Genomic DNA, 1,145,803 nt, shown 5'->3' with positions numbered 1-1,145,803 from the left:
GGATAGGATGGAAAACCCAGTGGCAGTGTATTTCAAACAGTATGTTAGGGCCATGTGTATCACAGCCTTAGGGGCATGGGGCATCAGAAGGCAATTATGACTGGATCATAAAATGGCAAACTAACTGTCATTATTGCAATTACAAGACTTTTCCCCCAAATTCTGGTTGCCATAAAATATCACCTGATAATTAAAGCTATATTTGCTAACTGGACACATACAGAGTAAAAAAAAAAAAAAAAAATTCAGAGCTCAGAAATTTACCAGAAGGAAAATAAAAATACTTTTATATCTTCATTGAAAGAAACTGTATTAAACCCATGATTTCGTACTAGGAGGAAGGGAAAAAGCTAGGGAAGGAGAAAGGGGGTCATTCAATATAAATGTACACTGTTTTCTTATGTTATTTATAATATTCCCAGACAAGACACAAACTAAACTAGATTCATTAGAAAGTATAATGCCAAGGCTGAAGTTTCCATGATCAAGATTATGTCTAGAAAATATGATTCATAGCTGTTTTCAAAAGACAAACTGCATAAAAACTATTAACTTATTTAGTCTAGACTGTAAATATGAAATAACAGCGGAAGACTGAGATGAGATCTTGCACATGATAAATACTTGCTCCAAAACTAACTGTCAGACAGGATCCAGTACTATCTAGTTTACAGAATGTATATTTCTCCATTGTTATCTCACAAAATACATAATATTGCCCCAGATGTCTATATGAAATGCAAAACAGCCTGTTTTTCCTTCATACATACAGTATGGGAATACTAGATGGTAAAAATATTTTGAAAATCCATCTTGAAAGCAATAAAAAATTGCTAGAGACAGAACTCAAACAGAACTTATAGACGTGTGTTGGGATTCGGTCCATTCAGAAGATTTAAGGGAGGCATGAGGAAGCTACTGTTGTTGTTGCTTTTTGTAGGAAAAAAATAGCAATCTAAAAACCATGGACCCAGGCAACAGCTTCCACTATGTATTACTGGGAGAAAAAACTATTAGTACAGAATCTAATAATGGAAAATCTGACGTATTCTGTGAGAATAATGTCAAGCAAATTCTCCAAAATGGACAAAAGGGGCAGTACACCTTGCAAAGGAAAGATAACACAGTGGAAAAACTGAGCTTATGGAGAAGCTTGATACAGATAGTATAATCTTGTGAAAACAAAAGAAGCAAAGAACATCCCAAGGGAAAAAATAATTGAATTGGGTAGTTCTCCTTCTCTAATCTTCTATACTACCTTCTTTCCAAATAATTTTCACCTCCTCCATACTAGCAAATATTCAACTCCACAGTAAAAGCTACTAGAAAAGGTTAAATATTCATATAACTTCAAAATAGTGGAGAGCTGTTCTTAATATGCAATAACGTATTCTTAATCATATGAAAAGTTGTCTTAATGCCTTTCATAGTAACCACAATTGAAATGGTTTTGCTGCAAAAAGCTAAAAATAAATACTTTTCTTTTTGAAAATGTTTTTTAATTTTTTTTTAACTAAAACATTCTTTTCTTGGTTTCTCTGTTTCTTTTTCCTACTCAAGCATTTTAATTTACAGGGTTCAAATAGACAGTTAATCTGCAAAGAGATGTAAAGGAAAATTAGTTTAGTAGAGCAGATAACACCCAACTTCCTTCCTTCAGCATCTTGGCTGATCAGATTACTTTAGGACTATGTTATCACATGGGTGTAACTGTTCAGACATAGTTATCAACATCCTTATTTATGCTGATGTTTGCAGGTGTAAGTTGCAGTTGTGTATGTGCACTCAAAGTAGCTAGGTACAAGTCAAGTCAGTAAACTTCTCAAGTCAGTAAATGTTCTGTAATTATTTAAGAAATGGAGATGTTAGGTGAAAACAAAAAAGCAAACGCAGCCTGGTCAGAAAACTAGACACATGTCAGCAAAAAGAGGACTCTAATTTCTGTGACTGGATTAAGAGTAGAGATGAGTTGAAGCTCTTTGTACCACATCCAGACCCTCTACCTGTGAATTTGCTTCACAAAGGCTGTAGTGGGCTGATGCTGGCTGGACGCCAGGTACTCACTACAGGCACTCTCTCACTCCCCTTTGCAACTGGACAGAGAAGAGAAAAAAAACAGTGAAGGATTCAAGAGTTGAGATAAGAGCTGGGAGAGGTCACTTACTGATCACCATCATGGGCAAACCAGACTCAGAGTGGGGATATTAATTGAATTTATTACTAACACAGTCAGAGCAAAAGAGTGAGAAGTAAAATAATCTTAAAAACACCTTCACCCCAGCCCTCCTCCCTTCCATGTTCTCCCTCTTCCCCCTCAGTGGTGCAGGGGGACGGGGAATGGGGATTACAGTCAGTTGTTGTTTCTGCTGCTGTTCAGGGAAAGGAGTCCTTTCCCTGCTCCTGTGCGGTCCCTCCCACTGGAGACTGTCCTTGATGGACCTCTCTGGTGTGAGTCCATCCCATGGGCAACAGTTCTTCCCAAACTGCTGTCCTGTGGGTCACTTTTCCATGGGGTGCAGTCCTTCACAAATGAGCTGTACCGGTGTGGGTCCCACACAGGGACCTCAAGTCCTGCCTGGAAAAAACCTGCTCCAGCATGGGCTCCTTTGTCCACAGGCTACAGGTCCCCAGCAGGACCCTGCTCCATCTTGGGCCTCCCACGGGGTCACAGCCTCCTTCATGCATCCACCTGCTCCAGCATGGGCTCCTCCATGGGCTGCAGGGGGGTCTCTGCACCCCAATGGGCTCCATGGGCTGCAGGGGCACAGCTGCCCCACCATGATCTGCACCATGGGCTGCAGGGCCTCAGCTCCGGCACCTGGAGCACCTCCTGCCCCTCCTTCTGCACTGACCTTGGTGTCTGCATCGTTGTTCACATGTTCTCACTCTGCTCTTCCCTGGCTGAAATTTTCACTATGCAATAGCTTTCTGTTCTCCAATATGTTATCACAGAGGTGTTACTATCACTCTTGATTGCCTCAGCCTTAGCCAGTGGCAGGAAGCCCAGCCTGGAGTCGACTGGCATTGTGCTCCACCAGTGAAGCTACCGGAAGCATCTAGCAGCTTCTAACAGCAGTCACCCCTGTAAACCCCCCCACTACCAAAAGCCAGCAAGAGAAACCCACTACAAAGGCATGAAGAGAAATTAAAACTAGTGAGGCCCCTCTGCTCTGGAGCTCTAGTCCTTGCAGGCTAAATGCCATGCTATTAAGATGCCTGCAAAATCTTGTCATCAGAAAAACTGCACTTGGAATAACACAATCCCACTCAGTATCATGGCCTTCCAAATATGTCCTGCTATCTAGAAATTAAGCACCAATACCAGCATTTAAATGTCTCTTTCTTCCTTCAGAAAGAAACCAAGAAGAAGAAAAGAATAGTGATACAGTGTGGGACTAGATATAAAAACATTTATCAACTTCAGACTGTTTCCAACTCTTGAAGTATTCATCCTCCTGATGAAGGAGTAGTATTAATGGTAAAATAAAAAACAAAATTAAGTTCTGTCCAATAAACAGTTCAAAATTAAATGGGAAATAGTTTGTGTTCTCTTCTCTGCAGTTTCTTTCTGTTCAGACACGGCTAAGTAACCTTGACATTAAGACTCCAAACCATATTTGTGAGATCAAGTTTCCATTCCCAGACTCTGCTGAAGAACTGCTGTATCATCTCAAGCCAGTCACTTTCCCTCTCTGTGGCCTCAATTTCCGTCGGTACCCAAAGGGTAATATGACAGTCATACCCAGCTTTGTACAATTTATTGCATTTTAAATTGTAAGGCAAGCACTGAGTCTTGCTGCTTGTTCATGTAGACACAAACACAATCCGATTTTTTTATCTTGCAGCTATTCAAAAGATTTTGTTATCTGCTGTGCCTCTGTATTTGTTCTTAGAGCCTGCAGTGCAAGTGCCAATATATTGGGATGCAAGCTAATCTCTCAGCATTGCCAGTCTGTATAGAACTAGGTGATACCTGGAAACATAGGAAAAAACTCTGCCCCTTTCACACACACGCACACTAAGCCACCATTCTGGCAATCAAAGAAAGTTCAAAAAAAGCTTTTGTGAAATTCTTCTGGTATTATCTGAATCATATCTTATGAAAGATTCATTTCAATAGTTTTGTTACAAGCACAAGGAGTTATAACTGCGAGCTGCCTGTCAAAAACAAAAAGGAATCAAAAAGATTTATTATATCACCATTCTGTAGTCGTAATACTTCCCCACCTGAGCACAGATCTGATCTACTTCAAGCAGTGAAACTCATGCTCTGGAGTCAGGGAAATTGCATGTCTCCTGTGCAAGGGAACCAAGCAAGTAGAAGGGCTGTGAAAAATTACTGCAAGCCAGCCTCTTTTCCTCATGTGTTGTATTACATGGCATAACACCATGAACTATGCTTTGAAAAACAACTCTGCCCTGCCAACTGGACTGTGCCAGCATCTTTACTGCCCAGCTCTACTATTTTAATGATCAGTGACAGAATCTAGTGTCATTATCACTCTCCCCCTATGTCATCCTCACTTCTTGGACTAAAGACCATCTATCAGTATGCTTCAAAGATGCTACCAGTAATTCTCTTCTACACATGTTCTTGATATACAGAGCTGCACCAAATTCATGAACAGCTTATAAATATCCAGAATAATCTCTAATATAATTAACTAAGCACAGATCTCCCAGCTATTTTTCAACACAGAGTTAAGAATAGAAGACATTTTCACAGGACTGCTTTGAGACAGACAATGGTTTGATAAGAGGCTGTTTATAGGACTGATATAGACCTAATAGTAAAGACAAATGGGAAAAAGTATCTTTTGTCCAATAAATAGCCAAAAATAAACCAAAAATTAGTTTATATTCTTTTTTTAACCCTGAAGTTCCTTTCTGTTCAGGAAAGGCTGAATGACCTTGACAACAAGGCTCCAGACCACACTCGTGAGCTCAGGTTTCCATTCCCAGCCTCTGCTGAAGAATTGTAGGACTTAAGAAGTCTCTGTTGTCGCACAAAGATTGAATTTCATTAACATGAAACAAACAACCCAGGGTTCAGAATGCTGCAAAAGAGATCAAAAGGTTAATTCTTCCTTTGATGGAACAAGAAAGAGCTTTTAATACTTTATCATGCCCACAATGCTGACAGTAATGCAGGATTGTGAGTTTGTCAGTCGCAGACTGAAAGGTGATAGCATTAGTCACTTAGAGGAGATCTGGGCCTGAATCCTGCCGGGTGACAAACACATGATAAAGCACTCTCACTGACAAACAGCAGAATGCATCAAACACATGAAGATCTCATTGCCAGAGAGTAATATTCTTGAACGAAAACAATAGCCCTCTGAGAGGAACTTTGTTCACAGAAAAACAGCTCCATTGGGTTTCGGTTACTACGCTGGTGCTCCATCAGTGTTTACAGGATTTCATCCCATACAGACAAATCCTGATTACAGATCTTCTTTTTCCTTTTACCTTTAACCTTTTTCTCTTTTTTTTTTTTTTTTTTTTTTTTTTTTTGGCAGAGGGGGAAGGATGGGTATGGGATTCAAAGCTGTCAGATTTTTTCTAAGATTTGCCTATTAGTTCTAGAGATTTTCCCGTAGTGCTTTTGTCCAAGTTTCAGAAACCCTTTTTGAAAGTTAAAAGACCTTTAGCTCATCTCCTACTCACTTGAACACAAGGTAACGTAACAGTCTCCTACTGGAATAAAGGCTGGACAAAGCATTCTTTTCCCTTTGGATCATTTTCTACAAATATACTGGGATTTGAGTTTTTTCCTTGGAGGACAGGGACTTTCAGAATTGTCAGACTGACAATATTTCTGCAGGTTTTTTTCCTTAAAGATGAAAATATTAAATGTTTCAGTGTTCCCAAAGTAAAATCTGAGGTTCCAATACATGAAACTGAAGTAGAGTATTTTGCTCTGTCTCAGCACAATGTCAAATCACAGCTTTCTAGACTGGCATGTGCCTCATGCCCACACTCTTCCCTGGACACAGAGCTCCCCTTCAGCTTACACCTTCTGTGAGGCACAGTGACCTCCCTTCTTGCTCTTTTCCATAGTGCAGGTACCACCAAGTTTGACACACAAATAGCTTTCCAAATTCATTCTATTTCTTGAAAAAATGTTCAGATGGAGTTTCTTTCCTCTCAGTGAAAGCTGTCTGCAAAAAGAAACTCTTAGCAACTCTGTTTGGCTGAAACCTCTTTCTCCATCAGATGTTTCCTTTAGATTTTCTATCTGAGTCCTAGATTAATTTTGTTATTTCTGGCAATATAAATTTTGTTATTTCTACCCTATTTAGATATGGGCCTTGACTGCTAAGCTGTCACATCAGCTTGGGAACAGGACAGCACAGGATAGAACAGGACAGGTTTCTTTACCAATGCATCGTGCTATTTGCACGCAGAATATTTAGATCTCACTTCCTAGTTCGGAAACCAGCTTGTAAGCTTCCATTTGAATTATGGAAAAAGTGTTTCTGTGCTTAACATTTGGCAAATGTGCCTGCTGCTCCTCTGCTATGCTATAAAGATCCTCAACTTCAACATGTATATGATATCTCATACTGGAAACTGTATTCTTTGCAAACTGTACTTCATAAACACAGTGAGTGTTGCCATCTGCTTTATTCTAATTCTTCTTTAGCCCTACTTCTTGCAAAGTAAAATATTTGTGTACATGCTGTCCACTGCTCTATAAAAAGGTAGAGAAGAGGGAAGTTCTTAGACAACAGCTTCCTACCTCATCATCTTTTCAGAGTCTCTGGATGTCTGGTACTATCATGCAAAGAGAAATGATATCTACATTTATCTTCATATACATCTGAATGATCTTCAACTATAAATCGAGACCAAGATTTCTGTGTTTGTTTAAGCTGTGAGTGAAGGCCAAAACACCTCCAGCATTTACTGTAACAAAAATCCAAACTTTTTTGCAGCTTACTGATAGCACTGTAACAGATACGCTGTTACTGAAAGTACTGTTATCTTCAGGATTGATGATTCTAGCTTGCAGAAAACATCAGCACAACATTTTGAGAATAAGTCCGATCCTTAATGAGAAAAGATTGAGTCCGTCTCATTCACCTTTACCATCAGCATTGAGGGATTTTCTGTATAACTTAGTCAGATACTTTATCTCAGCTCTCAATCCAGACCCAAAGAAAGGAAAACTACTAGGATCAACCTCGCTGTAGAAATGCTATACACCAAAGAATGCACTGGCTTCTGTTGGGGGGAAAGAGATATGAAGAAGAGGATTGTGGGTTTGTTTCAGCTATCTCCCATCAGAATAATTTTTTAAACAATCACTTCAACACATTGGGTCCTTTAACTAGGAAAATGTAATTTGGTAAATAACCCAGCCCTAGTTGATGATACATGATGATCATACATTTATAGACAAGTACAGGCAATGAGAATCTCTACCATTTTAGTCAAACTATTGACTCTGCAGGTGCCGTTCTGCACAAAATAGGACCTGGTTCTGAAGTTAAAGGCTGTGTCTGAGTGCATGAGTTTTCACTTTGGAAAGGGAATCAAAGGCAGATAATGTCCTTTGTAGCTTTTAAATCTGGAGTGAACAGGGGTCAGCTCCTGTTCAAAAGCTTCAGGGTGCTCTCTCCACAGATTCCTTTCAAACCATTCTTCTGACCTGGGACTGATGGACCGCACTGGGTCCTAGCTCCCCCCACTACTATCTTCAATATATTGCTCGAGGCAAAGGCAGCCATTAGAAGTTAAGTCTATCACGCTTATTCGAGCAATGACAGCACAGGAACCACAGCTGAGGCTGGTGTGGAGAGCATAACCATGTCACTTCTTTTGTTCAAAGGGATCTTGTTGGGAACTGAAAATCCTGCCCTTCATGTTCAAGTGTAATTCGCTTTTGAAATACAATATTTCCTAGTGGAAAGCTTTCTTACCTAGATCAATCTTCACACTGCTGGGATGAAACAAACACTGATCAGAAGAGCTTCTTACCATTAGAAGGACTTATCTCAAGCACAATATCTGATTGTGCCCCAAACTGTGTTGAGCATCTCAGAGCACTAACCCTGTGCCCCAGAGGTTTTGGCTGTACACTGCATCAGGTACAGCAAGGAGGCAGGAAGCAGTGGGGAGGAAATGAAACAGCAAACAACAAGAATACAAGAGCAGTACATCAGATGTGATGTGGGCACAGCAGGGCTTGTTGTTCCTAATGAACCGCAACAGAGCTCTGGTTGCCTCCTGGTTGTGGTAGATTCAGTTCTTGTGGAAAGATTTGGGCATGGCGAGTGACAACAGGAAGGTATTCTTGGCATACTGAGTATACAGCCATCCCACTGACTATTGTGTAGCACAGAGATACATCCAAGTTTAAAATTAGCTACACTGGGTACAGTGTGCAATATTGATCTCACAAAAGGGAAGGTCAGAATGGGAGCAAAATCCAGCTAAGGAGATGAAGAAAATGAGCTTATGCTGGGCTCTGTGCTGCATTGAACCAAAGGCAAAATGAGGCAGTCTAAATCTAGCTAGGATGCATCTCTGAACATGTCACGAATTTGAGGGCAGTGTAGACATCCTGGCTGAGGATGGACAAAGAGACTTCAACTCTTCCTCCTCTCACACACAGATGCATACGTGATTTGAGAAAGTTCCATCTTCCTTGTGCCTCCTGGGTTACTCCACACCAACTGCAGCACAGGACAGAGATCTGGTACAAGTATGACTAGAAAATTGGTTTTATCATAGGTTTGCAGAGAGGTCTCTCTGGAACTGTAGAGCCTTGTGGAGTCTTTTTAACTTAGCAGGTTTTATTAGGTGGAGCATAAACCTATACCTCTTCCAGTTCCAGGGTTATCACAGTTATGGTTATCAGCTGGGGATTTCTGCATCACAGTCTGTTGAGGGGTATGTACATACCATTAGAAGCTTTTTGAAGGGGATCTCGTACAGCACATGGAGTACCCTTATTCATGTCAGGTTTATTCATTCAGAAAGAGTCATCATCAAGAGGAGAAACCCTTAATGCCTGGAAGCTCCTAACAACCTTGAGTTGTTCAATCCAGGGTAGCAGGTTATTTCTCCAGCCCCAAAATTGTACAATGGTAAATATTCCAGTAATGTCATCATTAACCTAAGTGGACTGTGAGGAAAAAAGTTCTTGTGCCAACATCTAAGTACATAGTGTTGTTCTTTCAATCTATATAAAAGTCTCCTACATAAAAGTAGCCAGATTTCCATGTGACAGAATTCTCAGAATATGAATGTAAGTTGCTTAATGTTAGTTTCTGACTTGAAAAATATTGACCCCGGATTGAAAACTATAGAGGCAGAATCAAAACCAAGAGTGCAGTATTCATAACTTGCTGATGAAGTATTTACATCTGGACATTCCCTCCTGGCTACAGCATAAACTATTCTCTAAATCTCTCAAGCAATAGTACTACAAACCCATTAAACCTGCAAGGAGTTTGAAGGACACTGTCAAAGAACCATAAAAATTACAAACCCTATTAATTAACACCCTGCCTCTATGTCTTCCAAAGAAGGGATTATTTTCTTTGACTCATCTAGTTTTAAAATGGATGAGGAGATCCCATTTTATTGCAAAGGAGCTCTAATTATTGTTCGTTTACAGCTCTGGGGAGTTAATTCCAATGCTGAGCTGCACCTACAGCATCGAAGCCATCATCTCATAAACCAGCGAAAGACATTTGATCTCAGGAGCAGCTATGCCTCTTTCTGTGATATTCCCTTGTTTTGCTTTGTCCTTCTTTTCTGATGCTATCTATAGGAAAACAGGATTTGTTTAGCAGTTCATCTGCGCCTGCTGAATAATCCTCTGCAGCACACTGCTGGCAGTTGCAGGGATAATTATGTGACCAGGAAGGTTCTGGCAGCGGGTAGTGCCCAGTGGCAGGAATGAATGAATTTGAAAAGATTAGTTTATTTCCATGCAGAGTCCTTCGAGAAAGACAGAGGAATGCTGAGAAATCAGTGGGAAGGAATGTCTTTCCAACAAAACCACAGAATTTGCAGGCAGTATCCCAAATCTGTCTACCCAGTGCTGCCACAGCACTTTGACCAAGTCATTTACCTTTGTTGTATCTCAGGTTTCTCAGCTGCAAAGCAGGGACAAAATGCTCCTGACAAGGCTGTTCTGTTTCCATCTCAAGACAGGGCTTGCAAGTTGGGTACTGCTAAAACATTTTCAGACTCATGGAACTAGGTTTAAATATTATTAAACACAGAAGACAGTCGAATTTCCCAACAGAATGTGCTTTCAACAGGGCTCAGTGTTTTCTTAAAGGGGTTTTGTATGGTAATGTGACATTTTACAGCCTATATGCAGGCAATTATCTTTGAAAGAAAAATGACCTTTTTTTTTTTTTTTGAGAAGAGCCTTTGATTAAACTGAATTTCTGGGGGAAATGATATGCAAGGACAGAATGTGGATACAAAGCTGTATCCTGGAGCTGTTATTAAAGGTACTAGAATTAAGGAACATGAGGAGGCCTTAGTTAGGGGCATTCAGATGACATCAGACTCTGGCACCAACTGGAACCAGTGTAGTCTGTTGTATCTGTAAATTATTTTGCGGTATCTCTTAGCTCTTCCACAACTAGATTGCTGTGCTCCAACAAGATTCCAAATGAATGACAGAAAATAATAACTAAAAGTCTTGTTGTTGCTGCTTAACATATCAAAATTGTTTGGACTGCTGTGTTAACAGAATGTGCCAAATTAAACATTAATAATATCTGGTCATATTGCTTTGAGTGCAAATTTACTAAAAGTTCTTATTGTCCTTAGAAAATGTTATTGCTCCTACATCAAGGAAGTCAGTGGAGTTTTTACTACAATTATACTGGGAACAGGAACAGGTCTTAAGGTCAGAGGCTTTAAAACTGCAGTTTAAAACATGCATGTCATCTCCATTCACATAGCAGCCTTGGAGTGCTGGCAGACATTTATTTTGCTTTTGCTCACAACCAGCACCAAACCCTACACCAGCTGTCCTGCATACAGCATTTCTGCATGCTGTGTGCATGGTGTCACTGCCTGCTCAGGGTACAGGTGGTCAGTTGCATTCCCAGATCATAAGGCCCTAACTAAACAAGACTTCAGGATGCTTGGTAATCTGCAAGCCAGGGACATGCAGCCTGTATTCACAACCATTCCTTCCAAACCCGTTTGGTTTTCCACCTACATTCTTTCCTGTTATAATTTGACATTAATCTACCATTTCTACATTACACATTTACAACAACAAAAGAATAAATTTAGATCCCTTCAAACACTTCCTTAAGCCACTCCTTCCTTCCATACTCTCTCTCACACATAACAGTCATACTTTTATGAGTTTATGGTCAAGCGTGTTCGCCACAGGGATAAATAAGAAGGTAGGAAGACAGGTTGGGCAGCAAACTGAAAAAGCGAATGTAAATGTCTTCAAGATTCAACATTTCAGTTTCTGTGCTGGATGTCAGTACTTCTGAAGTGATGTTTTATCCATCTGCTTCCCTTGATGTATAGTTCAGGAGATTTGAAAAATAACAGAGACTTCATTTAACAGCACAAAAAATTACCTGTGAGTTAAGCCAGGACTACATAAACATAAATTGCAAACAGTCCTTTGTAAATTAGAGGGGACAAGGAGAAGAAAAACACCAAAATAATTTTTTAAAAGGAGTTATTTTTCATTCAGAATGAAAATACAGCCAGATTCTGGGCAGCTTCATTCGTGAACCTCCACTTGTAAGTAATAACTTGAGTCAATGACAGCAACTTATTAATTCATTCTTCTTCCACATTGCATTTCCTGGATTTTGTCTTTCTTAGGCCCGAAAGATAAAATGTGAGCCAAAGAACAACCAATACCATTCCTTCTCTGTCAAGAAAGTAAGCTACTCAGCTTTTTTATGGAATAGTTTTCTTCTTCCTGTGTATCCGAAGAGCAACAAGGTTGACAGAACAAGGACTCCAGTGGAGCAGTAGGCTGCTTACACAATTTCCTATTACCAGAGAGTCTGTCAGAGTAGTGAGGTGTTTATTCTACAGGAAAGCATACTGGGTCTGATGTTGCTTAAACCTTCCAGTTGAATCACTGCTAACATAAGAAATGTATTCCCCCAATAGCTTTGGGGGTTTGGTCTGTTTTTCAGAAGAAGCGAGTCAATATCTTCGCACTGCTAGACATCTCTTCCAAAAACCTGTTAGCCTGTTTGAACCAAATTTGTGAGAGGATATAGATTCCTCACTAATGTGAAACTAGCAGGCAGGTAGGGAAATGCAGTGATGCCTCAACTGGGGGATGTGCAGTAAGCAGCTTCTCTTCAAACATCGAAGGGTCTACAGAAGAGTCTAGCCCCAAGACAAAAACCTCTGGAAAACCAGGTTTCATTGGTTTAACTTCTGCTGAAAACATTTATTTGAGCTTTTAATGTCAAGTGAGAAAGAAAAAGGATGTTAATAATCCCTGATATTGCACGAAACATACAATACAGCCTTCTCTTAAACTGACCACAGTCCATCATAAAACCACTTGTGTTTCTTGTCCCACAATTCTATTTGAAAGGCTGTGTCAGAATGTCACTACTCTGACTGTCAGAAGTCTGAAAATTAGAAGGAAGTTCAGGATTTCTTGGCTCTGCTCTAAAGCCAACATTGCTCTTTAGCTGGAAGACCTCTTGTCTTCCATTTGCCTTCCCGAGAATCCACTGTGAATTTCCAGAACCTCTGCTTTCTTACCCTTGGCTTACCAAGGCTAAACCAGACAAATCCTGTTAATATAGGAGTAATTTGTATTACAAACTCTCCATTCCCATCATCATCTGTTCTGCTTTAGTTCTTCTTTCCTGAACATGCTTGCTCCGACATCTACAAGCCATGCCTTGTACCTTACTGTTAGTACTTTATTTCTCTCACTTGCTTGACACATGTTCTAAGATTACACTTTTTCATGGTTCTATTACACTGACAACTCACAGATATCCTGTGTCTTTCTCCCCCTTTGTCATTTACAACTCATGAACTTTGAGCATGTCCCAAAAATTCTGGTTATTTATGCTGTAATGATCTTAATATCTTGAAATATTAAAAAAGCCAACTTGTTTCTCAGACTCAGATTCTTAAGGTCATTTGGTTCTTTCTGTGCCATATCCCAGTTTGTTATCTGATGGTGTCTCCCTTCTTTGGGCAAGTCATAATTTTATCAGCATAATTTTGATTTTGTGTCAACATCATAAAAACCTATAAATTGGATTGGTCCCAGAACTGATCCTTCCAAAGCTCCACCACCAGCTTCCTCCAAGCTGGTTCTTCCATCACAATAACTTTTTCTCACAATTTTAACAGACATGCAATTCTGTTAATTAATTTCCTCATCTTGCAAATTTTTGTATATTCAAAAATTTGTGCCCTTTTCAGTCTCTCCATGTCATTCCATGACAAATTACTCCTATATATTAACACTTACAATAGTTCCAGTCTGTATCTTGTAACTACATCAGTCACACTGGCCAGTTTAACGTTAGCAGGACCCAGCACAAGCTCCTTGCCAGCCACGAGATGATAATTAATGTTTTTCACCTCCAAAGCTATTGCTTGTGCAGTACAGGCTAAGTGGACCCTAAGGCTTGCATTCAATGGGAGTGGGGAAGAACATTTATATCTGAGCACTTTTTCTCCACAGTTTCATTACTGTCTTATATAACTTCAGCCAGAGCCAGCCATCTCTTCGGGGCAAGTGAAAGCTGCGAGATCATGATATTCAATAGCCTGGAATGAGGGGTCCTCCACAGAATACTGGGACTTCAGGCTCTCAGCATCTTTCCTGATGTCTCCATGCACATAATGGTAGAGAAGCTGAGCTTTCAGACTACGTGTACAAACTGAGAGAAATTTTTTATTGGTTAAGAGGTTTAAGCTCAGAATAGTGTTGCTACTGAAGCTCTGTTCCTATGGGATCTGAGAAAGAATGGGCAAGGAATAGAATATGGGCAAAGTATCTGAATATACAAAAATGACAGGTGAAAGTGAATATATGTAAAGGACAGGGATTATATAATATTATAAACCAAATAAATAAAAGGTGTATTACTTTTAACATTCTTCAGTAGTATTCAATTTTAAGAGTCTTAGAAGATACCTACTAAGGATTGTTGATTCAACCTCCTAAATAAAACAGTAATTTTTCAGGTTATGATGCCTTCCATCCATAAGATCAGTTATCTTGTTCAAGAAGCAGATGCCTTTCTCAAAATCTCACAAGGGAAAGACAAAAGGTTGGTCAGACTTCTTTTGATAGCACTGTCTTTTAACTAAACACATGCAAGCATTCATCTCATAGCTGTTGTTCTTGGGAGTTCACACAAAAAGCAAATTCATAAAGAACAGATTTTAATAGTTTTGGAGGCTGGGATTGCAAGACACTTTTTTCCAACAGTCACTAGTCACTGGTCTCTCCAAAAATGCTCTTAGTATCCAGCCTCGATTTCAAACCACAAAAACTAACTACTATTTCTATAAAAGGAGAGTTTTACATGCATTCAAGAATTAAAGGAGGACATTCTGGTATACTACCAATTGCATAGGTTTTCAATGATCCGTTCATTTGTAATTGCAATTAAAACAGTGTTCTCTCCTAATAGGAAAACATTATAAAAGATGCTCTGCTACTCTACTGAAAATAGTTGTCTAATTAGGGGAAAGACTCTTTTAATGTATCACTGTAAGCCATTTACATTATTAATTCACCTAGTGCCTCCAAAATCACTGCCTGGAGTTTGGGACTAAGTAACAATTATCTGCGAACACTGTTGAAGACAGGATATTGATCTATATTGTCAATTGGTCTGACCAGGTATGGCTGGGTTTGAGTTCTTATATTTACATTATTAGACTGAACACTTTGCATTCGAACAAAGCAGGCTCTGTCCCAGTGGAGCAGGTATAATATTAGTGCTGGAATGCTATAATATACTATATCAGCCAAGAGCCTCTTTGAGATGAAAGACAGCTGACTTGCAAACCAGGTTTGGTCATGTTGACAGAGTTACACTGATAGAGAAGTTAACAGACTTGCAGTTTAAATAAAACCCTCCAACTTATGCTCTGTAGAAAGCCTGATTAATATTTTATGGTTTATTACCATTCTTCTGGTAAATTATTCAAAAGCATAGCTCGGCAAAGCACACGGGAAGTCCACAGTGTCAGGTCAATTAGTTCCTTAAGCATTATGTAGAATTTCAAGTATTTGTTTCCAGTTACAGAATAAAAATGTTATGATTGCAGAACAAGAGGAAGTGAGGTAGGTTAGATATATTCCTTTTATGAAAAATCCATTTAAATATTTGAGGATTAATATCCTAAGTGTTAGAGTTCTCTTTGTCACTACAGTTCTTGTAGCAATGGTAGTACTAAGGTAAAAACTTATGTTCCTGCATGCTAGCTGAGAAATATCAGACATACAGCTGAGGATTTAATTCCTGCATCCCTTTATCATGATTAAATGAACAAACCAACCAGCTACAAAAGCAACCACTCTATTAGGAATCATTTAACAATCTCTCAAAAAATTTGTGGGCAGTTTGTAATTTCAGAAAGTGAGAAAACAATCATTATCTGATGCATTCCACCTTCCTGCTACTGTGAAATTGCTCTCTATTGTACGTTTCCAATTGATCCCTGCAGGCCACTGCAGCTTTTTAAGTTCTATATACAAGGAACCATGCCTTCCTTCAAGCACTCCTTCCAACACAGTAGAGCTCATCAGGAAAGACAGCCAGCCCAAGTATTTCTTCTTAATTGAGTCTCCTGTACATCTCTCCCACTCTGGAAACAGTTCTAGTTTTTTGAGCTGTATATACGTATGATTCTGGTAGGTAAACACCCTCAATGCTCTCTTAATTACTCCATCAGGTTCACTATAGCTCTGGGTGTTCAAGTTTAGGGGCATTAAATGTTTCAGCCTTTCACGGGCAGGAAGATCTCTAATTATTCAAAGTTTTCCTTAATGGCTGTTGTGGTAGTCCCCTCATTTTTCCACTGTCCTTGATACTCCTTTGGCAATACCTGCATATCTACCCACACACCACTGAAAATTTAATAAATAATCCTGAAATAATAAAAGATAATGAGGTTAAGATCCTCAGTGTCATCCTTCAAGGATATGATGAAGCTCTAACACATTCTTCTAGGTGCTATTTAATGTTCTCCTGTGCAACAAATGCCTTTTTTCCTGAAAGGAGATAACTTTGAAGCTGGAAACCTGAAGAAGCCAGTCAATGCACATTGGATACATCAAGTTTTCCCATTTAAAAATGGCTGCTCACCCTCACACCATCACAATCATCTCAGCTGAGTCTAGACAACCTCCTTTTAGGCTTGTGTTTGCAGTTTGACAAAAGTCAGGGGGATTAAATCAATATATCTTTTCCATCGTATCCTGAAAACTCCTGGTCTTCTGGTTTTTCAAAGCAAGAACCTCTTGATTCCTGTCCCTAGTTATCACATTTCCTACAGTTTTCTGCTTTTTCTGCAGAGCTGAGAGATGGAAAAGCGTTAGCCCTGTAATGATTCTGTCTGTGATTACACAGTCACATTAATGTAAACTCAGTCCATGCCAGTAGTGAATGGAATGGTCCTGTCCACTTCCAGAAGCAGAGAATAAAGGCAGACTACCACTCTCCATGTCAAGCTAACCTGTGTTAGCACTCTCCTGTGCTAACTTGAACTGGCTGCTTAACCACAGCTCGTAAGTCACAAAAGTCTAGGCTTTTTGATCAAGTCGGTAAATCCACTACACAGAAACATCCTGACTTTCAACTGAGACACCTTTCTGGTACCTCAGGGCCAAATGGACTGACATTTCGTGTAAGAAGCAGGAATTACACTCAAAACAGTGCTGATTAGAGAAAAACATGATGAAAGAAAGGAAGGAATACAAAAAAATGAATGCTTTGAATTGCCTCAGCAAAAAGGCAAGCTGAAAATACCATTCATTGACTAATTAAATAATTTTCAGACATATTTGAGCAAGAGAAGCAGGCAGATCTCACACCATTCTTCATTTACGTTTTACAGGGGCATTCCGACCTAAACAATTCTATGACTCTATTACATCTTGCTTTCCAAATCATTAGGTATAGACCACAGCCAGGAACCAAACTGGCAGTATAATGGTGTGATAAAGTAATTCACATAAGTATTTCTAACACCTGGCCTTTTTTCACTTATTCCAAAGTTCTTCAGACAAAGAATGAATTTCGCTTCACAGCAAGATGATAAAGTATGCAAAACCCTATGGCACTGTTAGAAAACAAAGGGACAGAGCATTGCTGTCTGTAACCATACAGTAAAGTAGTTGCATCATGAGGATATCCATCTGTATAGAAATGTTAAATCTTTGCTATCAGACAGCACCAGCAGTGGTCACAGTGGCAGTCACCACCACTGACTGTTGCAGATTTTGGATGGACAGACTTCAAAACACTCTGAAATAGCTCACTCCTTCTTCCACCTCTCAGTTTAATGTTTCAAGTATTGGCAAGAAAGAATTGTCTTCCGAGGCATACAAAGTAAATTTGTGATCCAATGTTTACGTCTTCCCCAAAGGCAGGCCCTGAGGAGGTCTTTGGGTAGCTACAGAAACGTCACTGAAATGTGGGGCCTTCCAGTCAATTGCCAATTGGCCCAAGGAACAAGATAAAAAGAAAACAAATGGGCTTAGGAGAACCTGTTTATTTTTCCTTTGTTACTTTCAGAACAGTATGACATGTGTCCTTTGGCAGACTGTTTTCTGCTTTGCACCACAGTGAAGTAAGTGCATTAGTACCTGCTCCTAAGGTATCAGCTTTACAAACTTTGGAAACCTCTTGGTGAGAGTACTGAAACTCAGCTCTGCCAGACTGTTTACACCTGCCAGTTGGAGATAAATTTATACATTAAGAGGCAGTGGAAATCTCCAGGGAGAAGTCAAATTTCAATCTCTTCTGACTACCCTTGCAGAAAATGATACCCCTGATGGCTCTCATGCAGTGGGTTGTGCGTTTCCCTTTTCCCCTTGCCCGGCTCTGCAGGAAATTCAAGTCCTTTCAGGTCGTTTAATAATACTCTTTAGCACCTCAAAGGGTTATATATTCATCTTTTTGGCACATGCAAGGGAACCAACCTTCCCAATATACCAGTTTAGCAGCTTGGCTGCTGTTAGACACCTATCCTTTACATTTCCTACCTTCCTGCCCTTTGGTTCACATGACAGCTTCTTTAAGTGAAACTGTTTCTAAGCCACAGTGGAACATGAAACATCCCTCTTGAATGCAGAGGGCAGAGAACCAACTGGTACAAAACCAAGCCTTTGCCTTGCAACATAACACAGCTTCTGCAACGTGCACCTCAGTGAGTGGACTGGACCAAACTGCAGCACCTCACATCGCTACAGAAACCACCTGTGCCAGAAACGCAGCGTGCACTGCTGCATAATGTCCTCTGCAAACACTGCGGGGGATCATTTTAACTATACCAGAATTTCATCCAATTTTCCAAAAAGCAGGACACACCTTTCACGATGTACTTTCTCACATTAACATTTCCAGTTCATTCTAATGTCTCTACCCTGTACAGAAACAGATGTCATGTTTTTAGGAGACCTGTGCACACTTTTTCTTGACAGCGATTCACTGCAGTTCCACAGGGATACGCATCTTTCCTCACATAGTCAGAGCACACTGCACACATAATTTAAAAGGAAGAGATCTTGAGAGTAAATAGGGACAGTAGAAGGAGACTCGTTTCTGGGAAAATAATTTGTTGATTTGATCTTACACTTTCTAGTTCTGCTTAGATTTGCAATGTTAAAATTATTTTTCATTGAAAATTGACATTAAAACAATGATTGCATATGCACATCTCTCCTTGTGAAACTGCAGTAAAGCATGATGGCAGGGGAAAAAAATGTAAATTAAAGGGACCAAAAACAAGTTGTAATTTTAAAATAGTCTACCAAGAAATTTGAGGACACTAATGCAAAGGAACTCAGCTTCAGATTTCCACATGGTTGTCATTTCACAAAAAAAATAACACCAATTATGGTTCTGCAAAAGCCGAAACCACAATATTCTCTCTAACACAGCGCATTTAGAGTGTTTCTCAATGCCCTTAAAGGGAGACTGTCATCCTAGCCTCCAGTGAACTTCATGCTGCAAGATCAGATACATTTCAGATATTTCACTGGTTCCTCAATCTCCTTTTCTAACTTCTGGTTTTACTGTCATTTTTTCACTATCTTTAGGTAGGCTCTCACAAATGAAAAAGCAATAGTTTTTTTGAGTTATAAAGACAAATTACTGTAGATGTCAAACAGTAAAGATAATTACATTTTAAGTGTTACCAGAAGAGGAAAAGTTAGAAGAGGAAGTACTTTTTAGTAATAATCTCTCAGTCAATTTGTTCATTATTTTTAGCATCAGATGGAAGTGTTCAGGTAGAACTGTACAACCCAATGGTCTTGCAGTGGGAAACCCCAGATCACTTTGCTCCCATACAAGAGAAATAAAATAAATAAAAAAAAAAACAACCTCAGTGAGCAGTCAGCAGGTCTTTCAGTTTCATACAAGAGGTGTATGTGGGCAAATACTGTTATCATACAGATAACGTCTTGGTAGTCTCTCTACCAGTATGTCCCATTAGGATTGGCATCACCAGCATGTTACTGCCAAAGCACACCACAGATTCTTGCACTCGAGTTTCTCATCCTATAAATTCCTCCTGGAGCATTGGTCATCATGCTCTCTATATGACCAAAATGTTACATACAACTTTGAAACATCTGTCAAGGACTTTCTTTGACACGTAGCCTAAGCAGTTTGTTTTTTAGCTTCAGGCTGCTGTGTTATTATGCCTTGTCATTTACATGTCACTGTAAGCATGTGTAACAGTTTAGAAAAATTAAATGCAATCCTTTCTCCAGAGTTAAACAGCACACATGTGAAATTATCATTCAGAGATAAAGTCATACATCCCAAAGGAAGTCAAGAGAGCAGTGGAGCCTTCATCTTTAGTGAAAGATGTCAATTTTAAGGAAGAGTTGAAAGGGAGATCACATTTTGTATATGCATATGATAATCCATAAATATATAAAATAGAATAATATGTAATATATACATGCATATTTTTCACAGATGTTGGAAGTCTGGGGGTAGAGAGGAATCCCAGCACAAAGTTCTGTGTAGGAGAGACACAAAAGGAGCAGTTGAGAGACAAGATTGGCAAAAACAGCATGTGGATTTGTGGGCAGAGAGCTGTGTGGGCAGAAAGCTGTGTGGGCAGAGCTGTTTACAGCCTTGAAAGCAAGGACAAGGAATATGAATTTAATGTGGATTTTCAGTGAAGTACATTGCGATGTTTTACAATTACTTGGTTAACATTTCTAGACTGTTCTACCCTCTCGTATCTTCTGAACTGCTTCTTCTAAGCACCTTCTGAGTCCTTTACCTTGAAAAAGTCAGGGCAAGGGACTGATACACTACTGCAAAGGGAAGACAAAATGTCTGATACATGGAAAACTCCATCAGCAGAGATTTCCCAAGAAAATGTGTCAGTCCAGGTGATACCTGATTTGTTCAATTTCTTGCACAAATGTCTGGATACTTTTTTTTTAATCATGCAACAGGCGGGTATCAGAAGGATGTATTCACCTTTAAGAAACTTATTTGATAAAATTCTGCAAATAATGATTCCATTCTTGTCAGAATGGTTAAAGGACAGGCTGCTGGCCCATGGACATGAGAAGATGTCAGGCAAAGAACAGTGATCACCCTCCTGTTGCCTTACTCACCTAATGGAAAGCAAATACTGCAAAATTACACCCTGCATCTCCAGTGCTGTAAATCCCCATGTCAGCAGGGTGCCATGGGCAATCATTTTATTTTAGGTGCCGCCTCCCTGGCTGCCAGGCACAAAGATCAGAGACCCCACGCCCCTGAGAGCACCCTGAGGGCAGGCAGGTGGGTGGCACAGCAGTGCCCAGAGGATGACACTGAACGTCATACTGCCAAGTGGGCATGATCTGGTAAATAGGTACCGATGTCTTACTTCAGCTGAGCGAGGAGCGGTGTCTTCGTACAAATTGGGCAAGCAATCCTATATGCCTGAATATACAAAAGGCAGAACAGAAATATAGATCTTTTTGAGTTAAACATTCAATCATGCTCGTGGCAGCTCTTTGAGTGTTATAAAAAAAGTCTTTGACACACGGAGTAGGATCAAAATCTCACAGATGGATTTTTGCCCTAATTGAAAACAAAGACAGAAAATTAATCCATATGTCTGAGATACCATGGTAAGTATCATGCTTCTCTCAACTTTTCTATCCTGAGACTTGGAATGGGTGGAAAGCACTAGTCTTATAGCTTTGGGGCCTTCTGACAGCTTCAAGTTCATCTTTGGTGGGACCACAGTGAGGGGTAGGAAAGGATAAAAATGTTTTCTGCATAAAAAGTCTCCACAATCAGTGTAAGCCTGGCCTGCTAAATCTTCACCAGCTCCTTTGAGCTAGGTTGGAGGAGAGAATATGGTCAAGGTGAGAGAATATAGTGTTGTAGTAATTCCCTGTTCCTACAGGCCTGCAGGAAGCTTAGTGTGGGTGACAGCAGCCCCAAAGCAGAGTTTATGGGGGAATCTACAGAGGTGTGTGGTTTAATCCCAGGCAGCAACCAAGTCCCACATACCAACCAAGTCACATACACCTGCCTCAGTGGGATGGGGGAGAGAATCAGAAGAGCAGAAGTGAGAAAACTGGGGAGTTGAGATAAAGACAGTTCAATAGGTATAGCAAGAGCTGCACACTCAAGCAACGCAAACCAAGGCATTCACTGCTTCCCGTCCACAGTCAGGCGTTCAGCCACCTCCAGCAAAGCACGGCTGCATCACACGTAACAGTCACTTGGCAAGACAACTCCAAATGCTCCTGTCTTTCTTCCTCTTCACCCAATTTTATATGCTGAGCATGTTGCCAAATAGTACGGGATATCCCTTCTGTAAGCTGGGGTCGGCTGTCCTGTCTGTGTCCCCTCTCATCTACCTTGCACACACTCAGCCTCCTCACTGGTGGGGTGGCGTGAGGAGCAGAAAGGGCCTTGACTCTGTGTGGGCACTGCTCAGCAGTAACAAAAACATCCCTGTGTTATCAACACTGTGTGCAGCACAAATCCAAACAGCCGCATACTAGCTACTGGCAAGAAAAATAACTTTATCCCAGCCTGAACCAGCACAGACAAAGGTAAAGTATTCCTGTGCCTGCTCAGAGCACCCTCATTGCCATCAACAACACAGGAATAAAATAACTGAGATTGCAGGCTTCTAGTCACAGCAGGAATCACAGAATTATAAATTTGCCCCCATCAGAGAACCTCACCTGACATTTGACATAAGTAGCTTCAGAGGCTAGAAAACAATTCACTCTCCACATTGCCTCAAAGACTTTGCATTTTTTTGAGGTAATTCTAAAAATTGGACTAAATTGTCATATGTCATGACATACCATGAATGACATGACATGAATGTTCATCAGGCTCAAATGAGATCATAATCTATTTGTTATTCTTCTTTGGAGGCACATCCTGTGCCCAAGTAATGCAATAGTTGAGATGCACTAGTTTTTACAGCCAGTAGCACAGAAGGGACCATTTTAGCCACCAGCTTGTCCAGTCACCTTTGATTTCTCCTTCTCCACAAATAACTAAATATGGGCCTGCAACTGCGCTGACAGGAGAGCTGAAAACCAAAGAAAAGGCAGACTTATACTACACATCCAGACACAAGATACCTTAACTGTATCAGGTCTTTTTGCTGAAACAGATAGTGAAGTTACTAGCCTCTACCAATGGAAATCAATATAAAGCTCCCCCACCTTTGTCTAGAAGTCAACCTTCCCATGGCATGGATGTCTCCAGCACACTGAACACTGGGGTCCAGACACACCCCATTCACGTGACAATCATTCGCATCCATGCCCTTATGTGTTTTTGCTAAGTGGGTTTTACCTCTCTATTGCATAAAAAGTGGGGCAAGGGGTCCTCAGGAAGGAAGTACTAGGGATGAGGTCGCAAGCAAAGCAAATTGTGCTGAAAGTATGGATCTGGATTATAAATCATCAGTTGCACGTTTTTCGCAAACATGGTGCAAAGCATGCTTTTGCTTCTCTGTGCCAATCAGCTGCACAAAGCTCGCAATCAAACCTTCACCTCGGTGAGGAAACCTCTTTTGCTTTGTACCATAATACTGCCACGTTTTTCTCTCTGTAGGAAAGCAGCAGAAAACAGATGACAATTACTTTTTTTTTTATAGATACTCATTTAGTAAGAAGCAGCTACCTCTCCTAATCTCATATTATTTAGAACTACTCTCTTGCTGGGCTTCATTTTATTCACAGATTTGCAACAGCCCAAGCAAATCCATTTCAAAATCTCTACCCACTCTTGGCCATTCAAAGCACTTCTTTCTTAGCACAAATTATTATAGCACATTCCAATTTTCCTCATAGCTGGGAAAATGTGCCTGCCATACCGAATTAACAGAGCTCATTTAACACTGGCCTAGGGTGCTCAGCAGCAGCCAGGAGAGGGGGACCTGTTTCAGCCAGACACCACTAACCTGCTACAAGGGCAGCAGGGGAAGGGACACTGTTTCGATCTCATTGTCCCAGGGACAACAGGGAAAAGACATGCCCTCAGAATTTGTTAAGTGTAAATCCTGGTGCCCAGAAGTAATCTGCAAGGCACTTGGAGGAAGAAGAGTATCCAGCCACATCTGTTTTCAGGCAAAGACACCTGTGCTTCAGGAACACTGCAAAGAGGGGAGGAACAGCAATGAAATTTTGAAGCTTCAGTTATGTCAGCCCCTCTCTTTCTCGGTGCTCTTTGCAAAGGCAAAGGTTTCAGATCTGCCAGAAAGGGAAGGGGTTGGGAGGCTAATTGAGGTAGAGGGGCTAGACAGGGGGTCCAGGAGGTGATTTCTCCCCTCCCACCCTCCCTACCCCCTGAGGAAAGTGTCACAGAGTGCAACACCAGCTTTGCCAGCCCTCCCCATAAACAAGACAGTTCTTTTACTATTTCCGCAGCGATCTCACCCTGCTCCAGCCCTGCTCTACCTCCCCCAAATGGCAGAGGAGCATTTCCACCCAAGTGGTGAGGGAAGGGGAGTAGAAACTGCCCTGTTGCTCAGGGGAGTGCTGTGCTCTCTCTCCTCTGGTAAGAAGAGGTTGACTCTTCTCCACCTCTCCTTGCCTCTTCGTCCTTGCCTCTTCCTTCCCTTGTACTGCCACACCACTAAGAGGGAGCATCTGTGTTCCCTTCCCTCACTCCCAGCCCAGACCTACCATGCCTGAGGGGTGTGAACTCCCACCACAGCAGTGGCAAGCAACTGGGACAGCTCACACCAGGTGCACCGTGGACATTAGGCAGACAATGGGGAGAAGAGAGGCAAAAGTATGTTTTAAGTTGGCAACACACTGTGAAAGGCTGTGCCAAGTGAGCCAAGCAAATATGGGGAGAGCACAGCATAGACTCAATGAATTTGGAGAGCTGGGAGGAACATGAAAGGTCCACTATGAGGAAGTGCCATAAAGAGATTGGCATGGCTTGGTCTTCATATGAGTACATGGCAGGGTACCCTCAACCCTCAACCCTCACCAGTGCTTTCTGGATTGTACCGTTCCAGTGAAAACATACACAATAGCAAATCTTCATCACTATTTGGATTCACTGTTGGGATTTTTTTTAAATTATGTAGGTATTTTCCATGTGTGGTGAATCCCATTTTAAATCTCTGAGTAACAAAATGGCCTCCATTTGGAAAGGAAGTCTCTCCTCCAGCCAGGCCTAGCTGTGTCATGTCACCTGGGTATCCTACACAGACTCAGGAAGCTTTTTAGATTTGTTATACAGGGTACATGGGCACCTTGCTCTAATAGCTGATATTACTGTCATTTGGGTACGAATGTTAATCTGATGGAGGACATGAAAGCTCTGCAAAGGGATCTGGACAGGCTGGATCAATGGGCTAAGGACAACTGCATGAGGTTCAACAAAGTGAAGTTGTGCACTCTGGTCACAAAACCCCATGCCATGCTATTTGCTTGGAGCAAGAGTGTCTGCAAAGCTGCATGGCAGAAAAGGATCTGGGCGTGTAAGTTGACAGCAACAGAACATGAGCTAGCAGTGTGAACAGGTGACAGAAGGCAAATGATAACCTGGCCTGTATCAGAAATAGTGTGGCCAGCAGGACTAGGGAACTGATCATCTCCCTCCCCAGTACTCAGCACTGGTATGGCCACACCTCCAATTTTGGGTCCTTCGCTTAAAGAAAAACATTGAGGTGCTTGAGCGTGTCCAGAGAAGGGCAATGAAGGTGGTGAAGGGGTTGACACCTAAGCACTATGAGGACTGGCTGAGGGAGCTGGGGTTGTTTAGTCTGGAATAAAAAAGGCTCAGAAGGATATTATTGCCCTCTACAACTACCTGAAAGGACGTTGTGGCAAGGTGGGGCTTGGCCTCCTCTCTCGGGCAGCTCTTGACAGGATAAGGGGAAACGGCCTCAAGTTGCACCAGGGGAGGTTCAGGTTGGATATCAGGAAAAATCTCTTCACTGAAGGAGTGGTTAAGTGTTGGAACAGGCTGCCCAAAGAAGTAGTGGAGTCACTGTACCTAGAAGTGTTCAAAAAATGAGTAGATGTGGCACTTCGTGATACGGTTTAATGGGCATGGTGTGTTCGGTCAAAGGTGGGACTTGATGGTCTGGGAGGTCTTTTCCAACATTATAATTCTATGATTCTATATTTGAATATCTCATGACATTTTTCTACAGATGTACCATTCTTTGTAGAAGACGGGAATGAAAAGTACCTCCACCACTCAAACTCAAGCAGTTTTCAATGCAGTTTGCATTCACTGTATGTAACAGTTCCCCATCCTGTGGTGCCTGTTTCATCTGTAAATCTCTCTGGAGATGACAGGCAATGATTTACTAACACGTGTACAATTGCAATGTCAAATTCCAGCTCTTGAAATACAAAACTTAGCTCTGTGATATATGGCAAGACATGTAAAAGTACACACACCACTTCTACAAAATCTGCCTGGGACCAGTCCTTTATGGACTCAAGTATCAGGGTCCTTCATCAATGCAAACTATTAATGGCTGAAGTTTTTAATGCAGAATTCTCTCTATTGTATAATGTTGACCAGTTGTGAACTTGTTTTATATTCACTGCTGACGCACCTGGTAAATCCTGAATCTTTTCTTTTTGGGAAATTCAGGAGTAATTGGGAGAAATTCCAGATAAAAGACTTTTTCAGTTAAAAAAAAAAAAAAAAAGAAACTGAATCAGCTGTAAAAGATTCAGAAGTACTGATCTCTGGACACCAGAATTGTAATTTATTAACATACTGTTTGACATCCTGAAAATTCATGTAAGTCATAACAGTCCTCAGTATAACTGAAAGTTAAGCAACACAAAATCTATTTATTGGAACAAATTCTTGGTCAGTCAAGCAATGTTATGAAAGGGTGATAGGATGATGCATGCATCCCACTACAAAATTCCTTAAATTTCTGTAGGAGTAACAGCCAAGGCATTAACTGATTATGTTAAACTCTTTCTTTCCTACTCTGTCTGTTCCTCCAAGCAGTAGCTGTCGGGTCTTAAGATTCATAGTCGACTTTTTTCAGTAGTGTCCTTGGAATGAAAAATTATCTTTGGCAAGAATGTCAGAAGACAAACACAAACCATTGGCATTTATTATAGCTTTTCATATAGTTATGCAGTTATATGGTAAGCATTTTCACTGCTGTTCCTACAGTCTGTTCCAAGAATCTCTGGAGTTTGAAAAACAGGCTTTTGGGTTTTTTCCTACTGGGTTTTTTCTGAGGAATCAATTCTAATTCCCTGGGAACCTAATAATCCTTGGCTTTCTCAGTTAACAACAGGAACAATAGCTGATGTTACAAGATTTATGATGATCCAAGATTTTTTTTAACTCCTTCCCTAAGCTGTTTCTTTGTCTTTTAACCCATCTCCCACCAATTATTATGTAAGTTGGGACTCAGGTTTGGTATAATCTATATTTAAAAGAATGGTGGAGGTATTAAGGGTTACCACCTCTCTTTGTGTTTTGTGCTAGGCAGGTGAAACCCAAGGGAGAGGTAGGAGGAACTGATACATTGCACATTTTCTTTGTCAGCAAATGGCTCAAAGCCAGCCAGGCTCAGGACCAGATGCAGACCTTGGGGACATCTAGGGCTATTTCTGGGAGAAGAGATAGTACTTAGGGGTACAAATATATAGATCCACGAGAAATCGCACTTACTCTATTTATTCTGTACCTCTTGGAAAACCTTTTCTAGCTCTGTTTTTCACTAAAAGGTTGATGTATCTGCTAGATGTGATTTTTGTCTCTCCTCCATTTTTATGTGCCTATCTAGCATTTGGAAAGTAAAATCTAGTACTTGCAAAGTAAAATCTTCCTTCATCATTACACAGTAGTAACTCTGAATTTTGTATTATCATGTTTAGTTTTCTTTCAGTGGCACTTCTCTCAGCTTTCTCATTATTCCTAAGATACCTCGACAAGGAAAGGCTGTGCTGGAACCAGCAAATGTTACTGCATGTCTGAAACTCTACCTGAGAGTTGGTGCTTACTCTCAGTCCTCAAAACCTTCCAGTTTTCCTGCCATGCAAACTTTGATTTTATCTCAGAAATCAGCATTCAGTACTTTTGACAGCTTCATGACTTTCGAATATAATTCAATTAACCATAGACACTTTTCTCTGTCATACTCAGAATGAACACCCCTCTCCAGATTTAGCTACGATTTCTGCAGGTATTCATTACCACAGATCAGTTGTTTGTTTATTCTCTTCAGAAGCAATTATGTGTATCATATTGAATTGCCCTGTATCTTATGTAAATGCTTCTTCCAAGTGGAACGAAATACTACTTCTCATTTGATTACATTTTTCTTTTCCTAGATGACTAGTTTACATGTCAGCAGTTACTTCTTTTCTCTGTGCTACTAGGATAATCACTCACTCTTCTATTAGTAAAATGCTCATCTTAATAAATTCTTTCCTAAAGTGCTGATATTGTACCCGTTCGTGCTCTAAATCTCCCCTTTCTTCTAACCATCCTTGCACAATTTCTGTTTGTGCTAAAAAAAAAAACTATGTAAGCCCCAGTGTGAAATTCTGTTAATTTTGAAATTATAAAAGCAGCATGCTTCACTACATAAGTTTCATACCCATCGATATCTCTTTCATGTAGTATTGATCTGTTTATCACCCTACACAAGAAATCCATATTTCCTCCCTTATTTATATTCTACAGAAAAATCGTATCCCTCTAGCTTCAGCATCAGATGTACAACTTTAGCTGATGGTAAACGGAAAAGTTTCTACAATGTGAGCAAATCTGGAAGTCTTGCAGGCTTGATAGGTACACTTAAAACAACTAAAATGGAACCTGATCTAACTAATTCCTTTTCAAAGTCAAAATATTTTCTTCCACAGCAAAAGAGATCTCAGGGAATATACAACTGATTTCTTGAGAACACTCAGATCTGTATTTCTGGAAGATGCCTTTGCTGAAAATATACCTGACTGGTGCAGACCCTTTTCATTTGCTATTTGCCAGTGTGTTAAGTAAGTCTTTCATCTGATTCTGAATAGCAACAAAACTCCTAATACAGCATGTGATGTCTCCATTCTATACAAGGATGTGAAGAATTAATTTATTAAACGTGCTTATGAACATACAGTTCTTAAGATGGATCAGGTAAGTAAGCTCACCCTTCCAGTAGACTATACGGAAGGGCAAATATTCTTAGCAGAAAAAAAAATGGGGAGGCAGGGTCGCTTAACGCTTCCAGTACTGGTTTAAATACCATGGGAGACTGTCACTAAGATAACAAAGAGCCCTGCACAGAAAAATCTGTTTCAATTTTACTTTTGTGAGGAGATTTTTATTTTCACAAGCAAAAGTTTTTGAGCACCAGGGGGTTTAGTTGCTGATAAAGTACAGAGAAGCTTTTAAAGCTGCTTTAGTTCCTTGGATTCTATGGTCAAGTGACCATCCTTGAATGAAGGTGATTCAAAACAGTTTCTGTGGTGCTGTCTTTGTGGTGGGAAACAACTTAGCTACAAAGCATCAAGGCCAGCTTCAGGACAGGCAGGGAAGCAAGGGAGAGGATGTACAAAACTAACAAATCAGAGAAAAAGATTCCTCTTACCCGTAGCGCTTTGTTATTTTTTCTTCACAGCATGCAGAGAGCATCCAGCAGACCTAAGAGAAGAGATGCTGCTCCAGGCAGTCCCCAGTGCAGTTGACTTTAGATCAGATCTATATCTGCAACACTAGTCCAAGTCCCATCTTCTTCTTAAGATCAGAAATGCATTTCAACAAAATCAAATATTCAATGAGCCGTTTGTAACTGCCCAAAGCACACAGGTGTTATTGTCCCTTGGTGTACTTGGCTGGATAAGACCCTACTACACAGCCAAGTTGCTGCCCAAGGTTTAGCATCTGCAAAACAGATTGAAAGTATAATTAATATCAACACAGATAGAGGCAGAGATTATTCTGAATAAGGTACAAACTTGTACTTACCATCTAAAGGAAGAGGAACTTCTAATATAGACGCTCAACCTCACAACTCAGACAAATTCAGGAAGTCAGAGAGAATTTTATAATACATTTCACTTTACCTTTTCTTTCCTCTGGTACAACAGAAAAAGTAGTTACAGGCAGCTGGTCACATCTTTTGGAGGGTAATTCAAATCTCAGTGTTCTGATAGAATACCAAGTCTTTGGTTCTGTAAAATCCAAAATATACAAAACGGTCTTTGGGAACTAGCTCTTCCTCTGTAATTCCATGGAGAATCTAATGTGAATATCATTTTCTGCTGTGTTTTCAGCCTATTCAAAGCGGCCTTGTTCTAATGCAAAAAAGTCTTAAGCAGAAGTGAAACTTACTGGTCTATTTTCAGCATTCATGCCCCAAGATGAGTGAAAAGCCAAACACTGCTAATGATGACAAGTAAATAATTTTCATTCTTTTAGTAGTAGCTGGTAACTTGAACATTTTATTGTGATTTTTTATAGTGATGGCATCCTCTTGAAATAAAATAATAGCTTAATTAAGAATGTAAATGCATCTATAAATATATGCATAAAAATTCAATGGCCCGATATTTCTGTCTGAGTAGGAAGTAAGGAGAAAAAAATGTACAGCAAGAGGTTAATCTGTCCTATTTTGTTAAGTTGCTTCAAGATGGAGGAAAAGGAAAGGGGATTGCAACCATCGTATAGAGCGTGCACTTGTATCAAACCCATTGGACAAAAAAATGCGTGTAAAAGAGTTTGTTGAACCAGATCCTCATAGAGCTGGAGCTTTAGTCAGCTCATTTGATGTGAGAGGAGTGGTGGATGAGGGTGGAAAGAATGAAAGGGCTTTTTGAGTAATCAGAGTTTAAGCTTACAGGAAACAAATACTGACTTGCTAGAGGTCACTTCATTTCCATATGGTAGGTGTTCCTCGTGGAGGAGTCACAGTCTAAGCTGTGGACAGTGGACAGCAAAGGAATGGAGAGTTGCTTCCAGTAACCAGAACTCCAGGGATAATCTAAGTGATGATGCAAAACTTTATATGAGCAAGCAAACACAGGTGTTTGCATCTACCTAGGTATCTGAAGGTTTTGTGAGAGATCAGTTAGAGCTTGGAATTGGAAATAAAATATAAATGTAGGTAAACCTGCACATCATTATCATAACTGAACTGGAGATGAATTCTGAAAAGGTTTTTGGACAACAGTGTGTTTGTCCTGACCTGCTGGAGAGAAAAGAGAGAGAGAGGCTTACAGGAGAAGAATTCCTGGTAAGTAAATAGATGGGGAGGTTTCAGATGTGAAGCAAAGGTAACTTGACAACACAGAGAACAAACCTCTCAAGCTCTAGTTAAGTACTCTTATGCTTAGAAAAAAACATAAATTTACTAGCAAAACATAGAGTTGAAAAACATTATGACCTCATGTACCCAAACTAGGCCACAGCTGCATCCAGAATCAGGAGTCTGTTCAAACTCAGGTCCAGAGATAATCCTTCTTATTCCTGTTCAACATGTAAAAATAATTCCAAATTATTTTTTAAAGACTCTCACATTTAGAATTAAATCAGTGCCAAAATAAGACTGCAACTAGAAAACCTTAGAGGTTTTTATTTTTCAGATATCTGCAGTATAGACACAAGGCAAGAAATGTCACAGCATGCTTCCTTGTCTCAGAGATGGGAAACTGCTCGTGAGCTATATTTAGTCTCAGCCTTGGACATATTAAGTGCACAAACACAAAAAGTCCGTTTACTGACAGAAAAGCTCTCAGATGCACTGTGGTGTTCTTCTACCCCAGTATACACATACCTCTGGTCTCTGCTGCACTTTGCTGCCTTTGTACAGCAAGTTGCAGTACCTTCCTACAAACTCTTCAGTCTGCTGCTTTCCTGTGTTTGCCCTCCACTGAAAAAGATGGAAGTGTTTCACAGCTTTGAAAATGACAGAAGAAGGAATGGCATCTCCAGGATACCTCACCAGGAAAGCTCAGGCTTTCCCTGCCACTGAAATAGAAAATAGGAATTTTGAGCTGATGCATCCCTGCCATACTTTCTTGACATAGCATGGACTTCCCATTTCTTTCAAAGGGCAGAGAAGCAACTGGGAGATTCCTGTCTCACCATGTCAAAACAGCACCTACAAATCTTGTAAGAAGTACTGAAGTCTCCTGAGTGCTCTCTGCCTCCTTAGTGTTGAGAAAGTTTCCGATGTCCTCTGAGTTCCAAGGCAAGATAATGGCATAGGGAACATTTAAGCAAATATCTCCCAGTTCACTACAATTATTCTGGCTGCTCCTGATGCTGCTCCCAAGCAAGATGGCTTGAATCTCAGATTGGTGCTTGTAGTTTTACTGAATACATCTGCCTAGCTCTTCCCCAGGGTTTTCCATTTGGCCCTCAGGATGGCAAATCCCCACATCAGCCTTATTCAGCCTTCTCACTGATCTGGACAGGTCACTGTAAGAGCATGAAGGAAGCTTATTCTCCAAGATTTGTTAAGCTTCTGGCCTCTGTCAGGGGCTAATATATGATTAATTAATACCACCTTTGATGATGGATTTCAATTTAGAATTTGGGCAGTGACTAGTCTGAGCACTGAGTTGTGAAAATTTAACAGAAATTTATCAATGCTTTCTCTCTTGCATTTGTCTGTCAATATGGCCCTTCTGGTCCACTCAGAGAAAGTGAACTGGTTTGCCATAGCCTGTAATTATTACTGGAGGAAGAGCAGACACCTCAGAAAGTTATGGTAATAATTCAGATCACCAACAGATTCAGTTACACCCTGGCATATGAAGCTGAAAACACAAAAACTTTCTGTGATGTGCAATCATTATCCTCCTCTGATGGTGGTATTGAAATTGTGCACAATGGCAAGAAAAGCAAAGAGCCCAAACCTACCGACTGCTGCGATAAGAGAGAAAATCCTGAAGTGAACAGGACTGCAGTGGGATTGTGACATTTTAATGACAGTTTAGAAATACAAAAATGTCTGAAGTGGAGATAGTGAGTCTTCTATTCATTCTCTTTCCGTGTGAATAGCAGTCACCTGTTGGAAGCATAAGGTGAAATTCATCCTCTTTGTTGAGAGAGATTTAAGAAACTATTTTAAATCAGAAATCATTTTTATCTGAAAATAATGTAGTGTGGTTTAGTTTCGCTTCTATAAAGTTCTGTCCATAATCAGTAATACAAACATTGCACATGACCCTGCTTTCTTAAGCTATTTTTTCCCTGAAGTTCACAGGATCTGAGCCATACCTAATGACTCAAACCCCCCCCCAAATAATGTCTTCCTAAATTTTTAAGATTCTCCAGTAGATCTCATGATGTAACACTAGAAATGCTGTCAATCTGACACAAAACTTTCAATACAAAATTGTAGCTATCTGACTAAATTTGTAACTATTGTTTTGCAATTGAAATTGATAGAAGTACGAAGGTAGATCAATGGAGAGAGAAAGGGAGAAAAAGAGAGAGAGTTCCTGAGTATAGCTGAGGAAGGTTTAGAATGGAGAGATCACAGCTAGACTAAGAAAGTAAGTTGTGTTAAAAATGTGATGTTTCAGTCAGTGCAGCCTCTAGGCTGCCTTCAGGACTCGTTAAAAATAGTTTTCATCACTTCCACTGGGACTTCGGGAAGCTAAGAGCTTTGAAAAATCTTTTTAAAAGTATATCTTATATTCAGGCAAAATGTAGTTTTGTGAAATTAGCAGAAGAGGAGGCTGTAGAGTAGAGGGTATTTCACAGAGTGCCAAAGGAAGGAAATTAAATATGTATGGCTGGGTTTTGAGAGGGATCTATAGCGTAAAGGCCCATATGTGGAACATTATATTTACCTCACACCAAATCATATGACAAGACTGCTTGGTTTAGTTCAGGAAACAAAAGGTTTTGTAATATGTTTGCTTGATATGCTTGAGTTGCATAAAATAATAAAACTGAGATAACAGTACCCAGTCTATAATTATTAGAAGGAATCAGACAAGTGGCACTAAATCTGCAAATAGGTAAAATCCATCAGTCAGGCCAAAATGGGCTGGTTTTCATCCTTGAGAAGTAATCCTTTGGACCACACTCATCCTGGCCCACGCTGAAGGTCCTACAAACAACTGTTATACACCAGGGGCTAGAAATCTGGACAAGATGTCCACTTCATTTCCAGCCTTCCTCATGGAATCATAGAAGGTTTGGGTTGAGAGGGACATTAAAGATCACTTAATTCAAACCCCTGTGCCATGGGCAGGGACAACTTTCACTAGAGCAGGTTGCTCAAAGTCCTATCCAACCTGGCCTTGAGCACTTTCAGGGATGGGGCATCCACAACTCTGTGGAGCAGTCCGCTCCAGTGTCTCACCACACCCTCACAGTACAGAATTTCTTCCTAATATCTAATCTAAACCTACTCTCCTTCAGCTTAATACCATTATGTCTTGTTCTATCACTAGACTCCCTGATAAGCAAACCGTCCTCATCCTTCTTGTGGGTCCACTTTAGGTACTGGAGGGCTGGTGTAAGGCTTCCCTGGAGCCTTCTCTTCTCCAGGCTGAACAACCCTAACTCTCTCAGTCTTTCTTCACCAGAGAGGTGCTCTAGCCCTCTGTTCATCTTCATGGCCCTACTCTGGACCTGCTCAAATGGGTCCATGTCCTTGTTATGTTGGGGACCCCAGAGCTGCATGCAGTACTCTAGGTGAGGTCTCACAAGACCAAAGTGGAAGGAGAGAATTCCTCAGTCTGCTGGCCACGCTTCCTTTGGTGCAGCCCAGGATGCAGCTGGTTTTCTGTGCTGTGAGCACACATTGCTGTGTCATGTTGAGCTTCTCATCAACCAATCCCCCAGTCCTTCTCCTGAGAGCTACTCTCAGTCAGTTCTCTGACCAGCCTGTATTTGCATCTGCAATTGGCCAGGTGCAGGATCTTGCACTTGGCTTTGTTGAACTTCATGAGGTTCGACAGGCCCACCTTTCAAGCCTGTCAAGTTCCCTCTGGATGGCATCCCTTTCCTACAGCACGTCAACTGCACCACACAGCTTGGTGTTGTCGGCAAACTTGCTGAGGGTACGCTCAGCCCCACTGTCCATGTCACTGACAAAGAGACTAAACAGTACCAGTCCCAATACAGACCCCTGAGGAAAGCATCAAACAGCTCTCAATCCAGGCTATCTTAATCTTGAAAAAAAAAAAGAACCGAGGCAGTGGCCCCCAAGCCAAAATGGCATCAGATTCACAGTCTGAAGTCTAATCTAACAGGTGTGATATATGCTTGAACTCCAGTTGTCAGCAGATGAACAGCCTAGTTGGAATTTTGAGACTTCATAGTGTCTCAAGTCTCACAAGTGTTCCCATCACAGTGGCCTCAACTACACGTTTCCAGTTGCAAGAGATCCTATGTGAGAAATATTGAGGTTTTGGGGAAACAGATCCCATGTTTGATCAAACTTGCTCTAAGTCTATGGATGAAATTTTAACATATTTTGACTGAATACATCCCTTAGACAAGGGATTAACTTAGATTTGGTTAAAAAGGGCTATGGTCTAGAAACAGCTACAGATGTGGTTCTCCCTGGGTTCAATATTAGACCCTTTTGAAGGCTCCATTTTGTCTCCAGGCTCCTTCAAAATCAGACCCCTATGTGCATAGGACCAAAAAGGGAGTATGTGTACATTTGCTTGATTTTGAGGGACAAGCTCTAGACTTTGAAAATATTATGGCCAGAGACCTGTACAGTTTCATCAGAACAGAGAAGCTGCAGAGATGAGATAAGTAATCTTTAATCAGTGTCTGCCTGTACAACTCAGTGTACCAAGCAGTGCCAGTAGCTTCCTGAGCTTATAAGTCATTCAAAAATTAATGGAAGTTTAATAGTACAATAAACGTGATAAACGGATTACACATTCCAGGAGAAACACCATCACTGTGTACCACAATCTTTTAAGGTCTGCCTTCCATTCTAGTCTACTGTATAATGTTGTTATCAACTCTTCCTCAGATCATTCTCTTCTCTTCCAAATAGCCTATATTCTATTGATAAAGCTAATATTGCTAATAATACATTGATGGACTAATAAATTTACCACATGGGATTTAAACAAAATTCCTCTTTACACACCCAAAAAGGTTAGAGGAAGAGTATTCATGGCTTCAAACATTCATATTTTATTCCCCTTTGCCTTGATGAAATACATTATATCTTCTTTACAGCATATGAATGAGAACAGGTACCTCCCCATGCAAGAGAGAATGTAAAGAAAATACACTTCTGCCTTCAGAAGCTGAGCATCAAAATAACCAAAACAATACTGGGATTCTGTTTGGAAAACTGCAGTCCAGAGTTTTTCAGTTTACCACAGGGATTTAGCAGACTCAGCCTAAGATGGACACCTCTAGCAGGTTCTCAAGTGTTAGTACTAATATTGGTTTGCTCTGGGGCACTGTTGAAACTATGTCAGCTACTAAATATAAGTAATTACACTTTTTGTAAGGATCTGGGATCCTATTTGCATTTCACTGGCTCACTGGAAAAGAGTCTTACTTAAGAACTGGATGCAGTGACCTGGTGTGAGGGAGCAGAAGAGAGCTGCTCTCCAAGGGAAGGTGATCTGGGAGCCGAGGGTGAGAGCAAGGCATCAAGGCAGTGCCCTCACCAAAAAGGGTGCAGTCCAATCCTACACAAGCAGGTCTGGAGACACTAAGCATGGTCAGCAGAAAATCCAGTGCTTACCAGACAAGTCTTCAGGGGTGTAACAGATCAAAGGCAACCCAGAGATTGAGATCAGAGGATCTGTCTCAGGAAAGTACATAGCCAGACTACATAACTTCAGTGTAACTCAGGCAAGGACTGAGGTAGGGCTTGAGCCTGAGTAGATGTTCTTCATAGCCCAGTGGCCCAGTCTTACAAAGCTTCTTTCAGATCAGCCTCGCCCCTGCATGAATCAGGGCTGACCATGCTCATAGGCAGTCAAAGCCCTTGAAGAGGACAAAGGCTGTCCCCCGGGATCTGACAACGAAGCCCAGGAGGGTTGATAAGAGACAGTTTGCTTATCTACAAGGGTTGCAAGTATGTTTGACAGAGATAAAAATCATTTCTTTTGAGTTCCTCATTCACCTTAAAGCAGATTTATCAGTTAAGCTTGCACTGACAAAGTTACTGTAATGGTCAATCCCCAAGTAATCCACTTTGGTAGGAACTTTTGTTTAATCACAGAAAAAAAGTGTGTAGTGGTAGCTCTTCCTTTTAGCTAGATGTTTATGAGTTATAAATATATATGGGTTATGTTATACCTGAGATAACTGATAACCCAGACAGCAATAGCTGGAAATAGTGGCATTACAGGACTTCCAGATTCAGTTAGAATAATAGTAATTTTAATACTTGCCTGGTTCCACATTTGCACAATTAACTGCCTGTTCTCTGATATCTTAAAGCAGCGCAGTTCAGTTTCACCAGCAACACAGGACAGATGGCAGCTTCACAGGCCACACAGGGGTTGCAAGTGTGGAGCCCCTCTCCTACATGAGAGGAAGCATGTCTGCACCCTGGCTTTCTTTTCCCATGGAAAATCAGTCTTAAAGCCCCTGACTTCTACAAGCACAAGCTGAGATGTTCAGCTGATTGGGCAAAGAGTACACACTATCAAACACACACTTGTCTCCTCTCAGGAAGCAGAGATGGGCTAGGTGTATTGCATGCTTCCCAGACTGCCAGCTGGACCATGCTGAATTCAAAGAAGAAATCCTCATAATGCTTGTTTATGAGTCCCTTTGGATTGCAAGATGTAGTGAGCAACTAATTCTGACAGTAGAATGTTATATTCCTCATGGCTATTGGTTAGCTCATCACTTTCTTTAAAAAAAACCTAATTAAATATTTCATAAGGAATCTTGGTTGACAGTCAGAAAGTAAGATATATTCTTTTTTATTAAATTTGGGAGTGGCAATTTACGGGGGGGGTCATCTTTTGAAACTGAATATTTGAACTTATACTTGTTTTGATCAGTTCTGGTATGGGGTTTATTTCCTTTAAGCATGTTCCTCTTATGTTGTTCATAGTATGGCTGATGGATTCAAATGCAAATATCATGGAAGTAATAATTCACTTGTCATAGAAACAGAACTTTAAGTGGAATTTAAGTTAAGAAACTTATGAAACTTGTCTAGTAAATCTCAGAGCTCATCAAAAAAATCTCAAATATCAATACGCTCTTGAAAGACTAATCTTTTAATAATAAAAGTTACATTAAAAAGAAATAAATCTTGCAACAGGAGAAATATTATGTGCATTAATAATGTCTAAAAACATAAAATAGCTTCTGTGAAATTATTTTAAATTAAACATGAGAATCTAACAAAGATAAGTCTGATCAACTTAGTTCCTTCTACGAGAATTACACTGAAAGTCTTTTATTGGCTCCTGCCATCTACTGCATGGTGTCGGAAATGCAGCAGAGAAATGCGAAAACCACACAAAGTGTATTATTTCCTGACAGTTCCACGTAACAGAAATGGTCCCTCATTTCTAACACTTTTAAATCTTAAATACCCTGCACGACATGCTTTCCTTATCTCTCCATATTCAGAAAATAGTTTTCCAGCCTATCATTCAATGGGTGCATCAGAGACACCCTGGTGCTGTGATGTGAGATGCAGCTGAGGGAAACCATGTAAAGGCTGAGGAAGGATAAGAAACTGTTTGCAGCCTTTGAGGCTGCACAAGTCCTAGGGAGAACAGCAGTCACCTCGGATTATGCTCGTGGCCCAAAGCTTTGCAGACTGACTGCATCTGATCTGCTTCCCACTGTGAATTAGTAGTGTAGTCTGGGCAAAGTTGTCCTGAAGGCAGAACAATACCTTGGTGTGGTGAGGTCGCTTACAGCCACATCTGTACTTTTTGGCACTGAAGACAGAGAGTGCAGGTGAAGGAGGAGTCTACTTCTTTTGTTCAGCAAGCTAATGAAGTTTAATTTCAGAAATATTGCTCTAAGCAAGCTCTCATGCTGCACACTATCTGTCTTAGAAATGCATCAACTACTAAGGGAAGCACCTGTAAGATCAGTTAGCATTGTTTTGTTCAGAAACAATTGCCCTAGTGAATTTTATTTTTAGTAAAGAAGGCAACATCTGTGTACTGTTTAGACTAATGCTATTAAAACAAATGGTGTTTGCCTTAGGTGTCCAGGATTCATTTTAACATTTTTTCTGTAATTTAGTTAATGGTGATCCAGCCTAAATATGCTACCCCTCAGCAGATTTTCATATTCTTGTGAGCAGCCTTTCTGTAACTGTCCTTATGTGACCCCTGCTCACCTGCAACCAAGTCAGTAGATGGTTTCCAGGGCTGGTAGGCTGATAACCACCAGACAGCTCTGCCCAGCTGGGTTGGCCCTGGTGGCCTGTTGGGCTCTTCCCCTGGGCTACCTGTGTCTTGGTATGTCATCCCTGTCTATGGGGATGTCATCCCCTGTCTGAGCAGCCCTGGCTGCCCTCTGGGCCAAGGCTGGTCTCGCTGCACTGCACAAGGTGCACGAGTCCTCTGACACCGCTGTGCCAAACCTCACTGCCCATTCTCATCACGGAATGAGGGAAATCAGCATCTCCCTTTCAAAGTTCAAAGGAGAAAAAGAGATTAAGGTCCTTTCCAACCCAAACCATTCTATGATTCATCAACTTGTAGCTTGATTTCTTCAACTCAGAGCTCAGAAAGTTCTCTCCTAACCTTTTGTTTAATTACATTACATTACATATGATGGAAACAGTCAGTGATAATATCGCTTATTGACATTAGCTGTTCTGCTGCAGGTGCCTCCTCTAAAAACTTGCTCTAAGTCTGTGGATGAAATTTTAACATATTTTGACTGATTACATCTCCTAGACAACAGACTTGGTTAAAAAGGGCTGCAATCTGGAAACAGCTACAGATGTGGTTCTCCTTGGGTCAAGATTAAGACCCTGTTGAAGGCTCCATTTTGTCCCCCGGCTCTGGAAAAATCAGACCCCTGTGTGCATATAGGACAAAAAGAAGGCTTAAGGCTCATCAGGTCTTTGATATTGCTCATGGCCTTGTCAGAAAATCCTGTTAATAAGCCACAGTTCTCTCAAGAGTAAGGAAGAGGAAAAGATTAAAATTTGTTACCTCCTGGTTCCCTCTATATTTTGAATTCTCTTTGACATGAAATGGCATCTCAGAATAAATTTTAGGTAGTTGATTAACAGCAGACTTTTCTTAGTTAAATGAATTTATAAATGAGAATCCAATACAGAATCATTTCTAACATCCAAACTTGCAAGGCCCTCCCTGAGTTAAATTTTCTTAGATGAAATTTTAGTAATTATAAAAAGGTCCCCTTTTATAAAAATTATGAAAAGGTCCCTTTTGCATACTGTTCTTAAAATGTCAGCATTTCAAGTATTTATTCAGACTATAAAACCTATAAATTCTGTAACTGTTTAAAATTAATAGCAATTCAAATAACATCATTGGAGCTTGTCTCAAGTCCTACTGACTAACTTTATATAGTTGGGAACTGGTCACTACTAGAAAATTCAATTTAAAACCCACCAGCATGATAAAAATTGTAATATAACTCAGAAGTTACATACTGCTTTGTTTCTGTGTATGAAATTCAAACAAGAACAGTGTCAAAACAGTATAGATTTGTTAGTGGTGTAATAGAATGTGTATGTCTGTGCAGATCTGCCTGCATGAAAGTAGGGCTGTCCTCTAATGATGGGAGCATTTTTAATCAGGTCAAGTCTCATATATTTGCAATCCATTTGCTCAAGGAACTGGGGGACCGAAAGGAACAAAATACAAGTTGCAATGTCAAAGATAGTTCACATTAATTGTCCTGCAGTTCAAGAGGTAGTCCGGTTGCTTTGGGATTTCTACATGGTTTTGGGTATCAATAAGGGTTATCCATTAGGCAGAGAACATGCTTTGAAATTCTACTCTCTCCCCTGCAACAAAGAACTCTAAAGTGTGAGAGAAGTGCCAAGAAAATTCCTTGGCTTGCTATCTTTTTAGCAAATTGGTTGTTTAATCAGTAGCAGAAATAATGGGGTCTAGTGACCCACAGAATTTCTCTCGATTTTCTCATTTCTTCCACTGTCTCAGTAACTCCAGATGGATTGCTCCCCCAGTTTCTCCTTGCTTGGCTGAACAAAGGGCAAGGTGGTTTGCTGGATTGCTAGTTTGCAACAACATTTGAGCCAACTCTCCGCTCAGAAGCTCTGGGCTGTCTCCCTGGCCAGCTAATACCTCTTAAATGGGTAAGGGAATGTCTCTCTCCTCATGACCACATGATCTTTGTTGCATAAGAAAACCAGATTAAAAAGCCCAGAACAGTCACTAAGTTGAAGACTTCTATTTGAATTACTCCCCCCCTGGAATTTGGCCCTATTGTGTCAAAATAAGAAACATTACTGGTTCTCTATTTCACCCCTTTCCAGAAACTTGCAAGGGAAGTCACCACACCATTTTAGATTTGGGGTGTACTGGGGAGAATTCCAAAGAAGCAAGCCCTATTTCTATCCTTCACAGCGCTCACAATGTGTGATTTGAGAAAAGTTATTACGCTGATCAGCATTTGCATAAATAGGATTTCTTCCTCAAAGTCACCACAATTCTAAAAGACAAAGGAGAAGTGTCGATCTATCAGTTCAGTAATTATCTTGGAAACCTTCCTTTTCTTTTACAATACACCATGTGGCCTCTAGCCACATAGTTTGATGGGCAATATTAATTAAAGGAGACGTTATGAAAGATGGATTGCAACAATTTTATGTGCCTGCACAGGGTAGGAAAAAGGCACAGGCTATCAAAGTGTGTGAGAATCTTGGTCTTTCACTTGTAACAGGCTTTGAAATATTAGCATCTGACATGTTTCTCCAATTTTCTTATATTTTTTGTTAAGTAAAGGTGTCTCATTTCAGATTCCTGTGTTAAGATGTTTCTTAGACTTTATTCCTAGGAGGGAGACTGTGTGCATAAGCACTGGAAAAACAAGTCACTGTATTTCAGCTGCTCAAGGATAACTGAATTTTCTTCAAGAAATTTGAGATAGATCATTCAAAACTAATTTTTATACTGTGTTTGGAGAGACATTTGTAAATATGAAAGATATGAAATATTTCTTTCCTAACCCATGAGTGACTATTAATTTAGTGATTCAGAGCTGACCTAATTGAGGCTGTACACCATACTTCTCCTTCAAAAGACCTCGTATTTGAATACGTTTCTTCCATACAACTTTCAAATATGCTTCTTGCTTAAAACTTTTGAGATCTTTCTTTTCTAAATATTTCCAGTATTTTATGAATTTTTTTAACCTGTCCCAGAGCTCCATCAGTCTCCGATCATACTCCTACTCTCCATTGTTTCGCTCAGTCTATGACTCCCTCACCAAAAGGAACACTGATAAAGATAATCTTTCAAGGGACACTATATATTTATTTTGTACAGCCGCTCTTCCTGTTTTATTTCACACTCCTTGATTCTACCAGGTCTTCCCCGATACTCATTTTTGGCACAAGTCTGGGTGTATTTTCTTCAGAAGAAAATACGTCTCCATTTTCAGAGAACTTACCAAGTTCCTCGTTACCATCCAGAAGGGGGGAGCAGCAACAAAAGGAAATTACTGACCCATTTTGTAGATGAAACACAGTAGTCTATGATTTAAGCACAGGGTTTTTTTAAAGTATGATGTAGCAGCAAGAATTAAATTTTTATTGCCCAAGATAAGTTTATGTGGATGACTAAATCATATTTTAAAAGGTTAAGAGCTTTGACTCCAAAAGCTTTTTGTACCAGAAGCATGGCTTTCAGCTTTATTTTTAATTTAGTATTCTTTTTCTCTCAAAGCAAAAGAGATTGCATTTCCCTCATGCATCCTTCTTACATTTCTGTGTTTGCTGATGGAAAGCATGAAAGTGTCTTCCTGCATCTGATGACTCATGAAGTTGTTTCTTTGAATTGTCAGCCTTTGGCTTGATATGCTCACGAATCAAGCCAAATAGGAACTTCCTGTTTACACCAGGGGTTTTTTTCCCCTTTTCTCTTATAAGCTGGTACATCAATTGTCACAAGAGTTTTCCCCTAAATAGTTTTTTTTTTCCATGTGAGCACATCATTGGTCCTTCTAGATGTTCACAATTATACTATTTTTCCTCTGAAGACAATAATGAGATGAAATCAATTTTTACATTCTAATGAGCTGTATCAGATGGCCAAAACGATCATCTGCCTACTTCCAAAATGTAAAATATGGTCTGTTCTGACCATCATGGTTTCATGACTCATTGGCCAAAGGATGGCAATTAGAGGACATCACATGCTCATGAGCCTGTACATCTGCCAGAAGGATACCATTCTTTTGGACATGTTTCCAGTTCTGGATGGAAAAGGCCAACAGCATTGCTCTGCAAACACACAGCATGTGTTTCATTCTGTGGTTCTGTGATTGTGTATTACCAAGCAGGCATGAACAGCAATGGTGAACTTAACTGACAATGTTTTCCCAATATTTTTAGTCAGTTCATCTTCTATTTTGGCACTATACATTACCTGTCCTAGTTTTCTGAATTTTTCACAAGGTAAGAGGAAAAAAGGAGACTGGTTATACATATCTGGAGGTAGAATACAAAGCACTGTTTCTCAAAGCACATAAATGCAGCTCTGCAATACCTGAGAAAGAAACTCACCAAATAAATCCATTGGTTGAGTTGCCTTTTTTATAGTTCCTACCCTTCTCTCAGGTTGAGGATTGTTATCACAGTAGGAAGCTGTCAGTTTCAGAAACAGGACAAAGAAGTAAAGTCTCTTTTCACGTTTTCCCTCTCATGACATTTTTTGCTTTCTTGCTTTATGATACACGGTGCTGCACCACTGACAAGCTGGACTTTTCTGTTAGATGGAATGAGAAAAACAAATAAAGAAAGCAGCAATAAGTAATACTTCATTTTCCAACAAAGGATTATATTTTGTTGAATTGGAAATTAAGAGTCAGAAACCAAACACATTGCACAAATCCTAGTACAAGTCCATTTACAACTTTGGCAAAAGATGCCTTTGAAGACTCTTCCCTAAAGGACTTATCTCTCACAAAAGGAAATAAAAGGGGGACATGGCAAAAGAGGAATAGAGGGAGACAATGTAAGATCTCAGAGTTACTCTTTATTAAACTTCATGTTGAAACCAAACTGAGAATTGGCGAAGCTTCCAGGAAAATTTAGCAAAGAAACAGCTTGCAGTAATCTACCAGCCAGGGTTACTATGGCAATAGCAGTACACTGTGAAATTTAGTAGATATAATTTTCCATGATTCACTGTATATTTTTAGCTATTTTTCTTTTTGTTCTCTCGGGCTAATTTCCTTTCTGAAGAAAAGGAAGGACTGAACACTAAGGTTATGTCCTCAGAAAAGAGAGAGGTGTCAGTGCTTCAGGGAAGCCCTTGTGTTTTAGCCCCAAATGATCAACTGTGCTAAGGAAATCTTGGGATCTTGATTCCTACCCCATTCATCTTATCTCCAGTCTTTAAGACCACTGTTCCCTGCTTCTTGAAATCTCTCCTTTTCTTGTTCACCTTAATTTACTTCTCTAATGATTCTTCCTGCCAGTTCACAGTCTGAACCACATGAATAACTTTTCTCCTTTCTTTCTTTTGCAGCTATTATCCAAAATGATTCTTTTTCATAACACCACCTCTTCTCTTTGTGACATGTTTTGAGCTCAGGGACTCAAAGATCTCCTCATCCACCTCCTTCCATACAGTCCTTCCTTTGGCCTCTCTGTGGTTTGCTCACAACCGGAGATGATTGAAACTCACTCTCAATCACACTGATTCAGTGAGGCTGATACACAGTCATGATTTTACACAGGCACCACGATTTTTATGTGGCTCTGACATGCAAAATGACATGCTCTGTTTACTACCATAATATCTCTAAGATGTAGCTTCCTATTCTTCAACTAAATATCAGAACTTGTCATATGAGTCTTTCTCTTTTCCACTAGAGCTATAGTTTCTGCTCCTGGGCCACAAGTGCTCACAGCTGATTATTTCATCATCTTCCCTGTTTGCTTCTTCAGCTGCTGATCTACTTTGTGCTATTCTTCCTCTATGACATCAGCTTCTACTTCTGTTCCTCAGCTTCTACAACTTACATCTATGTGTCCTTCTCTATAATGTTGCTTTTATCATATATCAGCAATGATCAACCCCTTCACTTCATCGTCTCCAGCTTTTGTTATTTTATTTCACAACTTGTACTATTGGTATCTTGGTGTTTTGTTACATTGACCTTGACACATGATAGATGGGTTATGGAAAAAGTAGAGAATATCTCCTTTAGCTCCTTTTTTGCAGCTCACCCCTGTCACCTGTCATGGTTTAATCCCAGCCAGCAACTAAGTGCCACACACCAGATCCTCGCTTCACCTCACTACACTACCCACCCTGGTGGGAAGGGAATCATAAAGAAAAAATAAACCTCTGGGGTTGAGACAAGAACAGTGTAATGATTGAAACGAAATGAAATATTATAATACTAAAAATTGTAATAATTATAATTTTAAAAGAGAGGGAGGGAAAACAGAGAAACAAGTGATGCACAATACAACTGCACATCACCTACTGACTGATGCCCAGCCCAGCCCTGAGCAGCAATCTTTAAGGGCCCCAGACAACTCATTCAGTTTATATGCTGGTCATGGCATTCCATGATATGGAATCTTCCTTAGTGCAGGTCAGCTGGCTATGTTCTGTCCCAGCCTCTTGTGCAGCTCTCACCGACAGAGCCTGGGAAATTGAAAAGTCCTTGACTTAGAGTAAGCACTACTTAGCAACAACTAAAACATCAGTGTACTATTCTCATAATAGATCCAAAACATGGCACTGCACAATCTACCAGGAAGAAAATTAAATCTACTCCGTCTGAAACAAGGACACACCTTAAATGAAACAGTAGCATCTAAGTACATTTAGGCAACTAGAAAATTTCACAGAATCACGGGCAACCACCAGAACATGCTCATGCTATTATTACTTGACCTTCCTTACACTTCACCTCTAACCAATTGTTTGTTGAGCTCCCTGCAGTATTGTCAGTCTGCATTGTCAAAAGCAGTCTGTAGAATCTCAAAAGATAAGGGGTTTGTATGTTTCAAACATTGGTAGCCTGACTTGGCTGTGGAGCCAATGAAGGATCATTGGTAATAACAGACAAGGATTGTTGGAAATAACACACCACGAGAAAGAACAAGATGTAGCTGGAGAAGGAGGGTCAGGGGGATATAGGGCAGCACTTTTCTGGGACAGGCATCCTTGTTGTAGTTCCTGGAGATAAGCACAATACAATGCAAGTGCAGGAATGAGACCAAGAAGTGGACGTGAACTGTAGGGGGTGATCAAGACCACCGAAGACTCCCAAAGCCCTCTGACCCATTTCCAGAAAGGTCTGAAATAACGGACTGTGCGTGATAAATAATTGGCATAGAAAGCAAGAAACCTCTTCAGGCCAAAGAAAACCTACCTACAAAAAGGTACCCCCACCAAGCCCAGGTGTGTGCCCCAGGATCCTGCACATCCCATCAGCCAGATCAACGCTAGAACCAGGACTGGTGATTTCTCTTTTATTTTCTTTTTTTTCCTTTTTCTTCTCTTTTTTCTTTTCTTTTCTTTTCTCTTTTTTTCTTTTTCTTTTTCATTTTCTCTTTTCCTTCCTTCCTTCCTTACTTCCTTCTTATATTATCCTTTTATCCAAAACCCACTGTGGAGTGCTTGTGTAGTAGGTCAGCGACTAGCATACCAATTTCCATGCCAAGTGTGTAATTTACTGATAAAACCTTTGAGTTTTTGCAGACCCTCTGACTTTAGTAGTTCCCTTCAACCACAAGCATCTAGGAATCTTGGGTGATCCCTTCTCCTTAGGGGTGGGACGTCACAAGTTCTAATTGTGTTAAGACTGGGACTGCCTGCCTGCTATATTGCTGTATATAAACAGCTCTGAGAAGCTTCTACGAATTTTGGAAGGAAGGTATAAATGGAAGGAGTGGAAAAAGAGCAATTCTTTAAGTCAGTCAAGGGCTGGGGCGGCTTACAAGAATCTCTGTCAAACTTAATAAGGGACCAGAATTTGGATACCCACCATTCTAAACTCCTACAGTTTACAGTTTTAGCTGTTAATAACAGCATACATAAATACAAATAAACCATAACAGATAAGAAAACATTATTAAAAATAAAAGTTAAAACCATACCAAAAAATCATTTATTACAGCATAATATATTTATATATCCAAACTTCCTGCTGCAAGATGCAGGAAAAGGCTATGCATTTGTTTATGTATATTCATGCGCATTTAAAAGGACCACAGTGCCTCATCTCGAGACACAGCTGATCAGTAGCTGGGGCTGTGGTGCAGTTTATATAATGCAAGTTTATGACTTTGTAAGATGTCATTTTTCTTTCCAATATTTATGGATTTCCTTTTTTCTGTGTTTAGAAAGTAGAGTATTTCAAAGAAACACTTCATAGGGGTTTTTACACCATGTAGGACATACTAGACATGATGCCAGTATAAAATATAGCAATACTAATTATCTTCTGTCACAGAGGATAGTAGACTACAGAGGTCCTCATCTGTTCTATGATAACAACCATGTGTTCCTGAAATTACATTTTTCTGCTGTTTGAACACTCATAAGCCATCGCAATATGGGCATAAGGAGAAGTCAAAAGAAAAGCTGCTCAGTTCTGAACGACCCTCTGTCCATGAGGAAGCAGGAAATGCCCCATCCCTCAGAATTTCCTGATTTTAGACAGATGGTTAAAGAAAAACAGTAAGAATGAGAGTTGTTCCCACAAGAATCAGCAGTACCAGGGCTCCATTGGCTCCTCAGTAATATCAGGAGGCCCTCATGTTGCAGCTGGCTCAGTTCCTGCAGGGTCTGCCGTGCTCCAGTGAGGCAGGCAGTGCTACAGGGTGGTAACTCTTGTTCAGCCCACTGCACGGCTGCCCTGCTGCACGGCACAGCACCTTCTGTGAGAACACAGCATTGCCCTAGCAAAGAAAATGTAGCCGGTAATTAAAAGAGTAACTGATCGGTGTCATTATAGCTGTTCGTGATTCTCAACATCTGTTCAGTTTCAGAGAAATTTAGAACAATCACTGTAGAGTTCTGCAGGTGTTTTTTTTTTCACAAGTCTTTTTTCCATGCATATCAGGTGCATCCCTCTTTGAATCTGCCAAATTAATGTCTGACACTCATTATAGCCAAGACATTCAAGACTTCTACTTCCCCCTGTGCTTTATGTTTTCTGACACAATCCAAATTCATTTTACCTCCATACGGTGACTTGGACTGCTGCCTTCTGACTGTAAATTATTTTTCTAGGTTTCAAAGGTTCAAATTGTTCTACAGCTAAAATAATAAAGCTCCTTTTATTAAATGTTATATTTGTAATTAAATTACATATTGCTGTTTCAGAAAGTCTCCTGTTCCTACAGTACTTTCTGTTACATGAAGCCAGAACTATTTTGGCAGAAAATCCCTATTTAAACCCCATGTTTTACCAGACAAAAAGTTCCAGAAATTAAAGAAAATGTGAAATATTCCGAAAAAGAAGGAGTCTGAACTGTTCTGCCTACTCTGGATGGCTTGCCTAATACAATAATGGTATGTATCATGCTTAGCATCGCAGTTTCCAAACTGTATTCCCTGTATTATCCAGCAGATGATGCTAATGTATTACAAACTGTTCTCTGTTCAATTTTAATTAAAGATGCCCAGCTACAAGATGTAGTTCTCTCACGTACCAGGCATTTTAAAATTTTTTCAATTGTCCTCTTTAATTCTTCTCTTTCCTAACATGTGTGATTCTCAGTGTCACAACCAGTTGTTTTTCTGAAGAAGTTTTATTACTAAAGGTTGACCCTTTCAAGTACCTACCTACCAATCTTTCATAACTGCCTGACATTCCAGTGTGTTTGATAGATGTATGACCATTTTGGCTATATTAACTATTTTTTACTCATATTTTGTAATATACAGTATTAAGTTTTCTGCTATATTGAGCATTTATTTCTGTTTTCAGTCTGCAGTAAATTATTTAAGCAAAATCTTTACCCTAAAAAGACAAAAACTGGAAGAGGAAATACACCATTCATGAATATAATGGGAAAGACAGGACTGAGTTTCCATGAACCAACCTTCCAGGATCCTCAGCTTTCTCTAGTGTAACCATACTTTGATTATAGACTATGAAAGGAAGTTTTATAATCAATTCTACTTTGCAACACATTCTGATTTTCTTACTCACTGAAACTGGCTCCTAATTTCAAAAGAGGCATTCATAGGGGCATTTGGAATTACTTTCAGAATGAAAATGTTACTAATCATACATATCAGGGTCCAAGATTTTTCAAAGAGAGTGACAGTGCCTGCATAGCATTTATAGACATTGTTTATATTTTTCTTCTGAAAGGAATGTTGGGTATAAAGAATAGGTTTTCCAAACTAGCTGCAGGAAAAAAAACCTTGAATTTTCTCTGCTTGCTTCAGCCTTGATCTCATTCTCTGAAGCAGTGGGATCATAGCCAGATGTCTCCAGAAGCTAGGTACTACTGACTAATTCTCCTGTGCTGGCAGACCACAGCATTTACGGTCCTTACAGCCACTGGATCCTGTTGCAGGTCTTACCTGCTTGCTGAATTGCTGCACTACTAGAAGGAGAAGAGCCAAGAGAACCAAATCTCAACTTCTGAGGAGAAAATAAAAAGGATGAAAGAGGAAATTGAGTTGTCTTTCTTTGTCCTTTATTTCTTTCTCTGTCTCCGTTTTTAAACTTTGCTCCTTTGGGAAAAGCATGGGCCCCTGAGGAGACAGAGAAAGAACCTTCTTGCTTCCTGCAGTGTAGGAGGCTGCTGTCTGTCCTTTCCAGACTGTGAGTCTGAGACTAATTAGACCATTTGGCTTTTCTTACATTTTTTTCCCCCCAGGAGGGCCGAGTTACATGAGACAGTTGAAGCTTCTCATGTCACTCTGCAGCAGGCTCAAGGACAGGTGAAATCCATTACTGATAATTGTATTGCAAGAGTTTGGCAGCATAGAGGAGACCATCAGCTGGGTCATTAAGTAGACAGGACATGCAAGATTCAAGGTGTAGGCCTTAGGGCTTGTGTGCCTTAGGCTAACAACTGCAGAAAAAGTTTCAAAACTTGCAAGTAAATCAGCACAAAACGCTTCAGCAGAAGCGTATTTAGTCCTGTAAATTATACAGGCATAGTTGTGTGGTTAGTTGTTGTGTAGTCATTAAAACAAAGGAAAATGTGAAATCAGCAGGCAGGCAAATTGAACAGAGAAAGCACAGGAGTCACAAGGTCTTCTTCTGTTTCCCTGGCATCAGTCACCAACAAACACACCTTGGTCACTCTGCTCAAGGAGAAGAGAAGGAAGTAAGAGAGTGATAGAGAAAGCACAGTGCTTCAGCCCACAACATCTCTTGAGGGGTAATCATTTGCCTGGCCAGAAACCTGCTTTAAATCTGGTTTTGTGACGTGAGTCCTGAACTTTATACTAAAGTGTGGCAAAGACATTACATTAATTTTAGAGGTAAATCCCTGAAGTATATGATAATTTGTATTGTAGGAGTGGTTGTGCTTCCAGAAGAATTTCTAACAGGAAAGCTAGAAACTCATTTTCGCTTAGGAAGCCTGAAATGTGCCTTCTCAAGAGGGTTAGATATTTTTTTTCCCTCTGCAGTCCAGAGAGCGTTGCAGAGAGAGCTGTGATATCTCTCTCTTTGCTATGCCGGAGAGAGATAACCCCAACAGACATGTACAGAGGCCTTAAGAAGGTGGGGGAGACACAGAGAGGATAAAAAGGCCTTGGAAAGGGCAAGGACTTGCCTTTTTTCCTCTGGGGCCCAGTGCTTAAATAGGTAAGGTAATGTCAGGTATTTCTAAGTTTCTCGTGTTCTGGCCTTCTAAATAAACTTTTGAATCCTTTCCACTGCCTTGGCATTTCTGGGGATGCCTACATATGTTACTTTACGTTATTGATAAGTGTTGAACACTTATCTATCACTAACAATCCAAGTAAGGTCCTACAACAATGTCCTGTGAGGTAGAGACCTGAAGGACTGAACAGAAGTACTTGGGTTCCTCTGCTCAGTACTTGTTTCTGTGAACCAGGAGATGGAAAAACGTTTTACAGAAATCTAAAAGAAGAGGGAATGACTGAGAAAACACAGAGGGAGGTTACCTTCAGCCATGAAACTGGAGAGAAATATTACAGAACTGAATGTGTTTTGTTTTAATTTGAATTTTGATACACCTACACCCTGGAGAGGAGGAAAGAAGCTTTTATATAACAGACAGGAATTTTAACATAGAATTACAGCTGGATGATGAGAAAGAAGCTGCTGGATGCTGTAGCTTGATAGAATTCATCAAGGATGACTTTGCTTCCTGTGATAAGTAGGCACAGGAGATTTTTGATTGCTACTGCAGGGACTGTTTTTAATTCACTGGAGACATTTGGGCTGGGAGGCTGAGCTTTATGGGCCATTGTATTTAAGTAATTTGGAGCAATAGTTTGAAGTGCTATAGGGGAAGCTAGGTTTAGAGCATGTTGACAATCAGGAAGAAGTGTTGAAGTCAGCCTATATAAAGTCTTGGTCGGAGTAATATGCATAGTTTTGCATTTGCACTTCATTGTATACGTTAAGTTGGGAATTTCTTAGTTTAGTAGAACACATTTGCCTTAAAATAATTTAGCTTTAGGGTATGCAAACATGAATTTTTGGGCTGAATGCTTGTGTCTGGAGAAATCTTTATGTATAATATAGATGCATCCAAAGAAGGTAGATAATGGGAAATTAAATTAATTTCCAAACAATTAACAGGAGAGCAGGTGTCCAAGATATGTCATCTAGATTGGACATAATGCAGAAAAAGTTTCTTTCAAGGTATCAGTCATTTTTTTAGGAGAAACTGAATTTTTACTGATAAAAAGCTTATAATAAACATCCAGTTCATCTAATATTAAGTACTTAGCATTGTGAAGGAATTCTTTGTCACTTTGTACAGCACACAGTAAACGTACATACACTATAATTTCTATTACTGCTTTGTGTGCAATCTCTGCATGTCTAAATTGCTTAGGAAATTGTATCACAATGTGAGACTGCATGATTCACATGTGAGATTTCAGGGGAATTGGAGTATACTGGGTAAGCAGTTACACATTAGAATGTGAAGGTTTGGGATCTTGAGAACTGTAAATGTTGTAAATACCTTAATGCAATGAAATAGTATTTACACAGGCAGAAACTACCAAATAGAAGTAATGTCATCAAGCTTCCTCTTACTATGGAGAAGCAGGGAGCGGGGTCAGAGTTGAAAATAAAGTAGGCCATGATGACACTTTCTATCCACCTATGTAGGGTTTTTAGATGAAAATTGAATACAGTTTTGACTTCAATATTTTTGCTTCAAGGAGTAACAAGAAAGTTACTCATAACTTATTAATAATAAATGGAATGTGTGTGTTAGCTCTGTGATTTCAGTTAGAGATCTGAATATCAGGAAAATATTTTTATTCAAATAGCAAAGCTCATTGTTTGCAGACAAAGGAGCTGGTATAGACAGAAGAACAAAAGTACTTTCTTTTGCCTTTTGAGTTAAATACATATAACCTAGCACAGATGGCAGTTGTGTAGGAAATTTTTTGAAGGAAAAATACATTTCAAGTGATAAAACTGACTTGGAGGCATCTTCCTTAGCACCTAAGTCTCAAGAACAACAGAGAAGGTGGTTTCCAAATGTAGAAGACGTCCTCAAAATATATACTGTTCACTTGTTTAACTAGTCGAGGACAGGGTTGCCCTCTGATCACCAATTCTTTTCAGAAACATACATGTAGTGAATACCTTGGACTTTGTTATGAAGATCTGGGGTTCAATCAAAGTTAGCTTTAACAGGGAATGGAAAGAGGAGGCTGCTATTTTCCAGTACTGTTTGAAATCAAAAATAGTAAAGAAATCATCACTCAAGAAATGAGACTTTATGGCTGTGTTCTGTTGAGTGGGCAGGGTAGTGTAGAGGGGTGATTTATTGCAGACACTTCTGTTTTGTCGTAGTTGACTCAAAATAATGTGATTTATCACACATGCAGACTGGTAGCTTATTTCAACAGACACAGTTAAGTGCTAAATTGAGAACCATGGAAGTTAAAAAGGCTATCTTGAAGAGCTGGGATGTTTATACATGCTGATCACTGGCCTGTGCTCAGATTTAGAGAAAGGGGGATTTTACAGCCGGGTAAGACAGTTGAAGGAGGCACAACCAGAAGGTTTATATAAGCTTTATGAAGGGACCTAACATGGTGTTCACAGCAGGTTGTGTATGTGTTCAAGGGTACCAGCTGACAAACATTTCTTCTATTGGCAGTGCTGCCTTAGGCTGTCCTTGCTCATGACCGATTTCTGACAGATGTCAGGACAATAGTTTGTGGAAATGCACAATGAGCAAGATCAGGAACCTCATGTGGGTGACAAATTGCATCCTTTTTTTTTCTTGGACTATTTTCCAGATGTATCCATTTCATAATGTGGGTCTGTGTCCTCATCCAGAAACATTTAAGAACACAAATGAGGGGCAAGAAAAAACTGCAAAAGGTTAGAGGTTACTGCTTAGACCAGCACTGCTTACATTTGTTCAGTTATATTCAGAGAGGTTCAGAATTTCCCAACTGTGTTATCAGTAAAAATCACTTGGCAGAGTGTTTGTTTCATAATTTCAAGTAATAAGGAGAGATCTTGAATCCCAAGGATGCCTAAAGGAGAGTTGATAGTAATAAAATGTGTCAATTTACAGAATTTAAAAAATGTTAAGAATCAAAACTTAAACCCACATAGAAATTAGGAATATGGTGGAATTCTCATAATATTCACATTGTCAAATTGAAATATTGAAGAACTTAGTTACTGAGAAGATTGATCAACCCTGTAAAGATTTTTCTCAGTTTCTTTGACACATGTTCTGATTAGTCTCTTGGAGGGAGGATGAAGGGTTTAATATTCAGATTTTCAGGAAAACAGCTCAGAGATGAAAAGTAATTTTAGCTGTGGGTAAATGCCCACATAACTCAGAATTTAATTCAAGGGACTTGCAGGAAAACCACAGATACATGTATATCAGTACACACTGTGGGAAGGACGATTTTAATATGGTTTTATCAGGTGCCTAAAATATAGAATTATACTATCTTCATTTGAATATAAAAGATAGTAAAAAGAAATCTATGAGTTTTAATAAGTTCAGACACATTTTATTATGATTCAAAAAAACTCTGAACTCAGCTGTCAGTGGATACCACTTCAGTTAAGATATTTATGTACCAAGGAAATAATTGCTTCTCTGTTTACATAATTACATAATTACCATTAACAAATCTGGGGGGTTTGTTTGGGCTTCTGAATGGATAAAAGTACAGTGGTATTGTTAATGTTTCCTGACTGCATATGCTAACTGATCTTCATCTTTAGAAGCTGATACTGGGAAAATATTATTGAATATAGCCATTAAAGACTCGGGTTTGCTATTCAATTGTATCCTATTCGTATGTGAAAGGAATAAATTTTCCAGAATATTTGTAAATTTTCCAGAATTATTTCCAGGAAAAAGGACAAAGACTCAAAGAGGAAGGGGAAAGCCTATACCTGTAAAGATGGTTTTCTTCTTTGGTAGTTGGATGGGAACTAGTTGTTAGGCAAACTGTTTTAAAGTGATTGTTGTTTGGGGTTTGGTTTTGTTTGCTTGTTTGTTTCTCCTAAGTGAATGAGACAGATTTGATTGTGGTGTGAGGGGATCTGATGTTGAGTATGTACAAGGCCTATATATGTTTCTATAGGTGTCCCAGTGGAATTCAGAGCTGTATCTCTCTCTGACACGTTAACTTCTTCAAATATAAGCAAAAATACTTAGTTTCCTTCAGGTGAATTTTTAACATTCTTTTCATGACAAATACTTGTCAGAACTTTAAATTTCATGCAATTATACCACACCTTCCTTCTTATACAGGTTATGTGAATTCTCAACATTCCAGTCATAAGAATCATTCTGACACTTCAGCATTGTCAGTTATATAAAAATTCTTTTTATCATCAGAAATTGCAATTTTTTAATTATTATTCTTGTTTCTCAGACCCTAGCTTTAGAAGACAAGCAAGAGAAATATTTCTTTAAATTTTTTGACACCTTATGTGTTCCATCCACTGAGTTTAAACGATATTTTTTCTACATTCTTCTTATGTTGTCACTTTTGTGTCCTCCTGGCTGCTTCTCCAATGGAAAAGAACAGCATTCATGACTACCAAGTACAGCAAAATTGTAGCATGCTGCCCTGTTATCATTGTGCTGTTGGCTTTACCTGTCTTTTTTTCATAGAGTTACCAGCAGCTATTGCTCACCTTCTTGCAAGAAGTCCCATCAGATATATCCTGAAATTTTCCATTACATTTTGCCAGACAAGTTCTTGCAAGGTGTCTTGCTGGGAGTCTAACACCTATTGGATAAGTTGAGTGTTTTCCAGATTTTTTTTTTGCCATATCTCATAAGTTGTCAGTCAGCCACAAGGGTTTCAGCTTTTTCCCTCTGATCCCTGCCAGTGATACCCAATGTAGTCATGCAAGAAACATTAATCTGCTCCCGCTGTACCCAGGATTACACTTCAATCACATGAACATAACTTACACTGCATTTCTGCTGGCATGCACCACACGCACCCAGAATCTCTTTCAGTTAGCAAAGAAGGAAAACACAGCACATCCAGCACTTATCACAGGTGTTGTTCCCTCCTCATTCATGCATGTGGCATAGAACTACTCCTCTACAGAAGTAATCATAGTTTCCCTCTGACCTACCTTTCTAGGTGGACCTGCTCCAGATTTCAGTAGACACAGAATATCTCCCCGCTTGGCTTTCTGCCATTACAGCACAGCCCAGACCTGATATGATCAATGACCCCCAAGACTCAAGCTTTGAACCCTTCTAAAAGAAACACTATGCATCTCTGTCTTAAGTAGGCTATTCAGAATCATAGAAAACCAGACCGTGAAAAGAAACAAACCAAACCAAAGCTCACCAAACGTCCCTTCATTTCCAAGAACAAGATTTGCAGGTGGGGGGTCTCATAAAGAACTCTTAGTTATTCACCCATGATAGTCACTGATGATGTTCTTTGTTGTGGGGAGATTTCATTTTAAGTCAAGTGACACTAACTTGACTTACAGTTAGTGTAAGTCAAGTTGGTGAGCGTCTGCTAACAGCTGATCATTTAATTTCCAGGTTAGTAATAAATATACAAACAGCTGTAGACTAATGTAGGATTTTTGCCACATCAAAAATGGACCACAGAGCTTTATTTCTTTTAGCCCTACACTGTCCCACTATAAGTTGTTTTACTTACTAGAGAGTATTTATGTATTTTTGAAGTATTCTTTTTAATCCTTAGGCTTGTTTGAATCACTACTTACTTTGACATTTCTCATCTTTATAGTGATACAATACAGATAAAGGATTACAAATATGGCACATATTGATCACCAAGGGTACAATCAACTGCAATAAACAGGTAATAAGGAATATGCATGCATCAAGACCAGAAGGTCTGCACTCCAATACAGCCACATCAAAGATAACAGCAGAAAGCCTGGGCTCTGATAACAGGAGAGCAAGGCTTCAATATGTCACGTGGCCCATCCCTTTTCTCTCAACAGGAAGACAGCAACAAAGATACCCAGAACGATAAAACAAAGATGATGGGCAGCCGCCTTGTTTAAGAGTTAGGGAGGATGAAATATGCAAACCTGAGGCCATAATCACACCATGATGACTGCTTGACTCCCAGGAGACAAAAATAGCTTGTCAAAATTATAGTTTGTTATGCCTGTTCAAGATAAAGCTAAGAGACATACCAAGGAGAAAGAAAAACTGGCTGGCAGAGGCAGAGCAGAGCACAGATCATCTGGACTACACAGGACAATGCCAAATATACATCTATTTTATAACACTGTAGTATCCTAGTACTCAATCACTTTGACCCCAGTAGCAACATACATATTTAGAAGGGCAATTTATCATACTGTTGATAAATTACTCATCCTTGCTATCATTCCTAGATGATTAAAAGGAATATATTTGTCTAGGCTATGTTCAAGATGAGCATTCTCATATCCTGGGAGTTTAGTGGTCCATTCGTTCCTCCAGGAGCAGGGTGTTGAGTAATCTGTGCTTTGAAATGTGTAAAGAGGCTGTTAAGAGAGCACAAAATATGTTTAGCCAGCAGTACCAGCTGGATGTGAGCCCATACAGGATATACTCTGCTCAGCTGACAGCTGTTACCAGACCCACATGAGGGTTAGTTTCTAACTCTCTCATGTCTCATTCTGCCTGTCATCAACACCTTTGTTTTGCTCTGTAGGAGGGAAGATGAAAGATATAACATAGGGACAATGGGTAGAGATTTACATAGTGGCAGGTATTTAGTGTGATTGTGCACACCACATTAGACAAGCTATTGAGTGGAGGGAAGTTCTTGTTATGCCAGAAATTGCCTCCTTACACTAAAAAGCAAATGACTTTCTGGTCATTCCATCTGTCAGTCCTCTTTCTCTCTAAGAAAGCTATTAATTTTTCTTTTTTTTTTTTTTTCCCCCCACTCTCTGTCTGTTGTAGGGATCAGCCTTGTGACTGGTACATGGGTGCACTGTGTACTCTGACACCTCATGAGGAAGGGAGGGAAGGGGGCGACGTGAAAACTGATTCCAATGTGTCTGTTACTGCAACAGGGGAAAGTACCGGTGTCTGTCACAAGAGAGTAAGTGGAGATGGAGGTTGGAAAGCAGAGCATGCTAACACAGGGCAACAAAGGCTGGACTATCCACTAGAGAAGCATTACTTGGTGCCCCATCTGTACTCTCAGTGAGTACAATGCCATCTAAATTCCCCTCATAGCAGCCGTGTGCAGGAGAGTGAAAGACCTTTCGTGTTGGAGAGCTAGAACGTTTTTTAAACATTCAGATCTTTACATCTTCTAGGAAGTCAACATTAGATTCTGTAGGGCTAACAATAAACATGCTTTACAAACCCCCAAATATGCTCTTCAACACAGAACTGGAATGTGAAAAGCCTGTTATTTCACTGTCAGCAGAAACGGTGCCAGCCTTCAAGGAACAAGTACTAGCCTTGTTGTTGTTAGGTAATGATCTAAGGCAAGCCAAGGTTTTTAGAGAGACATACAAGCTTTTTATGAACCAAATAACACAGTCTATAGACATGCTTTGGGACTCAAAAATCTCCAGAGCAGAAGGTCAGACAGGCATGAACATGCTCTTGGGTAGCCAAAACCCTGTCGTTTCCCCCAGTTATATCCTTTGATCCAGCTAAGTCTATTACCTGTCCCTCATGCACCTGACCGAGGACTGCCGGGGTGGGACCACTGTCCTGGGTCGCTTAGCCCTGGACTGGAGGGCGTTGGGCTCTTCCCTCACCACCCTCAGGGCGGTCCGGCCGGTCCCACACCACTGCCTGTGAGGAGAGCAGCGCAGGGCGCTCCCTCGCTTCCCCCTCTGTCGCCGCAGACGCCACTGTGCTGAATGAAAGGCTGGTGCATAGTCCCGCGGCGCTCGTCTCCTGCGCCCTCTCCTCCCGGGTAGGCAGCAGAGAGCCCAGCCCGGCTTTCTCACACCGCCGCATCTCTCAGTCGCCCTTTCCCGTGTGGGCGCTCACACGTCCCCCCCGGCCCGCACCTCCGCGGGCGCCACCGCCTCCCGGAGACCGACCGGACTGCGGCGGTGACAGGGACTCCGACACCCTCCGCCCCGCCGCCCCCTCCCCTTCCCCTCTCCCGCCCGCCCCCGGGCCCTCCTCCCATCCCTGATTCGGCGCCGGAGCCCCGGGTGCCCGAGCCCCCCTGCCAGTCCCGGCCCCCGCCGCCGCCGCCGCGGCTCCCGAGCTGTCAGTGCGCAGGCAGCGCCGCGGCCCCGCGTCCAGCACCGCGCCCAGCATCGCGTCCAGCACCGCGCCCAGCACCGCGCCCAGCATCGCACCCAGCACCGCGCTCGGACCCCGCCGCCGCGGAGCCGCCACCGCGGGGCGGCAGCAGGTACCGTGCCGGGGGAGCCGCTGCTGCGGGGGCCGGGCTGCACCTGCAGGGCCGGGGACTAAGATGGGATCCCCCGGTCGGACAGGGGCGATGGAACGGGACCGAGGGCCTAGGGGGAGGCCGCCGGTGAGGAGCGGTGCTCGGGCGGCGACGGAGGGGCCGTCGGTGCTCTGTCGGCGGCCGCCGCGGTCCTTGGGAAGGCGGGCGCTCGGGGCAGCTGCGGTGTCCCCAGCCCCTGGCCTCGGGGGCGGCGGGCAAGGCGCGGGCGGCCGGGCGGACTGAGCATCCTCCTTCCCACTGAGCGACTGGACAATAGGGGGAAATGCCCGAGTTACCCTCCCTCACCCATTTTATTTGCAGTATGAAACGGCTAGAGTTTATGTGGGAAAGGGTATGAAATTTTGCCCCTACTTTGCACGGAGCAGAGGCTGGAAAACCTCCCAGGGACTGGCTATGGGAAAGAGAATCCCAAAAAATTCCCCCAGAGGCAGTTTCTCAGGTGGAAAATAGCACTGATCTTGCATGGATCTCTAGTTTCCTGGGGGAACTGAGTATCAAGGGTTTTCCCAAGAGTAACATATGCAACTGATTCTGTAATGTACAATTTTCTGTTAGACAATCTAGTTTAATCCTTCTCTGTGTACTTGGCAATCCCACCGTCATGTCTTCAACCCATTCCCGAAAAGCTCCCAGGGAAGTAGGTCAGTATTTCCAGATAATGTTTCTATTAGACACTGGGTGAGTTTCTGCGATGCCGGCTGACTAGAAGGCAGCATTGTGACCCTTCAGTTTATGCACATAATGAATGAGCCGTGCTTCAATTATTCATTCTGATGCTATTGCAACCTTCTGCAGCTTCTCCAGGGACATGATGTGTAACAAGACTTTGAAACACTTTGCCAATGAGGCTGCAATCTTGTCTAGGCATATGGTAGCTGTTTACTTGTCTGGCCATTTTTAAGAGTTAATTTGTAGCAGTAAAAGGTATGTCAAGGAAGCATGAGGATTCCCAGTAGAGTAAGGTTACCCTCTACATTCCTTCTGTTTCCCTCTAAAAAGCTGTAATTCAGAGTACTGAATGGTTCATAGACTAGGCTGTGCAAATGAGTTTTGGATTTTCCATCTGGAAGAAGCAATGCCTTCAAAGTACGTTTGGTTTCTGTAATGGAGATCCTATGGCTTTGATATAGAATTGATTTAAATCTGATAATTTGTTGATGTTGTAGACATTTGCTATTTTGTAGATGAAGAAACACATGCAGAAATAAAATACATTGCAACCAAAGAGTTGATGCCAAAACTTGGAACCCTGTTTGTTGTTATTTATGTTTTACTTGTGTGATCATCTGTCCATTGTGCTGTGCTCTCCATTGATAAACTGCAAACCATTTATATTTTCCAAATACATGAGGCTGGGTGGACCCACAGTGGCAGCAGCTGTACTTATGGAAAAATAGGATAACTATGCTGTGACCTGTGGTCAAGTAGGTGTATGATAGCTTTTATACTCTCCTTTTTAATAACAGACATATTGCAGCAAGGCTGACTGTTGATCACCCATTCATGGAACACCAACTCTTGTATAAAATAGTAACCTGGATGAAAACAGGCACAGTGAGAAACACGGTATGTCAGAGGTGTAAAGAGACAAGAACCTTCTGTGCAGAGCACCCTGTAATATGAAGACCAAGGGAAATAGACCAGTGCTAGTGGAACTGGATGCTAGTGGAAAGTAGGCCTGCAGTGAGCCTCCAAGAGATCACTGTTCTTCTGCCAGAATTTCTGCATTCTTACGGTTAGTTGTATACAGAGAGCACTGAAACAAACTAATCTGATAGTGACAGTGGACTTCCAAGGTGGAGAGTACCTCTGAGAATATCATATTCTCAGCTGAGAAATGTCTCCCTCCAAGAGATGCTCATCTCTGCATTGACCCTAAGAATGAGAATAAAGAAAAAAAAATAGGGTTTAAACTTGCTAGAGTCTTACAAATGCTGATGTCTAGGACTCTGTTGTCAGCATCTGAGGTCAGATGTTAGGATTTGGTGGATTTTACTCCTGAACTCTTCTGTTCACCCCTCCCTTTAAAACACCCAAGTATAAAGTATGCATTCTACTCCACGATCCACAGTTAAGGAAAATGATGTTTCACTGCATTACAATTTACTGACTAGTCTGTAGGGGTGAGGATCTTCATACTGTCTTGGATGGCACATTAAGGCTTGGCAATTTGATAGTTCATCATAAAATATTTGAAAGACTTGACTGTGATTTTCACTTAGTAAAAATTAAAAGCTTCAACTCTTACATCTTGTTTGACACTCTGAAATTTAGTAGAGATCCCAGTGGCCAACCAATCCAAGCTGATGTTAAGTCAGGACTTCATTTTTCCTTTCAGCTTTCCTTTACCTTTTCCTTTGACTCTTTCCTTGGTCAGGAAATTTGCCTGATGTTCAAATGAGATAAGTCAGTAATATGCAATTACTATGCTACTGGCTCTCTGTAAATCTGTTGTCTACCTGAGTGCTTTCTTGTCCCTGTAAAGCTTCTCTCTAGTTGCATGCTTCCTCCAGACATGTTAGAGAACAAAGGAGGAATTCCTGCTGCATCTAAGCACAGGTCTGAGGTTTCCAGCAGAGGTAACACTGTCAGAATCAGATAATCACAGAGCAAGCAGTGAGTGTTACTCCAGGGGCTAATAATTGATTACTACGGCTCCATCAGGAAACAGTAAAAATTCATAAAATCCTATTTCTTCCTTTTCACCCTCCAGCTGATTAATTCATACCATGCATGTTTTCTGCTGTGCTGGGACCTCAGCCATGGTGCCTGGAAAACTGTCTGTATTGGGTTAAGGAAGCTGGGGAGACTGTGGTAATGATTGCTGGAATAAGAGCCAGAGCTAGATGAGAGACTGCAGCCTCTGTTGTCAGGAGGAATACCAGATCATCTTTATTCAAATGTACACAAAGGCTTACTATCTGTTATGTGCCTGCTTATGACCATCATGGCTGGCATTTAAGCTCCAAGGAAAGGATCCTGCAGTCCTTTGGTCAAAAGCAGATGCAAAGAAAATGTATAGCCCCTTGAAATCAACCAGCTGCCTTGGTGCTGCCCTTGAAGTTTATTCTTGTAACTACAGTGAGTGTAATAAATTATGTCATTTCTGATATATCCCAAAGTCATTTAAGAGAAATGGTCACATCTTTCCCATTTATATTTTCAGTATTCCAGCAAGTTTAATAGAATTAGCTTTTGTTCATTTTACATATTAAAAGATATTTGTGGCATGAGAGATTTAATTTCGGGCTGTTTTTTTTTTTTTTTTTTTTAAGTAAAAGTTGAGATTCTTGACTGTGGTTACACATTAATTAATATTTGCTTTGATGAGGCATGGGGCATAGCAGGTGAAGGAGGGTATAAACTGGGTAAACATGATTATCTGAACAGGCAGATCTTTAAATAATATCAGAAGATTCAGAACTCATAATCTGTATGCTTTTAGTCTGTGCCAGTCTTTCAGAGAGGTCACAAGCTGCTTAACACTGATAGGATAGCTGTGTTGGGGTGTCCTGGATCTGCTTTTGTTCAGTGTTTTTAGGTGACCTGAATGGTAATTTAAGGAGTGAGTAAATCACATTTTCCAGGGACATAAAACTGTGACACTTGAAATGTGCTGGAGGAAAAGATTAGAATTCAGAAATTTTCCAACAAATTAGAAGCACTGCTCGGAAAAGAGCTGGATGAAATTTAGTAGGGATAAAGTAAGGCAGAAATTATCAACCGCATAAGCACAAGACACAAGTAAATTACTAGGTTGCAACTCTGCAGAAAGGAATTTGTTTTGATAGATCACAAGCTGAACATGAGTCAATGTCATGCTGTTGCAAATGAAGGAAAACATCTTGCTAGGATATGTAAAAGACATTGGAAGCCTGGAAGACATGAAGAAATCCTCTTGGTCTGTTCAGCATTGCTAAAGCTTCAGCTTGGAGGCTGTGCAAAGCTTTGGCTATTGTACTTTGAGAGATGTGCAATTCAATCAGAGAGAGTCGAGAGAAGGGCAACAGGACTCATCACAGGTCAGAAAAACGTGACCTGCAGGATGATTTAAAATAACTCAAAATTTTTAGACCAGAAATTTGGCAGTGGAATATAATGGTCTTTAGATACAAAATAGAGGAGGGAATGATCTTTTCCTTGGGCTCATGGTAGACAGAAGAGAAAGCAAGAAATAGCAGAAAGAATGATTATGTAGACTACAAGAATAATTTTCTAGGACCTAGGAAAATAAAAATTCTTGAATATTCAATCTAGGGAAGTTGTCAAGACATTTTAAGAACAGGTTAGACAATCATCTCTGAAGAATCAAATAAGGGTAGTGATCCTATTATAGGAAAGCAGCTTGGACTATTTAATGTCGTAAGTTCTCTTCTAGACCATTCTATCATTTTATGAAGGCAACACGATCATTTTGCAGAAACAAAATAAAAGCAGTCTGCTGACCCTATTGTGATGTTTTTCTGATATCCAAGGATAGCACAGCACCAAAACCACAGACTATCTCTTTCTGAAAAGAGTCTGAAAGAAAAGTGAGAACTTCTGAAAAACCATTAGAAGAGGTCTCTCTTTTTGGAGAAAACATGGAGAATGGGACTTCCTGATTTCTCTGGACTTGACTGAATCTATGAACGCTGAAAACAATCATATGGAAAAAGAAAAATGAATGAGTGTTAGCAGTTAGTAAAATTATCTGAAGTGAAAATACAAACTCTTCTAGTATTTTACTCCTTGAATGAAAGACTGTAGTCCAAAAACACTTTTTTAGAGGTAAAATGGAATAAAATAATGAAATTTAGAATAGAAATAAAATAAAACATAGTTCTACAATTTATATTTTAGACATTTCTCTAGGGAAAGAAAATCTAGGTCTTCTGGTATTCACAGTTTAACATATATTGTTTAATATAAATGGAACAGACAGTCCCCTGTGCATGCTGAAAAATCCAGGATCTCTGTGAGGAGACAGGTAGAATGAAATAAGAGAACAATGATCAGCTCTTCTGTATGATGCAGTGGTGGGCTGCACGTAAGATCCTGAATAGAACACACTCTGAGTCCAACCAAATAATGTTTTAATCCTCTAAAGGCAGAGGGGGTTTTCTCTCTCTTCAGTCTTTACACCTTTCCACTCAGACAAAAAGAAAAGCTCTTGGGGAAGTTAAAGACATACTTGGAGGAGTTGAAGCGTTTTTATACCACACAGGCAGTAGGGAATTTTTACTATGAAAACAGGTACTCCCTGGGACTGAAAGGCTGCAAAGCAACTGCTGGAAAGGATCTGTGTTGAATGAACCAGACAGGGAGAAAAAGAAAAATTAGGCTCTGCTTTTTAGAAGGCTGTTTTCACGGAGCTGTTGTTCAGTGAACTGTAGCATATTAGCATAATAATCTGTTGTAATTTAAATACTCTGGTATTATTAAAAACTCTGTAATTTAAATACACTGGTATTATCCATAAGTTATAGAATTCCTCATATTTTGATTTCCTCTGGGACATATGAGCACAAGCTGTAACACTATATAAGATCTGATTGATCTACCCCCTGCCCCCATCTTCTATTACAGCTGGAACACCTTGGGAAAAATAATTATATGCTTAGAAAGCCAGTGACTTGATGCCCCAGATATTTCAAAGTGAATTCACATCCCTTCCACCCAAGGACTGAGCAGTGCCTCACGTTAGCTTGTGCTGCTTTGCCTGATTTTATTTCATCATTCCTTTTCTCACCCTTCCCTTTCCTTTCTTTAATTCTCCTATGACTGTATGAAACACAGTCTTTATTTGGGAGACAGAAAGGGTATCCAAAAGAAGGATTACTGTGATCTAATGATAAAGGAGGTTTGGAACAAGGTGGTTCTGGATGGAAATAAAGCAAATATAGCCAATGTAAAAGAATCCCAGGTTTATTAATAGGAGAAGGCAACAAGATGAGAGGGTTGTTCTCTAGGAAATTTGTGAGGAATTCTGAAACAGACTGTGAAGAAAAATACTGAACATGCTGGAGGGTATTTTGCAGATGGTAATCTCCTAGTGGAAGATGTTGATAATTGTCTTGAAAAGGAATAGTATTAGGCAGAAGTAGCTAGAAGGGAGGTAGGGGTCTGAAAGAATTTAAATAGAGGGAGCACTGGCTTGAAATATGAACTGTATATGAACATTTGGATTTAGGGTGCACAAGTGGAATTTCTCAGTGTGGTTGTGAGGAAATTGTGTAGGCTATTGCAAATGGCACTTCTCTCAGTTTGAGCTGCATATTTAATGCAAAATAATGATATCCAAGCCTGCTTTAAATAAAGTACCTGCATAACAGGGGTTAGAGCAGCCATATCCTTCATGTTCTTTATATTATGTCCAGCGAGGGTCTAAAAGTCAGGTAAAACCTGCCAGCGCATTGCTGCAGTTGTTATTTCAGTATTTTAGCAACATTCTTTTCCTATAAGCAAAAATCAAAGTCATCAGCTTCAAGCTGTCAAAGGCAATTCTGCCTAGGAGGAAACTGGCTGGTCACACAGATGAGCCTGGAATCTGTGAACATTTGACAGGCACTGAGAGGTTCCTAACTGTGAATGAGGAACTGATGAGTGAACAGTGGTGTCCAGTAGCACTTTTTGATGGTAATGCCAAAACCTTTTTCCAGCAGCTTCCCAGTGCAGATGGAGTTTTACAGAAATAGTCATACAAACATTTATACGGCCATTATGAGGGGACTGGCATTTTTTAAATACTGGAAACAATATAAAGCTAGAAAGCAGATATGGCAAAAACTTTGTAAAGCTTTGTGTGAATTGAGTTCAGTAAATGCTTCTCTCTGTTCCTCCAGCCAGGGCAGTAGATTCTGCATTGTAGGCAGCAGCACCTCTCTGTCAGATTGTCACAGAAAAATCCACATTCAAAAGCACACTGTGAAAATTTGACTTGTATGGAGTTTTGGGGAGGAACTTCACAGTTCCCTGTTGAAGAAGATGACAAGCTGATTAAATCCATGGACCAAAATATACTCAGAGTTAAAAAATGGAAGCAGAAACTGTGGTTTTCGTGAAAATATCATCTATCAATTCACAGTCTTGGGATGTCTCATTTTCAACAGCTATAGCATTCTGAGAAATAATTGCTAGTAAAATGGCTAAAAAATTGAAGGGACTGAGGTTACAGCTATTTATAGACATTCCTCAGAGAGGTCTTGTTGCAGGATTTGGCAGGAAAGACCACTGGAAATGGGGAACTACACATTGCTGGTTGTAAAGGGTCAGTATTAATAAGAATGACAATGACTAACTCTGCTGATTTGCTTTCCTGTTCTTAATTGTGTAAGAAGGAATACTGTTTGATCAAGAATTGGATAAACCTGATTCCTTAAAAGCAACTGATATTGAAAATCACTGCATGTATTGCAGAGTTTCATTATTCACTGACTTCTGTACCACCCAGGGGAAGTTTGTATCTCAAGACACTGTCTGGTGACAAAAATGACAGTAGTCACATGCCATGACTGTTCTTTCAATGTTTTTTTCCTGATCTGTCTACCAATTCATTGGGTACAAAAGCAACAGGATTATCATGGATATTAGGAAGAAATTCTTTACTGCGCGGGTGGTGAGGCACTGGAACAGGTTGCCCAGAGAGGTTGTGGATGCCTCACCCCTGGAAGTGCTCAAGGCCAGGTTTGATGGAGCTTGGTCTAGTGGAAGGTGTCCAGCCCATAGCAGGGGTTTGGAAAGAAATGATCTTTAAGGTCTCTTCCAACCCAAACCGTTCTATGATCCTATGATCTTGTTGGACAATTAGAGAACAGAACCAGAAGGAAGACTTATTAATGTATGTGTACTTTGACCAACACCTCCTTTTCCCCAAAAAGAGTTTTGATTCTGGAATAGCACTGACCTCTGCAGAGTGTATGATGCTTGTTCTCCAGCTCCAGATCTGTGTCCTGACTCAGCAGGAGGAGGGGCAGAAATGAAGATGCCAGAGCAGAGATGAAAGATACACAGATCTTAATGCCTTTTATCACCTTCTTCACTAAACTAGAGTTCAGTAAATTTCCAAATTGAGATGTTGCAGCATGTTGACAGTGAAGAGCAGCACTGCAGTGCAGTTCACAGTGTTCTCTGAGCTTCTCTACAGTAATGAAACAGCAGGTCATGCAAAGATATGAATGTGGGGTTTTGACTGAGTTTGATGGCAGATGTTAAAAGACAGCATGTTTTCCTGCCTTACCTGTCAAGACATGTTAAAAAACCTGCAAGGAAAGCAGCATTCCTGTAGGCAAATGCCCCAGTACAGATAGGGTTTTCAGATGAATTTGCAAAGCCTACTGTCAGAAAATACCACTCACTAGCATGTGACATTTTCTCAAAGTATATTAGAGTGAAGCTGTTGATGAAGAAAATGACCAAAGCAATCATGTTTACACTGATGAAACATAGTTTTACAATTTGATTTATCAAGCAAAAGAAGCTGAACCTTAGCCTTTCTGAAAGTTTTTGTTAACTGCAGGTAATTAAGATGGGAACCAGATTTACCCAACTTGTGAAAATTTTTGGCTGCATTGCTAAATCAGCTCTTAGCAGGCCTTTAGCTCAGGCATAATTAGAAAACAGAAATGCTTTTTGTTGTCGTTGTGTGTAACTCCAGATGGCACTCAGCTATCCATTAATTCCCTTAGGGGACAACTGCTGGACTCCACAGGTTTGATGATCAACCAACAAGTACCAGCATATTCCCTCTAGCTTTTACCCAGGTGGGTGATGTGACAGGTCTTAGAGCAATGACTGGAGGGCAGCATTCCAGTGAGTATGGAAGGGATTGAAAGCAACTTCTGCAGGCACAGAGTTCCAAAAAGAAATGATAATTATTTTCCAACCCAAGCGAGAAAGTGTGGCTATGCAGCTAGAGAAGAAAACAGAAGAGAAAAATCTAAAACTTGGGGGTTTTGTTTGATTAGAACCTTACGTAGCAGTTAAATTAAAATCATATATTGGCTGATACAAAGTGCAGCACTGACTCACAGAAAGAAAATTGAGGACATAAAACCATCACAGAGGGGACAATGAACAAACCTTGAGACGACACCACAGGTTCCGATATCTCTTGTAATATCAGCACCCTTTCAAGTACAGGGGTCTTCAGCAGGAAGGTATGACACAAAAATTACAATTCCTGCAATGTATAGGCAGTTAAAATTACTTTCCTGTTTAGTGCACCTTTGTGGGACTCAGATTCCACAGGTTCCTAGTAGTTCCTGGACAAATAAACCTACTAATAACAGTTACTTTCATTCTTAGTGAGGAGATGAGAGGAGAACGTGAAAGAATCACTGCAAGATTTTGCCCAACTGATGGTGCTGTACCATTCTGCTGGATGACTGGGAATGAAAGTGGCAGTATGGAACAGGAAGCAAAGCCAGTACACCCTGTGTTTAACTGGAATATTTACTCTCATCTTGATGACATTTACTTTAATGTCTATAAATATTTGTTACAATTAAGGATTGAATTGACAAATGCAGCATCAACTCTCAGAACAGCCTGGGAACCTCCTCTTCCAGTGAGCGTGGTCAGAGGATGAAAATATTCATTTAGTTGCACCGAAGAAAATTTGCTGCTTAGATGCATAGAGGAAAGTGTGGATCAAAAAAAAATCAACTATCTACCTATGTTGTAGGTATATTTGTCTATAGCAAATACTGTAAATACCTACCTATAGTCTCTGAACTGTTTCTAGACTTTCATTTGTTAACAGAGGGAGTGGGGATTTTCCTGAGAGCTAAACTTTCCTTCACTGGAAGTGATGTAGAAAAACTACTAGGAAGAGCCATGGTGTGTAGCAATAAAACAGAAAGAATAAAGGGCTTAGAATCTGAGTTGATTCCAGAGTACTGATTCCAGCATAATTCCGCCAGCCTAGTGTTTCCACTTTGTCACTTACAGCTCAGTTTACCCAGCTGAGTTTAATGCAGAGATTTTATTTTTTTAAATGACCCTATAGATGTGAGCTTCACCATCACTTCAGGAAAACCTGCTAATAAGCTTGTGTTCAGTGGAGCTGTCTAAACAGCTTTTTCATTCTTTATGAATGCTGTCAATTCCCCATGCTCCATTAGTTATTGGGAAAAAAACATTTATCTTTTTCCCACACAGACTCTTACTAAAAGAGAAAAATGGCAACAGTAATATGGGATTCTGAATCCATCTGCATTTTTCTTAGTTTCCCAGATTTTGTCTCCAACCCAGAAAAGTCTTCTGCAAACACTTATAAACTTTCTTTATCATTGCCTCTTAAGACGGCCTCTCAGGGTTTGTATAGCTATAACCTTCCTCTTCACATTCTCGTGCAGCACTGCTGTGGTAGTAACTGGATCTTGCTTGTTTATTTCAGTTTATTTCAGTCAGATGATGAAATAAAACCATTTTATTTCATAGAGTTATAGAATCATGAAATGATTTGGGTTGAAAGGGACCTTGAAGATGACCTGGTTTCAACACCCCTGCCATGAGCCTTCCATTAGACCAGGTTGCTCAAAGCCCCATCCAACCTGGCCTTGAATACTTCCAGGGGTGAGGCATCCACATCCAACCTGGCCTTGAATACTTCCAGGGGTGAGGCATCCACAGCCTCTCTGGGCATTGTGTTCCAGTGCTTCACCACCCTCACAGTAAAGAATTTCTTGCACATTCCTAATCTACTTTCAGTTTAAGGCCATTCCCCCCTCGTGTTGTCACTACATGCCCTTGTGATAAGTCCCTCTTCTGCTTTCTTGTAGCCCCTTTTAGGAACTGGAAGGCTGAAATAAGGTCACCCTGGAGCCCTCTCTTCTTCAGGTTGAACATATCCAATTCTATCAGCCAGTCTTCATAGAAGAGGTGCTCAAGCTCTCTGATCATCTTTGTGGCTTTCCCCTGGGCTCACTCCAACACGTCCATGTCTTTAACATCCTATCCAGGATATTAAGTTTAAATATTTTAAACCAGGTGAGAAGTTTAAAATAAAACAGGTCTGTTACTGGGACAATCTTTCTGGCAGGGTCCTTATGCTTCATATGGTTTTACTTCTACAGCCAAAGCAAAAAACAAAACAAACAAACAGGACTCCTATGAAAAAGTCTTGGTGCTACATGGCTACTAAACCAGCCACCTGGAACAACAAAATTACCTTCTACTCCATTCTCTGAGGTCTTTGTGTTTTCCTCTCTCTTTAGAGCTAGTTTTTGAACTGTGCATTCTGCCTTTGGAGGCCTCCTCTCTCACTGTCTTATCTGAGATCTTTACAGTATATGCTGCCAAAGTGTCACTTACTTTCTTTTACCTGTCAAAATACCTCCCGGTATTCCAGACCAGACTCTCTGTTAATCATTTATGCCAGTGTGATTTGCCTTCTGGTGCAGCAATACAGTTCCTACTGGAGAGATGGGATGCTCCAACCAAGCTTTGTTCCACAGGCTCAGCATCTGTTGTGGCCACCAGGAGAAAGAAATGCACACATAAACTAGGCTATAAAAGGAAATTAGGTTTTGGGGGTGAGAAAAGAGATGGTTTAACTTTGCATTACTGTAACGGGATCCATGTGAAAATTCCTACTGTTGAAATGGTCTCAGTGCTTTATGTCTAAAGGTAGCAGTGTTAAACAAACACTGCACAGCTACAGTCTTCTGGATTTCTCAAGCTGTGCTTTTCCGTCTCCTCTAGCCTCTGCTTTCACAGAAGCTGTTGGTCACTGAACTCATTCCCAGCAATGGCTAGTTTTTTCACTAGTTACTGCCCATGTAATTTCAATGATTGTTTATCAACAGTTGGTTTAACTGCATGTGCAGAACAACTTTATAGTATGCAACACATTTTATGAACTACAGTTTAAACTAACAGGTTCTAGCAGTATTTTCTGTTCTTCTGTTTCTGATCAGTGTAGAGTGTTTCTTTGCTTTACAGTTTTAGTCCTGTTTGCTTGAGCAGTGTGGGGGAGAGGTAGATTTGTGTCATGTGTTCATTTAGAAAAGGATGTAAAAAAAAATACTACTTTTAAAGCATTGGTTCATTAGAATAAATCTTTGCTCCCACCTAGGATTTATTCAGCTATCTTCTCTACTAAAACACCATTTTTTCAGTCTAAATTAAAATATTTTTAAATATACATAGTAACCAAAACAGAAGACACAGTGTGTCACTCTTGTCACTTCAAATATGTATGACAAATTTTCTTGAGTACTATTAAATAAGAAAAATCTTAATGTCATAACAATCATATTTCATTTTGGTCAGTGAATATACATAATTTTATGTAACATCATTTTAGCTTTAATAGGGTTGTTAGGGCTTTGGTTGAAACATAGCAGGTTTAATTCATATTCTGAAGTGCAGGCTAACATTAGTGGCTTATACCAAAATACAGTCTCTCCATTTCCTTTTCCTGAGTATGGCTGGGGTTGAGGCACTTCAAAATATTTTTTGTCTCTCCACAGATCTTTGAGTACACAAAGGCTAATTTATTATGTTAAAGGACTCCTTCAACTCAAGGAAACATTCAAAATTAAGTACTTTCTATATTAATGCCATGCAGTTCTGTCATTGAAAGTGTGGCTTAGAGTTTCGAAAAAGCATTCGATGTTTTACCTCTCAGGATTGTTCTGGAGTTAAAAAAACCCACATTCATCAAAAGTAGAGAAAGGCCAGTCACAAGTGAATCCCTGATTTTGTTACGCTTGTACTCATTATACAGATTTCACTTTTGAGGATGTGCTACAATTAATTTCTCCTTGATGTTGGAAGAACTGATGCATTTGCATCATTATCTGATGTTCTTAATATGTATCGGATGAGTGGAACAGACAGTATGTGGTATCTGGGGAAAAAAACCTTGCTAACTATAGTCCAAGAGAGATGTTCATTACACAGGCTTTCACTGATTCAAGTAATTGAAACATTTGCAACTGTCCTTAAATATTAGGGTGAGAGCTAGGAAGAACAGGGCTTTGCTCTTGCAGCTTACAGGACTTTAAGAGCCTTTTACTAACAGTTAATGCAACTGCATTGCTTCAATTTTGTTTCACATGTCACTCTTCAGTGATATTCTGGGCAAAATTCCCACTGAAATTAAAGGACTCTTGCGTAAGGTAGGACTGGGGAATCTAGACAATTAATATTTTGGAATAAAAACAAAACCCTTGTGAGTTTTACAAGCATGTCAGGCCTGCAAGTCTAGAAATTGGGTGACCTTTCTATTGTTGAAAGTCCTTTTATAAATCCACAGATTTAAGTAGAAGAGTAAAACTGATTGTCTTTTCACTCGTGGATTGACTCTGTTCCAGGACAGAAAAATCACCTCTAGCAAACACAAAGCTATTAAAATTTCCTGGGTCATGCAAATGGTGAATTCTGACTTTCTTTTCAAGGAACATTTGCAACTCTTGTTCTACTGTATGAGTCAGTACCATTTTAGCCCCTTCTTTTCAGGTCATTAATTTAATGTTAATGCCTTTGAGAATTGTTTAGCTCCATCATGGCTTTTGTACCTCCTATTCCAAAATTAGGTTCTTGACTACTTCTCTGAGGGCTGCTGTCCCTATTGGTAGCAAAAAGGCAGTAGCATACCTGGTTTACCCCTTGGGTCTACTTAGCTTCATTATGTACTTCTGTGGTGTTGAGACAATAAGGAATGGTAGGGTAGGGGAAAAGAGCTCTGACTGATATAGAACTGTAGTGAGAATAACACAGCTGCTATGTATGACATATGCTAAAGGCCCACTTTTCATTTCTAGTCTGGGTCTTCCACCTCATGCTATAGTTTTAAAACTTATGCCATGGCAGCAAACTTCAAGGTGATATCACAGTGTCCATGACCAGCTTCACATTACTGTTTCTTCCCTGCTGGAAGAAAATTATACCAATAAAAGACCTGGGCATCAGAAACACTTTCTAGGGGAGCAACAGAGATTTTGGAAGCTTTATCTTTCAGAAGTACTATGCCAGTGATCAAGTCCAAAAGTTGTTACGATCTGCCTCTGTTTATGGCACCCCTATAGCTAGATGAGCCTTTTTAATGATTGGGAAATCATTCTTAGACTGGTTTAGTGCCATAATTTATTACATTTTTTTTTTATATTTTCTAAGTTATTTTTAGAAGAATCTAAATCGTCCTGAAAGTCCTGAGTGGGAGCTGTCAAGGAAACAACTTGCTAATAGAAACACAGCATAATTAACTGCCTTTTTTAAATGATTTGCTGGAAGAGCTGATAAATAGGGGACAGCAGCAGCAGAGGGTCTTTGCAACTGTACCGAGTGATCCAATATTTAATAAGTGACCTTATTACAGAGAAATAAGTGACCTTATTATAGAGAAATTAGCTTTCAAACAGAAACAATGTCATCATAAGATTCACTTCATAATTTATTAAGCTTTTTGTCTGTTTGTGCTTTTTGAACAGCAGTGGTGTGCTTGCAGTATACTCCCTGACTCCTGGATATGCTCAGTGAGCTCTGGAGCACAGGCAGCATTTTAGGACCAGGCTCGTTGTTAAAAATGCGAATGCTAAATCCCCTCCCATCATTTCTTGTCTCAAGAGCATGCAACCAGGTCACAGTCATCCTGGTTCTCCATGAAGCCACACCATGGTGATCACAGGGATAACAATGGATGAGTATGAATCAGAAACGTCTAATAGCCCTTATAAGTTTGCCTTTAGGGCTCAGTTTTCTAAGCTGGAAGCTGGTATTAGCCTGCCATGCTAGATGTAGCACTCTGCACTCTGCAAAAATAATACTGCTGAATCAGAAGCTGAGCTCACATTGTGACAGTTTGGCATTCAGTTCTTGGTAGGATGCTAGGGTCTGTTAGTATTGTTTAAATGGAAGCAGTAGCCAAATGCTATACAGACACAGGAAGAGAGAGTGTCTTTGCCCTGAGGGACTCATAAACTAAGTGGCAAAGTAACGAAAAATAAAGACAGCATGGAAGCAGATGCATGACAGTTAGCTATACATTAATAGTTCCATTGAAAATGCTTTCTTAAATTAATTTGCTGGATGGAAGATAGTCTGTCTTTTAGACCTGACATCAGTTGGTTATTTCCATGTAAGTATCGTGGCTAGGGTTATCAGCAAGTGAATTTTCAACAGTGAGAAGGCAGTAGCCATGGAATTCAGTTATGAAATCAGGAATCATGACTTAGGTCCTCTCCAGTCCAAGCTCCTACTGAAAGCAGGACCAACACTGAATGCGGATCAGGTTGCTCACAACTTAATCCAGTCTGGTTTGTCAACTTCCAAGGATGGAGATTTTGCAGTCTCTCTGGGCAGACTGTTACATTCTTACTTGCCTCATGGCAAATGGCTGGATGGCATGGAATTATTTTGCTTGTATCTGGTCTGAATCTTCCTCTTTAGATTTTATAACCATTGTCTCTTATTCCTCCACCATGCTCATCAGTACCTAGCACTGTCGTCTCAGTAACCTCTAAAAGCACTGGAAGGCTGCTACTAGACCCCTCCAAAGTTTTTCTTCTCCAGGCTAAACAAGCCCAGTGCCCTCAGCCTCTCCTCATAGGGCAGGTGCTCCAGACCTCAACCTTCTTGGCTGCCCTCTTCTGGGGTCACTCAAGTGCCAAATAAAGAGGAATAATCACAGCCTGTTGATACTGGCTGCATTCTGTTGATGCATCCCAGAGTCTGTTAGCCTTCATTATCTGCAGGGCACAGCACTAACTCAGGTACAAATTGCTGTTCTCTAGGACTCCTAGATCTTCAGTAGCATTGCTCCCCAGCTAGTTCGTCACCAGCCTGTACCAATACACAGGGTTAGTCCATCTCAGGTACAGGAATTTGTATTTATCCGTACTGAATTTCTTTTCAGTCCATTCCACCAGCCTCTCCTAGGTTCCTCTGAATAGCAACTGTGCCTCCAAGTGTCTGTTTTGGTGTCAAGCACAGTCTTGATCAGTGAGTGTTCTGTGTCCCTCTCCAGAACATTGATAAATAATATGGAAGAGGACATCTGAAATTAAATATTAAGGACTCGTTCTTGAGCCTGATAACCCAGCTGGTTTTTCACCTACTTATCTAACATCACAACTTGGATAGAGGAATGCTCTCAGAGACTGTAACAAAAGCCTTGCTAAAGAATAGATGATGTCCACTGTCTCTTCCCGCTAGAAGACAATCAGTTTGATTAGACACAATCTACCCTCAGTTGAACAACATGTGCTAAATGACATGTCCTCTGACTAGACATGTGTTCCAAGAACATTCCATGGTTTTCCCAGAGACTAAAGTGAAGGGCTAACTGGTTGACCAGCCTGAAGTTTTTCACGTTGTCTCACTTATCCTTTCTGAAGACAGGTGCAACATTTGCCTTTCTCCAGTAACCAGGGACCTCCTTTGATCTCCATCACCTTTCAAAGATGATAGAGAGTGGCCTCAGTGACCTCTCTCATCACCCTTCAGTGCAGCCCATGGGGTTGAGGGGAAGCAGGCTAGGTCAGGAAACACATTCTGAATTCAGGGGCATGGAGGAAAATATGGAGGTGTTGTCATGTGCAGAGTGGGAGCTTCAGACTAAGTTTATTAGGGAAGCCTGGCCATTGAGTCACAAGGTGCAGAAATGACCCTCTTGCTTTCTAAACTGCCTCTCAGGGAGGAGCCTAAGTGTGGCTGGATCCAGTCTTAGCCCCAGACTTAGTCAATGGTTTATATTAAAGAATTATACTGCTGTAATTGTACTTTTCTGCAACTTTGCCCTGCAGAATTAAGGATGGCAACTCAAATATATTTATATATATATACAATGAATGATTTATTTAAATTTATTACAAATATCGTAATGATTAGGGGGAAAAAGCTTAATCAGAATTATTTACAACACAGTATGAATAGCTGTAACTACTAGTAAAGTGCACTGGTTTTGAAACAATATTGAAGTAATTATATTAAAGCAAGTATATTGAAGCAATTACATTAAAGCTAACAAAACAATTATTAAGTAGAGATTGATGTTACTTACCCATGCCAACAACCATGGGCAAATATCTTTGACTCAGCTTTGAGGAATAACCATCCCCACCTCAGGGAGGTATGCTAGGAGTCCTTGCTGTGCAAAAGTGGGACTGGCCTTTATAGTGTAAAGGGATTCACTGTCAGTCATATGCATTTTTAAGATTATGTGTTATCAGGCTTGCTCCACAAAAATCTGCTTTGTGCTGAAAAGGGTGTTAGCAGCCCTTTAGTTTCTTCTACTCAGCACTTTTGACTCTCACTTCCATATCAGGACCTGCACATCCTTGCTGCTCCCAGCCTCAGTCAGGGAACCTCTGTCTTGCATGTCCTCATGGTGGGTTTGATAGTTTGGTCAAGCTCTCATATTCTTCAACATTAAGAACAGCAGACCCTCCTCACTCAATCTTATCACTGATCAGCAGACCCTTCTTGCTCAGGCCATCACTGATAAACTTGTAAGACAAATTTCAAGCCGATGTATCCTTGATTAGGCAGAGAGTCCTGCTACAGGTATCTGTGAGAGAAGTAATCTAATTAGGACATGGATATATATTTATCTTTGTCTTTGCTACTGTGTCATTTTCATGTAGTTAAGTGAGAATCCAATTCATTCTTGGGTTCATATCTATTAAAGCTGCATCTAGATTTCAGTTTTATTCTCAAATGTGAAAGAGCAGGGACTGTAGATCAAGCTGAATTCCTGCTGGTGAGTGATGCTAGGTATCACATCTTGCCAAAACAGGATCCCATTGCCACCTCACAGTCTATGTGGATTCCATCTGCTTTAATTCTATTATTATGCCATCTCAGATGATTCAAGTATTTACCTCTTTGTCCTTTTAAATTTAGGATTTGTCTTCAACCCTCCCCCCAGTGAGTTGCATGTTTTGCTCCTGTTCCTCTGGTCTGTGAATTCTTTGTTTGCAGGCTGGCAAGGCACCAGTTCTGGGGTGACAGATGGAGCAGACTGCAAACCAGGCAGTTGCCTCCTAGCCTGAATGATATTTTAATAAGCACAGAGAGGTGACAGAGAGAGGCGCTTCTCACTGGAATGACTGGCAGTTTTGTTTTCAGTCTGAAAGCACTAATAGATAATTTTTGGCCTCAGTCCAAAAAAAAAAAAAACCCACAGAAATTAGAAACAGAAAATCCTATTAGCTCCTTTTTTTTTTTTTTTAGGGTCAAAGAAGTTTTTTATGTCTGGTCTATTATCCAGGTAGGGAGTTGTTTTCCCATTTTTGGTATGTTAGTTCTCTCTCAGGAACTGCATACTTTATGAGACTTTCCTTTTATTTACTATTACTATTTATTACTATTTATTTACTATTTTGTTTTCCTTCCTTTTTTATTATTTCAATAATTTTCTCCATCGTCTCCTTCCCTAAACGTTCTCTGTTCTTCATATTTCTTTACACTCTTCACAGATTCATGTTGAAGTCTGAATAATGGGTCCTAACAACTTGGCTTCTGGCTTCCACATCCTGTGAAACAGTCAGTGCAGTGCAAGGCAATGGCATCTGCATGGGAATCTCTAGAGCACGTGTCCTCTTCTCTCTGCCCTTCAGTTGTATCTCAGTCGTATAATACAGGGTTTGTGTAGGGCTTTGTTTCATCCTTACAGATAAAAACACAACAAAAGGGAGCTCTGGCAAAGCCCCAACAGGCCCTGAGATCCCTCTGCTTTGTGAGCAACGCAGTGTTCTGCAGACAAACTGTAGAATATTCAAGCTTTCAAAGGAGGAGACTCTTTTTCTTCCGATGAGTACAGATTAGAAAAGATCCAGCTCTCGCAAGGAAAATATAAGACTGGTGCTGGGATCTGAACTGAGGTATGGTCCCATACACTACTCAGAGAACACACTGGAAACATCTCAGTACTTGGACGTAGACCTTCATAGGTCTATGTAGCAAGTGTACAGGTCTGGGTTTCAGCTGGTGCATGAGCTATAAATTAGTGATATTCCTGCTAAAATATGCTTCTCTCTTCTTTCAGATCCAATGATGACACTGAACATTCAGATCTTCTTTGGCTTCCTTTGCTGCATTATTTTTGTTCCTACAAATGGCTTCCCAACAGACACCAGTACTGAATTTCGCTCTGCTTTCTCTGTGGCCAGAACCAGCAGCATGGAAGGAAGCTCCGAGATGGTTATTACCTTTGACAAAGTGTATGTGAATATTGGCAATGATTTTGATCCCAAGACTGGATTGTTCCGCTGTCGAATCCCTGGAGCCTACTACTTCTCCTTCACTGTTGGGAAATACCCAAAGAAAAACTTATCTGTCATGCTGATGAGAAACAAGAATGAGGTGCAAGTAATTGTGTATGACGAACATCACCGCAAGGAACGGAAGGTAGCCAGCCAGAGTGCCATGCTGCAGCTTGATTATGGTGACACAGTTTGGCTGCGTTTACATGGAGATCCCAAGTATGCTCTTTACAGCAACGTGGGACCCTATACAACTTTCAATGGCTACCTAATCTATCCTGACACTTCTGCCTTCTTCCAGAATGCTCTTAGCTCCCAAGAGCTGGGACCACACCCTCACAAAATTCAGCAGCTTCCCAGAGAGCAGAGTGAAGCTTCACAGCGGCACATGTTATCTGATCAACCAAACAGGGTACAAGACCCTCGTTCTGCGTTTTCTGTTGCCCGCTCACAGAGCCTCCTGGGGACAGATGAGGAGCAAACCCAGCACGAGCCAATCACGTTTGACACAGAGTTTGTGAACATTGGAAAGGATTTCAATTCTTCCACTGGTATCTTCTCGTGCCGTATACCTGGTGCATACTATTTCTCGTTCACCATTGGCAAAATGCCCTTTAAGACTATGTCAGTGAAACTTATGAAGAACCACAATGAGGTACAGGCCATGATCTATGATGACAACCACTCCAAGAGGCGAGAGATGCAGAGTCAGAGTATCATGCTGCCTCTGCAATATGGGGACACGGTTTGGCTCTACAGCCACCAGCACGATGGCTATGGTGCCTATAGCAACCATGGCAAGTACATCACCTTCACGGGCTTCCTGATCTATCCAGAGGCTCAGCCGAAGCGGCTTTCAGGTGCCAGCTCACTTCAAGGGTCAAATAATTAAATGCAGATGTGAAAGGAGCATAAGAAGAGCCAAGATGCCATGAACTTGGGTATAGCTCCTCTTTGAATATCATCCTCTACTTTGAGCATGCTATCATGTGTCCAGTGCTTTCCTTATGCTGCACGCTTTTGTGCCCTGTCTGCAGGGCCACAGCTGTGTCTGCCATTCATCTTTAGAGAGGCCTTTCAGATTGTACCTGTGTGTCCTGTGTTGGTGTTTGATTTAAGCATAAAGCATGAGGTAGTTTTGGGGCAGGGGTGGGGCAGTGTAGTGAGATGCTGAGGATCAGAAAACCACTGCATTCATGTTCCTGCAGATCCCCAGCATCCAGAGAGCAAAGGATATGGTGACTTTCCTTGTATATCTGGGGAGGGAATAAATGTAATGGAAATGAATGTAATAAAAATACAAAAAGTGTAAAATGTTCTCAGTTTGAAATTTGTTGCTACTTTGTAGCTTGTGTGCTTGTCGCTGGCTGAGGTACCAGCTCAGGTGAAAAAGCAGCATGGTGATTGTATGACCTGCATTATGTGTTACTGAGCCTATCTGTCTGTGTACACTCTTTTTTATCACGTGTGTGTGAAGGGTTGGTACTTTTTATGATTTAATTGCAAATTTCACAATATTTGGCGCTTTTCTTAGTCTGATGTAGATGAAGTCAAGAAGCTGTATTTGAGAATCTCAGCTTCCATGTCATGGAAAGAATACATTTAGAAATAAACAAAAAAATAGGCTTCTAGCCTTTGTTGTGAAAGATGAGGACTTAAATCCGGGAACAGACCATCCTCTAAAAGCTCAGAAGCAAGGTAAGTAAGAAGAATAAAAATGTAGTTTTAAATCCCTGAAGATCTGGGTCAGGAGCAGGCTCATAATGTGTAAGTGTGAGTAGTGCCATGCCATGCAGTGGCACTGCTGAGTGTAGGGGCATTACATTTCCTAGAAATGACCCCCTTGAATACAAGGGTACTGCTAACTTGCCATGTGCTGCACCGATAGCCTAGTGCAAGCATGATCAAAAGAATCATGAAGTGATGTTTTCAGCCCCTGTTTTCCAGTGTTTGCTTACACACCATGTTCTGCCAAGCTGCAGTGCGGCTGTAGAGAGGTCATTGTGGCTGTAGAGGACCCTACTGTGTTCCTGCAGTCGGGCAGACGGATGGACAAGACAGGCAGCCGGCAGGATCCACTGAGGAGGTAGGAGGAGCAGAGGAGTCTGGAGGCTTCATCGTGGCACGACTGGTGCTGTTTCAGTTGAGCTAAACTCTGGTTTGTCTCCCAAAAGCACATAAACTGCAAAAGTGCATAATTCAAGCATGCACAAAACTTTGCGACATTACTTGAGTTGAATTTATAATCTGCTCAACAGATAGCAATGCTCTTAAACTACTACTGACAAAATCCTGAGTTCAAAGCAGTGTATTTGCATCTGAGTCATAAGCCAACCCACTCAGCCTTTATCCATACATTCATATGGCTCAGACTGTATATTCTCCAGCAAGATAGTATTTTCATGCACTAGTGCCACGTTGGCTCAGCTTTTTATATTTTCTGCTCAAACTGTACTTAACTGCAGTCACTCACTGCCTCTGTCATTCCGTACATATCCTAGACATTAAAGACTGGGGGCATGTTTGGCAAAAGGATGGCAGGTAGATATTGAAGGTATGTAAAAAAACAGCATAAGAATAGTAGAATATTAGATGGGACAAGAAGTTTTACTTCAAATAAAATTCTAATCTTAATTCCTACATCTTTTGGAGTGAAAAGCAAACAAGTCCAATCCCAAAGCATAAATCAAAATTAAACAAATAAACATACAAAACAGAAAATCAGCAACAATGAGCCTGCTTTATTAACTGTGTAAATCTGTCTCCTCCTATTATAGCCCTAACCTGACCTCTAAAACCATTATCTGTGACATCTTGCTTCCAGGCTTCTTGTTCCTGCCTTACTGTTTCTCTTCTCCATCTGTTGGGTTGCAATTGCTTGGAAGAAGATTAACTAGGTCAAAAGCTAACAGTTCCCACTTTGAATGTCACACATGCCTCTTTTGTTGAGCATGGAAAAATTACAGAAAGGGAATTAGGGATTCCATCATCTAAACACATGCAATAAATGTTCAAAATTAATGTATCTCTAGTGGCAGCGGGAAACTTAGTAGAAACAACAAAAAATAAAATCAAAACCCTCCTGAGGAGATAATTACATTTATTTAATTCCAAACTGCAATGTTTAAGACAAATGTTAATTCTCTTTTTCTAAAAAATAATTATATTTCTGATTTTGAGGATAGAGATTAAATATTTATTATGTTTTGCTTGTAAAGTGCTATAGTTGTACAAAAAAAAATTTATAGAAGAGAGGCAAAATCTGCTGAAGAAATATCTAGGTCACAACCCTTCAGAATTTAAATGAGATTTCAGGAAGTATATTCCACACTGATAACTGAAACAAAGCTGTGTAGGTGTGTAAATATGACATGCAAATGCTAGAAAGCTTCATGGAATACATACATTTTCAGGTTGCTTTTTAAAGAAAAATTAATACATGAGATCGGAAATTACTATTGGCATACAAAATGTGATACCACATGAGCAGAAAAATGAAATTAAATATGTGAGCTATATCATGAAACACAGCAAAATCTGCTTAGCTGCTTACTGGAGAGGAGAAAAGATCCTGTATTTGGCTGAAACCACAGGGAGAATATAAGGAGGCTGAACTGAATGATGTGAAATGCAGTCAGCTAGGACACCAGCATAACATCCTGGAAAAATAATTCCAAGCCCTCTCCCCTGTAAGCATCAGTGATCAAGATAGATAAGACATCTAAATAGCACTGCTGCCCTCAGCACACCCCACTCGTCAAAAAATCAGGATAGGGTAAAATGCACTTTATAGTTTTGTCTTTTCTCATTTAAAAGTAAAAGGTTGCAAATAGTCTTACAGGGTTGCCAGCACAGTGCAGAAAGCAGGACAAAAAGATGTGGTATATTTGTACAAAGTCCTGCACAATGTAGAAAGCATTGAAAATAACCTAGGATGCAGCTGAAGTCAGGTGTGTCCTCTCCTATGGTAATTTCCCTCATTAAGTGTCTCTCTTGATCCTGGCCAGGTTAGAATGATAGAAGTGTTTCAGGGACGCTAAATGGGAAGGCTTCTCCTTCCAAGGCCAGGAAGCCAGGAGGAGGGTGGTATTTGCAGGGCAGAGCCCCTTGCACAGGTCACGAAAGACTTCGTCAACCAGCTGAGAGAAAAAACGAATCCAGAGATTTTTATCCAGACTCTGCGTGGAACGAACCTGATAGGCAGAGTATACACTGGTAAAAAGGAGACGGTCAAACTCTGTTAGAGGCAAGGGGGTGTCAGTCAGCGAATAATATCTCAGATGCTGCTCAATCTCTGTCGGTGTTTTGGGAACCTCATCCTCTAAAATCCGCAGGAACCGGCGTGCCGGGCGCAGGGAGGCCAGCTCTTCATCCCGCAGCCGGATCGTCCCGTTGGCCTGAATATCCAGCCTTCCCCAGAGCATCTGGAAGAGAGGAGCAGCATGCGCACGGGAAGCTCAGCACAAACCCTCCATCAGCTACAAAGGAGCTGTAAAGCCATCTGCAGAGCTGCCAAATCTCGGGCTGGTCGGGAGGCGGCCTCTCCCTGACTCGCTGCCCGCGGCCCGCCCAGTCCCACTCCCTGTGCTTCTCTGCCAGCCCCACACCCCTTTTCTGACCGGCCCCACAGGTCCCCGTGGGACATGTCCAGCTCCTGCCTCCCGCCCAGCCTCTCTCTCCCCAGGCAGTTCCGCCTGCAGCAGCTCCGCGGTGTGGCCGCCTTGGGCGCGGTGCTTGGCCCTTTGGGAGGGAGTCGCCCAACCCAGCGGGGATGGTCCCTTGTCCCACCCCGGGGGTGTGAGGTGCCACGGAGCGGGGCAGAGCCCCCTTCACCTGCACCCCACAATGGGAGGGAGCACAAACCCAAGTAGGCATCGCCAAGGCATTTTCCAGGGCCTCCTGAATTCCGTCAGGGATGAGAACAAACAAAACGGGTGAATTTTTACATGCAGATAGGTGGGAGCATGGCCACTAACAGTGCCTCGGCCCACGGGCCCCCAGTGCTCAGGAGACCTCTAGCATGATGTTGGCGTCCTCTGGGCTGCGGTGAGGTATGTTGGTGCCACTGTAAGGATGTTCATCTGGAAGACATCAGAAGAGTTTGGTAGTTTAAGACCTTCCTGTTTATGTTTTCAGTATTTCTGAGCTACCACTCATAGCTTGCCAAATATGACAGATGCTGTCCATGGGATTTTGATAAGCAAAACAAGCTTTTTAAGAGAAGCAGAAGTGGTTAAGTGAGGCAAGGGAATATTTTGGATATCATGGCCTTTAATCAAACAGGGCTAAGGCATACAGCAACAAAGGCACTTGGTTTGACAGGTAGCAAGGAAGCCTCTCACCTGAGTACAGGTGGGTTTTGAACTGATGGGTTTTGGTTGCTTGGTGGGTTTTGCTAGAGAAAGTAATGCTGCCCAGTGGAAGGGAGGAGCTGGGAGGCTCCTGAACCTGCTGATGAAAACATAACCTGATGCTTATCCTGGTTTTGTACTTCATCCCTAAACTTCTGCTGCTGGCAGGGGCAGAGTGTGAGGGTAAAAGAAACCTTGTCAGATCTATTATGGCTCATTTCATGTCCAGCTAATTACTTGCTGGGCCACATGACACCACGTCAACTGGAAAAAATGTGTATGAGGCTAGAGGAATGGTGTTTTTTGAATAAGAAAGTCACATTAACCCTAATAATTGTTTAGTTATAATCTAATAATACTTATAGTGCTTTAACTTTCTGCATTTATTTTGTCTTTATTATTCCTTTCTTTGTGAAAAAGGAGGTACAAGCAGTCTTGGTCCAGGACTATGAGAGAGAAGCTGCATCCCCGCCCTTCCCTATGTTGATCAGTTTCATCATGTAGCCAAGACCCTCTTCTGCTTCTTACAGACTCATCCTTCAGGTCAAGAAATATAGAATGAGAAAAACTTTTATAAAATAATAAGCTCTCTGACACATTCAGGTTTGGTTTTGGATTGTTTTGTTTTGTTTTTTTCATTTTTATATGGATGAAGACTTTTTTATATAAAAAGAAAAGAGTGAGAATTTATACTGAATACTCCAAAGTTAAGGTCAACAGGTGCACATAAAAAGTAGACAAATTATTCAGTATTCTTTGTGCGTGATGACTGCTACCAAACACCACTTCCAACTTCCCATTCCTAATTAAAGCTTTTCAGGGAGTTGCACGAGCTCCCTGAAGAAGTGGATTGCCACCCCACAGGCTGCAGAGGTTTGTTTCTCTGCACTGCTGAGGGCTCCATGATCCAAGCCAGCTGTGGCTTTGGAATGTGAGCAGGGACATAGCTTGTCTTTTCTACTCCTCCGTAGATGTGCCAGCAAGATTTTTAGCTAAGGTAAAAATATTATATAATCTGAAAATTTTGTTGTTGGTCTTTTCTCTACTAACTGAACCTCGAGGTTCACAGATCCCTCTACTGACTGACTGCAAAGTTAGTGCATTTGTTGAATAGGTGCCAAACTGCTGTTATTAGTAGCTGCCTCATAAATATACACAGTGGTAGATTTTTCAGTAGACAAAAATTAAAAAAAGCATAACAAATAATATATTGAAATAATAATAATCTAAATATCCTCTGGGGAATGGAAAATAGTTCCTTACTTATTTTATCACTAAGCAGGTTTGGGTTTTTTTCTCCAAAAAGCATATGGAAAATCCACAAACATAATTGCAGGAGCAGTCTTTTCTTCAGTGGAGACCCAGGAAAACCCTTCCCTTTCCAGCAAAAATATCAACAGGTCTTCAGCCTGCAAGTAGGTTACCAGTGCCTCTCCCAGCAAACCCCCCAGCTGAACTCCAGCTCTCTCCCATGCCAGTACAACTACTTGAAGTCTCTAACCATATTTGGGGAAGCAGGCAAAACACCACACAAATGGCATTGCACAGATGTTTGCCAAGCCAAGAAGCCGCGTCGCCAGCAGATGCGTTTCCTACCTGTCAGCTTCTGGGATCCAGCAAACACACACAGGACCAGCCAGGCACTGAACTGTGCCTGGGCCATAGCAGCTCTGCCCGGGAGCAGCTGCCACCCGCTCCACAGACAGTGCTGTGGGGCCAGAGAGTTTGCTGTGACGTCTTCCCTTGCTGCTCCTGGCCTCAGCAGCCTCTCTTGGAATGGATCCATCTTTCTGTGTTTCTGGTTGCAGTCCTGGGAAGAGCTTGCAGTTCAGCTTGCTGACCCCGAAGGATATTTTCCATCATATTTTGGAAACTTGGAAAACTTTGTTGTTTTTGGCAGAATTGTTTAAACTTCTTTTCCGAGAGTGACTTCCCTCTGCAATGCCTTATAGGAAGCTATTAGTTTCAAGAAATTATACTACATATGTTTGCCTCTGAAGAAGGGAAGACCTCCTAATCCCTTCCATATCTGCATAGTGCCTCTGTCACATCTGTGTCACTTCTGCTCAGCTCCTTGGCTTCATTGTCAGTTTTCCTTTTTCCCAGGTTTGAAAATCTGAAGCAATCCTGAAATCTCACAAACAAATAAGGTCATCAGACTGCAGACTCGTGGAAGGGTAGTAGCAGCCAAAATACACATGCAGGCAGTAGAAATATCACTGGTTCAGTTCTGTATCAAACCTCCTGGAGGGAAAACTCAGTAAACTGATCCAGCAAACAGGTATTGAAGTCCCTGAGGCTTTAGTATCTCATTGTCCTCTTCTGTGACTGGATTTCTGGGTTACAATGAGCACAATCTGCCTTAAATATTGTCGATTACATAGACAAAACTTCATCTGATTCCCTTTGCAGCAGATACCTCTTTTCTACACATCTTTACACTTTCATTAGTGCCCAATCCCCAGTCAATCTGTATGGCACAGTATAGGATGCCAGGGTTATACAAGTATGTAATACATGTATAAATAAGTAATAATACCATCTCCCTCAGGTTAAAGGGAGAAAGAAGTCTGCATAGAAAAGAGATGAGATAGAGCTGACATGCATCCCTTTCTCAGCAAGTTACAGAACAAGTTACAGTTTGTAGTGACTTCTGTCACCAGAGAGTTACTGAGGGTTGGGATGATGTCCCAGTTAGTAAGTTGTCAGTGTGCAAAGGACCACATCTTCTGAAGCGTTCAGGATCTGTATCTGTGCCTGGCAACATATGGGCTCACACCAGCTAAGAGAAGCAGCACATAATGGAAGTCATGCACTGGTCATGGGAGAAGTGGCCCACAATATCCAGAGCCACTCTTACCCTTAGTTTGGATTCAAAATAAAACTTGTGTTTCTGTCATAGCCTTAGCTATCTTCCAATCAGGTGGTGCTGCTTTTGTTTTTCATTATTTTCTGCTGCTTATGCTTTAGTTGCATCCTTTTTCTTCTGGGATGTGGTATCTTTTATTAAAAAGTGAATCACAAGCTCATAAGGCAGGCGCTGGTGGCCCATCTGTGCAGTGAGATTGATGTGCCTTCTGCTTTGTGCCAGAGTCCCTTACAGTCCACAGTATGCACATGACTTTGCCTAGAATTCACTGTGCAAATACCCCTGAGTCTCACAGGCCATGAAATAGCTTCCTTTAGCATGCAGCACATGACAAAAGGAGGAGCCCAGGATTTTGGCCAACATCTGCAAGGGCTGTACATGATTTTGTCAACAGGAGAATTTCCTAGGGACAGCTTGCAGCTGAAGTGCCTAGAGGAGAATATCCCTGTTGGTGGGATCGAGAAGAGAGGAGACTCAGAGTCCGTGCTCAAGGTGACTGACGCAGTGGCAGGTGAGGCATAAGCATCAGTGTGGGATTTTTGTAGAATTACCTCACTATCCCACACAGAAAGGCAAATGCAGAGTGGTAAACTGTCTGTACAACAGCAGTACTTGCAGAGAAACAAGCCTGAGCTTCTGACAGCTGCCTAGAGTCCCTGCATATATGACTGCAATGTTTGGCAGTGCACCTGCTCCTCCTGAAGGATTTTGTCCTTGCCAGATATTCACAGCTGAGTGTGCACAGCCCTGCCCCTCTGCACTCCCCTGGTCATACCGTCTGTTGCCAGAGCAGTTTCAAAACATAATAATGAGCCTGTCTTATGCGGGGCACCTTGACTGGTTTAATCTTTTTCACCACCTGAAAGCAGGAAGATGGGAAATGGGAACAAGATAAGAGAGATTAAAAACTGCAGGAGCTGGTTGGATGCTGGTTGAGGCACAGAGTGTGATTAATACAGCATCAGAAGAGCCTCTTTGGCAGGGAAGTTTCTTTGAAATGGGACTACAGGGAGATAGACAGCATATTCACAAAGAGGAAATTCTGCTTACAGAATTGGAGAAATCATTTGCTTCAATCATCCCATCAAGAACTTGGGAAGATCATAGTCGCCTGGGTCTGTCTGGCAGGTGCTCAGGGGGGAAGGATTAGGAGAAGAAGTTTGAGGAAAGAGGGGAAGGAAGAAGGACATACATGGCTCCCAGGGAAGGTGAAGTTTGAGTCACTGAAGGGGAAGAAGGAAGAAAACCTTGAGGAAATTAGGAGCGAAGTGTTGACCATAACCAGACAGGACCTCTGTTACAACAGTATTTTCCAGGTATGGTGCTGCCAGTCCTTATGCAGATGCTTTCCTTGTCTTTTTCTTTCAGTTTATGAGAGGTATCCACTGCTTGAAGAAATAATGAGCGATGTAACAGTGACAGGGAAGGCCCCATACCACTGCAGCTACTGCACCAACAGACTCCCTCAGACTTGCACGACTTGGAGAAAATGTCAGGGGATGCAGCGTAATGTGTCCTTCAGTAGTCCCATAAGCTCTGTTGAAATCTTCATCTGGATTTTGACTGGAAATCAATTATAAGGCCTATACCAACTGTGTGTGGCCCTGATGTGGGTGGACACCCTGGCACTGTCTGTACCACATCCTCAGGGAGGAGAGTCTGCTCGCCTGGTTCTAGGGAGAAATGCCAGAGTTCTGGAAAACACCAGCAAAACCTACTCAGCTGGGGAAGCTCAACATGGTGACTGTGAGTCATCACCTAAAGTCTATTTTGTCCCTCTAGTACCAGAAAATCTCTTTTCTAAATAGTGTGTCTGCAAGTCTGCTACATCTGACTTTAATCTCATCCAACATCCTCCTACACTTGAGGAATCCAACCAGGCAAACAAGCCCTCTGGAGGCTGGCAATACAGGGACAGAGGATTTGGAAGACAGGTTTGTGCTTGACCAAGATGAGAACACCTTACCCAGCATGAGGCAAATGTCCACCAGCCACAAGGAAGCCAGAGTGAGTAGACTCCATAGGCAAAAATGGCCCCTGGAGCTCAGGAATAGTGGAAAGGAGATAGAATGCCAACACTGGCAGTACTTTGTGAGGCTGTGTAACCTCTTGTGCCCTGGGATAATGTGTCTAGGTGAGTAAATTGTCATCATCATCTTCCAGGCTAAGCTAAAGAGAAGAGATTTAGCTCCATTAGCAACTATTCCACATATTAAAGACCTTCTGGAAGCAATGCCTGTGCCCACAGGGCCGGCTGCTTTCCCAGTACATACATTCTTGAGCAAAGCTTGCATGTTGTCTAACTTAACAGGGCATTGTGTCTAACACTTCTTGATGTTCCATCAATCAAATTCTCCCTCTGCACAAACATTATGTTTAAATGGCAGATTTCCTGCTACCATCAGTCTTCTGGCTTATTGTACTGGGAAATACGTATTTTTTAATAATACATAGACCACGAGTCTTGACATGGCATCTCGAGCAACTTGGGGATGAAAAAGAACCAAGGGAGGAAATGCGCTTCATAAAGAATTTTCATGGTAATAGAAGTGGTGCCAGGAACTTTTCTGTCTTATGCAATAGGCATTAGCATGCTACGAGAGCTGCTGCAACAGAAAATAGAACCAGCTGTGGAACATCTTGTAGAAAGAATTGTAAGTGCATTTCCTATTTAATCAGCTCAATTGATGGCAGACCCAAAGTGAAGAATTGTATGAAACCCCACACTTCTGCTATTTTGTGTTCCATTCCCATCTAGAGCTACAGCTTTTAAGGTGAGTGGTAAATGCTATTAATTTTAACTAGAGAACACTGTTGAGTCACATCTCAAACACTGCTGGCCACAGCAGCCTGAAATAAAATTTAAAAAAAAAGAAAAGGGAGAGTGGGGAAATAAGCAACCCATGTTTACAAGGCTGGGGTGGAAACAATTATGAAACTCAATTCCTAGCATACAGTTCAGCTCTTCACTCTTGAAAACAGATCACATTCTAGTCACAGTGAGTAGTTGGCTTTTTTCTTAATTGAATTTACTATTGTCCTATCCTTTCCTCCATTCCCATACTCTAACCTCCTTCAAACCCCTATTTTATTTAGTACTTTTACAGTTTAAAAGCTTAAGTAGTGATTCAGGGAATCTCTACAAACAGCCTGTGAATTATTTTATGAAATCTCTTATACAATAGTTTTCAGACCTTAATGAAGCCAGTCAGCTTTCTGATGCAGAACTGCATGATGCATTTTCCAGACCAAGGACAAGGGACACTCTGAATTGATGACTGTCATGTAATCCCATTCAAATAGGTGCTGGGTGGATTGGAACTACAGTGCACTTCCAGCTATTTTGGAGAAAACTGTGATTTTCCATAAGAGCAAAGAAAGTGTTAATGCTATTATATCATAAAATAATAATAATGGCCAGTCTTCGCGAGCGAAGATCCAGGGAAGGTCTTTACACCTTCCAGCCTGCGCATTGGATTTTTTAGGTGAGACACAGTGTGCGCGGAACTGAGCCCACCCTTTAATCCTAAGGTTCATCTGCCGGGGCCAAGCGAGCTTGGACGGTGGCAGCGAGGTCCTTAGGACGTAGGTGGGTTGCCTTTAAGGGCTAACGAGCTCCACCTGCCCGGGAGTGGCCCTGACCGGGAATCGAACCCGGGTCTCCGCGGTGATAGCGCGGCGCCTTTACCACTGGACCACCAGCATAAAGCTCAAAATAACTGTAATAGTGACAAAAAGACAGACTCTTGTCTACAAGAGAAGGGAGGAAGGTATTTCTGGTTGCAGAAAAAAAGCACAATCTGAAGAGGCTGGAGAAAGTAAAGACTGCTTGTGAAGAAAAAGCCACCCTGAGGGAGTGTCACATCAGAGGTTATGTGCAACTCCTGTCCAGAGAAAAGAGACTGACCTAATTTCCATGGAAACAACACAGAAATTTCCATAATTGTTTTGGTCTGGATCCAGGTGTATTTCTGTTGTCCTAATAAGAACTGTATTAGAACCATTTATAAAAGCTTTGCTTGTTTGCCGTATTATTACCATTTTCCCAACACCCATCCTGGAGAGCTAAGATACTGCTGTCCCACTGCTCAAGCTCCACAGCTGCTTCAGTACAGTTTCCTAGTGAGTGCTCAGGTTATGACTTATGCCTGCAAGGACTGCTTCCAGAAGTAGTGTATACAGAACACCTTCGCCACAAGGAATGCCTGCACTCTATTCAATTTGCAAACCAAAAAAGAAAAATTGAGTGTTTTACAACTCAAAGTACCAGATAAACATCTACTCGTTGGATTATCAGGATTGTAAGTGAGCATTCCCTTGTCTTGTGCTTTTCATGTAGCTTGAACACATTATTCATGAGATCACACCAGGCAAGTATCTCATATCAATTTTTATTATTATAAATACTATGTTAGAACAGAAAGGATGGTGCCGGGCATCCGCTCCATTCTGCTGCTATTTTGCATCTTCTTTCTTGGCTCCTGCTTCTATTTTCAGGGGTTCTGGAGCTGCACGATAAGCAGGAAATGCCTCCCACGGACTATTCAGATCAAACTTGCGAAATTCCTGAGACAGCTCCACAGGCTCTGCCACTACCCGTTTCACTTCATCATCATACCGCACCTAGAACAGTGCAAAGGACACAACCAGTCATTTTCACCCGGTCCCAACAGCATCTCTGTTATGAGCCATACACGGTCATGACCCAGACCACCCTCCAGTGCAGACAATCCTACTCCTTATGCCATGGATAGCCCACAGACCTCTGCAACAGCTTCAGTTCTCCCCATTACTAAACAAGAGCCCTCCACATGCTACCAAGATCTCCAGACTCTCCAGGAAAACACTCCTCTTTGCTGCCATGCACCTCAGGTGTCATGACTAACCACACAGAATTAGGAAGGCCCAGCCTAACAGTCCACAGAAAGTTCACATGGAATAACACAGTTTGTCATATGACAAAGGAATTTCTCCTGAGTCACTGAAATAAGGTGACTGGGCCTAGCATAGCTGTGACTACACTCATGAATCTTTATAACATGGCATTCATTTGGTTTTAGTTGTTCTAATTTTTAGCATAACACTCAGAACATAGGGAAAAGATGACAAACAGGATGAAATGCAGGTGAGTACCACACTCTTCTGACTGGCTTGTTTTATCCTCACTGTGCCAGTCCAGATTTCCAAACCCCAGCTCAGAAGATGCTGCCTGGTCCTCACTTCTGTAATTCTGTTGCTTAAAGAACCTCACTGTTTCCTCCCGAGACTCAGCTCAGTCTTAAAACTGCACAAAATATTGTCTGTTTCTGAAAGGCGATCATTTGAAACTAATAATAATAATGGCCAGTCTTCGCGAGTGACGGTCCGGGGAAGGTCTTTACACCTTCCAGCCTACGCATAGGATTTTTTAGGTGAGTCACAGTGTGCGCAGAACTGAGCCCACCCTTTAATCCTAAGGTTCATCTGCTGGGGCCAAGTGAGCTTGGACGGTGGCAGCGAGGTCCTTAGGATGTAGATGGATTGCCTTTTTTAAGGGTTAACGAGCTCCATCTGCCCGGGAGTGGCCCTGACCGGGAATCGAACCCGGGCCTCGGCAGTGACAGCGCCGCGCCCTTACCACTAGACCACCAGGGGCTCCCATTTGAAACTAGGCAGACACCAAACATTCATTTCCCCCACGGTTTGACATACAGAGGCAAATGATAATCGCAAGAGTCAGTTTAACTAGTTTTATAAGCTGGGCCTACAACAACTCAACAAAGTAAAGTTCTAAATGAATTAAGAATAATTCAGTCCTTTACCCCTCTAGAAATGTTCAGTTTTGCAGTGGAAACTTTAATCTTCTACAAAACATGCTAAACGAATTTCAGGCACTTCCTCTGCCTGTGACAAGTACCTTTGGTATATTACATGGTGCATAACATTTGCTCAATGTCTTTGGCCTTAGGCAGCCTTATTATGGATAATATTTTGTGTGATACTTCAAATTTCCATGCAGGAGATCTCTACAACTCCTCTGGAATACACACAAGCAAAACATCCTTAGTGCCTTTCAGCCAACTGACTGCAAAGCAGTCACATCTTTGTACTATAACTTGATAAGAGTAATTGAGAACTTGATAACTTTAGACATGACTGTATATCCTACCTCCACGTAACCAGAGAGTGGGAAGTCCTTCCGGAAGGGATGGCCCTCAAACCCATAGTCTGTGAGGATTCGCCTTAGATCAGGGTGGTTGGCAAAGAAAACACCATACATGTCCCAAACCTAAATGAAATGGAGCCAAGTAAATTGAATGATATTTGAAATAAAAAAAGCCAAAAAGTTGCATGTATTATGTCCATAAAATTTCAGTTATGAGCCTGGCTTTGTACAGCACCAGTGAAAGTGATGCAGGAATTAATTCAAAAGCAAATCAAATATCCTTTAATCTCCTACTCTGAAAAGGCAGCTGAGGAAACACTTCTTTCTTCCTGAGGGCCCTGGGAAATCAGTTTAATCGGGAAAATACAGCCTCTCTCCACAAAGACTCTGTTCCCAAGCACACCAGCACTCACCTCTCTCTCATACCAGTTTGCTGCCTTGTGCACAGACACTGCTGAGTCAACAGGTGTCAGCTCATCTGTGTACGTCTTTACACGGATCCGACTGTTGAACCGCAGGGACAGGAGATTGTACACAATCTGAATCAGAATAAAAAGCAGCATTGGTCTTGTACAGCATTTATGGATCTCTCTGCAGTACAGCACTGGCTAAGGAAAGCCACACAACGACTGTTTCAAATATTCTTTATGAGCAGAATCACATCCAGCACCTTAGAGCTGACCACTAAAAGACACTATAACAACTGAAGTTCCAATAGTTTATCACTTTGGTCCTTAGGAGTGTAACAAAAATGATGTGAGATTTAGAAAACATGACTGATGAAGAAGAGCTGAAGTAAAGAGGAATACTAAATCTTGAAAGAGAGAATATTGAAGGGATGGAAACACTTGATAATAGTCCGTCTCAAAGATAATGGCTATCAATTACTATTGCAATTACTATCAGTGGCAGAAGGTGAAGAAGAAATACACTGAATTTTACAGATCGAAGTGGAAGTGAAGCTGCAATAACATCTTTGCAACAATACTGTGGACAAAGCTTTCTCGTAGTAGGTGAGAAGACAATATGCTGAGTATGTTGTTTCACAAAAGCTGTATCTTCTCTTTTTCCATTTGCAGCTGAGGTTTTTCTGCAGCTGAAAAGCTATATGTTCAAAAGCATCTTTAGGAACCAAATTTCCAGTATCCACTGAAAGCCAGTGAAAGTTTAGCACCCAAAATCTTCTGAGAGCATTCTGAAAATCTGCCTCATCTCCTATTTGGCCTTAACTTTAAAGAAATGTTTTTAAAACAACTAAACAGGGTTTTCTGCTTTGTGGGTTTTTTTTCTTTTAAGAGGAAAATTGTTAAGAAGACTGATGGGATTTAAAGAAAAACATTTATGTCAACAGCAATTGATGGTCCCACAGGGAAGAAGGACGAACATCAATTCACAAATGGCCAGAAAGAAGTCTAAAGACATTTGGTAAAGCTAAAAGAAATCAAAGGAAAAAATTAAAAGAAATAAAAAGAGACTTTTAGAAGAGTAAGGAAAGGAAAGCCAGAGTAAGAACCCATGCAGTACCAGTTCTGTTACTGCTTTCATGATCAAGAGATTAAACAAAACCCAGCATTTCAGAGTGGATTTTCTTTTCATTGTCAGAAAACAAAAAAAGTGATCAGAGCTGCAAGCAGCACCCACAGCCATCAGCACTTGTGAAACCCTCTAAGTTCTGCACCTATGAGAAGTTCTTACCTCAAAGCGATACTGCCGAGATGGGACATCAACAGCAGTCAAGTCAGCCAAGGATTTGAACTGGGCATTCGTGTGATCGCGAAGGAAGGTCAGAACTGGAATGATTCCATCTGGATGGATCAAAAGTTCCAGCTCATTGAAACAGGTCACCTGACAAAAACAGAATGGTGGGTGGGAAGGGCATGAGTACAAACACTAACAGGATTGAACATTATGCTGATTCCAGCAGAACACTCAAAGTGGTATAGCAGACAAGAAATTGCATCAGAACAAGGTGTTTAATAATAGCAGTAATTTTCATGCAATTCTGACAATTTTTCTTCCCCAGAACAACTTCTGAAAACATCTAACAAGCAAGTGGTGGGTTCACTGGGTCCTGTCCCACCACAAGAACAATTTCTGAACAGCACCTACCTGTACTTGCTGGATATACTTTGGCAGAATCTCAGCCACATACTCCCCAAAAGCACATAGCTGCTTCTGTTCTACTTCATTTTTTGGTCTGACAGTAGCTAAAGAGAAAAACAAAGTCTTCAAGATTATGACAAGGAATATAGAAAGTTACAGAAAGAAGAGTAGCAACTCCCATCCCTAACTTAAAAATTCCTTTAACCAATCTAGCTGTCTGTCAGATACTGGACTATAACAATGTTGTTATAGTGTGCTACAAAGAACATGGACTATACACTTTGATAATGAAACGACATTTGTGTCAGTACTAGATAGAATTTTTTTGTGGGCTCTAAACATAGCAGGCAAGTCCAAAAAGATGACACAGAAGAAAGTAACAGGATGAAAAAGAGGAAGGTAGAAACGACAGAACAATCTGAACTTAGATACTACACATGCCATTCAATCTGGGTCTAGAAGGGATCTCCCCTACACTAAAGCGGTTCTATCGCCCAGGAACGTCCTTGGGGCAGCTCAGTGCCCTCCCGCGGAGCCGGCGGCTGGCAGGGGCACAGCCGCACGCCCCGGGCTCCCCGCCGCCCCCCGCCCGCAAACCGGCCCCGCACTCACGGCGAGTCTCCCCGGCAGAGCTCCCCGCCAGCCGGGCCCGCGCCGCCGCCGGTGCCGCGCCAGCTGCGGAGAGAAACGGACACGTCTCACCGACCGCCGCCAACTGCCCGGCCCGGCCCGGCCACCGCCCCCCGGGACAGCCCCCGAGCCCCGGGCGGCCTCACCTCGCAGCGCGGCCCGCGCCAGGCCCCTGGCCGCCGCCGCCAACATCCCGCCGGGACACGGAGCGGCAAGGGCACCGGGCGGAAGCGGAAAGCGCCGCCGCGCTGCCCCCGGGGGCGGAAGCGCACCAAGAGCTTCCCGGGGACGGCGCCGGGTCGGTGGGCGGGAGCGGCGAGTGCCCGGCAGCGCCTGGCGCAGGGTGAGGGGCGGGAGCAGCCGCTGGGGCACCCCGGGGCGGCGGCATGAAGGGAGGCGCCGCAGGTGGGTGCTGAGCCGCGGGGCCGGGGCGGGAGCAGTGCCACCGCCGGCCCGGGGACGGGGCAGCGAGCGGGGCGGGGGGCGGCGGGAGCAGCTCCCGGGGCTGAGCCAGCGCTGCGGGGCGAGGGGACGCTTTGCACGGCGACAGCACGGGCCTGAGGGGGCTCTGCGCCTCTCCGAGGATTAGCGTTTCTTCCTTCCTTCCTTCTCCCCGCCCCGCACCGTGGGATCGTTGTCAGTTGTGGTTTTGAGTTCCCCGATCCCGGGCGCTGCCACGGCATCCGTGATCCTGTCAGGAGCAAGGAAGAAAGGAAGCTAGAGCACAACTCCTGTGAGGAGCGGCTGAGGGAGCTGGGGTTGTTTATCCTGGAGATAAGGAGGCTTAGGGGTGACCTTATAAGCCTCTACAGCTACCTGAAAGGAGGCTGTAAGCCAGGTAGGAGTCGGCCTCTTCTCCTGAGTAATTAGTGACAGGTCTAGAGGACATAGGTTTCAACTGCTCCAGGGGAGGTTCAGGTTGGACATTAAGAAGAATTTCTTCACAGGGAGATTGGAAGGGACTGTCGAGGAAGCTGGTGGAGTCACCATCCCTGGAGGTGTTTAAGGAAAGACTAGACGTGGCACTTGGTGCCATGCTCTAGTTGACAGGGTGGTGTTCGGTCATACGTTTGACTTGAAGATCTCCAGCTTAGTGGATTCTGTGATTCTGTGAAGGAGGGGTGCCAGGTGTTGGCTACACCACTGTCACCAGTAGCCTGGCCCACGGAATACATGGAGTGTAAGATTTGGCTTTATGGGACACTTAACTGTCCTCCACACCTTTTTCTTTTATATCAAAGGCACCATGGATGCAAAGGGGAGCTTTGTGTTGCAGAGAAGGATGTGAGATTTGCAGCAGTCTTTAGTTGCTGTTGGCATTTCTTTTGTGACTTGGCACCAGTCCTCTGGGAATTTTGGAGGGCAGTGTGGGAAGCTGGTTCTGTTGTGTCAAGGGTAGTTCATCCCTATGTATCCTGGTACTCTTCATGATCTCTTCAGCATTCTGGACTTATCTTCTGAGCACTTTGACTGTAAGGATAAAGAGCTTTAACTGAAGTAGGAGCTAATTTGCAGGATAGGCTCATACTTGGTAAAGCTGGAAAAAATAGTACTGATGTGTACCGTGCTAATTGAAGTTCCTCAGTCTCTTACAGACTAATGTATAGATATTTTTCAGACAGACCAGAACTACTGTAAAATCGTGATAAGGGTATAATTAAGATAGGCCATCACTAGAGATGGGACAGACTTGTCCAGGCAATTAAGGATGTAGACATTTCTTTCTGTGAACTGAATTTGAGCAAAGAACTTAGGAGCCCTCCTGTATCAAACAGAGCTATTGTAAGAAAATGCGTGTTTGACAAAATAAATAATGGAAGAGTAACTATGAATCTCCTGGAGAAAAATCATATGTTTGGGAAACATTGAACTGAAAATCATGTTCAGTATTGACTGAAGAAATTTGTGGTATCAGCCACCATGGCTAATAGTTCAGTTGTAAAAATAAGTTTAAAGTGAATACAGGTAGGCAACTATTTGTTCTTAATGCTGTCAAGAGCCATGTTAAAAAAGAGCTCCTTCCTATAGCAGTCCTCATTTCCAGAACCTTTTTTGACCCACAACTACCTTGAACTCCACAAACATCTGTAGTACCTACTAAGAGGTGGTTTCTTTAAATTTTTTTCCCCTTTCTGCTTGGGAAACAGTGACTAACAACATCCAACATGTTGTTTTGCATGCTAAAGGTGCCTGGCACATTAACAAGCAGAGTATGACCATTAGTTGTCTCATTTGGTTAGCTTGAAGGACTGGTGGTTATGTCTGACAGACTTCTCACACGTCTTTTTGGTAAAAACAAACTCGCCTTACTTGATAACACTGTGCAGATTCATCATATTGGGTTTGGATGGTAATTATCCTAATGATACGAGCTGCTGTCTGTGCTCTTTGTTAGTACAATACTGTAATTCTTTTTACATCTAGTCCAGCTATGTCGTTGCCACTTTTTTTTGGCTTTACAAGTTTCCTAGGGCGGTTGCTGGACTTTCCACTTGAATAACTATCGATGCGTTTCTTTGTGTCAGTGAAATGAGTGGTGAAAAGATATGCGCATCTCCCAGCTCTGCAGGGATGTGATGCTCACTGTACTGGAAGTTTGGTATATATTATAATTTTAATTATGCCAACTTCTCATTTGTTGTTTGAGACTCTGAAGCTCAAGCAGAAGTTTCTTGGTGTGCTATTTATATTCAGTCTAAAATATGCTGGACTCTTACCAATATGTTTGATTTTTCCCTGTACCCTGAAGTACTGCATAATCTTCTTAGTGAAGAGAGAAAGCCATATAATTATTGTGATTTTACAGATTGCTGGAGGTCTGATCTGTGCAGCACCATGGACTCGTCAGAAGAGACTGGAGGCTCCTCTGCAGAAGAAAACTACTTTGTGAACTACACCTTCACTGATCGCTCCCACTCAGGCCGTGTGGCCCAGGGTATTATGAAATTGTGCTTGGAGGATGAGCTCTTTGCTGATGTTACAATATCAGTGGAAGGCAAAGAATTCCAGCTGCACCGTTTGGTCCTCTCAGCTCAGAGTTGCTTTTTCCGTTCTATGTTCACTTCCAACCTAAAGGAGGCCCACAACCGGGTGATTGAGCTGCAGGACGTTAGCGAGAGTGTCTTTCAGCTTCTTGTGGACTACATTTACCATGGAACTGTAAAGCTGAGGGCAGAGGAGTTGCAGGAAACCTATGAAGTGGCAGACATGTACCAGCTGACTGCCCTTTTTGAAGAGTGCTCCCGTTTTCTGGCCCGTACAGTGCAGGTTAGAAACTGTCTGCAGGTCATGTGGTTGGCAGACCAACACAGTGATGTGGAGCTCTACACAGCTGCAAAACACTGTGCAAAGTCACATTTGTCTCAGTTGCAAGACACAGAGGAATTCCTACACCTGCCTGTCCGCCTGCTGACAGACATCCTTACAGGTAAGGAGTTCTTGAAACTAGTCAGGATGTGGATGTAGAAAGAGACTTTCAGAGAGTCTGTCAGGGATTGAATGAAATAAATGGCAAGATCCAAGCTTTCATAATCACAGTCTACTCAGAGACTTCACTAAGCAAAGCAAAGCAAAACGTTCTGGATAACTTATTCAGAAAAGAAACAAAGCTATTGTTACTGGACATGAAACATCTAAGCTGTAGAAAAGGGTCATAGAGGATGCTGGTAGTTGCCAGCAGTTCCTGAGTCAACAGGTTAGAAGTATTACAGGTTTTTTAAACATAAATTCCAAAAATGTGTTGGGTTTTTGTTTGCATTAAAACAAAGAAGCCTTACCAAAAATAAACACCTTATGAAAGCCTTTTTTTCCATTTTAGTTCGTAATCATTTAACATAGTAATGCAATAACTCAACATTTGTAAGAAGGCTTGTGAACAACCCATATTTTTAGACTGTTGGTGTTATTTACAGTCGTATATAATTGTTAGGATTATTTAGGCTAGGCACTCAGCTGACTGAAATAGAGGCATTGTAGCATCTTAGATAATACAGTAACCACCCTTCTTGTAAAGGTAATGGAGTTCCACAGTAATGGATGCAATGACTCAATGTTATGAAGGATGTGTCCACACAAAAATAACTTACTCCGGCTTGCACCAATCATTGAAGGTCATCTGCTGCCCTAGTAGGTACAGCCAGTACTTGGTTACGCCTCCAGGATACAGTCACAACTCGATTTTTGTGCATTTATGTATCATTGCTAGAGGAAGCAGGAATGTAGAAGCAGCTCCTACATTCAAATATGCCCCTTCCTTGCTTTAATTATTCTCTGCGAATGAGTAAATAACTGTACTCTGTGCGTCACGGGTTTTACGTGTTGTTACAGCAATAAACCTACCATGACTGGTGTCTTTGGAATACTGGCAAATCTGTCCATAAGGCTTAAAATAGCCTTTGGAGTTGATGCTATGCATCTGAGAGTCTTTACAGATATTGCATTATATTATCTCTATTACATCTAAAGAAATTTTCAATAAAAAAACATTGAGTATATGTACTGATAGCTCAAAAATATGATAAAATTGGAGTAATTTTGATAACTATCTAGCTAAAATTTTTAAAGTAAGTCGGGAGTTTATTAAAAAATCCCTCTAAAATCATGAAATAAAACTCTAGAGGTCTATCACCTTTAAGTTCTTAGGGATTCCACATAGTAATCATAGTTTTAGGACTATGGACTTCAGTGTTTGTGGTCTTAAATTAAAATAATTGTTCAGTAAAATTTTTTTTCTATGCATTGTCTATTTCCATACATAGAATCACATTACTCAATATTTATACTGTAACGTAGCTCATAAAATTTGAAATATGCTCCTACTGCTGGTAGGGGAAATCCTTTGCTTTTGCATTTCCTGCATCTCTGTTTAGTTAATGAAAAATTAAATAGAGGAAGCTATTAGGAGCTTTAGTAGGATTAAAATTTATTTAATAAAGTAGTAACTTATTAAGTTTAGCTTTTGTTGCACTCTTGGACCAATTTCAATGTGATGGTTGGCTTATGGAAATCCCTTTTACAAATAAAGAGAGTTAAAATACCTGCTTTTCTGCCACGCTTTTTCTCTTCCCTTCCAATACAGAGAAAAGAGTTGGAATTTGTCTGGTGCCTCCAGCATCATTGAATTCGGGGTTTGTCATGAGAGCAAACTACAAAATCAGAGAGCCTTCATAGGGAAAACTTCTCAGTGAATACAGGCATAATTGCTGGCTTTCAAACTGGAAGGAAATACTTAAAATCTTCTGGTAATGTACTGACAATGATGATGATGCAATAGTGTGTGGCTTAACCAAAACTTCCAGTTATGTCTGGAGACAGATTGAAATCAGGTGCAGTCTGTTGAGTGTTTCCTACTGTCACATGGCTAAGAAAAGCTATAGTAGCTCAATGGGGATTTCCAAATGTTAAGAGGATAGCAGCAACACCAGATGTTCAGTCATGAAGGTCAGCTGTCTGACAGGGCTCAGACACATTCTGCAGGTGACTTTTGCTAGACAGATTTCTAGGACCATCCAGAAAGAAAGGCATGTGCTGAGATTCTGAATAAGAGAATCTTTTTGTCTAAATGATTAAATAAGAAAATACTTGTTCTCAACACACAGCATGTAAGTTCTCCTTCCTGCCCTTTTTCTCTTGGACATAGGTTACTTTGTTGAAAGTCATCCAAAGTGCGCAAGGTCTGGCAGCTCTGTCTTCTGATACTTACCCAGACTAATTTCATGTAGTTGTCTGGCTGCCAGTGCTGATCACGCCTGCCAAAACCTATAAATCTCTGTATCAATTTTTCCTCTCTAGAAAGTAGGGTTTGTGGTGGGAGTGGGGGAAGGCCGTCACAGGAAAAGGATGTTTCTGAATACACACACCTTTGTCTAGATATCATAAATGCCTTTCTATCCCCGAACTGCAGATGGCGTTCCATGTTCTCAGAATCCAACAGTTGCCATAGAAACCTGGATCAACTTCAACAAGGAGGAGCGAGCCGGCTTTTCAGAGACTCTGCGATCAAGTCTGAAGGTATGAAAAGACCTTCTGTTCTCGGGCTGGTGTAGCACTTGCTGGTTTCACACTTACCAGGGCAGGGTGTTCTGCTCACAGGTGTGTCTTTAAAGTTGCAAAACATAAATGCGTTGAAATTCATGGTGCTTGTGAGAGAATACTTTCATTGTCATAAATAGCAACCCCACTGACAGCTTTTTTTAATTTAACCTGATGCTGATATCATTGGTGATTAGAGCAATGCCACAAATACCTTCTTTCACTCGATGCTCAGTTACCAAAGAGACCATTCAGAAATCTACATTTGGCATTCCCCTTAAAATAACTGTACTCCATCAGAGATGTAACTGGCCCTTACCTAAATCATAAACACTTGGTTTCCAATGACATCTGTGGCTATTTTGCTGTCAGATATGACTGGTATCTTGAAAAGGCCTTGAGGCTCTGAGTCCTGAATGCTGTAAGGTGGCAGGACTTGGAAAGGTTTTATACCTCAGACCCACAGATGCATCCTAAGCTGAAAAATCCAGTGATGTTTGTGTAAACAGATCTAATTCTCCTTTCTCTCAGGTGATTGGAGAAAATGTTCACATCTACCTGATTGGAAAGGAGTCATCACGTACACATTCACTCGCTGTCTCTCTACACTGTGCTGACGATGACTCCATCAGTGTGAGTGGCCAGAACAGCTTGTGTCACCAGATCACCGCAGCCTGCAAGCACGGTAGTGACCTGTATGTTGTTGGTGGCTCCATTCCACGACGCATGTGGAAATGCAACAATGCGACTATAGACTGGGAATGGTGTGCCCCTCTGCCCCGTGACCGGCTCCAACACACCCTCGTCTCTGTGCCAAGCAAGGATGCAATATATTCACTGGGGGGGAAAACTCTACAAGACACTCTCTCTAATGCTGTCATATATTACAGAGTACGAGACAACGTCTGGACAGAGACCAGCCAGTTGGAAGTGGCAGTCTCTGGCGCTGCAGGTGTAAACCTTAATGGTGTCATTTACCTGCTGGGCGGGGAGGAAAATGACTTGGACTTCTTCACCAAGCCCTCTCGTCTAATTCAGTGCTACGATACCAACACAGAGAAATGCCACGTGAAGCCATACGTGCTGCCTTTTGCGGGGCGCATGCACGCTGCTGTGCACAAGGACGTGGTGTTCATTGTCGCTGAGGGGGATTCACTGCTATGCTATAATCCCCTACTGGATAGCTTCACCCGGCTATGCCTCCCAGATGCCTGGAGTTCAGTACCATCCCTTTGGAAAATTGCCAGCTGCAACGGCAGCATATATGTCTTTCGTGACCGCTATAAAAAGGGTGATGCAAATACTTTTAAACTTAACCCAGCCACCTCTGTTGTAACAGTCACGAGTGGCATCAAAGTGCTGCTCACTAACCTGCAGTTTGTCCTGGCTTAAGCAGGAAAAACAGGACTAGTGATAGAAAGGGCAGCAACAGTATCCTGCTGTGCAGCTCGGAGACACCTACCACCCTGAGCACCAGTCCCAATTACCGCAAGCTCACAACATCCAGTAAAGACCCCATTCTCTTTACCTGTGCAGAGGAAGTACAGGCTTTCTGATTGTGGGCCTATTCTTTTACATAGCACTATTGAACTTTATTGAACTCTTGTATCTTAGAATTAAGATGGACTAAATGCCATTACTTTGATTCCTTGATGATAAGCTGCTTGTGTTTGAGGCACAAACTGCAGCAAATGGCTATTTTAGCCTGGAACCAATCTACCAATAACAAATCCTGGGGCATATGGACAACATCTTCCTTGGCCCAGGCTGCTAGTGTTAACTGCCTAGGAGACCATGTGTTGATTGCCATGTCAATCACAGAGTTAGATGTGCACTGTATCCCCCAGGGATATCCCCATTTAAACATTCCTATGTCCTATTGCAGAAGGAGGGCATGGCAGACAGATTCCAGAGCTGACCCTAGGACCTTAAGTAGGTTGCATTCAGCACTTCTAGAGGAGTGGTAACTAAATGGGTACTTGCTTACTGCTCTGTCATCACCTAGCATAAAGAAGGAGATCACTTTTAGACATTGGCTTCCTTTACTGTACAGGGAATCCTCACCTGTAATTATAACATAGTGTTGGTGAAAGACAGAATTAAGACCACTTCCTCCTACCCTTCTCTGTTGGCACTGTAACCCTTTGGGTAAGAATCTGAATAAAGTCTCTGTTGAGACAAAGGTGTTTTTATTTTCCTTTGCTTCAAATACAAATATTTTTAACTTCCTGTGGGTTTGCAGTTCAGCTGAGCACTGATATCTGGAAAAGAACTATGAGGCTCCAAGAGAACTAAGATATTAGCTACAAGAAAAGAAAGCAACAGCCCAATTTCCCCTTTACTGCAGTTTATATAAAAACTTTTTTATTGTTGGTCAAGAAGAACAACACTTAAGCCTTGATTAGATCATAAAAACATTTTTTTTTAAGCAGCTGAGATGGGGATTTTTTGATAGTTCTTACTGACATTATGCAGCTGTCCCAGTGATTATGTTCCTGTGAAATTTCTCCAGGACCTGGACTTGCTTGTGTCGAATGAGGATGTGGGGACGAATCTTGGCAATGGCCTGAATTGCTTCCTGAGGGCTCCAGCGATGCAGCTGAAAAGGCAGAAACCCAGCAAGTGAAAATCCATTCCAACCCTGCACCATTTCATGGAACCTTCCCACAGGCTACAGGCAACATTAGAGGTGTTAGAAAACTCACTGCTTTGCCCCTTCTGTTTACTTCATAGTCCTCTCAGCGAAGCCTGAATGTCATGCAATCATTCATGAAATGAGTCCCTCGGTTAAAGAGGGATAGTTGCTCCCTGGGCCCTCCACTTTCTGTCTTGCTTACTCTTCCTTCATGTTGTGAACAGTTTCCTGTCCTAAGTCCCACCAGACCAGAGCAAAAGCGCAGCTTGCATTTTTAAATTTTTAAAAAACTTTACTGCTACTAATGTTGCATTTCAGCACTTAGTGAGAAAATCTTCCCTTCAGCACTAATGGGAAATTTTCCAGGGAGCACTTAATAACACCAACAGAAGAATCCACAGGTAGAATTTTGTTCTTAGGGCTGGCTTACCCAGTTGGGTCAATAGAGGAACTCAGAAAACCAAAGTCGGTTCTCTTGATCATGAATTGTATTTATTGAAAAGCATAGGAAGGCTCACCATTTCAGTGAACCAAGGAGAAAATCTGAAGAAAAATGGGTGTTTCTCTGCTCAGTGAACCTACCCTCATGAATGACTTGTTATTCCCACCTCAATCTGTTCCTCCATAGAAAGAATTAAGAGCAGCAGAATCATTCAAAACTTTCATTTCCATGCAAAACAGCAAGGTAAGTTTGAGGCCTCTCTTAAAATGGGTGTACAAACTCTGTAAAATCATGGAACATTGATGAACCTGTACATGCTCAGGTTTCTTGAGCAAGAGCAAACTATAAAGGCTGTCTGCTTTTGCCTAGGCTGTATGAAAGTAACCCCCATTTAGCATAGACTCCTTACTTGAATTAAATATGCTGCTACCATGGTGGCACTGCGGGAGCGTCCTGCCTTGCAGTGCACATAGACAGTGTTACCGCAGGCTCGGTGTTTCAGGATGAAGTCAACGCCCTTGTGGAGGTTTTCTAAGGTGGGGACTCCAGTTAGATCCACAGTGCTGAGACAGAGTTGCTCAACTCCCATTGCCTCCCATTCCTGAAATGGACATAGCAGATTTGGTCAGTTAACTTTCTATTTGGTGGGGGTTTTTTCCTGAAAGAAACCCGAAACCTGTTCAGGCAGTTGAGAAACTCAGTGGGACTATAAACAGACTGTGAATGTCAATCTTTTAAATCAGATGTATGAAAAGTTTAGTGCTGACCATCAGAAAGGAGTAGTTAAAGGAAACTAAAAAGATGTGGTTCAGGGGAGCTGGGATCTCTTCCCAAAACAAAAGGCATTCCTGTATAGTGTTGTACATGGATTCAATGCTCCCCATTCCTCCCCACCACTGCAGCTCTAACAGTTCACCGGCATCCTCACATTATACTGGTTTGTAAGTAAAGTAAGTTTTCAAGGTGCGAGAAGTCACGTCTTCGCTGTCACAGGACTTGGCGGTCGCTGCCGGCATCGCGGCAGGAGGCGGATAAAGCCTCGCTGCGCCGGGACCGACGGAGCGTCAAGAAACCTGTCCGGGGGTCATAGGCAATGCCCGGGCTCACCTGCGGGGAACAGCAGAAGAAGCGGGTCTCGTAGTTCTCGGTGAGAGTGACCACGGCGCGCACGTTCTCCTCCGCCACCATCTGCGGGCACAGCCGTGGTCAGGCACCGCCGCCCACGCGGCCCGGCCCGGCCCGGCCGCCCGCCCGCCTTACCCTGCGGCTGCGCCCCCGCAGCGGCAGCGCCCCGAGCAGCACGGCCTCGTCGATGCGGTGGAACCAGGGCCGGCGGGACCCGGGCAGCCGCGCCCGCGCCGCCGTGTACAGCAGCGAGGGGTAGAAGAGCAGCCGCGCCGCGCCGGCGCCCAGCGCCTCCGCCACCCCCATGGGCGCCGCGCCGGGCCGGGCCGGGCCGTGCCGAGGGCCGAGCGAGCGCCGCGGCCGCGCGCACCGAGCGCGCGCACAGGGGGCGCCCGCGGCGGGGCCGGGCGGGCGGGGCCCGGCGGGACCGGGCGGGGCGCGGGGGCGGTGCGGGGGGCGGGAGCGGGAGCACCGCCCAGGCCCCCACCCCGCGCTCGCCGTGGTCTCTCCCGGAAGCGCCGCCATCTTGCGGAGCCGGCCCGAGGCGGCGCAGGGAGCGGAGCGGGCGCGGGCGGATCCCGGGCAGGTGAGGGCGGCGCCGCCGGGAGGAGCTCGGGCCGGGCCGGGCACGGCGGGGCCAAGCCGAGCCGGCGGGAAGCGCGGTTCGCCTCGCGCAGGTAACGGCTCCTTTCCCCTTCGCCCCCGGTTCCCCGGGGCTCCCGCCGCGAGGCCGCTCGTGCCGGGCCGCGGCGGCCGCCCCGCTCCCCGGGAGACTGCCGCCACCGCCCTGCCTGCGCCATCCCGGGGCGGTGCCGCCCCGCCGGGACCCCCGCCGGGCCCGGGGCCAGAGGCTGCCGGGTGTGATCTGGGCGCTGACAGCGCCGCGGGCGGCGGCGGGGGCGCTGCGGGGGCGAGCGCGGCCCGCGGCGGCGGCGCCATTGGGGCCGAAGGGGGCTGCGGCGGGGCCGGGCGGACCCCGGGGCGAGGGAGCGGCTCCCCTGGCTCGGCCGCCGCCGGCCTGCGGGGCTGGGCTCTTATCGTAGGAACCGGGGCGCGGTTCCTTGCTGTCCTGGGCACGGTGGGATCTGTCCTGCGGAGCAGAGGAACGTGTGCTCGTGCACCAGGGGGTGGAGGTCAGTCTGGTGTAGGAGAAATTTGCAGGGAAATTGGAGTTCGGCACAGTGTGAGGAATTGCAGTCTCAGGCGTGAGAAGGCGTGACAGATACTGCTGGAATGAAGTAGGAAGATGAATATAAAAACAGGAGAGACGAGGCATAAAATAGGTGATGGATGAAGAAGTAATAAAGGTTGATAACGGCATGCGATTTTTATAGGACTGTTTATGAGTAGGAAGTTGAGAGGCAGCATTCTAATAAAGTGTGGAACCTTCACTCCTTTAAATTCCTGAGGAGTTGTGGCCATTTTCACCTTTAAGACGCAGGCATTCTCTTTTGCCAGAAGTTGTCGGGGAACATTTTTCGAATGTTGCAGCTTTCTTGTATATACTGCTTGAGTGTGGTCGTTGGGTGTGTTTCACTAGGAGTTCGCTTGATTTAAGAAAGTATTTGTCGGAGATTTATATCTTGAAGTATGCTTTGCTTCTCGCTCACAAGAGCTTGAAGTTTCTGAGTATCTTTAATTTCTGTTTTTATTTTTTGTGTAAGTATGTCCTACTAGTTCTACTCTTCATACCAGTGATCACAAAGAAGTTGCTAAATTATCTCCTGTTCTCTTTTGCTGTCTTCTCTGTTGTTTTTCTACAGGTTAGTTCAACAGATAGATTTTACTGCACTGACTTGGCTTTGCATAGCCATAAAAACCTGTCACATTTTCTTCTTTTTTTTCCATTCCCCTCAGCTCTGTTCTTGGGATCTCTGCATAATATATCTTCCTCGAGTTGTGTCTGGACCCAAGTATTTAAGAAGCAGCGTTGTTGGAAATACTGGTGCTGCACTAGGTGTTTAAAATTAATAAATACATCTTTAGACTGAGATAGGAAATGTTCCGATGGGTAGAGATTGCATTCCTGCCGATGAAGAGCCTCCCAGGGCAGCAGCACATTCTTATATCTGCCCAGGGACATGGATGCAGATATATACCACCAGGAAAATTCCTAAATAGGGATTTTAAAATACAGTAATGTAAAGAACTATTTTTTCTTAAGGTGCTTACTGTTCTCTTTCAGCCTGTGCTCACATTCAGAGTTATTGGTGATACTTATTCTGGGAAAGTGTTGTGCTGTTTTGTGGAGTGTGTTCACCCTTTCTGAATGATCATTCTTGGATGGCTGTGGTTTTCGTTTTCCTGTCAAAGTCTCTAATGTTACATTAGGGAATAATCAGTCCCAGGTCCTACCTGCTTAGTTACATTTGGCCTATTGTATCTACTTTTTTTTTTTTTTCTGAGTATTTGAAGCAAAATAGTTGATGCAGTCCTAGGAAGTTCTGTTTACATGCAGCAGAAAGTAGGAACACAGCATCTGTAGAAAAGTAGAGAACTGAAAAGTGATTGTTGTAAAATCATGAACATTAAAATGTGAAGATTTATGTGTTAGGTAGTTTTGTTTTGGAAGTAAATGGCTTACAATAGTGAGAGAAACTTATCCATCTTTCACAATGGAAGACAGGTAAAGAACTCCATAGTATTACTGAGTATTTAGTACTGTATTCACACTTTTGCTTGTCCTTCACAATTTGATGCACTTGTAAGGTGATCTTTACGTGGTAAGAGGAAGGTGTCTTTGACTTTTATTTCTTCTGCTATGAGTGGGGATTCTGAAAACATGCTGCCTGGCACTATTCCTCTAAATGGAAAGCAAGAAAGGTGGCACTATCATAGATATATAATAGTTGCTTTCTCATTAATATATAATAAATCCATAACTTGCAAGTAACCTTTACATCAATTGAAGAATCATTAGTTGAAACAAAGTATGGTGCTTTGTCATAAGAGAAGTATGAATATAAGAGAAATACTTGAAATATTGTGGAAATTTTCTTCTGAAATTATTACTGACAATATGCTGAATTAGTTGAATATCATAAAAGCTATACGTTTATGTGGCGCTTAAATATTTAGATTCACATGGAGTTAAGTAAAATTCTACCTGTAATCTAGAGCCTAATTGAACTTAGTAAGAAACTCTGTTATGAGCAGGTTGCTCCTTAACTATTTCTTGCTTATTTTTCTGAGATGTGGTTATGGACTACTAGTTACTGAGATGTCTACCACAAGTCTGTTCAGAGTGCCCACTCTTAATTTTTTCTTTAGTGCCTTTTTTTTTTTTAGAGTAGATGGGAAGTGATACAAATTCTCATCGTTTTTGAGATTTCCTGGTTATTAGTCTCTAACTCTGGGATCTAAGAATCCATGGGTCAGGCTGTTGAACTGGAGACTGTTGTTCAGCAATATGTCCACAAGGCAGTCCAGTTTTCCAAATCATAATGTGAGTTTGGTTACGGAAACAGCAGCAATAGTCCAACAGACTCAGATCTGTATTTCTGCACTCTTACTTTTTAGTCTTGCCATGAATATCTTAAATGTTTTGTTTCAACGTGGGCGTGTTCAGTATTGCTTCTTGTCCTTCAGGAAGCAGTTATTCGCTGCCTTGGTAACTGCCTTCTGACAAGAAAGTATCGTTTTTATCCATTGATCAGGTATTTGGCAGGAGAGAAAAACCAGTATAAATCAAAGCAGACTAAAATACTTCAGAGTTTATTAGAATGGAAGTTGTAATTTGAGGAGAGTTATCTAGGGCCTCTAATGGGTTTTTCTCGTGAAGTATCACAGCACAGAATCTTGAGTTGTGATCCTGTTACAAGACTTCTTGAGGCAAGAAAGATTATCTTGACTGAAAAAAGTAACTTCTAGTTTTATTGCCCTTCCTCCAGTCATTAGAGACACTTGTGTTATATGAAAAAAAATGCAAGATACCATTTTTCTGCTATTTTAGAAAGGTGCCAAGATGCTTTGGGACATAACAGTGAAAAGAGAGAGCTTCAGCGTTCACATTTTCAAGAGGAGATTTCCCAAACATCAACTGAACCTCATTATTTGCACCTGGTGCAAGATTCAAGCATGCAAAGCTAAAATATACATTAGGTCAAAGCAGGAAATTTAGATAGAGCAAGGGAGAAAATGTAAACTGCTGTAAAGCTGCAGTGCCAATTAGTCTGCAAATGCTTTGCTGTAGGGAGGAATAGCTCACAAGTCTGAACTACGATAGACAGAGCAGGCTTATTTGTTCGACAGCAATATAGTGCAGCAGTTGTCATCCCAGGGAAAGGAAGTCTTTTCTCTGACATCTTGAGTAGCTTAAAATTTCCAGCTATCTCAACTCTGTGCATTTTGAAAGAAAAGGCATTGTTGCTAACTGAATTCAGTATAAACAGTGAGCAACTAGATGGATGAACAGAAGTCTTCAGTAGTGTTCAAATTTTATTGAGGAATTTCAGTTGAAATGATGCACTTTGTCACAGGAAAACCTTCTGCCAGAAGTGAAATCCTTGTGCACAAGTTGTCTTGTCTGTCCCATGTATGCATATCACCCTTTCGTATTCAGTATACTTAGTATATTATGATCTGATTTTTGTTTTGATTTTAGTAAAGATATGCTGGCTGACTGGCTGCTCTGTTAGAAGGCAGAGTATGAGTGGCAAACTGATAAACTGAGTTTTGATAATGAGTCTGTACTGATGTAGAGTGAATTTATAACCGATTTAATGGTTTGGCTTGCAGTGTTAAAGTTCCAGGTAAATTTAAGGTTGTATAAACTGGGCTTAAAATTGTATCTCTCTGGAATTTTAACATTGGTTTGACTAAATTACTTGTAAATATAACTTGGAATAACTGGCCTGAGTATTGCTGAATTCCATGAAAATAAGCAGGTACTTTGAGTTCTTTGTCCTTTTTAGCGGCACACCTCAAGGAGATCTTGAATGAGCATGTGGATGAGAGGATGAGTGTTTGTTGAGTATCTAGTGTCATGCTGGTATGGTATCTGGCAGGCTTTCCTTTGCAGGCAGTTTTAATACTTTCACACTGTGTATTCTCTCCAGGCTGAATGCTCTCCCAATTCATTTAATAACTCAGGTGGATGTCTTACGTTGTTTTTACTTTAAATTAATGTGAGTTTTTCAGGACCTTAGCTTCTTTTTTTCACCACCATCAAAACTGTTCTTTCTGGTAGTTTTCACTTCTATCTGTGGGCTGTTTCATATTGCACCTTTCACAAAAATAATGCGGTTGTTATCCACTAGACCTCAGCATCTAACATGTTGAAGTGAAACTGTTGTTCTGTAAACATCTTATCATTTAGATTTCAGGCTTTGACTGAACCCATGAATATTCTATTTTTGCCTCAAACTATGCAGTTCAAAAGATATTCCAACAAATGCATGCTGTCCACAAATCTTTTAGACTGTTGGAAAGGGAATATTCATGTCTGTTTTTTTCCAAAGCAGTGGAGTTGGTTATTTATGAAGCTTGTAATTCAGATGAAGTATTTAGCAGGCAGTGTCCAAGTCTACACACAGAAATGATGGCATCTTTCTTACTACGTGTTGAGATTTGCATGATGGACACCACGCATCTTATTATCTGCAAAATCTTACAAGATAAAGCCTTGATAAATGATTCTTCAGAAGGCAATGAAATATTGGTCTTTCAGGAAGAGAGGATGTATTTTGAATGTCACATCTAGCTTTTGAATTTCATGTGGGCACAACAGAGTGTAAAAGTAATTCTTCACTTATTTATAGTTTCATATTCCTAAGCAGAGCACCATCTTAAAATCTTTTTGCCAACTTACCTATGCTTCCTTGTTATCTGCCTTGAAAAAATTCCTGTTCTCTGTTTAAACTCCTAAATTAAAAAACATACATCAGGGTGACAGGTCAATGTAGTGAAGTATTGTATGTCTTTGTTTTTTCCGTGTCTTGCCTGTCATTGTTTTATGACTGTACAATGTGTCGCGTTATTTATGAGTGAAACAGTAAAGATTCCTTGCACAGTCCTAAGTGACATTAGAAGTGATACCATTAAAAATTATCAATATGCAAAATCTTTGGGAGGAAAAAAAGGGTTGTATATATACTTCTGTAAAGCAGTTTTGACTGCTCAGAAATCCATGGTTATATGCTTTGGTGACTTAAGAAAAGTTAAGTGAGGATATTCTGATATTTATGGAATAAAGCCACCCATGTTACATTTTGAATTGTGCATTCATGACCAGAATTTGATCACTAGCAGAGAATGGCTGTAGGTGGTACTGTCTGTATTTAGCAGTGTGGAAGCTGCTTTGACACTAATTCTCTGATGTAGAAATTTGCTTTACAGTTTCTTTGGGTTTAAAAGTATTTTGTCATTTAATTCAAGGCTGAATTTAATAGGCATTTCATGGGGAGCATTTTTGTGAAGAAAATAATTTAGGCTATGCTTAGGTGTAGAGCTAATTCAGACTATTCTGGTGTCTTTCTGAATTTGCAGGGAGCCTAAACCATTATCTCAGTGATGAGAAATCTGAAAAAATAATGAGATTGTTGGTTTAAATACCAGCACTTTTATAACTACTTGCAAGTTACATTAACAAAAATGCCTGACTAGTGTACTTCTCTGAGTTCTCAATAGGCTACTACATTCCTGATATAGCTGAAAGTTGTAGCTTCCAGTTATTTATATGAGAGAACTTTTCTGGTAACTTCTGTAAGGTAGTTTTGTATGCCCACAAAAGTGTGGGATACATCAAGTAGAAGAAATAGGCAACAGCACAGGGTAATAAATCTCTCATGAAAAAGTTTAGTTTTTTATATAAATGAAACTGCTTTTGAGATTGCAGACTGTCATACTTCTATATGAAGTCATAAAAATAAAAAGTCATAGACTGTGCCACTTGTTTTATTTTTCTTTGAATTCCTACGGATTTGGGTTTTCAGTTACACTTTTTTTGCTCTTTCCATGCCAGAACATGAAAAGGGGTGGGGCAGGTGGAGAGAGTAGTGGATGCTGCATAGAAGTGTATTTTTTTTCGTTTTTAAGAAGAATACATAGAAAAAGTTTTAGTTTGTGTTTAAACACTGGCAAAAAGGACTACTGGGAAAGCAGACATGATATGGCAGGTCACCATAGTAATTAGTATCAACCAATAAGAAAGGTCATGGTTCCTGGTTTAGGACAATACTTAAGAAGGGAGAAGAGTTTAAAAAGATGGCTATAATTCAGTTTGGGCTGTGGGGGGAGAAGGTCAAACCAAGAACTTAATATGTGGATGCGTGTCCAAAAGCAACTAGGAAGACCTTGCCAGTTCAGTAGCTCTTGAAATGCTGGTGGATGTGGGCATTCCCTGGAACAGAGATTTTAGGTTTCTGAGTTGCTGCCGAGATTCTGTTGGTGAATAAAGCAAAATGTACTTGGAACTCATTTCTAAGCAGTAACTCCTTTAAGTTTGTACACTTTAATTCTTTTTCTTCTTGCACAGTGTGACAGTGAATGAGGCTGTGCGTGTGTAAAGGAACTTGTCTTAGCAATGATCTCTTTCAGAGACCATGTATGGGTAAAGCAGTTCGGCTGGTTCAGCTCCTGCTCCTCCCTCTCACAGAGCTGAGCAGAATCTCTTCTGCTGAAACGGTTGCACCACTTTCTGCTTTCTATATTTGTCCAGCAGCAGCACACTGGAAACTAGGCAGTGTGGCTGGCCTGGTGGGCATTTGCTGAGCAGAATTGAGAGCCAGGGCTTACAGTCTCTGTTACATCCGTCTGTCTGTCTGTCTGCGTCTCTGGGGAGGACTGGAGTTCCAAGTGAAAGGTGATCTGTTTGTGGATGTTGTGTTTTTTGTAAAATTCAGTTCATTCAAATTTGGGAGTCTAGGGACAGAGAGCAGAGGAGGGAAGGCAGTTGACTTGCAGGGACAGTATGTATATAGTGAGTGGCAGTGGCATCAGAAAGATACAGACAGATTTAACCTCCAAAAGAGCTGCTGTCTTCTGGGATGAGGATTTTAATCTCCCTTCCTGCTTTGGGGTGTGATTAACCAGGGCCTGTATCTTTCCATAAAAGGTCTGTTGTCATTGTCTGCCTTGAAGATTAATGAAAGCTAGATCCTGTCCTGGAAGATCTGAGTGGTGTCTTTGCTTGTTATGGGCAATGGGGATTAATGAGGAGCTAGAGCCTGACCTGCCTAGTTGGGAATCAGGAGTTGGTATTGAGGTTTGGGGTTTGTGGGAAATGCCTTGTTAGGAAGAAGTGGAAACTTGTAGCTAAGACTTACTTGACTGTGTGCTTGTGTAAACTTTGTATCGAGGCTCTGCACATATCGGGAAGGTAGCTGTTCACAGTTGCTTTTTCAAGTAGTAGATCAGGTGAACAAATAGTGCAGAAAGTCTGTTAGCTGCTGTCACTGTAGTAAACTATTGATACAATGTTCTTTGAGTAGTAGAAAGGTGTTCAAAATTGTGGCAGCATCTGGATACACCATTAACATTGGCAATAATTTTTTTGAGAGGGAGGAAGAGAGAAAGAGAGAAATAGTTTTTTGGGAATACTGTCCACTTACAGATTCTCCTGCCTTTTGAATATCTGTGCAAATGAGCATCAGGCCTTTTGGTTGTGGTATTTGAGCGAGGAAAACATTGTTTGAGTGGTGAAATAGAAGGCAGCATCTTGCTAAAATCATTCTTGAGGATCATGTTCCCTAAACTCAGTCTGAATTATTTTTCTTTCCGGCCAGTGCAATGTCTTCAGTGTATTTCCTCCTGAGAAAGCTGTGTGTCTTGAATTTGGAAGAAGCAAATTTTAGTGGAAAATTGGTGGCTCTCAGCTGCCTGGCAATATCTGAATTGCACTGATGTCTGCAGGCAGGGACCTGTGACAGAGAGTCATCTTCCTGAACTGCTTGAACTCAAGCAACTTTGTTGTGTGGCTGTTTTCTGATCATTCTTTCTTTAATGGGGACACACTGCAATAATTTTTCTATGTTCATCTGGAAAACCTATGAATATGCAGCTTCTGGGATGTTAAGCTTGTTGCCTTAAGTGTTTTGATATTTTTCCTAATTCTGGCGTCCTCTGCCAGAATTCAGCCCGCTGCCTGCTTTTCTTCCCACTTTTCCACTTCCGGACTCCTTAGTTGATGTCTTTTCATTTATATGAGTTACCAGTGAAAGGTAATTCTTGGTACTGTTTGATGCCAGTGGTTGGGGTTTTGTGATTCCTCTACTTTCAAGTGTTTTTCAAAAGCATATTTGTCTTTTTTTTTTTTTTTCTGTAGTCTTGTAGCGAGAATATGATTAGGCAGTTACAAAGGCCTCTTGGAAGTACACTATTGCATGTTTAAAAAATACTGTGTCCATTCTGTGAAAGATGTCATGATAAATGGGTAGAACACTGAATAAACATATGTACACTTAGGGCATTGAGTAGATGAAAGGCTATAGAACAGCACTGGGAATTTAAATCTTACTATTTTGTAAGAATCTTCCTAAAGGCAATATATAAGAAAGTGACATTGTTCAGAGCTAAGATAAGCTGTCAAGACATGAAATCTTATTTGCCAAATATACTTTTAGTTTAGATAATCCATTCTAGATTGGCTATGTTACCCTGTTTGCAGAAAAGATTTAATCAGGATTGGAGACGAATGAAAAGTTAACTTCTGGTGTCCTTTGAAGGTACTGAAATTCCACAAGTAGGGTAATTTTTTTATTTTCTTCTTACCCTATTTTATTTTTTACAAAAATAATTCTGTTTCTTTAATGTCATAATCATGCAGTTGAATAAGAAAGTTAGGTTAAGGTTGGAAATGTGGGAAGATTATTGGAATTTGGAATTAAGTCCAGTGTTCATTTGAAATTAATGAAGTAAACTGCTGTTAGAAAGCAATTACAGATATTAAACTCCAGGAAGAATAAATGAAAGTTAAAAATATTTACTTGTGAATTTAAAAAGCTGAATCATAATTTAATCAAGGATAGTCAGTGCCATGTCTTTAAACATCGGATGCAGTCCACTGACAAAGAATTAGGGCAGTAAAGGTGTAATAGTTAATAAAAGCAAAGGTGGATAATTTGCTAATCAAATTATATTTGTAATGTTAGTGGTTAGTTTGAATTGCAAGTATCAAGCCAAATGTTGTGTCTGTAATAGGTAATAAGGAGCAATAGGTATAATTTGCTATGAATTTGTATGTTATGTCTTGTCATTTTATAAGTGTTTGTTCTGAGCAGACTTATAGGGAAGCAGAATAGAATGAAACAGCAAAGAACCAAAGGAAAGGACTTACCCCATCTGGAAATTTCCAGATGGCAGACACTAAGGACTATGGTCTAACCAAAACATTGGTCTAACCAAAACATTGGCTGAGCTCAGGTGGCGAGATGGAGCCCGTGAAAGCAAGGACCAATATCAGGGGAGCCCGCGAAAGGAAACCCAATAAAGAAATCGAAAGAGACTTAAGGGGTGGAGATAGAGGGGGGTATAAAAAGTGGGGTGTGGGCTTGCCTTGGGGCAGACCGTTGGTGGAACAGGAGTTTCCCGGTCTCCCAGCGTGCTGTTTTGCTTATTTGCTTTTAATAAATTTCTACTCTATTTTAAAAATATATCTGGTCTTTTGACTATAACAAAGGTGATTATATGGAAGAGCATGTATGTGCTTCTTAGAAGTATAGTGGTTTTTTCACAGAAGCAGTGGAAGCCTTCTTTGTCACTTGAGGCCTTTAGAAAGAATTAATCAGTAGAGATTAATGATGTGAAATTCAGCACCTAAATCTGATTATCTAGTTCCATGAGTCATTTAAATGAGCATCTGCCAGTATTGCTCTGAAAGTCTCGTGCCATCTTTGTGTTTTTCATTTCCTTTGTGCCACCAAGAGTATCTGTGTGGTTGTGCAGTGAATTGAATCTGGGAACATACTTGGATTAAAACTATTATACTTCTGTTGTCGGTAGCCTTAATCACACCTTGCCCATTTTCTTTCTCAGGCTTGTTGTACAGAGGTGGGGATGGATAGCTGGTGAGGAAAAAGTTGTGCACTATTCTTTTGACAAGAGCATCAGCTTAAACTGCATCTACAGTCAGAGTATCTTGATCTATTTGTATTTCCTCCTCCCTTCAATAAATGTTTCTGGAGAGCTGTACCCAGTCCTCTCAGTAATATAACCCCAAAAAATTAAGTAAGAATTGTTTGCATGTGTTACCTGCTGTGGCATATGTAATTTTGTTCTCTACAGGGAAGTACTAAATGTTGTCTTAACACACTTCTTTATGAAGGCAGTATTTTATACACGCTGTGTTTGATGCTGCTGTACAGAGAAGCTTGCTGTTTGTTTGGGAAGAAATCAGTGAGCTTTTCTGATGTGAGGACACTGAGAAAATAATGTGCCACATAAACTCTCCCTGAATCAAAACCTTACATGTGACAGTCTAAGGTACCTCCAGAATCTAGGTGCAAGGTATAGAAACCATGAGAATCCAGCAAGATATGTGAGGATTTTATGTCTATCTTGACTCTTCATGCAACCAAAACTGTATTTATAGCACTTGTTTTTGCCATAAAGTTTCTGGAGTCTCCTTCTGCTAGCAGTGGAAACCAGCTGATGTTATACTGTGCCTTCCAGGAAAAGTGAATGGAAAGAATTGATGGATAAGTGTGTAAGTGAAGAACATCTGAAAATACGTGCGTAAGACTTCAAGGAAGTACTGACTCTCTGGTTCTTGGCAAAGTGCATTGACACTCTTGATCCTTCTCCCCCCAGTCTAAGATCAGGTTGCGGATCCAGCAGGGAGGATTTCTGAGGCCTTGGGAAGAGAAAGGAGCAAGTGAAGCTTTGCTGGCAGGATCAGTCACCAGAGGGAAGCAGCCTGGAGAGGGTGTTTCAGGGTCACAGAATGGGCCATGAGTAGTTCGTGGATTAAAAGGCTGCTGATACCAGTAGGAAAAACTTTCTATTAGCGGTTCATAACTAAGAATGAAAGCTTCTTCAGACAGGGAAAAGTTAACCTAAAGTGTGACATCACATTTGTGAATGGTAGTCAGACAAAAATTATGCTTCAAGGTGCTGCATGTGTTTATGCATTCATGTGTTTTCAGGAGATTGTAAATTAATGCAAATTTTTTTTCCTGTATTATGTACAGTTGTTTGTGTGCTTTAGATACTATATAAAGATATTGAAGAGGGTAGTAAATGTTGCAAAAAAAGAAATTGAATATGTACAAATGATGCTACAAATGATGACAAATTGGAAACCTTCAGAGCTGGAGTAGAAACTTAGTAAGAACTGCTTTACAGTGAATGGTTAGATTTTATTAAATTTTTGAATAAAAGTCAGGACATTCCTAAGTTGATGTTCCCACAGCAATGGCAGCATTTGCCTCTGAAGAAAAAGAAATAGCATGAAACACTTTTTAAAGCTTCAGCTCTACACACCAGTATTAAATCTCTTTAAATGCTAATGAAAATTATCTGCTGTTGAAAGTGATTTGAATCAGTATTCATTTGTTATAATAGAGCAGTGACTTCAATTCTTTGCAAATGTAAATGAGTGTAATTAGAGACTTGTATCCATTTACTTCTGCAAAGGGTTTGACCGTGTACCTGTTTCAAAATGAAGATAAAAATAATTGAGCATATTTTTACTCTTTGGTTTGCAGGCGTGGCAATGGCAGATTCTGCACGGTAGAGTTCATGGCAAGTATTTGTCTAATATAAGCCAAGCAAGACGCACATACAAGCTTAAGGTAAATCAGTCTTTCTTAGTTGTGCTTCTTTGAAATAAAATATAAATGATTATACTTAAACATTTTGGAAATACGGAATTTCAGGCCTACTCAGAAGTTTGCATCCTGATGAATTCTGATCTTTCAGAACTGGGACACCTCAAAGTTGTTTTCTTCTGAAGTTGGCAGTAGATGCTGGAAATGGCCATGAGCGCTGTGTCCTCATTTAGTATTTCAGGTGTGATAATACAGAGTAGTGATTGCATTTGAGGATCTTTTTTCTCTGCATTTGTGCAATCAGAAGAAAGGTATGTAAGTACCTTGAATTTTTAACACAGAGCTATGCGCACTGTGTCTGTCTAAACATTGCACAGGGGTGATTTTCCCATTAAAACTTTTTTGCTTTACCTTTAATGATAAATAAGTGAAAGTGTTAGTATTTGAGTCTTGTGGCTGAGATGGATGAGGTTGCTGAAGTTCAGCTCAAGTTCAGTTGCTTCTAGGAGTAGGTTTAGTGGTTAAACTGAAAATATTGTTTCTGTTCATGAAACCTCAATCTTTTACTCAAAAGAATATATAAAGCTCTGTTACATTTGATAGATCTTCCTATCAAATGTGTGATGTGTATAATATCCATAAAGCACAACATGAATGCACGTTTTCTAAATATTTTGAATCTTCATTCAAAAAGTAAATGAAATGTTGCTTTTGTTTTGTATTTGTAACTTATATTTTGAGAGTCCCTTAATGCCTTAATCTGGATGAAGATAGCAAGCTTAAATCTTCTGATGGTGAAATTCTTTGGGTTTTATTAACAAACACATTTTTGTGGACATTATTTTGCGAAGTTGTTTACTAGGTTTTCAACTGAGATGCAGCTGTAACAGCGTGATGATATTCTCTTATTCAATACATTCTGTCACTAGTTCTCAAAATACCTTTTCACAAAAAAAAAACACAACATACAAATGGAAACTCTTAGTCACCAAAAAGTGACTTGTCGAATGCTGTTTAATCCATAGTTAATAACAGAATTGATATCTTCTAAGTCCTAGTTTCATGTTTTCAACAGTAGATCATAGGATTGTTTTGCATTCTTAAAGAGTGTCTCTTGACACTTTCATTATGGGTTGTAAGGTTTAATGATTGGTCTTGGGAATGTTTGGGCTGTAATTGCTGATTGGGCATGGAACAGACATTACAAATATGGTCAACATGCCAAATCTTAAGTACTTTATAATGTCCTGGTTAGAGGAACTTGAAGCATTTTAAATGTTTTCCTGTCTTTTCTTTTTGTCTTAATCTGCAGCGGTCCCAAAATGTGCACCTCTTCTATTCTTCATTCTGTTCTTACTATACCTTAAATTTAAAAAACTTACATTGTTGTAGTGGAACACACCGTTGTGAGTAATTCAGCTGGTCTACTTGCTAACTGTACAGATTGCTTGCTAACCTGTATGCCCAGTAGTATTTGTGCTGGCAGCTCTGGGGAAAACAGTACTCAACAGCTCTGTCTGCAAAAATGAAGTGAGCAGCGCAGTTCCTGGGAGCTGTGGCCTCACAATGAGCATGTAGCTCCTGGTGCTGTGAGGTTTGGGTGGTGTAAAGATTGCAGTAAAAGGGCGTTTCTCAGATAAGAAAGTAGGACTGCTTCCATGGTGAGGTTTTTATACTGCAGGAGTTTCTCCTCACTATCTCTGTTGCCGTGCTTCCTTGTAAGTAAGGGTTACTAGAAAGTGACACACTTTCTGTGGGTTGTGGCTTAAGCTGTATAGTAATTGAAACTTAATGATTTGTATAGGCCTCTCTGTTCATACTCTGTGTGGTGCCCTTGCTCCGTCACTCTGTAATGCATTGTTATGTCCCTCCTTTACTTCCTCCAAAAAATAGTTGTTTTTATATTTTCAAATTTTTGTTATTGGTCATTTTGGTACTTAAAAATACGTAAATCTGCAGTGAGTCCAGACTGAATGCTGATTTATGTGAGACCATTGATGCCAGGATGTGTCTGAGGTTGAGCTGCATGGTCTATCTGTTAGCCTCTTTAATTGCCAATGGTAACCTCGACATCCCATAAACGTTGGTTCCTGGAAAGTGTAATGAGAAATCAGAACTAACTAGTCTAGACAAGTGGTGACTGTGACAGTAATGTCATTGATCAGAATCCATTCAATGATTTGGTATTCTCTTAGATGGTCCTGGATGCTGGTGAGACTGAAGTTTTACCATGTAGTATCAAAGCAGCATCACTAGATTTATTGGGCTCACATCCACTGTCTAGTACGTAGTGGCTAGAGCCACTTGTTTTCATTACCAACTGTAATTCTGTTTATATTATATTGCATATCAGAAGTTTCAGCTGTTCATCAGTGAGAGTATATTTTGTCACTCTTCGATCTGGTAGGGCTAAGTGTTAAATCAAAGTGTTAAACCTTTGTTTTTCTACACGGAGTTGTCAGGTGGTATTGTGGTTCCTCCCGGCCTTGTGCAGTAGTTGAAAGTGACATCTGTACTGGATGCAGCACTTCAGTCGGGGGGCAGCTTCAGGAAAAATCTTTGCAAAAGCTGTGATGTCTCAATTTACGCCTGTTAAGTGTTTTGCTGACCCCACTAAGAGCCTACGCTCATGCAACTATGAAAACAGTTGGCTGTCAGCATCTGATGCTGGGCTGGGGAGAATATAATTTGCACAAGAGCTTTCTGCCATGTCAGTTAATTACAGCAATGGCTATGCTGCACTGATTGCACACATTGTATACCTTGATCTGGCATATCCAAGTCCCAGCTTCTTCTGAGAAGAAATACAATTGTCAGATTCTTTGGCCTTTGATTCAAGTTTGTCTGATGTGTAAACTTGGATAAATGATTCAGTGTATTTATGTTCTGCGTGCAATTAAATGAACCATTATAGAACAACTTATGATTTAAGAGCATTCTCCCAGGCTTTCTGCAGGTGGTTGTCAGATTTGCTGCTTGGTTTTTGAAGTTTTTATTGCCTTGGATTTTGCCTTTGATTCAATGAGGTGTATATTTTTTCCCAAAGGTGTCCAAGAGTTATGGGTTCCTCTGGCTATGTTAGCTGCACTTCTGGTTTCTTTGAAGTTTTAAATTTATTCATTAGAGTGAATTAATGGCTACATGTGTGAAGGGAATATTTTCTTTTTAACATAAAGTTGTTTATATAGATATTCTTAAGCATTTACAAGATCAAGAAATTGTATATTTCATTTTTTCCTGAAAGCTGATTATCAAAGGAGCAAAACTTAGCATATATGACAACTTTCACAGTGTTTAAATATCTGGCAAAAATTTGGTTTAAAAGAATCAAAAGGAAAAAACTGTTTTGAAGGCAGGTCTGTTAGCGGGAATCTGAGACCATTTTTTTGACCATAAACAAATATCTTGTAATTAAACTTCAAAAAAGCAAAGGAATGTGGGTGAGGTGGAAGGAGGTGTCCTCAGGTAGCATATTTGCCTGACTCACTAGTTGGAGCTTCATAATTCAGAATGCTGTTGTGAAACACAACAAAAATAAATATATAAAGTGTTCCCTGAACAATAGTCAGTTTTCAGTAATATTCTAGAAAACATAAATTCATAATCTTGAAAATGTGCATTTCAAATAACTGAGTTTTTTTTTGTCAGGATTCGTGATTGAATTTTATTGTTCTCAACAAGTATTATAAGAAAATTAATTTCGTTCTTGTGTTTAGGATTCTTTTTTTGCTTTAGAGGCTATAGTACTTTAATAAATCAATTGAACAAATAGAAAGTAATTAGAAAAATTGAAAATTATTACTAAATTATTGAAATTACTAAAAATTTAAAATTATTACTAAATAGCAATTTAAAATTTCCATTTATGCAGTCTTACATTAGAGTTCCCATCTACAGGTTCATGATCATCTGTTAGGGCTGCAGCTGTCAAAATAATGTAATACAGGAGTTTAGGATTGTGGGTACTGCTGTTGGTAACTGCCTCAAAAAGCCAGACAGGTAGGGTAGGTCCACTGAATGTTATTAGGGAGCTTTAAGACTTCTGTTTTCAGCCATGTTGCACTGCAGTCCTTTCTTTTGCCCCCTCTAATCTACTGTGTATTTTTGAAATCTACAACTTCAGGTTTGAGTCTAATGAGGGTAGTCAACACCTCATGATGACTTCTGCTTTAAGAAATATGCTTTACTTTCATGGTCCTCAGTGCTTTATAAGATGGAGTTCATGTTGTAGTGATTGTTGAAATCTGATTTTAACTCTGGAGTTCTCAATATCTGTTTTTTCCTTATCTTTTAGACTGAAGACTGGAACGGCTAGAGGGAGGTGCATAGCTGCAGGTATGAACCAACTACTGTTTGTATCCCTCATTTGTGTATTGGATCTTCCTTTCAAAGGTTTAGAGAGAAGTTGTTTTTACATTCAGTGATGAAAGCAGTCATTTTCCACTGCAGTGAGCAGTGCTCCCTGAACCTTAAACTCTGCAGTTTCCTGCCTTTGTATTGCTAAAGGGGGTTGGGAGTGTTAACAATTTAGTACTGTTAGTACCAAGTCAATAGGCATCTTTAACTCCATCTGTAATTTAATAACTTTAGAAACATAACTGCAAAGTAGAAATGCATGTCTTCTTAGCAATTTCTTGACCAGAGCAAATCTACAGTATTCTGTAGTGCATGAAACCCTAAAGGTGAGTATTACTGTAATAACTACTCTAGGCTGAGACAAATCTGATTATGTGCAGCGGAACAGGAGCTTAGTCTAGTGTGAAAATACTTGGAGCCAAATGCAAGGACCTTCTACTGCAATTTTCTTAATGCTGGAAGTTCAGTGAGGATGTAGTTTCACATGACAGCTGAGACAATTGCCCCTTAGTTTCTTTACACAGTTTCCAGGCCTGTGTCCTTTGGTTATGCTTGGTTCTCATGGTAGTTTGCCTGGTAGACAAAGTCAGCTTGACAACCCAGTAAACAGCTCTTCTGTGATCATGTTGTTATTTCCCCGGTTTAGGAAGTTGGAATGATTTACTGTGTGGTCAGAGAAGTATCAAAAGAACAGGTCAGACTGCTTTGAACTGTGTACCTTAAGAGTTTCAGTTCACTTCTGAGGACAATTGACCTGTAACTGCTGTGTTAAGTAACATTATTATGCTCAAAGTATGGTGACTTTTGCTGTTCTGGTGAATCATCTCTGCCATGACAGAAGGATTGTGTGCTTTGGTCTGGACAACCAGGGAGAGTTGAGCTTTTATATTGTCTTGAGGAAACGGTTGTATTCTACTATGGACAGACATTTGCTACAGCTTGCATAAATACACTGGAAGGGATTTAGTTATGTCTATATCAGAAAGAAAAAAAACAAATTTGTCTTTAAAGTGCAGGATATCCTGCCTCTCCATATGTTGCTCATCAGGGTAGAAAGATCTAAAGCTGATTTAAGAAATCCAGGAACACCTTCATTTTTTAGAGAATTGGTGATTGACCTCTATGTTTGGAAGTACCAGTTTGAGAGCAGTTGTCTCCAGGCACTGTGAGTGTTGCAGAACACTCAGCTTCTTTCTTACATGACTGGTGCCTTGTACTTTGCCCTTCCTGGTCCTTTGCAGCTCCATTAGGACCATACAGAAGATTGAAAAGAGAGAATACTGGTCCTTATGTTTGTGGATTTTGTCCGAAGAGTTTACATCTTTTGAGACAGACTAATCTGATTAGGCCTAGTTTTTCAAACTCATGGGATTCTGCCAATTGCAAAACAGAAGTCCAGAATCAATAGGTTTGGATTACTTAAATAACAAAATAATCAGATTATTTAAATAGCAAAGTAATCAACGGAGTTTCTGGTTGATGAAAACAAATGACTTCTATTTGTTGCAAGATCCATGATTTCCAGCAAAAAATGTGAATGTAGAAAGGTGTCCAAGTAAAAGAGGATGGAGTCTTGAACATCTGATAATGGTATATGAATTTGTTTGTATACATTTGTTTACATTTCAAACCTGATATGAAATGCCTCTTATGATTATTAACTCTACAGAGATGTATCAGAATAAAACTGATGGCATTCTGCTCCTGGTCTGGTACAGAGAAAACAATTGAGGACGGGTCAGCTTTGCTTTGAGATAAGGAATCAATCAGCCTTTGAAATTGCACTTGATTTTGTTCCCCAGTTATCTCATAGATGCTGGGGACAGACAAGTTTTTGAACAGAGAGTTTACTCAAAGATTTGGGATTTTTTCTTGTGTTTGGACACTTACATGCCATACTTTACCAAAGCAGATTAAACAGTTATTCTGTCAAATAATATTGCCCTACAAGTGCCTTATGAGCACTGACAGTTTCAAGACTGAGGAGCTCCTACCTTTGTATTGACTCTTGTCATATCCACATTTACCATGCTGATATTCTGCTGGAGGACCAAAAATACCTTTGTACTATAAATAGAGAGCACTGTAGGGTTCGTATTATTTTACTGTCCTGCCCCTCCTTGAGGGTCATCCTGTTGTTTTCCTGAAGGTAAGCTCTAATGAAAACTCCACTGAGACACATTTGTAAACATGCTGTGTAATGAAGGATAGCAACTTAACTGTTTTAACTTGAAACATGTCTGTGTTCAAATAAAATTTCTGCTGATCTCACCTCCTTCCAAAGTGGAAGTCTTTCACATGGAGACAAAATGGGCAGTAAAAGATTGCAGATTGTGAAATGATAGTCATAGAATCTTTAAGGTTGGAAAAGACTCTTAAGATCGTAGTACAACCATTAACGTAACAGTGCTAAGTCTGCCTCTAAACTTGTCTCTAAGCATCTACACATCTTTGCTTGCATTCTCAGGGATACATATCCCATTCCCATCTCCACTCTCCATGGACAATACTGGTGCTATGCCTTTGCAGCTTCGTGCCAAGAACCATGACTGTTACTGTTCCAAGGTGGTGCTCTACATCGTAATTGCATCGTATTGCAGCAATTACTGTTCTAACTGCATAGTGTGCTCTCTTGGAGAGCCCTTGTCTGGGTTACATTTGAACTTTCTTCTGGTAACGTGCAACAAAAAGCTGTACTTTGGATAAAATGAAATGAGAGAAATAGTGACATGTTGTAGTATAATATTAACTGTATCTGGTACTATTAGTAGAAACAATTTGGGATTAAAGGACTCCTCAAAATGGCTTGTGTGGCTGTTCTAAAGGCTGTAAAGGACAATGAAACGTGTTGCTTTTAGTCCAGAAGGTCTCTTGAAACTTAACAGAAGAAGAAAAAAGACTGTATCAGAAAAAATTTTAAACAGGTCTGACTGCCATTCTAACACATTTCAGTTAGGAGAGTAATAATATGAAGTTTGTTCCTTTAAGATAACATATTACATGTCTTAAGGAAAAAAGGTAACTCTGGCCAATTCTTACTTTAAGGTTTTTACTTTACATGTGCATGAGATGTGTTGCTTGCAAAAAACTTGAAGGCATTTTTGATTCACTGAGGTTCTCCTGTAGGTTAATATAGCAATCTTTGTACATGGTGTTATCCTGGAATTGTTTAGCAGGTTCTGTAGTCTCCCTTGCGTCTGATATGCAACCACACAGCAATTCTCTGTGTAAATGTAGTTGCTTTGCCCATTGTAATGGCTTATGACATGTTTGACCTGAAGGCAAGCAGACTGTTCAGAGCTTTCCAGGACCTATTGGATTTCCAGCTCGTTACCAGAGGAATAACTTCTGTCTCTCTTTCAGTGGCAAAAAACTACTTTAAAATGCGTAGTTGAGTCCTTAAAAATCTGGTAAATATCACAGAGATGGCAAAATGTTTGTTTCCTATGCATCTTTATGACTAAGTGCAGAGCTGCAGATTCCTATAATACAAGAAAGGACAGCAAAATACAGTCTTATCTGAAACCAGATTTCTACGTCTTGTGTTTGTATTTACAAAGTAAAAAGGTTCAAAGATAATAAGTTTTCTATTCCATAGAATTGCTTGTGGGATTGTTTCTTGTACAAAAAGATAAAATAGCTAGGTAAACTTCTGGCCAGTTTTAGAAAAGGTCATTTCTGTAAGCTGAGAGGCAACATCTGGGGAGAGAAAGAGGACGAAGACACTGTAAATGGCATCTGTACCTAACCTTCAGGGCAAGATTGCTTCCAAACGATGTTCTTACTCTTTTCTACTGAAGATTTAAGCCTCGTAGTACAAGTGTGATTTGCCATTTCTATTTCTGTGTGTCTCGGAGTCTGAATTCAGGCAATCAATAGAGTGCAAGGGGAAAACTCTCAAATCTTGCTGCTGCCTTAAATGTTCCATCCTGTTGCCTTTTAGTATTTCCCTGTCCTTCCACAGGGTAGGAATGCATGTCCTCACTTCTTATACTCATTTCCTGCCTTGTCTCCTGTTCTGTGTCATACAGCTGCCTTTATTTCCTCTTACTATTGTTGTGACAAGCCACTTTTCTTACTTTCTCAAGAAGTTTTTTCTATCTACAGTGCCAAAGTGTCTACACATCTTTTAGGTCACTTAGGTACTTAAGGTATAGCTTGTCTCTTGCAAAATACAAACATTATTATGTTCTAGCACTGTGATTATAAAAACTCAGAATGCTTCTCAAACTATGTCTGGTGGAATGTTGGCATATGTTTAAAAAACCTCATAATTTTAGACTGAAATTTTCTTTGCATACCTTCCTGTAAAGCTTAAACAGTACCTGAAATTAGACGTTTCGCATCTATTCACCAAAAAAAAAAAAAAAAAAGAGGCAATCTACAACCTATAGGTAAGGAAAAAGGATTTAATTTTTTTACTTGTGTTTGTTATTGTTGTTTTTAATATACTACAATGAGGGGAAGAACCCTATACACATCTGCTTTAAAAGCAAGTGCCCTGGATACATCAATGCTTCTTCCTAATATCAATTATTAATTGTAAAATGTCTTGCAAAGAGGGCTAAACATGCAGTGTTTACTCCTTATCTGTGATTTGCCAAAATTAATTATTCTAGGGAACCTGCATTAAAGTTTGTTGTTATCTGTTCTGCTGGTAGAGATGCTCTAAGAGGTTGTCTGGCATTAATTGCTCCCAATTCAAGATTTAGTCTTTTGGCAATTTTTTTGTCTGCTTCCTTGATTCATGTCTAATAACTTTCATACAGTGTCATCTCAGTCCAACCTTTGGTGTTTTCTTTGCATCACAGTAAATCTTACTGTGTCTCTGTGTTTTCAGTTCACCTTCTCCGTTCCCTTAGTCAGAAAAAGTCAGGGAAATATGCAAGATAAAGAAACAAAATTTATCTGGGAAAACCAGAAATTTATTATAAATTTCAAATCACTGTTTTGAAGGTCATAATTAGGAACTTTAATTACAAAATCAAAGATAGCAAAAGAAAATATCATACACTGTAAGGGAAAGAAAATAACCCAGGTACCTCTTTTTATATTTCTGTGAAGATTAATGGAAGTGTGTAATGTATCATTAGGGAACAGGTATAAGAAGGAGATTACTAAACACCAAAGAGAAGATGGGACTTCTAGGAAATCATCTTAATTTGAAGATTTTTACCTATATGGGCATATTTTTTATTGAATTCACTGTTTTAATGGATTAGACTATTATCCTAGTGCTGTACAAGTACTCTCCTTGAAAGCAGGGTGTGCAGATAGTGGCTGCCTTTGGAAAAACTCCATATGTACTAACTGAAGTTGTCTTCACTCTGTAAATAGCACTATTGCAGACTGAGATACTTGAAGTTCTTTGGAAGTTCTGTCCTTGTGTAAAAAAGCCAAATTAAATAGACAACAGGTTCTTGAAATAATAGTTGTGTTACACCTCAAAATAATGCTTTGAAGGCTATCAACTTGCATATTCCTCACTGACAGTAGGGTAATGAGAAATTTTACAGTTGGAGATGGGGTGTTTTAGGTCACTGTCAGGAGGTGGTCTCATGGGCCAGTCTGTTCCATTTTTTTTCTTTTGTAGTGCCTGTGCAAGCCTTTGTAGGATCATCACTGAAGTAGCAGGCACAGCTGCAGTGGGTCAAGCGCTGGGTTAGCAACCTCATGCTGCTGTGTTAGCTGACAGCTGTGCGTTAAGAAAGTAAAACTCAGGGTAGCATCGTGCAGCTGTTCTGCCCTAGAAAAGCAGATCATTGTCTGCAGAGCTGTGGGTTGCTCACATCACAGAATTCCACTACCCATAGCCCCATCAGGATATTCACAGCACACTCCTACATCCCCTCTCAGGCAAGCAGATGAAGGGGCAATGTATCAGGAGGCGATGAGAGGAAAATTGAACAAGTTTGTAGGCCACTGCCTTAAATGTTGTAAACTTCATTCATGTACTATAAAAGGGTCTTAAGACTGATAACTCAGCTTCTTCCATGTTCTTTTTAAATGTCCTGTTGGTAGCAGTTACTGGCAGAGGACCTAGTTGTGGTTTGGGGTTTGTTGTTTCTGGGGTTTTTTTTGGCTTCTCAGATTTGAACAGATGTTGTAACCTGTTTCCTGGCAGATAAGTTCTGATATTGCAGAGCTATTGTCTGCCGTTTGGTGTAAGTTTTCCTCAGGAGTGAACCAGATGTTGAGCACATCACAGATTGAATTTGTTCCTCAGTTATGTGGTGACATACTGAAAGCAATTGCAAGGCATTTTAAAAAGGAAGTAAAGTGTATAAACTGGTTGTTATCTGTGCTGTCATGTTTCCCAAAGTCCAGAGGTATGGGGTTTTGGGTTTTGTTTGTTGTGTAGTTTGGGGAGGAGGGAGAAGGGGTGTTGGGAAGGGTTTAGTGTTACACCAGTAATAGCTGACCACTTTTAATTAGCATTTACCTAATGTGTATATTTCAGTTCTTGGGTAGCTTTAACAGGACAACTCTTCTTTTTTTTTTACATAGTGTTTTTTTATTTTGTCCCAACACAAATGCATAGGCATCCTGTTCTTCTGCATGTTCCAGACCTGTCTTCACCATTTGTAGAGGCTGACAACCTATAGTGTTTGTTTTCACCACAAAACTGACTCAGTGGTCTCTTGGCCTCTCTGGTTTTAGCTCAGGAGAACCCAGCCTATTGTGGTTTTTCTGGTGGCCTCTGATGGGTCCCTTCCAAGTACTTGTCAAATTCGTTTTTCCAGGCATGTGAGCTTATTGCATCTGCCCTATCCTGCCAGGAGTTCCGAGAATCTACTACCCTGTGTTTGAAGTACTATCTACTTTCCTCCTCAGAGGACAAGTGCTGTTGTATCAGTCACTAAGGTTTTGCTTTCTTAGATGTCATTTGAAAATTGGTTTGGAGCTACAAACTGCCAAAGAAGGTAATAGCAACATACACAGGCTTTTGCAAGGTTGTGCATTCACATGCATTCACTTTGGGACTTGTTGTTTGAAGTAAAAGCAAGAGGGACACCTACACTCTGCAGACAAAGAATAAGTATATGACAGTCAAAACAGAACTGTTTGGCATCACAGTGATACCAGTACCTCCAGTACCAGAAGGGAGCGTACAAGAAAGATGGAGAGATTATTTACAAGAGCATGTACTGACAGGACAAGGGGAAATGGCTTCAAACTGAAAGAGGCTAGGATAGATTAGGTGTTAGGAAGAAATTCTTCACTGTGAGGGTGGTGAGACACTGAAACAGGCTGCCCAGAGAAGTCATGGATGCCCCCGTCCTTGGAAGTGTTCAAGGCCAGGTTGGATGGGGTCCTGAGCAACCTGGTCTAGTGAAAGGTGTCTCTGCCCATGACAGAGGGCATTGGAACTGAATGATCTTTAAGGTCCCTTCCAACCCAAGCTGTTGTAAGATTCTATAATTCTAAGATTCCTTCTTGAAAACGCTGATTCCACTGTTGATATTCAAATAAATTTGTCAGACCAGTAAATATGTATCACTGCACTAAGTTCCTAATCATTTAACATTAAGTGAAGAGGAGGTCAAAACAGAATAGTCAACTCTTATTCTGGTCCCATTCGTGTGCCAGCAGCTCTGAACTAGTCTGGCTGTTGTCTATGGTGCACAGCTAAGCAAGGAGAAGTCACTGAAGGATCTTGAGATTTACTGGCTTTTTAGCTTCTGCTTTTGGTATGTATTGTCATACTTGTGTTAAAGGTTACCTCTCTAGTGCATGGGTTTATCCTATAGCAAACAGTGTTCTCAGTTCACTGCCTCCCAGTTTGTCTATGTGACATCTGGATATTGAGAGCTATAGGATATGCTTGGATTTTTGCATTGGGTTGCTACAGAGCTTGGAACAGACCATTCTTTTCTGCCACACCTTTCAATCCCTTGATTTTTCTCTGAAATATCATTTTCAAGCAGTCAGTCTTTCCTGACCAGCTTAATTCAGAATCCCTTCATCCAGCAGACTTATACTGCTATAGTGTTGTGGTCAACATAGTTATGACCTCAGTGGCCACAGAGAAGCAGTAACTTTTGTGTGTTTAATCCAAACAGTGTCTTGCATATCTATTTCCACATGAAGATTTTGCACTGGATGTGTTGATTTAGAAATTTAAAAAGTTGTGACTAAGGACCTTGAGAACTGCCACAGTGGACATAGTCTGATTTTTGGTTTCCTTCTGTTAGTGCCTAGTACTATGTGCATTAGGCAAATGGGTCTGAAATCTTAAAAATTATTGATTAGTCTATGTTTAAAGATGAGGTTCCTTCCTTCCTAATGTTAGCTAGAAGGTGGTGGTTCTTATATGCAGTGTTTTGAGTCTGATGGTTCATCCATTTAAAAATGCAGTTGGTATATATGTGCAGTTAATAGATGTGGAAAAATATATTCTTGCAAGCATCCAGTTGTGTTCAAACCTTGTCAAGCTTTGACAGGATTACAGAAGTCACCGCCACTTAATATTTGTCTATGAATTTAGTTAAAGGTATTCCCTCTTAAGTTTCTGTTTGCCTTTGCCAGTCTGCTTTACTCATATGAACATCAGAAACTGCAGCTGTTTTGTGAATTGTGGGTCAGTAGATTCTGTTAGAAGTGAATGTTGCATAGCAGGAAGAACAGAAGTAGAGCTTTCAAAAGAAGCATATGCACTTGAGGAAGCCCATAGACAATTCAAAAGAAAATTTGCCTGTGTGTGTTTGTTGTCTATCTTTTTATAAACTCTGCTATTTAGAATTAATTAGAATAATAAATTTGTTCACTTCAGTGCAAAGACTTTTCTCCTTTTTCTAGGAAAATAATTCTGTAATTTTACAAAATAAATTTTGTATTATTTGCTTTTGTCATTTGTCTTTACTAAAGAAAAAAAGGTACATTTAGTTGCTCTTTCATTTTCCATAAGAGTACTTGGGCAGAGAAAACATCCTGTAAACCAGAGGGATAGGCGACTTCCTGTTTGATCTGCTGGTAGAGAACTGGGAGTCCTGGGGATTCCTCAGTCAGACAGAAGTTCATAATTCATTCCTTTTGAGCTTTCACAGAATTAATTGAAGTAGAAGCACAGAACTTCATTGATGAACCAGAGAAATAGGTCAAGGATGATTTACCTCAAATTTTTCCCCAGAAATATTTTGAGGAAGGGGAGGGGAAAAAAAACTTATAGTAAAATCTATTTTTAGAATTAAATTTACTAACCTAATTGGTAAAAATTCATCTAGGTCTCAATCTCATTTATCTACTTTCAAATAAATGTGTACAAGAGAGCACTGTGAAACCATGCTATTTCCAAAATAAAGTCAATTGTCTTTCCCTCCTACCCCTTTACCTTGGAACTTCTAGAAAAGTTCATATAAATAAAAAGTTTTGCAGTTAATTGAATCTGAATTGTGGGCAGCCCAAAAAGTTCATGTATTTTGATGGTAAATTCAACATTCTGAATGTGTCAAATTTGTGTACCCACGGTGCATAATGGTCAAAGAGATTGGCAGAGGAAGAAACTGCACTTTTGGCAACTGGATAAGGGGCTTTTTTGTACCCAGTAAGGCATGGGGAGACAGTTTGGATTTCAGCACAGGCAGAAAACAGTCTGACCACATGCTTACATGATCAACAATAAAACAACAAAATATTGACAAGTACTTTAGTGCATTTTGATGCATGTAACCTAGGGGTTATCTGTTTAAAAACAAAACTGCAATTCAGCAGCACTGTAGGAATCTGGATATGCACAGATAATACAAGGGGAAGTTTATTCTAGGACCTGTCTCCTTCAGAGCTTCACAGTGTCTGATTTCCCCATAGCCTGCATCCTTTCCCATAGTTTGCTCTCACCATCCCAGTAGTCCCTCAGCTTCAGATTTGCACATGCTGTCTGAGATTCAGATTGTATAAAATAAAAGTATTATCTTCAGCTTTCAGAGTTAATTGTTCATTAGAACTAGACTTTTTTAGGAAAGAAAATATGACACAGGATTTTTGGTTTTATGGTAGATTTTTGGTTTTGTGCCCCGGGATGTAATATAATTCTGTAAACCTAAAAGCAAAACCTTTCAGCATGTGTATTTTGCAATCTCCGAGGAGCACATGAAGTGATACATTCTGCAGCATCATCTAGGGCTTTAGAAGTGTAAAAAAGTGAGATCTAATATGTAGTGTGTAGAAGTTTTTTGGTGTATGTATTATCAGATGAGCACCACATTTAAATGTGTAGCTACAGTCCATAGAGCTTGGAATTTCAGACATTGTTTCCGTTATCCTTTGAATAGAAACAGTCAAAGAATGGATCTGGAAGCCAGCAGGAATTTGACATCTGAGCAAAAAATAAGTGTGTTTAGCTCTTATTTTTCTTTCTCTGTGAGCAGTGGTTAGGGTTACTTTTGGGGTTTCCTTTAATTTTAAAGAAACGCTACATCCCCGTTTACTTCTTGTTTCTGTGTAGTAGCAAAATACCATCTTTTTCCACTCTTTTCCCAGTGAAGTTATTTTCACAGTTGAAGTCCACAATTATTTTAATTTCACTAGCTTGAAGCCTTCAGCTAAATAATGTTAAAACAAACCTGGTGGTACACTAGTGTTTCATCACTGAAGTTGCCATCGTTGCTTCAGAAGTACAGCACCCTGAGGCACTGAGTCTTGGCTAACATACCTTCAGATATTTATGCACCGTTCTAATATTGATTCTTCCTTTCCACCAAATTGTGCCTGCTGCTTTGCAGTTTTGTTTTATTGGAACAAACAGATAGAACTTTGATTTTGAGGAGCAGAGAGATGTGGGAAAGGGTTGGGCACAGGTTCAAATCATAATGATGCAGTGATTTGCTTCAGTAAACTGATCAATCTCAGTAACTTTTTTAAAACCCATTTTCTAGAGTTGCCGTCATTATCTTTCATGCAACCTACAGTGAGCATGGCTGCTGGGGCACTTTACTGGTTGCTGAAAAAAGCTAAAGATGACTGGAAGACCAGAAGGAATGAATTCTGGTCTTCATGGGCAGGGTGAGAATTTACAGTGTCAGTCTATAGATTTATGTGATCAGTGGCAAGAACCCCACCCTATCATCTGCTGTTCTAATTATATAAATATGAAGTGTTTTTCTCTACAGGCTCCTTATTTAGAGAAATGCATGAAGTGGGCTCTGGGCTCAGTATACCATTTCAGTATCATGTGTTTTATGCAACATGGCATTTTTCAAGTGGGAAGCCTGTAACATATGTCTAGAGGTAGATTGAACAGTTTAATTTACTGAAAGCTAAAAACCCTGTCCTCCCTAGTGCCTATTTGCATGCTGTTAAAAATGGTGTTTAGCATGTAGCTTTCACCCTTTTCATTAAAGAATAAGCTTTCTTGCATTTACCACATAGTAAGAGCATGTATGAAATAGTTACTGTTGAATATCTGATGTGTGAGAAATTCATATCCTTATTTTGCAGTAACAGGCATACCTCTTCATATTATAAGACCTAATGCCTTTTAGTAACCTTTTAGTTAACCTCACTGTAGGCAAAAGTTCGACAGTGTTCTTGTTTTTCTGAGGTTGGAAATGTTATTTATGAAAAAATAATTGACATACTGTAACTGTGCAAGCTTAAATAAAGCTGTATATTTTGACTGACCAGTCAAAATAACTGCAAATACATGTTGCAGTATTAACAGACAAGAAAGACATGATCACAGCTGCTCCAGCATACAGTCCTTGATGCTCTAAGGGTTTATTTTGTGATTATCGACCATATATAAGGCTTATCTGGATTCATGGTAGACTCCAATTAATCATTCTTACTGGAGTGCTCGGACACACCCAGCTGCCTCTGCAGCACTCACTGTCCACAATCAAATGTTTCTGCATCTCACAGTGCATCTCTTTTTATCCATATTATCTCCCCATTAGTTTGCCTTTTGGAGATTTAATGAGAAGTCTGTATTGTGTGTATAAATACACCTCACAGTTTCTTGATCAACATGTCATTCCTGTTTTAATAATGAAGCAGCTGAGGTGTTCTGATCAGTGTTTTCAAAGATTATAAAACAGTTTTCAATGAATCAGTGTGTTTTTTCCCTTACTTCATCATTTGTAGGCTCTGTACATCTCTGATTTTATAGATGCACGATGGACAAAGGATTTTTTCCAGAACAATGTATGTTTTACTCCTATAAAAAGAGGAGTCAGTTTTTATGTTCTGCAGTTGTTAAGAAATTTTTGAGTAATCATGTCTTATTAGCTCAGATTTTTTTTTGGCAGGTTTAGAGGAACATTTTACTTGGCATTTTTTGCCATAGAATTTAAGAGAGTATCAATAATAGAGCACAAGGTGAAGAGAATGAGATCAGCTATTGGAAATGTTTATGGTTAAGGAGCCTTTCAACTTAATAGCTTAATATTGCTAAAACGGGAAGTGTCTGTCTGAACCTCAAGGCCTTGGACCGCCATTTTGGGAGACAAGGAGTTAGTTGGGGATGGAAAGACTGGAGTTTGTATTCTTTCTGCTCTGTTAGCCATTGCTATCTTCATGGATCTGACACTCTGTTTATCTGACAGTGCACTCAGTACTGCTTCGCCAGGGAAAATTGCACAAAACAAGCCTAGTGCATCAGCATTTTCATTGTGTATTAAGCTGAGCCTCCCTTCACATGGTCACATCCCCTTTTTAATCTGGGATTCCATGTCCCTTTCCCAGTCCAGCCTGTTTCTGTGGTGTCTATTGCTGGTCTCCCTGAGCTTCTGTTTCTGTGGTTTGAGTGTTTTTTGTGTGGCTGAGTGTTAAGACCTGCAGAACTTTTGGAAGTGGCGTTGTTTGGGGGTTAGGCAATACACTGATTTAGTGTTAGTAGTTTGTCATAGACTGAGGTGATGGCTGCGTTCAAGTTGGATTTCCTCCCAGAGATGATGGTGGACCATTGCTCCTTAAATGCAAGTCCTGTGTAAGTATTTTGTCTTCATGTCCAAGTTGTAACTAAAATAATAGTTAGCGTTGCTGTCTCTAAAGCCTTTGCTGTTTGATGAACTCCCCTTGGGGCAGGGGGCCGGGAAGGAGAGGTAGGAGAGCCTGCAGTTTGTTTTCTTGAATAAATCCTAGTGGTCATTGACAACTGATGTTGGTTTACAAGGGGGAAAAATGGTCTGATAATTGTGGGGATAAGGGCTAAGGAGGAATAAAGCTGTTTGGCATTATTGTTTATAGTATCTACAAGTGCTGATACTATAAAATCAATTATTTAAATCAGTTGTTGGAGAGAACAGTTTCTGTTCTTCCCTATTAATGACACCAGACTAAACCTTTTAATTAGGAGTGAAATAATCCTTGAATACTGCTGAGGTCATATTAAGAGTTGCCCAGTTAACAGGAGCCATGCTGTGCTCTTGAAGCTACGCATGACATAGAAGGTAAGGCTGAAAATTATTTTTGGAAGAGGGTAAATTATTTACAATTTTTTCAATTGAAGTGATAAGAGGTAGCTTACATCTTTGTTAAAAGTATTGTTTTCCTTGGCGATTTGAAGAGGTGCTGACCCTTTCTGAGCGGAAAGGTGGAGAGGAGTGAAAGGATTTTTGATGATACCCTTCCCTTCTAGTAAGAAGCTTTGTTGTTTGTGAGGTCTGTTCATACAGCTATAAAATTATGAGCTTTCCCTGGCATCAGTTTTTCCTTAGGCTCTGAACAGCAGCGTATTGAGGGGAAAATTAAGTAAACATTACCTGGTTTGGATTTTTTTTAAGTTCTATTCAGAGGGAATATGGTTTCAGATGGACAGTGAGAGGAATACTGTTTACTGTCATGTACAGTATTAAGCCATTCAAATGATCTTCAAAGGAAAAAAACAGAGATGAAGTGAGCTGACTACTCTGGAAGAAGACCACCTGTATTCTTCAACAAAGAGTTTGGGGGTGGGGGGAATCATTGTATAGTTATTGTTCCACTCCCCATGTCTTTTCTAGATTATGCAGGGATTGGTCAGCAATTTTAACCTACTAATCACTGTAGCTACAATAGGGTGTCGTTACAGTCAGACTTCCACAGAGATAGGTCCTCTGGTACACCAGGCTGTGACTGCTAATAGATAACAAGACCTCATACTGCATCTAACAAATAATGAGAAGTCAATACAGAGAGCAATGTATGACTCTCAACTAACTGGGTTGAGCATAACACAAGTTTAATTAATAGAGCGTGAGCTGTTGTATGGCTACATATAATGCCTTGAAACCTATTCAAGATTTCCATATTCAAAACTTCTCTGTTGTTGTAGTCTAATAAGTGAGGGTTTTTTCTATGTTAACATCCTGCCATTACTCAGCCTGATTGATTGTGACTAACTGGATTGTCCAATCCCAATCTATTCCTGTACAATCTCAGCCTGGTTTTTTTCCAGTTATTGTTGAAAGCTCCTTAGTTTCACAGAGGTATTGCCTTGTAACCTTTAAAGAAACTTTTAATCTGATCAGTTGTATCTGTTTCTCTCTTTAAAGATGGAAACAGTTACAGTTAGTATCATATAAAAACATTTTTAAAATGTTATCCTCTCATTTTCAGTGGTTACTGATCACTTGAGTGGTTTGCGGGTAGGCTTGAGTTTAGGTTCCTTTCTCTTCTGTTTTTGGTTTTTTTTTCCAATACAATTATACATGGTTGGACTAGTGATATTTTTCAGTTATCTCAGCAGATTTATATCCTGAATCCCAGATGTTGACTACATTATAGGAACAAAGTCTTAAACAGCTATGTAGAGTGTGTTTGATTTCCAAGTAAGCAGATTGCCAATGAATGTGAATATTTTCCTGTGTGCAGTACTGGGAATGTGCAAGAGTCTCTTTTTGTGTGTAAATTTTATTCATATACATCTATATATTTGTAGAAATATTTTTTTTAATCTTACTGTAAGCATTCTTTTGTCTGTGGAAGATATAAACGAGAAATTCCTTCTTGGTTTTCATAGCTCAAAGAAAATGAATGGCACACTGGATCACCCAGACCAACCTGATCTAGATGCTATCAAGATGTTTGTGGGTCAAGTCCCAAGGAGCTGGTGTGAGAAGGATCTAAGAGAACTTTTTGAACAGTATGGTGCTGTCTATGAAATCAATGTCTTGAGGGACAGGAGCCAAAACCCTCCTCAAAGCAAAGGTGAGAACTCCTGTACTTTTCATGTGACACTTGGGCTTTCAGCCAGTTTCACATAGTTGCAGTCTTAGCTGTTTGCTTATTCAGAGATCCCTGTGTGTTGGAGCTCTGTGTGACCAGGTGTGCATGCAGGCCTGAGCTTTACAATCTTTTAAGTGTACTTGTCTAATACTTGAATTGTTATCCAATCATTAGCTGAGCTGAAGAAAATATTTTTTTTTTTTTAGAGCTCAGTAGTGATGAGGATGCTTGAGGAGTATGGATTATAATTGCAAAGCAGAACATCAAATTAATACTCTGTTGCTCCACAACATTGTGATGGAATGAATTTTGCATTGGAAGGATGGAAGTGGGATTTACAATTTCTATACAGCATGTCAAGATTTAGTGTTCTTTCCTGACTATCATTTTGCTTTAATTGCAGGGTGCTGTTTTGTTACATTTTATACCCGTAAAGCTGCACTAGAAGCACAGAATGCTCTTCACAACATGAAGATCCTCCCAGGGGTAAGAGCAGAGCCCTGCTTTCTGCATAACTCTGTCTTCTTTTTCTGAGCTCCAGGACCACTGAAGTACAAACACATGTTATTGTGCCCTCAAATAATGTTTTAAAACAACTATTCAAAAGCTCGATGTCACGAGGTTTATATGATAAGAGATCTTAAGGGAATTTTGGAGCATTTAGGAGAATAATATGGTAGTGAAGTGGGTGGGCATGGCTTTTATAATTCTCTCTGAAGAGGAATGATGGTATGTAATTAGGAAAGCCTTTCTTCTAGGAATTTATGTAATGTTACATATGCACCTCTCTAGAGGCAATTTAGGCTATAATTTCTTTCTTCCACAATTCTTATGGGATGTATTTCATATAATATGCAGTGAATGTATCTAGGATCAAATAATCTTTTTTATGTTTCAGATGCACCATCCTATCCAGATGAAACCAGCTGACAGTGAAAAGAGTAATGGTAAGCTTTACTCAAGTCTGAGTTGGGTGGTATTTGTGCTAATTGGGAAGCTTGAGGATTTCCCTTTTGTTAAACAGCTTTTGATGAAGTCTCGATTGGAGGCCTGATTTTTTAAAATTAAAAAATTAAAAGAGAAAGGTATGTTTTGCATATAGTAGGTAGTGTGAGTGATGTCTCCAAAATTCCATGACTCAGAGTATCTCCCACTGCTGCTGCTTGTGGTAGAACCATGTTGTCAGTTGGGGAAACATCCAGTGAGTTCTTCTTTGTGCTAAGGTGGTTTAAATCTTTGTTGGGGACATGGACAGTGGGATTGAGTGCACCCTCAGCAAGCTCATGGATGATGTCACTCTGAGTGCTGTAGTTGACACCCTAGAGGGGGGGGATGCCATCCAGAGGAGCCTTGACAGGCTGGAGAGGTGGGCCTGTGCAAACCTCATGAAGTTCAGAAGGCCAACTGCAAGGTCCTGCAAACATGGATACAGGCTGGGTGATGACTGGATTGAGACCAGCCCTCAGGAGAAGGACTTGGGGATATTTTTGGATGAAAAACTTAACATAAACTGGCAACATGCACTTGCAGCCCAGACAGACAACCATATTCTGGACTGCATCCAAAGAAGGACTAACAGGTCAAGGAGGGTGATTTTCCCACTCTAGTCCACTGTTATGAGACCCTACCTTTAGTACTGCATCCAGCTCTGGGAGCCCCAGCATAAGACATGGACCTGCTCAAGCATGTCCACGGGAGGGCCATCAAGGTGATCAGAGGGCTGGAGCATCTCCCCTGTGAGGATGGGCTGAGAGAGTTGGGGTTGTTCAGCCTGGAAAAGAGAAGGCTCCAGGGACACCTTCTAGCAGCCTTACAGTATCTGAAGGAGGCCTAGAAGAAGGACAGGGATGAATTGTTTATCCAGGAGTCTAGTGATGGAACAGGGGATAGCACAGTATTAAACTGAAGAAGATTTAGATTAGATACTAGGAAGAAATTATTTACTGTGAGGATGGTGAGACACTGGAACACGTTGCCCAGAGGAGCTGTGGATGCCTCATCCCTGGAAGTGTTCAAGACCTGGTTGGATGGAGCTTTGAGCTGCCTGGTCTAGTGGAAGGTGTCTCTGCCTGTGGCAGGGACTTGGAACTAGATGATCTTTAAGGTCCTTTCCAACCCAAACTATCCTATGATTCTATGCTTGTCCAGTTTGAAGCAAGGCCTCAAGGCCTTTGAAGGAAGTTTGTTGCAGCTAGGGTAGGAGTGAAAACTATTTTTTGTAGTATACAAGAAAGGTTGAGAATTAACAACAGTTCAATAGAGAAGAAAAACAGTATTTCTGCACATTTCAGGTGGATTAAGAATTTCACATCCACCATTGGGTAAATGATCATTTAGCCATGCGTTTCCATTTTGAGTATATATACATACATGCATGCATGTTCAAACATATATGTATTGATATATGCTGCTGCAACATAAACAAATAAAGTGTTTAACATCTTGTAGTTTTAGCCTTTCTAGGCTTGGCTGAATTTTATTTTCTTCATTTGCAGTAAGATTAACATTGCATCATGGAGAAGATAATCCTTGTTTCAGAAAGCTTAGGTCTTAAGATAATTGAAAACAGAAGATGGAATATATGGCATCATACAGTAGGAGTAATTCCATCTGCAGATTCCTTCATGTGTTTATAGAATAAGTTTCTGTGTAAATATATCTAGAAGGGAGTCATTCCTTTGAATTATTATTGGGAGGAGAACAGAATAGGTTCTCTAAGCTAAAATGCATCTTGCTTTACACACACACACACACACACACACACAAATATCCTGGGGAAATAATGGAAAGAAAAAAAGAGTAATGGAATTTTAGGGTGATAATTCTGAGGCTGTAGGTGAGGTTAAGAAGTATTTGAACACTAATAAAAGGGATTCTGGATCTCTTGAACTAAAATGGACTGCAAAAAGTATTGAAAAGCAGCTTTCTGCTCTAAGAACAGAAAGTGAACTAAGTACCACATTAAGATTTAATAGCCAGTTAAAGTCATGTCAGCTGGAATAGTCTGGAATTTTCCTTCCTAGCACCATAGCACACTCAGCAAATAAGTTGATTTTCCCTCACCGTGGCACTGAATGAGAGAAGACTTAATTGAAGCTTCAAATTTTGCTACAGCCTTCATCATACTGTATTTTATATTGTGATGAATGCTGTATTTCTAAACTGGTATTTGTATTTTCAAGTGTTATTCTGCATAATTTGCTTCATCCCACAAAAGAAAGTGTTTTGGAGGTGATTAACCTCCTTAAATAAGCAAATCAAGAGGTATGAAATTCTGCTCTGAATTCAAATTTACCCCACTCCCTCAAGTGACCTTTAACTGACATTAGTAACCACTAACTGAAAAGTTAAAAGAAATGTCTTTCTGAACCATATATTTTAAAATAATCTGCACACTGAAAGGTATTCTTCAACTCTAATGTATTTAGTAGCATCAGGATTCAGAGACAAGATACAGTACCACAGAGTCCATGGCTTGATTTGAGGTGTTATTTTCATGCTTCTGGTACAGATCAGTACATATCACTTTTGGTGCATATTAATAACAGAAATAAAACTGTTCAATTTTTTTGCAACTGCTGTTGCTTGCACTGTTGAGAGAGGAGCATGAAGAAGTAGACACATCTAAATTTAAGTGATTGCTATGATGAAGAGGCTAGAAAGCAGCTTTCTGCAGTTCACTTGCTTGTTTATGTACGGTTAGGTATGTTGGTAGTCTAAAGATAGAAGACGCAGAGGAAGGAGGATGAAAATAGTCCAGTAAACCACATTCAAGTATTTTTTTACCAGGAACTGAAAAGATACAGAGAAGTGCTGAATCTTAACATACTTTTTACCTTTTTTGTTTAACATTCTTGCTGCTCACAGGCTTTGCAAGGAAAAAACAGTGAATTGTGAACATAAATCATCATAGAATAGGCATCCTTCAGGTTCATTGAAGTATCTCGTATGCATCCTCCTTAATTGAAAACACAGTCCATTACTGGGAATCTGGTTGTGATAAGTCTCTACCCTAAATACAGGGTAATAGAGAAGACTTGATAAAATAAGATCTAGTAAGTGCCTATTTGCTGGTAATACTCTCTACCTTTTGATTTCTTAGCAGTAGAAGATAGGAAGTTGTTTATTGGAATGATATCCAAGAAGTGCAATGAAAATGATATCCGAGTGATGTTCTCCCCCTTTGGGCAGATTGAAGAATGCAGGATATTACGGGGCCCAGATGGCCTGAGCAGAGGTAAGCAGGAAGCTTTTTTGGCAGTTGGAGGATACTGCCTTTTGCAACTTAACATGGAATTTAAGCTTTTTCTGTGATTCCCACCTATACCCCCTCCCTGCCCAGTAGGCACTTTGATTTCTGTATTCATCCCAGTAATTGTGGATGTAGTGAAAGATTTGGTTTCTTTTTGCTTTTTCCTCAGGTTGTGCATTTGTGACTTTTACAACAAGAGCCATGGCACAAACAGCAATCAAAGCAATGCACCAAGCACAAACCATGGAGGTAAAACAAGTTAATGGGTGTCAGGAGCAGGTGTAATTTGTCAGGCAGTCACTGTGGAGTTTAAGAGAAGGATAAGTGCAGTATGTGTTTCTTCACAAATACTGCTCCTGGACCTTTGTGTTTGTTCTGCTCCTATTTTTAGAGTTCAAGATAGGAACTTCATCTGCAGAGAAAATACCAAAATACAAAATGGAATTAAAAGCAAACAAGATTTTAAACCTTTAATGAAATGTGCTATTTAAATATATATGTATATATACACATGGGGGGAGAGAGTTGCTTCCAGTGACTGGGTCTTAATGTAGTGTTTTTGTGACTGCTGGGGATAGCAGGGATAGCAGATATGTAATTGTTTGAATTGCTGTTTGCAGGGCTGTTCTTCTCCCATTGTGGTAAAATTTGCAGACACGCAGAAGGACAAAGAGCAGAAACGAATTGCTCAGCAACTCCAGCAACAAATGCAACAGATCAGTGCTGCCTCAATATGGGGAAACCTGGCTGGTCTCAACACACTTGGACCCCAGTACTTAGCAGTGAGTTTCTAATTTGGGTTCTTTCATCTCTTCAGGGATTGCAGTGTCTGACTGTCTTGCAGTGTTTATGGTATTCATTTTTAGAAGGCTTCTGATAGATAGGGGCGGGGCTCTTAATCCCCATTGTGTGGATGAGAAGGCTGAAACTGTTATGCGCTAACATCTGGTCAGGATACATTTAAGGGAGGATTTCCACCCCAGTCACAGTAGCCCTCATTACTGAAACCCTGGGTTTTTCTCCTGCATTCTGTAGAATGACTTTGTGCTTTTTCTTTATATATTACAGCCTTAAAGTTTACCCACATAAATGCCCTTTTCATGTCTCTCTGATGAAATAGTTCTTGTATTCTTTTATCATTTTTCCTTTCTCAGCTCTTTATTTCTGTCATCCTCTTCCAGTGAAACCTGAAACAGTAGTCTGCACTGTCCAAATAGAAAAGGTGATCAGATTGGAAACAGAGTAAAAAAACCCAAACAAATAAACAAAAACCCTATAGAAAATAGATAGAAACTACTCTCTTTAGCAGAAATAATGCAACAGACTGCAGGACTAGGTCTTTGTCACCAACTGCTGTTTGTCACTGACGTTAGTTGATTCTACTGGGTCCTAAGGGATGAACTTTTCATAAACTGATGTGCTTTGACTTATGTGGGTTGCCAGAGTAGTTCTGAGAACTGTATTTTTGCAATATAGGGTCTGAAGGACAGAAAAAGAAAATTTCATCTCATTCTTGATGTGCTGTGTAATTGAAATAGGGCAATTCTCTTAGTACTTCTTTAGTTTTGGTAGATTGAAATTTTTTTACCACAGCTAGTTAATGGAAAAAGGAATTGGAAATCTTTAGCTTCTGAGCTCAGTCTGAAAATCTCTTATGTGTGTGTGCATAAGGAAAGTAGAGAAAGTTCCCTCTCCTAGTGACTCTCTGTTTTTGATATGACATTGCCATTTGTCCCATGCTGGCAGTGTCAGCTGTAGTGTTGTGAGGTAGCGTATGCTTAGGGGTGGCAGTCTTGCCTTAGGTGCTTTGAGTAGGAATTCTCTCTCACACTACTGATTCTGCTGGTTTTGTCTTGGTGTATTAGCTATAATTTTCCCTCACCGTTGATAATGTTGAGTGAGGAAAGCATTGTGCTGTTGCTTTGGCTGCAATGTGATGCATGGGCTGTGAGGATTTTCACTGTGGTGGTGCTCTGGCTGTGTTGCACAAGGGGAATTCTCTTTACGCTTTGCTACAATGAGGTGCATGGGCAGCGGGAATTCATTTGTGACGGCGCTCTGGCTGTGGTGTGATGCAGTTTCTCCCAGAAGCAGAGCCAGCCCTCACTCTCACTCTTGTTTTGTTTTTTGGTGTAATGTCTAGCTTTATTTGCAGCTCCTTCAGCAGACAGCAGCTGCTTCATCTGGGAACCTGAACACATTGAGCAGCCTCCACCCAATGGGAGGTGAGTTTTTTCCACCAGAAGACAAATTAAGTGCCAAACAAAAGAGGATGAGGGTAGAGAAAGTAGCAAAAGGCTGTAGATACATTAATGTAATTTGATATAACTAGTCCTGAGTTTATCCACTGCTTCGGAATGAATGGAATCCTCTGCTGCAAGTGTGGGTGTTTCTTCTTAATCTTAGTTAACTATTGGTCTCCAAGGTAAGTGGTGGTATCTCTCCAACCTCTGGCGTTTTCAATTATCTTCCCTTGTGAATAACAGAGAGTGCTCTCTTTATTTTCATCCAAAGAGGTGCATGTGTGAAGAACTGCCTTTTGAAATAGGCACATTAATGCACATGATTCAGTGATAATGAATTCTTAGTTTTCCCATTTTCAATGTATTTAAGAACAAAGCATTTAAGTTGACAACACAGTGTTGTTAGGAATGTGAGCTAGTCCTTTATTCAGGTTTTTTCATTCATTCATTTTAATTATAATTAATTATGCCATTGCTGTTAGGGAAATACCAGCTTAATAGGTATGAGCCGAATTCTTTGCGGAGGACTGCTCGTCAGAATATTCACTAAGTATAACAGTATTGAGGCTGTAAGTTGATTGTCCCTTCTGTCTTCACAGGGTTGGGAATAATAAAATACATTAATAACTCCATTCACCACATTCTCTAAATTCTTCTGCTCAGTTTTAATACTGAGCACTTCAAGCTTTTAAAATTGCCTCCTGGAGTTTTACAGTAGTTCCCAATGTCACGTGCCCTGTCTGTGCAGATTTTGATCTATAAGTGGGTTTGTACATCTGATTTGTGTTGGTTGGTGCACCCATCAGTAGCAATTACAAGCTTTTGCAAAATGTTATGTTTTTAATTGTAAGAACTTTGATTTTATATTTAAAGTTGATTCTAATGTCAGGTTTCTATACTGACTTTTTTCACATTAGACCTCTTCAGAGCTTTTAGATCTAACATTCTTGCAAAAAATCAATGTTTTTTAAAAATCAGTTTCACTGATATCCTGTAGGGTGGTGATCTATAATGGATTTTGTTATGCACGTGATACTCCTTTTCTCCCCTCTTGTGTCTGTTTAAAAGCAAGTTTTTTTTAATAAAGGAGAAAGTACAATAAGGTCTGGGGCAGGTAGAAGGGGCTAATTAGCTGAGATATCCCCTGAAGTTTCCAGGGTAGTTTTCTTCCCTATTTAAAAAAAACAAAAACAAAAACAAAACAAACCAACCAAACAAAAAAAACCACACACACACAAAAACCACCACACTTAAAAATTGAGAAATCATAGATATGAATAGCATGTTGCAGGGTGTTATAAAAATTATTCCAAGTCTGTGGTTCTTTACAGAAAAGATTGTAGTTTCAAAGTCGTTTTAGTATCTGAACTTCTTTTTTGAAATTCATAGAAAGAGAAATTAAGTAGGTGATTAGATCCCAAAATATATCAGACTTTGTAGACAAAATTTAATCTCAACCCTGTTTGAAAGCAGATGGGAAAACAGTGTGATGACAAGAGGGCAGGTGCAGTGTACATATGACAAACTGCTTCAGTTAAGGAAGCAAACTGCTCTGTTCTTCATGAGCTCCAACACTTGCACTTTTAACCCTCTGTAGCACAGTAAAAGCAAAAAATAAAACCTTTTTTATTTTAACTTCATGTTTTTCTGTTACAATGGCACCTTGAATCTAAATAAAGGCAGAATCCCCTTGTTTTGGGAACTAAACTTGGCTAGGCAAACACACCCTGTTACAAAGAGAAAACAATTGAAAAAGAGACAAACAAACAAACTATACTAAAGGTAGTATATATGACATTGTCACTTATATTTTTGTTGTCTGCTTACATGCTTAAATTACGAAACAGAGCTTTTAGTTACTTGAGATGTGTGCTTTGCCACTAAGTTCTTACTGTGTCCAAAAGATGAGATGCCACCTCTGCCTACAATGTTTTGATGTTGTTAAATAAATGGTGATTAATTTCATTTTGGTTTTAATTATGTTGGGAAGAAATATAATGGAATATTTGGAATTGTTAAAAGAAGCAAAAGTAGAGACAAAAAATGGAAAATAAGGGAAAAGAGAAGAGAGGCAGAATTGGAAGAATGAGCTAGTCTGCCAAAGGACTGTTAAAAACAGAATTCAGAAGAGATCCATTTCAATGATAATCCCACAGCAGGAAAAGAGGGCAAAATTTGGTGCCAGTACTGACCAAATGGTTTCATTAAAAAATGATGACTCAAAATGAAGGTGACTCAAATGAGTAAATTGACTAGTAAAAGTTCATAAGCACAGAGGTATCTTCTTGCCCCTGCAGTATTCCTTGCTACCTGTCTACAATATGACGTTTCCTGGTTTCCTTGCCACTGTGTTTGACCAGCTAACTTCCTTACACAGACATAGGTTGGTCTTGTGGTCAGGAGTTGCCACTTAACAATTATCTCATGATTGACTGTTGTTTCTTGACTGCCAGGGGAAGCAAACAAAACATGCTGATGCTTAGCTGACGGTGGGTTAAAGCTGTGACTCTGTGACCACTGTGGTGTGAGGCTTGCTTGAAAGAATTTTGCAGTTACTGCTGTTCCGTTCCAAGGGAGTGGAGGGACATGAAAGTGGAGGAAGGTATTGGCCTGGTGTCTAGGCAAGTTCTCCAGCTTGCACGTGAGCTGTCAGATCCTGACTTAACTCTCATTTGAAGCTGCTGTGCTTTTGTAACCAGAGAGAACACTGCTTGAAAATTTCTGTACTCTGGAGTCTACATCTGGGGTAATGAATACGTGGCCTTTTCACATACTGAATCACATCAATCCGGGCAAAGAAAAACTTCTTTTTTAATTATAGCAAGGAATGATGATACAGTAAAGATCAGTAACTAGTATTAAGTCTCTCGCTTTTAAGCTTCTTCCTGTTACTCCCTTGTGATGTGCTGAGTTTGCTGGATCTGTTCCCCCTGGTTGGTGGTGACTGTTATAGGAGAAACTCTTCATTCTTCAATGTGTTGCAGGACTGAATGCGATGCAATTACAGAACCTGGCTGCGTTAGCAGCTGCAGCCAGTGCAGCTCAGAACACACCGAGTGGTACCGCTGCACTCACTTCCTCCAGCAGTCCCCTGAGTGTGCTCACCAGCTCAGGTAAGAGACTACCTATGCTGCAGTGTGTTAGGGCATGGGTTGCCTTAGGAGTCATTTCAAGATAGATGTCATCTCTTTTGTCTATCCTTTGTTAGTCATTTTCATGTGGATTCCTTAATACATAAAAAGTTTTACTCATAGATTCACTAGCCTTTGTTTGGGGTAGATACATTTGCTATCAGCAAAGCCATTTTTACCTGCTGTGTTCCTTCCTCCAAATGGTCAGATTAATTTTGAGTAAAAAGACTTTTTGAGGTCATAATAGAAAGGTAGGTGACCTCCTTCCAGTCATGTTATTACAATTTCATCACATACTTGGTGTATCTGTGGTTTTAGGCAGGCTGTGTGGCAGATGTGCCCTGTTCCTCTCAACATGGAAACAGAAAATGCCTTAAGCATGAGGTAATGCATTCTGTGCACTAGAACAGTACTGTTTATATTCCATAGATGAAGAAAAGGATACTTTAACTTCCTCATAGAAGTAGGAAAACAGAAACCTAGCACATGTGCTGGAAAGCAGTTGTCTAGAACACAGTATACAAGTTGCACATAAAAATCTTTCTCGTATGTGGCTTTTTTGTGTTTTGTTTGGGATTTTTAACTTTAGGCTATTTAGAGACACAGAAATGTCTAAGTAGTGTTCTTTTGCTGCCTTACTGTCAAACGTGCTCATTAAAAGCAACAAGCAAAAAATTCTATTATGCTTACAGAAGATGTGCTCAGTTTTTACCACAAATGAGGATCAGTATTCTACTCAACTATTTCTATCCTATTTTGAGTTATTACTAAATCCTGGCATGGGAGGGGAGACCCTGTATATTTACAGTGTCAGTTTTCCAGTATCTGTGGCATCCAGCCTACAGAACTGACATCCTCACCTGTGAATGTGAGAGACCCAAAGGGAGTTGGAGGCGATTTTAAATTTCCACAGGTAGCTTTTTGAATTGTGTAGAAAGATCAAGGAGCTGGACCAAGAGATTAAGAGATTACAAGGAAAAGCGGTTTTGAAAACTTTGTCATATGATTGGGGGTTAAATTATGGGCACTTTGCACAGTTTTCTACTTAAAGAAATTCCCAAGAAGGAATGTAGTTCAAAGAGTATTCTGTTGCTGGACATTTTTACATAAAAACTTTGTGGGCTGCATCCTTAAAAGATTAAAATTTTAAAATTTATCTTTACTCCCAGCTATGTATTTTATTCCATAATTGAAAACCAAACAAAAACCAAACAAAAATTCTGAGTTGAAGATACAAAAGAGCTGCATTTATAACCCAGTAATGCTCCTTCATCATTAAGGGAGCACAAAGGTGAATATATCTCATGATTTCTCCTATATTTCCTCATGCAGTAGCGGAGCTGAAATTGTCAGGTTACAATTTACTGTGAGTGGCATTTAGAACTAAGATTTCCTCATTGGCTGTCTTGTCTAATGATGACTGGAGCAAGTTTTTTCTCCGTTTTGTCAAGGTGGAGGAAGGGGCTGGCAGGTTGTGCAGTTCAAATGTCAGATGTGCTGGAAAAGATGTGGTTTTTTCAGAAGTGTGCAGTGAAAGGACAGGGGCAATGGACAAAGTTGCAACACAGAAAATTCTGACTATATAGAAAAAGAAAATTATTGGCAAGAGTGATTAAGCTCAGGAACCAGGTACCAGAGGGGCTGTGGAATCTCCGTCATTTCAGAGACTGAGAATACTTCTGGAAAGGACCATGAACAGAGTGACCAAACTCAGAGGTTAGACAAGCTCTCAACAGACCATTAGAATGGATGATCCACAGAGGTCCCTTTCAACTGAAGTTATGCTATTATTGTGTGATTCTTTGAAATTTTTTCCCCCTCTGGGAATTTTGCTGTTTCACAGAACTATGCAAATTCTTTTTCCCTTGATGAAAAACATATTTCAGGACTCTGTTCCATTTTTGATCATGCTGGTGGAGCGGCTAGGGAGTGGGGAGCAGCTCATTTTTAAGTACTTTCTGTGCTGAATCCAAATAACCTTCTGATTGCTGGTCATATCAGTAAATGATTGTGTGTCAACAATTAAGTTATCATGATGGGACATTTGAATTAATATTCAATACAGATGTATCTGTTCACTCTTCAGAGGCTTATAAGATGAAGCAGTCTTAGGTACAAAAGCAAACTTGAAATTCTCTTTTGATTAATATTTATATGCACTTTCACTCTGTATGTATTCACATGGACAACTGTAGGAATCCACACAGAAGGTATCTATCCCTCCTGAACCACACCCAGACCTTGAAAAAACCTCAGTATATAGCAGTTCAGTACTATGTAAATGCCTGCCTTGTCTGTGGGATATATGGCAACATCTGCTGTGATAACCTCAAACCTAACTGCAGATAAGATGGCTACCTCCTTGACTTCTCTCCATCTGTCATCCAAATGTTCACCTGATGCTTATTTGGACATCTCTCTTCAAATTGCATAATTGGTGGAAAAATCCAGGCAGTCCTTCTGCATAGTTACCTTTTTTGTTTTCTTTCATCTGCACTGATATCATTTGTGTCTCGGGAACTTGGAAGTCCACACCGTGCAGTCTGTGGACTATGGATAGGCTAAATGTCAGAATGGTTGAACTCAGTGGTGTTTAGTATTTTTGTTGTGCTGTCTTCCTACCCATTTCAGGCAATATTTTTAGATAGTTCCGAGCAGTATTGTGTGTTTTGACATAGACTAGGATGAAGCAAAACCTTCAACCTTGCTGAAGATAAACTGCTCTTTGGAACTGAACAATCTACTGCTGTACACACCTTTAGCTAACCAATGTTGCAGAGACCATGGCCTTATATAAACTCATTTAAACTGCTAACTTGTGAAAGGGATGTTCCAGAAAATATTATAGAAATATCTCAGGATTGCAGTGTCTTGTCTGCCATCTTTTTGACTCTGACACCGGTAAGAATTGTCTGCTCCAGAGCAAAATAGAATGGTTGCAAATGCTGAGGTATGTTTCCATTTCTCCTCCTTCTAAAGGCAACCATCAAAGATCCAGCAAAGCCTAGATGATTTTGGTGGCCTTAGTGTGTTCTCTGGCAAAATAGTTTTCAGAGAAATAAATCATAGTATTTCTGGTTTTACTAGAACTAATTCTGACAGTTCAGTCAGATTCATTGCCTGAATTTAAGTTCTCTTCAGCTCATTGCCTGGATTCAGATGACTGAATTAGGACAGCCTCCACAAGTTTTTACTTGATGTCCAAGTTTCATTATCTTTCCTAGCTGTTCTTTATTATATATTCAAATTTTTGCTTCTTTTATGCATATTCAAACCTTCTCAAATACTTTCCATCCGGTTCTCTTAGAGTTAACCTTTTTGACTAGATAGAACTCAGTAGATAGATCTAAGAAAATGTAACCTTAGTAGCAAGAAAAAAATCCCCAAACCACCCAACAAAAACTGCACAGAAACAATGTTAAGAATTGGGGATGGAGTAAAGAACAGGTATAAAGCGATATTGGTTTTCCATGCCCGTTGCTGTGTGCTGTTTTCTGATCTAAAATATAACATTTAAAAAAACCCAGAAGAACAGAAATGATGACTAGAACCGTGGAACTCCTTCCCTGTTAGGAGCAACAAGCTGAAAACTGGAAGACTGATATGGGAGAAGGATATGATTAAAGCCTACAAATATATTAATGTTATGATGGAGGTGAACAGGGAAAGAACAGTCATTAGATATTTCAATCAAGAATTGCAGGATACCAGGCCAAGTTGTCAGCTGACAGTTCAAAAATAATAAAAGATATTTCCTTGCATAGCACATGACTAAATTGCAGAAGTCATGCCTCAGTCCAACAAGTCGGTGTTCAAAATGCAGTGAAATAAATGAATGAAAATGGTGACTTTAGCACAAAGACATTGCCTTTGGCTGAAAAAATCCTAGATTCACAGATGGCTGCATTGGTCAATAGACTACATAGGAAGCATTCCTTTGTACTTGCCCTGTATTTCTGCTCTACTGTTATTTTTCTACCTTTAGTCATCATCAGAAAAGGGCTGCTGACTTAGTATAGCAATTCCTATTATATATTATTTTAAATATTATTATATTATATCTTTATTTCCTAAAATAAAGATAAAAATAAAAGTCTTGAATTTTCTTGGTATTTTCGGTACTAAAGCATTTCTTGTTTTGTCTAAAGACATTTCAGATAAAGGCATCTAAACTAAATTAACTGTGTGTCCAGCTTTTTATAGTGGTTTGACTGAATTTATTTAAAATCACTACCCTTTAAAGTAGGGAAGGTATCCATTCTTCCTTTTACTTTGCTCTCTAACTTTTTTCCTTAACTGCTACCATTTTATTGGGGATGAGTTTGGGGTTTTTTTTAAATGGTGTTCTCATCTGTCAAATGGCTTTTCCTTTTTTTTTTTTACATAAACTATACTGTGTTGCCTTCATCTGCTCTTTACTAGCCTTTAGAGCAGAAATAACAAAGAAGTTGAATTATCACGACCAAAAAATACTGCTTGAAGTTTAATTATTTTATTTTAATAGCAGGTTCCTCACCTAGCTCCAGTAGCAGCTCCTCTGTTAATCCCATGGCTTCTCTTGGAGCATTGCAGACGCTGGCAGGGGCTACCGCAGGCCTCAACGTTAGCTCTTTAGCAGGTAAGTTACGTGTTGTGGTGGGTTGGGGGAGTAGCTGATTAACATTCCTCAGCCTGTGCTAAATCTGGGGGGTTATTTTTTCTGCTCTCTGCTTTTTGTAATACTGCAGAGTATTTGAAAGGTTATCAGTCTGGCTCAGTGGAAGCACTCAGTCATCTTTTATTTCCTCTTTCTTATCCAGGAATGGCAGCCTTAAATGGAGGACTTGGCAGTGGTGGTCTTTCAAATGGGACAGGTAGCACAATGGAAGCCCTCACACAGGCTTATTCTGGAATCCAGCAATATGCTGCTGCTGCACTGCCCACACTCTATAACCAGAGTCTCTTAACACAGCAGAGTATTGGTGCAGCGGGAAGTCAAAAAGAAGGTAGGCAGACACCTGTAGAAACAACCTGAGAGGGGTTTTCAAAAGGGCAGGGTTAGCCCTTGCAGCTACGTTATCTGCAGATCTTTCATTTGGGGGCATTTTTTTAGAATCCTGGAGTTACTGAAGATAAAGAAGGAAAACCTGCACGATCTTTGTGTAAAGGGCTGCCCAAAGTAGATTTTGTACAGGAGATTTCTCACAGGATTTGTCTAGTCTTAAACACTTTGTAATCATACTCCTCCATTTCCTCAGGGGGAAGGAGGGGTATTAGTGTACAGTGTGATACATCCCACTGTCAGAGAATCAGATGTGGTTTTGTTAATGTCATTTTCTTGGTCCTTCACCTCTTCCCACAGATACTTATGCCAGTCTCTTCACTCTTCAGATTCAGGTTCAATTTAATATTTAGTGTAAAGTAATGAAGAATATAGGAGTAAGTTTACAGCAGAATATGTAGGATGTTTAGAAAAGAATCTTTCAGATTTAAAGCAGTACAGTTATTTGTATTTTGTATTGAGTTTCACTTGGTTGTTTTGGGACCACAAGCTTTGCATAGCCATTTTTGGTTTAGTCAACATCTGGGAGTCAAACTTATTATTTGGTCAAATATCTGTGTCTTGCACAATGTGTAAATTTCAAGCAAAAATGGTGAGAAAGAACTAGAATTCTTCGATCAATCCCTACAAAGAGTCATGCTAATTTATTCTGGGATCAGGTTCTCTGCAGGAGTGCGAACAACAGTTTCACTGTTTTATCCAGAAAATTTGGCTTGAGTGGCTCTTCCACCTTCTTTTGTGCAGTGGGCATATGTTATCCATGCTCTTTCTGAATTTCTATTCCTACTTGTCATTTGAAGGTCCAGAGGGAGCCAATCTGTTTATCTACCATCTTCCCCAGGAGTTTGGGGATCAGGATCTGCTGCAGATGTTCATGCCATTTGGAAATGTCGTCTCTGCCAAGGTGTTCATTGACAAGCAGACCAATCTAAGCAAGTGTTTTGGTACGTTGGATTTACAGCTTCATCACAAGGGGAAGTGGAGAGGCAGGCACTCATCTGTTCTCTCTGAGGACTCGTGACAGGACCCAAGGGAACAGCATGAAGCTGTGTTGGGGAGGTTTAGGTTGGATAGTAGGAAAAGGTTCTTCACCCAGGGGGTGGTTGAGCACTGGAACAGGCTCCCCAGGGAAGTGTCCATAGCACCAAGCCTGACAGAATTCAAGTGTTTGAACCATGCCCTGAGACATATGGTGGGATTCTTGGGGCTGTTGTGTGCAGGGACTTCAGTGATCCTTGTGGATCCTTTTCAATTCAGGATATTCTATAAATCGTTATCTGTAGAAAGGTAGCTTCTTTTTTGTAATCTCTTTTTCTGTATATTGTCTAGTCTAGCTTTAAGTCAAGTAGGGAGTCTTTCTCCATCTTCCTGAAAAAATAAGTAAACCAAACACTTCCAACAATAAACTGTGTTTTCCTGATTTGCACTGATTTCTCTTTTCCCAATTTCCTACTATCATACCTTGTTATATTCTTCTGGCCCTAGATAATTCGCCCTGAGATCAGCTCAGTGGGTTAGAGGATGGTGATGATAACATCAAGGTCATGGGTTCACACCCCATATGGGCCACTGACTTAAGAGTTGGACTCAGTGATTCTTGTGGATTCCTTCCAACTCGGAATATTCTGCGATTATGATTTGTGTTTGCAGACTGTAATCGTGGTATAGTTCCGTCTCTTCCCTCTTTCTGTCCTTTCAAAAATTGCTTGTGTTGCTGTATATACTACTTACTTAGTACATTGTAATTATGAATTATTTCTATTAATATATTTATATATAATTATTGAGGCTACCATATTGCATTCTTGTAGTGCTATAAGCTCTTGTAACTCTTCTGACAGATGGAGGTTCCTTGTGATGGAATAGAAGTGAGCCTTTCTCTATGGTTTTGATAGCTTTGTATCTACATCATACCCTGAATTTTTTTGTATTTGGGGCAAGAGGTGTGGACAAATATGATACTTTGTGAGAACACAACAATATGTTGATCATTCAACTGTAACACATGCATACTGTGGATAGGAAGCCATTAACTGGAGTGGATTATTATTCCCAGCTTATTTAAAATAGTCTCCTTCAAAACACTAGAGAAGTTTATTTTGAGGATGATCTTTTCCAGAAATGATATATAACTTGTCATCTGAGAGGAACCTAAACATAATAGTGGTACAAGTGCTACACTCCCTTGACAGCTCCTTCGCTTCAAACAAATCTGCTCCCATAATGTCACAAGGGTGACTTCAGTCTTTTATCTTTAATGAACTTTTGCATATAGATTAACATTTTCCACGTTTGGTTTTCTCCCATGTACGAGTTCTTATAAAACAAACAGCAGTACTCACTTTTGTTGATAGACTAGAAAATGTTATTTTAATTTCCTGCACTTCATGTGTCTCTTGGCCAAAGTTTCGTATGTCAGAAAGCAGTGATTTGTTTGAGCCCTTAGTAAGGAGTTATTGTGAAGAGTCTAAAACAGTTGTGAGCTTCTGAAAGTGGCATTTCATGCAGACCTCTCTGACCTTGTGAGTGCCTGCATTTCCAATTGTGAGAAGCTGTTTTGGGCAGCTTTGTCATGTTAATTATGTCTTTTCCTTTCTTCAGGTTTTGTAAGTTACGACAATCCTGTCTCTGCACAGGCTGCCATTCAGTCAATGAACGGCTTTCAGATTGGCATGAAGCGTCTGAAAGTACAGCTCAAGCGCTCTAAGAATGACAGCAAGCCATACTGAGCAGCCTCCCCTCCGGGACTGGAGTGAGAAGGATCTTCTGGTAAGTTGGAGAGGAGCGCACTTAAGTGATTCGAAGCCCTAAGGCTGTGTTTTTACAGTCCTGGAAGCTGATCCATGCCTTCTATCTGGCACATCTTCCCTTGAAGACTCTGCTGCAGCCTCTGCTGAGAATCCCGCTTCGGATGGAGGACAAGTTTGTGCTTTTGTTTCCAGTGTTTTACTTTGGAGTTTAGGTGCCATATCGCTGAGGTTTTTTTGTTTAGTTTTGGGTTTTTTTTCTCCCTTATTTGAAGTTTGCTGTGTTTGTAACCAGTGTGTGTTGAGAAGGACCAATGCCAGCTCCTTGTGGGTGGGGAGGGAAGGTTAAAGGGAGCAGCAGAAACTGACACCACACTGCCTTGGGTAGAGAGGAGAAGGGAAAGCAGAAATAACACAGAACAGCTGATGAAAACAAAGATAGGGAAGGAGAACAGTCTCGGGTGAAGAAGAACCGCCTCCACGTAGCCTTTGTCATGCCCCATCCACTCTTGGAAATCTCCTTAACTATATGCCATGGTGGGGATTTAGTAAATCATCTCTAAAGCAGAATACAGGCTAAAAGGGTAAACACATTAACAAGCCAAAGGAAAACTGCAGTGTTGTGGTTTTGTTGTTTGTTGTTTTGGGGTTTTTTTTGCTGTATATAAAGTAGTGTTTATATAGCACTGTGAATGTACACAGCACTTTATAAAATTATTAGATAATGTCTTTGCCCAGAAAATTTCACTGTCCATTTACGGTGGAATATTAATGAGATGCAGTGAATTTCTTCATATATAAGAAACCATATCCTATGTACTTCATCTAGGTTTTGTGGAAAGGTAGAGACAACTTAGTCTGGATGAATATATCTGAGGCTGGAAACAAACTTTTGGTCCCTGGTAACCTGCAGAAGTTTTTTGACAATTTTTCTTCTTAACAGTTGATCACATTCCCCGTTTCTGTGGAATAATGTCCTTTTTTGCAGAGATAGCTATAAATATCTGCTCATAAGCATAATGTAAGTGCTGATTGTTTATTGAAATGATAACTTCCTGTTTTGTTGAGGGGTTTTTTTGTTGTTTGTTGGGTTTTTTTAACAAACAAAACAATTTGTGCAGTGACATGGTCTAGTAATTAGGTGTTTCTTTATACTGCAGTTTTCCTTTAAGGTGGTGTGTACCAGTGCAGAACAGGCTAATCCAGGAGCTGTGGAACCAGAGTATTGAGCCATTCAGTCTTTTGCTGCCTTTTGGTACTAGCTGTTATCTTCTCTATTGAAGGAAAATTGAACACACCCTTAAGTGTACACACACTTATTCTGCATATTAGTGTAATTGCTAATGCCTTGCTAAGGGTTTTTTGTTATTCACTGGTTTTAGGAGGCTCAAAGGACTTTTGACACTCTGGCCTGAGCTGTTATAAGAAATCGGTGTAGAGTTCCATTTTATAACCACCAAAATCCACCTCTGTCACAAGAGGAAGTTTACAATTTCTGTATGTCTTTAATAGAGGTTCAGTTTACCTCATATTTTCTTCTTTTCCTTGTTTTCTTTGTATTCCTGGTTTGTGAGGCTGTTTCCCAAGGCACCAGCTAACACTGCAATCTGGGAGCCAGCTGCTAGATGATGAGTGCCTGGGTCAGAGATGGGGTCAGAAGTTTGTTTTCTGCTCCACCAGGAGGAGCACTAAACCCATCAAACCTGAGATCTCAGTCAGAATCCCCACTTGTGTGCAATGATCTGTTGGGAATGTCAGGCATTTCCAGGAACTGGGCCCTCTGTGCTCTCAAACCTCAGAAAACAAGGCCTGACCTGTACCATCCAAGGGGAGCCCTTTTCACTCTTAGATTGAAAATCCAACAGTTGATGTCAGTCTGTCCATATTGATGGCAGACAGATAAATCTGTCAGTATTATTCAAATCATTTTGTGGTGACAAAGTTTCAAAGGCCAGATTGCCAAATTTCCCAGTTATGCTGGCATGTGGTACCCTTCTATGTTAATTATTTGAATCTCTCTAGAAACGTAAACATACACTGAAGTGAACCATGTACACTTGAATTCTGCACCACGGGAAAGATGTGTCCTGGTTTTCTGAGAAAAGAGTGTTGGAGTGTGAAGGCCTCCAGGGTGATAATGGGATTTTTTTATATATATATAAATAATATACTTTTCAGAAAAAGAAAAAAAAAAAAACAGGAAAAAAAAACATAGTTGGGAGCAACTGCTCCAAGTGCAACCTGCTGTAACCAAGAATGTTGTTTCTATTTTTATAGAAGTTTTATACCGCTCCAGGGTGGAGAATATTTATTACCTAAATTATTTCACTGGAAAAAAAGGCCAGGGTTTTGTAGAATCCTGAATGTGATTGTTTAACACACATAATGATGTGCATGATTGAAACTACTGATTTTCAGTGGCCTGTTTGCAGCCCAACAACTGCTAAATGAGGAAGATGAATGCTGTGAAGCAGTGGAGGAGAGCACTGTGCTCTGGGGTCTCTACAGTCACTCTTACATTCTGTGCACCCTACCCCACTGTACTGTCCAAGACCTTTGTCCTGTTTTTCTTTTAACCTGATGCTCTGGCCTCTCTACTAGTCATTTCAGTTGCCCAAAATTAGATATTTTAGCTTCTTCATCCTATAGTGTGTCCTCAATACTGTAACTGATGGATCAAGCTTGGCATTGTTGCAAATAGGTGTGACTCCTATTGACTTCAGGAGATTCACCAGTTTACACTGTGGCTTAGTTTGATCAGTGACTCCTCCCAGACATAATCACCTTAAAGTCACCTAACTTGGGCTAGCTCTTGTGCCTTACTGGCATAACTATAAGTATTGCCAAAAAGAAAAGGAAAATAAATCTATGCAGGTTAAATTTTAAAAGATGTGATCCTCAGATGGTTTGAATCAATGCAGTTCAGCTCTCTTCAGTAGAGCTGCATCAGTTTTCACCAGCTGAAGATGTTGCCCTTTTTTGTGTATTTGTTTCAGATTTCCCTTTCTTGGTGTATCAATGTGTATGTTGCCAAAGTTAATAAATGTATCAAGTTTGTGACTTGGGCAGATTTTTTTTCTGTTAACAGAACTGATCAGATAAAGTCAACATTTCTGTGTCTGTTTGGTGGCTGCCGCTGATTATGGAGATTTAGGCTGCTCTTGCTTTTCAGTCTTAAGCCAGTTTTCTTCCTCACTCATTGGCAGAAAAGTCTGGGATTTGGGGTACTTGGGGCTTACATATTTTATTTTATTCTTAATTCATATCATGCTCTCATTCAAGTGCAAATCAAATCAGTGTCAAATAATTTATTTCCTGGATAGCAAGATAAAAATTGGTTGGGTTCAAATAAACTGCAGAAGGTTGCCTGAAGTAGCCACATAGACAAAGTATGCTGTATGCTTAAAACCAAAGAACCTGCATTTTCCACAACAAAAACTAGAAGGACTTCAGATGAAATACAGTTCCTTATTACACGTGCAACCAGCAAATATTGAACATATCTTAAGTTACAAGGTGTGATTATCTACTTCATAGATTTATTTTTTTCTCAGGAGATACTTGATTTTACTGCTGTAATAAGGTGAAAGTATTACGAACTTAGTCTGACACTACTTAGTGTCAGTATTATAGTAATTGAAATCGCAGGTTTTTCAGTCCCCCAGATAATCAGCAGTCCAAAATAGGATAGCTCTTTGAAATTTAATTTTTTCTTCCAGTAATGCAAAGCTTGCATTATTAAAAAATTCCTTTGATAGAAAGTAACTAAAATTTAATCCTAAACAGAATGAGGATTGGAATATTTTGGAAATATTTGATTCAAAAATGGGGAATATCTATTTATGTTTTGTTGGTAAGGTAGTTTCCTAGCTGTGGACATTGCTGTCTGGAAAACAGGCACCTCAGAAAACATTTCACTGGCAAATACATGTATCAAGAAAAAGCTTTCACCTGAATACTGCAAGTCATGTAGCATGATAATTCTATTGTGCAAGCTGAATCTAACCAAACTGTTCTTTCTTGTTAATGATTGTGAGTTAGGGAAGAACAGCCAAACAGAATGAAGGTGTTCCTGTTTCATTTGGAAATATCTAAAAACAACTTGTATAAAGCAAATTTCAAATGAAGGCTGCAACTATGAACATGTAAAATGCTTTGAAAGCCTCTTGTTGCAGGCATTTAATGTTTTATGTCCCTGAGCATACCTAGCACAAAATATGAAACACAGAAGGCAGATTTATCACTGTTGCGAAAACTAAGCAAGGACAAACTGGAATAACTTTCTCCAAGTCTTTTAAGTTCTTGTCCAGCATCTCATGGTTCTGTTCTTGTAGGCCAGTCTTTCCATAGGACTTTGATGAAACTTATTCTTTCCTCTCAACATTACTAAGTGAAATATTTGAAAAATTTCTATTAAAAAAAACTCAGACAAATCACACAGGGGATTTGGATGGTACATGCATAGACGTGACTTGATTTCATGCTCCTTATTGTTTTTCATGCCTCAGTTCATGAGAACTTGCCTTTCTAGTTTAGTAGTGAAACCTCACACTTGTCTGCAAACTATCTAGAGTATTTCTAGAAATATAGAAATAACTGCGAGAGTTGCATTGTACTGTTTGCTGGAGTTGGTTTAAACTCTATACTAAGTCCTTTCCTTTTGTGGGAAAGCATGAAGAGCAAATTAATCTCAGCAGTTCTAATAAGAGGAGTGTTGCCAGTTTAGTGGACAATGTGCTTCTTGTTTCTTTGGAACTAGAAACAACACTTGTTATTCTCAAATATGCTATAAATGCTGTAAGATAATATGCAAATCTCACCTTGTTCTAGTCTCTAACCAGCAGCTTTGACATGTGCTGAAGACTAAGGCCACAAACAGGAGGGGAATTGGAGGAGTGGGGAGGCAGGAAAAGAAAACATCACTTCCTCTCTCCTCTACCTCCCACTCTCAACCCAAAATGTTCCTTGTCACTTGCAGATCACAAACTGAGGGGAGGGAACAGAGGTATTTATATCAGTTAATGTAAAAATTACTTTTATATAAACTCTTCAAGAAAACTTCAGGAAACACATTTTTTTCTGCTCATCAAACTGGCAACAGTGACTGTAGAGCTTCTCAGAGCCCAGAATCCCCTCCTCACGAATTCAGGGAGCTGGGGGCAGTTACATAAAAAGTTGGGAACGGAAAATCCCTGTGCAGGTCTAATGGTATGAAAAGTGCGCAGCTAGGACAAGTCTTAACTTGCAGTCAAGTCTTAAAGAATTCTTCTCTGATGTGTGGGCTTTTTGTCTTGTATAATTTTTTTTTTCCCCTTTTCCAAATCACCTACCCCCAGTTTCATGGGCTCCTAGGGGATGAGAAGGGACTGTAGCTGAAGGACTTGCTGGGCTACTACTGCCTAAGAACTTCCAATGTTAGAGTGCAAGAAAAGTCTCAACCGTCAAACCACCTGTGAATCCCTTGTGTCCTCTGTCTTGTCTCTCATGGTCTCAGTCTCTGTGGCCAAATGTTAGCCCTGGAGTCATATTTTTTTGAATCGGTCTCCTGGGGAGGGAGCCTGCTCCGTTCTTCTCCTAAACAGAGGTAGTGGAGACACTGGGCACGGGGTAAGGTGATTGCATGCTAATCAATGTGTCACTAGGCTGTGGAATGCTCCACAGGCTGGGTGCTGAGAGGGAAATCCAGGCCTCTGCTTCCATTTGGTTTCTGGCAGTTTGATGTTTACTTGGTGTCCTTCATGTACTTTGACTTTTACTTGTCCATCGTTGGCATGTGCTGCCCTTCCCTGTCAACTCCCTTCCCCAGGAGATCTCATTGTACAGTGCCCATTCTTGTTCTTTCTCTCTGTGTTTGGATGTACTGCTCTGTGTAACTCAGTGGGTCTCCCTCTTTCTGGTTTGTTTTTTTTTCTAGATTCCTGCCGTTTGTTCATCGTTGTGCCTAAAGCATGTCGATGTGGCGTTCAAGTACATCGTCCAAATCCTTGTCTCTTCAGCTTCTCTGATGCTTGAACTCTCACCTTTGACCTTGTGTTGACCTTTGATGCTGATGTGTATTTTTATTACGTTTGTTTCTTTCCTTTTTTTTTTTTTGTGCTGCCAAATTGGTTTTGCTAGAAAGACTGCTGAAGGGGAATATTTAAACTTGCATTTGAATATAAAAGAATTTCTATTTTTCTAGACCTTCGTAAGATAACCACTTGATTTTGTGAATTTGATTCTTTGTAATTGTCTTCAGAGCAGCCTTGCTAGCATACCTTGTGGAGTATTTGTATTTCTGTGAACATACAGCCAATCACTTTCTAGGCTTAGTTTTTTCTGTGTGCTTAGTTTTAAAAACACAGTTCGAAGAAAAAGTCAGTTATATGGTGTGACTTAATCTTTCAGGAGACTTCTTAGTCACATTTTGCTGATTTGGTTTCTGTACTTGAGGAGACAGCATGTGTTTTTATGAGTTCAAACTTGTGACTTGAAGTGGCATCAACAGAAAACACTTGAACTACATTTTCTTCTGATTGTAGCTACATTTTTGCCCTGGCATTTACTGATTTTTTTTTTTAATTATTATTATTTTTCCCTCGCTTCCCTGTGTGATTATCAGTCTGCAGTGAAAATTTGATCAAAGTTGATGTTGTATTTTGTTAAGCTCCAGCATGCTTGGTTTCTTTGTAACTACAATCTCCTCAGCAAAATGTGATGGTTTTGTTTTAATCTTTCAAACTAAGATAGTGCCCAGAAATGTTTTGCATGTTTCCTGCTGTTTCTTCACACCCTCGTATATATCACCTTCACCTCTCTGTTTTCTATAGTTTGTGCAAAAACTGAGCAATTTAATGGGTTTCAAAGGTATCCTTTAAATTGGTGGTTTTGGTATGACAAATATCTGATCAGAAGCCACCTGAGGGCATCTACCTGTGCACTTAGACTGTCTGCCTGACAGAGCACCTGGACCTTGTTCCATATCCAGTGCTGTCAGAGGCTCTGAGGGTGCTTGGTTGCACTACTCATGTAGTGAAAGTTTTGGTGGAAGGGGATAGCTGGGAACAGGAAGGTGGGGGAACTTCACAATATTTCAGTTTCCAAAGTTATGTGAAGCCAATGCTCCTTTCAAACGCTTTACTATAAGCATTTTGTACAAGTCAGGGCACATTTCTGTGAAGTCCATCCCCAGTTTAATACCATCAGTCAGAGCTTGGTGGCAGGATTCTGGAAGAATCTAGGTTAGCTCATGAAACGAAGTGTTTAAAATATCCCAGAGAAAGCATTTGTAAACCTGATCCTATAACTGCTGGCTCTTTTCCCAAGTGACAAGCACAATTCAACAGCCTCTGAAGCTGTTACCTGAACAGGGTACCATCCCCAGCTCTCTTCTCAAGGGCCTTAGCTGGGGAATCTCTGCGGAGATTTTTTAATTTTTGTTTAGTTTTTAATTGGGTAATGAGCTGAGCAGTTTTGCTGGCTTGCAGGATGAACTAGAACAGGTTACTGCTCTCTGGGTAGCAGGCTTCCCCCTGCCCTACGTATCCGTCTGCACAGGTAGGAACTGGGAAGTAGCTTGTAGATGAAGGCACCTGAAGAGTGTGTGCTGTGATGAAGTTTCAGTCAGCAGCAGCAAGCTAGTGTAGGTATCTTAACAGTAGAAATAATGTGAAATGAAATCCCAGGAGAAGGGTTTTTGCTGAGAAAACAAATAGAGTTTGATTGGATAGAAATCATAATTTTGTCCAGTGTTCAGGATAATGCAAAGATGTAAAGATTTTTTTCTACCCTAGTCCTGAGTTGGATGAGGATACTGTATTCTTAATAGGTGTTGACCAGACTTGTGTAGACAGTCCTTAATCTGCTTATAAAACATAAAGAACATGTTTGGATATGGTACATATACCTGGGAGTGAAACGTGAGGCTGGATGAGAAAAGGGTAGAGATTTATTTATTTGGGAAGTAGGGTTGTGGGCTGGCTGCTGTTAGTCCCACAGTCTGAATGCACAGGGCTGTGTGCCGGGGGGCACTGATACCCTGCAGTGTATGGAGTAACTATCAATATGTTTCTGTACATGCGCATTTGGTTCCATAAGGAACTTTGGGGAAACCTGTGGAAAATTATCTGAAGAAAACCAAAATGCCAAATGTTGGGTGTTTCTTTCCTTTCTTCTTTCCTTTTCTTCCTTTGGTTGTTTTAATTGTTCTGTGGTGGTTTTAATGGATTTGAGACAGTGGAGCAGCAGCTGCCTTTCTGATTTTTGGCTGCTTTTTGTGAATAATTTAAAAAGAAAATTTACATTTTGGAGACAAACCTGTGGGCTTTTTTATTGGTACAAACATTGTATTTAACACTAGGGGTTTTGTACAGTTTTTTGCCTTTTCTACTAGAAAACAATGTAAAGTGATTCACAATGTGACGAGAAAACAAATTGCCACTATGACCAAATGTAGAGTCTGTTCTGCAGTAACAGGATTTAATCAACTCGAAGTCGTGGTTCAGTTGTAGAAATGCTTTTCTTTACCTTGTTTGAGCTGTTCCTTTTTTTCTTGTTTTGATTTGCAAAACAAAATGTCTTTTTGTGTGAAATTGTGTTGTACTCTGTAGAGAATTTACTTTAATGGTTTAAAAAGCAGAGGAGCGCATGTTGCTTTTCTGATCTGATCACAGAGTTTGTGTAGTGGATTTAAAAATGAAAAGATTTGTTACAAGTTTGGAACAAGCGAGTATGTGTTAAAGGAATTTTCTTCCTTTTGTGTGTGTGTGTGTTTTTTTTTTCTTTTTGTCCCAAAGGGCAACTTAAAGCTGTTTTAATTGCACAGACACACCAACAACAAGTCATTTTGTATATGCCAAGTGTGGTACCTTCCTTTGTTTATTTGCTATTAAACTGTTTGAGAAGAGTCCTTGTGTGTTGTATTTGTGTCTTAAATTTGAGGTTCTTTTGGGGTCCAAGCATGGGAAGATGAGGAGAGAGAACTATTTTCCAGTTTCTTGGCTGCGAGCCACAAAAATTTTCATGGCCCAATACCACTTGTTCTGGATGTACAGTATAGCCCTGGATTTTAACCTTCCATGTAGACAAGCTACTTTGAGTAGAAATTGAAAAGATTTTTTGGTTGATACATCTCTGCTTTGTATCATTTGAGAGCCAAGTCCCCTTTAGACATTAAATACAGAGAAACTGAGAATCTTGGATTATGTGAATACGTGTTACACTGCAGAGTGAGGTGTAGGCATATCCAGCCTCACCGAATTGGTGCCATGTGGCCACTTGCCTGTCCATGCACTGCATTTAATGGAGTTTCAAAGGCTAAATACCTTCAGCGTAACACCAGACTCCAGCAGGAACAGCACATGTGCGTGGTGGTGTGTGGGATTAGGCACCAGCTGATACTGCTCTCACAAGCCCCATACCCACCACCGCCTCCTTACCCCTTCCAGGAACATGGCCAAGCTTGCTGAATCTGTCCTGGTTCTGCAAGATGAAGGTATCTGCAGCCCCCAGTGCTCCTGGTCCTGGAAATACTGCATAGGAACTCCAAATGGATTTGGATTACTGACTAGTAATAAGCAAAAGCTGCCTGCTTTGTGGTTAGAACTAAGATACTTTACAACTCATTTCAAATTAATAAAAAATTTCTAGCATAGCCAAAACATAATTCATTGAGAAACTTGCCACAAGTTTGACATTAACAGTGCCTCTCTCAGAAGGAACGTACCACAATGGCCACGATTTTGCCACATTTCTGAAAGCTCCTAAAATTCCATGATGTTACTCCTTCCTCCTGCCGTCTTGCATCTCAGAGACTACAAGCATTTTCAGAGCAGCTATGTTTCTCCTCTGTGTCCTTTTCCTCAGTTATCTGGCATACTCTGTTTCACCCCATTACTTCCTACAGGATTGTAAATCTGAGAGCATTTTCAAGCCTCAGGGTTCAGTGCTGCATTCCTTGCCCTGCAGCGCTCCAATTGCGAAGTGAGGCGCTGAGCCACCTGTTACAGAGTGTGCTGGGATCCCTGCAGTTAATTTGCAGCTGTTGAGAAGAGAGGCTGGAGAGATTTCAGTTGAGATACGACTTGAGGTGAAGGATGGAGAGAAACAATTGAATCAGAAAAAGGGGTTTTTTTAGGCAGAATGGAAGATTCCAGCTTGTGCAAACAGTTCACTAGGCTGGCCTTGCACAGGCAAAGCTTTGTCAGTTGCATCTTACAGAACTGACACTAGGTGGTGGGAGGGGGTTGTTTGTTTGTTTTTGAAAGTTTCTTCTTTAATTTAAAAGGCTACCACAAATAAGTAGACAATTAAACTACAAATAAAAGCCAGTGTATTAATCCCTGAAAATAATAAGCATTTTCAGATGAGTTGTTACATTGGTCAACATCAGTAGGAAATACATAGAGTTGTAGGTAAAATCTTGATATTGAATGTTTTAGGAGAATTTTTTTTCCTTTCACATCCACCTCCACTTCCACTACTTGTTTGGGCTCCTGTCTCTCACCTGCCTGACTTTACCAGCCATGTTCTGCTGTCTTCATATAGCCAGGAGTCACCAGGGCCTTGTTATGAAGAGCAGTGGGGAGAAGGACAAGCAGCTTGGTGTGGTCACTCTGAAGAAGTGAATGCACGATTAGCCACACTGCATATATAGCTCTGCTGCGTGACAGGTGAGATTCCATCATTGGGTATTTCCAGGCACCATCAGGCTTATTTATTTGCACGTCTTGAGAAGCAACTGGGGATCATTTACTGTAGAAGCTGTACCTGAATCTTGTATGAACTAGAGCTGTCTTGAGCCACAGACCAATGCCATTACTTTTTTGAAGCAGTACGGGCAATCAGTGTCAATCTTTAATCCCTCCTTATTTAGGCAGGCACTATCTTCAGAGTGGGATGTTCCATTTCAGAGCATGTTCCTAGTTTTTGAAGATGACCAGATTGAACTTGATGGATCTAGCCCTTATTTTACTAGGGTAAGTTTTTATCTCAACATGTGAGTTGTGAGTTGATTTCTAAGAGACTAAGCACTATTTCATAGAAGAACTCAAAAGCAAGGAAGTCCAGTGTGATTAACAAAATTCACGACAGATCATTTCCTGTTAGGTGGGTTTTGTCAGGCTGCAGGGCATCCCGTGTTAACTTTGGCTGTGCTATGTGGGGAAGGAGCAGTGCTTTGCTGAGTGGTCCTAAAGCATCAGAATGAGTTTGAGTTACAGGCAGGTCACTTGTGGAAGGTTAATTTTGGAAAGTAGTCTGATTTAGCAAAGAATTTTTGTTTTCCCCCTTCTTGCGTCCTGGCTTGATTCTGTTACATAGCAGGCTCCAGTGTTGCTTCCCTGGCCTCTTAATTTTATGGTCTCACCATTATCAATGCTTTCCATGGGGACTGATCTTCAGGATCTTGTCTCCATCCCACCACCCACCCCCAGAGGGAAATACAAAAATTACTGCAAGGAAGAGAGACTTTTTAAAATTCTGAATTGGACTTCTATGGGAGTCTTAAAACTTATAAAGTCACTAGATAATAATTTAATGGTGCTGATGAAGTGATTTCTGCACATTAACCGCTGGTATTTTTCTTCAGCTTTTGTAGATTTTTTCCACAGTTTCTACTTCCATAGTTTGAGAGTACACATAGTCTGTGCTGAAACATCATCTAGCACATCACCTTTCTGAAAAACAATGCTAAATGAAATAACACAAATATCATAGCATATATAAGCTCCCAAAAGAGAATCAGTGTGATTGAGTAAAACTCTTCTACAATTTAATATACTTTTCTTTTGAAAATACTTTTTCTGAGGAAATTTTGCATAAAGGCACAGATGTAATCTCTTAAGATCGTAACTGCTATGATGTAAAGCCTCAGGGTAGACTATGGTTCCTTATTTTGTGTCCTGCTTTCCTTAGGGATATTTATTGCCTCAGGAAGGCACCCTTGGGTTTGTGTTGACACAGGTCAGGATGGTCCAATTGGTGGCCTGTGAGGTAATTCTGCTGGTATTTACCTGTGCTTGGGGAAGAACTGCCACCAAAGTCAGATGGAAGCAGGGAGGCAGCTGGAGACATGCCTGCTTTTACAGGTGGGTCTGTTATTAAAACTCCAAGTTGCAATTGCTTCTCTTTCCCTAGTAAAAGGATCCCAAACCAGGTCCCTGGGACTTCTGTGTTGAAAAAACATTAGATATCCCTGAGGCATTCTCCACCTGCCCTCCCACCCCCAGGTTTGGTGTATCTTCCTAGGAAGGACAGAGTCAGTCTATAGACAGCCAAGGCTGTGTCTATTAAAAATGCAGCACATCAATAAGGGTATGAAACTTTACTCCTAGAGGAACCAGTCTAACTTTTATGTTTTCAGTGGAGTGTGGGAGAGTTGAATCTTTATTCTGATTGGGCTAAGAATTCTCTCATGCAGTCAGAAAGTGCAGAAATCTGTTGCTCTGTGTCTTTATTGTCATTCATCATGAAAGATCAGCAAGTTCTGGATGCAGAGTGTCAGCAGTGCCTTTGACGACTTCTGTTAGAAACTCTTGGAGGACTGCCACAGGCATCTGATGGCAGGAAGCAACAGTCAATCAAGAATAAAGGTTTTCAGGATTGTTAGCTTCTTGTTTCTGAAATCAGGAAGTCAGTCCTTTATTTGCAGCAAATCTGTGACAGAACTGACCTGTGTCCACAGAAACAGTCCATGTTGACAGCTGAGGTCTTCACAAGGGAAGCTGAATTTTGTGCCTAGCAAAGCATCAGGCACATTGTTGCAAGTGCATTCATCTGGTCCATACCTGACTTTTTAAGGCATGTATTTTTCCTACTATTCTACCTGAGTCTGCTGCCTCCTAGGCTAGCCCACCACCAGCAGAGCATGTCAAAGAGGATGGCCAGAGAGAGAGGAAAGAGACAACTGAGGCATCCCTGTGACTGCAGCCGATTGTCTCTCCCTGGGGTATTTATAAGCTGCATACTAGTGGGCAGGGGTGGGCAGTTGGCACACTGTGACCTTGGGAGCTGAGGAGCCTGACTAACATTCCTGGGAGCCACGTGAGCCAGACTGGCAGGAGCAACTGCAGCCAATGGGGAGGAGACCAGCACTGACTGCTCAGATTGAGTTTCACTCCTGTTGCTTGAGATTTTTCTCTTTCTCTCCGTGTTGTGCTTTTCGTCTTTGTTTATGGGATTGGACAGACAAATGCACTGATGGAGCACTAGCGAGGAAGATCTTTGCCTAGTGGATTTGGAATTCTGCCTTCAGTGCTGAGCAACCACTTCTTGCCATTGCCTACCACAGCTCCAGCCCCCTGACATGGCTGGGCTTCTACAGCTCTGGGCCTTCTGAGCACACAACCTGCCCTCCTCTAGTGGGGCTTTTTACGTTGTGTTCTCTTGTAAGCACTTCCTTTTTGCTGTCCTTAGAGGTTAGTGTATGAGGCTTTTTAATGCATGGGAGATGGGTCAGGACCAGACAAAACAGCAGATAGAGAAAGGACTTCATCTTTATCAGTCTAATCAGACCGAAAAGGCCTTGCGAGTCTGGATGAGGGTTTTGGAGAAGTCTGCGGATCCTGCTGGCAGGTTTCGTGTTTTGGGTTGCCTCATCACTGCTCATGCAGAGATGGGCAGATACAAAGACATGCTGAAGGTAAGGCAAACTGGAGATGAATGCATGCCATTGTGTCTCACCCACTATGGAATGTGGCTGGAGATTAGAACCTGGAATCGGGGTGGGGGGGAGTATTTTGTATATAACAGAAAACACCAGCTATTGAGCGCATCTTGTGGGCTGCTGTAATTACCGTGCTGAGCAGTAACTCCAGCCCACAGGATATACAGAATATTTTTCACTGCGTCTGGTCCCTTGGGATTCCTGGGTTATTTAGGTTCTCCAGTTGATCATGGAGACTTTTCTTGATTTATTTCCCACATACAGGCACAACATGTTATCAGGCTTCAGGAAGAGGTATGAAAACAGGGCCTTTGTTCCACTTCAAGCTGTATTATGTATGTCAGTGTAAAAAGACATCTCCAACTGGATTCTGTAGGATAAGCATTGGTCCTATGGAAACATGTCTGTTATCTTATTCAACTTCTGTCTGATATCTAATATAGATCTGATATTGGATTTTTTTAATTACAATTAATAAAAAAAGGGGGCTGATTAAGAGGGAAAAGATGATGCTTTTTTGATGGAGCAGTTGAGACATTCCAGGAGATTTCTGACAGCTGAGGTCAGAGAGCGGCTCCTGGTTGTCAGGACAGCATAGAAGAAAGAAAGAGGGATAGGGGGCTTGGTGGAAGAGTGGTAAAAAGAAGCTGAAGTTACATTTCAAGAGCATGAAGATAAACAGTTTAAGTATAAAAGCATAAACAAAAGGATAAACAAAAAGGATAAACAAAAAGAAGCTGATATGTGGATCTGAGAAGTAACAGGATGCATACAGAGAGCAGCAGACAGCATTTGGGAGGGCGACTCAGGAAGCTGTAAGACAAGGCAAGAGAATGTTGTAATAGTCTTAAGAAACTATCCCAGCCTGAAATAGGGTCTTGCTAAAGGGCCTTGATATTCTTGTCCTGATGTTTTTGGTTGCCACTTACCAGACTGGTAATCATTCAGCATTCAGAGCAAAAGGGGAAGGGGGTGTCTACATCTCACTGAAAAGTTTTTGATAGCTCTGTTTAGAATTGGAGAGGGGGGGCACATCTTACTAGTAAACACATAAACATGTCAAAGCCCTATATTAAAACCAAATACTTAGGCTAAATAAGAGAAGAGAGGTATTAATATACTTGAAAAACATGTGAAGACAAACAATTATGTTAAGTAGTAGCAGAAACAACAGACTGATTAGGGAAGAGAGAAGCAAAAAAGGTAAGATGTAGCTACCCAAAGGAAATACTGAAGGCTTCATGGGAAAAAAAAAGCAAAGCAAAGGAGTGGGCTTAGTATACCCTGAACATCGATTTGTTACCTGAGAACACAAAAGAAAGTGGGATCAGGGTAGGTAAATTATAGTTCTTCCCAGTGTTAGGAAGGCAAAATGGCTTCAGTCAAACCAAAGATTTTATACAGCAAGTGACCAAAGATAAGGAAAGGAGAACATAAGCAATAAGTCACTAAGCAAGGAAATAACAATAGAAAAGAAGTCAGAATTAAAGGCATTAAGTAAACAGTGATTTAAGCAGGGTTGTGATGCTTAACCTGTTTTTGAGAGAAAAATTATTTCACACCAAGAAAAGAGAAGCTGTGGCAATCAGCAAATAATGAAGAACTTGTGCAAAGGTAAGGGAATAAGGGGAAGCTGAGCTAATGCACATCACTGGATCCACACAGCAGCCTTCCTAAACTAAGGAAACTGAGAAGCTACACAAACCTAAACATACTCAATTTATAGTTGGTGGGGTTTGGGGTTTTTTGTTTGTTTATGGTTTAGGTTTGTTGTTTTGGGGTTTTTTTGTGAAGAATGTAAAATGTTCTAGTAGCTTAAATTATTATGTGTTGCCACGATATAAAAAGGAAGTAATTGATTCCCTTGGGAATTGTCATCCATAAAGCTAATTGATAATCTCTAATGAAAACTGCTAAATATTTACCTTTATTACCAGTACTAATTCAAGCCTGCACTGTGCTTGGTTCATCCGAAAACACATGTCACTGCTTAGAAGAGCTTGCAGTCTGAAAAAAAAAAAAGACATGCTTTTAGAGAACAGAGAGTAATGAATTTAAGAGAACAGTATGCAATGAATCCTGAAGGTTATAGAACAAAAACTGTCAAGACTGCAATTTAGTGGGGAAAAAATTTATGATAGAAGTAGCTCACTTGCTTTCTTTTATTAATAGAGTACTTTGATAACTTAAGAATGTCAGAGAAAGGGGAATACATTAAACTGAGTGAAAGAAAACTGAGCTGCATTGTGTCAGATATTTCCTGCTTCACCTGCTTCTCTTCAGGGCCATTTAACAGCTTTTTTCCACTAACCGCCAGGCTAGTTCATCTTCCCTGTCCCAGAGACTGTGGGGAGAGAGGCAGAGGTTTCTTCAGTGTTCAAAGGCCTTTTAAACCACCAGATAACTGCTCAATGCATATGATGCTTCTCAGTCTGTGCTGATTGAGCTGCTTCTCCAGTATAAGGTGCTACTCTGTGGGTGTTTGAGCTGTATTTAAATAAACTACACATTTTTATAAACACTGTCTTCTCTACCTAAAGTTTGCAGTGGTACAGATTGACACAGCCCGGGAGCTGGAAGACCCGGATTACCTTACAGAGAGCTACCTAAACCTGGCTCGCAGCAATGAGAAACTCTGTGAATTCCAGAAAACCATCTCTTACTGTAAGACATGCCTGAACATGCAGGGTACCACTGTGAGCCAGCAGCTGAATGGTCAGGTGAGCCTCAGCATGGGCAATGCCTTCTTGGGCCTCAGCATTTTCCAGAAGGCTTTGGAGTGCTTTGAGAAAGCTTTGCGCTACGCACACAACAACGATGACAAGATGCTGGAGTGTCGAGTCTGCTGCAGCCTCGGGAACTTCTACACCCAGATAAAGGTGCAGTAACCAAAGGGACAGAAGGGTGATTGTCTCATGGATTCAGGAAAGAATTGGAAATAGTGTGAATTTCAGTTTATGTCTTTCCTATGGGAAGTGAAGTATTGAGAGAGCATTGTAAGCTAAAATCCCTTTGTAAAATCCTCAAGAGTACTCTTGGTTTGCAGTAAGGACAGGAGGATCAATGTCATGTTTATAATTCACAGCAGAAGCAGCTGTGAATATGTGTGTTGAAAAGATCAAACTCAGCTTCAAAGAAGATCACATCAGAGAAGATACTGTCTGAGCACGGGGCCAGCAGCCAGAACTCACAGATTCTGTATTTCTGCCTCGGCTGTAGGCAAATAGCTGCCAGGAAGCAGCTGTAGGTAAAACCGGGCAGGAACTGAGCATGGGCGTGATTTGCCAGTTCTAATTTCTAGTGCAAACAGCAACAAATAGGTTTTTCTCACAAAGTCTTGGGTTTTGTCACTAATGAAACACTTAACTGAATTGTGGAAAACTATAAGTAACCTTCACTCATAATACCAAAAATAAAAAGTATCCAGCACAATATTATTTTCTTTAGGTATGAAATAAGAAAGGAAAAAGGAAATTTTAAAAGTTGAGATTTCCTCTGTGCATTGTTGAGAATTAAAAAAAAAATACTGCAAAATAAGATTGATTTCTAAAATTATTCTAATTCAAAAAGATGCTTGGAAATAAAATTTATTATTACTTATTATGAATTGGGTGAGGCCATGATTCTTAATTCCTGTTTCCTGCAATGACGGATAACCAGCTTCTTGGAGATCTCGACTCACCTATGAAGAACATGAAGGCTCCATGTAGATGTTGAAAGCAAAGAAGATTTAAGAGCAGGGGAAGTTTTCAGCCTTTGGTTATAGAGGAGGGTAAGTGGTTCCTGCAGAGTAAAGCTGATGGCATACTCTGCTGGGTCATTACCCCAGTTTCCTGAACCCAGAGAATAATATGAATTCAATATATGGCAATTCCACCTATCACAGTTTAAGATCCACTGAAATACAGCCTGTGGAAGAGGAGCAGAACGAGTTTAAAGTTGTATAGAAATCTGCTAGATGCTGCATTGTTAGTAAAGTTGGGCTTTTTTCTTGTTTCCTTTTTGCTTTATTCTTGCTGTGACTTCTGTCTGTCTGCTTGTCTGCCTTACAGGACTACGAGAAAGCCTTGTTCTTCCCATGTAAAGCAGCTGAGCTGGTGAATGATTATGGAAAGGGCTGGAGCTTGAAGTACCGTGCAATGAGCCAGTATCACATGGCCGTGGCCTACCAGAAGCTGGGGCGCCTGGCCGATGCCATGGACTGCTGTGAGGTACAGGGTGCGGGCAGCCATTGAGCTCTCTTGACCCTAGATGTTCCTGCTGCCTCCCAGCCTTAGAGCTGTGGTTTCAGTAGCCCAGGGGGCTTCAGACTTTGGTTTTACGAATGGCCCTTGGTTGGGAACATGTGAAAAAGACTTTCCGTGCCTTGAAAGGTGGTGCCACTTCTTTGGAGCTGATCTTTCAGTGGCCAGAGTGCACGGTCCCAGCCCTGCTGTTTTGAACCAGGAAGAAGCTCTTCTACTGACCAAAGACAATTTCTTTCAGGAGTCCATGAAGATTGCCCTGCAGCATGGTGACCGGCCACTGCAAGCGCTGTGTCTGCTGTGCTTTGCAGATATCCATCGCAGTCGCAAAGACGTGCAGGTACAACTCTTTTCTGCCAGGAAGGATAGAGGGAGTAGCAAGAGGGTATGAAAAGCAGGCCATAGCAAAACAGATGTTTTCCTCCCTGCTTCTGCAGACAGCCTTTCCTCGGTATGATTCTTCCATGAGCATCATGACAGAGATTGGAAACCGCCTGGGCCTGGTCCAGGTGCTGCTAGGAGTGACCAAGTGCTGGATGATTCAGAAGGAGCTGGACAAGGTCAGTTACAAACTTGTTTCTACAGAAGTTTGTTAGACAAGACTAGAGCATACAGTGTGCACTTTGATGGAGGTGCAGTTCAGAAGAGGCCTGGACTCCTTAGTTCTACCAATGGGGTCTGTTGCTTGTGCAGTTACATTTCTCTGAATGGTCTCTCTCAGCCAGGAATTTGTTACTAATAGTAGGAACGTCCATTCTGAGTCAGGCTGCTAAATTACAGAATTGGCTCATAAGTCAATCATGATGACTTCAAGCGCTACACTGAGAAACCAGCACTGGGGGGAGGAAGCTTTATGCTCTGAAATAGATTCCTCTGCCTACTTTTTAGTTACATTACTAAGCTCGCTGATGTGCTAATGATGATGTTTAGACAGCTCTACAGCTCCACCATGTGCTTTGTAGGCAAAAGTGGTATCAAATTCCTGGAGAAACTTTAAACCTATAAACTTTGATGTGAAACAGAGAAATGAGAGCAGAAAGTCATTTGCAAATAGAAAACCAGTCAGTATAGAGCAAGGGGATGAAGTTATTTATTTTGAAAATGCTTAGGCCGTGTATGTGTGTTATAGTCCAGATTGCACTAGATGCAGCACATTGTACTGCAGGATCATTATTTAGCCACAGAATTAAATCCTCAAAGGTTACCCCTGAACCTAGTGCTGAACAACCTGGAATGGAGCTGCACAGTGCCACATCAAGATGCTGGTTTTGGTCTAGGTACAATGAGGATTTGGTCTTATCACTCATACTGAGACACAAGGAATTTTAGCTCAAATGAGACATCCCAGATACCAGGATGTCAAGTATATGTCAATCAGAAAAGAGAAGTTCAAGGTGCAGTCAGCATTTGAGTTGCCTACAACAGGGAATCAGTTGGGCAAGACACACCATGCAGTCTCAGTGAGTAAACACTATGTTAGCAATCAAAGAAGGAACTGTGGACTTAAAAACTTTTCTCAGTGTTAAAAAAATAGGACAGGACATAGCAGGTAGGCGTCTACAGAAGATAATATTCAGAGCATTCATCAAACTCCTACATCTGCTGATCCCATCTCTAGCCGCCGCCACTCTCTGATATCACAAGCAGCTCTCACTTGTGAGAGCGTGGTGACAGCTTTGCAGAGAACCCTAATGTCTCCAAAACCCACAGAAGAAGAGAATGGATGAATCTTATATTCTGTTACAGGCATTAGAGGGAAATCTGCCCTGGTGGGTCAGAGGCCTTAAGCCTGTTGCCCAAATGTGGCCTCCTTAAAGGTCATAGCCCTGAATACTCACCCAAACCTGTTCTTCAACTTGCCAGGCCTGGTTTACATTTTCTTATGCTTCTTATCCCAGTTACCTAATAAAGCAATTTGCTAACTTTCCACTTGCAGAGTCCCTATTCTTGTCCTAGCTTGCTCCACCTTCCTGGTCTCCTTGGCCAGTTAGTCCGATTTATTTGCATGTAGTCAACACTATCGCAGATCCTCCCAGGTTGTTCTCACAGCTTGCTTGTCCTCATTCCTCTGCAGTCTCATATTCCTGTCCAAGACAAACTGTCCCCTGGACTTGTCAAGATCTCTCCTCCCTGCCACCCCCCCATCACACCATGCTTCACTTTGATTCTTAGTCAGTCATTAATTTCAGGATTTCCTAGTAAACACTCAGTCTTCCTAGGCACAGTTCTCAGTTATGTTCTCCCTGCTAGCCTTCAATTCCTGCTTCCCTCTTCTAAAAGTTCCTTATACTAGGGTGTTGCTGCCACCACAGGTCTAATGCCATGTCCTCTGCATTCACAGTGCAGTTTTTCATCTCATCTGGTCCTCCTCTTCTAGAATAGCAGTAATGCCAAATTACAGGGTAAGAATTTTATAATGTTCCTCCTGAAAACTGCTGCATCACAAGGGAGACATCTTCTTTCCTTGGACAAATCTGAAGCAGATCTCAATAGTTCTGGAGAAGAGAGACTAATGATCAAGGAACACTGTGACAACTAGGGGAAAGTAGGGACTCACTTGGTATGACAGCTGCTATGCTAAATATTTCCTTCAGATTTAAAAAAATGGATAGCAGAACACTCCTACATCACACCATGTGTAAGTAAGGCAAAGTGGATATATGAACAGCAGGGTAAAAAATGGATGAGTGTGGTGTATTGATGCTGCTGATCCTTTTCCTCGTCTCTTGTACAAGTGAAATTGAAGTTTCCCAGCGATTAATGAGCCGGTAAGGTAGGATGGGGAAAAGGCTTGCTTTGCTTGTGCTCCATCCCAACCCCAATGAGCATGTGTCACTGAGTTTAAATACGTCTATATTGTCTCTTCTTGGAAATATCAGTCTGTGCCAATATTTGCACTCTGTGGCTGGAACATAAATGTAGCTCTTGGATTATTTGTGGTCTTTCAGAAACTAAGCTTTTCTCATGGATTAACTGTTGGGACGGGAGGGAAATCTGCCAGACACCTATCTTGCATCTCCAGAGTTGCAGTAATGCTTGTTTATCCAAGTTTTACTCTGTACCTCTTTTAATACCTCCCATAGGACATTCATACAAGTCTGGTTTTGATATATTAGACTGAGAACTGATGATGCATGCTCTCAATTCACAGGCTCTGGAAAGCATTGAAAAGGCACAGGAGCTGGCAGAGGGACTAGGGAACAAGGTAGGATCCTACAGCTTCACTTCAGCACACTCTCAGGCAACATGAGTCAAGCATTAAAGTATCCAGACTTGTTATTGCTTGTTAACACGTCTGTATTAATCAGTCAGTGCTTGGGACTTGCTTTGTTTTTTCATGGGCTGTTGCACATATAATCATCAGTGTGCAAGTCTGAAAAGTGAGCAAGGAGTCACAGTGGGATAACCAAAGGGGAATATGAAGCAAGAAGAATGAGGTATGAAACAAGCAGAATTAGGGGTCTCCTCTTGAAAAAATATTTTTGCCCTGAGCAGCAAGGGAGCTGTGTGCTGGCTGGAGGCAAAGAGAAATGAAATACACTGTGTGTTGTGAGTAGCTCAGGAAAACCATCGATGAAAGAGCTGCAGAGTGCCTCAAACCTAGTGTCACCTTTTGTGACACAAAGAAGTAAGGTTAATAGCAAGAAGTGCTGAAAGACCAAATGTCCTTATGACTGATCCTATCCCTTAGACAGCTTTCTCTGCTGACCTTTCTCCAGTTGGCTGATGGGGCTGTAGTGGTTCTTACTCCTTCTGTTTCTGGTCTGTCTTCACCTTGTTCACTTTTCTTATGTTTCTGTCCATGTGCAGCTTGGCCTGCTGAAGCTCCACTGCCTGTGTGAAAGGATCTATCGCACAAAGGAGCAGCAGCGAGAATTGCGTGACCACGTAGTGAAGTTCCATGAATGCGTGGAGGAGATGGAGCTGTACTGTGGCATGTGTGGAGAGTCCATCGGGGAGAAGAACAACCAGCTCCAGGCACTGCCTTGCTCTCACTTCTTCCACTTAAAGTAATTAGCTGGAAGATTGTTGTCATGACATTTATGCTTAGAGTAGGACAGTCCTCTGCATGTCTTTGTCTTGGTTCCTGTACCTTGCAGGATCCCATTGCAGTGCTGTGAGTCTCACGCCCTTGAAGGGTGAGATTAAGCCATAACATCCATCACACTTACACTTCTGTCCTCTAAATGATTGTTCACCAGTGTCCTCACTTTGTAGGTATTCAGCCCCGTTCAGAGATTCTTATTTGATTCCTCTTGGGGAATCAGTTCTTCTCTCCCAGGGGCAGTCTGGATTTTTCCAGAGTCCCCTCTTTCTCTCTTGGCTAGTGACACACGGAGGTGAAGTTGTTCGGCCTGTTACTGTCCTACTGCCATGACAGAAGTTAGCTGTACCATCATTTTATTTTTAGAAGAAACATGATTGTAACAAAACACTTAATTACGAAAATTAAGGATTTAAAAACAAAGCCTCACACTGACACCAAAATTAGGATCAGACTGCTGGGCAGTAAGAGATGTCCGATGAACTCCGTGGATTTGCCTCCACCAGCACAGAAACCTATTGCTGTAGAGCAACGTGCTGAAGTGCCTCTACGGAAGGGGTGGGAAAGAGATCAAATCTTTACGCGGAGCGGGAGGGAACATGGGGAAAAGCTGTGGTGTGGAATAGCCGTGGGAGCGGCGCTGGGGGAGCCTCCGGCCGCGGAGCCGCCCCGAACCGACCTCCTCCCTTTGCAGGTGCCTGCAGACCAACGGGACCCGCGGCTGCCCCAACTGCCGCCGCCTGTCGGTGAAACCCGGCTACGTGTGACCGCCCGCGGGGCTCGGCGGGCCGCGGGCACGGACGGAGCTGCTCCCGGGCCCCGCTGGGCTGTGCGAGGGCATCGGCGGCCGCGGGGGCGTCCTCGGCCTCCCCTGCGCGTGCCTCACTGAGCGTCGGCCCGACCCCGCTACCCTCCCCCTCGCTCCTCTGTACGGGCACTGACTGTAATAAAGGGTTTCTCCGGCAGAGCGCCCTGCCTCTCCGCCGGGCCCTGGGCACCGCCCCCGCCCCGCCCCGCCCGGGCTGGCGGCGGCGCCGCCATCACTCAGCACATTTGGGGAGGGCACGTGACCCACCGGCCGCTCCCCGCCCGCCCTGCCGGCAGATTCGGCACGGCCGCGCTCGGCGGGGCTCGGGGCCGCGGGGCGGGAGGCGGCAGCGCCGAGGGACAGGAGGGGCCGCGGGGCCCCCGGGCCGCCCGTCCCGCCGCCTCCCGCCGCGTCCCGCCCTGAGCGGGCGAGGGCAGTGCGGAATCTGCCGCCCCGAACCCGCCGCGCGGTGCGCGCCCGCAGCCCGGCGGAAAGATGGCGTCGGTGTGGGATGAGTCGGAGGTGAGGGACCGGAGCTGGGGCCGGGGGCGGCGGGGATGAGGCTGGGGCGAGGCCGGGCCGAGGGTGACGCTGCCGTTGTGCCCCCACAGGACGGCGTCGGCGAGGAGGTGCTGAAGATGTCCACCGAGGAGATCGTGCAGCGCACCCGCCTCCTCGACAGCGAGATCAAGGTAGCGGGCCGGGGCCGCCGCCGGGCCGGGGAGCGCGGCCGGGCCGGGCCGTCCGGCCTTGGGAGCCTGGCGCTGCTGGAGCTCGGGGAGGGCTTAGCACAGCCACGGGGCAGCGGGGAAGGCAGCGGAAAGCAAGACGCGGTTACCTAGATCGAGAACGGCAGGTTGAGGAGTGGTGGTTCTCGAGGGTGGAAACACTGGGATAGCAAGCCCGAGGAAACTGAGTGGGCGGTTGTTCTACACAGCCTTGGACCGTCGTCCCTGCCTCGTAGGCACAGGGGAGAGGGAGATCTGTTCTGTGGCCTGAGACACAGGTGGGGTCATCGGGTAGTTTAGGTTGGAAGGGACTTGGGAAGACCTCCAGGCCAAGCTCCTTCTCAAAGCGGGGTGAGCCGTAAGCCATGCTGCTCAGGGCTTTATCTCGTTGGATCCTGAAAGCTCCTGAAAACAGATATTGCACCACTTCTCTGGCTGTTCAGTACCACCACTTGACAGACCTCATGAGGATAAAGATTTGCTTAATGTAGAGGCTGAGTGTCTCTTGTTTCAGTCTTCCTTTGTTTTCTCATCCACCCGCCGTGTACTCCTGTGAAGTGTCTAGTTCAGTCTTGATACTTTCCCCAGTAGTTCTCCAGCTGAACAAGCCCACTTCCCTCAGCTACTTCTCAGAGGGGCTGTGCTCCAGCCCGCTATCCATCTTGATGGCTTTGTGCTGAACTCAGTCCAGTTTATGAATGTCTTTACTATATGGGGGGGGTCAAACTGGACCGAGTGCTCTAGATAGGATCTAACAAGTGCTGAATAAAGGGGACTGATCACTTTTCTCCATCTACTGCCTTCACTCCTGTTAGTGCAGCCTGGGATGCTGTTTGCCACCCTTGCTGTCAGAGTACATGGCTGGCTCCTTTCACTTTGCTGTCCATGGACACCCCAGGTCCATGACCTCAGAGCTGGTTTCCAGCCAGCCAGTCACCATCCTGTGTCATTGCAAGGTGCACTTCTTTCCCAGGTTCAGGCTCTGCATTTGTCCTTGAATTTTGTAAGGTTCCTGTGTGCCTATTCCTCCATTCTCTCAAGGTCCCTGTGAGTGGCAGTCCTGCCCTTGAGACTCTGCCCACCAATTTGGTGTCATCTGCAAAAATGATGAGAATACACTCCATCTTCTTGTCTTATTCATTCATTAAGATATTGATTAGATACACCTGTGTCAAGATAGACCCATTTTGCGTAAAAGAGCACTTGTAACTTTAGTATAAGTTTGTCTGCTGCCTGATGTTAGCAGTATTGAGATAAAATATTTCATAAATTCTGCAAAGCAACTTGATCCTATACTGTGTCAGGCTCCACAAGTAATTCTGACTTATTAACTTTCTTATTCTTTAAGGACAGTAAAGGTAAATGTGTGTCTTAATTTTAAATTACAGAATACAGTAAGAAGTAAAAGTACCTTTCTTCATTTTATACTAAGAGCTTCATAGTTGCAAAATGTTTATTGGTGTCCTCCCATGCAGTTTTCCTTGAATGTTTCCTAGATTCTGTTTTATTAAATCAAATTTATAAGTTTTTTGCTTTTTTTATGTAGCAGATTCTGTATTGGCTCCTGTAAAAGTTTTGTCCTGTGAATGTGTTACAGCACAGTATTATGCTTAGGCATCAAGCGTTTTAAAAAGATATTTTCTTAGAGAAGAGTGGATTTCCCTATGAAACAGAATCACACTAATTCAGGTGTGACCAGTTCTCCTGAGACCTCCTGGTGCTACAGTCACTTCAGTGGGGATCACAGACTATGTGTTTTCAAACTGTATGACAAACCAGTAAAGGGACAAAAACGTATGTGGGCATCAGCCAGACACCACTACAAAATACCTGTATTGGGTATTTTAGTCTTGGGTATAAACGTACTTACTGTTGCATGGTGAGGACAGAACTTCTTTTCTTATAGTTTTTTTCCCTTACAGTTAGTAGAATCACAGTTTGGGGTGGAAAGGACCTTTAAGGGTCATCTAGTCCAACCCTCCTGCAATGAGCAGGGACATCTACAGCTAGACCAGGTTGCTCAGAGCCCTGAATGTTTCCAGGAATGGGGCATCCACCACCTCCCTGGGCAACTTGTTACAGTGTTTTACGAACCTCATTGTAAAAAAATTCTTCCTTATATTGGTTTAAATCTGCCCTCTTTAAGTTGAAAACTACTACCCCTTGTCCTATTGCAACAGGTGTTACTAAAAAAAGTCTTCCCATCTTTCTTACAAGACCCCTTTAAATACTGAAGGGCCACCATGAGGTCTCCCTGGAAACTTCTCTTCTCCAGATTGAATCACGGAATGGTTTGGGTTGGAAGGGACCTTAAAGATCATCTAGTTCCAATCCCCTGCAAAACATAACTGTAAAATAGGTGTGTGTATATGAATGCCTGTGTGTGTGTGTATATGTAGTTACCTGGGTATCTGTATATATTAAAAAAATCACAAGTTGCCTTGTCTGGGTTATACCATGTTCTAGATCACATTGCAGCCCAGTAAGCTGATGCACTGATCAGGCTAAGGCTACCAGGTGACACTAGGAAGAAATTCCTTGGGGTTATCGATTAGTTAAGAGACCAGAATGGACTGTGTAGCCTGCATTCCTAACCAGTTTGGCTAATTTGCTGGGTTTTCTTCTTTTTATATTACATTTCCCTTTATACCCACTGTTTCCTAAAATTTTACTTTTTATAACTGTTTACTTTTTGGAATAATACATGAATTTTGTCTTGTCTTCTGCTACTATTCCTATTTCTTCCCTCTGTGTACCAATTCCAGATCATGAAGAGTGAAGTACTGAGAGTGACCCATGAGCTTCAGGCCATGAAAGACAAGATCAAAGAGAACAGTGAGAAGATCAAAGTGAACAAAACCCTGCCATACCTTGTCTCCAATGTTATTGAGGTGAGAGTGGTGGTCTCTTCTGCAGTGACATGAGACTTGTGTGCAGTATATAGTGACAGGGAGAAAGGGAGGGGAGCTCAGCAGTGATCCAGGACATGGAGTATTCTCAAACTACTGATGCTTCTGGAGCCAGGACTTTCAGGTTTTTCTGTTTGTGACCTGGAAGTGCACATCACTTGCCCACTTCTTGTCTGGGTAATTTCTTAAGCTTTGGCTACTGTTCATCTGTATGTAACAACCATCAGAGGGTGACACAGCCCTGCTAAGTGTAGACTTGGGCATGTGAAATTCTGTATGTGCTCTCTGAAACTTGTGACACGGCAAATGAAAGGCAGTGACTCTGTTACTACATCATATTCTTTTTGTAATTCAGTAATTTTGATGATAGGAAAAAAAATGCTGATAGTTTTCTATTTTTAAAAACGGGATTGGTTTGTACTACTGTTTTAAAACTTAATGAACTTAAAACTTAATGTGAGCTGCTTATGGGAGGAGGCATCACTGCCATTAGCTACCACTTTGTTCTGAGCTTTGTAGCGTCTTTCTGTGCATTGTTGTGTGCTGCTTCTTGAGGAAAGGAAGAAATTGATTTTTACAGGAAAGCTTTAATGCTTTCAGGCTTCTACTGCTGATGGATGAGGGAAAGTTTTATTTCTCCCACTCCACGTAATTTAGAAGCATTAATCCTGGGGTCATCCTGCTAGCCTGGTTACATTTTCATGAAGCCTTTCACTCTGGTTTTCAGCTCCTGGATGTTGACCCCAATGACCAGGAGGAGGATGGAGCAAACATTGACCTGGATTCCCAAAGAAAGGGCAAGTGTGCTGTGATCAAGACCTCCACACGTCAAGTAAGATCCATGTGCCCAGCCAGGTGTGAGGAGTGAAGCAAAGCACCTTCTCCTAGTACATCTGGGTTTGCTTACTTTGGTTTCTTTCCTACAGACATATTTCCTACCTGTTATTGGGTTGGTTGACGCTGAGAAGTTGAAGCCTGGAGACCTGGTGGTGAGTGATGCTGTTGTGATGGTTAGATATGATGGTGGTGAGAAAATTTTGTATGTCTTACCCTTTAGAAAGGAAACAAATCTGTCTATGTTTCCCCAAGGCCATTTCTTTACTAAAATTTTATTAGAAAGATATTAATGGGTTCAGTCATATTTGTAGCATAGAAAAGTAGTTCAGGATGTGTGTTCTTTACACATAAAATTAGTTGCTGAAAATTCAGAGATCATCTAGTAAATTTTTCTAAACCCAGTCTTTTGTATTGTAAGTAATTTTGACCACTCTTTTAAATGTGGTAGGTTAACTGTGGCATTGTCCACTGTGCCAAGCTGTGGTGATTTGTTGAGCACAAGTGTCAAAGCTGGTTATTCCTGCATCCCTGAGGTCTAGTAAATCATCTTTGATTGCATGTTTATTAATTGCTATCTGAAGGGCCTGTTAAAAGCAAAGGACTTGTGTTTACAGGGGGTGAACAAAGACTCTTACTTGATCCTGGAGACTCTGCCTACTGAATATGATTCACGGGTGAAAGCCATGGAGGTGGATGAGAGGCCCACAGAGCAGTACAGTGACATCGGGGGGCTGGATAAACAAATCCAAGAGGTGATACTTAATGTATAGTTTCTGGTGTGATGGAGGACAACAGTCTTTGAAATTCAGTTTAAAAACAGGCAGCCTGGATCTGTGGAGAAGAATGAGTTTATGTATTCATGTTTTTCTTTTGCTGTAGCTCGTGGAGGCCATTGTCTTGCCAATGAATCATAAGGAGAAATTTGAAAATTTGGGTATACAGCCACCCAAAGGAGTCCTTATGTACGGGCCTCCGGGAACAGGGAAGACACTTTTAGCTCGAGCATGTGCTGCCCAGACCAAGGTAAAAGGAACCTGTGAAAGTGCGTGCTGCTGTAGAATAGTACCTGACAAATAATATGAACACCTCCAAGGAGAGAGGGGTCTTACATATAAATGGGTGCTACAAAGGCTGAGATTTTCTTTTCTGTTTGCTTGCTTGCTTGTTTTAATTAAGGGCTTCTTATAGTATTCATAATTGACCCTACTGAAAAATGAGGCATAGGATTCTTTTTCACTTCCCAGGCTACGTTCCTGAAGCTTGCGGGTCCACAACTTGTGCAGATGTTCATTGGTGATGGAGCTAAGCTGGTACGTGATGCTTTCGCTCTCGCAAAGGAAAAAGCTCCTTCCATCATCTTTATTGATGAACTGGATGCCATTGGCACTAAAAGGTGAGGTGTAGGCCATGTTGTAAAGCAGCAGCCCCTTTCTCTGTGTATGTGAGCAGAGCCTAGCTTAAAGCACGGCCTACTCAGAAACAAAGTGTAAACACAGTTTCATAGCAGTTGCTACAATCCTTGAACTCGAGTGACATTCATGAGACTTGATATCTATCTGATAGTCTCCTGCTGTATAAAACTGTTTTGTGATCACTGCAGCAGGCATGTGGAGATGTTCACCCTCCTTTACTACTTGGGCCTGGGCAGCATGAGCCGCATTCAGCTCTAAGGACTGAATAAGACTCAGGTGCTGCTGACAGTTATTCTAGTCGCAGTCCTCATCATGGTAGGACTCCTTGTAGTTTCAAGGAGAAATTTGGAAGCCCTTGGCCAAGGAGTATGAACTGCAGTCATTCTGTCTTTTGATGTGATTGAAAACATAGGGACAGGTTGGTCAGGTTCATGCTGATAGTTTTACCCTTGTTTCCTCCTCAGGTTTGATAGTGAGAAGGCTGGTGACCGGGAGGTGCAGAGAACCATGCTGGAGCTGCTTAATCAACTTGATGGTTTCCAGCCCAACACACAAGTCAAGGTTGGGATCTGGCAGGGAGTGCTGCTGAGGTCCAGGGCACTCTAGCAGGGGATGGAAAACAGTGTCCAGGGAAGAAGCTTGGTGGATCCTTGGGGAGAAGAGGCCTGTTCTCCAAGGTGCCTCACACTGATGATCCTGCTTCTACTTAGGTGATTGCTGCAACCAACCGGGTTGATATCTTGGACCCAGCTTTGCTCCGCTCTGGACGATTAGATCGGAAGATTGAGTTTCCAATGCCTAATGAGGAGGCCAGAGCCAGAATTATGCAGATCCATTCACGCAAAATGAATGTCAGGTACGGCCTTCTGGGGCTATGTTTGTCACTCACAGTGGTACCTCAGGACTGAGAAGTGGTTGGCAGTCACTTGTTGAGAGCTCAGTGTTGGGTTAAGGAAACTCCCTGCTTTGTTTTTTTTATTTGGTACATGTTCAGACTTTTTCTTCCCCTTTTCTGCTCATATCAGCCCTGATGTGAACTATGAGGAACTGGCTCGCTGCACAGATGATTTCAATGGAGCCCAGTGCAAGGCTGTGTGTGTTGAAGCGGTAAGTATTCCTCTACAGCAGCCAGCACTGATGGGAGGGAAATGCAAAAGCTAATGTGGAGTAATTACTTGGAACTGATGTGGTGCTCACATTCCCTTTCTAAATACTGTCTCACTGCTCAGGGGATGATTGCTCTCCGTCGTGGAGCTACAGAGCTCACCCACGAGGACTACATGGAAGGAATCCTGGAGGTTCAAGCAAAGAAAAAAGCCAACCTGCAGTACTATGCCTGATCTCTGCCCAGTCAAGGTTGTGGCCTTGGCAGAGGACAGGACTAGACTGGACTGTATCACTTACTTTCTGTCTGGAAAAAATAAATCATTTTTTCCCTTTGAAAACAAATCCGTGATGTGTTGGGGCTGTCACCCTTGCTCAGTGATTCTACATTTGTATAATGGAGGTTGTAAATCTCCTGTCCACAGTACCCATTATGCTGCTTTTGGACCCTCCTGTTAGAACTGGATTAAATCCTGCTCTACTACTTCTGGATGAGGACCAGCAGGTTATACTGCAGTAAGTGTACTTTGACATTGATGAGCTACAGCTCAGACAGCATCCACGGTTTCTGCCTGTGCAGCCAGTGAACATTCTACAGCTTTGTTAGAGTCTGAATATTGTGAACTAAAACGCATTTTGCAAGGGAGAAGTGAACACAATTCACTCATGAATGATGCTTTAACTTTGTCTTTGAACTTAACTCTGGAAGCTTTAACACCATCACTGGTATGTATGTGAGCTCTCTGATGAATCAGTCTGGTGATTAGTCATAAAGAATTCAAGGTTCCATCCACTGAGCAAGTCTTTCAGTACTTTTAATGCCAGTTGAGAATTACAACTTCCATTTAAAAATTACACTTTTCATAAATACACTGACTTTAGCATTAAGTATCTTACATGCCACTGTATTGTATTTTAAATACAATGTAAACATCTCCATATGCTGGCCATCTCATCTTTACCTGTGCAGTTTTTGGACACTTGGGAGAGGGGCAGGGATGTGAGGGCAGGGGGGAAATAAATCGTTGAATGAAAGAAAAATGCACCCCGAAGTACTTTGGCTGATGTTCCTGAGTTAGCCCGAGTACTTGTGCTGGTACCAAGGTCCTTAGTGTCATTTTGGAGGGGGATCTTGTTCCAGCAGAACATGCGTGTTCTTGACACGCTGCTCAGGAGGCATTTGACATTAGAAAGGGTGAGTGGAGAAGTGAGCAGAAGCCTTGCATTCCTGAGGAAAGTACATTGCGGTTCCTTTGGACGTTAATATTAGAGGGGGCTGTACATCTGCTAGTTTAGCAGTATTGTTACTTGAGCTTGGGGAGAATTACTCATCTCCTTTCACAGAACATGAGTGCACCCACAAGATAGTTAGGGGGTGAAAGTTGATCCTGGCAGCTCAAACTATGACATATTTTGAGAAACATACCCTGGCTTCTAATGGAATAGTTAGAAGCTGCATGTTGCATACATCTCCCCATTAAAAGAGGTATGTTAGCCAAATGAGTAACCTTACCTGTTTAAGAAGCTGAGAAAAACTTTCCCCTCCTTTCCTAAAGCCAGTAAGAGTTTTCTTGGAGTCTTGCCGCTCAGTTACAGCTGGCTCCTTTTTGAAACAGCTTTAGTAGTGAGTAAATAGATGATACCACAGCAAAGAATAGCACAGGTTTCTGATTTAAATGAATTAATACTAAGAATGGGCTAATTCTTTGGCCTAAACCTCGGCTTAGATCAAGGTTCTTCTGGGAAAGGATGGCCTGAGCCAACACTAGACACGCCTGTTGCAAAAGTGTTCAAGCCAACTTCACTTAGCTCCTTGCCCTAATTTGGGTCTGAATTACACAGACCTGCAGCAATAGAGTTGGTGCGTAAACATCCCTTACAACTGGACAATAACAGGACCATGGAGGTACAGTTCAAAAAACAGCACAAAAAAAGACACAGCCTTGGACTTAATCCCTTGTAAACAAAAGAAAAACAAATTGAAAGAACTGTCCCCCTTAAACCATCAATGATCAAGTTGCCCATAATTCAAACCTGGAGTTACTTGCAATGTCTGTGTCTGCGACTGGAGGCTGTAGCAGCATCCCATGGGCTGGTGTTTCAACAGCTATGGCACTGCTCTCCACACGCTGACATGCCACCTCTTCCTGGTGTTAACCCACAGCTCTGCCCAGGCTGCGCTTTCCAGAGTCTCTCCTCACTTCCTCCAGGGTCACACGGCCCCGTTTTCTTGTCTGGGTTTTTGTACGGATGCCCGGGAAGTGTTGAGTGATGGGGCCAATGTGCAGAGGAACCCAGCCAGCAGGGTGAGGCCCAGCCCTCCCCAGGCACAGAACATGGACCAGCCATAGCCATGACTGATGTCCTCTGGCAGCCCATAGACGTAGCGAGGATAGCGAGATAACTCAAAATTGATCCCAGCTACGCATGTGCAGAGTGAGATGATACAGCATGTACCTGCAGGAGAAAAGCAAGAGGGTTCTACACTGCCTTCAGGTTAATTGCGTGATGGGTTTTTTCCCCTAGGTATTTTCAGTCATGAATTTTCAAAATCAAGAATTACACTTAGGTTTTTTTCTTCAGTCCTACCAGTCACTCTTATATTATAAGGCAGAGAAAGAAAAAAAAAAGGGAAAATATGTAGGACTGCAGGATACCTTGCTTCACAAATAACCAATATTGTCTTAGCTCCCTCTGTTGCAAATTCATCATGCTTTGATTCTCCTGAGACTATTTCCATGACTAATGTCAGGTTCCAGACAGTACTCAGGCATTTTCTCCTATGGAAGGTAAATACTGAATCCCAGGGCTGCAAGTGCAGCACTGCTTGGTTTCTATTAGGAACACCCATACTTCTGCCAGCTGTACCGTAGGCACATAGAGAGCACCCAGGATTTTGTCATCTGCTACACATTCACTAAACACCAATATAGAGGAGAAAAAAACCCTAAGAAACATAACATGAGGCACTCCAATATGTCTAATATACACTAGTACACTAGACCAGAGGTGACCATTTTATTCTCTCCAGCTGTATATTTATGTCTAAGTACTAATGACAGCTCTTACTGCTAACAGCGTGCCCATCACACTAAGTGCAAAAGCACTTGAAGGGGACCCAGTCTACCTCTTCCACTTACAATACTTCACTCGTTCCCTGTTGTGCAATAAAGAAACTAAAATGTTCCCAAAGGAAACTCCAGTTAAGCGGCACATAAGATGATCAAGGACAGCACCAGCGTAACTTCCAGCCTTTCTAGCATCACACCAGGTCAGCAGGGTGGGTTTTGTGCAGCCTTCCAAAAATGCTCCTTGAGAAGGCCTGTTTATGGCAAAGGAAGATTTCTCCACACACTCCACCCCAAAAGCAGCACCAAACCAGCATCACATCTACTTGTTCAGGTGATAGAGATGCTGTCAACCAAGAAATTTCTCACTTGCAGCCATTATAGATGCTGACACTGGGCCTCGAGGGAAACAGGTCTGGCTTTTAGGTACTTTTCGTACTTGAAATTGCATATTTACTGCTGGCACCCCGCCCTTGGAGCATCTCAGTACCTCACTCTTTTGGTACATTTGTTGTTGCTACTACATCCCTTTCAAATAAAATACTGACCATTTTTAAGCTGAACAATCAAAGTTCTGAAAAACCTCTGGCCACCCAGAAAGTCTGCTCCCAGCCAGGACAAACAGATCTAACACAACTGGTAAGCACTAAGTTAATGTCCTTATCACTGGATCAATATTCTCCCGGGCTTGGCTGGGTTTGGACTTCATCATTACACTTCATCTTGAGTATCAGAAAGGTGCTCCAAATCAAATTGTTTGTTTGTTTGTTATGATTCCCTAGGGAAAACTGAGCTGGGCTGTCTGACAGGAGCCACAGGCTGCACATTTGGAGCATGAAAGAGGACTGTGCTCATTGTGCACATGGTCCCTGGGGCTACACACCAGCTCTCTAGAGCAGAAGGCTCATACACATAGTTTGAGGTCTACTCAGAAACATGCAAATACCCATGGAACCACTCCTGGAAGTGGTAACTCTGCACTGTGCTGACAGTTTGCTGCACTAAATAATTTTGCTGCTTTGTGTGGTTGCTGTGGGCTGACTTAACTTTTACAAGCCAGCAATACTGACTGTGGTGACTTGAGGAGCAGAAGCAAAAGGCTCTCACCTCCCATTAGGAAGAGCAGCCCGGCCACGTACTGCATAAGCTCCTGCTGTTTGCAGCAGCCCAGCACACCAATGATCCACCCAAACAGGATGATGGAGACTGCCATGCCAATGAAGCCAGCTGTCATCCTCCTCAGATCTGAAGAAAGAGAAAGGAGAAAAGCAAGAAAGAAGACATGAAGATGGTGGCACCTAGACAAGACAGGCAGGGTAGAGTCCAGACAGATGCAGATTTACTCGTTCTAAAGTCTATACTTCACCCATGGATTCCTCCTCCTGTAGCTTCTTTGAGATAGTCTGCCCAATGTGGGACAGAAGGGGTGTATTATGAACTCAGCACTATGCTAATACTGCAGGGGCTTTTTTTCTTTTTTTGGTGTGGTGTCTTTCTTTGGGATAGAGTTTGTTGGAGGAGTGTCTGCTGCAAATAGAAACAAAGGAAGCGAGAGGGGACACTGAAGGGAACTAAAGTACTAGCGCATGGAAGGCAATGTGAACTGAAAAGAGGAATAGTGGGAGGACCGAAGCAGACAGCAGATCAATACAGTATTATGGGAACAACTCCAGAAAAAAGTTCTAAAAAAAAGCTTGGGTACCAGTGATATGAAGAGCACTTTGTCATCCATAGTAAAATTACTGTTCTTGTCTCCTTCTAGTTCAGTCTCTCCAGCTGAAATAAGACTTCCTTGGCACTGACTCTCACATGACAGGGGCTAGGCTGAATTATGTGAGGCAATAGAAAAAAAACCCAAAAAAAACAAAAGGAGGAGCAGAAAAAAATGATTAAATCATTCTCAGTCACAGGCTACAGGTCAGTTATCTGTGTGGAAAGGACTTAGGCATAAGGCAGCTTGTGGGCCAGGTGGTGGTAACAGGATGTTGAAAGGACAAACAGAGATGTTCCCTAAAACAGTTGGTAACCAGGGGATTGCACCAGGTCACCAAATGCACACAGAAAAATGCAACAAGGTCTATACAGTGATGCAGCACCTTTGCTGTAAGCCAGCCACGAATTCTCTGTCCCCAGATCCACCTTGCAGCACACCACACACACCTGTATTCCTGAATTCACAGCTTTAAGCCCCTCCAAACCTCATGTCCCCTTCCAATTATAATGCCGGGTGCTTGCACTTCCTCACTAATAAACGTGTATTTATGCTTACAGCCCAGTGACAGCCCAGTGACTCAGAGCCCTCACTCGGCACCGCATTAAGGCATGAAGTAATCCAAACAGTCTCGTACACTGCTTTGGGTTACTTACGGAGCGCATGCCACTCATCCTGCCGGATTGTGTTTGTGATGTTGACGGGCAAGTTGCGAGGCAGAGAGCTGGAGGTGTAGTGGTACTTCACAGCAGTGCAGCGCTGGATAACTCCTGTAAAAGAAACGTGTGTGAAACAGCATGAAAGCCCTGTGCCTTGCACTTGCTCTTGAGCTGGCTGGCCTAGCAGAACTCACGCAGGACAAACATTAGTTCAGTAACAGCAAATGTAACCAAAGAAGAGCTCTTTACTTCAAAGGCTGGGAATCAGGAGGGGAGGGAGCCTTGCTACAAAGAAACACCAGCAAAGCGGAAGCTAGGTGCTGATCTTGGCAAGCTCCAAGAAACAACAGCTAAAAGTAAACATTAAGGACAGTGACCAAAAACATCTCCAGAAGCTTCCTAGAGGAACTGCTGTGAGATGTCTCGGGACACAAGAACGTGGCCAAGTACCAAGAGGACTTGCTTTGTCTTTGTTTTTGACTTGTTTTGAATGAATGCTGGCAAGTGAACTGCATGGGAGAATCATTTGAATTCACTCCAATAGTCATTGACTCTTTGATTTATTTTCAATGAACAATAGTACCCAGGTAGGTTTGTTTCCACTATAGCTTAAAGAAAAGTGTACTCCACATGTACATGTGAACCTACAAGCATGCTCTTCTTGAAAAGGATTTTCAGTATAGAAAATGGAAGAGAATAAACATGGATGGTGGGGTAGAAGTGAACAGTTAGAAAGGTAAAAGAGCTAAAGAATACAAAAAGTTCCCCTTAAACAATGGTTACAGGGTCATTACCACTATTTGAACCTTGGGGCAGAAGAACCATTCAAAAACAATGAGTTGGCCAGTGAGCTAATTAAGCTGGTGAACAATTACTAGCAGAGAGCTACAAACTCAGTGATCAGCTTTGCAAAAGACACCAGAAAACCCAGGAGAAGCAATGGGCTTTGTGCAGCTCCCACAGCAATGAGAAACACCATTTTGTTCTCTAATGATGTTTACTGGGACTGTACTGACCTGGTTTCTGTAAGGACTTGCAAAGAGGAAACCCCTGTTTCATGACATTAGGAGTTGCATGCAAGAGGCCCAGCCAATTCCAGCCATCAGGACAGGAAGGGAAAAGTGATCTGGATTTCCCCCATTTCAAACACGCCCCCACCCTCAGATGTGCTTCCCACCACACCCTTCCCCTGCTGTGGCTCCCTGACACTTCCCCAACACCATAGAGCGCTGGCAGCGAGACACGATACACAGAGCTCTGCCCTTCATCTTCAACCATTCTCCACCACCCTGCGGAGCAGCACTCCCTCTTTGCACTTATCTCAGGACAAGTCTCTAGAGCCACCTGAGCAAATGATCAGCAAGACAACCTAGTGACAGAAGATGCCAGTTCATTTGCAAAGGCTGTAGATATTAAGTTAAGAATTTAGGCCATAAACACCACATCACAGTATCTAATTAAATTTCACCTGTAACTGCTGACTGAATTCAATTTCAATATTGACATGATTTACATGTGTTGTAGAGAAATATGTATACAGAACAAACTAATGACATCAGATTTCAGATCACAATGCACTGGACTCATTAAAATATGATCAATGCACTTACATATTCTGATTATAAAAGTAGCATACAGGAAGCAGTATTTTTTTATAAGAGCAAGGATTACTATTTTTATACCTCATTAAAGAAAAAGCAAAGACTAGATATGTACATCCCTTATGATCAAAGCTGTGGACTCCTCAGCTAGAACATCACTGAGAAAAACACTTGCTCTGTATAATTCCAATAGTTTAACATGTAAACTTTAACTAAAATCTCTTCATCTTTCTATACAAACCTGGTTATTTAGAAGTTTCTGAATATCAATTCATTCTGCCTTTGGTTTAGAAATTATACTCTTAATTCTTTCTTCCCTGTAATTCAAAATGCTAATTTTATGCAGGTAGCACATACAATTATACTAAAACAGCAAGTTTGCAAAACAAAGAGCTCAGGAGTTCACAAATTTTAGGGCTTTTGCTCAGCGCTGTCCTCTAATCCACAGGCTTGGTGATGGCCTTTGGACTACACCAGCACAAGCCATTTTTCCAACAAGATTCCAGCAAAGGTTGTATCCACTTTGGTGTGAGCCATCATGGGCAAAACAAGAGAGGCCTCTTTATGCAGGTCTGCTAGAAAAGCTGAAATAGGCAGGCAAGAGTCAGGGGATCAGGGAAGCAGTGAGGGGGATCTCTCAGCTGAATACCTACCCACTTTCTCCCAGAAAACCGTAACATGCACCCAGGCAATCTTCAACAGCCAGATTTTGCATCTGTAGTCACTAGTTCATGTTTCCCATTTTCTGAGAGAATCTCTAGGTCTCATCTGCAGAGACACCATGCACTCAGTTATGGCCAGGTACTCCACAGGGCTGTATTTAAAGTCATATAACACCTTGTTCTCTAAGTACTCAAGAAAGAAAAAAAAAAAAAAAGGTAAAAATCAAAATCAGGTCTGCATTCTCAAAATTATTGTGAAGTCGAAGGTATTTCAAAGCTACTCAAACAAGTCCTTTGACCTGACCCCTTATATACTTTAAATTGCAGTCTATAGAACAGGGACAGCATCCTGCCCTCCATTTCAGAAAACCACTAGCAAAGTTATTTCTCTATTTTTTTTTATTATACAGTCAGAAAATCATCATAAGAAACCCTGTCAAAATTAAAACCTTTGCCTTCAGGCAAGGGCTTGAACAGAACAGTCACGTGGTGAACACCAAGTAAGTAAGCATTGCATTTTTTGGCACACAAGTAAATTAAGAATACAGGACAGAAGGGGGCAGATGCTCATGTCATTAGCTTACCAAAAAGCACATGTACAAGAAAAAGATTAGACAGACTGTCTGATCCCAGCATTTCTAAGGGGCCTTAAAAGAACAGTGTGAAAATCACACAATGTGCATTTTACATGTGCAATTTTCTTGATTAAAAGATAAACATGAACTGCAATGAACTGCATCCAGCAGTGTCACACTGACACTCTAATGGCCAAACTACACGCCCGTGCCTTCTCAAAGCCAACATTGTTTCTAACACCTTGTCCTCAATGTGGTTTTTTTACACTTCAGGATTGCAAATGCAGACAGGTTCCCCTCCCACAACCCTTGGAACTCACAAAACCCAAAATAGTACATGTCAGTGTCCCTGAACGTGTCCTTTCTCCTGACTGAATACGAAGGCTGGGACATATCAGAGGATGTTGGTTAGAATAGCCAGATACCCAGGCAGACCACAGGTCCCTTGCTCCTAAACAGCCAGAAATCTGGAAACACAGACCCAGGCCTGCTGTGAGTTTGTAGTCCTGGGCTCAGCACACCCTGACTTTCTCTCAGTTTAGTTTCTGTCTTTCTCTGACTTTGAAATGTGAGTTTTCTTCTCTTTATTGCCTGTGTTCCAGTTATAAGGAGGAAATGGAAGGGTTCTCATTTTCAGTTCTGCTATGTGGCCCAGTCCTATCCTAGAGCAGTTTGACTCTCACACAGCTGGCAGAGACCCTCACCTGACCATGAGCAGCCGTGGGCAGTTAACAATTCATTACCACATGAGGTCTGGTCCTGCCCTCTCTTATGACCCAGATCAAGTGGTCACTGAAGCTCCCTGGCATATTCCTACCATTTCTGCCCAAGATTTTGAGGAGCATCACAGCTATGGGTCCACTCTGTCCACATCCTCACCCAAGGGCCACTAGATCAAATAAATCAACCTTCCTTTAAGATACCATGATAACTCTTACAGATCATGCTTCCTGACAGATCATACTTACCAAGGACCATCACCAAACAGATGGAGTTTATTAAACATGCCACTATAGTAGATCCTCTACAGACCTCACAGTCAATCCTGTAACTCTTTATCATCAGTTGGAAAGAATGGGAACAGCATAGACACCAGAACTGAGCAGTTTTCTCTCAAGGGCCTCATTACTGCCACAGACTGTTGTGTTCCTCTGTTTAAGCATCCAGTTGTTCTCCTCACTTCCTCAGCTACATAATGGTACTAAGAAATCTTTTCTGCCCAGCCTATGTGAGACGTACCAGTCCCATCCCAGAGACTTTTCAGAGCAAGCTTGAAAAGCAACAAAATACTCCATGCAGAAGGTTTTTGTTGTAGCATCAGTTATCCAGTGTGTAATCCACATAGCACAGGCTCTACAAGATGATGTATTACTCAAGTTATTGCACTCACAGAGTCCCTCCTTACACACAGAGATCCCCATAATTTCCCCACCAAGTGGTTCAGTTCTCTGACTGCTATCTCTTACTGACTGCTAATCTCCATTTCTCCCATGTAGTTTTTACTCTTTTTTTTCCTTCTTAATTGTATTTTTAAAATGAAACAAGATATTTTTCCACAGTTCCAAAATGGTGATTTTGCGTTTTAAGAAAAATCTCACACATCATTCCCGTCTTAAGTTTAAACATCTCCCACCTCTCAGTTTTGAGCTACATTTTTTGACTTCTACTTCTGCCTTTTCCTTTTAAACATATGAAGTAAATATATTTTACTTTTTTAAAATAATTATTTTAGATACATAAATGGATGTATGCATATGCATCATTAGCTACAATGCTCAAGTATGAAAGTTTCCATGGAACTGCTTTGTGTTAATAGCAGTAGATAAATACAGGACTGAAAATCCATCCAATTATCTAAATGGATAAGAGTATTTATGGACTTAGTAATTTATTCAGAATTCAAGAGAGACACAGAAAGAAATCTTATTCCAGAGAGACTAAGAAAAATGGAGAGTATAAACCCAAACCAAAATTACCACAGTAGTGTGAGAAAAAAATTTACTCCTCTGTCACTAAAAGCCTATAAAAATTTATAAATTAAGAAATACTAGGAGCATAAGAAGATATCACACATCACCAAAGAGCTAGCTGAAAACTTAATGCAAATCAAGGAGGAAGTAGGACTTTCAGAGGTGTACGATAGTGATCTTCAGCTCACACCAGAGAAAAAACACCTGTTTTTTTTCTTTTTGGAAGGCCCAGATATGGTACCATGCCAGAGAGAACAGCTCAGACGCAGCCACACCTGACCATCAGTTGGAAAAGGCTGCTTAATCACAGTTGTCAGAGAAAAAGACAGACACAGCAGGAACAAGGAAAGGCTGCTAGTAAAGGAGGTCAGGGGAAGGGATAAGAGAGTCATATCTATTTAAAGATCTGATTCTACAAAAACTATTATTAATAATTTCCTCCTATAAGATGACACATAAATCTTTATAGTAGCAACTGCAGACCTAATAGGCAAAGAGTATGAGGGAAGCAAGGCTTGTAGGGAAAGGCAAGGTCTGTTTTTAGAACAGCTGACAAAAAAAAAGAAATAAAGAAAACCTTTTAGATTTAGAGACGTTACAGTTTTACACATCAGACCCTGAGGAAGATCATTCACCACCCTGTAATGCCCTCGTGCATGTAGAAAGCAGACTCAAGCCTCTTTGTCTGACTGTTGAGGTGCTCGGAAAAACACCTGTGAAACAGAAAATACTGAGGACCAAACTAGTATTCCCCCCATTTCTTCCCCCCATTTTAGCTAATCTCAATGGGAGCTGAAAGCATTTTGCTTGATGTGAAGCAAAACAATAGATAAATATTTTACATGACAGCCATAATTAATAGGAAGAAATTAAAGAGCTGCCTTTTAGTGAAAGGAGCTTAGCATGGAAATTAAAAAATGAAAACGCATAAAAAGAAACCTAGGAGATTAAATGGAGAAAGAAGCTAAGCATACAGCACTAGACTTTCTAGAAGTAAGAGTCACTGCTGTGCATTGGAAAGAAGGGGTAAAGATGAGCTGAGATTCACAGTGCCAGTCTATCCAGCCTCTGCTGTGCAGGACTGGCGTCACAGTTGGAAGCCAAGCTGAAGAACTGCTCTTGTTTTCTTAAGATAGCATTTCCATTTTGTGCCTCAATGGAAGCACTTCTTCCAATTCCTCTTCTTCCTGTGCTAATATGCACCTGCTGGAACAGTAAATCCTGTTATCTATCTATGGTTATCTATCTATTAACCATATATAACCCACTGGCTTTCATGGCTTACCCTGCTACATTATTTGTACAATTGAATGCAGGAATTTTATTCATACTTCATGGCCTGCTTGGCTTAGCAGCATGTGCCACAATAGTAGAAGATCTAGCTTTCTCTTCTGTCACCCTGGGGACCCTGAGCGACATCCATCACCGTGAAAGCCTGGCAATCTACTGCAGCAATGAGAACTTCCCGCTGCTACAACAGAAACAACAGGTCCCTTTCACCTTGCTGTAAAAATCACAGCACTATGAACAATACTGCACATTTCTCAGCACTCCATAAGAAGAAAGTGCCAGGAGTAGGAGGCCGCCCACCGAGACCACGCTCGAGAGTCAGGCCCTGCACTGGGCCCCCGAAGGGGCTCTCCGAGGACGTGGTTCCACCCAGCACTGCAGCATTTTAAGCAGAGAGGGAGGCGCACGGAACCCCGGGATGGGGTCGGGGACACGCTCGCCGCTTCCCGCACGCCAGGGACACCCGGAGCCACGGGGCTGGTCGGGGCTCCGTCCGCCCTCTCCCACCGGCCCGACCTCGCCCCAGCAGTGGCAGCGGCAGCCGCTGCCCCGCCCGCAAACCCTGCGCCCCGGTGGGGCCGCGCCGGCACCGCGCTCAGCACCACGGACAGCGGCGGGGCCGCCACCGCCCCCCACCCACGCACCTTTCCGGATGAGCTCCTCGCTGTCCGGCTCGTAGCCCGCGCGGTGGCAGCGCCTCCAGAGCCCCGAGACGGTGGAGTTGAAGCGGCGGCCGCAGTGCGAGTCCAGCGCGGCGGAAGCGGCGGCGGCCGGGGCGGGGGCCGGGGGCCGCCCGGGCAGGAGCGCCCGCGGGGGCCGGGCGCGGAGCGGCAGGTGCGAGCTGGGCGCCGACATGGAGCCGGGCGGGTCGCTGCGCTTGTGGCCGAAGCCGCGGCAGCGCTCGCGGTGCCGCCGCGCGTCCGTCTCGTACCAGGAGTCGGTGCCGATAGCCACGGCCAGGAGGGCGAGGGCGGCGGCGGCCAGGAGCAGCCCGGTGCCGCTCAGCGCCTGAGCCGCGGCCGCCATCTTACCGCGCCGGGGGCGGCAGGGGCGGGCGCTTCCCTGCAGCCCGGCTGGGGCCTCCGCCCGCGGCACCGCCCCGGAAGGGACACCGGGCCAGCGCCCCCTGCCCCGGCACCGCGCCGACCTCCCCGCTGTACCGGCGCATCGTCCCGGGGCCCTCCGGCCCGGGCTCGAGGGAGTCCCGGCCGCCGGCCCCCACCGCAGCGCTGGGCTCCTGCTCCGCGGACCGAGACCCCCTCCCTTGGCGGAGTCCCTGTCCGGCCCCCGGCAGCTACCAGGGGATGGATGACCGGGGGAAGGGGTGAGCGGAGCCCCCGACGCTTTCCGCGGCCTCCCCTTGCCCGTCCAGCCGGCCTGCCCGGAGGGCAGAAGGGCAGAGATCAGCCCTGCCCACACCGAGGTGCTGCGGCAGCCAGCAGTTTTTCAAACGTGAACCAGAAGTGGTCACAGCACCAAGCCTGAGTTCAAGTAGTGTTTGGACAGTATGCTGAGGCACATGGTATGAATCTTGGGGATGGTCCTGTGGAGGACCAGGAGTTGGACTCGATGATCCTTGTGGGTCCCTTCCAACTCAGCATTTTCTGTGATTCTGTGTGATTCTGTGAAATACGAACACCTCCCCCCAACAGCATTTGTTGACGTTTGGTTGATGATTTCTCCTCAACCCCTCATTAGCGGTTAATGGAAAATAAGGCCTGAAAAGCTGAAAAATGTCAATCTATTTTATGCAATGAGCAGCAGGCTAAATCCACCATTAGTTAAATGCAGCATTTCCAGGGGCACAAAATCCCTTCTGATCCCGCTTGTTGTATGGGACTTATTCCTCCAGTTCCAGCATTATCACTCAGATGCCAAAGCCAGATAGGCTAAGTTGTTAGGCCATTGTCTTGTCCATTCTGGCCCCAGATAAAATGATCTACTAATATCTCTAAATTACAAATTTATTGCCCAGTTTTGAAATCCTTAGTTTTGTACTTTGTTTCCCAGGAACAACTGATCAACTGCAAGGAGATTCAGATTTCCCCCCCGCCCCGCCCTTGTCACTTCTTGGTCTCTTGTCCACACCAAGCACAGCCTAAACACCCTTCCCAGCATTTCTCCTGCAACGTCGCCCAGAACAGTGTACTGCTTATCTCCCCAGAGCACTATGCCTGGTGGAAATATGCAGCAGTCACAGCTAAAGCTTGTTTTAACCACATTTCAGCATGATCCTCTTCTGCAGTTTGCACTGGACAGATGGGATTACCATCCATGCAGCTGCACATTAGTGCCTTCAAGGCAGACAAACTGAAAGGGCTGCTGTCAAAAGAATTTTCTTACACATACCAGCTAAATTAAATCTTCCCCATGAAGAGCGAAAAATAATTTTCAAATACAATCACTGCTCTAGATAACATGAGAAAATCCTTCAATTGTAACAGCTCTTTCCTGGAAAGATCCGAATATTGACATTTCCTAAATCTGCAATCCTATTATGTCACCCCACCCTCTACATCAGCACCCGAGGCTATAGTTTCAGAAGGCAGGGGCCTCAGAAAAATCATCACCTTAGAAAGTTCCCATGTACAATACTTCCAATTGTTCTCCCTTCTGTGTTACTGCAATTAGTACCAGCACAGCCAAAGAGTGCAGTGTGGTAAATCCAGGGACAGAGATTCCAAAATGTAGATTGATGGCAAAGTCTACAGACTGTGAAATCACACCCTTGATCACCTACCTGCCTTCATCTTCTTCCAGCTCTTGGGCTGTGGTTTTCCATCTTCTTACAGAACGCTTACAGAACTGAGAGTCATGTACCATTATTGTAGGCAGAAAATCTTCCAAATGAAGAGTGAGATAAGACACGTACTGAACCCATGTTTTTGAAGGGTAGAGAAATTCCTATTAGTCCTTTCTGGGCAATTCTGACACATAACGTTTGATAAGTGCACCTTTGTTCTACACGGCAGGAAACCAGCTTAGTGTTAAATTGATACCACACAGGCCTACAGTTTTTTGATTAAAAAAATAACTGATCACAACAAAGTATAATTGCAAAACTCTCTGGACAGTCAGTTACCATGCAAGCTTTCCCCTGAAAGAGGAGAAACTTATTTGGTGATGCTTTTCAAGGAACCTAGACCAGCAGTCAAGAATTATGATTGGATCACACTGCTCCTGGATGACAGTTCCTTGGCAGCAGGAAGAAGAAACTGGATTAGAACTTTTTTTTTCAGTTGTGAAGGTCTGACAGCAAGACAGAGGCCAGACTTCTCTAGACTAACCCAGAGATATGGCTCTGTCATTCAAATGGAATCTGAATTGAATTTTTAATTCAAAGAAAAGTAGTAGTTTAAAAAAAACCCCACAAAACAAAAAAGCAAACAAACAAAAAAAACCCAACAACATAAACCAACATGAAAAATCATTTATTTCATCTCTATTGTCTCCATGAAGAGCAGACCAATACAGATGAAGTGGGAAAATGAATAAGAGCAGCTGAAAAAATAGAGCTAGAAAATACAATTCTCTCTGTATTTCCAAAAGTGACAAATGTGGTGGATTGATGCTCCATTTCCTCCCAAGGCTCTCCATCCTCAGCCCCAGGGCTGACGTAGAAAACTTTCAAGCCCCTCCCTCCCACAAGCCCCATGCTACCTCCTACCAGGGTATCTTCCCAACAACCAGGCCTATGGTAGCAGCCAAGAAAAACAGCTCTGAAATTCTTTCTTCAGTGTCATCCACTTTACATTCCTGAACGCTGAGTACAAAATCCTGACTGTGGTTTTCAGTCTTGGCAAGGCTCGGTGCTGATGCAACAACGCCAACTCATGGGCACTCACCTGGCAGTGCCTCAACTTAAATGCCAGCCTTATTTTGGGAGAGAAATCTTGAGAAACAGCAGGCACATCCTTCTGTGCAAACCTGCTTCCCCCAGAGCCCCATTACAGGGTCCACTTAGTTGCAGTCCCTGGGCAGGGGTGAACCCCCAAAGCTAGATCTAGAGGGCTAGCATACCCACCCAGTCCCTGCAGACTACTTGGATTAGTCATCCTTCCAGGAAAATGGGAAGCAGATGCTACCTTCAGACTTCATGACAATTGAACGGCAGAGTAGTTGGCATAGGAAGGCAATTTTGTAAAGAGGAATAAAACCATTGCTCTAAGCCTTCCTCATTGTTGCAGTGAAATTACTTATTGCTGTAAGTCTGGGGTAAGGAAAGCTGAAAAAATTTCAGGCAGCAGTTCCTGGGCAGATAGAACTGCAAGCATGAGCTCTTCAGCACTTGCTGAAAAGTAGGACAGGAGCTGTCATAAAAAAGAACTGTGTCAACAGTTCAGGAATCTCTTAGGGAAGTAAATGCCTCTGCTGTGGGTAGCATACCTGCCTCACTGCTCTGACCCGAATCGCCCTCTGAAGGCATGAGCCCTCTTGATAAGGACCTGTGCAGATTGGAGAGCTGTAGTGATTTACAAAAGCTGTTTAAAGACAGAGCTAAGTTGGTGCAATGGACACTGGGGCACCTGCTTTGTACCCGGTGACTCCACTAGTTCAATTAGACCTGTTTCTAAACAAATTTAAGCAAAGCAAGGATAAGCTCTGCAGAAGAGATGATCTAGTAATTGTGCACATCTCTGTGGCAATAAAATATGCCTGTGGAATTATGGCCCGGTCAGCCTTGTGAGCTGGGATGCAGGAAAGCACTAGAAATATTATATTTTTATTGGTCTCAAATTGCCAAAAATTTTATCCCAAGCATCACAAAACAGAAAACTCCTCTTAAAGCATACCTATCATCACCTTTTCATATCCCTCTCTCTCCTTACCTAGCACACAACTTGACTATAAAAATATTTTTAAAATATTTTCACCAGTAGTTTCAGCCTTCCCATTTAAGAGCTGTCAGTATTATTCCTTATCCATTCGTCCCCAACAGATGAACATCACTGTGAGGTAAGAAGCCCAGAAATAGGCTACCATCTAGGTTTTTGGTTATAGCATGCTCTTAAATGGTCTACACTGAACAGAGGAAAAGTTAACCAGGAGTTACCAGCTGCTGGCCAGGCTGTAGTGTTCAGCTACCTCTGCCATGACAGTCTAGGGATGCTATAGCATGTCAGGCAGGGCTAACATGCTACACCTCAAGAAAACTCTGAAACATGGTGTGGGGCAGATAGTGGGTGACACAGGGCTCAAGAGCAGTCTCAGAGCTGTGTTCAGCTAATGGTTATGAGGAGAGGGAGCTCAGTCACAGCAGCTATATGTCTTTCCTTCCAGATGTAGGTGAGCTGGTAGTATGGCAACAGAAGAAACATTTACTAATCATTTATCAGATAAACAGGCTGTGCTGGCTTTTGGAGTGGTTAGGGCTGAGGAAAGTAATCTCCAAGCTGAGTCATTTAATTATAGTGACCTATCCTAAAGTGCCTCAAGCTTTTGGCTCAATTTAAACATAAACAAATACAAAATAGACCAAAAAAGCTGGACTGCTGAGGCTAATACTACTCTTTAGGAACAAGCAATGTCAATAAAAAGCCGGAGACCAAGTTGGAAAGGGCCTTTTCCCCTCTATCTCATAGCACCATCAACTTCTCGTGGGTAGGGAGTTCTGGCTAAAGCTGTTAGTTTATTGTTTTTTGTAATCCCTGTTCTGCCTCCAGCCACTAGTGGTAGGAAAAGTCCTTAGTCCTCATCAGCTACAGGAATCGCCTCAGTTGTTTTCACGCAAGAGCTTGGGAAGGCGCAGTTCCATCAGAACAAACTGAATGAAATATCATTCATTCATTGTGGAGCAGTTGTTCGGTTCATTTCTGCCCAGTGTATCTTTTGCTCCATAAAACCCAACCAAACCAAAAAAATAACAGAAGCCCTGGTGTGTGGATTTTAGCAGAACAGGAATAGGAGAGCCAGGGAATCAAGTCCTGCACATCCAGGCCTCTTTCTCACCTGCTTCTCATACTAGCAGCCAGATCTGCACTCACACACGTCAGAAGTAACATTAGTGTTCCTTATTGCTTTGTAACAGCTCAGAGTCACTGCAGTGGCTCTGGGAGGCATCACGAGGTCTGCGCAGAGGTCACTCAGTTGTGAGCGCAAGTAGCACCATGACTATAATGCCTGTACACAGGAGCAGAATTTGCTGCAGGGAGTTCCTGGGAAAGAAACAGTAAAGTTAGGAGGACCCATAGACCAATCCCCACAGGTAGCAGCATAGAGGCTCTCAAATTGTTTGTTGTTTGCCCTTCGCCATTCCAAATCTACCACATGGAGAACACAACAGCTGTATGAAGTCACTAATACAGCTGAGAAGACTCTTTCCCAGCACCCTAAGCAAAGATGTTGTCTATAAACTGACATGTACTTGTTCCACTCAGCTGTAAGACCCAACTCCAGGTTTCAAAATCAACTTAAGCTGATTCAGACTTGTAGCTTCAGGAATATATTCCTGTCGTCTCACTCACAAGGGAACCAACACTTGTGCAGCACGTTCACAGACACTTTAGGGATCTCATCCAGCTAACAACCACAGTTATAAAAGGAAAAATAAAGCAGCAAGATGATGCATTTGGCCATTCTTTTAGCACTATCTCAGGTTTATGCTGGATTGAAGTGACTGCATACCTCCCACATCTGCACACTCTAGCAACAACCTTTGCTGGCACGAGAGGTTACCAATCCAAAAGCAAACTCCCAAACTAGTCATTAACATTTCTCCACCAGAAGTTCCTGCCTCCTCACATATAACTGTGGAGCTGTTTTTTTGAGGAATGTTTCAGTCAAAATTAACTAGCTGAGACAAGGCATCTTATTTAAACCACAGAAGTTGCCTGTCTCATTACAACTGAAATAGAAGGGAACATTCAGGGGCAGCTCTGCCAGCAGATCTGAGAAGGCCTTTACTGTGGTACAGCTGGATTTGGACCTGCTACAGCCTTAATTAGACTGCAAGAAACTAGAATAATACACGGGGGGAGGCCAAATATACTGGAATACATACACCAGTGCAGAAGAAAGATGACTGAGGTGGGATACAATGACAGACTATGAAATGTTGAATGATAAAGAAAACTATTATTTTCTACTGACACAGCACCATGGTGACATCTAATAAAAAAAATAAAGCAGTAAGCAGGAGTGTAAAAATCAAATAATAAGAAGTATCACTTAACACAGTGCAGTGAAGCTATGCAAACTTTCTGCCAAAGGGAGATTGCAGAAGCCTGAACTAATGGATAAGGTCAAAAAGGAATGAGAGAAGCATGGGAAGGATAGATTCACATATGGTTACAGACATACACACCTCTATGGGGCCCAGGTTCAGACAGTCCCTAAACCAGCACATGCCAGAAGCTGAAAAGACAGACAGGGCAGCAGATGTGCTAACTGGACATATTTCTGAGGAACTTGCTCTAGCTGGTCATGCTACGTACTGTGCTAGCACAGTATTTTGGGACTGACCCAGTTAAAGGTTCTTGTGTTTTAGAGGGTCTTTGTAGTCCCATAAGCGCAATAGATAGCACAGCAGTCTATTTTGATTCCAGCCTTGCCCATGGGATTTGGAAAGCCAGCATTCACATGCTTCCAGAACAGGCATAGGGGAGGGTTATATTCCTGCTCCCTGGCAGCAAGAATTGCTGCAGCAGAACAGGAGGGAGCACTTACCAAGGATTCTTTTCCTCCAGGAGATCAGGCACAACATTTACCAGGGCAATATACAGAAATCCTCCAGAAGTGAAAGGGAGGATCCAGGCTACTGTTTCACCTGCACAAATACGGAAAGCTTTTGTTATTACTGAGCAGAGCCATGGGAGACAACACTGAAGGAAAAGAAGATACGCACGTGGGGACAACAAGCACCTCCTTTCCCCATTCTAGAGGACCCAGGGAGCCTTACCTGCTCCTTTTGGTGACTGAGCACATATTGCAAAGCAGGCTCCCAGAATTCCCCCCAGAGCTGTGGAAAGCTGCATTTTGGCTGCACTCCAGCGGTCAAAGCCAGCCCGAAGTAAGATTGCAAAGTCTCCAACCTAAGAAAACCAAGAGTTGACAGTTAATAAACATGACTATTAAATTCTCAGTCACAAAGGCTGTTGCATCTGCAGCAAGACCAGTGCTTCAAGACTGTTTCTGCTTTTCCATGTTGTCAGTCTCCCAGAGGGAGCAGCTTTCAAAGGGACAAGAAAATATTAACCAGACCCAGGCCTCCCCTTAGTAAGTGAAGCACCTTGTAATTCCCCTCACAATGGCAGGATCCAAAGCCCTCTCACCTCATGTGGAATTTCGTGCAGGAGAATGGCCACTGTGGTTAGGAATCCAACCTGCAGCAGAGAGAAGGTGATTAGGAAACAATCAAGAGTATTCTTGGATGAATCCCATCAGGTCCCATACAGGGACCAGGGATCCAGCTGTAACAGCAGATCCTACACAAGTTCAGGGTTGATTAGGAGTTTATCATTCTCGCAGTCATGGTCCTCCAGCTCAGGGCACTGGAAACCCCATAGCCCATCATCAGTGTTGAAAACTGAAGTAAAAAAAGCATTAAACATCTCTTCCTTGTCTATGTCCCTGTTTCTGAGGTGACCATTCTCATCATATAAGGGGTCAATGCTATTTCTGGCCTGGCTTTTGAATAGATGAGCTAATTCTTCCCCCAGTGCCAGTCCAAATGAGTAATGTGTCCCAGTCTTGAGGAAGCTCTGTATTAGAGGATCAGGATAGAGTTGGTTTTTACTGTAGTCTGCATTTTCTCAGAAAACTCCATAAAACAAGGGCTCTCCAGTTCAGTACACAGCTGGGAACAGAAACCTTACCTTTCTGCTAACCAGGAAGCTGGCTGCTACTGCCAGGCCATGTGTGAAGTTATCAATGGTGTTGGCCAGTAAATTGAGGTATCCACTAATCTGCAAAGAAAAGGAAGAGCCCTCGATAAAGGACGAGACATCAGAAGATAAAAGAAAGCACGTGGTTTAGACACAGGTTATGCAGTCACAATCAAGTGGGAAATGTCAGGACATAGCACTTCTACTGAAGATCTTAAACTACGCCAGTGCTTGAGTACAGATTAAATGTAATTTTTGGTTTTAAAGTAAACTAAGTTAGGCAAGTATTGTCTGAGATTAGAATAATTACCTTGTGCAAATGACAAAGATCTCTAGATAGAGAAAAAGAGAAAGGAAAAAGAAGAAAGCCAAAAATGCAAGAATATATTTAATTCTAAACTGAACCAATTTTAGGTAACACTGACTACTTTACACAGGTAACTGGCTTCAAATATGGCCTGATCTTGTTTTCAAGACATGTACTTTAATATTCAACTGTTAAACATCTCCTCCTCAAAAGCTAGCTAGAACAATGCAACAGAACAAATGCTGCTGAAACTGCTTTTTGTAACGAAAAAAATCTTCAAACGTTGTCCCAAAAAAGCTTGTGCCTGTGGGTTTGCTTTCCCTTAACAAAGAATAACAAGAGTGATGACAGTCACTAAAAAGCCACCTACTAGAAGGCTGGATAGCATGTATATGTATTTGCATATAAACACATTTCTTAAAATTATAAGCACAAAGCAGCTTCCTTTCTCACAAGTCCATCTCCATGTTAGACTTCCCCATCATTCTAACTGTGGTCACCTCAGTACATATTCTAAGTATTTGATCTAAAGTGATTTATGAGGGTACCACCCCAACTCTTTAGTTCACATGTTTGTGGGTTTTTTCCATTGTATTTGACTTAAACTACTGTGTGTGCGTTCTGAGATACCACAGATCACTACATGGCACTGCAGTTTAAATTATTATCAAACCAGGTGCTAGCCAATATACCAGGCTGTCTCTGGACTGCAAGAATTCCAAATATAGGGGAGTATCCAGTGAGTAGAGAGACTGTCTAGAAACTCTTACTTCACCATAGCATCAGATGCCAAAGTTCAGCTGGAAAAGCACAACTGTGGATGAATTTAATTAGCTCTTTTTGGTCTTCTGCTCTTCCCCGTTTCTCTCAACTCTGCTTGGTGCATCTCTTCTTCCTGTCATCTATATACCACGGCTCAGGTGGGGCTTTCTGTCAAATCTCTCTCTCCAAAGCACCAGCTTTCTTCAGGGCACTTTTCCTCCACAATCTGGGCCCTTTACAGGCTCTAAATTTTTAAAAGTGCATTGATGATAAATATGACAATAAGGGATTAAGCAAAGCCTAGCTAAGCTCACTTTTAAGTAATAGTCTAAGTAGCATCTCCACAATGGATGCAAAAGAAGTCCCCATATGTTTTTGTAAGAAAGGAAACACAAATAGATGCATGAAGGCAGACCCAAGAACACAGCAATTTTACTTCTCATTCTTCATACTCTCAGTCCTAGACAGTCAAATATGACTATCTAAAATTCTCCTTTTCATGTTGCTTTTTTATGTGACTGTGTTTTCCCCACAGGATAATAATAATTATTCACAGAAGTTTTACACAAAAATGCTTTCCCATACCACCATATAGGGAAAAAATAGACTTCATGATTAAAACATTATGACTTTTTCTTGTCAGTGGCTTGGGCAAAAGCTGTCACTGAAAGAAGCAAAGCCTTGGAGTGCTCAGAAATAAATTGGGTTGATTTGACAGTTATGAGGCTCTGACATTTACATTCTGTGAATCCCTAATAGGATGTTCTCGTTGCTCATAAAGAGCATAGCCAGATGAAGTGTTTATGTTCATGCTTCAGAATTAATGTCACTGTGTAATAAAACATACTTCCTCAAATCAACAAGGACCCCATGTGCCACAGGGAAAAAGAAAGAATAAGCAAGGCAAAAGTACAGTGGTTTTACTTGTTGAGGATATAAAGGATGCAATGCAGGACAGAGCTGATCTATGTTTATGTGCAAAGGAAACCTCCCACCTGCAGTTTTCAAGCTAGGACAAATTATAGCAGCAGCTAAAAAGCAGAAGTTCTAATATAAATGTGGACAATGGTCAACTGTTTACTGCTTACTAATCCTTAAACCCTGAAGGGTGACTTTGTTTGTTTAAATAGTATCTTTCCCTTTTTATTTGCTGAAAAAATGGGGGTTTCTGAGTGAATAGTAGAACGAAAGAAGTCTGTCTTGCTACTCTTTTCTTTGCAAGCACCTACTTTGTTCACTTCCACCATTACTGTTTACCTGCACAACCCTTCCCCACCCTGCACTGCATGACAGCCACCTCCCCACCAGGTAAGGGCAGTGAGACTTACCCGGTGAGCTGCCAACCAGGTGGACCTGTCGAGCAGCACACAGCAGCTAAGTTCTGACAGTGTTTTGAATTAGGGCATTAGTTTGCGTTCCTCCTCTACTGCCATGCTGATTTTTATGGAACTTGCAGAAATTGGATCACCTTCAGGACTTCTATCCTCTCTTGAACTCAAGAAAAATTAATTATGGGTTCAAAAGTTATTGAAAATGAAGGGCAGAACAGATGGACAGACAGATGGAATGACTGCTTATGTTGTTGCCTAAGGAAACAGGCTAGCAACGCAGGAGTATCTTGGTAGTTTTGGTAATTTCCACCCTACCAGGAAGACTGTTATTCAGATTATATGCTCAGAATGTAGAAAGTAAAAACTACATGCATTAAGTCATTAGGTTCTATATCATGCATATCGACAACAGTCTGCAAGAGCAGACAGATGTGTTAGGATTTTAAAGCTACAAGGGCTCTCCATGGTTGTCTAAACCTTCTATATAACACAACTGAAAGAATCTCATCAATTTCTGCACTAAGTCCATTGTTAGTTAAGCTATAATGTACTTTGTAGAGAGCATCTTAAATCACAGCTTAAAAAGCCCACAAGTGAAAAAGAATCTGCTATCTCTAAGGTAAGTTGGTCCATTGGCAAGTTACCCTCAGTTACAGAGTTGTCTCTAACTTCTAGTCTGTTACTGTTGTGCAAATTATTGTGCAAATTTAGTCATGTCTCTTACATGGGTATCTGTACACTTTAAGTAATCCTTGATCTGTCATGATTACAGATCTAAACTAAAAAAAAAAAACCCACTTATCATGTACTGCAAACTTAAAATACTTATTTCATCTCTTTCCTGATCCCTTTACAAATTATCGGTAGCATTCTGGATATTTGGAATAACACTACTGGAAATAGTCAGATAGCTGTTTCATTACTGCTGTACAGAAAGAGGGACTCTCCTTTCTTCTCTTACATACTATTTCCAACGCACCCATCCTCCTGGTTGTAGCATCATAAGGGAAGAATGTGTTAAAAAATTTTCTACTGTAATTCTCATGTCTTTTTCCACTGCACTGACTTTCTAGAAACTATCCCTATCTTGTGTTCTTTCTCTGATCTATTCCTTAATATTTGCATGTATCAAAACCTGTTAAAAATGCAGCACTTTTGGTGAAGTTACTCAGTTTAGCTGCTATCACTGACTTCATGCAGTCACAATGTGCCATTTATGTAATATAGTAGTACCTGCAAATGTGAAGACATACTGTTTTTATAAATAATCACTTAGAAAAATCATATTCCACCACTGAACAGATTTGAGGGGGGCTGCCTTAATCCAGTCCCTATTGACAATATAACTGATTTTTAATACAACTAATATTAGCAAAGTTGATTTCATGCAGTACTAGTTTTATTAGAATGTGGGAGAAAGTTATGTTTTATATATGTTTGTCAGTACCTTTATCAGATAATTTTATCACCAAATAAAAGGCAGTAGAAAATGTCTGGTTGATAAGAATTTATCTTCCATAAGATCATACTAATTAGCATTAATTAGATTATTGGTTTTTATATTAGGCCCATGTCTTCAGCAATCTTATTCTCTGTTGGTGTTTCATTTCTACATAAAATCAGTGGTAGACTAACCACCCTCTAAATCTGTAGTTCCTTATATAAACCTCTCTAAAATAAGGGCACAATGTTTCATAACTCAGTAATATTGATTTCTTCACTACTATCACCTCTAGAAACATCAATGTGGCACCTTGCAGTTTGTGCAGTGTTCTGTAAAAATTACATGAATGTGACAGATATCAAAAAATACTCAGTGACCTCAGCATAACTTTCATGTTGTGTAGGAAGAGCTATAAAGTTACAGCAAAACAGATTTAAAATAGAAAGACTAAAGAGCCTCTGATTGACCACACATCCAGGTTTGGGCTAGTTCATGCAACCACACTTTCTTTTCATAGTTACTCTTATACAATATTCCACATTTTTATGGGCTTGCAAACTCAAATTGTAGGTCCTGCTTCACCAAAGTGGTTGTTTACTCTCTCACTTGTAATGTGCACCCAGACAAGGGTTTCCACAGTACAAAGATAGTAACATGAAACTGAAAGCAAAGCCAATGTAAAGGTTATCCACTTCCAATGGTACAGTACTCCTTTCCCTCCTCCACCTCCAATCCTATGAGCTTGCTGATCTCCCTTATCCCAGCACTGCAGGCTGCCTGTCTACATGCCAAGCTGATTCAAGAAGTTAAAACAGGAGAGAAATAGACCTGGGGGTGGGAGGTGGGTGTGTGGGTGCAGAAAAAAAGCCTGTTTAGCTCCCTGAATAGGCTCACTGTGGGGTCAGATGAGACCAGTGCAAAGGAAGTGATGGCAAATACAGTTTTGGAGACAGAAGTGGACAAGAAGTCCTTTTTGGCAGCAGATAAACTGATAATATGAGAAACTGAACTTCTAAGTTCTATAGTGGATAACTTCAACACACTTCCAAAAGGTGTCAAAACACTTCCAAAAGTTGCCTTAAAAGGAAAAGTGCAGCTTACAATTGGTACAATGCAGGCACTAGAGAACAGAGAAATCACGGCACAAAAAATTAAGCAAATAAAGATATACTGACTAAAAAATATAGAGAAACAAAATAAAGAATTCTATATTTTGGAATCAGAATTCAGCCAAAACACACATCATCAGACTTATGCCTTCATAATATTGATTTTGCCTCTTCTGCATAAGCTACAGTGCAGATTTTCTCCAAGTCTGCTGTTTCCTCCCTGCTGTGGCCAGGACAGACACTTTGATAGAGCAAAATTAGGCACAACTCAAACATTGAGTTTTCCACTCAGGTACAGTTTTTTCCAGAGACAATTCCTGACTACGATGTGAAGGTGAGCTTATGGGTCTCTTACCTTGATTCTATTGTTTCTTGTACAAGACTGGAGAGAGGAGCCATTACACTGAGCTCGTGCTTTTTGGGATTGGCCTGCCATCTTTTGCAGGGAACAGCCACTTCCATTGGAAATCTTTCCACCTGGTGCTTTGGAATCACAGTCCTAAATTAGGGGAAAAAAACTTGTCACTGACTTTATGTCAGTGATGAATGAGCATGAATCAGGATCAGAAATCCAGTCTTCACCCTTAATCCCTTTGTCCTTACAATGTAAATCAGCAGCTTTGGCACCCCAGTTTGAATAACAGCTGCCAGAAATGAGACAGATTTAGAGAGCATTATAACATCTGCACTGTAAGACAAGAAGAGCAAAGACCTCCCAGTTCTCAAGACTAGTAGAAAGAGAGAGGAATTGGAGTCACACCCCCTTGGCATGAGCCAGGTTCCAGTGGAAGGACAAGGGACTGAGCCTGCCAATCCTGCTAGCAGCTGCTGCCCACAGAAATATAACTCAGCTGGACAGGAAATGGTGGGAAAGAGTCTTGCTCTCCCCGATCCATCACAATAACTAAGTCTATACAATTATTCTACAGCTGGGAATATTATCTTCCAAACAACAAGATATTTATCTAAGACTTCATCCTCTCTCCAAATGAGAAGATGAAGTTCCTTTCAGGTTTTGAAGTCTCAATGATGAGTCGAAGTAAACACTTAATTGCTCTTATGCAGAGCCTGACCTGCAGTTTCACCTCTCAAAAGTCATGGCACAGCAAGGACTGAACAGTCTTTAGAAGCTGCAACTAGGAGTTGTCCAGATGTCTGAAGATTAGCTCCTCTTCTCCATCTTAGAATTACCTTCTGGTACCTCTATTGCCCCTTTGCAGCTGGGTGACTCCTCTGAACTTAGTACTACCTGGCCACCCATAAACCCCTTCTACCACACAAAGTTAGCCAAACATCTGGTCCAGGCCATAGCCAAGAAGAAACACCTTCAAGAAGGCTGGTCTTTGTCCTGACTGAGGACCCAGAAAGGGAATGAGTCACGATGGGGTCAGTGGAACATGCATCAGCAAGCTGTCATCCCTCAAAGGTAACTTGAGCAAAAGTATAATTTGCAGAGTGCTCCAGCTCCCAGTCCCCATAAAAGAGCAGCTCTCTTTTACACATACCACATAAAGAACAAAACCAACCCAGAAATGAGAAATCTCAGTCAAAACCACAAAAGTAAAGCCTGGAGATGAAACCTTTTAAGAGACCAGTGTCAAAGAAGTGACAAAAAGCTCCCAAAGAGCAATGACAAGATACTCACAGCTCCAGGATCATTTGCTGAGCCTGTCAGATAAGGCAGATGAAGTGTTTAGTACAGACCTTCAAATATAAGAGCATTCCCTCCCCTCAGGCTGCTAACTTACCACACCAGGGTAGTCCTTCTCTTCTTTCTCTAGGAAGATCTTCTCTAGCACCAGGAAGGTTAGGAAACCAATGATCACCCAGAGACCCAGAAGTTTCTGCTGCTGAAAGCTCTGCTCTTCTCCTGAAGGACAAGAGAGAAATCCTCAGGTCTCTGTCAAGTACAGTTTTTTCACATGTGAACCCACCACACCTCAGACAGCATAACCAGCAGTTCCAAGTCAAATGACAAGAAATGACAATGGAAAGATTCCCTCCAAGGTAAGAGGAGCAAACACATCTCAAAGCAGATTAGTTTAACTTGCTCATTCTTGATCTAACAGATAACCTCATCTCAGGTCACTCAGAGTGAGAGCTACCACCCCTTTTTCTTCAATAGCACAACCCAGAATATTTCCTGACAACACTGTAAACTTCCCTAAGGTCCAGAGGCAAGTAAAGGTTACATCAACAAAAATCCAGCAGCTATATCTACTGAGCAGCAAGCTCTGACATGAAATCTGCCATTAGTGGAGCTACAGACTCACCTTCCCCTTTCTGCCACACCCAGGTAAGTTATTAAGCCCATAGCTATAAACTTTCTTTTCAATTAGAGCCAAGCTTGTGAGATAATAATGCATTCAGTCTGGCTACAGAAATGGAGATTGCACTGCAATGGAAGAACAGAATGACTCTGTAACAAGGCTTACATAGGTCAAGGAGACCTTTATGGTTCAGGACAGTCTGAAGCAAACAAACTAGAGTAGGAAGACAGAGTAATTTGGGAACCACTGTAAAAAGGGGTAAAAAAGGACAGCTGTTTCTGCCTACAGTGCTAGAACTGTGAGAAAGAAGACAGAAGGCCCAGCAGATTTTAAATCATAGGACATAGGTGCAAGAAAGTCAGGGAAACCCAGGACATCTCCCTTCCTCTCTCATATTTTTAGCAGGGAAATGATTTCTGCAGCAACACTTGCTTTCTATGCTATCAGTTTTCTGAAGCAGAGAGACACAACCATTATAGGTTTCAACCCTGGCTATCTGAGGGATGAAGGAGTTACACTGATACCACAAATTCTATACCAACTCAGACAGTTTCATTTGCTGGCAAACACGGGTTTCTGTGATCTGTATTTCCTTTCCCTTCCCCGCCTCCCCCACCTCACCCTCCATTCTTAATTATGGCTCTATAGACCATTTTTCATGATTTCTCCTTGAACAAAGATTGCAAGGGCAACACATATGAGCTCCCATAAATCAAATACCCAACAGAGGGGCCCCAGTTAGTGCCAAGAAAAAGGCTCTAGGATTAACATTGTTATAGGGACAGATTTATAAAAAGATGCACCTGATCCCAAACTGAGGTGGTGCACAAGTTCATATACCAGACCACATACGCATTCATAACCTCTCATCAGGTTAAAGAAGCATTCCCTTTCCTTACAGAAAGGACAAAGGAAAATCAACAGAGACTTACAGGAATCCAAGGAAAGATAGGAGAATTTGATAGACAAGAAAACCATTGCAAGTTACTAAACATGAAGAAATCATGGCCAACTGAAGAAGCCTCTAATCTCAAAGTCTCTGGAGGACTGCAGAGTACAAAGACGAAGTATTACATGTGTGTTTACTGTTCTTGCATCCTTCCCTAGGCATGTGCTTTCATATATTATTTGAAAGAAAATACCAGCTTAGACCAGTTTTTGGGCTGACCCAGACTGGCTGGTCTTGTGCTTTCAGGATGGCACAGACTCAAAAAATGCAGCAGTAGGCATAGGATGGGCTGCTTCCAGGCACATAAGGCTTTCATACCTGTTGCTGCAGTGCATGTGTAGGCCCAGGCTTCAGGAAGCAGGTGCAGGAACACATTCCCCAGTAATCCACCAATTGCAAAACTCAACAACTGCTTCATACGGTGTGATCCAGCTAAAGGGAAAAAAAAAAAAAAAAGAAAAGAAAAAAACAAACAGACAAAAAACCCCCACACTAATCACAACTCATCCAGGAGCCAAAACATCTCCAGCTGAGATTTTGCACAAAGAAACATAAATTGGAAGTAGCCACAAAGCAAGCTTTCAAAGGAGAGAGCACAAAACAAACGGAGTGCAAGAAAAAGCCCTTGCACCACTTGCCTGGGATAGCAGTGTGTGGGAGGGACCTGGACCAAACAGGGTGAAAAACAATACTCTTTGTATAAAGCTCCATCCAGGGCTTACATTTGTCCAAGGACTCCCTATCAGATTCTCAGGTATGGACTAAAGCACCCAAAACAGACTTTCTATTTTAGAGAACACTATTTCTGTGACAAAGTCCTGTTCATTACTGTGCTGTTCAGTCACATCCAAGGACTTTTGGCTTCAGAAAGGCCAGGGCAGGTAGTGGGTTTACCTTCTGACTGCAGAGCAGCTCCCGTCTCAAATGGGATCACCAGCAAGGGGAAGACCCCACTCAGCCCCACCATGAATGAACCGATGAGGGAACAGATCCAAGCATCCAGCCGCTCACTGCTGAAAAGGTTTCCCCAGGACTCTGCCTCCTTCTCACACAGCGAACCAGAACTAGCAGCAACATGACTCTTGGGGAGCTGTTGAGCTCCACAGGCCGCAATCAGAAACAAGGAGAGCGTCCAATCAAGCAGAAGTTTTTGTTTTGTCATTGCTAAATGGTCTCAGCCAGGCTGGCCAATCTCTGAAAACAGAAGGGAGAGCAGTTCTGAGAGTGTGCTCATCTCTCCCTCCCATCATCCCAGAAGGCGGCCTTGGCCACACCATCCCCCCCCCTTCAGTGCCTTAGCACAGGTATGTATACCTGTATACATCTGGACATCTGAAACTCTTCCTGATTTCAACACAGCACCAAAGGACAGAGAGGTTCTTTATCACTGGTGTATGAAACTGCACATGAGACATCTTGTGAAAGCATCTGCCTTCAGTTGGGCTGGACAAGGACTCCAAGTACCCTCATCCTTGCCCTTCAGTGTCCCAAGGCTTTAGAAAAAGGTATTGACCAGAGATGCTAACCAGATAAATATTCTTTCTGCCATGCAACAGCATCCATGTAACAAATTAGGATGCAAGACAGGCAACATAACGGAAGTCTGCAAACTCATGAGTGGTGTAAAGATGGTGAAGAGGGACAGACTATTCACCATCTTGTCAGACATAAGTACTGGCAGCCACCACATGAAGTCAATGAGGGTCAACTTCACAACAAACAAATATGACCCTTCATCAGCAAATAACTTGTATGGTAGTACCTCTCCAAAAACGATGAAAAATTTTACATGGGTTCATCAAAAGACAGGGCAAATAGTAGAAAGGCAAATCTATTGATTGTTAATGGTTAAACAGCTCACATTACACTCAAGAAATTCCATATGTGAAAGGAGCTGGAGATTGGAAGGATACTTTAAAAATACCATATATGCTTGTCCTGTTTTCATCCTTTCCAAGAAGGATATTGGGTTAGATGGTCTCTTAGTCAAAATCAGCACAGCTGTTACTAAGAGCTCTGCAGTCATAAGAAAACTGGAGAGAAGAGAGCACGTTAGAAGAGGAAAATAAAGATAATTACACTCTCACTGGCAAACAGGAAGGGAAAGCAAATGATGTAAAGGCTGAAGTACAAATGTTCCTTCAGTCTTCAGAAGAAAATGTGAAATGTGACAAGCAAAATTAATTTGGAAATGGGAGAAAATAGCACGCTAGAAAAAAATAGCTTAGCAAATGCTCGCAAAACAGCCCTTGATTGAGAGGCAATAACAGCATTCACCTGAAAGCATGTAAAAAAACAGTCAAAGTAATCTCTGAAGCATTAGGACCATCTTTAAAAATTTACAGGAATATGGGAAGGCCACAAGAAGGCTGGAGAAGCATCATGCCTCACCTACCTTTTTAAAAGGAAAAAAAAAAGATGTGAGAAGACTTAAGAAGTTACAGACCAGTAACTTCAATCCCCTGAAGGATTCTTGATCAAATTAAATGATCAGTTTGTAGTTACCTATAAGATAAGAAAGTGATAAAGACACCAAAGCATTAAGTAACAGCCAGACAGAAAGGGACCTGACATTATCAAGACAAAATTCAGGGTGTTGGAGCCAATCTAAGGGCTCACTGCAGATGAAAAGGTGGTGTTGCCCCTTTTACCCACCCCTCCATGAAGCATCACCTCCCCATGCTCACACCGGACTCCGTGAGTGAGCACCATCAGAACAAACTAGCAGGGAAAACTATTTTTGTAAAGACTCGGCCCTTTGCCAATTTCATTCCCTGGATGAAAACACTAGCAGGAGGAAGGCACAGCTGCACCGGGCAATCAAAAAGAAAATTAAGGGACAGGGTCCCATTGCTCCTGGGAAGGAGAACATCAGTCTCCCAGCACAGTGACCATGGACATCAGGAGTGGGGATACAAGAAAGAATCAATGAAGACACTGTCTCGGTTTGGTGAGCTGTGCAAGAACCATCAAGACTTTCTGTGTAACCTCTTAGTTGTTTGTTTTTTGGTTGGTTTTTTAAGATATTTTTTAAAAAAAAAAAAAAAGCTCCTCAACACAGCAAGTTCAAACCAGCCCAGGTGTCTTATTGCAGTGTTTTGATCTGGCTGCTAAGGGTAGGATGGGGGCAGGCACGAGGCAGGTATGGAATCAAATAGAAGTTACAATACAGTAAGTCCAGTGTGCCACAAAGAAAAAGCATACATTGATTGAGAAATTAATTCTAAGCCAGTGGGTTTATGTTGCTACAAAGTAGGTAAATGTCATCCTGGGACAAACAGTAGTGACACTGTAGGTCTCACACAGGTGAGACATTAGCCAACAGACTGCACCCAGTCCCAGATATTCTTCTTCCTAAAATACATGCAAATATCTGAGACACTGCAGTGGAAAATAAAATTAGAGTGTAGAGAGCATGACTTGGAAAAACAACTGAAGGACCTGGGTGTGTTTAGTCATAGAAAGATAACACTGAAGGGAACAGAACAGCCTGCATACATTAAAAGTCACAAGAATGGGGGAAAGTGCTGAACTCTTCTTCCACAACAGTTCAAACAGTAAACAAGACCCAGTCTGAATATGAAAAAACAAATTTACATAGTGCCAAAGTCGTGATATACTGAAACAGGTTGTCTGTGATGCAGAATCTCTAACATTGGGTTTTTTGTTGTTGTTTTGGTTTATTTTATTTTGAGTAAAAGAAACATCTGATGCAGATGCTATTTTATTGCAAAGAAGATCCCTTCTCTGAAGTCCCTTCAGCCCTACACCTGTAATTTGATGTAAGTTGGAGAGATCCTTCTCTGCTGGCAGGGCCCTATGAAAAGGGTAAGATTTTCAGCTGTAAATCACTATTGGCACAACAACTTCAGAACAACAGGAATGGGGGGTCGGCAGCAAGAGACATTTTCATCTCTCATAGCACTCCATGCACCAACTCAATTCAGACGCTGAAGTGAATGGGAACTAAGCTGATGCTTGGAGAGCTAGTAACAACTGCAAAGACAGCCTGATGGGCCAGAGATGCTGCCCTCTGCCCAGCTCCACCACATTACACACCTGGGATGTTGCCAGGCCCTCTGGCTTGCCTCATCAGGATTCAGGCTCCCCCCCTACAGCTGTGCAAACAGACACACAAAACTGATAAAACTATACCACAGAATCCCCCAAATTTTTCCTTGAAAACAAAAAAAACCTCAAAAAGACAGAAAGTCCTTAAAATGTTTGCTGTCTCCTAACTGAACAGAGTTTCTTCTGCCCAGACAGGTTAAAGCCATCAGCCACAGAGGCATCTGTGCAGGTAGGTGATGGGACTTCAGGCAGATTCCACCAGCCACAGTCTTCTCTCTGCTTACTAGCTGCTGCATAAAAACCTGCAGTTTACAGAATTTCCTCCTTTAAAATAGACGGGCACCCCTTCCAACCTGGGAGCAGACCTGACAGACCTCTTCGTCCTTTATGACAGGATTAGACCTGGAAAATTACTGAAAACTTTGTGAGGAACACAACAAAAATAAATCAGGATTTATACATCCATACACATGCCTATGAAGAGGCAACAAATACACAAAAACCCCCGACTGCTCTCTGCAGCTTGACAATGATGGGAAGCAGCCCAAGTCTCTTCTGCAACATCGCTGTCACAGCTTTTGAGAACCAATCTCGAAAAGTAATCATTGCAGTTGATCCAACAGGTTGATTTCTTGCACTTCATCCTCCACACTTGTATGTGCCCCAGAGGACACCTGAAAGGATCTTTGACTAAGTGGTCAAAATCCTGAAGAGAGGCAGTAGCACACAGGACAAAGAGCATATCCAGGACTCTGAAAAAGGTCTGCATACTTGGCTTCATGTCCCTCTTCCTGCAGCAAAAAGGGTCAGGTTCCTCCAAAAAGGTATGGTAGTGAACAATAAATGGGTATAAAAGAGTACAAAACTGATCCACTACCTCACATTTGTGTCGGCCAACTTTCTGTGGTCCACAGATCTTTATTCTCCTGTTACTCACTGAGGGAAAACCAGCACATTTCTTTACACCTGTGCTGCCTGACCACCAATACCTCCTAACTCAAGAACAACTCCATATCTCATTCAATAAATTCCTGATGTCTATACAACATCTACAAGAAACTCCGTGTATTACCCAAGACACCCCTAAACTGATCTTTGTGCCCAGCTAATTATTTAGAGCATATTGCTTCTTCCTAACACATCATAACCACTTGTTAAAAAAAAAAAAAAAAAAAGAAAAAGGCACTTTTTATCTCTATAGCCCCTTTGCTTCTCTGTCTTATTAGTAAAGTCTATAAATTTAAACTGGTTGCTCCTAAGACAAATATTTAAGGGGATAAAGAGGCACAGTAAAGATGTAGTCCTAGGAGAAAAAATGCTCAAGAGGAGGAAAATAATACACTGCCACTACAATTGCAGAAAGTCTCTACCTACTCTTAAACAACAGCATTTGTTTCTGGAACTCAGCTAGAGAACATCTGAGAACATCTTGAGAAATTTCTAGAGAAAACACCTGCAGGTTTTCTCAGAGACATCTGTGGTCACCATAAGGCAGAGGCATAACCAGGTTCAGAGAGATATTTATCAAGAAAGGTGTATCACATATTTAAGAACATGCATAGGAGAGGTATAGGCAGCACATTGTTTATTTATCAGCTTTGACAACTGCTCCATTTGGGATCACAGCTCCCAGCCGTGCTGGATCACAACCTGGTCACCGTTACCACTGGCAGCACTCTCTGGAGCTCGTGTCTGAGCATTCAGGAGTCAGGCCTGCTCAGCTCCTTCTGAAATGGTCTCAGAACTGGAATAACCATGAGGTTTTCCAAGTTCAGGAAGAACCAACAAATGAAAATTCATCATTTACACGCTCCTGAGCAGGGGCAGAGGGAGGTTGCACACCAAGCCAGGAGACCCATGAGGCTCCCTGGGCCTACTCCACTTCACTGAGCATCTCTGTAGTTAGCAGTGACTGAGAACACACAGACAAAACTTAGAATGCCAAGGCAAAAACCTATTGGAAAAGAGAAAATAAAATACTGACATGATGACTATTCCTGCAGCAACCCATCTACTACTCTCCTAGACACTCTACTACTCTCCTAGACACTCTGCCTTCTCAGACCACACAGCTTCATCTCTGCCTCAGCGCCATTGCTCATTGCCACACATTTTAGATGTTGTTGAAGGGGAAGAAATGAGAAAGAAAAAGCTTTTTTACAAGCATTTTCTCAGGAAGCTGGTTGCCTGGCCTTACAGTTGCAACAGAGTACTGCATGGAATGGAAAAAAAAGTTCATTTTCCAGGGAGGAAGCATATTTTTCAGCCAAAAAATTCTCCATGAGCCACCTCTCTCCATCGGCCCAGTGGAGACCTTTGAATACCTCCTGGAGGCCCTTTCCTCTGCAGAGGCACAAAAGGTCTCCAGTACTCCCTGAGCACTCCTTTCTCTCTGAGTCACTGCCCATCTTTAGGGAATACACTGCTCTGGTGGACCCTTCCCCTTTGCCCCATCCCTCTCATAAAAACCTCTTTGCACAGAGACTCGCATTTCTGCAAATGACAGCATTTCGCAGCTAAATGCAGGGGATGCACAGAATTAATAGGTGTATCGCAGATGGGACCAGATTACAGACGCCGGGCAAACCTAAGAACTGGCAAGGAAGGCAGTTAAAATCGAGTGAACGCTACCGGAGTTTGGGAGGCAGCGACTCTTTCCCCATCCTTTTCATCCCCAGGATGAAAAGAGGAAAGTTTGCGGATCAGACAATGGCGTTCACGCCCCTCGGGGCTAGGTGGAAACTCTCTCCTCCCAGCCCACTCTCCGTGGCAGCCCGAGGCAGGGGCCAGGTACACCGTCCTCCTCCCGCCCCGTCACCCCGCGCCGCAGCCCTCGCCAGGGCCAGGCTCCGACACCGCTCTCGCCCGCGGGCGACTAATGCAGCGGGCCCGCTCGGGTCGTTGCCTCTCACATCACGGCGGACGGGACAGACAGCGCGGGTTTTCCATTTGAGGACGCTGAGCAATGCAAAGTGAGACATACTTGCCGCGGGGCAATTGGTAATTAACCCTGCTCACGCACCTCGCTGGAGCAGCATCTGCCGGGTCCCTGCGTCACCGTGGCCGCGCAGACCCGGCCCCCCCGCTCCGCGCGTCCCGCGGGGCACCCCCTGCCCGAGACCCTCTCCCGGCATCGTCTGCCGGAGGAGAGACTTCCAAAACTTTCTCGTCTGCCTCCAGCCACAGGCACTCCCGCAAAGGCGGGCTGGACCGTGGGGACGCCGGCTCCGGGAGCCCGTGGGCAGCTGGGGCCCTGGGGCGGGTGGCGCGCAGCCCACGGTCCCGCCGGGCCGGGACACGGCTGCCGGAACCAGCGGCCCGGCCAGGCGCTCCCCGCCACGTCTTTCCCAAACTTGCCCCGCGCTCGGCCGGGCCGGGCCCCGCCAGAACAGAGCTCGGCTCCGCTGCACACAGCGCTGTCGCCGCCGCTCACCCTACCCTACCCTACCCTACCCTGTCCTGTCCCGTCCGTCCGTCCCTTCCCGTCCCGCCGCCGGCCCCGCTCTCCCCGTCCCGCCGCAGCTGAGCCGCACTGCCGCGCCCGCCTTGCCCCCTCGTCCCACAGCAGCGGAGCGAGGGCGGCCCGGCGGCCCCCCGGCCGCGCCGCCCCGGTGCCGCCACCCGCCCTTACCGCGCACCGCCGCCGCCGTGCCCCCGGCCGCCGCTGCCATCCAGCCGCGGCTCGGCGCGGGCCTGCCCCGCCCGGCGGCCCCTCGGCTTCGGCTCCGCCTCCCCCGGCCGGCCACGTCGGTCCCGGCCTCCCCGGCACCAGCGCCGCCGCCCCGCCGGGACCCGCCGCCGCCGCGCTCCCGCTTCCGGCCGCCCCCCGGCGGGGCGGCAGGGGGATGGCGGGGGCACGGCCAGCCCGCGGAAACTGAGTCCCTGGGAACACAGCGAGGTGTCCGCGCACGTCCCCGGAGCGGGCTGCTGGGGCAGAAACGCGCCCGCTGTGCGAGACCTGCGCTTCTGGAACATGCCGGCCGAGAGATGTTCGCTTTGTTTTTTAATCTCTCTAAATGGATTATAAATTCTTTGGGCTACAGATGTGTAGAGACAAGCACAGTGGAAACCGGTTTTGGAGCGGAATTTCTGGAAGTTGTTAGAGCAGAAAAAAGAATGGCAGCCTCCTCTAGGGCTGAGCCTAGAAATGCTTTTAAAAGATACAATGACTTTTAAACATACTTGCCTCCTCCTCTCACGTTCGTTACAACCTTCGTGATGATACCTATGTAACCTCAGAGCTCCGTAAGCATTGGCGTCCTGACTGTTTAGTGGTTGAGAACACACACGGTTCTTACAGAGATTTGCAGAAACTGCTTGTGCTTAGGAAACTAGGTCGGAGGAGAATAAAGATTTACTTTTGTACAAGCCAAGCTAGTTTGGAACTATATTGTTTCCAGTATAGACACTTTCCAAAATTTACTGATGTACCTTTTAGTTCCACCTCTTACCATCTTCCCTGAGACACAGAACTTGTTCTTCACTTCAGTTTTTGGAATGAATTCCGTTCCCCAAGGAGGCAGTGCTGATGCTGACTCTTCTTTCTATGGTTTCACCCTAGTCCCATTACATCATACCGATGTCATGCCCTGGAGCAGGAGTTAGGAATTAAGTCAGCCACAGTCATCTGCAATGGCTTTCTGCATTCACGTAGTGGCAGCACAGTCCTACAGGCTACTGCACTGCAAATGCAGTTAAGTTGTATCTTTCTCATATGCAAAGAGAATGTTTATATAGGAAGCTCAATTTTGAAAGCAAACTTTTTAAAGAAACAGTATTTTGCATTTTGTTCTCAGATTGTACAATCTATGGTTCTTCTGTTCCACAGCTGCTTTCCTACTGCCTGAATAACTATCATCAGCCTTCCTGAGCCTTGCTCCAGTGACATAGTTCCCTGTGCCAATGGATCATAGCTGTGACTGTCACAGTTACAACAGGTATCTCCTCAGGTACCTACTGGTACCATGGTTTCAGAGAAATATGTGGGAGTTTGCTTTTGACTTCAGCGATGTAGGAACTCACTTCAAGACTTTCAGTTTTTATGACAACCTACCATAAGTCAGCACAGGAAGAATTCTGGCAGAAATGTTCACTCAGGAGCTCACGTCATCAGGTGTCAGCTGCTAGTGCACTGTACATCAAATAGAGCTTTTACACGGTTGGTGGCTGTGTATTGAATTTTCAGTGCTAGTCTAGAGATCAGTATGGAAAAATCAGAGTCCAGAAGTCTTGGTCCAAAATTTGGTATTTAGTCACAGCTGGAGCAGGGATCTGGAATGTTCTCCTGCCTCCCCCAAGCCACAGAACCACTTCAATATGATTTATGTGAAAATGACATTTAGGTTTCTGTATTCTTTACTGAATTGTTTCCTCAGCTGTGGGGAAAAAAACCAAAACCAGATCAATTCTAAATGTAGACTAACAAAACCAGACACTATATATTCAGTTCTCTTTGACTTATAACTGATTTTCTTGCCTCCCTAATGTCTTTACTTGGATGTTTCCAACCCTTGCTTCTTGTTTACAACCTTTGTGGTTTCTTGTGTCATTCTTGCAGGCATGGGGAAAGGCAGACAGCTTTCCAGGGAAAAAAAAAAAAAAAAAAAAAAAGAAAAAAGAAAAAAAGAAAACCATTATCGTTCACTGGCACCCATGAAGACATAGGGTACACCTCATGCATGACCCCTGAATGCTGATGCGTTATGTATCCATAAAAGCCAAGAGATATTTGCTGTGGAGCATGGCAAATCTTTTTGTCAATTAATTTGGTTACTGAAAATTGTCACTCAAAAGTATTAGTCAAATAATGACAAATGTTATGTACAGATTGATTTTATTGTTATCATTGTCTTTTAAAGTCCTACTTCGATCGATAAAGGAGTATACTATTGTCTGGGTCACCCATCTAGAGTATTCCGGTTGAAAAAAGTCGTCTAGAGTATTCCGGCTGAAAAAAAAAGAATAAATATAAAAGGAAACCCGGAAAATCAGTTATTCTCACTCTGCCGATTGGTTCCTGAGACGACTGGAGCGGTAGCTCACAGGCTCGGGATCACCCACCCTGCTGCCGCCGGAGCTGCAGTTGTGCGGAGGCACCGCGGGGCGGCGCTGCCCGCCCGCCCAACGGCGCCGCCGGGACCCGCGGGGATCGCACCGAGCGTCTTCCAGCGGGGAAGCCGGGAATTCCACAGGCGTCGGGGCAGGAAAGTTATGCACCTGCTAGGGTAGATACGATCTTTCGCACAGCGACTGGACACAAGCAACTAAATCCAAGCGTGGCACTACGTGAGTGGCCTTGGTAAGGCACCTGAACGCCGCGGGCAGTTAGTGGCACCTGGCAGCGACAGCCGGGCAATGGCTTGTTCTGCCATCCTTGTTCCTGTCCCTGGTGTGCCCAGTCGGGTTTGGGGAAGGAGGCTGGTGCTGCTGTACCGCTGATGGTCTCTCCCCATGAGGACGAGGTGTTGTGCTGGCAACACACAAACAGGACACAAACAAGCGGAGACTCGGGATAGTGCTAAATCTTCCCCGAGTCACTCCAGTGCTATGAGAAGCTTTCCTTTAGCCAGGCACAGCCTCAGTGGGATTTAGACCTCGAGTGTCTCAGAAAGCTTGGTGATCATCTACTCTGGTTGAAGGAGGGGGGCCCTGCGGAGGAGCCTGGCTCTCTTGCCACCGCGGGGAGGTGGTCTTCCCTAGGAAAACATTTTAGTATCTGAATTTCCACCACAAAACTTGCTAATAAAGGAGTCAGAGTGGCTTAGTAAATTCATGCTTCCTCACACCTAATAGTGCTCTCTGTACTCTGTCCCCAGGATCATCTTAAGCATATTCTTTCTTGTTTTGTAGTCAGAAGCTTGCTTTTGAAAGAGGGTGGGACATGAATGGTGTCCTGAAAGCATGCTAACTGCAAAGAGAAGGTACCAGAGCCTCAGCAAAATCTCTAGAGAGGTCTCATCAAAATGTTTCTGGAGGGCTGAGTGTAAGACTAGATGTTAAGCACTAACAGATAGGGCACAGGCAAGCAGAGAAACAGGGGCAGACCATGAATGTGGACAGGGCAGAAAGATCTTTAAAAGTTCTTCCCGGTTAAGTTGGTTAGGCACTGAAAGAGATGTCCAAGGTTTCTGTGGTATCTCTTGGAGATTTTTAGCAGTTCAGCTGGCCTTGATCTTGAGCTTTCCAACCTAATGTTTTCTATGATCCCCTGGTTGAGAATCAAAAAACAGTATCAAGGGGTAAAAAGTAAATTGGAGAGAGAACTCTCTAAGTGTGTGAAAGGAGCTGTGAGGCCACAGCAGTAGGCACTTTTGCCCATTGTTTGGTGGGCGCCAAAGGCAGTAACACTCTTGCCTGGAAGTCCTGCTCTGACTCATCCCAGGAGACATTTCTGCAAGGCACAGCAGAAAAGGAGAAGTGACTGCTGAGCCCTGAAGCAGGGGGGAGGAGGGGAGCCGGCCCCATGGAAGCTCAGAACAGGGAATTTTAGTCTTACTCATCATATTATTTTTATATTTGGGTTTTCAGATGTAAACCTCAGTATTTCTGTCAGCATATTAACTCTGTGTGCACCTCAAGTTTGTCCACTAGCTGCAGGGACTCCTGTCTGCCTTACTCCATGCAGACACACAACTTCCAGCTGGGAGCTCAGTCTGACTAGCAGTTTACTAGTGTTTGTAAGGAATAAATGAACTGCCTGGTCAGTGATGTTAAATCTGGGCAGAATTCAGTGTCATGCTGGAGAAAGAAGAAAAAAGACAGGCTTGGTCTGAGAAAGATATAGCCAGAGAGCAGGTTAGGGCAGATGAGTCAAATGTGGCAGATGAGCCTAGAGGATTTGCAGAAGTTGGAATTGAGATTTGTGCTGAAAAGGTGATCTACCTAGTCTTAACAAATGTAAGCAAGAAATGGAAGGGAAACCTATATGATCACAAAAAACAAATAGTGCTGGAAGGGCTAGCTGAATCTAAACCTCTAGCAAAAGACAAGCATGAATTCTTTACTGAGGTTTCAAGCTTAAATAGTGAGGCCACAACAGTACCCTGCCAAGCTAGGTATCAGTATGTGTTACGTGTGTGATACACGATGGTCTTTATCTTATATCTAAAATGTAGTTAGTTCTGGGTTTTGACCATGAAAGAGGGGTTTCTTATGTTTTTCAGAACTTGATAATGAAACCTCTGATTTCTGTAACATGTCTCCAGGGTACAGACCCAGCTATGGTTCCTTCACTTTTGTTGACAGAGTACAGGCTGCAGTTCTGTATGGATGTTTCAATATTAGTGTTGCAGGCATACAAATACTTTATAATCAACATTCACACTTTCATTCTCTGCACATCCCTCCTTAGTGAGGGCCATATTCTGAACCCTGGTGCCGAGATTCAAACTCCCAGTAACTGCAAGTAGTGAGACCTGTGCTGTCACTCACCTTGAGAACTGTAGGCTTCAGGCTGTACAGAGCTACATAACCTGTAAGTGGATCAGCCATCACTTGGCAGAGTTGTAAGTGCAGTAGTTATAAGGCATGGTATGCATAGAAGACTTAAATATCAGGTCCCTGAAATGTAGGTGTTAATGGAGTGCAAAAGGATCTCCAAAGCAGTACTACTGTGGTTCAGAACAATGCTTACCTCAAGCCAGCAGAGAAAAATTAAATTCTCCAAGTTATTAAATTCAGGAGGATCCATTATTAGCATTGGCCACTCAAATTCTAAGTGCAGTGATTGCAGCCTAGTCCAATTTTCTTCTAATGAGGAGGTCACAACAGTGTAGAGATCAGTGGTTTAGAGTCTCCTTCCAGACTCTTGATTAATCTGTGCAGTCTCCATTTGGGTAAAACACAAAACTGCTCAGTAGATTGGTACAAATAGTTCTGTAAAAAGACCAAGGGGAACATCTCCTGCTATATTTCAATCTGACATGCTGCATTATGAAATAAATTCTCAGAGACGGAAGAAAACTATGAGATCAGGGTTTTTCCATTTCTGTTTGTCTAAGGTGACAGAAGTTGTATAAAGCCGGCACTAAAAAAAGCACAATTGATAGCATAGTTCATCTGAGGTGCTCAAAGTAGGTGGGGTAAACCCTTTTTTTTTTTTTTTCTTTTCTAGATGACAAAGAAGCCCAGGACTGGAGCAATAGTGGGAGTGTCACAGTCAACACTGAAACTTAGTAGAGGATTCAGAAAACAAATAGCAAAGAGAATTGTCACTGAATTGCAACTGACATTCACTGACATGTTACCAGTAATCTGAGAATAATCTGTTACCAGTAATCTGAGAAACTTGACTTTTTGGTTAAACAGAACAATTCATATGCAACGTCCAAGATGAGTAGTCCACTACACAGCAATGCTTTTCTAGTGCTATGATCAAGAGAAATATGCAAGCAGAAGTAAATTTACCAGGGACATCGAGAGGATTAGTATAAGAAGGAAACAAGCAGCCTGGGGCAAGAAAAACTGTGTAGATACCAACTCAAAGTAAGTCTTAGGAGGAGAAAATTGGGATGCAGACATAGCACCTCAAAGATGAGCTCTATAAAACTATACCTATAGTTGGAGATGGATGGTGTCAGATACAGTAGTGATAGAGAAAAGATAGCTGAGAAAATGTTTTAACCAGCCATATGTTTTTATATTTATTCTCAGGCATTTACTTAAACTGTGCAAATGCCTCTGCTGGTTGGCAGAGCCAGTGGTCTCCTAAAGATCACAGATCCTGAGTTTGAAAGCTTATCTACCGTCCTCTTTTCTCCCTATTACCACAGACCTCTTCTCAGCAGGCTGGGGCTTTGCTCCCTGAATGCTGGGCTTGTGCTACACAGGTGCCCACCCCTGATAACACAGCTGAGGAGCCCAGAGGAAGTTATACAAGATGCTTTTGTCAACACTCCTTCCCACATAGACCATCTCCAGTCTCCTTTGTTACTGTAAATTGACATCAGAGCTGCTGAATCATGATACAGTAGTCAGAAAAATGTTATTTATGTTGTAGAAACAAGGCCCCCTCCCTCTCATTGTTTCCTGCCTGTGTCAAAATGGAGTCACTGATTTTTGTCCTAGCTCCTCCTGCCCTGGCACTTTAGGTGAAGTTGTCTGAGTTCTCCTGCTTCAGGCTAAGATAAAACACATATACAGATACAACCAAGATTTGATTCTGACGTGCTAAAAGACTGTCTCGCTGAGCAGACGCTTTCTGGACAGTTCACCATGAAAAGTCATTTGGAACCAGTTTCTGAGAGATCTGCCTACAAGGTCAGAGCCCCAAGGGAATTTTTCAGACCATACGCTGTACACTTGAAAAGCTGACCTCCCACAGAGAGGACTTTTTTGCACTACAAAAGATTTTGTTGGGGTTAGTTACAGCAGGCTTTATTCCTAAGCCTGTGGATGGAAGTGAACTGTGTTTTGACTTTTCAGCACTGTAACTAAATTCCTAACAAACCAGGATGCTGAGGAAAGAAAACAGTGTCGTATTCAGAAAGAGATGTGTGGAATAGAAGGACTTGCAAAGCATGAGACAACATAGAAAGACACAAGAAGGACATACAAAAGACAAGAAAGAGACAGGAGGTGACATGGTTATGGTCAGGGAGACACTAATGACCAGAGACAAGAAATTACCAAAATACTTAAAACATACAAGGAGAAAGACTGAGCTGTGTCAAAGAGAAAATGTGAGAGGCCTGGCAAAACACAAGAAAAGCCAGAGATCATTGTCAAGCCATCAAAAAACTTAATGATGATCAAAATTTTCTATGTATAAATTCTAAGCATTTAAAAGTTTTATGTGCAGATAAATACTTTTCAAAGCCCAGTGAGATTTAACTTTCTTACTTTAAACTAATACCTAGACTCCATATAGATTTGCTAAAGTGTTCAGGAGAAATGTCCAGACTTTGACTGCATAAACAAATTTATCAGGAAAAAATACCTATAGATCTCATGCAGAAATGCAATTTGAAAGTATGACATCAGTTATAAAAATCTAGAAAAATTCACAAATGACCTAATTTAATTCACCCATGACAAGAGAGTTCTAATTTCTTTCACCAGAATCCTGTTCATTTTCTGTTCTCTTCCATATTTTTATTTTACAACTAGCTAACAAACAAACAAAGTTATACTCTAAAAGAAACTATGGAAAAGCAATAAAAATTTCAGTTCTTCATTTACTGAGTCTTCCCCATGAATTATGACTCATCCTAAGATTATCAAAATGCATAATGAATTCAAAACACCAGGTTACTCTGGAATTATGACATAATTTAGACAACACAAATCGTTGATTTTCAATGCATTACAAAATTGTTATTGTGGCTATTTTAGCAGTAGGTGAGAACATTTGGCTAAATTACACATGGGCAATAAAAAATCTTGTAACCTAGCTTGAGCGACAGAACCTGTAGAAGAAATTACTGGAGAGAAAAGAAGATAAATTAAAAAAATATGCTACCGACTTATATTAACTGTGTGACTTAAGTCATGTGAAAAATTTGGTTTTTAACAACAAATGAAATCATCCTCCTTTCTCAATTCAACTATCATTGTTTGTCTTGTGGCACACCAAAACACAGGACAAAATTTAAAATACTTGCATAGTCATTACTGAGTGGCTAGCTAAAAACAGATCATAAAACTCTGCATAAACTTCCTTATCATGTGCTTTATGTATCTCATAGTTTCAAACATACCCATCCCGATTCTATTAAGAAAACATCCTTTTGTACCACTGATATATAGATGTCTGTAAAACTGGTGGAATATCATTGCCTGTTGCACTATCATCCCTTTGAAACAGTGAGCCTATGCTAAGTAAAGTTGGCACCATTTTTGCCACTGTATTTCCATTAAATGTAGGGCATTTAACTGATAAAGGGTGAATGACAGTAGTGACAGTGGGAGCAAATCCTTGCCTCTATTTTTTTCCAGACTTGCACGGATTTTAAGATTTGTAGCAGAGTTTCAGCTGATTTTTCTTTGTGATAATAGCATTTAGTGCTGATACTGGCTGCCTTTTTCTTAAAAATTAACAGATCTCAAAAATTTTACTCTTCTTTAGATACAGTACTTTACTTCAAACAAGTCACTAAACATATACCTCCCATGACCAACAGGGAAAATAAAGGCATACAGAGTGCAAGTGGCCAGCTAGTGAGTCAAGGAACCAGAAAATTAACCCAATGTCCTAGATTACAAGCCAGACCCTAAGCAGTGGATCATGCTCTCCTAAGTCAGAATTTGCTATTCCATTTTCTTTTATAAAATCTACCTTTCAACAAATGTAATTCAGAGGTTACAGATAGCTAAAGTGATATTTTTGCAAGTGTTTGAAGACTGAAAGAGAACACCAAAGGTAGTAGGACAAAATCTTGAGAAAGATGTAATCAGGAAAAGAGCACAGCAATGTGGCTTTAATACAAAGGTAAAAACATAGGAAAATTTTAGGGGTCTGGAGGGTGATATTATTGGAAGCAGTAGTTTAGTCACCTTTCATGTTGGGGAGGAGTTATTTATAGCTCTTTGTTTTCCACGTGGTTTGCTGTGGGACTTTAACAGAAAACACATGGTTTTCTATGTCTGGCAAGATAAAGCAGATGACAGACTGGACTTAAGAGCCAAATGAGACTTCAGAGCTCTGATTTTGCCAGTGCAATAAGTAGTTTTCCAGCTGTGGCTCTTCAAAAAACTTCCATTCTGTATCTTTAGTAGTTTATAATATGGTAAAATAAAAGGTTTTAAGTTTGGATTGAATATTCTTGCACACTGAATGTCCATGAAATTTATCCATTTACACATGGAACATTTATTTTTGATTTTTTCCTCAGAACTGATTAGAAATTGGTCAGATTATGAGCAGAAAATCAGGATGACCCAAGTACAGACTTGTCACAGGTCTCTAAAGTTTAAGCTTGTGTTTACCAACCGTTTAATACTCTCCATTCCTAAGGGACTAAGAGGATAAGCAGATGGTCTGCAAAGCAAAACTGTAGTATTTGAGGCTTGAAGGGAGGGAGACATGTAGGGCTTGCGTTCTATTTAATTTCTCTAATGATTAAGGCACGCATACATCACTCAACAAATTGGCTGCAAAATAGTTGTTCCTAGTCATCATATGCCTGCCCTAGGATGGGTTTTGTCATGCAGCTGATGGTCATTTTTTGGATAACAGAGAGCAAAATGGTAGCTTGACAGGTCCTTCAAATGCAGAGGATAGATCTGCTTCTGTTGCGGGATAGATGCAAGTTCAAATTAAAAAAGGTGAGGCAGAGATTGATATCTGAAAATGTGGGTTTTTTTCCTGAGAGACTATTTAAGAAGCACAAAATCTTGAAGTCAACCACATCTGTCATAAAGGAGCTGCTTTTGCAGTCTGCTAAAAGGGGGCTGGCCCTGCTAACAGACGAGGAGATGGTCTCAATGCACTAATGGTTCTTTCCATCCAAATTTCCTGTATGTGTCACAGCTGCAAGTCTGTGCAGCTGTCTCTGGTGGGTTTTTTTTGCCTACCCCATCTCGTGTTTATAGATGGTTTATCATTTTATGTTGCATATCAAGGAGATGAAGAGTAAGAAATAGTATTCTGATTTCTGCAACACATTGATCACGGAACCCTCAACAGCCACATATCTGTCCTGTTTGTTAGTGATTAAATAGCACATGCCAACACAATCTTAGTCAGACAAACTTCTGCCTATGGGCTTTAGATTTCCCTTTGTTTTCTTTTGTTCTCCAGGCACATATGGTCAGGGATTTAGCCCCTGCCAAAGGCTTTAGAAGACCCCACTCCCTGAGAACTCCAGTAAGAAACCACTCTTTCCCCTGTAGAGACAAGTTACAGAGAATGCATAAAAGAGGACCATCAGTTTCCCTGCTTATTCATGGGGTTCAACAAATTTCAAATCATATGTAGGGTGATGTGACCATGTAGTAATGGAACTTTTTGGGAGCTGCCGTCAGCCTTCAGGTACAATGCATATATCCCCTTGGGGCACGGGGGAACACTGGTTTTAGTCACAGGTGCCTTCCGGCAGACTGGAGCAGGTGCTGTCGCCCTCTGATTCCTCCAGCTTTCTCTCATTTCATTCAGCAGCTGTTAAACAAATTCAGTTCTCATCACCTAGGGATGAAGATTAGAGCTTGGGGCAAAAAGAAATGACTGAGGAAAAGCCCATTCTTGATCACTCTGAAGCTCACACTGTGGCAGATAATAGACTGGTGGTAGTTTTTGTAAGAGTTTCGTTCCATAATTGTTAGTTCTTGTGCTGTCCACCCCTCTTGTGTTCGTGTCACCCTCATTTTGCTTTTCCATTCTTTGGGCAGATAGACCTCAGCTGCTGAGTGTTGCTTCAGTGTAAAATAACACGTGGTGCTTGTGGTGTGGGAAGGAAGCTGGCTGTGAGAGATAAAGGTTTGAGGTTAAGAGCAGACCGACTGTTATGCTGCTGGGGCTTTGCTGCTCTTTGTATAACCTTGGTGTGGCTGAGTGATACAAATCAGCACTACCTTTTCTGATAAAATCCATCTACCAGAGGCAAGCAGCAGCCATACCTCCACATCTTTTTGTAGTTTATTACAGCCCTGGTGTTCCAAAGGATGGGTCAAAGGTTAATTTTCCATTATATTGCTGCAAGAGAGTAACCAAGTTTGGCTAAGGCTTGGAGACTTAGGAAATAAACTGAAGAAAAAAACCATATCAGAGGACTTGCAAGAACCAAAAGCCTTCAGGGAAATTCCAAGATTGCCAAAGAAAAGAATAATTGCTGAGAATGTTTGTGCAAAACCACCATCTTCTTCCTTCCCACAAGGATTAGTACAACTCACTTTGAAAGAGAAAGAAACAGTCAAGAGAGCAAGAAACATTTCACCCAGCTGCCCCGCTCTGCAAAACCCCATTGCTTTACTTCACCCAAAGCAGCAGGCAGAAATGCAAAATCATGCCATTTGTGACTTACAGAAACAAAGCTCAGTGTTTGCATGGGTGGGGGAGAGAGACAGTCAAGCTTATCACCAACTGGAAAAAATGCAGAATAGAAATGCCCTGGTTGCCTTTTTTTTTTTTTTTTAAATTATATCTATTTTTAATTATTTTTTTCCTTCATACAAGCGATGCTTATTTTTCCTCACAGGAAATACAAATCCTAAATGAAGCCAAGCTTCATGGAACATAACAATAGAGATCAAATGTAGTTTTGAAGGCTAGAGACTGAAACTAATGGTTCTGGAAGGTGTTGCACCAAAATCAATCTTTAACTCTTCAGTGGAAAACAATAAATAAAATTAAGTCAGGAAGCATTGAAAAAAAGAGGAGATCTAAGCTGATCTCTTCAAAGTGCTTTTTAGCCCTTAAAAAAAAAGATCTTCTACCTGATTTTATGAAGTTTTATATAGTAAAGGAAGTTTTTCTATTCCCGAGAGCAATAGAATAAGCAAGTGTGGTTTATCAGGCAGGTCTATGGCAGCTGCAGTGTCTTGCTTTGCAATGTCCAGAGCAGAACAGACATTGTCCTGAGACAACCTTGTTCAACCATTCTGCCATCTGATTCATATTCAAGCTGTCTGCTCAAAGGGAAAAGTACTGTGGGCATCTGCATAATTGAAACCTGAGGCAAGCAGAATGTTAAATAAGGCTAAAATTGCTAAAAATTTTCACAAAGAATGGGGAAAAAATCTGCTCTTTCTCTGAGGTCAGCTCTGTCCTGAATATCACTCTAGTTCTGTCACGTAATCCTGATATAAGAAAGTTATTCCCTCTAAGAAAATTTGGTGGAATCAAGATGGAATTGGCATGTAAAAAACCTGAAATTCAAAACATGCAGTTTACATATTTCAGATACTGGTTTTATTAAAGTTTATAAAGTATTACTGATTCTATAAAATACTTTATAGATCATATTCACCTCAATCAGATTATTTATTGGTAAAATATCTATTAGTCTAGATGTTCCAACAACGGCAGTTAAAATCAAGAGAGCTCAGCACCTATGAAAATCAAGTCTGGAGTGTGTAAGAGAAGAACAAACTGTTTCCCTTTCACACTGTAGAAACTGTAAACAATGAAATTAAACAACATTATGCATCAACTAATGTAATAAAAATATGATTTGAACTAAGGTTGAATTGAGAAATTGATAGACTAAAATACATGTTATTCTGAAAGTGACGAAACTCTGTTTTGTGCTTTCAGCCTTCCTTTAGTTTTCCTTTTTCTGCATTGTTCAGTTCTTTTTTGGTCTTTCAGTTTTGTCAATGAACACAAACAATCAAACAACAGAATAACCAAATAAATCTGAACCATATTTCACAGAAGAATTTCTAAAGAGTCCTAGTTTAGCTAAATTAGGTCATGAGGGGTTAAAAGAAGCTGCTGACTGCTGAAAATACAGTAAAAATACCAAACAACCAGAATGATAACCTTGCTGGTGAGTTTAAGAGAACAAACGAAGGGACAGAATGAAGTGTGCAGAATAATCTTCAAATAAAAACCCAGGTGGGTTTGAAGTAAGAAATGTGTATTATAGAACAGCTACTGGAGAAGTGGTGCTTCCTCTTGCTCTCAGTGAAGGTCTATAGATCACTGCATCAGGGCTTTACCTGAGGCCTTCTATATTCTTGGTAACAACAGCTGAAAATAAAACTAGAGGAGCCAGTTCAGAGTCTGCCCAGGCAGAGCCCTACACAGGAGGGATTCCAGCAGCTTACAACTTTGAAAAAATTTCTTACTGAAAACAGTAAGAAATAATTGATTGAAATCCAATCAAATGTAACTAATGTTGCCTCCTGTAGGACAAGTTTTGTTCTTCAAAACACTGATCATGTCCATATTTTAAAGACTGCTTTTCATTTTCCAATCTGCACCCACATGATACAGTTTCACACAAGTTATATCTTTGTTCACAGAGGGTGTTTTTCTTCTAGCTTTAAGGGCAATTTTGTACCTACTTGACTTGGAAAGGGCTATGCCAAATCCAGTCAATCTATGCTTTCTCCAATGAGAGACACAGAAAAAGTTTTGCTACAGGAATCTCTCAGTTTCCTAAGCACTTAAAAGTCACTAGTCCTGAACACTTCGGGGTTTATTTGCATAATGAACCCCTTTCCTTCTATTTCTTGCCTCACACAGTAGATTATTTTCATACTGCATATTAGACCACTAATAAGGTACAAATTTCAGAGCACATGATCTAGTCTAATAAACACACAAAGTTTAAGAGGACTGAAAACCCCAGGTTTCCCAGATCGTCTTCACTGGCTCTGTGTTTCAGTGCAATGAAAATTAAGGATAATGTGTGATTTTCCCACTCAGATTTGAATTTTTATCTGCAGGTGTTAATAACACTCAGTTTGGGCACATCGTAAGTGAAAAAATCAATCTCAATTAGTGCTAAGCATGAAACAGGTTTAGATGAATCATCAGAACTCTGGAAAAAAAGTGGAAAACCAATTGTGAGTTGTAGTGAAAGTTGAATTAAATAATGAGGAACAACTGGTGGAAGAGTTTTGCATGATGAGGATGTCCTCCTTGCTCAGGATAGGCTAATTTTCACATTGACATGGCTAGGAGTTCCGAAAGTCCCATCTCAAAAACATGCACTATACTCCCAAGGGAACAGAATTAAATGTTGACCTCAAATTCAATGGAGCTAGTGATACACATTTATATATATATATGTTTTTATTATTATTAATTTTTAATTTTTATTTTGAGTGTGGATGCACACTGGTAAGACATATCTTGGAGTTTAAGTATATGCTGATTTGTCCCCCCACCAAAAAAAAGTACTAAGCTTTCCATACAAAATCTGTAACAAGTGTGTGAACCAGGACATTTTACTAGAAACAAACAGGATCAACCTTATGTTTTGCCTAGTCTGCCACCAAGTGAAAATGGTAACTATCATAGTTTTCAGGAGAAAAGGCATAAACAGCACAGTAGTATTCTATCCAGTAAACTTCAAGATTTTATGATATTTTTAGAACTTTGAAAATAACCAAGACACAAAATAGCCAGCAGGAAGAGAGAGATGTTAGATCAAACTTAGGAGAATATGGATGTGTTAGTTTTTGAAGTAGTCATGTTGCTAATCTCTGAGCACATTTGAAATGAAAATTTACTTCGTGGCAGGAAAAAAACCACATTTGTGGGAAAAATTCCAAAGTGTGAGCTGTTAAGAGTTAATGCAATGAGGGGAGTTACAAGACAAATTGAAGTCACCTGCTGAATGACTGAGCAAAACAAAAGCAATCTGTATAGAACGAGTTACTTCAGAAGAAAGTATAATGAAGTTTTCAAAATTTTCAAAAGCAACCTGTGCTGGAAGTGTTATAAACTCAATTCCAAAGCAAATTGGAGAACAAAAGTCTTGGTAGAAGTCTCTCCATGGTAAAGCAGCAGGTAAAATATTCAATTTAATTTTGGTAGAGCTGCATTCCATTTGCCCCAGATTAAGTCCAATTGAACTGTGATAAAGTGATTTAGGAGGCAGTGCAGAGAGACAAAGAGATAAAGCATGTATCCACTCTGCTGAATAAGATATTTTTCTGAAATCCACATCCAGGTAAGATTGCTTGAAGATTCCACATATAACTTTACTGCTTTAATAAAACTAAACCAACTTCCTAAGGATATTTCTCTAATGTTCTGATGACATTTTCTTCAAATCTGCATTTAGTCTCTGTGTAGGACTTCCAGCACTCTTGCAATATAGCTCTTAATATTCTTTAAATTCCAGCAATGTTGAAGACTGGATTTCAGGAATCTGACTGCTTTTCTCAGTTTGGCTGAAAATAAGGGAATAATCGCCTTTTACTGGCTAAATAAAAAAAGAAATTTAAAAAAAAAAAAAAAAAAAAAGGAGGGAGAAAGGGAAGCTGTGTAATTCATCTCCACTCTAAATATTGACAAAAAATTTCAGAGAATTTAACAGGAATCTAGAAATTGTTTGATTTCCAGGACCAGATTCTCAAATCTGCATTTATTAGACAAATGAAATATCTAACAGAAAAATAACTTCTAGATCCAGTCTCAATAGCTAACATCATCTTCCATTCCCTTCTTTTGAAGCATCTTCTCTAACTCACAAATCCTGCTTTCTTAATGTGAAATCCTCTTCTAAAATTTTACTCGCCTGTCATCCAGCAGATAAATTTTCATTTTGCCCCTTTGATTTTTCAGAATAAATTTTCAAGATGATTTTAGTACTCAAACATATCAAAAAAACCTTTTCACGTTTAAAATATTTTTATATGTTGTATCTCTCTTTTTTTTTGTTGTGTTGTTCTTCTCTTTCAGCCATTCCTAGTTCTATTCCATGCCCCACAGGACCCCTAATGAATGGTGTCTTCTTCTTGAGAGCAGTCCATCATGCACCTCTTTTATAGGCAGAAGGCATCTTTATTCTCTGAAATCTTATGGTACAGTCCTTTCTCTGTATGTGAGAGTGAGGCAGTGAAAAGTATTTTTTTCTTTTTAAATATGAAAAACATCCAAATCACAAGATATACATATAAATCTCCACTCTAAAACCACCCATTTCTTCCATGTTGCCAAGGAAATGAGTACATAGTTAATCATGGTGATGAAAACACAGTGCTCTCCACCTTCTCTATTTCTTTCTTTCAGTCTGTCAGCCCTCCAGACAAGAAGCTGCTTACTGCATTCCCATACAAATTTTGGAGATGAAACAAAATAATTAAGAAAAATTTGTCATATTCTGAGTAAGAACATCCTAATACAGGGGATTTGAGCTGAAATGACTGAGAAATAGCACACATTGGTGATTGAGTTAGGCTGTAGGCCTGAGAAACTGAAGCCAGGAATTGCACATGCCCCCAAAGGTCAGCAGATTTCTCGACTCTTTCACTGTCTTCTCTGCAGTGTTCTGTTAACATTTTGCAATAGATTCAGCAGCTAAGTTTTTGGGGTGGGTGTAAGAGCGCACCGCTTCCTGTGTGGCCGTTCTGCTTCCTGTTTTCTCAAGGCTGATGGAGACGAGCTGGCGGGGCTGCTGATTTTGAAACAGGGGCAGCTGCATGATTGTCTTGTGAGAGCACGGAATGAATCACCATCCCATTCTTATAGAAAATCCCAAATATTTCCAGAGTTGGAACTCTAACTCTGTGGCTTTGGGTTACCTGCTCTTTCATTGAGGAGAGGCTGGGGAATGCCCAGAGGACCAAATAGTCAAAAATCAAGAGCCAGACTACAACAGATTATGAGACTACTTCAAAATTCATATAACTTTTGGAAGATTTTCTTCTGTTCACTTAAAGAATTTCCATTCTTTAAGCTACATCCTATTCTCTGCAATAAGAGCAAGAAATATTTTCTTTTTAATATGAAAAACACAAAGTATCGTAAGACTTTTAATAAAACCACAGGTCAGTAACAATAAATGGATAGGAAGGTCACTGAAACACAGAACTACTTTTACACAGATTTTGATAAACATTCAAACAAAACAAATATTCAAATCATTGGAGGGTTCAGTGGTACACAAAATTCAGTTTGTTGGCAAAAGAAGAGAGGTAAAAGACAGGAAAGGAAGGGAAAATAAATTGGTAAAGAAAAATCCTCTGCTGTAAGAAAAAGGACACAGAATAAATCTATCCTATTGTAAGCTGTATCTGGTTATTATGATGAAAACTTTAGTATCAATATGACAGATTCCCCACAACTGTTTAAAAACAACTACAATATAACCTGGATTACAGAATATGCTTCCATGAGTAGGATACTCTCAAAACCAAAAGGAATATTTGAAGAACCTGCTTGTAAGTGCAAACACTCTCCACCCACCCCAGCCCACCTCCCTTCACTCCCCACAAACGGCAGTTAAATCAATATTCTTCTTTAAGCTTCACACTCTTATCAGCTCCTAGATTGCCTAGAAATCTGGGGCTAACACCTGTTAGCTAACATGTGCTGATAAATATGCTTGAGAAATATTGTATGGACAAGGCAGTGTGCATTTTACTGTACATTAAGCTCACTTAATTAAATATTAGGCTTTCTTCTATGTTTTAAGTTATCCATCACAGCACTAGGTGTTTTTGGCAAACTAACATGACTTTTTTAACCTGCTTCAGTTCAGATCCAAGCTCCTCAGACTGCTCCAGACTGTTTCATGATTAAAGTTTTAATTCATTGTTGTTATCAATTCCATGCCCAAAAGCAGTACAGGTCTACATTTTGGAAACAAGACCTATGCAAAATGGAAAGGAGACAGTGAGAAAAAAGAAAAAAAATCCTAGAAAATCTCTCCTAAGGCTGAAGGCAGCAGTGGTAGAAGGAAGAACAGGGGGGACCCTCATCTGGGGAGATCTGTGTGGTCACTCCTAACATTTGGAGCCAGCCCAGAAAGGAACAGACTACTATTTAAAGCACATAGCTCTGTTACTCCTTGATCTCACCGTAAGCCTCGTGCCTCAAAGTGATTGTGTGTTCAACCCAACTGGCTGCCCAATGTTTACTTTGGGCTGGATGTGTTAACACACATACTCAAGCATACTTTTATATTCCATTACCTGTATGCTAACACCTCTGCTTCTGAGCATCTATTTTAACCTCATACTACATTATCTAAGTTCTTGAAAATTCTTGTACATCATCTTCCTCTTCCTGGACCCTTATACCCTTCTAGTCTTGCCTGGTCCCCCATAATCTTAGACTGTGTTTTACATAAATATTCCATGTGGGTGAATGTCCCTTTGCTTTCTGAATTCTTGGGCCTGCCCTGAGTTTTCACAGAGAAGTGAATATGAAAGAACTCGAGTTCCTCTCCCCGTCCTGCATTTGTTTCACTTTCTCCTGTTTTCACTCACTGATTTAATCTGAACCTCTCTGAGCTCAAATGTAGGGTTTGTGAGTTCCCAGTTCTTAGGATGAAGACATTGGCACTGCTGGAGTATGCAAGCAATGAAGACACCCTGTTAGATATCTTCCTGATCTGTGTCAGTGGCTCTACCTTGAAACATTAATTCCTTTAAGTCACATTTTTTTCTGAAAATCTTATCAAGCCTGCTTAGCAGTATCTACACATTGTTTTGCATATAGAACACTGGAATAGGAAAGGACACATCCCACTTTCACTACCATACCACTAAGCAAAACATATCTGAGAATCTGTCTATGGTGCATTATAAGATAACTTACTTATTTTTCTTCCCTGGTTTTAAAAGCAGAATTACTTCAGTTCTCAATCACACACAGTTTTGACTGTCTGGCACATAGCTCAGTCTGCAGCAATACGGAGCTAGTATGGTTATTGTGGGGCAATTACTTATAACCCCAACTGGGAGGTTCATAAATTAGAAAAGCAGTGCAGAGAGGTGCAAACAGGTCTTGAAACTTAAGAGGAAATGCAATGCTAAAAGATATGGAGGGTGGTAAAACAAATGTGGATGATGGTAAAAAAAAGAGAAAAATCCAGGAATATGTCCTCTATGGGTTTATCAGTGTCCATGACTTTGGATGATAGCATCATGTGATGAATGATACTAATTTTCCAGAAACGTCCAACTGTGTTTTCTGGACCTGAACACAGCAGATCAAATCACATAATTTTGTGATTACTGATGTACAACAGTAGTTCCAAAACTTCTGCATGAGGAAGCAGGCCTTTACAGACCTATGTGTTAAACCTGCCCAGCCCTTTGAAACCACACACTATGAGTGACAGAGCCCATGCTGACCAGAAAGCCAGACTGCTATCTGGAAATTAGCTACCCAAGGCTGCTACAATTCCGTGGCTTAACCATCAAGTCAACTGTCAGGCTGCTGGGTGGGGGTGGGGACATTGCAGCGTTATTATGAAAGTTGTTTATCCACTGATTATCAGCAGTGAGAATATACATGAAATACCAGCAGGCTTTTATAGAAAGAGCCTCTGAATTGCACTGTGGTTAACAGACAGTGCACTGTGTCCATGGTTTGTGCTCCAGCAGAAACCTGAGAATAAGTTAACTAAAACCAGTCCTACTAATCCTCTCTTTTTTCGAGGCTGGATAAACACAGATTGATCAACACCAATGTGGACAGCACTAGTGAAGTGTGGAACATGGGAGTTCTAGGGAAATAATGCATATACAGTGTTGGACAATCTGGAACCTTATTCTTTCCCCTTGAGGTAATAAGGAGCAGAGTCCACATAAGGCACTGCTAGTCTGCAGTCCTGTCCTTTCACATAAATTGATGTTTTCATTTCAGGTGGTCAGGTGGCATGAGCATGAATACAAGCTTGAACTATCAGTTAGATAAGTTTTAAGTCTATTAAAGAAGAAAAAGTCATGGTGGCAGAATTTCCCAGAAATAAAAAAATTCATGTCACTGCATAAAAGAACATATCTGGGAAAATTGCCCATGTGGGCTGAATGATAATTCAAAAAGGAGTAGTTAGGAATTCAGGGCCCAATTCTCATTTTCTAAGTAACCTCTTTTCTCAGCTCAGGACCAAGACCATGCGTGTATATCAAACCTACAGGTTTTTTAATTTGGATAAAATGGTATGGAATATGGAACAATGAAAGCTTCTGTTCTCATGTAAGGGGCCCATAAAAAGATACCAGTACTTTCAAAAAGAAAAGTTCTTTTCTTTGTCTTGTTTTCACTCTTGCTCTTCAAGTTGCTTTCCTTATCAAACTGGGAAAACAAGTAATATTCTTTCAACACTGTAATAAGAAACTAGTAAAAAAAGTAACCTTCCTGATCTTGGTGAAACTTCTTTGACTCCCTTCTTTATGTGAACCTAAGCAAATGCTGGAGACAGATACAACCAGAGCCACTTCAAAATATGAACCGAGTATTAAAGCTTAGCTACAACATGTTTTCTGATTGCTTATGAATGGCTGTTTATGTAATTTAAAGAAACTAGGCCTATGGTAAAATTGATAAATAAATATTTTGCAGAAATTCCTCGCTTTTCCAGTCCAGCCAAGTAAAATATACATGGTCCCCTGAAATATATACACAAAATACAGAGATAATTAATCTATTGATTTATCCCTATCCAGAGAAGGAGAAGCTCTGTTGTAAAAAAGAATATTCCTCACCTGTGTGAAGCTGGTGAGTGTCCATTATATTTGTGGTTAACTTGCATGTGTGAAAGGCAATTTTTTTGTCCAATAATTGATATTGAACAAGAGGTGTGCCCTTTATCCTTATAAAGCTGGACGAAAAATAAGGAAAACTTGTACCCTGTCTTTATAGCCTTGTGTTCCACAACAAATCTAACATCTCATTGGTAAAAGGCACTTAACAAATGTGAAGGAAGAAAGAGGCTTAGGGATCCAGGCACACAGAACCAGAAGAACCAGAAACTGCAGAAGTACCTAATCACTTTCAAACAATTTCAGATGTTTTGTTCATATTGTTAACAAGTGGATTCCCTAATGACAAATTAGCAATTTCTGACTGCTAGGATGATAACCACCAGAGTCCCCACTACAGATTCTAGTAGAGGTCTCCTGCAAATCTGGCATTTCATCTGTCAGTCAGCAGACCTCAAAGTAATGTAATGTAAATGCAATATATGTAAGACAGGTTGAGAAAACAGTTTTAGCCTCAGTGGAGCGTGCTAAAATAAGAGGAAGGTCCTACTGGCTGACAGGATTTGTGAGAAAACGTCCTAGGATTCAGACAAATTCTCTAGGGGTGTTTTCTTTCTTGGTGTGCTTCAGTCAAAAAGCATGTCTATACTGAACACATAGGGATTAAGTTCAAGGAAAAATCCCTGAGAAACTGTAAACTCCCTGATATTTAAATGAGCAGCTATTTTAGTTTCTCTTGTATGACGCTTTATTGTCACAAGATGACTCTATAAGGAGGATGTGCCAAGAGAGATTATGTTTGGACAACTTTTCTCTTCTGGATTGACAGCAACAATAAATAATTTTTGATGAAAAAGCAGTAAATAAACAGGCTATCACAGATTTGCGTTTCCAAATTGAAGGTGGTTCTCTATAAAAAAATAAACATGAATCAGAGTTAGGAAGCATGTAATACCTTTTAAACTTAGAGGGACTACAGGGTAACATATCTAGTTTCTAAAGTTATGCCATGATTATTTAAAGAATGTAAAGAATAAAGATTTTGAAATTTAATGTGGGATGGATTAAGACATTATTTGAAAAAAAAACCACTGAAAAATGGTTTACGTTTAATTTTCTTGAAACAGTAAGGTATTGACTTCCTGATTTGGATTATTTTTCACATTTCATTCAAGCACCTTCCATCACTGATGTTCCCAACACCAAGTCCGATATAGATTCTTTGTGGTCAAGGTGAAAAATTTGTCCTTATTTCTTTGAAAGCATATCTAGTCCATTGATGATGATGGACCTTGAAGCTGTTCTCTATTCTTGTCTCAGGAATCAGGGTTTTGTGAGTAAGTACAATAACTGCATTCAGTTTTGATCTTTCTAAGAACCAATTGGGTCAGGAGAATAAACAGAAAAATATTTAAGACGTTTTCTTTCCATGATAGCAGAAAGGCAGCCGGAGCCTGTGTGCACTGTAAAAGGACTAACTGCATTTGTTGTATGGAAAGGGAGCTACACAGTGTCTCTCCCCAAGCCTACACATACTGGCCATAACAAAAATCTTTTCTTTTCTGACCTCGTGCAATATGGGAATGGAAAAGAAAGGGAAACATATTCTGTAGGAGATTCTGAGAATGAGAATCATATTTATTAGGCCATCCTTACGTCATTAAGACGAAGCTTGTGAAAAGAAGTAATTTTAGTCTTTCCTCTCTTGCAGATTTGATCTTAATACTTCTGCAAGAAAAAAAAAAAGAATAAATAAATGGAGCACTGCAGATCCCAGTGCCAACTCATAGCTGCTTGTTATTTCAGCTCTGACACCAGAGCTGAAAAAACCTTGGTCTATACTGATATCTCAGGTACTACAAGCAAATGTGCTCATATATTTGGTGCCTAAGAAATCACTGATAAAGGGAAAGAAATAATTACTATAAAGTTTGTGTGCTTAAACAACCCTTTGCAACTATGCTCAGCATTTTAGCTGCTTAGCAGTCATGGGAGTCACATGTTCTGTTGGTGCCTTTTACCTCCCACTTAAAAGAGTTGTCTAGTGTTGTGACCCATACTGACAAGTTGATTGCAGATTGACTCTTTCCTCTGTTCATCCTCAAGGATCATGCTCAATTCTTCTAGGGCATGCCAGAGGCAGCCCTTTCCCTAGGGCTAGCACAGCTACTGAAATGGATTATGACATCTTTGTATGGCTTTCATTTTGATTCTTTGTGTTCAGATTCAGAGCAGTGAACATGCAGAGAGACTCTGCCAGGTCCTTCTTTCGAGACCTAACTATACAGTGTAACACAAAATGCAGTTCACCTGCAGAGTCCCTAAGGCCTCTGCAATGTTTTCTTCTTCCTGAAGTCTTTTGATTAGCTCTACAAAAAGTCAATCCCATCTCCACTAAAGTACACTGAATCAAAGATGTGATCCCAAAATGACACAAAATAAAGGAGTCTCTAATGCCACTAATTTTAATCATCGGCCTTTCTCACATTATTCCTCAGCTTTCTGAGTTTACCTTTTACACTCCCACTTTGATGCAGCACATCTACCATCACTTAGCTTAGCACTTCTAATTAGATCCAAGGTATAACCTCACTGGAGGTTTGCCTTCTGGCTAGAGAACCTCTGATGAGCTAGACTTCCCTCCCAAAGTGAAAGTAGTCAGTCTGTGCCCCACTCCCCAACTGAGCTCTTCAAGACCCTTTTCCCATAGTCTTAGCACCCAGTACAAGACAATGCAGTCAATAGTGTCTTAAATGATTTTCTGATACTGGTGGTTTGAGGATGAGAAATAATTTTTCTCTTTTCATAGGATGAGAAGAATAATTAAGTTAAATCTACAGCTTGAAGTGGATGGAAATATCAGGAAACAATCTCAGAACAGTTCAGCATATCGTGCAAAGGGGGACTAAAATGGCAAAAGCTGTTCTAGTAAACTTCTATTTACTGGCACACTATTGAGCAATAGTTTCAATGACATGGTGTATATTCATACTTACACACATTCAAAAATTCTCACACATATGCACAAAACCATAGAGAAGTCCCCTAGAATTTGGATGTGATTTGCAGGTGTTATTCAGAAACAGATGAAGATTGTGGGGATCAGTTTGTAAGATTATTGCTATTCTTCACAGCACCCTCAGCAGCAAATTAGAGCCAAATCTATTTAAAAACAGTAAAGGCAGAGAAGTGAAGTTGCCTTTGGTTGTGCTGTTTTTCTCTTTCCCGTTGTAGCTTCCTCTTTCTCTTCACCAGCTCAGCACTGCTGGCAGCTTTTTATAAACCACGATTCCTACTGCTGTCAGCTTGTTTGGAAACTACATGGTGAGCTCAGTCCAGCAGCTACTGCTGAGGGTTTATGTTTAATTGCTGGCGTGATCTGCTTTAAATTCTGTACCCACCACCATAATTTTAATTCCAAAACACTCAAAGAGCTCTGTATATTCAAAAATTTTCAGTTCAAAGCAGAATTTTCCATTAAATGTGTGCAGTTATGTAGCATAAACTAAAAGTAGAAATGTAATCCCCTAAACAAGCAGTAAAGAACTTCTGCATGATGCATATGGGAGTGATGCCTCTGGAAGGTTACACTGTGGCAGGGTGGTCAGTAGTCCTGGGTCATCCTAGGTTGACAGTAACCTGCACTGAGCATGCAAAGTGATGTCATGGCCAGAACAATACCTGTGAAACAAAAAGCAATACTGAGATCTTCATATGTAGAGGAATGTTCTACAATTCCTCAGAACCAGAGTGCTGCTCAAAAAGGTTATGATTACATGAATGATTCGGAATTAAACAGTGAAAAACCTTCATTTAGACGCAGCACCAAGGAGTCATTACTAGGAAAGCAGGCAGAAGCAACCATGGGGAGGAGCAGGGGAAGGAGCAGGACTGAGGAAACACTGCTGGGGTAGTGAGATAAACAGCACCAGCACTCCTGAAATCTTTGTACTCTGCCTGCTCCTCCAAAGGCAAACTTGGCCACGGATTTAGTGAAGAAGCTAGCTTGGGACAGACACATTATGTTTTTTCTAACCACAGCAGAAATCTTACAGCCTGCCAGGGACTGAGGGACTGGGGGATGATGGCAAGATCTTGGATGGCAACAAACTGTTCTCAGAAGAAAAGGTATAGAAAGAAGATAAAATCAAAGGGTTCCTCTATGTCACAGAGCTAAAAAATATTTTTAATCACAGATCTCCAAAATTCTTCTTTGGAGGTGCAAACATGCATGTATTTTACGTGGTGAGTTTAAGCCTCTGATAAGAGGGTTACTTTTTTGTTATTTTTCTCAGATACCTCAGAAATGCTTCATGGACTTGCAGAGGCCTACAGACCATGAGTTGAAAAGTCACAAAATCCTGACTGGAAAATATAGGTCTAAACTCAATACTTTCATTGGTTAAACTGAATTTAAATTCTATATTACCAAATTAAATGAAAACTATAACATCAGTAACAGCATGCTGCAACTGTAAACTATGTTAAATATAGTCACTGTTTAAAATACACAATACCAGCACCTTAAATTTCAAGGGATTTGTATATAAGTGAGGTCTGTGACTGAAGAGACAAAAAACCTGAGTAAGCCCAGGGGCATGGGAGTGGAAATAAGGTGACTGCAGAAGAGTTGAAGCTCTGTTTATCAGTAGAGCACATTTTATTAGCACCTTTACCTGTATTTGTTCATGCTGTACATGGACTGCATGTAGTATTCCTAGTATATCTGTAAGTATCTCAGTCCCTTGTGTTATCAGTCACAGAGGGTCAAAGTGGTTACTAACAAGACTCCCCACAACAGAAAAAGCCTTCGGGAAAGTCTGTCCCCTTCTCAGCTGGCAGGAATCCTGCAATCTGGGGACAGTCAGCTGAGTTATAAATACTCAGCCATGGCTATGTTTTGATGTCTACTCCTCTGTCTCCTACCATCTCCTACTCAGAAAAGAACCATTTCCCTTTTCTTAATGACCACTGAAATCATTTAGGGAATTTCCAGCACATGGTGTACAGATTCTGATTCACTTTAAACCCAGAAAATGTTTAACTCCTTCTGGTAATTATTGTGAATTGATCCAGTCCTACAAACGAAGGTGTCCCAAGTTCCTCTTTCCCTTTTTCCCTTTCAGCCCTATACAAGCACCTGGCCTTCAAATCATTCTGCTCCTCTGCACCCCACTGTCACTGCAGTGAAATCTTAGTCATGAGACCTTAGCTTTCCACATATTTAATTTGTTCAGATTTATGATTCTCTTTTCCTAAAACAAGAAGATAATTTCATTTTTCTTATATTCTGAGATACATATATACCTCTTAGCTTATTCTTCTGTGACATTCTTTAAAATGCTACCACTAATACAATATGGTCAAAACTAAACCTCTGTTTTCTTTCCCTTGTACCTCCTTCTTTTAGCAAAGTTATTCTTCTTGTTCTCGCTGTCACTTGGGTGTTGTCTCTGACACTATGCCAGTCTACTTAAGCAGGATTTATCAAGGATGTGCAGCTTCCTCTTGCAGGACACCTGTAAGAATAAAATTTTTCACCTTCCCTTCATTGCTTAAACCCTTGCCCACCAATGACCTGAACAATGACAGTCTCCTTGTCCCTGGTGTTCCTGGCTTCAAACTCTCTTTTCTCATTCTCTCCTTTCTTCACTGTGAGTGGGATCAGATTACTGTTCAAATGCCCTCTTTTGTATTTCTCCACTATATCCTCTCAATTATCACATCAAACCCAATTTTTGAGATCCTTTTAAATCCCTTCACACAACTGTTCCTCACTAGTCTTTGTTTCTTTCAGGTCTGATATAATGTTGTAATGTAATTGTTTAATGTTTGATGTAATACTTCTGCCACAACAACAACAACCAGTTAAATAGAGTTCAGTACAATACCTACTGAACTGTAGGTACAGAAAATTGCTTGCACTAGAAAAAAAAGATTGCAAAATTAGAAGACCAGTTGCCACAGTCAGGAGAACAACAGGAGGGAGGAAACAAAATATCAGCCCATTGGTTGTTAGCAGAATAACTTTTTGCAAAAAACACAATACCAAAAATATGGAGAAAAACAACTGCAATCAAACACCTTCGATGGGCTTGGAGCCTTTACCTGACTGATGTGGTGTTTGTCAAAGCAGTAAGCAAACTTTGCTTCTAAAGAAGGGTATAGCTTAAGGCCAAGCTAGTTACCTCTAGACTGTTAATTTTTGCTCTCACAAAGTTAATGAAAGATTGTAGATTTTTACCAAACCCTGCAGATTTCAAGGCACCTGAAAAAAACCACAGACAAGAAAGCAAAAACAAAAACTGAATAATCTAACTGCATGTGATTGTGTGAAAATGGTCTGTTACAAAAGGCTGAAATGTAATTAATTCAAACACAATTTTTCTAATTAGTTCTGTAAGAAAAAGTTTCTATAAATAATATACTACTGAGTGTGTCATACACACCTGTCCTAGCTGTAGACAAAAAGCTGTGACCTAAGGCTTGCATAGGTGCTTCACCTCTTGTGCAGCCAAATGTCTATGTGAGGATGTACAAAGAGCTCTGGCTTCTAGTACTTTAGTTACTTTGTCTATGCATTCCACTCCAGGAGCAAAGCCCTTGTGAAAGTCGTGTCAGAGAGCAAGAAGCACAGTTTATGTAGCCCACTGGCTACCTAAACACATGTTTATCTGTGATTAGTGTTTTTCTGTTTAGAATTCTGAGAGATTACTAAGAGAAATAATCCTAATAAGATGCAGGTCTGGAAAGTATTATTTACATTAGGAGAACAAGACTCCTTCCTAGATACAGCTGAACTCCCAAGAAAGATCTCCAAACGCCATATGGCAAAGATGTTTCTGACACAGGTTGACAAAGGTCACTGCAGGCTCAGGAAAAGAATCCTCTCTAATGGTGGATGTACAACAGCAATTTAGTTCAGATCACAAGACCACTTCTAAAATTGATCTCCTGATCCTCTTCACTTACTACATTTTACATCACACAACTGTATTAGAACGCCCAAACTAGATTGTTTTCAGATGAAACTGAAGATATGGCTCAGGTCTGCAGCTGCAAATGGGAAGTCAGTCCATGGCATCAGACTAGGATCAGTCTGAAGTGATACCCTGTCAGAGTAAATACAGGGTGTATTTCCTCCATCAGTAACAAGTATTTTTCTCTACAAATATGCTCTTATTGATCCATATCACAGATGCATCTTAACCTTATGGCTTAATTTTTACTATTAAAATATATTGCGGGGGCGGAGGAAGGGAGAGAGAACCTCTGTGGGACTGTAGGTTCTCTTTGAAGGGATTTTAGACAATAATGCCTCCATCTCACTGGTGCTACTGACTGTAGGTAGTATGTACACTAGACATAGACTTCAAGAGTAGAATGGTATTAAAGCACTCTCCCATGTTAATTGCTTGAAATATTACAGAGGTTTTGTTTTGAGAGATTGGATGACAATAAAAGAGCAGCAATATGCATATTGAAAATCCTATTGCCTGCAGAATGCAGAAGATCATAAAAAACTGACATAACATCTTCCAGTTATTTGAAAATGCCTTAAAACCCAAACAAGTTTTCCCAAATACAGTGAACAACAAAATGCAGCTGAGATGGAAACAGATCTTGAAGCTGCATAAATTGCCAAAGGGAGATTTTCTTTGCTGAATTCTGTTTTATGGAGATTTTAAAAGTCACTAATCAAATGGAAGAATAAATGCTTTTAAGTTCTGTAAGTGATTGCATATCATAATCATTCTTAGAATATCCATGAAGCTTTCTGCATTAATACTGATTCAAACTACTTCTCTTTCTCCCAGTGAAAATCCTTATCTTCATTCTGATATGGATTTAGACTAGTCTATGCTTGAAAACCTTTGTTGATATAGAGAAGTTAGTTAAGACTGATATTTTAATGACATTTTATGACGTTTCCCACCAACAAAAGCCCTTGTACAGATGCTGTTACATAAAACTCAGAAACTCATGAAAGCTGAAGCGTCAAAAGCACTTTTTTGCAAGTAGGAATTGCATCAGCTCTGGGAAGGGATATCCACATAGTGAGGAAAAGTCTTTGTTCAAATACAGCCACGGTAATAAACCTGCTGGTATCACAAGGGAACATCAGTGAGTGATAATCTAACACAGTGCAAATGGGAGCATATATTTAAGTGGAGTCTATATTCAGACTGTTAAGGATGCTGAGGTGCAGGTCCCCATGAGAAAAAGTGGTAACAAATTCTTTTCAGACAGTAATTTGCAGCAGCCATTTTCTGGCTCCTGCTCTCTCATTATCGATATATGCAACAAAGATATTTCAACTCACATTTTCAACACAGTAGCAGTATATGTAACGAACAGTTATATACAGAGGGCTGTCCTCTAGAACTCCAGACCCTAGAGGTTGCATGAGATCCATGAGACATCCATGTCATCTGAATGGATATTCAGCGTTAAAGGATGATATACAAGACCCACTAGCCATATCATGTCCAGATAAAAACAAGTCTGATGGAAAACATAGCTCTGAAAAGAATGTGGAACATACAAGGGAATCCCTTGCTTAGAGGTCTTGTCTTACTATTACAAGAAGACTTAGTAGTAGAATCTGTGTAAACACCTGTTTCTGATTAAAAGACTTCAGAATGAGTGACATCTGTGGTTTTAGTAGGGAGAAAAATTACCTTCTAAGCACCAAACAAGGTTTGAGGTAACGGGACCTCTCTGTGATGTGGCTGCTAGTTGAAACCCTTTTACTTTGGTAGTTTGTGGTTAGAAATAGTGCGAAGAATAAATGGCTAGAGGTAGGGGAAGAGATGGTGCAAAAAGCTGCACACAGGGAGGTGATGTTTAGAGGGAAAATATTAATGTTAAATGTTTCCAGAAACAATCTTTCAGAAACCTAATCTTTCAACTCAGCAGGCTTTTCTTTAGTTCTCCAATTTTCTATCATGGAGAAGGATCCCTACCTTACTTCAAAAGCTTTTTTGAACATCAGAATACATTCTGTGAGTAGCAGTTCACATCATATACCTCTGGAAATCAGTTATCTACTACACAACTTTTTTGTGACTTCACTTGTTTTCTGCATGTAAGTCATCTAATAATGTAACTGCAAGGATCTGGGGCAAAGGTGTTGTCTCTAGTAGGCCTTGTTCTGGGAGTGAGAAGATTCTGTGATTACAAACAAGAATAAGACACCAGTTATATGCAATAGTGAGAAACTCATCTATGTTGAATTTTAGCAAGATTGTTTTTAGTGATATTCCTATACAAATATGATAGATTAAACAAGCATTTTATTTCACTTTTAGCGTTTCCATTTATGGAGATACTCTCCTTCCTAAGAAGCATATTCAACTGCTAGACTTTCTGCTGGTCCTGAAACTTTATGGCATATTATTTAGTTCTAATTCATCATACAGAGAATCAATTTCATTATTTATATTGATAACCTTGCTATGGTTATAATTACTGTATGTTTAAACCTGGTTGATAATGTTACAAACTAGCATTCCCCGAGTGCAGTAAGGCTAGTGCAAAATATATATCCTTATTAGGTAATTTCCTGTGCTAAGAGACAGTGCAGAAATATCCTCCAGCCTACGAAATATAGTTGCATTCCACTTTAATCGAAGCCTCTCTGTGTAAAACATTAAGTTTTTAAACCTTTCAGAAGCTGCTTAAGCTATCTTTCAGAACGCCATGAATCAGATAGCATATCTTCTTTGTTCTGAATAGCCTTTTTAATAGACACACAATTTCCACAGTTGCTTTTATCACCTATTATTCAATTACTCACTGTAAGATTTGTGTGTGCTATTGTTCACTCCTGTCTCCCCTGTTTGCACTGAGTTTTATCATCCGAGCTATACTTTACTTCTCTCCCTTCCCCCCAGATGGTTTGCTCACTTCCAGGCTGGTATCCAGGGGGAGACTTGAGAATCATCTCAGAGACAGAACTGGACTGTTAAATAGCTTGCTTATTCCTAGGTTATAATTAAGAATTCATGACAAGAATAAAATAAGAATGAAATGCTTATGTATCACCTCATGCTGATGAAATTCAGTTTGGGGCTTAAAGAGTTAATCTCCTATCATGTTCTTGATGTTATCCCATTGCTAATATGGTTTGCTTGTTGAGTTCCTGAGGCTGGGGAATGAGAGGAACTTGTGAGCGGTCTCTGGTTTTACCAGTGTACAGGGGAGGAAGTCTGTAGTAGCTGAAATTCCCCCTCACCCATAGACCCAGGTGAGTGGTGAGCAGGCTGCTTTCAAGAGCAGAACCTGTGGCAGATGGGCATAGATGGAAGGGGAACAACCCAGACAACGAAACTTCACTTTTCCAAGACATTAGTGACTAACTGCAAAGCAAGAAGGCGTACTGCAGAATGAGAGCGTTCTCTCCTTGTAGCCAAGACCCATTCCCTACACCCTGCCCCCTGGCCCACTCACCCTTGCCACTGCCAGCACCTCTGTACGAAGGGCATTTGTTCACTGCTGCCAAATGGAAGTAGAACAGTGGGGTGAAGAGAGGGGAGAACAATATGTGAGAAGAGCTAACACAAAATCTCTACTAGAAATTTCTGTACCTGACCTTTTAGACAGAAGTCTATAAATTTTGCTCTCTACTTGCTGTTGAAGGCATTCAGGACCTAAGAGAAGTCGAGTTATTTCATGGGACATGTAATACTTTCTCCTTTTCCCTACTCACTTTCTCCTTGCAGGAGTTACAAAAGAAAAGATCCACAAGAAACAAATAAGAAGAAGTGTCTTTCACTGAAACAATTACTCTCTTGCAAAGTTTATGACAAAAGTCTCATGCTTTTACGACAAAAGCATCACTTCAGTGTTTTGTATAAACCTAAGACTGTATATTTGAAACTGCATACTCTTTTTTTCCTACCTGCTAAGTGTTGCCACGTAATTTGAACACTGGACTATTATTAAAGCAAGTCTGTGCCACTGCACTGGCCTCACAGAAGCTGTCAGGACTGTGTCTTTACGATATATCATTAAACCAGAGAACAGCACCATTGTTATGGTTCATCTACAGTTGGAAGCACGTAGTCTTCCACAGAGTGCTGCACCCATATGCTTGTTTATTGGTAGCAGGCCCAGGCTCTGGGTCTCTGATTATACAGTAGCACCTGCCCATGGCAGATCTGGCCGAGCACAGACTTCCTGCTGCAGCGCCACAGCTCCATAAATGAGAGAGATTTATGCAAACTGGCTAAAGTGTGATGTCACAGCGCTCTGATAGACCCAGGGGCTATCTTCCTTCTACAGACATTTGATAAAATCAGGAACTTCACATACCACTTGGGAAGAAGTTCACCTCAGAACCTATTAGGGCAAACTATGAAAACTTGTTAGGGTCCTTCTCCTATCCTGAGATCCATCACTGCAAAGGGACTTTACAGAGTCCGAGGATCTCAGCGGATCTCACTTTTTTCTTTTTTTCTTTTTTCTTTCTTTTTTTTTTTTTTTTTTAATGTGATTTTTTTTTCAAGTCAGTTATGCTGGATGTTTGAAAATTGAATTAAGAAAAATTCACTCAGAAGTTGGCTGAATGTTGCAAGCTTGCAAAATGGAAGGATTTCCCCTTATTCCCCCTGTGAGTATATTGGGTTTTTTCCTAATATGGGTCATTGGGCTTAGTAGAAAAAGGTAAAGTAAAACAGATTTTATTATTTGAGAATATCTCTGTTTTGGTCTGTATCTGTAATGCCAGGAAGTTTGGCTTAGGTCAGTCTATAAAACTAGTGACAACATGGCAATGAAAGGGAAATTAACATTTCCTCCCCAAACTTGTATCTGATTTTGATCTCCATTTGTTTTCACAGATTAAATGTATGGTACAAATATAGTAAGTCAGTAATCTCTTTCCTTCAGTATTGCCTATGTGATATAAAGCCAAGTCCTTCTTCAGATTGTAATTATTAATTATCTGGAGTCTCTGACATAGTTTATGTATTTAACTGTTTATCAATCTGTGAGAGACGAGTTGTTGAATGCTTATTTTGCGTATTGCGGATTTTAGAACTCTGTGCTCTTTGAAATGATGGCATTTTAGTTTCTAACTTCATCTTATCTTGAACTGAATTCTTTTGAATTCACTTATAATGAAAAAGTAATTTGTGAATGAGGGAAAAAACCCACACAGCCCTTATTTGGGAATTTCAATGTCTAAGGTGTAAGTTTTTCTGTGTGCTTATGAGGCTGTTTTATCCTTTTCTTAACTCTGAAGCATTGTTGCACTGCTCTAATTTATCTTATGGTGAGTTCAAAAATTATTATTTATGAAGAACATAATGTCACTAACCTGTTGTTCAGAAACAAACCTTAATGGGAAATCTCTGAGTAGAATGGATAAAAGAGGTCCTAACTAGATTTTATTAGATTTGTAGCAGCTGAGGAGGTGCCAGATCAGGTGGTTTACTTGGCTTTTTATGTGGTAGATGACTTAGAGTAATTGCTATACATGTGTCAGAGAAAGAGAAAGAGACAATGCAGATCCAAGAGGCTTTTTAACAAAAACTTGTATCAAGTTTTCTGTTTGTCTTGTCCCATTTAATGAAGACTAAAGTCATGTTTCCTTATCTTCCGTCCAAAAGAATGGCCCTTTGAATTCCTGTCGTATTCCATATTTATGCTGACCAAAACTATTTGTCTTCTTTTTGGGGGAGACACTTTGTTCTCTCAGTTTACCATCAATGTCCCTCATATTCTCTCAATTTATCATCGGTGTCCCTGAAATCCCCTATCTACCCAAAGGGCAAGGAGACCCTAAAAATAATTTCTCTTAAATACATGGAGTTGACCAATTGGACCCACTCTAAGTGCGTCAGATTAAAAATCTGAAAAGAAACAGAAAATGAAAAAGTGCACAGAGATTTCTCAATGTGTTACTTGTTGGGCTTAAAAAAAAAAAAAGAAAAAGAAAAAAGAAAAAAAGGCAACATAAGTCTTGTCCTCAACCACCCCAGAAACAAGCATCTCCGTTAGAAAAAAAAAAAAAAAAGTTAATTTTCTGTCCACTCATTCACTCACTCATAGACAATTTTTCTGGACTCTTTTTTTTTCAGTATTTAGTTCCAGGGCATATATTAAATAAATTGACTGAAAATATAACACAGTTTGGCCCATATTCTGATCTGTGTTGCAGTTAATATTCTGTCTGAACTGCTTTCAGATGAAAAATACAACAGGTAATGAAAATGCGATTACATCTTACAGAAGCACTTGACAAGGCAATTTGAGTTTTAGTTTTGTGATTAAAACATCAAAAATATAATAATTTTGTGGTTTGTATTTTCAGTGTCTGTATCTCCTGGGGCTTTTTCCAAGGGGAGACATAAGCCTGTTTCTAGGCAAGGGTTTCTGCTGCAATATTTCCCTCCCGCACCCCTCCCCGTTCAGTTGAGGGTGGGTCAGTAACTGCCTTCCTCTTGACTATGCCGGGAAACTCTTACCCTTCACTTGGAAAACGCTTGTTTAAATGGTTTAGAAGTATTCCATCTTCCTCTGAAAATTAGGAATTTTGTGTGGGGAAAGTTCTGCAAACTTTCCATGTCTTCCAATGCACGATAGAATTCAGTTGTGCTATGCGTGAAAAAATAATTAAGTCAAGCACCTTGACTTAAAGAAGGTCTCGGTTATATATGAATTTTTAAGTAGCCACCTGTAGAAATCACAGCTTTGAATGAAGTATTTTTGCATGAGAGCAAAAATGCCCCACAGAACTACTCTGTTCCACATAACTGCCTTGCCAAAATGGTCCAGTGAGGCTGGCCCAATGAGTAATCATGCTAATATTTTTACTCATCTTCTCTAAAATAGTTATACTGTAATTTGTTTCCAGGGAAATACAGTTAATCTTGGCCTTAAAACTTGTCTCAGCAGCACATCACTGGAAATTATGTGAAGTATTTCTGAATCACATGCCAGTGAAGAGTTATATCAAGGTAACAAAAAAAAAGATCAGCATTTAGTGACTTTACAATTGCCTGGAATCATCTGTCAAAGTCTTGGTGAATAACAAGAATTTTCAGACTGCTATTCAGTTAAATTCTCTCTTAGTCAATGCCAACCAAGCTTTCTCTGAGTATTTTTGTGGCTTTTCCTTAGAGTTTGAGGCAAGGATGGAAGATGAAGGCCACTCTTCTTTTATCAAAGTCTGTAACAGAGAAAGTATTCTTTGTTGACCTCTTAATTGAGGGTGGAATACGGTTTTAGAGAGCATACTGCACCTCATGGCATGTGTGAAAGGAGATACCAACTTAAGACCACAACTATGAGTTCCTAACAAAGCTTTCTATCACTCTTTTACATGAAAACAACTGGTAGATTGTCATCAGTTAAATTGTAACATAAGCCATTCTTTGCTTTTTGTCATGGGAAACATAACAGTTCAGTGTCATGGAAGTGCTATCAGTAAGATGATGAAATGAGTGTGTGGGTGGGGACTTCCAGAGAAAGATGGGGCAATGGGTAAAGATTGGTACAAGAGGCAACAGTGAAGCCTCTTCTCTCTAACTAGAGAAAGAGTTTTTAATGAAACTTAAAAAAACCAACCAACCAAACAAACAAAAAACACCTCCTAACAAATCAGAAACAATTAAAAACAGGTTATTGGAAATAGCTTCTCTAATGAGTAGGAGAAAAAAAAATCCCACCTTCCCATAGGATAATCAGAGAGAATACATGCTATACTATCTCCTTTTACCACTATCTGATGAAGTTTGAGATAAATAAAATTTTAAATATTTAATATACCTCTTCCCATGGTAGTCACTGTACCTTTGAAGATCAGGCACAAGATGGAAAATGGTGCCATTACAAGTTATTTGTGAGGACGGGTTGGTCCAAGTTGCATGAGTCAACAAGGATATACACATACATAGTTTATCAAATGGATCACTGCACAGGAAACTAATTTAGGGACAAAACTTCCAAGAATCCATATTAAAGACATTTTAAGCCCCAGACTTTCAAAACAGAGCTGATAGTACCCCCATGCCCTATATAAAAGCAGACTGTTTCTTAGATATTGAGTATCTGCAACTCACTCTGCAGTCAGCTGGATCTGTAAATATTAAGTGAATCACTGTTTTAAGAGTCTATTTAGCACACCTTCCTTTAACTATAATCACTGAATACACAACTGAACTTGTAAAAGTAGCTTTTGAACGGTAAAATACTTCATTGTCAGCTCAGATTGTAAGACACTATTGCCTGTTAATGTATATTGGTCTGAAATGGGGGAGTTGGAAAATCTTTGGGAGAGACGACAAAGGAAAAATACAATTTGGAGAAATCAAATGTTTTTTCCTGTGTCTCAAATGTGTATTTGTTATCTAATGTTGGACTAATGCTTGGCCTTCCCACAAAGCTGTACTTGTGTAAAGATATGAGTGATAGATGCTTTGTTGTAGCTGTGGAAATTTAAACAAATTAAGCCTAGATTGACAGGACACTGATCCCTTAGGAAATTTGTTTACTTTGGCTAAAAAATTATCAGAGTTACAAACTTGGATGTATTTAGGTATGATTTTTTTAAAAATATATAATTTCTGTCAGTTTCTAGTATTTTAGTTGGAAAAAACCCAAAGATTTTTCTTGCAAACTATATACATTTATATGACTTTTTAAACCCCCATTTTTCCCAACTAATATAATGTGCATTTTCCATTTGGAGGTCTCCCCTTTCACACAATATGAATGCTTTCCTTTGAGTTACAACAAATTTACAGTTCTGAATATGAAGGCACAAGTTTATATGTTTTTCAGGTTGGTGTTACTTAACAGGAAGCATATATTTATAGAAAGGAAATAGGGGAGTGGGTGAACTAATTTGTAAAGATAATGAAAAGTAGAAATTCCATTCAGAACTTTATCCTGAAGAAAATAAACTACAGTCTCATTACTTTTTCTTGTCAGAGATCAGAGTACACCAAGGGTTGAAGGAATGGAGATGAGTAAATACATATAACTATAGAGAGAACACCAAGAAAATACACAGAGAAAAGCCAGAGGCATCAGAGAGAATGCACCCTGCACTGGCTTCTTTGACTACCCCTCTGAAATCTGGAAAATAGCTTATACTTTACATTAAATCTCTGTGTAGATGAAGGGCAATTCTATTGGAATCACATAAATTTGGAAATGGAGACTGCATCTACGTCCTGTGGAGACTAGAGATGAGAAGAGTCTCTTCACTGGTATTCCTGCTGGGGATGCAATTAAATGACAGTTTGCCCCTTTTCCTTAGTCTTTCCCTTAGATTGTCTTTATTGTGGGTTTTCATCTTCTCAAGATTCCCCAAAGCAATTATGCACCACCGCTGATTATATTTGGAGCTGACAGCTAATCAATGGATTTTCTCCTGAGTCTTTGAATATTTCATGGAACTGATTCCTAGTTAGTGTGTAATTTCTGGAAGCCATGAACTTTTAGACAATCTTACTCATGCCTTTTAATTATACACTAATACAGAACATGGATGCTACTGAGGATTTATCAAGGCTCAAAGTAATTTCTGAAAGCTTTTTGGTGGTGGTTTTAAATTTTTTTAGGGAGTTTTGTCTGGTTTTGTTTGGGGGTTTTTGTTTGTTTGTTGTTTTGTTTTTGTTTTGGGTTTGGGGGGGGCGTTGTTGGTTTGTTTGTGGTTTTGTTTTGGGCTTGGGGGGTTTTTTGTATGTGTTTTAATATCTTAATTCTCAGAAAAGGACAATCTTTAAATTCCCGAATTCAAGCAGAAAGCATTAGAAGAGTTAACCAGAAGAATTAAAAAAAAAAAAAAAAAAACCACAGAAAAAATCTTTTCCTTTTGCTGGCAGCTTATCTACTACCTCCATCTGGATTTTAATGGCAGCTACTACCTTAGGTTTTGTGTTCTCAAGTAGTCTAGAGAAGGAAGAAAAAGAGAAGCTTGCCTGCATTTCTGTCATGCTGTCACCATAGCATAAGCTTACAAAATGCAGATGTTCCAAAAATGAGACAGATTCATGGAGGGAGATAAAGATTAAAGATTTGAGACATACAGATACGCATATGAACATATAAACATATGAGCACAAAAAATATGTCCAATCATGTAAGTTATCATGTTGTTTTAAATATTTGTCCTTTAAAGTTAGTTATGCTGAAGTCATTAATGGAATTAAAATGTTTCTATTAATACCAACTAGAAATAATTTCCTTTCAAAAGAAAAAGCAAGAAGGTGTTTGAGTCCTCCTTTGCTCTTGACACCACAAGAATTTGTTCAGACTGGAAGAAAATATTGTAACAAACTTAACTGGACTAAAGTTTAACAAAACCCCATGAAGTACGTTGTCCTTCTCTAACTCTTCACTCTGGAAAAAAAAAAAAAAACCAAACAAGAAGGAACATTAAGTGAAGAAATGGAACTTTGTACAACTAATAATAAACAGATGACCTGTTTGCAACATAAGATCCTAATCAGTATTCAAACTGGAATACTAGGCCTGGGAAGGAAGAGAAGTGGGAAAGTAACCTTATATCACCTGTTCTAAGAAGATAGAGAGAACTTTGAATCTACAGCTAAACATCCAATAGGTCATAACTCAGTATTTGCCCCACATTTGGAGTTTTTAAGCCTTCTCTGCACATATCTAAGAGCCCTGTCTAGTTGGTTGGAACCAGCAAACATTTAGAGTTCATTTTGGACAAAAATGAGAAAAAAATTGGTTTTATGCCCTCTGTCAATGTCATTACCTGCATACAAACTGCCACCGTTTCATCAGACCTCCCAGAAACAATCAGAATAATATGTTTAGGCAAGTTTCTATGTTCTCTTTTGTGTGCAGTAATGATAATAACAATGACAATTATAATAATAATAACAATAGCAATAATAATATAGTGTCTGCTACTACCAAAGAAAATATTTCCCCTCTGTGCTGGTGTGATGGTATCTTTACTCGTGCCTGAGGTCCACAAGAGCTCTAAGCAGTATCCTCAGAAGGCTGGAGTGTGGGATACAAAGGACTTGTGTATTACCACAGGACAAGTTCTGCTACACAAACTGGGTGTCTTTTCTACTGGGATTAGTCTTTTTCCTCTTTTTTTTTTTTTTTTTTTGAAACCAGTGGTGTCATGCATTTTATTCCTGCTGAATCAAAAATAACTTGAAGTCTCCCCTTTCTTTCCCTAGGAAATATAAAATGTTTTGGCATCACCCTTTCACTAACCATATGAATAATTTGGAAGGGATTTGTGTAAACTTACAATTCTAAAAATTCCTCTTCTTTTTACAGCCCTCTGAAGATATGGTACCCTATGAGTCAGACCTCTACCGACAGCCCCATGACTATTACCAGTATCTCAACAGTGACGGAGAGAGCCATGGTGGTAAGTCAAAAAATATCTCCTTGGAGCATAAAGTCTCATGGAAAACAGATTTAGTACATACACAGAAAGAACAAGTTTGTTGCTGTGATCTATAATGTATAGACACATATTTTCAAATCAGAAACCAACATTATTTTATTCTGCTTAATGGCACTGTTCCAACCCAGCAACTGCAACATGGTTTCTCTGAAAGAGAATTTTAGAAAGCACTGTAAAGAAAGCTTCCAGGAAGGTAGGATCTCATGATCTCTATCCTTCCTTATCTTTACTGTATTTTTACTTTCCTCTGCAGATCAAAAGCACTCATCTTATTTCACAACTCTTTGAGGATATGGATTTGCAATACCGTATTTCTCTTCTTGTGTTCCCATGTTCAACTCCTATTTGACTTAGGTCCTACATAATCTATTTGTGCCTTTATTTTAGATTTAGATTATTACTTAGATTTCGTTGGTATTTGGCCTTTGTTAACTCCATATATTTCTTTCTTTCTTTCTATGTCTTTTGCATGCTGCCACACCTAGCTTTAACTTTCACTCTTCCTCCAGTACACCCAAGTACTTCCTCTCTCCAAATCTATGTAAAACTTCCTTGTAGCTGCTTGTATGTAAACACAGCTCAGTATAAAAATGCTTAATGATTATTTATTACTTCAATTTGTGTATGTGATTTCAAAGCCTTGGTGTCTATATTTTGATGTTTTCTGGGCACTGCACTGTACTCTAAATCAATGCAGAGGTGAAGTCTTGCTTTGTGAATTTTGTCTCCTGTGAAATACAATGGTCCAGCAACACCACCCTGGAAATACCTGAGTCAATATTGACTCAGGAAGGAAAAGCACCGTTCTACTGTATTACTGGTGGCAGTCCCTGCAAATCCTGGAGTTTCCCTGAAAGACTCCCACTGATAGAGCAACAAGACCCATTTCTGTTTAATTTAACACGTTAACTACTCACAGCACAGCACTGTTTTTAACGTGGCAGCAGAAGCTATTTTAAGGAACAACAAGTTACAGAATAGGACTGTTCTGAGCATTTAGCTGAAAAAGATGCCTAACTAAATTTGCTCTCTACATTGCATTCAAGGAACACCTATGATATTCTTAAAACGTAGAGATAAAGAATTAATTCAGTTTTTATAAGTTATCTCATGGCATCTGTTAGTCACACTAATCAAACTCAGCAAATTCCGCATGGAAATTCAGGGTTTTTACATTATACCCTGTAGCTGTTTACACACTCATAAAATGAGGATAACATTGATTATCTCAAAAGGCAATTGTGACAATTAAACAATAAATATAAAAGATGCCTTGTAGGAAAAAGCACTGGGAAATAACTTTTCTGTCATTACATCTAGGCTACCTCAAGCAAAAACATCCCTTTATCTTTCATAATTTTATCATCCCATCTGGTTTATTGCCCATTTTTCTGTTGGAAGGCTGTTCCTAAGCTCCATTTATCAGATCATTAACATATTTTTACTCATCCTAATGAACACGACAAAAACTGAGTAGTCACCTATATGAGTTATAGTCTAAGCAGTACCTAAATTCCCACTTTGAACAGAAATTTTCTGTTCCTAAAGTTGTGCTGCATTTGTCCAAAGACCCAAAAACCCCTGTTTAATGTTTTAAACTCCTACAGTAAGCAGTTATGGAAGAGGCAACTTAAACCCAGCCTGAACATTTCAATCAAATTTTTATTTATGAAAGCAACCATCGTTGTAGTTGGTTGTGTCTAAATATCCAATGTGCCCTATGCTGTCCTGCATTTCTCACAGTCCAAAAGAGCAATGAACAACGAAAGAATTACAGATGGAGACTGAAAACCACAAATTAACGTATTTTGCTTCTTTCTTACAAACACTGAAAAACTGAACTTTGGCTTTCATTTTGTTTACATGACAGAAGTTGTGGGTCTTGAGAAGAGCCTTGCAGAAGAACAGGAAAGAGACGCCACGAAATACTTTTAGAAATATGTACTAAGCATTCAGAGCAATGAGGATGAAAGCACAGTGATTGAAAAATGGAGGTGAAAGGGAATAAATAAAGGGCTGCAGTAACAGCAGTGAAAGAGATAGAACCTGATTAGATAGGTGGCGGGAAAGCAGAAATAAGAACAGAATTGTGAGAGAGGAGTTCAACTTGGGGTACAGTGAGATCACTGGCAATACATAGAAAATAATTTTGCAGGTCACTCTGCAGTAGCACTATGGACCTCAATGTAAAACTACCAGTTAATATAAATAGATGATACTAGACAGAATAATACTTCTGATTATGCTGACAAGGGACTGCTAAAAAATAGAAAGTTTTCCTCAAGTGTCAGACTACCTCTCTCTCACTGCTAGCAAATTAATTTTGTGAAAGGGAGATGGCAACGTATTAATCTGTAGATCTGTGCTACTTGCATTACTGTCACTTTTCTCAAACATAATGCTGAAGGTAACCTTTACTCCGTATTTACATAAACAGGCATAAAAAGTACACAAAACAGTGTGCCACTAATATAACATGTAGGAAATCTTTGCCAGTAAGTGAAAAGTAAATTGACAAATGCACCATAATATGTTCGTCATCTCATGCATTGTGTGCAATTATTTTGTATACTGCAGTTTAGCTATTTTTTAAATACTGGAATAAACATAGAGACACAGTCATGCAGGACAGAAGCTTCTTCAAGTGATCATGTATTAGTCCATCACCCAAGCCTGAGCTTGTACGTCTGGCATATTTTGTAACATTAATGCAATCTTAGTAATTACAAAATTCCCCTGCAGCTTTGTCTCTAAGTTTTTACTAAACATTATTGGTTTAGTAAAAATCACTTTTTGTATGAAGCTGAATGCTGGCTCTTGTTCACTTTGTTGCTAGTCTCATGGAACTTATCAGATTCCATGATCTGGGGTTTTATTTTTGTCCCACCTCCTGGAGTAATATTAAGAATCTCAGCTTTCATTTTGTTAGGATCCTAGCTCACACAGAAGTGGAGGAAAGTCCAAACATGTGAACCTTAGTCTTAAATGCCATATTAAAAAGAGTAAGAATTCCAAACTTCATTAAAAAATCCCCTTCCCTCAAAGCCATTTTCATGATTTGTTGGGGTCTGACTCATAGGTATCTGAACATTTGAAATTATTAAAATAATAAAGTTTGTAAAGTGAGAGCTAATGAGATCCTAATGTTATAGATAAGACTGATGCCCTGCCTAGAAGCATAGCATTTCTCTCAAAAATGATTCTGTTCAAGACATTAATCAAGACATTAATTTTCCACTGTCCTTCAATATTTTTCTCATTTCCTCCATGGGGTTTTTCCTTGACTTGTTTTTTCAGACGTCGGAACAAGTAAGCTATGCAATATGGCACTGTGTAAGAAACCCTCTCCTAGTTCATCATGTGTTGGAAAATCTGTACCACCCGGAGCAGAACCACCCAGAAACAATAGCCCAGCCCTCACAAGTACAGCCATGCCAGCAGTCATCTCCTCAGACAGGGCAGAGTGCTGTGCTGACAGAGCTGTTACATTTCCGGTTCAATAGCTGGCTCATGAATTTCTGCATGATTTTGCACTGCGTAGTGCAAATTTAGCCTGTTACTCCACTTTCATTATAAATACCTTCCTTAAGCTTATTTCAAATTCTAACTGCTGACTCTAACATTGTTAATCTATTACAACAAGAGCAAAGCAATTTGCAGTGATCAGAAGATAACGGAGAAGGTTCAATTATGTTTTCTCACTCATGAAGTGAGACTCTACCTTCATAGTGAATATTAACCCAATGCCTTTAGGTCCACTAATGCTTCCCAACAGGATAACATCCTCTCTGTCATGGGAGGGAGCTCAGAATTCGTGACTGTCCTTCCTCTAACCTTTCACTACATACAAGACCAAAACAAACATGATCTCCATGTCTCTACAAAAGAGAATTTTTTTCACATCCTCTTTCACTTCACATGAAATGTCTCATAATGACTCCATTGTGTAGCTATAGCTCAGCTTTTAATGACATTTTCCTTTACCCAAAGAATAGACACTTTCCATTTCTATATTTTTTCTCTCCTGTCTTTTTTCTTCCTTCCAGCTTCATGTTTTAGAGAAAATAACAGAATTGATTCGTTACTGACATGATGCTAACAAAGGACATAGAAGTAAATAGTTGCTGATAATTGTAATATCAGCAAACACAGATATTTAGATTTTTTTAAATTTTATTTTCATGTGCAATAACTTCACCACAAAGGGGCTTGTGGAGACAGATCCAGAATTTCTCTTTTTAAGTTACTAAACCAATATTATTTTTCCTAAGCATCACTGGAAAATTATAAATAATTTAGAAAGAAGTAAGGACCTTTTCTCCTGTCACAACTTGAATATTTGGACATAAGTTTGTGTTGAATTAATTTCTGACAGGTTTATTTTGTAATGTCATATTATTATGTGATCACTTTAAGTCCTAAATGCTGTGTTAATAGTACTGTTCTATTACTGTATTTTTACAGCAGCACCTAAATCCATCAGAAAGGGATTTAGTAATGAATAGGCTAAATAGTAAATAGTAATTAATCTTAGTATGCATAAACAGTGTTCCACAGGTTAATTTATTCGCCAAGGGAAAAGTTTTAAACTTCTGGAGCAGCAGTAACCTTGTCACAGGCTTCAAAAAACTAAGAGGTATCTTAAAGTATAGAAACATGACTGCCAATAAAAGAATATTTTAGAAGAATAAAAAGTAGACCACTTGGACCATGCGCAAATACTCATGGCTATGCATGCTGGAAATGCTCTGTGTTCTCTCTTGACCACTGTAGTTGCTGCTAGTGAGAAATTCCACAGCTGAAGACCTACCATTGACAGCCTCAGAGACCTTTCCCTGAGCTTTGCATTGATCTCATTTTCTGTTATAGATTATCAGTGACAAGGGGTCTTTGGGAATACACATTGCCATCTGACAGAGCACTTTCCTCACAGTGAGAAGAGCCAGATCATCTTAAGGAAGAAGAGTTTAGATCACTCCTGCAGTGTATTCTCAACAATTTGGTGTGCCGGGCTGCCCATGGTATATGGGGCCTCAATGATTGGCTCTATGTAGAGAAATCTGCAGTAATTTAACAGAGAAAAAACATGAGATAGTGTGGCTCAATCTTCCAACTAAACTAAAATTTCACAATGAAAGTGCACAAAGCTTCCTACCAAGACACAGCCTTAGACTGTCTATGGATTCAAACTCACAAACAGATGTTTCCTGAGTTGGTGCAGATGTTGATGTAAAAATACCTGGGTAATTTGCACTCATACAACCCAATTTTCTACCAGAGAAACCAACATTTTTCTCTCGTATCACAACATGAAGAAGTGCTACCATGTGTTGTAATTACCTTATGGCTAAAAAATCCATACACGGCCCACAGAAAGCACCATACAAAACCCCAAAGGAATTACAAAGTAATTCAGCAGCTCCTTGAATGTTTTTATAAGCACCCCTTTCTCATGCAGTGAGGTGGTTTATCCATGAATCAGAAAAGCAAGAAGGAAAAAAATAAGTGCTGGTGTCACAAATCGTCTGATAGAGCCTTCGAGTAAATTTCTACTGGTCTGAGCATAAAGGCAGCTAAAAGAGGGTGAAACTTTTTAGGTACAACTATTTTTGATATAAGCATATCACTGAGTTCCCTCTAAAGGAAGGCACATTCTAGTTACTCTCCTGCATTTCAGATCCTCAAGGAGATTAGACTTAACTGTTTGAAACATAAGTGGGGAAGGATGAGGAGATAGAAGCTGAGAGAAAATATGAAACTGGTATTTCAGAAAAAATATTCATAGCACATTAGTGTCCAGATAATGTCATACACAGTAACATCGTATTGCAGAATGAGACAATTGTTCCTCTATAAATTCAGTACAACAATCATCAGAGCAACATGTTCAGTTCTGTCCATCGTGTTATCAGAAGGACGTCAACAGTTGGGAGGGAGCTTGAAGAAGTGCACAAGTAAGATCAGAGTGGTGAATATACTGATTTATATTGAAAGACTGAGACCTAAATACATGCAACTGGGTTAAGTGATAATTAGAAGGAGATTGTAAGGGTACATGATAGTAACCTGAAAACATGATAGCAACCTGTGAAGGGTAGGACAGAAATTATTTAATTATATTTAATTATTATTATAATAATACCAGGGAAGAAAACTTGGAATAGAAAGGAATAAATTAGGACTGCTACACTGCCTATAATGAAGACATTTCAGCCAGGCATAAATGATGCAAGGAAAGTTAAACTATGGAAGATTAGTTTCTAGCTCAGTCAGAGCAGAGGACATGATGCTGACATTGATTTTTAAAAACAAGGGGCACATAAATATGTGCTTAATTAAGTATGCAGCTACTGTCTGTAAGAGAGAAATAGAATTTACAATGCTTCACATTTCTTCTAGAAGATTTTAGATTTTGAGCAGCAAATCTGAAATTCTAGAAAATTTGAAGGCTTATGTTGAAGTAAAAATACCCCAGAATTTAAAACTGAAAATTATATGGAACTTAGTTTCAGATGGTAAATGAATCAGGAAACAGGATTAGTGGTTAAGTACTTCTTTATGGTTTTGAAAAAAAATCCAAATTTTCACAGGAATTTCAAACATACTGAAGAGATAAAAATGATCGAGAAAAAGTCTGCAGCTGCAGAATTTAGCCACACTGTAAACAACTTACACCAGACAGCCACAACAGTTTATCCTTTTATTTTCTAGTATGGCTACTTAAAAATGTGTGATATAACAACATGTGATAAAAGAAAATATCTAAAAAAGTGCCTTTTCTGCAGCATTCCCAAAATTTTTCTAGCAGAGTGAAATAAAGACTGAAGATAACTGCAGAACAATCTTTAAATTTTCTCCACCTCCTTGTTTCCATGCCATGAGGAAGAGTGTAATAAGAATATGACAGTGTGTAAATCAATAGAATTTGTTGCCTCTAGAATGAAAATGTCTTGAAACTTGTTATGGTCTTTTCTTGAAAAATGTGCCAACACTAATGTCTTTTGCATCTCGTGCTAAATTATCGTTGAAATCCATCTCACATCTAAGAGCATTGTCCTAATTAAAGTGGCCTAAGTATTACTTTCCAGCCACAGGAATTGATGAGACTAGGAAAAGAAACTTTACAGGGATCTGTACAGATTGTCGCCAAAGACAGGTCGACGGGGATAGTGTGGAGAGACCAGAAAGGACAGCAACAGGAGAAAGAATTGATGGAATCCAGGTAAATGCCACATTTCTTAAATCTTGTAATGACAGACAATCTATTTTCACTTTCTTTAGATCATTACTGGGAATACCATCCACACCACATGCACAGTGAGTTTGAGACCTTTGGAGACAACCACTTCACAGAACTGCAGAGCGTGCAGCCTCCCCAGCTGCAGCAGCTCTACAGGCACATGGAGATTGAACAAATGCATGTCTTGGATTCTGCAATCCCAACCACACACATCGGGCTCAACCATCAGGTATGGTTACCAACACTTACTCAGAATTTTGGATGATAGTTAATGTTAAGGAAAATAATGCATTAGGGGATGCACGTTCTTATGCAAAAGAGATTGCTGACATTAATTACACAAATTCTTCCTGCACGTGATGTAAGACTCTTCATTCTTGGGACAAATGTGATTTAAGCATTCTTTTTACCTAGATAATGAGAAGTCATGCTCCTCAAACTGTCTAAAAAGATAACTGCATTTTGTGGAGGTGTTTGGAATTTCAAATTTTGGTTTAATTTGGAATGAAAATCAACCAGTTTGTGATTCTGCAGATGAGCTGGACCTGAGAAGTTTTGCATCATCATAGCAAGGGTACCTACAGCTTCTGAGAAGTATTGTAAGCCTTGAAGCAGTAGAAAAGTTTTAAATATTTCCAAACAATCCTGACAGTTTTACATTACTTGTATAAGAAATGTTAACAAAGACAAATCACTAGTAATTTTACCACAGGCTCAGAAGAACCTACTGGTACTTCTACATGGGAGTAAATAAGTCACAAGCCAAAACACACTGTCCTGTCGTTGCTCAGATTTTACTTGAAGTCAGTCATTTCCCTGTAAAAAAAAGATACGTCATTATGCAGTAAAGAGTCACCAAAGCACTACTGAATTCCCACTGATGCTGAAATTATAAGGGATTCCATCCTACTGCAAAGATACTAAGCACAGTGGGTGTTGAGATCACGTTTAACTCTTGATCCTACAAGAATGTACCCAAAGTCATTTCTGGGAGCTGTAGAAAGCTGAGTGACCTTGTGCTAAGGAGTTTCCCAAGGCTGGCAAGGTACATACAGTGCCCTAAATACAAGACAGAGTAGAACTGCAGTCAGAGAAAAAAGCATTTGCTGATTACAGTGCTGCATATAAGAGTACCATTGCTGAAACTTCATGAGAGAAACCATGCATGCACAGAGTTGTCATTTGGGGTTTCTTTGTTCAAAGCAAACTGAAATTGTATATAAATATTGTATTAATCAGAAAGAAGAGAAAGATAGAGTAAGTTAACACTGTCAACAGGAAACTGATTGCAAGCCTTGAAAAAATCAGGAATAGAATATAAGATGTAGATCAAACAAAGAATTAGGAACAGAAAGTTACAAATATAAAAAATGCTTCATGGAACAGCAGTCTGTGGGAAGCTTGAAGTTGTTTCAGTTGCTCACTGCAACTGCTAATACTTAATGACCAACTATTATCTCTGGCCCAAGGGCAAAGGATGAAAATGAGCTCCTTTATGAATGTCTTTGGAAGCACAACAGAAAAAAAAGAGGGGGTGCTTCTGTTTATCCCACTTCATTCTACTCAGCTATCATCTTTCATTTCAGGATGAAAGGCAGGGAACTAATTTTGTTACAACTTATGATAAAGAGCAGTGTGTTCTCTCTCTGCCACACCCACACAAAGCTGCAGATGTTAGTAGGTAGAATTCGCCACTACCCTCCTTTTCCTTACCAGCTGGGGGCCTTTGGCGTTTTACTTTACTTTACTTTTTTTCCTACAGTAGCTCATGCAAATGGTACTCGGCATGCTCTGAGTTTCACCCTCCCATGTGTCTCAGTCACAGTCCCAGGCAAAGAAACAGAAGCAGGAAGCAAGTTTTAATCCTCCACTGAATTTGTCAGTTATTAACTACACCCAAGCTTGCCAACGCAATATCAGAGTTTGCAAATAAAGGAAGAACATTCAAAGATATGTCTTCAATTTTCTGTTGATATCACATTGTTTTGTGAAATCAAATTTGAGGCTTAACCTGCTCTTGAACGAGATTTCTTTTAAAAGTTTTGTTAGCCTGACAACAGGGGTGTTACAGATAGTAGTATGAGAAAAGAATATTAATTCTGGAGGGAGAATGAAAGAAAAGGTTGAAAACATTTGAGAAGAACTTTAGAAAAACAAAAACCTCACATGGGTGCCACAGACTGAGACACCAGAATATGGCAAGTAGCTAGTAGTTTCTTAAGTTTTCTCTCTCCAGAACTGTATTAGTAACCTGGCTCTTTCTAACAAACTGGCATGTCCTTTGTGACTGTGTGTAACATAACTGTGTAGTACTGTATTGGCCTATGCTGAGTTTCAGGTGAAAAGTAAGTGTAAGCAAAAATACAACAGTTGAGAAAAGTGGGGGCAGCACGGGAAAAGCTTGCTTAACTCCCCAGGCAGGCCTCAGCAACTATCTTTGCCAACACTACTGTGCCCCTCCCTCCACCACTCTGCACCTGCACTCTTCCACTGTCCAACTCCATTGCCAGAAGGGCAGTTTCCTTACTCCCACACCACCTCCCAAAGCACTCCAGGTTTCCACAACCTTTTTATCCTCAGGGGTACCACTGCCTGTTCCCCTCCCCTGTAAGACCCTGTCCCACCTTCTCATTCCCCTTCCCCTATAGCACTCTCTCCCTTCCTTCCTACCCCTGAAGCTGCAGCTTTTTTAACTGTAAAAAGTTAAAGGTGACTCTGTGGTGAGGGCTGAAGTTTTGCTCTTGGGGATCTGGCAGGAAGCTTACACACACTCTTGCCCAATCCTCCTCTTCCTGCCCGATCCACTCCAGCCAATCTGCCAACTCATTAACCGCCAGCTGCTGCACCCCAAAACCAGCCCCTTGCACACGCCTTATTGGGACATTTTAAGCTGGTGCAAAACTCATTTGAAAAGCACCACTCAGCAAACTCCAACATGGGGTGGGTGGTGTGACTCATGAACACCCACTCCCCACTTTAGTGCCTAAAGTCCCAGGGGGAGGGCGTCAGGTTCAAGACATCCTTTCTTGGTGAGGGAAAAGGAAAGCAGTTCAAAAGACTTCAAGGACTATTATCTGTACCATATCATGAAAACTACATTCTATATGCTGTTGGGTTTGAGGGATGTTGGTTGTTTTTTTTGTAAAATGAGGGAATTGGGTTCTTACACTCCGACCCTGAGACTGATCTGTTTCTCATTATTAAATAAGAAGCTGCCTCAATTCGTGACAACTGGTTGTGATCCCTGGCAAACCAGACCACAACCGAGAATTTACAGAGCTGAGGTATATTCCACACTGCTCCTAACAACATCCCTATATATGGGCAAGAGAATTTGACACAAAAAAATTGGCTTGCTAGCTTTGCAGATGAGAAATCCCCATTAATGGGGAATTTTCAGATAGCCACTCAGGAAAACAGAATGTGAGCCAAAATGATGTATCCTTTATCTTAGTGTTAAGGCTATTCCCCTCCTCACGGGGGAAATTCAAGACAGAAAGCTGACAGACCTGTGTAACCCCATCTCCAGATTTGGATGCAGTCCTGTAGGGATTCAGTTCTGTCAGAAGGTGCTATGCCTGAGAAATGAAGAGGATGACAGAGCCAAAGCAGTCATACTAAGGCAGAACTGTTCAGCTCTTTCGAATTTAAAAGAATAGCTCCAGAAGGTCTGTGTTAGAAAAAAATTGTTCTCAAAAGCAGTTTTACTCTGAAAATAAGCAACAGGGATCAGAAAGGCATTGGGAAGAATGCAAGCTGTGGGGAGGTATAGGGGAAGAGGAGCAATATTATTTGCATAAGATATAAGATATGGGAAAGTTCTGACTTTAATAACCTCTTTCCTCCTTCCCTCTTTTAAAGGTGCTTCATTTTATGTGTATAAGTGTTGACTGTTATCTGAAAGTGTTTCTTAATTGGATGGTATTTAATACAAATGTCAACAACTAAGTCACTCATTATTACACTAAACACTCTCACATACCTCTTACTTTCTCCCCCCTTTTCTCCATAATTCTCTTCATTACATTTAATTCTGATGCTCAACTCTCTATCACTGCCTCCTCCCTCTACTACTCTCTTCTCCAAAAGATGTCCTATTTGCCCCGGATGTGCCTACAGTACTCCTCTCCACCTCAGCCCAGTTCTGATGAGGAGGACATGGAGAGGCAGAGCCCCCCATTGGAGGTGTCAGATGGGGAGAATGATGGTGTGGACCCTGGGCCTGGAATTATGCATGGAGAAACAGGTCAGTGAAAACAGAGGGACTTTGTCAAGCCATGTGCTAAGCAGCTGTTATATTACAATGATGATAATTAATAAAACTGTAGAACTGCTGTGCTGGTGTTTTATCCCACTGCCATCGGTTTCATTTCCCTTAGTCCTTGCACCCTTCTGTCTTCCTAATCTTTTACAGCCATAATTGTGTTTATACCTCATTTCTTCATGTACTCCCACTCCCTCCTTCTGCTTTGCTTATTCAGGCTTCCTGAATTGAAATGGCTTTTGCCATTTCTACTCCAAATTCCATTAAGAGATGGAAAAAACAAGACAAGAAGGTCAAGCAAGAATTGATTTAAAAAAATGTTTAGCTCTCCTTGCTCAGTACCTGAGAGTTACATTTTGTGTAACCTATCAAAAATAGGTTTAGATTAGTGTCAAAATAGCGGTGTTTTTCAATTAGCTTCTAATTAGAAAATTAATTTCAGAACAAGGTTTTGGCCTTTGGAATTACTTATTCTTGCTTTTTCTTCTTGATACATCAATCCACATTATGTCCTCACAGTGCTACACTGTCTATTGTTATAAATGCTGCAAACTGAAGAAGTTACAAGCTGGCTGAAACAGTTATATACGTTCTGCTGTTCCACCAGGAACTACACACAAATAATAATGCTCCACTTGGTTTCTTCTCTGAATCTCACACAGGCAGCAAGAAAAAGATACGTCTGTATCAGTTCCTTCTGGACCTTCTTCGCAGTGGGGACATGAAGGACAGCATCTGGTGGGTGGACAAGGAAAAAGGTACTTTCCAGTTCTCCTCCAAACACAAAGAAGCATTGGCACATCGCTGGGGCATCCAGAAAGGCAACCGCAAGAAAATGACCTACCAGAAGATGGCACGGGCTTTGAGAAACTATGGCAAGACGGGGGAGGTCAAGAAAGTTAAGAAGAAGTTGACCTACCAGTTTAGTGGAGAGGTGATGGGAAGGGGGGTCACTGATAGGAAGCATTATCCTCACTGAGGCCATGGGACCCTAAGCAGGAAAAATGTTAAGACCTCCTGGCTGGATACCAGCAGAGGAGACGGACGCATCTTTCTCTTTGCTTCCTGTGCCCCCTTCTCTGCCTTTAAACAGCCTTTACCGTCAGATGTTTCTGGTACGAATTCCCTTCTTCAGCATCTGAGAATCCTAACCATGACAGAATTCTTTGCTTCCATCCTCCAAGTTGGACAGAGTTGGGAAATTTAAACAATGTACAAATATATTATTGTCAGGAAAGATTTTTTTTTTTTTTCTGATTGTATTGTAACTAAAGAATACAGCCGATGAAGTTTTGCCTCCAAAGGTGGTGCTGTGTCACCCACAGTGACACTGCGATAGCTTTCAGCTTTCAAACTAGCATTAATACAGGCTCTGCCGCAGCTCTCAAGGCTAGAGAGAAGTTTGCAGATCTTGGAATGATACTCGTTCTTTTAATAGTAATAACATGTACATATTTAATAAAATCAGATATGATGAAGTTCTGGTATTTGCATAATAAATGATTACTTCACAAACAAATCTTGCTCATGTTTATGCAGGTGTAGGTCCTCTGTGATGTCTGAACAGAAGGCATGCAGGGTTATAGGGCCTTTTCCATCTGTTGCTACTTTTTAATTTACCTAGAAACACCATCAGTGCTGTCAAACTCAGTAAAAAATGTAATAGGTGAGATACATTACCGTGAAAGAGACTACAGTACTAAAGTAAATTTAAATATACATATATATATATTTGTCACTATTTTTTTCTGTGCAAACAAAACCCTACCAGTTGAATAATTTCTATTCATGTACACCAAGAATGGCATTTATAGCTCTGTCTGGTCTAAAACACAACAATTAGCCATATTATCCTGTGGTTTCAGTTATTTTTCTGCTCCTGTTGCTTCTTCTGGCTTTCCTCCACAGTGGTATCTCGATTCTAGCTTATGAAACTTCCTTGGAATTAAGTTGCATTTAATTATGTCTTTGCAGAATTTTAGTACAAAAGGGTTTCAAGATTTTAACTGTGGATTTTAGTCACTGCTGTAAAACAACTAACAGTAATTAATAACAAATTCATTGTATAGATTACACTCAAAATGCAAAATAAAAGATAACTCAATACATGAGATACCATGGTAAATTTACCCAGTACATCTAAACACAGAAATTAAATCCAAAGTCAACCACAACTAAGAAAATTAACATTTTAAATTTTAGCATTATTTAACACATCTCAACTGTTTTCAAGCACCCAGAAATCGGGAAAACATCATGACTCTTCCAAAATATATGAGGTGAAATGAGGCAGATCTAGAATGAAGAGAAGGGTTTTATTTAACAATATTGAAAGGCAGTACATCATGCCAAAAAAGGACAATTTGGAAGTCATAACTAAGTAACCTAACTAATTAACTTGAAATTTTTCAGAGCTTGCTTCTCACTGAAACCCAAAATAGTTGGAAGTGATGAGCTTTTCACAGATCTGAGTTCTCAAAACTATATCTAAACATAGTCAGTGTCATCTACACTAACAATCTCACTGTGGAAGTGAAAAGTATGGTGACATCATTGGGCTACAGTGTCTCCTTGGAGCCAAACAGGAAGAAGTTCCTGCTTAAAAAACATCACAATGTGCTACTTCCCAGTTCATGAACACGATAAATATGTCAGTCAACACCAAAAATTAACAGAGAGTTAAAAGTAATGGCTTTAGAACTTTCTCTCTCCAAGACAAGAATAATAAATACAAATTACCTTTCATACTTATAAAAAATCTTGCAGTCCAATTTTTAATTACTGGAGGATCATGTATATTCTCCTAGTCAAATATTTTTCATTCACTTCAGGTTAAGTCAAATCTGTGAAACAAATTTAGAAGATATTTCGTTTCTAAAATTCCACTGGAAAAATTTACCTCCTAGAAACTTCATCTGCATGCATGCAGTTTTAGGATGGAAGCTGAAGACACTGAAGGCAGCTCTCAGGAGATTAGAACAACACTCAGCACTGAAATAATAAGGGTTTCTTCAACGCTGAACTAGAAACTCAGGACTCTTCTGCTTGGTATTGATGATGACTCTCCACCACTGACTTGGAATTAGAAAGAGATAAAAGACATTTACACTCATCAGACTTGCAGACTTGATATTTCAGAAAACTAGAGTAATAATTCCTCTCTTCATAAAAATATCTTTATCACGAATGCAGAGTGAAAAGCAGAACTGATCCTTCTCTGATGCTATAATTTGGAGGAGAAGGATCATTTCCTCTTGCAGGAAAACTATGATAACTGGAAAGTGCCAAATAGTGAGTTAATTGTGGAGATGCTTAGGATATCACAAAAGCAATTTCAAGCTTATCAGAAGCTTTCTAAGATCTATGAGAACTACTTTTCCATTTTCCTAGTAAGTCTTGCATAAAAACCAATAAGGTGCTGGATAAATAATACAAAATTAAAATAAGTATTCAGACAGAAACAACAAGAACCTTTAAATGAGCTATTTCAGCACTGTGTATTAATATAAAATGTTAATTTAGAGCATCTACCTGTACTTGAATTAAAGAATTTGCATTTCACACTGCTTTTGACCACAACTAATGTGTAAATGAAAGAATCTGAGAAAAATATTTCGGGGGCAGTATTATTTACAATTAAAACATTTTGAATATATTGAACATACTTCAGCAAGCAGGTTTAAAATTTTCATTATTTCCAAAGTTGGAAACTTTTTCTCTTCCTCTTGTTAATGCTTTGAAATACTGCTTCTAAAAATATTCACACCCCATCTGTTTCTGGTTAGGTTTTTCATCTGTGGCATACAGAGTGAATAATCATGTGTTGCAGCTGTGAAGGAGAGCAAATCATGATGCTTTTCTGCCAAAGTACTGTTTGTATCCCATACAATCCAACCATTCCGGATAGTAGGCTGTCTAATCACGCTGAACGATTGCCATCCAGTTGCACAAGCAAGCAGAAGCTCTTTGGCTGCTTTAGACAAAAATACTGTAATTAATGTGACAAAATCACAGGTTCTGCAGAATTACAGAGGAGGAAGCATTCCATTTTCTCTGAAGGTGGTGCCCTGCCAGACTGGCACACATGCTGGAAAAAGGTCAGTCAGGTTATCTGGAGAGATCAGCCATGATTAATGTAAGTTCATTGGAACATTTTGCAGCCCACTGCTGTTAGAGACCCTGAATCCTGTTTCAAAGAAAGTATTCATACTACAGCTGGATATTCAACTTATATATGACCTTTGCAGCCTGCTTTAAAAACACCTTTATTAGCTGCTGAGTGGTTCCTAATCAATTTTTGTGGAAAGATTAGTAAGAAAACTATTGCTGACCTAAATCCAAAATGCTGATTGTAAAATATTTTAGACTCCTTCTAGCCATACATCAGAAGTGTAGATGGTAGAAAAATTGCACTGACTATACTGAGGGATAATCTGCTTGTAATAATTTACAGGGATAGCATGTATTTTTTAATCCTACTCAGTCAAAGAGGGTTTTAGACATTTCTAGATCTGAGCTACTACACACCTGCATCAGAGAGAACTGCAGTGAAAGGTGTTATTTGCTTTTGTCTGACAGCCCACATTTATCAAATCCTCCAAACTTCCTGAAAAATACATATACACATCCCTAATATATCTACTGGGGTTTTTTGTCTCCTGCTACATGAAACTGTATCTCTATACCCTCATTTCAAAATTCATACACTGACTGTATTTTGCAGGTTTCTTTTCCTCAGTAAACCTGCCTCAGTAATTTTTTTCTGTTCGTATCACTTCATCGCTACATCTTCCATTTTTTTTTTTTTTCTCCCTCATTGGAATCTATGTACAAAAATATTCACTTCATAATCATTGAGCTTAATTCCAGCTATAGTGCCAACTTCATAAGTAGTACATGTATCACATGACAGTTAAATTCAGTCTGTTCATACCATTTCCCTAAATTTTGCTTGTACTCTAACTGCACATTGTAAATTCATAACAGAGAATTTCTTACTGGTGACAATAAAATAAACATTTTTTCTCTGAGAATGTCCAGAACAATATGTTCTCAGTGGAAATCCCACTCTTAGGTATTTAAAATTTATGGATTGCTGATAGAAAAGACTGATGGCAAAGACTGTGAATACCAATTCCAAAATTTGCACCTATTTCTAATTTTTTTTGTGTGTAACTTGCTATCTCACCGCATTTCCTTGTTCTAAGCAATACTCAAATCAGATTTACATAATTTTGCATACCCACATACCTAAAATACTGAAAATGTATGCTTGTCATAAAAAAGCTACTGTAATGAACCTACTGAATATACTACAGTCAAGTAGACAAAAATCTTTAAAGCAACTGTAACAATAACTAAAACTTCATCAAGCTTCACCTTTCCTCTTTAACAAATTTGCACGTTGCAATTCAATTGGCTTAGATGAGCCTGTGGTACTAAGGAGGTCTGCATATAACCCAAATGATCAGAGTCCTGTTCAAGAGCTGGGGAATGTGAATTTCTTCCAAAGAACATGAAAACATCACTAGGCTGCAGATATTATTTCTTATTTTCTCACTCATAACTCATCCGTGCCTGCCTTAGCCCAACGCCTCGCATCAGACACAGAATCACAGAGCAACCTAGGTTGGAAGGAACCTTTGGACGTCACGTCATCCAACCCCCTACCCAAAGCAGGCCAATTAGATCGGGTTTCTCAGGGCAACTTTGTCTGCATTCTGTGTTTCTTTCCATTCTCTCCACTCCTACAGCCACATCCTCCTTCTTCATGCCTTTAGTTCCCCACGGTGTTACTTTTTGCTGTTGGGAAGCCAAAGCAGTACGTGAGAATGAGCAGAGCAGTCTATGGACAGGAGGAGAATGAGGATGTGGTAGAGCAGATAAGGTTTAGCAGGAGGTGGTGGAGGAGAAAGAAGGGTGGGAGGAGGTGTTGGGGAGACCAAGGTTATGCAAAGGATTGGGGAAGCGGCTTTGTGGTAGGAAGGAATGCAGTTTCTGTGCTTTAAGGGCTCCCTCTGAGGTTCTGTTTTAACTCCCCAGCAGTAAGCAGCAGTGCTCTTTGTATGAGGAGCCCTTTGGCGACTGGTACCTTTGTGCAGAATGCTTAAATTCCTCTGCCTATGTAAAGCGAAGAATGTTTGGATGCTTAGCTTGGCATTTGTATACAAATCAGTTGGGGGTTTTTTAGATTTAACTAACTAATTTTCTGAGTTTTGAGTGTCTGCTTTCAGAAACGTAATTCTAGATGTCTTCTTTAGACATTCTCTCTTCCACTTTTTTCCGAATCACCAATACTGTGCTTTTCTTCATCAGCCAGTCCAAGCTATCCATTCTGAGCTCTTTGTTCAGCTTTCCTCTATATCTACACTCAGCCACCAGATACCTCCAAATTTAGTAGATCCCAGACCCTTTATCCTCAATGTCCATTTTCAACTTTTGCCCAAGCTAGTCTTATTTCTTCCTGTCAGGCCAACTTTTCTTACTTGTGTCTCCAGTCACCTTCTCTTTATGCAAATGGTTCTCAGTTCCAATGCATTTGTTCAGCCATTTATAGTTTTCCCACCTCACATCCTCTTACAGTTTCAGACTTATCACCTACTGAGTCCTAATTCTCTTCCCTCCCCTGTTTCTATCCCAGCTCCCCATGTAATATTCCTGTCCTTTGAGGATCTACTTCAAACCCTTACACAAATAATGCGTAGTCTCAGTTTTCTCCTGCCCATCCATGCCCTTCAATCACATATTTTCATTTCCTTGTCCCACTCAACTTGCTGTGATCCCTTCTCTCTCTGAAGGTGCAATTATTTGCCCCCCACAAGCTGTCCCTTCCATTTTGATGTGCCTGAGGGAGATGTTGTTTGGAGCACAGGGCATATATGTTGTTTGCTCTTAGTTCAAGTGTGTGGATTCAGTCCAAGTCCCACAGTAGCCCAGAGATAAAGGCATAGAAAACTGCTGCACTGGACCTGATGGACACAATCAAAACTTCTTCAGAGGATAAAATCCAGAAAGTTCTCCCTGAGTATATGCAGACTGCAGGTTTTTTCTATACTCCTAGAATATGGAGCAACTAAGGTTGGTTATCGTGAAGCCAGTTAAAAGCGCATCCCTGAAATGAAAGAAAGTTGCTGTCAAATGTCCAGAAAGAACTCAAATATGGAATGCAAAGGGTAGGGATACAAAATGGTTGTGCAGAGGAAAGTTCATATAAGCAGGACCAGCATTCAAATCTCATAAGTCCTTGTAAACTCAAGTTATGTCACTAAGGCCAAGTGCCTTTGCACTGTACACACCGGAGTTCTGTGATTCAAAAGCTCAAAGGTAACAGTCTTAAGTGAGGTTTAGGTTGGATATCAGGAACACTTTCTTCACCCAGAGGTTGGTTGGTCACTGGAACAGGCTTCCCAGGGAAGTGGTCACAGCACTAAGCCTGCCAGAGTTCAAGAAGGGTTTGAACAATGTTCTTAGGCACATGGTGTGACTCTTGGGGCTGTCCTGTGCAGGGCCAGGAACTGAACTCAGTGATCCCTGTGGATCCCTTCCAACTCAGGATATTCTATTATTTTATGATTCTATGAGCAGTTGAGTGAATGAGTCCTGCTGGGCCTGTGCTCTGCACTGAGCTACCTCAGCCCTCCCACCATAAACTCCAGTAAATCTGCACCTGCTAGAACTGAGAGTTAATTATGCTGCCTTGTCCTCAGAAACTGTTGAGTCATGGAGAAGATGGTATTTTCACAAAACAAAACCAAACAAAGAGGCAGAAGGACAAATAAACAGAGATAGAAACACAAAACTAAATGGCATGACAGAAACTACCAGCCCAAAGTAGAAAAGTAATATATAGATTTTCTTCCTGGATAGCTACATTTGAACAAAGTTGCAATGACCTAAATACATATCATTTTAATAGGAATTAGGATAGTCTTATTAGAAGGAGATGCTGTTAACTCTGGTTATAAATAATCCTTGGGTTTCTTTGCATAAGCCATGCTGCAACTATCCAAAGTCACTGCAGGCCACCTATTACTGTAATTTTTTAACTTGACTTTGAATTACGTGATGAAAGCCACTGTCTGAAGCACAGAAGAATAATGTCAGACTTGTAAATAATTTTTCTAATAAGTAAGGATATCCTTTTCCCTCTCACTCATTTTTTTAGCGCAGCCCCAGAGACATTTATTACATGTTGCTTCACTGTTCATGGACATGAGTTTCATTTGAATAGAGGATGGAACTTAACATGCTTTCTAAAAAACTATCTTGTGTTGCAGTACATTAGTGAGTAGCTATCACGATCTACTACACATCTATTTTGGGACAGTGTAGCCATTGCAATTATGTATTTCATTTGCATTGCAGTTTTGTTATTAAAAGTTGTGACATACATAAACAACCAACCAACCAAATAAATAACTAATAAATAAAATCTAGAAAATGCCAGAAAAAGTTTACTATTGCAACAATGCTGCCACCTGGTAACCTGAAGTGTAATAGCAGAGAAAACATTCATTTTGCCCTACCTTGAACATGGAGATTTATTTAAAATGTTACTTTAAATAACATTCAAAATCACAAAAGCTGCAAATAGGATCATTTCCCTGCATCAGAGTAAATCATTCTCGTGGCTCTGTTTCATTATGGGGAAGAAGTAATTCATACCTTCCCCAGATTAAACTTAATTCTGAATCTTGGAAGGTATCTATGGAGAATAACCAGCTAAGGGACTGACTCACCACAGTGCTTGAATTAAATAAGACTGATTTTGAGCATGCAAGTAGTCAGAATTAAGCACATATTTAAAGTTATTCAACTACCCCAGTAGCTCAGTAAATGAAAACTATACCACTACATATTTACAGAAAGAATCAAATCTACAGTGAGAAAGATATGGCTAGATAAAATGAAATTCTGAGAAAAGAGACACAAAGAAAATAAGATGTCAGGTGTTGTCATAGGTGAAAAATCCATTAATTAAAAGAAGAATGCTGCAATCACATTAAATAAAGAATATTTATTTAAACAGAATAAAAACACATATAAAGTTTGAGAAACATTAAATGCACTGAGAAAAAGTTCCCAAGCACATATGAGAGTCCATAATTTTTAAAGTCTAAAATAGTTTCTAAGTATCTGTGATAAATAAGCAACAGAGAGTGCAAAACAGAATAAATTTGTTTACAGGATCCCAGCAAGCATCAATGGAATGAACTCGTGCCCGGTGCACTCCTTATGCTAATAAAGAAATACAGAGTGTATTGTTGAGTTTTACTTTTTAATACACAATGCAAATGCTTTGTCATCTTATTATATATATTTAGGCCAGCATATTAGATTTTTTTATTAGCATAAACTTCTTTCAAATTACCCAGGAAATAAAGGCTCATAGATAGTTCCTGGGATACCACCCTTAAACAACACATCCTTAAAATACAATCTAATGACTGACTGTATCTCCTTTGAATAACAGCACAATATAGATTATGACACAGATTTCCAGAGAAGTATAAGAACACAATTATTCTGCAAGCCATGTGATGGCAGGATGAACTCCCTATTTGCCCTGTAGGAAGCAAGACCCTTCCATCACCAGCATAGTGATGGTAGTGACCTCTTGCAGACATGCCATTGTCAGACATATGCCTGGTAAATTTAGAGACAAAACCCTGTAAATTAGAAAGCAGAAAATGAAGGAAAATGCTTCTGTGTGTAACGTCATATTTAAAAGTGTTTTAATGTACAACCGTAGAATACATCACTTTATTTTTTGTCCAAAAAATTGCAGGAACTGTGACAAGAGTGTAGAAAACCCCAACATTCAGACACTGATTGGCAGATTCTCTTCTCTGTTTTGCCAGGAGACAAGGTTCAGCACAAGGAACACAGGCACCAACTTTAAAGAATAAACATATGAATTTACTATAGTGCAAAACAGACTGTCTATAGTGAATAAGAAAGATACATCAACAGTTACCTCTTTAATGCATTACCATGATCATCATCATCTGGCCCCACACGTCAGGAGTCCCTGATTACAGCCAAGGATCTGAGAACCACTCCCTGTAACTGGGAAATCCTACACAGATGAGGCTTCCATCTTCACTGCGACAGGGGCCCAGCTTTTTTACTGGTAAACAAATAAGCTTACATCACTATTTAGGGGGAAACGTCTCATTCTCTTCTCTCCTTGGGTTTCACCCAGAGCCTGGCCAGTGCTCAGAGAAAAATCAAGGGAGTCAGTTTGGACTATCCACTATTAAACAAGGCCAATCATCTACTTCCATGGCCTTGACCACTCTCTAAATACAGAAAGATAGACACATTCATATTTCATTAATGAACAGGTACAAATCTTCATTAATAATCGAATAGCCATATATTTTACTAACAAGAATACATGTTCGGACAGGTGTAGTCTTACATGTTTTACTAACGATTATACAGAATTTTGGTTAATAAGCAGATACACAGCTAAATATAACATTAGGTTTGAAGGGTCATCTAGAGGTTCAGGCCTCAGCATTTCTTTCAGAACAAGAGGATATTAAAATTAGAAGATGAAAAATTCAGAATCAACAATAGAATTCCTATTTTTAATATGTGCATTTCAACAGTGGAATCACCACTTTTGGAATTACACAATTGATTCCAAGGAGTTAATGTCATTAAAGAGACAAATTAGTATTTAGGTAAATCAATAACATTGAGCATTCCAAGAAATTTGAAGAAGTATTTAAGATGTACTTAAGCCAATATCTACTGGTATTCAGAAGGAGTTCTCAGTTAGATATGCATTACCTCATATTTAATTATTCTGAGGTTCCCAGTTTGTGCTTTGAAGCACCTCCTGCTGGACACTCGCAGAGAACAAATACAGGCTTGGCATGTATGATAAATACTAGAAGTCTGCATTTTAAAGAGTTTGTATATAAATATATATTTAAATCCATAAAAATGACTTTATTTCCACTTACACCATTTTAGTTAAGGGTAATAAAGGCCTATGGTGCTAACCATGAAAAAACTTCAGAACTGAACATTGTTTTGAATCCAAATCTCACATAACTTGTTGGCATACTGTGTACTTTATCAAATCAAGAACCTCAGAAAGTACCATATAAGCTTTCAGTAAAAATAATTATTTGCTAATAGGGGAGAGGAAAAAGGTTGAAGTAGTTCAACTAAATTCTGAAGGCAAAATGTTTCCTGAGGAAAGTTACTGATGGCAATTACAAGAGGCTCATGTTTTAAATGCTGCACAAGTGACTTCTAGTCACTAATTTTCTTTTTAAACATTATTTCTTTGTAAACATTTTTGTTTTGTAAACACTATGTCAAGGACAACTAAGCTGAGAAAAAAGTGTGGTTCTGATCTTTCTCTGTGATAGCTCTGTCTCCCTTGGCCTCTATTTTCTAAGGTTGCATGCACAGAACTTTCTTCTCAGAAGAGATCTGTGTGCAGTTCCAGCACAGTGGTGTGTTGGGAATCAAGTCTGAAGAGAAGAGGGAGTTAATGGCACATCTATAATGGAGAGAAGCATTTAAGAAAGGAATAGTGATCTTCACTAGTCAGGTGACAGATTTTTTCATACTGTGAGACCCAAGCTCTTTGAAAGCCTTCAAGTCAAAAAAAATAGCTGAGATTTTCTGACTCCCAGTAAAATGCCTCAGGCACAGTATGGTCAAAAATGTAACACGGTCACTTGTGCTCCGCTAGAAACAGAGGCAATGGAAAATACGTGTAGGTGACATCCTGCCCAGCTTCCTCACTCATCCATAAAAAATTCCTCTAAGGGAAGGGGAGGAAGCATTTGGCCCAGAATCAGGAGAGGTATCAGCAGTCATTCTTGCATGTTCCCATTTGTCCTATCAGCCTACCCAGAGAGTCAGACGTGAATGACAGACACAAAGCACGGTGACTGATGAGCTGCACGCACACTGGTCCATTCTGAGCTCCCTGCCAAAAGAAGAAATCTTTTAGATTGAGGTTTTTATAGGTCAGTAAAACTGGGAAAAAAAATGAATACCACAATATTTTTAGAAATTATTTTTTTCAATACTTGTACTGGCTAAAATGTGGTAAATATTTGGCCTACAGAGTTTCTCCGATAAAGCTTAAAACTCAGAATAGATATAACATCACCTCAATAAAAGAATGATTGTCCACAGTTACTATTTTGACATATGCAAAATTTATCAATAAATAAAAAGCAATGACTGGAGCATGAAATGGACATACTAGAATAATTTTCTAGTGAGGTTTTCCCCCATATCTTTTCTACATAATTAAGCAAAAATTAAAACTTCTAGAGGTGTGAAAGAGAACCCTGGAACTATTTTTAAAATGATACTTAAAAGAAGAAATAAAAAACTTGCTAGTTATCAAGAAATGTATGCTGTGGATCTAGTGGGTGGATGGGGAGGGAGGACTGAAACTATTTAAGTAGTGTCATGCTTTCTACTTGTGACTGCAAATGTCAGTAATGCATAAGTGTCTCTGCAAAAGAAAATTCTTTCCTGGAGGTTCACATTTAGTTCTACAAATATGGTCTTTGGTGGGAGAGGAGAAAAAGAAACAAGAAAAACCCTCTCTGAGGGACTGTTCAGTTCTGACACAATTATAACAATAACAAAGACTCAAATAGGTGGTAAGAATGCAAGAAGATACACACTTAAAGTAAGAACTAGCAAACAGAAGATTTAATTATCACATCTAGTTTGCTGAATGTGATATAAACACAGTAGTGTAGGAATTCTTAATGCAATATACGCCTGAAGCTAGAAAGTGTACTGTACACGTGTGACATCATATTGTGCTCTGGTTTACACCAACAGATCAGTGGTAGCCAGTCTTGGGCGGCTTGAGCTCTCTGGCTCCTGGAACTTGACTATATTTATCCCAGCTGATGTAGCCTGTCAAGTGTGTTCTGCTGTTGATAAGGTGCTGTAGTTGACAACAGTGAGGGATCAAGGGGGAGGAGCAGGATGGGGGCTTCCATCAAGTGTTTCTTTAGGGAGTTTCAAAAGCCCTGCAGTCACATTCCTGTTTAACTCAGACCCTGATTTCTAGATACAGCTGGGAGCTTCATCAGAAACAAAGTGAAGATGCCAGAGCCTGTAAAGAAAACAGGTAAGGATCATAACTGACATACAAAACCTAAGAACAGCTTGACAGAAAAAGTGTGAGTAGATTATGAATTCTAGAGAAATGAGATGCCACAGTGGAAAAAAAAATAGAGAGTAAAAAGAAACTGTATTTTTTTAAATTATAAATATGAGAGATATTGAGTGATCTTGCAGAGAAATCAGTGACTGGTTTGTCAACCCTCAGCCACAAAATTTTCTCAAGAAACTTTGGATGAGGAAAAATTTGAGATGAAATGTGTTTAATTCTCAGATTCTTTTAATTTCTCATTTCCTTTCCTAGTCACCTTTAGGACTTTGGGAAAAAAAAAGCTTGTAGTCTCTCTCTTGGACAGTTAAACAGTATAAGACTCCTCTGCTTTTATTTTGGGTTTGTTTTTCCCCCCCTGATACTTTGCAGAAGTGTTATCAAAAAAATTGGTGTTATTTATTGTTAGTGAAATCTCTGTGAAAATTAAAGCAAGCACTACCTGGTTCAGAGCTTATTCTTTCTAGTTCTTCCAGCCAATGACAATAGAGCTCTAGGAAAAAAGACAATATTTTGCTGTGAAGAATATATGCAATTTCTTTTCCCTCACCCTGCTCCATCCTTTCCCCTTGAGCCAGAAGATAACTAGCCCTTTTCAGAAAGCCAAGGTCACAGAGCCACAGAGAAAAATATATTTCAGATTTATGAATGTTCTAATTTAAAATCTACAAATAAGGAATCACTCAGATACTGCCCACATAGGGGAAGCCTAAGATAGGGTGCAAGGTGCAATGAATCTGGTTTTTTTGAAAAGAACAAGGAGAGCAAAGGTAGGAGATTTTAGCTTCAGGACACCTGCAGAGGAAGATGCCTCAGGAACACTTTGTGTCCACAAATAAGTTTTGGGAAAAAAGTTGTCGAAAACTGAAATTATGATTGTAAAGTGTGCACATGTTCAACGCACAGGGCTGGAGAAAATTGTACAAATCTGGGATTCTTCACTTTAGAGCTCTCACTTCACTGATGCTAGTACATACCTAGAATCACCACTACTTGAATGCACAGTACAAGGTGCAAGTATTTTTAGTAATATGCAGTTTCCAGCGTTAGCCAATATCAGCTGTAGAGAGTTACTAATAAAGGCCTTTGTGCTTTGCAAAGGCCTGAGCAGGCATCAGTCTCCTCTTAGGCTCCTCAGTGAGAAAATCTGTGGTCACCACAACAAAAGAACTTGTTAAGAAGAACCTTCATTTGACTTACAAACAAGTGTTTGTAATTAGCCACTGCTAGAGATAGCCCATCTCTGCCATTACAGACTACAAAGCACTAAAGCATGATTTACTTCAGCAACATTCTCTATCTTCCCTCTATATGATAACCCTAAAGCAACAGTGGTGTCACCAATTTCATTACAACTATAACATCATATCATATTCATAAGGTTGTAATTTCTGAAATCAGATGGAAGTAGATTTGTATATAAAAAAACCCAGAAGTATATACTAGATCTTGAAACTTTAGACAACACCTTGAAAATATAAGCTGTGAAGGTTCAGTAATTACCCCAAAAATAAGACATTCATGTCATATTCTGGTTTGAAAGCCACATGATTTTAAAGATTTATTGAAATGAGTTTAATGATTATGAATGCAGGAAAAAAGCAATACAGCAGAGTAGGCACTGTGACTTCTGATTTCTAATTGTTTAACTGCTTTTAAATGAACATTTTCATTCTCAGTGGATGAGAGGCAATGTCTCTGTTGTGAGGATGCCCACCTTTGCTGGCTAATGGTGAAGAGAAATTCTATTCCAACTTATTTCTCCATAGAAATCTAACAGGTGTCTAACATCACCAGTCCTACACAGTTTTTATGAACAAACCAGACCAAACACTGGGATTATCACAGCAGGGGGAGGAAAAGCTCCTGTTACACACTCTGACCGAGACAGAGCCAGTCACATGCCCTGTAACTTCTAGAGAGGATCTTCTCAGTCTCCCAGGAGACACTAATCCCTTTGGTTTTCTATTTCATGTTGTTTATACAGTTCAAGCCATTTCAAGATGGGATAATGTTGAGCACTGTCTCAGGAGGGCCGAACAACCATTGGGCATTTCATACTTTGATAAATCATGATTCTTGCCTTTCACAAACCATGTGGTTAGAACACTGAAGAGCCTGAAGAAGTCCTTAGTCTGTATTACTGAAATTTGGGCATCTTGGGCAAAGGAAAATTCTGCATGTCAGAGAATGATCAGAGATATTCTGCCTATATCTGTTGTTTTGGCAGACCTTTTAACGTTAAAAATAAACAAAACCCAAAACAATTAATAAATCATTAAACTTAAAATGGTGGAATAGATTTTCCAGCAGGCATTCTTTCACTTTAAACTGTCCAAATAAAATACTTCAGGATGAGGCACTGCCCTATTTATTTACAGAATGCCAAAAGAACTGTCCTAACATTCCCGAAAATCTATACAATCCTCAAGAGAGACAGGATTTAGAAGATCTGTAACAGTTTAGTGTCAGACCAAACAATCAAACTATAAAAAAGTTTCACTTTTTGCAAGATTCAGTTGCTGAAGCTTTATGTTCGTCTCCTTTGATTTAAAGATTTCATTGTTAATTTTTGTTCAAGGCCTCATTTTCTGGAAAATTTTGATCTTTTATTTTTTTGGTAGTGAAAATTCAGAAAGGTTAAAAAAAGCCCCAACCATTTCCCTAACAATAATTTATGACATTAAGAGGAAACAGCTGACTTTTTAAGTACCAAATTTAGTAGATAAATAGGACTTAATGGGAAATGTGTGTGTTACTATATCTGGAAAAGGAGAAGTCTGTATTACTCACCTTCTTTGAAAATCAGTCAACTTTTATTCACACATATTATAGGCTGAGGAGTCTAGATTTTGCAGTTCAGATTAGGAAATTTCATCAAGTATTTATAAATACCCTGGCTTGTAAGTACAGAGGCTTTCATAATAATCAGTGTTGTGTAATGAAGAGCAAACTGTAGAAATTTAGTTTGAATACAAGATCATTCTTTTACATTTGCAAGCACCTAGCACAGCAAAGTACTGCTCCATTATAATGAACTGCTATGCACCACAGGAATGCAGAAAAAACCTAAATTCATATAGACCTATTTTCCTCTTTTGTAAGTTAAGATTCAAACCAAGCTGAACATTATTATCCCCATTTTACAGAAAGTATGATGGAAGCATAGAGAGAGAGGTGAGAGGTGACTGATTAATGAAACTATTCCTCGCCTGTTGCTCATGTTGCAGGAATTTGCAATCTCAGCTGTTGAAGTAGGCAAGGAATGATAAGATTGAGTCGTTCAATAGCTTTTGGATCACAGAATGGTTAAGCTTGTAATTGTAAGAAGCCACTTAGGTTCTGAGTGAGGAATGAGCAGCATCTTTATATAGTTCCTCAGAAAGGAATTTACAAGCTCCATTACTGAAGTCTGCTTATGCTCAGTTTGGCTCTTAACTCAATGGAAGAGCAAATGATATAGCAGGAAAGCTAGATGTCAAGTGTAAGCTAAGATCAATTTTCAACATGAAGCCTTAACAAATTAAAGAATTCCAAAAACTAATACTACTTAATGCTAATTAAATACATTAGCCAATACCTATTTTAACACCAAATACAGAAAAAGTGCAGTAAGATAACTCAGCTCTTGGGAGAAACCTGTGATTATTTTGTCTAATTTCACTCATCACAAATTTCTGCTGGAGTTTGTAGCATGTGCATTCAACCAGATACATTATATTCTCCTCAAGCATTTATACCTTCAACAGTTTTTATTTCAGAAAGGCAGAAATATAATTTGAAAATCTTATCTAACACACATTCTACAGAAGTTCTTATTTCCTTCTTCTCCATGTAAGTATCACAAATAATAATTGATGAAGAACTGAAGTCAGAGCCACCATTCTGAAAATGAGGATGAAATAAAAAAATAAACGAAATTAAAAACTACAACAACAAAAGCCATAAGAGAATGACTGTCCTCTATCACTCTATCTAGTTAAAAAGACTTTTGTGGAATCCAGACTTCTTCCTCCCTTTCATTTCACATACTTTACACATACTTTGAAATTCCATTATTTTAGGCATACATTTTCAGCTAATGCTTGTGATTCTCAGCAAGCCAAATTATTTAGATGATGTGGCTAGGAAATTAAATTATTCCAGTTATTTAAGCATTATTTTAATATACGCCTTATCTCCACTTTTTCTGACAATAATGAAATAAGAATTGTTCTTCTAGCTTCTAAAACTAATTAGAGATAAAACAGTACTTAGTAGCTACTTACTAGTGATTTGATGCAATACAAAGACAACAGAAAACAGTTTCTGCCTCAAAACACTTGCAAAATAAAAACCCAGTAAATAGATAGTTCAACAAGAAATTAAAGGAAATAATCATTAGTACAATAGACAGCAACTCGGGTAGTAGCTTAGCCATTTCTAGGTTTTTGCATAGGAGAGTATGAAAACGATTTGAAGAAGAATAGAAAGCTAGTTTGAGGGTGGATGTTAGAGGGAGATTGCTTCAAAGCTGGTCAAAAAGTAAGGGAGAAAGCATGAAAGCATTACTATGAAGATTTAATAAATGGCAGCAGCACGAAGGCAGAATACTAGTTTTATTATTTCATTTAGGTGTAAATTAAAGAAAATTAGTTTTGGAACTTAAATTATTTCTAGTTTAATTTGGCCAAAAGCAAATGTATTTTACATTTTTTCATCCTCCTGATCGAAAGACCTATTCATAGAATTTGAAAATGTAATCTGCTCATGAACATTCAAATGGAGCTTTTTATTACTATCCTGTGAAACTGTAACTCACATAACATACATAGTTGTATGGCTGATGTGTATGTTTTCAGGTGTTACAAGACTTTTGAGAGGATGCAAGTTCTGGTAGATGCAGCATTAGCCCTTGAAAAGTTTTGACAAGATAACTGCAGACCACATGCAATCTGCTTCCTCTTCTGCCTGGAGCTAAAAATTTGCTGGTTTACATTACTCAGAAGTTATGTGAGGGTGTTTGCATTATGGAAGCTAGAAGTTATTAGGAAGGCCTGAGATGTAAGTGAAGTTTTGAAAAATAGGTTAGAACAAAGTGGCCCTAACCTCATTTTCTTTTATTAGCTTCATGTTCCTCTTCTCTCCCTGCATTAACTCCATACGGTAATCCCAATTCTATCCCCACAAAACTCACACACAGAGAATATCTATCACTCTCCCTCCCTTCAATAATTCCTGTCTTCAGCAGTACTGTTAACTCATATGCATCTCTGCTCTCTCTCTAGAATTGCTGTAGTATGTTAGTACTAGCATCACTTCTCTCTCCTTTTGCAGGCTGGGTTAGTCTAAATCAGGAACCAGAGAGGTAACAAAATGGGCAGCACAGGACACAGGCTACTTGGTCATCAGGTGTCCCAGCCCTATGACTCCTAAGTGCATGTTCAACTGGAGTCTGGATAAACATGTCACAGTGCCTGAGATCTGTCAGTGCCTGACAGGCACAAGAGCTGCAAGACATTCCACATCACACAAGAGGTGTCACAGTCATTGGGTTTTTCACAGCCTGATGGTGGTGGTCATATTGAAGAGTGTTTAGAGGATGGGATGGATATATGGAACTCAGAGGCATAAATCTAGTCTGGGTAGAAGCCAAACGTTGAAGTGAGAGAGAGAGTGCCAGATGGGCAATGTGTTTCTGATAAAAGGAGGCAGAAGTGCAGTTCTCAGGACAAAACAGAAGTTTTGAATAGTGGTGTTTAGGAACATTCCTAATGAGGAAATAGCAGAATTAGATTGGTATAACTGCATAAAGAAAAGAAAACTTCTGATGAACTTGTATTTGCTTAGTTGAAGTGTCAGCCCCAGTGAAGGTGTGGGAGTAACTGGTCTCTTTATTTTATTCAGCAGCCCATTTTTTCCCCCAGAAGGAAAAATTATGGTATTCTCTTCACATACTTATTCAGCAATCTCTCTTCTGCAACAAAGTATTTTCTGTCACCGTTATGTCGTGACGGTCAATAAAAACACACAAGATGGCTGATTCAGGGCAACATAATAAAGGTTTCGGCTTTATTATTCCCAGCTCCTTTTTATATCATTTTCTAAAAGCAACAAGCGAGTAGCAAGCAAGCAACAACATCCTAATTGGCCACTCATCATTACTGTTACACTTGGCAGCAATAGTGAGACACCTGGAGATGCCCAAGGCCACTGCTGTGGTTCTCACACACCAAATCTACGGACTCACAGTCTGTCCCCGCTCCCCAATTAACCTGGGTGTAAAACTTCCTTATCTTCAAGGCCACACTCGAAAGTTTGCCCAAGTCAATCTCCTCTTCCAGGGAGCTAACAGACCCACTGCTAACCCTGACATTTTCCTGTAAAATCTCCAGCCCTACATCCCCAGTTTTCCTTTGCAAATATGAACAGTGGAAGATGAAAGAGAATACAGCTAGAAACAGAGACGCTTCTTTGGACACTGCACCCCAAAGACTCTGAATCTTGAGTGCAGGAAAAAGACTCAATGAAAAACTGAGTCTTCTTTACCTGTGAAAAAGTGGGTACACGACTGTTCTTGCAGGCCTTTGTTCTCATGTGAGGTTTTGGTTTTTTCCAATTTGAAGCTTTATTGGAAATATTCACAATCATTTCACGTTGGAACTGAAATTAGTCTTTTGGTAAGAAAGGTGGGGGCAGAAGGCAAGGAGACTTACTGGTAAATTTCTACATATGTGCTGAAATTTCCCAAAAGTCAGAAATGTTATGTAGAGATGGAGATTTTTCACTGTGTTCTGGCCAACAATTTTGGTTTTGTTGAGTCATCTACAGCAAATGTAAGAAACTTAATCACTTTGCAGGGAGATCAGAGAGTTACTTTCAAGTATGCATGTCCTGAAACCCTGCCATTGTAGGCTGGATCCTATACAGACCACATTGCTGTTTAGTAATTAACATATTTACAGGTTCTTTTGTGCTTAAATAGAAGAGTGATGATAACAGCACTCAGAGACAAAAACCATGTCTCTTTGCTACTTTGTCTGTAGAATCATAGGGAAGGGAGCCAGATAGTCAGTATTTCAGGGGGGGTTCCAGAACTGATCTGTCTCTCCACTGTGCATCAACCTGGCCACCTTTATATATGTCTCTTGAATTCTGTATGTTAAACCTGCTGTCTGCAGTAACTCTCCTGCAATTATTCACTATACACTGCATCATTGCATACCCTGCTGTGTTATTTACTGAAATGCAATACTGTATCAAAAGGTGTGAAACTGATAACAGGCAGGATACTATAGTACACTTTAGCTTGTAGTCCTATACTCTACAAAGTACTATTTTGTTTAAGAACTATTGCACAGGTTAGGAAAAAACTCATATATAAGAATATAGGAACATAACATTCCACTCCCAGAGGAAATTTCTCACACTTATAACTTACATGCAGAAGGATACAAAGGGAGCTCAGTCAAGGTTTTTACAGGCTCAGTGCAAACTGACTTTTTTTATCAAATATATAAAATGGGGGGGCGGGGGGAGGAAAAAAGAAATAGAAAAAATGATATTTAGGGTTTTTATATAGCAAAGAAAAATTAAAACTTAAAATGTACTACTTTATAAAAGTATTTGTAATTTATGCTTTAACTGATGTTTAAGTAGCTTTGAATCCTTTGCAAAACACTGCAAGAAACATGAACGGTATTATGACTAAAGACCAAAAGACATCAGATGAAAACTCTGCAGATGTAACTCCACTAAGATGAACTAATTTACACAGTCTGAGGACATGCTAGAGGAACAGAGATTTCGTGCAATGAACAGATGGTATTATTAGTGATATATCATTTTATGAACTAAAGCACCTGTTTGAATGTGAATATAAACTTTTTCATTTAAAATATTTTTATGCCATGTTCCTTATGCCATTTTTATAAAGCCGAATCAAAAGCCCAAAACTAACTATAACCATTGTTGCAGCCTCTGGAAGGGTTCTTGTTACAGATAAAATTATATGTGATTAAATTATTAATATTTTTATAAAAGCTCTGCTATATAGGGGTGAGTCAATAAAAAGATTACATCAAGATGCACAAAAGATATGCAGTGTATGAATCAGAATGATTAATTACTAGTATTTCTTATGCATGAACATAGCTCATGGCAAGGAGCAAAAAGATAACTTATTTCATTAAGACATGAGCACAAAATGAAAAATTTGATTCAAAATAAAGATTAAGAATTATAAATCAACAACTAAATAAATCAGGGTAAAGAAATTACTAAAATAAGTTACCTTACTAAAATCTAATCTTGAGAAAGATTAACATAGTCATGGATCAAAATCATGATGCATTGGTTGCTTTACAATTTCCTATCTGCTGTGCTACTTTGATTATATCCAAAGTAGAATGTCATTTGGTTTATGCTTGTTCACCCCATATATAAATAATTTCATTAATTCTCATTATAAACTTCATATTTCTTGACACATCAAGGAACTATTTTAATCCACCTTGTAAATAGTTAGAAAACTAGTTATTGTAGAGTGCCATGTAGGCAAGTATTTCAACTTTTAATGTTGAAGTGAACTTTTGAATGCTAACAACAATTGATATTATTTTATCTGGGATTAAATTACAGGGGTCATCATAGGAATGTGCATCCCTTTCTACTAAAGTCAAAACAGAAGGACTAAAGATGAACCATTAATTTGTTGTGGTATATTAGGACACAGGTTAGTGCAAAAAGTACAGTTTTGTTGAGGAACAGATCTTGATCCTCTTTAACAACTGCATTCAGCATGTGCTAGGACAAAATTAATATTTCTAAACAAAACTGCATGGCAAATTTATGTAGAGAGCTTGATATGTAAGACTACACACCATGCCCTCTTGTCACAGATCAAAACACTCACTTATGAAAAATCAGAGCTCATTATGCAGGGAAAGAAAGACAAAGAGAGACAATGAGGTGAGTTTGCTATCCATTGCCACTTTATTTCATGACAATATGGAGAAGATATGGCATCTCAGGCAGACACCCAACTCGGTAAACTCAAAGACAATTCCCCAACTTCTCTGTGGAAAGTGTTGTAATTTATATCTTGCATGGGCAGATGGAAGAGAAAGGAGACAGCTGCTGCAGCCACAACAGCTGACTACACCAGATATGCCACAATTGCAAAACAGATTTTAGTGAGCCATCTCTCTTTTTTTAGTTTCTGCATTTACCAAGAAGCCAAAGACAACAGAGGTGACAGCCGGAAGCACAGCTGTGTTTGAAGCAGAGACAGAAAAATCTGGCATCAAGGTGAAATGGCAGCGAGCTGGCACAGAAATTACCGAGAGTGAGAAATATGTCATCAAGACAGAAGGAAACAAGCATTCACTGACAATCAATAATGTAGGAAAAGAAGATGATGTGACATATGCTGTAATAGCTGGAAGTTCCAAGGTCAAATTTGAACTCAAGGTCAAGGAACCAGGTACTGCATTTCCTAAGCAATTCTGATTTCAGTATTTCCAGTCCCACCTACAACCTTCATGAATGAGGTCCATTGAAATTAGCCTATCTTAACAGTGTAAGATTTATCTACCAGCAGTATGCCCAATTATTTGAAGCTATTAATTCATATTAAACTGAGGAATACATTTGCTGTGGCTAAGACACCCATTTCCAGATGTCAGAAGTCCACACGGTGGAAATCACAAAAGTAAATCTCAACGTTTGTCTTTAGAATTCTCTGTCAAGCTTTTACACCTAACTATTGGGAAAAAAAGCAAAGCTAATCTAACCTAACACGACCTAAACTAAGATGCCTCCATCTTATACCTAGTATTTTCTTTTAATTATTCAATTTAAATATGAAATTGTAACAATTGATAGAAGATTCATAAGTTATGCTCTAATGTTTCTAGGAGCTCATACATTCCCCAAATGTATGTCTCAAAATCACCTGCTAACAAAAATACGTATTTCAAGGCAGACTTAAATATGAAGAATAACCTTTATATTATTTGTATATCACCTATCTTTACTACCTCTCTATGCATTAAAGAACCAGTTAGAGGGGAAATTGAAAGAACTTCCCCAGGCTTTTCCTGGGGAAAAAATATAGAGAGATGAATTCCCTGGAATTTTCTTACGAAAAATACTTGAAGATGCTTAGAATAGATGAAATCACTTGTTTGTTGAAATATTTTTACCTTCCTGTTCCTTTTTTCCCCTCCAAAATGGTCCTCATTTATCACTTCTGTTATTTTAATTTTTGCTTTTTATTTTGGTAAAAAGCCTTAAACTTAGGTTGTTTATATCACCTCCTCTCCTTTGCTATCACTGTTTAGTCTAGCAATGTGAGGACACCTTGTGAGATCTTCTGGTGAGCTGAAAAGACACTGGTGAATGTTTAACAGGATTTAAGACATCCTGTTTCAGACTAAAAGACAGTGTAAGACAGGTTATGAATAAGGGGAAAGCCTAATATGGATTAGGACAATTTGCCAGCTGTCAGAGCATATAGAAGTATAATCCTACTGACTATCTCATCCTGAAAGCAAACAGGTTCATATTATACTAGTTATATCTTCATCATTGTCTTTCAGGTTAGTTCCAGGTGGAGCCCGCTGTGAGCAGATAACCTGCAAATAATGGAGTTACTGAATTTGGGAGTGCAATCGTTACCTAAAAGCAGTACACCTCTGACAAGCACCCACTGGTGATGGAGATATCAGGAGGCTAAATAAGAGATAATCTTCCTGTGTACATTATATATTAATGTCTCCAAATAAGCCTTTTTAAAATACCTACACTATTTACACTGTGCTAGATGCTCCAATTTCTGAGAAGATCTACACTACAATGGTTAGAATAACGTTTAATTCTTTCCAGTAAAAATTTAGTTAAAATTTATTTGGACAAGGTCTAAAGGAATATCTTCTAACAATAAAAGTCTTGGTATTTGATACTTAACTATTAAAGCAATACAAATTAATATCACACTGTTTTCTTTCAAGACACAAATAAAGATAGTTTAGAGTAAGAGGCATACATTTTCTGAGAGCAGAGTTGACTCACATTGATACGTTCACAGGTACTGTCTTGTTTTTCAGATCTTACTAGGATGACATTGTTATAGAGTAACTGGATTACCCATCATTATTTGGAAAAGGCTCCACTACCTAGGGGAAAAAATATCTTGCTGCAACTGATCTGTTTAAAGAAATTCTACCTCCCGCCATCTGTTCCAGCTGCTCACTCCTACTCCATTTTCATACAGTTCTGTCTTCTCCTTTGTGCAAAATTCATTTGTCTGAATTTTGCTGTGAGGTCATGGTTTAATTGTCAGGACACAAACTTCCTTAAGCCAGAAGAAATGACAGGTGGATTTTTAAAATACTTTATCCATAACTGACTACTAGCAGTGTCTGCAGCTTTTGCCAAGCAGCACACAGCAATAGCATTTGTAACATTGTATTCCAATAGTGTTGTAAACAAAATCTCACAAATAAACAAACTAGTTACAGAAATAATAATTACATTATTTTGTATTACCTTTTCTGTTTAGACCATTAATGTTAGTATCAAATAATAGCATTATTCATCAGCTGTCAAGTTTCTACACATTAAGACTATGGAATTTAAAAATCCAGGCATCAGTGTTTTCCAAGCTCAGCAAAAGAAAGAGCCTCATCATACAGCTTCAGTAGGCCTCTTCTGCTTCCAGCACATGCTCTAAGTTCTAGGAAACCACTCCTAACTCCTCTGCATTTTCTAACATCAATCAAAAGTTGTTCTTTTGCAAATTTTTTTTCAGAAAGGAAGTAGAAACATGACTTTCACTAATCTTGGTTGACATTTATTTCCAGAAAAGAGTGAGACAGTCCCTCCTGCTGAAAAGGCACCAGCCCCAGCTGCCTCAGAGTCACCTGCTCCACCAGTAGAGAGCAGCCAAAACACAGAAGGTAACAGAGAACTAATGCTGTCATCAAGTCTAGGTTGTTAGCAGAAGGAAAGAACATACAGAGGGAGTCAGTTGAGACAGTAGATGAAGGCAGACCATAAAGAATAAGGAATCTCAGAGACAGAAGAAATCTCTTGAGATATTTTAAAATTAATTAACTAATTCACTATATAGGCTGATGCAAAAAGTTCTAACTGGTAATTATGATGCTTATTTCAGTTTCATCTGCTGAGACTCAAGCAGAAGAACCTCTAGACCCCATTGGGCTCTTTGTGACACGACCACAGGATGCAGAAGTTACTGTTGGTAAGTACAAAATGTCATTCAAGTGATATTTGTAAACTGCACCTGTTGCTTGACTATTTAGCTCTCCATGTACAGGGTGACAGCAGAGATATAACAGATAAATTAAACACTATTCATAATCTTATTTTAACCTACTTCCCTTACGAGGTGGAAATGTCACATTCACTGCCAAAGTAGCAGGTGAGAGCCTGCTGAAGAAGCCATCAGTGAAATGGTTCAAAGGAAAGTGGATGGACCTGGGAAGCAAAGTGGGGAAACATCTCCAGCTACATGACAATTATGATCGAAATACCAAGGTACAACTGGCAGAATAGGGTTCTCAGTCTTCTGGGTGATAACCTTTAATGTGGTGAAAATAGAAGTTAATAAAGCAATGTTTTGATATTAAGGTGTCTAAAGTGACACACAATGTTATACTAACACACAGAAGTAAGTCTATGTTTTGACTACACAGACAAGAGACAAGCTCTACATACAGACTCTTGTATACTTTTATTTATGGTGAAATGAGAAAATCTCTGGAGGACTGGGAAAACAGTTTTGCACTATCTACCACAGGAATCCCTCCATTTTCCTCTCAAGTTACAGATATCTGGTGTTTTTAAGAGAAAACAATAAATCAGACATATTTAAGTATGGTCTGTCTTGATCTTACTAGATCAAGCATTCCATCATTAGTGTTGGAATTCATTTTACTCTTGTATTGTCTAAACTATTTTAAATAGCTGAGTAAGATCCATTTTTACTACAAATGTGCTCAAAGATACACAAACAAGAATACAAGAGTCTGTAGCTTGACTTCTCATCCTGTGTAGTACATGAAACACTACTACCCTCTCCTGGATGGAATTAAACAGCCTTGCTCACATTAGCCACTCCTTTTGCTGAATTTTGGCATGTACTGTATACATTCTGGGTAGAAGCTATAGCTGCTTAATGAAAACTTTACTCCTGTTTGTAGTATACATGCAATCAGTGTATGTGGTCACTGCACACACCAGTACACCAGCACACCAGCACAGTTTGCTACTATAACACTGGATCCTCAGGGATACCTGTACTGACAGTGCTCTTTAGCTGATCCTGGATTGGGAGCTATAGGTAATTTTTTATTACAGTAATGAGTTGGACACTCAGGACATTCTTAATTTTAAAAGGACACAAAGGCATAGTTCATCCCTTGTCTATTTCCCTCCATGTATTCCCTTTCCCTCTGTTTCACTATTTCATTTTCTACTTTATGAATTCTATCATTGGTGTCTGTTCTAGGTGTACACCTTTGAACTGGAAATCATAGAAGCAAACATGACTTTTGCAGGAGGGTACAGATGTGAAGTGTCTACTAAGGACAAGTTTGATAGCTCTAATTTCAACCTGATAGTCCATGGTAAGGTGAACTCCTGCCACCTATTTTTTTTCTTCCTGCCCCCTATTTTGTTTTTCTTCCTGCCCACCAACAATTCTTTCTGGTAGACAGTGGCTGCTAGACAAGCACAGATCTGAAGTATAGACCTGAAGAGCTAAAGGTACACCTAGAGAGGCCCACAAATGAGGATTGGATGGGTTGGCAGAGATACAGATATATAGAAATACCACTAAGTTGCCACTCAAGTCAGAACTGTGATGCTCTTAAAGAAGGCACACAGAACTGGTCCACCTTTTCTCTGGCTTTATTCTGATTTCACATCCATTCTTCCATTATATTTAATTTGACTAGAATAGAAGACATGGTAATTCTTACTTTGGCAAAAGTTCAGTACTGAAAATGGATACTTTAAAAAAAAAAAAAGGGAGGAGTGGGAGAAAAAAAGATTTAGACATGACAGTATTGTCAGTTCCTTTTTCTTCTCCTCCTGATAAATCCAATTCATGCAGAAGCACCTTGTGAGATAAAATTGCTTTAAGATTGGATGACTCATTTTGCATAATACGTGGTGCCACCCTCACAACTGGTATACTAAAAAGCTTTTAAAAATTGAAAAGGAAGTACATATTAACATCAGTTTGCCCTTAGTAGGGAAGAATTTAGGTAAAACAGGATAAGCAAGTACGGCCTGAAAGAGCTGAGTGTTTGGACCACTTCCTGTTTCAGGGATTCTATTGAAGGGACTGCAACATTAACTTGTGTCCAGTTACCAGTGAACCTACTGCAAAGACAAAAGTTTATTGAAGTTACTCATTCAGCAATGTTAATTTTTGACGTTTCACTAGCTGGCTGTCAGACTCATAAGACTTAGCAGCAGCAACTGAGAACAGTTCTTCTCCCAGTAGTAGTAGTACACTAATTCATATCAATCAAGTAATAAAGTTCTGTCTATGCAGCATCTTCAGTGAAGTTTCTGTACAACTCTATGTATCCCCAAGAATTTACCTTTCTTTCAGAGGATAGGTTATAATTTATTATTAATAACAGTACTTAGGTGATACCCAGTTGTATTCTCATTAGGACTTAAATACCCTGTGAAGAGGCTATTGAAACTAAAATTTAGCAGCATGAGAATTGGCAAACAAGAGATAAGACAGTTCATCAAGGTCCAGATTATGATGCAACATGAAACAGAAATAAGTTATACACAAAGCACTGGATGTTGAAAGCTGGTTAGTGAAGGCTACGTGTTAAAAGATGATGCTTCAAGCTTTCAATATGCAATGAATCACACTCTACAATATAAGAATTTAGAAAAAGGATTTCTGCAGGTGAAACACTGTAGAAATAGCACTGTATTTTTGCATTATTTTGACTTGCTCTCCCACTCCTCTTCATCACTTTTTGTCACATCAGAAGCACCTGTAACTGCAGACTTGGATATTCGAGCTGCCTTCCGACGCACGTGAGTATGCACAGTAGAAGCCTGTGTAGATCAGATCATACATCTATGCAGAATTCATTACTTTCCTGGATAAAGCTAACTAAAGGCAAAGATGCTGTACAAACAAGTACAAAGATATGAATGTCTACTAAGAAACATTTCTCCTATTAAAATACTATAGAAATCCTAGAAATCACCTAAGAGAGGTGCACTAGCATAATAATCATGCTTGTCTTCAATTAGGCAATTGATAATGTGTATAATTCTAACATGAACTTCAGCACTTTTTTCCAGACCTGTAAAGTGCACTTCAGACATAGACCAATAGATGGAAAAGATTGTCTGTGCTCTCTAGACTTGATTTGGTCTAGCATGTACCTTAGTACAAACATTTGCTAAACAAGGAAGTGGAGTTTGAAGTGAGCTTTATGGACAGATCTCTGATAATATTCATGTAAGCATTCTAACTGTGTTTGTTTTCTTGTGAAAACTCAGATATATGTAGTATTAGATTTTAAAGCTTGGTGTTGAAAAGGACATTCTTCCCCCATCTTTAATACCCTCTAAATTGATGTATGGCTTAGTGGAATAATGTTCGCTCCTATTAGTAAGATTCACAAAATTGGTTAGGTATTTCTATTTTGATTGATATTAACATGATTTTTCACTGTTGTGAATTTCTTCTCCCTTCGTGCAATTCAGTTTCTGTTTTAGTTTTTATATATTTTTGCAAAATTACTAGACCAAGAATTTTCCTCCAGACATCTATTTCTCCATTATAGGGCACAAATCATCTGTGGCTATGCTCTGAGTATTTCTCTCTTGGTGCTATTTTTATATAATATTATATATTTTTTTAACATTTATCCCAAAGAACTAAAAAAGTCTTGCATAATTCATCTCCAGATGTCCATCTATAGGTAGCTGACCAGCCTTGCTGTGACAGCTGTTAAATTGAGGATGCTCAGTGCATAACTGCATTGTGTTATTTCACTGCAGTAAAAGCAGGCTTGTACAATTAAAATAATTTAGAATAAGTTCAAAGTGAGTGTAGTGTGAGCAGCTTCAGGTTGTTCAGATTGGCAGTTTCCTCTTTAAGAATGGAGCCAAATTTTTAACTGAACTGTTTAAATCTGAAGCTTTGTCTTTGATACCCTCACTCAGGAGCCTAGCAGGAGGGGGGAGACGGATGACTTCAGCCTTTCTCAGGTAGTCACTGTCTGTGTCAGCTGAAAAATTTAAGTCTTTCAATGAACTGTCTCTCTCTGCTTAGGAAAAGAAAAAGAAAATCCACAAAACTGCAGCTTGAATTCCAAATAAACCATTGTTTATAATATGTAGTATTTGTATGAAATTAATACATATGAATAAGTAGTAACATACGATAAATAAAGATAAATAAAAAGATAAAAGATAAAAATATAAAAATATTAAACCATAAAAAGATAGATAAAAACAGATAAAAGAAAGAGTAGTTTGATAGTTCAGTGAGAGGCAGATTCATCTACAGAAAACGCATGCGTTTGGCAAGTGGCATCTCCTCACCACTGTTAGAAGAAAAAAAGTAACTTCAAATTATATGCATGTCTGCCCCCTCTGTTGTAAATGTTCTCCTCTCTACTGAGCACATTCTGACTAAAATTGCCATTGCTCACAGAAATGTAGCAGCACACATGTATTTGAAAATCTTTTGTTTCCTGGCACACTCCTTATCATATAGTATCATTAAAATTTACACTCTGTGCCTTTTGGTCTTAATGTCTTCTACTGTAGTAAAAATAGGAAATCTGGGATTAAATTTAACTCTATGCATGTTAAAGCAATTATTAAGGTCTTATTCTTCAGAAAAACTAAATCTTGATTGCTGATCCTTCCTGAAAATTTGATTTAATTACCACTTGTGAACAATAACATGATTAGTTATTCTCTCAACTATAGATTTTGATTTTCTGAGTAGTTGATCACAGGAAATCCTTTTCAAATTTGGATTATACTAGTGATTTTTATATACATTTTATATTCATTTTGCCTGGAAACATGGATAATCTTCTGAAAGTAGGGAACAAAGTGGCCAAAAATACACTTTTCCCTTTGAGCCTTATACCCAGGAAGTTACCTTTTCCGGTGGTATACTATCCTGCAAGTAATCACAGAAGTAAAAACGATACTTTCTTAATGAAAAGATACATATTTACATATTACATTATTATACATTATACAACATATTTAAATTTATGTGTATTCAAAATTATACATATTTAAAATTACATTCTCAAGCAGCACAGGAAGTTCGGCATTTGTTTCTGTTTTATTTTTTTAACAGTACTGTTAAAATGCCCATCATTTATCTGTTGAGACTGATTTGTTACTTTTATTTGTTCCTGCAATATTGCTTTTTCCTGACATCCTGATTTATATATACTTCTACAGACAGACTGATTTTTATTGAAGCATCTAGTACTGTGTATCAATAAGGGCAGCATTATGAGTTACAATTTTCACCAGCACAACCGAAAAGGAAAAAATCTGCTTATGACACAGTAATTAGATATAAAGTGTTGCTGCTGGAAGAATAGATATGACTGCTGTGAGATAGCATCACCAGATTCTTGGACTCAAGAAAACAGAGATATTAAGAGGCAGATGAACGTTAATGATTGAGATGAATAAAATATATTTTGACTTTCTAAAACCTGTCTGAATGCAGGAAAAAAAAAAAAAAAAGCAAAAAAACCTTTTTTTTTTTTTTGCTAAGTGGAATAATCAGTAGTCACAGAATCCACTATAACTCCCAATACTTTTTATATCAAATCCCTGAAATGATATTTTAGGAATTGAATCCAAAGAAGTGACTGTAGTGACGTTATGCTAAGATTTCAGAGTAGACTGGTACTTGAAATGTTCAGAAGCACAGCTAAAACACCTTGGATTCAGAACACCAAAATAACATTGTGCATTCCATCCCAGTTCATCATATGTGACTGGCAGAACTACACATCAAAAAACTTTTGCTTGGTGCTTCTTGTTCTCACAAGTCAATTCATCACAACACTGCTTGTCATGATGCTTGCTGAACAGCAGCATATTGATCTCAGGATCACAGAGCTCCTCCTCCAACTCTCCCAAGCACCAGTGATGTGACACTTTTTTCAGTGTAATGAATTCTGGAATCACAAAGGGCCTTAACAAACAGTTACAGCTGGGATAATACTGGGGGGGGAAAGTGATTGTAGACTGCAAGAAGTTCCACAAAAAGCTTGATTAATGCTGCCATACACTGTAAAAAAAAAAAAAAAAATCTACGCTCCTGGAAACTAGAGAAAAGAGGAAAGCTTTTGCAATACCTTTATGATAACAAATACATTTCAGATTAATTTGATTATCAGATTAATACCCTGTACAACTTTATGCGCAATCAGTGCAGAAAAAATACAAGTTCATTACATATATTTCTTATACCTATATGAAGATGAGTATGGACATAGAGCCTGATTAAGCCACCTTCCATGTCAAGGCACATTCTAAGTCATGTTAGCACGTCTACTACCCACCTGTAAAAATAAGTTATCTACATAATGTTATAGTCTCATAAGCTATTCCCATCTCCTTCTGAAACTATTTATGGTTTTCTATTACTATACAGTGCTGATGGACATGATGAAGGGGCGGAGTTTGATTTTAGTTCCCTACTGAAGAAAAGGTGAGTAAAAATCCACAGAGTAACCCATATCCATAAAGTAAGCAGGTTCTGTTGAACAACTCTGAAAACAATAAGACTGGAATAAGTCAAAGTTTCATAAATTCAGAATCCCTGTAATTTTCCTAAAGCAGTGCTAAATGGAAAAAGGATGACAGGTAATTATGACAACTTCCTGAAATACACAACATTTGACGCATTTTGGCTAGGTTTATACTGGAGGGGAAAAAAAAAAAAAGAGAAAAAAATTGTCTTTCCCAAGACAGAAAAGGCCTGGATTCAGGTATTTATGTTTCCAGCAGGCCTTTCATTAAAAACAAAATAAAACAAAGTACAAAAATTTACAATACCTATCTATAATGCTGCCTTTTAAAGAATCTTCTGTCCTGCCTTTTCACAATTCTTTGCATCAGAGAGTGGGAGGACAAGCCTTTTTATTAGATATCCTAATGTTACTATTCCACTGTACAACTATATATTATATATTACATAGCTGTTTATTGTATACATAAAATATATTCTATGTTGCATAAATACTATATAAATATTTTTTACTCTTCCAATTGTAATTCTTTTTTCTTGCTTTTACTTTTTTTTTTGGTGGAATTTTCTCTCCAATTCTCATCCTTCCTTGGCATATCTGTTTTCATAACCTGTCTACTTATGTTTTTCTCTTTTTACCAAACTCTTAATCTGGGTGTTTTGGATTCCACTGTTGTCAACAGAGAGTAAGATTTCTATTTCATTTTATTATAAATGCATGGGGCAGACTGATAATAAGAACCATTTAGTTTGAAATAATGCATGCATCTTTGTCTTCTTTACATACAAAGCATGACAAAAATTGCATAGTATGAAAAAAATTATCAACTGCTAATTTCTGAGACAGGAATGTTTTTAAACAATGTCCTTTGGTTTTCACCATCACTTTTTTTATAAGCGGTGTTAAATTTTCTTTGACTTTCTAGATTTTCTCAATAACCTGCTGCTTTGAATTCCTCTTGTCCTAGTAATTAGAATCAGAAAAATCATTTCCATAATATTGTTGCTGGTGCCTGTCAAATAGGTGATGAAGTTTTGTTTACTTCTTTCTATTCACTGACCCTGGCCATTCACTCTATCTTTTCAGCACCTGAAGTGACTACAAACACTTGTTACTAGACTCATGTTTTGCAAATCTCAGTTTAAGTTTTCACAATCAGCTACTTGGGTGAATGTTGTTGTGAATCTGTGTTCAGTTTCTGCTCAGGTATTGGTATCACTACTTTAAAAAAGTATTTTATCCTCACAAGCAGTACAGGATCTTATAGAAATATGAAGGAGCTTGGTTACAGAGGCAATAAATACACAATAGTCTCGTGTTTCACTCAGGTTAACTCACTCACATTTCGGTGGGACAAACAAGGTCACAGAGGCATTCAAAGCCCTCTGTTATGCAATATGCAATGCACCCAACTACAGGTGAATTCTGGCTTTGCAGTAACACCAAAACCAGAATGCTTGAGGAAGCCAGATAAACGAGACAGGAAGGACACTTATCAAACTTTCTATAGCTGACATTGATATCAAAGTTCCTTGCTTCAACATGACCCAAATTGTTGTACACACACTCTAATTTCTGTAGGTAATGTAAACCAAAAAGGAATTGCTTATCTTAAAAAAAAAAAAAAAAAACAACATGAAAATGTTTGCATAATTTCATACAGAGTCTCCATGTGAAATGAGGTGCTGAGTACTATGAGTCCCTCTCCTAGCACCTTTCCCTTTTACTCTCATAATTGGTTTTGAGCAGTGATCAAACTCTAAAAGGAGTAAAAATCTCTAGTACTTACAGAAATATTCAAATTGTGGATTTAAGTATTCATTATTTGTTAGACCAGAAATACAATTAATTAAAAGAAGCTCATCAATTTCACTGCATTTTATAGGTCATTTTGACATTTCTTGACTTACAAATCTTTGCTTAGTGAATTTAAGCATATGAATTCACTGTTTCTAGTTGTTTTTCACACCACTTCAGAAGTAATTTGTGGATCCTTCAGGCTTTGCACACCTCAGGTTGAAAACCACTCTTATATTAATGACAATAGATAGGTATAAAATCTCATCATGGAATGAAATAATTTTTCATTAAAAGAGAATGGGAAAAGGGACCTCATGCTGAGGAACTCTCAACAGTTATGTAGATTCAAATTGAATGAGGATTATTCATTTACCGCTTCTGCTTTGCCACACCTAATTTGCAAGTGTCCCTCAATCTAGAGGTAATGATCATTCCCACTACAATAAAGAGCTTCATTTAATACTGTATCTCCTATCACTGTAATTTAATTAACTGGTGTTGACATACAGATGTCATGGGCCAAGGAGAGGTCATTGGGAAGAAGAAGGGAACAGCTGTCACAGAGCTGTTAAATGGGATAGTGAGCAGAGACCTTGAAGGAGGTGACAGCTGACAGGGTCCAATCAGTTGACAGTAACAGGATAGGAAGGAACCATTTCTGGGATGTACAAAACTATTTTTAGCCCCTCCACATATGTTTTAAACATATCAGCTGCATATTCCATTTACAGCAGGTTCATTAAGCTGCATCTTAATGCCCCCAAGTCCATAGTTAACCTATGAGGTGAACACTCTGAATAAGGATCACCAACATTAGGGAGAGTAACATAAGTGTGGGAGAAACTTCAGGAGTCCAAGAGCTCTATTACTTTCTGTACACTGCTTAGTTCCTGTTGTTAGTGGAAGAGTACAGTCTCCTTGTGCAAACTGTGTCTTTATGGGATCAAAGAGAATGCAAAATACTGCAAAAGAGTACTGAGATGGGGAAGACTTTGCTCAAAGACATTTTTTTCTTTTCTTTTTCAGAACTCAATTAACACTATAGAAATTACAACCTGTAGCTCTTAGTACCATTTTACATGCAACTCACAAGCCTTTTCCTGAAACCAGAAAATACTAGTATTTCCAAGGAAGAGACTATATTCTTTCTTATGTTCAAATTTCTTGTACTGTATACACCCAAACATTATTGCCAGATAAAACAATGGCACGCAAAAGCTAAAGTTAAGCAAGTCTTCTCAATATTGAGAAATATTAGACTGTGGAATTTCTTCCAAACTGGAATATTTTTCTCACTATGTACTTGAAAATAACTCACACAAAATATTTTGTGAAAACTCCATGAATACTTCTACCTGTAAATTTTCAGATAAATGGGGGATATGTACAGACAAGCCTACAGTAGGCAGATAGACAGAGAGACCACCAATATTTGTATAATATCTTAGGGAAGATAATAACATTTGAATCTGTTAAGTCTTTATTATTTCCTATGATTTTGTATTTCAAGACACAGTTTCACAGAATTTAAATTGTACTAGTACAAATAATTAAACACATATTTGAAATATTATATGCCCTTAGTTTTATGTACTTATATATCTGTTTTAACTTACATGTATTTAGAAATATTTTAAAGTTGCTCATTGATATGACCAGGGCAATTAGCCCAAAAATGCCTATATTAAAAAAAAAAATCTCGGTCTATGTGGCAAATCAGTTCAATTTTCCTACCTTCTACTGGGCAAAACTACAAATCATTTGTAGGTGCCTCAGACTGAAAGATAAGTATACGGAGAAAAGGAATCCAGATTAAATTTCTGCGTGATGTTGATGCACTATTCTGGCAAAGCAAATACCCTGCACCCTTATCATAAGCACTCCAAACTTCAGCTACTCCTATCAATTCAATGAGAGATAGAGAGGATTTAATGTGTAGTGAGTGCTAAACCACTTCAAAGATGTAAGATATTGCATACCATATTTCAGCTCAAACTCGCTGAGCTGAAATCCACTTCTTTTGCTTCCTTTCTGTTCAAGAGCAACAAGGGTGCTGGAAATCCCTAGCCTGGACTGCAGTACTTCAATAAACATAGCGCTCTGGTTACAAACCAATCTTTTTCAGGCAATAAAGGGAGTACCAAAAATGTTTGGTTTTACCTGCTGTCTGGACTCACCATAGTAGTACTATTAAGAAGTAATATTTCTCACAGACTACTTGGAATGTTCTTTTGCTGTAAAAAATGGAAATATACCCAATAACATTCCAATTTTGTCTGCATTACCTGTTGCCTAATTTGTCTCCTTGGTGAAGTTTACCACTGAACACGGCTTCATTATAAGGCTGTGTTCTGCTGGACTGGAATCTGTTTGATCCTGGTTATATCAGAAACAACAGCCACAGGAAGTTACTTTTCCTTAAGAATTTTTTAACAAACTGTTATTTCTTCCATCATTTCTCTATTTACCAAAAAGCAAACTATGACAGGCAAAAACTCTATGATGACAGGATTTGTTTCCCTGGAAGGCAATCAGTCATAATTAGGAATAAACAGAAGTGCCTACTGCACTTAGAACATAGATATTACAGTGGAACTATACTACAGTACAAAGTGTGGCAGTGAGTTTGGTTTCAATATGGATCAGCATTTCCTTAGGCCTATTTCAGAGCATTTGCATGAACTCCTTCATCTCCCTGCTACTGAAGCACAGGCATGTTCTACTTAGAGTGAAGATGACATTCATGGCTCTTTTATCTTAACACATGATGTCCTCTTTCTTGCCCATGGGGATGCTACATGTTTTTCCAAACGGTTCTCTGCATCATTCTGGAGTACAGCAGCTTCTTGCGCTCCGTAAATAGGTAAGGTTACATCAATTTCTTATTCTATTTACAATCTTTCAAATAAAAAATACAATGGCAGAAAAAGAATGCCTTTCCCAAAGAGAGATAACCAAATCTTTCCTTGGTTTTACTAAACCAAACTTTAGTTCTCCCAGAATCACTAGTTCTTTGGTTAACTATAAAATAAATAGCCCATTGTAAATACTGTTGCCGCTACTTACCAGTCTTTTTATGGTTTATAGATTACTACACCCAACAACTGTGTTTGCAACAAGTGATAAATGTTTTAATAATCTGTGATTCTTTCTGGTGAAGATAAAAAATGTCCTGAGTAGAAAAGGATATAATTAAATAAATTTCTTATTTACATAAACCAACTGTATTGTTTTTAAGGCATTCCCACCAAAGCAGTTCAGTACCTTACTTTGCCACGTGCTTTATGCATGACCATGACAGGAAAATAATTCTCCTTTTGTTTCCATTACCCATCATTAAACAGATGTTAAAATTTATTAGTTTTATTATTATTATTATTATTATTAGAAATAAACCCTTCAGGACAGAAATTGAATTTTAATCAGTGTATATATAAGCATAAGTAGAACTAGTCACTAATTTTATTTCATTATTTTAGGTAATAATATAGTAAAAAGTTAGATTGTTGATTTTTTTTTTTTTTTTTTGAGAAGAAGAAGAAGAAATGGCTTCATCAAGCCAATATGTAGCTGCCAAGCCTACAGCTGTTTTTAAATACTCTTAATAGTGGCACTCAGAGATGCTAATCCTTTTCTGCAGAGGTGAAGCAAAATCTGAATCACAGTCTGACGTTGATGTCTGGGACATCCTGAGGAAAGCTCCTCCTACTGAATATGAGAAAATTGCTTTTCAGTATGGTATCACAGATTTGCGTGGGATGCTGAAGCGCCTCAAACGAATAAAGAAGGAAGAGAAAAAAAGCACAGGTTGGTGAGATGTATTTATTCTAAATATAGAGTTCATGTCTTCCTTTTTGGGAGTTTTCCAAATGTTAAGACCAGCTGGACAGCAGCCAGATACAAGAGCATGAGAAATAGGAGTTTCCTGTTCCAATTGTTACAGAGTCTTTATATGAAATGCTGATTACCAAAGATTGAAGCTAAGCCCAGAGTTCTGAGATACCTTGCTCTGAAACTCTGGATATACTGAATGGGATCATTACACCAGTTTCTTCAGCTTGGCCCCTTATATTTCCCTGAACATAAAACAACAACATCAACTATTTGCCTCCACTCCCCAAAACTGGTCAGTATGTCAGGTATCAGTAACAAATACAAATAATTTAATTTCCGTTGGTATGATACATCCAGAATTCTTGATCCTTTTCTAGTCCTGTGAAATATTAATTGGCTTTTTGTAATTAATTAGTTTTAAAAGTCTGAAACAGAGAAGGTGAACTGCCATTCATCAGTACTGAGATCAAGTATCATTTTCCTACACAGGCAGACGTTGCAACTCTATTTAGGATGTGTCGAAGTACATATCCACATCTCATTTAGAATATTCTACTTTGCTTGTTTTAGTTTATAACACATGCTCTTCATCCTGTGTTAAGGAAAAAAACCAGAAAACAGTACAGGATGATTAATAGACAGAAATGGTAAAAATTCAAACACTGATGCAGAAAGTGGGGAAGGTTTAAGATGATGGTAAACAACAGGAGAAGGAATAAAGTTTTATTTTGTGACACAGGATGGGAAAAAATTAAGTATAAAAATTATTAAGATACTTTTTTTAATCATTCTTCATCATAGCATTCCTCAAGAAACTGGATCCAGCTTACCAAGTAGACAAAGGGCAAAAGATTAAATTAATGGTGGAAGTTGCCAATCCAGATGCTGATGTGAAATGGCTGAAGAATGGACAGGAAATCCAAGTGAGCGGCAGGTAAATTTGAAATGTGAGAAATCCAAAAAGGAATGAGCTACAATTTGGACAAAGTGGAAAAACTAGTTTTTCTTAGAAAGAAAGGAATAAAATAGGGAGAAATAGGAGCTGAGAAAGAATATACATAGTGCTATGGCTCAGGGTCAGTTTGCTGTTCTCATGATTTTTTCTTTTTCTTCCCTCTGCTCTGTTTTTCTGCACATGGAACTGGATGCTTGCATCTACATACTTAGCAAGTAAGTACTGGGATTATATTCTAATTTTCCATGTATATCCAGGGTTCAAAAGTACTTTCACGTGATATGGGATATACTTCAGTGTAACTTGTTTGTAAAACCAAATTCCAATTATTTTTGCTGAAGCTATTCTTAATGGCAGTCAGGCTAGGTCTCAGGAGACCATTCAGCACCTTTCAAAGGACTTTGTATCTCTCACACTTGTATTCCCACGATTTCCTGTGCTAGTTTTTCAAACACTGCTGTCCACTGCACCAGAACAGGGATATAAGGGCTCAAGTCCTAATGCACCTCGCCACTGATGTCAGAAAAAGAGTAGGAAATCTTTTTCTTTGCCAGGAAGGACAAGACATTGACTGAGTCCAAGAGGGTTTTTTTCTGATAATTACATTTATATTCTCTTTCAGATATATTTTTGAGGCTGTTGGGAATAAGAGAATACTGACCATTAACCATTGCTCTCTGGCTGATGATGCAGCATATGAATGTGTGGTAGGGGATGAGAAGAGTTTCACAGAACTATTTGTGAAAGGTGAGCAATGGAAGCAAAAGGAAAGAGATCTCCCCTAACATTTAGCATTGAATTACTGTCACCTTCTCTACTCTCAGATTAATCTTGTAGGAAAGGAAATTCTCAAACATTAAAACAAAATAAATTCTGAGAGCTATTGAAGTAGATTTTTTCTCACAGTTAAATGAAGGAAAATTTTCCCGGTAACAGCACAGTGACAATTACCACTAATTCTCATTTGGAAAGTGATTTACATCTTCTTAACAAATAGTGCTAGAAACTTACTTCAAAAATCTGATTCTGCTCAAGATACGCATGCACCTCATGTTCTACAAGGAGATCAAATAGTACAGAAAACTAATACCTCCAGTTTATCATTTCAGAATATATACAAAAACTGATTAATCCTATGTTTTTATTCTGTCTCACGAAGCAGAAACCAGAAGGTCATTTGAAAATTCTGATAATGTGATCTGGCATAGTAAATTTTTAAGTTCCAACACAGAGAGCACCACCATGTATTTGGCCAGGGGCTCTTCCTGTGGAGTTCAGAGTGATGAAATCTACCTCTGGTCTCCAGCCCTTCAGAACACTGTTTTAATGAAATTGTCTTTATTTCCAGAACCTCCGATCTTGATCACTCACCCACTGGAGGACCAGATGGTGATGGTTGGAGAGAGAGTGGAGTTTGAGTGTGAGGTGTCTGAGGAAGGAGCTACTGTGAAATGGTAAGAGAGTAGAAGAAACGAAAAACCAAAACAACATGAAACCATATCCCTCCATGGGACATTCCAAGATCAGTGTTTGTGGACAAGAGCTGTGGAATAAAAAGGGAGAAGGCATCCTACATAATTATTTTAAGGAAAAGAGGACAAGATTGGTCCTCCTCTTATATGTGAAACATTGAGAAGGAACTGAGAGGTAAAAATATGACATAAAAAACCAAATAAGTATAGATATTTTATAGTGTCTCTATGATTTGCTGTTCAGTTTTTACACTTCAATAATGTCTAACTATTGCCCAGACTAGGCAGATCTGTGTTGTGATGAGTTTGCTGTACTTTATGGAATCTTCTGGTCTTCTCCACTGCAGTGAGATGTTTGGGTTTTCTAAGTATTTTTTCTTAGGTAAAAAGTAAGCGTCTCTTGAGACAGAGAGGGAACATATCTGTTGTGGCAATCCTGCAAAGCCAGTCATTAAGCATATGCAGCGAAACGGATTAAGATGACAAGCATTTAGACCACGGAGTGCATTTTCTTGGGCATTCCAACTGAGCAGAAGCTGGACGATTCATGCTGCTTGGGCAGGCATGGCAAGCAGTGCTCACATGCCATGTCTTACACACACTGTTCTCACTTCATTTCTCTACCAGATGAAATTCTCTTGTGCTTGTTAACAGCTTCAGGCACACGGTTATCAAGCGTTCCCACAATGCCCATTACATTCCTGGAAAGTGCCAACTAGTGATCTGCTCTCCAAAAGGAAGGAACTGAGAATTTAAATAGATCCCAAGAGCTAGTATAGCGTATGCATTACACTGTTAAAGCCTCACGCACAGGCACCCACATGCTATTGTTCAGGAACTGCTTGCAGATGCCTGGTCACAAGAGATGGGGACAGCCAGATCGGTTCTTCTCGGAGCACAGTGCAGCTGCCACACTTTGATCCTGTGCCTTTGAACAACTCCCATACATCTTGCAGAGCTGGTATCTGTGGGATAGGCATTTGGTGTGACATGGGCAAAACAGCAGCTGTCTCAGCCTGAAATACAGCAAGTGGTCAGAAAAACTCATCAAATCATAGCAACGGAAAGCTGAGAAGTTAGATATTTACACTGTATTTTACTGGTTTTGTTATGTGAGACTCAGTCAATGCTTTTTGGCAACAAAAGGGAGTATCTTATACAGTGGAGAAAAGCACCCAGGGAAAACGAGATACACAGTGTGGAGATAAGAGTTCCAGTTTTATGGCTCCTTACGGAAACGCTCAACAGCTTAAGCCAAGTAACAGGCACTAACTCAGAGCACCTGTTAGAGCTCTTGCACCCTTTAAACCTGGAATATGAAATCACAAGCACATGAACAAAGGCAATTATGTGACTGGCACAAGACAGAAATAAGGGGTAGGCATGGCCATCAGACTAGGGCTTGGAGAATTCCTTATGTGAATCTCTTCATAGTAATCAGGAAAGAATGCTCTCTTGATCACCCAGAAAGGTTTGACATTATTACATCTTTTAAGGGGTACTATGGAACAGTTTTTTCTAAACTTCAGATGGTCTTGGAAATTATGTAATATTTGAAGAAAAAGATGTCATAAAATAGATAGTTTTGACCTAATTTTTCTATCTCTGAATGCTGGATATATATCATCGTATCATCTTCTCAGCTACAAACCTTAGTGTATATTTGTAACAGTAAATCTATGTGTCCCAATTATCACATAGTGCTTACATCAGTGATACCTCAGAAGACATTAACCAATTAATCCTTAGAATCCAAAGAGGAAATAGGAAAGCATTTCCAGACAAAGAGGCATTGAGTTAAAAGTTGAGAACAGATATCTGATCTTGCAGATATTTAGGACTTGGATAGATTAAACCATGCCTGATCTACATATTATTGCACTCATTCTGCTTCAAATGTGAGGCTGGACCAGATGGCCTATGGTGATCTTTAAACCAGCACTTCTATGATGCTTCGATGCTCCAGTTGCCAAAGGAAGGCCTGTAATATTGCCTTAAAGAGATTTTCCACTTTTTACTGCAGCAGTGTATTTATTTTAAACCAAGTGATATCTGGGAGTTCTTTTCTGAGATTTTACAGTTTTATCACTCCTCTATTGGCCAGTACACCCCTCTGCAAACACTCCACTCATATACAGCATCAGCAGTGTCCTGGTCATCAGTAAAACAAACAGAACGTAAATACACTACTCCCTTCCCAGGGACTGAAGACACTAATCATTACAAATAGTCTATTTTCATTATTTAAAGAAGATTTCAATAGAATTCTTTCTTACTAAACGCTGAATAGAATGTTCAGATGTCTTTCATGAGCCACATATCAAAATAGACCACCAAAACATAAATTTAAAAGTTCAGCTCTGGAACACTAGCCACAGTGCATGTGCCTGGTTTTGCCACGGCAGCATGTTGAATTTTGAGATCACAATCCATTCTCAGCAGTTCAGCAAAGGTTTATACATCGCATTGTGGCACTTGTTCCAGAAGTATTCTGCATGAATTACAATATGAGCCTTAGGAGAGCGTGTCAAATGTGGCCTCAGACTCTTCTCTGAAGAGGAATAAAGATGATCCTGCATTTCAGGTGGTTGTTTCCTCCCTCACTAGTGCTGTTCTGCGACCTTGAAGGGAGACCAATCTTTTACTAAAGCAACTATAAGTTCCAATAAGCTGTTTATAATGAACAGTTAGGAGGGAGTAACCTGCAGGTATTTTGAAATGCAGTTGCAGCGGGTACATCTAAGTCACAAGTTGTAGAATTCTTGTGCCTCCTTAAAGTTTCGATCATGTGATTTAATTTAGTAGACTAACAAATGTAGAAGGTTTTCTTGCATACATCTACCTAGAAATTAGAGCTATAGTACTTTGATAAGTGCCTAAGTAGCATTTCAATTTCCTCTACTGTAAGCTCATTTTTTGGCTGAATAGTCACTGGTAAAAAATAAGGGAAATGACACAAGATAGAAGGAACATTCTTACTTTATTAAAAGCACATATCTTTTCTAGTTATTTTTGCATGTGACTAACTATTGAAGAGAAAACCTTTTTCATTTACAAACTGCAGCAATATTCAAGCAACATCATAGAAATATATTCAGATAATAATGAAAAATATAAAATTCTATGAAATGAGTAAGCTGAAGAAACTACAACTTATTTTCTTGTAGCCTGTTTATGTTATCTAGCATTAGGAACAGGAAATCCTTAAAACACCTTATGTATTTTTGTATGACCTTGACTAAACAGCATGAATACTCACTGTGCATTTCCCTTCATGACGATTGGAAATTACAATAATTAAATTTCCTCCTGGGCTGGATGTTGAAGCTTAATATAGTAAAGTCTTAAATATACCGTGGTATCTTTGAATGGAAAGAACAACAAAATTCAAAATACACATTCATTTAAATCCATCTTAAAATTTTCTACTTTTACTGATGCCCACAAACCATGAATTTATAAAAATTAAAATTCACATCAAGAAAATTAAGCCTTTCAGATCATTTCCCCATCAAGTCCCATTTACCTTATGGCAAATTTTAAGATAGTAAATTCCCTGCTGGTGAAATGTGTCTTCATCCCTGTATCTTCTAAAGCATTTACCATACTTTTATGTTTATATATAGGATATAAATAGTAACAATCAAATAATACCTTATGGTGAACTCTCTTGAACCAGAAGTCAAATACCTAGTGAAAACTTATGGTCAAGCTAGAGTCATTCTGGTTCCACTAACATTTGTGCAATATACTCTTTTATTACCAACTTGAAATGCTACAATGATTGGTTTTACCTTGTGTCTTCCAGCCTCTAGTAACATTGAGCTGACTCTTATTCTCCTCTTTAAATCATAGAAAAAATGACTCTGCACTATTTGGCATTGCAGGGAAAAAGATGGAATTGAACTGACACGCGAAGAAACATTCAAATACCGATTCAAGAAAGATGGGAAAAAACAGTATCTAATTATAAATGAGTCAACCAAGGAGGATAGTGGACACTACACTGTGAAGACCAATGGTGGGGTATCAGTCGCTGAACTAATTGTGCAAGGTAGGCACAGGGAATATCACAGAACCAGAGAAGCTGAAAATCTAAAATGGGCAAAAGGTAACCTTCTCCAGGACAGTGCATAGAGACAGCATAATCCTCCTGCCAGGGAAAAAGAAGATGTAATAAGGGCACAGGGTTTGATGATAAAGGCCTCAAGGAAAACTCAGACCTGCGTGCCGGATGTAACAGATACTCTGATAATACCAGGTGCTAAGCTATCTGTCCTGTTAAAGCCTTGCATGCTGTGTATTTCCCTTCATATTTCCCCCTTCCACAAACAGCTTGCACAGCCCTTGCCTTTTCTTCTTAGTAAATCCACACTATCTACTTACAGAGCTATTCTGATTTTTGATGTGTGTATCGATCCTTCTCACAATATCAGAGAAAAAGCTGGAAGTTTATCAGAGCATTGCGGACCTGACAGTGAAGGCACGTGACCAGGCAGTCTTCAAGTGTGAAGTTTCTGATGAAAACGTGAAAGGAATCTGGTTGAAAAATGGAAAGGAGGTGGTCCCAGATGAAAGGATAAAGATCTCCCATATTGGCAGGTTAGTCTCATTTCGGAAATGAGGTACAGGCTTAGCTATTGCACTGCAATCCAGAGGAGCTATTATCTCAGGGGATAGGAATATAAAATGAGACTTTATCCTGGCTCCAGCTAAAAGGAAAAAAGTTTCATGTGCAACCAACATTTACTGACAGACTTGCTTTGGCATGTGTGCTGTAGCCTTTCTGAGTTGGTGTGTTTTACATGTATGGCATCAGTGGCAGAAGTAAATCTTAATTTGCATTAGGTTTTCATGTTTTTTGGTATTCAAAAATCTAGAAAACACATTGTTATTAATTTTAAAACTAGTAGTAGTGTTTAGTAGGCAGATTAAGATAGTGCATGTGTGTAAGACCTACAGAAAAACTAGTGTTGTTATTAGCATATACAGTTGTGGAATTCTGTGCTCAAGTTTCCTACCAGTTTAACTACTACTGGAAATGGAGACCAAGAAGATTCAGAAGATACACAAGCATTAAATGCTAGGTGAAATCTTCCTTGGTACTCTTTTCTGTATTCTATTTTGAAGTTAAAATAATATAGGGATGGAGCATCACTTTTTAGTTTGTTTATTCAGAGTTTATTGTTGTCATGATCTGATCAAATGAAACCAGTCAGCAGTGCGACCACTGCCCTTGTAAGAGTAAAGGACTGGACTAAAGCAGGGAAACTGCTTCCTTTCGTCAGACTCATCTATGCATCTACCTTGGAAAGAAAAATCCATTAATATAGAACATGCTGATACGGATTTACTTTAATACTGAAAGCAGAGCAGTCTACAACCCTAGTGGTTGTCAACTTGATGTCAGGGCAAGGGAAGAAGAAAGAATAATGTCTGTGAAAAACCTTGTCTCTTGACATAGCCCTGTTTCTCCTGGAGAGGTAAGGTAAGGGAGTGGAATACATTTGTTCATGTTTCAGAATCCATAAACTAACTATTGAGGACGTGACACCGGAGGACGAAGCTGATTATTCCTTTATTCCTCAAGGATTTGCTTACAATCTTTCTGCCAAGCTTCAGTTTTTGGGTAAGTTATCTTACAATATGTAATGGGAATTCTGGAGGCATAAAATGAGGACAATAATTATTATTATACCAGGAAAGAGTACACAAGTCTCTTTCCTGATACCTCAATATAGGCACATAGCTTTTCCTTGTTATTTAGTGTTATCATTATCACATTGTTTTACAGGGCCTGTTTTCCAGTTTATTGCACAAATCTGCTGATGAATATGCCTTATGAGGTTTTAATCGGTTTTAAAATTACTTTCTGGGTGCAGATGCTATGTAAATTCTGTTTTCTGATCTATTTCTTCTCCCCTCTTTTTCTTTCCCCCAGAGGTCAAGATAGATTTTGTACCAAGAGAAGGTAAGAACAGCAGTCATTATTTATATGCAAGTAAGAATATTTTCAGTAACAAAATAAGCAGTATTTTGTATTATTATTTTAATATATTAATATTCTGGGCTTTAATATTTCATACAGAATACTCAAACTATATTTAAAACTTATTTTCTCTGCCTTTGCCATAGAACCCCCCAAAATCCACCTTGACTGTCTGGGCCAATCCCCTGACACTATTGTTGTAGTGGCTGGGAACAAACTGAGACTGGATGTTCCCGTATCAGGAGATCCAACACCCACTGTCATCTGGCAGAAAGTAAACAAGGTAATGTGTAACCTGACACAATGTCTGAGGCAAAGAAATCACAACAGGAAATTTATTTTTCTTTCTAAAATCTTACTGTGATTTACAAATCTTATTTACAAGTATTTTCCTCTTCCTTCTAATTTTATGGTTTTTAAACCTCAAAAAAAAAATTTAAATATCTGCACTGCAGCTTTTTGAGATTTAGCTGGTTTTGTGATTCATCCTGAACTGTTCTTTTTCTGAACTGTTCCTTTTTTTTTAGTCCAAAAGAAGGGGCTGATTATATATGACTAGACATATGTACCATGCAGACAGTAGGATACCATATACATTTATTCTCTTCTTACCTCAGGGAAAAGTAAATAAATGATGAGTCACTCCCATCACCTTCACCTGATGGAATAGCTATGTTCTGGAGATGGCAGCTTCTTTTTTTAATCTTTCTCAAGAATCCTACAGTCTGTGAAGAGAATGTCATCTTAGCAGACTACTGGCATAAAACTGATTTTGGTATAATGAAAAGAGAGGACACTTGTTATTTATCTTATCAAAGCAGCTACAAAACATCAGAGAAAGAATTTAGAAGCTAGACTCAAAATGTTAACTGAGCTTCCTTTCTGTCTATCTCAGAATATCCCTGCTCCTCACCATCTGTGGGCTCTTGAGCTATAACAAGCACAAACCAGAAATACTTTATATAATATACTATAGCATCATTATGCTTCCATAGGCATACATACAGAAATAATATTGACAATTATGTTAATTTTCCCAATCTTGTTTCTTTGTGATTGTTCTACGTTTTTTGTTCAGGTTAGCATATTTAATAACATTTAGGACTTTTTTTCTGCAATGCAGAATTGGTATGGAAACAAACAAAAAAAGACAGGGAACTGACTCTTCTATACAGAAGTTTCTCTGATGAAATGATGATTGGGTATCAGACAACCCCTATTGAGTGTAATTTCTAAGGTGTGAGGTCTCAATACAGGAGTAAAAGCAGCCACTCTTGATTGAAGGCTGTGTAGCAAAAACTTACTAATGAAATTCTAAACAGACAGTAGCACAGTTTCAGAAGATGTTCTTTGATGTGTGTTACAGACCTGACTGTATTTCTGATTGTTAAAACATTTACATCAATTTACTATCCCAATTTTACAGAGAGGAGCAATCCTTATTTTTGTAGTTACCCAAGATGAATAACTAGTACCAGAGGACACAGACAGATTCACAACCATTTACAACTCTGCTGCAGGAGTGTCTTGCATCTTTCTTTGTGAAGCTGTAAATTTGGGTTTGCTGACTTATACTTTCCTGGATTCACTGCCTTCTGATACAACTTTCTCCATTTCTGCTTTTTACTTTTGTATTGGTAGATTTCCTTCCCAGGTCTGCTTGCTGCTTCCCTTTTCTCTTCGCTTTTCTCACACCTCCAGATTCAACCCCTCTAACAAACCTATGGACTCTTCTCTGTCTGCAGAAACAGCTTTACCACTCTGCTCAGACTTAGCTGACTTTCTGTGGTTTCTTTGCTTATCTAGAAAAGTGACCTAGTTCGAATCAATGATGATTCCGTGACTCCCTCAGAAAATGGCAGTGATTTAAATACTGATAATAAGGTAAGTTCCTTATTATTTATGCAGATGCACTAATGTGTTTAGTTTTCCAGATAAAAGGTCATATTCAAAGGCAAATAAAATTAAGGTCAGTAGATATTAAAACTGGTGAATCAAAGAGCATATCAGGCCAAACATCCTGCCTTACAATGGTAACTATTAAACACTTGACTGGACACATGAGATTTGGTGAGAAATTTTAGAGTAAGATGCTGATTAAGGAAATCTTTCTAGTCATCATCACATGATGGCTGGGTTACAAGGAATCAAAGCAGTTATTTAAAAACTCTTTTAAATATATTTGTGAGGTTTTATCTTTTTTTCTCCCCACTAACCTGTAAGCTTCAATAATAGCTAGAGGAAAAATAACTAGGACGAAAGCTTACAGGACACGTGGAAAGATGACAGTGTCAAGAGAGTGGACGACAATGCAGTGATAGAGGACTCACTTTCCATCAACTTTCATTTTTGTCCTAAATAACGTCTCTTTTGATAGAGTCAAAAATATTTTACATTTATTGTACAGCAATAAACCATTCTCAGGATTAGGATTCTGCTGTACTAGTCATTTTTTGGACACATATTCTTTCTAATGTTTCCTGTTCTAAGACTAAAAATACACGGGTACATAAAGAAGAAAGGAGCGTGTTACATATGTACAACAAAGTTGTGATCATTATGTTTAGACTTCAGCATGGAGAAAAAAGTTTCCCCATGTGCAATTATTGAGGGGCAGAAATCACACTGACACCATTAACAGTTACAAGAATCATGATAATTTTTTTAGAGAGAAATTGTTCAAACCCATGTTATCTGGTGCCAAATGTAGACACTGTTGATCAGGAATGTTTACTCAACCATTTGAATTTTTATTTGAAAACTTTCTTTAATTTACGCAGTACACAATTGTTATCCATGAAACTCTTTACAGTGATGCTAGCAACTATCCCAAGTAGGAATGTGTGGAAGTACTTAATAACCTCTTTGAAATGTAACTGGGTTTGTGTGAATCTTAAAAACCTGTAGACTTTCAGAAACAATTTTACCAAATGTTATTTATGGGAGCCAAGCAGTCTATATTTTCTCTCCTCTGCATGCAAATAGAACTTAAAAAATATTATAGATTGTCAATAATTATTATAATATTCAATAATTTGTAGATTTTCACCAGCTTACATACAGAGTCATCAGGCTCTCCCAGGAACTATTTAAAATTATTTTATCTGTTGCTTTCACTGCCCACAGCTTCTGTTTGAATCTGAAGGCAGAGTTCGAGTGGAGCTACATGAAGACCATTGTGTCTTCATCATTGAAGGAGCAGAAAAGGAGGATGAGGGAGTATACAGAGTTATACTTAAGAATCCAGTGGGAGAAGATAAGGCTGATATCACAGTCAAAGTTATTGGTAAGTGAAGGAAAGAAGCAATCAGAGCATGAAAGCATCTTGAGTTCACTGAAACTCATCCTTCTCTAAAACTGAGCTAAGTTCTGACCTTAGGTTTAGCAAACCTGCACAGGATCATAAAGAGAGGAACACTATCAATCATAAATTTGACAGAAATATTTTTTCAGAGCTATTTGCCTTCTGTGTGAAAAGTTAAGAGAGCAACTCCCAGTAGTAATCCATGTATTTCCTGTTTCAGGTGATCCTATCATTTTATGGATGACATTCTGTTCTGAAGTACATGCTTCATGCTTGTCTGAGATAAGAAAAACTTCCAGCCATTTTCTTGTGATTTATGTTTTTAAGCAAAGATTACTTCATTCTATAAGCAGTAAATGGTTAATGGAATAAGGAAACATTATGTATCTGACAGAAGATAAACCGATTGACAGACTCTTCAATGAGTCACAGAAGAGCTGGGAGGAATATGATTTTGAGTCAGTAATTTCTAAAAATTGTTCATAATATTTAATTTGCTGATACCCTGGCGCACATAACAAAAGGCTGGGTTATAAGCAAATTAGAAATGACAAAATTACTTGCACCTACAGTATTAAAATTTAGAATTGCTTGGTGAATGCTGTCTCCTTCCTTATTATATTAATACTAAGTCAGTATATTTACTATGAATATCTCCAAAGTGACAAAATATATGAGACATGCAGGCATTGTATTGTATAACATTTATTCTAGAGAAAATAAGAAACCCTGGAGCAAGCCTCATCTTACAGAGCAGAATTACCTCATTGCCTTATATTTTTGCAAAAAGTTTATTATATCTGGGAAGAAAAAGAGAGCTGGATAATCAATGGTATTTAAAGGAAACCAGCCTAACACAGAAGCACCAAAGAGCAGGATTCGCTTTAGACTAAGTTGATACATTCTCAGTTGTACCTACTGTTGCTATCTGACACTGCTGAAACTCAGAATCACAGAATCAGTTAGACTGGAAAAGACCTCGAGTCCAACCTACAATCATCAAGTCCAATCTATGACCCAACACCACCTTGTCAACTAGACCATGGCACTAAGTGCCATGTCCATTCTTTCCTTAAACACCTCCAGGGAGGGTAACTACACCACCTCCCTGGGCAGCCCACTCCAAAATCTAATCACCCTTTCTGTGAAGAATTTCTTCTGAATGTCCAACCTAAACCTCCCTTGGAGCAGCCTATGTCCTCTTGTCCTGTCGCTAGTTGCCTGGGAGAAGAGGCCGACCCCCACCTGGCTGCAGCCTCCTTTGAGGTAGTTGTAGAGAGTGATGAGGTCTCCCCTGAGCCTCCTTTTCTCCAGGCTGAACACCCGCAGTTCCCTCAGCTGCTCCTCACAGGACCTGGGCTCCAGATCCTTCACCAGCTTCATTGCCTTTCTCTGAACCCACTCCAGCACCTCAATATCCTTCCTGAGTTGAGGGGCCCAGAAGTGGACACAGGATTCAAGATGCAGCCTCACCAGTGCCGAGTACAGGGGAAGAATCACTTCCCTGGTCCTGTTGGCCACACTACTCCTGATACAAGCCAGGATGCCATTGGCCTTCTTGGCCACCTGGTCACACTGCTGGCTCATGTTCAGCTGCTGTCAATCAGCATCTACAGGTTCTTTTCCACTTGTCCACTTCCAACCACTCTTCCCCTAAGCCTATAATGTCATATGGGGTTCTGGTGGCCAAAGTGTAGGAGCCAGCTCTTGGTCTTAATGAACCTCATACTGCTGTCAGTCTCAGCCCACAAATCCAGCCTGTCCTGGTCTCTCTGCAGGGCCTTCCTACCCTCCAGCAGATCAACACCCCTCCTAACTTGGTGCTGTCTGTGAATTTGCTAATGATAGATTCAATCCCCTCATTCAGATCATCAATAAAGATATTAAACAGGACTGGGCCCAACTCTGACTCCTGGAAGAAACCACTAGTGACTGGATCAATGCCATACAGGAAAAAATAAGTGTTAAAGAAAAATATTTAATTTAACTTTTATAAAGAAATTGAAAAAATAACAACTCTCATTCATTCTCATACTTCCTTCAGATGTTCCTGACCCTCCAGAAGCTCCCACAATCAGCAACATTGGAGAAGATTACTGTACTGTGCAGTGGCAACCCCCTAAATATGATGGTGGGCAACCAGTACTTGGTAAGAAGTCCTAAAATATAAAGTCCCCTGCAGCTTTGCCTATAATTTTTTTGCTGCTCCTTTAAAGTGGCACAGAAAGATTCTCTATGTTTACTCACTCTAGGAAGGCTGATCCTCAGATACTAACTACTCTGATATGTCAAACCTTCAAAGCAGTCTGGGTTCTGGCTCTTCAATTTTGAGGAGACAGTGCCCCCTACCAGCGCTGTTTGAATCAGAGAAGTATTTCAGCGAATAAGTTACCACAGCACAAGAAGGTGATATTAAAAATAGTTAAAGCTAAACATTCTCATTCAAGACTGAAATTTTAGGTCAGTATGCAGGCCTTTGTACTTACCTATCAAATATCAAACAGATCTCTGTCCGCCTCGGTCATCAACTCCAGACATCTGCAATCTCAACTCACGCAATACATGCTTTTTAGTGGAAAACTACTTCAAAATTCTATTTCATACAAGACAATGGGTCATTAAACACTTTTCAGTCATTTTAAGGACTTTAAAATCTGTACTAAAACTAGATTGCAAAGTTATCATGTGATGCACGAAATGAGCAGGCACAGTCAAGAATATCACTGACACTATTTAAGTTCTGCTCAGAGCATGGTGGGTTTCAGATAACACTCTGTGATTTTCAGAAGAAAAATAAATAATGCAGGGTCTTGAAAAATTTTAGAGGAAAAAATTCCTCTGCAGTCCATATCTAGGAATTTGTTTAATAAAGATGTCTTAGTTTCTTAAAAAAAAATACACTGAAAGCTATATGAACTTCCATGGAGATGTCAGGTCTAGAAATGCTCTAAAATTCTTTTAATCCCTTGCATATTATCTGGAAGAGAGGAGTTTGCATTTGCTTTTGGACATTTGTACTTCATTAATTTCCACAAGATCAGTCTAATTTAATTCAACAGAATTTATCTGTGCAGGAATAAACAAGGTACTGCTGGGCCACTCCAATCCTTTGTGGTTGCATCTGTTCTGGCCAGAAGCAAGCAAGAAGTTAGCAATGTAAACTATTATGTGCAAAGACACATGCCAACAGCTGTCCCGTTACAGCAGCCAACCCCCACCTCACTGACTCTGCAAAGTCCATAATTTTGTTTTGTAGAGTTTTCAGAGCAGTATTTTACAAAGTCCTTCGTTTTGTTTCCACTGTCAAATGAATTATTTTGTTAATGTTCCACTAATGACCCTTTGCACTATCTGAGGGGTTTTCTTCAGTCAGTACAGGACTCCACTACTAATAGAGCTACAATAAAACTCCTGCAGCAGCGTTGGGGCCAGGGCAGTGGGTGGAGAGGAAAAGCCAATATGCAGCACTATCCATTCAAACATAGCTTTGAAAGCACTTTAAAAAGGCAGGGGGAGAAAAAGGCCTATGCATTCTTATCTGTCTTCATATTGATACAGATGGCATTGTAGGCAGAACAGATATAAAAAAGAAATTCATACCCTATCTTCACCTTTCATGGGGTTTTGTGTGATTTTCATATTACTAAAACAGTATCTTTATCTCTCACACATTCTGTGCATTTGGGGAAATAATCTGTGTTACCAAATGTCACCAATACTACCAGTATTGTCATTTTTCCTCCTTTTTGCCTTTTTTTTTTTAAGTGCAGCTCTGGTATGCCACAGTGAAGAAATGTCTCCATTCTGACAGGAAACTGCTTACCTAAAATGGTAGAAAAACAGAGACTAAGTTTATGAAACTTCTCTCAGTCTCACAGACCCTGGTGAAGAGAGAAAAAACCAGGAACATATCAAAGGAATCATAAGCTCTTTGCTTACAACTTTTAACTCTGTTTAAAAGCTACTGAAAACAAGCATGCCAAGAGTAACTTTATGCATTAGAAGTGATAATAAAACCTGTCAGCTTAAAGGTACTTCCACCACTCATTTCCCAAAACATTATGTAGGCTCCCTTGCTCTTCTTGCACTTCAACATAGACAGGAAAGGCCGCTGATGAACGGTGTCTGTGTGTACAGCATTGTCAGCAAATGTGCCAGCTCCCTTTAGACACCCTAAGTGTGAATCATACTTCCCAGGTATACCAAAGGGACTTTTGTAAGGTTGACAGCCGTGACCTTGGTGAGCAGCAGGGATTGAATCACTCCCCTACACAGCTCAATTCGTAAGTCCTTGCTTTAGACTTATACTGTAGTAGCTGACTGCAGTTACAGACATCTCTATAGATCTCTGCAGCCTAGGGGTAGAAACAGACATATACAATATATGGAAATACATGGCACGTGTAAATGACTATTCAGAGTGTGCCCTAATTACTCATTCTGTCATTAAAAGATGAAGAGCTTTCAAGGCAAAGTTTGTTTAAAAGAAACCTACATGGGTCACATCCAGTCACACTATCTGCAACAGAGAGAAGCAGCAGAAATTTAATACAGTTGGATGGAAAGAAACAGTTGATCAGTCCTTTGTAGCAGGTCAACTGGAAAATATCTTATATGCATGTTTCCAATGTGATATACAACCATCCTCCATATTAAGCATCAGGAATCACAGATTCCATTGTCAGCTTTGGGAAATGAGAAGTTTATCTTTTAAACTCATAATCCAGCTTTAGTCATTCTGAAAAACAGCATGGTAGTGTGGGAAAGGCTGTGGATGTCGAGTGTGTGAGGGAGATGTACTAAGAGTAAGAAAAATGGTGAGAGGCCATGTCTTACTCCACTGTAGGGCTGAAGCAAGCTGGGACCTGCACAGTCTGGGAAGCACTCTACAGTCTGCCATTCCACCATCTAGCAATGAACACGAAGATCTAGCATTAGTTGTTGGATAAAACATTAAAAGAAAACAAAAGGAATTGTCAAACTGTTTTTCTAATTTTAGGGATTCGTGCTGTTAGTCAAGATCAGTGAATTGCAGCAGAAGACAAGAAAAAAATTCATTTTTTAACTCTATGCTTCATCTTATAATTTTCCAGGCAATTTCCCATTCACTTAAAAGGATTTTCTTTTTTCCTGCATGTGAGATAATAATTTGCAGTTCTTTTACATCATAACAGCTATCTTTTCCAGGCTATATTTTAGAAAGAAAGAAGAAGAAGAGCTATCGATGGATGAGACTGAACTTTGACCTTTTAAAAGAGCTAACCTATGAAGCCAAGCGAATGATTGAAGGAGTAGTTTATGAGATGCGGATTTATGCTGTGAATTCTATTGGCATGTCCCGGCCCAGCCCTGCCTCAAAACCCTTCATGCCAATTGGTGAGTTTTGCAACTCCAGGTTATTTCTAGGACAAAACCAAGATAGGATAATTTTCACCTCTTTCTTCTCTTCAACTGCTCTTGTAGTTAAAAAGAATGTGTTAGGAAAGAGGCTATCAACCACCTCTATGTTCTATATTTAATCAACCTTTTCCTTTGTAATCTTCCTCTTCTCTATCTCTCATTCCTCTTCCTGAAGAGCACAGAGGTTCCAGTTTCATGAAATTGCTGATGAATTTTTAGTTGTTATAATTAGAAGTGTGACAGTCAAGCTGGATCTGGAAAGGAGGAGAACTAATTGACAGAAATTTCCCTGTCCCTCTCAGCTTCTCTCGTTCCCTTATGGATGCAAATATCACAGTATCCCACCCAGTACTCCCTTAATCCCAGCCCTCTCCACAGCTAAAAGGATAGCTGATTAAGAAAATATTTGAGGAATGATTTTCTATAAATAATTCTTCCCAACGCAGCAGTGCGGTGTCTCCTGCAGTCCCTGAGCAAGGAGCAAACTAAAGGAGTCCTCAGGAAGCCTGCCTGCTAAGACCTTTAGGGAGAAGACCCACAAAAATACAAATAGCGGGAGATTAAAATGACTAGAGTTGCTAAATCTACCAATATCAGTGAAGGGGGACAGCCTGCTGAAGGAGATAATGTAAAAGCAGATGATGCAGTGAAGGAGTCAGAAGGAAAGGCTGAACTGCAAGAAGGGTCTCGTAATTCTGGATTTCAGACACACAACAGCTGGTCTGCAACAAAAGAGGTCAAACAAGAACCATCAAGTGGAGCTACTGAAAAAAAAGGTCCAAAGTTTTCATGGGATAGGCAGAGTTTTACTTGATTAAGGATAAAGTTCACACTTACTGCTTCAGAGAAGAGGTTTGGGGTTTCGATCGTGTACTGTGTGGTTGTGTATGCTCCCAACTGCATTTGCCTCCTGTGTGCTGTCCTTGCTACCATGTGAATATGAGAATTTTTGACACAGTTACAGAAATGAAACTGGGTATTTTTAGTTTTTGGTGTTGGTTTGGTTGGATTGGTTTCTTGGTGTTGGTTTGTTTCTTTTTTTTTTTTTTTTTTTACAATAACTTTGGGAACTAAGATCAATTTCAATCAGTTTCAAAATTTATAAACCTGTATATAACTTACTTTGTAAAACCTATTATGCATATTCAGAAGATGTTTAGTTTATGCCAAATATACCTTTCTTTAACACAATTGCTCTTATGCCATGTATACTAAGTTTCATGGTCCTGAAATCTAAATGTTATTTTGAAAAAATTATCCTTCTGTTTGCTTTTTGGAATCATTTATTTCACAGTAGCACTACTTTGAATTTTCAAGTTAGGGCTTTTCTTGATTGTTTTTTCAATTAGTAGACAATAGTCATGCTGAAGATGACTGAATTTAGCTAGTGTTTTTTCTGAGCTATGGGTTTATAAACAGCCACAATACACCCATTCTGAAGACATATGAAAAAGCTGTATCTAAATCAAATTAAAATTCTTCAAAATATTTTCCTCAAGTATGTATCTGTTGCAAATGCATAAATCAGAACTAGTGTTTCTGTAAACATGTAATTGTAACTTTTGGTAATTTTCTCCACTGTTAAGGAAAACAAGTAAAGTCAAATTTAGCCAGTGATGAATTTGGTCCTCTGACTGTGTGAATTTTGTCCAATTACAGTCCGGGTGTAAGTACAGAATACAAATTGTATGTATTTTTATTTCTAAACTTTTCTGCAGGCTTCTGATGACAATTTAACTCCCTTCTGCAAGTCTTTTTTCTGTGGTTTTTCTCATAAGGGAGCACCTGTTAATAGGAACTACTATCTTAACCTCTTTTCCCCTTGCTATTATAGGAATCCTATGCTGTGCTTCTATTAAATGAAATATTAGGAATTACAGTTTACAACTGAGCTTCAGCTAGGTTTATTTCATTAAAACAGACAGTGGTAAATAAATCAGCTGTTAATCACTCCTTGTATAGCCTTGGTATTCTCATAGTTATATTGTTATTTCTTAGAATCTACTTCTATATATTTCCTTACAGCTCCTCCAAGCGAACCAACCCACTTTACAGTGGAAGATGTTTCTGACAGCACTGTTTCCTTGAAGTGGAGGCCTCCTGAGCGGATTGGAGCCGGAGGATTAGATGGTTATATTGTGGAATACTGCAAAGATGGATGTAAGTAAGATGGGTATTAGGCAGTAGCAACTGAATGTTTTAAAAGTACTGCAATCACAATAAATTTCACTGCAATATACCAGTAACCTAACCATGTCCAGTATTATTAAGTTTGAGCTCAAATCTGTCTAATATCCTTGCCAGCCATCACCATAGTTACTACAATGTGACTGTAAGATCAGGAAAGTCACATCAACCATAATGTCATCTTCACAATCATCATAAACTTTAATAGAGATAAGTAATACAAAAATATCTTGTTATTCTATAGTCACTACTACACTTTTGTATCATTCATGAATTGCATATTCCTTAAAACCAATATAATAACAACGGTTATAACATCAGTCAAACTTTAGAGTAACTGTTACCTTACCTCATTTAATACTTGTGCTGATAATAAAGAGTGTAACAGCATCATTTCTACAACACTCTATGTACTGTGATGCTACAACACAACATTTATGTCATAAAAGTCAAACAACAAATTTATAGTCACTTTAAAAATGAAAATTTCCCTGACACTAGGTTTGATTGCCAAATTATCTAAACTAGGGGGTTTACAGGGTATAGTTTATCCAGAAATAATTTATAGTCTTTAATGAAACATCATTATGGAATTACCAGAATCTCTATGTCATTGTCATAGAAGAACGATTTTTCAGTCACATTTCTGTGCATTAGATCAACTAAGGAAGCGCTAAGAATTGTGTTCAATGGTGACAATTGAGACTAAATAATAAATTCTAACAGCTATGTACTCTAGTATTGTTTACAGTATATGTGGCTCTTATTAATCTGTTTGGACAACCACAGGAAATACATTTATTTCAAGAAAAAAATTAATTTAATGCTTCACTTTCTTGCTAAAACTACTTCCAAAATTCTCCCTCCTCCTTTGTAATGAAAATAAATGCCAAGAAGTGACACAGCTCTATGCTCTATAAAACACAATGCCAAAGGAACTACAGAAAGATGATTCCCTTAGCCATTTTGAATAACAAAGTGTAGAAATTCCTTAACTCCCTGTGTAAACCCATCTATTCAATCCAGAGTTCTTTTTCCAACTTATTTCATTCTCTTTGAAGCGTGGTGTTGCAATTTAAACTCATTTTACCCTAACACAAATTTACTTTCAATTGCAAACAAGGCATCAGTTTGGAAAAATAATGTATTATTACAATATGCAAATACTGTACTTGCAGCTACAGAATGGATTCCTGCACTTTCTGGCCTAACTGAGCGCACATCTGCACTGATTAAAGACCTGGTCACAGGGGACAAACTTTATTTCCGTATAAAGGCCGTAAACTTGGCTGGTGAGAGTGGAGCAGCAATAATAAAAGAGCCCGTTACTGTTCAAGAGATCCTGCGTGAGTACCTATACTGAATAAATCTTATTCATTTATTTCCTCTGGTCAAAATTCTGCCTTCATCTAAGAATAACATGCAAACAGTTCTTTCACTTTGATGAGGTGCCCAATATCTTCTGACTCTGAGAACATCACTATAATGCATGGGTCTTATTTTTCTAAAGCATAGCTTTTAAAATAAAATCCTTCTTCTTACTTTCAAAATACGCACATTTCACCTCTTGCAGTGGCACCGTCAGCATTTAAGAAACATATTTTTTAATATTTAGCTCTCTGCTCGAAAAGCTGTTATATTACTGCAAAATTACTTGCAAAATGCAAGAGATCTATTTACTTCATTGTCCTAGATTATTAATTAACACCCTGTGTATCACCCAACAGCAGTAGATTATAATTCATTTGACTGGAGTCCAAAAGACATCAAGAGCTGCTAATAGTGGATTCCTCAAGCTTGGCTTGCACAAAGTGTCTGCCAGAGTCTCACTAACAGTAAAATGAGCCAGTGTAAATGAAACGAAGTTGTAATGCATCTCAATACCAAATGGTCATGACAACAGACACTCCAACTGTATCTTAAGAAACTCTTCCTGTAAATGACAGGGAAAAGAATAAGTATCACATGGAGAACGTAGAAAGCTTTCCAATGAGGTAGAGGAAAGCAGAGGCTAGATGAAAAAACATGCAGTAAGGTACTTCTTTTCTTAGTGAAAAAAGTAAGCTACAATAAGACTCCACTATAATTAAGAAAGAACTGTAACTGAGTGACTGTAGGAAGATAAGGGAAATCAATCAGTTGCTCTGCTTTACATATCTCCAAAAGGCAATTTACAAGGAGCTGCAGTATCAATATAGCAATAGATAAATCATAACTTATAATCACTCTTTTACTCCAATATATCTTTTGTCCCATCCTTTCTACTGAACTGAAAAAGTTCTCGAGAGAAACAAAGTCCCCATAGAAGGTTCACATCCAATAGGAGTCACCTAAATTTGGCATTTCGGATGTGATGCAGTTTCACAAATCCAGCTGTCACTGAAACATGCTCAATTGTAGATATACAACTGAGACTTGATACTAAATTTTTACCCAGACAAATACAGTTGAAACTACTTAGAGAAGGAGCTACTGGCTAAAAGTATAAACAGTGTTTCCCCAATTTTCTTATGCATACAGTTATCCAAGTCTCTTCAGCGTTTTGCCTAATTTGTGCTATAAGTAATGTTTGGAAATTATAAAAAGCTTTGTATTTAATATATTAATGCTTAACTGCAGAACGTCCCAAATTCTGGCTGCCACGTCATCTCAGACAGACTCTGGTGAAGAAAGTGGGTGAGACAATCAACATTGTGATCCCTTTTCAGGTATGTATCAGTTTCTATTTTGTCATAGTTATTTATCATTACTTAGCTAAAGTAGTTTCCCTTATGCAAGTTCCCATTGCTTCATTGCTTAAGCAGTATTACATCAGTACAGCTGATGATTCAGGAAACCCTCTCAAACATTTGGGGAAGGAGAGGGAATCACTCTTTTTTCAGTCATAATTTTTTTACAGTCAGAGTTTCTTCCTTAATCCCTCCTTTTGGGGAAGAAGAAAAAGTAAATAGTGTAAGTAAGTGCAAGCCTATTCTTGCTTATTGAGCACAGGATGCATCTTAGAGAGAAGTAGCCAAAAAGGTATGAATTCAACTAACTGCTCTTCTGGGACCAAGGTACATGTAGCTACTAGGCAGCTTCTTTGCCAAAAGTGTGTATGTTAATTTCTGAAAGGCTGACTACAAAAATTAGAGTTTGCACATAAACAGAAGATCACAGTTGGCCCTAAGCAGTCTGTGTGTGTGTATACAAAAAACAGTTTGGACATTACTTTACATCAGCTGAAGGTGTAAAAAATACAGCATGATGAGGATTATTAAGGATGCATGTATGTAACTACACGTCACTGTGGCATGCACAAAATTGCTAAAATGTACACAGAGACTGACCTAACCAATTTACCCTGTCTTGGCAACTATCTGACTATTCAAAAAGCATCACAAGCATTTTTTCAAATGTAAGATTCTAATAATCAATACAGTGGAAGAATTGGTGTGTGTGAAGAAAAGGTTTTCTAAGTGAAACATAGCAAAAGAAATTGTGTGTTACAGATTCTGGCTCTGACAGAGATATCCTCGATAATATATCATTTAATCAAGTCCTCATTTAAAATTTCAAGACACTAAAATTTCTCTACTGTCCAGGGCTGACATTTATGAAAATATAATAGTTTAGTTGAAGAGCTTTGAAATTCTCATATAAAAGACACTGGAGATACACAAAAGGTTTTTTCAGCGAGGGAGGCATATATGCACACATCACCTATATTCTTTTGTTTGAGCAGTACCAACATGAAAAAAAAAAAATCTATCAGAATAAAATGTATGTAAACTTAAATGTAAATGTCTTTTTGCCCTGTGGTTACTGGGTTACATGAAAAGTTGCTTTTTCACAAAGATTTATCTAATCAGTACACAATTGCAAATCCATACATGGAGTAACTGTCTTGAATTACATACTTGCGTTATTTGAGTGTAATCACAAGCTTTTTTTTTTCACGATTATCTCAAAAATTGCTAAAATGGCCCTCTTATTGGGGTCTAGCCAAATGCAAAATTCAATATTTGTACATCTGCTGCTTCTGAGTAATATAATTCTTAAGAAATCCCTAAATTAAATAAACAGATGTTTTCACTGCTTTGATGTCCAACTTAAAGAAAAAATGCATAAATTTGTCAAGCTCTACCATAAGCAGAGGAACTGATAAAGTTCAGCGTTTGAGAGATTTGTGTTTTATGGTCTCTTTGTGCTAGTTTTGGCCCAGGTAGAGTTAATTTTCTTCATAGTAGCTAGTATGGGGCTGTGTTTTGAACTTGTGCTGGAAACAGCGTTGATAATTTAGGGGTGTTTTAGTTATTGCTGAGAACAGTGCATACACGGAGTCAAGGCCTTATCTGCTTCCCACAAGACTCTGTCAGCAAATGGGATGCTTAGTTGCTGTCTGGAGCTAAAAAACTACACCCCATATCACCACCTTCCCAGCACATTAAGCCACCTCCTCTGCTTAGAGCAGCCTCAGTGTAATATTCCCAGAGATTTGCCAGTTCTTTGCCCTGCTTCCCTAGGTAGTCCTAACTGATATGTCCTCAGCTCCCTGACCAGAGAAAGTACATTTAGCAACTAATCCAGAGGTTCATCAGTCCTGTCTGATCATTCAGCTGTTGCCAAACAAAATGGATAAAGACCACACCTTCCCTGAATTTTCCTCCGTGGGGACACTAACTGGTGTTTTGCTATTTCACCCTGGCAGTTTTTCACAGAACTGTGCTAAGCTAAGAGATTTCTAGTGCTCTGCCAAATTTGGCCAAATTGAACCAAACTGATTCAAAAGATGTTTGACTGACAAATCATGTGCTGGTATAAACTCTAGTCCTCTAAAAGATAAGGATAACAAAAAATGTCAAGATCTATCCATCCACACCAGATTTTACTCTGAAAATAAAAAAGCTAGAGGACTTCAATTCAAGAGGTATTTTTTGAGAGTTTTCAATTTGTCATAGTGTTGAACTGCAGCTTTCACAGTACTAAGAATTGTGGCTATGGCTATTTAGAACACGTAAAACTGATGATCTTTCCCCTCCCCCAAAAAAAAATAAAAAGAACCCTTTACATTTTTAAAAAAATTAAGTCACTGGCCATTTCTATTTCAGAAAAAGACTTCAAGTAGATACAATTATCTATTATCTAACAAAATTCGAAGTCAGTGTCTTCTACCATTTGCAGTTTCTGTGCAATCTTACCAGTGACCTCTGTGGTCACTACTGTGAAATTCTGTGTCAAGGTATCCTGGGTTTAATGCTACTTGCAAATCTATTCAAATCTTTAGATCAAAACATACAGAAAAGAGAGGACAACATTGTTACTAAGCCTTTTTCTGTTGACTTCATTAAGCAGGTGGGACATTCTGCTGAAAGGAAGGGAATCAACACACTCGTCTTTCAAAATTAGTTACATGAGCCCATGATTGAAGGGATATGTGCTACTAGAGGATAAAATTCACAGTATTACTGAGCAGCATTCTTACCCATCATATATGTGTGAATAAACATCTAAGTGCATTTAAATTCATTCTTCCCTGGCTGTGAACTCCCTGAAGTTCCCCTGGTGTGCTATTTAGCCACTCTGTCACTCACTGTTCTCTCTCAGATTACCTATTACACATTGCAGAAATCCAATCCTCTGACATATGTATTAGGAACATGCTTTCTATCTGTTTGTGCTTTTCACAGTCTATAAATATAAGAGTATATGAAAACCAACACTTCGAACACTTGCAATCTTTCACTGGCACTCATAGCACATCAAAATAGGAGGTTTTGTGACAGAATATATCTGATCAACCACACTAGAACACCAACAGTAACAATCTTGTAACCAGCTTGAAAACCTGCCAAGTATTTGTCTTGACAAACTAGAAATTTAAATAAAATGCCTGTATAAATACCCATTTTAAGCAGACTATTTTTATTTTGAAAGTATTTCCCTAGCCAAATTTTTCAAACAGAATCCTCATATAATTTTAAAATATACACATATAGAGACAATTCTTGTCAAGTTCACTGATAACAAGATATGGATATGGAAAATAAAACACAGAACAACCCAAACCCTTTTACTTGTTCAAGAACTTCCAGCCAGAACAAGCCACATCACCTGTTGGCTTCATTGATGCCTGGGAAAGAGTACTAGATTAGCACAAGTACATTGTTCCTGAATTTATTCTCAATATAATTTCAGCCTCTAACTAAGTGGTATCCTCAGAGCATGGTGCCACTAAACCACAGAGATGGGAGCAAATATTCATCTGCAAGGAAACAGGAATTGTAAAGTATTTAGAGAGCTTACTGTCTCAACTCTGCATATTACATTAGGCTTTCTAGATTTATAGATCACTAACAGAAAAAAAAGTAAATCTATTACAGCATCCTCCTCCCCTCAAAAAAACCAAACTTTTTTTCTCTTCAGGGTAAACCAAGGCCCAAAATCACTTGGCTGAAAGATGGTCAAACTCTGGACTCCAAAGATGTGGGAATTCGGAACAGCAACACGGACACAATCCTCTTCATCAGAAAGGCAGAGCTTCATCACTCAGGAGCATATGAAGTCACTCTTCAGATAGAAAACATGACTGATAAAGTCGCAATAACAATACAAATCATAGGTAAGAACCTGACAACAACAAAACCAAGCAGATCGTTCAAAACAAAATGGTGGCCAGACCGAGGCAAGCCAAGGATCCAATTACCAAAGAATCGCTTTTCTGTCAATGGTTGATTGCAGATGACTAGGACAAAGTTCAGAGCAGGGCTAGCACGTCACTTTATTTTTCTATAATATTTTCCCGGCTTGAAATTATCTGTGTCCTAGAGACTTTCAGAGGTGGAGGGATTTTCTGTGTGTTCCATAGCTCTTCAGGTATTTCTTTTTTTGCATGATTTTATCCAGTCTGTTTTAATCCAGGTCTAGTTTGAGAATCCAAATATCCTTTTGTAAGGAATTTCAGCTTAAGTGCATGTATCTATTTGTTTTGATGTCGATACAGTTTTGTATCAGAAAAAACCATGAATAATCATTCACCTTTTCCATTTGTAGCCTTCAGTCACGCACTCCTCAGTTAACTTCCTCAAGTTTTAGACTCTTCATTTGATTATTTTCAAACAAACATCTTTTCATATCTTTTATCATCCTTATCAATCTTCTTTCTACCATGTTGAGAGGGATAGAAAGAATTTGAGATTTCTAGTGTTCTTAGGAATATCATATTGTCCTTAAGGAAGGAAATACAAATCTTGGAATGGATGTACTCTTATTTGGTTTTTTTTTTTCATTAGACAGGACAGTGAAGATAAAATCATTGCAATAATATACCTCTACTGTTCCAAAAATTAGAAATTACAAGGCACAGTCCTGTGAATTTAGAAAATTCGCATTTAATGCCTTACTCTATTAAAAGTGTCTAGTTAGCCTGAGGCTCATTCTCTATTATACAATTTCCAGTCTCTTTTCTTGTGCCATTTTAAAGGAATGCATTGTCAAAGTTTCCATACCTTCCCTTGGGACTTTGTGAGATGTGTTCTGAGATCTCGCCTACTCGGATTTCACTGATGTTCAGCCAGAGTTGTTCTATTCCTCCTCATTACCACTCCATATAACATTCTTCATAACTGCTTTTATTTCTCTTTCCCCACACTTTCACACTGTCATCACAAATTTCCTCCGATGTATCAATACATTTTTAGAATGTGCATTTTAGCACAAAAAGAGTATTTAAACATAACTCTTCATATTTTGGAATTAAAGATGCTGACTACGCTCTACTTACAGTTTTATAAATTAATTTTGGCAGAACGGGTATGCAAGGGTGCCAACAGCAAACAAGAAAGGCATTAACAAATTGGAGCAAATATGTCTTAATACCAGCAGATGCTTCTGCTCAAGAGGATGGCTGCAGTTTGGCAGGAGCAAAATAAGTAAATGGCAGCTAAAACAAAATAATCCCAAGGTTGCCCAGAGAAGCTGTGGATTTGTCCCATCCATGTCCCATCCATGGAAGAGTTCAAGGCCAGGCTGGATGGAGCTCTGAGCAACATGGTCTACTGGAATGTGCCCCTACCCATGAAAGGGGGCTTGGAACTAGATGATCTTTAAGGTCCCTTCCAACTCAAATCATTCTGTGACTCAGCTAAAGGGGAGTAGTGCACTATATACACCTAAATACCTTTCTGAAATGAGTTAGTGATTCTTGATTCTAGCCACTGCTCTTAGAGCATGGTATCAAGTATCTTGCACCCATTGTTTGATACTGTAGAGAGTCACAAAAACACATCCATGTACCATTGTGAAAGTTATTTCAAATAGAAAATGAACGGCTGAAAAAAAGCAACTAATTTTATCACACAGGTTAATACCTGCCAGAGTTGGAGAACAGGCATGAAACTTTTTAATTCTTGAACAGCTTACTCAGCTGAAAGGGATTAAGTGCATTTCATGTAATTCATGACGAAGAAGAGAAAGGGCTTGTAACATTTGCAGGTACTTTTACAATCAAGGCATCTACTCTGATTTTGTCATTCTGTCATCAGAACTACCTCTTTTCAATTCTGTCAACTGCAGTGTTTGCTCTCCAGATTTTATATTCTTTTGGTAGGACAGAAATATGGGTGATTCAGGCACTCTTTCTGTACTACAAGGAATGCTTTAGGTACTGTAGAATGGCACGCTGAAAAGCCAACCCAGCTTTCAGAGATCAGTCAGTGATCTTTTGAGATGTCTTTTCATCAGCTAACTTCCCTCAGCAAATGTCTACTTGATGAAGAAGTAATGTTTGTGGCTTCAGCCCCTATCTTTTTTTGGAATAAGGCAAGCAGCTCTGCTGCTATGATGAGTCACATGTCAGTTCCAAAGAAGAGGAAACACTTCTGTTACTGTTGTCACCTTTCCCTGTCGCCAAAACAGTTGCTGCCATTTACTCTAGAGACTTACAAAATATACACTTTTACTATGAGAATACAGTATATTTTAAATAATTTTAGAAAGTTCTTAAATAATGAAAGTATCTCCAATCTCTGGAGAATATGGTTCCCTCAATATTTTTTCCCTTTCTACATGAATCTATAAATTTTGTTTTCCATTATGCCTTCTATCGACTAAGGCAAACTTCAGTGCAATTTTTTTTTTAACTAGAATTAATAGTTTTTTTCATTATATATTATTTGGAAATATAAATAATAATTTATTTTGAAAGATAATTCACATTTTATGTCTTCTTCCCATTCTATAAACTTCATTAGTTTGCAAAACTCCTCAGTTGAGCTTGTGCCAAGGGTAACACAGAATACTTCCTCAGAATACAAATCCCCACTCTAACACACCACCCTACAGAGGAAAATAATTTGGTACAGAAGCATCACTAGATTAACTTTTCCCATCCTCTGTTCACAAGCTAGAGATGAACTGTTCAGTACTGAGAAAGGAATATTCTATAAAGGAATTCTGAATAGATATTCTTGCAGATTTCATTATTCCATCAAACCACAAAGATCAAGAATATAAAAATCCTTTTAGCAAATTTATCTCTCCACTTTTTTTAAGATTATCCTTCATAAATATGCACACAGGTATGTAGTATTAAAAATTCTCTCCAAATCAGAATAGATTGATTTCTGTGTAATGAAGATACACATCTAGAAACATAACTAGATTTTTTTCTCTTCAGTTGTGATTCAAGGTAACAACATTTCCACATCTCCACAAGCAATGTTCATTTGTCAACACATTGCAATTCCCCACTTCAGAAACAGGGAAGAAAATGAAAGAAGGCTTTACCTGTTTGGTAGCTGTTGAGACACAGAAGATGGCAGGTTTTTCTCTGAAATGTTAGTATCAAATGGGAAGAAAGAGGATGATAAATGGAATGGGAGTGATGCATTCCATATTCCTTATCACACTTCATGCAGTGATCTAGCTGGTGCCACTTTGAAGGAGGACAGAAGGGGCCAAACCTAATTATAAAGCAGTCTTCAATTCCAAAGTATGCCAGTGAAAAGAGAAGTAACACATTATGCTTTGATATAGAAAGTCACAGTTCCCCTAATAACAAAGGCTGATTTATTACTGGTTTGCATATCCTTCTTTAAGGAATTAAATTAGGAGCAATCTATAATTACATTCCTTTGTGCTTTGCTCATCTCAAACCTACATCCATCAAATTCTTACATTTCCCTAATTTTTCCAGCTTAGCTACAGAAAGGGGAGACAGTTTCCATTCAGCTAATGTAGAATTATCTTGAACTATTTTTCACTCAATCACAAGATCAACTACCCAGTCCTCCCCAACAGGCCCTGTAACTGTGTACAACAATCTAACATATAAAAAAGGTGAATGAGTGTCTTTGAATTAAAGCAGACAGGAATACTATTTAATAAATCAAATTTAAATGTTACAACATTAGACTAAACAACATTGGTATAAATATGAATGATCATTAAAAAGGAGAAAGGAAAATAATTACAATTTCATACTATATGTTTTTCTATATATTTCAAGGTATATCAAAATGGATACAGAGGTCTGTATCTCTTTGAGAATTTTTTTTTTCTAGTTAGTACAAAGAAATGTGCCTTAGTGGGCAAGCTAACAAACACTGACCCAACAGGAAAAAGTAAGGTATATCCCCAAACAGGAAATGTTCCCAAAACCTCAGCTGGAAGGCATTTGTACTCCACTGCCATGGTTATATCAATGTAGCTAAATGGCTGAGAAATTGCATTGAGGTAACAAAGTAAGTAATAAAACTCTAGTTTAAAGAGTTAATCACATCCATCCATCAACACAAACTTCTTATTCCATTTCAAAGAAGAGTTTGCCTGGTTCCTATGTTACTAATTCTAATATGTTGTCTATTTCTCAGTAGCTTTCAGGCCTCTCAGAAGACCATTAAGAGGCTATTTGAAAATTTCCCAACTTTCCTGTTTACAGTTGTGTTGCTATGGAATGTTATAGATTGCTATCCAGTTCTGCTTTTTTCCCTGCATGGGAGGAAATGACAAAGGTCTTTTTTTGGATTCTGAACTAAAAGCTTTTGGATTCTGAACTAAAAGTTAGGGTTTCTTCCATGTCTCCTCTGTAGACAAACCTGGTCCTCCTCAGAATGTAAAGCTTGTAGATGTTTGGGGATTTAATGCAGCCCTGGAGTGGACACCTCCCCAGGATGATGGCAATGCACAGATCTTGGGCTACACGGTCCAGAAAGCTGACAAAAAGACAATGGTAAGAACTTGCACTCAGCCTATGACTTTGTATGGAGTTTAAACTACTGCCTGCTCTGGAAACATAGAGCCTTGAGGGAAATTACTGAATTCATGACTCTCACTTGTGTGTCCAGGGTGTCCTATGGCACACCAGAGGCAGTTAAACATTGAAAAATAGAATTAAAAACTCCCAAAGGTGAAGTGCAGAACTGCATAAAATGCTCCAGTAGAAAATGTAAGAGAGACCAAGGGTGTGCTGTCTGTCATCATGACTGCACAGATATCTCTGCTTGGAAGATGAAATTACATTCTATATTGGGAATTACATTTTTCATAAATACAAGAAAAAACTGAAGTGGGGGGAGGAAGAGTTAGACTTGAACTCAGATGCTGGGCATAGTAGGTATCTACTGGCAGAGGTATGTATGCCAGTCAGACTGGAAAACATCTTTCCCACAGAAGTCCTCATCAAGTAACCACATTCTGAGTACACATCTTGTACCAGAATCCCCAGATATGAGTAAGGCTAAAATGTAGAGAGTTGTGGGATTTTTGTCTCAAAATGCAAGTATTCATACATCTATCATGTAAGGATACATAATATTCATTTCACAGGTTAGTGTTAATTATCTGTCTACCTGTATTTTTGTTGTTGCAAAAAGAATCTCTCAATACTAAAACTAGCACCATGTCTGACCTCTCAAAACATCTTTCTAAACAGTATAGTCTTGTTACAGGAATGGTATACTGTTTTTGATCACTATCGCCGCACAAACTGTATAGTGTCAGACCTGATTATGGGAAATGAGTATTTTTTTCGAATCTTCAGTGAAAATTTGTGTGGATTGAGTGAAACTGCTGCAACTACCAAAAATCCTGCCCACATCCAAAAAACAGGTAACATATTCTTCAAAACCAAGATCACAAAAGCCACTAAGTACCAGAAATAATACACTGGCAAATGAAAAATACCGTCTTGCTAAATGCACCACTAAAGATATTTTCATTATTTAGTAACTAGCACTTCTAAAGAATTTTAGCATCAAGAACCCTTATCTAGGCAGACCTCCTGTACTAATACAAATATCTGTTAAAAATATTTAATCACAGAGTCTTCCTAAACTATATAATTTTAAGAAAATAATACAACTGGGGGATTATATTTACACTCTGGGGTTAAAAGTTTAATGTATCTTTCCCTGCTATTGTATTTTTAACAGAATAAGAAAACCCACAATTGCCAAGACCTTTTACCTGAACTAACATGTGAAACATGAGATATGTTTTAGAGTTAAGCGTATTTAAATATTTGTTATAACACAAATGCCAAAAACTTTGAAGCTTCTCTAAATCATACAGGCAAAATAAGTGACAGATTGACTGTACACAAGTTCAGCAGAATTGAAAACATGGTTCCTACTATTTTGTTTCTTTGTATTGCAGGCACCACTTATAAGCCACCTAGTTACAAAGAACATGACTTCTCCGAACCTCCCAAATTCACTCACCCTTTAGTAAACCGTTCTGTGATTGCGGGATACAACACCACACTCAGCTGTGCCGTGAGAGGAATCCCCAAGGTACAGATCACAACTGTCACTGACATTGTTGCATCAACCCAAGATGCTGCCTTAGAATCCACATCAGCTCCATGTGGCTGGAATGTAACATGGGTTTATTAAGAAAAAATAGAATCACCCAGCCATCTCCCACCTCGGTGATAGCTGATGCTTAGGCAGAGTGCAAGGTGCGAGGGTTTGGGTGGTTGTGCCCCCAGTGGGGCAATACAGTAAAGGAGACAGAGGGAAGAACAGTCACTGCTTGTGGTAACACCACACCATTGAAAATGTACCATGTGTGCATCAAACCTACTCACTGAAGAAGGTAAAGAACAATAAAATGTATCTTCCCACAATCTACCCTTTATTCTCTTCAGACTTTCAAGAAAACAGCAGCTAATGTACTATACTGCTCCATTACCCCAAATGATGTATAGGAACAGCAGTTTTTCTGTTATGTCGATATATCTGTACAAGTTTTAGAGAATCTGAGTTGTTTTGCAAAGTTAATTAGAATAAGTTTTTTTGAAGGGTTTTGTTGGTTTGTTTTTCTTAAACTCACAGGAATATAAGTCCCTTCAAAGAGTACAAAAAGACGTACTATTTCGTTAGTCAGGAACAAGCTGCAAAAACTGTATCAGCCAAGATCTAAATTTAGGTTTCTCAAAAAGGGAAATAGGCTTCTTTGTCTGCAGGGAAGGAATTTACCATATTATGACATAATCTTGTCAGAAATTTAAATTAGTACAATCACAAAAAATGCAAAACTCTTCTCCCGTCATCTTCTGGCTGCTTAATCCCAGCTCCTTTCAATTCTTCAAGGATTGCAAGGATCTGATTGCTATACAGCAAAACATGTACCACGATTGCTCAGAGTCCAAATTTACTCAAAAAAAAAAAGTCTTTACGCAATTATCTTCTGCAGTTCTTTTGATGAAGAAGGAGCTCCAGACAAAACTGAAATACAGAAAGAAAGCATATCCACGTAAACAGCTGCAAAAGAACACAAACATTATAGAAGAAACACCAGCAACTGCAGGCAAAATCCATCCTCCAGTAACTGCCTCAGCTTAGAAATGACAGTGTTAGTGATGATATTCCCACTTGGTTAACTGACGTTTTTGTGCATCTCCATCTACTTCATTCAGCTTCCGTGGTTTTAAGAAGATTCTTTAAAAACCTCCCTAATTTTACAGCAGAATGCAAGCATGCTAGTTCATCCTTACACATTAGCTCGAAGGATCCAAATAGTCCTCAACCTTCAGCACACCTAATAGTCTTAGAGCAGCTTTTCCAGATATATTTCTGTACTTGCATAGCCCAAATTAACCTCAACAAAATGTTTCTCCACCTACTACAATACTCTGAAAAAGGTCTTTTTCACAGAGATTAGCTTATGTTGATGGAGCTTTCCAATTCTGAATAACTATAGATCCTCAAGCACACCTCAGGTATGATCTGTAGGGCGTGCAAAAGTTACCACTTCAAGCAGAGACAATACTCATGCCCTGCTAGGAGAGAAGTACAATAAAATACATATATCCAGAAAGATAAAGAGGCTATAGGAAAAAAAAGGAAAAAATGTTAAGGCAGGAAAAATTCCAGCTGATATCTTTCAAGAAAAGTAAGTACAGCAACCAGGATGCACTGGGTTGATATGCCACAGGTCAAAGACAAAAGTGATTCAGTAGATTTGAAGGCACTCTATAAAACAGAGCAGTAGTTTTGGCTTTTATGGATGAAGAAACAGAAGATGTTAATCCTGAAAGAAAAATGGATAAATACAAAGCCTGGTTTTCTACTCTTCAAAGACTATTTCTTCACTATACATATTGATGAGCCTGAAATAAACAAAAGCAATTTGTTTTCTATCAGACTTTCATTTTCAAAATTTCATTGATAAAAATTAAAGGCACATTTTCAAGTTCTGGAAACAAAACATAAAGACCTGAACTGGTACAGAACTAACTACTTTATTCCTCAGCTGAAGCCAACAGGAACTTTATTTTTAAATTCCTGAATTTTCTAAAGATACACTAAAGACTTTGGAAAATCCTTTTCCAGCCCAAACCTTGGCATTCCAATTTGGCCACTTAACGTATGTGGAACTTTGTGACACTTCTGTAACATACTTGTAGCAGTCAAATATATTTTAACAAGCACAATTAAATAACTCCTGAATGAATGAATGAATTTGTAGCCAGTTTGTAAGGTTGGGGTTTTATTAAATTGCAATAAAATAGGATACAGACCTACATTTTCTACATGTTATTTGACAGTTAAAAGAAGTACTGAACTTCAGAATTATTGGTTTCACAAGTTTGTACTGAATGAGTTATTCCTTGAAAAATTATTAAGACTGTTAATAGCCCTCATAATGCTATTTAGCCTTTGATGGCTAAGATAAAACTGCAAGATCAGGTGTAAATATTCCATTTTCTACCTTCTATTTTAAAATTCTTCTTCTGTGTTCTTCAGCCAAAGATATCCTGGTACAAAAACAAAATGGATCTCTCTGGGGATGCCAAATACCGCATGTTCAGTAAGCAGGGTGTGTTGACCCTGGAGATCCGGAAACCCACTCCATTTGACGGTGGCATTTACACCTGTAAAGCTGTTAATGAGTGTGGTGAAGCTGAAATAGAGTGCAGACTGGATGTCAGAGGTAATCAGATGAATCTTATGGATAACATTAATACTGTAATTATGATAGAGTAATGGGTAGCTGAAAGAAAATAAAATCCTAGTTCTTCTTTATCTAACCCTGACTTCTTGGGTGGTATATAAAAAAGTTTGTTAATTGCTTGCACCAGCAAGACTGTTTTTTTTCATTCTAAAGTGTTCTGATAGAATTAATTGCTTGATAGGTAATACAAGTCTGAGGATGGACAATTATTACACTTCTGACAATAATTCTAGAGAAGATACTTAGCACTGCAATCAAGGTCTATCTACAAACTATCATTGAGGATAGTTTTATTATCCTTTGTGCCTACTCTATAAATGAAAGTTTTAAATTAAGGCATTAGCTATTAAACTTACGTAAAAGGTAGTGCATGTTACATCACAAACATTTTTTAAACATTTATTTTGTTCATCAAAAGAATCAGGAACAAAATTCACATGTTTATAACACAGTAATAAATACTGACTTAATATTTTTGGTAAGCCTACCAGTAATGTATCCACTTGTCAATACAAATGCACATAGCACCAGTTTAAATGCTCAGTGCCAGCAAAATCTCTGGAAGTGACCCACACAGCAGTAATTGATGGGAATCCATCGTCAGCACAGCAAGGCTGAAGGTGTTTCTACACAGCACAGAGCTGAATATTTGACTCAATGCTAAGTCTGCAATGTGTATACAGTTCACCTTGCAGTGCTGGGAGCCAAAATCCTCGAGTACTTCTGAACAGTACTAAAATGTACAGTGTAGACATGGCTCAAAGCTTAATATTATCATCATCTGAAGCTTGATTTAGGAACATTAAATCTTCTTAGAATTATCAGATAAAAGCAATTACTATAAAGATTCCATATTTCAGCACCAAGTCTCAATTTAAAATTAGCATCCTTTAATGTCTGATAGCATCTTAATTTTTTTCCATTCTCCAGCACCTCAGTAAAACTCTGAATTGCAATTCATCTGCAAGACAAGGTAAGAATCAAAACAATTCAGCTGGACAAAGAAGGAATGGCTGTTTGGTTAGATATATGATTAAACAGTTGTTAGATATTCATGGTAGATATTTTATAGCATATTTATAATGTTGGTGGGGGGATATGTGCTTGTTTCGATTTCTATTTGTTTTTTCGATAATCATACTAAGATCACACTCCTGCAAGGTAATTTATTTAATTTATTTTAAAGTCAGTATTTCATGGGTCTCCACCTTTAATATGCTGTGCCAGTGTAGAAATATGTAAGAATAACAGAATACTTCGTTGTCATTTTTTCTTAACTGACTCCAAGCACTTCCTCTAAGAGACTGTTATTTATTAAAATAAGGTTAACTAATATCAATAATCTAAACAAAAAAAGCATAGTTAAAATACATCTAGAACTGTAATGTACACTTGAGACTTTAAAAACATGAAATAGCTATAATAGCATTCATGTAATGTATTTGTCAATAAATCTTTCTCCCCATTCTCTGTCTCAGCATTTGAATGGAACTCGAGAAGAAGAAAACTGAAGAAATTAATGAAGGATAATTTCAGTTCACTTAGGAGTCCTGTTCATCTTAAAAGTAATTTAATATATGCGAACTAGGAGGCAGCAGTGTCTTGTAATATTTTGCTTATTCAGCATATTTTCAGACCCTATTTCCTTTTTTCATACATTTGTTTTATTTACATTACCACTGTCTCCACATGAAGTAATTGAGAGAAATAAAGGTAAAACTTTCCCCCCTTACATAGGTAGGACACGTACAAAAAAGCCTCCTATATTACAATTATGTAAAAATAAAAAACCCTCCATCCTTTCGTAATGTCTGAAACAAATGTGAATTACCCAATTCTACAGTTCACTCCATTTTCTCTTTGAAGAACTCTGATATTCTTCATAAAAAGCAAGTAGCTCAGAATAATGAAACAGTAAGAAATTAATTGTAATATTTAATCACCTTTCATCACACTCATGTCTGTACAATAGATTCATTCCTGCTGCTTTTACTGTCCATGAGTGCTTGAAAAATCCACTGCTGTGCTCTCAAGCAGATCTTTGCAGAACTGTGTCCAAAACACACCATTTGGGAACCTCTGGCAATAGTTATTTTTCTGCTTTATATATAAAATAATTTCTTTGATAATTAGTCACTACTTGTTTTCTAGCTTTTAAAAAAGACACTAGCATAGAATTCCAGTTATTAGATGTTTTTGCAACCATCACAGACATCACACTTATCTACAGAGATAATTTTGCACATCAGATGAAACAGTGAAAGATCTAGTGAAAAAGATTATCTGCACACAAAGAAAAAATTTTAAAGCAAAATCTTGTGATGAAAGCAATAAACTTACTGTCATCAAATCTTACTGAAGGTTTTTGAAAGTCTATGAGTGGTATGTGTGCATTTTTGCAGATAATTCTGTCTAAACAAATGACACAACAGCATTTCTAGCTTCTCACCTACCAATCTGAATAGCATTTGGGGCAGGGTTTTTTTCAGACCTGTGGTAGTTGATAGTTTCTGGTTGGAGAGTACTTTTTAATGATGACAGTACAAGGAACTGTGGGAAGATGATATTAATCAAAGAAGCACTGCCTTTTGAAAGAATCAACACAAAAGGAACTGAAGTAATACTACTTCCCTGCCAACATGCCACTTGGGATGGGAAAGCATGTCTGACACAGCGTGTTAGTTGTATTAAACAAGCAAATATGTCTTCATAATAAAAGCATGGGATGTGTATTTTGATTATTTCATTATGACATCAGAACAAAAAAGGATACCCTCTGAAACCGACATCAGCTTATTCCAGATCAACACTTGCCTGTTGCACATTGTTCTTATTAAACAGTTAAATAAAATTAAAAAGGAAAAATATGCAACCAGGTTTACATTGTTTTGTACTTTCATTTTCTGAGGAACACTATTATTTAAAAGTAGGGTACATGCCACACATAAAAGACAGAGATGATAATCCATATTCCACAGGATCTACGACCAGAGTGCAGTGGACCAAGAGGATCATCGCAGCATCTGTGGGACAATGCGTATTGCAAAGCAGAGACTGAATGCAAGAGTTAGAACCTAATTCCATAGGGCTTTCTGAGATAATGCTTCTACACGGAAAATACAAATTAGTTTTTACTTCCAAAACTTTCAATGACAATGAACCGAATGCAAATCCGAGGAGTTACAAAAAAAGAAGTGAGCTCCAGTTAGGTTACTAAAAGATCTTCTTGAAAATATGAATTCTAAATTCAAAAAGCCATCCACTCCTCACACACTGAAAAGAGGAAAAGGGGAAAAGGATACCTGCAAGGTCTGACCTTCTTGTAATTAGTTCTAGAAAGGTCTTCAGAAAATGGTAGGTGTTTATTGATGTTTGGCAATCATATCATATTGTCTTTTACCTGCTACATTTCTGATATGGATCCTGAAAGTATAGTCACTAATTGTCCATTAATTCCATGTTGGCAATACATAAATAATTAAATAAATATTTTTCCTCCCAAACTGATTAAAACCACATAAACTGACCAGCTTCTCCCAAACCTAGATGCCTAAGAACAACAAAGTATCTCACAATTTTCCTTCCATCACACCCGAAAGACTACTTGATGAGAGGTGGTTTTCACGGTCTTTTCCTGTGTGAAATCTCCTGTGATGCAAAAATCAGATGACCTTATCTCTAACCTTGTAAACTACTGTTAGAAATGTGCAAGGTTAAGATCAACAGCAAAAGAAAAAAATAACATAGGCCATAAAGTTAAAAAATTCATATCTACCAGCATTCTCTTTCAATGTATTAAGTGCTTTTCCCAGCTGACAGCAACTACTTTCAAAAACAACGATCCTACTGAAAGTCTTTTCAGTAGTTTTCCCCAAGACAAAAAATCTTGTTGCTCAAGTAAAAGATCCTTACATGTGAAAACTATATGTTACTTAGATCAACATAACCTCTCCAGGCTGGTTATTTCTGTCTAGTTGGATGTGAAATCGACTTTAATTCTTGATGCTACCACAATTTCCATTTAAATCCTACCAATTCAGGCTGCTGGCTGCGTGCTCAGTGTACATGCCTCTCCTTCAAACTAGTAACGAACTAGTAACCGGGAATGGAGATTCTTAAATGCTTTGAATTAACATACCTAAGACCTACCTGAAGCACGAGGTGTTGCAGAGCACTGAAGACACACTATCATGCAGCATAGAAATAGTCAAGCTAGCCCAGTGCTTCACTTGAGCTAAGATACCACTTCCAAGAAACATCAACCAGCTCAGAAATATTAAGACAACAAATAACACTTCCAGTACTTCTACTAGTTCAGTTCTCTCAGGGTGGTGTTGCCTGCCAAATAAACCCCCAGTTGACACTTTAGCTAGGACAGCACACATTTCACACCACAGCATCAATTCTTTTGTGTTTCATTCTGTTTTTCAGCACTGTTGTGTAAATACTATAAGTAAAAAATATGTACTTGCCCCTGGCAACGGGAAGCTTCACATAATACTTTTTATAGAAGCCATCAGGTGGAATTAAACTGTCAAATGCAAGCAAAGCTTACCTGAACACTTTATTTTATTTACCTGAGATTGCCTTAGTGCTCAAATCCTGACCATTATTCTCTGAGCAAATAACAACGGCAAAATGAGTTAATGGTTGACCACTACTTCTTACAATAACAAAGAAAAGGGCCAAAGAGCCGTGTTGTGCTGCAGCGTCAGCTCACCTCTTCAGTGCCAGAAACTCTCCCACCCACTCATCAGCTCTCGGTCTGAGAGATTATTGCTCAGGGCTGTAAAGCCTGAAGAAAATCTCTTCAAATTGTGGTGTGAGTAAAACAGATTAAGGTAAAGCTGCTGGGTTTCATCCTTTTCCTCTTTCAGATTTAATTCAGTGGGCTTGTACAGAAGCTGTCAAAGCCTGTGTGAGAGTTAACAAATGCTCCCCCCCGAAAATAATTTTATCTATTCACAGATGAAAAGTGAATCAGTTGAAGCTAAAGAACTAAATAACAATAATGTCCATTCTGAAGTCATGACAGTGACTCTGTTTGGCATAGCTTCTCAGGTTGCAGCCTAGTTTGTATTCTGCTATCATAAATATGTGAGTACTACCTTAAAACCTAGCAGGCATATCTGTGGTAACAGCTGCAGAATAAACATACTTGTTGTTTCCCTCCTGAGCATTAGTTTTATGACTGGTTAATAAAAATGCAAGGAGTATTTAATTTCCAAGTCACTGTAAATACAGGTGCTATCCTCTAGCACTAAAGCTGTTCTTGCAGAAAGGGTGCCAACTACTACATACATTTTTGTAATATCCATAAGGCAGGTTCATATGTGTGTGACCAAGGAGGGGAACATGTGTAATAAGAAGTTATGTTTCCATTAATGTATGTTGTTGTCAATTAGGTACTGATGTATTTTATTTAACTGTTCAAGACATGGTTAACTACTCCAATCAAGACTTGTAACTGAGGGCACAGTAGCACAGTTATGCAGATAGAAATATTGTAAAATGGAAAAGTCCTAAATTTTCACACATTCACATAGTTGCTAATAAACCATTGCTTGGAAGATCATTCTAATGTTAGGCAGAAATCAGAGAAAACTACTTGCATTCAGTATCACGTTTAGAAAATCTTCGCTTTTCTTTGTAGTTGCAAACTCCAAACCTTGTCTTTGCTGGATTGTTTCAATTTATATGATCACTTCAATTAATGCATGACCTAATTTTAGCACAAGCTGATTATATAGATGATGACCTAGATGATCTAGATGACCTTAAAAGGTCCCTTCCAATCCAGACTGTTCTATGATTCTATGATCTATCACCCTGCCTTGCTCTTAAGTTAAAATACTTATGTATTATACTGGTGTGAAGCACAAATTAAACTGATGGAGTTCAAATTTTCCCAACAGAATGTTTATGAAAAGTGCCTCACCTGTCATGAGTTTATCTTCCTCTTCCCCTCTGTAACAGAGAACAATTATCATCACCAACTTTTTCAGATTATTCTATCAAATCATATATGTGTTACTTGTTGAAAATTACAGTGAGAGGTCAAGAGGTTCCTACATATTATTTAACAATTTTTTCAACAAATGGCATCACAGATATTTAACCTAAGTACTCCTCACCTGCAGGTTTCATTTCTTATGAGAGAGGAATATTGTTCTAGCTGTTTCAAGGGAGGTCTACAATTGAGTAGAATGAATGAGAACACAAGAAAATATGAGTTGGTAGAAACTTTTCCTTAATTTAATCATACAATGACCATTAAAATAAGAGTAGCATGAGAAAATACTTTTCTGGAAATCAGAAAAATCATTTATGTTGCTTTATCACAGAATTTCTTTGAAATAAAATCCCTGTATGTATTTAGAAGAAAGGTTTGTCACTGACATATCATCTTGGATATGTAGGTTTAGAACTACAAGCCATTCCTGCCTCCTTACAAATGAATTTTATAAGAACAGTCTGCTGAGATTAAAAATAGCCCCACTGATACCTTTCAAGTGCTTCCCAACCGCAGAACTCTATTTTAGGGAAACAAAAGCTGTCATTGAGATATCCTTTACTTGTCTTTGGGCAGGGTCCCCACAGCACTCTGCATAAGCAACACATCTTAGACAGCTTGAACTGGTGAAAGTTTAAAAGAAACAGATAAGAACAGCTTCATGTATTAGGTCCAGATATGGAAAAAAACAGTCAGGCATCTGCTGTCTGTGCCAGACAGAAATGTTGACAATAAGCAGTCCTAAACCCACAGATAACTATCATAGCTATGAACACATTTCATATCTATTGTGTATTAGGATAGCTTCACCAGACAAATAATCAAAAAAACCGGACTAATATAGTATATATAAAATATCAGTGGATATGAAAATATCAAATAAAAATAAGTGGTAAGTATGTCCCCTTTTTCTTCTTCACTGTGGATAATTGTCTGAACATGATTTTGTATTCCTTAGAGCTTATTTAGCAAACATGAAGAGTATCATACACAGTTTTGCTTTGTTTGAAAGTATAAATCATGGAACCCAAATATATGAACCCAGATTGCGCATAAATGCAGTCTGACCTTCAGTAAGGTTGAATTTGCTTGCTGTCATAATGCTAATAATCGCCCCAGGAATCCAGATCTATTCCAGGAAATTATGATCACAAAAAGACTACCTACTAATATAACTCTCAAACACATTTGCTTACTGATGGTTTTCATACACCAAACTGAGAAAAAATGGCCAAAAAATCCAAGCATTTCTTCTGCTTTATAGGCTAGTTCATTGCATATGTTGACTTAAAAAAAAATCCAAGTATAGCACATTTTGATCATAGCAAAATCCTCAAAAATTTCTACCTGAAAACTGGAACTGTTCTTGTTCATTGGTATAAGAGGGGTAACAGTACTGTTTATTTACAAAGCATGATTTCCTTTCATGATTTTTTTTGTTTCCTACAGTACTGGAAAACTTTAACAATTTATAAAATTTGTTAGGTTACAAGTGTGTTTTAGACAAATTTATTTCTTTTTAATATCGGGTTAAATGGTTGAGCCCTTTCTAACAAGGAATGTTGGGAAGAGCTGCTTCTGGGAGCTATCAGAGTAGCAGAAATAAGACTGGAAATCTTTTCCCTCTATAGCAGTCTTCAGCACTCCACCAAAAATAACTTTATTTAAATGCAAAAGCAACAACAGTGGAATCAGGCTGAGAATGAAAGAAGATGACAGAGTGTTTGATAAGAACAGGAGAGAGGAATAAGAGACTGTGACTGGAAGCTGGAAAGGGGCAGATATCGGTTGAGCAGGAGACTGGGAAGAGTGTAAGTCTGAACTGCTTAGGGAAGGAGGCTGGGAGATGATGATGGTCACAGAGGAGAGAAGAACTTATGACCAAAAAAGCACAGGTGGAAACAGATAGAGATGATCTGATGGGAAATTGAGGTATAGAGCTGAGCCTGACTGGTTGAAGAGAGTGTAGGCCAAGGAAATGTGAGGAAACAGTGAGGAATCCAAGCAGGAAGATGTGTAAAAAGAGAAAAAGGAGAGTGTCTCGATACCCAGCGCACTGTGGATGGACTGGTACTCACTGGAGTTAGTACGAGAAACTGAAAAGGCAAAAAAGAGTGGAAGGAATTGCAATACAGAACTAAAGTTTTCGTATAATTCAAGGAAGCAATTGTTTAGAGTTCTACTGGTATTTTTCCTGCCACCATTTGTTCCTTTTTATGTAGAGCTATTTTGGGAGATGGGGATTTCTATTTCTAAGTAGGTTCCTAAACCACGTTTATCACTATAGTAACTGTTGCAAATAGAGGCAGGACTGTTTGCCCTTGGCTGACATATATATATATTTATTTCTGACACCCTAAAACAAAATTAACTAATGCCAAAACTACTGTGCCACAGAAGTTTTGAAACATTGTACACCTGTAAACGGAAAGTTAACTTATGCTTTTACTAACCTTGGTATAAGCATTGAGCTCATTTTTATCTGAGCGCAGAATCTGCCTGAAAGAGGTCCACTCTAAGCATGGCATGTACTCAACCACACTCAAACCTCACTTGACACCAACATCAAGCTTTTAAACCTTCAGATACAGTGCTGGAAAGAGAGGTCACATACACACTATTATTTAAAGCATTATCACATTTCTACTATTTTAGTCAAATGGCCAAATTGGGAATGGCTGCAGAATCTCAAAGCTGTCGCTCACACTGAACATCTTACGAGAGCATTACAGGGTAGGGCTGTATCAGAAGCAAAGTCATCAGAAGCTGTCTGGAAACGTCTTGCCCTTGTGAAAAGCAGATGCATCAGACTGAGTTGTGACTTCTGTAAGAGCAAGAATCTCCTTGGCATTGTGTGGCAAGGTCCTTTGCACAAAGCTTCTGCTTCTTCCTCTTAAATCTCACTTCTTCTGGAGCTAGAGGATGTTTTATTTCACCGACACCTGGCTTGTCTAAGAGCAGTAATTTGGAGTTCCTAAATACCTAAATTCCTAATTACATAATACAGAGTCAGAGTTAAGCAGGAGCCATTGTTCTCCCAGAAGGAAGATCTTGCCTCAGAGGTAACATCACTTGACTTTCAACTATTTGGCAATCGAGGGGAACTGGGATGTAAATATTGCTCTTTGTGAGAAGCTTAGCTTCTATTTTCTGCCTTGTTCTGAATTCAGTGATAACAGGAGCCTATGCCCATTTGTTCCCATTGTAGGCAACTGCTTCCTTACTAGAAACACACTCAGTGGGAAACAAAAGCCCTTCTTTGGCATAAGTAGCAAGACTCTAGAAATATCTTCAACATTTTTGCAACATAAAGCTTCCAAGGAAGGCTTAGCATCACAGCCATCTTCCCATCCACTTTGATTACTAAGAGAGAATTTACTTGGAATCAAAATTCTTAATGACTTATGCTTACAAGCAATTTAAATTTAAATACACAGAAGAACATTTTATCTTACTCTGCTATCCTGAATTGTCAAAAGAGGAGGATACAGATTATCTGAAGTTAGGAATCAGGGTGTAGGAAATTTTTACAATGGTTTTCTTAAAGTAGTGAATTCTTTCCTTCAACAGACATCTTCAGTAAGTTTTTTCCAGTTATATCCTTAATAAATATCCCTTCAGTGTTGTGACACTCACTGATGTTTAAACCTTTAACCTTTAAAATGTGGACCCACTCATATTAGGAGTGGACACTGCATTCATAAATACAACAAGAGCTTTTTTTTTTTTTTTTTTGAACATCACGATGAATATCCACGAACCAGGAGACAAATTAGTAACCTTGGTTCCACTTTGAAAACCCCTGTGTTTGCAGAGAACACTTAATGGTCATTTTCAAAACCAACTTCCACAAACAAGAAATTGTAAGAGAAAAAGAAACCTCTTCAGCACAAGGAAGTTTTAAGGCAAGTTTATGACTCTCTCTGACATTTGTCTAAGTGCCTCAGAAATAGCACAAGTGTTAAAATAAAAAGGTTGCAATTCTGAAAGTCTTAAAAACTAAGACACAGGCTCCTCCTAGTGGTAAAAACACAGGAATTATTCGTTTTGTGCTAAGAAATTTCTAGAGCTATTTATTATTACCAATTACTCTCAGCCTTCAAGTTGGTTCTGGAAGGTTTAGAAACCCCTAACTTCTTTACTGCTGCTAAGGAATTCTTAACTAAATATTAAAATGAGTGGGACATGACTAAAACCACACGCCAACAACTGGAATTATTTTTTTCCTCCAAAATAAAGTTTATGGACCTCTTAGCGCTTAGGAGTGATGAAGGGAAAGAGGAAAGGATAGAAGACTGAATTCCGAAAATCTTATGCTTTTTGTACCACTTTTAAATCTGACCTGCATTTGGTATCCAGAGAGCAGCACTGTGCATTTAGCAGTGGGAACACTGCACAGAATGCCTTTGGCTCAGATAAACACGCTCCATGCCTGCAGTTCTCAGAACACCTGCTAAATCCTAATCATCAAATCCAAGAAAGATTTTATATATTTCAAAAATCACTTCCATTTGGAAGCCAAGACAGTTGCTCTCACCTAAAGAGCAGATGCACAGTGTCAGCCCACTTGCTGAGGTTGGTCCTGATTCATCCCTGCCACAGAACAGCAAACAGTATATTTAGCCACACCTGTTCTTTAAGAAAATTCTGTCAAAAGGGAGAGAGGGCCATTTTTATTAAAGGTCCTTTAAAAGTGTTATTCCACACTGAAGTTTTTCAGCAGTCTAGAGCATACAGCAGTTTATGTAATTTATGATAAAGTCACAGAAAAATACATTAGCAAAAATATAGCTTCTACAAGGGAAAAAAAGCTGTATACAGTAAGTGATGCTATGCATTTAATAACCGTGCCCTTATAATTTTAAGTTAATGGTTTGATTATGTTAATAGGTTAGTAACATAATTACAATTTAAAAATTTAAATTGACTACCCGAGTGGGACCCACTATTGCAGTAAATGGAACACCTACTGTAGACCAAAGTGCTTTCAGTCTTAACTGTACTTTTAGTAGTATCAGGACCATTACAATCGCTAAAAATTCAAATACTGCTAAAAGAAAATTTACAGTCTCAAGAGGACAAAAGAAAGAAAATAATTTCTAAACAGGCTAATTTCATGATTTACCAATTTCAGTTTTGCCTTCAAGCTAGGAAAGGATGAAAAATCCTTTACACATCATTTCTATTTGCAAGCATGCAATAAAAATTTCCGTACTTCAGATGTGACTGTTTTCCCTATTCATGTTTTTCAGACACTTTTTTTTTTTAAGACAAATTACACAGATGTTGTGACAGAAGAAAAAAAAAATTACTTTTAACCTCTTATGTGGAAAGACATTTAGACTGCCCATTTATAGTCTTCTGTTTTTCATTATTTTATATATGTGTATGGTATATTTTGTTTATAATTAAATTCATTTCAGAATAAGTTACACTGATTGAAAAGCACACAAGATGAAAACTAGTTGCTGGTTGAATGACATTTTATTTTCACATTCAGAGAGCTGTACAGTTTCTATAAATAGATGTGATACTATAATATTTACATCATTTCCTCACCCATATTGGTATATGCCATTTAAAATGGTAGATACCCTGACCAAGCCAAAACAGGGTTATTTCTGGGTGCATTTAGTCAGAATTCTATGTCAAAACATACAATACATCAGTTTGCATCAGAGCAATTTTTCCTGGTATTTTACATGTAACATTATTTTCTCTAGGCAGTCTCATCTTCCAGCATCCTAAGAGCTTTCCAGGCAAGTGCAGTACAGTTCAAGAACAAAAACAGGATGCAAAAAAACATTCATATTTGGCCTATTTAAAATAAGGAATGTGATGGATAGTTTTAACTATGTGAATTTCATTATACACAAATACAGTATTTTCAAGATCCCTTGAAACACAGGTATAGATTGAAAAAAAACCCAAAACAACAACCAACCAATAGTTTAAAAAAATTGAAGACAGCATAATCCCCTGGGCTTCTGAACACGTTCTGCAGATTTCTATAATGTACTTCTGCAAATAATGTTTCCAAGTTTTCTCACTCCCTTATTCATTTTCTAATCCCTGTGATTAACTGCTGTAGGCAGTGCTTTTATGCATCTGTTAAGTCTACTGCTGGGATAACTACAACTGTTACCTAAATTGCCATTTGAAAATCCACACAATCCATGAAGTGTCAAGATTTTTCACAATATACTACCTTCAGAGTTTCTCTCTCCACTTCTTTTCCTACTTGAGAAGTAGTCATCTCCACAGATGGACCAATTTAATAGCCAAACTTCAATTGTCACGTGGTATTTTAAGACTATGACAGCTAAATTGTTCACCTCTACCAAAGGTATCTGAAGAACTATGTGACAAGAACTCTGTGTCAGTAGTTAAAAATGAACAACACAGAAGGAAAACAATAAAAACACAACATTTAAACAACATACAGGACCAGACTGCTTCCACTGTGCACATACCAGAGAATCGGAAAGCAGAAACCTGCAGTTGTAAAGTGATTAAATTTTAACAAGTACCACTAGAACAAAAGAAAATGAACTCAAGCTGTTAGTCATCTTAAGAAAAAAGGAATTCCAAAGGAATGTCCAGAGTAAGTAACTCACAGCTGGATGCAGGTGCTCAAAACTGTCTGATTAAAAGCTCGTTTAAAAACTCCATTACGGACGAATTCAGAAGGAGACTGAACAGTGAAGTCTCAGGTTTTTCTATGGGGAGAGACTTGCAGGGTCATACATAAATAATCACGTTCTCATAAAAGACAGAAAGTGAGCTCCAGTAACTGCAGCAGAACTGGGAGTACTGCATATCAGTGTGCCAAAGGGTAGGTATTTCTAAATATCATGATCAACTGGAAACTGGTCGAGGTGGTTTGCTTTTATTTTCTGCCTCTTTCCCACGAATTGCAGCCACATAAGAGAAGAGACACAGCACGGAGTAGCAGATCTCATGAGCCTACAAGAATTCAGAAAAAGAGACAATGAAATTAAGATTATTAGGTGTTTCCCAAAATCCATTGCACATTTTGTATTTTGCTATATGTCTTTCTTTATGAGGCAACTACTCTGGCTAGAGACAAAAATCAGGAAAATGTGTCCCATACCTTCTAACTGAGATGAATAGAGAAGAAAATATATATAACAAACTAAAAACCTCCTTTAGGATAAAAACATTAGTTGCTTAATAGCATGATTTAATAATCTTTAAAAACAGTGTGCCAAGCTGGAAAGTTGGACAGCCGGCTTTAGAAAAAACATTCTACATAATTACTTTTGGTCTGTTGTATGAAGTTACAAGACATTTTCTGGGAGGGTTGAAAGAGCTAACTAAAAAAACCTAAACATCCAATACTGAACCTCGACTAACAAGATGGTGGGATTCTTCCTTATTCACAACTACCTTGTTATGCTAGGACTGGTAATCCTCCTAATTTTTAATCAAACACTAGTAAATAATATGAGCTTTGGGTTTCACCTTTTTTTTTTTTAATTAAAAAACCTCTACAACCTAATATTGCATGTTTCCTATGAAGAACACCAGGTAATTTTGTCACTATCTTAAAGGAGAGGGTTTCACATAGCATTACCAAGTTTTACAATTATTACTTTTCACTCATTGTGTGCTATTATTTAACTGAAAATCCTCTTTTAACGTGTGACTGGGAGCACAATTCAGTGAAAGTAAGACTTAGACTTAATTTATATCCTAGTTCTAATACTGGCTATTCTGGTGATGTTAAAAACTCTTATCCTGTAAACTGACATTTAAAATCTTTGTAAATCTAATAATCATACAACATTTTGTTGTATTATAGTACAAACTAAAACACTTATGTCAAATACAATTTTTTTTCATTGAACTGGCTTTTCTTATTAACAGATAGAGCTACCTGCTTCTTAAACTACATATATTGTAAGCATTTTGTTCTACACATTTCTAGTTCCTTCAGTTAATTTTTCTCTCTCTCCCTTGAAGGACTGAGTTTCCATGAAATCAACAAATGTTCACACTGCACTTCTGACACAAAATAACTGAAGAAATTCCAGTTCTGATGATAATCATTGTCTTCTATTTCTTCCTTATAAGTGCATATAAGCCTGATCACGTGTAAAAGTACTAAATATCATTATGAACTGCTGGTGTTCCCAAAATGTTATAAAAACTGAACACTAAATCATAGCAGTAATTCATCTATACAGCAGTGTATAGATGTCTATACTTGTAATGTTCTCTTGCATCTCCCTGCTCACTTTCATGAGGAAATGGGAATTTTTCATAAACTGTTAAAAATCACTTTATGCCTAGGGACTAGTCTCCCTTTACATTGTTTCCATGGATTAAGGATTGTGTTCTGCACTGTCTTAAAATTAACAGTTCCACTAGTTCTTATTGTGCTACACCGGTTACCTTGCATCTTCATCTACCTTTAAAAAGAGACAGTGTTTTCTGTACTACCTGTTGATTTCCTCTAATTTCATAGGTACAACAATCACCAAGTTTTGTTGTCTTCCCCTGAGGAAAACTAGCATAAGAAGCAGCACTGCAAAATCCTACAATCCCAATGTAATTCTTTTTGCTACATGAAAATGTAAAGATAGATCCTCTAGGGAACTCCCAGAAGGCATCACAGGTGACTCACCATTGGCGTCTTGTACTTGTGGCTCACCACTTCTTTAGTTTCAGGAACTAAAACCGGACGGGCAAGAGACAAAACAAAAAGTTCAAAAAACGAGAGGCAAATGGGAAAGAAATAGCACAACGTTCCCATAGGAAAGGGAAGGGATGCAGACAGACAGCAGGTGCAGATACAAGCCACCTCACTATCCTTCACTTCTAGATACTTTTCCTTCTTTTCATTTACATTATATATGTCCTTGGAAGATACTGATAATGATAATACATTACTCAGGTTGACAAAAATTTTCACTGCCTCTGTTTGGCACATTAGATATTTGATGGTTCTTACGAGACTGGCTTTTCTCATATCACTTATTCTTGCTAGACAGCAAAAATAGTGAAAAAATAAGGCTAATAACCAAATATGCCTTATGTCTACAACAATAAAACATGAACCAACAATTCCATGGGGATTTATCAATATGTGATTCCCACAGATTTTGCCACTAAGATGTTTGTATCCTTCTCTGCTGAATAATAGATCTCAAAAAACCTGTTTGAGACTATACAGTAAGTCAGTGAAATCCAGAAAAAAAAAAATAAAAGAAGTTGAGGGAGAAAATTTTCTAAACTGGAAGACTGTTTCCCAGCTTAATTTTAAGTTTCTCAAGATATTCTTTCTCCTGTATAGGACGTGTGTGATTGTATTTACTTGACATACTGACTGAAAATGTTCATAGTTTTTGAACAAGTTGTCTCAAATAAAATACTGAGTTCAGTGACACGTATTCTTAAAATACCAAGCTTTTTGGCTTATAGAAGTCTATATGAAAGAGGATTAAGGCACTGATGAAAAAAATCCATTATCCAGAAAATTTCATCTTGCTCCCTTGCACTGCCTCAAACTGACAGAAAGGAAACAGGCATAATATAGCTTAAGAAAATTTGTCTTTTGTTTTCATTGTGGAACGCCTTAGAAAAGCATGCTGTAACCATCCCATTTCACTGCATCTGAACTGTGCCTTTGATCCACACTTGGTCTGCAAATGTTGTGAACAGATACCATGGGAAATCACCAGGAGAGAACAAAGACCACACTAACATACAACTGGCAAATTTAAAATGTTAAGATCAGTGGAATAGTGGAATACCAAGACCAACTCTGAGTACTTCCCTTCCAGAACAGCTGAAATTTGCCATGGAATTTCTGTGTCACAACAAAAGAATTTCGAAGCAGTACAGAAATTATCCAAAACCAAACCATACCAGGTTCATAGAGGAAGGATAAATGTTTTATTACACACAGTACTAGTGACAAAAAAAGAAACAGAGGCAGATGAGTTCAGTATGAAGAACTAGGAAAAGTCCACAACAAAACCTTTCCATGCAGATGTCATCTTTTCAACTATGATGTGACACAGCTGAACGCTGGAGAGGGAGACGAATCACACTCTAAAGGGCCAAAAGTAGGCAGTGCAGACTGGGTTTGAGAAAGTTCTCTAAATATAAATCAGTGCCTACTAATTCTCATATGCCACGGTATTGTCATTCTTGAAAAAAATCTAATGAAAAGTACAGAATATGATGGTAAAGAGTAATGGGTTTGTTTTATTTTTCAACTCTCACTTTTCTTGAAGTTAGCAGTACATTATGGACTCAGAAACAAGGGAAGTGCACACCCAGGCTGCACTGCCCCAGCAATACCAGAGACTAGAGTTGGGGAGATAAGGAGGTGCACATCCAAGCTACCTTACCCGTTGGCACCAGATGTTCCAAATTAACTCCATGTCACCAGGGGATAAAGGTGGGAGTGAGGCTGGTGCACAGCCAAATAGGATAGGACTTTTACAGCTGTGTAAGTCTCACTGCCCACTGGATAACATACAACTGTTCATAAACTCTTCAAAAAGCAGGAAGGGAAAGCTGTAAGGACCTTGTGCCACAAGGGAAGGAGAGAAGGGAAGCTGTAAAGTCCTGTATCATAACTGAGAATAGGAAGAGAGGGAACAGGAGAGCACCTAGGCAAGGTACTGTCTCCCCACTTCACAGTCAGTAAAAACTGCCTTGTCTTTAAGTAAAGTACTCCTTCACTGTCCTTGCAATGCAGGAAATTCTTCTGAGATGACTGAGTTATGAAGAGTAAAAAGAGTGGGTTTGCATTTACACTCAGAGAAGTCAAAGCACTACTGCTGCAGAATACAAAGAAAAAATAAGAAAGGAAAAAAGAAAAAACAAACAAAACCCAAACTCCCAACAAACAAAACCCCAAACAAACAAAAAAGAAAATACCCAAGCCTCCTAAGACTCAAGCCTCAAATTGAGAGATGAGCAGAAGCACTTTTCTTTTAACATAAAAGTTATTCCTGATGATGTTGAACTGAGTGGATTAAGGGAGTAAATTATTAAGCACCATCTTGCAGCCTTTGGTCCTGTGAATTAAACTACGGTGCTACCACAAAATGGGTTTAAGGGGACATCACTTTACCTGCTGGAGAATGAAGGTTTTCATAGCAGCAACGGTGAAGGGGCCACAAGAAAGTAAAGCACAAGTACACAGCAGTAACTCAAATTTCAGAGGGAAAAGCCTCACACTTCCTCACTTAAATTTCCACTTCCATTTGTGGGGCACAATTCCTGAACATCTGCTTGCATCCTGGTCTGAAACTACAAGTCCAACTTTCACGCTGCCTCTAAGCCCAGCATTAACACAAACAAACCTTTAATTTCCTGATAGAATATCACTACTTTGGAGCACTCACACTTCGTAAAATCAAATAAATCTTGCATTGAACTATTTCCCATCAGACTAGAGTATGCAGGCTTACCAGTCTCTATCTTTCTAAAAGGATCTACTACTTCAGTATACTCCTACTATAATGAATCTCATGGCAAGGTTCATCATGTTTAACATAGCTAAATAACTTCATTCTTAAGAAGTCCAAGCAAGTTTTTGCTGAATGCTGTTAGTCTACTATTAATAAACACTTTAATTTATCTTGAACTGGAGAGACTGGCATATCTTCTCACCTTTACAACAATTTTAAAAGCAGATCTGAGGTAGTTTCTCATCTCTGCACAAAAAGAAAGGTTAACTCCCCTTCAACATCTTTTTTTCTTCTTTCTCTTTATTAGCTGGATTGGCAAATTGTAAATCTCATTTGGTACATTTAAATTGGTTCTTGTATGTGAATCTATTTTGGGAGGAGGATATTTTGAATTTAAAATGTTTAATTTCTCAATTTGTGCTTGTAGAATCCAACTCCCAGTTTATTTTTAATTACCTCTGAAAATTACCCTTTTATAAGTTCCATATCACAATTCTAGCTTTTGTAATAGGCCCTTGATTATAAAAAGAAGTACTTTTTCTTGTATTTATTACATACATTATTTAGGTGCTAACTGCTGTGTTACAGAGTCATCAATATAAGTTGACTTGAAATAACCAAGTCAAACACTGTCTTTTCTTCTTGTGCAATATAAACAATTATAAGAAATATTGTGCATTAAAACCTCTCAAAAGTGGTCCAAAATTCATTTCTGTTTCAAGTAATTTCTTTTAAGTTAAAGATTTCAGAAGCTGAAGCCATTCTTTAAGCTAATTTTATGACTTCTGAATTCTCATCTTTGTAAAACTTAATAATCTTTTACTGATTTGAATACTTTCTATTACTAAAATGATTCATGCCCATCATGGTGAAAACCTGATATCAAAGGAAGATACAACCATAAATTGAGGACACATTCTGAACATATAAAATATTGGAATTTTTTTGTGCTTTAAGTATTCTGATCTGATCATCTGAACCATGAACAACATTTTTTTTAAAATGGGACAAAACTGTTCATGAATTCAAAGCCAAACTTCTTGGAGATTTATAGTAAATAGAAAGCAAACTGCAACAGTCAGAAGGGTTTTATCATTTGGATACCTTAGAACTTTGTATCACCAAAAGGAGACAACACATTATTATGGAAAAGGACATTTATTTCAGAAATCTTGTATTAATCTAAGGGAGAATCCCTCAGCCATAACATTCTACACACATTACCAAAGAACAAGAAGAGTCTTGGTAATGGGAGCTGCTAATTTAGATTTTGATTAATGGCCAAAGTATGGGTGCTGATCTACTATGGAAAGAAAGCCACAAAATTTAGCTTCTTTTTAAATGTTTCATGAATACTCCTAAGACCTGGACAAATGCCTCACAGATGGGTGGAAGAATAAACCAATACAGATTTGGGAACTTATTTCAAGAGAAGTATGTGGATCACTCTTCCAGAGAGCAGCATCTGAAGTCACTCATTTTTTTCAGACCGTAGTTAAGTATAGCGTGTCTGGCACTAACACTGAAGAGTAACTTGGAATTTTCCCCAAGCTACAGTGCTAGGCAGATTATATGCAATAGCAATAACTGACCAAAAGAGTACAAATTCCCTGTTCTCCTTAACCTTTACTTTTCCACCCTTTACCAGTCAGGCTCCAAAACAAAGATCACGGGATAAATTAAGTGCAACCTGACAAAACATCTTCTGCTCCCTACAACAAAAATTAATTCCATGTAGAGCAAAAATGAAACTTTGCGATTAACTGCAGTTCTTTGTAATGAAAGCATAGTGTGTTGAGAAAGATCAGCCTTAAATCCTGCTTAAAAAGTGTGCTTTCTCAGATGAAAAAGAAACATACCAAAGGAAATTCCTACACACATCCAAGCCTAACTGTTCTTTTGTTTGCTTCAGAAGACTCAGGACATTTTCTCTGTCTAATAATAAGAAAAAGCACCTAGGTCACAAATCTTAATAGGATGAAAATTAATGTGTAAATTTTTATGTTAAGTCACCTATCTCTCAGGCAACTTCTCATGTGCAATCTACATTCTCTCCTGTCTTTGAAATTGCAGTGCAACTCTGAATCTGAAAACTGGAAATTTGAGTTACTGCCATGTGAGTACAGACCTAATATCAAAATAATGTAATTACCAAATTCCTCCAGGACAAAGACTCCTCGCACAGTATTGCACTTTTTAATGTGATTCAGCTCTATGAAAACCTACAAAAACAGGAGGAAAGTAACATAAAATTAGTTTGGTTTGGTTTTGCGTATTCAACTAAACCCCAAAATTAAACAAAAACATCATCACAACAGACACAACCTGAAGTTTTATAGCATACACTACCAGTTCAATTACAGTTTAATATATAAATAAAGGGTGAAATAAATATTCAGAAGACAAACTTGCCACAATGCTAGAAATCAACAAAAAACTTAAAAGTGCTAAGAAGCGAAGACAGCAGAAGATGAAGTACCTTCCGCTCCTTGCAGGAGGAGAAAGCATGGAAGAGAAACGAAGGAGTTAGTAACTCTGACATATCCAACATTGCTACCCCTTCAGGCACTCAAATGAGTTATTGCAAAAAGAATACCAACACACCTGAAATACAGCAAAGAGGGGGACGAGAAAAAAGCTGACTCCCAAATTTGGCGCTATTTGTAGCCTCTTATCCATCCCAGTTGGTTTCTGCCCCTCCATGCATCCTCCTCCAGCACAGAGGGCAGGTAAAGGGCACTACACTTCCCACCATGACACTGATCCTCCTAACCTATCCAGTAGTTGAATTGAATCCAATGAGGAACCACTAATCTTTCCTCTCCCTGACAGTTCTGTCCTTTAAGATTTTACTAAAGTTTATGATATATAATCTTCATAATTACTCTTGGAACCTCCTCCTTTAACAGTCAGTACTAGCTTTCTGCTTTAAGCAGGATGGGAGAGTTTGGATTCTTCTCTATGGTTTGCTCACTTCACATATGGCTTTTGCCAGCTGATTAATCACTTGAACCCCAAAAGACAAAAACAGTTGAACTACATGACTAGGTTTTTCAGTCCAGAACCTAGATGCCAAGACTGCATGAATAAACAAGTTCTCTTTGCATAATGAGTTTGTTCAATATCCAGTCTATGTCAAGATACAAAATAATCCCTTCTTACATGCACATCTCCAAAAGGGTCAAAGTCAGTACACAGACATAAAAAGCTGTAGCAAGTCCTATAAGGAATCAAATCCATACTCCAGTTCCTAGTAGGTTTGCTTTTCAAGGCAGGAGAAACACTAAGAGTAACATCACCCTAACACTCAGAGTGTCTATGTCAAACACCTTAGAGAGATCCTTGCAAAACTGTATTACAGAAGTCTGGTTTGATACTTTCAGTGCTTATACACTTATGATACCATGATCTTGGGAGCTTTTTTTAAAAATGGTACTGGAGAAACTTCATTGTCTTGGAAAGAAGGGAAAGGAAAACTTTGCAACCATCTTGAATCCTGTATTAGCAACAACGATGTAATCATACACGATATGCTACCCAAGAAAGGCAGTCAAGACTAGAAATTGTTGTGGGCTTTTTTTTTAAGAAACAAAGTTACATGTATCAAGAGAGATCAGTAAATGCACCATATATCTGAGAGAAGACAGGCTGATTTTCAAGTCAAAGTGATTTTATTGTTATTTTTATTGGCAGAGAACTAACCAACAGACCCGGGATATTTTTTGTGCAATATAAAACCCCCAAAACTTCCACTTACTTAATCAAAAGTCTGAAGCTTGCCTTCTGCTTACATTCAAGCACTCAAGGGAAAAGGATACTTAATTCTATCTTTTTTTGTTTTCCTGTTTTCATCCATGTTCTGTATCAGTTTAGTTGGTCAAAAACATTTTATTTATTCAAATATACTTCCAAAATTAACAAGTCAATAACAGAACACTTTCTTTATTGCACTTAGTTCCTTCTTCTGTAATCTCTTCTGTGAAAGGTTTTTGCTAGTAGTCTAAAGTTCAAAAATTCAGAAACTCAATAGAAAGACTCAGGCGAAACACTGCTTGTTTTATTTGGTAACAGTAAAACTGCCTGAAAGACTTGACTGCCCCAGGTGGTCATGATCTGGGTTAACGTGCTGCATTAATGAGTGCTGCATTCCACAAGAGTTATGAGCAAGATGAGAATTAATCAAGTTTGTCACAATTACAATCCATTTTCAGAAGATATAAGTTGATGGGCAATTTCTTGCTATATCTTTTAAGGCACAGAGATGCTCTCCTCTCACTCAATCAGAAAACACACATAATGGAAATAACAGTTACTTACCCTAGGGACAGAGCATTCGGTGTGGATCCTACTATAGATGGGCATGTGCCTGATGCATCTTATTAAGCTTCCATCTATTTTTGACACAGGTGAATTGATAACAGGGACAGGGTACTGAGTCTCAATATTACAATTTGCAGATGTAAATTCAGAATAACCTGCCAATGCCACAGGTACACTTGATACCTCCTTATTCTAAAGAAATTCCTCTGACCTGCTAGGTATAAATAGACTTGAACATTTTTTCTTCTTAAACTTACATGTGCTGCAGCATAGCAACGCAATTTGTGAACACTGGAGACAGGTATCCTGTGTCAGTAACAGCCTGCCCCCCCTGCATCTAAGACATTTCCTAAGGAATTCACAAGATGGTAAGAAAATATACACACTGCAAATCAAGAGCCTTCAAAACCAGCTTCATAACAGCAAGCTCCATTCTGGCACTGAAGCAGTATGTTCAGTCTTCTCAGGTAGACTCCATTTATACTTTTTTTCCAAAGTGGAAACCCCTCTTCCTCTGTTCTAAATGAATTATTTCTATGCTGTCCAATCAGGCAGAGCAATAGAAATCCCTTATTTTAGTAAGCTACAATACTGAAAAGAACACTTGGAAAGACAGCCAAGAACAGAACCTGTATATGGAGTAAGGAGAGGAAGATGAAGAGAAAGCTGTGCCTGAGGAGGTCCTGTAGGCTTTTGTCGGTCAGTATCTCCATACAAACCCGACAGAAATGGAAAAAACCATTTTCAACACAGAGAAATAGTTGAAGGATCCAGGTCTTAATGATGCTTATATGCATATTCTGAAATCAACTGGCTAAGGGAGCAAAACTGGAAAGAACAATTCGTCTGGAATAGCAGACCTTTTATTAAGAAAGCAGACTGGTTGATGAGTGTCAGAACAAGAATACCAACATCCTTTTGCTCTGCAGGTTGTGAAACAGGAGGGGATTTTTTTTTTGCATAGTGCAACGAGTAGAGTCCCTTACGTAACTGCTACAGTTATCCATTCTATAGAAACCCTTAAATGAGAGACTTTTGATATCTGTCTAGATACTTTGTTTTGGCAACGAAAACAAAGACATACATTAGGTCCACTAAATGGAACCGAATGCCGCAGTCAGTTGGCAATGTAATCTAACAAGCTAAGAATTAAACATATTGAGTAAAAGCAGTGTATTTTCCAAAACTGTACTTGTTTCAATATCCATTAAAAGTAATGGTAACTCATCTGGCTACAGCCTCATTGGAAAGGTCATGAAGAGAAGGAATAATCCTTCAGGTGAAGCAGAAAGCTGGCATACTTCCTGGGTCTGACCTACACAGACTGTCTTCCAGAAAAGAGGTAGGAATTTTCATCACAGACAGTAAATTAGAGCACCATTCTCTCTAAGGAAGGATATGATAAAGCTGGTATTCTAGGAGTGCTGGTACCAGTAGCACAGGTCTCAGTATCTGTTGTACAAAATTCAAGTGGTAATGCTCCTGACAGTCACATAATAACAATCAGCACTAGGTTTCCCTAAGGTTTCTTTCAGAAGGTCTCTCCAGTCTTTCGGGAAAAAAAAAAAAAAAGGCTTTGAATTTAAGGACAAGGCAATGTTCCAGGATTTGAAGTTTTTGTTTTGGACAGATACATTTGTGCTCACTATGCCCTTAACACTGAGTGTCTCTGTCTTGGGAAGACGCCTGCTACACTTAAGAAGCCATGCTGACGATGATATGGCTATCTTCTTATGTATCTTTTCTCACTGCAACCATATATGTGCCTGGTTTTTCAATTCTGAAATAGAATCATTTCCATTAACTGTTTAAGTAAGTACTGCTTACTTCCATGAGCAGTTTGAGCTCAACAACTTTTTTGACTTCTGGTAGAAGCAGAAAAAGGAGAGGCAAATAAAACATTCCTATGGTGTGTCCTTACCTTAGGACAAAGTAATTTCTATTATGCCCATCTATAAGGGTATCAAACTGTTGCTTTGAGACCAGGGTTTAATTTTCAAAGGCTTTAGATCTGCCATTTCCAATAACTATGCAAATTCATTCTGTACTACTGATGACTTCCTCTTGCAGTTCTTCATATTTCAGTATATCCAAAGAAAAGTTAAAATCTTTAATTTAGTAAGGCAGACTGTTCCATCACAGAGTAGGTTTGAAGTACTACAGCAGGGCAGGCACAGTCTAGGTTCTACCCTGGTAAGAGACAACAAGAAAACTGAGGGAGGTTCACAACTTTCCACTCCTTATACTGGCACATACAAACTCCAAGAGGCATATGGTGCTGCTGTGACCTTGGGAGAAGTTTTTAAATTCTGAGCATGTGTGTTCGAGATGCATGTGCACTTCCAGTGGGATCTACACTGATGTATCCTCAAAGAAGAACAAAGCTTGTGTGGGGAGAAAAGTCTAGTCAGAAGGAAAGGAAAAAACACTCCACAGAGAACTGACAGAAGCTTTTCTTTTTCTCTTTCTCTCTCTCTCATGCACACACACAGTCTCTCCCCTAAAAATTGATTCTACTGTCTAGCGTAGCATGCATTTAATATCATAAGCAAAACAAAAAAAACATAAAGCAAAATAAAAAACAAGGATCAAAGGAAGCAACAGAAACAACATCCAGAGAAAGGAAGAAATGACAACTCTAGTTGTGTTTCCTCTATGCCCACAATATCTGCTATTTGGAAGGAAAAAGGAATCATATTTTTTTCTTATTTTGTGAATTACATCAAGAATCGGTTTCCCATTTTATTTTCATACTAAATTCGATAGATTATTCCTAAAATTTTAAAATATAATAGATTACATATGATTCAGAAAGTTACCCTTTGTACCACTAATATTCAAACACTGTATCTTTAAGGTTGACTGCTTATGCAATCAGGATACGTTCACACTGTGATGCATTACAACAGTTTAGATTACTATTGATCACTTTTTCTATCCCTTAACATAGGCTAATATTTGCTTTGTGCTTAGATAATTCAGATCACCAGAAAGAAGCAGCTAAAAGATGTAGCAACATCTTTCTTTAACTGATTATAGTTTTCCTGAGGATATCGAATTTCAGTGGTTTTTTACATATATATATTTATATCCTTGTGTGTTTGAGCGTAAATATATATGTGCTTTTTTATCCCCATCAAGCTATCCCTTGTCCTTGTTGATACTCTGGGAAAAGGAAACACCTATACAGGCAAGCAGCAAAAAGCTTCATGCTCAGTTTTCTCACAGATTTCCCTCATACCTGACTGTGCATAAATTTCAGGTTAATTCCTTCCAATGTGACCTGAAGAAGACCTCCTTCACCAGTTTTCATATCCTGCACAGGGAACTCACCACCCAACTCAGGGCCTGTGATGTTAATTGAAAAAAAAAACCAAAAACAACCAAAACAAAAAAACCCACAACAACAAAAATCCAGAAAGAGAAAGAGAAAGTGGAGAAAGCAGTCAGCCAAGTCATGATGGGAAACATAAAATAGTAAAACCATAATTTCTATTGATGTCCATAGCAAAAGGACACTACCAAGGACAGCGGGGAGCATTTCAGTGATTCTACCCACTAATGACATTTTTCTGAGAACCACTAGACTTTTAAGTATTGTAATAAATTTCATTCTGGTTATATGAAGGGACATCAATGTCATCTCAGTCTGTGTTTATTGTAGTTCATACTGGGGTTTTGTTTGTTTGCGTTAAATGCCCTATTTCATTTCTGCATGGTAAGACACAGCAATCACATAACACCACAGACAGCACAGTCTTAAGTACAGACACGTAAGCAAGCACAAGTTCATTTGTGAGCTGCATTATATGGTGTTGTTTTAAGTTTCTGGCAATTAAAAAGTCAACATGATTAAAACAATAACAATTTAACAGAATATATTAATAGGTGACAATCCAGGCATTTTCATGTAGTTTCTTCTTCATTATTCAGTTCAGCTAAAAAATGCTTCCTTGAAATTATTTTTGAAAAATTACTGTTTCTGCAGAACCACTGAACTCTGAGGAATGACTTTCAACACATTTCAAGCACTTTTCAAACACATTTTTAATACTATATTATTGCCCAATTCTTAAAATAGCTTTCAAAGACACTTTTTCATTCTTTACCCTCAGTGAAAGTTCAGTCCTTCTTCCCCATCCTCAAATTAAACTGGACTAAACTGATAGAAAGGATTAAACTGGTAGGAGAAATAAAATGGTAGCTCTTCCAAGCTCCAACAGCTAGTCAAGCGTTGAACAGTTAGGATGCGAGATAAAAACACAAGTCATTTTCTCAGTCATGCTAATGTCAGTTATGTGTATAAAATGTAGATCTCTTAGGCACAGCATTAAGACACACCCAAAATAGGCTTGTGCCTCAAAGCATGGCTCTCAGAGTCCTAACATCCACTTGAAAAAAAAAAAAAGAAATAGTTGCAACAAAAATCAAATTTGAAAACACAAAACCACAGTGTGTATGAACAGACTCCAGCAGAGGAGAAACAACCATTTTATGAAGGTATAAAATAAGCCACCTTCATGTTTGTTACTCAGGTGCATACAGCACCTGCTCCTCTGAGAACCAAAAAAAAAAAAAAATGGAAAATTGCCTTCCCAAGAACTTAGTCTTCCAAAATTGTAAATCCACTTTCTTATAGTTTTTGGACTCAACAGGAAAAGGGGTGTTTACAAAAATATAAAGATTTACTAGTATAAGATTGAGTAACACAAACAAGCATATTTATTAGCCTCCATTCTTAACACAAAGTGGACAACGTAATTCTATGTCTCAATCAGGAATATAAGCAATAGTTAGCCAATCATGGAGAGAAACTGAAGTTGGTGCTGCATAGTCTTTTCTAGTATTTTACTGGCATCTAGTCCTCCTTACATGTAACTCTGCTTTACAGGGGTGTTTTGGTTGTGTCTGTATTGAGAGTGAGGTAAAGAGGGCAAGCTAGTGATAGCACTCTGTTATGCACACATGGATGTACAAAGTCACCCTAAGATTTCCAAGTAAAATGAGATTATGTTCAAAGAAGTTACTAATAAAAAAATTTTTTTTGATTGCAGATTAAACAACAAATGCTCCCAACAAGCAAATCTCGTACCTGGTTTAATGCTTTGCTGTCTTGCTGCTGCTCGCTCCATACTGTCTTTTACACAGTAGTATAGTTCCCGACACTGACAGGTATAACAAGAGTAATACAATGTTATTTCTCCAAATCACTAAGAGAGAGAAAATACCAGCAAGATTATAAGATTCTACAACAATAACAATCCCTATGCACTGCATAATGACAAAAAGGCTATAAAAGTCCAAGCACACCCAATCACCAGTTGGCTTTTCTATTTATTTTTCATGTTTATAGAGAAACTATTTAATAGCATTTAATTTCACAAGCTAGAAAAGAGTTCATGGCTGGGCACATTCTAGCCAAGTTTATACAGTTTCCTACTGTAGATAGGTCAACAAGTTGTAGGGAAGGGATGTCATTGAGATTGACCTTGACAAGCTGCAGAGGTGGGCCTGTGTGAACCTCATTTAGTTCAACAAGGCCAAGTGCAAGGCACTGCACTTGGGGCAGGGCAATCCAATCCAAGCCATTCTATGATTCTATGATCAAAAATTACAAAATTAGCTCAACTCCTAAGACATAGTTTTATTTAGGTTTTCCCCCATGAATCTATCATAATATTTTCACTATCTTCACAAGCCTGCAAGCTCACACAAAATTTAGTAACACTGATGTTTTCCTTCTTCTAACAAAAAAAAAAAAAAATAAAAACTACTTTCTGGTATACTATTGTCTTCAGGTAAATGATAAGGCATAATGCCAGCTTCAGACGTCAGTGCTACTAAGCAGCCCTTGCAGTTCAGTAACCTGTGCTGGAAGGAGAGTGCTGTTTTTTGGTTAAACATGAAATATGACACACAAAGGATTTGTTCTTTCTGTGCAACTATCCCTGCAGTATTGTGTGTTTTAAACAAAATGCACACCTTCTTTGTGTAGAACTTGTTCAGTTGCGTCTCCTGACCATTCCTGCGCCAGAGGCAGAGCACTTTTGTTTTGGGACAGTAAGTCATGTTGATGAGTTTCTCATACCACCAACGTTCATATACAGTTCCAATGTTGCTTCTCAGCACAATGCAATCATCACATACCTGGGAGCACAAAATATTATGTAAGATTTCTAATGTTATTTCTCTTACTTTGTCTGCTACTAGTTGCATTCATTTTACTCTTGTCTCTACCTCCATGAAAAATATGTCTCCTGTTGTGTCTGTCCCAGCATGTACTACAAAAGTCTGCTTCTTGATATGGCGGCTGCCACTGGGTCTCACAGGGAGTTCCCGTCCATTCTAGAAAAAAGCCCACATCCAATCATTAATGAACTTTGAAATCAATTTCTCCTTATATATTGAAAAAAAAAAATTCCATTAGGTGACACTAGAAGCATTCTCAACAAATAAAAGAAAAAGGTATTTTTAGCACAGCTGATTGGAGGTAATTTTGGGCAAAGCCTTAAGCAAGTCACTCTAGTAAGTTTAGTTTCAACAGGTGTGACTATGACAGTTATCAGAGCATACAAGTCATTCACACCGATACCATACTCAGTATGGGATAGTGAGGTGTCTCAGTTCCAGTAACATTGGAGTAAACTGGTCTCATTTTTCCAAATTAGTTGTTTATTCTGCATGACAGCTGATAGTGGAAATAGTTTAGTATAGAAACTGATCACTACAAGTCTTATAATGACCTGGAAACTGACAGAAAACTAAACACTTCTTACAGTCATTGTAATAATAAAGGTTTGCATGCCTACGAAAGTGATATTAAGAAAATGTTAGGGTTGCATAGAACAGTGGTACATCAGTGTAATATTTATACATATCTGTATGGTAGCTCTAATTGATAACTGCATAACATTATAACACTATAAACAGGGTCATACAGTATTGTATGCATGTGAAAGCAGTATTTAATAATTCAATTTAATTATTTTTAATATTTTTAAATTAGTGTTGCAGAGAATATACAGAAGAATTTTCAGGCAATTTATTTTCTGCACTTTAGATCCCAAAGACACATCATCACTGTTTTACTTACCAGATTGGCAAGTTTGTCTAGAATATCGTTTATTTGCTGGCTGTGCACCAATCCAATATGTGATTTCCCCATTAGACGCCGCACCTTTTTCCTAATATCATTCTTGTTCACCTAGAAAGCAGACATAAAGGCAGTCAAATACTCTTGTCTATTCACAGAAGGCAACTCCTATCTTGTCCCAAATATGCCTTTGTTTCAATTGCTAAGACAGTAAAACAACTGATCTCCAGGTCAGTCATGCTAGGGCCTCTTTAGCCCAGTAGTACACGGAAAAGGTGCATATACACCACTTTTTTTAGCTACTGGGCAAATGATACTATGCACAACAGATTTCCTGCCTATCTGTGCACACAAGCAGCAATTCCACTACCTGCCACTTCCAACTACTGACATCAAAAGCCTCAGTTCTCCATGTTGCCACTTATGTGATGAGCCTCACTGGTCAGGCTAGCTTCTCCACCTCTTCCTCTGCAAAGATTTCATTTCATCAGCTGTGGAGCCCTTCACACAAAATGGTATCTTTTAGAATTCTCGTTCTTCCACCGCCTGTTTCCTGGTCACTAGGCTGGGGCTCTAACAAACATTTTTAGATAATAGTCTTGAAACAGCAGAAGGTTCCTCCTGAAGATGAGCTGCAGAAAAGCTCAGAAGCAAAATATTTCTGCCTTGGGTGTCATTTCAAAAGGTTATTGTGAATGTCAGCCACTGATAATAAAGCTTCAAGACAGTACACTCGTGCTTGAGTGCTGACTTCAAGCTGGATCAGACATTCTCTTTTAACATTTTGGCGTTATGACCTTGACGCTATGGAGCATACAAAACGAACTCAATCTGCTTCCTTCCTTTGACACGAATTCTTTGCACTTGAAAGAAAGCATTGTGTTTTTCAAGATTTTTTGAAAGTAAAGCCTACTAGGCTCTGCTAACCAAAACAAGAAAATAAATTCAAATATCAAGGATTATGCTTCCCTTGATAGTTCAGAAGAATTCATCTCTCCAGTAACAGAAAGCCTTCCAACTTCACAGTTTCTCCTATAAGCTGCCCTAAGAGGACATAACTTGGTACAGTCTTAAGGCCTTCATTCTGCCTGTTTGAAAGAAGTCCTATATACAAATAAAACATACCAAATTCTAGATCCACCACCTTTTATCCCAAGACTTATAATCATGGGAAAAATTGCAACCACAACAATAACAAAAAAACCTCCAACCAAACAGACAACACCTCACAATCCTTTTTTTGCCCAATTCTTCATCCTAACCTCATTTCTGAGCATCTCTGAAGATGCACTGAAAGGAACTGTATTTTTATCACAACTCTCTGATCCCCTGTACTACTTTTTTTCATCTATAACTGATAGATAGGCCCAGAGAGACATCATTTTCAAAGGCAGAAAATCCTGCTTGCCTCTTTATCCCTTTCTGCCAGGAAACTGTTTTCTTGGGGATCTGATTATTTTCACCACACCAAAAGACATCCTCCCACTGTGAGACTAACTCTACCAACATGTCTCATGAGAGCCTTTTGAAACCAAATTATTAGCTCTCCTCTTTTACACCTTCAATGAAAGTAGCTGCACTACTAGAATTATTAATTCTACCTCAAGTATTAGAGTAATGCAAGTCCTAATGGCCAAATCCTACAGTCTTCGTCTGAAATAAACTCATTCCAAATATACTCAAATCCCATCTTAAAAAACTTACCTTCACATTCCATTTGTGTCAGGAAAAATCAATACTTTCTTCCTCTCTCCCCACTCCTCCTTCCAACCTGTCACTCTGCACCGCATCTCCCTCTCTCCCAAAAAATTATGTAATTTTTTCCACTAGTTGTGTATCACACATTTTTCATCTGTGGTAGATGTCTCACCTTATCATTTAAAAAGCCAAAGTTATCAAACTATCACCTCTGTAGAACTATCCTTACTGTCAAGCTGTTGCACTGGACAGCACAGTGCATCTAATCTCTGACAGGTAAAACCACGCACTTAAGCTGGTTCTAAACAAGATAAAAAATTTAAAAGACTGATTTTCCAGGGACTCTGATTTGGTCTATCTAAGAAATTATTCAGAATAAAAGAAAGATATTTCTAGTAGACACCTATGCCTTTAAGGTGTATATGGACAGATCATTGACTGAGAAAGAAAAAGGTTGTTTACTTGAAATGGTAAATTTCTTGTTAACTTATTGAAACACATGTTCACAATCTGCCCACATTTGGAATGTGAAGCTGTGAGGAAATACGATTAGAAGATACTCTCTACTTAAATTTTAACCTCTACTCTTAAAAATAAAAATATTATCAAAAGTTACTAGCAGAAATAGTAAAATTCTACTTTCAATGTCAATGTATACGCATATCCATGGCACAGAACTGCATAAACTCAAGATAACATTTCTTCATTAAGATTAGATGTTTTACAATATTCTTTTATATTCCATTGTTCTGAGTTCTGTGAACAGAGATGTATGGTTTCAAGAGGACATCAACAAAATATATTGCCCAAATCTGAGAGGCAATCTATTAAAAAGAAAAAGAAATCACCTTTATCATCAGCATATAGGCAATCATATTATGCAGCAGTGTAGCCAACAAGCGGTCCTCATCATCCTCCAAACGCTTTCGATCGTGTTCTCCCAGGGAAAGATACCTGCAAGAACAGCTAGATCTGAAGCAGATTCACAGGAATTCTTCCTCCTCTTCCTTCGCTACAGCACTAGTAGTACAGCTACTACACTGGCAGGAGATAGAGCACTATTTGTAAAGAGTATGGTAAATAAAATCTCTAAAAACATGGGCATTTTCCAGTAAAACACCATGATCACTACTTAAACATTTCCCTTCATTATTAACTAGTTGAAGCAAATAACAACTGGTCAGTAGGAAAGTTGTTACTGGTCCGCTGGGCTTATCCATTTCCCCTTTTCTGCAGTCACAGTTCCATGACAATTACAACTGTCAGAGGAGGAACATACAACTCAGTAATATGACAAGAGCTATCTGTCTTTAGAGCTTAAAAAAACCTGCAAGGCAGCAAAAAACTCATAAAGGAAGTGCACAAGTACTCTCTTTTTCCAGCAAGGTAGGCAGTTTGTGGAAAAACAGTTTTCCAACTAGCACTCCATAAAGTAGTTATCATTATCATCGTAACATGTTACATGATAGCGTGGGTGTAGGCACTACAGCTACAGACGGTAGACAGAGCAGAGAATGATCAGATATTAACAGAGCTGTGGAGTGGGGAGAAGAGGAAAGTAGGTAGTAAAGATTGACATCTCAGAAGTAGTCTAGCCTTAAGCAACCACGCAGCTATTTTTAGAGAGGGGTTCCCTCTCTCATGGGGTTTTGTTCACTTTAACTACAAACTGTAAAAACATCTATAAGTTACTTCGCATTTTGAGAAGGCTCAAAATTCCATTTCTGAAAATGTTTAATTCTTTGACTTTATGTCAACACACTGATATCTTCCTTTATTCCAGACTATAGTCAGTGGGCCACAGAAATCTCTTGCTTTACTATTTATCTAGTCTATTCCATCTATTCATACTGCGATTATGCTTACATTATCCATTTCTCTGGAAACATTATGTCTCCACAAGAGTTAAAAAAACCCGATAAACATTTCAGTATCAAGAGATACTGCTCAGTAGAAAGATAAAAGACTCACTTTGGAACAGTCAGGTATAGTAACAAGGTTTATGAAGTGACAATAGCATGTTAACCAGAATTAAAATAATTTAAATTTTTTTACTATTTTAGCCCCTGGTGAAACAATGAGGAGGAAAAAGGTCTACTAAAGAACTTACCTGTCAATCATCTCCTGAGGTCCCTGGTCCATCCCCATTCCTTCTCTCTCTAACATTACAGCATCCAAAAAAGCATCTTCCCAGAACTGCATCTGGTCCCATAAAGTTGAACGCTCTTTGCCTATGCAATGTATACAGAAATTGAGCATTTATTCCATTTACTCAAGTCAAATACTTTACCATTAATTCCTGCTCATTCCCACTCCTTGAAAATACCATAAGGCAACACACAATGAAAATAAAAGAGAGGTTACTTATAAACCACAAGCAATAACACAGCTGAAGAAAAATGTAAAAAAAAAATACAACATATATCCCTCATTCTCATTAATGGCATAGTATTTTTAAACCCTTACACAAAAATACCTCTCATTTCTAGCCTTTAAGGAGTATATCTTCTTCCATAAACTGTTAACACTGCCCGAAAGAAACAGAAATATCTCATACAAACACAGATCACAGCAAACACACAGAGAAGTGGAAAGGTAAGATTATTACTCATAGAGAAGGTTTCCATTGCAGCATCCTCCAACTGGTCCCAGACAGATCCTTTATCCCTACCTGCACCATTCCAAGCAGGTAGGAACAATAAATGGAAAGGACAAAAAACACAGGAAGAGAGAGAGCTCTTGATTAACAGCAAGTCCAGACGAAATACATTCCAAAAAAGCCACTATACTTCTAACTCAAGGATACACTTGAAGGCCATTAATATTCTGAATTTAGTAACCTTCTGTTCAATGACTTAAGCTGAACTATATTTTTTCAAGATCAGTGATATATTTTAGCCTTCCATGCATAGCTAAGTTCCTTCTCCCCTTCTTCACGTTTTACAGAATTCATACTCAAGAACAGTAAGAGACTTGGACAAACTACATTTTATGCAAACTACACCACTCACACCCATCTCCTCTTACTCAACTTCCCCAGCAAATCTCTGGCTTTACTCTGAATGACCTGATGCACCCAGCATGGACAACAGTAATAAGTTAAAAACACTGTCAGACTGTCAGGGAGTGTAAAAATTCCAGTCTGTCCCAGACATAACTTCATCTGAACTTCAGGCTAAAAGATTCCCTCCCCACCAAAAAAGTAGCTTACCTAAAAGTCCTTCATATAGATAGACACGTTGGTTCCCATCCTCTGGACCTCTCCCTGGAGTACTGCCTTTGCCATCCTTCACACTCTGCTTCAGGTTGTGAGACTTTGCCTGAAATAATACAAGAGGTGTCAGACAATTTAACTGTGTACTCTGCAGGGCTCCTTCTTGCAGTCCACTTCAGCTGCTCCTAAGAAACAGGAAATTTTCCTCTTAAGTAAGGATGAACAAAGCCTCTCAACAGTGTATTGCCTCTGAAGGGCAATTAAATGTCCACTTAGTTGAGAGAAATACTGAATGATGGGGAATTAAATATTGCTTGAAACTGTAAGGTGGTGCAAGATGTGAAACTATTACTTTCAAAGAACCGTTCATTACACAGGAAACGAAGATTGATATGTGGATCCACACAAAAATACATCTTTGACATGTTAATATTTGAAGTCATTGCTGATTAACCCTTAGAACAGAACCAGAGATCCTCTTCCATACAGGCACACATATTGAAATTATTATTGTGCAAGATTTATTAAAAAAAAAAAAAAAGAAAGGAAGTTTGCAATGGCCTTACAAAGATAGAGCTAGTAGCAGAATTTGTCTCAATTTCACTGTCTGACACAGTGCCTCTGGATCCTGCCAGATTGCCACCATTTTCCACACTCGGGCCATCACCAGCATTGCTACTCAAGTCACTGTCTGCTCCTAATGTCTCTCCAGAACTGTTACTAACCTGTGGAGAAAAATAAAGCAATTAGCTTCAATAGACAAAGACACTGTGGATAGAAAAGTTGTAAAACATTTCTTCTTAATGCACAAAAGAAGCAGTACAACTGAGGGCTACATTTGCCTTTTCTTCTTCAGTAACATTATCTTTCCATCAAATATTACTTAGCAGGAAGAGATTAAGAGAGACTCAAAAAGCCCTTCACAAAAATCACAGAACTGTTTAGGTTGGAATGGATCTGTTAAGATCATCTATGCATGAGTCCCCCTATCAAGTAGGGTCAGCTAGAGTATGTTGCTGAGAACCATGTCCAGTTAGGGTTTTCTAATCTCCACAAATGGAAAACCCATAACCTCTCTGGGCAAACTGCTCCAGTGTCTGACCACCCTCATTATAAAAAAGTGTTTTCTTGTATTCAGATGGAATTTACTGTGCTTTAATTTTTGTGTTGATTGCCTCTCATCCTGCCCTCAGTGAGTGTCATTGAGAAGAGTCTAGATCCCTTGCCTCTGTTCGCTCCCATCAGATATTTACACCCATTGATTACATTCCCTTTGACTCTTCTCTTCTCCAGACTGGAGTCACAGCTCTCTCAGCCTCTCCTCTTATGACAGATGCTCCAATCCCTTAATCGTCTTTGTATCCCTGAGCTGGACTCACTCCAGTAAGTCCTTATCCTTCTTGGACTGGGAGGTCCAGAACTGGACACATGCAGCCTCACTAGTGCTGAGTAAAGTGGAGGGATCACCTCCCTCAGCCTGCAGACACCCTACTCTTCCTAATACAGCCCAGAACACCGTCGGCCTTTTCTGCCATGAGGGTGCATTACTGGCACAGTCAGTTTGTTGTCTATCAGGATTCCGAGATCCAAAGTTGCTTTCCAGCTGAGTGGCCTCCAGTGTGTACTGGTGCCTGGGTTATTCCTCTCCACATGTAGGACTTGGTATTTTCCCCCTGTTGAACCACACAGATTCCTCTCTGTCCAGTTCTCCAGCCTGTTGAGGCCCTCTGGATAGCGGCACAACCATCTGGTGTGTCAGTCGTTCCTCCTAGTTTTATATCATCTGCAAACTTGCTCTGTACTGTCATCCAGGTCATCAGTGAAGATGTTGAACAGTGTTGACCCCAATACTGACCCCAGAGGTACACCACTAGAGACTTGTCTCCAGATGGACTTTGTGCTACTTATTACAACCTTCTGGCCCTGTCGCTGAGCCAGTTCACCTCACAATCTACTTACCCAACCCATATTTCATCAGTTTGTCTATGTTACAGGGGACAGTGTCAAAAGCTTTACTGAAGTTGAGGTAAATCTTTCTCATTACACTCTTCCTCTGGTTTCCAAGGCCTGGGATTGCTGAGGGCCAGTTTTACTGGTAAAAACCTGAGGCACAGAATGCCCCAAAATGCCTCAGTCTTTTCCACCTGTCACCAGATTCAGCAGCTGGCCTACATTTTCCCTAGTCCTTTCTCTTGTTGCTTATGTACTTGTTTCTGTTTCCATTCACATTCTTTGCCAGATTCAACTCCAGGTCCATACTGGCTTCCCTAACCCTATCCCTGCAAGGTGAGACAGAAAATGCATACTCCTCCTGTGTCACCTGCCCCTACTTCAACCTCTTTTATACCTCCTTTTTTATGTATGAATTCAGTAGGAGTTCTTTGTTCATCCATGCAGGCCTCTTGCTGCCTTTGTTTGGTTTCCTACTTGTTGGGATGGACTTTTCTTGAGCTTGAAGGAGGACATACTTGAATATCAACCAGCTCTTCTAAACCCCTTTTCTATCTGGGGCAGTATAGGAGAGAATACAATTTTTTTGTCCATTTGAGAAAAACAATCAGAGTATTATTCTTGTTACAGGCTGAGAAAGGATCATGGAAAGCCAGATATTCACAGGTATTTAGCAGAACAGAGAGAAAAACAAACAACAGCAACAACAAAAAAAGAAAATTCCTTAGGTTTTTATCCCTGGAATATGCAATATCATATAATCTGATAGGGAGAAGGTTCATTCTTTTTTTTACTAAATGCGTTCCTGCTACCTTTCCCTCTGGCCTTACAGTTGATTGGAAAGTAAACAGATATATTTTGATGTAATTCAAGAGCTTTCAGACAATGTATGAGAAAATTTGTTCTCATTTTTAATGCACCAAACTATCTGCCTTTTCTGCTCTCAGGTTATCTTTTCAAACATCTATTTTTTATAGATGGTTTATACAAAACTAAGACGTATTTATAGAATTGTTGTAATCCATCAATTCCATAAATACACCAATAGGCAGGAATATGTCAGAGCAATAAGCACCACATATGAAGGATGCAATCTGCTAATAAAGACAGCACTATGTATGTTGTCAGACACACATGCTTGCCACCCACTCAGAGGCTCTGGAGAGAGAACTCACAGACATACATCATGCATGTGTGACAGAATGCTACCAATACCACACAAAATGTAGGCACGAAATGCCCTTCACCATGTTAACAAGCAGTCAATCACACCAAGATTTCACTTCGGGCATATCCTACCACAGTGCTGACTTCAGAATCCTGGCTTGTACTTCGGACCATAACTGTTGGTCCTCCACTGGGAATAGAGTCAAAATCACTCTTCTGCAACCAAAACATATAAAGGACAAGAAGAAGAGTCACATTAGTCTTTACCATAATGAGAGAACATCACCTTCCACTCCTCTGGGGTCTAGAATCACATGCCTTATGCTTTCTTAATTTATTTAGCCAACCAAGTAGAAACTGCTGTCTGCATGTCAAAAAGATCACACTGTCCTGTAATTGAGTTCAAAAGATCCCCTACAGAAAGAGGGGAAGAAATTTTACCAAATGTGCCTCTCGAGAATTTTCAAACCCTGTAAGTCTTCCTATAATGAAGTAATGAATAGAAGAATCCTCTCTCTTGCCATATAAATAAAGTAAGCATAGGAGTCACTGACCTGAGAACCTGAGGCCAAACTGAGGCCACTGTCTGCACTGATTTGGGATTTCTTCTCATCTGTTTCTCCCAAATCAAATTGTTTCACACCTTCTGTTCCTGAACAAAGGAAAAAGCAAATCATTACTGTACCAAGAAAAAACAGTACGGCAGAAAGCGCATGACAGACTGGAAGTAGGAATAGTACCATGAAAACAGATCTGCTTTCTCATTTCTTTGATTTTTTTTTTTATTATTATTATTCCTTGATCCTGAGAACAACAAGGCCAGCATGATACATCTGCTAGTCTTTGAACATTAGTTTGAATTTCAAATACTCCAAAGGCATAGTCCAGGGGTGACTATAACTAAACAGTATCTTTTTTAGCCATTCAAGACAGAAAAGAGAACAGACAAAGGTCAAGTAGCTTCCAGTTACAATAACACATGCAAAGGAGTTGCCATTCAACTCTAGGAAGCCACTTCCTTTATTCTTGATAATAAAAAAAGATACCTATTTATTTAAAGTCAGAATCCTTTTTTGAACAGCTAAATTGCTCAAAGGTCCGGACTGAGTGTTTTTTGGTTGCCCACTGCAACTATCTAGGCAAAAATCGGGGAACACATGTCAAGAACATGTTATCCCAGTAAGATTTTCAAGGAATAAGCTTGTTTGATGCTGTACTTCACAATATTCCCCAATTACATTAACATATGGCTCTCCAGAGTTGGCAATCACACAGGTCAGTAGTGAGAGAGGGAACCAGCAAGCTTTAAGTCATGCATTCATTAACGCGACAATCCGAAAACAAAGAAGGGAAAAAGGATAAAAAATTTTATGTTCAATTTCCCATGCACTTCTAGAATCGTATCATCTATTGTCCTCTTATGGGATGGCAGAAGGAAAAGAGAATGATGCAGAGAGATAGAGCCTGAAAAGAAATTTGGATAAGCACTGAACAAAACTAGTAACAACGCAAGAAAAAATGTGTTTTAGACTGTACACAGAATGTCAATACTCTCAGAAATGGAAAGAGACTGAACGCAACACTTCTGCCATATCCATATCTGCCAACTATTCAGTAACAGGAAGACATGATCGGCTGCTGGAATATTTGTATTATATACCCATGACCATATCCAGTATCTCTAAGCAAACAATGCCACTATCCCTATAACCACTGATCACAACAACCTGGGAATTATGAACATGTTTGTAATATATGTAACATTAGAGAGGGTAAGACAGCGAAAAGGAAAGAAAAGGGGAAGGGAGGAGAGAGAGAGAAGGATAATATACAAAGATTTGTGGGAGTGAGTTTGAAATGGTATGTAAACTCATGGATAGCCAAGCCATAAGCGGGCTGTGCAGACCATACTAGCTTACTACTCAACCACCAATTCTTCCTGTGAAGTGTTTACAGAAAGTATTCTTCATTTGTTATAGTGTTCTGCCTCTAAATCCATATGCCTTAGTTACTGTAAATCAAATCATCAAAGATTCTAGGAAAGAAAAAGCATAAACAAATTTTACAAAAATAATAACTAAAAATATATTTTCTAAGAATTTGGCATCTTTTTTCCCACTGAAATATGCATTGCTCACTTCTAGATGTCTATTTCCAGTCATTCAAGTGACCACCATTTCTAGTTCTGAATAACAATACAGCAAAAATTTTATATCTCATTACTACAGCAAGAACACTAAATTTCAGCTGTGTGTTTTAAGCAATTTAAGAGTTTCCTGTCCCAACACATACTTCAGATATATTTCTGGCAATCTGACTTTTAAAGGAATTGAAACTGACTGAAACTGAGTTTAAGGAGCACAGTAACCACAATCACATTGTTGTCATCATGAATTTAGAGGCACTTACAAACCTCCCCTTCCTTTCTTTATGGAGTTATATGTGCAATACACACAGAACACTGAAAGCTCAATTTATCCCTCCCAGTGTAGGCACCTACCTGAAAGGCTCAGTTTAGGAGAGTAGGTGTGTGCATGTGCTCTGTGTCTGTCTCACACACACTCTTACCTCAGCAGAAAGCAACTCACAACTTCAGTACAGCAAGCTGTACTGCAGAGGTGCCTCACCTGCCTCAGTGACTCTGAACTAACTCCAGATGCTAATTTGTACCACAGAAGTATTTATTAACCTAGGAGCCTACAACTAATCAAAGCAAATCCAGGCCTACTCAGAATGTCAGGAATTCTCACTCATTTATCTTATCTATCAATCCTCCCCAGACCTTCAGTCTGTAAACTGGGCATAAGCTCTGAAAAGTACAAACTGTGCTTACGGTTAGGAAACATCTACCCCAAAATGGTTGCTATAAACTAGCTATTGTCCTTATGTCATAGTCCCTATTTACAACAGTGACAACCAAAACAGCAAAACCTTGTACTACCCCTGCAGATAGTACACATTCAATAACTTATCCATTATTGTATTTCAATAGATGTTCAGATTTGTGTAGATTTAGACTATTGTTTAGACTCTGTAAACAGCCTCAAATTCTTTCACTCCTTTAACATGGGATATAAAAAAACAAAACCAGGTTGATTCCTTTTTATGAGGCTACTTTCTAGCACCCATCACTACATACAATTCTTCACATACACCTTCTCTCTCCCCCTCAGAAGTATTTCTTGTTGTAGACTGTTCATGGTTGAGTCCAGGTAACAAAATTTGCCATCCCGTGGCTTGAACACAGAATTCTTCATTCCAGTAATATTCAGTCAATCAATATATCCGTGTCAATAACTTGTTAAACAAAACTGGTCTTTAAAGTTTTAAGAAAGCAGATGAACTATCTTAAAATTCTTCCATATTTATCTGATATGGTGAGGATGCAGAATACCTGCTTCCCCATCTTTGAAGAAGGCAACATTCAGGGGAAGAAAAAAAAGAAAGGAAAAAAAAAAAAAAAGAAGAAGAGACATTTGAGAACAATTTCCCTAGGTCAAACTGTTCTGTTTGGTCTCTCTAATGCAGACTTTCTTTAGATAGACCTTTGTTCTTGTAGGTATAAAACCTGTGTGCCATAGATGCAAGTTCACCCTGCACCTGGGGAGTTGGCAGTTATGGGGAGGCTGGAGGAGTCAGTTTCTACATTTTTTTAATTTCCTTACTCGTTTTTTCCAAAGATTTTTGCTTTTTCACTTCCTGGTGCTTGTTCCACAATTCTACTCAAGATGCATTGAAAGCAGGAGAGAAAGAGAAAGAGTCAGCGGCTGGTCAGACAGGTGAAAATGGGGAAAAAATTTGAAACCAAAAACCCACCCCTTCATCTCAAAAAAAAAGAAAAAAAAGAAAAAAAAAAAGGCAGAATTTCATGAATGGTTAATAAACACCATTTTAAAAGAAATCAGTGTTAGGTATTGAGCACTGCATCACCTCTTAATAACAGCTGTGGTGCATCCCGCCCTCCCCTCCTCAGGTCACACTATGACAACAGTGAATCAACTAAGGAAAAACAGCTCTTATGAACACATATAATGCAATTAATCACCTTTCCTGAGAAAGGTATTTAAGTCTCAGATATTTACTTCTCTAAAGTGTAGGCATCACAGAACCTCTAATTAAAAGAAACATTTTAATGTCTCTAGTTTATATCATTGAAAGGAAAAGACATAAAAACAGCAGTAATTAAAAAAAAAAAACAAACCATAGGTTAACACAGCAATTAAGCAATATTATATGTTACAGATTATCACAAAGTTTACAAGTGATTTTTGACCTCACAACATTCTCAATAAATGCTTGGCTCTGCCTGTCAACCTGTCCTATATGCAAAGAGCTGAACCCCTCTGCATCCACTTGTTCCTATCAGGGTATAAAGAATGGAAAATGGAAAGGAAGAAAAATGAGCAAGATATCAGTCCATGCTTAATAACTTCCAACACTCAAATTAGGTCACAGCACTCCAATCAAGTCAAGGAATTCCCTAAGAGGATATACAATGCACAGAACAGGAAAACAGTCTGAACTCTCCTTACATTTGAAACTTAGCCATGGGACATGGGACAATAGTGATAAGGCACTTGCACTTTTCTGTCACTCACATTCCTCACATTTCTCAACTCTTTGAAATGCAGTCACCGTTTCTTCTCAGAAACATTGATCATTCCAGGCGCTGGCCTACTGGCCAAAGGAAACATTACAAGCTGATGTGCCGAACTGACTGAATGTTAGGCACTGTCCTCTCTCACTAGCATAGTGAAAGCTGGGAACACCACAGCAGAAGATCCTCTCAAAAAAGTTGCAAAGGGAAGGAAAAAGAAGTACAGTGTTCTACTGTTCTTCAAGGAGGCTTCTTGAGCAACTGAAAGGTCTCTTGAAGTGTGTCAGAAACCCACTCCACCCTGCAAATGGCAGAAATAAGGGCACAACAGGCTCCAAAAGAGTTCTATTTAGCAAAACGTCCACTGAAAAAAATTAAAACAGATAGTGTTGCAACTGTCAAGGAAGGCTCCAAAATACTATCATTAAACACATTTGGAACAAGGCAAATGCAACCAGGTGAACAAGCTAGAAAGATGGCTTCTAGCCAGCTGGTTTCTAGATCTGCTTCATGATTGATGGATGTTCCTTCACCTTTCAAAGACAGATGGATAGGATAAAATTGCTTATGGATCCAAACAGCATCCTATAGGCTTATCTAGCTGAGTACACACTGACACAGATAACAATCGCTAAGACAGACTGAATTTGTTTGTTAAAGGGTTTTGAAAACATCTGGCCTCTTAGGGGCTTAGTCTATATGGCTTTACTTTAAAAACCACCAGGCTGAAAGCTACAATACCTGCCATTAGATTACTTTTATCTGACTTGTCTGTTAATTCAGGGTATCATATATACTAGCACATTAAAAACAGACTAGATTTTATCTCAACTACTGTGTCAAAGAAGAAAAGGAAAACTCCAGGTAAATTCAAGGGATGTAAAATACTAGACCTATGACTTTGTAACATGAGCCTGAACTAAATAGGACATCAGGTCCAGAAAGGATCTGATGCAGACAAAGTAGGTAGCCCAATCTTTTCTTTTTAAAAAAACAGCCAAAATAAGTGATCTGACAGGATCAAACAATTATTTTTAAAGTAGTAATGGAAACTACAGTAAGTACTGACATTTTCATTATCAGTTACAGCAAGTATTCAGTAAACCAAACCAGCCACTAATGTAAAATGGGAAACCACTAACTACCAACTTTAAAGCCACCAGTGTCTTAACAAAAAGACCAACACTAGAGGTGATGACCATCAACCCTGGAAGACAAGAACCCCAGAAGTAAGCATTTGATGACCTTTTAGGAAACAAAGTATCAGAAGCATCATCTTCACAATGAACTTTCTAGCTAGGAATTAGGTATTAAAGCACAGCAAAGATCAAGCCTAAGCTGGTAAAAATCCATCCCACTTCACCTCAGAAATAAGAATTTTGAATACTCTGTTAAAAGAGAACATCAGAAGTACACAAAAACCCATAAACTTTCTGAAAAGTCAACAAGAAAGGAGGATCAAGGAAGAACATATCCATCCTGACCTTTGGAAAACTCTACCTCCTGGCCATTGTTCCAGTACAAAAATCCATACAGATTCAGCTACCACACCTCTAGATCTCAGAGATGTAGTTTAATCACCACACTAACATACGCTTCTCACATGGCTACTGCAAACAGTGTTGTACGTCATTTTAACTCCATCATTCTGAAGATTTCTCTTTCTAGTATTTCCTCATGTATGTATGTCAAAAGGTCAGCAGTCTAATTTGTACTTCATCTATACAATACCAACAGATCCATCAAAAGTTTTATTTACATATCTGCAACCTGAGGCTGTAAGTACTTTCCAAACTTCACAGAATCAAGTAACTGCTGAAGGTCAAAGGGTCCTTTGGAGACCATCGAGTCAAACCTCCCTGCTCAAAGTAGGGTTGACTGAAGCTGGCTGCCACAAAACCACGTCCAGTCAGGTATTAACTATCTCCACAGATGGATAACCCACAACCTTTCCAGGCAACCTATTCCAGTGTTGGAGCATCTTCACACAAAAACATTTTTTCTCATGTTTAAATTGAACTACTTACAAATACTTTGTTATTTCAGCAACATGTAAATGTTTACCAAATACTTCATCCCTAAATAAATTCACTTGAATAAGAATATCTGCATTTCACTGCAGAAGGAATTTCAGCCTAGCCATGACTAAGTCAAATCCTGTATATCCAAAGTTGTCTTACTCTGAAGCCTTCATGACAGAACAGAAAGGAAGTATAATAGCCAAGCAGCTTTAAATTATCTTCCTGCAACACTAGAGAAATTCTCTTTACTTCTAGATCACAAGAGTCAAATGAACATGGACACTACATTGCTTTTACAGCAATATCCTAAAGACTAACTTGCATACCAGTTCTGGTGAAAGACAAAAGCAGTTCGAAAAAAAGGCTTCAGAAAAAACATTAAAGTCTTTAGAACTCTGATCAGTTTTGGTAAAACCATATCCTTCTTGTAACTTAGCTCCATGGAAGACAAGTGGAAATCATCAGAGCATCAGAACCACCAATAAAAATGTACCTTTGCCTGCCCCTGAAGACTGTGAATTTTTTAAGGCTAATATTCTGGCAACAGTAGTTAACATGACATATTAAGTAGCACTTCTTTTGAAAAGAACGTCACAAACATGAACTGTCTGATCTTTATGATTTTAATTTCTATGAGGCTTTAATTTCATCTAATGGAAAGAAGCAGTCTTAGCAATCCAATCAAAAGATCTCTCTTCATTGTTTAAAAGAACACTGGCCTAGTGCCTGATTTATTCTTAGTTGTGTCAGAGGCAATTTTCCTTTTTCTCCTCTACAGAAAAGTAATGAGGTATCCAGAGCAAATCAAACAACTAACTGAAATACGGAAATCTGAATCTGAATCTCTTTCGGCTTTATGATGGATTTTCAAAGAGAGAGCAAGACTTGTTTCTGAGCAACTGGCTCCACAGATTACCTCTTTAAACAGGAAAGCAAGTCAAGGTAGGGGGATTCAGTATCAGTTCAGAAGGACTCAAAAGTATTTATCCTGCAGCTGTTATGTGGGTATGACTGAATGTTTGCATTCCTGCCACATAACTGCTCAATGAACACATTCCCTTGTCTTATACCACATACTACAGGCATAGGCCTTACAGAAGCACATTTTCAGAAGATTATTCTTTCATACAATGACTCCATTAAAATGCTATTTTAAACCAGTTGCAAGAAGCAACAGCTAAAATTTAACATATTTTGGCATTTGACAAAAAATTTCTTACATGTTGAGGATACTTTTCTCACGTTTAAAACCCACAGCATGCTGGATCAACCAAAATATTCTTTTTTCCTCCACTAAAAAAAACCTGCAAAGCCCTTTTCAGATGAAACACTTTAAAGCCTACCTTTAACTTTTTCCCAAGGCATAGAGAAAAGCTATACCAGCTAAGAAATTGAGGCAGGAAAATTTCTAGCGACCAGCCTAGCAGATGCTGTTTAGACAGACATGCATTCTATTTGCTACTGCATAGAAGGAAAATCCATCAGTCCTGCTCACTGAAACTGTTAACGCTACAACTAAACTACTTTGGGAAATTTTCTTGTTAACAATCAGCATATTCTGGGTCTCATTTCTATCAGGATGTGATCTAAATAATTCACAGGTAGCCAGCAATTATAGGAAACATTTATCACATGTTTCACTTCCACTGTTGCCCTTTCTGAAGTCCTGCTATCCCTGTTTCCCTTTTGCCAGTTCCTGTTGCTTGAAAATAGTAATCACAGAGCAAAAAATAAAGCTGTTTAAAGTGTAATGAAACTTAGAAACAATTAAGATTAGAAAGCTTCTGGGAGGAAACTGCAGTGGATAGTTTAACTCAGAGTAGAGTGAAAACACATATGATTGTTCCTTGTGATCCAAGGCGTAAATGAAGCATGTTACAGCAGCAATGTAGTGTGTTAAAATGGAGAGAATGCAAATAGAACCTAATGCCAAAATAGAATTCCCTCCTGCACTTGACATGCATCTCAATACACACCAATGGAAGCAATAAAATTTTCTTCCTTTAGACTTCTTGTGTCAAACTCCCTTGGCCCTTTGCCTGCAGGGCTTGGTGGCTTTGGCGTTATCTGAGGTACCGGCAGCTGCATCGCAGGTTTTGGCTCCACTCTTGGGGATGATCCAGGATCCTTGCCAACTGGAGTGACAGATCCATCTGTTGGACTTCGTTTTCTCTTTTCTGGTTCTTTAGTAAAAAAGAACAGTGTTGAGAGAAAATAAATAAATAAATAGATAGTTAGATAGAAAAAAACATAAGGAAAAAGGAAATGAGAGTGGGAAAAGAAAGATGAGACAGATGGTCTCACCTAAATCATTAAGCCTGGCACTGAAACAGCTCAGTGCCACATTTGTTCCCATAGGTCAACATGGTTTGCTGATAGTCTGACACACTGGGGGAAACAGTACAGGAGAAAGCCAGAATGCTGTTCTAGGGTACTCAAATATCTCATTCCTGTATATTTGAAACCTAGGAATGTTCTCTGACACATCTATCTGTACCATCTCCTCTGCCGGGTTGTGAAAAATTAAACAACTCTGCCCAAACTGCCAAGAATATCACTTACAGAATATAAGTAAGCTCCTCTCACAGTGCAAAGATGACAAATACAATCATTTTCATGGGTAACATTAAATGAAACCAGTTAAGAAAGAGACAAAAAAAACCCATCAGCCATAGCTCTTCCATCATTCTCTGAGACTTCCTATAACCCTATGTCCCAACAGGTACTTAAGATTATTTCTCAGTATCAAATCCCACAGTTTGAATTACAGCAACACCTTCAGAATAGAATAATTAAAATCAGGTTTTCCTTAAAGAGCCTCCTGCAATCCTGAACTGTTTCAATTGTTGATGAGTCTAAAAGTCAAAACTTCATACCCTAATATCTAAATCCCTCATATCACTACACCTTTTGACACCATTGTTCAGTAGATTAAAGATTCTGCCATCAGCAACACAGTATGCATCATACGCAAACCAAGCAATTTTAGGATTACTAGTTTATTACTAGACATTAAATAACTTTAAGATAAATGCTAATCTCTATAAAACATCTCCTTAAATAACTAGATCAACTAATTGAAAACAAGTAAAACACACAAACCAGCTAAAATTTGACTATAAATCTAGATGTTATGCAGTAATGAGAAAAGTCCTTCAAAGACATATCACAACTTTAAAAGTTTGCATTAATTTTTGTCTATTGTGACCTCAATTAATTTACTGGGTAAAGTCTACTTATCATCAAATTATGCTATCTGGTCTTTACTCTAAAACCATGGAGTTTTACATCAGCCATTCTAATTTTGCTTAGAATCAGCGTCAGACTAAAAGGCTTGTAAATACCAAAATCAGCCTACTCCTCACATTCAGAACTGTTCCACTAGCACAGCCTTCATTACCTTCCTCAGCATCCTAAAAATGATTGGAAATGAACACTTGTAAGCCACAGGGCATATCTAAGCCAACTCATAAAAAAAATCACTGGACACCAACTATAATAAAGGATTTAGGAGACGTTACTCCTCTGCTACAATGAAATAAATTACTTTTTATCATTTGAGATTACAATCATGTCAGATATTAAGCAGATATTAAGCAGAAAAAGATGAAAAATAAAGAGATATTTTCAGACTTTCCTCTTCAAGAGTTCTTGGTTGTATAAGAATTGTGTAAGGTGGTTGGTAAGATCTAAGTCTCATTGGGTTCCACCTTATAAATATCTCCCTCCCTATTAAGGTTGCCTGTTAACAAGTTTCCAAGACAGTGTCAGTTTTAGCTGAAGGTCCCCACTCTCAGAATTTCCACTTCACCTGTAAAAGTTCCCGGTTTTGTATTTCACTGCAGTTTCCATTTTCAATCAAGTATGGCCATTATTTTGCATCGGTCCAGTTAAATGTGTGTAAAAAAGAAGAAACAGGCTTCAAGTTTTGTAAGGCTTCAGTAACAATGGTACAGTTCTCAGCATTTTAAAAGTGTTGTAAAACCCCTGAAACATCAGAAGGCACAACAGAGCTATCTTCACAATAAGGGTCTTGTTTGGTTCATAAACACTGTATTCTCATAAACACTCTTCTTACCTTTATTATAATAGTGAGTATGTGCTATCTCTAGCAGGCCAAAAACACTGGCCATGCCTCCCAGGCCAGCATTTGCATATGAATGCTCCAAGCTTAAGACTGTGCACTTCAGCAAGTCCAGCATGCCTTTATAAACCTTGCGGCTGATCTCCTGCAAGGAAAATCCCATTAGTGTTTCTATTTCAGAAGTGAGAAAGTAATTCAATAACTTAAATTCCCAAACTGCTGTAACATCAGCTTTTAGAAGGCAATTAACAAACACTTCCTACGAATTGAGCCTCAACAGACACTGAGTGTGAGGACCCTGACTGAGTTCAGCACTGACCACATCCTGTATGACATCCTGTCGAGCATCTTCTTCTGACTGGATGGTGCGATTCAGCTTGCTTAGCACAAAGACACGGAGCTGCTCACTCTCCAGCAGACGTCGGACTCTCTTCATATTCAGCCAGCCAACACCCTGCCCATCAAGAACATTGTGTACCACCTCCTTCAGGAACTGCTGGTTCTCACTGAGAGATTTAAGAGAAAGCAAGGAAAAGTTAGCCCTCTGCTTACTTTGGCTTGCATGGGAAGAGAGGTATGGCCAGGACACACATAAAAATACCACTGAAATGGTTTATTGCTTAAACATTGTTAAAATCACGGAAAGGATTTTGGCCACTGTAGCAAACTGTGCAAAGAAACAACTGCTCACAAAAGCCTGCCCCTCCCCGAATATGCCTACTAATTTGGACTATGACAGAACTTGAGATACAATAAAAGTAGTACTATTGTCCAATTATCCCAGGAGCAGAATGTATCCAGATGTGTGAAAGACTGGGATGCTAGTGGCTCAGCAAAGGTGCAAATTGACAGTGTGTAAAGAAACCACTCCGGTTCTGAGGGCATGCACATCCACCACCTCAGACTACAAACTGGTTGTTAAACAAGATCAGGAGAGAGGCATATCTGGCTAGGTGGGGTAGTGTTTCTTTGTCCTTACACAAATGATTCAGCTGGGATAAATCCCCTCTGGGGAAGCACCAGAACAACTCACACACAGCGTGAAGATGGCAGGAACTTCACTCAACACCTGGGACTTTCCTTACTACCCTAGGTATAATCATAGAATCAGCCAGGTTGGAAAGGACCTCTGAGATGATCAAGTCCAACATCACCACAGTTACTAAACTATGGCACTCAGTGCCACATCCAGTCTCTTCTTAAATACCTCCAGGGACAGTGAATCTACCACCTCCCTGGGCAGCCCATTCCAATGCCTGATTACCCTCTCTGTAAAAAATTTCTTCCTAATATCCAACCTAAACCTCTACTGGCAGAGCTTAAGACTGTGCCCTCTTGTCTTATGGTAGCTTCCTGGGAGAAGAGACCGACACCCACCTGGCTAGAACCTCCTCTCAGGTAGTTGTAGAGAGTGATGAGGTCTCCCCTGAGCCTTCTCTTTTCCAGGCTAAACAACCCCAGCTCCCTCAGCCTCTCCTCACAGGACTTGTACTCAAGTCCCTTCACCAGCCTCGTTGTTGTTCTCTGGGCCTGCTCCAACACCTCAATGTCCTTCCTGAACTGAGGGGCCCAGAACTGGACACAATACTCAAGGTGTGGCCTCACCAGTGCTGAGTACAGGGGAAGAATCACTTCACTGCTCCTGCTGGCCACACCGTTCCTGATCCAGGCCAGGATGCCATTGGCCTTCTTGGCCACCTGGGCACACTCTGGCTCATGTTCAGCTTCCTGTCAACCCAAACTCCCAGGTCCCTTTCTGCCTGGCTGCTCTCCAACCACTCTGTGCCCAGCCTGTAGCGCTGCAGGGGTTGTTGTGGCCAAAGTGCAGGACCTGGCACTTGGCCTTGTTGAACCTCATCCTGTTGGAATCAGCCCAACTCTTCAGTCTGTCCAGGTCCCTCTGCAGAGCCCTCCTGCCTTCCAGTTGATTGATATTCCCCCCCCAGCTTGGTGTCATCTGCAAATTTACTAGTGGTGGAAATATGAACTTCCTTCACCACCACTGGCTTTTTCCCTTGCTACCCTGGCCTTTCCTCAATGGATCCAAACTGCAATCATCACTTTAACAAGGCTGGCACTCTCATCACCTCATCACCCAGAAGACCACAAGAAGAGGATCTAAGGGACTCCATCGGAATCCATGAAGTGGTGATATTTTTTTCTACTTAATCTGTCTTTTGGTCACACTCTCTTCCCCTTTGTCTCTTTTCCCTATTTCTTTCTATCTCTACCTCACATTTACTGTTGAATAAAAATCTACTGACTTTAGCATATAGTCTTGTTTGCACCTTAATTTGGGCAGAGGCCTTTCTCTAATAATTTTAAAGAACCTGATCTTAACACTTGTCTCCCAAACCCAGTAGCTCAAAGTAAATTTCACTCTACCCGTGACTGCTACATAAGAATAGCAGGAGAAAGCACAGGTCAAGTAATGTTTACTTGCACCATTCTCAGTCCCTTCCCAAGGCTGAGAAAATCATTTCACATGAATTCATAGAATCAAACCGCTTCATTTGACTCAGTTGATCCCCTAGCGGTGCATTAAAACTCTGCTGGCTAGATCACCTTGTCAAGAACACACTCAATTACAAAGAATAACTACTGAGTTAAAGTAGGAACCTAGAAAAATTTGGGTCTCAGACAGAAGGGGGATACATTTTGGAGCACAGAAAAATAAGTATGCGTCCTAGTAACAGTAAGACCATCCATTCGGAATCTTCCCAATGAAGACGTCCAGGTCTAGGGCCACAGAAAAGTACTACTTAATTTTCAACAGCTACACTTCTGAAAAAACACTGGCCAAGTATGAGGCCACTCTAACTACACTGTACACTCAAAAAGCAATATTACACTCAAACTAGCAATATTACCTGGAATTGCTAGTTCGTCCCTGAGGTGATGGAGATTCTCTCTTCACTGTTGGGCTGTGCTTTATGACTGAAGATTTCTGATCCACAAGAGCTCGTCTATTTCCTAAAGAGAAGAGGAAACAGAATGAGAGAAAGGGGTGAGAGTAAAACATTCTGATCCCAGGACAGTAACGAGCAATGCTAAAGTTGGCTAACACACCTATTTGAATCACAGATAACAGACTTCAAACAAAATGGAAACTCCAAAAAAGCAGCAGCATATATCATATTCTAGCATCACACATCGGCAGAAAACAGTAATGGGAGTAATGCAGAGAGAAAAAGAGAAGATGGTACTGGGAGCAGGAGGTGAAAGGCAGGAAAAGTTTGGCTGCTCTGCATGCAGTTCCACAACAAGAACCATCTTCAAATTAGTCACTATATGTAAAAGCATAATGCATTGAGGGTGACTAGTATAGATCATGTGGTACTGGTTACCCAGCGAGAAAGGTAGCCCAAAGTCAGGCATAGGGAATGCTGGAAACTGTTACATCATGCACAGCTCATGCTGTAGGGAACCCACCTTCATTGCTTACTGGGCCAGCTTCAGTAATAATCTCCATTATAGTTTTTACCCCAAATACTGGGACACAAAATATATAATTAGTAGTGTACTACAATATCTACACGCCCCACTGTCAGCATCAAAAGAATCCAGCTACCAGCTTCTTCCCAGCCCTCCCTCAAAACAAAACCCAGATGACACTAGAGCAGGAAGGATGCTTGAAAGCCATGACCACAAGGGCCAGAATAACTTTTCTTAAGAGATAGTGCTTGACTTGAAATTTGGCATCGTGGAACCAATGTATTGCCTCTTCAAGGACATTACTGCACATATTGTGTTTGAATGGCACTATGAAAAACATCTGCATCACCAAAGAAAAAATATTAATGGAGGGTGAAATAAAAATTAAAAAGGAGGATGGAAAGTGGTCAAACAGCAGCAATGAGATGGAGTCCCAGCATCATTTCCCATTACAGTTAGAGACACACACTTGGCAAGAACAGTGCAGCAATTTTTTATCTGTACAACAGAGACAAAAACATTTTAAAACCACTGAAGAGCCCAGTGGGAATCCCAGTGAGCCAGCATGCACATGTAAATGAACACAAACACACACGCGCACACACACACAACCTTGCACATGCATTAAAGACACTAAGCTACTCCACGGAAATCCCATCCTCATATCTGCGTAGTAACTTTAAATGCCCTACAGGATTAAAATAGTCAAGAAAAGAACACCAAAGTGCAGAAGATGAGGCACAAAGCATGAACGTGGAATGGCAAACCCCATCACTGTTTTCTTCCAATGCATGGAATCAGTTATTAAGTTTACTCAAGGAAATAACCCTGACATGAAACATGTTTCTTATCCAGCACAACTGGACATAAAAACATAACCAACTGGTAAAAGGTTGTCAAAAACAGCTGTGCAGAGTCTCTGCTAGTGTTTTCACCCTACCAGTCCTGTTACTCCTCATTTTACATATAAGAAATGATTACTTGTCTCAAAAACAAAGTCCAAAGCACAAACACAAAATCCAGCTTTTGGTCTTTGTTTCTACAAGGTCAAAGGTCAGCAAAATATCATACCAACCTTCATCCACATCCCTTCCCAATTCCAGATTAAAGTAATCTTTACCGATAAAAGTGATGAGGAGGAAAAAATAAATGAAAAAAATCAACATATTAAAACAAAAGCAGTACGTTCTAATCAGATAGAGTAACTCAAAAGGCAAAATAAAATCTCTCCCCAGTTTAGCATCTGAAAAGATCTCAGCACTAAGGCACCAGGACATGCTCAGTCACCTTGTGTTACTACAACTGGTACAAGGGTGACCAGGCTGTCTAACTCCCCATGGTAAGAGGGTCATTTCTCTAGTGCCCATTCAGACATATTAACTAGTGATACTGCAGACAAACAGGAGATGTTCTAATGAAAAGACTGTGCACATGTGCTAGGGATCAATCTTCACTCCGAGAGAGCTGAAGTATGGTTATAATTCAATTTTCTATGTAGTGATCTGAAAAGACTACAAACACTTTGGAAACTTACACAAACTGCAGTCTCCGTGGGAGGATGGCATCATCCCCACTTACAAAGGCAGCATCATTGCTCTAATAAATTACCTAAGGCTAGTCATGAAGATACTGGCAGCACAAAAGTAGGACCTACCTCTTGGTTCCCATTCTTTACACTAAGTACTTAAAAATAAAACAAAATACAAAACAAAACCAACATTCATAATGTATCTGTTAACTCAGGCTAGACCAGACACTCTCCCATCCCAACACAGCCCAGTTGTTAGGAAGAATGATTGAGAAATATCAACACAATTTACTGTCTTGATCCTTAAGACAGGTACTACCCAAACAACAAAAATGTATCACCCCCATGATTCCTGTTAGGGGAACTAAGAGACTTCCTCAGACTTCCAAGTCACAAGAACAGTAAAGGCTATAGAAGACAATGGGAAAAATGGTTACCTTTCAGGCTGGGAAAAGGAGTATTCTTGTCTCTCCCGACTTTTGTTGGTAGGGCTAAGTTGGACAGACTGAAACTTGTGCTGTGGTTTCTGTACAAGCTGCCTAAGATAGAAGAAGAAAACAATTAAATGCCTAGTGCTCACTGCACACACACAATTTTCCGTAATTCACCATCTTATTCCAGATCCTTAATGATTAAGTTTTTCTTAATTACCCAAAAGTCTCACAAGCAAAACATGATCTCATTTACATTGCAATCAAATCTGTAACCAGATTATTCTAAACTCTACAAAACCATAAGTTTTAGCTTTTATGTCACAATAATTGCTGTTGGATCTTGGAGTCTTAAATGTTACAGCAATGTCCACCTTTCCTCCTGCACTTAAACAGATAACATCACTTTAGCCATATCTTCTAGTTTGATGCTCTTTTTGGGAGCAAAGGAACGACTGGGCCATGTGAGAAAACAGGATGACAGAAGATGTCCAAACCATGTAGCTCTGAAGTGAGGACTGCGCACTGTGTCTTGTGAAACACTGTAAATCTGCCACAGAACCATGCTTTGAAATAGAATTTTTTCATTTATTGGGAAAAAATGTACATTCTACAGACAAATCTTAAGAACAAAATAATGCATCACCATCTGGTTAAGCCTCTAGACAGCCTGAAAGCATCACATCTAGATCACGGAGTTGATTAACACTTCAAGTTATTTATTTAAAATGTCAGCGCACTGTTTCAATTTGCTTTGGTTCTTTATTTTTTTCTTTTTTTGCAGCCTTATTTTAGTAACAGTCATTTTACCAGAACATCCAATATATTTTCCCCACTGCTGCAAACTTCTTTCACCGCTCCCCCTCTATAGTGCAAGACTCAACTGGCCATGTCCTCTTACTAAGAAATCCTAAATTAGTTTTACATGTCTGTGGGGTGTTTCATTAAAATATAATTAAAAGTAGATGAGCACATTCAGGAAATTGAATTTGGCACCTAAACACACAATGTGGTAGCATGGAAGGCATAACACTCTAGATTTTTGTATCAACTTCATGAAATTGCATGATGCTTTGTTTAAATGAAACTGAAAGAATTTCTCATCTGTCCCCTAAAGTGCCACAACTCAAGGGGCTAAACCACATAAACAAAGTACTTCTTACTTACTTTATGAAAAAATCATAAAGCAGTAGTTGTCAGCAGTGTAACATAAATAGGTCTGTGGTTCCCCACATGACTTCTGGAGAGTTGGTAACAATTTGACAACCAAGTCATTCTCTTGACTAGCAATCCCTCTATTCCATCTCTCTGTAAGCTCTAATATAATAAATAAAAGTAGCTTAATGAATGCACTTGTACATACTTGCAAAAGACATGATGCCCCCAAAACCTTCACTGCTGTTGTTGGAGACAGTAGAGTTTGGGGAGCTGGCCCTGGAATCTGAATCTGCATCAGAATCACTGGCTAGTTTTAAACTGTTTGGCCGGAGTAACTTCTGAGACCTTTAAAGAAATGAAGTACAACCGTTATCAGCATTTCCCTCTCCCGTCCCAAACCAACACATTGTATGACTGTGGGAGACTGATGTTGGTCTCATTCCCCATCAGTTTTCACTACACTACCTGAACCTTTTGGGAAAGAAAAGAAAAAGAAGAGAAAGAAAAAAATGGGAGAATTGAGTATCTTTGCATACAGGCTTTTATTGCCTTTTAGAGCATGCTGAAAACTTGTCTGCAAAAAGGCATTGGTGGATTTGGGGGTCGAAATGGTTCTGCTTTGAAAGTAGTAACAAGAAAGCCCATTGGCATCAATCACTATACTATCTTTCCCCCAAAAGACAAAGCTTCACCAAAAAAAATTGCTCAATAGTTTTCAGAAATCAGTGGGTGATACGCTATAATATTCTACAAAGAACTGGTAATTCTTATAGCTCCTACTGCTTACATAAAAGCAAAGAACTGAGGGAACTGAGCAAGTGCTTTTACTCAAACCAGAAGGGTTGACAGCATTTCAGTATTAGATTAGAGTGATCAACAATACACTTCAGGTGCAAAAGACATTTGAATGAATGTTAAACTACATGAAGCAGATAGAAAACCCAGAAGTGCTGTATGGAAGGTCAGAAGATAAGGAGGACTCACTTGCTTCCATTGAGATTCTGGTTAAATCTGGGGGTGTAGCTCTCTTCCTGCTCATCATCTTCATCCTCCGTAGGAAAACCATACTGTGGTTCAAAGTATGGATTGTCATACTCTCGCTTCCTCACCACCCCTTCTGAGGAGCTCATGCTGCCAGCTGCGATGTCACTCTCACGACGATCCAAGCTTATCTTGGGAAAGCTTGGTTGCAGTGACAAGGAAGGGAGGTGGTTTGAAAATCCAGCAGCCAACTTCTCTTCTATTTCTGCTGAGTCTGCTGCCTCCTGTGGACCAGTCAAATCATTGATCTGTTCGCTAATTTGCATTACATACAACTGAAGGGCAGGACAAGAACAATTATTTCAAACTGGGAAGTCTGCACAGTCCCTGATGCTTCCTACTGGGCCCCCACCCCATCCCCACTATCTGTGCCTCTAGCCTAAGACTTTATATATACTGCAGTATTTGTGCATTGTTCTAGGGACATAGTCCCCTGTAAACCAGATCTTAATAATAAGTGTTAGCTCAAGATAATGGTTTTCCACTACCATGTTTTGTGGTTATGCAAGCAATTCCCATTCTTCTCAACCAACCACAGATTCGTTAAGTTTCCCCACACCACTCTGTTCCTCTAAACACATCAGGTCTTTCCAGACTCTGTAAAAGGAATTCCTGTAGTCACAACCTGGACCACTTCTCTCTGCTAATGCTGCATTTTTCAATACATTGGAAATTTTTGTACAGGAATGGTCTATCCCAGCACAAGAGGGTACCAGCAAACTCCACCTTGCTCAGAAAGTCCAGGGAGAGCATGCAATTTAATCTGTGCATGGTTTCACAGTCCTATTAGCTTTTGCCCTTCTCAGAAAGAACCATGTGCATTCTCCCATTCTTTATCTCCTAATACGTTGATCTTGAGGCTGAACTCATCTCAGTACACACATGATTCGCTCCATGGATGACAGTGCTGGGGCTGCTACTGGCTGTAGTACTGGAACTTGAACGAGGCTGGTTGTTCTCTTGGGAGTTCTCACTGTCCATCGTCTGTTCATCCATATCCCCTGAATATTCTTGAAAATCATCAAATTCCACTTCACTAGCATCACCAAGGGCTGCATGAGTCAGGGGGTCAACATCTGCAAACACATTATTTTTCATTAAACAATACTGCCTTCCTCAGCCTTTTGCCCGACTAACTAAAGATCCCTAGCAGATGAGTACTGCTCAGCAGAATAAACTTCCACAAAAATTTAGGTTGTAAAGGGCTTTTGGAGGTAACCTATTCCAACTCTCTGCTCAAAGCAGAGGTTAACTTCAGAATTAAAGTAGGTTTCTCAGGGCTTTGTCCCACTGAGTTTTGAAAGTTTTCAAGGCTTGACATCCTACGGTGATCCTGGGAACCTGTTTAACTACAATAAGCATGAAGTTCTTTTCCTTATGTCCAAGCAGAGTTTCTTTTATTGCAGCTTATGATTATTTACCTCCTGTCCTTGAGACCTAAGAAATGTTTTGGCACTCCTAGATTTTTATTGAAGAAAGTGAGAGTTTATGGAGTTTCCAGACAAGCCACAGAGAACACATTTTTTTGCCTCCGTTAGGATAGAGTGATACATTAAAGGCAGGACTGACAACCAATATGCCAGGAAACAGCTCACACTCTGCTGCCCATATAGCACATGCATATTTACTGGAAAAAGCAGGTTGTTTCCAGATCTAGTGAGACAGCACCTCTTTCTGTTCTTCCTCCTCACTGTGTCCTTTGGTGGGCATTGTTTCTAAGCAGGAGAAATGTCCTTTTTCACCCTACCCCTAGATATTGAAGGAGTATAGCACACACTTTTACCTCAGAGCAAGACCTCAATGGAACAACACTTTGTTCTGATTCAGGGACTTAGGGGAGGCATTTTTCCCAAAGTGTAGATGAATGGTGAAAGGCAACCCATGCGGACCTCGTGAAAATAAAGCTCAAAGTTACTCACTTGGGGTATCACCATTAATGTCACATTTCATCATCTCACTGACAAAGTCACCAAGGGAGGAGTAGGAGGAACTTGAGTCGTCATAGTCGACACTGTCACTGCCACTGCCGCAAGAGGTGAGAGAGAGAGATGAGTGGCAGCATAAAAGCAACAGCAGGGCCTGACATTTTAAAGATGTGAATTGGCACTGTCTTCATGGATAAATCTCATATTATAATATCTACAAGCAAATAATATCTACAAGCAAAGGTCAGAGGATAAAGCATAACTTTCAGGTACATGAAGAGATACGGGATTTAAAGCCTCTTAGCAAAGTTAATGAGGCCACGTATAAGTGAGCAGAGAATAGTGTATTAGTTCACAAAATATGTGTGTGTTTATGTAGGCCAACTTCAAGAGAACTGGAAATCACAAGTGAAAGCATTTCCTTTTTACAGTAATGATAAAAGCCACTCTGTTAGCACCACTGGTGCTGTGTAGAATGTAAAATATGTGCAAGTCCAAGCCTGAAAGACCTCGCAGACTAGCATGGAATGAAGGATAATAAAACTAGACACGAAACTCCAGGAAATATGGTCAAAAACTACTATAACAAAAAAGTTTCCTTTAATTTTACTGAACTCACAGGGAGCTCACAGGCAGTGGGCAGTACTAACAAGCTTTGCACAACTATGGGCAGGGAATAGAGATCTGAAAGAGTGATAGGACGGGTTGGGAGTATTTGTAGTACTGCAATAGAAATAACCAGAAAAGGAACAACACGGAAGAAAAAAAATATTAGGATGTGTGGAAATGCCAAATGTCAAGTGGCATACAGGTAGCAAAAGAAAATAGGAAAATACTTATGGAGAACCACTTTATATGATGACACTAACAAAGGGTCAAGAGGTTTGTTGTAATAGCAGAGCAGTGCAAAAATTTACTTCAGTGTCAGTACTCTGCCCAGACAGAAGAAGTTAAACAGCAACCTGGCAGGCTACAGGAAAAGGCTCCAAACACAAAGTAGGAGGAGAGGTTCAGCAACCTGAAGTAACTATTGTGTGTTCTAGGACCATGTTCTCTACTAACCTGTCATCGGTGGGATCAGAATCTGTTTCTTTCTCTGCTGGGACATTCAGTGCTTCAGCCAGCTGTGAATTACTGTCATAGACTCGATAGTGGATCGGCTGCAGCTGGTGAGCATACCACTTGGGTTTGTCACCAATCAGGGCTGGGTCAAACATGTCTGCACAAAATACAAGGAGAGCATTAACTGAACTAATTTATTGGTGTCAAGGGTTTCATTCACAGTGAAACTACCCTTTACTGAACTCTTGCACAAAGAAAGGGACAGTCTCTACTCTAAGAAGCCTACAAGACTTCTCTGTAATCAAACAAGATAAAAGCTAAAATTAATTGGAGGAGTGAGTGGCAAACAGCAGAGCTAACTTGGTAGAAACATGAGTAAAAACTTGTAAAAACAGTAAAATATTCTTTGAACTGAATTTCCCTCCCCATCAGGAATAATATGGTACAAAACTAAGTCCTTCCCTAGAATCTCTTTGCTTTTTAAGTTCCTTCATTACATCGAAGTGCAGGAGAGAGGAGGCCAAAACTTACTGTTATGAATTCTTTGGAAAGCATAGTTAGTAGGGTTGAGGGACCATTCTCCAAAGTATTCTACTGCCTGTGTTCTGGAGAGCTTATCTGCAAAAGGTGTTTGCTTCGGCCTAGAGGCAAGAAAAGAATTTGCCTGGAAGGCCACCACTGGTCGTGGGAAGAGACGAAGAGTGCGAGTGTGCATTTGGAAACCTTGCAAAACATTTGGCGAGTTGAAGAATCTCACCATAGCAACTCTAAAAAGAAACAGAGAACAATATATCAGATAAAAACACAGAGCATAACAGAAAAGAAGCCTTTAAAAAGTATGCAATAGGCAATGTTTCAAACCTTTGAAGAATGGTATCCTAAGTCTTCTTAGAAAATAGTTGTTTTGAAAAAAATAAAAGCAGAAAAAAACAAACCAAGACCCAAGGAATCACTTTGTTCTAATTCACCACCTAGTTCACCAACACAAAGATCCACTCAATGAAGGATATAATTCTCATATCCACTAGCTGAGGTGACAACTAAGTATCCAGCGGATACAATATCAGACTGACAAATCTAGGTAAAGCGGATGATCTATAGGAAAATGCAAGAAACAAAACACCCCCTCAAGATACACAGTTATGTTCATGCAGTTAACAGATCTGAGATAAACACTGTAATTTCTGCTCTTTCCCCCACCATGACGTGAAGTAGAATCTGCAATAGAACCTGGAAGATGCTGTGTCACCCACAGAAGTGTCTGTGCTTTTTTATGAGGACTCAATGACACCTTGCTGTTCAGCCTCACCTGGTAGCCACATCAACAGAGTCCACATCATTTCCATAGATCAGGGGGTTGAATTCTGTGGAGGGAGTAGACTGCAAATCATTCTGTGGTCTTCCCAGCAGCAGTGGCACCTCCTGCCCCTCCTGGAACTTCTCTAGATTAAGAATGGGCTGAGTATTCAGACTCATGCTGGCCAAGGCCTAATGAAGGACATTATGCACACATTCAGCAAGAACAGTTATTCAAGGAACAAAAGAGAGATCAGAGCTACCCTGCCCTCTAGGCAATTGCAACAATTGTGCATGCTCCATTAATTTGTTTTAAACCACCTCCTAGGCTGAGTCAACAAGTATCTCCAGGCCCTCCTTTATGTTTATTGTCATAATGATCTCTTCACTGCTCAAACAGTCCCTGAGCCATTTGCTAGATCATTCATGACACGAAAACAGATAGTCCAAATCGGACCACAAGTAGTATGGCTCCGCATACAATTTATTGTAGAGTTATTTCCCTGTGCAATTTGAATACATCTTGGGACCTAAAGGCCTCGAAACTTGCCTTGCAACTTGGCCATTCAGCCAGTGAGTTTGATATACCAGGACAATGTGGAGACACCTTAACACAAACATCTTCCTATACCCCTGCAAACCTCCTCTTTCCATCTAATTGAAGTCTTCATCTCTCCATTAAGCTAACCATCCTCTTCAACCCTCATAAAGTCTTCAGGGATATGCATTGGAGCAGTGCAAGTGGTAAATCAGTTCTGGACACACAGACCTATCCTAAATCTTCCTCGTGTATCCCATTTGCCCACTGAGGCTTCATCTTTTTATTAAAAAAAAAATACATAAAACCAAACTAAACAAACAAACAAATCTCCAAAGGAAAAGTGTCAAATGGAAAATTGAGGGGAAAAGAATAAAATAAAGAACCTTGTTGTCAGGAGTGAGCAGCTGTTTCTGAGTGATTGCAGTCATGCTAACCAGACACTGGAGGCAAGATGGAAGATCATATAATAACACCACAGCAGCCCATCAGAGCCAAGACGAACACATGACCACAGAGAAACAGATGGAAGGAAAAAAAAAAATCTATTACTACCAAATATCACAAATGAGAGGAAACAAAAGGGACCACAAAATAAGCACATCTTAGGAAAGAGGTCTAACTGCCCCACCCCCAAACATTCACATCTTGCCACTTTGGAAACTGGAAAGCCTGCTGTCCTTAATGATGCAGCTAAGAACTTCCTACTACAGTTTAAAAGCAGATATCCCGAAATTCATTCATTGAATTAATGAAAATGTGGGCCACAATTTTGTCTTGTCTATACTTCATACAGCAACCAGCAGCACTCCTTCTAAGTGGTAAACTCTTAATGATAATGCCCACAGGAATACATAGGGATGTAAGCTGCATTTGGGTGAACACTGAGAATTTTAAATATGGCTTCAAAAAAACTGTAATTTGTTCTTCTAATACCCAACTTTGCCCTAGTGAGAGAGTTTTGCTAAACAGTGCCTGAAATTGCAAGGGGGTGAGGCAGCAGGTGGGGGGAAGGTTGTTCTAACAAAACTCCAGGCAACACATCACTTCCATCTGTGCTGACAGCAGGTACTGGGGTATGACAGAGGTTACACGCTTTGCTCTCATGGTCTACGAGGAAAGAGGAAGAGCAAACCTCATCACATTAGTAACACCTTTACCTTTAGATACTGCATGCAGCGTGCATAAGGAAAACAGAAATAAAGAGATAAAACCTGCTTGACACGATCAGCCAGGATGACCCAAGCTGATTAATGGCTTAGCAGGACCTGAGAGGAGAGACTGAGACCTCACACACAGATCTGTGAATGGAGGGGAAACAAAGATGATCATAGCTTGATGGATCAAGTCAGAGCTTAAAGCCCACATGGCAAATGTAAAGGAGGAATCTGGAACTTTCTGCACCAACTGGAAATAAGTTAGCCCCAAACAACAGTAAAAATCAGAAACTATCTATCGTGTACAGGGCCATTTCAGCTTTACATTTGCATTGCATTCTTATCCACTATAGCAGAAGAGCTGGGCAAGACTATATCTGCTAAGTTCTACTGAACCTGAGTCCTTTCCTCAAAGTGCATATTACCTGTTTCAGATGCTTTTTCAGCTCTGAAGCTTCTGGTTCTGGCAGTGCTGGCAAAGATTCCGCATTTGGGGGAACAATCACCTGGAATTAAGCACAGCAACAAACTAAAAATTCCTCATCTGCAGTCATTTCCAAAATAGAATCTCCTGAATCTCCACCACCCTGGAGACCAGGGAATAAAAGTCATAAAGTAAAATAATTAATAATTAAAAAAACACAATCTCACACACACAGAGCTGCATTTCACTTTGATGTTCACTTCTCTATGGTTGTTTTTGTTTACAATACCCCAAACAGTGGAGTTACTTTATCATTTACCACAGAAAAAGAGAAGTTTCAATGAATCCACACTTTCCATCAAGTAGATGATGGTTTACACATTTCCCTTCAATTAGCCTTGCCCATACCTCTGTAGAAAGTGAGATACATAGGCCCATTTGAACCATGACAACCAAGGCTGCTGGAAGGGTCTGAGCAGATTGGATTACTTAGGTAGGACTATAAGAGACAGTCTCACAATTAGTCAAGAAGAAAGCTTTATAATTTGTTTGAGGGTTTATCTTCTAATGATATAGCCAGATGGATTAACTGAAAAAGGATACCTTATGCAAAAGAAATGGGAACCTTAAGACACAGTAAGGAATAGAACCCTAAAAGTTTAACATGGGAGTGGCAAAGACAGACCGAGGGCAGGCATTATTAAATTCTCAGCAGGTACACTGATGAAAGTACACAGCTCCCTGGAAACAAAGCCACAAGTCCTGATGGGTACCACTTACCCTGTTGGTATCCAGGTCAATAAGCCAAACATCATCAGGCATTTTAAAATCCAGTTTGTAAAGAAAGAAACTTGCTGGAACACCAATGATATAAGGCGTAGGGGCTAGAAGCAACTGAGAGAAAGACAGACTTCACTAAGGACAAGATCTACATTTGATATTACCATTCTTCCCAAATATTTATTTATTGGCTACACTATGTTTATAGCAGAGTAGACAACACAAAAGGCATTGATAAATAAGTAATTAATATCATACAATAGAAGCATTACCAAAAAAAAAAAGAATTAAAGTTCCTGCTCAGAAAGCTTCAATGTTCAACTAGAAGAAAATACATTTCCACCTCCCATGTCCCCCTCCTCCCCAGGATGTAACTACATGGCTCTCCGGAAACAGCTTGCCACATCTATCATGGACCAAGAAAAAAAATGTTCAAGAGCTTAACTTGAAAAGCAGCAAGTCACAGATTAATACATCCTCAGCTCAGACTGAGTCTGTGCCGTTGTAAACAGGCACAAACTGTATGCAAGGGCATATGCTTGCAGTGCTAATTTGGTTTCCAAAAAAATAACATCTCTACAAAGTAGAAGATAAACGTATTTTTTCAAATGTATGTGGAAAACCTATGGGGAAATTCAGGAAAAAAAGCGAATCAGCAGAGGAAAAAGGTTTAAATCACTTATGCATGTAGCAGCTTGAGACCAGTGCCTTAGGAGGCTAATTTGTTCTTTAAATCTAGAACAGTTGGTCACCTCCAAGGGGTGGTACAAGCAGGATAGCACTGAAGTAATAAGATGGCCTGAATTCCACTTTTCCAAGCAAAATCATGAGCTCTGGCAAAGAGTCAGCTATTGGCAAAATCCAGATTCCCAGCTGATATTTCTGAAAAGATTAAATTGCAGACAATAGCTTCTAAACTCCGAATCAAGAGCCCTCAAACATCCTTAAATATTACTCTGGACTCTCCCCTACAAACATTAATACTCAGTAGGCGAAAGTGGGGCTGGTGAGGGGTGGTGGCAAATACTTGTCATAATATTGCGGATCTATGGCCATTCAGTCCATCGTCTGTTTACTACTGCTTTGAATCATTCTATTCTATGAGAGAGCGAAAAAGGAAAAACATGTACCTGTTCTGCAGAGGCCATGCAGGTGGGAAGCAGAGGGATCACCGGGAACATGTACTCTAATGGGTAGATCATGGCCACAAAGGCCATCACTGACATTGAAAGTGCATTATAATCTCGGGACTGCAATACAACCTGCAACCAAAGAAACTCCCATTAGCACAGGAGCAACCATCCGTTTCTAATACTTCCCTCAGGGGTATACAAGGATCAAAGCCTGCAGGCTCCAATTCAATGGCTGCAAACTGGGTAACTCTCCATTAATCTGTCTGAACACAAGCTTCATATGCTTTTTTGAGTGAGAACAGAACTTTTCAAACCAGGAACTTCAGAAGAAACTATTTCTTCCCCCCACTCCCACAGACAATTTGATTCCAGGCAGTGCAGGGAGACAGCTATTCTACACATTCAGCCTATGTTGGTTTTGAAGAGGGCAGAACTTCCTACATACTTATCTACTCTTCCCTTCTTACCTTGTGCTCCAGAAGGATGCAGGTCAGCACCTGTAGGCAGGCATCCACTCCCAGCAACTCCAAAGGTAGATGTAATGGAAAATCCACCAAGGTGAAGCGGGATGGATCAGGCAGAGCAAAGGTCAAAGCTGGCTGCAACTCATGGGGCAAGACTTCCACATCCACCCGCTTCTGACCAGCAACGGGCATTGGTGACCGGAGCAGACGGTATATCCAAGCCTCAATCTCCCGCAAGTCATGTAGCAACGCACTAGACTTTTCTTCCACCAGGAGGGAGCCTGTGAAAATCCGCCACATTGTATCCCTGTACAGGGAGAACAACAAGGTTAAGACTCCTAGAGTTTCATTTGACAGCCATTCTGCAAGGCTCTTCCAGAGAAAGGGCAGATCCACCAAGAGCTAAAAGGGGCAACTAACAAATATTTGATCACACAGAGGAATGGAAGACAGGGATACAAGCTTACTGACACAGCCACTGTGGGGAAGTATAAATCTTTCTGTGGCAGGAATCAATACAAATGCATCACTTGAGAGTTCATTCATTCATTTAAAGGATTCAGTCAGGTCCAGATCTCTGATGAAATCTCATTGCCCTCTCCTTGAAATTCAGCAGGCACATGGGATACTATCCTATCTCATACAGAATTGTGGCAGACTGACTGTAGGGCTCTGCTTCCAGCAGTTCTAGAAACCTTTGTAAGAAGGGGAATTAAACATGAGATAATAAAAATATGCCACACACAAGATCTTCCAGATCTTTAGGCATGATAAAATATTCTTCTTCATCTTATCCTAAATTGTGCTGCATCTTTCTTAAGAGCTAAATAACCCACGGCAGAAATGGATGTATTTCAGCTAAATCTCTGAAAGCTTTGCAGAAAACAATTTAGGTACCTCAGCAAAAGAGGCAGCAATTTTTCCATGCCCTAAGCTAGCAATCTGCAAACCTGTAGCTCACAGATGGCCTGGCCAAAAATCATATACAGCATTGCTCAGCACCTTCAGAGCTTCAAAACTGGAAACTAGGTCTGATGAGGGAAGCAAGGGTCTTGTTCACTTCGGCCCTTAATGCTGTAGAACAGTGAAGGCTGCAAACCTTCTGTACGCATTCTGCAAAAAACTTCAGCCTGATAAATATTTTCAGTTACTGCAACAGATCCCTTCGAAGGGTATGGGTTCAAATTAGAGGTTCTACATTCCAGTTCAGAACTTAAAAAAATAAAGAAAAAAATATTATCACACTGGTGGCTTCACGAAGGAAGAATAATTAGAGGAGTTTGGACAGGTCAAAATAAGGGCAATTTGAGATTACAATGAGTACATGATACCCTTCTCAGGAACTGTGACACTTTTCATCCTCCGCTCTTCCTTCAGCCACTTGCCATGCACAAGACACTGGATTGTTAAGAGGCACGCTCCACCTTTTGACAGTAGGAAGGATTCACTTTCACCTTTATTCTGCCACCACTTCAAAATTATTCTACTTTTCCAGGTCAACACTAGTAAGCCACATGGTAATTCAAACCTGCTGCTTTACCTTTCCCAGAGATCTATGCTCACTATGCCTTCTCTTGCCCTCCTCATTCATCACTCAATTCTCCTCTTTAAGAATTCTGTCCAATAAGAGCAAATTTTTCATATAACACATGCCACTCAAACACTGGAATACTCTACCAACCCTTTCAAAAAATCATGAGCTCACTGAGCTGAGGAAAATAATGAAATTCAGTGCAGTTTTTTGCCTCAGTAATTATCAGAGTAAATCAAGTGACAAAATAAACTTCCTTAATAGACATTTCCACAGGGGAGGGGGGAAGTTTTGTTCTAACAGAATAATTTATTCTCCATCAGTGGATTCAGGTGATAAATCTGCTAACACAGGAATCAGTCATACTAGCCCAGAATACCCTCCTAGAACTACTCCAGGGCAGTAACTAGAAAAATAGGCTACTGCTCTATGAACAGGACATATTTTATGCAAAATATAAAGAGCTTATAAAGATAAAAATTATAATCTGTCATTTTTTGCTTTTGACAAGTTTAATTTGGAGAGTACCAGGCTACTTAATTCACATTATATACTATCTCACAGTCCTGTCCCTCTTACTGCTGAGATAATCCTCTCCTTCTCCAGAGTTTCGTTTCCTTTTTTTTTTTATTCAGTTAGCATACTGGAAAGGCAAATATCATCCTGGAACATGGGTGCCAGGCACAGCAGCACACATCTACATCCTTGACTGAAATACATATAAACATTTTTCCTTCTGTACCCTACAGTGCAACAGCTTTTGTTACATAACCAACACTATAATAGAATATACGTAAGATTAATACATTACATTAAATATACACCAAGTTCCTGTTAATTTGCTGTTACCAGCAACCATTCCCATATGTTTCCTAGACAACTTCCTTGTTTTTCTACCTCTCCTCGCTCTCCCCTGCAAATATTGTACTTTGACCTATTTCAGCTGATCCTGCTTCTCTAGTCTTTTCTCTCCCACACTGAAGTTCAGATTGTTTCATAAGCTCATTAAGCACATTTTCAGCATTACCCTCTTGCCCCAAGTGGACGCTCTCTCTGTTATTTCTGGGCTGTTTCTACTTCGCCAGAGAATCAGTCTTGATGTACTCTGCCACAGAGCTTAAATGCCAAAGAAACAACAGCAGCATCAGTGCTCAGCTTCAGTTGTCAGAAGGGTAGTGCCTCCCTCAGTGTACCAAAAATGAAAATCACATCAGGTTACAGAATCAGACAGAGAAGTTTTAAAGACATCACTATAAAAATTTCCTTTTTCTACCATGAACCTGGGTTAAAACAGTGAAAAAGGCCAACCATTGGTGTTTGGCTGCTTCTGCAACCATACCTGTGGGCAAAATTTTCATGTAGGCAATTGCAGCCCTGGATACAAACAGCAGGAGGAAAAAGTTCTTTCTTCCCTCTCAACATACCTCTGCACCCCACGAGGAATGCCCAACTTCTTGCCCAACAGTCTCTCACTACAGCAGTCCACAAGTCTCTTGAGGGTGTAGAGACACTCACGAAATGTGGAAAAGAAGGGATAATGACTAAGGATGCACAGAGAAGTCAGGGTGCTGTTCCGAGAGCGATGGCTGCCTTTGGCCAGACGCTTGCTGCGCGGTGATCGATTCACATCAGGGGTAGACTCTGCACTTGGAGCCTGCAGTGAAGAACCACTCTCTGAACTCTCAGTGCCCACTTCCTCTTGGGGTGCTGATGCATCCCCAGATTTAGGGACCTTCTGTCCCTCCCGACCTCGATGTCCCCCCGTGCCTTCTCCCTTCTCCTTGGGCACTCGCTTCTGGAAGGAGCGGTAGAAGTTGACGCAGATTCCATAGCGGGTTACACCCGTATCCTTGTCTGTGAGGGTGAAGACAAAGGAGGTGTCATCACGGAAGCTCATGCGCTTTTGCCGCACACTCAGACATCCTTCGGGCTGGCAGAAGAACACAACATCAGGAGGGAGAGGAAAGTCTGCGTGGTCTTCTAGAGGGTAACGTCGCAGCAGTTCAGGAGTCTGAGCAACACTATCGCTGCTTGGGTGCCTGCAAAAGAAGCAAACAAAAAACCCATACGTAGTTGATTAATACCTATAAAAATCTTTGTGAACTTCCTACTAACACATCAGGAGCCTGTGGGCTCAGCTTCATCTTTGTTTCTTCTCTCTCCGACTATCCAGGGAAAGTGCAGCTTCTCAGTCGCTGTCCACAGTGCTCAATCACTAGCACAAGGCCGAAAGGTCAAGTAAAGAAGTCTAAGTCTACACCATCATCATCAAGGCCCAGCAAGGAGCCTGTTCAAATTTGACTGAGAAAAGGACTGAGAAAAGGAGTATGCTGTTCCCAAGAGAACTTTATATTGTCATGTTTCCCTGACTCTGACTTTCAAAATTTAGTTAGCTGCACAGGTCTCTGGGCAATATTTTGGTAGGAAATACACTGCCCCTCTCCAAATATCCAGTTAGAGGAAAAGCCCCTGGATTTCAGCCATTTATGAACAAGATGAAAAATTAAATGAGAAAATCCAGTATCACATCCTAACTGGGAAGACAAGAATTTACAAGGAAAGAACTTAGATGAATGGTAGAGTGATATGGGCCTCATCCTAAAAAATTTTCATTAAAAAGTCCTAGCAACCATAGCTATGTACTTCTAGCTTTGATTTTCAGGTTGGATTTAAGGTGTAAGTTACTATAAAAGCTGTGGGGTAACATGTGGACCTATTAACACTGTGGTTCACTAATCTTAGTACCACAAATGACCAACAGAACACAAAGACAGAAAGGCAATACTGTTGTTTCCTAAGTTTCCACTCGAAGACCAGGTTCTTTCAAAATATTAACAATTTTCCTACCACTACTTTTCCATGAAAGTTACTGAATAACTGCCAGACATATACAAGGAGATCCACATAATGAAGGAAGAAAAACTTTGGTTTAACCTCTTTGCTATAGTCTGATCTCTCATCATTTTCTAAAGTAATTAGCATTTAGTATCATGCTTACTAAATGGAAGGTAGGAGACCTGGCTCCACCATCACTCCCCTCTGGGATATGACACCAGACATTTTCTCACTTTGATACTTTAGATTTGCCTATTTCAAAATACAAATGACACTTGTTTTTCTCATATAATAGATGTGAAAAAAACCAAACAAGTAGTAATGGAATGTTCCTAATTTATAAAAGAAACTGGTGCAAATAGCTCTGCTGACTAATTCTCCCAAACTAATATTTTATTACAGAAAAAATAAAAATGCTTTCATAATGAAGCATAAATTCTAACAAGATTTATACTGCCTATATAGTTAAGTACTGAAATACCGTATGAAAAGAAAAATCAAATGCTAAAAAGTTTTTATATGCTAGCAGACACTACTAATGCATCACCTGCTGAAGAACAAATATCAAATAATGCTGGTACGGTTTAGAGAGTCTATTTCACAGTAAATGACAAAAAACGACACAAAATGACCAAAAAATGACACCAATGAAGTACCAATGAATATAGCACCACAGTAATATTAGCTACAAGGACAGAGTCTTCTCAGACATTGAGAACATTTGCATCTAATAAAGTGGAGTAGTTCCAAAAGGCATTGCTATTTGTGCACAGTGGATAAAAAGAGGTAACAGTAAAGGCCACATGGAGCTCCTGAGGACTTCGTAGTAGAATCTACTTCAGTCAGCTCCATCTCTTATCATAGGCATTTGCTGAAGTGCCTAATGAGGAAACAGACCTCTGAGCAGTAGCAGTTTAGCTGCCATGGGCTGACAAAAAGCAAGAGAACTGTAGGAGTCCAGAAGTGATACTAGCAAATTTCTAAGTGAGAACATCAGACACTATAAATGTCACTGGAGGAGGCAATTAACATTTCTTCCTCCTTTTTCTAGTTGGTGACACATATAGAAAACTTGGTTATTTTCCTGCAGACACTAAGAGGTAATTTAACTATTAAATTATTCTGTCCATAAAATGCAATAATAAAAATAACTATTTGTTAGGATTATGCCATTTCCTCCACTTACCCAATTTAAATATCGCATTCAAAGCATTCTGAAAAGAAAGTAAGAAGTAAAGCAACAGGTTGATGCACATAAACCACTGATATTTAGAAATGAAAGCAAAATAGACTTTAGGATACAACCATTAAAGACTCACAGAAAGCAGCTGCACAAGCTTTGAATAAAGAAAAATAACATTTACCAAGCAACTCCGTGTTTGACAAACAGAACACCTATCAACTCCACATTTCATACATACTTTAGGTAAATAAGCATAAAATTTTATCTATTGATAGTCAATAAGACTTTAAAAAACCAAAAGCATTCATGTCATTCCTATGAGGATTAAATAAGTATTAGAGGGAGAAAGAGCCAAGTAAGGCAAGTTCCAGATTTATTTTTTTTCAAGCTGAGGTTACAGACTACATTTCAAAAGCTAGAAAAGTGGTAGTATTTTACTACTAGCATACTACTAGAAGTAAAATTAGTAGAAAACTAGTATTTTACTTGCACTTAGCTTTCAGTGTTTTCAATTTGTGAAACCCTCTGTCCTTATGCCAGTAAAAGCAAAGAGGTTCAGAACACTGGCTACCAGAAAGTGATATATAAATTGGCTTTTCTTAGTCACCCTTCACAGATCCTGGAAAAGAAGTCTAAGGACCACAAACTGAAAACCTTTGGCTGCACTAGTATCTAGTATATGGCCCAAGTAGATGCTACCCTTAGGGTAGCATTCTGCACACATTTCAGACAGCACTTCCTCAGCACCAAGCAAGGCTTTATCAATAGATGTGAGGCTATTTATCCCCAAGCAAAAGCATTGCAGAGACCCTTTCACATTACCTGGCTCCAATGATCACAAGATAGTCCAGTAAGCGAGGGCAGATTCTCTTTTTCTGCACCATTGTCCTTGATGCCCCTCCCTATGTCATCTCAGTGAATTTCTGTTCATCGATCCAGTGGTCAGTTATCCTGTCAGCCGTGATCAACTGCCTCGGGGAACAGAATCTGCTGGAAGCTATCTGGTAAGTCCAATCTGTAATCAAGAAAAGCAAGAGTGTCAAAAGCACAATCAGGAATATCAAATACACATAAGCAACTTCATGGCCTTAATTACATTCCCAAAAAGCCTCAACGTTCTGTGCAGTCACGGCCATCCACAGAGCTTTATCTTTGTAAGTATAAAACCACAGCACATGCCCACAAAAACAGAGAGAGCTGAAAAACACACAAGAAAAGAATAAGAGGATCTCGAGAATTCCTGGTTGGAGTCTTTTCCCACCTAAATGATTCTACGGTTCTGCTCTAAAGAAAAACACAGACAAACAAAGCAGCATCACTTGCAAAGAGCCATTCATTAAGTGGCTTGTGTGCTGTTTAGGCAAATCCATGACATTCCTACAGTGCTTGGGAAAGGAGCTTCAGTTGACAACACTGTACAGTTAAACATGACTGAAGAAAAAGACACAACCTGAACTTTAGCTGTGTGATAAAGAGAAGGGGTAACAAAAATGCATCTCGCCATCCCAAACTTGCAAGTGGCCTACAGCAAGAATGATCTCCACAAGCCCCCATGACTGCGATCACTGACACTTTTTCTGTGAAGGTATAGAACTGTAGTTCTACAGAACTGCAGTTTGCAATAGTGAAAGTGCCTCTTGTAAATCAGACTGTTTCTTTCGCTTACTTTGTTCAGTTCCATTTATCTTGTGTATCTTCACCACTTACTCTTGATATCCATGTCTCCTACAGCTGATTTCTCTCCACATTTTATTACAGAAAGATCTTGGCACAACTGGTATTTTACTGCAGCATTACTACTTGTCAATAATTCTATTTAATAGACATCCAGAACTCAGTAAGCACTGTAAAATCATTCTTTCCAATCCCACAATTCATACTTCACAGAATTCATGACAAAGGGGGAAAAAAATTCTTAAAAAGTAATACAGTTCCACATTACAATGTTCCCTATCTCTGTTTGGAAGCAATTTGAAAACAGAAATTTTCTGAAACAGAAAGTTCTCAGAAACTCTAAAAATCAGAGATACTCAAAGTATACTACAAGCTTACTGAGGAACCCAATGAAAGTATTAGTAGAGTTATTTTATACTCAAAAAATTTGAACTGACTGCCTTTTGGGGCATATTCAGAGTAAGGTTTCCATTTCAGTTCATGTTTCCATCCTAAGGCTATGACAGAATTCAGAAAATTATTACTGCTGTACTAAAATACTTCAGTTCTGCAGCAAAAAGTTTCTATTTTATTTGTATAAAAGTATAACAGATTTACTAGCAACCTGTAAATCTCAGCAAAATAAGATTATTTTCTTGATGTTTCTCTCATTAATTCACAACCAAAAGTTATTTAAAAGCACTGTAACCGTCAGCATCTCAGAGTCACATTCAAAGTCTAGCAATATATTTTCTTCCCAGCCCTCCACATTCGAGGAACAGAGTTGGGGAATTTTATTCACTAGCTTCCCAAATACCAGTAAGAACGCAAACAAACACACACACAAAAAAAGCATGGATGTCACTTATAAAAAAGGAAAACTATACCAGTCAGTAAGTATTAATTAAGAAATAATAATCTGAAAGAAACTAACGCTCTCACACACACAAAACCCCACAGTTTGTAAAACTTTGCTGCACAGTTTTAGTAGATCCTCAATTACAGTCACTGTAGGCTCCTAAGTGACAGCACTATGAATTATCTTCTCTGAGCAGCAGTACTGTTATAAATTATCTTCTCTGAACAACAGACAAAATACAGACACAGGAAGCAAAGTTCCTGTTTCTTCATTTTAATGACATTATTGAAAACACTGTAGAATTTGCCCTGGCAAAGCTTTTGATCCTTGATATTCTACAAATATCTTGGTGTAGATTAACTCAAGAGGAACAAGATGAAGTTGGGATGATCAGGTGGACCTTTTTGTTTCCAGTTTGTTTTGTTTCCAAACACCTTTACCCAGAACTCTTTAAGGAATAAACTAATCAGTTACAGATATAGGAACAGGAATAAGTTACCATGATGTAACCCAGAAGTATGACTTTGAGGAAATTCTGCTACTCAGTGGTAACCAAACACATGTTCTTCCTCTATATAACAGAGACTAACCTACCCCTCAATGAAGGTGGAGGAGGTAAAGTATATTTACAGTGGAGTAAAAACATGCAGTGACTACAGAGTAACTGACAGACTACAAGACCACAGCCTTAATTTACCTTTCAGTAACAGCACTAAAGAGCACTGTATCAGTATTTGTTGGAACTCACCTTCCTAATCCTGGCTGGAATTGGACACCACAATTTATGATATGTATAGGCAACACAAACAGACATCTAAGTCCTGCCTCCTGCCCTGTATCTGCCAACAGCTTGCCTTCAGGCCAGTGTCATTCCCTTCCCTGTGCTGGTAGAAGTGTTCATGCAGCTACATGGCAACCCAGATTGTGGAATTGATATGGACTGAAACTAAAACCTTCCCTTCTTCTCCCTTGCCATTTTTTGGTTTTACTAGGTTGGGGCTCTTTTTGAGTTGGTTCACCAAGTGGCCCCACAAATGCTTGTGCGGGCACAAAAAAAAAAGTAGGAGCAAGGAGTAGGAGAATCTGGAAAAATTGGTTGAATATAATAAAATCACAGAACTACAGACAGCATCTCTACAGGCAATACAGAGGTAAAGTAGTTTCTTCCTCAGAGATTTGCTATCATCTTTCCTCTGGATTATAGAGACTAAGTACATTAGGACAGAAATAGATCGAAATACATCAAACAAACAAGAGATACTTCAATTTCTCCTCTTTCATGTTGGCATTTGGACCTGAACTGAGATAATAACTAGACTCTGAGATGGTACGAGTTTCGACATATCAATGTCAAAACCTCTTCTCTCTCTCAAGCTGCTTTAAGGTTGCTTTTTCTGAAAAGGTTTCTGCAGTGTTTCTCTTTGCAAACATATTGGAACCAGCCCTTTGAAGGCTGGATACTCAAGCAGCACTTGAGAAGAAACTTTCTATAACTTCAGCTCAAGAAAAGAAGAAAAATAAAGAAGTGAAGGCTACCACAGAAACATACTGCACAAAAAAAAACCAGATCACGTATCAGACAACACCATAATTGAAATAAGCACTTATACGGATGATGAACACGTTGGTGAGAACTAACACTACCCACCTACTGTAGCAGCTGTCAGCAATACTCACGAACCACGAAAAGTTGGCAGAGCAGCCTAGACGTAAAGACAAAAGGCCAGAGCCAGCATCAACTCACAGCCTACCAGTAACTCAGGATACAAAAGAAGTGTTCAAAACAACAAACATGTCTATTACTGGCACTACTTTGCATTTCAAAATTCCCAACAAAACACCTACGTTTTAGGTTGTAGCACAACTTCTTAGAGGACAACCTGTAAATTGTAAATCTGTAAATTCCAATTCTGGAATTTAAAGTCCTCCCAGAAATAAAAGTCTATATAAACACACAAACTCATGAAAAGCAGCACACCACAGAATAGATATGGCAGCATGAAAGAACCGCAGCAGACTTTTTATCAGTTTAGAGTCGTCTGTGTCAGACCAATACCATGCATCAGTCCCAAGAGACATGAATCATGCAGCAACTCTGTTTCATCTATCCCTTAGAGTCTTCAGCCTTTTCTAAGTGTCTTTTCATTGTAGACACAAAGCTAGAGGAACAAAGTAATTTAGTCAAAGAATAACTTGAATACAACAAACTGTTAACACAGCCTGGCTCACTGCATTTGCTCTGGCTGAGATGGAGTTCATTTTCCCTACAGCAGCTCTCTCAGAGCTGTGCTGTGTGTTGGTAGCTGGAAAGGTGTTGACACACCAGTGTCTTGGCTACCGCTGAGCAGTGCTCTCACAGCATCACGACTGTCTCTCCAACATTCCCCCTCACCAGTGGGAAGGTGACTGCCAGGACAACTAACCCAAACTTAAAGCATGTTCCATACCATATGACATCTGCTCAGCAATAACATCTAAGAGAAAGCAGGAGAATCCATTATTTACAACATTTGTCTTCCAGAGCAACCACTAAGCCTGCTGAAGCTCTGCTTCCCAGGAAATGGCCAGACATCACACGGGAAGCAGAGAACAAAAGCTTTTGGGTTTCGTTGCTTCCATGAACGTAACCTTTGCTTTATTAAACCGCCTTTATCTTGACTCACAAGGTTTTTTTCCATCTTATTTTCTCACCCCTGTCCTGCTGAGGAGGGCAGTGACAGAGTGGCTCAGTGGACAACTGGCACCCAGTCAGGGTCAACCCACCACACTCACAGTCGTTTTCGTCACACAGAAGCTTCCAGCTCTGATGGGCCTTACACTCAACTGTAGGACAGTCAGCAGGAATTCAGATCATTGCTTGCAAAAATTATATGAAGACAACAGATTAATTTCCAACGGGCAGATGTTAAGTCCTGCTTTCCTTGCAACTCTTCCATACTTTAGAATGCTACTAGAAAGGCTTCTCCTTCTGTTATCTCCTGCTTTTATCTGGTACAAGGATCATACTGCACAGTTTACCAGTGTGTGGATGCCTTTAGAATATAAATCAGCATTATACAATTCAATTTGCACACTGACTGAGTAAAGAACATACAGTAAGACATTAACTTCTAAGAGAAAAAAAGAGGAAATCATGAAGGAGACAGAACAAATTACAGGACAGAAGCCACATGAATTATGGTTCACTTTCACCTGGTGAAATACCAGATTTCCAGCCCCGCCCAAAAGGAACAAAATTTTTAGTTCTAAAATATCCTTGGAACACCTTGAATTTCTGTTTACTCTCAGCCAAGACAGTCTGTACTTAGTTCAGATCTATAGCCACTATGCCTGACCTTAGTGCATTGTCTACTGTGAACTCAAGATCCATACCGATCGGACTAAATTGAAAGCTGAAACAAACACAAATAGGGAAGTTTCAATGCCTACTTTTGGGTTGATTTACGTTTCCTTTTCTCACATCACAAACCTTTACCTACCTGCTAAGCTATGAGAAATAGTGCAAATCCCTCAGGACCACCCAACCTGCACACAGGAACTCAACTCACTATAGAAACTTGAATCAACAAAGTCTGAAGCACAATATGAACTCTTCATGGTAGCTTTGACCTGTCTTTAGACATTTAAATAAACTTTATGGAGTCCTTACCACCGAAATTTTGGTTATTTCTTCTTCCAAGTCTGTTTCAAATGATCCCAGCCATTCTCTCTAGTAAAGCACATACTATTTTTGCTTGTACTAAGCTTTTAAAGAAGCAGACAAGCAGGTCTCTTTTCACATGATCCATTTTCCATTTTCTCTGCTTAACACCTATATTAACACTAAACACTGCTAATAGTTTTATACTTAAAAATATGCAGCATTCTAGGCAGCTCATTATCCCTATTATCCAGATAACACAGTGCTTCTACCAACACAAGAAACATAGACACAAATGAGAACACCTCCCCTTCTCCAGAGCCTGACAGAACATGGAACAATTTCTAAAATCAGACCTGGATGGACTTGCTATACTGGTGCAGCTGCTTTATGTGTGTTACCATCCACCTTGGCAAGGCAGCAGTGCATGCCAACCCTGTGACTCCTAAAAAGATACTAGCACTTCGTAAGGAAAAAAAAAAAGGGAAAAAAAAAAAGAAAAAAAAAGAGACATTTTCAAAGCAATGCAAGCATGTCTAAAACAGACAACAGCATATTTATCTAGTATGGTTAGTCTGTAATATAGGTGTGGTTCTGCAAAATGCCTAGGGATAGTTCCAAGCATAAGAAATCACCCAGTAGAGAACAGCACTGCAGGCAGATTCTAAAAGCATCCTCCTTGGATCACATGCACCACTTCAATCAGTAAGAGTTCCTTATGGATAAAATGGCAGATGCATCCCAACTGTTTCTACTTTCCATCTATCCATAAAGCTTGAGGAAAAGGACAGAATTAATAAGATTAAAGAAAATTAAAGAATTAATTGTGAAAACAGTTTTTGGTAATACAAGAAGACTTTGAAGTCCTTCTGAAATAGGACTAAATAATATAATTAAATAATAATTTAAATATTTCTTCCTACTACATAATATTATCTCTTTGCCTTCTGAAAACACTACTAACACAGCCAAGCATCTTTAGCCTCCACATCAGTTTTCCAAAGCAAAATGGAGGTAGCATGGGCAGGGATGCCAACAAATAGACTGAACATGACCAGAATGGGTTCACAAACAGAAGTATCATGCCATACAGAGAGGAACCTTTTTGCAGCATCACAGAGTGAAGCTGGACTGATTCAGGTTCTCAGTTGCTATAGTGACAGATTTCCCTGTCCCTGCCATATGCTGGCCCTTCAGCGTTGCTTCCTCTCACCTCCCTGCTTCAGCCAAATGCTTGGCTAAAGCAGCCTGCTGTACATGCAAGATCACGCAGTCACCACACATGCACATGCTGTGAAAACAGACCCACAGGTAATCTGATTCAGATCAATCACCATAGCAACCCAATCTTTTAGTCCCTAGATTTTAGCCTGTCGGGTATATTTATAGAGCAGCTGCAGTGCTCCACCCCCTCTGCTCCACCACCAAAGCTCCCAGCACTGCCCACGCTACAAACAAGCTTCACCCAGGCACACGGACTGCCTGGAGTCAACACTGAAACACATCCATCGTGGCACCTGCAGGCCCCCAAGCTAGATGACAGTGTAGTATTTGCAACACACTAAATAAACGCCTCGCAGTCAGTGAGGTGTCCCATATCCATGAACACTAAAAATATCAGGAGTCGTTATTACCCATGGAAAGCTGAGAACCAACCACAGCTGACAAGATCCACTTATCCAGGTGCCCACAGGATGCTTCCACAGACATGCACTGCAGCTGCTCCTTCAGTCTTACACAAAGAAGATGTGCAAAGTGTGCTAACACACAATCCTAACAGGATTGCTTCCAGCAGCCCCTGCTCCACAGAGGCAAGGCTGTACCTACCAGTAAGTATTTGAAAAACATGCAGAAAAATCAAGACCGAGGCCTTGAATGAACAACAAGAGATAAGCATGTGAGAAAGAACAGTATGCAAATACTGTTACCCATTTTATTCTATTACACTCTTGGGAAAAAGCATGAACAATAAACTAATGTAGGAAAAGCATACACTTTTACAGTACTCCATTCCCTAATAGGAAGGAGATGACAGATTTTAGCCTCAGCCTCAGCTCATTTCACACACTTCACTTTATGTTAATGACCTCATTCTCCTCCCCTTCTTCACTGCCTGGAATATCCCTTTAGTTATCCTCCCTGTGCAGGATCATTGTACAGGGCACACAGAGCACTACTCACTACAGAATCATACAACAAATTCAACAAATTCTGGCTTAAAAACCCTCTGCCAATCTGGCTGGTTCTCCTGCTCTACACTGTTTGAATTTAAACTCTTCTTTTATTTAAAATTAATCTCCAGAGATTTGCACAGGAGAACAGTAACACAGGAGCTCTGGCTCCCTGTTCTTCACCCTTTTCAAGTCTGTCCTTTTTTGCCCCTTCTTGTGAAATGTCACAAAATACGAGAGCTTTCTCATCTATTTCTACCTCATCAGTTTTTCATTTAGTCTCAAATCTGAAGTAACAATCACTGATACACTTTGCAAGGAGTGGGGGCAAACCAAAACCTACACAGTGCCTCTAAACCAAATTAGCCTCACACCTTCTTGTAACTACAATAGCATTACCTTCTTTTCCAAACCAGAATTGGTTTTGGCTTGAGCTTTGAGTTAAGAAACTTTGTTGATGCTTCTGACTGCAGCCTAGACGCCAGTACGCACAAGATACCTCCATTCCCAGCCCTCTTCCTGGTTCCCATTTGAGAGGTAGGCCACAGTTCCCATAATCCAGGCACCAGAAGGTTTTTTCCAAAAGCCAAACAGTGCAAATGTACAGCCATAAAAAATTAACAGGAAAACAACAAAACGTGACATTTGAGAGAACTGCTGGATGGAGCTGCAACTGCTAAATTATTCAGTGCTCTCCCTTGCTACGGCGCCTCCCAAAGCCATGGTAAGCAACTCTAGGCCAGGAGACGTTACTCATGGCACTACCACTACCAAATACAGGCAGATAAAACTCTCTTTCCTGGAGATGGGTCACACGGGGACAAATGACAGGCTCATTGGGATCCCAACAGTAAATTCCAGCCATTCATAAGACATAAAAAGGGGACACTCACAAACAGTGTGGAAACACTGAAACATTGCTCGCGACAATGAGAACCAGAAAATAAAGTACTTGAAATAATCCAGCTATTTGGCTGTTGTTAGCATCATGGAAATCAGAGCCTCAAATCTGTTTTGCCGTGCATTAGAAATACTCAGGCTGTCTCCCCACATGTACCATGTGCCTTCTTATTCCTTCCTTCTACATGCCTTCTCCTTCTCTTCCTCAGCACTGTGGAAGATCAGAAATTCCTACTCTCAAACCAATCCTACTATTAGTTTTGTTGATAAATCATAGTACCAGCTGGTCAAAACTGAAAGGAAATAAAGCCCATTTTTTTAGTCTGCAAGAGCGTTGGGATGTGAGAAGCTCGTGTTTGGCAGACTCATCCACACGTAAACATTGGGGGAAGCGAGCTCAGAGGGAAGAAGGGACAGGAACCACCTCAAGCAACTGTCTGAGCCAGCAAATGACAGAACAAGGGATCCTGAGTGGACTTTCTAGACGTGGGCAGTCACCACGGCAAGGTGGAGGGGACACACAATGCCTGCTGGGTATGGCTGAAGACTAATAAGTGAAAGAAGGTAGCAACCGGGTGCCCTGGAGGACAGAAGAAGCGTGCCCAGCTCATGGCTCCAGCAGGGGCAGTTCAGCTGCCATCAGGTGGAAACAGACGTGGCAGCAGAGTGGCTCACTGTCTGCGGGTGAAGCAATTCTGGCGGGAACTGGTTTTGATTCTTAATCATCTTTACCCCAAAAAGCACTCCTCTCCTCCTGATGAGGGGCAAACAAGCAGATGCACAACTCCCCATCTCCTGCTACAAGGGCCTTTCCAGACCAGGTACCATATACCGAAACAAGCAGATCCAGGGAAGCTGGTATCAAAGCTACAGGCAAGAAGAGCATCAAATGTTTTATATTGACAGTGGGAAATTCACTTAGAATATAATGGGAAGCTGGACACAACCACAGAGCTGAACTGGCAGATGAGATAGAGAAACGCAACAGATTAAGAAAAAAAAGGCTGCTCTGCTCAAAAGATAACACAGAGTTCCTGGAGGTCATCAGATACCAAATTTGACAGTAGTGTATCTTTGCCTCTCATGTAAAAAAACAAGTGTTGATTTCCTGATTCTCACAAATACAACTGTTTAGAAATTAGTTACAAACAAAACAAAAAGTAAAGATCTGACAAACATTACTGGATAAGTCAAAAGCAGTATGATGACCAGCCCTTTCTTGAGGGTTGCTGCTGCTTTGAAATATTGAAGGCTGTGGAAGAAACAGAAACCCATGAAACTTTGTTCCTTGCTCCTATGCCAATGCATTACTTGTCACAGGGACCTAGAAACGTAACAGTCTCTCATTTAACTGCAATGTCTAGGAACACAGCATAAGAACTGCCTCAGCTCAGGTAATTTAGGCATATGCAAGTAGCCCTTCTAACTTTTCAAATTACTGTAAGGGTCCTGCTAGTAGCAGGTATCTAAAGTAAACACAACCTCTCACAGTTTAGTGGTTTCCAGGCACCAAAAGGCACAGCCTCCCCATTTGGGAGTTCTCCAGTATAAAGAGACTTCAGAGCTCCTGGCAGTACATGGGTAAGTTCTTCAGAGTTTTGCTGGCTTTGGGGTTTCAGTTGGTTATTCTAGTTCCAAGAGACAAATCATGTTTGTCAATCATCAGAAGTAATTTTCACATGGTTGTGACAGGTTTAAAGACCTCCAGTGACAGAGAATCTAACTGCACTAAAATTCTTGTCTAGTTTCAGACAACAGAGCAAAGACCAGCAGAATTATACAGGTTCAGTTACAGAAAATGAACAATAGGTCAACATCGATTTTTCATAGATCTCAAGGTGGAGAAAGAAAAGCAGCAAAACATTTTGTCTTCAAAAGAAACATCACAATTATTCTACAGATTAACAGACTATCCTGCTAAGAAACACTCCTTTCTAATTGATGCTTCAAGCTGCTCATTTTTATTTCACTTTGTGTCTTAGGTCGGCACTTAGGTCACTGACAATGCTTTTACTTCACAAAAATTTATATCTTGAGATAGATGGAGGCCATTTAAACTGGGGAAGTCATATTAATCTTACATCTCAAGGTCTTTCATTCTTTTTTCTAAATCCTTTCCTCATTGCTGCAAATCCCTAATCAGAAGCCGTATCCTGTATTTTCTAGTATTGCACTGAATAACTACGTCAAAGCCTTTCTGCTGAGGGACTGCCTGGAAATTTAATGGAGTATATCTTAAATGCAGGCCAATAGGGCCAAAGGACATTCGCAGGAATTAATCTGGGTTGTAACATATGCATTTTCTGTCTCCAATTCCTTCCTAATGGAAAGTAAGTGAAACATTCAACTCTGTACTAAGGTTTAACAAAAAAGTATCAATTACCATCTTGTGAGCATGATGGCGCTACCCACCTAGTTAAAAAACTACAGCGTGAAATGACAGGCAAGACACTACATTTTACACCATTTCTTATCCACTCACACACTAAATCTCTACCAGTATGTTTAAAAAAAAAAAAAAGTATCTGGAATGGAGTATCAGAGAAAATCTGTTTGCTTGACTGCTGTAAACCAAACACTGTGAAGAGACTTATTCTCTTAGAATTTAGCAGTACTTGTGACTTGCTAATTTAATACCAGAAATTCTCATAGATATTTGTTTTTTCAACTGGCTCATCACTGAAGATCTAAAACAGACCAGATGGAACATCTTGACAGAGGTACGCCTAGTATATTCTGTCTATACAGAACCTGAATATTCAATATGGCTTGAGGTGAGAGGGAAATATTATGAGCCTCTGTGGCCCTCACCCCAAGGCAGATAAAATCAAAGCCAACACTAATTTAGGAAGACGATATGAACAAGTGGTTTAGTAAGACCTGAGATTTTACCTCTCCAACTCCAAAATCCTTCTGAAACAGACTGAAGTTGGACTTCATTCCATACACACCCTGTCTGCTTTCAAAAGAGTTACAGAATGGCTGAAGAAGAGGTTTGCCCTCTAGTATATTACGTTTTTCCATGAAAACTAGAAGACTTTTTTTTTTCCCAGTTGCTATACAGACTTTGTTTCACCACCATTCATGGCTTTGGCACATAACACATACATCATGAAACCATGCTTCGTGCTTTGTATGGACAGCATTCTTTCAGTGAGGATATTATTTTCCTTTTTGCCTATCCATGACATTGTAATTGTTTTAAAAGTAATAACACTGTGGAAACCAATGTAGTAAGATTCTAAAGCTTACAGCTGGAAACCTGTTAATGTAGTAAGAACACAAAAGTCTAGACTCATGATAAAACTGCAGCACCACTGGACAGGCACGTACAAGATTTTTTACTGAGGACAAAGATGTATTATTTTCCAAACAAAAGCATTCTAGAGACTTGCTCATGATTTTGCATTTTATTAAATACCCAATAAAATATTTAACAAGTGTACATTTAATTCCAATGTCTATTAAATCCTGTCCAAGAGCTGTGCATTTTCTAACAATACAACAGTAAAGCAAAAGTAGTATTTTATAGCTGGAATGATCTATCAGTTCAGTGTTACATAACATGCTATGATGGGATGGCCAGATGAAATCCTGCAAAAAACTGCATTTTTACTATGTTGGATGTGAAGTGCTCTCTCTCTCTGATCTGTCAGTATTGCAGATTTTCATTAGTGCTGAAAACAGCAAGTACTCCTTGTGCTCATCCAAAACAGTTCCCTAGGTTCAAGCAGCATAAAGTCCAAAAATAGAGACTCTTCCCAAATAACCTATATTTGGATGACTTTGGTTTGATTATGTGACCCTGAGGACACCACAATACATCTTCCCTCCCCTTGCTTCTGTCTACAAGCAGCATCCTTTTTACAGATAAGGAGCAAATGATTCTCTTTTCTGCAAGGAGCACAACAAGGACACTTGTGAGCAAACCAACAGAAATGCTGACCCAGAGTTGCACTGGATGTAGAGAAAATGGCTGGCTTGTCTAGGGAGATCATCACAGTTCTAACCCATCTTCATGGGGCTACAAATTTATATTGCCTGTTATTTTGGGTATGTATGAAAAAAGCATGGTATATGGGTGAGTTCAGGGGAGAAAGGGAGAGGAGAAAGACAGGCGACAAATCGGTTTCCTCCAAGGCTTATCATTTCTCTAAGCATTTCTTAACCGTGACTCCACACAAACAGTGACACAGACCAAGCTCGCTTCCCCTCCTCCGCCTGACAATAAAAGCGAGCAACACAGCAAGGTGGTGACACCCATTTCTAAAGGGAAAGTGCTCTTGATTTATAGGTGACTTCATAAGAAATTGCCTAGCATAAAGTGGATTTCCTATTCTATTGTCTTAGGGAGTAACTGGATCTGCTGTTTACAAACCGAGGAGTAAAAGCACCTTTCCAGTCACATTACCACAGCAACCCCTGCACAAGGCTGCACACCTCACCCCTTCCACGGGGACAGTCCGCCCTGCGCCTCCCTTTCTCCCTTCCCTCACTATCCTGCCCGCTCCCTCGCGGCAGGGAGCGAGGAAAAGCCCCCGGGAGGCCCGTGCCCGAGGGCGGCGGGCCCCGCGCCCGCACCCCCGGCCCTCTCAGGGGCTGCCGCCGGAGCGCGGCCGGCCGAGCCCCGCGGCCACAGCGGGACATCGCGGCCCCGCCCGCCACCGGCGCCCGGCAGGATGGAGCAGAGCCCGCCCGGCCGCGCTCCCCGCAGCGGCGGGCCCCGATCTGTGCCCGCCGCCGGCCGTGACCTTGCGGAACGGAGGGATCGCCGCTCCCGAGCATCCCCGCCGCGCGCGGCCGGACGGCTGCGGCGGAGCAGGAGGGGATGCCCCGGCAGCTGTCCGGGTGCGGGGCACTGCAGGCAGCGCCGCCGGCTGCGCTCCCAGCCCAACCCACGCCTAGCGGCGGTGGGGCAGGCTCCGCTTCTAACATGTGCACGCACCCCGCCGCCTACGGCACCGGCACCGGCACCGGCACCGGCACTGCCCGCCCGGCCCGGCCGCCCCGCTCACCTGCCCCGGCACCGCCGCTGCCGCCGCCGCTCCGCCCGCCCCGCCAGTTCCGCATCGAGCGCCAGCAGCGGGACGCGCCACCGCCGCCCGCGGGGGGGCAGGCAGGGCGGGGCGGAGCGAACCACTCGCCCTCGTGGCGGGGGGAGCCGCCTCGCCAGCCTCCCGCAGGGAGCGCTGCGGCCGCTGAGCCGGCGGGAGGGAGGTGGGATGTGGGGTGGGAAACAGCAGCAGCCTCCGTGAGGAGAATCGGGAACGCTTCGGCCTGTACTTTCACCCTCTGTATTGAGCTACTTACTTGCTGGTTCGCTACAGGCTTCATGAGATTACAAGAGAATCTGGTTATTAAAAGCTTGAGATAGAGCTCTAATTCCTTCCAAACTCCCATAAACCACTGTGCAACCAAATCCATTTATTAACAAAACAAAAATTTCCGAAATAAACTCAAAATGCAACCACAAGTACCACAACTAACCCAACAGTTTATCTATTAAGTGTAAAATGGTGCAATAATTGATTTGATATTCACAGAATCATCAAATACTGCCTATATATCAACTCATGCATTTTCTACTTTCTACCCTTCAATTCTCTCCCAGATCCTTCTGGTGGGGGAGTAAGCGAGTCGCTGTGTGGGGCTTGGTGGCTGGCTGGGGTTCAATCATAACACAGAGCCAAGGAAAATCACTGCTTTCACCAATGCCACCCACAGCAATGTTATATAGATTGTACCTTGAAAATCCCTCAAATTTATATGCAGGTTTTCTCTTCAAATTAAGGAGATACAGCTCAAAATAAAGAAACTGAAGCTAGAAATGAAGCTGCAGCTCCATTGCCATTACCTCTTCTGACTGTTGACAGGATCATTGTTTAGCAAATCCCTCAAGCAGGGCCCAGCCACCATCTAGTTCACCCAGGGCTGACTTAAGCACTCATTACTCCTCACCTCATACCTCACAGCAGTTTCCTATAAGCCTACTCCTTCTCCCTCTGGTTTAGGGGATTCCAATTTAAATTTTAGAGTAACTCAGGGGCTTCAGCTGAATAGCCTGTAGTGTGGGGAGTTGCTGAGTTGACGGTCGCTTTCCTTTCCCATTGCGGCAGAGGATCAAGCACTTAGGAAGCAGCTAATGCTGGACAGCTCTCTGCTTCCCCATCCTACCACTGCCTTGGAGGCAATGCCTATGGACAACTATTATGGTTGATTCTCCTCTAAGTATATCAGAAATTATTAGTATATGAGGTATCAGCTAGGGTCCATCTGAAAATCCACTTGACAGCCAGGGGCAGGCTGGACCCCCATTTCAATTTTGACAAGCCACAATATGCAGAAAATGGAGTACAGCGCATGGAATAAAAGGGTTACATTCTGACCGTAGCTGTACAAATCAAAATGAAGGATGTTTGCATAATTCATGGTCTTTGTGATACGCACTTAATCCACTTCACATATTTGCCAGGTCTGGCATACAGCAAGGTGCATATCAAGCTACAAATCTCATCCTAGAGGCCAAAATAAACTGCCCGGGGTTGCACTACTATTTCTTTTTCACCACTTGTTGCTTCTCTCCAACCTTTACACTTACTTTCTTATCAGCTTTGAGCTTGTTACAGCAAGAACTTATTCCACCCTCCTCCAAGCTAATGACAGCACATCAGAGAATGTCAAAATCCTGTATTAGGCTTTATTCTTTTATATAAACATTAACATTTCTCAAACAGATTAGTTAAAAATACAGATTTAAACAAGAATTTTTGCAATTGCAATGAGTTATAAAAAACAACAGATTATTTTACAGATTGTTACAAGTGCTTTACAAAGGTGCAGAGTGAAGGCCAGTGGCAGGGGACCAACCTCAAGTGCAAAATGGACACGATACCCTCACCACGGGCATAGCGCTCAGATACACAGCCAAAAAAAAACAACAACAAACAAACCAAAAAACAGACAAACAAAAAACCCCGAGCCATGTGAACCTATGCTCTTGGGATACTCACCGGGCAAGCAAACAAAGACCCCTATGACAGAGAAGACTCATGAGACCAAGCTACCAGGATACTTAAGGTTACATCTCTGAGATCAGCTATAAGATGTTGTTTCTTGGAAAGTAAGGAACATGTTTTACAACAGTATATTTCTCTTCTGTCAGACAAAATATTGCTGTAAATTCTAGAATACTTATGAATGTGGATACTTAAAAATTTGGAGCATAAATCCGGTGTGGATCTCACAGTGCCCCAAGTGAAGAAAGGATACAAGACCAAAGTGTCCTTCTAAAGCAGTTGGCACTCCTCATACAGGAGGGACCTCCATATCCCATTATCATTCCTAAAACCTTGGAAAGACTTTGGCAAAAGGAAGACAACACAAGTGGATCTGATTACACCCAATATTCCTGCAGCCCATGATCTGAGAGTTGTGCAGCCCATAGCTTATGCAATGCCCGCATATTTCACTAAATGCAGTGTGTCCTCTCTCCTTGGCCAATACATCTTCACACCCACCTTGGAAAACATACCACATGCTTCAGATTCTTGGAAGTTTTTGAGATCCTTCCACCACACCTACCTCACCTAGGTACCAGTCCTTCCCACCTTTCTTCTATTCCACCCCTAAAGATAAAAATCTATGCCCTGATCTGTTTTGAACTAAAGTTTTCCAGCTGTTAGCAAATCAAAGGTAAATTGAACTGTCTGAGAACCATGAGATAAAACTGTGATGCATTATATTAAAAAAAAGCCTACTACTTTATGCCTGACATCTTTCTGATGTACAAATGTTCCCTACCCAGAGAATCTCCCTGTTAGACAAAGGGCACTACATATTAGAGGAATCCTTTTTCCAAAGGAGGGCCAGAATAAAGGGCAGCTCTAGAGATGAAGTCTCATAATAAAGAAATAAAAGCTACTTCTCTTGGAATCATTGTAGAGGGCAGCACATTCAAGAGATTTTATTTATAGGAAACCCAGTGAAACCCATAGAACATCCACACTGACTTCCCTGAGCTTCTCAGATCCAGGTACACTGGGGACCCTGCAGAAGCCTTTCGAGCTGGATTACTCTCAATAGAGAGCTTTTGGCAAGTTCCTGCAAATTCATTTTCATAATCAGTGAGAAGAGGATCAAAGGGCAAACCTTCAGCATATGCTTAGAGAAGAGAAAGACTCTGAAGAAAGAGGAGTTGGGGGGCAGGAGGAAGTCTTCATTTCTACCGTTTTCAAATGTTTCACGTTATTCCTTTGGGGTATGGGCTCTACATCAAAACCAACCCCTCCATCTGATCTACCCCAGCTGCCTCCTGCATAGTCTCATGACAACACTGAAACCCCGGGCTCATCACTCCCTGCATGCCTAGCCCAGGGTTCAGTGCTTTGGAGAGGGGAGGCTGGCTTCTCATTAGCAAAGGCTGGGAGATGGCATTATGTCAGCACGTCAGCATTCTGGGAGCATGCGGTCACTCATGCACATCCCAGATTTCTGAGAGCAGAGGAGGGAGTTTCTTGTCCTGCAGCCGAAGGGCAAACACCTGTTCAGAGTGGACACTGCTTAGTGTCCTAAGACTGACCAGCTTCATTAACATCCGTGGAAACATCAGGCGGTCCTGCAGAGTCAGACAAATAGACAGCTGTTAGTAAATTCACACTAAAACTTTAAAAAAGAAAAAAAAATACCACAACAGATGATGTATTGTAACTATAATCATGACTTCCTCTAAACCCAGCATTCAACAGGAGGCTTCAGTGTAGAGGAACTCAAATAGTACACCATGTCCCAAAACTCCAGACTTTCCATGCTGGCTAAACCATGGAACATGATACAGGACAGCAGGCTGTGACAGCTCACAAATCCTGCATTTCCAGCTGCTATCAAAGAGCCACAGAAGGGATGAGTATGACAGTACAGTACAGGCAGTAAGAAACCTGTTACAAACAGTACGGCAGGAACCGTATCTGCATAAACACAAAATCAGCTCTCATCATTGCTGTAGGTGTTGTGGTCAGGCACTTACATTTGGTCTGTTGATACAAATGTAAGAATGAAGGGCTTCCACATAGGTGTGCTGCAGCCTCTCCACCAAGGACTGGTCCTGCACATTCGGTCGGTCTGCCAAAAAGCAAGTTAGAATTAAGGAGATTGCCACAGGCAGTTTCAATGGACTTAACACCCCTGCCTAACTCAACTCCCTCATACAGTCTCTTCCCAAAACCTCATTAGTGTTCACCCAGCACAGCTGGGAGGTATATCCATGAATGTAGCAGATATGTCAATTGTCTGTGACTGTTCTTTCTCAGTGATGTCTACTGCACATGGGGTATCCAATCTGACTCCTGTAGAGGTGGAAGGTTAGAGACCAAACACACTTACATAGTGCTGTTTGATCTCACATTCCTGTCACAGAAGAAATGAGAAGCTGCCTATTCAAGAGTGATTGGGAAAGTCTCTGCAGCAGGTGAGCCAGTTAGAAAACAAGAACAAAGAAAAAAAGTAATTAATCGTGCAGGTCACAAGACAGAAGAATGGAAGGGGCTTCTTGGCAAAGCTCTGTCCTGGCCCAGAGCAGTATTGTCTCATGTCCACTGTATCTTCATTTGCCCACTAGATGTCACTCATGCTGTGGGACCTGCATCACACGAGAGAGGTGCCGAGGACATTAAGGGGACAATTAAATAGCGATCTCTAAACAAGGAAGATAAATACTGACCGATTTTTCTATACTTTTCCAGCAGTGGGGAATTTGCTTTCTTCTGGAAGCAGCACTATAGAATTCAGAATATAATGAATAACATGCTCCCTTTATCACTGAACTCTATATACCCTCTATTACTCCTCTTCTGCTTGTCACATTCCTTAACTCTACTTTCTTTGCCCTCTGACTCACTACTGCAGCTCCTCAGATCTCCCTGGCTTTTTACCTGCAGAGAAAATGTTGATGGCAATTAAAAGTGCATATTCAGCATCGTTAAGCTGTAGCTCATTCATTCCCTTTGAGAACTCAAAGATGGGGTTAATGAACTCAAACTGCAGACCTGAAACAAATAGAAGAGAACAAGGTGAGGCAGTAACAATTGACTCCTTTCTCTCCCTCTCCCGGAATAAGCTGCAAGAAACCCACTGCAGTACACCAGGGAGTGGGGAAGACAGGCAAGCAGGGAAAAATCCTTATGTCATGTTCCAATGAAACCTCCATTTACATCCACTACTGGTGAACACCAACAACAGTGGCTGAGGAGTGGGGTTCTACCTATAAAATGACGCTATTTCTGGGTTTTCCTAGAGCCTTAAATGCCCCATGGCACATCACTAGGCAACAGCTAAAGGAACACAACATCATTTATCAGATAAGTTCATCAGAAAGTCAGAAGGCTACAAGTACAACATCTATACTTTCAACTCTGACACCATCACCTCCTTCACATCCAGTAGCTTTCAGCAAAAGCTTCAATACCGTGATCCAGATTCATCTGAAATCTGTCTGAACTGAAAACATACAGTTTCAAGAACTCTGAACTATGCCATTTCCTTCAGCTCAAAAAGCTGGGAGAGCTGAAGCAGAGCCTGACTTAAGCTTACAATCACCTCCTTTGATAAACGCAGTCAGGCAGAAATGCACTGATATTTATTGCCATAACATATAGAGACCACTGTCAAACCAGGTCTTTTTGCGCTATGTAATCATGCTGAAAACTTCAGGCCTTTCCCCCAAGACATCATCTAAGTTTTTAATTTCCTGCAGTACAACTGCATCAGAAAAGAAGAAACAAAATGGAGGGAACCTTTCTGGCTGCCTAGTTTTTGCCTTCCTAATAACCTGAAAAAAAGGCTACTAGGAAGAGCATTGAAAAGGAAAATTGTATATAAAAAGCCATCTCAAGTATAAATGGTTAAAGAGCTACTCAAAGAATAATTAAAAAAAAAAATCACATGAATGACAGCTTAAGTCTTGCTTTTAGAAATGCTTAAGATACACTCTTTCCTGTTACTTCATCTGAAATTATAGACACTCATAGCTCCTGAAAGAACAGACTTCAGAAATCACCCACCACAAACCAACATATATTGGGATGATAAAATATCTAAAGCAATGTGTGGGGATCTTCAGTGCGCAGTATAGACCTCATATTAAGTGAAATGTAATCACATTAATGTCCTCACTCGAGGTGTGTATCCGGATTAGCAAGTGATACATACCTGCAATGGAGAAGACTGTGGTTTGAAATGCTATGATCTGATACAGCTCTCACATCACATCTCTACCAGCAAGGAAGTTCACACCAGCTGCTAGCCCTAGGTGGACATTTCCTACTACATTTTCATCCTTTTAGAGTCCAAATTTTCCCAAGCAAGTTCACATATGGAAAAAAGACATGAACTCAACTAGTATCACATATTAAAAGCAAAAAACATATGGCTTTTGGGGCTATTGGTCTGGTCCTCTTCTAAGCTTCTCATCTGACCCCACATACTATTTCTGGCAGTCCACATTAAAAAGGAAAATATGTAAGAACACGAGACACAGGGAAGGAAGAAACACCTGTCTAATGCACCACCTGCTTTGGCGAAGTCATCCCGATTATAGCTCAGGTCCTTAAGAAAGGTGATGCTCTCAATCTCTGGATTATAGCGCCGAGATGTCTCCAGCAACATCACCTGAAACCAGAAATAGATATACTTTATTTGAAAACAGGAAAGAACGTTACAACATCAATAATTCTCTAAATGTTAAGAGCATATCTGAAAAACAAAACAAAACAAAACAAAAAAACCTAAACAAAAACTATCCAGTTTCTCTCAGAGTGCTTAAAAATTCCAAGATAAACTCTGCTGCATCCTTTGTGGTGTCTGCTTCTGGGAAAGGGGAAGTTCCTGCTTACCACTACCAAGGCACTTGTCTCATTCTCCTCCATGACTCTTTGCCAGTATAACCTGGCACTGCAGTAATGGTCCCATAGCTGAGGTCCTTCAGTTCACCATCCCAAAAAAAAGGGATGGAACTAGTTCTCCATGTGGGTAGCTCTAAATTCTTTCATCTCTGCTACTGTGCATTGTGGTGGAGCCAAACTCTCACCTCTATGGTAGATGTCTTCAGTAAAGCAATCTGATCTTCCCTGGTGAGCTCCAGGAAGCCAGGTAGTTGCTTGGCAAAGTCCACGATCTCTTGCACAGAGATAATTGCAAGTTCTGTAAAGTGAGCAAAACGCTGCTGCCTCGCTTCACGGTTATTAGGGTCAGGAATCTGAGGCCATGGCTGTGGGAATGGGAAGAGACAGCATATATAAATATATATGGACATACAGAGACACAGAGAGCGAGAGAGAGGTATGTGAAAGATTAAGCCAGGACAGAAAGATGAAAAGATGAAATGAATAAGGAAAGAAAATTAAACAACATCAGAACATCATCTTTTGCTATACTTTACAGAGCTTTAGTCCACAGATGCAACGCCTGAGCTATCTCTGCTCTCCCAAATATTTCACCCAAAACCCAGCCCCCCAAACTTCAATTTTTCTTTATTTTGGTAAACTTGTAGATTTTTTTTACCGTCACTTTGAGCCTGTCTGTGAATGAGCGCTGGTTGCACTGCTGTTGAGCAGCCACAAGCTTTTTTATCATGTTCAGCTGTTCCGGCGTTAGTTTGTGGGAAGGGCTTGGCGGATTCGGAGGGTTTGGACGCACCACAACTGTCCGAGCCTGATCGTCTTCCTGCTTCTTCAGTTTCTTCAGTCGGATCTGTTCTTCAGACAGAACATCTAAAGCAGGAATAGCCTGTGATCAATCGTAGAAGCACACTGGAAACTACACTAAACACAGGGTAACGTGCTGTGGATGGAGAGGTGGAGATCACAGCTGCCTGCATCTGACATAGCAGAGCGTACACAACACAGCAGAGTGATACCGTAATCTTTTTCTCCCTCTATTCAGGCTTTAAGTTGTTCTATTACCTTTCTTCTAATCATACCATCATGCAAAGTGTTCACAAAGGGCAGAAGCTCCTTTCATGATGCCCTGCAGATCTCAGAAAAACAATAGTGACTTTCCCCACTGAGCAATTCCCTAAAACGTCATGTTATAACAGATTCCAGCAAGTGCTCCTTTCACATGCCATGGTGCGTCCACTGTATTTTATACTATCCTGCTGTTATGCCTTATTCCAGTATTGTTCATTTAACAGCTTGTGTCATTTCACCTTCCTCTTCAGATATCAGAGCCAGTCCTGAATGGAGTTTGAGAGAGAAAGGATAATTTGCTATACAGGCCATCTCCAGCAAACTGTAGAGCAGTAACATACAGCAAGATGAAGAGTGAAAGAATAACTTTCCATAAAACATACTGAGGACCAACCACGGGTCCTTCAGGAACAGAGCTAGAAGTCTTCTTCTGTCATTAAGTCAAAGGAGATGTCATTTGGATGTAAAATTGTAAGGAACTGAACAAATCAGAAACATCTGATTTATTGGGGGCTAATGGGAACCATCTGTCACAGAAGGGGAAACACATCTTCACTCATAGGCTTGCCAACCTGTGAAGAGGGATTTGCACTAAAGTTGCCCAGGGAAGTGACATTATAGAAGGGGTCTGTTACAAGGTCACCTGACCAGAAAACTGAGTGGACAGGCCCTCTATAGACAGACAGGAGTGGCCTCAAATTCGCAAGCCCTGGTCTTTTTGGGAGATTTCAACCACCCCAATATCTGTTGGAGAGACAACACAGCAGGGAATGAGCAATCCAGGAGATTCCTCCAATGTGCTGATGATAACTGCCTTCTCCAAGTGATAGAGGAGCCAATGAGCAGAGGTGCTGTGACGGACCTTGCTCTCATCAAGGAGGGCCTGCTGGAGAACGTGAAGCTCAAGGGCAGCCTGGACTGCAGGTGATCATGAAATGGTGAATTTCAAGATCCTTGGGGCAACAAGGAGGGAGCACTCACAGCAAGCTCACTGGCCTGGACTTCAGGAGAGCAGACTCTGGACTCTTCAAGGATCTGCTCAGTAAAGTACTACAGGATAAAATGCTGGAGGAAAGAGAAAGCCCAAGAAAGCTGTTTAATATTTAAGGATCACCTCCTCCAAGCTCAGGAGCAATACATCTCTAAATTGGAATGGCATGGATTTAACAGATGGATCACTTAGTGGATAAGAGATTGGCTGGAGGGTTGCATTCAAAGAGTTGTGGTCAACGGCTCAATGTCCAAGTGGAAAGCACTGACGAGTGGCATTCCTCAGGGTTGGTACTGGGAATGTCTGTGTCAGTGACACGGACAGTGGGACTGAGCACACCCTGAGCAAGTTTGCCAACACCACCAAGCTGTGTGGCTGTGCTTTACACCCTGGAAGGAAGGGATGCCATCCAGAGGGACCTTGACAAGCTTGAGAGGTGGGCCTTTCAAACCTCTCATGAAGCTGAACTCATGAGAGTTCAACAAGGACAAGTGCAAGATCCTGCACATGGGTCAGGGCAATCCCAAGCACAAATGGAGGCAGGGCAGAGACTGGACTGAAAGCAGCCCTAAGAAGAACTGAGGATGATTCTGTGAACTGAAGAATTCACTGATGTGAATGTAGAGAAGGTTTGTTGTTTCTTTAAGCCAAAGCTGCAAAAACTATCTGAAAGCTATATCCAAAAAAAAAATAAAAGGAAACTAGCAGATATATCTAGATTCAAGGGTTATTTTCCAGAAGCATCCTGAGTTAATGATGAACAACAAGAAGTAGAAAAGGGACTGATTGGAAATAAACCTCTGCATCTTCAGGAACAAAGATAAGTAAGCAAGGCTTGACTTACAAACAAGATTTTAAAGGTGCTGAAAGATTCTTTGGCCATTTTTTTATACACAGGTAACAAGGACACATAGCTCCTACACAGGAAAGCAGGGCCCAAAACTGGACAATTATATACTTGCACTTCTTAAACGAATCATGTTAAACGTGAAGACAAGAACTGGAGAATTACTGTGAGAGAGTACTCATGAATTGGAAGGACAGACAAAGAACATAACACATTCAAACTGAGAGGACCCTTTATACCCAGATTCTAACAGAGAAGATGCATGCACAGGTACATGCACACACAGAATTTACAATTCTAACAGCAAAGACATTTAATACAATAACCAAATTAAGGGGGATCTATAAGATTAGAGAATGCTACTCGCAGTGTTAGTTTAAGAAGGCAAATAGTTAATCCAAGTGATTACAGTCCCTCATCTTGCGACTCAAATGCACAAAAAGTTTATAACTGGTAACTTGTTAATAGGCTATTACTGAATCTTGAAAACTGCCTATGTGCAAGCTTCTGCACCATGATAAATTCAAAGCAATCTAACTTACTTGGTTTGCCAGGAAGGAACTATTTAACCTCATAGTTCACACTGGCTTAAGAACAATAAACTGGCCATGAATAACTTCAGTCTGGGAATTAGAAGAATGTTTCCAGCAATTACTAGAGGGAAGTTCTGGAATGACCTTCCAAGTGAAACAGCTGGAGGAAAAAGCCCTCAGTTTCTGTCAAAATTAACACGGGCAAATTTGCAGTGGGGATTACAGCATTGACAAGAATTGCCAAGCTCTTAATAATAACACTTTTGACCTAATTTTCCTGAGCTGTCTTCAACACAAGACAATGAGTAAATACAGAAACTGAGGCTCTCTCTATCTACCTGCAATAAAAGGGAAGTAAAGTGAACAGGCAGTTTTACTATATCACTTTTCAAATATATCTGTTTTGTAGCTCTCAGGAACAGGGGCAAATGAGGTAAACACAGCATATGGTATGCTGATACAAACCAGTGAGACAGATACTGATGTGCTGTGTTTCGTGCTGGAAAAACCAAACAGCACGTTTCCTTGGTGTAGCATTATTTTATAAGATGTTTCTGAAATGCCCCCTGTTCCTCACTGTTCTGGGTGCTGGATGACAGTAAAGGAGACTTCGCATGAATCAAGCATCCATTCAGTCAGTCTTGGCCACCAAAGGGATGAAACTTGGATGCCTTGGCCAAGGAGAGCTGTTCCTGACATGTGAGCAGAAACACTGGTGAATATTCAGGAACAACAGCCTTATGACTTGTGTGAGAAAAATAGCAGATTTCACTAAAGGGAGCAATGAGATCAGCTCTTGTACAAACACAGCTGCAGTACTGTGGTGCTGCCCTTGACCTCTGTCGCAAGCTCACGGTAGGAGGCAACGGAAAGTGCCTGTTGTTCAAGGAGCATGGTGACCAATCTTGCTGTCCTGATCACAGGACAGACAGAAGCCTGAGTTTACTGATACACTCGACAGCATCCTGAAGAATGTGCGAGTCCTTCCTCTGCCCACACAGTCCACAAGTTCTTACAAGGAATAAAGCAAGGCTGGGGCTCTCAGCACACCAGTGGTGTTCCACTAACAGCCTCACCTCCCCACGTGATCCCTGCTAAGCTCTCAGTGACTTCCCACACGCATTCCAACACACAGCCTGCTTGTCTTACGTGTCCCCTCCTTCCCAAGCATTCACACTGCCCCCTGCTTTACACCCACCGCCCCCCCGGCCTGCTCCCACACGCCTCCTGTCCCAACACCACCATGCCCCCATGCCCCATTTCCTGCACTCACACTGCTCCCTCATGCCCGCCTCCTGGCACTTGCGCAGCCGGCACTCCTGGCACTTGCGACGCATGTACATGTCCATCTCGCACTTGCCGCCGTTCTTGCACACGTACTGCGCTCCCTTGATGACGCTGCGGCGGAAGAAGCCCTTGCAGCCTTCACAGCTCAGCACGTTGTAGTGGAAGCCAGAGGCCTTGTCCCCACACACGCTGCACACTTCATTTCCCAGCATCTTAGGGGCTGGGCCCTTCTTCCGCTTCAAGGGGGGATTTTCTGCTGAAATGAACAGTACCCAGCGAAAAAAAAAAAAAAAAAAAAAAAACACCACACATGAAGGAAGCATGTTTGCAGCTGACTGCCACATTCCTTAAAATAGCCAATATCCTCACTCCTCCTCACTCCCACCATCTCCCAAACACATGGATGAAAAGATCAAGGCTCCTGTTTCACACACTCCCCTTCTGGACAAGCATGTCTTCTGTGACAAACGACTGACATAAGCCCCAAGGTTTCACCTCAAATATATAAACAAATATAGCTTCACACTTGTTCCTCTCCAAAACAGGATGGAAGAGCCAAAACATATTCAGGCCAGATGCTCTTCTGCACTTTCAGTTACAGTTAAGTCCCCAATGTGAGAAAGACCTACAAAAAAGTTGAGCTGAAATCCAAGATTGTGCAGAAAGCAGTTTCTTCAGAACTCACCTTCAGTTCTCCTAGTTCTATTCTCTGCCATATTCATGCACAAGAATAAGGAAAAATGGTTCATAGACCTAATTGTGACAAAAAAACATTGCTGAAACTGTGACCCTACAAAAGGCAGACTGAGCAGGCAGTCCTCGTAACTGGAACACTTGGGGAAACCGTTGAGACAAAACACAGCACCTTATGGAGTGTATACACAGGCAAGCAGCACACTGCACAGGCTCTGAGAGCCTTTGGAACCCCAAAGCCATCATTTCTTCTTCAAGAAGAGTGCTCCCCACTCCTAAAACTGAAACACTCTCATAGTCAACAGTTCATTTACTGAACCTTGTTATTCTATCTGAAACACAGGCCCTGCACTACTGCTTCACATTTCAGATGGTCTTATGCAGCAGCTCCAGCTCTTCCTACATCATTCTGACAGATCTTAATATTAGCAGCAGCTCTGCATTCTGAAAACATCTTTGGTTTTCTCCAATGCATCGTAAATCAAGCATCCCAGCCTACTAACTATCTCTCTTTTTATTCCATATAACGCTAGACAGGCCAACATCTAGCATTCTACACAGTTCACAGTGCAGGTATTTTTCTGTATGTCGGATATTATAGATTCTTCTATGGCAGCTGTTCATAAAGATAACATGCAACATGTCTTGATAAGTCTCCAGATTATGTTTAGATATGCCTGGAAAGCCTTTTACACTGGAATTAATGCATACAGATTGGTTCACAGGACAAGGCTACTGCATTTCCTGATAAGCATCAGGTTTACAATAGGATGTTTAATTTTTGTACTTACTGATCTAATACTTCTAATCCTTACTCTTGTTTACACCTACTAGTCTGCTCAAGTTCCTGAAATGGTAAACCATTTTAAGTCAGTCTCAGAAATTATTATTAGTGTTCCTCACTACATATTAGTTTTCAGTCTTAAGTGTCTTGGTGTTGATTTTCAATCCCACTGACTTTACAGAGGCCTGGAGGTCACTCATTTCAGCCTGCACTTCTCACTGCAGAGCTACAAAATGTCATCAGAAAGGTTAAATTTCTGATATTCTCCTTTCTTGTTCGACTCACCCAATATATTACCAATCATTTCTCCTCACACAATATATTAGCAAGAGGAAATTATGCAATGTCTACAATTATTTCAGATTATTTAGTATAAATAAATGCAATGGCAGACTAACTGGTAAAACAACTTTTCCAAAGCCTTAAGTGATGTTCATACGCTTCTGAGGAACAGCAGAGTAATCAAATGACTTCTACAGATGAATCTGTCCACCTTGTGGATTTCTTAGTTGCCTTTAGGACGTTACATAAACATCTTATTACCTTTTCTATGACTGGTTTATTGAGACAGGTTTATTCTTGATCTAAGCAAATTATTTTCCATCTCTGAACACTAAACATTTTAGTTATATAGCTGATTATTGTCATTTTCTGTAGTTAAAGATAATACAAAAATAGCACAAGATATATCAAGCATGAACACCATCTCTGAACCTTTAGCTCACATTAGGGTCCTCCTTTGAAGATACCCTGTTTAATAATTTTTTCCACATTTTTTAACTTTTTTCCTTGCCTTTTTGTAAGGAAACAATCTATCAGTTGCTTTCTTTTCCTGTCCTCAAATCTGGTTTAAGGACTTTTATTGGCTCATATATCACCTTTTAACTACTCCCTTTGTTTCTACTCTACTGATGAGTCCTCGTTCAATGCTCAGATTGCCTCTTTATTTTATATCAGGGATTGCTGATTGCCTCACTGTTGAGCAAATACATTTATTTGTCATATTTTCATTAAGCTGCTGACACTATGCACTTGTGCTTTCCTTTTTTTCCTGTTACTGGTCCAGAGATGCTAGACTATGTCATCTTATAGTTTGAAAGTGTAGGATTGTGGCCATGAGCAGCGATTTTAACTACAAAATCTCCATTTTATTTCCTGATGCTCTTTAACCTCAGTTAACCTAAGAAATATGTAGAAGAAACTTCTACTGTCTTCCCGTTACATGAAACTGCAAAAATCTATCATTGCTCTGCACCACCTATCCTTGTTGGATTGTCACCTGTAGTAAAACTTTACTGTTCAGCAGCTTTTGATAAGGCTAGCAAAAATAAATTCATTTTACTGCCATGAACCTAGTCTCTAAAAGGTCAAATAAGCAAAATATTTATCACTCAGATAAACCCAGTTGTCTTCAACTATCAATAACTGATTCTATTCTTAGACGTTATCTCTTAGTGCCTCAAGCACAGCAGAGCTTGTCCTAACATTTTGCCAGCTATTAATTCTGCTTGCAGCTGAAAGAAAGGATAGCCTTTAGCTTGCATGGATTTAGTAAGAATTTTTCCATACCTGCATGCTCAGGGGGGTTCTCTGAGCCAGGGAAGAGCGAAAGCCCTTCCTCCTCCATCTCAAATACACTTGCCACCCTCTTCCCATGATCCTGTGTGCTGAGTTGAGTGGGACCCATGGAGGCCACACAGGAAGGGCTCACTGTAATCTCATCGCTGCAGCATTGTTTCTGCCAAGCAAGGGGCCGTAGGCGTCTTTCTTCAAGGTCTTTAGCTTTTTCTCTGCTACTCAAAGTCAGAAAGGAAGTACCTGTGGAAAAAACAAACAGATGCAAAAGAGGCAAGAGTTCAGCTACTGAGATATTAACTTGCAAAATCTATTAAGGGCTGCACCACAAGTGAGCTTCAAGATTTCATTTCCTTAATTAGCTTTGTTTTATCAATGTTTATACTCTTGAAACACAGTATTTGTACAAACTGTGGCAAAAGGTACAAGATTAGCACATCCAGGTGCAGAATTATCCTTTTATTGCCAAAAGATTTATCAAAGCATAAAAAGTCTTCACTACTGCTAACATCACCAGGACACTTCAGCCCTGACCTCTCCAAGTGTGTAAGAGGGAAATTCCAGACTTTATAACCAGTGGTCTTTGTTAAAGCTTCTAGTAACAAACAAATAGCTCATTGCTGCCAGCTGCCCTGGATTTTGTGGCATGTATTGCAGAGCATATAGAAAACTGTACAAGATAATTTTGATATAATTATTTAGTGGAGACTACAAACAGTGAAGTTCCTTATTACTATCAACAGCGAAAGACTGTGAGAAAGATCAACGATGTATCAAAGATAAGATGACAAATACTCCCTTCACTTACAGGAAGAAATTGAAAGCCAGTATCATACCTATAGCAAATGACCATGATGCCTTCCCTCAGTAAAATTCACTGCCAACCTACTGAGGATAGCCTTTTCTGGCACTTACAAACCATATTGAAAAGCATCTTCATTATACATCCCGAACTCTACTACAGAACCTGAAACTGCAGAGCAAATCCAATCACTTCTTCCAAAAATCCCCACCTGCACAGAAGAAGGCCCTACTGGTTTAACTACACAGACTCAGTGAAACTGATGCAAACTGCTAATGTAAACATCCCTAATCTGATTGAACATGCATTTGATCAGTTGATCTTAACTCAGTGATTTACCAATGCAAGCTAAAGAGATTAACTGATTTAAAAAGCAACTACGTGAAAGGCCTGTACCAGTTTAACTTGAGTGATTGAGCTCACGACTGGAAGCCTGTCACTCTCTGAAAGACAAGAGGTGACAGAAAGCTCTGCAGCAGCTCAGACACAAAAGTATCACATGAGGCATGCCTCACACACTGCAGTGCTGACCATCAAGACGCAGAGCTTCTTCCCTCCTGGATATTTGGATCAGACCATGCAACTTTTCTTAGAATGCCAAAGACAAGGATGAAAGCAATGCTTCCACAAACCAGCCCCCTCCCAGTACTCTAAAACAGTCATTAAGTATAAAAGCAAGTCATACTGTCAAGCCTGCTGAGCTCCTGCCATCTCCTATTACACTGTGGATGCAGGTGTTAAAACCCACAGGGCACATTAATTCACGTGACCTTTGTAAATACAGCCTCAGACTGCATAAGCAATTCAGAGCTTCCTCCTCCCCTTTGGTGCACGCAGCCATTGAATTGCTGAAGAAAGAAAGAGACTATCTAGGATAAAAGTAGTGACAGCAAATATGAAACTCAAAGCCATATAAAGGAAGAAATCCTGTCGTGGGAGGCTACAAATGTGATTTGCAACCAATTCAAAGAGACTCATGGTTCTCAAAGGAACAACCAACTTTTTTTTTAAAGTCTCCCCAGAAAATCCTGCAGCAGTTGAAAATCTTGGAGAGAGGCACAGAACATCAGATGGAGACAGAAACTTCACTGAAACAGACCCAAACCCGACTCGTATTCCCAGTCCTACATAAGCTCCTCACTGATGCCAATATCAGATGTCTCTGGATATGTTTGGGCATGAAACAAGAAAGGTAAGCATACTGCCTCTCTGCATCTCCACATTCCTTTACACCATGCAACAGACTCACTCAAAGATTAATTATTGTGCAGAATGAATCACCAGTAGCAGTACCACAGCAACTTTTCAAAGGAAGAGTTTGATCTCCCAGCTGAGGAACTGAGTGACAGTGCTCAGGCCCCACCACCTTCAGTTCAGTGACCCAGTCTTACTGCATCCCAGCCACAATGGCAATGTATTGCAGAAAAAAAAGAAAAAAAAACCCAAAACAAACAGAAGGGTACAGTTTGATGGAATTTCAAAACTGTGTAAACCACACAACCCTGACTGACATTGCAAGAGTGAAACTTGCTGTCAGCGAGACATCTGGAGCCCAAAGGGGTGTGTCTAAGGGACAGCAGACATCCTGAGAAGTCTGCAGCTACCAAGAGGAAAGGGAGTATAAATCCATGTGCACATTCAGGACACAGCAAGGGGTAAGGCCTACCAGCCACTATCTTTGTTCTGTAAAACAAACCCATGTGCTCCTGCTTCATGCACCAGCCTCCAGCCTTCCCAAAACAGAATGGGCCCAATAGGAAAGGTTGCTTGTCTTCTCTGCTCCTATGACACAGGGTCTTTTGGGTTTGTAGGTGCAGTAACAGTTGCAGGATGTGCAAAACTGTTCTAACTACAAACAGCAGCCCTCTGGTGCTAGGTAAAGAAACGCAAAGTACCATTTTCCACACGTGCACACAAATGAGAGGTTGTATGACTAAACCCAGGACTTAATTTTCACAGAAATGCATGAGGATTGTTTTCAAATGATAAGAATCTTGCCAAGTTTTGTACTAAGAATCGTGTTATCAGAGATTCACACCTCCTGATCTGCAAGACCGCTTCAACTAAGAATGCAGAAAGGTGATGCAAGCCATAACTGCAAGAGGGAACACTGTCTTCTTGACATAATCTGCTGTGCTGCCTCCCACTGTCTGTCTCAACTCCTTCAGTTTTAGAACCCGGGACTGGCCAAGTGACAAGAAATGAAGCAATCACTTCTAATGCAGAGTCTTGAACAGAGGAACCTGATGACCAGACATATTCCAATGAGGAAACATATGGAGATAAAAGGGTGAGGGAAGCAATCTTCTGCCAGCCCTTGCCACCCATGTATCAAATACAACACTAAACACTTCTGAAATGTGTCGCCACCAGCCTTGCCCTACTCCATTTCTTCCTTCTTCCCTTCTTTTCTGAGACAACTGAACAACTCAGACACTGATGGTCTCAAGGTCATCACTCTTGCATCAGAAAGCACTGCTTTTTTCAGAGACTAAGGATGGCAGCCCTGGCTCTTGCACCTCATGCTAAATGCCAGAAACATTCATTATTTCCTCCAACAACAGTCTCATCCCATTCTCCCAGCTGGAGTCCTCTTCCAAGCCAGATGAAGCACTTATGCATTCTTCTGGAAGTCTTTGATTTGACCTGTCATCGACAGACACAAAGCTACAGAATATACCAAACTATTGTCCAGCATTCATTGAGGATAAGTAAAGGAGATAGCATTGACTAGCACAGCACGTGAAGAAACCAAATAAGCCAGATGTAGTTACTGTGACACTTCTGCTAAACAGTGCTGTCCTCTCCCTGGTATTCCTTCTTTGGTGCCTTCTGTGAGAAGTTTAATGATCGGGAATCAGATCAGATGCAGGCATATCTCTGAAGAAACTGTACTATGGAACACAGGAATAATCAGAGGAATAGTACAGTGAGCCCTTTACCTCCAAATACTGGATGTTCACACGAAACAATAGATTTTTAGGAAGTTTGTTCAAGTCTCTGGGATCTTTCAAAACAAGATTTACTCATCACAGTCCTGACCATATAAATTACAATATCCAATAGTGTTCTGCCAAGGGGAAAATATATGGCTATGTTTCAGCTCTGCAATGAATCACAAGCATAAAGCTTTTACTCTGCAGCACGTCAGCATTGGCAGAAGAGACCTTACCTTTGTATACATATATTAACATGACTCTGCTTGCTGTGTGTCAACAGGACTGTGCCTTTGTGTGTGGGCCTGGTAGGCTGTTGGCAAACAAATGCATCTGACAGGAAGGGCTATCTTTCAGAGGTAACCACAGCAGGGATATAATTTGGTATTTTGGATTCTAAATGTATTCTAACATGCAATAAAAGCGCCAGCCCCCAATGTGAATCAATCTCTGAATGCTGGGCTCATGGCAGTGCATAATGGTCTCCAATGACATCAACAACTTGCACAGTGATGGCACTACCTTGGGTATCAAATGCTGCCTGCAGATCTAAATGGCCAAAAAAAAAAAAAACCACCTGTTGCACTGAGATTTTACAGGACACTACAGCACCAGCACAGAACTAAGCCCCTTGGGAGACACCACTGTTCCAATCCTTTCATAGGGAGTAAACATATTTTGTGAACCAATATTCTTCCTCTACCATGTCTGGTGTAGCAGCCAGAGGATTTTTACAATCTTCCCTAGGATCTTGGTACTACCTTGTAGCTGTCTCAGAGGAATAAAGATTATTTCCAGCTCATGTTGGCTCATTCTTCTTCATTCCCTCTGCATCACACATTTCTCTAGAAATGCTGGAACAGATAGAGGGGCTGTGAGCAGGGCAAAAGTAAATATATATAACAAGTTTCAATTAGGAAAAAGTTGAAAGAGACACTTATACCTTTCAAGACAGAAAAATAATCTGTCACTGAAAATTAGGTAATATTACATGGGAAAACTGTCAAAATTTATGAGAAAAAGACAATCACCTTCAGGTTGACAATGGGAGAGACAAAACATGAAAATGCAGAGTGTGCAAAGCAGTGCAACAGGAAACCATAAAGAATGATTTTGAACAGTATGTTTACAAAGAATGGAAAAAACAGTTCTACAACTCTCGGGGAACAGACCAGCTCTGTGCCCCTGCTGTAAATCCCTCTCTACAGAGAACTGAAGGGACGCAGTTTGAAATCGCGTTATCCATTTTGATCTCTCAGAAGCACGAAGACAACCACAAACTGGAAGGAGCCTGTAAGCCACCATCAGTCCCAAGCTGATAAAGAAAAGCTTCGGCCTCCTGATTGCTTTCATTTCTTGTCCAGCTAAGCTTCAGCTGACCATGAGCAGCTGCCCAAGCTTGTAGCACTGGTCTGTGAGCCTTTGAAGTTGCTGCCGCCTCTGACAATTATGCAGAAGAGTCCTACAAGTCACTCCTGGCTGCCCAGCCTGCTTCCCAGGGATGGGCAGCTGCATTCTCATCTCTTGCCCTCACCTTAAGGGTCTTATTCCCACCTCTCCCACTCTAGCTCTGAGTTTCAGAGCCTGCCTCCCCCACCCCCACCTTACTTCGGCTTTTACTCCTGCTGCTGACCAACTCCTTTATTACCCATGACTTTGCTGACTTCTGGCACGGCCTTTGCCCATGCATTTGTCTTGTCCTTTGAACTGGGTTCTCATTGCAGCATCAAGCTCTCACTGGCTTTAGCCTGGTCTCAACACAAAGCATGCTGTCTCCTACCCAGGTCAGGTATGGAAACCATGACAGAGGTCAGAGAACAATAGCAGAAGTGACTAACAACTGAACAGATTAAAATAAATGAGTGTCAATTGGTTGGAAAGAGTACTGAGAAGAGAAGCAGAGGTGTAACAATGGTGTTAGGCTGAAAAGTATTATTCTGAAAGACGGTATGCCTAAAGGAATAGAAGAAAATGAGGAAGGGAAAGTCAGGCTATTATAGAAAAACACCCTAAAGGTGAGTCCTGGCAAACTGGAAGGAAGTCTGCATAACTTTCCTTCCAAAATTAGACCTTATATTACAACCAAAATGCAAAGAGGTCTGTGGGCATTTCTGAATCTGAACTTAATAGGACTTAGGCACTCTTCACCCACAGAATAGCTATTATAAAAAATGGCAGCAACAAAAGTTCCAAGCCAGTTCCACCCTACATCAGTCAAGAAGGAACACAGGACTGAAACAATTGAACAAACAGGTTAGCAAAGTGAATTAGGATCATAAAGCACAACTTTACTACCAAACAGAATACAGTAATTCAGGGAGAGAACAAGCCCAAAGTACTTTTGCTTTGCTCCACATAAAAAAATCAAACTCACTCCTTGTCCATGATCTGCAGAGTACAAGATTCCTTTCCCACATAGTTTGTGGATCCCCCCCATTTTGGGAATAGGGCTTCCCAAATTTTATACCAGATGATGACACAATGTGCTGACTCCACTCCCACCAGGGGACCTACAGGCTCTGCAAAGCAACTCCTCACCCCCAACAGCAACCGTTTTGCAAGTCAGCTCTCCTGTTCACATGCCTCATCCAGCAGCAGATGTCCCTCCCCTCTCACCTGCCTCTCATCACACCTTGCCTGGCAAAGGCTGAGGTTTTGAGTTTGTCCTTGCCTACCTCTCAGTTTCTGCCTGATCAAAGAGTGCCATGTCAACACACAGAGCAAGAGGAAAAAGAGAGCATATATGTGATCACTTTCAGGGTGGATAAGATCCTGAAATGGGCTGTGCCTTTATGTTTCCTCCCTCGCTCTCTCCCGACTGCCAGATGTCCTTGGTTCTGCAACTGAGAGGAGGAGAAAGGAGACAAGGTTACTGGAGTTCATTCACACTGCACACAGGGCTGCTCTCGCCTCTCTTCCTGTTTGCAAGGAAGCATTGGTCCCTCTAACAAAGGGAAGGAGAAAGAGGCAGACAAGTGGATAGAGGGAAAGGAAGAAGAAGAGAGAATGGAGGAGAGAGGGGGAGGGGAGTGGGAGGGAGGGCAGGAGGGAGGGAGATTATGGTAAAACGATAGACTTTTTCCTGGAAATGAATAACAAGTGATATCAGGAACAATGTGGCCACCTTGCTGCCATGAAATTCCTTTAAAAGGCCATTGACACAAGTTCCCTTGAACCCTGGAAAACAACATAACCCAGATCTGGGTAACAAATCTCCAACCCATTCTATCCCTTCTAGGCTTTCTACTGTCACCTCAGTTTTCAAGCTTCTGGCTAACCTAGATTATAAACACCTCAAGAATGGCAAAAACTAGGGAATGTACCAGCTTACAGCAAGGAAGATGTTACAGTAGCAGCATCCCACCATCTTCCCCTCCCCTCCAAGCCATCCTGTAAAATGACAAGCCATCCTTCCTCACTTCTGTCTGGCCAGGTGAGCTGTGAAGCCAGTGTCCCAACATGGGAAGCAGGCCGAGCACAGCCACTTTAGAGCAACACCAACTTCTGCAGCACTCATGGGATAAACATGGGCAGAACTTGCTCTTTGTAGCTGAACTGCAATAATTCCCCGTGTCTGACCGCGAATCCAGCCCATCAACAGCTCAACACCACTATCACACTGACCTTCAGATGGCAGGAAGCACAACTGAGGCTTTGATAGGAGCTTCCAACAGGAAAAATCCCATCTGTGCTACACCCAAGAGGATGCAACATACAAAGTAGAGCAGCTACCCCACTCCCCTGCAGAGAAGCAAAGGGTAGCTCTGTGCCACTCCTTGGAAAGGGGAAGGGAGGGGATCCAGCCTGGAGCCTTGTCCACAGAATATGTTTGTCAGCATCACATATAATAGCAAATTTTCCCTATGGAAACTCACTTTAAAATAGCAACAGCATTCTTTTGTCAATACCACTCAACTTCTCCAAGCAAATTTAACTATCCTAGCAGCAAGCCTTTTTTCCCCTTGCACATCTAAATGTATATAAGCAAAGGTGGTTTTGGTTTGTGTGTCTGTTTTTCTTTCTAGGGTCCCTGTATTTGGTAATGATGTCATTCTTTCACACTTCTAAACCACAGTACCAGATACACACACCAACAAACAAACCAAAAAAGAATAAAAGCAAATGTGAAGTGTTCAAGCAATGAAGAAAACTTCCTACTGTAAAACAATCTAACTAACAAAATCCCCCTTCAATCTGGAAAATTAAACTTGAGGTGTTTACAGCTGATTATTCCTGCTGCTGACCAGCTCTTACACACCCTTCATGCAATGACAGCCCACCACGTCCTCCTTGAAGGCTGAAAATGTGACCTGACCTCACCACCTTAGTTTCTTTACAAATGCCACTGCGTGGCAGCATGAAAACATGCCCACAGACTCAATTTCTTTCAGGACACCTTTTCTGTATTTACTCAGCCACCAATATCTTGTTCTAAACAACTATATACAGATTTGCAAAACATAAGCGAGGCCCAGAGTTTAAGAGCTTCCATCATCTTCCCAGAGAACAGGGTTTAAAAGAGACAGGAAATACACAATGTCATTGAGAGAGGTAACGGCAATAACCAACTAGGTCCAAAAAGTTGGTTTTTTGAAACAAGGCTTGCACAGGAGTTGGTAGAAAGGGGGGAGAGTTAGAGAAGCCTCTTCAATTATTGTAGACTTTCACCACTGCACCGCATTACAGAATAAAAACTCTACCGTGGATCCTACATACCTCCTTTATGACCCTTAATTCCACAGATGTTACAGTCCCCCTTCAGGGAACACAAATCTGACTCACAACAGATTTGAGAAACCATCCCAATGCGATTTCCAAAGTGAAGCAAGAGATCAGAACTTTAAAAAAAAGTAAGAATAAATACCCAAAACAACCTCCTGGTAGTGGAGATGCCAGGAAAGCAGCTAAACCTAGTCCATAAAGAATAAGAAAACCTACTAGGTTATGTCTAGAAAAGAGCACTTCAGGTCTTTTTTTGTATGTAAAAAATGATAAATAATCCCACAATGTATTGTTCACCTGATTGTTTCCTCAAAAAATAATTTAATCTCCACTGAACTATGCAGTAAGGAAGTAACATTTCATGACCCTTGCCTATTCTAGCCAAGCATCTTTTTCAGCTGCCATCACAAAAGGGAAATCTGCTCAGCTCCCCAGACTGTCTCATCTCATCTCTTCAACACAGGACCCCAAACTGCTGTTGACTCCTCTGAGCAGGAACATGGCACAGTCCACTCTCAGCACTGAGCTATTAAAGTAGAAAAAAAGCAAAAAAGCAGCTGCAGCATTTTACCAAGAACACAAGATGACAAAGGACACAAAGCTGTGGGATGTATCACAGCAATGCCTAAAAGAGAACTTAAAGCCCTCAATTCATAACCACCTTCTCTTTCAAACTAGTCTTCATCCTCTACCAGCTATGAAACTAGAGGACATGAAGAATAGAGGCAAAAGAGGAAAGAACAGAAGGGAGGGCTGCTTACAATGCGACTGTTTGTTCAGTTTTCTGATTTCCTCCTTTCCTCCCACCCCAAGTGTACTTCCATCAGCATGCTGCTAACTGATACAAGATTGTTTCTGGGAAACAGCCTTTTAATAATGTATCTATACAGCACTTTGTATCCAAGCACCATCCCACCTAAAACCATCAATCAAAATAAATACTACCCCTCACAGGCAAAACAGAAATACAGTACTGGATTGCAAAACAGGCAGGAAACTCATTAATATTCCCTTAAGGGCAGTAGGGGAAAGCACCAATTTCCATTCATAGAAGTATCACCCCTAGATGTAGCACAGAGGTCAGGAAGAAATTACAGTGCCACAGAAATACCCATATAAAGAACAGATCGGAGGGATACTGGAACAGAGTTTTAAATTGCTCCAGAGTAAGCCTGACTGTCAGTCTATTCCACTCAATCATTACAAGGGATGTATCTTGTCAGGTTTTGCTAATACTGCTTTTTAGAAGAACAGGGAGAGAGATGCAGGGGTTGCAGATGTATATATGCAAACCTAGACCAGCCAGAAGACTGCAGTAGAGCAGTAAAGATCAGAGCAGCTGCCAAGAAACACAGTGAAGACTGGCAGAGGAGTGCAGGTCAGAATAAAGGACTATTAAGTGCTTTGTTGCAAAGTAAACTTGCCCTGCTTTTGACTGCTATTCTGGATCCTGGCCTGTATGGGCTATTTCTGATTTTGGGGGTCATTGCAACTGAACCCTTAACAAGGGCACAGTAACAGCAGCATAATAAAGATTTTGGGGGGGGGTTTAATAAACCCACCAGGCAGAAGCTAGGAGGGAAGGGTTAAAGGTATGAAAATGAGAGAAAGAGATTCCTGTGACAGGAAGGAGCATGTGAGAGGGCGTGTGACAGGCTGTGTAGGAGAATGTGTGTGTAGATCTCATTCCCTCTGAGGCCCTTGGCCAAATGTGGAGCTGAACTTTCTGCAGACTTTGTCCTGCCAAGTCATGTTCCCTTCTCACACTGCCTGACATCACCACAAATACTCAGCTGGAAAACAGTCCAGAGCCGGACAGAGTCCACTGCTCAAACACCAGCCAGTGAAATGGCTGCACTCACGGCACACCCACCAGTGGGAAACCAGAGCCACTGGCTCTCCTCACAGGTTATCTCCAAGCACCCAGGAGGCCTCACCCTCATCCTTGCAGAAAGAGAGCCCTACCAAGGCACAAAGGCAGTGGAGGTGCAATGATTTCCTATTGCCCCAGTAACACAGCCCAGAACAAACTGAAAGTCTGCACAAAGGCTCCAACGCAAAAAAGCAAAAGCACGTAACCATCAGACCACGGGAGTCTGTCACAAGCATCATGCTGCAAGGAACCCAATCCATTCCCAACTCTGAAACATTCCCTGCCACAAGGAGAAGGAAGCCATCACACATGACCCACAGACAAACAAGAAGCCAGGGATCCTGCAAAGACTGACACTCCAGCAGGGTCTGTATGAAGCCAGCAAGCAAACAAATGCGAACCCAAGATCAGGGCTGGAAAATGCGAGCACACATACAAGTGCGCGGGAGTGGGCAATGGGGCTAAGCCAACAGGCGGCTCCATTTCTTATTTTGATCCTTGTATCAAGCGAGAAGGGTGTGGATGGCCTGCAGATTCTGGGACACTGCTAAAGGCACCACCCAGAGCAAGTATCAGGGAGTAGCAGTTGAAGATGATACTGAAACAAGGGAGGACAAAGTCTATGATCTCTTCTTATTTTTTCTTCAGCCTTCACCCCAGGCTGCTGCTTAAAAGTAGCACAACAGAAAATGCCCTCAAAGTATAGGTGATAGGGAGACAACTGATGTTCTCCTCAGACAAAGGCTTCTCCTTTCTCCACTCCTGTTTAGAAGGACAAACAGCAACTTGGGAGCTTTCTACAGTCCAAGGGAAAATTTTTCTTCAGCCCCATATAGGCCAGAAAATTACATCTCCTCTTCTCAGACACAGTCAGATAACAGAGACTACATTATATGATTTATGGTTATTTTACCTCTAATATTTTAAAACTTTATTCTACATTTTAAAACACTCCTCACAACAGGAGTTCCCTCTTCCTTTGCTAAGGGATTCTGACACCTTCCTAAAAGGGGGAACAGTGCAACCTTGCCCATCCACATGCTTTAAATCATATCCTTACCTAGGGTTTCCTGCCCAGACCTGCAGATGCCTGAGAATCTGTCCACCTCATCAGCTTTAAACACTAAAGCCCATCTTTGGAACTTCTTCCTGGCCCTTTCACGGGAAACAGAATATTATTCCTCTCCTACAGAAAATAGCCAAGGGTGGGAAGCAGACAATCAGGAGACCAGAATGACAAAGTTGGTATTTGAAGGCCACGTGAGAGCTTCTCCTTCTACTCTCAGAGCTTGCAGCTGAGTGAGCTGCTCTGCCGTGGTGGCACTTCTCATGCAAGCCAAAGCAGCCTGGTGAGGGCTGCTCACAGGACTCTGTGTGTGCACGTGTGCCTGCACGTCAAGGCATGCACCACCACAGCAGGTCTCAAAGGCCGTTCCGGTGCAAGTTGCCGTGCCCACACAAAGTTGCCTGTGAGTTTCTGACAGTATGTGCACAAAAAGCCACTAGATGTGCCTATCTAACAGCCTGACCATGGGAAGTCCTCCAGGAGAAGTCACTGGCAAGGTATGTGGAGTCCTTTGGGGGCTGGCACATTTCTGCATGTATGTCCCTGGCAACCAAGATACACTACAGAGCTTTTGTAGAAGCCTACCTCTTTGCCCTCATTTCATAGGGGCCCTAGGAGAGACTATTTAAATTCCAAATGTTTTCCTTTAAATGGATTTTACACACAGTTTTCAAGATTACACTTGTTCAGTTTATTTTCCAAATTAATGGCAATTTATGATAAAGTCTAAAACAACCATTTAAACAAACACAGGCGTCCCCTGTTCAAGCTGGATGGCTGCTGGATGTTTAAAGAGTGTAATTCCTAAACTCAAGAAAGCCACTGAGTCTGCAGAACCAGAATCCACTGAAGTACAAAAGAGATCTTTCTTTAAAAGGCAGAAACATTAGTTTCTTCAATTCACTTATAAAATTAGTTCAGTTCACTCAAACCTGGGGGAGGCAGCATGAAATGGGTGGGAGGTGTCTCTCTCTTCCAGTCTCCAAAGAAAAACAAGACAAGGGACAATGAGTTACGCTCATTGTAAGATCTGTAAGGACACAATCACCAAAACCAACCAGTTCATTTCATTCTGCTAAGTACAGATAACACTACCCTGATAGAGTAAGTCAGATTTAATAGCACACACTTCAGCAAGTATATTTCCTCTTATGTATGCAGTGCATGATTTGTGTGACTAAAGTACAATTATAAAAAAGGGGCACATTTGATTTGACCTCTTCATGCAAATGCAGTTTTGTACAAGTCACAAAGAAAGAAAATCACCTAGTAAATACAAATGACCATTTTGTAATGTAAACATTTACTGTGAAATAATACCATAAGTGGATGCACATAGACAGACTGTATTGTCCTGTTTTGCAAGAAGTATTACTAGGTGAGCCTAACCAATTAGATTAAAGCTTCCTTTTAACAAAGTATCAAATGCAAGCTTAAATGAATTATTTAAATCACTCACATTAATCATGCTTTATATCAGCAAGTGGGAAGCCTTGATTTAAACCAATCAACCTTGTTTGCCTCATAGCTGCAGCAAGACCAGCAGGCCAAAACTGCCCCGTTCCCTGGAGGAAGATGGGATACAACTCCGTGCCCTGGAGTTGGTTTCCAGAAATCTTACGAGTGTATTTGCCAATATTTTTTTAAAACCTTAAAACAAACTAGAAAGCCTTACATTCCAGGAGACACCTACTCTCTTGTCAGTCACGTGCTTCGGCAATCAGTCTGATACTCACCTAACATCTTATCTTTACATCTCGGAGAGGTTTCTATGAGCACACAATACAACCTGACTCTGCAGCATGGCTTTTAAATTGCTTCAATTCTCGCATCCCACGAGGTAGTTCTCCTACTTAATCCTAGAGACATTAGTTTTGGCCTGTTCAAAACAAGAATTAGATTTCTTATGCTCTAACGTTTTCTTTTAATTTTGTCAACAGCTTCCCACTAAAACATTTATCTGTTCCCCTTATTAAACCTACTGGGAAGGTCTGCAGTGCTCTGCTCTCCTCTATTAGCCTTTGCCCTCCCCAAATAAGATACTTAAAGGCTTGATAATGTTTACTTCAAAATTATTTATGGAATAATACTGAAATTGAGTATATCACCTTAAGGTTTTCTTTTTGACACTCAATTTTTGACACTCAAATTTTACCTTACAGGAAATAACAGTTTTGAGATCTCCAAACCTAAGGTACAAGCTGCAATAGCTCCAGGGGTGTCTCCTTTTTAGTGAGGACACATGAAAGGAATTTGTATATGATCCAAAAATGGAAAAAAGGTATTTTGTCCTGAGCAGGAAGTCACAGAACAAAAACAACACAGGAGTGCTAAAGTAAGCCATTGTACCATTTTTAATTGATAAATTTTTAAGGTCTGACTGAACATGGACAGCCTCTTTTAACAGTATTATACACATCTCTCAAACGCAAAGTAACTACAATACAGCTTCTACCTGCAGTAACCACAATGAAAACGGTAAGTCAAATGTACTTGTATATTAGCAGAAATATGATCTAATGACAAAGTTCAACCTGTTTGCAGCCTAAATGCAGACCTGTACCTGTCAGCAGGAAGCACTCCCCTAATTCCCTCCTAAGATTAAGTTCTTTTCCACTAAGACAATTTCCACAGCCAAGAGAATGCAATTCTGCCTTCCTAAATTATTAGGCTGTAAGGAAAACAAGGTAACTTACCTTACTGCAGACCAGCAGAATGTTTTCCCCCAGAGAAACAAGATATCTTTGTACAGAATCATAAAATGGTTTGGGTTGGAATGGCCTTAAAAATCATCTAGGTTCAACCCCCCTACCACAGGCAGGGACATCTATGACAGGCTTCACCTCAGTTGTGGAAGACCGATGTTTCTCCAAGACTGTCAGGTGTGTCAATCTTATTACTGGTGGGGGAGGGAAAGGAGGGAGACTGACAAACAATCTGATAAGCTTTCCTATTCAACATGCAAAGACCCACGCATCTGCAACAATGAGACTTTCACAGCAGCTGCTTCCACAGCAGAAAGCAGGATCACCCTTCAACGCATCTAAGACAAAGCACATAATATTCCATACTCTCCCTTAGGCAGATGAGCAGATGGGGTCACTTCTGAAAAACAGCAACAGTTAAAGATCTTATATTCTAAACTTAAAATTTTAAAACCTGTCAATCTTGATAGCCATACAAATCACAGACCAGATCTAATTACAAGAGATATGACTTTTGAGCTCTGAGACTGTCACCGCTCGATCAAACATTTAACAACAACAAAATATTAATCCTTCTGTTTACCACAGAACAAGCGCACGGAGTTGCGAGGACTAATCCGAGAGAAAGGAAGAGAAAGTCATAGCAATCAAATGCACTTTAACGCCCTGGAAACATGACTCTTCCTGCAGGTGTGAGACAGGGATGGAGATGGGGATAAGGCAACAAAAATGCTCTGTACTTGTAGGGCTGCACGCCTGTCCCACACACCCTCTGCCTGCCTCCCTCCTGCACAGCCAGCTGGTAAGGGAAACATGCTGACACGGCACAGGGAGCTGCAGCAGCAGTAACTGGAAACAGCCAATGACCGTAACCCAAGGCACACTGCCAGGACACACTAATTCTGCAATAAAGTTTCCTGCCTCTGTTTTTTTTAGATTAGGCAATTTATATACATATATATATATAGTCCCTGCTATGGTACTTCTCCCTGCATCCCTTCACAACACGAGTAGCTGCAAGTTTCCTCTGGCAGCTACAGAACCTCCGAGCATCTCTGCAATGACCCATGTTCTATCCTACCTGAGGCTGGTTGGGTTTATTTCCCCCATCTTTTATTTGGAGAGGTGGAAGAAGGTCGTTAAATATTTTTATCCCTGCTTTTCTCCAGCAAAAGGAGATGCACGAGCACATGCACGTATGAGAACGAGGTATTACCGCAAGTGATCTCAGAAGGGGTCACACCAGGAAGCCAGTCTGCCTTCAGAAGTCTTGAGGTAGCAGTATCTTCTGGTGAACGTGCCACAGGTGTGATAACAGAGCAGCGCAGCCAGGCCAAACTCCACCTGGTCCTGGCACGATGTGTACCACATCCGATGCCCTCTTTCCACAGCCCAAATGAAAGAAGGGTTGAGCTTAGCAACTCTTGGCTGAAGTTTTCAAATAGTTTTTGCTTTTGTAACTAAAAGGTAAGATACATTTTTCTGTTTCTATCCCAGCAAGGGGGTTATGGCTTGATTAAGACTCACATAATTAAAAAATCAAGACCACTACTCACTAGAAGAAGAAAAAACAACTTTTCCTTCTGTTTCTACTCAGGTATAGCCTTCTCTCTGACACCCAGGGAACAGCAGATACTCCACACACCTTGGAACAAGCAGCAGATCTGAGAGGACTCTTCCCTACAGACAAACATAACCTGCAGTCATAGCCAGAAACTGTCTGACACACAGTGATCCAAACGGTTAGTCAGAAACGTGACTCAGTGTCAGAGACTCCCTCAAGAAAAGCCTTGTAAAGGAAGGGCCCAGCTGTCCCTTTAGGAAAAAGAGCGGAAGAAAGTTTCAGGAGACAGAGCACTTCTCTTTGACCCATGATCCAAGGTTTACTTCCAGTCAATACCTGTCTTGACAAATCTGTGGACCTTAGCACCCTGAGCGTCAGTGAAATGGCACAATGAAGAGTAATCACCAGCGTAAGCAAGGCTACCTTTTAACAGCACTGTGCAAACTGACAGCCATCCAGACAAGTTTGTGTCCTATAAACCTCGCGATGTGGGTTGACAGGATGCAACAGGTGAACGAGACAGAGAAACGAAGTGCTGAGCGGAGGAGAGGAGAGCTAACAAGTTACCACAAAGCAAGTAAACATCTGACAGCACTTCCGGAGACAACAGACAGAAATCCGGGCTCTTCAGATGCAGGATAACAGCACGAGAAACTGACACCCCTCCCCAGACACCTCCGACCTCCTCAGCAGAGGGACCCTCTCCGACGGCGCGGCCGCGCAGCTCCCGCCAGCACAGACCGCGCACGGCGGCGGGGACAGCGCTCCGGACCCGCGCCGAGACCGACCCCTTCCCTCCCGCCCGCGGGGCTCGCTCGGGACCCGCCGCCAGCCCGGCCCGCACCCCGCCAGGCCCCGGGCGGCTCGACGGGACGGGCCGCCGCCGTCCCCCTTCCTTTCCAGCACCTTCCAGCGCCGCCCGGCCCGGGCCGGCCCGCCCGGCAGCGCGACGCGGACGGGCGGCGCTACAAGCCGGCCCCGGGTCCCGGGGAACGCTGCGGCCGCTCGGGCCGGCGCAGGCCGCGGGGCGGGACAGCGCGGCCCCGTCCCCCGCCGTGAGCCTCGGACACGCGGGGCGGCCCCGCGGGCGGCGAGGAGGCGCCGCCGCCCCCGCGACCGGAGCTGGCGCGATGAGTTACCGGCGCGGGCCGCGGCTCCCGGCGATGCGCGGCCGCCGCCGCCCCCCGTGGCGCAGGTGCCCGAGCCGCGGGCGGGAGGGGCGGCTCGGCCCGGCACTGTTCCCGGCACTGTTCCCGGCACTGTTCCCGGCGCCGCGGCGGAGCTGCCGTGATGTCACGCGGGCCTGGGTCACGTGCAGGCCCCGCTCCGCCCCGCGGGTCCGGCGGGACGCGACAGCTCCGCGTCCCCGGCGCCGTCCCAGCGCTGCCGAGTTACCGGCGCCTGGAGCCCCGTGCCCCGCGCTCACCGCCCTCGGCGCAGCCCGGAGGAGCGGAGCGAAACCACCGTGACCAGCAGCAGAACAATCCCAAAGCAGGTGCCGCAGGAACTGCGCGCACTCCGCCTCCGCGGAGAACCTTCTCTTTCCAGCACCCGCCACGAACCTCCTCTCACTGGTGCGGTATCCGCAAAAAAATACAACCACGCGGCTTCGTGCTCTCCTAGAGATACGAAATAGAACTGATTAAAATTCACCAAGCATTCGAGCATGAGCAAATTAAACACGTCTGTCCAGCTGAACTTCGTGTATTGCACCAAGCCTGCCCTGACATAACCCCTGTGCTTCATGAACGATTTGGCACTTAATAAGACCTTACGCACAACTTCTAATGCTGCAAACTACAGAAAGTTTTAAGCATATAAACACGTACAAAAGAGCTGGGTTTTGAGCCATTGGGCTTCATTGCTACAAGATTTCTTTGCAATCGCGAGAGCCATGTTTCCTTCTTTTCTTAAAAGAGAGAAAGCTAAGAACCCCACTACTAAATGGAGACGAGCACTAAATATCACTAAATTCGCTTAACTGTCTATGATTTTCCCCTCTATTTACACGACACCTACTGGATCCTCGGCCAACGATCCAGCGGACGCACACCCGGCAGCAGAAGCTGGATTTCATCTCACACTCGTCTAATTCCACCAAGCTTCGTAAGGAACTACCAAAACCGGGCAAAACACGCCAATCCTGGGCAGCCTCTTTGCCAAGAGCCAAAAGCAGCAGCAGCAGGGTTCCAGTTCCACACAGACAGGCATCCTCAGGCTGACCCGAGGGCACCTTCCCTACTCCTCCTGCCCACGAGGAGTTTACCCAGGAACGCACGGACGGTTGTCAGGACACCGTAAACCCCTTTTGTCCTAGAGCAAGGCCACGGCGAGAGAAGGAAAGCAGCGCTTTATTCGCGGAGCCGCAGCGCGGTCGACACCGCTGCACCCTCGCTCCCGACCCGCTCCTACCGAGCGCCTCCGTGGCCGCAGCCCGTGACAAAGCCGACAGCAAAGCTGGACGCCGCCACGGCGGCGGGCTCGGCGCGGCTCCCCGCGGGCCGAGCGGGGCCGTCCCGCCCCGGGATCCTCCTCCTGGGGGCGGGCGCGGCGCCGGGGCCCGCTGGGGCTGTGCGCTGGGAAACCGCGTCCGTTCGGGCCCGCGGCCCGCCGCGCTGCGTTCCGGGCGGTGCGAGCGCCATGGCGGCCGCGCGGGGCGGCGCTGTCCTGGTGCTGCTGGCGCTGTGCCTGCGGCCGCCGCCCGCCCGCGCGCGGAGCCTCCGCTTCGTCACGCTGGTGAGGGCAGCGGGGGGCGCCGGGGGGGCGGCCGGGCCGGGCCGGGCCAGGGGGGCCGGGCCGGGCCGGGGTGACGCGGTGCCGCCCGCAGGTGTACCGGCACGGAGACCGCTCGCCCATCAAGACCTTCCCGCGGGACCCGTTCCAGGAGAGCGCCTGGCCCCAGGGATTCGGGCAGCTCACGCAGGTGCGATCGGGTCGGGGCGGCGGGGCCGGGCCGGGGGCCGGGCCCGTCGGTAACGCCCGGTGCCGTTGCAGGTGGGGATGCGGCAGCAGTGGGAGCTGGGCCAGGCCCTGCGGCGGCGCTACCGCGGCTTCCTCAGCGACACGTACCGGCGGCAGGAGGTCAGTGTCGGCCCGGCGCTCGGGGCAGCGGCGCTCTTGGCCGCCCCAGGGTGCGGGTGGCTTCTTCGGGAAGGCAAACGCCGCCGCTGGGCCGCGTCTCCAAGTGTTTTCGTTCCTTAGCCCGTTCCCACCGCAGCAGGAGTAAGAAGAGGGGCCCGAGCGCAGAGTCTGTGCTGAGCCTGGCCGCGGGGCGCGGATCGGCCGTGTCTCAGCGCTGTCCTTGCTGCGGGAGCGAAGGCAAATCCGGCCAGAGCAAATCCAGCAGCTGCAGCACCGCTGAGAGACTGATAGAGCCGCCCTCTCTGAAGTCCAGGGAACAAAACAGCAGTGCTGTGTCGTAGTTGGTACTTGTTTCTCACTCGAGAGTTTGGGACTTTTTTTTTTTTTGTCACAGTAGCTCACAAGAATGCAGCCCGTGTTGGCCCTGCCCTCCCCAGTGCACTTCAGATACAACTTCACCAGTCTGTACATATAAGCAGTAGTTACTGACCAGAAATGACCCTGTCATTTGCTTCTACCTGTAAGGTATTGACAGCTTCACTCCCCTAAAGCTGTTAATTTCTTTCTCTGTCACCAAATGTTGCCACACTTTGTAATAGTTGAGAAACTGCTAGGTTTCTTTTGAAAAAAGTTACATAGCCCTTGTGGAACCATGTGCCGAGCACAGGGGAAAACGTGAAATATCAAAAAAAGTAAGGAAATAGAACCACCATCCGCAAGTACCCCTGCTGTTACTAAGAATCCCCATACAATTTTCTGTCTTTGTTTCTTCCCTATAGGTCTCCCCAGTGAGAACCCAGCTTGACATAGTTCAGATTACATCGCTTCTTTGACATTTGCTTCATCAACAAAACTTCCAGCATTGGCTACAACACAGATCCTTTAACCTTCCTTTCCAAACATACTTCACTCTTATACAGCTCTTGCGAGTTGAAACTATTTTCGTTCTCTTGCTCGAGAAGGAAAAACAAACCAAGGCATGTGCAAACAAAAGCTGTTCTGCTAACCAAGCCTGAACTCCTGCTTGAGTTGAGCAACCTCCCATGTAAGAAGTGTTGCCTCTGGGTGACACCATATGACCGTTTGTCACCTGACTCAGCGACAAGCTGGAGCCCTAGCAGAAGGTGCTGAAGAAAGCATGTACACCCACGGCTTAATTGTTTTTTTACAACACTTCAAGAATTAGATCCTTATCTTTTAAAACATTACCGTTTTATTTCTTCAGAATTTACCAAGGATGAAAGCAAACCTGTCTAATGACTGCAGGGTCGTTTTTTTCAAGCCACAGTTTAGAGGTGAAAGTGGGTAGAAATTGATGTTGGAGAAAAGACAAATTTTTTTTTTCTTATGACTATTAAGTTCTGAGATACACTTCACGTGAGAGATATTACACATATTTTTTCATGTAATTGTATATATTTTTTCTTATGTTTCTCCTAACATTTAAAAAAATCCTTATATTTACATTGTATTTCATTCTTTGGGCTTTCTATTCTTGTTTCAGATTCAACATGCTGTTTTCTAGGACATTCTTTTATGATTTCCTGTTGATCCTCTTATTTTATCACTGGTTTCTCTCCAGTCTCCCCTTAACTGTTTTCAATACACAGATACCAGAATACTAAAGTTTTGCCATTTTGACCTTCTGAACATTGCTTTATTTTTCCCATTTCTCTTTATTTCTGGCTCAGATATCTCTCATCTGAGCTCTGGAATTATAGGTCTTGGCCCATTAATCCCAAGAGACTACAATTATCAGATAAAAAACCCAGCTCTCCCTTTCTTTCTTCCTTTCCTAGTCAGATCACTCATCTTCATTTCTCAGACAGAAAAACTGAGGTTGGAGAAGCCATTTTTTTTCATGGGCACAGCTGGTCATTCCTAGAACCGAGAATTGAATGCAGGAGCTTGCCTCAGCCCTGGTCTGTAAATACAGCGCATTTCCTATCTGTGCCTATTGTTGTATGCACCTCTGTCTTGCTCTTCTCTGACTCGTCTTCTTATTCAGACTCCTCTCTATCTGTAACCTCTGCACAGCGCACCTGGCTATCCCACTGTCCAGACCAGACCACTCCAGTATTACACACCAAAGTGTCTTTGTGTCTGTCCTTACAGTTTCGTACAGGCTGACATCAGCAGACTTGGTCACTTCAACTCCTGTTATCCTGCTGTCCTTGAGCAGGTGCAGGGCACTTGGCAATGCTCCTGGCTGAGTGTATGGTCCTGTGCCCGAGCATTGCCACCACAGTAGCGTCACTAATGGTGCGTGTCCCTGTCCTGGCAGATCTTCATCCGCAGCACAGACTGTGATCGGACACTGATGAGTGCAGAAGCCAATCTGGCAGGCCTCTATCCCCCAGAGGGACAACAGATGTTCAACCCTAACATCTCCTGGCAGCCTATCCCTGTGCACACAGTGCCTGAGTCTGAGGAAAGGGTAAGTACATCTCAAAGACATGTATTGACTACTGAAGTAGTGTAGTCTCCACAAATATTTGCTACAGTCTTGATTCACATTGTCTTGAACTTCTCCTGGGACCTACCCTGCAGAGGTTTTTCTGTTCTCAGAACAAGATGAGAATTCAGGGGCTGTGTTCACTCAACATGTCCAGTGCAACACCCCAGCAGACCACACATGGTCTGGAGTGTGTCAGCAGGAAGTACTGAGGCTGTTTATAGATGCACCTGCTAGTCAGGGTTTCATTACAATGGCACATGTTGACTGCAAATTCTGTACTTCGGTGTTCTTGGTAATCTGCCTGCTCTTGTTGTCTCTGCCCAGCTACTGAAGTTCCCTTTGACCCCCTGTCCGCGATACGAACAGCTACAGACTGAAACACGGCATTCAGCAGAATACATAAATAAGACCAAAGAGAATTGGGTAAGTGATTGTTTGCATGAGATAAGGTGGTCTTAGGCTTGTAGTTAAAAGTATTATCATGTCTATATAATCTGAGCTTTGAGAAAAGGGTAGAGATACCAGTGCATGTAATACAGTATGAGATTAAAAAAATGAAGGTCTCTTTTCTCAAACCTGCAGCAATTCCTGAAGATGGTGGCAAATGAGACTGGGATCCGGGATATCTCGCTCGAGAGTATATGGAGTGTGTATGACACACTGTTCTGTGAAGTAAGTTTGGCCATCATCTTACAGCCACTGGAATTTGGTCTTTAGAATTTGCTGGATTTGGTAGACATTATTTTGCAAAATCTCATTAAACAGCTTTTCACCCTACAGTTAGAAGTAATCTTCTAATTTCAGAGTAATAACAGTTCCCACTCACTAGAGGCATGTGTTAAGAATTACCTGTTTTTGCACCCTATAACCTCCCACTCTGTAACTTAGATATGTATTGTGTCAGGAGTCAGAAAAAGTCCCACCTGCTCTTGAAAGTCATTAGAAAATGACTGCACTCTGAAATCCTTAGATCTCTCTGGACAAATCTGAGTCAACTAAGGTAGAAATGAGATCTCTGCAAACAAGAGAAGCGTTACCTTTACGATTTAAATTGGGAGCTTAAATTAGGAGTATTCCTGGTGCTACCTCTTGTCTGTCACTAAATCAATCCGTTTTCTTTATGCGCTTCTGTTAATGCCATCTCTAAAAGTAAATACTGCTCTCCTAGGTTAAGTGGGATTCACTCACATCTGTTTTTTGACCTTTAAGGTCCCTTGTCAGAGAAAGACCCCAGAGACAAATGTTACTCTTTTACTGTCTGGGGTGGTGCACCGAACTCTATATTCGCATGTATTTTTGCTGAAAGCACATCTCATGAAGGCTTAAACAAAATCAAAACTTGGGTTAGCTGTTCTGGGATATGCAAAGGTAAAGGCCCTGTATCCAGGAGACTTACAGTTGTTACACGCAACTTTGTCTATAACTGTACAGTATGATGAAGTAAATTACAGACATCTTTCACATCGAAGTAGCTAATTATGGAAGAAGCAGTAAACCCAAGCATTTTGACACTATGTTGCAATAATTCTATGGAGGTGCAAGGCTACTTCGCTTGCTGGCAGTGTTATACAGTGGTATGTACTATTTTGGGGATGTAAAAGATAAATCAGCGTGGAATTGCACTTTGGTGTGTAAAGCAGCATCTTGGGTTGCTGCAGGCTAAGAATATTTCAGTCCAGAGCTGCACTGCACTATGTGAATTTGCCCTTTGTGTCACAAACCCAGTCTCCTGTCTTGTAACAATCACAGTGAATCAACTTTTGTTGGTAATAAAAAAATCCTGTGGTCAGAGAGATCAAGAATTTAAAATCTTCCAAGAGTCACTTAATGAGCTTGCAAATGGCCTGAAAGGCCAGCTGAAAACCACTATAATCCCCAAGAACTTGGAGAATAGCTCACTGTCCCAAAACCACCAGAATGTTTTTAAGGAAGGGGAATTTCAGAACTATACCCTCAAGCTGATCGGTCTCTTCAGCTACTTTGGTTTTCATCCTTTTTTCTCAGTCATGCAAACTGTGTCCTGAAGCGAAGGATTGTTTTTCTCACCTGAGCTACTAGATTAATTCTGCTGTCTGGCTGGAGACAATAAAAAAGTCCAAGAAATTGCTGAACTTACCAGCTATTTATTCGCTTTGTAAATTAATGAAGAACTAACTAAATATCTTAATTGCTGATGGGAATTTCTCTGAACCGCTCAGACAGAATGGGCCCTTAAGGATATTCAGCCTCATCTTCTGGCAGTCTAATGGGATATGTAACAGAAAATTGTTCCAAGTAGTGCTGGGAAACCACAACTGCCTTTTTGTCTGCCATTATAACTAATCCTTTCTTGTAATGGGTTGGCTGCAAAGCAACTTCTTCTCTTGCTTCCCAGTTTTCTGGCTTCTGGGGTTTGAGTACAGGGCTTTATCAGTGGTGCATCCCATTGTTACAGCCGCAGAGCACTTCCTAACTTTCTCCAATGCCCTTCAGTGGCCCTCAGAACCTTCAAGGAAACTACTGCAGGTCCACCAGAAACTCCAAGCTTGTGTTCTCTCATCTTTTCTTTTCCTCTTTGACCGCATGCCAGCTGCAGGGCAGAATGAGCCACATGTAAAGTTAATGCCCTATGATTATTGTATCCGTGTTACAACATAACCCTGCGGCTTCTAGATTGTAAACTTTATGCTTCTCATTATTAGTTTCTGAAACAACATTAAAACCCACATATATTCTTTGTATGCAGCACAGCAGTGTGAGGTCAGAAGCATAAACAGGAAAGGGGCATATTGCATATTTAAGAGTATAGGAAATCAGTAGCTGTATGGGCAGGTGTCCAGACACCCTCCCATTCTCTGAGTAATGTGCGGTCCGTGCTACCTGCAGATGAGTATTCCTTTTCTCCTTCTAGCAAGCCCACAAAATGGATTTGCCTGTATGGGTGACACCAGATGTCATGATGCAGTTGAAGCAACTGAAAGACTTTGGTTTTGAATTTCTGTTTGGGATCCACAATCGGGTAGAAAAAGCTCGTCTGCAAGGCGGTGAGTGCACCAGGGAGGGAGCCTTGTGCTGCTCTGTCTGGTTTTTGCCTCTTACCAGCTGTTCTCTTTCCTCAGGGGTCCTGCTGGATCACATAAGGAAAAACTTAACCAAAGCAGCAAATGTTTCTGCCCATCAGAACCTGAAACTACTTGCCTTTTCAGCGGTAAGTCAGAGCTAGGGTGCTAGTTTATAGCCATCTCATCCTGCTCCACAGGGGATTGGGGCTTGGTGATAGTTTTAACCCTTTCTAGCTTCTCTACAGCTTATGCAGTGATCAGGACATGCATCTTTGCCTCTGGCTAGGTGGGAGGCGCAGTGTCTGGCATCATTCTTCTCGGGCCTCTGATGAAAACTCCCAGTGTGGTCTTTGTGCCTTTTAGCTCAGGCTCATGGATGAGACTGGCAGACTTTGGGGAACCACTGCTGTATTTACTTAGTAGATGGGTAGATGCTACTGTAGTGTGATGTTTCAGAAGCACAGATACAGTCATCTCCCCTTTCCAGCAGCCTACTGACTGGAAAGTCAAACATCTCTCCCAAACTGCTCCCTAGAAATTAATTCTAAAAAAAACAATGCAGAATATATATGGCAATGTTTCACTTCCTCCCCTTCCCCCTCTGTCACAGATCACTGTTCTGGCAGTACAGTTCCTCTCCCTTCTCTAGATGGAAGTTACAGAGATGACATCCCTTCAGCGCTGCTGTGGTCTGAGCTGCCCTGCCACATCCATAAGGGTGACTGATTTGGTTTTTTTCCCTCTTTCTCAGCATGACACCACACTTGTGGCACTGCAGATGGCTCTAGATGTCTACAACAAGATCCAAGCACCATACGCCTCATGTCATTTATTTGAACTGTACCAAGAGGATGATGGGTGAGGGCTGCAGTAAAGACGTCTGCTCTGATTTCACCTCCAGGGTTAAATACCTAGGCCAGGCTCCACCCTAGGGGCATGCAGTCTTGCTCCTAGTGGCAGACTCTCACGAGGAAAATTTATGAGAGTAAAGGAAAGGGTGTGCACACTGAGTTTTTGGGAAGGGATGACAAGCTAGAGAAAAAAAAACAGAAAAAACATCTTCCTGTGTTTTGTTTACAGTAACTTCTCCGTGGAGATGTTTTACCGGAATGAGAGTGGGAAGGAACCTTTCCCTCTGACAATCCCTGGCTGTGAGCATAAATGCCCACTGCAAAGATTCTTGCAACTCACAGATCCTATTGTTCCCCAGGACTGGGAGCAAGAATGCAAGGTAGCCAGCAGCATCCATGACACAGGTGAGCCCAGGTTGCACCAGAGTGTGGCAGAAGGGGAAAGCTTGGACAATACCATGCTGACCACTTGTTTTCTCCCTTGCAGAACTGTTTGTGGGTTTGGCTGTGTGTGGATCCATTCTCCTTCTCCTTATAATCCTCCTCTTGACTGTACTCTTTCGCATACAGTCTCAGCCCCCCGGCTACCGGCACGTTTCCAATGAGGGAGAAGAGCAGGCCTGACAGTTGCTTCAACTCCTTCCCCGGTGGTAGGGGGGAGCTGTGTTGCCCCTAAGGATGATTGGGCACCTTCACTTACTGAGCCACCTTCTATTTTGGCCTTTGCTTCCCAGAACGAAGCTGGACTTGATTTTTGGATGCTTTCTAAAGGTGACATCCCAGCGAAAAAGGACTAAGCTATTCTAGTGGAAGTAACACCTTAAGTTTTAAGCCAGTATACTGTGTGGTGCCCCTGGTCCTCATACAGCTTACCTAGTCTGGCATTCCCAACATGGCCAGTTCAAGTTTTCCTCCTTTCAGCTGATTTTAAATGTTACCACTCATCATGACTCTGGCAAAGAAGCTTGGGCCTCCAGCAGCTGCCACATCCAGTTGCATTTCTCTTCAGGGTCAACCTGTTTTGAGTGCTTTTCCCTCACACCATAGTGCTGCTGATGGTGGGAAGGCTGGGCTTGGAGCTCACCAACGATGCACCAAGGTTCATCTACTGTCCACGCAGAGGGAACTGCTGCAAATGATGGGAGACAGTGGAAGTGTTTCCTGAGGTTGCTGCCAAGTGGCTGCTGCCAAGTAGTTGCTGCTGGCAACTGGTCTTTTTTTCCCTCCTCGCCCTGTTGCTCAAGAGAGGACTGGCCAGAAATCAGGGCAAGATTGAAAACCTGGCAGTAGTTTCTAGGATTCAGCTCAGAGTAGAATCATAGAACCCAAAGCTCTAAGAGCTTCAAGAGAGAGAGCAATTCCTGCAACCATAGCAAACCCACACTCCATTTATTGAGCAGTGTTGGCTCTAGAAAGTACCCATAGATAAGAAACCCGGGTTCTGTCTAATGATCCAAAGTTTGAATTTTACTTCCCACCTCTGAACTTCAAGTACCTATGAAAGTATCCAGTACTGCAGGCAGTCCAGATTTCAGCCCAAGGAATATGCTTTATTAGCAGAATGTTTTTATGCTGCAGTTAAGAGATGTAGCAGAGCTGTTTACCTAAGACTAGATGAAATGCCAAGTTCTATAGTTTTTCTTCCTGTCTTCCCTACTGGATGGAAAAGAATCAAAAAAACCCCATTAAGGATCAGAGTTGGCAGGTGACTGGACTCCTTTATTTGCCACACTTCAGCATTTTGTCCAAAGCGTGATTCTTTCTCTCCTGGCTGGCCTTTCAGTGACTGCAGCTGCTGCAGGGACTTTCACGCCAAGTGCTCACTACCTGCCTTGTATCTTTTGGCAAAAAATGAGACTGCAGCGGGCACCAGAAGCACAGGCTCTTCACATGGTGATGCTGCACATTCACTTCCCACTTTTACTTCCCTTTCTGGTGCAGTTCCCTTCCCCTCTTGGCGGCAGAAGCCAGTCCTTAGGTTATAGACATTTCCTTTTCTTGCCCTAAGGGGTACCATGGGGACTTTTACCCACACCATAATCAGCATCTGCCACCATGGGAACTCTAAATCAGCAGAAGTAGCTTGCTGTTCTCAGCATCTTCCTCACCTTTTTGTCCGCTGAAGATATAAACTAGTTCTCCTGCACAGCAAGACAGTCGTAAAAAAAAAAAAGCTCCTGCCTGTGAGAACAGGCACAAGAAAGGGGTAATAGAAAGTGCATTTCAGAGGACCAGACCTGTTATTTTTAAAGGCTCCAAATTTTGCACACACAAAGGAAACGTTTCTATGATGATTTAGACGTTTTGACTGTGAATGACTTTCTGTAATTGTTCTGATACATTTCATTATTAAAATCAAATTCGCACTGAACTCTACTCCTCTTCTTCTCTAAGAGTTCGTGGGGCTAGCACCAGTGTGCTCAGTGTTGGAAAACAGGCGGAACTTACTGCAGCATATCCTCTCCCAGAGGAATTCCATGTTTCACAATCCCACATATAGCACAGGGAGAATCAAGATAAGCTATTTTGGACTGCAGCAACTATGCAAAGATAGAGCTGATAATGCATCCTGCCTGCCCTACTTGAAGTGGTCCATTGCAGACCCAGTACTGTGACTGGTACTTCCACCACTGTTCTAGGTCTCGCAGCCCTCTTGCAGAAAGGTCTCAAACTTCCCCCCTACAAAAGCAGTTCAGCAGAATACTCAAGGCACCCACTCTGTATCAAAGAATTTTAGTTTAGTACAAAACTTTATTAATACTGCAAAACTATAAAAGTGAACATGGAGAATCTGCGCAGGCCTGGAGCCCATCCCATCCATCAACCTCTGGGACAGCAGCAAGGCCATGGGCAGCCTTGTAAACAATTTAGAAAAAGCAAAACTTTAGACTTTAACAACAGTCTTGAGATTTGGCTCTGAGCAGGCGTGTTTGGAAGAAATTCCTCATTTCTGCTTTATAACACTTTAATCCAACATTCTGAAGCACCTGGGTGAAAAAAATTACCTAATTTGTGGCAAGAAAGAACTCTGAAAATAGAAACTACAGAATCATTAGGCCCAGCTCCATACTGCCCTTGCATCCCATGAGGCAGGTAGACACCTCTGGCATCATGATGTTTTTTGTGGTCCAGTTAAATAGCTGCAAGCAGAGAACAGGCTAAGCCTGAGGTTTTGACAAACATTTTCCGAGAAGCTTGCATGTTGAAGAGCTTGGTGTTTCCTAGGCTACCCAAGCTATCCATCACCTCAGCCTTGTAAACACTCTACCTTTCCAGGATGTTAATCCTGTTAGCAAATGGTTTCTCAACTCAGTTGGACTAGAACAGGCTGAAGACCCAACCATGAGCTGCTCTACAGCAGACTACAGGAAATGGTAACCTCTGACAAGTGATGACAAGCAGATATGGCAGATTGGAAGCAGTAACTTCAGCAGGATTTGAGAACATCTTGGAAGTTTTCTTAGTGCCTCAGAAAATAAGTGGTAACTCCATTTGCAGGAGAAACCAAGTACTGACGCAACTTTCTAGAAGGGGAAGCCAAGAGGATTAGGGAACCAAGATAAGATCCATGGAGGAGGGACAAAGTCTAATGCCCTGTACGGCTTACACTGCCCATTGGCAAGAACTGAGTTTGTACCCTGGGATTCAGAAAGGATCAAAATACTAAATCACTTCTCTAGATCCTTCCCTTTTCGCTTTCTTCCCTTGGATTTAGAATCACTGTTTTTTGTTCTCGTCTCCTCCAGCTCCCAAGACAATAACTTAGCTTTGAGTTTGCTTGTGCCAGGGTTTGCCTGCCTCTGCCCTCCACGTCTGGATGAACTCCAGCTTCCAATCCCCTGTTCTGTCATGGCTTTCAAAAGATGTTCTTGCTTCTTGGCCACCATCTCCTCCCGGCTCCAAATCAGAATATTAAAGCCTGAGAAGAAAAATTAAACACTGTATATTAGAAATTCTACATCAAACACAATACCTTAGGCTATGTCATTAAAAGTCAGAAATTCAAAGGGCTTTGTCCGTTCTAAGGTATTTCCAAGGTATAAAGGATGCAAAAATAGTTATGCCAGATACTATTTTCACATAGCCATGGAAATCTGATCTAACTAAGAAATAGAGCTAATTTCTAATCTCATCTGTCACAAGTCTAAGACCTCAATCTATAGCCAGCTACCTTAATAACATACAGCCTGCGAAAAACAGTAATCTTGGCTCTGCAGCCTAGGAAATGAGATAAATTAAATGAAGGGAAAGGGTACACCCTAGCAGAAAAAGGTTTTCCACCCTCCATTGTTTTCTTCTACTGTTTCATGGCCGGCAGGTGGCAGTGGCTCCCTGCTGCCAGGAGGTTTCCCGCTCCTCTGGACCTGATATTCTCAGGAATGTTTCACATGAGATGACCTGTTTTCCAAGTGCAAAGGTGTAAGACTGAAAAGAAAGTCTTAATCTATTTTTCAAATGTAGGAATTTATAGAGGACTACTGACAACCCCCTCTCACAACTTGCTTTAGTATACGAGTAACAAAGCAACCCTTTTCTGGGACTGGAATCCACCCATTCTTAGTACCCTGGGTTCTCTTTACTTACCCGTGCCAGAAGCCAGTGTGTCTCCCATAGGGTTAAATTTATTGAGCTGAAAATGAAAACACAATCACAGTCTGTAAGAGCATCACTGCTTATGTAACAGTCATAAGAGCACCACAGCTTATATAACAGCAACAAACCATCTGGAAAACCCAGTGTTCCCTAGGAGCATCACAAAAGCCCCCCAGATGATCATGGGCTATCCCTGCTTGAGTCAGCAGCTCTAGCTGGCAGCCGTATCGCATGACAGCATGAGTCTATCATAAGTAAAGAGGATATTGTTCTCGTCACTAACCCACATCTCTTTCCCAGAGATACAGCCATGTTCAGTACACAGCCACCCTTTTAGCTGCAGTGCTCAACTCACCGAGATGATACCACAAGCGTTTGGATCATGGAGCTGACAAACCATCTCTCCGGTGTTTCCGTCAAATACATCAACAGTTCGTAGCTCATCCATTGTGTACTCTGGGAACTTGGGGTCTGGGTAGCGACCTACGACAATGAGGTCATAGCGAGGATGCCACGTTGCCTAGTCATAGAGCAGAGTAATGGAGAGCTTAGAGAAAGGGACAGAGCTCAGCACTGACACCAGACAACTGACACTGAGCAACACTGTATAGATCCCACGCACAGCTTGAGGAACAGTGCTCCACTGGAAGTTGCAGCAGTGTAAATATCCACCCACAAATGTAGTATCTTGACCAGTAATCAGATCATTTCTGATTTACAGCTGGATGCTACTACCGAGCGTGATGCTCCTCTGAGACTTAACTCACCTTAATAGGTGTGAGGTGCTGAAAATGCCTATGTGGATGTGGAATCAGATGCTGTGGCTTGGTCCAGTCTGAAGATGAGTAAACCCTGATCTCATTGCGCTGGTCTGTGCTCAGAAGCTTTGCACCATCTGTTGGGCTGAAGTAAGCTAGGAGAGGGGGACAGTAAGGCAAATTAAAAGTCACAGTGCTGTGACTGATACCAAACAGAAAAATCACATTTCTCTGATTTAAAAATCCATTGCTATTTCTTTAATAGGGACTTGATATGTCTGTCTCTCAACAAACAAGGTTTTACCTGTCTCAAACAAACTCAAGCCTCTTACATACAGTAAGCTGAAACCTACAGTGCAGAGTTACCTAAGAATTAGTCTCCTTTCAGAATCACAGAAGGAGAAACAGCGAAGAAAGAAACATGCTCATCCAAATGAAAAGAAGTGGAATAATGAGACAATCATCTGCAGTTTGGACTTCCATGAACTGGTAAAGTTGCACTCAAGAAACAGTCTTATGCTCTGCTTTTGTCAAAGGATTGCTCCAATAAATTCAGTTTTCTAATCTCAGCCTCTGTCGATGCTTCCAAACTCACTTCTCAAGGTACAGTGCCACAGTTTGTATATAAAGGCTTAAGAACGTTCTGCAGATGCCCTGTCCACCTCCCTGCCTCTGGCCACACATTCCCAATGCCTTCCTCCCAATGCAACTTGGAATCTGAGTAAAACCTCACATTGCCACCACAATAAAAGCTGAGCTGAGTGGACTCTCTGCAGACATCCATGCAATGAAATCCTTATCTCAACTTACCTGCATTGACAGGTTTCTCATGAGGAAGCACATGAAGAAAGCTCATTTTGTTTTTGATGTTTCTGAGGTCCCAGATTTTAACTGTCTGATCCACAGATGCTGTGGCCAACAGCCACTCACATCGGGAGTTGAACTCTACATGAGTCACTTTCTTCCTGTGCAATTTCAGCTTCCAAATCTGCAGCAAACAGAAAATCATACAGAAAAAAATGACCAAGGTCTGGAGTAAAGAAATGGAATAATCTACCACTACAGGGTAAAGAGGTCTCACATTTACAGAGTAACTAAACTTCTAAAATACACCAAGAGTTTGTCCACTGGAAATAAAGAAGGAAAAGAATGACCTTGGGAAATAACTGTTTAATCCTAGGAGAACTGTGATCCACCAATTTATTACAGATGTGAGAAAGAAAGATGTAATCCCTGGTTCATGGAAGGAAGTATTAGTGCCACTGTAAAAAGCAGGATCACATCTGGAAGACTTTAGGCAGTGCCACTTGCAGTAAGATTAAAACAAAATGGAACAGGTACAGAAAACGTGCTGCCAAGATAACAAGAGGAAGCGCCTGCTCTGTGTGGAAGACCAAAGAACCTTGCTTTGTTTACCTTAGTAAACATGGTGAGAGGAGATATAATTGGCTTCTAGAAACATATCAGCAAAGAAACACGAGTGTTGGTCAAATATTTCAGCTAAAAACAACAAATAAATATAAACTGGCCATGAATAAATTTCGATGCAAAGCCAGATTATTTTTAATCAAAAGGCTGAAGCTGACCCATACTCCCTAAAATAATGGGTATCTCCCAAGTGCAAAAAAGACTGTCACATTCTTTCAGGGGAAAAAAAAAAAAAGGAAAGTAAGCAACTAACCTTGAATAAGGACAAATAATGTGGAGCACTCCTGACTCCACCCGCTAATTTACACAACTGCCTTGTGTAGTAGAGTGGCAAACTTTTACAGATGTTACCCTTACAGGCAGGAGAAATGGCAATGCCAGTCTGACAGTACAGCAGGCTCTGGAAGCAGGGTCCACTCAAACTCTTCTCTCCTGTTTCTGTACCGCTTCAGTCTGCCTCTGCCTGCCCTCTTGTGTCTAATGGCAGGAGTGCGATTTCCATCCCTACCTTCACTGCTTTAGGGCTGTGTGCCTACCCCTAGGTCATGGAAGGATGTACATCAAAGCAGTATCTCTCAAATGACTCCCATCAGTGCAATAGGTTTCTGGAAGTGTGAAAGTGCTCAGAGGCAGAGGGTGCTCATATTTTCCCATTACCCTATAATTACTCTGGCCAGTAGCAAAGATCTTAAGTAAGGGACAGGACAAGACACAGTCCCTGTTTGGGATTTATTGCCATTACACTCAACAGTGTGAAAATGTCTAATGGATGGCACAAGTGGAGGACTTCACACTACCCAGACAATAGGTGGACTCATCTCCTGAGCTGCTTGCTCCTCTTTTCGGGGTCCCTGTAGTGTAGGAAAGCACATGAAGATTCCCTTAGAGATGACGCTGCATGGATACAAACCTCTTCACCAGAAGTGCTCAGCAGGACCACGTTGCCCACATTATCACCTGTCACCAGTGCACGGCTGCTTGCAGAAACATCCACACTGCAGTACCAGCAGCTAGAGGGAAAGACACAAAATCAGTGCTCCTCCCACAGGAAAGTGAAGGCACTGGTGCTCTGGTTCACATCTCATCCCTGACAAGGGAGACTGCAACAGATTGTAACTGCAATCTCCTGCCCAATGGTGTGGGCCTGAGTATCTGTCCAGTATCCAGGAAGGACAGTTTATCAGCAATGCTTTCTGTTGGGGACCGAATCTGAAATAACTTCCTAGTCATTTTCAAAGTCCTCACTAGATGGACTGTAACATATTGGGACAGTGAAACATAATAGAGGCTGAAGAGCCACTTGGTGCCTGGATGTGAACATACCTTGGGAAAGATCAGAACACTCTTCGGACAACAACAAATGTGCAGAAACAGCTTTAAAATTACATTTTCCACAAAACACTGAAACAGTGGTAAAAACAAAAGCTTTGTACTGAAAAGCTGCACATCAAACTGTCTCAACTTCATGCTCCAGGAAACAAAACTGAATAGAAACTTATCTGATAAAGATGCAGGTCTTAATCCCAGCTCTGCTGGGAGGGGAAGGGCAGTGAGAATGAAGCTGGGATCCTTTGGGAACTTGTTGTGAAATCTTTACTTGCAAGATAAATTATTCTAAGAATTCAAGGCCATGGAAATGAACACTGTGAGCCTGAAGTCTCCAGAAGAGCCACAGGGTAAACTCAATAACCTGAAAGATGGCACAGGAATGTTTTGTGACTTTCCTATGCTACCTGAGCTCCTACAGACAAAACAGACCAGTGACAACAATGAAGAGGAGGAAGTTACCCTGCTCTTCTCACCTCACATTTTATAAAGTGAAAAGCTGTCAATATCTGCAAGATACAAGATGGCATCACCAGAAAGCAACACCAGAAGATGCAGGCAGCATGTTCAGCTACTGTATAAGTGTAAGTGCCCTGTGCTGCCTCGCCTGTCACCACCCTGCAGTGCTAGGTCAGGACCAGGACCCTGTCTCCAAGCTCCCTCACAGGACTAATTCATACCAAGTCTCCTAACACTGGCAAAGATGAAGATGTTAGAGATCTGAAGAAGCAGTGCAGCATTAACCCCAAGGAACAGAGATTCAACCCTGCAGTGCCCTCTTCTCACCAAACATTATGGTGCTCGTGGCCACAGTCCGGGGCACGAGAGATCACCTGCACCGCTCTGCTCTCAAGGTCCTGCAGACTTAGGGTGCCATCACCCGATGCCACATAAAGCTTCACTGCCTCATAAGGACTGAACTTGATGTCTCCAAGAGAATCTCCAGCCCCTTTCTGAAATACACACAAAGCCAAGAGGCATCAAGGTTAGAGTGGAAGACAAAATCCTAATACAACAGTCACCTCCTGGAACACACTGCCAGTTTCCCGAGGTACAAGCACTGCTTTCAGGCAGAGAACATACGTAAGAACTTTTTTTCTAACCTGTTTCCAATCTGTTTACGTACATTCTGAGCCTTTTAAGTTCACCCTCACCACGCTGGGCTGCAAACCTCATTAGCAACATTGCTGCTTCTGTTATGGGGATAGGACTAATCTTCAGTGAACCACCTGGCTCAAACCAGGCTTAGGAGATCACAAGCAAAACCAGCACCATCCCATGCATAAACCACAAAAAATCTCATGACAGCACAGCCCCACGCTTTTCTTAGAGAGACTTCATCACTAGTTACCTACAGGCTGTATCTGGTCTTTCTCAAGGTATCAACAGGCAGGATGAGACTGTTGCAAAGAGGAATCTTACTGCTAACCCTGTGGCACAGGAATCTTGTGTTACGTCATACTGTTATGTTGTTTTCCCCTAGCCTGTCTATTGAGGAAACTTGGAAACCCTACACAATGACAGAAAAGAAGAATACTAGCTGGGATTCCCCAAACTCTTTGATACTCAAGTACACTCCATCTGCTGCTCAAAGAACAACTACTTTAAGGTCTCACTGTAAATACTAGACTTCAAGAAGCCAATGAATATTAAAAAAAGGCCCACCCATAAAGCCTGCCTGTCCTCACAGGAGTGGAAGGAGATGGCCTGGCCTTTCAAATCCAGGCATCATTGCTGCGACAGTTATCCCACTGGGATCCTTGTGTCCCAGGACCCAGTTTATGTCTCCTTGCTCACCTGGCCAGTCCTCCCAGCACTGGGTTCACCTTCTGTGCTATTACAAGATTGCAGGAGAACAGCCAATTTGGAAAACAACCATAAAAGTTGCCACCCAGAAAGAATCACATGGGGAAAAGTAATGCAGAAGCTAACCCAAATTCTCTCACTTACCTTTAAGCACTGAATGTAACTAATGGGAGAGCTGAGACTTCCTCATGAGTCCACAAAAAAAACAACAGTCTGAGAAGGTAATTCTTAGAGCTGCCTCTAACAATTCATCTCCTCTTTTCACTCATTACTGAAGGAGCCCAGACTCTTAATTTTGGTATTTTGGGTAAGCACCAAAAGCTAGGTGGAATGAATTGGCATGATCCTTACAGCACGCACTGCTTGAAGTCAGTGGCATTACTGGAGAAGCACTGACAGAACTATGAATTGTCATGTAAAAACCATCTGACAACAAGTAGCACTGCTAGCAGGTGAAGAGGTTAGAAGATCCCTAGAGCACAAGTTTTGGCAAGTTTTAAGAACAGAGGGCTGAGGAAATCCACTGGCACCCCTACTCTCTCATGTACAACAGGATGCAGCATCAAAGAGTCCCTCCCGTTTGGTGAAGAAAAGCTCTCTCCTACCCACTACCCCATTTCAGGAAAAAATTAAAAGAATGAGCCTCCCTGAAATTCAGAGAACAGAAGACACATAAGTGGGGAAGAGGAAACCCAGCTCTCACATATTCAAGACAAACATCTCTCTCTCTCTCTCTTTCTCTCTCTCTCACTCTCTCTCTCTCTCTCTCCCTGTAGTGCTCCTGCCAGCAGGACACAGAGGCCCAAAGCATTACTGTATTCTTACTCCCAGTCCTCGGTGCTGGTGAAGACCCGGACAGTATTGCCATTAAAATCCTGCAGGGTGGTAGTGCCGGCAACTGATGAAGTGTACAGCTGACTAGGGTTAAAAGGGTTAAACTTCATTCCTGTGATGGCCCCTCCAGCTCCCATCTACAAGGAAGGGGATGAACAAAAGAAAAATCCACTGAGTGAGGGGGAAGGAGAAAAGTGTGTTCTGTAGTCTGCATTCACTGCTGTCTACAACAGCAACAGTGAAACAGACCGCAGCCCTCTAAACAGGCAAAGACAACCATGTCTCCCACATGACGGCTGTCTAGACAGCTGCCCTCCTAGAGGACAAATCTGCAACTCCTTCAGTCCCCAGGCAATGTATTCCCTTGCTGGCTTGCACTTCACTATTTACAAAAAGAGAAATACAACTCTGGAATTTCTGGAGAATGGATCTCTCAATGTATATCTATGTTAATTTAGAAAGGCAATGAAAGTTACAAAGTCTTTGAGCCCCTGTTGGAATGGAAATGGCTGAATAAAACAAGGGGGTATGCCAGCTGTATAAACCATTCATTCTACTTTAGTTTCTCCCTTTATCTAAGGGCACTTTGTCTCTCCCCACTCAAAGATGTTTCTTCATCTGACACAATACAAGGTTAGCAGAGAAAGATCGAGACCTAAGGCAGACTGACCCTCTCTGCCTAGTCGTTTCTGGCATCCCTTTAAGATAACTGTTTTGCCAGTTGCTGTATTATTTTTCCACTGAGCACACACTAAGTATTGCTTCATTATGAACTTAAATCACCACGCCTCAGTTCTCCCCAGTGCTAGAACAGTCTGGGACGTAGAAACAGACATGCTGTTGCATCTCAGTCCTGCCCCATAACCGACTACTCTGAAACCCAAGACCCTGATGTGCTTCTCACAACAGACCTCAGTTTTCATCTGCAGTACTTTGTGGTACTCTGGTTTTCCCTCCCACCCATTCCACACACACAGAGGCTTACCCCCTTTATGAAGCACGTTTTAGTGAGTACTTCATAGTCCCAAAGGATGATGTCTCCACCTTTGGAACCAACAGCTACTGTACTGGGGTGTGTTGGATGCCATTCCAAGCATGTCACTCTCCTGTCAAAAGGACTTGCTGTTCGAAAGAGGCGATATGAGGCAAGAGAACGCAGAAAAGGCAGCTGCAGACACTGTTAAAAAGGTAAAGAGAATAATGACTTTTGCAGGCATCCCTGAGATTCTCTGAATGATGAGTGCTAACAATTTCTAATTGTCATTAGTGTTAGTACATTCACACAAAATTCTAAACCTCTCTGTAAAATGAAGAGGATGTGCTGAACCCAAAGGAAACAGCCTGTGACCACATGAATCCACATCAGCCACAGCACTCAGAAAGCAACAGAAACTGAGAGGTACCATATTTTAAATGATGTACAGGGTTAAGAGATTGTGGGCTGAGCTAAAAAGGTTGAGTAATTAACAAGGGAGAAGAACATGCCTCCACACCTAGAAAAGGCTCTTATGATAGTCTACGTCTTTACTGAGCATCTCAAAATGTTACATGTCATCCAGAGATACAATATTATGCTCCTCCATCCAACTCCTCTGCTGCTCAACTACACAGCATAGGAGTGAACAGAACACTTGAAACAGGGAATGAGAAACCATGACATATCACATTGCTGTTCAGCTGAAAAATAGGTACTGCTTGGAAGAGCTTGGCAATTTATCATTTGGATACTTAAAATGCATAAATCATCAGGAAGATAAAGCTAGCCCAAGTGCTTCCCACCTACGGATGTTACAGAAAGAGTTACTTTTCAAATGAAAAGTGTATGGCTCTGGAAAACAGTAAAACATTATGGACTTGATGGGCTACATCTGTGAAGAGGTAAAAATCAACACTAAACCCAATAACACTAGCAAAGCAGAGTGGATACTAGAATAGTATGACAAAACAGTCAGAGCAGCATGCAAATGTATCACTGTGCAATTACTCAGCTGGTAGACTCAGCAAGTTTAAACATGATTCAAGGAAGCACTGAATTAACAGAGGATAAAAGGTAGATGACAGGGCTGGGTCAACCAAAAGGGAAAGCCATCTCAACTCCTGCATTTTACACAATTAAGAAATACAAGGGTGCATCAGACTTGGAGCCACAAACTGTGTAGGAGGAGAACTTTTAAGCCCCTTTAAGTTTTCCTGCTTGCGTTGAAGGTTTTTTTTATGTAGGGAGTTGAGATGTCCAAAAGGTCGTGAAGGAGACACTCCTCACCTGCCTGAGTGGTGCCCGAATGGAGCCTCCCAGCATGTTCTGATAGACATAATGAACAATGCTGCGTTGCTGCTCCAGCTGATGGGAAAGGACTCTCTTGTTTCCCACCACAGACCCACCTCCACTCCAACCTGCCAGAGAAGAACAGAGTGAAACTTACTGACAGGCAACTCATTCACTTAACAGTATAGGAAGACATCTGCATTTGTTGCTACATCCATGAAAAGCTTCAGCCACAAGAGAAAAGTCTCTAAATAATTCTTACATATCTTAATGTACAGCAGCTTCTGCAGTTATGGAGTCCAGTGGTTCACACAGACTGCCAGAGCTTTGTGTATGCTTCCTCTTGTTAAACCTTCCTTTTCTTTGCCAAAGATTTATCAAGGACAAGAGGAGAGGACTAAAACAATGGCACAGATGGGTGGTGCCATCTCTCGGACAGCGTACAATTTGAATGTTCAACCCAAAGCACAATGCTGCTATACAAAATGCCAACAACTTGTAAACATGCCATGGGAGATGGTAAGCCCCTGCATCCAGCAAAAGAAAGGTCAGACGTGTGACCAGCAGAAACACCTGAAAATTCCCCAAGCATAGCAATGTGAGTTCCCACCCAGTTCCTGAAATGCCTGCCTGTGAATCAGAATTTTCGATCTGCCTGTGCTGGAGCCTGTACAGTCTGCTCACAGCACTGCGAGTTTTGTTTTTGATAACAGACTTGCTGACGCCACATCGCTGAAAACCTTTCTGTTCAAAGTGGTTTTTGCTGAGAGTACAGCTTGTTTCTACATTTTGTTCATGTTCCAAGTTTTTATCTTCAGGGACTTTTACGTAAAAACTAGATCTGTTCAGTCCCACGTCTGTGACCTACTCATCCCCACAGCGATGGTCTGTAACACCCCAGGGGATCCAGAAGTCAAATGCATTTCTTAAGAAACGTAAATGCAATTTTCATTTAAAAAAGAACAAAAAAGAAGACTGAAAACACATGAATCATTCTATATGATCAGAACCTAAATGAAATCTTTCTTTAATGCAGCGGTGGAGCCCAGAAATGCACAGGTGTGAAACTGAACTTCTCTGTTCACATGCCAACATAGTGCCAACATTTGTCACACCTGCTGAAATAGGTATAAAAGTATTTATATTTTAATTCATGTTTTTCACTGAAGAATTAGTATCCTTCTTCAGAGGTGACAGAAATTCCAGTATTTTTTCAAAATTCCATTCTACAATGAAGGATAATTTGTTAAGAAACAAACTTCAGACCTTTTTAGAATTTGTTGGAAGAAATCCTTCAAAAAGGTTGTTCTAATTGCAAGAAACAGAAACTGTTCTATATGGCTCAGGAGAAAAAAATGTTTTTTCCAAACACATAAAAACTGGAACACAGAATTGAAAAGTTCAAATACAAAGGTCTTCATCTTTTTAAAAACAGTTAGGGGAAAAATATGATTGGCCTCATTTTTCCGAAGTACTAGCTACATCCAATTACCTCTGAATCTTACAAGAATGGCAGATGCTTACTGAATCTAAAAATCAGGCCATGAAGTTACAATAATATCATGTAGCTAAATTAACTACAGAAGATGCTTTAACCATCCACAATTACATACAGAACTCGTTTCAAAGAGTATTTTGTCTCCACTGTTCACACTGCTAACTGCTCCAAGTTTGGACCTACAGACCACACAATGGAAATGTTTAAAATCATAGAACCCCTGTATCTTTGACTGTTGAAATGCACTTCAGTATTTTCTGGTTCCTTAAAGCCAGAATTGTACAGAAAGTGTGTAGTATCTCCACACAAGGCAGTAGCCCCAGTGATCTTCTAAACCACTGATGGAATTAAAGGTTTTATCTGAGAAAAGGAGGCTGAAGGCAGACTTTTTTGCTCTCTACAACTACCTGAAAGGTGGTTGTAGCAAGGGAGTCGCTTCTCCAAAGTTAACAAGTGATAAGACAAGAGGTAAAGGTCTCTAGTTGCACTGGGGAGGTTTATATTGGACATTAGGAAAAATTTCTTCACTGAAGAGGTTGTCAAGCACTGGAAGAGGCTGCCCAGGGAAGAGGTTGAGTTACCATCCCTGGAGGTACTTAAAAGACATGTAAACATGGCACTTAATGACACAGTTTAGTGGCGGCAGTGCTGGGTTAACGGTTGGACTTGATGACTTTAAAGGTCTCTTCCAACCTAAATGTCTCTATGAAAAGTCCTTGCTGTAGGTAAAGTCTAGTCAACTTTCCTGGTAATTCAAAGCACTAAACTTTCCAGTACATTAGAAATCAATCACTTCTCCACATTACATGAAAAATCTTTAGATTTTTTTACCTAAGTTACATATTAAAGGAAAAAACTGCACACGATTTGTAGAAATTCTGTCGGTTCTAATCTAAACATAGAAGTAGAAAGTATTCTAGTTACTGTAGCAAAAGTTTAAATATGCAAAGAATCAGGAGAAAATGCCAGTTTAGACTGCATGCTATAGGATATCAACCTTATGACTACTAAACTGCATTAAGAATTGCATGAGAGAGAAACAATGTATTACCAAGACCGGTCTGTTCTACGTTAAAGCAGAGATCTGGTAATACAGGAATTCCACAAATCTTAACCACCCTAAATTTAACCACCCTCAAATGAGCTCAAGTGACAGCATCTTCACTGAGCAGGCTTTCACCAAGGGGTACAGTCTCAAAAATTAAACATGCATGCATGCACACACACTCACTATACATAAAATCAGAGGATGTACTACCCCAGTACATACCCACCTATCACTTCAATATATAACACCATCTCAAGACACTCACGTCTGAACACGTTTCTTGGCATTCTTGCTCTTTAACTAGTCAAAGCCTATCATTTGCAATAAGTCTGGTAGAGAGAAAACAGTAAGGATCTGAGGAAACGTTACCAATTTTCCCTGGGGGTTTAGATGTTTTTCTCACGAACAACCTCTTTGCTTGTGTCTCATTCCCTAGTTTCTCGTAGTCCGGTTTCCTCTTCCCAGCTGATTTTGCCTCCTCTGGCCAATGCTGGTGCACCCTCTCATACTCCTTGTCCTTTGGCTGGTTCACTGGAGCCATTCTGTCTGATCACTGAAAGCAAAGCAAGCATGGAAGGTAAGACTGCCATACACTTCCAACTAGAGGACAGAGAAGAAAGTTGTAATGATCCCAGTGGTCTGAAAGTAGTCATTATACCTGTACCCTCTTTCATCAGTATGGCATTGGCTTTTTGTTGCACTCTGCTGAAGAGGGGAAGAGGTTCAATAAACTCTTCTTTGTTTACATATGAAAACTAACATATCCTAAAGCACTAGAATATGTTTTGATAGATGTGCTTCTACCAAACTTTCAAGCCTGAAACCCATAGATCTGCATGAAATAAATCTGTGAAGCCACATAATATCCTAACTTTTTCAGTAGTAGCTTACACAGAGCTCTTTAGATTCAGCTTTTATGATGATGGCCTGGGCTGACTGATCTTCCAACAACCGTTCTCAGAAGGCAGTTCCAGTTTAGCGACCACTTTTACTCACAACCACCATCTGGTATTTGGATTGGGCTCCCGCCCTGGCTGGCAACCACACCTGGGCTGCTCCTCCGACAGCGACGGGCCGCAGCCCCTCGTGTGCCGTGCTGTGACGGCCACAACGCCACCAGGCCCCCGAGGAAAGGCGCGGGCCTCCCCCAGCCGCCCTCGCAGCCGGCGGGCGATGCGTCACACGCATCCCCCCGGCGGATCCTCCCCGAAGCACAGCCAGGGGCTGATCCCGTGCTCGCGCTGAACTTATTTAGAATTCCTGAATGGCTGCCACGGCTATATATATTTAAATATATGGCTATATATAAATATAGCTCGGAGGGCACCCCGCAGGCTTCCCCAGAATAGCGCCCGCCCGGCGGCTCCGGGCCTCGCGGGACCGCCCCACAGCCCCGGCCCGGCCCGGCCCGGCCCGGCGCCCCCGCGGCCTGGCCGAGAAAGGCCGGCCCGCTCTCACCTGCGCTCCGGCGGCCTCGGCTCCCCCGGCGCCGCCGCGGTTGGCGGGCGGCACCGGCCCCTCCCCCGCGGTTTCATAACCGGGGCGGGAACGGGGGTCAGCGGCCCCCGCCCGGCCCGGGACCAGAGCTGAGCTCGGCCACGGCGGTCCCCGCCCGGCCCTTGCCGCTGAGGGGCTCCGGCCTCGGGGGAGGCCGGAGAGGGCGCGGGGTGCCGGCCCAGCTCCTGCCCGCCTCCACCGCCCTTACCTCTGCCGGCCTCCCCGGTGATCAGCGTGGGCAGCAGCTCTGGCTCCGCTGGAGCCGGAGGGCACGGGAGGTGGCTGCGAGGTGTCCTTTGTCTGCCTGTTGTTGTTGTCTTGGTGCAGCACTCAACAATCTTACACACCTTATTGGTTTCTAAGAGCACCAAACTGGCTTATTAAAGCTGTTTGGTAAGGGCCCCAAATACAGTAACCAACAGCAACTAAAAACACGATACTATTTCAAAACACAACTTACACAAGAAAACGCACCTGGTGTCAGAACCCAACAGGAAAAAAAATGCGCTTCAAAAGCACATAAAAAAGTCATGTCAAGAGCTGCTCAGAGAGTACCAGACCTTGCATGACGAAGCTGACAAGAATGGGGAAGGAAGAGCCCTACCAACACAGCAGAAGGTACCAGCACTTCCCCTCCACCTGCAAAGGGGCCATGTTGCATGGAGAACCTTATCCCTTACCTCCGGAGCAGTAGCGTCCCATAATTCAGGCCTCCCAGTGCCTATGCTAAATCATTAAGATGCAGTCACCCAAAGCTGGCTATGAACACAGGTCCTAAAATATCTGTACATAGCCAGGCCTTGAGCTGTGGGGCACTGGGGTTTGGTTTTAAGTGTTGGTATTTTTTGTGCTATAACTATAGTAACCTATGTATTTTCTCACATATTAGGAAATGCACGGAAAAACAACAAACGCCCAGTCTCTATGCTTTTTTCCTGAACAGTAACAAAGTTGTATTAGTTGCTACAATCCTGTATTAGAATGCCATATACAAAAATGATAACCACTGACAAACACAATCTGGCTTTGAACATATACGTCAACCCAATCATCAAGTCTTAAGGTCTTACCAGGCGCTTCTCTAATACACTGCATTCTTCTTCAAATTGTATCCGTTAGCAAAATACAGCAAGAGGAATAATTGAACACAGCACTTCCCTTCTTGCTTCTGAAGCTTCAAAGGTTTGATTTCTGGGAAGAAAAACTACTATAGAAAAAAAATTCTTCATATCTTGACAGTGACCAACACTTTCTTCTATAGGTCTGTGGAAGTCTTCATCATAGGATCCCAAATAAAACTCTGATGCTGTTATCCAAGTTATCTCCAGCAAAGATGTGCATTCCCTGTCCCCACTCCATTTGTCTCCCAGCAGCATTGTCCCCATGCAGAGTACACACAGAGCAACTTACATATTTCCCTATTGGAGCTATCACAGTTAGCATTTTTCAGAAGTGGAATGGAATAGAATAGAGTAGAATAGACTTTCATATGGAAGGGACCTACAGTGAGCACCTAGTCCAACTGCCTGACCAGTTCAGGGCTGATCAAGTCAAAGCCTGGTATTAAGGGCATTGTCAAAATGCCTCTTAAACATTGTCAGACTGTGGCATCAACCGCTTCTCTAGGAAGTCTGTTCCAACGTTTGACCACTCTCTCAGTAAAGAAACGCCTCTTAGTGTCCAGTCTAAACGTGCCCTGGTGCAACTTCAAACCCTTCCTGTGCATCACTGGATACTATGGAGAAGAGATCAGCACCTCCCTCTCTACTTCCCCTCCTCAAGAAGCTGTAGGGAGCCATGAGATTACCTCTCATCCTCTTCTCCGAACTAGACAAGTCCAAACTCTGGACACATTCGAGGACTTCAACATGCTTAAAGTGTGGCCCCCAGAACTGTACACAGTACTAAAGGTGAGGCCACATAGTAAATACAGTGTTTGTATTGATGACTAACACCAAGTTTACTTTCTCTCTAGAGAATCACCAAATATTTTTGTAGTTTTTATCCACTAAGGACAAGAACAGCAGACAGTACACAATTCATCCACAGAAAAAATGCCACTGGCGTCCCACAGCTCAGTGTCCGTACGGTACTCTGAGCAAGCCAGAGAAAGACTAATTTGAGAAAATATTCTTATATGTATTTACAGTCTCACACTCTTTGAACTACAGTATGCAGCAAAGTCAGAGGAGTATAATTCTGTGTGGGCAGGATATTAGGCTTATTTTTATGATGCCTTTTGTCTGATGTACAAATATGTTGAGGCTGTGCCTCAGTTGCAGGTTGTGGTTCTCTTCCACAGAATAAAGCTATCTTGTCACCGAGTCTGGTTGTGATTAAGTTGTGATTAAGATCAACTTCATGGTATTGGTAATACCATTACGTGTCCTCCTTGTCGCCTAGATTTTTGTCCAAAGCACAAATATTTTTGGCTACTTTAGTTTGACTACTGATGTATACTATTACAGCAACTAAAGCTTGCCGTTCATGTGAAAACAAAGCCTATATTCCACTAAAAAGTAGGAAAAAATATATAATCCTAAGGAGATAAAAGAAAAAGAGTAGATATCACGCTATCTGACCTCTTATGCTATGACCATTGCTAAGCTGCACCAGGAAAATGAACAAAAATATTACAATTGTTATGACGTCATTTACCTGAGCTCCCCATCTTCCCTAAGCCACTCCAGCCTTGGAGGCAAGGCTTGCAGCAGCCATGCTATGGAGTACCCTCACCCTGCAAGCAGTATTAGCAGCACCCAGGTCCCAAATGGACGTTATCTATCTTAGATGCTCAGTTATGTGGACTATCAATATAGAAATTAGCATGAAAACATAGCAAACGCTGGATATAGAATATTAATGCACGAGGTGTTTGCCTTTTCTGTATTTTCTTAAGATACATTAATTTGATAACGGAATGAAAAACTCAGAACGTAACTGAATTAGGGAGTACCTATGACAAAGACTTGGTTTTGGTTATGTTTTAGTAAAAACAAAGTTGGTGTTTATACCTAAACTGTGATTAACTTTGAGGACAAGGTAAGCATCTTTCTTCACTTTTTGAAAGGATGCTCATGGTCACACCACAGCCAATGACCTACCATGGGTGCCCATCTTCCAGGGACCGCACACTGAGCATTTGCCTTAAAAGAATTTAAGTGGAATGGTTCCTAATGTCCACTTTCCAACACAGCATCAGTACAGTTAATTTCCAGGGTCTTATGAAACCTGGGGCAGTTGTAAAGAAAAAACATCCAAGCACTGCTCCAGAGAAGTGGAAGTACAGATTTACAGCACACTCTTTCCTCTCTTCCCCCTGCAAGGCTCTCAGTCTTTCCTTTCTCCACCAATTGAATAAACATCACTGTAAACCCACAGCTGGTGCTTGGAATTGTGTCTCAAGTCACTTGGAAGCAGTCAAGAGGAGGCAGGTCTCCCAGTGCTTCTCGTAACAGCCCTGCCCCAGTGTCATGGTGAAATCATACCTGGGGCCTGGCGCTAGAAATGGAAATGCTGGCAGGCATTTAGAAACAGCTGGTGTCATCTTAAAGGCTATTAGGGCTTAAAGACAAGGTCCAGATTATTCAGGTAAATGTTTTCAAAGGAAAGGGAGAGTGACCGAAAACAGGATCAGGCTGAAAGATGGATGCTACCTCAACCAAGGTGAAGCCAGTCTTCAAGCCCAGGAAGACTGACCCATGCTATGCTCACAAGCAAGAGCACAGCATTTCACTTGGGTAGGAGCCGGCCTTGAGTAACCTGCTTGGGCCTCCTGCTCCAGCACACCGGAGGCCAGCTGGCCTGCACAGCACATAGGAGAACTAACTTAAAACAGGCGAAAGCCCCAAAGCCATTGGGCAACACAGACAGGAGCCCAACTTTTCACGGCAGGGCCGGGCAGGCAGCTCTTCATGGGGCTGTCTCCTTCCCGCTCCCGCCGCCCACCACGACCGGGGGCCCGGCCGCTCAGACCTCAGTCGGCCCCCTCCTCACCCCGGGCCCAGGGCCGACCCCAGCCCTCCTCGTGGCGGGGAACGGCGACGGGAGCCGGCGCTGCCCTCCCAGCAGCCTGCCCCAGCCCCACCTGCCTGGACAGAGCCCGCTCCCGTTAATTGGATCAAGGGCCCGGCGGAGGGGGCGGGGAGGCGGGAGCTGTGTCGAAGCTGCTCCGCCACTGCCGCCGCCACCGGAGCGCCCCGAGAGCAGGGGCCGGGCCCGCCCCTCGAGAGCTGCTGGAGGCGGGGCGGAAGCCCCCGTGTTCCGCGGCTGAAATAGGGGGAGGGCTCAGCCTGCGCCCAGCCCAGGTGGCCGCTGCCCGCCGAGCGTCCCGCCAAGTAGCGCTGCCTGCGAGGTAAGCGGCGGGGTGACCTCTGCTGGGGCTGCGGGCTCGGCTCCTCCGGGCCGGGCGGCTTTCGGACCTGTGCCCCGTGGGGTGCCGGGGGTCCTGGCGGCACAGCCCATCCCGGTCCCGCCGCCGCCTTGCCGCGGCGGGCAGCGCGGCGCGGGAGGGGCTGGCAGCTGCGAGGGAAAAGTTTCCTCATGGAAAGGGGGCGGGTGGGGGAGGCGGTGCCCGGCTGGGCGCTGCCTGTGGGCAGAAGGGGATCGGGAGGCGGCTCGACTGGAGGCGCAGCGGAGACCCCCGGTAGGTACGGGAGGAGCGGTGCGGCCGGGAAGGGCGGCGGGGCTATGGTCCCCGGTAGGTTGTTAGCGGGGAGCTGGGGAACCTCCCGGGAAGAGCTCCGGTCTCCCCGCGTCCCTCGCAGCCCGGCCGCCAGCCCAACCCCCGGCGGGTGCCCCGCCACCGGCCTCCGGGGGCCGGCCCGCCGCCCCGTCGCTGGGGGCTGCCGAGGCTCCCCCTCCCTCCTTCCCTCCGGAGCCCGCGCCTCCGCTCCGCCGTGGGGACAGGGGCCCCTTTGTGCCGGATCCGCGCTGAGCTGCTTCCCACTCTGAAACAGGAGCCGCGGGCGCTGGCAGCGCTGTGGAGAGCGGGGATAAAGAAGCTTCCCAGGACCCCCTGGGGGAAGGGGCCGCGCCGGGGCCCGGGTTCGGGGGGGCTGGCACTCCCTTGTCTCAGGGGATCCGTGTTGCCAGTCTGTGAGCCGGACTCCTGACAGCCGGATTGAGTGGTTCGCCAGGCGGGACAGTCTTGCCCTTTCTCATTCTCTTCGTCCCTTCTGGCTGCCGACAGCAGGGAGGGCAGAGGAGGGCGGGGGGCAGGCACAGCGGTGCTGCCCGCGGCTGTGTCACTGGGCCCTGGCAGGCTCCTGGGGTTACCGTGTCCTCTCCAGCCCAGGGCAGGAAAAAGCTGATAAACATGGAGGGTGTTAGTGGGCCTGAACATCCAGTGCTTGAGAAGACAGTCTCATTTGTCACTGCGCACGGGAGGAGGGTTCCATGATCTCTGCAAAGCTATTGATAAGTGAAGCTAGCATGGCCCGAACGCGTTAACCTGTTTCACCACTTTCTGTGCCAACTATGTGTTCTTCGCTTGCTTCAGTTCTTCAGGCATGCAGAAGGCTCAGAGCTTGGTGGTGAGGGCGAGGTTAGCTGACCACCTTTGGATACTTGTTCCTGGCCCTAGGAAGTAGTCTGGCCTTTTCGTTCACTCTTTAACCCTGGAAACACATGCTCCCTACCTCCTGAAACTGGAGATGAGCCTCTCTCCCCTTCAAATCAACTGCCGGTCCAATTTGCACAGAGGAATTTTTGATATGATGGTAATTGATTGCCGTGCAGAACCAAAGCAGATCCTCCCACTCCACCCTGGAGTTGAAATGTCACTGAGAAGTCACTAAGCCTTACAGTGGGTGACTCAAGTCATTCTGGGGGTGGTGTGGGAGCAGAATGCACAACTGCAGCATGTGGGCTAAAATGACAGGGTCCAGGTACTCCTTGCTCCAGGTGTGAGCTGGTCTCTGGGTGGAGTCAAAGTGGAGCTTCTCCCCATGCATTGCATAACTGGACGCATTCTTTCAGGCAAGGATTCACCTTTCTCTGAAGTAAACAATGTGCTTTGTGTGAGATGGAGTCAGTTCTGCTTTGCCTGTGTTTTGTGTAATTAATGGCATTTCACTAGAAGTTCCCTAAAATATTTGCTAGATTGTCGTTTGAGTTGCAGCTTGGAACAGAATGAATGTGTGAGCTGGATCAGCTGCCTGCTGCCTTCCCTATTCTGTGCCTGCTCTATTGTATTGCTTTATTGGCTTTTTTATTTTTTTTCTTCTGACCTATGAGTTTGAGCTTCTCTGGTTTGTCTGCACTTGTTCAAGTGAAGACTGTCATCTTCTCAGGCTGTAAAAAGCAGTAACTTCAGTGTGTCAGCAATGTGTAGGGCTGAGAACAACTGCCCACCTGTAAGTCCATTATCAAAGGTCAGCAAGTGAAGAGGACTGTGTGTGACTAGACTACACCAAAATGCTGCAGGTCATTGGCAGACTGTTTGTAACAAGTCATAAAAGCTTCGAAGTCTTGTGGACCCAAATTATTTTCTTCACAGGACAATGACTGGTGGTTTTAGTCATTTTAGAGTTTTGTGGCTTATACAAGACCTAGCCTGAATCTTCTGGGCTTTCCCTGGACAATTATGAATTTCCAACAAAAAAAAAAATCTATACACATACATATATATATTAGTTCAATAATATAGTCAGGTATATTTGTAATGTGACTTCTCAGGAGATGCAAAGCTGTGAGAACACATCAGCCACTGCAGCAGGGGTGATGTGAGCTTCTGTCAAGATCTCGTGATATCACCAAGCCTGGTGAATACTGTATATTCTTTATTCTGGCCATCTTGAGGGCTGGAGATTATTCAGTTGTTGTTTGATCTGTTTGGTCTGTGTCATGGCTGACATCCAGGGATTGAACTGGGGACCTCAAAAGCTAAAAGTATCTGCTTGTAGCCTGAGTGGAAAAAGCTATGCTCTTGATCAGCAAGCATTAATAAACTGCCTCTATTTTTGCCATCAGCCGATCAGTGATGTGTGAATTTGGGCTGCTCTTGAGAGTTCATGGGGAAATGCCTAAACAATAGGAGAGCTGTTTAAGCCCTTTAAGGAGCTCTTATCTTTTTAAAACAGACTTTGTGATCAGGCAAGCTATTTTATCACTAGTCAGTCAGTGTGATGGGTGTAGAGAGTACTCTGTGACAGGCAACTGTGTCAGATAGATTAAAAAAAAAAGCCTTAATATTTTAGTTTGAGGCCATAGTGGATGGGTCAGAAAACAGTGACTATTGTATCTGGAAGTTTTCATTAAGAATTTGGCATTTTGCTCTTTGAACAATTACAAAAGAACTTTGCATCCGCGGAGCAGTTAAGAAGCTGTTCAAGCAGTAGCTTTTTGCTACTCCTTGCAGCACGGTGACCACTGTAATTTAACATCCAAATGCACTCTGACTGTTAGGGCACAAGTTTTTCCAGCATAACAAAGTGTAATGTCAGTGCAAATAGCCTGGTGCATCCTCTGCTGTAATCATCCAGCTCTGTTTCAGTGACTGCTGAGTTAGTTTCAAGTTCCTTCAAGCTGAAGTGCGGGCTGAAGCTGGGCACTGCTGTAAGGCAGTAAGTGTGACTGGCATTCTAATCATATTTGAGCCTTCAGTGGTTTCTTCTTGCTGTGAATGGCATGATGGGAAAGAGCCTTTCAGACTTCTGATAATCGGAATTTGTGTGTTAAATCTAGTGATTGTCACTGGGCACCGTAGTTTGTTGAAGAGGCATGTGAGATCTCCATGGTACCAGGGGCTTGGATCCAGAGGCATTAGGCTTGTGTGGGATTTTATATTCTCTTAGAAGGTGATTGTGGTAGGACTGCTTATTGCGATGTGTCAGTAAGCTCTTCCAGACCAGAGGAGTTAAAATTGCTGTAGGCAACCCATAACTAACAGTGTTAGCAAGTCTTCAGCCTCCGTGAGCTTGTCTAACCCGCATCTCTTCTGTCTGTAGGAAGATATGGTCCTCGCCTCCTGAGCTCTTGGGGACATAGTCTTTTCAGTTGCCTGCAGGTGATTTTTCTGCTGGCCGTAGCTTCCTCCTGTTCCTTAGTACCGCTGCTGCCAAGCCAAAACTGTCCTGCTCCTGAGAGTGCTGGGCTACATCAGCTGCAGTACTGCTGTGCAGAGCTCTGAAGTAGCCTTGCTGCCTTCTCAGACAAGGGCAAGAAGCTTTCATGAAGGATTGGAAGAAGATGCAGCATATTTCACTTCTTGAATGATTCTGGATATTTACTTTTTCTTCTTGGTGTTTCCACTGAACCGTATCTTGTGCTAGGCCTGCTGATATGTGGAAACCTGTGTGAAAGCCTGCTCTTGGCTCCAGCAGGCTTGTACCCCAATGCAAGCAAAAAATCAGGGTTTGATCAGCTTCAGAAAGCATGGGTGGGGGGAGATAAAGCCCACTTGATTGCTCTGTTGTGCTTGCAGTTTTTTAAAAAGCCTTCCAGTGTTCTTTCCTTTCGTGTCAGGTTGAGTCCTGAGGACCAGAAACTGAGATCATTCCTTTGGGCAGTAGACTGAGAAAGCAGATGACATTCCAGTGATGCTGAACAGTTAAAATCTATCCTGTCACATGTGCCCTTTGGGCTGACTGTCCCATTTGCCTGTGTTCTCCTGGAGTCTTTTGGATAACATCTGGGAATGAAGTAATTTATATTAATAGTCCTGTTCTTCAAATAGATTTTTGGATCTCAAGCTGAAGAGGCACCACTGATACCAAAGAGCAGATTCTGTGTAGATACTGTGAAAGCAGATAAAAGTTGCTCCATGACATATAGGACAATGAACTTCAAGAAGAATGTGTGAAGTATTTGTGGCCTTTCAGTAGAAGAATTTCAGCCTTTCAATATTTAAAGGGAGCTTATAAAAGACTGTGAGTTTTTATATGGACAGATGGAGATAGACAAGGGGGAATGGTTTTAAACTAGAGAGATTTAGATTAGATGCTATGAAGAAATTCTTTACTTAGAGGGTGGTGAGGCACTGGAATAGGTTGCCCAGAGAATCTGTAGATGCCTCATCCCTGGAAGGCCAGGCTGGATGGGGCTTTGAGTAACCTGGTCTAGTGGGTTGCGTCCCTGCCCATGGAGGTGGGCTTGGAACTACATGGTCTTTGAGGTTCCTTCCAACCCAAGACTTTCTATGACTTTATGAAGTATGAATCTCCACAGTGCAGGCCAGCTCCTAATGGCTTTCCTACTTCAACTTTATTGTCTGTGTGAATCTCCAGCAAATCTGTCAGAAAGGTATGAGAGTGTCTTTAGGACTGAAATACCTACAAAGTAAATGATCTGCCAAACTCTTCTTGAACAAGGAGATGCTACAAAGAGAATCTAAATTACCGAATGTTCTCTTCAGTCCACAGAGCACACAATGCTTTCTTTCACATGTCTGGACCCATAAAAGACTATGTGACATGACTTGGTGTAAAAGCTGGTCTACAGTCCTTCTAGTTCCTATGGTATTGAAGTCTGCCTTACAGTTGCAGTTGTTTCTTACGCTGTTTCAATTTTCCTGCAAGGAAGCAATTGAGTAAACCTGGTGAAAAAAGGTGAACCAAGAGCCTTGCCATCAAAGTGGAGGAACTGATCATGCATGGAACAGAAGTAATGAGTAATAGGTGCTGTGCATTACCTCATTCTTCTTTTTTACCATAAGAGATGTCCTAGCACTCAGTCTTACCATATTCAGTTCTCAGTTCAACAAGTTGGGTTTTACTCCCTTCTACAGCCTGTTTGGGACTTGAAGGCCTGCAGGGAACTGGATGAACTTCAGAAATGCCTTGATGATGATCTTTCATGGTTTTGTGTATGTTATATGAACATTTGGCAGGAAAGTATTCACATAATAAGCAGTTTTAGTAAATCAGCTTTTACCAAGTAAAAACAGAAATGTTTGATGCAATCATAGATAAAGAAATACAGTACTTTGAATTAATTGGCCCTGAAGGACAAATTTCTTGCCAGCTCTTTATCTTCCATTTCCCCCTTCCTCAAAAGGCAGCCAATGGAAAAGAGGACTGTTGGTAAAGCCAGAAGTCGCAGAACTGCAGATGGCTTAAAAAACCACTGTGACTTCCAAATGGAAGGAAGGGGCAGAGAGGGCTGGAGGTATCTGACTGCTGTGCAGTCTAATGAAGTAAGAAACCACCAGAAGCTCGGTGTTGGAATTGAGCTAACTAGCTTGTAGCTTCTCTAAAGGTTGCTTGATTGCATTGATTGTAGTCTGCTTCCTTAAGACTTCTTAATGCATTCAAGTAAACTTGATCCTTGCTCTGGGGGTTGAAAGGTGATTAAATCACAGAAGGAGAATATTACATTGACAGGGACTTACTGGAGTTTGCTTCCTCACTCCCTCTCACTTCCCCCTCCCCCACCTCTGCTGCTCCCAACTGCAGGAAACACCCCTGATCACCATTTCCCATTATTTCTGCCTTCTTTACTCAGGGTTGGATGAGTCTGGGGCATTTTGTTCTGTTTTGATCAATCACATAAAGATTCAAACAAACCAAACTTCTTCCTTCAAGCTTAGTTGGAGTGGGTGGAGTAGCTCAGCCTGCTGTTACAATGAGTTACTTTTACTAAGTTACAGGCAACTGGATTATAGTATGGACTACTGATCTTGTTTTAGCAGTCACTGAGTGCAGAAAAAAAAATTATCAGGTAAAATGTAGATTAAATCCTGGAAATTTGCATTCAGTGCGGAATGAGACTGCTGAGGAGGGATATAATAGCTTTGATTGGAGCTTAAACACCTGTTTATCAGTGATTTAGGAAGAAAGAGCTTCCAGTTGTGGGATCCCTTCTATTAAAAGGGAAATGCTGACTTCATGTATTTGCTGGCAAGCTTGGTGTTTGCTTGCAGAGGTGGATGCAGCAGGTTGGCAAGTACCTTGGGAAATATCCAGCATAGAAACAAACAAGTGAAGAGGCGCAGGGAGTGGGGCAGCAGAGATTGCAGGTTCTCAACATCTGCCTGGGTTAAAACCTTGCCCTGAGAGAGTGGTAAGACAGGGAGTGAGAGCTGGGAAGTGGGCATGCTGACTAATGTGTGGAACAGGAGCAATGCTATCCACGGGGCTAAGAAAGCAGGCTACTGTAGTGCTGTTCCTGGTAGCTTGCATGTGTGTGTTCTTACTGAACTGTCAGCTGCTTCAGCTTGTAACTGTTAAATACATAGACACAGCGTACATGTTTAGATTATTCCAGCAACCATTTCAAATAAAAATGAACACAGCCTGTTGCCCCATTGGAGTGTGGTACCCAGTAGTCCAACACTGATTTCCTCCCTCCTTTAACTCTGTATTTGAGATTATAATAAAATTTTTTAATAGAAAGAACAATTGTGGGAAAACTTAAAACATACCTTGATAGCCCAATATATTCTTTCATTAATATTGTTTCATATTGTTGTGTTAAACAGGATAGATCTGTGTTGCTGTAATACTAAACATCTCCTACATCATATTGGAAAAGAAAGCAGATTTTTTTCCTTTTCTTGGTAAAACAATTTCTATCTGGTATAACTATGTCAGCCAGGAATCTTAACCCTTAGATCAGCAGCAATGTATTAGTAGAAGCCTGTCCTGTAACCTTGGCCTCTGACAGGGAATAGCTAATAAATGTGGAAAGCATTGAATTCTGCATGACCATTTTGAAGATAACTTGGGAGATGCACGGGGCATGTCTGTCATCAGTACGCTAGCTTGGTCTGAATGTGAAGGAGACCAGTACAAAGAAGCTGTGGGCTGAAATAAGAGAGTATAATGAAGCAGCACGTAGAGTCAGTAGGTCAGTCCTTCAAGTGGAACAGGATCTTCTCTGTATTTTAGTACTTTGGTATAATACTGTAAGACTCTTTCTAGTGGACAGCCTCATGATTTCTAGAGAATCATTGTCTGGGAGACAGGCTTCTGTTACAGGCTTGCACACAGCTGAAGTGACCTCTGTGTGTAGTTGCTGTTCCGCCTGATGTTTCTCTGACCTTTCCCTGGCTGGAGAGATGAGCTGAAATCTTGCTTGAAACTGTATTAGGCAGCCCTGGCAGGCTTCAGTCCTTAGGGAGTGGCTGGGAAACACTGGCTTAGTCCTTTTCCCAGTCAGGTGACTATTGAGGGCGTGACCACTGCACTAAGATAGATACCTATAAGGGAAGTTTTGGAGGATGTTTGTTACTTGGCATCCTCTCTAGCGGTAGAGAAGAACTGACCCCTCTGGAGAAAGGTGAGTACACCTGTAAATATCAGTCCTCCTATATAATGGCAGTGGAGAGCACATTACTGGGCATCATCCCAGTTACTGGTTCAGAGCTACTGGATGTGCAACCTCCAGAGATGGTGAGCCTGGAAAGCACACCCTGCCCTATGCCCCATTTCATTTTCTCCATCGGGGACCTTCCTAACTCTGCTGTATCAGCAGCGATCCAGTTTGTTGCACTGCTGGAGTCATGTGGAACCTCCTGGCTCCAGCTCCATTCTGACAAGTTAACAGGAAGGGAAAAAAAAGGGTTTCTTGCCCATCATTCTGTAAGGGGAGCCAGGCTGCCGTCCTTCAGTGTATTTGAATTGTTCAGATTGAAACTTCAGATTCACCCTACACCAGCGTGCCCTGGAGTGAAAACAATACCTTCACCGCTGTCTGCTACACAGAACAGTAACTCTGGGAATCAAAGAAATTGCCTGCAGAAAGTATCACATTGCTGCCTTGTGGTGTTAGTTGTTGTCTTAAGGTGGATATTAGTAGCAGCCTGTTTCCTATTAAATCTCTGGCTTAGCTTGGCTTTAACACCTATATAGAAATTGGTCCATAATAAAAATGTGTCTCCACCAAAGCCTCAATTACTAGATAAATATAACTCACCTACATGTGTCTGCATCCAGCATTTGCTGTTGCAGTTAGGAAAGGGAAGAGGAACTGGGCAGAAGGCCTTGTCTGGTACAGTGTACAAGCTCTGTTTGGGTGGATGAATTCCTGCAGGGCTGCATGCACCAGCCTTTTGAGCATTTTTAGAGTTCAGAGGCAAACTTAGGAAAACAATTGCTTACAAGCATTCTCAGGAGGCAGTCAAACAATGCACAGAAGTGATGCCTTGAGCATTTGGAGGCTGGAAGTATTGGAATGTGATGTAGGTGGAAGAGGTTTTCTGTGGTTTACCTGCCTTAGGGAAAGCTTTCAGGGGAGAAGAGCTGTTATTTCTATTGGGTCTAGAAGTTTTCTTTGCGGATCAGGATACTGCTGCACAGATGTTGTGAAAACATGAAACAAAAAGGCACACCTTGCAGTGCTTAATTGGATTCACACATGTTTTTGGAAAGGAAGGTTTTTAGTCTGACACCTTGGTCTGAGATGCGTCCCTGACTGGATCAGGGGTGAGACTAACAGCATGGTTTAAAGGTAGAAACAGCTCTGTTATGCCAAGCCCTCTGGCATTTTCCTGAGTGGAGCTCAAAACCAGTGAGGCAGTCACGAGCCATTCCACCTCTTTGCAGCTAAAGAACAAGAGCCATTTTTTGATAACTTAATAAGGAGTTGATAGAAGGTGTGGCCTAATAATTATGTTGGTCTCTAAGAGAGAGCAGGTATTTGGGGGAAGGAGGGAAGTACCTTTTCTAACACTACTAGCAGAAATGGTTGTAGCTCTGCAGAAACCTCATTTGCATGTTTAAGTTTGCCTATTGTTGTTGGTTGTAGTGGTGTCTGTGATGTCCTCATCCATAAACCTGTGGAGGTGTGAAATGAATAGCGATGTAGTCACTCTTTCCCTCTTTCTTCAGAGAGCTTGTCTTGCAGGAGCTGCAGTGAGGTCTTAAGTAGCTCTTAACTGTGAGAGCTGATAGAGGAAGGTAGGGATAAACACTCCTTTGCTCTGCAAATATGATTTTGCTAAATAGCTTCCTCTTAGCAGAGGTGGCAGTGGCATCAGCAGGAGTCCTGTATGTGGCACTGACTCACATAAAACTCTAGTTGACCCAGTATAACTCCAGCTACATTGCTCATACTGTAGAGGCTCTGCCAGCTCTCCTGAATCATTTGGTGGCTCTTGTTATATCAGGCTGTCCACAAGGTATTCTTGTCATCTCTGATGTAAACCAGCCTCCAAGATTTGGCATGTAGGACACATATACTTGCTTTTTCTGTCAAACTCTGGTTTTCCCTGGTCTTAAGCTCTTGGTGGCTCACAACACATGGTGTTTCAGGAATAGCTAGGCATGAAGGGATGGACTGCCAATCTACTCGCTCTTCTAGGGCTCAGGGTGACAGCAGCAGCTGTTCTTCAGCCTCTCTGACCAGTACTAAGTACCTTCCCTATGTCTGCATTCAGATCCAATTTGATCTGACTGACATGGGCTCACGGAGTATGCAAACTCCAGAAAAACCCTGGCAGAAAAGGGTCGTCCTTGTTCTTTGACTTTTGCTTCTGACAAGCTACATTTTTCTGGACTTCTGTAAAGTCTGTACAACTGCTATGGATGCTGAAAACTTGTGAGAGTTCAGAAGCTGATTGAAGAAATGAATGGAAGAGAGATCTGTTGAGTGCTCACTCATAGGTGCCAGGTCCAGCTCAGGAAGATCCTGTCAGCAAATGGTTAGAGGCTTGGAGAGTATGCAAGGAGGCGTCATGCATGCTTGCTCTGCTCTCAAAGCGAGGGAAGGTATCTGCTTTTGACTGCTGTCTACAGAGGCCATGCAGCCATGATAAACCTTAGTCTGATCCAGCAGAGCTACTATTATATTTCAGAGCCTGTTGGTCTTAGTGATAGTAAAACTGGTTATTTGGGTTTGTAACTTTTGAGAAAGTAAGCAGGTATGGCTCAAATTTTAACATGGAAACTGGCAGAAAGAATGGATTCAGGTTTCAGAATGGTTTGGGGTTTTTTTTTCAGGTTTTTTTTGCCTGACTGTCCCTCAAATGAACAAGCACATAGTGCTGCACAACAGCTTTCCACATTTACCCCCCCAAATTCTAGCACTGTGTAGTCAGCCTGAATTGGAAACCAGAGATGGAAGGCATGTTTGTGATTCATTGCTTCCTGATAAACTGGGGATGGGGGTGTGGTGTGGAAAAAGTGATACAGCCTTCATGTGTCATGTATAATTGATCTGTGTCTTCATCAGGAGAAAGAAGGAAAGAAAGGGTCTGGGACAGTTCTAAATATCCTTTTACATAGCAATTTCAGGAATGTGCAGTCTGGTTTTATTGGGGACTACTGGGAAGCCTTAGAAGGTTTATGATGAGCTTTAGCCTTTTATCCAGTGACCTGGACCATGCAAAAGGGTCACAACTCTTCTCTCTCAGCCTCCCCCCCACTCTTCTTCACCAAAGGTCATTAGTCTGTTTGCAATAACCCATCTGCTTTTCTTTCCTTCCTTCTCTTTTCTACCTTCTTTCATTTCTTCTCAAAAATGGTCTTACTTTCTGACTAAAAATCCCACTTCCAGGTTTTGCAGTTTCTGCTCTGTTTCCTACCCTTCCAGCCTCAGCTGAGTGGATATTGGTGACTGAGAAGGGATTTTTTTGCTTGTCTGTTGTTGAGGTGGTTGGTTTTTTTTTAAATAAATAAATTTTTACATTGAAGTAAATTACCCAGGGATGTAAATGGGAGATAAACAAAAATGCCTCATCCAGCCTTTCTTTCCCTAGCCTCTGCTTCTCTTTACTCTATGGAAAGTTGATGACAGTTACCTGTACCATAATGGCAAAATAAAGTGATGGGAACAGCTTACAGAACCAAGGGATAAAAAAGCTCTCCTGATAGAGAGCCACATACTACCAGGGCAGTGCTAGGTGCTCTGCTACTAAAGGGACTCTAGACCAGAATATGCATTCTGGTGAGTTTTGGTTTTATTTTTTGAATGTAGAACTATCAGGTCCTTTGACTTGCGTATAAATCCTCTTCATCTTTATTTAAAAGGGACTGGGAAAAGTATATATGTGTGTGTCCTCCTCTTTTTCTCCCAAAGCCAGCTATTTGTAAAAGTGTGTGCAGCACTGCATGAAGGCGGTGGGGTTTGCTGTACTGGACACTGTCCAGTGAGGGGGGACCAGGCCCCACATGGGGTGCCTGGTGCATGTGCTTATTTTAGGCCTTTCTGGCCCAAGCTGTTCCCCATGCTCAGCTGTTGTGATGCTACCTTTCTCGCACAGTGCTGTCATGCTGCCCCAGTGTTTCTATTTTAACTCTCTCCGGGGCTAGATCTTGTGACACAAGGATTTGGCATCTCTGCTACGTGCTGGAACATGGCATCTCGGGAGGCACGCTGGCTGCAGTTGCTATATCAGAGGGTGCCCCTCCTAAGTAACTGGTAGAAGGGGGACATCCCTAGGATTGCAGCACATCAGAACAGGCATCATCCCTATAAAGTGTCTGACTGTGCCCACCTCTGTCTCTTTCAGTCATTTTTCACAGAGTTTGAAGAGCTTGAGACATACTTGCCAGCTTCTCACTGCTCCCCTGCAGCATCTCGCTTTCAGCTTTCAGGTATGTAGTTACTGGGACAGCAGTAGAGTTGCATGCCCCAGAGCCATGTAAGGTGGCTTTGGGGCCAGCTGGCCAACGGTGGGGAGGGAGGACAGGAACGACTGGTGGTATGGTAGAGGTATTCATCATTTTTCAAGGTTTGCCCAACTGAATGTCACATCTCATTTAACAACTTGCTTCAGTGACTGGAATTCAGCACTTCCAGCCTTCTGAAGAATGCTGGAGGAACAGCATTAATATACTTCTGACACACTCCATGGGATGACACTGGGCAAACAGAGCCAAATGTCGGAAATTCTTGCAGTCTGTGTTGGGGCGCTTCACTGTGCGGCTCATGACACTGAGAAGGATTTGCTGGAGGTGGGAGATGTGGACTCTTGACCTGATCTTCATCTGTGGGCTCTGTAGGCTGGCAGAATGAGCAGATACCTCTCTGGGGTGTGAGGGAAGCTTTTTATAAATAGGAATGTGCAAGAGGAGAAGGGGCAGCAAAGGCCACGTATACTGCAGTAAGCTAGGCTTGCCTGGAAAGGGCTGGGTTTGTCAGCAAGTGACTGGTCTTGGGCCTTTTCCTGTTACTCCTGCTCTCATTCCTGCTCAAGAACAACCCCGAACCTCTCCCTAAGGAATTCATAGCATTGCACCATGTCAGGAACAAACTGGCAGTGCAGGCTAGCACAGGGAAATGGCCAAAAGTTCTAAGACAGCAGAGAATGAGATAAAGCTTTTATGTTCCAACCTAGATTTTGAGCCTAATGCAGTAAGACTTGAGGGTAGTGAAAATGCCAGCTGTGCAGGGCTGTTTCTAGGGAAGCAGTGCTGGGTAACGGGCACGTGTGCTGTTTGGCTGGGTATGCCCTAGCATGTTTTTGTAGTTCTGCTCTAGCCCAGCTCAGCTGGTGGGCAGCTTATAGGGCTCCTCCCCATTCAAGGCATGCCTGCCTGCTGACTGCTCAACCTTGTTTTCTCCACTCAGTTGTTGTAATCCCGTAATCCTGAGTCATACTGGGAAGCTGGAGTCATCTCCATTGACAAAAGACTTACTAAAATCTTTCAAGGCAGATTTCAAATAGCTTTAGCTACCTCCGTTTCTGCTACCCTCTTGAGGGCCTTGTATAAGAAAGGAATCTCTGCAAAGGTGTCTGGTGCTGCTGGAGAATGTCGGATTCATGAGCATCTCCAATATCTGTACAGCCAAGGTTTAGCAAGATTGTCTTCTACAAAGTCCTTTCCTAATGTGTTACAGGCCTGCCAAGGTGGCCTCCTGTCTGCAGGGAGGGAGGAGGCTGGTTCAGTCCTGGGCATCTGCTGACCCGGCCATCTGCAGCTAAAGAGGCAGTGATGCCAGTACTTGACTGCAGGGTAGCAAGTTGAGCCCCTCCAGCTCCCAGAGTCATGGAGAACTGTGCTGTCTTCAAAGGCTCAGCCAATGCTGTGTTGGAAATCACTTTTCTCTCTTCTCAGGTTAACTGAAATCTGCAAAAATTCTCTGCTGCAAGAAAAAAGGGTGATGTCATCAGAAGATGATGCTGGCGGGGAGGCTCCTGGGGGCAGTTTCTGGGAGGTAAGGAAGGATAATTGGAGTGTGAGGGAAGTAGGAATGTTGTCTTACCACCCATTGCCTATCAGTGGAATTAGGGGTTGGGTTCCAGGTTTGTGGGTGACGTTGCCCTTGGGAAGGGAAGGAAGGAACTGGGAGGTTAAGCACCATGCTGTGTGTTACTGCAAGGAGGAGGTGACCCTTTCTTCCACAGATGATGTGGATTGAGAGTTCCTTGTTCAGCTGACACTGATCTGAGCTGTGAGAGAAGCAAGCAGAGCATCTCAGCTTCTTCCCTCCAGTGCTGTGTCTGCCTGAGGGAGTGTCAGAGGAGGGTCTGAATCCAGAGGCTGGCTTCAGAAGGGCCTGTGCTCCCTCCTCATGCAGTGACTGATCTGCTGCTGTCTGTTCTGAAGGAACATGGAAGTCAGTACGGCATAAACAATAATGCTGTGTGAAATTTCAGGCTGGAAACTACAAGCGAACAGTGAAGCGTGTGGATGACGGGTACCGGCTCTGCAATGACTTAATCTCCTGCTTCCAGGAGCGAGCCAAGATAGAGAAGAACTATGCCCAGCAGCTAACAGAGTGGTCCCGTAAGTGGAGGACCAATGTGGAGAGAGGTAAAGTTGGCAGATTGGACTGGGAGCAGGAAGCAATTATGCACTCTCTTCCTGGAGTGCTATCTCTTACTGAGGTGACACTGTTTCTGTGGGGGACAATGTTCCCTTCCCCAGGAAGGGGGTGGCTTTCTTGGGTGTCTTTTTTGTAGGTGCCTGATTTTGTAGTCAGTCCTCTGATTTACTTGGAGAGTTGTTCACTGCATTGTCATGTGTTTGGTTACAAATGAAAAAAAATCCTTTTGCTTAGTTTGGCAAGTCCTTGGGCAGTTCAAGCCTTAAATGAGGTTGCACATATCCCCTTTTGAGGTTGGCTTGGCTGTGTCTCCTTCTCCAGTCAGAGAATAACTCCTAATGCTGTGACTTAGTGGCAGTGTGCTCAAACTGATAGCATCTCACAAAGTAACAGGAAACAGCAGGACAGATGTCCCAAAGGACATACTGGTCTGTGGAGCAGAAGCTTAGCCTCAGTCATGAACTAATGTTGCTATCTGTCAAGCTCAGGCAAGATCTGTGAAGATAATTTTGTACAGAAACCTTCTAACAGGGATCATCTGGGACAGCTGAGGCTGCCTGAAAGAAATGCTCATCTGTAACAGCCAGTCCAGATGCTGCCTGGTGGGTCTGTGGAGAATAGTCAATGCTGAATTGTGTGATGGGGCACAGTTAAGGAAGTGACTCTACTGGTAGATATATGTAGGAGGGGAAAAAATGCGCATTCCTTTCTGTGGGCAGGAGGTATAAGAGCCCCTCTGGTGCTTGTTCCTGCAGGTCCGCAGTATGGTACTCTGGAAAAGGCCTGGCATGCCTTCCTGACAGCTGCAGACAAACTGAGTGAAATTCACTTAGCTGTCCGGAACCACCTGGCTGGTGAAGACTCAGATAAGATCAAGGCCTGGCAGAAGGAGGCCTACCACAAGCAGATGATTGGAGGCTTCAAGGAAACAAAGGATGCAGAGGATGGATTCCGCAAAGCCCAGAAACCCTGGGTGAAGAAGATGAAAGACGTGAGCCAAGTGTGAATGGGAAAGGAGAGATTAGGGCAGGCTGCCTGATTGCAGAGCCAGTGGGCAAACAAACTGGGCTTAGCCAGAGTAGCAGAGAAGTCCAGAGAGGGAGGCTCTTGTTCTTGTGGTTTTATAACTTTCCTCGCAAGTGGGAAGACTTTGGTAACAGGTTCTGTATTCCTGCATAGCAGGTGAGCACTGAAAAAGAAATCATTTGAAGGTAACTCTTCCCATTGGAACATTGTTTACTAAATGCCAAATTGGCATTCCTAATAGGTTGCTGCACGCTGTAATAAATGTTAACATGCCTTCTCTGCGTATTGGAGGATCAGTGTGGGCTGGATCATCACTTTCTCTGCATCCCTCCTCCTACAGGTGGAGACTTCTAAGAAAAACTATCATGCAGCCCGGAAAGAGGAGAAAACAGCCCATACAAGAGAGAACCATGCCAAGGCAGACTCAACTGTCTCACAGGAACAGCTGCGCAAGTTGCAGGAGCGTGTGGAGAAGTGCACTCAGGAGGCTGAGAAGGTGAGAGTGTGTATGGATGTGGGTCACAAGGATACTTCTTTCAAGGAAAAAAGCAGTGGTGGTAATGTCACTCAGTGAAATGACTCCTGCCGAAGGAGGTGTGAGATTTCGTTGTCTGAAGTTTTAGTGAGCTAGACTGAGATTTCAGTAACTAAGGTCTCTGGAGTTGGGTAAGATCTAATTTGTAAGTGAATTTAAAATAAAAAAAGAAAAAAGCGTAGGGGATTTGATGCAGGGGGTGGAACCTGTAGAGCTGAAGACTTTGCTGCCAAAAGTAGCTGATTTGCCTGTCCACACAAGTGAATGTGTGGAAGGTCCTCTATGGAAGAGAGCAGCAAGGAAGGACAGGGAACTTGCAAGAATATTAGGAGAGCAGTGGACTGGGATACCAGCTGTGGGACTACTTCTTCTTTCTTTGGTGTGTTTGTTCAACAGTGCAGGGGGGAAAAAACTTGTCAGTCCCAAGCCAGAGTATGGGGAGCATTGCTGGTTTGCAGTCAGGGCAACACATCTCACCACTGCTGTCCTCCTGTGTTGATACAGTGCAAGGATCAGTACGAGAAGATGCTGGAGGAGTTGAACCGCTACAATCCCCGCTACATGGAGGACATGGAGCAAGTGTTTGAGGGCTGTCAGGAGGCAGAGCGCAAGCGACTGTCCTTCTTTAAGGAAATGCTCCTGAATCTTCACCAGCATCTCAATCTCTCCACCAGTGAAAGGTACCAGCCCTGGTACAGGAGGGAATTCTGCCAGCTTAGAGTGCCCTAGGCTCTGGTGAGGGGTGCCAATTCTGGTGTCAGTGAAAGGGAGCTGGCTGCTTGCATCTGCCAGGTTTTGTTCCTTCCCCTTTAAAGGGTATCTTAGAACTGGTGTTTGGTCCCTTTAGACTGACCAAATACCTCAGAGTGCTGGTATCTCTGAGGGCAATGCCAGGCTTCCCTGGGAGGATTTTCTGCCTTTGAACACCTCCTCTTTCACTACTGTCCAGTACTATCCTGTGGGTACTCTGGAATGCAGCTCTGTTGCCTTCTGGTATCTATAGTTATTCCACCCATTTTGTCCTGAGTAGAGACCTTTTGTGAAATAATAACTGTAAAGCCCACAAGTTGCCCCTAAGCTGGGGTTACACAGGGAAAATAGTTGCAGTCAAAAAATCTTCTGTGCCCCTATACTTTTAAGGTAGAGGCAACAAATCTGAGCCACCTCCTGTCTATGTGCAAGAATGTGCCAGGTTCTTTCAGTGCACACTTAATGAGCTGTGCTGAGAGCTGGCACTTGTTAGCCAGTGCCACACCAAACAAGCCTGTCCTGTTTGCCAGGCTGACTCTTCTGTAAGAGTGGCTGTAAGGGTGGCTGTGTTTTCCAAGGGCTGAACAGGTGCTGCTCTAGGATCCTTAATCCTGTGGGATTTGGGATGCTATGTAACTCTTCCTTCCAACTTGGCTTTTGGGAAACTGCCGACAGACTTGGTTACTGGTGGTTCTGTCTGTTCCTGGTCGTAGCTTTCATGCATTGTATCGAGATCTCCACCAAGTCATCATGGCTGCAGACAACCAGGAGGACCTGAAGTGGTGGCGCAACACTCATGGGCCAGGCATGGCGATGAATTGGCCTCAGTTTGAGGTGATGTAGCATTCTAGAGTGTACTGTTTCCAAATAATTAGCTGCTTTACTGAAATTGGGGGATTTATTAGTCTTGTGTTGAAAAGACCATGTCTTTGCTCAGCAGGCTCAGGATGTTGAGCTCTTCTAAAATTGCTGTTTGGTGCCCAAAGGGACATATGCAACCCTGCCAAACTGCAAATACTCCAGCCATCCAGCTGCAAGGTTGAAAAACAGAAGGTGGTGCTCAGGGCCTTCTGACAAGTTCCTGTGATAATTTCCTCACAGCCTCTTGTTGCACCTTGGGATTCAACAGAAGTGAGCCTGCTTTGCCAGCAAGGCCATAGGGCTGACCAGCTCAGCTGCTACTGAAGTATGACCTGGTCTTCTGTCCTATATTGGGCCGAAAAGATGCACAAAACTTTTCTATATGAGTGGCTTGATAGTGTTATTGGTTTTCCTTGGACAGGAATGGTCCCTTGAAACACAGCGGCAAATCACCAAGAAGGAGAAGAGTGGCAAGATGGCTGATGATGTCACACTGACCAGCATTATGCCTGCACGAGATGGTGTTGTCTCACAGACCCCTCTGCAGACGAGGCAGAGGTAAGGGCCCAAGTCTGGGATGCATCAGTTAGTCCTGCCTAGGGTCATGAATGAGTTGGATTGAGAGGAGTGATCTCTTCCTTAACGTCCTGTCTCTTGCCCATGGCCTTGCCTGTGTCACTCTGGAAAAGACCAGGTAGAAAAGGCGGTTTAGGGTAGTTGTTTGGGTTTGGTTTGGTTTGTTTTTCCAGTACATACTGCCTCACAATATGCATTCCTTGTAAAGATCCTTCTAGTGACAAGACTTAGCCCAATCAGGCTAATGTGTGATTCTGGCATGCATTTCTCTGATTCTTCTTCCTCCTTCCAGACGGGGTAAGAAGAGTTGGGAACTGGAAGCTTTGCCAGTTGGCTGTGGGTTTCAGATTTTGCAGGCATCAGATTTTTATTGTTTTTCCCTGGCATGGTGCTGAGTATTACCTGACAAGTCTGGGTATAGCTGCTTCCCTTGCCAGGAAGCAAGCTGGAGAATAGAGAGAGGCTGAACAGACTCATCCTACTCTTGTAGTAGCTGTCCTGCTTTAAAACGTGAACCCTCGCCTTAAGTGAACTGAGCAGAGAAGAATGGGGATGTCAAGATTTCTCAAGGCCACTACTGTATTTCACAGTCTGTTGGATTCAGGGGTGCTATTTGTCAATCTACAGGTTTTCCTATCAAGAGGAGCAGAACAGCCTCTTCTATGACACCCTGAAGGCACCCACCCATGTGAAGTTAGTATGGAACACAGCCTCTTCAGGGCTTTTGGGTTCCAGGTGTCTGTCCTCTGCTGCTCTTCACTTCTGCTCTTGTCCCTGACCTGGAAAACATAATTCCAGACATCTCTTCAGAATGGGAAATATGGCTCTTTCTCTCTGTCTTATTCTTGGCTGGAATAACTCTGAACATAGATGGGCTCTCCAGTTAGGATTGGCCTTCTTTGTATGAGAGGGTCTGCTAGAGTAGGATTGGATCATGAAGGGCGTGCACGTGTGAAAATACTTTGAGTGAGTTACCCTACTTGCCCTCAGGGTTCTAATGCTAGGATGCTTTCAACAAAGTCTGGTATCTCCTGGGATCTGTTCACCCTCACTTGGCTGCTGGGCCTCTTGCACCCGGTTCTATAGCAGAGCAGTCTTGGGGCGAATCAGGGTGGTGCATGATTCAGGAGGAGGTGGGTGAGAGATGAATTTACTAACAGCCATATTGTCCCTTCTTGCCTTCCACATGCAAAGCGGAGGGAAGGAAGACATTTCAGAGTGGTCAGATGGAGACACTCCCAAGAAGTGCCTGGAGGCCAATGGGCACGAGGAGGACATAAAGGTACCAGGTGTACGGGTACGAGCGCTGTACGATTACACAGGACAGGAGGCTGATGAGCTGAGCTTTAAAGCAGGTACAGAAGCACTAATCTCTTACTAACCTTTTGCTGTCCTCACTTGGGCTGACTGACTGAAATACTGTAAGAACTGGATATCCCCTTGAAAGCTGATTCTTCTTCCCTTGGTCTGATGCATTGCCAGCTCCTGGGAGGTGGATGGTACAGTGGGAAGTCCAGCTTGTTCTAGACTAAAAGACAGTGAGGCCACATGGAAAGAGGCTGTCTAGGCCTTGGACACAGTGGAGGGAGAGCAGACCCCAAGTGATAAAACAGATCCTTCTTCCCCAAAGGCATTTATTCTGCATTGTATCTTGAGACTCGATGAAATGCTTCTCCCTTGTACCATTGATATAAAAATTTCATAGATGGTCTGGAGGGTCCTTTGAAGTAACTTGAACATAGGTATTTTGGAAGAAAGCTCAGCCAGCTGACATGCACTACTGAAGGCAGAGTTCAACTGGCAAAAAAACAGCTGTTGCTCAAAATGGGTATCTTGAGAATGGAGATCCTTGCTTGCAGCAGAGGATTGAGTGCTGAAGCAAACAGACCCTTCCCCTTTCCTTCTTGCACATAAATTATTTTGCATGTACCTTCTTCTCAACTTCAAGAGGACATCTGGGTCTTGGGAGTGTCTCTCATCTCACTTGTTCTGAGTTTTACATGGTATCTCTGTGCTATAGTGCTCCAAAATACACCTCTTTTAAAAAGGCATAGAAGTCCTTCAGTAGCAGGGCTTGTGCCCAAGACCAATATCTGTGCTGCAGCGTTACCATACTAGTAAACTTCCTAATACTAACTTCTGGCTTTTAAAATATTTCGTGGTATGGGTGCTCTAGAACTTGACTCTGCTCTCTTTTCCCACCCGGCAGATGCTGTGGGGTATGACTTCTTAGGTTTAGTCATCTCCTTTCCAAATCTGCTCTGAGCAACGTGCACCAGTAAGGCTTCAGCTTAACAGCCATGACTTTCTGGGACTCTGCTAGTGTGGGATGTGCCTACTGATGCAGTCAGACATCCCTTTCTGGCAGAAATATGACCTACTGGTGGAGAAGGGGACCTCTCTGCCCCTCCCAAAGTAGATGAGGGATGGTTAAAAGCCTTTTCTGGTCAGAATCTGTGAAATTAGTTGATTGCATGCCTTGCTGGCTAAAACAGACACTCCATCATGGAACAGGCATGGAACAGAGCTTAGCAGTTTCTTATGTTTCCTTCCCACTTGCCCACCAGAGGAGCCACTAAGAACAAAATCTGAGATCCTTCTGATTGCTCTGACTTGTAAGCATGTTCTGCGGGGCAGGAAAGCAGAACTATAGGGCACAAAAGTATTTCTGATGTTGAATAGCAGAAGTGAAGGCCTGGTTTAATTCCTTGGCCTAGGGAATGGTATTGATCACAGATACTGAAGAGGTTAGTAACTCTGGCTTTGGTTAAACTGTGTAGTACCATACAGAGTGTTAAGGGGAGAAAAGTGTGGTGATTCAGACCAATAGATCTTGCTTTTTATCAGGTCTTCTGAGGTGGGTAAAAATGCCATGCTGCCTTTCTCAAGGCTGCTTCCTAATGCCTGTTTTTACTTTTAGGTGAAGAACTAATGAAGATCAGTGAAGAAGATGAGCAGGGCTGGTGCAAGGGCCAACTTCTCACTGGCCAAGTTGGACTCTATCCTGCTAATTATGTTGAGAAGGTTGGATCATGATTGCTGCTGCCCTGCCAGTGCCTCACAGCCATACCAGCATCTCCTGCAGAGGTCACTGGGTGACTCTTGGCCCCAGTACACCTTTGCAGTATATCCAGCAATGTCTGAACTTTGAGGGCACATATTCCATGTAACTAATGCTTCATTTTAAGCACATAGACATGTAGGGATTTTCTAAAAAATAAACAAGGATGAATTAAGACTTCTCTGACTGAGCACTATAGTAGCTTAGGAGTGCAGAAAGAAACAGATCCTTTTGACTTGCACTGAGTGCAAGGAGATGACTGTTTTCGTGTGACTATAAAACAGAAATCACATTTCCTTGGCTTCAGTGCACATACATCTATAGGGTGTTGAGGTCTGCCCTGCCCCCAGGCTTCCTGTTCAAGGTATTTTGGATATGCAGGGTAATAGGGAACTTCTAGTATTTCCCATTTTTTGGTCAGTCAGGCTGACTGGCAGAAATTATTTATTCTCTCCCATCTTTCATAAGTCTTCAGTATCCCCAACCTGTAAGCCTGTTGGCTTCTTTGGTAAGGCAGCTGGTATAAGTGATAACAGCTTCAACAACCTGGATATCCCCTTCCACTGCCCTCATATTTATTGGGATAACCCCAAGAATGGATGATAGTATAGCTGGGGGACAGGAGAAAGAAGCTTCTATCTTGCATGATGTGGCTGTTCAGACTAACAAGTTGTTAACATGGCTGGCTCCCTGAGCTAAAGTGGGCCTTGACATGTGCTGAAGGCTGGTTCTAACAAAAGGACAGCCACATTGCAGTGCTGTTCTGCTTAGGACCCTACATCCACTAGTATGTGTTGGGAGTTCTAGTGCAGCTAGATAATTTTGGCTACACCTCTTCTTATGAACACTCTGCATTGCAGAGCCCCTCTTTTCTTCTACATTTTCTTGACTTATACAGGGCTAGAAGTGCACTCCCTGTTTTGCCAAAGATACCCTACACTGTGATGAGGGGCTACACCGTGTGGAAGCTGCCTGCTGCCTGGGACAGCATTAGCTACAGACGGGTAACTCCCCTCCTAGTCCTGAATTGCTGCAGTCGTTAAGTGCCATTCAGCAGGGAAGATGTATCAAACATCTTTATCTCACCTGTCTTTCTGCTTTTGAAAGCCCCTGAGGCTGCTGAGACAAAGTGGGATCCCGATCCTAGTGCTCTGCATATTCAAACATAAGGACTGCTAAGCCCTGGAGTTTGAGAGGAAAAAAAAAAAAAAAAAAAAGGAAAAGCTCCCATTGTTGGAGAAACAAAGAAAAACAAGCAAAATGGCTTACTTAGTACCTCTGCTTGAAACTGCTGTTGAAACACATTGTGAGTTTGTAGTAGCCTTCTGTAGTTGAATTCTTAGTCTGACTTAGCCTGAATGAGTAACCTGGTTAAGTCAGGCTCACAGAACTCCGTTGAGCCTCCACCAACCACACATGGTGAACTCCTTCAGAGCTGTTTGGAAAATGGGTGATACACATAAGAAAGTCTGAAGTCAGAGGTGAGCACTGGGATTAAAGATCAATAGAATGTTAACAGCAGCTAGTAAACCAAAATGGACAAATTCAAACACTGTTAGTTCATAAGAGATTAAAGTATCACAAACATCTCCTTGCCTGCCTGATAGAGCAGAAATTAAACCTTTTACAGCACACAGGATGCCTTGAAATGTAGTTTGCTGTGGGCAAAGAGATGAGAGACTAATGCTATTTAGTGTTCTCATGAGACCGCAGAAACACATCAGTTGAAAGGTTTTGAAAGTGTCCCTAGCACTGTACTTCATGAGTGGGGGAGAGGGGCACAAACCATAAGAACAAGGCTAAAGCACTTTGTTCTGAATCTGTTACATCATTTCTTAAGAAAAAATATTTCCAAAAGGCAAGTAAAGATCTAAGCAACAGACATTAAAAAATGCCTGGATTGAGCTATGAATTTACCTATTATTCTACATTCAATATCTGAAGAAACCTCTAAGATTATGCCAGGTAAGAGGTGGTAGTGTGTAAGCACTTGGATTTATTTAAAGATTTTGTCTCTTCTTTCAGTTCTGTGTCCCAGGTAAAGTGTCATTAGTGTCGTACAGTAATTGCAAGTGTGCCACTTGCAGATCCACAACAGAATGATTTGTTGCTCCTTTGTCCTAGCACACGTGACTATGAAGACACTTTGCCTGCCAGGCTTGTGAGATGACTGAGACAAAGTCAAATATAAAATGACCTGAGATGTTCTGTAGTCAATACTGACACTTAGCTGCTTAGACAGGATATTTTCAAACACTAATGCTTGACTTTCATGTAAGGTCAAAAAATTGTAGCAGTTACAAAGGATAACATGAAAACTTAAGACTCCTCTTCGGAGTTCCAGTCAGGCTGTAATTTGGGATGGAGTTAGGTGTGGCCAGAGTATGCGCTAGAGGACAGAAATGTCCAGCAGACAGAACCTCTGATTACAGTACAAACACCCTGAAATTCCACAGGACAAAGTCTGAACAGACTTGTTTGTCCTAGGAAAACATGACCACCTGATTATAATGGGCTGCTTGAAAGTTTCCAGAAATAGTGACATACTGCAGCTTATGTGAACAAGTCCCCCAAGGAATGTTTGCACATCATAAAGTCCTGCCAAGAGCTGAAGTAATGGACAGCAGACAACACATCGAGAATGAAGAATTGCTTGGCTGGACTCTACCTCATAAACTGGCATGGCACTTAGCCCTGGCTACCCAAAACCATCTGGATTAGTAAAAGAGAGTCTGTGTAGTAAAGAACCAGCTGGAGGGAAGTTAAAAAAAAAACAACAACAAAACAACCCACATCTAATGATCTTATTTTAAACTAATAACTCTGCCTGGAGACTTGGTTTTCCAAAGAAGTAAATGAGGTTTGGTTAACCACAAAGGCTCAAGTTGAAACTTGCCATCCATACCCTGCCAAAAGTTTTGTGTGCAAACAGGGACATGTACATATGAACTAATTGCTGTGCCTGAATTCCAGAAGGCCAGTGAAGTCTGTTCTTCCCCTGTGGTTTCTGTAAAAACATACAGATGTATCTCTGTGCCTGATGGGAAACACACTGAAAAAGTATCATATTTTATTTTTTAATAAAGACACTCCTTGTGGAAAGCTCACACATCTATGGTTAGCAGATAATTACTTTGGTTCTGGCATCTTCCAGGGAAAGAATTTTGGAAGGATCATGTAAAACTTGGATTTCCCGCTGATGATGAATTTTCTAGGAAGAGGAAGTTAAAGATTCTCTATGATGGATCACACCCATTTCCCCAAAGCAGCAGCTGAGCTTGCTCAACCCAGTAATGTTTCTGCCCTGTAGGCAAAATCTGGATGGCAGAGCCCCCAGGACAGCTGTGTTCTGTGATAGCAGCTGAGAGTTGTGGTCAGCGACCAACTCTGGGTGACACTCCCACAGCCCTGTGTGGAGCTTGGGGCTATGGCTGCTTCAGTTTACTTTCCATCCCACTTCCCCATCCCCTGTGTCCTTGTGGCTGTTTTGCTTGGCAGTGAACACTGAGGCAGGTGCAAGTATGTGGCAATCCCGCACAGAGACCCGTCAGCACTGTTACAAACTGTCCTGCACTCCCTCTGCTCCTGCCCTGTTGGCAGACCCAGCCCAAGGCTGCAGCCCTGGCGAGCTCAGCTCTGCTATCAGGCAGGTTCCCCCTGCCTGCTGTGCAGGCTGTGTGTGAACTGGAGCTGCCTCAGCTGCGTTGCTAGAGCTGCTGGCATTATGCTTATGGTCAGCAGGCTGCAAAAATCTTCTGCCTGTGAAGAAAGCTGGTGCTGGAGTCAATATGGGCTTGAACACTCCACTCACACCAGTAGGTGATCATTTCTAGGGTAACTGCACTGAGACAGCTACTGACAGGTGACAGGGCTGAACATAAGACACAGCCAGTGCCACAAATTCCATCTTGACCCGTGGAAATTTGGAAAATACTCACTGCAAGCTGGTGGGAAAGACTGTGCAAAACAAGCAAGAATAATAAGGCTGCATGATACAAAGTATCTTCAGAGGGACCTTGCCCAAAAAATAACCCAAACCCAAAAAAGTAGAAAAAGACTTGTAACCACATGTTGAATTGCCACCCAGGTCCAGGCTGCAAGAGAATGAGACTGTTTACTAAGCTACCTAAGTTCTTAGAAGATCAAAGAAGATTAATATGAGAAGATGAACAAATCCTTTCTGAAAGGGAGGGGAAGAAGGTAATGGAGTAGGCTCTGTAACTGGAAAAAAATAATTATCTTTAGAACATCTAAGCAACATGGCTCCAGTGAACTTCTCCAAACCAAATATCAGGCCAGATCACCTCAGCTGCTTTCAATACATCCATTTTCCGGCCATGTTCTCTTGTTTTTCATCATTCAGGAACTCTGCTTGCAGATGTTCCTGGTTTGTCAGTCTCTTGACTTACGGCAATTACAGCTTCAGTTTGAGACTTCCTTTCTCAACAGGCAGTGTAGTGGTGCTCAGCACTTCTTCCCCCTTAGTGTGGGGGCCCACAATCTCTCTTCCAGTTTCAGAGCTTTTGCTGGGTCCTGCTAATTACAGATCCTGTGGTCCCTTCCTCCTTGTGTTTCCTTTCTATCCAAGCAGCTGGAAATCTTTTTCCAGGTCCTGCACTCTCCCCCTTTGACTTCACTATCTCTTTCCTTCCTGAGTCTATTGCTCCTGCTTTGAGCAGGAGGCTGACACCAAAACAGTCACTGCCCCCAGCTGTGACCACACTAGCCCTTCTCTCAAATTCTCCTCAGGGCTTCCCCACAGGTGCCACATATTTCCTAAGGAATGCTGCATCCACAATCCTCTGGATGTTTGTTTCACCAGTGGCCCTGCACCCCCTCTACACATGAGGAGCCGAAGCACTGCTACTTACTCCGCTCCACTCTCGCTGGCCTGTTTGACAGCGGTGCTTGCACTCTGATAACTGTAGTTTTCAGAAGAGCTTTCTCAGCTTGCCTTGCTTACCTTCTCTTTTTGTCAGCTCTGCCTGCCTTGCTTTCAAGGGTCACTGTCTTCTGCTTGAGACATGCTCCCTATGCTTGTTGAAGGTGCTGTAGGCAACTAGTACCTGTACTAGAGGGATTCAGTTTAGAAAACTGGTGAGTGGGGTGATCTGCAAGGAAGAGAGATTACATGTGCACTGGAAAATTTGGAAGGGTTGTGTCTGATAGGTGGACAGCCCTGCTGGCTTGGAACTCAAGCAAGTTAGTGCCTGTGCTGTGGACTGCCCTTGAAAGAAGGTTAAGTAGCTCAGGGTCTACTCACTGCACAGTTTCTCCACCTTGCTCCAATGTGATGTGATTAGCACGTTTTCCATCAGTTGAGTCATTTTCCCCTGCCAAACAGCCTGTTCCCAGCAAGGACACCTGTAATATCTACAACAGACCATTACAGCAAGGTCTAAAACTTGTCCTCAGATCCAGGAAACCCCAGGGCACATCGGCCAGCTCACCCCTACTTTGACATATACCCAAAGCCTCTAAAGTCCAAAGCTCCTGCCAGGCCAAAGGTAATATTACCAGATATTTTAAAAAAAACCTTTTGATTATAATATTGGAAATGGAGTTACAAAAGAAAAGCCTGAATACATACATGTATACACACACGCACTTAACCCAGGAGCAGCATGCTCCTCCCCTGGCCCCACACTCCAGTTACCCTTTCCAGCAGTTTTCCCTGGCAGCCCAGCAACATTGTCTGGCACAGCTGAAAGGGACAGTCCTCTCTTCCTTTCAATATTCCTAGCCTTTCCCTTACATATTCAGCAATCACACAAGCAGGAGGAGATCAGCTCAGCTGTGCAATGACCATGAGCACTTGAGCAGGGCTGGGGACACGACTCAGCCCACGGCTGCCTCTTGCCAGGGCGGGTGCAAGGGACAGCATGTGCAGCAGGACCAGCCTCTCAGCTGCAACATAACCCAAATCAGAGCAAGCCAGCCATGACCCTGCTCCTCAGTATCTCTCAAGTTATGCATCCATTGCATTTCTTAACTTGCGTGTTTCTTCTATGTTTGCTGGCTTTTCTCCAAACCACAGCATTTACAAGACTGCAGTAAAATTGTGTAAGTTGTAAACCTGAACAAAATATTCACTCTACACATAGTCTATTAGCTCCTTATCTTAGATCCTGCTGGAAGCACTGAACAGAGTCAGTGTGTGTGATGTGACTGCCTACCTCAGTGCTGTACTTCTTCCTAGGAAGGCAGCTACTAATTACACTCAGTCCAGCACACCGGCAGGCCAGTCACCCACGACTCTGCCATCTGCTTCCCTCACATCAATCCCAGCAAATATGGCCTTACAGGAACGCAGGCAGTTTGCTGACTTGACAGAAACCTAACCTAAACTTTTCCATATGATCCCTGAAACCACGGGAAATTGGGAGCATCTTCTTACTCCAGGAAGGGACATCCCTGCTGAGAACCCATCCCTTGTTCTAGTGAGAGGAGAATGCTTTCTATCGATTTCCCACTCCTTCATTCATGGCTATGTTTGCTCTTTCCACTACTGAAAATAGCCCTGAAATACTGAGCAGAGCTCTCTCCCAGGGTTGCTGACTATCCCTGAGGGAAATCGTGGATTAATTCATGTCTGTTAAACTGCTTAGTAAGGAATGGGGGTGGGGGGAGGCAGGAGGGGGAGGGCAGAGAAGTAACAGATTTGTGTTAGGATTTGCTTGTCTGCCCAAGGTCTCATTGTAGATTCCTGGTCCGTACCACTTAACACTGTGATCTATGGGAAACTATATCTCCCTGTTACTTATTGGGTAGTTTACTGAATTTTTCAGACCCTTTCCCACATCATCTCATTCAGCAAAAACATGAGACGCCAATGGGTCTGAGTAGGAGAGCAGGACTCAGCCACCTCATCTCTCTCCTGCACAGTCCTTTCACCCATGTTCTTTGCTGGTCAGTGAGAAAAGAGCAAGGTTCCTCTTTCCTTCTGCCACCCTGCTTTTAAACAGACTCACAGAGAAGCACTTTCTCTTCACTACTCCTCTTCTCTTGTTTTCAGGCCTGAAAGTGCAGGGCATGTTTCCATCACAGCATTTCACTCCTGAGTCTCTCCAGCTCTTTCACAGTAACCTCATGCCCTCAGATAACCAGACTTCTGTACTGCTAATGTGTCCCCAGTGTTATGGCAGCCTCCAAGAACGAGCCTAGTCATGGTCCTTTGCTTTCCTTTGCTCTCTTGGATGATGCTGGGGACTATCTTTTATTCACAGAGGTGGGTAACAGCAAGGTGATCTCTGATTAGGAGACCTCATCAGGCTCGGGGTCTGGTGTCACAGCAGTCAGGAAGAAAGAGGCAGGTGTCAGATGTGATGTCAATGGACAGGGAAGCTGAGGGCCAAAGAGCAGGCTGCCAGCTTGGAGCTCAGGAATTCAGCACTAAAGCATATGAGATGCAAAAGAAACAGATGCAGGAAATAGCAAGAACAGTGCAATGACAACACACGCTCACGGGGAACAGCCAGCAGCAGGAGGTCTTTCCTGTAACTGACAAAGGCAACAAAAAGAAGTTGATTATTTCTCAGACCAGCAGCATGCTCTTCCTGCTGCTTTTATGGAAAACTGATGGACAGGATCAGCAGCTTTGCCAGGATCTGGAGCAACCAGCTTGAGCTGGAAGGCCTGCAAGGGACCCTGCTGAGGTAGAAAATTTAAGTAACCCTGCTGTAGCAAGCCTTCCTAGGACATGGTGCAGTGAACAGAAACTGTGCTCCCTCCACAGAGGAGAGGAGCCTGTCCTGTATCTCCCCATGTTCCCTAGCACAGACAGGCGGAGACAAAGTGTGACACTGACCTACTGGCCTCTGAGGCTGCCTTGCCTCCTCCTGGGCACATGCCATTTCTCTCTGTTGTGGTTTAACCCTGCCTCCAAGTACCACACAGCCACCAGCCACCACCCAAACCCCTCGTGAGATGGGGAGGAGAATCATAAAAAGGTAAGGAATAATAATAATAATAATAAAGGAATTAAACCCAAGAAACGCAAGTGATGCACAATACAACTGCTCACCACCTGCTGACTGCTGTCCATCTCATCCTCAAACAGTGATCAGCCCCTCCCAGCCAACTCATCCCAGTTTATATACTGGGCATGATATTCCATGGTATGGAATTGCCCTTTGGCCGGTTTGGGTCAACTGTCCTGGCCATTCTCTCTCCAAGCTTTTTAGGCAGCTCCTCACTGGCAGAGCCTGGGAAACTGAAAAGTCTTTGGCTTACACTCACCACTACTCAGCAACAACCAAAACATCAGTTGTGTTATCAACATTTTATCATACTAAATGCAAAACACCAGCTACTAGGAAGAAAATTAACCCTATCCCAGTCAAAACTAGGACACTATCTCACAAGCCTCAGCTGGGGGAATGCCAGCATGAACACACTCTGTCCCTCCTAACCCTTGTGTGACATCTCCATCACACAGCCAAGCAGAGCTCACAAGAATGCAGCAAGCGGAAGAGGGGAGCAGCACCACACAACAGATGATAAGGCAGGAGCAAGCAACTCAGCTTGAGGCAGCTCTAGCCAACGTGAACACAAACACTCCCAATGCACACTCATCATCTGAGCTTGCACCTCTACACAAGATGCAGCTTACACAGCCTCCGTCCTGGCTCTGTCAGGGCCCTGAATGCGCTAACATGTTTTCATTGTCCTGAGCAGCCTCACCTGGGGCTCTACCCAAACTCCCAGCCCATGGGGTTGGGGGGGTTGGATGTGTTTGCATTTAAGCTCAGCCCAGAGCAACTAGTCCCTGTCTGAGCTAAGGTGGAGGAGTAGTGGTCTTTGGCTGTGCCTTGGTGATGCTGACCTGTGGGCTGGTTCACCAGCTTGATCTCGGGCTTGACTTGCTTGTCACCAGAGACATGCCTGGCAATCACTGGGCTGATCCTGACCCAGCTTGACTGCAAACTGCCTCATCACCACAAGCTTGCCTAGCTTTCTCAGTTTTTGGTGAAACAGAGGTGCTGTGCTGGGCCTGCCTTGCTCTGCATGGTCAGGTACTGTGTCAGTGGGCCATGGCTGGTGAGGGCCCTGGCCTGCTGGCCTCAGGAACATCCCCCTCACAGCTCTCCTTCCCCTCGTGTGCAACCAGCTTTTACTGCACCCTGACATCAGCTCTCCTGGTATGTCTGCCAGGACAGCTGCACCATGAGTGGCATCAGGGAACTCAAGTCTTTTAAAAATAGCTGTGAGGAAACTGCTATCGGTTACTTTCACCTGAATTGGTTCCCCAGTGCTGTTTGTGTAATCCCAGAAATGGGCATATAGGCACAATTAAGGGAGCAGCATAAGAGCAGCAGAAACCTGGGGCTACTTAAGACAAGACTGCTGCCAAGAATGATCCCTGTCACATGAGTTCAGAAACTCATCTCAGAGTAGCTTGAATCAGATGTGTCAGCCAGAAGCCTCTCATCTTACTGTACATGCCTCCAATATCAGATCTTGCTCTGATCGTGTAGTTAGAGCTTTTCTGATTGCCAGAATACAAGATCCTGCTAAACCTGCAGGGTTTTTTCCTGCAATTTTTTTTTCTCAGCAACTCTTGTTCCTGATTGCATTTCTATGCCCCGAGACTTTACATATCTTCCTAAGATCGTGGGTCCTAGGTTCCCATTGCAATGAATTCTACTGTCTGCCTTAATATCTATGGATAATGTGTAAATGAGTGAAATGAAGGTCTTTAAATTTAAACTGAAAGTTGTTCAGGTGTTAGTATGTTTAACTGTTTCCTTTAGTGACAAGCTGGTATTGCAGAGCAATCTCAGAGGTAAGGAAATCCCAACCTATTCCATCTCTGTAATACCATGCTACTGATTAGCCTTTGTTGTGGTTGCCATTCTGAATCTCCCATTGCTCTGCATCTTTTTTTTTTGTTTTTTGGTTTGCTAAAGCATGAAATGGACTATATGCCACTGACTTTTAATTCAAAGCACAACCATATTTTTTCCTGTTTTTCTTGCACTACACCTGAATGGTTTTCTATTCCATACCTTCCTGCTTCCAAGTGGGTTATACAGCAGTTAAAGGCCCTGACATCATCTTTGCTCTGAAGTAACAACTTCCCTACCTTGATTATTGCCTCATACTGCCTTGATTACTGCACAGGATTTGCCAGTATTTTATGAGGTCTCCCCCCTCACTAAATCAGTCTACGAAGGTGTGAAGGGCCTTTAGAGGAAGGTGTCTGAGGAGCAGCTGAGGTCACTTGGTCTGTTCAGCCTGGAGGAGACTGAGAGGAGACCTCATGGCAATCTACAGCTTCCTCATGAGGGGAAGAAGAGGCACTGATCTCTTCTCTGAGGTGACCAGTGGCAGGATCAGAGGGAATAATGGCCTGAAGTTGTGTCAGAGGAGGTTTAGGTTGGATACTAGAAAAAGGGGTTTTGTGCAGTGTGGTTGGTCACTGGAACAGGCTCCCCAGGGAAGTGGTCACAGCACAAAGCCTGAGAGAGTCCAAGAAGTGTTTGGACTATCTACTCAGGCACATGGTGTGACTCTTGGGGATGGCCCTGTGCAGGGCCAGGAGTTGGACTTCAATGGTCCTCGTGGGTCCCTTCCAACTCAGGATATTCTGTGATTCTGTGAACACTTCCAAATCACAGCTCACCTGTGCCGGTGTGCCAGGCGCGGTGTCCTGAGGTCGGGCTGCCGGAGCAGGTGCTGCCTGGAATCGCTGAGCTTTCTCCCTAGTAGCAGCTGACCCGCGGCAGGCATTGCCTTCTTGCTATTCTAAAGGGTCCTTGTCTCGGTCCGGGCCCCAAAAGGACGGGCACAGCCAGCAGGGCTCCCCCAGAAGTGCCGGGTATGGGGCTGCGGGACCCCCGTGAGCATTCGGAGCTGCCGGGGGTCTCGGGGATGGAAAGTCCCCGCTCGCGTTTAGCCTCCGGTGTGCGGAAGGCGATGCCGTGACCCCGGGCAGCGCCGGGCCGGCTGCTCCGGTCCCGAGGGGGGCGCTCCCGGAGAGCGGCCCCGGAGCGGGCGGGGCGAGCCGCCTCAGGACAGACCGACCGCGACCGCGGCGCCGCTTGGGCCCCGCCGGCCCCCGTCCCCGCGGGGGTGTCTGGGAAGGAGAGATCATGGCGGCGGAGCCGAGCAAGACGGAGATCCAGACTCTCTTCAAGCGGCTGCGGGCAGCGCCGGCCAACAAGGTAGCGGGGAGCGCCCGGGGGCTGCCGGGCCCTCCGTGCCGGGCTGCTGCCTTGCGGCCGCGCTCTGCGCTCGGACCGGGCCCTGGTGCGCTCCGAGCCGCGCTGCGGCGCGTCTTGGGGCGGCCGGGCAGCGGCTGTCGAGGAGGGCCCGGGGAGAGCCGGGGTCGCCGCGTTGCGGCAGCGGGTGCCGGAGCGGCAGAGCCACAGCCCGGCTGTCCCTTTGCATTCTCTTTAGTCGTGCTTCGACTGCGGCGCCAAGAACCCGAGCTGGGCCAGCATCACCTACGGGGTGTTCCTGTGCATCGACTGCTCCGGCGTCCACAGGTCCCTGGGCGTGCACCTCAGCTTCATCAGGTGCGTGGGGAGCGGGGCTCTGGCCCGCGGAGCCGCGGGCACGCCTGGGGCAGCCCTGCCTCCTTGCTGTGGGAACAGGCAGCGAACGGGAGAGGAGCGATCGCTTCGGGCTGTGTGTGGTTCGCTCGCTGGAGCTTCTGGGTCACTCAGCCCTTCCGAGATGGAGTTTCCAAAGCACCTCAAGTGGGACCATCGACATGTTACTTTCGCTAACCTTGCAGAAATGCTGTCTGGACTTTGACGTGTAGGAATGTGGGTTGTGAATTTTGGCAGTAAAACAGCAGTATGGTAGTCTTTCCTGTAATGCTGAGCAAGGCAAAAAGATGAATATTATTTAATCTTTTCTGTATCAACCCAGCAGGAAAGATGGTGTTTGATTTTCAATTTAGTTCTTTTCGGTACTTATAAAAGTTAGTATATACTTTTAAGTAATAGAACTGTGACCTTTATTTGTTTAGAGAAAAGTTGTGTAACTGATATGAGACACACTGTGTCCCCTGACTTTACTTGGATGTTTTCTCAGTTGCTTTGTCACGTGTTTTGGCCTAATCTGTGGGACGGGCTGAATATGTCTCTACATGTGAGATCCCATGTAGAACAAAAGTTCTTGGCTGTACTTTCCTAGCTCAAGCTCTGTCCTCTCTACAAGCAGTACGAGTGAGAGATCCTCAAAATTTGGATATTATTTGATGTGAAGCTATGTTTTTTCCTTACTTTAAAAGTTCAAATAATTTTTTTACAGGAGCAAAGAAGTTACTAAGATGTTCTTTCCCCCTTTGCCATGTATACTCTGAGATAGTAGTGGGATATCTGACCGTTCTAGGTCAAAGCTTGCTTTTGCATTTGGTATGCCTGCTCTTCATTAATAGAAATAATTGGTTCTCACACAGGTCCACGGAGTTGGATTCTAACTGGAACTGGTTCCAGCTGAGGTGTATGCAAGTGGGCAGCAATGCCAATGCGGTGAGGAGCCTCTGTGGGCGTTTTGCTGGGTTTCCCTCTTACTAATCCACACTCTGCTTTTTGTCCCTTTCCTTTGTGTGGCTTTCTCAGTACCACCCTCACCTGTTCTTTCTCTGGATAGCAAACTCTTTTGAAATGTGTAATGAAGGGGAGGGGCATTTGTCAGGTGTGCTTAGAGGTCAGACTGTGACATTTGCATGCATTGTTTTTGATGTGCAGTTCTGCCATTTTCTGGCACCTCATTTAAATGAGGCACAGTCTTCTTTAATGGTAGGAGTTAATGATAACACTCATCAGTTTGAAAGCTCGTGCTCAGCACTGTGAATCAGAATCATCCTTCTGTGGAGGATATGGATGGTTGTCATAAGCCTCTGGGGCCTGGAGTGAGACATCTTGGAGAAAGCTGATCAGTGAATGGTTGGTTCATGCTGTGTTCTCAGTGTGTCATCCGCTGTCTCTGGGAAGCTTTCATTTTCTGTTGAGTTTGTCTAATGCATGATTGAGTATGATCTAGCAGTCAGGAGACTGAATATCCCTCTCTTTTCAGACTGCTTTCTTCCGCCAGCACGGCTGTACTACCACAGATGCCAATGCTAAATATAACAGCCGAGCTGCCCAGATGTACAGGGAGAAGATCCGGCAGCTGGCAAGTGCTGCCATGGCCAAGTACGGCACTGATGTAAGTCTGAGCACCCTGGCATTGTTAGATGGGTAGTGCTGGATGCTGAGTCTTGTAGGATACCTTCTTTTTTCCCTGTCCTCTCTTTAGCTGCTTATAGATGGACTGAGTGGAGCCCCTGGGCACTCCCCTGACAAGAGTGATGCTGATTTCTTCACAGAGCACACACAGGTGAGAAGAACTGCCTAAACCAGGCAGCCTTACTAACTCTCAAATAGCCAGCTGTTTAATCAGGAGCAGTCCCACTTAGTTTGGAAGGACTCTAAATTGTATAATTTATCAGTAGTTACATGGAAGAACCAGGATTCAGTCATCTGTCTAGGACATAGTCACAGATTTGAACAGTCCCTGATGAGGCCTGTAATATCCACGTCTTTTGTTTTTAAGACCGTCTTCACCTTCAAAGAATACTCAGAGCTACCAGCTACTCCCTGGTAGTGTGTGCTGTGTTAATGTGTAGTTTCTTTGAACAGTTTGAGCAGGAACTGGCTATTCCTTTGAACTTCTGGTTAGTCAGCCTTTCAGTGCACAGACCTGGTAAAATGGATTTGGGCAACTGTCTGCACAATGCTAGACAGACTTTCTCAGGAGAACAGAGTAACCTGAGAATGGCAAATAGAGACAATGGGAGCAGAGGTTTAATTTTTTCCAGGAAAACTCATTCACACTTTCTCCCAGGTTTAAGCTTATCTCCGTTAACCTGGGAAGTCCTTGCAGTAGCCAACTGTCCAACGATGCTGTCATTACTCCTGGTCTTTCATTCAGCTTAGCTTTCATTTTTTTCTTTAACTTTTGTCCCTGGTAAGGGAATGTTGACTTGTTCATATATTATGTTGAATGAAGACATAGTCTGGAGTTTAGAACAAGTTTCCTTTAGCCTAAAATTGAATATGGGTTACCAAATTTGGAGTAAGTTCAGGATTTTTTGTTCATTCATCTTCTACAAATCATTGGAATGAGCATTTCCTTGCAGTCTTCCAGTACCTGGGATGTAGCAGATGCCAGCCAGAATCCTGCACAGTCTTCCCTGGAGGTGGAAAAAGCAGCAAAGTCATCAGAAGGCAGTGAAGTGTCGAGTGAGTTCCTTGCTGAATTATTTTTTCCAAGGATCTGCTTTCATTTCCAGGAGAATATGGTTCTGTGCTGCAGTTGGAAGGGCTGAGCTTTTCCTTTGGTTCAGGTTTGAAGGAGTGGAAGCTCTCTGCACTGTGTGATATTTACTAAATCAGTGGAGACTTAAAAAACACTGCTCTGTTTGGGATCAGTTCTCTGCTTTTCCTAAAATGCACACAAAACTGTTTTGTGAATTAGTCGCCCCATTTTTCTAATTCCAGGCATAATTATTTGTTTAAACACTCTTCTGTATCCCTTGAATTGGGTGGTTCTGAAAATGACATATGAATACAGAGCAGGAAACGGTTTCTGGGGTGAATGGCAAGGAAACCAAGAGTCTGGGGGCATAGCTGTAATTTGAAATAGCTTTGTATATTTCCCTGCAGAGTGGTTGCTTTCTTTTACTTTATTATGAACGCTGCAGAGAATAATTTGCTCTATGGAGACATAAAGTTGTTGTGCTTGGGAAATTGCATCTTTCAAGCTGTAACTTGATTTGTTTGTGGGGGCAGAGGAGCTGGAAGAGATGTAGTGAACCTGTGAGCACACTGGGAAAAAAGATGTTGAGAATCAATCTGCTGAATGTTTTCTTCTGGTTTTGTGCCCACAGATCCCAGCCAGGGCCCATCTATTGACTTGCTGAGCACATCTCCTAAAGCTCCTTTAGGTAAGTAAGAATTTTCACTGTCTCTTAGATCAGTCTTGCTCTTATATCTGCTGTTCAGTAGTAAGCTCAGTGGAGCTGGAACCAATGAGCCAATTTCCAGAACGTCTAAAGAAGCATCTTCCTGTGGAGCCAGTACTAAGTATGTTCCTGAACCCCAAAGCCAAGCTATAGTTTGCTGGAGGTTTCCTCCTCCTTCAGGTGATTGAGTTCAAAGCTGTTGCCTTCCCAAAAACATGTTTTCATTTTTTGAGCTTTTGGCATGTGCGTATCTAGAACCTGGGTGATCAAGGCCACGTGGATGTGGTGTTGGGTTTTTTGGTTTGTTTCCCCACAGAACTTTTGGAGACAAATGAATTTTCCATATCAAAGTAACAGGGATTTGTATCTGATTCTGTTCTGCCATTACTGTCCTGGCTGCACACAAAGAATCTAACTGGAGCTTCTTTCCTTACTGAGAACATGCTCCTAGCCCACAGTGGGTTCATTCTGGGTGGAAAGCCTGTGTCCTCAAGTGTCTGTTCATTCCCCATGTTTTATGTCTCTTCCTCAGACATGTCCATGTATCTATCAACACAAGGGGCTGCTCCTGCCAGAGGTAACTGGCTAACAGCTGGCCTGCACTGGCTGCTTGTGACAACTCTGCTTGCCCCTTCTGTAATTCTGCCTTCAGTTCTGACTTAACTTCCTGTGCCTGGGGGGAGAGAATGAGCCAAAGCTTATATGTGTTGTATTTGGATCTAAACCAGCTATTTCACATCTGTAAAGAGACCTTATTGACATTTTTGTTAAATGTTTTCTAACAGTAAAAAAAAAAAAACAACTTAACCTCAAATCAAATGTTAGGAATATCGAGTGGAAAACAATCTGGGGTAGTGTGAATGTTTTGAATCTTCTTATTTCAAAAATTTATGGTAAGACTAGAAAAGATACAGGAAAGGCCATCAAGAATGATCTATGGGTTAGCAAAAGTCATGTGGCTGTAGAAAGTAAGGAGACACATGCAGAAGAAAAGCCCAACAAGGGTGAGAAAAGATTTTTGAGCTTGGAAAAATGTCTTGGGCAGTCCCTCTCTGCTTTGTTCTTACCCTTTTCCCCAGGCATCTGCTGCTTGGCTGGACTTTGTCTGGTTTTACAAGTGTGGTATGCCCTCAGAGTGATAAATGCAAGGCTTTGGGGAACCTTGCTGCTTTTACAGCTCGCTGCACTTTAGGTCCATTTTGTTGTTGGAATGTTCATGTAAACATGACTTCAGGGTTCTTGCTGCTTTGTTCCTAAGGCATTGGTGAGGCACTGTCCTTCATATGCCTCTGAAGCTGCATTTTCTTGAATTTGTGGATGGAATAAATTTAGTCTTTCTCTAACTGCCCTGATCCCTACTGGGTGGGGTCACCTGCTGCATAACACTCAGAGGAACTATTCACAGTTCTTAATTCACTTAGAAGTTTCTTCAGCAGTGGACATGCTTCTTTAGGCCAACAGCCTGCAATTGTGGAGCTTCTAAGTGCATCTTACTTAGCTGGGTGAAGGCACCCAGTCTTTTGATATAAAGTGCATGGTGTGCCCTGGACGCAATAGCAGCTGGACTGTGGTGGATGTTCTTGTGGGTTGCTGTCTAATTTTGGCTTTTTAAATTAATTCACTTCTGCTTATTTGCTGCTTCCCTCCTCTTGCAGAACTTAAATCCTCCCTCATTGGAAAGAAGAAACCAGGAGCTGCCAAGAAAGGGGTATGTCTGAGTTCTTGTTTTATGGAGAGGCATGTCTCGTATTACTGCTGTCCTTTCCCTGGCCCTTGCTTTCTGCCCTTAACAAAGCTGCGTACTGAGAGATCTGTTTGGGGAGGGGAGAGCTTAGACAGCTTGTATATTAATGCACAAAAAAATTTAGGTTTTGGATCATTACTGGTTACAGTCTGAAATGTATGTGGCTGATCTATTAGTGCTGCCCACTGGTGGGTTAACTCTTAGGTGTTCTTCTGTACTGTGTTGCAAGCTCTTTTGGGTCTGTAGGTTGTGACTACACAGGGAGACCGAAGGCCTGATCAGTGCAGCAAAAAGTAGGATTCAGGTTTTCTTCTACAGTGAACAATCTAGTGAAGAAATCACAATTTTTTGTTCTGTTTTTCCAGTTGGGTGCAAAAAAAGGTCTTGGAGCCCAGAAAGTAAGCAGCCAGAGCTTCAGTGAGATTGAGCGGCAAGCCCAGGTGGCAGAGCAGCTGAGGGAGCAGCAGGCAGTGGAGTCCAGGAAACAAGCCGAGGAGTCCATGTAAGTGCCCTGTTTGGGATGAGTACCTTGCATATGTAAGGCAGAAGTAATACGAGGCTAATGCTGTTCATCCTAGGACCACCTAAAGTGAGTACAGAACTCACTGCATGACAGGAGGAGCAGTAGGTATAAGCCAGTATGGCCCTTGTAGCAGCACACAAGTTATATTGACATTTTATTCAAATTATCATCCCTGGAAGAGTTTAGGGAGCAGATATGCAAGTATTTTGTGTTTCTGTTCACCTTGGGACAGGACTGAAAAAGGCAAAGGCTGAATGGATGGGTCATTCTTGTGGTGGGGAGGGGAAGACATGCTGCAATGCTTACAGTAAGGAAATCATGTTTAGACAGAAGAAGAGTTGAATCTCAGGGGAGGTGAGATGGGAAAACAAGCAGTAGCTTTTGTGCAAGGATTTTGGCAGACCTGTTGTGAAAATGGCTATTGTGATGGGGATTGCCATTTGCTTCTGCCCAGTATGGGCAGTGAGGGAGGGTAATGAGCTGGTACCCACCATACCTCTTTCCTTCAGAGTCGCCTCAATGCGTCTGGCTTATCAGGAACTGCAGCTTGATCGGAAGAAGGAAGAGAAGAAGCTTCAGAATCTTGAAGGGAAGAAGCGTGAACAAGCAGAGAGGCTGGGCATGGGCTTGGTGTCCAGAAGGTACTTGGCTGTGGATGGCACAGGACAGACAGGTGTCTTGGAAGCACCCTGCTCTGGAGAAGTTTCTTGAAGGCAGTAGCTTGCTCTTGTAACAGATAAAGAGATGATTTAAAGAGCTCATTTGCTGGTCTAGATCTAAAAATGCTTCTGGCACCAGAAGGAATGGGCTCTCTGCTCAAAGGTTCAAGTACTCATTTGAGCATTTCCACAGATGTGTGGCCTGTCAGTGTCTAGCTCTAGAGCCCTACTGCTTGACAGATATCCCCCTGCAGGATCCTTCCTTTAAAAAGATAGCTCAAGACTTCTGAAGGAGCATAGATAAGTGGTGAAGGGGGCTGGCAATCCTACAGGTCTCCCTCCAGGCTTGTGGCACCTGTCCCACTTGCAAAGGCCAGATTCAGTTTTGAGGCAGACTGGTTGTAGGGGCTGGATGCTGTCAGACCCCTCAGCCCTGACTGCCTGTTTGTTGTGCTAGTCCCGTTTCACACTCGGTGATGGCTGAGATGCAAGTAATTGAGCAGGAGACGCCGCTGGTAGCAAAGGCTTCCCGCTCCCAGTTGGACTTGTTTGAAGATGGTGGAAGGTTCGCATCTGGACCCCCCAAGTAAGACTTGGCTTCAATGTAGTCTTTGGCTTATTCCTGAATTTTATGTCTGGCCTCAATTAACCTATTTTTGATAGGTACAAATACAGTCCCTTCTCATTCGAAGATGCATTTGGCTCACGATGGGAAACAGACTCTTCATGGGGTATGGACAAAGAAGAGGAACCTGAGGTGACCATTTCCAGTATTCGGCCAGTTTCAGAGAGGTAATGTTTACCACTGCTAGTGTACCTTGTGCCCCTTGTGTGTGGGACAAAGGGATAAATCTGGAAGCTGTGGGACAGATGCTGCTGTGTTACAGCAGGAGTCTTGTGCTACAAAAGATAACACAGACAAGCCCAAGAAAAAGGGCCTTGAGTGAAAGGGCCTTAGGCACTTCTTTCCCTGTCATATCCCTAAGTTTGATACAGCCTCTATGGTTATCAAGTACTGGCTGTCCTGAGGTGGGAAGAGATGGCAGCTAGCACTTGAGGATTTCTTGATTTTCTTTGGTCAGATAGGGTCTGAAACAGAAGTGTGATTCTTTGCTGTGTTGGTGAGCTTAAGCTGACATGTCTTTTCTTGTTTCCTTAGACCCCCCAGTAGGCGGGAGACTGAGAACAGGCCATCCATTGTGGAATCCAATGAAGCTCGGCAGAAGTTTGCAGGGGCTAAAGCTATCTCTTCAGATATGTTTTTTGGGCGGGAGGCAGATGCTGAGGTAGATACATTCTGCAGTGCTTATGCTAGTGCAGCTCTGGCTTTACTTCTTCCTGTTTGCTCAGGTCCTACTTTATTTCCTTCTTTTATAACCTTTTTATTTTGTTTTCTGCTGCAGTATGAAGCCAGATCCCGACTGCAGCAGCTCTCAGGCAGCAGTGCCATCAGCTCTGCAGACCTGTTTGGAGAGGCTGACAATGTACACTCAGGTTTGTTAGCACTCAGGGGGTTGAGGAAGGGGGTCAGGATGCTTTCTGGAGCCGAGGAACTCCAGGCTAACTCCTGCTGGTTCTTGCAGGTGGCGTGTCTATTGGAAATGTCCTGCCTGCAGCTGACATTGCACAGTTCAAGCAAGGAGTGAAATCAGTTGCTGGCAAGATGGCTGTCCTAGCCAATGGGGTGATGAACTCCCTCCAGGTGAGGTTACACTATGGCACCTTCAGACAGGCTATTGTCATGGTCAGGGACTTTCACAATAATCTGGTTTCTACTGGAATTATTGTTGTCTTCTCAAATTATGGGGAAAGTCCCAGGGAGAGACCAGTCTTTTATAGCTGATGACTACAGTACAATAGCTGAGCAATTCCAGGTGGCCAGTGAACTCTACTTGGTCAGTCTTACTCCTCTGCTGTACAGGACACCTCGTTATGTCAGATATGCCTTTTCCACAAATTCCAGGCAGAACTTAAAAACTTACGGTCATTTTACCTTCTGCTTTTGCATGGTGTCCTGTCTAGGTAACCACACACAGCATTCAAATACCAAACGCCCCAATTTCTTGTTATTGGTCTCTGGATTTTGCATGAAGGTGTTGTAGCATGGTGTCTTGTTTCCTCCTCAGGATCGTTATGGCTCATATTGATGACCCAGGGACTGCAACTCAAAGGGAAGCAAGCAAGAAGCACTGATGCCACCTTTGTCTGGAGTAAACTCTGCAGGACTGTCTTATTATCTGGGTTGGGTGGGAAGGGGAGAAGGTAACTGGAGGGAGTCAGGACATGGCTGTTCCCAGGATGCTTTCTGAATATCTCTGGATTCCACTCTATTAAAATTCAATGTGCCCTCATACCCACTGCTATCTACTAGCCAGTGGAGACAGGCCTTCTTACAGGGGTAACCTCATTGTTGTAAAAGATACGACAGGAACTCCTGGACTGCCCTCATCAGTGCTCCTGTCCTTCTTGGCCCATACCTTAACTCACCAAGTGACAGAGGAAAGGGGAATGCTATTTTTCTGAACATCATGTGACATGACTGTTTTTTGTTCTGCTCAGTGCTCCCAATCCATGGTGCTGTGGAGTCCTCTGTATTTGCAGGATCTGACTTTTGCCATGATACAGTCCTTTTTACTGTCTTCTAAACCAGCATATATAGATGCAGGAGAAAAAAAAAAGCAAAGATTATTTTTTTAGCTTCTAACTACATCATCAGCAAGAAAGGCCCAGTTAAAGAAGTAAAGATATTTACTGGATCCCTGGTTATTTTGTTGCCCAGGTTTGGATGGAGGTTAAAGTACTGAGCCTCTGACATCACCATGAGATGCAGCAGTGAGTGAGGACTGTCATTTTAGTCCTGTTCAACTTCCTCTCTGCTTCTGACTCTGGTTTTAACAAGAGCATGTTTTTCTCTTCCTCGGACTATCGTGTTAAGGACTAGGTAGTAAGAAAAAGGGTGGGAAAGGGCTAGTTACACACTCTTACTAAAAGAAGAGAGCCTGAGGCTGTTCTGAAGCCTCTCTGTGGGACTGGGAAGGGCCTTGCATGGGCTTCCTTGAGGGGCTGTGGTAGCTGCTGGGAGGGGAAATGTTACTCAGCTGCTCTATGCTGATGTTTGGCCACCCTGGGCCACTGCGATGGGGCAGGAGGGGAGTAAGGGTCAGGTCTTCCTGTGGCTTTGCCGCCTGTGCCCTGGCACAGTTCTACCATCACAGTGTCTGGGAAGGGGCTGGGGCTCTGGGGAGTGGCAGTGTTGCCGCAGGGTGAGGGCAGGAGTTCGTGGGCACCTGCATGGCCACAAGTGCTGCCCTCATGCTCAGGGTGATGTTCCCCCTGGGCCTGGCCCCGGGCAGCACCCAGAGGAGGGGCCAGGGCAGCTCTGAAGACCCAGATGCAGCAGAGGCCTGACACAGCGTGCTTTATTGCCGGGCTGTCACAGCCACTCACCGAGCTGGGAGAGAACACACAGATCATAAATAATATAACTTACAATAAATAAATAACCCCTCCCACTACCTCCACAGGTGGGGCTGTGGTAAAGACTGAGCAGTAGTTGTGCAATTAGTCTTAAAACAGCTCCAGCATGTGTTGAATCCATAGCATAGGGCTGGTACAAGCTTTGGGCTACCAGCTCCTAGTGGCCCATGTAGCAGCACTTAACAACCAGGAGGAGCAAGGTGGCTCCCAAAGATGCATGGGAAACTGAAGTTCCCCAGGAAACAACGAGTCTGTGCAAGCTGGGGCACAGGAGCTGGGCTAGACACCTGTGGAAGTCAAATCACAGAGTTAGTTACCATTAATGCAATGCTACGCTACTTATTTTTGTAGTTGTAAGGGCTACGTGATGCTGCTACAACAATGCCAATATCTACAAAAAATCCCAACTGGGTCTCATTTGAGAACCGCTTCCTTCTCCCTTAGTGCTTCTGCCTACCCAGCCCCAGCAGATGCTCTATAGACTTGCAAGCCACACCACCTGTGGCCAAGGAATTTAAAGACTCCCTCTCCTCCAGTCTCTCTGAAATTTACCATTCCAAATGACCTTAATATGCTGTTGGAGGCAGTGGGAGACCTCCCAGAAAGGAACCTGGCACAGCAGCAGAGCCTGAGAGCACCATGCAGTACATACTGCACTCTAGCTTATTTGCTGTATTTGCTTTGGCCAGTCTTGGACACATGAAGGAAAAAGCACAGAGCAGACACAGCTGGCATGGCAATATCTAAAGCGCCCTTTTCTAGGAACTTCAGGAATTTCTCTGCTTTTGATGCTATGCAGCTGCAGGTTTACTGGGAATAATTACAATGGGACACAAGTGCAGAGCTGCTGCTGGCAATTTAACCAGTCTATTGTCCAGGCCAAATCTGAACAGAGCTACACACCAAAACACTGGCAAGCGGTCTGTGCTAGTGCTCCCACTGCTTCAGCACCTGCTGAACCGTGAGGGAGAGCCCAGTGAGAGACATACCCGGCTGTTTCCAAGTGGGAGCAGAGCTGGCATCTGCTGGCTGGTCTTGCCTGCCAGCAGGGGGAAGCATGACTCTGCAGCTGTAAATGGCTTCTGCAGAGGAACTATTCTTGCACAGATTTGGAGCTGGGAAAAACAAGAGCTCTTCCTGGGAAGAGATGGATGAACCTGATACTGGGGACTAGCACAGCCACACGCGCACACTGGTGATGTAGACAGAACGCTCTGTCAGAGCAGATGCTCTGGGAAGAGGTCCTGTTCCTCCAGTGGGTTCTGGAGAAAACCAAGATGTGAATGGTGCCCACCCTCACAACCTTCAGTTTTCAGAGGAGTCAGTCTCTTCATTGGAGCCTTCACTCTCAGCATCCATTTTTCGCCGGTGGTGTAGAGGTTTCCAGGGTGAGTTAATCCTTGGTGAGTTACGGACAGGCATATTAGCTGTGTCTCCGCTGGAGCTGGCAGGACCAGACATGGAAAGCCGTGAAACCTGAGCTACCCTGAAAGAGAAAAGACAAATGGTAGGCAGCCTGACTTGTCATCTCCAACCTTTACCATAGCACTTTAGGAGTGAACCTGGGAAGAGGACTTACAACTACCACAGGGATGGAAAGATGTTCACATCACACAGGGGGAACATCTTGCACTGGTACGTCCCAGACTTACTGTATGAATCTTTTACTGTTTAAATATATCTTCTGATATGAGCCTATGTCCTCCAACAATTCTAGTTTTCACCATCCAAACAAAATTTCCCTCATTAGAGACTGATGCTTCCTCTAGGTCCCTCTTTGAGTCACACTCTTTCTGAAGGCTTTTCTAAGGACTTTGTTAGCTGCACCAAAGCACCTCAAAGAAAGAAAGCCTCCCTGCTCAGGCTGCTCTTTTAGTTCCTCTATTGTTTTATAGTAAAGCAGAGGAATAGGGACAGTACTTTACAACACTCTTCCATAGCATGCTACCTTTAATCCGTTGCTTTACCTCCTAGTTTAGGCAATTCCACTTACAGTTTCTCAAGTTCTTGATCCATGGCAGGGTCCAGAAACAAGTCTCCTTTATCTGGTAAAGCCCCTGAGGAAAGAAAATCGATGAAAGAAAGTATCAGAGCAGAGTTAGGCTTTCATTCCTAATGAAAAGTGTTAAAGCCATAGCAGCATGCCAGCTCTGCCCTGCAAGACAGATAAGACTTTTTCTTATACCTATTAGAGAAATGGAAACAATGTTGAGGATCACAGACAGCTAAAGAATGATGATCCGTTTTCTGTGCCTTTCAACCAAGCTGTAGCTGAGCTCAGACTAAATGGGAGGCAGCCTCAGTAGTCTCACTTCTCACAGCCCTAAGTATTGGCAGCTTTTGTTCACTATACAAAACCACTGACTACTGACTGTCAGGGAGAGTGTCAACTTTAGGCCTTTGCTCATTGTCCTATATAGTCACCAGTCCCAGATCCTATCAGTGCAATAGATGTGGTGGTATGGGTGCCACAGCCTGAAACATGTGCTATACCACCCAGGGAGATGTATATTTCTGTGCCACCTGCCTTTCTTGTGGTGCACTGAGGTTGGGGATCAAAACACTGCCAATGTAAAGCTATTGCTTTCCTTGCAATTCAGGAAAGTCAGGCCTGACTCTGGTGCACATTAAGTCTACAGGAGTAAGTGTGGATGAACTGTGCTCTAGCATTGCTTGTGTGGGTGTGAGCATGAAAGGCTGGGCCAGTATTTGGGTATCCTCTGTCAGCATAAGATCAGCATGCTCCTTTTCACATTAAGAACACTATTCAAGATGAAGGATGTGGTATAGTTCAGGACTAGAACAGCTGGTTGATCATTCTTACCCTTCTCTGAAAGGACACTGGCACCTGAGAAGTGCCCAGAAAGGAAGTTGGGGCTCTCAGGAAAGCCCTCCTTCCTAATTCTTTAACAAACTCCACCTTGTATAGGGGTCATGGGAGGGTGTGATCAGCTGGCACAGAAATTATAGAAATTGCCTACCAGAGTCTGGACAGTGCCACTGCACACCAAAAAAACCCATTTGGTAATCTGTACCAACAGTGCAGTGAAGAATGCTCTTGTTTTTCAGTAGACATGGGTGCTACACTCAATACCTTTGGGAAGGGTCTTTGTACTCCCTGTGGGGACACAAATCTGTGTTCTGGCCCTGGCACCTTTAACTTGAAGGAGCAATGAGTGTGTAAAAACTAGAATCTGTTTAGACCAGAACTGACTCCCCCATTTTCTCCCCCATTTCCCCTCCTGCAAATGAACATGAAACCCTGGCACTGCAATACAGTGTCAGGAGGTCCAGGCTAGTGTCCCAGCCTCCTTCCTTTCATGGGCTCAATTAAAAGAATAAGCAACTAAAGCTTAACTTGTTTCTGTATTTGCAGAATGCCCAGTGAGGTCTCTAGGGCACAAGAATTACTTGGGAGAGTCAGTAAATAGCTCTCAGAAAATTCACAAGTCAACATTGACACTAGAGTTACACTGCAGATTCCAATCTGCCTGGCAAACTCATCAGCACTGCCCCAGCCTGAACAAGCTGTTTTAATCCCTACCCCGCTTCCTCAAGAGGGGCTGCTTGCTTTGTGAGACCAAAGAAAAGGCAGGCAACCTGACCAAAACCTCCTCTGCCTGAAACTGCTCTTGCTGAAGGGCTTTGGGGAGCTTGTGATCCCCTACAGACCAAAGACTATTGAAATCATCCTTCAGGAGAGATTAAAAGACACCAGGAAAAGAATCCTCCTTTCCTTGCCAAAACACTAGCACCTGTCAGACTTGTGGTTGCTGCCCCTCCTCTGAGAGAGGCCTCAGCAGGAGTCTGGCAGAGGGCCAGGGGACAGGCCCACATTAATGGAAACAAAAACCCACACACTTTGTAGATGGCACAATGGCGGCTGTGGGCAGGATTTTTTTTTTCTTTTCATCTGTTTTCTTTGTGCTCAACTAGAAATGGATTTCATAGGTCAAAGGAAAAGAAAGATTTTGCTTTCTGCCATCCAGGCATCACCTTCCTCCCAGTGAATACACTGTTTCCTAAGGCTGTTTGCAGAGGGGATTGCAGGGCTGTATTCATGTACTTTTGATATATAATCTCCATGTTGCTGTGTAAGCAGCCCTGCCCCACAGGACCATTAGAAGCTCAAATAGTTTGCTGTAAGAGGGGGCTCAGCCAGGGAGGGCACACTTTTACTGTACTATGACAGACACCTGTACAAAAGAAGCAGCCCTCAGGCAAAGTACACCTTTCCATTGAGTTTTGTCTTATAATATAAGGACTGGCACATACTCAGGCCTAGAAGTAGAGGAAGAGGATACCTACTCAAAGACAGAGAGCCTACCCTTAATGGCCAGATGATTTGCTGAGTGCACATGAGTGAATCTGAGTGTTTGGGAATACTCTCAGCCTCCCACCCCCACTCTCCTCATTTAAATGTACCTCCTGGATACAGCCTTGTCAAAAACAAAAAGCCATTTCTGTTCCCCTTTGCAAGAGGAGGAAGCAAGCAAGGCATATGGGGGACATATGGAACTGTGAGTCTGAATTGTGTATGGAATACATACTCCCCTTTGCCAGTGCAAAGAGGGCTTTGCACTGCTTCCTTGCTCTGAACTGGCACAACATGAAAACAAGCAGTGAGATGCTGCTTGGTAATCCCTGTGGTTCCCACAGCAGACTGGTACAGGTTTTTTTTGCAGTCTGTGTTTTATGATACCACCAGACTTTCAGCAGGCCATAGATTGCTACTGGCAAGATCACATTGCCTTGAGGGAAGACAGGGATGAGCTGGGAAAGATTGGGCTGTAAGCCTTTGAGCCAAGGAAGTTTTCTCTACTTTTCTTGTAGAGAAGAGCAGCCATTTAAAATCTGTGGGAGCACAAAGGGCTAAAATATAGGATGGGACTTCAGTTTAGTATGGTCGACACCAGCCAGACACCTTACTTGTCTCCTGACCACCTCTGCCCAGCTTTTACAGCCAAACATGTTAAACCAACAGTTCTGCTAAAACTATCAGCTATTCAAGAGGCAAAACATTACTATCTTAGGGCAGCATTTCATATATAATTTTATCCTTGGAGAAGCTCCACAGCTTCAAGTAGACAGTAAGGCACAGTGCTATGTTTTTCAAGTTAATCCATCAACAAAATGATGAAAAACTTTCCCTTGCTCTCTTCCTGACAATGTAAAATGTGGAGCACAATTACAGAGGATATTCCACAGAAATACAGAATGACTGAAAATCTAGAGCTGAATCACTCACAGGAGTCTTACCTAGAGCTCGATTGATCCCCTGATCCTTTGCAAGTGCCACAAGAAATCCATAGAAGGTCATTCTCTGTGCATTACTCAACATTTCCTTCACAAGAGCAGAAGGTGGACAGCTAGGAAAAGAGAGACAAAGAGGTCATCTTGTCTTTTAAATTATATTTTATTTTCCTAAGACTCAGCTCAAACTGGAGAAATAAACCCTTTTACCTTGTTCTAACACTGTCAAGTTGCCTTGACTCAGTTTAAAACAAATAGGCATCAGCTTGCTTATTGAGCATTGCATCTGCTCCCTGTTTGCTAAGCAAGATCTTTGAGCTGGGGTACATCCCTAGGAACAGTCTTACCTCTCTCCATTCCAAGGACAGGGAGAAAAGCCTAGATTCACTCAGAGGCACACATATCCCAACTCTTAGCATGTTCTTTCAAAAATCATCTGGGAAATACTTTCTTTTAGAAGTCAACAAACTTTCACAGAATCATAGAAGTGTTAAGCTTGGAAAAGACTTCTAAGATCACCAAGTCCAACAGTTAACCCAGCACCACCATGTTCACCGCTAAACCATGTCCCTAACTGCCCTAACATCTAAACAGTTTTTGAATGCTTTCAGGGATGTTGTCATCATCCTTTTATCAGTGATAGTCATCCAAGGGGCAGGAAAACCTCTCAAATGATAGCCTAAATATGTCAGAAAACAATATTTAGGTAAGGACTAAATTGACATGTTCCCTTCACCTACGCTCACCTTAACCCCTGGCCCTGACTTATAAGCAATATCTTCATAGTGATTCTTGCTCTTGCCCAATACTCCTTAAAGGATTTCATGCAAAATCACACTGCCTCATAAAGAGGAAGTGTTGAACAGTCAACAGTGTAGTGTCACCCTGGGAGATGTGGGTCTGGGCTGGTGACCCCTTAGGCAAAGGTGGTTACCAAAGCCTGGACGAGTATTGAGCTACTGGATGAGAGGCTGGGAATGGCTCCCCTCACAGTGCTGTGCAAAGCCTGACTTGCCATATGGGCTCACAGTACCCTTCCCATCTACAGTTCTCAGGACATACAGGGAATGTAGAGCTTTTGCTGTTAAAAAGAACAAATCAACCTGTCAGCTCCATGCTTAGGTATCTATAGCACTGGATAGCAGTTCAGGAGTAATTCTGTGGATCACAAATTTGGATTCAGGCACATTACGCAGAAACCAGATGGAACTTGTGTCCTGAATCATTTTGTGGATCTATGCCATGACCTTCTAGGAGGGTGTGTGCTTGCTACCTGCAAGAAACTATGAAGAAAGAGTCTGTCAAAACTATACAATAAGGTCCAGTATTGCTCTATCCTCTGCTGAACTGAGGCTAGTCTTGTGCCTGGGATCTGCAGCTGGAGACCACTTTCATCACAGGCTGAGGTACAGACTGGAAATGTGAACTTGCCTAGGTAAGGCTTCATACTCCATCCACCCCAGTGGGCCTTTCTTAGGGTTCAGCTCCCAAGAACACAACTGCACTTGTTTATTATCTCCTCTAGCTAACTCATAATGGATCTCTCCTGGATGAAAGTGTCAATGCAGAAATGAGAAGGAGACCAGAGACCCAAATGAATCCATTACTTCAAGAATTAGCTCAAATCCCATGTTTCATTTGGTTTAAGCTGTTCAGCTATGATGTTTCCCTTGGTACTTCTCCAATGGCGGAAGATCCACATGGGAGTTGGATGCTTGTTCAAAGTCCTGTATTTCTTCACAGCTCCATCCTTACAAAGGGTTTCCAGAGACAGAGACTTCAAATTTGTGTTTTAGACTCCGTTCATACCTGTATTTTGATCTGTCACACAAGGACTCCAGGCACTGGTAGAAGAGAGATGCCTCTACCCCTTCAAGTGGGTTGCAGTCATTTGAGGGTTGGCGCTGCCGATGTTGCCCAGAGGATGATGTTGGCACAATCACAGTATTTGGATTCTTACCAGCCAGTAGATCCTGATAAATGGCAGCCACACTTTCCAGGAACTCTGAAAGAACAGAAAGCAACTTAAAACACAGAGGCTATAACCAGCACAGCATCCTCCTGATTCTACCAGAGTTTGAATTAAACTGTCATTCTGTGTTATACATAGCACCAACAGGAAATAAGCACAAATCTACAACATCCTGCATATTCAGATCAGATATTAGGCAGGCCCAAACAGCCATTTCCATAGAAGTTGCTGGCTTCTTTCTGTCAGGATGATTATGGGAGGCCACTCTGTTGAAAAAGATTCTTCTGAAGGGTACAAAGGCTAGCACATGGATAAAAAGTGGAGTGTGAAAGCTAATGTCAAACACAAAACTACTTTACAAAGTCTAAAATGTTTTCCTTCTCCATCTTTTGCCACTCATCATTTAAGAACTCATCCAAGTTGGGAGCAAGCTATATTGAACTGCAACAGGAGGAAAGGGAGCAAGTTAGTTAGGCTTCCAGGCTGTATCCCAGCTTGCCTCTGTGCTGCTCCAAAGTAAATATAATACAGGCTTTAGAGGAAGGGCCAGGGCAGGTCAGGGCTGGAGTTGGCAGAAAGCCTCTCCCCAGGCTCCTCATACTACCCACTGTTTACTGCAGGAGTCTAATTTTAAACAAGTTTGTTTATGGATGTGGTCAGCAGTTTACAAATCTAGATTCCATTCGGAGTGGTTTGCATGCGTGTGGGTTGGTGGGAGAGCGTATGACAGGCTGCGTGCGTGCATCATGCCTGAGTGAGCAGGACAGGGATGGGATCTTTGAGTGTGTGTACACAAGAACAAGCTCTTGAGGACTCCAGTGGCATTTTAGTCCCAAGGGAATGAAATGTAATTCTGTGTGTGAGGTGGGTGGAGAGGAAAGTCAGGATGTCAGCAGGCCCTGAGGCTGTTGCTGAGGTTCTCCAGCTCAGTGGAAATATTTGTTATATCAGAAAAATTTTCCAAACACATTTTCTGTCCTTGGCTAATGGTTCTGCCCAAAAAGCCTTGTTCTATCCAACCCAAAATCATTGTTTTCAACTGTTTGTCTACAGTGAATTGTCATGGATAAAGTTGTGATATGCACAGGGGAAGCATATACAGAGAAGTACTGAGAAAAAGAGATTTTTGCATTAGGAACAGCAGCTGAGTCTTAACTGCCAGAAAGATGGGAACTGACAGGTTGGATCAGATCAGCAGGCCACCCAAGTTTACATAGGCTATGTTCACCACAGCTTCTAGCCAGTGTCTCCCAGTATCCAGATCTGGCCCGTTTTGCCTCATGGAAGGCCAATTGTGAGCTACATCCATCAGAGGGAGCTGTTTCTTTGGAGCACACAGAAATCCATGAGCTTTATGTTAGAGGTGCAGTATGCCAGGAGATGAGAAAGTGGCACACCAGCAGTCCCCAGTGCTTGGAAGCATATCTAATTTATAAAGGAAATGCTCATCAAAGTTTCTCTACTTTTTCTTCTGAACTTGAGTTTAAAAATACCTGGGCATTTTTACAGATGTATATAGATGAGTGAGCATTTGTAAAATATACACACACACAAACCAATATTACTTGATTTGTACTTTTCCTGACAAAAATTTGTTGAAGTATCCCGTCTAGTTAAAACTCCAGCTGGTGGGAGAGGTAGAATATAACAAATGACCAACAATATGAAGAATGTTCACATGCATTATCTGCTCATTTTCCTTTCCAACTAGGGGCTTGCAAGTCAAACGAGAAAGGTGGTTCTTCATAGGATGGGTGTTAAACCTGTGCAACTCTTTGCTAGAAGGTATTGTGGAGGTTGCAATTTTATATGATTTCAAGGGGAGGCTTAAGAAGTTTCTGGGAGTGGAGTCCTCTGAGGGTTCCTAAACCCATGGAAACTATATCCAGTTCAGAAATTATCTGAGCTGAAACCACTTCACAGTTGGGCAAGTACTGAGGGGAAGAACTGTATCAATTTGTCCAGTTCCTTTTCCTTTCAAGGCATCAGCTGATGGCTCTTTCCTATCCTGTCTCCAGCATGGTTGAATAATTTCCTTAAAGAAAGAGGAAAAAATATTCCTAGTAAAAGTTAATTGTTAGGTGTTAACTTAGTCTAGATAAAGCTGGATATTTATGTCTCGAGTAAAGACAAATACATGCCTAAGACATTGCAGTTGCATGTATCTTGTTATTCACCAAAATTTGGAAGCTACTCATGAAGCCTACTAATCTCTTGACATCAGTGATGCTTTTCATCAGTAGATTCTATTATCTATATATTTTCTGTGGAAAACCATATCCTTTCAAGTTTCAAAAATGTGCAAGGATTGGGAAGCTGTAAAGTTACAATGCTAAACTAGTGGGTGAAGTCAGCAGCTTCCCAGCATTTACCTGAGTAGTAGAACTGGATCTGGAAAGCAAAGAGGAAATCAGAAAAAGACATCAGGCAATCCATTGCATCATCCATCAGCACAATCCTATGAAAAGATGAGAGAAACAGTTTAGCATCTACAAAAGAACTTAACTCTGTAACCAGGAACCCCAGATCCAGAGAAAGTGCAGCCATGGAACTGTGAGTAACTGAGGGCCAGTGGCCCAGTATAAGAAGTTAGGAGAGAGGAATAGGAACACCCATTGCTGCATGGATGTGGATGCCCTTATACCAAATGAAGGCAGCTTAAGAACCTGAAGTGAGGAGAAGATCCTGAATGTCAGTGCTATCACACACTTCAGCAACAGTGTGAACAGAGCACTGGGACATGGATGTCAAGCATTCAAAGCCTGGTGGACATGATGGAACAAATGCTGGCATAAAAACTGCAGGGCTGGTTCATATGACTATATAGAATCACAGAATATCCTGAGTTGGAAAGGGACCCACGAGGATCATCGAAGTCCAACTCCTGACTGACTGTGACTACAGACAGGACAGTTACACAAGTAGTAAACTGGTGTAAGCAGAATGAGTCATGCTATTTCTCTGTATATATATATCTCATCAAACTGAGATATTTTTCAGATTCATAAAGATAACTACAGTTGCTAATTCACAATCTATGGCCAAACAAACTCTACTTGATTACAGAGGAAATAACATTGCACCAACAGCACTAATCACCTTTCTACTGGTACACTGTGAACATCCTATCCTCCCTTCCTGATAAATGAATCAGTCTCTTTTCATATCAGGTCTATCATTTGACCATCAGGTCAAATTTCATGGCAACTGAAGAGTTCTTGAACAAGTGACAATTCATCTTTCTCCTTGCTAAGTCCCAGGTGCATGCAGGGAGCTGCATGCATCCCTATTTTGAAGCATAGTTCTTGAATATGGAAAATATCAGCCACAGGCCATAAAGATGAAATATAAGAGATAGCAAATTGCAACTCCTTTCAGGAAAAAAAAAAATCTGTGGATTTCAGAAGTAATTTAGGGCAAAAGCTTTCATAAAAATGAAAACAAAACTAAGGCTCTGGTCACTGCCACTGCATAAGGATAAAAAGGTGAGTCTCTGAAGTGGGGAAAATCAAACTCCTCTATGATTGACAGACTGTAAAACAGAAGAGCATACTCCACTTTGATGGAAAAAACCCCAGAGCATTCAGCCAATGCTAAAGAAAGGCATTTGGTACTTCCTCTCAACTGTATGTAAGTCTACTAACCCTGTACAGTCAGTATCTGGCATATTGTGTCATATGAGAAGGATTGCCAGTTTGCTATAGCCAAAATACAGGTCATCGATTAGGACCCTTTTGAACACAGGGACAAATGTAATCTACAGCCCAACTCTGCAGCATCAGTTGTCTAAACACATTGCTGGGGAAACACTGCTCTGTCTCATATAAAATGCTCCAGGGAGCTGTGTGGGAGGCTGACCTAGAAGAACATAAGATCTTGCAAGACTTCCCTGCCACTCAGACCAGTTCTGTTCACTGTGGCAAAATCAAACATGTAGAGCAGCTTGAATTAATTATCTCAAAGAAGAAAGACTGGGACTGAGAGGGTCCCCAGGAGAAAAGCCAGTATTTAAAACAAAACCCTTTGAAGATGTCAAAGTGCTTCTGATTTATTTATTACATTCCAGAAGCCTCCTCTCCTCCTGTCTAAAGAAGCAGTAGCTTCAGTTCTTAATTCTCACTAATAAGCATGTTACTGAGATTGTCAGTGGCCACATCAAGGAAATGGCTTTGAAGCTGGCAGGCAGAGCATCTTCTCAGGCAATACTGCTCAGCCACTGGCATTTCTAACCACTATTTAAGCACTGGAAATGCAATTGGCCACATCACTGATTAGCTGCACTTCCTCCTTTGATGGTCTGTGTTCCAGATACTCTTAAAGCACCAAAGCTTTTCCCAGTGCATTTCTCCATCTTGAAGATGCAGGAGAGCAACAGAGGAGAGTTTTTTTACATATTTGCTATACAGAGAGACAATATTACATCACCTTCATAATACTCAAATCATTTCACTTGTTAAATCTAAAGCTATGGTCAATGGCTGTGTTCTGCAGCACCAAGTCCCAGTCTCTTACTTGGAGAAGAGCAAGAGGAAGTAGGCAGAGCTATGAGAATTTGATGGGCATTTTTTGCTGTTAAAGAGACCAAGGAGCCTCTAAGGAAGATTGTACAGAACATATGTGATGGAGGAGCATCTAAATAGAAGCAGGTGCACTCTGGTGCTGGGTTACTGACTCCACTTGGCCCAGGAGTTTGCATGCCGGAAATGTTGAGAAGTCTTTAAATCTAATACAATCATTTATGAGGAGATTGACTGCAGCTGGCTATTTCCCCACATAGCCAGCTGAATGAGCTCTCAAGGAAGCTGGGAGAGCATCATATGCAACATATCTGTACCTCTTCCCTGAATATCTGGCAAGAAGAACATCCTAGCTAAGGACTGTAAACTAGACAGCAGGACCAAAATTGAGGACAAAATCTGAAAGTCTGAACTGCAACTCAGAAGAGTTCACCAGGTATTTCATATTTCAAGGGATATTTTTCATTATTTTGTGTCCAATTTAGACTTTAGGCCCTCAGGGAACAGATGTGTTTACAAAGTTAGTAAAGTTAGTTAGGCAGCACTCAATGAGTAGTGAAAATCAAGGAGGAACTTTGAAAAGGACTGAAGAAAAATGCCTACACTTGAGGGACTCTGGTTAAGGGTGTAGTGGTCTTTCAGGGTTCAAGTGGGTTTTGGCTGGCTGGAAAGCCTTGCTACAGTGCCAGTGGGGAAACTTTACGGTCTACTGACTGTGGTTAAAATCTCAGAAATCCAGACTAGACAGGATGTCCCCAGGAAAAACTCTAGACCAGGCAAGTTGAAAGGACTTTTACCGTTTTCTGCTACCATTAAAAAGGCTGACTGGCACAATCTGTCTGAAGGCCAAGCTGGCTCAAATGAGTCCTCAGGGACTTAGTTTATTTAGTGATATATGGAGGCAAAAATAAACAAAACACAGAAAGGGCAAGATCTGCACTCTCAGACAATCTTTTAACAATAGGAGTACTGAATTGCTAGCCCCAGTTCCATTAGCACTGATCAGTGCAACATGAGCTCCCACACCACATAAAACAGCATAGGAGCCATAAACTACTCTGCTCCCGCTACTCAAATGTGGGTAGTGAATTCCTTGTGTTTCTCTTAAAAGGGAAAAGTCCGTGCTCAGGTACAGATCTTGAAATCATGGCATCAAACCAGAAAGATCCCTTCATTTTCTTTCCTTCTGCAATTTCAAGATTCAGGAAGCCAAAAGGTGTCTCTGAACATCACAATCTGTAGATTAAAATCTTTAATCTGCTAATGGCTATAACCCTTTGAAGAAAAAAAAATCCAAGAAATCTCACAGACACAGATAGCCTGGTTCTTTTTTTGGGATATGACTTCTGCATTTGTGTAGCACCAGGAACAGAAAAATGGAGCTCTCGTGTGTCACGTGAATAAAACCTATATTGTTGCAGCCTCTGTTCTTATGTTCTGACATTTCCCGATCTTAGTCCCAGTGTTTGTTATCAGTGCATAGCAACAGCTCCTGGACGAGCGGACTGCACCGTGCTGTGAGATCATCCCAGTCATGCAGCACGGAGACTACAACTACGACTGTGCTCTTCCCAAGAGCTCCAGTAATTACACAGGTCCCGGCTGTATCCGTGAATGCTGTGGCTACTCCAGCTGCTACTTTGTTTAATTCCTTTCCCAAGAAAATTAGCAACACAACCGTTGGGGGTGTGCAGACTGAAGGAGGAACATTGTTACTAGGTTAGCATGTGACACTCATGCTTTGCAAGGACTCAATCAACTGGTGCTGTTAAGACAGCCTGCAGAGTTCACCCTTCTAACTGGCAGAGAACAAGGAGGGCAATGGGAAATGTAGACGAGAAAAAGGACAAGAGAGTGAGCAACAGTTGTAGCAAAGAGAAAGATGGTTTAGAAACATGACAAGTTCTATGAAAATTGTTCAAATATATTGTAATAGAATAATAGCAATGTGTAAGTAAATCTCTAGGCAGCCAAAAGTAGGAGTGAGGTCATCCCCACCTGAGCCTGGGTGCCTCTGACAGAGATCCCATTTCTCTCCAACACCTGCTCCCAAAGCCGGCTTGTCTGTCTCTATGGCACACACACAACAGTGCAGCAGGCCCCTGAATGGGGCCTCTAGTTTACAGCAGTCTTGTGGATTAAATTCCTTGACACAAACATCAGAACATGTGTAGATATGCTGAAGTCTCCTTCACCGCATGCACCATCACAAATTCCTGCTCAGCTCCGCTGGAATCCTATGAAATGCACACCAGCACATGGGACTGGTGATTGTGTACCTCCATGAAAGGAAGCAGCAGATATATCTGCTACAGGGTTAGCATTCTTTCTTAGTCTGGCATTGGGGGTCAAGCAACTGAACTCCAAAGGCCCACTGATGAGCTGGAGGGAAAAGTGTCTTTTAACTTTTAGTTTTAATTGAACCAACACAGCTTAAACTGCAGTTCAGTTTGGATGGTATCACTTAGGAGCCAGAGAAGAGTTCAGTGAATCAGCCAAGCGGAAGGACTAGCAGATGGGTTACACTTCTCTTTTTCAATTTCCTTTCTTATTATAATTTTCATGGGACTCTGATGCTAGATTACAGAATGACAAATAGAAAAATAGGACCTTTTCATTATTTAGGCCATGAACAACATAGGTAGCAGCTAATATTCTGATCATGTGTCTGGCCTCTATCTCCAACTGTCATATTTAGGACCATAATAAAGGTACATTTCCATGCCTCCTCTGCTGAGATGGCTAGGAATGAAAGCATTTATTCAGTAACCTTGTTGTGATCATATATGTATGTGTGAGCGTGCACACTCCTACTGAGATCTGAACTGACCCCCCCCAAATAACAGATGCATGTACCTTATTACATTTTCACTATCAGATAGTTAATAATCAACTGCCTGGGCTGGACTGGAATCAGCAAGCACAATCAGTAAAAAATTTCATATCACATTATCAGTGCCCTGAGCCAACTATCTACTTTTTGCCTTGTCTAGATTAAAATAAAATTTCAAACAGATTAGCTGCCATGTTCTTACCAAATGTACTTTAAAACACTGGCAATCCTTCAGAGGTTAGTACTATTTAAATGTGATCAACCACAGGAAGCTGGGGCAAGGGGGAACACATTTAAAGAATGGTAAACAGTATTTGAAATAGAGTTTAAAAATCATGTCATTGGCTAACGTTCTTTTATCTGCATGTAGAGCCAGCAGCAGCATTCTACACTGATGTTTCAGACTCTGCATTTCTTAAATATATACTCTTTTGCATTGCTAGAAAAACACCCTGTTCTTGGATGCCTCTTTTCCCCAAACCTTAAAAGCTGAAGGCCCCTGTTCATACCTTTACCCACAGATCTAGTTCCTTAGTCCATGCATGTAGGACTAATCTTGCCTTTAAGAAGAGGATGAGGACCCACCTTGCTGCTTTCTGTGTGAGTTCCATTGGGAAGTCAGGGCAAAGCAGCTGCAGCAGGCAGTGGTATTCCTGTGCCGTCAGCAAATCTGCAGGAAAAGAGAGGTGAGAACATTGTAATTATTTTAAAAGTTGTTCCCTCCCCTTGCTTTCTCTCTAGGAAAAAAACCTCACATCGCCTTTATTCTCAATTCAAGTAGTCTGGGTACTAATGACAATGTAACTGCTCCCGAGACTCTAAGAGCTGGGCTCTTCAGATGGAGTTTCCAGCAAAGACAATCCAAAAGAGGCCTGATGAAGAGGAAATTCTACTGAAGAGGCTCCTGCAGAGAAACTGGTAACAGGTAGTGATTCAGTGTGAAAAAGGGGTAACCGAAACAGGGCCATTTCAAGTGAGAACACAGTTTGGTTTGACTTGAATATAACCATGTAGAAAAAGAAATAATTTCAAAGTTGCTTAAATTTGCTGAAATTCACTGGCATGGTGACATTCCCCACAATATGCTTGAAAATCATCCACAGAACATCTGGCAGCAGTAACAAAGGCAAACAAGGTTTTTGGGTTGTGTATGGAAGGCTACAGAGTATAAACCACAGACATTATTACTTTGGCATTCGGTAAGGCAGCTGGATGGTCTCTTTTGGAATAATGTGTACAAATCTGGTCACTGTATTATAGGAAGCACAGAACAAAGATCCAAAAAACACAACAAAACCAATCAAATTATTCCTGTGTTATAGAGCAGCTTTGTGAAAAACTGGTCAAGAAGGGCCTCTGTGGTTCAGCAGAAGGAGTCTAAAAGAGGTGACTCTTAGGGAAGCTTATAGGATCCCAAGGGAATTGAAACATACTGATGTCAAACAGCCCTACATGATTGTATGTTCATAGTCCAAAAGGCTGTGGACTGGAGTTAAGGAGAAGATTAGCTGAACAGCAGCAATTTTGCAGTACTTCTATATACAGAAGAATGCAAAGTATGGAAGAAAGAGCCAGGGATGGAAATAGAGCCAAGCAGCAGTCAGGGAGGGGATCACAAGGGCACAAGCATTAGGACTGAGGGCACAAAGCCTGAGTTCTTTTGTCACAAACACATCTCAGTTTTCATTAGGCTCTCATCCAAATAGTCAACCTTGTTCCAGATGACAGCCACAACTTCGAATAACAGAATCATGAAGGTTGGAAAAGACCCTTAAGAGTATCAGGTCCAACAATTAACCCAACACTGCCAAGTCCACCATTAAACCATGTCCCTAAGCACCACATCTACATATCTTTTGAACACTGCCAGGAACGGTGATTCCACTACTTCCCTAGGCAGCCCATTCCAATGCTTGACAACCCTTTCAGTTACTAAATTTTTCCTAATATCCTATCTAAACCTTCCCTGATGCAACTTGAGGCCATTTCCTCTCATCCTGTCACTTGTTACTTGGGAAAAGAGACTGACACCCACCTTCCTGCAACCTCCTTTCAGTTAGTTGCAGAGAGCAATAAGGTCTGCCCCGAGCCTTCTCTTCTCCAGGCTAAACAACCCCAGCTCCCTCAGCCACTTCTCCTAAGTATTGTGCTCCAGACCCTTCACCAGCTTCATTGCCCTTCTCTGGACACGCTCCAGCACCTCAGTGCCCTCCTTGTAGTGAGGGGCCAGAACTGGACACAGGATTTGAGGTGCAGCCTCACCAGCGCTGAAGTGCAGGGGGACAATCACTGCCCTGGCCCTGCTGGCCACATAATTTCTGATACAAGCCAGGATGCCGTTGGCCTTCTTGGCCTGTTCAGCCCTGAGAAGAGACAATGGACAGGGCACCCCATCAATATCTACAAGTGTCTGAAGGCAGGGTGTCAAGAGGAAGGATCCAGCCTCTTCTCAGTGGTGCCGAGCAACAGGACAAGAAGCAACAGGCAGAGACTGAAACACGGGAAGTTCCATCTGAACATGAGGAACAGGGACAGATTGCCCAGAGAGGTTGTGGAGTCTCCCTCACTGGAGATATTCAAGAGCCATCTGGATGCAATCCTGTGCAATGGGCTCTGAGATGACCCTGCTTGAGCAGGGACGTTGGACCAGATGATCCACTGTGGCCCCTTCCAATCTGGTCCATTCTATGATTCTGTGATCTGCCACAGGCCAAGCATAGGAATCAGCTTACAGGAAAACAGAGAACTTGGACAGAAAAAAAGATCTTTTTGAAGCAGACACTTTCTCATAATTGACAGTATGGACAATATGGACCTTTTACTCTTCAAGGCTTTGAATAATGCTGGGTATTATTAAACTTCTAAACTTTGCTAAAAAGTCTACATGTTGGTCTGAAGGAGTTACATCATTTAGGAGCTTTGTGCAATACTCAATTTCCATTTTTGCTTAAGTTCAATTTCCTATCTACGCATCCTTATACCTTTTGCTCTTCATTATTTTTAATTTCATTTGTCAACATCATTATAATAACCTTTTCTTCATACTGTATCTTATTCAATCTATTTATGGGCAACTAGATTTATGTAAAGTTAAATCTGTTTACCTTACCCTCTACATCTCTCCCTACCTAGCCCAGTCATATCTGTTGCTCTTCTTTGATCCCCTTTGGATTTTCACACTGTGGTGTCCAGCAGTGTACAAAGCATCCTTCATGCATTCAGAACAGAGAGGCTCTAGGAGGATAATCCGCCCTTTTTTTAATCAGCAAAGACCCTTTTCATTGATTTTGATTTTCAGCCTCCTCTTTTCTCCCCCTGAAGGTGAAGGAATTTGAGGGGGTTTTTTTTTGAAGGTGAGGTTTACAGAGAAAGTTACACTTTGTTTTCAGTCCCTATGTGGGGACAAAAGCAGCTTGAGAAGGTAATGTGGCCCTAAGCAAGCTTTAATTTTGAAGCATAAATAGAGATCTCTCACTTGCTAAAAATAACATACTTTTAGAACTTATAGTTAGTTATGCTTTTTCTTCTCTCTCTTCATAGCAAGTCACTGCATCATACTTAGTCCTCTACCACTAAACAACATAGAACAAAAGCAGAAATCTGCTCCAAAAGACTTTGGAAAGGGTGGCAAAGATCATCTACAACCAGCACACTAGAAGATGAAGTTTGTTGTCAATTAAAGCGGAATTAATTATGGCTTCAGTCTTTGAGCAAATGGTCTGTTTAGATGGGAACTGCACACAAAGCTGATGTAGTGCAGAGAAGTTCCTTCTCTAAACAAAGAAGCCCTTTGCTTCTTACTCTTGGGGAAATGGCACCAAGTTGCTCACTGAAGCACACAGGCAGACTCTTTTAGGCTGTAACACAACTCAGCCTGTAGACGACCCAGGCGCCCGACCAACAGATCATATCAATTTCTCAGACTATAGTTGGGTACCTATTACCCAGGAAGTGGGATCACCACAGACCTTAGGAGGTGTCTACAGTTTGCTGTGATGACTGTTTTCCTATTCCTACAGCAAGGTCAGTGAAGACCATGCTGAAAATTACATTTGCCCATACACCACACTGTCTGCCAAGAGCTGCTTGGAATAAACAAGGGCAGTTTTGGTGCACGACCACGTTGCTCCTTCCTGTCTCCAGGCCACAGCTGAGTAAATAGTGTTCAATGTTGCATGATGAAGAAAGAAAGAAAGAAAAGAAGGAAGGTACCAGTCAGAATGAGTGAAAACTGGAATCCACAACTGCTACTTTGGTTGCTACCACAAATTACTGCATCTCAAGTTCCAGTAACAAATGAAGCAAATCACAGAGTGTTTAAGTCTGACCCCATAGCACAGGGCAATGAGCTATACACACTCTACCATGCCCTTGCAGTGGAGCAAACTCAGTCATATTGTGTGCTTAAGGATGGAGTCTTCATGTTAATCATGTTTATTTACAGCTAAACTTACACTTTGCTCTTCTACTGCAAAGCAGCTAATAACAAATTCCAAAATAATTTCAAAACAACAACTCACTAAGGAGCTGGGAGGCTTAACAGGAAGTACTTTTCACTGTTCAGCATAATTTTTGCTCTACTGGTCTTCAAACACTTGCCCAGCCTGTACTGCTGCTGCTGCCGCCGTGCCACTAGCAAAATCCTAACTCTTCCCTACAGATCTAATTGTCCTGTGAGTAGTTTACTGTCTTTTAGTGCCTGAGGCAGACTTTTTCTCATGTTTCAGAGGTATAGTTTGTCCATGAAGAAAAAGAAGTTTGTCCATGTGGTACAGTCTTAGAAAGTCCCACTTTCTGCATAAAAATGGCCTACGTTTGAGAAACATGAGGGCAGGTGCTTTGGATTGCCCTGGCTTTTAAGGCACATATTAAGCTGTTAAATTTTGTTTCTGGTTTGTATGTGGCTGACAGATGGCACCTGACCCGAAGTGATGCAAACTCCAGCAATGCTAAATGATGTGTTTATGCCGCTGTCAGTGTGTGTATGAAGTGTAGACAGACCTGAGATATCTTAAAATTAGTTATCTTTAACAGTGACAGCAGCCTAGCCACAGAAGCCTGGAGCTCAGTGAAGGCTGCAAAATCTACCCAGGAAGCCAATAAATATTTAGGACTTAGCCTGAATTGCAGTCGTTGCTGCTGCATCTAGGCTGCTTTCAGCACAAGAAATAGCTATCTCCAATGTTGTCACAACACTGTGACAACTTTAAAAATGCCCAGAGCAGTAGGAGAATATTTACTGCAGCTGGTGTATGAAATCTGCCGCAAAAAGTCACATTGGTAAATTCCCAGAAACACAAGGATTGCCTTGATGAATATGCATTAAAGCTCCCTATTCCCATCATTTTTCATGTACAACCACTATCCAAGAAGACTGGAGCCCTGGGCAGCATAGCTGTCCCCTTTGAATTATGGTAGGACACACAATTTCCACAGGTTGCTTTTCCACAGGCATGAAGTCATTCAAGAGTCATAAAGTCATAGAGTTGTAAATCAGTCTCCTGGAAATATAACAGAGAACAGACTAATTTATTTTTCTTTAAGTGTTGGAAGAGTCTTTCCTGGCCTTTAGTTTTTTTAGTGTTTCTGGTATAAGTATGTATCACATCCTTAGGATTCTTTCTATATCTCTGCAAGATTATAACCTGGTAGAAAAGAACAAAACCAAACAAAAGCCCCTAAACATAGAAGTGTGCATGTTCTTATGGTGTCTACAGAAGCTACAAGTTTACAAAAAAAGGACATAAACATGAGTATTGATAATACTGCAACTTCCCAATGAGCATCTGGCTAGTAGGCTAAGCTCTGCACGTGCCTTGTTCACAAGATACCTTAAGCCTAATTTCCTCCATACATCTAATGCTTATAGCAAACAGAAAGCCAAGAACTCTAAGAAAATTAATCCATAAGTAGGACCTAAACAGCAATATACAGCTGTGTACAGCCCCCATTTCTTCCTCATAACACTTTCTACTCTAAAAATAAAAATCATTCCTTTCCAATTAATCATTCATAAAATTTTGCACTGGGAGATTTTATGATGTATCATGAAAAAGATCTATTCCTGAGAGAATGGCTGTTTAAATAAGAATTTTAAACAAAATAAAAACATTCAAGGACTGTTTCTCTTACCGATTTCAACTTTTTCTCTTACTCTTTTGAACTGACAAGAAGAGATATAAACTAGAAACCAGACCCAGAATGTGCATATGTCTAATTTAAAAAATTTATTTTCCTTATTTTTTAAAAAACAAAAAGCAAAGGAGCAGGTCACATAATTATGCCCATAGCTTGAGATGAAAGCTCAAATAAAGCTAAACTACACAATAAAGAATAAGCAGTCACATACTTTCCTCTTAAGTTGTATAAGCATATTCATTTAAGATGTGTACCACAGGATTCATTCTACTCTTTATGTGTACAGACAGTTTCTTCAGTCCTTAAATCCTAGTCCTAAGAGCATTGGAAAATCAGAAGAAAACTGAGACTCACTTGCTACTTTTAAGCTATAGGAAAATGCTCTAGAAGCCAGAGATTGCTACCAGGTTAGACAAAAAACAACTTAATTTTTTAAAGGAAGGTTTTCTAGTGAATAATTTACAGAGCATAATAGTATAAAATCAGTTTCACGAATCAGCTTAAGAATCAGTTCTTAACATGGAGTCTTGGACATAAGTAACTTTAAGTACTGTGGCTTTGTACAAACGTCTGGCTCAATCTAATATACCAGCATACATTATTTTCTTAATTTTAATAACTGGATGCATTAACTCTGTCTTCCTGATGGTGAAGTTCAACATGTAGTTAAGCCAAACTAAAACTTTACTCCTGCTGAAAGGGGCAGGTCTCACTCCTCTCTCTTTTCTTTCCCCTCACTTGCTGCTGGCCACGTGGTTCTCTCCTAATACCAGCTCTGATACTCAGCAGGCCTCTTGCTGAGAAGATTCAGCCTCTTCCCTGGGCTTTCAGAAATATCTGATGAGAAAGCTCATGCAAAGCAAGCTGTGGAAGAGCACAGCCAGGTGCAGCAAACAGGGAAGGATGTGCATAAGGTCAGCACAATCTCACCTCCTCAGCAGATAAAAACTGTTAGATAGGCTTAAGTAGTTCCCTGCTTAAGATGTTTTAATCCTTAAAGTCCAGGATTTATGCAAGGCAATGTCATAGGATTAATGATCCTCCTAATTAAAAGCAGGTTCAGCTTTATTGGCTGTACTTGCACCATACCTACTGTGATGGTTTGTGAACACTCTGATATCAGACACAGTTAAGATAGAACTTTTGGCATCCTTACTATCCAATCAGGCGGATGAGTTCAGGTTATTCACAAACCTACTCTTTCCATCTATACCATTTAGGTCCTCCCAGAAGGGATCCCAGGACATCCTCAGGAAAGGACCCCAGAAGCCTCTGTGTCTGACATGACATGATGTGACATGATAGCAAAAGCAGACAGGGTAACAACTGAAGAATGCACAGTTACACAGTTTGGCTCAGGAGAGAGAGGAGGGGAGAGGAGGAGGGGGGGATTCTTGTCTGGGGTGCAGGGTGGGGGTGTCTTCCATAGGGGTACCCACAGCACTGGCTGCACCCTGGATTGCCTCTCCTGACCTGTAAGAAGACTAGCAAAATCCTGCCAGATGTAAGGGTGCTGCTGTTGCAGGCAAGTAGTCTTCACAAACAAGATGTTTTTCACACTACAAAAGGAGCATGGCTGCAAACAGCAGACTTATATAGGTGATTCCTGTTGACAATAGGTAGAAAGGCACAGCTTACGATGTGAAAAAACAAAGAGTGGAAGAGATTTAGTGAGATTTGCCTGGAACAACCTGTGTCAGACTCAGGACGAATATAGTGGAGAGCTAAGCAGACTGACCTGAACAGATTTGTTGGGGGAGTGCTACAAGAGAGACCAGAGAGAGGGGATTAGCACCGTGGTTGAGCAGAAAGCTGGTTTTGAGGCACTCAGGTAAGAAGGAAAAGATTCATCCGCAGCTGATTTGATGAATGAGCTCATTTGTTCTGGAGGTAGCCTGGACAGTTCATATGAACAGTGAATTCACTGAGAAGTAGATCTATTACGGGTAAAGTTTGTAGCACCCTACTTTGAGTGAGCTAAAGGATTTTGAAAGAGTAGAATCTTCTAGACGGTGTGATTGTTTTTCTGTACTTTGATCTTGAGCCCTTTTATCAACAAACCACTTGCCAGATAAACAAAAACAAAAAATGAATTTATACAGCACTGATCCAATTCTATCTCCAAAATCCAGAATCTTGCTGTTTATACAAACGTTAATCATCCTCTAGTCCCTTTCAAATTCCCCATAATTATCCTTTAGTATGAAGTGTTTCATGTGGCAGCATTTCTTCAGCTTTGAGTGAATGTTACTCAGGGCACCATGAGCTGTGCCAAAGGTACAATCCAAGGCTATCATTTGGTGTGCTTATGTGGCTAACATGGCACATCCACAAACTGAAAAATTTAAGCTTTCATTAGAAACAGAGAAGAAGTTTTCAGCTCCCATGGTTGTAAAGAAAACATTCCAATAGTGGAAGAGTTTAACTGATGCAGTGTGATATTCCTGAATCCATAGTCTGAAACACGACTCAAGTTTGATTCTTCCAGTTACTTTGGGAATCTTAATACTATACCTAATGCAACACTAAAGACAATGTTAACTCTTTAATTTCTTGTCTTAATTCTAGGACTTTGAGTGAAGTCAGGGCTTAAAGAATTCAGAGTTCCTGAAGTGCAAGAACAGCAAACAATAAGAAAGGAGAAGCATCCATGACTTCTGTCAGGATTTCCAGAAGTAGAAAAAAGAAGATAGAAGATGACGAACAAAAGAGCCTGGTTTAAATTTTCCAGTACATTGTTGACTACAGCAACCAGATGGTGGTTTAAATGGATACCCAATTTGCTCATTGCAGCTTTCTTTAACATTTGCAAAGATAATTCCATGCATATTCCGAAGGACATATAATCCTAAGGATATGCCCAGCTCATCAAGTATGATCCAAATGGACATTCAGCCTTCTCCGAAGGACATAGGCCTGAAGGAAGAGACTAGCTTTGTGGACTACAGTATGAGAATGTAGGACTACCCATCATGTTTCAGAGGCATAGCAAACCCAAACCAAAACAAGACAAGACAGGCCTTTAAGACAGATAAACTAGAAAACTAGAAATAAGGTACTCTCAGAGTGAGAGTAATTTATAAGTGAAATGTTGTAACATTTGATAATTTTTGTATGTGTCCACTATGTATGCGTCCACTAATTATTTTTCCTTTCACTGCAATGTTACTAAAGACAGAACTAGTAGATCTCCCCAGCAATAGGTGATTTAGACTGCTTTTATCTTGTTCAACAGTTGACTTTTCCTCACTTTGAGGAATTTTCAGTCACTCATTGAGAAAATAATCAATCCAATTCCAGAGCTAATTGGTCTTGTAAACAATAAGGAGAAAACATTCCCCTTGGAGTTCTGGCCATCTGGGGGGCAGACTGCTCAACCACTTGAAACAGGACCCACAGCACTCTTAATAGCGAAGTACAGGAATGCCAGCAACACTTCACTGAAGGGGACCATCAACATTTCCCCAAGCTCTCAAACAGCAGCAGTAATCTTTAGACAAGATGTGGATCAGCCTCTGTTCAAGAAAACAAGTTGTCATTAAGCTTAAGATCTTCAAAACAACTGAAGAATTCATAGCTACACGTCACGAGATGGGCAGAGCAAATGGGCAGGTGGTATGCAGCTGTATCTCATTCAGTGCAGGACCTTACATACAACCCCTCCTCCCTCGGATATGTACTAGGACTAGTGACAATATGGGACTATGGCCAGTCTTCAGTTGCTGTTTGGTATTTCCTTTCTGCTTTTGGATCCCCTAGAAATACAGTTAGCTGGCAGACAGCTCATCTGTGTCACGCACACAGGGTCAGGGAGCAGAAGAAAGCTACGACAATGACCTAGGAAGAAAAGGAGGTAGAGGATAAGGAGGACACACAATGGAAATGCTGCAGATTGCTGCAGCAATCTCAGATCAAAGATCTCTTTGACTTCCAGTTTCTCTCTAGCTTACTTTTCTAGGAACCATCAGTGAAGGGTTCCAGTGAACCAATTCCAGTAAAATCAGGTATTTTCAATACCTTGAATCTCCCATGTGTTCATATCCTACCACATGGCATGTAAAAGCATGAGTGCAACAGTCAACAATTTTCTCAGAACAATGAATAAAACAGAAAGGTTTAAGACTTTTCTCTTTTAATGATTGCTTTGGAAGAAGCGTACAAGGAAGAGCACACCTGCTACAAGCACCCAGTGGAAGAGAGACAAACATTTCAGCATAATTTATATCATGATCAGGGATAGCCTTGTGTGTCTCCCCCCTGTCCCTGCTCCACACCAACCCTTAACTAATCCACTGCAAAGTTTTGAACAGTTAACTGCACCTTCACCAATAGCTGTCATCACAGCAGGCACACTGATACTGCTTCTCTGAAACACGTCCATCGTGAGCCCAACCATGAAAGAGACAAGTTCAGGCATGTGAAGAATGGAGAATCCCACATGCCCCCAAGAGTGACACCAGTGCACAATTACACAAAGCAGTCAACTCACTGTGGTTGAACTCAAGAAGTTGGTAGTGATGCACAAAGCACTGAAGGTGTGCTGGTGGACACCTGGAACAATTCGATTTCAACGTGAATCTTCCAAGAACTGAAAGCCATTCTTAGTCCTGGCCAATCCTTGACTTTACTGCACAGTAAACTTACATGTAAGTCTATACATAGGCTATGAAGTATAATCCCAAGTACCCAGACTGTTGGCTAGTTTTCTCCAATTTTCTTCCACAAATTATAATGCCTAGAAAAACAGTCTGAAAGGAAAGGGCATAGCTTTTAGGAGCCTCTGAGTCAACAGTTGAAGCCTCTTTCATAAAAATAAGTATGGTATCTGGACCTTTGCTTGGGCAGTGCTGTTCAGTCATGTAAAATGCTCTTACACACACCAATATTGAGTTTCTTTTACGAGTGTTAAAAAAAACAAAATGAACTTCCAAGCAAACAAATCAATAAGAGAAGAGGCTGCAGAAAGGTAATCTGGTTAATGACAAGACTGAAGAAGTCATCATTAGTTATTTAGAAGGAAATGCAGTGGAGCATGTAAGTTCCACAGAGAATGTTTGGAGCCCATTACAATATCAATGAGCTAGATTAATGATTATAAATGACCACCACTACAGAACTGGTCTGAATGCAGAACAGAATGAATGCACTAAGAGAACCTGAAACAACAAGGCATCCAACTGCCCCTCTTAAGGGGTATGCTTTTGGCTAAAGTTCTGTAACATCTCTTGATTTTAACTCTTACAATACTCTAGTGAACTGTGTACCCTAAAAAATAGTAATAATTTTTTTGAAGATTGAGAAGGAAATAAGCTAGTTTTCTCTGTATTTCACATGGAGAAATACACATTTAATAAGAATTTAACACAGATATTAATTTATGTGAAAATGAAACAAAGCCTTTTTATTTTTTTAACATTTCTTTAAGCAAGTTCTAAACTCTACCATTAATCCTGAAAGTTTTTCATGGACATCATGCATCTTTGACAAAGTTTAACTTAAATGCCACCTATTTTACAGCTAAATAAACTTCCGTGGACCATGTACCATGAACCACAAGAATGTTTTGCTGGAGGAAAGTTCGGGCAAATTCCCTAAATATTCCAGCATTATGCCTTAACACTGATGCTATGCATATATTATGGTAATCAGGGAAGTGTAAAAAACTAGACAAAAGAGCAAGTTGTTGTGGAAAGAAAAAAGGACACTCTTGTTGCTGCACAGTGCTTTCTAGAGGGGAGTAAAAGGCCATCTACTGGAAGACGAATATAGAGATGAATCCATACTGAAGTCCTGGCTTGTAGAAACTGAAAACAAAGTTCAGTTGTGCAATCTTTTTCAGCCTCATAATGAGGTCAGGCCCTTCAAGATCTTTGTAAGGATCCTTATGGTAGGAGCAATAAAAAGGGATATCACTTAACTGATTAGCTGTGGGGTAATAGCTTAGCATAGTGAAAAAATTATTTTGACCAGATAAGACATGCAAGTGATTTCTCCTAAAGGAAGCACGATCAGTATTCTGTGGAAACTCCTGGATGGATTGCTGCTGTGATGCAGGCTACTGAGAAGACAGCACAAAGAAGAAACAAAACGCAATCTCTAAAAAATGTAGGACTGTCCTTACTTGGAACAGAAGCTGGTAGGAGTCCTAAAACCCCAAACACAGTTACTGCTGACTAACCCATTTAATGACACCAGTGAGATGGGCCATCCACAGTGAGTAACACTGTATTAATCTCTACTAGCAGCTGGGGACTCAGCTACAACTGTACTCTTTGTGGTTTCACTTATATTTTTTCATCTCCTATGCAACAATATCCTGACTGTTCAGCAAAAAAACCATCATGGAAATGCAAGTATGATAAACCCTCAGAGTAGGAGTCAAGATGAAAGCTGCTCTTTAAGCATCCCTAGCCATTGAAGACTTAGAAAACACATGTTTCTTTTATTTGCTGCAACAGTTGTCCTTCTTTTTCCATTCCATGTTGAGACTTATGGAGCAAGTCTGAAAATCAGATGGTGCAAATCATACAGCAACATAGCTTTAAGAAGCACTTAAATGTAATGTATTTCAGCACATGTTCTTGACTCAAAGGAAATGTGCTGCATCTTTCAAAGCAAAGCATAAAAGCTGAGGACCTATTTGCTCCATGCAATTAGAAAAGTTTCTTAATGCTGCCCTGATGGGAAAAAAATTGCTTCCTGGTGTTTCTGGCAAAAAGAACTGTATCTAAACTCACTACATCAGACGTAGCTGCATTTTAGTAGCAATTTACATGAAGTGGATGGTAAAAAAAGGGGATGCTATATGTATGTATTAATTCATACTCCTCTCACTTTCATGCCATGTTTAAAGGTAGCATCCATCCTTCCAGTAGTCTTTCACATGAGTTATCACCTGTCTAGATCTGTTTCAGGCTTTGCTGTGCCAAGTCCCCACCCACACACAGTACTAAGAGTTCCAAAACTAGTAGTGCTAGCTCTTAAGAGATTCAAGATTACATAAAATTATTAACATATAGGGGATCACAAAGGAAAGCAAAAAATATCTCATCTCCAATACTCTGAGATGTTCAGCAAACAAATGCAAGAGACAGCTTCTCCATCATTAGAAAATACAGAAAGTGACTATCTGAACTTGACAACATGGGTCCACGTACCAAAACAAGACTTTAGTTAACAACTCCTGGAATTGAAAACAGGAGGAACAGGGGCCTTGAGGATTCAAGCTTATAGGCAACAAACAATGCAGAAGTTCAAGGTTTCTAAATTATCTCCAAGAAATGGGATATGTTTGGAAAGTCACTTTGCATGACATGTTTATCAAGGGAAAAAACAAATCTTCTCACTATTTACTTTTGCTCTTTCCTTTTAGGAGGATGTTTTCTGGGGTTTGGTAAAGAACAAACAGATGAGTACTGCAAAGGGAAATAGACTGAGAGCCTTTATGTGTATATCTCATTTTCATTTTCAGCTTTGTATACACAGCTGTGACCAGAACAGACTTTTGCTGAATGAAGGACACACAGTTCTGCAGCCACTGCCACAGCAAAAGGAAGATGATCATTAATTGCTTTGCAGTTAATATTTGAAATAACAAATCAGTGAGTTATTTGGAAGGAGCTTTGGAAATATATTAAGGAGCTTTTCTTCTGATTGTCTTTCCTTTTTGAACTGCTGTCTGTATCACTCTGAAGTCTTTCTATGAATACAGTGTAAATTTGAAAGCTTTTCAGTGCTAGACAGATTAGATTCTACTTTCAATGTCTGAGTAAAAATGCTGACTACTCTAGATGTTAAAAGGAAGCACCAAAAATACTTTCTACTACACCTATTGGGAAATAAAAAGAAAACTATACAACTACTGTGTCTTGTATAGCAGGAATATGTGGGGATGCAGGAGTGAGATTGTGGCTGTAGCAATGTGCCTTCAAGATATTAAACAGGAATAGGGACAGAAGAGTTTTGACTAGATAGAACTTATGCTCTGTAAAACAAGTCTAATTTATTCTTCATCTTTTCAGTATTTTAGTATTTATAAGTGTGAATACTGCTGGTTACAAACATGAACAAGATTAGCGATAATGATATATTAGCAAGCAGCCATATCTGATTCAAAAATGTCCAAAAGCTCTAAGGGAAAAAAATAATTGAATTAAGGAGTAAAATTAAATAGTATCTAGAATTATTAAGCAGAAAGATAAAAAATATTTATTATTTTCTCAAAAAAGTGACAATGTTCAGCTACGTGATTGCCAGATTTGCCACAGATGAAACAGCATTAGCTGCATGTAGGATATCTGGGATGAATATAGTGGTCTAATTATTCATGTTTGAGGTATGTCATAACAAGTTAAAAGTTGATATGTGACATTATAAATAGAGGTCTGTCATTCTTTTATGAACTTGGCTCTCATAATGCCAGTAAGCATTAATAGGAATAAAAACCATGGCATGAATGAACAATCTAGACAATTGAAAAGTTATAAAAGATCGAAACTGATACTGTCCCTAGAAGTGTGATATAGCAGTTACAAGACACTAGTACATTTGTATGTTTCAGGTAGAAAAGATACACCACTATTCCATGCAAAGATTGAAAACAAACAAACAAACCCCTAAAAACCAAAGCACTGGCACCCTCTTTTCCCCAGAAAAGTTTAAGATCCCTTGGAGAATGAAAACGGTTACCTGGCAGGGAAAATCCAGTGATCTGTGATGCAGAGGCAAACTAACATAGACAAGTGAAATATGGAAGTGGCTGGAGGAATTCTACGGGATCTTCAGGTGGAAGATGACAGTATCCCTTATAAAGAAGCCTACATACCAGGTTTTCTTTAAACACTTCTCACTAGAGAGACTTGGAGAATCTCGCACTGGCACCTCAGAGAGAATGTAAGTGCAGGAGCTCCATTTCAGTCAGACCAGCAAGACGGTTCTAACTCAAGCAAAGGGACTGCAAAATCAGGAGCACAGCACACAGTGAGAAAAATCATAATTATTCCGTCCTGCATCAGGTCTGAGACTGAAGAACAATACAAGGAAAGTTCAACAGTTCAGCCAGTTTGGTAAGACTATGAATGTAATGCTGAATGTACAACTTTGGTTTTTTTGCTCTGAATGGTGGCTAGAGCAAAACTATAAGGCAAAGCAACTCGTTTCCTCCTGTTTACCTAAGACAGGCACAATCTCATCCTCTTCTCTTAAATTACGTTCCCCAGACTTTTCATCTTGAAGGCAGAAGACCTTGGGTCAAGAGAGACTCTCCTGTCACAGAATGAAAAAGGAATGACAGCACTTGATGTAACTGGAGACTGAGAGAAACACTACTGCCCATTCAGTACAGAACATCCGTAGGACAGAGTCTTGCATTTATTCAGCTACCCAAACTAGCTAGAACCTTCCATAACACTAGCCGGATCCTTCAGTTATGGGTCTGGTCTCAAAATAATGTTGAAAATTTTCCTCATTAATTTGGCTGGGTAGATCATTGCTGAAAGCCTAAATTATGCATTATTGCTAACTGAGCAGATGAGAAACAAATGAACAGAATCCCCAATGAAGAGATCCGAGAGCACTGTGAAGCAGAGAGTCACTAGTGTTCTGAACAAAACCTCTCTTTGTTCAATTGGTTAATATTTAAATTTTTAAAATATAAGGACATATGTGTTTCTATTTCTAGGGGTTTCCTTGTCTGTCTCAAGACTGATCATCCTACAAAATTGGAGCTAACATTCGTTGTGCAGAAGGAAGGTCTCTAAGTGATAGTACATGACACCACATTTAACGGTGTTCCTGTGCCAATCTGCATAATAAGTGGGGGATGAAAAGCAATCGTTTTTCTTCATGTACAGCTCAGTGAGGACAGTTCCAAGCCTGCCACACAAAACTGCTTTAATAATGCAATCCAGTGCCTTTGATTTGAGGAACATGCAAAAGAATAAACAACCTATTAATCTAAATTTTCTCATTTGCCTGAAAGTACAAAGTGGCAATGAACAAACCTCTTGGCTACATTAAGTGTACTGAAATGCAAAACTGCTTCTTTTCTCACCCTACAGTTACTCAGGAAGAAGCAGGGGGGAGAAGAGGGGAAGGAGGGAACAGGCAAGGGAAGCAGAAATGGTTGTAATATAAACAGCTCAGTTAAAACACAGGGCACAACAAATTCTGAAGGAGGCTTTCAAGCGTTGCCACACGAAGGCACTTTAATACAAGTGGATATGCTCAGAAGATGAGCGCAAGAGATAGCATTACTTAGTAAAGAGAAAGAATCCTTAGGCTAACCAGCTCTAAATTGAGCTGGTACTGTCAAGATGAAGGAACCACGGTTAATAGCCTGACTAATGTGTTCAGTGGTTTTGTTTGTTTTGGGAAGCTTCAATACAAAATACAGGTGAAAACCTTGAGTAACGTTAGTCTCCTGACTGTCTGCAGTGGTGTGTTTTGCTCTGTTATTCTAAGGTACTTGCAGTCAGCAGAGGTGCTTTCATTATCCATCCACTAATTTTAACATCTGAAACAGGATTATTCTAGAAGCACTGTCAGTCTGACTCAGTCTGAGTCTGCTGTGCCCAAGCACTATGAGTGTGGTTGGAGGATATGTTTAGGTATTTGGCTAAACAGTTTTGGCAGACCTTCTTGGTTCCCCTACAGCCTTTTTCACAGTTTGAGAAGGGCAGACACATATTAAAGTTGCTTGTCAAAGCAACTTCACTACATCTATGGTTTGAGTAAAACATGCATAGTTTTCTTTAAACTCTTTTCTGTATGTATAGCAAATTACAATATACATGAGAAAGGAGAAAGAAAAAGCTACTTCATTGGCTGTAACCTCAGTGGGCTTTTGGAAAAAATATAAAAAATATTCTGACAACTTTAGAATGAACAGAAGGACAATAAACTGAGAAAAGGTTAGGACTTATACCACAGAGGAATAAATATCTGAGAGTTAAGCATCCATAACACTTTCTTTATGGAAAGTTCAGGAAGACACTAGAAATACCTGCAACCAGGGTGTTCTCAGTAAAATGTTATTTGAGCCAATATACTAGTCATCTTTCTGCTTTGACTCCTACTCTTTAGCATGCAGTTAAAGCCAGACAAGGCAAATTTAGCAAGCTGTTGGTAGCTTATGCTACAGCTGTAAACAAGAGATCTGAAGTTATATATAAATTGTTTTCTGAGGAAGAGACGTTTATGGTTTTAAGAGCAACTTTGGTCTGTTAGGCCCTTTATATCACCATTAGGCAAAGATGTAACACAAACAATAAATTTTGTACCAGGTCATCTACTGAATAGGGCAGTCCTATTCTCCAGCCCATCTTTTATTCCCATCTTCTCAATTATTCCAGCACAGCTGCCTGTATAGCCCCATTGTGAACATGACAAGAAACTAACTAAATTGAAAAGTAATTTCTTTTTTCCAGGTTATTTTTTGTTTGGATCAGTCCTGTGCTGTTCTCGCTACACAGCCAACTGCATTCCACAAAGAAAGGGAAGAAAATCAGGAGCAGAGGGGAAGGCAAGGACTTACTCCTTTCCCTCATCAGTGTCAACCTCAAAGTCCTTATCTTGCCACAGGCTAAGTTGCCTTCCTTGGGAAGAAGCAGTTTCCTTGCAAGCCCCCTTGTAGAACAGCTGGCCATAGGACTCCCAGGAAAACTCTTCTTTCCACAGTGTCTGAAAGCAATGCATCACCTTCCTCAGAATGCAATCCACAAAATGTCCCTATCTCCACAGCACACAGGAGAGAGTGACAGACAATCCTTTAAAAACTACAGTACCTGCAATTAGAAAACATGATTGAAATCCATAATATTCCTGTTTAAAAAAAAAAAAAAAGAAAAAAGTCAACGCTAGTTTAAAAGCAGGAAATTAATCTCTTGAAGGGTAAGCTTAACTATCTCCTGCATCACACAATTCTAAATCATTAAGGAAATAGCTTATGGTTATTAAAGCTAGAGCATTAAAGAGATAAATCATTCTGAATTTATCTCCTGAAGAATCACAAGAGTAAAATCTTGAACTCAAGTTAGTGAACAAGTGCCAGTTGCCTTCAATTATATCCTCCAGTAGCCACCATCTGAAGAAATTTAGGGTCACCTTAATTAAGGGCAAATGGATCTTTAACCAGTCACTTTAGTACTCAGCAATGGTGTATGAGCCTCTGTTTTGTAGCATTCAGAGGCTGCATTTTATTAAACAACACTGGAACATCCCTTGCTCTGGGCAAAAAAGTCATTAGATGCATCTAGTTCCACCCTCTCTTATGCATTTGTATTTGACTTGGAAAGGTGTATCTCCTTTAAAAGTGCCATGTTTGCCTTAAGGTATTCCAGACAAGTCAATTTTCCTTCTGCATAATGGGAGTAGGTACCCTTTTGAAGTTTTGGGGTTTGTTGGTTTGGGTTGTTTTTTTTAAAGAGTTACTCATGACTATGTGGTGGTTGAAAGTGTGATAATTAATTTTAAAATTACCAGATTAGATTTCTCTACAGACAGCAGGTTATTAATAGCTAAAGAGTTCAAAACTCTGAAAATCCACCCACAGTTGGATTGACTTGACAAACATAAGGCATCTTTTGCCTTTGCTGTTGGTTTCTATCACTGCTTAGAAGACTTATTATTCAACTTTATGAATGGCAAACAGTGTTACAGCAAACCACTCCAACTTGAGAAAATTGAAGACCTGCTTTTGGATCTTCACAGTTTAAAAATCTCTTTTTCCACTCAATAGAGTAAAATAAGGATGACAAGAGCTAAAACAATTTATGGAAAATAACCTCTTTAGAAACTTTATAGCATTGCCTAAGCACTGAAATTTTCATCTTATGTTCTTATTTCTTATTTCTGAAACAGAAATTTTTCCCAGTTTACTCTTTCAGATGTTTTCGAAGTCATGCAAAGAATATAACAAGGCTCTGTCAAAACCTTTACCTAATTTCATGTACAAGTTATAGAATGAATAAAGAAGAACTAACTGCTAAGGGATTTTTTCAGTACCTGGAATACATGGCAGTGCACGGAATAGAAAGGCAGTTAGTATTAATCTATTTCAATAGTGTAAGATCTTGTTTATCTCAAAAAAAAAAAAAAAAAAAAAACTCAAGGAAAAGCCATTTAAAAACTTGACAGGAATACAATATTGCAAATACAATAAAATGCTAAAATTAGGAATGTGTGGAAAACTACCTCAAATCTGTATAAATTATATCATCACTTTGTCCATTATGCAAACACTATTCTGAAGCATTATGCTATTAGTGAGTTTTTCCTAGTTTCTTCATTACATTTATCATTCTTGCATACTTCATACAAATTTCATTGTCACAGCGCTGGCAAACATCTTTATTGACACATTTTTGTATTATACTTTATTTGGATTAAATGTCACCTGTATTCCTTTCCAAAAGGCACACAGCCTACCGACAACGAAATTCAGATAGTAGGAAAGATTAAGTTCTCTGCCAAACACTGACAATATTTTAACTACCTTTCTGATATATTTCAACTGGAAGATTCAAGTAAAATTCATCCAGTATTAGCATAGGTATCTTTCACAGACTCCCAAGTAGCATAAAAATAAATAATACAATGTAAAAAAAGCCTGCTGACAGCAGCAAATAATACTGAGAAGCCAGGAATTTGCAGAAAACTGGGCAGAGAAACAAAATGAAGCTCACAAAAAAAAATCAGGGGACAAAAAGGTGAAGATAATGATATGCATATCAGGAGAAAACTGTAGTAATGTTAGTCCTCTTGACATTTTGCTACATGGGGGGAAAATAAAGTAGTGTTGAGAAAAAGTATGCGCTGTATTTAATCTGATACACATCGTCCTTCTTTTTCTGCATAATCCAAAACATCTTCCATTTCAATGATAATTTGCAAAGATGTCAGTAGTGGAGTGGTACTTAACATTAAAAAATTAAAAGCAGATGTTCATAGTTTCTGTGAGAATTTGGAAAAGGGTTGGCTGACAAGCTCTTAGCACTACTGAGAAGTGATTTTCAAAGCCTGAAACACCTGGGAAATTTTATAGGTGTAGAAAAAAGCTGAAGTCACTTTAGCACTTAAAAATTGTAAGATTGAGGCTTACACTGACTGAAGTGGCTACCTAACAAGAGCACACAGTATACCAATGAGGGTAAGGACGGGGTCAAAATAAGGCTTAAGGTGCTGCCACTGGCTGAGATAACCAAGGCATCTGTACCATGGCCACTTCGACAGCACTCCCAAACAAAATATTCCAACAGGAAATATTGCATTTTATCAGGTTATTTCTAATAGCTATGAAACACGAAAGAAAGTTTCTGGGTGAATTAAGTAACCTTTTCAAGGTGGCACACAAGTCTAGATGTAAAAAAGCATCAAATAACAGTTAGGCCTCGAGAGATACTACACTTTATACTAAACAGTGTTGTGATTAAAAGAATTTGAATTATTCAAAACAACCACTAAACACATTAGCGGGCTAACCACTATATCTCAAAATAAGGATGAGGAATCACTACTTGGGAGACGCATTTCTCTTGGGAACCCCAAGAACATCCTCTTAGTTCTATATTTAAAAGCAATTTTTCAATTAATGGCCTAGAAGAGAAAAAGAATTAGGTACAGCATTTGCGAGCCACATACAAACTGAGGAAACACTAAAAATTTCAAAGGAATGAGTAGTAACATGGAAAAACCTCGTTGGCATAGCTGGCTCACAGGTAGCTTAGAGTATCCTCCTATATAAAACACTGTGTCTAGAAACAAAGAATTGCTGAAGGCTTCACCTGGGTAAATAGATTCTACAAAGATTAGTGGAGAAGAAGGTGACCACAAATGCTCAGAAAAATGCAGTCAGGAGAATAATATGGTCCAGAGATGAGTAAACACAGCAATATCAAGTAGAGAGGCTTAGTTAACAGCACGTGACCAAGCTGAGATACCCACAACTTTGGAATGATGACGAGAATTGAAAGGGAGTCAGAAGTGCTGCAAGAATGATCATGTGCTTACAAAATATGCTTCACAGAGAGAGGCTCAGGGCGATAATTTACTTACTCTTTATCAAAAAGAGTAAGAAATTGATCTCAACATATCATCGAAACACTTAAAAAACCATAATTTTAAAACACAGTTTAAAAAAAAAAAATCTTTAAGGTGAAGAAAATCATGTTGTTAAAGACTGCCACAAGTTGAGATTGTAGTAGCATGTTCAGGATTCTGATTCTACCAGCCCTTAATGATATATTTCAGTTCATAATCAAGTAAGTCTTGTTAAATTCTGACCTCCAACAAAATGACAGTTACCAATAAACAACCTTTGCCCCTGTCAGGACAATTTCTTTCTCACTTGGCCCTTCTATTATCACAAGCAGTCTTCACAACCAACTGTTCTCTCAGCAGCAGCAGCAGCAGCAGTGTGGAGTGTGCACAAGGGCCACCCTACTGCAAGCCTGCAGAATGACTACAGATGGATCAGCCCTCCTGAGGAAGGTGGCCGAGAGCAGGCTATTTCCAGAAGCCCTCCTTCCCATGAAAACTCAGTACTCCATGGGGACTGGGCTGCAGGCCAGCCTAATTGCTCTGGCAGCTCCTGCAGCTGACTGCTTCCTCCTGCTATTTTTCCCAGGGGCCCTTCAGCCCCTTCAGGCTCACATGACTTAATCAAACCTGAATGCCCTTCTGGAAGATATGCAAATTATATTTCAGTCAGACAAAAGTGTTTTGGCTCAATACTGGTGTTACTAAGTGAAGTTTAATGATGTGCTACACAGGTCAGACTTCATGGCCTAATGGTACTTTCTGGCTATAAACTCAACAAGTGTATTACTCTCTAAAGGAGGTTTTAAAGCAAAATATTAGTATATTCAGTGTGTTAACTAATTAGGCTTGGCCAAGTATCAATACAAAGCAATATGACCTGTATTTTAAGGCCAGGTTTGTCAACACTGTGATATTTGCATTTAAGAACTGTTGATGATTTAAGTTCGGCCACGGTTGCAGAATACCACACTCTGCATTCCACCTCTCCTGTGACCTTGCACTGGCACATTTTAATGTGCTATGCTGGGAGAAAACTAACTCAAGCAGCAGAAGTACTGAATAGTTTGCTGCCAGTTTGGCGTGCCGAGACAGATCAGCACGAGATTGAACAAGTGCTGCAATAAGAAGGATGCAAGAAGGCAGTACCTCACTAGCCAGCAATTAAATCAGGTTATGCTGACATGATACTGCAGATTTAATTAAGGTATTAGTAAAGTCTCAGATGCATTCAATTCAGAGAAGACAACAGCTTCAGTTTCAATTTATCTTAGGCATATGACTACACTAGGTCTCTTTTTCTTGTCTAGCTCTTACCACAAGACACTGAATCACTAGGATCCCTTCTCCTGAACACAGAGCTGAAGCTTTTTCCACCGCAAAGTAGAGTAAACCAACTATAAATGTTTCAGAGCCATGTGAAGCACAGTGGTTTGGTTTTAAAGCCATTTTAAAATAATTATTGTGAAGAAAGAAAACTGACATTGTAACAAGGTAACAAAAGTAGAATTTCTAATAGAACAGCTTTCAACTTGCAGTATTCCTGGGCAACCCATTTGCACTGTGTGGTGGAACATACAGTCCTGTATTTTCCATTTATTTATATTAAAGATACAATGTGAGATCATAAAATGCATTACAGGCAACAGCACTTAACTGAATATTGGACAACTCTACAGGGCACCCACGTGTACTTTCTTGGTTCCCTTTCATCCGGTAAGATCAACTAAACAAACCAAGGACACTGGAGGTAATGCTAAGATAAAGGTAGTATCAGTAGTTCTCATTACAATAAAGCTTCTGGGATAAAGTGCCAAGCATTTAACTGGGTGCAGGGATCAGTTCTTTCTAAACAATAATGGTACCTCTACCTTATCCTGTCAGCCACCTGTCCTTGCATACATCACTAGAAATAATACTACACAGAACTCAACATAATTTGTTGTTTATTTACAATCACTCTTCTGAAATGCTAATAAAGTGACACTAACTCTTCAGAGGGAGAATTTGCTTTTCTTGCCAATGCATCTTTGGCAGACTCTGCCCTTGAATTAGAAGATTTCAGAGAGGGACTGAAGCCAACAAGAGAGAATGCAAGGGAGGATAGTATGATATGAGAAGAATGCCTGCAATTTTATGGGGAGAAGACCCAGCTGCCAGTTATTTAGATGTTTAAACTGGCACACAGATACTATGCAGTTCCATCAACAAAAGGCATACACTTAGATACTCAGTGACCAGAAAATGCCAGGCAGGGAACAGGTGCTTCCTCCCACTCCCTAAAACAGGGAAAATTACAACACCTTCACCTCCCCACTAGACAAAGCCTACACGGACAGTGTAGTTACCAGGTAGCTCCTTCAAACTCACCTGTGACACAAGTGAAACATTCTGGGATTGGCACTTTCCTTTTCGACAAACAAAAATTTAAAATCCTTTAGGATTTTGAAACTCCTTCAAAACCAGTGAAGTAATTTGCTTCCCTTTTGTTGTCTTCCAAGCTCCTGTTATGCTGCTTTTGGCCCTTTCCAAATCACTTGATACTACTTGGAAGCAAGGGGATTGCATGCACAAAGTAACTGAACTGCCACAATGTTTTAGTGATCCCTAGATGTCTTCTGGCACTTAAGCATAGAAGTCACTCGCTAAAACTGTAGAAGAGAACCAAAGGACATTTTGCAGAAGTAGCATCCAGATCAGGCTAAACCTGCAGAACACAGTATCCCTTCAGGATCTTACCTGACTGCTAACATGACTGGAAAAAAAATATATAGTTATACATGCAGAAATGGGGCAACAAACTCTGCAACAGCTTTCAAAGATATTAACTCCAATAGAATCTGAAGTAGTTCACTTAAAGCTGAAACTGAATTCTGTGAAAAGTCCCCCAACTGATTCTCAACTCATCCCGTTGAGTCTGATTCACTGTCAAAATTTCAGAGAAGTGTGTGTATGAACTGTTCATCTTCTGGTGGTTTTAGGAGGGGGACGGGGAAGAAAAAGCAAGCTTGTTCATAGTGATAGCCCACCCAAAATTCTGCTCCAGCTTGTGAAGTACCACATAACAGTTTTCCTCTTCTGTTTATTAATTTTAATTTCAGAACTATAAATTAGTCAATAACATTTACTGCCACTTTTACCCCCAAACTTCCTCACTTTCTGCTACACTCATCATCATAATGAACAAGCTAATTATATTTGAGACATCCATCAAAAGCTACTTAACCTACTCCAGTAGGTAGTTTTAATTTATAACTATCATGGCAAGGAGAGGTAAAATAATGTTGGTGAAAATAATTGAATACGGTTTTTAAAATTATCCATTAGAATCATTTCTGTATTTTGCTGCCTACTTTTATATCAAGGTACACAGACATCAAGACTAGAAACATGTATAAAATGTTCACACAAACAGATTTTTTTGTTCAACAAAATTTAGCAAACAATTGCAAGAATGAGCTGAAACACACACAGCATTCAGTAGAACAAAAATGTGCATATTTCATGAGGTAGGTTTCAATTTGTGCACCGAAGCTGGAATACTAGTATTTATTTCTTCAGCAGTAAATTTGACAATTTTCACCTTCACTTTGTCATAGTTCACTGCTCATTCAGTTTGCAAAACCAATTGTCTGAGTAACTGTGTGATAAATCTAAATACAAAAGTGATCTGAGCTAAAAATAAGCTTTAAAAAAAGTCAGTACAGGTAGTGAAATGAGAGAAGAACTCCATACTGAGTATATCTGACAATCCCTCAGTCAGCAAAGGGAAATAAATACTTGTGCAGAAAAATTAGCAGCCTACAGGCCACTCTGACAGCATTCAAGTTGCAAGAAATTCTGTGTTGCACTTCAAACTACAGCAGATGGGAGCCAATCTCAGAGGTTTAATTGAAGATATTTTCTGTGAGATGCTTTCACTTACGATTCTTTCTCAGTGTTGTCACTTTTACTTATCTGGTTTTGTTTCTCCTCAAAATCATTAAGGAAGACAAATAAAGGCTAATTTTTCTTTAAGGCTCAAAGATAGTAATATCTGTCAGATCTGCATTTAACTTGAAACCATTTCAAGTTCAAAGTGATCTGAAAAGGTTCCTGAGGAGTAGAAAAACCACTCTTGGATACCTCAATACCTTAAAACTGCAGTATCTTGAAAAAAACTCTCCTGATATTTTTTTAAAATCATCTCTTTTGCAGAAATACAATCTATTTCATCCTGCATTTCTTTATTTTTGCTTGTTCTCAAAAAGCTCTGTAGTGTGAAAACAAGATTTTAGAATAACTTCTGGCTATAACTTGACCAATGATGCTCCTAGCTTGTAAGGATATGTTTGATGGTACATCCCTGATGATTCAGGCTTTTTTACAGTCAATTACTACTACACTGTAGATCAAAATTGATCATTATTGTGTAACTTTCAGAGTTATGTAAATTCCTTTAGCTATGGTGCCTCTAAATGATCTTACAAATCAAATAAATAAATTTCTAAGAAGAGTTAACTTAGTAGCAAGCAAATATCTAGCGTTTTGAGGCTGCTTAAAATATTAGATTAACTTAACATTTACCTAAGCTGCTTCTGAAAATACCTTAGAGCCATTCCTTAGTATTGACTTATTAATGAGGTCTGTGCCCTGCAGAGTAGTCATAAGTGAGTAAAAAGTAAAATTCTTCTCTACCTATATCCCAATTACATAAAAAATGCTCAAAAAAGAAAAAGCAATTAGGAAGATTGATTTGCTTATACAATGTCACTTTCATAATCTGAGTTTTTACATTTTTCATATGCTTAATTTGTACCAATTATTAATAGAATCATACAAATATCCACAAATCAAGCATCAGATGTATTTGACCAACACCTAATTTTTTTATCAAACATTTAGCAAATGCTCACATACAAAGAAAATAAGAAAAGGGTCCAGGCAAGGCAACAAATTTTAACAATCTGGCTAAAATGAATGGTCCACCTCACACTCTGCTGAAACTATGCCAGATCTGAAGGAGTGAAAGATGACTGTGTATGCTGTGTGTGACAATCCTCTGCAACTAAACCACAACAAACAAAGCAGCCACTTTCACGTTTGCTCTCTGCAGGTTTGGTTAGTTTTCACATGAATAGATATTACTCTTGAAATCCAGTTCTATCTATCATAAAGTCTTTCCTTCCTTCCTCCAGAACTGATTTTAATATCATCCAAAGAACTGTTAGAAGGCAGAAAAATTCCCACAGGAAAAAGCTGCTGAGTCTGAATTGAGGAAGCAGGGGGAGGGAAGAAGAGAAGAAAGACTGATATTACAGGCTATTTTATATTAAAGTTTTTAAATTTCAAAAGCTTATAGTTTTACTCACTCTTTTTCTGTATTTAAAGAAGACTTAAATTATTTTAATGGAAAGAAGCTGCAAGCTTACATGCATCGGTCTAAAATTAACTGTTTATCAGTAACAAAAAAAGTGAGAGTTCATTAAGGCCTTGATTCCATCAAATTTGATCTGTAAAGAGAGTTAAGTACTTTCAGTTTTACCTATCCAGCCAAAACTTGTATATCCAAAGATTATTTAACTTAATCCAACAGGTGGAACTCCAGGTTATAAATAGAAAAATGAAGGTACACTAAGATTAAGTGATTTGCCAAAGATACAGACTAACAGGATTAGGATTCAGGAGTTGTCATTTTGAATTTCTCTGCTCATCCCACATTTGCTCCAGCAAACTAAGTACAACAAGGACAGCAGAAAAGAGAAGAAAATGCTTACATCTTCCAATTGGCATCAACAAAATCATTCAGATGCCTATTCAGAATCAGCTGTTTGCTTACAGATTCCCTTTACATACACCTAAAGCATGTCTATTATAAGAAATGGTATTCTGAGTACATAAGAACTAATCTAATTTATTTCAAATCAGCACAAGGCCTTGTAAAACAAAGCTCCAGGCTCCACGTGTGTAGAGGGATGCTGCAGATACATTCTTCTAACAGAAAGCCAAAAGAAATAATGAACAAAGTTTTTAGTAGCTGTATTACTTCTCAAAAAACTGCTTCCTTTACTAAGCACATTTAGTTGCTGCATCTGTGTGTCGGGTTTGTGGGGCAAAGTTTTGGTAGCAGGGGGAGCTCCAGCGGTGGTTTGTGCGAGAAATTGTCAGAAGCTTCTCCCCCATGTCCAATGGAGCCAATGGCAGCCAGCTCCAAGATGAACCCACTGCTGGCCAAGGCCGAGCCCGTCAGTGACAGTGGTAGCACCTCTGGCATAAGACATTTAAGAAGGGGTAAAAAAAACCAAAAGAGCTGCAGCTGGAGAGAGAAGTGAGACTATGTGAGAGAAACAGCTCTGCAGACACCGAAGTCAGTGCAAGAAGGAAGGGCAGGAGGTGTTCCAGTTGCCAGAGTGGAGATACATCTGTGGCCTCTGCTGGGGGAAGAAGGCAGAGATGCCAGGAGTGAGGCTGAGTCCAGGAAGAACGGAGGGCTGGGTGGAAAGTGTTTTTAAGATTTGGTTTTCTCATTATGCTACTCTTGATTTCATTAGTAATAAAGTCAAATAATTTCCCCAAGTTATGTCAGTTTTGCCCATGACAGTAACTGGGGAGTGATCTCTCTTCATCCTTCATTCTAACTCAACCCACAAGCCTTTAGTTATATTTTCCTGTCAATTGTCCAGTTGAGGAGGGGGATTGACAGAGCAGCTTCGGTGGGCACTCGTCATCCAGTCAGGGTCAACCTAGGACAATCTGTTAAAGCTGGCAGTGTTTACTTTCTGAGAAACAGATAAATAACATTTTACTAGACTTTTTCTTTAATATTAGTTCTGCAGGATGTCTTAGCTAGGATTCAAAGTAAATACTTCAAGAGATTACAAATTTTGTTTCAGTGACCATTGATTTGTTCCTTAGTTCCTCTAGAGTAGTAAGATTTAATATAGTACTCACTTTCCTTTGCTTCACTTAGGGGATACTTTAAATTCAAAAGCTGTGTAAGATTGGTAAGATAAGAAAAGCATCATGGAATCAAAACCTTTCCTAAAAGGTTTATTCATGAGCTTTACAGAACAGTGAGTGCCAGAATAAAACATCACAGCAGCATTAGAAAGATACATTTTGATAAAGGTTTAACCTACTAATCTGGAAAACAGCAAATGTTTAAAATGTAGAGTGAAAGGATAATTTTTATGCTGTCTAACTTCAAGCACTGAAATTAGGTCCTCTATGAAAAGTCAGCCCTACCTAAACTCCTAATGTAATCAACAGAGAGAAAGATTACCAGATAGTGACTCTTGGCAGGAAGCCCATCTGAACTGTCCAAAACTACCCAGTGGATCAGGCACTCTCTGCTGACTACCAAAGAAATGCATTCAATTGCTAGTTTAGGCATCAAACTCATATACTCACAGGACAAGACATGATGGACACAAGCTGCAACAAGGGACAATCTCCGGCAGGTATTCTTTAGTTTTGGGTTTAGATAACCAGTGCACAAACTCAACTTTCCCATGCAGCAGCTTCTTTAAAACAAATGCCAAAATTCCACTTTGCTGGGTTTGAGATCCAAAGCTTAGCTTTAAGCCTGTTTTTCCAGATAAAAAGCGAGGCATAACATAGCCAGATCAAGTTCTAAGTTTCTGTGTTTTATTGTTTAAATAAAAGAACTCAGGAGAACGCCCATCACAGAACAGATCTTAAGAATTTCACTAGACACTACATGCAACTCACCTAGCAGACTGGACCTAAGGGGAAAGAACAGTCTGCTATTTTATACGGTGGTCCCTTGAAGAACAACATGCTTGAACAAGACTCTGCTTGTTAGTACTTTGAAGCTATGGAAAAACAACAAAAGACTGTAACGTTTATATAAAAGGAAAATAGTCTGAATTTACAATGAGGGAAGATGAATAAAGAAGATACTTCAGCATATAAAGTAGTTTCTATTTTGAGCTCCTTCAAAAGGGAAAATCTCTTGCCAATTTTACTTTAGAAGCCAGCAACTTCTGTACACCAAGAACGGCTTTCTGAGTGATACAGCCACCAGCTAAGTACCAGACTGCTTATGAGCCAAGGCTCTTTCAGGTAGGGTATACATTACTACAGCACACACATGAAATAACCTTCCCCTCCAGAAGAGGGAAGAATGGTCAGGAAAATTATATTGAGCATGTAGTTCTACACTAGAGATTACAAACTTGATGACACAGGTTAACCAGACTGATTTCTATCTTGCTCTAAAGGCTTTATTGAAAAAAGCACGTAGTGAAGAAGGTCATACATCAAACTGGAAAACAACTACAAATACATCCTACATCATCCTATGCAGGTCGTGCACAGTGGTCCACTATCCTGAATAAGGCAATGAGCACTCTCAAAGCTTGTAAAAATAAAAAAGATGACAGACTCTTACAAATAATTTATCTAAACGATACCGCTTTATACTAACATGTGTGTGTTCTCCTACTTGTCTCACGGTTAAAACAATCCTATATCTGTAACAGAAATACAAAGTTAGCATATAAAATTGAAGTAATAATATCAAAAGGCCAGATATCTTAGTTTTACCTCTGACTATGCAGACTTCAGCTAGATACTTCATTTCCCTGTCTCACCTTCTGGAACTGTGAAATGAAAACAGTATTGTCAATAATTTTGGGAAGCTTCATTCCTTAATGTCTGTAAAATACCTGGAGATCCAGACAGCAGGTACATCATTAATCACCATTTTACAATTAAGACATCACATTTGAGGTTCTGTCTATTACAGAAGAAAGCATTGAAACACTTCTCTGTACCTTAAGGACAATCATACTTGCTCAGTCATTTCAAGGGTTTGATAAATGAAGTTTCCAATCAGAGTAGACAGAAAAATTGAAATTCTTTCAGGAACAAGCTGCAATATTAACTGTTCAGTACTCCAACCATGTTAACTAGCATTTGCTTTGCATTTTTCACAGCAAGGCTATCCCTCTGCCAGTAGAAACAAAGAAATACCTATTAGCAGCATGGGGAATGGGGACGAGAAAGAGGAAATAAAGAAAAGGCTTGGTTTCTGATATCACATAGTGATGCAGAGACACATCAAAAGCTTGACTTCCTATCAGATTTAAGTTACTCTGGGAATTATAGAAGGAAAATTTGACTGAAGGGTAGAGAAGAACTTGGAATATGCAATACATTAACTCCAGTAGAAAGTGGAGGGAGAAAGTAGTAACGGATAACCAGATACCATAGCTGGTACAAACAAATATTTCAGAAACAGATGATCAAAACAAACAGATAAATAATAAAAAAATGGGCAGGTAAAGAGCTGACTAGAGGAGGGGGCATATACAGTTCACAAAGAGTTTGTCCTACAACACAAAGGAACTAAAGGGGAAGGGTTGCAATTCCATTCAGGACAATATTGTCTTTCCTGACTTCTCTCCTCCCTTTATGAAAATGAACACTAGTAACACTTTGGAACCTGACGGACTTTCAAATAGGAAAAAAAAAATTCTTTTCAAGTGTTTGGTTTCCTTTAGGTATATTACATACTCCCCAGCCCACACCGATGCTCTGGCTTTTCCAATTGAGAAATACCACATTACTCCATTACAAATATTACACAAGTTCTACTGGTGAATAAATACCAGTTTATTAAATTAGCTGATGTAAATTTTGTCTGCTTCTAAGTCTAGACCTTAATGTAGGAAAACCTCAGAGAAGACAAGATTTTACAAGTATATCTGTGAGCACTAGAATTAGCAAAGCTTTTATCCTACAGATTTTTGGGTTTTGGCTAACTGACACTGAAGTCTAGGAAAGTGTGAACTTCTATGGAAGCTTTTCCTGTGCCTGAAGCATTTCTAAGGTCTTCTTCTTTATACCTGAAAAACCATTTCTTGAAATGGTTTCAGAAATTTATCTACCTGGCAATATGAAGGACCACAGTCCTGGATTTCAGAAGAGCAGACTTTAATGACTTCAAAGATCACCTTGGAAGAATCCTATGGGATATGGCTCTAGAGAGAAAATGAGATCAAGAAGAGCTCATTGATATTTAACTATCTCCTCTTCCAACATAAAAAAAGGTCCATTTTTTAAACAGAGGTTGTGAGACTCATGCTTAGTAGGATCACAGAACGCAAATCACTCTCAGATCAACTTCTGAAGGAAGGTATCACACATTATCAGAATCACATCCTGCAATGAATTCAAAATGCTTAACTTATAAGTTTTACTGCCTACATTTCATAGCTCATTTGCAGATTACAGGTTTTCCATAGTACTACCTTATCACCATTTCACAAAGCAGTAGTAGTATATCAAAGTCCTAATCATACATGCAGATCACTTCTACTGATACTCATCTAGGATCCTTGGAAATGGCATAACAGAATATACACCAATAATCCTTTTCATCATGTACAACAACTTATACATTATCAAACCACCTTAAACCAGACTTACAGCTGTTTATTGAGGTAAGGCAACTCTAAAGTGATGTAAGAACTTTTGCACCTAAGCATGGCTGTACAGTTTAGCTCAACCAACTCAACATCACATTTTTAGTCAAACGTGGACGTGCTGAATGGAACCAAGGCCTCAAAGCAAAGTGCAAAGTAGGGAATTTCTGAGAGGTTATGAATTTCTAGGAACCAATTATCTTGCCTAACAAGAAACGTTTGCTGGAAGAGTTGAGTAACATAGTTACAGAAACAGAAATTCGGCTCAAGTCAGTCCTTTTAACACCATGGGGAAAAATCAACTCCTCAAAAGAAATAAGCAGCACTCCAAAACTTATTTTATCAGAATAACTTAAAGTTTTTATGAGTATAACTAATAGATGAAGTGGAAGAACAGGAGGTTAGAGATTGTAGTTGTCAAAATTCACAACGAACAAACAGGAAAAAAACTTCTAGATATAGGTCAAGACTGCTCAACCCGATAGGACACACAGAATGTAGAGTCAGGAGCACACTATATAAATCAGTTTGGTTAACTTAGGAAAGCTAGGCATTGAATTTGCAATGATGGAAACCATGAATAACAAGATCATCAGAGAGGAAAGCTATAAGAAGCAGCTGGGGTTATAAAGACACAAAAATTCAGGTTCAGGGATTTTCTGTGCAGCTGGACAACAATACTTTACAAAGTAGTTCTCACTTCACTTATACTGATAACTCCTAGTACCAAGGCTACATCAAAGACTTAATTGAATATGTGTAAAAGAGGGTCCTTACTCTCCTGTTCATGCTGAACTGGAACACACATTCCTTCTTTTTAGTGCTGTTCCTCAGATTGCACCTACACTGCTCACAGCAGCTCAGCACAGAGATGCCAGAGTTTATTATACAAGCACTGCATTACACAGCACAGACATACACTTGAAGCCAACACCGTGGGGAGAAGTATGGTTCACTGAGAAGGGATGAAAATAATGCTTTCCTCAGTGCAGGCACTTTCACAACTCAGGGAAGGTTGAGAGCCAACAGTGGGCTGAAAGCAGATGTGGGCTTCACAGAGACTCCTCTTACAACCCCTTTGCAGAAAGTCACAGTATAAGGAATCAAGACAAAACAAGAATTTCATATCCTTTCTCTACCTCTCTCTCCTTTTCAGCATCTCAGAAATATCATAAAACATACTAGTTAATGAAACCAAGGCTTCCTAGACATTCTACTGGATGATTGCCTATTCACATGTAGTGTGCAGATCATCTCTCAAGACTTGTCACAAATGAGAGAAGAGATAGACCAATTTTATTCAATATAAGAAACATGGAGCATTCAGAATCCCAGACCAGGTTACAAAACTTAGAATTAATTTTCTTCCAGGGAACTTCCCCACAGTTTGGAATACTAATTATTCAGGCCCATATTGGAACTTAAAAAGTCTTAATTGAAAAAATCCATTTCAGTTGGTTTGAATAAAAATGCTGTCGTAGGGATGGGAAACTTGCCAAAAGACTGCAAAGCAAATAGTAATAATAATTACCAGTTGAATTTTGGATAATTGCTTAGCAGAATTCAACAATAATCACTGCTTATTTAAATGTTTTACTCAACTGGGACAAGAAGCAAAGGACATATTAATTTAATTTGCCAATGACACAACCAGTGAAGCACTGTCAAAAGACACAAAATGGACAGAAAACATTAGAAAACAAACAGAAACATGTATTGGTTTTCCAAAAATTTACGTCTAGAGATATACCTCTGGAATATGAAATTGGAAAAAAAAAAAAAAAAGAAATTGAAAATTAAGAAGAGCTGGTTTATGTTCAGAGATAGTTGAAATGGAAATGTAATACTGGAGGGAAAAACCAAACCCCAAACCAGATTAGATAAGGAGGATTTCCAGTGTACTACATTTAATTTCACAAACTGCATTGACAGAATGGTATGAACTTAATCCAGGGAGAGAGTAGTTGAGGACTTCATCACTGACCCAGTTCTATAAATGAGTACTGCAATGCATTTTAGATCTATGCAATGCAGATGTTTTAACTTACAGTGCTTGCAGATATACCTCACCATCTCTAAAATGTAATCTTTCACTTATTTCTCCCCAGCTTCAGAAACCCTTTGTCCTGATACTCCGGAGTAATCAATGGTTCCAGGCAGAGCTATGTTGATAAATCATAAATAGCAAGAGCTGTAGCTCTAGGGCAAAGGAATTGTGAAGTGAATAAGGTTGAAGATCAATCATTTCAGCCAAGGCTATTTCACTGAAGAATGAGTTTCCAAAGAACACTTTATTAAAATTCACAGCTTAATTATCTTTAGAACATACTATGAGACCCTATTGACTCATAAAAATTTTCCTAAAATAATATGGTATAAAAATCTGATTTAGTTTAAATAACAAAAGGGAAAGGAAAGAAGATTCTGACATTTGCTGTGATCATCACGATATTGTTCCATGCATCTCACTAAACAGAGATTGGCTAAACTAAAAATGGACATAGTGCAACAGCTTACAAGGGAAGGAATAAAAAAAGACAGAGGAATTTAATATAAAGAGTTACATGTGGAAGCATTAGAATGACACTAGAGAAGGAAGGGGTTTTATAACCCCAGAAAAGTAATCTTGTCAGTAAAATGCATTAAAATAACATCTTTCTAGCATCTTTCAAAAATTAGATTGGAGAACAGTGATCCATTTAGCTCTTTTCAATCTCCAGGTTACATGAATTACACGGACGGGATATTTCTTTATTTTTTGTTAGGAATCTAACCTTCCTGGCAAACTCAAGAAAAGCTACTCAGAGAGATATCACTCTCCTCATTTCATGACAGAGTTTATGTGCTTGGTTGTGCTAAGCCTCCCTTTCCATGTGCTCCAGAGGTAGTTAGGCTTCCAATTTCCTAATTCAAGTGTGCAGAAGCAAAGAGGTAGCCATCACACCATGCGATAAATGTGAAAGAAACACAGTAATTTTATAAGAAGATTCTATTTCAGTACGAGTAGTAACAGTACTTTTTGTCTAAAGGGGAGGCAAGTCTGCAAAAAGGCTTCACAACCAATACAGTCCAACATTACTTTCTGATGCAGTTTTATGTTTTGGTGCTATATCTAAGGTATCAAACAACAGTTATTTTTGCTGGAAGCAGTTTTAAATTGGGGGGGCAGGGGCAGTGCAAGAAAAGAAAAAAGAGAAAAGCTGTTGAAAAGCACAAAGAAAGCTGGAGCTCTAGAAAAAAAGTGCCAATAGTTCTGACTGAGCTTTCTGTTCACTTCTCAATACATCAGGCCTGGAACAAGTTTCTCAGTGCAAAATTTCTCTAATTGGCTGGAAAGCATTTAAGGAAAAATCTTTTTAATTAAAAACAGAGAACCAACAAGACATGAAAGCCATGGGGGTTGGGAGAGGCATATGTTGACCTTATGAAGCTTCACAGCAGAACTCTGCAGGCGCTGGTTAAACTGAGAAAGCACAGTTTTAATTAAAGAGTCCTGAGGAACAGACAATTCAAAAGAGTAGGTCAGCTAGATTCCAAGAGGTCAATTTAAGCGTAAGCAGAGGCAAAACAAGACTTCTGGCCATTCTGCCTTCCTCTGGGAGAAATCTGTTGCTAACTGATCATTATGCTCTGTGCTTCTCAGTACAAACACTAGCTATCCTCTAACCACCTCAGTGGGTGTTGCATATCATTGTACATGCTAAAGGAGGGCACAAAGGGTTGTAGAGAATGGGGTTACACCAGGCTGGCATCTGGTCACTAGCAGGGTTCCACAAGGCTCCATCCTCAGTCCAGTTCTCTTCAACATCTTCATTAATGACCTGGACGCAGGACTCAAAGGAATACTAAGTAAGTTTGCTGACAACACTAAACTGTGAGGAGTTGTCGACTCCCTCAAGGGCAGAGAAGCCCCGCAGAGAGACCTCGACAAATTAGAGATGGGAAATCACCAGCCATATGAAGTTTAACAAAAGCAAGTGCCAGATTCCACACCTGGGATGGGGCAACCCTGATAGTGTGTATAGACTAGGGAATGAGATGCTGGAGAGCAGAACTGTGGCATCAGGCAAAGCATCGACAGCCAGTCAAGGGAGGGCATTGTCCCGCTCTGCTCCGCACTGGTGCGGCCTCACCTTGAATATCACACGCAGTTTTGGGCACCACAACAGAAAAACAACATTAAGCTATTAGAGAGCATCCAAAGGAGGGTCATGAGGATGGTGAAGGGGAAGCCTTATGAGGAGCAGCTGAGGTCACACCTAGTTTGTTCAGCCTTGAGACGGGAAAAGTGAGGGGAGACCTCATTACAGTCTACACCTTGCTCGTGAGGGGAGGAAGAGGAGCAGGCACTGATCTCTTCATCCTCTTGACCAGTGACAGGACTCGAGGAAATGGCACGAAGCTGAGTCAGGGGAAGATTATGTTGGATATCAGGACAAGGTTTTTCACCTAGCAGGGTGGTTGGGCACTGGAACAGGCTCCCCAGAGAAGTGGTCACAGCATTAAGCCTGGCTGAGTTCAAGAAGTGTTTGGACAACGCTCTCAGGCACATGGTGTGATTCTTGAGGTGCCCCATTCAGGGCCAGGAGTTGGACTTGATGATTCTGATGGGTCCTTTCCAACTGAGCATAAACTATGATTCTATAATAAGAAATTTTGTGAAGTTTTTTCACAAAGAAACCTCAGTTTCTTGACACTGAATCATGTTCATCTGTTTGTCAAATATGTGTTTCCTTCTAGTCCTGGTATCACATTCCATGTGCATGGAATCCCAGATACGCTTATGCATACTTGAAAATAGAACTCTGCATCTTGCTAAGCTTCTAAAACCAGTGGAAAATCCTGTAAAACAGATCCAGCATATCACCAAACAGAAATCCTCTTAAGAAAAAAAAAAAAAAACCAACAAACCAAAACAAACCAATAAAAACCACCAAACAACAAACTTCTCTTTACTTTTTGAAGTGTTACTATCATATTTGGTGAAGCTAGTAATTGTTCCCTGCTATTCAGAGACAAAAGGAAAAATAAACCTAGTCTCCAAACAAAGAGAATTATAAAGGGTGGTGTAACCAGAACCCATTAAGTAGCAGAGCTAACATAGAAGAACGTCACCTAAAAGCTGCTACATCTCTCCATGAAGAACTACCTTCCAGTAATTTAAAGGATAAGGAATTAAGTAGAAAAATAACATCTACGGTAATTTTCCAAGAGAAACAGTCACATGAGTGCATTTCAATTACTACATACATGGTTCTGCACACACATGGATCCTTATATTTAGGTATTGCTTGTGTTCAGACATATTTCTCTCTTATTGGCCTTTTGAGAACTCCTGGCTAGATGCATCTGCTTGGGTGAATGACATGCACATTCCAAGTCAAGGCATGGTTATTTCAAAGCTGGCAGACAAAGCAGTAAATTTCCCAGCATCGAGGAGAAGCATCTAGCAGCAGATTAAGAAATCACTTATTTGTGAGATTTTGTCTACTTTTCTAAAATTCCAAATAAACAGTCAGAAGTGGAAAAGTGAGGGTTCTGTTTGTTTGGGGGTTTATGAGCCTGTATAAGCTTGGAAATTGCACTGTATTACATCCTTATTATTCTCCCTTGCTTCCCTCCAGCCAGGGTACAAGCTTTGATGTAAGTTATTTATTATGTTGACCTATATTCCCACAGGCAGTTTATCAGGGATACCCTCCACAGATGGAGAAAACTAAGAAAAAGCCACCACTCACTCCTCTTAAAACATGAAATTCAAACCTGGAATGAAATTTAAAGTAAAGTTAAAGGGGAAAACAGTAGTAAAGGAACAACTAAAACCAAGAACATCCTAGAAGACATGGAAGATAGCGAATGTAATATTTTTGACAAGGAAAGACAAAAGATGTCTTCATGGTTCTTCACAGACATAAATCAATGACAATAACAATGAAGAGAGCAACCCCTGGCCAGAAACAAACCAAAGAGAGAAAACTGGGGCAGAGCAGAACCTTGCCGTAGAAAATAAAGGATATATTTTCATCTTTTCTGCAGACAGAAATTCCGTTGACATAAAATGGCCATTTGATGAATAACACTCCATACTGCTGACAAAGGGCATCAAATACAGAAATTCTAGTCCAGGTCTCAAAAGCAATATATGGATATTAACCCAAGTTATATTGCTTCTAATTTCAGAAGCAGCAGGTTATCGGCCCCATGCTCTGTTGCACAGTATATGATAACCATAAACAGAATTTCTTACCAGGACTCTATAACTTACCTACCTCTTTGTTGTGGGTTGACTCTGGCTGGACACCAGGTGCCCACCAAAGCTGCTCTGTCACTCCCCCTCCTCAAATGAACAATCAAGAAAAAATATAACGAGAGGCTCATGGGTTGAGATAAGGACAGTGAAAGAAGTCCAGGTCTAGTCTATGCCTGAGTGTGGTAATAATCATATTTCACACAATGTGTTGCACGGGTTCAGCTTCTTAGTAAATTAGTTCAGTTCTTAAGTGGTCATGAATGTTATGAGTTCCCCTACACACAAGTATAACAGAAAAAATCCCATAGCAAATAAAATCGAAATGAAAAAAAGTAAATCAAGGTTCTATTTGATAATTACTGATAGAGAATCAGAAAAATTGGTTTAAGTGGACGAAAATATTGACAGCAAGTTCTCTAAAGTGACACATTTCTGAGTTAATGTAAAAAGACAATTTATATAAATCTATAAATATACAGTTAAACATGCCATATTTGCTTGGAGTAAAAAGTGAAGCTACTGGACTCTAAGGTCAGAAAAATACACGCTGAACTCTTTTAAGGCCCCAACCAGAGCACAGTAACATCAACCTAAGCTTTTGTTCCTGCCCTCATCCTTTCTCTTCCTTGGCAATTACATTTCCTTCCACAACCTTTTTCATACTTACATAAAACTACTAAAGGAGAAGGGAGATATTATGTAGTTAAAACTTTTCAGTCCTTTCCAACAAATCCAGGTGCCCTTCATCTGGCTGAAGACAGATGCTAGATAAATGATGTGTGATGAAAACCTGCACTGAAAGTACTGCAGCAGGTACCTTCCATCAGATAGTTTCTTCTCAATTTGTCAATACGGTTTACCACTAACAGTCACAGTTTTGCTGGATGACTTTTAACTAGCATCTCTAACTCTCCTATAGAAATATGTTCTAGGAGTCTACACTTTCTGTTTCCTGACCTGATCTCAAATCACATATGTCCTCACTTCATACTTGTTAAATTAGTATCATACAATTAGCCTGAAATCTTTAAAATATTATCTCTGAACTAAAGGAAACGATTTATAACATAACAAAGTACCTATCACTGGGAAGAAGGTGTTACAGACAGCATAGTCAGTTACTTCAGTAGTTAATTACAGATTTTGTCATGTTGAACTACGATTGTTTAATTTCCAAAGATCTAAATGGCATATGTCAAAAAAGTCTTTATTCACAGTCTTGCAAACTCTGTTCATCATAAAGACAAGTGTTGCAAAGCCTAGCCAGAAGATGAGGTTTTATCTATTTTTAAGAGATAGTTCTAGTCTTTTCCTGCAAGAAGAAATGAGGCTGAATAGTCTGCAAAAAAGTGAAGTTTATAGTAAAAGAAACCCCATCAACATTCATATTTGTACAGCAACTTTTAGTGTATTTGCTTAAAATACTAAATTAAAAAGTAAAGCAAAATATAATTTTAGTTGCATGTAGTTACATGAGTTTATTTTGAACTCTGGCCAGTTCTGTAATACCTAATATATGGAGTGCAGTATAAGAATAGCTAGACATGATAGTACAGTGCTGAATAGTTATTTTGGCATTGGAGCTTTTTCCTTGTGGGTAGGGTTGTGGAAGAGGTCACACAGTTGTCAGTGGTCCCCCTTCCACAGCCATCAGGATTTTGCACCATTATCTAGGAGCTGTGGCAGGACTAGTTCAGGCACAGCTCAGGGGGCAGCGTTCACCACCCCACAGCCCAACACCACTACAACCAAACTCCTGCAGGGCTCCTAAACCAAGCACTCAGTTACCCCAACTGCCTCATAATCCCAGCACCTCCTTCCTTCATGCTCCACATACAACATTCTAACCATCCCTGGGTCCCATACCCCAGTCCCCAGCACATACTTTTTCCTATCCATCCCGATGCACAGGCCCATGGATATCCTCCCTCTGATCTATCAATCTATTGTTGCTTGACATGCTGTTCTCTAACAGAAGTAGCACTGGCTCCTACACTGTTTTATTCTGGGAGCATTTTTAACCATTCCACAGGGAACTGTGATGGTGTCTACCTACTGGCAATGTTAGAATGTTAGAACATTAGAACACTGTGTGAAGTGTCAGTATTTGTGCTGCATTAATAGCCTAGCTAACAATTTTATTGTCAAGGTAACAGGACAGCAGCAAATGCTGGAATACTTGCCTCCATTTTTCCCCACTGTTCGGAAACACCTCCAGAAGGTACGAAGAAAAGATGCCCTGTTATGAGGGGTGGCTTGAACAAAGCTGAACTCACGGAACAAGATGTGTGTTCCTTGTTTCACGCTGTTAAAACTGTGGAGATAAAGTCAAAACAAGAACATTAGAAAGCTGAACCAACATGAATGTTCTGGGAACAGCTAGAACAGTAGCAAGAAAACCACTGGCCATTACATTTTGTGAAACCAGATCTCCAAAGCTTATACCCATCTGTTCTCTGGAGAAAAGACACATTGCAAAAACCACACACTGGAGTTTAATTATAGGAATTAGAGGTTTGAGAAAATAAAATTCATTCTAAAGAATCCCAGCAAGGGGTGTCCAAGAGACACTTATTTGAAAACAATCCATTGGAAAAATGGATGGCCAAGAATAACTATTGTTTATCTGACCAGAAGATGCCCTTTCCTTTAGTACCATTTGAACTTCACTGCTATTCTCATTACAGTTTTCTGTAAAGCCACACACAAAAAAATCCTCTTTAACAGAAGCTTCAAGATTTCATTTCTAGGTTACTGAAAGGTGACAGTATTAGATATATAAAACTTACTGCAGTTGTCATGAAAAGCTGACTGACACATCTCTAAACAACACTTTCCACTAGTGCATTTTAAAAAGAGTAGCTGGTCCATGTCAATTTGAGGTTCACATTTTTTTATTTTAGAATAAATTTCTAAAATATGAGTTGTAAGCACTTTAGGCTAACTTATTACAGCAAACATTTGTCTTACAAAGGTTTCTCTGAAGTGCAAGAAGTTCTCCTTTGGGCATGGTAAAGCTCAAGATGCAAGAACAAAAGAAATGCAAATATAAACATTATATACCAAAAGGTATAATGACAGAGTTGCCTCAAAGATAGATTTTGCACATTCTGCTCTGCAGCATGCAAGTGGGACAAAGCTTTGAAACACTCCAGAGAGATCATTAAAAACATTCACTTGGGACAGCAGCTTAACTCTCCCGCATAGGAGAGAATTAATGCAAAGATACAAGTTTACTTTCATCACAGCATATCCTCTCCATAGGTAGCAACCCCACAACAGACAAAATCTGGTGGTCAGTGAACCCTCTCAGTTTGCAATTTTAAATCACCTCTTTAAATATAAATAGCTTAAATCACTTTATCCTTCATAGTACAGAAAAGGGTTTCAGACTTGAAAGAGAATTATATCAGACAGAGTTGAGTAAAATTTTAAAAGTCACATATCAGCTGGGGCCGTGTGTGTGTTTCTGTGTGTTTATGTGGGGAGAAGCCAATTCAGTTTTTACAAAAGGAATCATAATTTCTCATTTTAAACGTCCTGGTTCTCAAACACATGCGAGCAAATGCAAATTTTTGTCATGTGTTGAAAAGTAGTGCAGAACATAGTTTTTAGCCCACCTATCCAGAAGGAAATGCAACTCAAACAAAATAAGTACCATCACCTTGTGATTAAGAAACACTCATGATTCTTGAATCATGGAATTAGAAGAACTCTTTCTGTAAATATCATGGACAAATACAGTATTTCGTATTTATGAAGCATTCTTCATGCACCACTGCTGTATGAACCACTGGCCCAAGAGACAAAATAAATAAATCATGTGCCAGATCAAAATGTGCCAAAATTACATGACTATCACTGCAAGTAAACAGTATTCATTACAAAGTGCTGTACCTCACTGCCTTAGAGTCACTTCAGAGTAAGGGAAAGTAACTTGCCAAAGGTCCCACAAGATGCTTGTGAACAAAGATAGAAATGGCATTTCAGATCTTCTCATCCCAAACCACAGCCTGTAAGATTTTTTTCATTTCTGATTTGCATTGTTTTGCTGATGATTTGACAGGCTGATGGAGAAAAGGATACAAATGAAAAAGAAGAAACTTGCTGTAATAGGAGAAGGCAGCTTTCAGAAAGATAACATACATAAGGGAGACATTTTAGAAGAGAAAGAAGATGAAGGCACAATGATACAATTACATGCACCAAATTATCCTGCTCAGAACAACTACAGAACATGTAACTTCTGGAAGCAGATCCTGGCAGAACTGTAATGGAAAGGTCTGGACATGAAGCTAACATACTATTAATTCACAGCAGACAGCCCTACCATATTACTCCTTGTTTCTAATAAGTGAAAATTCAAGTCATTAATATTTTCAGCATGGGATGGCTCTAAACCTACCAGGCAGAAGGGTATGATATCATTTGTTGTTGCTTACTCAGTTAAAAGAGTGGGTGGATATGTTGGAACATCAGCGCACCTGGAAGCGCTGACAGCCAAGTGCCGCCAGCTAGCTGAGTAAAAGAGGATTTTGTTTAACTAAACAATGGAAAGATTTTTCCCAAAAGCTCAAGTCTGCAAGCATGGGAGTCAGAACTTTATCCCAGTTAAGATGCTACATTTCAGACACCCTACTTTATAAATTCCTTTTTACAAGCTGTAAAAGTTCAGCTCAAAGGAGCCAGCCTGTGATGGAGCTATCCAGCAAGCAGCCCAACAGCAAGTCAACAGATCTACTCTCAGGTAGGGTCAAGATCTCTACAAGGGATTGGAACAGCACACATTCTGAACAAAATACATGTTGAAATTCCTTTATCCTGGGTAGATGGGCAGTACCAAAATAACTTGGCCACCTTTTCTTTAATGGCTGCCCAGAGGTGAAGTTACTATCAGTGTGGCAAGCTTACAGGTAAACACTTCTGGATGAAAAAGAAATTACGATAACCTAAAGCCATTACAGGTATTCCAACAGCAGGTAGGGAGTATGACCAACACCTTACCTATGACTTTTCTATACATGAGAACAGATGCCTTCTTCAGTTCCTCTCACTGAACAATTGATACTGTTAGCAAAGTTAGGTGGCCAGAGTTTAACAGCACACTTGCAGGAGAAAGACTTACGAACAAACCAGGGTATCTCAACAAGTTATTACTTTGTCTTCAATCATTTAGAAATGGGTTTCTGAACTCAGAAGAAGGGAAAATAATTTTTCACTTCTCTGGTTAACTTCTTTCCCCACTTTAGGCATTTAGTGCAGCCATCTGCAAGAGATTCCTTCCAGAAGAAAGCTTTCAACAACTCTGCAAATCTCCAGACCAAACCTAATGGTTGCTCCAGTCCTCTACATTAGTGGTAAACAGAGTAGGTAAATTAGAACATTAACAACAGTTACTAATCATGTCATTTTATTTGTCGTGCTGAAACCAAGACTACAAATTGAACTGAATGTTCATTAGTTAGCAGCAGCTTACTGTGAACACTCATACTTCACACAAGAATCGTTACCCAGCTGCATACTCTGTTAAAAAAACAGCTTTTCCCATTCACTTGGGACAATATCCTGGAGATAGATGAGAGAAGAATAATGCAAGGTTCTCACTTGATGGGAAGTTCTAAAGAAATTTTTACAATAGGGACTTCAAGATATTTACTTTCTCACTCCTTTCATTTACATGCCCCAAAGCAGCCAAACCACAGAACAGTCTCTTCTAACGCCACTACTGAGAAAGCTGCATCTCGCAGCACACCCAGACTATGCCTGTGGGATGGCACACGCACGTGAGAGGAAGAAAGAAGTTTCGGGAGAGGACTGGGATAAAACAGCCCCAGCTCTCAAATGGCTATGCTGGGAACTCTAGCACTCAGGTGCTGCTTTTCTGTACAGAGCTGCTTTCATAAGGCTTTGTCTTTTGTGTAATTACATTTCGGCAACCTGCCAGAGTTCAGAAACTTTCAAGCACCCTTTTCAAACCTTTGGACTTCTAAATAGATTGTAAAAGTCCCAGGATGCTATGGTAACATCCCAATTGAAACCCACTACAGCAGTTAGCCTCTGCCTGCTGAACTCGAGCAAAGCCAAATACACACAATGCAGAGAGAGCCTCAGGACCTCAAGAAGAACAGAAGAGCTTGCCAGGACCCTGCTGTTCCCCTAGCAGGTGCCACCTTTGGTTACCATGCAAAGATCTGAATGAGCTTACAGGATTCCTCCTCTACTAAATGGAAAACAAGGAACAATGACCATTATTCCTTAACTTATAGCATTACTACTTGCATTTTCTATCAAGATCATGAAGAAGGAAGAAAATCACCTTGAAGGCTTATGCTGCTTCTTCAGCACGAACAATTTACAAACACAACTTTCCTTCCCAATTACACAGGTCATTAACACAGGGTTGAGTGTCTTAGGCAAAAATAAGGTAATCTCAAATGCAAAGTTGCCATCAGCAGCAGTCTCTAGACTGACCGAAACGTCTGTGGAGAGAAACAGCACAGGGGATCTGCTGTCAACATTATGAGCATCCAAGGGTTTGTTTTCTCTTGAAACAGGCTCTAGACTAGCCCTAGTCTGATCCCACGGACTGAATGCTCATTTGCAGTACGAACACATCTTCCAATTTAGCTCCATCTGAAAGGAACCCAGGTCATGAGCTCCAAGACTGCTGCAGGGTGTGAAGCAAAGCACAGTAAGTAAGTATAATCAGGAGTATTAGGATTAGAGACTATGGTACAATGGGTAACAAAGAACTAGCTCTAGCAATAGAAAATACTGAAATACAAAAGCCTTTAAATCCCAGGTCATATCTGTTGTTAAATCACTCATCCACACAAAGCATCCCCAAATGACCAATCACACTTACCCCAAGGCTATGCTCTGAAATAGCAAAGCGAGGTTTACCTTGTCTGGAAGGAGCCCTGAGAGTGAACACTTAAAACTGTAGGCAGCACTGGGATAAAAAATAATTCACTGCTGTGCAGATTAAATGACTGCTGTATGAATACAGTTTAAGATCATTCTATTCTTCACCTATTGGTTTAAGTGTGCTACACTATTTGCAGTATTCAGATGAATCATTGGACTGTTTCTGTAGCTATCCCTCGGAAGGTACCATAGGACCATTAGCATTCCTCAATTCAAAGCTGTTGTGTCAAGTGTTTTTTAAAAGTCCACAGAAATTAGAGCTTGGGACAATGAATTTCCTTAAGGAAATGACCATCTTCCTCTAATGAAATTATCAGTGCTTTTTAGGCACTTCCTCCAAAATGAGTTAGAAGTGTTATGACAAAACAGATGCTAAAAGTTATTCCTGGTTTTTTAACAACCAGGCAGAGAGGAAATCATTAACACTCAAAATTTTGGCAAGACTTGGTGATATAACACTGCAAACACAGAGACTGAATTTTTTGAGATCCTTTCTGTCTCACCCATTCAAGTTTATTTCCCCTGAAAGGTGTGGAAAGACGGAAAGGAGTGACACAAATTTTAATCATGTGTTTTCAGACTTTCTGGTATAGGCTCAGGAATCTCTGTATTCATAGCAGAGTTAATACAGGTGGTACAGAGATTATCCCATATACTGGGACGAAGAAAATGAACCACACCACCTGTGACACAGCTCAGAATAGGCAGCAAACAAGCTTTCTTACATTGCTTTGTAGCAAATCAAACCCTCTGAGACCAGTCTACAGATTCTGGAGAAGGAAAGGATTAAGGGAGTTGCTGTGCTTGCTTGTTATTACCCAGAAACCCTTTATCTTTTTTAGATTCCCCCTCCATTAATTTTTCCTATGCTAGGTCAGTAATTTAACACCTCAAGGCTTCCAAATCACAAGCTAAAATGACCGTACTGTGTTATTAGCCCAGGATTTATTTAAAAAAAAATAAAATTAAAAAGGCAAACGGGGCGGGGGGTGAATCTGTAAAAACAGAGGCCTTTTGATCAGTGCAGCATCCTGCAGCTTGCTGTAACTCAAGCTGACCATTCTTATATAGTAGGAATTAAGGACTCCCCCTGCCAGGCAGGGTCCTATTAAAACACAATAGCTGTTTGAAAAGGGTAAGCAAGCTGATATGGATATAATAGGCCACATATTGGGACCCTTTTCTACTGTGAAATAAAGCTTCTTCTCAGAGTTATGAGCTGGGAAGCCTAGTATTCAGGAAGATGGGAAAGGGCATACAATGGAAGATGGTAAATAATCCTGCAGAAGTCCTCCAAGGTGCTTAAGGGAAAAGAAGCCTTCACAGATAAGCATCAATCAACCATGACTAGTTCTTTCAGTCTGATCAGGTACTATTTCAGACTACATGGTGTTTCAGGGAGTCTGCAAAGGTCTCACTAGTATAAAAGAGATTAAGTTTTTACAGGAGAAAACTGTGCAAGTTACACATCACAGAAACAATTGCATGAACACCATTATAACTATTTTTTATGGAGATCCCTGCATGTTGCTACCCAGCGTCCTTCAAAAACCCCTGCCTTTTTCTCCCCAAATCTAAAATAAATACATAAATAATAAAACAATCCAGAAGTATAACTACCCAAACAAAACTGCTAACTCTCCAGCTAATGTATTTAGTATTTGTTCAAACTGGTCCAGCTTGACATTTTGGGGCAAGAAGAACATTCCTTTCTGAAAGGAACATTCCACCCTATAACCCTCTATATTCTAAGGGAAAGGGATATTCAAGTCCTCAATAAGCGTCATTATCATACAGCCATGATCTCCATTCATTGTCTTCCTTTATTAACCAACAAGTATTTCTGCCCTCCCTGTCATTCTGGGGAATTCATTCACTAGCTGCAAGATGCTGCAGAAACCATAGAGTGAACCCGTGGCAAGGGTGAGAAGATGGTACAAAGATGAGAAACACTATTAAAAACACAAGCACAACACAAGGTAGTGTTCGGATTTCCTCTAATCTAACAGCAGTTCCAAAAGTAGCTATGGAATTGACATTGGCTGCAGATGGATTTTGATATCAAACCGTCAGTGTCCACAAAAAGAGGAGCACGGATTTGAAAATTATTGAGTAACTGCACCCATCTTGATCTGCTAAGATCAAAGTGTACTGCCAAATGAAGGCAAACTGACTCCTCAAAGTCGAGGTCCAAGTATAAGCACAAGTAAGGGCCTGCTTGCTTCATTCTTCATGTAGTCTCCCGTATCTCCTATTGTATCTCCTGTATCTCCATGTTTTTAGTTATTTTAAAAGGTAGCAGCACAATCAGGTTATGACTGGGATGATCCATGAAAGGCTGAAATACAACTTCATAACTGTTCCAAAGAGATTCAATACTGGTGCCATGCACACAGATCCCATATTTGCTCATTTCAGTCTTGGTTTGACTGAAGAATTTCAGAAGAAGAAAAAAATTTACAACTAATACTTTCTCACCTATTCAATTGCCTTGGCAAGAACTATAGCACATCAAAGACCGAGCAGTTTCCAATATTTCCATCATGGCAACAAATGAACCTTGCCAAAATTCCTTAGTATAGATGAAGCAATCTCATTTGACATTAACACTAACTGCATTCAGAGATTGCTTAGCTAAACCATTTTATGCTCACCACAACTGCTTGGCTACAGCGCTGCCCAGCTACAGTTTGTCTAATTCATTTGAAGATACACAATAGGATTAATTTTGTAGGACATGAGGTTGCTGCATGTCTCTAAAGCTAATGTATTCTGGGATCTATATGGGTTCAACACGGCACAGCACAGAAAAACTCAGGTTCTCCGAAGACAGCCAGATTTCTAGAAACTAAACTTATTTGTTTGTTTGTTTTTAAAGAAAAGAAAGATAAACTATTTATCTTCAAATGTTTTTAAAATGCATTTTTCAGGCTTGCAAGACTTTCAGCAGTTTGCTATTCATGGAGATGCAGACATAGTCAAGGGACTTTTTCCTGTAAAGGATAAGGAATCCTATTATGGGATCTTATCATATCCCATTGCTGCAGGCATTTGTTGATTTTTACAGCATGGTATATCCAATTTAGGAGAAATTTTACATTTGTTGGCCTTGTCCACAGTGGAACACATATATTCTTAGCAAAGCAATTAGAAATGCTGCTCAAGACTTTCTGTGACACAACAACATTTTGCAGCATAAGAATAAATAGTAAAGTCCTTCCAACAACACAAAACAAACAAACAAACAAAACACCCAACCAAAAAAACAACCCCAAAGTAAGTTCTGGTCCATCTTTCATTAAAGATATTTCTGGGGAAAATAAAGTGTTTCTCAAACTTACACTACTTTATTCCAATTTAATAGAAAGTCTTATAAGCTTAGACAGATGGAAGCCAAGAACTCCAAAATTGATCTCCTATATATATAAAGTAGGCTAGATCCATTCCAAAGTGCTTCATTAAAACAAGAACTAAACCACATGAGTAAGTAATACAAAGAGAGTTATAGCTATTGATGAAGTTATCATGCATCCAACAGTGGTTTCTCTTACAGCTCGAGACATCGAAGGCTTTATTGGACGAAACAGTCTGTTCAAAAAATATATATTCCTAACAGAAAATGATAAAATTATGCCTTGTAATTCTTAAGAATAATTTTAAAACCCCATATATACTATGGGAAAAAACATTGATGTGTACTGCTATTCTCTTGTGCATTTCTACTTAATTCCAGTTGCCAATTTCACATTACTAAAACAGTTTTCTTCAAAACATTTACAGAGGCTGCAGAAAATCCAATCCTTGCAGCATGTGACCAAGCATGAAGTGAGAGTACCGCTTTATATACACATTGTAGATTGTATGCAAAAGACTGTAAATAGTCCCGCTACATCTGTTGTGGATATATCAATATTTATCTTTTTCATCTTTTCCTATGTATTCCAACAGTGACTCAGCGTGCACAGCTAAGAGGTTTTCCAGAATGACGGAGAAAGATGCTTGTCAAACAGTGATGTCAGCACTGAATACCTATTTTGCATCATAGTAAGCTCTACTACAGACCTTCCCTCAATGGAAGATGGATAATATAAGATTGTCAGAGTTCACCAATTCTGACGTAAGGGATTTTTGACTTTTGCAAGGACACAAACAAAAACACAGCAGAGATATGTGAGAAGAAACGTAAAATATTTTAAAAAAGCAGACTAACAGAGAAAATAAAACTAAACAAAAGACCCTGTGGCATCCCCAAAGGATGTGATAAGCACTATGAAATACCCAACCGATGAAATGAGTTATGGCAAAATAATGACAAAGAGAACATATAAAGAAGGCTCTTTAAAGATTTTCTTAGGAACAGCAATGACTTCCATATCTATTTTGTTGTACTGCCAAATGCAGACAGTGGGATGGACTGGGAAGTAGAAAAACTTCATCACAAATGCACATAATAAAGAAAAATTACTTCTCTATTACTTTCTAATTGAGATCAGACAGATCAATTTTCATCAAATCCTCGGGTTTTGTCTTTTCTCATCTCTCCCTAAGTTATCCAGACTTGTTTAGTAGTCATAAAATCATAGAATGGTTTGGGCTGGAAGTGACCTTAAAGATCATCTAGTTCCATCTCCCATCATGGGCAGGGACAGCTTTCACTAGGCCTGGTTTCTCAGAGCTCCACCCAGCCTGATCCACAACTTCTCTGGGTAACCACTTCCAGTGGCTCACCACCCTCACAGTAAAGAATTTTTTCCTAATATCTAATCTAAACCTACCCTCCTTCAGTCTGAAGTCATTCCCCCTTGCCCTGTCACTACATGCCCTTACAAAAAAGTCACCCTCCACCTTTCTTATAGGCTTCCTTAAGATACTGGAAGGATGCAACAAAACCACCCCAAAGCCTTCTCTTTTCCAGGCTGAACAATCCCAAAACTCTTAGCCTTTCCCCATAGGAGAGCTGCTCCATCCCTCTAATCATCTAAGTGGCCTGCCCTGGAGTTGTTCCAACAGGTCGCTGCCCTTCCCATGCTGGGGACCCCAAAACTGGGTGCAGTACCCTAGTGGGATCTCACTAGAGCAGAGCAGAGGGGCAGAATCCCCTCTCTTATCCTGCTGGCCCGCTGCTTTGGATGCAGCCCAGAGCACATTTGGCTTTCTGAGCTGCAAGTGCACATTGCTGTGTCATGTCCAGCCGCTCATCCACCAGCATCCCCAAGGCTTTTTTGGCAGGGCAACTCATGACCTATTCATCCCTCAGCCTGTATAAATTCATACATTTGAAGTCACAAAAGTCTCATTTTAACTCCCAGCTGGGATCACATATACATCACCAAATTTGTACCAGTAACATCAGCAACTATGATGAAAAGCAATAAAAAAATCGGAAGCATAAACAGAATTATGCAATAACAATCCCAGAATCATAGAATATTCTGAGTTGGAAGGGACCCACAAGGATCATTAAAGTCCAACTCCTGGCCATGCACAGGACCATCCCCAAGAGTCCCACCATGTGCCTAAGGGCATCATCCAAATGCTTCTTGAACTCTGTCAGGCTCTGTCAGGCTAATTCCATGGGGAGCCTGATCCAGCACCCAATCACCCTCTGGGTGAAGAGCCTCTTTCTAATATCCAACCTAAACCTCCCCTGATACAAATTCAGTAATAATTACAAATTAAAACTAGCCAGAGGATAATACATTCAACTCTAGTCCAGAGAAAAATCACAGACACAGTTAACTCAGATATATAAACTCTAAATGCTTGTACCATTTGCCACATTATTGGACTTCAGCTTTTGGAAAATTTCAAACTTTTTTTTTCCCCAGTATTATTAGCCATCAACACTGCCTGTATGCAACTGTCTTTACCTAAAGAAATCTCAGCTTCATGGCAAATGTGTTGCCTTTCAACCTTCAAGGCTGTAAGAACGAATACAAACATACCCGACTACAAAGGGTCTCCATAAAGTAGTCAGCCCACTTCTGCTGCAGCTATTCTGACAAAGACCACAAATAAATATGTAATTTCTGGGATGTAAAGGAATAGGGAAGAAGTGGGCAAATACTGCACTGCTACACCAGTGAATACATATTAGGAACATCATAATCTGATCCCACTGCACATGGAAGTTTTGATTGCCTCTCTTCAAGGAGCAAGAGCACAGTGCAGCTCACGTCAGTGTATAAGCGAAGAGTTATCTGTGGATAACTACCCTGTGCTGACAAGATGCTGATATCAAGTGCTAACATACATGTGGTAAAGCAAATCCAGATTTTTCTGTCACCAAAACAGTATAGTAAGTTTCCTGAGTGAACTATATTACCACATACAGTACCACTGGTAAATACTGTCTTTAAAGTTCAATTTTATGTTACTCCTTTGCTGCAAGTCTTCCAAGACAGTCCTGCTTACCAAAGAGATCCCTTACGTTTTTATCCCCCCTGTATGGTTTGCAAGGGAGTATCTACTGAGTATCTACCAGACCTGTGAGATTCTCAAGCACGTGGGAAGAAAATACTACATTTTCTAATATGTTGGCAATATGTACAAACTACAGTGGGAATCAGTGTGTTATTGCCATTAATTTATGCATTTTTTCCAGCTGTTTACTCAACAGCAGTCATCCCAATCAGCATATCTGTCAGGTTAGGACTTGTTGCAATGTTTGTTACAAAGAAAGGACTCTGGGAAAAATCAGGAATTCATAGATCCTGTCTGTCATATGAAAATCCCAATGCTGTTTCTGCTGTCAAGCAATTTTGTAACTAAAAACATCCCAATTCAGGTGACCAATCTACAGATTCCAGCCAAAATTCACGTAATTTAAATCATAAATAAACTGATTTATCCACAAACCCCATGTCTTCCATAGCTCTCACATAAAATGCACACCCCACATACAGTAGACAGGGGGTATTGAAATCCCATTTCTAATATGGGCTGGGGAAGCTCAGATTGCAAGGAAGAGAGTTTGCTCTTCTGACAACTCTTCTCTGTAGAGGTAAGACTGGAATGCAACCAAGGAAATTTAACAGAAAGGCTTTGTGTCCATTAGCAACACGCTTAGTGGAGATATATGCAATTATTTGTAGGTTCCCCAGAAAGATTTATCAACAAATTCAGTCCTGCAAATCCATGTACTGTGTGGCGAGGAACTTTGAAAATGTCTCTCTCGTAGCAATTTATTCACATTAGCTGCAAAATCCTCTCCTCAGAGCTTCCAGCATGAGTGTTGTGTCTGAGTTCATATATTCATCCTCTTGCCACTGATAACTGAAGAGCAAAGGAGCGGCAGACAGTAGTCTTATGCAGTGCCCTAGGGATCAAGGAATCCCAAGTAAAAGCCTGTCAGGAACTATCAAGCACATTATCCCAGCTGAGATTTTCAGCCCAAAGGGTGGTTCCACAGCTAGGTCACAGACAGCAGCAGCTTGATACCGATCACGTGGCTCAGTGCAGTCTTGCATTGAGTGTAATAATTCTGTCTTTTTCTCTTCAAAGCAGAAGACATGTAGGAATCCTGAGGGTATCTGAGGAACGTATTAAATGGGTTTTTTTGCAATTGCTCATAAGATTATATGAGAGAGAACATCAACATTTTATGTAGTATCCTAAAAGTATTGTTACCTCCCAGATGCTACTGATTTGGTCAAAACACACAGTACTAACACTAAAAAACCCAACAACCAATGCCCCTCCCCCAAACAGTCATACTGAAAAATTCTAACGAATGGATCCATCTCTCAAAAAGGGAATCTGGTACAACTTGTCAAAGCCCTAAGGACCTTCTCACTACTGTTTTTGCTGTTTGTGCTATAATTGTACAAAGCACACAGACGACATTCTACAATGCTCGACGCTGTAAAGTACATGCAGTACAATATCACTTCTGTCTTGAAGAGCTTACACTATCCTTGCAAACAAGACAAAACAAGTTACTCTGAAAAGGGGAAAGACGCAGAGCAGATGACAGCAAGATGACGATGATGATAAGGCCTACATACACAGATGCAAAGAAAAAAGAAAATCGATGGCTCTAAGCTAGCTCTAAGAATCGCTCCTCTTTATAAGCAGATAATTCAGCTTATTTCCAGTTGCCAATTAAGGTTGTCTTCAGTGAGTGGCTCAGTTCTCATGGGTATCCCATCTGTCTTGTTCCTGGCCCTTCCCCTCTCTCTCCTCCCCCAAGGGCACTGAGACTTCTTTAAAGAGGAGGACATTGTTTACTCTACAGATTTATTTCTGTAATGTTGTATAGCAATAAAGGACTGAAAAAGTCAAAAGTTTTTCTGATATCAAAGCCTGTGTCTTTGCCAGAGAAAGCCAAGGGAGCAGTATCATATTTGTCTCTAAGAAAAGAGTTGAATGAATTGTTCCAGCTAATCTAGACAGCAAGAGAAAATGAGGTAGTTGATACTTCTCACCGTGATAACATCTTCCTACCCAAGGATCCCAAACTACATAGCACTGGCAGTCCTGTTACTCTGAAAAAAGCAAATGTTCCCTTTGTAAAACAGGGTTCTACACAGTGCAGAGATGGTATTTTGAACTGCCAGGCACACAGCAGATCTAAAAGCGGTATCTGACCCCTAAGCTCCTCAAACACACACATCACAAATGCCTTCTCAGAAAAATACTGTTAAACTGTCACACAAGAACCAGCAGGGGCATTCAAGTTTGAGCCAGCAGAAACATCCTTTACAGAAAAAGCGGATCTCAGACAGTTTGCAGAGTCCAATGGAGTAGTGCTGCATCTGCAAGCTAAAAGAAACATGTCTTTCTCAGTCATGCTCCAGCTGGCAGGTGGTCAGGAGACATTTCATCAGAAACAAAAGAAGAATTTTGGGATAAGAATACAGATTCAAAAAAAATGCCCTTTCCTGTTTCTCCAGTTCATTTGTGTTTGGTTTATCAAAAAAACAATGAAAGTGATGGGAAAAAGAGTTTCCTGACCAAGGTAAGTTATCTCTGGTTATTATTTTTGAGCTTTCCAAAGAGTCTTGAACAAAGTAGCATACCTACCTGTATGCTGGAAGAAAAAGTCTCAGGCAAAAGGTGAGCCTAGAGTAATAGCAAAATTTACCAGTAGGAAGTATCCTTGTCATTTTTTTTTTTTTGCTGCTTCTTCCAGCTGAAATGAAAAAAAGACACACAGACTCCCTTTAAGATCCCAGAAAATATAAAGTGGGATGCTTTGCACATTCCCTCTGCATGATCAAATGCATTAACGTGGGGGCCCTGTTCTTCTTCAATATAGGAAAGATCAAGAAAACAGGATGACAAATAATGTATAGGAGGGACATGTCCCTTTAAGATATGTTGGCACAGACATTAGGCTGGAAGAAGTAAAGCAACACTAGTGTGTAATTACACAGAGGGCTTTCAAGAGTCTGTATTTCAGAGAGTCAGACTAGAGATTCAAAAGCAGAGCAGAGACTTCTCAGGCTTGAAATGAACAAATACCAGTAGCATTTCAGCATATCTATAAATTGAAGATCAGTCCTAAGAGAGGCATAATTTAACTTGTTTAGCTAAAAGATGTGGATTAATTGGCAGAAGGGTGATTGATCCCTATTCCTGTAAGGGTCAGGAGTGAGTCAGATGAGGGGAGCCTCAAGGTACTCCCAAGATTGAAAGCAGATGTCCACATGATTGGGACAAATGAACAATAGAATAAAGTGGGAGAAAAAACTATTCTTGAAGACTAAAACTGTCCTGGAAGGAAAAGTGTAGAGATGAAGGCCAGCCCTCTGCAATCAGCAATCCCAGTACTAGGTGGTGGATACCAGTGAAATACATATCAACTTCATTTCTCAGAAACAACTGGAAACACTCACTGCCAGCAGAACACTTACTGCTTGATCCATACAGAGCTACGTGACCATGTAATTTTCAGTTCCGAAACCTCACTCAAGTAAACTAAGCCCCAACAAAATTTTCCTAATTACCCAGAAAAATAGTGGTTGTAACTGGCTCAAAGACTTGAAGTAACTCATGGTAAGGTGGGGCATTGCAGTGCATGATGGAAAGGCCGTGGTTGATCTTCAGTGGTGAATCCAGCATGAGAGGTCCATGGAACATCACTCTATTGAAAAGCGTCATTAATTTACCCCATACACACTTAAAGAAACCCATGTTACTTGCTTGGGCCTGCCTGCTAGCTTTCTAAACCTTGGCTTGGTCTCTAATTTTAAGTGAGCATAAATAGAGAAAGGACATCGTGAAAAACTGGATGCCCTAATACTAAGTCCCTTCATCTCAAATCACTGCAGCATACTTCGAAACATGCACATTCCAATCCTCTTCCTTAGAAAAACCTGGAACAAGAAAAGCACTGGGAGAGTGCCCACAAACCTTCTGGAATCTCACAACTTATCTTTGAGTTTGAAGACACTGACATTGAAGATCAAGCTTATTTGCTTGGGAGAGCAGCACAGCCTTCTAAGCACAGCCTGAACAAATGCCGACAGTTGAGAGAATGAACAGAAATCTATTGGGCAGTGAGGGCTCACCACTAAGCCCTGGGAGCCAGAACATATGACACTTTCATAATAGGAAACTTTGCGTTCTGGGTCCACCTACACCCATATTTCCTATCATTTATTCTCCACTTCTAATGAAGAATCCCACATTTTAAATCTTCACAGCTGTCCATATTACTAAGCCTATTTGTGCTTTGGTTCAGGGACACAGTTTGATCTGCTAAACTTCAGACATATTATAAAAGAAAAATAAAAAAAAAAGAGAATTACTAGTTCTATATTACAGAAAGAATGAACATGCAGCCTTTTCCTGTCTTTCATGAAATCAGAAACTCCACAAAACACTCACTGTGAACAAAAAGCCATTGTAAAAAAATCCTATCTTTGAAAATAAATGGGAAAAACAAGATCTCCAGCACCTAAGCAGAGGGCTGTGCTCTACGATGAGAGTTTTGTTTATTATAGTGGTCTCGAATTACTATTTATTCTTTCAAAGGTAGTAGAGGAACAGGAAGTAAAAAGAAGATGGTCATCACATCAAGATGAAGAAATACTACCGAGAAGCAATGTGAACAGTTTCACTGCATGGAAGACCTCTTGCTCATCATTTAATTTTTTAAGTATATATGATCAGAAGGTTAAAAAAGGCCCCAAAGTGTCAGTTTGAAATTAGATGCAAACAAAATCCAATCTGGAGAGATGCCTGAATGACAATTTCAGCTGGGTATTTCAGAGCCACCTTGCCTTCAACTCTGGTAAAGAAATCCTGTTGGTGGGTGGAGGTCAGTGTAAGTCACACTCTTTATCTTAAGCTCTTGTTTACTGACTATTTGCTCAGATGACTAATGTCAGTATGACTTTCTGTGGACAGAAAGCACACAGTTTGTCCCTCAAGAACCTTTTTACTAATTAGTAGGAAGAAATTATCTGTGCTCATGTTCAGTATTTAAGGACTTATGGTGGTTTTAAGGGAGGAAGAGGCATTCTATTGAAGCATTCAACAGGACAACAATCACGCAAGGAAGAAAACAGTTCAAATTCATACTCAGAAAAAGAAAGAATGAGTGCTGCTGAAACCAGTATGTGCTTTTGATACTCATAGTCCTGATTTAGACAAGCAGAATTTGATTTTCTGTCAAAATGTTTTTAAAAGCTCTGCTCCCCAAAGTGATTGCTTCGCATGAATGTTTGTAATAGTAAAGGGACTGAACTGTACGAAACCCACGCATGTTTCCGAAACATGCTCAGGCAGCCCTTGGCTAACCCAGTGAAATCCAGCATTCACAACATAATCAGCATGTGTCCAGCTCCATTCTCCATGTACCCTGTCTTTTTCCAAATGCCCCCCTCAGGTTGGTCCTATTGGCAGTGTCCTGATGTACTTACTATTCAGTGAAGAACCTGGCAATGCCATACTGACTAATATCTTCTCTGTTCTCCAGCAGCTGGCTCACTGCATCCTCCATGTACGTGAGGACATGTCTTTGAGCTGCAAATAAAAGACAGTAAGAGATAGAAGTTAGAATACAAGGAGCCTGCAAAGCCCAGAGCCAGACAAGCCCAATTGTGCTGGGCTTTACACAACAAGCCAATAAGCATTTGCTCCCTCAATGAGAGTAGAGGTTTCTTTCTCCCAGATATGGACAGTAAAATTCCTGACCTAAATCCTGCTTTCCTTTCTGGCTACACAGAGTTAGTCATTAACAATGCTGACCCTTTTTTAGAATCCCCTGAGATTCTGGTATTGAAGGGAGAGGATAAGAAGTTGTGAGACTGCTTCACTGGAAAAGGATCACTCAGGAGGAGTTCCTGATCTGTGTTCTGAGTCACAGCCATCTTTATAAACAGATCATTGAAGATGTTTCGATGGGGCTGTTGCAAAGCTTTGGGTGTTCCCTGCCCTTCCCTCTTTACCAAAGCCAAGTAGCTCTAAGGTTGTTCTGTAAAGGTTTTTTCCTAAAGGTGCAAATAAAAGTACATCTGTTTCCAAACAAGCATCAGTGAGTGTGGCAGGTGGGGAAGAGGTCTCAATGCCAAGAGAGATTTATATTGCTCAATAGTCAGTATCAAATTACTGCCTGGCCAAATATGAGGGAATTTCAGAAGTGATGGATCTGCCACTACCCAACCACAGAATGCCACTCACTTTATAAGACTGATGAGTAGACTGTTTAGTAAAACACAAACCATTTTGCTGCTTCTATAGGGGGCAGACTGTACAAATCGAGCACTTGCCAGGGAGGAAGCAGCACAGATTTGCCACTGAGCCCCTTTGATGTTTTTGGCTAGAAACCAAGTTGGAGCAACAAAGAGTCGAGTCTGAGGTGATGTGCCAGCACCAAGCAGTAGACTTTCCAAATCTACAACTTCAACAATCAGAAGGCAAGTTACAACGAACCCAGGAAAATCATTCCTAACCTGGAAAGCACACAAACCCTGTTCCCAAAGCACACACCTCCATCTTAAACATGTACGCTACTGCATCTTTGCAAGTAGTGTCATGTCCTAAAAAGAGCAGGAGAAATCCCTTAGGGAATATAGGAAAGGCAAGGGTTGTTCTTGCTCCTTGCCAGACTTAGCAGCAACATCCCCTCACCAGCAACTGGCCAACCTCAGACCCACACAAATGTTCTTCAAACCATTTTAATTTGTGCTTAATATCCTGGTAAGTATCAAGGCTGCACCACTTGATTCACAGCATGGAAGTCCCTTTCATCTTAGTGTGGGGCAGGTGGACTTCAAGAGAGGCCCGGAAATGATTATTCCCAGTGGATACAGTGATTAAAAGTATGTATGAATATTGATTGCTATCAGGGGATTTCTCTGCCTGGAACACTTTTCAGGACAATGGTAAAATTGGTTAAGCACACCCTGGAAAATACCTTGCAGCTGATAGCAAAATGGTGAGCCAAAGGTTTAAAGATATTATCTGGCACTAAAAGATATAGGGTGTAGCTTTATTTAATTATTTTAATGTGAAGGAATAAATTTAATTTATGTGAGTGATTAAAGAAAAATAGCTCTGCGCACCTGTGTCCCCTGAGGGAAGAATGAGTCGTGCAGCTCAGTCATAGGCTCAAGATAGCAGCAACTGTGTAACTTGACTTCAGCCCATCCTTCCTCCCTCCTCCTTATGCAGTCCATCTTACACTCACCAACCGTGTTCCCAGGCCCCTCTTGAACTGTCAGCGGTGTCAGATCAAGCCAGGATATGGTACTAGCAGACAAGCTTCCTCTCATCTCAGCCTGCACTAAACCTCTGCTCAATTGCAAAGCCATTCTCAAAACTTTCAGGGAAGTATACAATCCTATATGAACCATATTTCTGTTATTTTGCTTCTTTAGAGTCATAAACCTCTCTCTTAAAAACCTGTCAGAACAGACAGGCATGGTCCCACGGTGCTACACAGCACAACGGAGCTGACCTCTATAACAAACACCTTTGAATCTGCTCCTGGAGAATAAATTAACTTCCAACATAGAATTTTAGACATTTCTATCACATTTCAAAACGTACAGAAATACATATAGGTCACTATTAAACACTGTAGCTGGTAAAAGAGTATTTCTGTTAAGCTTTTTGTTGCACAGCCTAAGGATCCTGGCAAAGAGCCTCTCTCCCTGTTTCCCAGAAGGTGGGTAGAGGTGTAGGGGAGGGAAAAAATCTGTGAACAGAGAAGCTGAAAGAAAACAGCACTTGCAATCTTCTTGAGAAGTCCCCCTCTTTGTCTCTTCGGCTGCTGTGCTGTTTTCCAGGTAGCACTGTTCACAATGCCAAACAAAGTTCCAGCTCTGGTTTCCTGTTCACTGACTACCCAGTTCCATGGAAAGATGCAAGTAGTAAGTTTTATAACCCAACTAACTCTACCCTACACAGAAAAGTCAAACAAAATGTAATTTGCAGGCAGGTTTTAGCAGGCCAGAGAGGCAAAATAAAGTGCCAGGAGTCCGGTTATAGCAAAAGAATAGTTCCTTAATTTATACAAATGGTACTTTCCACAACAAACACTGGAACTATACAGGAACATTAACTATTTATGCAAGCACAGTCAAAAATCTGTGGGGTTCTATGCAAAAATAATGAGATGACTCATATGTTTTAATACTTTTTGAAAATGCAGGGATAATGATGTATTGGTATACATATTGCTCAAATTTTTGAGGCCTACTTTGCAATAATAAGGCAGCAAGTCCAAATCAGAATGTAAAGCCCAAATACTCATGCCATTGTGCTATTACAGTGTGTTGTCTCTAATAATTTTCTTCCTGACAGAACTCCAATATACTGCAGCTTCCACACAGGAGGTAATACATCAGGGCATCATCCTCAGCATTTATTTGTTTATGGTTTGTTGTAACAAAAGCTCCCTATTCATACAAAACTTTCCAATGCAACCCACGTTCTGTAAACTCTACTCTGGAATCCCAGGCAACCACCACAGTCAGTAGGTAAGCATGCCTGCCTCACTCACTTGGTAGGTGCTACTCTTTGCTCTCAGATTTAAGAACTGATAGGCAGCTTTCACAGAGGGATCTGACAGAATAAGTTCACAGAGGAGTTTTCAGGCAGGCAGCCTGTAACCTGATGTTAGGTAAATACCTTTGAGCAGAACATCTTAATTCTTATCACTAAAGCGCATGCAGTGATGTTACACTTGGAGCCTCTGTCCAAGCAGTAGCAACATGCCCAGTACAGCTCCTCCAAAGCTGCTCCTGCAGCACTTCAAAGAATGGCCTCTGATGGGGTTACCACCACACTCACGTGCTCACACCCCCCCATCACTCACGTGCCCAGTGTTTAAAATGAATTTTGGAATTAATGCATTTTTGGCTCAGAACCAAATTCAGGGCTGAGCAGTGGCTGTTCAATTCAAGCTTGGCCAGACCAAATCATACAAATCTCCCCCAGCTTACAAGTAAAAGGCACAATGAGGATTACATCCACAGTCAGTACACAGTCCCATTGGACTTCTCTGCAACAGATTAGACAATCACAACTAATTCTATTTAGCCATAACCACACCAAATAATTTCACATACATATTTAAAATAACAAAAAGTCTTTTTTTAAGACACCAAATTACTTGTTTCAATCTTCTTGTGAGGAAAAAAAACCCACCAAATCACGTTTTATTACAAATGTGGTAAGAACAAGCATCGATATTTTGAAAGTCTAGAAGGAAAATGTAATGCAAATAATATCACTACATGAAACAGAATACATGCACCAAAATTCTCAAAGACAGAAGTTCAGGAGGAAGGAAGGAAATACATGTCACCTTTAAGTCATGATACTGCATATATGTAATGGTTTTATTATGAGCAGTGTGCAGGAATGGAGAGGATCAAGACCTTGGAATTGTCACAATACTGTTCGCATCAGTTACATGATACCTACTTCAGCACACACTGGCAACTCCATCACATTAACCATACTGGTTTTGCATATTAGTTTCCCAGTTTGACAACTTTGATATAATCCCCTAATGCTACATTGATAAGAAGCTTCTTCTTCCAACAAGATTGAGTTCCCTAAAGGTAGAGAAGAAAAACTGATGATTAGTATACCAGCACACTTACCAAGAAGTGATGCTGCCTGTCATACTTGAAAGGAATAGCAAAATATGTGACGACCAGAAGATTTCATTAAAAATTACAGCAGATGATACAAATTAAAGTGTGTCAAATAACATGAAGAAAAAGTATGATTGAAATACAGTGGTAAAAGATGTATCACATCCCTTGTTTACAAAAGCAGCAGAACAGAGCTGTGGAGGTTACTTACAGAGGTAAGTCCTTATTTATAAAATTATTATGAAATCATCTATTACACTATTGCTTAACTCCTCAGAAGAGATGACTTCCTCTAGAACATGAGCTGCCTATCAAAGCAATCTGTTCTGTATGCACTCAAGAGGGTTTTTAGGGCTTTTATTTTTATGGTGGGTTCATTCCTGGCATAACTGTATATGCTGAAAAGTCAGGAGTAGGAATCCCTGGATAATAAGACCAGCTTTCATTACTTATTTGCCTCCTCCTCAACTGAAGTGCTGAAAATACAGACTACTTGATGCAATTAATACTTTAATTCATTTCAGTTATCAGAAGCTCAAGAGCATAACAAGCTTTAATGAATCTGAAATATTTCTGGCATTTTTTGATCTCTGAGAGCATAAAGCAATAGCTAAATTCCCTTTCAGATTTTACTCTAAATTGGAGCTTATCTAAAGACACTACTGTATTACACACATTGGAAAGACACATCAACAGTAATACAAAATCAATTTCATGCAAATATTACCAAAACAATAATGATGCAAGTGAGAAATAGTAAGGATGCCTACTGCAAAAACGAAATTATGTGAAATCTGGAAGTTTTTCCAGCATTCACGGTCTTTCAGGATGCTCTTTTTAATCTTTTTGTGTATCACTAGGGTCTTAAACTCTTCATATATTGCTAAGAAATGGCCTGAGCAAGAGAAGCATATAAACAAAATAATCAATCTAAAAGCTGTATCACTGTACAGCTGCAGTTCCTTCCACCTTCACAATGTAATTTCCCAGTAACCCTCAAAAACAAAATCTTTTTTGAAGGACGGAACAAAGTGCAAGTAGACCTTGTCATATCTCTGGTTGTCATACCAGAGATAACACTACAATGTGAGACATGCACTGTTACTTGGGAACACATGCCAAGTGGCCACACAGCACAACTACACTGTATTTTGGGTGTTCACTGTTTCAAAACCATTTTCAACAAAAAATTTAAGAAATGTTTCCATTTATAATTTAATCTTGACCATAACTGAAAATTTGTTTCAAACAATCAGCATATGAGTCACGAGCCACGCTATTGTACTCTTTTGGTTTGTGCTCCTGGGGCTGCACACAGACTGACTTAACTGCCCAAGTCCTTCCTGCAGACGCCTCCTGCAAGTTGCCACACAGCTGCCAGAAATCACCACCTCACCAAAGCAATCTCTGAGCTATCTTTTTTGGGGGTATTTTTTTTTTTAATCTAAATTTATGCAGCGTAATTATTACCATTGTGGAAGTAATTGTCATTCCGGCTTGTTATAAGGTATTAAGTAGTCTAATGGTTCCCTATCTATTCATACTCAGAAGGACTGTGTACTCTCCAGTTCTGGAACTCTGCATAGGTCAGGATCAGATTTCACCTGTACCTTTCAAGCTAAGATGAAAGTCCTGTGGTGCAACAGCAGGCTTGGGGATGAAACCTCTATCTTTTGGAGAAAGTATTAAACAGAGTCTGAGAGGACTCAAATTTAACTAATATTTCTATAAGCAAACTCACACACATCCGTGGGGAAATAATTAATCTCCAACATTACAGTTCTATCTGTACAACAGAACAAGAAAAGCAAAGGCATTATCTTCTCTTTTTTTTAGACCATGAGTTCTTTCAGCCAGACTGCTTCATAAAAGCTCATCAAATTTCCTGCTGCTAAGAGGGAGACTCTGTGTCAGCAGAGATATCTGGATAACAATGTAGCCTATACATTGATTATGCTGTTCAAGAAAACAATTGTACTTAAGACTTTCCAGCTCAATATTTCTTAAGACTGTTCACAAGAAGAGTACACCCCAGGCACCTGTAAAGTTTCTACACAGTTGAAGTCCTCTATTGGGACCTACTCAGTTCTGCAAATGCACAAATGTTCTTTCTAAGCATTGAAGCCTGAGACCTTCTATGAGAGAGATGAGGAAACACAACCACGTTTCTGGCACTTAACAGTCCCGTGCTTTACTGATAAGGCACTTCCCTATCAGAGTATTTGCATTCTTACATGCCTTATATTGGCAAAGGAAGAAAAGAAAGCACATCCTGGAGTCGGGAAGTAGAGGGGAGAATACAGAGAAAAGTAAAAGTTCAGAAATTTGCAATACTCTACTGCTTTTTCTCCATAACACGAACAGGGAGTGAGGAAGGAATACAATTTAAAGCTTCAGAAGACAGCTGCATGAGCAGAAGAATACCCTAAGTACTCCACTGCCTGCTATAAATAACTGAGCAATCACCAGTTATTAAACCATAATGAGGAAAACATGAAAAAGTGTCTCAAATATGCCTCATTTTGCCTACTGTAGTTACAGTCTCATCCATCAAACGAGAAACACATTTTCATCACTATGCCCAAACAATAACTGTTGTTTATTCAGTGAAAATACTGTTTAAATGTTACAATATCATCTTCACTGTAGCCTTTCTACCACCTCTGCAGACCTCATCTCCTTTCCTATTCAGTGAGTATTGGTCATCTCTTTTCTTCTGCTTACTGTCTCATAATCATTGTGGGATGAGACATGTTGCCCTGCTTTTTATTTTCCAGGAGCTCTGGCATACCAAAGCTTTGCAATTATATTTCATCTTAAGTGAATGCTTAATTCTCTCACTCTTCACTTCTATTTTAACTCACAACTGCTTTTATGTGGAAGAATCATCTCAAACAGAGGGAAAAAAGAGGAGAAAAAAAAAGTAATGCACAAAGTAGTATGTTGGGTTATTTTGTCGGCTCAATTTATGTGTTGGCCTGTTTTTGATATTGAAAAAGGAAAAAGGGGAAAAAGAGGTTAGGTGAAGTTTGCCCATGCTGGGTCAGAAAAGTGCCATCTGATCTGGGAGACATAGAGAATAACTTATGTGGCAGCCCAGGGCAACAGAACTTCAGAATGAAATTATAGAAAGTGAAAGTTATCACAATGGCTTACAATCCCACTTCAGACAACTATATTAACAAGGCTTCAAGGCACACACTAGAACAAATCCAAACAATGGTGATCTCAGAATGCCAGGTCCATGTAGAAAACTTAAAGGCAACTCAGAAAAACACATGGGGAGTTGTGTTTATTTAGAGGGGGAGTTTGGGGCTTGTTTTTTTAGTTTTTAACCACTTTCCTGCTGCTAATACACAATGCTTTGCTTAGGATCTGTGAGCAGTTTGGTAAGTTACAAAGTCTCACAAAGACAGAAACATTGTTATTGGTAATATTTACAGCTAATACAATACCATCAGGTAGCAACCATTTTTCCTCTCTAATAGACAACAGATATTGCGATCTAAACTAGAAGGTCATCCCAAGTGATGAACCAAACAGACTCTTATACAAGTTATTCCTCAACACACGTGTGTCTTTTTCTGACCCCGATATCAGAAAAATTTAGAAGGTTGTACGAAATGAAAAGGGAATTCCAAATCAGCATATGGAACAAAGATAAAAGGAGGCTCACTTAAGTGATCAGTAAAGCTGCTTCACCTAGCAATCCTTCACATCTCTAAGAAGTCTCATGTCTCAACTTCAGATGTGAAACAAAAACCTGATTTATTCTTACACTTTAAGTATTTTTAGTCTGCTTCCTAGATCATTTTGAGTGATTCAACCCTTACTGACAAGTTTCAAGTGCCCGTTTCATTAAAAACAATTAAATTAACCTAAAACCAACTTGACTCCTCAAAAAAAAATAAAAGAAATTTTGCAAGTTTCAACCTAGAGCAACTCTGGAAAAGTTATGAACCTCTCTATTAATGTGTAGGTTGAAATGTTGATGCAGTGTGATGGAGTAGCACAAAATCAAAGGGTGTATCCGCATGGAACTGTGATACTGTTCTCAAACACCTGAACTAGTTCCAGAACTGAAATCAGTAATAAGAGCTTCAGCAAAACGAGTCTCATGAGAATCACCCCAAATTGAACACTAAACCAACCAATTTCTGCCTTGAATTTCCTTGACACAGAATAGAAGTGCAGTTATGTAGGTATGCACAGAGTACCCTCACAGCAGCCTACCAGTAACAGCACAATGAGGTTTCTATTTCAAGACAAATTTAGTGCTTTGAAACACAGTGGAGCACTCCTCTTAGACACTATTGCTAGGCTAAACAAGCCAGGATCTTTTAGTCTGGTCCCTGCAAGACAGGTTTTTTATTTACTGTAAGCCAGCAGTGTTTCTCTGCTCTTGTTCCATTTTGACTTACCAGAGACAGTAAAATCATGATGGAACAAGTAGCACAAACCAATCCATTCCATTTCTGACTGGTCCTTGTACAAGAAAGGCACAGTTAATTATGCACACTTTTAAAATAGTTATTACCAAACAGCCTCTTGGGCCTAGAAAGCAACGGCTGAAGAGTTTCACTTCACAAATACTCTCTTGAACACATTCCAAATGCTTACTTCTTGTAATTCATCTTCTCTTTAGTAATTAAATGAAGTCATATTGACTTCATTCCATCCTAATTATTTTTATTTGACACAATAACACCAGATCACTTTGCTCCATACTTTCTTGGAACATAAAACAGTTACAGCCAAGTTAAATGGATTTAGTCTTCAATGGAGCAGCTGCTTCACAGGTTAAAAGATTTTCATTTTATGTAGGAAATACTACCAACACTACCTTATTTCAGAACAAAAGCCGACATTCAAACCACCGCCCAACATAAGAACAGCACTACTTCCTACGTTGGGAAATGAGTACAAAACACGGATGCTCACAGAGATCCAGGAGCAGAACAGATTGGCAGTGGGTGAAATGAGGCTCCAGTCTGTCACAGGGCAGCTGGACGCTCCTTGCTACCACTGACACCGTGAAATGGGACACGGGAGGAGACGGCAGCTCACCTCCCTCCGGCCGGCGCTGGTTTCACAGAAGCCACACCTCAGGGCACCGGAGGGATGCTCCGTGTGCCAAGAGGGCTCCGCAGCTCTCCCACCTCCAGGGGTACCCGGAGAAGCAGCGTCCTACAACATCGACCTGTAACCCCCCAGTGCTGCCCCCCTCCAGCCGACAAGGCGGGCACGGAGCCGCTGAGACCCGCTCTCCCCAGCCCGGCCCAGCCTGGGGCCACTCGCCGCAGTCCCCGGGAGGGGCCGGGCCGGGCCGCAGCCACCCCGGTCCCGCCGCGCCCTCCCCGGGCCGGCCCGCAGCACAGCCCGGGGAGAGTGCCCTCACGGCGCTTCCCCGCCCCGCTCCTCACCCAGGTACTCGGGTCCGGGCAGCGAGAGCCTCTCGGGGCTCAGCATCCTCCTGCTCCTCCCGCCGCCGCCGCTCCTTCCCGGCTTCCGCCCGTTTCCAAGGCGCCCGACGCTCCCGGCGCTGCTCGGCCGCTCGCCCCGGCTGGGAACACGCCCCTCGCCGCCACCGTTCCGCGCCCAAAGCCGCTCCCGCCCGGCCTCAGCCCCCGCCCGCCGCTCCCGGGCTGTCTCTGCGGCCGCAGGGGCTGGGGCAGGGCTGGGAGCACCCAGAGAGCTCCTGGGAAGGGTCTCTGGGAGGAGCGTGGTGACATGGCCTTGGGCAAGGGGCTGTGGGCAGCGTGGCGGCCGGGCTGTGAGGAGGAGGGAGTGGGCGATGCCGGGGAAGCTGCTCCAGGGCCGAGGGGCACCTCAGAGGGAGAGGAGCGAGTCAAGCTGAAGAGCCGAAATGGCAAGAGGAGTGTAAAGTCATTCTGGTTGGATTTAGGTTGGAAATCAGGAGTCTACTGCCAGGGGCTATTAGGACTACAGCTCTGGGGGAAAGACCTTAATTTGTAGGTGAATTGTAATAAGTTAAAATCACAGAATCACAGAATGTGCTGAGTTGGAAGGCACCCATCAGTATCATCGAGTCCAACTCCTGGCCCTGCACAGGACACCCCAAGAATCACACCATGTGCCTGAGAGTGTTGTCCAAATGTTTCTTGAACTCAGCTAGGCTTGGTGCTGTGACCACTTCTCTGGGTTAATGAAATGAAGTTCACTGTGTAGCAACCTTGTCTCAGAGTGTGGGGTCTGAAAAGGTGACGAAGGAGATCCTTTACAGTTTTGTCCTTCTGTCCACACCACTCCTGTGCTGGAATTTTTGCAACGCTTGTGCTCAGGAGAAGGACTTATGGGGAACAGCAGGAATTGTCCCTGCTGTATATGCAAGTAAAAATGAGCAGAAAAGTCCTGAGCTGTAGGGTTCTTTCTTTTTTTTCGTCTGGAAGCGTGTCTGGAAGTGTTTTCTATGTTTTTAACAACAAATGCAAAAGAACAGAAATTAAATTAACCACTTGAACAAGCATATAACCTGCCTTTATTCCCCTGGAGGAAAGAGCTGAAGGTGACTACTGGCAACTCAACTTTAATCTGTACTGAAAGAAGCCACAGTTAAGAACAGCAAACAGGATATTATAACTTAAACTATTAATATCCCTCACAAAATTAACTGGACCACTTCTCTGTCTTTTGTTCTGTCTTTAAAAGCATATGGCTTAGATACACATATTTCAAGGATGGGCAGAGAGAATAATTTAGGGAGCAGACAAGGAGACACTCCAGCGTGAAGAATGATTGGAAAAAAATGTAAGACTGTCTTTATTAAAGAGACTAAGCATAATATATGAAATTATCTTTACTACAATGAAACTCATTCAAAATTCCAATGTGTTCAGTTTTGCAGTTTGTGATAGGCTATAAATTTAAAATTTTTACGGAATTTTTAAAAAATAAATACAATTAGATCATAGAATACATTGATATATTTTTGAGGCCAGGAATTCAGAATTTAGAAAGGAAGCAGAATGAGATAACACAGTATTATGTTATTACTCATAAAAGCATAGGGAAAAAAAGAACACATCTGTAGGAACACAAAGTATCCTACTTCATGATGAAGCCAATTATCTGACTAATGGGATTTTTGGAAATATTTTTCCTAACATGATGTCTATCCTATAACTGCTCACTTTAGGGTTCTGGAGCTTGTCAGTGAGGTATCTGGTTCTAGGCCACTGTTGGAGAGGAGAAATGGAATTTGGTAGACTTCTTGTGATCACTAAATTCAAGAGCACAATTCCTGCACTAGCATCAAGATCTCTCTTTCCACAAGCAGTCATTTATCAATGTCCAGGCAGGTTTCAGTGGTGTTCAAAAGCCAAATCTAAAAACCTTTTCCATAATGCTGGTCAGCTGAGCTGGTAGGAGCCTTCCATAGATTGTGTTTGGTTTTTGTTGTTTAAACCATTTCTGTAAACCACAATTTGTCCTTGATCAGTATCTGGAGCACTGATTTACAAGAGGCTTTTAAAGTCCAGTTTTAAATACTACATTCTAATATCCCTCTGTTTTGGGGGGGTTTTTTTCACTTGTTACTCTTTGGTCTCTACGGGTTAGACTTTGCTATTTCCTTTAGACCAGCAAAGGGAAACCTTTTGGACACTGATCCCATTTGTGGTTTTAATAACGATACGTTTCAGTAGTAGTGGCGCCTAACTGTTGATGACTCAAAGAAAACTATATAAAAACAAGATGTCATTTCTGGAGCCATTTATAGACTTCCCTGTTTACTATTATTTCTCTCTGAGCTTGCCAGAGCCAGGATTAGGTGATGTAACAGATCAGCTGCAGCACTCACCTGCTCTCTCACACTCATGATCTGAAAAGGGAGAAATACTGCCAGCCTGGCCATAGGTATTAAGTTTGTTTTCCCCATCTTGATTTTAGAACCCTAGACTAGTGCATTTTAATAAATGGAGAAGGCTTTTCTGGGTCACTGGAAACCATCTGCAAGTTTAATACCTGCCCCCAGAGGGGCACATCTAACAAAGGCTTAATGTTCTTTTGGACCCAGCTGGAGGAATGACAGTGCACAAATGTATTTTTCTCTGTCACGACTCTCTAGTAGATTATCAGTGGTACAGGTCTCACTTTAGGGGAAGCCTTTGGAGCACACTTCTGTCACCTACCCTTACATGTCTTAAACTGCTGGATTTTGTCTACCAGGGACATTTGAGTGGCCAAGTCAGACATTCTGTGAGGATCAGTTGGACCACATTGATACATTTTGTGCACGCCCTCTTTCAGAGTTAATGTGACCTTGGTTTGATTTGGCTTAATTCTCTTTAAAGTGTGGTTTAAGTAGCCTTTCAGAAATCATACTTCAAGTATGTTGGGCTAACTTAGTTATGTAAGAGTCCATGTGACCACAAGTTTGAAAATAGTCAGTGGTGTAGTTTAAATTATATAATGAAAGAAAATATCTTTACTGTGTTAAGGTGCCTGGACTGAAGAACTCCTTTCTCTGTCAGTTTTATGTTTCTCAGCAACTTATCTTAAATTGGATTTCTGTTTCCTCCAGTCCCACATACTTTGCCCTCACTATTATAATTGCTTAGCTTACTCTTCACTGTTTTTATGTTCATCTTCCTAAGTGATACCATCAATGCTGAATTGAAATATTTTCTTTTTATTAGACAAAGTTCTGCTGAGAAACAGCTCCTCTTTCAGAGAGAGTATTATATAGAATAATAAACAAGACTAGATATCAAGCAAAAAATTCCAGAGGAAATGCCTAGTTTTAAACAGATTGAGTCATTTTGTCTGGCTTCTATTCATTTTCTTGGAATTAAATGTTTCATTTGCTTAGAATTTTAACAGTTATTGCTAAAGTAGTTACAATAAAGCCTAGACATATTAGAGGAAACAAATTTCCCTTTTTTTTTTTTTCAGGTGACAGTTGAAAATGCTGTTGCTTTAAGCATTACAACTACAGCATACAAAGGCTGTGGGCAGTCTTCAGTACTGTTCCATCTAACTTCTATGAAATCAATGTAAGATGAATTTTCATTGCACTATGAAGTTGTCTCTAACCTTTCTTGTTCATCCTTTGAGTGTCCAAAGCCTGGTGCTATTTTGGAACAGCTAAGAGCCTGTCTTGTGCAAAACTCAGCTCTTTTGAGTTTGGTTGTTCTTTGTGTTCCTTGAGGCTTCCCACATATTTTTCAGATAAGCTTTACCTCATATAAAATAATCAATAAAATTGCACATGCAATAACAAAAAGACACACAAAAATCACATCATACCAAGAAGAAAAAAACATTGACTTAAACAACTGTCAATCTTTATTGATAATCTATTATTTTGGGCACCATGGCAGAGATAAGTTTTGAGGAAAGATCTGAAGAAATGGAAAATAAGATCTTCATATGCTATTATTTATGTAAATTATTGGAAATCTTGTAAGTGAAATTAGGATTCTATTATGTAAGACCTTTTAAAAATCAATGGCACCGAAGATTCAGTTATGAGTCAGCTGCAAATCCATAAAAACCTCTTATTAAATTTTTGATTTACTAATAATTTATATGGATTATGACCAAACTCTCTAAACACAAGCACTAAAAATAAGATTATCTTAAATAAAAAGGTCAGCCAAAAGCACAATGAAATTATGTGATGAAATTCATATTTTTATATTGTTGATTCTTCAGGAGACATTTACAGAGAACGATCCAGTACTTCTAGTGCTTAGTCCTGTCTGAGCTTTCTCAAGCTGAATGAATTGTTTATCTGGTTCACATATAGCACAGTGGGTTTGCCCAACAAGTAAATAAGTAATTTGCCTCTAATAATGCAGTATTAATACCAGTTTACCTCTTCAGGTAAAACCTAGCCAAACAGATAGAACTTATATTGTTGTTTAAGATCAACGGGCATTAGAGAAATAAGATTTACAAAGTTTGTCACCCTAACATCTGCCACAGGATGAAATCCGGAAGCAACTGTGTGTTTTCCAGCTGGTGATACAACACACTGACAGCAGCAGCTCTCTTAAGTACCCACCATTTGTACCATTACAGAGTTTAAACATGACACCTATAATTGTACCTGGAAGTCTTAAGTCAAGAATATGCTTAACTGGTAAGATGTTATAAGCATACAGGAAACTGTGCTATGAACATTATACCATCAATAATTTACTATCTTAGCTGCATTTTAATCTGGAATGCTGAGATTTTCTTTTCCCTCGTGAAATGGTGGACAGAAAGGATGTAAGTAGAGATCTGATATAATTTTGAGATCTGTCTATATTGATGAACTTTCTGTTCACCTAATGATTTATGTCTAACCAAGCTCCAAGATCCTTGTATTTTAAATACAGGCTGTTGGGTAAAAATGAGCCCTTGAAATATTCTTCTACTCTTCAGTCACAGGAGTACTTTTGAATTCTGGGTGATCCACTTATGAGAAGAGGGAATAGTATTATGACAGGCTCTATGGCTCATGGAGGCCACATCTTCATTTTAAAATCAGGGGTAGCTGTAAGCTGTATAATAGATTCCTGGCATGTATTAAATGCATTGTCCAAATTCTGATTTTGAGCTCAGTGTTAGCAAGCAAAGTTAGCTTTTCTGTAACAGCAAACCCTTGAAAGACTCTACAGGTTTTGTTCCCATTATCTCACCAGGAAGAAAAAGACAACATCTTTAAAAGTACTTAAGTACCAAGTGAGTGACCCTTCTCTGTTGGAATGCCACCCCACTAACGATGCAGAGAAGAAAAACAGCCATTTCTGGCAGAGTTTGCAGGATGTCTCATGCCAAACAAACAAACAAACAAAGTCTAAAATGGCTGGTAAAAATAAATATCACTATGAAATTCTGGTATGGGAGGCATTTCTGACAGCCAAGGCTTAGCTCATGCTGGGGGGTAACCCAAAAAGGCCTGCAATTTTCATTCTTTATTTCTACTTATCAAATGTTCCTTGCAAACTTAAGCTGCCTGAGTCTGTTATCCACTAGACAAGGTGTTTGTGTGAGAAAATTATAATAAGTAAAGGCTTTGTGTGTAGACAAGAGAGTAGGCAATTCTAAATAGGAGTGCCTATTGTGTCTGGGGATGAAATCAAGTAATAACTCTGATGGCCATACTGGCCAGCTCTTATGGGAAAGGTACATAATTTTCTGTGTGCAGAACAGAGATTTAGCACATGCAAAATGCTCTGAAAGTATTTTGTCTTATAACATATACATGGAAATGCAAATGATGGAATCAAGAGGGAAAAAAATGAAAGAGGATATCACAGATTCATTAAAACTGTTGAATTCTTCAAAACAATTACTACTTCTGTTTGTTAGCTACACAAAAGCTAACTGTCTTTTGGAAGACAGCACTGTGGAGTCCTGCTGCTGTACAGGAGCTGCAGTCAGAATTTTTTTCAGTGAAAGAACACATCAGTATCCAGGTCATTCACTCCATAATATAAGAGGACACAGTGATGAATGTCTTTTCCTTTCTGCTACACAGTACTCAAGGTGTTTTCAAGAGTAAGATCTTTGTGGATTCACTAGAAATGAAGATAGAGACCAAAGATAATATAAAGGTTGGAGTACTTAGGAAGAGAAGTTGAGGTGTGGAGGATGGGAGATGGAAAGGTAGCATGCAAATAACTTACTGAGAAAGAAGATAAGCCATGGGAGACTGAAACAGTAAATGAGGATGATGGCAATTAATTGTAAACTAGGGGGAACATGGAACATCTTTCAGAATATAGTAAAAATTAAGACCTAATTAAATTTTTTTCTGAGGAATGTTTTTTAATTTCTCTTTGGATTTGTTAACTTTATTATTCTAGTTTCTATAGCACAGCAAAATAGATCAACCATTCTGCATTTGAGTCTGATAATAGCTTGTTAGATAGTAAAAATACATCCTTAAGGTTCTCACTTTATATGTTAAACTTTAGGCCATGTTAGTGAAGGAAGAGTTGTTCCTTGAATACATAAAGTTTAGATGTGGGTCACAGTTTCTCTGCAATTCTGTGAGTAGAACCCATTTCTGACATTTACTAAGCGTACTCAGTGCACTTTAAGTTATATGAAACAGAAACAACAGAAACCTGCAGCCTCTTCACATTAAAACCAACTCTTTTAATGCTCAAGGACAATGCTTGCTTGTGACAAGGTTTTCCCTGAGCATTAAAAGTGTTGGTTTTAATGTTGAAGTCTCTGACAGAGTTTCCAGCAACTCTGCTGATCTAGCATGAAGCATAAATGAAAATGCAACACACAAACCCTTAAACTCTTAGAATGCTAATATTATGTTCATGTGTTAAGTATCCTAAAATCCCAAAATTGCAATGATATGGACACAAGTATATGTGACTAGGAGGGAGGTTGGATGTGTGTGCATATGCATGGGTGACTCATGTGGACGGGGTGTGCAGCTCTGGATCTTGCTCCCACCTGTTCCTTTATTCAGGTCTTGCCTAGTACTGGTAAGGAGCAATTAATTTGTTCCCTCATTCACATTTATCAAGAGCTACTATGACAGAGGGAGAGGTGTTAAGAGGTATCTCTGATTCAGGCACCTGATAGGAAAGCATATGATTGATATCTTATCAGAAAGACTCAAGGGTTATATCTTGTGTGTGCTGGTGGTACTTGCCAAAACCATCATGCCAGTGAAGTATTGGAAGTGAATCATCTTCAAGAAAGAAAACTATCTGACTGTCTACATTTTTACATCTATAGTGGCAGAGCTTCTGCAAACAAGAAAGGTTTGCGATCTGAGGGAAAGGTATGTTTATGTCTTTCACATCTATTCCCATGACTACTTGCTTCTTTAACAGGCCCAATTAATGTATTCTAGGCTTTTAAGAAAGGGAAACTCAACCCATCAGAGATATTCCACACACCAAGACATAAGGTCACCTTTCTTTCCGATTGCATGATTCATTTTTACCACAAACTTCTTATCTGAGTACAGGGACTATTGATAGCAAATTATATTAGTAACTGGAAGTCAAAGAAAGAGACAAGTCTCCAGTTCTTTAGAAAATGCTTCTCTGTGGGGTCAAAAACTAATTTAGGAGACACAACTTGCTACTTATCCATTTGAATGTGTTTGGAGAATAAAGGTTGTTAAGCTTCCTCTTCAAACTGAATTCTTCTACTGCAGGCTTTTAAGAGAATGTTTTCCTTTTAAGCTCTTCCTCTTTTCTTTTTTTCTGTGCCAGAGTCAAGATATTAAGCTGTGCTATTCCTAAGGCTAGCCCATGGGCTACTTTTGCAATGCAGACATTGTGCAAGGCCTGGATAATTGCCATTTCACTGCAGGCAGGAGTCTCATCAGTAATAAAAGACGGTGTATTTGCATTATTTTTACATAGAGGATGTTAGAGAACCGGCAAAAGAAGGAGCAGAACCAGATTTCAAGAGACACAGGAAGAGCTACCATCTCAAAGAAAACATGAAGAAAGGTTTGGTTTGTTGTTTGGGGTTTTTTCCTATTTTGAGAGTTAATTTCCTTAGTGTTTTGTTTCTTTTTTTTTTTTTTCTTTTTTCCCATGGAGAAAATTGAATGGCCTGGCAGGTTGGTTTCAGTCCCACCTTCCAGACACACACAAAAAAGGGATGGGGTTAGATGAAGCTGTACTTTGGTCATTGGAGCCCCTGGTGGTCTAGTGGTAAAGGCGCTGCGCTATCACCGCGGAGACCCGGGTTCGATTCCCGGTCAGGGCCACTCCCGGGCAGGTGGGGCTCGTTAGCCCTTAAAGGCAACCCACCTACGTCCTAAGGACCTCGCTGCCACCGTCCAAGCTCGCTTGGCCCCGGCAGATGAACCTTAGGATTAAAGGGTGGGCTCAGTTCCGCGCACACTGTGTCTCACCTAAAAAATCCAATGCGCAGGCTGGAAGGTGGAAAGACCTTCCCCGGATCTTCGCTCGCGAAGACGGGCCATTATTATTACTTTGGTCATTACATTACAAAGGACCTTTTGCACGATTCTTTGTATCTCAGCTTCTGAATGTAGTCATTTAATGTAATCTCTAGTTTTACTGTTCTGTGCTGCAAAGTAGAATTAATGGTGGTCCATGAGATGATCGTAAAGTTTCCCAAAACCAATGCGCAATTGGAATGCTTAGAAAGCAGCAGCTAAATGAAATGTGAAGAAAATTAAGTAACACATAAGCTCTGACTTGCAAACATGAGTTTTATTAAATGAAAACAATTGTGGTAACACTGCAGAAGATGGCAAATTAATTGCTGTTTTCTTAAGAATAAATAGGCAATAACTTGAGAAACACTGTAGGGGACAATGGTGACAGTATTCGAATGCTTATGACATCTCTGAGCATATGTGGGTATACAGCACTAGTGCTGCTACTTAGAAAACTTCAGGGAAGACAACAAGGGAGAAAGTGATACCATAAAATATAAGCCGATGCTAACATTTCATTTAATGTATATAACACAGAAACCATAATTTACAAACTAGGTCACCAGCTGCAAAAGCTGGAGGACCCTCAACTCTTTGGAAAATTAAACTGTTTCTTTACAGGTCCAACAGTGAAGTTGCAGGCCCAACTGTCTTACTGCATCTTCCTCCATATGGGTAAAATCCTGACTTTTAGCTTACCTGGTATTCCAAGCTACCACCTCTTTAGTTCACTGGTGATATGGCAGAGGGAATTGATGTGGGTGATGTACCAGTGGAATAATTACAGAAATTAAAAGAGCCACTGGAAAATCTCATAGTCAGAATAGTCAGAGACCATACAACCTGTGATTTTATTTTAAACTGAGAGCACTGTTGGGAACAATTTACTATTTTCCTGGCTTTTCTGTTTATTTAGTGGAGCTTACTAGTAATATAGAATTTGATCGATAAGAGTGCAGAGTTTGTAATTATCTTTCTAGCTAGAATTTTCTGAATTATATCCTTTGTGGAACTTAGGTTTGGGAGGAGTCCCAAAAGATCCCCTAGTCTAGCCTGCACTGCATCAAGACTAAATATATCAAGGCTAGTGCCAGCATGCTTATCAAACTTTGTTCTTAAAAAAATCTAGTGGAAGAGATTCCACAGTCCTCCTAGACAGTCTGCTCCAGTGTTGAAAAATCCTTAGCTGGAATGCTGATCAGCAAAATCTTTTGAGCATTTCTTACTGCAAATCAAGTTGACTCTCTCATGTCTTTCTACTGGAGCCATAGAGGATAGCTGATCGACATCTCTGTAATGAGCTTGCATGTGTTGGAAAGATGCATCTCACTTGAAGCTTTTGTTTTCTTGACTAGGCATACCTCATTCTTTCAGCTTTTTCTCCAAGGGTTTGACTCATAAACTTCTTGTTCTTATCATTTTCTTGCTTCTCTTCAGCTGAATTTATGTTTCTAAGGTGTTAATCCAGGACCAGGCACAGTATGCCACTTGGGGCTTCAGTACCATGAGAATTTAAGAAACCAAACAAATTGTCCTGCATATGACACAACTGTTAATGTGCTCCAGAATTAAGCACATTTCTGTCAGTGGTGCTGCACTGTTGGTTTATATTGTTGGTTATCCATACAACCCTAAGATCTGGGTTTGCTGTATTTCTGTCTAGTCCAGAATTCAACACAGTTTATTCATGTTTCATTCTTTTCCCAAGGATAAAATGTTTTCCAATATTGTTTTTTCCCTTGTTTGTTTTTGGACAACCTGTCCAATTCGTCAATAGGATTTGAGGTGTTTGATCTCATCCTTCCTCGTGTTTGCATCCTTTTGCCATTGTTTTGAGGTTATCAGTTGTTATAGCACAGATTTTATAATCATAATAATAAATCACTTGTCAGTGAGCACAGTAGACAAAACAGAGCACAGTATATACCCTGAAATGTGTCTTTCTGACATGCCTCTGCATTTTGATGAGTTGTGACTAATGACCACCATGGTTTTCTTCAATCAGATGCTTGCACACCTTCCCCTAGTTGTATTTAAAATGTCATTCTGTGAAAGTGTCTTGTGAGACGGTGCCAAAAGCTGTACAAGATGTATCATGTCTGTTGCCTTCTGTTTACTCAGTGAGCTTTACATTACTTAAAAAAGGGAGCTTCATTTAGCACAAATGCATTTTGCCCATTTTTCATGTGTGTTTTTCATTCTATTAAATGAATTCCTTCTATCTCAAATATTTAAAAGACAGTTATCCAAATCTTTCTGAACACAACAATTCAGCTATCCGATCATTCTCTTCTAGGAAACTTGAGGTGTGGAGAAGCATCTTCACAAGGAACAGGTAATTTGAATGCTTTAAAAATACTTTGATATTTTTAAAAGTCTGCGACCATTTTTTCTTTTTTTCTTTCTTTCTTTAAATGTCTTATTAAGATCTTTGCGGTTTAAAAATAGATAATGTATATTTTCCCTAATAATCCTACCTTGTTGTGGTTCCTTTCTTTTTCCTTTTTCCAATGACACCATGTCCTTGGTTGTCTTTTTCCTGACACAGCATTGCTATTTAAAATCGCTCTGAAAATGATGCAAACTTTTAGTATTATTTCATGGTAGTTATTTTCTGTCATTGGATTGGTTTACTTCTCTAATGCCTCCTTTTGGAGGGGGGGAGAATTATGTCCCAAAATGTTTATTAGGATACAAATCTTCTTCCTGTTCCATTTGTAATGATTGGTGGGGGTTTCTTTGCTTAGGTATGTTGTAATGTAAATTAACTGTTAATTATATTTTAATTACTTCTTTCCCATCTGTTTTACAATAGTTGTGTTATATGTCACTTACCAGTGATCTATAAATTATTACAGGTTACTTCATAATGTTCCTCCCTCACAGGTGTGGGTAAAAGCAAGTACCTACCTCGTGCATGGGTTGAAGTGCATTCTGATAGTCCTTCTTAAAGATACTTGGTCAGGGAGAGACAAAACCTAAACATATGGTTGAATTTTACCAGCATTATTTAGTGACCCTTCTACTTTTACCATAAATATCCATTTTACACTGCATAAATCTACAATTACTTCTCAAACATCCTGCATGGATCAATCATAGTATTGTATCAACAGATAGGTAATTGAGAGGTTTATAATATAAATTTTCATCCATTCAACTAAAACCTATTTAGGAGATTATCGTGAAAGACAATACTATGTGCTGCTCTAACATTTCACTAGGGGATTTCAAAATTATTAATAAGAGAGAGATATAATTTAGGGAAGTTGAGCTTAGAGAGGAAAGTGATTTGCCAAAATACAGCTCAAGATGCAGAGGACTGGTAAACACACTTTAACAAACACAAGTGGGTAAAAACATTTGTTCCCTGGGGAGAGAAGACCTGAAGAGCTAACAAGTGAATTTATTTGCATTTAGGACAATATTTTTCAAGAGGCTTTTGTTTTAAACCCAGGAAAATAGTAATCTCAACAGTTAGAAGACTGTTCCATGACTTAAGTATATAATTATTAGGAAGTTCTGGGCCCTGTCTCTGTGCTTTATCGCATTCAGTACTTCAGCATCTAAACTTCTTATAAGCTTCTGTAAGAAGTCAGAAGGGTTCCCCTGATTTATACTACCTGATTTATACTAGCCTTGGTAGAGAATATAAACTTAAATGCCCTGTGTTTTAGGGAGATGCAGTAAGGGTTTTGCATGCTAGACAGTCAGCCAAGCCCTAGTCAGTGTGAGGTTATTGTTTTCTCTCTCTTAACTTTTTCAATCATTTTAAACTCTTGTATCTTGGAGTTAATTCCTTTACAATCATTGCATATACTTTCCTAGCCTCAGTCTGTCACTGCTTCCAAGCCAGTGTTAATCTCTCCATCTCAGTCAGTCCCTCTTGACTACCCGTATTTGTTATTACTCTTCTGCAACTTTGCACATTTTGCCTATCAAGTACATAGAATTCAATGCCTTAGTCTGCGTGCTATTGCACTCTTGCTATGTAAAGTGGATCTATTCCTATCTTGATGAAGTGATCCTGCAAATAAAGCAAAAAGTCTACATTTTAAAAATTTCGGTGGCTATGTAATGTAGATTTTTTCATGTTTTGCTGCTTACTCTCTCTTACAGTGTTCCTGCTCTTGGGAGTTCTCCTCCTCAGCGAAGATGTGTTGGATTATTTTTCCTTTACATTGAGCACAATTTGTCAAGACTCAGTGCCTGTTTTAATTTTACATTGACATTTTTAATAATACCCCTTGTCTTCACCATTTACACTTAATTAATACGAGTGGCAGAATTCTCTCAATCACATTCTGTGCTGTTTACATACTCTTGTGATTGTTTAAAGGATGGGGATTAATTGCAGCTTCCTCTGGATTGGTCTTTGTGAAGGATTTAAATAAGACCATTCCTATCCATTGACTCTTTGGTGTCAATTTGACAAAATTCCCATCTTCCCTTATGGTCCATGGTTTGGGCTATCTGACTCACCTTTCTGTTCAAGTTAATACTTTGAAATCAACTGAGATTAATTATTTAACAAGAGTTTCTTGCATTGTCAAGCGTATGTGTTAAAATGCCAAATCATGTCACAGAGGATCATAAGACTGGCTTTAAGGTGATGTTCAGTGAAAGCCCGTCTGCTTTTTAATGCAGCACAGAACAGAAAGCACATAAGCCAATTGTCTGAGTGTTAATTTCTACTCCTACAGGAAACGATCTTAGCTCTTTTTTTTCGGGCATCTGAAATTCATACATAATCAGCTGTCTTCGGACACTGCGGCTGTAAGGAAAACACCAAATAGCAGAATGCTTGTCATGAACGGAGGGAAAAATCATACCTTTTTCTTCGGTAGCAATATGTATGCTGGGCAAAGGGCTCGTGAGTGTTTCCCTTTCGAATGGTGTTTGGTGAACGGGGATGGGACAGGGAGAGGGGCTCTGTGATTTGTCTTGGGTACAGATAGCTGGCGCAAGCCGGGAAGCGGTGGCAACGCGCGGGGCCCGGAGGATACCGGGCACCTCTGCGGCGGGCAGCCGGGAGCCCGGAGCGATGCTCCTGGAAAAAGCATTTTCCTGCGGAAAGTGGGACAGGGAGAGCCGGCACCGACAGTCGCGAACACCAGGGCCGCTTTAGGAAGGGTTTCCCCGTCCGTGGCAAGGGCGGAGGGGGTCCGGGGGCGCTGGGCGAGCCCAGGGGTGTCGCAGCAGTTGCCGGCTGCAGCTCCAGCGAGTGGTGAAGGAAGGTGCGTGCCTCGCTGCGTACCCGCAACCCCGGGACCGCCTTTGCCGCGCCGAAAGTTTGCGAAGTGCCTCGGCGCTGGGGGGAGTGGGGCGGGGGCTGCCCCGGCGGGGCTCCTCCTCCGGGGCCGGGCCTCGGCCGGGCGGAGCGGGGAGCGAGCCCCTGGCGCCGGTGTAGCCGCAGCTGCGGAGGGAGTGAGGGGTGGTCGTGCCGGGTGCTCCGCGCAGGAGGAGCTCGCGACGTCGCTGCGGGCGGCCCGGGCGCGGGGCCGGGGCGCTGCCACCATGAGGCGGCGCGGCGGGGGCTGTCTCCTGCCCGCGCCTCCGCAGCTCCTGCTGGTGCTGCTGGGAGCGCTGCTACGCTCCAGAGGTAAGCGGCTGCCGCGGCACCCTGTGCCCCGCGGCAGCGCGGGGGGCCCAGCTGCCGTCCCGGGCTCGGCGGCGGGGATCTCTGCCCTGCCGGGGATCCCTGCCCGGCCGCGCCGCTCACCTGCCCGCGCCGCCGGGCGGGGAGCCCTGCCCTGCCCTGCCCCGCCGCCGCGCTTTGTCCGCGCCCCGTCCCGCGCCCGGACGCGGCGCTCTCGCCTTGCCCGTGCCCCGGCGTGGCGGGCCGGAGCCGGCGGGGTCCCCCGGCAGGCCAGAGCGCGGGTCCCGGAGCGGCGCTGCCCGGGCCGGCGGACTCTCTCCCCAGCGAGAGCCCGCAGAGCCCACGCGGCCGCTGCCCCCCGCGGAAGTTTGGCGGCGGGCGCGGGCTTTGTTCCCGCGGTGCGAGCGGCGGGCCGGGCCGGGGCGGGCGCGCAGGTTGCCTCGGAGGCTGCCGTGCCCGGCGTGTCGGGACAGCCGCCGCTCCGGAGTAGGAATGCAGCCGCGCACCCGCCGCGACGGGCCCCTTAAAGGTACAGCCCGGCTCCGCGGTGGCGCCCCGGGCTACCTGCCTCGCCTCGACGGGGACCGGGAGTCCTCCCGCAGCGCCCTGGCAGAGCGGGGCTGGGGCAGGAGCGGTACCAGAAGTAGTGGCGAGGGGAGCGCTTCACTGCGCTTTTAGCGAGCCGGGAGGTAGTTCCATGAAGTCTCGCCCATAGAAACTTTATCTTTGTGGTTGCTCCATCAGCTGAAAAGCATCTGCTCTTTCTTCGTGTTGTACGGTGGAACTTTATTTTACAAGTGCGCCCAGTGGAGAAGAAAATATCTAAACGGTTCGCGGAATTGTTTATAAAAATTCCGCGAAGGCTTTTGGGGGAGGGGTGTGGAGAGGAGATGCGTACCTTACTTCTCTCCCTTCACTCCTTTGGCAGCTGCTGTATAATTTCACCCATCCGTTTTCTCCTATGCTACTCTGAAATTACAGGAAGCATTTGCAGTAGTGCTGCTGACCTCCATAATTCTACAAGTATTGCCCCTGGGGCAAAATCAGAGAGAGTTTGGGTTTCAAGTAATATTACTTCTCTTCTAACAAGAAACCTAATTGCAGGCAGCTTTGAAGAATGTGCTCAGCCGGCTTGGAAAGACTGACTAGAGAGGGCCATAGTTCTGTGTATCAGAAAGTGTTTTTTAGAAGCCAAAAGTACTCCTAAGTTCCCAAATGCCACACAGATACTTAGCTGCCATCTAGGAGTGAGAAGGATTTAAACCATAGATTTTAGTTTAGGTGCAGATCTGGATGTGGTTTATTTTGGCTGTTACCCAGGTGCTCCTAGTTAATGTGTCTGGGCTGTTAACAGCCATGTGGGGGATGTCTGATTGTAAAATGCAGGTTTGCTAGTAGGTGGTTGTGCCTTGATGTCTCTAGGATGCTTTTTTATGGCAGTCTCTCTCTCTTTCAAGTAGTTTTCCCATCAGTGCACTTCCATGTATCCTCTTGTCACAGAAGTTGAAGTGCCAACTACTTCCAGAAGTAAATACCCTCTTTCCTCCATGGAAAGATATGTTTTGCAATAAGGACACGATTCCTGAGCAATCTTTTTCCTGTTTGAAGCAAGGAAAAACATGAGGAGGTGTCAGGATGGAGGTGGCAGACAAAATGCCAAAATTTGTGATGGGTCAGTTCCCTTAGCTAGAAATTTTTCAACATTGTGCTTTAGAAGTACCTCCAGGAATAGTGTACAACTTAACTGTCGTAAAGCATCCACAACCACAGAACTCATGATGCCAAACAGGTAAATTGTTAGAAGCACCTGTACTCTGCCTCAGTACAGGAGCGAGTAAAGCGTACAAGTCTGCAAGATTGACCTTTGACTCTCATGTAGTGGATAGTGGCAGTTAAAACTGAAGAAATCTGTGCCAAAAACACCCCCCAAAACCATCAAAAGAGGTCTGCAAGTATCCTGAGCTCTTGGAAGAGTACGTTACAGGCAAAAACGGATATACGTAGAGAATTTAACACCAATGGCATGCACTGCTGGTGGATGGTGGGAAGATGGACCTTATGCTAAGATGGTCCGTGTTGGTATAACTGCAGCATGTCACAGAACACATGGGTAATGTGTTTGCTGTTCTAGCTCCTAGAGCTCTGCTAATATCAGAACTTTACTTCCCAGACATCTTGACTACGTTTTAGAGTAACAAACCTGAAAGCAATACCTTTGTAGAAGTCTAGTTTGCAGTGGGAATCACAATCTCAATTACGTGTGCTTGGCATTGCTGTTGGTTCTTCCACTCTCAACCAAGTGCAAAACACCCATTTTCCTGTTATCAACTTGGAGCTGATAATGTTCCGTTTCCTGGGTGTGCTGAGAGTGCCAGGGTTTACTGTTGGTCAGGTTGGATGATACTCACAGATCTCATCATCATCCTGAATTATCTTGATTGTTTCTTTTTTTTCAAAGTGCTGTTGGCACTGAGTAACATCCTTACACTTCTAAAATTAAGACGCTACAGAATGCTGACACGTGGTGGGGTGTTTTTGTTTTATTTTGGTAGGGTTTTGTTTTTGTTGGTTTTTTTACTAAAACATTGGGAAAAGCATACAGCATAAATATTCCCGTATGAAGTTAATAGTGTATATAAGCAATTTTCTTTTATATTCTGTTTCCAAAAGCTTTCAGTTGTGTGCTTTAACACTGTTTTTGTGCAATAGAGAATCCCTTCTTGTATCTTGGGAGTGTGGGTGTATGCAGAAAGAAAATTAATAGGTTCTTAGTTACATAAAGTGCTTGCATTTCCAGCTTGTCTTGTGGACCTTGAAGAGGCATATTCTGTTCCTGTGGGCCACAAAATGGGATTTCAGAAAACTTGGCACTGTTTCTCTACATTGTATTCATTGAAGTTACAGAAGAAAAAGTGATTGGATATAAACATTATCCAGTTGTCTGTAGTTCAAACCAGAAGGCAGTATTTGCTGTATGTGTACTAGAAAAAGAAATTAACGTGATTTGTAATTTGTTTTTACTCCTAAAAACCTGTAGTTCTCCAGACTGGTGAAATTAACATTAAAAAATAGTTATAACATTAATTCTGTGAGAATGATCTGTAGTCTGATAGTACTCTTGAATCTTCCTGCACTCTTGTGAAATAGGCAAATATTATCCTTGTTTTGTAAATGTGAGAAGTGAAGTAGAAATTGTCTTGCCCAAGGCCAACTCCATTTGCCATAGAATGCAACTTACCGTTGAACACAATAGAATATATGCTTCATAACACTTATAAAAGCTGATAAAGAGATATTATCTTAAAAACCAGTCGAGGTTTTAAAAATAGGTTTGTAAAGTAAGCACGTCTTACACATTTATTGTATTCCTCTGCTGCCTGTGACTTGTGTCTATTTTTCTTTTTAATAATAATTCTATTTCTCTTGCTGATGATCAAAAGATTCAAAAACCCACAGAAATTTTGCCCTCTGTTGGAAAGGGTGAATTGGTAAATAATATGTTGTTAAAAGAAATGTACAAGAAAAGTGGATATGTAATTTTTCTAGTGCTCTGTTATTTCCAACTTAGCTATTTGTGAAGTTGTCTTGGAGGGGTTTACATAATAAGATGATAGAGATATGCACACTTAAACTGACCATCTTTTAAGATATCTGACTTTATCTGATAAGAGATCCAGAACTGGAGCTCTGGCATACAGTACACCCCCTACATTAATTGGCATACTGTAGTGGCTGGCTGTGTTTCACACAAGTGGCAGAAAACACTAATTGTAATTTTCCTTTGTGAATCTAATGTCCTTGATGGTTGGACTCCTGCTTTTGTGTTTCTAGTGCCACTGGTTCTTTGCCATGGCTGTTTTTTTAGGCATTGCTCTTTTATGGGATTGTTTTGTCTCTACTGGGTGAAGACTGGCCACTGTAATGCTTCTTGAATATCTTCTTTCTTATATCTGTATTCCATCTAGATTTTCATTTCCCTGTACTAAAGGTAGTAACTATGTGGATTCAGGGGTTTGTAATTCTGTAGGCTCGTGGTTTATCTGTATATCTGGTCACTCTGGGTCTGTTACCTGTGAGTATTTGACTGCCCTCTTGTTGTGAGTGAATTCGTGTTCAGGTTTTTCAACTTTCCTGGCATGTTTTTTTGCCTCTGTTATGCAGAACTGTCTGTTAAATGCTGAAGCATTCCAGCCTGTGTATTTAGTTGGAGGGACTCTTAAGCTGCAGTCAGTGTTTCTGTGAGGAGCAGATCTCTTTGGCTGCTGTGAGCCTAGATGAAAGGAGACTCACTATGTAAGGGCAGGAAAATAAGTTTTCATAAAGACTGTATTAACATCAAATAGAGATGATATTAGTCGACTTTTGCATTGCTAAATTGTTGATGACTGAAGCTCCTGATATCAGGGAACCGTGTTTGTTATTTAAAATAGGAGAAAAAGAAAAAAGGGGATTGAGCAGTTGTGAGCCTGATTCTGATGGTATGAGATACATGCTTATAGCAAAATGCTTCATGTTAGTACACCTGTGGGTTGTGAAAAGTAGTAACAGAAGCTTTTGTCTGTCATGATGTTCTTAGGTGATTAGGTTCTTCTGGTATTAGCCACCAGTCAGCAAGTCACACACCATTAAGATTAACAGACAGTGATGCACATGCGTATTCAATGCTTGTACTGCCAACTGTGGTTTTGTCAAAAAGTGTATGACCAAAGACAGTGCAGACTCTTGTTTCTCAAGCTGTTGTATGTTGATTGCAACTTTCTGGTGTTGCAATACTCAGAAGTAAAAAGCACCAGATTTTTCTCCTGGAAGGGTTATTATAGGATTCATTTCTCTGTACTATAGTGATGGGGTTGTGTAAAGAACTGTTGTCCAGCAAAGCTTCTAGTAGAGAACATACTTGCCTGAAAACAGACCCTATATTCTGTAGTGTCAAGGTGAAGTTTTGCTCTTGGAGTTAAATTTACCAGCAGTGAGACGTTATCGTGACTCCAGGCAGGGGAGACCCCTCTCCTGGCTACCAGCACAGTGACTTCCTCCGCATGCCCTAGCAGGGCATACTCTTCTGTGTCTCTTTGTTACTGCCTGACAGCCCCTCCCAGCTGCTGGAGCTTTCCATTTCTATTGCATAGCAGCAGTTCTTTAATCAGAAATCTTGTTAGTATTCAAGGATAATTGATCCGACTCTCTGGTAGGGGGTGGGGACCCAGCCTTGCATCCTTCTCCTATTGCCACCCCCAGTTTGACCCCTGTTGTCTCTTTGTTTTCTCCTGTTAAGTTTGTGCCAGTGATGTGTGTGTGTGCTGTTTTTCCAAGCAGCCTGAAGTTGGCTGTAACCAAGAGCAGCAGTTAAATAGAGCCCGATTTCCCCGCTTCCTGGCGTTTAGTTGTTCGGCTCCATTTTCTGGTCTTCTGTGTTTTTGATTTGCAGAGAAGGAACTTACTTGGTGCCCCCGGGCATCTCTTAAACCCATTAGAACAAACTCCATTATTTCACTGTACTTAGAAATCCTCCTCCTTTAGTCCCAGCATCCATCAAAATAATGTATCCTCTGTAGGCCCTCTGGAAAATGTTTAATAGGATCTTTTCAAACTCAAGGAGAGTTCCAGTTGGGAAGGGGGAGGGGAGAAGGCTAATGGAAGATCTGACTGTGACTTGCAGTAAGCCTGAACTTGGCCTGTGTCAGCTTTCCCTTCACCTCCATGCTGAGGGAAAGCTGAACAGAGCGGATCCAACACTAGGATCAAAGCTGGAAACAAAAGGCTTTGGGAGAAAAATTTCCCGTCTGGCCAAGAGGCAGCCACACAAAAGTGGTGCATAATTTATCACTCAAGGTTTATTTCTGCTGTGCTCCTTCTGGAGAGAGAAGGAAAAAAGAAGTGACTCTCCTGCTGTTTTGAAGTGGATAAGTGATGGCTTTGTAGACTTGAGGCAGGAAGGGGCTAGAGATACCATAGAAAAACTTTTTCAGTGCATTCTGTACCCAGTTCCTCTCTTCTCAGACATGGTCAGACACTATTTCTGTTGAGGGGAACCCTATTCTTGCATTTAGAAGTTTCAGAGTGTGGACTTTTACCTTTTCTGGTCATTTCCAAGTCACAGTGTTTGGAGTGGTCCTGCTCTTGGCAAAATCAAGTTCTTCGACTTTCTGAGATGTTTTTCTTACCTTAAGGATTGGTGTAAGTGCTGTGGCTCTGTGTTACATGGAGGAAGAGGCTACGTTTGCCCCAAAAGGTTTATAGTCTAAATTGGACATCTGATATCTGATAAGAATCAGGGATGTGATAATTCTACTGGAATAGATAAGGTCAATCTTAAAATGGCATAGCTTTCTAATAAAATTTCCTGTATCTTTGGTTTATGGGAAAAGCTTCTAAAGTTTTTCATTCTAATCACTTCTTAGAACAAAGATAGAGAGGGGTTTTGGGTAGGAGTTGGCATCAAAGACTACTGAAAGCTGGTAACTGTGTAAATAAGGATGAGGAAGCAGATGCAAGAGTAGTGTAAACCACGAAGAAGGTATATGGGAGTACAGGTATTAAGAGAAGCAAAGATAGGCATTTTGGAAGGACTTGAGCTGGCAAAGGAACAGAAGAGTTCATGTAAGGAAATCCAAGGGGAGTAATTATATGGGATCTGACGGCAGAAAGAGTTGTTAATTAGGTAGCATAAAAGATGGACATTTTGAAAGTGAAGATGAGAACTGAGCAGAATTTCCCTGCTGAGGCAGGAAAACACTTGACTTGTTAGGGACCCACAGTAGAGTCCCTGACCTAATGGGGTGATTTTATGAAATATCAGGAACTTAGCAATGAGAGCAGAGGTGGAAAAGGGAGACTGATGTTAGGATAACATTTGAGACGGTGAGCCCATGAGATAGAGGTGGTGATGGAGCTATATGCAGTTGTGGAATATGGGACCTGTCAACCTTAGGAGCACTTACAGCCAGAAGGATTTCTTAGTGGGATGTCCAGGAGGATATTTTGGAGGACAGTACAATCAGAAAAAGTGTATGAAATGGGAGAGCAGAATTGAAGAGAGAAGCTGTGAGGTTGGAGATGATTACCTGCATAAAGGCATAAAGTGAGGTTAGGAGATTACTTTGGGTTTGGGTCAGGAGTTTGGATACAGAAGCATTAAGTCTGGTGGCAAAAAATGGCACCTTTCCTGGAACAGGAGCCTGCTTCTCTTCCTTGTCTCCATTAAGAATCACTATGTGAAACAGCGAGTCATTAGTGTGAACTGTTAAAATACAGACACGTGATATTCTCGACCTCCTTCTCTGAAAGGCTCATAAGAAACCCTGTGTGACTGTGCAGGTTTAGAGAGAAATACACACTCTGCTCCTTTAGCCTGAATCTCCAGCTCTGTCAGTTCATTTGACTTGGTGACAGCTGGTAGTGTCTGGGACAGGTTCTTGCTTAAGGTGCAGCCATTCACTGTATCAGAACTGTCTCATGGGATCTAGGATTAGAATAAAATAAAGACACACCTTCATTTTTTTTTCTTTGTGCTCCCACCCAAGTTTAGTTCTGAATTTCCATAACTGCTGAATAGTCAAATCCTTTCTTTGCAACTGTGAGGGCAGGGGAAAAAAAAAAGAGAGGTCTCAGGGTTGTAATTTCCTGCTTCTTTTCTGAGCTTCTGAGGATGAACCAGAAGGTGGGATAATTCTCTGAATTAAAACTGCATTGGTTAAGAGGAAGTCAGCTTTACTGATGTCCTTTCTTTGTTATTCAGACTTAGCCACTTCTTCAAGCTTGACAAGTTGAAGAAGTGAGGTTTTTGAGGCCTCAGAGATTGTGTTCTTCTCACTGTGATTTTTGAAGCCTGCTACTCTTGAAAAGCCTGAGTTTCTTATGGCTGGAGGACATGCCACTAATTTTGCTGCCTTTATAAAAGGGCCTTGATCAGTATAGTAACTATTAGCATGAGGAACAACATAATGAGTCCATCTCTGAGAGAAAACCGGAGAGTTTGTGGCATGGGAAAGGGAGATAGATTGGAGGCTACCATTCTGGAGGCTTTAATATCCAAGAAGTAGGAGAGAATGGTCATTGGTAACTAGGACTGCTAGTGCACTATCTGCATTTTTGTGGATCTCAAGTAGAAGTATTCAGTGTCTAAATCTTAGAAAGCATGATTGGGAGTAGGTGGGAGACTAGGTCAGGTCTCCTGACAAGAGCAGTAGTCATTGCCCTGCAAACAGACCTAAATTTGATACAAGGAAAGAGCAGGTTGAGCTGAGAGTTGAAGTGGTGAAGGGATTTTTCTTGAGCATTGACTTGGAAACAGGGAAGGACTGATTTGTCTGGTTGGTGTGGTTATGGCCCTTTGCTATCTTAGGGAAGGCTGCCTCTGGATCTGACTTCTTCCCTGATCCAGTGAACGGCAGCTGCCAGAGAGTATTGACTCATGAATAGCTGATTCCTGCATAGTTATCTCCACCACAAGGGTGGTAACCTCATATGTTCCAGTTTGAGCTGTCACTGCTCGTGAATCAATACTGTCTGTAGGCCTTTGTTCCTTGCATTTCATATTGAAAGGAAGAATTCGGACCTGCAGTCAGCATTACTTTAAACAACAGAAGACCTTTAGGCTTTTTGGGCATTAGTTGTTTGTTTAGTGTTTGTTATTTGTTTTTGTTGTTTTGTTTTTTTTTCCCAGACACAAGACTCTTTTATCTGTGAAGCAGGTGGATCACCTGCCTGGGCCTCAATTCCCCTAGAAGGGCAGCTTTGTTGTCTTTGTATCTTTGGCAGTTATGTTGAGTAATTTCTATGCTACCAGTACTCAAGTAAGAATAATGCTGGTGATCCCTGACTTCTGCAGCCTTCCACTACAAACTTCCTTGGCTTGAAGCAGCTTATTCATTAACAGGAGAAACCTATTGTTTCTCTGAGGTTTCTCTTGTTTGTGACTTGCTGGAAGATGAGGAGTTGAAATCTTCTGTTGCTCTTAGTGCAAAGTCCAGACTAGAACAAAATAAACCAATTACTTAGGTTGTTTTCCAGTCAGTTTTGGTATTTCTTTTCTTGCCTTGTTATGGTTACTTCTTCACCCACAAGTCTTCAGAAGTCTGGGAACAAACTTTTAAGATGGAAAGGAATGTAAAAAAAAAAAAAAGAGTTAATTCCTGTAACTTTTTCTTGGTTGGTTGTGCTGGAGAAGCAAACTTGATGATGGTATGTATGCTGGAGGAATAAGAGGAACTCAGATGATTATTTTTTGAGAAATGACCCATGAGCAATTTTTGTGCTGCAGGTGCTTTAGAACAGACTGGCAAGGAAGAGGGGTGGCAGACACTTACCTACTATAAATACTCAGCAAAACCTCCTGTTTTGCTTAATCAGGTCCACGAGGTGAAATCTAACACAGTTACAACATAGAATTAATGGTAGATACAGGGCAAATTAAACCTATACACAATCCATCAGTTGCAAGATAAAAATAAACAGTACTCAGACAGAAGCCTTCGAGCAAGGAAGGGAGTGAGGCAGAGATGACATCTTTGGTATGTACATCTTGACTTACCCGCTCAGGCGAAACAGGCTCTGAGCTCAGGCTTCCGATTAAGTGACTGGGACAGCTGCCAAAACACCTATATTTGCTAGCTAATATACAGCAGTGCATTGGTCCTGCAGGTTAATCTGGGAAAGGCACGGAGTGTTATCTGGGTTTGTATTGGGCTTTTTTTTTTTAACAATATAATAACCACGTGCTTTGCATGCTGTGTGTCAAGATCTTAGATGCAGTGGCAGTGCTAAAACTGCCTAATGAAGGGCCGTGAGGAAAGAGGGCCATCAGAGTTATACCACAGAAGACCAGGTATGTCTAGGGAGCCAGCTTTTTTGACCTTGCGGGCTGCATACCAAAGTCTTTAAGGTATGTGCTTTATGGCTCTGTGCCCTTTTGAGACAAGCAGAAGGGGAATGGCTCGCAGGAGGAAAATGACAGTAACTCCCTAAGGAGAATATGATCTGTTGCAGGATGGGACTGAGCTAAGGTGGGAAGGCAGCATGGTCCCTCTGCAGCCCCACACTGATGCCCTTAGGGACCCTTGCATTCTTGAGTCTCTGTGGCTGTGCTCGCTATGTAGTAACCCTAGCAAAGGAAGACAATGTTTCAACTCCTCAAACCATCAGAACTGAATACAACGGTAAAATTTTCCTCCTATACTAATCAAGAACAAATTAAATATTTGATTCCCATAAGAATGAATTCCAGAGCTCTATGTTCTTCTGTTGTAACTAAAGGGAAGTTAACTTTTTCATTTTCAGATGTGCAAAGACATGATATTACTAAACCTATGAAATCTGTGTAATGGTTGCTACAGAGTAGAGCTGGAAGGATTTCTGTTGCTGATCTTAGCAGCAACAAAACCAAGTCTTTTTATGAAATCTTGGCCAAAGCAGCAAAAGTTGTCTCCACCTAAAAGTACTAGAGAATCATAGACTAAAACCAAATGAAAACATTGTTTCTGTGGTTTGGCGCTTCTTTTGAGGCTGTGGAAGCAAATAACTTAATCCAAAATTCACCTGAGAAACTATTCAGAATCTAAAGCAGAATACTACTTTCTGTTACAGAAAAAAAAAAAAAAAAGAACTCTGACCCTGCTAACCAACTAGGCTGCCACAAGTTATTGTGCAAAGTTATTATGGTGGCAGATAGTACCAATGAAATGTGCAAAATCAAGTCAGACTCTGACCAAATACTGAACTGGCATGTGCAGCTTGGCTTACAAGTTGGATACAGGGGGAATACCATAAATCAAACAGTAAATGTCTGGGAATGAGAAGTAAAAAGAGAGACTGAGAAGAAAATCTTTTAATCCTATCAGTAAAATATAAAATATAATAGAGCAAGGAAACACTTATCTTACTAGAAATAAAATGTTATTCCTTGGAACATTTTCATTTCTATCTTTGGACTCCATGCCATGCATCCCTGTGTTTAAAACCTCTGTGGAGACAGGCACTTCATATGTTGAATCCACTTCTGGGAGAAACTCAAGTGTGCTGTCTTTTACATGTGGGTAACACTTGCAGAGCTTGTTTTGCCAATAAAAGTGTCTTTGAATTGACTGTGGTGGGATGTGGTGCGAGTTCTGATGTAACATGAGGCTCTTTGTAAGTGCAGATTTTGATGAGAACTTCTCTCTAAAATCTCTAGTAATTTTGTTTTCTTGTTGCTCTTGTGAATTGGCTCCTTTCTTTCTGTGGTCTGTTGTTGTATAGATGATGTTTGAAAATGAAATGCCTTCCATCTGGTTAAGAAATTTGATTTATCCTTGGAGGCCTGAATTGCTGTCTTTGCTAGTAAGAAATAAACAATATTCCAACTGACCCTAATTATCACCCACTTGCCTTCCTGCAGATCCATGTCCCTTGCATGGACACTAGAAGAGATGACTTACGGATCAGTTTTCCTATCCTCTGTTCCTTTCCCTCTCTCAGTTTAGTAGTCTTCTTCTGTTTAAACTTTGTAAATTATACACACTGCTTAGAATGATTAAACAATGGGCTGGACAGTAGACATGTGGCTTGGCTGGGACACACTCAGTTGTTTCAGGTGGCATTAGGAATGCAACTCCCAAGGATTTACAAGGGCATATTACTGAGTAGGTTTAGTATGATCTCGCTTTATGGGAAACGTTGTTTTCAAAAAACAGTTTTCGGGTAATATAAAGCCCACATTTTGGAATATCAGAATTGGAGAAATTTTTGTTCCTACTGTCTTTTCCTTTCAGAGATTTCAGTAAACTTGATATCTCTGAGAGAAATTTTTTTGGTGGGGATGCTAGGATGTTGTCACTGTTGAGGATTGTACTCCTCTGCCTGCAGCCTATGTGGCCTGGCCTCTAACTGTTAGGCTTGCTTGGCCCAGGGGTGTGGTTTCTTGTTATGCCTAGTCTAGTGCAACTGCGGGTTGCCCCACAGGAGCAGTCTCACCCCCTTGTCCCTCTGATAGGTCTGTGTGGATGTCTGCTGGATGAATCAGCTCAGCTTGTTGATCTGATCACAGAACTGGTCTGCAAAATGGTGAAACCACAGGTTGTGTGGTATTGGCAAGCTGGAGTGAATTGCTCTTCACTGAGCTCATCAGTATAGACCTGATGCAAGGATGGAGGGAGGCAAGACCAACCAATTTTTTGACACTGACTTGCTACTTCTTTGTTTTGCCTTAACAGTAATTTGGAAAGATTTTCCCTAGACACAAGGGAAGGTGAAGATTCAAGTTCAAGATTTGATTTCTGTGGCTTATGTAAGCATAGGTCTCTTTATTGTATTGTACTTGTATGACAGTCTTAGTGCTGTATGAGTGTTCAGGTGTGGTGAAAGATCAACTTACAGATGTTGCAATTGGTTCTGTACATTAATTGGTGATGCCTTTTGTGGTGGAAACTTCTATTCATTGAGGTTGGAAGCAAAGACCCACTATCTTGTTTTAGTTGGCCTACCACAGACTTATGTTGTGAGTTGTTGCCAGAGACATGGTCAATGTAAATACAAATGGCTTTATCCCCTTGTTAGTGCCTCGACTTTTCTTCCTTCATCTTGCCTTTTAAATGACTGATGTCTAGTAGAGGGTTTTGACCCTTTTTTGCAGAATCTGGATCAGAGTTGTGTTTGCTCTCCTCACCACTCTTTGCTGATGCAGTATGATATTGCGATTTGACAAGCCTGGCCTGGGCATGCACACAAAAGGAGGCACAATCCCACTCTCCTTCTGAGTTGATGCAGAAATGGCAGTGCTGATGCTAAGTGTCAGGTTAGTCAAAGGAAGACAGAGCTAGCTGTGGGAACACATAAGCTGCCTAAACAGCCATTCCTGTTCTCCCTGAGTGAATATGTGGCAGGCTGAAGGGAAAGATTTACATAGGCTGAATCTTACACATGAATTGTCAATTGGATCACATAAAGATTCACTCTGATGGAAATCAGAGCTTCATGGTGTTACATGCGGCGTGTCTGTACAATAAGGACAGCCCCTACTCTGAAGAATTAATAATTTCTACATGTAATAAATTGACAGATGTATCAAATAATGAGGACAAAAATCCACAGTGAAATACTGATTAACAAAGTAAACAGAGGCTCCACTTATGCTTTGCCTTTTAGTCTGTGTGTTGATGCTTCTTGTCCTGTCTTCTCCATCCCTGAAATATCTTTCTGTTGAAGCTGCCTTTCTCTGTTCTTTTTCCCTCCTCTGATACACTGCATGCAACATTATCACAATTAGACACATTTGTTGTGTCCGTGGCCTGGTACTGGCAGAGTGAAAATTCTTCTCAGATGTAATGTCCTTCTAAGAGGATTTAGTTGCTCTTTTTGTCCTAGGCAGCAGTGCATGTTCCTGTTGTCTGCCAGCATATCCAATAAATGGTTGGCATTAGTCTAATGAGGGGCATCATATCTAAACCAAACTTACAAAGATCTGTTCTTGCCTCTATGACTCTTCCACCCTTTCTCCTGTCCTGACTGTAACAGCTCTTAGGATGGATCACAAATGGGTATTTAACCATGTAATCACGAAGGTCAAAAAAATTTGAGAACAGAAGCGTAACTTGGACTTGGTTAGGAATCCAAGTGTTAAACCCTGAATTCCTGACTTGGGATAGTTTAGCTGTGGCAAGCTTTAAATAGTAATTATTGAATGTTCCTTTTTGCTGCTTTGTAGCAGCAAGCTAGATTGCTGGGTAGAATTCTGTAAATACATAATTGGCTCCAGTGGCTGTATTTACCCAATAGCTTAAGTGTTTTTCCCCATAACCTTTGGAAATCAGCTGTACAGAACTTAACTTGGGAGTGTCATCTTTGCAAGCTGTGACATAAAGATTACCTATGGTTGTAGGGCCATGGTTAGGTCTTTTCTTTTTTCTTTTTTTTTCTTCCCTAGGGATAGTTGGCAACTTTACTTTGGAATCTATGGACTTGTTTCTTATGAGGGTAAAGAACTGCACCGTGGTGACTGGTTGCTTAAGAGCTGGTTTGTTTCTGCACAATGAAGTCAGTGGCTTTTTCCCAGATTAGAATGTTACATTTTTTAAACGTTTATTGTACTTAAGTATAAAATGATGTAATTCACTGTGTTTATTCCTTTTCATAAGAATTTTCAGCAGAGTGGCATGCCTATCCTATTTCTAAATGTATGAACACTTGATAAACAGACTGTAAGAAGAAAATAACTTGTGAGCCACTGTAGTAAATACATCTGTAGAGCCTTAAACAGGAAATGACCCCAACTGCTTCTGTCAGTTTGGCTCTGAGGCCGTGGTTCTGGAAGCAGTGAAGCAAAAAAGGAGTCAAACTGGGCTGAGTGAGGAGGAGTTGGAATATCATTCAGGTTTGCATCTTCTTGAAGCCTCGTCACTCACTGGACCACTTTTGCTCATCTGTTACTTACCAGACTGCACAAAGCTGTTCCAGCTTATGGGGGTCATGGGACTGGGAGTAGGGGAAGGAGGGCTAAGGAGCTCTTCAGGGTAGCATTACCAATGAGTATAAACCCACAGTCTTGAAGCTTCTTTCCTGTTTTGAGCAAATATCAGTGTGTTTCTGGAGGACCTGAGAGTTGTGTTACCACTTACATATAGTCAAATCAAGACTGCTTCCTGTCCTTTGCTTATTGTGCACAGAAGAAGGTTTGTTTAGGAAGGATATCTGGCAAAGAAATCAAGAAACTAGATTATAGCATGAAGGGCAGAACATTATAATTTCCCCATGGAAAGCAGTCACGCTCTTCTGAGGACTTGATACCTAAATCATCCTTATGTATTTCAGTTTGCCAAGTGTTTGTGCAGTTATAAGGAGAACATGGGAACGATTTCCAGAATGCTGTTGCTTTTGTAATTCCACATTGATAGCGTATAATAAAAAATGGAGGGAGGGTAATGAAACTCTAAGCATACTTCTCAGAATCTGGACTTAATGGACTACATTCAACCTCAGAATAAAGGACCAGGAAATGGGAAATCTAACTAGACTCAACCTCTGAAGTTGAGATGAATGCCATCATGACCATAATGGTGTGTAGCTTAGTGGTGTACTGTGACTTCAGTTGATCTGATCTTGGCTCAGCAAGGTTTGTTGGCTGAAGGTCCAAATGTACCAGATGATCTTACTTAGAGAATGATCCATAGGAATAAATGTTATATTCTTACTGTTTGGGAATGGCAGTGTAAGGTACTAGAAAAATTTAGCAAATTTAGTCAAGATACAAGCTGCACATTAAGGCCTTTTCCCCACCACAGAAATATTACTTTTTCTTCCTGAAAAAAGTAATTTTACTTTTTTACAACCATTGAAAAAGATTACTATATAACAGAAGTGGAAAGAGAGAAAAAAAGTCTATGTCCAACTGAAAAAAAACTCGCAGAAACTTCTCAAGGTAGATAGTAATTATTGGAGATAAAATTCTGCTATGAGTAAAAGTAACTAGACAAGTAGCCCTGGGTTCTGTTGCTTCTTTACTGTTATCCAGTCATTTTAGGTAGCATTTATAGCACTGATGGGCTTGGGTTGTTCTTTGATCAGAGGATGCACTCTATATTTGGCTGAATAATACCACGTCTTGCAATGCCCACAAAATGACTCAAAAGCTTGATTCAACTTGATTTGTCTCTCAGACCCTTTGGGTAGTCCCAAAGTACAGTGGAATAACAGAAGGAAAATTGCTCTTGAGTCATCGTGGTAAATGCATCTGTAGGACAGGAGACACCACACTGTCTATTCATGGTTTTTGGCCATGAGATCATGGTTCTAGCAAAAGGCAGTATGCCTGCGTGTAGGAGACAGAAGAGTTTAAAAAGCTTTTTACAGTATCAAAAATTCTTCTTCCAGGGCTGAATGATGTGTCTGCTTAAATGTTTTCTGAGCTTTGTGAGGAATCTTTTATTTAAATATGCACTTCAGATCCTGGAACTTGGTCCAGGAAGTAATATCAGAAGCAGTTCTTAATATTATTAATGGAGACTCTTCTCATGAGAAAAATCCCCAGACCTGTTCAGCCTGCATTTGTAGGGCAGCAGTGGTTATTTCAATATGTGTGCATATCTTCTCACCCAAAAACACTAGTCTTAGAGAATGAAACTTTCATGAAAACAGGCAGCACAATAAAGGGAAAGGACTACAGAAGTGACTTGGCTGTGGGTGAAGTTTCCTCAGGGGTTTGCATTTTGTTAGACATGAAAGAATCCCCTCCCTCCATTTGGCAACAGATGCACCAAAATTGACTATTAGAGATGAATCCATCTGAAACTGGATTTTTTAATCCTATTTCTCATGTAGCTATTGGGATTATTCAGGTGTGCAAGTTGGAGTCTTGCTGGACATACACCTATTTCCAGGTTCCAAAGCAGTGGCAAAGGTCCAAGTGCTTAGTTCTTCAAGCTCAGGAGATGTTTATTTCTCTCTCATTAGGAGGCAGAGGTCTTGAATGGGCTTTAATTGGGTTGCACTTTAGGACTGTTCAAAAGCTTTGGTTAATTTAGGATGTGGCTGCTTGGCTGCAGAGTGATTTCTGACAAGAAGCATGTTAAACCTGTGTTTTGAGCTAACTGGTTCCTGGCTATTTCCCAGATATGAATGAGGTTTGGGGTGGGGTGGTTGTTGTTTTGGGTGTTTTTTTAGTGTTGGTTTTTTGGGGGTTTGGGGTTTTTTTTAATGTTTAAACTCGTGAAGTTTTTGGACTGGATTTTTTCTGTTAAGGTTCTGATATTGTGCTCATCTGCAGCTTAAGGGTCCGTGGAGGCTGTGTTCTCTTTTATAGCAAGAAATTTTAACTAGAATATCTGAAATAATTACTACTCCAAGTGATCCACTCCGTGCCTCTGAGTGGTTGAATGTGAGGTAAAATATTGCTGAATGTCACAGTTTACAGCTTGGCAAATTCCATTTATTTTAGCGTGCTGGATTATAATCTGGTGCTTTAGGAGCTGCGCACAACTGTCCTGAGGTAATATATTGCCAGATAAGATCCTCCAGATTGCTGGGTCTTGTCTGATTGAACTAGAAGGAAGCTGCAGGCAGGACTCTCTTTTTCCCTCTGGAAACATGTGTTTCTTGCTTTTCAGACCATGTTACAAGGCCTGTGTGCTCAGCCTGGCCAGGGCAGAAGCTAGCTGAGGGCTTTTGCAGAGGGCTTGGAAAGGAGGGAAAGGTGTCCTATTCACTCTTAAACATCCTCAGCATCTTGGAGCTCAAGAGAGACATTTTATAATGCAAGGTGAACCAGTTCTGATGATCTTTCCTAACTAGTTACATCTGAAAGGCCAGGGATCATTACTTCCTTTGCTGATTTTTTTTTTTTCCTTTCAGCTTTCCTCCCCCTCCACCTTTTGTCTTGCTTTCAGTTCACCCATCTGCATCTGGTCTTGCCCAGGCAGCTGCTGCTCTATTTGTATGTTCCCCGAGGGAGCTCCAGTGCTCCTTTAAGATCTCCTGTTGCTTTGGGAATTCACCTTTTAGACATGGTGCTTCATTAGCCTCTCTCATTTATGTAGTACTGTGAGAAAAGATTTCCCCTCCCAAAAAGCAGAAGAACGAGTTTCCAGCAGCATGTGCTTGAGAGAAGAGCGTCTCTATGTAAATAGAGCAGGTTTAAAAGCTATTGGCAAAGGAGCGGCTGGAGAGTTTTTGAAGGAATACTGTTTGACTGAGTTGGCGCTGTGAGGCCCTTTGGAGGCTGAGGCTAAAGAAATCTCCCCTGCTCTTTGGGAAAGGCTTGCCCACTGATGAGCGACCGTGCTGCCCCTGTGCACTGTTGCTTCTCGTCCCCTGCCTCGATCTCAGCACGGTTGCTCCTTTTTGTTGCTGCTCGTTAGAGAAAAAGAGCCATTCGGGGGTTTTCGACCATTGGGTTCTACGGTTCCTCATTTGCCGTCCCTCTCCCCTGCCGGGCGTTGTGGGAGAGTCGTCCCCTCTGCAGGCGATGGTGGGAACGACCCCGGCCTCACTTATCATCACTGACAAATCAATGGCAGCCTTCAGAAAACTGGCCCCCAGGATCCCCGCTCGGCCCGGCTCTGGAGCAGTGGGAGGCTTCCCTGGTGGATAAAGGACTCCTTGCAGCTCTGACTTGTTGCCTTAAATCTAACTGAAGAAACCTTTTCAGTCTCTTCATCGGTGGCCCCCTCCCCTCTAGATTTGCCTTGGGGAAGATGGTGGTTGATGGAAGGGGGGCACATGGGGAAGTGGGGGGGGAGATGAGAGTGGGGGAGCATTGGGGTTTGTAACACTTTTTTCTGTTTCCCTTTCACAATAGCCTGGCTAGTGCATGCAGAGCTGGGCTCACAAAGCCTCCCTGAAGTGCCCGGAGTCCTGCAGGGCTCCTCACAGTGAAAGTTTGCTGTGTGTATTCCTACCAACAATACAGCTGGGCCCAGCAACAGGCTCCAGCTTTGGGCAAATATTTCTACAGCTTTTCCTTAATCGCTTTTGAGGGGGGGAGGGTGAGATGGGTTTGAGAGGTAGGAGGGGGAAAGAAATTTTGTATATGCAAGGGAGACAAAAATAGATGTGGGTGGAGGGATTTATCTCTGGCTTCTGCAGTCCAGGCTTCTAAAAGGAACCTTTGTCAGCATTCAGCATCCATGCTAAAGCTATAGCTTTTATAGAGTGTTTGGGGGAACATCAGTGTTGAATCTGGAGGAGAAGGGAGATTAAGGCACACAACACGTAGTGGTTTCAGTTCAAGCAGTCTCCTTTTTTTTTTGTTTTTCTTTAAGAAGGAAACATAGCTGACAAGCCCCTTCTGTGTAGTTTCATCCAAAGTGTTGGTGTAGACTGAAAGTACAGCTTTTTCTTGTGCTAAGTATCTCTAGCTTAATTCTGCTTAACCATTCTGTAGGGTTTTATGCTTGATTTCCTGTTCCCTCTATTACCTGAATTATCTCTCAGTTTCTAGTTTATTTGTTCTGGGTCCCAGCTCCAGACATGGAAGAAATCAGAGAAGTGATGTCTCTTAAAAGCAAACTGTTTCAACTTCACTGTCTGACAGGTTTTGGCCTTCAATGTTCTTTAAGCCCATTACTGTAGTCCTGGGATAGACCTATAAACTCATATCTCCGTGCTTGTTCTGTCTCCTGTTTCTAAAGCTGCAGTGGAGATAACCTATACAGGAGGAAGCTGCTTGATTGTGTCACAAAGAGATTGTGTGAACCCAGTTCTCTGTAGCATTATTAGAAAAAATTAAGCAGGCCACCTCCTTTAAAAATTCTTTTCCATCTCTGCAGTGCTGGCAACATACTCGGCGTGCCCACAGTTTGAAGTTAAATTCTTACGTTAGTTAAACTGTGTTGCATGTGTATTAAATGTTGTCTTAGACCTGGTGTTCTTTTTACAGTAGGAATGATATCAGAAACATAATCCTTGTTCCAGATGTATTATGTCAGAAATTAAATTTGAGCTGGAGATGCTTACCTGTGTCAGTATTGTTCCAGAGCAGGGAGTACTTTTGCTGTAAGGTCATAGTTGCACAGATTTTTCTACACTGAGCACATGTAGAGCTGCACATATGGAGACTGAACTTCCTGAACTCCTGGCCAGGACCATATGAAGGATGAGCAAGACTACTGTGCAATGGTAAAGCTTGGAGTAAAGTTCTTAGCATGGATATAACCAGTGCTTTTAAATAAAGGATATCCTTGCCTTTCATTTGGAGATGGGCATAGAATATGAAATCTTCTTTATAGGAGGAAATTACTAATAGGTCAAATATAGATCTGAGTAAAAAGAATATAGAATGTCCGTACTCTCACTAGCACCTGGTGACTGCCCCTTTATTTTATAATATTCATGATATAGTATTTGTAGAAGCATTCTATCCTTAGAGCATCACAACTGCTAGCGAGGCAAGGTTTATAGGAAAAGAGAACAACTTTGGTTAGACCAGCTAATGTGGCTGGAAAAATAAACAAGCCTTTGGGAGCATTTTATCTTGAGAACTAAAATAGAAGCCTAAGTCTTTAAGTGAAAGTTGAGAACAGTTGCTTTTAGTTCAGCTTGACTGTGTTAGTGAATTAGAAATTCCAGAGAAAGTCCCAATACCTCTGGAGCAGAAGGGGCATGATGTGTAGGAAAGGAGTGGTGACACTGGGGCCAAGCCTACTGCAATCCTTGCCTGATTTTCTCTTTCAATTGATAAAAGTTTCACCAATTTTAACTTTCCAGGCTGAAATTTGAGGGAGAGAGAGAGAGAAGAGTTTCTGCTTAAAACTGCCTGTGAAAATTTAGTTTGGGAAATAAGGACAGAGAGAAAATGCTTCCCATGTTTAAAATCTTGCCATAGTACAGAAAAGTTTGAGAATGTTTGTTAAGCCTCCCATGCTCCAGGAATTAAAAAAGCCCCACAAACAAAACAGACGAGGCTTAAGGATTCTTTGGTTTCTCTGAAATTCACGCATGAATACTGGAGTTGTAAATGCTTTTCAAATATTTAAACGTTTCTAACATTTTCAAAAATTTCAATTGGTTCTTGTATGTGCTGAGTAGGGGTTGAAAAATCTGTCAGCAAAAGCCTCTTCAACACTCTCTGTGACAGACATTGGCTGGCCAGTGGAGGCTTGAGTTGAACAGGAGCTCTGCTCCGATGATTCCCCTAAGTGAAGGGCTGCAGAGGAACTGTGGCCTTCTGAGAGGCTGCCTTCTGGGCTGAGTGCTTCTTTGCTGGCCTACAGGCTGTGAGGAGGAGGAGGAGAAGGCATTAGGCTATTTCTGTGTGATACAAAGCAGTGTTGAAGATTGTGTTGCAATGCAAGAAATAGCGTGGAGAGCTGTGTCATCCCGCAAGGGATGTACACGAAAACACTGCGGCTGTGTGATGTGAAATACAGAATAAAACAACTGTCTTCTGCCTGTTCAAATTATTCCAGGTAATTTTAAGGGGTTAACTTTTTGGTAGCTAGGTGATTCAGATGGAAAAGAACTGTTCTTTTGCCATCAGCTTGCACCTGGCTTAAACTTGTATATGTGTACTCAGTGGGAGTAGAGAGAAAGGTGACTGCATACACCTGATTTGGATCAAGTTTGAATTTATGGGCATTTTTCAGGGGAATGAAAAAAAGAAGAGAAAAGTTTAGGAGGAAGGAGTAGCAGAAGAGAAATGGATTATAGAAGCAGGGAAGCTTGTTAAGAGGCAGAAAGGAATAAGGGAATGTGGGCAGGTGGAAGGAAGGTTCTGGGAAATAGGTGTGAGATCAGATACTCTGCCTTGTGCCTTCTTTTCCTACATCTAGCTCCTACATCCAGTCTGTACCTCTTACTCCCTAGTCCCACTTTTCTGTAGCTGCTCACCCACAAAGCAACTTGTGTCTTTCATGTTCTTTTCTGTTGCCTGTCCTTTTTCTTAAAAAAGGGGACTTGCAAGTTTGAGAGGCCTGAGGCTGACCTGTTTGGCCCAGTGTTTTATTTCTATATCACCTGTGTTACTCCCCCTTTCTTCCATTGTGTTTTATGGGCATCCAACACTTGTACAAGTTATGCTTTGGCATTTCAAGTTGGACACCTAGAAGCAAAGTTTTCTGGCTTGGGACTCTGGCTGTCAGAGATCTAGAAAATAAAGCTAATGAAACCATTTACAGCAGTAAGATATGAAGATGAATCTGTGTTTATGGGCTGCTTGGCTGTTATGGTGATGAATACCATGTAATAATTCTATCTTCAGTTCAGGAGATTGTGTTGCAAATAAAGTGGGGTTTGTGTGGTGTCATGAAGTGCAAAATGGATCTGTTAAAAGCTGAGCAGGTGAATTTAGTTCTGGGATTTCAGGATTTTTTTTTTTACTTACTTATAATGGATTTTAAATGTCCTGTGTAATCCATAGCAGCTGGATTAGTTCTTCTGAAGCATACTATCTAAGATACTATCTTTGCCAGACTGTTGCTCAGTTCTGAATACCAGGAAGCAACCCTTTTAAATTCCTACCTGTGAAACTAAATTTACTAAAATCTTCCAGGACGTGGTCCCTCACTTCCTTTCAATGGAGAGAAAGCTGGTATTGGGGTTCATGGTGTGTCTCTTAGCGTGGTATTTGCTGATACTCTGTGGTAATCTGTTCCTTATGGACCTCAATGTTGTCTAATGTTTTATGCAACACATTTCCTGCTCTTTTGGGGAATATATGTGTGTATATATATACACATATACTATAATATTTTTTTTCTTAGAGTTTATACCATATCAATTTTCTTCTGTTTCTGCTCCTTCAGGAAGAGGAGGTCTAAGTCTCTCTTAAAACTGTACTTGCAGCCTCTTTCAGCCTCTTTTGACCCATTCCCTGGTGAATGAGAAAGCTGAATACGGGCCACAGGTCTGCACATGAAAAACACAGGGAACATGAGTTGAGATCCATGTTAATCCCCCCCCCGTCCCCGAAAGTACCTCTCTGTAATTACAGTTCTGACATCCTCCAGGAGAAAAGGGCCCTGTCTCCCCTACTGCCCCCCTGGCATATTTGATGCTCCTTGCAGCAGGGAAACCAGGGGTGGAGTGGAGCAGGTCAGCTGGGGCTTGAGAACGCTCCCCTTCGGTGTCTTCATTGCTGAAGGGGGGTGGGGGCTGTTCCTCTTTCCAGCCCCCTTCTTGCCTCTTCCCTCAAATCTCCCAAGTAAATACAATTTTATTTTATTATATTGCTGCTGATCTGCTGTTGTTTTTCATACAAAAAGGGTGGAAGGGGCAAGAAGGAACGAAAGAGTCTGGCGACAGGAAGAGATGAATTGCTGAAGAATGACACTGGCAGGGACTATTGTTCATTTTAACGCTGGTGCAGGAGCAGAGAGAAACGTTCACACGCCATTCTTGGGCATCCTGCTGGGCAGACTAGGAAAGGGGCATTCCAGCTGGTCGTGAGATTTGACTGGACAGATTGAATTGGGCTGAATAGAATGCTCGCCGTTTTTTATTATTATTATTTTTTTCTTATAAAGAAACCCACTGATTAATTGCAATGGAACCCTATTAAAGAGAGAGTCTGAAATCCGCACAGACATTACAGACATAAAGCTGTCAGCCTACTGGTGTGTGATGACTGGGCCTTAACCCTTTATAAGACTAATGCGGGAGGGGATGCTCACCGGAGTCAGCGTTGCTGTCTGTGTGTGTGTGTTTGTGGGAGAGAGGACTTCCGTTGTGTGGGGAAGGACTTGTGTGCACGGCAGGAGACCTGTAAACAGGCTGTATCTCATGAAAGGCAAGGGACTGAAGAATGGAAATAAGGTTTAGGGTTATTTTACTCACAAGGAGGTTGTATAGGGGTTTGTTCAAGTGTTGCTGCCTATATTTTAATAGTTTTGCAGAACTGAGCAGCCCCTGTCCACGTAAGTCTCTCCTTCCATGCAATTCTGAATGTGGCAGTAGGCAAAATCTATGAAGAGATATGTGAAGTTCCACAGACTACTTGGGGAATGTTGCAAAAGAACTTGGGAGAAACATGAAGAACGTAAAAGCTAGGTAAGTATATAAAAGAATGTTGTAATCTGTGTGAGAACAAAGCTGTAGTTGAGCTGAATTTGGGGACTGGTGGGGAGATTGAAAGTGGATGGGCAGCTTGGACATATGTTGTCTCAGCAGTGATGGAATGGAATTTCAGGATGCTTAGAGACCCCTTTCTAGGACTGAAAACTCATTTTTATTATGTATTTAATTTCAAATGCGCTGAAAAAGAAGTCCATGTTGTGATACTTCTGGTTTTCTTTAACCCATTTTTTAACTCAGCTGATGTAGTATCTGGACATGGTTGAATGCCCTCTGCTCATTCTTCTGCTTCTTTAATACCCTGTTTATAGCTTGCTTCTGTTGAGAAGCACAGATGATTTATTCAAATAGACTCTTCAAGCTTTGAAAGGGGTCTGTGTGTTGCAGTGCGAGGAGATTGGTAGGGGGGGCAAACGCTCTTGCCCCCCAGCAGTGTTCAGCTTCAAGTGTGGCACAGTAAAGGATGGCACATAATGAGTATGCTCTCCAGTAGTTTTATCTTTTTCTACAGCACCCCGTGCACATGTGTGCCCACTGGCTCGGAAATGTTTCCGTAGAGAGGTGGAAAGAGTGGAGATACAGTTGGAGCAAACAAAGGCCCTTTGTGGGCTCTGGGAAGATGACAGAAGGATTGCTTTTTGCTCTCTAAAGCTCCTCATTCCTTCCAATTCATAGAGTGATTTAGGTTGGAAAAGACATTTAAGATCATAGAGTCCAGCTGTTAACTAAGCACTGCCAAGTCCACCACTAAACCATGTCATTAAGTGCCATGTCTGTGTGTCATTTAAATACCTACAGGAATGGTGGCTCTACCCTTTCCCTGGGCAGCCTGTTCCAATGCTTGACAACCCTCTTGGTGAAGAAATTTTTCCTAATGTATCTAAGCCTTCCCACGCATAACCTGAGGCTGTTTCCTCTTGTTGTATATTGCTTTTTACTTAGGAGAAGAGACTGACCTCCACCTTGCTATAAACTCTTTATAGGGAAGTGTAAAGATCTCCCCTGAGTCTCCTTTACTCCAGCTAAACAGCTCCTCCTCCTATGATTTGAGCTCTAGACCCTTCACCAGCTTCATTGCCTTCTCTGGACATGCACCAGCACCTCAGTGTCCTTTGTGAAGTGAGGGGTCCAAAACTGGACACAGGATTCAAGATGTGGCCTTGCCAGAGCCATGTACAGGGGGACAATCACTGTGGCCCTGATTCTGCTGGCCACGCTATTTCTGATACAGACCAGGACGCCACTGGCCTTCTTGGCCACCTGGGCACACTGCTGGCTCCTGTTCAGCCGCTGTTGACCAGCACCCCCAGGTTCTCTTCTGCAGGCAGCTTTCCAGTCACTCCTCTTCCAGCCTGTAACAATGCCTGGAGTTGTTGTGACCCAAGGGCGGGACCAGGCATCTTGCCTTGTTGAATCTCATACACTTGTCCTCAGCCCATTGATCCAGCCTGTCCAGATCCCCCTGTAGAGCTTTCCTACTCTCCAGGGGATCAGTGCTCCAGCCCATCTTGGAGTTGTCTGCAAACTGACTGAGGGATGAAGATAACAAACAGGACTGGCCCCAATACTGAGCCCCAGGGAACACCACTGGTGACCAGCCACCAGCTGGATTTAACTCCAGTCACTACCATGCTCTGGGCCTGGCCATCCAGCTGGATTTCTACCCAGTGAACTGTGCACCCATCCAAGCCATGAGCAGCCAGTTTCTCTAGGAGAAGGCTGTAGGAGATGATGTCAAAGGCTTTACTGAAGTCTAGGCAGACAACATCCACAGCCTTTCCTCATCACTAATCAGCTCACATCGTCATAGCAACTTTCTGAGGTGGAAGTTACTTTTCTTCCATTGTTTCCCCCCCTGCCCTGCATCTCCGGTCACTTCTATCAGAAGGCGGGTTGTAGCCTCACTGGCTTGACTTCACGGGAGCAACTGTCAAATGGGAGAGTCTTCTTGTTCAGTTCCTATTGGGAGAAGTTTCATAGAATATAGAATATTCTGATTGGGAAGGGACCCACAAAGATCATCAAGTCCAACTCTTAAATGAAGGGCCCATAAGGGCGTCAAACCCATGACGTGGATGTTATTAGCACCATACTCTAACTGAGCTGATTGTCAAAATGGGAGTATCTTTAAACTCTCTCTGCATAGACATTTGTATTACATCAAGTGTTTGAGTATTCAAGGAAGAAGGGCACTAAGCTAAGTCCTACAATTCATCAGTAAAATGAAGAACAGTATAAATAGACAGGATCTTACATTGTTTTCACAAAAAAAGGGCCTTCTGCAAGAGCTACTCCTGCGGGCAGCTGTGTACCACTCCCTCTGAGAATGTGGTGTCTGTCGAGATACCAACCAGGGAGACTGGAAATATACACTTGCTCTCAGCTGACCAGGGATGAGTCAAATTTCATGGTAACTCAGCATCAGTGTAGCCCGAGGAGTCAGGAATGCAGAGTTTCCTGAGATTCTGTGTTTTAAACGTGGAGAGAGGAAGGTAAATGAGAACCACTGTAGTTGCAAAAAATCCTGTGAGCAAGTGGGACCTAAAAAGTCTGCTGTTCACACACCTAAGTGGGGAGTTGGGCAGGGAAGTCACTTCTGTACAAAAATCTCCTTACTCTTTGTACACTTCCCATATCTTCTCATTTCTCTTGCGTTTGTTTGTGGCTTCCCTTCCTTCTTCCCTTCCACCTACTAGCCATGCTGTAGTCCTTTCCTGCAGCTCTGTTAACGTTTAACAAATTTCCCTCCAGTTCCTATGTTTCTTTTGGCTGTAGCTCAAGGCAAACTCCCCAGATCCAAAACTAATTTAGGGCTCTGAGCAACAGTAGCATTTAAATGTTGGCTTTGTGCCATCAGGCGGGCAGGCTCTTCACTGAGAAGAAATCTAATTCCAGTGTTTATTAGATTAACAGTGGCCTCAGGACTGGACTTCCTTTTAATGTTGGCCTTTTAATAATTGTAAGGCTAATACAGGAACTTGGGAACCCCCAGGAGGTCTCAGGAGCCTGGCTCTGACCCTTTTTTTTTTTTTTAGGAAGCAGGACTTGGATCTGACTTAATTTGGGTCAGGGAGCATGGGGGAGCAGACTGGTGAAGTGGAGCAGGAGGTGTTATTTTGACTTCCCAAGCCCTGTGTGTAAATCCTTCCGCGTTTGTGCAACTTGATTTCCTGCAAGTTTGTTTCAATGAGCTCTCTGGAGTAAGGACCTAGGTAGGGAGGGGCAAATTGTGTGCCCTGGTTAAGAAGTGGATTGGGACCGGATCTGACTTTAATTTCTCAGTTTGGCCACAAGCTCTTTGGGAAGTCACTTAGGGCTCAGGTTTCCAAGCATGAAGACTGCCTGTGGTGGGAGGTATGAGTACTTTGTTATACTGAGAGTCAGGTCTAAATCTCCTAGGCCAGCTGTGTAACTATAGTTAAATGTCTAATTTTCCACTGATTTTAATTGACTTAGGCACCCAAATACTCACTGTACTGTGCTGTTTGGCTTCCATTTTCTGCTTCTGTATTGAAGATAATACTTCCCAGCTTTTTAAGAGGTGTTGAAATTGTTCATTAGTAGAAAAAGGCACTGACACTGTAGTAGTAGAGGCCACACACATACCTAGAAAGATGTAGTTCTATAACTTGCCCATTTTGCTTTTTGTTCATCTTCCTCTATCTGCCTCAGTGCTGTTGCTATTATTTAGTTGAAAGTAAAGCCCAGTGTGAACAGTATGAAACTATGTAAGGGATCCTCCGGTACTTTTCACTATTGTGGTGAATTTTTCTGGGGTGTGAGTATAAATGAACTGTGGAACTTGCAGGTTTTTAGGGCAGCACCTGAGACTTCCATTTTAAGCAGAGGAAGAGTTTTATGACCACTTTCCAAGTGCTGCGAAGGAGTCTGGAGTCCAGGTGCTGTGGGAGGCGTAGGTTGGTGCTTCATGGGCTGCCTAGAAAGCAAACAAATGTGGGTGGGTTGAATAGGGGCTCATGTACAGTATAGCTGCCCTGCAGTATCCCCAACACTGACACTCTTGTTTTCCCTGTTGGCAGTTCTGTTAGAAAGAACTTATCCCATCTGAGCCCATAAACCATATTCACATTAAGCTTGTGTTTTTGAATGCACGTGTATCTGTATATATGTGCATGTATATATATATTGAAAAGATGTTGCTGTAGAGGTTTCTTTTTTACTTTCAAATATTGCTGTGGTTGTGTGGTACCTCTCTTTGCCAGACCCAGCCCTATTCTTCCAGCTCAGTCTGGCCAGTTAATAATTGCCCCTTTGCCCCTCATCCTCTGAGGGCAACATAATATCATGTGTGGAGTTATGTTTTAGAAAACAACATCTAGAACAATTCTCTTTGTCCCAAGATAGCTCCGTTTATCTTGTGGTTTGTGCTTTTGAAGTCCTCCTGCCTGTGGGATTGCAAAAACGAGCTCCTGCCTCCTTGTTGCCGCAAAACCACACTGTGTATCCTATCCCTTCCCTGGAGGACTCCTCTGCTAAGCAGAGCTGTTGTAGTTGGCTTCCCAGTCTCTTGTGTGGCAGAGAGCTGGAAAGCTACAAAGCTCAGACGCTCCACCGCTAAGATGATGGCTGCTTTATAGAGGACCAAAATAAACTCCTTAAAATGATCTCTCTCTAAGAGAGTAGTCTCTATCTTGTCCAGGAACCTGGCCTTTTCTGTATCATGCCATAATGATGGGAAGAATCTAATTGCAGCCCTCAAAATCCAAACCAGGCTTTTTTGGATGCAAAATTTGTCTCCTTGCACTATGTGCCTGGACAACTGCAGTCCAGCTAGAATCTGAAGTTCCTTGAAAAAGAATTTTCAGTGCTTTGACTTTTACTTTCTGAAAAGAAGCGTATGGCTGTCCATGTTGGTTTAATCTGGGACTGATCAAGATGGAATTCTTGTTTAGGTTAAACAAAGAAAAGAATGTTCTGGGTTTTGGAGAGAAGTTGGGTGCATGTTCTGAAGTGTAGAATGTCCTTACAGCCAGACCAGTGCCTGGAGCGTCTGAAAGATGAAAGAAACAGGCTGATAATTTGCTGTGGGACAAACTTACTTAGAATAGTTCAGAGAGCCAATGCAGGGTGAAACCTTGAAGACTGGATCAAAAATGGCTTCCAAATGTGTTGTGAGCAAGGTTATTGGATGCTTTGTAAATTCAGAGAGCACTGGACAAGCACTGGTGCAGTAATTAACAAAGCTCATGAGTGGTGTGGGAGAGGAAGCTAAAAGCTCAAGAAGCTTCTGAATCGAAAGGGCAAGGAGCCAGTTTCCTGAAGGGTCTGTGGCAAGGAGGCGGCTGGATTCTGAATTTTCCTAAGTACATTTATCCTTGCAACCCAGGTTCAAAAATGCCACTTTTAGTTTTTCTTGGATCCTTGAAGCCTCTGAGCCCGAGTTTTCAAGCAAAGATGGCAGTAGTGCTTCCTCCTCTTAGCTGCCCTCTTTAGACCACTCCAATTTCTTTTTCCCCTACTTCGAGACAGCTTAGCTGCTCGTGACACTGCAAGTAAATCAGTGCAGTTTACAGACAGTAGATTAAAATCAATTGGCATTAATTTCAGTTTTTATTAATGCTTTGACCTGTAACAGGTTCATTAGTAGTATCTGTCAGAGTTCAGAGCCATTACTGGTCAAGACTGTATACAGACAGAAAGATGTATAGCTATCCTATATGAAACGAACACTGAGTGGGTTTTTCTTCGCTTGTTTTTAGATTAAGTCGAGTTTAGTTAGTCCATGCATGGTCAGATGACAGCTATGTCTTTCTCAGCTGTTAAGCAAGGAATTCAGTGAAATCTCAAGGATGCTTGCAGCTTGGAAAAGGATATGACAGGAATAGTAGCAGACAGAGAATGAATGTTGGAAAAGTACTGATTGTTTACCTTAAAAGTTAGTACTTGGGTTACTTAAAGGGAAGTGAAGTAAAAGAGGGAGGAATGCATGTATGCAAATTAAACCTTTTATTTTCTCATATTGTTGTTGTGAGTGACAGATGCCAGGCTGATTTTCATTAGGCCTTGTGGGCTGCTTGCATTCTTCTCCATTCAGTGAAGAGGAAGGCTTGCAAGGCTTCAGAATTTCAGAAATAGCTCCAAGGTTCTGATTCTTCCAGGTTGTTTTCCAGAAGTGACAGAGCATATCCTTACTGTGACAGTAGTAAACCTTGGGTGCTCCTGTAGCTGAGGTAATGTAAGGATCACTAGGATAATTACTTCAAGGATGAGAGACCTGTCTGTCTATCAAGTAATGGAAAAGTTAAAGGAAAGCTCGTGTAATTTAAAATGCCAACATTTTCTGCCTTGTAACTGGGAAAACAAACTCCAGCGTTTCATTAGTCCCGAGCAGCATCTGTAGCTCATCTCCATGAACTTTGATAGAGTAGAAAGATTTCTGACTGTTCAATGACCCTCGTTCTCAAGTGCTGTCATGCTGGTGAAACTCTTAGATGACTGTAGTAGGTGAAATACATCAGAAGTACCTTTTTCCTGTGGGTTATCTGTTTAAAACAGCAGGTTGCTACTCTAGCTGGCACTTGGCAATTGTGAAGGTCACCTGGTAACATTTCTGGTGGTGTGCCATTATTTTCTAAATTTTAGCATCTACTGTACTGAATGATTCATGATAAATGAAGAGTAAATTTGTTTGCAACCTTTCTGGGACAGGAAAGGGTAGAGGTTGTTAGTGTGTGGGTTTTAAAAAAAACAACCACAAAAACCCACCACAGTGAAAGAAATGGAAAGTTACGTGTCTCCCGTTGGTGAAATGACTAATTCTTGCAAAGCATGATGTAGGTTTAAGGTAGTATTTTAAAGTGTTTGTCTAGCTTGTATGTATTCTGAAAGGGTTTGAGTCACATAGCTCTGTCTGTTGGGCCCTTGTGGTCCTGCTAAACATCTGAATGATGTTATGCAGCAACAACCTTTTATTACTCTGCCTGTCTCTGAGTGGTATTTCATTTCTGTTTAATGTTCTTGAGTGAAATGGTCCTGCGTGACAAGTAATTTAGTACTGGGGGTAAGTCCCTTGAATTCTTCATTGTAGTTCTTTATTGACATGCAGTTGCACAGGAGCTTGCAGCTATATAAGGAAATGTTACTTCAGGTTAAAATTAGCAAAGTGTGTTTCTTGATGGCACCTTTCAGGTATCTCTCTGCACTTCATAATGTAATATGGATGACATGCTGTGCTTAAAGAGAGAAAATCTACAGGTAACGAAATGCCAAGACAGATGGGATGCTTTCAACAGTAACAGGAAGGGAATTTCTGTTGGATGGGAAGCATAATGCTCCTGCTCCTTGGAATCCAGGTTTATAGGTAGGAAAAATGATTTAATACACAGAGAAAATGTAAATAGGTGGTTTACAAGTATCTAGGAGGCTGAATCTCTTCCAGTAAGGGCCTTGGAGGTGAGAATCAGAATGTCAGAGATGGCATACTGCAGCTCATGACTACTTTCTGAGGTCTTTGCACCTTTGTAGATTCTTGGTAAAACAAACAGATGCTCCCACTATCTAATGTTTTGTACTCACTTTTAGAGAGAGTGAGTCTTTTATTATTGCTCCTTGATTTCTCCAGGCATTGCTGCAGCTTTTTTTATTAATTTGTTCAATCTGTTTCAAATTAATTTCCACCAGATGCACTAGCTTTAAAAAAAAAATAAAAAATTTAAAGGCTGAGTCTTAATTTCCTGCCCATAATTCTAATCTTCTAAGGTCCCCTCTATATTATTTCTTTTTCTGATGTTGTGTTTGTAGAGGAATATTTCCTATTTTGGTATTATTTGCAGCTCCTTTAACTTGATCCTTATTCTTTCTTCCAGATAATTAATGAAGTTACTTAATGGGACTGGATCTAATGCTGATCCCTGTAATACCTACTAGCTATGTCTACCCCCTGCAGCTTGACTTGCTGCCATTTCTCATTATCTTTTGTTTATGGTCATTTGGCTGACTTTTTTGATCTGTGTGTGCTGGTAACCTAGCCAATTTGAATTCGTTTTTGACTAGGATTTTGTGGCAATAATAATGATACCTTTTCAGCTGTACCTTCTGTTCAAAGACTCTAGATATGTAGAAACAGATTAAACATCAAACCTTTACTACATTGTGGTGGCATAATAGTAGTATACCCTCTTCTAGAAGGGAAGAGGTGATTTTGTCTAGTGGTGTAGAAGACATGGACAGAGTTAGGACAAGTATCTAGAGACCACAGTTATAGTCACGTTGATTATTGCAAGGTACTCATTTATGACTTTAAGGATTTGGGAGAAGGAACTGTAAAAATTGCTTCTTGATCCTTGAGTCTTTTCATGTTCAAATCAAATCCTTCTTCAGTATTTCTTTTTCAATAGCTGTTTCTGTAAGTGCTTTCCTGTTCCCTGGGTGCAGGTTGAGGTTTTTGGTGGGGTTGCTGATCTTTACTGCTGTGGGATCAGCTCTGGGCTCCTGAGACTCAAACATGTTTTTAAAGACCTCCTATTTCTTTGACCTAAGTTGTGTTTCTGAAAACACAGCTTTTGTTTGTTGCGCTCTACTTCTTGCATATGCTCATTGATCTAACGCTAACTCAGTTTGCACTTTGTTCCACCCTTTATTTTCTTTAAGTCCTAATTCGTGGATGCCCTGTGGAATTTCTCTTTATGCTTCCTCTTCTTGTGCTCATATCAAGTGTGATGTTTTCCAGGTGTACCTTGTGTGGTTGTGCAGTTGAATATAGTAGCTGAAGGATGATTGTGCTTGATAAGGTGCCTCTCCCTAGTACTTGGTTCAGTCATGTGTTTGAGAACCAGCTGGTTCAGGATTGAGGTATCCCTGCTTTTTGAAAATGAAAGGGAAACCTCTAAGACTGGGAAACTTTCATCCTCACTTGGAGACTGCCAAAGTAGACACGGTACTAAATTGCCAAAAAGCTGTAACATCCTCAGTCTCTCTTCTCCGGTTCATGGGGTTGTGTTGAGGTTTTTTTGATGCCCCCTTTTTTTGTCCTTAACCTTACCACTATCATGTTCTTCCTCAAACAAAACTGTAACAATTCTGTTTAAATTGAAAACTTTTGGATTGCTCTTCCTAGTGGTATTAATTTTAGTCTAGACTTCAGAATACTTGGAGACCATGTGGGTACCCAATCAGAACTGCATCAGATGCTTCCATAATGGGAGTAGTAAACTGTTGGCTTTTATCAGTGTGTGGTGCCCCGTCTGACATCAGGCTGTTGTGCTGTACTCTTGCCTGTGCTGTGTCTGCCAGCAGAGCTCTGAGTTTAAACAATGGTCAGCAAATCCCTCTTCTAAAGCTGGATTAACTGTACTTTTTCCTTCCATGGAAACTGCTATTTGGGTAAGAGAGGAATCCAAAATTTTCATTTTCCTTCAAGACAGGCAAGCATATAAAGCTGAGCTGCTTTGCCATAGGAATTCAGGGAATTGCTGGCCAAAGAAGCAAAGTGTATCAACTAAACTATGTTGAAGGCCATCTGAAATGCCCAAGGTCTGCTCTTGTCAAGGTGTGTATGTGATGGGAATGCAGAAGTGAACCTGGCCCAGAAGTGGAAAAAGAGATAAAATGGTATCCGACACAGACCGTCTAACAACAGGTGTGCAAGGTATTAAGAGGCTATTAAAGACTATGCTACAGAATTCACTAATTTTAACCCCAAGTAAACAATCAGTTGCTCATGAGTTCTTAAAATACAGAAGTAAGAAATTAAGTGCATCTGTTGAAGTCAGGGCAAAATATTCTGATGTTTATTCTGAATCTGTTAACAACTGCTTCTGGTGATATCCTTCTACGCTTTCTCTGTGGAAGAAATCGCACAGCCTTACACCCATCACTATTAGGACTTTAGTTCTCTCCTTTTGCCTTTAATTCCATTATTCACATTCCAGTTCTTTTACACAGTCCTGCATTTTTTTCTTCTTAGTCACTGTAATTTGTCCTGTATTTTCACACTAGTTCAATATCCGCTTACAGCTTCTGTCCTCCCAGCATTTTTATATGGTAGGGTTAAAATTATACAAGATGGTATTTTCATATTTTTGGTTATCTTTTGTAATAATGGGGTTTGCAGAAAGATCTCTGCCTTCCATTGAAGGTCTTCTGTAGGCCATGAAGTGGAGAGTTAGGTGCCTCTCTGTTCAGGGGGAGGAACCCAGACCCAGGTGTTACTCAGTCTTGGACCAAAAAGATGATTGTTCTTTCCAAAGGCTTCTGATTCTGAACAGTCTACAACTGTAAATCATGCCAAATATGTTTGTAGTTCTGGCTTTTCTAAAGCTATTGGTGCTATTTTCCTTGCACCATAGAAGAACTACATGGATACTTAGCCACTGTTTTAGCTATGCTATTCCATGTTACAGGTACATGAAGAGTTGCAGGATGGTGCAAAAAACTGATGGCTGTGAACTTATTACTACTAATTAAAAAAATTACAGTAAGAGTTTCTGTGTTAGGATGAAAGGGAAAAGATGCAATCAATAGGGTGGTGTGGAGTGGAAGAGTCTCTCTTATTTAGCTGTTTCTTGGTACCTGGATAGAAGGAAAATTTGAAAAGGTGTTGACCACTGATGCCAGGGATCTTTTGCAGGTGTTCATTGAGGAAACTTCATCCATATGTGAATGTGAGAAAATTCTGATATTGCTAGAATGCTGCCAGAGCCTGACAGAGCAGGAATGTGTTCATGTCAACAGAAGAAAGACTTTTTTTTCAATAAGAACAATCATTCTACCTCCCCAGGAAGATGGTAGATCCCTATCACCGAAGGTTTTCAGGATGCCACTGGACAGGGTGCTAATTAGTTTCATCCAGGCTCCCTTTTCCACAAATGGTTGGGCCAAGTGATCTTTTGAGATTCCTTCCAACTTGGACCATTGCATGATTCCTTCTTGAAGCAACAACCTGTCGAATGTCGAATTGCTACAAAATAGTAGTAAGGGCTGCCTTCTGACGTTATTTTTACTGAAGAGAGAGAGAGGATTAGCATCTCTCTTTTTGGAATAAAGCATGCCATCAGGACTTAAACAGTGTTTTCATTCTCCCCTAGGTATCTGCTGTTTCTATTAAAACAACAGATACAAAGTCCAGTTTGGTAATTATTCTGTCTACTTAAGCTTCCTTTGCGATGTCATCAAGGTTTTTATGAATCCATGGCTGCTATATAGTAGCTCTGAGGATTGCAAATGACCTCATCAGCAAAATGGAACTTTGTATATTAGGTTTTGCTTTATGAGCTATATTGTTTGGCCTAAAGAAGAGTTGCTGTGAGGGGTGGGGGAAGCAGAGCAACAACTTACTGTTTAAGCAACCCTGCCCCACTGTCCCCGTCCCCCCCACCTCCAAAAAAAAAAAAGGCAGAAATAACAGGATGATTATTGACTTCTGCTTTCTGGCCAGAAATGGCATAACTGCTTTGCCAACTTTAGACATAAAATTACGTAGATCGTAACTATTGTTTTAAGGGGGGTGGGGGTAACTCACACTTCCTGAGGAGACATTTCATTTGTCAGATAAACAAGAAGGTATGGAGATATTTGGAAGGAATCTGAAGAAACTGGGCATGCCATGCTAAATTTAAGGTGATGGCAGATGTTAAGTATGAGGCTTGTGTTTAGACTGCCTTCTTGTTTTTAAAATCCGGAGGTTGTTTGTATACTTTGCTAGAAAACTGTTTGGTTACTGGATCCTGCTGCTATCCCATCTGGAGGGAACCAAACTGCAGACAGTGAAGATGATTTTTTTGGTTGTTTATACCATGGGCAAGTGAGAGAGTAGGAAACTTGTGTTGTAATCACATGAGGTATAAGCAGAGGCAAGGAAAGTTGAGTGATGTCAGCTCAGCACCTGGTAATATCTCTGTCTAGTTTTTTTGTATTGTTTTGTATATTTTGCATTGATAAAATATGTCAGGTTTTTGCCTCCTGCATATGGGAAAAGATTTTTGAATATAGAGAGTTAGTAAAATGTCCCAGCCTGCAACGTGATGGAAAGTTTTAGGAAAAATATTTGCATGGTTAAGCCCAGAAGTGCCTCTTTGTTCCTGCTCCAGAAGAATATGCAGAAGTGTAAGTAGATATATCCGCTTTGATTGTTGGTCCAGTTGCCTGAGCAGCAAACGCTGATTTCCGCCCTGTTCCTGGACCACTGACTAACTGGGATTGGAACGTGACACTGGAGGTTTAAATGTGCGCTTGGTTAGTCTTCTGTCTCGCGCTCCCGGTGTTTAATGAGAGCTCGAGGTAAAGAGAGTAAGTTTTCTGCTAAGGTTTCTCACACCAAACGCACCATTTCCGCTTGTCTTTGAGGGAGTTGGAGAAAACATGCTTCTCATCTTTATCCTTCCTGATCCTCTACTGTTACAGATCCAGTTACAGGTAATGTCACTGGAGCTCTGAGCACTGGGAAATAATCGTGAGACACTCAAGGTGAAATACTATCCACACCGAAATCATTGAGAAAATTCCTGCTGTCTGCAGGGGGTGCCAGGTTTCATTCACCTTGTTTGTTTTGGGAAAGACTAGCCATCCAGGGCTGGTTCTTCTGATACTGTTCTTAGGTTGGAAGTAGTGTGCTCTCTGAACCAACGTGAGCATTACTAGTCCAAGTGCAAGACAAGGGTAAATCATGATTTATAAAATGCTTCCCTGTAATGACTGTAAGGTTGGTTTCCCTATAGGTCACAAATCACAAACCATTAAATTTGCAAAGGTCATAATTTGAAATAAATAAGTAAATTATGCTTACATTTTAGTACTACAGATATCAACTAGTGCATATGAGAGAGTGTTGGTATCCTAATGTATTCTTCAGCTTCCAACAGTTTCAGTAGCATAGTAAAAACACAAAGCAGAGATGATGGAACATAGCAACTTTAATGAGGTGGGAGGAACAGATTTAATATGTGTGTGCATATATATAACCTGATATTAGTAGCAACTTTGAAGATAACTCTGTGTTTGACAATACAGCAGATTAAGTTACAGTTGGCAGACTGGGACAGCTGCACTAATTCTTCCTTTGCTGTTGCAGAGCTGTTCCACGCTGCTGTTCATATGGGGAAGGGCAATGAAGTTGGTGAGAGGATTAAAGAACAGGTCTTATGAGGAATGGCTGAGGGGAGTGGGAGTGTTTAGCCTGGAGTAAAGGAGGCCTGGGGACCTTATCACTCTATAAACTACCTGATAGGAGGTTGTAGGGGGGTTGGGGTTGGTCTCTTCTCCTGGCTAACGAGTGACAGGATGAGAGGAAATGGCCTCAAGTTGTGCCACGGATATTTAAATTGGATATTAGGAAAAATTGCTTTGCTGAAAGGGTTGTCAAGCACTGGAGAACAGGTTACCCAGGGAAGTAGTCAAGTCTCCATCCCTGGAGGTATTTAAAAGGTGTGTGTAGATGTGGCACTTAGGGATGTGGTTTAGTGGTGGACCTTGGCCATGTTGGGTTAATAGTCGGACTTGGTGATATTGGAGGTCTTTCTTTCCAACCTCAGTGATTCTGTAATTATATTCAGGAGCTAAGATAATTTGCCTTTACTTCTTTTCCCCAACTCCCTCATTTATGCTTATCCAGAAATAAATTATTAAATACATTACCCTAGTTTAAGAGTTGTTTGTGTTGATGTTTGATCCTTTCCTGTTGGTGAGCCTGGGCAAGATATAACAAGTCATTAGTACTTCCATTTTTGTCTCCTCCTAGGGGTGGTGGTGATGATGGTCTTGTGTACTCCAACAGAAAGGGATATTAGAGGTTTTCAAGTACCTGGGATAAGTACTTTGGGATACTGTTAAGCATAATGATAGAAAATTGCTTTGGAAAAGGTGATTTAAACAGGAACTACTCTGGAGACAATGTTCTGCCTTTTTAAATAGTTGCAGGCAGCAGCAGAGGATGGTTTGTCCTGAATTTCCTGTGCTGTCAGTTTGAAGAAACCTGTTTGATTTTTGTGGGAGGGTTGTGGTTATTCTGAATTTTCCTGCATTTCTAATAATTGGATATGTTGCTTAGTGACATCTGTGCTGCTTTTTTTTGCCGTCTGACTCTACATCACCAACTTGCTGTCTTTTTGAGTCAGCCTGTTCATACCTTGTAAGCCCTCTGCAGATCTCACCACTCTGCCCTCTTTTGCTTTTTATTCACCTTGTGTTCTTTCAGCCTTGAGCCCTTGTTAGACCAGATATTGTCCACTTTCCCTAGTATAGGCAATAATACTTTGAGATGTATGTGTTCTACTAAACCTTTTAAAAATAACTTGTAGTGAACATGGGGGAAAGAATAAAAGGTTATTACACCCATGGCAGACTGTGAACAGATGTCCCACAACAATTTGGTTGGTACAATTCAGCAGCTTGCGGATGTGCTTGGAAAATGGTTTGTAGTAAGGCCTTTCAACCTGCAGTGTAGCAGTTGGGAGCAGGCAGCAGAGGCTGGCAGAAACCTCCTCAACCAGTTTTGTTGCAGAAGAACCATAATCTAATTCTTCCTCAAGGAAGAAGTGCATCCCCTTTAAACTTAAATATTAGCTTTAGTAGCACAAATGGATGTCTTCACTGTAGGGAATTCAGCTGTTGAGAGAGTTGCAGAAGTGTTACATATAATTTTGAAGATACTGCTTTTCTCAATTAACATGTTAAATAAGGACGTTATGAGAATTTTTTTTTTCTTTTTTGCTTAGGTTAATACAGTTCATGGTTCGTCACAAACACACTAGATGTATGAGTGAGGTAAATGAAATCAAAAAGCCTGCAGATAGTTCAGGATGTATATGACTACCACTTGGGGCACGTATCTCTCTGTAATTCTTTCCTTATGATCTGTTGTTTAATCGGAGAGCCTTAGGTCTGTTTGGATTGCAGAAAGAAGGAACCATGCAAAAATATCCAGTCAGACTAGCCTGAGGGGGTTGGTGATTGATAGAGTAATCATTTGTTTAACAAAGGATTCTACTCCACAGTTACCCCTTCTCTTGTGGTGTCAGAACTAAGTGTAGCAGCAGCAGCGCGGTGCTCTAGGAAAGGAGTGAGTTTGTAAAATAGAAAGGGTGTTCTGATACCTGACATTCCTTGAATTTGTTCGTGACTAGTTCGGAGTTATTTTTCAGCTGATTTCTAAGTCTCTTGGCAGATTGCTCTTTGCTGTCACCTTCAAACACCCCAGTCCAGGAAACTGAGCATAGTGATAGATCTCTGATTTCAACAGTGTGAGGAGGGCGAAAGTTTTCCTTTGCAGTAGAGGATGTGTTCGTGCATAGAGTGTGTACATGGAGAAAAACTGTGATGTCACATTGTATTTAATTTTTACCCTAAAACAGATGGATCTCTTCAAAATATCTTCTTTCTTCTTCCTTTACAGGTGTTACGAGTAGCAGTGAATGCTCCTGTGGACGTAATCATTTTACATGTGCTGTCAGTGCTTTTGGTGAATGCACGTGTATCCCTGCTCAGTGGCAATGTGATGGAGACAACGACTGTGGGGACCACAGTGATGAAGATGGCTGCAGTAAGAATACCATCTTTGACTTGGGTTTGGGAAAATAGAATGTCTTTTTCTCTGCAGGTGCTTCTCTGTTTTACAGGCAAATCATACCATTTGTATGACTGATGTTTTGGGTTGTAGGTGACCTATTTTTGACTGACTTCAGTACTCAAAGTCCAACAGAGCACCAACATAAAGCACAGCAAAACACCCACTCTGGCTTTTGCAGCTGGTTTTAGATGGCTGTTGGACATGAATATTTTAGAGGGAGAAGAGGAAGAGAGAGAAGTACTTTTTTTTTCCCCACCCTTGCAAAAGCACTATCTGTGAACTAAATTATACGGGTTTGCTGTAAATATTAATGGGAAATAAACAGTGTGAAGAAGTGTTTTCAGAGTGTCTGCCCTCTTAAGTAACATTCTAGTTTATGTCCTGGCTGCCCTATGAAGGGAGGGAAAGGTAAACACCGTAATAATATTCATTGGTCTTGGGATATGCTACTGTGTATCTGCATAGTGTTGACATCTCTGTAGCTGAGCCCAGCGAGGTGAGAACTGATGTATAATGTCAGTTTGAGTGGGTTTAGCGTGATACAGATTAATAGAGAAAGCCTCTTTCCCTGGAGTCACAAGTAAGTTGCTTTCTTACCTCATCTCTTTGGATTGCACAGACGGTGGTAGAATTGAAGGGTGGAAAAAAAGGCTCAGTTTCATGGAACTCCTTTCCTGAAGGGAAACCCTAGAGCTGAAGATTTAAGGCTTCTGTCAAGTAACATGAATGAGGAGGAATTTATCTTCTTCTGCTGGATCTTTCTCTAACCTTCCCTGGTTTCTGCTGTTGATTAGTTGTATGGAAAGGAGCTTTCCTCATCTTTGAAATACTGTTTTAGAGAATCTCTTCTTCCTTAAATGTGGGAGATGTCAACCTAGCTTTGTGAAAATTTTTTTCCTTCTCATTTCTTGTTTCTTCAGATTTTGCAAATTTGAGCAACGTGGAAGACCTTGAGTGAAAAATGGGGTTTTGGTAAATAGTCTACCTGCAAATTGAGATGATCACTGTTTGGTGTAAAGATGATTAGTGAAAGGGTTGTTGGGTAAGGAAGTGATCTTAACTGGAGAAATCAAAAAAGGGGATGAAAACCCTGCGTGTTTATGTCCAGTAAAGAAAAGGGCCAATATGAGAACTTGCTGTGCTCGAAAAAGAGGAAATGGGAATCTGGGAACTGAAGAAATAAAGTTAGTCTCAGAAGAACAGGAGGGAGGAGACTTTGCACAATTGCACAGGCTGAAAAAGGAGAATCTGAGCAGGAATTAGGGGCTTGGGGAGGTAAGGCATATCCAATAGCTAAACTGGTTTTACTGGCTTATTATTAAGCACAGAGGAAGATTCCTTGTTTGTTTGTTTGTTTGTTTGCTGGGGGGTGGGGAAACAGGGGGATGATGGTGGGATTGTTTGGGGTCTTTTTTGGTGGGCTCAGTAACTATTTAGGTGATACCTGTTGATATGATCTTCTTTTTAATTCAACAGTGTTATACTTTGAGCACCAAAAGTTTTAAGCCAAGTAGGCATGGCAGGACTGGGGGGCAGGAGAGATAAGATCTTCCATAGGAACTAGCAGGTGGTGGTTCAAAGCTAAGGAGTTGTTTGTTCATACAACATATGCTTAAGCTGTGAATCTCCTTGCCACAAAACATTGATTCTGAAATGTCAAACGTTGTCAGGCAGCAATCTCACAAGTTTATGGATGTATAATCCACTAAGGACTGTTAAAGATGAGTATGCCACCTCTTGTTTGGGAATTCTTTGTATTACAAATAGAAGCAGATTCTGTGTTCTGAGGAAGAACATTTACTTGCAGGCGACTCTGTTGCACTCTTCTCTTGGCATCTGCTGATGCATCTTGTCTCTCTGTGGCCTGAAAGAGAGGAACCTTTGGTCTTGCACAGTAAAGCTGAAGTTATGGTGTATCTGTAATATATTAAGGAGATCTGGTCCATATGTATTTGAGTGGAAGCTGTACAAAATGGAAAGTAGAACTGAACTATGATCAATCTGCTGATATTCTTGGGACTGGAGGTTGGGAAGTATATAAGGTAGAGGCAGACGACCAAGTGAGGCAGAGAATGTAGGAACTGGATTTGATTTCTGCCTTCTTTAATGTACAGTTTCAAAGATGGTTGGCCACTGTAGTTAAAGGCAACAAAAAGGTTTCTGTTGACAGCAAAAGGAGGGCTAAGGAGAGTCTCCATCTTTTGGTGGATGCAGAGGGTAACATAGTGTCAGGAAACTGATGAAAAGGTTGAGTTACTTAATGCCTTCTTTGCCTTAGTCTTTGATGCCAAAACCAGTTGTCCTTAGGATATCCAGCTCCCAGAGCTGGAAGTTAGGGACAGGAACCTGACTGAAGCCCTCATAATCCAGAAGGAAATGGTTAGTGACCTGCTATGCCAATTAGACACCCCCAAGTCTATGGGCCCAGATGGGATGCACCCAAGAGCATCTGAGGGAGGTGGTGGAAGAACTTGCCAAGCCAATTTCAATCATTTACCAGCAGTCCTGGTTAACTGGAGAAGTTGCATTTGACTGGAAATAGCATCTCCAAGAAGGGTCAGAAGGATGATTCAGGGAACTGGAGTTAAATCCAGCTGGTGGCCGGTCACCAGTGGTGTTCCCTGGGGCTCAGTATTGGGGCCATAATACTGGCCTTAAGTTGCACCAGGAGAGATTCAGATTAGATATTAGAAAAAAATGTTCACTGAAAGAGCAATTAAGCACTGGAATAAGTTGTCCAGGGAGATGATAGAGTCACTGTCTCTGGAAGTGTTCGAGGTGTCTGTATGTGTCACTTGGGGTTATGGTTTAGGGGTGGTTTTGGTGGTGCTGGGTTGACAGTTGGACAAAGGTCTCTTCCAAGTTTGATGATTCTGTAATTCTGTGATCTCATTCAGAGCGTGACTTGTGCTGTAGGTCTCTACAATGTAGTGAGAGGGGTAAGCTAACATGTACCGAGAAGGACATTAGATTTGACAAGATAGGAGGGGAGATAAAGAGCAGTATTTATTCAGAGTAGAAAAGTGACTCAAGGGGAAGGACTAGAATATGAGTTGCCTTTTTGAATATTGCATTGTGGTAGAATAAATACAAAGAGGAGAACGTTTTCAGCTGACAGCCAGCAGTACTTTGAGTGCGATTTAGTGGAAATAAGAAAGCAAAAATAAAATTTAAGCAATGAGACTAGAAATGTTAAGTGCATGGCTTTCATGGAGTGAAATATTGGACCTTCTCTGTTTTGAACTTGACTTATATATTTATTTATTGACTTTTACCAGTTTTGGAATCAATCGATTTCTTTTAAATACAAATATTGAGCTGAAAGTTTGGGTTGTTGTGATGAAGTCATCATGCAAGGCCCAGATATATTAAAGGCCTAGTTAAAAAATTACTGAGATTCCTCAGAAACCATGGGGCTAGTCTTCATGCTGGAATGGGCCCAGTGGTTCATGCTGACTTGTGAGTCTCAATCAGTGCAACCACTTATATGGACTCTCATGAGATGCTAAAACAATCTGGATTCTTTTCCAGCAATGTATGGATGTGCAGCTCTGAGTTTTAAAGACAGGAATTATAATATCATCAAGTAGATGTCTCTGATTAGAAGAGTGAAAAGAATTGTTTGCAAGGAATCCCACCTTTCTGCTGGCCTGCTACAAGCTAGTTTTAGAATTTTCTTTTTTTCTCCTGTGAATGTCCTAACTTTCCAGAGGAATAAAACTGTAACCATACTTTATTATGGTTTACTTTCCTTCCATGTATCACGTGCTCATATGTATAGTGTAAACCAATACAACAAGAAGAGCAAGTTCCTGAGAAAATTCTATTTCCTTGGGAAAAAGACAGGAGAATGGGAAGACACTGGACTACTGGACTCCTAATAAAGCAAGGGAGTGAAACATGGGCTGGGGGTAAAGATGAAAATTGATTTAGCAAATCAAGATTCAGTCTTGCATCTGTCTCTATATAGTACTGCATGTACTCGAGTAATTGATTGGAGTTCACTAAATTCTATATCAATGCAATTTTCTAACCTTGAATGGGTAATCTGTCACTTTGTTAAAGAATGACAGCTTGGAATGCAGTGCATGTGATGTAAAAAAAAAAGAAAAAAGAAAGATACTTGGCAGTGAGAGGAGTTACAGCTATGAAAAACTAGAGCAGGCACATGGAGCACTTACTCCCTTGAGACATTTTCAATTTCAAGATAAATTCTTAATATGTGGTGAGTTTTACTTTGTTTAGTTTTTAATGTTTTTTTTACAAACTATAAAACAAATTATCACTTTCTGAGTTGGTTGTGCTAAGTTTTTCCTCAAATGGTACAATTTCCGCACATCCCAGACACTTTGCACTTGTATTGGTGTCCTTGGAATGCCTGCCGCTTGTAGGCGTTTTCCCGTTGTTTTAGGGAGAGCCCTGCCTCTGCTTACCTGTGACAGGAACTGTTTTCCTTGCAAATTTGAAGCCCTGCTGTGATAGAAGCCAATTATTCCGTGACATGCTTGCTTCCTGCTCTGGATCATGTTTACAAGCCAGAGTGCTGCAGTAATAATAGCAATAAGCAAGCTCCCAGCTGTCATGCCAGCTTCATAGGCTTTCTCTGGTGTCAGCTCTCTGGCTTGCTGACAGGATCTGGTTTGGAAGCGTTTGCTACACATACACAGAGTAGCTCAGCTGCCTTCCTGCCTTGCGCCAACAGAGACTACTTTGGACTGTCCCTAAAGAAAGCCACATGCAAGCAGAGGAATGGTTTTCATTCTGCCCTCCTGTATGCCCTTTGAAGTCCAGCATGGTGTGAATGAGTCCTACTTCCTGTGGCAAGGGTGAAAGGACAACTGAGTAAACTTGGCCTGAGAATTCATAAATAGTTCTGTTTCTTCTAAGATACGTCAAATCCTGTGATAACTGTCCCCCCAGAAGAGCCTTCTTGATGTGAATTTTGGATCTGTATCATATATAACCAGCCTGTAAATTGGTAACTTCTTGGGACACAGACTTACTTGCTTACTCCATGCACTGTTGTACAATATTTTGTAATTTAAAGGGGCTGAAGGAAGAATTTACTCCTTTTACCTTAAAGATTACTAAAAGTGTCTGTTCCCATCTCATTGGGAAATTTGCACAGTTCCTGTTGAGTTGCAATTCATTCAAGCCCAAGAGAGGGTCTCTTTCTTGCCAGGAACGGGACTGTCGGTATAGCTGCTTATCAGTCCCACAACGAAAATTTTTGAGGTGTTGTGAGGATAAAAATCTCATAGATCTTTTACTAAAATTAATGGAAACTTTAAAAGAAAATTTCCCTCTGCCCTTCACTTAATTACCAGTCTTGAGCTCAGATGCAATGGCTCAGGTGAAGCTTCATTTCTAAACTTCAAGTTTTATGAATTAGGAACTCCGGTTAAGAGTTCAGTATTCTCATGTAAACACACGAGTTCCGTATCTGCAACTTTGCCATTTTATTAAGCTCAGAGTCTGTGTGTTTCATTTAAAAGGCATCAGAATTAATGCAGTGCCCCCTCAGGCAGAGTGCTTGTGATCAGAGGGCTGTGAAAGATTGGGTGGTGATACTCTTTTAATTTTTTTCTTTGTTTTTCTTTTTAATTTTCCTTTCTTTTGACCAACAGCATCATTAAATACAGTTCAGCAATGTGATTGGAAACATTTTATGTTACTCTGGAACGAGGGTTTCCAAGACATCTGTTAGTAAAATGCAGTGTCTCCTATTTCTTCCTGAGAGTAACATCCTATTTCTTCCTGAGACTAACAGCCTTTACTTATGTTACTGGACTTTTTGCCCACTGAGCTGCAGATCTCAGCAAACAGATCTCTGTTTGAGGGTATCTGTGTACTCATACACAGGCATGACTGTGGGCATAGCTGGGGTTCAGGCTGCAGGGTGGTTTTTTTAAATTATTTTTTTCGCTTGTATTTATTTTTTAAATTAACTTCTTGTTCTTCGCATGAATGAGAGTTTGTCTTATTAAACAACCAGTATTGTTCAAACTGCTGTGTTCCAGACCTGAACACCGGTTGCTTGCTGTCCTGGGGTACAAAGCAACCTGCTCACCACAGGCGATAGGGATAAAGTGTTCAAAGGACAGTGGGACGTGATTCAGTCTGCGTTTCACCTTATAAACTTCCCTTTTCCCCCGCCCTCCCCCTTCCCCTTCTGCTTGGCAATAAAAGAGCGTCCTGTGTAATAGGAGTTGGGAGGGGGGAGGACTAGCAGGCTTATGATAGACCTAGCTTTGCTGAAACCTTGGATGATGTCCAGTGTGACCATGCAGAGGGATGAGCTCAGGGAAATGGTTGGAAGTTCAAAGGCCTTTTTGTATTGCTCACTGTCGGTTGACAGATGTGTTCTCTTGAGCTGTTGCTACCCAGCCTTGCTCTTTCCACTGGCTCCCCTTCCTTGGGCTTGTTCCCTGTCCTGCCCCTCTGCTCTGCCTAGGGGAGGCAAGTTGGTCCCTCTCTGTCTAGGCATTTGCCTGCCTTCAGCCCCATTCTAGGGCTTGGCTTAGCTCATCTCTTTTAGGAAAATATTGTTTCTTTGCATAGATATGGAGAGATCGAGCTGGAATTGAGCAGGGAAGGGGAGTTGAGTCTTAACTGGGTTTAATGTTGGCATTACCTAATCCTGCTGTGAGTAGTGGTGAAAGCAGGTTAGTGCAATCTGTGATTGCTTGCTCATCAGTTGAAGTGATGGCTATGAAGGAGTTGCAGCTGTCTTAGGAAGTAATAAATATCCTTCATTTTATGGGTTGGAGAAGGGGGCTAAAGAGGCAGAACTGTCCTATGGTCATGCATCTATATCAAGCTGGGAAGAGAATATGGGGGTTCAGTTTCTAGTCTTCTAGATGCTAATCTAGCTTGTCCTCCAGCAAGATGAAGAGGTCTTACTCTGTCTCTGTCAGTGAAAGGAGTTCCTGCTTCTTCAATTGTATTGCCATGTGCCCTTCTTCTGACTATGGGTTTTAAAATGAGCTATATGAGTAAAAGCAATACACTTAGTAGATTGCATAGCTGCTCCATCATGTCAGGACAAAATATAGTGGAGGTTGTTTGAGTGTCCTAAGAGTGACCTCTTAAGTTCTGAATTTCCTCCTAAGTTCAAATTTCCAAACACTTTGAGTGTGTTTTCAGCTGTACTAAACATTCACTCTGGGCTAGTGATATGCCTTTGGCTTTAACTCCATAGGAATAGAACACATCAAAATATGAAGTAATAAATGTCCAGCAAAAGAGCTTAATAACAACTTTAGAGGAAAGGGCTGTACAGTGGAACTGAAGCCTGATGTGTTTCGAACAAATAGAAGGAAAGAGGAATTTTCTGCGTAGGCAGTTTGCTTTTTAATGGGAAGAAGGGATGGTGGATTGGGAGGGCAGAGCTAGGAAGAAGGGGTTAGGAAGAAACTGCTGCCAAGTGAAAGCTGCCCCCAGAATCTCTTGCATTTTCTTTTGAAGCATCTGTCTCTGACCGTTATTAAATTCAGGTTCCAATTATATGTGGATCCCTGCCCTGATCACATTGGCAGTTCCTCTGCTCTGTGAGACCTTAGCCCTCATTCATTAGTTTGGGATTTTTTGTCTAAGTGGGTTTGTGGTTTTGATTCCTTCTTTAAATGAAAGCTCCTGTAGAAGGGGATTTAACACAACCCCCCCATCACCCCACTGCCCCCAACCCCCAGTGTTGTCTGGCTAGCACACACTTGTCTGCTGGGTTGGGAATTTGGTTCTCATAGCAGTTTGTATTTTGCTCTCTTTCCCCTGCTCTATCTCCCCTGTGCTTGAAGCTCGATTTTTATATCTAGGGGGAGTATGAAATTGGCTGAACCGCTCCCTGTAGGAGTGGAATTTCATTTTGTGTTGTTACCTCATGAAGGGATGCAGCAGTTCAGTGGGATAATGGTATCCATCTGAACCAGCGCTAATGGCTTAACCCTCTGGGAGCCTGAAGAATTCTCCCCTGGAGAGTCAGCATGCAAATTCCCTTCCAGGTGGCTTCTGTGCAGTCCTTTGGTGATTAGTCACGCTCAAGCATAGCTGGGAGGATGGTTGTAGTCCTGAAACGGCAGCTGAGGCCAGGGAAGGTTTGCTCAGCACGCAGTGTATGGAAGTTGAGCTTGGGGAAGAGACGTCTCATATGTGGGAATGACCATCCGAGTCCAAAAATGTCTTGGCTTTGTTAGGAAGCAGAGTTTGGGAAGCAGAGAGTTTTCTACTTCCACCTTCCCTGGGGAAAAAGAGGAAGCTCCTTCTTCATTTCGCTGCAGCAACACAAGGGTTCTCAGAGAAAGTGCAATGTAAGGAAATGGGTCAGCTATTGGAAGACCAGGGTGCTGTCAAAACTGGAGGGTGAAAATACAGATTTTGTATGCTTCCCTCTCCTTCATACCCCTCTAAGGCCTAGAAGTAGCTGGATATGGCCTGGATAAATATCTGCATGTGACATCCTGGACATAATGTGAGAGACCTTCTCCCAAGGGCCAGTGCCGAATTCTGTGAGTGTTGAGGGCAGCTACATCTGCAGTGATGTTCTCAGATACAGAAATGCCTATACCTGCCACACTACAGAGCTGAGATGATCTGAATTTGTGGTTAGAAAAAGAGACGTTAGAGCAAGTCTGAATTTAACTGCACTAGTCTAGTGTATTCTTACAGTGAGGGGCTTTTAGGACAAGCCCTTGGTGAGATATGCTGGAGGACTTGCTATAGAGAGCAGCGAACGATTCAGTGTAATATAATCCTTGCTGCTCTCATAGGATATTGGCAGCAGTCCTGGGCCAAGGGGAAACAGGGGGTTGAGAAAGCTGGAAAAGCTGAAAATGTGACTATCTGTTCTCCTTATTAAATCCTTCTGCTTTTGTGTGTGGCTGCTGTCTTCACCTGCTTTTAACCACCTTCCTCCCCTCATACTCCCACCTCCAGGATAGTGTTGGCAAGGGAAGGAGTAGCAGCATAGCAGAGGAGGGCTGGCCTGCCTGGTGACAGATGGGAGATGCTGTCGGCAAGCTGGGCTGGGATGAAAGGGTTTCAGGCACTAGCCTTTCTAGCCCTCGCCCCTTCACATCGCCGAGCAAATGTTGTTCTTAGGAGAACACACCTGTCAGGAACAGTCTTGCGCAGCCCCTTGCCTATCACAGCTGGCAGCACTTAAAAGTATGAACCTCCTGAGGCTGAGTGTTCCTCTCATCTGTGGGGGGAAGAACAGGGCTGATGCTCCCCCTTGAATTCCAGCTTTGTGGCTCCAGGCCTCTTCAAACACTGTGGATTTGTGGTTCCACTCCATTGCCAACAGACTCCTGTGTAGGCAAGCATCATCCCATCCCTGTCCTCTTCTTCTGTCCCTTCTGGAAACCTCTAGCAGGGTTTGGATTCGGTTGCCTGCACCTGAGGTACAGCAAATTATCCCAAGCAGTGGATTCCTACTTCTAAGCTTCTCCTTGCAGATTTCTTGACAAAAAACCTGGCAGTCCCTATGCTGAAACACATGCTATAGCATGTTGCCTTGTAAAGTCCTGTTCCCCTAAACATTGCTTCTTATAGCAGTGTTTCTAAAGAACTTGCTGTGTAATAGAATCAGGATGGACTGCACTGGGAAACAGGCGGGAAAGATGTTGATAGTATAATTTTGCTTGTTATAAAACAAATGCAGTTATGGGAGGACAGCAGGCTCAAGGATGAAAGAGAAAAAAATAACTCAGTGGGGGGATTGCAGCAGCTACTTTATTGTGGAAAGGTCAGTGTTTCTCTGGGGAAGAGAGACTGCCAAACTACAGACCTACCCTGGCCCCCCCATCTGAGGAACAGCTCTTCCTGATGACTTGAAATTTTATGTCTTTTGTTTCTGAGAGGTGTAGCCCTGCTCCCTCAGGAGGGAAGGAACCTTGCTTTCAGGAAGGAAGCTGGCTGCAGCTCCATGAGGTGTTTCTTTGCTCTTACAGTGCTGCCCACTTGCTCTCCCTTGGACTTCCACTGTGACAACGGAAAATGTATCCGCCGGTCATGGGTCTGCGATGGAGACAATGACTGTGAGGATGATTCTGATGAACAGGACTGCCGTAAGTCACCTCTCTGAGGGAAGAGGGTGGGTGCAGTGCCTGCCAGCCATGGCTGGAGAAAGTTGACCCTTTTTATTGCAGGAATTGAAGAGTTTATTCACTGAATCAGACTTCTGGCTTGAAATAAGCTGTATCTTGACTCTGACAGAGGTGTGTACCTCTAAGCCCTTCTGTCTTGGCACCTGGCTTGCTGTTCAGCTGCCTGTTCTGGGGGAGGGGACGCATCTCCATCCAGCTGTAGAACCGTTTATGCCCTGCAGCCTTGCTAGTTAATATCCCATGAAACACTTCCCTGAGCTGAGCTCTTTGTGCCCTCCCCTGTTCGTGGAAACACCTAACCCCTGCCAAATCCTACTGAACTGGATGTCTGGCTGACTTCCTGTGGCCTCAGGTTCCACTGTCTGACTTTTCTGTGGTGCTGGGCTGTCACCAGCATCTGTCCCTTCAAACAGAGCTCCTTGAGATGGAGGTACTGTAAGGATATTGCCCACACAGAGACAGGTTACCCTGAAAGCTAACAGTCTGCTGCCATGTGAGGTGCCATCTTCAAAAGATTTGCCACGACAGCCTGTTAGCTGTGAGCATTGCTGATGTGCTTCTACAGATTATTAAAATGGAGGAAATTTGCCTGAGTCTTTGACTTTCAACCCCCTCTTTTCCCCTTTGTGTTGAGGACAAGAGTTACTTGTCCCATTAGCAAAAGGGGGTCAGGGATACAACTTTCATTCTCCTGCAACAAATCATCAGGTCTGTACTTGGCAACACATGCCAGAGAACCAGTGTGTTATGCAGCACTGGAGCTTCAGCTTTGCTGTAACTGTGCTGGTTGCTAGGGCTGGCATCAGGCTGCAGTTGGGAGCAGAACTGTTCTGCTCTCTGGTTGAGGTGGTTGCAGCTCCTTAGTAAGCATCACTCCACAGCCCTTGAATTCTACAAAAGTTCTGTGCGTGGTGCTCCAGAGTGACTCTGATGAAGGAACCCCATCTCAAGAAATGTGAAAATAAAGCTCTTGACTGCAAAGTATTCCATGTCCACTCCTTGCATGGAAATCTGTTCACTTTTTGATCAGTATACCCCTGATCTTTGCCTCCCTTTTTGGACAAAGGACTGGGAAAAGAGGTTCAGGGGTTGACATCATGTGTGATACTCTGGAACTCAGGTCTCTATATTCAAATATATTAATGAAAGAATCAGTATATAGGTCAGGGTCTGTTTGGTTTTCTGTTTTTCATAAAATGTTGCAATGCCCTCATATCTATGACAACAGTGGAGAAGTGTGTGATCAAAAGATTTAGAGATTAATGAAAGGAGGAGGGCAAGGTTCTGTGCATAAAAGATTCCTAGGGGTTTTTAGATTAATAGTAACCATAGGAGGATTTCTGTTGGATGAAGTCCTCGGGTGCTAATTTTGCAGTCCCTTTCCTTTCTTCACTGGTCTGCAGGCAATCTTCCTTAGCAGAGTGGCAAGCAGGGTGGAATGAGGCTGCAAATACTGAGATGTTCAGAAGAGGAAGTTAAAATTTTCCCTCCCCTTTCCTTTGAAGACAGCTTTGGCATTGTTGTGAAAAAAAGGTGGAAATATAATACAATTAGCAGTTATTTGTTAGATAATGATAGGCCCTATTAATTCCTTTAAAAAGAGACCTGGATTGCCTTTTTTTTTATCCTGTGCTGGAATATCTCGAGTCTGGCTTGGGCTAGGCTAGAATCCCAGCACAGGATGGGTGGCTTCGTCTCTCTGTTCTGTGTACTTCTTTCAACCTACGTTCTCAAGTTTTAGAGCCAGCTGTGCTGTTGACTTGTGAATGGAATGGAAGAGAGACACTCAAGAAATCTCACAGTTACTCTCCTGGTATTGTTGGGGAGATCAACTCTCCAGCATTGTGGTGTCCTCGGAGGACGATGTTGCTCGATTTGTAACATGTCACACATTTGGTGTTCTGCAAGCTAAATCTTCTTGCCTTGCCTTCACCTTGTGCCCGTTGTGTCCCTGCAGCTCCTCGGGAGTGCGAGGAAGATGAGTTCTCATGTCAGAATGGATACTGCATCCGCAGCCTGTGGCACTGTGATGGTGACAATGACTGTGGCGACAACAGCGATGAGCAGTGTGGTGAGTAATGTGGTTCTCTAAGTACTGCCCTGCCATACTTTAAAAGGAGTTGTGCAGACTCCAACCTGTGCAGCTCTAGGATCCCCTGAGCATGGTGAAGGCTCACAACTGGCTTTTCTGGGCTGGGCTTGTGGGACGTTCTGTTCCGTGGGCTGGCTGCTTGGGATCTCAGGCTATGTGGCTTACCTGCAAGGTACGAAAATCACTTGAGACCTTTTGTTCCTTGACACTGTGACTTGTGAAGTCCCATTGGATTCCTTTTGAATCCAGCACTGTGTGCCAGTAAAGGAACAATGATGGTTTTGCTCAGGCCCTGCCTGACATGGGTATGTATGGTTTAATGAGAAGTCTCGTGCCCTAGGAGCTTCAGGAGAATGCTACAGTGGTTTTTTGGGTTCTCTCATAAAAGCCAAGGCTTTGTTTGCATTGCTGTCTCTGCAGATATGAGAAAGTGCTCAGAGAAGGAGTTCCGCTGCAGTGACGGCAGCTGCATAGCTGAGCACTGGTTCTGTGATGGTGACACGGACTGCAAAGATGGCTCAGATGAAGAGAATTGCCGTAAGTGCTCTCCTTCCTTTGTAACCACAGGAAATAGCCCTTTGGACCTGTTCTTGTTTTGGGTTTTGGCACGTTTTCTGCAGCAAGATCAAAAACAAGTTAGTCCTGCCTGTACTGGCAGCTATGCTGTCATCAGCTGCCTACCCCAGAGGGCACAAGAGAGTGGTGTCTCTCGTGTTACCTCACAGGCATACTTTGTCCATGCCTCTCTGCTTCTCTGTTCCTTCTCATGGCTGTGACCTTGAGTCAGAGCAGGAGGCTTATGCTTTACTGAAGATAGCTCTATATAAAACTGTTGGAGCTGGAGGGCAGGGGGGAAGGGAAGAAAACTATTCCCTTCTTTTTTCTCTTGTCCGACTCTTGACTGAAATTTTGGAAGAGGGATGGTGCTTATTGACAGCATCCTCAGGTACTGCACACTATAGGGATTGCCTGCCTGCCCAATCTCTTTTCACTTAGATGCTTTTTGCAGGATGTTGCCCGAAAACTGACTGATGGGAAAGGGAAGGGCATGAGAACCCACAACAGTTGTTTTCTCCTTTGCCTTCACAGGCTTGTAGCAAGTGGGACACGAGTTTGTGTCCCTTCCTGACCCACACTGCCTGTCTTCTGTGTCTGTGAATGCTGTCTGTGTCTCTGGGACTTGCAGTGGTCCCTTCCCCCACCCTGCTCTCCTTTGAGAGCATTTTGCAGAATTTGTTCTAGATAGCAGGAAACTTCAAAAGGCTCTGGGAGGGGGATCAGGGCTGCCATCTCCTGAAGGGCAGGGGGAGTGGATACATGGGGGAGTTGTCTTTTATCTCTCCAGATAATGAGAGTTGGCAGGAAGCCAGGGGCTGCAAACATTTCTGAGCCAGGAAAGGCTCTAGGAGGAAGGGAGCCTCTTTCCGTCTCCTTTTCCCCTCTCCCTTTCTCATTCCCTTGCCTGTCACTTCACCAAAGGCAGTGGATGGACACTCAGGAAGGGAGGGCAGATGTTCCAACATTGCCTCCTGTGGGAGTGGAGGGGTACCCCAGAACTGATGCCCCTGCTTCTCTGAGCTGGAATGCTACTTCAGTTCTGGCTGGCATTTGTCTCCGTAAGGCATTTTAAGTAACTTGCTAAGAAGCTCAGTTTTGCTACTTCCTGTTCTTTCATCTTCATCCATGTGGTTGTCATCTTTTCCTTATCTTATCTCCAATCATACTTGTCATTCATCCAGGACAAGGTGGGACTGCACTGTTCTTTTTTTTGTGTTTTGTTTTGTTTTTGTTTTTTTTTTTATTTTATTTTATTTTTATTTTATTTTTCTTTTGGGAATGTGTGTATTATAATTGAAAACACAACATGATAATTTAAGTCACTGAATTAATTTTCTCCTCAAGGAGACCCAAACACTCCTTTCAGACTCCTTTGAGGAGGCAGACATTAACACACATTTTCATATCCAGCTGCTGGACACTCACTGAATTAAAACTCTTCAGGCTCTACCAACTACTTCAGGTTGGAGAGACAGGTGTAAATTCACTTCCCAGACTATTCTTTCTTTTCAGTCTTCCTTTTCTCTTTTGTTTAATGAATTTATTTTCAGAGCTCTTCAGTTGGGAGACTTGTATGCCTGAAACTAACAGTTGATTCTCCAGAGAGTATGAGAAGAGGTGTCAGATTCTGTTGTGTGGGACTCAAAATATTTTCCATCCCTTCCCACTTAGCGTACTGCTGAACAGAGAACAGCAGGCAAATCCTTGACCATAAGTCTGTTGGGCTTTGCCCAGGGTCATCTCTCTAGCAGCGCTCCTTACTGAAAAGGCATGGTTGTTTTGGTGAGACCTTGAGAGGAAAGGGAGGGGGAAATCCTCAAAGGTCAGGTGAAGGCCTGGGTATCTTGCTGCTTACTTGCTTCCTTTGGTCCCTAAGTGCTTATTTTTGTTAAAATTCTAAAGGAATCACTCTCTACTTTAACACTGCATTCTGACATGCCTTAATCCTTAACAGAGAGCTACCTCAAAGGGTATCTCTGTTTTTCCATCTGTTTTTGTATCTACCTTTTTCAGATTTAATAAGCAATTTAAACACTTTCTGGAGGTTACTAAGACATAGTGTTTCAAGCATAAGATAGAAGGTGACACTCTTGGATCCTCTTCCTTATTCATAGCTGTTTGCTTCTCTAGAATTTAATGGCTCTTGAAAAGTTAAATGTTTATAGACTAACATCCTATGTAACTTTTTTAAAATTATTTTTAGTGGATTGTCTGCATGGGTGACTTTATATATAGGTTTAACCTGCTTTTCAGTGAAGCAAAAGCAGCATTCAGGTTCCTCTCAGTGATACAAGTCATGCAGAGATATGCAACAATGGCTAGTAATTTCTAACCCCCTTCCATTGAATACTTGCTAGTCCATTACTGGACTGAGAAGGTTGCTTCTAAACTGGATTGTACCCTGTCACCTCATGCATTTTTTTCTTTGATTCCATTGTTAGCATCAGATGTTCCAGCTGCCACCTGCAGCTTGGAGGAGTTCCAGTGTGCATATGGACGCTGCATCTTGGACATCTACCACTGTGATGGTGACGATGACTGTGGGGACTGGTCTGATGAATCTGACTGCTGTAAGTTAGTGCAGGGTGATGTGCTGGTCCAAGCATCTGAGTTGCAAACCTGAATGGACTTCGCGTAGGCTGGAGAGGGGTTGCAGTGTAGACAGCGATCTAATTGTTCACACATAAGCTGACTCTTTCATTAGTAGGGGTTTTTAGCTCTGGAAAGTGAGAATAGTGATGAGAAGTCTGTAGTTAGTGCAGTTCTGCTTACAGGAATTAAAGCAGTTTCCGGGAGGAATCTATTCAGGATTAAGTTCTGTAATAACGGAGGGTAAGGGGTACTGAGGAGCTTTGGGGATGTTACGTTGGTCTGAGTTTGCTCTTTGTATTTTTCTACCATCTCTGCAGCATCTCACCAGCCTTGTCGCTCTGGAGAGTTCATGTGCAACAGTGGCTTGTGCATTAATGCTGGCTGGAGGTGTGATGGAGACTTTGACTGCGATGACCAGTCAGATGAGAGGAACTGCAGTGAGTGCTGGAAACTGGTGGAAGCATTCAGTTTCTGTGGCTGCAAAAGAGTGTTTGGGACTCTTAGCTTTGTAATTGGATCTCTTCTGATCCTTCTTGCTCATCTAATGTTCCTTTTTTCGTTCTTCAGCTACATCTATGTGCACAGCTGACCAGTTCCGCTGTAAGTCAGGGCGCTGTGTCCGTCTGTCCTGGCGTTGTGATGGGGAAGACGACTGCTCCGACAACAGTGACGAGGAGAACTGTGAGAACACAGGTTTGGTCTGCTGCCTTGCTGCTTAATAGCTAATATTTCCATCCTCAAGGTAATAGGTGGTGAAGTCTCTTTTGGATTGCTTCAGTGAGTTTCTGTCCTTCCCAAAAAATGGGATTTGTGGTCTGTCTTACATGTTCGCAAACTTGTGCAAGTCTATGTGCTTGAACTAACTTAGCTGATGGTGTTTTCTGGTCAAGTATCAGATTCCTCTATCTTTCTCTCCTGTCCCTACACTATGAATTACCACAGAGCCCTGAGACTATTCCATTCAGACTTGGAAACATTAATAATGTGCACTGTTGCTACCTTTGTCAGATGGGCTGTGTCTAACTTACGCCTTCTAGATAATTTGGAATAGCTTTCATGCTGCATTTTGAAATTACCAAGCAATTCTAGCAGGCAGTGGAATCAGAAAGGACATTTAGTGGAAGGGAAGAATAAAGCCTTTGTTTTAGAGGCTAAAGGTGTCAGCTTTCCCCTTAGATATTTACTCAGGAGTCACTTTTTTTAGTAATCATTTTACATATCACCATTCTTTTGTGTGGTAATGGTTATGGAGAAATGGAGAGTTTCAACAGTCTCCAGTGTTGTGGCAGGATTCAAGGAATGTCTAGAGTCTTCTCTTAAAGCCTTCAGGATGCCTAATAGGCCTTGCTGAGGAATAGCATGTATTGGTCCATGCATTTATCCTATTGAGTGGAGCTCAGCTATGTGTACTGACCCTGCTGGATCAGTGGGATTACTAAACGGAATTTAGGGGTGACAAAATGGATTTGTGGAACTGTACCTCGTTTTGGGGCTGTTCAGGAGCGTTCTACAAGGACAGCTGAATTCAGAGGACGTGGACAGGCATTTGTAGCCATTTGAGAGCAGCTGCTTCAGATTGGTCAGCTGTCATGAGCATCAGTGTGGTGATCCTGGAAAAAGCAATTATACTTAAAGATGAAACGGTTTCCTCATCCTGATAAAAAAAAGTACTTAGAGGTACTGAAAGAACATTTGCCACCCAGAAGCCAAGTCAAGCTTCCAGAGCCTGAAATTCAACTTTTCCACTTCAAACCAATCCCAATGTGGTTGAGTACAGCTATTGTTACTGTAAGGTTAGTTATGCAGTTCTGCTTTAGGTCTATGGTGACAGTCCGAAGGTAACAATTAAATTGAGACTTCCAAGCAGAATGTGTATTTATGTCCCAATGTCTGTAGCAAGAGGTAAAATCCTCTTGGTTTTAGAGAAGAATTGTATTTTTATTGGCTGTGGGTAGAGCCCTTCTCAAATCTTCATTCGCGAAGCCTAGTCATGAGAGAGAAGACTCCTAAAATATTAGGCGATCAACTGGTGTAAGGATCTTTATGTTCAATGTGACAAATGAAATCCAAGTTTCATAATCCTTCATATTAAGTATTTCTGTGCTCTGAAAAGTGAATCTGCATGTGATTTGGTTTTATGTTCCCAGTTGGTGTGTCTGTTCTTAACCGTACTTGTTGTTAATCTAATGACTACGCTTTTCCATGCTGCTTACATGCAGTCTACCAGTCTTATTGTTTCTTTGCTGGTAACTGTATTGTCCTGTTACCTTCCTAAGATTATCAGAGGGTGATGATTTGGGAACCAATAACCAAGTCAGCTAAAGAGGTACAAAATATAAGAGGCAACAGGACAGCGCAGTTATTACTGAAGAAGCAATCAGATTGGGAAAGTTCTTACAAACAGTATTAGTTATAAGAATTCTGTACAGTCTCTGTGCCAACAGCAGAAGTTTAAGCATGTAGCTTGTGTGAAATCCTGTTGCCTGAGCTCAGATTGAAGGATGTGTGTAAATCTCCTTTCAAGTCCAGCACAGTGCCTTTAGGGCTGGACAAGATGCTCTTCCTAGGCAGGCTTAAGATCCATAGCCATACTGGGGTGACAGATCAGATGATTAAAGTGAAGAACTGACTCCTCCTTTTTACACACTGAGTAGGGTTGTAGAATCTGGAACCAAAAGGAGCTATGCCAGAACCTTCCAGTCATTCTGAGAGAAACTCATTAGCTGAACTTCACAATAAAGCAACAGTGGACTCAGACTGGAGGAGAGTTTGCAGGCCTACAAATCAGCGTAAAGATAGGTGGAACTGTAAGATGTGTGAGATGAGCTGAATTCAAGGAAAGAGGAAGTCATGGATTTGTGTTTATATGAAAAGTTTGTAACAAATCTTATAAAATGTTCTGTATCCTTTTCTTCACCATGGCTGTTGTTCCATCAGTAAGCTGTGGTGTACTACTTTCCCCTCCTTCTATTGCAGGCACCCCTCAGTGTGCCTCGGACCAGTTCCTGTGTGGGAATGGGCGTTGTATTGGCCAGAGGAAGCTGTGCAATGGAGCAAATGATTGTGGAGATGGTAGTGATGAGAGCCCACATCAAAACTGCCGTAAGTCCTCTCAAGTTCAGTCTTAAACACAAATGGAGGAGGCGCTGTAATGTGTGAGAGTCTGTCTGATGTTACTGAAGAATATGTATAAGAAAGAAAGCCTGGACTGTGATAATGGGAGAGAGTTGAAGACTGAGGAAAAAGGCCTTCATGGTTTTACAGACTGCACACAAGGAATAATGGGGAGAAGATTATGATCTCAGATATTAACATTTGTCTGCAGAGACAGTGAATCCTAAAAGCATGTTATTCTGAGATCTACTGTCCAGTTTAGTAGTGGCCTGCAGAGGAGAGCTCTGACTGTGAAGAAGAAACTTTCAGCACAGCCTGTGCCCTCTCTCTTGCTCAGCTTGGTTTGAAGGATGACTGCTGCCTAACAGCTGAGGGCAAAAGCAGCTGCCTTGTGGTTTCAGCTCAGTTGTCTTCACGTGTTCCTTTTGCAGGTCCACGAACAGGGGAGGAGAATTGCAATGTCAACAATGGTGGCTGTGCTCAGAAGTGCCAGATGGTACGAGGGATGGTGCAGTGCACTTGCCACACAGGTTACAGGCTCCTGGAAGATGGCCGATCGTGCCAAGGTGGGTTTTTGGAGCAGTAACCTCCTCCCTGCTGCTTTGATATGTCTGAAATGGATGGCTATGACAAGGTGCAAATCAGAGTGTGAAAGCATTAAGCAAGCTATAGATGAGATTGCCTGCTTTGTTGATGATCTATCTATCTAATGGTAACTTTCTCCCTTTCTCTGTAACACGCAGATGTGAATGAATGTGCTGAGGAAGGTTACTGCAGCCAAGGCTGTACCAACAGTGAAGGAGGCTTCCAGTGCTGGTGTGAGCAAGGCTACGAGCTGCGACCTGACAAGCGTAGCTGCAAAGCTCTAGGTAAAGGGAAGTTCAACCTGCCAGCACAACTGGGGGGTGTGTGTTGGTCCAGTTCTCATAATTATGTTTCTAATGCTTTATTGGCAGCGTTGTGCTGTACACCAAGCCAACATGAGAGCAAAAGGAAGTACCTGGATATGTAGTAGATATGCCCAGGCTGTTGGTGAATGCCTGTGAAAATTTTGTGTGATTTTTGATTACTCTTTCCTTTCCCTGTCAGCAGAAAGGACCCTTACCTTCTTTTCCTAGTTCCTTGTCATTCCTGGTGACCCAGACCCTGGGACAAAACCAGCTTTCTGTGTCTGTCTTAACCTTTCCAGTCAGTGATGTTATATTACACCTCCTCGTGGTTTGACCTTTGATGCTGGTCACTAATCCTGAATGCTGTGAATGGCTGCTGTATGGACATCCACCTTTTTTTAAGGACATCTATACACTTTATTCCTCTAATGTAGAAGCTGAGGAATTAGAAATTCCATTTCAAGTTTTAAGATGTTAGGATGTTGATACTATTTTGGGGTTTTTTTCTCTGCAGTGAAAGTGCATGCTGAGTTTATATCTGGCTGAGGCAGGTCTCAGCTGTGTCCTGTCTGTGGTAGGAGATGTAGGAGAGCATGTGTTTGCATGGCTAGTAGATGGATATAGGAGAAAAAACACTGTGTCCAGCTGCCAAGTGGCTGCCTAGTGGTATGGTTTCAGAGGTTGAGATGAGGTGGCTTAGGTGGGACCTGGAATGATTACTTCTTGCTGAGTTAATGTTTGCCAGAAGGTTTAAAACTGCTCATCTTGGAGTTGATGAGGATGTGAAAACAGCTCTCTGAAGTGTTTTGCATTTGGGGGTTGATTTCTTGCTGCCAGTACTGCAAAACTATGTTCTGGGACTTGGTGCAGAGGGAATGGTAGGCAGGACCCTGTCAAATGCTGTCAAATACTCTAATGCTGTCCTTCCATGTATTCTTAGGGCCAGAGCCAGTGCTGCTCTTTGCCAATCGAATCGATATCCGACAAGTGTTGCCTCATCGCTCGGAGTATACGCTGCTCCTGAACAACCTGGAAAATGCCATTGCCCTTGACTTCCACCACAGCAAGGAGCTGGTGTTTTGGTCTGATGTCACACTTGATCGCATCATGAGGGCCAATCTGAATGGTAGCAATGTGGAAGAGGTGGTTTCCACAGGACTGGAGAGCCCAGGTGCGTCACCACAAAAAAGGCAACAGCTTGGGGTGGGTGAGTGGAGAAAAGTGGGTACCCAGCATTCAGAATGAAGTGCATCCCCCTGAGCCAAGGGTATGGGTTGGTTGGAATAGATGTAAGGTGAGTGTCCCACTGGAGTTAATCTTGGCTGGTGGGAGGACTGAACTGGGCTTCTTGTGAAGTGGAGAGAAAAAGGGAACTATTTTTCTGTGCTGATGCATGGTTTCATTCTGTGCTTAATTCTCTCTTGGAGATAGGTGGACTTGCTATTGACTGGATCCATGACAAATTATACTGGACAGACTCTGGGACATCTCGAATTGAAGTAGCAAACTTGGATGGCACTCACAGGAAAGTGCTTTTGTGGCAGAACTTGGAGAAACCACGAGCAATTGCCCTACATCCTATGGAGGGGTAAGTGAAAATGTAGGACCCCAGTGAGCCCTCCATGCATGTGCTTCTAAGTGAGCATTGAAAACCCCATTCTTGGTCACAAAGGTTGCCTCTGGGCTCAAGCCTTCATTTGGTACTGCAAGTTTGGGGAACCTGGCAATGCTGGGAGCCTTCAGAGCCTTAATCCTGCTCTGGGTCCTTTGGCTTTCACCAGTTTGAAAATGCTGGGTGTTACTTTGCTGGCTTGTCATTTCTCCCATGGCTGTGACCCAGTGTCATGCTCAACATCACAGGACAGATTGTTTTGCCCTGATAGGGAGTGATGCTGGGTGCAGTGTGTGAGCCATGAGTTTTCTAGCCTGTCTCTCCCTGCCTCCTTCAGTACTATCTACTGGACGGACTGGGGCAACACTCCCCGTATTGAGTATTCCAACATGGATGGCTCTAACCGTCGCATCATTGCGGATACGCACCTCTTCTGGCCCAATGGACTCACCATTGACTATGCAGGGCATCGAATGTACTGGGTGGATGCCAAGCATCATGTCATTGAGAGGGCTGACCTCGATGGGCGGAACAGGAAGGCTGTTATTAGCCAAGGTGAGTAACGGCGCTACGTACGGGGAGTGCTCTCTGCAGTAAAGACAGTGGAGTAGCACAGTGGTACTCTGAGTTTCAGAGACACTGGCTTCTGCTTCTGTGCTTGTCTCCTGTTCTTTCACTGTGGAATGAATTCTGCCACCACTGAGGGATAGGGTTTGCTACCCAGTCATCAGTGGCCTCATCAAAAGGAGCATGGCCAGCAGATTGAAGGAGATGATTCTCACTCTCTACTCTGCTCTTGTGAGACCCCACCTGGAGTGCTGTTTAAGTTCTGGTGTCCCCAGCACAGGAAGGACATGGAACTTGTTGGGGCAAGTCCAGGGGAGGACCACGGAGTTGATAAGAGGATTGGAGCACCTCCCTTGCAAAGACAGGCTGAGAAAATTGGGGCTGTTCAGCCTGGAGAAGAGAAGATTGCATGGAGACCTTATAGCAATCTTCCAATACCTGAAGGGGGCCTACTGGAAAGCCAGAGAGGGACTCTTCACTAGGAACTGTAGTGATAGGACAAGGAGTAATGGATACAAATTGAAGGAGGGGAAATTTAGGTTAGATATTAAGAAGGTATTTTTTACTGTGAAGGTGATTAGACACTGGAACATGTTGCCCAGGGAGACTGTGGATACCCCAACCCTGGCAGTATTCAAAACCAGGTTGAATAAGAGGCCTTGAGCAACCTGGTCTAGTGGAATGTGTCCCTGCCCATGGTGAGGGAGTTGGGACTAGATGATCTCTAAGGTCCCTTCCAACCCCTTAACGTTCTATGATTATATGATAGCAGAGAGGAATTGTCTGTTATATTAGTGTAAAGTGTTTTGAGCAGGTTGACTGTAGTAAAGCCTAAGGGGCAGTGGAAAGAGCTTTCCCTTGTCTCCCTACTAACCTGAGTTGTGTTAGACCTGATTATATCCCCGTACTGGATGTCTATTACAGGGCTCCCGCACCCATTTGCTATCACCGTGTTTGAGGACAGTCTGTACTGGACAGACTGGCACACCAAGAGCATCAACAGCGCCAACAAATTCACAGGCAAGAACCAGGAGATCATCCGCAATAAGCTCCACTTCCCTATGGACATCCACACACTTCATCCTCAGCGTCAGCCAGCAGGTAACTGCGGTGAGGGTAGAGACCCAGTGGAGCCACAAGAAGACCTGCAGGCACCCATCACCCTGTAAAGAGGGGAGATGGCCAGGCTGAACTCGCCACATGTGTGTTGGCACATCCCTGCCTGTGCTGTTGCAGAACTGGCTCCACCGGCCGTTCTGCTGAGATCGCTCAGCCCCGGTACATTGGAGTTGGGTGTTACCGCAGCTCCCCCTGCTGACACCGGGGGTAGAGACCTTTCAGTAGGAAATACCTGGGGCTTGTTTATGCAAGAGCTGTTTTGGGAGGGGGCAAAAGCTCATAAGTGGTCATAGTAATGACTGCCACCTCCCTTATTCCTCTTCAATTGCCGTAATCTGCTCTAAAGTGGATTTATTTAAATTTATTTTAAAATTGAGCTCTAAAAATGGAGTTAGTACTTTAGTTTATATAGAATCACAGAATATGTTGAGTTGGAAGGGACCCACAAGGATCATCGAGTACAGTTCTTAGCCCTGCACAGGACCATCCCCGAGAGTCACACCACATGCCTGAGAGCATTGTCCAAGCGGCACTTGAGCTCTGTCATATGTTTCCTTATTGTCAGTTAACTTCTGGGTAGACGAGTTACCATATCCTTGTGGATTTTGACACCTCAGCTGATGTTTTTCCTCTTATTGTTACTCTTTGTTTTATGCGTGGTTGTTTTCTTATTTGGCTACTTGAGCAGGGAGAAACCGTTGTGGGGACAACAACGGGGGCTGTACTCACCTCTGCCTGCCGAGCAGCAAGGATTACACCTGCGCCTGCCCCACGGGCTTTCGCAAGACCAGCAGCCATGCCTGTGCCCAGAGTAAGTGAGGTGGGACCACAGTCTGCATGCTCAGATGTTCAGTGGGTGGCAGAGGGTTGGCAGTGGGCATAAGCATCAGCAGCACTTGCTTCCTAGGAAATGCAGCTGAGTAGACTGAGTTAAAAGTATTAAGGTCCCACCAGGGGATGCTTCACCTTTTTGATGCATTCCCCTGTTGTGCGTTCTCATTGCCCTCACTAGGCTTTATGGGTGGGGATACAGAGAAACTCCATCCTTGGGTCCTTATTTCAGGGCTGCTATTGGCGCTGTGCTGCCTGACACAGCTGATTGTCTCCCTGAACCTCCCATAAGAGCTGTGTCATTAATGGACAAAAAATTCAAAAAATTGGTGCAGTTTCTCTTAGTTTGCAACCAAGTGAAAGAAGTTGACCAACTATCTCCTAGATTTGCAAGAGCTATTTTCATATAGCTATTGCATTTGGAGGGAGGTCTGTGCCATTCTTTGAAGAATATGGCTTTGTTCCCTCAGCATAGGTTACCCCTCAGGGGAGAGCTCACAACTACTCTGTTCCCCCTTGCCCATCCACCCCACCCATCGTCTCCCAGTGATATTTTGCTTCCAATTAAAAAAAAAAGGACCAAAGACTTGCCAGTGAGAAATTACATAGGTGGTTAAGGTTGTGGATATATCAGGGAATTGTCTGTCTATCACTGTGTTGTTGAACTTAGAGAAATTAAAAGAAGACCTTTCGACCTTTGATCAGGTCTTGACAAGTTCCTGCTTTTTGCCCGAAGGATGGACATCCGTCGGATCAGCTTTGACACCGATGACCTGTCAGACGATGTCATCCCCCTTGCTGATGTTCGCAGTGCTGTGGCTCTAGACTGGGACTCAAAGGATGACTATGTGTACTGGACAGATGTTAGCACTGACTCAATCAGCCGAGCAAAATGGGATGGATCAAACCAGGAGGTACAGTGTTAACTATGTGTGGAGGTTCATCTATCCAGGAGACTGCTTGAGCATCAGATTTGAAGCTGCTGGGATACTCTGGCCTTTTAGGGCGCTGTGGTTCATGGTGGATTTTTTCTGGTTTGCCTAGTTCTGGCTCAGAAGAGCCCTGAGATCACTAGACACTTCATAGACAAGTTTGGTATATTTTTCTGCTTGTATAGGGATGTGAAGCATGGTAGTTTGTGAGCTGCAGTCAATTCCTTTGTTGTAGCCCTAAAAATCTGAAGTATTAAATCCTGTGTTATGTTCTACATTTGGAACAAGAGTCATACTCCTTGGGAATGCTTTTTGCACGTGCCCTTAGGCTAATGTTACTATAAATGAGGGGAACAGAGTTCAACATTTGGATTTGCAGTTTGAACAGGCATGAAAAATAGATGTTTCTCCAAATGGAAGCCTTATTTGAACTTTTAAGTCCTTAATGCTCTCTCTTGTATGGCTTTACTCTGCTTGGGCTTTTGCCTTTTGGAAGTTAACATTGTGAGTGGGTAGTGCATTGGGCAAGTGCTTTCTCCCTAAGGTCTAATTTCACTTAGGATCTTTCCCTTTTTGTTTTTATTTAGGTTGTGGTGGACACTAGCCTGGAAAGTCCAGCTGGACTGGCAATTGACTGGGTCACCAACAAGCTATACTGGACTGATGCAGGTACTGGGATCCTCTGCTTTACCTAGATTTCTGTCTTTCTTATTCATGGAGAAAACTGAAAATCAACTGGGTAGTTCTATCTGTCTCATTCCAAATTTGTCTGTTTCTGTGTAGCAAAAAATCTCATGTTTCATCTCGTGCTGGTAACAAAGCATGAACTGAGGTGAAACCCTTAGTTTATTTCTCTTTGCAGTACCCCCAGTACTAATTCTGTAGAAAGATTTATAGTAGAAGTCAAGCATCGCTGTTGTCTTGCTGCAGACCTTCCAACAGTGTATCTTGGGGTGCAGCAGGTACTATTTGGAGGATGTTCCCTTGCTGGAGAGTCACAGTTTAGAGAGATGTAAGGAAGATTATTCTTTTCTAGCTGTTCTCTCACGCCTGTGTAGATACCTTGGGGGCTTAGGAAAGAACTGGTTTATGTTCACACAGGACTCCACATCAGTAACAGCTACAGAGGTGACTTGAGAGAATGGAAAGTGACACTTTGAGCCCCATTTCTTACCTATCTTCCATCTATGAACAGAGATGGATGGGAGGGGAAGAATGCATTGTTGTATGGAATTTTTTTTGCCTTATCTCTTGCAATTCCAGAGGTCTTTGATCTCTTTGTAATTTTCTCTTGATTTTTGTAGGAACAGATCGGATAGAAGTCTCCAACACAGATGGGACCATGAGAACAGTTCTAATCTGGGAGAACCTAGACAGACCTAGAGATATTGTGGTGGACCCTGTTGGAGGGTAGGAGATTCTTTCTTCTGGGATGACACAGCAATTCTTGCATGTCTGAAGATGTTCAGGTTCTTTGGTTTTGTGTAGAAGGTATATAAATTTGGGTATGATCTTAGGTACATTACAAGAACCCAAGGCTGGACATGAGTACAATATTAGTCTAATGCTTCTTTCTGCTAGGGCCTGAAGGCACCAGGCTCCCTTGCTGCTCTGTAACGCTGCCTGGCCGTAGAGGCAGTGAAAAAGTGTGGGCATTCACTCCTGTCTGGACTTCTTTTCAGATTCATGTACTGGACTGACTGGGGAGCCAACCCAAAAATTGAATGTGCTGGTATGGATGCCTCAAACCGCTTGGTGATCATTTCCTCCAACCTGACATGGCCCAATGGCTTGGCCATTGACTATGAGTCACAACGCTTGTACTGGGCAGATGCCGGCATGAAGACCATCGAGTATGCCAGTCTGGATGGAAGCAACAGGAAGGTAAGGAAACCATCTTTGATGAGGAAGTCTGGGAGCCTGAGGTGTAAGTCCTAGAGCACAGAGTGCTGATGGCCCCTGCCTCTTTTTCTAGTTGAAAGGGAAATTTACAAATCAAAGCACACAGCTGTTGTCACTGGGAAAAAAGAGCTCCCTTTCAATTGCACACTGTGTGTGACAGAAGCTCCTTTTGAGCACTAACATTGCCTCATCACTCTCCTTTTGCCGTGACTGTATGTTATGATGTTGAGAGTGGGTAAGGGAAGCCTCTTCTCCTTAGTGACTTCTTAGTAATATTTTTTTTTGGGGGGGGCCTGGGGACAATCTGACCAGGTGCTGATTGGGAGCAATCTGCCTCACCCCTTTGGGCTTACTCTTTATGGCGAGAGAATCTACTGGACAGACTGGCAGTCCAAAAGCATCCAGAGCGCAGATAGACAGACTGGGCAGTCTCGAAAAACACTGCAGGACAATCTGGAGAACCTTATGGATATTCATGTTTTCCATCGGCACAGGCCACAAGGTACAGAGCTCACCCCAAACCGCACTGAGCTGAGAGCTTGCTCAGGCTCTGCTGTGTGGCACTCTTCTCTGCTGCAAGAAGCTGACCTGTCAGCCCTCATTGTCTAAAGCGTCTGTTTGGAATATGAAAGCATGAGAGTTAACCCTCAACTTGGTGTTTAAGGGCATTCTAGAATGCGTTTCTATAGCTGTTGCATCCCTTTTTTGTGCGAGTGCCACTGACTCATGGATTTCTTGTCCTCTTTTCTACAGTACGTACAGCTTGTGAAGTTAACAATGGAGGCTGCAGTCACCTGTGTCTTTTGGCACCACTTCCAAAAGGTTATAGCTGTACCTGCCCTACAGGGATCAACCTGCAATCTGATGGCAAGACCTGCTCCCCTGGTGAGTTGCAGTTTTGTATCACAGCTACATTTTGCCTTTGCCTTATTAGAGAACAAAGTTCACTTTTATGTGCTTACCTACTTTATACCTTGAGAAACCCATTTGGTGCCTGTACCTTCAGTTTCAGTGGGAATTTGTCGTGGGTTGGGGTGGTACACGACATGGCTTCATGATACCAGCTCACTTTATTACAACAGTGTAGCTAGCTCCTTTATACCGTTCTAGGTGACACATGTATACACACCATTGGTTTACCACTAACATAACAACTCATGATTGGCCATAGCCACACATGTCTGAATACAATAGGTCAGCACTCCTGACAGGAAACCCATTCTGTGTCACAGTCCTTACTGTCCGTGGTTGAACCTATGCCAGGTGTAGGTGTTCCATCTTCGGTATTTCAGCTTACAGAGAGCCCAGAACCAGCTGGGCTCCCTCACAGGAATTACTGTGGAGAAACTTACTGGTTACTCGATTGATGAAGAAGTTTTTCTTGAAATGATGTTAGGTGACTAAACCAGATGCCACATTTTCCCTCATACTTTTGCCCTAATCTTAAGGTGAATTCTTTAATTACAAGGTGCTATATTCTTTAATAGGTCTGATTACACTCCTCCCATTGACCCACTTTTGGAGGACTCTTTTTGTGGAAGGCACTTGGCTTCAGGCCATTGTAGAACTACTTTTTCTCTGTAGTGGGAAAAAATGACTCCTAATTCCCATTTCCCACACATCTTAGAAGTAACTCTTGTATGAATGCACTGCTTTTAAACTTGAATGTAAAGAAGCATTAAATGATGTTCAGTAAAGCTTCTGTACACAGACTGTCCATAAGCCAACATCTGCCTGAGACACTTTCCCTTTTCCACTGAAGTGGATGTAACCTCCAGAATTCGATAAATACAGTTGACTGAACTTGTTCCTTGCTGGTATCTGTTCATTTTCAACTCTGCAGGAATGACCAGCTTCCTGATCTTTGCCAGAAGGACTGACATCCGGATGGTCTCTCTGGATATCCCCTACTTTGCAGATGTTGTTGTCTCAGTCAATGTCACCATGAAGAACACCATTGCTATTGGAGTGGATCCTCGTGAAGGTCTGAACTTCTCAGTGTATCTGACTGTGTTTGAAAGGCAACAAATGACTTCATATCTAAATGTCTGAGTAAAAACCCAGACACAGATCTCACTGTAGCTTGTGGATTTGGGTAGGTTTGGGTTTTTTCTAGTATGTGCTGCAAATAATTGCTTTCCAACAAGGAAAGGAATATCCTTATAGGAAACAGAGAACTCCAAAATCCTGGAAAAATGCTGCCTGCTGTACTGAGTGGGGTGGTTCTGCGTTTCAGATTTAGGAAAGTCTTCCTCCTGCTGAGGCCTTTTGCAGCAGTAGAGCTGAGAGTCTGGCTGTTCGTATATAGTAAAAATCTGATACTGGGCTGGATGTAAACACACTGTTGCATGGTAAGGTAGATGTTCTAATTGCTGTCCTCTGGGACATTTTGAGAAACCAGATGTGGGACTCTACTACTAGCTGGTAAAGTGTTATGTGTTCTCTGTCCTTGTGTAAAGGTCAGAGCGTCATTACTCCTACATATTTGAGGGAGAACTGGAACAAGATAATTTGTACTGTTTTATCGCTTTAGCTTAATAATCTTTTTTCTGTTGTTATTTCTTTGCAGTCAGATCCATTTTGAATGGTGTAGCTGGTAGTCAGAGACCTGGCTCAGTTTTTTAAGGATTTTGCTGTTTGGTTGTTGGGATTTGTTTTGGTTTTGTTTGGTTCTGGGCTTTTTCAAGTTTCTTTTCCTTTTTGCATGCAGGAAAGGTTTACTGGTCAGACAGCACACTACGAAAAATCAGTCGGGCTGCCCTTGATGGCTCACAATTTGAGGACATCATCACTACGGGTGAGGGAAATTTTGGTCTGAGAACCTCTTGCCTCCACACTCCATGAAAAGTAATTCTCTGATACCCTGGTAGAATAAATTTTTGGTGGAAAGGCAAGCAAAGCCTAAAGCAGCTGCCTTATGAAATGGACAAGAGGAATACCAGAAGTTCCTGGGTAAGCTGGGAGAATAACCTGTGACCAATATGTCTTTCTATTTTCTCAGGTCTGTTGACTACAGATGGGCTGGCTGTGGATGCTATTGGCAGGAAGATATATTGGACAGATACAGGAACTAACCGGATTGAAGTAGGCAACCTTGATGGCTCCATGAGGAAAGTCTTGGTCTGGCAGAACCTGGACAGCCCTCGGGCAATAGCTTTATACCACGAGATGGGGTTAGTGTCGTCAAGAGAATTATCTAGGGGTTAACACAGGACTTCTGGTCTCATTTTCCATAATACTTGCTGACTTTTCCCCAGGTATATGTACTGGACTGACTGGGGTGAGAATGCCAAGCTGGAACGCTCTGGGATGGATGGCTCTGGACGTGTGGTCTTGATTAGCAACAACCTGGGCTGGCCTAATGGACTAGCAGTGGATAAGGCTGGATCCCAACTGCTCTGGGCCGATGCACACACTGAGGTCTGATTCTGTTCTTCAACATTATTTGTCTTCGGGTCTTCGGTAGCCTGGGGGCTTTTTTGAAGCTCTTGAGCAAGCTTTCAAAAGAGCAAGGGGAATGTAAGCTTTTCTGAGAGCTTGGGCAATGGGGGGAGGGTGAACCTGAATAACATCACTCACTTAGACTCTGTTTCCCTGTTGATATAGTAAGTGCTAGCAAGAGGAGCAGTGCTTTTAGTATGGAACTGATGTTTTACTTCTTCCTTTAGCGGATCGAGGCCGCGGATCTCAACGGTGCGAACCGCCGCACCCTGCTGTCTCCAGTGCAGCATCCCTATGGCCTCACTTTGCTGGACTCTTACATCTATTGGACTGACTGGCAAACCCGCAGCATTCACAGGGCTGACAAGGACACCGGTGCCAATGTCATCTTGGTGAGGGCAAACTTGCCTGGCCTCATGGACATTCAAGCTGTCGATAGGGCGCGGCCCCTGGGTAAGTTCCTAGGCTGCCCCTAAATCACTGGGTGTCTGTGGTGACTAGGGCAGTCCTTCAGAGCTGTCATTGAAAAAAGTCCTTTGGTGTGAAGCATGAGGGATAGAGTAACTTCTCAAAAATCAGCTTTTCTTTTCTTCTTCCCTCTTCTTTAATTATTTTTTTACATTTCCCTGTTTACCCAACCCTAAAGGTCTAGTCTTTGTTTACTGCTGCATGCCTTTTGACACCACTCATCCCATTTCCTTCACTGGATTGCACTGACAACCTCATTCTCACACACAGCAGAGCCACTTTCTTAGGAGGACTGAATGAGTCATGCCCTATTAGGCTTCACCAGAGTCTACTGGCATTGGACAATTTCCCTTTTATAACTCCAAAAGACACTAATTCCTCTTAAACTGGTTGCTGAAATCTTTTTTCAAGTTCTAGTATTTTGTCCCAATCATTGCAGGTTTAGTCTTCCTGTCTACCACTTTGCTTTGCAAAATCTCTGCAGCTTTAGTTGCTCTTAATGCATATCATGCTCTCCAACTCTTCCATAACAGAGTCAATTCTTTGTTACTCTTTGGGGACCCCATACAACCCCATCTTGCCTCCTTGTTCTTCAGTGGAACTTGTTGCTTTGTGCTGTGGCTTTGTTTCAGTAGAATTTCCCCAGTATATTTCTACAGAAACCTGTGCTGCTTTTTCTGTGATTACCAACAGCAGAACATCACTCTTTACAGTGTAACTTTGCAATATTACTTAAAGCTGACCAAAAGTTTAGAGCCATCGTATCCCCGTTGTCTTCTTCCCACTCCCTGCACCTATCTTCTGAGTTTATTCCCTTGTGATAAAGTAGTATGCTAGGTTTTTTACAATTAAAAAAAATGACCCTAATATGTCAGGCACTTTCAGCAGGCTTCTCTGATGCCTTTGTTTACTTGCCACTGTGTGTAGCTAAGTTGAAACAGAAGCTTCTTTGTCAGCCTGGCCTCTGGTGCATTGTCACACTGCTTCCCCACAGGGTTGGATCTTTCTGTCAGCATTACCATTTGTAGCAGTAATGAAGCTAAACTGCAGTTGCATGAATCAGTGGGCGTTTGGCTGTTCCTTTTTCCATTGAAAAGCTATGATTTGCAAGGAATGCAGGTCAAGATTTTGCATTTTATGATTCCTCATCTTCTGGGCCTTCCTGTTCTCCTTGCCAACTATGCCCATACCCACCACGAATCATGGAGAGGAAGGGAGAATGTCTCTGTATGAAGGGCTGTAGATTCCCAGCAAGGCTGAGGTGGTAAGGATGAATTCAGCTACTGGCAAGTTGTGTGTGTATGTAGCCTTTTATATAAAGCTTTGGTCTGTGGGATCCTTAAACTATGCTTTCCCTGTTTCTAAAGGGTTCAATAAATGTGGAGTTCGTAATGGTGGCTGCTCCCACCTTTGCTTGCCTCATCCCACTGGTTTCTCCTGTGCCTGCCCCACTGGTATCCAGCTGAAGAGAGATGAGCAGACATGTGACTCTTCTCCAGAGACCTACCTACTTTTCTCTAGCCGTGCTTCCATCCGTCGTATCTCACTGGACACCAGTGACCACACGGATGTGCACATACCTGTCCCTGAGCTGAACAACGTGATTTCTCTGGACTATGATAGTGTGGATGGCAAGATTTACTACACAGATGTATTTCTTGATGTTATCAGGTAGGTATGAGTCATCTGCTTTGCTGGTGCCCAGGTCACCCAGTAACTTGTGCTGATTGTGCCACAGTGAGCCATACAGGGAGTGTGCCAGTAAATTGGGTAGACTGATATGCTGGCACTAAACCACTACTCACACCTTCTCTTTTGTACACTATATCACTGAACTAAATGCTGAAGGTGTTTAACCTAATGGAGACTATGGGGAAAAAGGTATTAGGGAGGTAGGAGTATGCAGTGGCCCTGTGGTTGGTGGTGATAACATATGGAGGTGTGAAGGTTTTCCAGGAGCTACCCATTCCTCACCACCATTTGTCTTTGGTTTCCATCCAGACGGGCTGATCTGAATGGCAGCAACATGGAAACTGTTATTGGTCAGGGTTTGAAGACTACAGATGGCCTGGCAGTGGACTGGGTTGCCAGGAACCTCTACTGGACAGACACAGGACGCAATACCATTGAAGTAGCTAGACTGGATGGAAGCTCCAGGAAAGTGCTGATCAATAACAGCCTCGATGAGCCCCGAGCCATTGCTGTCTTTCCCAAGAAGGGGTAGGTATGGGGTTATTGGTGGGGCAGGGAGAAGGGCTGTACAGAGGCAGATTGGAAGAGGAGGTTGTGGGAGGAAGAAGAGAAGTGCCATGTGAATCTGCAGGTACCAGCAAGGGGCTGACTCCAAGTGACATTTAGTCAGGCAGACAGTGAATTTGAAGGTTGGTAGATAGCTGTGAGAACCAGGCTACACACCGTATTGTCTTTCTTGAACCGAAGAACCTGGTGGTTTCATTCATAACCAGAACTTCCATTAGGCTAAATGAAATTATCTTTTCTTCTTCCTTTTCTCAGGTACCTCTTCTGGACAGATTGGGGTCACATTGCTAAAATTGAACGGGCAAACTTGGATGGCTCTGAACGAAAAATCCTGATTAACACTGACCTAGGATGGCCCAATGGATTGACTTTGGATTATGACACCAGGAGGTCAGTGAAAGATTTTCTTATACTTGCATAGGGTTAAGGGATGTAATGAATTTTTTAGCCCTCTTAGCTTTGTTTATTGGAGTGGCACTGTGTGTTTGGGTTTGTTTTAGGGGTGGTTTGTTTTCTGTTTGGTTGGTTTTTTTAGTGGTATTTTTTTCTGATCTATCTTATGATTCCATGATCTTGGCTAGTGAATGACTAGAAAGTGAAGAGGGGTTGTATAGATGGAATCTCTTTCCCTGTTCCTTCAGGATATACTGGGTGGATGCACACCTTGATCGCATAGAGAGTTGTGATCTCAATGGGAAGCTACGGCAAGTGTTGGTCAGCCAGGTGTCACATCCTTTTGCTCTGACACAGGTGAGAAGATATTCCTGCTGCCACTGTTATCCATAGTGTGTTGATGAGTTTGGACAGTGGAGTTTGGGATGGGGAAGTGTTACAACCTGGGGAAACCAAGATGGCTGAGGAGATAACACTTTTATCTTCTCTGGAGCTAGTAAAGGAAGTTTGTCTGAACTCCTGTGGGGTGTAGACAGTAATCTTCTTTATGGTAAGAGGGTAAGGATTTGAAAAGGCCTTTGTTTTGGGCCTTCTGCCACTGGGTATGTCTTTTCCAGTTATCTTGTGTCTACGTGGCTAAACATGCTAACAGCTGTGATTTTTCTTTGCTGTCTCCCTGAGCAGCAGGATAGATGGATATACTGGACTGACTGGCAGACGAAATCTATCCAGAGAGTGGACAAATACTCTGGGCGGAACAAAGAGACAGTCCTGGCCAATGTTGAGGGACTGATGGATATCATTGTGGTTTCCCCTCAGAGGCAGACAGGTAAATAGGAGGACCTTGATTCAGGAAAATGCTAATTGTAGACCAATGGAACTCTGAAACCACTGTGCTACTATGGATGTCTAGTGAGGATGACATCCTTTCTTATACTCAGACTACTAATACATCTTCCTTCAGCACATCCCTTGTCTACCTCTGACTTTTCAGTCAAGTACTTCTAAATGGTGTTCTGTTAGAGCTTTGATTGCCAAGTGTTACTTTCTGTGTTGTTCACCTAACATTGTATTAAAACAGAAGAATGTGAGCTTTTAATTTTTTCATCTGTGCAACTGTGTTGTCTGGGCTTCTGTCTAAGGATTTCCAGTGCCTTTATTTCAAGACTGCCCTAATCTGATCAGTATCTGGCTGTTGTCATCCCTTTGTTAGTCAGACAAAGGGCACGTGCCAAAAGCATAGTAAGTTGCTGGATTTCTACAAAGTTATCTCTGGCTGAGCAGGAAAAAAGGTGGTTGCTCTGATATCCTACCTGGTCACATGCAACATATTTAGGAAATTGTTTGTTCCTTCCAGGTACTAATGCTTGTGGAGTGAACAATGGAGGCTGCACTCACCTCTGCTTTGCCAGGGCTTCTGACTTTATCTGTGCGTGTCCGGATGAACCAGATGGGCGGCCCTGTTCTACTAGTGAGTTTACAAAGTGTCCCTTGGGTAGTAGCTTCCATAAGTGAGTCACTGCTACTACTTATGCAGTGGCAGCCAGAGCAGCTGAGGCTCTCCAGTGTATAAATCTTACGCAGAGTTGTATACTGGAAATGAGGTGGGCAGTTGTGAGCTATAGAGCCTTCTGCTGACAGACTGGGTTTGAGATGGGAAAGCTGCTCATATAATTTATAGAGTTTCAGAAATGACCAGTCAGACTTGTTCATCTGTCCCACAGTGTTGGGGTCCTGCTTATTCTTCTCTGTTGTTCTAGTTCCTGGTGTGGTGCCCCCTGGTCCTGAACCAACCAGTGTAAGGGAGAGAAGTCAAACACCACCTGGCAGAGTGGATACCTCAACAACCAAACCTCTCACGTCTCTGGAAGCAGCAGAAGGAAAGTAAGTGCTCTTGTTTTCTTGGAATTGGGGTGTGAAAGTCACAGCTTTTGCAAGGTGCCACAGCTTTTGCAAGCCCCCTCTGGTTGTCATCATCGAAATGGACCTATCCCTAGCCAAAAGAGGCTATTCCAGCTCCATATTTCATATTCTTAATGGGGATAATACTATGACAAAGAATGCAGAACATTGTTGAGCTGGCAAGAAAGAGGTGCAGAATCTTTCTGTCTGTTCTATTGAAATTGTGTCTAGGCTGAAGTGACTGTGCTGAAGTGTTAAAATCCTCCTTAGACCATGTGTTATTTATTTGATCGATTTTTGAACTCCTAATTTTGAGAACTCTTTTCTGAGAGGAGGGCAGGAGAGTGTTGCTTTAATTCACTGACACATCTTAGACCTAACACAGACATCTGAGGATGTGCTTCTGCCCTGGCTACAATGGGATAGCTTGCTTGGGGCAGAACAGAAACTTGGCAACTCTAATATTTAAAGTTACAATGCAGGTAGTTAAGAGACTTTTTTTTCTGCTAATTCCCTACAGCCTGCTATGTATACAGCTCACAAAAAAATTATGTTCCATAATATATGGCTGAGTTATTTACAAAACAAAACTTCTACTTTGCTGAGTGTGAATTATTGGATAGAAATGTCTTAGTGCTGACTCTGAGATGTTTGGATTTTTGCTTCAGCACAGATGCTGAAATTTGTTTTCTGATACATACACATGTATACCTGTGTACCTGAGAGGTGAATCTAGAACGACTTAGATATAAGAATATTGCAGACTGATGATTGATACGTACATGCACACACCCCTGTATACATGTGTATATGGTCCTCTCTTCTTTGGATACAGAAGAATATTGAAGAAGAGAAAGGAAAAAGACCTCTGTTGTTGAACTGAAAATTGAAGGGATATCAGTGCTAGCCTGTTCCATCCTGGTTTTTTATACCTTTGATACTGTTGATTCTACTTGCAGTAACTATTTGTCCTTCTGTCATTCAGCTGCTCTGACAAAGATGCTAGGCAAGGCTTGTGTACTCATGCCAACGAGGCAGTGTTGGCAACCATGGGTGAGTTCCTTTCTTTAACTCCTCTCCACTATCGTTGTTCCTCCAGATGTGCCAAGGGCATTCAGTCCATGGTGTCTGAAATCCAAATTTCTGAAACTCAGACTCGAATTACTCAAATGCCCACTGAGCAGAGGAAAGTGCATCTAAGGGTGAACATCAGTCCCAGACGTTTATTAACCTCTCTGGGGACTTTTCCAAATGACACTTTGGTCTGAAGAATAGTTCTGTTTTCTTTCATCCCATACCTCATCCATTGGGTTCTTCCCATTAATGATACTCTTCTTCACTGTTCCCTTTTGTGTTGAGTTGAAGATGGTTGATTAGGGTAATTGTTTCCTACTGCAGGAGTAACCTGTCAGCAAGGGGGTCTATCTCTTCCTTTTCCAACCCTATGACAGAGATCTCAATGCTCCTTGGTTTGTTGAGGCCTGAGTGGGAGGAAGGATCGTAATATGTTTGGTTTCATATGAAGCCAAACAAAATCCTCTGTTAAACCTTGATGTGCTGACATTTTGCTTTACATACTTCTGTATGGGTAAACCCCCCACATTAGGCATTACACCAAGGTCAGTATTATCCAGTGAAAATTGAGTGCATAAATTACCCTTGATGTTCACTTTCAGGAGAAGGACTGCATGTCAGCTACATTATTGGAGGTCTTCTCAGCATCTTGTTTATTTTGCTGCTTATTGCTGCCTTAATTATATATAGGTAAGTGATCTTTTTTCCCCCTCTCCTGGCCAATAGGAAACTCTAGGGTTTCAGGAGAAAGCTCCTGAAAGCACTTAATCTTTATTGTCATTTACAACCCTTTTGTTCTCCATTGGAAGCAGTGCTCGATGATTTTATTTGCAAGGTTTGAGTCCTGTGCCTCTGAAGTGTTGGGAATACGGTTCTATTACCTGAAGCCTTATTTTCTGCAGAGACCTTACGAGTTCTGGACAGGGATAGGAGATAATTCATATCACAGTTGATGTATGAGCTCATGTGCTTTCTGCCAGATAATTTCACCAGTTTCTCCCAGTATAGCTTTTGTGGTTACATGGCAGTGCCTTGCTGTACTTGCAGCTAGTAAATGGACTAGTAGCTGAAGAGCCAGGTGAAGCCAGCATTTCCTCTTTGAGGGAAGTGAAGATTACTGGAGCTTTCCACTTGCTGAGCTCTCAGGAACTTTGGATCCTGGCAGTGTCTTTTCTGAGCGCTTTCTCCCTCTAGGCATAATAAGTCCAAGTTCACGGACCCTGGCGTGGGGAACTTAACCTACAGTAATCCCTCATACCGGACATCTACCCAGGAGGTGAAGATTGAATCGATTCCCAAACCAACCATGTACAACCAGTTGTGCTATAAGAAAGAGGTAAGAGCTGCTGCTAAGGACACGAGAGCCCAGCTCAAGCTGCTGTTGGGTATAACGGGCCTCAGTATGTGCAAACATTGCAACTTGTCAGCATTTACTTCTCGGACAGAGGAGAACAGCTTCAGTGAATTGTTGAGACTGCTAAGGAGGTCAACCAGTAGCACTTCTTCCCCCGTGAGCTGTAGTGAATTTGATTTCTCTGCTTCTTTTCCCACTCCCACAGTATTTCGTGTGCATTGATTGCTGGCCCTCAAAGTACATGAGTAAATTGTAATTGTCTTCCTTGGATACAGGTCTCAGTTAGTGACTGTTGCACCAAGGTTGCTTTGGACAGTCACCAGGGGAACCAGGCAACCAGAAGGGGTTTGGTAACAAGAATGTGGCTCCTGGCTGTGCACTGCCTGGAAGGGGTGGGATAGATTAAAAACCAGAGCCCTCATTAAATAGAGCATTTTCAAGGCCTTCAGAGGTCCACACTTCTGGCCACAGGATGGAGAGGGTTTAATATGATACCTTGCAGCACTTAGTTTCTCCTCTCTTTTTTCCTCAGAAGCTTTCTTATCACTCAGATAGCTTCTCATCTTCTCTCTTCTGATTTCCGTCCACATCCTCATGTCAGGTATCACTACTCTGTGTGTTTGATCTTGCATCCCTCACTCAAGTTCTGTTGTGTGGCTTAAGCGCTGTCCCATACTAATTGCTCTTTCTTGAGTTTTTTTCCCCTCCTGCTTTTATTGTCCTTAAACCAGCTCTACTGTCTGTCAAGAAAGTATAAGTAATTCTTTATGGCAGATTCCTTGGTCTTGGCTTTGGCTATTCATACTCCATATACGAGATTTCAAAATGATAATTTCTGCAGGACTATTTATGATAATCTATTAGATCACTTAGTTCCCCTAGCAGGGATCACAGCAAGACTTATGCAGGGGAGAGTTTTCCCTGACTTGGTTTTTCAAAGTTACTATGCAATAGATTTCCCAAAGTTTCATGCCATTTTAGCCTTATCTACAAAGGATAAGCCAGGATTATTTATCTGGGAATCTAAATCCTTTCCACTTTTCTCTTAATTCTGATGCTGCTAGATATACCCAAATGTATATTTCCCCACCCCCTCTACTTCCCCCTCAGGGATATTCAAATATTCTAATGCTCCTTATTTGTCAGTGAGCCAAGTTAGGCAGATTTCACTACTTTAATCTCAGTGTGGTTCCTTTAGCCTCTGATCATTTCCGTTGTTTCTGTATAATCTCCTTCCCCTGTATCACTATGAGACTCCAACTCAACAGTGGTATTCCAGCTGTGTTTTCCTGAGAGGCAAATCTAGAATGGCTCAGATGTAAATATATTTCAGACCTAGAATTGATTCCCTGCCTACTTTTACCATGAGGTTTTTTAGTCTGTTCCTGCTTCCCATTTTGTTCGGTGGGGTTTTTTCTTCCTTTTTAAGTTCAGTGTTCTTACTCTTTGCTGTCAGGGAATCTATACAGTTGAATTAGAAGAGTGAGCTCATCCTCATTCCCCTTCCATAGTTTGAAGTCTTATGGAATTTGGAATGAGAGCTCTTGCAGGAAAAATTTGTTTAGGGGTGGTAAAGAGCTGAAGGGAAAGTTGTGGGAGTTAAAGCCAGTGGCTGTTTACATTGAGGTCCAGCTTTTTTTCTGCTTCACTGTCTTCATTCCAGCTCTGCATTGCTCTTTGCTATATTTTTATATAGATGTATTTTTTTCATTCATCTGTCTGCTCCCTAGACTGGTCCTGACCACAGCTACACTAAGGAGAAGATCAAGATTGTGGAGGGGATATGCCTTTTATCGAGTGATGATTCCGAGTGGGATGACCTTAAGCAGATTCGGAGCTCTCGAGGAGGGATCCTCCGGGACCACGTCTGTATGAAGACAGACACGGTCTCTATCCAGGCTAGTTCTGGTTCACTGGATGACACCGAAACTGAGCAGCTGCTACAGGAAGAACAGTCTGAATGCAGCAGTGTGAACACAGCAGCAGCCACTCCTGAACGGCGTGGCTCACTCCCAGATACAGGCTGGAAACACCAACGCAAGCCCTCCACAGAGAGTGAAGTCTAAAGTGCACGTGACTTTGGAAAATGCTCTGACCTTCCCTACCCTCTGCTCTGCACAAAAAAGACAGGACTCTGCCTGCTGGGCAAGGAAGGGCACAGAGACCAGCCTCTTTCATAAGGGGCCCTGAGACTGGGACTGCCTTTCAGCAAGGAGCTTGGGCAGCTGTGCTGTTGTGGTTGCAGAGGGAGGATGGGTGGGTTGGAACCCAGAGACCCTTTTGACTCATTTTCACTGTCTGTGGTTTATTTATATGTTCCCTTTTCCTGGAAGCTGCCACGTTAACTTTTGCAGTGACTCCCCTGGCCTGAATCTGGTTCAGAGTCTGTGTTCCCTGGCAACGTGCAAGTCCTGTGACATCCAGCTCACGGTCAATGCCCATGAAGAGAGCAGAGCTGCCTCATTGCTGGCTCCTGGTCACAGAAGTACCCCTAGTCATTCCAGCACTAGCAGCACTCTTTGAGCCTTGGTGTTGAGGGGTCTCTGACTTGAGAGAGGTCTTGGTATAGATGGGGTATACTTTGCGGCTCAAGAGGACACTGACACAGCATCAGGTCACCTTTTAAAAGGCATAAAGAGGGTAACCACAGTTGCCATGACTCACTTCGTGAGAACATCACTGCTTACTTTTTCATCTGCTACTAAAAACTTTAGGGAATGCTCAGATTGGAGCACTGTGTCTGTTGCTGGCAGCGGACACTGTTCTCGCCTTTCCCGTTAAAACATGTTTCTTCTACTCTGGAAAAACAAGAGTCAGCAAATGGCCCTTTCGGAACTGTTCCCTGTGGGTACTGGAGTCTGAGTGCTGAACTTGAGGGATGAAGAGGTTGGTATTTCCCTTAGCTCTACAGAGCTAATGGGAGGAAATGGATCTCAGCAAGACCTAAATTCTACTTGAATTAGCGTAACTGATATATAAAAAATGAAAAAGAAAATCTGCTGGGTCTCCATTAGTCCCAGTTTTGCAAGGTCCCACTTATCTTGGCCTTTAGGACCTCCTATAATAAGGGACAAGAGAATTCCTAGGTTGAGTCTTTCCCAGGGGAATGCTCAGTGCTGATAGTTAGGAACTGCTTTATTACTAGGCTGAGCCCGTTTGACCCAGAATGGGAGACAATAATAAGGGAGCTGCAAGGGCCATTTTAAGTAGTTGTTTATCAGATAGAATTGCACTTTAAATTCTTCTGTTACCACTGAATAGCCCTCCTTGCCAAGTAATTTTTCCCATCAGCTGCATGAGCTTCAGTTGTTCTCTGGCCTTCAAGGCCTTTACCCTCTAGGGAATGTCATCCTACCCTTGCAGCTACAGCCCAGCAGAATTTGGAGCTGAGGCTTGCATGCTCCTAAGGACTATTGCCACTTTTTCATATTCTCTTGTCATCTGTTTGTTGAGAAGGAAAAAAGATAGAGAAAAATCTCTTGACACTTCTTTAAAAATGAGATTTATATTAACCCCTCAAGTCACATGGATACCTTCATGGTAAAATATTAAGTGTTAAGCCAGATACTTGGAAGCAGAACTTTCCAGTGAAGAATTTCTCACTGCAAACTCTGTAACCTCTTTATCTCTTAGAAAGAGGTCAAGTACATTCCCACCCACGGTGTAAAGAGAGCAAAACATACACGAGGGGTATGGTTTAGAGGTAGGGAGAGGGTGCATCTCCCGTGCGATACTTTTCCAGCTAGTAAAGAAAAAAAAGGAAAATCACCCTATGCTGCTCTAACCTTGTTTATAAACTAACAGGCTGGCTACCCCTGAAAAACACAACAGTTGCCAGTGGGTTGGCCGTACTTTTTACAGCAGGGGTAGCTTTGCAGAAAGGGGAAGGTTGCGGCTTCAGCCTGGCTAGGTGGCTTGAAACTCTGTCCATAACTGCACCATTGGGCTGACTGGTGTATATTCCTGTGGAAAATGAACTGGAGCTAAGGCTTGGAAATTTCCCTGTGTTAATGTGGGATTCTTCCCTATTCCCAGAGGGATTTATTTTTATTTTTTTTTTAATTAGATTTTTATTTAATTATTTATTTGGTTGACTCCAGCCTGGGAAGCATTGATTTTGTTGGGCAGAGGCACTTTTGGATTGAGGTGTGGACTCATCTGGGAACTGAGAGAGGAGTGTGTATCACTGACACGGACCTTGCCCGTCTAAGCCGCCCTATGCAGGGACAACACCGGAGGGCTCAAGTGTAGGCAGAAGAATCGATTTGAAAAGAAACCACGTGTAGGGGCAGGGGCATCACGGCTGGGAGTGAGGGGATTGAGGCGGAAGGCTGTGACTTGTCAGAGAGCAGGGTTTCTTTGGGTTTTGGAATTAGTTGTTTGGGGTTTTTTTGCCCCAATAGCTTTAGTGAACATGCGTCAAAAATCATGAGGTGGGACAGGGGTGAAGGGAAACATCTGCCCAGACCTGTCACTTGAGATTCAGTCAGCCTGTTAAAATAATTGCTGTCCGAGACACAAGTGTGGAATGGAAAGGAAAAACACAGTCTTTTCAACAACTCATGGTGCTTGTGATCTCCACCTTGATCAATATTCTCTGCTGCTTCTTAGGAGGGACCCTGCACACTCCAGCCTAACAACCATTCATAACTGCTCTCTGCTCTCTTCCTCAAACGACTATGGTGAAAAGGAGCAACAAGATGTCACACAGCCTGTCCTCTATCAGTGAGGTGGGCAGAAATTAGTGTCTTTTTCTAGAGACAGCCCCAGTGAGATGCTGTCTAGGGGTTGCTCATGGTTTCCTGTTCTGGGGAAGAGAAGACCCTCGTTGCACTTAGGATGTAAAGAATGTAGAAAGGCTACTGGAGGATGATCTCTTGAGCACTGATTTACTATGTAAAAAGCAAACCTCTCTCCTGTCTGTCCTGAGCTAACGTCAGTGATTTCCGTGTGTTCCTGTGTAATGGTTTTAACGTTACTCACTGGAGACATTGGACTTTCTGGAGTTATTTAACCACTGTGTTCAGTATTTTAGGGGTTGATGATAATTTAATATAAATTTAGCTTTTCTTAACTATTCTGTCTGGCTTTTGGTTGTGAATCATGCATGTTATTTGGACTCTCCTTTGAAAGAGGAGCTCCCAACGTGTTTGCACAGAACCTCAATTTTGCTTCATTTGAGAGGAGCAAGAAGGTAGAAACAGATCTGGGTTCTTCAAATAACCTGATTGTAGCACACACTGTACCCCTGTGACTTTGAATGAAGGGCTCAGTACCTGCAGTCACTTTTGCAAATTCCTGCACACACATAACACCTCTCACTCTGCCCCCGCCTTGCTTTTTTTTTTTTTTTTAAGTCCCTTCCCCCCCCTTCATTTTAACACGGCAACAGCAGAAGAGGATGTTCTTTTTGGAATGTATTAGGACTCTAGAGGTCTCCAGGTCTGCTGAGTGGAAAATAAAGCTCTGAAGAAGAGCTGTTTTTTCCGTCTGTAAGGGGTTTTGTTCAAGCTTCTGTTGCTTGAACAGAGTTTCAACAGTGCAAAAGGCTGAGTAACGAATGAAACATCCACTAATAACTGACACTGCAGTACTCGTGCTAATATCTTGTAACACATTCTGTCCCTTTTTGATGAAAGAAGTACCTAAAACATTTAAAACATTTTAGCTCTATTCCTGCTCATTTCATAGTTGAAGCACAGTGCAGAAGTGATTTCAGTCAGGTCATGCAAAAATATAATCACCTCACTTAAAAAAAAATTGATGGTGCTTACACAGTGTGGTGGGGGAAGATGCTGTAAGATGAACTGCAGTTGTGTGCATGGCATTCTGCTGTCCCTTGTCTTCTATTCCAACTACCCCCAAGAATTTTTCCTTCAATTGCTTCGGCTGAAGTGAAGAAACAAAGGAGGGAAAACACACTGTACTCCAACAGCACAGGATTCACACTGGGTAAGGTTGGAAGGGACCACAGTGGGTCATCTGGTCCAACCTCCTTGCTCAAGCAGGGTCATCCCAGAGCACATGGCCCAGGATTATGTTCAGGCAGTTATAGAGTATCTCCAGTGAAGGAGACTCCACAGCCCCTCCGGGCAACCAGTCCCTACACGGTCACCCGCACAGTAACGTAGTTCTTCCTCCTGTTCAGGTGGAACTTCTGTGCTCCATTTTCTGTCCGTTCCCCCGTCCTGGTGCTCGGCACTACCGAGAAAAGGCCGGATCCGTCCTCTTGACACCGCCTCTTCAGATACTGACAGACATCGATGAGGTCCCTTCTCAGTCTCCTCTTCAGCCAGTGCGTTGCAAACTCCCTGATCACAGCAAAGAGGAGAAAGGCCGTTCCCCTTTGACGGGACCATCCCCGAGGCTGGATCAACGGGCTCCGAGCTGCTTTAGCCCTTGGCCAAAGGGTGGAGCCGCCTCAGGCCCTCCCCAGAGCCTCTCTTTGGGCGCGCCGTGCCCCTCTGGGCGCTCCCCGCGGCCCAGCCCGGCCCGGTCTGGGGGCTGCCGGGGCGGGGCCGGCCCGGGGCGGCTCGCGCTCTCCCCGCTGGGCGCGCACCCGGCCTGGCGCGCGCGCGCGCGCGCGCTCTCGCGGCGGCGCCGCGGTGCCGGGAGCGCGCGGGGAGCACGCGCTGCGGCTGCCGGATTCAAACGGGCCAATGAGGCGCGCGGGCGCGAGCGCGGGCGGGGCCGGCGGCGGCCAATGGGCGCGGCGGACACTGGGAGGTGCGGGCGGTGCTGGCGATTTCAAACCCCGCCGAGCAGCCGCCGGACCCGTCGCCGGCCCGACCCGCGGGGCCCAGGTGAGACCCGCCGGACCCGGCCCTTCCCCGGGGAGCTCCGGCCCCCGCCCCGCCCGCTCCCCGGGCCCGCGGCAGCGTGGGTGGGCCTCTCTCCGCCGCCGGGCCTGAGCCTCCCCGCCTCTGGGGGCCCGGGCGAGGCGCAGCCCCCGCGGCGCGGGCATTCTCCCGCGGGCACGGCCTGGGCCCGCTGGCTGCGCCGGCACCCGCCCGCGGGGCCCGGCGGGGGGAGGGCCGCGGCTGGCAGCGGTGGGAGGCTGCGGCCTGTGCCGCGCCGTGCTGTGCTGTGCTGTGGGGGCGCACCGGGCGCCGCTCGTTCGGGCCGCCCGCGCAGCGAGGGACGAGGGGGAGCCGCGGGCCGCGCGCCGTGGGTCCTGTCCTCCTTGTGGCCTGGGAGCTGCCGGTGCGGTGGGCAGGGGCCGGTGGGGGAGCCGAGCGCGGCCCCCTCCCACCGCCCCGCGAGGGAAATGCGGACCGAGCGCCTTCTGGCCACCGAGGCTGCGTGCGGGATCGGGTTCCCCTCTAAGATGTCCTAAGGAAAACGTTCCCTGGGGTAATTGTAATCTTAAAACGAAGGTCACGAGCTCATCTCTGCTTCTGCAGCTCTGTTGTTGGGTGAAGGTGTTAAGTCTTGAATCGCCAAGGCCCCCCGGCCAGGAGGTGCCTCCTGTTGAATCCTCTCCAGTGTTTGCGAAAAGGGGCTGGATAGGAATAAGGGACCCGTGTTTACCCCGCACACCTTTCCCCCCTTTCATTTGGTTCTGTTTCTGAATCAGTCTTGTTATTCTTCCAGAGGCAGTAGTTTTCAGGTTGTTGTACAGAGAATTTTTCACCTGAATTTAGGTCCCCACCAGTGAGAGAGAGGAAGTTTTGCATGGCAGAGGCTGAGGAATGAAACTTCTGTACAGCTTAAGCAAACTTGGACTCTTGCAAAAATAGAAAAAAAAAAAGCATGTTCTACAGTTTCCTAAGTGATTTATATTTGGTGTGTGTTATCTATCTAATTATTCTGAAGCTTTTCTTTTTTGCTGATTTATTTTGTGTTTACTGTTGCATTTTCTGCTACTTCTGCTGAAATGCAGTGCTGTTAAAGGTGTGTTCTGCAGGTGAGAAGGGGATAGGTAGTTGTTGGAATGTTGGGTTACCAGCTGTGGGAGACCTTCCTTGTGCGTTACGTGGGTATTCCAGAAAGCATTGCTATGGGCTTTCAGTGAACATGTGTGTTAGTTTGAAAGTTTAAAGCTGTGTATTTGCAAATGCTAGGAGTCTCAAATACTGAAGTACTCTTAAAGGCTACCTACAAAAATTTATTACTAAAACTTTGAGAGGGGCTCAACTCAGAAAGAAGAATAGGTGCAAGATACCCCTATAGTTTTGCCTCTTTGGTGTCTACTGTCAGATCAGTTGTTTGTGCAGAAGATAGAATTTGGTTTGATTTTCTTGCCTCAGGCTTGGCCTTTTCTTTGAACTTTGCTGTTTCAGTAGGTTTCCCCCACACTGAACTTATAGGTGCACCATCTTTTTTTTTTCCTACTTTAAGAGTTGTGATAGGGTTAAGCTTTATAAGCAACATCAAGAGAGCAGTATATTAAAGCAGAATCAACAGCAAAGGGCCTTCAGGTACCACAAACCGGGTCTGAGTAAATTGTTGTAGATGTATTGAAGATAATTCTCAGAAACACCAAGTTGGGAACATTAAATAGGGGACCTGCTATAGGGAAAATTATGTGACAGCTTGACAAAAAGAAATTAAATTTGAATTTTAGAAATATGGAAAATTAAGATTTGTTCAGACCAGTTTAGATCTGCACCGATGAGGGGCTTCTCCTTTGATATTTTAATACAAGAAAGGGAATGCATGGTGATGGAACGTGATTCCTGATTCTTGTACACATATGACTTGTATTTGGTAGGACTTTCATGCTGGTTCTTATCCTTTCCCTGGGATGGGTCAGTTAGGTAAGCTGGGCAACTGCTTCTGAAAACCTGGTCTGCCATGGTGGAGCTGGTACTCTCGTACTGAGGTCTGTTAAAATGAAAAGGTTCTGTTTCTGTTCAGTCAGCGCGGAAAACCCAAATTTCGGTGTAATGTTGTAAGTTGTTCCACTGTGTATGTTAGGTAATAAATTTACAGCTGAAATGCGCTGGGCGTGTTGTATGCTCCTTCAGTCAATCCTTTTTTCTGGCTACCCTGATTAATTGTGTCATCCACAAATGTAGCGCCTCTGTTTGCCCCTTTTTAAGGATCAGTTATGAATATCTTGAACAGTACATACAATTAGAAACTGCTCTGAATGTTTTGTGGAGTAGAGATAACTATCTGTCTATCTTACATATCTAATTTGGAGGATTTTGTTGTGTAGGATGTATGATTGGAAGAACACCTGAAAGATGTAAACCTTCTAAGGAAGGTTTTCAAAATCACAGTCAGTGCTCATCAGGTTCCCTTTTTTCCCCTTCATATTTCTTACCTGTTCCACGCTACCAGCAGATGGTTTATAAAAGAAATGTATAGACTTGCATTGCTAATTTGTTTGTAAACTATTTAATGTAAATGATTTGTGAAGTCTCTGCCAGAGTAGGATGACATTAAAGCCATTTGCATCTGTAGCAGAGTGGTTGGTTTCAAGACAAGGTAGTCTAATACTAAAACAGTGTTACTGTTGTTGCTGAGGCTTTGTTGTAGACTGTTCCAGTGGTTCATGTTATAGGGGTGGCATTCTGAAGTGACATGGGAAAGCCTTAAACCCTCGTGTTTAAACTAAACACTGCCTTGCCCTAGGCAGTGTTGCTCTAGCTTGTTTGAATAAAGAGTCTCTTGACCTGAGCACTTGTAAGTTGTTTGGGGTTTGCTTCTCAGGACAGCTCGGTTGCTGTGAATGTCAGGTGTTGAAAAGCAGAAGCTGCTACGCATGTTTGTGCCTCCCTGTTACAGAGGGGTAGGTTGAGGTGGTAGGAAAAGTAACTTGGACAGTTATTCAATGCAGAGCATGGCTGGTGCTGGCAGTGCCTGGAAGAGGCTTCTTTCTTTAATTAGCTGAAAAGATGGCTGAATGAATACAGTCTTGCATCATATGGCTTGATGCTTTCCGAGGAGGAAGTTAGGGAGACCCAATTTCCACCATACCAGCTTCTTCAGTTGCTATTGTCACTGTAGAAAAGGCATCTCAAAATGTCAGACGATGGGCTGGAGAGATTGCTGATGAATCAGCTCCACCGAAGCACTGTCATTACAGATCTCACAGCAGAACATGAAATGCGGGGATGGTGTGGTGCCAGGCTATTCGTTCATACCTCCTTTGGAAGGCACTGTTTCTCCTTCCTCACGGCAGGCCTTGTTCCTCCTGTCGGGTTTCAAAACCGCTCCCTACTTCAGTTAGAGATTGCTGGATGATTGGTGGCCTGGAATAATGTCTGCTGCATGCTCGGGTATGACCGCAGCTCCCTGTGTTAGAGTAGTAATTGTTCTGACGGGTCTGGGCGTTCGGGGTATGACTCATGAGGACAGCAAGCCTGGCGGGCCACGACGGTCACCGACCGGCAGCCCCTGCCCCGCCGCGGGCGGCACCGCAGCCGCCGGGAGGGCCGGGCTGCGCCCGCCCGGCTCCGCGGGGGCCGCTCCGCCGCGGCGGGGAGAGGGGGCGCGATGTGCCCGGGGCCGCCGCGGGGACAGCGCTGCGGGGTGGGCGCTGCCCTGCCCTGCCCTGCCCTGCCCGCCTTTGTCTGGCCCCGGCGCGGGCCGGCTCCCGCCCAGGTGCGGCCGCGGCGCCCCGAGCCCCGCCCGCGGCGGGGAGGGGCTCGGCCCAGCCCGCCCGTGGTCCCCGCCCGCTGCCGCCGGGAGCCGGCCCGGAGCTCTCAGGGTGAGTGTCCGGCCAGGCCCGGCCGAGAGGCGGGCGGTGCGCCGCGGGGCCCGGCCCGGCCGTGGGGCGGGGGCGGCGGGCAGAGACAATGCCGGGCGGGCGGCCTGCTCGCCGTGCCCGGCCGCGGCCTGCGGCCACACACCCGCGGAACGGGAAACATCCCCGGGCTGCCAGGGCGCGTCTGGGGCTGCGGGCAGAAGTGTAGGGGTTGCTGTGCTGGGAGATGCGGGGGATGGCGGAGACGAGAAGCCGTGCTGGAGGAGTTGCGGAGAGAAGCCGTGCTGGAGGGAGCTTGGCTAGGAGACGGTGGGAGCTCGTGGTTGGTGATGTCTCTGCGGGAGCTTTCCTTCATCAGCAGTTCAGGCCGTCCTTTTAAAGAACATCACATGAGACTTTTCATGCCTGAGCTTTGTAAACACCTTGAGGGATGGGGGAGTTTGCAGCTTATGAGCACGGTCCCACTGACATCTTTCACTCCAACTAGCCATCCTTAGAATTATGTCAGTGCACACAAACTTGTCCGTGTGTTGCCCTTTTGCCCTTCTCTGCTCTGTAAGACTGGCTTCACTCCAGGCTTACCCAGGCAGTTAGAAATTGCTTTTGCTCTTAGCTGTAACAGAAGGTCAGTTTATTTTACGCTGTCTCTCACTTTTACGTACATGGAAAAGAACAGCCCTGGTTACTTTCAGAGGCCAAGTATTAAAACTTATTTTTCGGGAGAAATAAGTGTTTATTTACCTTACCAATAACTTGCCCTTTGTGCTATTAAAATTTCACTGAGTTGAGTTAGGACATACAAGTTAAAGCAGGGAAGATAGAATTTAATGCAGTTTGTTCTTGAATGCCATTTCAGTCCTGCTGAAGCAGTAGCTTCTCTCAGCTGACATCTACTCCACAACCTGCAAAATTCCTTTTTAGCATGCGTTTGTCCTTTTGTTTTGTTTGTTTTGTTTGTTTGTTTTTTGTTTTGGTTTGGTTTTTTGTTATTCTGAGGTCTTGGTATTCTTTCATCAAGATTCTGTGTATCTTGCAACTTCTAATTCATCTATCAATTGAAAATACCAGCCTTTAAAATTCTATGAAATTATTGCCTAAGCAGCAAATAATCTGCTGTGGGTTTTGTAACCTTGTTCTTTTGTCTGTCATCAAAAAATATGTGGACTGAACTTGGAACATTTACGGTCTTACTGAATGTTCTTCTGACTCTTTGCTACTTGTGTCAGTATCAGTAATTCAGGATTGTTAGCTGAACTTTCATTTTCCCTTTGATTATATAGAATTTACCGAAACAGTTGCAGTGTTTCATTGACCGATCAGGCTGTCATTCTGAGATGTGTGTGTTTTTCAGAATACTTAGTGTGACCATGTGTTTAAAATAAAAAACTGTGTTATGATTGCTTGAATTTTCAGCCTTTTTTCTCAGCTACTTTATACTGTATCTAATGGGAAGATTTGACTGGCAAAATGAAAAAACATGCTGGGCTAAACTTCTAAGAAAGTGAAACTTCACCTTTTCAGAGCCAAAGAGCAAATATGACCCAAAACAGCCATTAAACAAATAAAAATTCTTTCTACTAGGAAAACTCTGAGTTGCACTGGCAGAGAACTGTCTGCTGAGAACTGTAGTTTTATCTGAAATGTGACATCCATCTATATACTCTCCAAGTATGTACCGTACTCTATAGGAACATTTCAAACAGATTTTTCCTTTAAAAAGGCCTGTCTTGATTTCTCAGAATTTAGTCTTGACTGGTATTTTTGAGAATCTTTCAAAATATGAAAATATGTGATGTTCTTGTGCAATGGTAATGTTCAATAGGTGAATGTGAATAGGGAAAAGTAGACAGTCAGTATCAATAAACATCTGGTTTTGTTTAGCATAAAATGGCTTCCTAGTTGACCATTCTAGATTTTCTCTAGAAAATATTCTGGAAGCTGACACTACACCACAAAATATATTGATAGGTGATGAAAGTATCCTTCAAACGAAAACGCACTTCAGAATGTTTATGATGTAAAGATTTTCCTTAGTGGGACCCCATACTCTTAAGTTGTAAGATTGATGCTGTGCAACCCTCAACACTGTGGGAAGGAAGGAGTTTACTTAGAAGTTGAGTAGGAGCTGTTCAGAGTAGTGCATGGTTAATCCAAACTTTGATGTTTTGACACTTTCCCACAATCTTTAATGTGTTGACAAATTTGTTTCCCAAACAAATTTATACTTATATTCAGTTGGGAATTCTCACTTTTACATTTGAAATTCCTGCATTTGTGCTGCCTTGTAAATATTTTCCACTCTTGCTGCTTTTTGTGTGATCTCCTTTTGAAAGATCCTATTCTTTTCTTCATGGTCTTCATTTTCTCACTGCTCACTGCCGAGAACTGTCGGGGAGGATTTGTTATTCATCTCCATTGCAGATTCATTGGCTGACTCGCTTTTGGAAATGTTTTGTTGATGACTTTAATGACAAATGTCGCTAACAAAACTTTGGGGGTTCAGTCACTTCAGAGGTCTTGTTTTCTGGATTCTACCAAAATGAATATTGTCACTGAAAGACTTAAATCTGTTTGTTCTGAGTTGTGGTAACAAGAAAGCTATGTAGGTCAAACACTTCATTGCTGCAAATTCACTAGTAATAACAGAATTTAGCTGCGTTATTGTATAATGAGGCCACTTGCTATTTGGATGTTGAAGTAATGACTTGAGGTTTACATGTCTTTGCAAACAAGCTTTTAAGAAAAAGCTTTTTGTCAAATGTGGGATACTCTGTGACCATACAGAGCCCGGTGACTTAATTGAAAGGAGAAACAACAGTCTTTTATTCTGGTAAATGCAAGATGTAGACAGTACCAGATCTTGGCATTAGGACAGGCATGAGCAGTGATAAAGCTAGAATGATTGGATGTTTAAGAAGGAGCATTCCCTCTGTGACCATGGAATACTTTCTGAGAAAATGTCTGTTCTATAGAGACTTGTAAATTACTGGGGGGAGTATAATTTTATCACTATTTTTAGATGTCAGTTTCTGAACAGAAGGTAACTTAACCTGTTTTGTAATTGAAGTAACCATTGTAGGTGTTAACCACTGAAAATAGTAGGGCAACTGAGTTGACCAGACTGAAAAAAAAAAAAAACCCAGGTGAAATGCTGTTTCATGATCATTCATATCCCCTCCCTGTGTCTGCATCATGTATGTTCTCCTCCAAGTTGAGTACTTTGTGATGTTGGGAAGGGGAAATCCTAGACCCTTTTCTTCTAGATTCTGTAATGTGTCACTAGAGTTTACAACCAAGAGGTTGCATTTTGTGGCATTTAACTGTTGTATATGTGTAAGGGTAAAAATAATTGTAAATCAGTATTGGTCTTGCAATGGACAAACCTTTTTAATAGAGTCACTCCTAACTTTAGGGTTTGAACGGATTTGAGGGTTGTAGTAAGGTAGTCACTGTCAACAGGATTTTTTCAGTGGCAGAAACAGATTTCTGGAGAGAAATAAATGTTTCTTTTTATTTTTGAAGTAGGAAGCTCATGCTTCTGACAGTTTTCTAAAAGAACAGGGTGTAAATGGGAGTCTGCTCCGTCTACTGTCTTAGTACAGTTGCCAATTTTATCCTGCTGCTGGCAGGTGTGTTAGTGCTTTTTTCCTCTTGCTTTCTTTGAGAATAACTATTGTCCTTTGGTTCTTTGTGTGTTCTTCCAACAAAACAAGATAGAGGCAGTAGCTTGAATTACCTCCAAGCTTCTGATTAAGATTCAGAATTACCTAACTTCCTATAAAATTCCCTCTTCTTTTTCTTGGCAAAGTGTGAATTTGGGAGGAGACCACTATCTATTTATGTTGTCTGCACCCACACTGAGGAGGTCCTCTGTTGTTTCTGTATTGGTCCATTAAGATGAAGGTATTCATAATGCAAACACCATTAATACCGGCAAAGCTGCATCTTTGCTGATGGCACTTAGCTGCAGAACTAACTCTAGAGCAACAGAGGGAATTCTGCTGCTGTGACTGTGTTCACACTGGAGTACTCTTGCATCCTTTCCTAGGTGGGCTGAAGTTTTTCATGTGAATGCCATCTCGTTTTTGCTTTTGGAGGTAAATCATCACAATCATAGAGCTAGATCTGTTTTACCCCTCACCTCCATGTTTGCCATAAGTGTCTTGCTTTTGAGTGTGGGATGGTGCTTTTTCTTGTTTTGTTTTGAGGTGAGTTTGGTTTTCTTAGTTTTTTTTGTTTTTTTCAATAGATAAAATGCATTGATTTTGAATTAAAACACAGTTGATTTATATTTAATTTTAAACCCTATCAGTAGACTGAAGGAGGGGGTAAGAGAAGAATTGAGAGGTTTGGGTGGAGAAAATGAAAGCGGTAGAACTTCAAAAGAGTTTAAGCAGATGAAAGCAGGATCCATTGCAAAAGACTGATGGGACTTGGATGCAAAAAGCTGTAGTAATTCACTTGCTCTTTTGACCTCTTGTGATTTCTTTGGTTTTGGTCTGGCCTTTCAAAGTTCAAGTTTTATTGTTATTGTAACTTTTAATTCAGAATACCCTTTTCTTGTCAGCTTGTGAGATGGAAGAATGGTGTGACTAGAAAATGACCCAGAGCTTTCTTTTTTTTAATAAGTTGAACATTAAAAAAGATAATGGAACAGAAGTAATAGTAGAATGGGCTTTAGGCAGCCTTACTTCTGAGTACTTTTCTTCTTACGTAATGAGCAGAGTGATGCTTTCCTTCTCAGGGGTTTACAGTTCTTTGGCCCACTTAACAATATTTTTTTTGCCCTTTTTTGCTTTAAAAGCAAACTTTTCAGTACAACTGTGCTTATGTCAAGAAAAAATAGCTACATTGCTGTTTGTGATGAGAAAGGAAATGAGAAGGACAAACCTTAATGCTTGGATACACTTGTTTATGTATGTAGTCAACTTCTATTTTGACACTGACTCTTGTTTTATTGCCATTGGGCAAATTATTAGGTTTATGCAATTATTGTGAGAACAGTATTAACATTCATAGGAACTTGTAAATATTTAAGATAAACATAGTGTACTTTACTGTGGGTGTGTATTGGTGATTGGTGGGGGTTTTGGAGTTTTTTGTGTTTCTTTTGGTTTTACTTTTTTAATTATTAGGAAGTTGGCTTGTTATTTTTTTATGTATCTTCTAACTAATCCCAGGAAGGAATAAAATACTGTTTTTATTTTGGGCTGTTGCTAGCCTAATTTTGCTGTCGAGTTAGATGTATGTTATTGTTGTTGGATAACAGAAAGCTTTGGAGAACTTGCTTATATTAACTTATACCAACGAAATTACCTCTCCCCTCCCCCCCCAATTCTAGGGATTAAGTTTCTGCAGAAAACCTCTGAGTATTAGATGAAATACTGTTTAGGCTAAAGTATACAGCTTTGCTGGCATAGACTGAATTTCTGTTAGGAGCACTGTGCTAGTGTTGTATACTTATCTGCCTTTAGTGATAAATTGTTTTGTATGCTGGCCGGTTTTAGAGAGTTTTCGTCTTTGTCTGTGCATCGAAACCGGTATGCTGAAATGTTACTCCCTCTCTGGTTTGATTTTTGTTTGTATAAATAATGTTGGGAGCCCTTGTTACTGCTGCTGCTATTTTCATTTTGCTGATCTCCTTGTGTCAGGCATGTTCTCTCATTATTCTCTGAGCAGTCAGGTTACATTGTGCAATATGTCTGAGATGAGCATTAAGCCTGAGATTTTGTCTCTAGTACCCTAATGGTCAGCATTCTTATTTTAATCAAGGGGAGAGGGGTAAAACACTTAAACTTGAAGGAGTAGGGATTTGAGCCCTACACGTGATAAGATATTGATCTCTTGTTGACAGTTGCTGATGCTGGCTACATTAGAATTAAGGCAAAAAATGGGTTTTGTTCTTCTTGTAGTAACTGATCGTTTCAGTTGTACTGTTTATAAAATTGTTAAAATGACTGTCCTTACGCTGGCTCCCGATTATTTTTTGACACTGATTCATGGCACCTGTTGCTGAAAGCACGTGTCAGTAAGAGTCAGTTTTCTAATGTTGATGGGAACTCATTTTGTTTTAGTGCCTTAATCATAGTACATTCTTCCTGGAGCTTAGATGAGGTTATATTCTGCATGCCTTCTCTCCTTACTAAAATTTTCACAGATTGAGACTTCTGGTGTCTGAAATACTACAAATTGCACTACTCTCTAATCTTTAATGGCTTCTGGTAGCTTTACTAATCTATTATTATTATTATTATCTTGTCTTTGTAGTGTGTATCTAAATATAATTACAAACTTGAGTCAGATATTAGCAATGAGATTTGCTACAGAATTGTCCTTTTTTTTTTTTATTTGGTGGGTTGGTGTGGTGGTGGTTTTAGGTACAAGTATGTATATACCCAACGTGTATCTTTCTGTTTTCTAACTTGTCCTTGTCTCCACAGGAATTACTGTAATTACAGAGAGAACCTGATTTACAATGGGGGATGACAGTGAGTGGATGAAACTGCCCATTGACCAGAAATGCGAACACAAGGTAGGAAATCCTGTCTTTGGATTTGGCTTGCTGTGTATCTCTGCTTGTGGTGATTCTGTAGCGCTTCTCTCTCTAAATGCACCATGGTTAGGTAATCTTGACAGCCGTGTGGCGTGCGTATTAACAGCTCTGAAACTGCATCAGCTCTACCCAACACAGAGGCTGAATAACCTTTATTAAGCAGATTTTAGTGGCATTATATTCTACACGGTGTAAGCTTGTGTGCTGAAAGATCAGTACACTCATACACTCGTTACTCATCTGTAGCTGAAACCATTGTTGGGCTCCCACCTCCTCGTCCGTGGTTGTTAGAACTTAGAAAGAGCAGTGGGGAAAATGACATCTCTCTAGCCAGATCGTTCTTGGTGGGAGAAAAACAAGTACTTTGTCCTGTTGTGTGTTATTCAAATAGACGTTGAAGAGAAGTCTGCTGATGCCAGCTTGCTTGACCATATTTTCAAACATGATTAAAGAACTTTGTGAGATTGAGTTAAGGTTGTACTAGCACAACATTTAAATGTCCAATTTCTGCTTCCAGCTGTGGAAAGCCAGGTTAAATGGTTATGAAGAGGCCCTTAAGCTCTTCCAGAAGATAGATGATGAAAAGAGTCCAGAATGGTCCAAGTACCTTGGATTGATAAAGAAATTTGTGACAGACTCCAATGCAGTGGCTCAGCTGAAAGGACTGGAAGCAGCGCTTGCTTATGTTGAAAATGCTCATGTAGCTGGGAAGTAAGTAGTGTTTTCTTACTGCTCTTAGGCTGTTAGGACAGTTTAATGTGCTCTCTGAGAAAGGCTGCACATAAATTGTGCAGTGGCCACTAACAATTCTGATCTCTCTTGCTGAGAGCAGAATTTGCTCTCTAATGCAGAGAATTTGCCGAATGGCAGGCTCTCCTTGTAGATGGCCTCCATATGCATATTAACTTGTCACAAATGGCTTACAATGTTCTAAGAAGCTACTAAAGGCAGTAGTAAAAATTTCTGAAACGGCAAAGAAAGCGAATCAGTAATGTGGTAGTGTAGGTGCTGGGAACTAGAATCCCTGTTGTGTTTGACTAAAGCAGGCTATCTGTACAGGGACCCTTTTTTTCAGGGGAATATTTTTGTAATTCATAGATGAAATAAAATGTAGTTATGTTTATGTGGTGTTGCATCCAACCTAGCCGATATTAATCTTCATACCTGCCAGTTTCTTCATGGATGTTTTTCAGTACTTCTCTGTTGTTGAGACCATGAAATAGGCCATAATCCTGAGGGTGAAATAAAAGCACCTGTGAGGCTAGATTAATGCTTTGGTCCATTGACTTCGTGACCTGATGAAATGAATAAAAATCTTACTGAAAAAAAAACCAAACAAATAAAGCCAAAGCTTTGTTTAAAAACCTTGCAAAGTCCTTGATTTAAAAGCAGTATTGGGTTTTAATCTGGTTTTGCGGTTGTATGTGCTTTTTTTTCTATGGATAATGGTGTAGAACACTTAATTCACATAAATGTTCCAAAACTAATACTCTGTAATCTTTCAGGACAACCGGAGAAGTAGCCTCTGGAGTTGTAAATAAGGTGTTCAACCAGCCAAAAGCCAGAGCCAAAGAGCTGGGTCTAGATATATGTCTAATGTATATAGAAATCGAGAAAGGGGAGGCGATACAAGAAGAATTATTAAAGGGTCTGGACAACAAAAACCCGAAAATCATAGTAGCATGTATAGAGACACTGAGGAAAGCACTAAGGTAAGCTTTTAGTTCCTTGGGGTTTTTTTTATGGTTTTCTACTTTCCTTTCTCCTCAGCAATGTATGGAGTCTAATTTACTGCTTAAGTCTTCAGCAGGCCCTTGTTAGTGTTGAATAGGATGGATCTTTCCTGAACTGATACATCTTGACAACAGCAGTTGTCATGGTATTTGTTAGATGTGAGGGTTGTCCATGTTGTACAAACCTCATCTGGATATCTTTCATTCATGGTAGCTGTTTACCAAACTTCCTTTTTCACAGCAGACCTCTGAAAGAAGGGCAAAATTAGTGTGTCTTGTTCCAGACTGTGAGGCTTCTCTTCTGAATACTTGAAATAAACTAACTGAATGTGAAAACTCAAATGTAGCTTGTTGTTTTCCTTAAAAACAGTTTTTCTCACTGATGTATGTTTAGTTGGGTACACAGTATGTGTTTTTAGAAAACAGTTTAAAAAAAACCCTCCCTGCACACTAAGCTTCCATTGTCTATGTAATAATTATACAATCACAGAATATGCTGAGTTGGAAGGGACCTACCAGAATCCTCAAGTTCAACTCCTGTCCCTGCACAGGACCATCCCCAAGAGTCCCTGACGTGCCTGAGGGTATCATCTAAATGCTCCTTGAACTCTGTCAGGCTTAGTGCTGTGACCGCTTCCCTGTGGAGCCTATTCCACTGCCTAAACACCCTCTGGGTGAAGAACCTTTTTGTAATATCCAACCTAAACCTCACCTGACACAGCTTCAGGCCATTTCCTTGAATCCTGTCACTTGTCATCACAGAGAAGAGATCAGTACCTGCCCCTCCTTTTCTCCTCACAAGGAATTTGTAACTGCAATGAGGTCTCCCCTCAATCTCCTCTTCTCCAGACTGAACACACCAAGTGCCCTCTGCCACTCCTCATTCAGCTTTCCTTCAAGGCTCTTGACCACCTTTGTTGCCCTCCTTTGGACACTCTCTAAGGGCTTAATATCTTTTTTTATATTGTGGCTCCCTAAACTGCACATAATATTTAAGGTGAGGTCTGCACCAGTGCAGAGCAGAGCAGGACAATCCCCTCCCTTGACCAGCTGGTGATGCTTTGCCTGATGCCCCCAGGACACGGTTGGCCCTCCTGGCTGCCAGGGCACTGCTGACTCATGTTCGACTTACCTTCGACCAGGACTCCCAGGTCCCTTTCCACGGCACTGCTTTCCAGCATCGCATTCCCCAGTCTACAGACATCCAGGGTTGCCCAGTCCCAGATGCAGAATCCAGCACTTCCCCTTGTTGAACTTCATGTGGTTGGTGATTGCCCAGTCCTCTAATTTGTCGAGGTCTCTCTCAGGACCTCCCTGCCTTTAAGGAACTCAGCAGCTCCTCCAAGTTTTGTGTTGTCTGTCAACTTGCTTAGTATCTCTTCCAGTCCTGTGTCCAAATCATTTATGAAGGTTTTGAAGAGCATAGGAGCTAAGTTAGAACCCTGTGGAACCCCACTTTATTAAAAAGGAGAGCTGATAATGCTCACTAAAAACCAAATCCAATTTGAGGTAGTAGGTTTCAGTAATTTTTTTTTCTTTGTTGTTCCATGTCAAGTGTGTTTGCTGCCTTTGAGTGAAAAATACTGGAGCTTTATAAAATTCTTGGTGTACATGTAGTACACTGTCCATTAGGGGTTTTTTAAAGGAAACAGGTAATTTTGGAATTAATAGACAGAACACTTTTCTGAGTAAAGTAGCTCATGTGAAAACTGTATAATGTATATACAGAGTGTCTTATGCTGTGTATGTTTTAGAGGACTTGCTGAGGCATATATATAGATAGTCCTTGTTAAACTGCTTCAGGCTTCTGTAAAAAGTCAAAGCATTGTGCTTAGCACATTACCCGCGTTTCTGCTAAGTGAAACTACTGTCCCATATTTAAGAATATATTTTAGCTATTTTAAATTACCTAATCTACTGAAATGTCCTTTTAACAGTTCAGTGTAATTAGAAACCTGCATAATCATCCTTAATATCTTTCAACTACCCACTCCTGTAAAATGTGCTGCATCTGCATTTTTTCTTTTGTGCAGTATTTTATTATCTTTGATATTCAGATCAAATTCTTTGATAGACCCCTGTGGGCTTAAACTTATCTTTTGTTTCTGAACTGTTGCTACCTAAATTTGTGTTGTGCTTTGACAGACTTTCTGCATTGATAACCAAATTTGTCTATGTTGTACCTAGATGGGTAGCTTGAATGAAGAACTAGTTTAGCTTCTGATGTTTTCTAACTTGTGCTAAGGTTTCTGTTCTTTCTTGTATTGTTATATAAATTAGCTTATATGAATTAGATAAGAGTAAGTTTGTATAGGCACTCTTCCCAATATGCTATTTTGGGTCATAATACAAAAATAAAAACCTTGGGCAACTTATTTGTTCATATTCTGCATTTAAATAGGGTCACTTCCAAGATCTCTTTTAAAGATTTTTTTTTTTTGGGCATGGCAATAAAATGATGTGCACTAGAATTTCTAGAAAGCTTTTTGATGTGGAACTTGATTGGAGGGAAGCATAAGAGAAAGTGTGCTTAGTAGAAGGGTTAATTCAACATTCTGAAGAGCTTCTAAATCAGAACAATTTATTGGTTTTGAGGTGATTTATGTATGATGCCTTAATAACTACAGCAGTTAACTTTACCATGAGTTTGAAAAGAAACTTCTTGTGTTCTCGTTCGTCGGTGACTGAAACATGAAGTTTTGTATATTAAGTTCAACAACATGGAGAATATGCTGACAAGGAAGGGTGATTGGCTGGGGAAACTTGTTTTATGTGTCCTTCCAGTGGCACATATTTCAACATGTATGTTTTCTGTGAAGATGACCCAAGCTCAGTATAATTATCTGGTCCAACAAGTGGAAAAGTGACTAATGCTTTTACTGCAGTTTGCCTCCAAGGATAGACAAAGGAGATTCTGTTCTGATTAAAAAAAAGTAGGTCATACAAATTTTGGTCTAAGGACAGCTTCTTTCTTTTTCGTTTTTCTCCACTCCCTTGCCCCCATCAAGAGGGCACATTGAAGCACCAGGTTGGATTTTAAGTGCTTTGAAGTAATTTTAGAAGCCTGGTTTTGTAATTCCAAGATAGGTGTGGAGGTTAATTTTGATAGGGCAGGTATTCTTTAAATTTTACAGTAGCTCAGTAACATCACAAAATAATATCTTTAATAATGATTTGAGTAAGTGACACAATCCCTAAACGTGCACTGGAAGACTTTCATAGATTGTTTCTTTAAAAATGAGTTACTATTTGTGAATCACTCCCTGGTTTCTACCTGGACACTGATGCTATTCCATGTGTTCAATTTACAGTGAATTTGGTTCAAAAATAATCTCACTGAAGCCAATCATCAAAGTATTGCCAAAACTTTTTGAATCTCGGGAAAAGGCTGTTCGAGATGAAGCCAAGCTCCTTGCTGTGGAGATCTACCGTTGGATAAGGGATGCTTTGAGACCTCCATTGCAGAACATAAATTCTGTTCAGGTGGGCAGAAAGTTGTTCTGTATCCAGACATTTGATAGAACACTTCCATGCTCACCCTCCCTGATTCTGTAGTGTTGGACCTTCTTAAAGTCAAAGCTGGAATGTATTTTTTAGCTTCCTGCAACTTTACCCAAAATGTTAGTCACACTTTGTAAGGAAATCATAACATTGTTTTGTTACTCTGAGCGTTGTATTGAAACTGAGGAGTGGAACTGAGTGGTAGAATGGTTGCCCTATAAAAGACCCCTCCACTGAAAGTCTTTAAGTCAACCATTTTCATTCTTGGTTTTCTTTTTTCCTGAGTTTTTTTCCTCTGTGCATCCCTTCATGCTTGTTGTGGTGGTGCTCAGGATGTGACTGTTCAATTTCAGGAAGTGGCATTGCATTATGATAGAACATTCCATTGTTTTAAAACTTTATAAATTATGCATCCTTCCCTCCTACCCACTTCAGTTAATTGTGTTGAGGTGGAAAGCAGTAACTTGCTGTAAAAATGCATGGTTAAAAAAACCTACACTGTTTCATCAAAAGTAGCTGAGCATGTTTGTTTCATCTTAGTTTTAGTGTGTAATAATAGCAAGGCTGTAATGGAGATCTTCCTTTATGCTCAGCCATTTTTATTTCAAAGCTTCTACAGAGGAGCCACACTATTCTGGCTGTTCTAGAATTGGTTCTTATGTAAAGGCTTTGCATTGATAGTATTCTGTTCTGTGGAAATACTTAGACAAAAATCTTCTGAACAGTGAATGTGAAGGGGAAGTTACTACTTTAATGGCAAAAAAAGAATTTAAATGTAGTGCTATCTTGGCTTGGAAATGGGGAAAAATGTGATGAGTTGCTTGTGTTGCAGTATGTGCATAATGTCTCCAATGTGATGATTCTTTTCCCTTTTGGCAGCTGAAAGAACTGGAAGAAGAGTGGATCAAAGTGTCATCAGCTGTTCCTAGGCAGACCAGGTTCCTGCGTTCCCAGCAAGAGCTGAAGGCAAAATTTGAGCAGCAGCAGGCAGTTGGAGGGGATGCAGATGGAGGTAAACTGTTTAATCTCTGAACTCCACTGAAAAGTATATTACTGGTATACAGTTTGTGAAGGAATGTGTCCAATTGTAAAGGAGCTTTTACTCAGACTGGTGCAAAACATATAGGGCTGAAACTACACAACAAGACATGTCTGGGACAGAAACTTGATATGAAATAATATCTGTCCTTTGAAATAGCAAAATCACAACTGCTGATAGCAGTTCTGACCAATGAGCCTTAGGTGGTGATATGGTCAAAATTTTGTGTCACTCTGCTTACACTTTTCTCTCCTGGTTGCAGGAGATGATGATGAGGAAGAGACGGTACCACAAGTAGACGCATATGAGTTGCTTGAAGCTGTAGAAATTCTTTCCAAGCTTCCCAAAGACTTCTATGAGAAAATAGTAAGCATAAACTTAAATACTACCTGTTAATTCTGTGGCATGCGGAGCTGATGAGTCTTAAGACTTATGGACATTCTGCAATGTATGCTTTAGTGCTGCATGGATAATAACAAGCTAGTGTAAGTGAAACATACACTCATAAATAAATCTCACACTTTAATTTAACAGCAAGAAAGAAGTAATTGTAAGGAGCTGAGGTATGTCCTGGGAAAGGACTGGAATTTGTATTTCATTGCAATTGCTGATGTTGAACTGTCAGGAGATCTTGGTTTTCTCAGGATGGAATTAAAATCTTTAATCTGTGGTTTGGGGCAAGTATGCTTCTCTAGAACTGTTTACGTTTATAAGTTAATGTAAATTATTTACACTGCAGGAAGCAAAGAAGTGGCAAGAAAGGAAAGAAGCCCTAGAGGCTGTTGAACTCTTAGTGAAAAATCCCAAGTTGGAATCAGGAGACTATGCAGACTTGGTGAAAGCTCTCAAAAAGGTAATAAATAAAACCCAGAGTGCTCATATATATATATATATTAATATTTTTTGTAATTTATTTGTATTATAGTTTAAAAGTTGAGGCAGTACTCCTGAGTAGAAAATTATTAGCTGGAATAGTGGTGGAAATAACCCAATCTGTGGCCCACCAACTATGCAGAGAAATTCTTCCATGTCTCTAAAACTTTGATTTTCAGTCTTTAACCTTGTTTGGTTGGTTGTTTTTTTCTGTTCAGGTGGTTGGAAAGGATACAAATGTTATGTTAGTAGCTTTGGCTGCCAAATGCCTCGCTGGACTAGCTACTGGTCTCCGAAAGAAATTTGGACAATATGCAGGGCATGTAAGTAAGAGTATGTACTTTTTTCTGATTCTCTTGATGCTGGACACCGTTTTTCTTTTGACTCTTTCAAAGGTATTCTTTGTACAATTATGAATGCTTACCTACCCCTTAAGGGAGCAAGCGTTGAAATAACTGTGAAGGTCTTTGCAGTTTAAGTTTGAAAGGACCTTCTTTATTCATCTTCAGCAACACGAAGCTTTCTATTGCAATATAAATCTTCTGTACTAAGAAAACTGAATTATTCTGCCATAAAATGAACTTTATTTACTTTGCCTCATCCTGGAGATACACCCACAGAAATGCATTTTTAGGCCACAGTGGAAAAAATAGCTTCTGAATCCAAGTTCTACTTAGCAGCTCTATGGTGTATGTTTTATGCTGGTTAAATTTTTTTGAATGCTGGGGGAGGTGGGTGGTGGGTGTTTTTTTCTTTGTCTGGTGGGTTTTGGTTTGTTTGTTTGTTGGTTGGGTTTTTGGGTTTTGTTGGTTTGGTTTTTGGGGGGTTTTGTTTGATTTTATGTGGTTTTTGTTGTTGTTTGGGTTTTGTTGTTGTGGTTTGATTTTTTGGGGTTTATTTGGTTTTTTTTCTTTGGGGTTTGGGGGTCTTTTGTCTGCTTTAGGTAGCCAAAACTTCTGAGATTTTTGGTACAAAAATGTTCTGGTGATCTAATGTAGCGCTCTTTGTTTTCCTTTACTGCTTATCTCTTACTAACAGCTAATATCAGGGAATACAGGGAAGCTTACAAACAAAGGGAGCTTTTATAAGTTGCAGTTCTCACTTGTTTCTCAAGCTTCTGTTACTGTGTTCTTTAAACTCAGTCAAATTTTTCTTGTGATAAACACGAGTGATGGAGTTAGAGCTTAGGGACAGAGAGAACTGATGTGCCTGGCTGCCAGTAGTGTTGTATTTGAATTGGGAAGTTACTGAATTTCACTGCTTGAGAAACATCCAAGTCTCCTGTAAACTCTGAACAACAGTTTAGACACTCTTTTTGATTCTGAAAGCTGTCTGTAGTTGTAAGAAGCATTCTCTATATCTGTTGAACACAGATTGATTTCTAATGGTTTATCCTCATAGCTACAGTTAGTATTGAAAAAAGCCAAGCTTCTAAAATAAGGGTGTAGCTCTGTGGTTGCCAAGCAAATGGCCTTGAGAAGATGACTTTTTCAGTACTGTAATGGCAGCTAGGAAGTGCATAATCTCAGTACTTGTTTTGCAGTTCACTTTGTTTGCTGGATTCATTTACATGTGAGGAAGATGTAGACTTCTCCTGAGAGTGGGCATTGAAGTGTTATAAAACAGAATTGCTGCCACAATTGTGGGATTATTATAAACAGCATTAGTTAAATATAGGACTATAATGTTAGTCTGCAGTCTGTGCTCAAACAAGAGATGAAATCATGCATAGAACCATATCCCTCACTGTAGTTGAGTGCCTCAGCTTCACCTCTGACTGCGTTTGTAGCCCTGGACTGGCTTTTCTTCCCTTCCTCTCACATGGGACACAGCTTCTAAGTACTCATTCTGGCTGTCAGCATTTTCTAAAATAGAGGCTTAATGATTTTAAATATCTCCTTTTTTTGGCTTTGTAGGGTTTAGGGATGTCTAGCACCTGCAATAGCAAGTATGAGGGCCTTTACAGTGCTGTCTATGTTAACTGAAGTTTTTTGAGTGCTGAAATCTGTGAACAGGGAATTTGGAAGCTTCAGCCCAAGAACCTGAGCTTAGATCACTGTGTGTTACAGGGGGTTGAGATCCCATAGTCACCTTCTGAGGAGAAAGCAAATCTATTTTGTGTTATTTGGAGAGCTTATAACTTCTGTAAGGCACTCAACTGCTTCCAAGCTATGAACTGTGTTACATTTATGAAAATCTTGAAAATAGCCTGCCTTCCACAGTTAAGATTTGCATGTTTCTGACTCATTACAGAAGTTCTTACTGTTATGGAGACCATACTTAAATGGACCTGCTCATATTACTGGCACATGAGAACATCTGCTGGATAGTTGGTTTTTTCCCTTTGAATATTTTATTTGTTTGTTTTTCAACAGTGACTGTCTGAGCACTGAGATTAGGTAGAAATTGCTGTCAAATTCCAGTATGGCATAGTTTAGTGTCAGGTGTACTTTTTCAATGTGATAGGTCTGAGAAGTATTTCTGCAGAGGATTCACTTTGTTTTAGAATCATGGTCTTGTCAGCTATGGGTCAGATGAGGACTTCTTAACAAACCATGCTTAGTCCTGTCAGAAAGCTGGGAAAGAGAGGACAGGTTATATGCCTTTTTGGATTCTTATAGTGAAAGAGCACAGTACTCCTGTGTTGTGAAATTGTTTATTTCTGTTCTGTTGCTCCGTATTCCAGACCAGTAGTGCTAGAGCATTAATCTGTGACTATATGGACTTATATGTCCACCATTTGTTTAGTTTTGCTATGAAATTTTTAACAAAGTCTTTCTGTTAATAGTGGCTAGAATAAACTTAATGTTGGAGATCAGCTAAAATAAACTAGTTCATTCTGCTGTTGTGTATCCCTGGAGGGAGACAGCAGTGATGTTTGAATTACTGGCTTCTCTGCAAAGTACCAGGGAGCAGACTCTCAGGCTTTGCAGTTATATTAGTGAAGAGGGGATTGATGTTTTTGTTTGCTTCCCTTCTCCATAGGTTGTTCCAACAATCCTGGAGAAATTTAAAGAGAAGAAACCTCAGGTAGTGCAGGCACTTCAGGAGGCCATTGATGCAATCTTTCTTACAGTAAGTAAGAGTGGAAATTTTCCCATTGTCTGAGAATTGGTCTCTGATTTGCTGTTCTCTTTACTGAAACTAATGACTTGTTTATTCAACACTGTAGACCACATTGCAAAACCTAAGTGAAGATATTTTGGCAGTCATGGACAACAAAAACCCAACAATTAAGCAGCAAACATCCCTTTTCATTGCAAGAAGCTTCCGACACTGCACACCTTCTACTCTGCCAAAAAGCCTGTTAAAACCTTTCTGTGCTGCACTTCTCAAGGTAAGGCAGGAAGAGCTGATACTTCTGTCATCACCTTGAGCACTGTTGTTCTGAAGCATTGGATTGTTCTGGGATAAGGACCCTTGTGGTAGTGCAAGGAGAGTGCTATGTAGTCCTCAGAGTCACTTTTGACTGATGTCAGACTTGAAGGTGCCTGTCAGTCAAGTGAACAATTTAATTTCCTTTTGCTTAGCTTTTCTGAAGCTGTAGAGACTCACTAAGTTCGTAATAGGTTAAGACAGTGATTTGCAACTATTAAACTTCCAGACATTTGCTTCTTGCAGACATCTCTAACAAGTTTTTGTTGGAATGCTACATATCACTTACTGTGAATAAAAGAACCATCAATTTATACACAGCATTGACACTGGAGCATTTACCAGTGTAAATGATAATGATACATACTTTTTCCTTATTGCAAAATAATCCTTTTCTTGTTATGGGAGATATCCCTGGCTTAAAAATTGGAGATGCAAACAAGACTGCAGAACTATTAACTCCTTGTGAACTTTCATGTTTAACCCTTTCTTGTGTGAAAGACCCAAAGATGGGAACATGGCTGTATCTGAGAAACTGTAGATTAGGTCAGTACATAGGAAAACTTTTTTCTTTCTGCAGTGGAGGGCTAAGGTTTACTTTGTTGTAAATGTAGATTTTAGAAAAGAGGAGGGGATTTCTGTAGAAGATATTTAGATATGAACTGCAAGTCACATGACACAAGTTGTCTTTCTCTGCAGCATATCAATGATTCTGCTCCTGAAGTAAGAGATGCTGGATTTGAAGCATTAGGCACTGCCTTGAAGGTGGCTGGAGAAAAAGCTGTGAATCCTTTTCTAGCAGATGTAGACAAACTAAAGCTCGATCGGGTGAGTATTGTTATAGATGTTGTTTAAAAGGCTCCATATTTATCCATTTAAGATGTATCTTAGGCTAGAGAAGATGAAAGAGGATGCTTTAGGTTAGTGACTTCTAACAAAGATTTTTTTAAAATTTATTTTTTACTTAAATACTACTGATGTTGAATGGAATCTGAAAATTTTATTTCTTCTAGATTATCAAGCTTTTTACTTCTCCCTAAAATACACTAATACTCTAACATTGCACCTTATCATTCTTATATTAACTATGTTAAGTGTCTGTTTGTTGTCAAGGCAGTATTACCTATGAGTGGGTTGTGAGATTTGATTGTGGGTTTGGTTGCTTGTATGTGGGGCTTTGTTTCTGAACACTTTGTATGTTGTCTTAAACAAGGTTTTAGATCACAGTCATATTACTAGACAGGATTAGGTATTAAAGACTTACTTTCCAACAACTTTATTGTTGGAACTTTTGCATAAGCTGACAGGTGTGTTGACTGAATGAAGATTTTATAATTTAAGGTGCTAAAAATTAAAAACTTTAGAGCATCTCTAAATATCAGCAGGATGTCAATGCTTTCCCTGTGTATAAATGCACTTCATTTTGAACTAGGAAAATGATTCTGGCAATACAGTTATGGCTGATGCTATTGACTGGTTAACCTTACTGTTGTAAGGAATACAAGATAACAAATTTTGTGAAGTGAACAATTTAAACTTTTCACATTTCTTCCAGAGTAGTCAAGTTTGAAACACTGCTGGTGAAGGGACACTGTGCATCCAATTGTCATAGCTGAATAGCTTCTCCCCCCTCCCCTTTTCTTTTCCTTTTGCTTGGCAGATTAAAGAGTGTGCTGAGAAGGTAGAACTGGTTTATGGTAAAAAGACAGGAGGAGCTGCTGAGAAAAGAGAAGGCAAACCTGTTGCTGGGAAGACTGCTGCTCTTCAAGGGCCTGGAGGAGATAAAGAAACAAAAGATGCAGCAGCCAAACCAGGACCACAGAAAAAGCCTTCTGCTGTGAAGGTAGGAGATTGTCTGTGATTGCACCAAATAGTTACTGTAGATCGAAGGTGGACTGTTAAACATCCTCTTCTGCTGAGGTATCACTGTCCTTTTGCAGGCACCTATCAGCAAACAGAATCTGGGACTTTCTGAGAATGTAGTTGATGAAATGTCAGTTTTTAAGGATACAAACTGTAATGTCACTTATGTCTTAATACCAGGTTTTGATTTTGAAATAGTGATAAACCACTGGAGGCATTCAGAGGAGCCTCAGATGTTGTAACATCAATGTGCTCTCTGTGCTGGCTGAAGTCAACATCTCTCCTTGTAACTAGCAAGCTTACTAATTAAGTGTTGGGTGTTCTCTTCAGCAACGTTTTTCGTTTGTTCCTTGGTTTATTTTAAAATCATTTGAACCATTAGCCTGTATTTCTTTAAAATTATTCTTTGGATTTTAAAAATTGACTTAAGTAGCACCGTAGGTGGTCTTTGCAATATGCTACTTAGTTCTCCATGTGGGTTCCCTGGAAGTGACTAGTAGAATAAATCATGTTTTTTGAAACCTTTTGATACTCTGGTTACCTGGGAAAGAGAACCGGTCACAAGTTTATATTCTCCTATGAATACTGATTAAATATTATAGATTAATTATTTCCTGAACCTCGCAAATACATACATTCTTTCCCATTTAATCCTTGATTGTTTTGTGTGTCCCTGTTTTTACTGTATGTGTTTTCTAAAATCTGTAGTCTGAAATCAACATTAAATTAAATAAGCTTTAGCAGAAAACTGTTTTGACTGTGGTTGTTATGCTACCAAAGAGGTATGTATTTTCTTGACATTAGAATATAGAAGTGTCGGAAAACAGCAGTTCTTTCTGATACCCAAACCAGATATGTGTTTGATCTTGGCTAATTTATCCCTTATCTTTCTAGTCTGGGGTCCCACCGAAGAAAGGCAAACCAGCTACAGCTGCAGGTGCAGGAGGTACTGGGGCTAAAGGCAAGAAGGGTCCTGAGACCAAAGAAATATTTGAGTCAGAGCTATCTGTGAGTATCCTGCTGTCTCTGAAATACAAATTCCTCTGTGATTACATTTTTGGTAATCAGTTCTTCAGTGAAAAATTTTGTAGTAACTGAAGTTGGAGAGGAGGAGGGTTTGTTGTTGGTGGGTTTTTTTGTTAGGAGAAGGGAAAGCAATATGGATAAATTCATAAGTGGTGAAATAAATCTTTGGTAAATACAATTGTTCTTCAGGCTGTTGTTGGTACCAGCCCATTTAAAACAGTAAGCAATAAATCATGCTAACATAACAGGGAATATCATTGTCCCTGAACTAGGAACAAATGAAAAAAGTAATGATATGACGACTTCATATGTAATGTAGGACTCCTGATTTGCTGAAGGTGTCTGGTATTAAAAGCCTGAGAATATGTTAATCTGGAGTTTACATTAAAATCTGAAGTGAAATACAGTAATAATTAAATAACCTAATTCAAGTCTGTTCTGTGCTGTTCATATTAAGTTACATTTCAAGAAAATGACTGAATTCTCCATGTTAGTTGAACATTTACCTACCTTCTTGGTAGGGAACCACCTAAACTAAGGCATCTGTAGGTCAAACAGTAACAGAAAAAGCTATTAAAGCTCGCTGGATGTATCTGCAAGTTTTTTGCACTTTGAGTTATGCTTAGACTGTTTTTTAGAGTGAATAATTTCCATTATGTTTCCAGCTCATATTGCTAGTTATGCAGTGGACAGTGAGAATACAGTTCCTGAAGGTGATACAGACACCAGTGAAGTTTTTATTACTAAATAACTTTAATTTTCTATTTTGCTCAAATGGAGGCAGATGATGTCTTCTCCTGTCCACCCTCATCAGCTACTGATTCATTGCTGTCAGTGTTCATTCAGACTTGATACGAAAGTATCCTACAGATTTTAGGTTACCTCTGCTTGATTCTCTAACTAGATAGTGCGTACTCAGGCTTACTTTTGACTGTGTGCACAATTTATCGTCCTTTTTGGGGATTACCTTTCTGTTGCAGTATGATTTAGCAGCTTCCTAAACCCAAACGGCCCCTAAACTATAATCCATACAAAATCTTTCCACCTCCAACAGAACCCTTTTCATATTTTGTAAATGCATCACAGTATATCACCTGTCCTTACGGCTGCTGCCCTCCTCTGAAGGGATACAGTGGGGTGTTAACCTTGTTCTGATCTGTCTGCAGATGGAAGTATGTGAAGAGAAAGCTGCTGCTGTCCTTCCAGCTTCTTGTATCCAGCAGTTGGACAGTGGTAACTGGAAAGAGAGGCTGGCCTGCATGGAGGAGTTTCAGAAGGTAAGTTTGTAACGGTAAGAAGAGAGACAGGTAGGAAAAGCAAAAACAAGGAAGAATTTCCTCAGCTCTTTAGGCCTTGTAACTCTCCTGAAAGTCATGCTAGTGATAGTGGTATGTCAGAACTTCAGATAGATTAAGCAGTACTTGCAAAAGCCAAGTGGCTTTTATGGTTTAAGTTCCATAACGATAGCGGAGTGAGTATTTTAGGTTAATGTAGATAGTTACGCTTAAGTCAAAAACACTTGTAATGTGATTGACAATTCTTAGAGGTCTTTTTAAAACTCCAAATAATTCTAAAACTTGGTCTCAAAGATAGCTAGGTTTAAACAAATGGTTTTGCAATGAATAGGCTAAATCTGTTGCAAATAAGTTTCTGCTTTTTGCATGTTAGGCAGAAATTGATTATAAAAAAAACTTCAACTAGTAAATAGTTGGTTTTTGGAGCTTTATACAATACTAAAAATCTTCACAGTGGTGGAGGGTGCTTCATGTAGTCACAAACAAAAAAAGCATCACATCTCACTCAAATGGTATCCATTAGAAGACCTTTGAGAGTTCACCTTCAAAAAAGCTTCAACTGTGGATGAACAAGTAGTTCATAGCACCACACCATTACAATTGTGACTGAATGTTAATATTTTAGTGGGAAAAGTGGCTAACTTTAGTTAGGAAATGGTGATTGGCTGTACTGAAATGCTGCTGCAGAAGCCAACTTTATTCAAATATAAAGACATATAGCAGTTGGAGTTGAACGAATAAGCCTAACAACAAATAGAAAACAGTAATTTAAACTACATTCAGACTGAATCTCTGCTGTGTAGTTATCATTTCAATGTGAAAGGTGCACCATATACTTAAGACTAAAAAACAAAAATAGCTTTTTGAGGGGTGGGTGAGTTGTTTGGGGTTTTTTGTTTGTTTTTAGTTGAGTGTTAAATTCTTAGGGCTGGAATGGCCAATAGTGGTTGTTTAAGGACATTTGAACATACAGAGTGTAGTGATGTGAATGCTATAGTTTAAATGTTGGCTCAGTCCCTCTAAATGGGCTCCTTGTAAAAGTGAGTCTTGTAGTAAGACTCTTGAGGTAAATTCTTATGCTGAGAATTTCTGCAACTTAATTCAGTATTAAGAAAGTATTTAGAGGACAGTTGAGAACTTCTGTTTGAGTTTTGTATAATTTTTGACCCACTGGCTTACTTAATGTTTATCCGTTAGGCTGTTGAGCTTATGGAGAGAAGTGAAATGCCCTGCCAAGCTCTAGTAAGAATGCTGGCCAAGAAACCTGGTTGGAAGGAAACGAATTTTCAGGTAATACATTATCCTTCAGTAACTAACAGTTCATTTTTTGTTACTTAATGTAAGCTATTTTTCCAGCTTAAAGGCTGTAGGTGCATATGTCATTGGTGATAGTCATAGCAACATGGCCACAGTTCTATCTGTAGTCAGTGAGACATATAAACTCTGAAATTAGGCTTTATTTCTACTAACAGTTGAGACTTGGATATCTTCAAACATTGTCTCTGGATGTATGTATATACATGTGTGTGGATTTACATGTGTTTACATAAGTTCTAAAAGTAGGTCATGTCTGCCCAGTGTTATTGTGTATATATAACAATATGTATTTGTGTGTACACACATTCTTGTGCATAATCACACAAAAACATAAATGTGTGTGATTATAAAATATCTGTATACATTTGCATTTATCTCCAAATACATCTAGTTTTTATATGTATCTATAGGTAGATAGAATTAAAAAATTACTCTAAAATACACAAAGACATGAGTAACTTTCTTGCTGTTGTGGACATTCCAGGTGATGCAAATGAAGCTGCATATAGTTGCATTGATTGCACAAAAAGGAAACTTCTCCAAAACTTCAGCACAGGTGGTGCTGGATGGTCTTGTAGACAAGGTTGGTGATGTGAAATGTGGGAGTAACGCAAAAGAGGCCATGACAGCAATAGCAGAAGCATGTCAGTTGCCATGGACTGCTGAGCAGGTGAGTAAGCAGCAAAGGTGTTCTTTCAGTAAATAAAATCAGAAATAATATGTGGAGTGTCTTCTCCAACTGAGGAATAAATCCTAAATCTTTGATTTTTCTCTGTTGCTTGAAAGCTATTTGTGTGCGAGAGAGCTTGTGAGGTAGAAGAAGGTATGTTTCTCCAAAAGCAGAAATAGAATCATGGGATGGTTTGAGTTGCACCTTAAAGATTGTTTAGGTCCTCACCCCTCTGCCATGGGCAGTGACACCTTCCACTAGTCCAGGTTGCTCAAAGCCCCATCCAACCTGGCCTTGAACATTTCCAAGAATGAGGCATCCACAATTCCCCTTCCAGTTTAAAGCTGTTCCTCTTTGTCCTGTCAATACATGCTCTTGTCAAGAATTTTCTTGTAGTCCCCCTTCAAGTACTGAAAGGCTGCAGTAAGATCACCCTGGAGCCTTTTCTTCTTCAGGATGAACTATACCAATTCTGTCAGTGTTTCCTCATAGAAGAGGTGCTCCATCCTTCTAATCATCTTGGCGCCTCTTCTCTGGACTTGCTTCATCAGGTCTGTGTCCTGCCTGTACTACAGACCCCAGAGCTGGATGCAGTGCTTCAGATGGGGTCTCAGAAGACCAACACAGAAGGGAAGAATCCCCTCCCTTGATCTGCTGACCACGCTGCTTTTGAGGCAGCCCAGGACACAATTGGCTTTTTGGGATGCACATGGACATTGCCAGTTCATGTCTAGCCTCTCGTCCACCAGCACCTTCAAGTCTTCTTTGGCAGGGTTGCATTCTCTTTCTCTCTCCGCCTTAGCCTCTACTGATAGCTGGGGTTGCCCTGGCTCAGGTGCAGCACCTTAAACTTGGCTTTGTTGAACCTCATGAGGTTCCTATGGACCCACTTCTCGAGCTTGTCCAGGTCCCTCTGGTGGCATCCCATCTTTAAGGCATGTTGATTGCACCACACAACATAGTTTGGCTCAAACTTGCTGAGGGGGCACTCACTCTGTGTTGTTGATGAAGACATTAAATAGCACTGGTCCCAGTACAGACCCCTGAGGGACACCACTCGTCACTGATGTCCATCAGGACTCTGAGCCATTGGCCACTATCCTGTGGATGCAACTGTTCAGCCAATTCTTTATCACAACAGTCCACCCATCAAATCCATCTCTGCAATTTAGAAGTGTGTTATGGGGAATCATGTCAAAGGCCTTACAGAAGTTCAGATAGATGGCATCTAACTCCACTGATGTAGTCACTCCATCATAGAAGGCCTTCTATGGTGGTTGATCAGGCAGGACTTGCCCTTGGTGCAGCTGTGCTGGCTGTCTCAATCACTTCCTTGTCCTCCATGTGCCTTAGCACAGGTTCTAGGAGGGTGTATTAGATAATCTTCCCATGTCAGTAATAATGAGTAGTTCATCAGTATCTTTTTTAATACTGACAGAGTAATCCATAATAAAGGTGTCTCTGGCTGCCTTTAAGTACTTCAGGAACTTGTGGTGCACTTCAATTCCAATTATATTCTACTACAGTGACACAATTGCTTTTTCCTCCTATATTAGTCCAGCTTTCTCTGTTCACCTGCAATGCCCTGTGTTTTTTACAGGTGTCTTCTTTATTACAGTGCTTTGTCATCTGGTTTGCCAGTGAAAATTTATACTTAACTCTCTTCTATTCCAGGTTGTGGCTATGGCTTTCTCTCAGAAGAATCCTAAAAACCAGTCAGAAACTTTGAACTGGCTTTCAAATGCAATTAAAGAGTTTGGCTTTTCTGGGTAAGTCTTTTAAGAAAATTGCTAAGAGAAACTAATGAAAATGTTTCTAATCTAGGACTAAGACTGTTCTTCATCTGAACTCTTGTTCCTTAAACTCTGATGTTAGATCAGGTGCTCTTTTAGCTCTAATTGTGTAAATGAAAGTATCTGACATTATTAGTGGAATGGGATGTGATTACCTTACTAGATGCTTTGTTCATCACTTGATACTCTCTGAGGAGCATTTTTCTTAAGGTACTACAGGTGTGGGCTGGGTAAGGAGCTGTAGTGTTGCATTTCTGTTATACTGCTCAGATACACACCTGCACCCAGGTGGTTCACTATGTTTTATAGTTAAAAAAAAAAAATCTAACAACTATGGAAGAGTACATACCAGCATGCTTATTACTCTTCAGAGAGACATTTTGATGCTGATATCAGGATGAAGAGTTAACCAACAAAATAAGTTATATCTGGCAGTGTGAGGGTAAGAAATGGGTTCTCCATCAGAACCAGGGATGGTAGTCTTAAATTTTTTATTGGTCTCTTAACTGAATGTGATCAAGCATAAGTAATACAGTGTACTATTGAGAAGAAAATTCCTAAGCAGTGAAGACTTCTAATATCAGTTTGACTACTTGGGCAGTTACAATGCCTGTCTTAAGGTATTTCATGGCTATTAAATGAGTATTAACATTGATTAAGTCTGGAAAATAAACTGGGGTTTTTTTGGCAAATTCCCCAAAAATATGTATTTACCGTAGGGTAACCTGTGTGTTGATATATACTAGAACAACACTGCTTCAGGCTGCACAGAGGGTATAGAAGGTTCAGATATCTAAATCTTCCTTTATTTCTCCTGTAAATTTATTTTTGAAATATATGCCTTTTTCTGGAAGAACCTGACTAACAAAATAGAAAAAACTCACAATAACAGCAAACCCTCTCCTTTATTATGTAACCATGTTTCAGATGCTTAAAATTATTCTTAATTCTTTTCTCAATATTTCAGTCTTAGCAGTCATGTAGGTGATGTAGTTTAAAGAACTTTCTAGGTGTAATAGTAGTTGGCTTTGATATAAATGATCATATGTTCACTGTGTTGATTTTCATACATAGGCTATTCTCCAAACTGCTCTCTTTCGGTAGTTATTTAAATAGCTACTATCTACACTATACCTGTGATGATATTTTATAGGTACAAATGTCTTCTTCATATAAGCAAGTAGTATAAATCTGTCTCCAGGTATCTTTTTTTTCCTTTAATATGTTGTTATGATTTTCTTTGTTGTTGGTGTTTCATGTGTTGCATTTTGTTCATGGGAGAAATCTTTCTCCCACAGACTGAACGTCAAAGCTTTCATCAGTAACGTGAAGACAGCTCTTGCTGCAACTAACCCAGTGAGTAAATTTAGAATATTCATCCTGAATTATTATCAGTCCTTAATCTGAAGACTTGAGTGTTTTTGTCCTTTTTTATGGTAGGCTGTGAGGACTTCTGCCATTACGTTGCTGGGAGTAATGTATCTTTATGTGGGACCTTCGCTGCGAATGTTTTTTGAGGATGAGAAGCCAGCCCTTCTCTCTCAGATAGATGCAGAATTTGAAAAGGTATGAAGTGTAGCTCTCTTACTAGAAAGTATCATTAAAACTACTTTAGAACTTCAGTACCTGGAGTCTGTAGTAATATTGCGTTCTAACCCGTGTTTTTGTAAGTGAACCAGATTTTTTAAGGTAGTGCATAAAAGCTGCGGTGTCTTTATGGCTCGCCATGTCAATAGTCACATTTTTCATTACGAACTTCAAAAGATTCTGGTTTTGTTTGAATAGCGTAATGCTTTAGAAGTCTCTCGCCCCAAGCCAGTGCATTTGTATCATGCAAGGCGTTTTATTTTTAAGGTAAAATGAAAAATTGTAAAATAGCTGTTTCTGATTTTTGCTTTGCTTGCAGATGCAAGGCCAGACAGCACCAACTCCAACTCGTGGCATTTCCAGGCACAGTGCAGGAGGTGGGGATGATGGTGAGGAAGAAGAACAAGAGGAAGTTGGGAATGATGTTGTGGATCTCTTGCCAAGAACAGATATTGGGTAGGTTTGGATTCTGCAGCCTGAAGATGTACTTTGATTCCGATTCAAAATTTTGTGTTTGCAAACTCTTTCTAAGCAGAAATCTGTGGTGCTGAAGCACTCAAATACTTATATATAGATAAGTAAGAAAGTGGACTTTTTACCTGCTTTTCTCTTGCAGTGATAAGATCACAGCTGAACTAGTGTCTAAGATTGGGGATAAAAACTGGAAGATCAGAAAGGAAGGTCTAGATGAAGTCACAAGCATATTAAATGAAGCAAAATTCATACATGCAAACATAGGAGAACTTCCAGTTGCTCTGAAGAATCGTCTCAATGACTCCAATAAAATCTTGGTATGTTTTTCAAAATTCTGTTTCAGTTGTTTCCAGCTCAGAACTTCAGTTATTTATGATTTCTGAACTTTGCTCAATACTTGGTCTGTTACAATGTCATGAAATCAACAACTGGAAGGCAGTGTACTGTGCGTTTCTAAACCATATATTTGCCTATCTTTATAAATACTTACCTTTTTTATTTAAAAAAGCCTTTGAAAAAAAGGAAAATCTACCCTTACTCTGAGTGTAATGTAAGCAAACCTTAAAAAAAGTTTGAATAATTGCTTCACTTGTGACAAAAGTGAGTTGCCCATTGTTTAAAAATATTTTTAGTTGAAATTTAATTTGCTTAGAATATGGAAGTATTTTTTTATTTATTTGTGTGATAAATTTGAAATCTTGGAATAGATGTCATTAAGCAGGCATTCTAAAGTAAAAATCTAGTGGTTTAGTAAAGTAAAAAAAAGTAAAAACCAGCAGTGTTGCTTTTCAACATATAACTTGGAGGTTTTGTACACATGCTTGTAACACTGTTTTCTTTAAAACCTTTTCCTTATGTGCAGGTGCAACAAACACTGAGCATTCTTCAGCAGCTAGCAACAGCAATGGGCCCCAATATCAAACAGCATGTGAAAAATTTGGGGATTCCTGTAATTACAGTCCTAGGAGATAGCAAGGTAGGACAGTCATCGTGATCTCTTTGCTTTTTACGTGTCTGATCTATGTCTGAAAGTAACTGTTGCTATTTGGACTTGCTTTTAAGAGGGCGATGGCAGTTTAAACTTTCTTTGGAAGTTTACAAATGTTTTTGAGAAGTTCTTGCCTGAATGACAGCATATTATTTAAATATGAATTTCTACCTGAATATAAAGTCTACCTGAGCTGTAATCTCCTGCTTGTAACTAAACCCAGTCATTGTCATAATTTGGCTTTTAAATGAAATGTGGTGACTGGGTGCATATTTTCTAATGCTGCAAGTACACTACCTTAGGCACTAAGCAGGTTTGCTCGGTAAAGGTGCTTTTAGCATATCAGTGCGGATTCCAGTATACATTGTTGTTGTCTTTGTCACTGTGTAGGGGACCTGTAGGTAGACACAGGATACTCACAACTGCCACTAAAGCTTATATAGTGTCAGTGTCGAGCTTGTCAGGATGATATGTCAAGATCAGAGCTAGGACCATGGGAAAGAGCTAATCTGAAACAGTGGAGGAAAGAGGTTTGGGAAGGTGCCAATGTTTTGTGCCAGAAGTCACGGGCAGTTATCAGAGGTGGCACACGTCAGCTATCTCTACTCTGAATGTGAGTAGGAAAAAAACCAGAAGCTGGATCTGCTTATCCCAAACAATGGAGGACTAGGACTGGTCCTAGGGCTGGATAAAAAAAGTCCTGGTTTGCATTGTTTTGTCTTTAAGAGTCTTCAAGAACTGAGATTTTATGTGACTGTTGAATTCTTCTTTGGTTCACCAGTTTTCTTGAGGTAATAATAAACTCCCTTTGTAGAGTCATAGAATTGTTTAGATGGTCTGTAGGGTTCCCTTCCAACCTAGTTCCAACCCCACTGCCATGGGCAGACACCTTCCACTAGACCAGCTTGCTCAAAACTCTGCCTGGTATTTCAGTTCCAAGTACATGATTTAAGGATAAGACTGATTGTGATTAACTTAGGGTGCTGCTAAAATGAGTAATACCAATGTAACTTGTAAGAACTACAATGCTACCAGAAGATGGTACGTTCATTCAAACATTTTTACAGTAGTATTTTTTTAAGTACTGCAAGTGCTAGATTTAACTAGTTTGTCAAAGTTGTCCAGCTTTTGAGGATGAGGATGGTCCTTTCTGCGCCCTACTTCAATATGTTTATAGTGGACCTACTGAATAGTTGAGGAAAGTCAACAGCTTGTTGCATGAGTGAAGACAAGTTAAATTTGGGTGATGGGGAACCAAGGTCTTGTTAGAGAGGCTGATGTGCATCTGATTATCTGCAACACGTGATTTGTTTCTTTTCCTCAATGAGACTGAAGATAGGACAAGTTATTTGCTAGAATGCTCACTACTTATTTACATATATGCCCGGATGTTGCCTCTACATTTAATATTGATTTATACTAAACATAAGAGTCTGTTATGTTACCAGCTTTCCTCATAAATTCGACCTACAGTATATAGAGTCATGTCTACACCAATAATGTTTTAAAGAACTGTGATTGTTAGGTATTCCATCTGGCTTGTCATAACTTCACAAAGCTCTTTCAAAAAAGGGTGCTGTTCTAAATTTTGCTTGGAAAAAACACTAAATATGGAAATTGGTAGGAGTCAGAGGGCTTTCCCTGTTCCTGATTTGACTTTTGCTCATGTGTGTCCTAAATAAGAGTGCCCTAATAGCAGGCTCTGTAACCCACTTACCTTGATTCGTTAATGTGCTGTATGGTAGATAAGTCTAATGTCTGATTTGGTGATTGCTGCAGCTGAGATACCGTCACTAAAACTAAATTCTTCTGAATCTTAGACTTCTCAAGCAGTGAATAAAAAGAGATTTCAAAGCCTATGATGTGAAAGCTTTTTCCTTTCATAGGAGGGATGGTTGTTGCCTCTTCTGTTGTAAACTTCTGACCCCTCTTTACATTTATTCTTCTTAAATCTTGTTCTTGCTGCAGAATAACGTTCGTGCTGCTGCACTAGCAACTGTGAATGCCTGGGCTGAACAAACTGGCATGAAAGAGTGGTTGGAAGGGGAAGACCTGTCTGAGGAGCTCAAAAAAGAAAATCCTTTCCTAAGACAAGAGGTAGGCTTCAGTCAAGTAAACTTCTTGTGTGTCTAATCAAAATAACCATATGTTTTATAGACTGACTATCTATGCAGACTGAAATGGCACAATGCTACAATTATATGAGAAAACAAGCAGCTGAGTCTCTGTACTGACATAAAATTGTTAAACCTCAAAAGGCTAATAACAAGCTTTCTTCTTGCATGATAGTTATCATTCAGTGCCTCTAAAATTAAACTTTTGTCTGTTTTGATTAGCATTTTAAGTGCTAGTGTTTTCCTCAAATTCACCATGGAACAGAATTGGAGTCCTTAAAAAGAGCAGATGAAATTCTGTTGCTTTCAAAAGCGACAACCTTCATTGTTTTAAGAGACTATGCTTCAAATTTTAAGATAGGTGTGTATTAACATATTGTACTCAACTTTTTATTTTTTAATTGCTAACATCCAAGTTGATGTTGGATATGAATGTTTGCCTGAAGAGGGTTTGGGGTGGGTTTTTCCTACTCACAGAGTTATGCTGGTAGAGGGACTGCTATTCAGAGTCTTGTGACCTGACAGAGCACTGTGAGCACTTCTTCAGAAGCTTTTCTTTTAAAACTTTCTTTCAGCTTCTTGGTTGGTTGGCTGAGAAGTTGCCTACCCTCCGTTCTGTTCCTTCTGACCTGCTCTTGTGTGTGCCTCACCTGTACTCCTGCCTTGAAGATCGAAACGGGGATGTGCGCAAAAAGGCACAGGATGCCCTGCCCTTCTTTATGATGCATCTTGGCTTTGAGAAGATGGCAAAAGCCACTGGCAAGCTGAAGGTATTTCTGTCACAAAGATTAGTCACAATGTGACCTTGAATGAGTGAATATTAACAAGTCACATTCACAGTCTCATGATATGCTGTCCTGAGTCATGTAAGCTTGTCTGCATCAAATATTTTCGGGGGGCTGAAAATAGTATCAGGAGGCTGTGAGTTAGAGCTTTCTCTATTTCAGAAATGATTACTGCCACTACAGGTGTATCACTTTGAGAGCTGGATATTTATTCACTCTTTGTTTCTTCTGAAAAAAATCTGCATATAGCTTCCATACCAGTTACTGTCTCACTGTATGCTCTTGTACTCCTACTTTCAGATGGCTTCTAGCAGTTTGGTCTGGCTTATGAACCCTTGAGTGAAAAATAATTGTAGGGCGTTCCATTGACTTCATAGGACCATTCACCTAGAACAGATTACTGGTGCATATGTTTCCTATAGGTCTTGCAGAAGAAACTTAATAAAAAGATGTTTTAGCTCAGAACAAAAGTATCTGAGAACATTCATGTTTTAAGATTAGCATCCTGGAAGGTGCTAAACAGAGAATAGCTTGTTTCAAACTACTATTGTTTTCTTTGTCTGCAGCTTGTATTGGAAAGAGTAGCGATTGCTGAATTTATCACTTTTTTCCCCTTTTTGTTCTCTAGCCAACTTCCAAAGACCAGGTACTGGCCATGCTTGAGAAAGCCAAAGCCAACATGCCAGCCAAACCAGCTCCCCCTGCTAAATCATCTTCTAGAGTGGTAGGGGGAACAGCTCCAGCCAAATTCCAACCTGCATCAGGTAACCTCTCTTATATTCTGGGAAACATCTGAGAAAAGGGTGGGCTTTGAAGATTTTTGACATTCCAGAAGAAGAAACATATTTAGCTGGAGAAGAGGAATTCAGCATAGTTAGGGTTATAAAGAACTATGTAATCTGGTGAGTTCTGTCTGCAGTTCTGGCCTTTCTTGCAGTTGAATCAGCTTCCAATGTAGGAGGGTGTTTCCTTTCCACACAGCCATCTGTCAGCTGCTATTTGAAAATTTGAAAATATCTACTTGGTATTGAAGTTAAAACCCATGTGCTGCAGGGGGAGGCTTTTTGTAATACTAATCTGATTTTAGTGTATTTTTAAAAGGTTTTCACATTATTTTTTATCTAGACCACTTCCTCAATGTAGTTTACTCTGGGACTACCAGATTGCTTGGGCTGATGCAAAAGAGGGTAATGGGATTAGGGGACAAGTGATTTGAAGAAGTAGTCCTGTCTTATTGCTCTACTGGGGCTACCTTGCCTGCTCAAACCAGGTGCAACTGCAGCTCTAGACATTAACCTGGAAAGGATATGTCTGTGCATTTTTAGATTGTTTTGAAAATGACAAATTTGCTAACATAGTACAATATTAATTATGAGAACTTTGTAATCTAACATGGAATTTAAGAGGCCTCCTCTGTGGGTCTAAAATGCTCAGACATCTGTGTGATAAACATATTGTATCCATGAACAGTTTTTCTTCTGTTCTTAGAACAGAAAACTGATAACCTAAAATGGGCTTGGGGATAGCTTGAAATGGTCTGTTGTTTCTCTAGCATTTGCTGATGATCTGGGGTCTAACACCATGGAATCCAAGCCTGATCCCAAAAAAGCCAAAGCAGGAGGACTGTCCTCTAAAACTAAGGTATGATGGTTTTATTTTGTATGAAATCGGTTCCATGAAGTTAATAGCTGTGGTTTGTTAATCTGTTATGAGTAGAAGAGTGTAATCCTTGAGCTCTAAAGTGACAGGTGTTCCCCTATCACTTACCTAATCACCACTGTTGTCATTACCTATTTAATTCTTAAAGTCTTTGTTGTCAAAAATCCAATCTTGTGAGAGACTCAATCTGTCCTAAATCTGCTTGACCTCCTTGATTCTGTGCTATTGAGAATTCATTCTTACCATTACAGTTCCAATGTTATACTTTAACATTCATTTTGAACCCATATATCAGAAGAAGTTTGTCTCTGCCTTAAAATATAAAGGGTAAAACGTTCTCAATCACAAGTGAAAAAAGGGAAGGAATATGCTTAAAAGCACAGTAATCTCAATTGATTACAGTGAGTTTGTGGTTAGGTTTTTCTCTTTTGCTTTACAGTAATTTTTTTCGCTATTAACTTTAAAGTTTGTCCTGTGGGTATAACTAAAAATAACCTGAATTGTTCTACAGTCCTATTGCCTCCGTTGTCTGAAGTAGTGCCATAACAAGAACATTTGATTGTATTCATGGCAAGAATGAGCAAAACAGATCTTGAAGGACATTGTAGATTTGCTGAAGTCGATGCAAGTGTTCTGTCAGGAGTTCAGAACTGGGACTGTAGAGTTAAGGCCTTTGCTGCGAATGCATTAAAAGGTTTGGAATGGTAACTCTAAAGAGTAAATAGCTGTCTAACAACAAAGACTTTTTGTGGCTTATTTACAGCAGTCCAATGTTAATAGCAATATATCCAAGGGTAATTCCAGCCTGTCCAAAGCTAACACAAGCCTCAGCAAAGGCAGTTCAAGTCTGACAAAGAGCCAGTCTATCAAACAGGTACCTTGTTGGGTTTTAGGGATGCGTGTGGGTGACTAGCACACTGGTTGAGTGACATGTCGTACTTCACAGGGTACTGCTGTGCACACTGTCATGGGTATTGCTTCCACAGCAGCAGAGCACACACTTTTAAAATTCTAATCAACGTTTTTCTTTCAGCTTCTCTCTGGCTCTTGTATACGTAGGCAGCATGAGGTTGGCTGGTATCTAATGCTTGCAACTACTGGGACTGAGGCATATATATTTCTTGTATTGCCTGTTAATACTGTGCTTTCTCCAGGGTGTACAAGGGAAGAAAGTGCTAAGCAAGCCTAGTTTGAAGGAAGATGATGATAAATCAGGTCCTATTTTTATCATAGTCCCAAATGGGAAAGAACAGAGGATGAAAGAGGAAAAAGCTCTGAAGGTGAGAAAAATTAGAATATATTCACAAGTTTTGAAGGAGATTTTTTTTTTTAATGGCATTTGTTAGTTTTTAATTTAGAATTAAACGTACTACGGCATGAAAGTGCTAGTCACTGTCCGTGTCTTGGACTGATTACCTGATTCTTGAGTTGAATTTCACATCTGGCTTACTGTGGTGTTTCTCTTCTGATTGCCAAATTTTATGCATATGGGGCTTTTATGACAGTGTATAAATGCTGAAAATTTGTGAAGGATCATTAAGCTTAGTCAGCTGTTTTCAGGTACAATGTCAGAGTTCTAGGATACATTGTAAGTCCTTTAATTTACTTATTTTGAACAACCCTACTTAGCAATTCTAAGGGAAGTTTTATTACTGAAAACATGCATGTTATTTGTAACTTGCTAGTAGATAGGTCTGTCTGTAGCTTAAAAACAACCACTTTAAGTGATAATTACTAAGTTGGTGTCCTAAAGATAACTAGTCCACATGAAGAAAATTTTTCACGTAAGAGAAGGTGAACAAACACCACTGATTTTTCCTATTACTTATTGTCAATAAGAAAACTTTGAAAACAGGTTCTAAAACAGAACTAAAAGATATACAATCAGCAGAGTCTTTCAGGAAGAAAATGCATTGCTTGCTTTGCCTTCTAAATCCTTTTAAACACCTTTTACAGGTGTTAAAGTGGAATTTCACTACTCCCCGTGATGAATATATTGAACAGCTAAAAACTCAGATGTCCACTTGTGTGGCCAAATGGCTACAGGATGAGATGTTTCACGCAGACTTTCAGCACCACAACAAAGCATTGGCTGTTATGATTGAGGTGAGTTTGTCTCTGTGGTAACAGATGATGTGCTATAGAATTATTCTCTGCTCTGACAGATTCTGCTTGAATTCAAATCAGATAGGAATTCTCTGAGGAGTCAGGAGTCATTGTTCGGTGAAGTTGAAACCTAAACATATATAGAAATAATTTTCAGAGGTATGGTGAAGTTATTAATCCTGTTTCTTGGGAGAAGGGAAAACTTCCTCACCAGAGACTTCTCTTAAAATTTCAGAAAGTTAAAAGTGAGTGCTTATGGTTCTAAGAATTGACCAGTAAATCTAGACTGTCTTATCAGACATAGCTTAGCTTAGTCTTTGTTCTTTTCTTGAACTCTGTGTGTGTGTGTCATTGTGCATAACCTTTTTTTTTTTCTTACTTCAAGCACTTGGAGAGCGAAAAAGACGGAGTCATCAGCTGCCTGGATTTGATCTTAAAATGGCTTACCCTGAGATTCTTTGATACCAACACAAGTGTTTTGATGAAAACACTTGAATACCTTAAATTGCTTTTCAATATGCTGAGTCAAGAAGAGTATCACCTCACTGAAAATGAGGCATCCTCTTTCATTCCGTATCTTATCCTAAAGGTACAATTTATTTTACAGAAACTAACCTTATTTTTCATGAGGAATAGAGCAGGATATCATCAAATACTGCAATATGTTCATTCTAAATATATTGTGAATGGAGTTAAATCCAGTTGGCAGCTGGTCATGAGTGGTGTTCCCCAGAGCTCAGAGTTGGGGCAGTCATGTTTAATATCTTCATCAGTGATTGGGCAGGAGTGTCAATCTGCTTAGGGAGTCAGAAGGCTTTACAGAGGGATCTGAACAAGCTGGATCGATGGGCTGAGGCCAGTTGTATGAGATACAACTATTATATGAGATAAAACAGGCTTAGTTTCTTAGCCTGGAGAAAAGGAGGCTCAGGGCACATCTTAGTGCTCTTTATAACTACCTGAAAGGAGGTTGTAGTGAAGTGGATGTTGGTCTCTTTCTTGCTAAGTAACAAGTGAATAAATGAGAGAAAACAGCGTCAAGTTGTGCCAGGAGATGCTGATGTTGGATATTAGGGAAAACTTTTTCACCAAACAGCTGATCAAGCATTGGAACAGGCTGTCCAGGGAAGTGGTTGAGTTCCCATCACTGGAAGTATTTAAAAGATACGTAGATGTGGCACTGAGAAGCCTGCGTATTTCCCTTTAAAAGATGTTGACCTAAAAGGAGTTTTGCCTTGAGAATAATTCTGGCATTCTTAACATTATTTAGAATAGTGAAATAGTATCATGAGACTGTTTAAAATGCTTTATATTTCTTCCCCTCTTTTTCTTTTGTTAATTTTCCCTTAGGTAGGAGAACCGAAAGATGTCATCCGCAAGGATGTACGTGCCATTCTGAACAGGATGTGTCTCATCTATCCAGCCAGCAAGATGTTCCCTTTCATCATGGAGGGGACAAAATCCAAAAACTCAAAACAACGTGCAGGTGCGAAATGGCAGGTTGAACTGGGCTTAGGCAAAGTACTTGAAATTGCTTTGGTTTGTATCTTGAAAAACTCAGCATAAGAGTGTTGGGTGTGATGTGAGATTTGCCTGCATGTGGCAATTTATGTTTAAGTGTTTAAGGGATCAGATTTTAAAGTGTCGTACTGCTTTTTACTTTTGGTCTTTGTACCTTCCAAAGATGAGCAATCTCTCGAGTTGCTATCAGTATCAAGATTGTGTCTCCCTTGAGTAGGCTTGTTTTCTTAGTGAAACAGTGCTGGGGAGAAGGGTGACAATACTCTCATCCTAGTCACCAGGAGAGTCAGTTAATCTGATCAAGAAATGTCTCTACATTGCACATTTGTCTCAACACGAATAAGGTCTATAATAAAGTTATGGTGCTTGAACTACAAACAGCTCCCTAGTCGCCTTGAAAACATCTTATCGTGCTATAACCAGGAAGTTAAATTCTATACATAATATAGCATTGCAGGCTCACAACTGTCTAAACTATCTACATGTGGAGTTAACTGTAGCATTGCTCATATATGGTAACAAGAAGTATTTGAAGGGTATAGGGGTGACTGACAACTTTTAGGTACTCTATCTGTGTGAAGTAGTCTGCACCTGTAGTTTACTTTTATTCATCAATATCTATTATTCATTCATCCCATAAATCACCTGGAGTGTGTCTGTCATCAGCTTTGTGACTGACAGTTCTCTGCAGTGAACGTTCACGTGGCACAAGCAACACAGAAACTGGGAGGGCTCTCTTTCCAGCAGCTTTCAAGTTGAATGTGTGTATGTTATTTTCTTTCTTTAGAATGCTTGGAAGAGCTTGGGTGCCTGGTTGAATCGTATGGCATGAATGTATGCCAGCCAACTCCAGGGAAAGCCTTAAAAGAAATGGCAGCTCACATTGGTGATAGGGACAACACCGTGCGCAATGCTGCGCTGAACACCATTGTCACTGTCTATAACGTTCATGGCGATCAAGTGTTCAAGCTGATTGGAAATGTGAGTATACCGGGAAATAAGATTATGGGGGTTGGGGATTTAGGGGGTAGGGTTTTTTTTGGGGGGGGGGTTTGGTTTGTGGGATTGTTTGAGGGGTTTTGGTTTTTTGTTGTTTGGTTTTCAAAGCCTTACTCTTTTGTAGAGGGTTAGCACTGTTTTGCTTGTGATTGGTCATGGCACATCTTGCTGTTGGTGTCAAGAGCATTTTTTGTAGTTTTGAAAATAACTATCAGAGGATCTGTGGTGCAGTAAATTATCTGATTAATCCCAGATTGTGGGATATATGAAATCCTAAAATGGTTTGAGAAGGGACCTTAACAATCATTTAGGTCCAACCCTGCTACCATCGCAGAGACATCTTCTACTAGACCAGGTTGCTCAGAGCCCCATCCAACCTGACCTTAAACACTTCCAGGGATGGCATATTCTGTTCCAGTGCCTCAGCCACCCTTATAGTCAAGAATTTCTAATCCAGTCTAAACCTACTCTCTTTAATTTTAAAATAATTACCCCTTGTCTTATCACTACATGCTCCTGGTAGAAATCCCTCTCCAGCTTTCTTGTAGGCCCCTTTTAGGTACTGGTTAATTTTCATTAACATTTTAGATTCACATCTTATTTCTGTTATTGTTCAGAGTGCAATCTGTGTTCTCCTTAGCTTTATGTAATCCATTTGCTTTTGGATTTTCAAGGTTAAGAAAAGAACTGTAGCACCTGATCTATTCAAATAGCCCTTTCTAACCATGACTTTCTGAGCTTTGGTATGTCACAACTAAAATGTATGAGTTCTCAGGAAGGTTTTCAAATCATAGGGATGCTGGAGAGTAGTTCTCACAAAATTGTCATGCCTGCTTGTGTTCAAATGTAGTTATTGGTAATCTTTGGTCCAGTAGGTAAGCAGGTAAATATGAATCTTTTCGCTGCCTGAGTTGGAGTGTTAAGTTCGATCTTGTGTTCAGATTGAATGATGAGTACATTGAACAGGACGACTGTCAGAAGGACTCTGGCTTTTGTGGCAGGGTCCAGAGTGTTAAAGCACTGCCTTGTCTCCTAATAGGGAATATAGAAAAGGTGGGTGGAGACGTCTTGTTTGGGTTTTTTGCAGCAACACATGCAACAATTGGAAACACTTGATAGTACCATAGTTTGAATTCAAGATCAGTTGTTTCTTGAAAATTACGTGGGCTAGAAATAACTGTATTTGGTATTACAGCTTGTCCAGTATGGGTTAATTAGCTCTTGAATTAACTCTGAATCTGACAGTCCAAAGTGGTCCTGTTAGTTTGCTGCTAGGTGGTAGCATTGACAGTTCTTGCCTTGGTAATAGGAAACTTCACTCTGCAGTAGTAAGTGGTATGCATCCTGTAGGTGACCTAGATTTCTAAAATCCATACAACTCGAGTTGAGTGAAAGCGTTGTGTGTTACAGCTTTCTGAGAAAGACATGAGCATGCTGGAGGAAAGAATAAAACGGTCAGCCAAGAGACCCTCTGCTGCTCCCGTGAGACAGGCAGAGGAGAAACCTCAACGTACTCAAAACATCAGTGCTAACGCTGGCATGATGCGGAAGGGACCAGCTGAGGACATGTCCTCCAAGCTCAAGTATGTAATGACAAGTTGTGGTCTCTACCCTGCATAGTGTATGTGCTAATATCACGTCTGGCAATGTCATTTCAGTTCTCATATCATCATCTTTGCATGTTGTGAAAATCGGCCAAATAATATAAATCAAAATGTCTGAAACTTTTTTTGTCTTGTCTGTCTTGAAATCTTTCTAAATGGTCTTGTGCCTCTTTTCACTGCTTCTCCATGGACAGAATTATGTATCGCACTTATAGGATGTAAGTACTGCCCACTAACTCCTTGGTAGCAAGGCTCTTGTATCTTTCAGTTTCTATCCCAGTCATCCCTTCCTGAGGGTGACGGGTTTGCCATGGCTGGTTTGAGGTTATTTACAAGTCTCTGACAAAGAAACCAAAAATACGGGTTTCTGTCAAGGTGACTATGGATTGAGCTGCAGGCAGACTTGGCACTTCTACATTAAGCAGCTGTTCGAAATATTGGGAGAACTTTCAGTGTTACAAAAAACTTTGTATTGGTTGGACCCTGTTCTTAACTTGTTATGTTAAACATAAAGCACAGAACTGGATAAGCGTGTGTGAATCACAGAGCCTGGGGCAACAGTACCAGAAACAAAAAATCAGAAACTTTATTCCTTGTTGCCTGCTCATTATTTTTGAGTAAAAGTCTGTGTTGAGAACTATGTATTAGAATATTTCCTTGAAAAATCTAATATGCAGCACAAGTTATGTGGGATGCTGGGCGTTTTAGGTTCAGAGGAGCTTGCAAGGTTGCTGTGTATATATGCATCCTGCCCATCGTGAAAAAAGCCAAAGAGGAGAAAAAAGCCACACTAACTTCAAAGCTATATTTCATTTATACTACTGTAAACTCTACTAGTTCTCTCAAACCATTGCATCCTGTCACAGGTGCAGGGGGTCTTGTGGGTTACAAGAGGAAGTAGGAAAGCAAGTAACCAGCAGCTGCTCTTCTGGCCTATAGAAGTTTTACTCATAGCTTAGGGAAAAGGCAGAGGGAGTTATTAGGGGGCTTAAATATAATCAGAACTCCAAAATCTGTGCTGTTCTGAGAGTTTTAGGGCTGCCAGTGGATGGTAGTGCTAGTACTCTTGCCTCTTGTGTATGTGTAATAAACACCTCTCTCCTGGTTTCTATAGCCAAAATCGCAACATGGGCAGTCACTCTGAGACAACACATACTGTTCCACGGGAATTTCAGCTGGATCTTGATGAAATTGAAAATGACAACGGAACTGTCAGATGTGAGATGCCAGCACTTGTGCAGCACAAACTAGATGACATTTTTGAGCCAGTCTTGATTCCTGAGCCCAAGTGAGTTTAGCTTTAACTCCTAAGTGAAACCAGCAGGGCTGCTTAAAAACTATTTTGTGAAGCTGAATTGGCTAGTTTCTACATTTAGACTTATTTACATAAGAGGGTAGTGTTAGCTAATTTGAAGAGATGTCAAAACAAAAGTCCCCTTACACTGTTCTGAAATCTAAAGAGCAGTTATTTTTAATGAAAAACCTGAGTTCTACTTATGTATTTTTATAGTAAAAGAATTCTGAGTTTGTAAATGGCATCATCAGTGTCTTTACAAGTAGTGCAATAGACATGTTAAAAGGAGTGATTCCTTCCTTGACTATCCTCAGTGAAGAATGAAATCCTTTTCCCTTTTCTCTAAATCTTGATCGAAGTGTAAGAGTTAAGTGTGAATTAAGGTAGCTCTCCTAAAAGTAATGAATCCTGTTTTTGACTGTTTAGAATTCGTGCTGTGTCCCCGCACTTTGATGACATGCACAGTAACACAGCTTCTACTATCAACTTTGTCATTTCCCAAGTAGCCAGTGGTGATATAAATACAAGCATTCAGGCTCTGACACAGGTAAGTGAATGAAGGCAGCAACTAACCATAGCAACTAATCACACTGTACTAAACTATTTGTCTGCGAGTGTGATGAGTTGCACTGTGGTGGAGCAATCATGTCAGGTGACATGGACTCTGCTCAGAATCTCCCTGATGACAAAACTAAGTGCACAGGGGCCATCTGACTCGCTTTAGCAATAGAAATTTCACTTGGAAGAGGTAGAATAGACTTAACACTTTTTTCATTAGTGATTCTGTGTTATCTTTTTGGTTTTGTTAAATTATTTGTACTATGAGTTTGAAAAAACCAGTGAGACTTGAAAAAGTTAGTGAGACTTAATTTTTAATGTAAACTGTTTTATAGATTCTCTGTAAAAGGATTGTCTTGCCTCAGTTTTTACTGTTTTTAGGGTGGCTTTAACTACTTTTCATAATACTTAAAAAAGATTTTATAAAGCTGTTAATTCCAGAATTTTTTATGGAGTGTTTTCATTTGTGTACAGGATAGGATTGCAGTTCTCTAAAAGATTAATAATTGGTTGTATTTGCATTAGCAATATAGGTCTGTGGCTACTGATTTCAGGTGAAGGCTTAGAATACAAGTGCCTTGGCAAATCTATCGGTCAAGGCAAGGCCTTTCCTACAGAAAAGTTTTTAAGTTGTTATTTTGCGCTGTTTGCATTATGTTGACTTTACTAGAGTGTTTTGTTTTTAAATCTTAGATTGATGAGGTACTCAAGCAGGAGGACAAAGCAGAAGCCATGTCTGGCCATATTGACCAATTCCTAATAGCTACGTTTATGCAGCTTCGGTTAATCTACAACACGCACATGGCAGATGAGAAGCTGGACAAAGATGAGATAGTCAGACTTTACAGCTGTATTATTGGGAGCATGATCACGGTAAGGCTTTGATGTAAAATGTGAGGTAAAGAGCAAATAACTTCTGGGCAGAAGTTGCAAGAGAATGGAATGTCTGTCCTCTACCTTGGTTAGATTACTACTGAGTCTTCTTTATGAAGGTTTGTTGCTAACTGTCTGCTCATCAATGCACCTTTTGAGAGGGAGTGGGAAATGAGAAATTAGGGAAGAAGGTTTCTTAGTTGCTTCTGCAGAATACAGCCACTGTAATACTTCTATTGAGCTCTGTTTATATATTCCTTTTTGAGTGCTGAGTTGTTGGCTTAAGTATTTTTAGAAGACACTCAGTAGAAATAACTTTCTTCGTAGTTGTGTTTTGGCTGTTTAATGTTTAGGGAAACAGGGAGATCTCATGGTTAGACAGTGTAGTCTAGAGTAATCCCCATATTAAAGGATCGTGTACAGGGAAAACTAACACTGTCTTCAATCTGTAGCTATTTCAGATTGAGAGTCTGGCTCGAGAGGCCTCCACTGGTGTGCTTAAAGACCTAATGCATGGTCTTATTACATTAATGCTGGATTCTCGGGTTGAAGACCTCGAGGAGGGGGAGCAGGTCATTCGATCAGTCAACCTCTTGGTAGTGAAAGTTCTGGAGAAGTCTGACCAGACCAACATTTTGAGGTATGTAGTGAGAACTGCACAATTACTGCATTTCTTCACCTGTTCTTGTGTGTTCCTTGCATGGCTGAGTTTGTTAGTCATTCTGTAAGCGAAGACAAATGTCTGTAGAACCATTCAGTTAGCTGATAAAGAATTATCGCTCATCATCAGTGGTGATCAGAATTTGACTGCACAGTCTTCACAGTTGGAGGCAAGCTAAACAAACCAGCTTAGAATGATTCTCTATGCTTTATAGTTCAGCAGACTGCCTCTTAAATTCTTGTAACATACTAGAAAGGAAAGAGCTGTTACACAACGTGATGTAAACTGCTGGACTAACCTCAGTCTCTGGTGTGGTATTCTGGGGATGAGTTGGCATCTTTTTTTCTTGTGTATGGAACTTTTTCTGTGTAACATTTATAAATTTATTCCTTCTAGTGCTCTGCTTGTTTTGCTCCAAGACAGTCTTCTAGCAACAGCCAGCTCTCCTAAGTTTTCAGAACTTGTCATGAAGGTGAGCCTGTAATAGAGATTTTGAACTTACTTCGTTTATCTGAATCATCTCAGCTGAAATGAACACATACAGTTAAAAAAAAATTAGTGGCCATAACTTGAAATACTCCTTATAACTCTTATAACATCATTAGATGTCACATATAGGGCCTTCTTGTATGCCAGGAGGGAACTTATAACACCTGGCAATAGTTTACAGAAACCTGTGCACACTGATGCAAACTCCATACAGAGCTGCACAGTCACCTGCTGGGCTCGTTTGCTTGGGCACAGCACTGTACCATGGATTCAAACAGTCCCGGACTGGAACTGACTTCTGTTTTGTCATCTCTAATGATAGGTAAAGTGAACATGCAAATCTTTGCATTTAAAGCATGAGTGTGATTTTTTTTTTTTTTTAATACAACCCTTTTGTAACTGGCTTGGTTTAAAGACAATTTAGGCATTCTTAATGAGGTTAAACCTAAAAAGCTTGTGCTCTGTGTCAGCGTACATAGCATGTATGTATTATCTGCTGAAATTTTTTCACACAAAGCATTTAGTCTCCTGCTGTAGATAGAGAAATCAGCACCACACACCACATTTATGCATCAGCTCTAGTGAAAGATCTGGATACTGTACAGCTAGTTACAAAGAGAAAGTACATACCAGTGCAAATATTAGCTTGAGCAGACAGACAGTGCGTGCCTGTACATGGTAGGAGAGTGAAGTGACTCAGTGGTAGTGTTGTGTAATCTCTCATTATATAATTGAATGCTTTTTCCTTGAGTTGTCTTGCTTTAAGTCAGCCTCTCGTTCCAGTGTCTGTGGAGGATGGTGCGTCTTCTTCCGGAAACCATTAATAGCATAAATCTGGATCGGATTCTGCTGGATATCCACATTTTCATGAAGGTCTTTCCCAAAGAGAAGCTGAAGCAATGTAAGAGTGATTTTCCTATAAGGACACTGAAGACTCTGCTTCACACCCTGTGCAAGTTGAAAGGGCCCAAGGTCAGAGCAATCACTAGTCATGTGCTTTTAAACTGGATGTTCATGCAGTGTCTAAAGTTTTTCCTTATGTTTTCTTTTTTACTTATTCCCCTTTTTTCTTGTTTTAGATCTTAGATCATTTAACAATGATAGACAACAAAAATGAGTCTGAGCTAGAAGCTCACCTTTGTAGAGTAATGAAACACTCCATGGACCAGAGCGGAAAAGCTGATAAGGATACAGAAAAAGGAGCTTCTCGCATAGTAAGTAAAGAAAATGTGTTGGTAGGGAAAGGGAATGTAAGGCAATTTAAGAAACAAGCTTAATTTTATGATTGTGGAATGTGCAGTAGTGATTGCCTTTCTGACATGCAACTAATGTTGGAAATACTCTTCTAATTTCCCTCTCATTTGTGGCTCGTTTTGGGAATTTGCTGTGTGTGTTTATGTGAGTATTCTGTGCATAACCCAGGATGAAGTGCTCTCCAGGACACTCAAGTGTGCAGCATAGGTTTAATGCTACCTGGTACTGCATCTGATCTACTAAAAATTAGCCATACCCAAACCAGGTTGTAGGTACTGACTTCTCAGAAGGAGTCCTACAGCTTGATGATGTCCTTCCTCTCATTCTGTGTAAACAGTGGCTATGTAGAATGCTGATCACTTGATGATTTTGTTCATCTTGGAAGCTCTGTATCCAGCTAGCAGATCTGAGGGTGGCGTGAGTTTGTATGACTTCCGTCTGGTTTTATTCACTTTGTTTTAAAAGACTCCTTTTGTTTCTTTATTTAGGAGGAAAAGGCTTCAAAAGCCAAGGTTAATGATATTTTGGCAGAAATATTTAAGAAGATTGGCTCAAAGGAGAACACCAAGGAGGTGAGTGCTCCCTTCCTGCACGGAAGAGGGCAAGCTACATTGGAATGGTGTATACAGCAGTTGTAGTAATACATAGGAACTCTTCCCTCCCAGGGTCTGGCAGAGCTGTATGAATACAAAAAGAAATATTCTGATGCAGACATCGAGCCCTTCCTGAAAAATTCCTCTCAGTTCTTCCAGAGCTATGTGGAAAGAGGCCTCCGACTGATAGAAACAGAACGTGAGGGGAAAGGACGCATTGCTCCTTCTACAGGTACATGTTACAGCAAACATTTATGATTCATTTATGAGAAGCAGAGATAAGAGATCAGTTACATGTCTCCTGGTAGAAACTAGTATTTGTAGATGTTTATGGATTTCCAAAGCAAGCCACATATTTTCCTGATGCTTATGTTGCTTCATGAGGCACCACTTGCAGGGACTATGCGTTCTTTGTCTACAAAACAAAAATTAAAACCACACTAAATGTAGAAAACATCTGAAAGGCTTGGTAAATAAGTGGTTCTAATATGTATCCTGTAGTATGGGTTGAAAATTAGCCTATGTTTTCATGTGTCCAGTATCAAAAATTGGTGCTGCAAGGTATACAGCTGGTTTATAGCAGCAGCAGCAGTCAGGTTCTCCATTTACCTTTTTACCAAAAAGGTGCAGGAGGCTTTTTTATAGTATTATTTACTGTGGAATTGGAAAGCTTTTTTAAATAACTTGAACTCTTCCTCTAGCAGAATTTGTCATGATCCCTTTCCAATAAACTAGCTTTTTAATTGGATAAATTACTGTAAACAGTTTGTTAGTCTTTTCGTTGCAGATAACTACAAATGAGTACTGAATGCAATATTAGGGAGGGAATGTGACAAATCATTAGCTGACAGTAAAAACTGATACTCTATCAAAACTACCTTTAACTTTCATTGCTTTCATGTTTCATTGTGTCCTATCAGACTTTGTCCTTTTTTCTACTATTGTTCCTTTTCCTATCCCTGTATTGTAGATTACTTTAGGAAGGTAATGAAATTCTTTCAGAACCTCTTAAATGTATTTAACTAAGTAGGGCAGAAAATTCTGCCTTTTCATCCTAAAAGTCTGTACAACTGAGAAATTAGTACAGCAGTTGTCAAAATTAAATTTACATTCCACAATTGTCTTTTTTTCCCTCCCTAACTATAATTTTTTTATAATAATTCCATATTGCAACAGTGCTTTATTTAGAGTAAAATATAAGTAAGTGTATTAAAAGTATAAATGCTTAACCTTAATTCTCCTTTTATCTAGTTTAAATGCCCTTGCAGTAAATTAGTGAAAACAAACCTTTGTCTGTGCTAAGTCTTAGAATTTGCAATTCATTTCATAATGGAAAAGTTTTTTTCATCATGTAAATTCCTCTTCTAGTCTTTTGGTAGGGAAGCTTTAAAAACCTTGCTCTATGTGCCTTCCAGAAATTGCTCTTTGAGACTGAACTGGAAGAAAAAGCTTTAAGTTACAGAAATGAAGCAAAGAGGGGTTAGAATCAGTGGTAAACCCAAAAGCAGAACTAAACTAGAAAAAGACACAAGACTTCAAATATTTCCCATCCTGCCAATTGCTGAGTTCATTTTCTCAGATGTTGTGGTTTCTTGCTCCTGATCCACATCAGATCTTCCTCTCTCCCCATTGTTGTCTTCAGCTGTCGACCTCAGCACTTCTGGAGCTGCTCTGCAACCACTTCTTAAATTTCTCCCATTTCTTTGCTTGGTTTTCAATTGTCACTCTTGCAAGGAATTGGAAGTGCTGATACATCTATACTAGCAAATGCAAATAGCTTGTAGTTTATAGATTGGTTAGTTCTTCATTCATTGCATCTTATTTCAAGGAACTGACCAAGAGGCTTATTCTTTTTTGATGTTTTTAATTGGTTTTAACTTTTCTTCCTTCCTTCCCCTCATCCTCCAGGAATTTCTTCTCAAATGGAAGGAACATGTGTTCCTGTGTCTACCCACACTGTATCTTCCTCTATAGGAAACACAAATGGGGAGGAAGTGGGGCCTTCAGTTTATTTGGAAAGACTAAAAATCCTCAGGCAGCGTTGTGGCCTTGACAACGCAAAGGTATTGTACTTGAAAACTCTTGTAAATCTCCAGGGGAGAAACTTGATTTGTACTTTTTTCTAAATTCAAATGATTGATTTCTCTGCCAAAGGCAGATTCCAATCAGAATTTGTGATCTTTTATTATAGTGCATGTCCTAATTACTGACTGCATGTTGCTGTGCCTAGTATAAATGGCTTTAAACTCATTACTTGGCCAAGCAGGCTTAAGTTTCAGTCCACTCTGTCTGCAGAACTGGTGTGCATGCAGGTTGTTTCTACAGCCCTGTAGTTTGGTATCTTCCCTTGCTGGATAGTTGAGTCTCAGAAAGGTTCAAATAACTACTGTTCTCTAAAAACTAACATATATTGACTTCTGAGTTGAATGATGTGGAAATTCTAGATCTTTCTGCTGTGAAACAACCATAAGAGCTGAATTAAGGCTTTGAAGTTTTATATATTTTGGGTGTATGGATTCTGAGGCACAGAAATGTGGAATGAGCTTAGTATTGGAAACCTGTGGACCAAAAATCTCTTACAGTTCAGTGATCTGTGTGCTCTGAATCTAGTGCAAATTACTGAAATTTGCACTGGGTCACATGAGAAGTGATGTTCGCTCTAGGAATAGTTACCAAGGTACATCACTGTTTTAACTTGCACATCAGCTCACAGCTCTGAGGGGGGGAAATATTTCCTAGATGATAGTAACAAGGTAACTCGGTCAGATGGAAATACTAATTGGTAAAAGATCAGTGAATTGACGTTTTAAATCTTTGGCAGGGTCTATCTTGCCAATTAATTCAAGTTTCCTCTTCTCATTCCTCCAGAAAACTCACTGGGTGGTGATGCTGCACATAGGCATTGGATTTTGCTCGAGTGGTGTTAGAATTCAGGCTGTTTAAGACTCTAGCAGTCTATCTCAGTAAAACACTGGTCTGCAGTCAATTTTTTTTGATCTTTAAAGACTGTAGTGCCTTTGTGTCCCTACTTACATGAAGTTAAACATTAACTACTCAAATGAAAAGAATTTAGTATTTTAGTTAGCTTTGCATGGTTCTGACTTTATTGCTCCAGATTCACTTGTGTTGTAGTGGTCCTCCTCTTTCCTCTGTTTTCGCTGTTTCCTGTGAAGATGAGAATCCATTGATTTTGATTTGTACTTCTTGTGTAGCATTTACCACTGTATGTCTTAACACTTCACTTTGCCCTCTCGTAGCAGGAAGACAGACCCCCTCTGACGTCTCTGCTCTCTAAACCTACACTCCCTACAGTTGCATCCTCTACAGATATGCTTCACAGTAAGCTCTCCCAGCTCCGTGAGTCCCGGGAGCAGTACCAACATCTGGACCTGGACTCCAATCAGACTCATTCCTCTGGCATTGGAACTACCCTGGCTTCACCCTCTTCTGCAGCAGCCAATATTGATGACTTGAAAAAAAGATTGGAGAGAATAAAAAGCAGTCGCAAATAGAGATGCAAAAGAGACAGTATTGCTGTTGCTTGGGGCTGTCTTCAGCTTTAGTTTACTAAACTAGAAGTCTTCATAGTTAAATGGCCTCGTTTAGGCCTAATGTATACAAACTGGTTTATGTATAATACAGTGGATTTTGGGGGGTTGAGTCATTGTGGCACAAGTATTTGTACATACTCTGCTTCTCAGTGAGCATCTCTTTGACAATAGAAGGCTGTCTGTGTATTAGTTTTAGTGTACAGACCTGTAAACAACCATCCTGCTCAGACTAGTTTCTCATAACTTGGGGTTTTTATTTGTAAAATTGTCTCTAAGGTTTTTTCCTAGTTCTTAACTCTTAGAAGATCTTTAGTGATTTCACTTTTAATTTGTGAATTCTTCTCCATGTAATCCTTGAACTGTTGATTCTGTATGGACACATGGCATGAAGTAACTAATTTAAGTGTCTTTTGTAAATAAAGTTTGCATTAACTATACCAGCCTCTGTAGGAACAGCAGCAACTGCTGGTTATAGGTCACTCTATTCCTGAATGTTAGTGACTGGGCATCTAGAAACTGAACTAAGCTATTCTTGACAGGAACCTTGGGGTTTGGATACATTATAAGGAAGATAAGTGGAAATATACTGTCTGTGGGTGCAGTCCTGAGACTTTGCACCCTTACTTCTAAGAGCAGTAGTGCATTTTTATATAGTTCCTTTTTTATGTTTTGGAGTATGTTTCTGTAACTTGAGACTATTTAGTTTGCTGAAATGCTTATTTTAAATTATCTAGTCCTTGTGATGCCTTTTTAGCCAGATTAAGCGTAGTCCCAACTGAGGGAGCTTTCTTTGAGGCAGCCTGCTGCTGTTGATATGGAATAGACTAGCAGTGATGTACAGTCAGTGGGCTCATTTATCCTGAACTCATTTGGTTAAGCAGTCTTCCTCTTGCAGGTTGACCTCACCACTACATTCTTTTTGCTCTTTATCATCTGATGTCAGCAAACTCTACTAGTTTGTGTTACTAAGACACCTAGTAGTGCTAGTCTGAAAAAGCTATAGCCACTTCTTTTTTCTTTTTTCTTAAGAGTAATTAGCCTTTTTCAGAAGCTGCAAATATGAAGATGAAGACAGACACACTGTGTATCCTTTCTAGCCCTTTCATTTCTAGGGAGGTGATGTGTTTTCACCTTACTACTGCACTTCCATGTGAGAACTGGTCGTGAAGCATACATTGCACATCTGTTCTGTAGCTAGAACAGAGTTTTTGAAGAGTTGGACAGGCAGGCTTAAAATAGCACACTTCTGCTCTATATTTTAATCTGTTCCATGTAACTGCTGCTTTTGTTGTTTGCTCTGTGGACCAGCAGTCTCTGCGTTTGGCCATTACTGAAACTGCCTTGCCTGATTACAGTAAAAATGTGGCTTTAAATTAGTACTTGTACAACAGATCTATGCCAGAGCTTCTGCAAATGTCTGAAAACTTTCACAGGACCCCTAGACTGGGGTTGCAGTTGATGTATTGCTGCTTGGTGCTTATGGTGAGTTTGCACACTGCAATAGCAGGTGACTTGCGAGCGTTCTCCATCCTGTGTTAATTGATATGACGCCATTCCTTGCTCCACCACCTTGATTTAGAGTTGCAGTCTCCTCTCATAACCTGAAATGGGCATGCACTTTCTTGTGGAACAGAGCTCTGTTACAAGTGGAGGTTGGCCCTTATTGGTAAGCGCTGAGTTTTGTGCACTTTACCTGGGGCAGTTTTTGAACAGTTTGTGTTGGCTGGCACTAGTTACTGCCACTACCTCTCAATTACTAGCTGCTTTCTGAAACTTAGTGACATTTAAATTAATCCATATGTTTCTTTACCATATCCAGCAGACATTCTGAAGAACTATTTGTTAATTAGCTCAGGATGTTAAAACAGCAATGCCTGCAAACCTGTATAAACTATTTTAAATTTGAAGCTGAATTGGAGGTTAAATACAGGAAAATTGAGTAGCAGAAGATATAGTTCCTTTTTCTGAATGAGTTTTTGCCCTGTGTCTCTGTAGTGTTTGGTTGGACTCAATATCCTGGGAGTTCTGAACTAAAACTTGTGCACATAAATTAATAAAGCCTAATCTTTAGCCCAGACAATATTTAAGTAACATTAAACTGAATTTTAAAAATTATTCCTCTGTATTGTTTGTAACAAGTCAATATGAACAGTGACTCACTCCAGAAACTCTGTGGTCCTGGTTCCCCTCTTAGATATATGCAGTTTGTCACAGATTATTAGATAGTAGTTTAAGGGAGAGCCTTTAAATGTTATAGAAGGGCTAAACATTTTCAGTGTCCAGTGCCTGTCGTTATCAATGACTTTAAACAGTCGTGGAACGTGAGCTCTTGAGATTTCGTTCCTCAGATATCATTAAGAGGTTGGTTTTTGTGCTTTATTAGGGCAATGAAATTGGGCTACTTCAGGTTGGTTCACAAATGAGCCATCTTAAAGGAGTTGGCCAGACACTAATATCAGTTACTGTTTTTTTAGAACAACTGATTTCACTGTTGCCAGTTTCTGTGACTTTATGGCATCATGAGCGAGGAGTTTAGGAATGAGGTGCCATAGAAAGCAGGGAGAGTTTTCATATCTCATGATTGCTTTAAGAGAAAATTGGGCTGAACAAGTTGGCTAGTCAAGAATGTGTTTACTGCTGTACTGCTGGGTCCTCAGCAGTCCACAAATTGCTGCTAAAGAGGAGTTTATGAAAGAACTGAAGCTTCTTTTGGGAGAGATTCCTAAAGAGCCTCTATAAGAAGAGCAAACAGGTATAGTGCAGGATGCTTCCTTTGGAGGCCCTTTGACAATGCATGAATTGCTTCTTCTGAATCTTGCCGCGCAGGTGGAAAACACAATGAGGGCCCAGCACGGTCCCTGCTGTGTAGAAGGTTACTGAAAGTGCTGCTTAATGTACTCAAGCCCATATTCCTCTGCAGGGTGAATTGTACAGTGGTGCTGGTATTTGTTGCCTACTATTGTAGCTGAGAACAATATTTTTAGGGCTTTTCTTTTGACACTGGTGTTTTGTGTAATGCCGCAGTTACCATCAGGTGCTTATCTTTGGTACATTCTTGGCTCAAAATCTAGAACAGAAAATGAGTTGTCTTGAAGGGAGAAAATGGACAGTGCATGAGGGCATAGTTGTGCTTGCTGTGACTGCCAAGGCCATCATCTCAGGTCCAAAATCTGATGATTATGTATAGCTGATGGAAGGGAGGAGAATTTGTTTGAAGCACAAGAGGTAATTAGCAGTACAGCTAGTGCTGTGGTACTCCTGGCTACTGTTATGGCTTAGATCCAAGTGCGACTAAACTCAGCATGAACAAAAGGAAGAGGATGGGTTTAAGAGCTTTTATTTTTGAGGGATGAGACTTTCCTTTGTCAAGTTGTAAGGATATAACTTTTACTTCAGGATCTTCTGTGCTTATGTTTTTAAGTGAAGCATTGTAGCAAGTCTGAGAGCAAGCAAAGTAAATGCTTCAACTATCGCCCGTGTTTTTCAATGGCTTTTCGCATCCACTTTTTCAGGCGGAATACATGGGTGTAAAATCCATATTTGCCATCTCGGTCACATCCTTCTCCCCATGAAACTATTCCCACTTGATACCAACGGTTGTCGTCTGGGTTCTAAAGCAAATAAAAAAAATGGGATCGACACAAAGAGCAAGAGACGTTGATAGAATCATGGAATCGTTAAGACTGGAAAAGACCTCCAAGATCAAGCCCAACCTTTGACCGAACACCACCATACCAAGTAAACCATAGCACTAAGTTCAAAGTCTGGTCATTTCTTGAACGCTACTAGGGCTGGTGATGCCACCATTTTCATGGGCAAGCCCTTTCCCATGCTTAAGCACTCTTTCAGGGAAGAAATTCCTCTTGATATCTGCCCTGAACATCCCCTGGCACAGCTTGAGGCCATTTCCTCTTGTCCTATTGCTAGTTCCTTGGGAGAAAAGGCCAGCACGCCCACCTTGCTACAACCTCCTTTCAGGTAGTTGTAGAGAGTAATAAGGTCACCCCTGAGCCTCCTTTTCTCCAGCCTAAACAACCCCACCTCACTCAGCTGCTCCTCATAGGACTTGTGCTCTAGATTCTCTAGCAGCTTTGTTGCCCTTTCAGATCTGAACTTTGTATGCGCCCCAGCCTATTTAGTGAAGAATACTGCTTTGGGATTCAGACTGGCTTTTCCAACAGAGCTTGTTGGAGTCATTTTGTCTCTCTTAAACCTCTGAGTAAGAATTGGCCGTCACTCATGCTTTCTGCAGCTACTCTCCATATACGCTGAGAGCTCAGTATAGAAATGGGGCTGGCTGATTGCAGGATTCTTCTCCAGGATTCAGCTTGGGCATGAGCTGGGTTTGCTTCAGCCACTCACCAGTCTCCACCTCTGCTGCTGTCTTTTAGACTATTAAAGTTCAGCGTAGCACGAACCAAGCTCCATATGTCTTAAGAGCTTGAGCTTGTTGAACATACCTTCATTACAAAAGGTCCCCCACTGTCCCCTTCACAGGCATCTCCTCTCTTTGAGTCTTCAGGACTGTAACCTACAGCCAAGACAAAAGTCAGACATGTGACTGTAGGGGAAGTGGCTGGCATTGGCCATCTTTTCCTTGAAGCTGAGTAAGTTTTCTGAGATCCATGAGAGAGATTGTTTGCTGCTTCTGCCAGCTTAGACTTAATAAAAAAAAAGGCAATTTTCTAAATTTATATGTAAAACAGCTAACTCTGCTTCTGTCTTTGCAGCATTCCTGAATTCACCCTCTGTGCTCTCATTCCTGTTTTATTAATTAGAATAGCTGTCTGTGTCAGTTGCCACTGCATTCAACAGCTGTAGCTTGAGCTACTGTGCTTTTCTCATCTCAGAAACTTATTTGTAATAATCCATGTTTCCTGCTCCATCATTCTATTTACTACAGAGATATGTTGCTGTCCTCACTTTCACCTTCCTGTTACTCTGCAAGCTCTGTTTCTCCTCTCCCCCAACTCTCTTCCTAAAGTCTCGCTATGAAAAGGAATAGGATTTCACTTTCATTCCTGATGAGCTAGACAGTATTTTTGCATTTTCCCATCACCTCTGTCTCCCTTTTTTTCTGTACGTCTCCATCTCAGCTGTTTTTCAAGAAAGATGTCTAGAAAAAGAAACCATAAGAACAGTGTATTTTCAGCACACTCATGAAATTGGCTTCCATCCTAACTCAAGCAGTCACATGCGCTTACATGGAAGCAGCACAAACTTATTCAGAGATCACTGGAGGTTTGCTTGTAGGAACTGATAAAGTCTGCACAAAAAATACAGCAGGAACTATTAAACTTACATAAATCCATAGCCTTTTGGTATCTTGAATTCTGTGTCTACTTCCCTTCTCACTGAAAAAGGGTGTAGGGCCAGAAGAAGGTGGGAGCTGTTGCCACAAAATTTTCAGGCATAGGTTTGAATGGGCTCCAGATTGGACAGGTTGAGACAAGCTAGTAGACAGGATAATGGGTGTGCAGCCTTTAATTTAGAACTGAATTGTTCTATGTGCTGATGAGAAGATAATTTTATATGTGCTTAGTTCTCCCACTGAATTAGCTACTGCTGCTACCTGGTGCCATTAGTCTAGTGCCTGACACAGCTTGGTGTTACAAACTTCATTCATAGCTTTAAGTTCTCCAGCCTTCATGTTTTCTGAGAGCTGAGAAAGTTCACATCACAGGGAGCTTATTCTTTGCAGATGGCATTTGCAAATCTATCCAAAAGTAACCTTGCTGCATAAGCCCCACCAGGAGCTCAGAGCCCTCATCTTCTGTGGCAAGTTGTACCTGTGTCTCCAGTGCTACTTACCTGCACAAAACATGTTGTCAGTGACTTTAATTTTGGTGGAATCCTTGCAGGTCCTTTGGTCTACAATGGGCACATTGAGCTGTTGCAGAACTGTGGGCAGGTTGCTGGGGCTAGTGGCCCATGTTTCTTTCAAGTTTCCCCAACCAGTTACCCGCCCTTTGTAGCCTGCCAGCATCAGCCTGTGGAAGGATACATGAATATAATCAAATGTTTTGTAACAGCTTTTTCCTACCTGGCTCTCTTGCTGCAAATAGCCTTGATAAGTCATCTTTTTCTGTCTTTTTTTTTTTTTTTTCTTTTAAGACTAGAGATGGCTTTTGCAGCCTGTATTTTTAGGACTGTAGGACAGTCTCCTCACCTCTGCACAACCTCTTTAGTAGGCAGGCAGACAGGATGGATGTAGTCACTAAAGATGATGGGTCTCCTTAAGTGCATCAGTGCAATGTCTCGGTCCATGTTCTCTTTCCAGTTGTACTTAGGATGGACGATGATTTTATCCAACAGAGCAATCTTCTCTTTATTCTTTTCATATCTGAAATAGTTATGAAGGAAAGAACTTGCTGTACAGTAGCAACTAAGAGTCTTCTGAGGTTTGTGATACTCTCAGGTGCTTTGTAACCTCTGAGACAATGCTGTCTTTACGTTGGAGCACCCCTTTAGACTTCCCATGTTTCTGCCCTCCCTTTGACTTTGGTCTAGGATCAGCAAGAGCAGCAAATGACCGCCCCATTAGATCCCATTATTGAGAGACGTGACATGGGTGTGATATTTCCTTGGATACTGAACTGTATCTCATTACTCCAAGAGAAAGACTAGTTTACTCTCACTTCATCCAGACTCTTACTTTGTCCTTACGTGCTTGCCAATCCGCACCAAGATGTCATTTGTAGTTAAGTTCTTGTCCCACGGTGGGTAATAAATACAATGAGCAGCAGTCAGGATCCAGCTGTCACTGATGAGGCTGGCACCACACAGCAGCTCCTGAGGAGACTTTTTGTAGAGCATCACCTGCCTGAGAGATGAGGAGGAGGAAGACTTAGCAGGACTAAAGATGTGGCTGGCTGAACGGGTCCCGGTGTCATGTGGAAAGTGCAGAATTTACAGTGAGAAGGGAAGAGCATTGCATTATACTGACAAAGAGAACTGCATAAGTGGCTCTGTAGCAAGTCTTGGACACGTATGTTCTATGTAGTTGGCCATTTACCCCATTTCTTTCACCTGGAGAAGTTCCTCATCCTTTCTGCTCCAGCAATGCTGGAAAGAGGAAGAGACAAAGATGAAACACACCATTACTCTTGCTTTCCCAGATGGTTGCATACTTAGCTCAAGAGGTGAGCTTCCAGCTATGTTACTACTGCCCTATCAACCACTTGGAGAAGTTCTGATAAGAATCCATAATGTGTGCATGCTGCCTGAGATAAGAAAGCCCTTTTATTTCTACCTTCTTGAGCTGGAAAAGGAAGACACAATTTCTTATGAAAGACTATGCAAAGACAATACTTACCAAGGGGAGCTGCCAACTTCTGCGTCATCTCCATGGACAACTCTGCCTCCCATGTAGGACTCCAACAGCTCCTTCTCACTTTTGTCTGTTAGTTTCTTCTTCTCAAATAAAGGACGAGTGCCACAGTCTAAAAAAAATAGGCATCTGGCTTTGCTACCTGATTCACAATGGAGAACTGTCATCTGCTGTCATCATGCTAAGCTGGAAGATCATAAGAAGGCAGTGCTCACTAGCTCCATGATTGTAACTAGATACTGACTTCTGAGAGCTCTTCAAGGAATTTCAATATCTTCCCCTGCTTTTAACACCATTTAAAAGTGATGTTTCTGAGGAACAGTGAGTGCACTGTGGGAAGAAGCTACAGCCTTTCTACAAACTGTAATACTGTGTTTAGTTTTTGCTCACCTGCTTCGCCTGAACCAAAAGTTTTGTCATCAAAGAAGGTTCTGAACTCTTGAGGATGAGTAGAACGTCCTGATATTCCCTCCGACTCTTCGTACTCGTCCTCTAGCAAGCTGTCTGAGAGAGATGGAAAGACAAACATGGTAGAAGGCTTAGCTGTAGTTCCCGTAATTATCAGCAATGTAAGTGGTTTTTTCCATGCACGCTGAGTCTGATGAAGGAATGATGGTTTAAAACCACTGCTCTTTTTAATGTTCCTTGTCCACCATTGTGAGTTTTCAGGGAGAAGAGAACCCCTGAGACACATAACAGCACTGTGTACCTAAGGCAGGTTAGTACATGTAATATTTGGACAAACAGGACTCCTACGTGCATGGTGCACGTACATCCTTGTCTATGCCTCCCAGACCAAGCATTTTACCCTAGTGGAAGGTACTGGTTTATTTGCCACTGCCTCACAAGTGTGCCTGCCCAAACCTATGCAGACTTCTCACCACAGTAGTGCAGATCACAATAGTCAAAGTAGGGCGGTTCATCCGTGACACACCAGACACCCTCATCATCTCTGTCTGGATTCCGACAGTAATTCTCCAGCAGCTTCACCTCTGGGTCAAGGTGTTTCCCATGGAGCACTTCTTTGGCTTTCTCAGAGTTCCACGGCAGACACTTAGCTCCAGACACGGTGACTGAGAGGGTCCCTTCGTAAAGCATGCCTTTCTCTTGTTCACAAGGCTCCGCTGGGGGGGGTGGTGTGACCCGAGGAGTAAAGGGAACTGTCGTCCTTTCTTCACCTAGAAAGACAGAGAGCTGTGATTTAAGCCACAGCTTTGCACTCTGACGTACTGTTAGTGAATTGCACCAGCGCCGCTTTACAAAAGCCTAGAGTTCCATGAGGCATCCCATTCTGTTTGGGAGCTCCTGCTGTGCTCCCATGCATGTGGTGGCCCTCTAAAATATTGCAGTGTCAGAGGTGGTTCAACAGTAGGTGAGCTGAAACTGGCACTATTCATCACATTTTTCTTTGTCACTAAGATGTGAGGAACATTGTGTTCAAAGATGGTGTTCATTTCTGGGCATCTTTGAGAATCAGCTCAGGGGATGGGTAGGTGCCTTCAAGCATCGTAATGCTGCCGTATTAGAACCTCCAATGCCCTATACTCAAATGCATAATAACTGGGCCATATTTGGGGAAGCCTTTACTGTGATATGCTACTAAAATTGCAAAACTTTACTTTTGCCAGTGTTTCTAAATCTAATAAGTGAAATATTTTCCTGCAAGACTTTCCACACTTTTTCTTTCAAGTGTTCTAATGGCTGCAAGCTTTAAGAAGCATTTCCTGAGGGACTGGACACCCAATAATCTGTCCTGTGGCAGTTGCTTGACCTCAAGGTGCCTTCTCCTTGTGCACAGGAGTAGAGACCCTCTGTTTGACTATTCATCCTGGGGCACAACAGCCACTGAGCAAGTAGCATTCACTTTAATCAGTCAAGCTGCTTCTGTTTGATTGACTCATGTCAATATGATTAGAAAAGAACTGTGCACAAAGCCAAGGCTTTTTTAGTCCTGCCATATCCGTGCACATGTAAGTGTAACTGTAAGCTCCTGTAGGTCAGAAACTAACTGGTGAACAGAGACAGTACAGATGCCTGATTGCCTCAAAGCAGAGCAGTATCTCTTTTCAGTTTGTCATACTGCAGATCAGAGCAATGGTAATGGCTTTTAAAACTTCAGAATACCCCATGGTCAAAATGTTTGCTGACCTCTCTGACTTTCACTTAGGGTTGTTGCCTTTAGTCTCTGCTTTTGGAAGAGACACTTCTACTGTGAGAAGCTTCTCTGCTTTCTACCAGTTCTTCTGAGACAGAGGCCAAATCCCAGGGGAGATAGCTCTGCACTGGGGGGAAATGGGAGCTTGTTAGTGTAGGGGATGGTTCTCCATCCTGTCAAGTGCAATGATGAGAGAAGGGCATCTTCTCTTGAGTTTGTGGGTATTACACTGCATGCCTCCACAGAAGTGAATGTTAAGGCAGGCAGTCAAGCACAACCTGTAGTTATTTTGTCCTAAAGGTGGGAATTCAAACCAGAAAATAGTATGACTCATGGCTGTCACAAATTAGAGGCAACTGAGCCAGGATTTTGGGACGACTCCGACTATAAAAAACTGTAGTAGATTCCAGGGGACTGCTGACACTGGATTTAATTTGGATTTGGATTAGTGTAGTCTAGAGAAAACAGCACATTATGTATGGGCAACTCAATAACTTTTCCTCCTCAGCTCCTTTACCCTTTAAGATACAGCTTCTCTACTTCTACTAACCTCTGTTTATGTAAGCTCCCTCCCTTCTAACCCTTTCCTTGACTGATTTAGTATCGGTCTCAGTGCAGTGTTTGCTGTGAGTGAAAGGCTTTCTGGAGCGTAGTGCCGAGGCGTACCACACACTGGGATGGGACACTCCTCCCGTTCCACCGTTGGGTCTCGGGTGTAGCACCACGGGCCTTCTGAGTTGTTGTCTGGGTTCCTGCAGTAGTTCTCAATGAGGTTGGGATAAATGGTGGCATTAAATCTATGAGAAAAAAGCTGGTTAGGCTAGGAAGGACACCTTGGAGAACACTTTGGGGGTATGCAGGAGATGAACTTACTTAGGAATATGTGGATATTTGCTTGTCCACACTTGACATTCAATCCCTGATTTGGTGTAGCTAATTGTTCCCCGATAGTTCTGGCCCAGCCCAAGAGAGCAGTCACCTGCCAAAATCCCAACATAGTGTAAGCCAGGGTCAATGGAAATAGATGCTGCATTTTTCAAGGTCAGAGGTACCATCCCTCATACCCCTTTAGCTTTTGCTGTGTGCAGAAGCCTGCATAAGCAGTCATCCTCTTCCTGTGAGAAGAGCCCACAGCCTAAGCTCTCTCTGCCTCATCAGGGGAGAGGGTCTGTGCTTTGCTTTGGCTCAGAGCCCTTCTGAGAGGCTGCTCACCTCAGGCTGCACCTGACTGTGTCACAAGGGACTGGATATTTATCCCACGCTGTTTCAGTGCACAAGTCAGGCTGAAATTGTTAGTGGGGAAAAAAAGAGGAAGAAAGAATTCAAACTCCCCTCCTGATATTTTTCTTTATAATTGTATGGCTTCTCCAACTTTAAATTACTTTTTTTCTGTACAAGCTCTGCAGGAAGCAAGTTCCTGGCACTCACTCTATCTGGGAGATTGAGATCAGCATGAATTTCTTACCTTCTAGACAAGCATCCAGAACTGTCCTGGGCGTTCTCTGGCCCTGACATACTAGCAAAATCAGAAAAAAGAAACACATATGAAAGGAATTCAAATGAGTATCATAATTTGAATCAGTTTATCACCTAGAGACAAAACACAAGTGCTTTGCCTTTTGCCTTGAAAGAGGCAGCCATCTCTCCAGGATGGGACAGTGCCTCCCTAGGGGACAGTACAGTGCCTGCAGGACTTGAAACAACTTACCTTGGTATTTTGACCAAAACACCTCCTGTAAAAAAAAAAAAAAAAAAAAAAAATTAGAAAAATATATATTTAAAGACACAGAACATCAGACCTTGCTTGGCTACTGCAATTCAAACCAGTAAGAGAATGCCCCATTACAACAAAAGGAAAGACTAACCTAGCTCTGTTAATACCAATTACTACAGAGTTCAAAAAAGCAAAAAATCTGATATAAAACCACATTCCCATGCATCAGGCTCAGGAATTAAGAGAGTGCTGTTTTTTCTAAAGAGATTAAAGATGCTTACAACCTTCATCAACCTGCAGAGAAAGCAGAGCCATCTACAGTGCAGTGGGCAGCTGAATCTAGAACTTCTAAGTCCACAGATCACATGTAGGTCAGCTGTTTAGATCTACGTTTCTGTTGTGCAGCCTGGGGCTTAATTGCTTTAGAAATACTCCACAGAGGTGGTGTCTTGCTGGCTTAGGCTCCTAACTGTTTGTCTGTTGTATTCTCAGTTGTGGACTTCAGCATGGACACTGGCCTCGGGGCTAGGAGCAAGTCCCAAAAGGATGCAGCACAAACTGAGCAGAGTGAGTGAGTTTGGAAACCAGAAAAGGGGACAGGATGTGCCAAAGCTTCAGCTCAAAGGAGTTTGAGGCACATGCACTCAGTGTTTGGCTGCCAAGCCAGCTCTTCTGTGAGTGTCTGGGACTGCTTCAGCTCACATGTGGGAGGCACCATGCTGAGCTACAGAAGATGCTACTCGGGACCCATGGGAAGGTTCTCTTCAGTTCATGCAAAGAGAGGGAGGAAAAGCAACCTAAGCTTTGAGCTGCATGCACTGGACTGTCTCCAGGAGCAAAGCTCCTTAAGAAAACCTGAGCTCCCCCTGGGGCCCACACACATCGGTTTCATTTTTGGTTCACAGAACTGAGTCCCTGGCTATGTGTGCAATCTGCTGGTCTCTCACTACAGAGGTTGGCTGAGGGAATGTTTCCTTGGGAATGCCTGTACATACCGTCTGATCGGTGGATTCAAGGGCTTCAAAAGCCTCCTCGTAACTGCATGTCTCCTCCAGGCACTCTCGCTCCAGGTTTCCCTTAAGCATCTCTTCTAGAAATCCCTTGTTGGCACGTCGTGGGCGCTTGAGCAGTGACAGTGCCTGCCCCTTTTCCAGGAAAACTACCGGGTCAGAATATTGCCAGTCAAAGGGCTGCTTGCAGCTGGAGGGCAGTTTTCCCTTGCAGTTTCCAAAAAGCACAAGCAGCTGATGTAGTGATCCCACAGCCCAGCCTCCCACAGTGCACCATACAGGAGGAGAAGCCCTGTCTGGTCTACACCTGATGATCAGAGCAAGCTCTCTGTAATTCATCTGTCACTTAGGTAACAGAAGTGAAAGGAATCCTGTGCTTCCTCAGCACAGCTGCTCTGCTGATTTGCAGTTAGGTAGAGGCTTGTTTGCTTTGAGCCTGCTACTGTCCCTGCCAGCCACTGTACTTATGTCTTTCCAGCCTCAGACCACTGCGATAAGCATAGCTTGGTTTCATCTTCATGTTCAGAGATTGTGATTTGAGACCTGTAGACAGGTTCATGCCCCACACAGTAGTGGATCATACTAAGAAAAGACAGATGAATTAGAGGCTCTCATAAAAGGAATGGTAAGCAGGAAGGAGGCATACTCTGTATGACCTAAAGCTGTGGTAAGGAACAGCTGGGGAGGCAATGGAGAACTGAAGCCACCCAGGTCAGCTGAGGAACTCTATCCCCAAAAGTCCCACAGTTGTGTTACACATGATCCTGGACTGAGCCACATTCTGTCCCCTACCATTTCCCAGGCCACCCAAAAAATCCACTGAGCTGCTGTCACCAGCTGACAGGTGCTGGTTGCATCGTCCTATGCTCACTCCACTCTCAGCACCCTCTTAATTCCAACTTCAAGCTTTTAGCAGGTCCTCCTGACTTACCAAGAAAACCTGCTACCTGCTTTACCCCTGGAAAGAAATAACCCCATCTTTCTTCCTGCTGTCACCCTCTAGTACTGTCCTCCCTCTGCCATTGAGTCTTACCTCCATCATGGCTCAATGTGAGGTGCAAAAGGCTGGAGAAGAGCAGGCCCTTCAGTATGCTGGTTTTGGTGTGTGCCATGCTGTACAGCCCCGGCTGCAGGGGAATTGCAAAGGAAGCAGAATAAGCGGAGTCACAGCCCCGCTGGGTTAATATTGAACCAGAATGAAGAAACAGGACTCCAGAGGTCGTGGTGTGTCAGGGACAGTGGGACTCAGGCTCCTCTCTCTTGGCATCTCTCCCTCCCTTCAGAGCATCTTCATTTTCTTACTTAATGAACATCCCATTTAATAACTGGGAAGATGTGATGAGGAGCGAGAGGATAAGCTTGTCCCAGGACACCGGGAGAACTCGGGCTGGCATGGAGAGGAGCTTGCTCCTTTTTCCTCACCGTGCTCCCATGAAGCTCTTGGCACCATCACTGCCTCCCCACCATGCTGTCTCTTCTCAGAGACCTCTTCTCTAGTAGCCTTGCAGGCAGCAAGAGAGCCCCTGAGCCATTCCCAGTCCTTCTCTCTCTAGCTGCAAGCCCCTCTGCTTCTCCCTACAGTTCAGTTGTCTTTTCTCCCTGCAGTTATCAGCAAGCTCAGCCCCAGCTATTTTGGCACCAGAACACAGAGTTTAGGTCTCCCCCTTGTCCCTCACTGATGCCAAAGGAGCAGAAGGGATGCCTTTACCAGCCTATTTGGAATTTAACCAGTTAGGTCAGCAGTGCCCTTGGCAGTGCATACTTCCTACTGCCTTACGATTCCTAGCTGAGTGGAGGAGGATGAAGCTGCATGAAGTTTGGGCTTCCCCTTTTGTTCCCCCACAGTGGATCACACTAAAGTACATCCAAAAAGGAAACAGAAGCTCTGACAAGCAGGGAGCTAGGATACCCCAAACCAGACAGGAAAACAAGGGCTTCCAGGAGCAGGGAGGCAGGACTGGTCTGGATGTCATGACATCAGTAAATAAGTCAAGAACTGGGCTACCAGAGCTGGGAAAGCTCTAATGATTCCTACAGCAAGCAGAACATTGACAAAGTGAAAAAAAGAGCAGAAAGCAGGGCAGGGTGGGGGCAGTTTCTGGGGGCAGGAACTGCCACATGGCATGAAAGTGCTTTCTGCCAGCAGGGAGCATGTTTTGTGCTGAGTCTCTGTGCAGCAGATACATCTGTAATGTTTATCTCCATAGAAGGAGTGCAAATATTAGCATTAGGGTGGCTGAGGAATGACTCTGTGGCCACTGGTACAAAGAGCAGTTGCAGAGGCTCCCTCCTTCATATAAGAATGTCTCCTGTTCTCATCCACACACTTGCTCCACTTCCTCGAATTTTGGAGAGACACTTTTGGGAGTGGCTGGGATACCCTGGGTGGCTTGGGTGGAGAAGTGTTTCTAGAATTAGGCACAACCCTACAAATAACCCATGTTACATAGCTGGGAAGCAGCACGTAGTCAAAGAGCACAGGCAGGGACAGGAAGGAGGAGCCAAAGCACAAACAGGTTTGGGAAGAGTGGTGAAGTCAGAGCTGCTGCCGTGTCCTACAGAGCAGCCACCTCCATTCCTTGCTGTGGGATGGGGTACAAACAGTTTCCAAAAGTCTCAGTCACTTTTTTCATTCCCAGATCTCTCTCTGTCTCTTATTTATAATAACCAGGCAGTCCTTACACCACAGCTTAAGTCAACATTGTTATACTTATGCATAGATTTTTACCATCTTCTTGTCTTCCTTTTAAAGGAAAGGCGTTAGCACCTTCCATGGTATCATGCAGTATATAAGGCTAACCATAAGCAATGCAGTTAAGCTTGGTTATCAGACAGGTATGAATATCTTCTAATACTTATTTATGCTATCTTTCTTTAGTATTACTTCTGTTCTGGTTCCTACATTCATTTTGTTGCTTAAGCACTTGTTTATATAAGCCTTACTGAAAAACTGATGATTCTGTCACTATATATAGCTGCTTCTTTTCCAGTTGCTGTTCTTCTTTCCCCTTGAGATATGGGACAAATCCTTCTATCAGGACAACTATGTTGTTAACTTGTAACTTGCCTTTTATCTCTAGATTACTCACAGTTACATCCATCACTTAAGTTTCTACTATTTCTTTACATTGGTTTTGCTTTGTAATCAGAGATTTTCACTACATTCTGGGACACTTTCCAGCCCTTTTGGTATCTTACAATAATGTTGGTAATTAGAGATGCTGACTCTTCACATAGTGGCTTTTCTGTTCTGTAGTGTGCTTCTAGGGCTCCTCTCTGTTTCTCCCACTCCTGTGGTTAGCCTCTGCAGCAGCACAGCGTGCATAAGCTATCACTTCTCCAGGGGCTTTGACTTCCACCCCTTCAACATTTAACTCTTCCACTTGTCCACCATTCCTGAAAGCAACTCATTATCATTTCATTTTCTTTCTATCTTCTCCCACTCATGAATGGTGGATGCTGTTTTCTTTCTTAGGACAAGAGACTTAAGATTCATACCTTTACCATCCCACAGTTCTGGCTTTTAACACAGCTGGGCAGTTTTGATCTCTTTCCCTCAATGTGTTGACTCTTCTTTTTAAGTGAAGAAAGCCTTTAGCAATGATTTTTTTCCTATGTAGCTATTTTTCCAGCTTTCAGGGAGCAGAATATAGAAGGTTTGTCCTTGGCCCGTTTCCTTGGGCCTTTGCTCTATGACAGAGAGTTTGCTGGTTCAATAGTTTTGGGGTATTTATCGATACCCCATTCCTGAAGTGAGTTATACAGTTTGATCACAGTTTAATCAAAGTTACACTTTGGATACAATCACAAAGATGAATCCCCTATGGCCTCACACAGGAGTTCCCCTGCCCCTGAGGACAGGGCAGTGGCTGAGTCAGGAGGACTTTAGGACCCAGAGAATCATCCCCTTCCCTCGTAGCCTGCTGCTACCTTTTCGTTCAAATCCCTTGGTCAGGTTTAAGCCAGTTTACAAGTTGGCCAAGGGCTGAACCCTGACTGTGGTGAGAAGTTTAAGAGTAACACTGAAGTTCACATGCATGCCTAATAGCTGGTGAGCCCTACCAGCACAAAGGACCCCAATAATCCAAAAGACTTGTGCACTTGTCACCCCAGAGTGTTGCAGCAGCACCCCAAAGCCTTGGTGAAACCCATGCCAGTATATGGGACCAAGCAGGTATCCATCCTTTTCCTTGCTATCCTCCTTTCAGTAAGGCATCTCTCAGCAGGATGCTGCCACCTACACCAAATGTAATGCACTGGTGCAAGTGTTTGTTATGGATCCCAGTAAGAAAGGCATTCAGAGCCCACAGCGTAGTAATTAAAACATACAAGAAAGGGTAGAGTGTTAGGTAATCTTAGACTCCTTCAGATGCTCCAAACACCAAGCTATACAGCACTGGACAGTATCTAGTCAGGCCACGGCACCCTGTACAGATCCTATCCATTTTGAGGTTCACCAGCATCATGGTCTTCAGGGCTTTTGTAGGATTTTCTTAGGAGTTAACAACTTTATTCATCATTTTACTGTCAAGCAAAAGATTGTTCACATAAGAACATGGTGTTTCTAAGATAAGGACAAAGACACAGTCATGGCATCATCACCAGGTGCCCAGTCAGAGTCCCCTATGGGCTCCTCAGTCAGGATTAGTCAGCTGAGTTTATCTTGCAGCCAAGTGATACGTGCAGCACAGCACAGACAGGTGCTGTGCCCCCAGGTACTCACATCAACTGTCAGGTGAAGAATGTTTCTGTGAAGACCTCCTAATTCATAATTGCTCCTACTATTTCTTTCCTGTTACCTCAGAATAAAGAAGCAGGTCAGCTGTTTAGGACATAGGGGCCGTGGTTTTCCCCCTCCCTTCCCCCCATTGCTCCCCCTTCTCTCCCAGTTCTGGTGTGACAGAGGGCATGTGCTTCAAAACACAGCACACAAGCCCAGCTCCAGTAAGAACACTCTGCAACTGTGTCAATATTTGAGTTTGGATAGGCACCAAAGAGGGAACAGCAGGAAGCACTGCAGCTCCAAATAGGAGCCTCCCTCATATGCCTGTGCTCCAAGCACTCAGGGTAAAGACTCAGCTCATGTGCCCCCTGGCTTTAAAGAAAATAGTTAAAAATAAAGACACCCAAATGTTTATCAGCTGAATTCACCTTCCATCCTCACTTCACATTGAAGTGTCATGGATCTGACTGTAGCACTTTGTCTGCAAACCAGTCAAAAATTTTAAGAGAAAAAAAAGTTTAATGCAGAAAACTGTAAAGAGTGGCTTTTCAGAGTGTTACATGACTGCATTCATAGCACCCCAAGAGGAAACTGTACTACTGATGTTTCCCCTGTACTTTCCTCTTTTATATGCAGTGGGCATAAGAAGCCTAGAGAATTTAAAGCCACTAAACAAAAAATTTTGGGGAATTGCAGGTGTTAGAGAGGCATAAGACAAGAGAGCAAGAACAGCTAAAACTGAGGATGCAGCAAACGAAAGTGGTGTTTGTATAACGTGCAAAGAGAGTCAGAGTGGGCAAGTCTGAAAGACCTTTTAGGTCTGGTATTGTCAGTCTCTTCCTTTGAGGTCAAGTTCACATGGCACTGGGAACTGTGCACTTCCTTCCTGAAACAGGACCAATTTCCTGACCAATTTCCATCGGCATGCCTCACTTGGCAAACAGGTACTGAAGAAGATGGAGCAGAGGGAACATTGGGCTATAGTTGTGGTGGTGCTGCCTTCTAGCTTTTTGGTGCAGAAGAAGGAAAGAAGTGGAAGAGAGGAAGTAAGAATGTGTGAAAAGAAACAAGGGAAACAGACTAATGAACCCAACTTGAACATGGAGAGGAAAGAGAAAATCTTTCAGCTGGGGACGGTGAAAATTGCACTGTACAATGCTATTTGCACAGTAAGACAAAACGATCATTTTCATGTCCTCAGTCACCATAAGGCCAGGGCTGGCAGCAAGAAACCAGGTGAGAGTGGAGAAGGAACACTCCGTCCTCGCTCCACAGCAGCACATTGCTTCTGCTAATTGTGAAAAATGGGTGTCATATTACAAGATTATAGTAATGTCTGGCATCAGCATCACCTTCAAATATTTGATCAGAGCTGCTGAGCTCCAAGAGTAAAAGCCCGGGAAAGCACCTTGTTGAATAACAAGAATTAAAAAATCTTGAAAGGGAGGCATTGTTCGAAGTTGTGCTTTGAGACATTTCCTGCCTTCCCCGCAGGGCACTGTCACCAACTGACAGTGTGACAGAGGCAGAGCAGAAGCGCTGCTCATTAACACTGTGAGTGTCTTCTCTAAGAAGTTATTCCATCAACAGCCAATGATTTCCCTGCACCAGGACTGGCACGTGGCATGTGTAGGCTCACAGCTTTAAGGAGCAGTTACTGCAAAGACCCACATTTACATAGGCAGTTACCTCTGAGACTGCTAATTCTGCCTGGGGCTGAGCACAGGGCCTGTGTTGCTAACAGAGAGACAAGAGAACTAGGTTTTTTTGTTGTCTTTTTACCTCATTTTATTAAGTACCAGAACAGACTGGGATAGTCAGCTCCCAGTCTCGACCTCCACCACTTCTGCCACCCTCCAGGATGATGACTGTGCCACTCAGGGAGTGCATAACCCTTGTCATACTGGGTGCACTGGAATGGCTGCACACCCCAGTGGGCCAACACGTGGGCCTTGAAGCTCCCTTCTGAACCATAGCTCTTGCCACACTCCATGTAAAGGAGCAGCTTGTGGCCAGAACAGACTAAGTGGTGCTTCTTGAGGTGGCAGAGCCACAGAAAGGCTTTACCACACTCTCAGTGCTACCTGTGCTTGATCATCTCGTTCTGGGACAGAACTTTTGCTGGGGGGCCTGGGCTGCCAGGATGACCCTCCACTAACTCTGTATACTCCTCTTGCCCCTCAGGCCCCTCCACTGATCCCCTATCCCCCTGATCCGGGGATGCCAGTCTGGAGTTTTTGAAAGCTTTGCTCTTCTTCTCGCAAATTTCTACAGTTTCTCCTTCTGAAGAAGTGGCCTGCTGGGATCTGTGCCCGGCTGTCCTGCAGGCTCTTCTGAACCTGGCTGGCCAGAACATGCGCCTTGTATGGCTTGCCAACGAAGTGAACACTGAATCGAACCCTACTTGAGAGAGAAAACAGATCCAGGTCTCCTGGTCTTGCCTCTCTATGCCTCACTTTTTCTGCAGCAGATCTGGCATCCACACCCTTGACCAATTCTTGCTTGCACTTGCCATTGGCCTTGATGTTTGATATGGGCTCGAGGTGCTGATTCTCAGTTCCCAGCACCTTGACTTGCCATGGTTCATGTTCAGAAGCTGTGCTTTCCTCTTCTTGCCACAAATGTTTGGTGGATGGCCTGCTAACAGGGACATTGAGGACTGTGGTTTCATCAGCTACCACCTTGAGACATCGAGAGGCCTGCACAAACACAAAAGAGTGATGGGTGAATTAATACTGGCTGTTGTTATATGGAAAGATTGCTGCTGGTTAAGAGGAACATGAACATTGGAGACAAATACTCTGCTGTGCAGTAATCTGAGTAAGCGAGGCTCTGCCATGCGAACCATTACTTTTATGACCTTTTTTTCTTTTAAACCGATGAAGAGAGAGGAATCTGTGATCTCTCCACCACAGACAGTACCCATTGCAGCATTCCCAGTGTTTCACGGTCTGTATTTCTAGGAGTAAAATAGGGCGGCATGCTCCTTTCTCGGCTGTCGGCTCTTAGAAGCGGCGCAAGGCCAGGACAGCCGTCCCGGAGGGGCTGCGGGGCTCACACATGCCGGGGACAGCTGAAGGCGCAGACCCCCGGTCCGGGAGGGCCAGGCCGCTCTTCCCACCCCGGCTGGGGCGCGACACCCACCCTCAGGGCCTTCGCTGCCGCCGGCCCGGCCGGGACCCCGCGTCCCCGCCGCTGCCCCCCGGGCTCGGGCGCTCCGCGCCGCCGGAACGGAGCGAGCGGGCGGCGGGCGCGCCCGGCGGGCGGTGGCGGCGGGCAGGGCGGGGCCGCGCTGCTCCGGCGGCGGGGCCGCGCTTCCGGCGGGCGGCGGGGCCAGGCTGGGCGCGGCGGCAGCAGCAGGTACCGGTACCGGCACCGGCGGGGCGGGCCCTCCGTGCAGCACCGGGGCCCGGCGGCCTCACCCGGTGCTGCCGGGGCGGGGGAGATGCCCGGCGGTGGGACTGGGGCTGAGCGGCCCGGGCCCTGGCCCTGGCCCCGAGCCCTCCGCCCGGGCGGTGCGGGGCGGTTCGCCCGCCGTGACCGCCCGGCGGGGAGAGCGCGGCTGGTGAAGCGCCGCCGGCAGGCGGGCGGGGAGAGCCGGGTGCGGGAGCCCGCGGGCGCTGGTCTCTGCTCGGTGCTGGCGCTGCAGGCGCCGCCGGAGCGGGGCCACCGGGCCGTGCTGTAGCTGGTGCCGTCCCGGCGGGGCTGGGGTGGCTGCCGTCCCCGCGGTGCCCAGCAGCCCGGGCTGGTACACGTCCCGCCCCCGGGCAGCTGGCGTGCGGTAGGGGAGCTTGGGGCTTTGTTTTTACAGTGTAAACAGCACATCTGTGAGTCGTGTCGGTTGGGTCAGGGCGCTCCCAGGAGCTCAGTCGAAGGGAATGGGAGAGAGCAGATGTGTGGTGGAGGCGGTGATGATGATGAAGGGAGGCGCAGGCCTCGCAGGGCTGTGTGTGCCCCGCTGGCTCACTTGCTCACCCTGTGTGATGGGTGGGTTCGGCAGGGCGCTTGAGAGCAGCCTCTGTACTTTGTGCTGCAGCTCCAGAGGGGACACTTGGAGAGCTCAGCGCTTTTGCTCTCAGACCGTGCAGAGAACCACTAGCGGGAGGTCGACTGCTAGCTGGGATGTATTTCCAGTGGAACGGAGGTGGCCTTCAGCAGACAGATTGGGACGACTGGGGAAGGAAGGTTGCTCGGTTAAAAAGCTGATACAATAATGCGGGACTAAAGAGGTTCCCTGAGCAATAGTGTGTCTGTGCTGAGGTGTCTGGTCACAGTGAGGCAGACAAAGCTGGTCTGGCTCCTGACCCTTAGAGTCTTTCAGGGTAGTGATGCTCTCAGTGGTATCATCAGTCCTGATGTGAAGGGAGGCTTGGACTGGACTTTTTAGTTGAGTCTTGGTTCTGGAGCTCATTCACGTGAGTACTTCCGATAGTCCGCTGCTGAGTAACTGCTCCCCTTTCTTGCAATGTGCTTCATTTTAACACTGGCAAAGTAAAGGAAACTTGATTGGTGTGTACAGAAAAACAGACATTTGTGCAAATGAACGAAACTGGGAGGAGGTGTGGATGGCAGCAGAGGCCGAATAATAATTCCAGAACTGGGATTGCTCTGGATCTGAGCATTGCTTGTTCATTGGCACAGAAGAGATCACTTGGCTTTTGTAATTCTTCAGTGTAAGTACAGGTCCAGGGTGTGGTAATGTATGCATGGACATATTTTGAAGTGTAGATTTCCTTCTGAATTGATAGTACATCTGAAAGAAAAACAGGAAAAGGAAACTACCAAGCAAGTGCAGGTTAAAAATAAGTGGTGGAAAAGTAGTGATACTGAAATTGCAGAAAAAAATAGTTTACATGAACAGCGGTTACCAAGACTTTCTAGATATAAGTGAACTGTCTTCCCTAGGTAAATTCTGGTGGGATCTTTTATAAGGAATCTCTAGATCAGAATTTGTGTGAAAATTGTATTTTAAGTGGCTGAGTTTTCTCTCCTTTAGCAGAAGATGCTGTTCTCCAGCACATCTCTGTTACCAAGAAAGTTAATTTTTACTAGAAAGCAAGAGTTCATTTGCAGTGTATATGCAGAACATATACTTAAATGTTTGTAAAAAAGAAACAGTTGGCTCTTTAGAGCCTGGCAATCAATAAATGCTTCTGACACCAAATGTGATTCTTTAGTTTTTAAATGTTTGATTAGAGTTTTCACTTTTTAAAGCTAGGTATGTAATTTCTCTTACCTTATGATTTACTATACAGGCTGTACCACTTGCATCTGGTCATGACATTTATGTAAAACAAGTGAGGTTCTTAAATTGAGTTAAACCTGTTGAAATGCTTTGTCTTTCCAAGGGTTAAGGAAGGTTTAGGCGAGAGCACTATCCACTGGGCTTTTTCCAGTGTGTAGACTACTAATGACTTCCTTCTTCCACATGGTACCACACTAAGAGTAATTTTACGCTGCAGGGGAAATCCCCCAGTTTAATAACCAACTCTTCTGCCTCTGATCAGGTGCTGCAGGTTGACTGTAAAGCCAAGTGGTGATCCATGTAGGGAAAAGTGAGCACACTTGGCATCTTGCTGGCCCTATGGCAGCACCATCACTACTCTGTGGGAGGATTTAGATTTGGTCCCTAAGCGTTTCAGGACCTTGCTTTGGGGATGGGGTTGCTACTGGGCATCGCCAAGAGTCTCACAGGAAAGGCATCTCAATACATGGCAGCAGTTGAACTCGGATCTTCTGTCCCCACCAGGGCCAGGAAGTCCCTGGGAGCTGGGAATGCCAAGAGGCTGTCCTGATGGGGCATGGATGCTTGCTCAGCATGGGGTGCTGAGCTTTTGGGGCTGCTGAGCTGTCCTGAGAAATGCTTTAAGCTCGCTGAGTAATAGGAGTCAGTGCCTGCTGTTACCATAGAAATCAGATCAGCTGCCAGGGGTGGGGAGTCCTTGTCCCTTGGCTCCACTGCTGCATGGTTCCAGCATGAGCTCACGGTGGAAGGGAACCTGATTTCTTACTCCTTGTCCCGTCGAGATCAGAGAAGGTCAGGCAGCTCTTTCAGCCCTCACTGTAGGGCAGGGAATAATTTTGCTTGTGTCTTTGCTTGGCTGCAGTGGTCAGGCCCTGTGTGTCTGATGTGGTGTTTTGGTGGTCCACAGCCAGTATATGTCACGCTCTTTCATAATTTGGGAAACATTGCATTTGATTAGCAATAGCTCCCAGCCCTTTTGGCGCCCCAAAGAGGTGAAAACTAGTTGAAATCTGGTGAGTAGCAGACAAGGGAGGACAGGAAGTAATAAGCTTGGAGTGATCCAGAGGAAAAGGGCAAACACTGAATATCCAATTTCCTGTGCTCATTAAAACGCATCCCCAAGCTTGGTCACAAGTACAGACCTGAGCATGGATGTGACACTTTCAAGTGCTCAGTCTCTCACAGGTTTTGTCCTCTGTGCTTACATCTGAGTAACTGTTGCATTGTTTTCTTTGGATAAAGAGACACATTCAAACTCTAGGAATGGAGGATGCAAAACATCATTGCCCCCTCTCAGTTCTGCTAAAGAAAATAGCTTTACTCTGAATATACTTTTCACACAAAGGCATTGTGCCTCCTCAGATCATCTTTGAACCCTTTGGTCTCCTCATAACACGAAATAAGCACAAGCCTCTCTGTGAAACAGTGTTACAGAGACTCTTGCGAGTGCAAGGTGTCATTTGGTTTTTCTACAGTTCCGCTTGGCTTGGTGCTTGTTGACCACTGAATTAGTGTCCATGTGGTCTGTGTGAGCAATCCAGATCTTCAAAGTTGTCCTTTCCAATGTTTCCTTACTTCCAGGACCCTGACTTCAGAGGATAACAGCTGTTTCCCCAGGGTTGTCCCTAAGAATTGGTTCCCTTAGGAGGTGCTGTATGCTATACTAGTTCAGTTCTGGCTTTGACTCATCTTCTGCTCCAGGTGAGAGTGAGAAATATTTGCAAACAGCAAATGCATTGAGGTTTCTGTTTCTTGGACCCTCTTAATTCTTTGGTCTCCTCAGTATTATGGCATGCTTGGTGAAAAATACTAATTCTGGCAGTACGGCTTTAAATGAAAGAGACGATTCCTTGCTGCTTGCTATCATGTAGGAAAAAGGATTTACTGGGTGATGCTGAAAGGAGATGAGGGTTGTGTATGTATTGTTCTCCATGTCTTACTAACTCAGCCTACAAAATCCTGTTTTAAGAAGCTGTTCACTTCTGTGTTCAGATCCCAGTACGCTGAAGCACCCACTTCAGTGTTGTTGAGAGCTCTGTCTTTCCCTTACGGGTAGAAGGAGGGGGAGCGATTCCTGGGAAAGCTTCCAGCACTGGGCCAACTGTGGAAACAGCTGGGCTTTGTGCCAGCCCTTCGGAGGGAGGGGGAGCTCAGAGCTGGTACAGTGAGTGTGTCAGGCAGGGGCTGGTGTAGCCTGTCGCCTTCCTCAGCGTCTTGGTGCTGCTTCTGTTTCAGGAGAGAAACTGCTCTTTACAGGGCTGTGGGCAAGCAGAGACTCCCTGAGAGGGTTGGTACCGCTCCTGATGGCCTTTTGATAGCAATTGTCATGAAATAATCTGATAGATGTCAGTGCTCCTGGCTTGGAGGAGGAATTCCTGGATATAAAGATAAGGAAGTATTTGGGGAAAATCAGTAAGAAGAGGAAGAGCCTCTGTGAGGAGGTAGATTTGTGATCTCTGTCTCTCACCTAACATTCTTTGCAGTCCTTGTTCTAGGCACTGCAAAATAAACTGTGGTATTTGGGGACCATGGCTACAGACCCACTCTCGGAGCTTCAGGATGACCTGAACTTGGATGATACCAACCAGTCCCTCAGCCAGCTCAAACTGGCTTCCATAGATGATAACTGGCCAGCAGATGAAGCCCCTGCTTTTCCCAAATCCGGTAAGTATCCTGCTTGTTTGGGGTCTGGATTTTGGCCAAAAAGCAATTATTTGTCCTGCAGCATTGTGGTCATATCTACATATACAGAGAGCCCCGGCTCCATTTAAAAGCTTTATAGACACATTAAACTTGCACCACACCCCAGTGAATCAGCTTTGGTACTGAACAGCACTAAAAAGTGCAGAGCCAGCTGATGCAAATATACTCTTCTCAGTTCTGTGCCTGACTACATTTTGGTGCTGACAGTACAGATGAGCTGTAAGTCCTTGAGTGTCCTCTGTTATCCTCTTGAAGGATAGTTTGGCCTTCTGGACTGGAAGGGTCTCGAACTTCTGTGTGGGAAGTGGGGCTGGAGATCTGAGTTGTTGCTCTAAAATCCTGTGCTATGAACTGCTGCCCAAAGAGGTCAGGGAAATTAGCTCAAGGGCATACAGGATGGCCATCCATTGAGGGACTGTGTTATGATCCTTCTTCTCTAAAAAGCCGTGATGGTGTCCTCAGTGTCCTCGGGTTTGTCTTTGTGGACATTTGTGACATATCTGAACACTCATTTGAGAGAGTCTGAGGGACACGTATGGACCTCATAGAACTGCTAGGACTCTTCTGAAGTCATTGCTGCTCTTGTCCACTCAGAATTTCAGAAGTGGATTTTCAAGGTATACAGGTGCATACATAGTCCCTCCCATGTAAAACTGCCGTTTTTTCTCATACCTCTTATCCTTTTTGTACCCCTCACCAAGGTGCTCCAGATTCTTCCTCTAATTGCTTGTACCTTGTGTTTTGTGCAGAGGACTCCAAAGGCTCCCCTGAGCCCGTCACTCACCTGCAATGGGATGATCCCTACTATGATATTGCCAGGCACCACATTGTGGAAGTAGCAGGTAGGGGTCTTTGTTTTCTCCTTTAGATGTCTTTGCAGCCAGGCTGAGGGAGGGCCTTTCTAATGGGCTCTGTGGATATTTGCTGTTTGTCAGGCCCACGTGGCAATGACAGGTGGCACTGTAAACGGAAGGAGCACCAAACTTCTTGAATGTTGTGATATGTGTCATTTTCTTTGACCTCAGTTAAACTTGCATTCCTTTTTGGCTTTTCTGTCTTGATTATGGTATGAGCGGGAGTCAGTTTCTTTTGCTGAATTGTATTAGATGTGGCCCTTGACTCTATCCTGAGCACAAACGTAGTTTTTGCATGATAGTGCCACAGAAATTACCTAGTTAAGCAATACAGCTGTGATATCCTCAACTGACTGAGTAATCCACAATAGGTGGCAACTCTCACATCTGAACAGTCAGAGTTTGCCATTCTGTCCAGAAACAGAACTTACAGAAATCTGAAATAGGGGGAATAGGCCCTTGTTTCACCTGATCATTCAGCATCACAAGCATTTGGATTTTGTCTGTTGTTGTCTTGTCCATATTATTCTATATATGCTAACCCCTGGTGATTTACTGCTGGGACCTCCATAAGAAAGAGTTTTGGAGTATTTGTTAGGTTGCTGTGGTAAGTCTGAGGGAAGGGTAAGCCCAGTTTATCTTGTGTTCCTTGTTTAAAAAAGAAACAAACAAAAAAACCCACCTTTTCAACCTGATTCCTACTTTGTCCATGATTATCTATAGCCACCTCCTACCCCTGCCACTACCACCTCCTACCCTTCCTATTGGCATTTCTCTGTGCCTCAGTCCCTGCCCCACGTGGGAGCTTGCAGTGAAGCAGAGGCACAGGCTGGAGTCCTCCTAATTCAGGGTTGTTCTGCAGCACGTTTGACCACAAAGGGAAGAGTCTCAGGCACTTTGGTAGGAGTTGTCCTGATGTCATTCTTTTCTGGGCAGTTTTCTAGAATGAGTTTTCTTTCTCATAATCTCTCATGTTTCATCTTTTGTGGAACAAAATTTTAATGGCAGACTCTAAATTTTGTTGACTTTTGTCTCCTGCTCAGGTTGATAGGTCAGGTGTTTAACATTTGGGCCATTATGTCTTAGATTTGCCACAAGTGCTTTCATTTGTAAATGTACTACTAATCTACTTTTTCATGGGACTGGAGTTTCAGGACTGCGATCTGCAGTCTGATCTTTATAGGGATCTGCATCCTGGTGTCCCTGCTGCTGAAACTGGGAAGGGACAGATGTGTGGAACCCACCATTTCAGTGATAGAATACTTGGAGTGCAAATGGCAGAGGTGACTGGTGTTTCAGGACTCTGGGAATGAGTGAGTTGAATGATACTGATGTTTGCTTCAGACAAAATGTTTAGCAGAGAGTTTAGATCAGAGACATTGATAAGACTGGAATGTCAGCCCAATCCAAGGATATGCTTTGTGTGCTGCCTCCTGACATAAGCCCCACTGTTTCTGCAGGATTTCTGTTCCAAGGTAGCATGATTTATTTTTTTTTCAGAAGCTCTCTGAATGGAGAGTGGAGGTGTGTCTGAGTGGCTGTTGGAAAGTAGCCATTTGACACCATCTAGGATAGGAAATGAATTATCTAGCTTCCTGAAAAGACTTCAGGGTGGTACAGTGGCTGACTGGGAGCTGTGCCTGCATTCTGAAAGGGATCTTTTTCCTGTCGTGGTTTAAATCTGTATTTCTAGTGAGGTCTTTGTCCCTGCAGTGTCTCTGCACGGTGCAGAAGCAGCTCTGAGAAGCTTTGGTTTTTGGCAGTTGCTGGCCAGTTTTCACCAGTAGCTGATGGATCTGAAAGCATGTGATGGTCCCACACACTGAGTGCGGTGTGATTCCTTTCTTGGCACTGGGAGAGCGAGGAGCACAGCTCCAGAAGGGAGGATTTGCTGTCACATAGTTTTGAGACTTGCTGGTGTCTCATCTCCTGGAAGGAGGATTTATGAAGTTGATCAAAGGGGCCAGAGTTGTAATCGGAACTCTGGTGTGGAGCTGTTCAGTTTTTTTGGTCAATAATTAATAATTTTAACTGTTAAGAGAATCAGACAGAGTAGTTTTCTCTGGGCTGTTGTTGTAGGCAAACAATCTGGGAAAATCTGGAAAAATCCTATTAGAAATAGCCTGGAGAATAAAAATCTCTCTGGGCGATTAATATGAAACTGTTTGGGTCTGGCTCTGCTGACAGGTTGTGGTGCTCAGCACCTTCGGGTACAATGAACAGTGGCCATGCTGAGCCTGAAACAAAATAGCTCCATCCTGGTTCTTTTGTAAATATTACCAAATAGCAGCAGATCAAGGGGAATTTTATCCATTCTACTGATTTATTATCTTTCTGTCCCATGTCCTTCCCTGTTCTGCACTTCAGAGCAGAAAACATATGGCTAACTCTGTTCCTGCCTACCCTGAAATATATTCTGGGATGATGATGCTATTTTGAGACAAAAGCAAAAGGCTGGTTCCCATCCTCGGGCTGAATTCCATGATCCCAGGGTTATCCTGTGTGGTCAGAAAAATAATTGCTCCTTGTGGGATGGGTGCATGATGTTAATAACTTATTGAAAGCACAGTTTTGATGACAAAAAGTTAGCACGCTCATTTTCTAGCTGACCTTAATTTCTGATTCAATTCAGGGCGGGTTGGATTTGAATATCCTTTAGACTCTCTGGCCTAAAGAGGGGAAAGAGTAGAGAAAAACATTTTGCAGGATATGTTAGGAAATAAGTTTTTGGTTTTGTTTTTCACTTAAAAATAGTGCAGCAGCTTCATGGAGACTCTCCTTTGTGCCCTATGTCCCTGTCTCTTCTGGGGACTGGGATCTTGCTGGAAGAGGCTGTCCTTGGGGAAAGAGCAGGCATGTTGTTGCTGTCCCATGCAGTGGTGTGTTACAGGAAGATGACAACAAAAGGCATCCAGGCCACAGTTCTGAGGGAGTACTCAGAACTGGAGTATTGTTGGGAATCAGAATATTTTAGTTTTAAGAAACCTTTTGATTTGGGATTCAATACTTTTCTGAAGGAAGAAGGTGGTGCTCTGCTGATCCTTTCAGACTTGCCTTAAAGTGGGTGTTTCAGGAGTGTTTTACACAGGCTCTGGAGAGGGTCTCTGTATGGTTTTGCTCATCTTAACTTTGAGTGCCTCTTTTTGTGAGCATTGTAACAGTGAAATTCATCTTTACACATGGGGTGAACAGAGGAGGTTCGATTTCACTGCACAAATCACTTCAGCAAAGTGTGGTTTTTTTCCTTGTTCACATCACAGCATTTGGAAGAAACACAGGCTGGATGGGAAGAGCAGGGCTCATAACAGCTCTGGCAGTGTATTCCTTCCTCATTCTGCTGCCCCATCTGAAATACTGGTCTCTTCTTTGTGGTCAATACAAATACAAAGCTATGGCTATGAGGTTCATCAGCATTCCCGTTTTACACAATGACTGGCTTGCTTTCTTTTGGGATAAGTAAACTGTGGCTTAACATGTGAATGGCATATGAATTTCTCACTGCCGTGGGAGTCTACAAGTTGGTGTATCAGTGTTCAGGAAAGAGGCCATCACTATTTACTCCAGTGATTTCAAAGCTTTGCTGAACCTCAGAGCATATTTCTGCATCTTTTTGTGGGAAATCTGGTGTGTCACACCATTAATCGACAGTCTGCCTGGGCAGGTAACATGTAATGCTGGTGTAAGGCCTATGATTGGAGTGGGAAAACAAGGTGGAGAGCTGGGAGTGTACCTTCTTGCATGTTACTAGATTGAAATGCAATTTCAGCAGTGAATATATTTTCAGTGGTGAATCTGGTACCAAACCTACCCAAAAAACCACTTTGGCTGGCTGTTGGCTACAGGTGCCAAAGCTGTAACTAGTGCTGATGATTTGCTGTTGGTGATTGACGTGGGGTGGTAAAATCAATCTTGGAGCAACAGTAGCTGTTGTTTCTCTAGGCTGGCAAAGGTAGAAGTGGCAGACTGAACTAGTGTTGAAGGTGTGTTGCAGTGTCTTTGGTGGTTAATGGACTCAGCAAAGGATAACAAGGGTCCTTGTCCCTTCCAGTACGGTACATGATTACTGGCTCCATTAATACAGGCTGCCTGCATTTCTGCTGCTTTTGGATGTAGTTTCTGGCTTTGACCTTTTGTTTGTTTATTTGTTTTGTTTTGTTTAAGAATATTTGTATGATATAAAACTATGAGTTGCCTCTGTAGAATGGAGCCCATCCAAAGCAAGCCCAGCTTGTGTACCACATTTTAATTGCAAGATCAAGGGAAGGGAGAGTATCTAAGGAATTTTAAGTTTCTAAGGGAGAGTGAGGGAATGGAGAATTTCTTCCTAGAGCCCTGCTCTAGTCAGGCTCTTGTCTTGGTAGGCCCATGTGGGTCAGTTGAGTATATAGCTGTGGGAGATGGAAAGGGGCTGGGTGTGACAATAAATGCCTTTGTAGACTCCTCCCTGCCCAGAGAAACCTTTTTTTCCTCTTTTTTTTTTCTTTCTAATTGGCAGTTTATTTTGTTGTTCAGAATCTACCTTTTTTTTTTTTTTTTTTTTTTTTTTAAAGCTGTGAGTGTGTTAAGATATAAATCGTCCCATCTTCAGGTTATTAGTGAAATTTAGCTTCTTGCAAAACAGTCTGTGGGATGTGGTATTCATATGGTATGATGCTGTTCTCTGTATGCTTCTGAAGTTGTTCAGAGGACTTGACATTCAGAATTAATTGCAATTAACCCTTTTAAAAGGGGCAGTACAGCAGCTGCTGTTTTGGTGGCAGGGGAAGTGTAACAGTAAGGGCCAGAAATTTGGCTCTGATTGTAAGAATTAGTTGCAAATTCAAGAAAAAGATTTGGGAATCAGGGATTGCTGTTATTGCTTCTAACTGTTAGGTTAGGTTGCTTTGGGGAAAGATGAAATGGAAGGAGGTTGTCTGCTGCAAGACAGCAAGTAAATGCATCCCAGTGGCAATCTGGCTAGTCTCTGAGACTTTACACTCAAGATTTCTTTCTGGGAAAGGGTGCAAAGCTTGGCTTGCTATAACTTTTTTTCTGTTCCTCCAGACCAGGGTGCACTTGATGGGGCCCAACCAGGTAGGTAGATTTTTTGTGGCATTAACATTCGGTTCTGTAGATCATGGTATTCCTTTAGCATGACCATGGCCTGTAGCTGGACTGTCTCAGGGGAGCCCAAACTTTGCTCAGCCTTAGGCTGCACTGACAACTTCTCAGGAGTCCAAAGGCTGCACAAAATTGTCGTCTGAGGGCTGCACCTCTGCCTCGGGCACAGCAGAATGATCTGAGCCAAATTTGGCATGTGTGCTTTACTTTGGGCACTTTGGGGCTCATGGGCCTTAGTGCAAATCCTGTTCCTCTCCTGTCTTGGTGGTGGCCTGCTTGGACCAGTTCAGTTTGAACTCCAGTTTACCTTGTTATCATGTGTGCTTTGGAAGTTTATCATAGGATTGCTTCCTATTCCTTCACATGATGTGCTGCTGCACTCATGTGCTAAGCAGCTGGCACTTAAACTGGATTCTCCATCTGAAAGCAACTGTTATCTATTTCTTCTCCATTTGGCTGCAGAGATGTTGTGTTTTGGTAATTTGTTCACCCGAAGCTGTGCTAGACTGCCCTGTGCTTGCTGAGCATTTGTTAATACTCTCCGGACTTCAGTCCTAAGCCTTAAGAATTTGGCTGCTGGTGCTTTCATGCTTCTCAATGTAGATAAAAACTTCTTTTGGTGTGAAATTCTTTCTGCTAAGACCTTCACACAGTCCATGGAAATGCTGATTCTCACTTCCTCATTATTTGGACTCTTCTCCCACATTTTCTATGCTCTCAAACATCCTCCCATTTTGCATTCTTTAGTCTGACACTCTAATACACTTTTTTGTCAAGTTAAAGCTATATTCACTTGGTAAGGCTTTCTGATTCTGGCAGTGAATTTGGATATTGGGAATATCTAGGTGGAAGATGTCGTACTAAAATACTTGTACTTTGAGCTCCTTACCTTCTTTTCCTGCAGGGCTAAATCCACTCTGGAATTCAATAGGCAACTAAAATCTACTATACTTAAACATTTCCCAGCTGTGCCATAAGCTTGGCAGGAACCTAAATTACATTAGACATGTTTTTTACCGACAGTGGCTCTGATAAACATCTTAAGCTTTGTGAAACTTGTTTAGCAAAGTTCCAGTATTCTGTAGTGATGCCCTCTCCTTGACCCTGAACTCTGTTAACTTTGCTGTTTTACCAGTCACACAAGCTTTTAGTGGCAAGTTTTATCCATCTACATCCTCTCAGCATCCAAGTACCAGGCTATTTGAATCTCTCATCAAAGTGGGCACTCAGAACTGAGATTACCTGATGAAGGTTGGAGTGAGCAGGGTCTCTGTACAGCAGTTAAGCTGTCTCCAGTCATGGCATAAAGGCTAACGGATACATTTCAGGATGTATAACGGATATATTTCTATTTACCTAGAAATACATAACAGGATTGCAAGCCAAGAATGTGTTTTCTGCATTTGCTGTGAGGATTCATTTAATAGAGTCCTGTCCTGGGACAGTACTGCTGTCTTGATTTGAATTTCTGCTGTGACGCGTTTTATTGCTGCTGGTGTCAACATGAAATATTAGCCTCAGTGTTTAAACTTTGGTCCTTTTAGAAGTTTGGCCCTGCACTGATGGCTTGGAAACATAGCAGTGATTTTCCTTGCCCCTTGTCTCAGAAGTGCCCTGGAAATGCTGCTGTTCGAGCAAGAGGAAAAACTGATTTGGGGCCTCTAAAACACCATAACAATGTTCAGAAGAATTAGCATGTCCACCAGTGCTGCAAGTTAATATCTCTTTAGATGAGCAGATGTCTTGTCTGGAGAGGCTTTTTATATTGGCTACTGTCTTGCTCTCTGTTGTTAAAAGAAAAATAATCTGCATTGCATCCTACAGAAAGGTAGTTTAATTCCAGTGTAGATTGGAAATATTACAAAGTTGGGACGCTCTGTGAAAACTAATGGTGTAGAGTTGCTTCTCTGTTGTTTTGTTGTTAACTATTGAGCATTTCTCATCTGGGAAAGGTAGGAGGTAGGAGCCTGAGAAGCTGAGTGATTACTTCATGGTCTGTGGTTGTGTTTAATGGAAACTTGAGCTATTTGCAATTGCAAACAAGGGGTGAAAACCTAGATACCTAAGATTAATATTGCAAACAGGAAAGAAATAGTACAAGGGATGGAGCATCTGGGAAAGATCAAACCCGATAAGAGTCTATTCTGTAGGAGGCAGAGAGGCCACCTGCAGGCAGTTTCCTTCAACAGCCAAGAATGCATGGAATGGGGTTTAGGTTCTTGTTTATAAACTGGAAGAACTGATTGTTCAGCTTTGATGCTGAATTTTGAATTTTGTCATGTCTGGAGGAACCAGACTGATCAGATACATGTCAAGTGAAAACAAGATTGGCAGTTGGTTGCTTTGAAAGTTTCTCTGTTGATGGGCTGAGCTCAGTGTGATGAAACTGGAACAAAACCCAGAACTCGGTAGCAGGCATGCTGGTTGCTTTGTAGGTCTCATACATAAATTCATTCTGATTTGAAAGGCAAAACAGGCCACTCCTTTTTCAGTCATCTAGGGGACTATAGATTATCTTTTGATGTACTTGGTCCTGGAAATTGTCCAGGGGAAACATGCCATCTCCCCTTTGGCAGAATCAGGGATTGTCTGTTTATTCTTTACCAGCAATCTCAGACCTTTTCACCAAGCCTATATAAGGAACAAAATTCTTGACTTTGCATAGGCCCTGCCATAAACTTTTATGCAATTCCAGAGAAAGCTTTTTAAGCTAAGTGGTTCCTGACTTGTGACTTGTCAGGTCTGGAAATCAGTGCCCAGGAGCCTGAGATGAGTGTGTGGCCACCCACAACGTGGCATGAACATGGTGCTGTACTGAATGCTACAAAGGCCTGCCTTGATCAAGTCTGCTTTTGCCCTCAGACCATCCACTCTGGTGTGAAATGCGGCCTCTCAGTTGACTGAAGATAGCACCTGTTCTGAATTTAGCATAGAGCTATGATCTGCAAAGATCTGTTGTCTTTCTGACCGTTCTCTTTCATCACTATAAAACTCAACAGATTCTCAAATGTTACTATCTTCTTGGTGCTCTGTGCAGGCAGAGCCCTCTGTCTCCCAGACAGAGACATACAAGTTGCTCAAGACCGATGGGAAGAGTCACAATATGCCATATTCCTTGCCCAGGACTTTGTAGCCCGCACTTAGCTTTATAGACAACTTAAGTACATTAGACCCGGCCCTAAAGCTCGTAGCAAGCTACCAAGAAACTCTGGGCTAGGCAGAGAGTGGGCTGCCATGGGATATGCAATGTGATGTTGGTCTTGTGGCCTGGCTGTGACTGTATCTGGTTGTTCCAGATGAGCCTTGCATCACTCTCTCCTAGTCCTGCATTCTGGGTCATGCGTCCTCCGTAATTGCCCCTTATCTCCGCATGTGTCTGTCAATGTGATGGCCTATGCCACCCCTTCCCTGGTCTGTACCTAGTGCTGCCTCAGTGTCCTTAGCTTTTGTAGAATTCCTGGCTGTGTGCATTGGGAAATTCTGTCTCTTGTGTTGTCTGGTGAGTTACTTGACCATGGGGCTTGTGAGGAGAAAATAAAAGTGAACAAGTAACAAGAGAATCTGTTCTCCTGGCCAAGATGGGGGTAAAAGAGGGTTAACAGCATCTTAATGTCATGGCTGGTATGTGTGAGTTCTCTGGCTGCAATTTGCCGTACCAAGTGCTCACCTGTTACTAACAGGCAGTGTTCCCAGAAATAAGCTTTGCTGTTCAGTTGCTCAACGGCAAATGTAGCCAAGCAGTAGTTGAGAGCCAGAGCCCGTGCAAAGGTAAGAAAATGGCTGCATGCTCTGCATATTGTAAATCCACATGGGAAAAAGGATTTATTTTGAGAGGAATGATGTATTGAAGGTCTGGCCTGCATAAATATCGATCCTTGCTGCTTTTCTGTGCTGTGGTCTGTATGAGATAGTTGTGCCATAGGGAAGGAAGGAGTATGTTGTTGAGTATAACCTCAACAGCTCCTTCCACTGTTCCACTCTGTTTGCAGACAAGAAAATACAGCTTTCAGAGCAGGGTGAGTAGCTAAAAAGATGGGATGACTTTAGTCTTTAACCCTTCACTCTAAAGGAACCAGTTCATCTCCACTGCTGCTAAAAAGGAAGTCACCCTTGTGGAAATGGATTGGGTGTTGAGTCTGGGAGAGAATCAGACTTTCCCTCAAACTCTGTATGTTCTTACTTATCTCTAATGCCCCTGGTACGTCTGCTAAGCTTGGCCATGCGCATCTGCTTGGGTTTTGTTCATGGGACCAAGATCTCTGCTGGTAGAAGTCCACTGATGTTTAGGGCTTGTCTTGGAGAAAACTTGGCTTGTTGTCTGAGGCCTCAAGTGGTGGCTTGGAGTGTCCTCCTTGAGATGAGAGTGCTTTTTGGTTAATTGGCTCCAATGTGATGGAGACTGTTTTCTGCTTGTTTTTTACAAAGAATGCTTTGTTGTGCCACACTTTGCAGCTTCTTCTGGCTCAGGCTGGGAAAATATCTCTGTGGATGGAAAAGTCTAGGAAGCAATGAAGAGTTTACAGTCCCCTTGGAGAATCCAGCAGCTCTACTTGGTCCATCTGTAGAAGAGCCTTATGATGGTGCTTGTTCCTCATCTCTAGGATGTGACTGGGACTCTCTTTTTCTAGGAATTTCTTGGTTTCCAGGGTATGAAATGGCCTGTATTTTGTGTGCAGGACTAAGCTTGAGGTGAAGCAAGAAACAGATGCACCAGACTCTAAGCAGTTAATCTGGGCCTATGTGCAGGATGGAAGAAGTGGTTATTGTGCCTGTGAGGGGCAGTTTTCCCTGTGCCTTGCTGGATGTGTGCATCAGGAGCAGTGCCCAGGGACAGTTTTGCAGAATTAATGCTCTGGGCAGTCTGCTTTGTACTTGCCTCCATCTCTGTGTGCCCCGAGGCATCCTGGCTTCCAGTGTTTCTGTCCTTCCAGGGTTGGATCAAGGATTCTGTTCTCCATTCTCATTGTTGACTTACCAGGCCCTTGGTGTCCAGATTTCTGCTTCCATACTAGTCCCATGTAACTGCTGAAAATCAGGTTTATCTTTGTTGGCAGCTGTGGCAAACCAGCCTCTGCCTTGTTATGGTGGTTTCTCATTCTTTCTTTACCCCTTGCTGCCAAGACCACAATGCAGTCCTTAAACTCCATGTAATCTCTGGCATTTCATCTGCAGGTGATGACAAATATGGAAGAAAAGTAGTTTTGTTCAGTGCCTGCCGGATGCCCCCAAGTCATCAGCTAGACCACGTGAAACTGCTGGGGTGAGTAATGTCTTAGTAGGCTGCTGTTAACTTCTTAAACCTGACCTAATTCTTAGGTGCTGCATTCCTGGGGCCAGGTCTATCTGCAGTAGCTCCTTTAGCTGGATACGTCCTCCTCCATTGCTGGGGATGCAAATCCTCTGTTACAGCACACGAGTCGCAGAGGAAGAGGCTTTCTGTAGCAGAGCATGAAGTGAGTTCAGCAGTTGTCTCTTCTCAGGTACCTGAAATTCACACTGGACCAGTATGTGGAGAGTGATTACACACTGGTGTACCTGCACCATGGCCTGACCAGTGAGAACAAGCCATCCCTGAGCTGGCTGCGGGATGCCTACAGGGAGTTTGATCGCAAGTGAGTAAGGCTGCAGCAAGCAAGGATATAACGTGCTGTTCTGTAGCCTAACATGGATGATCTTCACCAGGCTCCCTGTGTAGCTACTACCACTTAATCCCCTGCTTATAGAGGTGGATTGTTGTTCAATGCAGGCTGAATCACGGGATAAAAAGCTCCTTCTGTAGTTACATCCTTCAGGCCAACAGGCAAGCAGCAAAACCAGGACCTGGTGCAAGTGTATCAGCTCCATGGTATAATTGTTGCTTTCTGGTGAGGCTGCTCATGCTTTTTGGTTAATCTTGGAATACAGTAGAGCATGCCCTTAGGCTGCTGAGTGGCCTGACACAGCTACAAAGCATGGGAGTGCAGAGGCCATGGGTGCTGGGGAGTGGTGAGGCTCAGTGCAAAAGGAATGGAGCAGCCAGGGTGCCTTAATCTTGAGGAAAGGTTGGTTCCTATGCTTAAAGTGCAGCTCATCGTTACTGGGCTTCTCTTGGCAGGTACAAGAAGAACATCAAAGCCTTGTATATTGTGCACCCAACCATGTTCATCAAGACCCTGCTGATTCTCTTTAAGCCTCTGATCAGGTAGGAAGCACTATAGGAGGCTCACCCACATCCTCACGCTATGGGGGAACAATGGGGCAATTCTTAGTTGGGCACAAGATGAGCCCAGGCTGCCAAGCCTACCCTGGAGCATCTCACCTTATGCTATCTCCTCCTGTTTCTGAGCTCAGAAATATTCAGACACTAGAAGTACCACTTCAGGAACCTCTACAGAGTTTGCAGCTCTGTGCTGCTCCTTTTCTATCCAGCCAAGTAGAAGTAAAAGGTCAGACTCTGCTAATAATGGAAAAGGAAGTGAGAGCAGCAGTCCAAATTACATTTAATTCATTGTGTTGCTGACTTGGTAAAATAATTGAGAGCAAAACTTTCTCATGGCTACTCTTCTGAACGTAGGAAGAAGAAATCCAGAGTTTTAAGAAGTCTGCTGCTGCTAGGGCCTCTAATGTGACTTGGAAAGTCTTGGCATCTCCCGGTAAAATAGGTGGAGTTGGAGAGCTGTGTGGGTGATATCTCTGCTGCTCAGCCAAACCTGCCCCTTTGCCCCAGATGTCCCTTGCAGACCCCTGCTCTCCTTTCCTGTAAGAAATCAGTTCTGTTACTGGATTTCCTGATTCCTCACATACCTACCTTTCTCTTGTTTTTCAGCTTTAAATTTGGACGGAAGATTTTTTATGTGAATTACCTTAGTGAGTTGGAGGAGTATGTGAAGCTGGAACAGTTGGGAATCCCAAGCCAAGTGCTGAAGTGAGAATACTGCCTGTCTCCCACTTGCTTCAGGCTCTGTGAGAGGGAACTGTTTTGGAGGAGTGGCAAGAGGAGGAAGAGATTGTTCCACTTAGGCAGTGATTTTGGAGGGAGTGGTGACAAATTGCTTTCAAGACTATTGTTTCTCTCCATGCTCCTTCCTGTATGTTCTTGGCCTCAGTGCCCAGTTCTGTCTTTGGGTTAAAAATCCTCCTCCAGTGAAGCACCAGTCCTGCCTCTCCCACTCACCCCTTGGGGACTTTCTGCAAGATGCTGACTTCAGCATTGACCTGGAGCTCATGGTGTGCATCTGCTGTGTCTGGACACCTACTTAGCTCACTCAGCACAGTTCAGCTTGTCTTTGGGGCTTCCCAAAGTTGCCATAATCTCAGTCCTACTAGATTGATTCCCTGTCCCATACACACATTCACATCTGTCTCATCACAAGCAGTGCTATCCTGGCCTCCTGCCCACACTGTCATCCTCAGCTCCTCCAACTCTTGGTTCAGGATAGATACTCCTTTCTCCTTGCTTTTTGTCTGGCAACCAGATATTTGTTCTTATGCTCCAGAGGTGCCTGTTTTGTTTTTGCATAGGTAGAATCAACCATACTAGGCTGGAGCATTTACCAGTGGGTGTGCAGTGCTGGGGTCATGCACTTTCTGAGAGGTGGAGTGGCTTTTTACTAGGCTGTGTTTTGCTACAGGTATGATGAATACCTGAGATCCCTGCAGAAACCTTTACAAGTTCCCCAGAAGCCAACGCCCCCACGCCCACCGCTGCCAAACCAGCAGTTTGGAGTCTCGCTCCAGCAGTGAGTATCTGTGCACTGTGTTGCTTTTGCCCTGACTTGCTTGATGAGAGGTCACTGTATTTATAACAGAACAGCAACAAAAATGGTTGTGAAATTTCTTACAGTTCAGACTTCCTACAAAACTTTAATCATTTTCCTGAGGAACTCCATGCTCATGTCCAGATCCAGACTGACTCAGTTCAGTTCCACCCGCTTGATCCCTTGGTTAGATTGTTTCTGCAGCTAAGGGTCACTAAGGGAAGAGCAAAATAAGGGCCACGGGGACAGCTTTATGGCACTAGAAACTTCCTTTTAAGCAAAACAAGTCTGTAGGAGGCTGATGGAGGTGTGTTTAGGACTGTGCTGTTTTGATTGAGCAGTACTGCAGATCTGTTTCTTAATTTTTTTCCATATCTATTTTAAAAGCACTTCTATTCACCCTTGTACTGAATCCCACTCCCCATTCCTGCATGATGACACAGGCAAACACAGACACTGGCAAGGGCTAGTGACACTGAGTAAGTGTTGAAGGTATTTTTAACTTTGAGTGTGATTTTGCCTCCCCAAGGAATGAGGAGGAGCCAGTACTGTGTAGCCAGACAGAACCTGGGAGGCAATCTGAGAACACATTCCCCAGCTTCGATACATTTCCAAATGGTGTTTCCCATGGTGCTGTGTGCCTGAGCTTGTTAGTAGCCTGAGAAAGGGGAACAGCTCCATGCTATCAAGTGGCCTGGACAATCGAATGTAAGGGTAGCAGTGAACACCTTGGCATCACTAGGTTTTCCCTGATAGCCATCATGTTGATAAATCTTCTATCACAGGAGTATGGTGGCTAAAATTATTTCTCTCAAGTCACCTGCTTTCTGCCCTTGCTCCTATGGGGAAGGAAAAAAGAAGCTTAACCCTTTTCACCTGATTCATAACTAGCAGCCTTGCCTTCTGGGAAAACCTCTGCCCTGGCACCTACAGGCTGTGATTTTTACAGAAGATAGAAAAATGTTGCTGTGGTCTAGTAATGAGCTCATACTTGCTCCAGTGAATGATGTAGCATGATGGGTAGAAGAGGATAGAAGGCTGAATAATGGCTGAACCAGGGACTGGGATAGCAAGATCCTATGTGGTACAGCTTGTGTGGGCAACTTCAAGACTTGGGGGCTGCAAGCAGGGTAGGGAGGACCAGCCATATGTAACCTTTTGTCTCTTGCCACAGTCTCAGGGAGAAGAACCCTGATCAGTCTCCTGTTCCTCTGGTGGTCAGAGACACTATTGCTCATTTGCAGGAGCACGGTAAGTGTTTGAGGAAAGCTGCAGCCCCTCTCAGTTCCACCTCAGTGACCTCTCCTCCACCCGAACTCCCATCAAGAACGTGTTAAGATAAAGAACAGCAGTCTAGAATAAAGTGTAAAGCCTGAACTAGTTGAGTTAGCCTTCAAGAGAGGTTGTGTGGGGCTTAGGAGACCTCTTTCTTCCAGGAGTCCATACTCTCACTTGTGTAAGAGTAGCAAAATGCTCCTTGTATCCTCTGTCTGGTAGTGGAAGCAGAAAGAATTGCTGTACTCTAAGAAAGGCACATGTTGACATCTGTCTGAACGCCCCACACCATGGATTTATAATTGTTAAGGCCAGCATTTTTGAGACTTTGACATGGTTGTTATTTCTCACTTTGCAGCTCTTGCTACAGAGGGAATTTTCCGGAGATCAGCAAATACACAGGTTGTCAAGGAGGTCCAGCAAAAATACAACATGGGTAAGTGCCCAAATGCATTCCCTAACTAGTACTGTCCAACTGGAACTGTGTTGGAACTAGTCCATCATGGATCCACTTCTTCTCTGATTGGTCTGTAGGCGAGGCCTCATCTCAGGGTATGACCTGAGCTGCAAGGGAGAAGCATCTGATACTTCTGCTGTTTGGAAAGCATATTCTTTCCCATTCATGTTCCCCTTACTGTCCTTTTTCTATTCCTGAGTTTCCCTGTTTCTTGGGGTGGCTATACCATCTTAATAGTCTGGTTATACTGGAGGGACTGAAGATAACCAGGAAGAAATTTGGTCATGCTTCATTTGATGACTCCTAAAGATGGTAGTGCTGGATTCAGCATTGCTTTGCATATGACTTTGGGATACATTTTTCCACTCTGCTAGAAGACATGGTATTTCAGTTTTCTGTGTTCTTTAAAATTCTCCTTCCCTAGTTCTGGGCTCTGACCACCATGTCCCATCTTTTGATGGAGGTCCTGCACTGAGTCTCTGCTCTCCTTTCTCAGGTGTGCCTGTAGATTTCCAGCAGTATGAAGATGTCCATCTCCCTGCTGTGATTCTCAAGACTTTCTTGAGGGAGCTACCTGAGCCCCTCCTCACTTTTGGCCTCTACAGCCATGTTGTCAGCTTCCAGAGTGAGTTGTAACAAGTGTGCTGTTCCCTGAATGTTGCGCTGGCTAAGGGCAAAGATATCTTTGGAGGGGCATGCTTGGGATACCCTGTGACTGCAAACAGGGCTTTCATCAGGATGAGTATGAGGATTCCTCATGGACCCGCTTGCCCTGTCTTTCCTGATTTTTAGGTGTGGAGGAGGTGAATCGTGTGGATGTTGTTCGCAGAACACTCCAGACTTTGCCAGAAGAAAACTACCAAGTGCTTCGTTTACTGACGGCCTTCCTGGTGCAGGTGAGGTGTTCCAAAAGTGAGCAGTTTTATTCTGGTTCAGTTGCCAGTGCTCTGCATCAGCTTATTGACCACTGCTCTCTTTTCCTCTGAGAGAAAAAGCTAGGGAGTTGTGTTTCTTTACCTTACATTCTTCTTATACAAAGATCAAGAATGATCATGATGAACTAAGCCTAAGCAGTTGCTTCTCATAACAATGAGAGGTGCAGGTGGGCCTTAAGCCTAAGAGGTGCAGTGTGGTCTGTACCAAGGAGGCTGAAAGCTCCCCAGAGTGGAGGTAGAACTGTAAAATACCTGAGTAGAAAAGGGGTCTCAGATCTGCCTTACAGAACTTTCTGCTGCCAAGGAAGGCACTGTAAGGCTATTCTAGCAAGAGGGAAGATCATGATCTCGACTTGCAGAGATATTGGCCAACAGTGCTCTCGGTCCTGTTGTTATGATATGGCCCAGTCAGCTTTTCTCCTCTTATTTGCCCTGGGATTCTGTCAGCTCTGGCTTTGGGGAGAGTAGAGGGCAGCTGCTGTGCTGTTCTGTAGCATTGACAATGGTCTCTTTCCTTCCCACATAGGTCTCTGCTCACAGTGACAGAAACAAGATGACAAATGCCAACCTGGCAGTTGTGTTTGGCCCCAATCTGCTGTGGGCCAAAGACGTAGCCATCACTCTAAAAGCCATCAACCCCATCAATACCTTTACCAAATTCCTGCTGGACCACCAGAAGGAGCTGTTTGAGGATACGGAGGCCTGAATCCAGGCCAGCCCACACCAGCACACTGTGCCCACCTTCCCCCTTCTTTGTCTTGGAGCTGTGACCAAGCTGTCTCCAGTTCAAAGGGACCACTGATTCTCTGGGTGATGAGCAGAGCGAGGGCTGTGGAGATGGTGGTGAGAGTGTGCAAGTAAGTGTGCAGGAGACCTGCAGCTCCGATGAGCAGGGGAGCTGGTCTCCCAGCTGCTGAGAGTGGAGTCCTGACCCACCTGTGCAGCTCCTCCAGGGCTCATCACCAGTCTGCTGCCCTATCAGATGACCTGCCTTCCTTTCTTCCTTCCCTTACATGCAGTTTTTCTGCCCTCCTGCTCCCTTCCTCAGCAAAGGTTTTTTTTGTTAAGCTCCCCATAGCCCCAGCTCACCTCCCCTGCCTCAGCTGGGCTGTCTGGGCTAGGGCAGGTTTGCTGGGTTTTGTGACAGAGACATTCTTACTGCGAGTGCCATCTCTCAGCACTGAATGTGCATCCTGCCTTTCACCAGAGGCACCTACAGCAGGGAAGGGAGCCAGCAGTCCTTGTGCTTCAGGTAGCAGCACGTCCTGCACTTGCAAACGCCACTCTATACCCCCAGCTTTTGGCAGGCAAGTGAAGGACAGGTTCACAGCAATGGGCTTTATTACCTGTCAGACTCCAAAACAATGAAGGTGAATTTAGCCCAAAGCCCAACCTCTCTGGGGTCACTCACTCCAGATGCTATTCAGTGTTTGCTGGGGTGTAGTGGATAACATGCCTCCCACAGTTACCCAGCTCAGGCACGTTTGTCCCTCCAGCAGCAATTCCATCCTGGCTGTGTGGAGGTGCTGGCTGGGGCCCTTGGACAGCTGGCGAGTCAGAATGGCAGGCAGCAAGTGCCCTGCTGGCCTGTCCTGGCAGCAGCACAAGGCCTCTTCTCCCTCTGCTTTGTGTGTCTGTGCTGACTGGCACGGACCACCTTGAGATGTCTTTCTGAGCAGAAGTTTCCCCAGCATAGTGTAACAGAGAGCATGGCCTTGAGGGAAGGTCTAGGGACTGGGGCCAAGCCTCACCCTGGAGTGCACCAGGCCTGGATTACGAATTTCTACCCAGGTGCTGAGCACTCACGTGCCAAAGCTGTGAGGGAACAGCTGTTCCATGCCAAGGGCCTTTGCCCCATCTCCTCAATTCATACCTTCCATCCTATCATAAAAGTCTGGTCAGATGCATCCTGTATGCCCTTGGCACAGCTGGAGAGATTGGGTAGCCCACGAGGCAGGCTGAGTGGGGTGGTCCTGGTGCCATCCCAGAGCAGCTGCAATACTGTTACGGCATCGCTGTTGGTTTTGGGTTGCAGCATTGCTGTTACTTGACCTAAAAGAGATCCCTCTCCTTAGCCTGGGTCTGAGGGTTTTAGGAGGGAGCTTCTAGCCTTACTTCACTGGTGTGATGTATCTTTATATCTTGTGCCCTGCATGCCTGGGCCAGCCCTCCCTGCTGCATCTGGCCTCAGGGACAAATATTTTGGACCAAGCAGAACCGGTTTTTAAAAAGCTACTGGATGCTAAGCAGAATTTCCTTTTTCATAATATTTTAGCCTGCTTATAAACACTGACCAAAGGTTGGTGACCCTGTTGTAATCAAAATAAGTGACATCTGTCACAGGAATTAAGAAGATTGGTCTTTTTGCTAAGCTCTGGAATGGGAATGGGTGCAAACATAGGCAGCTCTGCGAGGCAGCACAGCTGTCTTGGAGGAGGCACACCAGCATGTGGGTGGGAACAGTGAGCAAGAAACTGAGCATTACTAAGACTAGAACAAGATGTTCTAGGATAGGACTGGATCTGATCTGTTAAAGATAGTGGGAGATTTTGCCCTATGGATGCTACAAGGCTGCTGAGTCTCCCTTTTCCAAGAGTAGGAGCCTTCCTTGTTTGGCCAGGATATGAATTGTTTCATCCTGAACAATTCACAGCAGTAACCAAATAAATGTTTTGGAGGTAGAGATAATCTGCTCCACCTGTGGTCTCTCCTACAGTAAATTGGCAGGGCTGACCTGCTGTGGAGGAGTAATCTCTTGGGGTGGACAGTGTGGAGAGAGGTGTACTTGCCCCACCAGTGTTTAAGGGGCAAGGCCGCGCAGGCTGAAGGAGCCCAGTGCAGCCCCTCTTTCCCTGCAGGCACCCTGCTCTGTGTAGGCTTTGGTATGGGGAGAGGGAGATTTGGTGCTCTGACTGTGCTGGCAGCTGATGCTGGCCTCCCCTCCACCTCCCTATGGGAAAGGCAAACCCAACAAACTTCCCCTGCAACCAACAAGCCCAAGCTCAGCAACTTGGAATCAAAGTGCCTGTGTGCTGGGGCATAAGGCCTTGGCCCTATGAGCTACCTGGGGAACGCGTCACGTTCTAGCCCTGCGGAGTAGCAAGGACCGGTCCCTGCCTAGTAGCCAGGGGAGCAGTCTTGGAGTAGCTCCTGCCCAGAGGGAGAGCAGGGATTGCTGCGTCTGAGTTCTGGCTGGAGTTTGGTGGTTTATTTTGGGGTTTTTTGGAATTTTTTTTTTTTAGTGAATTCTTGAAATAACATTTCCTTTTTTAGCAAAACAGAGACTGGTGCATCCCCTGCAGGCAGGGATAAAAGCCTGCTCCAGTTCAGTGCCTGCAGGGAGCAGACTGGAGAGTGTTCAGGGAACTGCTACTGCTCATGGTGGGAAAGTGCTTGCAAATCCTGGAAGGGACACAGTGTAAATATCCCCTTTCCTCTGCTGCTCCTTGTGCTGGAGTTGCTGAGGGCTCTGGAGCAGGCACAGTAACCAGAGTTGCTTTTGCTTCTGCAATCTGTTCTCCTGAATGCCTTGTATTGAAACATCCCTCCTGTGACTTGAGCAAGGAACTGGCCTGGGCCTGCCTACAGCCTGTGCTGGGTGGGTGGTCACCAGAGCCTGCACCTGCCAAGGCCAGAGGGTTAAATTCCTTCCCAGTTACCTGGTCAGCCTCCTCAGCAGGCAGGGTGCTGGCTGGGCTGGGCTTCTCTGCCTTGTATAGGTGGGAGGCAGTGTCTGAGTAGCTGCTGGTCTGTGTTGGTTTTCTCCTTGCTGTAAGCTGCCCGAGGGTCTCTTCCCTGGCTCTTTCAGGTTAGCAGTTAGCTATTTCTCCCTGTGGGGGTACTTGTTCTGCATCGACCTTCTGCTTTTAGCACCTAGAACACTCCTCTTTGCTAAGCCTCCTGCTGTCTTAATGGCCTCTGATCACTCCTTGGCCCAAGCTTATGTATTGACATCAGAGCTTGTTGGTGGTGCAGGGGGTTAGGGGCCGTCTGGATGCCTTGTGGCAATGTTTGCTAACTTGAGAGGGAGCTGAGGGCCAGTTTGGTCCCAGTTTCTTCTTTTATGCACGGGGGCTCCCGTGCAAAATTTTTGGCTTTGCTTTTGTTGCTGATGTTCCCTGCCTTCTTTTTTTGTTGATGTTCGTCAGGTGCAAGCCTGGGGTTTTCACGGTTCACACTGTTTATTTTCTTCTAATCTGCACCAATCTTATATTTCACAGTTTGCACTTTTTGTATTTCAATAAAAATCAAAATGTAATCCCAGATCCAGGTGTGTCTATCAAGTGGCAGCAGCTGTGGGACAACTACAAGAAACAGAAGTAAGGCTGGCTATGGTGCCAGCCACAACCATGCTGAGAGGGAGGAAGAGAGTATGAAATGCCTCCTGTGTGAGTAACTCTGGGGAAAAGTACTAGTTTGCAGGAGCCTCAGGCTGGAAACAGAGTTCAAACAAAATGAATTACTATAAAGTTGGCTCTTTTCTGAACAGGGTGCACTTCCATGTTACCGTCTCCCTGTCATGATGAACAGTCTGCCTAGGATTGCCCTTTCCAAGAGGCAAACTGAGCAGTTGCACAGGCTGTGGTATCACCAGGTAGGTGCCAAATGGAAGCCACCTGCAGGCTTTCCAGTTAATATTTGCTGGCTAAGTTTATCCTGTGGCCAGGTAATATGTGCAGCACAGGTCTGCACCTTCTCATCTCAGTATATGTGGATTACTAACTCCTGAATGTTCAGTAGTCTGGTTAGGACCACTGCACTCCACCCCTTGATCATATACAGTTAAGTATCTTTTTCTAGACTCTCTTAATTTGCTGGTTCCATCAGTAAGCTTTTTTGTTAGAAGCCAAGAATTAGGAGTAGGGTGGAGAGTGCTGGAGCTAAAAGCATCAGCATCGGGCAGTAGCCTGAGCGCTGGCTACTGGCCTTGTCAGGATGATGTGTTAATGCTGATGTCAACTCTTGCATTTCTAAAAATGTGCTGCTTTTTACTTTTTATTGTTGATAAACCAGCCAATTAAGGGTTTCCCAGTGTTGCCAGTTCTTGTTCTCCATGTTGACACTGGCCCCTGTAAATGGGGCCATGCTGGTTAATGTGCCGACTACCAGCGAGATCACAAACCTCCTGTGAGTGCAGCAGTTGGTCCAGTTTCTGGGCTTGGTCACAGTGACCTGCCTGTCACTGTGCTGTAGCAACACCTGCTCTGGCCTCAGAGGAGCTGCAGAGCATCTGTCTGTGACAGGGATCTGGCATCGGCAGGACCTGTGCTAAGTGCAACCACGTGGGCAGTACTGAACACAGCGTAAACACCACTGCAGCTCGGCATGTTTTCATGAGTACTTACCTGTGGCCTTATGGATATTATTCTGAGAACTTTTTTCTTTTTATAAACACATAAAATAGGCTCATAAGGGGAGGGCATTTAATTGTTCCTGACTTTGGTGATTAATCCTATTTCTGTGACTGTTTGCTTTTTCCCATATTTGCTGATGTTTTTTCCAGTCCCTTGTCTTACTGGTGACTTGGTGAAAAGGATGGATACTGAAGGCCCTGTAGTAAAACTCAGATCCTAGAGGATGGTTTCTGTGAGTTTGCCAGCAATTTGTCTCTCACCCCCACTCTACAGTGTCTCCTTTGTAAGTGTGTGAAATGACACTCATAAAAACACACAGATATACAAGCATATACTGTAGACTGATCAGTAAGTTTGCACTGGGATATTCCAGTTTACTGTGTTATCTCCTGAAGATGTACGAAAATATTGCTTTTAATAGTTACCCTTGTACCCCAAGCTGGAATATTTCCTGTCATAGAAGCTTCCAATATACACAGTCTTTTTTTTTTTTCCATTCCTGCCATTTATCCACTTTGTCTTTTTTATAATAACCAGACACCCTTTACACTGCTGCTTAAATCAGCAGTTGTTACATTTTTACCATCTTGTCTTTCCTTTAAAGGGATGGTATTGGCCCTTTACATGGCATCATGTGCTATATAGTGTTATATAGTGTTAACTTTAGGCAATACTAGAATACAGTTGTTAAGTATGGTTATTCTTTCCATATCTTATTAGTCTAACTCTCCTATCAGCTTGAAACATTCTCACACTTTAAGCATGTAATAGCAACAAACTACAATGCAAATTCTGCTGATGGGGTTTGCTTTCCCCCTTTTCCAACCCCTTTCCTTCAGGGACAATTTAATATTTCAGTGGGGATGGGACATCTAGATAATTCGGTTTCTGAATTCACTGGGGAGGTCACCAGGGTCAAACACTGTGACTGTTCCCCCACCTTCATTTGCAACCAGCCCAGCACCTGTTCTGTCTGTCCCTCACTATCCTTCCAGCAGGTTGGTCTCACTCTGCTCTCACTGACTGCTCCAAGTGTAATGTACCAGTCCATTTTACCCTCTCTGATGGAGGCAGCGACCTGCTCCCTCCTGCACTCACTGACAGGCAGCTCTCTGACCATTCTGTTTCCTGGAGGAGGAAGAGCATGAGGTCAGGACTGTCCCAGACGTGTTGGTACATGTGGAGAAAAGCAGAATGTTGCTTACGTAAAAGTTTTATTGGAAATTCTGTGAATACTTGGAAGTACACTGGAGACTTTCCAAAACAATACAATTTGAGGAGCCTTCCCCTCCACCCAAAGTATCTGTAAATCAGCAGCTACATACATACTGTCCTTAATACCGAATCAAGCCCACAGCTGCTAAAATAAACAGCCATAACACAACCTGTGGCAGGCCACAGCAGTAGCTAGATCCTTCCTGAAGCAGAGCATTTGTGCAGTGGTCAGGAAACTCAGAGCCTAGATGTAGCAACTATGTGTTGAAACTGAGGAATGTCCAGAGAAGAGGCACCTAACTCAGCCCTGGAGAATCTCTTATTGCTATGGCCATCCAGCTCAACACTAGCAGCTTATATAGGCAATTTTCCAGCCTTTTGAAATAGAAGAAAAACGTGCCACACCGACATTCTGCCTTATGAGATGTGGGAGCTGTAGCCATGTTAGGAACTCCATCAACAAATGAGCACGAGTAATAGCACTGACCTTCTAGATGGGATTAGCAAGAATGGTGTGCTCTCTGCCAGCTCCACAGCTTGTCCCTGGGAGAAGAGCATAGCAGGAGTGCTGGCTAGATGATGTTCAGCCTTGACTATCTCCATTCATACAGTGTGAACCAGCACTTTCCCTCCTCTCTGCTGCTCTGCAGCCCGTAGTATCACTAGAGAAAGGTGCCAACCACCTGTCTGAGCTACTTACTGCAAGTTGGCAGACCAGCTTCCTGAGCAAGGATGAGAGCCAGATCACATTAACACAATTCCTTGTGTAAATGCAATCCTTCTGCAACCCTTTCCACCTGTGAAACAAGGTGGCTCTGGCTGTGGGGATCAAATATTTGTTAAAGCCCATGTAACTTAAGCCCTCGCGAACTGTTTATCTCTGAAGTTTTCTTAAATGTGCATTTTACTTTGCAACAAGGCAATTTCCATGTGAGGTTGCTGAAAAGTTGAATTGGTTGAGTAAGCTAAAAAGGTTCTGGTCGATAACTTTCCTTCGATAAAGCTCTTACCTAGAGTTTTAGAGCTCACATGGCCTCCCACCAAACACATCACTCAACAAAAAAGTTGGGAAAATTCAAAGCTTTGCATTGCTCTGCCCTTACAATAAGCTCTAGGCTGAACTTGGCTCCTTGCTCCAGCAGTGGCACAGAATTAGTGTTCTGGAGTGGAGCTGGGGTTCCCCTGTCAGCTGCAGGCAAAATCTTTCAACTATAAATGCAGCAAAGCTGAAGAAGCTGCCATACTGCACTATGGTTCCTCGGTACTGAGACAACACAACCTCGCTTCTGGAGAAAGAAAGAAAAAGTGTTTTAGGACAGTAAGGGGTCTTGCAGTTGCTCACTCTAGTTACACATGGGAGGAGGAGAGAGAACCACAAGAAAATCCACCTTATCCAAGCTCCTGTTTAGTGTCACTGTTTCTCCTCCCATCTTTACATCGGGCAAAAGACACACAGCAGCCAAATCAACCATAGAGCACTGCCAACCAGTCACAACTGTCGATGGCCAGATCATTACAAAAATAATATTTCAGCTACTCAAAAGCCAGCTGATTAAAAAGTACCATAAACTTCCCCAAAAATGTGCTTCTTTGAAGAAGCTGCCTTCTGAATGGCTGAAGAACACTGCAAATTCATCCATGCCTATCAGAAAACAGCTTTTTACCAAGTCCCTGCCACTCCACTCCGCTGATGTGTGCATTTCATTCTATCAATGGGCCCTGACTGGATGTAATGGACACACAGTCCCCAAAACAGAGTATAATATTAATCAAGTCTGTCTTAGAAAATAAATATCTTGGATATTTTCCTGCAGAGAGAGACCAGTCTCACTGGCCAGGGTTCCATGGCACACTTGCTCTCGGCAGTGATCCAGGGCAGAATGACCCGCACTACTACATGAAAACAGAACATCTTTTAAATATAGGTTTCTTTAAAAGCAATAAATATTTTTTTGATTCTTAAGTTCTATTAACCATAAAGCAGGAAGGTTTGCAAGGATTAGAGGAAAGAATCTTGGACTAAGGCTCCTACTTACATAACCCTAAAGAAATAGGATTCCTAGTATTTACAGTTACATTTCAGAAGCAGAGACTATGAATTCAGCATCATCACAGCTGCTACATGCAGGTTTGCCAACAGTCAGCACTGCTGAACTCAGTGTGGCCGAATGTCAGTGCACTCGGGAAGGAAATGTGGAAAGCACTTCTGCAGTTTCACTCTGGCTGATCAGCCACCTAACAGAGGGCCATTCCTTGGAAGCAGGAAAACAAAGGTAACTTGTGTTACACAGGTCCCAAAGCTGACGTCTCTCCTGGGGCTCCAGGCACGCACACTGAAGTCAGGATGAAATTCCCCGTTCTGTGGAATGGATGTCCTGAACTGAAAACTGTTGAATCTGCTGAACTCACAGACCCTGGCAATGAGCCAAGGCTTTCTATGCTCTAACAAGGTTGGAGACTGTAGGAAAAAGTCTGTTAGCAAGAAGCTCTACCTAGGGAACTTACACCAGAGGACCCCTGGAGGAAGCGTATGGCAACTTTTCACAAAGCCCCTCCACATAGAACACAGACTTGAGGAAAAAATAATTTTCATACACTGGAGTTTGACTTCCTTGTCCCTACTGAAGTCTTAAATTCAAAACTGACTGTGAGCAGGAAAAGCAGTCCAGAACTATAGGGTGGAAAAGTTGAGGAAAATCAGCAGATGAGCTGTATCTGCTGTTGAAGAGAGCAATCAGAGAAAGCTCACTTGATGGAAGGAACTAGTCAACGTGAGACAAAAGGCAGAGCAGGGGCAATAGAGAGATTTGTGGATGTCATCTCCAGGATGCCTTGAGGAGGAAGAACTGCTGCAGCAAAACTGGGAAACAGCTTCACTGCAAGGTTTCTACAAAAGCATCAAATTCTTTGACGTTTTTCTCGTGGACTGCCAGCTTCTCTGGTAATGAGTCCTGGAAGGGTAAAGAAAGGTGCAAGTCAGGTCTCATTCACAGTAGACAGAAGGAAGATTTAAACACACACTCTAGGATTAAAACTCTGCTTCTGAATCCTGCAACCCCTCTCCACTGCTCTGGGCTCCCCTTCCCACGTGCAAAAAACCAGGAATCCTCCGGCAGCATCCAGCAAGTGACCCTGACAAGGGCACTCTGCCCAGAGTCTGTTTGTTCTGCAGGAACAGGAGGTGCACTGGGGCCTTTCCTTGTGCAATCCTCACCACCAGCTGCACCACAATAACCTGCTCACGCCACTGCCTTCATCAAGTCACTTGCAGCTCAGCCTTTGGTATTCATTTTTCTCCACAGTACGTTACAATGCCAGAGAGCCCAACAGAGCACTCATCCAGGGGCTGCAAGATCAGACCTGATTTGCCACAAGTTTGACACCCCAGAGAGAGGACTGGTTTGGGGGGTTTCAATGGCAGCCAAAGCAAGCAAGCAGCAGCAGCTTTCAGTTTCAAGACAAACACACCAGTTTCAGAGGCTCAGGTGTGCCACAAATCTGCTTTCATCTGGAACACATTAATGAGGGACCCCTTTGGACAGGGTCCCTCTTCTGAGAAATACAGGAAAGACATGGGGGCTTTTGGAGCAGGTCCAAAGGAGAGACAAAAATTATTCAAGGGCTGGAGCATATCCTGTGAAGACAGGCTGAGAGAATTGGGGTTGTTCAGCCTGGAGATGAGAAAGCTCTGGGGAAACCTTATTGGGGAGACCTTATTATGGCTTTTCAGTACTAAAAGGGGGCCTTTAAGATAAATGGGGACAGACTTTTTAGTAGGGGCTGTTGCAATAGGACAAGGGGCAATAGTTTTAAATTAAAAGACAGTAGATTCAGACTAGATATAAGACATTTTTTTATGAAGGTGATGAAACTCTGTAACATGTTGCCCAGAGAGGTGGTGGATGCCCCATCCCTGAAAACATTCAAGGTCAGATTGGATGGGGCTCTGAGCAACCTGGTCTAGTTGAAGATGTTCCTGCTATTGCAGGGACATTGGACTAGATGACTTTTAAATGTCCCTTCCAACCCAAACTATTCTATGATTCTATGAAGGTACTTTTTCCAAACTAGAGGAGAGCATTATAAAGTACATATGATTGCCACAAAAAGAAATTGCAGGCTTCCATACCAAATCCTCTGCCATGGACTGCGCTCCAATGTCAATGGAGAGGCTGCTGAGTTGAGGGGGGTTCTGAAACTCACGGTAAAATGTCCCCAGGTCCATTGGAAGAATGTCGTCTTTTGAAAATGCTGGTTTCTAGAATCAAAGATACTGCTGTTAATTCCCAGAGACATTGGCTTCACTTTTGCTGTAATGTCAGGTAAAGTCATTACCTGCTATTAGTAAACATCTTGGCATTACAACTGTCTTTGCAATAATGCATGTTAATTAACTGAAGAACAGCCAAGATCTGTGACTCTTGAGCAGTTGGAAAAGAGCATTTCTTTGGAATCTGGCTCCTTTAGGCATTAGAGGGAGGATGCCAAGTCTAGGTATTTAATTTGTAGCTGCTGATTCCAAGTATCAGTGTCTTTGCAGTTCTGGGACTGTCAAGCTCTACAGTCTGGAACTGTGAATCATGGGTCTTTTCCACTCCCACTGAAAACTACTCTTACATCATTTGCCATTGTCCAGCACCTGAAGCCCACCTAAGATGCAGAGCACTGATGGGGGCACTTACAAAGTCGATCATAACAAAGTCATCATGGGTGTTCCCTGTGCTGCTGCCACTGGAGCCCTCCGAGTGTAAGCTGCCTTGTAGAGGAGATTCAGTTTCTGGGGAGTCAGGAGGATTGACCTGCCCAAGAAATCAAAGATGGTGAGTACTGATCTTATGATCATGTCCCTCTGTGTATTTTGACAGCGTGGGGGCAGTTAGGAGGTTGGACAATAAACACACTACAGCAGGGGCAGCAAACACATGCTGTTATTTGCATGTCTAGAGAGCCCAAGACTTCAACACAGCAGACTTCTTGAAATCAAACAAATCTGAGTAACTAGTTATTTTCTCAAAAAACAAAGTGTATTCAAGGAAGAGAACAGCATGGATGTTTGCATAAGGGTTGCTGAGAAGGCACATATACCTCTGGAAGAGGCTTACCATGGGGTCGTTATCTTCCAGCTCAACATTCTTGGGAGCAAACATGGCAAAAGGAATGTCTAAGTTGGCCATGGTCACCTGAGGAGATTCAGCAAACAGAATTTCACTAAGACGCTCTGCATACCCAGCACAGTACAGGACACTGAACGTCTTTGTCAGGCCAGCTAAAAACAGCCCAAGATCATGTCAGCAGTTAGGCAGGAGGCTGACAACCTCATTTAAAAGGCATAAAATAGAGAGATGATACTCAGCTGACCTAATGCAGATACGTACCCTGAGGTGGGATTGCTTATGTACTTCTCGTGTAATGTAGGCAAAGATTAACAAACTAACTGCTAAAAATTCAAAGAATTCTTCATTCATCCAAAAGGCCTACAACAACAGCCCTAGGAACTGGGCAGAACGAAATGCTTGCTTACTAATGATGAACTGGTCTATTGCTTGTCCCTTCAAGGAAAAGGAGGCTTGCTACCAGCTTTCCCAGTTTATGAACATGTGGTAGTGGCAGATCATTGCAAGACCCAAGTGCAGTATCAAGTCTCCTATTCTCAAATAAGGTGTTGGCAAAGTGGGGCAAATTCAATGGCTGTCACATCCCAAAAGGACTTTATGAGAAACAAGCCTATGGTAAAACCTGGTAGGGAAATGCAGCAGGCAGGAATATGCACTCTCAGTCTCTGGGGTTGCCCTGGCATTGGGGTGCTTTTTCCCCTCTGTGTAGGAACGGATGGGAGATGAAGGGTATTATGGTGCCCTCTGAGAAGATCTACTGCTCGTTACCTGGTTAATAGGTTTGTTGACAAATGCTCCCACCTTCCGGACAAAGATGGTTTCCAAAAGGTCATGTGGGGAGCCACACTTTCCTTCACTGCTGTTTGATACTGTTTCTGTGTCCTCGCTGGGGGAGGAAAAGAGGTAACTAGTGACTCATGGCACAAACAATACAGACAAATCTATAGACAAATCACATGCTTTGTGAGACTCCTTCATTTTTCTTGGTTTACACCTAATACCAGAAGAAGAACAACAGAAATCTCTGCCGCTGTACCACACCTTCCTCCTCAGTCATGAGCACCAAAGAAGAGAGGACACTTGTGGAATCAAGATTTTTGTTTAAAGCTGGACAAAAACTATTTAGTTGAATGAAAAGTTGCTGCCAACTGAAACAGGCTTTTCTTTTTGGAGGTGGACTTTACACTTCAGAATGTGCATGTTCATAGCAATTCCCGTTCATTAGTTATTTTTTCAGTAAAACAGTAGTCACAAATCTCTCAGGAGGTGAGGGCAAGGACCAGAATTACATCTGTCACTCAGTTTACAAATGCAGTAGTCTACTACATTGCAACAGCCACTCCCAGTATGATTACTTTACTGCATGGCTAATAGTTACTTCTATGACCTTTGTTTGGGGTCCTACCACAGGTACTCAGAACTTTAAAACAAAAAAAATGGTTTAGTCTCATGGAAAGAGGATTACTGAGATAGCATTTAAGACTCATTTGTGAACTCACTGCATCTTGTTTTACAATCAGCAAAACTAGCAGAGAGATTAAAAAAAAAAAGATAAAATTGATAGTAAAGTTAAAGTTAACGTAACAGAAGGATGTTACATTGCATAACAGGTTTAAATAGATGGGCAAGATCATTGTTTGGAGAAAGGTTGAAAAAGCTCCTGTCAAAGAAAGCTGTACTTTGTTTTGGGGGATGAAAAGACAGTAGTTACTCTACAAACAATAGATAAAAAGAGGAAAACAGAAAGTTTTATCATAATAGGATTATAAATGGGCTAGCACAAGAGGTGGATCATCTAAAACCAACCTACCTACTAGAAGGAGTAGCTGCTGAGTAGTGGACTCCATCCAGTGGGGTGCACATCCTCTCTTGGTCAGCTTGAGTGCCATGTGCTGGCTGGTTAGGAATTGGGGGAACTCCCCCCTCTTTGCCTGGACCAATCAACTGAGACGGAGAGGAACGGTTGAGTTAGATACCTCAAAATTAAACAAACACCACAGTTCAATACAAAGCAGATTCTATTACACTGGGCTTAAGTTGTGGGGTTTTTGGCATATGACTGGGCTCTAGACCCCATAAGGCTGAGAGAGGTGGCAAGTAGAAGGTGATCACCACAATGCAAACTTCTTTTATTCCCTTCCAACTCTACTCCTCTCCAGGCCTGTTTTACACGGTAGAGCTCTCTGGCTGTAGGTCCTCTGCTCCAAGGAGAGGAGTGGGGAAAAAAAATTATATCCTCTTGGTACAAGGCCATGGCTCCCTACAGCTTCCTAGGAAGGGGAATTAGAAAGGGAAGTGCTGATCTCTTCTCCCTGGGATCCAGTGGCAGGACACATGGGAATGGTTTGAAGCTGCACCAGGGGAGGTTTGGACTGGACATTAGGAAGCATTTCTTTGCTGAGAGGGTGGTCAAACGATGGAACAGGCTTCCTAAAGAGGTGGTTGATGCCCCAGTCTGACAATGTTTAAGAGGCATTTGGACAACGCCCTTAATACCAGGCTTTAACTTGGTCAGACCTGAACTGGTCAGGCAGTTGGACTGGATGCTCATTGTGGGAGCGTTCCGAGTGAAACTCTTCTATTCTGTTATCATCAGATCAGCAAAACTCTGGTGTAGCAGCAATGTCACATGCAGAAAAAGATTCCTGTCAACTCTGCTTATCTGTCTGATGAACGCATGTAAATATGCCAGTAAGGGCTGTCAGTGTATCCTATGTCTATACTACAGAACTCTGCTTGCATAGCCATAGGGGCAGCAGCTCTGTAAGGCAGGCAAAGTTTGGAGTCAGTGACTTGCAGGTGCAGGCAAACAGGTCTGGTGCCTGCTCTCTCAGTGTAGTTTTTCCACATGACCCCTATCCCAGTAAACTCAGGGATGCTGAAGAGCCAATGCCCAGCTCTTGTGGAAGCTGTGCTTTCTCTGTATTTACCTTACATTCTTTTCATTCCTGACAGACAGGATACCAGTGCATGCACTTGTTTCAATGCCTCTCTGGGACGTGCAAGTGACACAAATGGCTGCAATACCAGCCACGCTGGTTCTACTCTCTACAAGTACCTGGTGAGGGTGTGCAGCATTCAAGCCACCAGCAAAGAGTACAGGATACCCCATGTCAGCTGATCCAACTCCCAGGGCAGCAGGCTGATAGGAAAGACGAGAGCTGGAAAGCTAAGAAAGACGAGAAAAAACAAGAAGGGCAAAGGGAGAGGAGAGAGGAAGGGGAAGGGGAATGCCCCACAGTCTGAATAATCACCAGTCACTGAAGAAGGAACAGGAAAAGTCAGAGGCACAGCATTTCAGGCTGGCAGAAGGATTCCATTGATTCAGTGGAATCAATAACAAAGGTTACTGCTCTGAAAAGTTTTTGTTTGTAAGAGGACTATTTGATAGTAGTCCAGGGGACTAAGTCTGGGCCTCGACAGGAAAAACAAGACTGGCTTCCTGCGCACATAGGAGGAGGCTGGTTAAGCTGAGTGGAGCACTAATGACTGCAAGGTTTAAGGGACACTGGCTGTTGACAGAAAACACTCAGAACTGTGCCTTACTACTTATGTCTTTCACTAAAAATCCTGAACAGCTGTTGTGTTTTTAGGGCTGCTTATCCTGTCTTTGGGAGACCTTCATCTGCAAAGGCATTTAAGGAGCCAGTCTCAATAATGTGCCTGGTCCATTGTGGACTCACCAGTCTTTCTCATGCACAACAAACATTCCACATTGTCAAATTTGTACTTTCCTGTATTTGTTTTGTCATGCCAGAACCCTACTCTGGCCCTATATAGCGTATTTTACTGACAACTCACTTGATGTGAAAAGGCCAGTCCCATCACTGGGACCTTCAAGGTGTCCGTCACCACAGGAGGAGGGGTCTGAAAATGTGCCTTTGTGACAGTAAAAACACACTGTGCACAGATACAGACAAACAGAGGGAACAAGGAAAAGAGAGAGAGTGAGAGGGGGGAGAGAGAAAGAGAGAAGGACTTCAGAGAAGAACTATGAAGAGTTGGATGAACTGAATGCTAGTGAAGAGGTTTTGGCTGCAGCAGCCACACCTACACATAGAGAAGTCTCAGTACTGCCAGAAGCACATTCATTTTGTAAAGAATCTGAGCGAACCACTGAACACAGGTAATATTTCAGTGAACCCTGACATGAACTTACTGCCAGAGACTCTGTTCCACAGCTAATTATAATTGGTACCAGCCAATTAGCAAGGAGAAGGCTGAGCAGATGCCAGAAAAAGTCAAATACTTTTTTCTGAATTTACAAATTACATGTATTTCAATACTCTCCATCCATCTATACTCCTTATCCTCCAAGTTTCCAAGGGATCATATCTTGGCAGGTCTGTGTTGCACCCTTAGAATAAAGGGTACCCAGACTACAGTGTAATTCAAACACACAGATGTGAAGAGAGAACTCCATCAACAGGAGCAAAGCTGCATTAGTCTCACAGAGGGTACTAATGCAAAAAGGGCAATTCAAACCCAGCTCAGTCCCATACCTCCCCCCAGTCATTTTCCTACCAACAGTTTTCATTTGTAAGAAAGCTTCAGCTTCATTTCTGGGAATTATTCATGGCCAGACTCTCTCCTGAAATTTGGGCTACTTAACACACACACACACACACAGAGATATGCTACGCAAGCTAACAGGGAGAAGGAAGCAACTCTTCCCTTGTATCATGCAGGTTAGGCCTCACTTTTACTGAGGCAGAGATTTGAAAAATTTGCCTAGAAAACCACACAGTTCCCAGTATTTTCCTGCATATTAAGTTGTATATAGAAACCTGGAGAAAGGAATTAACTTCTTTTTCCCTTCTAATTTGCTTTGAAGTCCACTCTGCCAAGACAGCCTTAAAATTCTAACTGTGATAATAAAGACCGGCAGTTGCTTTATAAATAAGGGTACAGCATATGGCAACTATTAACCACAGGAAAAGCAGGAATGTAGGCTCATACTTAACATGAATCCTCCAGGTTCATGTGATTTCATAAAGCTTTTCCCCCTCACTGACAGCAAAGCTCATGACCCCTGGCAAAATGTCAACTTTAATGTAGCTACATGCACTAGTACTGTTAAGTAATACTGGCACAAGCAAGCCAGTGGAAATTTCCTTATGAAACCTTTTGTATTTAACCCATTTTATGAAAATGCAGGACACAACTCAGCCACAAACTAATTTCCTGAACTGTGTATTGCAGAATAAGAGAAGCTTTATTCCATTAGACTTACTGTGAGTGCTGGCTAATTAGTTCAACACTGCCTGATGCCCTGTCACCCAAAATCCACTTGGCAAAAAAATGCTTCCTAAGAAAGGCTCATTTCTAGCTCATTCACACAGCAGAATACATTCTGCTAAACCAAGCACACTAATTCCTCTGAAGCAGCAGAAAGACCCATGGCAAATTCTTTCAGTGTGGAACAGCATTCCAGTTATACATCTTTCTATGTTTCACACTGACAGCAAAAGAGATTTAGAGTCTTCAGATTGTCTTTAAAGATCAGTAGAGCCATCTGCTTGGCTGGACAAGGCAGGGCATTCCTGAATATTTAAAGTGATAGAACAACTGCAACTCTGACCAATTCTTCAAAATACAGAACTGTGGAGTCAGATATATGGCACAGTAATAGAAGTTGGGAGTTTCTGGTTTTGATATTTAAAAGGAAGCCACTATTTATTTTAAAATTGAAACTTAAATGAAATTAGCATGGGTTGGTGGAATTATAGAGTATTAAGTCCCCAGTTCAATACTACAACCCAATTTTTTCTCGCTGATACTTATTCCTGCTCCCCCAACCACTTTTAGATGGTCCAACAAATACAGCTTTTGTCTTTTTTTGTCTTTCTCCAGCATTTTCCTGGTATTTCAATGTTTCTTTTTCAGTGTCAGTCTGTTACCCCCAATTAGGCTGTCTGGCATCAATGTCCTGAATTCCTCCTCCTGCAGTATGAGAATGTAAATGTGTAAGTACCCTGCTATCCTCTTCAAGCACATTCTCAGCCTAGCTATAGGAGTAGAATCTTTAGATTTTTTTCTTAGTAATTCAGTCTTTCTGGTCCCCCAGAATTTTGTTGAAATTAGTATCTAATCAGAATATAATGACATAAATAACCCACCCATTAAATTTTAATTAACAGCAGGAGGCTGCCTGCTGCACAATAGCTGATGTAGGAATATGCATACTATCCTAACAGCAATTGTTCTATCTAAATTAAGAAGAGTCTGGTTTCTCTTACCTGAGATGGAGGAGAGGTGGAAAAAGATGTGGTACACACTTCTTGGGAATCTTCTACTGAGGGGTATACTGCACCATTGTCCTCACCAGCTCTAAAGCAGCAAGAAAAGAAAACTTTTCTAACTGGAAATATTCCTTGAAACAAACAAATAGTAAAACACGCTGGGACAAACACTGCAGGAAGGTTGAGAGTATTTGGGTGGAGCTGAAAGGAGAATTAGGAAGGGCTCTCATCTATTTGGCAGAACTGAGGAAAACAAGGTACGAAAACTTTCATTTTCCTCAGGTGTTTGCCTTCTACCCCCACACACACAAAAAAAAGAGGTGTTTCTAACTAATGCTTTTGTTATACCAGCTAATGCTACTGGCTTTGGTGTTAACAACCATTGTCAAACACCACCACTGGTCCCAATTTGAATGCCCTCACACGCATTTTAGAAAAGAAAAACATCTACAAAAAGAAATTAAACTCTGATCTTCCCCCAGTGGAAATATCTGGAGATGCATGCATCTGGACATGTAGCTGACAGCAGGATTAACCATTACACTTTCAAATTCCTGAAGGCAGCCAAGATTAAATATCCTTTGTGTCCAAGTGCTTCTATAAGGACTTTGGGAAAATAGTGGGGCTTGCTCACTCAGTCTTCTAGACATGAGGAGAAAAATGTCAACCTTCATCACAAGCTCAACCATGTCAATATGACTGACACTAATCCTCCAGTGTCCCTTCCCATGCAGTCAGCAAATAGTGGAAAAGGCTCTGTATTTGGGCATAATTGATGCCTTCACCATGGCCCACAACTTCAACTCAGTATTTCCTCACCTGTAATTGCAGGGATGCATGGGTGAAGAGCTGGGAAAGGGACGGTCCACAAAGTGATCAATTATAATCCCCATGATAGGAGGGGTCCTCTCAAACTGCCTGCAAGGCAACAAGCAATGGTGTTATTGGCTGCTTCTCTCTACTCTCTTCCCAATTCATGGTGCCTTCACAGAAAACTCTTGTGTCTACTAATGGGACCAGAGCGTCTTTACAGTTCAGTCCTGTGACTCCAGGCATGCATCAGCAATTTGGAGTTCTAGAGACTGGCTCAGGGCTACCCAAATACTCCCCTTGCTGCAAGACTTAAGCATGAGAGAGAGTATTCTCCATGAAGGAGAATCTCAGCAGGAAAGGATAAGCGGAAGGGAAAGATTTAGGGGCTCAGAATATGAGGGGTTTAATAGCACATAATTGTAAAACAGTTTCCGGCATAATCACATTTCTTACCTGGTCGACATGAAAGCAAGGTTGATTCTGTAAGCACAAGACAAAGTGATGGTGCCCACTGGGGTACCCACTGTCCCAACACGGACTGTCTGGAAACCTGTAAGGTTAAAGAATGACTATCAGTTTCACTGATTATTTACATGCCACACTTTTCTATTCTGAAGTCATGTTATCTTAATTCTATAGTGTAGTATAGCATTATCCCTTGCAATCTGAATTCCAAAGAGACACACAGAACCCGTAACAAAGCAGCAGCACTAGGCTGCCTTGCTGGTAAGCTTCACCTGCAAGACTTCTGATGGTGCTTCCTATCTTGGTTATCTTCCTATCTTAAAATATTGTTCTTAACTGCTTCTTGTCCCTTAGCAGTCTTCTTTACCAGTCCTACCACTTAACAACATACTTCCACATTCTTGTTTCAGTTCCGGATCACTAGAGTCAAAATGGCAGTCACCCTAGACTTTGTCCAATTACCACGACTACACTTGGTAACTTATGACACAAGCCTTCACTGGCAGATCCAGATAAAAAGCATATGTAAACCTCATGGCACTCAGGAATAGTAATAAAAGGCCAGTCAGTATGAAAAACAGTTCTGCTCCAGTTTGTGTGTTGTCTAATCGTACCTTCTCCCAAGCCACTCAGTTGCACTTCACCAAAATATATCCTAGAGCAAAAGGAAAAAGAAAAGCTATTAGGTCCATTGGGGACATAATGCTATACATATCTTAATTTAATTTTATGAGTTGAAAGGCTGGAACTACTTTTCCTCTTCAGGAAAACAACCCAAAAGAAATGTCTAGAATGCCCATCAGAAAAAAGGCCTTCCAGCTACTTCAGAGGAGAATATGTCATGTAAAAAAGAAGGAAGAGAAAATGGTAGCTTAACCAGAAATGCCTCTTCAAGTTTTTTAAGCCTCTGTCGTAGGTCTGCAGTTCAGATCAAAAATGTGAAGTGATATAAAGCATCTTTAAAATGGAGCAGCAGGGCAGAAGCACACATTGCAGGTATGTGCAATGTAGACAGGCATTTACCAAATACAGGCCAGGCACTGAACAACTGGATGCTAATAAGCACTTTAACCCGTGCTTCCATGTAGAATTATTTTACTCTTCCCAACATGGCAGGGAAACAACACTTCACAGCCTGTGCTTAGTTTTTCTTCCAACGGCTTTAATTAAGGCTATAAGGCGATAGATAGCCCAAAGTTGTCTATCCTCACTGATCAGTAGTAGTTAAATCCAAATAATTTCATTTTATTATTGCTCATCCCTTTTAACCCCATTTGCAGCTACACTGTGCAACTCGAGTTTCTGCTGTTTGTATTTCAAATGGGAAACTTCTACTTTACCTGTACAATATTACATATTCATGGCCTTGTTTCCTTGAGAGTCTGTAGGCTGGAGTTACCCTGGTTATAGCAAGCAAAGACTTGAGCAATAGAGACAGCCTGTTGTATACAGTGTATGAAACTTTGATTTCTTTGTCACACCTAGAGAACACAAAGAAAAAAAAATCAGTCTTTTGTTCCCAACTAAGTTGCTTGGTTTTGTTTGCTTTGGGTTTTTGTTTGTGTGTTTTGATTTGTCGTTGGGGTTTATTTTGTTTATTTTATTTTAAATACAATTTAGCCTGGGTCAGTTGTTTAATGTCAGTTTTACTGCCAAAATGATAAAATAAAACCCCAGGGTGGCGACCTGTGTTGACCAACCAGCTAAGAGTCCTACTTCTACCTAGTCACCTGTTGTAGAAGTAATTGCTGAAAAAATACATGCAGCCTTCTATTAAACAGAAACATCTTTTCAGTATTAAAAGCATTCATCGTTATCTGAAGAAGCACTCTAGTTGTAATGGAAGAATGAAAAAAGAATAAAATTACTAGTTTACTTTCTTGACACCAATATTAAAGAGTTTGACTACTGCATTAGACAAAAGGGAGTTCCCTCTGAAGTGTCCCTGGCCACACAGCCAATATGTGCTCGTTGATCACCATGGATTAGCCACAGTTCCCCTTTTCATCAGCTAAAAACTACAAACATACACAAAGAATGTGTGAAGAATGCACTTACTTTTCATTCATTTCTAGACACCAAATTTCCAGCTCCATGGAGTCCCCCTGGATCAGAGAAAGGATGCCAAACAAAGGCTCACTTCAGAACACAAACTTTTTCACATCTCATTAATGATCAGCAATGGCCACACGTCTCAATGAAGATCTGTCTCCTGGCTTTCACTTTCTTGTAATTCAGTGATAGAAAAGGTGCACTGGAAGTCTGACTGCACAATTATATCACCTGAAGGAATACCTTCCTCAGAAAGGCTAAGTTCTTCATGGTCTAAGAAACTAAATTTTGCTGCTCTATCGTTTGTGCGTTTGGCCTCACATATTGCTTCTGCTAAACAATACATTTCTTTTCATTAGCATACTACCTAACAATAAAATTTAGATATTTTCACATTGTCTTGGACTAAAGGCGCTCTGGTGGATGATACAAGATTCAAGTAAAAAAAAACCCACAAACAAAAAAGGGCATCTACTTTGACTCAGTTCTCACCTCCGAGGTTTTGAGAGAAATCTCCACGCACATAGACCGTCCAACAGCAGGCAGCTGTCCTGCCAGGGCTTTCTTTGCTTCATGAGTAACCTCTGGTATATCTTTGATTGCCAAATTGAACTGCAGAATGAAAGAGATGATTCAATTTTTTAATTTCTTTGAAAAACTGCCTAATGGAACAGTGGAGACAGGCTCATAGACCCATATATAACATACTAGGTCAGTGTTCACTGAAATATTTATGAAACAGAAAATTTCCAGCTGGGCTCAGGCTCTTCATATTTGGGAATATTTCCCTGGCTGCTAATTCAAATGTTTTTCTAGATCCTGCCATAAAAACTATACTCCTTTTCCCTCACTTGAGTCCTATCTTCACCCACAAAGTATCTTGACTTTTTTCAATTTTAATAAAGCCCATTACTACAAAGTCCTGAATTGCAGAGTTGCAAACTTCTGACGGAAAATAACTCACCACCTCAACCCCAGAAGATCTTGGAAACATGCCTTAGCTGGTAGGAGATCCTGAGAGACACCAATTGTCTCTCCTCTAATCAGCTCTTAAGAGTCCAGAGTGATTTGTTGCATATGAACAATAACAACCAAAAAAAATCCCCACACCCCCAATGAACATAACTGAATACAGTAGCTATTCTATGAATAGCTATTATAGTCTGCACAAGACTGTAACTATCAGGTGGTGTTCTCACCCGACACACGTGTGAGTGCACACACACACACACACAAACCCACAGAGTTAAAAGGATTTGCTTTAAAAAACATGACTTTACCCAGTCAGAACCTGTTGGGGAGGATGATGATCGGGTACAGATTTTCTCTCCGAGTCGGGCCTGGACAATTACTTGTACCGTCTGGAATATAAAAGAAAAGATACTCATGTTTTGGGCTCAGCAGAGCCCTCAGTTCAGAACCTGAGTTAGACAAGTTTCAAGTAAAAAAAAATGAAAGGGATGACCAGGATACAGAGAAGTAGAGTTTGCTACACTGATCTTCATGTCTAATCAATTTAAATTATTACATGTAACAGGCAAATGTATTTCGAAGAGAAAATCATTTTAGGCTGACCTTTCTCTGTAATAACATGAGGTGACCAAGTCAATTTTGCAATCAGGAGTTGCAGTTTTCAGTAATACTGAAACAAAATTTACAACTATATCCTGAACTGGACAACTAAACAAAAGTCAAGTGAGTCTGTACATGTATACCAAAGCCACTGTCAGAGTATCTACTTGCATCTATGTACCGAGTGAGGTCAAATTTTATAGTTACTTATTAACATAATTCAAATGAACGTTCTGGTACTATTGCTTTTGGATGCAACATGAAAATTGAAATACACTGGAAGGAAAGAGTGGAGTCCAGCAGAAGATATCACCTAACAGCTGGATGGTTTGTTGTGTTGATAGAAACCCAAAGCTGACAGAGGCATGAAGTGCCTACAACTGATTCTAAAGCAGGACACTTTTGGGGGATGAAAGAGGATTTAAAAGAGAAAAAAGGGGAAAAGATGTTTTCACAGTTACTCTCAGGAATCTCCTAAACTTGACATCACCTTTTCTTGCTTTGGTCTTCAGCAAAACAAAAAAAGAAACCCAAACCCCATGTGGTTATTCTAGCCACAGCAAGTATGTTGGGTCTTCTTATACAGGAAAGAAGAGGCATTTGTCCAAAGTAGAGAAGTTACCTTTAAAGCAAAAAATTTGATGAACTTGTCCAGGTCCTTCCTGTCTTGGGAACTGAGATCAGTGTCCATTGCATATGGCAATCTGAAATATAGCACAGGTTTGGGAATGAAGTCTTCCTTCAGCTTTCTGTTTAGATTTCAAAATATTTTTGCCATTAAAGGCCACCTTAAAGGAATGATAAGCACCAAATCCCTCTACCTGTCAAAATGCTAACACGCTAAGAACTTTGGAGTGTGAGTGTGAGGTACAAACACGCACTAATAGTTTACCTGGTCAGTGCAAAGATAAAAATAATGAAAAAAACAACAAGAGAAGTTCAGAATTAAAACTCACTACAAGTTCTCTGATTTTGCTACCTTAATTAAAAAAATCAAAACCAACAACAACAAAACCCCCAACGAACCAAACCAAATAATAATAATAATTTAAAAAAAAACCACAAACAAACATAAAAAACATACACAGAAAAAAACCCAATAAAAACCCCCACCCAAAACACTCCCTACACTGACTGGATGCTGTACCAAGCTCTCCAGGAGACATGGCAGTCTCTGCTTCAAAATTATGTTTATTCAGCTATCAGCACTGGTCAAAACAAAGCCAAATTGTTTTCTTGAGTCTGAAATTCTAAACGCAGTATTCCAGTGGTACTTCAGCAGATATTGAAATCTATATAACAAACCACTGTTGGAACGGTCCACGCTGCTTCTTTCCTTCTAACAAATAGTGCTTCTAGTAAAACTGTACAGCTATAAATTTACCCACAACCAACTGAAAAGTCACAGATTTACCAAGGAATAGACCCAAGTCCTCTGTTTGTTTCTCTTGAAAGCTCTGATAACAAATACTCAGCTTTCACATTCACACTGACTTGTTTTTCAAAATACGATTGTTTCTAGCAACACAATGAACTTGCACAGCATCTGAAGCGAGGCAGGGCAAGGCACTAATCTGATTTCTGCCACCATCGCGTGACATGGGCTGGGATAGAACACAACTTTTCTGTCTCTCAGTTTTTTCACATGTAAGTTAATAATGGTATAGAGACCATGGGAAGGAACACCTTAATTAATAGCATTAACTGTACTTTTTGCTCATAAGCCTTCAAAGTATTAATTCACCCTTAACTCCTGTTGCTGTTTTGAGAGAGCTAATCAGCCTGAAGCAGCTTGTCAAACACCACGTATTTACGGAACATGCTCCTCATCACAGAAACACTGGCGATCTGAGGTCAGGGAGCACGAGCAGCTGCTGTGCACAATGTTACTCAGTTTTCAATTGTTAAGCAAAGACTGAACTTGCAGCAAGGTATGCTATTTATACAGATTAAAGCCTAGCAGGACGAAGGAGCTAATAACCATGTTCACATAGAAGATGTATCTTTAATGACCACACACATGCAGGACTTCTGTTCAAAATATCTCAGTTAATAGCAATAAAGGCCTAATGCTTTAGAAGCATCATCCAAAATGGGCTGCTAGATAAGAATACTGCAACTTCTAGAGCATTTTATAAAGAACAGCGCTGGTTTTTGAATGACTCTATAAAAAGGAAGTTGAACATATAATATGGTTGAAAAGTTCCTAGGCTACATTCATACTTCATCTCCTAGTGCTGTGCTATTCTTGTTACAAATTATAAATTAAATTGAGAACTAATAACACGAGCTATGCAACATCGGATGCATTAGCAAATTATCCTTTAGATATTTTAACCTCCTCACCAAAACTATTATACTTTCTTTCCCTGCTTTTACCACCAGTAGACTGAGATTACAGACCTCTTCTACCTTAGGGGGGTGCAAATGGAAGTCAGCACTTCAAGTGCTGTTTAATTGATGCAGCACTCCAAATTAAAAAAAAAACCCTTTAGAATAGACACTTCCCACTACAAAAAAAAAAAATAACCAACAAACCAAACTATAAAACAGGCAAAAATGAACTGTTATTATTCTTTTGACTCATTAAGTGAAGCACTGTAAGGGTTGAGGAGATCTGATATCTACAACAAAACTTGGCTGATACGGGTGAGAAAATACTGCACTAAAAAATACTTTTTTTTCCCCCTCAGCACAGAGAATGCTGACATTTAAATAGCAAGAGAAATCAAACTAGCTTTTAATTTGAAAAGAAGCGAGAGGGCATTTGTTTGCAATCCCAGGAGAAAGAGTCAAGAAAGTGTATCTCCTGATGTTGTGGGAGAGCTGTCAAATGAAGCACACACACTTGCCTTATGGAGCTGGAAAAAAATTTTGATATCAACTATTACAAAACATTTGGAAACCAAGGGAAGGTGTAAGGCTCACTGGTCTGTTAGGAAAGGAAACAAAGATGATCATCTGCATGATTCTCGGTGCAGTACAGGAATTAGTCCTAATGACCACACACCCAAATATCTCCAGAGGAGAGAAACAGCCACCAGAGGCATGTCTTAAACTGAGGTTTCAACAAATGAGAGCCTCATGGTTCTGCCCTACTGCAGCAGAATTTGGATTCTTCCTGCAAGATCTCAAACTATCTGTAACATTCACGAAACATTTGGAAATTCATATTGTTACCTCTGAAGGTCCAAATGCCAGCAACAGTTGACTCACCAGAGTCTGAAGTAGAGCAGAAAGTATGGGCCAAGGTTTCCTGTCAGGAACCTGTAATTTCAGGAAGAAAATGGGACTTCGGAACTCAGCTCCTGAAATGTGTAAGGTAAGCGCTGTCATCTGACAACCACCAACTCCTCATTTTTGTAGAAGGGCCTCTGGTGACTGCCTGACACCTGCTAAGGCTTAGGACACTGTTCACTGACAGCACCTAATCCCCCAGTTCACCTTTAGAATAATTCTTGATAAGAGTCAAGATGGAGCTATAATTACAATTTTTATCAACAAAAATTCTTTGGTACTCTCAGGTTAGCTGACACAGCTGACCAGAACAGGAAGGAAATTCTGTTAACTTAGTTCCACCAAACTCATTCAACCTCTCAGGTCCTGTAGGTTGCAATGCCAAGCACGGCTCCTTGTTAAGTGTCACCACTCAGGCATATGCTTAGTTCAAGGAACATGCTGGCTAATTTTACACTGAATAACAATTAGAAGGAAATAACCTTTGCTCTAGGTTAGAAACCTACAGATGACTGATTTCCTGTCACCCAAGTAATCCCCTCAGTAAACTGATGTATTCGTAAGTACAAACAAGCATCTTGTCCACGTGGCTTTTTCCTTTGTCTCCGTCTTCCTGCAACACCCATTTTTATACTATTGCTTTTATTTACATGCCTCTGTCTTCAATTTGCTGTGAACAGAAATGTCAGAGATGAATGTTTAAAGGAGAACTGCCACACATGGCTCTTTTAACTAAAGTCTTATTCTTTCTCACAAGGCTGAGGCAGAGTTTATCCAACAGCTTAACATTTAAGCATTGTGGCTTATACACTCCACTGCTACTCATGCTCTCCTTCTCCAAGGAGAAGGACACATCAGTATAAGCTGATGGCGCTGCTTGCATGATGCAACAAACTGCAAGAGCCCTCCCCTTCACGCCTTGGTGCGTCGCAGAGGAACTACAGTGACCGGCATGCTCCAACTCGGGAACAGCCCTGCTGCTGGTGGATACCTGTAACCCAGCACACAACAGGTGCACGGGAACACCTGCGAACACCGGCACATTACAGTACGTGCTTCACACATGCGAATTTAGCGTGTAGGTCTGTCTGACACGGACATAAACAGGAAAGGAGCAGAAGCACCTGACGCATGCCAGGCATTATTCATGCTGCTGGGGAAAGCATACGTAGGCTGCTTCCATCACCTCCTACATTTCACTTTGAGCCATGGCTGCTACAGCTTAAAGTCGTCCTGCTTTCTTTTCAAACAGATGTTTACCCATGCAAAATAATTACCCATGCTTCCTATCCCAGAGTGAAATTAAAGAGACCAGAAGGACGAAACCAGAGTGGGTGGCACTGTAAGGAGATGGCTGTGGACAGCTTTTATCCCAGATGTTCATTCCCTGACTGTGCCCCCCAGACCAGGCTCTTGTCCCCATCACTCTTCCAGAGCTTTGTTAATACAGGACCCAAATCCAATCTCCAAGGATATCCTATGTGAAGCTCAGAAAAGTTCACTGAATCATTCAGGTGAACAAGAAGCACAAGGAAGTTTTTTGAAGCTTTTAATAGAGTGCCTTTCCTTTGGCTTGACTGCCAAGAAAGCTTTCCTAGAATCATCCCCTTCAATGACCAAGAAGCTTCACTGCAAGCAGGTATTTTAGGCACATTAATAAGCAACTATAAAAAGATCTCCATAAAGACAGTGCTCTGTTTCAAGGCTGGGCCTACAAGTCAAAGTCCATTATCCTACAATTACTAAAAATTAATCTCCATTTTGCCTTCTTAGTAGGTTAGTCAGAGATGTGGGGAGAGGGAGGGAACAGTTCTAAATTTTAAGGTGTGACACTCTCATTCTTTAAAGTTTATGGATTTTTTTTAAAGAGACAGAGTAGACTCTAGCAGAAAAACTATTTCACAGAGTGTAAACAGTCTTATGAAATCAAAGGCTCTGTAGCACGCCTGAGTTTTGACTGATAAAGATGTAATTTCTGCTCCTGATCAGGAGACAGATTTACTTCATAACCAATAAATGATTCTGCAGCTTAGTAAATATCTTATTAAAGCCAGCACTGCTAGCTCCAGACTTAGAAAGAAAATTAAGTAGTACCTGTTGACTGGCAGATAGATTCTGTACTTCCCTAAGGTCTAAAAATGGTATCAGTTCAAAGGTCCATCCTCTCATTTTGTTTGTCAAGGCAAAGTATACAGACTAAACCAGAATCTGCTTCTACATACCCTGTACTACAACCACCAGCACAATCACTGCCTCTCTACTTTTGTACGAAAATACGTTCAGAAAAGTTAAGCTTATACAATACCATTTAAGCAAAATAAAGCGATCCTGTATGATCCTTCCAGACACCCAAATATACCCCGGCTCATCTGAATGACTTATTTCTTGCCACAAGAAGGAGGGGTCCACCAGGTCAGGCCACTTCTGCAATAATTTGGAGATGCTCTAAACTTCATTTGCATAGCAAACTAATTTTCAGCTAAGGCAGTAATTTACCGTGTTTTTCCCCCTTGCTATGTGCCTAGTCACACCGCTCTTGACGTTTGTAAGTAGGCAGTTCGTACGCTTAATCCAAAGCGTCCCTTTTCTACTGTTCACTGGCATGGAAGGCGTCTCTACTCCCACAGAATCCACGGGAATGACTCTGGCGATGCACCAAGAGCCATAGCTCCAAGAGGAAAGAAAGATACAATGACTTGATCTTTCCTAACATACAGCAAACTCGCATGTCACAGGAAAACTATACGGTGGAGTGTGCAGTCTCACATTCTACTATTTCCAACAGACTTCAAATTTCCTTTAAAAGACACCCCTTTCAGAAATCCCAGAGGGCCCAGTGCCCGCTGACAGCCTCCGGCCGTTAGGACAGCGAAGCCCAGCCGGCTCGCGCCTGTCGGGAACCTCCGCGAGCAGCCAAGCCAAAGTAAAACGCAGACACGAAGCCGCATCCCAAGGCGCAAGGCCCACGTCGCGCCCCGCTCCCTCCGAAGGGCCGCCCGCGGGCCCCCGGAGCTCCCCCCGGCCCGGCCCGGGCCCGCGGTACCTGTGCGGGGCCGGCAGTGCTGGCGGCGCGGCGGCTCATCCCGCGCGGGGGCCCCGCTCCCCCGCCGCGCCCCGGCCTCTCCGCCCGGCCACGGGGGGGCTCCGCGGCCCCGGGACCGCGACTGCCGCCTCCAAGCACCGAGGCCGCCCCGGGGCTCCGGCCAGCGCCCCTTCTCCTCCTCGGTGCCGGCCCCGGGGTCTCGCCAAGAGTTCAGCGCCGGCGGGGGTGCGCGGCCGGGGGCCGGGCCGGAGCTGCCGCTGCCCTCAGAACCGTGGGCTGCGCCGCACCGCCACCATCGCCACCGCCATCGCCGCTGTTTGTTTTCATCCGCTGCGGGCGGGGGGGGAAGGAAGGAAGAAGGGAGGGAGGGGAGGAGGGAGGTGCCTGGGTGTCCGCGGCGGCACTTTCCGCACAGAGCCGCCGCTCCCCACCTGCCCGCCCCGCCCGCCCCGGGACCGCGGGCCGGCGGGGCCGGGGGCGGCCGGGGCTGAGACTAGCGGGGCAGCGCCCGGCGCCGCTCCCGCCGGGAGCCCCTGGCTGTGGCGAATCTACCGCGGCGAACGCAGGGCCGGCCGGCGGGGACCGCCGGGGAGCGGCCTCGGGGCGGGTAAGGGCCGGGCACAGCCCGCGGGGGTCGGGCCGCCCGGGGGTCGGGGGCGCCCGGAAAGGGCAGCGCCCGCCGGGGCTGTGGGACCCCTCCCGACGGGCTGCCCGCGGTCCGTGTCTGTCCCGCCCGAGCGGCGGCCACTGGAGACGGCCCCAGCCCCCTCCCCGCCACGGGAGGTAAATTCCTGCCAGCGCCGGGCAGAGCTGTCAGCAGAGCCCACCTGCTGCCACCCCCGTGTTTTTAAACACAGATACAAAGAAGTAAAGAGATTCGCTGGATGGTCAGTGTAAAACGAAAATAGTAACGGAGCTCACCAGTAACAACTGTTCTGAGTCTCCTTCCCCTTTGCTTTATGCAGGTGAAGCCTCTGGGAAAGCCCTGTCACGGAGGAGCCCCAGGGAACCCCCTGGCCGTCAGCCATGGCCGTACCTATCGCGGTTCTTGACTGCGACCTCTTGCTCTATGGCCGCGGACACAGGACTTTGGATCGCTTCAAGCTGGAGGATGTCACAGACGAGTATCTAGTTTCCACGTACGGCTTTCCCCGACAGTTCATTTACTACCTAGTGGATCTCCTGGGAGCCACTCTGTCACGCCCTACGCAGCGGTCCAGGGCCATCAGTCCGGAGACACAAATACTTGCTGCGTTGGGTTTCTATACCTCTGGCTCCTTCCAGACTCGCATGGGGGATGCCATTGGCATTAGTCAAGCCTCCATGAGCCGTTGCGTTGCCAATGTAACCGAGGCATTGGTGGAAAGAGCCTCACAGTTTATTCACTTTCCTAAGGATGAAGCTACTGTGCAGAGCCTGAAGGATGACTTTTATGGGCTGGCAGGCATGCCAGGAGTGTTGGGGGTGGTTGACTGCACCCATGTGGCAATCAAAGCACCAAATGCTGAGGACCTGTCCTATGTGAACCGAAAGGGTCTCCATTCCCTGAACTGCCTGATGGTGTGCGATGCCAGAGGAGTCCTCCTGAGTGCAGAAACGCACTGGCCAGGCAGCCTGCCCGACTGCACAGTGTTAGAGCAGGCAGCCCTCACAAGCCAGTTTGAAACTGAGCTACGTAAAGATGGCTGGCTACTTGGTAAGGCAATTTTTCCTCCTTGTTTTCAGTGAAAAGTCTACTATATATTGTCTCCTTATTAAGTCAAGAGCCTCAATGCTTTCCTGCAAATTGCTTTGAGATTTGTAATTCAGTTTGGACGATCCTTATCTTAGAAGTTTAGAACAGTAACTTCCAATCTGTGTTTTATACAGTCTGGTTATTGTGTGTATTAGTTTATATTTACTCTGTTAAAAGCTCGTTTTCAGTATTTTACACCTTTCTAAGCTGAATTATACAATTTTAAATTCTAGGTAGGATCCCAGTCCAGCTGTCTTTCACTGTTTTATGCAGTAAATGAACTCACTTAAAACTCTTTTGTGTGTTCTTCCAGGATTTTCTTGAGTAAAGCTGAATGCTTTTACTTTGTCACGTTTGTAAACCGGAGTTATTGTTGCCGTTCATGCCTTCTGTTTTAGCCAGAGAAATAAGTTACTCTGTATCTGCTGTACCAGAAAACTGAGGGTAAGGAGCTGAAATATGTGGCTGTGGGTGTGTGACCTTCTCCTTTTCACTGCTAACAGGTGACAGCTCCTTCTTACTGCGGACATGGTTGATGACCCCTCTGCATATCCCCGAGACACCCGCAGAATACCGGTACAACATGGCACATTCTGCCACTCACAACATCATTGAGCGGACGTTCAGAACCATTCGGTCGCGTTTCCGCTGCCTGGATGGGTCCAAAGGCACCCTGCAGTATTCCCCAGAGAAATCCAGCCACATCATTCTGGCCTGCTGTGTGCTTCACAACATCTCCCTGGAACACGGGCTGGACGTGTGGTCTTCGCCAGCCACCGGACACATGGAACAGCCGGAAGAAGAGTATGAGCAAATGGAATCAGTGGACTCGGAAGCCTGTCGTATTCGTCAGGAGCTTTTACTTACTCATTTTAGCTAATGTTGTGACAGAGAAAATGCTTCTAACAGTTCATCTGGAAAGTTATCCAGAGCAGATATGCCCCTTCATCTTCTTTAAGTCAGTAAGGACTAAGCAGATGTGAGACAAGGAGAAATTTTACACTTTTCATTTCAGGTGAATTTCTAAACTTCTCTCAGGTTCATCAGAGATGCAATTTAATTGTTAAAGTTTTACTGTTGTGATACTTGAGGCTCCCCTTTCACCTGACTTAGAGAACAATGACTAACGTGACATCGGTGGAGAAATTTGGGAAGGTGCCTTTGATAATGATAAAAAATATTGCATTTTTTTACAAAGTAACAATTCTATGCTACTGTGTAACCCAGAACACTTATGATTGAAAATCAAACAGCATTTCACACAAATTAAAATTCCATGTGAGCTTCCATCTACCATGAATTCAGAAGCAGAAAACCAAACATTTACCTTTTTGTTTGCAGGTATAAATTCTTGCTAAATACCATTTTGCTGTTTTGCAGATCTCACAAAACCCAATGATTTCTCTGAAAGCTGAACTGTGTTCTGGGAAGGGTCTGGCTTTTTGCTTGCACGTATCTAGAGGGTCAAGAAGAGTTGAACGTTTCTTCTTTCCCAAACAGGCTGGAGAAGACGTTAAGCTATGGTTGACTCTGTCAGGTACTTAACAGACATCAGGAAATAGGCTAGTGAATGTTAAGAATCTGGTTTTCACTAGGTATGTCTGCCGCAACAGGAGATTTGTCATCTTGTTGGCTGCTGTAACAGAAATGTCAAGGACTGACTGGGTCACAGAAATTGAACTGATTGCAAAACTTCTCTGTTTAGATCAGGCTGAGGTACAGAAAGGCTGCTCTAGCATTGCTGGCAATCTACCTCTTCAGTGGAACGAGATGACTGATGCACACAGTTGTTGCTGGCACAAGGCTGGGCAGTTTCCTGGCAACATTCTCCTTCTGAAAGACTCAAGTGTTTCCAGGGATCGCGTGACAGCAGTCTGAGAAAATTTTGTTTCTTACATTTTATTGTTCGCTGGGCAGCAAATGAAACAAAACGTTGGGGAATGCAGAATGCTACAAAATTGTAGCTACTTAACAGTGCAAACACCCGGCACAGCAGGTCTGTCCTTTTAGAGGAAATGAGCCTGGATCATGCCCCACATTTGAAGACTACGAAGTGCAGGATGGAGATGCAGGATTAGGTACAGTCTGCCAGGTTTGCAATGGCAGTAAGCATTTTCTACCTTACAGAAAACCAAGCATGCCTTATGGTGTGTAAGCAAGGTGTTTTCAGAATCCTCGATGAGAGCTGTAAAATGCAATGTACAACAATCTGAGATGTACTTCTATTTTCTTTACACACTTCCCATGACCTATCATAGAGGAACTACTGTTGGTGACTGCAGTGAAACTCCTGCTCCTTTTAGCTAAGAAGAAGCAGGCAAGCATTGTTTTCTAAAAAAATAAAAAAGGCATTTTTAAGTTAAGAGTTGCTGCTGTATAAGTTGCCTGATGGCTCATAATACATCTGACGGTCTGTGCTAAAAATACTGATCGCTAGACCACAACACCAGCAGACGCTGAATGAGCTGCATGGGTGACGCTGAGGTCAAGTGAGACCTGGGCATGTGTAGGTACAAACACTGTCACATAATAACAAGCTGGAGTTTCTCAATTTACGCTATGAATAGCTCTCCCCAGCATGTGCTGAGGCCAGAGTGAACTCAGTGTGGAGGCACTTCCTGGAAAACATTTGCTGTTCAGTTTTGCCTTCTTTCAGCCACTGTCACTTTTGGTAGAGTTTAATTTCAAAAAGGATTTCACTGCTTCTCAGTTTGGGCAAAAACTGCATCAGGCCACACCTCACAAAGCCAATCCACTGAACACAATTGTTCTTTCCTGAGTCAGATGTCAGTACACTTCTGTTCACTCGGGAAATGTAGGGAGCAGTTTGCCCCACATACTCCTAAGTAGCTTTCTTCAAAACAATTCACCTAACACTTTTTTCTTTTCCCTCAGGTTTAGGTAGTATTTAAATTTGAAAGCTGCAATTCATGTTCCTTCCCTGTTTTCTGGCTTCTCTGTACTTTCAGCTCATCTTGCCAGCTGCATTCCAGGGTACTTATGGGTTTGTACAGTCAGAACTTTGAGACATAAAGTCTACCCTGACCGTGTAATACCTGGTAAGTCTCAGTCACCTCTTAAAGGGTGATAGTGACTGGCTGTTCAAGGTATTGCATTTTTCACTATTTGACTAAATTCCCTGTAAAACTCCATCATCAGCCCTTTTGGGTATTCCTTTAAGATACTCCCTCGAAGACTGGCTGGCTGTGCTTCAGGCTGCCTTTGCTCCTGCCAATCCCACATATCACACGCTGACTAGGTTTTCCTAGAATCGTAGAACGGTTTGGGTTGGAAGGGACCTTGAAGATCATTGAGTTCCCATCCCCTGACATGGGCAGGGACATCTTTTACCAGACCAGGTCACTCAGAGCCCCACCCAACCTGGCCTTGAACACCTCCAGGAATGGGGCATCCACAACTTCCCTGGACAACGTGTTCCAGTGCCTCAGCAGCCTCACAGTAAAGAATTTTTTCCTAATAAATAATCTAAACTTATTCCCTTTCAGCTTGAACCCATTCCCCCCGTCCTGTCACTACATGCTCTTGTAAATAGTCTTACCCCATCTTTCTTGTAAGTTCCCTTCAGCTACTGGAAGGCGGCAATTAGGTCACCCCGAAACCTTCTCGTTTCCAGGCTAAAAAAAAAAAAAAAAAAAATTGAAAAAAAAGTGTTTTCTGCAAATTGCTTTGAGATTTGTGTCCAGTTTGGACAACCTTTATCTTAGAAGTTTAGAACAGAACTTCCAATCTGTTTTATACAGTCTGCTTATTGTACGTATTAGTTTACGCCCGTTCTTTTAGTAGCTTGTTTGGGGTATCCCACAGTTCTGAGCCGAGCTGAGCCGGTTGGCATTCCCGGCGAGCTCCCAACCCGGCTCGGGGCTCGACTGCTCTCGCCTGCCCTCCGTCGCCCCCGGGCGGCGGTGGAGCACCTCGTCGCTCGGCTGGCGCTGCCTGGCGGCGTTCTAGCCTCGGCTGCTCGGGCCTTGCTCCCGCGCTCGGCGCCGCCGCCGTTCGGGCCCGCTCGGCGCTCGGCTGGCGCGCCTGGCCGGAGCTCGGCTGGCGGCGGCGACACCGACGCGGGGGCTGCGCCCCGGCCCGCCCGGCCCGCCCCGCAGGTACGCCAGGGACCGCGCGCCGCCGGCACCGCGGCCAGGGCGCGCCGCCGCTCACGGGCGGGCGGGCGGGCGCGGCCGGCCCCGCGGTGGCGCCCCGGAAGGCGGCGGAACGCCCGTACCGGGCCGCGGCGGGCGGAGCGCGGCCGAGGAGGGGGACTCGCTGCCGGGGCCTTTGTGCGGGAGCTCCGGGGCCGCGGCCTTCCAGGGGAGGGGACGGCGGGGAGGCCGCTGCGCTGCCCCGGGCCGGGCGCTGCCGCGGGAGGGCGAACCCGCGGCGGTGCCTCCGCCGGCCGGGGGGACGGGACGGGACCGGAGCCTCCAGGGAGAGCGGGGAGCGACCCCTGCCCCGCCGGAGCGCTCCTGTAACCGGGTTTTGTGTCCGAGTTTGGGTGCCTTGCGCCTCTCTGCCCATCGCCCCCGCTCTCCCGGGGGTCCGGTCCGGTCCGGCGGCCGGGCTGCTCTGGAATCGTGTTTTTTGTCGTTGCTGTTGTTGTTTTCCGGCCTCACCCAAATAAAACGTGCAGGAAGTGTTGGTTGCTCTATCTGTTATGGTTTTCTCCTTGTGTTGCAGAGCACTTGCTTGTGAAAGTAGTGTTTGGCATAAAATACGTTCAGGAGTGCCCCCAGTTACCTCTTGTCTTGTGAGGGAGCGGGCCCAGCTGATTCACCAGCTGTAGGAACGTTTCTTGTTTTCATCTGCAACATTCCTCCAGACAACACCTCAATTTCTATAGTGTTTGTGTGGTGTTTTGAGATTATTTGTGATCTTGCTAGTACCGTGCGTTTTGCTGCCGCTGGAAAGCAATTTTTCATGGACTAAACCAGCATTTTATCTTCAAGAGATGCTGTGGGTGGTTATAGGTAGTTTTAGGCACTACACACTTTTCAGTGTCGTTTTGTTGTAACAGACTGATTCAAGAGTTGCTGTTATCTAGGTGCAAGCCCCTCCTCAGGAAGATTAGTTGTTATGAACGTGAAGTCAGTGCTCACTGCTGCTCCATTTTCTCCTCTGTATGAAGTGTGCTTTGGTCTTTATTTAAAAACCCAGTGTGTTCTTCTATATTTGTCCTTGTTTACTGCTCCACCCAGCTTGGTGTCCTCTGCAAGTGTCATCTGGCTTCTTTGCCTTTGCCACTCCCATCCTCTTTCAAATTGCTAATGGGAATGTTAAAAGGGGACCTAAGAATGACCTGCTGGTAATGTGCACTTACTGCCAGTCCATTACTGGATTGTTTAAGTTTGTTGTTGTGTCAGTTTTGAGAATGTGGTGCGGGGTTAAATCCATGCCTTATGGGTGACATAGGCAACAGGACCTGAAATTCTCTGCTAAATTTAAAATCCTTTTTGTGTTCTGAAAGGCTGCTGTAGTGCATTTTCTAACATTCAGAAGTGTTCAGTGTAGCTTGTATGCCAGTTCCGGAGTCCGCAATTGATGCTTCTGTAGTTTTTTGGTTTTTTAAACCTGGTCCACTGGTGTTTCAGTAGTCACGAGTGAGTGCGTTGTGCTCGTCTGTGGATTTGTGGCAGTGTGGCTGTTAAAGAGTAGGGCAGTTCATTAGCATTTATATTTTTCCTAATGCTTATAGTGAAAAATATATTTGGATCCAAATATCTGGACTTGCCTTTTCAGATTGAGTTGCTGGGCAGTTTATGCTGAGTGTTTACTTTGCTGACAGCTTCTTCTCAGTTTTCTTTCTTTTGCCCTTTTCTGAGTCATAACTGACCCTCTGGATTCTTGTTGGGTTGTTTCCTACTTTTCCATTTTCTGTGCAGCATTTCTAACCTTTATGCAGCTGTAACAACCAGTTCTAAAGAAGGCAAGAAATGATGCTGTGTGCTACTATCCCTCTGCCAGAAGTTTGGCATTTGGATACTTATTTTTTTAAGAAACTTCTGGAAAGATACCCTGGTATCTTTTATGCCGTGGTTAGCAAGCTAACTGAACCTGCTATTGCAGAGTTATTGTTGTTGTGAATACTTATTAGTATTACTAATGCAAATAGCATTAAGGTACTTTTTCTTTTCCCCCTACCGAGTTTTTATTACCAGGGACCCAATAAAGGGCAATAGTGCATGGTAATAGTTACTTTGTGTGATTTTTGGTAGTAGCCCTGTGCTAACCCAGCAAGGAGGGTGATAGAAACAAAATATGAATAAGGCAAGGACAAAAGAACTTTGGTTTACAAAAGTTGAACGACAATGGGGTATGCAGTGGAAGACGATTAATATTAGAAATCTTTGAATGGAAAGTTATTAAATGGTATAGTAGTCGCCTAATGAAAGACCCATTGATTGGGTTGCTTGAAACGAGAGTAGACCCACTCGTCTCTGCAAGAGAAGATGTACATGCCTGCCTCTAAGGACTTAACATGAGTTGTTAAGAACCCTGGATTCTTGTCTGGTAACTGTTGTCTCCAGTTCTGGTAAACTGTTGAAGGCACTCAGGACGCTGAGGTGTCAGGCTTGAGCGTGGAGAAGTCCTCTTAATCCGTGTTGCTCGCACAACTGCAGGTGTTCTCAGTGAGATATTTTGGGCTGTCCTTGCAGAGTGATTCCTGCTTCCTTCTTCCTGGTATGAAGTACTAATTCTCCACCTTGAGCAGCATAGAATTGCTGACAGGAATCTCTGCCCCGTGTTTTGGACACTTTCCCCCTCCCTTTTTATTTCTCCACAGTCTCAGTCCAAGGCCAAGAAGGGCAAGGGTGTCAAGAATTGGCTGTGTTTCTTTGTTCAGAGTCTAAATCTTCTTTGTCTCTCACCTCTTCTTTAGTGCTGATACATCTTTGTGTGAAGACTTCAGCTTCTGTCTGGATCGTTTTTGCTTTTTGTCTTGATAACTTACTTCCACGTCAGCAAGAAGTTGTATGGCCTGTGTTTTTTGAAATGTGTTCTTGCTTCCAGTTGTTTATTACTTGGGTAAGGTGCATATGCCTTAAGTGCAGCCTTGAATGCATAAAACACTTTGTCTTTACCTTGTGGTACCTGATGCTACTTCTGCTACTTTGTAGTGTGGGCACTCCCAAATTTTCTCTAATTTGTGATGTCACCTGGGGGGACTTGGTTGGGGCCCTTGAGGTTGAGGAACCTTGATATGACTTTGAATGTAAACACTGGGATTTTGAATTGAAAATTTCTTTACCTTTCTATCTAATTGAGAATAATTCTTTTAGGGAGTTAATCTGAATTCTGTGTCGCTCTGTTTGTCTCTCTCTCTCTGTTACTGTATCTCTCTCTTCTCTCTGCCCCTCATTTCCTGCTGGGCACAGTACTTAACAAAAGATGCCATGGTTTGAGTATGGAATTGTGGAAACCAACTCTTAATCTTCTGGATATCAGTTCTGTTGTTTGATTTATCTTACAGTTCTGTGAAATTATATTTATTCTCTTCCTATCTTCTGGATTGAAAGTAATATCTGTCTTCTCAAAAATTCATTAATTTTATTTGGAAATTGTAATAATAGTCAGGAAAGTGCTCCATATTCTCATTGGTGAATGAGACTGTCAGACTCCAGCCGTGGCTGATCACTTACGTTGATTTTTATTACTTCCCTTTTTATTTTTATCATTCATTTTCTGACCTTTAAGAGTTGATATCTGCAAGTTTCTCTCCTACTTCTTCATAATTTTGCTGTAAATAGCTAGCAGTTTAGTGTATTTATTTTGATTGAAAAGTTCTCCAAAGTATATTCAGCTCATTTAATCCAGACTGGGAAGACAAATTAAGATTCTAATGGCAGTCAGCTCCTCGTTGCAGTCACACAGGATCTTGAAATGACAGTGTACTATTGACATCTTTGTAATGTAATTGAATTTCCTGAGCTGCTTGTAGTTTCAGTTTAAAACACGGCATTGAATTTTTCAATCATGAAGCAGTAATACAAGTTATTTTTCTTTAGGAATCCTGATTTATGTGGAAGCACTTGCTGCAGTGGATACAATGTAGAGCAGTGTGTCTAGTGCATCTGCAGAACATTTGCTTTTGAATTACTTTCCCACCTCTCTCTGACCTTAATCAAAGAAAAATTTCAGCTTACAGAATTATACTTTGGGGAATATTTAAAAACTTTGAAGAGTAAAACCAGGGCCATATAATGGAAGTGCCTTCATGGTATTAGTTTTGGACTTTGTTGCATAGTTGCATCATAAACTTGCTGTCTCTTCTTCTAAGGCTTTTTAATAGTGTGGGGTTTTTCTTAAATTCTCCATATTTAGGGGCACTTAGTTGAAAACTGGCTCTTGCTCTAATTAAATTTTTTAATTAAGCTGTTGTGTTGTTTTTTTTTTTAAGCATAATCAAGGACACATAAGTAGAAACAGAACAAAAGAATGGATTCTAGTTTTGCTTTTTTCATTGTTTTGGTTTATCATGCTTAAGATAATGATTTGTTATCCCTCTGTGGACTGTTTGTGGGTTTTTAAAGATTCTAGTGCAATATAGCTTTATTTTCACTTTTCTGTTTATTTAGATATTACTGCAAGGTATCTTGAAGTTTGCTCCATGCAAAATGCTTTCTGGTGGGTTTGTTTTGTTTTGTTTTGTTTTGGTTGGTTGTTGTTTTGTGTTTCTTAAGTTTTTTGCTGATCAGGTACATTGCCAGAAATTCATATGGTCCTGTCACTTAATAAGGAACATAGTCCCGTTCTTCCAACACTTGTCTTAAGTTTTGACGTGTGCAACTATTCTGGATATGAGTCATGTCACCTATTTTTTACTAATTTTGTTGTTGTTATAACATTGCTCAAATTCCAGTGCTTCGTAGTTCAATTACTTACCAAACTAGGACTCCTTGAGTTGTCTTGTTTGTTTAGCTGAGTTGATGCAGTGCAGAGAGGGCAAATCAGCTTTTTTGTTTTGGTTTTACATAAACTAATTTTTAAATTTTGCTCATTCTTTCAACTGGAGACATGAAAAGGGTTAGTGGGAATGGCATGACATTTAGTATGAGTTGAATCAGTAGTTTTAATAAAACTACAACTATAATTCCTGTCTTCTATCCAGGATACCATTTCTGGGTTTCTTACATGGTATTGTTTTGTGCAGTTTAGGAAACCAATGGCATCATAATCTCTGTATTGCAGAAGGGAGGGAAACATGGATTGTGAACAAGGAGGGGAACTAGAAAGTCTCTGGAGCTGTGTGATTGCTCATATATATTCCAAATTATGTTTTAGGCATCTGGTTTGTTCTTGGAGATCTCCTGCCTGTGGGTCTCGAAACCAGGTTTTATTACTTAATCAATGAAGTGCCTGTAAAAGAAGGAGGGACTGTCTGTAGTCCTTGGCAAGATGCTTTGACTGTTTTCAGTGTACACAATGATTTATTCTTTGCTCTTTTGTGCTTCTGAGAAACATAAGGGGTCTTGATAAGAGAGTTGGCCTCAAAATCAAACTGTAAAATACAAGGGAGACTGACTTGTAGAAACTCTTTTGAGGAAATAGCATGTCTTGTGACTGCAGCCTTCATTGGGATCACTGTGAAGATAAAGCATTTGGGCTTAGTGCTGCACACACTGTTTTCATTGCCTGTCTTGTGATCTCCTAATCATTCTTGGAGAACCCACCCACATGTACAATAGTGGGAATGCTAAATTACTGCTAATATTTATTAAATTACTAAAATGTATTAAATACAGTAAACGGTTCTCTTGAATATATTGCTGGGTGTTCTAAGCCTGAGATGCTGCAGTTTACAATTTGGAATAGTTGCAGTGGCACACTCCATAGTTAGTGCTGAGCACTTCACTTAAGAACAGACATTTTGAAAACAGAAGTAACTGGCTTACAAGATAGGAAGGCCCTTGGCCAGAGCAGGGATAGCTCATGGTACTATCAATCTTGTTTCCTCTTTTTTTCTAGAAACAAGTTTGCTTGTGGTTTTGCAGGACAGTGACACGCCTCATTGTTCACAACAGTTTTTTCTGTTTTGTTGAGGGTTTTTTCCCCCGTGTGTTCTTTTAATACAAAGTATACAGCTTGCACTGCCCTATAAGATATACAGATCATATCCATTTTACAGTCAGTGTGTTCTGGAAGTCTTAAAACTCAAGAAAGTGACTTTGAGACAGAAACTACCAGCACATGCTTTCTTTCCTCTGCCTTTTCTAGGGAGGCTTATACATGTGTTCTCTCTGTGGATCCCAGACTGCAAAGTCAGTGACAACTTTTATATTTCATTTAATGTTGCCTCTTTTTTTCATCAGTCACTTGAGATCTCCTTGGGCAGCAGAACTGTCTGGAAATTATTTGGACATTTCTATCTTCTGGATAGATCTTCCTTTATAAATAGCTTTTACTGTTTGCAGCTTTATTTAATTTTTTTAAAACACTGATAGAGCTGTTTACACTGATTCTGTACACACACATTAGGAAAGGCTTTTAGTGTTGGGCACAGCATGCAACCACAATGTCCTTTGGAGTGGTAATAGATTTGAAAGCTGAAGGGCACAGAGAATAACTTTCTTCCCCAATGGAGAATTGAATAACATGAAATAGATATTATTCTTTGTATCAAACCCAACTGTGCTCTCAGCATGGGGGTACCACACTTGCCGCAAAATTAGTAACACCAGAGATGGGGAAGGGCCACGCTAAGAGATGGGACCATAATCTCTGTAAGATGCTGAAGTTTCTAACTGGAACAGTAAACCATTTCATAATGCATTAAATATCTTGACATCCTTTCTTTATGGCAATCTTGTCTCCCTATCTTTTTGTCAGTGTTTTCAGGGGTCCTGTACCACCATGAAGTTTTACCAGTTTGCTTCTTTGCTTTGATTTTCTAGAGGTTCAGTGTCGTAAAAGTGGCAATTACAAGTGAGCTTATATCACTCTAATGCTGGGAATCCTTCAGGCTTCTTTGAGAACAGCTGGTACAGAGCAAGTAAAAGGCTTGGGGTTGGGCTCTGTAATGCTCTTTCCAAAACTGTAAACAGCCCAGCATGTTGTCCTGAAATGCCCTGAAGGGAGAAAACTGTTAAGGAAAGAAAGCTGCCAATTATATAAAAATTTCTTGAGTCTCCACTTTCAGAATTTCTGTGGTGCCCTGGACCACATCCAGGGCATCAGCTAATCTTCCAGTTGTTGGACTCCACTTTTGGTCATCCTGATTAAACCAACCAAAACTGCTCCTGCCACCCCCCTCTCTCCAAAAAAAAAAAAAAAAAAAAAAAAAAAGAAAAAAAAAAAAAGACAAAGAAACAAAACAAAACACAAAAGACAAAAAAACCCTACAAAACCAAAAACCAACCCCCCTGAAAAAACAACAAGAAGAATACAGAACAATACCAATCCCTGTTTAGGTAGTCAGCTGTTTATCAGTTGTGATAGCGTGGGTATTTGTAATAGAAGCTGTTGCTGAATTAGTCCACCACTTGCCCAAACAGGTTTGATCCAGTGAGCTGCAAGTTTTCTTTATGCTGAGGCCCAAGAAGTATTTTCAAACCCACTGCATTTAATTTAAACTTTGTTAGTCAGATGGCTAATGAGTAGCTATAAATATGGTTTGTACTTCAGTAGTTTATCTGCTAATGGTCTTTAATAACATGCTGTCATTGTTTGACTTATATTTGAGGAAAATGTTTGGAATTGATTCAAGCTAATTCAGACAGGATAAAGCTTGGTCCCCAAAGGGGTCTAGGGTAACACTAAAGTCCCAGCATCATTCAAGGATACATTCAGTATTTTCTGAAGAGATCCCAGCTTTTAAAAATGTTGAACAGGTTAGCAGGGTACTGGGAAGGCATTTGAAGTCTGAGTTTTCTTTTGCTTATTTTTCAAATGGGATAAAGACGTGAGTCAGAAGAAGCTGAAAAGATGAGGGACAGTCCCTGAGGAAAAAACATTAAGGTCAGACACTCAGGAAGCTCACATGTTAAGTGTTTGTTATAGCCAAATCAGTTGAATAAATTAGGACACATACACAGAGATTTAGCTAAACTGTCTTAGGGTATGTACTTCATTTTATATAGTGGAGGTAACTTGGTCTTTCAGTAAGGTGAAACTAGAGGTTCACTGACTGCAGTTGTAGGTGTTATCTGTCCCTTTATTTTACAATGTGTAAACTTGCCCATGGCATAAATAAAGTTGTTTGTTAAACGTCTTGATTTCCTTGTTGCTACTGTACTTGAGGGAACATTAGTTCTTCTGAAAGGGCCAAAATGTTGCTAGGTTGTCAGAGCTTGTTCTTTCTCGGGAGTAATTGGGTTATCCTACTTGTAGATTATCAGGGTCTCTTAAGTTATGTAGTTTTTTTGGCCTTTACAGCAACCGAAAGGCTGTTCCAAAGCTTAATGTTTTACATCTCTTCAAACTTCCATCTTATTCCAGCTGCAGGTTTGATCTTCCATTGGTGTCCTGTTTCTGTGTTAATTCTCAGGTTGTTGTAGCCCTTACTCCTTAAATACACACATATAGAATATTCAGCTACTGTTTTCTTAATTTTACTAGACAAAACTAGACTTACAGTTTCCCTCTGTAAAATAGGCTTTTTGTTGCCTGTATTGTTCTGAGCTGTCCTTCTCTTCCATGCTGCTTACCATCTGAATCCAGTCATTTCTGAACACGGGTGACTGGGCCTGTTTGCAGAATCTCGACCAGGATTTATTAGCATTTGGTGAAAAAAGATTTTTGGTTTAGGAATTCCTGTATTATATTGTGCTTTTGGATGTATCTATTCCAGCTATCCTTGTTCTAGCTTTTTTGGGTCTGGGCTTTATTAATCTGTACAGTTGATTTTAGGAATTTGCTTGCAGCATGACATCTTGAGTTTTTGTGTTGCTTTCCAGTAAGACTTTTTTATTTTGTAGAATAATTCCTACCTAACGTTTTTGCTGACTTTCACAGATTCTCAAAAGAAGGCTTATTTTACACTGTGGAGTTCAGCTTCTCTAAAATACATGATCCCCATGCTGTTTACATTAAGCATCAGGGAATTTTCAGATAGCTTGAATTTCATTGTGGAGAATTTCTTTTCTAGGAAAATGGATGCCTTTACTTGTTCATTTCTCCGGTACTCTTTACTGTACTTTTGCAAACGAAAACTGGTCTGCTTTATTGAACTCATTTTCCTGGGTTATGTCTTCAGGCAGCTCCTCCCTGTAAGCTGCAGCTGTCTTAATCTGTTCAGGGTTTGGTTTTTTTTTTTGGGTGAGTGGGAAGAAAGAAAGGTTTGCTAATGACCATTCTGTCATTTAACAATTCATCTCCTGTGTTCGTTAACCTTTTTTCCCCTGTATGTGTTTTTTGCTTTTTAAAGTTACTACTTCCTTTTTCTTCTCTGTTGAATGTTGGCTGTTTTGTTCAGTGTAACATGAACTGAAGAGGATTTATCTTCAGATCTTTATGTTCTAAAGAGATGGCAGAGTAGTATGCGCGCTCTGCTGGGTTCTAAAGGTAATAGCATCTCAGCAAAGTTTCTTAGTTTACCTATTCAAAGAAACTTTCCTGGAGAGCTTTTGTGGCAAACTCCAATCTACACCACCACTCAAAAGCTGTGTAACTTGGTTGCTGTTAGAGTCACTGTATTTAGTTCTTTCAAATAATTCACTTTCTTTCTCTAGACAATGTGTATTAATGCTTTCCTTTGCAGCTCAAAGTGTATCAAAAGCATTAGTCTTTGCCGCTGTGCATAACTGGGGTGAACTGTTGTTCCAAGAGCAATGTAGATCAAAAGATGATGTGTGGACAGGTGGAATGAATAATCTTAAAAGAGTTGGCCAAGATGCCGCTGCAGTGTAAGGTTTGGTCCAATATATGATTATTTTTATACGTTGTAAGCTGTTGTGATAGAGCTGGAAGTAATTTGGACTTGAGATCTATCAGTCATCTGACCTTTGTAGTGATAATAATTACTGTTATTGAAATTCGAATTATTCCCTGGAGACTCCTCTGTCATATTGTCAATTTTGTAGTACTGTTCCTCTAGCTATCAGTCACACCTCCCAGATAGTACTTAAATCTTCAAAGTGTAATCTTTTCTTCTTTATTGTATACAGCAAGAGATGAAGAGAAGGGAAAAAGTTTCAAAGCCAAGTTTTAATTCCCTTTAGGTGTGTTGTGCCTAGGGCATGTGTACAAGGAAAGAGATGGATACTTTCCAAGTAATCTTTCACTGCAGAGATGTCAAAGCTGGGCCTATATTGTGGAAGCAGGTAGCAAAGGCTGTTGGAGAGGGTAGATTTTTTTTCTTCTTAAATCTACTACTTTGAGATTTAAAGCTCTTACTTCATCTAGGTGATCAAGGTAAAAGCTGCCTTCCTTATCTGTGTCTTATCTTTCTAGGTTTCCATGAAGATAAACAACTGAAATGTGGATAGCCTGTTTGTAGCTCGGTGGTAGTTGTCATCTGGAACCTGCTGGTATCTCCTCTGAGTAGCTGGTATAGTGTTGGCAGCTGAGAGCCATGAAGGTTGTCCCAGAGAAGAATGCCGTCCGCATCCTGTGGGGTAGGGAACGGGGTACCCAAGCCTTGGGTGCTCAGCGGCTTCTGCAGGAGTTGGTGGAGGATAAAACTCGATGGATGAAATGGGAGGGCAAGGTAAGGTTGTGGGATAGAGGCTGCATGGCTTGATCTTGGCGTAGGGGAAGGGAGGCAGGGATTTGAAATAAATGGTCTTGTGATTGTACATTTGATGTGTTACACTTGATATGCTCTCTGGCTCTGTTCAGTTCCTGCAGTGATGTGATACTAGATATGTTCCAGCAGCGGGTTCCCCCTGTTGTCTTTGTGGCTTACAGTAAAGTATGATCATATGACTCTTGCAACACTTCCTGCTTTGTTGGCTTTTTCAGAAAGTTGAGTTACCAGACAGTCCACGCTCCACCTTCTTGCTGGCGTTTAGTCCAGACAGGTAATTAACTCCTAGTTCGTTCCCTGTTTCAGAGTCTCCCTACACTTACAAAAGTGATGGAGGCTTGTGCCCACTGAGTTGTCCAGTCCCGAACAGCCGAGTGAAATTTCTGGTTCCTGACATGCATGGATGGAATGTGCACACCTTCCTAATTTCACAGCTTCGAGCACAGTTGATGTTTAATTTCTGAGGTACCCAGGTGATATGAAGTTCTAAGGAAAAAAGATCTGTGCAGCCACCATGGGATTTCATAAGAAACTAGAGGGAGTAAAAAATGTTTTAATACAACACGCCCAAGTTATGTGGCACACTCACTGGGATATCTGGGAATAAAGAACAGAGCAGAATGATGTGTTTATTGAAAGCAGAAATGGAGGTGGGATCCCTCATACCGTCACTTGATTTGACAGTGGTTGAGGTGATATGGAGAATTGGGAATATTTATTTGCCCCATATTGTCACTCAGGAGTTCCTTCTGAGCTGCACGTTCACTCTGACGTTCTGGGTCAAGTTTGTGCTTGCAGATTCAGATGAGGTCATATTTGCATGGACCCTGAAATCTGGCTACAGGAAGTTTTCTGGCCACTGGTGAAACAGTAGCCTCTTAGCCTTTGAGCTCTGTGAGGGAGAGCTGCTGGGTTAGGTGTGAACAGACCCCAACTGTGGTCTGATTCTGATGTACTTTCCCTGTGCTAATGTTTGTCCTACCTTCTGCATTCCTAGGACCCTAATGGCTTCCACACATGTGAACCACAACATCTACATCACAGAGGTGAAAACGGGCAAGTGTGTTCATTCCTTGGTTGGACATCGCCGCACTCCCTGGTGTGTCACCTTCCATCCCACCATCCCAGGCCTCATTGCTTCAGGATGCCTAGATGGGGAGGTTAGAATTTGGGATTTACATGTAAGTCTTTCCTGAAACATACATTCCTTTGATATTTGGCGGGTGGTGACTTTTTTTATCTGAGTTTGTTTTCCAAATGTTACCCGGTAAGAGAGCTCCCAGAAGCTTTACTGGGACCTGTCTCTAAAAGCATAGAACAAAGCATAGCCATCCTCTCCTGTCTAGAGAGGAGGTGACAGATTCTTCGTTCAGTCCTGCCAGTTAGGTCATGCTTCTGCAGGAGTTGGTGGAGGATAAAACTCAATGAAGTAAACTGTGCCTGTTTAGCTTATTAGAGTGATACAGGTAATGCTGGCGAAGTTTGTGCAAGGTGCCTGCTTAGCTTACGTGAAAGACATGCCATTTGTCATTCCACTGAGCGTATCTGAACTGTTCAGTAGAGAAGCTGCTGCTCTGCCAGTTCTACCTAGTCTGGTGACTGGCACAGAGACAAAACACGAGTACTTTTGTCTGGTTGCTCTAAAATGAAGCATTTTTACAGGCTGTTTGAGGTGCACTTACCTCCAAAAATACATCTGTTGTCATTGTTGCAAGTAGCATTACATTCTAGACATGGCACGTGACCTTGTATGGGAACAACTGTTGTTGTTGCTAAGAAGGCATGTCATTTCCAGTGCTCTAGGCAGTCTTATAGATCTGGCACATACATGGAAATTTAATGATCACAAACTTTGTAATAAATTGCTGGTGGTTCTTGACTCCTCACTCTAGGGTGGAAGTGAGAGCTGGTTCACAGACAGCAACAATGCCATTGCATCACTTGCTTTTCATCCTACGGCTCAGCTCTTGCTGATTGCTACTGCCAATGAGATACATTTCTGGGACTGGAGTCGTCGGGAGCCTTTTGCAGTGGTGAAAACAGCCAGTGAAATGGAGCGGGTCAGGTGAGTTCCTGTTTCTGGGTGAAGAGAACACTTGTGTGTGAAAGATGGTCACATCTGGGGGATGTGGGGCATTTCTCTGGGATGCTACACCCTCTGCACCAAGGCAGTGGAGGGAAGTGTTGCTTGCAGCTCCTTGACCCAGCTGATAGAAAACCAGTTCTGTGAGCAGGAAGAAATGCAATTGGAAGTAATAGATCAGCTTGGTTGTTCCTATTTGTAATAGGACATGTGTCCAGTAAATGCCCAGAATCTACTTCATGTTGATTTGTAAGCTTAGTAATTAAACTTGTCAGCCGTAAGGATGAGAGAAACCAGAAGGTGCTGGAAGAGAGTGCTGAGCTATTACTTTGGTGCACTTGTAGAGGAAACTGCATTGCTGGAAACTTGATGCCTTCTTTTGAGCCATTTAAAATAAGACAGTGATGTGACATTCAAGGCAAGTTAATCTCTCCCTTTGTACCAAATTCCATTTTGTAATATAAACATGCATATTCCTTTAAATTTTCTGGTTATTTCAATTGATACAGCAGTACTTACTTCCACCTTTTAACCTCTCTATAGTGTTGCTGTGGACTATAAAATAGCTGCAATCTTCAGCTAGATCAGTACGTTTTGTTCTTCTTAGTGCATAAACTTTTTGGCATCCTTAATAATAAGATGATAATAATGTAGTAATGTTCTCACTGCAAATATTTCCTGTGGGGTTTTCTTCCTTGCTGTGTCCAACTTCCTGTGTCAATGTGGAATGTGAACTGATGATTGATACTCTGGCACTGCTTTTGTTTTAGGCTGGTACGGTTTGATCCCTTGGGACACTACTTGCTCACAGCAATTGTTAACCCTTCTAACCAGCAGGTAAGGGGAATGTCAGTACCCGTATTGACTGGCTAATTACAAGATGCTAATTACAAGATTAACCTTAGTCTGTTTCTAAGCAGCCTGGTGCTTTTCTGAAAACCTGAAGTCCTCCTAAGCTGAATTCTGTCTCATCTTAATTGGTCACATGAATGTTCTTGTGCTATGTGCAGGGCTAATAAAGTGCTTTTCAGAATGTGTTTGTTTTGCCCTCACTGTCTGATTAGTGGTGAGACAGATGTCCCAATGGTCCTGCTCTTACAGTTTTGTTGTGACATTCTTCTGGATTTGAAGTTATTTAAGGTATTAATAATCCTCCCCTGAGATGCTGATTCTTCTGTTTGTATGAACAGTGTGTTGTCAAAGCTCACTGGGAAGAGGTTATCTGTATCCATAAAATGAGCTTGGAAGTCATCTCAATTGGTTTCCTGCAAGTCAAGGGCTTATCACATCCTTCCATCTGTCTAGGGTGGTAGCTGATTTTGGCTGTTTATTTTGAGGTATAGGATTTTGCCTTGAGATGACTGAACTTTGATTGTTTCCTCGTGCAGAGCGATGAGGAAGTGGAAATCTCCGTGGACAGCACAGAGATGCCTCATTATCGTCAGCGCGCTATCCTTCCGTCTCAGCCTGTGAGGCGCACGCCCCTCCTCCACAACTTCCTGCATATGTTGTCCTCCCGCTCCTCTGGCATACAGGTGGGAGAGCAAAACAGTGTCCAAGACTCTGCTACCCCATCCCCTCCACCGCCTCCACCACCACCACCTCCGCCTCCAGCCAGTGAGAACACAAGGGCATCTGTCTATAACAGGCTCCGGGAGCGAGTCAGCTATCCCACAGCAGAGTGCTGCCAGCACCTGGGGATGTTGTGCCTTTGCAGCCGATGCTCTAGTGCAAGACTTCCTTCTTCTCTCTTCCCACACCAGGAAAATGCACCCTCCACGTCTTCTGGGGCCACTGGCACTTCCTTCTCCTCTGTGCAGACAGAGCCTTATCAACCCCCAGAGCAGGCATCTGTAGCGCAGGACGAGCAGGGGATACTTAACAGGCCCTCTGCTTTCAGCACAGTTCAGAGCAGCACTGCTGGCAACACCCTGCGCAACCTTAGCCTGGGCCCCACGCGGCGGTCCCTCAGCGGGCCCTTGGCAGGCCACCAGTCCCGGTACCAACAGTCTGCGAGAGAGATGGCTTCAGGCTTAGGTGGGTCTGACTGGTCCAGGACAGTGCTGAACATGAGCTCTCGGTCTGAGCTGGAAGCCATGCCTCCCCCTAGGACCAGTGCCTCCTCTGTGAGCTTGCTGTCCGTGCTCAGACAGCAGGAGGGAGGTTCCCAGGCATCAGTCTATACCTCTGCAACAGAAGGGAGGGGCTTTCTGACCCCAGGGGCTGAGGTGAACAGTGGTAGTAGCGCTGGCCCGAGCAATCCGGCCAGCATCCGTAATGAGCTCCAGTGTGATTTGAGGCGATTCTTCCTGGAATATGACCGGCTTCAGGAGTTAGATCAGGGGATTGGTGGGGAGCCCAGCCAGTCGCAACAGGCTCAAGAAATGCTCAACAACAACATTGAGCCTGATCGACCGGGTCCCTCCCATCAGCAGACTCCACACAGCAGTGAAAACAATTCCAATTTGTCCCGGGGTCACCTGAACCGCTGTCGTGCTTGTCATAACCTGCTGACCTTTAACAATGACACGCTGCGCTGGGAAAGAAGCACGCCTAGCTACCCACCAGGGCAGGTCCAAAGCACATTTGAGGGTGTGCCTCCAAACACCAGCCAGGTGCAGCCTGCAGAGAGAACCGAGGGCAGAGCTCCTGCCTCTAGCAGACTGCAGCTGGGCAGCTCTTCCACCCCGCAGGAGGAGAGGACCGTGGGATTGGTCTTTAACCAGGAGACGGGGCACTGGGAAAGAGTTTACAGCCAGTCGGCTTCAAGCAGACCTGGGAATGTATCACAGGAGGCCTTAAACCAGGAAATGCCTGAGGAAAGCTCAGAGGAGGATTCACTCAGGAGGTAAGATACATGCTTGCCCTTCCTCCTCTATTTTTTCTTAAACCTTTTACATCTAGTCTGAGGTTTTTCAGTATTTTCAGAGTTAAAAATCTTTTCTCGTCTGGTTGTGTGCTATTCATGTAGGGGAAAATAGAGACATGGTTGTTTATGTCTTTTATAGCTGCTGTTGTCGTGCTGCAGGTGGGTTCTGAAGATTAGGACAGAGAATGGACCTCTAAATGATAGTACGGAGAGGCAAAAGGGCAGGCTCTCACAGCAGAGCTCTGGGTGAGCTGTGCTCCTGGTGTTTCCCAGACACTGCAGAAGGATGGAAATGCAGGATGGTTTATGCTGTCCTTTGTACCCCATATGACACATGGAGAATCTGCCCATGGTTGGCATGGAAAATTGGACATGAGAAGTGAGAATTGCTTTCTTGAGCACTTCGTCTTGTTGAGGTTGTAGTTGTTAAGTTGAAAGGGTTAAGAATAAACTTCTTGATGTTGCCAATAGGGCAAAAGAAGTCAAAGCTCTGTGTCAGTGATTTGGCCATATACCCAAATGTAAGAGTTTGGTCAAAGCTCTTCAGATTGTTTGCCCTTGATAAAAGAGGTAAGTTTTGAAAGTGGCTTCTGTTGACCTGAGCTTGTTGGGGATGTGCTGATCACTGGAAATTTTAGGCTTTACTGTATTCTTCTTTTAAGAAGGTGATTTTTTTTTGGAGGGATATTTCTCTTCTACTTCAGATACGTTACAAGAAACAGGACAAGCTAAATTGAACTTGCATCAGGAAGGAACCTGTACACTTTGTGTGAAGTGTCTTCACTGGCTTGTATGGATGATTTGGCTACAGTGGTACTTTGGATAGGGTTTACTGGGTTTCAGTTTCACATCTTCTCTGTCAAGTGATTTGTGCTCTCGCCAGAGGAAAGGTCCAGTCTTGCTGTTTCTTGGAAATAGATCCTTTGAGCTGTAGGAAAGCAAAATTTTCAGGTTGGATGCAGATGTAACTGACTAAAGTGACTTTTTGTACAAGAGTGCTTGAGCAAAGGGAATTCTTTCCTTCTTCCTGCAGATAAGCTGATTATACTCTGGCTGGAACACTGGCTGCCTTTCTTGTTGCTGTAGTTGCATAGCAAATAAGCAGTAGTGGTCATAAAATTATTCATATGCTTCTAAATCCTTGTCCCAGTTTTTTTTATAGCCTATCATAATGAGAGTCTCAAGCTGATTACATGGTAACTACTTATTTCTTGGGCCTGAACTTACCTACCATTAATTGAAGTCAGATATCCTCTTGGCCCCTATTAAAGGGCAGAGAGGTGAGAAGGAGCTGACAAAAGTTAGCTTTAAAATGGCGCTTGAGTAAGTCTTGTATTATCTTTCTTTCCAAATAGTGGTACTTACTCATATCATCTCCACCTTGTCTCTTGTTTTCTAGGTTGAGTCACTGTAGTGTCAGAAATAACAGGGGCAAATAACCTTTTTATTGATCAGGCAGTTGGCACATATTTGTAGAGTGAGATGTAGTAGGATCTGTAGATGTGATTTTTTTCTGAGATAACTGTATAATTTAAAAATACCCTGAGGCATATAATTCAGTCCACCCCAGCCTGCAGGAGCTCAGTGGGTTACTGTCTAACAATTAGAGTCCTGTGACTAAATCTATGTATCACTTTGCTTGTCATCCATGGTAGTTGCTGCTGCCTGCTGCAGTGGCTGTAGCATCTGTGCAGGGTTACTTGCCTACCTGGTCACCTGAGCAAACAGTGCTTTTTTGGCTGAGCCTTTAATTTGGAGTGCATAGTTTGATGCAAGAGCTTAATTGCAGAGGAATTCCTGTAAGATGAAACCTGTGGCGAAATCTCTCTGGAAGAGGTTGCTGAGAAGCTCACAGGGACTCTTTTTTTTTTGTTTTCCCAGTCTCCTGCCTCTGTTATCAGACCTTTCTCAAGAGCAGGCATGGCAGGGCCTGCTTCCCTTCTGACTGAAGTAGGTTAAGTATAGAGTACTGAGGGAAGAAAGCTGGAAGCAGTAGGCAGTCTGTTATTAAATGCTCATGGTAATTTCCTTGAAGTAAAACTTCCTTTCTTGTTAAACACATCATGTGGGCTTGGGGGCTTTATGAAATCTTTTCCCTTAAAAGGAGCCTTGAATGTGCTGCTGATATAATTTTCTGCCATTCTCAAATTAGCTGTTTATAGTTTTCCTTATAGAACAGTAACAAGTCAGCAAACACCCACTTACCTAACTTTTGCACAGAATGAACATCCTCACACCAAGCCTTCATGTCTCCCAGACCTAGGGTGTGCTTTCACAGTGGGAAGTGCTGGAACCATTCCTGCAGAGCAGAGTCCAGAATGCCTATTAACCTTTGCAGCTGGAGAAGCATGCAAAGATGGTGGCTAAGGGTCATTAGATGTAAGCTGTGTAATGCTGAAAGTGCTGGGGAAATAGAAGAGGGGACGAGTGATAAGTGATAACTGAATACACACTTTCAATCAATGTAATTTTGTGCCTGTTGACCTCAGGTTAATTCTTAGCATTGGAATCCAGGTTTTGCTTGTAACCTGTCTTATAATTCTGTTCTTCTTTATCTCTCCATTAGATGTCCTCATTGGGCAATTGAGCTCTGTATTCAAAGGTCAGCTGTAAAACTTTAAATAAAAATTCTATCTGGAAATTCTGTATGTTCTCATTCTCCATCCACAGGCAAGATTCATTCCCTGACCTGGCCTTCCTGACTGAGAGCTAGCTTGCTGGGAAGACATTGCTATTGAGGGTCAATTAATTTAATGGGGTAGTTTAATGAAGGCTGTTCTTTGCATTCTCTTGATGTTGCTATGTCAGCTGGGTTGGGAGAGAATTCTGCTCTTTCTCATGGTACTGGACTAATTATTTTGGGCTAATCACAAAGGTGATAATCATGTAGTGACACTATCCATGACTAACAGGTCTGGCACCTCTGTCAGGAGGAGCATCTCACTGGGGGCCTCAGCAGTACAGAGAGTCCTATCACATTCAGCTTGGCCTGAAAGCAGTGTGGGCGTTGAGCTGTGTCCTTCAAGTTAGGCCAGTGAAGTATGAGCTTGGGGAAGGTTTACAATCTACATTAAGCAGAAATTGGTGAGACTGAGCTTTAGGTTTTCTGAGGTTCTACAGCCTGATCTCATTAATTCAAATATAGGGGGTTTTCCCCTGTGGTTGTCTCTGCCTCACTTCTAACATCAAAGTGAAAAGAACCTCAGAAATCCCTGAAGTTGTCATGTGAAATGTACTGCGTAAAATTGGTGATAGAAACTGTTGGAAAGATGTAGATGAAGGGAAGATAAGTGAGCAACAGATGATAGCTGGCTTAATTTTTCTGTAACTTTCTGTTAATTAAAATATGTGTTGAGGAAGCATTGTGTTAATACTGTAATCTCAGTGAGGGAAGAGATTATTTTATGTACTTTAGATGTTGGTTTGTGGGCCAGTTGAGGTTGATAATGAAAAGTTGGTCAGGGAATGAAAGAGGATTCTGTCAGCTGCTTTTTTGAGAGAAGCTAATGATATATAGAATCCTAGTTCATCAGTTAATGATAGGTACACTGCAATGCTGACTAATAAAATTGATCCAGATTTTTTCTCTTCAGTTATTTTAAGATCACACAAGTGACATCTACAGAACTAGTGTGTTTTTTTCAGAAAAAAAAGGAAAATAATTTGCGTTTAAATCTGTTGTTGTTTCTGAGTCCTGGCATGATGCCCCAGGCCACAGTATTTCTGGAATGGATGCAGGGAGCAAGTGGTGACCATGTTGACCATCCCGTTGATGCATCTCAAACCTTATTCTGTGAAACAATACCTATAAATGGGGAAAAGGATGAGGAAAATTGTCCTCCATAGATGTAAGATTTAACTGCTTATACTGTATGAAGTGGACAATTTTGATATTGTTTACCTTTTTATTTTGTCTAGAGATTTGAATGCATTACTACAAATGAAAGGTGTGTCCTGTCCTGTTGCCAGGCAGGTTTGCATGAAACCCACGTTTCAGAAGGAAACACTTATTATCCTGATTCTTCCATCAAGAATCTTTGTCTGGCAATTATGTTAAACTTCTCTAAACACTCCACTGCACTCATTCCAGAGGTCAAATTCTGTAGACCGTGGTGCTAGTAACTTCTGTGCCTGCATCTTAGGAATGCATAATGTTTTCACCTGGCCTCACCTATGTAGTTTGACAGACAAGACACACTATTGAAATTATCTGAACATCTGAGAAGTCTTTTGAACTGTCCTGAGTGATGGTTTTGCCTTGCATACAAGTAGAAAGGAGTGAGTGTCTGTGAGGTGGGGGAGTTTTTGTCTGGGGACACCTGTATAAACTCCTTTATTTTATTTGTGAGTGTATAAAAGGCAGAGTTCACAGTGCTGTGCAAATAATTGACCTGCTGAAGTTGCACGGCTTACCAAAGGCATTGCTTTTTGATGTGTTCTAGTATGTTAGACACACTGTGCACAAGTGACAAGTGAAGACCAGATTCTCTGGAACCATTTAACAGGGTCCAGGATCAAATTTTGTCAGCTCTTGTCTGAGGACTCTGATTCCTCCTGCTTACGTTCTTGCTATGAGGTGTGAACCCAGTCTTTTCTCCTGAGTGAAGATTGTGTGCACTCAACCTGAATGAGAAAGCTACATATAGGATTGTAAATGTGATCCAGGTGTCAGTGCTGTATGTCACAAGCAAGTTTGGCTGTGTTTCATTTAGGAAGTTTTAAATGCTCTAACTGTGATTTCACCTGTTAGCCTGTGGACCTTGGTGCCCTGCTCTTGTCAGGCAAGTAGAAGCCTGACATAACACCGGGTGCAGCAGGGTGAGAGTGGTGGTACCATTCTCACCTGCCCGGGTAGTACAGTGACTCCAGCTCACACCACATCTCTCTTCGGTCTTGATGACCTTTCTGACAGCATATAGCTCTCCATACTTAGAGCGTGTATGAAAAGAAGCACCTGGTCTGTTCCCCTTGGATTTTCTCAGAACTTACTTTCATATTGCTTTGCTGCCACAAGGGGGTAATGTTGCTTCTGCTCCTTTCTGTCTCCTTTCAGAACCAGAAAGTTTCTGAGTTCTCGTATAAAGGAAACAAGGTAGATTGAGGACCCTCCCCACTCCTAAACTGCACTTTATATCCTTTGTTACCATACATTTGCAAGTTCTTCAGTGTTTAAAGAAAAGGTGTGAATGTGGGGATCCAGAGGGGAAATGGCTCTGATACAGAATTCAGGCAAGGGATGAGTTTAATCCTTTTGGCTTTTGTAAGAGTTAGAGAGATGTGGATTTGAGTTGAGACAGGTATTTTGTCTTTCTGATATGCAACTGATCACGCGTTAGAGCTGTGAAAGACCTTGGCAACTTCGTAGAATTTGTCTGGACTACTTGCTTATTGCCGTGGAGCAAACCTGCCTTCTCAAAGGTTTTGTTTTCATTTAAATGGTTACTCATCCTCAGACGACTTCCATAATATGGACCTTGTTTTCTGAAGGAATGCTTGGCAGATGTTGGCTGAAGTCTGGGAGTCACCTTTTCCGTGGTGCTGTGTTTATTCTTCCAGAATGTCTTCAGCAATTACCAAAAATTTTGGGGCTTTTCCATAAGAAGACAATGAATATGTTTGGAGGTGGTGGTTTGTTTAAAGATATGGGGGTTTTTTGCCTAATGCAAATAGGTATGGCTTTCTCATAGCCTTGAGGGGATGCCTCTTCTCGTTCTAAATTGCAGACACAGTACTGACTAGTGATCCAATTGGGAATCAGTCTGTCGTTAAAGCAGATTGGCAGGGTACAAACACCCCCATTCCTGCCCAGCAGAGGTGAGTCCTGTATATGACAGGAAGAGTACAGTCACTTTTGCAGCTTCTTCCCGAGTTCATGCTGGAGCCTGAACTTCTGATGTACAGCTCTGGTTTGTGATATAAATGACCAAGCTGATCAGGTCTCTGCACGTTTTGACTTCCGGCAGCTTTCTCGCTGTGCGAGGCGGTGAATGAAAGGGTGTGTGTCACTCATATCCTTGCTTTAGAAGTAAAACAACCAGAACACTCTCTTGCCCCCTGCAACCGGTACAGAACTGCCTAGGAAGAGAGTTCTGTGACCGAAATTTACCATCAAAATACAAGAGGAAGGTATTCACTTTACTTTTTGGGGAGAGGAAAGTAAAACAGGAGGGATTTACCTTATCTGAAGCTACAAAATGTGGTTTGTGGTAGAGACAGAACACATAGCTAGTGTATTCTGTCTTTTGTTCTGTTCCTTATTTCATAAAATTCATGTTGTTACTGTTTGTTTCCTAATTGCTTACAGCAGTTGGAGCTTGCTTATTAAAGTTGTATTTAATATGTATTGTGGCAGTGGTGTTGAGTTCACTGAGAAAGGGATACTTGAGCAGGAAAAAGGCATACCTGAGCTGTGGAGAAGAGAGGCAGCAATATCCAGTGGTGGCTGCTCATCAGTGACAATGTGGACTCTGCCTAATCTAAATAGACCTACCCAACATCCTTTCCCTCACTCCTTAGGTTCAGGCCCATTCCCTGTGGAAATCTTGCTAACGTTGTGTCCTGAATTTGTAGTTTGAGCTCAGTGTTTTGTTTAACGTTATTGTGTGTAGACCTTACTTGTGCTGTGGAAAGAAGGATTTTCTTACAAACCTTGTAGCCTCCATGTGTAATGTGATAGCCTTGAAAAAGTTTATGCTGTGCTGTTTTCAGGCAGGTTAAGAAACAATTCCAAAGATGCTTGTTACAATTCTTGAGAATTATGGTGATAGAAGTAATATCTTAGCAACTAGTAAAGAACGGTGGGGCAAACAGAAGTTATGAACGGGTTTGCAAGCAGAGACGAGGTTTGGGAAGAGGTGCTTCCGTTTGGGAAGAGGTTCTTGAGGGAATATGGTCAAAAATGTGGGGTACGGGAATGATTTCTGTAAATTATAGCCTGGACACATAGGAGTGAACAAAGACTCAATTTGTCAGTTGTGCACATAAAGTGAAGTCATAGTCTGAAGGTGACACGAGCATTTAGGCATGATAATTAGCTGTGTTTATGGGTGAGATGTGCAGGCTGTGGACACACTGGGCAAGTATTGTTTGTTTGTTTTCTAAAAATGGAAAATGCAAAGTGATTTTGTCAGGAGACTAACCATAGCCATGATATCTAAATGATCAGTTAATGCCTGTGTGAGCTGTGAGGTTATTGCTACCACTCTTCCAACTTTGTGATTTTTTTTTACTTTTTTTTTCTTTTTTTACTTTTTTTTTTTTTTTTTTACTTTTTTTTTTCCAGGCTGAGCCTGCTGTCTCTGTGTGGGCAGGAAAGAATTTGTTTTACTGACGTCACAGAAGTTTGAGCCCTTGAATATGCTCCTAGTTACGTAGAAGAACAAGTGAAAGAAGTGCCTGTTTTCTTGCACAAATATTCCTCCCCCTGCCTTTGCTGGTTTCCTGATTTAAGAATAATGTGAGGTTGCTGGAGCCCTTTTACTTATTCGCTGAGAGTTGATGAGGGGGGAAAAAGTGATGCCTTGTGCTTCCCTCTTGTAGTGGCTAACAGAAGTCTCACTCCCTGCTGCCGAGTTTCCCCCAGTGCTTTGGAAAGCTGGGCATGTATACACAGTCTTTGCCAAACTTGCAGAGAGGCCTAAGCCACCTTTTCTTTTTCTTGGCGTGAATGCAAATTTCCAGCAATCATTGTAGCACAGCAAAAGAGGCTCTTTTCCCCATGTTACTCTCATGGCAGCTGGATTGCAAACTAAGCAGGTATAGAAATAGCTCTGCTTTCTTAAATACTTTTTATGATGTTTCCCTTTTTGAACCACTGCCCTCCTCCTGCAGTTTTTTTTTTTTGTTTTTTTCGTGGTCCAGGCCTACTGACGAGGAGTTGACCTATAAAAGAAGCAGGTAAAGTTTGTTCCTCTGCAATCTCAGGGACCTGTTTCCCTACAAGTGTCTGTCTATGGGACTGTTCTTGAATTTCACCTGCTGCAGCGTGGCAGCAAGGGAAATTATTGAAATTGGATTCCAGTGATGATTCTTAGTGAGGATGGAAGAGGTACTTGCTCCCAAACTGGCTTACGTTTTTGCTTCTACTGAGGAGTAATGAGATCTAGAGCCATGTGGGTTGGTTTTGATTTTGATTTTTTTTTTTTTAATGTGTGTTGTGTGTTTTTTTGTTGGGTTTTTGCTTGTTTGTTTTGAGGAAGGTCTGTATGAGGTGACCATAGAATAAAGGTCTTGAGTAAACACAAAGAGATAGCTATTTGAGGATACCATAAAACATATCCATTCTCAACTTTCCTGCAGACAGGGAAGAAGTGTGAATAGCTTCCCTCTCTTGAAAGCCCTCCTTTAAGCTGTCTATCTTCTCTGCTGTCTGCACATAGTTTCCCTACAACCACCTGATCCAGCTGCTGCAGGGTGGGCAGCACGTCCAGACAAGCTCACTTGACCAGGTACAATTGCTCCTATTTCTGTTTTTTACCCAGGTGTGCTGAGTTCATGTAATTGTAGTATTCTGTCATGGAGATGATGCTCAACTTATGATTAATGGTAGTCTGTGACATGCTTAAACTATCTAGTTGTGATTTCTAGAACTTGTTGTCTGACTTCAGATAAGTCACGTTAAAACAATCTCTAAATTTCGATTTGTTTTTATTTTTTGCAAAGAAATAAGTTGTGGGCAGGCCCTTACACCTTCTATTTCAGGTCTGCTTGCTGATCTAAAAGCTCTCTCTAGCTTTTTTCAGTGTGGGGAGGAGCTGGAGATGCTGGCAGTATAGTGTGCCTTTTTTATGCTAATACAAGCCCTTAATCTTTAGATGTGCAGTCACTATATGTGTATTGCATTTGTGCACTCATTCTTTATGCTCGTTAAAAATACATACAGCATGGTGTGCCCCGGGACAAATTGCCCTCGTCCAATTCTTTGCTCCTTCTTACGGAATGTGGACTGGAGAATTTGCAGTAGGGCAGCATGCATCTACTCTCTGGTCTTGGAGTAAGAGGAGAGAGGGGAACCTGTGATCTGTCTCAGTAATACAACTGTAACTAAAATAGTGATGACTCTAGGTTTCTCCAGTAAGCTGTTCTGGTCTGTTGAATAGCTAACATGCATTTTAAACATTTTCCACGTACATATTTAACTGATTGCACCAAATGGCTGTTTGTGTGATGATGTAACTGACCCCCTCCCTTGCTCTTCTTGAGAAAGCACCTGCTGGAACTGAAAGCTGTAAATAAACAGGGTTCATTATCTGCCAGGAAACTGACTCATTTTTCTGCTTGAGATGAATTAGTATGAAATCTTTCCCCTATCTTTCTGAAGTGGGAAGGCTGGACTAAGTACCTGAACTACCCTGCCAGTCATCTGTTGATCTGGCTTTCTTCATTACTCCAGTCTGAACAAGAGCATTTTAAAGGAATTGATTGATTTGTGGTGAGACCTCTGTTTTCATAGCCTTAGAAGCCTATGGAGTTAACGGTATGTTAACTACCCCCTCAGGAAAGACACCTCCTCTTCAATTCCCTATAGAGAAACATGAGTCCTATGTAATTATCCCAGAAGCTGACGCAGATCTGCGTGTGTGGGTAAGCAGAGATTTCTGCTGTCCACACAATCTGTGGTGGTGGGAACTCCCAGAACAAGGGGAATTTGAAGCAGACATTATACAGATGAAGGTAGGTAGAAGAGCCCTCAGAAGAGTAAAGCTCATCTGCAGGCTGCGGGAGTTCAGTGTGTTGGCTGTGTTCAGGCCATGCTTTCAAGCCTGTTATGACTAGAAACCCGTACTCTCCAGCTGAATTTCTGGTACGATGGCGTGTTGTTAAGGGTCTAGATGGAGGAATGCAATGTCTGTCTTCAGCTTGGCTGAGGTGCCTGCCGTGTTCTGAGTGCTGGTATGAAACAGCCACTTTAGAGCAAAATAGCAAATGCGGTAGCTTGAGCTGATTTAAATTTCTTCTTCCCTCCCTGCCCCTCAAGCTTTGTCCCCTGCAAAATGAAATTGTTCTTTTCATGCTGGAGTTATTGCCAGATGAATCAATGCTGCTACAACTGGTCTTGACCCTTTTAATGCCTATCATGGATATGTGCTTCCTCTTGCTTGTTGAAATAACACATTAATCATTCCCTGGGTGCTGTATGATGAGGACCTCTTCATAATGCTCATTAATCTTTTGTTCTGGTGTGTGGCCTTTTTCAGCAGGTGAAGTAATAGATTAACAGTGCAATCTTAGGTGTTCTTGAAGGAATCTGTCACTTTCCTCAGAGCCACCCACCTTCCTTATGGTAAGCTCCAAAGGTGCTGCCGTGTAGCTCCTGTGGCATCAGGTGGTAGATGGAAGTTGAAGTTCCTAGTCAAAGAGCAGAGGTGCAGTAGCACAATTCATCATGTGAGATTACTTTCTAGTTAGATTGAAACAAGTAAACTTTTAAGGGTTAAACATGTTCTTCTTGACACTTTGCTCCCTACTGTGTGATTAGGAGAATTCAAATCCCAGAGCTCATTTCTGCTGTTCAAACTCTTACCTACAGTTCTTTGTTTCATGTAATTGTGCTCTTTTTCTCTGTACTTCTTCCAATTTTGGCTGAAGACCTTATGTGCTGTCTGTTTTCTGACTGAGAAATCCTTACAGCTTGTTTTATACAAGATTCTTGCCCAGAATCAGTGAAGGGGGAAAATTGTTTTGGGGTTGACTTCTGCCTTATATCAAATCTGCTTCTCTGACAACTCTGTACCTCCAGCTGGGAAGAATGTCTTCTCTATCCCTGGTTGCCCTTCAGAGTTAGCACAAGTTCCAACAGAGAGGCTGAAGTGCTCTACAAAGGCCATGTTTGGAACGTGTCTAGGCTGTGTTTGAAACATATCTTTACTCTCTCTAGGGAAATGAAATTTTCTTGTAAAGGTTACCCATTATGTGGAATAACTTTAAAAAAAAAGGTGATGAAAAGGATGCCTAACAGGGTTTGGGTACTCCTAAGAAAGGCAGCCACCAACTCTCGTTCCTCACGAAGGATGAGTTTTTGGCACAGATGTGAACAAGGGAATGGAGGAATTAACTCAGAACTGTAAAAGTGAGTGTTGAGGTTTTAATGAGTAGTGAAATTTTCAGGTTATTTATCTGTTGTAGATGGCTACATTTATCTTAAGAAAGGTTTGATCCTTTTGTTTGACTGTTTCTGATCCGTCTTAATCCAGTCTTGATGCCAGGCTAAATATGTCTAACCATAACCATGTGAAAGCTGGAACTGTCTAGAAATGTTAGCTTAGAGGTATCAAAGCAGATTATGTTAAGAACTTAATTTTAGAAATCATTTTTTCAGGCAATCTTTAGAACTGCATACTGATCGCTTCTTTTATTTTAAGCTTGAATATGAAACTGGTGAATAGCAATAGTGTTTTTCTGTTTGACAAGAACTAAAAAACTTGTATGGAAAATGAATCTATGGAACAAAATGCATTATGGTTTTTGCTTACGTGATTTGAGTTTGCTCTTTGAAAGTAGGCAACACAATACAGATGTCTGAAATAATTTTTTCCTATTCTTCCAAGACAAGGGAAGGAAAAATACCCAAGCCAGTGGATTGGGGTTTTTTGAGATTTTTAGTTGTAATAGTTTTCTAGTGTTCTATCGAGGCTATAATTTATCTCCAAGAATTAATTTGGCTTGTTAACAGTTAATAATTTAGGATTTGAGGGAGGGTAGTGGTGTTACTGGGCAGCTGGAGAACATTCAGCTGTTTTCATGCTTCAACTTTCTTGTTATCTTTAGGTTATACATTGCCTGGCTGTAAGAGGAAGATGACTGAAGGGAATCTAGTTTTAAACTGTTGCTATTTTCCACCTTTTTATGAGGAACCACAGGAGCACATCCACAGGGACAAGTGTGCAGGAGAACTGAATGCTGGCTGTAAATTGGAGGGTTGAAAAAGGGATGTAATATGAAGTAGTGTGATAATTTTCACCTCCAAATGGGCAGTAAGGAATGTAAAAGTCTTTTCAGGGAAGATTCAAAACAAGGAGAGGAAAGTCACAGAAGCCGCCAAAGTTGTCAATGTAGTTTTGCTTCAAAGGATAGCTAGGAATTGCTCTGTTTTAAGGTCTGTTCATAGCTGAAGGCTGGGTCTTTTGGGAGGGGTAGATGTGATTGCTGTCCTTAGAATGCTTCATTTTACTGATTTCCTCTGGTTGTTGGTGTGCAGCAGCTTAGAAGGATGGTAGCTGACTGAACACCCTTTTGATTTTAAGGAAATAGCCTCAATGGTGTTTGTTAATGCCTTCCTTTTGGATGGGGAGGAAAACCTTTCCCTCGGTGTGGCTTGGAGTAGTGCTACTCGGTAACGTGTGCTCTGACAGCAAATCTAAGATCTGATCTAGGGATTGCATATCCTTAGAAACTGCTACTGAAAAGTTCAATTTGCTGCAGTTGAGTATCTTCTCAAATCCTACCAAGATGAATCATTCTGTCCCAAAAGGCTTTGGTGGTGTTCCTCACCCCCGTGGGGAGAATGTGGATATAGTCTAATGGCTGGTGTGCTCTGAGGAGATTTTTTTCATGACTTTTTCTCCCTCCAGCTGCAGCTTCTGGTATTCAGCTGCTTCATTCCTGAGAAATTTCTGTTTTCTGCTTGTAAGGTCTTGTGTGCTAGGACTGTCTTTTCTCTCTTCCTTGTCTAGAGGTGTCCTGTAACTTGGACTTTGCTTCCTTTCCCCCTTTGCTAGCAATTGTTACAGAGCTGCGGTAGCACAACAAGTGTAGAGCAGAAGTTCCATAGCTACTGATATCTGACAGAAAAGGAGTCTGCTAAGGTCTCAGTGCTGCTGAACGGAGGCAATTTATATCTTGTAGTAGTTTTTAATAAAAGAAATAAACCAACAGAAAAACTACAATCCCCCTCCTCCTGTTTTAGCAAGCTGTGGCAGAAGCATCTCTCGGGGTGAGCAGAGTTAATTGTCATCATTGCAGCATTGACTGACAACCTGGAGGATGATAATATGTGATTTTTTCTTTTTTTTCCGGGTGAGCGGGGGAGGAGAGTGGAAATTGCAGTTTCTCTGCTAATTGTACTTTAGATGTCATTTGTGACAATTTCATATTGTCTAGACAGAGATAGTGGAGCAATTGCTTCCACAGAGCCTAGTGTTAGCCTGTTATATATCTGGGTAGCAAAAATGGAGGATGTGAGAGAGGAGGAGGTTGCTGTAAGCTGCAGAAAGGATTTGGGAGTCAACATGGTCTACTGAAATGTTTTGAAAGGAGGTGCAAGCAATATGCATTTCTGTTTTCTCTCTGCACACTTCTCTGGTGGAAACTTAGTTGTTTAGTGGCTTACAGGTGTCCATAACAAAGCTGCTTCTATTTACGCATGGATTATATTTATCCTCCTTAACAGAAATGCTAAACCTTAGCATGTACTGTGGTGTGATGTTGGGCTACCTTACACTTTGGGCTTACTGCAGTCTGTATCTCTTCTGGAACTTTGGGTGGTGAAAGCTGTGTGTGACACCTAAGACTTGGTAGAGTGCAGCATGACTTACTTTAAAAATATTTATCTTCACCTTCCTGGGAGGCAGTAGGTTACACTACCAGTGTCACAGATGGGACACTTTATTGACAGTTATAGCAGTGTATCTGTTATTGAACCCATTTGTCAGTGCCAAATGTCTTTGGATCTGTAACTTTAGGTCACGAAGGCTCAGTCTAGAATGAGTTAGTTAAATAATAGATTTTATATGTGCTTAGTACACTGCTTTAGTACAGATATTGTTTTTCTCTGGAGCATTAAGCACAGAGATGGTCCATCTGGATCTCATGAGATTGCATGTTGCCTTGTTTGAAGCTTTTCCTATTGTGTGTATTTATATCCCCTGGTTCATTGCTCTGTGATCTGAGAGAGCACAGTTATAGGGCAATTAAGATCTACCAATTAACCATAAAATCAACTATAGCTTTTAGCAGTTACTATTAAATGAATTATCTTTGTCCACCTGATCTGAATGTGGCCATAGTATGTGACTTGTGGGCCTCAATATGAGGTAGTGCAACAGCTGAGTTTAGTCTTGGTGGGCTCAGAAAGGTCTGCTGGAAAGGCCATCTTAGCTGGCACAATTCAACTCAGACTGTACAGCCTCAGAAAGGGTCCTGGGGAATGTGTTTAACAGAGTGTCATCCTGCTCCTCACAACCCTGTAACTCCTGGTCTTAGGGAGCCCTTCTGGTGAAGGAGCTGCTCCTGCAGCAGCAGCTGCTGTTGCTGCTTGGGATGGAGTTGCGGTCTGTTCAGGCAACATCACAGGACTGTCGAAGCCTTTAGGAAGCCTGTTTACCTTGACACTTGGCCATCCTGTGCCTCAGGCAACTGTTAGTTTGTGTTTTACTAAAGTAATACATACCAGTTCTCTGAGGTACCAGATGCTAGAGCAAGATTCTTCAAGTATTTATTTCAAGGATTGGATGGGGTGTTAAGACAAGCACTATAGATTCCTCCAAGTGCTGTTCTGAAGTCAAGCAGAGGGTCTCCTGACAGACTCACAGCAAGTTAAAATGACATATGCCCTGTTTCTGCTTCTGCACCCTTGTGGTGTCCTCTGGTTGGTATAGATTTTGATTTCCTTCAGTACAGCTGCTGGTGCTGCTTTCTGAAGGTGATCCCTCAAAGTCTATGATCTTGTTAGGCAGTTGCCAGCCTTTCCAAAATGAGAAGACAAATATGCGTGGAGAATACCAAGAGATTTCTTTCTAACAGGGTCTGCTGGGCTGGGCAGCAGGTACTGATCATCTTCCCTTGTGGCACTGACTTTGCTGCATCACTTAGTGGACAGATGCTGAAAGGCTGGAAAAGAGGGTGGACTGTATAGTGTATAGGCACCAAGACTTTTGACAGGGATGAGTTTGATGATTATTTGTGTGTACACATTATCAGAACACTCTAGGCATTGAAGGGACATGACACCAGACAAGTCTGTTGCATTGTGTGTAGCTTGCTCACATCAGGAGGCAGCTGCTGTTTCTAGGGTTGTGGCCTTCCCAGAATCTGCATGCTGTGGAAGTTCTTTCTCCATGACTAAGTCCAGTGATCAGGCAGGATGTTCCAGTAGGGTGGCAGCCTTGGCACATCCAGGCTGCTTGCAAACTGCTGGCTTTGGACCACTCTTGCACAAGCAGCTCTGAAGAGCAGATGTTGGTGTTGCAGTGGCAGTAACCTCGACTCTGAACTCTGAGCCAGTGGGTTTGGAAAGCACCAGCTGACTGAGTAGTAGAATATCCCTTTTGCTAATTTCAATCTGCCTACTTTCTCTCCAGAAGGAATTAAATAGTTTATATATGATACAGGTGATAGGTATACCTCGTAAGTTTTAGGACTTCAGGTATACTTGAAGCTGTAGCAGTGTTTATTCTGGATTAGCTACTTTTGCACATAATTGACATATATTTGGAGAAGAAGAGAGGGCTTGGTAAGACAGGATTGAAGTAAAACAACTTTCTGAGGAGCCAAGGGATTCTCAATATCTAGCAGTGTTGAAGGTTAGAGCCTTTGACTTGGGAACCCGGGGAATTAATTCATCTCAAAGTTAGGAGATTTAATAACTGTTCTTGAATAAGACAAATGGTTGCCAAGCAACATTGTGCTAGAGAGGACAGGGTTTCTTGCCTTCTGTAGAGTCCCACTGCTTTGTAGCAAGCACTGAGTTTCTTAAGCTGACATAGTCCTTTCCAACTAAAAAACTGGAGTGATCTCTTGCTGTTTTCTGCATTCCAGATCTATAATGTAAAAAAAAAAAAAAAAAAAAAATTCAATTTTAATTGCCAGAAGGCAGTAAAAATTTGTCTTGAGATTAGATGGGTGGGGTGCTGCTGGATAAAAACATGTCTCGTTTTGATTCTATTGTCTTTATATGGCTAGAAATGGGAAGTTGGGTCTGGATTCTATCTGTGCTTCTTCCTGCTTGCTGTCCTGCACTGCAAATGCTAACTGTGCATTAGGAGTGTAGGGCTAAGACTGAGAGATTCAAATCTTTCTCAACAGTTGTGTGTGAATAGAACAGATGTGGTGCTGGACCTCTTTGTTTCAAACTACAACAGTTTTCATTAAGTTAGAGATTGGAAAACGGAATTTAGCAGTTCTGAGGCAGAACAACTTGAAAGAGAACTCAGCAGTCTTATAAACTTTTTTTTTCCCCACTTTCTATACTTGCCCCAAATCACCTCTCTTATGTTAGTCTAATGGCTGCAACAGGCCGTGAGTCAGTCTTGAAACAATACTGTTCTCTGCTTTATGACAGAAGCTAGATAGAAGTGCATGTAGAAGCCAGGGTGGAGGACATGTTCCTGCTATATACTTTTGATTCTGCTGCCTTCATGACTCAGACTCACTTCTCTCAAATTCAGGCTCTCTGGCTGCATTTGCATACATTTACTTCTTGAGTGAATATTTGGTATCTCTCCCTGTGGCTGATAAAAATACAGAGGAATAGAACCTTTTTTTTGTAGCTGAAAACCTCTCTTTCAGAGCCTTGAGGCTAAGACTGAATATTTTACTGTGAATAAACACCAGTGGTGCCCTTAAAGTCCAGATGCCGAGGTGTGTTCTTTGTTCTGTGCTCCATGGCACATTCCATGTGTAGCCACCTTTATGTAGGTAAGAATTTTACAGATGGACACGGCAGTGGTAGTGTTTATGGACCTGACATGTTTGGATGGCTTATCTCTAAAGGAGAAGTGGCATCTGCATCTTTCTCTTGGAACTTGGAAGCAGATTTGGGACCACTCTTCTTCCTTACTCAGGGAGTTCTTTCTTTTGTGCAGTGAGAATATTACACTTTGAATAGCTGTGTGGTGAAAACACTTGTGCCATCAGTGAGTGGTTCAGTATGTTGTGGAATTCTCTGCACTCTTCATAGAGATAGTCTTAAGAGGTTTTAGAAAGTAGGGCATAAAAAGGAGGGATGTTCCTGAATGGTCTTTGACTTTATAGTTTGTTTTTCCTTTCTAGGAGGTTGCTGGAGTCTTCCCTCATTTCATTATCTCGCTATGATGGAGCAGGATCCCGGGAACATCCGATCTACCCAGATCCCGCCAGGTAACAGTTAAATGCAGTCTAAGTGCATTTAAGTTTTATAGATAAAAGCATAGCTTCGGTATAACCCACTGAATCCTCTGAGAATGGTTCTCAGACTGGGCTCATCTCCTCTTTAATGACTTGCGATGGGGACAGAGTGCAGAATAAGTGAGAAGATGCTGCTAAGTCTGGGGCAGAATGAGGAAAAGAGGAAGGAATTACTGTTAAAGTAAGCACATAAGGATCCTGAAATCATTTGGGATGGAGAACACTAGGTGGCAAGCAGGCCCAACAGTAAATGAGATATATCAATATATTCAAAATCTCTTATGAAGAAAAACGAAGAAAAAACAAATAATCTATTCAGGAGAAAGAGGGAATGCAGGAAAGGCAGTTGGGAGCTGGTGTGAGCAGACAGCATACTTGGAAGAATGAATTGTCTCCATTAATGTATCCGTATGAGAGAGAGCATAACCAGGAGGTTATGTATACTTAACTAAGAACAAAATACTGACAGTTATTTCTGAAGAGTCATGAATCATTGACATTAGACATAGAAACACCTGTAGTGCTGCTTAATCTTCAGAAGAGGTGGGAGTGTTTCGGAGGACTAGAAAAAGCAAACGTGGCAGAATTATCAAAAATGGAAAGGAGTGATCTTTGCAGTTTCTACTTAGTGTATTAAGAAAGCAACAGATGGGATTATGTGACCCGCAGACTGTGTCAGAAGAAATGATAGAATCGTGAACAGCAAGCAGCTTTGGAAGCTTTCAAAGAATAAATCGTGACAAATAAGCTTTCTTTAGATGAGTTTAACGAAGGTATGAATGAGGAAAATTCAGTAAGTGTAAAATATATCTGATTTAGGCTTCTAGGGAACCTCTGGCATAGCTGCACGAATTGAAGGCTGCTAGAATAGATCGTAAAGAAGAGTACAGTAATATCACTGCATGAAAATTAAATCTTAAGTTGCTGAAGGTTTGTTGTTTTGTGGGTTTTGGTGGAGGTTTTTAATCTCGTTATTTTTTTCATCATTAACAACAAAATCTGCAGTTTTATACCAATTGTACTCTAAGTACAAGTTCTGAAATAAAAGTCTGTGCTGCAAACTGGCCAGATGGTAAAGTTGTGCTGGTAAATAACTCCTTGCTAACTATCTCTGTAGATAAAGCCTTGTATAGGTGAAATCTTACAGTAGACTTTTTTTCCCCATTTATCATGAAGAAAGTTGGTTTGTAAAGATAATTCCAAGGCTTAGGAATGATGTAAACAAAACATCAATGGAAGTAAGGTGGTGGAATATGCTCCTACATGTAAAGTCATTGGGAAACGAACTTAAGTGACTGCTGAAGGTCTTGGCAACTGCATGTCTGAACCACGCTGGTAAATGTAAAAGTTTCTAAATGGCAGTTGATTAAATGACAGGTAAAGGGATTGGTTTGGAAAGTTGGATTTTGATTTTAGAGAGACGCAAATAGTATTTTACAAATGTTAATTAAAAGATATTATTACATTCAGGTCAATTTATGAATGCCAAGAGCTGCTAATTTCTGGGAGCGCACCATTTCTTATTTCTGAAATGCGGAGTCCAAAGCAGGCAGATTGATAGAGCAGAGATTTTAAGAATTGATTCTGGCTCTCTTGGAGCTGCCTTTTAAAAAAGAAAAGGACAGCCTGCCTAGGTTACTGAATTTTTTCCCTCCTGTCAGATGTCTGCTGTGATGAAACTCACTAAAGTGTATGAAAAGCGGTCAATGCCTGAGACATTTCCTAGCATAAGGAGAATTGTCAAAGATATTTTTCTACTTGAAGCCATCTTTTAACCAATACGATGCTCTTCATGTGACAGGTCAAGTGGTGTTTAGGCTGTGGTAGAAGCTATAGTGGTTTGAGTTTATAAGGTGCTTTGGAAGAAAAGTCCACTGTTGCAACCTCTTCTAAGAGAGTTAATTTGTTCGGGTAAATATCACTGTCCTTTTCAGATAGATGCATAATCAGTAAGAGCTGGAAATTTGAGTGGGGTAGGATTCAAGTCTTCCTCCATAAACTTTACTCGTGTGCTAGGCTAGCAGGATATTTTTAACTGTCCCTTTAATTCGTTAGAAATTTGGGAAGTGATTAAAAGGAGTGTTACTGCATCTTGAGGGTTTTTTTGCAGCACAAGTCCTATGAGGAGAGGCTGAAGGAGCTGGGGTTGTTTAGCCTGGAGAAAGAGGAGGCTCAGGGGAGACCTCATCACTCTCTTCAACTACCTGAAAGGAGGTTGTAGCCAGGTGGGGGTCAGTCTCTTCTCCCAGGCAACCAGTGGCAGAATGAGAGGACACAGTCTTAAGCTGCACCTCTAGTGCTCTGAACTGCACCAGATCTGTCCAACTTCTTAAGTTGGACATTAAGAAGAAGTTCTTTACAGAGAGAGTGATTGGACATTGGAATGGGCTGCCCATGGAGGTGGTGGAGTCACTGTCCCTGGAGGTGTTAAGAAAAGACTGGATGTGGCACTTAGTGCCATGGTCTAGTTGGCAAGGTGGTGTTGAGTCATAGGTCAGACTTGATGATCTCAGAGGTCTTTTCCAACTTAGTTGATTCTGTGATCATAAGTTTGAAATGTAAAGTTATGTCTTTGAGATGTTAAATAGCAAAGGGGAAAAGTGAAACAAAGGTGAAATAAACATACATCTGTATCTGTAAGTAAACATCTATATTTGTCTGTCTGTGTATGTGTGTTTTAAATATATATTAAAAATATATATACCTCCTCAAGACGAAGCTGTGTCCAATAGAGTCTTTTTTTAAAACAGTCTGAAAAATTTATTTTTGAGCATGTGTGTTAATTTTGTTTCTGCATCTACTGTCTGTGATGGTTCTATATTTGAATAACCTAGGTCAGCAGTGAGGGGGAGAACATTTTTTTGAAGTTCCCTCGGATTTAGAATGAATATTCTGATGTAGACTGCAGCAGTATTTCTCAGTGGCCTTGCTGAACTTTTTTAACGTCATCTTGGCCGTTCTGTCATTCTACAGAGTTTCCATATGTACTGACCTCAAAAAAAAATCTGCAGAGGAATCAAATAAAGCTGTCATCAAAGAACGCCTATATTATTTTTTTAAAATAGAAATACTCAATAAGGTGCTCAAAGACTGCGTGTATAAAGCATCCCAGAAGTGTTTGGTAGAAGTGTCTCTAGAAAAAAATCTAAGTTGCTAGAAAGTAATTTATCCCTTACACCTTTGTCTCTTTGTATCAGACTTAAGCTTCTTGTGTTGTGTTTGGAAATCCTTTCCACATTCTATCCAGTATGTGTACCATGTGCTGTCAGGAAGCTGAATCTGGCATCATGTCATCCCCTGTGTCCAGTGCTTATTGCCTGTCCTTTCACGGTCTTCTAACAAGCATCATAGTGCTTTTTCTTCTGGCATCTGGATAATTTTAGAAGACTAAATATCTGCAAAACTCATTCTTCATATCCTTCTGTAAAACTCTTCCTTGGTGTGATATTAGCAAAAAGGAAAGTTTCAGTGGTTACTCTGCTGGACTGCTGAGACCACTGTTGATGTTTTCCAGTGTTCCCTTGTTTCCTTGTTCCTTTTCTTTCTCTGTGTGCACATATAGTGCTGTAGACTTATTTTTAGGTGTGCACAAAGGCTTTGGCTTATGGGAAAGGCCAAAGAAGAGAACAGCTCCTTATTTATGAGGGTGCTTCTGTAATGCCTTGCTTTTTTATACTTGGCTTATTTGAGTCTTCTGGGGAGTAGAGAGAAGTGCTTTTTATACATCAATGCCTTCTACTTGATGTAAGCATAAAGAGATTTAACTCATTAAACAGAGCATAAAAGATTCAGGAGGAATTAAAATCAAACTGAGTACGTGGTTCCCTTTACCCTTTTGCTGCTTATTGACTTAGGTGTTTACAGCCCTGCACCTGTAGTCTGTTTGCTGAGCTTGCCGCTTTACCAGGATAGCAGTCTGGTAAGGTACAGGGACCTTACCGTGGGGAAGTTGCTCTCTTTGTGTCTACATGAATTCCAGTTCCCTCCTTCTTGCCACCTTCTCTTTTGCTTACATGCCCAGAATGTATGGTGGAATTAGAGATTGAATGTCCTTGATGGGTGTCTGCAGCAAAAGCAGTGTTAATAAAATCTGCTCTTTGAGGTATTAATGCTTTTCTTTTCATGCTGCTTTAGAGAGCAGTCTCTAGAAATGCTATTAAACGTAGTTTTCCATTGAAATATGATTTTAGGGATAGTAGGAGAGCACTTTATCAGACCTGGTGTGATTATTTGCTGCCCCTGCTATTGTGGATGTGAAATGTATCCATATATAAGCAAAATATTATTTCCAGTACGTTTCAGCAGAATCAGCACAGCTTTGGAAGGAAGTAAAAATAAAAAGTCTTTTATCAGAGATGATTATGGAGTTGCATTTTTGTCACTGGTTATAGTGTAGCACAGTGAAACTGTGTGGTATCAGTCACTATAAAGTTAAACGTATCTTTAAAAGTCTTCATGGCTGAAGGTGAGGTCGACTGTAAAATTAATTTAGTTAGAAACTCTTCTGAAAATGGGCAGACAGGCCACCTCCCTTTGTGATTGTGAATGAGTGTGTTTATGTATATGATTATCCCCTATCCCCTGGTCATCTGAGGTTTTTTGTTTTATTTTTTGTTTAAAGCTGTTCAGAGTTTTATTTATAGATTTAAAATTAGGGCTGCTCTCTCCATTAGTCTCTTGGCTGTGGTGCCTTTGCAGGAAATGAGATTGTATTTTCATGACTCTGGGAAGTACCAGGCTGGTAACATGAATAAAAAAGAATAAAATGAAACACATGTATGAAATGGGAAGAGAGGAGAAGGGAGCTAGAAGGTAAAGGAATAGACATCTTATACCTAATTTCCAGGACGGGGGCATTGTTGTCATCTCCCCTTCTCCCCTCAAATTAGAATTCAAGGCCAATCCAAATAAGGCTAATAAAATGATAAATCAAGTATCTGAGGTGTCTGGATATTAATACTGAGTAACTGTGTCACAGAAAGCATGTGCAAGGAGCTGTGGGTATAGGCAGGGTAGGAAAAGAGAGTGTGTTTTCACCAGTCTAGCATCAAGTGAGTAGTACTGGTGTGTGATAGCTGATGCAAACAAAGGCTAGGTTAGGCATGAGAGAGAATTAAGAGTTAATCTCAGAGGAAAATTTTCCTTTCAGGTGGGGTGTGAGGCTTTTGAAGCTCCACTTAACATACATCTAGTGGATCTGATGAAATTGCTGCTATCCCTGCCGTTTAGATTATCAAGTAGTTAAACAAAGGTGTGAAACCTTTTCTTCTGCTTGATACTCCATGGTGCTCCATAAGTGCCCTCAGAACAAGGCCATCTTCCTTCAATGTTTATGTGAACGCTGCTGCTGTTTGGCATTGCAAGCAGAGTTCACACTGTGGCTGGGCTTGGTTCTTGTAAGTAATGCTTGCTAGGCTTAGTTGAGTGAACTGGTAATAAACGAATTGATGAGCTCCAAGGAGTCCTGAAAGCAAATATCCCTGTACTGTGGATGAGTGTTTTGTCTATAGGTACTGGGTAGTGCTTCTGTTTGCACAACAAAGGAATCACATGGGAGTGCAGTGTATAAGGCGAAAATTACTTCTACTAGCTTTCCTTATTTACTCTGTCTTATGGATAAAATGCAAACAGTGTGTTTTGTGATACGCTGTTACTGACCTGCCACTTGGAGTTCAGAAGAAAAATAAGGACTGGCTGTCATTCTGTACTTGTGTAATGAGTATCTGCATATCTTTCTCTTGCTCAGATTGTCTCCTGCTGTATATTATGCTCAGAGGATGATCCAGTATCTTTCCCGGAGGGACAGTATTCGACAACGTTCTATGCGATACCAGCAAAACCGTCTCCGCTCTTCCTCCTCCTCTGCTTCCACTTCAGAGAACTCAAGCCCATCTGTGGAGGGAAATGATCTGGAATTTGAAGATTTTGAGTAAGTGTGCATGCTGCCTTACCTTCCTGCTTGAGTCTGTTGTCAGCACAAGACTGTTTTCTGATTTCCTCCTGTTTACCAATCAAAGACACCTTAGGCAGGTTAAGTCAATCAATAATTAGAGTAGTGATTGCTACAAATAGGTCTTATAATTTCTGTTATGACAATTAAGTATGCTGTAGCCTACCTTCAACACATCAGGCTATCTCAACCAGATTTAGAAGACTGGTTAAATAAAGAAAAGGAGAATCTTTTTCTCCCATGGAACAGATGGGGAACCAGGAGTTTACTAGAGCTATCAAATCTTGAGACAGAACAGGAACCACTGAGAGGCTTTGCAGGACTTCGTTCTTTGGTCTAAAGCTGTAGAAGACAGTCAGACATGTCTCATTGCTTTTACTTGCTCTATCTTTATAACTTTGTCAAATTACCTGAAGTTCCTGGGATTGGGTTGGGGTTTTTGTTTGGTTTGGTTTTGTTTTGTGGTTTGGTGGTTTTTGTTTTTTGAGGTTTTTTGGGGTTTTCTTTTGTGTTTGGTTTTTCTTCTTTTCTGTTTTTTGGTTGGTTGGTTTTGGGGGCCTTGGGGGCTTGGTTGGTTTTGTTTGTTTGTTTGTTTGTTTTGGTGGCTTGTGTTGGGATTTTTTTTGTTTTAAGATTTGGTGATTGTGAATCTGTGTTAAGGCTTATTTTCCTATAAGGAGATAAAAAGGCCTCTTGTGTCAAAGTGAGGAATTTAGATTAAAATCTATTTTGAATCTAATGCAGAAAAGAGAATATGACCTTTCTAGGCTGTCTTCAGTAATTTCCCTTTTCTTTTAAATATGGGATTTTCCCTGGACACTCTTAAGTACTGATCTTTTTTTCCTCCCTTTGTGCAAATTACAGTTAAAACACAGGGTAATTCTGAGCATGGTTGTAGAAGTAGTCTATGGTGGTAGTGTAGCAGGGAGGTGTGTTTCATGGGAGCTGTGAACTCCACAAAAATCCATACTCTTATGTTGCACTTGCCAGCAAAGGATTCGGTCAACTTAGCTGCTATCTTAACTTGTATGGTCACTTGCTGCTGCCGTGGCACATACTTGAGATGGCATGTTGTTAAAGCTCCATGTCCTTTGTGTCAGGGTGAAGCCCCTTTATGAAGGACTTTAGTAACACTAGCTATTCCCAAAGCAAGATATCAATCCCTTTCTAAGTAGTGGTAGACTTTTTTTCCCCTTAGAAAGTTGTTCTGGGAAGCTGTCACTTCATGCTCCAGCAATTAGATGTTCTGAAGTACAGGGTGAGTGAATGTCTTTCCCTGTCATTGTGGCCTTGTTTGTGTAAAATGTAAATGAGGGGAGATAATGCAAAATAGTCACTGCCTAGTAGCTTTTCTCAGGCAGCTTTGTGGTCTGGAAGAGCAGAAATGTGGTGGCTGCTTGGTGTGTTTTGTGAGGTGGGTGTGTTGCAAGCATAGACCTTACTATTTCCATTATTCCCTTTCATCCATCTGTGGCATCTTGTTCTGCTGGAAAAAATAAAAGATGGTAAGTTCTTCATTCACAGGGCCAGGCAAATGCCTGCAGAGAAGTGTGTTCCCCTGCAGATAATGTTCACACAGTAAGAGCACCCAGTCAGGGAAGCAATCCAATCAGCTGTGCTAAGGTGGTATTTCATACTGAGCAAAAAGCAGTGTTTATGCCTTAATATGCAGTGGCTGAATTTGTTAGTTGAGTATTTCATATTGAATTCTGGCCTGTGCATTCAAGACCCGCTGTCTTTTTCCTTCTCTGCTTCATTTTCTCCTGGCTGATTAGAGAGAGCTGCTGTGCGGGGGTCCTTAGAGCGGGAACTTGTCTTGTGACTCATTTGATTTCTTCTGCTGAGACTTCACAATTAAATCTCTCACACAGAGATCTTGCTTCTCCTTTTGGCTCCTGTATCCCTCTTTTCTTACTTGCTCACCCGTGCAGTCGTGTATTTCTTCATGGATGAATTTCTTGCCCTGGTTTAGCTGCTCTGACTTCTCTGCTTTTCCAGATCTGATATAGGACTGGGAGTTGCTACTGTAGCTGTCTGCAGCTCATGCTTTTCTCCTGGAATCCAGTGGTTTATTGTTTTTACATAAAAGCCATAGCAAATTTCCTTGGTGCTTTATCTTTTTCTGTTTAATGTATTTGGTAAAAATTTTCTCTTCTCCCAGAGATTAGGAGAAAGATGTGAGGGACACCAGTTGGTTTTACTATTCATAGAGCTCTGGGCAAGGAGTGAGCCCTGTGACCTTTGCAGAGTGCCTGAGAGATGAGTGTTCCTCTTCTCTCATCTTTTGTGGGATTCTGAGGGTCTTTTTCTCCTGAAAGATTAATTTTGTATCTTTTCAGTTTTATTTGGCTAATAACCTAGTAAGGGGCATGAAAAACTTGGCCTGTGCGCTGTTTGTGTATATATGGCCTCTAAATTTAAATTAAGGCCTCTCCTTTGTCTCAGTCTAATGGTGAATTCGTTCATAAATACATTTAATTTGTGACAGCAGTAGTGTTGGTATTAGAATGTGAAGTAATGGTTTTTATAGGTATTAGTAGTATTGTTCTTTTACACCAGCTTTTGTGAACAAGAGAGGAGGAGGGAGACATGCAATACCTGTGTTTTTTGGTCTAATAAGATGTTCTTTCTCTACACGTTTGCCTATGTTTAACCTGTCACTGTTGTCATCTTACTGCTTGTTGAATGCAGCTGTCAACTGTAAACTTAGTCATGTTTACATGAAAGCATTTAATACAGTTTGTAATATATATACAGATTGTAATATTAGGGTTTTAAGGTTAGCTTTAGCAGAATCCTAAGCTAAAATGAAAATGAAATGAATTCTGGAGTAATAAACTCTGAATGGAGAATGACATCACTTTAGTATTCCAGCACAATTGGTAAAAACAGATTCTTTGTAGACAAGTCCTTTCAAGTTCTTATTTGAGTGTCTTATGTTTAAATCACATAGTAAATTTAGATTCTTAGAGCTAAAATATTTTCTTTTGACTTTTTCAATTATTTTGACTGGATCTCTTCTAGGCACTTCCGTTAGTCTAGAACTGCTTTTTGATGCTGAAGATTGTTGGTGATGCTTCCAGGACTCCTTGGATAGTGCAGTCTAATTTTTTTCATTTGTAATTCTAAATTTGTCACCATAATCAGAAGGTGAAGCTGTTTCTGTAGATGAATTTTGGCCATCTATGTCCCTTTTTTGTCTCCAGTAAGTGAGGGAGCAAATACAGAAATACAGTTTTGTTTCATCTGTCAGACTGGAAACCAGATACAGGACAGTGCACCAGCTCACTGCCTGAAAGCCTGACTCTAATCCTTCACTACAGTTCCGTAAAGGCTTTCAAGCTAAGGCTAAAGGTGTGACTGTGGCTGACTCTTCTGTCTGCTTTTGAGAGTGGGATGCCTGGTAGAATATAGATATGAAGGAGCTTGGAGATTACAGTCTTTTAATGTCTGCGGCTTTCCCCCGTTTTATTCTTTCCTTTTTTCTTTCCTCCCAGCAGGATCTGCACTGGAGTGGATCCATTCAGCTGTGCTATTGTCACAGGCTAGGAAGGTCTTTATTGTGTCTTGATAACAAGAAGGGCTTTACCACACAGGCCTGAAGTATTGTTTTGGTGCTTTATCTTTTTAATTTCTTTCAAGACACCACTGAGTATCCAGACAGAGAATATGACAACTGTAGGCACTGTTTTCCTGAGACCATAATGGACGTTCTGGTTTTGTGGAAGCAGGCTCTTGCTTTGCAGAGACGATTAATCATTTAGGGAAAGCTTACAAAATTCAGGGTGGTGGCATTTGGCTTTGTCACCTTAAAATCCTTTTGTGTAAGGCATGTTCTGGACCAAGAGTTGTGGTTTCTCAAGGGTCTCCTCACAAGTGTGTAAGATTCATGAGTATCTGCCATACCTGCCTTCTGCCATTTTTGATTGCTTTATCGACACTGTCATGGCAAGTCCTGCCAAATCCAAGTTCCTCCAATAGCCTTGTCTCGAAAGGTTTCAAGATCACAACTTGACAGCTGACTGCCACCGCATTACAGCTGTGAGTCTTACTTCCAGTTTCTTGTGTGTGATTTTCATTAATTTTGAAGAAGTGTATGGTAGTGTTTGGTTTGGGAGTCTGTTTTGTGTCACAGTGCTCCACTTCAGGCTGGCATTCTGGTTTAACTTTTTTATGTATTAAGGAGAAAAGTGCATGTCTGATTAGACATTCATGTGACATATCCAGGCAGTCAGCCTTCTTTTTGGAAAGTCTTCATTTAAAGTACATTTTGTTGTTAGTTTCTTTAAGAACCTTGACTGGTGTATTGATATCTGACAGTATTAATTAGGAACTGGCTGGATGCAGTTGAGTCTGAACTAACATTATGCAGTGAGAGAGGAGACAATGGCTGTGGCAGTGTGGCTACTCAGTAGTGTGTGCTTGGGTAGTAGGTTTGGGTTTGGATTCTGTTCTCTGTGAAGCTCCTCAAGAGGAGTTGTAGAAGTGAGTTTGGAGAAGGGAGCTATGTGTCATGGTGAGAATTAGCGGGTCGTTTGCTTAATGGCTGAGACAGAAAGATTTTTGGGAACTTTGAATGAGAGGAGGAAGAGGTTGGAGATTGGCAGTTCCTTGCCCTTGTGAAGGAAGTCCATGCTCCTGTTTAAATCCAGTTTCTACCTTTTCAGTCTGATTGTATTATTGTTTACTAGAGACACAGCACAATGGGAGCACTAATCTGCAGAAATGCAATCAATTCATAGTTCACCTGCTGATTTCCCTTAGCACACCATCTACTAAGAGAACATAGGTAGAACTTGAACCATTTGTACAACCAGTCTTGATCTTTACTGCCCTCCTTCACAGCTGTCCTCTGTGCACTCATGTATTTCAGAGTGGGTTTTTTCTTTTCTGTGGCAATCTTTAATTTCTGTAAAAGAAACTCCTTCTTTTGCCAGGTTTTCTTGGCAGGAGAAAGGAGAGATTAGAATGGCTTAAGTTTTTTTGTGAGGCCTAAAGTATGGAGCTTTTGATCTGCAGCTCCAGAACAGTGAGACAAGCATTGTGGAGAGAGACACATAAGGAATCCCAGAGGTAAAGAAAGAGGTTTACTCTCTAAGGGACTGTAGGTTAAGCTGATGCCTCAGGATGAATGGGATGCCAAGTATTAAGCTCTGATAGGGTGGATAAGAGAAATGACTTGATCAATGGTAGCCTTTCGGTATCCAAACCACAGGATTTCTAAAATCAATTACGCTGTTTTGTTTTGTTTTGTTTTGTTTTTTAATTTTTCTCCATGCTATCCTGATGTTTACATTTGAAGTTAACAAAGGACATATAGGAGACGTAAGAATCTATATGGGCTCTTCATGTCACTTAAATACTGATGGAAATGGATTTTTAGGATCCATGACTCATCAGTATACTGCAGAAAAAGCAGCAGTTTCTTTCTGGAAATCCTGGATGGGACAGTTTATTATCTGTCTTTCTTACTGGAGCAGCTATAAATAAAATTCTTGTTAGCAATTTGCTATTTGAGTTCAGATAAAGATATTTAAAGCAGGATTGCTATTTGTTGCTTTCTTTCCACAGGTTCTTTAGGTGGTTTTGATGTTTTTTCCTCTGTCTCTGTTTCTTGGCTCATATGGCTCTCCATCATTGTTTTTGATGAAGATGGGCCTTCTCAAAACTGGCTTTCAAGGCAGACATGAATATTGTGGAATTCGTGGTCACTTCCTGGCAGTTTTTTGTTGGTTTGTTTTTTTTTTTTTTCTTCTATGTTAGAGGTTTCTGGAGCAGTTAGCACTGGGATGTTGATTCCAGATACACAGCAATTTATTTTAATTATGTTTGTCATCTTAAACACAATTTCAGGCTAGGAAAGCTACAAGTCGTGGATGAATGGGAATGATATTGAATCTACTCTTTGAACTTAATTTTTCAAGGATTAGTTAGAGTCTTACCTTGGCTTATGATCTACACACAGTAGCCTGCAGCTTCATTTTCTGTATTTATTTCCGTATTTATTATTTATTTCCGTGACAGTCTTTTATATTGCCCTTATCTTGGCCTTACTGTCTAGTAATACTGCCTGGATGCAGTGAAGAGGCAATGAGTGTTTCCCTGCAGCAGTACTGAAGGGTATTGCTGACCTCTCCAGCATAATGTTGATTTACCATTAAGACACATTCCAGCAAGGCAAATGTCTTCGTAGCAGGGCAGTGAAAGAATGAGTGCCTTTTGAAAGATGGCAGTTGCCAGAAAAGCTCACATCATATTCCACACTGTTGGTTGCCTAGGCCTGTAGAAACAGTTTTCATGTCAAGGTGGTACATCTGAGGGTTTTTTGCTACTTAGAAACTGTGTTAGTTGTTTTCCTTTTGCTTTTATTTTGTGTCTGTGCGACTTGGCAGTCAAACTAGGTCACCTAGTAGGTGAGGTCGGGTGTTAATCAGAAGGATTAGGAAGCAAGCTGTTACTGATTTGTTGCTGGCCATGCAGAGCAGGTAGTGGTTAGTGTTCTTGAGGCCTGTAGGTCTAACAGATTAGCATTGTTTGTAAAGTTAAGTTTTCATTTCTGTTCCCCTTGGAAGAGCAGTAGCATACAGTGCAATATATTTTTTAAAAGAAAGAAATAGAAAAGTCGGTGCTTACTTTTCACACTTTTTTCGAGTATTGAAGCCTGATGGGGCAGCTGATGGTATGTTTGTGCTACAAACTGTGTTCAGTGAGCACCAGTTTTGAAGTTTCCAAGTGATTAGAATTAGCCTAGATGATGTTTTCCCTAGTCATGGTCATGCTCGCATGAATGTTTGAAAATGGCTAATTAAGGGGTTTCAAAGAAGGGATAGTTGTTGTGCTGGATGCCCTGTTTTATTATAAAGCACTGATTACAGTGCTTTCCTTAATGCTCATGTATCAGGTCTAGGCTGGAAGTTGAGATTCTCCACCTTTGTCTGGCCGCTTGTGTTTCTGTTTTCTAATGATTCACTGTAGCTATGAAGTGTATCAGTCCTATTCTAAAACATCATCATCAGTTTGTGAGCCCCCACACAGTGAGATGGTTAAAATGGAGACAACTGGATCTTGCACCTGGAAAAGAGTGAGTGCTTCATTCTAGTTCCAAATCAGTCTTTCACTGAAGCAGTTAATCTTTGGCATTTAATGGGCAAGCGCTGCTTGACCAGGTGATAAATCCTCTCATATGTGATGCTTCTCTGAAACACTTGATCTTCTGAAGTGTCATTTTTAATCTTGTAAATATCTTTTCCCCTGAACAACCCTCTGAGAGGTAATGAAGGCTGGGGGGTTTGTTTCCCTCTGGTCAGCGGAGACATTAGTAACTCAGCACTCTGCTGTTTTGTAGGACAGTTTAGCAGATAAGGAGATATATGTTTTCCCTAGTGTTCCTTTGAAACAGTTCTTCCTGAAAGACTGGCATTTCAGTCTTCAGAAGGACACAGAAAGACAGAAAGGCACCATGTCTTGAGTGACTTGCCTAACTTCTTTATCAATAATTGTGTTAAAAAGCTATTTTTCTGGTTGCTGTCTCTCCAACTGTCCAGTATTGCTCTTTGCAATTTCTCTTATATTTTTATTCTTCATTTTTTGTTTGGTTTTCAGTGCTATACTGGGGACTTTGCTCCACAAATTTAATGCCAGGAAAGGCTTTTCATGTAGCAGTTGCTTCTTTTTACTTAAATTCTCTTGTTTCTTGTTGTCCCCCTCAGTTCTGCCTTAAGCACTTCTCCTTCAGTAAAGGTCATATCCTTCAAAGATGGGTATATACATTTATATTTATAAAATTTTATTTTTACCAGATTATGTATAGTCTTTTAAATATAATTAAAAATAATAATAGTAATGTTTTGATAGTTTGATGTCTATGGATGTCAATATTTGTATCTTTTTTGATAGGACCAGTGATCCTGACTTGCTTATTTGTATCTACTTTTAAAAATAAATCTCTGCTTAGATAAGTTAGTTGTCTTGAATGTTTTGTCGTTAACATAATCCTGTTTTTAGATGAGATACCCTTGTTCTCAGAGCCGTAAGTAGGGTAGTCCCCTTTTCCTGGGTTGAGTTTACAACTTCTCCAAGACTTGAGGACTGTGAGTAAAGTAGCATATAATGGGTGAAAGCTTTATTTTTGAATAAAAGACTAGTCTTCTTGATCCAGGGGATGTTATTTCAGCTATTGTGTCTCTCTGCAGAATTACAACCAACTTGCAGTGTGGCTTTTCTTTTTGTCTTCTAAGATACCTGTGAAGCAAATTGCAAGGTTTCAGGATCTGTTTCTGCTTTAGTATGTCCAGTTTCATATGCCATCTTCCAGGTACCCTCTTTAGAGGATCTGCTGTCAGACTTGACCCACTTCTAGAGCCAAATAAATATGCATTTTCTGGTAACCTCCTCTAAGCTCCTGATGGAATCTTTGGCCTACTCCTGCCCTATATACTATTTCCTCTGAAGTAACCTCCTGCAATTTTAAAAAAAATTATAGCAAATAAGTACAGATACTTAGCATTTTCTCAGTACTTCAGATATTACTTTTTTTCTGCTACGTGAACACAGTGAAACTGAATCCAGTGTCAACCTTTAAGAATATTAGTAGATGCCACTTGGTCAATTATTTAACATTTCTATTGTATCGAAGTCCCTAACCTCTGCAATAGAAATTGATTTAGCATTTTACATTGGATTGCATGAAACGTGATAAAATGCTGAAAATATGAAACAATTGGCTTGGTCTGATATAATTTGATTCTTCTGAACTTGCATAGCTTACTGGTGCTGGCTCTGATTAAATGGCTTTTCAAAATGGTCATTGTTGACCTAATTCTATTGGCAGTGCAGTCAGTGGGAGTTTTAATATTGACTACAATGGGAACAGTTAGACCAACAGATTGCATTAGAAATCCCATACTGCGTGTTTAATTTCACTTCCTGATACAACAACCACTAAATATTAAGGCAAATTCTTGCCAAGATAGAAAAGCAGAACATGGCTTTCTTTTTGTCTTTACTGTCTTCTGTATCCACTGTTATTAATACAGTAGCCAAGTTACCAGATGAAAGATGTCTTTTTCTCCAAAGTAGAGGACACAAAATTTTGTATTTCCAGCTCTGTTTTCAGAGCTGACATTGCTGCTCCATTAAATTTACATTGGTCAGCTTTTCTTTCAACAAACAAACTAGACAATGCAAGAGGATTTCGCTGTCTTACCTAGTCTAGAATAAACTTTCATCCTTCTTATGCCCTATTAAATGTCCATAAATCTCCTGAATGTTTGAGAATTGCTTTCTTTTTGTGCTCTGTTGTAGTTAGTGTTAATACTATTTCTCCCATACCAACTCTTATTCTTCACATCACTGTTTTGATTTGTCCCACAATGGTGTCTGAACAAATGAAGAATAACCTGAATTTTGAACCAGACACTTAAAGCTGTTCTGACCATTTGTTGTTCTTGCAGATTTCCAGCTGAGACAAAGTAGTCTGTTAATAATTAGAGTAATAAGTTTCCCTTGTCACCTTACTGTGGTGCATTTTTGTTTCATTTACTTTTGCACGGTTATTGAGTTGCTTTACAGAAGAGGCTTTTTTTATGTAGACACACACATGCAGTCTGAGGGATTTGCCTTCCACTTTTGCAGGTAATGTGGATTAAACTATCCACTGTGAATCATTAGCTAATGAGTCTATAGGTAGTTGACACTAAATAGAAAGTAGAGCATCAGAGAACTTTGAAAACGTCTCATTTCTTGCTGGAGTGCTTCACGCTGGCACTGCAGTGTGCTAACATCTGCTCTCCTCCCTCTGTCAGCAGGCTGTGTGTGGTACAGAAATAACACAAGTGCCACCCATCTTCACTGATCTGTAGGGGTTTTTTTATTTTCCTTTTTAGAGAGTGCAGAAATAATCTTCAGCTGGCATCAGGGTAATATCTGCTGTTCTAGCTTTTCAACACTAGGCTAGACACTCTTGCATGTAGTTGTTGAGCACGGGAGTTTAGATATAAATGGCTCTGTAAATTAGTAATTCAGAGTAATGTTTAGTAATATTCTTCTTTACCTCGGGGAAGTGTATCTTACACTTCCATTTACAGTAAATAGGAATTCCAGCATTCTTGAAGGATAGCCACTGTTTCTTATTCCCTGTAGTTTGAGTTATAGGGCAGTGACCATTTGGGTCTGGTTTTTAATTTATTTTTTTTTAGGGATGCTAAAAATAGATGACTGTCTTTTGAATCAATAAAGGCTGTCTTCTGTTATGGTGAAAACTGAAGAAAAGCCTAGTCTATATTTTCTCCCCCTTTTTTTTTTTTTGTTTGGTTTTTTTGTTGTTGTTTTTTGTATTGGGGGGAGGTTGTATGCACAGTGAATAGGGCAGTACAGGATGCACTTCTCACATCAGAAAGTCTCTCTGATTAGAAGATTTGTGTCTAAAAATGTTTTCATGGATACTAAGTCCATTGGCTAGTGGCATTTAAAGAAAGTTGAACAGTTAGTTGCTTTAGGTCTCTGGATTTGCACTTTTATCTTCTTTTGTTTGCTGGAGCTAATTCCTCATTCCTTTTGAAACCTGCCACAGAGATTCTCTTCCACTGGAGAGTTCTGCAGGGTGTAGTCCTGCTGTTGTTCCTCTTCCTGATATTTGTCCATTTCAAGAGCATCTTCCAGTTCTAGTAAATGTCCAAAGCAAATGCAAACTCTGAAAACTGTTTTGTTGCTTTTCTCTCAGGTTTGCATATCAGTGTTGTTTCAAACTGCTACATAGAGTTTTAAAAAATGTATTTTTGTCTTCTGCTAGCTCTTACTCTGTGTGGCAAGAACTGGAATATGACACTTCTTTTTTGCTTTGGCCTTTTCTCTTTAGCAGGAAAAGTTGATATGTCAGCACTTTGAGTTTACAGGATTCCTTCTGTTATTGATCTACATCTTAACTGATAAAAGAACAGCAGTAGCTTTTACGTTTCTGATTTTTAGGAACCCTGCTGGTTACACAGAAACCTGAAGGTGAGGTGCGGCTCTGGCTGTGAACTGCAAGTGCTGTGTCTGCAGTGGGAGGAGAAGTGGAAGCTTTGAGCTTGGATTCAGATTGGGTTTTGGTGAAATAGCTTGAAATGCTAATGACCTTTGCAGAACAACCTCTGCTTTTGTGTTCCTGGGTTCCTCAAGTGTGTGGGAAACAGCCACGTAATGGACTTTCTTCTCAGCCTACGTTTCTTGCTCACTGACTTTAAAAAAGCAAAACGAAAAAAGATTATAAAATGCACAGCTTGCTGGAGTGGGTTAGAAATGTGCTGCTGGTGTGTTGCATAAGGAATATTTAGTTTCCTAGTGATTTCTAGGCTCTTCAAGTAATATTCCCCCCACAACTGCTTGGGAAGGAGAAAAGGAGGGCTGCAATTACAGATGGAGATCTGGAATCCAGGGAGAACAAACTTGTTACTTCTGCAAGGTCATACAGAGAGTAAATTCTGAACAGAGAAGAAAGCACTGCGAAGGTCTGTTTCAGAACTCCAGTGTCACTAATGGAGTTTCATTATTTTCCTTGTGGTTTTAGTGCTGTATAATTACAGATCCTCTTGTGGCCTATGGATGCAATATCAGGAATTTTGTTTGGTTGGGATTCTGAAAGTCCTCCTGTTTGACCTCCTGCTTGTTGTACAGTTGTTATTGCCAGAATCAGACTGGGGTAGCCATGGCTTTGTCTGGCTGCTGTCTTAAGACTTACAAGGATGGCAGCTCTGCAGCCTCTCCGTGCAACCTGTTCAGCATTGCACTGCCCTTGTCAGGAAGACTTTCCTGTATCTGCTGTAGGATAATAGATGCTAGACCTTTTTACCTCATTTCCCAAGGCCCAGACAGTTACTGTTAAGCAGAATGAGATGTTATTAAGGAGGTGCAGTTTTGTCTGATACCACCGAACATTTATGATTTAACTGGAAAAGCTTTTGAAAAGTGAGATTATCGTAAGATCCACTTGAACTGGACCTTGAGGGAAAGAACACAAAAGAATAGTGTGCAGATTATGCTCTTTTGCCTGTACTTTTGGGAATGAAACTGTGAAGCATAGCAGATCTCTTTGACTAACAGAAAGTTCTCCTCAGGACTGTCGTGAGCTTGCTTTTGCTCTTCCAGTCAAATTTCTAAGGTTTGTCTTTCATTTGCTCAGGTGCTGACATTGATTCATTGGCTCTCTGTGGTTTTGTTGATACTTTTGAGATATTGTAAAACAATTAAGAAAGCAGACTTTGAGGTTACCCATATGTAAAATTGTCAAGAGGATTTGGTACAGTTAGTTGTATGAATTTGGAACATTATAGAAACATGAAAACCATTAAATCTCTGTAGCATGTTTAAGATGACTAGGTGATGTTGTTGGGTTTTTGTTTTCTTGGAAAATGTTTTATTCCGCAGTATTTTTCATGTACAATAATTTTCTTTCCTTTACTGAAGGGACAATGGAGACCGATCTAGGCACCGAGCTCCGCGGAACGCGCGCATGTCTGCACCATCGCTAGGGCGCTTTGTCCCAAGGTAAGGCATCTACACAGAAGAGTAAAAGGGTGTGGAAATCCTGGAGGTACCAGTTGCAGTACAGCTCTCTGGTGCTTTCAGATGGATTTCTTTTCTTGCACAGGGCTGCTGTATCCTTGGTTTTCGATTTCTGGGACTCCTGAGATGGCATGTTAGCATGAGCAGCTCATCCTGTGTCATTTGAAGGACAGCATGATCTTAGTGCTTCTTACTTGCAGGTTGGAACCATGGTGTGAAGGCAGAATAGGAGAAGAAAAGAATCTGATCAGAGATCCTCAGCACAATGTGCTGGTTTGAGATTAGGATGCTATTGTGGGAGGTAGAGGATTTGGTTAATGCTGATCTTTGCAACCGCATTGATCAGAGGAGGATCTAATCTGTAATTCGTTTTTTGTTTGAAGCAGTAAAGCGGTTGGCTAAGCAGAGGATTCCAGCCTTTCCTCTACTATAGTCTGCTGGAATGTAGTCATATTTTCTCAAAGTAATTGCGGTTGCTCTCCAGGGCTGTGTACACTGGGATGTCTTTCTCTGGGTAAGCTTACTCTCTTTGTTTTGCAGACGCTTTTTGCTGCCAGAATATTTGCCTTATGCTGGGATTTTCCATGAACGGGGACAGCCTGGCTTGGCCACTCATTCCTCTGTCAACAGGGTTTTGGCAGGTAATGAGATTTCCTTGTTTGCAGTACTCATGTATATATTAGTGGTATTTTTTTCATGAATCTGAGCAGAGGAGGATTGATAAAGAGAAGTAATTCCAACTTTTGAGGTTCTGTTTAAGTTGTCTGAAGCAAGAGGAACGACTGTTGGAGTGATGTGGTGAGCTGTCATTCAAGTGCAGAGCATTGCAGATTCCATGCTTCAAGTACGTGTATGGGAGTGTCTGCATGAATTGGGGAGGGGTGCTGTTAACAATTCTCCCTTTATTTAACTTCCTCCCGTATTCCTAGATGTCTTTTTTTAAAAAAAAAACCCTGACAGACTAATGATCAGCTTGCTGCAGGTCCTTCTAATTGAATTATAGGGTGCCTTGTTCATGTTCCGGCTAGGAAGACGCACACAAGGCAATGCGGGATTCAATTAGGATCTTAATAAGTGCATATTAAAAAACTCAGCTTCCACCACATACAGAACACAGGCATTTGAGAGTCTTAGAGGGCAAGTGGAGGTGGAGTGAAGAGGAGGAGTATGGCAGTCTGGCAGTTCATGAATGAGATGGTTATAGATGACACATATCTTGAGTGTGAGTCTTTTTTGACTGGGTCTAATTTGCTCTGTAATTAATCCCAGTGTGGGGGAGTAATTTTGGAGCTTGGGGGAGAGCAAGAGATGATGTGTGGACAGGTTAGGTTGGGATGTAGGTAATCAAAGGACCACCACTGAAAGGAGTGTTGAAAGGTTTCTCAAGAAGCTGCATGACCCTTTTCCTTATCCTAAGTCACAATCAGTGCCTAAGCCATTTTTGATGGGATTTATTTAACTGTTCTTAACAGTCTTCATTGGAGTTTTCCCAGCCATTTTGGGGTGGAACTGTTGCTGGTTTTGCTTGGCTGATTTAGTGTGGCAGTGGTCTTGTGTGATATCTTCCAGACTTTTGTCTCTCTTGACATTTTGGTTTGAGTGCATTGTTCCTAGACCTTGCTGTTGCAGTAGTAGTAAGAGCTCAGCCAAAGCCTAGCTTCCAAAGCACCTCTGGTTTTTTTTGCATTGGAAACAGTGGAGATAGCCTATAGTTTTAGCTGACGCACGTACTTTCCTGCGCTTGCTGCCTGTGTGGGCTTTGGCTGCTGGCACGTGGAAACAGCACACTGGCAGATAATTACTTGCTGCCAGGCAACACTGCAGAACTCTTGTGTGGCCCCACTTTGCTGGAGACACCTGCCTTCAACCCTTCTCCAGCCCTCTTTGCAGTTTGCTTGTTTCTGGGAAATAGCCAGGCTTTTTCGTCTTGCACTGTTTTGGGAATTTGAGCCCCAAGACACAAGTGCCTACTGGTTCCAAAAATAACAAAAGAAGACAGGAATTGTAATCATGGACATTTAAAAACAAGATCTAATTTTTCTGTGATCCTGTGCTGAGCCTACTTAAGGCAAGGTTTGTTGGCTTCTACAGTGTTGTAGAACCTCACGATGGAATGTCTGGGACTCCACAGTAAAGGCTTTTATTGACTTGAATTAAAATTAATTCTTCTAATGCGGTAGCTGCTTGTGTTATGTTTTAATATTCTGTTTATTTTACCTATGCTTTCAGCTTTCAAAATGTGTATTTTTTTACATTTGTGCTGAAAAACTTGTGCAGGTGTTGCAGAAACCAGGAGAGTTGAAATTTTAAATGTTAGGAGGAGGCATGAAAGGCAAAAACCAGAAAATGATGTTGCAATTGTGGAATAGCCAGAGAATTTCTTGTGCTCGGTATATTGGTCAGCAGCATTGTCATTTTCAGCATTATATTTCAGAGCCATTGGAAGTTACAGTACTGATAGCATGCTTTCCTTTCTAGTTAGCCTGTGCCAAGTCTTATGTTAGTTCTTTCTTCAGCATCATGGTTGAAAAACCTCTACTCAAGCTCAAAAGTTCTTTAACCTTGGCCTGGTAGTTGAGGGTGAGGTTGCCAGCCTTGGCTGAGGAAAAAGTCCATCATCCGTTTTCCTTTTAACACAGGCTAATCTAAGCTTGAATGCCTTAAATTGCTTCATCCTACCATGTATCCAGACCGTAATTTCTGAATTATGTTTAAATGCAAAAATGCCAAATGTATTTCTTATGTAACCTTTACGGCATTTGAGAAGAGATACTAAAAACCCTGTGTTCCTAACCTGGCAGCTTTCTAAAAATTGACAGTACACTTCTGTGGTCAAGGATGAGCGAGAGCTGCTGTTTGGGAAAATACAGCCAATCGCACTTCTTCTGTCCCCTGCCCTACTTACTGCTGTATGTGGAGAGGAAATCAAAGCAGCAGATGGAGATCTTGGTGTGTGAATTACTGTGGTGTGCTGACTGCATTTCTTAATGTCAAAGCTCTTGCCTGTCAGGTTCTGTCCACGTTTACTTTAAGCTCTCTACTTTATATGAACAGCTTTCTGTTGTTTAGGTGTCGTTCTCATATTGTCTGTTACACAGACAATAGCTCCACGATAGGGAAGGCTGCCTTGTGAATAAATTCCTAGAGCAATCTGGTTTAATGAACTAATAAAAATTATGGGTTATCTAAGCAGAGAGGCTGGTACAGCAACACAGAAAGACTGATGTGCCAGGCAGGTTTTAGGTCAGGATTAGAGTCCTTAGTATTAATCAGGGGACTGGTGGCCATTCCTGTGCCAAGGCACTTCCAGGCAAAGCATAGGAAAGGTGGCAACAGATGGGTAGAGTAGGTGGGAGCTCAGGGGGAGAACGAAGCGATACTAGTCAACATGACAGACAGAGATATCTCCATGCCAGCAGCCTAATTTGCATGTAGCACTGGAACAAAAACGCGCCCCAGTAGCACCTTCCTGCCTGCCTCCTTATCTACTGGTGCAGTTTAGACCTATCAGCTGATATGATATGCTGCATCACTGTGCTTTCTGGCACCAAGTAAAACACCATGTGAAAATATATTACATCAACACTGTTACCTTTACCATTGAAACTTGTAATCACACCAAAAAGTGTTGGTAGTTTGACAAGTTATATTTTCTTATAAAGTCTATGTTGATTGGCAGTAATTACACTGTCCTCCTTTAATCCTTTATTAACTGAGTCTTATATCAGCTTTTTCATTATTTTGTCTGGAATCAATGTCAGGTTGACAAGACTGACAGTCTCATCCTATTTCAACCTTTTAAAATACTGGTATAACAGTAGCATATTTTTCAGCCTTCCATATTCCCCTTTATTTCAAGACTCATCAAAAAATCTGAGAGTTCATTTGGCATCTCTTCTAAGGCTCTTGATAGTGTGGGCTGTAAGCCACCCTCTGCACTCTCCTCTTCTTGGTGAACTGCCCTAAGGGACGGCGTTATGGTCTCCAAGGAAACATCCATACAGTAAAAGCTAATTGAAGTGGTTGTTTGCTTAAGTGATGATGAAAGCAGTAAATACATTTTGGCTTCTCACTTCTAAGCAGTGTTAACCTGTCCAAGGAACACACAGCTCAGTATTGTGTTTACCACCTCCTACTCCTTTTTGAAATGTTTCTTTAAGCTGAAATGTTTCTTTAAGCTGCCTACTGTTTTGTTGGGGGGGGGGGGGTTGTGTGTTTGTTTCTTTAGTTCATTTTTTTTGTTGGTTTTGGTTTGGTATTTTTGTTGTTGGGTTGGGGGTCTATTTTGTAATAAGTTATCTCTTTGTCCTAAGTCACATTGTGAGCAGGACACTACTAAGTAATTTGATGGCCAAGTTCTGGGGGGGGTTTGTGTCTAGTAGCACAGACCAGGATGTACATTTTAATATATTTTTAAAAATCGGTAAATACGTTCTAAAAAACAAAAGATCCACATCATTGCCACTCAGGTGCTTGTGACCTCTTGTTCTCCTCTGTGAACTTTTACTTCGGGCTTTATAGTAATTAACTGCTTTGGTATGGACAGAGACATGCTGATGGTGTAGTGAAACAAAGAAGGCTGTAGTTTCAGTTCAGTGGAAGCTTGGAGGAAGAAGAGAATCAGTGTTTGCCAAGGAACTTTGCAGGAGGCTTTAAAAATTGACACAGATGCCATTTTGTTGACATTTGTTACTCATTAGGAGACATACATGATGAAAGCTTGTGGTAGAGTTACCTAGCTTTGTGAAATGCTTCTGTCTCGCCTCACTTTGTTTTAATAGGCTGCTATTCAGTTCTGTGTATCTCAACAAACAAAATATTTTTCTTTGTGTGGTCACAGGTCATGTTTGTCTGTTCTGGCATTGCCAACAGACTGTATTTGTTTAAATGCAATCCAACACAGTGGCACTGAGTCTTCCACCTCATGGGGAGATCCAAACTCAGCAGGGCTTAAGGGTTGAGTGATACAACACTCTTCATTTACAGTTTCTGAATGATTTCATTGTTATCTCAGGATAATAGATTCAGACCAGAGACTGAACATTAACATGTAATCAAAGCATAAGCTTGATATTACAGATTTTTCCATAGCTCACACCTATTCAGGGTATAACCTCCCACAAGAGCAATAATGGTTCACCTTTGGATATCTCTGCTGGAGTTGCCAAAGCAAGCTGTCTGAAGCTAAAAATCAACTGATCCCTTTAATGGGGATCTAGGATTTCAAACTGTAATGTTCAGCTGTTTTCCCAAAATCACATAAGCTATCCCATTCTTCACAGCTTGACTCCCTGTGAGAATTCAAAGTCAGGTGTCTTCAAGTGAATTTCTGTACTTCAGCCAGCAACTGCTAACACACAATTGTTAGAGCATATGAAGTTTCAACAGGATGAAAATTAGTTAAGGTGATAGATACATGTCATCCTTCTGGGACAGGATGATTTACTTGAGCACGTGATAGTTCTAATAAGAATTAGGGTGATGGCCAGTCACCAGCCAAATTCACTAACTAAGGTGCCTCCTGGTGCACGTTCTTGATCCATTCCCAATCACTCTAGCTGTGATTGGGTTAATGTTCACAATCAAGTCAATGGCTCTAACCCGTTAAAATGGGTATCAATGAACCTGTGATACATGCAGTTGTAGAATTAGAACTAGAATTAGCCCAGTAACCTTTCACTTCCACTCTAATGATGAAAGTGATCGTGATAAGGGGCTTCTTTGGTTGCCTTCAAAACCATATTGCAGGCAGATCTCTAGTTCCTGGCATTTTGATTGTGATTGCCTCCTGTGGCTCAAGTCTTCTTGACCTAATCCTCTTCTGTCATGTACAGTGTCAGTGCACTGTTATTTCTGTTCTGAGATGCTCCCATCCTTCCAATGTGCTTGCAATGATGCACAACTGTGCAGAGTAGGACAGAGATCACCTGAGATCTTCAGAGGGTCAGCAAAAGTTGATGGGAAAACACATCGCAGTTGTCTGTGATATACCCTATGCTCTGATGTTTTTAACAGTAGGTATGTATTTTCTGTACAGTTACCTGAGATTTGAATGTTGTTCTGAATCTGTACCTTCAGCTGTCTATCACTGACTTTTTGATATTAGCTTGCTTCTGCTTTTCATCCAAGGTAAGTTTGTGAATTTGAATTAGTAGCCTGATCTAATCCTGCTTTTCATAATAGTTCTGTAGAATAATAGAATCAATGAACATAGATGTGTGGCTTTCTATGCTGTGTGTTTCTGCTAGAAGTCTGCTTGGTACTGCTAAATACGGAAGGATGTGAACCTTTGAGTAACTTTATTCTTTGTGGTCTTTCTGTGATCTACGTCAGTGGACACTAAATGACATAAGAGGCTTAAAATATGCCTCAGATTCTTCTGTGACTTGAGAGCTATAGACATCTGTCACCTTCATCACAGACTCGAGAACAGTTTATAATTTCTGTGAAAGTGCAGCCTTTCATGCAGAAATGTAAGGAAAAAGAGGCTGTACTGCTGAATTGCAAATGCACAAACTTATTACAGTAGGGAGTGGTGGAAAGTGTCCCTTTATGGGACTGGTAAGAGGTATCCTCAGACGTGTTATTTCCTCAACATGGTACTTAAGCTTCTGAAAACAGTAGGATTTTGGAAGTGTGGAGAAGACTTGAATTGTGTGTCATCCTCTTATTTAAGTGTTCATTTAAAAATTTACTTCGTGTGATCCAATAATGCACTTGCAACCCGTGAGCCTTCGTGAAGATTAGCTCCTGCACCTCAGCTCTTGTCTGCCTTTGTCTCTCTCCAGCTGCTTGTTTCTTAGAGCAGCTTTCAGCTATGAAAGATTTTAATGTTGCTGCTCCATCACAGTGCAGTATCTCTTTATAAATAAAATATCCTGGTCGTTTGGTATCATAGATGCAGAATAAAGTCATGTACTGTGAATTAACTTTATTATAGTATTAGATCCCTTGTTGACTTCCACTTCATAAATTCTATAGCTGTGGCTACAGAGTTATACTATGTCATGATTGTGGTCAAAAGGTGAACTTCTTAGCACACATTCTTCCAATGAAATCTCTCTCCTGGAAGATAGAAGTCAGTTTGTTAATGCTTAAAAAAACAAACCTGGAAAACAACTCATAATACACAACGTTTTGTGGCTACACTGGGATCAGTTAGCTGATCAGCAGGTCCATCTTTATAGTACCTCAGTAATTTTTCCCTGTATTGCAAGACACCACTGAGTTTGTTTTTTCCGGCTCTGTGCTTTAATTGGCAGTCCAGCTGCCTCTTTGCTGCTGCTGTAATCTGTGTCATTCTCTATCGTTGTACCTTGGCACAATGAAGGCTGATAGGTAGTTGATGCAATTAGCATTTGAATGACCCAGGGGCAATCTCTTCTGAAATACTAGTCCTGTGCTAAGACCCCCACAAATGTTCCTGAATTGGTGGCATTGATTTTGATGCAGATAAATGCTCCTCTGAGATAAAGGGGTTTTAGTTATGTCTAGCTAGATGTCTCCTGAAGTGGAGGATAGGTAGTGTTAAGAGAAAGCCATTAACATATGCATTTATGTGATGGAAAAGGTTTTGTGTGTTGATTCCAGTTAGCCTTTCCCTCACATCCTAAATATCAACTTCTGCAGTGAGAGTCTGAGCAGTTACTCATCTGCATTTTGATGTCTGCTCCTTCTGTACACTGTCATATACAAAAAGCATAAACAGAAAGCATCAGGGTACTTTCTGTGCTGGAATGGAAGAACTTTAATCTGGCTGTCTGCTTGTAGTGCCCTGCTTGCCCTATGTCTCTGTTCACTTGCATTTTCCATTTCGCAACAAACATGCTCTGTGGGCAAAAACATGTCTCTTTTTACATCTGTGAACAGGTACAGTTTGAATTCTTTGACTGAGACATTAGGAGTGCAAAGCACTAGGGATTGTAGGGCAGATGGAATGAACTTGCATCAGAACCCTTGTAAGATGTTATCCCCTATTTGATTCTAGAGGCTTAAGTACTCTCAAAGCTTGATGATTCCCATACCAGTTTAATTTCTGAAATAAATTTTGTGTATCAATGTCTGTATGGAAAGAACACCTCTTCACACCTGAGAGCTGGAGATTTTCTGTAATTCTCTTAAACAATTGAACAGTAAAGGTGAGCTTTAAAACCTGTTATCGCTCAGTTCTTTTTGTTCTCTTTCCTTTATGCTTTTGTAACTCAAGCCATAGTTCATCACGATCTGCTAAGTCTGGGAATGTGTTAATTGAGAGGGATGAGAGTCAACTGGAAGTAAGAATCCACAGCTGTGTGCACTATGGGGGGTATTTACACTAATTTTGGGGGCATCTGACTTGTGAGGCTAAGCTTCCTGTATAGTTAGCAGAGAAAAAAAAGCTTCTGCTCTGATTCACCACCTGAAGTGAGCTGAACTGAGGTGCTCTGAATCTTCAGTGTATTTAACACTGATTATATAGGGAGCTTCAGAAGATTGCTTCTCTGCTGTGGATACCTTAGATGTCTGAAATTAGACAGGCCTCATCCTACTCTGATGGCTGAGTGCAGAAAGGATGTTACCTCGAAGAGGTCTTTCGTTCATCACTTCAGTGATGGGTCAGAGTGCACCTGCAGCAAAACTAGGAGAATTAAGTGATGAACCAGAAAGTTATGCTGCTTTGCAGGGTGGCTTTCATAGACTGGGAAATGGACCAATAAATTCTCATTAAGTTCAGTGAAGAGAGATGCCGAGTCCTGCACCTGGGGAAGAATAACCCCATCCGCCAGTACAGGCTATGGACCTACCGTGTGGAGAGAAACTTTGCAATAAATGACCTGGGAGTTCTGCGGGCAGCAAGCTGAACATGAGCCAGCAGATGTGCCCCTGCAGAAAATAAGGCTAACGGTATACTGTGTTGAATTAGGAAGAGCATTGCCAGCAGACCGAGGGATGTGATCCTTCTACTCAGACCTATTAAGACCAGATTTGTTGTGTCTTGTCCAGTCCTTGACCTCCAGTGCAAGATGGCCTGGGCATACTGGAGTAAGTGCAGTGAAGGGCCACAAAGATGAGTAAGGGTTTAGAGACTTACTTGAGTGGAGAGGTTGAGAGAGACTCAACTTGGGATTCTTCAGCCTGGAGAAGAGAGGGCTTGGACTGGATACTGTCAATGTGTATAAAGGAATGAAGAGAAGGGAGATAGATTCTTTTTGGGGATGCCAAGTGAAAGGACAGAAAGCAATGGACACAAATTGAAATTCCATTTGAACTTAAAAAAACTTTTCCTTATTGTGGGAGTGGTCAAATGCTGGAACAGTTTTCCTGGGGAGGTTATGGGGTTTCTGTCTTTAGAGACATCCAGGTTCTACTGGAGATATTCCCTGGTAACCTGCTGTAATTCAAACTGCTTTGAACAGGGGGGTGATATAGAGCATCTCAGAGGTCCTTTCCACTCTCAATCTCCAGTGATTCTCTGAATTGAATGAATGCACAGGAACAGTGAAATGATGCTGGTGTTCAGTGTAGGTGAGAAGAGTTTTTTCTAGCTGTGCTAAACACTGCATCTCAGGAGTAGGTACAGCTGCTTCTGGTTGCACATATTGGGATCATCTCCTAATCCTGTTGTAAAACCTTGTAATGGCTGTAACTGCAGAGGACTTCTGGCTCTTTGAAGGTTTGTCTGAGAGTGTAGATGTTACTGGAGAATGGTTACTAATTTTCCATAAGTATACATTTATTTTGTGTCAAGAGTCTGATTTTCTGCTCCCTTTGGTAACTGAAAGCTGAAAAGCCCTCAATTGCCTGCTTGTGGAGCATAGCTGTCCATAGAAAGACTTGCTCTGGATCAGTGGCTGTACATTATGAGCATAATTTACAATTTTTATTTGCAAGTGAGATTAGAATGAGCACAACTCTTCTGGTCAGAGTGAGTGCAGGCTACTTCATTTTACAGGACATGCTTGATGAGGTCTGAAGTGTCATGGGATTTTTGTCTAGTGCGATTGCACTGAGATTAGCAGTAGTTGGAAAGATCTGCATTTACTCATGTGCGCCAGATGCTGTCTGTGACTGGCTGCATTTCAGGACTTGTGGAGATGTTTGCTGCTGCTCCATGAGAGAAGTTGATAGAGCTATGTGTAGGACTGTCCTCCCCATGAGAAAGTCATATTTAAGGTTTAAAAGGTCCCAAATACAGAGCCTTGAAGTACCAGTTACAGTTTTACCATTGTGTGTCACAGAAGAGCTGCTGATGCAATTGCAGGATTGTTGTTAGCAGCACTTCATAGGCTTTTGTATGCATTTGTGGAAGACTGTTCAAATGTAGCAGAGTGGTGCTTAAGGCCCTGAATTGAGCTGAAACAACAGGGAAGATTTTGGACAGTTAAAGCACTTTTATGGAATGACTCTAGACCAAAGACAAGATGTATTTCAAACAAGTCAGCTGTGAAGCACTCTAGTTACAGTCTACTCCTGTTGGCCTTTCAAAGAACCAGGTGTTTGAGGTCTGGGATTGATCCACTTCTTTCAGTAGATAATAAAATCTGGATTGTGACAGTGGCGATTGCATTCTGTTTATTTGGAGGGTTGATCTTTCCTGCATTCACTTTGTTCCCAGTGATGATTCAATGGTACTGTTGTGGCTAAATGAATATTATTACAGCCCAGAGTGAGATGAGATGCCTTGGGACAAATAATATGAATCCCCTTTGCAGGTTGTGAAGGTTTGTTTTGGGCAATGTAGTAACTCTGAAAATGGCTTTGGGGAGCTGCCTGTGAACCAAGGGAATATGAATTGTCATGATGACATAGTGCTAAGACCTTATGTAGGCAAGTAGTATCAGGGACTATGAAACTGCTTGTTACCTTTCTTTATGGTCTTATTGATCCCATTCCAGATGATGATCAAATCCATGTGCAACTCTGTGTCTACACTTCAGGACTCAAAATAGCTGAAGGAAGAATCAGCTGAGGAAAACTTCATCTGTGGAACGACATAAGTTTAATGTACTTAGCTAATCAAAGAAGTAGTTGGTAGTTGTTGTTACTTGATTGGTCTAGATATACCTGTTGGGGAAAGATTTCTGATTGAGCACCCTTAAATTCAATAGACAAAAGGCAGAACCTGACGTCAGGCCAATTTAGACTGGAAAAAAATGACATATATTTGAGTGGTGGTGTTAGGGTTTTTTTATTTCTTGAAGGACTGCCATATAAAGTTCACCGCTTACTTTGTGGTAGCTGATTGCTGAAGTAGGTGTTTTTTCACTACGTGGAGTATTTCAACTAGCAAAATTGTTGCCTGGTGTCAAGGGGATGTTTATGATCATAGAACTGGTCTTGAAGTTACTGGTATATGTACAGGAGTCTTCATAGGGTGTCTGCAGGGGTTCCAGTGCAGGAGAGGTTCTGCTCACCATTGGCATCATGTCACAAGCTGTTGTCTGTTCCAGTGCATGATGGAAGCGAGCACTGAATCTGAGAAAGCTTGTATAATGTATTTTCTGATGCAAACTGTCCCAATAAGCCTTTCTTTGTACTGGTGGCTGGGAAGCTAAAGCTGCCTTTGAGATTCAGAAAGGCATTGGAGAAAGATGATGATGTTCTTAAAAGTGAAGGGTGCAGGCTGATTCCTTTTGTGTGCATTGTTAAAGTGATGAATTTCTAGATATCATTATATCAGAAGGGGTAAGGCTTTGCAGAAGTGCTCATCTTTTTGTGGGCGGTGAGGGCCCCTTGGGGACCTGTCTCTTTGTGGGTGGTAAAGCTCACTTAACCGTAAAAGTATTTTCCCACAGCTTGCTGCCTTCTTTTAAAAGGGGGTGAAAATAATTAAAAAAACCATCCATGCTCCAGAGCGCAGAGGGGAGGCAAGGACCCGTGCGATCTGCAGTGCAGAGGGGTAGGAATTCTCAGAGGCCTGCCACATTTTGGCCATCATCTTTGAAGAGATTAGTCATGATTTTTGCTTACGTGTTTTATATTGGGGGGGGGGAGGGACACCCAACACCACAAAGCAAACCCTGAGCCAGATTTGCTACGCCTGATATAGAATATATTTCTAGACATTTTTATAGCCACCCTGGCACAAAGATGGAGGAAACTCTTGCTATGGCAACATAGTTGTATGTTGTATAAGGGATCTATGTGCTGATCTCCATCTCTCTTTCACAGGTAGATGGGACTGTATCATTGGATCCTTTTTTTAAAAATTGAACATTAATGTATCAGTCTGTTATCACTTCATGTAAACAAATCAAAGGTTGTGTTAGCTATTTGATTCTGCAGTGGTAGTTTTCCTTCCACATAGTATTGTTACCTTAGCTGGTGCTGTTGAATTTATGCTTCTGGCTACTGGTTTTCCTTGATTGCAGGGGAAGATGTATGGAAAGGTATTGCAAGGTTAGTGACAACTTGCCTGCCTCTTCAGAGTTACTTTTGACTTCTGGGTTTACCGTAGTCGTATGTTTTACTTTACTTGAGCCACACTGAGAAGTTACCCTCTCTGTGTGGAAGCTGGAGGAGTTTTAGAACATGCCCTTGGCAAAGGCAGAGCCTAGGCAAATAAATTTAGGCTGTGGACTTTCCCCAAAACATAAAGGCTGGATTTGTCAGTGGTTTGGAGTTATTAAAAATATGGAAGGTGTTAAGTATCTTACTTGAGACAGGGAAATTCTTGGAGAAAACCGAACAGAGAAGCCAAATGGTATTTGTGCAATAGCAAATACAGGCCATAGTCAGGATGAGAGCACTAGCTTTTTAACTTGTTACTTCAGAACTCAATGAAAAATAAATGCAGGCAGCAGGAGATTTTGAACACTAGAAAATATAAACAGGATCCAAAGCTAGGGGTGTACCTCATATATGTCTCCCTCCATGCCCTGTGCCTTTTTAAATTAGTGTATCCACCACCTCTGGAATGGAGCTGAAGAGGGAATGGTCTTCAGTGTCTGCAGGAGCTCAGAGCTGGTTTTGAACTAAGCAGGCGCTACGAGTCAGTGCTATTAAAGGAAGCTGTATTTTGCTTTCTTGAGCAGTAGTTGACACACTCTCCAGTTGAGCTCAGTGTGGGCTATAATCCAGCAGCCCTGGCAGGCAGGACTTATGTTTCTGAGAATTCAAAATCAGCAGGAGCTGTGAGGCAGCCTCTATACATATAATTGCCCTGGGCTCTAAGTCCTGCTGAGCTCCCTGGTAGTCTGGCTTCTGAGTTGCACTCTTGCTGATCTGGGAACCAGGATACATCTCTTTCCCTTGCTTCAAGCACTGCCTGAAACTATGTACAATTTCAGCTGTATCAAGCTGCTTCAACTCCTTAGTTTTTCCAGCAACAGGGGAGGAGTACCTAGGTGTGGCTTATGACCCATGAGATAACTTCAAGGCTGGCAGCAAAAACAGAGATCAGTGTGGAAAAAGCTGTGGTGATTGTCATAATTGCTCGTTTTTCTTCTTTCGGCATCTTTGGGGGTGGTTAGGGTGGTAATGGTAGTGGGGTGGCAGTCACTCACATGAGGCAAGGGAGGAGTAATTGAAGAATCAAAAATGTTACCACCTTTTCTAATAAAGAGATGATGATGACAGTTAGACTACTAGTCCTGAGCTTTGACCAGGAAGAGGGTCACTAGAAGTAGAGCAGCTTCAGTAGTAGGTGAGAGACGGAAGGTGTGCTGGAGGGGAAAAAGAAAAGTGACTACCAGGAGTTCATAGCGTACAGTTTGAGAGCTAGAGATGAGAAGAACATATGGGGGTAAATGCATTTCCTCTTCTCACCCTGGACATCCTGTGCCACAAACTGTGATCCAGAGTCTGGGAAATTTAGAGATGCCAGAAGTTAATGCATATTTGTATTGTGAGAGGGAGGAGTGGAGCATACAAATGTTTACTGACAAATGTCAAGGGATAGAAACTGACACAGTAAAATCATAGAGGCAGGTGAAGTGCTTAGAAGGGTTGAGAACGTGCTTGTGTATATGATGGGAGGAATTGCAGGAGGGGAAGAGAAGTTTGAAAGGATAGAGGGGGTAATGTCGCTTGGTAATTTTCTTATAAGCAGCTGAGATTCTGAGCAGAGACAAATGGAGGCTGGAGGAGGGGAGGGTTTGAGGAATGAGTCAAAGGTGGTGATGAGGCAGCTGGGATTGCAGGCGTGGGTTTCAGTTAAGCTGGAGAAACACTTTGTCTCCTTTCAAACAATTGTTCATATTAGCATTCGTGGTGTGGGCATGCATGCACCTATCCATGTGATGTCTCCTGGTGTGCTGCACACAGAAGTTGTTTGAGGATCTTGACTTTGGTTCCTGATAGACCAACCGAGTCAGATCTCAGACTTCTCTGAGATGCCATAGTAGAAGAGAAAAGTCTAGTGGAGAGAATGGGTCTGGTGATGGTCTTCATTAGAGTTGTCTTGCAGTAGATGATGGAATGGGTACTGATACTGGGGATGGGTCAGGCTCAAAATCTGCTGGGGAGCATGACTGAGGGAAGGAGGCAAATACCCAACACATGCATATAGACTCCCACACCCCCATTATGAGGACATTGAAAAGCATAAAGGAAATCCAAAACTACTTTGCCAGAGTAGAAGGGAAAGAAGGCACAGGAAAAAGAGAGCGGAGAGGAGGCAAGTAACTAACAGTGCTTACAGACTGGAGATCATAGCAAGATGAAATGAGAGAAGGGCTGATGGTAAACACTGGAAGACATTGAGTTGTGATGGGGAGGGACTCAATAACAAAACTTAGAGAAAGAGCTCATAGGCCACATGGAATGAGCAGATTTGCAAATGTTTTGAAAGGTAAGGTGAGAAAACATTTCACTGAGGACTTTATTGAATTCTGTATCTGGAAGGCATAGAAGGGGTGAAAGAAGGAGAGTATGTGTCTGTCTTTTCGTGACCCAGCTTGACTGATGAGGTTTCACAGAAGAACCTTCATTCATAGGTACATGCACGTCTGTTGACACAACAAACAGGGAAAGCTGAAGGCAAAGTCCTGTCATAACTTCTCTGCTTGCAAAGAAAATAGCTGTAATTGGATGTCAGTCTTTCTGTTTCTGTGATTTTAGTGAGCTACTGCTTAACTTCTGCTGTCCTATGACTTGTGAGGCCAAATAAAATTGTCATTTGGGACTGTAATTTTACACTGAATGCTAAGACTGAGAGGCTGACCTGGAGTGCTCATCACCTTCTAGAATGTACTACTGCTGGTTCTTTGATCTGGTAGGAGCTGAACCTCTGTCTCTGCTGCTGTGAGGATGAGATTTTGTAACCTTTCACTAGTTTCTTTTTAGTTTGTGACTCCCTACCTCCAGTAAAGCATGGCCTGCTCCAAATCTCTTTTGTGTATAATTTAGAATTTTACTATAAATCAGTAAATTGTGATTCCCCTGTTTTCATCATGTGAATTTCCCTACATTCTTTCTTGTAAATACTGTATGGAATAGCTGTAGCAGTTTTTTTGTACAGCAGCTTCTTGGACAGGTCTGCTTAGCACCCTCTGGAAGCATTATGAGCTAATTCAAGCTGGATTAAGGTCAAATCTGCCCTAAAAAAAGAAATAAAACCCATCTGAAGTTGTGTAGTGCAGGGCCTACATGCTGAGTAGCTAATAAGTACTTCTGCTGCCTTAGTCTTTCTGTGTGTGGCTTTGAGTTTGACTTTTAATACTTCTTAAAATAATGTGATAAGGTGTTAGTCTCTTTTCATCTTCTAGTCACTGTTGTAATTGCAGTGGATTGGACTTGTCTGTATTGAACTGAGCTGTGACACAGATTTACAGAAGTCATTGCAAGGTTTGGTCAAACTTCTTGGTGGAGTCCTACTGCCTTCTAGGAGCTCTGATGCTGCATCTGTATTCCGAATGTTGCATGGTTACTTTCCTGTTGTTACACATGGTCCATCAAGGTGTGGACTAACGTGCTTTGTCAGTCCTGCTCCACACGTGCTGGGATCTGGGTCATCCCTTGAGCCTGAATTGGCTCCATATGGAGATCTCTGTGAGTCACTGAGGTGCTGCAACGTGCTTTGTGCATTAAAGCTAGCAGCAATAAGGAATGAATCTGGTTTCCATTGCTGTCATCTAGATCATGCCAAACCACCCTCAAAACTTCCTCCATCAGAAAGGGTTCAGAACACTGCGAGAGCCAAGTACTTCATTTGCTGTATGTTTCTTTTACTGTGTTCTTTTTCAGTTGGAACAATGTGGTCTCCCCATTATGTTCTTCCAGCCTGGGCTTCCTCCTTTCCATCTCGCCATACTTTAAATTTAAACTGCCTTCACATGAGTTAAACTACTGCTGAATTTTGTGTTTTCTCAGCTTGCCTGTTTTCTTCTTTTTTGGCTATGTCTCTGTTCTCTACCTAAAAAACAGCAAGTATGGCTGCTTACTTTCCAGTTCCTGTCCTGCCTTCTCTCCTTGCTCTTTAGATTGAGGATACCTTGTAAATTGTTCTCTTTAGTGATGTCTTTCCAGCTTAGTATTGGTGTATTGTATTGTTAATGCTGTATTCTAGCATTAACCCTATGCAAGGTTAGTGTCTGTTTTCTTTTGCAGACACACTGACTGCAGGACACATGGGTCTGACGAGAGGCTCTTAATGAACACATGTTAAAATACATTTTATAAATTCTGCCATTTGGCTCTTTGTTTGCCCTAAGACACTTCGCTAGTTTATGGAGTTTATTTGTCAGGACCTCCCCCTAGATGAATGGAGGTGCGTTTTTCTCTGAGAGCACGTGACTTCATCTTAACCTGCCTAGATGAGTACAAATTCAGAACAAGTATGTATTTCCTCAGCTGACCTGTCCTGCTCACAGGATATTATGACTGTGGAATGTAATCAACCATTGAAGGTGTTTAGCTTAGTGCTCTGTATTGTGGTGGTCAGTCTGTGTCACTAAGCTGATGCAGCATTTCCGTTGCAAGTTTGAATGCACAAGGCTTATGCTATAATACAGTAGCCCTGAAACGTGTTTAGGATAGTAATAGTTTTTGTAAGTCTTCCATTCACTGGCAAGTACAAGCCATTGAATGTGGTTTTGTGCTTGGTGCTTTTATTAATACTATGTACTGCTATTTCCACAATGAAAAGTGGCTCCAGTGTGGAAGCTTGTTGTACTGATAAACAATTAAGTCTCCAGAATTCAAACCCTTCCAGGGAACATACTGCTTCTCGGGTTAGTGAAAGTTTGTATTTTTGCAATGTGGTGGTTGATAAGGCATGCATGTGCTCTACAAAGATACTGCTGAGGTTTTTTCTCCATTGCAGATGGGTGTTTTGGCATAAGACACGCACATTTCAAGTTGTGCTAAGCACACATTCTTGCAGTAAGAGCTGCAGAGGCGGTAGCAGGCATTTGGCTTGCTGATTTGTTTGGATTAATAGGATTTCATGTAGTTAAAATGCACACTCACAATGGAAAAGGCTTTCCTGTGTAAAGCAGTTTCACTTGTTATTTTTGCATCTATTCTACATCTGTCTGTTGGCATAGCTATATTGGTTAGATGGGGAGTGCTGTTACAGCATTATTTGGGTGTCTTCTCAGAAGAGGAATCACTTAGTGTGAACTAAAACTGTGGCCACACTAACTTATGAGCTGTGGGGTTGATGATAAAGTATAACCTGACTGGAATATGGGCTAGAGTTGGCAAGGGTCTTGGCAAACAGCTTCTGTAACAAAATCTCAAGAAATCGTGAGACCTCTGAATAAACTAAAACTGTAAACAACAGTTTTTGGCAAAACAGGATTAGTCTGATACTGTGTTAGCATCTATGTTAGATGAGTGAGCTGCAGTAGACCTAGTAGACCTTGTGGTGTGACAACTGTGGAGGACACAAGCCTTGGGTGGTAAGAATATTCTGGTTAGGCAATGACAGCAACCCTCTGTAGGAGTTTTTTGTTTGTGTAGTGGAAATACCCCTCTGAATCCAGACAAACACTGCTAAACCAGAAAGTCAACTTCTTTAATGCTTGTTGGATGCAAAAATGCCTTAATGCAGTACTGATTCAGTTTCTCAGTGCCTGTGCTACTGGCCATGACACTGCTAATGGAAAGGCCAGCTGCAGATGTGCCAATGGGACCTTACAAACTTTTTCTTCAGTAAGACAGCTGGTGTTGGGATGCAGATGAGCAAATTTCTGGCTGAAAAGCCAGACATTTAACTATTTTGTTTTGACATATGGCGGCAGTATTTGAGGACTGCCTACCTTGAGTCAGGTCGCACAATGAGTTCAGAGTGTGCTCTTGGACTGGAAGGACCATTTAGGCAGGGGAGGGGAAGTTTGGGAAGGCAAGTCCTCGTTTCCTTAAAGAAGCTACTTGTGCAAGGTTGTCCTTGTGTTCTTCATAAAGGCAACAAAGTGAGATGAGAACTCTGGAAATTCAAGAGTTTAGTATCTGGTGCCTGCTCACAGCTGCTGGGTGGAAGGATACCCCCTTCAACTAGTCTCTGCAAGACTTTCCATCTGAGGCAATTAGGATTAGCAGGCACATTTCATGCTCTGAAAAGTCAGAAAAGGAAAGACGAAGGAGTTTTACAAAAGGAAATGCCTGCCAGGCACAGATTTTGCTCTGGTTTTGTGCAGAGAATGAACACAGATGTGGAGGTTAGAAAGCGGACTTCCAACAGCATTTAACGAAGGGCTTGGTAATGATGCAAGGTACTTGGTGATGGGAGAGAGCAGAAGCACAGAGCAGAGGCATTGCAAGAGGCAGAGTTAGCAGAGGGAAAAACCCAGGGCGACACACAACACAGAAGCACAGATTAGGTATTGAGACTTTCCTAGTTCACGTTCACAGGAATTTTGTTAAACTTAAATTCTGGCAGGAGAAATGTGGCATTTTGATATGGAGAGTCACCTGCTATTTCTGGAACCTTGCAAGGGAGGAGGGCTGTGAATATGCCCTCATGTGTGGGTTCAGAGGTAAAGGAAATGAATACACATTTCTTTAGAGACTGCAAAATTCAGCTCTTTTCTACCGTTTCATCTTACAGTGTGTCTTAACCTCATTCACTGCCCTCTTCATCCCCCACCCTCCTGCCCTGATTAACTTACAAAAACATTTTTGCAGCATCAGTTGCTTGGGAGCTGATTTCAAATGTATTATCTCACTGATTTTTTTAGTAGATTGGTATGGACCTCCAGATGCAGAATATCTGTAACCCAGATTATTGTTTCTCCTCACACTGACAAGATAAAGTTGTCTTTATTTCCCCAGTATTTTCCAGTAAATAGGGTTCTGACTCCCTCACCAGGGCAGTAGCTTGATGGCTCTTATGCCTGATTTTTAAGTATCAGAGGATTTTATGGTGTATGGAATAACAGAAATTATGAAGAAAGTGTAAATCCTTTTCTCCAACCATTTACTCATTGTTTTATGTTAGGGTTTCTTTATGCATACAGACAAATCATATAAAAGGCTGAAAATATGCAGAAAAGGTCAAACCAAAACATTAGTTAAATGAAATGCAGATTGGAATATATTTTTAGTGCTTGAATATTTTCCCTAAAAGGCTATACTGAAGGAAACATGTTTTACTGCTTGAATCATATGGTAGTATGAGGCATGCTTTTAACACATGCCGCTATCACATGGAAATAAGGAAAGGATCTCAAAACAAGCGATAATGTCTGCAGAAACTTCCTTTAACAGCTCCAGCAGTTAGCTGATAAAAGACTCCAGCCTTGGCTACCCTTCCCAGCAAGGGGCCTAAATGAAAAGAGAGAAAGCTTGTTTGACCACCCACTTCTCAAACAACTTGCAAATTGTTTCAGCCAAGGGTAACAGATGTTTCTTTCTGTTTCCATAACCTTTTCCTGTCGAGCTCTTTCAGTGATACAGCATCTCAATTTACAGGAAGATTTCCCTTGGCTGTGTAGCCTGATGACATTTATTTCCACCCGAGTGCTTCGTGGAGCACTTCCATATCTTTACGTGCCATTTCAGTACTGTACCCAGCATCAGAATTCCATGAGTTTCATGCTGGTCCCTAAAGAAGTGGGGGTTTTTCTCTTTTAAAGATGTATGCATGCATGCTGTTACATAGTGTAAAACAATCGGTGTAGTGGAGCCTTTGCATGGAACTTCAGATCCACTGCAGCTAAGAGCATTGTAAATGACAAATGAGAAAACAAACATCTGATCCTAAACTATCCTTGTTTATAAAGATTTTCTTATAAAGAAGAAAATAGCACTTAACGGTTTCATTTGAGTTGTACAAGTGTAAGAGCACCACTAAGGCTTGCAACTTTGCTTCTTTTGCAAGGAGAATTTTCAGTTTTCTTTTGAACTGTACTTACTACCCTACAAGAATGAACTTACAAACTGTCCATAAGCTGAATAATTACATATCGTTAATAACACATGACTGCTAACTTTGTGTTCAGTTGCTGAAGTCAAGCTCTCACTTCCTGTTCGTCCCTTCTCCTTTCTCTCAGCAGTTGCTGAGCAGTTATTTTCTCTCTACTCATCATTGAGGTGAGAAGTAAGACACTGTGGTATGCCCATGGTTCCGATGGTATTTGTGTGTTTTGTTGTTGTTTGTTTGTGGGGGTTTTTAATGGCATGAGAGATTATGATTCTTACAGATAGCGTGCAAAAATTGTCTTAAATGCTGTAGACTTTTGTTGTGGTGTGGTTGTACCTGAGGTAATGATTGGTAGTGATTTGGGAGGTAGAAGGAAGGAATTCTGTGAATTCCTTAAAGTTTGTTTGTTGGGTTTTTTTCTGTTCAGCAGTGCATATCTGATATTGAATAGTTGGAGAAAGTTCTTGGCAAATTGGAGACTTAGACCACGATCTGTTGCTAACAGAAGCTGAGAGGCTTTGATGTAGCCACAGTAAGGAAATTAAAACTGCTTGTTCTTTTTGGTCACCCTGAGTAGGATGATGGCTTCCTGAACAGTGACATTTGCTTGCTCCAAAGTGTATATGCAAAGGCTATGATAAGACACCTTATTCTTCATCAAGTACAGAGTTTTCCTCATCTGCGAGGTTCTGTGTGAATACTGCTAGCCCAATTCTTGCTGGTTCCGGAAACTCACCATGCTATTGTACATCTGATTTTCCAATTTCTTTCTGGGTGACATGAGCAGGGGATCTCTCTCCGGTGAACAGCAGCAGAGAAGCCTGAAACTACCAGTTTGCTTGGTGAGGTGCAAACAATTCAGATAAGAGGGGATGCATTTGAAAAGGACTGTAATGTCTTCTAGTTTCCCTGAGGGAAAATTGGATCCTCTCATCAAAGAGAAATGTGTACTAGATGCATTTCTGTATTAATTGTTAGATGATCAGAGAAAAAAATATAGGAAGATAAGATGTCAAGGAGCCATCCTGACTGTACTGGAGATGGAGGCTTTGGGCAGGGCATCTGTTCATTTTTTGCTTGTGTTCCTTGCAGATAAACTCATTTCCTTTTGAAGTCTTAAACTTGTGGCTGAAAAATTCCCTCTTCCATATGATGTTTGCATTGTTCACAATGTGAGTGGAGCCCTTGGGCACTGGCTCCTATTAGGACGGTCATCTTTACTTAGCAGCTGAGGCCTGCTCAAATTCCCATAGCTGATAGGACTGTGGAACTCTGCATGCTAAGTATTGCCCCTTTTAAAAGGCAATTTTGTAGTAGGAATGAACACGAATGGGAAATTACATTTCTTCTTATTTTATACATGTGCAGTAAAGAAAAATAATAGCTTTCTGAGGGCTCAACCTTCAGAGAGCATAGACCTCTTAGAGGCTTTCTCAGTTAACATTTGAATCTTAAGGTCCCTTCAGTGCTCAGTGTATGCCGAACTACTCTTAGTAGCATTTTGTGCATCCATTCATGAAAATCGTTTTGCCTACTTCCTATTTACAGCTTGCTAGTACATTGAAGAACAGGCAGAATAAATCGTTAAAATACCAGGTTGCTATGCATACTGTTTCTACAGCATTAGCCCAGTTTTAGTTAGCCTGGCCATTTCAAAGGCTGTGTCTTCATGGTAGCCTGGAACAGAGATTTACTAGGACTTGTCAAATTCATATTTAATACATTTACTGTGATCAAAGGCAGTTCCCCAAACCAGGTTGCCCCATAAAATAATTCACGGTCGGAGATATGTAAGAACCCGTTGCATTTCTACTAGGCTTCAAGATCAGTAATCATTTTGGCTGAATTCAAATTGCTTCAGAACTGGTTGAGAAAATCTGATGCATTCTTGCAGCAAAAAGCCTTATCCTTGGTTTATCAAATGGATTTGTCTTGTGTTTCGGACTTCCTGGAACCTGGATTACAGTAAATCTAGAACTAGTACATGTAAAACTCTTCAACTGTGATAGATCGTTTCTGCAAGTACAGGATAACCACAGTATGAGCTACAGTTACAAGTGGTTTCATAAAAAGGTAATTACTTTTCAAAGATACTCGTGCTTAAAGATGCAAGTACAAATCTAGGGGGAATTTTATACCAGGGCCTAATCACTGCCTCAAACTGAGTCACAAATTAGCTAAGGGGATTCTCCAGCTTCCTCAAGCTTATCTGTAAGCATCTTAATATTTTTATCACTTACTGTGAGGGAATCTGCCAGACATTAAAAACTTAAGAGTAAAGGATCTAGTCTAGAAAGAATTTGAGCTCTAGTTTCTGTTAAATACATGGGAAAGAAATTCATGTAATAAATAGATGTTTCATGTTCTTAAAACTTGTATCCTAAAGTTTATGTGTAGCTCTACAGTATTAATTCTTCTGAGTATTTGATAATAGTGGTCCAGAGTTACCCTGCTTTTCACTGAGGGAGTTCTGGAGTGATAGGGAAAGTGGGTTTGGACCCCTTATTTCTCTTTCAGTCTAAACTCAGACATTGGTTTGCATGATTTGATTCATAAATGAGCAATAGTTGACTGGTGAAGGTTCATTTCTCCATATGCCAAGAAACGTTGGATCCTCTGAGGAGATTGAGACTGATGGATAAATATCTGTCACATGTAGGTGGCCTATAAGAAAAGATTTGAGGATTTTTTTTTTTTAAGTCTTTGTTAAGACTTTTTTCCCCCCACTCTTTAAACTCTTTTGTCATGTGCTCAGTGGGGGTGGATGGAGATTGGGGTGGTGGGGAGAGAAGGGGGGGCTGCTGAAAGCATTTATCTTCATTTCTGCCATCACCCAGTGTTTATTACGCAGTGATAGACAGACGCAGGAAAACTGCCAATCAAACCTACGTTCACTGCATTTCAATTGGCCTTTGCTTTGGATTTCAGCATTTTGAAATCTACATCATCTCTGCAGTAAAAGGTCGTTCTGTTTGTGAGGATGACAAGCCCGAGACCCTTGGGTACCCGCTACAGTCACTTGTGATCCCATCAAACAGTGGAAGACCCAGGAAGCAGGAGTGTCAGGTGGCTGGTGGGAACAGGTGCTTTAAGAGCTGATCTGTGCTACCCCCATTTAAGAAGCTGGAGTGTGTTGTTTTCCTCCAGGTTACATACACTGCAACTTGAGAAGCAACAGCACCTCCTGCTCTCATTCAGGCTGAAACCCTGACTGGGCAAAGCCAGCTAAGAATGGGTTTTCGTGCTGCATGGTGAACAAAAGCTCTGTAGTGAGGATTTTAACTTTCTTAGGTTTTCCACCCAAGGTCTCAAATCTTCCCTGTCAACCAAAGAGAACAACACAGTTTAGGATAGCATAGTTCTGTGCCAGGGGGTATTTTTCTTTTTTTCTTCATAAGTTGATCGTCCGAAATGTTTGCATGCCTTTAATCATCTTTACTGTAGGACAGTGTATGTGTGCATGTGGGAGACATCTGGTAGGATTTGTGATACAAAAGTTACTTCACTTCGTTATATTTATATAGATATAGTTTAAAAATTGCACTACTCAATTACATAATTAGTATAAGTAGAGATAACTACTTAATAAAAGCATGTAGATCATGGATTTGTGGTTAGTGTTAGATACACTGGTTTCGAGCCTTTGAGAAATGGGTCAAATCCTTCTGAACATGCACCTTTCACTCTGTATTCCCTGTGTCCTAATCCCTTTGATAAAGGTATCTGTTACCTGGAGCGTTAGCATTAGTTGGTAGCCTTTGCTGACTCTCAAATTTGTGTGGGACTGTGCTGTAGGTGGGGCGGTACTGCTTTTTTCCATTATTAGCTTCTACATTTATAATGTGACTGCCTCTGGAGGTGAAGAGGTTTAAGTAAATGTTCTAACTAACCTGAAGGTTACAGGTAAAGGGTTGAGAAGATCAGAATCTTCACAGAAGAAAATGCAAAACTGTGTACCAACTCCTTTTTTTTTTTAATGATACTTGTAGCAGTAGGTGCAGCAGTTGTATGAGCTAGATGAACTTGCTCTTTGTGGAGCAGTTAAGTGATGGTGTGAGGCTTCAGTGATGCAGAGGGAGAGCACAATTATTCTTCTAGGGTATGTTCTTCTCCAGTTTATATTTTATATATATACCCAGTTTGTATAACCTACAAAGATTATACTCATTGCAAAAGAGGTGATGTAACTTTGTAATAACTGTAATAAGATCAATATTCTGGACTTATGTTCCCAGAGTAGAATTCCTGTTGCTTGTCTTTGCCGATCATTTCCTTGCCTGACTCAGTTGCTATCTTTTTGGTGATATTAGTTACTGTTTCCCTGCAGCAAATCGCACTGCTTGTTTTCTGTTCTCCACATGGTGGCTGGAAGCAAGATAGCAGAAGAGCAGCCCTTGAGCACTAAACCAGGGCTTGCCACGAGAAAACTTTTAAAGATGAAGCAACATAAAATTTAATTGTCCTTCTTCCACTTCTGTTGCAAAGTGTAATTTCATTAATGTATTGAAGCTGCTTTCTCCAGTGCATATTTTCTGTTCAGATGAGCCCTTTGTTTTGTTTAGAGAACAAGGCCTTGGGCATGTGTTAGAGCAATGGAAATGTTTTTAACTCTGCTCTCCAAGTGATATGTCTCCAAGCGACTGACAGAGAGGCAGGTAGAGACTGAGCAGACACATGGTGGAGGTTGGTTGATTGCTGGAGGCCTGGCAGAGCTGAGTACATAGTGTAAAGCTGTCTGCTCAAGAAGTTCTTGGCATATTTCTGAGCTTTCTCTAGAACCAAAAATCAAGACTCAAGCAGCTTTCTTGCTGTCTTTATTTATCAGCACCAGTTTAGAATTTTCTTGCTTACTTTGCCCTGCCCATCTTGTTCTTTACTTTGCAGAGAAAATATAAAACCTGTTAGTATGTTTGTGTTTTCAGGGCTTTTCCCCCTACTTTTTTTCCTCCTTTTTTTTTGGTGTGTGTGTGTTGTTTATTTGTTTGTTTGTTTTTGCAAGCCTGAGCATTCTTCTGGGATTTGATAAGAAAAGTGACTACCCAGGCACCCTGCACTCCCCATTTTCCTCCATCCCAGTTTCAGTTACCAGCAGTCAGCAAGCTCCTAGGTCTCTGTAGGGGCAACTGGCAAAGTTGTCAAAATGATGTATCTTCCATGATTGCTGCTGTGGCAGCAGGGTCCTGAGCCAGCCCTTCTCAGAGAGTGAAGGCACTGACTTTTCTGTGTGCTTACCACTGGAGACGGTGCAGAGATGCTGAAATCCAGCTTGCATAGACTCTGGAAGCCTTGCTTTTAGTCTTTTGTGCTTGGGGATGATCTAGTTTTGCTCTCCCTTACCAAATTCTATTACCTTGAGTTTCTCTGGGTTCCAACATGTTTGTGTAGTACAAGGGCTGCAGGTAGGAAAGCCCTAGAGACTGCAAATAGCATGAGATTTTTGACTGTAGTACTATCATCCATTTGTCTTCCTAGGAATCACATTTAATGCATCCAAGGTTTCTCAAATGTATGGTCACTTGAGTTACCAGTGACTGTTGCTTTCTGCCTGGAAAATTGGGTTCTTTGTGATGTTTCTGAGGTATTCTGCTTAGCCTTCTAGTTTGGGCTATTGTCCAAATCTGTGGGTGGTTAGCAAGGGTCATGTCACTTGCCTAGAGTCAGAGCAGCCCTTGCCTGCTGTAGGTTGGACTACCTAGAGCAGCAAAGGGCCAGCTCATAGGTCTTTCTTGCTTGTAACAACTGTTGTAACAATTTTTTGTTACAACCTTTGCTATGTGGCCAATACTGTAGGCAACCACCTGTATCTTCTGAGTGAAGTTTACAGTAGTAGCAGTGATAATGTCCACAAATGTGTGTAATTTACCAAGGCAATGCTTTTCATCAGTATGTAGTCTGATCTACCTTCATAGCTGTACTAAAAAATTTTGGGTCTGTGAAAATACAGCTTCACTGGTATTGATAAGTAAGAATGCATTTGCATCAAATGAATTGATTAGGATTTCTGCCTTGTGTGTCTGGGCAAGTCTTATCTCTTATCAGCTTTATTTTCTTTCAGAAATGTGTTGCAGGGAGATGCTTTCCTATTAATTTCCTGTGTGTTCTGTGGCTTATTGGGAACATGTTACCATTTCTGTAAATAAGGTGTTTTAAGAATCTAGAGTTTTGAGTATTGGATTTTGAAAGGTTTTCTGTGGTTTTGTCTCCCCAGCTTTTTTCTGGATAATCTTGTAGAGATTAAATTACTAATTATTTCCCCCTTTTTCTGTAGGTGCTGTGATTGGGGATGGACAATCAGCTGTGGCCAGCAACATTGCCAACACCACCTACCGGCTCCAGTGGTGGGATTTCACTAAATTTGATCTGCCTGAAATCAGCAATGGTAAGCTGGAAACAACACCGGTACCTTCTTTTAAGTCTATACCAACCAGAGCTACCATAAGATCTAGGATATTTCAAAGGCAGCTGTATTTTGCAGGCCTTGGATTACTTGATTATCATGTTGCATGTGGAACTGTAAAATGCTTAGTCTTGTGAGAAAGTTGACTAAAGGCTTGCAGAGCTGTTCCTGCTCTGTCTAGCTTGTGTATTCTTGCTATCAGCAAATCCATGTATAAATGGGGCACTTTTCTGTGAGCATTTTCATATACCATTCTCTTAGAATTCTGTTTCCAGTCTCTTCATTCTCTTACTTTAAAAGCTTCTGGAGAAATACTGTCTTTATACCTTTGAATTATAACCTGCTAATGAACTGGGTCTGATTTCTCTTAAGTTATTGACATTAGTATGGATTAAAGTGCTGCAATATATTTTGGGAATCAGGACCCTAGTCTGTTGCTTACCACAGTGTTGCAAGCCCCAGGAAGTAGATGTACCTTCTAGCCATTTGCAAAAGCAGTGATTTGCCCCATTTCTCAAGTGAAAGTTGCTCCTGAGTCAGGAATATAAGCAGTGTTGCTGATCTTATTTATTTTCTTTTCCCCTTAGACCACAGTTTTACGTGTGTTCCATGGCATAAGCTAGCTCTCGCATTCGAAGAGACTTCCTTACACAGGCACAAGCATATTTGGTGGTTGTGGTCAGCTGATCAAAGAATGACATTTTCAGGGCTAAAACTAACTTGACTAGAAAGGCTATTTTTAATCCAGAATGGTATCCTGATATAGCTTGCTTACACAGCTGCAGAAATGTTTGTGGCAGCCTGGGATGAAGCTAGGAGGTAGATTTTCATGAGTGTTTCTTTGTGCAGTGATTTTTAGCTTAGACCATCTCTGTGCATATGTGAAATTTATTGCTTGACTTCTCAGCAAAAGCAGATTAGATTCTGCTTCGAGGGACTGACTTTTTTAGAGAGAACAGGGATTCTGTTTTCAGAAAGACTTCTGCTTTCACAGGTAGCCATTGAAATGAGTTAAGAAAGTTCTCAGTTCCAGCCCTGCCTGTTCTACCTTTCCAGAAATTACATATCTGACTACAGGGGCCTCTATGGGGTAGTGTCCTGTTGCTGAGAGAACTCACAAAAGGAGCACATGTGGTTGACACTGTAGTAGAAGAGATACAAAGAATTGAAATCAAAGATCAAAGAATGATTTGCTCTGGAATGGAGTTTTAGAAATCATCTTCTTCACCTCCCCTGCTGTGAGCAGGAACATCTTTCAATAGATCAGGTTAGTCAAAGCTCCATCCAGCCTGGCTGTCATGGTTTAACACCATGCAGCCACTTGTTCATTTCTTCCTGCCCCTCCAGGTTAGGGAGGACAGTCAGAAAAAGATAAAATTCATGGTTTGAAATAAGAACAGTTTAATAATTGAAATAAAGTTAACAATAGCAAAAATAGTAATGAAACGGGAGGGGGAGGGAGAGAGAGAGGAAGAGGTGGCAGGGGGAAGGGTGTAAGAATAAACCCCAAGAAAACTAAGTGATGAATAGGACAATTAGTCACCACCTGCTGACCAATGCCCATCCCATCCTCGAGCAGCGAGTAGTCAGTCCCAGCCAGCTCCCCCAGTTTATGCACTAGGCCTGATGCTCTGTAGTGTGGAAGATCCCTTTGAGCAGTTTAAGGCACCTGTCCTGACTGTGTTCTCTCCCAGCTGCTCGTGGGGATCAGTGCACAAGGCAAAGTTTTGACCATATGGCAATACTTTCAGTGGTCCTGCAAGACTCTAGAACAGAATAAAGATGAAGTCAGAGGGGGAAGCAACTTAAATCCTTTGGGACTTCTCTGCAAGTTCTAAAGCGGTTGAAGAGTGCTTCAACTACTCCTAGCTTATTTTTTGGCCTCATCTGGCTGCTGAGGAGGCGGCTGCTAATCAAAAAAAAAAAAAAGCGTAAGATGTTTGTTTATAATTTATAGAATCCCATAGAAATTAAGAACCATCTGCTGCTCAATACATCAATATTTCAATCTTTTCCCTCTCCCCTACCAGGATGCTTTTATTCTGAAATAGCTTCCAATTAGCTGGGTATGATTATTGTTGTTGTTGTGCCTTTCTTGGAGGCCACATTTCCGCTTCAAGTCCATCCCCAGCCTTTCTGACTCTCCACACTGTGCTACATAGTACTTATCTTGTCCATCTTGTCTTATTACCATTTTGAAATACTCAGTTTTACTTTGCTTCTTCCTTTTTGTCTGCTGAGTCCAATTCTGGCATTTCTAGACTAGTTAGCCTTATCTGCTTCTGCCAAGGTGGAGAAGGGTTGTATGAAGATGTAGCAGCTGTGCTCATCCTAAACCAGGTATTTGCCAAGCTTGCCTAGCCACAGAACAAAAGCAAGCTGCAAGTTTGCCAAGAGGCATAAATTAGAGATACTGTGAAGTTAAATGTATATTAGTGGAGAGATGGGTTGGAGGAATTTTTTCCTGATTCTTCATGATATTGGAAATAAAACATTTGCCAAGTAAAGCATGTGACCTCAGTAGCTCCTTTTTTCCCCCCATTGTTTCCTATAAATCTGAGGTGGTTCTGTGAGAGAATCTGCTTACATAGAGGGGGCTGTTGCGCATCCTAGGACTGACTAGGACTGACTTGAGCTACAAGTGGTTTGGGAGTTCAGGAAGATGAAATGATGCAGCTGGACTTTGGGACTGTCTGCCAGCTCCACTCTCCATCAAAGAAATGACTCTGTGGGCCAACCTCTATCTTTGAGCAGCTCTTCTTCCTGTTACAATTAAACAAAGAAAAGATAGCTTGGAAGTAGGATGTTTTCCTCTAAAGCGGACACATCTGAGTAAGTGACAGCAGTGTGATAAGTGCAGTCCTGTGATCTCAGTGTCTGGGCCCCAGCACTCCTGGGAGCCCTGGGCTCAGGATGTGGCTCTGCAGCAGCAACCTCACTGATGCTCAGTCCAGCAAGAATGCAAAAGCAGACCCCAGCGATCTTGGGAAAATGGCTTTGCAGGGACTTGTGGGATTTTAGTCTCTTCCCTGTCTTTCTCTATTAATTGCAAAATGGAAAAAGATGGCTTCAGATTTTCTTCTCTGCTTTTGCCAGTTTTGCTTTTAATAGCTCTGAAATAAACATTACCCGGTCTTAAATTATAATTGTCAGTCATATCAGCATTAGGGTGGAGAAATAATTTGACAGCAGAGACAATACTATCTCTGCATTTATTTAATATTCTTCTAGTAAATGTTGCATACCCTTAGAATTCCTGCAGCTAAGTATTGAAAACAGTGTAGACTATAGCCTTTCCATTGGTGAAATATATGAAGGTTTTCTCACTTGTTTATATCTTTTGAATATAGCTTTTCTTATCCTACTCACTGCTCGTTATTTCAGTTTCTATTCACTGTGGCTGAACTGGTCTCATTCTTCCATATTTAGTCATGCATCAGGAACTTGTCATATTCTAACACTGTCTGAGACTTGAGGAGTATGGTTTGATCAATACTTACTGATCCACAGTGGAATGCAAAATAACTTAATAGAGGGGAAAAAAAGCATGCTAAATAATTTTTAAACAGAAACAACTGTGAGGAAAGTGCTATCCACAGCGGTGACAAGGAGTGGATGGTGTGCCCAGCACAGCTTTCCTTTGGCAAAAAGTGCTGGCATTCCAGGCCTTCCCCAGCTTCAAGCGGAATTAATGCTGTAGGTGTAAGCACTCCAAGGTGGCACAACAGCTTGACTAATTTTTTCTCTGATGTTTCTTTTGATGTGTTCTGTCAGCTCTGTGGCTGCACTAATGACAAAAGAAAACAAGGGTTGAAAGGGCAGCCTTGTTGTAAATGGTTTTCCAAAAATAGCAACTATTTACCCCTAAAATAATCTCTATTGGCTTCGTTTTCGTACATCAGGCCTCAGGTTCAAAGAAATCAAATAGCTTCTGGCTTTGTCAAATGCATGGGTATCTTATCTTTCCCGTGTCTTGAAAACCTCTCAGATGCTGTTACTTAAAATGAAACCTTGCTGAGATCACCACCTCTCACATTTTTTCTGCTGGCACAGCAGGCTCTCTTGGTTCTAAGGGTAAGTGCTACCTCAGTCTCTCATCCTTTGTAAATGAGGGAAGAGCAAAGAACCATAATGCCAGTGTGAATCAAATATTGAAAGACTGAAATAAGTGGCACTTTCTTGTTAAGCACAACTTGCATCTGTGATATTTATGTTCCAGGCACTCATCAAGGGGAAAAGATGGTTCATTTGTGGCAGGAGAGCTCACAAAATGTTTTGCTAGTAGGCATTCACCGCACATGTAACAAACTTTAAAGACAAGACAACTGTCTTTGTTTGCAGTCATGTTGGTCATCGTTGTGGACTGCTCACCAAAAAGCTCTGTGCTGTGCTGAAGGAGGGGCAGGTGGGGGGAAAAAAAAAAGAGAAAAAATCCTATAAATAAAAAATGAGTGAACCTGTGTTATATGATAAATAGACTCTTGGTGACTGGTCATCAGAATTCAGCATTGTTTTACAAAGACATATAGTAAATGCTAGATGAGAAAGAGGATTAGAGACCTGGAAAGGAAAAAATTAGCCATGGAACTGCAATGATATGTACAGGACATGGCAACATGCCCAAATCTGTAAACAGTACAAGAGGAATACAAACTTTTCTTATCTTGTAAAAATGAAGATGTGGGATTCTTCTATTAGGAATGTCCAAGTTTGCATTAGATTAAAAAAATAATCTTTAAAAGCTGAGAAAGGACATGGATTCTTATAGACTCTGATTTTTCAGTAGTTACAGACACAAGGAAGAAACATTGCCTGTGCATCTCTTTGAAAAGCACCAGTTGTTCATTGGTACAGAAGGGTCCCTGAGCTAAATAGGTCCTGTTTAGGACCTTTCTCTACACCTGTTGGAGCAAGTCCAGAGGAGGGCCACAAAGATGATTAGAGGGCTGGAGCCTCTCTCCTCTGAAGACAGGCTGAGAGAATTGGCATTGTTCAGGCTGGAGAAGAAAAGGCTCTGGGGAGCCTTTCAGTACTTGAAGGGAGCTTTGAAAAAAAAATTGGAGAGATTTTTTACATGAGTAGGTAATGATAGGACAAGGGAGAATGGTTTTGAACTAAAAGAAGGGAGAACTTAGGTTAGATGTTAAAAGAAAATTCTTTACTTGGAGGGTGATGAGACACTGAAACAGACTGCCCAGAGAAGTTGTGGATGCCCCATCCCTGGAAGCATTAAAGGCCATGTGGGATGGGGCCCTAGGCAACCTGATCCAGTGGAGGGTGTCCCTGCCCATGACAGAGGGTTTGGAACTAGATGATCTTTAAGGTCCATTCCAAGTGAAACCGTCCTGTGATTAAATGAGACCCATACTTTTGGTCTGAGGAAGCAAGTATACAGTTTTGTTGCTTCTAATACCGAGGAGCAACTGACAGTAGTAACATCAGTAACATTATAGAGAAGCTGTGGCTACCTCAGGGAACTGCGTCATGAGTCCCAAGATGCAGGACAAACTTAGGCAGATGCAGAATGGGAATAAGAGAGAACAACAGTTCTTAGACCCCCAAAAAGGGACTGGGCTATCTTTTCTAATAATCAAAGTTTTTTACAGGGTTGGTGGTGAGAGTGTTTTTAATAGTTGTATCTCTGGCAAATGCTCTCCAAATGTAGTGTGTTGTTTTGCTTGTCTTCTTGCTTGGCTCTCTTCTAAGTAGTTATCTCAGGTGTGACAGGGAGAGTCCCAATACTCACCTTTTCAATGTGTTCCCATTCCCCTCCTCTCTCCCCCCCCTTTTTTTTTCCTGTTTCCTTAGATCACTGCTGAATAGAGTATGACTACAAAGGAATTGAGAAAGGACACCCTTTGCCAAGTAGTCTATCTCTCTGCTGTCTTACGCAAGCACATCCTGTAGTTCCTACCATTCTGTCTTATAATTGGTTAAATTCTTGGCTTCTTTCACTGCTGTTGAAAGACTATTCTAGAATCTTGCTATTCTGGTTGAAACCCGATTTCCAAACTCAATGGCTTCTTTTATTCTCTTACCTGTTAGCATTATCTGTAAAGAGAAGTGGTGTTTTTCTGACACTTTTTTTTCTGGTATTTTTTGTAAATACAATATGCAATTCCATTTCCTTACATGTTTGTTTGGGCATTTTATGTATTTGTTTAAGCATAAAATAAATGTTTCATTTTTCCCAGTCATCTTCTTTGATGAACGTGTTACCATTTAGGGTTTAATCTTTCTTGAACATGGCTGTCCCAAACTGTGCCCAGTATCCTGCATGTGGTCTTAGCACATGGTTTTGTATCAGCACTGATACTTTTGCTGAAAGTGCGCTCCCTGGTGCAGTTTTGGATTGCAGTTAATAACAATCAGTGTTATGCTGGATGAATAGCTCAGTCTTTACTATGATTACCGAAGTTGATTCTCCCTTGTTTTTGACTGAGAAGTTCCCAGGTAAAACAAACATTTATAAATGTTAACACACTCTAGAATTCTTTCCTTTTACTTCTGTTATGTCTCTGTGTACTTTGGTTCACTGTTTGGTCTGATAATGCTCTGTTAATGAAATTACCCAACTTTATCAAGAGAATTCATCAAACAGTTCCACTGTGTGCCTAGCCCATTGAAAAAGCTAATAAAAAAGACTGGTTTTGAGTTACTGAAGAACTCCCAGTTTGACTGGGATTACAATAGTGCAACCTGTTGTCATGCATCCTTTAGCTAGTTCACAGCATATACTGCAGTTCTTGTCTTGATGCCCATCTTCTTTTGGGGTGACATAAGTACTTAAATGAAGCCTAGATTTCAAAAAGGGGCATATTTAATTCTACGTTTTTTCTAAATTTAGGCAATATAGTCTTTAATCTTTATTCTCTTGTCTTTCTGTTCAACTAGCTTCAGACGAAGCACTCCAGAATTTTGTCATCTTTTGAACCATCTGTTCTTTAAGGGCCATGTGTATTTTAGATACTGGTACTGCAGCATTGATAGTGACTACCATTATTTACCTTTTTGTGTTCAACACTGTTCTGTTTATACTAGGCTGAAAATTACTGTTTTTAGCAGCTTTGAAACTGAAAAAATGGTTGAATAAATTTAGAGTACAGGTGTAGGTGGTTTGGTACAGAATGTAATTACATAGTCCACTTTTTATCCTCATCTTCTTTTTCATCAGAGTTTCTTAAATGGAACAGTAGCATTTGATACTCAACCACAAAGGAAAACAGTTCCCAGGAAAAATGTCCAGAAGAATTAAAGATGATGTTCAGCAAGTGCTTTAAATCAGCAATGCTGGAAGAAGAGGCAGTCCTGTCTGCTTCCCTCTCATGACCATCTTTTCTACTGCTGCAAACATCTATGCGGCCATGTGGCGTACTGGGTTGGGAAACTCCTCTGGCTTAAAAGTGACGTAGGCAACAGTCAGTAATTTTTCAGTCATAGTAGTTCTCTGGTGTAGTTTTATTCCCCACATGTGTTGGAAAGAAAGGGTAGGGTTTGCTCAAGTATTGAATTACAGCCTTAATTTGATTTAGAAGTTTGGACTTAAAGAAAAATGCACAAAGCACTCTTGGCACTGTTATTTTGTTAAACTAATACAGAATCTAGACCAAGAAGTGCCTTCATAAACTCATTTGCAGTTTTAGATGAACATATCAAAGCCACTCTTTGGCTAGGTATAGTCTGATGGTTTAGAAGATAATTTCTGGACTTTAGAAATCAACAGTGGTCTGTATGATGCTATAGCTTCAAACATGGGAGATGGGATGTTCAAGTCTTCTAGCATGCAAACTTTCTGTATTGCAAATGTTTTTTTGTTATTTTTTTTTAATATTTCTATCCCCTTGAGTTTGAAAATACTACAATCTGAAATTTCCCCATCCCCAAAATAGTGTATGCAGTTTCAGCTTCAAACCTCCTGGAATAATCCAAGCTGTTTTAGTGAAAAACTAGAGTGCATTTAGGTTAGGCTGAGGGAGTGAACATAACTCCAGCCATGTCTTACCAAGGCACCACTGAACTGTTGGTGAAGGTGATGCTAAAAGGCCTTGGAACTTCATTATACTAGGAATGGCACTCAGGCACAGTAAGATTCAGTAGCCCAAAAAGCTTGTAGTTTGCATATACATGGTACAAAGAGTATATACAAATTTGCATGAGGTCACCCAACAGCACAACATCAGGGATTATAGTAAGACTTCTTTTAAGTTTTGTATATTGCTGCTCCCTACTGCCTGCTGAAGAGTTACTTCACTGATTTGTATGAGTGTCTCAAATACTGGAGTAATTAAATGGAGGACTGGCTGGAGAAGTCTCTGGCCTTTCTCACTGACTTTTTCCAAGATTGGTGTAAAAATCAGCTGTCAGAAATGAATGTCTGTATCTGCAGGGAGGAGTTTTTCACTCATCTCCTGTTTATTGGAGATGAGAAGAGTGGGAACTAGGCGCTCCACGAGAGAAGGGGAAATGAATTAAGGTGTACTGTTTCTAATGAGACCACTGCTGGAGTTTGTCAGTGTCATGATTCGAGACTTGTTTAAACTGTGCTGTTCTTTGCAAAGGATAGCGTTATACTCAACAAAAGGAAGGGTTTGATAAAGTACAATTGCTACTATTTCTTGGCTGAAGGCTCCGGGAGGTAAATAGATTTAATTTCCTGGACTCATTGCAGTATCTTATCTCCGTTTTGGAGAAAATTTTACATTAATCAGTGTATTAACGTTTCATAAACTTTTGGAGGAAGCTAAATGTCTTGAGTGCCTTTAGCACATACTGTCTGTTCTCCAACTATAGGTTTAGGTCTTACTTTATTCTCTGTTCAACCTTAGTGCTTTAATCACTATTCCTTTCTTTTTTGTAGCCTCTGTGAATGTGCTTGTCCAAAACTGCAAAATTTACAACGATGCTAGCTGTGATATCTCTGCTGATGGGCAGCTGCTGGCAGCCTTCATTCCCAGCAGTCAAAGAGGCTTCCCTGATGAAGGAATACTGGCTGTATATTCCCTGGCACCCCACAACTTGGGCGAGATGCTTTACACAAAGCGATTTGGTAAGCGTGCAGCGAGAAATCAGGGTGGGTAGGGGATGTAAGAAGTTACCTCAGAACTTCAGCCTTCAGCAAGAAATGCAATAACCATCAGTAGTTATAGCAGCAGGAAATATTTTATTGGCCTTCTAGCCAGCTACAGACACAGTACTGCTGGGGAGAGACTTGTGGTATGGTCCCAACAAGTAAGGTGCTGGTATGGGGAAGCTGCTAAAGGATAGGTTTTTTATCCCTTAAAGGACTTCATTGTCTTAGTGACAGAACACTGGCAGCAAGGAAATGTCTTGCAAAATTGGTAACTTGTACAGGTCTCCTTATTCTTCTCTACCCCTTATAAGAATTAGATTAGTATGGCATATGTTAGGGGAATGCTGGAAGGGAATGAAAAAACTGTGAGGATGAAGCATGGGGAGGGATATCAACCTGTGAGAGAAATAACCCCTCTTCTCTTCACAGGCCCTAATGCCATTTCTGTGAGCCTGTCTCCAATGGGCAGATACGTTATGGTGGGACTGGCTTCCCGACGTATCCTGTTGCACCCCTCCACAGAACACATGGTTGCTCAAGTCTTCAGGCTGCAACAGCCCCACGGTGGAGAAACCTCTATGAGGGTGAGTATATGTGTATCATATTTGGTGTGTTTTCATCAGTGGTTTTGTGTCCCTTTGGCTCCAGCCTAGTAGTCGTTATGATAGCAGGGGTAGCCTGCTCCAGACCCTCTGAATAATAAACATGTGAAGGGATTTATTACAGAGGTATGCAAATGAATTTATTACAGAGGTATGGCAGAAGAACGTAAATACAACAGGATTGTGAAACCTCTTGTTTCAAGTATGATGACAAACAATTCCATGTTGTGGAATACATTCCTAGATCTAGGTATCATTCAGAGTACCTAGTAAGTCTTTTGTATTTTTTCGGGTAATATGCACCTTGTGTGTGGTACTACAGTTGGTTTTGCCTAGACAGCTTATCAGCTGAGGCTTCAGCATCTTTTTCTATCAGTCCTAAAAGCACTTAACCTCTAGGAGAGCAGCCACTAGCAGTTTAAGGAAGGGTAGGAGCCAAGCTTCATATCATACTTGTGAACTGAAGGTGAGGCTTACCAGACTTTTCCTGAGTTTGTGTTTCTGTGTGTACATAGGCATATTTTGGCAATGGAATTATCTTCCCGTACTTCTGCTTTGTGGGACAGCTGAACCATGACCCACTCAGACTCATTTAGTACTTGAGGGTAAAACCTTCAACTTTTTACTAGCTATCAGATAGTGTTAAGAGAACATGTGTTTCTTGCTTTGTTCATCAGTGAAGCACAACAGGTCTTCAGTTATAGTTTAAAGTAGTAAAAGCCATGTCCAGTTGATAATGAACAGAAAGTTGAGAAATCAGAAGTAAGTAATTTCTAAAGCTGAAATTTGGGTTGGATTCAAGTTCTAGGCCGTAGATTCAGGTGACTTGTTGCAGGAGATGAAAAATAGATCTTCAGACCTTTTCACTTTGGGGGATAACTTGATCATAGTGGAATTCATCCCACGAATAAGCTTTTTCTTCTCTCTCTCTCTTTTTTTTTCCTTTTAATTTTTTTTAAAGGCCTCCCTGGTTATTATTACTTTTGGCAGAGCTTTCCCAGTGTAAAAGGGTTGTAGTGAGCCATTTGTCTAATGACCTTACACTGGGGAGAGGCTTCTGTCTGGGAGAAATCCCTTGATTCACCTTCAAATGCTGTAGTCGCTCTCCAGACAACTCATGATTCAGAGAGGGTCACCTCTTCTGCATCATTATGAGAGCTGCTTTATCAGCTGATATAAAACTCTTGTTTATTTTCATCATCTGCTCCATATTATAAGACAAGCAAAGACCAATGATTAAGGTATTCTTTGCTGCACCAGTCAGCACTTTTTCAGACCTGTTTCTGAGCTACCATTCTGGTATGAGCCTCTTTAAGAGGCAGAAGTTAACAGGCATTTAGGAAAAAAAACCCACATTTTTTTTAACAGGTACAGTTGGTGAAAGCTGTGTGGATATAAGATCACTAAGTACATGGATTCAGCATCCTGCTAGATCCTTTTAAAAATATAGTTTTCCCTAATACTTTCAGTTATTTTAAGATCCTAGTGGAATGCATTTTTTTTTCTACCAGAAACTGGAGTATCCCTTCTCACAGTCTTTTTACCATGTCATAGTAAGTTAAGATGGAGAAGTCCTATTAGCAAAACTCTCTCATCTGTCCTTTACATTTGCTCTAAACTCCAGTTGCTATGGCTTCTAGTCCTTCCTTTTCGAGACATTTTTCTGTAGCCAGATAAATCAGTAAGCTTCTGCTTAAATGTTTCATTTATATTTCTTCATCTCTGTCTTCAAATGCTTGTACCCTTGCTGTTAGTCACCATTTAGTGAAGTAATGCTTTGTATTCCCTTAATTTTCTCTTGTAATTTGATCTTCCAGCTTTCACTTTTTTTCTCTTTTGAATTCTCTCCAAAAAAACCCTTCTTCCCTCCCCCCCCCCATTCTGGAATGTGCTTAAATGTACGTAATGTGATAAGCATACTTTTACCAGAAGCCCTCAGAGGGTATTTTTTTTCTGTTTCTTTTGGACAACAGCCTTACTTATGCAGTCAGAAAACAACAGGGCTTTTTTCAGGTTTGGGAGTGTTTTTGGCTGTTTTGGTGCATTGAAAATTTTGTATAATTTTTTCCCACTCTTGCTTTTCAGACTTGCTCCACATCACTGCACTTCTGTCTTTCTCATCTGCTGTAGTTCTGGATTTTTTTTTCTCCAGATGGATTGCATGTATTCTAAAGGTTGCTTTTTTCATCTTTCTTGCACATGTATTTATAGCTTCAAAAAAAACTTTCTCCCACGTTTTTAAATCTTTTCAGTCTAGCAGGATTTGCTAACTAATTTGCTGTTTTCCCCTTTCCCACATCATGTTTAAAGATTTTAAAAATGTTTCATTTCTGACTACTTTGGACTTTGAGCTTTATGCATATGTGACAGGGTCACAGCTAGATCAGTTTGAATTAATTTGGTTAAAGAGCCTTTCTGTTGGATGTTGTTGAGTATTGTTTCAACATTTTGGTGTGCTGGTGCACATTAGAGAGAATCACAAAGCATTTTTGTTGCCTCTGTGCCAACAGCTTGTAATACAAAGCATTTGTTACTCAATTCTTAATTAAAAACAAGTCAGAGCCATGTTTGAAGCAGTATTTTGTGGATATTTTAATTATATATTACTCCAAAACTCCCAAAAGAAATGCTGCATCACATTCTATGAAAATTCTTTTAAGTTGTTTGACAGTTGTTCCTTGCCTGCCTGCCTTCCTACCTGCTTTCCTTCCTACCTGCTTTCCTTCCTACCTGTTTTCCTTCCTACCTGTTTTCCTTCCTGCCTGCTTTCCTTCCTGCCTGCTTTCCTTCCTGCCTTCCTTCCTTCCTGCCTGCCTTCCTTCCTTCCTTCCTTCCTGCCTGCCTTCCTTCCTGCCCGCCTTCCTGCCTGCCTGCCTTCCTTCCTGCCTGCCTTCCTTCCTGCCTTCCTTCCTTCCTTCCTGCCTGCCTTCCTGCCTGCCTGCCTTCCTGCCTGCCTGCCTTCCTGCCTGCCTGCCTGCCTTCCTGCCTGCCTGCCTGCCTTCCTGCCTGCCTGCTTCCCTCCCTCCTTCCCGATTTGCTGGAAGAGTAGAGCTGGCAGTGTGGCCTCTGTCATTGCAAAAGTGTGACAACCTGCTGAATGAAATACAATGATTATTTCTGCTTCAAATTAGCTCTTCCTCCACATCCTTGACTAGCAGTCAGTGGAATGCAGGTTTCTGTTCCTCAGAGAGGTTCTTCCATCTTGCTATTGAAATAGATGTTTTGAAGATGCAGCTTTTGTTATATGAAACTCTAATACATTTAATTTTGCTAGAAATCCATTGGCTGTTGGTGTAGGTTTTGGAGAGAAACATTCTCTCTGAGAACTACAGCACTTTTGGATTGTACCAAGGAGCACGTTGGTTATACAAGTGTGTGTTGTCTGTATACATCTTGCTCCTAGTATTTCAGGCATTGGGTAGGATTCTACAGGTCAGGACTGTCTTGGTTTGACAGTTATGAATTGTGCTCAGAAGCAGAATACTGCTCTGTCATCAAATACTGTAGTTGTGAGCTAGAGGTTCATGCTCCTTCTGTTTGCTCCCTTCAGATTGGCCTGCTTAGCATTTCAGGTGGAGCCCTTGCTTTACTAAAGAACGATTTTCAAACTTCAGTCTGAAAAACAAAAACTCTAGTAGTGTTGGCTTTTAACAAAAGTGGTATGCACAAGCTTCATTTTTTTTTGTTGCTCGTGTTTTGTGTTTTTGCAAACCTAGCTAACATTTCTGAAATTTATCTGTAGCTGGACAGTACAGATAAGGAATTGCTTTTAGCAGATCTCTAGCTTGGGGGTGGTACAGGTAGCAGTGGTATTGGGAATTGTCTGCCTTTTGAGTTTGAGATGGGAAGCTTGGAGACAGGACTCCAAATACTGAGTAAGGATAGGTTTTGTAGCCTATTTTGAAAGCATGGGTGGAGCTTGTCTCTAAATAAAGAGTGTTTTTAAACTACTTGGGTCTAGGGTAATTTCTGAATTCCATATGTTTTCAAGCATATACAGAGGTTAAGGGACTTAAAAGAACATGAAATTAGAATCTTATTTGGAGCCGAAGGTCCTTAGAAACATGAAAGTGTAAGGATCATATTGCCCTGGATCTGTTAGCAGTGGATATTAGTGAGAAAGGCAGCCAGAAGGTAGTTTTATTTCTGGCTTTCACAAATTCTGATGCCCTTGCAATGTTTAATGTTTTTCATTTTACCCAGAGGAAGCTAACTCTGAAATATCAGAAAAGCATGATTACTGTAATCCAAATTAAAATAAAACTTGGAAAGGAGCTTTTAAGTTGAAGATACAAAAAGTAAAGTAGGCGATAGAAAAATTTGATTGACATGAAGCTGAAGAGCAAATCACACAATTTGTGAGGATAAGGTGTCTTAACCAAGCCCCATCTCAGATACTGCATTGTGCTTTGAATGTGGAAGAAAATTCAGGCTGTGGAGATCCAGAATTAGCTTTTGACAAGACTGCTGCTATTTTGGAAACATCCCGATTAAGTGGTGGGTCAGTAGCCTGAATGGAACAGAATATGTGTACATTTCCATTGTAAACAGATGGAGAATTCCAAATACCACAGGAAGAAAGGCCCGAAGCAGAAAGACTCACAGAGTTTTAGCACAAAGCCAAGCTTTTTTTAAGTTTATTAACTCTTAGTGGAAACAATGCACAAACTATGTGAGAAGTTACACAATTTTACTGAGTGCTGTTGCATTCTGAGCTTCATGCAGGTGTCAGCAAAATGTATCTAATGTGTTCTGCAGAGCTCACTCATTGACTCGCTGGGTGAACTATGCATGCTCCTACAGCCATAAGCAAAGGGGCTTTAAGCTTGAAAGCCAATGGCCTCTCACATTTGCTTCACTGGCACACACCCTTGTAATGTGAAAAGAAAACTGGTTAGGACAATATGGGGAGATGGCTTACTGCAACGTGTTACCGCTGGTGGAAAAGTTCATATGAGCTAGCAGACTTTTGAAAACAAGAGTAGTTTGCAAGAAAGTAAGTATATTGAAAGCACCATGTGTTGGTTTGTCCCTTGGATCTCCTTTTAAGAGGAATTTGGCATCTTCAGGTCAACAGGGTGAGCCCCTGATGACTCTGAGTAGAACCGTAAAAATATATCCAATTACTGCCCAAAGAAATTTTTCACTGTTGGCAGAAGTTGAACCAGGTCGATGTTTTTTCAGACTGCCAAAAGGCAAAGCGAAGCCACAGGCTGCATGTACTTACTTGCTGATTCTAGGAAGAAGACATGGGGACAGAACCCTTTTCTAACTGATATGGGAAATCCCTCCTTTTAATACAAAAAGCATCACTGTTGTCTGGTTGAGACCAAATAGTGTATATGCTCTGTGTATCTGTCAGGTATCTTTAGAAAAACAGATCATATCCAAAACCCGTGTTGGTAAGCACTGCTAATGTGGGATGCTGTAAGAAAGAGCTCTATTCAGCATCACTGGAAAATGCAGCACCACCTCAGGGGTGCAGTTGGCATGAAGATTTTCACAGATGTGCACATTCGAGCGTGGATGCAGGAATAGTACATTGTAAGAGTTAGTTAAATTACTGTCTCGACCCAGTCAGGTGTGTCTGCATGAAGCCTGCTAAGACAGAACTTACAAGAAACTGTAAAAACTTAAAACTCGTCAGGATTCCTTCATAAAATATTGTGTTAATATCTCATGAGATGGTTAAACATGGAAACAGTGTCAGTTTTAGCAAGCTGGTGTGAAGAAAAGGCAAATGACATTCCTTCAGGATGTTTTTACTTTGTGGGATGTGAAACTGAGAGCCGAGACGTTTTGTTTATTATGAGGTCCAATATTTGGAGAGCAGAGCTCTTGCAGTTCAGGTAAGGCCTTGAGCCCATTTTCCCCATAGTAACTACTGTTAACTTTGGTGCAGTTGGGTACTTATATCTAGTTCTAACTAGATATAAGAAAGAATGGCCAGGATAGTTCCACATCTGAGATTATTTATGTGTAGTCATCTTGCCCAAGGAAGTTAGGGGGAAGGGAACCAAAGTGAATTATTACCAATTTGCATTAAACTGTCCATGGGTGGAGAAAAGGTTTGCAATTTCATGAAGACTTTTTTCAGTACTTCTTCTATCATCTTCCTTGAATTAAATTTAAGCCAACTCTTTCTTCCAATATTTATTCCTTATAGACATGTAGACAGCTGGATGACAGCCTCTTTTCACCTACATGAGGATGCATGTAGCTCTGTCGTCAACATATTGTTGACATTTGATCTTGTATGCCATTCTATTGAGGCTCAGCAGGCGGAGAACAGAGTGTAATGGCAGCTGTGCTCAAATCCTTTGCTCTTGTCTTTAGATTTTTAGCATATTGTAGATGTTGCTGTTACAGTCTCAGCATGACATTTAGTGAGGAATTCACAGATACTGCTTTTGGTTTGCAGTTTGAGTTAAGGGCAAAAATGAAGACGTCTGTCATTCATTTTGCCAGAGAAGTGACCATATCATTATTAGATTGATCCAGCGTTCAGAGCTGTTGATGATTTTTGCAAGAGATAGCAGTAGCTGGGAGCACAGTCCTGTTTGCACAGTTCAATTCACTTGTGCATCTGCACTGAATATGTATGTATATACACATACACATGCATATCTGTCTTCTGTCACTCCAGCACCTCCAAACAGGCTGGAGTGTTTCTCTCCTTTCCTCTCTTCCAACCACACACATGTGCAAATGAAAGGATAATTGTTTTGTTTAGCAGTGTCTTACTTACTCAGCCCTAGGGTTCAGATCTGGGTTTGGACCAGTCCCCTAAAGGGTTTTATGGAGCTATTACCCTGGTTTTGCAGCCTTTGGGGGACAGTAAAATAATGAACTACTTCACTTGCAAGTGTGTTATTTTCCTGAATGAGAGCTTTGTTACTTGAGATGATCCATTTCTTTGTAAGACCTCATTTTTTTAATGTTTTTAAGATTCCCACTAGTTATTTTTAAATGTAGTAGTTGCATGGAAGGCTTGTGAAATAAAGTACCAGCTGATAATGCGAAGAGCTCGTGTGAAGAAAAAAAGATTAGGTGTGTTTCAATGAGACTTCTCTGACTTTGAAATATCAGCAATAAATTAGGTGATCAGGTATGATCAGGAAGAACCAACAATGTTTCACCTTTGCAGAAAGTTTCTCAGTCCATCCAACAGAAATTTCTGGTGCTGACCTGTTTTAGGAATTGTATCAACTATCCACAGTTAAGGTTTCAGTTGTTCCTGAAAATTAAAAGTTAGTTCCCATTTAATTCACTGGCTCAGAAAGCAAAGCTAGAATTTTCTGCACTCACAGCAGGTGCAGAGAAAGGCAGAAAGAGGTTTGTTGTATTGGTGAAGACTGAAGAAAAAATTTTATGTATAATCCTATTGCATCTGGGGAAGATAAATGGAGTTGAAAGAAATTTTATTTGTGCTGAGCATTGGATGATAAAATCCATTTGAGGATAAGACTGACAAATCTAAAAAGATAAGTGCATTATTTTTCACTTCTTCCATTTTAACAGGGAAGATCTAATGGAAGGACGTGTACGTTGTTAGCAGAAATCAGCTGTGGGGGAGGGGTTGAGCAGCACAGACCAACCTGCCTAATAAGGGCAGATGGTAGCAAAAACAGAAAATCTTTTCTCCTGTCTGATCATGGGAAATGCATGCCTTTTTGTTGTAGCTGCATATAGGTACAGAAGGAGACAAAGGGGAGACTTGCTGTGTTTCAGAATTACGGTAAACGTTGTCTTATGAATAAATGTATTGAGCCATCAGTGTAATCCTGAGGAGTTTTTGTTTTGCTTTGCATTCAGGACCCTCTGCTTTAGACAAGCTAGACTTGAAATTTACTGTAGAGGCTGTTCATGGCAGTGCAAGTCTTAAGCCTGAATTTCATCGGCTTTTGTGAAATTTGTTAATAGAAGGCAAAATAAAGAATGTAATCTAAGGAAAAAAAGTGTACTGTTATTTATTAAGGAGATCAGGTTAGAATATTTGTTTTTCATTATACTTCTGGGCCTTAAAAAGCCACAGACTTGTCTAAGTTGGAGGCATAACAGAAGTCAGTGATGCAGATGGCTTCCTGGCAGCTAAGCAAAAGACATGTCATGTATTCAGTGGAGTGGTGGATGCTTTATAGAAACTTACTTGATATGTTGGTGTCAGAGGTGAACTAGTTAACACATTGACATTGAAAAAAGTGCACCAGGTAAGGTATTTCAGTGGCAACACACTGGGAGGAGGCAAATTAAAAAAAAAAAATAATTTATTTAAATTCTGTTTGGTCTTGATAAGGTGCTTGCCGTCAAAAACAATGAAGTCAAACTTGCTTTGCTTATGCCTTCATGCTGTTACTGCATCTTATCTGCTGCTCTGGCAAATGCAACTGCAGTTCATAGTTTTCTGTTATCATGCTCTTTGAGTAGTTTCAGACTGTGCCTAGGCCTTGCTCGGAGATGTACTTCAGTGAACTTAATACACTGTTGTGGATTGGCCGTGCTTTTAGGGCTGCAACTGTGACATATTTCATGTAGCTTAGTTTGCTAAAGCATGAGGTACCTGTGTTGGCCAGAGTCTCAGGTATAGCTGCAGTTATATTGGTAAAGCTGTGCAGCCTCTACAATTCCTGTGGTGGTATAACCGGTATCCACAGGAAGAGCACTTTGTTTAGCAGCATAAACTTTGCATCTGTGTAGGTGTGGAGTACAAATGTTGGCTGCCAGTACAGCTGTATCCATCCATCAGTGATCAGTGCTCCTTTCTGAAGATCTTTTTCTGCAACTCAGGTCAGAGTAGCTATGAAACTATGTATTTTACCAGTCCTCACAGTAAGAGGTTTCTGTTTGGTTTAACAGATTAGATATTTCTTTTCCTGTGTATTTTCATGGTCTGTCAGCCTCTGGTGACAGTGTCGATTCACTTGAAATTAATAATTACATTTTAGGCTGGTGATTTATAAACCCACCTTATCTGCTCCAGCCTTTCCTCTCCCTTTACCTGCTGTCAGGATGGAACTCCATGGATGACAAGCTGTCCCCATGTAAATGAGACAACAGCTGCACCCCCTTCCCAAGCAGTCTTTATCAAGGCTGATATAACAGCCAACTTACTGCCTGGGCTAAGCAAAGGTAATGGCTTGAAATTTATTGGCATCTTGAAAGGCGATGCATCTAGTTGAGAGCAGAAGTGTTTCTATTGAATTTAAAAAGATAAAAAGCAAGAGTTCCTGCTGAGTTTTCCTGCCTGCTTGTGCCAGAATTTTCTCTTCTCCTCCAGCTTCAAAACATGTTTTTTTTCTTTTTAGAGTGTCAAAGACAAGTAAGGTCCTGCTCTGCCAAACAAGTAGTGTTCAGCACTCCCCTGCTTTTCATTGCTGTCTTAGAGGTGGGAAGGCCTTGAGCAAAGAGGCAGCTGTGCAGATGATGTGATGCCTCCGCTTTGGCCAGGCACGGTGCTGCTTGGATCAGGCGAGCGGTGCAGCAACTCTTGCCAACTGGCAGCAGTAGCACATGCTTGGGGTAGCCTGCTGCTACTTTGATGACTGACAGGATCCTGGCGATTGCCCTGTCCAGCTTTTTAATGTTGCCACTTCCTAGAAATGGAGGGGAGAGGTGGAATTTGAAGAGTGTTATTAAATTGCAGCAGCTTTGGGACAGAGTGGCAGGGGAAAACAGAAACAATAGGTCAATAACTAGGACTTAGCAGAGGCTTTTAGCAAAAAGTTTTCTTACGCCTCCAGGGTAGGTATAAATCAACTGTCTAGCTCTATGCTTATGTGTTGTGTTCTGGGCCCCTTCTTCCCACATAAGTACGCAGCAGCTTGACAGCAAGGAAGAGATCTTCGGGAAAGATACCTTGAGGCTGTTGATTGTCATGCAGCCTCTCCTGGCGCTCTGCCATAAGTAAATACCTAAGTTGGTGGCTGTGACAGGTGATACAGTACTGATGTGACAGCACTGACAAGTTGGAAGGGAAGCAGCAGCAGTGGGCCTGAGGTGGCCTTTGCACTCCACATGTAGCTTGTTTGCTGAATAATTTGAGGGCCTATTTTTTTCTTTTCTTCATGCCTTACAGCCCTGCTTTCTTTGAGCCATCTTTTCCCCTGCTGAAATCAGTATTGAAGAAGTGGCTGTAAAGTGATGAAATGAGCTTCAGGGAGTTTAGTGCACGATGTACATGCTCATTTCTGTTCAGAGAGGATGGAAAAGGCACACCAAAAAGATTAGTTGCTTCTAGTGCAGTCTTTGAAAATAGAGACATAAATTACTCAACCAAACCTTTCCCCACACTTCATGATTACAGGGATGTAGAATAGAAGCAAGCAGCTGTTTCTTTTGTGAGCTCTGCTTTCCCTTGGTATGAGTCTCCTTTTATATGGAAGCTTAGCTACCTAGGCAGTTTGGGTTTTTCTAGAGAAAGACTTTTAATCTTGCTGACATCCCATGCACTCAAGGAGAGATGGAGTCCCTGAAATGACAGACAACTGCTGGAATCTCCTGTGAGAGATTCACAGGTCAGGCAGGTGTTCTGTGTAATTCAGGCTGGGTCATGTGGCCCTAAAGGGAAGGAGTATGACCTGTTGTGTGTACTGAAATGACATGTATATGTTTACGTTGTTGCCAAGAAGAGAACTATACATAAATTGCTATACATACATTACCTGTTTGGGCTTAAGCTTCCACAAGGATGTTCTGAAGCTCCCACTCTTCAGACTTCACAGTGTTTGTAGTTAGAGAAACATACTGTTCAAAACTCTATTTCAGAACAGCATCTGGAAATAAAGGCAGCTGACAACTTTGTAAAATGCTGGAGCACCACATCTAAAGCTGTGGCTACGTATTATTGAATTAGTAGTGCAGTGATGCTAAGAACAAGTTTGACATTGGTTATGGTAAAGAGCATGGAAGCTTACTGTGACTGCTGATAGTGATTATGGGCTGGTGAAGTGGATGCAATATGAAATCCCTCTTAAATGAAACTGCCATACTATTAAAAGTAAGCTCTCTCTCGAAGCTATGATAGAGTGTGGTGGGCACCTTAAAGATTAGTGGACTTTTACATCAGTATTTCTAAACCGATTCCTTAACCATTGGCCGTCAACATGGCTGTCACACATGGCCTGCAACTGATCTGTGGGCCAGCCCTAATGAAAAGAAACTGTTGAATTATCAGCTTTATGCATTTGTCTTGTTAATTTTAAGAGTGTGTGAGGGTTGGCAGCAATCTCTTGACCTAGAAGCTGAAGAATTATGTTAGTGTAGGATTCCTGGAGTAACCTATTGTTCCTAGAAGTTTAGAGTTACAAAGTATGAACAGTTCACTGGCAAAGAGGTGTGGTCACTCTGTGGTATCTTTTCAAGCTGGCTACTTTGGTTGAAATATCTCGGTAGCTCTTTATAAGATTTAGCAATGGAAACAAAAAGACCAAAAAAGCTCCAAAAGGAATTAGCTGTGATCTATGGAGAACAGTGCTTCTGACAGAGTTCTGACCTTCTTTGAAGAGAGGAACCTGCCGATGTTGAAGGAACTTTAATTTTTTCTTCCACTTTGTGGATAGAGTAGGGGGTCTTGCTAATGGATGCAATTGCAGCAGACAGTCTGTATGACTGCATCAGATTGATTAGCTGGGTCCTGGTTACTGCTGCGAGTGGTGATTATGCCAGTACAGCTGCTCTCTCCTTTTATGTACTAATTACTACACGCACGGATGTCATCACCCTTAACACTGCATGGAGTTGTCCCATTAGCGTGGGAGTGGGAAGCAGCAGGGGAGGGGAGCTCTTCAGCATGACAAGCTGTTTGGAATTGAATGGAATGGAGTGGAATGATGAAGCAACTATTCTGACACAGAATTTTAAAGCCATCTTGTCTTTGAGATTCAGCCCTCAGCCAACACTTGCAAGTTGTCAGAACCAGACTCATGTTCTTGGGGGAGCACTTTCCATGGGGTGCTGTTTACTGCAAAGCACCTGGGTGTTCAGCTGTAGCCAGCAAGTCTCCTGCCTTGGCATGGCTGCTTACAGAGCGTGTGGGACAACAGCTATATAAGATGACCTGCCTGTGGAGAGGAGGTTGTGGCTAGCCCAGGAAAGTGGCTTCTGGAACTGTGGTACCTTGCAAAGCCATTTTCAGGAGAAATTGTTTGTTTCTGACTAGCCAAAGAAGGATATGATAGAAGACCCTTGCAGTTTTTAAGATATTTAGAATGCTTATTTTACAAATTTATGCTCCTAGCTCTAGGGGACCCCTCCCTTTCCCCTCCTTCTTCCTCCTCCTCTAAATCCAGTCTTCCCATCTCCGAATGCACCATAATCTCCATAGTAACAGGTGCTACCATCATACATCTGATTTCCCCCCCCCCTTCTTTTTCTCCCCTTGCTTTTCCCTCCCTAATTTCCCAGCAAACAAGGTGCATATGTGTGAGTTAATGGGACAGTCATGGCAGAGATGGGTAAGAGCTAGATAAACCCCTAAGGACCTGTTCCTTCCATCCAAACACTGAGCTTCTCTGAATACGCTAACTGCTGAGCGATAGCCAGGGCAAAGAGTGACCAGCTTCTGTCCTATAGAGAAATCTGTAAGGACATTTTCTCCTCTAATGTGGCCTCCTCAGAGGAACCAATTACATGTGTTACTGGTGATTGTAAATAATGTAGCTCTGTTGTTTTGCTCTGACTTACTTTGTTTGCATTCCAGCAGTCAGGATGAAGGTTCTGGGTAGTATTGGAGGGCATACAGTTAAATGGTTTCTGACTCAGGCATCTCAAACTGTCAGACAGACCAAATGTGCGGTGGACACTAGAGCTACAGAGAAAAACAGTCCCGGGTTGTTATGCTAGCTGATGAATCCCATCCTAATGGATTCTAATTATTACTTCAGACCACCTCAGCAGTGCAGTAGTTGTTGATCTGCATTCCTATCAACCTTTATCCTGTTGTTCCAGCACACCTTCATTCCCTTCCCTGTTTCCTGGTCCAGCACCATCCTTGTTTCTGAAGAGTTTGGAAGAAAGGTTTTGGGATGATTGGATGCTTGCCCACTAGAAAAATCTAATGAAATCATGTCTTTCAGCTTGGACTTATCCCACTGAAAATCTGGATTCGAAGTTTGTGTTACTTGCAGTGATTACAGGTTTAAATACAAGCTAAATTTCTGCAGAAATTCTGTTAACAATTTGGTCTTGTAAATACCAAGGTAGGTCATTAGTCCTGCACTTCTGAAGCCCTGATAGCCCAGTACACTGAAGCAGCTTGTCCCTGTCTATTCCTGGTAGCCAAACTGACTACTTTTTCCATTCCCCATTCTTTGATTTTATGATTTCCATGTGTTTTTGGGCTAAATGGACTGTTATCATATACCCAGTTCTGGTTGCTGGGTGGCAGGGTGTAGGAAAGCACTGCGCTGTACAGAAGGCATTAGCTTCCTGGAGTAGGAGCAGTACCCTTCAGAAACCAAGCTAGCGCAGACCTTCGTGTGCACAGGGTTTTCACTCACCTGCCTTAATCCAGCATTTGGCAAGCACTGGCTTGCAGCCATGCTAACTACCTGCAGTCTTGGCAACTCTTCAGCTTCTTACCTTTCTGCAGATAGAATGGGTGGTGTTGGAAGCCGACCTGAACTGAGTCATTTGTTACTTATGTACTTGTGTTATTCTCATAATGACTATACTACCTGTCCCCATTATTTTGTTTAATTAGTTTGAATAAAAGGACTGTACAACCCACTGAGTGACATGCAGGTTCTCCTGGGGACAGAACTACTTCTGCTTCACAGCTGTGTACCAGTCAGTCTATTAAATATTTAAGGGCACGTGTATGTACATTTCTAGCAGCTGCTTACTCTCACTGTTGAATTAATGGTTTCTTGCAACATCCTGTATAGTGACATGTCTCCATGGCCATCTGTGCTGCTGCAGGGTGATTTCACATTTGTTTGAGCCTCCTTGCCTCTCCTCCCTTGTGTTGTCCTGTCAAGTAATCTCCTGTTATTGTTTCAGAGAGTTTTCAACGTTCTGTACCCGATGCCTGCCGACCAGAGAAGACATGTCAGCATAAACTCCGCTCGCTGGCTGCCCGAGCCAGGTCTGGGATTGGCATATGGCACCAACAAAGGGGACCTGGTGATTTGCCGACCAGAGTAAGTGCTTGCTTTACATGGAGACATGACGTGGAGATATAACAGCTTTGGTCATTCTATTCTGAGGGCACTGGGGATAACATGACTTTTCACTGCCTGGGACACGGTGCTCGAGGGGCCCAAAAATCCCAATTCCTAACACTTCTTTTTGTTTGCCACAGTGTTTACCTGAGTCTCTTACAATCAGTGTTTGTTTTGCTGATTATAAACTTCAGAGGCTGTTAGAAGTGCATCTCATTAGCTCATTTTATTTTCCATGTCTTTCTAGAATTTCAAGATCCTTTATTTCTTATATGCCTACTGCAGTGTCTGTCAGTCTCTGTGGATTTATGGACTTCTGAAAGTTTCCAGTGACTGCAGATGGGAGCTGTAACTAATATACTTGCTTTCCTCAGCATTAAAGAACCTCTTGAAGTTCACCAACAGATTGAAAGCTGCTGTCCTAGAATTATCAAATATTTGTTACATTATTCAGGCATGAGATTCTATGAATTACAAAGACTTTTGTCATAACTATGAGCAAGTCAATGAATTATTTTGGTGTCCTCTCTAAAAGCCCAGTGATGTGACATGTAGACTTCAGTTCTCTTATTTATAAAGAGCTGTGAAGAGTCTAACTGCCCCTCTCTAAGCTTGCAATTAAACACAAGCTAATTTAGATGTGGTGTGACACAGATGACCAAGTGAGCAGTGAAACGTACTGCTTTCAGTGTTCTTGGGGAGTCTCTGCATCATGTTTTGTTAAGACCTTTTTCTCCATTGTATTGTCAACTGTACTTTTGGAGCTGTGTTTCTTTTATGCTGCAGGAACACTTCACCGATTTCTCTGCTTTGGTTGTTTGCTGGTACTGAACTACCTTGGTATTCTTTTGGGTTATGCTTCACATGTTGAAGTTCCTTGTAACTTAAAATCTGGCAGCTAGAAACTTGCAGCACTGCTGGTGATTGTACCACTTGCATGTGGATTCCCATCTGTTGTGCATGACATCAGGCATGTGGTACTTGAGGAAAGTCGTATGGTCAGTGTAGAACCACTACCTTCAATCAGAATAAATATATACAGTTGTTAATAGTGACTAATTCAGTACAGCCTTCTGGTGAAATCTGTGGTTGGAATTCAGATTGGATCGGTTTCTGCAGTACAGGATGCCAGCGCTTTTCAAACAGCCCTCTTGTTCTCTTGAACATAATCTTTCATCAAGGCCTTATTTATACACAAAGTTCTGCAAGATGTTGTTATGGAATAAGCTATAATCACTCTTCAGGATAAGTGGCTTTCCCTAAGAACAGTTGCCGTACTTTCTAAGAAGAAGAATTATTCAGGAATAATGGCTCTCTTCTTCTTGAACTTGAAAGCTCTTCCAAGTTATTATATATTCTAAGTATAGAGAAGTGATAAGAACCCAGGAAAATAAAGTCTTCCTGAGGGTGGATTCTTTGATCGAATGCTATGGAATCTAGCTTGGTCTGGCTGTCCTGGCTTCACATGTCCCACATTAGATTTCCATTCCAGTGCTTGTGGTACCCCGAAGCTGAGTGGCATGTCTCTTGGCACTTCACTAAATACCCAACCGGAACGCTTTCATGGTATCTTATGGGAGCACTACCAGTCCTTCTGCAGTATCTCTGTGAAACCGTCTTAGCTCAGCATGTTTCTAGGGCACTATTCTGTCTCCTTACTTCTGTCCCAGCAACTTTATTATAATTTGTTTGCCCAATTCCAACAAAAATAGACCTATTGTTTGTGAATGTGAAACAAGGTGGCTGTAGAAGTGAGAGATTTATTGGTGGTTTGACAGAAGTGCTTCAACAGATTTCCTGCTGGTGGATTGGAGTGATTGATGCTTCTGGTGATTATTGTAAATGTCACAAGGACTGGTGGGTTCTTTTTGGAGCAGAACACCTGATGAGTTCTGTTCTTGACTGCACCATTTTACAGACCAACAACAGTCAAGAGTGACTTGTAAACCTCAGCATGAAGGTGTAGATACTCACTGAGCTGTATAATTTGTGTTGAGGCACTAACATCGAAACACACAAGTGAGTGAGGCTCTATCAGAGCAGAAGTGGCTTGCAGCTGTGGTGTCTGTCTTACACCTACTTGAGAGATCCTCAGAGAAAGGAAAATACCTGATATGTGGATGCCATCTCAGTAAGTTCTTGGCTTAATAAACTTGTTTTGAGATTGGCATGTTTGATGACTTTAACTTGAAGAGTGAGGGGGGAAAAGATGAAAAATATTTGTGTAGTTACCATACAAAGTAATATAGAGGAAGAGAAATATTAAATAAAGGATTCAGCAATTGATAGAGTACTGTATGGAGGATAGCCCAGAAAACAGCAGGGATCAAGAAAACACTCTACTGCTGAAACCCCACTGACTGTTCTAATTTGGCAAAGAAAACTGTGGTCAGTAGCAAACAACAGCGATGATTATAATTCCCTGGGTCTTTATTCCTATATACAATGGAGGCGTTTGAAACCAAGTACTACAGGAATCACATAAACAGATTGAAATAGCAGCTGTTCCTCAAATACAGGATTTAAATGAGTACACTGGAAGTACAAGATGACCAAAAAAAAGCATAACTCGAGGCTCCATGGACTCATAACGAGAGGCTATGCAAGCAGTCCTTCCAGAGTTCTGAAGAAACATCAGTTAAATCTAAATGTTTTGGCATATATTGCTAAGCTGGGGTAGCACTGATGTCAGTTGTTCTTGCAGATGGAAATGGGAAAGGTCAGGTTATCTTGGCAGTCCATAATGTGAACTTGGTACACAGATGAAGTCCTGGCTAAAGGAAAGAATACAATGTGATTGACATCTGTACTCTGCCACAAAAGAGGTTGTTGACGGTTACTCTAGTGGCTTGTAAGGGTGCACTAAATAAATGTGCTGATGGGACATTAGCTCTCTCACTGCAGAGAAAAATCAAAAGTATTGCCCAAGAATTGAATTGCTGTGAAAGTGACTGGAGTTACAGAAATGAGAACTTAATGGTACAAAGTACACTTAGTGACTAATGAAACTAAGCTCAGCAGTTAAAATGACGGAGGAGGAGAAAGACCCAAGGTTTTAGTTGATTGTAGGTGATTAAGCCATCAATACATGAGGCTGTAAAAAGAAAAAATTTAGTTCTCAGATGAGACACAAGACACTTAACAGCAGAGATAGCAAAATATCAGTACCACTGTAGAAGAAACTAAATACGTAAGCTGGAACCATTTAAAATTCACCTGTGACCCAACACAGGAATTAAAAGCAGCAGATAGTGGGGTCAGGAGAGCATTTTATCTAAGAAGACCTGTAGCTTGGGGTCTTTAGCCGGGCTAAAAAGGAGAGATAAGGTAAGATATATAGCCTTCCAAAAATATCCAAGAAAAGAAAACTATTTAAATGTATATCGCAGAACAGGTGAGGTTTGACCATTGGAAGTCATCCAGTCCAATCTCCATGCTCAAACAGGGTCCCCTACAGCTTATAACTGAGGATTGTGACCAGGTGACTTTTTAAAATCTCCAGGGAAGAAGACTCTACAGTCTCTCTGAGCAGCCTGTTCCAGTGCTCAGTCACCTGCACAGTAAAGGAGTTCTTCCTCATGTTTAGGTGGAACTTTGTGTGTTCCAGTTTCTGCCCATTGCTTCTAGTCCTGTTGCTCAGCACCAGTGAGGAGAGGCTGGCTCCATCTTCTTGACACCCTCTCTTCAGTCCCCTAGTCATCTCTGTAGCCCTCCACTGGACTCGCTCCAGGAACTCCATGTGTCTCTCATACTGAGGAACCCAGAACTGGACACGGTATTCCATGTGAAGCCTCAGCAGGGCTGAGTAGAGGGGCAGATCACCTCCCTTGACCTACTGGCAATGTTCATCCTAATGCATCCCAGGATACCATTGGCCTTCTTGGCACAGGGTCACACTGCTGGTTCACGGACAGCTTGTTGTCCACCAGGACCCCACATCCTTCTCCGCAGAGCTGCTTTCCAACAGGTTGGCCCCCAGCCTTCCCAAGTGTAGGACCCTGCATTTGCCTTTGTTGAATTTTGGAAGGTTCTTCTCTGCCCATCTCTCCAACCTGTTGAGGTCCTTCTGAATGGCAGACAACAGCACTCTGAGCCACTTCTCACAGCTTTGTGTCATCAGTGAACTTGCTGAGTAGGCTCTCTGCTCCTTCACCCAAGTCACTAATGAATAATTTAAACAATATTGGGCCCAATATCGACCCTTAGCGGACAGCACTAGTTACAAGCTTCCAACTAGACCCTGTGTCACTGATCACAACCCTCTGAGACCTGCCATTCCGTCACTTCTCAATCCACCTCACTGTCCACTCATCCAGCCTGCGCTTCCTGAGGATGTCATGGGAGACAGTGTCACAAGTCATGCTGAAGTCCAGGTAGACAACATCCGCTGTTCTCCCCTGTTTATGCAACCATCTGTCCCATTGTAGAAGGCAATCAGGTTGATTAAGCGTGATTTCCCTTTGGTGAATCCATGCTGACTATTCCTGGTCACCTATATATGTGAACATATTTCAGCTGTCATGCAGGTGAGTATATATATGTATATACACTTTTTATTAGAGAACGAAGAGGCACAAATTGACTATGACTAGGTTGTAACTGCAAAGTAAAGTGGCAACCAGGTGATTTCTGCAATAGCCTGTATGTTGGCTGGGTGGATGCAGAAGACTCAGCTGTTTGGAGATGCAGCTCAGCTTGCAGAGACAAGTGTATGACTTGAATACTTGTGACTGGTGGTGGGACAGAACTTCTGAGCCATGAGGCCGCTTTTGGTGTTTTAAACCAAAGGTCCACATCTAAACATGTGTTGACAAGTTGGCTCTCAGAGCTGTTGTGCTGTATGGTAGTGAGGTGGTAATAGCCGTGTTCATCCATACTTGGAAATGCACCTAATGTGCCTGAAAGAAGCCTGTAAAAGACTGGAATTCATGAACAGTACAGTAGCTGTGAGGACAGAATAAATGTTTTTATTAGCCAAAGATTCAACCCCTGTCAGGGTTGCGTTCTGGTGAGTAAAGGAAAAAAAGGACATTGTGTACCCACTTCCTTAGATTTCAGGGTGACACACTAAGCTCACTAAACTGTGCTATTGAAAAGCATCCATTTTTTTACTCTGCTTTTTATGGGATTAAGTTGGAAGAAACTTTTAATGTAACATCGGGAGTGTTCCTCCTTTCCCAAACACTCAAAGGCTAACCAACTTACATTGTGTACTACTGTGTTATTTCTCATATGTAGTATTAGATACAGACTTGTACTGAAAACCCAAAAATCCCAATCGTCACTGAATAAATACTATTCTGACTACAGATAACAAATAGCAAAGGTGGCAGAGCTGGTGTTCAGCAGTGTCTGCCCATCCTTCATATATTCATTTCTTTTTCTTTTTGTTTGTTTAGCTGCTGGTTTCACTTGCTCACAAATAAACAAACTATCCATTTGAGAACAGGTCTCTATAGCCTGTAAAAAAACTATTGTGTACTTTTCCTGCTGAATCTATGTCTTTGAGGAGCAAACCCAGGGGACTGGGTTCCTGCAGCTTTTAAAAACAACTTCATCTGCAAGTGACCAACAGGACAAAAGATTTACTTTTCACAAGTCTGATCTTGGAGCTGGAGCAAGAGGACTCAGGTTTGTGGTTCACAGGCAAGTTCTGCTGATCAGAGAGTTTTGGCTCAGATGTGGCTTGGAAACAGGTTGAAGTCTTTATGAGGTTCTGACAGCCTTTTCTGTTTTTGAGGCTCCTGTAGCTCACTGTTATCATGATTATGAACTGGTAGACTTGCATACATATTAGATCGTGAGTCTCCTGTCTGCTTGCACACGGTTTCACATTACCATGTGGTAGTCTGTGCTTTTTTGGATTTAAGTTGAGTGGGTGTTCAGTCCAGAAGCGTGGTATTGAAAGGCTCTGAGGCTGCCATGTTTTAAAGGGTGGGCACCACTGAGCTAAATCAAGATGCTGAATTGATAGCACTGGTGTTCCCTGGAAGAACCATTTCACATGAAAACAAGAATCCCTTTAGGCACACCACTTGAAGTAGTGTGTCCACTACCTCTATTTGAGGTACCTCAAATAGAGGTAGTGGATACAAATAGAAGGGAAGGGAAGTGAACTATCATGTACTACTCAACTGTGGCCTGGAGGTCTGTCACAGAAGGTGATACAGAGCAGTGTGAATTCCCCCTACTCTGTTGTCCTGCTGCACATTGACTCTTTTGCTTGGCTGCTAATGCTTTTTTAGCTTCCCTAGGGCTGCTTTTCCCTTACGTGATGTCCTTTGTAACTGTGACCAGTCATAATCCTCACTTAAGTTTTGTAAATCTTTCTTGACTTTGCATACTTCAAGTTTTGATTCAGTTCCTGAATCTTTGGGGTTTGGAGCATGGAATCAAATCCACAGTGTCTGTCTTGTCCAGTAGAAACACCTCTACTGAATTAAAAAGGATTTTGATTCTTAGTGCTCATAACCTTTCCTATCCTGTGACATTCCAACAAGAGTTTTCCCATTCAGAAAAGCTCCTGGTGGGACATCTCAAACATTAATTGCCTCTAGAACAATGAGACCAAAATGGTGAGGAGCAGACTTCATGCTGCTTATTGCCTTTAGCTGGCTTCACTTGTGGAGAACTGCCATGGGAGAAGGGCAGGGAGTCCAAATATCAGTTGTTTGTTGTTTCATTTTGAGTGTCCCCTCCCCTATTCTCAGGAGCATGTTCTGGGAGGGCTCAGTGCTCCCATGCTTTTAAAAATACGAATCTAGAATCCTCAGTGTTCTGAGAAAACCGTTTCAAAACCAAGGTCCCAAAGCACACTGTCTAGGACTAGCTTTGTAGTGCAGGGATCCACAAGAGCAGAAGGATTTCTTCAGCAGTCAGAGCCTCTGGTAGTGAAATTCAAATACCCCTGAAGATGCATCTGGTTCAGAGGCAGCATCCCTTAGATTTCTCTCATTGTGAAGTAGGTGTGGAGAGTCTCAGACTGATTCAGTCTGCATATTCAACGTGCATGTTTTAATTCTTTGTGGTGAGATCTACCTCTAATGTGAAATTATTACAGGAAAATTCCCTTTACAGTGAATTCCTATGCTTTGCAAGGGATCATTGCATTTATCTGTCCATGCCAATCTATTATTTTTTTCTCTGAGAATTGCGTATCCTCCCATCTACTGATGGGGACAATGTGTCTGCATTTAGTTATCAGCATTGGTAAGGAGATGGTAATCTATCCAGCTGCCTGGTGCGTCATGTCTCTCTGCTGGCTGGCTCCATTCCTCACGCTCTTCAGCCTCTAGCTATGATGCCCCCAGCAGCATAAGCCCTGCCACATCCTTTACCTCTTAAGAATAGCTTCTGGAGAGTGGAGTAAACAAGGAGACAGGAGGAGGAGCTGTCTTCCTTCATGTGCAACCGGGGGATGTTAGCAACCCTGCACAGGGAATGTTCTCACAACTATTAACTGGGGTGGCTGGAGATACTGACTATGTCCAAGTCCTCCCTGCATATGGCCTTTTGAAAGGCAGCATCTGCACAACGGCTATTGACCGTGGCCGAGGAGGTGAATGCATGTCCTGGAATTTTGCCACCTGTTAACCACAAGATAAATTGAATTTCCTGAATTAGAGTAGAAGATGATTTTGATTGATAGAAGGACTGAAAAGGAGGGAAGATAGCCAATTTTGCACTATAGATGCATCCTGAAAGCCTATGTTTGGATTTTGTTATTAAGTGAATTATTCCATTGCAGGTGCAAGAGAAGTGGAGTGGTAATATGAAGGCTTGAAACAGTGTTTCCATTCTGATACTGGTTTTTATTCCATTTCTATTTCTGTTTCTGTATGTGAATTTGATATCCAGGATGACTGATGGCAGTAGATGGAAGTTGCCCTCATAAAATTCCACTTAATATGTCTATGAATCCTAGAGGTAAATGTTGAGAGCTGCTTTAAGTCTTCACTTATTAGCAAGTTCATTTCCCTCACCCAGTTCTTCAATATATGCTGCAGCACTGACTGCTTAGTGACATTTATTTTCCACTATAAGAAAGGGAACTTAGTACTGAGCTCTGTGTTAAAGAAACATAACCTGCAGCTTACCAGTTTGTGTGCTATGTCACTGGGCTTCTGCAGGTCCATAGTAGTGCCCAGATTGGGTAGCAATCTAAGAGCACAACCGTGTGCTGTAAAAGCAAGTGCTTCACTTATATCTATTCAGATCACACCTGCCGCCTTTTCTTCCTTTATTTTTTTTTTAATTCTGTCTTCAAAAGCAGTTAAATTTCATGCAAGCAATTATTTGACTTAACTGCCTACTGCATGTGGAACACTCTCACTGTTTTAATATATCTTCTTTTTTCTATTTGTTCTATTACTCTCTTTAAGGATAAAAGTTACACTTAGAAGACAGTAATTGTCAGCTTAAGTATGGCTTTCTTTCTGATGAATGCGGCTAAGTTGACTTTTTTGGCCTTTTGTAATTTCCTCAGTTTTTTGTAACATATTAAAAAACAGGTATGAATGCCTCAAAAAAGTTAACTTTTAAAAACTTTTCTTAATGAGTGCAACTAGCTGCTATGTCTGGCTTCATTTCTTATTCCCTAATTGCATAAGTACCCTTGGATATTTTATAATTGGAGACTTCAGAGAAGAAAATTCGGTATCTCAACCACTTTGAATCATCGTTGATTTTTGTCCTTAACCTCACTAATGAATAGACCTTTTTTCATTCTAATACCATTTTCCTCATGTTTATTTTTAGAATGTCTTTTCCCTCTTTTGTAAGAGGAGTCCATCCTGCTTTTTTATAACCTTTCTTTTCTCCACGGGTCTGTTCTAGACCTTCCTTGTTCCCTTATTTACTTCCTTGCCTTTCCAATAAGCCTTTCTTTAATTTTCCAGTCTTTGATCCCTATTATTTAGGGAGGTCTATTTGTTGTTCCTTGTGTCTGTTTTTTTCCAGCAGGACTCCAGTGAATCCAGCTAGCAAATCAAACAACCATTTTTTTCTTTGTTTTCTTTCCCTTTTTTAAATCCTCAAACTCTCTAGTTCTGTAAATGGTCTTAATGTCTACAAACTGTGAGTAATTGGAGTAATAATTGTGGATTTGGATTTCTTGATTTTGTTTTGTTTTGTTGTTTTGTTTGGAGTTGGTTGGTTGGTTTTTTGGGGGTTTTTTTGTTCCTTTTCTTTGGAGCAGGTTTCCCATGTGTGCTAAACAGAATACTTTTTAGTTGGCTAATTTCAAAGCTGCTGAAGATTAAAAATATAAAACTTGGCTTTCCCTGTGGATCTCACTGAGATTAGACCAAACCAAAATCTTGGTTCTGGAGCTTGGCAACCTTGTGTGTGCACATACCAATGTTCTATTAATAATAAGTATTTGCTATGCTTACTAATTTTAAACGTTTATTTTGAAGTTTATTTCTCCTATTCTAAATGCATTTTACTGATTTTGTTTGTTGATATAAGATCTACAAAACAAGCCTAGATAGAAGTTGCCTTTGAGTTAATGTCAGTGTTAGTTTCTGCTAAAACACTAATGAAAATTCGGAGGTGACTAAGAGCGACTTTGACTCTTAATACTTGTGCAGTTTAAAATGTTTAAGGCCTTACAAGGCTTAAGCAATTTATACTCCCCCAAAAACTCTTAACATTCTAAATTGTCTAAGTCCTTGGAAGAGCTGATGGACTGAGGGTTCAAAGCTGATTTGGAGTACAGCCTGCCTGGAATCACTTTAATTTAAGCAATTAACAGGCCTTTAGGTTTTTAGAGGACTTAAACAAGTTATCCATCTTTAGAGCTTGGTTTATCGTAATACCAAGTTGAGTTGTTCTTGTTTAAAGAACTTTAAAGCTCTGTGTTCTGGAATCTGTTATTTACCTTCTAGATAGTCCCTACCTGCTGTTTGTTGTGGTTGGAGCCAAATAGTGAGGGATGCTATGGGATACAGGCAAGATTGAGTGAAAAGAAAATCAATAGAAATTCAGGAAATTCTTAGTTGGTCTACTTCTGCCTTGTTTATTCCAGGCTAATTTGCCTTGGTTGTATGGGGGTTTTTCTCATAAACATGCCTCTTTTTTTTTTTTTTTTAATAGTGTTACAATTGCTGTGTAGTGCACTGTATTATAATACACAAAAATCTTGCTGGAAATCTTACTGGTATTGTAGGAGTCAACTTGACTCTGGGTCTTCCTTGTGCTAGTGTTTTGCCTATCTGTTTTCAGGAGTGCATTAATTCAAATATTTTGCATTTAATGATAGCCACAATATCCTCCCTCCGACTTGGGATATAGCTCTTTTAAATGTCGAAGTAGCTGGTGTCTGTTTACAACATCAGTAGCCCGTGAGTCACATTCAAGCCTAAGGAGGTTCCCCTTGTTCTCTCAGACACAAGTTACAACTTCCTATGTCACGCTCTATGTAAACACAGTGTGTTTGCATGACACTAAAAATGTTCTGGGAAAACCTGCTTTTAAAAACTGTTGTGATATTTCAGTAGAAGAAAGAAGGCTGTCTGTGAGGGACTTTGATCGTCCTTATTCTCAACACAGGTTTTGCTGTGTAGCTTTGCATTCCATTAAGGGCAGCACTCTCAACCTCAGTATTTATGTTTGGGTCCCAAGATAATTGAACATCCACACTATCACACTAAACTCTTCTCTTTCTGCCCTGTCATTGTCTTGGTGCTTAATTTCCATGTGACACTCCTGTTGAGTGTATTGGAAGACTGATTCTGAATTTGAGACTTTCTCTCATGGAATGTAAGACAAACTCCTCTTAGTGTTTTCTGTTGGTATGTCGCCCATTTCAACTCATTTTATGAGTCTTCTCATGTTCTACATGCAATCTGTAGGTAGGTTACAAATGTTGACTCCTAGAAGTCACTTGGTTTTTACCATAGTGACCCTGTGGATCAGAAGAAACTATTTGGTTTCTTCCCACTGTATTAATCTCTATTCTCTTTCACCCACTCGTCTCCCTCTGAGGTATCTAACAGCTTAGCTGACTGAGGACCCTCTTCTTATCTGAGATATCACACTTTTGCCCAGGCAAGATAGGTGTTAGGGGTGTGCCTTCTATCTAAATTCTATCCACTGGTCACAAGATCATGGATTGGATCCAACTTTAGTTGCCCACTGGTGGGCAGAACAAAGTCATGTGTATTTATGATGTTGAGGTGGAAGAGCTACTGAATTAGCCACCAGCTTTGTAAGACTGACCTCATATAAATGTTGTGAGTTTGAATACAGCGTCTTCAAAAATCCCAGTATTTAGCCTAGCAGGCAGAACTGCACAATCAAATGAACAGGACCAGTCATCTCGCAAAGTGTTCTGAGCTGAGTTGCCATCCTCCTTGAAGCAGGCATACAGCTACCAGCTGCACCAAGCTGCTTGCTCTCCTGTGTCTGCAGCACCTTTGACAGTTCAAGTAGGTGTCAGGATATGTTTCTGCATGGTTGTTGATTTCCGTGCAGGCAAAGCTTGTAGGATTCTGGAAAATTAGTGGGCTGTATCAGTATGGGGAGTAAAAGTGCATCTACTGCTAGATGTACCGCTCATCTGAACATGATAAATAGGATATTTTGATATGTCACTTAAATTTCTGTGGTTGTTAATCATAAACTGTAGATCTTGTGTTCTCCTGTATTCCTATACTCCATCTCATGCTCTTCCACTGGCTAGTTACACATGGGCTGTACTCCAAGGGTGTGCTCTGAAATAGGCTGGTGTTAGTGAAGCTGCCACCTCTCCTCGGTCAAAGGGAATTACCGCCTAGCAGAGCTACTCCAGAAACCCTGTGTGCTGGTTCCATACAGTTTGCACTGCAGCCAATTTTCGCTTGGATTTGTCTCTGCACGTGGTTCATCGCCTGCACAGAAAGCTAAATATTTATGAAGTAGGGCGTTAGAAATTATTGTTTTCCTATCCAGGCAGCTGCTGGGAGTGCCAAACTTCGCCTTGTACTGACAATACCGTTGCCTAGCTAATCATGGGAGCCAGGGATGGGCTTGCTGTGCTGATCATCACAAGCTGGCAGAAAAGATAATGAGCTGCTGACAAGGATGCATCTGGAATCTGGCCAGCATTGCATTGCATTGCATGAGATACTGTGTGCTGCTTCTTCCTTTCCAAACCAGGACAATAGATTCCTATTCCTTAGCATAGTGTCACCTTGCTCTCTGTAGCTCACTCTATTCCCATGATACAGTTTGAATGGTTTAAAAATGACAAGTTTACACAAAGGAAAGAAAGCACATTTGGGAAATTCAAATCCTTTATAAACTAATCTGGTTTTGTATGTTTGCATTTAGTAATTTTGAATGGACAGTATGTTTGAGAAGTCAGCTTTAAGAAGTAATTTCTTTTATGGAGAAAGCAAACTTGACAGCATGAAAATCAGATGCGCTGCATGTCATCACTGTGCAGCTAGTCTTCTCTGTGTTGAGCTTGCCACAATCTTCATTCTAGTGATGAGATTGTGATGATATTTTTAGGTGGAATTGAGGGCATCAATGTCTTAATCAAAATTTAGTTTGGTACTATAGCAAACAAGTGGGCTGCTGTTGGGCCTTTCCATGTGACAGGATTTGAAGGAGGAGAGCAGTGCATTTGCTCATTGCTGCTGCCTTCTTCAGTACTGGGGAGGTTTTAAGTGAAAAGGTAGTAAGTGCTACTTATGCCTTCCTGGACATGGATGTTCTGCTTGCAAATCATGGGTTGTTTTGTCTTACCACCATGCTCCTAAGTGGTATTGTTATGGTGGAGTTGGGGAACTTTTGTCCTAATCTCTCCTCTCTTCAACTCCCAGTTTTGGATATGCCAGTAGGGGGAATTACCCAGATTTCCAAGTCAGTTTGTGCTGATCTGTGCTTTGTTGATATACTTTTCAAACACTGGTTAAGCCAATGCAGTAAATTGTATTTGAGCTTTCTTGTAATTTATGAGTAATTTTGTCATTATTTCCTAGTGCTTGGTCCTACTTTCTTCATGGGGGCATAACTGAGCTGCGTAGATAATACCTCCATGCACAGGGAGAGGCTGTGCTGCCTAAGTTGTTGGCTCTTGGTACTTAACAGGCTCCACTCTGAATCCTTATTTGACTTTCAGCAAAGCCTGCAAGTCTGTGCCCTTCATCCTCTCCAAGCTTGTTAATAATGTGAGCTGGACACAGGCGTGAAGGAAAAGTCCATCTCAGAACAGATCCCTGCTGGGAAATTCAGGCTGTGAGCAACTCTGCATATAACAAAGCTAATGGAAATTTCCAGGGAGGACTTAGAGAGCTTAGTGACAGCCATAAAAGGGAAGGAAGTAAGAACTTGACTAAGTGGACTTCACTGTCCATGACTGACACAGTGTGGAGAATTGCAATTTTTCACCCTAAAGCCCTGGGCAACAAATGTCCTCCTTACTGCATCCACATCCAACTGGCAACATGCTCCATGCTACACAGAGCTTCTACCTTATGCCTTGAAAAATGTAAAGTGCTTCCAGCATTTCCATGTCTAGAATTTGATGAAGCAAAAGTTAAATGCTTATATTACCTGAAAAATATTCGTTTCTCCAGTGTAAGCTTCTGTGGAATGAATAGTCAGGCCTCGATTTGCAAATCTCCTGGGAAACCTACTGTGAAAGGCTTGCTCATTTACGAAATTCAGGCAGTATTTTGCAATGGGAGCTAAAAAACCTTTAGGCTTTTTGAAAAGGGAGATTGCACTATTTGAAATAGATGTGGCTAAACCAGAGCAAGTCTTTAAGCTTGATTGAAAATCTGATTTAAACCAAGGTAATTGTGTTTGTCACACACATCTTGTTGTATACTTAAGTTGGTTTAAGGTGTGATTATGTGATCAAGTTTGGTGTTAAAGCATGGTGTTAAAACTGGCATTTAGTCCATACAATAGCAATATTTATTTGATGGAATCTTTGTTTATGATCTTAATATAAAAGATAGTGCCCAACCAGTCCCTTTGCTAAGTTCAGATATTTCCTTTCCTCGATGTACCTTTGTGCAGTCTGAAGCATCTCTTCTGTAGGCTGAATCATCCAATCATCCAAAGGCTGGAAAACCTAGTAAGGGGCAAGTGAGATACTGATCTTAGGGCTGTGGAGAGACCAGTGTGGGTCCCAGGTCAGAGATGTGCAGATGTATGAAAAAGAGAACAAATATGGTGCTGAGGATCTCATTGCTTGAAGTCTTTGCAAGAGATAGAGTTGGGAATGGGAAGTTGCTTAGCTGGCCAAATGAAGAGGCTGCTGAAAGGTAGCAGTGAAGATGCTCACTGCTGCAGTAAGGAGTGCCTGTTTATTCTGAGCCACTTCTCTTGCCCTGCAGGGAGACACACTCAGACCAAACTAAAAAGACAAATTAAAATGTTGCTGAGGATGCTGAACTCCCATCGTATCCAAGTGTAGTGACCTTGGCTTAAGCCTGTTCATCAGTGTTCCCAGAATCGGCAGGAGCAGTTACGGATCAGTTACCGGCTGCTACAGATCCTTCTTCTGGGGGAGGAAAGCAAAGTTCTCAATTCTCCAACAGTAAAGCTGTGAAATTCAGTTGATAAATGGCAGCATTTAAAACTAATGTGAAAAGTCATGTATTAAATGGAATGGCTATTGATTTCATCATCTAGGGGAATGTGCAAATTGACAGCATGGAGTTAGAATGGACTTTGCTGTCCAACCACCTGACTGTACAATAGTGACCCTCTGCAGAATAGGTAGGAGCCCGATTGGGAGTTTGTCATCTGGTGTACTGCATGTCAGCTTGGTACCATGACGCTTTTGTAGACGTGAAATTGATCTGACTCAAAGAAGTGTGTGCACAGGAGCTGAGCTTTCTGTGTAGTGCAGGAACGTGGTGTTTGGGGCAAGAGAAGAAACGCAGTGTTGTCAACTCACATTTTGGCCTAGGGAAAGCGTTGTGGTCTTCTGGTTTCTTGTCTCTGGAGCTGGCAAGCTGGCGAAGACAAGTAGGGCACACATAGCACCTTGGTGAGAAATACCAGTCATGTTCGTGGCTGTGGGGACCATGCCTTTTCTTTGGAAAGCATGAAGAAGTGTGGAAGGAGGGGGAGAAGAGCATGGGTCAGTTCAGCTCTATTGTGTAATAGCCGCAGATATCAAGCACACTAAACTTCTTATGGAAATTTTGACTACGAGGTCAGAAAGTCTTGCTTGCCTAGGGAGCGTGCTACTTAGCGGACAGCAAAGTGTGACAGCTAAGCCTCAGTCAATATGTTAGGCAGGGGATGGAGCAGTCAGAGGGACTGTCACGGTTTTAGTGACAAATTACCATCTGTCAATAAACTCAGAAGCCTTTGGAAATTGGCATCTCTCTGGCAGCTGCTTTCATGGGGTGTAATGTAGCACAGGACTAACTCAGCACGAAACATAAAAAAGCAATGACTTCCTGTAGACTCCATGAGTGGTTTTGTTGACCTAATTTTCTCCATCTGTTGCCCTGGGTCCTGACCTGGGGTACTGTCACCCCAGCAGCCTAGCCCCAGGCCTCCAGCACACACTGTTTTTCCCATTGCAGCGTGTCTGACCTGCAGCATCGTCTAAGCTGGGATTCTTGCCAGTTCTGCTGAGGCATCTCATTTCAGGAACAACAGCTTTTATATGTACATAAAAACATCATGTTTTTGCCTGAGCCATAACCAACTGTGAACTACTTGCCCCACATCCTTCCTTCTGATTATGGGACTGCAGTTGGTAGTGTGATCGAAGTCCATCAGACAGAGTTCCCTTCTGTCTACTTTTTTATTTTTCCCCGCTGTCTTGTTGTGACCACTGCACAGCACTGCTAACTCTGCACCCAGCACCATCAGGTGTCTGCAGTCCAGCAGCTGTGTGGTGGTACCCAGCACCATTTGAAACTCCCAGGCCAGCTTATACACAATGTCAGCATGGTGTGGCAAAACACTGGGCAGAAGGTGTCTTCCATAGTAATGCAGCCCATAGTTCTTCTGGAGGTGGGACACAGCAGTAGGTGGAAGATCTCCATGCTACCTTAGACTGCACAGTGAGTGGTTTAGTTTCCGTAATTGCCTGTAGTCCTCAGAAATTATTGCTAACCCTGTATGTTCCTGTGATTAATCAGCCCTGGCTTGGTGTATCTTTTGGGAAATATGCTGTGAAAAGTTGCCAGAGCATTGGCTGTTCTATTATACTTAGTAGCATTAACTGTGAAATTTAAGCTTGTACTTTTCAGATACACATGTTGTTGATACAGTACAAACTCTTTTGTGGAAACTTGTTAAAATATCCTCTACATCTGTCCTTGCTTCACAGTGGCTGTCACTGAGCTGGCTGTATAGAGATTTATTTATAGGTAGAATGAGGACCATTTGCAAAGAAACTAAATGTGGAATAAGAGCAATGTCTTACTGAGCACTACCTAGTGCAGGAAATGCTTGCAGGCATCACAGGGAGAATTGGCCTTTCTATTCCAATTCTTTGTGTAGTCACTTGGAGTTAGGGTACCCTGATTCTATACAGACAGTTGTATGTGTTCAGTTCCTGAAAATCTCTCTGCTCCTGTTGCTGTGTCTTGGTGCTAATACTGAATTGAGATGAATGGAATACTCCAGAGCAATCTGGTCGTACTTTGCTCCACGTTTGCAAGGTGGTTTATGGTGATAAGCCCTTTTAATGAAAATGTGAACTGAGCTAGATCTGCAGTTTCTGTAGGGCAGGAATCAACACTTCATGTAATGTCTGCTGGCTGGAATAGTGTTCTGTCATGCTAATGTTTTTTCCTTCTTTGGTGTTTCAAGGGCCTTAAACTCTGGAGTTGAGTACCACTGGGACCAGCTGAATGAGAACATCTTTGCTGCGCATTCCAGCAGCAGGAGCATTGAGCGGCCTGGGTGAGTCTCCGGGGTGTGAGTTAGATCTGACCCTTTCTGCTGTTTTTGTTACATCTGTCAGCACCACTTCTTTGTTCCCTTACCACTGGCAGCTTTAAATATGCAATTTTCTCCCCCTTTGACATTGTCTGGTTGGGTCTCCTAGCCTTCTTCCAGCAAGTGACATTCAGTGCGCAAAAGTACCAGTGATAGTAAAGTACATGTGTCATTCATGGCCAGAGTAACATCCATGAGTAAGCTGTGGGAGGAACATGTGGGGCTTGATGCACCGAAAACACTGTGCAAAGCAAATGGCCTTTGGAGGATAGCTGAAGAACAGGGCAGGTCACAGAGTTAAGGGCAAATGTGTTGGGTGGACCTCATGACAGATTTTCATCCCTTTAATTTCTGTTCATGGGACAGTTGTTTCTTGGCAATAAACTCCAAAAATAAAGCTAAATCCCTTGACAGCCCCATTGGCCATTTCATCCAGTCTGTCCAGTGATGCAGAATTAGTTATTCTACACACAAGGGCGATGCTGCAGTCCCTTGCTTCTTGCTCTGCTGACAAGTACTTCTCCAACTGTTCTCAGCAAGAGGGTGATAGCTGTGTTTCTGAATTGTGATCTCCAGGATCCAAAGGAAGTTACGAGCTGGAGTACAGGGCAATGTCTATGCAAGTCTTGATCCAATTGAGGGTGAAAAATAAGCAGTAGAGATTCTTTACTTTACCATGTGAGTGGATATTGCCACTGCTTACATTCCTGACAGTGCATAATCAATCCTGCATAATGGGCAGCTTGAAGGCAGAAATACTGGTCCAGAATGAACTAGCTCAAAGAGAGAGCTAGAAAAGTGTGACAGGTTTCAAAGCCTTATGGCTTTAAAGGTTGGTAATGAGGCAATCTTTCCTAGAGTCTCTTTACTATTCCCAGCACTTTCAGGCAGAGGTCAGTTTTGAAAAGAGCGTCCAGCATTTTCAAGATTCAGCTGTAGCTTTGTACACTTCAGCTGTTCGATTCTGAGAAGCTAATGAGCCTTGAGGTGATTCCTGTTGTTTGCTTTTGAGAACACAGGGTTTCTCTTGTCTGACTGGAATGGGCAGAACTGCCTGCTGGAGCACATTTCTGTGTGATGCTGACAAACTAGGAAGTCCAGAGGAGGGAAAGTATACAGGCTAACTCTATGGGAGTTGAAACTGCCCTGCCGACGTGCAGGAGGTTTTGTATGTGTTTGTGCTTCTGCACTGCACACTGCATTGCCTACCCAATGCAGTACAAGTGTTCTGCAGGCTTAATGACGCTGCAGGGATATCTCTCTGTGCCTGTAAGACACACTGCTTCTGTGGATGGGTGAGTGGACTCTAAGACTCTGTTTGCTTAAAACTCAAGAGACCAGCTGCTGAGACTGGAGAGGGGTATCTGTGCCTGTGTAAATAGGTGCAGATCACAATTCCCTCCATCCCCATCTGCCTAGTGGCTAGCAGATGCCTGGTTGGAGCGGAAGCAAGAAGAGCTTCACGTGGATGTTTCAATCTTGCTGGGGCATGTTGCCTCTAATGCTCTCAGTCTTATTTGTTTTTCTCTCTTTTCAGAACCAGCAGAGCCACATGGAGGACAGACAGGGACATGGGCCTGATGAATGCCATAGGCCTGCAACCCCGAAATCCCCCCACCTCTGTGACTTCGCAGGGTACCCAGACCTTGGCGCCTCAGCTGCAGAATGCTGAGACTCAGACAGAGAGGGAGGTACAGGAGCAGGAATCTGCCTCTGCAGGGACTGGGGAAGGTAGGAGATCAATCAATGATTTATCTGGCATGGCTTACCTGGTGAGTTAGGAGTTTCCGCATAGGTTCCACATGCTGTCAATGCATTTTGACACTCCTTTTATCTCTTCGGCAAAGATTTCTCCAGCCTAATTTGCCTGTAACCAGGCCAAGGTAATCAGGAGAGTGAATCTCTGACCGGATGAATAGAGAAGCTATCTTTTGCACCTGCTTTGAGGAGGCAAAATTAACTCTTCTTCAGATCACTGGGTCTTTGTAGAGTTAACTGTACTACCATCACCCCTCACACATCTTCTGAACTCTTAACCATCAGTAAGGCTGCAAGCTGTTGAGAGTTATCCTTTCTGCCTCTGTGTTAGAGTTTAGCTTGGTTCTTCAACTTCTACAAAACGTGTGCAGCCTTCACAAGCTCAGCATTTGGATACAAAATAAATTACTGTAAATCACTTCTCATAAAGCAGCTGTGAGTATTCTATTTAGTCTGATTGATGAAGTATGTGATGGGTGTCCAGCTCAGCTATTCAAAACTGTCTCTACTGGTTTGCAGTCCAGGAAAACTTCCTAATATGTAAAGAGCTGGAAGCTGTGCAATTCCTATATAATGATAAAAGTCACTAGTCTGCTGAAAACATGTTGATTTTGTCTAGGCTTCTTATCTTAATACTGTAGCATTGTACTTGAATCCAACTCTGAAGGCTTGGCTAGGGAGGAGTTGGGCAGTATGTACATAGGAAAGACAAGAGAAAATTGAGGAGTCATTTTTGAAGTTGTTGGTTCATGTTGAACTCACTTGGCTTTGGGAAGCAGCCCATGACATGCTTGTTTGGACCTGTATGCTTGTTTGTTCTCTGTCGCTCTGAAAGATACTTTTTGGTATGTGATTCTTCCACAGTTACTGCTCTGCAGTATTCAGCATGTATGATAAGGCTTTGTGTTTCCCTGAACTCTTCTGTTCAAAGTTAAGTGGGAAATTCTTGGCCTCTGGGGTTTCTGTCTGCTTATCTCAGCAGAGCTGAGATTAACCTCTCTGGAAGCTTAGTACAGCTGAGGGCGTGTAAATGTCTGGAACACAGGCTGTCTGGACAAATGCTGATCTCATGGGAACTGGTTCTTCCACTGAATGTGGTCCACAGACTGAAAACAAGGTACAGTGGGGGACCTTCTTGCATCGAGGCCATGATGGCTGATGCTGCAGGCTTTGGGAGTCTTTCTCTGCTCTGTTAAACTAGGAGAGTTCTCCAGTGCTGCTTTTCTCTGCTGCTGTTCTGTAATCATCTGAAGGTTCCATTAACTTGTTCTTTATAATTAACCTTTCAATTTTCAGATCTAGGACATGGGTTATAACTAGACTGGTAATGAGATGGGGAAAGGATTGTCCTTTACCACTGCCTTGAGTGGGGTATCTCTACAAAGAAGCAAAACATGAAGCATTTGGAAGAGTGTAGATAACAAGCCTAGGACAGATATATTTCTTCTTCTCCCATTCTTGCTTGGAAGAAGATTGGTGAGTTCAGATGTTGACTTACTGCATGTCCCCTTGCAAGTGGGATTGTCACACTCCTGTCAGCTACATAAGGACCTTTAGAACAAAGGCGTTATTCCAGTTTAAACACGTGCACTGGAGATGAGTTGAGAGGTTTTACCCTATGGTTGATCAGTTCCCGTGCCATTTGCATCCTCAGTGTAAATTCCTGTATAAGGGCTCAAGTTCAACTTGAAACAGGGAGCTCTGAAGACATTAACAATCAGGAGCGCGTAGGATCAAAAAAACCCAACTGTAATCCATAATAGAAGAATAGTAAAAGGACCCGTCATGAAGCAGAAAGACAAATTTTCAGCTGCTGCTACCAACACTTCAAGCAGTTAGCCAGGTACTTGCAGCAGCACTGATCTGGTTCATCTGAGTCTTTTTGCTTCACATTACTCTTGAACCTCTTCGCACTGCTGCTTTTCCAGCACCATGAACTCTTGTGATGCATGTCCAGTGTGTTCCAGCAGGGAAGATTAGATGCCATGCTGCTTTTCTGATGGCTAATTTGCCCACTGTACCTACCATAACTCTCTGCCTGTTGAAAATGTAATTGTGTTTCCTAATAGCACGATGCAGATGTCAGGGGCCAAAAGGGGAAGGGGAGTGGGGGGTGGGGAAATGAAGAAATGCTACCACTAGGGTGTAGTTAAAATTATTAATCATCTACCAAATGGGAATAAATCTTCCCATAGTACAGTACACCGGGGACCTGTGAAGATTAATTAGTGTTTTGTATGGGGCTTTGAAGATGTAAATCACTACATAAAGGCTTAGCAGTATTATCAGCAGTCCAAGGGATAAATCAAGTGCGATTCTGAGTAATGTAAAGAAAAGTGGTTTAGTTATCATCTGATTATGAGGGGAAAAAAACCCCTAAACCAACCAAAAAAAAACCAAAACCCTTGTATGTTAAAAAAGAAGAAAAGGAAAAAAGAAAGGCAAGTGCTACCCTGAGAATGGTTTCCTGTCCTATGTCCTGTCAGTCCCACTGTTGTGGGGAATTCTGGCTTAGGGCATTTCTTGCAGATATGTGCTTACTGTATTAAAAAAAAAAAAAAAAAAAAAAGTATGCAGAATTGCATCAGGAATCTAATTAAGCTCTGTGCGGGTATAAATAGTTTCCTTTTCTCATGCAAAGCTCTGCGGGGACTTTGCTGCTCTGATTATCTTTCTGCCTCCTTTAGAGGTATGAGGAATGAGTATGTGATGACTTTATTAGAAGTGAATCCCACGAATGTCTGTATCTTTCTGTTTTGCAGCAGTTGATAATGAACTTGTGAACTCTGCTCCATGTATAAACTAAAGGTAGTTGGAGTTGAGAGAAAACTAGGAGAGGTACCAAGATATGCTTAAAACAGTGTTTCAACTGTCTCCTATTTTTTATAAGCTGACAGACATAGTAGAAATACTGATAGAGTTGTAACTTTTAGTCACTTTTAATTAGAAACAATCTGCTGGGAGTTATCCTGTGCTTTTCCTTGCAAATAGAGGCATGATGGAAGGGGGATCTGTGTTCAACTTGCAAACTGAATCTTGCTTAAAAACAAAACAAGATTCCCGATGAGAATTCGTGGCCCAAAGCTTTAACCTTTAGAAATTGTATTTCCCAGTCCAGACTGGGTCAGTCTGTGGCTGTCATTTGTTCAGACTGCTGGCACAAACTGTCAGGGACTGCAGTTTTGCAAAAGGTGCTGCAGGCTAGAGGAAAGGAATCTTTGCAGAGCTGCATGACACTTGATGATAGTGCATCCATGCTGTGCCTGGCCATTGACAGTATATCAATACATCCTTCAGGTAATCCAGTTGTTAAAAAAAACCCAAATCCCCACGCAAAAAAAAAAAAAAAAAAAAAAAAAAAAAGTGAAAGGCAATTGTGATCTTGTTTCCTATCATTTGCACGCGTTATGAACTGCTGACATTGTAGCCATCAGAATACTTGCTGTCAGTCGATTGCTACTTTGCCTGTCTTTGGGGGAGCAGTGTATATACAGTTTTTGACCTGTTTGATTGAAGGGTTAGCACCAGCCAAGAGAAATTTCCATTATGTCCAACTATTTTCAGAGGTCGCAGGAGATACTGTCTGAGAGGGAAGAGGGTTGTAAACTGAAGGCTTCGGTTTGTGGCATTCAATCTGTTCAAAGTATTGGTAATGAAAAGACAGCACATGCAAGTGAAACTCCCCTGATACAAGCAAAGCATCCTGAGGATGCCTAAGGAGCACTTAGAAGCAGTCAATGTGCCTGCATGTGATGTAACTTTTTAAATCTGAGACATTAAGAACATGTGTCAAGGGGCTGCTTGGGCAGGAGTACTCTGTCCCCAGCCGAGCCTCATGAATGCTGACAAGAAACGTGTTGTTTTATGTTAGCTGAACACGTTCTTGCAATGCTGCTGTCAGATGTGATGTGACTTCCGTACAATTAATATGGAAATGGGAACCGGGACACCAGGGATCAGATTCCAAATCTGCCTCACGTTCTCCAAGTAGAAACGTGGGTAGATCCCTTAGCCTTTCATCTGCCTGTCCATCTGTAAAATGTGCGTCACGTCCTGTAAAACTGCAAATTTTGGTTTCTCTCTAAAACCTTCAGAAAAGCAGTACCTAAAAAATAGAATCAGTTTCTGAAAGCATGTACTGTGCAAGCCTTCACAGTGTGATCTACTCAAAGTACTTGCCTCTCTTGGGATCAAATTATGTGGGCTACTTTTAAACTCTCATTACAAAAGTAAGTTTCACTCATATGAATCGCCAAGGTGAGATACTGCTGCAAAATTTGTTACAAGTCAAAGCAGTTGTGTCTTTTGTGAGTTCTGTGGAGCTGTTTGGATTAACTACCTCAGAAAGGAAGCGTCAACGTGCTACTGGGCTTGATTGGGCAGAAAAGTAACTGGTAGTATTTCTTGTGGCATTAAGAGAGATATGATTATTCGTAGTTGGTTATGCTGTTCTGTGTCCCTCCCCTTTCTATTCTTATGCAAGGAGTGAATTAATTTAAAAATGCTGATATTTTTATCTTTGAGCATATGAATTAGTGGGTCAGCTCACACCTCAGAGCTATTATTCCATTTTCTCTGAAGATTTAGATATCTCTGCAGTCTTTACTGTTAGTTCTAATTTTAAAGCTTTGTTTGCAAACACGGCTGCTAACTGTTGCTGGTTTTAGAAAGAGTAAAGTTGAAAATGGAAAAAAAATTCAAGAGCTATGTCAGTATGTTGCACAGCCACAGGGGAGTGTGATCTCACCCTTGCTTCTGTAGACTTTGCTTTTTATCAGGTGTGTGCCATCCGTGCCCAGAGATAAACAAGTTGTACTCTCTGTAAGTACTTCAGAGACCACTTCACTTAGAAGTGGAAATACTCCTGCCTTTTGCCCAGCTCCATCGAAAGTTTGCCAGATATTTTACCTTTGTAGTCTTCTATATCAAATTGTTGTCTTGCTGGAGTAGCGTGGCAGAGGACTTCCAAAAACAGATGCATTAGCTAAGGGAATATTTTGTTAAATGTTTGAGCCAGTCAGCTACCTTGACAAAAATTCCCTAGTTTTTGGGATAATTGTTCTCAAGAGTAATGTTCTGTGTTTGGAATAGATGGGGTTTTGGACATCTGGAAAGGTCACTTTGATTACAGTAGAAAATGTTTGTAGGAGCACAGCACTGTGGACACAACACTGATGCTTGTATTGAAGAAGGAAACCATGGGTGGTGATGTCCTGTCAGGTACTGCACCCTATGCAGTAAATGGTTGACACTCTGTCCGAGATTGCTTCTTGCTCTGTGATGGAGTTTGCTACAGGAACAGCCTGTGTGGAGGATGAATTGTTATTCTGCAGGCGTTGTGCTTACAGTGGTATTTCACACACTGTACCTATAGGTGGTTAGTTCAGTTTTCTAGATTTTGTCTGTAGTGCTCTATGAGGTTCCTCTATTTTTCTGACCCTAGAAGGTGGGCTTAGAAGAATGAGAGCCTGAGATAAAAGATTTTACGAAGTCTGGGACACCAGAACATAGTTTTGAACATAAAATGAGAGAAGAGAAATTGCCTTGTCTGTATGGAGAATTAGATGTCCTGTCACTTGTCCTACTCCCGCACTAGTTTGAGTTCATCCTCTGGATAGGCCTAAACTTTTTGGAGTGTCACAAGTGTGGGATTTCTCTCTGTCCTGTTCTTGTTCAACGGGCAGTGCAGGGAATGTTCAGCAGGCAGCTGTAGCAAGTTGAAACTTATAGCAATCTGAGATGTGGGGTTTACAGCATTTCTGCTGTTTTGGGTAAGTGCCTGTGTGCACACCCTGAACCTTCACCAAATGGAAGTCAGCTTATTTCACTTGAGCTGAGTACTAATGTAATCTGCATTGGCAGCCTGGTGAAAAAATGTGTGTGGGAGTCACCAGGCAGTAGGAACGGGCTGTGTGTGATCTGTGCTGTAGCTCAGCTCGAGGCAAATTGCGCAGGAAGCTTTGCTCTGAACTAGTCGGCCAAAGTCATTGTCGAAAATCTCAGAGAGGGAAAGGGGAGGCTAATCCCCAAAGCAGACATGCTTGTTGGCTGCTTGAATGGTGAGGCTCTTCTGGCCCTTGATGGGCTGTCTGTCTGGAATTTCCAACATTGCTCTATCTCTGTGTTGGTAAGCTGCAGGCTCATGACTTGCTGATTCGCTGATTTCTGCTGTGACATCAGCCCTTGCCTGTTTTCTGAATAAGCACCTGCCTCAATCAGAAATTCAGGCATGGCACATGGTAATTCAGGGGCAGGGAAAAGCAAGAGGTGCTGCGGTGAGCACTGCCTGGGTGGACTGCTCTGGTGAAGCACATGTTTATAATGCTGAGGAGCATTGGCTGGCTGGGAATCTCTTCTGATTTACTGTTCCAGTGCTCCTGTATTGGGCTAGTTTATAGTAAGTGATTTGTCAAGAGCACAGTACCTACCTTTTCAGGACTTGTGTAGTAGATAGGACTGGCTGGCATGTCTCTAGGCCAGGTTGCAAATTTTCACTTTCTTAAGCTTCCTATCTGGTCTGGCCACATGGCTGGTAATGAAGTGCTTACAACTATGCCCTCAGAAGGAAGTGATTACTAAATCCAAAACCATGCTTCTCAAACCTTCCACTTAGTTCTGCTCATGATTAATGCTTCAATATCCCCTGGCATGCATGTTTTTCACACTGAAGTTTCCAGTCTAATAGCTGCCTCTGTTCTCAGTCTCCGTACTGGTCAGCCGAGTTCCTAGTTCATGCATCAACCACATCCTAGTTCATCAACCACGTGCTGAACAGGATTTCTCTGCTAGAGTTGTGGGTCAGGCTCTGTCCAGGGGGTATTCTTGCTCACTCCTCTAAGGCTCTGCTAACAGATTCTCATGTGGTTACAGGTGTAAACCTGTGTACAGGTTTACTAACTTTCTAGCAGAAAGAGACTTATTCTATTAGAGAGGATTAAATTTGCCTTTAATGTCCATAATATTTCTGCAACAGGGGAGCATGTCAGCAGACTTACTTGAGGATGAAATAAATTGTATCCTGTGATGGGGGAAGCTGGTGGTCCTTGATGCAAGTTCCACTGAGCCCATGAGGAAAGGGAATAAGCTGTCATTGACTGATTGCACATCTCTACAGTGGCACGTGTAGATCTGTGCTGAATACCCTAGCTCTCATGTTGGATAACTGATCATAGAATCATTTAGGTTGGAAAAGACCTCTAAGATCGAGTCCAACCTTTGACTGAACACCATCATGTAACTAAACCATAGTACTAAGTGCCACGTCCAGTCATTTATTGAACAGTTCCAGGGATGGTGACTCCACCACTTCCCTGAACAGTCCAATACTTAACCACCCTTTCAGTGAAAAAATTCTTCCTGATGTCCAACCTGAACCTCCCCTAGCCCACCTTGAAGCCATTTTATCTTGTCCTGTTGCTAGTTGCCTGGTAGAAGAGGCTGACCCCCACTGACTACAACCTCCTTTCAGGTAGTTGTAGAGAGTGTCAGCCTCCTTTTCTCCAGGATAAACACCCCCAGCTCCCTCAGCCACTCCTCATACGACTTGTGCTCCAGGCCCTTCACCAGCTCTATTGCCCTTCTCTGGACATGCTCCAGCACCTCAATGTTCTTTTTGTAGTGAGGAGCCCAAAACTGAGCACAAGATTCCAGGTGTGACTTCACCAGTACTGAGTACAGAGGGACAATCGCTGCCCTGGCCCTGCTGGCCACACTATTTCTGACACAAGCCAGGATGCCATTGCCTTCTTGACCACCTGGGCACACTGCTGGCCCATGTACAACTGCTGTTGACCAGCACCCCCAATATCCTTTTCCACCAGACAGCTTTGCAGCCACGCTTCTCTCTGCCCGTAGCGCTGCCTGAGGTTGTTGTGACCCAAATGCAGGACCCAGGACATGGTCTTGTGTAACCTCATACTGCTGGCCTCAGCCCATCAATCCAGCCTGTCCAGATCCCTCTGTAGAGCATTCCTACCCTCCAGCAGATCCCCACTCCCACACAATTTAGTGTCATCTGTGAATTTACTGAGGGTGCACTTGATCCCCTCGTCCAAATCATTGATAAAGGTATTAAACTCCACAACCCCAAGTGTTTTTCTTTTCCTAGTCAGTGTGGCATTTTGTTATGTTTTAACTCCTCCCTGCACCTAGCCTTGTTGACATTTGTGTTCATTTCCTTGGTGCCAAGAGAGCTCATGGCTTTCTCTTCTAATCAGCACTGTGATAGCTTCATGGAGGTGGGACTGAGATTTATTTCTTTAATAAGAACCAGCAGGATCCCACTGTGAAATGTTTCTAGCAGTTTATGATTACAGACTCTGTTCCCCAAATTCTCTGGGTAGGGTTTGTAGCAAAAGAAGGATGTTGGTAAACAGAACTGGGACGAACTTCCCTGTCGTGGGGATTCAGTCTCCTATATGGACTATTTTTTTTGTGAGATTTTTTTCTTCAAAAGTAATCTTGAGCAACAAAGGTATCTGAGAATGGTTCTCTCAGAGCTTAATACAGCCTGACTATGAAGGGAAGTCTCAGCAGACAAAGACTGTAGGCCTTGAGATTTTTTTTGCGTTCCTCAAAAGATACCAGTCAGGAGAGCAGGAGCATGCACATTTGATCTTTCCTTCGTCATAGATGGTGTGAAAGCACAGACTGTGTTCTGTAGTTGCTGTCTGCTCTTGGCCAGCTGCTTTTGTCTTCCGTGACTGACACTGGGGACATGGCCATCAAGTGATCTGCCTGGGCTCTCCTCAAACAAGTGAAGTAGCAAAAGGCCACAGGTTTCTTTAACACCATGGTGAAATGTTTGGTTTGTTGCCATGCAAACTGAGGTTTTTCTTCCTGTCCCCATGGGACTGGCAGGATTGTCTCTACAGCTGTGATAAAACATCCTGCCTCTTTAACTACACTTTTTTCCCCTACCTTTACAGTTAGATAAGAGTTGCTTCTCCAAGGTTTGGACATGTAAGTCTGTGAGGAATATCTGTGGGAGTGGCTGAGATTTTCTTGTCAGAATCTGGTGCCTTTGTTTGGCACTTAACCAAAAGTTAAGGAAATAAAATATTGGGTTCCCTCTGGAATAAAACCCATCTTCTGTCCAGTCATGTGCACTCTGGATGATGCATTTACCCAGCACACTTTCTCTTTGTGTTGTATTTTGTCTTGTGCACCACAATTACTTCTGCTTTCTTTTGCAGGGGAAGGTCCAGAATATGGAGCCAGTGGGGAGGATGCCCTGAGTAGGATTCAAAGGCTGATGGCAGAAGGTGGCATGACTGCCGTGGTTCAGCGGGAGCAGAGTACCACCATGGCATCCATGGGCGGCTTTGGCAACAACATCATTGTGAGCCACCGGATCCACCGCAGCTCTCAGACTGGTGCCGAGTCCACTGGAGCTGAGGGCACATCAGCACAGCAGTCCACCTCACAGCAGCTGGCCACAGAGCTGGAGGGACGGATCCTGTCAGAGTCTGTGCAGCTGCCGGAGCAAGGCCTGAGCCTGCGGACAGCCCCTAGCACGAGTGAAGGACAAAGCGCTGGAGATCTGGACCTGCCAGAGCAGGCCCAGTCCTCCATGGACACCGAGGGACCAATTGAATACAGTGACCTAACTAATAATAACCATCTTCCTGACAGTACCAACTTCTATAGTAATGACAGCACCAGTGGGGAGTCGCGGAACAGGTAGAGATTGAGTTGTGTGTTGGTGCTACCCTTGTACTGCTCAGCAGAGACCTGTACCTCACAGCTGGCCAGGAGTTGGAAGACTAGGGACGTGTGGCTCTGACAGGATGCTGGTGGTTCAGAGGGCTTCTCTATCCTGGGTTGGGGGGAAAGGGATAAGAACTACAAGGGAAGCCGTGGGCAAAAAAGCATACTTAACTTCCAACATTCCCACTGCTGAAGAGTTAGCAGGAATACAAACCACACTGTCTGCACATCATGCAAATCTTGAAGCCCAGTGGCATCCTCTGAGTTCAGCCCTAACCCTCCAGTTTGGTGTGTCATCCTTTGTAAAGCTTCTTTCCTTTCCTGTTTCCAGCCCTTTTATGCCCAAGGAACTGATCAGTAGAGTGAAGAAAGGGAAGGGGGCCTGCAGCATCCTTCTGGAGACAGGCAGTACTGGGCAAACCCAGGTGTGATGCTCCAGCTCTGTTGCTGGAGTGGAGGAGTCTTCCAAGCCACAGTCCCTCTCCATAGCACAGCACTGCTCCCCCCACCAGGGTGTGGTGTTCTGAGACCAGTCCTGCCTATGCTGTGGTCTTTTCTGGGAAGAACTGGGCTTTGCCAAAACATGCATGGCTCATGATATGCTCACAGGAGGGGACCTTTCCTTTTTAGAGAGCTAGTTTAGTACTTGGCAGGAAACTAAGCAGAGCTGCTGTATAGATGGGTAGAGGGACAGAGGCTACTACTCTCTAGTCAGGATACAGTTCACACAAGGATGTTCTAAGCTGTGCCAATATTAACGTGAATGAGCCACCCCAGTGGTTTCATGGTGCCAGGACTGAGCTGAACCTGCCTGGGAGGGTGCAGGAAATGTCTTTCAGCTCCAGGCCAGGGTGTGAGGTATCGGTCTGTGATGTAAGGTGTTGCATGTGAAATCTTGACCTTGTACATGTAGTTTCTAGTGGAGAAGTCAAGGCTCTGATATTTTGTTTTTAGTCTCAAATGTGATTTTCCTTTTCGTTTGTAACTCTCCATCCCTAGCAGGCTTGTGGAGGAAGGACAGGGAGAGTGTGAGTGCTAACGAGGGAAACACCAAAGATCAATGTCATTAAAATATGACAAACCCTTGCTTGACCTCCTGTCTTCATTTGTGTGATGGTTGTCTCTGTGTTTGGCCTTGGGGATAGATACACCCAGCTCAGAAGCTCAAGCTAGCTTAAAAATGTCAGATGATGACCACCCTTTCCCAGGAGGAAAGCAGACTCAGCCTGTGAGTTGAAAGCCCAAAACTGGGAAACAGGGAGGAGCATTGGGAGTCTTGCTTGTCAGTCACCTTTTAACTAGTTTGCAGATGAGTAGGCACATCTCCAATTCCCATGGTTCACGTAGGGAGAAAGGAGTGTTTCACCTATCCAGCTTAAAAAGATATGTAGAGATGCAGCCCTACCTTGGGCAAGCAAAGAGTGGTCTGTCTTGCTGGCCTCTTGAAGCAGAAAAGGGGTGCAGCGTGTGGCTGTTCTGGTTAAAGGAACGCACACCCCACTGTTACCACTCTGTGGTGAGAGATGTTTCCACTGCTGCCTGAGCACCTGCCAGCAGCTGCTGTGCTCCTGCCCAGCTCCTCTAGATTCTGTGCTGCTAAGACATTATAATAAATAAGGCTATCATTAGGCAGCACTCAAGCTCCCAGTCAGAAGAGTCTGCTAGAGAACATTAAGCAAATCTTCTCTTAAATCACAGCCTGGAAATGAACCTTAAATCAAATCAGCTGCTGCCAGGCCTCATTGCGGAGTGTTAATGAGGCTCTAAAACCTGCCCTGAGCCAACCACATCCCTGATCTGACAGGGGAGCAGCCTGAAAAATGGGATTCCCTTGTGTGGCAAGGAAGGTTTCATGCATCCCTGTATTGCCTTAGTATGGAGCGGCCTGAGGATGTGCTGGCAGTTGGGAGCCAGAAGGGCTACGTCTCAGCTGAGAACTTGGGCAGACAGGGCAGTGCAGGTTTAGACAGAGCTGTTTACTGCTCTGCTTAAAAACAAACTAAAACAGACCCTGGAAAAAAAAGTGCTCCAGCTCAGTTGACAACTCTTCTTCCCTCTCCCTACATGATTCCTGGAAGAGTCTTGAGGCCCATTCTTGGTAGGTGGGTTGCAGAGCATTCATAGATGTCCATTTCCAGAGCCAAGCTACCTACAGAAAAATTTCCATCTTGGTTGGAGAAATGTCTTCTGGGCTATCTCACTCTGTGTTGGCAGACTTTCAAAGGCCTGGTGTGCACCGTTGCTGGGTGCTCTGGCTGTGCTGCTATGCAGAGGCCTGAAGCCTGCTCTGCTGAGGACTTCTCCTTGGTCCAGACCTGCCCCCATTGGAGACAGCGGCAGAACAGGTAGTGAGCTCCAGTGGGAGCAGGAGCAAACTGCAGTCACTGTCTTTGCATTGACTCAGGACGTCTCTGAAGCTCCAAAGCAGTTTTCTGTTCAAGACTTACAGGAGAGACTTCCTGGTGAGAGCAGGTAGCTTTGTAATTTCTCCTAACTCGCTTTGTAGCTCTTGGCCAAAGGCTGGTAACGGCTGCAGCCTGTGTTCCTACAGGCATTAAGCAGGAGCAGTGGGCAGGGTGGGTGCGGGGAGGCTTAATCTTCAGATACTGCCTTGGGCATGATTTGTAGATGATCTGCTGTGGCTACAGAACCAAGCAGGTGCTCTCAGTGGTGGTGGGCTTCTACATATAGAGAACACTGCTTTTCTTTTGAGTTTCAGGCCTAGAATCTGGCAAGCTCAGTTTGTCCCTGCCTGAGACCTAACAGCGGGAGGTGGATGGGTGGGAAGAGTGGGGGAAAAGAGAGAAACTTGAGCCCACTTATGCAATGTGTGCACACACCCTCCACCCCTAATGCAGTTTATTTCTTATGCCTTCCATGCCTCTTGGGGAACAAAAATCTTTCTCTGCAGGACTACCCTGCTCCAGCCCAGCAGTCTTCCTCTGTTGTTTCAGGCAGGGCTGATCTGACTGTACTCTTTAGCAACACCCCTGAATCTGCGTGATGACTTGAGGCCTGGAGCCCTGCACAGATCGGGAGGTGGTGGGATTGACCACGCCCAGGACAGTGCAGCAAAAGCACAAGGCTCCTTCCCCAAGCCTTACAACTCACCTGCTCACTGCAGTGTGACAACACAGTGCTGAGGCAAATGCTGTGCCAAAAGCAACATGGAAATTCAACAAGAGCTGCTTGAGGAAACCAAATCAGAGCTGTGCATACTTGCTGGCCCAATTTAGGAGGCAAAATGAGAGCTTTACTGCGTAGGAGCAGGAAATAATCTTAAAAACCGAAAGCTTTTCTCAGCCGTAGCCTGTCAGGAGCCTTTAAATGTGCTAACAAAATCCTGGGGAAAGGAGAAATATGGTGCAGAGAATTTTATTTAGCTTTCAAAAGGCTTTTGATAAAGTCCCTCACAAGAGGCTATTAAAGAAACTTAGACACCTCAAGGGTGAGGGATAGAGTCCTCCTGGAGACAGAAGCTGGTTGAGATGGGAATTGGAGTCAAAAGTAATGGCCCTTTCTTGGCATGGAACAAGGTTAACGGTGGGTTGGTTGGGTGCAGTAGGAGCCAGTGTTCTCTAAAAGCCCTAATGAGCTGAAAGAGGAGAGGAACAGCTGAACATACAAGAATATTTAGGTTAGCTAGGAAGAGAGAATGTGCCAGAAACCTGGGACAGTGGGAGGAGGTCGTCATTGGAGCTGCTGTGCTGCAAGGGGACTTTTGTATGAATCTTTCACCTACATGGGCACTGCTTGCAGCCAGTGAATGCTCCAGCATCCCTGGGCCTGGGACCCAACCTGCCTGGAGGGAGACCTGGGATCCCAGAGAGGGTTGCTGAAGCCCTGGCAGGTGGTACAGCATAGTGGTGATACTTGTCCCTATGAGTCCTGAGTTTTCTGCCCTCACTCGTTTGCTGGTTTATTGCTTCATTTCCAGTACCTCTGTTTGACTCCCCTGGAAGTCCAATGCTCTACCCACACGTGGCTGCTGAGGAGTGACCCTATAGCTCGGTGGTGCTCTGTGTGACCACCAGGTGCTGTGCTGGGCAGGAAGGAGAGGGCAGGGACCAGGTCACAGCTGGGTGCACAGGGAGTCTCTCTCTCCCAGTATTACTGATGCCAAAGCCAAGGCCCACAGCCAGTTCCTCCAGCCACTGCTCAGGCTGCTGGCTAGAGAGAGCAGCTGCCCTCTCTGCTCAGTCCCAATCTGTCAGAGAAGCTATTCTCCAACAGAAAAAGGCAAATTAATTAAAGTGTGCAGCATATGAGCCATCCACCACTAATTGGGATCTTGGTGTGCAGCACGTAAATGTCATGCCATTGCTACCTCTGCGTGGAGGGGGCCCTTGGCACATGAGGGGGCTGGGGGGCACTGCAGCCTTTCTTTTCCAGCTGCTGCTCTCTGGCAGCCAATTAATGCCAGCACCCCTCTCCCCTCATCCTCGGGCACAGAGGCCTCTCCCATCCCTACCCAGCTCTCTCCATGGTGGTGGGCGGGAGCCCCATTCAGCTGCTCTGTGCACTCCACTGAGTGCAGGGAATTGTTTCCCCACAGCATCTTGAACAGAAGCTCCTCTCATCTGTTCCCAGTGAGCTCCCTCAACTCCTCTTTGTTTTGCCTTTCAAGCAGTTGTTGCTGGCGTGTGGCACCAGTAGCAGCTGGTGGGGATCAAGTTGTCTTCCCCAGTATACTGGCCCTGGGCATCAGATCTCTTCCAGCCAGAAGCCAGTGCCACAAGGAGGAGGACACTGTGAGGCTTCCCCTCTGCCTCTCGTCTGAAAATCAATATGCTGTTGTTCAGCCTCCAAGCATCCATCTTCTGTGCCAGAGTCTTGCCCGCTGGTGTGAGCCAGGCTTCTCCAGCTCGGTGGTGCCACATGGGAGGGTCTGGTGGTCCCATGCAGTGGCTCCAATAACTCAGTGAGACAGGGAGGCTGTGAGCAATGGGAGATGTGAGTGCAGCAAATGCTGCCACTGGAAGAGGCAGCCAGACACCAAGGTCTCCAGGAGGAGCCGTTACTGAAACCGGACCACTGCTTGTATGGAGAGCTGCAGCTGGACTCTGCCACACCACTGAGCCTTTGCTTCAGCTGTGGTTTGCCAGACAGTGAGCTCCACACTGGCACGAGGATTTTGGCAGCTGCTGAGGTTTCTCTTTATGTCCTTGCATGCAGCCCTGCTCCAGTATGGCTGGTGGAGTTGAGCTCTGGAGTCCCTGCTCTTTCTAAGCTCAGGGAACACCTGAGGCTCCCTGACCCTTCACCTTTACCCTTTGACCTCCTAGCTCCAGCTTCACAGAGGCTGGGGTAAACAGCAGACACTGTGCAAAAACATGAGATCTTGTGGTAATTTAGGCTTGGTCCTTTCTGTTTCTTAGGCTCAGCTACGTGGCCCTTCCTGGAGTTCAGTGCTGGACCCCTGATACCATCGTAGCTATTAAAGCCTGTCCCTCAATCCCCAGTTCAATAATACAGTAATATCTTGATAGGATCAGGAGTTGGCTCTGCTGGCAGATGGGCTCCAGTCCCTCCTCTGGCACAGCATGTGGCACCTCCACCCCATGGCAGGGAAACTGCAAGAGTATTTGTTTTCACAGCAGACTTCAGCGGAGGGGGCAGTGAGCAAGTGGTGATTGCTGGCTGCTGACCAAGCACTGCTGAAAGCCACAGTCCTTTGCTGGGCTCTGTCACACTTTGCTGGTTGGTACCTAAGCCCAGCTTTTCTCCTGCTCCTGAGTCCTTGTAAAACCTCTCCAGGTCCATGTGGCTGTGGCTCTGCCCTTTTCCTGAGGGTCATTAGCCCTGGGTTTGCTCGATCCTGCCAGGCAGGGCCATACCCCACCCACCCCATGCCTGGGTAGGTGCCACAAACTCTTTCCCCATTGGCTGTAGGCAGAATTAGAAAAGACTCAGAGGGACCAATGAAGACCTACTGGCAGCCACTGGGGAGGCTGATATTAAAACATTTAAGTGCTACAGCACTACAGAGGGTTGCACTTATCTGTCTGCCCACTGCAGAAGTTCCCATGGAAGCCCTGCCAGCAGCCCTCTGCTAGTCACCTACCTCAAAGCTAACGCTAATTAAAACAATTATTTAGGGAGGAACTGGGACTGGTCCTGCTACATTGCTGAGGGGTAGACAAGCACAGCCATGGAACAGCAGCTTTAGGGCTCTGGTACCTAGTGTGACAGGCAAGAGCAAGTGGCACTGAAAAGGACAAGGTTTTTTAATGCACAGAGAGCACTTGGGCCCTGGGTCACAGTCAAGGAGGAGGAGGAGAGCTGAGCACACAAAGCAGCAGTAACCTAGCACAAGATGCTGCCCTGCACCCAGCCTTTCCCACCCTGCTCCATGTTCTGTGGCTCGCTCAAAGGGTGGGAGTAAGGATCTTTCTCCATGAAGACTTTATTTCAGTGTCATGCAAGCTCCACTGGCTCTTGGTTGCAGGGCTGGGGCTGCTCCCCACAGAGCTGCTGCCCCAGGCTGAGTGGTTGGCAGTGCTCAGGGTGCAGTGACCCAGCAGAAGCCTGGAGATGGGTTTGCTCCAGAGGCGCTGAGGATGGCTAAACCCAGCATTGTTTCTTTGATGAGATCTCAGATTTGGTTGACAAAGGTAGCTGTGTCAGCATAATATGCTTAGGCTCCTGTGTGGTATTTGACATAATACTTCTTGACAGCCTGATCGGAAATTAGCCCTATACAGTACTCTGTGGGTTTAATGCATCTAAGTGCAATGCCTTAGTGTATGTTTGGGGAGGCAGAATGTAGGTCGCAGCAGTGAGACAGGGCTGCACGCCATAGGCAGCAGGCGAAAGTCAAGGGGGCTGAGGTCCCAGGGGGAACCACAACACTGGTGGGTCCTGTCCTGCAGAGGGATTGAGCTCATTGCCTAAGAAGTTTCTTTGGAAATCAAACTTGGGGTATAACTTGCTATAACCCCCCCCCCCCAGGACTTCAAAATGCCACAAAAGAGGCAGCTTGGGGACACCAGCAGTCAGAAGACCACCAGTGAGTGGAATTCCCATCCAGATCCCACGTGCTGCTCCCTCCTTGATGCTGTTTTGGCTTGCATTTTCTCCCCTCAGTCCCTCATTGCGGGGTTCAACAGGATGGGGCATTTCCTTCCCCCTGGATTTCTCCAGGCTCATGTACTCTGTTTCCTTCCCTGCCCTTTGGCTCTTACTCCTGCCTGTATGATTTTCTCTAGCAACTATCTCCTGCCTTTTTTTTCTCCCCCTCTGGAGCGTTATTTATCTTATGCTCATCAGTGAGCATGGCTTTCCCTCCTAGGAGCACTGCTTCCCACACAGTTAATGGGACTGATGGGAGCGGGGCGGTCTGGATGCTTGCCAGGACTCATATCCATCCCCAGGGACACCCCATGGTGGTGCAGCTTCATGAGCTTGTCTGGCCAAGATCATATGCAGGCTGTGAGTGCCCACATCCTGCCCACACCACTGGGAGGGGCTGGCCGTCTGAAGTGCTGCCCTTGGGCAGACCCACCCTGCTTGGATCCACCCTGGTGCTGCCAGCCCCAGCCCCCCTGGCTGCACAAATATTAGCTTAAGGAATAGCTAACAGCCGTGAAACTGCTGAGGTTCCTCCCACCTCAGCAGCCCTTGCTCTGTCTTCATCAAGGCTGCCTGATTCAAGGCCGTCCAGATGGCCTAATGTACCTCATCAAAGTACAATTTGTATCGCAGTGCACAGCTATTTAAAACATCCCAGCTTCGGGGCTGGTGGTAACACTTTGGCCTGTGACACATCTGCTTCAATCCATTGGGGAGGTGATGGATGGAGGGACTGCGCTCTGGAGCCCACTGTGGGAAGGCTGGCCCAGCACGTGGCCTGAGAACGGACCAGGGGTGGCTTTTCTATGGTACCTGTGGGCTGGTGCTGGTTGGGTCTCCCCAAGGGGTTGGCAACTACTGACATAGGGATGGTTGCAGGTGCAACAGGTCCTGTCCTTTGGGAAACAGGTGGAAAAACCCTTTGAGCCTGGCAGGAGCACGAGGTCTGTCTCACCAGCTGCCCTGTGAGACTTGCAGCCTCGCAGGTTTGGCGCCGACCCTTTGCAGCCCCAAGGGGTTGTTCCTCCCTGCTGGCATCTTCAGCTCTTTGAGGGGATTTTGTTAAGCACTGTTTTGCTTCGTCCTGCGCTCTCTGGACAGGCTCTGTGTTCTGCAAGGGTCCTCCTGCATCATTGGTCACAAGGCTGATGTGCTCCTGGCCCATGACCAAGTGCTCATCAGAGCACATACCCCTGTGAAGAAAATTTGTTGCTCTCAGTCAGGTAGCTCTGAAAATCTATGAATATAGATTTTACCCATTTTCCCGTAGCAAGAGGGGAACCTAGTTGTTTTTTTGCTGTGTTATGGGAGTGCCGGCTGTTCCACTTGCCATCAGTACTGAGGGATGCTGGCATACTGAGAGCTGGGGGAGAGCAGCACTGGCGTGAGCAACTACCCAGGCAGGGAGACTGGAGGTGTTGGATAAGGGTGGATCAACCAAGTAGCTGCATGGATCAGCAGCTGGAAAAGGTACCAGAGCGTGGCGAGAGGAGGGCTGTGATATGGGGTCTGAAGACCCCCCCTTCTGTAGTGACCTCAGTCAGGTCTCACCTAAACGACAGTGGCTGTTAACACTCCCTCTCCAGCGAGGCAGTTGGAAGCACTTGCTCTCTGGAGGTGTTGGCAACTCCTCTCTTCACATTCCAGGTTTCAAGACCATGTACCCACTCTCCCTTTGGAAGGGGCTTGTGATCCCTGACTGCATCTGGCTGGGCTCTGACTTTGCTTGGCTGCCTAGACTTATCCCTATCTGCAGCTCCATCCTCCAGCTGAATCACCCAGGGGCTGGAAATTAACTCCCATCACAGGCTCATTTTCATTAATAAAAACACCAGGCTGGGCTGAGATTTTTATTTATTTTGCTGATGTGATTACCTGCCTCCCACCCGTGGCTCCCTCAGCCCCTGCCTGGTGGGGAGGGGAATGTTCCATGTGGGTTAATGGGCTCCCACAGGCACCTTTGCTCTATGCCATGCACAAAATTCCCAAAGCTCCATGATCCCCATCCTAGACAGCTTTTCAGCCAGACCACGCTCTAGCTGCTGGGAAGAGAAACTGCAGCGCTGCACTGGAGCAACCCCTCTGCCACAAGAGAGGGTCTCAGCACCAGGTCCCCAGGAAGAAGCATTTTGCCTCCTGCCCTGCCAGGCTTGCCAGCCAAATCACCATCTGGGGCTGGCCTGGGGCCTGTGCCAGGGTGGAGCAGCAGCAGGCTTGGCTGCAGAGAGGAGGATGAGGGCTGTGCATGCGTGTGTGTGCACACGTGTGTGCGTGTGCCAGGGAGCGTCCGTGGAGGGGAGAGGACTGCAGCATGGAAGGATGGATGGACAGAGCTGGGCTGGCAGCCTCCTGCCCTCTTCCTCTTGCGCTCTCTGACCTGAAAAACCTTATTTAAACAAATTATGCAGTCACTGGGAATTAAGGGAAGGGATCAATGCCAAAACAGAGGCTGCTCATTTCCAACTTCCCCACATCCTCCAGGTTTTTCTGTGTGTCCTCTCCCCTTCTCCTGAGGCTTCTCTTCCTCCCAGTGAAATCATTGGAGGGATGGGGACCTGCCTGGCTGGAGACTTGAGTCCCTTCTCCTTTGGTGTGCGCTGGCTCATTTAGACTTTTAAGTCCCATTGTGGGAGTTCATGACCTCCTGCTTTCATCTTCCCCAGGGTCCCCAGCTGTGGGGTGAGTGGTCCCATGGCTGTGCCTTGCAGGTGGCCTGGGCCCTGCTGCCCTCATGTTCTGCAGCAGCCTCCTGCTCGCCTCCCAATTCCCTGGCAGACACAGTAGTGAGATTATCGTAATGATGTCGGACAAGGCAGTATCGGGAATTATGCTGATAAATCTAAACAGACAGCTTACAGAAAAAAAAAAAAAAAAAAAAACGAAACAAAACAACCACAACTGAACCCAGGCCTGTAATTTAATACAGGGTTATTAGCCTGGCCATCAGAGAACAGAGCTCTTGTATCCTGCATTCTCCAGTCTCCTCCATCCCTGACTCTGCCTTGAGAAATGGCCTCTTGCCATAACAAAAGACTTCAGCCAGCTTTTTGGCTTGGCTTTGGCTAGTGGAGTCTCCTTGGTGAGTGCTGGGGCTGGGTGGGGTGTACAGAGCCTGGGAGGAGTGGAAGACGCCAGTGGCAGCAGGCTTCATCCCTGCAGTGCACAAAAGCTCGGTACCCATCACCAGCCCATGTTGAGCTCTTCTTCCCAGGGTAAATTTCAGTGGAGAGAGACAGAGAAGCCAGAGTGAGAGGAGGGGTAGCCTCACATGCAGGAGGTGTGCATGCTGGGACACTGCCCAACAGCACTCTTGATGCCCATGGGATGAAGGCAAATAACTGTCAGCGTTGTCGCTGCCCCAAGGCAGCCCCAAGGCAGGGCCAGGTCCCTGCCAGGTGCAGGGAGGTGCAGGGCAGGGGCAGCATCTGTCTTGGGAAGGGAAGGATCTACTTTGTTCTGCCTGTGTTAAACGCTTTCTTGATGAAGCAATTGCTGACTGATTTTTACCTGCTATGGATTTTGCACACTTGCTGTGTTCCTCCTGGTTTCCTTCCCCGTGAAGGACACCGTAGGTAGCATTAACATCGGTGGGGGCTCTATGTAAGGTAAATATGTCTGTGGGGAGCATAAGTCCAAATGAGGATCTGAGCTGAGCTGCCTGGAGTGAGACACACACACACATAGAGCTCTTTGTCCCCCAGCAGTGCCAGCAATTACCTCAAACCCAGGGAAATGCACTTTTTTAAAGCAGGGAGTGCATTTAAAGCAGATATTTATTAGACTGCATGTGTATTAGAAGGCAGGCTCCGCCAAGCTGCTCAGTGAATTAAATCTGATGGCAGAGTGATTGCGCTGCAGGGCTGCCCTCTCTCTGCCCCTGCAGTGGAGAAGCCTGGGGGCCTGCAGGGAAACCCCCCGAGAGACTCGGACTTGCTTCACTGCCCCAGTGCGGGGAGGCTGGCAAGCGACAGGGCAGTGCCTGTGTGGGGCTGGGGCTTGTCTCCTCATTTGGGATGAATTTCTTCTCGAGTGAGTGGCTACATGTACCAAAGGTGGTCCCAGCTCCATGGAGGCTTGCCAAGGCTAGAGGATCCAACACTTGCAGTCCAGGGATCCGTGTCTCCTGTGGCCATCCTCTCCCTGCTCTGCAACAGTCACTGGCACCTTCTGCAGAAACCACCAGCTTTGAGAAGTGGTATGGACCAATCTCCTGAGCTGGAAGGTGTCAACAGGGCAGCTGAGCCCCAAAGTCTTTGGAGGGGAAGCAGCAGCAGCTGGGCTCTTGCACTGGTCACTGGGGACCCTGTGACACGCCGGGGAGGAAGGCTGAGCACTCTCAACTGCCAACAAGGAAGCTGCCGTGTGGGTAAGCACGTGGATTAGTGAATTCATGAATTAATGAAGTGGTGAATTAGAAAATTAACCAATTAGACTAATCTTTTAAAGGGGCTTGATCCCCTGGTTGCTTTGTCCCTGATGGCTGGGCAGCAAGCTGTGTGGGACAGCGCCTGGAAGAGGGTCCTGTGGAGCACACAGCTGGCTGCCAGCAGCAGGAAACTGCAGGCAGGCACGGGGTTCCCTGCACACCGCCTGGCTCTGTAGGCCAGACCCAGCCCACGGGCACAGTGGTCACGAGGGAGATGTGCTTTCTTCTGTGGTGCGTGGGAAATGGCAGGGGAACAGTGCAAGCTTACCTTCCCACTCTTTTTTCCATTTTTCCTCCTTTTTTTCCCCTTCTTTTTTTCTGTGTCTCTTTTTTTTCTTTTTTTTTTTTTTTTTTCTTTTTTTTTTTTTTTTTTTTTTTGATAATAGGTATAAGTGATTCAGAAGCACTTTCCCCCTTCCATTATTGAGAAAGCAAATAAGAGTTGCAAGAGTGGGGACTGCAACAAAACAATTATATTGAAGTATTTGAAGTCGTGCTTATATGGCAAATGTGACAAAACTGAGCGCACCCTTAAAATAGCAACAGCAATCTTTTAAAACACAAAAAGCAGATGATTATTGACTGAAGAGATTGCAGTGCACCAGGCTGGGTGCAGGCTGTTGTGTTTAACTCTCTCCAGAGGTGCCGCAGCAGGCATGGGCTGTGCCTGCCCTCCTGCTTTGATGAGCTCCAGCAATTGGCAGTTCCCAACAAACAGCTTTCCAAGGGCTAGCATCAGGTCTGTTTTGCCTGCCATATCCCCTCGCTTGATTGAAGTCACTGATATTCGGGGTCAAGCTGAGAGCACAAGTGTCTGGTGCTCCCACTGGTATTTCAAGGATGCTCATGGGCTCATGGACTGTTGTGAATTTCACATTTGTGGACCAGTCAGGTGTGGGAGGATGGCTTTCTGTATTAGCCACAACTATTTTTCATGCATACCTGGCTTCCCTGCATGGGCCAAAGTGGCCATACCCTGCTTTCCTGGCTGTGCCCTGCCAGGGACCCCAGGGTGAGCGGGAGCTGCTTGTGCCCCTGTCACCCAGCCACTGGGGCCACACCTGCTGCATGGCTAAACATAGTCACCCTCTCCCCTGGAGCTGTGGCTCTGGCATCCTTCACTGGTGCTAAAAATGACATTTTTCAAATAATGAAAGAATCTTTCATTACCCTGTCTCTGCAAGCAGCCCGGGAGGCTGGGAAACAGCTGAGCACTAAGTGATGTGCCTAATGTGAGTTCAGCATTGGTATTTTGTTCCTCTCCCTCCAGTTAGGGCATGACATGAAGCATGGGAAGATGTGGCTGTGGATGACTCCTGGGGGCCTGGCTGAGGCAGCAGACCATGGCTGGGTGCCTTCAGTCACCTCCTCTCTCAGGAAGGCTGCAGCTGCCCTGCTCCTCCCTGAGACTGCAAATCCTCCCGCCCTGCTGCCCCACAGCATTGATTGCTCCCTTCAGTGAGGTTTTGTCCCAGCATAGTTTGGGATCTGGCTCACCTCGAACCCATGAGTGACTGCTCTCCTGCAGAGCTCATGTCCTGGACACTCGTGGGGCCAAATGCACCTGATGCTGCCCTGGAGACAGCTGGAAAGAGGGGGAAAGGCTGTCTCCCTGAGGATGGTGCTTGATGGGGAAGAGGGTTTGTGCACACCACATCCTGTGCCTCCTCAGCTGGGAGAATAGCTGTGGGGGGTTCCAGGCAAATGTGGCCTGGGGGTGATATTTATTTCAGACCTTTTGGGCTGTCCCAAACCCCTTTACAAATGTGCTCTCCCATGCCCTTAGGCAAACTATTAGGAGAGAAGCACATGAACACCAGGTGCTGTCCTCTCTCTTCTGTCTCCCACAGGGATGATGCTGGCCCAGGGCAATGATCCATGGGCTGTGTTTCACCCCCCAGTGCACACAGGGCAAGAGCCCACCCCCAGGTGGCATCGCCCAGTCGCCTGCAGCCCTGGGCACAGGCACTGGCATTTAGACAGCTCTGTCCTGCCAGGCAATGCCAGCTCCGTGCCGGTGAGCAAAGAGAGTGCATGTCCAGGGGCTCGTCCTCCCGTGCTGTGTCTCCTCGCTTGGCCAAGAGCAGGCAGAGCCGCTGCGCCTGCTCCCTCTGTGACACTTTACTATCCTCACCGGCTGCTCAGTGAAGCCTTTGCACCCATTTCCCTCGGCAGTGATGCTCCGAAGGGCTGAGCTTTCTCACTGTCATTGGCTGCTTTCTCTCTCTGACTCTCCCTTTCTGAGTTGGGTTTGTTTTTGAGCTGATAGATGGATTAGCGTTTATCACCAGGCTGACTACCAGAGGGCTATTAAGAGTGATTTGCAATGTAAATACTTTCATCATCAACCACATTTTCTTTAGACTAGGGTTGACTTTTATGAATATTAAAGCCATGTAGATGGATTCAGCAAGTTTGTGGGAGTAAGTCTGTCGGAGGGAGGAGGACTGGCTGCCTGCATTGTGCTGGGAGAGGCAATCTGGATCCACCTGAGGGCAAAGGGAGGGAAGTGGAGCATGAAAGGGTGTGTGAGGTAGAAAGAAAACCTCAGCGCCTTGAAGAGGGACAGAAAGAAAGGAGGGGGAGCAAGCCAGCATATACAGGAGTGCATCTCTCTATGAGCAGGATGGCAGGACAGACTTGGGCTGGGTGTTTTTGCTGGAGACTGGCAGGGACTGTAAGGCTAGGGGAGCACTGGTGGAGGAAGGGGGAGGCCTGGCCAAAACTGATGGTGAGCAGGCTTGTCCCCGGCAGCATGCAGTGCCGTAGGCATGTGTATGAAAAAGGACATGCCCCATGTGCTGCAGGGATGGATGAGAACTGCCTCTTTACCTGCAGAGTCTCTGCCATGAGCATTGGGCTGCAGGACCAGGGGCAAATCAACTAAGTCCCCCAGCAGCCACAGGCTGGCATCAGCTGGTGTGCCAGGAGCCAGTGCTGGCTGCTGCCGAGGCTGCTGCATGTGTGAGCACAGTTACTGGGAATCTGCCAGGGATAATGGGTGGATGTTCCTGGGCTTGTGAGGGAAGACAGAGTAAAAGATCTGTAACTGCCTTTCCTTCTCTTCAAACATATCCATCTCCTGAGCACCAGCTCAGTGGATTACCCACTGCCTTAAGATGGCTATGGATGGAAACTGCTGCAAGCCAAGGTGGAGCATTAATATGGTCATTTGCCAGTGGCCTCTGCACTTCTCACTTCAGAGACAGAGGTGAGAGGAGTGGCTTTGTCTCTTTCTAGGTGTTTGATATGTTTTGATGCAAGGGCAATTTTTGATATTGGGGAGCGTGATAAAGCATTGTCAACTGATAATGGAAAAGTAACAATTGCTAATTAGACATCAGGCACAGCACAACATGGTTAAAACAAAACAAAACAAAACAGAAAAAAATAACAAGGAAGCCATCCAAAAAGAGAGGCTGGAAATATGGAAATACAGTGATGAAAAAAAATGAGAGATGTGCAGTTAAATGAAAAATGACCTGCTCCAGGAGTATCCCAGGTCTTTACAAGATGATGGGTGCTAGGTTTTACTCCCCCAGACCAACCTGTGTCAGTCAAGCAGGATGGCAGGAGTCTCAGACTGTCACAGGTCTTAATCCCAAAAGAGAGTAAGGGAGGCCCTTAATTTGCTTGAGCCATTGAACATGAAGTCAGGTTTGGCTTCTTTCATGGAGAAACCCACCTCACAGCCTGTCACAATGTGTTTGGAGCTGGGGTCAGATTCTGAAGTGGATTTACTGTTTTTAGTGACCAGTGCCATCATGACCTAAGAAAGAAGATGATGTCACTTCGGTGACAAGAGGGGCTGGTGAAACTTGCTGGCAGCCCACAGGCAGGGAATGTGTGAATATGTCAAACCAAGAGAAACAAGTGAGTGCTGTCTTTAATTGGAATATGTATGGGGAGTTTGGGCTTTCAGAAACTCTACTTTTGCCTAATGAGTGCATAAAGCTAGGCTAAGAGTTAGAAGTTGAAAAGTTTTGTGTCCAATTTGGTTACACATTTTTATGTCTGTGACTAATCAGCTTTGGAAGAAGACTTCTAGCTGTTCATTACAGTCTTTTGTCTATCTATGGGGAGTTGTAGTTTGAAACAAGAGTCCAATCAAATAATGCAACTCCAGTGCAATCAAATTGTCTTAGAAGCAGATATTTCCTCAGTCTGATGAGTTCACCCAGACAAAGGTTTATTCACATTAACTTTTTTGAGGGGGAAAGAAGGAGGAGGAGAGGGTGGTATTTATTTGAGGTCAGGGCTTTGGGGCAAAGTAAGAGACTCAAATTAACTGGTTGTAGTCTTTGACAGGTTTTGGTCAGTGACTGCAAAAAAAGCGTGGGCAGATGTTAAGCTGAAAAAAGTCAGCAAAGCCTCATTGTACTCGGTACAATTGCATGGTTCCACACCAGCTAACACTGGGAAAACTTTGTCTTCTTACTCCTCAAAGAAGGCAGGAAAGAAAATTAATACCAGCTGACTGAATTCACTAAAGCAATGCCAGAATGTGGCTTTGGGTGACCAAAGTAAAGGTGGTGTATGTGCCTCGCTGCTGTGGCAGGGGCCTCTTGGTGTGCAAAGGCAGCAGCAGATCCAAGGGCCAAAGGCTTTAATGTTTTCAAGGGTGCAGAGAAGCACCCAGAGTTGGAGATGTGTCATCAGAGAAAATCGTCTGAATTATCTTAACAATGTTCTCTCTGCTGGAATTCAGAAATGTGTCTTCCTCTTCAAGAAGAAGATACCATTTTGCAGGATGTAGGGAAGAGAGAGATCCAATCTGTGAACTGGGCACATCTGGCTAAAACTTTAGATGAGAAACTGACATCAGACACTGAGTTTAAGTGCTACCTGCCAGAGCAGGAGAGGGATGAGAAGAGGGTGAGGAGTTGAAGGAGTGGATGGTAGGAAGTCATCTGAGACTGTAATAGCTTCAAAGGAGGGATAAAGTGGGGCGTTTATTTGTTTATGTGTATTTACGCATGTATGTGTGAGAGCAGAGCAGATGGGGAAGTGATACCCGTGTGTATCTGTGAGACAGTACAAGTGAGAGGCAGAGGGTGGGTGAGAGAGTTGCTCTAGGTATAAGCAGAGGGAAGGGGAAAGGTGTACAGGGAAAGGAAGATATTTTTTCTTTTTCCTTTGTTTCTTCTTTAACATTTTCTCATTGCTACGAGGAAAGCAGAAAGCCGAACCTGTGGGACAGTTTGTGGAACTGCCTGATGAGGTTTTTGTTCTGAGTGAACACCCCAATCCGGAGAATTAGTGACAGCTCGGCAGAGTTCACCCAGCCTCTCGAGTTCGCAGACGCGTGTGCCGGGGCTGTATTTTGGGGATCGGGCAGCTCGTCAGGACTCCTTTTGCCCGGGCTGTGCCGGGCGCCTCTCCGTTCCTCCTGGCCCGTCGGTCTCTCCCGCCGCGGGATGCCGGTTCTCCTGGCGCTGGCGGCCGCAGCGGAGCGGGGCTCATCCCCGCTGGTGTGTGCGGGGGAGCAGCGGGGCCGGAGCCCAGCACCGGGAGCGGGCGGTCCGAGGAGCGCTGTCCGCGGTGCTGCAGGAGCGCTCCAGCACAACATCTGGCCGGCGGGGACGGGAGGCCACATCTGGGACGGGGGAAACGACGCCGTGGGGATTGGCCGCGGGTCCTGACGTCGCGGTGCATCCCCCCCCCCGCCCCTCCCCCGCCCCGGTGGGTCTGCGAGTCGGCGAAGGGGCGCACATCTGGGGCGGCACATTTGGGGGCGACACATCTGGGAGCGGGGAGGGCGGGGGCGGGGGAGGGGGACAGGGCCGAGCCGGTAGCGCCGGGCCCTCCCCTCTCCCCGCCCCTCCGCCGAGCGCGGCGCCGCCGGGACCGGGAGCCGGGACCGGGAGCAGGGAGCCGGGAGCCGGGAACCGTCCGGGCCATGCCAGCCGGAGCCCCCGGCGGCGCGGCAGCGTGCTCGGCGAGGCACCATGGCCGCTGAGAACCGCTCGGCGCCGGGCGGCGGCGCGCCCTGGGCTGGGCTGCCCGGTGAGTCGCTGCTCGGGGGCTCCGTGTGCGCGGGGTGGGCGCAGGGCATCCCCCGGACGGTCCCTGCCGGGGGGTGTCGGCATGGCTTTAGGGTGCATGGGGAGGGAGGTGCGCATCCCGGGGGGGATGTGGCGCCCGGTCGCCCTAGGAATGGGGACAGGTGTCTCTCTGCCAACTTTCCCACCCCTCCGCGTCCCTTCGGGAACCCCGGGCTGCCCCGCGGGTCAGGCCCCCCGCACTGGTTTGCCACCCCGAGATGTGTAGAGCCGTGATGTCCTGAGAGGACACCGGGGTGATGTTTGGCACCCCCTTCCCTGTTCCCATCCAAACCAACACCCTTCCTGGGATCTGCCGTTGTTGGAACCTCGGGTCCCTCCTGTCACCCAGGAAACGGCCCTGTCGGCACCCTGAGCCGAGTATAGGAGCAGCCTGCAGCCCCCGGGGCAGTCACCCCGCCAGCAGGAAACCCAGGACAGGGGTTATTCGCTCCCCTGATGCCTTCTCTGGGAAGGAGATATTTCAGGGTGAGAAACTACCTGCATGCTTTCTTTGCTTCCTTCACTATTCCAATAAGAGCAGTAGGGACACAATCCCATATGGTTTGGATACTTTGTCCCCATGCTGGACAAATCGCTTAGACCCTGGTGGCCACCTCCTAGGACATGACTAGGCAGAAGATTTCCCTCTCTCCGCAGAGCCCTTTGCCAGGTTGGGCATTGCAAAGGAGGCAAATCTTGCCCCCTCCCTCACCTGGTGTGGATCCCATCTTCCCTTTAGCCCTTTCTGGCCCTGCTGCACCCTCCCTGCTGGTAACGACAGAGCTGCATTGTGTTCTCCATTAGCCCATCATGGACACGGGTCAAAACAGCCACACCCTTCTTTCTTCCCAAAATTATGACATTGGCTTCAAATCAGAAAATAGTTCTTGCCGTAGTTACTTCCCAACCTGAGGAGCAGAGTTCCCCTGTGCCTTCTGGCAGCTGGGCTCTGCTTGGGCATTTGGAGGCTCCATGCTTTGTCACGAGTGCCTTGAGTGACCTCCAAGAGCGACCTGGCTTCTCCTGCCACAATTTGCAGAATGAACAGAGGGGCTGGAAGGGCTAGTACCAATGCAGTTGGGTGGCTTGTTGATGCTGACAGTGCTTATCAAAATACTCAGATGCCAGGGTCCTAGAGCCAGGCTTTCGGTAAAACATCACCAGTGACAGTGCTCACACTGAAATCACAGGTGACAGCGAGATGCTTTTCACTGTCACTACTGCTGGGCATCACCTCCTGATTCCTAACACCCTGACTTCTGTGATCTGAGCACCTACTCATGCTCCAGCCTGGACTAGGCCCCCCAGGAGGCACCTCACCGAAGAGCAGGGCATCCACTAAAAATCAGTGCCCCATTTCTGGTTCACCCTTCAGCTGGGTTTGTGGCCAGTGGTCGGAGCCCTGGATGGGGAAAGTGGGGATGGGAGCAGGTGTGTGCAGTAGCCCCCAATTCCTGTGGGACCCAAGCCAATGGGCCCTTGCTCAGAGCCAGCAGCAAGTTTCCAGGTCTGCTGGACAGAGCAGCGGCAGCCCCGGGAGTAACCTGGTGAGTGGGCACAGAGGAAAGCTGGCTGGAGAAGGAGGCGGAGGGCTACCAGTAAAAGTGGTTTGTTTATTCACACGAGGGGCATTCCTGTCTCACTGGGTCAGTCTGTTTTCTTTCATAGAAGAGAAATGAACTGAAATGATTAATTAATGCTGTGATCCAATTACTCTGAGTTTGCAGAAGGAGAATGGTTTTTCTCTTTTAACTGTCCCCACGAGCATCCTATTGATGTCAGGTTTTGTCATGGCTGGGGTTTTGTTTCTTCGGTTTTTTAAATTAAAATGACAAACATCTCCCTAGGGGGGAAAAAAGAAAAAAAAGATAAAGAAAAAAAAAAGAAAGAAAAAAGACAAAAACAGGAAATAAAAATAGTGAGACCAGGAGCAGCTGATGCAGAGCAGTCCCTAGCACACCTCTGAGAGGAGCTCTTCTCTGCTTGCCCTGCTGAGACCTGGTCAGCAGCATCCGCAGAGGTGAAGAGGTTTGGTGAGTGCCCAGCTGAGGTGGCAGATGCAGCTCTGCAAGCAGAGCTGTGCAAAGGCAGCGGGGAGAGTAATAGTGAGAGGAGAGGGAAATGGAGGCTGTATTCAAGGGGCTGCTGCTTCCTGCACAAACGCAGCTCCTCTTTCCGCATCATGGACACGCAACAAGAGTTTCATGTGCACAAGCTGACCCCTTCTCCTTGGCAAGCTAAATCAGGGCTTTGACGGGCATCTTCTGGAGAGGCGGGCATTGCTCTTGAGCCAATTGCTGCTCAGTCTGACACGGGTCTATGCCCTTGTTGCTCTCCAGTAAGCCAAAGGAGGAGGTTTGCTTTGCATTTCTGCATCCATTCTGGGCTGCTTTGAGACTGAATATTTAAAGGGTATGTTTCAGGGAGATGAGAGAGTGTAGGGCCTGGCGCAGCAAAGAAGTGGAAGTATTGGACCTGATCATTCCCACCTACTTCCTCTCCACTCTTCAGCCTTATCCCAGCATCCCCTGCTGACTGCTCCTTAGCCTGCCTGAGCACCAACACCCACCACAAATGTGCCAGGTGTCAGTGGTGAGGTGGGGCTCTGCACTCAGGCACTGTTGAAGCCTCTTCAAGATGGTGATTGGAGCCACGCCAAATCCATCCTTCTTCTGAAGGATTCAGGTGACCAGTCAGAAAACAGATACCAGTTTCTAGGAATACTCCTGTGTTTTACTGCCCAGGGCCCCAGCAGGCCAGACAGTGAGGGTCTTAATGGGTGGCTGTTATCTACTCAGCCAAGTGGAAGAGTGTGCCAGCCTTGACTGTCCCTGGAACCACTACCAACCATGACACCCCTTTAGCCCTCTAGGCACAGCAAAGTCTTGCTGCATCCAGACCCTTGAACATACCGAAGTGAACCCTTGGCCTATGTTCAGACAAATTCATCTGCTGAAGTTTCAAGGAGGTGTTAGACCCTTCCTGGAGAAATGAATCTGTGGTGAGTGTGCCCTGGGCAGGCTGCCCCACTACGCCAGTATTTTGCTGGTGCAGGAGCACAGGGCAAGGTGCCTCATCTACAGATCCCCCCTCTTGATGCTTAGAAGCAGGATTTTAGGAGCAGACACATGACCAGTTCCTGTCCCCCTTGATAGAGACACCTGGAAACCCTCTGTCTGTGTGTTGGCAGCCATCCCACCTTGCCTGCGGATCAATGCGCTGGTCCTCTTGGGACTTGACTCTGTGCCAGGACAATATCATTTGACCTGTGTTCAGTCCCTGAGTCCCCTGGCACAGTGAGTGTGAGCAAATGAGGCCTCTGCTGGAGATGCTCCTCAGCCTGACCCCTTGCGTGCTGGGCACAGCTGCTCACACCTTCGCTCCAGGGCTGCTCCCGGGACCCTCTAGAGATGCCTTTAGCCCTGAGGCTGCACTGCACAGAGCAGGAACTCCGATAAAGGCTCACTTTGTACCTTGCATGATGTAAGTTTACTGAGAAAATTAATATCACCAGCATGTCCAAGCCTGCAAATGCAAGGTCCGTAGGCATAGAGCCTTGCCCCCCTGACAATCCCTGAAACCATTGCTGGAGGTCCTGCAAATCAGAGCTGTGGGAGCGACACCAGCCCTTCTGCCTTACTGTGACCCTATTCCCATCACTCCTTTATGTCCTGTGCAAGGTGAGCTCCAGTCTCACTTGGTGCATGAGGCAGCAACAAAGATGCCAAAGTCCCTGTTCCCTTCTCACCCCCTGCACGGGTGTTAGGCAGGCTGAGATGTGCAGCTGCAGAGGAACCTCTCCCACCCCACGCGCTGTTTCCGTGACTCAGAGAGAGCTGGAGAGGGACACAGGGAACCACAGCTCTGTTTACTTGTATTCAAGAGCCTCGAAGAGGAGTTTCATCCCAGGTCAGCTGATGAAAGAAGGGCAGCAGCTGGGAAGTTTGTCCTTTAAAGGCAGGACTCGGTGTAAACCATGAAGCTCCTCATGTGCAGCAGGCTTGGCCAGAGCTATCACCACATTACTGAGCTATCAAGGCTGGCTGTGCACCTCTAGCCAAGAAAACCAGTCAGAGAAGCAGCCCCTCTGGTACGACATCTGCTATTAAATCTATTTAATCTGCTATTAAATGTATTTTATAGCACCTTGCATCTTGGCAGAGGAGATAGCTGGAGGACGGCACGGGTACCTCAGCTGGAAGTGTCTGGAGACAAAATGTCATCATCAGATTTAAGGTTCATGGCAAACTTGGTTTGTGTGGGCCAGTTAATGAGTTAATGTCTTTAGGCTCCTTAAGCAGAATTAAATTGACTTGTCTATGGGAAACTCAGAGCTTCAGTTGTGCAACACTGAGGTCTGAAAACATCACTCTGCAAACATGATGTCCCGGGCCCTCACATCCGCTCCAGGTCACAGGGCAGCTCTCTAGAGGCATGCATGGCGCCGTGCTTCACTGGCCCCTTGCTTGCAGACCCTCCCAGTGTTGATGTTTGCTCCCAAGTCCCAGGCAGTGCGTCAGGCTGGCTCTGCCGAGGAGGGATAAAGTTCCTTGAAGGATCTTTGCATGACTGAGATGGGAAGGAGCATCTCTAGTGCCTATGGGGTAGTTTGGATCCTTGCTCTGCTGGCAGTTACATCATGTGCAGTCCCAGTTAAAGCCAAAAAAGTGCATGCATGTGTGCAGAGAGGAGGAGAGAGCAATGAAACTCTTCTGGCATCAGCCTTTGTCTGACAACAGGCATGAGTTGCCTGGCCTTGGGCCTATCTTTCTGCAGCACTTAGAAGCAGCGTTTAGCACAGTGGTCTCTACACTGCTTGCAGAGCACAGATCACCCACCAAGGCCCTAAGTGATGCTCAACTCATGAAGCCCTCTGCTACCATGTGCAGTCACAGGCAATGAGATGGTTAAAACCCCAGCCCAGCGCTGAGGAGTGCTGCCTGCAGCGTTAGTGTGGGGCCGTGACAGGCTGGGGACCACCATCCTACCATGAGAGAGGTGACTCCTAGGCAGAGCCAGACTGCCTGAGCCAGAGCTGCAGCCCACAAAGATTTCCAGCCCAGCACGGCTCTGGTGAGGTCTCTCCTTCTCGGGGAGAAGGGGGAAGGCATCAGTGAAAAGTTTGCAGGCGATGTCTCTGTGTGAGGTCTCTCCTTCTCAGGTTTTTTTAGGGCTTTTCTGCAGGGGAGATATGTAATCGTTCCCTGGCAGTCTGAAACTATTCCTTTCTCTCCATCCCTCCCCTCCTCTGTTGTCACTATGGATGGGGGTTTCCTACCTAATCTCCTACCCTGGCCCTCACACTTCCCATTCTGCCTGTCCGTGCTCTAGTCTCTCCTGATCACCTTCTGCTGCAGCTCCTCTCCCTCAGTCTGTCCCTTCGCTCAGGCCTCACCTCCAATTCCAAACCATCTGGCAGATCTTGTGGCCAAATGGGGTATCATATTTTCATTTCTTTTTTATTAGCACCTCAAAGATTCCCGCATGCTATCTGTCCCCAGGACTAGGGCTCTCCTCTCTCACGTACAGGTCCATACAGTAGGGTCCTTGCCCTTTCCCAGTTTTCTTTGCTTGGCTTTAGGCATTAGCTCTGTTTTCTCTCACCCAATGCTCAGCTGGTTGCATTTGTCCTCTCAAAGCACCACAGAGCCTCACCCTACTCCATGGAGTAAGGGGCTCTCATTTCCATTGTCAGGTCTTTAAAATTTCAGATGAGCACCTTAGTGTTTGTTCCCTGTGGTCCCTCAGCTCTGGGATGAGTTACAAAGAAATGTTCTCCCTGGCCTCCTGACACCGATGCTCTGCCAGAGGAACACTGCATCCCTGACTGTATGAGCTGCATCTCCACCCTATGGCTTATGGGGACTCTGGGGGACAAAGAGGGTGAGTGCAGGGTCCTGCAGGTCTCTGCATGGGGGCCAGCCCCTGCCTTATTCAACACCAGCCTTGGCTCCTGGGATGGGGCTAAGGGGGCTTATGTCCCATGTGGGTGGTGGGGACCTGGTGTGGGCAACCAGGGCTGTGTGGGGCAGTGGCAGGGTGAGGGGGCTTCCCCAAAGAGGGGCTGAGTCCTTCCCCCTTGTTTTCCCCAGGCAAGGCCTGTCCCTGGGGCAGTGGGAGCTGCTCTTCTAAGCAAGCAGACTTCGGGTCTTGCAACTCCTGGACCTCTAACCCCCAGTCTCTCCTCCACCCCTGTATCTCCCAAAGGCATCTAATCCCAGCCGCTAACCTCTCCCTGGGGAGAGCCCAGCTAATTCAAGTAGTCACTTGTTGCTGTAATCCTCCCTCTCTCCCCCTCTGCCGCCTGATCCCAAAGCCCTTCCTGGCAGTGGGACCTGTAGCTGCAGCAGGGTTATTTCTGTTGCACTGCCTTGAAACAGCTGGGTTCTGTTAAAGCTTCAGCTCAGGCATATAAAAGAACGTGAGCATCTCTCTGAGGCAGAGAGCATTAATGCAGTGGATGGGAGGGGGAGAAGCGTGGCTCCAGCCCAGGCTCAGCTGGAAGCCCAGCACCTTCCTGGCTCAGTAGCATGGGCTGAGCTCTGCTACCGGCTGGGAGCTGCAGCCCTGGGGCAGTCAAGAGGGCACTCAGAGGGAGGGCACTGTGTCCCCCTCTGCCCCCCTGTGGGATGTCACCGTGGTGAGCCTTCTCCCTCCATGATGTTACCCATCGGAGCCAGCGCAGGCGTGGGAGCTGCTGGGGAGCCGCTGGTACCTGGGAGCTGCAGGCTGGGCACTGCTGGGTAAGGCTGGACTTTGGCTTGCATGGCATTTACCGTGCACACTCGCTAGTAGCATTCCACTGATAAGTTATTTATTTGGCCTAATAACTGGGTGACAGACGATTAATTAATTGTCAGAGCGACCAGTGTACTGGTAGACTATTTATAGGAGTGACTTTCAATCACTTTTTTAAAAACACTTTTTCACTGGCTTGCTTTGTGTCTGGAAATGCTGTGCATAGATGGTGTGTGGCCTCTTACAAGCGGTGTATGACACAGGGCACATTAAGGATACAGACAAGAGCTGGGGGGCCAGTTTGGGCAGGGGGTGCAGCTGTGCCAGCTGTAGGATGCTGGTGAGCCTGATGGGCTGGGCACTACCTACATGAGCAGCTCAGAAGCCAAGGCTCTGCCCTGCAAGTGCTTTTCTCAGACAAGTGCATGCCACCTTGGCTACAGTGCCTGTTTTACTCTGAAACACAGCAATAGCCACACAGTTACAAGCAGCAGTGAAGGTAGGGGAGCTCCTGGCTTGCTTGGGACAGGTGGTAAGATACACGACTTCAACACTCCCTTCTGGCCCCAGACCCAGCGAATTTTCAAAACGTGATGTGCAAACGTGTCAAGAACAGGGTGGTTCTCTGGCGCACTCACCTCCCCCTCAAAGCTGGCCACTTCTGTGACACTGTGCTTGCTGCTTTTCCAGTGGCTTCAGGAAAAGCTTCCAGAGACTCTCAACATGTAGGGATGGAGGAATTTGCTTTGCCTCGTGAGAACCAGTTGAATAGCAGAGGAAGAAAGAGGAATAAATTATTCAGTGGAAAAATAAAATGCCCAGAACCACCCCATATGCTACTGACAAGAAGCTATTCCTGTGCCACGATGGCTCAGATCTCCCTTGGAGCAGGATAAGGACTTCAGGGATCCATCAAACCTTGATGTGCCGAGGAGCGAAAGCACAGCCATGAGCTGGAGCCAGGAGGGCAGGGGGAGCCCTGCCATTTTAACACAACATTTGGCCCCTCATCTCTCATCTCCCTTCTGTTTTTCTGGTTGTTTATTGTTTTCCTCATTCCCGATGCAGAGGCCCTGAACCAGCCCGACACCAGCCCTCCCCCTGCCACGCACAGGGCCTCCCCATGGTCCTCTTCTGTGTATTGTATTTCTGAGGTGCCCGTTCACAGTATCTAGGAACTCTGTTTTCGCACTCTGAGGGGTGTGAATCTGTCAACCAGAACAATCCTTCACTAGCTCTAAACTAGTGCCATGATTCAGGAGCTAATTAACAGCTATTAGATAATGCAATTAGCACCACAAACTGTCACCCCTCCCTGAGTATCTCTTCCCTTTGTGGGCATGAGCCATAAATGTTCAGCTCCTTTTTCTCTCTCCTCTCCTTTCCTCCATGTGGTGGTGGCTGCACTAACTGCCCATCCCCACATCTCATCAGCAGTTTGACGTGACAGGACTAATCCCATTAAAATTTTCACCCTCTCGGCACTTTTAGGAAGGCAAAGACAAGCAAGAGGCTGCAGTGGGGATGGCCAGGCTCTTTTCAACTGTGACACCAAAGGTGATGTGCACTGGCCCAGCATTCTGCATCCAGCCGGAGCAGGGGGTGATGTGTGATGTGTGCCTTCTCCTGGGATGTGCCTGCAGTGGAGGGGGTCAGCTTCCTTTCCTCCTGGAGATAGGCAGCACCAAGAGCCCCATAGGATCCAGCCAGCCAGGATCTGGCAGCCACATCCTGTCCCTGGGCTCGAGGTCTCTTCAGCTTTGCTGTTGCTCCAAACCAATGCAGACCAAAGGCCCATCTCCTCTGGGAGCAGCTCACACTTATAAGCAACTCTTGAAGTAAAGGTTCCTCTAATTCCTCTCCTTCCTCTAAACATCTTCCTCCCCAGGCTGGTATGTGAGCGTGGGGCTTGTTTTACGGTGGGGATGCTTGCAGAGCATGCTGGGTGTGTGCACAACCCTGATCATTCCCAGAGATCTTGCTTCAAGCCGCGTGTGGATCAGATGTGGCTCTACCCCCACCTACACCCACTTCCCCCAGCACTGAAGCTGAGGCTGGGATGAGGGCAGTGCCAAAGCAGGAAAGGGCTTGGCTGGTGGTGACATGAGGGACACGGGCTGTGGAGGGGCAGAGGGAGGCCGTGCAGCACAGGGAAGAGAGACAGGGAACACTGAGATAGTAGGGCTGCTTGGTCCAGGAGCTCATCCCACAACCTGAGGTGCCACCACCACATGGGTGTAAATATCAGCTTCTCCCATTGTCTTCGCCTTGCTGGTGGAGAGGGTGACCAGCTCCTTCCACACAGGGAGCAGTGGAGGAGGAGGGAGTTAAACCCTCCATCCCACACAATTTGAGTGTTCAGCAGGTGCTGTCACTAACTGCACCTAGTGGAGCACCAGCTTTTAGCTAATTCAGACTTTTTGGGTACAGCAAGATCATCAGCAGTCCATGACAGGGCTTTTGCCTTTCCTACCTGGCAACAGGCTCTAAGGCAGTTTGCAGGAGCTGACAGTCTGGGAAGGCTTGCTGGAGTGGCATATAAGGTGTGCACCAAGGAAATAGCTGGAGTTTTCTGCAGTGCCATCAGATGTCACCCTGTGATTGAGGAGGGGTGGGCAGCACTGGCTTTGCTCTTTTGTTCTGAAGCTGTCTCCTCACCGAACAGTGGTGGCACCAATGATTTCAGGCAGGAATGGGGACCTGCTGTGCGAAGTATTGCCCAAAATAGTTGGACCCCATCCAAATTACAACCTTCTCTGTTTGGATCTGTGGCTACCTGTGCCTTATGCCTTCATCCATAACACGAAAGATGCTGCGTGGGAAGGGAAAGGTGTTTCCTTACCTTGATGACACAATTGCTGAGCACTGCAGCATCCACAGAAACCCTTAGCCCAAAAGATGTTCTTGGTGAAGAGTTGGAGGCTCCTAATGGCTTTGGTGGAAAGGGGAAAACCAACCATAAATCATTGCCAAAATGAGGAATTTTGCTGTAGCTAGCTGGTGCGAGCAGGTGTGGCAGAGCACCTACTGAGCACTGCAGACAGAGGACGATGTGTGCAGGCTGAAAAGTGTCACAGGTAGGGGCCTCAGCACCAGAAGCCCTTCTGAAGTGATCTCTGAGCTTTGCAAAGGCTAAGTCTCCTCCCTGTCTGCTGTGTCATCATGAAGGTGGGGGGCAAAGGAGGATGGAGACAAGGAGGGTGATGTGGGGGGGGCATGAGGGGAAGGAGAGGAGAAATGCACTCCTGAGGGTGCAGACAGCAAGAGCTGGGTACTGGGGTACACATGGGAGACATTTAGTGGGGAGACCCCGGAGCTTGGAGAGGTTCCTTGGTGTCTGGGGGCTTCACAGAATTGGGAACAATGATGTTCCATGTTCATGGCTGGCATGAGGGTGAAGATGCTTTGCTGACAAACTCACACTGGTGAGTTTATCACAGCACCACAGCTCTCTTGTGTGCTCCCTCCATCCTCAGACACATCATGCAGATGCAGACAGATCTGTGATTGCCTGAGGGCTGTGCCCCTACCCTACCTGCCCAACCTGGATACTCTCCATGTCGAAGGCAAATGGCAGGATCTATGCCCAGTGCCTATGTAAGCGTGATGAATGGTTTAGTCAACTGCTCCGAGACCTAACAAACTTGTAGCATCCTTGGCCTGCTCCCAGCTCCAACCTGAGCTGCCTGCCCAGCTCAGGAAGGCAAAGGCAGTGCAGAGCTGTCCCAGTGAGTTCAGAGAGGGAGTAGCAGACAGAAGAGTGAGACAGCTGGATGAAGAGAGCAGAAAATGGGGGAAAAAAGAGTTGTCCAGTGGGCAGGGGCATGGCAGAGAACAGCCAGGGCATCTGAGGCAAGGGTGAGTGGTGTACACATCTTTGACTTGTATGTGTTGCTTTATGTCTGTGCTGTATGTATCCTCACACCTTTAAGCACTTTCACTCCCCCTCCTTCCCTCACACGGGGGATTGCTTTAATTTGCTTTTCTGTGAAGGTTCATTTTCAATATGCCCGTTTAAGCCCTCCACCCTGAGGCTGCGGTTGCCTCTGCCTCATCACACCATTTTGCAGCGTGACCTCTGGGTGGCATCCAAACGCACGCGTGTGGGTCTGCGTCAGCCTTTCCTGCTTGTCTTGTGACCTGTACAAACAGTTTTGTGGAGTGGGTTGTGGTGGACTTTTCTTACTTTGGGCAACTGAGAACACATTCCCCTGTCAAGGCTGATAATTAATTAGATGCACATAGAAGAGGATGCTAGTTCATGAACAAAAGTGAGAAAAGTGAAACCCTCATTTTAGCAGAGACGATGGAAAGGTTTCTTTTCAAGGTTTTCAGATTCTTCTTGGAAGAGCTGGGGTAGATGTCTGCATGATTGCTAGCTTGTCTGATCAGTTTGATTAGCTGTTACAAGAATGACAGTTAAATCTCCCCATCTCACCAAAGTGAAGAAATTAAAACTCATTTCAATTGTACTGAAACCAACCCCCAAACTGCCATGATTATATATTTCTAAGCCATTTTATACACTTATCACCTCTTCTGACATCCCTGGCTGGGTGCCCAGGAAGGATGGCAGCAGAAACCTCTCTCCTTCTCCTTTGATGCATGCCTTGCACTTGGAGCTGGGTGTAAAGCTGGGCAATGCCATTAGGCTTCCTCCCCTGTTGGCACCTAGAATTTAGCATATACCAGAGGGTACTGCTTTCTTTTCAAAGCATTTTGTCTTCATGGACCATGTGTAACAGGCTCAGAAGGTATTTCTTTGTCCCTCATCCACTTCTTTCCCCTGCACCTGGAAGAAAAGCTCTGCCACTATCATGGTTGTAGCCTTGCTAATGCAGAAGCTGCCCAGTGGCTGCATTGGTGCCTGGCTTTAGCATCTCAGCAGCCACGTTTCCATTTAATTACACCTGCATCTCTTTAGAAAGTGGTTTTATTAAAACCTTGGCTGTTTGCTGATGACAGAAATCTTCTGCCCTCACCACAAACGAAAGACAAGGACATTTCTTATAAAACACTTTAAATAGATGAACTGATCCCAAAGCCTGCCAGACCCTGTTTGGAAGAGTCGCATGTTAATGGTATGTTTATACACTTAGTAAAATCAGCTTCAGGAGTCCCAGGCATTGGGAGCCAGCACCCACACCAGTTTGCAGAGACGTGCTGTGCCAAGGGCTCCCACGGTGTGGACACCCACATGCTCACTGGTTCCTGCTGGGTTCCTGGCAGCAGCACCCATGGGGCTGGATGGGCTGCCCGGCAGGACTGCTGTCCTGGGCACCAGGCAGAGCTGCTGGAGAGGCTGCCCTTGCTGGGCTGGTGGGGTTGGGATGACCCCAGCACCCAGGGTGAGGCTGGTGAAGGCCCAGAATATTTTGGGGGCCTGTGTGGCTGAAGAGGCAGGTCCAGCGGGAAGTTCTTCTGTCTAGCCCATCTCCCTCAGCACCTTTGCTATTCCTTCACCTTCCAGGAAATTCTCCCTTGTCCCAACATAGCAATTTTGGTCTATTGATTTTTTTTTTTTAAGGTACATTCTACTCTTACCTTGGGGAGTTAACCACAGGCATCTTGGTTTGGATGAAGGCAGTCTTCTGTCCATAATTCTCATCACTTTTCATAAATAATTCCATGTATCATGCCAAGGTATCTGACTTCACCCTTTACATCTCCATGGCTGGGGTGGCTGCAGCTGCAGCGTAATGTGGGACTGGGATAAGGGGGCATCACTTAACAGTGTCACTGACTGATGGCACTCATGCAGCTCCCTCCCTCTCCTGCACCTGCTGGGGCTGTGCTGTGAATCAGGCCCAGCCAAATTACCCATTTTCAGCCTTACTTGGCTTTTCAGCCATCTGCGTCTGAGCAGAGTCAACCTGTTGGACATGCTGGTGCACCCGGTAAGATGTTGTGGGCGTCACACAAACTCTTTGGATCTAAAGATGTACTGTAACTTGCTGTTTTCCTTGTCACAGATTTCATCTTCCAGAAGGAACTGTTTGCTGCCAGAGACACAGGTGAGCTGAGCAAGCCACGGAATGGGCTTTGTGGATTAACCCCTGCCTTGGGGAGTGCTCTGGGGAGCTCAGCAGGACATGCCTGAGTCATACCATAAACCTGCTCTCATCTCTAGGGGAGGACCCTGGCTCCATGCCATGCTGCTCTAGCACTGAGTCCCGTGTGTGCATCACTGCTGGGCTCTGCAGCCCCGTTCCCCCCTAAGACCTTTGCTCTCTGTGTGCTTCTCCAGGGCACACGAGGTCTGTGCTCCTGCTGGGATGCGGTTTCTGGCCCTGCAGAAAAGGACTATCTCACCCTGGCCAAAAGGCTGTCCTTAGCTCTGACCCTGCTTCTCTCTCTGCAGCCTCCTCTACTGCTAAAAAGGGGCACAAAAAGTACCTCCAGAGAACTTCTGGGGGAAGGCTGTAGGGGCAGAGAAAGACCAGGAATGCCATGAGATTTTTGAGCACTAGTCATGAGTAGTGATGGCCTGAGAAACTGAAGAGGCAGCAAATGCTGCCAGCACAGGCTGGTGAGTCTGATATTCTCCCTTTCTGTCCCAATTCCCCTTGCAGACTCCATGCACAACCTTTCTGCTCAGCCCTGGCAGGCAAAGATGGCCAATCTGACCTATGACAACTTCACCCTGGGCAACCGCTCCGAGGTGGCCATCCAGCCTCCCACCAACTACAAGACAGTGGAACTGGTTTTCATAGCCACAGTCACCGGCTCGCTCAGCCTTGTCACTGTGGTGGGGAATATCCTGGTGATGCTCTCCATCAAAGTGAACCGCCAGCTCCAGACCGTCAACAACTACTTCCTCTTCAGCCTGGCCTGCGCGGACCTTATCATCGGGGTCTTCTCCATGAACCTCTACACTGTCTACATCATCAAAGGCTACTGGCCTCTGGGGGCTGTGGTGTGTGACCTGTGGCTGGCTCTGGACTATGTGGTGAGCAATGCCTCTGTCATGAACCTGCTCATCATCAGCTTTGACCGGTACTTCTGTGTCACCAAGCCCCTGACGTACCCTGCCAGGAGGACCACCAAGATGGCAGGGTTGATGATTGCAGCTGCATGGATATTGTCCTTCGTTCTCTGGGCCCCTGCCATCTTGTTCTGGCAGTTCGTTGTGGGCAAGAGGACAGTCCCTGAGAGGGAATGCTACATCCAGTTCCTCTCCAACCCAGCAGTGACCTTTGGCACGGCCATTGCTGCTTTCTACCTTCCCGTGGTCATCATGACAGTGCTGTACATCCACATCTCCCTGGCCAGCAGAAGCAGAGTGAGGAGACACAAGCCTGAAAGCAGGAAAGAGAGGAAAACCAAGTCCCTCCGGTTCCTCAAGGGCCCCCTGATCAAACAGAACAACAATAACTCTCCCAAGAGGGCTGTGGAGGTGAAGGAGGAGGTGAGGAATGGGAAAGTGGATGACCAGCCATCAGCACAGACAGAGGCCACCGGCCATCAGGAAGAGAAGGAGACATCTAATGAGTCCAGCACTGTCAGCATGACCCAGACCACAAAAGACAAGCCCACAGCAGAAATCTTGCCAGTGGGGCAAGGACAGAGCCCGTCCCACCCACGGGTGAACCCAACTTCCAAGTGGTCCAAGATTAAGATCGTCACCAAGCAGAGTGGGAGTGAATGTGTCACCGCCATTGAGATCGTCCCAGCTAAGGGTGGAGCCTCTAACCACAACTCCCTGGCCAACAGCCGCCCAGCCAATGTTGCCAGGAAGTTTGCTAGCATTGCCAGAAGCCAAGTACGGAAGAAGCGCCAGATGGCAGCCCGAGAGAAGAAAGTCACCCGCACCATATTTGCTATCCTGCTAGCCTTCATACTCACATGGACTCCATACAACGTGATGGTCCTCATTAACACCTTCTGTGAGACCTGCGTACCTGAAACAGTGTGGTCCATTGGCTACTGGCTCTGCTATGTCAACAGCACCATCAACCCAGCCTGCTATGCCCTCTGCAATGCCACTTTCAAGAAAACCTTCAAGCACCTTCTCATGTGCCAGTACAGGAACATTGGCACAGCCAGATAAACTGGCACTCAGGGACCACTTCAGTAACAGAAGCCCTTCCCTTTGCCTCCTTTGCCGGCAGGGGTTCCTCTGCTCCCCACTCACAACAATGCAGACTGTGCAGTGATTGCAGATGATGCCCTTCATCTAATGCTGACAAAGATCCAAGGCACCTCTGAGCTGCAAGTCCTTCCAGGGCCTGGGGTCTAGCTTGGGGAGCCAGCAGAAAAGCCAGAGGCAAGAGGAGATGTGGTCACCAGGAGCCCTCCCCAGCTCCATGCTCTTGAGATTGGCCAAATGACATCAGTGTTTCTCCTAAGACTGGATGCAACTTCTCCCCTAGCTGACTGTCTCCAGGGCATCAGAGCTTGTCTGCGTGAAGATGGGCTAATGCTGGATGCTTTCAATGGGCTTTTAAAAGTGTTTATTACCCAAGAAATGAAAAGCAACCAGGGCCAAACATTTGCTAGACATCTTGTACAGGCTGGCTCAGACATGGTAATGGGGAGTCCTGCTGGCACAGCCAGGCCCCCTTCCAAAGCAGGCAAGATTGCACCCTAACATGTGGCAAGCTCCTTCCTTTCTCCTGAGAGTGCCATCGGACATCCTCATGCAGGGACCCAGGGCAGAATTTTTCCCTGGGCTTTGGCTCCACCGTCCTCTTCATGCCCTTTCTTCCCTCAGCCCGCAAATGGCTGGACAAACAAGCCAAGCATCTCACTCCTGGATGAGGAGTGTGAAGCCCAGTCACCTCCTACAGTGATGGAAACTAAAACTGCCATGAAAAGCAGTGGTGTGGTGCAGGAGTTAGCTCCACAGCCTGGGGAAGGTGGCCCCTGAGAACTGGGCAGCAGTGACTGTGAAATTAACTGTCTTTGGGTGGGACAGCGGGGACCTGGGGGTCTTGGGGGCAGGTGGGAAGAGAGTTTACAATGTGGCCGAGTTGCCCTGTGTCTCATCTGGACCATGAGCAGGTCCCCACTCTCCCCACAGTGAGTGTGGGAGGCCTGGTGCATGGCTCTGGAGGTGGGAGAGGGTGGCAGTGGCCCTCTTCTGCCCTGGGTGCAGCGGGATGCTCCAGGGAGGCTGAAAGAGCCAGTTGCTGAGCTTTGTAAATGGATGTAATGCTGTCGTGGGTGTTGTGGCAGAGCCCTCAGCATGCGGGCTTCAGCCAGCATCCCCAGCCTCCCAGCCCCGCTGTGTGTGCAACCCAGGCCAGCCCGGGACTGCTCCTCAGCTTCTTCCAAAGCCAGGTTTCTGGAAGCGCTGAGGGACACAGCCAGGTGTAGACAAAGAACAGGATAGGGCCACTCTAGCACTGGCAAATTTCTTTCCCGTCCTCACACCAGGATGATGCTGTGTAACCTGGAGAAAGGTTGCCCAACCCAGATGGAAATCCCTCCACCACTGCCTTTAGGATAATTCACACAGGTGCACCCAAAATGCCTGGTGGGCTTCTGGGTGTATTCAAATGGTTACAACTGTGGCCCAACCCATCCCATCCCAAGACAAATAAAGACCTTGGATCAGAAAACAACAGCCACAGTGTGAGGAGTAAATGAGTCATCACCTGGGTGCTCCTTCCCAACTTCCCAGTGTCAACTACCGGTGACATTTCCTGCAGCGGTGACATTTCCTGCAGCGTGGGTGGCAGTCCCTTCCCTTCTGCCGAGGTTAAGGTGGGGCAGCCTGAAGCCCATGTGTTTTCTCCAGGACCATGCTCATGTGGCACCCAGGCAACCACTGCCAGTTGCATGGTAACTTCACTGCTGGTCCCAGCGTGGCCAGCAAAGCTGGGGTTTGCTGGGGCTTCCAGCACAGCAGCACTTCATGGGGTCAACAGGTTGGTTCTGATACTTTTTAAAAAAAGATTTTATTGGAAAAGAAAACAAACCCCATTTCCAAAAGGAGTGAGAGTTCCCACCCAGCACCAGTGTTGGTGTGGCAAAGGCAGAGGGGCTGCAGCCCCAACAGGAACACACATGGTTAGAAGTGATAGAGGAGAGAGACGCAGTGGTTCCTGGGGGTGGTTGTGTTTACCTCAGCTGCAGGTAATTCATACCCTAGCCAAAGGGATGCTGGAATAAGCTTCCTGAGCTGAGATCAGTCCTCAAGTGAGTAAGGGGCATGAGTAATGGGGTTACTCTGGCATTCAACACCCACCCCTTCCTTCTGTCACCTCTGCTGGTGGAGGAACAAGGAGGGTCCTGGACTTGCCAAAGGATGTGCTAAAGGCAACTCATTTGTGCTGCAGGGTGGAAAAATGTGTGTTCCCATCCCAGCGAAGCCCAACACCAGCCAAGAAGAGATGAGTGAGAGGCACTGGCAGTGGTAGTGGGGTAGCAAGGATGGGAGCAGCCTCTCCAGCAGGGTGAGTGGGTGGGTTTGCTCTCTACAACACTAATGATTAAAATAAGGCATCTCAGCAAAACAGGAGGTCATGGAAAGGAGGAAGGAGAGGAGAAGGAAGACTGTAGCATGGGTCAGCTGCAGCTGGGCATCCAGTCCTGTAGGCACCATGTTGAGGGGACAATGAAGATGATGGCTTCCTATTCTAGTCCTTCCCCTTGCCCTTCTTTGCTGCATTCAAGAAGAACAAGAGACAAGAGTGAATGCATCTGCTGGAAACTCACTGGTCTCCCAGACAGAGCTGTGGCAGAAATGTAGCTAGCACAGCCAGAGTGGCATGGCACAGCGGCCATATCCCTGCAGGTGGCCACCTGCCAAGTAAAACCATGTTTTTCACCAGTCCCAGAGGATCCCCATCCCACCAAAACTGGCAGTGGCTTGCGGGGAGACTGGGGTTTTTCCTAGCAGCACTTGCATCCCACCCAGCCAGCAGCTGCACTTTGGGGTTGTCACATGTGCAGCTGCAAAGGAAAGAACAACTTATATAATCCCCCACACCACAGCAAAGGTCAACCCCAATGGGCCAAGATACTGAAAAACTCTTGCCTTGGGTCCCAGCAGGACACCCTTCTAGGGACAGGAGTAGTGAGAACTGACCTTTGGACTTCGACTTGATCTTGGAAGAGCAGGGCTTGGTCACAGAGACGATCTCCTCACACTGGGCATTGTACAGGGCTTTCTTCAGGATGCCTGAGCGAGTCTTCAAGCCTGTCTGAGCATTACACCCTCCCCAGCTCTCAAACTTGTACTTGCAGTCAGCTGGATGAGATGGGAGAGGCATCAGAGCTGGTCAGGACCCAGTGTGGGTACCAGCCCCCGTCACCCACCCCAGCATGGTCCCCAGCCACTCTACCTCCATGTACTCACCTCCAAATTTCTTCTTCCAGTTGCAGGGGATCTTGCACTTGAGCTTCTTGCTCTCATCTTTGCAAGTTCCCTCGCGGTAGCCCAGGCCACAATCCTTACTGTTGGGAACACAAGGTCCCCAGCGCCAGTCCTCGCACTTGGAGCCATCCTTCTTTGCCTTCTCTGCGAGGAAAAGAGAAGTGGGTGCTCTCTGCAGGGACAGAAGAGCATGCCCCAGGCTGCCCCCACCCAACTGGCTCCCTACCCCGGGCTGCCCCCTCACCTTTCTTGTTCTTGCCAGCCTCGGTGGTGGCAGCCAGCAGGATCAGTGCCAGGAGGAGGAGGAGGCCCCGAACCTGCATCCTGCCTGGGAAGGAGGGAGAGAGTGAGGTGGGTGGGAGGTTGGGGTGCGATGTGGTGTCGAGGAGGGGGCATGGTGGGCTGTGGGCAGCCTGTGTGGGGATAAGACAGCAGCTGCCTCCATTAGGCACACCCCTGTGTGTGTGTACACCCCTGTGCCCTGCTCACTGCCACCCGTTAGAATACGTGCATTAATTGCAACAGGAAGGTTGGTTGTGTACCTCAGTAAATGTCTTCCCACCAGGGAGATACAGGGCTGAGAGATTGTTCCCTTCCCTGCAGCCCCCCCATTGCCCTGCGTGTGGTTGAAATGCTCTCCATGGGGACCCCCCCACACCCCACACAGCCCCTGGGGAAAGCCCCTAAAGTTGGGTGCCTGTAGATTCTTTATCCAGCACCCAGCAGGCTGTCCAGGGCCTGGGGGCACAGCTCTCATGATACCTTTCTCCAGTTCCAGAAGATATCAGGGGGAAAAAAAAAAAGCCTGGGAAAAACAAACCTGCTGCCATGCAGGGTCTGAGAGTTAAACCAGTGGATTAAACACCAAAAAAAAGCAGTGTGGGAGCTTGTTGGAGGGATGGAGTGGGAGTGCTGAGCCCACTGCTAGTGCCACCTATGCATGCAGGGGGGTGCACAGTGGGCATGCACTTGGGAGCATGTTGGGGACAAGGGTGCACACACATAAGGGTTTGACTCCTGAGACCCTGCCCTCAACCCCCTGCCCTGGTGGCCTTGGAACAGGTGACAGCTCCCCTCTGGCTGCCACCATGAGACTCTGTAGGATGCTGCTGCCAACACTGGGGTCCCAGCTTGTGCATATGGGCAGAGCTGGCATCTCAAATCTGGCAAGCCTTTCCCTGCTCCACCAAAGGCCTTTAGGATGCCACCCATATCTGTGCAGCAGCAGCCAGCCAGAAAATAAATTGCACCCGCCCTGGCTCTACAATGGGCTCGATGTGCTTGGCAGGACTGGGCTGTAGAGGACAGGGTGAACTGCAGGCCCAAGAGGACATCAATGCAGGGAAGAACCTGGGGTCAGTGCTCCCTGCCCCCAGGCTCCCCAGGCAGAGTGCCAGAGAGAGCAGCATCCCACATTATTCAGGCTCCAGTGCACTCACCTTTCATGCATCTGCCGCCAAGCTGCCGGCTTTGCTCTGCATTGAACTGTCACAGGGAATTACACAGACTGGCTGGCTGAGGGCACAGTCACAGGGGTGAGATCTGCCTTCCCCCTCACCCAGGCCGGCTGAGAGCCATCCTGCCTAGCACAGCTTGGCTCAGCTCTGTTCCCACCCATCTGCCTTCAAAGGGGACAAGAGCTCAGCCCAGATGGGCTGGTTGTAGATGACAAGGCTGGAGATGAGCTGAGTTACAGACACGGCTGTCCTGCTTTCTGCGGTAGCTCTTATAGGGTAGCACCTCTGACATTTGCACTATTCACAGCATCTCTCTGGTTTCAGGTGCTCTGTAAACTTCTTCCATACTTGGCTGCAGAGCATTTCCCTGTGCTCCTTGCAGCTACCTCCCAGCCCAGTGCCTTCTGCTCTGGCCCTTCAGACAAGGCCTTCAAGCTCCCAGGGCAGACAGCCCTAGCTGCCGTGCTCACCCCTGCCTCTTTCCCAGGCACGGATACAGTCTGCTCCCTCTGGGTGCTGTGGGGCCTGCCCATGTGTACATAGGGATGTGAGAAGGGGGGCTCTGAGGGCAGACCAGCTACAGCCACTGGATCTGCTCCCAGGCTCTGCCTGGCACATCACATCTTCCAGGCAAAAGTCTGCAGAGATCTTCAGTCATGGCTCATCCTAACGCATCCATAAGGGAAAGGGAGTGCAGTTTTCCGACTGATTTTCTGAACAGCCTGATCCCTTCTGGACACCACACAGGGCCAGGTAGTGCCACTGGCTTCTCCTAAAGCAGGCCACACACCCTCCCCAGCTCCTATCCCCTTGCTACTGCCCCAATGCACTCCAGGTAGCGTGGCAGCTGCAGGGCTTGCAGTCCCCTTGCAGCCCCTCTTCCAGCAGTGGGACCTCTCGGCTCGGCTCAAATTGCAGATGGCTCTGGAAGAGGTGGGCACAGGATTGTGGTCCTACCTCTGCGGGCTGAGCTGCTCTGGGCAGGGAGCCCAGCACTCGGGAAGCCCAGAGCTCGGGGAGCCCGTGTCCTGTAGTGCCAAGCACACAGAAAGCAGGAAGCTCCCTGCTGCCAGGAAAGGCCTTCTCCTCGAGAGCCAAGGCCTTAGCATGATCATGGTGTTCTGCTGGAGGTTCTGAAGGGAGCAGCACCGGCGGGCAGTGGGGCTTTCCAGCAGGCGGCCTCACCTTCAGCTCACGGGAGAAGAAGGTGCTCCATGGGGAAAAGGTTCTGCCCGTGCACTAGGGGCAGAGAGGGGAGCACCTCTGCTCTTTGCTCTCACACCAGAGTAGATGCTGTGCGTGGCCCCAGCACAGTCCCTTCTCCTCGGTCCCCGGAGAGGCTGGCAGTGGCCGAGCCCTGCTCCGGGGCAGCTCCCCAGGCTCCGGTCGGTGCATCTCCCACCACCTGAGCTCTCCCCGAGAGAGAGTGGGGTGTTTCCCAAGAGGAGTGGGGCTAAGACACCAAGCCACTGCCTCGACCCATCTGCTCTCCAGGAGCCCTGAGTCTCTCCTAAACTCCATCCTCCTCCATCTCCGGGCTCTTTCCTAGCTCTCGCAGGCGATCCCGCACCCCGGGGTCCGCCGCCCCGGCACCCCTGCCCCAATCTCCCTTTTCTGCAGCTCCTCACCAGGCACGGCCATGTCCTCCACCCCGGCAATGCCCCTTCCCCTGCGGGGAACCCTCAGCCTGGATTACTGCCGCCTCGCTTGGGAGGTGAGGGGGAAGTCGCCTCTGGCCTCGCCGGAGGCGCCCATCTCCGCGGCGTGGGACGGGCCGTGCCACGGGAGCTTTGGGTGGGGGCCACACTCACCTGCGGAGCGGCGCGGAGAGAGCAGCGCGGAGCGGAGCTGCTGCCTTTGTGTGCCGGCCGCGTGTGGAGCCCCGCGCAGCGCACAGCGGCCCCTGACGTCGGGCTCGGCTGGCAGCAAAAAGGTGGGTTTTTAGCCCAAAACTTTTCGCAGGCTCCTCCTCTGCCGCCCCCCCCCCCACCCCGCCCCGGCAGGCAGAAAGGCAGGGAGGCGGAGGGGGCAGGTTGGCCCCTCGGCCGGCGGGGAGGGGGGAGCGCGGGCAGGCGGCGGCTCGCTGGTTTGGGGGGTGTGCTGGGCCAGGGGGAGTCAGGTCCCACTGGGCACGGCCCCTGCCCCCTGCCTGGTCTCACCTTATCGCAGTGCTCTCCCACCCGCAGCCGCTGCGCGGTACCAGGGAAGCTGTGGGGGTTCAGCTGACCACGCACCCCAATATCACTGAGTGGCCGAAGGGGTGCAGAGCTGAACAGCCGGTCGGGGTCTCTCCTGGGGGCTGCCGCTCTGAGACACGCTGGAAGGCGGTCCCGGGGCCTCAATGGCTTGAAAGGAACCACACCGTGTCTCTGCCAGCTCCGTAGATGCCTCTTTCTCCACCAAGGCCACTGGCATCGATGGACCGACCTTTCACGGTCTCTCCCTGCTTGCTCTGCCCCTCGTGGGGAGGTGCATCTCCCACCACCTGAGCTCTGGGGGGGTACTTGCTCCCAAAGCACCCAATCATTAATGTGCTGGCCCAAACATCTCCAGACCATCCCTTGTGACCTGCCTGCCAGTCCCCAGCTCAGCCATGCTGCAGCCCTTCTCCTTGGACCAAGCTGCGGTATCAGACTGCTGGCGGGGGATGAAAAGGACCTTGCAGACATGACTGCTCCCTCCCCTACATCCGCCCCCTTTTCTTAGGAGGTGAGCTGAGGCAGGGGCCAAGCCCATTCTCCTCTGGAGTTAGCAGTCAGAAAGGCAAGTACCAAGCCAGAAGAATGGGGCTGTGGTGGGGAATGGAGCTGTTTTCCCACCCCTTATCCCGGAAGAAGTGTGCCGAAAGCAGGGCTGGCACAGGTGGGGTTGCAGAGCAGGAGGGGCTGGTTTTTATGAGGTGCTTTGAAACCAGCTCTCTTCTCAAGAGATCAGTGCATTTAACTCACGCCCTGCCAGCAGTTTCCTCAACATCTGCATAGGTTTTGAGGAGGGCTGGCAAATGTGGGAACGTGGAATCTCCCCTGCCTGCTGCACACACAGCAACAGGTACTACTCTGGGTGGTGAGGGGTCTGGACATTCTGAGTTGTACATTTGAGCCCAGGATGCAGAAATGGATCCTGACAGCTGGCCAGGTAGCAAGGCTGATAGCCTCCCCCCATTGCTGGGCCTTTAAAACTAAAGCTGAAGAAAGCTGCCAAGACAAGCTTCACTGTAAAATAGATGGGGAAGGACCTAGGTGTGCATCAGGTTTGCAAGTCTGAGTTATGGGACTGTGATGAGCAAACCAGGGCCTGGTAGAACTCAAAGAACTAGGTGAGTCTGGGTCTGGAAGCAGAAGTGTCCCTAATCCTCTGCTTTTGTAATTGGAGAGCAGTCCTCCCACCAGAGTGGCAGAGATAATCCCTGCCCTCAGTGCTCAGCACCGGAGGCAGGACCAGTGGGAAAACAATAGGAAGAGCCCCTGGCAGGTTCTTCTCCCGCAGAGGAGCATGGCTAGGGACAGCTCACTACAAAAAAAGGCCAACAAATGTTTTGAAATCAGAAGCTGGATGCCACTGTAGTACCTACCACCCACCGACAGCTTTGGACTGCCCAGGGCAGGGCAGCCACTGGGGCTGCTGCCTTTGCCCCAGGGAGCAATAACAGGCTGCCAGCTCCTAATTCACAATTCCAAATCTTTCTGGATCACTTGGGATGGCAGTGCGCTTTCTCCCTGTTCCGTGTTACACTGAGTATTGATGTATGACACACAACGGGGAAGAAGGTCCCTAAGGACAAAGACCCCATATCCAGCAGTTCCAGAGGGATGCTCTGCAGGGAAGTGGGCAAGGACCTGGGCCCACAGGGAACTCCAAAGAGTATCCCCAAGTTAGGATGGGGGCAGAGGCCTTGAGGTACGACCTTGTTTGAGCTGTGCAAGGCATCACTGGTGCACTACCCACTGCATTCTTGCAGATGCAGCAGGAGATGGGAACTAAAACATCAATCTCTTTTATTTCAGTGGCAAGAAACAACAACATCCAAACAGTCAAAATTGAAAAGCGATGGGAACACAGGCTCTTGCCAGGCCCTGGGCCCGTTGGAGCCAGCATCCTCACAGAGTTACAAAAATACAATCCTACAACAGCGTCTAGGAAACACAGACCCAGGTATTGCACAGAACCCCTGCCCTCAGTGAGCAGGGCAACCAACGCCCCCTCCGTCTTCACCAAAATACAAGCAGGCTTGGAATTGCACAGCAACTCAGCTCACGCATGCACGGAGGGGCCAGGCGGGGAGGGGGACAGTGTGTCTCTCAACTACCTGTACAAAAACTATAAGGGAGAAAGGGAGAAGCTGGCACTGTAGATGCCTCTAGGCCAAGCTGGGCGTCCCATCTGGGGGAGCAGTAGTGTGGACCTCTGAGAAGATGACAGTGCCTTGTTTGTTAGTGGCCTGCCAGCAGTGCTGATAGGAACTCCGGGCACTGCTGGAGCATCCCAGCTCCGAACGCATTAAGATGCTAACGTTATTAACTGCCAGTACTGCCAACTGGCCCCTGCCACTCTGCACTGCCTTCTGCCTCTGTTCCCCACTACAGTATCCCACATCCTCAAAGGGAACTCTGCCCCTGGCCAAAAAACCTGAAGAGTATTCTGGTTCTCTGTGGTATAATCACCTTTTTTTGGTATTGGTACTGGGAGAGATTCAAATGGTGCCATCTGGCACTCCCCAGTGGGCACAGCTGGGTGTAAGTGCAGAGGGACTGTACAGACCCCACGCGGCAGCAGCATTATCCTCTCCCAGGATCCAAGCTGTGAACGGCAACCCGCATCACTGCCCACCTGAAATGGCCAAGCAGCTTTGCCAGGCTCAGAGCTATCATCTTTCCTCTGCTGGCACCTCCTGGTCTCAGAGAATGTCAGTTCTGTAAAAGCCTTGCTGAAGGGCTGGCTTGATGCCTCCACATCAAGTGTCCACAGCATCTGCAGGGGAGATGGGTTGTGGTGCCTCGTGCTCCACGGCAGGCCCCCCTGCAGGCGTGACTCAGGGCTGGGAGCCCATATGCTTCCCAGGTTCCTCATCTTGCTAAAACTGGAGAGGGTGAGCTGGTGGCCTGTCCGGAGACTTTGTGCCTTGGCTGGGTGAGCTCTGAAGTTTTCCCTGCAAAGTCCTGTGCCCAGTTTAGGGAATGGCAGGAATTGGACTCAGAAGATGCATGTTGCCAGGTTGGGGGGGCATGGGGGGGAATCCCTGAGAGCAGCACTGACCCCAGCACTGCCCCTCCAGCCCCATGCACAGCATTGAAGGGGAAACTGAACCAGGGAGGGCAGCTGAATCCAAGTCAGCATTTGGGAAATACAACAGGCTTCACCACAGGCACTACTCAGGGTCAAGTGCAGCTCTCCACCATAACTACGTGCTGCAGTAGGCTCACAAAGAGATGCCCAGCAGACACTGGGTGAGCAAGCTGTCCCACCCAGCCCCACGGAGGGAAGGATGGTGGGACAGCTTGGTAGCCTTCCCACTCTGTGCCATCCATACCCTGAGCCAGACTGCTGACTGGCTGAGCACTAAAGGCAATCAGGAGGGCACCAGCCGCCCTGTTTCCAGCTGCACCAGTGCCAGGTGCTCTGAGGAAAGGCTGGGTCCACAAGCAACTTCCCTCCTGCTGCAGAAGGCTCTGGGTAGGGCAACACAGAGACCTGGGGCAGATCCAGGAGCAAGGAAGAGGCAGGGGTATTAAGTTGTGCTGCTTCCCTTGCAGCAAAGTCTGAGGCTCATGGCCTCTGTCTGCCTGCAGAACCTGTGCCTCCTGCAGCTGTGCCAGACAGGAGAGGAGGAACAGGACACAAACCTAGCCAAGAACCTAAAAGAGGGGCACTGCCAGCAGAGAGAGGCGCTGAGCAACGATATCCCACAAGGATCATAGGCAGGAGCCTGCAGAGGGGACACTGGCATTACTCCCGTGCACAAGAGTGACTGGGAGCTTCAGCCTGGCTTGCCTCAATATGGTCAGGGGATAGAGCCCATCTAGGGCAGGGAATGTGGTGAATGAGAGGTGAAGGAGTGGACACACAAAGAATCAGACTCCAAGTCCGAAATACCCACTGTCCTCATAAACAGAGTCCCAGCCCAGCCTGGGGCAGAACTCTGCTGTATCCATCTCCAAGGACCAGGCTGACATCTAGGGAGGGTTGGGCCAGACTCATAGCTCTGCCAGTTGGCATTGTCCTCTTGTCCTGCCCAAGCTGGCTTGGGCTAAGGCACACCAAGCACTACACAGCTGTCTCCTGGTCCTCCCGCTGGATCATCTGGTAGTGCTGTCGGTTCTCGAGGTAGGCAGCTAAGTCAGGGTCATTGGCTTTCTCAGCACGGTGCTTCGGGGTGTCTCCCTGCATAGGGGAGGCAAGAAGTCAGTGCCAAACACTGCCTAAATACTGCCTTGGCACCCAAAAATGCCCCCGTTCCCCCATGCAACTGGGTCCAGCAGAGCCTTCAGCCAAGCCCCAAGGCAGGTGGTAGCCAAATGCCCATGTGCTCGCCATGGGATGAGAGTGTGGTCCTGAGGAGCCTGACTGCTGCAGGACTGGAAACTGTCCCCTGAAGGGCCATGAGCTCCAGGCATGGCTACGACAGAGATTGACCCTGGCCATCACCAGCCACCCGAGAGGAGACAAAGGCTGGTCCCCAGGACCTGCTCCTTCCCTACGATGGGAGGCAGGAGGGAAAGGGTGAGGAATGAGAGGTATGTCAGGGGAATGCCCAGGAATACCAACCCCCCTTCCCTCTCTCAGCCTGGCTAGCGCTCCTGCTCGCTCCTGCTCCTGCTCCCGGAGGAGGATCACATTTCACCAGCTTATTGCAGCCATCTGGACTGTGTCCACTAATGAACTCCCGCACTCCATAAAAAGCAAATCTGTTAACAGCTCCCAACTCCATCTCCTCTCCCCCTTCCCTCCCCTTGCTCCTCCTCACCAAGCGCCCAGGCTCTGCTGTGCCGCTGAGAAAGGCCACAGAAACCTGGCACTCTGCCACTGCCATTGAAAATCAAGGCTGGAAGGGACACCCAGCCTGCCCTGCTCATTCCCTGGTGCACAGCAGGGCACGGGCAGCTGCAGCAGGGTGCCTTGGTCCTCCACAGCAACCCACAGCCACGCTTCTCCATCAGGACCAATGATCAGACATGTGGAACCTCCAGTGGGCCTGAATAGGGCTGCTCACAAAAGCCCACCCATGGCTGCAGAGGTGTCATGTGCCAAGAAATCCCCTCTTTTGCATGTGTGCCCCAAGACTGGGCACACCCCATGGTCCTGCACACATACCCCAGCAGCCACACCATCAGGGGGACAGAGACCACTCTGTGCTTCGGTGCTGGCTCCCCTCAGGGACCTCCTCCTCACGGCCCCTGAATGCAATCGCTCATTTAACAGAGGAGGAATTGAGCTTCTTTCCTGTCCCCCTGCAGAAGCCTCTCTGCAATGCTGCCTGCAGCCTGAAACCAGAGCTGCCAGGGCCTCCCTGCCCGGCTGGGCTCAGGCACGCCAACTGATAAGGCTCAGCCTCCCTCACCACTGCAGGGAGTGGGATCAGCCCGCTCTGAACCTGTGCTACAGGTCTCACGCTGGGGTTTCTAATGAGGTGGGTCCTGCCTGTGCAGGCAGGATGTGACCCAGAGCCCATGCGAGGTCAGTGCAGCAGCACAGAGGGGTCCCCAGACAGCTACAAACCCTGACGTGCCTGCATGTGCAAGCCCACTCCCTGGGGCAGGCAGCATGCCTGAGTGAGGCTCCCTTTTGTGCTGGCAGGCTGGGGGCTGTTCCCCTCCTTCAGGCAAAGGAGGGGGCTGGGGACAGAGAGGGGCTGTGCCCTCAGATCAGCTCTCTCCTCGTGCCTCTGCCAGCCAAGTCTCCATCCAGGCCAGGCCCACTCTGGGTGCTGTGCAAAGCCTAAGCCTTAGACAGGACCAAGGAAGAGAGATGGGGAGCCAGAGATTGTCTGTACAGCATCTCCCTGGCAACTGGCAAACTGGGATCGTCTAAATTTGCCCCCCAAGCTCCACTAGCTTCAGCAAGTTTGCACCCCTCATCTGGGCTCCAAACCTGTGCCCCAAACCTGTCCAGATTGGACCTTCTTGACTTGTTCTACATCTCCTCTATTATAGCCCATCACTACAAGCCTCCACCAGACAGATCTGACCACATTCTCTCTACTGCATGCCAGTCCTGGGAACATCCTGTATCAAAATATGGCCTCGAGCCCTCCCCTTCTGGGACATCTCTGCCAGGGCTGGCAAAATTCCCTGACGCCAGCTCAATTAACACAGCATGTAAGGGAAAGTGCTGTCACTGCCTGCTCCTGCTCCCCACAGGCCAGCTTCACCCGCTGAGAGGAGCTCCCAGCTCCCCCATCATGTCTGCCTGTGGGGGAGAGTGGGGGGAGTCCTACAGCTGGGAGGGAGCTTGCAGGGAGAATGTCCTTGCTCTGACCCCGGAGGGTGGGAAGGGGGAGACAGGGATGAGACATTCCAGCCCCTCGCTTCTAATTTAATAAAACAACAGGGAGAGAAGTGCAGGGAGGAGAGGGATTTAACCCCTCTGTAGCTGGACTCTGCTGGGCAAGCATATGTGCTCCATGTCAGGTCGTCTCTGGCTGGCAAACACCCACCCAAAGCACCCTTGCTCTGCTCTCCTGGTGGCCCTGCTCCTGCCAGCCCTCTGGTCACCCCAGAAAGCCCCACTGCCACCCCTCCACTGTCACCTGCAGGTCTGTCTTCATGAGCGAAGCCCCGGCCTCCACGATGTAGTGGCAGATAGTGCGCTGGCGTAAGGCTGCAGCCTGGTGCAAGCTGGTTTCACCGCTGGGGAGGAGAAAGCAGGAGATGTGAGATGTCCCCCCAAATGGGGACAAGCAGCACATGCGGGTGGCAGCGAGGAACAGCAATTCAGCGGCAGCAGAAGCTGATGGTGGGTTGTGTGCTTGTCCAGGAAGCCCTGGCAGAAGAGGGGGTGATACACAGGGCCAGTGAGTCCACAATGGACTGGGAATCGTGCTGGTAATTAAGAGCACGGGCAGCTGAAGTGCCCAAATGACTGGTCACCTGACAGAGGGTCTGGCCAACAGGTAACACAAGTCGGTCAGCAACTTACTTCTCTTCCTCCGTGGCATCAAGGATTTCTGAAGGGGCTGTGGAAAGAAAGAGTGCAGGCAAGTGAGACCCACTGCAGGGCAAGAGACAGACCTACCTACTCCCTAGTCACATTCTGCATTGTTTCATAGGGGCTGTTATTTTCATGCTGCCTGACAAAGTCTCAACTCCAATGCACTCAAGTCAGGAACAGCATCTGAGTCCAGCTGAGCGCAGGGAAGAAGTGTTGGTTGTGGACTCATTACAGAGAAATATCTAAATAAAGCAGCCTGTATTTCAGTGGGAGCTGAAAAGATTGGGAGTTGCCAAAAACAACAGATCAGCTGCCCTGATGGCAGAAGCAGGACACTGAGAAATGTTTCCCAGAGACATGCTGGGCCCTGCCAGGATGCAGCAACAGCCGTGGGGACACCCCAGTACTGGCAAACAGATGCCAAAAGGATGATGTAGCAAACCCGGAGGGAAGGGATCTAAGACCAGGAGCACTCCCTCCGAGCAGAGGGTTGGGCTTTTTTGGCTTCCAGGCTCCTTTGCTAAGGGTGGCACCCTTGGTCCCCAGCTCACCATTCTCGATGATGTATCTGACGATGTCCTTGCTCCCTGATTTGACGGCATGGTGGAGGACAGTCTGGCCTGAGGAATCTCGCACCATCAGGTCTCTTCCAGCTCGATGCAGCTCTTGGAACTACAAGATTCCCAGATTGCCCAGGATGAGTTGCCTTTCCCTGCTCCAAGACCCAAGCCCTGGCACTGTGTCCCTGAAGTGCCTGATAGGTTGTGTGGATATTTGAGGCTGGTGGGGAGCTTTGACCAGCTCAGCAATGCTGCCAAGTCCCTTCCTTATGTGTCCCCCAAGAAAAGAAACACAGCTTCTTGCCAGAAGCCTGTCTGTTTTCCAGTCACCACTCCTAAAGGAAGGCCCTTGTCAGGAGCTGCTCCAGGGCAACTGAAAAGCATGACTGGCAGGGCTTCCCTTAGCCTGAGAGGCATGCCAGCTGAGAAGGCTGCAGGGAGACTGCCCAGAGCCAGCCCCAGCTGCTCATCACAGCAGGCTGTGGGAGCACCTACCTTGCTGAAGTTGCCACCCTTGGCAGCTTCTATTAGAAGATCATCTGCAAAGAATGGAGATGTGTCAGAGTCAGAAAAGGCAAGCTGTAACACCATTTATCTAATGCTGGAGACAAGGGTTGGGCACCAGAGGTGTGGAGCAATCTGCTGAGGGTACAGCACAAGATCCTCCAGGTGCTAATCCCTTGTTCAGACAGGATTTACATGGCTCCTCCACCTTCAGGAATTAAGGGACAAGTCAGGGGAGAGAAGGAGAGATCACATAACTGGGGGTGCAGCGAGACCTCAGCCCCTGTGAGGTGTGTGTGCAGGGGGAGTAGTCTCTGCCCATGGGCAGGATAACTTGTGATGGAAGTGGGGAGCAGACCTCCTGGGCATCAGCCTGCGGCCAAGATACTCCTCACCAATCACTCACTCACACTTCCAGGCTCTGATCAAGCTTCAGGAAACTCTTTTCATTTGCTCAGTTTGGTGAGTCCCCTGTCCTAGTGTTCCCACCTCTCCAGCTGCCCAGTGGAGACAGCCTCCCAACCCAGCCTAGAGTGCTCAGCTCTGCAGGTGGGATATTAATCCCTTGCCATATCATTCCCCCCACAGTGGAGCCGGGAAGGTGCATGGCTGGGCCACTCCACTAATCACTGTCAGGTGTCTCCTGCCCACCTCTGGGGTCATCTGCCCACAGGGCTCCCTGTTCCCACTAGCACATAGGCAGCAGGGCTCCTACCTGCTCACCAGGGAAAGAATAGGCCAAAAAATACGGCACAAAAACAAAAAAGCACAGCCTGAGAGGGAGTGACAGGGACTGGGACACAACTCACCTCTGTGTGGGAGGCAGTGTTCAGGCTCAGCACTGGAAGGGAAGAAGAAAAGGTGTAACTAACTCTGCCAGTCCTGGCAGCAGATCACCCTGAAGTACACAATGTATGTAGAAGGATGGCTGTGGAGAAACCTGCCTGTGGCACTCCTTCAGCAGGCAGGAGAGGCAGACAGAGACTGTCATGCCATCTACTTCTTCCCTGATCTGGGTTCTTCCCCATCCCCACTCCCATTTCTACTGCTGTTCCTATAGCTCCATTGCTCTTCCGTACCTGAGGCTGGCCTTAGCTGGACTGAAAGACACCCATGTCTTTTGCCCCATGGGCCAGGTGCCGGAGCCTTACCTCATGCCTGAGCCACCCGGTGATGCTCCACTGCTTATAGCAGCACTGGCAGAGGAACAAGGAAGACAGGATGGCACCTCACCCCTTGGTTTAACTCAGCACTGAATTCCTGCTCATTTCCAGGAAGCCCCTCTGCAATCTGGCCCAGGGATCAATGCTGTGAAGCCAAACCCTGCTTCTCTCATCACTGCCCATCCTTCCTGAGGTACCCCATTCCAGACTCACCTGGGGGCAGGAGAAGAGGGTGGAGAGGAGGAAGAGGAGGGGAATGCAAAGTGGTGCCCAGGGGGTGTGGCAGATGAGTCCACGAGGTCGGGCATGGCAGGAGAGGTGCTCACAGTCTGGGTGATCACTAGCTCTGGGTCCAGCACATAGAGCTCGTCCTGAGAGATCTCTGTCACGTAGTTGAGGTGCTCCTGAAAGACACAAGTCAGGCCCCCTCAGCCCCATCCCCTCACATCCCGTTCCTTGTAGCCCACCCACTTGCTCAGAAAAGCTTGAAGAGTCCTGGGAACCTTCACATCTCCCTGTCCTTTTAGGCTTCCTATTGCCTTGCCAACTTATCAACACTGTAAACCTCATCTCCATGTCCTCTTCTCCAGATCATTGGGAAAGCATCTATTGTTGGTGAAGATGACCCAAGTCAGTGAGTTCCCTGGCCAGTCTTGCTATGTTTGCTATTCCTTACCTGCTCCACTGTAGTGCTCTGTGGGCAGCTTTCAAGCAAGGCTCTGTGCTACCAGCCACACTTTCTCCCTTTTCCTCGAGGAACCTGAAGGTGCTGGGGCTGGTCCTGAACCAGGCTTGTCATGCCACCCCTTTGGGGATGCCACAGGGCAGGGCAGCAGTGCGAGACCCACGTGACCCCAAGGCTATGCCTGCCTGTTGGTCTGCACGAAGGTGGGACACCCAGCAGATGCCAGGGGGTTTATGGTGGAGGACAAGGCTGCACTCACCTGAGCACGGTCTATCCTGTAGAACCGATTGGCCGTGGTTGCTGTAAGACAGGGACAGAATGAGACAGGGTGATTCTTGGTGTGAGACAAGGGAGACAGCCACTTTCCACCACTGAGTGACAGTGAGCTACCCAGCCACTTCATGGCTTGCAGAGAGGGTGCAGCCAAGCAAACAGCACCTCCTGACCTGGAGTGAACAACTTCCCTTTGTGACTCTGCTGCTTTCTTCCCCCAGGAGGCAGCTCTTTGAGCCTCTGTGACCATCATGCCCCTATGAAACATGCCTTCGCTTGCTCTCTCCCCCTTAATGACTCCTGGCAGGGAGCCACAGGGAAGGCAAGAACACATCTAGCTGATGCCATGGCCTTTCTGGTGGCTTTTAAGTGCTCTGCCATTATCCTAAGCAGATGAAGCTCAGGGCTGTGCAGTGCACATCTCAGCATTCACTTACACCAGGTGAGGAACTGCTCTGATTAACATGGTGCACCTTGTCACACAGTGCTCAGAAGTGAGGGCACTCCATGGGACTGGGAGAAGGGGGAGCTCAGCCTTCTGCTGACCTGACTAAGGTCCCACAGACCTCCACAAGGCCACGTCAGAGCATGTGACTGCAGGCACAACAGAGCATGCCACCACCAGCTGTAGATCCAAGACCCTGTCTCCTAGGATGGCAGGAGAGCTTCAAACCAGCCTCCAGCCTGTCTGAGTGCAGCCCTCTTCCTTAGAGAAGAGATCACCACAGGGGAAGAGGAGGTCCTACAGAGCAAGTGGCTATGCTAGAGCCAGACACACACAGCCACCACTGCTGAGGGAGCAGGGAGGGGCTGGGGACTTTGGACATCACCAAGGGAGAGCAGGACAGGTAAGAGCACAGTGCCAAGACAGTTGGGTTCCCATGCAGAGCAGCAGGCATTTCCCCTATGTCCTGCCAGGCTGCTAGTGCCAGTCCAGGAGAGGTTGCTGCCGTGGGACCCTTGGGGACCCAGGGAAGTCTCTCTGCAAACAGTCGGGATGTGCCAGAGCAGATAAGAGAAGTGAAAGAGCCATGTTTATCCAGTCCTGGCTGGAGATTTACAGCCAGGGAGCTACTGTTCAAGGCCTATAATTCAGCCACCTGAATCAGCCTGTGTTGTGTTGAATGGGGCTCTGGCCTCTGACACATTTTCCCAAGCTCAGAACCTACTGCTGGGAGACTGGTAGGAGAAGGGAAAGGGGCCCTGGTACAGCAGTCCTGGTAGTGACACCGGGGAGGAGCAGCAGCACCAGAAACCCCACATGCAGGGTTGAAACCTCAAAGCGAGAAATTGCATCCTCTCTGCCTAGTACAAGGCTTGCCAGGCCCACCTTGCAACCCATGGCCGTGCTCTGCTGTGCTCTACACCTTGATGCTGGGAAGTCAGGGAGATGAAGTGCCACCAGTGGGCATTTCTCTCAGCCAGCTTCCAGGTACAGAGGGAGCCTCTTGGTCAGTGAAGGCAAAGGGAGAGGAGAAAGCTACTTTCTGGCAGGGGGAAGAAGCAGCCAGAGCTCAGCCAGGAGCCTGCTCCCCTACAGCACCGGGATGCTGACGGTGAGCCTGGCTCCCAGCATGCAGAGCAGGGGGGCCCCCTGCCTGCATGACACAGGAGAGCAGCCTCAGCAGTCCCGGTGTGACAAACACAGGCTGCCAAGCTGCCTTCAGGTCCAGGGGTAGGAGACCAGCAGACACCTTTTGCTTCACTCCTGGTCAGCAGCCAGAGACATGGCCTGGGGTAAAGCACTGCTGTGCTCGACCCCAACATCCATAAGTTCCAAGTGTCACATGGCTCCCTGTGGCTTGTCACTGAGTATCTGTCCTCTCATCCCCCAGATTCACAGAATCATCAAATCCTTTGGGTTGGAAAAGACCCTAAAGATCATCGTCCCACTGTTAAACCAACATTGGCAAGTCCACCACTAAACCACGTCCCTAAGTGCCATATTTACACATCTGTTCCAATGTTTGACCACCCTTTCAGTGAAAAAATTCCTCCTAGTATCCAATCTAAACCTCCTCTAGCACAACTTGAGGCCATTTCCTTTTACCCTGTCACTTGTTACTTGGGAGAAGAGGCTGAACCTCAGCTGGCTACAACCTCCTTTTGGGTAGCTGAAGAGAGAGATAAGCCTTAGCCTCCTTTTCTCCAGGCTAAATAACCCCAGCTCCCTCAGCCATTCCTCCTATGGCTTGTGCTCCAGGACCTTCACAAGCTCCATTGCCCGTCTCTGGACATGCTCCAGCATCTGAATGTTCTTCTTGCAGCAAGGGACCCAAAACTGAACATAGGACTCGATGTGTGTCCTCACAGTGCCAAGCACAGGGGGACAATCCCTGCCCAAGTCCTTCTGGTCACACTATTTCTGACATGAGCCAAGATGCCATTGGCCTTCTTGTCCACCTGGGCACAATGCTGGCCCGTGTTCAGCTAACTGTTGAACAGCACCCCCAGATCCTTTTGACCAGGCACTTTTCCAGCCACTCTTCTCCCAGCCCACAGTGCTGCCTGGGGTTGTTGTGACCCAAAGGCAGAACCCAGCACTTTGCCTTGTAGAACCTCTTACCACTGGCCTCAATCCATCAATCCAGCCTGTCCAGATCTCTCTGCAGAGCCTTCCTATCCTCCAGAAGATCAACATTCCTGCCCACCTTGGGGTTGTCTGTAAACTGACAGGGGGCATTCGATCCCTTGTTCAAATCACTGATAAAGATAATAAACAGGACTGGCCCCCATACTGAGCCCCAGGGAATGCCACTAGCGACAGGCCACCAGCTGGGTTTAACTCCATTCACCATCACTCTCTGGGCCCTGGCCACCTGGCCAGTTTTCTACCCAGTGAACAGTGCAGCTGCCTAGCCATGAGCAGCCAGTTTGCCCAGGAGAACGCTGTGGGAAACGGTGTCAAAGGCTTTACTGAAGTCTAGGTAGACAACATCCACAGCCTTTCCCTCTTCCACTAAGCAGATCAACTTGACAAAGGAAGAGATCAGGTTAGTCAGGCAGGGCCTGCCTTTCATAAACCTATGTTGGCTGGGCCTGATCCCCTGGTTGTTCCGCCTGTGTCTCATGATGACCTGGATGACTCAGGATGACCTGCTCCATGACTTTTCGTGGCATGAAAAAGACCTGTTGGGCTGACAGGCCCCTATTTCCCCAGATCTTCCTTCTGGCCCTTCTTATAGATGGGCATCATATTTGCTAACTTTCAGTCAACTGGGACCTTGTTAGCCAGGACTGCTGGTAATTGATTGAAAGTGGCTCAGTGAGCACTTCTGCCAGCTCTCTCAGTACCCCTGGGTGGACCCATCCAGTCCCACAGACCTGTGTGTGTCTAAATGGTGTAGCAGGTCACTAACCATTTCCCCTTGGATTATAGGGGTTTATTATTCTGGTCCCTGTCTCTGTCTTCCAGCTCAGGGGGCTGGGTATCCTGAGAACAACTGGTCTTACTAATAAAGACTGAGGTAAAGCAGGTATTAAGTACCTGCCTTTTCCTCATCCTTTATCACTATGTATCTCCCTTCATCCAAAAAAGGATGGAGATTCTCCTTAGCCCTCCTTTTGTTGCTGATGTATTTGTAAAAACATTTTTTGTTGTCTTTCATGGCAGTAGCCAAATTAATTAAGTTCTCACTGGGCTTTGGTCTTTCTAATTTTCTCCCTGCATAAGCTCATGACATCCTTGTAATCCTCCAGAGTTGTCTGCCCCCCTTCCCTTCTCCTGAGTTCCAACCAAAGCTCTGCCTTCAGCCAGCTTGGTCTTTGCCCCTGCCAGCTCATACTTTGGTACATGGGGATGTACTGCTACTGAGCCTCTAGAATTTCCTTCTTAAAGCAATTCCTTTGCCCCTTTAGGACTGGCTCCCAAGAGACTCCATCAGCAGTCTCCTAAACAGGCCAAAATTTGCCCTACAGAAGTCCAAGATGGCAGTTCTGCTTGCACTCCTCCTTACTTCGCCAGAAATCAAAAGCTATCATTTCGTGATCATGATGCCCAAGGTGGCTTCCAACTGCCACAGAACCCACTAGTCCTTTCCTGTTCACAAACAGCAAATCCAGCAGGCCATCTTCCCTAGTTGGGAAGGTATATCAAGAAGCTGCCTTCCACACACTCCGAAAACTTCCTAGACTGCTTCATCTCTGCTGTGTTGTACTTCCAGCAATCACACGGTAAGTTGAAGTCTCCCACAAGAACGAGGGCTTGTGATGGTGAGACTTCTCCCAGATGCTTACAGAATACTTCATCTGTCTCTTTATCCTGACTGGAGTCCATAACAGATTCCCACCAGGATATCTGTCCTGTTGGTCTTCCCCTTGGTTTTTACCCATAAATACTTAACCCTACTGTCACCATCATTAAGCTCTAGACAACCGAAACACTCCCTAACATGCAGGGCTACCCCACTGCCTTTCCTTCCTTGCCTGTGTCTTTTGAAGAGTCTATAGCCATCCATTGCAGCCTGGTTGCGTGACTTGTCCCACCATGTCTCTGTGATGGCAACTATGGCAATTTCCTGCTGCACCGTGTCTTTTCAGTTCCTCCTGTTTGTTGCCCATGCTGCATGCACTGGTGGAGATGCACTTCAGTTGGGCTACCAGTTCCACCACCTTTTCTACCACCCTAATTCCTATACCCTAATTCTCAGGTGCCTCTGTGGTTTCTAACCCATCAGTAACCTTTGCATCTTTGCTGCCACATGGATCTCTCTCCTCTACCTCCACTGAGATGGCAGACCAAAGAACCTTGCTAGCACATCATCAGACACAGTCAACACTCCCAGGGAAGGATGATACTCACAGTCCAGGAAGCACCACTTGGGTGAAAGCTTCTGGAATGACAGTGTCTTCGGCTTGGCTCCATCTCCCTCCTGCATAAAAAAAGAGAGGAAAAAGTTGTATCTTTTGGCCTCCCCATTTCTCTTCAGAGCATCCCCCCTGCTTTGGGAGGTTCCTGCAGACACAGAAGACCACAGGTGCTTGGATGTAAAGAGCACAGCACAGAGTGACGGGGAGCAGCACAGGACAGACTGGAGCCAATGCACACCGGCCCACTGTAGAGAGGTGTCACAAGACGAGCCCATGAGACTGGCACAGTGGACATAACAGATGGGCCCAGTGGACAGAGTGAGGCCATACACACCTGAAAGAGCAGGCACTCTAAAGCAGAGGGTTGTGGAGGGAAATCCTGCAGAAAGGCAAGGTGTGCTGTTACAGCCTGTGTCTGGGCAGCCCCCCAGCCCCTCTCTCTCATCTCATTGGAATTGCTTAATTTGCTGACATATCTGGCTTTACACACTGCCTGGCCAAGGTCCCTGGTCCCTGCCTGGCTTTAAGGTCAGAGCACAGTGGATGTCCAAGGAGAGAGAAAAGGTAAACAGTGAGGTGACCAAGGAACATCACCCTCAGTGCACAGTTTTAGAGATGGAGGAGTTTGCAGAGGCATCAGTCTACCATGCTGACACTATAGGAAAGCGTTACCTCTGAGCCCAGGAGCCAAGTGACTGCCTGTGTGCCCTCATCAGTGCCTGGGCACAAGGTGGGCAGGGCACGGACATGCAGAGCAGGCAGAGCAAGAGGCAGATGACAGTGTGCCACCCCAGGCAAGCAGCTCCACAACTCAGCCCTTCAGGACACTATGCCCATGCTGGATAGGATTCCTTCAGGCACAAGAGCCAGCTAACTGAAGATTGAGCAATGTCACTTCAGTCTTCTGGGTGAGAATCAGACTGAGCAGTGCAGCATCAGAAGCCACACTATGGCCTCAGAAGGCATTGCCCACCAGGAGCAAGAGTTACACAGTCTGTGTACAGGTCATGGACACGTGCTAGTACATTGGTAAGAGCACAAAAGTTAGTACTTGCAAATAAAAAGAGTTGAAGGGGTTATAAACCTAATCCAGGCACCTGGAGAGGGCAGAGCTGTTCCAGGAAACACAGAACCTGCAGAAGGTTGAAGGGTGAAAGGCCCCCATAGGATGGGTGTCTTTTTCTACTATTCACTAAATTTTCTGTGTCACTGGCACTCTGGGCTTGGAGAACACAGTCAGAAGAGCAATGTTGAGAAAGAAGTTGCCAAACAGCAGGGAGCTACAAGCCATCCAGCTTGGGATCCTGCCTCCACCACATGGAGAAAGCAAACCATGACCTTAAGCAAGAGTGTGTGCGTTGGTGCATGAAAGTCAAGGAAGTTTAAAAATCCTTTCCCTGAACCCCTCCATTCTCGGCATCCAGCTACAACCACTTCCCACACAGAGACTAACCTCCTGCAGCTTCTCGATTTGGGTCCGGCACAACTCCAAGTCACTGTCTCCTGGAACCACGATGATCCCCAGTGGCACAGCTGCATGACAGGGCACAGACACAACTCAGGGAGCAGCCCGTGTCCCATCCCCAACATCTCATGCGATTTAACTACAGGCTTTGCCAGACTCGGGTACTGAAGCTCCCACCCCTTGGTTACTCACAGGCTTCCTTGAGCTTTTCCTTGTCATAGTTCAGTGCCTCATAGTCGCGCATGCTGATTCGGCTCACCCGGATCCGCAGCCGCTCGGGCACTGGCTGCTGGCTGTGTGCAGGGGGGAAGGAAGATGGAAGAGATCAGAAGGTGACAGACCACTCTCTTCCTTATCTCCCCCATCCCTCCAAAACAAGCAAGAGCACAGTGTTCTACAGACTGGGTGGGGAGCTTGGCACCAGCAGCTTCTCCACCACCAGGCCATATTTCTGTAACTTAATCCCTTCCCAGACCCTCTACGAAAAAGAGGATTGAAATGCCTCCATGAGTCATGGATAAGTCCATCCCTTCCCGCTCCAACCCTTCTTCCTTGGAGAGGAGGCGGCAGATCGATCTGAGGAACCTACTCATTGAGCAGAGGCATGGAGTTGCGCCGCTTGGTCTTCTGCACCATGTTTGCTTGGTTGCGCAGGGAGATGTGGATACAGGAAGGTGCCAGCTTGCAGGGTTCTCCATCCACCTGCATGGGGATGGCCTTGGACGTGGTGAGAACCACCTGCCGGCACTGACAGAGCCGCTCCCCATGGCCACCGACCTGCAAGGCAGCCTGTGAAAGGGTCCAGTGTGAGAGTAGAGCATGGACTGAGGGGTGGACGAGGGGAGCACCCACGGGCAGCTAGATGTTGCAAGTGAACCAAGTTCTGAGGGTCTCAGGTCTGATTTCAGTGAGAAGGGACCCAGAGAAGCCAGGGTATGACAGCACCTCACCTAAATCTCAAAGAGCAGACACTATCTCACAGGCCAGCGCCACAGCTTCTCCAGAGAGGATCTGTGGAGCTGGCTGACACCTGGTCAATGGGACCAGTCACTCCCTTAGTTGTTAGCTACAACTGGCAAAAGCACTGACTTACCAGGGATGTCATGGTGAAGCCAATAACTTCAATGCAACCATCATCGTGGCGCTGAGGCTCGAAGTCGTGGTGCTCCCCAGGGTTGCCCCAGGGCATGGTGCCTGCACAGTACCTGTGAAAAGATGGTAAGAGATGCATGGACATGCATCCCAAACCCAGGCAGGGATCTGCAGCACGTGGGTGAGAAGCCCAGCGTATGAAGACAGGTCCTGGGACTGCTCACCTTGGGATATTCAGGAAGACCAGGCACTGGGGCTTCAAGTCCTGAATCTTGGAGGTCAGGTCTGTCCCATCACACTGGAGACAATACAGGGGTGTTCAGGCTGCTTTAAGGGGGAGCCTGGTCCACCCTTCCCACTTCGGAAGAAATGGTCTCCCTCCTCTGCTTTCCTACAGTGACTGTCCTTCTAGTCAGGGGAAGCTGATGTCCCAGGAACATATCCGCTCCCCAACACTGAGATACTCAGTGTGCCAAGGGACCATTCCTCACACCTCCACAGTTCACCCCTTCACTGCACCAGAGCACCCCAGCATACTCACAACAAGCCTGACGTGCTTTGCCAAGTCTTTGGAGCTCCCAGTGAGGAAGTCAGAGAAAGCCGTCTGCCAAGGTAAGAGAAGTGTTAGTGTCCAGATGTTCACCAAAACAGGCAGCCAGGAAGCCTGTCACTGACCTGCAGACCTCAGCTGCTGAAAACCACAAATCCCCTCTTCATGCACTGGCAAAAGCCCTCTCCTCCTCCCCTCCCAAAACTGATCTGATCCATTCCACTTGCTATATTGCCTACCATAAACCCTGGGGCACCTTCAGTAACATGCCTCAGTGTTCCCTTGCCAGCCCAATCCTGACTTCAGGGAAGAGCTGGCAAGGTGGGTCTCTGCCAGTGAAAGGCTCAAGTTGCAAGAGAAAAATTCATTCTCAGGCTGTAATGAAGCACCACAAACCAGAGCTGATGTGATACCATCTAGAGATACCAGGAGTGACAGTATGGGTCCCCTTTGGGTTTAACTGTACAGACAGGAAGAGACACAAGCAGGACAGATGTGAGATGGCACAGAGCAGCATTTGGCCTTTAGTATGCTCAAGTACCAGCCACCCAGACACCTGGGTAGAAGGTATATTGAGGATGGGGAGACAGAGGAATAAAGGCAATGCTGAGACGCAGTCTAGAGGTGAGATACAGGAAGGTAGTGTAATTAGCCAGGGAGCTGTAACTGGCCCAAGATGTAAAATAAAAGAACAAAGTAGTGTGGGGACTCTGTGGAAAGGCTTCCTGTTCCTCTGCAGGGGGGAACAGCCTGCCTCCCCACAGCTCTGGGGAGGTCCTGCCTGGGTGACCATCCATGAGCCAGAGAACAAGAACAATAGTGGCAGGAGATCAAGACAGCAACTGTACTGCAGGCCATGGAGCAAGCTATACTGCCAGCAGCACTTGCAGCCAAAGAGGAGCTGTGACTCCCAGCGCTGCAGCCTTTCTCCAGCAATTCTCCAGCTTCAGGGTGGGGGGTTCAGCTTGGGTGCATGTGAAGGTCCATGTAACTTGGTCCATGTAAAGTGAGTTTAGGGGACAAACAGGAGGCAGGTCCACGCCTGTGGACATAAAGGCTGCTATGAAGGCACGCTCAGATATCCTCCACACACTCACCCCAGCATAGAACATTTTATTCCGAAACCGGCTGTTGAACTTCTCTGGGTTGGCCTCTAGGGAAAGGAGAAAAAAGTTCAGGTCATTGGCCTGCATATGGAAATATTTCATTTGCTAGCACTCCTCAGACATAGCTCTCCAGCCAGCCTCAGCCAGGAGTCAGACCCCAGCTCTCTTCCTGAGCAGGCAACCCCTCTTGCCGCTCTGCAGCCTCAACTCGCACCTCATGTTTAACGTTCAGGCCTGTCTCTGGGGAAATCCTCTTGTTCACTTTCCTGAGGAACCCAAAAACAAGAACGGGTCCATCCCACAGACCCTGCCCAAGTCCTGCCACTGCCCTGTACCTCGGGATTCGTGAAACTCCAGCGTCACCCGTGCGTCAAAGCCAAGGCTGAAGTAGTTGTTAAAGACATCCAAAGGGAGCTGAAATGGAAAGGAGGAATAAGGATGAGACTGCCAGTGTGTGGCTGTGGCAAAGATGAAGTCAGGTTACAGCAGAGCCACCTACAGGGCTCATGAGGCTGAGGGAGCCTGCTTGCCCTCTCCCCAGGAAAATACAGAGGACATCAGCATGAGATGATGGATTGATCCCTGGCTCCTAGGCCCAAAGGAACACACACTGCTGTCTGAGATATCTGCAAATACCCATGTTTCTGCTGAAGAAACAGTCTCAGAGGGGACGGGGTTCATACCTGTTGCAAGCTGTGGTCAAAAACCTCTGGTGGACATTTATTTCTGAACTCTATGTGCCTTGCCATGAGCGTTGTGACTCACAGCCATGTTGAGAGCAATGAAATTGTAGGAGGGAGAGAGAAACACCAACCCAACACTGTAGCCCCAGGTGCTAGGGCTGCCTGAGCCAGTGGGAGAAAGGAGAATGCAGACCCCCAGCACAGGAACAAACATGGAGAGGAGGTATCCCACCTTGTCAGTAGCTGCTTCATCCTTTTCCTCAGGATTCATGTCAGGGTTTGGCTCCACATGGAGGTTCCAGCGATCGAGCTGCACTATGTTCCCATCTTCTACGTGAGACAGGATCTTGGACAGAGGCTCATCTGTGTAACCCTGGTGAAGAGAAGGACTTGGTGAGTCTCATGCCTGCCTGCCACAGAGATGCCCCAGAGACAGCAGGCTTTGGTAAGACATCCCAGAGCACAAGATGTAGAAGAGATCAACTCTGCTTGAATGCACAACAAAGTGGAACTTCAAATTTAAAACAACATATCTTCCTTCTAAAAATCTCCTGAAGTTTGAAATAGTGATTGCTTTTGTTAACACCCTACTAGATTATTATCTAATGTGAAACAATTTAAATGTTAGAAGAATGGTAAAATCCAAATGGCGCTTATTGTCCATCTGTTTTTATGGGAAGTCAGGAAGGATACTGAGGTGCTGGAGCAGGTCCAGAGAAGAGCAACCAGGCTGGTGAAAGGACTTGAACATAAGCCCTATGAGGAGAGGCTGAGGGAGCTGGGGTTGTTTAGCCTGGAAAAGAGAGGCTCAGGGAAGACCTCATCACTCTACAACTACGTGGAAGGAGGTTGTAGCCATGTGGGGGTTGGTCTCCTCTCCCAGGCAACTATCAGTAAGACAAGAGGGCATGGCCTTAAGCTCTACCAAGGGAGGTTTAGGTGGGACATTAGGAAGAAATTCTTTACAGAGAGAGTAATCAGGCATTGGAATGGGCTGCCCAGGGAAGTGGTGGATTCTCCATCCCTGGAAGTATTTAAGAAGAGACTGGATGTGGCACTTAGTGCCATAGTCTAGTAACTGTGGTGGTAGTGGACCAAGGGTTGGACTTGATGATCTCAGAGGTCTTTTCCAACCTGGCTGATTCTATGATTCAAAACACTAGCCCATGCAAACTCCCACCCATGTGTCTGGAAGAGTGCTCAGCCCTTCTCTGTCAGCAGTGGGCTCTTGTGCCTGTCACTTACCCCACCCCAGTTCAGTGTTCTGGCCAAGTCATTCCCTGTTCCCAAAGGCAGGATGGCCACAGGAGGAGGTGGGTTGATGCGTAACTGGTCCAGAATGGAGAGTATCCAGCCCACCTGCTCAAGTAAGAAAGTGCAAAGAAACAGTTATTTCAGGGACCAGCAGGCAGGCAGAGATGGCTCGGAGCATTAGTGATGGCAGAGATGGGGTCCCCTTAGCCACCACCAAGGCTATTTACCGTCTTTATTGCTCCAAACAGGTGCTGCAGGAGATAGTAATAACCCTAGTGAAGACATTGGCCCCCAAAGGGCTACAAATCCAGACATGTTACAGACTATCACTCCCTGAAGCAGTGCATGAGGGCATCCACAGTATCCAGTGTCACAGTGCAGTTTGCCCCTTTCTGGATTACAAAAAGGAAGGGCTGCTTTCTGCACTGGAAAGGCATGGGGCCAAGGGCACCACAGGCACCAAGGGGCTGGGGGACTCACCGTGCCATCTCCCCCACACGCCAGGATCCGGAGGTTGTGGACTTTGCGGTACAGTTCCAGCCTGCAGGGAACACGGAAATTAAGGAGGGGAGGGAAGAAGTACCGAAGGTGTTATGAGGCACCTGCCTCACAGAGCCCTTGGCATTCACGAAGTGTCTCCCTTCCCATTGCCACAGCTGTTCTCAACAGTGGGCAAAGCCACAGTAACTTTGGCTTCACCAGCTCTCGCGTAGGAAGAGTGGGGTGTCCACAGGCTATGCACACACAGATAACCCAAGCGAGCAGACAAGACTTACACAGTGTTAAATATAAGGAACTATGTCTGGGAACCTCACCCCACAGATGGTCTCTTCGCCACTAGCCTTGATTGGACCAGCCCTCCAGCACGAATCACTGACTGACCAAAGCTATCCTAAAGAGGCCTCTCAAAATATTGGAGATCTCTTTGCAGGTGGGAGCTATGGAGCATCAAGCAATCTCTGGGGCAGGGACGGGGAGACAAAGGTGTTGCCCCCATCAGTACTCACGCCTCCTTGGGTCCACCCTGGCTCAGGTCAAAAACTTGCCGTGGATTGAGATACCACATGAAGGACTGGATGATCTTGGCTCCCTATCGGGAGAAGAAAAACATCACGTAACAGGGAGTTCACAGTGGACAGTGGAAGAAGGCATCTGGTCCTGGGGGTAGGCCAAGACATCATTCTGGGGGGCACACAGGCAAAGCCTGGCCTAGGTGGGAGCTGCTGGGCAGAAAAACTGGCACTTGTGGTGCCAGTGGTGATTGCCACACTTCTTCTGCAGCTGAGACATCACCAAAACTATGATGAGACCTTAGCAGTCAAATGGAAATGCCCTCATGGAGATGCCTTCTCAGGGAGGTACTGGGCAAGGCCATACCTGATTCCCACCACTCTTGGGGTTCACAAACACCAGTAAGGGCTTCATAAGAGGAGCTGGCATGGGTTTGATGACAAAGGGTTTCCACCTCCCTTCCTGCAAGAGACACCACAAGTCCTTCAACAAACCTGGGAAAATGCAAACTCCTACCTCCAACTGAGCCCTAACATCACACGGGTCAGAAGGGTGGGGAAGAGAACATCTCAGTCACCCCACAAGTCTCATAGCTGGAATATATCCTGCCAAGAGGCATCCTCCCTCCAGCTCAACTCTCTTAACCTCAGCACAGACCCAGCAAAGTCCCCTTTGTTTCCCAGCCCTGTGCCTCACTGTTCGGTCCCTCTACCCTTCCAAGACAAGGTTATTACCTGTCCCCTGATCTCTTACCTCAGCCCCCTTTTTGCTGGATTTCCGCTTGAATGATGTCCTCTTCTTCTTCTTACTAGATTTTAGTGGATTCTAGAGACAAAAAAAAAACCACAGAAACTCCATAAAGAGCCACTGGGCAAGTGGGAGTTGTGAAAGAGCCACAAGAGCTGAGATGACTTACCTGGGGCCGCCGAACCCGCAGAATCCAGGTGGGAGGAACGACCACAGCAGCATGAGCCCCCAGCGAGCAGGGCTCTTCAATGTGTTGCAGCATGAAACAGGACACTTTGCTGTGATACTGGGGAATGAGAAGACAGAGAAAACTCAACTGCTCAGTCTTCTGGGGACAGCCAACCTCTCCTCCCAGCTCCCACATGCCAATGCAGGGAGTGCTGAAGGAAACCAAACAGAAATTTTGTAATGGGAAGGCAATGAAGAGAAAGTTTCTTGAAGGAGCTCACAAATACCACAGTACAGCCTCAGTCATTAGGAGGAGCTGTTAAGGGCAGGCTGCGGAGAAGCAGCCTGCGGAGTGTCAGCAGAAAGCAGAGATCATTAGGTACATAACAGGCTGGTCAGGCATTCTATGGAGGCTTTGCTCACCGCTTGCTTGCACCAGGAACAGCTGATGGCTACAATCTCTTTACTGTGGAAGGCAAACTTCTGCTGAAAACCCTGTGGAAGAAAGGATAAGAGGCTTAGGGAATTCCCTCAGGGTTTTCTACCTTCCAACAGGACTTTCCCACCACTAAGAGAGACATTAACAAAGAGAGCATATCCGCAGCTGGAGCCCTCTAGATCCCTGTCAGATAGCCCCAACTACCACTATGGCACCAGGGAAGTCACTGCGCTCTGCAGGGGTGTCCTTATTGCTCAAAGAAAGCATGACAGGAAGACAGTCTCCTCCAGGATTGATTGGACCCAGGGGGAAAACTACTCTATGTGGGAAGCGCTTATGTAGTGCTTCACTGAGCAAAACAGAGCACGTGCCTTGGTTTTACTGCCAAACAAGAATGGTGGGATGTCCCTGGTTCCCAGCCCTATTCCTGTCTCTCATTTGACCTTAGGTTTCCTGAGGCTGAGAAAAACACCCCAAGATACCCTCTCACCTTGCCACACTGCCGGCATTTCCCTTCCTGCCGCCTCCGGTGCACCCAGTGATGCCGGACAACAATGGGCTAAAGGGAAAAGAAAAAAAGAATAGAAAAAAAAAAAAGGGAAATGAAAGGCCCAGCATGTGAAGGAATGCAGGAGCAGGCAGAAAGAATGGACCCAAGCCACCCAGGACCACTGCTCTTGCTGCAAACCCACTGCTCACAGGCACCAGCCCCAACTCTCTGAGAGAAGGCAAAGACAAAGAATTAGTGGGCATGAGGCCAAATTAAGATGCTCAGAGAAAAGGGAATCAAAACCAGAAGAAATAGGAAGGATGAGAGGGAAACTGAAGACTGAAAATCACAGAAAGCAGACCCGAGACAGGGGGCAAGCAGTAGCACATATCGGTCCCTTAAGATCTCTGTCCAGATGCCCCTAGTGCCAGATGAAAAACCTGCTGGTGGAATGTGTGACAATCCCCAGGGAGACATAGTTTGTGCCCATGGAAAGACAGAAGTAAGTGCTTGCAGCTAAGCAGAGAACCTACTCTTCCACATTCCTCTAGGAGAGTGGTGGTCCCAAAGCCCCCCACACGCACTTCTCCCTGCTCTTTACTGCAGGGCAATCCTGCAGCCTGCCTTAGTCCCAGGGTGGGCAGCAAGCAGGCACCTCCACCCTGCCTTGCAGGCTCATGGTGGGAGAGGGCTGGGACTTGCAGGAGTGATTGTGAGGGACTCAGAAGTTTTGTAAGGAAGCATCACACGTCCTAAATCCCACCCTATGCTTCTAGCCTGGATTGGGAATGGCACTGCAGAGGGAGTAGCCAAAACAGAGGAGGGAGTGAGAATTCACAGGCTGTGGCAGGGTCCAACATCCTGCTCCTGACAGCTTTTGGGATCATGATGATAGAGACAGAAACTAGCAGGAGGTTTGGGTCAGCTCCAGTGTTGCCTGCTCTGAGTGCAGCACACTGGAGAGGACAAAAAGACCTGTTGGCTTTAGCAGACATGAATCCAGTAGGAGCAGAAGGGGGGCTATGCCTTGAGCTCAACTCTGAGTCCCAGCAGGCACATCTAGGGAAAGGGCTGACCCCAAACAGGATCCCTGGCACCACAAAGGCCAGAAGAGCACATTTCTAGGGAAATGGGAAGGAAGAGGCCTTGAAGGAACTGAGAAGCATTAGAAAGACAGGATGGAAAAGCAGAGTTTGAGAGAAAAAAAAGAGAAAACAAGAAAGGGGAGAGAAAATTTGTGGAGTTTGGACAGAAGAAAAATAGAGACAGAAGATCGAGCAGAGGCAGAGAGCTGTCAGCAGAGCCCCAAGTGAAGCACAAATAGGTGAGCTAGGCTAAGGGTGATATGGGAAGGAGATACAGCAGGAAGAGCAAAGCAAGAAAGGAAGGTTTAAAGTGATGCTGAAAGCTTCACTTTCTGATGTCACACTGGCATTTCAAAGCAGGTAGCCCTGTGTTTGAATGCCTTTCCCCTACTGCATCTGCTGTGCCAGCACAAACACAGTGTGGAGGCAGCTGTGTTACCATTATGGCTCATGACTGAGCCATCCACACCCACTCCAGAGCCCTGCATGGGCTACACTGCTCCATAGGCTGGAGGGTGAAACATGAAGGCTGACAGTTGCTTCCATCAGTGCAGCTCAGCAGACAGGTCCCAGGCCACCTCTTACACCCAGTACCTTAAAACATGGGCTAAAGTGGTCTGATGGCACCATTGCAGGCACCTTCCACTGCTACCTGCAGTACCTGTGACACCCTGGTCAGCGCTGAGTGATAAAGCAAGAAGCGAGCCCATACTGCTTCCTTCCAAATTGCAGACTTGGGAACCTGCTGTTTGCCATAGCCCTGTCTATTGTGCCTGGGGACCAACACAAGGGGGAAAGTTTATTCCAGGAAACAGTCTGCAGGTTCTCCCCATGCAGATTCAGGAACTTGAGAACATGCAAGCCATCATATGCTTTACATTTGCTGTTTACAAGCTCCCCCCTCCTCACACTCAGTCTGCACTGCTGCCTTGCAAAGAAACATTCCTTTTACTGCACCACCCCCTTGGAACAGGAAGCAGCATGATGCCTGCACTCTGATGAGCAAGATGCTGGCAGCATCTGGTGTCTTTGTCACCACACTGGAAAAGGCAGAGGCAGATGTGGGCAGTGTCCGAGGCACATCTCTCACCTCCCGTATGTTCCGGGATCCTGACTCCCTGAAGGAAGGTTTGCAGCGGAAATTTATCTGTAGAGTGAACACACATGAGTGAACACACATGAGAGGAATCAGTAAAACCATCATATCTGAAGGTAACCTACTGGAGTTTACTGCAGTACAGCAAGGCCCAGAACCTCTGGAGGTGTTTGATACTTGCTGCAAAACCCTCACACATATCTCTGTTACTGAACAAAATGGGGCTGAGGGTCCCAATCGTGTCACTAGATGCTCCTTTTGGCACTGTCTCCTCAGAAGACCCCTCTTTGCAATTACACACTGCAGCTCCCCAATCTTCTTATGTTTCATTTCCAAAAAGGAAGGGCTGTTACAGTTTTGTGAGCTGCAGAGAGGGCTCAACAGGCTCTACTCACTTTCTCCAGCTGTTCGATGCAGGGTGTATGCACTACAATCTTGCAGGCTGCACACTTACGCCTGGAGAGCGGTTTTTGCTGCAGGATGAGAAAAGGGGAAGAAAAACACGCATGTGAGTGAAAACATGCAGTGTTCTGAGGATGGTGAACTCAGCCTCCCATCATACCTCCTTCATATAATTGGGATACAGAACAAACCCCATGGTAAAGTTAGACACAGCCTAGACTCCTCGCAAGTGAAGGGATCTAAGCATGTGCCTACAGCAGATGCTTTTAAGCCTGGAACAGAACAGAGAGGTATTTTCCCCCCTGTCCTGTCCTGCAGTTCTTGGCCTCTTCTGACACTGCCTGAGAGCACCATGGGAACTGGTCCAGGAGGCACCTGCAAGGCTCCCACAGTAAACCCCATGGGCAGGCACAGAGTGGCATCACTGCTCCATCCTACACCATAAGTAGGACTGAACCTGCAAGCTGGGAGGGAGGACTGCAACAACCTGTAAGAACAGTGCTGCCTGCAGGGGCCTGGGTCTCTAGCACTCACTTTTCTCCTCTACTGAAAGGTCTTGGACTCACATTATCCTTGTAAGGGTGTGGGATCCTAACACCCTCTTCCTGGAATACTCTGGGCAAGTGGCAGCCCTGCGTCAGGTTCCCATTGTAAACTGAGCATCAGCACTGGCAGAAACTACAGACTCAGCCCTCCAGTATGCAGAGGCAGGAGGGACACACTCCCTGCCCCGGCAGCTCCCCAGACTCGGCATGTTCCCCAGCAGCAGCAGCACAGACTCTGTGGTCACCCATCACGTGACAGCCCAGCCCACATCTGCAGCCTTTACCGGGGAGGTGGGTGACCCCAGGTGACTCACCAACAGCTTTGCCATGCAGTTCTGCTCCCCGACGTAGCAGAAGTCCCCAGAGACACTGGTCTCAAACCAGATGTGCTCCCCATATATCGCAGTCTCCTGAAAGGCACAAGACAACACATTTCTCTGAGAGAGACAGACAGACAACCGAGCCCATAAGATGCTTTATGCAAGGGACAAGGTACTAGGTAATGCTAGCAGGTAGGAGGGGTAGGCCAGAAGACAGAAAGCACACAACAAAGAGGGACAATACCTGGACAGAGGAAACCTCACAAAGCTGCTACCATGGCCCATCTGCTGGAAATGAGAGGGCCCCAGGAAACTAACTCCTACACCCCCGTTGCAGTATCCTGCACAAGGGAGATGATGCATCACCCCCTGAGAGGAGGCACCAGGGCAAATTCAGTGCAGGGGACTCTCCTGAAACAGCTTCTGCTTTCTGCATCCTCAGGATGCAGCTTAAAGCCTGCTGTGCTTTGCCTGCAAAGGAGCAGGGACTTGCTCCTTGTTGCTTGGCCCCAGCCACCAGATCTCGGCTGTCAGAAGCAGAAGAACTGGCAGTGGAGTAACTATGTCATCCTCCCAGGAACCACCTGTGTCTGCACAGCTTCTCCTTGCAGCATCAAGCAGTGCTGCCAGCAGCACAGACATTGGCACCAGCTGGTGGCAATGGCAGAGGCCATAAATATGTCAAAGCCAGTCACCTGGGAAGCCTCAACCTGGGAAGAGCCTGCTGCTTCTTGGCTGGGAGCCTATTCCATGCAGTGCCCAGCAAGATGAGCTACAACTTACGCTCCAGTCCACAGTGTTGCGTATCTGCCTCTCCGAGTCGCTCCTCAGGGCTAGCGCAGGGTTTGGCTGGGCTACCATGTGCTGAAGACTGGATTTGGCAATAGCTTTCCTGGAAGACACAGGGAGGTTGGCTATTAAATCAAGGTAGGAGGAATAACAATCTGCTTCTAAGATGCAATGTCAGGCTGGAGCAGACAAGCCTCTTCAAGACCAAGTGGCTGGAAATGAGGCGCATCTCGAGCACAGCTGGCTGAAGAGAGCCTCTTCCTGTGAGACAGCCCTGTGGGATGAAGAGGTGCTGGCCATATTGCTGACAGCTCAGCTAAAGACACCTCATACCCAGCAAAAGGCACAGCCTGGGCCTGCTGGGTCAATGCCCTTGGGGATGATAGTTCCATTGCAAAACACCCCGGGAGTTCCCAATAAGCCGTGGTGGTGGGGCTGCCTTTGCAGGGACAATCCAGATCCCCTGGCCCACAGAGGCTCCCTGCAGCTCTCCCACACCAAGGCACCTCAGAGCCTGGGGTTCTTGCAGGGACCAGCACAACCAGCCAGAATAAAAGTTGCTGTTTGTTTGGGGCTAGTGAGCTTCTCCCAGATGTGTTAGGGTGGAGGAAAGGAGCAGGTGGATCCAGCCAGCAGGATAAAGTGTGTATCTCCAGCCCACAACCAGGCCTGCCATCTCCCTCTGGCCCCAGTCTGGCAGGAGAGGACAACTGCAAGCCCCAGGGGCTGCACTGAGAGCATCAGCGGCGGCAGTGGCCTGAGTGGAAGGTGCTCAAGGTATGCCAGCAGCACTGCAAAACACCAGTGGCAACCAGGGCCAAAGGCACCAAGCCCCTTCCTGCCTTCCCCACCAAGCCTGGGTCTGCACCCAACCTCTCCCCTCCCCAAGGCACTGATTGCCACTTGCACGCTGTCACCATACATACAGCAACCGGGGGCTCCAGCCATCCGGGGCAGCATGGCAGGTGGACTTCGGTCCCAAGCCCTCGGGGAGGGTGGCAGAGGGGCACCCGGCTCTGGCCACCCCTGCACAGTGCTGGGCCAGCAGCCGTGGGTGGCTGGAGGGGAGCAGCCCAGGTCGGAGGGCATCGCTGGAGCGCCGGCGTTGGCTGAGGCGGCGGTAGCGGCCCGGCAGGCCGTAGGCAGCCCGGCTGTACACGACCTCGGTGGGCAGGTGGTGGGAGGAGGAGCGCCGCAGGCAGCGGGGCCGCCGCGACAGCAGCCCCCCCTGGAGTGGTCGCAGCTGGGGCAGCATGGCCAGCCACGTCTCCTCAGCCCAACGCTCATGCTGGCCCCGCTCAGCTTCTGCTGCTGCGCCACCATCCTCCAGAGGCTCGGATGTGGAGCTGTCAGTGTGGGGAGCCCTGTCCCCCTCCTCTCCCATGGGAACGAGGCCGGCCAGGAGGACAGAGGGACCCAGCAGTTGGGCATCAATGGCTTGTGCCTGGCCCCTGCGCTTTGCCTGCACAGCGAACCTGGGGCTGAGGCAGGGCGGTGTGGTGCTGGAGCGCCGGCGGGTGCCAGGACGCCGGACCAGGCCCAGGCAGGAGAGGGAAGCCTCTGGGGTGCCGGAGCCGCGGCGGCGCTGGGCCAGCGCGGTGGAGGGCAGCCCCACCTGGGAGCGACGCCTGGCCTTGCCCGTGGGCACGGCCACCACGCTGGTGCGCCGCAGCCCCTTCCGTCCAAAGTGCCGCCTAAAAAAGGTTTCCATTGCGACTGGATGGTGGCTGTTCAAATAGAGACCAGGAATTAAGTAGGCTCCCCCATGGGTCCCCAGGCCAGGCTGCGGGGGTCAGGGCAAGGAGTCAGGAGAAAGCAGGGAACAGAGGGCTGAAGCAGGCAGTGGGGGACATGGTAATGCCTCCTGGGGCATGTGGCAGGTTCCTGCTCCCCACAGCTTTACTGCTCCCTGAGTTTCACTGTTCAGCCCAGGGGGCTCCGATGGCAGGGCAGGTGTTCCCACCTAACTGGGACCCTCTGCATTCTCTGCTCTCTACTGTGGGATCAGCAGAGACTCTGCACTCCAAGATGCCAATCGGCCCTGGCAACTCAACTACCCCCAACGCTCTCCTGATGCTGGTCTATCTGGTTTCCCCACAGGAACCACTCTGGCTAAGCACCAGTCCCACCAAATTTGCAGCAAATTGAAATTAAGCCCTTGTGAATCCTACAGAAGAAAATGAACCAGGCAAGTAAAAGCAGTGCAGGTAGATTTGGTAGATCTGGCTATCTCCAGCGCTCCCCTCTTCCAGAGCTAGTGCTTTGCTTCCCACCTTCCAGCTGCCACCTCTCTTCAACTGCTAGAGAGGATTTATTCAGGGCCAACTCAAAAAAACCTCACCAAAACCCACAGTTTGGTAGAAGCAAACTTCTGGCTTTTCAATTGCTCCCAAGGCAGGGGACTCTGGATCATGGCAGCCTGCAAGCACACACAAGCCACCAACTACCACTCTCAAGGATTTCAGTTCTGTACAAGGCATCTCCTCTATCCACTACAAGAGTATGGGCATGTTGCTCCCCACTATGCTAAGATTGACATCTGCTCCGCTTGCTTCTATCTTCCTCCCTTCCTATGCTCTTTTACACACTCACTTGCAGGTCAGCAATACCAGAGAATCTTCAGGAGAATACCCTGGCCTAAACTTTTAATGTCCCAAGACCCACACAAACAGGCAAACTTATCAGAATCTTCTTCCCTTTTTATTTGGGAAATGCTGTAAGATGGGACATATTTTATTTTCTGGACAAACTTGAGTTTTTGATAGTGCTTGTAGCACAAGGGGCTGTACTTTTTTTTTTTTTTAATATCTGAGTATAAAGTTGACTTTATATTTTTGGAAAAGACCAGGCTTGGTTTGGATTCCTCCAAGGAAATCAGTTCTTTAGTTTGTACAGTCTGATCACAATGCCTGTACTCAGTTATGTAGCACAAAGAGAGAAGGAAGGACAGCGATGGCCTCCAGAGAGCAGCATCAGGGCAGCTAAAGCCTGGCTGAACTGAAAGCAAAACCAAAGCGTCACCTCTTCAGAAGTATTTCTCACGTCCCAGCACTGCAAGCAATGCAGGCAGGCACTTGGTCACCAGAAGGTTCAATCTACCGAGGTCCATGCAGCTTTGCAGAGGGCAAAAGCACATTTTATTGATGACCCTGATTCCAGCCTGTCCCAAACACTGTAGTGCTCCATTCCTGTCCTCTCCCTCCATTGTCTGCAGGATGATGCACAGTAAATTGCATAGAATCTGAGAATCCAGACTTCCCCCATACAACTTGAGGCCATTTCCTCTTGTTCTATTGCTTGTTACTGGGGAGAAGAGACAGACCCCACACTCTGCTACAACCTCCTTTCAGGCAGCTGTAGAGAGCAATAAGGTCTCCTCTGAGCCTTCTTTTCCCCATGCTAAACAACCCCAGCTCCCTCAGCTGCTCTTCCTATGATTTACTCTCTAGATCCTTCATCAGCTTCATTACCTTTCTCTGGACATGCTCCAGCACCCCAGTGTCCTTCTTGCAGTGAGGCGCTGCCTCACCAGTGCTGCAGCACACAGGGAACAATCACTTCCCTAGCCCTGCTGGCCACGCTATTTCTGATACAGCCCAGGATGCAGTTGGCCCTCTTGGCCAGCTGGACACACTGCTGGCTCATGTTCAGCCGGCTGTTGACCAGCATCATTACCAACAGGTGTTAAAAACTGTCTGAACAAATAAAACATTAAAAAACGCAAGTGAGAACGCTGCTTGGATGTGGCACACCGCAACAGATCCTTTTTGGCCGGCTTTAACTGCTTTATGTAGACATACTGACCAACTGCACCCCAAATAAGCTGAATGGCTGCTCCCTCCTGTCCCATGTACTCCACCAGCACGAAACTGCTGTGGGCAGGAAGATCTCTCAACACAGCTTCCTTCCTTTTTGCACCAGTCTCGTGAGGAAATCTGCTAGAATAACCTTGGCTTGACATTTATGTTTGAGTACTAGCTGATTACCGGCCTTTTTATCTTCAGGGCTGTCTGTTAGCGGCACATGCTCAAGCTCCAACCACCAGTGGTGAAGGTTATTATGAGACAACCCTCTGACAGCAGGACACGGCAGCTCAGATATGCTGGATGAACACATCCCCACCTCTTGCATCTTACTTCCAACCTGAGCTCCAAATGGTATACTGCAGGTGTTGAGAGTTGCTGCTGGCAGAGCAGATGGACAGACTGCCAGGGGTGCTCAGGGTAGATATGCATCAGCAGAGCTGCACGCAAAGCAGCCAGGGAACCATGCACTGGGCAGAGAGGAGCCTGAGAGGAGCTAAGCCCTGGAAGCCCCTGGCCTAACAGCAACACACTCCTGGGATCTGCACTTTTTGCCACTGAGAGAAAGACGGAGGAGAGCTAGCACCTGTGGCTGCTCTGCAGACTGCATCGCTCAGCTCAGTTAGGCAGGGAGGCTGGATGGGGGCAGCCTGGCATTCACAGGGTGCAAAGGAAAGGAAGTACTGCTGCATGCACTAGGATATCAAATCTACTTATGAGCAGATATGCACTATCACTTCAATCTCCTCCTGTGAATAAGGAAGGAGACAGCAGTTCTGGTCTGCTCATGATTTTCAATCGGACCTCTTGGGAGGTGCCTTTTTTTTGTGTGTGTGATAACCAGACCCTTCAAAGCCTCCTACACTCCCAGCCTGGCCTCAGTGGGCAGAGACACTGCTGAAGCAGGAACATGTCCTTGCAGGATCTAAATGCCCTTGAAAAGTACAGCAGGGATCGAAGACGAAAAACTTGCATCTTGTAACTTCAGTGGACATGGAGCTCATGGATCAGCTGATTCAGAGACATCTCTCCAGACATCCAGCAGCCATCCCTCATGTGATGGTGGTAGTTCTAAAATCAGACAGGCCGACTCCCAGGGCTAAACATGCAGTGTCCATCACGGTATAACCTCTTGCCCCCATCAGGAGGAGAATCTGGATATCCAGCTCCATTATTCTGCTTTGCTTCACTAGCCTCAAGCAAACACCCATATACCAAACTGAACAGGCCCTCTGTGCCCTCAGATACATAGAGCGATCTTGTGCCATATGCCTGCTTAGCCCTTTCTCCATGTAATTATTCCCTCTGTCCCTCTAGCAACCTGGTCTATTCCTGCCAGTGCCCAGAAGCAACAGAGATCCCACATTACCTTCATACAGTGGCATATTTGGCACCTGTCTCCTGGCACCAAAGGTGGCAAGAGGACCCTACTGCAGGACACTGCTGGCAGCAAACACATAAGTCTTGAGTCATAGAGAAGCCTGGACATGAAAAACACCATTAGCTCCTCCTGACCTTTCAGCAAATCTCCAGTTAGTCGACTGGAAAGCATTTTTTCCAACCACGGGACTACAAGGAAAACGAGTCAGAGTGCTTCACCCTGTTCCATGACGAGCACCTGTCCTGATGGCAGCTGGCTGGGTTCCTGCATCCTGGCTTGCTGTGGGTGCTGGGGAGCTGCAGCGGCACTGGAGCTGACAGCATGCACACAGGAGCCTGTTTCAGTTTATAAGCTGTCTTCGCCTGTCAAGGACGCTTGACTTGTACAGACCAACCACAAGGAAAGTATAACTGTTATTAATAGCCATCCCTGCGTGACAGCCAGATCTCCTGGGCTTCTGCCTCTCTGTCTCCTCCCTGCTAGGACACCAGAGGGACTGAGGGACAAAAGCCTGGGAGTCCATCCAGAGAGCTGCTGCTCATCCCCACCCATCCCCACCCACCACTCGACTTCAGCCTCGGTTTCTATCACAAGCTTGCACAGCCCACATCCCTCTTTCAGTGCTCTGATGTTTAATCTTCCCATGTACGTTGCCATCCTCACACCACCCTTGCTGAGATCCTGTCCCTGCTCTCCCATCCTGCTTCCCACGTATCAGTCACCAGCCTCTCCCCTTAGGGCTCCCTGGCCAGCCCTCTCCAACGGGCCACAAAGAGCAACCTGCACAGATGAGGTCTGCTGAGGAAGGTGCCCCCGTGCCAGATAGGGAAGAGAAAATGCTGGACAAGATGTAGTGCAACCCTCAGGCTTTCGTTGCAGCAATCAGCAAGTTCCCAAACTGTGCAGTTTGCTTCTACTCAGAATTTCCATTCCAGCTGTCATCTCTCTTACCATCATGCAAATAAAAAAGTCAGGAGTTGCCCCATGTTGGGTCTGGTATGAGCAAGGAGATGGGGCTCCCCCCAGCACAGGGGCAGGGAGGCTCTGTCCAAACCATGAGCCTTTCAAAGTGCTCATGAGGGGTGAGCTTTGGGCTATGCTCAGTTGTTTGGGGATTCATACATTTGATCTACTGCAACAAGTGTCATCACCTATAGGGGCCACAGCACCTCATACTCCCAGGCTTCTGAGTGCAGGAGCACAGCATTCCCAGGGCAAACCAAGGCTAAGGACATCCCTGGTTGCACTGTCACCCTTCAGGGGAAGACATTACTGCTATAACCTTAAGGTTGCCCCTTCAGGCTGCAGAAGCCCATTTCTGGTCCTAGCAGGGCACTCAGAGGGGAATGGGTCTCCACCTATCTCTTGGGTGAGCCCTGGGCTTGATCAAGACAAATTCAAACCTCTCTCATAGTGAAAAAGCAATGAAAGTGCTTTGAAACCAGCTGGTGGTCAGATGCATGCAGCCGTAGAGAACCTCCTCCCAGCCCTGAGGTCCTTGGGGTCTCTGCACGTGCTACACAGAGGGCCCTGCAAGGGTTTCTGGGCATGGTCAGCAAGAGCAAGACACCCCTGGCAATATCAAAGCAAGATTGCTAACTTGTTCAGAAGCCTGCCAGCGTCACTCTGGTTGATCAACCTGGAAGCCCTGGGACACCACAGCTTCATAAGGGATGAAACACCATAGCTTTGCAGTTTGTCATGGAAGGCTAAACCAAGTGGCAAAACCAGGTGGAAGGCCACTGCCTGGTCCTGTCTCAGTCAATGCAAGACAAAAGCCATCCCACCTTCATGCCTGGCCCTTCAAAAGACAATGCTCTCAAGTTTGGTTTTCTGGGAAGAGTAGGGGCTGGGAGCAAAAGGGTCTGAGACTTTTTTTACAGTTCCTAGCATTATCCCAACATCCTTCTTGTGGCAGCTCCATCCTGCCTCACCCCAAACTCTGTATGACGCTCTGGTGCCACCTCTGCTTCACCGCCTTCTCAGGGCAAACCTAAGATGTCTTTTATGGTACATCTGCCAGACTAGTTCAGATCCTCCACTTACGCTTCATAAAGTCAAGAGTTTGCCAGTTCTAGGGTTCAGAGTAATGTGATTTCTTTCCAAAAATCCATGGAAGACAGTGTTTTGTCTTAATTTAAATCAAAGCCATTCCCTCTGAGTCTCCTGGGCTGATTCTGGGCATTCATATATCCTGACAACTTTCCACCATCATAATGTTATGAAGTTTATATGCCACTACAGTAAATAATCTGCCTCCTGGCAATCAAAAAACCTGACAGCACTGATATAAACAATCTGTTGTTGCATTTGGCTAAGGAGCCAAACAGCAAGACTGATAGCCTCGAGCAGTGAATTAACCAGAGATGAAAGCAGAGGATGAGCCACCACTATCAGTGATGCAGGGGTCGGGGGAGAGGCCAGCCATGCAGTTTCTATTTTGGTCCCATCAGCAGGACCAGCGATGCAGGCTGGGAAGTACTTGGAGTCAGTTTCTTCTCTCTCTCTGAGCTCCCTTTCCAGAGTGACATGCACAAAGTAAATCGGCTGGGGACTTAGCAGAGTGTCCTGGTGGTTTGGGTGCCCAGTCCATAGTTTCTTACACAGATTCCCATTATCGTCCCCAGTGCTGGTCCCCTCCTTCAGTATGCACAGCTTTGTGCCTCACAAGGTAGGACATGCCACTTACAGGGTGGTCAGTCTCACAGCCCAGCTGTCTAACCCAAACTCCCACAGAAGCTGCAGAGTTTTTCCCCAGTACGAAAGGACCTGGTGCAGGGATAACTACTGGGCACAGTGCTGCCTCAGGCAGGGCAATACACAGTGTCTCCCCAGGACAGCAGCCCCAGGGAGGAGGCACTGAACCTGATGTGGCAGATACAGAGCACAGACAGCAATTCCCAGGGCTAGTAAGTGTCTGCACCTCCCAAAGCAAAGTCAAGAAAGCCTCAGGTTTTCAGCAACAGGCAGTGATCACAGAAAGATGGGAGTCACACGCCTCCCTCCAGCCCACGGCAGGGATCAGGAAGGGCATCCTGCTGCTTCTGGCAGAAGTAGAGAACCTCAGTGCTGGAAGACCACAAGTTTGTCCTGCTCTCCTAAACTATCCCAGGGCAAAGTGACTGAGAACTGGGGGTCCTGGCAAGGTACAGGCTGACTCCCCACACCACTGTCCTCTGAAACCTGAGAATTCCTGCTGCCACCCTCATGCCACACGGACTGGCAGAATGCAGAATTGGTGGCTGGAAATATACCCCTGGCAGGGAAATCCCAGAGAAGCAACAGCCAGGCACCACCTAGTGCCACAGCGGCTCTGTTTTGCAGAGCCCCTGTCTCAGCCCCAGGAACCGCTTGTAGCCTCGTGGGCTTGCTCTAGGCTCCAGCAGCAAACAACATTCAGCAGAAGCAAGGTTGAGGGTCTTGGGGATGACTCTGGGGTCTGCTCCCCCCTGCCTTTCCCTGTGGAACGCAGTGCCATATCTACAAACTAAGGGCTGGCTCCCCCCCCAAGGCCCCTTTCCTTCCCCCACCCAGCACAAACAAAGCAGCAAACAAGGGGACAAGAAAGAAGAGGCGGAGAAGAGAAGGGGAGCGCGTGGGGAGAAGCCCCCGTGACCTGATCCGGAGCGGCTCGGGGGTCCTGCAGGTGCCGAGTGGGTGTCGGTGGCCACGCAGCAGCAGAGGGCCAGCCCTCCCCTACTGGGCCAGCCCTCCCCTACCAAGTCCTAGTTTGGAGAGCGAGTGCTTGGCTTCTCCCTCCGCTCCTCCCCGCGCTGCAAACCCTGACAGCGCTCGTTAAAATAACCAACTGCACTTCCTCTCAGAGCAGCCCCAAGGCCGGCTCGCCCCCGGCCGCAGGCGCGGGCACCAGAAAGGGATTAAAAAGAGAGGGGTCCCCCCGGTGCCCTGCTGCCCTCCAGACACCCAGCTGCAGCTAGGATGGCACCGCTTCCCTGGGAGCGGCAGGAGGAGAGCAAGGGGAAGAACCTGCCTAAGAGGCGATTCTCTCCCACCTACCTGGGACCTGGATAAAGGGTTCTGCACAGCTGATGAGACCCAAGACCCCTGCCATGGAGACCCCGCCTTTGTGCGCACAGGAGGTAACTTGCTCCTGAGTTACAGACAGTCTTTGCTCCAGGCAGGCTCCACAGACATCTCAGGAGCTTTCTGTCTTCCCTTGTTGCTAAAACATGGGACCCTCTCGTAACCAGGCTGGGGACTTCCCTGTCATGCTTCACCACTCTCCGAGTCCCCCAGCTGTCCCTAGGGACCTGCTCCCAGCCAAACACAACCCAGCTCCCTTTTGGGGCCACAAAACCCATGTCCGCTTTGGTCTTTGTACAGAGGGGAGAGAGGGTCATGCCACAGGCCAGCTCACTCCAGTATGCGTCATCAACTATTGTTATTTTGGTCATTTACCCGGCGATGGGAACCGATAGCCACACACACACGGTATGTAGTGAGTGAGTCAGCCCGAGTGGCTGCAGCTCGGACCTTGTCCTTTCACACCCTGCCCCCTCCCGCCTGCTCCTTCCCCTTGCCTACATGTCATGGCTAAAATTAGGCAGGGAGTTCTCCTCCTCTGTGTGTAGGAACGTGCATGTATTTGGACCATGCCCAGTGCTCCTTCGGGCCTGGAGAGAGACTACAGTAACAGGATCATAACAAAACGTCATGGAGGCAGCAGCCAGTGTGGCAAAGGCGCCAGCTGCCTTCCCCAGTGGGTGTCTTGAAAGCAGTTCACAGGAAACCATTAACCAGAGGGGAGTCAGGCCTGAAGCTGAGCTACCACCACTGCTGCCACCTCCATCACAGCAGGACTGAGTGGCCTTTGCGAAGCATGGGGGGACAGGGGTAGGCGAGGACACATAAGCACCACCAGAGCTGCTGTGGGGATTGCATTTGGCCCTTTTCTCACAATGCCAGAGGGGAAAGGGAACTGGAGATACCAAGGGCAGGTAGGAGATGTTCAGACCTGCTCAGTCCTCTCTCCCCTCAAATCTGGTAGCTGATGAAGGACAGAGGGCCCTTTACCTGCACAGGGTATCTACACATCCTTTCGACTTGCCATCCCACTGCCAGGAAAGAGCCAGCTGCCATTAGCAGTCAATCAGACCCCAGCATCCTCACAGCCTCAGGGTGGCCACATTGCCAGCTGCAGAAGGGCCCCTAGGAACAGTTCCCTGTCCATCATTAAGATCCACTTACTGGGACTGCCAGGATGTTTTATCAAAGGGGAAATTAAAAATGTGCTATAACTAGTCAATCATTCAGAACAAGTAGCCTGGTAAGAGATATGTCCAGTTCCTCCCCAGCCCCATCTCCAGCCAAGGAAGCTTACAGAATCACAGAATGGTGTGGGTTGGAAGAGAGTTTAAAGGGTATCTCGTTCCAACACCTGCCACAGGCAAGGACACCTTCCACCAGACCAGGTTGCTCAGAGCCTCATCCAACCTGGCCTTGAACACTTCCAGGAAGGGTTCAAGCTTCCAGCTTGTCTCCAACTGCCCTGTGCCCACCCTGCTCTCCCTGTTCCCCATGGTCTGTGCACAGCAGACACCCCTGCTGACATCACCTACTTCTCCTCTCCCCACCACAGTCCTACCTCCCTCCTGGGCTGGCAGGATCTGGACTTGCAAATGGAAACAGCCTGGAGAGGTGACCATAGAGGATTCTAGCTGGCCCCAAAATCCCTTCCCAGTCAACCAGACCAGCAAGAGACCAGGTCAATAATTCTCCAAGTCCCTTTCCCTAGAGGCAGTGGGAGTAGGAAGCCTATGAGCCCATTCCTCAAGCCAGCCATGTAAACCTTCTTGTTGCCATTCTTCTCCTTTCCCCATGACTTACTTAAGCCCTCAACCTACGAACATGCACATGGGAGAATGGGTCATGACAGAGACCTTTGTCTCCCTGTGATGTTGTCACAGGTTTCAGTCTGCTGTGCTCAAGCAGAAACCGCTGCTCCTAGCTGAGAGGCTCCCCAGGCCCACGCAGCCCTGAGCAAGACTTTCCAAGTGAGGAGACCCTGGTCCCACGCACCTGAAACCACACCACAAGTGGCAGCCCCTGCAGGTGTCTGGAAGGGGCAGAACTGCTCAGCATCCCTGAGAAACCTGGTCCCCGGTGATCTCTCCATACCACAAAGCCTGAGACAGGAAAGACACCTCCCAAGCCTTCATTGTGACCCTGTGACTAAGCAAAGTACATGCAGACTTGCCACACAAATGGCATTTGTTGGTTTAACTGTGAACTTGTTACTGATATCAAGTCTAACCTTTAGTTTCACTTTTTCACCTTGCGACAGTGACTGTCTTTTTATTCTGCACCTCACATCAAAATTAAAGTAGTTCCTTTTAACAATTAAATTCCTATAATCTTTTGGTTTTGCTGAATGTCAGCTTGTCTGTCTGCTACAAATGGGAGGGCAGGAGGAAAAGTTGATTTTTTTTTCTCCTCCACCCTTTCTTTTCTAAATGCCCTCAGCATGTCTGCTTTTATGTGCTTCCCTTTCTTCTCTCACTTTAATATCCCTATCCCTGCCAGCTTCTGCAGCAACCATTGTCCTTCAGAGAGGAGATCCCAGGTGAAGAGGCGATGCTGGTGCAGAAAGTAGACCACTGACCCCTCCTGGAATGGACTAACCCTAACCTTTAACACACGGCTGCCTTGCTTTGCTCCCTGAGTTTCTCTGCTCCTCCTCCCATGCCCACAGAGCAGCACCAGGTGCTCTGGAGACCTCCAGTGAGGGGGGAGCAACCCAGGCTCCAGGTGCAGAGGCTGTGTGGTTGCCATTGCGTGACTCTGAGTGCTACCAGGACACGCAGCCCGTTCAGCAGGGAGCTGGCTAACAGCTGCCTTGGCTGGAGGGTTGCCTCTGAGCATCAGCCAGCCCGCGGCAGCAGCTGACCACTTTAAGCCATCAAGCTCACCCGCCACTTAAGCAGTGGCAGCACAAAAAAAACCTCCAGGCAGATGCCTTGCCAAGCCCTTCCTTGTAGAAGAGAGGAAAGCAAAACCAGGAGCAAGGAGTCAAGTGACCCTGCAGAGGGGAGATGTCACAACACCCAGCTGAAGCCAGCTGCAGGGAAAGGGATAGAGCTGCATAACAGAGCAACACAGAGCTCTGAAGAGTGACCATGCCCTCTGGTGTTCAACCCACGGCTCTCTGGACCTCTCCAAAACCCCTCCGCCTCCCCTCTGCAGAGCACTAACTGGCCACACTGCCTCTTGCTCCCAACACCTCCAACCGCTCCCAAGCAGCCCTGGGACACAAGTCTTTTGTGTCTACAACGTCGGGCAAACTAGAGAACAAGTAGCAAAGTCAGAAAGGCCCGGGATGCCATGCAGACAGGGTGATACCCAGAGAAACTGTATAGCAGAAGCCTTGAAGCAGCAGTCCTCACCGACAACCTTCTACAGCAGCACTTGCATACGTGCAGCCAAATCTTGACCAGGCTGATGTGCTGCTCTGCAAAGACCATGGCGTAGGGAGCCTGGGAATGGACCTGGGACTTGTCTCTACCTGCCCATCTCCTCAGGAGCACGTGTGAGTGAGGTGTTGGCTAGCCCAGGAATTGGCTCCCACACAGCAACTACGTCCCAACAATGGTGATTGTCTCCCAGGACCTGGTTTTTCACCATTCCTGGCAGTCGCAGCCCTATCAAACTTCAGGCTGCTTCAGCCATTTTACTAAACCACCCTCAGTGCTGTCACCTTAGGTCTTCCAAGCACTCGGCATGCACTGGACATAGGTGCTCATGCCCACAATGGCTAGAACATAGAGGAGAAAGTCCTCAACTGACCTTCAATCCAAACACCAGCAAAACAGGAGCTGAAATGTTAATCAATGAAAGTCCAGCCATGAGCTGCCCTTTAGAACATGTTTAGTGACACAGGCAGCAGGCAGGCAGCCTGGCTTTCAGTGGCCTTTGTTAGTACAGACACAAGAGGGTGAGGCAGGGTGAGATGGGGGTGGTAGTGAGGAGAGCTCTTGTGAAGAAACACTGCAGCAGCTGCTGGGACTGCGCAGCCTGTGCAAGCTAATAAAAATACCACATACTTATATACTGCCGGCCAGTGCTTTACCCTCCTGGATCCCCATCGGGCGGGCTGGCTGCCCTGGAGACAAAGGAAGACACCTTTGTGGGGTAGGCGGAGCCTAGGGACACAAAGAGACTGGTCAGCAAGCGCTCCCCAGGAACGTGCCTGGCTACCTGTCCCACAGAACTATCAGTTTTGCTGCCCCAATGCCATCCCTCCACCGCACATGCTCTCCCCTTGCCTCAGCATTTGCAGATCCCAGAAGCTCCAATGGCACTTGTGCCACCGTCCCTGCTGTCAGCCATAGAGGTCAGTGCAGGTAACATGCCCATGGAGTCAGTAAGGCCATTTTTCCTTACGAGCCAGTCAGCAAACATCAAGCACTACCCTCCTGCTTCTGGGATACTAATCTAGTTCAGAGTTCCTCTGGGAGTAACCTCTAGCCCAACCCAGCTGGCTGCAAGAGGGCACATGACTCGGGAACCAGGGCTAGGTTGGCACAGAGAGGAAGCCCTCCTTCCCTTCCTCATCCCCTTTGCTGGCCTGGCTCCTGGCAGCCTTCATTCACCTCAACCATTGGGTCCAGGCATGGATTTGAATTTCAAATAAATCACGAAGGCACTCTCCAAGCCTTGCACAGAGAAGCATTGTTTGGGCAGGGCAGAACAGCTCACCTGCCCTCAACCCTCCGGCTAGGCACAGGCACCAAGCCCTAGGAGCCCTGACCCACCACAAGCCAGGGGCTGGGGAGCAAAGATCTTAGTGACCCAGCGCAGATGGAAAGCATTTTTTTGAGACCCCTCTGACACCTGCCCCCACCACATCTGCTTCCTCGCTTGTTCAAGCAACAAGAAAACCTGTGGGTGGGTAACATTGCTCTAGCCCAGGTGGGGAATCCTCAGCAGCACACTGCGCTGGAGCATCTCCCGGCCCTACGCCAAGCTGTTACCCTGCCGGGAGCCGCACTGCAGAGCAGGATACCTCCTTCCATGCACCCTGGCAGCTCTCACAGGACAGAAGCCCTGTAGCTTCTTAATCCTGCCATCTGCCAGCCTCCAATGGGTGCAAAATCCCTGCAGAAAACACTCCTCCCCCTCACCCCCCGCCACATTTCAGCAGCAGTAGCTGCCATGCGCCTGCTGCCAGAGTGCCCCACGCCATGTTCCCTTGCGTGGTGACCTCAGGCTTGGGCGGTAAGAGGCTTAGTGCTGGATCTGAGAGGCTCCTGGCCAGGACCAGGGTGTCAAGGCAGGACGAGATACAAATAATCTGACCGAGTGGGAAATTTCCCATGGAGGGACATCATGTGGCCAGCTGCACAGCCCCCTGCTCCCTCTCTGGGATGGCTACAGGCCATGCCTGGAGGCTGGGAGCTCAGGAGACTTAGCTGTCTTAGGTACTTCTGCCCCGTGACTCTCTATCCTCATCCTATTGTTAAGTCCTGCCCCAGAGTGAAGGTGGGACCCTCCACAGCAAGGGGGGAAGCAGGCAGCAAGGAGTTTCCCCGCTCTCTGGCTGCAGATCCACACCTGGGCTGCCAACAGCAAGCAAGGGACGGGCTGTTCCGGCACCCACACTTCCTGTGGAAGCCAAGTTGCATCAAAATGAGAGGAAAACCTCCTGCAAGAAGGCTCTGTGTTAGTTGCCCTAACTTCCTGGACCAGCCAGCCAGTGGGGACATGTGACTCTCCGCAAAGCCATAGCATGTGTCGGAGTCATGGCTGCTCCAGCCCCGCAAAGAGCCAAGATGCAGCTGGCAAACAGGGAAAGGGAGATGGTGTGAGCAGAGTGATAGAAAGTGTGAACACCAAGCTCTTGCCTGTTGGTGCTGGGTGGGATTTTCATGCCTCTGTGGGGCTGGGACTGCAGCCTGCCACGAGCTGGTATCCTGCAGTACTGCTGGGATAGCCCTCCCAGAGCAGGGCTTCCCACACCAGTGTCACGTACCTACCACCCTGCACCCACATCTTGGGCAGCAATGCCCCATCTCCCCAGAGACATGTCCCCAGCTCTCAGAGCTGGGCAGGGCTTATCCCAGATGGGGCATGCTTAGCTCATTTCCCTAGGCCCCGAACCACTGGGAAAGGCTGACAGCCATGAGATGGGCAAAGCTCAGGCAGGCTTTTTCCAGGTGTGGGAGCAATGGTCACAGGTAGAAACTGGAACTGGCAGTCTAACCCAGACAGCACAACCTGCCCGGCAGGCAGGGCTGAGACAGGAGGCCCATTAACTCTTACTGTCTGGGACAGCAAGGACTGGGAAGAGATCCTCTCAATTCCTCATCCTGGTGCAATAAGGAAGAGTTTCTTCTGGGGGAAGACCTCACAGTTAACTACAAAACTAACACCCCCAGGCATCAATCCCTAAAACGAAGGCAGCAGGAGAACAGTACTGGGTCTAACACTTACATCCAGTGTGGGCAGGAGGACTCCATCCCCTCTGGGCACTGGCCTGGCCAGCACAGCCTCCTTGCTTGCTTTGGCAGAGCTTCACTCTCCACTTGGTGTCCTGATGGGGAGGAGAAGAAAGCCTCCCAACTCTCAGAGAGACTGCAGCTGCTGCCAGGTCTGCAAGTTGCACCAGAAACACAGGCTATTACTTTTGTAATACTGGAGAGCTGGTCCAGGGAAAGCTCTCAAATTCAGGATCACAAAGACAGAGCCACTTATTCCTCCCGAGCCTGGTGCCAGCTCAAGAACCAGCAGGACAGGTTTCCCCTATTTCCCCGTCTTCTCCATGACCCCAAGTCAAACCTGTACCAGAGTCCCTACTTCTAAAGTCTCCAGTAGAAGCCATTCACCTCCTGCCAGCCCCCATCTCTTCCAAAAAAGTCTCTTTATGGTCCCAAGGGTCAAGGATCCTCAGCCTGCAGCCCTAGCTCTGCTCTTGAGCTCAGCATCTCAAAGTCAGCACTGGTTTAAAGAACCAGCAAGCAAGCAAATTGAGTGGCTGAGAGCTTCAGGAGCTTCAGCTCATGGACTCACCTGAGATCTACCAAGAGCAGAGCTGCAAGTTCAATTTAAAGGCTTTGCCAAGTCTCTGGGGAGACTATCTGCTCCCCAGGCATGGCATGATGACGAGTGAAAGAAATCCTACCCTGTATCTCCCACCACCTGCCAGAGCTCAGGTTGCCTTTCGTGACAGCATCACCCCCACAGCAGTGGGCTGGCTTCCCCTTTCGAGCATCTCCTTAGTCTCCAAGGGGACCCACACAAGCAAACAGCTCCCAGATTTTCCCTGCTTGTACTACTCATGGCTTTGCTTCTCCTCTCTCAACACTGTCACCTTGCAAAGACCTGTGCCTGCTTCCCAGTGCCCGAGTCTCTTCCCATTGTTTTCGCTCAAAGTAGGAAAGAGATCTGTCATCCTTCCTCCTCTCAGCCCCTTGAGGAGATTACAGGGTTTCCTGGAAAGGATGGTCCAACTCCTAAGAAGATTAGTGGAAGGTGTCCCTGCCTGTGGCAGGGGGGCTTGGAACTGGATGATCTTAAAAGTCGCTTGCAACCCAAACCGTTCTATGACTTATAATTAAAGGTCCTGACACCTTCTCCAGTGCAGGCATATGTCACTGTGGCAGCCCCTCCTCTGATTTTGGGAGGGCAGCAGAGCTGCCAGGGGGTGCCAGAAACTGGCAAGACAAGGCAGGTGGCAGGCAGGGACCACAGCAGGGAGGATCTGAGCCTCTGGAAGCAGCCAGACCCACCACCACGCTCTGATCCCTCCCTGCCCTATCCCACAGCCCCACTACGAGCTGGCAGCCACCCCAGCCTAACTTCGCTGGGAAGCTGCATTGGCTGCCAACAGGCACAGCTGCTCAGGGTGCCTAGTACTTTACTTTTTTCCCCCAGTGAGCAAAAAGTCCCTGAGTTCCCCACAGGAGGTCAGGCCCTGAGCAGAGATCACAGAGCAAACATGGCAGCGGAAACAACTCTCCCAGCACATCCCATCTGCCCTGCAAACAAGCCCAAGTGTCAGTGCAGGAGACAGCTGGGGATTCCCACAGGCGACACTGGCCTGAGCCCAACTAAATGCTACCCATCACCTGTGCACAGGACAGGGAGCAGAGGCTGGAGGGTTTCAGAGCTAGAGACAAAATCTGCATGCGTGGAGGAGGAGTAGGAAGATGATTGCTCAACAGCTAGCTGGCAGCAAGGTAAGTTGTGAAAAAGCCTATCCCGAGGGAAGCACTGCTCTCAGCCTGCCAGCATGCAGAGCACAAACTTCAGGCTCCTCACCATGTCTGGTCTTCCCTCAGGGTGCCTGGTGCTTACCCCACTATACACTCCCTTAACTACACCTGCACAGGGGAAAGCAGACCCACAGGGCAGCAAGTTTAAGGGTACCCCCACATGGCAGGGATGGGGAAGGCTGCACTGCTGTCCCAGTGGCACATCATCCCCAGCTTTCACACAGGCGCAAGCATCAAGCTGCGAGAAAGACAGTGACAAGCAACGCCCCAGAAACACGTAGGCGGGTGCTCGGCTCAGTTTCTTGAGTGCCGTTTAGCCACAGGCTGTGCCACCCACAGACCTTCCCTGGGGAAACGGCAGGCACCCCCAGGCTCACGTGCAGGCTCCAGCACCAAGCCTGCCAAAGGGCCACAGCCAAAATCTCGGTCCCGTGCTCTCTGCTGGACAACCATCTGCCAATCTGCCCCGCTGGTAGCTACACTCCCTGCTTATGCTGTCATACCAGACTCAGCCATTACACATACCTCCTTTGAAGGGGAAAGTGTTACAGACCCTGAAGCCATAGGAAAGACCCATTTCAGCATCCCACCTCTCTGGTATGGGGGAGAGCAATAAACAGGCTTTGTTCCCAGCACCCACACTCCTTCCCCAGTTCCCCCCTGGAAAGGGTAAACTGTGCTGTTCACTCACAGCACAAGAAATGGGGCACCTAGAAAGGCAATTTAATCCTAACCACCTATTATCTTATCAGGCCCAATCTCTTTATCAGCCCAATTAGAAGAATTACCCATCCATGGCCCGGATGCATGTATTGTACACTTGTCTCTGTCGGCTCTAGAGCCAATTACTCCACCCTTCTGTAAGGCAATTACAAGGTACAGAAATAAGCCTGCTTGCAAAACATGGGACTAATGTACCACCAGAGACCAGAGCCTGGGGGCTCACTCCTCTGTTACTTCAAATCCCCTCAGGGCTCATCTGCCCTGGGAATGAGACAGGCTCTTTTGCCATTTTGTGGACCTCTGCCTCTCATGGCCATGCCTCCCAGTATTGATGCAGACAGAGCCAAGCAGTGCATGCCCACCTCAGGAGACTTCTCTCCTTGAAGCCAGGGCTCCCCAGAGACCCACCGCTGCCAGGGAGCAAGCTCCTGCCCACTGCCAAAGCTTCCTCTAGACCCAGCTACATATGCTCTAGGTAAAGCTTAGAATAGAAAGGCGTACAAAATTCCTCACTGATGGCTGTTGGAAAACATTTGGGGGTTAGTGGCTGGTTGTACTTCTTGACAAAAGAAAGTGCAGCACAGCTTTCCCCAGTAATTCCCTCAGAGGAGGTGAAGAAACTTCAAGCCATCCTCTGCTCCAACACTCAGGTGGGCATGAATTCAGTGCCGTGCAGCCAATTATCCCGCATGACTTCTCATCGAGTCTGCCTCCCACAGGCATGCGTGGGAGCCCCCTTAATCTCAGAGGTCCGTGAGAATCTCTCCTCACTACCCTGCAGCTTTGGGTGCTGCATTCATCACCCTGAGCCAGAAGGAACTGGGTCCCTCCATCAGCAGCAGAAGAGCAAGACAAGTATCTGTGCATCAAACAACCCAATGGGCATTTCCAGCCATCCTGGAGGGCCTGCTGCCTCCTCCAGCTCAGCACCTCCTGCCTGTCCCACTTTGCTTCTCCCCCATGTGTCCATGCTGCCAAAGGTTGTCCACATGTGGACAACTCCCCCTCAGCTCTGATATACATTGTGGTAATGGCAGCCTGAACCCCTGGGAGGCAGAAGGAGATGCCAGGCAGTACTGGGGACAGGCCAGAGACTGCCAACAGCTCTGAAACCAGTTCAGAGGAGAAAACTGCTCTGACGTGGAGTGACCCTGTAAGCCACTCCCAGTTCCAGCTTGGCTGTGGAGGTTGAAATTGGGGCCTTTCCCCTTCACCCAGCACCTGTGACAACACCCAGGTGCATTGCATCCTGCTTCAGCTGTTCCCTCAAGCTTGTCACAGGGGCACCAAGATGGTTCAGAGGAGTTATCAGATACAAGGAGATGATGAAGCAGTAGGGGTGGTTTGGCCTGCAGAAGAGAAGTTCAAGGGGGAATATTAATACCATCTTCAGTAACCTGATGGGAAGGTACAGAGAAGACTGATGCTGCCCAGAGGTGCACAGTGACAACCTGAGAGAGAAAAGACAGAGGCTGTAACAAGGGAAACTGAGTAGCTACTAGATGAAAAAAATTCCCAAGGGACTGAACCATGGGAGCAGGTGTCCACAGAAGCTGTGGTCTCTCTGGTGACATTCAAAACTCAAGATCAGTAGTCTGATCAAATTTGACCCTGCTTTAAGGCGGTAGAGTAGACCAGGATATAGACCAGACTGAATAACTGATGTCCAGAGGTCTGAAGGGACCTCTGGAGATCAGTTATTCAGTGTTTTCACAGATTGGCAGGGGCACCCCTTCGCTTACACGGTCCAAGAATCCCCCAAATCCCACGAGGCCAACAGTGAGCCTGAGGGAGGCGCAAGGAGCCCAGCTGGCTCTGGGAAGGAAGCATGCGAAGCCGGGATGCCAGCCGGCAGCACGGGACCAGCGCAGCCGTCGCCCGGCGCGGCAGGACTACCAGTCAGGCGAAACACGGGACGGGCGTGCGGGGATGGAGATAGACGAGTCTGGGCGAGGGGAAGCGAATCACCCGGAGATGAGGCTCCGACTCCACGGGGAGGACAGCGGGCGTAGCGAGAACGACGTTCCCCAACTTCTCATTGCTCGTGCTAAGAGCTCCAAAGGAGGAAAACGCAACCTCGTCCCGCTCCATCCCCGCACCGTGCGCCGCATCCCCCGTGTGCGCTCGGCCGGGCCTGGTGCGGCGGCTGCTCACGGCAGGCTCGCCGGGAGCCGGTGCTCCGCCGCCTCCGTTCCGGATGCTCCAGCCGCCCGCAGCCAGCCCTTGCCCGAGAGCTCGGCCCCCTCCGGCCCCGCTCCGCCAGGTGCCGGGGCGAAGGGCAGGCGCCTCCCGGAACCCGCCCGCCCGGCGGCACCCATGGCCCCGCCGCTCGCCCCGCCCGGTGCTCACCTGCGTCCGAAGAGTTTGAGGCCGGTGAAGCGCTTGTTGCTGTGCCGGCGGCCCAGCGGAGCCGGCGGCGGCAGCCCCCACTCGGGCTCGGCGCCGCCCGACGCCCCGGAGGAGGCGGCCGTAGCGGCGGCGGTCTCAGAGGAGGCGGCGGGGGGCGAACCGCCGGGCGGCGGGGACCGAGCCGCCTCCATGGCCGGGCTCGGGGCTCGGCGCCGCCGCCACCGCGGTGCCGCGCCAGGGGAGGGCGGCGAGGGCGGGCGGGGGTGCGGCCGGCCCGGCTCCCGCCCCGCCGGGGCCGCGGGAGGGCGCCCGGGCAGGAAGTGCAGCCGCGCACCGGCGGTAGCGCCGCCAGCGCCGCCTGCCGGGAGCGGGGCGGGCGGCCGGGCCCGTCCCCGTGGCCGTGGCTCCGCGCCAGGCGCCGCCTGCTCAGGAAACCGCGTGTCGGCCCCGCCGCCGCCCCGCGCTCGGGAAAAGGCTTGGCGGCAGAAGCGGAGCCTTCCTCCGTCTCCGCCTCCCATTGTTCACCACCGGACGGGGGGACGGAGCCAACAGCCCCGCCACCACCCTCTCCGGGGACCGGGAGCCATCCCCGGCCTTGCTCTTACTCAGCCTGGCGAGCGCCTGCCCCTCTTCTCTCTGAGCCCATTGGCCACCCGGCCGCCGGCTCAGTGGGCAGGGGCATGGGCTGGCCTGTTCGGCATGGCCGCCAAGTCTAGGCAAGCAGCGGTTCTCCCAGCCCTCCTTTGCATGGAAAATATGCCGGCCGCAATGGCAGCTTCACCGCTTCCCAGGGGTGTGGACCCAGGTTGAAAGCCAGGGCTGCAGGAGCTGCCTGGGCAGGGCCCTGTCTGCCTGCCCCACGGTGCTTCTGCTGACCCTTAATACCCTGGGGCAGGTCCCGCTGGCAACTTCTAGCACCAGCCCTTCCGAAAGGGGCTGGTGAGGATGGGAGCACGCTTTCCAGCTCTCCAGGAGTCTGACGGCCCAGGCAAAGTCCCACTGGCCCCGTATGCTCATAGACTGGGCGTCGAAAGCACCCACACGGCTCTCTGACATCCCGGCTGGGAGGTTGTGCTGCGCAAGCCCAGCGCCGGCACCAGCAGAGGAGGAGATTGCTGGCGAGGCATAGGGCAAGCACAGGAAGCCTTTCCCCCAAACCCCGAAGCACGGGCTGTCAGCACCAGCCACAGCATCTCAGTCCCCCAAGAGTACGAGGAAGGCGGTAGAGCCTAGCTCGGTGGGTACCTCGTATCTACGTCCCCCGGAGGGCTCTGGGGAACGTCCCAGGAGCGATGCCGCCACATCTGCCGCACCACGAGCTGATGCACTCAGGCAGCCCGGGGTTCACTCTCGCTCTTCCTCCCCCAGCAACTGCTTTCCGGAGTCATCCCGAGGGCAGGTCCCTGGCAGTGCTCCGCCGCCCGGCCGCCTGCCTGGGGCCTCGGCTTTGTTTGCACCCTCCACCTGGTTCCTCTCTCTGCACTTCCTGGAAGTGTGAGGGCGGCTGTCATCGCAGCCGACTGCGCTGCACTCTTCCCACGGCGCCGGCCACCTCCTCTGCTGGGTCCTCTCCAGTGAAGCCTTACACGCACCCTCAGCAAGCAGGAGCACGCCCTGGCACGCTGGGCTGCGCGCCGAGGATCCGCACCTCCCTTGCTGGGTGGCTCTTTGAATGCCCCCAGACTTGAGACAGCCCGCTCTCCCAAAGCTGCCCCAGCACCACCATGCAAACGGCCGTGGCAATGGTAAGTCCTCCGGCCACCCACCCTGTGCCGTGCACAACCCTGCACGGCACCACAGTACTCATAATGCCTGGGTGTGTGCATCCTCTCTGTGCGGTGGGTCTGAAAACACCCTCCAGCCATGAGCATCTGCTCCCTTTGCACTGGAGCTTGTTGAAAAAACACCTGGGTAAACTAGGGATGGGCACTGTGGAAAGTAGAACCATCCAGGAGGCTCCCAACCAGCCTTCAGAGAGGAAAGAGATGGCCTGACATTCATCATCCATCCCCCAGTCTGAGGGGACATAGCGTGAGCCTGCACGCCCGGCCTGTCCCCACCTGCAAAAACTCTGGCTCTTCACAGCCGAATGCTACTTGGTCTACTCTGGCTCCAGGACAGCTTCGGATCATCAAGGGGGTTTGTGGACAGCTTCAGTGGCCAGAGAAAAGCACACAAGCAAAGCTGGTCTTGGCAGCCTGCACGGATGGTATTTCTAAAGGGGCACATGGTCTTGCTTTAACCACCATCAAGAAAAGAAAAAAAAAGAAACATTGGCAGCCCTTGATCTCACCAGGCAAGCTCTGAAACTGAACACCATCTGTACTAATTAGCGTGCAGAGAGAGGAAAAGGCAGGTCCTGGATGCCTAACTCCAGCTCAGAGATCGGGGAGGGGAGAGGTATCATTATCATGGAGAGGGTTCGTCATCCCCACTGCTTTGCATGCTGTGATGGGTTAGGTGCATTTGCTCCCCACCTGCAGACTTTTCCCCTTTATGTTCTGTTCTCTGTCTCATGGCATTGACGTCTAGTTCTCTTACCCAGGAGCACCGGGGCTTGGTGAGGCTGTCAGAGAAGTAGCATGCCCTGCCCTGGGACTTGCACCATCCTCTCTGTGCTGTGTCTGTGTGTCCTTCCACAGTTCTGTCCCTTGGGCTTGGTGCAAAACTGTGGAGGATCCCGTAAAAAGCCCAGTTCTGGCTGTTCTTGGGACAAGGGTCACTGTGCTGGGTGATTTTGTGAACCAGCACCCTCGTCTCTGCGCTAGTCATGCAGCCCCCGGTACAGAAAAGATTAAACTGCCTGCTTCACCCAAACTCACCAGGATACCTGCCTGTGGGATTTATTGTGAACTGGGGTCAAGGGGTGGCCAAGGGAAGGGATGTCCCTCGGTTCAGAGATCCCAGCTCTCCCCATGCCGGAGTGTTTGGATGCAGTCTGGCAATGCCCCTAACGTAATCTCCTGGCTGGCCTGCTCTCAGAGAGTCCCACCCCACAGCCCTTCTGCACGCCCCCACTGCATGGAGAGCTGCAGCTGTGGCTATGGGAACAATCAGGGGAGGCTAACTTGGTGTCGTCTTCTGCCTCAGTGAGCTAACCTGGCTTGCCTGATGTGGAAAAACCACAGCAGGAGAGAGGACAGAAGCAGCCCCTCTGGCAGCAGCAGGGTCTTGGGTCAGCTTAAATCAGTGTCTGGTCTTAATAGCACTTCCCTCCGACTGTGCCAGCCATCTCCTTTCCCCAGCTGCTCGGAAGGATGCAGAGAGAGATGTCTCTGTCAGAGCGGAGCAGGCTCGGCTTGCTGGAAATGAATGGGAATTTGATTATGCTGCTCTGCAGAGCCAGGCTAACATGATTAAAAGGCCAGCAGGCAGGACTTAAAGGAAGGAGATCCCCTCTCTGTCCCTTTCTCCCTGCAGAAGGAGAAGGCTCTCCTTTCTGTCCTCCCCAGCCCCTGCCCTGCCCAGGCTGTTCTGGGACTTCACAAATACCCAGAGTCCAGGCAGATCTGAAGGCAGACAGAAGAGAAGACAGCAGAGAGCTCCAACCAGCTTCCCTCGGGCCCCTCAGCACTCCTACCTCCCCCTCTCCAGTAGCCCCTGCCAGCTCTCCCCTCTGTCCTGCCTGCCCTCTGACCAAGCTCCCTCGCTATTTACATTACAAAGTAGCCCCCTCTGCTCCACTCTCCGCGTTATATTTAGCTCCCTGGCACAGAACAGCCTGTGAGATCCGTTATGTCCTATCTGCCAGCCTGGGGACTGCGCTGAGCAGCCGAGGTGCCCCACATCTCCCTAGTAGGGATGGGAGCTGGCAAGCTGACACCCTTCTTTGCTCTGCAGGGGCTGTCACTAGGCTGGGGGGCACAGAGGGACACAGGACCCCCTCTTCCTGCTGCCAGAGATGCCCAGCCCACGCCATGAGGAGCCCTGTGTGGCATGGACTGGTCCATGTGTGGCATGGACTGGTCCAGATTCTTCCTCTGGAGGTGGCTGAGAGCAGAAGGGCACTTGTCTAACACCCTGCACATCTATGGGGCAGGGGATGTGCAGGATAGCCTGTGGGGAGCCCATGTAGGAGCTTTTCTGTGCTTGTGGTTACCTTTCTGGGTCAACACCCCTCTGGCCTGGGTTGCTGGGAGCAGTGGTAGACAAAGGATACTGCTGTAAGCATCACCCTGAAAGGAGCTGAGAAAGTGAGGAAATTGAAAGCGAGATCAGAACTGCTCAGGAGAGGTTGGAGGGTGCTGCTGTGGCCCACCAGCACCTCTCTGAGCCTCCCTGGACCCAGGTCACAGGGTTTTCCCTACAGCAAAGTTCTTCCAGCCTCTAACTCGCCTTAGGGCCACCACAGCTGCCTCACTCTCAAGCTAGAGATGATCCTGCCCCACCACGAAACCTTGGTGGAGACACTCAAGGGAAGGAGGACCTGACTTTGGACTCCCCTTGGCAGAAGTGACTCTCCAGAGAGTGAGGCACAAAGCCCTGGTGCTTGCTCTGGGTTTGCTGCAGTGACAGAGGGCATTGGGTCCTTCTGGGGTTGCAGAGGCACCTCCCTATTGGGAAAATTGTCCCAGAATGTGCAAATCTGGTGCACAAGCCAGCATCATTAATAAGTTTGGCACGAAACTGCTACTCAAAGCCCTAAATATAACCTGAGTACTGAGCTCTCTTCCACCCGCCCAAGGCGCCTCCATACACCATGGCAGCTATTTATGGAAGGAACTTTATTTCCATGGGATTAATATCATTTCTGCTCATTTCAAAACCTTTATATAGCAGCTTATGCCGCCTGCCCCTTGTGATGACTAACGGGTCCCAGCAGGAGCAGGCAGGTTGGCAGCAAGAGGGCTGGGGCCTCCAACCTTCTCTTGACATTGAGGACACCTGTAATGCCCATGTCCCACAGAGGAGCTCCTTCAAACTCTGTACCAGGGTTCAGTAAGTGTTTCCAGATCCAGACAGCACAGTGAAGGGATTTCTGCCAGCCTCCCAGGGCTTCTCATGCTGCAGGAGGGGCACCTGATTGAAAGTTGCCCAGATGCAAACCTCCATGGGTTTCACAGGACAGCACAAGCAGATCTTCCCCCCCAGACTCTTCCTCTCCCATTTCTCCTTCCCTTCACTTGGCTGCCCAAAGAGCAGGGTGGAGGAAGCAGCTCATACCAAGCACCATCTCCTCCTTCGCTGCTGGCCTGCAGATAGCTGCAGCATTCCCTCCAACCCCCCCCCGAATCCTCTCTTCTGCAAAGCCTGCACTGAGTGGAGCAAAGTCTCTTGCAAAGACACCCCTAGTGAGGGTTGAGTAGAACAGAGGTGCTTTATGTAAGGGCAGCACAGGATGGAGCGTGTCAACAGAGCCAGCTGCTTCGGGCAGCTGGGGTGGGATGGGTAGCATGTAAATAATCACCAACAACCTTAGACAATTCTGGAGTAAATTCAGGCTGATCAAATTAGATTGCAATATGGTTCTTTCCTCCCCTGGGGAGGCTGGAAAATTGCATCTGGCTAATCCATTCGCAAAACTGTGCACATCTGGAGGAAGACAGCTAAGAGAAGAAAAGCCTTCTCTGCCCCCTCTGCTTGGCATGCTAATTCCTCATCCTCAGTAGCATCAGGGCAGAGCCTCAGTGAGCAGCTCTGGGTACAGAATGAGAACCAGGAGAACTGTGTGTTGCCCCAGGTCATGGCAAGGCTCAGGGAGGCAGGGCGCCTCAGGGAGGTCTCTGCCACCCCAGCTCCTGCTCATCACCCACAGCAGGAATAGCAAGTGCTGGAGATGAGTCAGCTCAGGGGCCCCTCCTGCTCTGCAGGCACTAATACAGTTTCCTATTAGTTCCCATTACTGCAGTATTAGAGAGCAATTTCCTCACAGCTTGCATCGCAGCCCTTGCAAGGGGGAAAAAGGGCTGCTGTACACATGGGAGTGCAGATGGGGGTGACCGACAGCTCCTGCCCAAAATCTGCCTCCCTGGAGGAACTCTGCACCCCAGAGTCCCCAAGTCCCAGACTAGAGGCAGGAGAGCCCATCCAGCGTCTGTCAGCCATAGGAGTGAGCATGGCACCAAGATCCTCCATGTCAGTTTTCCACCTGCTTGTAAACTACGTGGCACTTGCTAAGCATGGCATGACATGGTGACATGGAGCTCAGAACGACACAGAGACATCCCTGGGCCAAGCCAGCTCAGGAGAATGGTAAGGAGGCAGCTTCTGCCTTGTCCCCGCTACTCAGTCCCAGACCCTCACAGCAGCCCAGGGTCAGTCCTGCAAGCGCTCACATTCACTCTGGGCAGGTACAGGATTGAAGGATTTCTCCTCAATTACACCTGAAAACCAGTCTGCTAAGATTTGGGGTAGTAAATAGTAGAAGGGCTCAAACGCCCTTCTAGTGAAAAAAAGGGGAGGGTGGGACTCTGGACCTTTCTCACTGTAACAGAGTAGAGCTGAGGTCCTGGAGATGCTGACCAAGCAGGATTTATGACATTATGGTTGGAATTTATGACATTATGGAACTGGGAATAGGAGCTCACCTGAGTATCACCAGGCAGTGGCTCCCACAAGCTGTAAGCTCTCTGAGAGCTATGAAACCTACTCTTTGCCTCCACCAGCTTTGCTTGGCTATAGCAGAGGAGGGTAAGCAGAGTGGTCCTGGCAGAAGAGTCACACCGAAAGGCAGGACAGATCCCCTCTTTCTGCAAGGTGCCCCCAAACAGCACATTTATAGCCTAAGCCCTAATCTCAGGCCCTTCATCTTTGTATCACTGCTCAGTTTCCCCAAGTGGGATCAAGGTTTCTGGACCTGGGAATCAAGTAAGGGGACATTTGCCTTGGGGAAGAGGAGGAAGAGGAGAACAGGTGCTATGAGAAGTCCCTTGTATTCAATGCACTGAACAACAAAAAGCTGGTGCTGCAGAGAAAGAGGAAAACTTCCAGCCCATGGCCCCATGACAGAGCTCATGGGAGGCTCTTGGGCACAGACTGCTCCTGGGAGGCATCACAGCACCAGGATGGGAAGGGGGAGTTGGGTAGAAGGAAAAAAAGGGGACCTGCAAAAGTGACAATGGGACTGCCACTGTAGAGGGGGTTGTTGCATAAGTGGGGAGAGAAGGGACTAACTGGTTGCCTTATCTTTGTGCTGAGATTGTTTCTGGTGGGAAGGTGCTGGTGGTCAGTGGGAAGAGCCAACCCTGACCCCATAGGAGGGAATTGCCCCAGGAACAGGGCACTCCTCTGCCCCAGCCCAGCCCTGACACTTGGGGACCCAGGTATTCTTACCTGTAAGAGACTTGCTTTCTGATGGCCAAGTGCAGGAACTGCTCCTCCACCTCTGCCACAGCCACTGCCCCTCTCATCTCCTCCCAAGCCGGATCCATGCTGCAGAGGCCCAAGCGCTGTGCTCTCCCAGTGCTCTCTGCATCTGCTGCTCCTTGGAGGCTTGCTGCAGCCCCCCTGGCCACCTCAGGATCACTCCTGGCAGGGGAGAAATCTCTCCAGCTCCTGGGACCTTCTGCCATGCTGAAGCGAGGTGTCTCTCTAGGCGAGGAGTCCTCCAGAACTTCTTGGGCAGCCTGGTCTTGTCCCACAGAGTCCCACGGCGCTGCTCCGCTTTGCCTCCCCAGGGCCGTGGGACAATCCCAGCGAGGCTTAACTCCCTGAGGAAGCACAAACGAGAGAAAAAGCAGCGTCCAACTTTTTGCAGTGGTATTTATCAGCCTCCTGATAGTAGCTTGGGCAGCTCAGACACAGCAGTTCAGCCTCACGCTGTCTCTGCTGCCCTGCCACTCCGAAGCAGAGGAATATCTGAGAGAAACAGGGAGACGCTGGTGCCACTCCTCGGAGGTGCCGGCACTGAGGGCAGCAGGGAGGGAGTGGGAAACACAGCGTTCGCTGGTGAAGGGGTCTTAGGAGAGAGCACGGTCCAGGGATGGCGATGCTGGCAGCAAGCGAAAGAGAGCTTGGATTGCCTTCTGCGAGGGTCCCTTGCCAGGCACGTCACTCAGCGTCCCCAGCAGCAGAAGCCGAGCAGGAGCAGCAGGCTGAGATAGGCAGCGAGGAAGGTGCCTGTGCACTGCAGCAGCTCGCAAAAGACAAAGCAGAAAGTGAGCGTGAGTGTGTGGTGTGTGCTTTGTGCGTGGGGAGGGGGCTGCGGGGAGCTGCACGGAGCAGGCAGCCTGGTGTCACCTTAGAGACACTCGAAACTGGCACTTAACCCTTTGGAGTCTGGAGAGGCAGAGGAGGGTGACCACTCAGCAAACCCCTCTCTGCTCGCAGTCCAGCTGGCATCTGCCTGCCTACGAGGGCTGCTCAGGGTGCTGGGTCTCAGCCACTTGTCTTAACCGGACCTGCCATCAGGTGAAGTCAGGCAGCCTGGAAAACTGCATGACAGCAGCCACAGCAGAGCAAAGTACCCATTGTTGTGTCCAGTTATCCATCATGAATGAGATCTGTCCGGGGACAGGGTCCCTGGCAATGGGCAGTGGTACTCAACCAAGCAGAGGTATGGCTGCAGCATGGCCTCCCTCCTCCCAGCTGGCTCAGCTCCTTGCCACTTAGGAGGCCACATTATCCCTGATTTTTTGTAATTCAAGACAATTTTTTCTCCAATCTTGGCATCCAGAGGTAGAAAGGCCCTTCTGTTCTCTGCCCATATCCATCAGGAGAATTGTGTCATGTGTTTGTCCTGGGCTGGGACTGGACTTTGTGACCCCTACCTCAGCCTTGCCCACCCTGGTGCTGTGGATGCCAGCTGGGGTGAGAAATCCATGCAGAGTTCCCATATGTGCCTGATGTGTTCTGCCCCTAAGTCACATGCTGAGGCTTTACCTGCTTTACCTGCTAGGCACTGGAAAATTTGAATTTCAGGTCTATAAGAGCTAGCCCCTTGCATCATGACAAGGCCCGACAGTCATGAATTACACCAAGAACACATTGCTATCACTCCTAATTCCAGTGTCATCCCATGAAGGTCTGGCATGACTGGAGCTGGAACCTGTCCTCAACATGCTCTGACTGTTGTATTACCTTGGGAGTTGACAGGAGCAGCTCATTCGTCTTGCCAGCACTACCCATCACCTCCATGTGGCCCTGTGGCATCTCTGCTGCAGGGTGCTGTGGCACAGCACATTCCCATGCCATTCCTGACCCCAACCTCAGAAGCAGCAGGGGCTGGAGAAGGGCTGTGGCTTTCCCTGGGAACCACAGCCCATTGGCACCTTCAGTTCAAGTTACCTAACCTTTGTCTGGTCCTAAATGTAACTGTGCCATCTCCCCCTGTCTATTCCTGCTGGGGAATTGGTGCCTCCCAGGGGCACGGCAGCCCCCGAGCCCACTCCTCCACAGAACGTGACTGGCAGGGAGCCCTGCACCCTCCTTGCTGTGTGACTCAGCCCCTGCAGCCCCCACAGAGCTTTTGTTCCCCATTAAAGGTGGAGTGCTGCTGGCTGAACCCTCCCTAATGAGCACAGCTGGCCCTGGGGAAGCAGCTTCACCCTCGCTTGCTGGGACAGAGACCTGCCTGGGGAGCTTGCCAGTGCTCCTGCATGGATGCATGGCCTTGTTCCATGTCCTCTTGCTACCCACCGGCACTGCAGAGGCTGGTAGCAGACAGGAAAGGGAGAAGCAGCAGATGCCCAGCTCGTGCAGAGGGACCTGTGGCACCTCGGTTCTTCTCACCACCCATGGGGCAATGCCTCCCTCCCTGCCCTGGGGCTGTCTCTAGCCTGGGGGTGCCCCTGTTGCCATGGACTTATGAGAGCCACCTTCACCTGTGCTGGCCGGGCTGCCAGGGCAGGACAGAGCTGGGGCTGCCCAGAGGAGCTACTGGGGATGCAGGTCCACTCCTGTGCTCAAGAGATTTTGGCTAACATCTGTCTTGTCCCTTATGATTAAAGGCCACCAAGCTGAGGAAGGTGATGGCCAGTCAGGGATGGATGCAAGTTGAAAGCTGGGGGACAGCAGGGTCCAGACTTCCAGGTTAGAAGGAATGGAGAGCATTTCTCACTGGTGGATGTGTTGGTGCCGTAGGAAAGGAGCTTCAGGGTGGGAAGCAGAGGCCCTTATTGCAGGAAATGTCCCAAGAGCCAGGTACAGCAGAGCTCTGGGGTCACAGCACCTTTGGTCAAGGCAGAGAGAGGGGCTGGACAGTGGGTACCTCCTGCCTTCCCATGGGGCCTAATCCTGTGCTATAGAAACCTTCTCTGCAGGGAGGAGCTGCCCCTTTCTATCCATGTGCCAAACTGTACAGCTGTCACACAGGCAGGGCAGGCCAGATTTTGTATGTCTGAAGGAGACATTGCAGGATATGCCTGCATGAGGGGATGTAAAGTATTGCTCAGGCTTCTGCATCTTTCTCTGCCCACCTGTCTCAGCAGGACGTTTCATGTGTCTGTCGCAAATAGGGTCACCCTTCACTTGGAGCTCCCTGAGGACGTGGGAAGAGCAGGCAGATGCTGCCTGGGCACTTGTGTTGGGTCAGTCCTGTCCTCCTGGCACCCAAGGCACCCTTCAGCTGAGCCAGGTCACCTGTTTACATGGCACTCATCTGCTTACCTGGGGCATAGGCAGGAGGACACCTCTCCTGTGCCCTGGATAGGGGTTTCCTTCTGGGTTGGCACACAGAACAGTGCAAGGGTATATCAGTATTTCCATACAGACCCCATCCTTATTCTTGCAGGCACAGACAGGGCATAAGCTTTCTAGGAAGCAGCATTTCTAGTGAGTATAGCTCTGGGAAGATACAGTCTCCTCCCTTGGGCAGAAGAAGAGGAACCTCCACCCTGCTCACCTCTAAGCCCCGTTTCAGCCACCAGGTTAGAAAATTTGTTGAGGCAGGCTGGGTCAGTGTCCATCCAGGTGCCATTGCTGTTAACAAGCCCTCAGCACCTGTGGGGTATCAGGAGGTGTGACCACCCCATTCTCCCCAGAAGGTGTCCAAAGCCCAGGCTCCTTGCCAGGCAGCAGGACCAAAGCCTGCTGATCACATGATGGATCCATGTGAGTGCTAGCACACTCCCAAATGGGAACAGCAAGAGAGACCGTGCCAGGCTTGGAGAGCAGGGATGCTCTCCTGAGATCCCTAACAAGACATGTCCTTCTGTAACGAACAAAAGATCCCCACCAGGCTTCTGCTATGCACTGCCAGTGACCCGCTTGGCAGCAGTGATCCTCAAAAACCAATTATTTTCTCTTTTCTTTTTTTTTTTTTTTCCTTTTTTCAATTGGCCTGGTAACAGAGAACAGTCAGGAATAATTTGTTTCTGAAAAACGAAGTCCTTGTTCCATTAGTGTTCCTTTGTTCAGGGCTTGTAAGTGTTGAGAGTGCAGAGGCTTCCTAGAAATGTGACCCTAAATGGGCAAAAGCCCATCTTGGCGTGGCAAAGCTTGACTGGGGGCACTTGGAGCAGACCAAGTGCAACTGAATGAGGCTGAAGGTGACTTGCAAAGAAGGTGACTCTTGCTTTGCTTTCTCTCGTTCTGCTCTAATTAGCTGCTGTAGCCAAATTGGTAGGTGTGATTGGCTGGCTCCATTTCAAGAGGCATAGCGGGGATCAAAAGATCCTAATGTGCCTGCTTTGAGCAGCTCAGAGTTATCTAGTAGACTGCAGAATTAGGAGGATTTGTCAAGATGAAGGGAAATTTTCTCCTGATGGAAGGGGGTTCTGGTTGCTCTGGCTGCATCAGTGATAAGGTGCAAAGGCCTGAGAACTCATCATTTTAAGAACTTCCCTCTTGCACCTGTTTTCCAGTGTGCATGAAGGGTGCATGCCAGAATCTCCCTGGAAGGCAATTCCTACAGAGCTATGTGAAGTTTCACAGGGGTGAACAAAGCAGGAGCCCCTCCCTCAGATGAAATCTGGTGAGTGCAGAGAGCAGCCCCACCCCACAGTGAGGGAAGGTGCATCATACTGACGCAGGGATAGGAGGCTGCTTTTGGATGAGGTGTCACAGGAAGAACATCAAAACTAGTTCTGGACTGGGACACAAACTATAGGGCAAGGCCAGGCATCTCCTTGCCTAGTGGGTGTGCAGGGAGAGTTCTACAGAGCTCTGCAAAACCCACGTCAATCTAACTTGCCATGGATCCCACATCAAAGCCCCTCTCATTAGTACAGACCCTGACCAAGAAAAGAAAGCTGCTCTCTGTCCCAGCCACTCTTCAATAGCCAGCCCTGTCACAACAGCGTGGCATCAACTTTACTCTTCTCCACCAAGAAATTATAATCCACAGAAAGAGACCTTTGCAAGCCCCGAGCCTTACATTCTTCTGCTGTGGCAAAGAGGGTCCTGCGGTACCATCCAGCCAGAGCTGAGAGATAGAGCCACCTTGTAGCATCCCTGAAAGGGGCTGCTGCTTGGGCTGTCTTCCAGATATGGAGGCCCTGACTACAAGAAAGAGTTGTTTCAATAACCAAATTCTAATGTACCCACTTGGAGCTTTATAGAAAATGAAGATTTGTTTTCTAGACCCTTTTGCCTTGTGTTTCACACAAAATCAGGACAAAACCTACCAGTTTTCACAGATGCCAATGGATTGTCAGCCAGCCAGCCAGCCAGGACCCAGGTCATTGCCCGTTTGAGAGCACAGCTACTCTGCTTTTACAGTTAATGGAAGGATTTAAGTATTTCTTCAGACAGGATGGGACCAGAGCCACAGTGCTATCTCTTTGTTGTACAGACCTCTTCACAGTCCCTGCACCCGAGGAGCTCACTGCACTTCACAGACTTTCTTCCATGATCTTCTCCTTCCAAGAGGATGATAGTGGTATTTTGGAGGGGGAAAAGGATCTGAGACAGAACAGTTCTGAATTGTTCAGAACTGCAGAAGAAATGACAGTGATGCTGCAAATAAAACATGCAAGTTTGCTTCTAGCCCCCAACACTGAGCATGAGGTCCTAGCACTGAAGCAATTCTGCATGTGGCGTGGGAATGGAACAGGGAGCAGGAGGTGAGGAGCTGTGCATGTGGGCTGGCATGACCATGCCTCAATGAAAAGGACCTGTGAACCCAGGATTGATGCTGCAACTTTTTTATTTTATTTTTATTTTGCTTCACAAAGCAAATGCAGAGCAAGTAATAGGAGGAGGAGAAAAGGTGGCTTGGAAAAAAACAAACAACCAAAAAACAAAACAAACCCAACAAAAAAAAAAAAACCAACTGAACCAAAGAGGAGGGAAGAGGCAGCTGCTGGACTATAAGTGGAAAGTGAGCTGCTACAAGAAAGAAGTTCATAGATGCCAAGCCCGCACTAATTCTTAATAAAATACAATACTGAAAATAGGATCTGAGAGTCTCCAAAATACAATATCTTAAGGGATCAGCAATAATACAAAATAAGGTTCATTATGTACAAACGAGTTCTGCTCTTGGTCTCTGTACAACAGTGGGAGTGAGAGGCACGGGGACATGCTCAGTGGAGGTGCTGGGGTGGAGGAGGGCGTGCTTGGACCCGGCAGTGGTTCTTTGTGCTGGGGTGGAGGTGGAGGATGGGAAATGCAGTGGTATCTGGTGACCTTGAGGAGAGCTATGCTGAAAGCCTTCCTCTTCCTCACCCCACTGGCCATGTAGGTATGGCTGCAGCTATCTGTGTCCAAATTTTTCCTAAATGGTGTTGGAGGACAAAACCAAGTTTCAAAAGGGAGAAAAGAAGGATATGAGGGCCCTTCCCTCACTTCTCCTATTCACTGAGCAAGAGCCATCCCATCCTTCCTCTCCAGGGGACCTTCTCCACTCCCAGACTGGGGAAAGAGGAGAGGCTGGGGCAGTGCAGAGTGAGTCCAGGGTGCTTGATGAGAAACAAGTGGAAGAGGAGCCTGCAGAGTACCCTGGCAGAGTGCACAGGGACACGTGTTAAAACATGGGGCAATCTGCCATATCCCAGATCTCCAACACTCATGTCCCACGTTGTCCTTCCATCAAATGGCAGCTGAGGGAATGGAGCGAGGAGACACATGAGCCTTTCTACAGGGCTTTTGCTGGGGAGGAAGAAGGATCAGAAATGGGTGTCTGGGTGCTAAAAAGGATGGCATAGGCTTGAGATGAGGTCGCTTCAACACCAAAATTGGCAAGTCTGGCCTGAGGGATGGTATGGCAAGAGTTTGCTACCTTTGGTGTAAGTACTTAGAAGGAAGAGGTCTAAAACTGCCTTTCATTACCCTGGCCAATTCCAACATGCCACCTCTTTTCTGACAGATGTACCTGTCTCCAGAAATGCCAGTATGTCCTCAGTGGTTTTCACAACACTATGTGTTGTGTGCACACAGAGGATGTGAGGGGAATGATGGCTAATCTGACAGACCTCCAATGGGTTGCAGAGCCTTCCTTGCTGGTTCCTAGAAAGACCCTATTTGGCATGAAACCGAACTGGAGACGGAGAGCTGGGATGGGGGTCAGGTTATGGAAATGTGTTTCACTCACTCTTAAATGAAATGCCTGCAGAATGGAAAGTGAGAAGACCACTGACCTGGTTAGCACTGCACTGTAGGGCCCAAGCTGGGAACAAATGGAGAAATGCCACCCCTGCCAAAGCAGGGGTGCTGAGGGTGGGGAGAAGTGGGTTGTGGGGGAAAATTGTTCTCTGTTTCAGAGCTCTGGTTATCTAGAAGCTGCTGGCTAATTTTTATGGTGATTTATTGGTCTGGGATCTGTCTCCCCCACTCCATTTGTGTGCAGATTTTTGCAGATAGTTGGCGTTATGTAGGCATGTCCATCAAGAGAAAACTAGAGCAAGGAAGAACTAGGTTTTCTCTCAATGGAAGCAGAAATATACTAACTGATGAGGGCAAGGAATGAGCTCAAACTCTCCAGAGCCATCTCTCGAGCACCAGTATCACCCACTCCTAGTACCCTAGGCAGGACAGTAAATCCAACACTCTCTCTCTCACTCTCTCTCTCTCCTTCAGGTGCATCTGATGTAGCCAAGGGGTACACAGCTGGGGACAGCCCCCTTGGTTTGGAGGCTTTGGGGAGTGAGCTGAGTAGTTTGGGGGCTTCCTCTGATCTCCCTCCACTTCAAGGTGAGCCCACATCCATAGGGTAGTGCTCACTTAAGCAGGAGGTAAGGCCAGGAGAAGAGGGTGTCCAGGGCTTCTCCAGACATCTATTGCTGGTTCTGGCAGTCCTGTGACTCCCCTTAGGGAGATCATTACTAATGGGGAGAATGGGGAAGGGGAGGAGCTGAACCCAAGGCCAGTTTATGAGTGTCTGAATGCAGTGCCCTCGCCTGCCAAGTCCCCTCAGTTGCTTGGTGAGGAGGGAATCCTGCAATCTGACAAATGAGGCCTTGAGGTCCAGCAGCTGCTACAAGAATTCAGTTGTCTCACTGGAGCTTGTCTCCCTGAGGAAAAGAAAAGACAAAGCATCAGTCAAGGTTCATTGCAGCCTCCTACGCAAATTCACCTCTCTGTGTGCCCAACTAGTTTGCTCTGACCAGGATGAGCTCCTTCCCCAGGGCACTGAATGGAATGCAAACCTGGGACCACCTGAGTCATCCAGCCCTCTGCAGCTCTATGCCAGTGGGACACTGCTTTATAGAGTCTCAAACTTTTGCTCTAGAAAATAAACTTGTTCTTATGCTCCCTGCCAGCACTGACCTCCTCCAGCCACTGATTTAGCTGATTGCCTGCCCCAGCTGGCTCAGCTGTCCTTAGCTTGCAGCAGAGGGGACAGACTTACTCCCAGACACCATGCTGTATTTTGGGCTCAGAAGGTGGCCCCACCTGCTTACCTCTTATGGAATTGCTCTTTGAGGTGGGTGAGAGTTGTGTCAGTTCGGTTCTGGTCAGGACCCTCCAGCTGTGTTTTGCTCAGATATTTGGCTGTCTCATGTGTCCTGGCCAGATGAGGCCTTCCCTCCTCAGACTGCCTTTTTTCGGCCTCCCACCCCTCAGGATGGTCCATGGTTAGGAAGGAGCTATAGCTCTCTTCTAAGGAGCCAGCACCCTCATCATAGAAAAGAAGGCTCCGTGACTGAACTGGAAAAAAGGAGAGCATTGGTTAACAATGAGGATAAGGTCTCTTGCAATGGGTATGGGTCATGACAGTGGTTTCAGCACATGCTCACCCAGCCTTGTCCATGTGTAACTGTGCAGGATACCCTCCTCCCCCCAGCTTCAGGAGGCAAATGTCCCCCTGGACACATAGTGTCTTCAGAAGACAATCAGTCTGCCCTGGGACTCTTCCTTCATGTTCCTTCCTTTGACACTTGCCATGTTTTAGGACAGCAGTTAGCATAAAATGACAACAGGCCCCAACAAGGAGCTGTTACCAGAGTTTTTACCACTGACAGATTAGGAATATTCCCTTACCACAGCCTCAGCATATGGGATAGGCACAGAGGGGAGGATGCTACAGCTGAGCAGGGACTGTTGGGGAAGAGCCATAAATGGTTTGGCAAGTTGAAATGCAGGAACCACATTAGACTCACTCTTACTAGTTGTGTAAATGTCTGGTGCTGGTGTTGCTTTCACTGTCTGTGATGTTGAGGAGAACTCAGGGAGACAGGGCATCAGGGATCCCAGGATCAGAACGAAGCAGAGTGCCAGCACCTAGAGAGAAGATCAGCACAGAGTCAGTGCCACTGAAGAAATGCCATGAAGAACCATTCCCTCTCACAGCACACAAATATAAGGCTGTGTAAGAAGATCATGTCAGGCTGACAACTGGGTACCTGTGGTGCCCCAGGATGGGAAGGGACTTGCTGTTCTAATCTCTGCTGCAAATCTAAGAAGGGAAGTCAGAAACTTCCTCTTGTTGCTTTATTTGGAGTATTTCTGGTTCAATAGTGAGAACTTGTCCATCCAGTTGAGAAGAAACAGTGGAAGGCGTAGCTGAGAAACAAGCTGAGAAAGAAGGAGACTCAACAGAAGGGATGAATTCTGTCTTGACCAAAGGGAACCTGACCACTGGCTCAGCAGGAGCTATTGTGGGCTGTAAATAAAACAAACTCACTGGGAGAAATCTGTGAGGTACCACAGGACATAGCAAGGTGAAGCTACTATCCACATGAGGACAGAAATGACAGCAGAATTACAGTTGCCTAATACCTGACAGTAAAGATGCAGAGTCCAATGAAAGGGTTAAATTTATGCTTGACATGTAGGTATGCAGGACCACGTGTGCAGGACTTTCTGCTGTCAGGGGATCAGTCAGAGCTACTAGCAGTGATAACAGGAGAAAGGCACATGAAATCTCCCTGGAAATACCCCTCAGGTAGGTCTGGACCTGTCTGGAAATTCTGTTGTAACTGTAAAGCTTCAGAGCGAGATGCCAGTGCTGATTTTAAGAGACTCTATAGAGCTTAGGGAACTGTCAGTAGACAGCAAGAAGGGACACGTGGGAAATGGTACAGAGCTGAATGTTTATTACCTGAACACCCACACCACCAGCTCAGTGCTCAGACTTAGCAGCCAAAGAGGCTGTTGGTGATTTCTGCTACCTATGTAACAAACTAGCTAAGTTTGACCTGGCGGGACACCTGAGGGCACAGCCAGCAATTGTTTGACTGCTTTTCAGAAGTTCACCTATTTCAGAATAGCTGTGCCTAAGTAATGCATGGAAGCTGGTACATCAAGGTAATTTTGACCACCAGTGGATTCCAGGAGATGTGGAAGATAGAATAATAACATGGGGATACTACGCTATGTAAAGAGGGATTTTAATTGTCCAGACTCTTCATGGCTGGTTTTAAAGTAAGGACATTAAATATGGACAGCACAGATGCTGTCTAAGTACGTCATTATAAGGCACACAAGGCATTTAGAATCCTTATTCCACAAAAACAGAGGAAAAAATAAATTATGAATAAATGTTGCTTGGAATTATCACAGCCAAACACACAACTTGCAGAAAAGGGAGCCAGCCCTGTGAAGTCTGTTCTTCCCTTCTAAAATAAAACAGGTTTTTGGGCTGGGAAAGAGCAGTATACTTAACATCTTGCTTTAACATGGCTTTCAACTGGGGCTTTGCAAAACAGGATTGGTTTTGCTCTGTTTTGTTTCAGGTTAACTCTGATGCTCTGATTCAGTTCTAGTTCAAACTTTACAACACTTCATAACAATAACTCGTGTTTTGACTCTGAGTACAATTCATCTTACAGCTTTTGACCATCTCATTATTTGACCTCTTAAAAGTGAGGGAAATTAAGCTTCAAAACCACTTGGAAAGGTGGAGGAAAAATTAATCAAAAAAAGACATACTGAGAGTGTATTTATCAAATGGTTCACTGTCAAACTGTGAGGAAGTAGCAGATGGAGTAGCAGAGAGATCTGTTATGGATCTGGCAAGATTCAGCATTTTTAAGCTTGACTTGAATGATGGACCGAATGAAATCTGCAGATGGGGGAGACCACAAGCAGACTGGCTTTTGGTCAATATTCAAATTCAGAACGATCTTGATCATGAGAAGAAGAGAACGGTGGGAAGATCTATACAGAAAAATGTGGAGACCTGCTGAGACCTCCAAGGTGGCAGGACTGATTAACAGAGGAAACACATCAGTAACTACATGTTTCAGCTGTTCTACAGAAGAAGATCTGGGAGTTAAAATGGAGGACAAGACAGGCCCAAATCAGTGTCACTTTGCAAAAGGCAAATCTCAGCCCAAGCAGAATGAACAGGCTTTCTGGCTGGATCTGTAGTGGCCTTCAGGTGGAACACTTTTGTCCAGCTTTGGGCCCCATACTTCCAGAAAGATTTAGGGCCTTTGGAGAAAGTCTGGAATAGAGCTCTGGGAACAAGCAGTGATTCAGTAGTTCAGCCTACATGGGAAGATTGAAGAAATCATGGTGATTTAGCAGAGCAGACTGAAGGGAGTTGCTTGAAAACAAGAGTTTTCCAATATGTAGAATGCAGCTGAACAAAGGGGGAGTAAACAGATCTTGCTTGGGTAGAAGAACTTCTAAAAGACTTAAGCTGTTGCAAGGGAGATTGAGATGAGATAGCAAGAAAGCTTTATCTGGGAAAGATAACATAGTACTGAAATGGTTTGCCCTAGGAGGCTGAGCACTGCTCACCACTGGAGGCCTTCAAGAACTGGCTGTACAAATATCCAGCAGGAATGACACAGAGCTAAAGAAGAAGGGTAGTCTGCTCCACTCCCATGCTGCAAGGCATGATGATTCTACATATCTTTTGTGATAAGCAGTGCTGTATTTGAAAATGGAAAATGGGAACTAGGAGGCTTAAGAGAGAAACTGACCAAAGATAGAAAAGCAAATTACAAATTCTTGAAATGCTTGGAAGCTAGGAAGCCTGGGAGAGTTGGTGTGTGGGCTGGGATGCCTGGAATGAAGGGAGCAGCAAGGAGAGATAAGACATTGTTGGGATGCTAAATTAGGTATTTTATTAGTCTGTAGCATGGGGGATATCTGGCACCTCTTCTGGACTTGCTTACTCCAGGTAGTAGCATTGAAATTTGCTGGAGCCAGGGGTATTCTGATGAGACGCTGCATTAAGGAGCAATAAGCCACTGGGCTCAGGTAAGTCACACCTGAAAATGTGGAAAGAACTCGAGAATGAAGACATAGAGCAGAGAAAAGAAAAGACAGTCATTAAAATCTGGTCTGACATGGGGGGCAGCAAAGAGTATGAAAAGCCTGAGCAGATTTTGAAAGTGCTGGAAATTATAGAGCAGGGGCTCTGGAACTATGGAAACTGAACCACGAGCAAAAAAACAATCCCTCAGGACACTGAGGATGCTGAGAAAATGGGGCAAGCTTCTCACCATCTGTCTGCATTTCGTGACTGTTAACAGTACAGAAGTGATAACCAGATATAGATAACTGACTGACAAATTTGTCATGACCAGCTACTACGACATCACATCATCCTGCAAAGACATCACAGGGGTGAAGGTTATATTTTTACCATGGATCAGAAACTTTCCCCCAGCTAAAAATTAGATGAAGAATAAGCAATTGACTATGTATGGCTACACACTGGCACGTCCTAAAACTCTTCAGTGAAGCCAATATTACTTAACCATGATCCTCCACTAGGAGAAATGAGAGGTAAACAGGGATTACCAAAATAACAGACAACCCTGATTAATTTTGGTTAGTCAAAAGGGCAAACAAAGAGAATTCCAGCTGGATTTAACAAAGCCTGATGTGCAGGCACAGGAAGAACAGATGCCATTTCTTGGTAATAAACACAAGGTAATGCCCACTGGGAGGAATACTTGGACTGTTTGTCTGCCCTGCTGAGTTAAACATTAAGCATTACCAACTCAGCAAAAGAAAACTCTACCCATTACTATGGAAGCTCATTGAAGATTTTTTCTGAATGGCTAATAGCTAACGAAAGGCAAACAGAGTGCCATTTTGCCCAAAGAACAAGATAGTGAAAATGCAGGAATTATTCTAATGTTGCTGCATAAACAACTGACAACACCAATGTATGTATGAGCCAGGGCCCAGCTCTGGTGACTATAACACAAAGGGAGAGAGCAGATGTAACTGGCAACACAGGAGTGCAGCAGGGAAGAGGGCAGAGACAGGCAATCTACAGAACTGTCTGGAGAAGCATGGCCAATAAGGAATATGGAAATGAAACTTATACCATTAGACAGGTCCCAGTCTGCGTGGAAGCCATTTTATAAGGTCTGGAGACTTTCCCAGCTACCAGAGCCTGCAGCTTCTGTAACTGCTGGAGCAGAGTCCTGTGATAGGAAACAACGCATATCAAAACTTGATAAGGAGGTAGCAGCCAGTAAGCGAGGCAAGAATATCACTACTCTCTTCATATTTTATCTTGATTTTTCCTCCTTCTGAAAACAAGTATCTCCCCTTTGCTATATCTTGCCCAAGTTCTCTGACCACACAGACTTGGGAAGTGAGAGACAGAAAAAGATCTCACCAGCAGGTCCACCACCACCTTCACTGCACCTACTCACTGTTATGAATGTCTGATTCATTTAGGACTCCTGGGTGCCTCAAAGCCCAGCCTGTCAACTCCCAGAGCAGTGGAGAGCCAGGATACCATGAAAACCAAGCTCTGTGATGGTAGCTGAATTTTGTAGACAGGTCAGACCTTCAGCACAGACTTGCCTGCTCCCACTTCACTCACTGACACACTCTGAAGCTCCATGAGGTGGAGAGAGAAATAAGAAACAGTTGTGATCCTCTCCAATTTATTCAGTCTTGGCAAACTCTGCAGAGGAATACGGGCAAAGCCAAATCTTGAGTTCAGCAATTAATCATTCTCTGGCTGCCCTGGTTGGAACATGTGCTAAGGTCTCTCTGCCCCATTTAACTGTTCATGGGTATCCACACACATAAACACAAAACAGTGGTAAGCATTACCAAGAGCTACTGAACCCTTCACTGAGCTGGTGAAGGAATCTGAAATGAGGGAGACTACAGAGCACACAGTTCCCAATGGCTGCAAATTACTGAAATTCAGACTACTGCTGAGTTTGCCTTGGGGAGCGCTGATTGTTTTACACAAGTGCGTTTGAGCTTTTATGAAATGCCAGGTCCTAGGGCCAGGTGATTGCAGGAGAATCTCTTTCCAAATCCTCTTCTGCTCCTTGTACACGTGGAGAGAAGCACACAGTGTCCCACTGGCAGTGCTCAAAAACCAAATCCAATTAGAAAGAACACAATGTGTATTTTGGGAAAAAAAAATCTCCTGTTTTTTCAGCCAGTCTTCTGATTTTCAGGGTGGGGCTAATGCTTTTTCGCAGCAGGGCTGCCCACACTCCCAGAGAGGCCGGGGGGGCAAGCTGTGCCTCATGCATGAGAGCAGCTGCGCAGCTGTATCTCTGGCAGATGGGAGACCTCTGGCTCTTGCACACCTCTGCCGGACCACACCTGACAGCCCCCAGTCCTGGCACCAGTGGCTGGCCTGGAAGCCAATGCCACAGCACTCATGTCATGGATGGGAGGAAGGAATGCAGTAGAGCCTCTAGGAGTTCTCCATGAGCTGTAGTGGCAGCAGAGGAGTCAGTGAGAAACTTGCTCTCTGGCTGTGGTTCTCCCCTTCAATTCGAGCTGATATAAATGAGGCTACAAAAATGAGCATCCCCTTCACCAGCCCTGCAGTTGACCCTGCCCTTGCTCACATCTGCTGCGCCCAGTAAGGAGGAGCAGACTTGGGCTCTTCTCCAGCTCCTGCTGCCCATCCCCACTGCAGGGGTGGGAGTCTTCATATTTGCTTCCGAGGAAGCAAATTCCCCTGGTGATCGGTTGGTCAGCTCTGCATATTAGAAGCACAGGTGCTCACCAGAGCCTTGGGTGAGGGACCTTTGGGGCTGTGGGAGCAGCTTTCTCCTTTCAGGTGAGCAGCAGCAGCAGCAACGGAGATTCTCTGGGCTTGTTTTGCCCAGAAGAGGCTGAGAAAGGGCTGGAACACCACATGCACAAGGATTTACCCTAGATTTGGTGGAAGCTATCTCTATTAGAGGAAGGGGCTTTCCCTATGTTCACCAAGTCTGTTCAGCTTTCTCAAGAGAAACCTGAAACAGCCACAATATGCCCAGGGGCCTTGTATTCCTCCAAAGAGCCCAAAAGCAGAAACAAAGGGTCTGAGAGGCTGGTGTGAGAGGCCTCCCCTGATACATCTGTCCTGGAGACAGCCAGAGACCTGGAGGGCAATGGGGAAGACAGCATGAGCCCAAAGGGCTGCAGGGAGAAGGAGGAAAATATAAGGGATATGGGAAATGCCTTCCCTCCCTCCCCTCACTTCGGAGTGGCCTGGTCATCCCAATACAAACATTCCAGGCTTGCTAACCAAACCCAGCTGCCTCGTTGATGTCACAGGCTAAAAAGCAGTGCCTTGCCAAGCAGCATCTATCCACCAGGAGCTGGGGAAGCCTGCCTTTCTCTTCTCACCCTCCTGCCCCAGCACTCCCTGACTTCCCTTCCTGCTCACCCTGCCCTACCCACAGAAGGTCAGGTCTAGCCCATCTTACCTGTTTGCATTTTCTAAGGTCTCCACTTTCTTCCAGAGTTCATTGTTTTCTGTTGTGTATGTCTCAACCCTATGGGAATAAAACCCATAAGCCAGTTAGTTACAAAGGCCAGACACATAAAGAATGTAGTGCTTGCCTCTCTTGGGGTGTGGAGGCTCAGTAGCCTCATCCATCACCTGCAGGTATGGTCCTGGAGTCAAATGTTACTGGCCCACCTGGTTACTGCCAGCCCCGACAGAGCAGGGATGAGACTGCAGGTGAACAGTTAAATGTGACAGTTCAGGGTTTCCTGAGGTTTGGGAGAGACAGTAACACTTGGTTACAGACAGGTCAAGTCAGGATAGACCCAAAGTTACGCAGACATTTCCATCGCTTCCAAACTCCCCCTAAGGAGCATGAAAGAGGAGGAGGGGGACCAAGTAAAACCTCTCCCACTCAGACTGACAACCTGCCCTGGCTGTGCGCCCTGACTCTGAAATCCATGCCCCTCCGTGCAAACCCTGAGCCAGTTCCGACTGCAGGCACTTGAGGGCAGCAGAGAACCTGCAGGCTCCCTTCTACGGCTTCTCAGCAGCAGTGGTTAGGCTGCAGTTGGGACAAGGGAAGGGGAATGCCTCCACCCCCGGAGGAAGGCAGGCCAGGGACACAGCCTGATCTTGATGGAGGCTTCCAGGACAGCCTCTGAACTAGGCGTTCCGTGCAAAAACTGGGCTTGCAGCAAAAGTGTCAAACTGAATGGTGAAGAGCCCAATTACAGGTTTTGACTAACCAGCTTTTACAGAAAGCCAAGCTGACCAAAGACATGTTCCATTAAAAAAAAAAAAATCACTGAATGCCTCTTGTGGTTCACATTTAAACCTGGCATTGTTTGAAAGCCATCTGTCATAGCAATGCTCCAGCGTAACAAACTGCTGAGTACATACAGGCACCACGCATGGCCACAGCTGGGAAAGAGGCCCCAGCACCAAGCGCCCTGGACCTGCTCCTTGAGCAAGGCCAGCCAACTCCCCAGCCCCAGCTTGAAGGATCTGAGTGTCAACGTGGGACACTAGCTGGAGATTATGTGCTCTGATGCCTGGACACACACAAGCACGCTGAGGTGCTCTGTGAGAACCTGAAGCTGCCTCAAGTCATGTGTTTTAATTCAGCATTTCTGTGCAACTAGAGAAGATAAACAAATAGCATCAGGAAGAAGAGTTAATTAAGGTTGGGTTTGGGAGTTGTTTTTTTCCATTTGCTGATCTCAGATGGTGTTAGGAACTGAGAAGAAGATGGTATCTATACAGAAGCATGAATTTGCTCCTGGATCCTAGCATCCTTCTTTGCCCATTATGGGAATGCCCATTAGGGGTTGCTATTAGAGAAGTTACTTTCTACTCTGTCAGTGTTATGTGATGTCACCATAGGCTTATGCCTGCTATACATGCAGGACCTCAGGGTTGTGAGGAGGAAAACGGAGTTAATGCAGAGAGTGAAAGGGAAGGAAGTGTGGGGAACAAATGTAGTGCAAGGTTTTTCTTGCTGTCAAGTGCTTGTGTGTCCACCTTCATGCGAAGAGAGGGGTAAAAGCCATAGGCAGCACCCTCAGAGAGCCCACTGCTTGTGGGACAAACAAAACAGAAGCAATTCTAGTGGGGAAACAGGACTCTTCCCCAAAATCCCACCTTATTGGTAGCCAAAAAGGCCTGTGTTTTGCAGGGGCCAGTCAAACTAAGCAGTTCGAAACACAAAATTTCTTGAGCAATCTTTATCCCACAAGAGGATTTCTAGGAAGGAGGGGAGTAGGTGCAGGATCCCAAACCAAACTCCTGTGCAGCCAGCCTTGCAAGGAATCATACTTTTTTAGCAATTCACAAAACACTAGAAAGAAAGGCTGTGCATGGACAGGATTCCTTTTTTAACGATAAGACTGAGAAGAAACTTACTTTTTCTCTAGACACTCCACATACTCTTTCTTCTTCCTGCGACTCTCCTGAGCAGAGATCTGGGAGGGAGGCAAGCCATCAGAGAGGAGTCAGCATCATAAGTGTCTGGACATTTTGTGGCTTACGCATCTTGTCTGTTCCCTGCGCACACAGCATTCTAAATGGGGAAGTTGCCTTCCAGTCTGTCATTCCTACTGGTCTCCAGGCCAAAACTGGGAGGGATGGATACTGTGGGTATGCAGCCTTCCTTGGCCTGTAGGCCACAACCATATGTTGCAGTATGTCCCTCACTGCTGAGAGCATCTGTAGGGTTTCTTTGAACTCCTCTGACTCACATGGGTATGTGCTGTGGCCATCTGGGCTGATTCTGCCCCAGATCACTTATGAGTCACCTGGTGATTAATACAGGTTCTCACCATTTCTCCCACAGGATCCTTTCCTATACCAGTATGAAGTCTCACAGCCTCTGCCTGGCTAATGAGCTCTGTGCATCACCCGTTCTGCATCATGCAAGGGCTCTTGTTTCCCTGCCCCACTAGCAAGGCCTGACCAGGCCAGTTTTTCTGATCTGTGACACCTTGGCTTCTGGGCCCTATCAAGGCCACACACTCACAGGACCTGGGCTGGAAGCCATACTTCCCAGATTCGACACTATGCAGAGCAAGCATGGCACCATTTTTATGGGTTGGGAGGCTCATGCTAGTGTACCGAAGGCAGGATCCCACCTTTTCTGAGCTGCACTGCAGCTGAGGAGGTGAGGGTAACTACAGCACTGGTCAGCTGAGGATGCTCTGGAGTCATGGGGACTGGATGATAACATTTTTTGCAGTCACCTTGTTCTTGATTTTCCTCCTGACTCTCTTCAGTGCTTTCTCCTCTGCTTTGGTGAGGGGCAGCTTGGTAGGAATGGGGTAACCCTCGGCAATCAAGGTGCGCTTCTCCTCTTCAGTCAAGAGCAGCGGGCCAGAGGTTCCTGTAATTTCTGAAACACACACAGAGCATCTATCAGTGCCAGAAAGGAGTTCTATCCCTAAAGTGATCCTCCTTAAAGCCTTGCAGAGCATCCAGAGGCTGTATACATCAGAATAGAATACATTGCTTCCCACTGATATCAAATAGGTGCAGGGCAGTTCTTTTTTCTGCTCTCAACCTGATTGTGGGGGCACAGCTCAGCAGCTCCTTTCCTCTTTTACTTGGGAGGGCATCTGCTCTTTTGTGGTGAGGCCGGCTACACAATTGTACTGCAGGACCCTGCCAAAGAACTTTTGGGGCAATGGTTAAAATGGTCTGGTTATGGGAATTCTCAATAATTCCTTTCTCTCACATTAACCTCCTCAGAAAGTCCTCTAGTGTGTAGGCCACTTCCCAAAGTCTGGGGTGAAAGACAGTAATTCCTAAAACAAGGTAGCTGATGGGCGGTATTATGCAAGACTTGTTGTGCCTCTCCTCACTCCTCACCATCCTGTCCCCACATCCCTGTGCTAAGACATCACATTGCTTTGCCAGAGCATTGGAGCTTGAAGACCATAACAAGGGCAGGATCCCCTACGTGAGCCTTGGAAAGCCTCCAAACCCCTCTGAGCACCAAGGAGCCCCGTGTCCCAGTGATGTCCTGCTGCCTCCTTACATGTGGTGCTGTGAGGAGAGGTGAGGAGGAGATGGCAGTAGAAGAGCGAGCAGCAGGCCGGGCTGGGCTGGAGGGAGGCAGGGACCGAGGGCTCTGAGATCCATCGCTGTCGCTGCCATGGCTGCTGGGTGGAGTTGGAGGCATCTGCACCAGGTCATCTACTGAGAAATAAGGAGATCAAGTCAATGGCTCTCACATCACCCTGTTGATAGAGGCATAGGGCCCTGCTGTAACAGAGGACTGAAAGGAGAAGGTGATGAGTTTCACGAGATGGGGTGGGTCTGAGAACCAGGCTGGACTGAGCACTGCCCAAGACAGAAGTGAGACTGACCTCAAATGTGCTAAACTAGGAACTGCAGGAGAGCCATCAGGGGCTTTGCCAAGACACTGAAGGTATTTACAAACAATAAGGTACTACAGTTCAACCAAAATTAAGTACAAAGCCCGTGATGTTCACAAGTACAGGAAGCTCTGTGAGAGAAAAGCTCTTCCAAAAGCACTGCTGGGCTCACACACTTGCCAGCACACTTGATTCAAAGGGCCTCCGGTCACTCAGCTCATTTCCAAGCACTTGAAAACTGTCCCCACTTTGTACTGGAGAGCCCTGGGGGCCTTAATGGAAGTGGGAATATGCCTAAGGAATGTCTCTCTGCGGTAGTGGGAGTTCCTATAGTGCTTTCATTTGTGCATCGGCAGATTTTCAGATGCTTGGGTTTCTTTCAAATTAAACTGGATCCTGAATTTCCTGACTTTCAGATGGTTATTTTTGGATAACTCTACAGTCTCTCTGAGGATTTTAAAGGCACTCTTGCATATTTCCAACTCTGAAGTAGCCTGTTTTGCCTGGGAGTCCCTGTCTGAACAATTCTGTGTGTGGCTGCCGGTCCAGACAGTGATCTGTGTTGGAACTGTTATTCTGTGCCCCAATGCTACCTTGTATGCATGGCTCTGACCTCAGGTGTTGTCTTTTCTCCCTGTATAATAACCATCTATATCTGAGTAATATAGTTGACCAGGAAATTCTATCTTCTTACCTGTAGGTACATTTAGAAACTGGTTCACCTCTTTGGGTTCAGCTTTGATCGCAGGTGCTGGAGTCATTTCTATGGGAATCTGTGGAAAAGAAGCAGAAGGAGCTTTTGGGCACTGCCACCTCCCCTGCCCAAAAGGCTCCCACCAGTTCTGTTCACAGTCACTGCTTCCCTGCTGCCTGTCCTGTCCCACCTCACAGCTCTGCTCCAAAGCAGCCTCTCCCTACACATAAAGGAAACCAAGAGTTCAAACATAAGCCCCTGAAGTCTCAGTTGCTGGGCACACAGAGTGCAAATATGTTTTGCAGAGGAAGAGGCAGGGGCAGATGGATTTGCTGCCAAGCAATGCACTGAGCTGAGTACCTCCAAAAGGGAGATGACTTTTATCCTTGGCAATTATTTTGATAGACTCAGACAGTGTAATTTAAACCAACCCATGCGTTACCATGCAAAGTCTCTCTTTGATCTGCCTTCATTATAAATGGGAATATAGAGGTTATACAGAACAGAAACAGAACAACCACCCTGTCTTGCTCACATGATTTTCCCCAGGGGCCACTGGTCAACTGTTTCCACTTGGAGGGGAATGAGAGTTGAATAAAGAATACATTTATTCCCATCTGGGTTATGCTGCCCCTCAGCTCCCTGGCTTGCCAGCCCCCTGCCCACCATAGGCTGGAGTTTTTACACTAAACAGGCACATTTCAAACTCCTCTGGACTGTAAACACAGCTGAGAGAGCACCATGGAATGGCTGCTAAGCACACAGCAGAGCTTTGAGGGCACAGCAAGTTCAAGCTGTGTAAATAATAGAGGAAGTCTGTGCACAGTTTTGGCTGGAAGAACCCATTTGTTTTGGATGGCTGTTTAATGGGAAGATGATCAGCATGAGTGAAAAAAGGAAGTGAACCCCAGAGATGCTTTACTGTTATCTACTGAGCTGCTACAAGATAGGCAAGGTCTGTGTGAGACTAGTCAGACCTTCTCATCCAACACGGCTGGACTCAAGGCCAGATGAACCGAGCCCTTGACTTACACCCAGATGCCAGTGGCATAACTGTACCTCCTTCAGACAATCAGACTTCTTAAGAACCTAGATATGCCAAGAAGAGTTGACCCCTTGCTTCAAAGAAATAATAACTCCTGCTGCTTCATAGGAAAAAGCAAGCAGGACCTGGATGGGACCTCCATTTCCAGTGAGCAGTTACAAAAAGTGAGAGGCCAAGTGACAAGTCCAAAGCCATAAAAAAGACAGTGGTGAAGGAGGGGTCTATACTCAGGGATAGTGGGGTCACTGGCACCACATTAAATTTACACTGTTTTCTGAAAAATGAAAATAAGCCAAGAGTGGCTATAGAAATACTGGCAGATTGGAGGGGACAGATCTCTATCAGATGCAAACTTAAAGCCTTTGGCTTTTGTGCCAAAGAACTGGGCTTATATTTATCCAAGACTGCAAAGCCTCCTGTGCTGGAGAAAATCCTCGTTTCACCATTTTCTATGGAAGGATAAGCTGTCTTGTAGCTTCACTGCAGAAACCAAGAACACAGTTCTAGCCAACATCAGGAATGCTGCTCCTCTGACTGCCATATCAAGAGGAGAATGACAAATTATGCAGTATCTGGGCTTTGTATCACCTTCTCCTCTCTGTCCAGCAGCTAAATCACCTTGCAGGACCCTGCAGTCACATGGCTAGGTCTGTATTACCAAGGGTGCCGCTGTGTGAGAGCCCATTTTCCCGATGGATCTTAGAAGGGCTCACCTCCTCGGGGACTGGCAGTCTCTGCAGAGGGTTGAGGTTCAGCACTGGTATGGAGCTGGCAGCTAGCTGGGACTCAGGCAGGTCTAGAGCCAGGTTCTGTTCCTGTTTCACCATGATGGAGCAGAGCTTGGGCCCCAGCGACCACACTCCATTCTCCAGCTCTGAAACATGCACAACGTGAGAGTCAAACTCTAGCAAGAATAGGCTAAGGAAAAAAAAAGCCATGCAGACAGCTTCCCCCTGACTGAGGAGGCTGTCTTTCCAGTTTTAGCACTGTCACTACACAAGCATAAGCAGGCCCACAACGCAGAGTACAAAAGGGAGTGAACACCCAGCGTGTAGGGAGCAGACAGGACAGAGCTAGAGGAACTGTAACTCTGCTGTGCTCTGACTGTGCATCCTGAGCTCTGGAGGACAGCTGCAGGGTTTCTTCCCCCAATAATGTCTATGTATCATCCTTTGGAGCTTATTTATATTTAGGGCTCAGTGAGAGGAGGATGCTGGGCTGTTGCTCCTAAGGCAGCATGGCCAGCATCACAGATCTGCCAGGTGTGGTACCAAGAGTAGCACCATCTCTGTGCCAGAAAGCTGGTGAGAGGGCAAGCATGATGACAGTAAAAGGCTGACAGTGCTGCTTTGGCCTCCAGATGATGTTGTGCCAAGTACAAGGGCTTTGCTGCCTGACAGAAGGGAGGAAAGCTCATCTCTGTGGAAGGAAGCCCAATGTGGCACCTGCTTTTGAGGCTGCTTCCACAGCTGCTCCCCTCAGTCTCACCTCTGAGACTCCCTCCTTCACCCTCTGCTGCTCAGTGGAACTGCTGCCTGCAGCTGTGCCCTGCTGCCATTGCCGGCAGGGACAAGAAGCAGCAGTGAGGGAAATGAAGTGTCTGAAGAGAACTTGCCCCCTGCCTGCTCTGTCCTGTGCACATCTGACACATGAGCCTGGCTTGTCACTGGAAGTAGAGATCACAGGAACAGGGATTCAGGCAGCATTGGTTAAACTGCACCTCAGATGCGAAAAAAGACGGCTAGGCAGGAAAGCTACCTGGACTCTGCTCTGAAGTTTTGGTCTTTGCTCTTCAAACACTTCAGCCTGCCAAAAAGCTACTCCTGGCAGTCCTACAGCCTGCACCCTCCTTCTTAATCTCCATCCCTTCCCTTTCCCTTTTTATCTGACAACCAGAAACACATTTGGTTTGACATAGGACAGACTATTGCTAAGCGTGTCATCAGATAATGCCTCAGCTGCCTCCACATGAGGCCATAGTCCAACTCACTCCCTGACCCCTCGGCACTGCTCTCTGCATGCAGCACTCTCAGTCAGACCCAGGGATGTTGCCTAGCTATCTGCTGCCCAGAGCAGCTCTGCAGTGCAGGCCGCAGTGCAGAAGATGTCCTGGCAAGAGGAGAGGGGGAGAAAGGTCCTTCTCAGGTCCAGAAAAGCCTGCACAAACAAGAGTACAAGCAAACAGCTGTTCATATGGAGCTGCCGTGTGATCTAAACTTACAGGTACCTTAACAACTCAGCCTCTGCTGCCTTTTGGAGAGGTCAGGGCAGAATCCTGCCTCTGGTTTTTGCTTGGACAGAGTGGTGTTAAAGTCTGGGCAAGAATTATATCAGTTAACACATTGCCCTTGCCAATGGAATATGTTATTTTCCTGTCTTTGGTCTAGCACCTCTTATTTTCTGCCTAGACAAGTATCTCTAGCACATGCTCATTCCTTCCCACTACCTCTGTGACTGGACATCTTCATGCACAGACACAGCTCCTGTGGCTGCTCTGTGTGTGTATCAGCTGTGAGTGCTGCTTTCAGTGCTGCTGGATCACTTCCTAGAGTTTCCCACAATGCAGCAGGGCCAATGTCATCAGGCAGCGTCTCAGGCAGGGCTGCACTGCACAGGCATAACAATGGAGAGGCTTCTGAGCAGACACAGAGTGGACTGAGTTTTCTCTGTCCTGCAAAGGACACCAAACCTGCAGCTGGTAGTGAAGTCCCCTGGTATGCAGACAAAACCCCCTGCATACCCCTGGTATGCAGACAAGCCCTTTCTGATGGAAGGAGGCAACATGGTACAGAGCCACGAGTGTTTGCATCCAGAAAATGTGGACAGACTTCTGCCTGTCACAGAGATAAGGGACCTTCTTCCAGTCTATCCCACTGCTCTAGGCAAGTTCAACTACACCTGTCAGTCCTGACAGATGGTTGTCTGACTTGATCTTACTGCTCTGAAAGGCGATGAAGCACCCACAGCTTCCCCCATTTAAACTGTTCTATGGTTTCACTATGCCCAGTATGGGAACATTTTGACTTAGTATGATTTGAAGCCTTGTCTTCCTCATCCTCCCTTTCTGTTGCAAAGCTCTGCATTTCTCTTTTTCTCAGAGGTGTGGGGCATCTTCTGTGAGAGCTACTGCTGAAGCAAGGGAGAGCAGACCACCAAGAGCTCTCCCTGATGAGACGACTCAGTGAGAGAGCATACCCCAGTGCTGTCAGTCCAGACAGGCCAAGGAACAGACACCCAAATAAGTACGCACTGTCCTCCCATTTCCTGTCTACATTCTGACCCTGCTCTCTTTCCCACCCTCCAAGATTTATCTAGGGAGTGATTGGGTTACAGAATCAGAAACACATAGGCCCTCAGAGGGTCAATAAGGGACTGAGGAGGAGGGATCTTGTGTGAACACATCTGTGTTCTGCTCCCTGAGGGGATGTTTCAAAGGTCTGGCCAGTCTGTAACCACTGCAGATTTCACTATATGCTGGTGGATGAGGCATGCCAGGAAGCTCCCCCTCTACTCTAGATACTCTGTACATATTGGGAAGAAGTACAACTGAGAGGTATCTGTAGCTGCTCTGGGTTGAGGAGGTGAGTCAAAGAGCAATGAGGAGCAGGCCTTGAACAGGAGGGCTGGCACTAGCCCGAGGCTGGTCCAGCTCCTGCTGTTCTTCACAACCCTGGTTCTCCCTGCTCCTGGCATCAAATCACACCCTGCAAAACTGAGGGCTGGTACTGACAACTGAAGCAGCCAGTCCGTATGCACAAACCATCTGGAAAGCAGACTCTGCTGATAAACGGGGTCACAATACACCCAGTGGCTTGCTCTAGCTGACCCATGTTAGTGGGAACCATGTGGGAAGGGGCAGGATTTGGAAGAGTTTGGAGATCTGCAGAAAAGCTGGGAGAAAGCTGATTAATAGCAAGCCTCAGTCAGCTCCAGACAGAGCAGGGGCATTCCTGAGGAGCTCTGCAGACCAAGCAGAGCTTGCTTAAAGAAAAGCCATTCCTGGACAATTAATTTTAAATGAATGTCTAAAAGGACTGAGACTGGATGGAACTGTGCCAAAAGGACTGCACAGTGTTGCAAATACTGGATCTGACTCAGGGCTTCAGTAGAATATGACTCACATCCAATTACGAGCCAAGAAAGCCCTGCAAGATAAGCTGAATTACTGAGCTGAAGGACTGGGTGCACAGACACTCCTATACCTGCCATATTAATATTAGGCCTTACTTCCTGTATAAAGCTGATCTGCACTCTCAAGAGAGCAAGTGCCAGGTGCATCTCAAGCTCTCCTGAGTTGAGTGCTGTACACTCTGTGCTGGCCTCTGCTCAAGGGTATCAGTGTCACACTCCATTCACAAGAGTCATAATCTTGCCTTTGAGACACAGCAGCTGAAGAAGGGGCATGTCCAAACACAGAGCAGAGGAACAGAAGTGGTAATAAGTGTCTCAGAGAGGAGTCCCTGAGGTAGCTTCATGTAGGCAGTCTTAATTTCACAGCTTTCTACAAAATCATCCTTTTTCCTTCTGTCATTCCCAAGTCTCTTTGCCTCCTATTCATTTTCAGGGGCAAAATAAAGATGTGTTTATTTGTTCATGCTGGTTTGGTTTTTTTTTTAGTTGCCCCCTCAAAGACTGTACTGGAGTTAAAGCTAAGGAAGAAGAAATGTAAGTGGAAAGCTTTTTTGATACTAAGGCAGAGCTGCTTGGCCTGCCATAAGCCTCTCTCCCAGCACCTTTCTGAGTTGCCCCTAAGGAACATGGCAGATAGTTGTGCCCTTTGAAGAGACCAAAGAAAAGAGGCAGCAGAGGCCAGCCTCCTCTTCTCCTGCTTTGGCCTTTGGACCAGAGAGCTGGGATCATTCCTGGCCATTAGAGGGAAGCCTCTGTCCCAGGTCTCACTCTTGCTCAAAGGAATGGCTTTCTTCTGTGTACACTGAGCCTGTGCCACTGCTTTTTCAGGCAGCGTGGTGTCCATCAGCTGTTGGGACACCCACACAGTCCCACAAATTACAGGACTCTCTGCAAGGATGGCTCTAAAAATATCCAGCCATCATAAATTATGTTGAAATGAATTGTTTTAAAAATAAGTCTTGAAATTACTGTCCCTCTCTGTCTCCTGCTAAAAGATCTGCCGGTAAAGAAGCCACTTAGCCTTCCACATGTAGCAGCACTCATGCTTCCTATGTTCAAGCCAAAACCCTGCTGCCTCATGCCAAAATGGAGCTGGATCTAGGGCATCCACACCAAAGTTTGCAGGATCCTAAAGACATTGTCTGTTGCTTGTCAGAAGCTGGCAGCACACTGAACCACAGCCAATTATCATCCTCATAAATAACAGTAAGCCCGGCAAAGGAGCAATGTGATTGTCAGAGCACTAAATGGAAGGAAAAAATGTAGGCTGTATTTGACAACTGCAGATCACATTCCTCCCCAGATTAGCCACGTGCAAGCCCAAGGAGTAGCCAGTTTGTCCTTATACAGGGAAGCCAGCCAGAGCCTCTGCTAACAGATGTGCCCAAAGTCGTGCAGCGTGCACATCTCATGCTCACCATTAGTATTATCTTCAGTCTTGACAGGCACAAGGGGGCTCTGGGGAGCAGAGTCTCCACTGAGGGAATAGCTGTGCTCTGCCTGGATGCCTGGAGTGGGTGGATCCAGGTCCATGTCCAGCAATGGGTTCTTCTCAGTCAGTACTGGGTCATCGAAGAAACTACTGAAGAGGTCATTGGAGAAATCCTCCATGTTGTCGGAGAAGTGATCCAGGTTGTCTGAGAAATGCTGAGAACAGACAAAGGGAGAGAGAGCGTTAGTGTCAACTCCAAGGGGGGTCTGAGAGCCTTCCTCTGCACTGAGAGCTAAACCTTAGTGACAACCCTTTTTGGATGGGAAAAAGCACTTCCTATTCCTTGCCTGCATCAGGTAGACAAAAACACCTTTAATTAAGATAGAAAGGGACATGGTGCTGTACACCACTGCTTGTTTATCTATGCCACAAACACTCATGAAACTTCTATATTCTCTCATCTCTCCCTTTCCCTGTGAGTACCTATCTGCATCTTCCTAGCATCATCTTGCTGTGACAACAAACTGAATAGAGCACAAGGCAAGAAATTCCTGTGATGACAAAATGCAAGTGCGGCAGAAAATCATGGTCTTCAGTGCCTGTCCTTAGTGACAGACACTTTCTCATGTTCTCTGCCAGCAGCAATAGGCACACTGATGCCCCAGAGAACATCAACCCAGCTGCTGATTTCTATCAGAGAAAAAAAGATCAGTTGGATCAACATAACAGGAAGGCCCCCTGTTGTATTTAATTTCCTCTGGGATTTAACAGCCCCTCTGTGGACCATATGAGGTTGTATTCCAGCCAGATGATGCCTGTGAAATTCGGCTCCCCGATGAAGTTTAAACACTACAGATGGGCTGTTAACAACAAACAATCATTCCACTAATCATTCCAGTAACAGTTAGTAAATCTGGCCAGTTCTGCTGCAGAGCTGGGCTCCTGATGCTACAGTGAACCTGCTTCCTTTGAGGCATATCCTCCTTTTCAGAAGTCAAATCACTAACTTTTCCATTTGCAACAACAAAGCATTGGTTGGGCAGGGAGAAAAATGATGGCTGCCAAACACCAGCTGAAAAATTATCCCATTTGTTGGCAGATTGAGGCTTCTGGCTCGGGGAGAGGAAAGAAAAGACAGATAGATTCAAGTGACTGTATTACACAGACGGAACTGTGTAACTTAAATGAACTGGAGAGAGCTCAGCAGAGTCAGACTGGGTCTGTCCCCCAACCCCCTGCCTGGAAAAGCATCTGGGTGGGCAGAAAGGCATTGAAAGCAGTATATTGAAATACCAAGAGCAACAGGGTATGGATAAGATCGAGACAGAGCACACAGATCCTAGAGGGGAGACATGAATGCCAATGAATTCCAGTGTGAGAGCTGAGCTCAGGAAAGAGCCTGGCTTCTAGAGAAGTTCGTGGTGCATGCAGTCCTTTCTTCCCCCAGTGCTAGGACTGAGGGAGGAGGTGGCCATAGGACCCCGGATGCTGGAACCTTTAGGTTCCTGCTCCTACAGGAAGGTATATTTGTTTTACCAGAGCACAGTAGCTCTGTCAACATTCCACTGGCTGTCAGAAGGTTGGGGTGAGGCTGGGGAGTGAAGTAGGCTTTGGCTGAACAGACCCATGCTTCCAACAAGTGGGGGAGGGAGATGGTGAGCTGTAGCAATCTTGAACATCAGTGCCTTTCACCCTCCAACATCATCCCTCATCTGCTCAACTTAAAACCTCAGATGCTCACAGAGCATGCTGGAAGTGAGGGTGGAATCCCTGCCACTTGCATTCTGCCTGACATGAGGTTTCTCTCCTTTTGCCTCCTTCCCACTAGTCCTCTGACTGCCTGGAGTGACAGCTCAACACCACTGTCCAAGGCTTCCCTGAAGGGCAGACATGGCACGTGAAAGTAAGGCAGAAAAGGCATGTTCATGCTAAATCCCAGTGTTGAGGCCCTCCCTGGATGTTTGGGCTGAAGTTTTCTTCACTTGTTCCCATAGCAGACGCAGAGTTGGTGGGGTAGCTTGGTAAAATCTACCCATCTATTTTCAAGTTGCCTAGAAGCATTTCTGCACTTGATTCAAGTGACAGAAAACACCTTCCATCTGTGCAGAGCATAACTTCTTCAGAGGGAGCTGAGTCAGCACATGGAACTAGGTTAGACGGTTATCTAAAACCACTGGAAAACCAGGTTTTGTCCTATCCTACAGCATAGAGGGATAAAGACTTTGGAGTCCTGAGTATTAACCCCAGAGAGCGCCTGCTCATGTAACAGCTGTTCTTTGTCTTGTGTTCTCTAAACAACACAAGCAAACACAGGATATGAACACGATAGCCTTATGGAAAGGGCGAGAACATAACCACAGAGAAGTGAAGGGATTCAGAGTTCTGGCACACCATGGCATAGCAGAGCCGGGATACAAGAGGCATTCAAATCATACGCTGCTGTGACCATCAAAAGTAGAACCACTGTGTAGCCCTGGAGGAGAAGCAGAGCTGGATGGACAGCTGTGGGGAGAGCTGTCTGCAACTCTGCCATGTGCTTCAAATTTCTTTCACAACTGTGCATTAACAAAGGCAGAGGTGGGAGTAAAGAGAGTCAAGAGAATGCATTTATGCAGTAGTTCCACAGATTATCTTTTAGTGGCATCCCACCCACACTTAGAACAACGAACTCTCTCGGTCAGTCAACAATCTTTCCATTGTAGGACAAACCTACCTGGAGGGAAGAGGCGGAGATGGGCCTCTGGCTATATTCCTGAACAAAAAAAATCACCCCAGCAGCTGCTGCGGAGTGAGAGATGAGTAAGGAGTGCAAGGGATCAAGCGTCAGAGCCTTAACATGGGCACCAACACTGGCAGGAGTAATTACAAGGTTTTTGGTTCTTTTTGATATCACAGCAGATTTGTTGGAGGGCCTCACTGCTTGGAAGTGAGGATGAAGGCAACACTGTTCTCCAAAAGACACAGGAGTTAGATCTCCAAGAGACCATTCTCTCCCAAGAGACAGAGAGCTACTGCACAGGACAGGGAAAACACAATAATAATGGCCAGTCTTCGCGAGCGAAGATCTGGGGAAGGTCTTTACACCTTCCAGCCTGCGCATTGGATTTTTTAGGTGAGACACAGTGTGCGTGGAACTGAGCCCACCCTTTAATCCTAAGGTTCATCTGCCGGGGCCAAGCGAGCTTGGACAGTGGCAGTGAGGTCCTCAGGACGTAGGTGGGTTGCCTTTAAGGCTAACGAGCCCCACCTGCCCGGGAGTGGCCCTCACCGGGAATCGAGTGGTCTAGGGAAAACATAGGTGATAAGCAATGAACGAAACCTGCACCTTCCCTAGGACTCCAGAAATGTTGGGGCACCTACCCCCCTCTGGGCTCCTGGGTCTTATCCTCTATCACAATTAAATACTGGCAAAGCTTTCTCACCAAAGCAGCCCCATTTCAGTTCTCATCACTCACACATATACCAGTCCAACATGTCCAAATGCAGATTATGGAGAGAAGGATGACAGCCTATAAGACAGGGAATAACTGTGTTTAGCATCAAAGGGGGCACCAAGAATCCGATACCTTCAAGGAGCGATAGCACCTAGAGCTGACGCAGAGCTGGAGATTGCTATTTTACTCAGAGAAGGTGGCAAGAACCAGAGGAAAGTAGAAGCAGTAAGGGAAAAGCAAAACAAATATAATGACACGGCTTTGTAGGTGGGTATATCCACAATGGAAACTACAGGACCAGCAGGAAGCTGTCACCACATCCCAGGAAGACTGCTGGGTCTCTGGGTTGGCTCCATTCTCTCCTGAATCCAACAGGTATTGTTAATTTTAGATTTCTTATTAGTATAAGGCAGCTGTGCATGCAACCACACGGTAAGAGGAAAAAGAGTCCTCTTGTCCAGATTCAACTGTGATGGACACAGTGAGGAGCAGCCCAGAGTTTATTTTGGATAGATGCCATCAAAACCACTGCTAATTAGCTCACTTTGAGCCTGCTAACCCAGAAGAGAAAACTCTGTCCCACCCAGCCTCATTTTCAGACCTGCACTTATCCGGCAAAACTCAGAGTCTTCAGCCATACTCTTCCTTTGCACATGTGAGAGAGAAGGCTTCAGGAAACTGCATGTCCCAGGGTATGGTGTCTCACGGCTGTGCAGATCATGGCAGAGCACGAGCTTCTGAGCAATACACAGAAGCACATTGACCAAATGGATTAGTAGCTTTATCCTGGCTGGAAGGTCACATGCCAAAAGAAGGTGCTGGATGCCCTTCCCACCCAGAGTGGGGCCAGCACAGCTAAAGGCCTTCATGTGCTGCCACAAAATGACATGACCATGCTAGGCTTTGGGGAGACCTTTGCTAACACAATGGCAACAGTGATCTCAGCAGACCAGGGAAGGTCCAAGAAAGAGTCCCCAAAACTCAGACGTGAAGGAAGGTGGGATAGACAGACATACAGGAGCAGAGCAGGTTCATCCTCTCACAGCCTCTTCAAGACCTAAACTCTTTGAGAGCGCCTTCCAGCCAGCTCCCGCTCCTCAGAGGACTGGCCAAGACATTTGTGACAATGAAGGACTCCACAACTCTATTGAGATTCTCTCAAGTAGATTTTGCGCAGATGGGCCTGGTTTTATTAAAGAGGACCAGTCAACTGGGAAACTTGACCCCTACCATCCCAGCCCAGAGGGAGTGGGTGTGCAGTGTACTGGGGGAAAACAGCTTCCAGATGGGATACGGAGCTCACAGCATAGTCTCATTTTGCATTATTCGCTCCTGTTATCTCCCCCCTCCCTTTCACACCCTCCTTCCTGCTCCTTCTAACTATGCTCCAAAGCCAAGAAATAGCACGAGATGTGTTTCCAAAGCTGTATTACCAGTGAGCGGTCAGGGAGGGGGCAGCCAAGGGACAGAAATGCAATGGTGAGGATGTGCTGGATTTCTGATCCAAGCCTGATTTCTGGCTGCCCATACCCCCACCACAGTTCTAGGAGGACAGGGAGGCAGCGCCCAAAGAGGATTAGCCAGTGTGCACAGGTATGGAGAGGCAATGGCCATCACATCTCTAGGCCCAACAGAGAGCCTTAAGCTGTTATGGTGCACAGGAGAATCTGCTCAAGCTTAGGCCACCTCAGCTATGGGGAGAAAGTAAGAATCTGTCAGCTGCTGGCTCCTGCTCCCTCCCACTCTGGGTGATCGACATAGGCACTGACTCTTCCAAACATATTTCCACCACATGTTTTCATCCTGACCTCATGCTTAGGGTTGTCTAAATAGCACACTGTATGTGCGTGCGTGCACTTCTCATTCGAACACCCTTTCCTGTTGTACAACAGTTATCTTGGGAGCTAATGTAAAGCATCCAGACATCCAAATGCAAGCTCTACACTTCTCCCCACCCAGACCTGGTGTTAGACCTCTGGAGGCCCCAAGCAGAGACTGAGGCACTAAGCCTTCTTCCCTGCCTGGTTGTGCATGAGATGCCTTAAGGTGTCACTCTTGTAGCCCAGGGGCACTGTGCATGGCTGAGGAGGGGATGATTTCCTCTCCCTGGATCCAGTTCTCCATAGTCATCCTGGCTGTATCTGTCCCTCCTTTTCCTTTTCATGCTTCCATCTTTTGACTGTGACTTTTCCTTTCCCACCTCCAGCTGAGTTGTTTGGAGACAGTCTCTCTTCAGGATCAGCCTGGTTCTCACAGCCTCTCTGGTCCCACCACAACAGTCTCACTCCAAAGAGAAAGCAGCAAGGAGCTAATCCAGCTGGGCAGCAGCCCAGGCCCAGGAGACCAAAGGCCTTTGCAGGTTGGAGGTTCTGCTCATGCTGGCAGGCAGTGAAGATGGGGAGTGGATTCTTCTGAGTTTTCTCTTTTCTTTTTGAAAGTATTTTTCCTCTTTGCTTGCCAAGATAAATCTCCTATCCCAGCTGTGACATCTGCATTTCCCTTCTCTGCTTTCACTAAGGAATGAAGCCCCCTGCACTCCAGCTGCAGAGCCGAGGTTTTCTTTACATTCCAGGAAAGAAGAGCCCATACACTCCAGACAGTCCTTCTGCTCTCTTTAAAATGCAGAGAATTTTAGACCTTATGAAAGTGAAGTTCTCAACAATGTTAACAAGATTCAGGCAGGATGGACAGATGCTGTGCACACTTCTCCATACAGTCCAGTTGGTGCATGTGCACCCCGAGGCGCTCAGGTGATCACTCAGCCACCTCTTGGCTCTCTCAGACCCCTCTGGTACCCCTCTATTCTGACCTGTATTGCTCTAGGTCTTTCCCCCACTGCTCCCTGCTGCTCCATGCCTGGTCTGCCCAGGTCCCCGATCTGCCTGGACAACTTGCCATTGACCTGCTACCCCCTCACTGTTCCTGCTTCTCTGTATGCCATGGTTGAAGCACCAAAGGCCAAACTGTCTGTGGACTCCATTGCCATTTCGTTCCAGCAGCAGGACAGCACCCGGACCAGCAGCACCTCTCAATTTTCCCAGAGGCTATGGCAATGCCCAAGTCACCTGATTACTTTCAGCATCACAACTTTGGACTCTGTGGTGGACCAAACCGAACCTGATTTAGAACCAGGCCCAGAATTTGCTGCTGTCTGTAGAATCAGAGAGTCACAGAATCGGTTAGGCTGGAAAAGACCTCTGAGATCATCAAGTCCAACCTATGACCAAACACCATCATATAATCACCACTAAGTGCCATGTCCAGTCTTTCTTTAAACATCCACAGGGACAGTGATTCCACCATCTCCCTGGGCAGTCCATTCCAATGTCTAATCATCTTTTCTCTGAAGAAATTCTTTCTAATGTCCAACCTAAACCTGCAGCTTAAGACTATGTCCTCTCGTCGTCTCGCTAGTTGCCTGGGAGAAGAGGCCGACCCCCACACAGCTACAACCCCCTTTCAGGTAGTCACAGAGAGCGATAAGCTCTCCCCGGAGCCTCCTCTCGTCCCTGTAATGCTCAGGCACAGCTCGCTGAGGAAACCTCCTTCCACCGCGCATCCGTGCCAAGGGCCTGGATTTACAATTTCCAGCGCTAGGCGCCACAGGACCTCGGAGGGACCGACGGCGGCTCGAGGCACAGTCAGGGCAGTGCGACTGCGGCGCAGGGCGCGGGTGCCGCGGCCCCTCACGGGCCGGGCGGGCCGGCTCGGCCCCCCCCCGCCGAGTAACGGTCGCCGCGGCGCGCTTCCAACGGCCCGCAGCGCGGCCGCCCATTGGCCGGCGCCGCCGAGCGGCGGCCAATGGGAGGCGGCTGCCAGCGGCGCGCGGCGGGCGCGAGGAGTGCAGGGTTAGGACGGAGCGGCGCGGGCCGCTCCTTCTCCTGCGGGATCCTCGGGCAGCGCCCCAGGGAACACCGTCCCGGCCCCTCTGCAGGCACCCTCCGCCACATACCACTCACACAGTTTGCTGTGACCTTCCTGGAGGGCAGGAAGGTTTCCTGGTTTTTCCCCCTCCTCCCCTAGAACCCTGGCAGGGGGGACAAAGCCATCAGCTGGCGGAGTGGGTGATGTTGTTAAAAGCATGTGCACAACACAGACCCTTTCGAAATTTCGTGGCTGAGATTGCAGCTGTGTAATAGTCAGCTCAGCGTTTACAAGCCTGCAGTTCATTGGGAACGAACCTTGGGAGGCACCAGCTCAGGGAGAGAGGGCGAGTTAAGAATTTCACTTCAATTTTTTTGCTCTTGAAAGAATAAAAGGAAGGGAGAAAAAGGTATGTGGGAACTTGAAATCTGCTCGCCTGTGACTGGCTTTCCCAGCAGCACCAATGGATGCACTTTGAGTGCTGCTGCAGTCACGGACACTGGTGTCCCCACATCTGGCTCTAGTGTGTTCAGCATAAATAGGATTAGCAGCTGGCATGGGCAGTAGCAATGTGGGAGAGATTGGAAGCGCCTGCAAGAGAAATGACTGGAGCAAGACAGAACTCAGGCCGAGGTGAATCAAAGGCGAGTGGCACTGCAGTGTAGCCACAGTGGTGTGGCCATCTGTGCGCCCTCCAACCACCTGCGGGTGCCACAGCGCAGGGCAGGCATGCATGTGCTAGGGAGCAGGGGGAGATGGCAGCCGCCCCTTGGCAAAATGGGCTCCACTGGCCTGGGAAAGCAGTTACATAGTTTGTCTGTTGCATGAGACTTGCTGAATCTGCAGAGACAGGAGCACCCCTCCTCCCAGAGCAGCAGCACCCTGGAGGATAATGAGGAATGCCTCTGCTTCTCAGAGTGATTTTACTGTCTGTATGCTACATATGAAATGAACATCTCAAATTTCCTTTGGCTTACAACTGCCTTGCAGCTGACTGATAAAAAAAAATTAGAGCAGGACTTAAACCATGCGCAGAAGTGGACACAACCCTCTCGGTATGAAACATTTAGATCAGCTGCTCCTAACCCTCATGTGGCAGAAGATTTGTGGTGTATTTCCAGGAGTCTGTGAAAGGTAAATAAAAAGTTTGTCCTTCAAGGCTTTTCTTGAACTTGGAGAACTGAAGACACCTGCTTGCTACAAAACAAAGTCGCCTTTATTTCTGAGCCATCCTGGTGGCAGATGGGCCGTGTTCAAACAGAGTTGCGTAGGAGCTGTTCTCCGTGGGAATGTAGGTACCTCTGGGCAAGTTGGTAGGGGTCTCTTCCTCTGCTTTGCTCCTTCCCAAGCCAAGGTCAGTACAGTCTCCAGGCAGAGACTTCACACGAGCAGTAGCTCTTGGAGAGAGAAGCTGTATTGTCATCTCTGCTCTCTTGGCTGAATTGGTGCTTTGTGTTAACACGGCAGCCTCAGTTGCGTTTGCAGCAGGCTCCCAGGGACACCCTAACTCCACACAGTGATGTGGGGCTTTCACCTCCTGTAGCATCTTGGGGAGGGAGTTCATGTGAACTTTATGTCCCTATAAGTGAAAATACAATCCATCATTTTTGGGAGGGCCCTATCTGCTATGTTATCCTGATCCACCTTCATCCAGGTGTGCCTTTTGTAGAGCCCAAACACATCCACCCCTTCTCAGTCCCACAGAGGCACAGCAACAAGAACACAACTGGGTGTCCATAGCCATGCCTGTAGGTGTGCAGCACCCCTGCACAACCCCGCATCTCTGGCCCAGCCCTGCAAATCTACAGGCAACTCTTCCCTGGAAAAGATTACATGGATTTAACTGTGTGTGGCACGTCTGCCTGGACAGTTTAAGGAACAATTCTGCTTAATGGTGAGGGATATGTGGTGCAATGAAAGGCAGCAGGCAGGGCAAATAAAAGAAAATACTGGTTTACTCTGCATGACTTTCTGTGAACAATCCTGCCATGCTGACATGAAGCTGGGTCACAGTATCACCAAAAGACATGAAATGCAGCATGAATGTTCAATACAGTTAAAAACAGAGAGGTGCAACTGCTCAAGCTGGGCGCCAGTCAGTGGAATGGGAGTGTTTATTCAATAATTCAATGTTTATTCAATAACAAAAATAAATTAGAATAAATGCCACTCAACCACTGCCTCCATCTTTCTTGGAAGCTTCTGGCCCTGCCCAGTATGAAGTTGAAGTTGCCAGAGTTGGCAGATTTCTGCTCTTACACAGCCTGTCAGCCCCATACCATTGCAGCCTTTTTTCTGCATCTTGCAAGAAATCAACAAAAAAGGTACACTGGGAGATAGAGAAAATCTGCTTTGGGAGATAACCAGAAAAGGAGGAAAGGTCTGTATTATCTTTACAATCATCTTCATTTGTCTCCTTGAAACTGTTTCTCTTTCGTGCTCAGAGAGCAAAATCAGAGATAATTCACATTTTGTCCCCTGGCAGGTCCCTGAAGACTCATAAAGAAAAGAAGGCCTTGGAAGAGGAAGATAGTTGTACTCTGTTCAAATCTGAAAGCTGAGGCATTCAGCTAATACCAAACATTACTGGTGGCTTTCATTCCTTGGGCCTTTGTAAAGGGCAATTACAGAGCAACTAAATATGGACTAGCTGATTTGTGACTCAAGGATGTGAGGGATTTTCACGCAAAATCTTGAGAGAGCAAGAGCTGGGATTGTCTTCAGTGGCCAGGCTGGGTTTTGCAGCAGCAGACTGAAAGGGGTCCCGCCCCAGGACAGTTTTCAAAGCAATTCAACTTGGTATGCAGATTTCTGACCTGCTGCCAATATCCCAGTGGAAAATCTGTGCCCTGAGCAGTAGATAGGAAATTAAACTTCAGCTTCAGTGCTGAGGGTATCATTTTCACCACAGCAATGGAGCTGTAGAAACCAGAGTCTGGAGAATGGGGAAATCCTTCCTAGCCCACAAAGGGCAGTAGCACCTCTAAGACCATTCGTCACTACTGGGGCATCCTGGATTAACACCATCCTGGGGTAGAACGAAGGTGTGACGTTGGTGAACCAGGGGGTCAAAGCCCTTTATTTCCAAAGATGAGGATGGATATCTGACTGGTCAGAGGTTAGGCAGTCACTTCAACCACAGGATGAAAACCATGGCTGAAGGAAGAAGGAAGTCTGTGAAAACCCTTTCACAACACCTGGCTCTCAAGCTACACCCTCTTCAAGCTGGACTTTTTCATGACAAGGCCCAGCAGCCAAGTACCCTGTAGCTGTTCAAAAGAAGTAGAAACCTGGAGATGCATAGTATCATGCACTCAAGCTTCTGAGAAGAAAAGATCCCATGTTCCTTTGAAGACAGGAAACCTATTATGCCCTGAGTTCCTACCGTGAAAGCTCCTGTGTCTGAGATCAAGCAGACATCTGCACCCCAGCATTGGAGTGGTGTCTGCAGAAGCTGGTGGATTTGTGAACTCATTTTCTGGACGTCCCTGGAGCAGCACAAGGAGATGATGTATGGTTTCATGGGTTTTAGGGCCTATAGGAACCAGTCTGGTAATCAGATATGGTTCTTTACAGAGCTGAGTGAGTGCAGGAGCTACATTTATTTCTCCAGCTTCAAACTCATCATCTGCGACTGATCTCAGTTTAATGCCTCCAGATAAATCCAGCCCTTAAAAAAACAAAAACAAACCAACTGTTGTAGAAGCTAAATGCAGTCACCAAACACATGAGTCATTGCAAAGAGGGACTCTCTAGCTTAAGTGTCCAAAGTGTTTTCTCAGGCTTTTTGCTCTTAGATAAAAAAGTCCTTACTACCAGAGATCTTCCTGAGAACAAATCCAAGTCACCTTTTAATCTGTGGAGTGTGTGGTATGGCATGGCCACCCTGCTGGGTTATTCTGCAGATAGCAGGAACACCACTGGTCACATTGCAGGCAGGGAAACTTGAGGACTTATTTAATGATGGCAAGTGGTAGTCACGTAACCTCACGTTAGCAGCAGATTCAAAGATTAAATTATCTTTCTATGTAATTACTTGCTAAATTTTAACAGAATCAATTCACAGGGGGAAGTGAGTGATTTCTGTGGCAGAAGAAGTTACAGCCCTGCCATGGTGGCCCATGCAAAGTGCGAGACTTAGAAAATCAAGATAAAAATCTACAGTGGTTTGGCTTCTGGACATCCTTTCAGACATGGCCTTATTTTGTAGGTATATAATCCAGGACCAAAAGCAACAATAACCATCGTGTGGATAACATAACAGTATCCGTCATGGTTTTATGTGCAACAGAAGAGAAGAAGCATCAGTGAGAACATCCCTTTCTGTCCCTTAACCCCAATGCTAAGTGAATTTTCCCAAGTATGGTGTTTTCCGTATAGAGGAAACCCTTCACAAGTGCCCAGTGTGTGTCCCAGCACAGATGCAGCCAGCCCTCTGTTCCTGCCTGGATGCTTACAGCACCAGGCATTCTCATGCCAACCTCTTCCCTCATGCCTCTGCTGCCTGATTCTCCCCTGCTGCGCTCCTCTTTCGCTGCCTTCTTGTCTCCTCTCTCCGAAATGGTGCACACATTTGGCTTGCCTTCATTGTGTGATAAATCTCACTCTGCATGTTGGGTTCATTTTCTGAAAGTTTTGAATGGTGTCTTGGAAATGCTGTTGGACAATAGGAGCTCTTTGAACCCTGGCCAGCTGGATGGGACTCCTTGCGTTGCAGCTGAGATGCAGGCTTTGGCGGTCTTTCTCAACTCTTTCCTCTCTTCTCTTTTCTTTACAGCATTTGAATTGTCCTCAAACTTCATTTTTGGAGTGGGCAGTGCATTTCTGAATCTTTTCATCATTATATTATTATTAATTGTGGTCATGACTATTTCTCCTTCTGCTGGCACTCCTGGGTGTATCTCTCCTCTCTCACTTAATATCTTGGGTAAGACTACCTTGGCCACAACCCACTCAAGCAGTGACTCAGAATCCCTGGCCCACTCCCAGGAGAGATGCAAGAGTTTTGCCAATTGGTTTAAAATGAGGCCATCGTTTTCCAGAGCTACTCTTGCACTCAGCAGAGCTGAGTCGGGTGGAAAAGCTCAGCTCTGTGGTTCCAGGGAGTCCATTGCTGGTGGACAGGCAGTCCCTGGGGTATTATGAAAGCAGAGCCCTGCTCCCTTTGGGTGCAACCAGGAAAACTTCTGAGCCAGGCAGTAGGATTCTCCACTGAAAATAATTTTGCTCCCTGGGGGTCCCTGCACTAAACTTCCCCATTCCCAAGCCTGTGGAGGAAACAAAGCTAAGGAAGGCATGTGGGCAGGATGTGAGGGAGGGAGGACTGTGTGCTCGTGTCAAACTGTTGCCTAATGCACCATGATACGTTACACACAACTACCCACATCTCTTGAGGCAGAGTGAAGAATGGCATAGTCTGAAGCAGTCCCCTCGTATCGCTGGGTTTGAGATTTGCTTGCAGCAGTGGTACGCTGTAGAGAAACCTCGTCTTCATCCTCCAAGCGTCTCAGTTTTTCCCAGCCATGCAGGAGCTTGGGAATTGCTCTGATTCTAAAGGCAGGAGGGGACCTACGGCTCAACTGTTTGCCCCTCCACACACTGAGTTTATGTAGTGAAGAAGGCTGCTTTACTACTGTGTAGCTCCTGTAACTTAGACACCTTCAAACAGTGTACTCTTATGGAGGTGTACATGCAAACCTTCATTTGTGTGCTGGGAAGGACTCAAGAAAAAAAGAGATAGCTGGTCTTGGTGAGGCATGGCTGTCTCCGATAGACCGTAGAGAGAACCCAAGTCTGAATCCTTCCCACTAGACTGCACTACCTCCTGGAAATGGCACATAGTGATGGAGGGAAGGAGACCACAGACCTTCCACTACCAAGAGTGGGCATATGACAGTGTCAGATCGCATCCTTCCCACGTGCTGGGAAGCCCACCTGTTTCACAGGGCAGCTGAGAGCCCTGGTGCTCTCTTGTGCTGGCAATTGCAAGGGAGAGAGACTGAAATTATCCGTTGCTTTTTACTCACATCTACCAGTGGGAGGAATAGGTCTGGGGTCAAATAAAATTCTCTTCCCTCCTGTTCTACTGCAAGACCCAGCAGGGCAGGGAAGCCCACAAGCATCCAGGAATGGCAGTCCTGCCAGCCCTCTCTGTGCTGGTGTTGAAGGCTGAGCAGACTCCTGAGCTCAGCTGCAGCGGCCCAAGCAGTAGGCAGAGGTGTCACCCTCTCTCCAGCTGCAGCATGATGCAAAGCGCAGCTGGTTGCCCGTGTGGAGCTGCCTCTCCCTGGCTGGCAGGCTGGCTGCAGCTGGCCTCCGCTCCCGTCGGGCGGAGTGGCACTGCTGCTTCTGCTTGAGGAATGCAAACCGCCCGAGTGCTCTTGAGGAGTGGCCAGGAAAAGTCCACAAATAGCAACAGGAAATCAAAATGCCCGCTCCAGACATGCACTAGATACGAGGCCATCCAGCACAAGGAGAAAAATCAAATGCTGGACAATGTTGATTACATCATGCTGTGGATAAACCTGCAAGCCTGTCCAGCTGGGGCCATGCCAACAGGTCCAGATGGCTCAGAAATGCTAACTGCATAGCTACCTCTCTCATGTCTTTGCTTTTTCTTTCCTCTTTCTTTCCCTGTTCTCCATCCCTTCTGGCCTCCTTCCCTCTTCCCTTTCCCAAAATAAAAAAATAAATCCTCTGACAACTCTGTGTAATTCAGTTTCATCAAATGTTAGAAAGGCATCTGAGACTGGTGGATGGATAGCTGGCCTGGACACGGGGCTCTGGCACTTACTTGTAGGTATCGAGGCTCCTGGGTGACCTCACCACACTATGTAGCACCTGGGACTTCAGCTCCTGGCCATAAAGGAGGAGGCTGCCATGGTTGCTCCCCTGGAGCCTGAAGCATGCAGGTAAATGAAGAAATCAGCATTGCTCCTGCTCTGCTGCAGCTCAGCCCAGCTGCTTACAGCTGCCACTGACTGCTTGCTGTGGCTGCAGTTACAAGGGCAGTTCTGCGGTCCTCACTAGCAGCCTCTACCTACCACCCTGGTACTAATTAGTGACAAAGGAGAGCAGCACCCTCTGTTCTGTCCCCAGTATTGACCAGAGCAACATGTGCTGCTACTCAGCTCTCTCCCAGAATGATAAAAACAGGGCTCAAAGACATGTAAGAAAAAAGTGAAAAGTGTGTGCTTTGCCGGCTCTGAAAAAGGGCTGCAGGCCATTTGTTCATTACTTACTGCTAATCCAGCTGCTGGACTGCTGCCAATTATATTTGACAAAGCTTGAAGAGGAGGAGAAGCATCAGAGAATGGAAAAGCAACTTCTATATCACTCTTCCAATGGATAATGGTGATTCTCATTTTACAACAAGTCTGGCAGACTTACTGCGAGGAAAAGGCATCTCCAAAGGGAAGGAGAGTGCAAAATGATGTGCTGAGAAGCAGAAGGGATGACATGGGTCTTGAATGACCTTCTAGGGGACTGATAAAGCCATGACACTGGTATTTTTAGCTTGTTACCTCCTTCTCATTTACAAACCAGGGGAGACATAGTCTGGGGGCCTGGGAACTCAGGCCCGGCCTGACCATGCAGCAGGTTTGGGCAGAAATGTAACAGGGTGCTCTCAGCAAGTTGCATCAAACCCAGGGAGAAGTTAGGTTTTGTGACTGAGCCAGGATCTGGTTGTGCAGTGGAGGATGAGGTATGAGTACAGCCCATTCACTGGATTTATAAAGCACAAATTGTTTGGTTTTCAGTAAGGCCCAAAGAGGTCAGGCCAACAGCATGGGCCAAGTACTTTAGTTTAAATCCTGATGCTGAGCAACACAGTCACTCAGACCGACACAGAAAGATTACCCTGGATTAGCTTGAAGTATCTGAGGTCAGAATCTGACACATGCAGTCCACAGGGATAAGGAACAGGAGAGGGGTGAAGGATAGCTGGGAGATCACTGGAGAATAGATCAGCCAAACGGAAAATGTTGCTAATATCATGTAGAGCTGCAAACACATTCAAAGAGACCCCAACAAGGGAAGTAAGGTAATAGCTCCTATGGACCTTTCCTGGCAGATATTTACTAGCAAAACCCCACCCCGGTCTAACTTTTCATTCATCTGCTTCACCCATTGATGACACTGCCCCATGTCAGTAAGAACATGTGTAGTTTTTTATATCAAGCAAAAGCTGTACCTCTGCAAGCGACACCCTGAGGATCACACACTAAGTAACTGGCAGAGCCAGGACTAAGATACAGTTCTCCCATTACCGACAACTTCACTGCACTACTGATCATAAAGAGAGAAAAAAAACACAACAAAAACAAACCTAACATCATTCAACTGGCAATTCAGTATTTGTGGCTCAACAGCACCTCATCAGCTCTCAGAGTTTGCCACATTTGCTTGGAAAGAAGAGCCAGATTTCCAGCACTCCCTGGCCAAAGAGCTCCCAGATCGAGAGACTGAAAAGTCTTTGAAAGAAACCTTCCATCAACAGTCTTTACAAATGTCAGAGCTGGTTTCCTCCTCCCTGAGCTGCCTGGCTTGCAGTTCTTCCCCCAGGGCAGCAGTGAGCTCAGCCAAAAGCACCTGCCCAGCTCCTTCCCTCAACTGTCATGAGTTTACTGGACTAATTTAACATTAAGCTGTTATGACATGCAAAAATTAACCACTGAGGCTATGGACCTAAGTCGTCTTCATCCTGGTCTCCCTCTGCCTCAGCTACCTCTTCTGGAGGGGAAAGTTCTCCTCACAGAAGCGAGAGGACTGCAAATATTGCAGACACAGGAGTGGGTTCTCATGGTAGACTCCCTGCACCTCGAACAGCAGAGATGTGTTATTCTTGATCTGCGGTGCTTCCCTCTGGACGTGCCCTGCCATCAAGAGGAGAAGCCAGTGCCCCCATGACACTGGTGGGGAGCTCAACACGGGGGAAGTTGTTTTGACATCAAAGAAAGCTCACCTGCAGGAGGGATGCTGACAATCCAATATGATTGTCCAAAACCAATGTAGTATCCAGCTCCCTCCTCTGTAAAATGCTTGATGTCAGGCCCAAGTTGTAGTTCTCCTCCAGCCTCCCAAGGGAGCCCTGATATTCCTGTTGCAGGGGAATTCCTGATACAAATTGCTGAGCTGAAGGTGTTATGTTTTGCACCTATTCTAGGAAAAATGCTAAGTGCATTTTGAGTAGGCTTTGCTAATCGGGTCAGCCAGACTGACCTAAGCAAACATTTTTCCTAATCAAGACAAAGTCACAGTGTAAAGAAGCCAAAAGCAAATTTCCTGAGGTAGTCAGGGGCGAGTTTCCTCTGGAACAGGATGGACCATGATCATAACGAATGACCTCACACAAGCCATCACCTTTGAGTGCTAGAGATGGTACTAATTACCCCAGTACTGGTTTACATTACACAATAGTTTCAGGGAGAATAGCCTTGCACAGTACTGTACATGGAATTTTTGAGGTCTTAGAAAGTGGTAAGATAAAATAGGACAAGAAATACAGGAGTGAAAGTGTGTGGATATGTGCAGTTCCAACCTTCACGAGACCTTGTTCCGGCTGAACAACATGTCAAGATCAGTGTCAAGCATCTATCACTTGGACAGCGAACAAACCACTGCAGCTCCACATGATTTCAAAGGCAGATTACACTGGAAGAATTTAAGAAAATAAAAGTAAAAAGAGAATGCAAAGAAAGAGAAAAGAAGGTGGGCAAAGAAGTCAGAAAGGGGGTGGAAAAGAGGATAAGGCTGAAGTGTTCAGGTCAGTTCAAGGAACTACAGGAAATGAAAACTTTAAATAGTGTGATCCTGCAGGAAAGCAGAAAAAATTGTTTTCTTGAGCAGCTGGGAGTAAGTTAGATAGATGTAAACACTGCATGGCAGACATGGAGAGCAACAGGGTTGAAAGACACAGCCTGCCTTTCAGTATGATACCTGCAGTCCCCTGCCACTTTGTCCATGCCATTGGCTCTTCACAACCTTTCAGCTATTTCTGCTCTAAGGGATGTTGCAAAACATTCAGGCACCAACCCAAGAAAACACCTAACAACTTACAACACAAGTTGAGCTCCAAACACAGGAAAAAGTAAGAGAAGGGCTCCATGCAAGCACCCACCCTGTCCTAATGCCAGCTTGAAAACAGGATTCATAATTTCAGTCAGAGGATACCAAACATTGCAAGCACAGAAGTCACCTGCTGCAGTGGGACAGACAGTGGCAGCACAGGGCTCAGTCGAGAAACATGGCTTTGGTTCCACCTTTGTTCTTAGTCCTCATCTCCCATGTGGAGACATGAAGTCCCAGTGCTTCAGATGTGTAAAGGAGAATACAGTCCCCAGCAGAAAACTGGGATCGGTGCGCTTAGTAATCCCAGGACTGAGACTGGCTTGGAAGTGAGGACTAACACACTTGGCTCCTCCAGCAGACACTTCTCCTGAAGAACAGTGCTGGCCACAAGGTTGCCTGTGAAGTGTAGGTGACTGCACTTGACCTCACAGCATGGACCTGGATTTTCCCTGGGAAATCTCCCAGTCAAAGAGACAGCTTTTGGCCATTTCTTAGGCACAGCTTCATTGCTGGTGCTCTACCTGCTTCCCTGTATCTCTGCAGCAAGGAGAGTCACCAACTGGCTTCTACGAACCATCTGGTTTCTTGCAGTGGACTGCACAACAGTACAAGGACAAGCTTTAGAGGGTTGACTCATCCCTTCCTTGGAAAGCACTGCTACAAGTCAGTTTTGAGAATCAAATCTTTGTATCAAGCACAACCCTGTCGTTATGAGAAGAGGACCTGCCATGTGGCCATCACAAAGACAACTCCAGTGAGCTAAGCCTCTTTCTTTGCTTCCTTTAACACTGAAAATCCTTTAAATAGTAAACAAGTGATTACCAAATGCTAATTAAATACTACAGTCTTAAAACCTACAGGGAAGTACTGTCAAAAAAGGAGCAAAGCACAGGAGTAGATTTTTCTCAGAGGAAACATAGTAGATCTTTCTCAGAGGAAACAGATGTCAGCCTGGCTTTATTTTGAACAGTGCAGCTACACCTGTGGCTATGAAATCCCTACTTCTAAATTCTCCTTTAAGGGGCTGCTTCAGAAAAATGCTCTTCTTTCCGAATTTCCTTCTCTACCAGAGACAGCTCCATTCCAGGCTTCAGCAAGACCAGTGCAGCACCAGATGGGACCAGTCAAGTACCAGATGAGCTCCTGGGCAGCAGAAGACACTTTGCATTGATGAACCCCACATATCTCATGAGATTCAGAAGCCAGCACACCCACCACGCTTAGGCATTTGTACTGGTACAGAAGGAGGTCAAATGGGTTTTCTCAGAGGTTTTCTACAGTCTCATCTGTACAAGTGAGACCTCAGGTTTCCTGCTCTCTGAAAAGGGTGGTGGCATTGAATGGCTGCCAGGGGATGGGGATCACCTGGCAGACATGGTCTGAGCAATACAGCGTCTCCCAGCTGGTGCTGCTGACACCCTTCTTCAGTGGGAGTGGACTGTATGCACAGATGTACTTCCACCTCCTGCCAAATGCTCCCTTTGTTTACTCTCCAAGCACTTCACCAAAGTCCTTCCTGTTTGTCCTCACTAAGATGATGGCTCTGTCTCCATTGTTTAACCCTGTTCTGGACACATGCCTTCCTGCAGTCCTGCTCTGAGTTGCAACCTCCTGGCTCTGGCCTACCAGCACAGTCAAAGGGTTCTCCTACTTTGGCTGAGCATGTAGGACAGTGGATTCCAGCACATGCAGGCAGTTGTCCAACAGATGAATATGTTTATTTAGGAAGACTATCCCAAATATTTATCATTTTCTTGGCAGGTAGGACACATGAATGATGTGTCCACAGTCTCTAGAGAAAGCATTGACCTAGTCTTCCAAATGAAGTTCAAGTCTCTCCCCCCTTTCATTACCAAAATGGAAACACATTCACTGGTGGTAACCCTGCAGTGATGATGCTCAGAGACCCTTCGACTTCTGTGTTCAGCTCTGGTTTCATCCTGCTGCTAGCAATTCTGAAGGGGTAAGTCCCGCCATGAGACAGTAAGGAGCAGCAGGGACATGAAGTGGAGGAACCATGAGATGGATCCAAAGAGACTAATGAAACAGGAAGATCTGGGAACTATTATTTTAGGTTTCATCTCCATCAGGCCAGGTCTGATGGCCCCATCAAATCTCTCTGTATCTATGCTCCAGATCCTCCAGAAATCTGACAAGTTCCAAGCATAATTTAAAGAAAAACAGCCTTTTCATTCCCAGTACCTGGCTGGGAACAAGTAACACAACCATAGGTGTGTTACTGAGTAAATTTTACGGAGCATAGGAATAGAGGGCCAAAATGCTTGCCACATGTGTCCCCATGAGAGGCTACCATCAGTTCCAGAGATCCAGCCTTCAGCAGAGCTACCCTGTCTAGCAACTGGAAGGGCTAAGAAGTGGGTGATGAAATCTGCCTGAGTTCTTCATCCTCAGTGTGCACTGAGATGGTGAGAGGGAGTATACAGAGCATGAAACTCACTCAGACCAAAGGTCAGTCCAAGACCTAAGCACCACTTAAGTGCTATTTATGTCCCTGTAGTAGGCATAAGAGGAATAGAAGTGTGTACAGGCTTCTCGTAAGAGTGACAGTCATTCATGGTGAACAGCTTCTCTTCATCTTCAGGGGAAGCTCTCCTTACGAGTTGCACCAGCACTGTTCTCAGCCTGCTCACTACGTACAGTCCTGCCAACTCTCTTTTCTGCAGGGTGGGACAATATTAAAGGAAAGAGCATACAGTAAGCACAACACCCAGTTTGCACTCAAGGAGCAAACCCACAGAAACAATCAGTTCTTCTCCCATTCTGCTGTCCCCACACAGGCTCTAGAAAATGCCGGTGAAAGAGCGTGTTACTGTGCATTCCCCAGAGGCGGTGGGTTAGCACTCCTGAGACAGCCTGAACCGTCATTCTGCAGCTTCTAACAGTGGAGGCCTCAGCTAGCATCCAGGTTATTATTTTGCCTTTTTGTCTTTCTTTCAGGAGGTAAAGTATATGCTTTGAAAGGCTTAGAGTCAAAATAAAGCTGTGCTTACATAAATATCTAAAGTCATCTTTGAAGGTGTTTTTTGTACTATAAAAACACAGAAACAGGAGAAACAAACCCACTGGGGTACTGGGTTAAAAAGAAACACGTGACTCCTGTTTGGCTGCTTTATTCTGGCTTCATTCTCACACCAGTGTCACAAACCTAGAGAAGCACAGTGGTGAATCTGACTCAAAAGATTAAGTCTTTTGAAGAGTTTCACAGCACTGATAAGAGCTGAAAGAGAAAGTAAGAGATCTCTGAGAGCAGCTGTAATAGACTGTAAGCGAATAGATGGGTGGTCTCAGAAATTACCAGAAATGCTGGACTGGGCAGGACACATACAGGTGAAATTGATAAACAGGCACTGCATGAAGGATTAGCTTCATATATGGTAGGTCCTTCTGGCAGAAAAAGATGAGCAAAGCTGCCTAAGTTCGAGAGCAGTACGTGGCCTCCTGAACAAAAGGAGACTGACAGTGCTATTAGCCATCCTATGGAAGTGTGACTAGCAGAAGCTAAGAGAAGTAAAGAAAGACATTTTGTATCCCTTGGAGATTTCCCTTCCAATTACCAAGCAGACACCACTCTTCTTAAGATTTCAAAAAAACCTCCAAACCCCATCATATAATCATAACCTCACGCAGGTTGGGTGGGAGCTCAGGAAGTCTCTAATCCTGCTCAAAGACAACAGCAAAAAAAGGTTGCTGAGGGCTTTGTCCAGATAGGCCTCAGAAACCTCCAAGGAAGGAGCTTCCACAGTGTCTCTGGGCAGCCTTATCTTCTAATTCTCTTCACAGTAAGAAATTGTTTCCTTATACCCAGTCTAAACCTTCTCCCTTCCAATTTATGATCACTCATCCTCCTGTCATGCACTCGTGCAAAGAGCCCAGCTCCATCTTCTCAGTAACTTACTCATCGGTGCAGGTAGGCTTCTGCTAGGTGCTCCTCGAGCTGCCTCTCCTCCAGCTGAACAAGTTCAACTCCCTCAGCCCCTCCTCACAGAAGTTCTCCAGCCCCCAGTTATCTTTGTGACAATCCCCTTGATGCACTCAGCTTTATCAATGTCTTTCTGGTACCAGGCAGTCAAAAACTGGACACTGTGTTTCAGATACAGTTTTATGATTGTCAAGAAAAGAGGGATAATCACTCCCCTCTGTCTATCTACCACTGCCCTCCTGCTCCCAGCTGCCTTTGCTACTAGGGCACAGCAGTACCCCATGACCCCTGGTGCGTCAGTACACCCATCCATCCCAAGGGCAGGAGTTGGGATTTGTCCTTGCTGAATTTCATGAGGTTTCTGCCAATGTATTCCTACAATTTGGATAGGTCTCTCTGAAGCAGCCCCCACACTTATTCATTTTTTTTTCTGTTGCAAGCACACAGACCTTTTTCAAGATACATCTACAGATGTGCCTTCATTAATTCTTTGTCACAACTTAAGATGAACAATACAGAGAACCATTTTTTAAAGACCAAGATGACTCATTAGGAGCACCAAGACTGACGAAAGAAGAGTAGTTTAGAGACATGTAATTCGTTCTGCAAAGGAGCACAGCCTCTGCAGTAATATACATCCATCTTTTCTTTCTGTGTCCTTTATGAACAGAGGAAATCATCCTCAGGAAAAGTTTCACATTGGCATTTTATGGCCAAAATTCCTGACCTGCTCTAAGAGAAATGCCTGCTGAAAAATATATAGAAAAGTTTGCCCATCGTTGAAGCAAAGGCACTGGCAACTTTGTGGGCTATTGTGCACAGTGATGCTTTGCACATTTCTATGTAAAAAGAACTTCTCCACAAATCTCAAGATCCCAGGAGATTTGCTGGATTTAGTAAGAAAATCTAAGTGTATTCCTTCCCCCACCCCGTTGTCATGCAGAGTGAGAACAAAGAGGGTGATGTATTATGTTCTAGCTCTTGTATCACGAACAGATTTGGTAGGCGAGAAGTGGCTACAGAATTTCATATAATTATCATCTGCAGGAAGAGAAGGTTTCAGCTTGACTCTCACACTCCAGCAGAAGTTTGTGGTGCAGGTAGTTGGGAAAAAAAAATCCAGACACACACAAAACAAATTTTTAAAAAATCCTTTCTACTGTCAGCACAACGATGCCTAAGTCACTGCAATCTAGTTAAGGAGAAGACAAGGCCAAGCTACTACTAGAATCAGCTCTCCAACCAGAAAGGCCATTTAAAACGAGGCAGGACAGACCCAGACTTCCACGGCCACCACACATTTTAAACACACTGTCCTAGCAGGTGGCACCAGATGGCACTCTTACACAAAAGCTTCTTTTTCACAGGGTCTGCATGCAGGCAGAAGTTGTGTTTAACTATAAAGAGGTACCACCTATATTGGTTAGGGGTTCCCTAACTGATTTCTGACTGCAGCCCATGTTGCACCTGGGTAAAAGGGCTGGTGCCAGTACATACTATTTTTATTTCAGTAAGGGAATAAATGGTCTTGGCATAAAGCACTTATCAGCATAGCTTCATCCACACCGGATGTACATGGAATTAGGGAAAGCACAAGACTCCTAATGACAGGTCCCTCAGATATGAGAAGGCAAGGCCTCACAGTGCGAGCAAGCATCAGTCTTGGGGTGATGTGCCGTTGGACGGTCTGCCTGAACACACCAGGACTCTGCTGCCTCCTGTAGAGCCCAATGGAGTCAGTCCTTGAGGCACAGTGGTATCTTGGAAATTAGGAGTTGGCAAGATTTCTGAGAGATGGAGCTGCCTCCATAATCTCTTTCCCAGACCCAGTGTGCCTCTGCGCGCCAAGTGCAGTGCATTTAACATTTATGCAAATTCTGCATCCCTACTGTCTCCTTCACAAAGGAGGTATCACAAAAGGTTTTAGATATTTCTTGCATAGCAAAGCAGGAGCAGATTCATCAGTGGATTCATAATCTCCCTGTCCTCTGTTCCTATTGCAAGGGTAGTCCCCACAGTGCTACACCAGGAAAGCGGGAGGTTCCGCATATTGTGGAACGCCAGTATTGTGACAGGGGAGTTATAAGCCATAGCTCAGATCTCTCTGTCCAGGGCAGGCACAGTCCCACGACTGCAGCCGCTCAGAGGCCAGTGGAATCCCTGCATGCCCAGGATGATGCCTTCCCTCCAAACCACCTCTAGGGTGGGGCCCTTGCCCCTTCTGCCTCAGGGCTGGGTGCTGCCTGGCAGAGGGGCTGCAGGATCCGCAGCACAAACTTCCACAGAAAGCTCGCGCTGTGCAGCAAAGAGCCTGTGTGTTGCTCAGGGAGAGCTGCTGGACTGAGAACTTGCCTGACTCTTGGGAGAGGCTGGACAGTTTCCCTAGAGGTGAACAATGCCCCTTTGGTTTCTTGAGACTGGCAACACATTTTCCTCCCAAGTCACTCTTCCCCCTCACCCTTCTCTCCAAAGTAAATCAGCCCAGCCTTAAGGCCAAGCGGGAGATGCTTCATCTCCCAAATGTCACTCTGAAGAAAAGTTACAGGCAAAGAAGAGCAGAGGCGCTGAGCCCAAAGCTCTCCCGACGGCACCCGGCCGTGCCTCCAGTGCTGCCCGAGCCGACCCACGGCAGGTTGTACACACTCCGCCTGGCACCACACGCTTCTCCCCAGCCATTACGCTCAAGAAACGGCAGTGTAGAAAAAAAATGGACTTCGCCGGCGGGGTCTCCCCAGAGGAGGGGGGGTCCAGGGGGACACCCGGGTACCTGCAGCCCCGGACACCCCGAACCCAGAGCCGGGACGCCGAGGCGAGCCCGGCGGCATGTCCCGTCCCCGCTGCCGGGGCCGGCCCGCCGGGGCGGGGGTGCTGCCGGCTGTCCCTTACCACATTGCTGAGGAAGTCCGCCTCGCTGAAGTCGCTGAAGTCGAGGAAGCCGGTGCCGGCGGCAGGGAAGAGCCGCTCGGCGGGGAAGGGCTCCAGGATACTGTCCATGGTGCCCGCGGCGCGGGGGCTCCGCCGCCCCCCGCGCTCGGCCGGCCGCGCTCACTGCGGCCGCACGGTCCCGCCCGCCCCCCGGCGGCGGCGGCCCATGGGCGGCGGGCGCGGGGCAGCGACCCGCCGGCCGGGACGGGAGCGGAGCGCCGAGCGGTGCCGCTCGGGGTGCTGACAGTGCCCCGCTGCAGAGGGGCCGGCCGCGGCCCGCCCCTGCCGCGCTCCGGGAGCCACCGGGGCGGGACTTCCCTCGCAGACACCCCCCGAGGCAGCGCCCCCGCCTCCCAGGCAGCCCCCGCACCGCCGGGGGAGGCGAGGCCGGACGCTTCCTGGAGCTCCCCGGGGCGCCCGCGTCCCTCCCGGGACGGCGGAGGGACCCGAGGGCGCTGCTGGTAGAGCCGTGTCAGTTTGATGAACTGAACAAACCCTCCTTTCAGCAGCCGACCGGCCGCTCCTCCGCACCCCTCGGGGAGCAGCGCCGGGAAAGATGGGCATTCCGCGGGGTCGGGGCACGAAAGGCAGCCGGCAGGGAGGTCTCCTTGCCTCCGCTCCCCTCAGCGGGCTTGCAGGTAGTCCTGGCTGTAGCAGCACATGTGGCTGCTCTGTAATTAAAGAGTTGGGCACCATTAAAGAGCTTCAGGAAGATTATATGGTTTCAGATAAATAGGATTATGGATCCCTGTCCTCTCTGATCATTACTCCAACCAACACTCAGGAAAACCACTTATAATAATCCTTTTGAAGAAGCCCTGATGTTTTATTAATCTCTCCCTGTGTTCATGGCCCCAAAGAGAATGGACTGGAGTTCCAGCTCCCAGGAGGGGCTTTTCTTGGTCACAGTCATACAGAGGAAAAAAAAAACAACAAAGGTGCTGGTGCATCTCTCCAGGAGGAAACCTGTCTGAAAGTTGCCAGCAGTAAGGGTCCTGGTAGAGAAGTGCTGATCTGAGGTTGGCTGGAGCCTGTGCTTGAACCAGACACTGGGTTTTCATCCATCCAGGCTCTTCCTCCACATTCCCTGTGGGTGTCAAGACTAACAGCACAACCCAAGGTGCTCCTTGGCTACTCATTGCACAAGCAGCCGCATCCTGCACACAAAAGCCTTTATACTTGCACACACAATAGGCTCTTTCAGTTACATTTACTTTTACCTTATGTTTCAGTCAAGTGTAAAGAGTCTTTGGGTAAAAGGTCAGAGACATAAATTCAGCCAGGATGGAGTTATGCTGAGAAAATAGTGCTGTTCCTCCTTCCTTAATGGTAAAGAAACCTCTTTGTCAGTGTGGATGCCAGTGCGTTTAAAGGGGGGAACACAAAAACTTTGCCACTGTAAGATAAGGAGAAGAAATATGTCCAGATCCTTCAGCAAGAACCAAACCCACCTCCAAGGAAGAGAAACAATGTCTTTCCTTTAACATCCCAGTCAGCAGGGTTCTCAGCTGTGAGGGGTTGAGAGACAAAGCCCTGCCATAGCAATGGAGTGATAGCCCACGGTCATGGAGCACGGGCAGAGCCACAGCAGGTGCAGCTTCACCTCCCGCCGCTAACCAAACACGGATATTGCTTCCTGAGCTGCAAGGACTCACTGGTGAAACCAAGAGTTTCTGGTTCAGTGCCTTGCCCAAGCTAACACAAGGAAGCCTCTTCTCAGGACACATGCTGTATTTATCCTCAGGCCGAGGAAGCTCAGATCATGTCAGTGAGAGTTTGCACAGCATGGGTGGCAGTGTCATCAGAAAAGGTCAAGCAAAGTAAACGTCACTTGTTTGTCTGTGCTCTGAAGGGAAAATGCTTTGGCATATTCAGACAGGGATTGTGAAATCCATTCTGAAGATTAAAATGAAACCCTGCTTCTATTCAATACTTTTAGTACTGAGCATAACTGCCCAGATGCAGCTCCTCTGCCTATCAATGCTGCACCTCTGCAGGCAAGGAAGAATCGTAACAAATCTCCCATTTTCATATTGCTCTGGAAAGCTGCTCTGTCCCATCTTGGAGAGCTCTTATAGGGACCCCATCCCTAGCACTTGTGTAGGGCTTTGAAACAGACACTTTGCCCATGTCAGACACAAGTGCAGTTCATTAAAGGCAATTCAAATGTTACCTTGGTAGTCAGAGAGTATTGTTGCTGACCCCCTGGAGCCAAAAAGGAGAGGTATTTTTGCAGGCAAGTAGTTTTGTGCTCCAGAAGAGACTTGGGGACAGGTAAACTGTTGATGGGTGAGGGGAGGTGATCACAATTCAGAAAAACTCAGACGTGCTGCTGCAGCTGGATGTGAGTGTCCACAGTGAGGGGGGAAAAGGACAGGCTGAGCAGCACTGCTGCAGCAGAGGCCTGGCAACTGCAGCGCTTCGACACTTGAACAGGGTTAACAGCATCTCATGGCTGTGAAGAAGGCAAATGCCATGTGTGGATACAGATTTAGGAATCCTCCTACAAAACCTTTAGGATGTGAATTTCCCCTTCCACTCTGCAAAAGACCGGTGCAAAATGTGGTGTTAGCCAAGATACCATGTCTCTCTGAGGTGCCACTCCTCGGGCAAGATGGGGCCTAACTGCGCTGGGTCCAGAGAAGAGCAGTGGCATAGATGGGAGAAAAAGTGAACCCTAAAAAAGGACTGAGGGAATTGGGCTGCTTTGGTCTAAACAGGCGATTTTCATGCCAATGGTCTTTAGGCATTCAAAGAGCTGCAGGAAATAGGAAGGAAAGAAATGATCTCCATTGCCACACTGGAGGGGACAAATGGTAAGAGGTGAGTGCCTGGGAGGTAGCAGTGTTACCCTCACTCGAGCACCTTTAAAAGCAAGATCTGCAGCCGTCTCTTGGGACACAGATATGGTGGATCAGGAAGCAACCTTGAGGCAGGGCCTGAATGACATAATTGTTCAAATTCCTTTTCAGCTCCATTTTCTCTGATTTTGCACTTAGATTTATGTGTAATCTGCTTATAGCAGAAGACTGAAATAGCAACCAAGTATGTTCAAATTGAATAAGTCACACTCACAACAGGTAAGCCTTCCCAGCCTCACAACATCTGATACTGCAAATGCACATGTACGACGGAGATCATTTTATCACTGCTGAGAAGTGAATCATCATCCCAATTATCATAAGAAAGGGATCCCACTCTCCTGTGCTCTGTCCTGCGTGGTCCTGCTCCCACAGCTTGCCTTTATGTCCATGGAGAGAGAACCGCAAGTCTCTCATCATACCACTTTGCATTTGCTTTGCCTTCACCCTGCACCACTGTGAGCAAGACATGCAAGACAAGGTAAGCAGTCCCTGGGCTTGAACACATGGACAGCAATCCAGGCCATTCTGCAGCCTGCCAAGTTGAAGCTTTTGGCTTCCCCACAACCAGACTGTGCCAGGAGGTTTCACAGACTCTTGAGGATGAGTGTTTCTTGAGGAATGTAGGGTGAGATGTCGGTGATTTTCGGTCTGCTGCGTGCACGCTCTGTTGTTACAGGAGGGGTCATCTGCCTGGTGATTGCAGCCTGGACAGCTGGTATGGGAATGATTCACACTGTTAGAACTGCTTGCGTTGGGGGTCAGGCTGGCTCCTTTGGACTCCTACTACAGCCAAGCTTCTACTTCAAGTGTGATGAAAGATACCACTTGTCCTGTTTATTCTTCTGGTGTTGGTGTTCATATGGATGGAATAGCCGGTTTCTGCCACAAGCTATCTTCCTAGCCACAAAGGCTTTCTGAAGCCATGCAGGTTCCATACTTTGGCCCTTCAGAAGCTCTTTGTAACAGTCATGCCTTTATTTCACTTTGTCTTTTCTTTGGATTTGATTATTTCTTCATGTATTGCTTTGGTGTGGTTTTGCTCACTGTTTTGTCCAACACAGACAGAGGGAGCAACTGCTGTGTTGTAGGTCCTCTCTGCTTCTGAAAGCCCACTGAGAGCAAGGTGAGGATGGAAATTGGACTTTCAGCCTAGTTTGAAGATGTGGCGGTACTGCAGTCCCCAGACAGGCTCTTAGGAGTCAGGTCATGTGGGATGACACAAGCAGTTACATATCCAGCCCTTGGGCTGTGACTTCTTGTAGGTTTTTATGGGGACAATTAAAAACCCAGGGAGAAGTCAAGATGGGGGAAGGGATACAGCAAAACATCCTCTAGCAAAAGGTAACTTTTGAGGAAGGACTTGTAGTCCCTGAAGCCTTTTTCTGCCCTCTGCTCCATGACCCCACCTCATCCAGGATATCTGTCTTCCTTTTGATTTCCTTCCAGTGGCTGGTTTAAACTCTCTCATACACACTTTTCCCTCCAGCCAGCTTCAGCTGCTTTCCATTTCCTTCCTCCTCATGTGTGATCTCCCAGCCAGGTACCCAGCACACCTGCTCCCACCACCAGTGGGACAGAGAGAGAACTCAGCACAGAGATCACACCTCTGGCAGCTCCCTGCTAAAACCAGAGAACACCTGTGAAACCAGAGTGTTCATAAGTCTGCTGCCACAGCTGAAAGAGGGAATGAATTGTATTCTGCTTGTTGCTTTGTGGGCAGCTACACAGAACATCTGCCTGCAAGCAGACACATTTCTCCAGTGACCACCAAGTGCAGGTAGGTGTGAGCCATGCTGGAGCACTGCAGAGAAGTGCAGACACACACGTGTCCATGTGATAAGGAAATGTGCACCACAGCTTGGGGTTTTTCCCCTCTATCTTGCTTGGGAAGTAGAGGGGAAAGTGAAGAGCGTATTAATTGCATGTTTGCATATGGCAAGGATCCATGAATGCTGTGGTTTCAGTGAGCACCCTAATGCTATGAGAGGAATGAAAGGGAAGCCACAGAACTCAACACTGCAATTATTATTCTTTCTGGGGTGAACTTGGGGCCCTTGAATAGATCTAAATCAGCTTTGCAAACAAGGAGTGAGTGACAGGCAGGTAAGGGGGGAATGCAAGACCTAGGGAAAGGAAAGCCTTGAATACAAGACACCAGATCCTAGCAATATCCCTTCATAGAACTCCTTTAGTATCCTGGGAATGTGGCTGAGCTGCTGGTGGCAGGATTAGCTATGTCAGAAAGCAAAGCCCCAAAATAGTAAATGGATACGATACTATAACAAAAGATGAGATCTGAAAACTCACCACTTTGAAAGTAACTGATACGGGGGAAAAAATCTCTTTGTAACTCCTTCACTTCTCCGTGGCAGACTGTTTCTTTGCCTTGTCACACACACTCTCCCCTACCTGCTCTACACCTCAGAAAGAGCATAGACTGGCAATCTCCCTGGAGAATTAGGCACCTTTCAGGGTGATTGAGGGAAGAGTAACTTCAGAGTGAGGGCATCTCCTTCAGCAGTTTGTCAGCATTTGAAGACACTGTAAATTACTCCCCTTCAGGAAACTCAGGTGAATGGGAAGCTGCAGGACAGCAGAGGAGGGTGGCTTCCTCTTCTTTCCATGCACCACTTTTTATTTACTCAACTTCTAGCCTGCATGGTTGCAAGGCCTACTTGCAAAAGGGACCTAGGCAGCCTTCACAGGGCTGGAGACAACCTGAACAGTCATTCTGAGGGGGCTGTATTGTCTCATTTCTCTTTACCATTTTCTGCCACTCAAACCTTTCCCTAGGAAGGATGAAGAGTAGAACTGCACGCTGTTTGACTGAATTTTACCCCAAGAAGGTACCTTGCATCAAGGAGTGGGAAGCAGATGGCTTTGGTACAGGAGGAAGCTGAAGAGCTGCCAGAACAGAACTGGATGAGCTGGGGCAAGGAGATGGCAACAGCTCTGCTTTGACACACTGTATGTGCCATATGGAGTCAACTCCAAAACCCCAGTTACCCACATGATGACTAGAGGGCACTCTGCAGATTTGTACCACTTGACCCCTCAAGCATGGTGGAGAAGTTGGACACTCACATCTTGGCTACATCCAACAGAATCTGCCCTGATCAGAACCAAGCAGATATGAGGCACACAGGCCAGTCAGAGGAATGAGGGGACAACACTCCCTGAACTGCCAAGGGTTAAAAGCAAAGTCTGGATTCTTGAGCAGTCCTGCAAAGAGAAAAGCACAACCCAGCAATTCAGGCATGTCTCACCCCCGTTCAAATGACATTGTTTCAGTGCCGTCTGCCTCACCCCTCAGTGGTAATTACAGACTTTCACTACAGGGAAAAGAGAAACATGGTGAAGGAAACCTTCATTATAGATATCTCCTAGAGAAAAGCAACCCCCGTGTAATGTCTCAGGCACCTTGCCAGGATCAGCCACCAAAGCAAAACACACTTAGGACAAAAATAAAAGAGGGAGAAGTGTTAAGTGATTTGGGAAGATCAGAAGCCCACCAGGTTGGCTGCTGTACAGTGCTGGGTGTGGGGAGCACTTTGGAGGAACTGGAATGCCGCCCTGCTTTTAAGCAGTGCGGTTTGCATTTATATTCTTCCTTCCTTCCTCCTTCTCCGTGTGCTTGTTTTCCCTGATGTCTGCATGTGTCCTTTTGTTAGCCCTGGCAGACGCTCATGGGCTGGGAATGGATGGTTTCCCTAGGCTTCCTAGCTTGATGTTCCTCAAAGGGGCAGAATAAAACTATATGTGTCCTTGGCTGACCCCTCTCCCCTTTGCACATCTAACTTAAGATACAGACTCAAGAACAGGATTTTTGTATTCAAAGCTGGGGGCTCCTTCTCACCTTGTCTGTATCACAGGGGTGCAAAGTTTGAGTTCTGTTAGAAAAGATGCAGGAGAGTTTTGCACGACTCAGTAGGTCACGCATCTGCCACATGCATCTGCCATGACCACTTCCTGTTGCTGTGGTGCATCTATCAGGGTTGGTGATGACCTGCCCACGGGTGGCTGACACCTTTGGCAAAAAAAAAAATGGTCTCATTTCTGCTTCTTTTTTCCTCATCCCAACATTTGGTTGGCAAGTGACATAGGTCCAAACTAAGTTGCTCTTTTTGCCCCTGGGCATTCACATGTGTAAAACTGGGAACCACTATAATGGCATAGTTAGCTGAGTGTTTGTGGGAGAGTTAATTTCTGTAACAAAGCTTTCCTGAAGAGCCCTTTTTTGATGCTGGTGGTAACAACTTGTTCTTCCAGGATCTGGGGTTTGATGCTACACTAGAAAGATCCTTCAAACCAATAGGTCTGGACCCCAGGGAGCTACCAGCAGGGATGGGAAAGGATCAGGAGGAGAAAAGCATTCAATCAGATTGCTATTAGGATGTGTCTAGGGAACTGGCTGAATTTTAATTGTTCTTTCCTACTCAGCGAGTGAGCACAGGAAAAGATTTACCTTCTGGCCTTTCCATTTGGGCATGTTGACATTTCCAGGCGGCACTTTCCTCTGATGGAGAGGTTTGACGTCAGGTGGGCTGATTAAAGCCTGCAGTGCCTCTGACTCATTTGGCTACGGCCTGCGCAAGGGGATTTGTAATGTGTCTCTTCTCTTTCTATCACTCGTTATGGTTGGTTTTAAATAAATAAAGCTAAGCTCAATTCACAACTTCAGGAAAGATGCAGCTCGGCTCAGGCTCAAATACGCATTGCCATGGCAACAGATGCTGTCAGGCACATGCAGAGGTGTCACTCTTGGCAGCAAACTCCCCTGCACGGGGCTGGGGCTGGCTGCAGGGAGGCAGGGTGAGGCTGGCACTGTCTATACCACTTGGGCATAGAGCTGCTCTTGGGAGCTGGCCCTGCTGCTCTCCCAGCCTCAGGGGAGCTCACCTGAGCCAGCCAGCTGCCCTCTTGCTGATCAACAACCACTCTGGAGGAAACCCTTGTAAGTGGAGTTTGCAGAGCTCCTTCCTTGATCAGCATTTCCAGGCTGAAAAGCCCCTAGTGTGGCTTTTTCAACCTGCAAAAAGGAGCAGAAGGACTTCCTGAATCAACAAGTCTCATATAGCTGCTGCCAAGTGTGGCATGCTCTTTGTGCACAGATCAAGATGTGAAATAAAGAGATAAAAGTTATCAGCTGCCTTCTGGAAGCCCCACTGAGTAAATCCCTCATGCTTGCTAGCGAGATGCCCAGCAAGGAAACAGCAATGAAGATACTGTTTCTGCAGCTGACTGTGGGGTAGACAGGTTAGTCAAGGCAAGGCAAGGCAGTAGAGTCCCTGGCTCCTCTGTCCCAGGGTACCTGTGTCTCCTTGGCATGCTGAGCAGGTGCTGTCATGTCCTGTACAGCTTTTGAGCTTGATTATAGCAGCAGCCCAAAATGTGAAACGTGAAATGTGGCCAAAGGCAGCAGCACTAAAGAAGAGTCTCTTTGAAGTCCTCAAGAACTCCCTGCCTTGTGGAAAGGAACTGCACCTGTGCATCTCTAATATCCACTGATCACAGAATCATAGAAGCATCAAGGTTGGAAGAGACCTTTAAGATCATCAACTCCAACTGCCAACCCAGCACTATCACTGTAACCTGAAACCGCTAAACCACATCACCGAACACCAGATTCAGACACGTCTTCAATATCTCCAGGGATGGTGATTCCACCACCTACCTCCCTGGGCAACCTATCCCAATGCCTGACCACCCTAAAAGTGATTTTTTTTTTCTAATATCTAATCTGAATATCCCCTGTCTCAGTTTAAGGCCATTTCTCTGGTCCTCTCCTGGTGGACACAGTAGACGAGACAGGCCCCCACCTCACTACAACCTCCTTTCATGTAGTTGTAGAGAGTGATGAGGTCCCCCCTAAGCCTCCTCTTCTTGAGACTAAACAAACCCACCTCCCTCATCTGTTCCTCATAAGGCAGGTTTCTAGACCTTTCACGAGCCTCGTTGCCCTTTGCCGGACACACTCTAGCACTTCAATATCCTTTTCAAAGTGAGAGGCCCAGAACTGAACACAGTACTCAAAGTGCAGCCTCACCAGTGCTGAGTACAGGGGGATGATCACTTCCCTAGTCCTGCTGGCCACACTATTTCTGATACAGGCCAAGATATCATTGGTCTTCCTGGCCACCTGGGCACACTGCTGGCTCATATTTAGCCAGCTGTCAAACAGCACCCCCAAGTCCTTTACTGCTGGGCAGCTCTCCAGCCACTCCTCCCCAAGCCCGTAGTGCTGCCTGGGGTTGTTGTGACCCAAGTGCGGAGCCTGGCACTTCGCCTTATTGAACCTCATGCAATTGGCATTCACCCACTGATTGACACTGTCCAGGTCTCTCTGTAGAGCCTTCTTACCCTCGAGCAGATCAACACTCCCACCCAACTTAGTGTCATCTGCAAATTTACTGAGGGTGCACTTGATCCCCCATTCCAGGTCGTCATTAAATATGTTAAACAGGACTGGTCCCAAAACTGAGTCCTGAGGAACACCGCTAGTGACCGGCTGCCAACTGGGTTTAACTCCACTCACCACAACTTTCTGGGCCCAGCCATTCATCCAGTTTTTTACCCATCGAAGAGTCCACTCATCCAAGCCGCAAGCAGCCAGTTTTTCTAGGAAAAGATGTATAAGAGAAATTAGGGGTTCTGGTTTGTGTGGCAAACAGGGCTATCTGGGTGTTGCCAGATCTTTCTTACTCCAGGTATCTCAGGACATTTAGGAGTTTTCTCAAAGCCTGAGCACCTGAAGTCCTGGGAATGTGAGTGAACTCTCACGTCTCCTGCTCTTTTCTTAGGTGACTTCTGACAGTTGCAGGGAACTGGCTGAAAACACAACCCCCTGGCTCCAACACAGGCGGGCAAACCTAAGAAACCATCATTTACTGGTTTCAATCCTGTTATTTTTAGATCACCCCCATTGACTGACCTCTGAATTACAGTTTTTGGTTTGGATTGTAGGTGAGCACAACGCACATGGAAAAGTATTTGGGTGCTGTTCCACTGACCTGAGCTGCACCAAGAGGCAGCATATACACTGTGCTGGGGCATGAAGGGGCAGAGAACAATTTAAGCCTAGAGTACAGTCTTCTCACATAGATCTCTAAGATCAGGGAACAGTTTCTAGGTTAAGACTCATTTTGCAGGTTTAATGTTTCCCTGTGTAGGGTCCCATGTCATACCACAGATGATTTAAAATTAACCTTACCTCCTACCATCACCGTACCCTGCCACATCAAGGAAGTTAATAGCATCAGAAAGGTTTAAACTTGTGAAATGTTTTTATGACTGCATTTATTGAGCCACATTTCCATGACAAATCAGTGGAATCTGAGAAATCTAATTTACAACATAAATTCCTTTGTTTTGTGTGTCTTTCCCAACTCAAATTCAAGTCAGAGAGTCTCTGGGTTGTGTAGTAACTCTAATCTAGGAGAACTGTGGGTGTAAGAGGGATGAAAAACAATTGCATGAGGTCTCCAGGGCTGGTTTACCATGACTCCAAACCCTAAATTGCTCATCCCTTGAGTGTGGTTTACGACTGCAACAGATCCTGGCAGAGCCGTGTAACCAGCACTTAAATAAAGGGGAGACAGCAAGCCCTCCTGAATCAGTGGCATCTGTTCTGGGAAGGGCTGACCCAGAGACAGCCACAGCAAGAAGGTACTGAAACCCAGTATCTCCTCCTAGAAACAGAATTGAAGGTCACAAAGTAAAGACCCCTGCAACCAGCACTGGCCTCTGATTAAAAATAAACCCTTTCATGCACAGACAGTGGTTTGAGAAGGGAAAATACTGGACTGTGGTGAAATGTTGAAGAGTTGATGGCTGGGGGAACCTTGGAGTGGAAACACAAGTGGCATCAATTCAGGTACAGCTCTATATTCCCAGCCACTGGCATCAATGTACAGGAGTCCTCCCTCCTCTTACACTTAACTTCTTTCACAGTAAAACTGATTTTTATGGTGCTTTTATCTGGGATATTGTGAAAGTAACTCAGTCTTAGGAATGACAGAGATGAAAGTCTGCTTGGTGTCACCAAGCCACCTCTGGAGCCAGGAAAATCATGGTCCTCTGTAAACAGTTGGTGCTTTGCTCCAGTATGAGAATTAGCATCGTTATTTCCAAGTAATGGGGGCTGCCACTGTCTCTGTCAGAATGATAAACAAAACAAAGCACTGTGGTGTGGTCCTCCTAGCCCCTGTACTGTACTCTCAAGGCTAGCAGACAGCAGAGATATTCGGGCACTTACCAGGCTCACTTCTTCATTTAAAACGCACTAGAGGAAATACTGGTAAAATACATTATGTGAACGGCCTACATAACTTACTGCTGTCACTTTTAACTGAGGAGGAACTGCAAACAAAGGAACTGATGTTTATAGAGGTGAAAACACCCTCTGTTATTCCACGCAAAGGAAGGGCATGACTTACAGTCCCATGAACCCTTTGAAGAAGACGGGTTTTCATAAAGTACCTGGAGCAGGGGTTTGAAAATGAAGAACTGTTAAAAAACATCAACACCCTGAACTCCAGACCAAACCAGAAATGTTCCTCGTGAGCAGGTTAATATATAAATATATGTCAAATCTTATCTGTATTTCTGTGGAAGACTATTACATTTCCAGGAAGAACCCAGTGCCTGCCTGGCACAGACCAAGGGAGGCTGTGACCTGAACAGCAGCTCTAATGAATGATCCCATCACAGAGTATCTTGCAGTATCCTATACAAATCTTAGTCCTGGTGCCAGGAAGTAGTTTTGCCTGGTCTTTTGCTGCCTGGTCAATCCCATGTAAGCCACTCTTCCCTCACTGCAGGCTGCCATCCTCTCCTTCTTCACCAGATACCCAGTGGATTATTTTTGTCTCAGATCACATAGTCCCAATGGTACAATTACATGCTGACCTCAGAGACTTGCTTTTAAAATTACCCTTCTTTAGTAAACCCTCTGTCTAGTGGGTTGGGTGGTTTTCTTATTTTTTATTTTTATATCTAAATGGTTAAATAGTGGGTGTGGTTGGGGAAAGAGGAGAAGAAGAAAGAGAAAGAAACAGACAGAGCACACAGTAGGGGAGACAATTGTGAGGGTCACAAATGTGCTCAGGAGAGGGAAGGCCATGTGCTCTGCAGAGGACACACTTGGCTTCCTCTCTTTCCTCAGCAGCATCTTCTTGTGGAAGATCAGTTCTCATTATCAACAAATGTCATTTTACCACAGAGACAGTGGCAGTACCTCTTCCTCGTAGCTACACCTAGGGACTCATTTTTGCAGCCACTACCTAAACCCAGAGACCCAACAAACCAGCATCCTTCAAACCTGGTGTGAAACTTGGGATTTTCCTGTAAACACTCACTGATGCTGAATGTTTTCTAAACAGAAGAGAACAGAAGAGCAACTCAGAAGGGCTCTGAAGGGCCTAAATGTGAACAGACCTAGAACATGGATAGGCAATCACAACTGTAGAGATGTGTTCACAGTGAAACACATGTGGAACAGGTGTCATCTGTCCATATTGCTGCTCAGCTGACAGTTCCACCTGAAAACCTTCATACAATGCACAGAAATGTCTTCAGGAGAGATAAGCATCTTCTTTGAGGATGAAGAGTCAGAGGAAATAGGACACCAGTCTGTCCTTACAAGGGAAAAAAGGGAAGCAACTCACAGGCTGATAGGAGGAACTTCAAATCTACTGAAACATCTCACACCCAGGGTGTGCACACTACTTTTTCAGTTTGCTACACGGTTCCTCACACTGGCTGTGTCTCAGTCCTGACAGGGGGAGCTTCCATCATGTCAAACCTCACCCACAAAACGCCAGGAGTAGTACTTGCAGAGGAGGCTTGCAAACGGTGCCCCGAGCTGCAGCTTTGAGAAGAAGGCCTCTGTCACTCAAGAGAGCAAGCCTGAGACCCTGCTCTGAGGGAGTTTGATTGACAGATCTAAACACCATGAGATGAGACACGATCTCAGCATTTTTGGTAAAGTCAGTTTTCCAGATGTTTGGGAGGGGATGGTTCTCTTCCCTTTGTTCTTCCTGCAGATCCCCTTGGACAAAGCATCTTTTCCCCTTCTCCACTTACTACACCTTTATGTTGGGGCTGTTGCAAAGCTGGCCTCACCCGTGCCTGTAATGGTTGCATTTTACAGTGGGTGAACTGATTCTTGGTTTGATGAGGGGTTTTTTGTCAATTTTGTGAAATGTTTTGAAGCCTGTGAAACTGAAATGGACCTGATACCTGCTGGAAGAGATGACAGGCTGTTTAGCACAGCCATGGCTGGGCAGCAAGCAGTATCAGAGCTCCAGTTAAGTGATACCTATAAATGCTGTCAAGGGACACAGTGACGATGAACAGGCATCTGAGTACTCACCACTTGTCTCATTTGGGTTTAAAAAGCTAGCTAAATCCACCTACCAACATTTGAATAGGCTTTGTTTCCCTGGTATCAGTCAACAAGACATCAGTCAAAGTTATTCACCTGTATAATAAAAAAAGTCAAATTCTAAACTCTGCTATTTCAATGAGCTCTGGTAAATTTGCTCCCTTTTATAGTCCTGGGGTCAATCAATTAGCAACTGCCTAGGAAAGGCTTAATTAAGCTCAGATAACACAACAGAGGTTTCTCCCCCGCTTGCCCTGCCTCTATACACATCCTCTGTTACACATCTGGATAAAAGCTTCACTGCAAAGCCTGGAGAGAGCAATTGCTGCAAGCAGAGTCTCTGAGAGCACATCTGAGCTCCCAAAAAGCATTGCAAACTCTTGCATCATGCAGAGGCAGGAGAAGCCAGAGCAGCTAGGAAGTGAGAAGATCCACTCTGGCAAGCTGCTGCCACAGGGATAGGGTGTCACTGGGAACAACAAAAGGTGTTTTTACTGAGGAAACGTGGTGCCACGAGTTATTAGTCTTCTAGCAGAGGCAGGAATTCTAGAGCTGCTCTGATGGTGCTGCTCTTGCAGCAGGAGCGAGCCAGCCATTCAGGACTAGTCTGACAAATCTGGCTCCAGCTGCTTGGCTTTATTAACGACAGAAGCCCTGGAGGGGTGGGATCCAGAGGCATCACAGCAATTTTTTTCCCCTTTCCTAAGTACAAAAGACAGAAGTGGAATGTAGCTGAGGAATGCTTCACCCTTGAAAGGGATGTAATAAATCTCCTTGGATGTGATATTTGGTTTATTTTGTGGGAGTCATTCAAAAGGAAAATGCAGATTGTGGAGCTTAGTGCTCAGCCTATGCTGGCAAAGGATCCCCGACAAAGAATGTCCATTGGCAGGGAATTTCCTGACTTTGCAAGTGAGCAAACGCCTCTTCCTCGGTTACTCTAAAAGCTGTTTTGTTGTTATATAAAAGATTCTATAAAGCAGATGGAGATCGTTTCTTCTCCAGGTCCACCAGGAAAAGGACAAGTAATAATCAGCCCGATTTGCAGGAGGAAGGATTTGGGCTGTGCTCAAGAAAGTGCTTTTTTCCCAGGAAGGTCTCCTGGGCCGCAGGGGGCTGCTGGGGAGGCTGTGGTATTCCAATAGTTAGAAGCATTTCACGCCCACGCCAGGCACGGCTCCGGGGGGACTCCACCTTGGAGAGGGGGGATGGCTTCAGAGACTTCCTGAAGTCCCTGCCAACCCTCTGGTGATTACTACTGTATGATTATTATTTTATATCAGGAGTTGCCACTTTTGGGATGGGGGCTTCAGGAGGTTTCTTCCTGTGCTGAATGTCACTGGACCTAAGGACATGTTAGCAGGCAGAGGTCAGCAAAGAAGAAAACAGAAGGGAACTGATGTGCAGACAGATTGGATCTACTGCAGCAGCATAGCAAAGAAAAAGCCCAAAAGTGACTGTGGATCTGCCACAGAGCAAGATGAGGCCAGGCTCACTGATAGAGGTGGGCAAGGAAGAGGGAAGGGATTACTCCTGAGGTCTCAGGTCTATCAGAGAACTCCCTAGGGAGGTCATGACAGAGGCCAGTCGGATGGCAGTTAGCCATCTGGGAACCCTAAACCAGGTTTAAAGGGGACCTGGTGGAAGAGGAGCAGACTGCATGGAGCCAACCAGAGATGTCTGCAGCAGTTCCACCCTTAAGGGCCTCACCACAGTGGAGGGTAGAGAGGACAATCAGCCATTTGGGGTATACAACCTGTTTTTAAGTGGCAGAGACTTAGTTATTGCCAGTGGTGGTAAATCTTCAGCTGTAAAAAGCCCAAAGCCCTTCCAACTGCCTGCTTGGACAGGAATGGGGTACTCAGAGGAGGCAGATCTGCCATTAGAGCTCCAGGACACCTGGGGATAGATGGAAGCGTGGTCCATACACACACTCAGTGACCCTTGCTGTGAACCCCAGAAACTGTCCAGGCTACGAGTGGTGGCATCGCTGATGGAGGCCACAGTTCAGAGGGGTCAGCAACACCAAACTATTGTTTTGTTGCTGTGTTCATTCTCCAGAAACCTCACTCCATCAGGTTACTGCAGATTCCCCTTTCTCAACTGCTTGTGAGAAGAGATTTAAAAGGATACCTTTAACAAGGAGATGACTGCTAAGATTCTGATTTCCTAGGAGAGAACATGTGTTTGCAGTGCTCAGTGGAGGGCCTAAAGCCTCCACAATAGATTTTAAGAGCCCTTCAGATCGTTGCCCACCATTGTCACCTGCTGGAAATTACATGTTTTCAGTGTTTCCTTTCTTGTCAGGAAACACAAATATCTTCTGTGCTGCACCCTGTGTTTTCACATGGAGAGGAGGTGCCCGTGTGAAGCAAATGACCTTATCAAGAAATTAGCACTCTTAGGTTATTACCAGGGCCGGACTGAGCACTTTGCTAGTGTTATCATTGCTATTGATTTTACATTTATAGAGAGCTGCAAATTTACACAGTGTTTAATAAACACAAAGTTTCCTGGACTGTAACTAGTATAAGAGAACTGGGAGGCCTTTAAAAAAAAAACAACCCACAATTTCTTTATAAACAATTACATGGTATTTCTATGTTATTTTTTCCACTACAGTGATAGGATGAAGATTAGGGGAGCTGCTGCCACACTCCTGTACGGCCACACACATCGGGACATCGCAAGAGCAAACAGATCTAACATCCTCCAAGACCGAATGGCAATTTTATACCACTTATCCCACTTACATCATCCTAAGTTCTGGGCAGAGAGGTCCAATATGTACCAGGTAAAAGTGAACCAGCAGAAGACCTTGGGTTCTAATCCTGCTGTGCCACCTAAAATTTCACCCACATTTTCCAAATATGCAGCATTTTTCTCCTGTAAAAGTGGGGTCCAAAAGTCTTGAACTGGGATACAACATGTGACATTGCTGGACTGAGGTATCTGTGAGCAGGAAAATGATAGTTGACTTAATTCCCTCAGGCACAGCACCATTACCTCCACAAGTATTTTGACTGTGGACAAATTATCTTTTCATCAGCTTAAAAATTAAACCCTTTTGTCTTGTGGGTGTTTAAAGAATATGTTTTTTCTAGAGAGGCCTCTGAGAGCAGAATTAACATCCCGTCCACCATACATCCAAAGGCATCACTTTGTGGGACACTTCATGGCAGAGAGACTCAAAAGAAGGAAAAGGAATAGCAAACAACCACGGGGACAGGGAGGTTGGAAGTTGCAAGGGAAAAGTGGAAGTCATGAGGCCTTAACAAAAGAGAAAGGAGCACATGCTGATACCAAATAATCCCTGATGAATTAAATAGGCACTTGAACAATTCTTTGTGAAAGCACTGGGTTAGGCTCCAGGAGATGAGTCATTGCATAAAGGAGACTAGAGACAGCAGTAAGGTTAAGCCCAGTGTTTGGGAAGTGATCAGGTAAGTATAAACAAATGCCTGAAGGTGATTTTTAGGGGAAAAAAAACCAACAAACAACAAAAGAATAAAACAAAAAAGGCTTTAAATGCAGAGGTGATTTGGTACAGCAGAAACTCTGGCAGAAAACCCTGTGAGATACATATTGCTTGGAGGTGGACATACCTACCAGGAGTTTGGGTCCTCTGCTGCAAATTCTGTCTTCAACTCCTCATAAGGAGTTAAAGTTCTGCCACTCTTCACTCACTGCTTTTGCAGCAGAGCCCTGGCTGTGAATCAGCCTTACCGCTCACGCAGTTTACCTTGGCAGGCTGTGAATGTCCTACTGCGGGCTACAGGGTGTGGACGAGTGTGCCCAGGCCCTCTCTGCACAGCTTCTCCATATCCTCTGGAGGCTGGCATGGATGAATGGTTCAGCCTTGGAAAATATTATCATCTCCCGGAGAATGCTGTTTCTGAGCTGTACCCCAAGGAAGCCAGGCTGCACTTGGGGAAAACTTAAAAAGAGGCGAGAAGCAGAGAACTCGGCTTTTGAGAAGTTCACCTGAGAACATTCCCATACATCTTAGCCTTGATGCTGTGCTTTCAGCCCAGTACCTGCCTATGTGCCACACACAATGTGGCCTGACATATTTTTGGACTGCTGGGCACATGTGGATGTAGCGTATTTATTTGTCTGCCTCTTCCACCAGACTATCCCAAAATATCTGATCAGGCATTAACGGATTGAGACTCCAAGGCCCCACAGCAGAATGTCCCCACCACATACTACTTCTAGCAAGAAGGACCTTCAAGCAGGTTTGAAGGCCCTGGACCTTAGTCCAGGCACATCCAAGAGCAGCCCAACCACCCGTCCAGGTATCTTCCTGAACCACTCAGGTTGAAGCCCAAAGGCAGTCTGTCCAGTTCTATGTCATGATCCCACACGGAATCGCATATTATTCTAAACATCAATTTTTCCTCAGTATGCTACTCCATATCTTACCAAAACAATCATGAGGCCTATGCCACGGGGGTTCTGCTGTGCACAGCGTTACTGTAGAGTTCTTGCCAGTGCTCTCCATGGAACACTTCAACTTCACTTTAACCCATCCTTGCTCCATCTGTACATCTCAATGCATCTGCCAGGCACAGATAACATGATTCAATTTGGAGTTTTTCCACATGGGCCAATAGATACGAGAGTCTGTATACGAGCACATACGAGTTATTTTCAGCTCATCTCTGACATCCAATTCCACGCACCAGGCTTCCAGAGATATATAAATCATGGAGGTGTCTAAAATAACAGGCCCTGAGGAAACATCTGTCACCTCCACAAGCTTCTGAGGGAGGAGGATGAAGCACTCAACTACACAATTCACTGAATTTTCTTTTTGCTCTAAGAAAGTAGGGAGCAGCCAGTCTTTCTGGCACAGCCAGTTGGATATTCTCGTTTTCTTCACGCTGCATTTGACCTGTGAGCGTTAACACGGGCAATACAGAGGTGCTCAGAAAACTGGATGACATTTGTGCCACCTCACCTTTATCTTCAAAAGAAACAGATTGCTTCAATTCCTCTCTGTTTCTGTTTTCTTTCCCAAAAATTGACTGGTGGTTGGCCCTTTGCACCCGATCTCTGAACACAGAACTTGCTGTGGCGGAATCTACTGATGGCTGCTCTAGTCCTGAAACCTGCCACCTCCTGAAGCGTGTGGGCCAGAGCCTTGCCTGTCCTTTACATAAAAAATCAGGGAGATGTGAGGTTGTGTTTTTGCTCTCTCTCTGTGTCAATCCTCGTTCCGATCTGATTTTCTCTCTGAGGCCCCAACTCCACTCAGTCCTTGCTGCTCTTTCTAGCGCAGAAAACACCACCGGAGCGACCGAAGCACTAGAACGCGATTCCCTCTGGCCCCGCCGTCCCCTCAGCGAGGCCGCCCCGCGCTGGCTGCCGAGGCGCCGAGCGCGGCGGGCCGGCCGCGGCGGCGCTGCCCCCTGGCGGCGGGCGGGCGGCGCTGCCGCCACCGTGGCCGCGGCCGTGCCCGTGCCTGCCCCGCGTGCGCCGCGGGCCCCGAGCCGAGCCCTCGTGTCACGGCCGAGGCGCTTTTGGTAGGTTAAACAGGGCGGGCCCCGCTGCGCGGGACGTAAAAGGAGAGCCGAATATTCGCTCCCCCGTGGTATCTCACCACCCCAAAATTATCGGTGATGTTTCGGAAAGTTTGCGCATTGTTTTTCCTGAGAAACCCGCTGTATTTTAACGTGATTTTAGTCAGGGAAAAAAAAAAAACCAACCAAAATCCGCAACGCTTGGCCCCTTCCGCAGGTGCCGCGGCCCCGGGCTGCTGATGGCCAGCCGGAGAGGGGAGAGCGGGGGGCGCCCGGCGGGCCCGGGCAGCGCCGGCGCCGCGGACACGCCGCTCCCGACACGGCCGCCAGGGGGCGCCGCCGCCGCGGGCACGGCGGGGAGGGCGGGCCCGCGTGCGCCGCCGTGCGCGCTCCCGCGGGCAGCGAGGGGCGGGAACCGCGGGAATGCGGGGGGAAAGGGCCGGGAAGAGCTTCCCGTCGGTTTAGAGCTCAGCTGGAGCTCCGCCCGGCGGAGCTGCAGAGCCGGGGTCAGGCCTGCCCATACCTCATCCCGAGCTGTCCATTCCAGCAGACAGGATTTGCCTTCCCTCCGTTCCAAAGCACAGACATGGGAGAGAGGTCCTCAAATAACTGCTCAGGCTTAGAGGCCACCTCTTCAGCTCAAAACGTTTCACTAAACCATCCAAGAGACATGTTTTCCTTAGGGTATGTAGGACAGAGGCGATGCTAAAGATGCTTCTCATAGCAAGAGGTCATTGCGTAGGGGTTCTTGTGCATCTTTGCATCACTGCGCTGATGGACGAGCACCAGCCTCATCTGAATGCCAACACAGGTCCATGATGTAAACACGGAGGAAGATTTTGAAGGAAGAGATGCCTGAGATGTCCAGGCTGGGTGTTTCCTACTGAATAAAGCTGATTCCATAACTCAGATGTAACAGCGGTTCAAATGGTTTTCACTGGCAGCTTGGCTGTTAACTGGTATGTTGTGATCAGCGTGATGTTTCACACCAACTGCAAACTCGCTGAAAAGATGGGGAAAAGCCTGACACTAAACCCCCAGTAGCCAAGCCTATACTGGTAGGAGTTACTAGCTGGCAGCTGGCTCCAGTCTGTCTCCACTGTCCTGGCAGCAAGGTGACCATGCAGTGAGAAGTGCTCCTGCTCACTGTGCGTCAGTATGTTGATGGTGTCATGTCATCTGTTCCCTGCAGGAGCCTGGGGTTGCAGTTCAGAAGGATGGGATAAGCCAGGAATTAATTCTTGTCACTTTTGCAGCCTTCTGACTTATGTTCTGAATTGCACCAAACACCTACCTTTTGCTAAACCACCCAATATTTAAAGCAAAATCCGAATAAAGCTAGAAAACAAAAGTGTAGAGTTAACCAGGTTAGCTCCCTGCCCTTGTAAAAGCTAGAGTTTATAAAGGATTCATAGTGCTTGGCTGAAAGGGAAACCCCGTATTCAAGAAGTGATCCAAGTTGTGACAGGTAGTGGATAATTAGAAGAACACGGGAAGTTTCACAGACATTAGTGTTCTCAGTGACAGTAGACTGAACTGGCAAATATACATTTGACAAAATGGTGTAAACGGTAGCAGATCACCTTAGTCAGACGGATAGAAGAAGGAGCTGCATAAGGGCATCCTTACAGATTCTTCACACGTGCAAGAGCTGATCGCCAGTGCCATTGCTGTGTCAGTGTCTTTAATGTTTTATCTTTGATGTTGGCTCAGCACACTCTAGGACCTACGGTTTCTGCATAGAAGCGACTCTTTAAGCTGCCTTGGGTTGCCAGGCTGTCTCCAGGTCATGCAGAGGAAGAAACATCCACAGAAACAGGAAGAGAAATCAGTGGAGGACCTATAAAGGGATGCTAACTTCTGAAAGATCTCCTAGAAATGTGCCGGTGAAGCTGAGCACACTGAGTTTGTGTATTGCATTTGGTAAGAAGCTACACAGAAAATTGTCTGTATATATGCTCAGACATATAAAGGATTATAAAAGGCATGTTAGGGCTGAGCTGTCTGCTCCACAGAGAGCACGGGCAGGGCTTTCCCAGCCACAGGGCACAGCAGGGACTGCAGCGAAGTGCAGCAAGTGGAGCATCAAACACGGGAGACTTCAGTCAGAAGTCCAAATCTTGGACACATGAGCTGACAATATAGAAAGAAAGAACCAGGAAGCTACTCAGGAGCAGCTTGTCCTGGAACAGTTCACCAAACATCCTATCCCTTTTAACAGATATTCCACAGGCAGTTTCTCAGTTGTAGTGCACGCTTTTTTAAAGGGCGAAATATCTGGACGATCGACTGGTTCTTCAAGAGCTGGAGACTGAGTTCATTATACTGAACAAAGACATAGATTCCACTGAGCTTCTAGGGACTGCAGATTTTGATTTGGCTAAAAATTAGTCAGAACCAGAGTCTGGAGGAATTTAACACTGGAAGATCATTTGATTCGGGTTTTTTTCTGCCTACAACAGTACCTGATCACTGTTTGTGATACTGTCATCTACGTTAATAAGCAAATTCCCTCAAACAGCAGTCAGCCCTAGTATATCCCTCTTCGTTTTCCATCTCCTTGGTCATGTATTGCTTGCTGTGCTAAGTGCTAAATGGCTCTTGGAAAGTGCTAAGAGGGTGTCGAGAAAGGGCTAAGCCAGAGTTTCACAAACAACTGCCTGTACAGAGAAATAGTCCCATCAATAGGTCATGCCAGGAGGCCCAGAAGCAGTCTGATTAAGACCCTTATTTTGTCAAGGCTTGAGAACTGAACTTCACAATTGCCTTCTTAAGATAATTTAGATGAGACCATTTCATCTTGTGAGTGAAGGTTTTTTTGACCCTAACTGAAAAGAAACCACTGGATGCTTTGTCAGAAATATTTGACAAGATCAGTGTGTTCCTGCTAACCAGGTCAAGTTCATCTGCTTTGCCTGCTCCATGAGAAACCACCTCTGCTATCAGGCCTGGCACTTGATAATTCTCAGAAGTGAAGAGCAGTTCCTGGAAGTCGATGGGAACAAATCCCCAGGCCCACTGGGCCTTTTGTGAACTTGGCTTCTGAAGCCCCAGGCAAAGTCAGGAAGAATCCCAAAGTGTTCATACTACACAGAGGCACTGACTTGCCAATGCTAATTCAAACATTCTCCAGCTAAACATCGTTGTCCGACCATGGGCAGGGAAAAAAATGAACTGATGTTTTTTATCTTCTCCAACAAATGGCGGCACGTTGGGGCCACCAACAAGCATTGACCAGTGCCTGCAAGTGGAGGAGAAGATCCACCATACAAGAAGCCACTTACTTGAGCGAACTTTTCAAGAAAGGGAAGTGTGTGTGGTCTTTCGAGTGAAGCAGTTTCCTGGGTGAAACCAGCTCAGTCTGTGGTTGCAGCATGTTTATCTTCTTAAGTGTTGGAAGATGTGGGTCATTCCCTGTGTGCACATGAACCAGTATCACAAGACACCCCTTTGCGCTATTAGTCACTGTCACTTGGGGGATCTCTGTGACACTGGGCTGTGGCACATGGGTTTCCTCCAGCGAGTGCTAGTATAGACTGGCTTCCAGCCCAAGCAAGCACACACTCTGTGACTAATGGGTAAAGTTACTTATTTTAAATCTAACCCAAAAGGTTTTAAAAAACCCCAAACCTTCCTTAGTTAGTGATTATTTTGTTTATTTTATGTGATGCTTCAGATACTATGAATTTCTGTATAAAATAGATGCAGCATCATGAACGTTGAGGGTTGCATTGATGATTGTTTTAATTTTGTAATTAAATTTTGCAATTACTGCAGGTTAGTTGCTTGCTAATACGTTTAAATCAGTCCAATGAATTGTTTTTTTTATACTGACAACACATTTTGAAAGCACATGCTTCCCTTAAGAAGCATAGCATCTGTAACTGTTTCACTGAGCTATTTGGGTTTGGAAATGTGTTTATTATGAAAAATGCCACAGAGCCCGTTATATCCCATGTAGTGTTTGCCATGTAAGCTATTTATAAGGCAAGCTATTTATAAGGAAAGTCATTCATAAGGAAAGTTAGTTAAAGTTATTTATAAGGAAAAACTAGACTCCTCTCATTTTATAGTTGGAGATGCTGTGGCATAGGGACAGGTGAAAAGTTTCCCCAGGGTCATGCAGCAAGTCCAATTAGTCCCAGCTCCTGCTGCCTGCCTCCTCAGACACGGTGCTTTTTGTTCCTTTCCCTCCACTCCACAGCAAACAGGATAGTTCAGTTTTCTTGCATCCTTCAAGCTATGGTCTGCTGCAGGGGACACAGCTTCATGAGTAATGATGGATCTCCATCAGCTTCCCAACTTTTATGAGAATCCTGTGTTTCTTGATTGATTTTCAAGGCCAACGTACATCTGCTATTCCCATTTCTTCCAAAATAAAGGGGATATTAGTCACTAGATTTGGCCAGTGGAGGTTAGCAATTTTTGCCACTCATATTTGCCACTCACCATTGGCTAGTTTTTCCTTCTGCTGTTTGAGAAACAGCGTGAAAAACTCCGTGGGTTCCAGAATTTTTCTGCATTTTTGGTTGTTTTGTTTCCTCAATGAAATTCAAAGCTCTGGTATTCAAAGAAAGTACAACCAGGTCTAGGGAGAATTGAAAACATGGAGGAAAATATTGCCATTTTTTCTCCACTAAAATCACAACAAAGACTAGTAGCTACCAAAACAAAAAATGTCCACATGAATCTAGGCAGACAAGCAGAGACTACCTGCAATGACAAGGCACTTTATATTGCCTTCTGGAAGCCTCCCAGGATCTTCTCACCAGGATGTTCAGAAACAGCTCAACAGGAAAAGCTGGGGGGGACATAATTCATGGCCTTTTACCATCAGCTGCCACAAGGTTTCTCTATAACTTGGTGGGTAGGAGGAAGCTGCTCTGCTTTCACTGTCAAATTAAATATTGACGTCTGAGGGGTTTACAGCAAAATAAGTAATTTCGTCTTCATTTCTGGAGTGGCACAGTTTAGCCATGGCCACCCTGACCAGGTTCCTTGAGATTGTTTCCATCTGCATCCCACATTTGGTGCCCACTGTCAGGCCTGATCATACCTGCAGCACCCCTGGATGAAGTTGGTCACAGTATGGTGCAGGACATGGCGAAGGCCCCTGTGCATGGCCACCTCCGTAGCTCTACAACTTCATGCCCTTGTGCCTAAATGGTAGGGGTTTCATATCTTCCCAGGGTCTCTGTTTTGAAGTGGAAACCTCTTCTTGTTCCACTCCCAACAGTCAGCGAGAACATTTTTTCTTTACAACAGTTACTGTATTGTTCCCTAGTCTTTCCCTCCTTATATAAACTTTCTTAATCTTTCAAAGTCTCTTCTCAGGTTTGCTGCTCATCTGTGAAACCTTCCATTTGTGTCATTCTCCAGGCCAGGAAAAGCAAACCGGTCACCTGCTGCATTGTGCACCCAGCATCCTGCATTAGCTCAGCCTTTTTTTTGGAACAGCATCATACTGTTGACTCCTGTTCAGTTCCTGGCTGACACCTTGAGATGTTTTTCTGCAGTACTGCCGCCTAGCCACTTATTCACCATTTTCTCTTTGTGCTTTTGATTTCTTCCTCTTAAAAGTAGCACTTTGCACTTTTCTTTACTGAGTCGTTGATTTTATCCAATTTAGCAAGATCATTTTGAATTCTCAGTCCATCCGCCGAACTGTTTGCATCCTCTCCCAGCTAGATGATGTCTGCAGATTTTATGAGTACTCTTTATTCCCTCGTCACAGGTTGTTAATGAAATACTGCATGAAATGGATTCCACACAGATGTTGGAAGGGCCCCGTTTGAAAATTCCTCTAAGTCTGGCAGAGAACAATTGATAACTGGGTTTTAAAGCTATTTTTTTAACCAGCCATGCGCCTACTTTATGAGAATTTCATGTAAACTGTATTTTCTTTGTTTGCTTAGGAAAATGTCTGGTGCAATGATGTCAAATCTTTCCAGAATCAAAATGAATGACAACTGCTACTCCCTCCTTACCTGCAAAGAAGGGTGTACAGAGCCCACACTGAGAAAGGTGTTTTTGTACAGGCTTGAACTGCTTCATCGGTTTCCAGTCTTCAGTTCAATCAGTGTAATTTTCTGTGTAGCCACAGCCCAAGTAATTGTCTCCAGTATCCCCATGATTAAAGCTCATTCAAAATTCCAGCAAGCTTCAATAAAACATTTTCCTCCTGTGGTACAACAATATGTAGTCAAAGATCAGGGATTTTTTTTATAATTCCAAATTCAGTGAGGGAGAAGTTGGCATGAATACACACGTAGCAGTGAAAAACACCTTTGCAAACCCAGAAAGATGTAGGTAGATTCTTGAAGACATTTTCTACTTTGTAAAATCCACATTCAAGAAAGCAAGCTGATGTGTGTTAATAGTTGTGTATCCCATCAGTCTAAAGATTTTCATTTATGTACTGTTCTGTGCTTCTATGAAGTTCCTGATGCAATCAGTATCATTGCAAGAAAGTAAAGCTGTTCTTACAGACGAGTCACAAATACTCATTAGCCATCAGCTGTTACATTAGACAGGCATTTGCTATATCTTCATTATATTATGCACTTCTGTGCTGTTTATTGGTCACCTCTGTGCTTAATGGTCTCCATCACCCCAGTATGTAAGCAACTTAATCCCATGTGCATTTGTGTTAAATTGTGGCCTACCTCTCAGAGACCAGAGGTCCCTTTTTTTAAGGGAAACTAGTACTTTATCTAAAGGAATGAATGATTATAATTCTGTAATATTGGAAGTGACTAAACCACTGTTGTAAATGGGATAAAAGGAAATGGCGTGTATTTTGAGAACAAACAGTAATCATTGACACAGTAATTTGCATCCCTGGATGTTCTAATAATGACTAAATATCACTTCCCCTTGTTTGCATAAGGAATAGGAGGCAGTGAAATACAGTGATTTGGCTAGTGCACCACCAGCAAGCCACTGGAAAAGAGGAGATCTGGACGTAGATCATTTTTCTTGCACCTGGTTTTCCTGTTTTCTGCTACATGTTTGAAATACTGCATTACAACAAGTGTGAGCCCTCCCAGTGCTAAAAACTCTGTAAGGGCTTCTCTAGTTCATGCCAGCAATAGCCAACAAGAGTTGATGAATACTGTGGTGGATTTTACAGAGATGGGGCACAGTGTGTTGGCTTCAGAAGAGATGATTTTGATGGGTGACTTGGAATTCCTGAGGATTTACATGTATTAAGTGCCAGCAGCTTCAATCTGTGCTGTCTTGCTGATGGAGCTAACAGATTTTTGCTACCAAAGGAAACTTTCTGCTCTTCAGAAACTGATTGCAAAGGACCAAAGCATATTCAGTGACCCCTCTGCTCCACAACCAAGTTATGTGGATTTAAATGGGGGATACTCACTATAAGTAGATCTTAAAGGTGTATTTATACAGTGAGCAGCTCTGCACAAACATTTCTAGACAAGCAGTCCCCAAGAAGTCAGAACCACTGTATTAGAGGCATGGAGTGTTTGCAAGCTGAAAAGCAAATATGTTTAATGTCTTAATTTTTAGAAGACGATTAAGCACCTGAGGTACGATTTGCTTTGTACTAAATAAAGGGAGTGCAGAATACCATCAGTAGGACTGGCGATAGCATTCTAAATTGTCTTTGAATTTCACACTGGCTGCCTACCACAGGACAAGGGTAAATAGCAGTTAATACAACCTTTACTTAGCTTCTCCTGACAAATATAAAGGGTGAGGCAGTCTCACACTGACATATAGCCAGATACAGGCAAGACAAACCTAGAAAAGGTAATGACTCTTTATCATAACTATTTATTTTCAAGTGGTTATGGGTCCAAACAGGAGAGTAAATTGGGTAGTTCTTACAGACTTCACAGACCAAGAATACGATAATCTTTATCAAGAATCTGTCTAGCACTTCTCTCCAGCTCATATAGCTAAACATGGGGATTAGACTTTACTAAATACATGAGGTAAGAGTTATTTGGAATGTGTAGGGTTCAGTTACAAGAAGCAAAGGGCAGAAGAGCAGAATATCTAGCTGCTCAGTAGTTCTCAGACCAAAGAGAAGGACCAGAGCTGGTGAGGGCCAGACTGGCCATTCTGTCTCATCTGTGGGCAAGCATCTTCACAGAAAGGGGAAGGTTGGAAGGGACCACTGGAGCTGATCTAGTCCAACCTCCCTGCTCAACTACTTTACCTACCCAAGAGCATTTTACTTAGGATTGTGTCCAGATAGCTTTTGCATATCTCTAGGAAGGGAGACTCCACAGCCTCTCTGGGGAACCTGTTCCAGTGCTCAGTCGTCCACACAGTAAAGAAGTTGTTCCTCATGTTCAGGCGGAACTTCCTGTGTTTCAGTCTCTGCCCGTTGCCTCTTTTCTTGTTTCTCAGCACCATCGAGGGGGGCCTGGCTCCATCCCCTGACACCCTCCCTTCAGATACTTATAGATATTGATGAGGTACCCTCTCAGTTGTCTCTTCTCGAAGCTGAACAGGCCCAACTGTCTCAGCCTGTCCTTGTAAGAGAAATGCTCCAGTCCCTTAATCATCTTTGTAACTCTCCCTGGACCCACTCCAGGAGCTCCATGTCTCCCTTGTACTGAGGAGCCCAGGACTGGACATAGTACTCACCAGGGCTGAGCAGAGGGGTAGGATCATTCCCTTCATCTGCTGAAATGCTCTCCCTAATGCCCCCCCCAGGATACCATTGGCCTTCTTGGCCACAAGGGCACACTGCTGGCTCATGGACAGCTTGTTGTCCACCAGGACCCCCATGTCCTTCTCCGCAGAGCTGTTTTCCAGCAGGTCAGATCATGCCATCTTTCCAGCAGATCATGTGTTTTGGGTTTGGTGGAAACAAAACCCCCACTCAGTTATTTACACCCAGCCTGACATCCACCTGACAGCTTTGCAGGTGTACTGTACCCTCCTCCTGCTCTTTGCCTTTGCCTTACAGCAAAAATGCTGGTGGGATTGTGAATAACCCTGCTGTGCTGTGTGATTGGCACCCTTTGGGCACCACTGCAATAAAGATGAAGGAATATTTGTTTACATTTGAATAGGAGATCGGAAACTCACTGATTCTGACTCACTGCCACAGAACCAGATAACTAGGAACACCCTTATCTTTTCTACTGCATTTTCCAGCTGTTCTTTTGGTTGCTGTTCTAGTTTCTTTCTCCCCCTACCATGTCTGAGTGTTTTTGTGACTCTTAATTCTTTTCTCTGGTTTTGCCTCCCGCGTCTCATTTCCCTTCTTTTACTTTCTTCCTACACACTTCACTTCCTCCTCAGCTTTCCCTGTGGCTTATTTTCAGTTTCTTATTGTAAGTCTTTTTCAGGTTTGCTCCTCTCACAGGCTATCCCAGGCTGGTCTTTCTACAAGTAGAGGGAGCAGCAGAGACATTTGCCTGGAGAGGGGCATTGGCAGGAAGAGAAATCTAGGGGCTAGGAAAGTAGCAATTGAGCAAGGAAGAGGACAGAGGGAGAGGAAGGCAGGAAGGGACACTTACTGGGATACAGGCAGCAACAAAGAGAGGAAAGAAAAATGTCAAGAAAGGTGGGGGAAGATGGCAAGCTAGGGAAGTGCATACAGAAGAGCAAGGGGAATTAGAAGGATGTGAGAGAGAATATGCATTAGGAGGCAGGAGAGAAGGGAGATTTCACGGAGAGGAGTAATTAAATGTAGAAGTATTCTTGCACTTAGGGCTGAAGAGAAAGGGAGGGGGAAAAGAAGGAATGGAAGAAAAAAGTAATTCAAATTCTAGAATAGGTGTGTCCATGAGAAAGAAAACGAAAGTAGCTAGAAAACAAAAGACAACAATAATCTTAAATCACAGCATGGAAAAAGGTGAAGATTACACAGTCTCTCCTGGGAAAAGACAGAAATATGGGAGGAAAGGAGAAGAGCCTCAGACTATTTCAGAATTCCTTACTAAAACAGCTCTAAACTGAATCTTAATAAAAATATTACAACAACAATACAAACACACACTTTCTGAAGCATTGAAACGTTTTCAAGCACACTGTCACCTTTTCTAGTCCCAGCCCTTACTGCTGTTACTTCCTTCATGTACTCTAGAACCTGTCCCTACGTACATCATACAAGGACATGATGTAAAGCCACACACTTGTTACTGAAACAGCACTAGGGAAGCAAGAAGATCTCTCCATGTGTAAACCCCATTACCCTACCCATTACTTAACATAATCTGCCTCAGGCAGCAAGTCAAATCTTCCAAATATTCACTTCAATGAGGGATAGAGAGTGAGGAACTCATCTCTTCAGATAGATTTCACAGTCTGGTTTTCTCTCTTTGTTCTCACTTTCTCCCTGGTTGTTTGTTTTTCTTTTATCCTTCCCTTTCACGTTTTTCAGCCCTATTTCACTGCCTACCTGCTATGCTCAAACAACTTACTCGGTTTGGGATTGTATTTTCCTCACCCACCCTATACCCTTTTGGAGTCCTTTAGTTGCCCACGCCTCCCCTTCACCTTTCTCCCTCTTTTTCCTCTCCAGGTGCTCACCTCTAGAATCTGTCTCCTACCTGCACCTGCCAACACACATGCCTTGCACATGTCACAGAGACTGGCACGCTCCCTGATGATCTAATGCAGCTTCCCCAGGTACCTTCATTATTTTACCCCTTCTCATCAAAGGGAAGTATCTAAAACATTGCAGTTCCCCCTTGAACACTGGTAGAAAGGACTACCCCCTCCACCATGTATATGGCCATCACATGTCCATTCCCTATTCACTTTCAATCATCGATCTCACGTCTCCAGACCCCTCCGTTTCGTATTCAAACGTCCCTAGTATATTTTGATCTTCTGTTCTGATCCAAATATTCGATCTGAATTAGGAAAAGTGAAGGTGTCCTTTTTTTCTTTTTACCCTGTTATGGCTGTCAGGCCTTCCCCCCCCTGGGGTGCTCTGCCATGCTTTTGAACTGCAACAAATGGTAAGGCTGGAAGATCATAGAACTATCACAGAATCATAGAATTGTTAAGGATGGAAAAGACCTTTAAGATTGGGAAGTCCAACCATCAATCTAGCACCACAACTATGTTCACCATTAAACCATGCCCTGAAATGTCATATCCACAAGTTTTTTGAACACTTCCAGGGATAGTGACTTCACCACTTCCCTGAGTAGTCTGTTCCAATGATTTACAACCCTTTCCATGAAAATTTTTTTCCTAATGTCTAATTTAAACCTCCTCTGGTGCAACTTAAGGCCATTTTCTCTCATCCTGTCACTTGTTACCTGGGAGAAGGAACCAACCCCCACCTCACTATGCCCTCCTTTCAGGTAGTTGCAGAGAGCAATAAGATCTCTCCTGAGCCTCCTTTTCCCCAGGCTAAAGAACCCTAGCTCCCTCAGCTGCTCCTCACAGGACATAGGTTGTCCAGACTCTTCCCCAGATTTTTTGTCCTTCTCTGGACTCATTCCAGTGCCTCAGTGTCTTTCTTCTAGTGAGAGACCCAAATCAGAACAGTATCAGGCTTTCAGAAGAAGAAGCCTGGCAGGAATTCCAGTGCTTCACTGGGACATTTTCTGAGCCTCACTGTAGTTTGCAAGCCCTGACCCTGCTCTGCAGCACAGGCACTAATGCACACCAACCACCCTCTTGGCTTTGACCATGGATGTGATTCAACCAAAGATACTCCCAGCTGAAGTCAAGAGAAAGGAGCTTCCTGCATGCACTAAGCTGTGGCAATGTGGAAAGAAGCAGTCAGCAGTTGTGGAGGACGACTCACTACTATATTCAGTTTCTTCTTCCAGGTGAAGATAAGGCCCATATCTGAATAATCCTAAAGCTGCAATGCTCTGGGAAGTATCCATGCTGGGCACAGGCATATCCACCCTTCAGATGTTAATCCCAGGGTTAGGGGTGGCAGCAGCAGAAAGAGAGGCCCACATTTTCTCACTGCATGCAGTTTCAGACTGAGCTAAGGGCTTGAGTTTGTTAATGCTGATGCTGTATATTGCGTTTCCAGGGGCAGAGATAGTCAGTCTTTTCCTTGACTGTGCCAAACAATGTGTACAGTGCCAAAAAAAATCTGTGATTCTTATCTGAATCAGATGTTGATACTGTGGTAGGCATTGTTCATCTAGGACAATCCCACCTTGCAGTGGAGAATCCCCCTGCTTCCCACCACAAGCTTCTGTGTCTGTATCATTTCAGAGCACATCTATGGGGCAGCTGTATTTTGAGACAGAGGATACAAAATGACACTATTGTTTATCTATCTAATCACAACATTTTAGCCTCACCATTGAAACAAAGAAAGAGCCTCTAAACATTTTAGAGGCACAGCAGAGGAGCAGGATAGACTGGCCTCAGAGGCAGATTCCCCATCAAGCACTTCACTCCATCAACCAAAAGGGAGAGACACAATGAACTAACAAGCCAAATATCAGAAAAAAATAGATCTCTGCTACTTCTGCAGCTGCCTGATGGTGAAAAGGAGCCATCCTGATGACAGAAGAAGATAATCCACCGACAGCCAGTATGCTAGTCAAGATAAATAAACACAAGCTATTTGATCCCCTCTAAGGATTCCACAGTAGAAGGGGTCTGACTTCCTGCCCTTTAGCACTTTACAAACAACAGAAAAACATTTCTTTCTGGGGAATAATTAATTTCTTTCAGTTCTGATTGAAAGTAGAATTGCTGGGGGGGGGGCTGGAAATGGTCTTATGTATTTTGATATTTTTCTTGAATATCTCTCTAAATCTATAGAGGAGGCATTTCTTCTCCATTGGGGCATGTAGAGTTTAAGGTCTCTCATTTTATCCATTAAGGTTAATATCCAGTCTTCTCACCTCTGCCAGGAGTCATTCCCAAAAGAATTTTAAACTTTTGAGTGAATTCCACAGAAGTATCCATTGATGTAATTACTTTCTGGCCCTGTAAGTTCAGTTTTGCTCATAACTGAAGCTCCAGAAAGAAGTGAGCATTCCATGCACATGGAGGAAGACATGGTTCATTTGAAACTAGGGAGTTAAAAATATATTTTGCCAAGTCTCAGTATTATATTTAGTAGTGCAGTTGTTGCCATGGTCTAGGGATAAATAAGGGCAGGTTTTGAAGGTAATATAGATATTATGAAATCAACTAGTATTGCTGGAAAACACAAATGAGCTTTTAGGCACATAAGCCTTTCTTTAGGTCCTAATTGGAAGCTTCAATTTTCCTATAGATATTTGTAATAGAACCTCATTGTTATAACATGCATTGCTTCCTCTCTGAAGTGCTGTCACATAGGCCATTTCACCTCTCCAACTTCAGATGTCCCTGCAGGAATAAGAAATCTTGTGCTCATCTAAGTTTACATGGTTCAGGGAGAAGGGTTTGGAAAGAGGGGTGACTTTTCAGTGCCTGCCAGTAACATCCGAGGTGGAAGCAAACCAGCCCAGCTCCCAGTGGCAATCCCTTTTCTCTCGTGCGCCTCAACAGAATCAGTAGTACTTCATATACATTCACCAGCCTATTTACAAACAGATGTCCTCACGCCTGGAAATAAAACCTCAAGACTGTGATGCTTGCTGAACTCTTCCCTCTCCTCTTCCTCTTCCTCTTCCTCCTCCTCTTCCTCTATGTAGCAGTGGCCTC

The 1,145,803-nt window shown here is 43.0% G+C and overlaps 30 protein-coding genes, 2 long non-coding RNA genes and 1 other non-coding gene across 128 annotated transcripts; 18 read left to right on the top strand and 15 right to left on the bottom strand.

The window, feature by feature from the left end:
- Positions 1-29,203: 29,203 nt before the first annotated feature.
- On the bottom strand, positions 29,204-58,979 carry LOC126650758 (uncharacterized). 3 transcript variants are annotated; one of them, XR_007631493.1, is made up of 4 exons: positions 58,821-58,979; positions 43,348-43,549; positions 29,750-32,697; positions 29,204-29,567 (listed from the first exon to the last, which is right to left on the bottom strand). It is a non-coding gene; the product is annotated as an uncharacterized LOC126650758 (long non-coding RNA). The 3 variants fall into 3 exon arrangements; XR_007631491.1 differs by having other exon boundaries at positions 29,204-32,697; XR_007631492.1 differs by lacking the exon at positions 58,821-58,979 and adding an exon at positions 58,108-58,487 and having other exon boundaries at positions 29,204-32,697.
- C1QTNF4 (C1q and TNF related 4) lies at positions 58,674-79,380 on the top strand. The gene is made up of 2 exons (XM_050335925.1): positions 58,674-58,816; positions 77,850-79,380. The coding sequence occupies exon 2, from the start codon at positions 77,855-77,857 to the stop codon at positions 78,956-78,958; it is 1,104 nt and encodes a 367-aa protein (XP_050191882.1). The 5' UTR covers positions 58,674-58,816; positions 77,850-77,854; the 3' UTR covers positions 78,959-79,380.
- Positions 79,381-80,787: 1,407 nt separating this feature from the next.
- Positions 80,788-85,133, bottom strand: FAM180B (family with sequence similarity 180 member B). The gene is made up of 3 exons (XM_050335926.1): positions 85,014-85,133; positions 83,080-83,147; positions 80,788-82,490 (listed from the first exon to the last, which is right to left on the bottom strand). Exons 1-3 carry the CDS (start codon positions 85,078-85,080, stop codon positions 82,047-82,049), a joined length of 579 nt encoding a protein of 192 aa, XP_050191883.1. The 5' UTR covers positions 85,081-85,133; the 3' UTR covers positions 80,788-82,046.
- A 5,528-nt stretch (positions 85,134-90,661) lies between these two features.
- Positions 90,662-95,406, bottom strand: NDUFS3 (NADH:ubiquinone oxidoreductase core subunit S3). Its single transcript, XM_050335868.1, has 7 exons — positions 95,311-95,406; positions 95,147-95,209; positions 94,541-94,638; positions 94,127-94,276; positions 92,845-92,970; positions 92,435-92,554; positions 90,662-90,909 (listed from the first exon to the last, which is right to left on the bottom strand). Exons 1-7 carry the CDS (start codon positions 95,354-95,356, stop codon positions 90,742-90,744), a joined length of 771 nt encoding a protein of 256 aa, XP_050191825.1. The 5' UTR covers positions 95,357-95,406; the 3' UTR covers positions 90,662-90,741.
- A 51-nt stretch (positions 95,407-95,457) lies between these two features.
- On the top strand, positions 95,458-103,376 carry KBTBD4 (kelch repeat and BTB domain containing 4). Its single transcript, XM_050335867.1, has 4 exons — positions 95,458-95,569; positions 97,971-98,591; positions 101,067-101,173; positions 101,726-103,376. The coding sequence occupies exons 1-4, from the start codon at positions 95,551-95,553 to the stop codon at positions 102,584-102,586; spliced, it is 1,608 nt and encodes a 535-aa protein (XP_050191824.1). The 5' UTR covers positions 95,458-95,550; the 3' UTR covers positions 102,587-103,376.
- Positions 103,377-103,531: 155 nt separating this feature from the next.
- On the bottom strand, positions 103,532-105,829 carry PTPMT1 (protein tyrosine phosphatase mitochondrial 1). The gene is made up of 4 exons (XM_050335869.1): positions 105,532-105,829; positions 105,379-105,459; positions 104,681-104,872; positions 103,532-103,793 (listed from the first exon to the last, which is right to left on the bottom strand). The coding sequence occupies exons 1-4, from the start codon at positions 105,700-105,702 to the stop codon at positions 103,662-103,664; spliced, it is 576 nt and encodes a 191-aa protein (XP_050191826.1). The 5' UTR covers positions 105,703-105,829; the 3' UTR covers positions 103,532-103,661.
- Positions 105,830-105,928: 99 nt separating this feature from the next.
- On the top strand, positions 105,929-163,898 carry CELF1 (CUGBP Elav-like family member 1). Of its 30 annotated transcripts, none has more exons than XM_050335024.1 (15): positions 105,929-105,982; positions 118,038-118,124; positions 122,395-122,435; positions 137,395-137,582; positions 138,004-138,086; positions 138,499-138,547; positions 141,703-141,837; positions 142,022-142,101; positions 142,473-142,634; positions 143,996-144,077; positions 147,080-147,208; positions 151,731-151,844; positions 152,026-152,211; positions 153,068-153,211; positions 154,869-163,898. In XM_050335024.1, the coding sequence occupies exons 4-15, from the start codon at positions 137,405-137,407 to the stop codon at positions 154,994-154,996; spliced, it is 1,470 nt and encodes a 489-aa protein (XP_050190981.1). In that variant the 5' UTR covers positions 105,929-105,982; positions 118,038-118,124; positions 122,395-122,435; positions 137,395-137,404; the 3' UTR covers positions 154,997-163,898. The 30 variants fall into 30 exon arrangements, with proteins under 30 accessions (XP_050190981.1, XP_050191004.1, XP_050191001.1 ...); XM_050335047.1 differs by lacking the exon at positions 118,038-118,124 and having other exon boundaries at positions 105,929-106,073; positions 141,706-141,837; positions 144,008-144,077; ... (1 more) ...; positions 154,869-155,036; positions 160,929-163,898; XM_050335044.1 differs by lacking the exon at positions 118,038-118,124 and having other exon boundaries at positions 105,929-106,073; positions 141,706-141,837; positions 144,008-144,077; positions 154,869-155,036; positions 160,929-163,898.
- A 4,392-nt stretch (positions 163,899-168,290) lies between these two features.
- On the top strand, positions 168,291-177,849 carry RAPSN (receptor associated protein of the synapse). 2 transcript variants are annotated; one of them, XM_050335523.1, is made up of 8 exons: positions 168,291-168,632; positions 171,197-171,376; positions 172,709-172,867; positions 173,142-173,240; positions 173,338-173,460; positions 176,052-176,105; positions 176,711-176,910; positions 177,640-177,849. In XM_050335523.1, the coding sequence occupies exons 1-8, from the start codon at positions 168,417-168,419 to the stop codon at positions 177,710-177,712; spliced, it is 1,104 nt and encodes a 367-aa protein (XP_050191480.1). In that variant the 5' UTR covers positions 168,291-168,416; the 3' UTR covers positions 177,713-177,849. The 2 variants fall into 2 exon arrangements, with proteins under 2 accessions (XP_050191480.1, XP_050191479.1); XM_050335522.1 differs by having other exon boundaries at positions 171,197-171,535.
- A 261-nt stretch (positions 177,850-178,110) lies between these two features.
- PSMC3 (proteasome 26S subunit, ATPase 3) lies at positions 178,111-185,088 on the top strand. The gene is made up of 12 exons (XM_050335520.1): positions 178,111-178,275; positions 178,365-178,445; positions 181,247-181,372; positions 182,118-182,222; positions 182,317-182,379; positions 182,842-182,979; positions 183,107-183,250; positions 183,472-183,620; positions 184,104-184,200; positions 184,350-184,495; positions 184,665-184,746; positions 184,869-185,088. The coding sequence occupies exons 1-12, from the start codon at positions 178,249-178,251 to the stop codon at positions 184,977-184,979; spliced, it is 1,269 nt and encodes a 422-aa protein (XP_050191477.1). The 5' UTR covers positions 178,111-178,248; the 3' UTR covers positions 184,980-185,088.
- A 452-nt stretch (positions 185,089-185,540) lies between these two features.
- LOC126650566 (transmembrane protein 178B-like) lies at positions 185,541-197,313 on the bottom strand. Its single transcript, XM_050335521.1, has 4 exons — positions 196,924-197,313; positions 190,179-190,292; positions 188,919-189,056; positions 185,541-187,200 (listed from the first exon to the last, which is right to left on the bottom strand). Exons 1-4 carry the CDS (start codon positions 197,303-197,305, stop codon positions 186,956-186,958), a joined length of 879 nt encoding a protein of 292 aa, XP_050191478.1. The 5' UTR covers positions 197,306-197,313; the 3' UTR covers positions 185,541-186,955.
- Positions 197,314-199,691: 2,378 nt separating this feature from the next.
- SLC39A13 (solute carrier family 39 member 13) lies at positions 199,692-221,050 on the bottom strand. Of its 3 annotated transcripts, XM_050336091.1 has the most exons (11): positions 220,976-221,043; positions 215,669-215,778; positions 214,168-214,467; positions 213,592-213,705; positions 211,803-211,924; positions 210,410-210,553; positions 205,093-205,182; positions 204,550-204,600; positions 204,177-204,309; positions 203,945-204,044; positions 199,692-202,434 (listed from the first exon to the last, which is right to left on the bottom strand). In XM_050336091.1, the coding sequence occupies exons 3-11, from the start codon at positions 214,433-214,435 to the stop codon at positions 202,359-202,361; spliced, it is 1,098 nt and encodes a 365-aa protein (XP_050192048.1). In that variant the 5' UTR covers positions 214,436-214,467; positions 215,669-215,778; positions 220,976-221,043; the 3' UTR covers positions 199,692-202,358. The 3 variants fall into 3 exon arrangements, with proteins under 3 accessions (XP_050192048.1, XP_050192050.1, XP_050192049.1); XM_050336093.1 differs by lacking the exon at positions 215,669-215,778 and having other exon boundaries at positions 220,976-221,050; XM_050336092.1 differs by lacking the exon at positions 220,976-221,043 and having other exon boundaries at positions 214,588-216,228.
- A 174-nt stretch (positions 221,051-221,224) lies between these two features.
- Positions 221,225-223,175, top strand: LOC126650826 (uncharacterized). Its single transcript, XR_007631509.1, has 3 exons — positions 221,225-221,589; positions 222,173-222,293; positions 222,902-223,175. It is a non-coding gene; the product is annotated as an uncharacterized LOC126650826 (long non-coding RNA).
- Positions 223,176-252,651: 29,476 nt separating this feature from the next.
- Positions 252,652-272,827, top strand: SPI1 (Spi-1 proto-oncogene). 2 transcript variants are annotated; one of them, XM_050336624.1, is made up of 6 exons: positions 252,652-253,006; positions 259,672-259,765; positions 267,086-267,273; positions 270,506-270,613; positions 271,134-271,290; positions 271,971-272,827. In XM_050336624.1, exons 1-6 carry the CDS (start codon positions 252,962-252,964, stop codon positions 272,285-272,287), a joined length of 909 nt encoding a protein of 302 aa, XP_050192581.1. In that variant the 5' UTR covers positions 252,652-252,961; the 3' UTR covers positions 272,288-272,827. The 2 variants fall into 2 exon arrangements, with proteins under 2 accessions (XP_050192581.1, XP_050192580.1); XM_050336623.1 differs by lacking the exon at positions 270,506-270,613.
- Positions 272,828-284,290: 11,463 nt separating this feature from the next.
- On the top strand, positions 284,291-346,469 carry MYBPC3 (myosin binding protein C3). Its single transcript, XM_050336446.1, has 35 exons — positions 284,291-284,440; positions 293,679-293,945; positions 296,326-296,421; positions 296,640-296,726; positions 296,874-297,022; positions 297,996-298,113; positions 299,509-299,557; positions 300,701-300,745; positions 303,180-303,236; positions 303,647-303,649; positions 307,916-307,939; positions 308,717-308,883; positions 309,712-309,844; positions 310,078-310,080; positions 310,488-310,612; positions 311,214-311,319; positions 315,225-315,391; positions 315,774-315,939; positions 316,860-316,966; positions 317,279-317,308; positions 317,473-317,609; positions 319,133-319,210; positions 320,453-320,612; positions 322,675-322,779; positions 325,818-326,006; positions 328,056-328,190; positions 329,396-329,563; positions 330,837-330,925; positions 334,623-334,818; positions 339,287-339,426; positions 340,145-340,304; positions 340,851-340,987; positions 343,445-343,631; positions 344,583-344,625; positions 345,131-346,469. Exons 1-34 carry the CDS (start codon positions 284,416-284,418, stop codon positions 344,591-344,593), a joined length of 3,816 nt encoding a protein of 1,271 aa, XP_050192403.1. The 5' UTR covers positions 284,291-284,415; the 3' UTR covers positions 344,594-344,625; positions 345,131-346,469.
- An 8,661-nt stretch (positions 346,470-355,130) lies between these two features.
- Positions 355,131-427,520, bottom strand: MADD (MAP kinase activating death domain). Of its 22 annotated transcripts, none has more exons than XM_050336042.1 (38): positions 427,422-427,520; positions 414,006-414,198; positions 410,590-411,204; positions 407,638-407,941; positions 407,168-407,299; positions 406,038-406,151; positions 405,259-405,339; positions 404,063-404,119; positions 403,152-403,330; positions 402,374-402,609; positions 401,843-401,999; positions 400,775-400,878; positions 399,738-399,931; positions 398,799-399,130; positions 398,020-398,159; positions 396,663-396,764; positions 395,773-395,811; positions 394,695-394,754; positions 394,133-394,235; positions 391,582-391,768; positions 391,257-391,407; positions 389,155-389,361; positions 384,226-384,279; positions 381,115-381,212; positions 380,693-380,776; positions 378,010-378,168; positions 377,441-377,549; positions 376,838-376,900; positions 376,340-376,460; positions 375,078-375,183; positions 372,532-372,642; positions 371,676-371,783; positions 371,421-371,585; positions 370,531-370,603; positions 368,680-368,786; positions 363,271-363,340; positions 358,316-358,362; positions 355,131-356,631 (listed from the first exon to the last, which is right to left on the bottom strand). In XM_050336042.1, the coding sequence occupies exons 2-38, from the start codon at positions 414,065-414,067 to the stop codon at positions 356,524-356,526; spliced, it is 5,139 nt and encodes a 1,712-aa protein (XP_050191999.1). In that variant the 5' UTR covers positions 414,068-414,198; positions 427,422-427,520; the 3' UTR covers positions 355,131-356,523. The 22 variants fall into 22 exon arrangements, with proteins under 22 accessions (XP_050191999.1, XP_050192003.1, XP_050191998.1 ...); XM_050336046.1 differs by having other exon boundaries at positions 398,799-399,079; XM_050336041.1 differs by having other exon boundaries at positions 400,775-400,882; positions 401,844-401,999.
- A 1,569-nt stretch (positions 427,521-429,089) lies between these two features.
- NR1H3 (nuclear receptor subfamily 1 group H member 3) lies at positions 429,090-460,307 on the bottom strand. 6 transcript variants are annotated; one of them, XM_050336071.1, is made up of 10 exons: positions 458,883-459,019; positions 446,575-446,667; positions 442,070-442,318; positions 439,010-439,279; positions 434,959-435,167; positions 434,486-434,665; positions 433,968-434,067; positions 432,333-432,446; positions 431,429-431,523; positions 429,090-431,020 (listed from the first exon to the last, which is right to left on the bottom strand). In XM_050336071.1, exons 2-10 carry the CDS (start codon positions 446,624-446,626, stop codon positions 430,874-430,876), a joined length of 1,416 nt encoding a protein of 471 aa, XP_050192028.1. In that variant the 5' UTR covers positions 446,627-446,667; positions 458,883-459,019; the 3' UTR covers positions 429,090-430,873. The 6 variants fall into 6 exon arrangements, with proteins under 6 accessions (XP_050192028.1, XP_050192031.1, XP_050192026.1 ...); XM_050336074.1 differs by lacking the exons at positions 446,575-446,667; positions 458,883-459,019 and adding an exon at positions 460,156-460,307; XM_050336069.1 differs by lacking the exons at positions 446,575-446,667; positions 458,883-459,019 and adding an exon at positions 459,763-459,989.
- A 50-nt stretch (positions 460,308-460,357) lies between these two features.
- Positions 460,358-469,545, top strand: ACP2 (acid phosphatase 2, lysosomal). Its single transcript, XM_050336078.1, has 11 exons — positions 460,358-460,479; positions 460,571-460,666; positions 460,738-460,824; positions 463,109-463,261; positions 463,607-463,705; positions 463,865-463,954; positions 466,173-466,305; positions 466,381-466,469; positions 467,075-467,181; positions 467,404-467,579; positions 467,662-469,545. The coding sequence occupies exons 1-11, from the start codon at positions 460,384-460,386 to the stop codon at positions 467,796-467,798; spliced, it is 1,263 nt and encodes a 420-aa protein (XP_050192035.1). The 5' UTR covers positions 460,358-460,383; the 3' UTR covers positions 467,799-469,545.
- Positions 469,546-469,905: 360 nt separating this feature from the next.
- Positions 469,906-484,580, bottom strand: DDB2 (damage specific DNA binding protein 2). 4 transcript variants are annotated; one of them, XM_050336066.1, is made up of 11 exons: positions 484,437-484,580; positions 483,101-483,284; positions 480,183-480,313; positions 478,905-479,096; positions 476,066-476,232; positions 474,864-474,963; positions 473,336-473,513; positions 472,535-472,680; positions 472,123-472,287; positions 471,759-471,804; positions 469,906-471,093 (listed from the first exon to the last, which is right to left on the bottom strand). In XM_050336066.1, exons 2-11 carry the CDS (start codon positions 483,270-483,272, stop codon positions 470,843-470,845), a joined length of 1,548 nt encoding a protein of 515 aa, XP_050192023.1. In that variant the 5' UTR covers positions 483,273-483,284; positions 484,437-484,580; the 3' UTR covers positions 469,906-470,842. The 4 variants fall into 4 exon arrangements, with proteins under 4 accessions (XP_050192023.1, XP_050192025.1, XP_050192022.1 ...); XM_050336068.1 differs by lacking the exons at positions 476,066-476,232; positions 484,437-484,580 and adding exons at positions 477,911-478,056; positions 484,190-484,338; XM_050336065.1 differs by lacking the exon at positions 484,437-484,580 and adding an exon at positions 484,190-484,338.
- A 3,939-nt stretch (positions 484,581-488,519) lies between these two features.
- On the top strand, positions 488,520-512,797 carry PACSIN3 (protein kinase C and casein kinase substrate in neurons 3). Of its 3 annotated transcripts, none has more exons than XM_050336076.1 (12): positions 488,520-488,582; positions 500,619-500,703; positions 502,168-502,267; positions 502,710-502,866; positions 503,635-503,870; positions 504,246-504,401; positions 504,945-505,120; positions 505,904-506,024; positions 506,473-506,609; positions 507,255-507,320; positions 507,822-507,982; positions 509,548-512,797. In XM_050336076.1, exons 3-12 carry the CDS (start codon positions 502,214-502,216, stop codon positions 509,661-509,663), a joined length of 1,380 nt encoding a protein of 459 aa, XP_050192033.1. In that variant the 5' UTR covers positions 488,520-488,582; positions 500,619-500,703; positions 502,168-502,213; the 3' UTR covers positions 509,664-512,797. The 3 variants fall into 3 exon arrangements, with proteins under 3 accessions (XP_050192033.1, XP_050192032.1, XP_050192034.1); XM_050336075.1 differs by lacking the exon at positions 488,520-488,582 and adding an exon at positions 488,802-488,873; XM_050336077.1 differs by lacking the exons at positions 488,520-488,582; positions 507,255-507,320 and adding an exon at positions 488,802-488,873.
- A 7,892-nt stretch (positions 512,798-520,689) lies between these two features.
- On the top strand, positions 520,690-530,495 carry ARFGAP2 (ADP ribosylation factor GTPase activating protein 2). The gene is made up of 16 exons (XM_050335939.1): positions 520,690-520,853; positions 521,089-521,207; positions 522,098-522,170; positions 522,718-522,849; positions 522,940-523,020; positions 523,823-523,925; positions 524,573-524,629; positions 526,303-526,355; positions 526,757-526,893; positions 527,424-527,555; positions 528,031-528,159; positions 528,237-528,365; positions 528,733-528,859; positions 528,977-529,067; positions 529,157-529,275; positions 529,700-530,495. The coding sequence occupies exons 1-16, from the start codon at positions 520,782-520,784 to the stop codon at positions 529,718-529,720; spliced, it is 1,575 nt and encodes a 524-aa protein (XP_050191896.1). The 5' UTR covers positions 520,690-520,781; the 3' UTR covers positions 529,721-530,495.
- Positions 530,496-530,974: 479 nt separating this feature from the next.
- CSTPP1 (centriolar satellite-associated tubulin polyglutamylase complex regulator 1) lies at positions 530,975-612,013 on the bottom strand. Its single transcript, XM_050335940.1, has 9 exons — positions 611,885-612,013; positions 602,274-602,376; positions 585,660-585,790; positions 546,211-546,295; positions 540,648-540,733; positions 538,113-538,308; positions 536,310-536,419; positions 533,044-533,107; positions 530,975-532,536 (listed from the first exon to the last, which is right to left on the bottom strand). The coding sequence occupies exons 1-9, from the start codon at positions 611,928-611,930 to the stop codon at positions 532,356-532,358; spliced, it is 1,002 nt and encodes a 333-aa protein (XP_050191897.1). The 5' UTR covers positions 611,931-612,013; the 3' UTR covers positions 530,975-532,355.
- Positions 612,014-625,820: 13,807 nt separating this feature from the next.
- LRP4 (LDL receptor related protein 4) lies at positions 625,821-707,238 on the top strand. Of its 3 annotated transcripts, XM_050334822.1 has the most exons (39): positions 625,821-625,969; positions 664,785-664,931; positions 674,906-675,022; positions 677,019-677,132; positions 677,574-677,690; positions 680,153-680,281; positions 680,621-680,740; positions 680,871-680,996; positions 683,280-683,405; positions 683,849-683,983; positions 684,161-684,286; positions 685,248-685,478; positions 685,739-685,895; positions 686,257-686,474; positions 687,411-687,587; positions 688,291-688,416; positions 689,142-689,350; positions 689,956-690,037; positions 690,673-690,778; positions 691,051-691,252; positions 691,583-691,772; positions 692,024-692,155; positions 693,114-693,254; positions 693,981-694,067; positions 694,272-694,443; positions 694,528-694,690; positions 694,939-695,164; positions 696,547-696,850; positions 697,181-697,399; positions 697,694-697,828; positions 698,080-698,188; positions 698,516-698,660; positions 699,189-699,302; positions 699,592-699,715; positions 700,719-700,786; positions 701,410-701,497; positions 702,002-702,143; positions 702,694-702,762; positions 703,892-703,998. In XM_050334822.1, the coding sequence occupies exons 1-38, from the start codon at positions 625,885-625,887 to the stop codon at positions 702,736-702,738; spliced, it is 5,454 nt and encodes a 1,817-aa protein (XP_050190779.1). In that variant the 5' UTR covers positions 625,821-625,884; the 3' UTR covers positions 702,739-702,762; positions 703,892-703,998. The 3 variants fall into 3 exon arrangements, with proteins under 3 accessions (XP_050190779.1, XP_050190778.1, XP_050190777.1); XM_050334821.1 differs by lacking the exon at positions 702,694-702,762 and having other exon boundaries at positions 688,294-688,416; positions 703,892-707,238; XM_050334820.1 differs by lacking the exon at positions 702,694-702,762 and having other exon boundaries at positions 703,892-707,238.
- Positions 707,239-708,854: 1,616 nt separating this feature from the next.
- CKAP5 (cytoskeleton associated protein 5) lies at positions 708,855-763,081 on the top strand. 3 transcript variants are annotated; one of them, XM_050334817.1, is made up of 45 exons: positions 708,855-708,964; positions 719,259-719,350; positions 719,889-720,082; positions 720,877-721,083; positions 724,416-724,587; positions 725,485-725,617; positions 725,907-726,010; positions 726,384-726,497; positions 726,736-726,840; positions 729,503-729,592; positions 729,690-729,854; positions 730,592-730,720; positions 731,553-731,735; positions 732,650-732,763; positions 733,948-734,058; positions 735,274-735,366; positions 735,878-736,063; positions 737,738-737,832; positions 739,155-739,212; positions 739,297-739,422; positions 739,763-739,899; positions 740,060-740,234; positions 740,780-740,893; positions 742,874-743,002; positions 743,595-743,789; positions 744,433-744,568; positions 745,357-745,445; positions 746,618-746,743; positions 747,420-747,569; positions 747,955-748,158; positions 748,920-749,055; positions 749,878-750,071; positions 751,500-751,672; positions 751,888-751,911; positions 752,808-752,981; positions 753,414-753,534; positions 754,239-754,418; positions 754,871-755,058; positions 755,476-755,551; positions 756,352-756,540; positions 756,648-756,782; positions 757,311-757,394; positions 757,488-757,647; positions 759,324-759,478; positions 760,673-763,081. In XM_050334817.1, exons 2-45 carry the CDS (start codon positions 719,294-719,296, stop codon positions 760,925-760,927), a joined length of 6,135 nt encoding a protein of 2,044 aa, XP_050190774.1. In that variant the 5' UTR covers positions 708,855-708,964; positions 719,259-719,293; the 3' UTR covers positions 760,928-763,081. The 3 variants fall into 3 exon arrangements, with proteins under 3 accessions (XP_050190774.1, XP_050190776.1, XP_050190775.1); XM_050334818.1 differs by lacking the exon at positions 708,855-708,964 and adding an exon at positions 712,803-712,821; XM_050334819.1 differs by lacking the exon at positions 751,888-751,911.
- Positions 753,597-753,707, top strand: LOC126651384 (small nucleolar RNA SNORD67). Its single transcript, XR_007631666.1, has one exon. It is a non-coding gene; the product is annotated as a small nucleolar RNA SNORD67 (small nucleolar RNA).
- Positions 763,082-764,283: 1,202 nt separating the features above from the next.
- Positions 764,284-774,335, bottom strand: F2 (coagulation factor II, thrombin). Its single transcript, XM_050334823.1, has 14 exons — positions 774,209-774,335; positions 773,161-773,324; positions 772,160-772,184; positions 771,917-771,967; positions 771,325-771,430; positions 771,118-771,248; positions 769,178-769,474; positions 768,687-768,800; positions 768,282-768,408; positions 767,622-767,789; positions 767,136-767,309; positions 766,778-766,956; positions 765,427-765,497; positions 764,284-764,577 (listed from the first exon to the last, which is right to left on the bottom strand). Exons 1-14 carry the CDS (start codon positions 774,285-774,287, stop codon positions 764,434-764,436), a joined length of 1,830 nt encoding a protein of 609 aa, XP_050190780.1. The 5' UTR covers positions 774,288-774,335; the 3' UTR covers positions 764,284-764,433.
- A 6,181-nt stretch (positions 774,336-780,516) lies between these two features.
- On the top strand, positions 780,517-806,461 carry ARHGAP1 (Rho GTPase activating protein 1). 6 transcript variants are annotated; one of them, XM_050337213.1, is made up of 15 exons: positions 781,227-781,258; positions 784,725-784,844; positions 785,627-785,807; positions 786,596-786,688; positions 791,744-791,773; positions 796,973-797,060; positions 797,281-797,412; positions 797,895-797,981; positions 798,606-798,704; positions 799,411-799,518; positions 800,711-800,787; positions 801,170-801,247; positions 801,765-801,893; positions 802,061-802,164; positions 802,730-806,461. In XM_050337213.1, the coding sequence occupies exons 3-15, from the start codon at positions 785,672-785,674 to the stop codon at positions 802,907-802,909; spliced, it is 1,341 nt and encodes a 446-aa protein (XP_050193170.1). In that variant the 5' UTR covers positions 781,227-781,258; positions 784,725-784,844; positions 785,627-785,671; the 3' UTR covers positions 802,910-806,461. The 6 variants fall into 6 exon arrangements, with proteins under 6 accessions (XP_050193172.1, XP_050193171.1, XP_050193170.1 ...); XM_050337215.1 differs by lacking the exons at positions 781,227-781,258; positions 784,725-784,844 and adding an exon at positions 780,517-780,718; XM_050337214.1 differs by lacking the exon at positions 784,725-784,844 and having other exon boundaries at positions 781,217-781,258.
- Positions 806,462-808,754: 2,293 nt separating this feature from the next.
- Positions 808,755-831,657, bottom strand: ATG13 (autophagy related 13). Of its 11 annotated transcripts, none has more exons than XM_050337201.1 (18): positions 831,311-831,657; positions 825,653-825,734; positions 824,739-824,819; positions 823,951-824,070; positions 823,465-823,511; positions 822,747-822,887; positions 822,021-822,061; positions 821,395-821,491; positions 820,948-821,046; positions 820,126-820,216; positions 817,688-817,786; positions 816,945-817,055; positions 815,697-815,830; positions 814,655-814,772; positions 813,875-813,952; positions 813,455-813,571; positions 812,902-813,030; positions 808,755-811,723 (listed from the first exon to the last, which is right to left on the bottom strand). In XM_050337201.1, the coding sequence occupies exons 2-18, from the start codon at positions 825,719-825,721 to the stop codon at positions 811,646-811,648; spliced, it is 1,650 nt and encodes a 549-aa protein (XP_050193158.1). In that variant the 5' UTR covers positions 825,722-825,734; positions 831,311-831,657; the 3' UTR covers positions 808,755-811,645. The 11 variants fall into 11 exon arrangements, with proteins under 11 accessions (XP_050193158.1, XP_050193161.1, XP_050193159.1 ...); XM_050337204.1 differs by having other exon boundaries at positions 816,945-817,028; XM_050337202.1 differs by lacking the exon at positions 831,311-831,657 and adding an exon at positions 830,764-830,915.
- Positions 813,445-835,402, top strand: HARBI1 (harbinger transposase derived 1). Of its 2 annotated transcripts, none has more exons than XM_050337220.1 (3): positions 813,445-813,592; positions 832,276-833,006; positions 833,549-835,402. In XM_050337220.1, exons 2-3 carry the CDS (start codon positions 832,337-832,339, stop codon positions 833,923-833,925), a joined length of 1,047 nt encoding a protein of 348 aa, XP_050193177.1. In that variant the 5' UTR covers positions 813,445-813,592; positions 832,276-832,336; the 3' UTR covers positions 833,926-835,402. The 2 variants fall into 2 exon arrangements, with proteins under 2 accessions (XP_050193177.1, XP_050193178.1); XM_050337221.1 differs by lacking the exon at positions 813,445-813,592 and adding an exon at positions 831,767-831,917.
- A 1,667-nt stretch (positions 835,403-837,069) lies between these two features.
- On the top strand, positions 837,070-968,251 carry AMBRA1 (autophagy and beclin 1 regulator 1). 4 transcript variants are annotated; one of them, XM_050336795.1, is made up of 18 exons: positions 837,070-837,163; positions 847,443-847,698; positions 847,953-848,011; positions 848,735-848,918; positions 849,630-849,802; positions 850,591-850,657; positions 851,209-852,668; positions 869,676-869,762; positions 875,536-875,718; positions 888,178-888,261; positions 888,820-888,920; positions 914,832-914,942; positions 923,818-924,006; positions 924,460-924,614; positions 938,631-938,770; positions 955,571-955,663; positions 957,237-957,430; positions 966,652-968,251. In XM_050336795.1, the coding sequence occupies exons 2-18, from the start codon at positions 847,564-847,566 to the stop codon at positions 967,140-967,142; spliced, it is 3,906 nt and encodes a 1,301-aa protein (XP_050192752.1). In that variant the 5' UTR covers positions 837,070-837,163; positions 847,443-847,563; the 3' UTR covers positions 967,143-968,251. The 4 variants fall into 4 exon arrangements, with proteins under 4 accessions (XP_050192752.1, XP_050192751.1, XP_050192753.1 ...); XM_050336797.1 differs by lacking the exon at positions 837,070-837,163 and having other exon boundaries at positions 839,987-847,698; positions 851,209-851,355; positions 852,514-852,668; XM_050336794.1 differs by lacking the exon at positions 837,070-837,163 and having other exon boundaries at positions 839,982-847,698.
- Positions 968,252-984,535: 16,284 nt separating this feature from the next.
- On the top strand, positions 984,536-1,001,012 carry CHRM4 (cholinergic receptor muscarinic 4). 2 transcript variants are annotated; one of them, XM_050336802.1, is made up of 3 exons: positions 984,536-984,668; positions 997,417-997,458; positions 998,017-1,001,012. In XM_050336802.1, the coding sequence occupies exons 1-3, from the start codon at positions 984,611-984,613 to the stop codon at positions 999,492-999,494; spliced, it is 1,578 nt and encodes a 525-aa protein (XP_050192759.1). In that variant the 5' UTR covers positions 984,536-984,610; the 3' UTR covers positions 999,495-1,001,012. The 2 variants fall into 2 exon arrangements, with proteins under 2 accessions (XP_050192759.1, XP_050192760.1); XM_050336803.1 differs by lacking the exon at positions 984,536-984,668 and adding an exon at positions 991,400-991,449.
- A 315-nt stretch (positions 1,001,013-1,001,327) lies between these two features.
- Positions 1,001,328-1,008,065, bottom strand: MDK (midkine). 4 transcript variants are annotated; one of them, XM_050336805.1, is made up of 5 exons: positions 1,006,036-1,008,065; positions 1,003,012-1,003,095; positions 1,002,750-1,002,911; positions 1,002,480-1,002,668; positions 1,001,328-1,002,053 (listed from the first exon to the last, which is right to left on the bottom strand). In XM_050336805.1, exons 2-5 carry the CDS (start codon positions 1,003,088-1,003,090, stop codon positions 1,002,028-1,002,030), a joined length of 456 nt encoding a protein of 151 aa, XP_050192762.1. In that variant the 5' UTR covers positions 1,003,091-1,003,095; positions 1,006,036-1,008,065; the 3' UTR covers positions 1,001,328-1,002,027. The 4 variants fall into 4 exon arrangements, with proteins under 4 accessions (XP_050192762.1, XP_050192763.1, XP_050192761.1 ...); XM_050336806.1 differs by having other exon boundaries at positions 1,003,012-1,003,091; positions 1,006,036-1,006,111; XM_050336804.1 differs by lacking the exon at positions 1,006,036-1,008,065 and adding an exon at positions 1,004,207-1,005,974.
- A 137-nt stretch (positions 1,008,066-1,008,202) lies between these two features.
- DGKZ (diacylglycerol kinase zeta) lies at positions 1,008,203-1,062,752 on the bottom strand. 3 transcript variants are annotated; one of them, XM_050336798.1, is made up of 32 exons: positions 1,035,531-1,036,331; positions 1,034,599-1,034,707; positions 1,033,810-1,033,905; positions 1,032,944-1,033,021; positions 1,032,543-1,032,599; positions 1,030,368-1,030,436; positions 1,029,862-1,029,933; positions 1,029,440-1,029,556; positions 1,029,277-1,029,348; positions 1,028,890-1,028,985; positions 1,028,520-1,028,602; positions 1,027,993-1,028,053; positions 1,027,504-1,027,617; positions 1,026,491-1,026,631; positions 1,025,911-1,025,989; positions 1,025,567-1,025,622; positions 1,024,461-1,024,523; positions 1,024,144-1,024,217; positions 1,023,921-1,024,032; positions 1,023,417-1,023,616; positions 1,023,020-1,023,120; positions 1,022,816-1,022,895; positions 1,021,697-1,021,741; positions 1,021,355-1,021,424; positions 1,016,540-1,016,580; positions 1,015,809-1,015,999; positions 1,015,242-1,015,273; positions 1,014,424-1,014,467; positions 1,013,920-1,014,040; positions 1,013,357-1,013,393; positions 1,012,968-1,013,067; positions 1,008,203-1,010,602 (listed from the first exon to the last, which is right to left on the bottom strand). In XM_050336798.1, exons 1-32 carry the CDS (start codon positions 1,036,313-1,036,315, stop codon positions 1,010,486-1,010,488), a joined length of 3,513 nt encoding a protein of 1,170 aa, XP_050192755.1. In that variant the 5' UTR covers positions 1,036,316-1,036,331; the 3' UTR covers positions 1,008,203-1,010,485. The 3 variants fall into 3 exon arrangements, with proteins under 3 accessions (XP_050192755.1, XP_050192756.1, XP_050192757.1); XM_050336799.1 differs by lacking the exons at positions 1,021,697-1,021,741; positions 1,035,531-1,036,331 and adding an exon at positions 1,062,363-1,062,752; XM_050336800.1 differs by lacking the exons at positions 1,021,697-1,021,741; positions 1,035,531-1,036,331 and adding an exon at positions 1,055,091-1,055,296.
- Positions 1,062,753-1,066,079: 3,327 nt separating this feature from the next.
- CREB3L1 (cAMP responsive element binding protein 3 like 1) lies at positions 1,066,080-1,113,571 on the bottom strand. The gene is made up of 13 exons (XM_050336697.1): positions 1,113,384-1,113,571; positions 1,089,175-1,089,403; positions 1,084,339-1,084,499; positions 1,082,581-1,082,659; positions 1,081,547-1,081,707; positions 1,081,113-1,081,170; positions 1,080,753-1,080,901; positions 1,079,920-1,079,978; positions 1,077,995-1,078,063; positions 1,075,642-1,075,741; positions 1,071,509-1,071,629; positions 1,070,810-1,071,056; positions 1,066,080-1,070,419 (listed from the first exon to the last, which is right to left on the bottom strand). The coding sequence occupies exons 1-13, from the start codon at positions 1,113,489-1,113,491 to the stop codon at positions 1,070,383-1,070,385; spliced, it is 1,578 nt and encodes a 525-aa protein (XP_050192654.1). The 5' UTR covers positions 1,113,492-1,113,571; the 3' UTR covers positions 1,066,080-1,070,382.
- Between the last annotated feature and the right edge of the window lie 32,232 nt (positions 1,113,572-1,145,803).

Source organism: Myiozetetes cayanensis, unplaced genomic scaffold (genome assembly GCF_022539395.1).
Source record: "Myiozetetes cayanensis isolate MyiCay16 unplaced genomic scaffold, myiCay2020 scf6-25, whole genome shotgun sequence".
Taxonomy (NCBI): domain Eukaryota; kingdom Metazoa; phylum Chordata; class Aves; order Passeriformes; family Tyrannidae; genus Myiozetetes; species Myiozetetes cayanensis.
The sequence above is the reverse complement of the archived record's forward strand: the minus strand, read 5'-3'. Positions and strand labels throughout refer to the sequence as shown.

What these genes read in the sequence shown, in the direction of transcription:
- HARBI1 (XM_050337220.1), top strand. Translation starts at nt 832,337, where the DNA reads ATGGCCGTACCTATCGCGGTTCTTGACTGCGACCTCTTGCTCTATGGC. An exon ending in TAAAGATGGCTGGCTACTTG is followed by an intron (nt 833,007 to 833,548) that starts GTAAGGCAATTT and finishes CACTGCTAACAG; the next exon opens with GTGACAGCTCCTTCTTACTG.
- LRP4 (XM_050334820.1), top strand. Translation starts at nt 625,885, where the DNA reads ATGAGGCGGCGCGGCGGGGGCTGTCTCCTGCCCGCGCCTCCGCAGCTC. An exon ending in AGATGGCCGATCGTGCCAAG is followed by an intron (nt 683,984 to 684,160) that starts GTGGGTTTTTGG and finishes TGTAACACGCAG; the next exon opens with ATGTGAATGAATGTGCTGAG. An exon ending in GGGATGGATCAAACCAGGAG is followed by an intron (nt 689,351 to 689,955) that starts GTACAGTGTTAA and finishes GTTTTTATTTAG; the next exon opens with GTTGTGGTGGACACTAGCCT.
- ARFGAP2 (XM_050335939.1), top strand. Translation starts at nt 520,782, where the DNA reads ATGGCGGCGGAGCCGAGCAAGACGGAGATCCAGACTCTCTTCAAGCGG. An exon ending in TGGGCAGCAATGCCAATGCG is followed by an intron (nt 522,171 to 522,717) that starts GTGAGGAGCCTC and finishes CTCTCTTTTCAG; the next exon opens with ACTGCTTTCTTCCGCCAGCA. An exon ending in TGGCCAAGTACGGCACTGAT is followed by an intron (nt 522,850 to 522,939) that starts GTAAGTCTGAGC and finishes TCCTCTCTTTAG; the next exon opens with CTGCTTATAGATGGACTGAG.
- MADD (XM_050336041.1), bottom strand. Translation starts at nt 414,067, where the DNA reads ATGGTGCAGAAAAAGAGAATCTGCCCTCGCTTACTGGACTATCTTGTG. An exon ending in CTTGTGATCATTGGAGCCAG is followed by an intron (nt 411,205 to 414,005) that starts GTAATGTGAAAG and finishes CTTCTTTTGCAG; the next exon opens with GCACCCAAGCAGCGATAGTG. An exon ending in AATGGAAACCTTCTCTATGA is followed by an intron (nt 376,461 to 376,837) that starts GTAATAATCTTA and finishes TACATTGCATAG; the next exon opens with GCAAAGAGCGTTCAACTTTA.
- MYBPC3 (XM_050336446.1), top strand. Translation starts at nt 284,416, where the DNA reads ATGCCAGAGCCTGTAAAGAAAACAG. An exon ending in ATGACTTCAGCCTTTCTCAG is followed by an intron (nt 300,746 to 303,179) that starts GTAGTCACTGTC and finishes ATTACTATACAG; the next exon opens with TGCTGATGGACATGATGAAG. An exon ending in AATAACAATACAAATCATAG is followed by an intron (nt 334,819 to 339,286) that starts GTAAGAACCTGA and finishes TCTCCTCTGTAG; the next exon opens with ACAAACCTGGTCCTCCTCAG.
- DGKZ (XM_050336798.1), bottom strand. Translation starts at nt 1,036,315, where the DNA reads ATGGAAACCTTTTTTAGGCGGCACTTTGGACGGAAGGGGCTGCGGCGC. An exon ending in GAACACTGAACTGGGGTGGG is followed by an intron (nt 1,026,632 to 1,027,503) that starts GTAAGTGACAGG and finishes TCTCTTCACCAG; the next exon opens with GGTTACACAGATGAGCCTCT. An exon ending in CAGATACATCATCGAGAATG is followed by an intron (nt 1,013,394 to 1,013,919) that starts GTGAGCTGGGGA and finishes TTCTTTCCACAG; the next exon opens with CCCCTTCAGAAATCCTTGAT.
- C1QTNF4 (XM_050335925.1), top strand. Translation starts at nt 77,855, where the DNA reads ATGATGACACTGAACATTCAGATCTTCTTTGGCTTCCTTTGCTGCATT.
- PACSIN3 (XM_050336076.1), top strand. Translation starts at nt 502,214, where the DNA reads ATGTCATCAGAAGATGATGCTGGCGGGGAGGCTCCTGGGGGCAGTTTC. An exon ending in GCACTCAGGAGGCTGAGAAG is followed by an intron (nt 504,402 to 504,944) that starts GTGAGAGTGTGT and finishes GTGTTGATACAG; the next exon opens with TGCAAGGATCAGTACGAGAA. An exon ending in AAGGCACCCACCCATGTGAA is followed by an intron (nt 507,321 to 507,821) that starts GTTAGTATGGAA and finishes CCACATGCAAAG; the next exon opens with CGGAGGGAAGGAAGACATTT.
- CSTPP1 (XM_050335940.1), bottom strand. Translation starts at nt 611,930, where the DNA reads ATGCTGAGCCCCGAGAGGCTCTCGCTGCCCGGACCCGAGTACCTGG. An exon ending in GCCAGGTTCTTCACTGAATA is followed by an intron (nt 585,791 to 602,273) that starts GTAAGTACATCA and finishes TTATCTCCACAG; the next exon opens with TTTTAACAGCGTGAAACAAG. An exon ending in GATCCAGTTCTACTACTCAG is followed by an intron (nt 538,309 to 540,647) that starts GTAAATGCTGGG and finishes CTGTTCTTTCAG; the next exon opens with AGTTCCTGGAAAGTGTGGCT.
- NR1H3 (XM_050336069.1), bottom strand. Translation starts at nt 459,820, where the DNA reads ATGAAATCCAGCTTCTGCTGCCGGGTGTGCGTCCGCTGGATCGTTGGC. An exon ending in GGCGGGCATGAGGGAGCAGT is followed by an intron (nt 435,168 to 439,009) that starts GTGAGTGCAGGA and finishes TTCCTGCTTTAG; the next exon opens with ATGTTCTGTCTGAAGAACAG. An exon ending in TGAAGACATCTACCATAGAG is followed by an intron (nt 434,068 to 434,485) that starts GTGAGAGTTTGG and finishes TTCTGGTTTCAG; the next exon opens with GTGATGTTGCTGGAGACATC.
- DDB2 (XM_050336066.1), bottom strand. Translation starts at nt 483,272, where the DNA reads ATGGCTCCAGTGAACCAGCCAAAGGACAAGGAGTATGAGAGGGTGCAC. An exon ending in TGAGCACTTCTGGTGAAGAG is followed by an intron (nt 473,514 to 474,863) that starts GTTTGTATCCAT and finishes TGTTTGCTGCAG; the next exon opens with ATTTGGAAGCTGAAATTGCA. An exon ending in ACGCTTGTGGTATCATCTCG is followed by an intron (nt 471,805 to 472,122) that starts GTGAGTTGAGCA and finishes TTTCATTTTCAG; the next exon opens with CTCAATAAATTTAACCCTAT.
- SLC39A13 (XM_050336093.1), bottom strand. Translation starts at nt 214,435, where the DNA reads ATGACAAAACAAAAACTTCTGCTTGATTGGACGCTCTCCTTGTTTCTG. An exon ending in GCTTCCTGGTTAGCAGAAAG is followed by an intron (nt 204,601 to 205,092) that starts GTAAGGTTTCTG and finishes TCTCTGCTGCAG; the next exon opens with GTTGGATTCCTAACCACAGT. An exon ending in CTGGAGGAAAAGAATCCTTG is followed by an intron (nt 202,435 to 203,944) that starts GTAAGTGCTCCC and finishes TTTCTTTCCCAG; the next exon opens with GAACTCCCTGCAGCAAATTC.
- FAM180B (XM_050335926.1), bottom strand. Translation starts at nt 85,080, where the DNA reads ATGGCCCAGGCACAGTTCAGTGCCTGGCTGGTCCTGTGTGTGTTTGCT. An exon ending in TGGATCCCAGAAGCTGACAG is followed by an intron (nt 83,148 to 85,013) that starts GTAGGAAACGCA and finishes GATGTCTTCCAG; the next exon opens with ATGAACATCCTTACAGTGGC. An exon ending in ACGCCAACATCATGCTAGAG is followed by an intron (nt 82,491 to 83,079) that starts GTCTCCTGAGCA and finishes CCTCTCTTCCAG; the next exon opens with ATGCTCTGGGGAAGGCTGGA.
- CHRM4 (XM_050336802.1), top strand. Translation starts at nt 984,611, where the DNA reads ATGGCCGCTGAGAACCGCTCGGCGCCGGGCGGCGGCGCGCCCTGGGCT. An exon ending in GCCCTGGGCTGGGCTGCCCG is followed by an intron (nt 984,669 to 997,416) that starts GTGAGTCGCTGC and finishes TCCTTGTCACAG; the next exon opens with ATTTCATCTTCCAGAAGGAA. An exon ending in GTTTGCTGCCAGAGACACAG is followed by an intron (nt 997,459 to 998,016) that starts GTGAGCTGAGCA and finishes TTCCCCTTGCAG; the next exon opens with ACTCCATGCACAACCTTTCT.
- LOC126650566 (XM_050335521.1), bottom strand. Translation starts at nt 197,305, where the DNA reads ATGGCGGCCGCGGCTCAGGCGCTGAGCGGCACCGGGCTGCTCCTGGCC. An exon ending in CGAGGAGCTCATCCGGAAAG is followed by an intron (nt 190,293 to 196,923) that starts GTGCGTGGGTGG and finishes TTTCTTTTACAG; the next exon opens with GAGTTATCCAGCGCTGCACT. An exon ending in GGATGAGTGGCATGCGCTCC is followed by an intron (nt 189,057 to 190,178) that starts GTAAGTAACCCA and finishes CTCTTTCTTCAG; the next exon opens with ATCTGAGGAGGATGACAGCT.
- PTPMT1 (XM_050335869.1), bottom strand. Translation starts at nt 105,702, where the DNA reads ATGGGGGTGGCGGAGGCGCTGGGCGCCGGCGCGGCGCGGCTGCTCTTC. An exon ending in TGCGGGGGCGCAGCCGCAGG is followed by an intron (nt 105,460 to 105,531) that starts GTAAGGCGGGCG and finishes CTGTGCCCGCAG; the next exon opens with ATGGTGGCGGAGGAGAACGT. An exon ending in TAGCAGCATATTTAATTCAA is followed by an intron (nt 103,794 to 104,680) that starts GTAAGGAGTCTA and finishes CTGCCTTTTCAG; the next exon opens with CTGCATCGCTGGAGCCCTCA.
- KBTBD4 (XM_050335867.1), top strand. An exon ending in GCTGACAGACATCCTTACAG is followed by an intron (nt 98,592 to 101,066) that starts GTAAGGAGTTCT and finishes CCCGAACTGCAG; the next exon opens with ATGGCGTTCCATGTTCTCAG. An exon ending in CTCTGCGATCAAGTCTGAAG is followed by an intron (nt 101,174 to 101,725) that starts GTATGAAAAGAC and finishes CCTTTCTCTCAG; the next exon opens with GTGATTGGAGAAAATGTTCA.
- MDK (XM_050336804.1), bottom strand. An exon ending in GGCTGGCAAGAACAAGAAAG is followed by an intron (nt 1,002,912 to 1,003,011) that starts GTGAGGGGGCAG and finishes TTTTCCTCGCAG; the next exon opens with AGAAGGCAAAGAAGGATGGC. An exon ending in GATCAAGTCGAAGTCCAAAG is followed by an intron (nt 1,002,054 to 1,002,479) that starts GTCAGTTCTCAC and finishes TCTTGAATGCAG; the next exon opens with CAAAGAAGGGCAAGGGGAAG.
- ATG13 (XM_050337201.1), bottom strand. Translation starts at nt 825,721, where the DNA reads ATGGACACTGATCTCAGTTCCCAAGACAGGAAGGACCTGGACAAGTTC. An exon ending in GACTGGCCTTTTCACATCAA is followed by an intron (nt 817,056 to 817,687) that starts GTGAGTTGTCAG and finishes CGTCTTTCTTAG; the next exon opens with CTTTCCAGCTCTCGTCTTTC. An exon ending in TCAACAAACCTATTAACCAG is followed by an intron (nt 813,953 to 814,654) that starts GTAACGAGCAGT and finishes GAATCTCCTCAG; the next exon opens with GTGACCATGGCCAACTTAGA.
- CELF1 (XM_050335048.1), top strand. Translation starts at nt 135,311, where the DNA reads ATGGCTGCGTTCAAGTTGGATTTCCTCCCAGAGATGATGGTGGACCAT. An exon ending in ACATGAAGATCCTCCCAGGG is followed by an intron (nt 138,087 to 138,498) that starts GTAAGAGCAGAG and finishes TTTATGTTTCAG; the next exon opens with ATGCACCATCCTATCCAGAT. An exon ending in CAACGTTAGCTCTTTAGCAG is followed by an intron (nt 151,845 to 152,025) that starts GTAAGTTACGTG and finishes TTTCTTATCCAG; the next exon opens with GAATGGCAGCCTTAAATGGA.
- RAPSN (XM_050335522.1), top strand. Translation starts at nt 168,417, where the DNA reads ATGAGGCTTTTTAATGCATGGGAGATGGGTCAGGACCAGACAAAACAG. An exon ending in ATGCCATGGACTGCTGTGAG is followed by an intron (nt 172,868 to 173,141) that starts GTACAGGGTGCG and finishes AATTTCTTTCAG; the next exon opens with GAGTCCATGAAGATTGCCCT. An exon ending in TCTCACTTCTTCCACTTAAA is followed by an intron (nt 176,911 to 177,639) that starts GTAATTAGCTGG and finishes CTCCCTTTGCAG; the next exon opens with GTGCCTGCAGACCAACGGGA.
- NDUFS3 (XM_050335868.1), bottom strand. Translation starts at nt 95,356, where the DNA reads ATGTTGGCGGCGGCGGCCAGGGGCCTGGCGCGGGCCGCGCTGCGAG. An exon ending in CTCTGCCGGGGAGACTCGCC is followed by an intron (nt 94,639 to 95,146) that starts GTGAGTGCGGGG and finishes TTTTCTCTTTAG; the next exon opens with CTACTGTCAGACCAAAAAAT. An exon ending in AGTATATCCAGCAAGTACAG is followed by an intron (nt 94,277 to 94,540) that starts GTAGGTGCTGTT and finishes TGTTTTTGTCAG; the next exon opens with GTGACCTGTTTCAATGAGCT.
- PSMC3 (XM_050335520.1), top strand. Translation starts at nt 178,249, where the DNA reads ATGGCGTCGGTGTGGGATGAGTCGGAG. An exon ending in TGAAGCCTGGAGACCTGGTG is followed by an intron (nt 182,380 to 182,841) that starts GTGAGTGATGCT and finishes TTGTGTTTACAG; the next exon opens with GGGGTGAACAAAGACTCTTA. An exon ending in AGGCTGTGTGTGTTGAAGCG is followed by an intron (nt 184,747 to 184,868) that starts GTAAGTATTCCT and finishes CTCACTGCTCAG; the next exon opens with GGGATGATTGCTCTCCGTCG.
- SPI1 (XM_050336624.1), top strand. Translation starts at nt 252,962, where the DNA reads ATGTTGCAAGCTTGCAAAATGGAAGGATTTCCCCTTATTCCCCCT. An exon ending in TGACGGAGAGAGCCATGGTG is followed by an intron (nt 259,766 to 267,085) that starts GTAAGTCAAAAA and finishes CACTTTCTTTAG; the next exon opens with ATCATTACTGGGAATACCAT. An exon ending in ACATCGGGCTCAACCATCAG is followed by an intron (nt 267,274 to 270,505) that starts GTATGGTTACCA and finishes CTTAGTGTTAAG; the next exon opens with GCTATTCCCCTCCTCACGGG.
- AMBRA1 (XM_050336795.1), top strand. Translation starts at nt 847,564, where the DNA reads ATGAAGGTTGTCCCAGAGAAGAATGCCGTCCGCATCCTGTGGGGTAGG. An exon ending in ATCTACCCAGATCCCGCCAG is followed by an intron (nt 869,763 to 875,535) that starts GTAACAGTTAAA and finishes TCTCTTGCTCAG; the next exon opens with ATTGTCTCCTGCTGTATATT. An exon ending in AGGAGCATTGAGCGGCCTGG is followed by an intron (nt 955,664 to 957,236) that starts GTGAGTCTCCGG and finishes CTCTCTTTTCAG; the next exon opens with AACCAGCAGAGCCACATGGA.
- ARHGAP1 (XM_050337215.1), top strand. Translation starts at nt 785,672, where the DNA reads ATGGCTACAGACCCACTCTCGGAGCTTCAGGATGACCTGAACTTGGAT. An exon ending in TACAGGGAGTTTGATCGCAA is followed by an intron (nt 797,413 to 797,894) that starts GTGAGTAAGGCT and finishes TTCTCTTGGCAG; the next exon opens with GTACAAGAAGAACATCAAAG. An exon ending in ATCCCAAGCCAAGTGCTGAA is followed by an intron (nt 798,705 to 799,410) that starts GTGAGAATACTG and finishes GTTTTGCTACAG; the next exon opens with GTATGATGAATACCTGAGAT.
- ACP2 (XM_050336078.1), top strand. Translation starts at nt 460,384, where the DNA reads ATGGCGGCCGCGCGGGGCGGCGCTGTCCTGGTGCTGCTGGCGCTGTGC. An exon ending in ATAAGACCAAAGAGAATTGG is followed by an intron (nt 463,706 to 463,864) that starts GTAAGTGATTGT and finishes TCAAACCTGCAG; the next exon opens with CAATTCCTGAAGATGGTGGC. An exon ending in AACTACTTGCCTTTTCAGCG is followed by an intron (nt 466,470 to 467,074) that starts GTAAGTCAGAGC and finishes CCTCTTTCTCAG; the next exon opens with CATGACACCACACTTGTGGC.
- CKAP5 (XM_050334817.1), top strand. Translation starts at nt 719,294, where the DNA reads ATGGGGGATGACAGTGAGTGGATGAAACTGCCCATTGACCAGAAATGC. An exon ending in ACAAACTAAAGCTCGATCGG is followed by an intron (nt 730,721 to 731,552) that starts GTGAGTATTGTT and finishes TTTGCTTGGCAG; the next exon opens with ATTAAAGAGTGTGCTGAGAA. An exon ending in ATGACTCCAATAAAATCTTG is followed by an intron (nt 740,235 to 740,779) that starts GTATGTTTTTCA and finishes CCTTATGTGCAG; the next exon opens with GTGCAACAAACACTGAGCAT.
- F2 (XM_050334823.1), bottom strand. Translation starts at nt 774,287, where the DNA reads ATGGCACACACCAAAACCAGCATACTGAAGGGCCTGCTCTTCTCCAGC. An exon ending in GTTTTGGTCAAAATACCAAG is followed by an intron (nt 771,968 to 772,159) that starts GTAAGTTGTTTC and finishes TGATTTTGCTAG; the next exon opens with TATGTCAGGGCCAGAGAACG. An exon ending in GAAGTTGGCAGCTCCCCTTG is followed by an intron (nt 767,790 to 768,281) that starts GTAAGTATTGTC and finishes CTCATCTCTCAG; the next exon opens with GCAGGTGATGCTCTACAAAA.
- CREB3L1 (XM_050336697.1), bottom strand. Translation starts at nt 1,113,491, where the DNA reads ATGGACAGTATCCTGGAGCCCTTCCCCGCCGAGCGGCTCTTCCCTGCC. An exon ending in GACTGAAGATAATACTAATG is followed by an intron (nt 1,084,500 to 1,089,174) that starts GTGAGCATGAGA and finishes TGCATGTTTCAG; the next exon opens with AGCTGGAGAATGGAGTGTGG. An exon ending in GTTTCTAAATGTACCTACAG is followed by an intron (nt 1,081,708 to 1,082,580) that starts GTAAGAAGATAG and finishes CTTATTTCTCAG; the next exon opens with TAGATGACCTGGTGCAGATG.